The 954,512-nt window shown below is 43.0% G+C and overlaps 2 protein-coding genes and 1 pseudogene across 2 annotated transcripts; 1 reads left to right on the top strand and 2 right to left on the bottom strand.

Moving 5' to 3' along the window:
* Nucleotides 1-127,063: 127,063 nt before the first annotated feature.
* Nucleotides 127,064-759,206, top strand: LOC124545526. Its single transcript, XM_047124474.1, has 25 exons — nt 127,064-127,073; nt 127,513-127,717; nt 352,551-352,713; nt 373,556-373,697; nt 382,245-384,237; nt 389,736-390,019; nt 417,429-417,653; nt 515,064-515,264; nt 527,744-527,857; nt 542,164-542,397; nt 554,292-554,417; nt 570,897-571,028; nt 578,518-578,641; nt 585,426-585,613; nt 594,682-594,884; nt 595,751-595,925; nt 599,821-599,973; nt 607,654-607,844; nt 645,214-645,407; nt 692,915-693,077; nt 713,952-714,150; nt 727,310-727,534; nt 732,434-732,651; nt 739,464-739,565; nt 758,959-759,206. Exons 1-25 carry the CDS (start codon nt 127,064-127,066, stop codon nt 759,112-759,114), a joined length of 6,120 nt encoding a protein of 2,039 aa, XP_046980430.1. The 3' UTR covers nt 759,115-759,206.
* On the bottom strand, nt 149,524-149,641 carry LOC124546217 (annotated as a pseudogene).
* Nucleotides 759,207-901,144: 141,938 nt separating the features above from the next.
* LOC124545401 lies at nt 901,145-913,347 on the bottom strand. The gene is made up of 2 exons (XM_047124316.1): nt 913,248-913,347; nt 901,145-901,960 (listed from the first exon to the last, which is right to left on the bottom strand). The coding sequence occupies exons 1-2, from the start codon at nt 913,291-913,293 to the stop codon at nt 901,608-901,610; spliced, it is 399 nt and encodes a 132-aa protein (XP_046980272.1). The 5' UTR covers nt 913,294-913,347; the 3' UTR covers nt 901,145-901,607.
* Nucleotides 913,348-954,512: the final 41,165 nt, after the last annotated feature.

Here is a 954,512-nt window from a genome sequence, read left to right as displayed (position 1 = left end):
AATGGATTCCCACGTAGATTTCGTCGAAGTTGTTATGGCTCATCTTGTTGATTCTAGGGTGATTCCACTTTCACTGCTAGAAGGTCCAGATCTGTATTTTAGCAATGTTTGAAGACCTAACAAATGCGTTTTTCAGAAAATTGTTAATGATCAAACAATCCCAGATCAGAACTATGGTATGGTAGAAATAATTTTTGACTTGGTGTTCACGATCCACATTTTTATTAAACTTCTTGTAAGTTCACATATACTTCTTCTTAATTGTCACATCATGAAGAAAACAGTTTTGTATCGATCTTCGTATATTTAATTTCCACTTTAACCAAACACAAGACTTGACTGTTCTTTTACAAAGCGAAATAGCAACTTAACTTCCGCAAATTGAAACAAAGACTGCTCTTTGCGCAGTCAAAGATTATGAGAGTCTCACAGAAATGGATACACACATGAACCATATCACTGTAATATATCGATACATCGGAGTACCTATACATTAATAAAACCAAATGTGAATATTGTCACAAAAATATGTCTGTTACTTCGCAGAAAAGTAGTAGGATGTTACTGGTCTCGAGAACCGGGGCTAGAGTGCCGTAATGGTCACGTAAATAAAGAACCATTTCATCCTTGAGGGCATGTCCGACAGAACACACACCACGCATTCGTATATACACTCATGCTCATAAATTAAGGATAATGCTGATACATGGTGAAACAACGCTCTGGTGGGCGGTTTGCGGGTTTAAATCACCTCTGGGTATGACCATGCGGTGCATTTTACCTGCGGTCGTCGCACGGTAGCGCTGGCAGTAGTCCACATACGCGGAGGTGTGTTGGTGCATGTCAGAGTACGGCGCAGCGAGTAAGTGTGCAGACGTTTCCAGACGTGCTAATGGTGACTGTGCTGAAAATGGCTCAAAGAACACATATTGATGACTTTATGAGGGGTAGAATACTACGGCGACTGGAGGCTGGTCAAACACAGTAGGTCGTAGCAGGAGCCCTCAGTGCCCGCTGAGGGCCACGGAGTACTTCAGGCAGCCTTGCTCGGGACCTTGCCGCAGCCACTGGAACAGTTGTCTCCAGACACACAGCCTACAGAGGACTGAACAGACATGGTTTATTCGCCCGGAAACCTGCAATGTGCATTCCACTGACTCCAGATCACACGAGAGCCCATAAACCCTGATGTCAAGAACACAGTACAAGGTCATCGGAACAGTGGTCTCAGGTTATGTTCACGGACGAGTCCAAGTATAGTCTGAACAGTGATCCTCGCCGGTTTTCATCTGGCGTGAACCAGGAACCAGATACCAACCCCTTAATTTCCTTCGAAGGGACGTTTTGGGAGGTCGTGGTTTGATGGTGTGGTGTGGGTTATGATTGGTGCACGTACACCCTTGAATGTCTTTGACACAGGAGCTGTAACAGGTCAGGTGTATCGGGACGTCATTTTGCACCAGTATGTCCGCTTTTTCAGGGGTGCAGTGGATCCCACCTTCCTGCTGATGCATGATAACGCACGGCCCCACCGAGCTGCCATCGTGGAGGAGTACCTTGAAACAGAAGATATCAGACGAATGGAGTGGCCTGTCTTTTCTCCGGACCTAAACCCTATCGAGCCCGTCTGGGATGCTCTCGGTCGACATATCGCTGCACGTCTTCAAACCCCTACGACACTTCATGAGCTCCGACAGGCACTGGTGCAAGAATGGGAGGCTATACCCCAGCATCTGCTCGACCACCTGATCCAGAGTATGCCAACCCGTTGTGCGGCCTGTGCACGTGTGCACGGTGATCATATCCCATATTGATGTCGGGGTACATGCGCAGGAAACAGTGGTGTTTTGTATCACAAGTGCTTCGGGACGGTTTTCTCAACTTATCACCAATACCGTGGACTTACAGATCTGTGTCGTGTGTGTTCGCTATCTGCGTATGCTGTTAGCGCCAGTTTTGTGTAGTGTCACGTTGTGTGGCACCACATTCTGCAATTGTCCTTAGTTTATGAGCATGAGTGTAGACAGCAGAAGCAACGAAGTAGACACCCTAGCAATCGACGAAGTAATAAATTATGAAACGGGGCAAGACAAGTGTACTGTGTGGAAGGTCACCGGCGCTGCCTAACTCTTAAAGGGTTTTTAACCGCTCCATTTCTGTTGTTTTCTCCAGTGGTGCCGTGCCATAGCGTTGTCGATAATTCCGCAGTACACTCATTAGAAGTAAGGATTCTGCATAGCAGGTGACACATTTTCCCTTCTCCCGGTTTGTTGTCATTTTGACGCACACAAATCAGATCTGCAACAAAAGAACACAGCAAAAAGAAATTTATGAGCTGCTCAACGTTTCGGTATAAACAGCAAGTTTCTTTCTGTCACAGTTGCTACTTATGATTCTTTTTAAGTGATAGCGCTGCTGTATGGACGTAGTGTACTCTTAATGATACCTAAAACCAATGTCTGTGCAAGGCAGCTTTCAGGCGGAAATAATGACCGCGGGAGCGGTTATCAGAGTATTGTGTCACGCTTGCAGCAGGTAGCAGCTAGCCTGCGTTGCCATCCGTCACAGGTGTTTGCCGTGACGAGTTATGGCAGCCATCCATCCCCCGGCCACACCTCGCTCGCCTTACAACCTATTCGACACCTCGGGTGCCAGCTCCTAGTGACAGATGTGTTTACCCACCTCTCGCAAGCTATCCCCCATAAATATCTCACACCGTCCTTTTGCGAATAAATTGCCACTCTGAACATACCGGACATAAAGCGTCGTAAATTACAATAATTATCGTTTTCCTGTGAAGGAAACTTGGTTTGGCACAGTGGTTAATTGGTAAATGGCAGACTAAAATTAAGCACATGAAATGTATTCGCAGTTGCGAATATGCAGAGACATCAGCTGTATAATGGAATGAGAACTATGAAAATTTGTGCCAGACCGGGACTCAAACTCGCAATTCCCGCTTATCGCGACCGATCGCCTTACCATTTTGTTTATTATCAGAGTGACTTGGTACTATCATGAAAAGTCAGTAGATCATAATCAAATCACCATGTAATATAAGCAAATGGGAGAAAAAATTAATTATGATGAAAGAATTGAGAAAGGGAAAAAAACGTAGAACATACCCGACAAACCATTACCTACCTCTGATACTATGTATCAAAAATCTTTTTTTTAGTTTTTTGAGTTTCATTAGTATTTTAATTTTTATTTATTTTGTATTTTTATGTTTATTTTTAAGTTTTTAATACAGAATCTAAAAGCAGAAGGGCAATGAAATCTGATTATATTCTAAATTGCTAATTAAACCTTCCTTCTAGAGAAAAATTCGAACTTGATTGCAAGGATTTTGTACGCTCATGTGTATACGTACTTTATCTATCCACAGTACAATAGAAATGGAGCGATACTGAGGCGAAACACAAAGCAAAATGAGCAGGGAAACTAGGAGAGATCAAGCCGAAGCAAACAGATGGGCACATACGTAACAAAGAAAACACTTATCACAGGAAAATTATATTGAGCAGCACCTCGCCGACGAAAAACAACATTCAACATGTTGGTGAAGAGGTCTCGATATCGGCGCAGTAGCAGGCATGACCAACAAGCCGTTATCATGTGCTGCCTGAATGCCGTGCGGTCTTCCCCCTTGTCCCGGCGTGGAGCAGAGCGCCGGCACGCCAGGCGGGAACGTTACTGCAGACAGGGCTGGGAAGAAGACGCCAGCCAACTGCAGGCGGGCCGATCCCTCTCTAGGGCGACACCCCGGCGGCAGCGGCCTCTACACTGAGAGAACATAAGCGCCGCGCCGTCTGGCCGCGGCTCAGTTGAAGACCAGCAATTCGCGGACTTATATAGAACAGGCACTTATATAGCAGCGCTTAGGAACTGTACCGGTTCACTTGTATTAGAATTGTTATACTGAAGAAATGGCTTAAGTTTCATGTCGCCCTTTCCCTGCGATACATCATTGTAAATTTTCCGAAGTTATGTATCGTCATTTATTTTCTGTAAATAAAATCCATTAGTACGATTTGCTTGAATAGTTGTCTAGTGATCCGAGAAAGTAGGTTTCTTAGGCACCCCATATTCGATGAGTAGGTACGACACAACACTCCCCACCTTTTACGACGAAGTGTCCCAGCAACCACATTACGGTGTGGGTTTTCGACCGTGGAAAAGGAAGAATTTGGGCGCAATATGGTGTCCGCAGGGCGTACAGTATCAGAAGCTCGAGTAAGGGAGGCCAGTTGCGTCCTAATCCAAGACCAGTTTGCCGTATGACCTCCACAAGTAAAACGATGTCGTATCGTATCTGTAGACGTACGACGACTCCATAAATCCGTGTCGCTGAGCCCAATACGGATGTCACTCGTTCGCTGGAATCAATTTGTTCACTATCTTATATCTTATACCACGAGGACGCTACGCGCATCGGCAAAATAAGTAGACTGACATTTAACCAAACTGTCGTTCAGGTTGATTGAGGCGATTCTCTTTCAATTAGATTCTGGTAAGGGATTCCTTCCCAACGAGTCTTCAGGAATTTCATGGTGAGGAGAGGTGTCCTTAAAATGCCAGCCCCTGAATAGCTCACCGCAAGATTGAAGTCACGAATGTGTTTTAGCTTGTAATTTATGAGACTAACATCAATGGTGGGGGGGGGGGTGGGAGGGGGGGGGGGGTTCAAGACTAGCAGGACGGACACAGAATATTAAACAAGTCGTGAATGTGTTCCTTAGTTATCGTCAAAACAGTGCGTCGCTCATACAGCATCTGCGTCTTCCTTATCTAACACCCAGGCCCAACCCCAAAGGGAACAAGGCTTCGTCACCACCTCATCCCGTGGGCGAAAGATATGTCATTTCCATAAGAAATGACCAGACAGTTGTTACAGTTTCTTCGCCATCATCGAGGGAAGCAGCTAAACCTTGCCTACTTAATGAGCTTTGCATAAGACATATGTGTCCAGTATTCGGACTTCCTGGAGCAGAGTAAGAGAACGCGTTTCATGTTCTAGTATCGCTCCCTGAATGTTGTCCGTAACAGGCTTCCAGTTGAGCGTTGCCATTTTGGGTGAACAACGATCAACGATGATACTGAGAGACGTATGCCGGTCCACTGCAGTGGCCCACAGAACAACAGCGTCATAAAAACCTCGCAAAGTACGTTCATGAAGTAGTGCACTTGAGCTCCAACAATAATCATCGATTGCCGGCCGAAGTGGCCGTGCGGTTAAAGGCGCTGCAGTCTGGAACCGCAAGACTGCTACGGTCGCAGGTTCGAATCCTGCCTCGGGCATGGATGTTTGTGATGTCCTTAGGTTAGTTAGGTTTAACTAGTTCTTAGTTCTAGGGGACTAATGACCTCAGCAGTTGAGTCCCATAGTGCTCAGAGCCATTTTTGAATAATCATCGATTACAGCCTTCAGTCAAGGTACCTCCGCAGGAATGTGGAGATGCGGAGTAGAAGTGTCACGTCATCTGCGTATGCACAAACAGCTATAGTCTCTCCAAAAAGCGTCCAACCTTTCAAACGGGGTGCCAGCATCCGAAGTAGGGGCTCCAGAGACAAAACGAACAAAGTCATTGACAGCGGGCTTCCCTGAGGCACTCCCCGGCGGACATTTATCGGGGGTGTCAGTTGGCCATTAACAACCGTCGAAGCTGAAATAGCCATAAACCTGCTACTAGAAGTCGCAGTAAAATGCGTAAATTTAGCTATTTACATATCCAGATGTGTTTAGGCGTAGGAGATGACCAGTCCATCTAATTCACGACAGAAATTAAAATTTGGAGACTGATCTGTAGGACGCAACACACAGTTTAAGCCACCACCCAACAGAATACCCGTAGTACACATACGCATACGCAACAGATAAACAATTTCCCCTTTATAAAAATGCGAGTAGTGCCACACGGGAAACGTAAAAGAAACAAGATAAGATTAAAAAGTGACAACCTATGCCCCTAACAGAATCCAACATTTCCGCCTCAGCAACAGGAATACATTCGCGAAAGAATAAGGTGGACCCCGTGGGTGCTGTATTAAATATGGCTCTGAGCACTATGGGACTTAACATCTGAAGTCATCAGTCCCCTAGAACTTAGAACTACTTAAACCTAATTAACCTAAGGACATCACACACATCCATGCCCGAGGCAGGATTCGAACCTGCGACCGTAGCAGTCGCGCGGTTCCGGACAGAGCGCCTTAACCGCGAGACCACCGCGGCCGACGCTGTATTAAATACCATACGAAAACCAGGTAAGGAGAAATGCCTAAATAACATCTCCTGTAAGAACATTATGTCCGCACATGAATCATAAATGAACTGACGAAGCGAAGCCAAGCCCAGTTCTGACTGCACACGATTGACATTTATGGAAAGGAACATATAGGCTTGGGTCATTGACCACGGCTATAGAGGGATGTACGGAACGTACCGAGCAGAATGATGTAGACAACTGAGGGTCAAGGTTCACAGTGGAGTCCACAGATGAATCAGACATCGAGGGACCAGAATCACCGTTATCGCAATCTTTTTTCTTAGATTTCTTGCGTGCCACCGCACGGTCACACTGTATACGCCGTTTCTGTCGGCTACGTGGCATGGAGGCCTCTGCTGACGGAAGTGTGGCAGAGGGCAGAGGTCAGAGTGGCAGCTTCCTGCCCCTCAGAACAAGGGCCATGTAATGCAGGTCCAGTCACAAAGGGAGAAGCATTCTGTGGAACCACCAATACAACTGGTGGTCCTTGGTCGCTAATTGTACTCGTATTATCCTCTAGAGTTGCTGTAGGCGGCAAATTCAGGAAATCGTCGGCGGTTGAAGACCTTGAAGCAGGAGGACATTGCCACGTCTCGGACTGTAGCGGTAGACACAATAACGAAAGGGGCGGAGGGGTGGGGGGGGGGGGGCACTCGGTCTCCACACACAGGCAGCTCAGAAGGAGGGACTTCGCGAGCAGGATGGATGCCACTCACCGCACCACGGACGGAAGGTATCATATCATCCAGAGGAGCAGTGGAGGTTGGGTCAGAAGAAGGCACCGCCAAATCCTCACCATCACCATCCTGAGTGCGACGTCGCTTCTGTGTCACTGCTACAGGTTCTGTCCTGGGGGCAAAAGGATTCTGATTCTGGCGTGGAGGTAAAGACGAAAATTCATTTACACGGTTATCAGAACTGTCCTTCCGTTCATTATGATCCGAAGCAGAAGTAGGTCGGACTTCGGGAGTGGAAGGAAGAAGATCAGCAATCTTTAATTTGTGACGCTATACTAATGACGGCTTTGACACAAACACTATCGACGGGCAATTGGACAAAATATGTCCACTTTCATTACATATGAAACAGATTCCCTGTTGACCAGCATACATGACACGAACGTAGTAATCAAACACTTGTAAATGTGATGGAATATTGCGTTTGACATGCATTTCCACGGAACGAATTCCACTGTAACACTTTAATATGTGTTCAGTAAACTCTCATTCACTACGGATGTCTTTTTTGTGACGATAAAGAGTCAATATGTCCTTCAGAAAGTTGACATCTACCTCCGGCTGGAAGTTGAAGATTCGAACATTGATATAGTCAATTTCAGCATCTGCGAATGACCCCATACTAAGAGAATTGCCAAGATACTTGATCGGGACTTGAGAAGCATGTCACGACAATAATCTTTAAACGTGAAGAGGATCCGTAAATTTCACGTAAGACACGTACTCATCTAGGTCAAGATGAGCGGTGTGGACCTTATCACAGTGTTCGCATGAATTCTATAGAGAAGCCAATCGTGGGTTCCTAGAGACCTGAGCTGTACGTGCCCGTTGTTTTATCGAAAGTAAAGCTCACAGTACCTTTTCGTGGAATACACGTGGAACCCTTGGCAGACATAGCGGAGCGGCCGACACCGCTGCAGGTAGACGAACAGAAAGAGACAGTAAGGCGGCGCGCGGGCGCTACGACTCACTCGACAGGCAGAACAACACTAACGAGGAAAACTTCACGCGAGCAATGCTGCTGCAAGTGAAATAAAGAAGCAGCTTCCCACTCGGCGCTCGAAGCGGAACTTGTATTTGGCTATCAATGCAAGAATCACTACCAGACCCAAACTTCCATACGTCGTCAGCCATCTGGTTGGTTGGCTGTGGCTGTGAGTCGTGCTGGGGTAGTTAAGTGGTGTGGCGATCGCTCGCGATGAGCGAAAAATCCTGATTCGAGTCTCGGTCCGGCACAAAGTTTTACTGTCGTCATCCCCTTATATCGCTGATGGACGTCCATATTCGCAACTGCGAATAGATTCACATATTTCACATAGGCCGTAGGCATCTCAGTACCTGTTCCAACATCCTAAGGAACATTGCATCGGAATTCGGAATACAGTCACTGCAGTATCGCAAAACCAACAAATTCCGTGCTTCAGTGTCAGTCACCACTAGATTTTCCTTCTTTCTTCTGAAACTATGATTTATTAACGTGAAAAATGCCAAACAGTATTCTGGTTCTGGGTCAACGTTACTTCGTAGGTTCCCGTATAACTCGGTGGGTGAATCAGTCGTTGGAAGTAAAAAAGCAAAACACCTCCAATACGAGCGCACCAGTAAGATTCTGATGGCCGTCGAGTCGGAGTCAGTGCATTTTATTTCGTGGCATCAGCGGATCTATTTTATCTGATGACTAGACGAGTGTGGTCAAGCTTTTTAAATTTTGTGAAGTGTCCTGACTGTGGTCTAAGGTTTTAGGCTGGAGACTGCAGAGTAACTGATTCACACCCTTTTCTTCCAGCGGTCAACCTGCCGTGGGTATGTGCTATCATCTTCTAATTCTTCCCTCGGCTTTTTTCTCTTCTTCAAAATCCGTGCTAGATTTGACAACGTGATTTTTGTTGTTTCATGTGTGAGTGTGTATGCACAAGCTTCAGTATTTTATGCTTTTATTCGGAATTCTCATTTTAGTTGTTTTATGTTATTATTCATCATATTTGTTGTTATTCATCAGATTTTAGGGAAGGCAACGCTTTTTTCTCGCAATCATAGTTTTCCACTCGTTGGTCCTTTCACTATCAGATTAACTGCGAGATAGGAACCAAGCTGAGCGTTCTAGAATGCAACGAAACATAAAAAAGCGTCTAAAACGTTATACAGATTAGGTGTCGTAAACGTTTTCGCCATCTTTACTGTCAAAATTGTCGGACATTACTGACTTAGTTGGCTTAGCCAGTGGTGGGACTCTGGACTCACATACGGGAGGGCGGCGGTTGAAGCCCGTCTGCCCATCCAGGCTGAGGGTTCCCGTGATCAATTAAGGTAAATTCCACGGCTGTTACATTATTGTAGAATCCCAGAATATAATCTGTGCTCAAACCTAATGAGGCATCTCGAACAAAACGACCTTCATCATGCCAAGCAGCACAGTTTCTATCAATTGAACGTAACTCGCATTTTTCTCACTCGACATGCTGGATTAACGCTGTCAGGTAGATGGAACACTTCTTGTCATCAGAAAAGCACGTGACCCAGTAGAACACCTACCATCAAAAGAACGCCCGTATTAAGCTTAAAACGAAATTTGTGACTGTACTGAGCATTTCTTACTAGAATGGGAGGAGCGTAGTACACTGGATGCACGGTCGTTGATGGATGTAGAAATAATTTCAGGCATGCCCCAGCGAAGTGTGTTGGGAGACTTACTGACTATAATTATTAATGAGCCTTTTCTCTCCTTATTCCTGGCCGGGAGGGCGGTGTGATGACCACATGCCCCGCATTATCCGAGTCCACTGAAAAATTTAGGGGCTCAAGAGGACAGGGCGCTCGGTCCCCACTGTTGAGCCTTGGGCCTATTCAGATGGAGTTAGTGTATCCCGTGTCTTCATGGGGTCGTCACGTTAGTCAGGGTTTGGCAATGCTGCTGGTGAAGGGTGGCTGGATGACCTCCTCACCACCATCTGCTCGCCCCAATATGGAAGCTGTGTTATCTGGGCCGAGCGGGGTAACCGTGCTGTCTTAGACGTTTTGTCACGGTTCGCGCGGCTCCCCCCTCGGAGGTTCGAGTCCTCCCTCGGGCATGGGTGTGTGTGTTGTCCTTAGCGTAAGTTAGGTTACGTTAGATTAATTAGTGTGTAAGCCTAGGGACCGATGCCCTCAGTAGTTTGGTCCCATAGTCATAAACGCAAATTTTCAATTTCCTTTGTTACGCATCTCTCTGCGCTTCCAACACGTTTGACAACTGTGTAAGTGGGTACCAGCCCGGTATTCACCAAGTCGGATGTGGTAATCACCCTAAAAACCACGTCCATGCTACTCGTTAATCGGACGGTAGGATTCGGTCCCGTTTGCGCCCGCCTCCCAGAATCACGGAAGATGCGTCTTAACGCGAGCGGCTATTGGGTGGGTCCGTGTTTATTAACGCCCTGTCAGGAGAGATTTACAGTAAACTCAGATAATTTATCGATGATACAGTTGCCAATAATGAAGAAACGATTAAGATGAACTCCACAGCATTTGAGTCAGATATCTCATTAGACTTCAAAGTGGTACAAAGTTCGGCAATTTAACTTGAATGTTTAGAACCGTAAAATTATCAGTTCAGGAAAGGAAGCTGAAAAGTCTCCGATTTTTTTATTGTACTCTCAAAATCTGTTGAAGTACTACATTTAACGCATATTACTCGGTCGACTCTCCCGCTTCGATTACGCAAGTTACAACCCTCTGCCGCTAGAGGTCTCCGAGTTGTAGAGAGTAAGATGGCGGTGTAAAACGCAGGTATGTCGGTGCGTGAGATACAGCACGGTGTAGTACAGTTTCTAAGCGGCCACACTTGCAGCAGTCTCTCCTTCACCGTGGCAATGCCAGACCACACAGGAGCGCTGCGACATCTTTAACAATCTGACGCCTTCGATCATCCTCTGTAGAGCCCCGACTTGGCCTCAGCCAATTTTCGTCTGTTCCCAGAACGCAAAGGAGGCCTTTACTTTGAAAGTGATCAAGGCGTGCAATCGGTCGTGGCTCCGTCAACAAAGTCAAACACTCTACAGTGACGCTATCAACAAAATTATCTCTCGTTGGCAGAAGTGTGTTCGTCGTCAGAGTGACCGTGTTGAGAAATAAATATATAGACAAGAAAAACAAAGATATAGAAAATTAATAAAGTTTGTTTTATTTAAAAAATTTGAGAGTTTTCACATAAAAAATTGGAGGCATTACTTTTCAGCACGCCCTCGCACTATTCTTTAATATCAGTGAGTCACAAATGGAATCGATCAAATCGTACAAATACTTGGGTGTAACAATTTCAAATGGCTCTGAGCACTATGGGATTTAACATCTTAGGTCATCAGTCCCCTAGAACTTAGAACTACTTAAACCTAACTAACCTTAGGACATCACACACATCCATGCCCGAAGCAGGATTCGAACCTGCGACCGTAGCAGTCCCACGGTTCCGGACTGCAGCGCCTAGAATCGCAAGACCACCGCGGCCGGCGTGTAACAATTTATAGGGATATGAAATGGAATGATCGCATAGGCTTATTTGTAGAGAAAACTGGTAGAGACTTCGTTTCATTGGTAGAAACCTAGGGAAATGTAATTATTCTGCATTCGTGCAACTCATACTAGAATATGCTGAAGCGTATGGCACCCATACCTAATAGAACTAACAGCCGCTATTATAGCGGAAAAAAAGAAGGGCACGAACAACGGTCACAGGTGTGTTGGACTCGTGCGAGAACAGCAAGGAGATGCCGAATGAATTCAAATGGCAGACTTTAAGATGATAGAAAATCATCCAGAGAGGGCCTATTTACAAAGTTTGAAAAACCAGGTTTAAGTGACTAATCTAGGAACATAGTACAGATCTATACGTATTGGTCCCGCAGGGATCGTGAGGACAAGATTGCACTAGTTACAGCATGCAGATAAAGATTTAATCACTCATTCGTCTCTCGCGCCATACATCAATGGAACGAGAAGCAGCCGTAATAATGGGTACGATGGAAACTACTCTCTGGCGTACACTTCACAGTGGTTTGCAGAGTTTGGGTGCGGATGCAGATTAGGAAGGCACGGCGATTTCTTTTCCCATCCTCTTCCAGTCCAAGCTTCTGCTATGTCTCTAATGACGCCGTCGTCGAAGGCCGTTTAATCCTAATCATGTGTACGGCTAGCGGAAAGACGTGAACTGAGTAATTTCAGATAAGGAACTAATGGTAGAGAAAAACAGTTTGGTTTTTATTGACTTAACCAATTTACACCTTAGAGAAACAATTTAACTTATTAACTGCTTTTCATAGCCATGTTCGCTATATGAGGTCGGGTGTATCACCATAATTTCAGACCTGAAATTTGTATTGAAAACAATGTATGCCACACTGCCGCCACACGATGTCTGTGCTACGGGTGTATCTGCTGTTCTACCAGCACCCTACGGAGTGTCTTAATGGAAGTCTGCCTTTCACGAACAAGTTGCTGCGTGCTTCCACACCGTACACCACCACCTCCTGAAATTCACACCTGCGAATAATTCTTTCTTGAAAATATTGAACCGCACTCTACGACTTGAACGATCGAGTATCATGTACTTTTCTATCGACGGCAATAAACTTTACCCAGATACTGTTAAAATTTTTGCGACATTTCTTTCTTAATACACTACGTGATCAAAAGTATACAAACACCCCCAAAAACACACATTTTTCATATTACGTGCTTTGTGCTGCCATCTACTACCAGGTACTCCATATCAGCGACCTCAGTAGTCATTAGACATCGTGAGAGAGAAGGATGGAGTGCTCGGCGGAACTCACGGATTTGGAACGTGGACAGCTGTCGCTTGTCTCATACGTCTGTACGCGAGGTTTCCACACTCCTAAACATCCCTAGCTCCACTGCTTCTGATGTGATAGTCAAGTGGAGACGTTAACGGACACGTACAGCACAAAAGCATACAGGCCGATCTCGTATGTTGAGTGACAAAGACCGCCGACAGTTGAAGAGAGTCGTAATGTGTAATAGGCAGACATCTATCCAAATCATCACATAGGAACTTCAGACTTCATCAGGATCCACTGCAAATGCTATGACAGTTAGACGGGAGGTGAGAAAACTTGGATTTCATGGTCGAGAGGCCGCACATAAACCACACATAACATCGGTAAATGCCAGTCGACGCCTCGCTTGGTGTAAGGAGCCTAAAAATTGAACGATTGAATAGTGGAAAAACGTTGTGTGGAGTGATCAATCACGGTACACAATATGGCGACCCGATAGCAGGGTGTGGGTATGATGAATGCCCGGTGAACGTCATCTGTCAGCGTGTGTTGTGCCAACAGTAAAATTCGGAGGCGGTGATGTTGTGGTGCGTTCGTGTTTTTCATGGAGGATGCATGCGCCCCTTGTTTTGCGTGCCACTATCACAGCACAGGCGTGTACTGATGTTTAAAGCAGCTTCTTCCTTACCACTGTTGAAGAGCAATTTGGTGATGGCGACTGCATCTTTCAACACGATGGAGCACCTGTTCATAATGCACGGCCTGCGGCGGAGTGGTTACACAAAAATAACACCCCTGTTAAGGACTGGCCTGCACGGAGTCCTTACATGAATCCTACAGAACACCCCTGGGATGTTTTGGAACACCGACTTGTGCCAGGCGTCACCGACCGACATCGATACCTCTCCTCAGTGCAGCATCCGGTGAAGAATGGGCTGCCAATCCCCAAGAAATCTTCCAGCGCCTGACTGAACGTATACTAGCGAGAGTGGAAGCTGTCATCGTGGATAAGGGTGGGCCAACACCATACGGAACTCCAGCATTACCTATAGAGGGCGCCACGAACTTGTAAGTCATTTTCAGCCAGGTGCCCGGATACTTTTGATCACATAGAGTGCATAGTGCGTGGTAATTTAATTATTACTTCGAACAAATAAAGTAATAAAATTAATTTTTCGTCTTTTTCCTGTGTAGAGGTACATGTCTGCAGTGAAATTCCCGCTTCACTGTACCCTACCAAGCCGCTGGCGAAACGGAAGCAAGTACACAAATAAAAAATTAATTACGTAACTTTATTTACCAGTACTATTCGTGCTCCCAGATGGGTACTTCGTCTTTCTTGACCAATCGTTAAATAAAAGTTCCTGTAACATGAATACTTGGAACGTTATATATTGAATGACCCCACAAGTATAATTGCGCACAGCCCAACTTCGTGTGTGAAGCGATGGAATCATTGTTCGGCATGTCATAAAGTAGTTAAAATATACTATACAACCGTCGGGATACTCGTCTGCCATAGGCCTGTACTCGAAATACAGCGAACTTTTCCAGACAGCCAAATTCAAAGCGAATACTGAAGTGAAGCAATGAAACGAAATGTTGTGAACGTTTAAGGCTGATAGGTCTGCAGCATCAATATGGTAGCTCAAGAGAGAACTGTGCTCTCTGTAAGCCAACAACACACATTCAAGTTCAAATTAGTTACACCACCCACTGTTAGGCACTGGACTTCCAGAGAAAAGCGTACTCCAGGAAAGCGAGCTGATGTTCTTCGTAACAAGAAATGACCTACAGACACACTCATTCCCACAACCGTGAAAGAATCTTGAACCACCCCTGCCAAAAAAAAAAAAAAAAAAAAAAAAAAAAAAAAAAAAAAAAAAAAAAAAAAAAAAAATTATCGCTTCTGCCATTTCTCTGGTCCACTTTCTCTATTTTACTTTCGTGTAAATAACGATGACTCATTACGTCACAATCCGAAAATGGTTACATTGGAACAATGTACCTGCAATGTGGCTTCATGACAAAAAATGAAATATATGTTTCTTCAGAAACTCCTGAAACATGAAGGTATTTCTGTTTGAAGCAAAATTCCGCCTTGCACCAGCACTTTTCAAATATGTACTAGAAGAAAACGCGCGTATGATCGTCCAGTAATTCAACTTCGCCAAATAATATCCTATTAGTACACATAAACGCAGAAAGCAGTTCCTTAGAAACATTTAGCGTGATGTTTGCAACCTGAAGAACAGGAAAAGGAAAAATCACATTAAATGGCAAACAATATGTTTTGTGGAATACAAGTGTAATAAAAATTATTTCTCCTTGCATAACAACTAACTCGTAACACTCTTACCACTGAATTGCCTTTTAATAGAAAGCTGAGTTCTGACAAACATACACAGTCCAGTCTTAGTAAGGTGACCACCGCCTCTGTTCGCCATCAATGAGCAATAATCACAGACAGACGGTTAGTGGTAGCACTAGCAGTAGAGGGTACATAAAGCGTGTCGGGGGAAGGGGGGGGAGGTGCATGTTAACGTAATGCGCAAATGAAGTGATTTATCTGACATCCAAAAGGGCATCATCATTGGCTATAAGGCCAAGGGTGGACAGATTGCCGAAACGGCTAAGGTTGCCTGGCACGAGGCGATTCTGGTGGACTACAGGCAGTAGACGACAGTGTTAATAGACGGCAGTGGAGACGTGTAGGGGCGAATATACGACCAATTGTCGAGCAACTGACCGCCCAGATGAACCAAGGGACCACCAGCAGCGTCTCCCCAAACGACGATCTAGCGAATGTTGTTGCACGTGGGCCGCCGCAACAGGCAGCTGGTTCATCCATAGACGTTGAATGTTGTTCATAGGCGACAAGGCAAGAATTTGCACGCCAGTACCGCAACTGGACGTCCACTGAGTGGCACCAGGTGGCTCTTTCAGATAAATCAAGTTTTATATTACATCGAATAGATCGCCATTGGAATGAACGGCGTGAAGCGTCTGAAAGCAAGCACTCAGACCGGCGGAGGGAGCATTGTGGTCTGGGCAATGTTTTCGTGGCATTCACCCGGTGATCTCGCTATTATGGAAGGCGCAATGGATCAACATAAGAGTACATGTTTACCCCTCCACGCTGTTTGTTTTTCCACAGCCCAATGGCATCTACCAGCAGGATAACGCGACGTGTTACACAGCTCGAAGTGTACATGCATGATTCGAAGAGCACGATGATATGTTTACCCTACTCCTGCTGGCCACCAGATTTAAACCCAAGAAGATGTGGTACCATCTCGTTCGGGGTGTTCGTGCCATCGATCCTCAACCGAGAAACCTACCACAGCACTGGGCGAAGTGGCGCAGTGGTTAGCACATTGGACTCGCATTCGAGAGGTAGGCCCATCAAACCCTCGTCCGGCCGTCCTGATTCGTGTTTCCCATGATTCCACTAAATCGCTTCAGGCAAATGCTGGGATGGTTCCTCCGAAACAACACGACCAGCTTCCTTTCCCATCCTTATTAATCCAATGGGCCGGCTGGAGTGGCCGTGCGGTTCTAGGCGCCACAGTCTGGAACCGAGCGACCGCTATGGTCGCAGGTTCGAATCCTGCCTCGGGCATGAATGTGTGTGATGTCCTTAGGTTAGTTAGGTTTAGGCGACTGATGAGCTCAGAAGTTAAGTCGCATAATGCTCAGAGCCATTTGAACCATTTAATCCAATGGGACCGATGACCTCACTGTTTGGTCCCCTCCTCCGAATCAACCAACCAACCACAGTTGATCACGACGCTGGAGCCCATCCCCTGTTGGTACAGTCTAGAACCTCACTGAATCTCTTCCTGCGCGTCTCGCAGGGCGCCGCGCTGCAAAATGTGCTTTTGACTGGCAGTCATATTAATGTGACTAGACAGTGTATAACATACTAAAAACTTCCAATCAAAATTTCGTCAAATGAACTGTGTTCACATACTACGAAAATTAATGTCCTTCATTTAAATAACAGCGTATGGACTTTCACTGCGTAAGGTGGTTTAATTATTCATGAAGCGCTTCCCTACACATTTTATTCATATCAATATGCCATAATAGTACTACCTAGATCTATGAACGTAATGGATGGGCAACTGAGATGGTCTTTTCATAATTCATGCTATTGTTGGTGTCCTCAGTCCGAAGCCTGTTTTGATCCAGCACTCCATGCTACTCTGTCCTATGCAACCCTCTCCATCTCGAAATAACAATTGCAACCTACATCCTTCTGAATCTGCTTACTGTTTTTGTCTCTTCGTCTTCTACGACTTTTACCCTCCACACTTTTCTCCAATACTAAATTCGTGATACCTTGATATCTCAGAATATGTCCTATCAACCGATCCTTTCTTCTAGTCACTCTGTGAAACAAATTTCTTTTCTCATTAATTCGCATCACTACCTCCTTAATTATTAGTTGATATACCAACCAAATCTTCAGCATTTTTCTGCAACACCACATTTCAAAAGCTACTTTTCTTCTGTTGATCGTCCACGTTTCACTTCCATACATGGCTACACTCCCTGCGAATACTTTCAGAAAATACTTCTTAACACTTCGATGTTCACAATTTCTCCTCCTCAGAAACGCCTTTCCTGTCATTGCGTCTACGTTTTATATCCTCTCTACTCCCGCCATCATTACTTATTTTGCTCCCCAAACAGCAAAACTCATTTACTACTTTAAATGTCTCATTTTCTAATCTAATTCCCTGAGCATCATTCCATTCAACTACATTCTATTATCCTCGTTTTGCTTTTGTTGATATTCATTTTATATCCTCCTCTCAAGACACTTTCAATTGCGTTCAGCTGCTCTTCCAAGTCCTTTGCTGTCTGACAGAATTACAATGTCATCGGCAGGCCTCAATGTTTTTAATTCCTACTCCAAACATTTCTTTTGTGCCCTTTACTGCTTGCTCAAAGTACAGATTGAATAACGTCGGAGATAGCCAACAAGCCTGTCTCACTCCTCTCACTCCCTTTTCAGTCATGCTTCTCTTTGATGCTCCTCGACTCTTATAACTGAATATCCTTTCTCTCCACGTATTTTATCGCCGAGGCCCTTAGAATTTCAAAGAGAGTATTCTAGTTAACAGTATCAAAAGCTTTCTCCACGTCTCAAGATGCTATTAACTTAGGTTTACCTTTCGTTAACATATCTTCTAAGATAAGTCATAGATTTAGTATCGCCTCGCGTATCCCTACATTTCTCCAAAACCCAAATTAATCTTTCTCAAGGTCGGCTTGAACCAGATTCCCATTCTTCTGTAAGGAATTCGTGTTAGTATTTTGGAACCATGATTTAGGGAACTTATATTTCGGTAACTTTCACACCTGTCAGCACCTAGTTTATTGGAACAGCAGTTATAACATTCTTATGGAAGACTGAGCGTATTTCGCCTGTCTCGTACATCTTGATCACCTGACGGAATAATTCGGTGGTGGTTGGCTCTCGCAAGGTTATCACTAGTTCTGACGGGATTTTGTCTATTCCAGGGCCCTTGTTTAGACTTAGGTCTTTCGATGCTCTGTCAAATTCTTCTCGCAGTATCTATCTCCCATCTCATCCTCGTCTACGTCCTCTTCTACAATGCTGCTTTCAAAGTCGTCTCCTTTGTATACAACTTTTTCTCTTTCCTCAAAAGGTTCAAATGGTTCTGAGCACTATGGGACTCAACTGCTGAGGTCATTAGTCCCCTAGAACTTAGAACTTGTTAAACCTAACTAACCTAATGACATCACAAACATCCATGCCCGAGGCAGGATTCGAACCTGCGACCGTAGCGGTCTCGCGGTTCCAGGCTGCAGCGCCTTTAACCGCACGGCCACGTCGGCCGGCTCCTCAAAAGGCCTCCTCAATTTTGCTGCAGGCTGTATCCATCTTTTTCCTAGTGAGATATGTGCTGCTAAATCATTACATTTCTTCTCTAGACATTCTGCTTAATCATTTTGCACTTTCTGCCAATCTAACTATTTAAACCTTTGTATTTCCTTTCCTCCGCTTCATTTGCTGCATTTTTAAAGTTTCTCCTTTCATCAGTTACATTCAGTATCTCCTGTGTTATACAAGGATTTCTACTAGGCCTGACCTTTTTACCTATTTGATGCTCTGCTGCCTTAAGTATTTCATTCCTTAAAGCTATCAGTTTGTCTTCTACTGTCTTCCTTTCCTCTCTTTTGTCACCTGTTGCCTAATCTCCACTTTGAAACTTTCAATAGACTCAGGTTGATTCAACGTATCAATGTCTCATCTCCTTAATTTCCCGCCTTTTGACAATTTCTTCAACTTTCATCTACAGTTTATAACCAACAAATTGTGGTCAATCTACATGTGCCACTGGGGCCCCGGCTAAACTAAGAGAAGTGCTTTTGTGTCACAATATAGATCATTTCAGACCTACCATAAATGTTACGTTCCGTCTACATTGTTTTGAAGGCCTGAGGCTTCCCAAAGGCCTAAGGCTTCCCAGGCTCAGGGACGACAACACCTGACAGCTCCCTCGATAGCGTCCAGTCCACGGTGAACATAGAAACTCGCGAATTTTTATGGCTGCCATCTCTGTTCACAAAGGGCATTTGTAACACTATCGTAAGGTGATAGCAAGCAAGCTGAATTTTCTCTCACCCTCTGCCCCTGCCGTGGCAAGAGGCGCCTGACAGTTAAGTCCATGTAGGCCATTATTTCGCTTCTTCGACCAAACGCAATCTCAGCACACCAGTGCATGAAATTCTTGGGGCCAATATTATGTCCCCACTAAGTGCTCGGAGATGTTCCTTTCCCCAATAGCTTAATGTGGCTTTCAAGCCCCAAACGCCCACTGCAAGATTTATCGTTAATTGACCAAACTATACTAAGAAGAGCCACCTTAAAGATCCTGCAATGTACTTGCTTCCATCAATGCCTGCTCATACTGATAACTTCCTGTTATCTCAAAAACATGATTAAATTGTACCCTTGAATATGGATAATAGTGAGAGAGTGACTCGTCCTCTCAGTGTTACAAGGCCACGTAAGCCAATCATCCAGACTGTTGTCCCTGCAACTACTGAAAAATCTGCTGCTCCTCTTCAGAAACCATACGTTTATCTGGCCTCTCAACAGACACCCCTCCGTTGTGGTTGAATCTAGGTTACAGCTATCTGTATCGCTCAGGCAGCATATTCTGTGGTGTTACTACTTGAAAAATGCATATGTAATTCCACATCTTGCGTATGGCCAAGCTAGGTATTTAGTATCTGTTCACCACACTTTGCGGGAAGCTGTATTTTTCCATTTATCCGGCATATCAGCCTAGCTGAGAGAAACGGTGGAGGCACAGAAGCATTCGACCTTCGCCATTGCCATTAACGTGTAGCTTAAAGTGGTCTTCAGGCTCGGTGTAGCTTCTACCTCGCTCTCTCCTCGTCTCGGGGTTGGTCATGTTAATGCAATGGGATATAATGCACCACGCATCTGGAAAGTGGTCGTGAAACGGCTGGTGTCTTTCTGGAGGAATATCCCCTTCACTTAAAGAAAGCAGCGGCTGGAAGTTTTCCATGGAAACCGCGAACACAGAATCTGAGCGGCAGCTCTGGATGGTGCTTAGAAGGACGGATAGCTTCTACCTATGTTCTTGCCTAAAAAATAAACAGAAGGTCTCTCTTTTGCTGACGCTCAGTCTAAATATTGAAATTTCACCGGGGCAATGACAGCAATTCCGGCAAAATTTGGCTAGAGATTGTATGGCGCTCAGAATCATTAGCGTCATTGGTGGGTGACTTGGAGCTTTTCCAGAGTTTAAGAGAGAAGTTGGAACTTTAGTTTACTCAGCCTGCCTTCTGCCTCCGCAAACGACTGTCTCGCTTGCAACCTCGCGGGCCGCGCACGCGCTATTAACTGCTGCTCACAGCCGGCCCGCAGGTAGCCCTGTACTGCAAGTTTATACGGTGAGATTCGGCCAGCAACGCTTTTTCGTGGAACAGAGGGCGAGGAATTTCTTGACCTTGCAGATTTAGCCGTGTCGGTAATTGACGACCACCCTTAGTTGTTTGATTTGCAGGATGCACTTTGCATCTGCTAACGATGTTTGTTCTTCAGAGTCCACTTTTCATTAGCACTTTCTGATATTTTCTTCGCTTGGCCATTGGCAGTATTCATTACGTGATCCTGAAGTTAGTACCAAGATCGGAATTAGACGTGATTGTCTCTTTAAATTTGCATTCGTTGTAGTTCTGCTGAAGTTTTTCCCTCTCGAATGCACGTTAATGCAAATAAGTAGCATCTTTTATAGGTGTACGTTTTCATTTAATTGTTAGATGCCTCCCTTAACTAAAATGTACTGTCATGTGACGGTTGGCCTGTGTACTTGATGCGTGACTACTAACTTTGAAAGCTGGGCACTGTAAAATTCGGATTTAGTAGGACATCTATTGCTCGACTTGATTCATTACCTTTTAAAAGTAGTTTTGGCTTATTTGATAGGGAGCTTTACCCCGTTTTCCCATCACAGGGCCGGCCGGGGTGGCCAAGCGGTTCTAGGCGCTACAGTCTGGAACCGCGCGACCGCTACGGTCGGAGGTTCGAATCCTGGCTTGGGCATGGATGTGAGTGATGTTTAGGTTAGTTAGGTTTAAGTAGTTCTAAGTTCTAGGGGAATGATGACCTCAGAAGTTAAGTCCCACTGTGCTCAGAGCCATTTTTTAACCCATCACAGGGACTTTAATTTTGCATGTCAGGGGGAAGCACACTACAACCGCAAACACCCCACGTCGTAACTGACCGCACCGTTCATTTCATTGTCATTCTCTAACTGGTGAAGCTGACGTAAGCAGAAGGAAATATACTGAAATGCAAGGGTACATCAAACCGAGCACTCTGCAGAGATATTCGGAACAATGTCGATCATCAACATGGGGCCAGTAGAAATAAAGACAAAACTTGTAGAAATGCGTTTCGTCGTGAGTTATGTCGATTAGATTACGTGGCTACAATGGATGGAAACAGATCGTCAAGGCTTCGCTTCCATGCTGTCGGCACACTCGATGCTGGATGCGTCCAGTTAATTCCAACACAGGCACCCTAAAAAAAAATAAACAAACATAAAAAAAATAAAGCGTGGCTTAGTTTGCCGCTACATGCAGGAAATCTTACAGTCAAAGGTCAAACATGAGTTAAAATGTCAGCTGCGTTCCTATTGGCATGTCTCCATATTTATAACACACAGAACAGGTGAAGGTATGGGCAGTATATGTGATGCAGCCAGTACGTACATTCAGTTCTTTGAAGTTGCTGACACGACGTGCCGGGAAAGGCGTGGCAGGAGGCCGCTTAGCCAGTCTGGTCAGTGGGTTGCGTATCTGCAGGTCCGAACTACTCGTAATTCGACGCGACAGTACCGACTGGATGATTTCTCTTCTTACTCTTCCACGCCTGTCCGCAGCGCAACCACGCCGCAGCGTGTATTACGAATCGGAAATCGGAAAGACGATCTATCCACTGATGTGTGTCATCTTCCTGTTATAATATTTCATGCTTTGCAGCTACCAGGGGTATCGCGAAAAAGGCAACCTAAATTGTGGTCCTTCTCCGTGATTGGCTGCTGCACTCAAAAGTTGCGCGCCAGAAAGACAATGTTCTGTTATAAATATTATGGAAACTAAACGACCTATTTACTTGCATTTCATATTTAAATGGTTCAAATGGCTCTAAGCACTATGGGCCTAATCATCTGAGGTCATCAGTCCCCTAGACTTAGAACTACGTAATCCTAATTAATCTAAGGACATCACACACATCCATGCCCGAGGCAGGATTCAAACCTGCACCCGGAGCAGCGGAGTGGTTCCGGACTAAAGCGCCTAGAACCGCTCGGCCACAGCGGCCGGCTCATATTTAAAGCATCTCTCAATAGTGTGCTATCATTCCATTACTTCAGAAGTATTAATAACCAGCAGAATAATATACAACTGCTAAACGAAAAGGCAGACGAAGCACTTCGATGATCTTCGAATCGTGCCTAACTTGGATGGCGGGCGAAGTGGTTCGGCTGTAAGATCAGAGCTAGTTTGGCAGTGTCGGAGGACAGACATGTTCCGTGGTATTAGCTAAGGCTTAATTTTGCAATGTCTGGTTTGTAAATGTCAGAGGTGGTTCGGAAGCCTCGGAGGACAGACGTGTTGTCTGCAGCCGTCAGTGTCAGGTTAAGACTTTAATAGCAAGTATGGTTATATGGATGTGTAGCTGAGAACAGTATGATTTTAATTCCAGAAATACGCAGTTCATTAATTTGTTAAAGAATACAAATTATTTGTGACTCTAAAGTGGAATGAAATTGTGTAGTTTCTGTTGTTCTGCCAATAAAAAGCGAGTGGCATCCCGTATAAAAAAACTGATTGGAAATTTAATTATTTTTAAAATAACTGTTCCTCGCTAAGAGTTTCTTACACGCTCAAGATAACGGATTCACGACTACGTGCTGCTTTCTGCGAGGGGAGCCGGCCGGAGTGGCCGTGCGGTTCTAGGCGCTACAGTCTGGAGCCGATCGACCGCTACGGTAGCAGGTTCGAATCCTGCCTCGGGCATGGATGTGTGTGATGTTTAGGTTAGTTAGGTTTAATTTGTTCTAAGTTCTAGGCGACTGATGACCTCAGAAGTTAAGTCGCGTAGTGCTCAGAGCCATTTGAACCATTTGAACCTGCGAGGGGACAACAACTGTAGAAGACAGCAGGGTGGTGAGCATTTATTATAACTTTTCCATTCCACTCAGGGCGGTGGGTGCAAGTAGCTAGCTCGCGTGTACTGCAGTCTTAGTAAAAAATAAGATCAGTGACACGTTATCTGTGGTAACATAGAGGAGGTATGAAGGAGAGAAACATTTTTGACGTAATGGGTTCATACGCACCTAATTATCCCCCAGTCTCTCTTCTCCCTAGCTATCTCTTTTTCAATTTGCCGTAATGTGTGTCTTGTATTTTCCTCATAGACGTGTTCTAAAACCCTGGAGGTACTCACAACTAACTCTGTAACACGAACCGGGGCCTCGGTGATTTACCACATTTCCCAGTTTAAATCTCGTCGAGGACATGTAACCATCCTCTTTGAACAAGCCCCGTACTCGCGACTCTCCACTGGACCATACACGTTGCCGTTACTTGAAAACTATGCTACGGTAGGCCGCTTGTCAAGGAGGAGCTGCAGAAGTCATGGCTGCGGCGGCTGGGAAGACCAATCCATCTTTCAGGCCGGCAGGTGTTCCGGAGGCGGCTGACAAGTGCGGGGAAGTTCGCGTGCTGCACACGGGCCGAGATGCCAGGACAGCGGGCTGCGGGCCACGATACGTTCCTGACGGCTGTACAGTCCGGTATAGGGACGGCATTGCCGTCCTTTCGGCCTCTACTGACCGCCGTCTCCAGTTCGTGACTGTCTGATGTCGTACCGCGTCACACTTCCAGCTGTACTGCTAAGTGTGCGACAGTGCCGGATTTGGCTAACGGGCCGGCCAGAGTGGCCGAGCGGTTCTAGGCGCTTCAGTCTGGAACCGCGCCACCGCTACGGTCGCAGGTTCGAATCCTGCCTCTGGCATGGATGTGTGTGATGTCCTTAGGTTAGTTAGGTTTAAATAGTTATGAGTTCTAGGGGACTGATGACCTAAGATGTTAAGTCCCATAGTGCTCAGAGCTATTTTTTTTTTTTAGCCAGCGCTGGGTCCGTGACAAATACCAGCAAGAGATAGTCCCTATCGCACCCCCTCAAATTTAATGGTAAAATGACCCACTGGATAACCCGTCAATAGATGAACACAGATCAGATAAGAAAACACGAAGAAGCTATACTAAACTTATGATCCAGTGGATAACCCGTCAATCGCTGAACACAGATCAGGCAAGAAAACAGGAAGAAGTTATACTAAACTTTGATAAAAGAAGCAAAATAGAAACAGTGAACGAATCAAGCACAAGATGTGCTACATCGAGCGCATTGAGAAAAACACGACGTCGTAGTTGTGTGATCACGGTGTTGGGCTGCACAACGGAAGTTCTGGGCTCAAATCTCACACGCAACCCCTTTTTGTTCACGAAAGTATGAACTTCCTACCGGTCATTAACGTGTCTGGTCTGCTCTAGTCTTGGCAGTTGTGATACTATACATTTGTTATAGAACATGAATCGTGTGGTTAAGAATACAGTACTGTCGCAAGTAAATGTGATGAATAGTTATAGCAGGCGACTTTGGAACGAACCTGCGACCCGGTTTAAGAAAGCGGCGACAACAGTTTCTGCCGGACGGCCCATCACTTTGCAGTACAATGAGGCAGCACAGGGCAACGGTACAGCTCAAGTTGCGACTGATTTGTTCGATCAGTGAGGCTGGGACGCGCTTTGCCATCAACCACCCTCCCCATATCTAGATCCTTGTGCGTTAGACTTGATTCCTGAGGTGAAGGAAGCACTTCTGGGACTTGCACTACAAGTGTTACAGAGATTCGTCGGACAATAGCCTTCCTAATAACAGGTGCTCTAATAACAGTTGTCAACACAACTCTGCGACTTCCACATCGCTATCAACTGGTTATAAACAATGCTGGTGATTATTTTCGAGGGCATGCATCTGCTTCCTATCAGCTGTACGAGAACTGTTTTCTTTTTCAAAGCGCTTTCGGTCACGAAATTAAAGCTTCCGTTGAATTGTGATGAAGCTTGTCGCAGATGTATCGGGTAGTGTCTCTAGTATGACTGTCGTCCGCGTAACGTCACACTTTCCAGATCTGAGAGAAGTGAGCACGTAAAATGCCTCCAACAATAGAATCTCACGGCAAGTGTGGAGCGCACGCTGCTTCTTGCTGGTTTCATGCAGCCCACATAACGTCACTGTCACACGAGACAGGAGAGTGGAGCAGTGGTGGAAGAACTCTGAAGCAGGACGTTCAGACGTTCACGATGCAGACCGTCAGTGAGGGAAGCAAGCGTCATCCGTCGATCTTGTTCAGGGAGTGGATCACATTCGAGAAGATCGTCTACGAAGGGCAAATCGGAAAAAGCGAAGAGTAATGTTGTCACCAGGCATTGTCCTTCTTCGTGACAGCTCGAACGGACACTGCAGCTGCAAAAAAGACATTCCTGCAGCGTTTTCGATGCAAAGAGTTTGAACACCTACCATACAGCCCAGACTTTGCTCACTCTGTTTTTCATCTCTTTGCTCACATATTAAAGAAAAATGATATGGAATGAACGGTGGGAGACACCATAGTTCAGGTTCTTCCGCCTAACGGGGAAGGTTTTCCCTATCCTGTTGGCACCTTTCCTTTGCGTAGTATGAGCGTTCTGGGCGTTAAGCGCACCTGCTAAATGTAGGTAACTGTAGTGGGTGTGTGTGTGTAGTGTAGCGTCATGTACGTGCTCGAGATGTTAAGATAAGCGATAGGGTGAAAACTGGCACAGGCACAAAGTCTGCACTCCTTGAAGAGCACCGACTGGGCTGGCATGCTTAACGTACCCATCCAGTCGACGGGTTCGCTCTCAACAGTGTCACATGCTCTAACTTCCTGAGACACAGCCGAGAAAAAAATGTTCAAATGTGTGTGAAATCTTATGGGACTTCACTGCTAAGGTCATCAGTCCCTAAGCTTACACACTACTTGACCTAAATTATCCTAAGGAGAAACACACACACCCATACCCGAGGGAGGACTCGAACCTCCGCCGCGACCAGCCGCACAGTCCATGACTGCAGCGCCCTAGACCGCTCTGCCACTACCGAGGCGTTCGGGATTTAATCCAAGATATTTCTCCCAAAGACTGCTGATTAGGGACTTTACCCTACGGCTGCTCCTGTATCCTCCGCCGCTAAGGCCAGGTCAACAATGTACGGTGCACCTGGCGAACCACCTATTCGAGCACTGGCCATGCCCAAAGGAGCATAACTTGTGCTCTTATGTAAACTCGTGTATCCACCAAGGAACAACTATTGACTTTGCTCGCCTCAAACCCTGGCTATGAGTACAACATTGTGGCACAGACTAGGATTGTTGGAAAGCACAGGCGGCTGCCTTCTACAATGAGAGTATTGAAATGTTGCTAGCCCACTACTACAAACACTGTGTAGAGCAGTAGATGGAAGGTATAGCTAAATGGTGAAAATAAAACACTTTTCAATTTTCATTGTATTTCCAAGTCGCGATCGATGGGATCTTGAAATTAATAGTACTCATAAATAACTTTTCGCCGCTATTAGTACGTACACCCTCGTATGCATTGTTTAGCCAGAACACTGTGACCACCTACATAATAGCCCGTATCACCAACTTTGTCAAGGACGACAGCGGCGATGCACTGTGACATGGAAGCAATGAGCCCTTGGTAGTTCGCTGGAGGGAGTTGGCACCGCATCTGCACACGCAAGTGACCTGATTCCAGTGAATTCCGGGTACGGTGGCGATGAGGTCTGACGCCATGTCCAGTCACATCCCAGGTCTGTCCGATAGGGTTCAGATCTGGCAAGTTGGGTGCCAGCACATCAATTTGAACTCGCCACTGTATTTGTCTAACTACTCCATCATTCTTCTGGCTTTGTACCACGGCGCATGATCTTGTTGAAAAATGCCATTACCTTCAGGCAATATCATCGTCAAGAAGGGGTGTACGTGGTCCGCAACTATTAGGCGATACTCCTTGACCGTCGTAGTGTCTTTCACGCTCTCCAACGGACCCATCGATGCCAACGAGAATTTCTTCCAGAGCGTGGTGGAGCCGCCAGCAACTTGTCTCCGCCCCACAGTACAGTTATCAAGGAGGCGTTCCCATGGAAGAAGACGGATTCGCGCCCTCCCGTAAGCATGATGAAGAAGGTACCAGGATTCATCAGACCACCCGTCCGCAGCTCGTGATATCGCGTTTGCGTTCTCGCTTCCCGAGCACGGGGTCCCAGGTTCAATTCCCGGCGGGGTCAGGGATTTTCACCTGCCTCGAGATGGCTGGGTTTTCGTGTTGTCCTCATCATTTCATCATCATCCAAGAAAGTGGTGAATCTGGACTGAGCAAAGGTTGGGAAATTGTACGGGCGCTGATAACCGTGCAGTTGAGCGCCCCACAAACCAAACCTTACCATCATCATGAGACCACCCAACGCCCAGCCACTGCGCTATCGTCCAGCAGTAATAGCCACATGCCCAGTTCACTCGTAGTTGCCGACGTCACGGTGTTAACACTGGCCCATTCATGGGCCGCCGTCTGCAGAGGCCCATCGTTCGCAGTGTTTGGCGCACTGTGTATTCAGAGACACTTATGCTCTGCCCAGCATTAAATTTCGATGTTATTTCCGCCACAGTTTGCCGCCTGTCCTGTTTTACCAATCTACCCAGCTTACGACGTCTGCCATCCGTAATAAGCAGTGGACACCCAGCCACACGGCGTTTGGACGTGGTTTCTCATCGGTTTCGCTACTTGTTTAAGACACTGACCACAGCACTCCTCGAAGAATGCCGGACATTTGCCACACTGCACATTTGCCACGCCGGACATTTGCCACACTTGCCCCTTCGCCAGGTAGCTTGAGTAGCGATCCCTCAGGTACGGGACGCCCTTCCCCGCACTACCTCTGTCCGCTTTCAAACCGCGGTCTCCACATCTTACTCGATACAACCAGTACGTAAGGAACCTTCTTCTTCGACATATTGGTCAAATACAAAGCTTCTTTTCCGAAATCGAAATATTTATAACTTTCGGGAAATGAAAGCAATACCGACGATTATGTCAGCATGTAATTAGTTCTGCCAAGTATAAATGTAGATTCCTCTGTCTGTACGGTAGCTTCCTTTCACGCTTACTGATTGCGATAGAAACAGTCCATCGGCATTGGAGCAACAAGAAAGGAACGATATAACGAGAATGCGTTTGTACGCTAATCATTTCTTTTTTATCACTGTATTTGTGCCTACTCTAATTACTACAAGTGCATACCCGAAAGACAATAGGGAAAGAATAAATGGGTTTGTGAATGCCTGAAAAGAGCGACCTACTGCATATTAATTAACTCTCTTAAAACATTAGTTAATAAAGTGTAGCAGGACAATGTTCAAAACAACTGAAAACACGTTTACTCAATAGAGATAAGAACATCTATGATTGACATGTCATCTAAAGTCGACATACAATTTTAAAATGTTAGAAATAAGGAAATGAAGTAATACAGAATGCTACACTTGTAACGTACGTTGTTGTTCTGCATTGTTTAGCTCTGGTATTTACAGGGTCACAGAGAAAGCATTCTAGGTTCTGGAGGGAAAAGCCGTAATTGTAATTATCTGCGCTACAACAGAAACATGAAGGACAACTTAAGGAAAAAATAATGTAAGCTCACAATCGACTTTGAAGCAGATAGTTCCTGTGACTTAGTATGGGCAGAGGTTATACTCGACAACCGGAATAAATTAATAACTGGCTCCTTTTACCGACCCCCTGACGACGCACGGTTCTCTTCATAGATTCTGAATTAGGCATCACTGCAACAAAGTCATAAATTTTATTATGTAGATTTCCCATTTCATCCGCGTATATCTCCGATAACTGTGTAGTTTCTTCTCGAGACCTTCTCTTCACTCTTTCCACTTTCAGAGCTTCATCGTCAGGTGGTCCACAGAGATGTTCTAATACGCTCAACATTTCTCCATTCCTCGAAAGCAGCTTTCCCTTGCAATGATCCGCTTTTCGGCGTAAGCACATCCATGTAACAACACCTTCTTTAGATTCGCTCTGTTTAAGATACGCGTAACCTTTCTAATGAGCACGAGGCCTGCCCTTATTCGTTGTAATAACTTCCATACTGATGGTCACGTTAGAAACTTCGAAAGCAAACTGGGCGGGCGGGTGAGCAGGAGGAGGAGGAGGAGGAGGAGGTGGAGGGGGAGGGGGAGGAGAGACAAGGAACCGAACCCTTCGGAGCAGGTAAAACCGTGGCAAATGTCTGGTGTGCCAAATGTCCGGCGTGGCAAATGTCCGGCGTGGCAAATGTCCGGCGTGGCAAATGTCCGGCATGGCAAATGTCCGGCGTGGCAAATGTCCGGCGTGGCAAATGTCCGGCGTCCGGCGTGGCAAATGTCCGGCGTGGCAAATGTCCGGCGTGGCAAATGTCCAGACACCCTCCTTGAACACCTGACAAGCCGTGCAGTTTCCGAACTGCTCGTGTCGAGCCTCTGGGCCAGCACCACGTGGTCTCAGTCAAACTCAGATCACGCACGTCCTCCATTGTACACACGGGCAGCACGCTCACTGATAATACGTGCACCGTGCGTGTCTCTGGCTAGCAGTCGTTCATCGCCAGGTGACGTTGCTATTATTTGTACAGTAGGTCGGTGGTCATTACGTTCTGGCAGATGAATGTACGTGGGTGTAGAGTAAGACGGCAGGAGCCGTGTCGTGAAGTGTGCCGGATCGGCTAATAAGGCTTGCCGGGACGGAAGGCGGCGGCTGTTAGCCGCTGGCTGCCAACGTAACGAGAGGCGCGCGCGAGCGTTGATTGTGTTTGCAGCGGCGGAACCCAATTACCGGCGGCAGCGCCTGCCGCCTGCCAACCAGCGACACGCAGGCACAGAGCCGCCCCGCTCTGCCCCACTGTGCTCGGGCCGCGCAGCCGGGTCCGCCGCTCGCTAATTATCTCATTCTGCCACTCACTGGCGTCGAGGCTCACCCGGCTTTTGTGTGACGCCGCCACCAGGAACAGCAGCGCGGCCTCATCGGGCTACGTCATTCAGGAAGGCGCCTGCACTCCCAACTACGTCTGCATCTATTCTCTCCGAAACCACTGGGGAGTGCATGACACTCTTTTTGTTGTTGTTGTTGTTGTTGTTTCGTACTTCACGCCCCATATGGGCAGAGGTTTATGTGTCACCGGTACAATTCCCCGTTCTTCAGCCACGCATATTCATATAAAGAATCGAAGATGATAGAAAAATAATAATATAGAGAGAGAGTTCACGTTTTAAGTTAAAAAGATTAGTGATGAACAACTAACGTTACAAAGAATATATATAAATAAAACATCTACATGTTTACTCTGCAATTCCATCTTAAGTGCCTGGCATAGGGTTCATCGAACCATTTTCATACTACTTCTCTACCATTCCACTCTCGAATGGCGCGTGGAAAAAACGAACACCTAAATCTTTCCGTTCGAGCTATGATTTCTCTTATTTTATTATGATGATCATTTCTCCCCAAGTTTCAACAAAATATTTACGCATTCGGAAGAGAAAGTTGGTGATTGAAATTTCGTAAATAGATTTCGCCGCAAAGAAAACCGCCTTTGTTTAAGTGACTGCCACCCCAACTCGCGTATCATATCAGTGACACTCTCACGCCTACTGTGCGATAACACGAAACGAGCTGCCCTTCTTTACATTTTTCGATGTCCTCCGTCAATCCTACTTGGTAAGGATCCCATACCACCCAGCAATATTCCAGCAGAGGACGGACAAGTGTAATGTAGGCTGTCTCTTTAGTGCATTTGTCGCATCTTCTAAGTGTTCTGCCAACAAAGCGCAGTCTTTGTTTCGCCCTCCCCACCATATTATCTATGTGGTCTTTCCAATTTAAGTTGCTCGTAATTGTAATTCCGAGGCATTTAGTCGAATTGACAGCCCTTAGATTTGTGCGATTTGTCGTATACCCAAAATTTATCGCATTTCTTTTAGCACCCATGTGGATGACCTCGCACTTTTCTTTGTTTAGTGCTAGATCATTTTGTAATTGGAATTGATCGTCTGATGATTTTACTAGGCGGTAAATTACAGCGTCATCTGCAAACAATTTAAGGGGCTGCTCAGATTATCACCTAGGTCATTTATATAAATCAGGAACAGCAGAGGGCCTGTAAGACTACCTTGCGGAACGCCAGATTTCACTTCTGTTCTACTCTATGATTTAGCGTCTATCACTACGAACTGTGAGGTCTCTGAGAGGAAATCACGAATCCAGTCACACAACTGAGACGTTACTCCCTATGCACGCAATTTGAATAATAGTCGCTTGTGAGGAACGGTATCAAAAGCCTTCTGGAAATCTAGGAATAAGGAAAGCTTCTGAGATCCTTTGTCGACAGCACTCATTACTTCATGGGAATAAAGAGCTAGCTGTGTTGCACAAGAACGATTTTTTCTGACTCCGAGTTGGTTATGTATCAATAAGTCATTTTCTTATTGATACGTAACCAACACGGATTCAGAAAATATCGTTCTTGCGCAACACGTCTAGCTCTTTATTCCCATGAAGTAATGAGTGGTGTCCACAAGGGATATCAGATCTATTCCATATTCCTAGATTTCCAGAAGGCTTTTCTTCTATAAAAGAACCTTTGAGCACTGCACTTGTACTTAACATCTGAATGACCTGCACTGGGAGAAAAAGTGTTCTATAGAGGTTCGTTGGGTGTGGCTAACGGGAAAGCAGTTTGTTAGATAGAGAAACTATGGCCGTGATAGGCAGGAGATTAAGCAGATAGTGGGAATATAGGTGGTCAGAAGAGGCAAGGGTAACAGGAGTAATGGTGTGTGGGGAGGGTAGCGGTACAGGAAGGAACGGAGAGGGATGGCTGTAGTGGGAAAACAAGAGAGGAGGGCTGATGTGGACTGGTATAGCTAAAGAAGAGTTCAAGGTGGTAGGAGGGATAAATATCACGGCAGATCTCATCGTCTGGGAGAGGGAGTTGCTTGGAGTTGTGTTGCGATAGAATATGCAGTGTGTATTGGTGCAGGAACAGAGGGAAGTGTTTGTGAAGACGCGGCATCGTAGCAGGGTTGATGATCAGAGGGGAGACAGTGGAGTGAATGGAATCTGGTTAGCAGACAGTATAGGAGATGTGTCGGTGTTCGATGTGGGTGAGGAGGGGTGGCAATTAATTGATATGGTAGACGATGCAGGTGATGCGAGGTAAATGGATGCGGAGAGCGAGACGGAGTGCATGGCATTCGCGGATTTGGCGGGGCAGAGATCCATCCAACATTTTCACGGCAGTATATGGGTCGGATCAGGATTTTGTAGGTGTGTAGAATATTTAATGGGTGTAATACCCAAATTCGGCCTTACTAGTTATACAAGATAGTGGGCTTCCTCTTAGATACTTAATAGGTGCGGTTTCCTCGTTCGTTTCCGGTCAAGGATTAGTCCAATATATTTTAATGTGTTAGTTAGCTGAATAGAACCATCGCAAGTGGTAAGGTAGAAGTGAATAGCAGACGATACTTCCCGTTCTACCAAGTATTAGGATCACTTCCAGTTTTATTCACATATTTATCGATCTTGTGAAGAATGACCGCATAAATGCCTCTGCTTGCTCTGCGATTTGTCTAATTTTTGAGTGTGAGGGTCATCCGATACCTAATGCAAACTCATTACTTTTCTCGGGCAGCTTCGTTTGGAAAAAAATGTAGAGTTTATTGTGGGACATCGTGGAATATTCCCACTTCAGTCCCTATAGTTTCATCCAGTTCCGATAGGTGGCAGTCTATACGTAGCCTTCAAAATGGCATCCATAACGGAAGTGCTTTCCAAGCAGAAAGATGTCAATAAGTTCCTATACCGGAAAACCAGCGCGTAACTGATATTCATAGGCACTTGCTGAGTTTCTACAGAGACGCAGCCTAGAACAAAGGCACGGTATGTCGTTGTGCGAGACGTCTGCCGCCATTGTAGCTAGGTCGTGCAAACCTGTCAGAGCTGCCACGTGCCGGCTGCTTGCTCACAGCTGTGACTCCTGCACTGTTGGAACGCGTGGACATTCACATTCGTGCTGATCGACGAATCACAATCAAATACCTCGCTGCTCAACTGGACGTCTCTGTTGGTAGCACCGACATCCACCAGTCGGAATACTCAAAGATGTGTGCCGAGTGGGTTCCTCGCCGCCCAACAGAAGACTAAAATCAGCAACAGAGGACCGTCTGTGGAATGAAGGATGCACTCCACTGGAAGACGTACGAGTATGTGGGTGATGCGGAGGCCGTTGATGCAGCATGTCGCTGGCTCTGACGTCGACTACTGGAGTGGCACCGTGCGGGCATACGGGCCCTGCCAGTATGGGGGTGTAAGGCCGTCACATTAACGGAGAGTATGTTGAAAACTAGCATTTTATAGCCAATAGTATAGTGTACTGGAATCTTCGATAAAACCAAGCTGCTTTCAGAAAAAAAGCTGTTGCTTTACTTATTGAATGTTACTCGTATTAAATGATTCTTATGTCCACATGAGCTGACAGAAACTTTTTACACACATCACCTTTGTTACATCATGTAAGACGTTACAGGCCAGTTTTCACTTGTGGCTATTTTGAAATGCCTCATTTATGAAACATAGTGTACTCAATATAATAAGTATTCGGTATCGGACTCTTTTTAAAATGGTCACAGGCCAAATTCTCTTGTAATACAGATCAAATTTCTGGTGGCCTACTATGAACAAAAAGGTGTTTCGCTTTCAGAGCTTACGTCGAAGTTGTGGACCTATAATCACAGAACAATAGTTCAATCTTGGTAATTGGAAACGTGATGTATCTGGGAACCGTAACGATTCGTATTTATAGTGAGTTAAGACACCGTACTGTTTATGCATAATAATAATAAAAAAAGAATACAGCAGAAAGCTGATGCATACAAAACAAATGTGATATAACAGCCTGTATGAGTGAGTGCATAACTGAAGCCACACATCATGAAATATTTCATAATTATTGCAGAGATCAGACGTCCGTCTGGGCTAAGATTCTATTAGAACTACTTACACTGTGCAAGTGGAGGTACAGGTAAAGTTTTTGTTTTAATTGGGTTTTGGGGTATGCCGATTCAGCCATCTCAGTAGTGGAATGTCAGTTATGGCGATATGAACAAGAGGACAACAGAACACTCAGTCCCCGAGCGGAAAAAACATCTTCTAGCCAGCCGGGAATCGGAACAGGCAGCTATCGAGGCGAACATACGGAAAGCTGTACACGCACTGTCAGATGGCAGACAACACACTCCAATGCTAACGATGAACTCCAATAAAACCCTCAACAAAATAAATATCAAAATTACCAACACTTGAAATATGATAGTTATCACACGCTAATTTTTACACACGTTAAACCCATAGAAGTTTAAGAAACACAAATGAAGGTAAACAGTATACCTAAAAATTATCTACGACACTTTATCTGCATTGGGAGTTCCGGTGCACGTTTTTTACATCACGTGACCAAGGTGAATGGCGTCACGACATTATTCCTGTGTTGGCAGAAGAGCCAACACCGTGTTACTAGTGGAGGTCGAAATGCAGGCGTTTTAGCTCACGCAGGCTGGCGTGAAAAGGGAAGAACTATACTGACATGACGTCTGGAACATGACGAGGAATTAGAATTCAGAAAGCGGACGTAATTAGTTTGATACTTAACTTTAATCCATTAATGATGAACATCGCTCTTGACGGTACATGATTCACAATATTATCTGTTCAGAAGACATAGTAACTGAATATGGCGCCTTGCTAGGTCGTAGCAAATGACGTAGCTGAAGGCTATGCTAAACTGTCGTCTCTGTAAATGAGAGCGTATGTAGACAGTGAACCATCGCTAGTAAAGGTGGCTGTACAACTGGGGCGAGTGCTAGGGAGTCTCTCTAGACTAGACCTGCCGTGTGGCGGCGCTCGGTCTGCAATCACTGATACTAACGGACCGCGGCCGATTTAAAGGCTACCACCTAGCAAGTGTGGTGTCTGGTGGTGACACCACAATTATCATCTCATCAGTAGCAAGCCACGGCTCCTTTTCCTTTCCCCCTTCTTATCTCCAATCATTCATAGCGCACTATTAAAAATTAAAGAGCAAATGAAAAAACCGAAGTTGTCACCATTTTTACTCCACATGTAAATGTCTTTCGGAAATCATGAATGTCCTTGACTTTAATTAATGGAAAGTTGCTCCAGTTGTTTTTTTTTTAAATTAGGACCCTGATAAGTTCGCACAACTATTAGACCATTATCAAGTGCATCTGAACATTACGCTGTAGAGAAGCAACGTCAAATGATGCTGAAACACATCGTGTAAACTTAGGCTTTTAGTTAATTGAACATCAGTTGCGGAATCAGCAACATCATTCAGACATGGAGAAACTAGTAACTTTTGATTTTAACTGAGGGTTACGCACTGTTTATTCCATTTTGGTGCTATTTTTTAATGTTACGCTCTGATTGGGTAGAGATACGTCGGAGGGAATGTGGGATTAAAGCACAATTGTTTTGTTTCCATTATTTTGGTTTTTTTATATACTTCACTATGATTGACCGAACATAAGGAGGGGAGGGGGGCAGGTTTTTTAATTTCCCCCTAGCGCAGTTGGGCTGTTTTATTATGGTATGCTTCGATTGGTTGGAAAGAAGGGAGGCAGCAGGTATGAAGCACACAATTTCCTTGTTTCCGTCATATTGTATTTTTAATACTGCATTGTGATTAGCTGGATAGAGAAGGAGGAGAGAAGGAAGGAGAGTGACTTGATGTGTAAACGGTAAATAATGTAATTTGACACCGTTTTACTCGTTGATTTAGTGCTAGACTGTGATTGGCTGATGAGAAGGGGGAGGAGGTGGAAGTGGAAGGGAATGAAGGTTAATTTTCCTTTAACACAATTGGGTTAGTTCTACCATCTTGGATTTTTTCAATATAGCACTGTGATAAGCTGTAGATATGGGTGATCGATGACACCGTGTGTTGAAGGTCATTGATGACATCTTGCATGACCTCATGATCACGTGACCATCACATAATAGGTTGTGTGTGTGTGTGTGTGTGTGTGTGTGTGTGTGTGTGTGTGTGTGTGTGTGTTTGCTGTAATCAGACGTTCGGGCAGCCGTCGCTGCGCCAGTTTCCATGGAAATCCTACAGACGAATGTCACACACAACACTCAATTTTTTATTTACGCATTGCTCTTTTTCAATACCACATTACGATCAGGTTTATACTTCCTGTTTATTTCTTTTGTAAGATGTGTGGATGTAAATAAGGCTTGTGTAAAAGATTATCGTAGTAAAACACACAAAGTGGCCCAGACGTTGCCTTCCTTCATTATAATCTAATCATGTCTTGGTGATTCCTGTGGGAGAAATACGTCATAGACTGTAATATATTTCTCACTTACTCAGTTAATTGTGCTCCTTTGCGTCACTGTACATATAGGCTCTTTATGGATACTTGGCATCTAACTTTAGGCATCTGTCAGTTCTGGTCTTTCAGCATTCTACTGTGCTCTCGCCTGTGCCAAACTAATCTGTGACCATTCGTGTCACCTTTTCTTTGTATACACTGCACATCTCCTGTTGGACATATCTGGTACTGACACGCTGGTTTTGGAACACTAGAACAATGTTCGAGGATGGGCTGTATGAGTGTCTTTTAAGCAATCTGATTGCGCTTTCCCAGAAGATTAGTGCAAGCAGCCCACTGCTGTATCATCTGCAGAAAGCTTCAACTTACTGCCACTGCTGTCTGCTAAATCATTAACGAACAAAATGTATAAGAAGTACTGGAGAACGACTCAGCCGGCCGGGGTGGCCGAGCGTTTCTAGGCGCTACAGTCTGGAACCGCGCCACCGCTGCGGTCGCAGGTTCGAATCCTGCCTCGGGCATGGATGTGTGTGATGTCCTTAGGTTAGTTAGGTTTAAGTAGTTCTAAGTTCTAGGGGACTGATGACCTTAGAAGTTAAGTCCCATAGTGCTCAGAGCCAGAACGACTCAAGCTACTCCTGCTTCTGTCGATGACACTCCATCCAGCATACTATGACGTGTGTCTCCCACCGAGAAACCTTCCATTCAGTGTCAAAGAGATGGCTGTACGTAAGTACAGTTCTCCGTGGACTGAATTGCTACTTGGTGAAATGGATAGCTGATACCTTTAAGGGGGTAGGACGTCAAACGGGCCGACTTGGAGCAGGAGAGCTACCACAGGCAGTACCGGACATTTTAATTTCGACTGTCTATACTTTTACAAATAACTTCATACAACTCTTTCAGTATGACTAGGAAGGATTTAGGATTCATACGCATAGTAGTGGAAGTTCAAAAGCACAACAGAATAATTCTTTTTACATGTGCAATTTCATTATTTTTCACTTACTATTGGTTGCATTTTTTGCTGTAAGTATAATTTTCTTCATAAGTATTCTTCGAATAATTTTGCATAGCATACAAACCATACTTACAGTTGTGTGAAACTCTAGAATTTTCCAAATCTGTAAAAACTGTGGGAAAAATTGAGATAAAATATAAAAAATTTAAAAGTATAAAATTTCAGTTTTTAAAAACAGGAAGTTGAAAATGTAACAACTGATTCATTTTTCCATAAATTAAATAAATTCTAGAGTTTGCTGTGCAGAATTCATCGAATAATATCGTACTTATGAAGAAAATTGTACCTATAGCAACAAATGCAACCAATGGTAAGCAAAAAAATGATGAAGTTTCACTTGTAAAAACATTTATTTTGTTATGTTTTTTTACTTTCTATACATTGAGTGTGACTCCTGAATTCTTTCAGGTCTTGCTGACAAAGTTTTATGCATTTATTTGTAAAAGTATAAAAAGTGGAAATTAAAATGTCCAATACTGCCTCTCCTGATCCAGGTCAGCCCGTTTGACGTCCAACGTCCCTTAAATGTTCATAACTGCAACTTAATTTATTCCTGTTTAAGTGGCCTGTGTAAATAGCTACACTCTGGGCTTAAACACTTTTGCTCCCTAGGTGAATTTGACTTTTATAAAGTGTGTGTTTAATGAACTTAGAGACAACCTAACCAGCCGGCAGCCACCAGAGGCATTATTTTTCTGTTTCGAGAATTGGCTTATTTTATGATTTGTTTCAATCTGCGTCAGAGTAAACTTAGTCTTTTATAAATAAACTTGTTCATTTACTGTTATTTGGATATTTTTGTGCTGTCGTCAGGAGTGGTATCAACCATACATCACAGGTTACAAATAATAGTGTATTCGTAGGTAAATTTGCATTGTACCTTCAAAGAATGGAAAAAAGGTGCGACAGATAATGGTTCACGTCGAATAAAGAATCAGAATAAAGCAAATATCACGTGAGGCGATGCATATAGCATCTCAATGGGGCATCAGTAATGTAGCTGGAGGAGCCATCCTTGTGTGGGACAAGTTTACTCGGGATGAAATGGGGTCGCTCATACATTAGCCGACATCTTTCACTGAGAAACACACTTTCCAACTACGTTGCTTCCATATGTGTAGCTCTCAGGGGTTCTGTACTTTCCTACAAGGCAATACACCACACCATCGCTCCCTACATCTACATCTACATGGATACTCTGCAAATCACATTTAAGTGCCTGGCAGAGGGTTCATCGAACCACCTTCACAATTCTCTATTATTCCATTCTCGTATAGCGCGCGGGAAGAATGAACACCTATATCTTTCTGTACCAGCTCCGATTTCCCTTATTTTATCTTGGTGATCGTTCCTCCCTATGTAAGTCGGTGTCATCAAAATATTATCACATTCGGAGGAGAAAGAAGCTTGTGCGTTATGTCCTGGTCTCCAGAATATTTTTTGCCTTACGTTGCGTCTGCTGATGTGGGAGACGTCTTCAGAGGTCATGAAGTTTATTTGATGCTCCAAAATAAGCTTGTTCAGTCACCACCATTTGACGATGTTAGTACCTTTTCATGCAATCTGGATACATCGCTCCCTTTACGAATATTAGCAGAGAGCGAAATATACAGGCGGAAATGGGAAAGGTTATACCGGTACGATATTTACCAAATTTTCATTCCATTCGTAGCTGTTGTTGGTCGTCAACATCAGTGCATGGTGAGATTCCCAAGGGGACGGATACTCCCATGTATTCGTCGTGGCGTGAAAAAGCAGCCTATGGGCTTTATGTTAAGGAATTTCTTGCCATGCATGTAACACATACCGTGTCAGTTCACTAAGATTTCCCGCTGTATGCTGGTACGAAGATATACACATTCCGGTCGTATCCCAAGCATGAGGGACAAATGATGGAACCTGCCGGTCCAGTCAAACACGGGTACATTCCTCTAGGCGTTCGTGGCTTGAATTGCAGTTTGGAATCCTGCCATTTGGGATCCTCGCACGAAAGATGTGTCAACGGTGCTTGTCATTCAGGCCACACTCTGGCGACCATTCATTGTCCGTTTAACTATTACCATTATCCAATAGTTCACCACTTCATGATTCCAGAAGTCAGGGATATTGGGGTCTCGAGAATCGCTGATCCCTTTTTCCTTTGACAGGGCCGTCTACAGACCCGATGGCATCGATCTGACAGCTACAAACAGGTACGAGACTCGTCGCTCAACACCACAGAATGTCACTCGTTGTCCCAGTTGTCTCTGGCTCTCGAGCTTGCTCGTCGTTGTTGTCTGTCACTCCGGTTTAGAAATCGGACGCTCCAGGTTAGTGAGGCATCGTTCAACTGTGCTGCGAGACGGCGTAGAAAATGCACACGTATTATGGGAGGTGTAGATAAGTATAAGCAAACGTAACTTCAAAATTTGTGAGGGAGAATATTTATGACTATTAAATTAACAAGGGTTATAATAACTTTGATTTATTACAATAAAATTGAATACTAAACAAGTGGTAACTGTGGCAATATTAACATGGTAAAATCATCTGGCAACATTAAATCATTGTCAAATCTGACATATAGGGTTGGGGAGGGGGGGGGGGGGGGATGAAGAAGGGAGGAAGATGCTGACAAACATGCAAGAAATTACTCACATTTGCGGAATGTCTAGTGATTGTCATGTTAATGGAAACAGATAGTACTGCAGAAGGGGATACGTCACACATGGGGCGAGGCTGAAAGGACACTATTTATTACTGTAGAAATTCACGTTTTCGGAATGAAGCTCGAACTAATCAGATTACGGTTCAAATGGCTCTGAGCACTATGCGACTTAACTTCTAAGGTCATCAGTCGCCTAGAACGTAAACTAATTAAACCTAACTAACCTAAGGACGACACACACATCCATGCCCCAGGCAGGACTCGACCTGCGACCGTAGCGGTCGCTCGGTTCCAGACTGTAACGCCTAGAATTGCACGGCCACTTCGGCCGTCTAATCAGATTACGAAAAGGTGCCTCTAATTTCCCTATACCTCATCATGTGGGATCTCACCACGATGTTGCAGGTGGTGCCTCAAGTGGCTGCACCAACGGCTGAGTCTATATCAGCCCAATGCATCAGCTCAGGTAGCTCAGAGGCGGCTCTCAGCATCGAGATCTTGCGGTGGAGGCTCCAGATATTGATCTCAGTCTGCAGTCGGATGCCGATGAATAACAAACGCCGCACTGCCGCTTTTCGCGTGTCTCACTGAATTTTGAGTGGCCCAGTCCCAGATCTTCTACTCCATACAAATTACTCGTCTCCCTCCTCTGACTGGTTAACGTATGATTTCGTATTACTGTCCTCTACCAAAAAAAAACGTCTTCGCTCTGTCTTTGTGTCTTCCTGTGGCTAATGAGGTGCTCTGACACGTCACCCTCTGGTGCCTGTTCCTAACTTAAAATTTATGTACACCACCCAATATTGGTTGATTTTACGTCGAGCTTTGGAAGAGACAATCCTGACAACACTCTACCATCTCGTGAGCAAGATGTATGAGACAGGCGAAATACCCTCAGACTTCAAGAAGAATATAATAATTCCAATCCCAAAGAAAGCAGGTGTTGACAGACGTGAAAATTACCGAATTATCAGTTTAATAAGTCACAGCTGCAAAATACTGACGCGAATTCTTTACAGACGAATGGAACAACTGCTAGAAGCCGACCTCGGTGAAGATCAGTTTGGATTCCGTAGAAATGTTGGAACACGTGAGGTAATACTGACCCTACGACTTATCTTAGAAGCTAGATTAAGGAAAGGAAAACCTACGTTTCCAGCATTTGTAGACTTAGAGAAAGCTTTTGACAATGTTGACTGAAATACTCTCTTTCAAATTCTGAAAGTGGCAAGTGTAAAATACAGGGAGCGAATGGCTAATTACAATTTGTACAGAAACCAGATGGCAGTTATCAGAGTCGAGGGGCACGAAAGGGAAGCAGTGCTTGGGAAGGGAGTGGGACAGGGTTGTAGCCTCTCCCTGATATTATTCAATCTGTATATTGAGCAAGCACTAAAGGAAACAAAATAAAAGTTCGGAGTAGGTATTAAAATCCATGGAGAAGAAATAAAAACTTTGAGGTTCGCCGATGACATTATAATTCTGTCAGAGACAGCAAAGGACTTGGAAGAGCAGTTGAACGGAATGGACAGTGTCTTGAAAGGAGGATATGAGATGAACATCAACAAAAGCCAAATGAGGATACTGGAATGTAGTCGAATTAAGTCGGGTGATGCTGAGGGAATTAGATTAGGAAATGAGACACTTAAAGTAGTAAAGGAGTTTTGCTATTTGGGGAGCAAAATAACTGATGATGGTCGAAGTAGAGAAGATATAAAATGTAGACTGACAATGCCAAGGAAAGCGGTTCTGAAGAAGAGAAATTTGTTAACATCAAGTATAGATTTAAGTGTCAGGAAGTCGTTTCTGAAAGTATTTGTATGGAGTGTAGCCATGTATGGAAGTGAAACATGATCAATAAATAGTTAGGACAAGAAGAGAATAGAAGCTTTAAAATGTGGTACTACAGAAGAATGCCGAAGATTTGATGGGTAGATCACATAACTAATGAGGAGGTATTGAATAGAATTTTGGAGGAGTTTGTGGTACAACTTGACAAGAAAAAGGGACCGGTTGGTAGGACATGTTCTGAGGCATCAAGGGATCACAAATTTAGCATTGGAGGGCAGCGTGTCAGGTAAAAATCATAGAGGGAGACCAAGAGACGAATACACTAAGCAGATTCAGAAGGATGTAGGTTGCAGTAAGTACTGGGAGATGAAGAGGCTTGCACAAGATAGAGTAGCATGGAGAGCTGCATCAAACCAGTCTCAGGACTGAAGACCACAACAACATCAACATTGCCTACCACTGTCCTCTATCAAAAAAAGCCCTCGCTCTCTCTTCGTCTCTTTCTGTGGCTAATGTGGGGCTCTGACTCGTTACAATCTGGTGTCTGTTTGTAACTTAAAATTTATGTACATCACCCAATATTGGTATGTTTTACGTCAGGTAAACATAGTATTCTTGAAAGTCAAAGCATTCGGTAGTCTCTCACGTTTGCAAAGACCGACGACTGAGCATCTCACACCCATCACTTAGATTTTTATCTGTAGTTTACTGTGCTTTTCTGTAAAATGGCCAGCTTTCTACATCTCTAAAGCGAAAGTGCCAGCCCTGTAAAAAGGAGAATCTCCTCACTCCATTTCCTAGTCGTAAAATGTTTTCTCCAGGCATTTTCTTTATGGGAGATGCTATCTGTGCGTCTATACAATGGGCTGAAGTCCCGTGGGGTCCCAAACAGCAAACACTGCTGGCTGACGGCCAGTGATCCTCGGCTCTCCCCCTGCCGCTTTCCAGTATCTGGGGCTGACGGTGCCTCTCTCTCTCTCTCTCTCTCTCTCTCTCTCTCTCTCTCTCCCCCCCCCCCCCTCTCTCTCTCTCTCTCTCTCTCTCTCAAGACTTCTAGCGGATCTGCGTCCGTTCTCATCACTCAGGGTGCTTCCGACATTCCCCATAGCTACATTACATGCAAGTATGAATTAATAGTAAGATACTAGCAAGGATGCATTAGTTATTTACGGAAAATCACTGGTACTTCGGCGTATCATTTTTATCGATGTAAATTAAGGGTTCCGATCAAATGGAAGATCCGTTACTAATTTTCATGTGTTACGACAGAGAAGTAATCTGTTCCTAAGTATCGGTCGTGGCACACTGCCTGTAACATCTTCCCTAATTTCAGCTCATGTCATCGCCATATTCCTCTGAGCCAGTCGTGTAGTCTTACGATATGACCTTTGCCTTCTCTTCCACACCATTATCCTGAGTCGATACCTTCAGCACCCATTCTGCAGCTGTTGGGAATACGGCCAGCTAACTGTGCGATCTGTCAGTACAGTGTTCCCATGGCCCTCATTCCAGGTATTTAAGCTTTCCAAAATGTTGTGATAAGCTGTACGTGCGTGTCTTGTGGGAATGCTTTGTTGCATTGTACAGCTACATTCGACATACTGATAGACATCAGGTGCTCATGTCATTCTTTATCTGTAGAGATGGCATCTTCCTGCATTGAAAAAGGTGAAAAACAAATCGAATAGAAATGATGGAATATCAGTTCGGCAGCGTTCAGTCAGAGCGTCCACGGTGTTCGTGTCAGTGTGTATGGTCAGCCTATCCTTGCACTTGTTGTATCACGAGTAATGGAATCATCGGCATGTAAATTGTTTCAACCTGGCTACAGCTACAAGTTAAGGATTCCACAAGAAATGGTAAGACGCGGGAATACTCCTACACCAACTGCCCAGTTCTGCCAACAACCCGTGGAAATTCATGGGCTTGGTGCACAGTATCCCATTTATCTTGGCCTACCTAAATAACTGTTTGTCCAGGTGCAAATTACAAAATGTTTCAAGCAAATGTTCTTCAGCCGTCAGGGGGACATCAATCAGCATGATTGCCTTCGTTGTAGCTTTGTTTTTTACAAATATATGAAAAGCGGTATGACTTTTTTAAATGGCACCCTGTATTTTTTATTCGGTAATTCATTTCCTCTCCTAAAGACCTATTCAAAGATGTACCACAGTGTACCATTCACTGAAACACAACGTTGTTAAGTACATAACACAAGATTGACGTTAGCGGTCCCAGCGCTTAGCGCAGGTACTCGGGATAATGGAACACATCCACGTGCTAACGTTGACAGAGGACAAATGTAAACATAAGCAGAATGCACACCCGTCATTCCGTCAAGCATCGTCACTTGAAGAGATGTGTGCCTACAATATACACCAACGAAGAGAAGGGTTCTTGTCAGGATATCGCTCTCTGTACAATTCCGCTGCCTGCGTAGCATTTCGCATACCTTCAACAACAACAACAACAACAGCGACAATAAAAGAAACGTTTGTCGATGCAGTTTGTAGGAAGGACAGCCTTTGCTGTATGCCTACGCTACACAACAGTATTTAAAAGGACTAGGCCGCGGGCGCGCAGTCCGGAACCATGCGACTGCTACGGTCGCAGGTTCGAATCCTGCCTCGGGCATGGATGTTTGTGATGTCCTTAGGTTAGTTAGGTTTACGTAGTTCTAAGTTCTAGGGGACTGATGACCACGGCAGTTGAGTCCCATAGTGCTCAGAGCCATTTGAACCATTTGACCAGGCCGCGGGGGTAGCCGTACGGTCTACGGCGTCTTGTCACGGTTCGCACGGCTTCCCCCATCGGAAGTTCGAGTCCGCCCTCGTGTGTGTGTGTGTGTGTGTGTGTGTGTGTGTGTGTGTGTGTGTGTGTGTGTGTGTGTGTGTGTCTGTGTGTGTGTGGGTTGTCCTTATCGTAAGTTGGTTTAATTGGTTTAAATTAGATTAAGTAGGGCATAAGCCTACAGACCGATGACCTCAGCAGTTTGGTCCCATAGTCCTTAGCACAAATCTCAATTTCTAAAGGACTAAACTACTGTACTAAATGTACCCGTACATAAAAAAGCAATATTGCAGTTACTGTTCTGCTGACTTACATTCCCCATAAATGAGTAGCATTTCTACCTTCTCTTCGTTGGTGTACATTCTATTCACACAACTCTGCAGCTGACGATGGTTGACAAAACGACGGGTTTGCATTCTACTTATTTTACATTTGTCCTCTGTCAACGTCAGTAGGTGGATGAGTTCCATTACCCCGAGTACCTGCACTAAGCACTGGGAGCGTCAACGTCCATGTTGTGTTACGTAATTAATAACGTTGTGTTTCAGTGAATGGTACACTCTGATGCCTCTTTGAATAGGTCTTTAGGAGAGGAAATGAATTACCGAATAAAAAATAAAAGGCGCCATTTTAAAAAGTCATAACACTTTTCATATCTTTGTAAAAAACAAAGCTACAACGGAGGCAATCATGCTGATTCATGTCCCCCTGACGGCTAAAGAACATTTGCTTGAAACATTTTGTAATTTGCATCTGAACAAACAGTTATTTAGGGTGGTCAAGAAAAATGGGACACGCCGTGCATACTCTGGCAGTATTAGGAAGTGATGGGGTAATATATTGTCTTGTACGAAAATACAGAACCATGCGAGTTCGACAAATGAAAGCAACATAACAGGACATTGCGTCTTTCAGTAAAAGACAAGGGCTGATACATGAGCGATAATATTTCATCCTATATAAACCCTCCCACATTAGGATACCTTCTATAGCTAGCTTACTAGTGCCACGTTGAAATTTGATATGCGTCGCCTCATTTGATATACGACATATTGTAAGCCTGTGATTGACATGAACCAACGTATATTACGACTTTTTTTGCACTCTTTGAGGGTCCACTGCAATCTTATCTACGCCTATACTAATATCTGTAAGCTGTGAAGTACTGTTTTATATGTCCACAACATAAAATATCCAGTTAGCAATGATTAGAGAAGTTTATTTATCGAAGATTAATATCACGTCTACTCCGATGCAGACTTAAACAAAACATAAAATAGGCCTCTTCTTGAAACAGAACAATACTGCTACTGGCGGCCGAAGGCCAGTTAGACTGTTACGGAACCTGAGTTCATTAAACACTCCCATTACATAAATGAGAGTCCCATAGGGAGCAAAATTGTCCAAGTCCAGTGTGTAGCGGTCTTTAACATGTGAAGGAATAAATTTACAAGTCTGCTACGACGACGCTGGCCGCGGTGGCCGAGCGGTTCTAGGCACTTCAGTTCGGAACCGCGCGACTGGCATTGATGTGTTTGATGTCCTTAAGTTAGTTAGGTTTAAGTAGTTCTTAGTTCTAGGGGACTGATGACCTCAGATGTTAAGTCCCATAGTGCTCAGAGCCATTTGAACCATTTTTTATGTCACGACGACTGAGTCCACCCCGTCTTCTTAGCGAGTAGATTACAAACACTCGAAGTCTACAGCTGGTAACTCGCAGGGTCGCAAAGACGTGAAGAGCACGTTGTGGAGGTGGCTCTCGAGTGAGAATTCTGACTGATGGAATCTTTGCAGAATCGGCCCCTGGCGAGCGACCTGTTCCAGTCTGCGTCGAGTACTGCCCTAAATACCACTCAGACCCAGGACACAGCCTGGCCTACCTTCAATTACACCTCTTCCAGCAGAGAATACGTCTGTGCGGCCTGGGGCCTCCAACGGCGCTTGTGTCGTCTCCTGGTGCACGATTAGAGCATGGCAGTCTGTCTCGTGTTTATTAGAAGCATTCGTGTGATGTCGGTTGCTGACACTCCAGGTGTTAAAACTCTATTCAGCAACTGTAATAATAGTAATACTTGTAAGATGGTCTCGCTACCCATAGTAAGGAGGCGCTAAATTGGTGAGCGATTTCCTGCAGTTCGGTCCGTTCATCCACTGTCAGTCATCGACTCCTGCCATCAACTCACTATATCTCACTGCCATTGACTTGGCTGATCGAGGGTTTCAACAAATATTGGTATTTGCGATATAACTTTGCCATCTGTTACTATGTTTTTTAAAAGAATATGAATGATACCTCCACCTGTATTTACAGATGTTGCTGTATACGTTTTCAGTGCTACAGTACACCATCCTCAGTCTCATGAATTCCGTAAACACACGTTGAAACGCCCCCTTAGAAAAATTTATGAATTACTGTACTGATAAACCTCTTACATTATTTGATTTTCAAACAGCTGAGCAGAACTGAACGTACTCAGACATTTCGCTCTTTACCTATTGTGATCAACACTAAATTGACACTCAATATTTATAGCGAAACGCAGTCTCACTTTCAATAATCCCTGACTAACATTAACCTACACCTCTCACAAATCTTTTACCTCACAAAAATCTTTGTTACTCGAACTACTGCAATACAGCGAGCGCCACTACTGCCAGCTAAATAAAAGATTCAAACTACTGAAGTCACTAACTACTGATAGGCATAGTTAGCAAATGAAACATTTTGATAGAGAACAAACAATATATTTACCTTACCGCCATCTTCTCCCCACATCCACCACTGCTGGCGGCTCACCTCCAACTGCGCAACGCTACGCGCTGTTAACAGCCAACTGCCCAACACTACAATAGCAAATTCCAACAATGCAAACCAGCCACAGACTACACACCGCACAGTCAGTGATTTTCATATAGAGTGCTACACGGCGTTACCAACATATAAACCTAAACAGCCTACTTACAATGTTTGTCATATCTGTAGATAATGGAGTATATCAAACTACTTACAATTTTGCTAAAAATTCGTACTACATTAATCCTGTTAACATTAATCAGTTATTAGAAGCCGCAAGCATCTACGTGCGTCTTAGGGTTTCAATGTTTAGCAAAATTATCTTGCTGCACTCTTAGTGTGTAGGTGTGTTATCAGGCACATTTCTTACATTGTTACAAGATTTATCCGTTTCTTTTTTATGTTCCGTATGTAAATGTATAAATATGCTCTTACTGTTTACATAAGCAGCTGTGGTTTGATCAGCTGTACGTCAAGATATTAATGTGTATGGGTCACCTAACATCCAGTGCTCGTGAGATAACCATACGTTAATGATCACATGGTCAACATAGTATTAGAGACATTTCTGTTCGAAAGACTAGATATATAGATGCAGTCATCTATCTGTAACACATGCAGCAGCAGCGGAAATGGAAGCGGTGATGGCTGCAGCGCCCAGTAATGGGTTCAGAAATGCATCCAAAAGATGGATCCACCAGTGTTACATCCATGAATATTGTTAGGCATGGATCCAACGTGCAGTGCTCCAGGAGGATACAGTATGCAGCAGTTTTGGGATATTTTTGTGTTGCTTCTTGGGAGCCCATAGAATCTACAGTTATAGTATTCATTCAATTAAGACAGTACCAGCAAATAATATTTTCGTTTTTTCCTTTGCAACATGTTAAATCCGTACTTCACAAATTAATATGTATCTGTTGTAAACCACGGTAAATGTCTTTTATATGTAAGCTAGTTCACAGGTGCAATTCGTAACCCTCCCAACGAAGTTTATGATGTGTTATGTCTAGTAAAAAGTGCTGTACGGTGTGTGTGAATCATATGTAGCAAAGTCCAGACTATGAGGCGCAGACTTCATTTGGAATTATGCATTCCGAACAGTATTTACAGAATGTGATATAAGCTGGTGGACGTGATAAATATATGCGATTTTTATGATGTATTTTACATAGAATGAAATGTTTTAAGGACATTGTGAGTAGGTTCCGTGCATTGTATTTGAGCACCCAGTTATGTGTGTACTACACTTGTATTCTGTTACTTAGTCAGTCCTGCTAAAAATGGATCAAAGCTCTTTTGCCGATTATCTACTGGTGTACAGGTAGATCACCAACTACTATTCCTACTCGCATACAACTATAATAAGCTATATTAAAACAGGAGAAGTGTTGCTCTCCGCAATACCGTAAGCGGTACAAACTGCCCATCGTTATTTGTTACTGTCTCAAAAATCGCGGTATTTACCATTAAATAAATTATATCCCATTACGTTACGATTGCCATTATTATTGTTATTATTATTATTATTATCATTATTATTAATAATAATACACTCCTGGAAATGGAAAAAAGAACACATTGACACCGGTGTGTCAGACCCACCATACTTGCTCCGGACACTGCGAGAGGGCTGTACAAGCAATGATCACACGCACGGCACAGCGGACACACCAGGAACCGCGGTGTTGGCCGTCGAATGGCGCTAGCTGCGCAGCATTTGTGCACCGCCGCCGTCAGTGTCAGCCAGTTTGCCGTGGCATACGGAGCTCCATCGCAGTCTTTAACACTGGTAGCATGCCGCGACAGCGTGGACGTGAACCGTATGTGCAGTTGACGGACTTTGAGCGAGGGCGTATAGTGGGCATGCGGGAGGCCGGGTGGACGTACCGCCGAATTGCTCAACACGTGGGGCGTGAGGTCTCCACAGTACATCGATGTTGTCGCCAGTGGTCGGCGGAAGGTGCACGTGCCCGTCGACCTGGGACCGGACCGCAGCGACGCACGGATGCACGCCAAGACCGTAGGATGCTACGCAGTGCCGTAGGGGACCGCACCGCCACTTCCCAGCAAATTAGGGACACTGTTGCTCCTGGGGTATCGGCGAGGACCATTCGCAACCGTCTCCATGAAGCTGGGCTACGGTCCCGCACACCGTTAGGCCGTCTTCCGCTCACGCCCCAACATTGTGCAGCCCGCCTCCAGTGGTGTCGCGACAGGCGTGAATGGAGGGACGAATGGAGACGTGTCGTCTTCAGCGATGAGAGTCGCTTCTGCCTTGGTGCCAATGATGGTCGTATGCGTGTTTGGCGCCGTGCAGGTGAGCGCCACAATCAGGACTGCATACGACCGAGGCACACAGGGCCAACACCCGGCACCATGGTGTGGGGAGCGATCTCCTACACTGGCCGTACACCACTGGTGATCGTCGAGGGGACACTGAATAGTGCAAGGTACATCCAAACCGTCATCGAACCCATCGTTCTACCATTCCTAGACCGGCAAGGGAACTTGCTGTTCCAACAGGACAATGCACGTCCGCATGTATCCCGTGCCACCCAACGTGCTCTAGAAGGTGTAAGTCAACTACCCTGGCCAGCAAGATCTCCGGATCTGTCCCCCATTGAGCATGTTTGGGACTGGATGAAGCGTCGTCTCACGCGGTCTGCACGTCCAGCACGAACGCTGGTCCAACTGAGGCGCCAGGTGGAAATGGCATGGCAAGCCGTTCCACAGGACTACATCCAGCATCTCTACGATCGTCTCCATGGGAGAATAGCAGCCTGCATTGCTGCGAAACGTGGATATACACTGTACTAGTGCCGACATTGTGCAAGCTCTGTTGCCTGTGTCTATGTGCCTGTGGTTCTGTCAGTGTGATCACGTGATGTATCTAACCCCAGGAATGTGTCAATAAAGTTTCCCCTTCCTGGGACAATGAATTCACGGTGTTCTTATTTCAATTTCCAGGAGTGTATATTATCAACATCATATCTTTTTTTGCAGAATACGCTATGACACCATTATTTTATAGACAGCTCACATATCCTACTTCACAAAACCACATTACGAATCTACTTTAACGGAACCAGCCGGCTTCAGTAGTTCTATAAGTCTTTTTCCTGGGTAGGGCATAATGTTCGTTTGGATTCGACATCTCGTATATGCAGCGACACCTAGGGTTATAACATACGATGCAACTGCTTAGCGTGGGTGACATCTAGTTGTTGAGCAAAGCTTATACATCATATATTATATCACAAGCAGAGGTGTTGGCGACATTATTGGTAGCAACATTATAGATTTTGTGAAGTGACCAGGCGTGTGGCTGAACATGGTGGCCTGGCTGGAGACCGCTACTGTATAGATCGTGTGTTTGTTCCAAGTGCAGGACTGGATAGGTACATACTTGATGGTTTTTCAGCTACTCTGTTATGGACTATAATTACGTCTTTCCGGCAGTTGTTGGCAGTCTTGCAACACTGTTGCTGCTGTATCACATTATTTCCTATACATAACGATGTCGGTATCTTCTTCTCTGCAAAGCGGCACCGTAATCCTGTCACATTGCAATGTTGAGATACCATACCTTTTAATACTTAGAGCCATTTCGTTTAAGTTTTGGTTATTAGAAGCTGTAACGTGGACGATGTGGTAGCCAGCTTGATATTAAGCGTATATTTCAGGTGTGGCAGCACCATGGCCTCATAAAATCTCTAACATCATCTCTGGTTTTTGTCTACTAATTTTTCTTAGAACGCGACGACTTCCACATCTACATCTACATTTTTACTATCCATATATACCAGAAATGCAACTGCATAGATTGAACGTACACACTGCATATTTATATACCAGATATATGTCAGTGACGTATTTTTTTAGAGTGCTGTGAGCAACAATATCGGACAAATATAGCCCACAAAGCTTTTACAGAAGCTTTTGACTGCAAACTGCAGTTATTTACATAGCCTTTAGAAGCCCTGTGTAATAATAGCAGTAATTAGCGACCAATAACCTGTACATATATTTTCCAGTAGACAACATAATGCAGCATTCTGTCCCTCCTACAATGGTTCTTAGGAATTATTTAAAAGAGCTGAAATATATACTTTGAGGATCTGTTTGTAATTAAATTCAGTCTCTCCATTTACCTACTCTGCTAACTCATATTTTTCTTCAGTTACAAGCCCACTCAAAGTAGCTTTATGACATCGGATTCTTAGCCCTAAGCCTGGTCAGAGTAGTTTTACATCGTCAAATTTTTTAGGCCTAATTCCTAAAACGTAAACTGTAAAATCTACCATTGGGGCACATATTTCAGAATTTTTGGCACTAATATGACGAATATGTATGTATGTGGAAATTAACTCACGCTTTCTTTTACATTACGGACGTTTTATTGCGATATTGCGACATCACGCAGCAGTTTTATGCATTAACCTCAACCAGCGATGTAAACATCGTACTTTTTGCATTGCCTCAGAAATATTTTATTTGAGGGTGTGTTGCAAGAGCTATTTTCCGTCTACCAGCTTAGCTGGCACTAATTTTTCTGTAGTTATACGCCTGATCAGGCTGCTTTTATTATATCGAATTTTTCGGCTTATTCCTATGAATGTCAGCTGTTGAAATCTATCATTGGGGTACATATATCAGAATTATGGTTACTAATTTGACAAATATTTGTATATAATATTGCAGTGCCTGTGTTTTTGCTACTTAAAATGCAGTATTGGTGCTGCACCAGGACTCGAACCCGGACTTCCCAGATATCGCGAGCAGTCGCCTTACATTTTGCCTACCCGAGGGTGACTCATGACCATATCCAAACGTCCATACGTCGTCAACCATGTGCGTACAACCTGTACTAATGCATCCATCGTGAAAATTCCTGTGCAGGGGATGTATCTGACTTGAAAGTCGCTAGCCCAGTGTCAGCAGATAAATGTGACTTTTGAATTCGCAAATCCATTATGTGCCAGAGGATAAATATGATATTGCAGTTCCTGTGTTATTCTGATTTACTGTGGGAGAGTCCTTCGTAAATGCATGCATGTCCGGAGGAACGAGCCCTAAGGCGACTACAGCCAGTATTAAATACGTTAAATGTATTCGCAATTGTGAATATGGGTAACCATCAGCTGTATAATGGAATGACGACAGTGAAAATTCATTCCACACGAGGACTTGAACCCGGATTGTCACTTATCACAGGCTGTCCGATTACCATTTCTTTTATTATTTGTTTAGTTTTTTATCTCTTCTACTGAACAAGTGCTCATAGCTATGATGCATACATGAGGCCATGTTTACTAGACCCTTTTCTTGTTCCATACTACCTGCTCCCGCCCTTTTGGCTACCCGAGCATAGTTCATGGGCAGACCAAACCTTCTGTATGTCGTCAACCATGTGTCTACAACCTGTACTAGTACGCCCATTATGTATATTCCCATACAGGGGAGACATTTTACTTGAAAGTCGTTTGCCCAGTGTCGGCGGATAAATCTTATATCTGTATTCGCACATTCAATATGTATATGCTCGTAGACTATTTTCTCGAATAGCCCTTGCCCGGGCCGGCCGCTGTGGCCGAGCAGTTCTCGGCGCTTCAGTCCGGAACCGCGCGACGACTACGGTCGAAGGTTCGTATCCTGCCTTAGGCATGGATGTGTGTGATGTCCTTAGGTTAGTTAGGTTTAAGTAGTTCTAAGTTCTAGGGGCCGGCTGACCTCAGATGTTAAGCCCCATAGTTCTCAGAGCCACTTGAACCGTTTGAACCCTTGCCTGGTGTCGACAAATAAATATGATATTGCAGTGCCCGTGTTATTCCGATTTACAATGCAAGAGTCCTTTGGACGTGCATGCATGTCCAAAGAAACCTTGTATTGTAAATCGGAATAACACGGGCACTGCAATATCGTATTTATCTGTCAAGACTGGGCAACCAACATTCAAGCTAAATGTCTGCACTGAACTGGAAATTACATATTGGATATTAGAGTAAAGGTTGCAGACACATTGTTGACAACATATGGAAGTTTGGGGTCTGGCCGTGAGTCATGCTTAGGTAGCCAATTTGTCCTGGTGTGGCACAAATCCATATTGCTCACTGTAAATTTTTTAAAATATCTGTATATGTGGAAATTAATTCACGCATTCTTTTACACTGCTGAATTTTTTCTTGCAATTTTGTGAAATCAAACGGCGTTTTTAATGTATTGACCTCAGCACATTTTAGCATCGCTGCCGTATTCTGCGAACATTTTAGAATTTTTTCGACATCTTAGACGTAGAAAATAATTTACGACTCTTTAGCGTTTTTTACTTGCTCGGAGCCATCTACTGGTTTCGTACAAAGATCTTACTATGCTCGCTATTTTTACAGTACAGTCATCTGCTGGTGACTGGAGAAACTGAGATTTGCTTTTATTTTGTGTTTTCTGGGTTTGAAAGACCGTGTTTAAGGTAAAACGAATATTCAGGAAATACAAATTCTGATTCCTTAATTAATTTTTGCAACAAGGAAATGTTGGTTTATAATTATTTGTAGATGAAAATCGATTTTTCAGTTCATCCATCTGCTGGTGACATGGGAAACTAGGTTGTGAATATAGACTTGCCTTCATTTACGTTTCCAGAGCTTGTGGGAAAGGGTTTATGGTAAAAAACTCATGTTCAGTGAATAAAAATTTTTATTTCGTTATTTGTTTTATGTAAATACTAGTTTTTACTAATGTGTGGAGAAATATGATATCTGCTTATTCTAATGTTCGATGGCGAGAGAGATATAGCTTCAAACTGAACCTACGTATGTGAGGACTGGTGAGTCAGTTCTTATGCAGATTTTAGGAAGTTGGTTAGTTAAACATCACTGAAGATCACGTATGCAAAGTGTGAGGGAGTGTTGTGCGAGTGTGGGCAGAATGTGCTTCATGTATAGCTTGCAGAAGTGTGGGGACCTCTCCCCCTCCCCTCCCTCCTCCTCACCCCTCCTGTCCCCCCACCAACCCCTCACTTCCTCTCCCTTCCTGTCCTTCTTGGCACATGGCAGGATTTCATGACCCCTGGAATTGCATTGAAAATAAGGAAGTGCTGATGGTGGTGTCAGCTAAATGCGACATGTGCAACTGTCTTAGCTGCTATACGACATCAGATGCATAACCTGGTACACCCTTATTTGTCAGTTCCTGCAATTTTGATCATTGTCCTGTCCAGAACTGGCTCTGCCCTACTACTGCTGTTGTCCACTGTTGCATAACTGTACATAATTTTCGATCTTTCATGAAAGTAAATGGGCGGTTCACTTTCTAAATTCAATAATTTTATCACCGAATTTTCTCCAATATGAACATCGGTGTCGCCCATTTTGGAAGCGACTGCAGTATTGGCATCTGTTGACGCAGAAAGTTACTATTGAAATGAAATGGAGGATAATGTCTGCGGAACAGCGTCAAATTCTAATTTTTCACTTAGCAAATTTTAAGAATGGATATAAAAATGGAAAGCACTACTTTTTGACTGACCCTTGTACATATTGTATATCAGCGAACGTAAGGATGCATTACGTACCGCGCCGGTTAGATGCTGTTTCTGTCACTGACACAACAGGAGCGTAGCTCTCCCTGTTGCGTGTGGCTATAATCCTATAGGGCTCTACAATTTATTGACTTATCATTTAGTACGTTTAATAATTTGTGCACATTCGTTTCCTTCGCTTCATAATACATTCACTGTAGATTTTATTCCAGTGTCTATAAACGTCATAATGTAGTACGTCACCGTTATATGAAGACGGTCACTGTCTGTTTTTGGACTTACCTTACGTCATATGGACACATTCGCACATTTCACAGCGGTTTTAGATTTTTTCCTGGTGCAGTACCTACTTCATTCGCTAACAGTCTCAAAGAGATTCCTAAACTATCTGTGGAGTAAATTACATCTATCACGCTTTCTTTACGTAAACTTCTACGCTAATTCGGCGTCTTTCCATTGTAAAAGACGGGCCGAGTTCTACTTCTGCTATGAAGTGGTCAATCAAGTCATCTAAATTACCCTGACTCTGTAATCATTTGGCGACAAAGTATCCGTTTGTCAAAGTCTCCAGGAAAGATAACCTCTGTATCAACCTGCAGACCTCCATCCACTGCCTCGTGACTCCCGGTGAGGAACAAGTGACGTTTAGCTACACGCGGTCGATTCTCGCGGGATCCCTGTTGACGTATTAAAGCCCTGATTCGGTTCGACAGATGTACACGTCCACCATTACCCGTCCCGTTCAGGGCAGCTGCACCCGCCCACGCTTTATCGCGCTTGCAGGTAACGGAAACTTTGGCCTACATCCGGCAGCTGCTACTGCCCTGTAGCTTCTGGTGAAAATATCTTCACGGTCATCAAATTATTGCACCCAATGATGAAATACGGTGCAAGACAGCAGAAGTATACAAGGATGTGACGAATATCGTCTCAGCCGTGCGGGATTAGCCATGCGGTCTGAGGCGCTGCAGTCATGGACTGTGCGGCTGGTCCCGGCGGAGGTTCGAGTCCTCCCTCGGTCATGGGTGTGTGTGTTTGTCCTTAGTATAATTTAGGTTAAGTAGTGTGTAAGCTTAGGGACTGATGACCTTAGCAGTTAAATCCAATAAGATTTCACACACATTTGAACATCGTCTCAAGACCATTTCGTTGGTGCAATATGTAACAAAAATGGTGTAAGTAAGACGGCAAAACGAGCGCAACTATCCACGCCACAGGGGAAAAGAAGAAGAAGTAGTTAATCTACAACGAAGCGCAAAAGAAACTGGTATTGGCATACGCATTAAAATACAGTGACATGTAAACAGGCAGAATACGGAAATTGGATATTTGTGGTAAGAACTTATGAGACCAAACTGCTGAAGTCATCGGTCCCTGAGCTTACACACTACTTAATCTAACTTACGCTAAGGACGACACACACTCCAATGCCCGAGGGAGGACTCGAACCTCTGACGGGGTAAGCCGCACGAACCGTGACAAGAAGCCTCAGAGCGCGTGGCTACCCCTGCGCGACGGCAGAATACGGTGCTGGGGGGTTGTTTTTGGGGCAGGAGACCAGGCAGCGAGGTCATCGATATCATCGGATTAGGGAAGGAAGAAGAAGCAAGTCGACCGTGCCCTTTCAAAGGAACCATCCCGGAATTTGCCTGGAGCGATTTAGGGAAATCACGGAAAACCTAAATCAGGATGGCCGGACGCGCGGTTGAACCGTCGTCCTTCCGAATGCTAGCCACTATACGGCGCTGCTTGTGTAAGACAAAATGTGTCTGGCGCAGTTATTAGATCGGTTACTGCTGCTGCAACGGCAGGTTATCAAGATTTAAGAGTTTGAACGTGGTGTTATAATCGGCGCACGCGCGATGCGACACAGTATCTCCGAGGTGACAATGAAATGGGGATTTTCCCATGCGAACATTTCAAAAATGTACCGAAAATATCAGGAATCTGGTAAAAAAATTAAAACTCCTGCACCGCTGCGAACGGAAAAGGATCCAACAAGAACGGAACTGACGACGACTGATAAGAGTCGTTTACTCTTCTGAGTTTAAACACTTCCTCTGGCCACCAAACTCCCCATACACGAACATTATTGAGCATATCTGGGATGCCTTGCAACGTGCTGTTCAGAAGAGATCTCCTCCCCCCCCCCCCCCACCCCCTCGTACTCTTACGGATTTATGAATAGCCATGCAGGATTCACAATGTCAGTTCCCTGCAGAACTACTTCAGGCATTATTCGAGTCCATACCACATCACGTGCGGTACTTTTGCGTGCTCACGAGTGCCCTACACGATATTAGGCAGGTTTGCCAATTTCCTTGGCCCTGCCGTGTATGTACCTGTGGATGGAAGGAACAAGTCATTAGCAGACTTTTGAGGCGTTGATTTGCGATTTAAAAAAAATGGTTAAAATGGCTCTGAGCGCTATGGGATTTAACTGCTGAGGTCATCAGTCCCCTAGAACTTAGAACTACTTAAACCTAACTAATATAAGGACATCACACACATCGATGCCCGAGGCAGGATTTGAAACTGCATCCGTAGCGGTCGCGCTGTTCCAGACTGTAGCGCCTAGAACAGCTCGGCCACCCCGGCCGGCTGCGATTTTAAAAAATACGATAACCAGAGGGTCAACACTCGTAAAATGTAGTTCGTAAATATAATTCAGCAGAATGAAAAATACTCATGTAACAGCGTAAAAAGGGGAAATATGACCTGGGCAGAGTAACGGGTGTGAAAGGAGAGAAATAGCTTTTGGACTTACCTGGCAGTTTCAAAGACGTGCTGTGATGGTAGCATTTTTCACTCGGGTTTCCAACACTTCCCCTGTCATAATTTTGACATTAGACCGCCATCGCTTGGTAAATGACGAAGATTTTTGTTGACTCAGGCGACGGTGGTGCGGCATAGGTTTTTTTATTGTTTTCATATCGTAGCAACGAATAAAGCTTTCACAAAACAACAGGATGATATTAATTATGCGTATTAGTTTACCTTCTTACAATTATGTGTAGTTGTTTACCTTCCTACAAAATCAGAATCCATTCGCACAAGTCTGAAACAGAACTGGCACGCGTAAAAGAAAGTCCCAAATAACTTGATTTTTTGCACATAAAATCTGAATGAAGCTACATTTCTGACACTGAGTTATCAGTTTTATCGTAAGTATGCAATGGTTATTTATTTGGTTCAATGTTAACCGTTTCTGTACATTCAACTCACGTAAGAATGGATTTCACGTGCTATATTTAGCTCGAATTTAAACCATCGTATTTCGATAACGAATAGAGATTGCTAGACACAAAAAAATTTTTTTTTTTGTGTCATTCATTTATCCATCTTCGCGCAAGGTTTGAATCGTTTCGCACAAATTATAGAAGCAGAGCGCTTCAAAAGTCTCTCAGATAAACGTGTGTTTTCCTCCCTCTTGTACGTAAATTTCGAACTATGCACGTACAATGGTGCCATTAGCTGAGCATTTGAGCCCAACTAAAACCTTTTGGAAATGGGATTAATCGATTCACACAATATTTCTGGACGCCAGATCCGGTTCGTCATTCAAACTTTTCTTAATATACTGCAACGTCTCGCCAGCAAGACAGATGCTCGAATTGCTAAACAAATGGCCTCTGGTCCGGTCTAAACTGAAAACTCTAGCTCATACAAGTACCAAGCACCAAGAAATTCCTCAAAACGTATTCCGCGGCCTATTTATACATACTTGTTACTCCGCTTCCGCGCTGTAACGATACTTATCCATTAATGTGAGCTTCCTCTGTCTGCAGCCCCATAATTTAAGAAGTTTCACTGAGAACAGTCCGTAAGTATATATAAACGACGAAAATCATACTTATTCCTAGCCTACTCTATTTCAGTTAATAAATGAGAAACCTAACAAGACCCACATCTGTAAGGTGTGTGACATTTTCGCGCCGATCCACACTTGGAAAAGCTAAAGAAGACTCGAGAGACAAACAGTGCTCAGACTGCCCACTGAAAATCCTACCTACCATCTCCTGTCAATGCGGCCCTCTACATTTATTACGACGTCCACCAGGACGTGCGCGCCAACTCGCCAGAAAGCGTTGTCAGCTGCTGAGACCATATACATTGAGCAGCAAGAACATTATGACCACTTACCTAATAGCCGCTATATCTATCTTTGGCGCGGATAACAGTAGTGACACGTGATGGCGTGAAAGCAATGAAGAACTGGTAGTTCAAAAAAAAAAATGTTCAAATGTGTGTGAAATCTTATGGGACTTACCTCCTAAGGTCATGAGTCCCGAAGCTTACGCACTACTTAACCTAAATTATCCTAAAAACAAACAAACACCCCCATGCCCGAGGGAAGACTCGAACCTCCGCCGGTACCAGCCGCACCGAACTGGTAGTTCGCTGGAGGGAGTTGGCAGCACATCTGCGAACACAAGTGACTTAATTACCGTAAATTTCTGGGAGGGGATCCGTGAGCTCTGACGCCACGTTCAATCAGATCCCAGATGTGTTAGACTGGGTTCAGATCTAGCCAGTTGGGGGAGGGGGGGCTAGCACATCAATTGGAACTCGCCACTGTCTTCCTCGAACCACCCCATAACACTTCCGGTCTTGTGACATGGCGCGTTATCTTGCTGAAAAATGTCACTGGCGTCGGGAAACACGATCGTCATGAAAGTGCTCTGCGAGAGCCCCACTGCCCCCGTGAATGTTCCCCAGAGCATAATGGAGTCGCTGCTGGCTTGTTTCTGTCACGCAGTACAGGTGTCAAGGGGGCTCAGATGAGACTTGGGTACCAGGCCGGTATTCACATCCAGGCTACCCAGCACACTGAGCCTCCTCGTTAAACCGCTGCAAAGTGGGACAACTACCTTCAAAACCTGGACAGAATGGGAAAAAAATAGGTGAGTGATCCGACTTGTCCCGCGCAGCATTGTGTAGATTACACTGGTGCATAGTTTCCCAATGCTGCGGTGTCATTCCACTCTGAAGTCGATTTGACACGTGCCGTGACAGTTTGAGCTAAACAGTGAATCGGACAAGTTGACATTTTAAAGATATTATTTGTGTGGTCTATTTAAGTTATGACAGCGACCCTACCTAGTTGTCAGGATGAAACAAGATGGAGACCGATGACCTCGCTGTCTGGTCTCCTTCCCCAACAACCAACCAAACAAGATGGTTAACACTCCAGAAGGTATGTTCATGACGTTTTTAGCCTGCGTAGTGACGTATACCAATTTGAAACTACTACCTATGTTATCTGAAATCGCAGAGTTCAAAATTCCTCTGCGTGGCTCCACATTTGTAAATGGTTCTCCTACTTCGTTAATAGTATAGTTAATAAGTTCAAATGTATTTGGTTGCACATATTTGTAAGTTTTTGGCGGACGGTCATTTTTGCAGTTGTCTCATAAACTTTTACCTGCACACAAAATGTCACTAGAGTTCTTGGGCAGCTATTTAGAAAGGTGACAGTATTTTTTTCTCCAAATTAGTAAATAATTTTTAAGAAGATTAAAATTTACCCGAAAAAATTTCTTTTCTAGTGAAGTACTGCAGAGCTACCAAATTTTGTGCACTCTAGAAGGAAAACATATCTATCAACAAATCTGAAGAAAAATTATATTTCTCGAAATTCCGGTGCTAACTTCAATAGACTAGCAATATTCCGCAATAATTCCAGTCCACATAGTTTTGATGCACAGGTATAACATAATGGAAGGCGTTCCGTTGTCGATTGGCTGCGTATCTGAGGATGGTTAGGGAACTCGGGTTAAGGACACCTAGCCTTGCCGAGGAGGTCTCACACGCAAATTTTTTCTTGAAAAAGACGCATGTCGCATTCCATCGGCTTCTGTGATCTTCGGATCCATTCATCTCGAGAGGCCAACAAATAATAATTGATGAAAATAAACGGATGCCACCTGGGATAAAAAATCAGATTTTCGAAACATCTCCCATTGAACCACTCGACAGCGACCCTTCTGAAAGCTATAATGACACAAGCGACGAATGCCGCAGTTTCAACTCCTAATTCGCTATCAGCGACCTTACAATACTTTGTATCCGAAGTTTCAGGCGAATTGGTTAAATTTATAACTCCTGATCCACCAAATGGGATCCGCCATTTTGGGTTTTGTAGTTCCGGCATCGGATTCCTAATCAGTAACGCACTCTAAAAAGAGCACAATTTTGTCCATATCCATTTTTCTATTATGTCCAGGTTTTGAGACGAATCCGCCCTATGTGAACCGGGCGGATTCGATTTGAGTTCAAATGGTTCAAATGGCTGTGAGCACTATGCGACTTAACTTCTGAGGTCATCAGTCGCCTAGACCTTAGAACTACTTAAACCTAACTAACCTAAGGACATTACACACATCAATGCCCGAGGCAGGATTCGAACATGCGACGGTAGCGGTCTGGCGGTTCCAGACTGCAGCGCCTTTAACCGCACGGCCACTTCGGCCGGCTTTATACTTACCACTTGGGACGTTATATGCGTTAAGACTCAAACGCGGGACACACGAAAACAAACCAATAGGAATTTAGTCACCATAATATGGCCTAATTGTAGCTTAAATTTTGAGTGAAAAGTAATATAATTAATAGAGATGATCAAGTAAGATAAAGGGCCCACAAAACTTGCTGACTGTTTGAGTCTTATAGGTACAAATGAAAGAGGCGAGTAGACGACAGTCAAACAAGCAACTAACCCCAAAAAAGTTGATCCAGAAAGCAGTGATATCACTTTTCTGACAGGAAATCACGAATCCAGTCGCACAACTTAAGCGATATTTCCAAAAAATGGTTCAAATGGCTCTGAGCACTATCGTACTTAACATAAATGGTCATCAATCCCCTAGAACTTAGAACTACTTAAACCTAACTAACCTAAGGACATCACACAACACCCAGTCATCACGAGGCAGAGAAAATCCCTGACCCCGCAGGAATCGAACCCGGGAACCCGGGCACCCGGGAACCCGGGCGCGGGAAGCGAGAACGCTACCGCACTATATTTCACAGGCATGCAATTTGATTAGGAGTCCCTTGTGGAGAACGGTGTGAAAAGCTTTCTCGATATATAGAAATCAATAGTACTCATTAATTCGTGTGAATAAAGAATTCGTCATATTTCACAACAACGATACTTTTTGAATCCGCGAAGACTATCGACAATGAAAAATACACTACTGGCCATTAAAATTGCTACACCACGAAGATGACGTGCTACAGATGCGAAATTTAACCGATAGGAAGAAGGTGCTGTGATATGCAAGTGATTAGCTTTTCAGAGCATTCACACAAGGTTAGAGCCGGTGGCGACGCCTACAAGATGCTGACATGAGGAAAGTTTCCAACCGATTTCTCTTACACAAACAGCAGATGGCCGGCGTTGCCTGGTGAGACGTTGTTGTGATGCCTCGTGTAAGGAGGAGAAATGCGTACCATCACGTTTCCGACTTTGATAAAGGCCGGATTGTAGCCTATCGCGATTGCGATTTTTCGTACCGCGACATTGCTGCTCGCGTTGGTCGAGATCCAGTGACTGTTAGCACAATATGGAATCGGTGGGTTCAGGAGGGTAATACGGAACGCCGTGCTGGATCCCAACGGCCTCGTATCACTAGCAGTCGAGATGACAGGCATCTTATCAGCATGGATGTAAGGGATCGTGCAGCCACGTCTCGATACCTGAGTCAACAGATGGGGACGTTTGCAAGACAATAACTATCTGCACGAACAGTTCGACGACGTTTGCAGCAGCGTGGACTATCAGCTCGGAGACCATGGCTGCGGTTACCCTTGACGCTGAATCACAGACATGAGCGCCTGCGATGGTGTACTTAACGACGAACCTGGGTGCACGAATGGCAAAACGTCATTTTTTCGGATGAATCCAGGTTCTGTTTACAGCATCATGATGGTCGCATCCGTGTTTGGCGACATCGCGGTGAACGCATATTGTAAGCGTGTATTCGTCATCGCCATACTGGCGTATCACCCGGCGTGATGGTAAGGGGTGCCATTGGTTACACGTCTCGGTCACCTCTTGTTCGTATTGACGGCACTTTGAACAGTGGACGTTACATTTCAGATGAGTTACGACTCGTGGCTCTACCCTTCATTCGATCCCTGCGAAACCCTACATTTCAGCAGGATAATGCAAGACCGCATGTTGCAGGTCCTGTACGGGCCTTTCTGGATACAGAAAATGTTAGACTGCTGCCCTGGCCAGCACATTCTCCAGATGTCTCACTAATTTAAAACGTCTGGTCAATGGTGGCCGAGCAACTGGCTCGTCACAATACGCCAGTCACTAGTCTTCATGAAGTGTGGCATCGTGTTGAAGCTGCATGGGCAGCTGTACCTGTACACTCCATCCAAGCTCTGTTTGACTCAATGCCCAGGCGTATCACGGCCGTTATTACGGCCAGAGATTGTTGTTCTAGGTACTGATCTCTCAGGATCTATGCACCCAAATTGCGTGAAAATGTAATCACATATCAGTTCTAGTATAATACATTTGTCCAATGAATACCCGTTTATCATCTGCATTTCTTCTTGGTGTAGCAATTTTAATGGCCAGTAGTGTATATGTTGGTTTCCTAAAACAGCGCAGGCGCCATTGGGGGCATAACGTCATTGAAGACCAATCGTAAATACAGTACCTGAGTTCGATAAACTTCACAACAAGAGGGAGGGACTGTTGTGCTCCTCGCGTTCTTGCTGAGATGTCGGGACCAGCAAACTACACCGACTTTCGCCAAGTTTACCCATTACGCGGACTCTGCGGCGGCCAGGAGAATTAAACAACGAGCAAGCAGGGCACTGGTGAGAGAAAGAATCCGTTACACTAGACGAGTATTAGACCAAGTCTCCAGAAGCCTGCTCTCACTTCGTCTGAAGATCTCGTTGTGTCTCTCAGCGGATTCCTGGGAGTGGGTGGACAGCTCTGCTTGGGCGCTTTCGGACTGGGCGCGGCAGCAAATCACGGCGCGTCAAACTTATAAGTTCCAACGCTTTACATACCGATCATTGCAAGAAGAGAAGTTTAGCCGACGAGCTGTGTTCAATCTCACAGATCAACCACTGTGTGACGCTGCAATGTCAGTGTTAGAAAAGGGACTTAATTTAGCGCCTACTCCCAAGACCTTGCCCATCAAGGAGTTCATCAGTACCGTTGAACAAGGTGGTTTAAAGCTTCCTAATGATGCTGATGAAGAAATAAGGCGAGAGGCTTGCAGATCAATAACCAGGACGCCTGCACCCAAGCAAAACGTCACCATTGAGGAAACAAGAGCGCTCCGTTCTTTAAAAGAAGACAATGATACAGTAATTTTACCAGCTGACAAGGGTAACGCCACTGTTCTTGTGCCTCCTACATCTTATTTTGGCAAGATGATGGTCTTACTACAGGATACAGCGTATCGTCGTCTCCAGAAAGATCCGACGGATGCTGTACAAAGGAAGACATCCGCTCTCCTCAAATCCAGCCAACGTCCTGACCATATGACGAAGAGTTTATGAGAACGAGCACCAGTTCAGCCACGACTTCATGGCCTCCCAAAGATACATAAGGCGAATGTTCCGCTTTGCCCTATCGTCAGTAATATAGGTGCCCCAACATACCACCTAGCTAAACACCTGGCTTCTCTTCTGAGTCCCATGGTGGGGAAATGTGAACACCATATTCGAAACTCAGAAGATTTTATACGGCTACTGAAGAACCTGCACCTTGAATCTACCGATTTATTAGTGAGTTTCGATGTGGTTTCTTTGTTCACACGAGTTCCTCTGATGGACTCATTACAACTCATAGGAGCTAAGCTGGAAGAGGACATCTTACATCTTTTCAAACACATGCTTACCTCGACTTTCCTTTTATTCAACGACCAGTATTTTGAGCAGACTGACGGTGTTGCTATGGGTTGCCCTCTGTCTCCCATAGTAGCTAATCTTTTACGGAGGATTTCGAGGACAAAGCACTTCAGACGGCGGTTTTGAAACCCAAATGTTTTTGGAGATATGTAGATGATACGTTTGTGGTATGGCCGCATGGGACAGCAACGCTACCTTCTTTTCTGGAACATCTGAACTCCCTCCATCCAAGCATCTGTTTCACACCATCGAGGTAGAGAAAGATGGTGAGCTCCCGTTTCTGGATGTTTTGGTTCGTAGAAAAGGAGACGGCTCCTTGGGTCACGGTGTGTTCCGGACGACTACTCACACAGACTTGTATTTACAAGCTACGAGCTGTCATCATCCCTCACAGCGCAGCGGTGTATTATGAACTCTAGTGCATATGGCTAGAGCCATCTCAGATCAGGACAGCTTATCGGCAGAGATTAGCCATCTCCGTCTGTGTTTGCCCAGAGCGGGTACTCCGAGAAGCAGATCCGGAATGCATTTCGACCAGCACGTTCCAAACCTCAAGAACAGCCTGAGCAAGCAGAGAATACCACGGGTTTGGTTTTTCTACCGTATGTTGGTGGCGTGTCTTTTAAGATGGGCATAATTTTCAAGAAATACCGGATTAAATGTATTTTCCGGCCTCCAGCACGAGTGCAATCAATGCTGGACTCTGTTAAAGACAACCTCGGCCTGAGGAGACCAGGAATATACAAAATTCCGTGCCACTGTGGGAAGTCTTATATTGGCCGGAGGTGTCGTACGGTTAAAGACAGATGTGACGAACATAAACGTCACACGAGGTTGGGTCAGCCAGAGAAATCTGCCGTTGCTGAACACTGCCTAGACACGGGACACGGCATGAACTATGAAGAAACCAAGATCCTCTCGTATGCTTCCACATACTGGGACTCCATCATCAAAGAGACTGTCGAAATACGTATAAGCAGTGACATAATAAAGAGAGACACGGGGTGTCACCTGAGCAAAGCCTGGGAACCAGCCTTGGCGGCACCAAGGAATCTTCAGCCGCAGATTAGCAACTGCACCGAGTCAACGCAGATGGGAAATCTTAGCGCAGATGTTTAAATTTTATTTATGATCACGTAGCCGTAAAAAATGGCAGATATTGGCAATTTGATCAGTCATGTTAGTTAGGAAATTCATTTGTATCTCTTTATGCCCATTGGACATAAATATATAAACATTTGTAATATATAAAGGGGTTTTAATCTACAATAAATGTATAAACAGAAACAACATTTATCATTTAGTAATTACTAGTTCCCTTAATCATTCATTTATGTTTATGTTGTAATTTATATGTTAAAGAGCAAGACGTATCACCATTAAGAGTTCCTGAGATCTGCTTCAGGGGGTAGTCAGACAGGACCAAATCTTCATTTTCGCGTTCAGTATTTTCCGTTGCGCACATTCATTTTTATACCTATCAGGAGCAGCGTCTTGGATACTGAATGACTCTTGTACAGTGAAAGACAGGAAGAATAGAAAGCAGAATGGAAAATCTATACAGAAGCGGATAGTTTCTTTTGTTAAAGCCTTCCTTCTTGTAAAAACTCTTTTTGACATTATAGTTTATACGACGAATTTCACAAACTCACTCCCTTCCCGTCGTTAAATATTCGCCGCACTTATTAAAATATGGACTGTCCTCAGTGGCTGCCAGAAAACTATTTGCAAGCACATGTCACAGTAGCGAGCCGCATATTTCTACATCTGTCGAAACACTATTGTAACTTTCTCCCTCAAGTATTGAGAGTATTACATATCTTTACTACCTCCTGCATAGAAATTGTAGATAGCGACTTAAATCATTGCGTTATTATTAGTGTTTCAGGTTGATTGAAAAGTCAGACGGGAGGCTATTACCGGGCGCGCGATGACGCATAGAGCGCTCGTAAAACGTCCCGCGTTATCCGGCAGCCGGTGGCCGGTGGCCGGTGCGATCTCTTCACGACTGTCCCACTTTTACGACAAGCACCGGGTCTACTACTTTGGATTTTACGACAAGTCTGAAATCTGGAAAAATCACTTCAGTTTTACTTCGGCTTTTAGGGGTGCACGCTGTCCAGGGATTGAAGGTCCACTCGTTTATCTTGGCCACATAAAAGCGCACCGTGTGCTGCGATAGATAACGTAGAACCACTAACGTGACTCAACACACTAGCAGCGCTAAGAATCGCTGCTTATATTCTTACATATCACTTTGCTATAAAATTCGCCTGAAGTTCGAATAGCGTAAGATTACAACACTCGAATTTAATTTTTTTATTTGCTTTTCTGGAACTGGTTATCTGGAAGGTAGCAGAAAAGTGCTGGTGTAAGTTAGGTTGTGACTGCGGTCGTGGGTCATGCCTGGATAGCTCAGGTGGTAAAACGTTCTGGGTTCGTGTCCCTGTCTGGCACACAGTTTTTATCTACCAGGAAGTTACAAATCAGTGCACACTCAGCTGCAGGGTGACTGTGATTCATTCTGGACTGATGATCCACCTTGCACCTCTTTACAATGCTTCGCCCTTTTGTTTAGTTTTTCAAATACTCCAACCATGCAAAATCAGTCGGTGTACGGTTTCTCGCCACTGATGACTGATCAACAAACTGCGAACGAAACAATAATCACAAATTTTAAATACTGCAAGAATGTGTGGAAACTCATACACACCCAGTTTTGCAAGTGACGCTTTCTGCAGAGGTACGTAGTCACTCCACTGAAAGCCTAAAGCACTCCAAAAATCACATATAATCCGTCGTCACGCTGACCATTTGCTTAATCTTCATATTACGCATACAGTGTGTCCCAGAAATGGCCGGCCGAAGTGGCCGTGCGGTTCTAGGCGCTGCAGTCTGGAACCGCGAGATCGCTACGGCCGCTGGTTCGAATCCTGCCTCGGGCATGGATGTGTGTGATGTCCTTAGGTTAGTTAGGTTTAACTAGTTCTAAGTTCTAGGGGACTAATGACCTTCGAGGGAATGCAGAGAGTGACTTGAGGAACAAATCGGAGATAAGAACGTGTTCCTGGAAACGACATCCAATGACGCTACAGAGCACAGGAAATATAGATGTCAGCGCCTGCCGGTAGACCACCCCTTCGGCAGCGGACGTGACTTTGTACGCTGGAAGACCGCAGACGGAAAGTCTCGTAATGTTGTTTGTTACTCATTTGCTCCGACGGGAGAACAATAAACTGCAGATGGAAATCCGTGTCCTAAATGGTCACCCATTGAGGCAACAGAGCATCGCAATCATAGGAGTCAAGGCCTGCCTGCGTAGCACAAGCTCCATCTTCTCCACTGGCGTCTGTGGCATTCTCCCGTACACCGAAAATGGTTCAAATGGCTCTGAGCACTATGGGACTTAACTTCAGAGGTGATCAGTCCCCTAGAACTTAGAACTACTTAAACCTAACTAACCTAAACACATGACACACATCCATGCCCGAGGCAGGATTCGAACCTGCGACTGTAGCGGTCATGCGGTTCCAGGCTGTAGCGCCCAGAACCGACACCGAAAACCTTCGGAGATTTGAGAGAGTTCAAGGAGAAAAACAAACTGTGGATGGAAACCGTTGTCGGAAACCGTCATCCACAAAGGCAACAGATCGTTACCTCCATAGTAGACCAGGCGTTTCTACGCAGCAGCGGTCTCCGTCTTCTCCACTGGCGATCCTGGCAGTCGTCGCTATCACTGAACAACAAACAATACACAGCCGTCACCATACAAAGATACAAAGTCACGTTTTCTTCAAAGTGTTGGCCCAGTGGCAGCCTATAACTTCCATGATCTCTAGCGTCGTTGGATAAAGTTTCAGGACATCAGTTCAGATCCTCGAGTTGTTTCTCAAGAGCCTGTCTACAACATCTTGAAGGTTGTAGCAATATTTATAGGATACTTTGCATATAAAATTTAATATTGTGAAACCACGACTTGTTTTAGTCACTAGGCTGTAAATGCCACCAAATAAATAAGTAAATAAAATGATAATAATAATAATAATAATAATAATATACCTTCAGTCTTGTTGGAAACCAAAGTATCTGTGAAACATCAACAAGTAGTTTTGTTTTAAAATAAGTACTGTATGTGGTGGCACAGTTTTCCCTTGCGTTCGTAATTTCTTTTCAGCTGTACATCTTCATCTTCCACACTTCAACAACACGTGTTACAATTTCATCCATGACGGTACGGTCAGCTGCTGCTAAAAACCCGCGCTTTCAATGTACAAGACAGACCACCATCACATGTAAACTACTTTCAGAGACAATCATTTCTAACACACAAAGAAACTACAGACCTTGCCTGCGAGGAGACACTAATTGAAATCAATGGGGAAAGTTTAATACTTGTGTCAGACTAGGCCTCAAACCCGGATCTCCTGATTACTAGGCAGATGCTGTGACATTTGGACACGGTGGTCACTACAGCAGCACAGATCGCCCTAGCACTCCTCTTGTCAGACCCAAATTCTCATCTCATCCAAACACTACACATGGATTGCTCCTTGCTCATTATCCACTTTACTCGCAGCATTTCGCCGATTTCCCTAAGAGTTCGAACCTGGTGTCCATCTGCCTGCGCTGAAGAGATCATTGGACTTCTCGACATATATTAGTTATGGCGAGGTGGCCAATGATCTGTGAAATGCAGTGTACTGACTCGATTTTGTAATAAAATACTTTTGACTATTGGTTACAGCATCAGTTTTTGGAGCTTAATTTGAAACACATTCACTGTAATAACATAGAAACGAATAATTTTGATCAATTTATTTACATGAAATTTTTTCCTTGCTTGGCGTGGACCATTCGTGCTCAAAGAATTTATGACAGATCCTGTTCATTGATTAAGACATTTGTTTAGTAGGATTTAAGCAGTTTTAAAAAATGCAGTCAGAGAGAAAAGAAGAAAATGGCAGTACTGAAGCAGATATTTCGAAGTATTATTATAAGAAACGCCTGTGAGTAAGTAACACTGGTGTGCAACTTGTTAAATGAATCTGTCATGTGCAACTGTACAGAAAATTTATATATATATATATATATATATATATATATATATATATATATAATGTACATAATGGATAAATCTGTACGCTGTGTGCCAGGAACACATCTAGATAGTGAAGCTCAATTAAGGAAGCAGTTGCAGTTCAAGCAGCAACAGTGGTTACAGAGAGTGGATCAGAGTAAGCAACATACACGGACTGACACAGATCGTATATTGTTATATCCAGTTATTCGAGTGCCTGTTCTGATTGTTTATGAGCCACTGATTCAAGCGACGTCATTTCTCATATGGGGATTACTTTTCTCGCGTTGACACCAACAAAATATGAATAATCTAATGTGAGAAATAATGCTGCAAGATAATAGTAAAATGGGATTTAAAAATTTTAAAGAAATCATCATGATCAGTTAAACTTTTGTTGGTAATTTACTTAAAAATTCTACTCAACTTAGTAAACAGTTGTCTGACTTTCCTCGTCCCTAAAGACTTCGAGTTAACTTCAGCAAGTTAGCACATATTGAGTCACTAAATCACTTAAATTTGAGCCAGTAAATGTTTCAAATATAACGTACACTGATCAGCCAGAACGTTATGACTATCTACTACCTTCTATCGATGTAAACCCATCCAGGCGATAGCAGCGTCACCTGGCAAGGATTGACTGCTGGTCAGACATACGCATGGTACATGTAGTATCAGTGAGTGTGCTGTCCTTGCATAGAGCCTGCCGCGGTGGTCTACCGGTTCTAGGCGCTTAGTTCGGAGCCGCGCGACTGCTACGGTCGCATGTTCGAATCCTGCCTCGGGCATGGATGTGTGTGTTGTCCTTAGGTTAGTTAGGTATAAGTAGTTCTACGTTCTAGGGGACTGATGACCAGAGATGCTGAGTCCCATACCATTTGAACCATTTGAACCTTGCGTAGAATGGGGAAGGTGAGTGATCTGTCTGAGTTTCAGCGAGGACAGATTGTGATGGCCCAGAGACTCAGCACGAGCATTTCGGAAACTGCACGTCTTGCCGGGTCTTAAAGGAGTGCTGTGGTGATTGTCTTCAACATGTGACGAAACGAACACGAAACCACTTCCAGACGTTATGGGTTGGGCGACCATCCTTCATTACAAATGTCGGACGTCATATGATGTGCACATTGGTTAAACAGGACAGGTGGCGAACTGTGGCGGAACTAAATCAGACTTTAATGCTGGGCAAAGTAAACGTGTGTCTGAACACGCAGTGCACTGAACCCTCCAGGCCTACGCAGCCGGCAACCTACGAATGTGCCAATGTTATCACCATGACGTTGGCAACTGGAATGGGCACGTGACCATCTTCACTGAGTGTTGGCGAAGTGGCAGAGCGTTGCATGGCCTAATGAATCCCGATACCTCCTTCATGATGTCGATGGGAGCGTGAGAATCCGTTGTCTTCCAGGGGAACAGCTCTTGGATACCTGTACTGCGAAATGGAGACAGTCTGGCGGCGGCTCCTTTGTGGTCTGGGGAACGTTCACGTGGACCTTCATGCGCCCAGTGGAGCTCGTGCAAGGCACCATGACGGCCGAGGGGTATTGTACACTGGTTGTACACGAAGTACGCCGGCCGGAGTGGCCCGGCGGTTCTAGGCGCTACAGCTTGGAACCGCGCGACCGCTACGGTCGCAGGTTCGAATCCTGCCTCGGTCTTTAGGATAGTTAGGTTTAAGTAGTTCTAAGTTCTAGGGGACTGATGACCTCAGCAGTTAAGTCTCATAGTGCTCAGAGCCATTTGAACCATTTTTGCACGAACTACACCCCTTCGTGATGATCATGTTTCCCAACGGCAGTGACATTTTGCTACAAGATAATATGCCATGTCACAAGGCCAGGAGTGTGAGAGGATGGTTCGAGGAACACAGTTGAAGTGCTGCCCCCCTCCCCCCCTGTCCACCTCGACACAATTAACCCCGATCGAACACATGTGGGATGAGACTGAACGTAGCGTCAGAGCTCATCTCCTTCCCGGCGATATACGGGAATCAGGTACTCCTGTGTCCACATGTGGTGCCACCTGCCTCCAGCGACGTACAAGGCCTCAGTGCCTATATGCCACGACGCGTTGCGGATGTTACCCGTGCCAAAGGTGGACATTTTGTCTATCAGGTAGGTAGTCATGTTTTGGATGATTAAGGACGGACGGTAATCCATTGTTCACTATGTATGCTTGTTGAGCAGTCTCATCCGAGATGCCGGCTTTTATCGAGCACACTGGATGCACGCGACTGCAGCAGATTGTGGTTTATGTTGGTAGGCCTGGGCTCATAGGCTACAGGTAACTGGCTGCTAGCACAGGATTGGGGTGAAAGCCGAGCTAGTTTTTTTGCAGTATTGTTCCCGGAACCAACCGCGGTCCTCTGGTTTGGAGTCGTGCGGAATGCTTACATCACTTCGATAATTCTGACGATCTTGAAGGCGCTACTAGCGTAGAAGCGCCAGTGTGGGTTTCTTGGGGTAGAGTCCCTCCAGAGGCTCGATAGGACACGTCCTGATTTCAGACAGGAAAAAATACTGTCACCACTAAATTACATTACATTACATTACATTGATACTTGTTCCATAGATCATCAATACGACATTTCATGATTACCTCGAACGTGTCAGTTTAGCGTGACGTTCCTTACACGATATAATTATTTTTTTTATTTTTACAGTACAAGTTGATATCTAAAAATTCGTCTGCTGAATAAAAGGAGTTGTCGTTTAGAGACTCTTTCATTTTACGTTTAAATGCTAGTTGGCTATGTGTCAGACTTTTAATACTATCTGTTAAATTGTCAAAGAATCTGCGACAGCATAATTCAATCCGATGTGTGCCAAAGTCAGATTTAACGCATAATAGTGAATACTATCCTTTGTTCTAATGTTGTAGCTCTTCACTTTCCTATTATTTTTGAACTGGGATACGTTACTAACAGCAAATTTCTTAAGTGAATATATGTATTGTGAGGGTACTGTGACTATCCCTAGTTCCTTAAATAAATGTCAGCAACGTGATGTTGGGTGGGCTCCAGCTATTATTCGGATTAGACACTTTTGTGCAATATTCACTCTCTTTCTTAGTGATGAATTACCTCAAAATATGATGGCACATGAAAGCAATGAACGAAAATAGGGATAGTAGGCTAATTTACTGATACGTTTATGACCAAAATTCACAATAGCCCTAACAGCACAAGTAGCTGGACATGTATTTCTTGCAGTTCAACTTCTTGTCAACACAAACACATAGAAATTTTGAATATCTACCTTGCCAACAGACTTTTGTTGAAAGTCTGTATCTATCAATGATGCTAGGCCATTTACTGTACAGAATTGTACATACTGTTTGTAACAGTGCCCATAAAGTATTAGGCACAGAAAGCTCGTTGAAACTGTATGTCGATGTCGGTCAGTTGTCGAATTTTAGAACATGTTTTATGCGCACGTATTATGACATTTATGGTGACTGAAAATTTCCCGTGTAGGAATCAACATGGGATTCGAAGAAGAACGAACGTGCGAAACCCAGCTCGCTCTGTTCGTCCACAAGACCCAGAAAGCAGTAAATAACATTGCGCAGGTTGATACCGAGATCCTTTGATTTCCTGAATACGTTCTATAACAGTTCAGTGCTGCACCCTGATAAACAAAATACGACTGTACAGAGTATCAGGCAAGCCGTATAGCAGGACAACTCTTTCTAACAAACAGAATACTGCATGTCATTCTCAACGGAGAGAAATATTCAGAGGTACGAGTAACTTCGGGCTTAACCCAAGGGATTGTTGCTACTTTTCACTATATGACTTAGCGGATAATATTGGAAGTTTGATGAGGCTTCTCGCAGATGATGCTGTAGTGTGCAGAGAGTAGCAGATAACTGAAGCGGAATGCAGTAGAGCTGCGTAGGATCGTGACTGGCAGTTGAGCCTGTACATAAATTAATGTGTTGCTTGTAAATAGACACAAAGACCCAGTATTATATGATTACACGGACGATGAACCATCACTGGAAACAATCACACCCATAAAATATCTACGAGTGTGCACACGGAGTGATCTGGAGCGGCCATATAAAACTAATCGTAGAAAAGGCAGACGCCAGACTGAGTTTCTATAGCCTGCCCACAAAGGCGGTAGATTTTTACAAAACCTTCGTTTGACCAGTGCTCGAACATTGAACGCCACTCTGGGATCCGCACCATACAGGATTGACAAAAGAGATCTAAAGAAGAGCAACGTGTTTCGCTACAGGTTCATTTAGTAGAGCCGGGTTTTCGTGGGAATAGGCGTTTTACACCGCGTCATACTGATACGTCCTGCGTAGTGCACCGTTCCCTCCACACTGTCAAAATAGTGAGTATGCTTTCGGACACAGCAGAATTCGTAGTATACCATCACTTTTTCGTCAGGCGCGACAGGCCGATGGGTTCACGACGAGACTGATGCGTTGTACGCTGCGTTATAGTCAAACAATTACTGCAAGTCTGTTAGACTTAGAGTGCAAAACGGCTATGGCGTGATAATCCACAAGTGCGTCTTAGACGAATGTTAACTGGCACAGTGTCTGTACATACACTATCAGATCAAATGCATCCGGACACATTTTGGCGCACATACAAAAATCATCCGATTTAAAAAAAATTCATAATTATTATGTTATTCGAGATATATGCATGATCAACGTACTGTTGAATGAGAAAACTTTCGAGTTTTACATGGTTCCCGCTAGGTAGCAGTAGTGTGCGCCTACTTCGGTTCTAGGTGACATGCTGTAGGGACAGCAGAAAGCGTTTTGTGTTCTACGTATTGCGCAGTGCGGATCAGTGATAACTGCTTAGGGTGACTTTCACACTGGGTATGGTGTGGATCTTCCCACAACACAGATCATTAGACGATGAGTTCCGAGAAACAGGTTGTTTGTCTGAAGACAAATCGCCAGGCCGTCCCCGCGTGTCTGACACAGACGTCGAATGCATCCGCCATAGTTTAACAAGGGCTCCGCGCATCGCGATATTCTTGAGAACTTTCTTTTTCCACAGTAGGAGACTGATTAGAACGCCCTAATTTACCAACATGAATGGGCACCCCCACACTGGCATCTGGAAGTGCAGGAATTTTTAAATCAAAGGATTACTGAACGATGGATCGGTCGCACTAGACCAAATGATTCAGCTTTACAGTACTGGCCTCCAAGGTCACCGTATCTGGCTGTAAGTAATTACTTCTGATAGGTGTTCATAAAAGATTTTGTTTATGTGCCTCCGTTACCATCAGCAATGAATGAACTAAGACATCGCATAACAACAGCTATAGGAGCTTTAACTCGAAACATTCTCGCTGCAGTTTGGGAACAATTTGAATATCGCATCGACATATACCGTGCGTCTCAAGGGTGACATACTGACCGCCTAAGGAAAGGTATGAAAAACTTTTTGAGTTTCCCGTTCATCAAAAAACAAAATTTATTGTATATGTTTATTAGTTTCAGAAATATAGATGTGCCATATCGGATGATTCTTTTTGATACACCCTGTCTAATATTAAAATCTTCGTTTTCATGAGGGATCGAATTCTAATGGGGACACTTTCAATGAGGTTTCTCAATGCTTTATGACATGGTGCACTAGCATGCTGACACAGAAATGTTTCTCTGTTGTACGCAGTATAAGTTTTTGAAACGTGAACAGTTCCTTCTGAATTTAGCGTCCTCTGCTTTCACTCCACATGATGGCAAGTGACGTACTCCAGGCATTTACCACTCCCAAACAGCACCAGCAGATTGCCACGGGGTACAGAGTGATTCATGACTCCAAATCACTCGTTTCCAATCGTTCACTGTCTAGCAGCGCCGTCTGGCCCGTCACTGACTACAGAGACGTGTATCTTGTGAGCAGCTGTTCGACCATAGTACCCCATTACTTCCAACACCCCATGCGCAGTCGTAGAACTAGCGGAACTGCTGGCAATTCTTTGGAACTCCCTCCGCAATACTCGACGCTCCCTCTCCTTCATTAAATGAAGTCTGCAGGGTCTTGGTTTACCTGTGGCTGTCCTTTCACTGTTCCGCTCCACACCTGGTGAAACTCCCTCTGTATGTAACGTAATGCCCCTACGCATGAAAATTTTCTACTGTAGGTGGCTCACAGTCCACACAGAGTGATTTTTTCGTGACTATTTGCTTCGTTCAAATAACAAATTCTATTAATGTCAGTATTGGGACAGGCGGTTTCTGTCACATAGTACCATGACCCAAGATGGCGGCGATGATGTCATCAGCTGACGGGAAACAGTGTGGTCGCCACAAAGCATGGACCTGGTACACAACTGGTGGGAAAGGTAGCTCACTTGAGTTACCTCCACTAACTTAAGTCATCTGACTGCAACCGCTTCCTAGGGATTGCCGTGAAGTTAGAATTTTGGCAGTAAAGAAAGGTCACTTGCGCTATCTCTACTAACCTAAGATAATGGTGGGAAGGAGAGGGCGCTTGGGCTACCTCCACTAACCTAAGTCACCAGACTACCACATCTTCCTAGGGATTGGCAGGAAAAGAACTCGGACTGTGCTGGACATAAGTCTTGATTATTTTGCATGCACCAGTCTTTATTTAAACAATTAGAGGCAGTACCACCATCCAGTGTGTTCACCACGAGGTCCAGACTCCAACTGACCTAGTACACAGTACTGTCACCAGAGGGCACTGTCATCCATTCCATGACGTAATCCAAGATGGTGGCCATGACGTCAGCTGATGATGCAAGTACCGTTATCCAAGATGGCGGAAAATAGTGTGTTTACCACGAGGTCAGGACCTAGTACACAGCACTGCCACCAGAGCGCACTGTCGTCCATTCCATGACGTAACCCAAGACAGTGGGGGAGCGAAGGGGGGGGGAGGGGGGATGGCTGGAAACAGTGTGGTCGCCACAACATATGGACCTAGTACACAATACTGTCACCAAAGGGCGCTGTCATCCATTCCGTGACATAACCCAAGATGACTGACTGGAGAGGAAAATGACTCACCCTGCACTGGGCTGCTGGAGAGAGGAAGGAGTATACTTCATTCATTTTGGTACAGTTTATTTAGGGATGGATTATATTTATCACACTGATACAAAACACAATTTCTGACATGCTTGGGCTCATGCCATATAGACCACAGACCTGTAAAGTACTCCTAAATAATGCTCTACAGACATGCAAACAACTCCTAAATTACCTAAATAATTTCACTACAGACATGCAAACTCCTCCAAAATAATGCAGTACACTGATGTGCAGACACGAAATCAGCTGGTAAACTGTCCAAATAATGCATAGTACATCCTACAGACCTGCTCACAAAATAATGCAACAGACACACAAACAATGTGCACAGACAGTGCCTGCTGCCCCCTGTCCACTGGACCGCACAGGATACTACTGCACACGATCCCAGAAGTTGAGGTGTTCAGGCAGCTGTGAAACCATGCACGGGTGCCCGCAAGCATGAGGCGGAGACATCCCTTTGATACTTGACACCTGAGATATTCCTATAGAAATACATCTTCACCTAGGCACTGTTGATGACGCGACCAGATGGGAGCAAAGACCTTTTTGCAGAGCACAGACGCTCCAAGGGCGTGAGCCAGCGCCGGATGCAAGCCGACATTAGCCATGACTCTCACTCCGCTGCCAACAGCATGTGAAAGTTCTCTGAGTGTTATACTGACGTCAAATATCTATCTAAATAAGGGCAAAGTCATCCTCTTGGCTCCACGTGCATGTGTTCACCACTGCTGGTGTGATCCCTCCCTCTACCGTGGTCTGGCCGAGCAACGTTGCAGAAATCCGTTGCAGAATAGCACAGGCTGCTTTCTCCCTAGCGATACTAACAGGCCGTGCAAGATATGTGGCTGACGCATTGCTGCGCGTAGCCATATACCATAGCAAGCGCATCTAGCAAGTTCTCTGTGTTATACAGAAGCCACATGGCTACCTAAAATAAAAAGCAAGTCGAACTCTTGGAAATTGTATAGTGCCCCAGAAATACTTAATGTGCGCTCTTGTATTAGCTTTCGTGATGCCTTGGCTTGTATGCATGGAAATTCTTGTCCTAACACAACCTGTTTACGAAAATGGCGCAGAATAACGTCGAATGCATTCTTCCTCACGATACTAACGTGGCACCCCATCCATCACTTGTTACCCTTTATGATTTCTACATACACAAATGTTCTCACCGCTCTGTATAGAGCCCTATACCCCAGCAAATACTATGTCTTGTGAATGAATTGCGAATTATGATTGGCTCTTATCGAATTTACCCGCAGAATTAGTGATGCCATCAGTGTGGAAGCACCGTCCACCTTTTCTTTTTCTTTCTGCAGAAGATATTTTCAGTGGCAAAAAAGACTATTTTACACAGATCGTCATATTGCACCGACAATTAAACTTCGCAAAGTGGCCTATAGATCGTCAAATACAGAAAGACTCCTACTCAATTACACTGCTATCACACTGAGGACAGGAGATTGAATATTAGAGCGTGAAACCGATCCCCAACCCAGCAATATATCACCGCCTACCATGTCTATGTACTAAACATACAATTCGTACCATATGCCATACCAAAATCGCCCCTTTTACATCATTCATAAATATACCACAAAGACAGACAGCACCGTAGATATACTCGTGGCACTAGATACTTCCCTGTGAGTTCAGCGGTCATCCACTCCCGATGGGTGACCAGAGTGCCCTTAGTGGGTCAAAGTCACTCTCAAATTCGGGCTCATTTCCCCTCGACACAAACGCGTTACTGTTTCTGGTTGGTTGGTTGGTTGCTTGCTTTTCTAAACCCATCTCCAGACTGTGGCATTACAAGAACATATGTATTTTCTCATGGTTTTCCATGATATTATACCATTTTCGTGGTACTTCTCGATATCAAGCACATAGGAGTATCCTATCGATCAATCGCGCAACATAAATCTGAAGACATAGACTGGAAATTATTTCTCTACAGACCCAAAACTTTAGCTAGGTGAGGCGTGCTGTAAATCACTGCCTAACTAGAAACATATACTGTCTGAGAAGACCTTTACATGAGAACTCGAAACAAATAGAGGAAAATGATATTTCCACTATGCAATACCGATGTTAGTGATGTCACAGATTCCAAATCATCCCTATAATTTACAAAGCCAACTACGGTGTTTCTCATGTCTAGAGAACCAGCAAACATGTCTTTCACCTGCTAGATGCACACACCGCACTCGATGTTACCTCAAATAAATAAAGGCGCTAAATGTGCAGAAGCAGTCTACCGAACAATTTACATGGAAGGGAATATCCGTCCAGCGCAAACACACGTCCATATTCAATCTTCTTAGATTTCCATGCGATCACGAAACCTATTCAACACATAATAAGTATTAGTTCGCTATTCGGCATTCTAGAAGACGACACAGTTAACTCAGCTACATTCCTAAACTCCAACAGGCCTTTGCATTCGGACGGCTGCTGCTGTTAACGGGAAACATGAATCATTCCCGCACAGATCACTGGCGCTGCAAGCCAAGCACGCATACACAGAATCGTCCCAGGGAAAAAAAGGCCTCATATATATTTTATCCCTGTATTTCCAACGAAATGTTACAATTGTGGTCTCCGTTGAACGACATTCGACAGTGAGTGAAGTATCGGAAATATGGCATGCTGTGGCTGTGGCACTGGAAATAGAAATATCAGTACCATTCTTAAGACTTGACATACTCTTCCCTTTGCTATGACAGTACTCGACGTCAGATCCATACATTCCTTACGAATGGACAATCATTCTTGTTTGCACATGTCAGAACACAAACACATACTTTATAAGCCTGATGCTCAAGGGGAATCTATCATGCACCCCCTACTACTAAGTATAATACGTCTTCAATAAGTGATCGCTGGCGTTACGTAATAATACTGTCCGAAAATCGGCGATGGGTGGACCTGTTTCATAAGCATTTCTTGCGAGTGCTACCACTGTGTTAGAAAGAGAGGTTTAATTGTCATACGATCCTATTCAATATGCAGGTATTTATCAACTGCACAGACGAGTTTAAAGTTCCCTCGCCTGTACTCTAGGAGGATGATCAATTATATCTCGCGGACGCAAGAGAAGCCCCCTGTGGCCCTGTTTCGTTGTTTGAAAGATTATTTTTTTTCTGCTCTAACACACTTTGTACACTGGCAAATACTTTCTTTTTCTGCCATGACTTCGAGGTCTGTGTCAGGTTCTAAACTGACATTAAGACGTTCTGACCGACTGCCTCTCGCAGACAACAAGGACATCTTGAATTAAATGTTGTTGTAGTATTGTTAATCAGTAAGAATTCATAACAGCAGATTACAATACAAGATACAATGCTCGTTAGTGTGTACACAGCCAGCTGCGTGTTAACAGATGCAGAAACGCATTTTGTGTGCTGAGCTGAGCGAGCGAGCGAGCGAGCGAGTTCAGGTCGACGTTCGTGACATACTCGCCGCGGCCTGTCTTTCTCGTGGGCCTCGTGTCGTGCACGCCATTACTGACAGTACGTGTGTCATATGATAGGAATCTCTTATCGACGCACCTAATTTGTAAGACTGGTAAGTGAGTGAGATATGACTCCTTTCCCGATATAGGTGTTCGTGTGAATGTGAACTACTTCCAAGGAAATGATGAAAGCATAATAGTTTGTCACATAAGCTGTGACAAAGTTTCGCAATCACACAGTTTCTCTGTGCTGTGTCAAAACGTATGTTTTTAGTGTTTTTTAAGCTGCGTTCCGTTTAGGAAGTCTATAGTCTTGAATTCCTTTGTTGTGACATAGTTCATACCCGTTTCTGTGAGACGTCTATGTGGCATCTCGCCTGATTTCACTATTCATCAGATTTACTTGCAACGGTAACGTATTCTTACCACCTGACTCATATTCTATAACCAATGTGTAGTATGACAACTGCCAAGACTACAGAAAAAGAACAAACATTTCAGTGACAGGACCGACATTCATGATAGTGTGGGGAAAAAAAGAAAAGTCACGGCAGTTGTGGGCACGGCTGGCCCGGCTGGCAGTCCAACACCAACACCAGGACAGACACCAGGACCACTTACCCACGACGCCGCTGCCGCGTCAAACTGCTGTTTATCGCATTTCTTGTTCTTGGACCCTTCACTGTTTCTATTTTGCTTTGTTTCACAGTTCAGTACACCTCCTTCGTGTTTTATTTTTGATCTGTGTTCAGTTTTTGACGGGATATTCGCTTTGCCATCTTACCACTAAATCTGAGGGGCTGCGGTCGAGAGTTTCATTTGTCAGTGCGAACAGACACTGTGATTCGATAAACGTTAATAAACACATCCTATTGGGTTACGCTCCATTATCAGCCTTCAGTTACTGAATCGTGCTCAGATTAAATGAAAAACTGATGCAGAATCGACTGCTGTCGTCAGTTCACATCACCAACAGTCGACATGGACTGATTTGGAAGGGTTGAAATGTCCCTGAAGGATTTGTTACTCAGATGACATTGAATGACTGATCCATCGAAGTCGCTGAGCTCTCCTGATCAACTCACCCCGCTTCTGTTGCTTCTTTACCGACAATACAACACTCCATGGCTCTCTTTACTCTGCTGGGTCCACCTCTGGCGACATCTAGTGGTCAGTTCTGACTTACATGGCAGTGTTCAGGTACTTTTCATTAGATGGCGTACTTGCGTATGGTTCAAATGGCTCTGAGCACTATGAGACTTAACTACTGAGATCGTCAGTCCCCAAGAACTTAGAACTACTTAAACCTAACTAAGGACATCACACACATCCATGCCCGAGGCAGGGTTCGAACCTGCGACCGTAGTGGTCGCGCGGTTCCAGACAGTAGCACCTAGAACCGCTCGGCCACACCAGCCGGCAACAAGACAAGTAAGTAAACTCATATGAAGCAGTGTCAGCATAGGGAATTGTTGACGGATAAAGGACACCATTTTTTCTTTCAGTTGCTTATTTATAATGAATAGTTTTTTATCACCATTATTGAACATTTACCCTGCTAACATTTTCAGTATTGCATTTTAATAACGCATCATTCTAATACATAGCAATATAGCGTTGTCATCAAATTCAAAATACAGCATTATGATCAAAATGTCAGTAGATTATTACATTATTATAACTGTCATCACTAAATACTATTAATCAACCACGTAAGAAATAGGTAGGTGTCGGGGATAGCTTAACTGCAATAAGTAAAGCACCCTTCATTAATTTTTCAAACAGTGATAGCAAACCTAAGTTCTGCTACTGAAGTCAATCGACATTGTACAGTATTGTATATCAGCATTTTAGTTAAACTAACAGCACTTTTTTCCGAGCAGTCTTCCCAGACGGAACTTGTGGACTGACAAGTAACATGCTTGTGGAATGAAATTTTCACTCTACAGCGGAGTGTGCGCTGATACGAAACTTCCTCGTAGATTAAAACTGTGTGCCGGACCGAGACTCGAACTCGGGACCTTTGCCTTTCGCGGGCAAGTGCTCTACCATCATGCTTGTGGCTTCATTTTGTGTGAAAACACAAATGCGCGGCATGTTTAAGATTTTCGTGCCAGACAACTCCCGTTGAAGAGCCTACAAGATAGTCCTTTGGCGTCACGGTGTTGGCTTTCCGCTAAAATCCCGACAGTGTACGTTGCTAGAAGTGTCAGTCAATTTATTGCTTCCGAGTGCGTGCTGCTTCCGACAAGACCACGAAGATAAAATTGGAGAGATTCGTGCTCACACGGAGGCCCACCATCATACGTTTTTTTCTCGCGAACCATTCGTGACTCCAACAGGAAAGGGAGGGAGTCTCACTGGTTCACGACGCAGGGTCCGACACACACTGTAAGGTGGCTTTCGGAGTGCAGAGGTAGACGCCGAAGACGAGACATCCTGTCTGATGGCCACTGCGAACCTATAGGAGCCACATTAAACCTTTGTATCTAAAACTTCAGTGTAAACTGTAGAGAAACTTGTTATCACATTACAACACTGGTCTCATTGTGTAACAGACAATTGGCCAGTTTGAGATGCAGTGACTTGTTCGGCATTCTAATGCTCTCATTGACAGTTGTGGTCGTCAGTTTTAGATAAGTTTTTCCATTTTTCCACAAAAATAATTGACGGTCGCCGCTGATCAAACGATATGAAAATCAGAAGGACGGCAGCAGGTCTAGTAGTTCTCAGTAAGGGACAGCTGTTAACCATCGGATACACGCCGAACAGTCACAACATAATGACCGCCAACCTGCTATTGATATAAACCCGTCATTAGGATAGCAGCGTTACCTGGCGGCGGATGATGGCTAGTCATACACACGCCCGGCGCATCAAGTGTCATTGAGAGTGCTGTCCGCGTGTAAAATGGGGAATACGCGCCAGCTGTCTGAGTTTGACCTAGGGCAGGTTGTGATGGCCCCTAGGCTGGGCACGAACGTTTCACGCCACTTGTAGGATGTTCGAGGAGTGCTGTTAAAAGTGTTTACGACACGTGGCGGGACCGAGGTGAAATCAGGTACATACATCGTGGGGCTGGGCAGTAGCAAAAGAATTGTTCAAATGGTTCTGAGCACTATGGGACTCAACTGGTGAGGTCATCAGTCCCCTAGAACTTAAACTACTTAAACCTAACTAACCTAAGGACATCACACACATCCATGCCCGAGGCAGAATTCGAACCTGCGACCGTAGCAGTCGCGCGGTTCCAGACTGTAGGGCCTAGAACCGCTCGGCCACTTCGGCCGGGTGGGCAGTAGCATCTCATTGCATATGTCGGACGTGGTAGGCTGGGCTTACTGATAAAAAAGGACAGACGGCGAACTGTGGTGGAACTAACATCAGATTATAATGCTGGGTAGCCGGCCGGTGTGGCCGAGCGGTTCTAGGCGCTTGAGTCTGGAACCCCGCGACAGCTACGGTCACTGGTTCGAATCCTGCCTCGGCCATGAATGTGTGTGATCTCCTTAGGTTAGTTAGGTTTAAGTAGTTTAAGTTCTAGGGGACTTATGACCTCAGGTATTAAGTCCCATAGTTGGTTGGTTTGTTGGGGGAAGGAGACCAGACAGCGAGGTCATCGGTCTCATCAGATTAGGGAAGGATGGGGAAGGAAGTCGGCCGTGCCCTTTGAAAGGAACCATCCCGGCATTTGCCTGGAGCGATTTAGGGAAATCACGGAAAACCTAAATCTGGATGGCCGGACGCGGGATTGAACCGTCGTCCTCCCGAATGCGAGTCCAGTGTCTAACCACTGCGCCACCTCGCTCGGTCTTAAGTCCCATAGTACTCAGAGCCATTTTTATAATGCTGGGTACAGTACAAGTCTGTCTGAACACACAGTGCACTGAACACTCCTAACAATGGGCCTCCATGGCCGATAACACATGCATGTTCCAACGTTAATACCACGACTAAAACGGGTAAGTGATCATCGGCGCTGCACGTTGCCGCACTGGCAGAGTGTTGCATGGTGCGATGAATCCTGATAACTTCCTTATCATGCCGACGGGAGGGCGCGAATGCGTCGTCTTCCGCGAAACAGCTCCTTGACACCTGAACTGCGGGAAAGAAACATGCTAACGGTGTCTCCATTATGTTCTGGGGAACACACACGTGAGCGTCCATGAGTCCACTGAAACCCTGTACAAGGCACCATGACAGCTAAAGAGTATCGTAGACTCGTTGCAAACCACGTACACCCCTTCACGACGATCATGTTTACCAACGGCAGTGATATTTGCTGCCTCCGCAACTCGCCAGATATGAAACTCCTGGGACACGTCTGGGATGTGATTAAACGTGGCGTCAGAGCTCATCACCCTTTTCCCAGAATTTACGGGTATTAGGTGACGTGTGTGTGTACATGTGGTGCCAAATCCCTCCAGCGACGTTACCAAGCCCTCACTGCTTCCACGTCACGATGCACCGCTGGTGTTGTCGGTGCCAAAGTTCAACACACCGGCTATTATATAGGTGGTCATAATGTTCTAGCTGATTAGTGTAAATTTATTTCTCGTAAAGAGTATGTCAGAAGGGGAGCGTTATGTGAATATGACATATGACTACAGTCAAGAAGCTGATGAAATGTGGTGACACAGAAATATGATGATAATTAGGTGGGATGTAGGGTGGCTGGTGATAAGGTATTAGCCCGAATATGGGAGAGAAGAAATGCATGGAATAACTTGGCCAAAAGCAAGGATTGCTCGATGGGACACATGTGAAGGCATCAAATAATACTTAATGTTATGTTGGAGAAGAGGGAGACTAAGGCTAGACTACCGTAGGGAGGTTCATACCACTCATACCAGCAGTGCACGTTTAGGAACCCTCCCCCCCCCCCCCCCCAAAGAAGGGAATCGGGGCGCCGGCCAGCCTGTATGTGGTGTTTACGCGGTTTCCCAGGCCAATATCCGGCTGGAACTCAAGTCCCACCTCAGTCACGCAATTCACAAACATTAAGAAACACTTACCGTCTTTCGCATGAATAACTGTGCACGCACACCTCCTGATGACTAAGGGGGTGCCAACACCACAGGGCATCCGACCATCCCTTAAACTAACTGTGCCAAATCCGTTAATAATCATCCTGAACTGCACATATTCGAGAGAAAGGTACAAGAAAAAGCAAACGAAAAAGGATGCGTAGCTTGTTTACGACGATAAAACACCTCAATTTTAAAGAAAAGTCATTAGTCCGTTATCATGTAGTCGGTTTACAATCCTTTATATTTTTTACGGTGTGGGTCTTAAAGATTTTCTCTACATGCTTTTACTGTGAGAGGGTGCAAAAATGTAACAGGACGTAGAGAATGCTCCGCTCAACAATTTGAGGCAGGGAACCTGCCGTCGGAGAAGCCAGCTTAAGGTGATATGGAAGTACACTAGTCTATCGCTTTCACTAGCATTACGGCCTTCCAGCGTATTTACAACTAACGTGCGTACAAAAATGGTTCAAATGGCTCTGAGCACTATAGGACTTAACATCGGATGTCATCAGTCCCACCGTAGCGGTCGCGCGGTTCCAGGCTGAAGCGCCTAGAACTGCTAGGCCACAGCGGCCGGCCAACATGCGTACAAATTTGCACGTACTGTATTGTTTAAATGTTGTTTATTTACATGTACATTCTTTTTTTCTACAAGAAAACAAGGTGGACGAGTTTGATCATCAGGATGTCATGATATGGTGGCTCTGTTGTATCGCATTTGCATTGTTATATGACAGTACGTGTTATGAATCAAAAACGTGATAATACACCGCCTCACTTCAGTGTGGATGTCCGCAACCGTCTCAGTGCTCTATTTCCTGGTCGTTGGATTGGAAGGGCTCTTCCATGGCCTGTGAGGTCACCTCATCTGAATCCCTTTGATTATTTCCTGTGAGTATATTTAAAGTCACTTGCTTATGAGACCCCAGTGGATACGGAGATGGAATTGGTTGCCAGAATTGTAGGTGCCTGTATGTGATTCGAAACACAACAGAGATATTTGTCAATGTGCGTCAGAATCTTGTTCGCCGATGTCATGCTCGCATTGAGGTTGATGGGCATCAGTTTCAGCACATTTTGTAAGATACACTGCAAATGGTACGTTCATTGTGTCAGTGATGGTACTTGCAGTTACCTGTAACTAATATAAATAAAAAGTAGACAGTAATGTGATTTTATTCCTATTATCTCGTTAAACTGTCTTCTCCGACCCCAAATTTCCCACCTAATACTCGTACTGTTCAGCGGTGCATCCTCTACGTCCTGTTAAATTTTTGTACGCCTTTAGGTACTATGGGACTTAACATCTGAAGTCATCAGTTCCCTAGAACTTAGAACTACTTAAACTTCAGTAACCTAAGGACATCACACACATCCATTCCCGACACAGGATTCGAACCTGCGACCGTAGCGGTCGCGCGGTTACAAACTGAAGCGCCTAGAACCACTCGGCCACTGCGGCCGGCTTCTTTTTTGTACAACATTCTGATTTGTCGGTCCGGTCATTAAAGTATCTTTGTTTATTCTGTGGTCTTGGCAATTGTCATACTATGCGTTGTTCGTAGAACATGACTCATGTAGTATGAATATATTACTGTCGCAGGTAAACGTGATGAATAGTGAGAGCAGGCGGGTAGCCGCATAGACTTGGCGCAAAAATGAGAACAGCAAATAACCGGCTGTGAACTATGTTACAACAAAGGAGTTAAAGTGTCAAAACTTCCAAAACGGACGCAAAAGTGGTAGTTCTGGAGAACAGATAGGAGGTCCCATGCTCACACACCACAGTTGCAAACGGGCGTTACACCACGACACAGACACACATTTGAATATAGGAAACAGACACGTCAATGACCGGACGGGTAGTTCATACCTTTGCGAGAAAAAGAAATGGGACACGTGGGAGGTTCGAACACTGATCTCCCACTTAAGGGTCCAACACTGTGACACAACCACGACGGGGTAGTTCTTGTAATTCACTCGCTGTTGCGCATCTTCAGCTTGGATCATTCACTATTTCAACTCTGCTTGTTCTTTTCACAGTTCAGTACACCTTCCTTCTGTTGCAGTACTTGAACTGTGTCCACTTTTTGACGGAGTGCCCACTGGCCCATCTTACCACTAAATCTGAAGAGGGAGTTTCCCAAGTTAGAAGAGATAACAAGTATCAGAAGCCGCGGTTGAAAATGCACTCCAATACGAAGAGGCAAGAGTAAGGGTAACAAACGCAGGCAGTTTGCCTCCGAGGACGGTCTCGTGGAGCGAGAGAGGAATCCGGCGCAGTAAAGCTCCCGTGTGGGTCGCCCACGATCCCGGCCTGGCCTTGCCCGAGCGGAGTCTCCGGCTAATTCCGGGCCCAGACTGGTATCCGCGGAGCGCTAAGCCCGCCAGCCTCCAGCCTCCTCCGTCGCAGACTCCTTCCGCGGGAGCGGGACCTCCCGTGCTGACGTCACGCTGTAATCCCCCACCCCAGAGGCCCTAATCTAGCGACGCTGCCTCCGCTCTTCCTCCTCGCCTCCTCTTTCTCCGCCTTTCCGCAGGATCACTCACTGCTCCTTTCTCCTCACTCCCCGCGACGAGGGCGCTTCTTTTACAGACGCGATTACTTCGTCTCGTGGCGTACTCGAGCGGAGTATTATCGTATCAGAAAGAATAGTCCGTCAGCTGCCTTGCAGCAAATAGAGGCACAATATATACAGTAGTGACGACAAGTGTTTCGACAAACAAATTTTCGCCCCTGGGGTGTGCGCCGTGCGCTTCCCTGCCTAGGCAGGATCACTGTGCAGTGGCAGGGGTCTATATAAACACATGGATCACGATTCACCGCAGTGGCGGTAAATACAACTCTGACAATGTTACTGCAGTCAATCCAAAAGTATTTTGCCACTTCGGCTTTTTGTCGCGAAACAAATATGTACACCAGTATTACGTCGGAAACCTTTGGTTTACATTCGCTTTTGTTTTGTTTTTACACAGTTTCAACATGCGCGAAGGTGACAGATTATTCAGCACATCTCAAGAATGCTGTTATCAATGGCCTACAGCGAGACAAGTATTAGGCAGATTTTGCTTGTGATTTTGGTTTGCCCAGACAAATGTTTGCTCCTACATGAAGTTATGACCCGAAATTTTGAGATTTTCAAGACGAGATTAATCACACGTTCCTCAAGGTTTCTTCAAAATGAAACCGATGTATATAACAAAATCATAACATTTATGCCCAGTGGAAATATTTTTTTTTTCTTCATTTTGGACTACCAAACATCGGAGTATGATGGCAAAATCATCAATTTTATTACATATTTTACTGTCGAGAAAACATTTGTATCACAATTACTGAACATTCTACCGTTGATATTTGCTGTTTTACCAACGCACTCGTTACGTATGTCCGATGGTGAATCCCGTACTCCTGAGAAGCTCGAAAACAGTTAATACCACCTATTTTTCGTGCTCCATCGCAAACTGGAGCCTTTCTTCAACCCACTGGCCTCTATTTGTGGTTCTTACGTAATTTTCAGGCGTCATCTGCAAATAAACAAATGAAAAAATTTATTACGATTGTCCATCTTTACCCAAAGAAAATATGACTTCTTTAGACCGTATCGGGATCAGATGTACTGTAAACTTATTTGTCCGTCGCTGACATAAAAGACTGCAAACCTTCTTTCCTTCCCGTCTGGGCGAGCTGTGCAGTGACTAGAGCACATGTAAAGCTTACTGGGACAGGGTAAATGCTAGCTACAATGAAGTCGATAATTCGACTGTAATATTGGCTTTTTAATTTGGTATTCCCCACAACTGACAAAATTTACAAAAAAAAAAAAAAAAAAAAAGTGAGTCTCTTTGTCCACCCACACACTACCGAGAATGGCGCATTAACAATTTGCAATTACGCGCCCCTATTACCGGCAGCTGCGTTCATAAATACTCGGCACCTCGCAAGGATAACTACCAGATGAAGTAAGTTGTTGGAAGTGGTTAAGCGTTGGTGAAAATCTCGCTTCTGAGCACACAAAGAGTTCTGACCGCAGAACTCTGCACGGAACACGCGTTGGTGCAGTGCTGCGATACAGACCGCGTATCTCCCTTCGAAGACGATGGGCAAGACCCCTTCTCCAAGTCCGTACCGCTCGATGGCTGAATGCGAAGTCCTCTTCTCCCTCACAATTCTTCCGTCTACCTCGCGTGCGAAAACGCGGCGGAAGAATACTTAGCTTCGGCCAATACCGAACGCTCTATCATCACCGAAATCCCGCCACTGAAATCTACCCAATGATCGAGTAGGTCATAATGCCCCTAGGCAAACAAAATTCCCGTCTTCGCTACGTGTTGCCCAGCACAGGTGGCTCCGGATTCCGGGCTATCCCCAAAAGCTCCGTATTGTCCCGCGCATCCGGTGACCGCTACCTGCCGCCCACGGCGGCCCTGCGAGCTACGGCCAGCTGCAGACTTTATATTCCACAATTCTCAACTTTCGACACTTTTCACCAATGCTTTAAGTTAGTGATTCAATCATGCAGACATGCAGGGAACACTGCTCAAGAGTGCCTCATATTTATCATAATTCAATAGAATCATGATCTGATGCCCTTGCCAGTCCCTTTATTATTAATACTAATGTTGGTAAGCTAACGTGTAAGTTCCCATGTCCTGGCACCTTACAGTACAAGGGGTGTTCAATGAGTAGCGCAATACATTTTTTAATTGCTGGTTGGTTTTATTCTGTATTTCAGAACACCGTATAATTTGTTACTCTTTTGTCTACAAAACCTAATCTTCCAACATAATCTCCGTTCAGTGTGACAGCCTTAAGGCACCTTACTGGGACAGTGTGGTGCCCTCATTGTGCCACTCTATATTTCGACGACGGAGCCAACGTCTTGCTGCATCAACAACCTCCCCATCATTGACGCATTGCTTAAACGGACTGCGTCCTTCACTGAGCTAAACAGATAGCGTCGGCACGTTCCAGCATTGCAGGAGTTACGCAGCTACATGCAGGCAGGCCGACACGCGGGAGATCGGATAGGACGGCCTGGCCTTGTTGCGGTAAAGACGACCGACTCGCCGTGCTTCTGTTCACTGCCACGTCTCCGTAGACATTCTACAAGCGCCTATCAATATCTACAATGCTCTGCTTTGCCGACAAAAGAGACTCAACGACGGCTCTCTGCTTGCAACTCACCTCCGGTAATACACGCCATTTTGAAGGCTACCCATCGGAACCTCATGAAACTATAGCGGCGGAAGCAGGAATATTCCACCGTATCCCGCAACATATTCCTCAATTTTTCAACCGAAATTTCCCGAGAAAATAATGTGTTGCTTTAGTTAGCGAACGCCTGTCGCAAGTTCAAATACGAGCGCCAATGTGGTAGCAAGCGGGAAGTAACTTGCCACACACATACTTCAAGATGTAGGTTACATAACACACACATGGCTAGAACTGGTAACATTGTACAGAAATCACTGTTGCTTTTTTTTTTTAATACACCTGCTATTGTTCTACAGCAAAACTTTTAATATCTACCACAGTGTTTTTGTACCCAAGGATGAAAAACATACGTTACAAATGCACCTACTGCTTTCCGCTCGAGACTTGGACGCAAGGAAGCAATAGACCATTCAGGACTGCGTTCTCTCGACACAATGAAGTAAAACGAGTAAATAGGTATCATACCCCGATTGTCATCTTCTCCCGATTTTCCTGCAAGTATTCCAAACATTATACAACGGAGGGTACCACTAACTTCTTTTCTCCGTTCCCCTTTATTTCTTTTTTTTCCATCACCCTTCTGGAAGATCTGATGTGGCCCGCCAGGAATTTCTCTCTTATTCCGACCTCTTCATGTCACAGTAACACTGGCAATCTTCCTCCTCAATTATTTGCTTGATGTATTCCAATCTCTGTCTTCCTCTGCAGTTTTTATCCTCTTCTGCTCCTTCTAGTACCATAGAAGTTATTTTCTGATGTCTCAGCAGATTTTTTACCATTCTGTCCGTCCTTTTTGTCAATGTCTACCATATATTCCTTTCCTCGCCAATTCTCCACAGAACCTCCTCGTTCCTTACCTTACGAGTCCACCTAATTTTCAACATTCTTCTGTAGCAACACATCTCAAATGGTTTGCTTTTCTTCTGATGCAGTTTTCCCACAGTCCATCTTTCACTGTTATACACCCTTTATTTCATGTTAGTTTCTGTTTCATCGCTAGTTTAATGGAACAGCAGTGGATTTCTTCGTCTATTGGTGCGCAGTATGTTGCATTTATTTTCGTTCAGTAATAACGACCAGTCAGACACCAAATGTCAATAATCCTCGGATGTTCCTGCACTTCGCCACAGCCTCCTGGCGTTGCTCGTTCTTCTGGATGACCACATCATCTGTGAGCGACCTCATGGAGCTTCCAGTGTTATTCACTAGAGCTCTTCTGCACCTATATCGCGACGTTAACTAATGGATCCTCAGCTGAGCAAACGCTCTCTAATCAGCTTCCCATCCTAGCAATCGGAGTGATACTTTACCTGATGTTCCTCGCACCTTACGTAATTGAGGTACGCACGGCCCTATTTGAAAACGAACAGTTCGATGAAGTCGTAGGGACAGGCCACGAATGTCTGCATCCGCGCCCAGCAGCCAACTAGCGACAAATAATAATAAAAAAGTTCAAATGTGTGTGAAATCTTATGGGACTTAACTGCTAAGGTCATCAGTCCCTAAATTATCCTAAGGACAAACACACACACCCATGCCCGAGGGAGGACTCGAACCTCCGCCGGGACCAGCCGCACAGTCCACGACTGCAGCGCCTTAGACCGCTCGGCTAATCCCGCGCGGCGACAAATAATAACATGAAGCTATAATTCTTTAGTCAAACGGTCTATGCAGTGGCTAGAATTGCGAATTAACAAAATAAACAGGAATAATAAATAAAAGACGCTTGAATAATTAATAAAAAGGACTAACTTCTATAATTGATATACACTCCTGGAAATTGAAATAAGAACACCGTGAATTCATTGTCCCAGGAAGGGGAGACTTTATTGACACATTCCTGGGGTCAGATACATGACATGATCACACTGACAGAACCACAGGCACATAGACACAGGCAACAGAGCATGCACAATGTCGGCACTAGTACAGTGTATATCCACCTTCCGCAGCAATGCAGGCTGCTATTCTCCCATGGAGACGATCGTAGATATGCTGGATGTAGTCCTGTGGAACGGCTTGCCATGCCATTTCCACCTGGCGCCTCAGTTGGACAAGCGTTCGTGATGGACGTGCAGACCGCGTGAGACGACGCTTCATCCAGTCCCAAACATGCTCAATGGGGGACAGATCCGGAGATCTTGCTGGCCAGGGTAGTTGACTTACACCTTCTAGAGCACGTTGGGTGGCACGGGATACATGCGGACGTGCATTGTCCTGTTGGAACAGCAAGTTCCCTTGCCGGTCTAGGAATGGTAGAACGATGGGTTCGATGACGGTTTGGATGTACCGTGCACTATTCAGTGTCCCCTCGACGATCACCAGTGGTGTACGGCCAGTGTAGGAGATCCCTCCCCACACCATGATGCCGGGTGTTGGCCCTGTGTGCCTCGGTCGTGTGCAGTCCTGATTGTGGCGCTCACCTGCACGGCGCCAAACACGCATACGACCATCATTGGCACCAAGGCAGAAGCGACTCTCATCGCTGAAGACGACACGCCTCCATTCGTCCCTCCATTCACGCCTGTCGCGACACCACTGGAGGCGGGCTGCACGATGTTGGGGCGTGAGCGGAAGACGGCCTAACGGTGTGCGGGACCGTAGCCCAGCTTCATGGAGACGGTTGCGAATGGTCCTCGCCGATACCCCAGGAGCAACAGTGTCCCTAATTTGCTGGGAAGTGGCGGTGCGGTCCCCTACGGCACTGCGTAGGATCCTACGGTCTTGGCGTGCATCCGTGCGTCGCTGCGGTCCGGTCCCAGGTCGACGGGCACGTGCACCTTCCGCCGACCACTGGCGACAACATCGATGTACTGTGGAGACCTCACGCCCCACGTGTTGAGCAATTCGGCGGTACGTCCACCCGGCCTCCCGCATGCCCACTATACGCCCTTGCTCAAAGTCCGTCAACTCCACATACGGTTCACGTCCACGCTGTCGCGGCATGCTACCAGTGTTAAAGACTGCGATGGAGCTCCGTATGCCACGGCAAACTGGCTGACACTGACGGCGGCGGTGCACAAATGCTGCGCAGCTAGCGCCATTCGACGGCCAACACCGCGGTTCCTGGTGTGTCCACTGTGCCGTGCGTGTGATCATTGCTTGTACAGCCCTCTCGCAGTGTCCGGAGCAAGTATGGTGGGTCTGACACATCGGTGTCAATGTGTTCTTTTTTCCATTTCCAGGAGTGTAGATGACCGAGAATAACACTGATCAGCCAGGACATTATGACAACCTACCTAATAGCCGGTATATACACATTTGGGACGGATAACAGCAACGACGCATCATCACGTGGAAGCAATGAGGCCGTGGTAGGTCCGCTGCCGGGAGTCGGCACCACATCTGCACGCACAAGTCACGGAGGCGATGAGCTCTGACGCCACGTTCATTCAGATCCCACATGTGTTCGGGTTTACATCTGGCTAGTTAGGAGGCCAGTACATGAATTCGAAGTCACCACTGTGTTCCTCGAACCATTCGATCGTTTTCCTGACCATATGGCATGGCGCATTATCTTGTTGAAAAATGCCACTGCCGGCAGGTAACATGATCGTTATGACTGGGTATACATTGCCTGCAACCAGCGTACGATACTCCATGGCCGACCTGGTGCCTTGCATGCGCTCCACTGCACCAATGGATGCCCAAGTGAATGTTCCCCAGAGCATAACGGAGCCACGTCCAACTTGTATCTGGCTCGCCGTATAGGCGTCAAGAAGCTGTTCTCCTGGAAGACGACGGGTTCGCACCCTCCCATCGGCATGGTAAAGAGGGTATCGGGATTGATCAAACCATAAAACGCTCTCGCACTGAGCCAGCGTCCAGATCCGATTGTCACGTGCCCATTTCAGCAGTAGTTGTCGATGTTATGATGTTAACATTGGAATATGCATGACTTGTCGACTGCGGAGACCGATTGTTAGGAGTGTTCGGTGCACTGTGTATTCAGACCCACTTGTACTCTGTCCAGAATTAAAGTCTGATTTTAATTCCTCCACAAATCGCCGCCTGCCGTGTTTTTCCAGTCGGTTCAGCCTACGACGTCCGACATCTGTAATGAGGGTTGGACACCAAACCCCACGATCTCTGGAAATGGTCTCACTTTGGTTTCGACACGTGCTGAAGACACTCACCACAGCAGTCTTCGAACATCCGACAAGTCTTACTGTTTCCGAAATGCTAGTGCCGAGCCTCAGGGTTATCACAATCTGCTTTCGGTCAAACTCAGACAGATCGCGCGCCTTCCCCATTCTACACACAGACATCACGCCTCTCGCTGATAGTACACGAACCATACGTGTGTCTGGACAGCAGTCATTCCTCACCAGGAGATGATGCCATCACCTGCACGGGTTTATATCGATAGTAGGTCGATGGCCATAATGCTTTGATTGATCACTGTATAAGGTGAGTATTTTAGAGTAATATTGTTTATTCATACCATGTCTGGTTTATTCTTCAGTCCCCAGGCACCTTGCTGAACAGAACTGTATTTTACACACGTGTCTACCACTCGGACACATGTTGTTTGGCACCGACGCTAAGTGCCATAACACTCTGTCTGTTCTGAAAAACTTAAGAGTTTTGCATTGGAACACATTCAGACCTAATGAGACTTAGACTGCTTTCAAAAGTTAGACTTCAAGCGGCTGTTGTACAAGCTTGTTTTAATCATGAATATATGTCTGATTGAAGCTACTCGTGTCCTGTCACAATAAAATGATAACAGTGAATAGCAGAGGGAGTTTAAATGAGAACAGTGTCATATGTGAGTTTATGAAATAATGACGAATTTTATTCAACCTTTAGTAACTACAACTACCTGATAAATCCTACATAAAGACGACAAACACAAACCAGATAAGAAATGATGTTTGATAGGAATAGCATACATTGGGGCGGAAGTTGTACAAATTCTCCCCTCAATTAATCCCTAATACAGCGTAATCAGACTTTGTTTACATGAATGCACTGTGAGGCCCAACTCTATTAAAATGGAATCAACAACGATCAAGTAGCCCACAAACATTGGTTAACCTGAGGACAGGGAACTGTGAATATCATTTAACAACCCTGCGCCGGTGCAACAGTACTTGACCCTTTCACATCGATTCAGGCGGCAGCAGAGAACGGCGCTCTGTGGGCGGTGATAGGTCATTGACGCGTCCACTACGCACTCTGGCGCTCTGAATATCAGAACGCGGGAAACTTCCCTACCAGAGCCACGAAAACCCGGCAGATTCGTTGATCTGGCCACACCAGTTTGACTCACAGATAACAACAGTGAGTGCTGGAATTGTCAGACGTCAGATGACCGACTCAGGAAGTATAAGCTCATCTTTGTGACACACAAAATGTGACATACTGTTCCAGCGACAGTACAGCTGGACGATGCTATAGGCTCTTAGTCTACCACGAGATACAGACCACAAGTTTCACCACTAGGGAAAGACATGGACTGCTCCAGGAGAGGAGGACCAGCAGGTGAAGATCAAAGAATCACCACTACTTTCCACCAAGTCGTGGTACGGGAGCAGAATTAAAAAACCGAAACCGCTGCCACATTGCACAGACCAATCGAATTACCGTCTAGTCATTGAATCCCTCTTCTTGACTGTTCTGTTGGCCTGGTAGCAGATCCAGACACAGCACCGGGGTTCCCATGCTGGGGGACGAAGCCTCTACTTTGCGTATCCTGATAGGAGCCAATCAGCGACTCGAAATCTTATACCAAAACATGAATGTTAGTCTGACAATGTTGTTAAAGTGAGAGCGAGGCGTACCGCTCAGTTCACCACGTAGAATCGATCACCTACGTGACCAAACAACAGACGGCACCACAGGCAGACCTGCCTTCTTCAAGAACTCGCCGTTAAGTCCAGAATTGCTCCCTTGAGCGCGCCTCTAAAAATGTTTCCGCCTTTAATTGACTGCAGCAGTATTCCTTTTCCACTGGCTAAAGCCTGTCTTCATCAAAAATACATCATTCCTGTGTTCCACAGACATGGTTTTGACAACTTGATTACTTTCCACAATAGACTAACATATTACAGCAATATGTAAATAAAGAATTGTTATAAGCATTTGGTCACATTTAAATCATTTACAATACAAATAACAGTTCTTCATACATAAATAAGATAGCATTCATGTGGAAGTCCACACACATTAAATGACAACGGAATATCGCCAAATATTGTTTGAACAAATACTTATGTCTGTTTGATTAAAGTGTCTTTCGGCATTCCGTGAGCTAGCACATGTGATTGACCATTTTTAAATTATATGGCTTATATACAAATTGTAATAATATTTAATTAAAGTTACTGGCAAAATAGCAGAATACTCGTTAAATAATTACACAAATATCCCATGGTATGAGGTATTCATGCGGCATGCAGTTGCTGTCTTATTGTGCAGATACAGTATTCTGATAGGAATGGCATAATGAAAATGTATCAAAAACATAGTAAATCAATATATAAATAGATTCGGGTACTTAGCGTTCGGATGACAGCTATAGTGCAATGCTATGATCTGAGATATCGTTTGTTCAACTTACATGAAGTCTTTAAAGGTTGTTAATTTAAATGTTCATAGTGGAAATGTTTAGCCACTACAAAATATTAATCTCTATAGTTTTTAAGATACTGACAATATTATTGTTTCATTATAGTGCCTCATTTTTCTGTGGTAGCAGATGTCTTCAGATTGTCTTTATTATTTGACTCTGATTTATTATACATTTTCCGAGAGCTGTAAGACCCCATATTTTAGATTCCCTTAACACTGTCATTGCTGTTACATCTCCGGTCCTGCTAAGGCTGCCAGCAGGTGAGACGAGGTAACCAACGTTGACTTGCACACACACAGTATATGCCACGTCACGAGACACACTGCTGTCAGCAGGCGCCACCAGATGGTCAACGCGATTTTGCGCTCTCAGCGCTCTCCAGTGGCAGCTGTCGACTTGTATTTGGCTCGGAAACCGTATAGTTCGCTCACAAAAATGGGCGTACATGGACTTCCTATGGTACCTCTATTAAAAACGTGCATTTCTTCTGTTGACCAGACACTAGTTCCGTTGTCACTGTGATATACATAAATAAAAAGTTCATTATCAGTGGACGTGAAAGAAGACATAAATGAAAGATACATATTCACACCCATTGAGGACAACAGCATAAAATAGAAAAGTCCATCAGATCCAATAAACTCACTCCTGACAGACAGCACAGATACGTTTACATGACTTCAAACATTACAGAGATTATTTCAATTAATTTCGTGGCAAAGTACCACAATGCCTTAGAAAACGCGAAGCTGAAAAAGGACGCGGACCGTCTAATTTATCTGTCCTCTGTTGAGTAACGTGACACGTCAGCCGACTACACTATGCTGCATGTCTCTTCCGTCCAACCTCGTATTTTGTGTTACTCTCATAAAATGTTAAATACAACAAATTCTTAACAAGAAAGACGACAAGTTTTCATCAATCTTCATTGGGTCGTTGCTTTAAAATAGCTTGCAATTTTAGCAAGCGAGTTATAAAGCGAAAATAGATACGAAAAGTCTCTAACCACCAAGATGACATTTCCCGTCATTTTATTACAACAAATTGTACCAATAAGGATTCTTTCTCGAGACATTCAATGTCCTGGTCCTTAGAAAGAGCTTATACTCATAACACATGACATATAACATGAAACCCACGGAATATGGGCTTCTACTGAACACGAAAAATACAGTACGGCGTCTTGCTTTCTACTTGTGATGTAGGACAATTCTTGCTTCCTACTGTTTCTACTTTACGTGGTGCGTTACGAAATATTGCAGAATTATTATTATTTTTTTTTTTTTTTGTGTGTATGTTTCACGTGATGACATTCTTCCTCAGCGTGAAGTAGCAGGCAGTGACGTCACAAAACTCGTAAAGCGCCACGTCGACGTTAGCTGATTCATAAAACGAGGTACATAATCAACATAAAGATGCTGTCTGTGCGTTAACAGTGCTCTGGGTGGCCGCAACAAGCAACACTGGCCGAAGTATTTTGTAGCGTAAACACATTCGGCTTATAGCGGGGTGCATGCGATACAACACTCTAAATAAGCATAATATACATGTTTCATACAAAAGAACCATTGTTTTGAGATCGACAACTAACGTAAAGTATTTTTTCTGGGTCATAAGTCGTGCCCAGTGTATGTTCAGAGTGGCAAAAAATGTGTTAAGGAATTGTCGAACGTCAGTAGAGGAGAATAATTTTCTCCTAAGTTTATGTCTCGATGTATCCAGAATTCTGGGAAATAGACCTCGTGTATTTACTGCGTTTGATCACCTAATGGGTTCCTTTGAATTAGGGTGATCTAATAAACCTGTTGTTAAAACATTACATCACTTGTAGCTAACATCATTTGTGAAAAACTAAATCAATGGACGATAGAGGATAACAGATCAGACAAATGCACACAAATTTAATGTTGTTTGCAGCGAAATCATAGGCACTTCATGTAAATTGGCCTATTTGGTGCAGAAATAAAGAGTCAGGTACATTTTCATGTCGGATAACTGTAGGCCTAAACAGAGCACTATTTACTGTTATATTCTTCAGCTACTGTACACTATAAACGTAACTTGTTTCATTCCCTCTATTCCTATTAGCTTTATAACAGAAATATTAGATTGGCAGTAGGGATTCGTTTTTTAGCTATGTGCGTGACATACTATAGTATGATCCAGTTTTAATTTCTCCATTATCAAAGAGTTCTTGAAAGCCTCCGGCTGTAAAAGTAATGATTCTGCTTGTTAAACAGCACTTGCGTTTCTACAATGACAACAGCAGGTTGGCATCTGATTTGTGGTGTCCTTTAGGTTGTTGAATCGTGCAGTGGGTTACGCAACTGAATGAATGTTCAACCTAAACCCACTGATCACAGGGGACCTCGTAATTGTTCTCTTCCGAGAAATGAAGATCATAACGCAAATGTCACAAAACATGAAAGTCCTGGTTTGTATTGCAGCTGGTTGTAAGCACACAAAAACAGCATAAAACTACAGAAAGAACTAAAATAAATCCTGTCTACATGTACGTGATTCTCCTCGACATCAACGATAATTAAGCATTCGAACCACGTTTCTAACTGTTAGTTTACTCTTCATGCCGCTACCGACAGTCATTACTGCACCGCAGTAGGCATACTTCCAGGCAGAATAACCGAATGTGAAAGCTCTAAACGAATGCGCCTATCTACACGGAAAGATACGTCTGTAATTACAAAAATATGCTTTTTTACATTATACTGAAAACATCAAAATAATGCAGCAGTTCGCACATCACGAATATCACGCATGAGATGACATAGTATCAGACAAACGCATTTGCTTATCGCGATGATATCCAGAAACCCGTCGTTTCTGTGAGTGGCAGCAGAAACCGCTATTGTGTAACAAAAACGGACATGTGATCATGGACTAGCACACAAATAATACTTCCCAATTGCGGAACATGTCGGCTAAGTTTTCAGTTAGCTTCAAATATGGCGGTGCCTTGGCCAGTCTCTGCTGTTTACGTAAGTCGTCAGATTCGTCCATTGTGCCGACGGCTTATGGGAACCACCGCTGTCCACAAGTTCTGGGGTTTATCCATGCTCTCGCGCACCGCGCAGCCTTTGTGCTCGGGGCCGTTCAGCTAACGACCCTGATGTCACTCGCAGGCGTCCAGCTGCGCAGACAAATTCACCTCACCTCACCTCTTACCAGTTTCAGGTGGCCGAATAGCTCGTCCACAATTGTGTAACGTTACAGCATCTACGTCTGTTCTCTGCAAACCACTGTTACGTGCGTCACTTGCGCTATTATGTCTTGCAACGATTTCATGTCCTTGCGTTCGTGAATGTGGCCGCACAAGAATGACTGCGTCAGTTCTTCTGTGTACACTGTCGTATTTATTTGTCAAAGTAGATATGTCAAATATTTATGTCAGGGAAATTTGATGGTGTAATACGGAACTTTGTCAAATCTCGCTTGTCGCCAAATATATATATATATATATCTTCAACATTTCGCGGCCCTGTCAGCAGCTGTGTGAATATTAATTTTAATTTTAATAATTAACAGCCTCAGTTCTGAAGGAGGTTGGGTTATCCCCACTGAAACCTAGGTAAATTCTAGGTAAACGGTGCAACTGATGCTGTTAATTATTAAAATTAATATTAAAATTAAAATATACTCGTATGTGGTCAAATGCAGGGCCTCACCGTAGGTTTGATCACAAACGTCGTTCGTCTTCTGTTCACTGCTACAGTTACGTGACGTCTCTGTAGTGTGTTTGTAAACATTGGTTAGAAGTTGGTTTGTTCCTTCGACTCTTTCTTTTAATAAACTTACTTCGACTAGGGTGGGGGATGAGCAAGGCAGACAGTGCATGCTATTAATTGTGTGTTGATGGGCAGATGGAATATGCTACAGGCGACTTCATGTCCACAATCACAGCTACAGCCATCCCCCACTACATCTGGGAACATCCAGGCAGCTTTTCAGCAAGCAGGAATAGATGATTTGGTCAGACTCTAAAATAAAAATTTCTTTCTTAGCTTTCCATCGTACTTCGTCTATTCTTGAACTGCGGATGCCACAAGTTAGAAAGCGCTTAATCTCTTTCGTACTTTTTGTTAACTTTGTAGTTGTAGGAACACCAATTCAATTTATTAAATTATTCTACATTATAAATCTTATTGTCCATACAGTATATTAAGCATTTATTTACCTTCACATATCCCACCTTCAATGCTTTATAAATCGCTTCACACGTTTCTGGCATTATTTCGGTTAGCCTGCAATGTGATACACGAGTGCTGTGTTGTAAACTAGAGTAGCTCTCTCATCTATCAAAAAATCGCAATGTCACAAAAAAATGGTTCAAATGGCTCTCTGAGCACTATGGGACTCAACATCTTAGGTCATAAGTCCCCTAGAACTTAGAACTACTTAAACCTAACTAACCTAAGGACATCACACACACCCATGCCCGAGGCAGGATTCGAACCTGCGACCGTAGCAGTCCCGCGGTTCCGGACTGCAGCGCCAGAACCGCTAGACCACCGCGGCCGGCACGCAATGTCACAGTTTCCCTGTCTTCTGCACATAGAGAATTTCTTAAGAGAGTATTCTGATCTGTAATATGAGAAGCCACTTTACAGACCAACTGAAATACACTCTCATCCAATCGTAAGTAATTTAATATATTAATTCTTGGCTTCCTCTTAATACCCAGGGTTTCATCCAAGTGTGTTTCCTTTTCCTCCGCCGCTTTTCTTCCAAATACACACACAATGCAGTTGTCGTGCTAGCAGCTGCAACTCAGAATAACAAGTTGTCGCCCGCCATCTTAAAATTTGACGAAAAATATGACGACAGTGTAATACTCGGTTTAACGCCATGTCAAAGGTCTTTGTCAAAAAAATTTGACGAGTATTTGATCATATTTCTTTGCCGAAGAATTGTGATAGCGTAATACCGGCCTAAGTAATGTAATCGTCTCTTCGCATTTCCTACTAGAGCGCTTCTTACCTGGCTGCAAACACTCATTCAACGCTGATTCTTGAAATTGGTTCTGTACACTGACCAGCCAGAAAGGGAAATGGCACCACATCTCCCCGCACAAGTGACCTGCCGGCCGTTGTGGCCGAGCGGTTCTAGGAGCTTCAGTCCGGAACCGCGCTGCTGCTACGGTCGCAGGTTCGAATCCTGCCTCTGGCATGGATGTGTGTGCTGTCCTTAGGTTAGTTAGATTTAAGTAGTTCTAAGTCAAGGTGACTGATGACCTCAGATGTTCAGAGTCATATGAACCATTTAAACAAGTCAGTTGGCTCAGCGCACTATGGGACATAACTTCTGAGGTCACCTGTCCCCTAGAACTAATTAAACCTAACTAACCTAATGACAACACACGCATCAATGCCAGAGGCAGGATTCGAACATGCGACAGTAGCGGTCACACGGTTCCAGACTGTAGCGCCTAGAACCACTCGGCCACCCCGGCCGGCTGAATAAGTCACCTAATTTCCGTAAATTCCAGAGTGGCGCGGCAGGGGTAAAAGCTTTGACGCCAATTTTAATCATATACCAGATGTGTTCCATTGGGTTCAGATCCGTCAAGTTGGTTGCAAGAACATCAACTCGAACCAGTGCATCGCACTCCTGTGCTTGTGACAGTGCGAACTATCTAGCTGACAAATGACACTGCCGTCGGGTAACATCATTGTTATGAAGAGGTGTACATCGCCTGCAACAAGAGTACGATATTCTTTGGGTGTCATGGTTAATTTTGAGAGGTGGCATGAGCCCCCTCTCATATTTCTATCTTACGATTTTCGTCTCTAATTGCATGCGGTGAAAAGTTGCTATTCCTTCACACGCGGACTTCCCACGCAGCGTCTCTCGTCACCCAGGTGGTCCGATGACAGGCGGGCTCTGCGGATCTCGAGAGGGTTAAGCCGACGAGTGTGAGGGAGTCGAGTGAATGCTTTCCAGACGCCGACATTGTCAAGAGAAACGCCCGCAGGGGCCTGAAGTAGTGGCTGGGCTAGAGGTTCCGTTACTTCGCAGAAACTTAGCGAAAACACTTTCTGGCGAGCTACCAGCGAGGCGTGGGAATGACTTGTGTACCCAGGCAGTTGTGGCGGGAAAATTCCCGCGCTTTCTGCAAAATAGTAACTATGATAGGCATGCTTAGGGCATAGCTCCGTGACGTAGCAAAATCAGCGAAGAAATTGGCGCCAAGAATCTCCATTGGTGGAATGGTAGTGCTCTGGCAATGGAGTGGAATTTTCCGCCGGTTTTCGAGTTGCTGACTGGAACGTTTAACCACGGCCACTGTCGTGGGGGCAGGAATGTTCTGTGTTCGGCCTGTACGGGTGCTCAGGAGTAGTCGGCTCTCGCCTTTCGGTCGAGGACGTCGAAGCAACCAGCCATCGCCTCTGGTACGCCAGATCGTGTTCTGGCAGTTAAGAAGATAGTTTGGTAATGTATGTCCGCAGCACCGGCAGATAGGGATTTTCCTAGGTGATAATCAGAGCTCAGCAGAGCGCGCCTGTTCGTCTTTTTCTAACTTTATTCTGTCTTGAGTAGCAGCAATTAATGTTGGGCTAGCTGTGTGTCTCTCTTAAGATTTGAATGGCAAGGAATTGGCTCCACATACCACTTCGTCATAAACCACACAATCTAGTTTAGGGACAACTTCACCTTCACAGCGTTTGTTTGAGTATCCAATTTGAGCCAATTTGATGTATTATAAACGTTTCATGTGTTTTTGTTTATTATTTTGTGTTTAGTCTTAATAAATCATATTGTTATTTTGGACAGAACTTTCATTCTGTTAATCAGTAGAGCAACCCATCATTTCTCACTACGTTAATGAAACCTTCCTTTATTTAACTTATTTATCAAATTAAATTACTGCAGGTGCCAAACTCTTTTCTACTCCACTTGCAGGGTTGATTACAGTCAGTTCGCGTATATTTTTTAATTCATGTGCAACAGCAAAAGTCGGAGTTAGAACAGGGGGGGCTTAGAGCATCATTTACATATGTAGATTCTAGAATTTAGTGTTAAATACACTGCTTGCCCCGGCACCTCGCAATTTCACGAGCTCCAATGGGTCCACGAATGCCCACAGGAATGTTTCCCAGAGCATAATGGAGCCGTCGCCACCTTGTTTCCGTCCCACAGTACAGGTGTCCAGGAGCTGTTCCCCTAGAAGATTATGGATTTTCGCACTTCCATCGGCATTCAAGTAACACTCTGCCGCTGCGCTAACATCCAGTCCCAATAGTCACGTGCTCATTTCAGTCGTAGTTGCTGATGTGGTGTCAACATTGGTACATGCATGCGTCGTCGGCTGCGGAGGCCGATGATTATGAGTGCTCGTTTCGCTTCGTGTTCAGACACACTTGTACTCTGCCCTGTTGTTGTTGTTGTTGTTGTGGTCTTCAGTCCTGAGACTGGTTTGATGCAGCTCTCCATGCTACTCTATCCTGTGCAATCTTCTTCATCTCCCAGTACCTACTGCAACCTACATCCTTCTGAATCTGTTTAGTGTATTCATCTCTTAGTCTCCCTCTACGATTTTTACCCTCCACGCTGCCCTCCAGTACTAAATTGGTGATCCCTTGACGCCTCAGAACATGTCCTACCAACCGATCCCTTCATCTAGACAAGTTGTGCCACAAACTCCTCTTCTCCCCAATTCTATTCAATACGTCATCATTAGTCATGCGGTCTACCCATCTAATCTTCAGCATTCTTCTGTAGCACCACATTTCGAAAGCTTCTATTCTCTTCTTGTCCAAACTGGTTATCGTCCATGTTTCACTTCCATACATGGGTACACGCCATACAAATACTTTCACAAACGACTTCCTGACACTTCAATCAATACTCGATGTTAACAAATTTCTCTTCTTCAGAAACGCTTTCCTTGCCATTGCCAGTCTACATTTTATTCCTCTCTACTTCGATCTTCATCACTTACTTTGCTCCCCAAATAGCAAAACTCCTTTCCTACTTTAAGTGTCTCATTTCCTAATCTAATTCCCTCAGCATCACCCAACTTAATTCCACTACATTCCATTATCCTCCTTTTGCTTCTGTTGATGTTCATCTTATATCCTCCTCTCAAGACACTATCCATTCCGTTCAACTGTTCTTCGAAGTCTTTTGCTGTCTCTGAAAGAATTACAATGTCATCAACGAACCATCAAAGTTTTTATTACTTCTCCATGGATTTTAATACCTACTCTTTTGTTTCCTTTACTGCTTGCTCAATATACAGATTGAATAGCATCGGAGAGAGGCTACAACCCTGTCTCACTCCATTCCCAACTACTGTTTCCCTTTCATGCCCCACGACTCATAACTGCCATCTGATTTCTGTACAAATTGTAAATAGCCTTTCGCTCCCTGCATTTTACCCCTGCCACCTTGAGAATTTGAAAGAGAATATTCCAGTCAACATTGTCAGAAGCTTTCTCTAAATCTACAAACGCTAGAAACGTAGGTTTGCCTTTCCTTAATCTTTGTTCTAAGATAAGTCGTAGAGTCAGTATTGCATCACGTGTTCCAATATTTCTACGGAATCCAAATTGATCTTCCCCGAGGTCGGCTTCTACCAGTTTTTCCATTCATCTGTAAAGAATTCGCGTTAGTATTTTGCAGCTGTGACTTATTAAACAGATAGTTAGGTAATTTTCACATCTGTCAACACCTGCTTTCTTTGGGATTGGAATTATTATATTCTTCTTGAAGTCTGAGGGAATTTCGGCTGTCTCATACATCTTCCTCACCAGATGGTAGAGTTCTGTCAGGACTGGCTCTCCCAAGGCTGTCAGTAGTTCTAATGGAATGTTGTCTACTCTCGGGGCCTTGTTTCGACTTAGGTCTTTCAGTGCTCTGTCAAACTCTTCACGCAGTATCATATCTCCCATTTCATCTTCATCTACGTCCTCTTCCATTTCCATAATATTGTCCTCAAGAACATCGCCCCTGTATAGACCCTCTATATACTCCTTCCACCTTTCTGCTTTCCCTTCTTTGCTTAGAACTGGGTTCTCATCTGAGCTCTTGATATTCATGTAAGTGGTTCTCTTTTCTCCAAAGGTCTCTTTAATTTTCCTGTAGGCAGTATCTATCTTACCCCTAGATAAGCCTCTACATCCTTACATTTGTCCTCTGGCCACCCCTGCTTAGCCATTTTGCACTTCGTGTCGATCTCATTTTTGAGACGTTTGTATTCCTTTTTGCCTGCTTCTTTTACTGCATTTTGTATTTTCTCCTATCATCAATTAAATTCAGTATCTCTTCTGTTACCCAAGGATTTCTACTAGCCCTCGTCTTTTTACCTACTTGATCCTCTGCTGCCTTCACTACTTCATCCCTCAAAGCTACCCATTCTTCTTCTATTGTATTTCTTTTCCCCATTCCTCTCAATTGTTCCCTTATGCTCTCCCTGAAACTCTGTACAACCTCTGGTTCTTTCAGTTTATCCAGGTCCCGCCTCCTTAAATTCCCACCTTTTTTGCAGTTTCATCAATTTTAATTTACAGTTCATAACCAATAGATTGTGGTCAGAGTCCACATCTGCCCCTGGAAATGTCTTACAATTTAAAACCTGGTTCCTAAATCTCTGTCTTACCATTACATTAGTATCTCCAGGGTTCTTCCATGTATACAGCCTTCTTTCATGATTCTTGGACCAGGAATGGGTAAGTTATGGTCTGTGTAAAATTCTACCAGGCGGCTTCCTCTTTCATTTCTTAGCCCCAATTCATATTCACCTAATACGTTACCTTTTCTTCCTTTTCCTACTGTCGAATTCCAGTCACCCATGACTATTAAATTTTCGTCTCCCTTCACTACCTGAATAATTTCTTTTATCTCATCATACATTTCATCAATTTCTTCATCATCTGCAGAGCTAGTTGGCATATAAACTCGTACAACTGTAGTAGATTTGGGCTTCGTGTCTATCTTTGCCACAATAATGCGTTCACTATGTTGTTTGTAGTATCTTACCCACACTTCTATTTTTTTTATTCATAATTAAACCTACTCCTGCATTACCCCTATTTGATTTTGTATTTATAACCCTGTATTCACCTGACCAAAAGTCTTGTTCCTCCTGCCACCGAACGTCACTAATTCCCACTACATCTAACTTTAACCTATCCATTTCCCTTTTTAAATTTTCTAACCTACCTGCCCGACTAAGGGATCTGACATTCCACGCTCCGATCCGTAGAACGCCAGTTTTCTTTCGCCTGCCCTGGGGATGTTTAAAATTTTTGGAAAACCGGCCGGTGTGGCCGTGCGGTTAAAGGCGCTTCAGTCTGGAACCGCGTGACCGCTACGGTCGCAGGTTCGAATCCTGCCTCGGGCAAGGATGTGTGTGATGTCCTTAGGTTAGTTAGGTTTAAGTAGTTCTAAGTTCTAGTGGACCGATGACCTCAGATGTTAAGTCCCATAGTGCTCAGAGCCATTTGAACCATTTTTTATTAATCAACAGCCTCAGTTGCACCGTGTACCTAGAATTTACCTGGGTTTCAGTCGGGATAACCCAACTTTCTTCAGAATAACAGTACCTACCATTTGTTCATAGTTGACATCGTCAAGCTAAAACTAAAAATCTATAAATTATCGTCACACCATAAAATGTATCTGGAACTGCTTAGGCCCCACTTCGCGACCGCGATGTGGCGGCCACGAGTGCTGTACTGGGAAGAGCTAAACTGGAAACACATCGACGTACCTAACACAAAAAATGTCGTTTGCACATTGTAAATATACTGTAAAACTTTAGAGCTGTGTGTTGATTTATTATACATCAACCAGCTAGCAGCCTACCTATCCCCTTTAGAGCAAGAAGTGAAAAGAAAACGATGCACCTTCATGCTTGGTGATGATTGCGTCTGTTCGGGAGACTTCAAGTCGACTTGCCTGCTTTTTCACTTCTGCAGACGCCAGCGAACTAGCAGTCGTAGTGCCAAAACTGCATATTGAAGGTTGCAGTTTTTCTTGAGCGCCGAGCACCGATTACGTCAGAATTTCCCTCACACGTCACCGCCTACCGCAAAGAGCAGTATTGTCAATTAGATTATTGTTCATCAGTTTCAGCAGCTGTTTGTGAAGAATGCCAACGCGAAAAAATAGCACACTAGTTGCGTTAAAAATTGTTTTCTTAATACAACTGGTCCGCTATGTCCTCTCATCGGACCTGTTTTTATCCCATTCACACGCCCCCCCACCCCCCTGTGCGATCTGATGACGTCGTTCTTGTGCCATCTGTATATCTATACTTGCTCCACACAGTTAAAGACTGAACCTGATGAAAGGTTAAAAAGTAGTATGACTCCTCCACATAGTGAAAGTAAAACTATGTTTTACTATTATTTTAAAAGCAGAAATTTAAATATTTACCGAAAATTAAGAAAAAATATAATATAAAATAAAAATATCGGCTCACCACAATGTACTTTCGATATAGATAAGTTGATATGTCGGTGAAAAGTAATTGGTACGTTTTCGATATATCGATATATTAACGACAGCCCTGCTCTTCCCAGCATTAAATTCCGATGTAAGTTTCGCCACAGGCCTTCGCCTGTCCCATTTTACCATTCTGTCCAGCTTTGACGTCCGACATCTGTAATGAGGGGTGGCCGCACAGTACCACATCGTCAGGACGTGGTTTCTTCTTGCTTTCTCCACGTGCTGAAGGCACTCACCACAGCACACTGCCAACACCAGACAAGTCGTGCAATTTCAGAAACGCTCTTGCCGAGTCTCTCGGCCATCAGAATTTGCCTTCGGTCGAACTCAGACAGATCGAGCGCCTTCCCCATTCCACACACGGACAGCACGCTCACTGGTACTACATGCACCGCGCGAGCGTCTGACTAGCGGCCATTCCTCACCACGTGACTCTGCTATCGTCCGGACGGCTTTCTATGAATGGCGAGTCAGTGGTCATAATGTTGTGGCTGATCACTGTATTCAGACTTCTACCACCGTTGCAGCATATCCTTTGCGTTTCTCTATGAGTCCAACAGCACTGTGAGCATACTCGGCGGTCCGCTGTTAGTTGTATTTGCTGTGAGCACACACCATCTGAGCAATATTCTAGGATGCGTTCGACGGGTGTTTCCTAACTAACGTCTTTTGTAGAGTGTCTGCATTTCCCTACTACCATACCAATGACTCAAAAGTTTCCCATCTGCCTTAGCTATGACTTATGTTACCATTTCATTTCATATGCTCACAAATTGGTTAATGCAGGCGTTAGTAGGAGGTCACTGATTCCACCTGTGATTCATTGATATTTTACTCGCAGGATACTACGTTTCCTCATAGCAACACTGTGAAATAGCCGATTGAATATTTCTGCAGCTCTTTTAAAACAGTATGACAGCAATTTGTACCTGGAGGATAATGTAGCTAGAAACGCACAATATTTCCTTCTCGGTGACCGATTTAAGAATCACGTGAAGGAACACGCACGAGACACCACCATAAACAGTTCCGCTATTTCCTGCTCTATTTAATTGTGTTTTTAAATACACTACTGCCCATTAAAATTGCTACACCACGAAGATGACGTGCTACAGACGTGAAATTTAACCGACAGGAAGAAGATGTTGTGATATACAAATGATTAGCTTTTGAGAGCATTCACACAAGGTTGGCGCCGGTGGCGACACCTACAGCATGCTGACATGAGGAAAGATTCCAACCGATTTCTCATACACAAACCGCAGTTGACCGGTGTTGCCTAGTGAAACGTTGTTGTGATGCTTCGTGTAAGCACGAGAAATGCGTACCATCACGTTTCCGACTTTGATAAAGGTCGGATTGTAGCCAATCGCGATTGAGGTTAATCGTTGGTCGAGATCCAATCACTGTTAGCAGTATATGGAATCGGTGGGTTCAGGAGGGTAATACGGGACGCCGTGCTCGATCCCAACGGCCTCGTATCACTAGCAGTCGAGATGACAGGCATCTTATCAGCATGGATGTAACGGATCGTGCAACCACGTCGCGATACCCGAGTCAACTGATGGGGGCGTTTGCAAGACAACAACCTTCTGCACGAACAGTTCGACGACGTTTGCAGCAGCATGGACTATCAGCTCGGCGACCATGGCTGCGGTTACCCTTGATGCTGCATCAAAGACAGGAGCGCCTGCTATGGTGTACTCAACCTGGGTGCACCAATGGCAAAACGTCATTTTTTCGGATGAATCCAGGTTCTGTTTACAGCATCATGATGGTCGCATCCGTGTTTGGCGACATCGCGGTGAACGCATATTGGAAGCGTATATTCGTCATCGCCATACTGGCGTATCACACGGCGTGATGGTAAGGGGTGCCATTGGTTACACGTCTCGGTCACCTCTTGTTCGTATTGACGGCACTTTGAACAGTGGACGTTACATTTCAGATGAGTTACGACTCGTGGCTCTACCCTTCATTCGATCCCTGCGAAACCCTACATTTCAGCAGGATAATGCACGACCGCATGTCGCAACTCCTGTGGGGGCCTTTCTGGATACAGAAATTGCTCGTCTGCTGTCCTGGCCAGTACATTCTCCTTATCTCTCACTAATTGGAAACATCTGGTCAATGGTGGCCGAGCAACTGGCTGGTCACAATACGCCAGTCACTAGTCTTGATGAACTATGGTATCGTGTTGAAGCTGCATGGGCAGCTGTACCCGTACACGCCATCCAAGCTCTGTTTGACTCAATGCCCAGGCGTATCAAGGCCGTTATTACGTCGAGAGGTGGTTGTTCTGGTTACTGATTTCTCAGGATCTATTGCGTGAAAATATAGTCGCATGTCAGTTCTAGTATATTTGTCCAATGAATACCCGTTTATCATCTGCTTTTCTTCTTGGTGTAGCTATTTTAATGGCCAGTAGTGTATTACGAGTTCTGAATATTTGATTGCTGAACAAAGCTATTTGGAGGATACTGTTAATTATCAAGCTACAGAGCTTTTTGGCGAGTAAAGCTCTGCATATTCTTAAAATTTACAGCCATATTTCGTCTGTCGTTCATTATCTTGTACTTTGAAACGGAATTTCATCTACCGTGGCACAAGTGATATTTGTAAATGACCTGAGTTTCTTTTATGCCATAACTATTTTCCATGTCTGAAAATGGAAATTGTATTAGTTGGCAATAGTTTACATTTCAAATCGTTTTACCCTTCTCATTGGTTTTCGATGATAATTCTTCTTAACCCTGTGGTGCAGTTGACCACTGCAGTGGACAGCTGTTGATGTCGCTCCTTTGCTGTTTCTAATCATCCCTTTGGCTGAAAATGTACGCAGTCCATTCCAGCGGACCCTCCCTATAGCTGCTGTGCCCTGCGTGGCAGTCCGTGTCCATGGGGCCTCTGACCGCGCGGCACCACAGCGTAACTTACTGATTACTGTTCCTAGGTGCGTTTTGTGTTCTCATCTCTCGTCATATGAGTGTGCACCTGCCATTGTGGAAGACGATCGTTTTGGTGGTCCAGCTGTTATTATGTGAGAAGGTACAACGTTACATGTAGTTAATGACCTCCAAAGTCTTGAAGACGGTACACACACCTTTCAGCTTTATTGCTACACTTTGCTCCATCCCCATGCGCTTGTTTTCAGTGGTGCTTGCAGCCTCGACTTCATTTCTAGGAGCTGGCCGCGGTGGTCGTGCGGTTCTAGGCGCTCCAGTCCGGAGCCGCGCTGTTGCTACGGTCGCAGGTTCGAATCCTGCCTCGGGCATGGTTGTGTGTGATGTCCTTAGGTTAGTTAGATTTAAGTAGTTCTAAGTTTAGGGGACTGATGACCTCAGCTGTTAAGTCCCATAGTGCTTAGAGCCATTTGAACCATTTTTTTTTTTTTCATTTCAGTCGGCGAAAACGGAACTCTTATAGCATAACTTTGTTGACCGTGTGTCTGTTACGACCGCTTCCTTTCAGGAATGGGGAATGGTATCAAGTCGAAATTTACATTGATCAGCCTGAACATTATGACCACCTAACTAATATCGATATAAATGCGTCCAGGCGATAGCAGGGTCATCTGGCGAGGAATGACTGGTAGTCAGACGCACGCACGGTGCATGTTATATGAGTGAGCGAGCTGTCCGTGTGTAAAATGTCGAAGGCGCTGGATCTATCTGAGTGTGGCCGAGGACAGATTGTAACGGGCTGGACGCTCGGCACGAGCATTTAACAAACTGCACGACTTGTCGGGTGTTCGACGAGTGCTGTGGTGAGTGTGTTGAACGGGTAGACCAGTCCTCTAACTCCAAGCGCTCCTTCACGTGCGCTGTTCGATAATGTCCCGCATTGTCATCCTGAAAAATCAAGTCAGAGCTAAATGCACCTCTAAAAGGACGCACGTGAGAAATAAGTGTAGGGCCACAGAAATGTTGACCAGTGATTGTACTGTGTTGAAAGTTGTAGGGGTCATTACGCTCATGGAACATTATGCGTTTCCATAACATGAAAGCTGGATCACCAAAACGAATGTGTTCGACATTGTTCACGGGCGAGTTACGTGATGGAACATATCCCCATATGAAGGTACGCTATGCAGCGTTGAATACCGTGAAAGCCATATTGCTTCAATCGTTTATTTCCGTCTACTGTTTTAATCATGTTTCGCCTGGTCGAGTGGTTTTTATACTGGTAAAGAACGTTCAGTTACGTGAAGAATGTATGAAGATCGAAACCTCTTTTTAATAAAGAATTATTTTTCATGACATATAAGCCGCCGAAATACACTGATGACCACCTGTTGAGTAGCGTATTGTTGTTCCACTTTTCAGACACAATACTGTGGTGTCAACGTTAGACACCACGCTAGAGGTAGCGATAATCGATAGCGGTTGCAACCTCTCTGGACTCGCTGGAGCTTGCAGCGCCGCCGTATGGCACGGACAGAGACCTGCAGATCGCGCCGGCCGAGTCAGCTACAGGTCGTGAGCGAAGTCAGATGAGAATAGCCTTCAGCTTGCTAGGTTGGCAGCTTCTAATTCGCGCATTTATTACGCACGCAAGAGCAGAATTATGTTATCTTGCTTGTTTGTTAATGAGTCATTTGTACTCAAAAAATGGTTCAAATGGCTCTGAGCACTATGGGACTTAACATCCATGGTCATCAGTCCCCTAGAACTTAGAACTACTTAAACCTAACTAACCTAAGGACATCACACAACACCCAGTCATCACGAGGCAGAGAAAATCCCTGACCCCGCCGGGAATCGAACCCGGGAACCCGGGCGTGGGAAGCGAGAACGCTACCGCACGACCACGAGCTGTGGTTTGTACTCAAGAAAGATAGTTGTTATTGGTTATGTTCCTGGAGTGCAGTAGCAGAACAAAGTTAAGTAAAAGTTATTTACTAAAGTATTGCAGTACTAATTATTATAGAATTTTCCAGATTCCTACAACGATCCCACTCGTGCTAGCCTCTACCATCCCATTCCAAATCCCAGAGGTGCTGATAGAAAAGCATCCTGCATTTGTGTGAGGTCATGACATGCTGCTATCGACCTTCACATCAAATAAAACAGAGATTCTGCTTGGCATGGATACTAAAACTCCATTACAAGACAGCAGATGTCTACGTACAGGTCGAGCAATTCTCGCAAATTACGGCATGGTGTTTTACGGGGATGCAGCTGGCGTCCGATACGTATCCCAGTGGGTGCAGATCAGGTACATTTGCTGGCCAAGACAATGTGAGATCACTATAATGCCCCTCAAACACCTGTAGCACGATTGTGACCTTGCAACATGGACCGTTGCTGGGAGATGTCATCGCCGTAGGGAGAGACTTCTGGCATGAAGCGATCCAGGTGGTCCGCAATAAGGTTCACGTAATTCATTGCTGTCATGATGATTCGATTACCACCCAGATTTCATGGAAGTCCGACGTAATGGTCCAGATTGCATAATTCTGCCCACACCTGTCTGCATCTGTAGTGCAGCACATGTTTCGTGCAGTCTTTCGCCTGGATGATTGCGTGGAAGGCCACAGACATCGATCTGGTGTAGCAAGAAATGCGATTCATCCGACAGGCGCTGCAGTCCGGAACCACGCGACTAATGCGGTCGCAGGTTCGAATCCTGCCTGGGGCATGGATGTGTGTGATGTCCTTAGGTTAGTTAGGTTCAAGTAGTTCTAAGTTCTAGGGGACTGATGACCACAGATGTTAAGTCCCATAGTGCTCAGAGCCATTTGAACAAATCATCCGACAGGCGACACGTTTCTATCGATCCATGATGAAAACTCAGTGATGCTGTGCCCACTGTAATCATAACTGACTATGTCGTTGGGTCAACACAGGAACACGTAGGAGTCGTGTGACGTGGGGCTCTGTGTTCAACAATGGCCTTTGAACGAGGTGCTCAAAAAGCATTGTGTCTGCAGCAGCATCGTACTCTGTCCTCAGACCTGCCACAGATCGCTGCCTACCCTGGATTATACAGAGGGGGATCCACCGGTCTCTACGTTTTGTGGTGAGACGTGGTCGTCCAATACCATCCTTCAACCATCTTCGTAGGTGCTCACGACAGTAGTACGCCAATAGGCGACCAAATTCGCCGTTTCAGATATTCTCGTTTCCAGCCGCAGCGCGACATCAATGTGCGCATCAAAATCTCTTATAGCAGTGTATTTCCGCATTTTCGGCCTGTATCTTCGTTACAGTGAATACCCATTCGTCTCTTTTCCGCTTCGTTCTTTCCCTACTGCGTCACGTGTCCACAGCACGCGGTGGGCAGAGGTCATATGTTTTGACTCACCTGAGCATGGCGTCCCTCGAATACTCATTAGGGATGGGGCGTCACGTCCAGAAAATAACTTGCCTTTCATTAGACCTTAGTAGGAAATCGCGAAAGGAGACCCAGAAAGAAGACATGCTCCATACATAGAGAACTGATACACATCGCCAAGAGAACACACGTCACACAAATACGTAAGTAGCGGGTACCCGGGCATTTGCTGTGGAGTGTAGGGAGACCTGTGCCCTGCGAACGAAGCCGGCGTGTTGTGGCCCAGGGCGGGTGACCAGCGACCGCGGCCTTAACGACGTCGTTAGTCGAGGTCGCAGCAGCGCGCAGGTAGCGCCGGGGACTCACACGTTTCGAATATCGACCCGGGACTCGAGAGGCGACGTTCGTCGTCCCCGCTCCGACTCTGTTTCCACATTTTACACGCGACCGCGCGCCAACGTGGTGATAGTAGACGCTAACTTAGTTAAGCGTAAATAATGATAGTACCATTTCCGTTATTATTCATCCAGACGAAGAAACAGAAACGGAAGCATTCAATTAGTAATTCCCAGCCTCGTTCATAGTTAACACTTTTTTTACCACCGGCTGATCAAAAAAACAGTATAAATTTGAAAATTGAATAAATCACGGAATATGTAGATCGAGAGGTACAAATTGACACATAAGCTTGGTTTTATTAGAACCAAGAAAATACAAATGTTCAAAAAATGTCCGACAGATGGCGCTTCATCTGATCAGAATAGCAATAATTAGCGTAACAAAGTAAGACAAAGCAAAGATGATGGATGTTCTTTACAGGAAATGCTCAATATGTCCACCATCATTCCTCAACAATAGCTGTAGTCGAGGAATAATGTTGTGAACAGCACTGTAAAGCATGTCCGGAGTTATAGTGAGGCATTGGCGTCGGATGTTGCCTTTCAGCATCCATAGAGATGTCGGTCGATCACGTTACACTTGCGACTTCAGGTAACCGCAAAGCCAATAATCGCACGGACTGAGGTCTGGGGACCTGGGAGGCCAAGCATGACGAAAGTGGCGGCTGAGCACACGATCATTACCAAACGACGCGCGCAAGAGATCTTTCACGCGTCTAGCAATACTTTTTTTTCTAATAAAACACCATGTCATTCCAAGCATGTGTGTCAATTTTTACCTCTCTATCTACATTATTCCGTGGTTTATTCAGTTTTCAAATTTATACTAACTTTTTGATCACCCGGTATATCTACATCTGCTATTCGTAAGTAACCTTCTGACGTATGGCAAATTGGCGGAAGATACTTTGTGAACGGCTCTCCTTTCTCCTCTTGCCCATTCGAGCCTCGAATAGATCGCGGGAAGAACAAGTGTTGGTTAGCATCCGAGCGAGCTGGAATCTGTAATTTTACGTTCATGGTCATTTCGCGAGAGTCACTGTCCGTTCTTATTAAAGTGACCACCTGTGAAAAGCCAGAATAACCGCCTTTCTCAGCGAGCACCGCTCCTAGATGTGGAGAAAGAGAGGCAGTCAGGTTCTGGAAGAGTACCAACATCGATGTGGAGCCCTGCCGGCTTCAGTGCCGTGGACAACTGCACCAGGTTTCTCGGTTGAGGATCCACGACGCGAACAGCCCGATCGAGGTGGTCTTGGGTTTAAACTGAGGGCCGTTAGTGGCAAGGGGAATACGGTGAATTCATCTCGGTCCTCTTCGTATCAAGTGCGTGCACTTTGAGCTGTGTGACACAATGATATCCCGCGAAGGAAAAACGTGTTGCATTTAGGAGTGGACGTGGTTACCAAGGATAGATGCATATTTGTGTTCATCCATTGTGACAAGATCACCAGGGAATGTCACGAAAATATTCCCCAGATCAGAATACTCCCTCCTCTGGTCTGGACCCTTCCGACGATTGTTGCAGGGTGTTTTCTTTCAGATGTTTCACGCCGTACACGGCAACGGCCGTCAGTCCGACGGAGCACGAAGTGTGATTCATCTTAAACGGCCAGGTGTAGGGCGCCCATTTGCGGTACTGGCGGGCAAAATTTAGCCTTCGTCGCCAATGAACAGCGGTCACCATCGGTGCATAAGCCAGGCGCCTACACTGGAGGCTGTAACGTATTACTATCTTCGTGACGTTTCTCATCGAGCCATATACGTTATCTCGCATTTCTAGCTGCTTCTCTCACACAAATATTGATAAAAATTCAGAAACTCACGGTCGCCACCAGCCCAAGCCCTTCCTAACCATTTAGGAAAAAATGGAACTGGAAAATTATTAGTTTAATTACTTTAATAATGTAATTACAAGTATGCAAATTTCTTTAAGTAGCCATATAAATAGCACTACATGTCGTGCCTAAAACAACTTGATTAACTCAGGATTGGAAATCAGAGTAAGTGGGTAAGATGAACACCACAGAATTTATCTTTCACGTAGATTATTTATTGTATCTAAGTATTTGGTTGCACATCCTAACTACACATAATTGGTGCCTGACTAGAAATATTTAAGTAAGAATTACGCGAGAATGTAACAGAGCACAATTTAACTACAGCAAGAAGAAACACAGAAGACGGTGATGGGAGACAATGATACTGTCATCTCCTTTGCATTCATACCATAAAAATATCTCAGTGAGATTAGCATTACGATTCTACGCGTACACTATTGTGGACAGAGGTTTAACCAATGCACGAGGTTGTGCGATAATTGGCTCTGAGCACTATGGGACTCAACATCTATGGTCATCAGTCCGTGCGATAATTGTTCAACATACTACCTGCGTCTGCTGCTTGCAAACGGACGAACTCGAGCACGTGGTGCATTCCGAATCAAACTGCTGCGCTGCTTTGTAGAAAGCTCACGGAAGAACAGATATTCTTGCAGAAATTACAGCTCATTAATCAAGCAACCTGTTAAAATAAAGCCTATTGCAGTGCCGTGGTGGACCAGAAGGGTCACTTATTACCATACCAAACACGTGGCACAAAATCGACGCAAAAAGACAAAAGCAACTTCCACAAAATATAAGATTAAAAATCATTAAAAATCATACTCGTTTCGATACACTATTACACTCACGTACGGTTGAAGTGATCCTAACCAGCTTTTCCTAATCAAATTTACCGTTTGAGATTCTACTTCATCTTGTTCAAAATGAACAAAGTAACTTCCACACTTTTACCGCAAACACCCAAAAATCGCCTATTTAAAGCAATATAATTATGGCACATTCGGAAAAATAACTCGCTTCACACGCTTCAGTCAAGCCGAAGTTCTTAAGTATTTCAACACTTAAACATAATGAAGTCCTAACTCAGTCTGGTTCCAGTCACCTGAAACCCCCCTTAAGAGCTATGATTCGTACTCATCAAGCGTTCACCGAAGAGTACCGCTTTCTCTTTCGAGATTCCCTACCTACCCGTGCAGCGGAAGCTACCAGAGGGGTAGCCGTCCGTCACCAACCTCACAGCCTCCTACACAATCTTCGACTAAGATGGGTAAACATCTCTGTTCATGTATTGGAAACCTAAGTTGGTCATCCTGTGCTCTCCTTCGAACGAGAAGCAACATCGTCTGCTCCCAGCAGACGACGACCAACTCAGCGTTTCCCACAAAACAAAACCGAAACCCCACATTGAAACACACATATAATAGGCCTTATTTGAGTGCGTAGTCTTTCTGGAAGAGTTCATAAATTGAGCTAAAATCAGGTGGTAAAGTGAATAAGTTGTACCGAATTCGACAAGTGCCTTATGCAACGATTTCACAAAGACGTTTCAAGGTCCATACGCAGCGACCTCCCCTGAGCGTTCGTTGACGAGAAATGTTGGTAGCCCCCTTGCTTTGTCTGTGTAATTATTTGCTCAACAGCTGCACGTCTACTTGCCCATACGCTACTCGGCAGTCGTCGCTCGCCCCTGACACATGGCCCGTGGTGCAACACAGTTGCCTCGGCGTCTGCTTTGGATAGCGATATTTTGGCATGCCCGGTGCACTTTAACGACGGCGGCATGCGAACAGTTTACGTGGAACATAGTGACATTAACGTGAGTGGATCGTGCACACATAGGAGAAACCAACGTGTTGGTCGACTCGTCCAGGAACATACGCACTCGGAATTTTAACACCAAACCACACTGTGATTCACAAACTCACTCTTGCAGCCACTGCAGTCGTCTGAACATCTCCATGACGCTTTCGAGCTTTGCAGATTAACCTGTGACGAAACGCATTGCTCTTCTTTGAGTCTTCTCTACATCCTCTATCAAAGTTATCTGTTGAGAATCTCAGAATGACATGTAGTATTCAAGTAATGGTCAAACGAGGCTTTGCTAAGTTGCCTCGTATTTGGGTAGACTACACTTCATGAGAGTTCTCTCAGTGAATTCAGTCTGGCATCTGCCTTTACTGTGATTAGTTCTATCTGGCCGTCCCACTTTAAACCCCTCCGTACGCAAACTCCTACATATTTTATGTATATCACTCCATGCAACCACTGTTTTCGAATCCTATAATCATATATTTATAGGCAACCGATACATGTTTTATGCTGAGGATAAAATATAGATCCCTATACCAATAGCTCCTCTGCTGCTCTGACTGCATTCCTCTATAATTTTCTAGCGTCGCGACTTCCCCGCGTAGAACAGCATCATCCGCCAAAAGCCTCATTTAACATCCTACGTTATCAAGAAGGTCGTTTACATTTATACCATGAAATGCACGACTTGACGACGACAGTAACTTAAGCGCGATATGCCACTGGCAAGCATTACAACTTGATGAAACTGGGACTATACAAGAAAGAACTGCTACAGTGCGATACAAAGGAAACCGAAAGAAGTACGCAATGAAACGAACAGAAATAGCACTTATATTCAAAGACCATAATTACACTGTAATTGATCCGTGATTCTACTTCCAAAACTTTTTCTTAAGAATTTACTTTATTTACTAGGGATTCATGAAGAACATTAACACATTTAATCACATTATGTGAGCATGGAACTAGTTGCCATGGAGTAACTGATGAAATCAAAATGAAATTATTTTTAGCAAATGGGAATTTTATTCCTAAAAGCTTTTTTTTTTAAGAAACAGATTTAAAATTATAAGCAGAAAGCACCGTCTACATATCAAGTAACAATTTATTCAGAGGCAGAAAGAAACAAAGTTATGAATGTAAGAGCTTTCGGGCTGAGAATCTTCCCGCTCCCTTTTGACACGGCTGTAGTCACGACTACTCACAACAACCTCTGAAAGACTACACTGGTGCAAATCTGCAACACACCAGATTACCTTAAAGTAAAAGTTTTAATAATTCACACAAGCACACAAACTATGCACCCTGTAGGAGGGATGGAAATGGTACAAAGGACTAAAATTAGAAGATTAACTTGCCACCGAAGGTACAACTTGATTTTAACTTCTAAAAAAAGTCATACGGTGGAAGGTTGGCAACTTTAAATACTAAAATGACCATTTAAATAAAAGCCCATGAAACGCAATCATACATAAAATCATACAAGGTTGATCAAACATGCTCTGCAGTACACATATACCGCCTCTCAAGATAATAGGCAAGATAAAAACATATTTCAGTAACTGCAAGAAATAAATTCGTTAACACACAAAATCCGACAAACATGACAGAGCCAGCTGTTAACGTATGGCAGATTGATAGGGAGATTACCGAACAACCCGAACAGCAGGTTGCTCTAACCCGCCCCTGCTCCACAACGGAAAAACGGACCACCCAATTCATAAATAACCACCTTCCCGCGGGTGGGCAAACGGAAAAGAATGGTGGAACGAATCCAAAACGAAGCGGCTGGTGACCTCACCAAGAAAATAAGTAGAATTTAACAAGTAAATGAAACAACATATTACCAGTAACTTAACTTCTAATAAACTGCAATTTCTGGCGAAGACCTGGCGCAGTACCCCCAAAACGCTCTCCCGAACCGTCCGATGCCAGCCGCTTCAACGGACGCAGGAAGGCGAGCCGATCTCTCGTCTCACGGCGTCGCAGCTCGCACCGGCCAGACCGAGGTCGTGGGTTGACTCTTGTTGCTCTCGTGTCGGCCGCGAAGCCACTACCCCTCGCTATACGGCGCAGCCCAATTCACTCACGTGCCGACCTCACATGCGCCGACGCTCAAGGCGGACAAGTCATCTTGTGTCTCAGTGCGCGAAAGACCAACCGATCGATACAACCGCCAATGTCCGTTGCCTGAGCAACTCGAGCAGACTGGCGGCCTAACGCGCAGATTCAGATGCAGGAAATCAACCCCCGACCGGGCAACCACTCGTTGAGTTCTCTCACTGCGCCACAAATTCGGACGAGAGACAGACTAGCATGCTGTGGACGAGAGACTGACCCCAACTGACTGCAGACAAACCCAGATCTACTGGCGAGCTCATAGAGTCCCTTAAATGCACGTGAACAGGCAACCTTTCCGCTTTCCCACCAGAGGGAGACACCAAAGCTGCGATTGCCACAGCGGCGCCACCGCCAGAAACGGAGGGCGACTGCTTCACACAACGCGCTGCGGCGCGCTCTTCAAAACAGAAATTTTATACCACGGCTCAGTAATAACGGCTAATTCTGATGGTCTCCTCGACATTAAAACATGGGAAACAAAACAGCAATTTTATACCACGGCTCAGTAATCACGGCTAATTCTGATGGTCTCCTCGACATTAAAATATGGGAAACATGGTCCGTAATAGGATGTGTGATCTCCACGGACGACATCGCGTGCTCTACAACGTGTTAGGACGCTGGCCACAAGATCGGTAACGAGCTGTTGTGGTAGGACGTTCCATTACCCCACCAGCGCGGATGACATAGATGGTCGTTGGTGCGTCTTGACGTACTGCAGTACGTCTTCCAGCGCTTCCCACACGTGCTCGATGGGATCTAAGTCGGAGGAACTGGCACGCCAGTTCACTCGCCGAATATACGCTCGTTCCAAGAGCTGCTCCACCTGCGCTGTCAGATGAGGCCGCGCCACGTCATCCACAGCAAGCGGACAAGTAAGAGCAGGTCTCGCGTTCTGAGCGTTACGTTCAAAAGCAATTACAAATACATAACTACAAATAGCTTACCCACAGGGTCTAATCATTCAGTTTGTCACTATCAAAATAAATTATGTAAATAGCCCTATCCTCAGCCACTTTTGACACCGCCAAGGGACTGTTGACAGTCTGTGACTTACATTGAACCTAATACATTACTGGCCATTAAAATTGCTACACCAAGAAGGAATGCAGATGATAAATGGGTATTCATTGGACAAATATCTTATACTACAACTGACATGTGATTACATTTCCACGCAATTTGGGAGCACAGATCTTGAGAAATCAGTACCCAGAACAACCACCTCTAGCCGTAATGACGGCCTTGATACGCCTGGCATTCCGTCAAACAGAGCTTGGATGGCGTGTACAGGTACAGCGGCCCATGCAGCTTCAACACGATATCACAGTTCATCAAGACTATTGACTTGCATATTGTGACGAGCCAGTTGCTCGGCCACCATTGACCAGACGTTTTCAGTTAGTGAGAGATCTGGAGAAAGTGCTGGTCAGGGCAGCAGTCGAACATTTTCTGTATGCAGAAAGGCCCGTACAGGACCAGCAACATGCGGTCGTGCATTATCCTGCTGAAACGTAGGGTTTAGCAGGGATCGAATGAAGGGTAGAGCCACGGGTCGTAATACATCTGAAATGGAACGTCCACTGTTCAAAGTGCCGTCAATGCGAACAAGAGGTGACCGAGACGTGTAACCAATGGCACGCCATACCATCACGCGGGGTGATACGCAAGTATGGCGATGACGAATACACGCTTCCAACGTGCGTTCACCGCGATGTCGCCAAACACGGATGCGACCATCATGATGCTGTAAACAGAACCTGGATACATCCGAAAAAATGACGTTTTGCCATTCGTGCACCCAGGTTCGTCGTTGAGTACACCATCGCAGGCGCTCCTGTCTGTGATGCAGGGTGAAGGGTAACCGCAGCCATGGTCTCTGAACTGATAGTCCGTGCTGCTGCAAACGTCGTCGAACTGTTCGTGCAGATGGTTGTTATCTTGCAAACGTTCCCATCTGTTGACTCTGGGATCGAAACGTGGCTCCACGATCCGTTACAGCCATGCGGATAAGATGCCTGTCACCTCGACTACTAGCGATACGAGGCCGTTGGGATCCAGCACGGAGTTCCGTATTACCCTCCTGAACCAACCGATTCCATATTCTGCTAACAGTCGTTGGATCTCGACCAACGCGAGCAGCAATGTCGCTGTACGATAAACCGCATTCGCGATAGTCTACAATCCGACCTTTATCAAAGTCGGAAACGTGATGGTACGCATTTCTCCTCTTTAAACGAGGCGTCACAACAACGTTTCACCAGGCAATGCCGGTCAACTGCTGTTTTTGTATGAGAAATTGATTGGAAAGTTTCCTCATGTCAGTACGATGTAGGTGTCACCACCGGCGCCAACCTTGTACGAATGCTCTGAAGACCTAATCATTTGCATATCACGGCATCTTCTTCGTGTCGGTTAAGTTTCGCTTCTGTAGCACGTCATCTTCGTTGTGTAGGAGTTTTGATGTCCAGTAGTGTATGTCCACTTTTGGCACGGATGACAGCGGCGAAACATCGCGGCTTTGAAGCGATGAGGTGTTGGTAGGTCGCTGGAGAGAGTTGGCACCACATCTGCACACATCAGTCGCCTTGTTCTCGTAAACCCCGTGGAGGGTAGCGATGAGACCTGACGCCACGTTCAATCACATCCCAGACGTGTTCGACCGGCTTCTGATCTGGCGAGATCCGGGTCCAGCACATCAACTGGAGCACGCCACTGTAGTACTCGAACGACTTCACCACACTCCTGGCCTTGTGACATGGCGTATTATCTTGTCGAAAAAACATGATGTTGTGAAGAAGTGTACATGGTCTGAAACCACTGTATGATATTCCTTGGCTGTCATGGTGCCTTGGACGAACTCCATTGGACGCATGAGTGGCCACGTGATTGTTCAGCAGAGCATAATGGCGCCGCCGCCTGCTTGTATCCGTCCCACTGTACAGGTGTCAAGTAGCTGTTCCCTGGAAGACGACGGATTCGCGCCTTCCAGTCGGCATGCTGAAGAAGGTATCGGGATTCGTGAGACCATGCAACGCTCAGCCACTGCGACAGCGTCCAGTGCCGATGGTCACGTACCAATTTCAGTCGTAGCTGCCGATGTCGTGGTGATAACATTGACACATCTATGAGTCGTCGGCTGCGGAGGTCCATGGTTTGGAGTGTTCGGTGCACTGTGTGTTACGACACTTTTACTCTGGCCTGCATTAAAGTCTGATGTTAGTTCCGCCACAGTTCGCCGCCTGTCCTGTTTTATCAGTGTGCCCAGCCCACGACGCCCGACATCCGTAATGAGGAGTGGCCAGGTGGAACCCCACGACGTCTGGACGTGGTTTCACCTTGGTTTCGCCACGTGTTGAAGACACTCACCAGAGCCCAAGTCGTGCAGCTTACGAAATGCTCGTGCTGAGCCTCAGGGCCATCACAATCTGCCCTCAGTCAGACTTAGATAAATCCCGCGCCTTCCCCATTCTACACAATGACAGCACTCTCATTGATACTAAGTGCATCAAAAATGGCTCTGAGCACTATGGGACTTAACATCTGAGGTCATAAGTCCCCTAGACTTAGAACTACTTAAACCTAACTAACCTAAGGACAGCACACATATCCATGCCTGAGGCAGGATTCGAACCTGCAACCGTAGCACCAGCGCGGTTCCGGACTGACGCGCCTAGAACCGCTAGGCCACAACGGCCGGCCTAAGTGCTGTCACCTGGATGTGTTTATAGTAGGTCGGCGTTCGTGATGTTCTGGTTGATCAATGTATATTGTCACTCGGTTTCCAGACGATTCACCGCTTCCACTTTCTAAGGCAGTGTGGTGAGACATTGATCGCGTAGGAAACAAAGAGATCGAAATGAGGTAATAGATAAGGTCACACAAGTTACTGCTAACGATCTTAATTTATCAAGGCTACTACGAGAACTACTCTTTCTTATGATATATAAAATGCATGTTTGGCCATCAGCTACTTTTATTTTAAACTCGAGTATCAACAGGTTTCAGTCATGGACCATCTTCATGGATAAGGATTAAAATGGTTTAAGCCACGACACTAAATTTTTGTCATTACTTAAATAATGTGTAAAGCATTTCTTGAATGTCAGTATATGACACAAGATTTTTAAAAGTAAACATATTAAGTGTACATAAAGCAGTGTCATAGTCTACGTTAGTCTATGGCAGTTTTAGAACTGTAATCCTGTGTGAATGGAACAGGTCTGTTTACAGAGAATACAGGCAGCACATGCAATTGTTATGCACATATTTTAAGAGAAATACAAACACAAAGGGCAGGGGAGGGGTTAAAAAACCAGCAAAATACAATTAATGTGTGCTAACCATCGGACAACACAGAACTCTTGCACCAAAACATTCATAAATATCCCTGACGAATCTGTGAAACACTGTCCGTGGTTTTCGCATTCACCCGTATAGTTCTCTCTTGGTCAACAGATCATCTCTTGCTTCTTGTTGCTTGTTAACCCCTGTTTCCTAACGCAGGTATCTGGGCAATATCTGCCAGATCTATATTTATATTCCTTGTCATGATTAATGTGGGCTTTGCCATACTTTCGGTGTCATTAACATTATTCAGTAAGTGTGCTCTAATTGTACGAATATTTGTGGACTTTAATATTTAAGTAGCTCCCTTCCTGTCCAGAAATTTATTTGTAGCTTTAAACATGCCAAAGGCTATTCAACAGGACGACCGGAAATCTTATTCTTTGGCGTCATACGAAATACAGTGAAATTTATTAAGTGAATAATGAACACTTTTGGTTTATGCATTGCTAATGCAGCAAACCGATAAATGTCACTAGGTGCTTTCGTTTCGATGCAGTTGGAAATGTAAACTGCACTCCATCCACGGTTGGAAACAGCTTCCATTATATCAAACTGCAAAAAAATATGTTTTTAAGTCATCAGTTTTGATAAACGATTAAAGTAGAGATGTTTTTCCATTGATGTGGCTTATTATTTCTTATACATTTAACCATTATAAACAGTCGGATACAAAACTATCAAGACAGTCTAGTGGACTTAGACTTCCTCTCCCCCTTAGTCTTTTACAAGTTTGAAAAATTTATATGTTTTACCTCTTTGTTATAAAAGCAGTTGAAATTAATTTTATTGTGCAGAAACAATTTTAGGAAAGTTGTCATGTGCTGAATTATTTAATATTACTATAAATAATTAATAATAACTTCATATTGTGTGAAAATAATTGTCTTTTCATTGTCTTTTTATGGTAAACATTGAAATCTTCATCAGCCATTTCTTATATTTATCATACACTATTTTGCTGTATATTTTGACTGTGAGCTATTCCACACATATATTCAATGACAACTGCCAAATATGTTCCAGTGTACAATCCTACTTTTTACCATCATCATTAATAAACATTTTAGTCATTTTCGTATCATGAAACTATTATGTACACAGTATACACTTATTTTTCCTTTAGATCATTAACGTGGAGTTACACATAAAGAAAATACAAAATAAAGTTATAACCTCTTATACAGACCCAAACATCTTTTCTCACTGCGCGACAGCGCATAAAACCTCCGAAAACACCAAGGCGTCACTACGAAATAGTTAGGTATCGAGTTCTTCAGTAGTCCTAAATATCGTGTACTATAGCTGTCTGTAGTCAAGTGAGATATCTGAAAAGGAAGTATTGAGGCAGGTTCCCCCTGTTAGAAGAACTGAACTAAGACCGGGGATTGCGACAGATGCAGCCCAGCCAGCAGCAGAAGGAAAACTGTTGAGAGAGTGACGAGTGTGTGTCGTTGTGGTCGCAGGTCTGGCGCCCGGCACCGCTCACCGCATCCTGGCGGTGGTTCGCGACTGGGAGAAGCTGCCGCCGCCGGAGGAGTGGGTGGCGGAGGCGGAGGGGGCGGGGCCGCTCGACTTCCAGGATCCGCCGGGTCCGCAGCGGGAGCAGCTCAAGAACTTCCGCGACCGCCTGGCCGCCTCGCTGCCCAACGAGAACCGCGTCTACCTGGCGTGAGTAGCTAAGCCGACCTACTCACACGCACTCTCCGCTTCTGCGATCTCTGTGCATCCATTTCGTCACGTTGCCTGGGCTAAGATCTGTGCTGCACTTCCACGTCAGGAACTGCAGTCCTCACACGGGACGTGAAAGAGAACGAGGAGGTGGAACTATTCGATTTTTGTAACGTCAAAACGTGAAATTATACGTTTCTAGGAAAATTTCCAGGCAAAAATGGAAGAATTAACATATCAAATATTTTCCTTCTCGGAGAGGAACGTGGCAAATCAGATGCGAGATCACTGCCACGTCACGAACGGAACTTCGGAGACGCCATATTGGACTACTGAGATTGTACCTGAGTCCTGTGTTTGATGGGTTTTATTTCATAACTTACGTGTTATGAATACACACTGATGAGCCAGAACATCATGACCACCAGCTTAATTGGCTGTTTGTCCGTCTTTGGAGTGAAATACACCACTTATTTTAGGTATCAGGGATTCGATACGTGGCATTAGATGCCTACGAACATCTCACGTGGTTCACCTAAATAATGGGCCGCTGATTTGTGTACGCGGTGAAGGCGTCGGATAACGACCCACATAGGCTCATACCATTTACATCAGGCCGCCATGTCATCAACGGGACTTCACTAAATGCTCCTAAAACCATTGTAGCACGGTGCTGGCTCTGATGCACGGACAGTTATACTGCTGAAAGGTGCCATTGCCGCCGGGGAAAGCATAAAGCACGAAGGGATGCAGGTGGTTCGTAGCGTGTCTTCCATTGCTACCACAGCAGAGTGACTCCCATGGCATAATGCTGCTCCCACCAGCCTGCGTCCACGGATCGCTGCACGTTTCGAGACGCAGTTCACCTCTATGACGGCGTTTGTGGAGACTACCAGCGACCTAGCGTAACAAAAACGTGATTCACACAATGAGCCGACACGTCTCCATTGATCGATTGTGGAACCCCAGTGGTCCCGTGCCTCTACAACCGTAACTGACGATGTTGTTAGGTCAACAAGTGAAGACGTAGGGGTGGTGTGCTGCAGAGTTCCATGTTCAACAATGTATGATAAACAGTATGCTGCAAACACTTGTGCGTGCATCAGCATTGTGCTCTTCCGGCAGAGGTGCCACAGATCACTATCCGACCTACCTTACGGAGCAGACAAGCCTCCGAACCCTAAGTTCTGTAATGATCGTGGACATCCAACCATTTAGCGCCTAGTGTCTTTCCGTAGATGCTCACGACCGTAGCACGTGAACATTCGACCAGTTTCGCCGTTTTCAAGATACTCGTTCACAGGCTCTGCGTAATAATAACCTGCCATTTGTCAAAGTCGCTTATCTCCATGTAATAGTTCCAGACCGTATCTTCGCTAGGGTGATCCCCCGTCCATGTCTGCACAGCTTACATACTTTTGTTACCGCACCATGTGCCCGCAAAGCCACCGCATACAACGTCGAGGTGGCCAGTGGTAATAATGTTCTGGCTTATCAGCGTATGTTGTTTCAAAGCACAGGCAGCTAGAGGACCTCTGCAAATATCATTGGTGCTCTGTGTATCGTTTGTTCGTATAAAACGGTTTTATGTACCTAGAACAAACATTCATGAATCATCATGTTCACTCAATTAGGACGTGTTGCTTGATCCAACAGTAATATTGGCTTAGTGCCGTCACAGATGAGCACCAAGTCTCCATGTTTTTCAAGCTGACCACCAGACTGGGAAAAGTGGAGAGGTCCGACAATGCTTTGGTTCAAATGGCTCTGAGCACTATGGGACTTAACATCTGAGGTCATCAGTCCCCTAGAACTTAGAACTAATTAAACTTAACTAACCTAAGGACGTCACACACATCCATGCCCCAGGCAGGATACGGACCTGCGACCGTAGCGGTCGCGCGGTTCCGGACTGTAACGCCTAGAACCGCTCGGCCACCTAGGCCGGCCCAACAATGCCATGCTCAACGTCATTCCGCACATAGTGCTCGTCAGGCTTGTTTTCCTCCAGGCCGCGAACAAAAATGCGCCTCTCATTTTGTTCAAGGTCATGGAGTTTTATGAGGATTTCTGTACCATCACGTTTATTATACCAACGAATATCGGGTGTATAATATTTACTCATACGCTGAAGATCATTCTCAAAATTTTTCTCTCGGGCCAGAAGGGGCGAAGCAAAGCAAGTATTGTCGGAATTTTTGGATTAATACAGCCATTTCTCCTAACTACATCTCCTGGGAGAGAGATATGTGAAATACTTCCACGTAATAGATCACGAACATGTATGTGAATACCCAACCACAGAATTCCGGACTATCATTTTTGGTATTCAGGTAATCGGGTCTGTATTTTAGTTCTGATATATTTCACAGACCACTCATCAAGCAAGGTGCCCGGTGATATGGCGCCAATTCGCCCCTATAAACGATTAGCAGCTGTAGTGACAACGCCATATTTTGTGACTGCAAATTCACATCACTGCGTTGCATTACATTTCATTGTAGATATATGATATCGTGGGTCGTCCAGGATCTTGGAAATTTCCATTTCTCAGTCATGTTGATGTGGACAAAGTAGCTGGTTAAGATGGTGGCAACCAGGTGATTTCTCGATCTGTGCCTGCGAGACCCTGTTTACAAGTACGCTATGAGCCACTGCAGAAGATAATTCTGGAGAATAACACAGCTGGTGCTCATTAATAGGACGAGCTGAGGAACCGCTTCTGGCCGGCAGGTTTCCACAGGCTGATGGAGCGCTTGTGATGATGGCACGTGTGTTCACGACGCTGGCTGTGGGTGCTGGTACCACACAACCCTCTCCAGATGCATGCGGCGACAGTCCAGGTGTGGGTTCATATCCCCCCAACATCGCTAGGAAAAAAGAAAGAATAACGGATAAGCATCATGTGTAAGAGCAAAAAGTTTTTTGATAGGGATATACATGGGATCTGCTTACACAAACACACGTTCGCTGTGTGACACCAGTCGGACGTAGCCACTTCTAGAAGGGACAAAAAGCAACAATATATAACTATCATGTATACTGTACGGTTGCATTCGCCAGTTCGTGACGCGCACGTGTTCCTTTGTAACCCAATTGAGTACTCTTTTTGTTGAACATTTGCAGGAAAACTAATAAGACAAAGTAAAAATTTTGTACAGGAAAATAGAGACTATGTAAAGTGAAGAATCAGTCATGATAAAATGTGTTTATTTACAACTAAAAATTATCCTATCACCAGATAACGTTGTGTTAAATAATTGTGTGCGTCAGCATAAGAAGGGGTCATATTGATTAAACGTAACACATTCAAATCAGAAAACAAAGTTCCAGAACATTACATTAATTCGGAGTTGTCAACATTATCTGTGTTGATTTAGATATTCATATAAAGTTTAGCTTGATTTTTCTGATGGCAACTGCCTAAGTAATTGCTAAAACTTTAAAGATTTGTTGACAGCAGATCTAACTTAGAAAGTACAGCATTGAACACTTTTGTAGTGGCGTTATTTTTTCCCTTTATACTATGGTTTTTCGGTTCCCAATAAAGTTTGAGCCATCTCCTCGTATTGTTTGATATGTAGAAACACTGATTCATACAAACAAAACATATTAGTCAGTATATACAAACCTAGTCAGCTAAGCTATTCACCTCACATATTTCCATAACCGTTGGAGACATCGTAATTCCATTTTCAAGCAGGTGAACTGTGATAAAATTCTCACGAAGAGACGTATGTAAACTTCTCTTAGCCATATTAATTACAGAGATTCGGTATAAAATTCACTCTTCAAAATGCAACTATCGGAATTTCTTCTGCTGGCTAGAAAGAGACGATTTCAACGACGGTCCACTCTTCAAATTCTAATTAGTAGTTTCAGAGCAGTTGCGGTCTGTGGAGCTTGAGAGTAATCTCTTTGGAATATGAAACCGATACGTGTCGTATGCAAACGTTGGTGGTTTAATGCCAAAATAAAGAAATACTACGCGTCGGATAGCGAAGACACAGTGTTGCACCTCCGCTATGTCAGTTTAAAAGCGATAAGACAGGAAAAGTAAGTTTCATTCTGTCTGTGTAGCTCACGTGTATTGAATGCAGGTTAATTAAAAAAAACTAACGCCTTTTACAAATCAAGAGAAATTGGATATACTACTTCTTCATGCAAAATACAGAATGAACGCTGAGCAACAATTGATTTGTACGCACCCCCGAGAGATGGTGACCAACAGGAATGACAATTCAGTGAATGTCCAAGAAGCTGTTATTGGATGGGCACCGGAATGTTTCAAAGAGAGTAACGAACAAACTTGGGCCGAGAAGATGTCGTTCGTGAACCACATGTTGTGAAGTTAAGAGTACCTCTGCAGTAAGTCCGCACAGATCTGTTCGCACTCTGGGCGCAAACAGCTTGCAACGGTGATACGGTCACTTCACCAACAAATCAACCAACGGGATTGCAGAAGACGCTCGGAATTCTGTCGCTCGGTTCTGAAGCACGCCGCACGGGGTAGCCGCGCTTTCAGGGGCGCCTTATCACGGTTCGAGCGGCTCACCCAGTCGGAGGTTCGAGTGCTCCATCAGGCATGGGTGTGTTATCAGCGTAAATTATTTTAAGTTAGATTAAGTATTATGTAGGGACACATGACATCAGCAGTTTGGTCCCATAGGAACGTACCACATATTTCTGATGTAGCATCAGGGCAGTAGGTTCGTTCTTTAAAGTATTATCTTTAGCAGTGTAGCTACCTTTACAAACCGTAGAAAGCTGAATGTAAGAAATTCGCGTTATTAAGCTGTTGAGAATTTTCAGCTGCTGAGAGCCAGAGGCGATAGTGTGTGAAGCTTAGTGCGGGATTATGGGAGACTACGTGACTGGTCATTATATCGCTGAAGAAACCTTAATGGGTAAAAGACCGAGGTTCTACCACATGCAGTACGTAGATGTGAGTAGTGACAGAACTTTTTTTTTCATCAGTCTACTGACTGGTTTGATGCGGCCCGCCACGAATTACTTTCCTGTGCTAACCTCTTCATCTCAGAGTAGCACTTGCAACCTACGTCCTCAATTATTTGATTGACGTGTTCCAATCCCTGTCTTCCTCTACAGTTTTTGCCCTCTATAGCTCCCTCAAGTACCATGGAAGTCATTCCCTCATGTCTTAGCAGATGTCCTATCATCCTGTCCCTTCTCCTTGTCAGTGTTTTCCACAGATTCCTTTCCTCTCCGATTCTGCGTAGAACCTCCTCATTCCTTACCTTATCAGCCCACCTAATTTTCAACATTCTTCTATAGCACCACATCTCAAATGCTGCGATTCTCTTCTGTTCCGGTTTTCCCACAGTCCATGTTTCACTACCATACAATGCTGTACTCCAGACGTACATCCTCAGAAATTTCTTCCTCAAATTAAGGCCGGTATTTGATATTAGTAGACTTCTCTCGGCCAGAAATGCCTTTTTTGCCATAGCGAGTCTGCTTTTGATGTGCTCCTTGCTCCGTCCGTCATTGGTTATTTTACTGCCTAGGTAGCAGAATTCCTTAACTTCATTGACTGCGTGACCATCAATCCTGATGTTAAGTTTCTCGCTGTTCTCATTTCTACTACTTCTCATTACCTTCGTCTTTCTCCGATTTACTCTCAAACCATACTGTGTACTCATTAGACTGTTCATTCCGTTCAGCAGATCATTTAATTCTTCTTCACTTTCGCTCAGGATAGCAATATCATCAGCGAATCGTATCATTGATATCCTTTAACCTTGTATTTTAATTCCACTCCTGAACCTTTCTTTTATTTCCATCATTGCTTCCTCGATGTACAGATTGAAGAGTAGGGGCGAAAGGCTACAGCCTTGTCTTGCACTCTTCTCAATACGAGCACTTCGTTCTTGATCGTCCACTCTCACGATTATGTTACTTAAAATCCGTCTTGATTGCAATTTTTTTTTTTTATTATTCATATGATCGGTTTCGGTTCATTCAGAACCATCTTCAGATCTGATATTTCAGTTACAGGAGTAACCCGTCCAAATCCAGCATCTTTCACATGCTACGTCGCATAAAATTATTCCCTCTTGGTTGTTGTACATATTGTATATGACCCGTCTCTCCCTATAGCTTACCCCTACTTTTTTCAGAATCTCGAACAGCTTGCACCATTTTATATTGTCGAACGCTTTTTCCAAGTCGACAAATCCTATGAAAGTGTCTTGATTTTTCTTTAGCCTTGCTTCCATTATTAGCCGTAACGTCAGAATTGCCTCTCTCGTCCCTTTACTTTTCCTAAAGCCAAACTGATCGTCACCTAGCGCATTCTCAATTTTCTTTTCCATTCTTCTGTATATTATTCTTGTAAGCAGCTTCGATGCATGAGCTGTTAAGCTGATTGTGCGATAATTCTCGCACTTGTCAGCTCTTGCCGTCTTCGGAATTGTGTGGATGATGCTTTTCCGAAAGTCAGATGGTATGTCGCCAGACTCATATATTCTACACACCAACGTGAATAGTCGTTTTGTTGCCACTTCCCCCAATGATTTTACAAATTCTGATGGGATGTTATCTATCCCTTCTGCTTTATTTGACCGTAAGTCCTCCAAAGCTCTTTCAAATTCCGATTCTAACACTGGATCCCCTATCTCTTCTAAATCGACTCCTGTTTCTTCTTCTATCACATCAGACATATCTTAACCCTCATAGAGGCTTTCAATGTATTCTTTCCACCTATCTGCTCTCTCCTCTGCATTTAACAGTGGAATTCCCGTTGCACTCTTAATGTTACCACCGTTGCTTTTAATGTCACCAAAGGTTGTTTTGACTTTCCAGTATGCTGAGTCTGTCCTTCCGACAATCATATCTTTTTCGATATCTTCACATTTTTCCTGCAGCCATTTCGTCTTAGCTTCCCTGCACTTCCTATTTATTTCATTCCTCGGCGACTTGTGTTTCTGTATTCCTGATTTTCCCGGAACATGTTTGCACTTCCTCCTTTCATCAATCAACTGAAGTATTTCTTCTGTTACCCATGGTTTCTTCGCAGCTACCTTCTTTGTACCCATGTTTTCTTTCCCAACTTTTGTGATGGCCCTTTTCAGAAATGTCCATTCCTCTTCAACTGTACTGCCTACTGCGCTATTCCTTATTGCTATATCTATAGCGTTAGAGAACTTCAAACGTATCTCGTCATTCCTTAGTACTTCCGTATCCCACTTCTTTGCGTATTGATTCTTCGTGACTAATGTCTTGAACTTCAGCCTACTCTTCATCACTACTATATTGTGATCTAAGTCTATATCTGGTCCTGGGTTCGCCTTACAATCCACTATCTGATTTCGGAATCTCTGTCTGACCATGATGTAATCTAATTGAAATATTCCCGTATCTCCCGGCCTTTTCCAAGTATACCTCCTCCTCTTGTGATTCTTGAACAGGGTATTCGCTATTACCAGCTGAAACTTGTTACAGAACTCAATTAGTCTTTCTCCACTTTCATTCCCTGTCCCAAGGCCATATTCTCCTGTAACCTTTTCTTCTACTCCTTCCCCTACAACTGCATTCCAGTCGCCCATGACTATTAGATTTTCGTCCCCCTTTACATACTGCATTACCCTTTCAATATCCTCATACACTTCCTCTATCTGTTCATCTTCAGCTTGCGACGTCGGCATGTATACCTGAACTATCGTTGTCGGTGTTGGTCTGCTGTCGATTCTGATTAGAACAACCCGGTCACTGAACTGTTCACAGTAACACACCCTCTGCCCTACCTTCCTATTCATAACGAATCCTACACCTGTTATACCATTTTCTGCTGCTGTTGATATTACCCGATACTCATCTGACCAGAAATCCTTGTCTTCCTTCCACTTCACTTCACTGACCCCTAATATATCTAGATTGAGCCTTTGCATTTCCCTTTTCAGATTTTCTAGTTTCCCTACCACGTTCAAGCTTCTGACATTCCACGCCCCGACTCGTAGAACGTTATCCTTTCGTTGATTATTCAATCTTTGTCTCATGGTAACCTCCCCCTTGGCAGTCCCCTCCCGGAGATCCGAATGGGGGACTATTCCGGAATCTTTTGCCAATGGAGAGATCATCATGACAGTTCTTCAATTACAGGTCACATGTCCTGTTGATACACGTTACGTGTCTTTAATGCAGTGGTTTCCATTGCCTTCTACATCCTCATGTCGTTGATCATTGCTGATTCTTCCGCCTTTAGGGGCAATTTCCCACCCGTAGGACAAGAGAGTGCCCTGAACCTCTATCCGCTCTTACGCCCTCTTTGACAAGGCCGTTGGCAGAATGAGGCTGACTTCTTATGCCGGAAGTCTTCGGCCGCCAATGCTGATTATTTATCGAAATTTAGGAAGTGGCGGGGATCGAACCCGGAACCGAAGACGTTTTGATTATGAATCAAAGACGCTACCCCTAGACCACGGGTCACCATTAGAACTATGGGTGCCCAACTCACCTCTCCCTTGTGGGTACGGAAAGTGCTGCCCAGCGCTTTTCTGGTCGCCGGATAGGGCGTTCTGACGACCGAAGATGATCTGCATCATTGCGTTGTTGCTGAATGTGAAATGTTATCGAGGGAACTTCTTCAGTGTGTCCAGTGACTGAAAACGTTTGTGTGTGGGCATTTCGAACACTCGATGGAAGTTTTATAAAGTGGTTAGGACCAGATTCTTTTGTGATTTCCTTTTTGTAGGTGTTTCCGACGTAATTTTGGAAAGTAAGTTGACATTTAACTCGTAACTCGATGTAATTATTTAACAATTTTTAGACCTCACGTCCCTATTTCATAAGTCCATTCAATTTTTGATGTATAGCTTTCTTTGAATGCTCTGTCGGAAACCGGAGCTGAACTGTTACCTTTACAAACTGGTGAATCATCCTAACGCGCCAAGTTCTGTATAGTGTTGGTCGTACGCTAAAAGTGTATTTAACTGAATATTTCGCTAGCAACCTGAAAACTGTCAGACTTCTAAACTTCCTATTACAGATTGAGATCTAGCATCGGCGTAGCTACCCTACTTTTCAACATGGACTAATTCATGCAAATTAATTTATAGGAATTTGATTTTAATTAGTTTGAAACGTACATGACTGTCTGTAAATTAGATTGCATAAAAGAACGATTCACAAGAATACTCAGAATGACTAACTGTAGCTTAATATAAATGAGCTCTGTTACCAAAACGCATCTGTTGAATTTACTCGAAATTTCTCTAATTGAAAACTGTTCCAAGTGTTATGTAAATAATGTTCATTTAGGCCCTACAACAAATTCTTACCTTGTAACGGATACCTTCACTTTGCTCAGGCAGAAATGCTAACGATGATTTGAAATGAAACACTGCGCGTCAGTTTGCCTTCTTATGGGTATTTTATTTAAGTTGATGTTATAGAAAATTACATTTTAGTTTCTCTTTTCAAAATTATTTACAACTGTTCACGTAAAAGTGCAAGGCACGACAATGCAAATTTTACCGAACATGTTTCTTTTTACAGTGGAATATGCTTTATGGTTCAAATGGCTCTGAACACTATGCGACTAAGCTTCTGAGGTCATCAGTCGCCTAGAACTTAGAACTAATTAAACCTAACTAACTTAAGGACATCACACACATCCATGCCCGAGGCAGGATTCGAACCTACGACAGTAGGAATATGCTTTATGAAATATTTATAAATGGGAAATGGAAGTGCTTTGAAATTCATGCCTTTTAACGGCCCAAAAGAAATTCCTAGTACTACGGATTATCAGCGTTCTCTCTCTCCGCGTTTTCATACTCGATATTGTCCGCTGCTACAAAATATTTCTGTCACAAAATTTTGTTATCTTGACTTCCAAATACAATACTATTTAACCAATCAAAGTGGAGGAGAGCTAATTAGAATAGTGAAGACGTGGTTGATATTTCTCATTGATTATCACCACGTAGGTATTTTTATACATAATGAAATCTGTGCACAGCAATAATTACTGAACTCGCGCTTGCAGATAAAAGACTCAAACTAAGTTGCCTTTTTCTGAAGTGCTTTTTCTTTGCACAATGATCTGAAAACTCGTCCTTCATCTTCAGGCTACACAACATGGACTACCTCTGTGCGGCACCTCCGTTATCTAAGCTGCTCACTCCGCCATAATACAATACCTCTCTCCTCGACTGCACAACTATCACTGCGCAAGGCTGTATTCGACTGTTATGCAATGGCTTTCCCGCGTTTTTCTGAATAACACAACCTCTGGGAACCATATCATGTGCACCGCTCATGTGTCCTGCATACTAAGATATTTAAAGTGTTAGTATTCCGGACGGAACGATAATTTTCATTATATTTGCATTTAAAGATGCAACAAGTGGGTGATATACCGAAGTAACTGTGATTTATTACTATTTCAAACTACACAAATTTCCACATAAGACAGCAGTGGGTTTCCTTTCCAAAACAAAACAATGTTAAGTCGTAAATATTGTAATTTCTGCGGACATATAATCAGATTTTGAAGAGCGAAAAGCAGCTGGAATCCGTTCTTTCAGAACTACGATACTAAGAACCGAAATTTCTGTAGTTCCGTCTGAGAAAGCGAAGTTGGGACTGAAATCTCTGGAACTAATTTAGCTATGAAAGAAGACTGTTCGTCAGTTTCTGAAGAATTTTCCAGAATTAATTTGGTTTGAAAACAGAATTATGATGTCTCTCACCCTATAAGAAAACTCTGCGGTGTACAGTTTTACTTGAATCACGTGCATCCCAGGTGTGTTCAAAAAGTAGCTTGAACTGTGTGATTTGTCGGGTTATACTAGTCCTATGCGCACGATTTTTTGTTGTTGTATTAATAAACATATCCGAGAAGTATCTCTATACTGGTAGCTATACTGGATGTTTAGTCTATCGTCACTTGTTAAGATGGTTACACGGATTCGGTTACGTTGGGTGATTATTCATTTGTTTTATAAATCGTTATAAGAATAAAATAAAATGTAACAAAGTTTTAGAAGTGTCGAATATTTCTTTTCGTGAGTCTATTGTGAGTAAGACAAGGGTTTACGAGCGGTATAAAAGTTTCCAAGGTGGCTGTGAAGAAGATGGTAAACGTTGTGGACGCCCCAGCGCATTACCAACCTATGAAAACCTGGAAAAAATCAAAGAAATAATTATAAACGATCACCGAATCACAATCAGAGAAGCAGCTGATGACGTTGACGTTTTGGTTGAGTCATGTAGTGGAGACCAAAATTTGTGCCAAAGGTGTTGAATTTCGTGCAAAAACAACGGCGAATGGAAGTTGCTGAGGAGTCGCTAAATGAAGTCAACAACGTAGCAGAACTATTGAACAGGTGACGAAACATTGGTGTGCGGGTGTGATGTCGAAAATTGGACCAAGTCGTCCCAGTGGAGGCATTCTGGTCGGCCGGGGTGGCCAAGCGGTTCTAGGCGCTACAGTCTGGAACCACGCGACCGCTACGGTCACAGGTTCGAATCCTGCCTCGGGCATGGGTGTGTGTGATGTCCTTAGGTTAGTTAGGTTTAAGTAGTTCCGAGTTCTAGGGGACTGATGACCTTAGAAGTTAAGTCCCATAGTGCTCAGAGCCATTTGGTGGCATTCTGGGTTCTCACGCCCTGAAAAAGCTCGGCAAATGCGGTCGAATGTGAAAATTCGGATCATTGTTTTCTTAGATTTTAACGGCGTGGTGCATCGTGAGTTCTTGCCAACAGGTCAAACGATCAATAACGGGTACTACAGTTTGAGGTAAGCAATCCGAAGAAAATACCTGGATGTGTATCGAAATAATTCATGGCTTTCGCGGGGAATTTCTGGCGAAAAACAATGTTATAATCGTGTTCCAGGCTCCATACTCACCAGATGTGCCTTTTTTAATGTCGTCAAAAATAAAGAGAACCTTAAAGTCCCATCGTTTTATAAGCTTAGATGAGATTAAAAAGCATATCTCTGAAAGAGCTAAGTGATATCTCAAAGACAGACTTGCAGAATTGTTTCGGGGATTGGAGGAAGCGCTGGGATAAGTGTGTAACATACAATGAGGATTACTTTGAGGAGATAATATTAATGTACACTAATAAATAAAATTATTGCCAAAAAACGGAAATTTTCGTATCTTTTTAAAATCCTCTCGTATCTTAAGACATAGTTCGAGCTCCTAATTTTCTAAACAGCTTTTTACACGAATGCATAGTGTGTGTCCTACACATGAGACTAGCTACTCTCTCTTAAGCGGAGAAAATATGTGTTGGCTGTGACTAGTTCTCCCACAATACATTTCCTAGTTGTGAGGGGGGATGTCAATTATTACGTTCCGAACAATTTAATTTGCAGCGACCACCATCTACAAACAGGAAGTTACTCTCGTTTCTCATGTGATAACGAAGGTGAATGGTTTGTTACGTTGCACTGTTAACTGTCTTGGACAGGCGACGAAGCCTGGTTTTCGCTGTGAAAAATCCAGAATTTTGTCATCACTACACTGCACTACGGACGGATTAACGAAGATGAACAGAGCTTCCAACTGTTATTAGTGGACGTTCTCCCTCTGCCAAGGAATATAGTAAATGGAGTGAAAGCCTACCCGCAGAAATGAAAATCGGAGTCGCGCCCATTTTGTTTGAAGCGACTAACACACCAGAGTGCCTCCTTTTATTGTCCTGCGCTTATGTTTACTCTCGACAAAGCTGGAACATACACCTTTTTCTCTACAGGAATTCCATTAAGTAAATGAAATACGAACGCTGCCGCCTCGTTCAGAAATCTACATCTACCTTCCGTGGAATGCATAAGTATTTTATGAAATTAAACATATAATTACGCAGGGACTTCGAGACAAGGGAATATCGCGGAGTGTCATCAGTGAATACGCGCAGGAACCCGTTGGCAATTATAAAGCGAGTAGTGTGAACGTCAGCATGTGTCACGATAGTGAGCAAAAAAGTTGTATTCGTCTGAGGGAGAAACTATTTCGATTTATGCAGTCGGTTTCAGTAACAGGAAATGCTAGTTTCTGTTTTATTTCTTCCCGCGATTAAAAGTGAACGAAAAAATAAAAGCTGCAAACAGCATGTGTCTTCATTCCACCTGGAACTTAGGTTGATCCCTGCTGTTGCTAACCAGGATGATTGGGAAACGGAGGGGAGCTTGTTTCTTATTTATCCAGAGAGAAAGAGGGAGGGGAGAAGGGTGTTTGATGCTTAAACTGGTTGCAACGGTTAATCGCAAAGTCGCGTACAGAATTCCGCTGGTGAAGGTCTAGGCTTCGGTAAGTCACGACTGTTCTGGTATGGCGGAGTGCCCCCGCCCTGAGAGACTGATTCCGCAGCAGTGCCTTTCGTGCCAGCCACTAGATCGGTCACGTCGGAGACAATTGCACATACACATCGTTTAAATATTGCGAAATTCTCTGCCATTCCTGGGGAGACGGTTCCACGTAGTGCTGGGCAGTCATGGGACGCTCTCTCATTCGGTGGCGGCCGCAGCTGCTCGGGGTGATGCTTTCCCTACATGTATCCCCACTTGATTCTTATAATCACGTAACGTACGATTCTTATAAGCACATAACGTATATTTGATTGCAAACCGGTAAAAAAATTTTGCTATGATGACATAAATCCACCTTGACGTCATTACTATTTCCAACAACCTGCTCGTTTAACACAAATTACGGCATCACACAATCTAGTGATCTTCCGAGATGCTACTCCAGGAGTGTGTAAAATAAATGTGTGCAACGGAAAATAATAAACGCTAATATGAAGATTTGATCCTGTCTGACTACCCCTGAATCAGATCCTAGGATCTCAATCCAAACATAAATGAATGACGGAGGATTGGATTGGATTGTTTGGGGGAGGAGTCCAGACAGCGAGGTCATCGGCCTCACCGGATTAAGGAGGGACGGGGAAGGAAGTCGGCCGTGCCCTTTCAAAGGAACCATCCCGGCATTTGCCTGGAGCGATTTAGGGAAATCACGGAAAACCTAAATCAGGATGGCCGGACGTGGGATTGAACCGTCGTCCTCCCGAATGCGTGAATGATGAAGGCAGGTAATCCTACTAAATGATAAAGTTCGTTTCTGCCTATACCTTTATTGTATATTAAAAACAATCTTTATTACAAATTTTTATATTTCCTAACTAAAATTACTGATCTATTGAACAACTCTGCCATTTTATTATGACTGCGCGATCTAATATAAATAACGCGAAATGAGTGACATCATCTATGTACCAAACACAAGAAGACACTACTTTTAAAGATGATCTACAATGGAGTGCAACGGCAGTGGAAACAAATCCTACGTGCTCACAGCTGTTTAGCCTTATAGCTCCTAATAAGCCAAAGCAATCAGCAATATCACCGTGTGTACTGCGTCCGGTGCGTAGGAGTGATGGTTCTCGTACACGTCTGCGACGATGGGAGAACTCCAGCCACAAAATAAACTCTTTCAAAGAGTAGGACGGCTGAAGGCGGTCTTCTGACTACTATACTCTAATACTGTCTTCTCCTCTCTGTGTTCTACAGACCAGAAACGCGAACTCCCAGTAACAAGGACGGAGTTCAGATAACGCCTCAACGTAAGTATAGGAAGAAGAAGTGCTCTCAATCACTGAATGCTGCGTACTCAACGACGACTTCTAACCCGGAGGTGAAGTCCAGAATCGTATAAGTTCACAACAGTACAGTGCCTAACCGTTCTAACTATAAAATCTCTGGAACCGCGCGACTGCTACGGTCGCAGGTTCGAATCCCGCTTCGTGCATGTATGTGTGTGATGTCCTTAGGTTAGTTAGGTTTCAGTAGTTCTAAGTTCTAGGGGACTGATGACCTCAGATGTTAAGTCCCATAGTGCTCAGAGCCATTTAAACCATTTATAAAATCTCGTGAGAGCAAAGACAGCAAGTCCGTCCGTACCAACAAGAAGCTGATGCTGAGCGACCGTCACACACGGGAGGTCAAAACGGAAGACCGCGTCTCTCCAGTGCTGGCTTCCCAGCAACGCTTGGCTCCCCACCATCGTAATTCCGAAAACGAATCATATTCCCGAAACCACGGAATATTCTCTCTCTCTGCAGATTCTTCCGAACGCCGTTTCGTCTTTTGTCTTCCAGCGCGGAAAGTTTGCGAGGAAAAACCTATACTCCTACAATGGTACTCTTCTGAGTAAAAATCCTTGGAAATAACCCAGCCTGCGTGTGTTCCGCGGAGTTGCTTCTTCGTTCCTCTCACCGGCATCCAAGGTTTTCAGCATTTCCGAAGTACAATCCTTCCGGTTTGGCTATAAACCGGCCGGTCGCGACTCTATTGTGCTCCAGCACTTAGGTGCTACGACGTCTGTCTTGCTATTTCCTGTGTTTAAGCAGGACCAACACACGTGTGGGCCTTCCACCCAGGGCTTTAGTTCCGCCATCCGTTTCATTTCCATTTTGACGATTTTCCGACCATGACTGTCTCAAGACATATGTAAAGGTTTTTTTTAAATTACCGCTACCAGTCACAAACTTTGTCAACTCTTGTATTACTTATTTATTTAGCGACATGTTTCGAGGGTTAAACCTCATCTTCAGGCCAAGTGGCATTACAAAAAACAACTTTACAATAAGGTCATACTGATATTACATAGTCTTTCCTAGAGTGCTGTGGTCGTCTTTGTTCTTCTGGTGTCGCAGTCTCGTTGTGATGTGTTGCAGTGTATCCATTTCTGTGGCTCCCCTGGTCACTGTTCACAAATATAGCAGTAACTTGGAGACATGATCACTGATAGTTCTATAGTGCAGTGGACGATACATTTAAAATATCATAAAAGACCTTTACATACGTTTCATTTCCACTGGCGTTCCAACCTCTACTAGTATAGGCATAGCAAATTGTATAAGCACTACAGTTTTACTGATTTCCAACCATAGGTCGTGTATATGTAATAAATATTACAACATGATACACAAACCCCTACTAAGCCATAATCACATTGTATGGTGGCTATAGTTTCGCACCTTACAAGCACTCATCCACATTACGCCGTTTTTATAATAAAGACACTCCGTCACCTTTCATGCAAAAAGCGTTAACAATTATTTACAAGACGTACATGACAACGCCAGTCTCCTTTATATATTCACATATACGGAACCTGCCACATGATACCTAATTGTGTTTATAGATCACGGGAAAGTATGTGGATGAGTGCTTGTAAGGTGCGAAACTATAGCCACCTTACAATGTGATTATGGCTTAGTAGGGGTTTGTGTATCATGGTGTAATATTTATTACATATACACGACCTATGGTTGGAAATCAGTAAAACTGTAGTGCTTATACAATTTGCTATGACGACATTAAATTGTCGTTATGTCATTATTTCTATCAATACACACACACACACTAGTGCTGAATGAGTGGCTTAGTAACGATAACTAATTCGGATACTTTGGGGGAATCTTGCTACATTGTGATTGACTGAAACCAAATGGTGCCAGTGCTGTGTGACACGACTTTGACACGACATCGCCACGTCGTTATGTACCGTCGTGACATGATGTAGACGTGGCGTCGAGAACGGTGGGACAGAACTCACATAATTCGATAAAATTTTGGAAAAATACGAATAACTGTGAAAATGTGGGAAAATATGCAAATTTGTGGAAAATACTGAGAAACCAGTAAATTTGTGAAAAATGTAGATAAATATATACAGTTGTGGAAAAATGAGTGTATTTACATATGTGCATAGGTGTGGTCTCTGCTGGTGCCTTGAATGACGAAAATCACGTAATATTAAATTGTTATTAACAAACAGACTCCAAGTGATGTCACTTAACACAATTAAAGTAATTTGTTATGAACAAACAGACACAGCCTGATTCTCTCCTTATGCTGCAGAGCTTCACAGCGATCCCACCCACTCACAGGTCCAACGTGGACGAGGGGAGGGAGAGAGGATATGGAGAAGAGGTGGGAAGATTCCCCTGGATGTCCTTGATCGATAACTTATGATTCTCTGGGGAGAGAGGAAAGGGGGGGGGGGGGGTGGTGATCATGATGATAAGTTGCACAAGAGTGTAACCTGACACTGTAAGTCTGTCAGTGACGCTGAGATCAGAAACTGAATGTATGCCCACTGATAGCCTGCTCTCATTTCCCTATACTGTGCAGCATTGGCCTCTCCTACAATACCCCAAAACTCTAAACACTGCACAATTTGAGGTGCCAGCCAAACGAAAACCCTGTCAGATGCTGATAACGCCGTGTCTGATGATTACGTAGTGTATCCGTGTGCTTCCTATTGATCACTCACCATCTGACTTCGTACACGCCCTTTCTGTACCCTAATAACACCACTAAACACAAGCAACATTGATGCAGTCTTGTGGCCGTTATACCTGACCTAGGTAACTGCAACTATCATCATTTACATACCCACCGGAGGTGTCTCCTTACATGAAGTTACAGTAACATCCGTCCGTTTCTTTTGAGTTCTTCACCTTTTTCTCGGGTAGTGTATAAAAAAATTCCTTTATTCTCGTGCAAAATACGTTTCGTTTGTTATGCATCCATTCAGAAACGTTTTTAAAATTGCTAAAACTAGCATATCAATGAAAGGTTCTTTCCTAATCGATGGAATCAATGACGTCACATGTATGTGGAATATCAACTTGTCTGCGAAATGTGTGCGGTCAAGGATTCTCTTCGGAATGGGAGTTAGCCATTTACCTCGTTAGTTACAACGACGTTATACAAGCAGTTACTGACTGCCGCGTTTCAGATCAAAAACTGGGTCCTCATGCAAGTTTTAGGGGATGGAACCAGACACAAACCACTATTTGGTCATACAAAAAATTAACTAAACAAGTTTTATCTGAAACAAAAGAATGCATCAAAGAATGGAAACGGTAAATTTAGATACGACTGTTATAACGGTATAATACGAGATACAGTTTTAAAAGATTATTGCGGAGAATTATAAGGTATCTATGCGGTAATATAGAACAAGATTAGAAAGATTTAAGAAGACGAAACGTCTAAAAATACCAGATGGTCTACAGAATACAAAAATACAGTAGTAGCTTGGAGATTCGAAAATCTTAAGACAAACACATATCCTCCAATTCATATTCATAGGAATACATTTATTTGAATATGAATAGCACAATTGCTGCATTTATAAATGCTGTGAATAAGTATTTCTATTGAGATTTTCATGTGGATTAAACTATTCAATGCTTTTTTCCCAATATTCATGACAAGTGAAATGTTTTAAGTGTTTTTCGTACTTGAATCTTGTGTCGACTGCTGAAAATTGCCTGAAAAAAACACCTATGATGTAAGTTGGTCAAGAACTTTCAAGATTTTTGCTAAATTAAATTTCCTCTTTCTGTAAATACAGCCTACGCATGTCCGAATTCTGGATAGAGGATTCTGTAAAAATTTGAAATGCATTGATCAAAAACTTTTAGACATTTTCGCTAGATCATTTCCCTTTCATATATTACATATATCTTCATATGCTATATATATTTAAAAAGAATGTTTTATATGTTCATCCAAATTTTCTTGCAGCATAGTGTAAAAACAGGAAAAAATCATCCAGAATGTTTAGAGATTTTTGATAACAACAGTCCTCTTTAAGTTACAGATTATGTTTATGTACATGTTTAAAAGATATGTAGTATTTGTCCATCTGAACGTTTCTTAGAGTGTGAAAAAATTAGAAGTAAATCGGTTAAAAACTTTCGGAGAATCTTGCTAACAGTATTTTTCTTTTGTGTATATTAAAATAAAGTAACGTATGTCTGTTTGTAAGTTTATCCTTTCATCGAGGAGTGCTAGTTCTGCAAGGTATGCAGGAGAGCTGCGATGTTTGGAAGGTAGGAGACGAGGTACTGGCGGAATTAAAGCTGTAAGGAGGGAGCGTGAGTCGTGCTTGGGTAGCTCAGTTGGTAGAGCACTTGCCCGCGAAAGGCAGTGGTCTCGAGTTCGACTCTCGGCCCGGCACACAGTTTTAATCTGGTCAAGAACTTTCCAAGACTTTCTCTGGAAATTTTTCCTTTGCATACAGTACATAAATATTAATATGCCATATAGATTAAATGTGTAGCCTATGTCCATCCAGACATATATCAGAGTACTGTCCAAAAATTTCAAGTAAATTAGTGAAGAACCTGGTCGAGATCTTTAGTAAAACATTAAATGACAACTTGTCTTTATATAGTGGCATAGGCGATTAAGTAACATCTAGAGCTATGAAAAAATTAATGATGAATTGAGAGAGGCTAAAATCATTGTCAGATGCGAAGACGGGAAGAGAGATATAACATGTGTGAAGTATATATACCCATTATGAAATGGAAGTTGCAAAAAACGTAGTATAGAAAACACAATGTAGGCCTGGATAGAACCTGAAGGATGACGTAATAATTGTCACTGGGAAGTTAATGGACAAACGTTGAGGACACAAACAAAGGAATATTATATCATCCCTAGTTAGTTTTTGTATTACGGGAAGGTTAATGATAGGGCCAAGAGACGAAAATTAATGGAATATCCAAAACTTCCAATACTATATGCCAATGAAAAACGGACACTAAGATGAAGTGATAAAAGAAGGGAAGAAGCAGCAGAAATTAGGTTTCTATGAACTGTATTAGGTGTTGCAGCATCGGTCTCAGATAGGGCACAGCATTCAGGCGTGGGATGTGCGGGCTATCCACCTCTATAATTTTGCAATTGTGTAATGAAGTAATGCTGGTTTACTGTTGTGCAATGCAGCAGTCTACCGTAGCGGTGGACAATACTGCTGCATGCTGTAGCATAAAGCAACGTTTCACATCCAGCTGTGTGATGGGGAGCAAGCTCCAGTCAACACACTCCAGTCGCAAAAAATACAAGTACTTGCAGCTGCGCTGGCACCAGGACATCCACCGACGCTGTGCACTCGTCCGTTGCAGTCTCAGCGCTAGTCACCAAGTAGACGTGCAGACAGGTAGCTGGCCTACATCGAGGAACGCCAGCTGCCAGAGGAAGCTGCTGGCGTACGAGCCATCAGCAAGCACTGACGGTTTCGGACGTCCAACTGGATCTGTGAGGCGACGCTACCCGTCGTAAGCCATCACCTGACACACTAGTCAGCCTTGGAGAGTTCCGGGTTCGTGTCGGGGCGTCTGCTCGCCGGAGCCAGTCACATTGCGCTGCAGTCAGGGAACGCCTGTCCAGCCCTAAGGTCGCTGTTCTGTGGAACTGACTACTTGTCTTGTGTCAGAAGGATCCCATCACTGGCAGCAGTAGTTATGCTGTACCAGCATTCTGGTACCTCAGCGGGCTCACTCGCTGCCACCAGCCACAGTCAGCATATGGGCGCAGATGTCAACCTACTGTATGAGAAGCGACCAATAGTGAAGTACGTTTCATTGGGACAGCTTTCTTGACCCTGCTCTCACAGCATTATTGGAAGATCACATCCCTACAGCCTCCGACACATGACGTTATGGAGGCAGGCCACGGCTATCTTGCAGCACTAGTTACAGCGTAGCGATCAATATGAAACTGACACAATTACGTAGGTATAAATTCGTAAAACTCCTGTAGACTATCGCAAGTTACCTTGGTCAGATAAGACGGTAACCGCGTTACCTGAACGTTAGGTGGGTTGCATACCTATTGGACGTTGCATTATTTCAATCCCTTTGTTTCGTATGCGATAAGTGCCTTCCTACATTCCTCTAGAAACCGGAGGAGGCGAACCTCCTAGAAAGGGAGTGAGGTTATATGTACGGGCGGTACATTTTTGTTACGGGTACGTAGTTATCCTCCCGTCTGTCACCTAAAAATAAACACTATCATAACAAAATTGAAATTGTCGAGCTTGATTCATGTTTCATTCGAAAATTATTAATCTGTAATGTTGACCAGAGGGATAGCATCGAAAAATAGAAAAGAATAGATATTTATCACACAGCCCAAGAAAAGATATCAAATATCACTGAAATACTTCGTCGAGATTATATATAACACGTTTCTATTACTTTCGAATTTACAAATAATAAAAGGAAACTCTTGCCTTTGATCATGTTGAAGATCGGTCAGTTGAGTACAAAAATAAGAACAATAATTGCATAGATTTGTTATGTTGGTGTATGTAAACCGTATTTGAATCAAAAGTAACTGCTTTGGTTACATAAAAGCGCAGAAGTTACGTGATCAGCTAACTCCTATTACTTGCATAATGTATATATTTGTAAGTATATAAAATACACACTGGACTAACACTAAACGATGTGACGTTCTAATTATTTGCAAAACAAACAACCAAAAAGAAAGAGAAGTCGTCGAATCCCAGTTTCTCTCTCACACTTTCATTTATGTTTCTTTCCCTGCTAATACTGGCAATGTTACCTGTAGTCCCTCCAACTACTACGTTACCTGTGTACTGTATCGAAACTACAAAACCGTAGTTATGGTAGAACACACAGGTAAAATGCCAACGGGCCGCGTTGACAAAAGGAAATCATTTGATACTACATTTTAATCTGCTCGAAACTGTGATAGAGTACCGAGATAAGTGATTGCAACACCTAAATAGACTAAAACTAAACTCCGTCCGAACAGGTCATCGAAGGCCCAACGGTATCGACCGGCCGCCGTGTCGTCCTGAGCACAGAGGCGTCACCGGATGCGGATATGGAGGGGCATACTGCTCTTCCTGTCGTACGTCAGTTTACGAGACCAGAGCCGCTTCTTCTCAGTCAGGTGGTTCCTGAATTTGCCTCACAAGGGCTGAGTGCACCCAGCTTGCCAACAGCGCTGGGCTGACCGGATGGTCACCCATGCTAGTGCTAGCCTAGCCCGACAACGCTTAACTTCGGTGATCTGACGGGAACCGGTGTTACCACTGCGGCAAGGCCGTTGGCACCTAAATACACTACTGCTAAAATATTCTAATATAAACCAACAAAACGACGAGATTATCAACGTGCAGATCGTCCCCTGGCATCGAAATGATAAGTAACATAATGGAAAACAAGATTTGTCAGTCGTCAGATACAGGAAACCAGCCAAATGTCCAAACACAAACAACTGCCGCTTGGCCATAAAAATATATAACTGAAACGAACAACATTCGAGACCGTTTAAAACAGCAGCATACCGAAGTATCGTTTCACACAGACTGTAGTGAAGGATAACATTCCTCCACGACTCGATGTTTACGAGTAGAAGTAACATCATTGCTCTTCAGATACAGAACATTCATTTGCTGTATTTCGTTTTATTTGTGCACCGTTTTCTACAACCAACAAAACACGATACATCACATTCAACAGTTAACAACTGCCATTAAAAAGTACCACTGCCACGTAAAACATTTCATTCTTGTTGTTGTATATCGGTCAACAACACCTACCGATCATTGTCTATACCATAAAATATGCATCCTTTCAAGATTACTACTTAAATAAATAAAAATTCGGATGTTGTCGTGGTCTTCAATACAGAGACTAGTTTGATGTAGTTCTCCATGCTACTCTGTCCTGTGCAAGCTTGTTCGAGTAACTACTGCAACCTACATCATTCTGAATCTGCTTAGTGTATTCGTATCTTAGCCTCCCTCTACGGTTTTTACTCCCTACGCTTCCATTAAGTACTAAATCTTTGATCCCTTGATACCTCAGAAAGTGCCCCACCAACCGATCCCTTCTTATAGTCGGGTTGTGCCACAAATTCCTCTTCTCCCCAATTCTGTTTAGAACTTCCTCATTAATTGCGTGATTGACCCATCTAATCTTCAGCATTATTCTGTTGCACGACATTTCAAAAGCTTCTATTCTCTTCTTGTCTAAATTATTTATCGTCCATGTTTCACTTCCATACGTGGCTACACTCCATACAAATACTTTCAGAAAAGACTTCCTGACACAAATCTATAATGGATGTTAAAAAATTTCTCTTCTTCACTACTTCGACCATGACCAGTTATTTTGCTCCCCAAATAGCAAAAGTCATCTACTACATTGTCTCATTTCCTTATCTAATTCCCTGAGCTTCACCTAATTTAATTACACTACATTCCATTATCCTCCTCTTAGTTTTGTTAATATTCATCTTATATCCTCCTTTCAAGCCACTGCCCATTCCGTTCGACTGCTTTTTCAGGTCCTTTGCTTCTCTGAGAGAATTACAATGTCATCGGAAAACCTCAAAGTTTTTATTCCTTCTACATGGATTTTAATTCCTACTCTAAATTTTCTTTTGTTTCCTTCTCTGGTTGCTCAATATACCGATTGAATAACATCGTGGATAGACTACCACACTGTCTCACTCCCTTCACAATCACTGATTCCATTTCGTGCTCCTGGTTTCTGTACAAATTATAAATAGCCTATTGCTCCCTATGTTTTACCACTGCCACCTTCAGTATTAGAAAGAGAGTATTACAGCCAACATCATCAAAAGCTTTCTTTAAGTCTACAAACTCTATGAAAAGGTTTGGCTTTCCTTAATCTATCTTCTAAGATAAGTCACAGGGTCAGTATTTCCTCACGAGTTCTAACATTTCTACGGAATCCAAACTTCTACCAGTTTTTTTTTCCATTCATCTATAAAGAATTCGTGTTAGTATTTTGCAGCCTTGACTTATTAAACTGATAGTTCGGTAATTTTCACACCTGTCAACACTTGCTTTGTTTCCGATTGGAGATATTATATTCTTCTTGAAGTCTGAGGTTATTTCGCCTGTCTCATACATCTTGCTCACAAGATGATAGAGTTTTTTCATGGCTTGGTCTAAAATAGTAGGGCTCCACTTTCCGGCATACCTCTTCTCAAATGTGGCAATATCTTGATGAAATCGCTCTCCGTGTTCATCACTTACTGCACCACAATCTTTGAGGAAGAAGTCTAGATGACTGTGTAAGAAATACATTTTCAATGACATGTTGCAACCAAATTATTGATAAGATGACAACATGTTATCTAAAATCTCCTTGTAATGTTTTGCTCGTTTGTTCCCTAAGAACTGTAAACAGACTGTCTTAAAACATTCCCATGCATTCTTCTCATCATCTTGTATGATTCCGTCAAAGCTCTTCAAAAAGCTCTCGAATATGTGGGCCTACAGATATGCCCTCCTTTACTTTGGCGTCGCTTAAGTACAAGAATTTTTACCTTAAGTACTTAAATGTGTTGCCATGTTTGTTCATTCCCTTAACAAAGTTTTTCATGAGACTCAACTTGATGTGCAAGGGAGGGAGAAGAAACTTATTAGGGTCTACCAGAGGCTCACTCTTAATGTTTTTTATACGTGGTTGAAGAAATTTTCTGGAGGGCCCTTCATGTTTACTGTAATGAGATGCACAAGCTCGGCTATCCAATTCACAGAGAAATCAACAATATGTAGTGTACTCCAACTGCATTCCTAATACCAGTGCAGCCATTTTCAAGTCACTGCAAATCTGCCATTGAGAGTCATTATACTTGATGGCTTCTAGTAAAATTTTTATGTTTTGGTATGACTCTTTCACATGCACACTATGCCCAACTGGAATAGTAGGAAGTTCATTACCAACATGTAAAAGCACTGCTTTTAAGCTCAACTTTGACGAATCAATAAAGGGTCTCAACCCATCAGGGTTGTATTTAATTATAAAAGGCTTCATTCGACCATTTATGTCCACATATGCCACAAGACTGTGTTGCATGTTATACAAAGGAGTAAATTGTTGCTTTCTTCTGCAGTGGAATGAAATATTTACATTGCTTTCCAGAAAATTCCACTGCTGCAAACTTGATGCTAAAATCTCAGCATTAGCTTTAGAGAGCTCCAGATCTCTAATGAGATCATTTAACTCTTTCTCAGACAGTTTTTGTAGATCATCAGTTGGTGATAAATTTGGAAGAAACCCTGGATCTTGTGATGTACCTAGTTCAGGACATTCAAAGTCGCCATCAGAAGTAATCTCGTACTATGTCGGTGGTTCAGGTACTGGCAATCCTTCCCCATGTAGAACTGGACGTGTGGCAGATTGAATGATAGGACAGACCACTGTCCACTTCTTCTTCTTCTTAGATATTCCCTTCTTGATAGGAGGAACCATACAGGAGCAGCGGTCACTGACATGGTTTGTTGGCTCACGCCAGATCATGGGCACTGCAAACGGCATTGAGCGTCCTTAACCATGCATCCAATTCCTGAGGTTGCTGGCATAAGCGTTGTATATCACATGTGGAGCCCAGGGTTTATCCTGATCACCTATTTTGAACCCAAAATAACAACTGTAAGCTTTTTTAATCAACGGAATTATTTGCTGTTTTTTATGAATCAAATGTCACTTCTCCAAACACACAGCAAAATGTGTCTGCACTGTCAACACAAACTCGTGGCATTTTTGTTCACTTCAGTATCAGTCACCTTGGACTACTAGTAGTTCATCTAGAAACAAATGTGCAAAAATTATTACATGCATTAATAAAGTCAATGAAGATGAAGAGGAGAGAGACAAAAAGATCACTAAAATTGGTATCAAAATGTTTATATCCAAAATATTACACACAAGTAAGACCAGGGACAATAATATAATCGATTGTCAGTAGTTATTATGACTTTGACTGACCATTATAATATTTGATTTTAAACTTAACATAAAAATCCGTATATAATTATCTCACCGTAATAAAACAGTGTAAAATTAAAACTAGAGCTAATTTTGAATTGTATTTGTGATATTCGTGATCAGCACATTAGAATTGGCAGGAATTAGCTATTTTCATTCGATTTACATTTTTATTGTTCCACAGTGTAATCAATCAGAAACCGTCTGGTCTCTCAAGGTCTGTTCCACGTATACAACTTTCTTTCATGATTCTTAAACTAGGCATTATCCATGATTAAGTTAAGCTCTGTGCAAAATTCTGCCAGGCGGCTTCATCTTTGATTCCTTACCCCCCAGTCCATATTCACCTACTACTTCTCCTTTTCTTCCTACTATCGAATTACAGTCCCCCATGACTATTAAACTTTCGTCTACCTTAGCTATGTGAATAATTTCTTTTATCGCATCATACATTTCCTCAATTTCTTCATCATATGCGGAGCTAGTTGGCATATACATTTGTACTACTGTGTTAAGCGTGGGCTTCGTGTCTATCTTGGCTACAGTAATGCGATCACTATCCTGTTGGTTGTGACGTATCTAAGCTCCTATTTTTTATTCATTATTAAACCTCTTCCTGTATTTATAGCCCTGTATTCACCTGACCGGAAATATCGTTCCTCCCGCCACCGAACTTCACTAATTCCTACCATTTGTAACTTTAACCTATCCATTTCACTTTTTAAATTTTCTGATCGACCTGCGCAATTAAGGGATCTGACGTTCCACGCTCCGATCTGTAGAACACCAGTTTTCTTTCTCCTGACAACGACGTTGTCCCGAGTAGTACGTCAGTCTGATGATTCGATCTGTTGTGCTGCCATTCGTGCACAGCATTCCATGAATGTTTTCCAACACCTCGTCCACACACCGCTGTTGTAACGCAACATGCTCTACAGGGTGTCGACATGTTGCCTTGGCCTGCTCCATCACCACACCTGTCTCCGATCGAGTACATACAGGACACCACCGGACAACTCCAGCGTCATCCGCAAACAGCATTAACCGCCAATGTATTAACCGATCGAGTACAACAGGCATGAAACTCAATCGCACAAACTAACATCCGATACCTGTACAACACAATGCATGCACGTCTGCACGCTCGCATCGAACATACTCGCGGTTACACCGGTTTTCATATTTGCAATGGCTTATATCGTATTTGCATTAACATGTGATTTGATATTTAGAGCTTAAACATTTTAGGAAGACAAATTTCATTACTGAACAGCAATCATTTTTGGGGCTGCGATTTTGTTTCCATCAGTGAACTTTTTAAAATAATTATTTATTTATTTCTTTATTTAGTTTCAGGAAGAATTTCAAGTTCAGAACGCAGCGATGACTCCTCGTAAATATTCACCCTTTTAGCCTATAATATAAGTGCTCGAGTGATTTACAAAGAACGTTTTGGAATCACAGTTATCGGCTGGTGTTCCAGGATATGGCTGCTCGTACTACACTCCTGGAAATTGAAATAAGAACACCGTGAATTCATTGTCCCAGGAAGGGGAAACTTTATTGACACATTCCTGGGGTCAGATACATCACATGATCACATTGACAGAACCACAGGCACATAGACACAGGCAACAGAGCATGCACAATGTCGGCACTAGTACAGTGTATATCCACCTTTCGCAGCAATGCAGGCTGCTATTCTCCCATGGAGACGATCGTAGAGATGCTGGATGTAGTCCTGTGGAACGGCTTGCCATGCCATTTCCACCTGGCGCCTCAGTTGGACCAGCGTTCGTGCTGGACGTGCAGACCGCGTGAGACGACGCTTCATCCAGTCCCAAACATGCTCAATGGGGGACAGATCCGGAGATCTTGCTGGCCAGGGTAGTTGACTTACACCTTCTAGAGCACGTTGGGTGGCACGGGATACATGCGGACGTGCATTGTCCTGTTGGAACAGCAAGTTCCCTTGCCGGTCTAGGAACGGTAGAACGATGGGTTCGATGACGGTTTGGATGTACCGTGCACTATTCAGTGTCCCCTCGACGATCACCAGTGGTGTACGGCCAGTGTAGGAGATCGCTCCCCACACCATGATGCCGGGTGTTGGCCCTGTGTGCCTCGGTCGTATGCAGTCCTGATTGTGGCGCTCACCTGCACGGCGCCAAACACGCATACGACCATCATTGGCACCAAGGCAGAAGCGACTCTCATCGCTGAAGACGACACGTCTCCATTCGTCCCTCCATTCACGCCTGTCGCGACACCACTGGAGGCGGGCTGCACGATGTTGGGGCGTGAGTGGAAGACGGCCTAACGGTGTGCGAAACCGTAGCCCAGCTTCATGGAGACGGTTGCGAATGGTCCTCGCCGATACCCCAGGAGCAACAGTGTCCCTAATTTGCTGGGAAGTGGCGGTGCGGTCCCCTACGGCACTGCGTAGGATCCTACGGTCTTGGCGTGCATCCGTGCGTCGCTGCGGTCCGGTCCCAGGTCGACGGGCACGTGCACCTTCCGCCGACCACTGGCGACAACATCGATGTACTGTGGAGACCTCACGCCCCACGTGTTGAGCAATTCGGCGGTACGTCCACCCGGCCTCCCGCATGCCCACTATACGCCCTCGCTCAAAGTCCGTCAACTGCACATACGGTTCACGTCCACGCTGTCGCGGCATGCTACCAGTGTTAAAGACTGCGATGGAGCTCCGTATGCCACGGCAAACTGGCTGACACTGACGGCGGCGGTGCACAAATGCTGCGCAGCTAGCGCCATTCGACGGCCAACACCGCGGTTCCTGGTGTGTCCGCTGTGCCGCGCGTGTGATCATTGCTTGTACAGCCCTCTCGCAGTGTCCGGAGCAAGTATGGTGGGTCTGACACACCGGTGTCAATGTGTTCTTTTTTCCATTTCCAGGAGTGTATTTTAGCTCCATGACTGTCATGTGAATAGTGAATCAATGAGTTCAGAATGGCCATAATGCACGCCATTCTGGGTATCAGTGGCCCCACGGTACTAGTGCCTGAGAGAGCAGACGCATTATTTTCTCGGCTGTACAGGATCGTGGAAAAGTGGCACATACATTGGGTCAGGCCAGTTCGCACCACAACAGTCACCCACAAGGACAGTGTGATGACGATCCACGCACCCCAGCCATTGTTGCGGGTTCCTCGATGCGGCAGTAGAGACTCATCTGATGGCAGCGGTACTCATAATGACAACACTGTACACATGAGAGACACGGTGTCCTCTCTTCATACGGGCCCTGACACTTTGTGCAGCATCGAGTTGATATATTCGTGTGTGAAGTCACCACAGATCCCCTCCCGCCGGAGGTTGGAGCCCTCCCTCAGGCATCCGTGTGTGTTTTGTTCTTCGCATAAGTTAGCTTAAGTAGTGTGTAAGTCTAGGGACCGATGAGCTCAGCAGTTTGGTCCCTTAGGAGTTCACACATCTGAACATTTTTTTCTACACAGAGACTGGGCACTGCCACATGGCATTCATCATCTTAGAACTGTTCCAACACGTGGTATGATGGTGGGGGGTACCCATGGCTACACACCACGATAATCTCTGGTTCGCATAGCTGGAAATTTGTACAGGAGTTGTTCCATTTTTCACGTGTTAAGTACCGACTGCTGTGTCCTGTCTTTAAGCTTCCACAATATTATTTTTCGAGAAGATAACGCAAGACCGTATATTGCCCATTCTGTCCCTGCCTACCTCAGTACAGATTTTTTCGACTGTTGCCCTGGCCAGAAAGTCTGTGGATCTCTCATCCACTGAAAACGCTTGCTAATGTATCGATGAGAGACGTACACGCCAGTGTCCACTATCCACTGGCCACCACGATCGATAAACGCTGGCGCAGGGCTGGAGCAGTAAGAAACCACCAACAAATTTAAGCATGCTGCAGTCAGGGCGTACTCACCATAAGTAAAATACCTTTATTTGCCATCCTCCCCATTGCTGCATTTTTAATGGGCAGCAGTGTGTAGTATGTGGAGTGGCTGCAGAACGGTGGATTTAATAATTTCCTTTACAGTCCATTAACGGTTCTCATGACACACAGCGCCGCGCGGTATAAAGTGCGTTGCAACGGTTCGCGCGGCTCACCCCGTCGGAGGTTCGAGTCCTGCCTCGGGCATGGGTGTGTTTGTGTTGTCCTTAGCGTAAGTTAGTTTAAGTTAGATTAAATAGTGTGTAAGCCTAGGGACCGATGACCTCAGTAGTTTGGTCCGATAGGAACTTACCACCATCACCACCACCACCACCATGACACACAGCATGTAATGTGTATGGATGCAGATGTGTGGTACCTTTGCATATACACACAGCACGGTGTTGGCTGTTTTCTCTCTGCAGTAAACAGTGTTCCTGGAAACAAGTCACTCAGTTAACTACATGATGTTTTCTGGACAGTCATAACTCCGTCACTGAGTGTACTATGGCTACCAGTATAGACTAACCGCTTTGTATCCACGTGTCCAAACTTCAACACCTGGCCGGTTGCTTAGGGGAAAAATAGCATTAATGGCTTACTCTTGTCATACACACATCAAAAATGTTTTGCATCAGCCTGGTTCCCAGAACTCCTGAAGAGAGACGTGGACTGTGGATATTGTACCACAGACACAGTCCCTTTGACTGTTCAGAGGCGTCACTAAACCTTCCCAAATATGTAAATAACCATGCATGAGCAGCACCTATTAAACGGAGGGGGTCCGACAGCAGATCACTTCCAGTCACTCCATCAGGAAGGAGGTACACGGCTCGTATCGTCTGCAGTTCAACCGTGCCTAGACGGTCAATTCCGCGGTTCGATCATGTCCGCATTGTTACTTTGTACCAGGAAGGACTCTCAACAAAGGAAGTGTCCAGGTGTCTCGAAGTGAACCAAAGCGATGTTGTTCGGATACAGAGGAGATACAGAGAGACAGGAACTGTCGATGACATGCCTCGCTCAGGCTGCCCAAGGGCTACTACTGCAGTGGATGACCGCATTCTACGGATTATGGCTTAGAGGAACCCTGACAGCAACGCCACCATGTTGAATAATGCTTCTCATGCAGCCACAGGACGTCGTGTTACAATTCACACTGTGTGCAATAGGCTTCATGATGCGCAATTTCACTCCCGACGTCCATGGTGTGGTCCATCTTTGCAACCACGACACCATGAAGCGCGATACGGATGAGCCCAACAACATACCCAATGGACCGCTCAGGATTGACATCACGTTTTCACCGATGAGTGTCGCATATGCTTTCAACCAGACAATCGTCGGATACATGTTTGAAGGCAACCCGGTCAGGCTGAACGCCTTAGACAAGCTGTCCAGCGAGTGCAGAAAGGTGGAGATTCCCTGATGTTTTGGGGTGGCATTCTGTGGGGCCAACGTACGCCGCTGGTGGTCATGGAAGGCGCTCCGTAACGGCTGTACGATACGTGAATGCCATACTCCGACCGATAGTGCAACCATATCGGCAGCATATTAGAGAGACATTCGTCTTCATGGGCGACAATTCGCGCCCCCATCGTGCACATCTTTTGAATGACTTGCTTCAGGATAATGATATCGCTCGACTAGAGTGGCCAGCATGATCTCCAGACATGAACCGCTCGAACATTCATGGGATAAATAGAAAAGGGCTGTTTATGGACGACGTGACCCATCAACCGTTCTGAGGCATCTACGCCGAATCGCCGTTGAGGAGTGGGACGATCTGGACCAACAGTGCCTTGATGAACTTGTGAATACTTTGCCACGACGAATACAGGCATGTAACAATGCAAGCGGACGTGCTACTGGGTATTAGAGGTACTGATGTGTACAGCAATCTGATCCACCACCTCTGAAGGTCTCGCTGTATGGTGGTACAACATGCAATGTGTGTTTTTCATGAGCAATAAAAAGATCAGAAATAATGTTTATGTTGAACTCTATTCCAATTTTCTGTATAGCTTCCGGAACACTCAGAACCGAAGTGATGGAAAACTTTTTTTGATATCTAGATATGCTTGGATGCATTAACAACGTAAAAACGCACTGCTACTAATAGCTATAATTGTTAGTCTGCAATTTAAGTAAATACAGACACAATGTTCATTACACCAGCCTCGGTTACCAATAGAAGCATGTGCCCTTATACCCGTCACACATTGTATAAGGTCTATTAGTCACGTGTTTCTGGGTGTTCGCTGCAGGAGTACTTTTCTACACCGTACTGCCTTCTGCATATAACTTTCAAGTACATAGAAGCAGCCTGGTGGCTGAATCAGTCGCTTCCGTTTGTATTGAGTTTGCACAGGACCAACTACGCAACAATCATATTTCAATAATCATTCGCTTCTTCGGGACAGCCACCCTTGAATTGCCCCTCTCACTCATTAGCGTCCGGCTCTAATGATGCTGACTGAGACCTGCCAATCGACACGAACAAAATTTCTCCTTCTTTCTGTGTATTTTCTCTCTCTCTCTCTCTCTCTCTCTCTCTCTCTGTGTGTGTGTGTGTGTGTGTGTGTGTGTGAGGGAGGGAGGGAGTGAAACGTCGCTAGGGAGATAAACAGACATGCTCACGGCAGGAGAAACACCGCAGTCAAATACTAATTAACGCAGCTTACTTCCGCTCGCTCCCAGTTCTCAACATCTGTCCCTTTCTCCCCCTCCCCCTTTTATATCCCTCCCTCTCTCCCTCCCTCTCTCTCTCTCTCTCTCTCTCTCTCTTTTTCCATCTACCCCTACCTCTCCCTGCCCCTCACCATCTCTCTCTAACTGCAGCAGAAATCCCCTTTCCTGTGTAGGACGAAGCGAGGCTTGTACGCACTCCCCATTTCCGTCCACGGCTTTGAACAATCGAGTTTCAGAAGTACGCCTTCGCAATTTCGACTCGTGGTTCTCCGCAGCGCTGTGCGGAAGCAAATAACAATGCGAAGAAACAAAGGCGGCGCACATAAAATCAAAATCGCGCTTGTTTGCTTGTTCCATGCTCGCAGAAGTGAGTTCTAGAATTGGATCGCGCTTAACAGGGTGTCTTTTCTCTCTCTCTCTCTCTCTCTCTCTCTACTCTCTCTCTCTTCCTCCCCCTTCCGCATCCCACAGCCCATCGCTCCGCCCTCCCACACACAAAACAAGAAGTTGTCGATGAACGAATAGAGCTGTCCATGCTGATAATGGCCCCAGTCGTCATTCACAGTGCTACCGTCGAGTCTGTCGCAGGCAAAGTCAGGGAATTATTAACGTTTGTTGCAAATGAAAGCCATCGGAAAGATTACTGCTATGCTATATATCAATAGCTGAACGAATGATGGGACAGTGATCAGTGCGTTCATTGCTGGTTGCAAGCGCGATACCGCTCGTAATCAACCAGACCTGTAGTCACCATCATGCCGCTCAGTCATCTGCATCCAGTTCTCAGAGGGTACATATAACCAGTGTCACGCTGGTTCAGTCAAATAGCACGAGGGAAAATGAACACGTAAATCTTTCAGTGCTAGCTTTGGTCTGTCGTATTTTATTACGATGGTTATTTCTCACTATATAGGCGGGAGTCAGCAAAATAATTTGGCGTTCGGAGGAGAAAGTTACTGTGTCTAACCTTGTGAACAGATCTCACCGCAAAGAAAATCTCCTCTGATTAAATGACTGCCACCCTCTTAATCATATACATGACACTCTTTCCCCTATTCCCTCATATGCAAAACGTGGCACTCCTCTCTGAAGTAGTCAGACGACCTCTGTCAGTCCTATGTGGAAACGATCCCAAACCGCGCAGCAGTGGTCTATAACAGGATGGACATGCGTAGCACACATGGTCTCTTTAGTACATTTGTTACATTCTCTAAGTTTTCTGTCACTAAAAAGCAGTCTTAAGTTTTCTTCCGCAACAATATGCGATGATTTCAATTCAGTTTGTCCTTAATAGTAATCCCGAGGTATTTAGTTTAATCGACAACATTTAAATTTGTGTGATTTATCGCGTAACCGAAATTTAAGGTATTGTTTGTAGCACACTTTTTATTTTATGTATATGGAATGAAGTGGAGAATGAAAATTACTACTAAGGCCAGGAATCGAACCCAGTTCTCCCGTTTACTAGACACGTGCGCTAGCCACTAAGCCACCTTGTCACAGCAGTTCTCACTACTGGATACATTACCCTGGTAAGCCTAGTAAGCACGAGACCCAAGTTCGATTCCTCGCCTTGGTACATATTTTCACCTTCCATTTCAGTCTGTATGCATAAAATCATACCTATAAGAGACTAGTAAAGTCTCTGGAATTGCGTCATTTCATTTGTAGAAACACTTTTTATTGTTCAAATCAACTGCCATTTTTCACATCATACCGATAGCTTGTGGTAATCATTTTACAATTCGTTTAAGTATTCTGATGGTTTTAAAACACAGTAAACGAAGGCATCATCTGCCAACAATCTAACACAGCTGCTGAGATTGTCACGTAAATCATTTATATATAATATGAATAGCAATGAATGCCTTGGGGAATGCCATGTATAACTGACGTTTCACTACATGACTTCCTGTCAATACTACGAAATGCGACCTGTCTGAAAGGAAATCACGTACCCAATGGCAAAGCTGAGACGATACTTGATAGTTCCGCAATTCGATTAGTGTCTGCCTGTGAGTAACGATGTCGAAAAACCTCTAAAAACTAAAAATATGGAATGAAGTTAAAAGTCCCTGTCGATAGCACTCATTACTTCATGTGAATGAGTTTCATTTAGTCACAAGTACTTCTCTCTGGTTGCAATGCGAAGCGTAACTTTGCCAAGCTATGGTCTAGCAATATCAAGTGTACTGATGCCGTCATTGCCACTTTTTGTTGCAATAAAGATAAGCTCTCTGCGTATTGAGTCTGTTTTGATGTAATCTAAATTCATACAGACGTTAACTTCTCCGTAGGCATATAGTGGATGATAACTGAAAGTCCAAGAAGTTGTTCGTAGTAGGTACTGCGTTTTTATAAAGAGATCACAGGGCCATAAAGTTGTAGCGAAGTGGAGGAAGATCTCCAGTGATCGACATTTTGTGCAGAGGTTACAGGTTAGCACTCAACATAAACAAATATAAAGTATTGCTCACAAACAGGCGGAAAGGTCTGTTGTTATTTGAATGACGATCCCGGAGTAATAACTGGAAGGGTTCGCATTCATTAAATATCTGAGTATATGTGCGTGAAGTGATTTAAAGTAGAAAGACCACATGCAAATAATCGACAGAAAAGGCAATACCTGAACTGGGATGCATTTGAAGAAACCTGTGGAAGTGTGGCCCACCAAGAAGGGACGTAGCTTACGAACCACTCGTTTGAAAGATTCTCGAATATTGCTTCTTGGTCTGGGAATCGTACAACATGGTAGTAATACAGGAAGCAGAAAAGATCCAAGAAGTGCAACTCGTATCATCACAGGTTCATTTAGTAAACGCAAAAGCATGTCTGAGATGCTTATCGAACTCCAGTGACGTTTTGTATAATGTTGTGGGCTACTTTCAAGACCAGCCCTTCCCCATAAATCTCGCAAAAAGACCATGACGGTAAAGTAAGTGGGCCTTTCGAGGACAGACAAGGACTGGAACAGCAAACCCTCCGCCACATGCCGTAAAGTGGTTTGCGGAGAACAGTTTGGAGGTAGAGTCTGCTGCATGACGGAATACGCGTGCGTTTCCCTGTGTAAAAGTCATACCTAAATGCCAGAACAAAGACGAATTTCGCTACCATCAACCATTCGACACACACCGTGTCATCTTTGGAGCACTGTTCTAGGGTAAAACAGTGAGGTTTATAATACTGCAACTTATTTCAATACACACAGTGGTGATAGCATTTAAGTTGCTAAATTTTATTCTCAGGCGACTGGTTTCGATGTTTTAAGAGATCATGTACAGAGCTTGCATTCCTTGATGGGCGTAGGAACCTTTGGCGTGGAACAGGTCAATTTGTGTAGCGTGGACAATACTGCAGTGTTAAACGTGATCACGACTGTGTGTACTGAAATCAGTTACAATTTATCTTTTCATGAGGGTCAGCTCACACTGTATTACACTGACGTGCGAGAACGAGTAAGACCTCACACTCGCGGCCACCATGTGCTATAGTACGATAGCCAGCTTCGCACTGGACAGGGGAACGCGGTTGGTCGGTGAATGCAACACGCCAGGACTGACGCGGGACAACTCGACGTACGGGTAAGACGGGCGTATTCACATCCACTGCGGTTACTGCTAGTGTCCTGTGTGGCTGCTATTAAAGCTGAGCTGGGTGTCCGTTCTCTGATGGAAACCGCACTCGGCTTCGTAAACGTTTAAGGGGGTGCTGCATCAAAGCAGCGGCCAGCGTAATTGGCTTGTCCGGTGGGATGGACGGGTCGATTACGTGGCGCTCTGAGGTACATGCTCCCTACAGATATCACAGCCCACTTGGCATCAAACGGCAACGAGGCCAGGCGGCACAGTAGCTGGAGCGCAGGATTAGCGTCGGCGAGAACGGGATTCGAACCCCTGTCTGCCCAAACTAACGTTCTTCCTCCTTGATTTTTTTTTCAAAACTCAGTTCAGGGGAATGCGACAACGTGGTCCTCAGACTAAGCCTGAAGGTGTCACAGATGATCGCTATATTCACGGTAGGAATGTTAAATACTGAGAGATAAATCGTATACCATTGAAGGAAAGTTAAATGGAGTCATGTATGTGAAATAATAAGAACTTGTTTATTGGGGAACTTAACAGTTTATTGGGGAACTTAACACAAATGACAGAACGATGAGATGAAGCTCTGAGCAGAAATTGCCGCCCGGGGTGGCCAAGCGGTTCTAGGCGCTTCAGTCTGGAACCGCACGACCGCTACGGTCGCAGGATTGAATCCTGTCTCGGGCATGGGTGTGTGTGATGTCCTTAGGTTAGTTCGGTTTAAGTAGTTTTAAGTTCTAGGGGACTGATGACCTCATAAGTTAAGTCCGATAGTGCTCAGAGCCATTTGAACCATTTGAGCAGAAATTGCGGAAAACTGGCAAACAAAGAGTCGTAACGTAGACCTGTAATTAACAAGAAATATGAATAATAATACCTATGGTAATGACGTTCTCCATATAACTGTTATGGCTAGAAATAATATTTTGGGTTTTATGCGAGAGAGAGTGCTTCTTCTCAGAAAGCGCATCGAAAACGAAATCCAAGAAAATTATAGTATCAAAAATCTGTCTACATTGTGTTGCACTCGAACAAACACCAAATTTTAAATAAATCAAAACAATATCACACAAACTGCTATAAGGTCATTTAAAATATTTCATTAGCTGTCTGTGACAACGCTGTAAATAAATAAATAAATAAAGAGGTAGCTTCTAATGAAAACTTATAAAATGATGGCCACACCCACAACTGTATATAGTGCCGAAATTCGGAAACTAAAGCAGTACGTGTAGGTGGAATATTGTGAGCAGTAATAATCCCAGACCCACAAACCACGATTACAACCACGTTACGTTCAGTGTGATGTACCAGCGCGTTTCTAAGCGTGTACTAACGACGAAATTAATCAGTGTCTCGCCTGCTTAACGGTGAGAGTCACGCCCGGTATAAGGACGGTTTAGTCATGAATGTGTCCAAGTCGACTGCGGTTTGTCCTACTTGCTCACGATTCCCATCGAAAGGATGGCCTCTATAATTTGGACACTCCGTAGCGCTGTTAGATAACGTAGTCCAGATGTGGATCCCTAACCTTTATATATATCGCAAAAAATCGCCAATAAACCCTCGAAATTTGTCAATATATTTCTGGCACACTAGGTACTTTACGAACAGTAACAGTCCTGTAGGATAAGAGGCTACTTTTAAGTCTTAAAATGTTTCTCTGCTAAGGATGGCGTGCAGTATTCTATTTGACAGGAACTCTTGAATAAAATCACAAAGTTGATCTGATATTGCACAAAGTCGTGTTTTGTTCGCGAGGTGTCAATAGTAAGATTCACTGACGACATTACCATCTTCAATGAAGGTAAGGGAGAATTAGGGGACCTATTGAATGGAGAACAGTCTAATTTGGTTCCTACAGTTCTTTTTCAGTCATAAATTCAACAACAGCCAATTTTATATCGAAAAAAGGTTCCACCCATATCTCTTGACTTTAGTAATGTATTTTGCAGTACTATATAAAGTCTCGATACTCATCGTTCAGTTACTTTGAAAATTATTTCAGATGACAGTCAAATAATGTGAGCAGCTCAGAAATTTTACTATTTGAGCCACCAATTTCTCCACTTGCTCCATACCTGCAAATTTAGCACAAGTGCTGTTTGATGTACAGAACAATGAATCCTGTCTGTCGATCGTAGTAATTTTTGGAACTTTCATTGTCAACTAAATCTTGAAGTTCTTTCTGCACAGTATTACAATGTCGTTACATAGCAAATCTGCGGTATTCGTCACTTACGCAACTGCATGATACAACAGGTCTCTCTCCTAAGATTCATCAGGCGCATTTTCCCTGGTATTACGGCAGATATTCGCAATTTCCCTTTTGCATTGCGTAGCTGTAGTCACCCGAAACAGTTACTGCTAGATCCGTCTTTCATTCGACGTCCAATGACAGCAGAAGGCGTCCGTATGTTTCCCATTACAAGCAAAATTATTTTAAAATCTGAATTTTCCGTGTCCAGTCGGAAGAGCGCTCCAAAATGTCTAGCGTGACATTCGTCTTATAGGTGTGTATTAACGGGAACAGTAAAACATGAAGAATAAATAGCAGTCCAGCAGCGGCTCAGCAGCGCTGCATGTCAGCGCGGACCAGGGCAGCGGTGTCACTACTGGAGTCCTGGTTATCCAGTACAGTCGACATAATCGTCTTGAGAGATTCAGCAACTGTTTAGATACTTAAGATAATCTCTCTTACTGCTCCATTCCAGTTGCAGATTTTTAATTGGATTACATATTTCGATCACTCTGTATATCTTCAGATCAAAAACAAAGTAAGAGTATACACGCAGTATAACATTTTACAATAAGCAGAAAATACAAGAATTGTACCTAACTGTAGAATTGCGCTAAGTAGTCGCTGATGCATTTACATTTATGTACAGTTCTTTTCTACTTACTGTAAAATATTAATGTTACATGTTTAGTTTTAGTATCTGAGATCTGAAGATGATCCAGAGTGATCGAAACATGCAATCTAATTAAAAAAGTGCAACTGAGATGAAACTGTAATTACTGCTTATTCTTCGAGCTTTTCTGTCCTGTTAATACAGATCGATAAAACGATTATGGCACTGCACTGATATGGAAACGCTCTATGATATGGGCACATAAAATTCCGCTTTAAAAATCATTTTGTTTACAATGGGAAGCAAACCGACGCTTTACGTCGATGCTGGGGACCGCATCAAATACTTGATGAGCTCTATTTGTTTGGGCTGATTCCAGTTACACAACGAAAAAAAAAAAAAAACAGAAAAAAGAAAAGTTGTAAATATCAGTTGAAGTAACAGACAAAATACGTCTGACGACAAAGACATTTTGTATATTGAGAATTCCCATCCCTCTCTTCTGTCATCCCCATACAGGCTAGCGACGATAGATCCCTAGACTGCCGCTTTTTGTGCAAACGTCAGTGGACCTGTCAACGTCAACGTAAATAGTGCCCACACCACGATACTGAGGAATGGGAGAGAGTTGTGCCGGCAGAAAAATGTCACTCGGCAATACGCAACGAAATGCCGCTCTGTTCCTGGTACTTCCGAAAAGGACCGAGCAAAGTAGAGACAGGGAGAGAGCCTTCACCCATAAGCGGCCCGCACACCTTACATCCGTTAAATATGGCTCGCTGTGGCCAGCTCTGATTCGCAGAGAAGAGTTTCCGGTTCCCCAAAGGTCACAGCCAGCGAAACGAGTTCTAGTGACAGACAATGATCCGCCAGAACGTTATATATACCTAATACGTTAGACACGGGTAACAGCGGCGACGCGTCGTAGCATAAAAGCAATGAGGCCTCCGTGGTAACACATCTGCACGCACAGGTCACCTAATTCATGTGAATTCCGGGGAAGGGGGGCATGAACTCCGCGCCACATTTAATCTCATCCCAGATGTGTTCGACCTGGTTCAGATCTGGCGAGGTGGGGGGGCCAGCACATCAGTTGGAACTCGCCATTGTGTTCCTCGAACCACTCCACTACACACCTGGCCATGTGACATGGCGCATTATCTTGCTGAAAAATGGTGGCCGAGCGGTTCTAGGCGCTTCAGGTCTGACACCGCACGACCACTACGGTCGCAGGTTCGAATCCTGCCTCGGGCATGGATGTGTGTGATGTCCTTAGGTTGGTTAGGTTTAAGTAGTTCTTAGTTCTAGGGGACTGATGACGTCAGAAGTTCAGTCCCATAGTGCTCAGAGCCATTTGAACCATTTTTTTTTGCTGAAAAATGCCAGTTCCGTCAAGAAACATCATCGACCTGGAGGAGTGTACGTGGTCTGCAACCAGTGTACGATACTCCTTGGGCGTCATAGAGCCTTGCAAAAGATCCACTGGCCCTATAGATGCTCTCGAATGTTACTCACAGCATAATGGAGCTGCTGCCAACTTGTCTCAGTCCCGCAGTACAGGTGTCAAGGAGCTCTTCTCAGGGAAGCCGACGGTTTCGCGCCCTGTCATCAGAATGCTGAAGAAGGTGTCAGAGTTCATCAGACTGTGAAACGCTCTGCCCCTGCGCCAACGTCCAGTGCTGATGGACGAGTGCCCATTTCAGTCGTAGTTGCTGATTTCATGGTGTTAACGTTGCCACACGTTCGATTGCGAAGGCCCATTGTTACGAGTGTCTGGTGCACTGTGTGTTCAGATACACTTGCAGTCTGCCCAACATTAAAATCTGATGTTTCCTTCGCCACAGCTGGCCTCCTGTCCCGTTTCAGCAGTCTGCCCGGCCTACGACGTCTTTAACGCGGGTGGTCGCCCAACCCGACGACGTCTAGACGTGGTTTCACCTCGGTTTCGCCACGTGCTGAAGACGCTCTCCATAGCACTCCTCTAACACACGACAGGTCGTGTAATTTCCGAAATACTCGTGGCGAGCCTGCGGGCCAACACAGTCTACCCTCGATCAAACTCAGGTAGACCGCGCCTTCCCAACTGCACACACGGGCCGCACGCTCACTGAACTACATGCATTGCCCGTGTGTCTGGCTAGCAGTCTTTCCTCGGCAGGTGACGCTGCTATGGGCTGGACGGATCTATATCGATAGTAGCTCGGTGGTCATAATATTCTGGCTGTTCACGGTACACAAGCAACAGGAAGAACCGCAATACATCTGGTGATAACAAAGGCGAGCCACGGTTACTTTTTTCTTACCTTGTGTCCAGTAGGGAGGTGTGTAAGCTACGCGGAGCGGGTGGCTAGGCGTTGGGCAGAGTGTGCCGGCGGCACGCAGCAATCCCGGCCCGCCTCCCAGCCTTTGTGCCGGCCTGCCGGCGCTAACTGGTTTAGCGCGTGACGTCAGCGCAGCCTACCTGCCGGCAATCAAGCCACGGCGCGCCCTTTTGTGTCGTAAGGCTGAAACTGAAGCCGAAGCCTTGCCCATTACCGCGTGTCGCTGGCTGCTGCTGCTCCTGCTGTCGCCTTTATGTCTTCACCTGCCTTACTGCGACACCAGCTCACCAACAGACACCTGTTGTAATAGCCGCACCGCACCAGCAGCGCCTCAATCTCGTGGGTTGCATGCGAACCGTGGAAATGCGTCTCTTCTTCACATCACATATTTTCCGTCGTTAACGTTCAATGCTTCGAAAATAACACGTTATTTGCAATATTTGTAACATACGATTCTTTAACTGAACCACCTAAATCATTTTAACGCCTTTCGGTTGCCTTTAACACTAATTCTTTCATCATTTCTAATGCTAACAAGGGAAACTCAGCATAGCACCCCCCTCAGATTTAGTCGTAAGATGGCTCAGTGGACAGCCCGTCAAAAACTGATCACAGGTTAAGCTTGAGAACAGAAAGAAGGTATAATGAACTGTGAGAAAGGAAGCAAAATAGAAAGAGTGAATGGTCCAGGCTCGAGATGTGCAGCATGGAGCATAGCGACGACGTTACCGCGGTTTTGGACTGTGAAGGGGAAAGCACTGTTCAAATCTCGCTCGTACGCCAATTTCTTTTTCACAAAATTATGAAACTTCCGTCTGGTTATTGACGTGTCTGTTCTCTGTGTCGTGGTGTAACGTCCGTTTGCAACAGTGAGGTGTAAGGAAGGGACCTCCAGACGTACGTAAGTCCCATTTATTCTACACAAGTGCCACATGTTATAACCCTTGCGCTCCGTTTTGCAAGTTTTGACTTTTTACTTACTTTGTTATAGCATAGTTCACATCCGCTTATTTGTTGTTTTCATTTTTGTAAAACGTCGATGCGGCATCTCACCTGCTCTCACGCTTCATCACATTTACTTGCGACGGTAACATATTCTTACCACGTGACCTATTCTGTAACCACTGTATAATACGACAATTGCCAAGACTAGAGAAAGAGAAAAGACCCGTCAAAGAACGGAAGGGAAGCTCATAATTTTGTGAAAAGAAACTAACGCAGTTCTCCTAGCCCAATACCAAGACCATGCAACCACGACGCCGCAGCTCCACAAGTACGTTCCCGAGCGGTCTAAGGCGTTACAGTCATGGAATGTGCGGCTGATCCCGGCGGAGGTTCGAGTCCTCCCTCGGGCATGGGTGTGTGTGTTTGTCCTTAGGATAATTTAGGTTAAGTAGTGTGTAAGCTTAGGGACTGATGACCTTAGCAGTTAAGTCCCATTAGATTTCACGCACATTTTTTGAACAAGTACGTCCGATGCTACGCGTTTTGACGTTGAACCGTTCACTGTCTCTATTGGTGTATCTTTTCTCACGGTTCAGTGCACCTTCTTCCCGTTTTCATGGTTGATCTGTGTTCAGTTTTTAACGGGCTATCGGCTGGGTCATGTTACGACTAAATCTGATGGTTCAGATGGCTCTGAGCACTATGGGACTTAACATCTGTGGTCATCAGTCTCCTAGAACTTAGAACTACTTAAACCTAACTAACCTAAGGACATCACACACATCCATGCCCGAGGCAGGATTCGAACCTGCGACCGTAGCGGTCACGCGTTTCCAGACTGAAGCGCCTAGAACCGCACGGCCACACCGGCCAACACTAAGTCTGAGGGAAGGGGGGAGGGAGGGGAGGGTACGATGGTGGGTTGGCCTTGTAAGTAGGTCGCCAGCCTCACTTTTAAATGTTAAATCCGTGCGACATGGGTAATTCGCTGACTATGATACATCAGGCCCTTCTAACTACTCATTACCCAAAATACAGCATCTGTTCAAAGTGTCGTCGAATTTAGAGATATGAAAACCGAAAAATGCAATTGCATAAATCGGTTTGGCCAACAGTTTTCCGCTCATTCGTATTCTGTCTACGTGTATATAAACCAGAAGACGATGCAGAAATACTCACAGTACAGCTGAGTATTTGTTCCGTAACATCTGTTTATGGCACTGAAATTAGTTTTTGGAACTTAGTAACTTCCAGCATAAACATACAAAGTCTGTTGTTGGCGACTTCAGCAGCCAAAATACTACAGGGTGAGACACTAACTATTGCCACGTAGAATAACTCCGAAAGTGTGATATGAGCTGAAAAGTTTGTGGGACAAAAGTAGCATGGGATATAGTTTGGTACTTATTTTCTAATAGCGGCTATCGAGATGAATCCAGTGATGTGCAACACTAAGGTCTTCGAAGGTCAACAGAGCTAAAAAAGGAGGCATGAACGTCCATTTACAGAAGTTGTTCGAAGTGATGTAAATTGATATTAATGCAGAGCTGCAATCTTCTTATCATGGATTGAATGGTATACCTTATCACATTGGCACTTATCGAAGCACATGCTCTGACAATTCTCTCTCGTATATCGTGCAAATAGTAAATATTCGCCGAATACGACGTATCCATCTAACGTGCCATTAACATGTAAACACCATTCCACAGTTTTGCAATACAGCACTAACAGGAACGGTAAGACTAGTATAGTCAAATGAAGCGAATGTGAATGATGTATTGCTTCAAAGAACAAATGGTTCAAATGGCTCTGAGCACTATGGGACTCAACTGCTGAGGTCATTAGTCCCCTAGAACTTAGAACTAGTTAAACCTAACTAACCTAAGGACATCACAAACATCCATGCCCGAGGCAGGATTCGAACCTGCGACCGTAGCGGTCTTGCGGTTCCAGACTGCAGCGCCTTTAACCGCACGGCCACTTCGGCCGGCCTTCAAAGAACAAGTCGATATGCTTCTCATTTACGGAGAATGCCAACGAAATTCGGTGAGAGCTGGAAAGATATCCTCAACGTACTCACACCACACGTCGTACATTTAAATATGTTTACGATAAATTGAGAACAATTGGATGTTTAACGCATCGAAAACATGTCGGGCAAAGGAAAGTTAGTTACGAGGAAACGAAAATTGGTACTCTCGCCATTGTTCTTAAAGATCCTTGTGTTGGTTCTCGTCAAATCACAAGGGAATCTGGCATGAGCCAGAGTAGTGTTGTTTGTGTTCTGCATCACCGTAAATATCAGCCTTACCATATCAGTCTCCACCAAGAATTAACTGTTACGGATTGTTTGCGTTCCACTGAACTCTGCTGATGGTCCCAACTTCAGATTCAGAAGGATGACACATTTATTTCTTTTATTTAATTTACTGACAAGGCTACATTCACGAACCATGGAAATGTTAATTTGAATAACATGCATTATTGGGCAACTGAAAATCGATAATGGCTGTTTCAAGTTGCACGCCAATAACCGTAGTCGGTGAATGTATGGTGTGCGACTCTGGAGGACAGAATTATAGGCTTCTGTTTCATCGATGCAAATTTTAATGGTAGAAAGTGCACCTCATTCCTGCAAGAAACATTAGGTCTGTTACTGGAAGAAATACCTTCAGGAATAAGGAACAGGATGTTGTATCAACACGATCGGTGTCCGGCACATTTTTCGCTGACGGCTAGAAATGAGTTGCAGAGACAATTCCCAAATCGTTGGATTGGACGTAAAGGAGATGCGTCGTGGCCAGCTCGTTCGCCAGACTTGACGCCTCTGGATTTTATTTCTTGTGGGGATTCGTAAAAGACATTGTTTATAAAGATGTTCCAATTACACCTGAAGATATGCGAGAGACAATTGTCAGAGGATGTGCTTCGATAAGTGCTGATGTGATAAGGAATACCACTCAAGTCATGATAATAAGATTGCAGCACTGCATTGATACCAGTGGTCATCACTTCGAACACCTTCGGTAAATGGACGTTCATGTCACCTTTCTGACCTTCATTGACCTTCGAAGACCTTAGTGTTACAGATCACTGGATTCGTCTCGATAGCCGCTATCAGAAAATAAGTACCAAACTGTAGCATCCCATTTTAAAAAACAAATTTGACGTTCATACTTAAGAAGTGGCCCCACCTGGCAATCAAAAACCGTCATATAATGGCCCCCATTGTCCCATGCAACTTTTGTCCCACAAACTTTTCAGCTCCTATGATACTTTCGGAGTTATTCTTGGTGGCAATAGTTAGTGACTCAACCTCTATATGGGGAAACTCAGGCACCGACATACGTGGAGAAGCTGCAGTAAAATGATCAAATTCGTATGATCCCAGCCTGCTATAACAAACTTCCTGCATCATTCAACATTGCAAGATAAAGGCGTGGTTCTAATCTAGATCTCATGTTGTGAGCGAAAAAATGTCTTAAATAGCAATTAAAGCAATGGGCAGCCAATTCCTCGCATGTAACAGTCCCTGTAATGTTCCAAATATACTCTGCAGTGTGACCTCAGACAGTTCCTTTATGAACAACATATATTTTAAGAAAGCCGATTGGGACAAATTGTCCTCCACGCTGGACGAGACCATCCTTATTACTGATCGAGTTGCAAAATTGTGCGACGACTTCGTAAACATCGTGAACAGCTGGTCCCATATCCGTCTCACCAGGCAGCAGACAACAATTCATGGAGCATCTGACTTCAGAAACACTGGAATTACCTTGATCTCTTCGATAGTGATCCTCTTAGTGAAGAGACCTTGAACGGCAGGTGTCTATTAATAGCAATATCCAAGAACAAGGAAGATGCTTGGTGTAAATTTATGGAAGAGATAGATCAGAGCAAGAGTAACCTCAAAGCCTGGAGACATCTTAAGCGGGTGAGTTCTGACGCAACAAATAGAAAGGAATATGAAAATCTATGAAGTAACCAGATTGCCGACCAACTTGCAGATAATGGTGAACTGCATTATCCTATATGTAAATCAGATTAAAAAATTATTTCGACAGAGGAAATGGAGACTAGTGAACTTTTAGTGCAGTTTCGCATAGAAAAACTGAATACACTTGTAAACAACTGTAACGCCAGCAAAGCATCGGGAGATGACATGAGAATGGAATAAATCAAACACTTAAGACATCAAGCGACGGAGTGTATCTTGACACTTTTCAACGACTATATATAAATTTCCCCAAAATCTGGAAAAGTCTCGTGTACTTCCGATCTTAAAACCTGGGAAATTGGCGACTGAACCAGAAATCACAGACCAATATTCTTGATGCGGTTTCTACTGAGAATCTTTTAGCGCATGTTGCTGACTCGTGTGATTCATGTTATAGAGTCATTTCTAGTACACGAACAAGCAGGTTCCACGCCAGTAAAACACTTTCATCTCAGGTCTTCAACCTCACAAAGTTTAATGAGGATTGCTTTGAAAACCGGGAAATAACAGGAGTAGCTTTTATCTCTTTTACCTGAGGGCTGTCAACCTCGGTGAACTGTCTCACAAGATCTACGGCACAACAAAAGATTATGGTTTCATCAAAGTTACTCAAAGCTTGCTCCAAAACAGGAAAACCTTCTACGGACGACGTAGTGGATGGAAATGTCAAAGAAATAAATAACTCTGAGGAAGTGTTTTTTTACCATTATCATTCAACATGAATACCAATCATGAAGTACTCCTGGCGAACACAAGTTGTTTCCAGTTGTTTCCTTTATGCGGATAACATGGCATTAGCGAAGTAAGGGAAATGGTTTTAAGATGATGACACCCAAGTGACAGGTGGTTGGGAAGTTGAATGTCTGGCACTCTAACAGTAAACTTCGTCCAAACCCACCTAAAGTGCAACTGTGTGCGATTCATCTGATGCAGAATCAGGCTTGTCACAAAATTAACATTACACAGCAAGGACTACAATTACTAATACGACCTACCCAAACTATCAGGGAGTCACTCTGGATAGGACCCTGAGTTAAAGAAGTATTGAGAGAATACGAGACTCAAGGTGGAAGCCAGAAATAGTATCTTCCGCAAGGTCAATAGAAGCACAAAGGGCTCTCGACTACGACTCATCAGAACGATGACTCCACCGGCATGTTACAGTGATGCAAAATATGCGTAGTCAGTCTGATACAAATCCACCAGCGCACATGGTGGACAATGTGCTAAAGGAAACGTTTAGGCTTATTACGAAACGTGTGAAACGTACGCCACTTGTAAGACAACCAACAAACAGGCATAGCGCCAGCAGATACTCGTCGTGAAGCACCTACTACCGTGCAGATAACAAGTCAGGCGCACCTGCAAAGTCATCCATTGCATGGGCAAGCTCCAGTAGGCCCAAGGTTGAGGACCAGAAGAGGATTCCTCAATATCACTTCTTTGTTTCGAACAACAGCAGCTACAGCAAGAACACAGCTGTGGATTTCTCGATTTGAAAATAACTCGACCTGACCACGCCTTCAGGAAACCATCCCACCTGGACATGGATAGAGTTGGAAAGTGTAGAGGTCACCTGACCGCCGTCGATCTGGAGTTGGAAGACTTAGGAGTAACCCCCAGAAATACCACTAACTGAAACTGCGGAGAAGAACACACCAAGGAACACCTACCGGTGTGTCAAATACGTCCTGCAGCTTCTGAATACTCCTGTACGCGAGTCCGAGAGCAAGTGATGCAAAATTTTAGGCAACAGTAGTGTAGCTTAATAATTCTGTCTCTCCTATCTTTAGTGGTAATTACCGTGTATTGTATATGCTTCTGACCCGAATAAATAACTCCGTGGACTTACATCCCCCAAACACAAACATAATAGAACATACTGGAAGGCCATGACAAAACGAAAAGCCTGAAAACATTTTAAGGAAAGAGAAGACTAACATCTAATGAGGACTCGTGAGTACAATTGGAAAGTGCAGCACTTTTGTTAAACTGAATTCCAAAGCTACAGTATTAGTGTAATGTCCAGTGATTCCTCGCTTCATATCTTAACTAAAGTTGTTTGTAAAACTGTCTTAAGTCCCAGAAATGCTATTAGTAACTCTCGTATTCCACTGAAACGCCTTGCATTAACAGAAAACTGTAGAGCCTCCAAGACTTTACTGAAAAGAGTTCCTTCCTTCCACCTGCACACCAGTTACGAGTTCCCTCCAGAACTGTACCTTGAGATGTACAGACGGCGTCTCTGCGCTCCCCGCCACTCCACATAGAACTTCCAACCTTTTCCTTGGCGTTGCCTTAATGTCTCTCGTCGTATTCCACACCCTCCGGTCCAACAACAGCCTAACGACGACTCACTACGCTCCCTTCCAGCTCCCGTATCCCGATACTCTTTCTTGGCCTCTTCCCTCTTCTGATCGGTCGTCTAAACTTCCGTAGAGGCGTACTCACATTGGTCACTCGACTCGCCTCTACCCTGGCGCCTTACAAACTTCTACCAGGGAAATTCCGCGGTATATCTGTCGTCTGGAAACGGCAACTATTACCTTCAACTCGAAACTGAAACTGTGCAGCTGCTGACACAGACCCATTCGGTGTTCGCTAACATCTCCGGACTTCGCAAGCCTGCTATGGCCCTATAACAACTCCAGGCATCGCATAGGCTTCATAGCAAACATTGCCTGCTAATAATGGGTTCACTATATTACATCCGGCGTACCCAGGGCATTGGGAAAGTCGGCCTTCAAGTTTCCCTGGGACGCGGCACAATATGCACCGTTCCCACTTCTTCACTAGGCTGCTTCATCCAGGAAAAATTTCCCTTGCGGGCAAGGTAGCGAGTTTCCCACTCCATCCCTTCAACTTAAGAATGACCAGCATCGACTATACAGATATCTTAAAGTTCACTAAATGAGCTATCACGTACTGTTCCTCTGAAAATCTTTAAAATTTTTGTGTTTTTAAGTTATATGTGGCAGAAATGCTATCGTTAATTCTTTCGACTTACTGCAAAGTCAGCACTAGGTGTTCAGTAACTCATCAGCTGAAGAATCACAGAGAGAAGCTCACAGTGTAATCAGCACCGCTTCATGCCCTCTGGTGAGCTACTTGATGGTGACTTCGTACCAAGTCGAAACCAGTACGACGTCATTTCTGTGATACCAAGCTGATTCATATAATTTAAGAAAATTACAAGATCATCACTGTATTTAGCTTAGACAGTATGCATTTGTCTTATGTAACTTCCGTTCTGGATTATTTAGGTGATATTATTTCAGCCGCCAAGTTCTATGCAGAATTTTCAATGAATTACCGAACTCGTATGTTATCCTTAATTTACTGCAGACCCGTTGAGCATACGTCTTCTCCTAGCGATTGAAAAAGACTACATTCCAGAGCGACAACAGAGACAGAACTTATCTTGAGAACGGCCGTCCTGTGTCTCCCACTGTAATTATAACTGTTAAACACACATTCAGTAAAACATAATTGCCTTCCGGGGGAAAAAAGGAATTTCCCATGCATTCCGAAATCATGTGATTTCCTCACGTGTGACATCCTAAGGGCCGTGGACTACTATCAGATCACGTACCACTCCTTTGTGTGTGGCATTCCCTGGTCCCTGGGTGATCTCGTGATTCTAGAAAGGACAATGCATCAGCAAAGGTATGCATCTATCTTTGAGGACCATGTCCATTTTTTTTTTCTCGTCGTGATAGCATCTACTAGCAAGACAATCAAGCGTGTCACACAGCTCTCATTATACATGCATGGTTCGAAGAGCTCCCCTGGCCACCGGACTTCCCGAATTTAAACCTAATCCCTCACTGATTCTCTCCCCGCACGGCTCACAGCGGTCCGTACTGCCAAAGGTATTTATTTAAGTTTTTGACAGGTGAGCACATTAGTATCACTGCACAGTGTAATACGAGGGTTGGAACTTAAATAGTGACAACTATTTATTCACAACCTATACAAAAGAGTTACATGTTTGCACCTGTTACTGTCCTTCAAAGTAGTCACCACGATTTGTAGAACCCGATGCCAGCGATGTGGAAGGCGTAGTATAACGTTAGCAGAGCCTGTTCTGTTGATCGTGCGAATGGAACGGTCTACTGCCTGTCGAACCTCTGAAACAGTTCTGAAGCGAATGCCACGAAGTGCTTCCTTCACCTTCGGAATCAAATCAAAGTTACAAGGACAAGGACAAGGATTCGACAGGCAGTAGACCGCTCCATTCGCAGCGTCAACAGAACAGGCTCTGCTAACGGTATATTACACTTTCCATATCCCTCGCAACGGGTTCTACACAACGTTGTTGACTACTTTGAAGGACGGTTACAGGTGCAAACATGTAGCTCTTTTGTATCGGTTGTGAATAAATAGTTGCCACTATTTAAGTTCCAACTCTCGTATATCGCACTGTTGCTATCATTCATTTACTTGCAGAATACTTTACACAACTCTGCGGAATGAAACAGGTAAGAGACCGGCACATGATAAGTCAGTCTGCTATTGGAAGTGGGTGCACTCTTTGTATATTTCCTGAACTGCAAAGCTTACCAAGAGTATCGCATGAAGCAGCTGCAAACGGTTCTGGTGACCGCCCAGCCGGTGTTCAGGTGGCATAACGCACAGGGGCACATTTCGGCACCAGCGACGGAGAAAGACCGAATGTCATTGGAGAGCTGCACTCAAACTGTTATACAGTCCGATTAAAATTACTTGACAGCTGAAATCTGTCACTTACCGCTACGGTCTTTCCACGTCGGTTGCCGGCTACCGTTCGGTTATAGGCAATATACAAACACGGCGGCCCGCTTCACAAATGCTGTTAATGTGTAACGCGAGGCAGTGCTGGAAGCGGCCGTCGCGAGTTAACGGGAGATGCGCTATCCACAGCTGATTTTAAGTGAGCGACGAGTGAGCTGCAGAAGACAACGCGTTTTGTAGCCCTAAATTAAGACTCATGCCCACTCTAACCACAACTTTGTTATGTGCACTCTGTCCGAGAAGACGGCGGTCAACAGTTAAATCACTTCGCTTTGTTCACGGCGATTAAAGCTAACCCATTCAAGCTAACCTCTACGAGCAGCCCTCAGGGGCCCAGCATTTGTTTGATGGGTACGGGCTTGGCGACTCCAGTGTTCCTGAGGTGGCCGCCATTACTCTGTTACCATAAGCTCTGGGCATGCTTCAGCGACCACTGTGCAGCTTGGCGGTGGAACGTTGTGTGTCACAGGGAATGGGAATCTTGTCTTAACGCCGGGATCGCAAGGATGGGAAAACCTCTACATAAAAAAAAGAAAAATCTCAAGGTGTGCTGCACGCTGATGAAAAGCATGGCTGTTGAGGAGGAAGAATCGTTAGCGGGCAACCTCTGGGGACACATGCCAAACTTCAGTTGTATGAGACTCACCAAGGCACACAGGGCTCTGTCTGGGTGGACATTCTTCTCTAGCTGGTCATTGGAACACCATGTTTCTCCTTCCAGTGGTTCGGGTGGGACGTTGGACAGTATTAACACTCAAAGTCATAAAAGCCTCGTGTGGGTAGTCCACCTGGGTCATTTCTGTCAGCTCCAATAATCATAGTAACGGGCACTTTCTGTGTTAGATAATATTTTTGTTGTGATGGAATGTGTGGATGGTTCTTTTGAGAAACTGTTGCCATTTTATATCTATAAAGCTCTCGAGGGACTTGTAGGGCACCTGAAATCGATCAAGAGGCTGCGAAATGGTACTCTGGTACTGGAGACTGTGAAGACTCCCCAAGTACAGAAACTGCTGGACACCAAGCTACTCAGAGAATATCCCATCAGCAGTAAGCTGCACACTGGGCTACGTAGCGTGTAGCGTTAAAGGTCTTGCAACATACTGGAACATCATGGATATGGATACAAAAAAATTGCAACAGGTATGGAGAAAGTGCAAGGCTGACTGGAGTCCAGAATTTAGGAAAAGGGTTAACATTGAGCTCCGAAAGTCAGCATCGGATATTCTGACATTCAATCTACCCACGTTGCAGGCGTATATCGCAGCAGGTTTTCCCAACTCAAGGTTGCACCTTTTGTCCCAAATCCAATGAACTGCCTCATGTGCCAACACTTCAGTCACACCACTAGAGGTTGTAACGGACGGGCTACATGTGGAGGATGTTGCAGTGTTGCACATGAACAACATTTTCAATGCACTGTCCCACTCAGATGTGTTAACTGCTCCAAAGCCCAACCAGTTTGGAACAGGAACTGTCTTTTCTTTACCGAAGAAAAGAAGACTCAGGAAATTAAAGCCACTCAATGTGTTTCATACTCTGATATGAAGATGGAATTTAAGGCCATTCATCCACCAAGGTTTGTCAAGTCTTTTGCCTTGGCACTGAAGTAGCCTGTCCAGAAGGTCAGTATTAGCCCGCAGACTATGACGGTTGAGCATGGTACATCTACTTGCACCTGTAAATTCTGTGGTCAGCCTGCACTGCTGATCCAGCAACACTATCATCCTATTCTATTGCCGAAACACTGAAAGTTGCTGAACACGTCAGCATAGATAGCAAACCCTCATGGCAGACACCAGAAGAGATCCAGCACTGTGTTTCCGCTGCATCAGCATTGCCATCGTCCCAAAAATCCCAACCTGGGGACGAAGGCCAAATGGCCTAAGTGATAAAAGCTGCTGGAGCATGGGACCTTGTAGCTGTCTAATGGATCTAATGATAGCTGTACCATCCGCCGGTATGAACTTCGACGTTTGATTGAGAGGACCAGCAAACCCCTGAAGTGACTGCCGCTCCTAAGTTGCTGTCTTGCCACTACGAGTAATGAAAGGTATAAGACAGAATAAAACATTACCGTTAAAATGGCTTGCATACTGCAGTGGATCATTAATAGGTTCAGGACAGATATGGAGGAACTGAAACTGCTAGCACAGGAACGCCCCCTGTTCTTGTGTTTGCGGGAAACGCATTTTAAAGCGTCTGATGCCCCAGTCCTATGGGACTATACATTTTATTGCAAGGATGACCTGACTGGGGTAAGGGCCAAGGGAGAGGTCGCTTTGTCAATAACAAACACCACTCCAGTGCTCTCCCCTAAGCTACTGACCTGCAAGCAGTTGCAGTAGAAGTCCATGTATGTCAGAAAATCACTGTTTGCTCACCATAATTACCCCCATACTCTCGGCTCTAAAAGGTGTTATAGAACAACACCACTGACCATTTCTCCAACTGGGAGACTTCAATGCCCAACAGATATTGCCCTGTACTTGCCCTCAGGGTCGAGAGATAGAGAGCTCATTGTGTCTCACGAACTACACGTCCTCAACAATGGCACCCCCCACTCATTTCTGTGCTGCTACTGGGTCAATCTCAGCCATTGGTCTTTCTTTCTGCTCTCCAGAACTTGCAGAGTTTGTCCAGTGGGAAGTCACTGACGAACTTCATTCCAGCGACCACTTCCCACCTACTGGATAGATTTCGCTGATTGTGAAAGGATGCAGCCATGATGGTTGATCAAAAGAACCAATTGGACGCTGTCCAGCCAGCTGGTTGTGTCTGAGCGCTGCGACAGCATCCAGGAGATGTTTGGTGGACTGTTGAATCCCATTCAGTCATTTGGTTCAATCGTGCAGCTCTGTGAAGGTTTAAGAGCTGCCCAATAGTGGGAAACCTCGAGGTCTTTCGATTAGCGAGGACAAAGGCTTGACACATCTTCAAAGAGAGCAAGAAAGGGTCAGGGTAAATGTTTCTGGACTGCATCAACCATTCCATTTCTTCTGATACAGTATGGGAAGCCATGAGAAGGATTTCCAGTAAGGACAGTCGGTTACCCATAGCAGCGTTTATTTGAGGATGTCTCCGAACAGCACCTGGAGACATTGCACAGGCAATGGAAAAGACCAGCCCCATGTCCAGACTCTGTGTTGAGGCTGGTGAACTAACCATCCAGAGGAAACTTCTCATGGTGTGTCAGTGTGTCATCTCCTCACTACTCCTACTTCCCCAGCCGTTGATCGTCCAGCTGTGCAATTGCTCTTTACAAATCGTCCACGAACAAGGAGGATATCTGGGATCCATGTGAAACGTGTGCAAGGGTCCCTTGGTGTGGGGCATGTACAGTCTCAAATCCGGGGTTTTAATGAACTGCCGCTCTGGTTACTGCAGAGGCCCAGGGTAATTCTAGATTATATGCAGTACAGAAGGGACTGCACTCCTACTTCTGTTTCTAATGCGATATTTTCCGATATTTTAAATAAGCATCACAAGTATGTAGCTGTCTCCACAATCAGCTGTAAGCAGGGGGGCTACGTTGGTTGCCCTGCTGTTTTAGCAGATAGTGTTCTCAAGATTCGGTTGCCACCAGAATTCACTGTATTGATGCCGAATTATCCGCGATCTTGAGGGCCCTGGAACAGGTGGGATGTGCCATACCTGCTAAACTCCTCTTCTGTTCCTGCTCCCTGAGTGCCCTTCAGTCTCTGAAAAGCTTGCATCTAGTTTGTAAAGTAGTTCATGATATTCAGGATGCCCTCGTCCGGATACAACAGCTGCGAAAGGAGGTGTCCTTTGGCTGGGTGCCCTGGCATCACCGTAAAATTTTTGAATACAAGTTGGACACATCACAAAATCTTAAAACTCTGACCACATTCGTTTCGTGTGACTTTAAAGAGAGGAGAGATCTGCCAGGAAATCTATCGCTGCCCTCTGTTCCGAAAAAAATCACATTGAGTAAAATGTGGCGCGCTCTGTACACAGCAAGTACCGCACATTGGAGTATTCTCTCGCTGGAGCAAAAATCTGTGCCTTAGAAGACTGTGGCGAGTAAGGAGGACCTCATACCGTGTTCGTGGCCGAAGGGTGGTACGCCACGGCCGCGTAGTGGGCTTTACTAAATGCAGCTTATTTTCAGCCACTTCCGGGCACTGACTCTGTACCTCAAAGGTGAGGTTATAGCATGCAGGGGGGCGGCACAGTGAACTAACCGAGGATCAAGACACGCCCCCTTGACTGCTAAATCCGCCCTCTGGTTTTCCACAGTACCCATGTTCCTGGTCGAGACAATCGGAGACAGTGGTCCAGCGTGAGGGAGGTGCGTTTGTGGGAATTTGTGCTTCCACGGTGACTATTTCAGACGAAGGCCTTCTGATCGAAAGCTTGCGTGTTTAGTAGCCTTTTAGTTTTTCGTGTCTGCTACCCAACGTATCCGCTATGTGTCGAGTAGCACTCTATCCTTTCCATAATATTTTCATTATTCCATCCTCATATTTCCATTTGTCGTTGTAAATTTTACCGCAAATTTTCAAAAGTCGTAATTTGTAGATTTTATGGCTAAGAGGAGAGGTGGGCAGAAGGAGAGAGAGTGGAGGGCTCGTATGATTGAAAAGATGCATTCTAGCAACTAAAATTTTAGAAATTAAGCTCTGCCTTACGTGTTCTGCAGCGACATTTCGGACAGAATTCAGTTGCTACAAGCCGTACTTGATGGTGATAAGCTACATAGAGGTCTAGGAAACAATTTTGACAGTGGGGTTGGAAGATAAGTTTCCTTTCGCGTTGTGTGACCAATGATGAGGCTACATTCCACTTAAGAGGAAAAGTGAGCCACTGCCATGTAATATTACGGGGAATACGACAGCCACATGGCACAGTCGAGACGTGGAACACTCTTCAAAGGCTCATGCGCTTTGCGCCGTTCCCTGAGAATGGATTTGCGACCCACACTTTTCTGCGGAAAATACGGCCACTCAATTTGAGAGAACAGCGAAATTTAAATTTTCCAATGCAACCTGCATGTAGGAGTACTTAATGACAAAGAGTTTGGAATGGCCGCGAGGCGCGTACTCATCTCGTCTACAAGATCACTTACCTCGTCGCAGTTTTTTTTTTTTTTTTTAATTTTGGGGAAGGTAGGGAGAGGAGGACGGTTGGGAGTTTGTGAAAGAACATTGGGTTAACTTGAACGGCGTGTAGCAAAAGCAGTGGATGCAGTGACCCAGAACCGATCGCAAAACTATGCGACGAGTTAGACTGTCGTCTGGATGTTTATTGTGGGTCCGGTGGAGGCACATCGAACGCTTCTCAAAGGTAAATGAAAAATTGGATTTAGGTAGTTGTTGTAAGTGCCCCAAAGTCACACGGGCATGCATTTAAAAGAAATACATTTGTGAAACCTGATGCTTCTTCTATTAAAAAATAAAAAGCTATTCGTTGGTAAACGCATCAATTGGGAACGGCTAGACCGATTTGACAATTTTTTTTTCAGGGAAATGTTAGTAATAATCCGAATAAGGTTCTTAGGGATAGAGTAATTGGCGAAGTAGTCAGGAAAATTAGGGAAAACCGCAAAGTGGTTTCTTCTATGGGATTTTTGTATAAGAAACGAGACCATAACTCACTGTTCGAAGGAAGCAAACGCACAATGTTTCTTTGGTCGTTATGGTCTTTGAAAAGCTTTCAGGAAAAACAAATTGCTACAATTACAAAGGAAAGTGGAATACTTGGACACAGTGCAAAAGAAGTAATTTTGTTATGCACTCTCGGTCTTAACTGACGGTAAGAATAACGTGGCTGATTTTATTTTATTTTTTTAATTCGTTGAGCTGCAGAGATGATTTAACACAATTGAATCTCTTCAATTGAAAAAAAAATAGCTGGAGAAAAATCCGTAATAACGCATTCCAGCCTAAATTAAAATTAAATTACATCTCTCTTTAGTTTTGTGTTGTTTCGCGATCTTTCAAGCAAATGTAGCTATTTTATTACTATTCCAATTTATTCCGCTGTTTCTTGCGGAGATGTCGTTTGACAGCTGATTGTCAAATAGTGAATGAAGCTAATCGGTTACACAGTGACAAAAAGTTGATTTGCGACTGTGTCGCAAGTAAATCGCAATTGTCTGATGAAATCAAATATGTTCCACCGATTGATCCCAAACTAATTTACAAATATAGCTACGAAATACTATATGTTTTGAAGTGACAAAAGGTTGTACAGTAAGCTATAGATGTAATGATCATCCAGAAATACGTTTTTTCTCGTTTTTACTTTGTGTACACATTTCCAATAGCTCTTATCAAATTTAGAAAAGGATCACAAAGGAATTTATAGAAATTTCGACCCGACAACGTCTGTCGGATCGTCTAGTTTGAGGAGAAAACCATTTTATATCTTCATTTTCATAGAGCACTAGGCTTGTGAAATCGAGTGAATCTTTTTGCGTCAGCCACGATTTTGAAGAAAGTATGTTCGTGTCTTTTTTATTATTGATGGAACGGCATATTCTTTCATGTCTAAACGCCTTCCAAAGACAAATGCAATGGTAATACGCTTATGAAAATGGTCCTTAAAACTTTTCCAAAACTATGTGACAAATATCCTAAAACTGCCGGCCGGAGTGGCCGTGCGGTTCTAGGCACTACAGTCTGGAGCCGGGCGACCGCTACGGTCGCAGGTTCGAATCCTGCCTCGGGCATGGATGTGTGTGATGTCCTTAGGTTGGTTAGGTTTAGGCAGCTGATGACCTCAGAAGTTAAGTCGCATAGTGCTCAGAGGCATTTGAACCATTTGTCCTAAAACTGTAACACCGGGCGGCTGGAAATATCGCGACGTGACGTTCTCGTATCAGGTCCGCCGTTCTATGTGGCGATAAGATGGGCCAGCTACTGTTGTGATATACATGCACGGTTTTAAAAAGTCATTCCTCCAACATTTTCAGTTTGCGATCAACAAACGCAGGAACCTTAATGCCCTCAGCTTCTGAGGCCACTGTCTTCTATCATAATGCAACGAATATTATCGACGTTTCTTAGAGTAGAACTCAATCAAACTACAACCGTTCAATCTGCAGCAATTACAAAATCTTTGTCGTTGGTGTAGATCCCGCACGTGCTTCCTATAGTTCACTTTATAACCTGACCACGGTAAATTTTACTAAATAATATTGTTACATCACCCACTGTTCTAGTGTATACCTTTACCTACGAGACGTATAACATCGACAACAAAAAGTTAGCAGAGGTTGAAAATACCGCTTCAGTTGTAAATTTCTTCATTTTTTCACGACCGGTTTCGGACTATTACAAGCCAATCTTCAGGTGTCGTATCTGTGCTGTGGTCCCCGAGCGCTGTGTGTACCAGGCGCGGTGTGGTGCCTACGAACGCAGAATAGGGAGGCGGTATGTCGCAGCGGAATCGCCTTTTTTTTTTTTTTTTTTTTTGTCATCAGTCTACTGACTGGTTTGATGCGGCACGCCACGAATTCCTTTCCTGTGCTAACCTCTTCATCTCAGAGTAGCACTTGCAACCTACGTCCTCAATTATTTGCTTGACGTATTCCAACCTCTGTCTTCCTCTACAGTTTTTGCCCTCTACAGCTCCCTCTAGTACCATGGAAGTCATTCCCTCATGTCTTAGCAGATGTCCTATCATCCTGTCCCTTCTCCTTATCAGTGTTTTCCACATATTCCTTTCCTCTCCGATTCTGTGTAGAACCTCCTCATTCCTTACCTTATCAGTCCACCTAATTTTCAACATTCATCTATAGCACCACATCTCAAATGCTTCGATTCTCTTCTGTTCCGGTTTTCCCACAGTCCATGTTTCACTACCATACAATGCTGTACTCCAGACGTACATACTCAGAAACTTCTTCCTCAAATTAAGGCCGGTATTTGATATTAGTAGAATTCTCTTGGCCAGAAATGCCTTTTTTGCCACAGCGAGTCTGCTTTTGATGTCCTCCTTGCTCCGTCCGTAATTGGTTCTTTTACTGCCTAGGCAGCAGAATTCCTTAACTTCATAAACTTCGTGACCATCAATCCTGATAATAAGTTTCACGCTGTTCTCATTTTTACTACTTCTCATTACCTTCGTCTTCCTCCGATTTACTCTCAAACCATACTGTGTACTCATTAGACTGTTCATTCCGTTCAGCAGATCATTTAATTCTTCCTCACTTTCACTCAGGATAGCAATGTCATCAGCGAATCGTATCATTGATATCCTTTCACCTTGTATTTTAATTCCACTCCTGAACCTGTCTTTTATTTCCATCATTGCTTCCTCGATGTACAGATTGAAGAGTATGGGCGAAAGGCTACACCCTTGTCTTACACCCTTCTTAATACGAGCACTTCGTTCTTGATCGTCCACTCTTATTATTCCCTCTTGGTTGTTGTACATATTGTATATGACCCGTCTCTCCCTCCTTTTTTGAGAATCTCGAACAGCTTGCACCACTTTATATCGTCGAACTCTTTTTCCAGGTCGACAAATCCTATGAAAGTGTCTTGATTTTTCTTTAGCCTTGCTTCCATTATTAGCCGTAACGTCAGAATTGCCTCCCTCGTCCCTTTACTTTTCCTAAAGCCAAACTGATCGTCACCTAGTGCATTCTCAATTTTCTTTTCCATTCTTCTGAATATTGTTCTTGTAAGCAGCTTCGATGCATGAGGTGTTAAGCTGATTGTGCGATAATTCTCGCACTTGTCAGCTCTTGCCGTCTTCGGAATTGTGTGGATGATGCTTTTCCGAAAGATGGTATGTCGCCAGATTCATATATTCTACACACCAACGTGAATAATCGTTTTGTTGCCACTTCCCTTAATTATTTTAGAAATTCTGATGGGATGTTATCTATCCCTTCTGCCTTATTTGACCGTAAGTCCTCCAAAGCTCTTTTAAATTCCGATTCTAATACTGGATCCCCTATCTCTTCTAAACCGACTCCTGTTTCTTCTTCTATCACATCAGACAAATCTTCACCCTCATAGAGGCTTTCAATGTATTCTTTCCACCTATCTGCTCTCTCTTCTGCATTTAACAGTGAAATTCCCGTTGCACTCTTAATGTTACCACCGTTGCTTTTAATGTCACCAAAGGTTGTTTTGTCTTTCCTGTATGCTGAGTCTGTCCTTCCGACAATCATATCTTTTTCGATATCTTCACATTTTTCCAAGTATACCTCCTCCTCTTGTGATTCTTGAACAGGGTATTCGCTATTACTAGCTGAAACTTGTTACAGAACTCAATTAGTCTTTCTCCACTTTCATTTCTTGTCCCAAGGCCATATTCTCCTGTAACCTTTTCTTCTACTCCTTCCGCTACAACTGCATTCCAGTCGCCCATGACCATTAGATTTTCGTCCCCCTTTACATACTGCATTACCCTTTCAATATCCTCATACACTTTCTCTATCTGTTCATCTTCAGCGTGCGACGTCGGCATGTATACCTGAACTATCGTTGTCGATGTTGGTCTGCTGTCGATTCTGATTAGAACAACTCGGTCACTAAACTGTTCACAGTAACACACCCTCTGCCCTACCTTCCTATTCATAACGAATCCTACACCTGTTATACCATTTTCTGCTGCTGTTGATATTACCCGATACTCATCTGACCAGAAATCCTTGTCTTCCTTCCACTTCACTTCACTTCACTGACCCCTACTATATCTAGATTGAGCCTTTGCATTTCCCTTTTCAGATTTTCTAGTTTCCCTACCACGTTCAAGCTTCTGACATTCCACGCCCCGACTCGTAGAACGTTATCCTTTCGTTGATTATTCAATCTTTTTCTCATGGTAACCTCCCCCTTGGCAGTCCCCTTCCGGAGATCCGAATGGGGGACTATTCCGGAATCTTTTGCCAATGGAGAGATCATCATGACACTTCTTCAAATACAGGCCACATATCATGTGGATACACGTTACGTGTCTTTAATGCAGTGGTTTCCATTGCCTTCTGCATTCTCATGTCGTTGATCATTGCTGATTCTTCCGCCTTTAGGGGCAATTTCCCACCCCCAGGACAAGAGAGTGCCCTGAACCTCTATCCGCTCCTCCGCCCTCTTTGACAAGGCCGTTGGCAGAATGAGGCTGACTTCTTATGCCGGAAGTCGTCGGCCGCCAATGCTGATTATTTATCAAAATTTAGGCAGTGGCGGGGATCGAACCCGGGACCGAAAACGTATTGATTATGAATCAAAGACGCTCTCCCTAGACCACGGGCTAGAAACCGGAATCGCTTAGATCACGTTAATCACAAAAAAGTTGGTGCCAACTTTAATAGACTTATGAGTCCCCTCCTGTTCAGCGCTCGTAGGCAGCACACCGCGCCTGGTACACACGGCGCTCCGGGACCACAGCACAGCTACGACACCCGAAGATGGGCTTGTAATAGTCCGAAACCGGTCGTGGGAAAATGAAGAACTTTACAACTGAAGCGATATTTTCAACCTCTGCTTTAATGCTCTGTTGCGGCTCTTCTTCCGACGGGATTGTTAAGAATGTTAAAAAAAACTGTGTTGTGCATGTGTTTGAAATTTCTAACAAAAGTATTAGAAGGACGGCATTCTCCACCACTCATTCGGCGTGCTAGAATTTTCCGTTACATCGTAAAAACTTACACTAATTATTAATTCAGCTTTTTGCATTAACAACTTAAGTTTGACAGTAGTGGATTTATTGTGGATTTATGATTTCTACTTGGTTGTAGGGCACAGAGCAAAAATGTTGAAAACGACTTATAAGTCTTTTGAAGTTGGCACTATTTTTTTCTGAGTAACATTGTGTAAGCGCTTCCGCTACGAGATACCGCCTCTTGGTGTGAAATGGGCATTGGGTACATAAACTTTATTTCTGACAAACCTCCACATATTTAAATCACTGGGTAACGTCTGTCCACTGAAAATGGACAAATGTGTTTAGTAACGATTTTTTATGACCTCTGGACTTCCACCTGAGAGTTCAGAGCATTTAATAGAGAGCAATATTTGTACCACGACAAGGTTTTTAACGTCTTCTACATTTTACCAAGTAAACAGCTAAAACTACTGGCGCTCACTTTTAGTAAGCCACTCTCATTTTACACTGTTAAACCATTATGTTTTATTTTACAGTTTATTGTACATCTTTCTACACTTACGGGAAAAAAAATCGCAACACCAGGAAGGAAGTATGCGCCATAAACGAAAGGTGGTAGACGTGTTTTTACATCTGAAAGGCGACGTCTGTTCAAATTTCGCGCCATTCACATGACAGTGGTGCTCGTAGCGCCACTATGAGGACGTAAATCATGTTTGCTAGAAGTATACGCTGTAATGGTCGTGAGCGTTTGTTACCTTTGAGAGTGGCCATGATGAGTTGATATTAGTCAAGAATGCTTTCAAGGCGACAAAGACGCCATTATCAGCACCTCGCTGACTTTGAACGAGGTAGTGTAAGAGGCCTACGAGAAGCTTGATACTGCAGAAACACTTGGCAAGAGTGTAGTCACTGTACGTGAATGCTGGCAGCGGTGGTCAAGAGAATGTACAGTCGAAAGAAGACCGGGCTCTGGAGAGCCATGTGCCACTATCGAGAGGGAAGGCCGTCGTGTTCGGCGTATGGCTCTGGCGCATCGTACTGCATCTGCTTCGTCAATTTGACCAGGAGTTGGCAACACCGTGACACAACGAACTGTTACAAATCTAGTATTCCAGGGGCAGCTGCGAGCCAGACGTCTTGTAGTGCGCACTTCACCGAGTCGAAACCATCGCCATTTGCGACTCCAATGGTGTCAAATAGAGCTCATTGAAAGGCAAGGTGGAGGTCTGTTGTGTTTTATGATGAAAGATGGTCCTGCCTCGGTGCCAGTGATGGTCGTGGGGTCTTTAAAAGTAGGCCAGCTGAGGGCCTGCAACCAAACTGTCTATGTCCTACACACACTGGACGTATACCTAGAGTTGTGGTCTGGGGTGCGGTTTTGAATGACAGCAGGAGCACTCTCATGGTCATCGCACGCACCTTGACTGTAAATTTGTACGTCAGTCTGATGATTCGTCCTGTTGTACTGCCATTCATTAATGACATTCCGGGGAGTGTTTTTCAGCTGGCTAACGCTCGCCCACGCACCGCCTTTGTAACCCAACATGGCCTACAGTGTGTCGAGTCGTCTTGGCCTGCTCAACAATTCCAGCGTCAACGAGTAGGTCTCTATAACGTCCAGATCTCACTATACACCTAACAGACCCGTGAGGGGTCATCACCTCGAAGAATAAAGCACCGGGAATGAAGGTACTCCTGAAACCACACCACAGAATCCCATAACCTGAGTGCAGTGGATGTTTCTGCGCAACATGTGGTGGAATAGAGCTCCATATTCGACAATTCTATTTTCCCTTGCAACCACGATAGATGCCCCGCAGCACTACTCGCCCAGATGTCCTGTTTTATTTATTTTGACGATTTCCCCTCTTAATGCGTTTGATATTTGACTATATACGTTGGGGTGTCTTGGTGCATTAATGTGCCTCTGTTGTAATTCATTTGAGAATAATGTTTTAATGCAATGAAACCGGTTGTGATAATAAAGAAGTCACTAAGGACAGCTGTCTTGAGGTTCATTTTCTTCCATTCCTTGTGAAATTTAACAGCTGCCGCTGTCCGCATTACAAAGTGACTCACGGAAGACTTCACGGCAATACGATACCCACGCTCAGGATGTGGTTATCATAGGATTGGCAAGAGCATGGATTATGGGAATGCAATCGTCTTCCAAAACCTTCACGTAGCGTTAGGTAGTCACCGTACCATCAAGGAATATCGCACTGATTATCACTTGGCTGGATATTGCTCACCACACGGTCACCCGATGAGGGTAAAGAGATTTTTCGATGCGAAATGCATATTCTCACTTCCCCAAATGTGTCGATTTTGCTTATTGATCAACCCATCCAAATGAAAGTGGGATTCGCTTAACCAAACATACTAATGCCAATCATACCCCGCGGCCAACCGTGCAGTGCGAACGTACTCACGAAAACCATTCAGAAGTTACTACGATTTTATTTCATATAGATCAATAATTGACACCCCGTATGTGGCGTTAGATGTCTGTGCACAGGCCACGTAATTCGCGTAAACAATGGGCTGCTGATTAGCGCACCCTGTGATAGAGCCCGACAGAGATCCAGATGGGTTTCATAAGGTTTACATCAGGTGCATTTGGCCGATGAAACGTGAACGTCAGTTCACTATAATGCTCCTCAAACCACTAAAACGCGATTCTGGCTCCGAGACGCAGGTAGTTACGCAGCTGAAAGATGACACCGCCGTCAGGGAAGACATCAAACATGAAGCGGTGCAGGTGATTCGCAGCTGTCAGCCTGTCACCGATAACTATCAAAGGCCCCATGCATGTCCAGGAGGATGTCCACCGCAGCACAATGAATCTCCTACCAGCCTGCGCCCATGGCGCCCTCCACGTTTGTGACTGCCGTTCACCTCGGTAACGTCGTTTGAGGGGACGAACATCTACCTATTGCAGGAAAAATGTGATTAACGGAGAGCTGACACGTTTCCACTGATCGACGGTTGAAACCCGATGGGTGCGCGCACACTGCAATCGTAATCATAATGTTTTGGCGTATCGTGGCCTGTACTGAGTCGCTACGTAATAAAACTGTTAAATGAGATTTGTTTGTTGCTCAAAGAGAACGACGTGATGCAGATAAAGGGCAAACTGAGAAGAAGGAAGAGGAGTGGGAGGCAGTTGCGAACGCGGCGCTGTTGACGTCACTTCTTTGCGGTGCGTCGCCTGTGCGCTAGGCTGCCTCCGGAGGGGTCGGGCAGAGTCGTCTCCGAAAATTAAGATCGATGTCGCCGGCTGACCTCCGATGACGTCGTTGGCCTCAGTACTCGACTCCACGTCAGCGATAGAACCGAAAATTTAACGTGAACTGAAAACAGTCACATTTGTCACCGTGTATAAACAAGTATCGAAACAAATATTTACTATGAAAAACAGTCTTGATCACAATTTATTTATTATGGTGACCGGTTTCGACCAGTACTGTGGTCATCTTCAGACCAATGAGTAAGAACTTCCTTCTGGTGGTAAATCACCAAAGTAGTGACTTACCACCAGAAGGAGGTTCCTACTCATTGGTCTGAAGATGACCACAGTAGGTGTCGAAACCGGTCATCGTAATAAATAAATTGTGATCAAGACTATTTTTCATAGTAAATATTTGTAACACATTGATCACTGTTCACTCCCACAATCCATGCAAAAGTAAGTATCCGAACATCAGGGTGCTGGCGTTTCCTTATATTTCGTTTCGCACACGTGGATGAAAGTTAGCCCTTCTCTGTTAACAGAGATAATTAACATTTTGAACACACTGACGAGCCAGACCTTTATAACCACCGCCCGCCGCGCGGTTGAATGCCTCCTAGTCGGGTAGCAGACATGTGACGCAGTAAGGTAAGAATGTAAGCGGAATAGAGACGAATGGGCAGTCATTATAACGAAGATACCGGGTGCAAATACGGAAATCCACTGATAACGCGGTTCTGACAAAGGGCACATTGTCGTGGCGGTGCGACTGGAAACCGGAATCTCTGAAATGGTGAAGATGGTCTGCTGTTGGCGTACTACTGTGGTCAGCACCTATGGAAAGTGGTTGAAGGACGGTGGAATAACGCGATGTCCGTATGGTATTGGACGTTGTGTAGGAGGATCTCCCGTTGTGTAATTCAGGATAGGGAGCGATGTGTCGCAGATCTGACGTCACAGGCACAAGTGTTTGTTGAACATGCACCTCACCACACGGCCCATTCGCGATCCCGTGTTGACTCAACCACATGACACAGCATCACTGAGTTTTGACGGCGGATCGGCAGAAACGCGTCGCTTGGTGAATGAATCGTATTTCTTGTTACGCCAGGAAGATTGTTGGGTCGTTAGACGGTGTCATCTAGGCGAATAGCTGCTTGGAAAGTGCACCGCGTCACAGATGCAGGCCGGTGAGAACAGAATTATGCTTCGGGATGTATTGAATTGGGCAGCTATGGGACTTACGGTAATACTAGAAGAGATCATGACAACAGTAAACTACGTGAACATTCTAGCCGACCACCTGCATCCCTTCACAGTTGAAGTCGTCTCTGATAGCGATGACATCTTCCTGCAGGATATCTCTCCGCGATAGAAGGTCAAAATCGGGCTGCAGTGTCATGAGAAGTATGACAGTGAACTCACACTTGTTCTCTCTTAGCCAGCATCGGACCACTCATCAAGCGCCAGATGCTTGTCCACAAATCATCGTCCAGTAATTTGTGGGAATTTAGTAACCTTTCCGTAGACATCTGGAGCCACATACTTCTGGAAACCTGTAAAGGAGTTGTAGATTCCATGCCAAGCAGAATCGCTGCTGTGCTGTGTTTTAAAAGAGGACCAACGCACTATTAAACAAGTAGCCATAATTTTTTTGCTCATCTGTGTATAGGTGGTGTCTGTCCTTTTGAACATGTCCGGCACAAATTTTCAAATTGCCATATTGATAGAAATCAATACCCCTGGCTGCTGATGTCTTTAATTCCTTTGTGTATGAACATTTCTACGTCTCTTTTATTAAAATAATATTGAATTTCAATGCTCTTGGCTACAGAATGTTCGACAACAAGCTTCACAAATAATTTGAACTTGCCTGTTTTCTCACTGGAGTCGATTAACCGTTTTAGTTGGTCACTATGCAGAGCGGAGAGAAAAGAACCTAATGATGTCATATCAAAGTTGATTGGCTGGTTGATTTTGGGGAGGGGACCAAACACAGATGTCATCGGCCCCATTGGATTAGGGAAGGAAGTCGGCTGTGTCCTTCCAAAGGAAACATCCTGGCATTTGCCTGAAGTGATGTCGGGAAATCACGGAAAACCTAAATCAGGGTGGCTGGACACTGGTTTGTAAAGTCGTTCTCCCGAATGCGAATCGCTCGGTCGGATCGGAGTAGGGAACGTCGGATGGACATACTTTTTCTGGAGATTGTTTAGTTAGCTTAGTTTAGTTATGTCATGTCCCGTAGATCATTTTTACGATTATTTTATAAATATTATGTGGAACAAGTCAGATTAAATATTAATATGACTGACATTTTTAGTTCTACACATACAACTACATTTGAGGTACATTTCTTTTTTTTGCCTGTTCTGAAACAGAAACTCGTCCATGGAATAGAAGGAGTTGTCCGAAAGAAATGATTTTAAGCTAAATTTAAAACCTAATCTGGTACCTGCCAGACACTTTATGTTATTGGGCAGATGATCAAAGAGTTTTGTTGCTGAATAATGTACTCCTTTCTGAGCAACTGACAGCTTCAATAACGGATAGGAAAGGTCATTTTTCCCTACAGTGTTGTACGTATGAACATCACTGTTCTTCACGAATTGAGATGGGTTATTTATAACGAATTTCACTAGCGAATATATGAAGGGCTTACTTCAATAGTGGTGCAAGTCCGTTTTTGTTCACTTTGAGGTACAGAGTCCTAAAGTTAAATGAGCGTTGAAAAATCTGCAGTTGAGATACCAGAAATATTCAAGCATTTGGCTTCTTGCTGGAAATGAACCTTTCTTTCTGTTTGTTTGGATCATTAATTTCAGAAGCATTATAGGCAGAAAGGTGGGGATAATGGACTTCTACCCCTACTGAAATAAGCCCTTCATATGTACTATGACGGTCCACTTAAATTCCTAACTTCTTGAATAGATGCCTACATGACGTCGTTGCGTGAACACCACTAATTATTCTCACTACTCTCTTTTGTGCAATCAGTACTTTGTGTGTAAGTGGTGACTTACCTCAGAAAACTATTCCATAAGACATTATTGAGTGGAAATATCCAAAGTACTTTAGGAGCTTAATCTGTTTATTACCAAGACTAGCGATTGTACGAAATGAAATGCCGTGTGGCTAGGGCCTCCCGTCGGGTAGACCGTTCGCCTGGTGCAAGTCTTTCGAGTCGACACCATTTCGGCGACTTGCGTGTCGATGGGGATGAAATGATGATGAAAGACACACTACACCCAGTCATCACGAGGCAGAGAAAATCCCTGACCCCGCCGGGAATCGAACCCGGGACCCCGTGCGCGGGAAGCGAGAACGCTACCGCAAGACCACGAGCTGCGGACAGCGATTATACGAAGAGCGAAAGAAGCTAAACTTGTTTGAGCATCTCAGTAATATACTTCTTCCAGTTCAAGTTGTCATCAATGTGAACACCCAAAAATTTGGAAAATCTACCCTGTTAACTGAGCCCTTTTCATATGCTACATCAATTGTCGCTATGTCTCTGTTCGGTGCACAGAACTGGATACAGCGAGGGTTTTTTTTTTTTTTTCAAAAGGGAGCGTCCATTTTCTGAGAACCACATAATAATTCTTTGAAAGATATTCTTAAAAATATCTTCAGCTGCTTTTTCTGGAATAGGATTTACTACAACATTCGTGTCATCTGCAAAAAGTACTAGTTCTGCTTGCTGAACGTTAAGTGAGAGGTCATTCACATGAATAAGGAACGGCAGAGGACCCACAATTGATCCCTGTGGGACTCCCTTTGTAATAACTCCCCATTCACTAGAATTTACCACCCTCCTAACATTATTTGTGTTGTTCAGCACAACTTTTTGCTTTCTGTTCGTTAAATATAATTCAGACCAGCTGTGTGTGTAGCCTTCAATTCCATAAAACCTGAGTTTCTCTAAGAGTGTGACATGATCCACACAGTCAAACGCCTTGTAAAGATAACAAAAAATACCAGCTGGCGATAATTTTGTTATTTAGGGATTGTACTATTTTATGGGTAAATGTATAGATAGCATTCTCAGTCAGTAACCCTTCTGGAATCCTAACTGTGACATGCTGAGTAAATTATTTTCACTTAAATGGAGACTACTCTTAAATACATAACTTTTTCGAATATTTTAGAAAATGAAGTCAGCAATGAGATTGGTCTGTAATTATTTAAGTCCCTCTTGTCTCCTTTATTATGAAGAGGTTTGAAAATTGCGTATTTCAGTCCGTCTGGAAAAATTCCCTGTTCCAGCGAAGCATTACATATATCACTAAGGACTCCACCTATTAAATTAGAACAACACTTCAAAATTCAGTTAGAGACTCCATCAACACCACATGAGCTCTTGTTTTTCAGTATATTTATAATACCCTTAATTAATTGGTGCTATTTCTAAAGCCCCAAAGTCCTGGGGAATGACATTTTTAACACATTTTTTTGCTTCTTTAACTGAACCCTTAAACCCTCTTTTCGCTGCTACATTCAGAAAGTGATTGTTAAAAATACTCGCAACTTGCGAATTATCACGCACAACATCATCATTTAGCTTTATTGCTATGGTATGCTGTGCACTGTCAGGCTGCCCCCGCCTCCCGTTTGACAATATTCCATTTAGTTTTAATCTTACTATCCGCATTATTAATTTCTGTCGGAGCACATAAGTTATGTATCCTGTTTGCATCAATAAGGTACCCCGTCTTGTATGAACCTGCCTGAAGCCTGTAAGGCTTCCCATTAACTGTGCATCGTGATCAGATAGCCCATTAACAACTGGAGGAAAAAATGTGTTCCTATGACTCCAGTAATCACAAGTATTTAGGTATTTTGTCTTGTGTGCGTGTGGCCCCCCTTACATTTTCTGCAAGAAGATCAACTAATCTGTCCTTCCCCCTCTTATCCAGGTGCAGGCCATGACTGTTGTAACCCCACCTACCAACTGCATCAACTGGCACATCACAGATATGAGATTTAGTTTCTGCCAACACTACCCCCCCCCCCCCCCCCTTTCCAGCTTTCTGTTAACACGGTTGACAGCCGTAGAAACCTATGGCTGGTCATGGCACTGCAAAACATCCACAAACTCCACACGAGTGTCAGCTGTTGCATCGCATCCAGGTCGTCATTAAGGTCAACTGATCAGCTTAGCTTCTTCGTCCCAGCAATCGAATTGCTTGTTACTAACCTTTACGATCTGGCATAGCTTTCTTTTCTCTCCATACCAAAAGTCACACTTACCAGAATGCAGTCTGAAATCATTCGAAAGTACTGCTTAGTTAGACAATATCTCAGAGTCTACAAATTCCAGGTCTCCTATTGTATTTAATGTTCTGAGGTCCTTAGAGTGGATGCTTGGTCACCCATCATCGTCACAGACCTGCCGAAAAATAAACAGCTCTCCATTGCAGTCTCTTGAATCCGCTACTACAGCATTTGGAGACTCGACAGCAACCTCACTGAGTACCGAGATGTTCTCTTTCCCGTCTTCATCCCTGTCCACGTATCGACCAACAACCACAGCAAAAATATTAAAATTATGACAAGTATATTGCAACGTCCTCAGCAATTCATCTTACGTGAAATAGGTTTAACAGATGATGATGACGATGATATTTGGTTCGTAAACGCGCGCTCAACTGCGCGGTTATGAGCTCCCGTAAAAACTCCCAATCCTTACACAGTCCAGTCTCGCCATGAAATGATAAGGACAACACCCAGTCCCCGGGCGAAGAAGATCCCCACCCCGGCGGGAATCGAACTCAGGATCCCCTGATCCAGAGGCAGCAACGGAAGCCACTACATCACGGGCCGCAGAAAAGGTTTAACGGGTGACCACACTCTTTAGCCCCTTTTGACCTCACTAAAAAATGAATCAAGGGACCTACTGATCTGTCGTGTCCGTCTTTTTGCGTGCCTACAGCACTTCGCATGCGACCAACACATTCAACAAGACAATGCACCAGCCCATTGGCCCCAACTGTCACCCAGTTTTGAACCTGCTGAAAACATAAAAAATATAGACGAGTAAGTGATTATTTTTAATTGAATTTTATTGTCATGCACAGTGAAGAACGCGACTTCGTTACGTAACCTTCAGAAGTAATTAACTACTGCCAGTCGACATCAGATTCGAGTGGGTAGAACAAGGAACGAAAAGAGCAAAGAGTGCTCGGCTTTGAATTTTTGCCTGTGCGCCATTGTACATACCAGACATGTTCGCGGCATTGTGATATGATTGTCCACGACAAATATTTACGTCCAGTATTTCGAGTTCCGAAATAACGACAGAAAACAGTTCTTCAGCTTTATGTCCCACTGAGGTCAAAAACTTGAGAAATCTTTCACACGGTTCACGTGTTTCCAAAACGTATCAAATGACACCGCACCTTTTCATTTTTTTTTCTCTGAGAGCTACGCCTCTTGAACACAGTCACTTCACTACGGCAACCACCTCTTAAGAACGTTTCTCCAGTAAGCAATTTCTTCATTAGTCTGGACATGCAGTAAATTGTCTAGTCGGCCATCAATTTCACTTCTAACTTACAAACTAAAGATGTTAGACTTACGACGCACAGATTTTCCATGCAAAGTTATTCGGGGTTCTGCACTTTTCCAGAAATTCTTCGTTCTCAAACTGAGTCTTATTCTGCAATGGGCCGAATCCCAAACAGAGCCCGCAATACACAGATCTTTTACTATCAGGATAAACCTGCCAGTCATTATTTTTCGTGTTTCTTTGGAGGATACTCACTGGCAGGAAACGACGCTGACCAGCATATATTTTTTTTCATTTTTAGAGAGGCACGAGAATTGTTTTGATCGAAGCCGTACCTTACGGTAATCTCTCTTAAGATATCTTTCATTTCCCATAAAGCTGGAGCTTTGTTTACATTTACGGTTGTTTGCACTAAGTCCTTACTTAACGCATGACTCTGAGACGCAACTTCCATTGTTATGCGTATTGATGATCCCTCTACAGCCTCTTCGTCAAAAACTTAAATATCCGTGTTTCTATTTTCCAAGTAGCTTGTTCAACAGATCACTGTTGTTGTTAAGCCGCAGAGTTCAAATCCGTTTCTTTTCCATATTGTATTGTGATTCAAATGGCTCTGAGCACTATGGGACTTAACTCATGAGGTCATCAGTCCCCTAGAACTTAGAACCACTTAAACCTAACCAACCTAAGGACATCATACACATCCATGCCCGAGGCAGGATTCGAACCTGGGGTTCCAGACTCCAGCGCCTAGAACCGCTCAGCGACCCTGGCCGGCTATTGTATTGTGTCAGTGTATGTTGTATAAGTTACTGGTCTTTCAACAATACTTACACTTCCACTTTTAAAAATTGCCAATGTTTATCGTTTTACGGATAAAATCTTCTTGTTGTTCTGGTTTTCATTTTGGCCTTCTTTTTATACTCACTTCCACTAAGTCGTTTCCTCCAGCCACTCCTTAGAACAATTTTTTATCCACGGACTGAAATAAAAAAGATTACATAGGGCTTTTTTCTAGTACGTAATAGCCCGTATTTTTTGTTAACACTTCAGACATTGAATAATTACCTAACCCAAGTACAAGTAATTTATTTTACTATGATGTAACTAAAAAATCGATTTTTCCTTGCATAGCTTCCAAAACAGCTATTTATCAAATTAAAGGCAATTAGAGTGGAAAAATTTTTTCACACTTTCGGATTTTCCTTTATTATAAAATCTGCAACTTTTTGATTAAAATTATATATATATATATATATAATCATTTCATTCCCAAAATTGCAGACTTTATAATGAGGTAAAAATCCGAAAATGTGAAAAGATATATATATAACATGGTCGGGATAGGGCGTTCCCACTCGTCTTAAATTACGTCTTGCTGATTCGTTACGGATGATTTATTGTAATATATTACGATTACTTACATACTGTGAGTTTGTACGCCCTGGTAATGGTATGTTATGAAATTTCACTACTGGCCATTAAAATTGCTGCACCAAGAAGAAATGCAGATGATACACGGGTATTCATTGGACAAATATATTATACAAGAACTGATACGTGATTACATTTTCACGCAATCTGGGTGCATAGATCCTGAGAAATCAGTACCCAGAACAACCACCTCTGGCCGTAATAACGGCCTTGATACGCCTGGGCATTGACTCAAACAGAGCTCGGATGGCGTGTACAGGTACAGCTGCCCATGCAGCTCCAACACGATACCACAGTACTGGCGTATTGTGACGAGCCAGTTACTCGGCCACCATTGACCAGACGTTTTCAGTTGGTGAGAGACCTGGAGAATGTGCTGGCCAGGGCAGCAGTCGAACATTTTCTGTATCCAGAAAGGCCCGTACAGGACCTGTAACATGTGGTCGTGCATTACCCTGCTGGGATGTAGGGTTTCGCGGGGATCGAACGAAGCGTAGAGCGACGGGTCGTAAGACATCTGAAATGTAACGTCCACTGTTCAAAGTGCCGTCAATGCGAACAAGAGGTGACCGGGACGTGTAACCAATGGCACCACGTGCCATCGCGCCGGGTGATACACCAGTATGGCGATGACGAATACACGCTTCCAATGTGCGTTCACCGCAATGTCGCCAAATGCGGATGCGACCATCATGATGCTGTCAACATAACCTGGATTCATCCGAAAAAATGACGTTTTGCCATTCGTGCACCCAGGTTCGTCGTTGAGTACACCATCGCAGGCGCTCCTGTCTGTGATGCAGCGTCAAGGGTAACTGCAGCCATGATCTCCGAGCTGATAGTCCATGCTGCTGCAAACGTCGTCGAACTGTTCGTAGAGATGGTTGGTGTCTTGCAAACGTGTCCAACTGTTGACTGAGCTATCGAGATGTGGCTGGACGATCCGTTACAACCATGCGGATAAGATGCCTGTCATCTCGACTGCTAGTGATACGTTGCGTTTTGATCCAGCACGGCGTTCCGTATTACCCTCCTGAACTTACCTATTCCATATTCTGCTAACAGTCATTGGATCTCGACCAACGCGAGCAGGAATGTCACGATACGATAAACCGTAATCGCGATAGTCTACAATCCGACCTTTATCAAAGTCGGAAACGTGATGGTACGTATTTCTCCTCCTTACACGAGGCATCACAACAACGTTTCACCAGGCAACGCCGGTCAACTGCTGTTTGTGTATGAGAAATCGGTTGGAATGCTCTGAAAAGCTAATCATTTGCATATCACAGCATCTTCTTCCTGTCGGTTAAATTTCGCGTCTGTAGCACGTCATCTTCGTGGTGTAGCAATTTTAATGGCCAGTAGTGTATTTATGCAATCTACGAAGCACTTTGAAAAATAACAGCATATAACCAGACAAATGTGCGAGAGAAATGTGGCATACGTATTATTTGGCCACGATAGCTTTGCGACTGCGCCCGTCCTGGCACAAGCGGAGAAAAACGGCGCCAGTTGAAAGGCATTATTTTCTCTCCGAGCGCTAGCAACGTTAAGCTGCTTGTAGACGCGATGTGGTATTGTACACATTGTTAAGGCAGAGGTGCTGGCGCTGTGCAAGCAGCAGACGCTGGCTTCCCCTTACCACTCCTCTTCCTCTCGACAGCTTTATGTGGGGGCGAGGCCGTTCCCAGCAGCCACAGCGCGAACGTCAAGTCATCGTAGCCAGACTGCATTAGAAACTACGGGACGGATTCATCCAAGGAGGCTTTTCTTTTGTTTTTGAGGTAAATACGGGACGGGACTTCCCCGTGTATATCGCCGCTCTCTCCCTCTCGAGCTCAGTGCGTGCAACAGCACGACCCCGCTTCGGCTCCCGCGGCGGCCGCGTCGCCCTCTTGCAGTCATTTCGGCCAGACATGCTTAGCGGACGGTCACGTCACTCGTTCCCAAGCCGCAACTAAAGGCGACTACGCAGATTGTAGGAAAATTTATCTAAGTGGTGAAACGTGTTACATGTTGATTTTTTTTTTTTGTGGACATAATAACATTTAGGTATATAAAATATCAATCTCCTTAAATGCACTAAGACATAAATACATTTTTGGCCCCAACTTTTCCACCCTAAAATCTGTCGCCCTAGGCTCCATCCTACTCGAACACTGCACCAACACCAGCTACCTAACGGCTCCACGCCCTGCTCTGACGCGACTTTCTGCCGAACAATACCCTCAATAATCAGCACTCGCTGAGAAAAAGAGAGATGGGCCGAAAAAGAGTTCTTCGCTTTGGAGACTCCCAGCACCGGAAAAGTACTCCGATTGATAACGGAGTATTACCAACCCCAGATCTCCGGAATGGTAATCATTTTTACGACACAAACTCTGCCTCGCAGGATGAAAAACTGACGCTTTAACCTCGCGACCGCTGCCGGTCGACATTCAGATCACTCTACAAACGCGTTTTACATTCAGCCAATACGATTCAGGAGCAGAATGTAAAGCTTGTCATTGTCCACTCACGGCCGGTCGGGGATGCCGAGCGGTTCTAGGTTAGTTAGGTTTAAGTAGTTCTAGGTTCTAGGGGACTGATGACCTCAGAAGTTAAGTCCCATAGTGCTCAAAGCCATTTGAACCGTTTTGTCCACTTACTGTTCCTTTCTCTGCAACAAATGTTGAAACACCAGCCATCGCGATGAAATGATTCTCCCTGTAAACCAGGCATGTAGTTTCCGGCCACAACCAACTAGGAGGATTAGGGAAAAACTGCCCCATCAGCTCCATCCAGAAGAAAGCCTCTCCCCCTAGAACCTGACCCTGTCGTAGACAAAAGCCATAGAAAGAGCACACAGGGACGGCCAGGGAATGGGATGCTACGAAGGCGAATTGAAGAATTAGATACATCAGAAAGGCTCTGACAAAGTAGAGTGTTTCTATAAAGCAAACTCCTTACAAAGACGCTAGTGTCAACAATTCTGGAGTACTGTTCCAGTGCTTGGAGTCATCAAAATACTCGAGAAAAAGCAGCGAACTAATTTAGAGACGCGCTGCCAGGATAGCAACTGGACGAGAAGAACGTGGCAGGAAGACAACTCAGTTCTCGCAAGACCCTGTTGAATAAGTTTAGAGAGTCTGTATTGCAGGGAAATTTGCGATCGTTATGCAACCAGTTTTTGCGTGTGTGGCGTAGCAGCACTGAGAATAAGGTGAAACGTTTTTCTTGTTACTGTGATCATAAACTTGATTCATGCATTTATTCATCATTTGGGACTGTGTAAAGAATAGAAATTTGTACAGGCGCTGATAACCGCGTAGTTGGACGCCGCACAGACCAAATATCATCATCATCATCATCATCATCATCAACAGCAACATGACTGAGGCATATAGTATGTCCTTGGTCTCCGATACAATAAAACCTTGCTATAAAATGTCGCTGTCTGCTATACCTGCAAAGCGCAAAGTCGTTAACCAAAATTATCGTCGAAATCTAAAACAAGATTCAGACCTAGGGGAAATAAAAATATGTTCCACTGCTTAATAAACAAATTTATTGTCATACTGCATGGGAGAGTGAATATTCGTTACCTTTTCTGAACATAAAATGAGTGTTATGTTCGGCCACCGTACACAACAGATATACCATCGCAATGACACCAGGTTAGGTCGACATGCAGCAGGCTATGTTTGTGGGTCGCTTAACCATGGGAATGTTGAAGGGATTTCGAAATCTAAGTGAAGACTGAGTACAAATTTTTTTTATTTATCTGAATGAATGGAGAGAATTCATACAAATATTGACAGAGAGCAAAGTTCTCTCAAATCTCACTTGAAATATGATAAAATGACGCTACCACTGTAGGAGCTTTCAGAAAACTCCACTTAGATGGGACGACTCAATCCTATTGCCAATATGACAAAAGGAAACATAGCTTATTTCATGGAAACGTTCCCCTCTAGCCATGCAAACCACACATTAACAAACAAGAGATTGGTGCCAGCATGAAGCAGTTTCCCACCAATTCAAATATGTTCAAATGTGTGAAATCTTATGAGACTTAACTGCTATGGTCATCAGTCCCTAAGCTTACACACTACTTAACCTAAATTATCCTGAGAACGAACATACACACACCCATGCCCGAGGGAGGACTCGAACCTCCGCCGGGACCAACCGCACAGTCCACGACTGCAGCGCCTAAGACCGCTCGGCTAATCGCGAGAGCTCCCACCAATTGACCACCCTCTTAACGGCACCACTCGCTGATGGGGGCAACTCATTCTGTTCGATGTATCAATTTGGAGAGAAAGCAGGTGGTAATCTCACGCCGGTAGGGTGTCGCCACGGTGATCTAACATATGACGTGCTTGTTACAGAAAAGGCAAAATACCGTACTCCGTTAGTCCTTGGGGGCAGAAGTGTAGGCTGGCCGGCACTTGGCCCCCAGCAAAGGCAAGTTACGAATCTCCCCAACAGAAGCAGAGAACAGGCTATGGCTCTCTTCTGCGAAACTGCTCGATTCTGTGGCGACGCTTGTACCTGCTATTGAGATTTACGGACTGCCTTTTGGCAACTAGCAGGAACACATGCACATAGACATTAATCGTGCATTATAGATGTAAATTAAAATTTAGATGTACACTGATCAGCCAGAACATTGTACCACTGCCCACCGCTACGCTGGATGTCGCCCGGTGTGGTTGCGGGCACGTGGCGAGGTGACAAAAGTATGTAAAGAGAGCGTAGACAGACGAGCGAGCAGCCCGACAAAGATATGTACTACAAGTGGGAAAATCCATTGATATAAGCGCCTTTGACAAAGGCAGACTATTATTACTCAGAGCCTGTGACCATCTCGAAAACGGCGAAGCTGGTTGCATGTTCACGTGCTACTATCGTGGGCATCTGCGGAAAGAGGAAGGACAGTGAAACCACCACCAGGCCCTAAATGCTTGGACAGAACGTGGGGTTCGGAGGCATGTCTGCTCAGTGAAGTAGGACAGATGGTGATCTGTGGCATCTCTGCCGAAAGAGCACAATTTTTGGAGCACGCACAAGCGTTTCCGAGTACACCGTTCATCGTACATTGTTGAACGTGGAGCTCCGCAGCAGACCACCCCTACGTGTTCACATGTTGACCCAACGACAACGTGAATCACGAGTGTAGTGTGGACGGAACCGTCGGGATTCGACAGTCAATCAACGGAAACGTGTCGGCTCTTCGGGTGAATCACGTTTTTACTACACTAGGTCGATGCTCATCTCCGCAAATGGCGTCATCGAGGAGAACGGCGGCTGCAAACGTGCAGCACGCCACGGACGCAGGCTGGTTCTACGGGTGACATTCTCCTGCGCTTGCATGGGACCTGTGGTAGTAATCGAAGACACGCTGACAGCTGCGGACCACCTGTATCCCTTCATGTTTTACGCCTTCCCCGAGGTGAAGTCATCTTCCAGCAGTACTATTGTCCGCGTCTCGGAGCCAGAGCCGTACTACGGTGTTTTGAGGAGCTTTATAGTGAACTCACTTTGATGTCACGGCGACCCAATTCGCCTGATATAACTCCTGTGGAACCCATCAGCGTCGGTATCGACCCACCACAGAGTACGCATATCAGGAGCCCTTTATTTACGCGAAATACCTGTACGTAGACATCTAACCTCTGAGAGTAAGAATTGGAACAGGGGAGCTGCAAGTGATAGAGAAATTTATTTACCCCAGAAGCAAAATCACAAGGGATGGTAGAAGCCAGAAAGAAACTGCGAGCAGTATAAAAGGCCAAAATTGCATTTAATCGGAGAATAAGAATTGGAACAGGGGAGCTGCAAGTGATAGAGGGATTTATTTACCCCAGAAGCAAAATCACAAGGGATGGTAGAAGCCAGAAAGAAACTGCGAGCAGTATAAAAGGCCAAAATTGCATTTAATCGGAGAAGGAACTTACCAGCAACAACATCAAATAAGGAAACGTATCATGAAAGGTTTCGTTTGGAGTGTGGCCCTATACGGATGTGAAACTTGGACGGTTAGAAGAGAAGAGATAAAACGGATAGAGGGCCTGGAGATGTGGTGCTATAGAAGGATGATGAAGATCAGCTGGGGAGACAAAGTAACAAATGAGGAGGTGCTTAGAAGAGTACAGGAAACCAGATCTCTATGGAGGCACGTCCAAACAAGAAGAGCGCAAGTTGTAGGGCACATCCTACGTCACAACAACATCATTGGAACAACAGCAGAAGGAGCTACTGAGGGAAGGATCGGCGGGGGGCGACCAAGGATATCATACATACAACAGATCATAAATGACGTTGGAGGTAACACATACGTGGAAATGAAGCGGAAGGCAGACAGAAGAGAGGAATGGCGCTCTGCTACAAACCAATCTCAGGGTTGAACACTAAAAGAAAAGAAGAAGACATCTAATGCCACATACCTCCATAAACCTACCAACAAACAGCCGTATCCGTGATTTGCAGAATCGGTATTGGTTCAATTGGCTCTGAGCACTATGGGACTTAATATCTATGGTCATCAGTCCCCTAGAAGTTAGAACTACTTAAACCTAACTAACCTAAGGACATCACACAACACCCGGTCATATGAGGCAGAGAAAATCCCTGAGCCCGCCGGGAATCGAACCCGGGAACCCGGGCGCGGGAAGCGAGAGAATCGGTGTTGTATTTCGTTACAAAGACGACAAACAAGCTGTTAAGAAGGTGGTCATAATATTTTGGCTCATCAGTGTATGTGATGCTGGTAGTCATTATTATTATTATATTATTAATATTTTATTATTATTATTATTATTTCGTGTGGCTCAGTGGTCTGATGCAAGACTTTCTACTGGACACTACTTCGCAACTTGCGTGTCCCTAACCTACCCCAGCTGTCCAACTGGTGAAAACCGAACCATGCCACTGGGATGTGAAGGTATATTAAAAGAACACAAAATTTCCAGATTCCCGGATTCGATCCTGCGATCCTCCTTTCCCAGACATGCGCCTTACTGTTAGACATCCCGTCCAACATAAATTTCAGTAAGAATTTACAGCCCGCTGTTTTTTCCACTCGAAATTGTTGAACATCTCTGTGGTTGTTCGTGTGGACTAAGCTAGCCTATGATAAATCATATGATGAATAAAGCTTAAATTGTGTACAGGCTATAAGGCATCGTTTAAAAGAAGGTTAAAATGTTGTACGACTTTTTTTTTTTTTGAGGATTCTTAGGATTTGTAAGCCTGCTTCGCTTAAACCGTTACGACACAGCTCTGCCGTACCGACTTTAGAACGATACGTTTTTAAGCCGTCGTCTCTCCTCGCTCGATATTTCAGGCTGCAGACAGTCGCTATCACAAATAGAAGCAATTTGCAAGCGTCCTAGATTGAAGCCGCTAGCAGCGGGGTCATAACGAAGCAACGAAGACCTCGCCGGCCGGCAAGGCGGCGGTGTTTTATCCGCGTGTACCGTTACGTTATACCGCGAGACGCGCACGTAAATTACCGCCGCGTCGCGCAGGGAGCATGAATATGTAACCCGGTCGCTCACCCAGCGTGAAAGCGTGCGGATGTTTCCCCCGGAACAGCGCCGCAGCTTACACCGCCGCCGCCGCCAGGAACGGAATTTTGTCATGCGGCACAAAATGGAACATCCTGCATGCAGTCAGCGCGAAACTGCCCAGAGAGAGAAATTATATTTTTATTAACATCAGCTAGAGCTTTCAGTTCCACACGCACTAGCATATCTGATATTATTCCCTTAATACATATCATTTCTATGTGAGTATTGTGCATAGTAAGATTCCGTTATACACTAAGAGGACAAGGCTTTAGATTATTTTATTGTTAATAATGACGTTCAAGGCTACACTAATTCCTTTTACAGTCTGCTGACGTCTGCCATACGATGAAAAATTGTTTATTACGATATTAAGAAAAAGCATTTGACACTGTTGACTAGAGTACACTCTTTGGATTTCAGAAGGTAGCAGCGACAAAACACAGGGAGGAAACGGTACCTTATCTTCAGGTAGTACAGAAACCAGATTGCAGGTGAAAGAGATAAAGGAGAAGAACTGGGAGAACTCGTTGAAAAGACAGTGGGACAGGATGGAAAAAGCACTGTCGAATCCTTCGTTTTCAGCATTCCTCGGCAGTGGTTTGCTCTCTGTCTTGAACAGCGCCACGTTACTGTTCCATCTTCTTTAGTTCTCTTCACCATGTAAGAATAACCTTCGTTGTGGCAACATGGCTTACCGTGATTGGTGGTTGAAAATTACATATCTGAGCTACTGTGTCAAAAATACAGGAATCGCGCGATGTGAACTCTTCGACAGCCAGAGCGGCACTAACTCACTAAGGCTGTGTTTGTGTATCAGACAGTCGGCGGCTGTGCCTAGTACCGGGGGGCAGGTCCCTGTGTCCGAGGAGCAGGTAGTTTAGGGTGATTAGGACGGCCCGAGCGCCGGTAAACCCGACACAAAGGGAGCAGGTATTGGGCGCGAATCTCACTGTGCACGATTTTCATAGATTCTTGTAGTCCATGCCCTACAAATACTCAATCTCTACACTGAGCAAGTAGTAAAGGAAATCAAAGGGAAATTTGGAGAGCGAATTGAATTCGGGGAGAACTTTATCGTTTGTTGGTAACAATGGAATGCTGTCAGGTTCCAGAAGTCTCGAAAGAGTAGTTGGACGGACTGAAAAATGTTTTCAGAAAAGGTTGTGAGATAAATATTGCCAAACGTAAATCAAGGATAGTGGGATGTAGCGCAGTGTAATACTAAGGGAATTGGGTTAGGAAGTGCGACAGTAGTAAAAGTTGTAGACCAGTTTAGTTAACTGTGCATCTAAATAGCTGATGGTGGCTAAAATAGAGAGGTTACACAGGTACAATGCAAACTAGAAACGACAGGAAAAGAGTTTCTTCTTCAGAAATATTTGCTAACGCGGAATATTAGTGTAAGAGTGATTGCCTGAAACTATTTGTTTGAAGTGTATTCTTCTGCTGAAGTGTAGCATGGACGGTAAACAGTTCACATAAGTATAGAAGATTTTAAAATGTGGTGCTAAGGAGGAATGTTGAACATAAGATGAGTACATTGGGTAACTAATGAGGAGCTATTGAATCGAACTGGATAGAAAATAGATTATAACCTTACGTCATCCGGATTGGAATGTGGTTCCGAAGCTACGTCCGTCGCCTTTATTTTTCTTCCGCGCTTGGTTTTCAAGGCTGACATTCTCATCTTAAGGTTGATCAGTAAATTACATTAGAATATATTCTTCTGAATGCAGCTAGTTGTCTGTTCTATCCTTCTTTTGCAAAACATTCTAGCAAGAACAACAATGATGGTCGTTACAGACATTCGTCCCACCGAGCACTAACATAAACGAAAGAACAAGAGCGCTACATACAGACTACAATTTTAATCTCTTCACCAATTTGTGGACAGTACGTTACATTTATTTACGATGTGCATCACCTACCTGTCTCTCCTCCAAGCATCCATTCTCTGCAGGTCTTCCTGCAACCATCAGGAGATGAACCTTTCTAATATACAATATCATCAACCGAAAACAATTTCACGGAGCTTTCTGGTTTGTTTACGGTCATGTATATATTGACGGACAAAAAATAGGAAGCCGCGAAAGATACTCTATGTCAGCTAATAGATGATAGATGTACTGATAATGGTTTCAATGTTATCCAGAGGCAGATGACATTGTGGCATAGCTGTCAGCGCGACATCTGTCTCACCCCTTTAAAAGGAAGTGCCAGTACCCATGGCCCTGGGGCTCAGTGTAGAGTAGAATACCTACCAGTGCGCCATCTATGTCTGCCCTTTAAATGGAATGCCAATGCTTCTGGCCATAAGGCTCAATGTACTGCAGACGAGTGAAGTAAGCAGAATGCTCTCGTGCTCTCTACAGCCAACTTAGAGGGATTTAGAGGCATCAAATTTATGGTATTCGAGTGTCGAGGTGCTCGTGTTGGGGAGTTTCCACGCAAGCGATGCTGGCAGCAATGGACTCCTGAGTGTTGTGACACTCGTCGGAGACTCTCTGGACGCCCATTCAGTACAGACGCACGCCGACACTGTCGTATTATAAAAGCAGCAGTGGCTGGAAATGCAGTCCTCACAGCACAGGTAATATTAAATGTGGCCCCATAAGTGTCAATAGGAACTTTTGCGAACCGGTTACTAGCAGTGGTACCGCGTTCAGGTACATCTCTAGCCAGTCTTCCACTCACACCACACTATCAACGTCCACGGCTAGACTGGAGGACAGAAAGGCACATTGTGGTCTTCAAAGACGAAAGCAGTTTCCACCTGCCTGCATGAAAGTGATGGTCGTTCGCGCATATGACGCAGACCTGGTGAGAGCTGCCTCGAACGGTCCATTCGACTGAGACACTCTGGCCCCACCCTTGACCTTATGGGCCAGACTGTGACACTGTACGACTCTCGTTCACTTTCAGTGTTCGTTGAGGGAGTGGTGACCAGCGCTCGATGGGTGCACAGTGTTGTTGTTCGATAAGTTCTTCCACCGTTTTCGGAATCCTGCTCCGTCACGATAACGCTCACCTACACACTGCCCGTGAAACCCAACATGCTCTGCAAGACGAGCGAAAACTTCCCTGATCAGCAAGATGGACGGACGTCCGCAGCTCGTGGTCGTGCGGTAGCGTTCTCGCTTCCCGCGCCCGGGTTCCCGGGTTCGATTCCCGGCGGGGTCAGGGATTTTCTCTGCCTCGTGATGATTGGGTGTTGTGTCCTGTCCTTAGGTTAGTTAGGTTTAAGTAGTTCTAACTTCTAGGGGACTGATGACCATAGATGTTAAGTCCCATAATGCTCAGAGCCGTTTGAGACATTTTTTGAGCAAGATGGACGGATTTGTCTCCAATTGAACATGTTTGGATCACGATTGAACGACTCGTCCACCCACAGTTCTGACAGAAGAACGTGAACAGATAGAGAAGGTATGGAATAACGTACCCCAAGACAGTATTGGTCAATTTAATAATGGGCTGACTGCCAGAGACAGTGCTTGCATTGCCGCTCATGGAGGCCACACTGCGTACTAATATGGGTGTTTCAGAGTGGGTCCACATCTGGCACCTCAGAATCACTTCAGCTCTGGTCTGTAACTGTAATCATTCTATGTACTATGTGTGTGTTGTTTCTAAAAAAATTTTGAATGAATAGAAAAACTCTCAGTGGGTGTTCTCCTTTTATCCGGAAGGGTTAGGCAGTCGGCAGTGATTACGTTATGCTATGGGCAAAGATTTATCAGGGGGACTTCCCTTTCATTTTCTTCCCTCACTATTATCTGCTACTGCTTTTCCTTCTCTTCTGTCTCCCGTTATCAAATTCCAGTTCAAGATAAGAGTTAAATTTTCATCTCCCTTAACATAACAAATAATGTTTTCCATCAAAAATTGTTTCAATCACTCTTTCATCTGCGAAGCTAGTACGCATATGTTGTTGTTGTGGTCTTCAGTCCTGAGACTGGTTTGATGCAGCTCTCCATGCTATTCTATCCTGTGCAAGCTTCTTCATCTCCCAGTACGTACTGCAGCCTACATCCTTCTGAATCTGCTTAGTGTATTCATATCTTGGTCTCCCTCTTCCATTTTTACCCTCCACGCTGCCCTCCAATACTAAATTGGTGATCCCTCGATGTCTCAGAACATGTCCTACCAACCGATCCCTTCTTGTAGTCAAGTTGTGCCACAAGCTCCTCTTCTCCCCAATTCTATTCAATACTTCCTCATTAGTTATGTGATCTACCCATACAATCTTCAGCATTCTTCTGTAGCACCACATTTCGAAAGCTTCTATTCCCTTGTCTAAGCTATTTATCGTCCACGTTTCACTTCCATACATGGCTACACTCCATACAATTACTTTCAGAAACGACTGCCTGACACTTAAATCTATACTCGATGTTAACAAATTTTTCTTCTTCAGAAACGCTTTCCTTGCCATTGCCAGTCTACATTTTATATCCTCTCTACTTCGACCATAGTCAGTTATTTTGCTCCCCAAATAGCAAAACTCCTTTACTACTTTAAGTGTCTCATTTCCTACTCTAATTCCCTCAGCATCACCCGAGCTAATTTGACTACATTCCATTATCCTCGTTTTGCTTTTGTTGATGTTCATCTTATATCCTCCTTTCAAGACATTATCCATTCCGTTCAACTGCTCTTCCAAGTCCTTTGCATATACAGTACGCATATACAGTGTGTAAATTTTAAATTGACAAACCAGAATAACTCGAAAAATAAGCTTCACACGAAAAAATGTGTAGAATCTAAAGCTGATTATTTTCGAGGGGGACATTTGATGGTGCTAAAATTAGCCCGCCATCTCAACCCCTGGGGGTGGGGCGGGAGTCAACTTTTCAAATGAGAACCCCCATTTTTTATTGCAGAATCAGATTCTACATAAAAAGTATGTACATTTTGTCTTGAACATTTGTTTTGATTCTTGGTAGTTAGTACTGTAATTCAAGAAAATCCATGTTCTCATTTTTGCATGGAAAATGGTTACGGATAAATAAAAAATACTTATTTCGTAAATTTTGATTCGCTATGGCAACCCACTCACTGCGCTGGTCGCAGTACTTTTCTCGCAGCGCTATTTTCTTGTTCATTATTAAACCTACGGCTGTTGTTGTGGTCTTCAGTCCAGAGACTGGTTTGATGCTGCTCTCCACAGTACTATGTCCTCCTGTGTAATATTCTTCATCTCCCAGTACCTATTACAACCTACATCCTTCTGAAATTGTTTAGTGTATTCATCTCTTGGTCTCCCTCTACGATTTTTACCCTCCACGCTGCCCTCCAATACTAAATTAGCGATCCCTTGATGCCTCAGAATATTTCCTACCAAGCGATCCCTTTTTCTAGTCAATTTGTGCCACAAATTTCTCTTCTCCCCAATTCTATTCAATACCTCCTCATTAGTTATGTGATCTACCCATATAATCTTCAGCATTCTTCTGTAGCACCACAAATCTCTTCTTGTCTAAACTGTATCGTTGATACATGAAAGCCGCAAAGCCGCAATTAAAATCAGATAGAAAATGGTTGCAAATTAAATTTAACAGAATACTTGGTTATATACATCTTTTGTAGTTTTACTTCAGCTGCTAGGAAAAGTAGGTTCTTGGGTGAACGTGCTCTTGAGCAAGAAACGTTAACTTGTTGTTTGAAGAAGTATGGCAATCTCAAGAATGCTCCTCAATACTTAATACACTGCCCATCTGATTTACTAATCATAATGGAGAACGCGAAACTCATTGGAAATTACAATCACTTAAAGTCAAAAGCGAGATCCATTGGAATGAGTGGCATCCAAAGGTTAAAGAATGTTCCACCATCTCCCTTTCATTCTTCACTTTAAAAATTCCCAGCACCATATTTACAGACAGACTTGGGATGTTCTGGCGTACTGATGGGTCGACGTTAGGTAATAAAATAGGTGGAGATATTAGTGTAACAAAGCTTGATTATTGATCCTGAGGTTCAAGCTCACTCTTGAATCCATGTTTGATTAAAAATTAAGTTGTTTTTGGATAGAATCCGCATTCAACCAACGCAATTATTTTATTTTATACGTAGTCAGATTCCGATGAATTTATATATAAGCAATGTTATTCATTTTCCTTATTGGAAAAACAAAAATAAAAGAAAATGGTGCTAAGCGAAACCTATCGAAGAACAGATTTATGAGTTCAATTAAGCGACAATTCGCGACGTAGTGACGAAAAGTTTCCAACAACCCACGAAGATATTTGCTTTCCTATAATTCCATTCTTGGATCGCAATGTTTATTTGTGGTCAGGTTATTCGATAGATAGCGGCCATCTTCAGACCTGAGTATAAACGTGTTGCATTACACATATATATATATATGTGATGGTACAGTCAAATTCATTAGCCATTTCGTCTTAGTCAGACAAATAAAACTATGGTATCTAAGTAGCAATGTTGAAAAGTACATACTGCATATGAAAGACACAGTTACACTTCACACTCACCAGACTCTATTTTCATAACACGATTTATTCAACAATTTTCCGCTGATCAGTGTATTGGGTTATTTTATGATAATGTTTCCGAAATTGCAGTGACGTGTAAAGAAAAAGTAGAATTATTGCATGGGCAGGAAGGGGGGCGGTTTCCCCACAAAACTAATGTGCCACTTTGTTTGGAATCAATAACTTTTAGTTACTAATTATAAAATAATTAAACTGTGCAATACCTTTAGTTACGTTTCTGTTACCTGCGAGCGAACAAATCAATTTACAGTTGACGGGAACATATAACATTTGTTAGCAGAAATGCATCCATCTTCCTGTGTAATTAGATTTTAATTTTCTACAAGCGTACGAAAATTACAAATTTGCGCAGGTGCAGATTGTGGGCTTAACAGCGAGTAATTACGGTAATTCCAGCGTGAGCGTATAACAGGAATACTCAGGCGCTGAAGTGGGACACTGCTATCTACGGTATATTTGCTGCATGTTTCGGTACGAATTTGGAGTTTTTAGCGTGTGTGGCCTCTGCAGTTGAGGAATACGCTGACAAGCCTAACCACTGTGACCACTATCCAGTGAATGCGCTGCGGGAACGTGACGCTGTAAGGAACGAGGAAGGTGAACGAGCGTAATAGAGACGAATCAACGTGTCGATGATAGTGGCTGAAAACGGGGGAATCCACCGTCGTATGCCACTCTGACAGAGGACTGGTTGTTGTGACCAAGAACCTGGAAACGAGCGCCTCGGGCAGCGTCTTTGGCAAATGGGTGCAGGACGGTGAAACCACGAGTGGCTGACAGTATCTAGGAGGTCCACGTGTCATCATGCGTTGTGGTTGTCGGAGGCTTGTCCGCTGCGTAACGCGTGACTGGCAGCGATCTGCGGCAGAGCCAATGACGGATTACAATTCTAGTGCTGGCACAAGTATTTTGGAGCACACCGTACAGTGCGCAGCGTCCAGCATGAGGTTCCACAACAGCAGTGACCCGTATGTTCCCATGCCAACGAGACGACATCGACAGTTATCGTTGCAGTGGACAGAGGGTCCTCGACGTTGGACCGTAGATCCATGACAATGTGTTGTCCACAGCTCGTGGTCTAGTGGCTAGCCCTCTGGATTACGGGGTCCCGGGTTCGATTCCCGGCCGGGTTGGGGGTTTTCTCTGCCCCGGGACTGGGTGTTTGTGCTGTCTTCTTCATTTCGTCATCGTCATCATTCGTGACAGCGGTTAGACTGGACTGTGCACAACAATTGGGTTGTGCAAAAATTGGGACCTTTTACGGGCGTTGATGACCCCGCAGTTGAGCGCCCCACAAGCCAAACATCATCATCATCATCATGAAAATGTGTTGCCTGGTCGGGTGAATCAAGATTTTTGTTACACGAGGTCGACGAGAGTGTCCTGATTCGCCATCATGCACGCGAAACATGCACAGCGCCACGGACGCATGTCTGTGAGAGTAGTGTTACGTTATAGGAAACATTGACCGCGGCCTGCACGGGACCTGTGGCAGCAACTGAGGGCACCATGACAGCTGTGGACTACGTGAACATCATTGCTTGATGTCTTGCACGACGGAGATAGCCTCTTCCAGCAGGACGACTGCTAGAATCAGAAGGCCAGTACTCTACTACAGTGGTCTGCGTGACTGTGAACTCACGTTGACGTCTTGGCCACGTTTGATTACAGACAGTCTGTGGGTTCTGAATAAGGCTGCCATACCTCCAAGTTTCAACGTATTTCTCACTCGTTGAACAGTCTGGTTTGGCAGTAGAAGATAGCAAAAGGAAGGCTGAAGTTTTAAATTCTGCGTTGAAGAAATCTTTCACGCAGGAAAATAGTACAAACGTACCATCGTTTGACACAGAGTCCCGTATGGATGACATACATTTCTGGAGTAGAGAAACAAGTGAAAGAATTCAAAACAAGTAAGTCGCCAGGTACGGATGGAAGAACCCCTTTTTTACAAGGAGTACTCTATGACGTTGGCGTCTTACTCAGTTTGCATTTGTCGCAAATCTCCCGACCTGCGCAAACTACCAAGCGACTGGACAAAAAAAAAAAAAAAAAGGCAGGTGACTCCTGTATATAAGAAGGGTAAAAGAACGGACCCGCAAAATTACAGGCCAATATCCTTAACATCGGTATGCTGCAGAATTCAAGAGCGTCTTCTGAGTTCCAATAAAATCAGTTTCCTGGAGACCGAAAAGCTCACGTCAACGAGCCAGGACGGCTTTAGAAAGCGTCGCTCGTGCGAAACCCAGTTTGCTCTTTACTCGCGTGATGTATTGCGAACTATGGATGACGAGCTACAGGATGATTCCATATTTCTAGATTTCCAAAAAGCATTCGACACGGTACCTCGCTGCAGACTCTTCACGAAGGTACGTGCGTAAATTGGTTCAAATGGCTCTGAGCACTATGGGACTTAACTGCTGTGATCATCAGTCCCCTAGAACTTAGAACTACTTAAACCTAACTAACCTACGGACATCACACACATCCATGCCCAAGGCAGGATTCGAAACTGCGACCGTAGCGGTCGCGCGGTTCCATACTGTACCGCTTAGAACCGCCCGGCCACTCAGGCCTGCTACGTGCGTAAGGAATAGGCTCCCAGATATGTGACTTTCTGGAAGACTTCTTAAGTAATAGTTGACTTCGACAGCGAGTGTTCATCGGAAGGAAGGCAACATTCTTTTCGAGGAACGCTACTGAGAAAGTTTAGAGAACCGGTATTTGAAGCTGACTGCAGACCGATTCTAGAGACGCCAGCGTAATTTCGCGTAGGGACCACGAAGATACGATAAATTAGAAGTCATATGGTGACATATAGAAAGTTGTTTTTCCCTTGCCATATTTGCGAGATAGCCTTACTGTAGGTGCAACCATAACGGAGGGGTATCTGTTGAGAGGGGCAGCAGCCTTTTCAGTAGTTGCAGGGGCAACAGTCTGGATGACTGACTGATCTGGCCTTGTAACACTAACCAAAACGGCCTTGCTATGCTGGTACAGCGAACGGCTGAAAGCGCGGGGAAACTACAGCCGTAATTTTTCCCGAGGGCATACGGTTTTACTGTATGGTTAAATGATGGTGGCGTCCTCTTGGGTAAAATATTCCGGAGGTAAAATAGTCCCCCATTCGGATCTCCGGGCGGGAACTACTCAGGAGGACGTCGTTATCAGGAGAAAGAAAACTGGCGTTCATCGGATCGGAATGTCAGATCCCTTAATCTGGTAGGTAGATTATAAAATTTAAAAAGGGAAATGGATAGGTTAAACTTAGATATAGTGGGAATTAGTTAAGTTCGGTGCAGGAGGAACAAGACTTTTGGTCAGGCGAATACACGATTATAAATACAAAATCAAATAGGGGCAATGCAAGAGTAGGTTTAGTAATGAATAAAAAAATAGGAGCTCCGATAAGCTACTACGACCAGCATAGTGATAGCATTATTGTAGAAAAGATAGACAGGAAGCCCACGCCTACAACAGTAGTACAAGTTTGTATGCTAACTAGCTCCTCAGATGACGAAGAGATTGATGAAATGTATGATGAGATAAAAGAAATTATTCAGATAGTGGAGAGAGACGAAAATTTAACAGTCAAAGGGAACTGGAATTAGATAGTCGGCAAGGGAGAGAAGGGCAAGTTGTAGGTGAAAATGCAATGGGAGTAAGAAATAAAATAGGAGGCCTCCTGATAGAAATTTGCAGAGAGCACAACTTAATCATAGCTAACACTTGGTTCAAGAATCATGAACGAAGGTTGTATACATGAAAGAAGCCTGGAGATACTGACAGGTTTCAGATAGATTACATAATGGTAAGACAGAGATTTAGGAACCACGTTTTAAATTGTAAGACATTTCCAGGGGCAGATGTGGACTCTGATCACAATCTATTGGTTATGAACTGTAGATTAAAACTGAAGAAACCGCAAAAAGGTGGGAATTGAAGGATATGGGATCTGGAACCAGAGGTTGTACAGAGTTTCAGGGAGAGCACAAGGGAACAATTGACAGGAATGGGGGAAAGAAATACAGTAGAAGACGAATGGGTAGCTTTGAGAGATGAAGTAGTGAAGGCAGCAGAGGACCTAGTAGGTAAAAAGACGAGGGCTAGTAGAAATCCTTGGGTAACAGAAGAAATATTGAATTTAATTGATGAAAGGAGAAAATATAAAAATGCAGTAAATGAAGCAGGCAAGAAGGAATACAAACGTCTTAAAAATGAGATCGGCAGGAAGTGCAAAATGGCTGAACAGGGATGGCTAGAGGACAAATGTAAGGATGTAGAGGCTTATCTCAGTACGGGTAAGATAGATACTGCCTACAGGAAAATTAAAGAGACCTTCGGAGAAAAGAGAACCACTTGTATGAATATCAAGAGCTCGTATGGAAACCCAGTTCCAAGCAAAGAAGGGAAAGCAGAAAGGTAGAGGGAGTATATAGAGGGTCTATACAATGTACTTGAGGACAATATTATGGAAATGGAGGAGGATGTAGATGAAGATGAAATGGGAGATTGGATACTGCGTGAAGAGTTTGACGGAGCACTGAAAGACCTGAGTCGAAACAAGGCCCCGGGAGTAGACAACATTCCATTAGAACTACTGACGGCCTTGGGAGACCATCTGGTGAGCAAGACGTATGAGACAAGCGAAATACCCTCAGACTTCAAGAAGAATATAATAATTCTAATCCCAAAGAAAGCAGGTGCTGACAGATGTGAAAATTACCGAACTATCAGTTTAATTAGTCACGGATGCAAAATACTAACGCGTATTCTCTACAGACGAATGAAAAAACTGGTCGAATCCGATCTCAGGGAAGATCAATTTGGATTCCGTAGAAATATTGGAGCACGTGAGGCAATACTGACCGTACGACTTATCTTAGTAGCTAGATTAAGGAAAGACAAACCTACCTTTCTAGCATTTGTAGACTTAGAGAAAGCTTTTGACAATGTTGACTGGAATACTCTCTTTCAAATTCTGAAGGTGGCAGGAGTAAAATACAGAGAGCGAAAGGCTATTTACAATTTGTACAGAAACCAGATGGCAGTTATAAGAGTCGAGGGGCATGAAAGAGAAGCAGTGGTTGGGAACGGAGTAAGACAGGGTTGTACCCTATCTCCGATGTTATTTAATCTGTATATTGAGCAAGCAGTGAAGGAAACAAAAGAAAAAATCGGAGTAGGTATTAAAATCCATGGAGAGGAAATAAAAACTTTGAGATTCGCCGATGACATAGTAATTCTGTCACAGACAGCAAAGGACAGTGTCATGAAAGGAGGGTATAAGATGAACATAAACAAAAGCAAAACGAGGATAATGGAATGTAGTCGAATTAAATCGAGTGATGCTGGCGGAATTAGATTAGGAAATGAGACGCTCAAAGTAGTAAAGGAGCAAAATAACTCATGATGGTCGAAGTAGAGAGGCTATCAAATGTAGACTGGCAATGGCAAGGAAAGCGTTTCTGAAGAAGAGAAATTTGTTAACATCGAGTATAGATTTAAGTGTCAGGAAGTCGTTTCTGAAAGTATATGTTTGGCGCATAGCCATGTATGGAAGTGAAACATGGACGATAACTAGTTTGGACAAGAAGAGAATTGAAGCTTTCGAAATGTGGTTGCTACAGAAGAATGCTGAATTTTAGATGGGTAGATCATATAACTAATGAGGAGGTATTGAATAGGATTGCCGGCCGGTGTGGCCGTGCGGTTAATGGCGCTTCAGTCTGGAACCGCGTGACCGCTACGGTCGCAGGTTCGAATCCTGCCTCGGGCATGGATGTGTGTGATGTCGTTAGGTTTAAGTAGTTCTAAGTTCTGGGGGACTTACGACCACAGATGTTGAGTCCCATAGTGCTCAGAGCCATTTGAACCATTTTTTTTTTTTAATAGGATTGGGGAGAAGAGTTTGTGGCACAACTTGACTAGAAGGGATCGGTTGGTAGGACATGTTCTGAGGCCTCAAGGGATCACCAATTTAGTATAGGAGGGCAGCGCAGAGGGTAAAAATCGTAGAGGGAGACCAAGAGATGAATACACTAAACAGATTCAGAAGGATGTAGGCTGCAGTAGGTACTGGGAGATGAAGAAGCTTGCACAGGATAGAGTAGTGTGGAGAGCTGCATCAACCAGTCTCAGGACTGAAGACCACAACAACAACAACAACAACATGTTCAAATGGCTCTGAGCACTATGGGACTTAACATCTGAGGTCATCAGTCCCCTACAACGTAGAACTACTTAAACCTAACCAACCTAAGGGCATCATACACATCCATGCACGAGGCAAGACTCGATCCTGCGACCGCAGCGGTCGCGCGGTTCCAGACTGAAGCGCCTAGAACCGTTCGTTCACAGCGGCCGGCGTTTAATAAGCCACGGCTGCAAAATACTAACACGTATTCTGCACAAACGAATGGAAAAACTGGTAGAACCCAATCTCGGGGAAATCAGTTTGGATTCTGTAGAAATTATGGAACACACGAGGTAATACTGACCCTACGACTTATCTTAGCAGGTAGATTACGGAAAGTCAAACATATGTTTCTACCATTTGTAGACTTAGGCAAAGCTTTTGACAATGTTGACTGGAATACTCTCTTTCAAATTATGAAGGTGGCAGGGGTCAAACACAGGGAGCGAAAGGCTATTTACAATTTGTACAGAAACCAAATGGCAGGTATAAGAGTCGAGGGGCATGAAAGGGAAGCAGTGGTTAAGGGAGTGAGACAGGGTTGTAGCCTATCTCCGATTTTATTTGTATATTGAGCATGCAATTTAAAAAATAAAGAAGAAATTAAAACCCATGGAGAAGAAATAAAAACTTTGCTGTTTCCCGATGACATTGTAATTCTGTCAGAGACAGCAAAGGACCTGGAAGATCACTTGAACGTAATATACAGTGTCTTGAAGGGAGGATATGATATGAACATCAACAAAAGCAAAACGAGGATAAAGGCATGTAGTCCAATCCAGGGTGCGATTTGTGCTTCTACCAGTGGGGGGGGGGGGGGGGGGGGAGATGATGTCTTAGGGGGTTAGTAGAATTATATATGTTACTAGCTTGGACCGTGGCGTTACGCATGGTTAAACAGCTATTTATAAATAGATGTTAATGCCGAAACTCACTACTGACGCGTATGCACCATCAGAAATGTCATCCCTTGTTATATCTTTAAAAGTACATTATAAGTAAAGATTATTTACAAAATCATCTACATACGGGTACAGATATATGAGGGGAATTCAAAAAGTAGAGGCACATTTGTGAAAAGTTGTACTTATTCTGGTGACAGAAAACTGAAACATATTAATAGTATTAATCGTAAGACTTATTAAAAACTTTCAGTGTTCGGCTCCACAAATTATATGTAAAGTTTCACTCCAGTGCGTGGGAAATAAACATCCCAGGTAGGGATGCATAAACTAATACCAGAGGGGATGGTCTGATGCAGAGGGGGGGGGGGGGGGGGGGGAATCCCCCCCCCCCATCCTCCCCTGCAAATCGCACACTGGTCCAGTCAGGTGATGGTGAAGGAATTAGATTAGGAAATGAGACATTTAAAGTATTACAGTAGTTTAGCAATTTGGGGAACAAAGTAACTGATGATGGTCGAAGTAGGGAGGATATAAAATGTTGACGGGCAATAGCAAGGAAAGTGTTTTTGAACAAGAAAACTTTGTTAACATAGTGTATAGGTTTAAGTATCAGAGAGTCATTTCTGGAAGTATTTGTGTGGAGTGTAGCCATGTATCGAAGTGAAACATGGACGATAAACAGTTTAGATAATAAAAGAGACGTGGTGCTACAGAAGAATGCTGAAGGTTAGATGGATACATCATGTAACTAATGAGGAGGTACTGAATAGCATTGGGGAGAAGAGGAATTTGTGGCTCAACTTGACTAGAAGAAGGGATCGGTTGGTCGGACATGTCCTGAAGCATCAAGGGATCACCAATTTAGTCTTGGAGGGCAGCGTGGAGGGAAAAAGTCGAAGAGGGAGACGAAGAGATGAGCACAGTAAGCAGATTCAGAAAGATGTAGGTTGCAATAGTTCCTTGGAGATGAAGCAGCTTGCGCAGGATAGAGTAGCGTGGAGCGCTGCATCAAACTAGTCTCTGGACTGAAGACCACAACAACTATGTACGAGTAGAACTGGAAACGACTAGTTTCGTTGCAAGGTACCCTCCGCCATGTACCGTACGGTGGCTTGCGGCGTATGTACACTATATGATCAAAAGTATCCTGGCTGAAAATGACTTACAATTTCGTGGCGCCCTCCATCGGTAATGCTGGATTTCAATATGGTGGTGGCCCACCCTTAGTCTTGAAGTCAGATTCCACTGCTGCAGGCATACGTTAAATCAGGTGCTGGAAGTGGATCGTGAAGCAGTTTGGAATTACAGTGTGATGGTCTGGATGTATGTCTGCCTACTACAAATTAAGACGTATAACATAAGTGACACCCAATCACCTGAAACGAAGTCCGTGAGTTCCGCAGAGCCCCCCATTCTGCTCTCTCACGATGTTTAATGACTATCGAGGTCGCTGATATGGAGTACTTGGAAGCAGGTGGCAGCACAATGCACGTAATATGAAAAACGTACGTTTTATGGGTGTCCGGATACTTCTGATCACATAGTGTATGTTATCACTCCACTTCATATCCGTAAAAAGTGTTACACCCAATGTCCGCAGCTCGTGGTCGTGCGGTAGCGTTCACGCTTCCCACGCCCGGGTTCCCGGGTTCGATTCCCGGCGTGGTCAGGGATTTTCTCTGCCTCGTGATGACTGGGTGTTGTGTGATGTCCTTAGGTTAGTTCTAGGGGACTGATGACCATAGATGTTAAGTCCCATAGTGCTCAGAGCCATTTGAACCATTTGTTTGTTACATCCAAATATTTCTATTGCAAACTTCCGTGGTGTATGTGACATATAGCGTGTGTACATGTTGTTGCTTAATGTTGTCTCTGCAGTGGAATTCTCATGCCTTCAAATCATTAAAATGACCCTGCCATTGACAACGTATGCCTTGGGATTTTCATAAAACGAAATATCGTGTTGTGATTTTACTTCACTTCAGTCTAGCACATCAAAGGGATGATAACAGAATGAATGAAACTCCATATCGTAAATTATTTATTCCGCGAAAACATGTAGCGTTCAAAAAATTATATAAACATGAAGTTCACGTCGTTGGATCTTTCCCAACATGTAATTTCGAGATTGGCGGAAAATACGTTTGACTTTCTTTAGAATGCTCCAGCTGTTATTAGATGGACACAGGGTTGGCTGGTACTGATCAGCAGTGAGAAACAGAAGACATACGCCCTCACTGGCACTTCCACAAAATACTCAGCAGACCAGTAAATGCCGGCCGGAGTGGCCGCGTGGTTCTAGGCGCTACAGTCTGGAACCGCGCGACCGCTACGGTCGCAGGTTCGAATCCTGCCTCGGGCATGGATGTGTGTGATGTCCTTAGGATAGTTAGGTTTAAGTAGTTGTAAGTTCTAGGGGACTGATGACCTCAGAAGTTAAGTTTCCCTGTCCGTCGAACTGGAGTGGGCATATCAATTATACTGCACCAATGACCTGCTGGTTGGGGCGTCGGCCGCTGGGCAGATGACGTATGCGGTGCACCTGAAAATTTCTTACTACGCATTGGGCCGTCCACAGACGCCTAGGTCTGAAATTACCTCAGTACAAGACAGAACGAGAGTCACAATTCCTGTTTTCTCACTGGGCAGGAACAAAACTCCGACTTAAGTATTCTCCCGTAAAGAAGCACTTCAGTGTGTGTCAGACTCCACAGAGAGCTAAGGAATTGTCACTCGAGTAAACAGAATAACAACTTTGTTCACAGAGAAACGACTTCACGGGCTCCTCATGTTGGAAGCAACACTTCTCAGCATCTAACAATCAGATTCTCCGCTGTGGCTCTCGCCAGCGAAATCTCTGGTCAGTTCCTGGAGGGAAGTGTCTTCGATCAATCCCCTCATGGAAGTCTCTCCCCAGGCCGTATCCCACTCCCTCATGGACACGTGCCATCTACCTTGTGTGCTTAGTCAACGAGTCAAAGCGTCTGTTACATAAAAACATTACCTCCGCTACATGGGTCACGAATCTGCCTGTCAATCACCTGAAACTCATACTCCTTTCAGAAGGCATCCTGGAAGTTTCTGATTCCCCTCCTACGTCCTCAGCACTCTGCCAATGAGATACGTGTCTCTGCTTTTCAGTGGGAAGCGTGCAATCATCGTTTATGACCCAATGCATTCCTTCGCTCTAAAAGGACGCGTTTTCGTCTTTTCGCCTTGTGTCCCCCATCCCCTCGACACTCCTTCTCCAGGTATGCTTTTCTGAAATTTGTTCCGTTCCACCGAAGTGCAACCTTCTGCCGACACTGTCTGTTCCACGGGGGTTCAGCAGCCTCCAGCACTGTAAACCGCCGCCTCCTCGCCCTGCTCTCTCTTAGGGCAGTAATGTCCGCCCATGCAGAACACTGCAAGTCTCTTTTCAGCCCCTGTTCAGGTAATAGCAGCTCCTGGGAGACATGCGGCCCACATCGACATTTCTGTCAGTGCTTAGCTCTAATTAACTGCCAGACCTGCAGCCCTACACAAATTGTTTGTATGTGATGCAGCGCCGGCCAGAGTGGCCGTGCGGTTCTATGCGCTACAGTCTGGAACGGAGCGACCGCTACGGTCGCATGTTCGAATCCTGCCTCGGGCATGGATGTGTGTGATGTCCTTAGGTTAGTTAGGTTTAATTAGTTCTGAGTTCTAGGCGACTGATGACCTCAGAAGTTAACTCGCATAGTGGTCAGAGCCATTTGTGATGCAGCCAACGGAACGATTAATAATCCGATTATGTATCGTAAAGAATGATGTAATGTAATCATAAATCGATAAGAATATACAGAATATTAAGTGTATGGTGGCAAAATCCTGCCACCTTACAGTGCGAGTTGAGAGACTCCAACTGTGACCCACAAATACTACACAGGTTGATTTTTTCCAATGTGTACAATCTCTAGTCTTATTTCAGTCGACGCCACATTGGGCGACTTGCGCGCCGGTGATGAGGATGAAATGATGATGAGGACAGTACAAAATCCAGTCCCCGAGAGGAGAAAATCTACAATCTGACCCGGAATCGAACCCAGGCCCGCTTGCTTGGGATGCGAGCACGTTACCTCCCAGCTAAGCAGGCGGACTACCTCAGCGAAATGGCGATACACTGTTGTCAACAATTAATGATGTGGTTGTTGTGGGCGGGGATAGGTCTCCTGATACAACCTTGTCTCCCGACCCCCGTTGCCATTTGCCTTTCCGTAAGTGAACACCATTTGGGCAATTTCTCGATTCGAATACGGAACCATTGTGTACAGCTCTGTATCACATCCACTACAGCAACAGAACTGAATTGGATACAACATTACCACTTACAATGGCAGGAGACCGAAATAGAGCGTGAGGAACAATACTACTCTCCAGGAGGAGCAATGTATACTGTAAATGTGGCTGTATGGTACAGCGCGTATTAGAGCGCAGTCTCTGTAACAAATAATGGTTGAATAAATGGTCTCTAGCATGGAAACGCTGCATTTCCGGACATAAGTTCATTAGACCTTTTTTGTTCCGTATCGTCTCATCGATCAATGCCTAGGACTTGTACACGGTGGAAAGAATCACCATGTAGCCATAGACGCTTACGTTTTTTTCGGTTTATAAAGTGCACAATTTTACGCATTTCTGTCTTCTTGGGCGCTAATCGAACTGGGCCATTGAGATCCTGAATGGCCACCCTGAAACTATCAATCCATATCGGCATGACAGTCGTTGTGCCCTGGCAAACACCAGCACCAATAATGTTCAACGGTAAACTGCCTTCTCTATACTGTATGTCGCAATCCCACCGCTCCCAATTTGTAACACGGGGTGGTGGAAGTTTCTCCTTCTCATACGAAGCATAACACGATAATCTCACAAACAACCACCAAGAAAGCTTAATTTCTGTACTCGTAAGTAACCTAATCTGTAACATTTTCTCAAGTACAGAATGTTGCTGGCGTTACAGTTGCCTACATTTTTGCTGTTCTGCTGTAACACTAATCATTCCTATATCCAAGCACGCTAATTTGACATTTGTAGCGTACAGCCTTCACTAAGTTGTGTTCTTCATGGAAAATAGTGTAGTATACAGTATATCTGCATGTTTGTCATACATGATTTGTGTTCGGTCCTTGGTGGGAAGGTTTGTTGCGCTGTGTCATGCTATTACGTTTGTTAAATGAAGAGCAGGCATGCATCTCTGAATGGTGCTCTATATAGCCGTCAATTTATTTTATGCAGTATTCGATGGAAACACGCTCTCAGTTCAATACATAAATAAAACGCCCGACAGAGCAGTAGCGGTGTATCCAATATTGCGTACCAGGTCAGGTATTGAGTTCCTACTAGGAACCGTAACATTGCTTTCACTTTATTACTTCCTTTTCCATTTCGGAAATGGACTTCAGAATCAAAATATCTCATTGATTTTGTTATAGAGGGCATAATACTTTCTTCGCTGTAATGTGAAGTCATTTCGCTGTAACGAATCACTTTGTTTGCTCTCTCAGCTGAACTCTGTCTCCATAATAAAATACTCCTGGCATCTCGGAGAGTGTAGATGACGACACGTTTAACAACGGCTGACTCTGGTTTTAACTTCTGTATTGGCAACATTTGTTCTGAAAGTGTGCGAGGAAATATAGCGCCCTTCACACATGATGATGTTTCTGGACGTTATTTTAGCGACATTCTCTCTTTGCAAATTCAGCACTTGAGAAGAATTCTGATAAGATGGAGGTAATAGTGACTAGAATCAGAGCCCGATAGAACGAATAATTGCACCGGGTTTACGAGATTAGAGGGAGACACTACAGCAAGTGTCCATTCTTGGCCCCCTACTGGACGTCTGTGGTTTTGCCTTTTTTTTTCTTCGATGTACAATATCTTGTATGACATTTCCAGTGGCAGATGTCGACTCTGACCACAATCTATTGGTTATGAACTCTAAATTAAAACTGAAGAAACTGCAAAAAGGTGGGAATTTAAGAAGATGGAACCTGGATAAACTGAAATAACCAGAGGTTGCACACAGTTTCAGGGAGAGCATAAGGGAACAATTGACAGGAATGGGGGAAAGAAGTACAGTAGAAGAAGAATGGGTAGTTTTGAAGGATGAAGTAGTGAAGGCAGCAGAGGATCAAGTAGGTAAAAAGACGAGGGCTAGTACAACTCCATGGCCAACAGAAGAAATATTGAACTTAATTGACGAAAGAGGAAAATATAAAAATGCAGTAAACGAAGCAGGCAAAAAGGAATACAGACGTCTCAAAAATGAGATCGACAGGAAGTGCAAAATGGCTAAGCAGGGATGACTAGAGGACAAATGTAAGGATGTAGAGGCTTATCTCACTAGGGGTAAGATAGATACTGCCTACAGGAAAATTAAAGAGACCTTTGGAGAAAAGAGAGCCACTTGTATGAATATCAAGAGCTCAGATGGAAACCCAGTTCTAAGCAAAGAAGGGAAATCAGAAAGGTGGAATGAGTATGGTTCAAATGGCTCTGAGCACTATGCGACGTAACTTCTGTGGTCATCAGTCGCATAGAACTTAGAACTAATTAAACCTAACTAACCTAAGGACGTCACACACATCCATGCCCGAGGCAGGATTCGAACCTGCGACAGTAGCGGTCTCTCGGCTCCAGACTGTAGCGCCTAGAGGCGCACGACCACTCCGGCCGGCAATGGAAGGAGTATACAGAGGGTCTATACAAGGGCGATGTGATTGAGGAAAATATTATGGAAATGGAAGAGGATGTAGAGGAAGATGAAATGGGAGATACCATACTGCGTGAAGAGTTTGACAGAGCACTGAAAGACCTGAGTGGAAACAAGGCCCCGGGATTAGACAACATTCCATTAGAACTACTGACGGCCTTGGGAGAGCCAGTCCTGACAAAACACTACCATCTGGTGAGCAAGATGTACGAGACAGGCGAAATACCATCAGACTTCGAGAAGAATATAATAATTCCAATCCCAAAGTAAGCAGGTGTTGACAGATGTGAAAATTACCGAACTATCAGTTTAATAAGTCACAGCTGCAAAATACTAACGCGAATTCTTTACAGACGAATGGAACAACTGCTAGAAGCTGACCTCGGGGAAGATCAGTTTGGATTCCGTAGAAATATTGGAACACGTGAGGCAATACTGACCTTACGACTTATCTTAGAAGAAAGATTAAGGAAAGGCAAACCTACGTTTCTAGCATTTGTAGACTCAGAGAAAGCTTTTGACAATGTTGAGTGGAATATTCTCTTTCAAATTCTAAAGGTGGCAGGGGTAAAATACAGGAAGCGAAAGGCTATTTACAATTTGTACAGAAACCAGATGGCAGTTATAAGAGTCGATGGGCATAAGAGGGAAGCAGTGGTTGGGAAGGGAGTGAGACGGGGTTGTAGCCTCTCCCCGATGCTATTCAATCTGTATATTGAGCAAGCAGTAAAGGAAACAAACAAAAATTCGGAATAGGTATTAAAATCCATGGAGAAGAAATAAAAACTTTGAGATTCGCCGATGACATTGTAATTCTGTCAGAGACAACAAAGGACTTGCAAGAGCAGTTGAACGGAATGGACAGTGTCTTCGAAGGAGGGTATAAGATGAACATCAACAAAAGCAAAACGATGATAATGGAATGTAGTCGAATTAAGTCGGGTGATGCTGAGGGAATTAGATTAGGAAATGAGACACTTAAAGTAGTAAAGGACTTTTGCTATTTGGGGAGCAAAATAACTGATGATGGTCGAAGTAGAGAAGATATAAAATGTAGACTGGCAATAGCAAGGAAAGCGTTTCTGAAGGAGAGAAATTTGTTAACATCGAGTATAGATTTAAGTGTCAGGAAGTCGTTTCTGAAAGTATTTGTATGGAGTGTAGCCATGTATGGAAGTGAAACATGGACGATAAATAGTTTGGACAAGAAGAGAATAGAAGCTTTCGAAATGTGGTGCTACAGAATATGATGAAGATTAGATGGATAGATCACATAACTAATGATGAAGTATTGAATAGAATTGGGGAGAAGGGGAGTATGTGGCACAACTTGACAAGAAGAAGGGACCGGTTAGTAGGACATGTTCTGTGACATCAAGGGATCACAAATTTAGCATTGGAGGGCAGCGTGGAGGGTAAAAATCATAGAGGGAGACCAAGAGACGAATACACTAAGCATATTCAGAAGGATGTAGGTTGCAGTAAGTACTGGGAGATGAAGAAGCTTGCACAGGATAGAGTAGCATGGAGACCTGCATCAAACCAGTCCCAGGACTGAAGACCACAACAACAACAATATCTTCTAGGATAAGTCGTAAGGTCAGTGTTACCTCGCGCCTTTCTACACTTTTCGGAACGCAAACTTGTCCCCTCTCCCACTCCCAGAGATTGGCTACTATCAATTTTCTATTCGTGTTGCTGTTTAGCAAACCTGATATGTCAGTCGGGTGGTTCTGTAATATTCACAACTGTGAGCATCAGACTATTGTCGAAATAAAAATTACTATATTCTTCCTCTTAGCAGCAGGTATTAGCTGGGGTTCGTTACTTTCAATGTGTACACATCCATAAGCTCGCCGGCGTTCAGCGGCTGATCCTTTTCTGTATGAATGCAACCTATCTGAAAGTACTGGGTGGTTACAATAAAACTGAGAATCTACCGAGTGCGGCCTGCACACATCACAGGAAGCTGAAACATCGTAGGTATGTTCAGTAATTGATGAGTTCGCGGAGTATGCTGAAAAAATAATAGTTTCGCTTTCTGCCACCAGGTTAAAATATGGAGATGCAAACAATCGGCATGTGATGTGGGTGCAGCAAAAGGGGAGATATGATCAAACACACGATAATGGTGATACTGGTACGTTTATTAGGATACGGTTACAACAAGTATTCGATATGGTCTCCCGACTTAGCAACCGTAACGTGGCATGCCAAACAGTGGCATGGTAAACAGTGGTATGTGGTGTACTCAGAGTGATATGTCATCGTATGCTGTCCTTAGATCAGGAAGAGTCTGGGTACGTCGCTGATAGACATTATCGTGCCATCACCAGAAGTCCCATGCATTTATGTTGGCGGATCTTGGAATTGCCTAGAAATGATTCGGTCGTAAGTTTTCTCAAAGAATTTGTTTCACCTTTCAAGTGTAATGTGGTATCCCCATCTTGCATGAAAATACTGGTGTAGACATAGTTGCATTCATGCAAAACTAGAATCATGTGTTGAACAAGAAGGTCTTTCTAACGTGGAAATGACACTGTACGCTTAAAAGACCTGCAGGGTGTCATCTTCTCGAAGAAAATGGACCAAGATTGACGAAGCTTCTGAAAGCACGTCACACAGTCTCCTTACATGCAGACTAAAATGTCCCTCGGTCGTCCAATGAATATTTCCCGCCCACATATCAACCATTTCCTTGTGGGAAAAAACGAGCCGGCCGCAGTGGCCGAGAGGTTCTAGGCGCTACAGTCTGGAACCGCGCGATCGCTACGGTCGGAGGTTCGAATCCTGCCTCGGGCATGGCTGTGTTTGATGTCCGTACGTTAGTTAGATTTAAGTAGTTCTATGTTCTAGGGGACTGATGACCTCAGCAGTTAAGTACCATAGTGCTCAAAGCCATTTGAACCATTTGCAAAAGCGAAGGGCGACATGGGTTGTTTGGGGGAAGAGACCAAACAGTGAGGTTATTGGTCTCATCTGATTAAGGAAGGACGGGGAACGAAGTCGGCCGTGCCCTTTCAAAGGAACCGTCACGGTATTTGCCCGGAGCGATTTAGGGAAATCACGGAAAATCTAAATCAGGATGGCCGGACGCGGGATTGAACCGTCTTCCTCCCGAATTCGAGTCCAAACGAAGGGCGAAGTCTCGGTGTTGTAGCCTGTCTTGGTGCTTCATTTGGTGTACATTCTGAAACTTGTAGAGATACTAGTCAAAAATGCGCCTCGTAGTCCTTTTTGTTGTTGACCAGGCGGGAGAGAATTCCTCTGACGCAGATCGAGCACTGGAAGCAGAATCTAAGGCATGTGCTGCACTGTGGGCTATGGCTAAGATAACTTCATCAATATCTGCCGTGGCAATGGGCCGTCTCCCACTTCTTGCTGCACCACCTAAATGGCCTGTTTCTTTAAATTTCTTGATCTCATTCTTTAGTCCATTTATTGCCATGGAGCCATTCCGTAGCTGTTTCTTTCTGTGGTATTCCCGCAATGCAGAGCTGCTATTCCTGCCATTATGATGAAACAATCCTACGAACATTGCAAGGCGTTTCTTCTCGAAAGGCATTCTGTTTTGTATGGGAAGCTTCAACTTTGTTAACCCTTTATACCAACAATCACTTCACGAAAGAAATCATCACGCTCAGCCAAGCAACAAAGAGCTCACTGACATCGATACAGGGGACGTTTCATATTCTGATTACTTACTGCGCCACATTTTCACCAAGTGACAGAAAGTGAAACAATTAGTCTTTTCAGCATACTGCGCGAGCTCACCAGTTAATGAACAGCGCCCTGCGATGTACACAACCCGCACTGGAAATCTCGGAACACCATCAGTTTTATTACAACCACTGGGTATTTCAGTTTTCAGTGTATTAAAAATTAAATTTTATCTTTGCCTAGCCGGTACTATTAGGGGCCTAATATATAAATCCCTTGGTGTATTCCTCGATCAGCCTCAAATTCATGCCTTGGGCCCAAGGGCATGCATCTGACTACGTTAAGAATGTTCTACTCCCTGCAAAAAGGCAAAGAATTCTAACTATGGAACTGAGAGTAAGTAAGCACTGGACCCAGATTCACACAGGAATGACTAATGAAAAGAAACTACATACGCTCCAATGATCTGAAAATAAGTAATCACACTGTCACACATATTCTCACAAGGTAAATGATTGCCCATTGAACTAAAAATATTAATGTATTCTGGAAAGGGCAATAGTGACTACGCCTGGTAATACTGATGCGCGCTTGATATGAAAGGTATCCTGCGTGAGCAGTATCCTGTGCTTGACACATTAAAAAATACGTCAGTGCAAAATGTTTACAAATCAAAGACTGGCCAATACATTTTATGTCATTTTTAATGCTTCGACCCCGAAACAGCGGGTTGTGGACTCGTTGCTGCTGGGTGCCTGTTCCGTGCCTCCATGGCTTTCGCATTCGTCATCCACCTGTATCCTGCATTCGCCGGGACTCCGAGCTGGGTGGCGGCTCGGAAATTCTCAGTTGGCGAACTTATAAGAGAGATTTAGTTCAAAATACTAATAAGGGGATTTTCTTCCCATTTCCTCCCATTCTCGCAACGTTCAGCAAAAGCTGAAATTCATGAACGTATCATTGCGTTTCGAATTAACATTTTAGGACGGGGGGGGGGGGGGGGAGGGTGGGAGGGGAGGGGAATAAAAAACCGTTATAACTGAACAGTTACAAGGTCCATAATAGTGCAATTCCGACCTGAGGTTAATTTTTGTACATTTTGTTCTATTCGACTTCCACTGCCCTGCTCTATCTGCATCATCATCATTAGGTTGTTTGTTCTTTGCCCTGGAGATATACTAGGTGTTTCACTAAATGTGTTTGCCTCTGTAAGTTACGAAGTAACAGGCAACGGAAATATTTATTGCGGTAGGTTACCATAAGAAACGTTGCACTGTATTCGGAGCTATGAACATAGTTTATTGTGTTATTATCCAAAGAGTTACAACAAAAAGATAAATTTTTTTAAATGGAAGAATAGTTGTTTCTATCATGCACTGGAATCAGTTACACCAGCTGTGTATAAATCAGTTTAAATTCCTTTCTTATCACTTTTAATTTGGGAGCTACAACCCTTCAAGGTTTCAGGGGCAGATACCGCACACGCTGCGCATAACGCAATGTGCCTTCTAAATGTGGTGCGGCCAAGTTGTAACGTCGCCGGTGTCACGGGGCAAGAAGCTTCCTCGATGCGCTGTTAGACTGTCGCCACACGGCCGTATACCCGACAGTTCGAGCCACACAAACAAACGGGGCTCAATACACCACAGTTACTGACATCGGACGAAGATGGCATACACGAAAGTACGTTAACGTGTTGCTGATGCTCGGCGAGTGCCGACACGATGCCAAAGAAGCAGCATGGCACACGCCGTGAGATATCCTAGGCGAAGAGCTCCGGCAGGCATTAATTCCTTACGTGCTGAAGAACGACTTCAGGAAACAGGCTGCTTGGTAATGAGCTGCAGTAACAGACGAAGAACTGTAAGAAGTGAGGAGACGGAAGTGTTTGTTTTAGCTGCAGTACAACACGAGCCTCATGTCAGCTTGCGAGCCGTTGCTGCAGTCCCTGAGCCGGCCGGAGTGGCTACAGTCTGAAACCGCGCGACTGCTACGGTCGCAGGTTCGAATCCTGCCTCGGGCATGGATGTGTGTGATGTCTTTAGGTTAGTTAGGTTTACGTAGTTCTAAGTTCTGGGGGACTGATAACCTCAGATGTTAAGTCCCATAGTGCTCAGAGCCATTTGAACAATTTTGTTTTTGCAGTCGCTGGTGTCAGTCTCACATCTGTGTGTCGTATAGTACACGGCCGCAGGTTTCACCCGTTCTGCCTGTTACTGACCCAGGAGCTGCATGGGGACGATTTCCGTGCGAGAGTTCCATTCTGTGAATGGGCCATGCGTAATTTCACGTAGGAGTCTTAACAAGGTGTTATGTTCTCCGATGAGTCCATGTTCACAAAGTATTGTGCACTGAATCACCCTAACGTGCACTACTGGCCCGCAGACAATCCTCGGTGGATACGACCTGTCGACCGTCAACGTAGGTGGTCTATTAATGTATGGTGTGGAATCCTTGGGCATGAAATCATCGGTCCACACTACTTCCCAGTTACACTGACAGGTGAGTTATATCGCGCGTTTGCAGTCGACGGTTTGGGTGGTCTCCTTGAACATGTGTGACTACACACGAGAGTACATATGTGGATGTAGCTCGATGGTGACCAATCCCATTCTGCGCGTGCTGTTGTGGAAGAACTAAACAACACGTTTGCAGGAAAGTGGTTGGGGCGCCATGGTCCTCATCCATGGCCCGCAAGGTCGCCCGATTTAACACCATTAGATTTCTTTTTGTGGGGATATCTAAAGGACATGTCACTGAGCCCACATCCCTAGCCCGCATCTCGTGGTCGTGCGGTAGCGTTCTCGCTTCCCACGCCCGGGTTCCCGGGTTCGATTCCCGGCGGGGTCAGGGATTTTCTCTGCCTCGTAATGGCTGGGTGTTGTGTGCTGTCCTTAGGTTAGTTAGGTTTAAGTAGTTCTAAGTTCTAGGGGACTAATGACCATAGATGTTAAGTCCCATAGTGCTCAGAGCCATTTGAACCCACATCCCCAGATGATCTAAAAAGGCGCATCGAGGACGCATGTTGCTCCGTGACACCGGCGATGTTACATATCGTCTACAGATCCTTTAGAAGGCGCATTGCATTGTGCATTCAGGAACATGGACACAAATTTGAACATCTCAAATCAACTTCCCACCGCCAGAACAACCATAACCCACCACACAGCCATGCATTATGTACAGCGTGTGGTATCTGCCCCTCAAATTATGAAGGGTTGTAGCTCCCAAACTAAAAGTGATAGGAATGGAATGTAATTTAAATTGATGTATACACAGCTGGTGTGCAAGATAGAAACAACTATTGTTCCATTTAAAAAATTGTATCTTTTTGCTGTAGCTCTTTGGATGATGATGAAGTCCTATATTCCTTGACAGAGCGTAGGGGAACGATGCGGGAGACCCGCACCGCCGTACTAGGCAAGGTCCTAGTGGAGGTGGTCTGGTATTGCCTTCCTCCGACCGTATTGTGGATGAATGATGAGGATGAAGACGACACAACATATATAAATGACTTAGTAGATAGTGTCGGAAGTTCCATGCGGCTTTTCGCGGATGATGCTGTAGTATACAGAGAAGTTGCTGCATTAGAAAATTGTAGCGAAATACAGGAAGATCTGCAGCGGATAGGCACTTGGTGCAGGGAGTGGCAACTGACCCTTAACATAGACAAATGTAATGTATTGCGAATACATAGAAAGAAGGATCCTTTATTGTATGATTATATGATAGCGGAACAAACACTGGTAGCAGTTACTTCTGTAAAATATCTGGGAGTATGCGTACGGAACGATTTGAAGTGGAATGATCATATAAAACTAATTGTTGGTAAGGCGGGTACCAGGTTGAGATTCATTGGGAGAGTGCTTAGAAAATGTAGTCCATCAACAAAGGAGGTGGCTTACAAAACACTCGTTCGACCTATACTTGAGTATTGCTCATCAGTGTGGGATCCGTACCAGGTCGGGTTGACGGAGGAGATAGAGAAGATCCAAAGAAGAGCGGCGCGTTTCGTCACTGGGTTATTTGGTAACCGTGATAGCGTTATGGAGATGTTTAATAAACTCAAGTGGCAGACTCTGCAAGAGAGGCGCTCTGCATCGCGGTGTAGCTTGCTCGCCAGGTTTCGAGAGGGTGCGTTTCTGGATGAGGTATCGAATATATTGCTTCCCCCTACTTATACTTCCCGAGGAGATCACGAATGTAAAATTAGAGAGATTAGAGCGCGCACGGAGGCTTTCAGACAGTCGTTCTTCCGGCGAACCATACGCGACTGGAACAGGAAAGGGAGGTAATGACAGTGGCACGTAAAGTGCCCTCCGCCACACACCGTTGGGTGGCTTGCGGAGTATCAATGTAGATGTAGATGTAGAACACCACCCAGTCTTCTCGAGGCAGGTGAAAATCCCTGACCCCCCGGGAATCGAACCCGGGACCCCGTGCTCGGGAAACGAGAACGCTACCGCGAGACCACGAGCTACGGACCTCTTTGGATAATAACACAATAAACTATGTTCATAACTCCGCAGACAGAGTAACGTTTCTTATGGTGACCTACCGCAATAAATAATTGCGTCGCCTATTACTTCGTAACTTACAGAGGCAAACTCATTTAGTGAAAGACCCTGTATGTGTGGGCGAGGACGTAGCCATGAATTTGTAGAGCGGGAAGCCCGATTTGTTAAAGAGGGCCTTAAATAGGTTCATGTTTTTCATTTTGTTCTGAAAACATATGTTTTTATTTATTAATCCGATGAACATAATTTGCTTTTGGAAGGCCTTCATACAAATAGTATACGGTCTATAGAATTAAGCATAAAAGAACTTTTCTTTAAAAAAAGTGTGACACTTATTCACAAAAGTGCGTGTATAAGACATACCTAAACATGCAATTAAATATTTTTTTTTTAAATTTGGCAATGTGATAACTTCAATCCATTACTAAATGAATTAAAATTCTTTGCTAACAAGACAGCCCAGTCTTCTAATACAAGTATGGGAATAGGTACAGGCAGTAACCGATAGTACCATCGATATATCGATAGTATAAATATTTCTGCGACATTGTCGACTATCGATAGTGATATCCGTTTTTCGTCGCATAACTGAACATCAGAATATAAGGGGCGAGCAGAAAGTTTCTGTTCGGAGGCAGTACAATTCGGAATTAGTATGCCAAGCAGACAAAATCGCCTGGGAAGTGAGGCAATCATCAGACCGACGCGCCAGGTTCAAGATATTCGTTTGATAAAACATCGTAACCTGCTGCAAGAAGCCGGCCAGTGTGGCCGAGCGGTTCTAGGCGCTACAGTCTGGAATCGCGTGACCGCGACGGTCGCAGGTTCGAATCCTGCCTCGGGCATGGATGTGTGTGATGTCCTTAGGATAGCTAGGTTTAAGTAGTTCTACGTTCTAGGGGACCGATGACCTCAGATGTTACAGGGTGTTTCAAAAATGACCGGTATATTTGAAACGGCAATAAAAACTAAACGAGCAGCGATAGAAATACACCGTTTGTTGCAATATGCTTGGGACAACAGTATATTTTCAGGCGGACAAACTTTCGAAATTACAGTAGTTACAATTTTCAACAACAGATGGCGCTGCAAGTGATGTGAAAGATATAGAAGACAACGCAGTCTGTGGGTGCGCCATTCTGTACGTCGTCTTTCTGCTGTAAGCGTGTGCTGTTCACAAAGTGCAAGTGTGCTGTAGACAACATGGTTTATTTCTTAGAACAGAGGATTTTTCTGGTGTTGGAATTCCACCGCCTAGAACACAGTGTTGTTGCAACAAGACGAAGTTTTCAACGGAGGTTTAATGTAACCAAAGGACCGAAAAGCGATACAATAAAGGATCTGTTTGAAAAATTTCAACGGACTGGGAACGTGACGGATGAACGTGCTGGAACGGTAGGGCGACCGTGTATGGCAACCACAGAGGGCAACGCGCAGCTAGTGCAGCAGGTGATCCAACAGCGGCCTCGAGTTTCCGTTCGCCGTGTTGCAGCTGCGGTCCAAATGACGCCAACGACCACGTATCGTCTCATGCGCCAGAGTTTACACCTCTATCCATACAAAATTCAAACGCGGCAACCCCTCAGCGCAGCTACCATTGCTGCACAAGAAACATTCGCTAACGATATAGTGCACAGGCCTGATGACGGCGATATGCATGTGGGGAGCATTTGGTCTACTGACGAAGCTTATTTTTACCTGGACGGCTTCGTCAATAAACAGAACTGGCGCATATGGGGAACCGAAAAGCCCCATGTTGCGGTCCCATCGTCCCTGCATCCTCAAAAAGTACCCGTCTGGGCCGCCATTTCTTCCAAAGGAATCATTGGCCCATTTTTCAGATCCGAATCGATTACTGCATCACGCTATCTTGACATTCTTCGTGAATTTGTGGCGGTACAAACTGCCTTGGACGACACTGCGAACACCTCGTGGTTTATGCAAGATGGTGCCCGGCCACATCGCACGGCCGACGTCTTTAATTTCCTGAATGAATATTTCGATTATCGTGTGATTGCTTTGGGCTATCCGAAACATACAGGAGGCGGCGTGGATTGGCCTCCCTATTCGCCAGACATGAACCCCTGTGACTTCTTTCTGTGGGGACACTTGAAAGACCAGGTGTACCGCCAGAATCCAGAAACAATTGAACAGCTGAAGCAGTACATCTCATCTGCATGTGAAGCCATTCCGCCAGACACGTTGTCAAAGGTTTCGGGTAATTTCATTCAGAGACTACGCCATATTATTGCTACGCATGGTGGATATGTGGAAAATATCGTACTATAGAGTTTCCCAGACCGCAGCGCCATCTGTTGTTGAAAATTGTAACTACTGTAATTTCGAAAGTTTGTCTGCCTGAAAATGTACTGTTGTCCCAAGCATATTGCAACAAACTGTGTATTTCTATCGCTGCTCGTTTAGTTTTTATTGCCGTTTCAAATATACCGGTCATTTTTGAAACACCCTGTAAGTCCCATAGTGCTCAGAGCCATTTGAACCATTTGATGCATGAACTGCCTGCTGTACATCCTAGTCCGACAGGAACCGTCGACCCTTCAAGGCTGTTTTATAAGGGACCGAAGGCGTGATAATCGCGTGCGAAGAAATCAGGACTACACGGGGGTCGCTCGAGTGTCTCCCACATGATTTGGCATAACTTGTGCGTCACATCCGCGATGTGAGGACGTGAGTTATCGTGATGCGGCAGCGCCCCTTCTCACACCATTCAACAACAGACGTTGTCGATGGGTACGCTGCGCCGTAGACATTGCTCATTCTGCGATCGGTGTCTACCCGTGCTTGCACTTTGGCAGCCAAGAAAAGAGTAACAGTAATTTTGTAATATTTGGACGCATTCGGCAATAGCGTCGCCATAGCTCACGTCTCCGCATTTACCGCCCACACATCGGGAAGACACGAATACCGCTACACTAATATCTTGCATTCATATCTCTGTTTGTACTAGGTGTTTCCGTAAGAACGTGTAAAAATATAACCTAACATAGAGGATGTTTCACTGAACGGTTTGAGGCAGTGAAACTGGGGTGAGAGAGACAGCTTAAGGAGATAATAGGAATAAAATCATATTATGTGTACTTTTTTTATTTACATTAGTTACAGTTAACTGCACATATCATCATGACACAATGAACGTTGAGACGCCCTGCTAAACCCGCAGGACAGGACAGGTAGTATGAAAGCTTTCACGACCGGATGACATATCTTCTGGTAAACCTTCCGGGATGTAAGGTCGTGGTCCATGAAACTCTTCAACTCCTAACGTTTCGTCCAGAGCTGCGCTGGACATCTTCAGAGGGGTGTTTCTCCTCCAGTGAGTCTTGCCGACTGACGGGTCGGACGTCTGAGAGCGACTTATGTATCGTAGAAAGTGGGCGTGACCAGAGTTACACGTGATATGCAGAGATAACCTTTGTCCTTAATTAGGCTGAAGGTTCAAAGAATTTGACACTTTAAATGCAAACAACTTAAATTTAAAATCGGCTGTAGGCTCAATACTTAAAACTCAATAACATTAATTTTAAAAATGCCAAACGCTAACGTAAAACAGTTCTTAAATTAGGCTGAAGGCCCAAACCATCTGACGCCTTAACCGTACAAGTACAAACAACAAGAACAAACAAGAAAAGGCAGTACACCCAAGGGCGCTCAGATGTTCCGAGGGTCGGCCTGGAATTCAAACACTATCGCTCGCTCAGGTGAGACGGGCAGTCAGCCCAACCATTGTCGATCCGACGACAACCCAACCGACAGACAGACAACGGACCCACCAACAAGATAACCTCCACTTCACCCGACCAGCACACAACAGGGAGTTCAATGGAACAACGTAGAAGGTATTGGCGCACACAACCAATTATACATTGAGCTGTCAAACTACACACCGTGCTGGACAGCGACAACACAATGAGGAAAATACACTGCCTGAATTTACGTCAACGGCCATGGCAGGTAACCAGAACCTTAACGGTCACAAGGCAGAAGATTCCGCTGGTGCACTTCAATTCAAATAACCAAGTACAGTTAAATTCCACCGGAGGGTGGTTAAAACTTACCAACTTGAAAACACACGTTGTTGCTCGAGGGAATATCCCAACAGCCGACAACGATCTCCAAACGACACAATGTGAACAGTCGTAACTTGCTGGTAGATAAAGTCAAAACTCAACTTTCATGTCCAGGACCAGTGAGCCACGAATCTCGTAGCAATGGGAACAGCACCACACACTCCGACACTGCATATAGACTGCCAGCGGGCCCAGCCAAACTACGTACCGTGGAGATTTCCTCGCTGCTCCACCGCAACCGACCAACCCCTCGCACACAGCCCAGCCAGAAAGTATAAGCGCCAGGCCAAAGGTAGTCGAAGGTGCGAATATCAATACACACCGCTGCTGCCACCCACGGAAAGAATGGATAACAGCATAATCAACCTCGTTGCAAGCATGGCTTCGCGAACAAGATTCTGACGCACCCTGACAAATATCCCTGGTGTGTTTCGAATCACATCACAGACGGCTACAATTCTCGCAACTAATCCCATCTCCGTATCCACTGGGGTCTCTTACACAAGTGACTTTAAATAACCGTATAGGAAATAGTCAAGGGGATTCAGGTCAGGTGACCTCGCAGGCATGGAACACCCCCCAGGGGATCCACAACTCTTTTGTGGATATGTGTGTAGCGAGCACGGGAGCCCGAGCTAATGTGGCCCTACTTCCTTTCCGGGCTGCATACCTTCCCTTTCCGTATCCTTCCCCAACCCCCATCTTCGCCCCCCCCCCCCCTCACCTCTGGCTCTTTCCTTCCTTTTCTCCCCCTCTGGGAGTATGGTTTGTGCCTACGTCCGGAGACGGACGCTCGAAACTGTTACAAATTCCTTGCTTTCTACGCTTGCAAGTCTTCGTCCTTCCTCTGTCCTTCTCTTTTCCTTACCTCTTCTCTTTGCCCTTTTCTCCGCTGCGGCGTTTGAGACCTCTCTTCTTTCCTTTCCCTTTCTCTTTTTTCCTCCCTGTGCGTGTCTGAAGGCCGACCCACGCATTTCCATGCGTAGCCGGTGACTGGGTAACGCGTAATTCCCCGCCCTGGGTAGACAGGTAGGACACGTACGTACACCCTAGTAACGGCCAGGCCCAGGGAGGGGTGATTACCCGAGCTGATACCTTCCGAAAGTGCCGATTGGTCCCTCCGTCCGTTTGTCGGGAGGTGTGACCTGAGGTGTGAACAATCACCTAAGGCGGGAGTGCCCTCCGAGAGGGCCCCGACAAGGGAGGAGCGTGCCATCAGAGACGCCGGTAATCATGGGAGATTCTTCCGCAATGGTTTCCTCACCTTCCCCTATGTCTGCTCACAAGCGTAAGTTCACAGAGTCTCAGCCACAGACAGTTCTTCCATCGTTTCCACAGTTCCTTGTTGTTTCTTGGTCTGACGAAGGACACGACTTCTCCACGGTCAACCCTTTCATTATTCAGAAAGGTGTCGACGCAATTGCAGGTCCTGTAAAGTCTTGTTCCAGATTACGGAACGGCACCTTGTTGTTAGAAGCAGTCAGTGCCCTTCAAGCACAAAAATTGCTGCGTACTTCACTGCTCCACACCTTCTCTGTCCGGGTTGAACCGCACCGCACTTTAAAATCCTCGCATGGAGTCGTTTATACACGCTCCCTCGATGGATTGTCTGACGAAGAAATTCAGCACTACCTGTCTGATCAGGGCGTAACGGCTGTTCATAGAGTTATGAAAAGGGTTGACATGAACATCATTCCAACCCGCACTGTCTTCTTGACATTTGACAAAGTTCAACTCCCATCGAAAATCAAAGCAGGCTATGAGATAATTTGCTTTCGCCCTTACGTCCCAAACCCTACGCGTTGCTATCGGTGTCAGCGGTTCAATCACACCAGCCAGTCCTGTTCCAATCCAGCCAAATGTGTTACATGTGGCAAGGATGCCCATGAGGGTGCTTGTCCACCTCCATCCCCTCGCTGCATCAACTGTATGGGTGACCACGCTGCTTCCTCTCGAGATTGCCCCATTTTTAAGGACGAAAAGCTCATCCAGGAAATCAGGGTGAAGGAAAAGGTGTCAACCTTTGCTGCTCGAAACTTATTCGCCAGTCGTCAGCCCACTGTGCCTCAGACAGGAAAATACAGCACTGTCCTTGCTTCTGATTGGCCAACAAAGGAGGCGGCCACGCAGACTTGCGACCTCACCTTTAGTACCACGGTCGTCAGATCGGTCAGCGCAAAGATCGCCCGTTCAACCTCACCACTTTCGCATGCCCACTCTATGGCTCATCCTTCATCGGGTTCTGCTAAATCTCGAGCCCACAAGTCGGACACCAAGACTTCGAAAAAAGAGCATACTCGTGAAGATATTTTACGTACCCCAACTTCACAACCATCGGTTCCTCCGTCATCTAATCATCACATTTCCAAGAAGGCTAATAAGAAACCCAGTTCATCTCCTTCTCCGCCAAGGCGTGTCCCATCTACAGCACTACCTGGCGGAAATCGCCCTCGGCCGTCTTCTGCGTCGCCGAGGCGCACTGCTGGCGGCCGATCAACCGGCCGATCGCTGGTGGCAGGAGCTGCTCCTGAACAACCTATGGATCAGGATCTTCTGCCTTCGGCTGAATGCCATTCCATGCTGTCGGTCGCAAGCTCTGAGCAGTCGTTGAGTTGACGGCAACCTTGGTCACATTCCTCCATTTTCTGTTCACCCCATGTCCATTATTCACTGGAATATCCGCGGCATTCGAGCCAATCGGGACGAATTGTCGATCCTCTTACGATCCTACTCGCCGGTCATCTTCTGTCTCCAGGAAACAAAGCTGCGTCCCCATGACCGCTTTGTTCTCCCCCATTTTCAGTCCATCCGATTTGATCTCCCCTCTGTTGAAGGCACTCCAGCCCATGGAGGACTCATGATTCTTCTCCATGACACTCTCTATTATCACCCAATCCCCTTAAACACTTCCTTCCAAGCTGTCGCTGTCCGTCTTTCCCTTTCTGGATATACCTTTTCTCTTTGTACTGTATGCATTCCATTGTCCACACCAATGGCACGAGCTGATCTCCTTCATCTTCTTGGTCAGCTTCCACCCCCCTATTTGCTGGTTGGGGACTTCAATGCCCACCACCCGCTTTGGGGATCTCCACATCCTTGTCCACGTGGCTCACTATTGCTAGACGTCTTCCATCAAGCGGATCTAGTTTGCCTCAACACTGGGGTCCCTACATTTTTGTCTGCCTCCACGACAAATTTCTCTCATGTGGACCTTTCGGTCGGTACCGTTCCGCTAGCTCGGCGCTTCGAATGGTTCGCCCTTGATGATACACACTCGAGTGACCACTTTCCATGTGTCCTTAGACTGCAGCCTCAACTGCCATACATGCGCCCGCGGCGCTAGAAGTTTGCCCAAGCCGATTGGACACTTTTTTCGTCTCTAGCGACGTTCGATGACCGTCACTTTCCTAGCGTCGACGATGAGGTCACACATCTTACTGACGTTATTCTTACAGCTGCGGAACGTTCAATACCACGCACCTCCGAATTGCCCCGGCGCCCCCCAGTTCCTTGGTGGAACGAGGCATGCCGTGACGCAATACGTGAGCGGCGACGTGCTCTTCGCGTTTCCGCCACCATCCTACTTTGGCCAACTGTATCCGCTATAAGCAGTTCCGTGCGCGATGCCGTCGCGTCATCCGCGATAGCAAGAAAGCAAGCTGGAAATTCTTTATTAGCTCATTTAACACCTTCACTCCCTCCTCGGAAGTTTGGAGTCGGCTTCGGCGGTTATCAGGCGCGCCTAGTTTCTCCCCGGTCTCTGGGCTCACTGTCGCGCATGATACATCAGTGGACCCCGTCGCAATTTCTAACTCATTGGGTCAACACTTTGCTGAGATTTCGAGCTCTTCAAATTACCCGCCAGCATTTCTCCCGAAGAAACGTGGAGCGGAAGTGCGACCTCTTGCTTTCTCCTCTCAAAATCGCGAAAGCTACAATACTGTTTTCTCCATGCAGGAACTCCAACATGCACTCTCTTCTTCTCGCTCCTCCGCCGCAGGACCGGATGGTATCCACATCCAAATGTTTCTGCATTTATCATACCATAGCCTGCGTTACCTCCTTTGCCTTTATAATCGAATTTGGACTGACAGTACTTTTCCCAGACGATGGCGGGAAGCTAACGTCGTTCCTGTTCCGAAACCTGGAAAGGACAAACATCTCCCCTCTAGCTATCACCCCATTTCTCTCACGAGTAGTGTATGTAAGGTTTTGGAGCAAATGGTGAATTCCCGTTTAGCTTGGTGGCTGGAGTCCCGCAGACTTTTAACACCTGCCCAATGCGGTTTCCGAAAGTATCGTTCTGCAGTTGGCCATCTTGTTACTCTCTCCACTTACATCATGAACAATTTTCTCCGGAAACGCCAAACAGTAGCAATATTTTTTGATCTGGAGAGAGCATACGATACCTGTTGGAGGATAAGCATCTTCCGCACACTGTTCTCTTGGGGCTTTCGAGGTCGGCTACCCCTTTTTCTTCGCGAATTTATGGCAGAGCGCACATTTCGAGTGCGGGTGAACACTACTCTCCCCGCACTTTCTCCCAAGAAAACGGGGTACCCCAGGGCTCCGTGCTGAGTGTTGTACTGTTTGCCATTGCCATAAATCCAATTATGGATTGTCTCCGTCCTGATGTCTCGGGCTCCCTCTTTGTGGACGATTTTGCGATCTACTACAGCTCTCAACGGACTAGCCTTCTTGAACGACGTCTTCAAGGATGTCACGATCGCCTCTACTCTTGGAGCATCGAAACCGGCTTCCGTTTTTCTCCCAGTAAGACCGTTTGTGTTAATTTTTGGTGACGTAAAGAGTTTCTTCCACCCTCCCTACATCTAGGACCTGTCAACCTTTCGTTTTCGGACGTCGCTAAATTCTTGGGTCTTATGTTTGACAGAAAACTGTGCTGGTCCTCCCACGTTTCCTATCTTTCGGCTCGCTGTCTGCGATCCCTCAACACCCTCCGTGTCCTGAATGGTACCTCCTGGGGAGCGGAACGAGTGGTCCTTCTCCGCCTCTATCGCGCCTTAGTGCGCTCGAAATTGGACTATGGAAGCATAGCTTACTCCTCTGCTCGGCCGTCTATTCTTCGTCGTCTCGACTCAATCCACCACCGTGGATTACGTTTAGTGTCTGGAGCTTTTTACACCAGCCCTGTGGAAAGCCTTTATGCTGAGACTGCTGAACCTCCGCTGTCCAATCGGCGAGCAGTCCTTCTGAGTCGTTATGCTAGTCATCTGTCTTCCATGCCTGCAAATCCAGCCCATGACATTTTTTTCGACGCCTCCTTTGATGTAGGGTACGCAGGCCTCCCCTCCTCCCTACTACCACCGGGAGACCGCTTCCGTCAACTTCTCCATTCTCTTTCCTTTCGCTTTCCTAAAACGTTCTTGACAACTTGGGGTACAGCACCGCCTTGGCTCCGTCCCCGGATCTGCCTGCTCCGTGACCTTTGTCAATTTCCCAAGGATGGTACCCCTTCACTTGTTTATCGTCGGGCATTTGCTGCTCTATGTGCACAAATGAAGGAAGCCACATTTATTTACACTGATGGCTCGAAAACATCGTTCGGTGTAGGGAGTGCCTATATTGTTGGCGACACCCCAAATCAATTTCGTCTTCCCGACCCGTGTTCGGTTTGTACTGTGGAGCTTTACGCTGTTCTCCAGGCTGTCCACTACATCCGCCGCCATCAGCGGATACAGTATGTTATCTGCTCAGATTCTCTCAGCTCTCTCCTCAGTCTCCAAGCTCTTTACCCTGTCCACCCTCTGGTCCACCGGATTCAGGACTGTCTGCGCTTGCTCCACCTGGGGGGTGTCTCGGTGGCATTACTCTGGCTCCCAGGACACGTTGGTATCTGTGGAAATGAGGCGGCCGATATAGCGGCCAAGGCTGCAGTCTCTCTCCTTCGGCCAGCTATTCAATCGATTCCCTTCACCGATCCACGGAGCGTTTTATGTCGTCGAGTTTTTATGGCACGCCCATTGGTCGACACTTCCCCATAATAAATTGTGTGACGGGAAAGCTCTTCCTTGTGCTTGGACCTCTTCCACCCGAACGCGTCGTCGGGAGGACGCAATTTTAACTAGACTCCGGATAGGGCACTGTCTTTTTAGCGATCGACATCTTTTAAGCGGCGATCCTCCCCCACTCTGTCCCCACTGCTCTCAGCTGTGGACGGTAAGACACCTTTTAATTGAGTGCCCCTATTTTACTCCGTTACGCGCCCGTCTACAGCTGTCGCCTGATATGTCTTCAATTTTAGCAGATGACACGCGTTCGGCCGATCGCGTTCTCGAGTTCATTAGTGCCAGTGAAATGACGTCAGTCATTTGAAGCTTTTTTTTGGGGGGGGGGGGGACAACCAACCCCTTTCTGTAGTGGATTTTTAAGCCTTCCTTCTGCTTTTAGTTTCTCCAATTTTTTGAGTGTCGTTCCCATTGCTGCTGGTTTCCATTTTCGGTTTTTACTGTTTCCTAAGTAACGGACTGGGCGCTAATGACCATAGCAGTTTTGCGCCCTAAAACCAAAAACAAAAAAAAACAAAGGCATGGAACAGACCTCCCCTTCCAGTCCAGCGACCCGGAAATACTGTAACGGTACTGCTCCATCGTACTGTACTACAAATCTCTGAATACCACCGAGTAACGAATAAGTCTGTCGTTGACATAAAAGTTTTCTGGGTATGGTACCGCGTCATAATGTAAAAAAACTACTGCTGCTGGAGAAAAACCAACGTTTTCACCGTCGAATGACAAGTTGGCTGCTGTTTACCAACTACTGGACGTCGGCCGCGCGGCGGCAGTTACTCGCCGGTAGTACTCGTGCCTCGCGTTGACAGTGCGGTCTGTTGGGCTCTGATTGCTGGCAGCCAAGATGGGGCAAGTCTGAGTCCATCCTTCCTGTTCATGTTATTTGGATGTTGTAAGAATTTCGATGGCCTCTCTGATTTTGCGTTTCATCATAATTGGCTGCCTGGCCAACACACAGGCTTCACTGAATTTTATTTCTTTTCCGCAGTCTTGCTGATGTTCTGCCACTGCGGATTTGTTGTGTTGCCCTAGACGAATATAGCGCTCGTGTTCCCGAATGCGCGTTTCTATTGGCCTACCAGTCTGTCTTTGATTCATTGCACCTTGTTTCATGGGATACAACAGAGCCACTTTATGGACAAGCAAACAAAATGTGCATCATGACCTCCTGGTAAACAGGTTCGTCCTTCTTGTTTCCTTGCATGAAATAAGAAATGTGCATATAAATAAACGGCACAGTACGTGTAAACTCGTACTCACGTTAGCTGTAAGTACGCTGGAAAACAGTAATGCGAGACAAAGCAGTAGACAAATTTACTTAAAAATCTCCTTAAGCTGGCTTCTCAGACCCCAGGTTCCCTACCTCAAAATTGTTCAGTGGAGCATTCTCTATGTCCTGTTACTTTTCATCACTCTCCTACGGTAAAACCCTGTATACCCGCATGGGTGTGGCGCTATGTTGCATAGACACTGCAGTAGCGCCCTCCATTGGAAACTTTTAACTGCCCGTTATATCTTTCAGTTTCACTACTTGCCAACACCCTAACCAAACCCCCGCCTCCCCCCCCCCCCCCCCCCACCAGAAGCAGTATGCTCCGGTAGCCGGTCGCCTTGGCGTTACACAACAGCCCCCGGCCGTCACTCTACAGAGAGCGTCTGCGTCTCCCCGCCAGCTGGACGCCGGCGGAAGTGTCGAAAAGTGCGTCCCGCTCGTCGCCATCTCCCTCCATTCGAGCGGCCGGCCCGCTCTCTGTTGATAGTCGGTTTTCTAGGAAGGGAGGAAGTTGCCGCCGCGCGCCTTTGATCCGGCCAGCGCAGCAGAGCAGGTCGCTTCTTGCGCACGTGTTTACGGCGCGCCAACTTGGCTCGCCGGGTTTACTACGGTCTGCGGTTTACTGCCCGGCAACGTGACACCACTTGGCACGACTTTGTCGCCGCCCTGCGTTATGGATACGTGTTGCTGCACCGCGGAAAACACAGCTCCAGTCCAGAGAGGAATGACGCTGAGTGGAAGCGCAGCGTCTAAAGGAAGCAAGGAGCAAAGGAAAATCAGATTATAACGTCACGTCGATGACGAGGTTGTTAGAGACAGAAATGGTTCAAATGGCTCTGAGGTCATCTTTCCCCTAGAACTGAGAACTACTTAAACCTAACTAACCTAAGGGCATCACACACATCCATGCCCGAGGCAGGATTCGAACCTGCGACCGTAGCGGTCCAGACAGTAGCGCCTAGAAACGCTCGGCCACCCCGGCCGGCCATTAAAGGAGATAATCCGGCCATGTTCTTTTCAAAGGAAACGTATTGACGTTTACCGTTAGCGAGTTATCCGCAGTATCAGTCCTTCCTATTTTGCTTTCCTTTTCCAGGTACTACTCATTGCAACACGTTATCCCCAGTATAAGAGCGGATCCTTTCACTGCTTCATGCCATTTCCATGAAAGTCTTCTGAATATAAGATAAAACTACTCACGTTTCGATTGCTACTCCAGACAATATTCGACAGGTTCATTACTTTCTCTTTTTTCGGTTACTGTTTAACACAGGGTTTTCCTCCTGACTTTATGTCCCACCTAACTGTACCATCTCATACAGTTCCGAAACGGAACAAAATGTGAAAAAGGCTATTTTCCATAGAAGCACCTATGTCGGGGGCTCACACAACAGGAACGAACGCACGATTCCTACACGTGAACAAACATCTTTTCAACAATACGCGTTTTTTTTTTTAAATGACACGTGTATGCTTTTTCTACCGAAATGAACACTAGAGATATAATTAATGAGGGCACACTCAGTTTCACTGCTCTAAACCTATCTGTAATACTTAGCCTTCAAATAATGGAAACGGTTCCGCAGTTTCTGCCGTAAGGCCGTAATGCGGGTTGCCTCCACTCTCCTCGAAAATTGGAAATTTGTGGTAAGTTCCTATCGGACCAGTCTGCTGACGTCATCGGTCCCTAGGCTTACACACTACTTAATCTAACTTAAACTAACTTACGCTAAGGACAAAACACACACACACACACACACACACACACACACACACACAGCTGTGACCAAGGGAAGACCTCGAACCTCCGACGGGGGATCCGTACGAACCGTGGCAAGGCCCCGAAGACCGCGCGGCTACCCCGCGCGGCGCACTGTTCTGAAGCCTGCTGCAGCCAACCCTCGCTCTATACATTACGGGAGGAACTGTGGTGCCCTTTAAAGTATACCTAATGAAGAACATACGAAATTTACAACTATAAAAACAATTCTACTGTCACTAATTGCATCTCTAGTTTCCATTTCCGCAGAAAAAACATGCAAGTGCCCTTTAGAAAATGCTACATTCTGTTAACAGTGACGCTTCTTTAGGTTTATGGATTGTGCGCTCCTGCCTGTTGCGTGAGCCTCCGACATACTTGCTTCTACTGTCAATTGCCACCACGAGACTGAATGCCACATGGTAGCACTATGTGCGGGTTACACAGTGAGGGAAGTATGTAAGCAGAACAGCGACGAATAGGAAGTCCTACTAACAAAGATGTGAGCAGCAATCGGCGAACTCCACAGATATATCAGAAAAATATTAGCACACAGAAGTAGCACATTCTAGAAATAGAAACAACCAAGAGAGGCCAATCATCAAAGAAATTAATGCAAAACTGGATGCAAATGACGCTATAGTCTTAAAAGCTGCCAAAGTAAATGCAGTAGTGATTGTACACTACCACTTTTTAATGACAATAGCACTTTTTAAGTAAGAAACTACCCCACAATTAAATTTTAATTGAAGGTGAGGCATATTACAAATAAGAGAAATTTCTTGATAGCAGGCAAAGGAAAAGACAGGTTAAAAATCAGGTATCCACAGTTGCAAGCACTGAAAGGTACATAGAGAGAGTATACCATTAGTGAGGATATGTATGTTCTGCCACAGGCTATATTGTTGCTAGATTTTTGACGACATCATAATGTAACATTGCCAGATTCCCCCTCCCCCCTCCCGCACCCTAACCGTCTGACGACACGAGATAATTGTCCTACATATAAAATGGCGGCAAATTCAAAATAACCGAGTTGTGCTATATGGTTTTCCCCAGCTCCTATGACATTAGTGCAGAAGCAGGGAGTTTTCCTAAGTGTAAATTGTCTGGTAATTCAAAAACCCAAGGTGTCTGACGTTAGCACAGACTCTTTGACGTTAGAATCCCTACACCCAGGGATAATAGCATAGCCTGTATGACGTCAGAATCAAAGGTGGCAATCCGAAATTACAGACTTACGGTATGTTCTACGTGGCTGACAGATTCTCCACAGTTCTATGACATCAGTGTCGAACATGGTGAACCTTTGCACAGCCGGCATGCTTGTTAGATCATTTGTCCTAAGTTTAAAACTCATGTAAGTAAGAAATGAAGATAATTATACTTCCATCTACTCACTTTCTACTACTTTTTAAGATCATCCCACTTTCAACTGTTTTTGAACATCATGGCGGTAAAAAACAGGGCATGCAGTGCCTTGAGCTACCAATACTCAAGTACTTTTCAGTGTACACAAAACAGTACAGTTGGGCTAGATGTTTACAACTGTATAAAGATGACCCTCAAACATTATTTCTATCTGTTACGTACGCTCGACAGCACAAAAAGCCGGCACTTCTGAAGCACCCGACTGTATACAACCAACGTAGCACAGCTGTCGTACAGTTGTTTGACTGTACACGATGAGTACCAGTGTAATAAGACAATAAGGCCGAATGTTCAAACCTGGAAATCAGTGAAAATATTTATATTTAACAATATTTATATTTAACACTGCACCAGGGACTCATGCTGCCACCGATAAATAACAATGAAAGGAATGTAATAATGTGCAATGCGCAAGTGTGAAACGCCGTGGTGATGGACGGGAAGTACAACCCAGTACCCATATGAATTGTTAACTAAGCACAGTCAGATGTCAAATATTAAATATGTTCACCAATAGCGTGATACTGGACACTTAAATGTAGATACAAATTATTTTTGCCTGCCAGGGATTCGAACCAGGCAACTTTCGCTATTGTCTCATAGCTACGAATAGTCATGAAATATTTATTGTTTCTTCACCAGTAGCGAGATGTGCACATGTTTAGCTAGAGGTAATACGAAGAATAGTTCTGTGCTGCCTGGGACTCTAACTACACGCATATTTTCGATGTTGACCCCACATGAAGAGTTGTCAAGTATGAATTGCCATTTCACTAGTAGTTAGGATAGCGCCGTTCATAGAGACGTGGAACACTTCGGCACCGTGAAGAAACAACGAAATGATGGGACAGTATCATCTCGAAGGTTCAAATCCAGAGAAAAATTGGAATCGGGCTGGAATCCCAATCGAGTACCAATACGTTCAAAATCTCAAGGTCGTTTAAAATAAGAAATGAAGGTCCTATGACCTTGCATGACGATTCTTTCGTGAATAAAAATAACATTAATAGTATAAGAAACCTTACTAGAGACAGAGTTTCTGCAAGCAGCGACTTCTGCCTCTGACAGACAAAACTAATCCACCTCTGTTCCGGTCAGTAACGAATGGACTTCTTTAATGTTAATCTGGGGCTATAGCACAGTCATGCGTTCTTCGCTTGGCGTTATTGGAGGTGATGAATGTATGTTTGTGGCGGTTAAAAGCGGGTACCCCTAGCGGGAATCGAACCCACAACTTAGCAATTACAAGCTAGCCTTAGACCTACATACCACCGCACATGTATTAGCATCACGTTTTTGTCATAATTGGGTACGCAGCACACAGTTCAAGAAATGTTCACTTGAAGTGTTGATGTGAATAACTTATCCGTTGTCTAGTAATCAACATCATGCAGTGTGAACACATATCCATGGTATCAGGCCATCCTTTTCTAAGCCGTATTTCCTCTGTCTGCTAACAGCATCAGTCTGAAAGAAGGTCAGAGACAGTTCCGTTCATTTTCTAACCAGCTTGTAATAGAAAAGTCCTGCAGAAAGATATTTGTGAAAAGGCGGGTAGGCGTCTGTCGTGGTAGGATCGGTTTCAGCGCCATCAGGCAGCGGCTACTTGATAAATGCCGACGTCCGCCCAACGGATAGCAACGCATCAGGCGTGAGCCCGTGATCTCCAGCAGACTCTTATGGGCTCCAGTTAGCAAGCATAAGATTACGAAATGTTGCGTGTGATACAATACTATGTTTCAGCGTGCTCCGTTGCGAATTTGTGTATTCAAGTGTCGTCTTATTATGTTCAAGTTTGTAGTACAACTCGAAGTGCGTAAGCCATAACAAACTGTATCTCAAATGATGGCCTCAAAAAATGGATCGAATGGCTCTAAGCACTATGGTACTTAACATCTGAGGTCATCAGTCCCCTAGACTTAGAATTACTTAAACCTAACTAAACATCACACACAGCCATGCCCGAGGCATGATTCGAACCTGCGACCGTAGCAGCGCCGCGGATCCAGACTAAGGCGCCTAGAACCGCTCGGCCACAGAGGCCGGCCAGAATAATGGTCTGTATACGTCCACAAAATGCGTTGTTATTGATATACACTCCTGGAAATTGAAATAAGAACACCGTGAATTCATTGTCCCAGGAAGGGGAAACTTTATTGACACATTCCTGGGGTCAGATACATCACATGATCACACTGACAGAACCACAGGCACATAGACACAGGCAACAGAGCATGCACAATGTCGGCACTAGTACAGTGTATATCCACCTTTCGCAGCAATGCAGGCTGCTATTCTCCCATGGAGACGATAGTAGAGATGCTGGATGTAGTCCTGTGGAACGGCTTGCCATGCCATTTCCACCTGGCGCCTCAGTTGGACCAGCGTTCGTGCTGGACGTGCAGACCGCGTGAGACGACGCTTCATCCAGTCCCAAACATGCTCAATGGGGGACAGATCCGGAGATCTTGCTGGCCAGGGTAGTTGACTTACACCTTCTAGAGCACGTTGGGTGGCACGGGATACATGCGGACGTGCATTGTCCTGTTGGAACAGCAAGTTCCCTTGCCGGTCTAGGAATGGTAGAACGATGGGTTCGATGACGGTTTGGATGTACCGTGCACTATTCAGTGTCCCCTCGACGATCACCAGTGGTGTACGGCCAGTGTAGGAGATCGCTCCCCACACCATGATGCCGGGTGTTGGCCCTGTGTGCCTCGGTCGTATGCAGTCCTGATTGTGGCGCTCACCTGCACGGCGCCAAACACGCATACGACCATCATTGGCACCAAGGCAGAAGCGACTCTCATCGCTGAAGACGACACGTCTCCATTCGTCCCTCCATTCACGCCTGTCGCGACACCGCTGGAGGCGGGCTGCACGATGTTGGGGCGTGAGCGGAAGACGGCCTAACGGTGTGCGGGACCGTAGCCCAGCTTCATGGAGACGGTTGCGAATGGTCCTCGCCGATACCCCACGAGCAACAGTGTCCATAATTTGCTGGGAAGTGGCGGTGCGGTCCCCTACGGCACTGCGTAGGATCCTACGGTCTTGGCGTGCATCCGTGCGTCGCTGCTGTCCGGTCCCAGGTCGACGGGCACGTGCACCTTCCGCCGACCACTGGCGACAACATCGATGTACTGTGGAGACCTCACGCCCCACGTGTTGAGCAATTCGGCGGTACGTCCACCCGGCCTCCCGCATGCCCACTATACGCCCTCGCTCAAAGTCCGTCAACTGCACATACGGTTCACGTCCACGCTGTCGCGGCATGCTACCAGTGTTAAAGACTGCGATGGAGCTCCGTATGCCACGGCAAACTGGCTGACACTGACGGCGGCGGTGCACAAATGCTGCGCAGCTAGCGCCATTCGACGGCCAACACCGCGGTTCCTGGTGTGTCCGCTGTGCCGTGCGTGTGATCATTGCTTGTACAGCCCTCTCGCAGTGTCCGGAGCAAGTATGGTGGGTCTGACACACCAGTGTCAATGTGTTCTTTTTTCCATTTCCAGGAGTGTACATTTAGTGGCACAAAGACGGCGTCTTGTGTTACTCACTGCTTCACAAGGACGTGTCGTTCGCATTTGACAAATGAGATACCTTGCAATACGACCTGGAAGACAGCACCGAGGAACTCGTTTGGCAAACATGCATACTGCATGTCTTCAAATCTGACACCCGAATATGTTTACCTTTCTCGTTCCTCATCGATGAACCATCAAGAAACTTAGTTTTTCTTTTCTTTTGTTTGTTTATGTTTGTTTTGTTTTGGCTTAAATCAGAATCAGCCTCGCGGCTCCCTACGTCGGAGGTTCGAGCCCTTCCTACGGCGTGGGTGTGTATGTTGTCCTTAGCGTAAGTTAGTTTAAGTCAGGTTAAGTAGTGTGTAAGCCTAGGGACCGATGACCTCAGCGGTTTGGTCCCACAGGAACTTACCAAAAATTTCAAATTTTCAGAATCAGCAAGTCGCTACATGCGTGCCATCGAAAAACTACCTGCACATCATCAGACGGTTTTCGATAAGAAGGTAAATAAATTGTTGACAATTTCTCTGTTATTTGTGTCTATTTCGTTCAATGTCCCAATTGGAAACGCTATTACTATACATTGTACTAATACAACTAGTGTCTCATCATAATACACTGCAACCAATGGCTACTTTAAGTAAGTTTACCAAACTGCAACGTAAATACGACGATGTGGCTGTGAGAGTAGTTACTGATGAGACACAGTTAACACAGTATTCAGGGATACAGATTTGTGAATTTTCAGTAGCCGTTCCGCAATATTTTATGTTTGTTACCTCTAGATCTACTGGTTACTGAATATAGCAAGCAGAAATATACATCAGGCCGTCTGTTGAAATGGCTCACTGGGAGAGGTCAACCCGAGATGGAGCAGTCACTGAAGAAGGTGGCTGTTCCATCAGAGAAGCCGGCAGAAGGTATGGGGTGGAACATACCACTGCAACGAGATGGAGGAGGACCTAGCTTGAAAGAGGCACTCCCGGGTCAGGCAGGAAGAGAGTGAGCTGACTGCAGGAGGAGAGGAAGCTAGTACCTAAGGGCAGAGGAAATCCCTTTCTGGAAGCGAAGCAGTTGCGGCGGGAGATCAACTTTCTCGGCTCCAAGGACACGATTCGTCGAAGTGACACGATTCATTCTGAAAACATTACTTCCTTTTCCCTCTGTCTTAAGATAAAACGAATTGTGACATACTTTGCAAGACTTCCACTCTTTTATTTTCCACTTCTGCACTCCTATCCGTTCCTAGATCCCTCCTTCCATCCTGCTACTCCTCCCTTGACATCTACATTCACATTTAATGAATACTCTGGAATTCACAATTAAGTGCTTCACAGCGGCTTCTTTGAACTACTGTCAAATTTTTTCTCTACCATTCCTCCCTCAAAAAGCGTGTGGAAATAGTGAACAACTAAACCGTACCGTGCAGGCACTGGTCTCTCTTATCACAATGGTCATGTCTTCTATGTCAGAGTAGACAAAATGACGTGGCATTCACTGGAGGAGGATGGAGACTGGAATTTAGTGGAGGAACTGCGCCGCTATGTTAAACGCCTATCTTTCGGTGATTTCCATCCTAACACGTTTACCATATCCACGACACAGTCTCCCGTATTTCGTGATAATACAGAACGAGCTGTCTTGCTTTGAACTGTTTCGATGTCTTCCATCAGTTCTACACCAATGGGATTCCACACTGTACAGGAATACACACAAAGATGACTAGACTGTACCACACAAGAGGCTTGTAGTGAAATTGCATGCTTATGGATTATCGTCCAAGTTATGTGACTGGATTTGTGATTTCCTGTCAGAGAGGTCACTGTTCGTAGTAACTGACGGAAAGTCATTGAGTGAAACAGAAGTAATTTCTGGCGTTCCCCAAGGTTGTGTTACAGGCCCTTTGCTGTTCCTTATCTATATAAACGATTTGGGAGACAATCTGAGCAGCCGTCTTCGGTTGTTTGTAGATGACGCTGTCGTTTATCGAATATTAAAGTCATCAGATCAAAACAAATTGCAAAACGATTTAGAAAAGATATCTGAATGGTACAAAAATTCGCAGTTTACCCTAAATAACGAAAAGTGTGAGATCATCCACTTGAGTGCTAAAAGGAATTCTTTAAACTTCGGTTACACGATAAATCAGTCAAATCTAAAGGCCTTCAATTCAACTAAATACCTAGGAATTACAATTGCGAACAACTTACATTGGAAGGAACACACAGAAAACGTTGTGAGTAAGGCTAACCAAAGGCTCCGTTTTATTAGCAGGATCTACTAAGCAGACTGCCTACACTGCACTTGTCCGTCCTCTTTTAGAATACTGCTGCACGATGTGGGATTCTTACCAGATAGGACTGATGGAGTACATGGTAAAAGTTCAAACAAGGGCAGCACGTTTTGTATTATCGCAAAATATGGGAGAGAGTGTCACAGAAATGATACAGGATTTGGGGTGGACATCATTAAAAGAAAGGCGTTTCTCGTTGCGACGGAAGCTTCTCACAGAATTCCAGTCACCATATTTCTCCTCCAAATGCGAAAATATTTTGCTAACACCGACCTACATAGGGAGAAACGATCACCACGATAAAAGACGGGAAATCAGTGCTCGTAAGGAAAGATATAGGTGTTCGCTCTTTCGGCGCGCTGTACGAGACTGCAACAATAGAGAATTGTGAAGTTAGTTCGATGAACCCTCTCCCAGACACTTGAACATGATTTACAGAGTATCGATGTAGATATTGTAGTGGTCACTCTAACTGATTTGATGCATCTTCTACGTGTTCTATCAATAAAACGCGGTCTGGCTCTGAGCACTATGGGACTCAACTGCTGAGGTCATTAGTCCCCTAGAACTTAGAACTAGTTAAACCTAACTAACCTAAGGACACCACAAACATCCATGCCCGAGGCAGGATTCGAACCGGCGACCGTAGCGGTCTTGCGGTTCCAGACTGCAGCGCCTTTAACCGCACGGCCACTTCGGCCGGCTAAAACGCGGTCTTTTGGTGATCTAAAGAAAATGGTTCAAATGGCTCTAAGCACTATGGGACTCAACTGCTGTGGTCATCAGTCCCCTAGAACTTAGAACCAATTAAACCTAACTAACCTAAGGACATCACACACATCCATGCCCGAGGCAGGATTCGAACCTGCGACCGTAGCAGCAGCGCGGCTCCGGACTGGAGCGCCTAGAACCGCACGACCACCGCGGCCGGCCTTGGTGATCTACCCCACAATATTTTCTGTATGACGGTTCATATTTAAGTTGTCTCTTGACTGTAGCAGGTAAATATTTAGTTGAATCGACAACCTTTTAATGCAATACTTACGGTTTAAGTAAACTTTAATGGTATTGTTCTTCTAATCATGTGGAGAACCTCAAACCACGAATATTTATTTTCAACATAATTTTGCAATTCGCTTTGCACTTCTAAGGGGTATATTAGATGGCAGCATTAAATGCCACAAATCTAAAAGAAATGTTTTGATTGTCTGCTAAATAGTTTACATCTATTAGTAATAGCAGAAGGTCTACATCACTTCACTGACAGAATCACACCCATCGCATCTGCTTCACTAGGTGACATCCTGTCCGATACTGCAAACTATGACCTTTCAGACAGGAAATCACGAATCCAGTGACATAGCTGAGAGGATATTCCATAGGAAACCAATGAAATTGGTAGCTGCTTATGAGTAATGACATCAAACGCCTTTTTTTCAAAAAAAAGAATCAATTTATGAGCCCCTGTACACAGCACGTTGTGGAAATACAGTTCCAGCTACGTCTCACGAGAATGACTATTTCCAAATCCATGATGGTTTTATGTCAATAGGTATATATTTCTGGGTATTCATAATATTGGAACAAAGAATTTGTTCACATGTCCTGCAACATGTCAATGAAATGAATCTCTAACTCAGTGGACGACGTTTATTTTGTTTCGTATGTACTGCGGTGGTCTGTGCAACTTTCCACTCTTCTCCCTCGCCAAAATACTATAAAACTCCCCATGACGTTTTAGGAACAGAAATTAAGCCGCTGTATCGTTGATGCACAAGATACACTCCTAAAGTGTTGGCCCACTCAAGAAACGCACTACCTTTAGAAACATAGCCGTCCGCTAAGAATATGATAATGTCATGACAACATAGTGGATCATGTCTGGTGAGGAATTACTTACTGGAATGACAAAGGCTTACCTTGCAAGATTCACTTTATACATTGGTAGTATACCAATCAAAGACACTGAAACACTTCCACTTTGATGTGTCATCGAATTATCAAATATATATTTTCAGACAAGTGAGATTATTTTCACGCAGCAGCTACAACTAATCTCGTTGTCTACATTGCGAGTGTAGGTCAGAAGGCCAATGAGGAGGCGATAGACGCTGCAGTTGGTCGCTATGAAAACTAAGAGGCAGTAGCTCTCAGTTCCAAACTGGAGTGACAGTAACATTTTACCTCCTCTGTGACAGAGTTACAAACTATATCGAACCCAGATCGACATTTTTAGAAATGTTGTCATCGTTAGACGTCTAGCTATGTTTAGCAAGCAGTAGATCTGGAAACGAAACAATATACTGAGGAACTAGTACTGAAAACTAACGAACTACTCTCACAGCCGCATTGTTGTATTTACCTTGCAGTTTGGTGAAGCTACCTGAGTATGACAAAACACTTCACATTTAATTGTGGTAGCCATTTGTTATAGTGTATTATGATGAGACACCAGTTGTTATAGTGTAGTGCATCGTAATAGCGTTTCCGGTTTTGTCATTGAACAAAATAGACAGAAATATCAGAGAAATTGTCAACAATTTATTCTACCTTCTCATCGAAAACCGACCGATAATGTGCATGTAGTTTTTCGATCCCACGCTTGTAGCGACTTGCTGATTCTGATTTAAGCCACTTTTAAAACGAAATCGGCAATACAAAACAAACATAAACGCATTCGGATGCCAGATTGGAAGACATGCAGTAAGCACGTTACCAACCGAGCTCCTCGGTGCTGTCTTCCAGGTCGCATTTGTTACTCTGCGAGACCAAGGCATCTGATTTGCTGGCAACAAATGTCAACAGCGAACGACTCATCCCTGTGAAGCAATGCGTAACACAAGACACCGTCTTTGTGCTACCAGCAGAGGTATAGAGGCCGTCGTTTGAGATAAAGTTTGTTATGGCTTACTCACTATTTTCTCCATGTGAAGTCATTAGACGGTACTTTAAATCGCTACAGGCTACTCTGATTTAGGTTTATAGTGACCTTAGATCTATCACGAAAATGTCAGGATGAATGTTTTCAGAAAGTATGGCTGTGCTGTGGTTCCAAATCAACATGTCCATTCGCTACTGACCGGAACAGAGTTGGATTAGTTTTGGCTGCCAGAGGCAAAAGCCGCTGCTTGCAGAAACTCTAGTAAAGTTTCGTACACAATGAATGTTATTTCAGTTTACACACCAGTCGTCATGTAACGTCTTAGGACCTTCATTTCTTATTTTCAATGAACTTGAGATTTTAACATATTGGCACTGGACTGGGATTCGAACTCCGATTGCTTCTCTGAGATGATGCTGCATCATCATTTCCTTGTTTCCTCATGATGCTAAAACTCCCAACGTCCCTATGAACGGCGCGATCCTATTTACAAGTGAAAGGGAATTTGATACTTGACAACTCTTCATGTGGGATCAACAACGACGATATGCGTGGAGTTGGAGTCCCAGGCAGCACAGAACTATTCTTTGCATTACCTCCAGCACACATGTGCACAAATCGCTGCTGGTGAAGAACCAGTAAACATTTCATGTCTATTCGTAGCTATAAGACAACAGCGAAAAATGGCGGGTTTGAATTGCTACCAGGCAAAGTCATTTGTATAATCGTTTCGGGTTCCAGTATTAAGCTATTGGTGAACATATTTAATATCTGATATCTAATTGTGCTTAGTTAGCTATTCATGTGGGTTCATGGGTTCTACTCCCCGTCCATCACCACAACTGTACTTTATGACGTTTCTCCCTTTTGCATTGCACTTTCTTACATACCTTTCGTGGCTATTCATCAGGAGTAATATAAGCTTCTAGGCTTCGTCGTGCAGTGCTGTTCGTATCGTCATTTATTTCCTCGATTTGGCAGACAGCCTTGTTGTCTGATACTGGTTAAGACTTTGATAATTTAGGTCTCTTTCTGCCTAGTCGAGTCTTAATCAGGCACACACGTTTTTTTATGCTGACAGTAGGTTCAAATTCAGATCACGAACAAAAACTCATGTATTTTAATTGCTGTGATTACAGTTCTGGAGTGACACTTGTTGTAATGAAGTTTAATTTACAACCTTTTGGGATTGTTTAATCTCTAATAACATGTCACCTAATATTTGTTGTATCGCGATATCAGGCGACATCTGGATTCACTGCCATAAGGATCAATTTTCTCTGGTGGTCTCTTGCGGTGACCATTGCATATAGCCAAACGACTGTACCTGATAGGGTTTCAGCGTTTGGAACACCTGCAACACATATACGTTATGTTCGCTGCATTGTGCAGTGGTCCACTTTTTTTTGCTGTCAAGTGTACCTCTTTGATCTTTAGAGTACATACGAATATAAAAATTTAACAGCTGCAGTTGATGATTATTCTGTGTTCGTGAAAGACATTTTGTAAGAATCAGTAAGCATAAAAATGTATGTAAGAAAACTGACACCATGGACCCTGACATGGTATGGTGGCTTTTGTGACTAAACGATACAGACAGTCGTACGTTAGTTGTAAGGACAACAAGGGGCCACTTATTGACGATCCGGTTAAACGTATGGCTCCAGAGGAGTGGCAGCAACGTTTTCAGTAGTTGCAGGAGCAAGAATCTGTATGACTGACTGATCTGGCCTTGTAATATCAACCCACATGGCCTTGCTGTGCTGGTGCTCTTTCTCCCAATGGCATGAAACTCAACTGTATGATTAAATGATGATGGCATCCTCTTTAGTGAAATATTCCAGAGGTGGAATAGTCTCCAAATCGGATCCCCTGGTGCGAACTACTCAGGACTATGGTGTCATCAAGAAATAAAAAATAAACGACTGACACCCTATGAGCATGTAATGTTAATTGGCCAGGCAGATCAGAAAATTTGAAAAGCGAAATTGACAGGTTGAAGTTAGATATAGTGGGGTTTCTAGAAGTGTGGTGACAGGAGAACAAGACTTCTGTTTAGGTGATTACACGCTTATAAATAAAAAACGAAATAGGGGTAGCGCAGGACGTGGTTTAATAATGAATAAGAAAATAGGAAAGTGCGAACCTACTATGAATGGCATAGCGAATGCCTTTTCATGGCAAAGATAGAAAAGGAACCAACACCCATTACAGTAGTACAAGCTTTTATGCCAACTAGCTCTGCAGATGATGAAGGGACAGAAAAAGTGTTTGATGAAATGAAAGAAATAATACAGATAGTTAAGGGAGACGAAAATTCAGTTGTGGTAGGGGACAATGGAATTCGATAGTAGGAAAAGGAAGAGCAAGAAAAATGCTAGGTGAATATGACAAGAAGGGAAAAGAATGAAGGAGGAAGCTTCCGGTGGAATTTTGCACAGTGCATAATCTATCGTAGCTAACATTTTTTTTAATGAATGATAAAAGAAAGTTGTATATACAGACGAGACTTGAAGACATTGGATAGTTGTAATTGATTATATAATGGTAAGACAGGGATTTCGGAACCAGATTTTAAATCGTAAGACATTTTTAATGGCGGTTGTGGACTGTGACCACAATTTATTGGTTGTGAGCCGCAGATTAAAACTGAAGAAATAGCTGAAAGGTAATATGGGACCTGAATAAGTTGAAAGAACCACACCGAGCGTTAGACAGCGGTCGACTGAGATGGAGAAAGGAATACAGTGGTAGAAGTGTAGGTAGCTTTGGAAGATGAAATACTGAAGACAACAGTGGATCACATAGGTAAAAAGATAAGTCTTACTAGAAACCCTTGGATGTCACAGGAGTTATTGAATTCAGGTGATAAAGGGTAAAATATAAAAACTTAGCAGACGCAGCAAGTGAAAGAGAGTTAGTACAACAATGAGATTGACAGGAAGTGGAAGGTGGCTAAGCAGGAATGGGTAGAGGACAAATTGATACAGAAGAATTTATAGCCAGGGGAAAGATAGATACCGCATATTGAAAATTAAAGAAGCCTTTGGAGAAAAGAGAACCAGCTGTATTGAAACTCAAGACCTCAGAGGTAAAACAGGTACTCACCCAAGTAGGGAAAGCTGAAAGACGGAACGAGTTTATAGAGGGCCTATACAAAGGAAATTAACTTATAATGGGCTTTGTTATACATATGCAACTCGCAGGCTTAGATTTTTTTCACTTAAGCGAATCCATGCACGGTAATTATATTTAGAGATAAAGTGATTTTCTAACTCATCCCTCATCTCTCACTTATATATACGGGGGTCATGGGTACAATGGTATATTTTGCGATAATGCTACAACATGACACTCCCACGATGTGTATTGAACCGGTACGGCAGTGTGTATCTGTATGCCAACATAAAATAGGGTCTCAATACAGGAAGTCACAGTAAAGGCTGAAATGAAGCACACGCAGTGGAACTCTGTGGAAATTTATTGCGCACAAGTACAAATGGAACAAAAATGAGTCAAAATCAACTACTACGCTTCAAGGTAGTCCTCCAGTGCATATACACATAACGTTGCCAACGATGCAGAAGGCTCTGAAAGCCATTGGCACTGCCATCAATGTGAGAGGACACTCGCCTAGTTTGCAAAGCTCCTTCCACGAAATGGCTTCCTCAGTTCTGGAATGAAATCGAAGTCGCGTGGACTGAGGTCTAGGGAGCAGGATGGATGGGGCATAATCCCTCTTGTAGGGCGACCAACTTGCTACTGAGTTTTCACGCGCTGGTAGCGAGTCATCGCACATTGCGGTCGCAATCTGTCAGTTGATTTCGGTAATATTTGTCGTGTTCTTTCGAATTTATTTACTAGGATTAAGGTGATTCCACATGCCCGCGTTATATACCATAGTAGCCGTGACTTATGGAATGACCCTCGTACATGATTCATACTAGACAAATTTGGGAATGCTCTATCGAATGTGTATTTAAAATTGCGTTCATTAAAATAATTTAATTTGTACTGGGGAACGTAGACCGACGCTTTCCGTCGCCACTAGGTTCCATGTTAAAGACATAGTGAACAGTATTTATTTGGGCTGACTCCAGCTACAAATTGCAAAAATCTGGCTAAACAACCAAATAAGAGACCCTCTATTGTTCTGCTACATTATCGGTGATAGAGCAATGGCAGCATTAACAGCTGTAAAATACCTGAGAGTAACCGTCTCTTGTGCGTAATGTCAACGTAAGACAAGTAGTATGAAAAGCGGGTCCCAGGCTGATGGGAATGTTATCCACGAATGAAGAGGTGTACAAATCACTTACCTGACCGATTTTTACACACTCCTTCGACAGAGGGCTCCCAGACTCATATACAGGATGTTAGGGTTGTATGTGCAGATACTTTTGTTGGTGACTGAGGACAGTTTACTAAACAACGTTACATCAGTGTTTACTTCATTTCCAGTGTGATAATTACAGCTACTAGACGTATATGTTTTTAGGTTGGCTAGTACCTACATGAATACCTAGGTTAGCAAGAGCAAGCCATTAATGCTCATTTCCCCCTGGGCAGCAAGTTAGGTATTGAAGTGTGGACACGTGGCTACAAAACGGCAAAATAAATCATTTTATTCTTTGTGCGAGAAGAATCAATATTATTTCCAAGTCTCACTTTTCTGTATTATTTTGTTGAGAAACTCGTCTTAGTTCTGTTAAAGCCTATATCAATGTGAATCATACATTATAATGTCTACCACGCTAGGGTCACTTTCAGCGTTAATAGTTGGCTGGTTCCAGTTTCCTTCCCACTGATAGTACGACACTAGGAGAACACGGCAAGGATCATCACTCGATTTTCCAGGAACTTTGTCAAATGACAGAGGGGTCAAAATAAGCGAACGTCCCAGCGTATCCGTGTATACTCCACTGTTTCCGAGAAAACGACGGCCAAAGTTTCCGCCGTAGTTTAAATGCCTTTTAGCACGGGATAAGTTCAGCCGAAGCGTTGACAAATTGCGTAGCGTCGCGGATTCACACTTTTGCGTCCCGTGTTCGAAGTTCCGAGAGGTGGCGGTGCTATATGTATCCTTCAAAATGGCGTCTGTAACTGAGGTGCGTTCCAAGCACAGAGCTTTGAGTTTCTTCCGGCGATTGCAGAAAGTCTACGGAAACAAGGCAGTGAACAAAGGCACGGCGAGTCGTTGACAGAGGCGTCTGTCGCAATCATCATCATTATCTTCATCAACATCATCATCATCGCAACAAGGTCGGACAAACCTATCCGATCACGCTGCTCAACTGAACGTCTGTGTTGGTAGTGTTGACACATCCTCCACCTATTGTGGCTCTCAAAGGTATGTGCCTACTGGTTTTCGCACATATTCATAAGCGTTTGCAGAACTTCTACAGAGACATGGCGGGGAAGAAAAGCAAGGTGAGTCGTTGGGCGACGCGTCCGTTATCATCATCGCATCAAGGGCGAGTAGACTCTGCCGATCTCCCGTGTTCCAGCCGTAGGAACCAACTGTGACTCCTGCAGTGTTGGAACGTGCTCATTCGAGGCGATTGACAGAGTACAATCAAACACCTAGCTGCTCAACTGGACTCTCCTGTTGGCAGTGTTGACACAATCGTCCCCCAGTTGTAGTATTCACAGGTGTGTGCCCGCTGGTTTCCTCGTCGCCTAATAGAAGACCATAAAGCACAACAAAGGACCATATTTGTAGTATTGCTTGTGCTGTACGAGGTTGATCGTGATAATTTTTCTGAGAGATTTGTTGTCAATCTGGGACTTTATCAGTTTGGGTTAATAAGAGAGACAGACGAGATCCAACGAGAAGCGGCACGTTTTGCCAGATGCATTCTGGAGATGCTAAACAGATTCCAGTGGCGGCCACTGCAAGGGAGGCGCTTTGTATCACAGAGTTGTGTACTGTTCCAAAATTCGGAGTGAAGATGTTGTGGGGAATGTATTACTTCTTTCCACACATCGCAAAGTTGTGTGCAGGTGTTGCGTATCTGATTTTTAGGATTTGCAGTAGGGTAGTTTAGGGAAAGCTATACAGGTCATGGAATGTGTGATGCATACCACGTGATGGTGTAATCAGGTCTAGGGTGTATACCAGAGGCTGTAGCCTGCAATGGGACTTTGGTATAGTGTCTATTAAAGTGTCTATTAAAGTAATTTCTTCTAGATTCCTCGAGAACGCTTAATACAAATTTTAGTGGTTTTTCTGCCTGATACGCATACTGAACAGCGGAAAAGTGATATTATGCACCCATTCCAATCACTATTATGTTATTCATATGACATCTGTGCGATATATACAAAGAATAATTATCGTCTAGTCTACTCATCACGTGTTTATCTCATTACGGCATTTTTACCCGTAAAATGGTGTACCTTAATGACCTGCTATCATTTTCATGTGTTCTGAATGTACTTACAAAAACTGTTTTAATCATCAGATGTACCAGTTACGTAATATGATGCTTTAGGGTTTTTGCTCCAAACCTAATAAATAAATGAAAAAGAAGGAAAACTGGGTTATTAACTGGTTCGGGAATTATGTTACAGCTGCTTGTGTAGTTTAAAATCTTCTATGTGATGAAACTGTTCTCGTCTCCCGCAGTTTCTTTGAGCCCTCCCTGCACTCTAGCACAGCAATTGTTAGGTGTGGACAGAGCTGACGATCACCTGGTCCCAGCCAAGGGCTCTCATACTCGGTCACTAGCGCTAAGGGAAATTGAAAAATATAGTGTTGTCAAGTGTTTTCATATCAAGAAAATCATTTAAAAGTCGGTGTTGTTAGGTTTTTAACAGGGTCTGAACTGAAACATTCTTATGGCTACTTACAAGTCGGAATTCATCAGCCAAGATATCAAAAATACAACCCCTCACCCCCCCTCCCCCGCCCCACACAACTATCGTATAGCCGCCTTTGGTCCCAGCGTGTGACCTGCTAAAGTCGCATCATCTTTTTCAGACACACGTGAATTTCTCTTGCCATCCTTAAACCGGATGTATTTTTTTTTTTCCAACTTTCACTTGACCTGGAACGAATTTTGCATACTCCTACAGTGACTAACGCAGCATTTCCACCGAATTCTAGTATTCATGCACTCTTCTTGTAGTTCTCATTAAAAGTTCGCTGATGAGCTCAGTGGTTGGATTGACCAACGCAAAGAAAACTTTTGAACGCAAGGAAATCTTCCATTTTAAATAGATGACGAAGGAGTATATTTTAGATCATAATTCTATAATCCCATAATACAGTTGGTACTATCTTTTCCTCAGCTATAAAATGATTCATATTTCATAGTTCGTTATAATTTATGGGTATTCAATTGTTTCCGTGTCCATTCTCCAAACATTTTTTGCGCACTTTTCTCCTCCATCATGGCCATTTAACTCTTCTGACTGTTTATGACGTCGTGTACGTAAAGTGTGGCGAAGGTGCTGCATGTGCGAAATCCTGGTCCGATGTGAAATAAAAGAAAGCAAAAGGCGTTATCGAAATATTTGTGCATGTTGCAGGTGAAACCAGGAATACTTGGTGAGAACATACGGCTTTCCTGTGGACTACAAATTACCAGTGACCTGTGAAACTAGTCTGGAATAAAACGATAATAATTTGTTACAAAATCGTCTTCGAAAAGTTATAGGTAACCTATAGATCCAAAGGCACAAAATATTAGATTTAAGCAGATTCTTCCTGCGTTAGATGAAATGCGCATGGAAATACCTATCTCAGCTCAACGAACGTAACGTCCAAAGTTTTCTGAACGATTAAAAGCCATATCTTGTGTCAAGATATTCGGTCTCCTCAAAAAACGAAAGTGACGCCCACCCTGAAGTAGGCGTCCGAGTTCCGAGTGAAATTCCAGCTCACAGTTTAACTGCTATTTACACTTGCGAGCTAATTACTCCATCGTACTTTAGCTTTCTGTTCTCTTTCTGAAGGCGCTCTGGTAGCGTGCTAATTAATCTCAAAAGTCATTAGTTGTATTTACAAAATGGAATTAATATTTTCCACATAATAATGTGGTTTTATTTTATTTAAGATGCTCTCGGTGTGTAATATTTCCTCGTGCTTTACGTGGGGAATTGCGTAGTGCTGTAAGCCAAAGGTGAAACTAGGCAGAAAACACGCGTGCGAAACGCGAGAATATATGGAAAACACCAACGCACACGATTATGCAGAATATAGGCCGAAATTAGACGGAAATGATACCACTCATGTTTTTTTAAACGAATGCGTTTGGTAAACACGCATTATTAGTTTTTGCATGGATCTGAAACGTCTTACTGTAGGGGAACGAGGGCTGTGAAAGTCACTTCAACCAAAATAGGTATAAAACTTCTGTCGTTGTTTTGAAATAACGTGTAACTACATAAAACCTTTTCTTGAACGTTTGTTTTCGTGTAAACAGTGAAAAAATGATTTCTAAAAAAACAACGCACTGCAAGATAAGATTTTCTAAGACGTGCAATTCGGGATGTTAAGAAGTGTCGGGTAGTCTGGGCTATACAACAAAATATAGGCTTCTGAATAAAAAAGTTGTTCTGTGGTTGCCACACAAATTATATTATTTATACATAGAAAGTGCAAGACAATAAAAAATAGTTGGTTAGAAAACCTTTTTAACTCGTAGTCGATTGGACCAGACGAAATGCATCTAAGTGTGCGTTGATGTTTTCTGTAGATCTGTTCTGGGTGCTTTTTCATAAAGTTTTGGTAGACATCTCTACGTGGCAACTTCTTTTCTGTGTTATATGTGTGTGTCAGTTTCAAATTTTCTGCCAAATCGTAAGTCAGTTCTCGAAGCACAACAACGCGGCGCAGTGTTTAGCGCAATGGACTCGCATTCGGGAGGACGACGGTTCAAACCCGCGTCCGGCCATCCTGATTTAGGTTTTCCGTGATTACCCTAAATCGCTTCAGGCAAATGCCGGGATGGTTCCTTTGAAAGGGCACGGCCGAGTTCCTTCTCCATCCTTCCCTAATCCGATGGGACTGATATTGTTTGGTCCCTTCCCCCAAATGAACCAACCAACCAGTCTTAGCTAGCAGCAATGAAATGTAAACTAAATCTCTCACTTGCACTACAAGCATTTCTCTTCAAATTGCTTCAAATGAAACCCTCACCTGACAGGGGCAGGCCACGACGTTCGGATGACAGATTTACTTCAAACTTTGTACTCTTTTAGTAGTCCATTAGGACAACATGATGTGGAAGTAGTAACGCGTAAAATGTAGTAAAGTATGCGACAGCTACTGCCACTAGAGAAGCTGTGAGCCTTTCCTGGATAGCTGAGTTGTTCTGAAGTTAAATAAGTTGCCCAGCGAAAGAAAGGGCGGTGGAGACGTAGGAAGTCCAAAGTAAACAAATATATTTAAAAAAAAAAAACAAGTAAAAGTGAAAGATAAAATATTGGTAAGAGAATTGCCTGCGAAAGGCAAAATTCCGGGCAAGAGGGGGAAGCGGGTGCGGCAGGGGACACTTGCCACCTCCTGGAATATGGGTCGAAGGCTTTTTATTCATTACAGAGTTCTCCCGAATTTCTGGGAGCAAATGTCTGCGACTCTACTAAACCGCATGTTTTACACTGCCCATCGCGGCGGGTAATATTGTAATTTTAGCAACCACTATACATCTTTCCTTTTTTTATGGCTGTCGCACTATTCACGGGACAAGGGGAATTCTGTCAACTGCTTGATGCAGCGGTGGTTTCGGCGGTGTTCTGCAGTCAAGGTGGCTGCGGACCTTGGCAGGACAGGGCAGAACCGAAGTCCTCAGTCCTTGGTCTGTTGTTTCCTCGTACAGCGCACACCAAGCCGGTTCCGGAGCTATTTCCCGACACGACATGAAAACAGCAGCAGAACACTTGCCCGTCATCTCTCCACATTTCCCACTAGGCCTCCTCTCCACCTGTTGCACGTCGGAGTCTCAGCAGTAGTTTACTGTCTGAGGATAAACAAGAATCTGGACGGGACAGCCGTGTTAAACTGTGGGTGTGTACATCGATATATAACCTATTGAGCCAAATACGTCAATCGAAAAAAGAAAATACATTTTTACTTAACAGAAGCAAAGGAGGAATTGTGAAATTTCCGAGTAGGAAAGACGTCCTCTCCATGAATTGGGATCTTCACAAACTGCATGGGGTGCAAAATGGCCCCATACGCAGTCATAGAGCTACGAATACCTCGCTTCAGATGGCATGGTTGTAAAACAATGTGGTGAACTGGATAGACAACGACGGGAAAATCTGAAACTGATTTTGGGACATAACTCACATTAGGAGGACCTCACAACAGCTACACGTGGTGTTGTCAAGAGGATTGAAAAGTTCATTCAAGTTATTCATAAAAATCATCTTATGCAACTTTCTTCTACTTGTGCCTTCGGTCTCGCCCAGCGGTAACGTCTTTTTCTGCCGAATCAGTCCTCCCATAATTTTCCCAAGACAGGTCAATTTTTGTTTAGTATCAGACCTTCTGACTTGCGGTCAGGTTTTATTTGTTGTAACACTGACCCATTCCTTCTCTTTGCTACCATTCCGTTTATTACATTACCGTGCCGTCCTGGACTAAAAGAGAAAACACATTTCAGAGTGACTCGTAATATACACCGATAAGCCAAGACATTATGGACACTGCCCACCACGACATTGAACGCCGCCTGGTGGCGTTGTGGGCACGTGACGCGGTAAAAAAATGCATGTAAGCCGCTCATACACTGACGGGGTATCGCCCTAGCGAACGTACTGGCTGCAAATGGGGAAATTCATTGAGATAAGCGACTTTGACAAACAGCAGATTATTACACAGTGAACGAGTCTTTAGAAAACGGCGAAGCTTCTCGAATGTTCACATGCTACTGTCGTGAGCTTCTACGGAAAGAGGTAGAAGGACAGTACAACTAGGCACTAAATGGCTAGATGTCCACGACTCTTCACAGAACGTGAGGTTTCGGGGGCTTGTCTGCTCTTTAAAGAAGGATAGATATGGGTGATCTGTGGTATCTGTGCGGAAAGAGCACAATTCTATCACACAATTGTTTCGGAGCACACCGTTCATCGTATATTGAACTTGGAGCTCTGCCGCATACTACCCCTATGTGTTCTCATGTTGACCCAATGACATCGTCAGTTCCAATTGCAGTGGATGCGGGTCCATCGGCACCATCAAGCAATGGAAACGCGTCGGCTCTTTGGGCGAATCACTTTTTGCTGCGCTATGTCGGTGGTCGTCCCTACAAGCGTCGTCAGAGAGCTGAAAGGCGGCTAGAAACGTGCAGCGCGCCACGGACCCAGGCCGGTGGGAGCCGTGTTATGCTATGGGAGACATTCTCCTCCGCTTACATGGGCTCTGTGGTAGTAACCGAAGATACGCCGACAGCTACTAACGGAACCGCCTACGACCCTTCGTACTTGATGTCTTCTCCGATGGCGACGTCATTTTTCAGCAGTGTAATTGTCCCTGTCTCCGAGCAACAACCGTACCACAGTGATTTGAGCAGCATAATAGTGAATTTGCGTGGGTGTCTCGGTGACAAAATGCGACTGTTGTAAATCCAATGGAACCGATGTGGGTCACTATCGGGCGACATCACAGCGAACGCAAATCAGCAACCCGTTATTTAGCGAATTACATGACCTGTGCGTATGTATCTAATGCCACATAAACTCCAAACGAATACACTGTCGGATCCCTGATACGCAGAATCAGTGATTTACGTAGTTCCAAAGACGAACAAATAAGCTATTGAGCAGGTGATCATAGTGCTCTGGCTCATCAGTGTAGGTCAAAAATTGATGTGTGACTGAAACCACAGCGTATTACACGGTACCGTAGTGTTTACAGCTGTGGTATCCGCCATCACTCAGCCACCGACAGCGGCGGACGTCAACACGAACACAGCGCGGCCAGCCCCGCAGCTGCAAAGATAACACACGCGGACCGGACATACAGATTCGCCGACCGGTCGCGTAGTCTATTTCGAGATGACCACTAGAGGGCCGATGTCGCGAGATGGAAGCGAATGTCCACTCGGCCACCACACGCCGAATTCCCGGACTACCAGGACGGTATACAGGGTGTTACAAAAAGGTACCGCCAAACTTTCAGGAAACACTCCTTACACACAAATAAAGGAAAGATGTTATGTGGACATGTGTCCGGAAACGCTTAATTTCCATGTTAAAGCTCATTTTAGTTTCGTCAGTATGCACTGTACTTCCCCGATTCACCGCCAGTTGGTGGTGTTAGGTTGGTGGTGGCAGGTTAGTGTTCATCACGAACGTGGTTTTGCGGTCAGTGCAATTTTTACAAATGCGAAGATGGCAGATGACCATTTGATGTATGGATTAGCACGGGGCAATAGCAGTGGCGCGGTATGTTTGTATCGAGACAGATTTCCAGAACGAAGGTGTCCCGACAGGAAGACGTTCGAAGCAATTGATCGGCGTCTTAGGGAGCACGGAACATTCCAGTCTATGACTCGCGACTGGGGAAGACCTAGAACGACGAGGACACCTGAAATGGAGGAGGCAATTCTTCGTGCAGTTGACGATAACCCTAATGTCAGCGTCAGAGAAGTTGCTGCTGTACAAGGTAACGTTGACCACGTCACTGTATGGAGAGTGCTACGGGAGAACCAGTTGTTTCCGTACCATGTACAGCGTGTGCAGGCACTATCAGCAGCTGATTGGCCTCCACGGGTACACTTTTGTGAATGGTTCATCCATCAATGTGTCAATCCTCATTTCAGTGCAAATGTTCTCTGTACGGATGAGGCTTCATTCCAACGTGATCAAATTGTAAATTTTCACAATCAACATGTGTGGGCTGACGAGAATCCGCATGCAATTGTGCAATCACGTCATCAACACAGATTTTCTGTGAACGTTTGGGCAGGCATTGTTGGTGATGTCTTGATTGGGCCCCATGTTCTTCCACATACGCTCAATGGAGCACGTCATCATGATTTCATACGGGATACTCTACGTGTGCTGCTAGAACATTTGCCTTTACAAGTACGACACAACATGTGTTTCATGCACGATGGAGCTCTTGCACATTTCAGTCGAAGTGTTCGTACGCTTCTCAACAACAGATTCGGTGACCGATGGATTGGTAGAGGCGGACCAATTCCATGGCCTCCACGCTCTCCTGACCTCAACCCTCTTGACTTTCATTTATGGGGGCATTTGAAAGCTCTTGTCTACGCAACCCCGGTACCAAATGTAGAGACTCTTCGTGCTCGTATTGTGGACGGCTGTGATACGATACGCCATTCTCCAGGGCTGCATCAGCGCATCAGGGATTCCATGCGACGGAGGGTGGATGCATGTATCCTCGCTAACGGAGGACATTTTGAACATTTCCTGTAACAATGTGTTTGAAGTCACGCTGGTACGTTCTGTTGCTGTGTGTTTCCATTCCATGATTAATGTGATTTAAAGAGAAGTAATAAAATGAGCTCTAACATGGAAAGTAAGCGTTTCCGGACACATGTCCACATATTTTCTTTCTTTGTGTGTGAGGAATGTTTCCTGAAAATTTGGGCGTACCTTTTTGTAACACCCTGTATAGGCCACGGCAGCAACATCGTAGAGCGAGTCCTTCGCCTCTCTTTGCTCGTACTCGTGACAAGTGACCGCACATACCATGAACCCTATGCCATTTAGGATGCTGTCTCACCTACCTCGGATGTGAACTGGAGTGCCCTGGACTTGTGTAATTGCTCTGGATTGTGAACTATTGTAACCAGTATCGTTGTGAATAAATAATTTAAGTATTTTGACTCTTATTGTGTTATCCCGATATAACAACGTCCAAGGAGCAGAGAGGGGGAAATAGTGGCGTACAGCGTAGTATTCTTACGATGGACCCGGTGTCGCATTCTGCCTGCCTATCACCTTGTTTAATAGAAACATTAAGTTCTTCAAGAAGAGATGTTTAAAAAATTTATCCGTGCGTAACTGTTTTATTGCTCCCACCAGATCACGCGAAGAGACCACTGGTTTGACAATACTGTGACCAAACATTTTGGGCACTTACAGTGACTAGAAATACGAGGGTAAAGACATTCCGTTTACTGAACAATAGGAATTTGCGTGCTGTCGAGACTCAAGAGTCTACCAGCTTACAACCCGCTTAACGGTGCAGAGGTGTAAAACATTCCCTGACACGCAAGAGTTTCTGCCATCGAATCGTTTCACCGGCGTTGAAATTCGTAAGTCTTTATCAATATCACACTATTCACTTTTCAGTTAATTATGCTTATTTTATTCCTAATCCTTTGCCGTTTCATTTACTAATCGTATTCAAATGGTTCAAGTGGCTCTGAGCACTATGGGACTTAACATCTGAGGTCATCAGTCCCCTAGACTTAGAACTACTTAAACCTAACTAATCAAAGGACATCAGACACATCCATGCCCGAGGCAGGATTCGAACCTGCGACCGTAGCAGCAGCGCCGTTCCGGACTGAAGCGCCTAGAACCGCTCGGTCACAGCGGCCGGCCTCATCGTATTAACGTTTTTATTTGCCCACAGCCGTAAACAGTGTTTGACAAAGCCGATCCCACCTCTCCACTTGTGAGTTACCGTGTGTTTTGCTACCAGAAAATGGTTGCGAGCTAGAGTATTTGTCAATAAGAGGCAGTGAGAGTAATAATTTGCAGATTAGCCTGCTAAGAAGGATAACACGGTTGTCACCAGTTAGTTTTCTTTTGTTAATTTAGAAAATATTTTAGTATTTGTGTATTTTTTTTAGTCGAAGAGAGATAAAATGCAATTCTCCTCATATAAAAAAGCCTTGCTGGTCCATTTCTGAGAGACAATCCGACGTTTTGATGCTCGAGTCTTGTATGAAAAGTGAACATTTAATGATCAACCCATGTCACCGCTTCAATACACAACAATTAAACGATGACAGGCACTTACATTTCATAATACTTCTCTTACAGTGTCGCTCTGGTAACATTTATTTACGGTGTAGTGTGTGTGGATCCATGTCTCATCTAAGTAAACCACTGGCCGCTTTGATTCTTGTACGAAAACCTAATGTAATATGGCTCTTTTGTAACTACGTCTCCTCGTTCGCAAATAAGACGTTTATTTTAACCACGTTTTAAAATTAAATCCTATAGATTGAACAATTTTTCTGTGAGGTTCCTTGCTAGACTTGAAGTTCATTTCCGAGGGACCAAAAGCTGTGAAGTTCTTCCAAAGTTGATGTTTTTTTATAATATTCATAACAGCGTAGAAATTTCCACCTAGTAATACATTTAGCCATATCGTCACTGGAATACTTATTGTGAGAACCTCGCGTCTCCTTGTTTGGCAAAGAAACTTGAATTCAACTGTGGTCGGTGTCGTGTCCCTGCTTCTGTAATACACAAACCACCCTGTTGCCTTCCTCCTACCGAACTTTAACATTTTGGCTGCACGTTTCGTTGCCCTCTCCTCCCGCAGCATGAATCCTTTCTCTTTCTCATTGTCAACAAACGTAGTCACGTTAACCAGAAGCCGTCGCTCAAGCCAGCGACGACTTTTCCACACTCATTTTCCATGCATGCACTGCGACGTAATAACGCACGCTACTTTAATCGGAGCGTGGCTGTACCTAGCCACATGCGCACGTTACATCTACATCTACTTACATATTCAGCAAGCCACCGTACGGTGCGTGGCGGAGGATAACCGGTGTTTCCCTTCCTGTTTCACTCGCAGCTAGAGCGAGGGAAAAAACGACTGTCTGTATGCGTCCATATGACAATTTCTCGTATCTTATCTTCGTAGTCCTTACGCAAAATGTTTGTTGGTGACAGTATGATCATTCTACAGTCAGCTTCAAATGACGGTTCTCAAATTTTCTCAGTGGTGCTCCTCGGAAAGAATGTCGCCTTTCCTCCAGAACTTCCCGTTTAATGTCCCAGAAGCTTTTCCGTAATACTTGCGTGTTGTTCGAACCTATCGGGAACAAATGTAACAGCCCTCCTCTCAACTGCTTCGATGTCCTCCTTTAATCCGATCTGGTACGGATCCCAAACACTCGAACAGTATTCAATAAAAGGAGCAGTAGCGTCTTGTAAGGGGTTTACTTTATAGATCAACCACTCTTTCCTAAAATTCTCCAAGTGAACCGAAGCCGACCACTCACCTTCCCTAACATAGTCCTCACATGCTCTTTCCATTTCATATCGCTTTGCAACGTTACGCCCAGATATTTAAACGACGTGTCTGCGTCAACTAGGACGCTACTAATGCTGTAACAGAAAATTACGAATTTTTTTCCGCTCATCCGCATAAACTTATATTTTTCAACATTTCGAGCCAACTGCCATTCTTCACACCAACTAGAAATTTTGTCTAACAAAGAACTGCTTGACCACGAGATCGCAAGTTCAATCTTCAGTAAGGCTCATTTTAAAGTGTTGTGATAACAACTACGACAGGAAAAATACTAGCTGCCAGTGACTCACCATTTGCATCAGAAAGGCAACAGAAAAAGAGTGTCCAAGATGTGCACAGGCCAACCTTCTGTGGGACATACATATTACACTTCACAAAATGGACATCGTCGACGTTCAAGAAATGTCAAAACCAAGCCTTAACTTGCACGATGAACACCGAACGGAAAATGATGCGCACCGCTACGGTCGCAGGTTCGAATCCTGCCTTGGGCATGGATGTGTGTGATGTCCTTAGGTTAATTAAGTTTGATTAGTTCTACGTTCTAGGCGACTGATGACCTCAGAAGTTAAGTCGCATAGTGCTCAGAGCCATTTGAACCATTTTTGAAAATGATGCGCCACAGCCATCAAGATCGTAGGCGAACTTCTTGGGAGATACAAACTGTGCAGGACCTTCCACCAGGTATCCGTTGTTAAGGAATGCATGCACGATCATACTGGTGTAACGGGATGATGCGAACTCATTGAATGTGATGACGTGCAAACGAATGTGTTACAGTCTGTCGTGGAGTTTATCATGAAAGAACTTATCGTGAAACTGGCTATGTTCTAAGATGTAGCTGGAGGTAGTGCGATAATATGTTTTATAGGCATGAAAACAACAACATCTGAACCGTGTTGCAGCTCTCCTTGGTACCGTTGGTATCGTGTAATAGTGATAGTGGCGTCTCGTTTTCTTCTTTTGTTTACTGGCGCCACTATATTTGCTAGTGCTGTCTGTCTGCGAATGGCAGCAGCAGTGGTTATCAATATCTAGTACCGTGGTACTAACTTTGGAAGAACGTCAAGTGTTTTCTGGGTCGGAGTGTGTGGTGGAGTTCGGTTGGGATGGAGCAGCAGTGAGGTCCGGCAGTGCGGAGACATGCTGGGACCGCTGGTGGCACGCAGGCACTGCCAGTTCGAGGGGCTGCAGTTGCGAGGACCACAACCTCGTTGTCCACCAGACCCAGGACGTTTGAACTGAATGAACATTAACCCAGTAGCGAAACCGCCACTATTTTGAGATCACACCATATGTTCACGTGTTGCTGCTCGCAGGGTCGCTGAGACGAAGAGTGGAGTGTTTGGACTTGGCGAGGTTAGTTAGCCGTCCTCCGCTTCTTATTAATCGTTGAATTCCTTGTGTTTATTGGTGAAGTCCAACCAGCGGTATTTTCTGCCTAGTGGCCGCTAGCGCCCCAGTTACCTGCCCTGGAGGTTAGCGTATTTTTGCAGAGTGTACCTTTCCTCGCCTTGCCGCTGCTGTCCGGTAAGGCCTGTAGTTCGACAGCCTACTTGACTGTGGTCCGGATATGTTGTTTCTTTGGGACTACTTTGGTTATAGTGGTTCCTTCTGCTTCTGGATGTTCTAAACACCGGATTCTAAAGAACCGTTACTATCTGCCGGTTCCGCCTTGCCTGGGTTATTCCATCGTTGTATTGGTTATCAGACGTTAGCTAGATTTTGCGTTTAAACTGTCACCAGTTTGAGTTGACATCCGGTTAAGTGAATACAACTCTTGGCTGCCTGTCTCATCAGTTAAGAAGTTGAGCGACTTTCCCAGGCCGATCCTTGCAGCACTGTCTGAGGCCCATTTCTCTCTTTTTTTGATCAGATTGTGATGATTATTTTTTAAAAAAAATTAATTTTCAGTTATTACTATTTGGGCCTTCAGCCAACAAATAATTTGAATTTCTCGTCAATAAGGCCTTCAGCCATTAATGCGATTTGTCTAAAGAATTTTTAATTAGATAATGTATCTTAATAGTGAAATTTTATGATTGTGTTTTCTTTCAAATATTTTAGTTTTTAAGAATATCCAGGCCTTCGGCCTTCAAATTGTTTTGAGTTTTCACTATTGGGGCCTTCAGCCGACAAATAATTTGAATTTCCGGTCAATAAGGCCTCCGGCGGTGAGCGCAACTTGCTTAAGAATTTTTTATTAGACATTGCATCTTAACAGTCAAAATTTGTAATCGTTCCTTATTGTCAACCTTATTTGCAATTGGTTCCAAATAAAGTGTACGTGATCCAAAAAAAAACTGAGCAACCAGTAGTAACCGTGTAAGGCCCTGTCCACACCGAATCCTGCCTTTCCCTAAGTACCATGTCTCAACATCAGAGGCCGAATTTGTCTAGTGGTTCCAGGTGATACGAATTGCAATGTCACACAATTTTCAGGAGGTACAGTTTGGTCTAAATGAGTATGATTTCTATACGCATACCAGGATTCAAGCAAAAACAAGTTGTTTTGATCAGCTATTGGCCAAAAGCAGTGCTCACACCATAGTTGTAGTTCTTTCACGCCCCTTTTCCCACTCTTGCGTGCTATGACTTAAATTTTTGATACTTCCCGTCCAAGATCAAGCACAAGAAAAGGAATCGTAGAGAGCTGTGTACATCCAACTTCTCGCAGCGCAATAAATAACTTTCCCGCCAATTTATCACCCAGATTAGCAGTCGCCCTAATTGTGTGCGAAAGATAAGGCGTTCATGTTAGATGATCTTCATTCATGTCTTTTGGTACATCGATTTCCTGGTTTCCTTTCATATGTATTGCCTCTTCGAATGCCGACTAGTCAGAGTTGAAAACAAATTTCTTACAGAATGACGGGAGAAGTTTGTTTATCTCATCTACAAATTGTCAGGCCTATTTTGCAATTTGCTATGCATCGTTAAGTTCACGCTTTGCTTGAAATTTCATTATCTTACTTCTTTCAATTCTGATAGCACTGTTTGAAGTTATGCAACGACGGCCTGCTTCTCTTCAAATCACTGTAATCGATGTCGCGCGCAATTTGACGTGCGTAACGTAGTATCCCACTACCATGCAAATCTTGTAAAGTGTCTCGAGCATTCTTGAAACGCGCAAACACCTGTTTTTGTACCAAGCGTGCCTTGTCCTCCCTTGAATATCTGAAGTTTTTCTTATACAATACACATTCATATTGCTACTGACGTATTCGAAATTGTTCATAATTGTTTTCTTACTATGCTGCTGATGATTTTTCATGTACGTAATTATATTTAGTACCTGCTACTTGGACGACGATTGCTCTTTATTACGTTTCACTGGAGACAGGATTTGGGGCTCCCTGCCCGACAAGGCTGATCAACTACATGGTTCGACACCTGTTTCAATATCACTTTCACTTACTAAACACGTGTCGGCATCATTGTACTCCTCATGTACATTGTTCGCTCAGTCGAGCGTATACGACACCATGCATCCTAGGATTGCGCTCAGTGACATCAGTGTGTGTAATATGTGGTTACTGAGGGCTTGTAATGTTAGTAATTCATCTGTCACGGTCTTCGGCGATCAGATAGCACTCAGAAGTCCTGTATGTGCAATTTCTGTTTTGACTCTGCCGCCAGTAACTGTGCTGAGGTCAGAGATGAATATTTTTTGCAACTTAACAAAGCGCGCTGCTTTAATCGGGACGCGGCTGTACCTAGTCACCTGAGCACCTTACATCTACATCTACATCTACATACACTATGTGATCAAAAGTATCCGGACACCTGACTGAAAATGACTTAGAATTTCGTGGCGTCCTCCATCGGTCAGGCTGGAATTTAATATGGTGTTGGCCCACCCCTTAGCCTTGATGACAGCTTCCACTCTCGCAGGCATACTTTCAATCAGGTGCTGGAAGGTTTCTTGGGGAGTGGCAGCCCATTCTTCACGGAATGCTTCACTGAGGAGAGGTATCGATGTCGGTCGGCGAGGCCTTGCACGTAGTCGGTGTTCCAAATCATCCCAAAATGTGTTATATGGGACTCAGGTTAGCTCCATTACAGGGATGTTATTGTTGGGTAACCACTCCGCGCCGGCCGAAGTGGCCGTGCGGTTAAAGGCGCTGCAGTCTGGAACCGCAAGACCGCTGCGGTCGCAGGTTCGAATCCTGCCTCGGGCATGGGTGTTTATGATGTCCTTAGGTTAGTTAGGTTTAACTAGTTCTAAGTTCTAGGGGACTAATGACCACAGCAGTTGAGTCCCATAGTGCTCAGAGCCATTTGAACCATTTTAACCACTCCGCCACAGGCCGTGGATCATGAACATGTGCTCGATCTTCTTGAAAGATGCAGTCGCCATCCCCGAATTGATCTTCAACAATGGGAAGCAAGTAGGTGCTTAAAACAGCAGTGTAGGCCTGTGGGATGATAGTGCCACGCAAAACAACAAGGGGTGCAAGCCTCCTCCATGAAAAACACGACCACACCATAACACCATCGCCTCCGAATTTTACTGTTGGCACTACACACGCTGGCATTCGCCAAACCCACACCGGAAAGGAAACTTAATTTATATGTGTAGATAGAGTTGATTTAATAAAATATTTTTTATTTCCTTACTAAAACATGACTCTAACTTACACATTGTGTTTGCATGCAGTAATGTTCGTGTATTACTCTTTCGGCAGATGATGAACGCAGTGCGTGTACTAATGGCAAAAAGATATTTTTAGCTGATATAATTAAAATATAACTGTTTTCAGATTTTGATATTTTGCATCTATTGTCAAACCTTACGTCTTGCAAAATTTCGTGATTCTACGTCAATGTAAAGCCCTACAGGTTTCGATGAATTTTGAAGTGTCTATATATGTGACATAAATGGCCGTATCTTTTGATGGAATTGACTTAGAAGATTAACTGCCAAGAGACCGTAGGCCTTAATACGTAACATAAATTTGAACGTTATATGTGTACCCATTCCTGAAAAAAAGGGTTCTTAAAAGTCGGACAGACAACGAAATGAGCATACAAGGGTTCCGTTTTTACAGATTGAGTCAAAGGACCATAAAATTGAATATCAATATCTTAGTACTTACCATATCTTCACCGATAGTATTTTTAGCTTTGTGAGCGTTTGCAGCCGCGCAGTATTAGCCGAGCGGTCTTGGGCGCTAGTCAACACACTAAGAAAATGAGACGCCACTATCGCTATTACAAGATGCCATGCTATGAACGGCATCAATGAATGAAAATTCTAAAAATAATTAATCTGTAGTGTAGATAGTGAAGAATTATTTCAGAACCATATACAGACGAAACAGCAATAGCAAAGATAAATAAGTAATACAGAAAAAATCTGTTCGGCTGGTCCCGGCGGAGGTTCGAGTCCTTCCTCGGGCATGGGTGTGTGTGTCTGTCTTTAGGATAATTTAGGTTAAGTACTGCGTAAGCTTAGGAACTGATGACCTTAGCAGTTAAGTCCCATAAGATTTCACACACATTTGAACATTTTTTGAGAGTTTGCTGGCGATCTTTACGCTTGCAATAAGAGGCACATCCCGAAAGTAACACTTCGGCAGTATGAAAAGAAAATTCCGATTGTCTCGTATTCTGTTTTGCACGTGGGCAAATTTATCTGCGCCGCGATGTGAAACTACTCGCGAGTTATTCGCTACGAGCGGCTTTTTTCCTACCGTTTTTCCACCTCATAATCCAATAACTGTTAGAGGTACACGCTCAACATGCCTCGGTCGTAGGAGCTAACTCGTCGTTCACAGGAGGCGAAAAGAAGCAAAAATTGCACGGTGCCAGGTCGGCACGCTCCAGCGAATGTGATTATTCTCCCTCGTTTGCGTGCGGTCTGCGCTGCCAACGAAAAAGAGGAAGAGCAATCGGACAGACGTCGGCCGCCGTTTTAATAACGCGGCTTCCGTGCGGGCGAACGCTGCGTGCGGCGGTGCGGTGCCGTGCCGATGACGTGGAAAATCGCGTTTTCCCTCGCGGATACTCGCGCCACAGCTCCCCGCTTCTCCTACCCCCCCGCCCCTAAACCCCCATCCCCCACCACAGTCCTCTACCTCGCACATCACGCCAACACATTCAGCGGAAGAGAGAGAGAGAGAGAGAGAGAGAAAGTCGATCCCACACACACGATACGCATGTGCTTCCACTTTTTTCGCAGCGTCATCGTTTGGGTATAAAATATTTGCTCTTGCCGGAACTTTGAAGCGAGCGGTTATCGCACAGTGGAAGTGACGACCGGGCTAAAGGCGAAAGAGAGTAGTACAATGGCGAGGCTTCCCTGGCAACTGGAACGTCCCGTCGCATGTGTGTAACACGCAGCAGCGCATCGTTTGCCACATACCTACGGCTACACATTTTGCTCAAATTCTAAACAGTAAGAAAACGATATTAAGCTTTTTTTCATTCATGAAGTACGTCCATCAGAACTGAAAACATGTTTCCAATTTTCTACATGGTCACCAATGCTACCATTGCAAGTATTCCAAACTTTTATCAACAAGGAGACCAAACACAGAATGAATTTTTGTATTTTTTTCTTTTGTATTTATTGCAGGTTAAGTCCAGAACTCAAATATTAGCCTTCCGAAACATATCAATGAAACGCTCAAAAATTCTCGAGGAAATCGTCTTTGCAGTTTTCCAAACATACCGTAAAGTATGGTCAACTTTTTCCCCGGCGGTATGATTCGGTGGTACAATTCTCGCCTACCAAGTGAGCGATTCCTAGCAGGGGCTAATTTTTAAACAATAGTACATCTTTCACAAGCATTTCCGTGAAGCTTAAAATACGTAGGGATGAAAAAATTATTTTCTATGTTTAATTTAAACAATCGTTCTTAACAATCATTTATAAAACACCTGCAATTAAGAGTTTATATTTGGAATGAAATGTGGATTTTTGTAGTGATATGTAATTTGCATTAAGAAGACGCACATTTTTCATAAAAATAGATATTCAATAATTATAATATATTTGACGAATTTTTATATTTAGATGGCGTAGGTATTCAAACTGAAAGAAAAAAAATTTAAAAATAAAATAGTTGAAAGAAGACGCAACTAGCGATCAAGCGATTTCCAGTCTCAAGCGCTGCTTTTTTTAATCTGTATGTATTATTTATGTATTTTATGATCCACGCAAATGCTCGTAGAACATACATTTACATTTAAAAGGATTTCATAAGCCAGAAACGAACCCAGGACTCGTAGGTGGCAGGCGAACATTCTACACTTAAAACAAATTCTTCATCCTACTTGCGTAAACGTTCGTGTATACACTCAATAAATCTACGCCCGCATCTACATCCACATCCATACTCTGTAAAATACTGTCGAGTGCATGGCAGAGAATATGTCCCAATGTACCAGCTACAAGAGGCAGTCAAATGAAAACGAGACAGATGGGAAATAGTAAAATGTTTATTATTCCCAAAGCGATCGCCATAGCTGTTAATACATTTACCACAGTTTGAGAGAAGACGGTCAATGTCTTCATGGAAAAATGATGGCGGTTGCCTGTTAAACCATGATTGTACACAGGAGTGCACCTGTCTTCTTTCGAAGCATGAAGATGGGCGCGATTGTCTCCAAAAATATGAAAATCGCATGGGGAGGGACCGGGACTGTATGAAGCATGTTTGGGTTGCCCACATATCGCCAAGATTGCTTCGAGTACGCTGCAGAAGTTTGGCTGAGAAACCCTTACACATAGACCGTAGATTCCTGATCTCTCACCGTGTGATTTCCATCCTTTTGGTGCTCTGAAGAGAGACATTCCATAGGTATTCCATAGGCATTCCATAGGCAACCTCAAGTATTTTCCCATGAAGGCATTGATCCTATTATCCTAAAGTGCGATAAATGTATTAAGTTATGACGTTTACTTTTGAATTAATATATTTATTTTCGACTTGTCTCGTTTTCATTTGACTGCCCCTTATACAGGGTGGAGCAACTAAGTGGCCCAGAGAACAGAATTCCAGGGTACTAAGAAACATAGCAGAGGAAAGGAAATACAATACCAACCTGACTATAACACATGTTGAAAGTGATCGCCATTTATCTCTCGGCATTTCTGGGCCCTCGTCAGCACGTTGCTGAAGGCGAATCGAAGCGGGACTGCTGGAATTGCTAGAGTCTCACCCGAAATGTTCTGCTGGAGTTCCTGAAGACTATAAAAGCTGTTGCGACACACTTAGACCTGACGATTCCCCACACAAAGAAATCGCACACTGACAAATCAGGTGCCGTGGATGGCCAGCTAGGGCCACAGTCAGACTGACCTCTGCTAACATTTCTGTCAGACTTGAAGATTGTGTAAACGTGCTCCAAGGCTCGGCCATCTGTATGGCAGTGGTGTGCGCACCACGGGATGGGGTCGTGTGCATACATTCACGTCCAATCGTATCCACTCATCCGGGCCACTTTTCTTTGCCCCTCCCTGTGCTGAAGCTTTCTTCTGTTCCATTTACATACGGTTTACGGAAGGAATGACTGCTGAAATACCTCTGTGCGTGCGGTAACTAGTATGATGATGTGTTCGTTGTCACTGCAGGGACGATACCTATGGATCCGTAGCATAGTCCTACATTTCTCATTGAAAAATGAGTCATTCGCTGGGTAGACGGTGTTTCTCTTCTACACTCTCGCAGTTCGCGTTTTTCAGCGCTTCGTGTCGCCCTCCCTAGAGCACCTGTTACATTTCTTGCTGTCCCTTTTCGTGTTATTCCCATTTGGTACAGTTCCCATTTATTTCAGAAATATTCGACACTGGGTCCTTTGAGTCTCGGAGTGCTCCCAGTGGACCACAGTCTGCCACCAGCTTTGCCCATGACTGAGCGTATGAGCTCGTTCTAGTCCATATCCCTACAAGCTGTTACACTAACGTATTTCTGTCAGTTCATTCACTCCAGTTCTGACTCATTGACGATGTAGTTAGAGGCCATTGCGTTTTCTCGTTTTGTCAGTGCACATTTCGGAACGTGATCCATCATTGCACCCAAAATTTAGTACCTGGTGCCTGTCTGAGGGGGCCATATTTGCGGTGATCTCTTGGATCTAAGTCTAGCGAATAAAAGTGATCATGTGGTGGTCATTATTTCTAACTTTCCGCATCGTTAACTGTGCAGTTTGCAACTTCATGTTATCACGTCGCACTGGGACACTCAGCCAACACGAACGTTTCGGCAGCCACTGCAGGCTGCAAATGGCTGCCACCGCGATATGACTCGCTGTTGTCTTGCGCCACTTGGTTGAACAGGGTGAAATGAGCCCATCCGATCTTCCCTACTTTCATCATCCCACACATCCTTCCACTTTCAGTGAACTTCTGCCTCTCTAAGCTTGCTGTGTATTAAAACTACAGCTACCTGAAGGCAGCAAGTAACTAACGTCAAATTGGTATGCCAATGATTTTATCGCAACTCCATAAATTAGTTAGAAATAACGCAGTCAACATTCTGTTTACAAGAATATATTACACAGCGGATTACTCACATAGAAATCACACTTTAATGTTGCTTGTTTGTGAGAAGCCTGTGTTAAGCCTTGGATTGTTTGTGAGAAATTCGTACTGTGCCGTGTGTACGGAAAAAGGTGTAACAGCATGAAGCAACAAACACAACGAATACGAGGAAAATGATCCGAGAATGACTGAAAAAAGAAACTATTTGTCGTGCATTAATTTAGTGACTAAAATAAAAAGCACAAAGTAGAAACACTTCATAAATCACACTCATGGTCAGAAAAAAACAGAACATCTTGAACGACTAGAGATAGGACGTTCATATTTACAGGGCACGTACATTTGTATGTTCTGCAGAAATCATTAGCATTTGAAACATGTTGGCTCCCGGGTTCAAGATCAACATGGATATAGCGGTGTAGCAGCACCTCCTGGTAAAATTTGGCATTGACTCTAGTTCTCGCTATACACCAAAGATAACGGATCAGTGTGACTTTGAGTGGACGTGCAGGATACCTCGCAGACGTTGGCGCGAACTGTAGCGTTAAATTAATGAATTTGAAAGAGGGTGCATTATTGGAACGAGAGAATGTGATGCATCCATCCATGACATGCTGCTTCGGAGAGACAAAGTGTTTCGGCAGTGCAACCGATGTCCACAGAATGGGTCGCAAAAGGCCGCAGAACAAGACGAGATGGTTGAGGTCGTATCACCCAGGCCACTTCCGGAGAAGATCGATCCTTATCCGAATGGCACTGCATGACAGATCTGCGCCCTCCTCGCCTCTGCCGCAACAGTGGAACAGCGTAACACATCGTACACTATCAGATGTGACAGTCCGTCGCCGTTTATTACTGCATGGATTCCGTGCGCGTCGTCCACTTCTCCGCCTGCCTTTGACGAATGTGAAGAAACAGGCTAGACGGAAATGGTGTATGGAACGACGTCATTTGGGACAGGAATAGTAACAGATAGTGCTTACGGACGTATCCAGGTTCTGGTTGTCTGAAAATAAGGGCCGCATTTTGGTTCGCCGCAGACAGGGTGAGCGGCATCATAGTGACTGCATTCGCACAAGACATACAGCGCCAACTCAAGGCCTTACGGTGTGGGTTGTTGCTGAGTACAGCAACAAATGACAGTTGGTGCGTATCCAGGGAACTGTGACCAGTGTCACATACCTAAATGACATCCTACGATCCGTAGCCATAACCTTTCCGCACAACACCCCAGACGCCAGACGCCATTTTTCAGCAAGACAATTCACGATCACATGTTGCTGCACGAAATCGTGCCTTTCCCCTAGCCCGCCAAATCACCAGACTTCTTACCAATCGAAAATCTATGGTGTAACGACGCTTGCAGCGCTGTGACTCAATGGCAACTACCAAGGGAGACCTTTGGAAGCAGATGAATGCAGGATGGATGGCTATGCCACAGGACGTCATTCGCGCTTTATACGCTTCGATACCACCACTCATGGAACAAGTTTGTCAGGGCCCATGGCGGACTCTATGCCTGCTAGGCAGCAGCACGCAGGGTGAACCGCAGTGACCGAAATGCTAATCATTTCTGCAGAACACAGTAATGTACATGTCCTGTCTTTAGTCGTTCAAGGTGTTCTGCTTTTTTTTCTGAACAATAGTGTATTTCGGATGAGTCCTGTATCTTACAACAAATTAATGATGCTATACTACATGAAACAGAGAAGCAAAATACTTTAATGAGACAGCAAATCGCAGTCGGCGAGTGATTAGTGAAAGTTTGAAATTTCCGGCGACACTCCCTAAATTCCGAAAATATTTTGTTGATGTTTACCTACACAGGGATGAATTATCATCATATTAAAATAAGAGAAAATAAAGCTCCCACGGAAAGATTTAAGTGTTCGTCTTTCGCGAACTTTTCGAGAGTGGCTCGATGAACTCTCTGCCAGGCACTTAACTGTGAACTGCAGAGTAATAATATAGATGTAGATGAGATGCAGACTATCATGTCATTCAAATGCTTGAAGTGCACTGCTGTAGTTATCAACAAATGCAATTAGAAAAACTGCTATTGCAACCTGTGAAGTAATAATATGGACCAACGGCCTTGCCGCAATCGTAACCGGTTCCCGTCAGATCACCGAAGTTAAACGCTGTCCGGCTGGGCTACCACTTGCATGGGTGACCATCCGGTCTGCCGATCGCTGTTGGCAAGCGGGGTGCACTCAACCCTTGTGAGGCAAACTGAGGAGCTACTTGATTGAGAAGTAGCGGCTCCGGTCTCGGAAACTGCCCCTCCATATCCGCATGCAGCGGCACCTGTGGCCTGAGGATGACAGGGCGGCTGGTCGGTACCGCTGGGTCTTCATGGCCTGTTCAGGTGTTTAGTTAGTTAAGAAGTAATTATGTGTTCTGCAATGATACATTCAGGTAATTAACTAAAATATTTATTATGTTTTGTGATAATGTGGTGATGTTGACACGTATTTCGCGGTCATCGTATATTTCTGGCGAGGCCACCCATTTTTCAATTCAGTAAAAAAACCAGTGCCATAGCGAATTATGCGTTGACCAACCTAGAGTGGTAAATAAGACTACCTCAGCATAGTCTGTAATAGCTGTTTCGTAAGTTGGAGGCATTTTCAGAAAGTAAGTGTACTGGACTTTTAATTTTTTTTTAAAGTGTGTTTGAAAAAAATACAGAATATTGTTGATACACTTGTTGACTATTATTCCACACAATCGCCATCCCATTCAGTGTAAGTGGCGAGTAATGGCACGTGCTTCTTTATGGCCTCGTTGAAGAACGCCAGCCACTTCCCCCACTTCAGAACGTCTTCCTGAACCTGATCGTCGGGTATAAATTTAATTCCACCCATGTATGTCTTCAGGGAGGTGGAAAGATGATAATATCAAGGTGCCAAGTCAGAGATGTACAGGTTGACGTTCAAAACATCCCAACCAAAGAAGTCCAGTGATGCCTTGGGGGGTATGACTGTGAGAGGACGGGCACTGACATGCAACAATGACATTCCTGTCATCAGCAATCCCTTCCATTTGTTTTGAAAGCTTTGTTTGAATTTTTTTAAGTCTCACAGTGCCGTTCTGCATTGATGGTCTCCCCTTGAGAGAGAAATTCGACAAAAACACAGCCTTTCGGTACCAAAATCACAGACGCCATGACTTGTTTGCACGAAATTGTGGCTTTTAATTTTTTAGCAGACGGAGAAATGGTGTGACGCCACTGTGATGACTGTCTTTACGTCTCAGCAGTGCAATGAGATGCAACGTTTCATCTCCATTCACAATAGAGCTTCAAAAATCCTCATCTTCCAGCAATGCGTTCTCTGGTCAAGGAATCCTCCTCTACCACTCAGTGTTGCCAACCATCAAGAAACAAGAAACCACAGTGCGATATGGTCACAGTACACTTGATTTCTGAACATCCCTCGTATGTTAAAAGGCTACTTGAAGAGTTATTCTCAAAGATGAACCGTAAACACCAACGCCGTCTGGCTGGCTCATGATTCTCTGTCAACAACAGAATGGCGAACTTAGTGAAACCTTCAACTCTCGACCTCACACACACATTACGTATCGACAATACTGTAGCAGCACCACAGTTTAAGATAGGGAAGTTAGATTTGGTGCAGTATTTCAGAACGCACTAGTTACAGCCGGGTGTGGGCCAGATTGCAGTAAGTTACGCTGACCAGCGGTTGCGAAGTGGAATGGAGGCCACAGGGGCCACCGAACCGCTGAAAAGCGTAAACGCAGCGGTTCGCTTGTCGCAAGCTATAGGAAGAAGGGGCCCACTGGCGCAACCGTGGTGTGGGGCGTATGTGGCTTGGAGCGATGCGTTATCGAAACAGAGCCGCGAAGCCGAGTATAAATAGGTGTTGTTTACTAACGAGAGTCATTCAAGTGTGGCGGGGCGTGTCACATTACCGGCGACACACGGATACAGATGGGGCGACAGCGTCCCAGTCCATGGCGGGTCGTTGGTTCGACCCTCTGAGGCTGACGCGGTGTCCGCAGCCAGCCAGCCAGGGTGGGCCGTTCTTCAGCTCACTACTGCGGAAAGTCGTCTCGGCCTCGATACACGCCGGAAACTTACAAGGCGAGGGCCGCAGGTTCAGACGCTGGAACGGGGAGCGGTCATTGCCGCCGCATTGCCAGCTGCACCAGCCGAGGAAGAAGCAGCAGCGCGGCCGGCCTATGGCCCCCGGCGGAGCAGTGCGTAGTCAACGGGGATGGTGGCCGCTGAGTAGGCTGCTAACGCAGCCATCCTGACGTAATTGGAACTTGCAGCTGGCGTACAAGGCCGGCTTGACACAGTGCATTGCACAGGTCACTGGGGTGCTACCTCAGCAATGCGGGGCCTTTGACGTGGACCGAGGTCAACGAAGCTCTGTGGTGAAAAAAGTCGACCATTTGAAAAGCTCGTACAAGTTTTAATATGGCAACTCCTGGCACCCACCATACTACAATACTGTGAATATTTTAGGGTCCGTCAGTACTGCATGTGAATATTTCTAATACTGATAATACGTCAATACGCATCCTCAGACTGTCAACATATTGTTGGTCTGGTAATACTATTGAACATGTGAGGACCCTTTAACGAGAGACCCATGGAATCGGAACAGGAATATGAAGCATTTCTTCTTTTTCTGGGTGGTTGATTCCATGAGTGAAGTCCTACATTAATATGAACAATCTGGAAACTCGATGACAAACCTGAATAAAATAAAAAGCTTTTGTCCGTAATTCCATTGAATACATGTTTAAGAAGGCTGATCTATAAACACTGTGCATCGAAAAGAGCAAATAAAAGAACACTGAAATCTCTGAAAAAAATGTACATCGATAACACACTTTCGATTTGCCAATGTAATTGGATATGCGACACCTAATGTCAGGTATTTGTTCATTAGCTTCCAGCCAGTCCCCGTATCTTTCAGTTCCATATACTGGATAAACCGCTCCCCTCTATCCTTCACGAATTTCAGCTCTCAACACATGCAACTTAGACAACGAATTGAATTCTTCAAAGCGACAACTGAATGTCCAGACATTTCAGACACTTTGTGATGTGTCAGGTTACTAGCACTCAAAGTGAAGCAAAAATATGTATTCTTTATATAAAATGAAGGATTTTACAAGCATGGCGACGAGACTTTTCATCGTATATATATATATATATATATTTTTTTTTTTTATTAATGTGCAGTTTTCTCGTGGTTGTAATTCATCATCATGATCGCACGTTTTGTGAAATAAATAAAAGTCGCTGTTCACAATGTGGCTAGTGTTTTGTTCCTTGCAGTGAATAATGTAATGTAAGCCTTAGCCTGCCTTTGGAGAGAATGTTTAAGGCTGCTTCACGCACTTCAGTGAGGCGACAGTACCGTAACCGGTCCGTTATACCGCCGACGTATTTGAAAGCATTGTTCTAGGAATTTAGAGGGCAGTGTTCACACTCGCCGTAGCATTACCGTGACAAGCAAACAGTGCTCCCGGAAATGCCGTGCCGTGATCGCAGTATCTCTTGCGACCGATATTTTCTCACAGCACTATCGGCTTGTTATGTTGTCGTGCAGAAGTTGATCATCACAGATATGTATGTCGAAGAATGGATTAGTGTGCAACTATCCTGTGTTGTACGATCTCTCCGATCCCAAATACAAGGACACAGAGCATACGAATACACCCTGGAATAAATTAGGAGCCTAAATAAAAACAACTGGTAACCACATACACCGATGAGCCGAAACATTACGACCACTGCACACTGGGAGCCTGTGTGCTGCCTGGTGGCCGTAAGGGCACGTGATGCGGTAAGAGAAGTATATGAGCGAAGCAGAGACGAATAGGAAATCATTCTAGCGACCATAAGTGGTGCAAATGCGGAAATCCGCCGATTGAAACGATTTTGACAAAAGACAGATTGTTGTGGCCCAGTCAATGGCTGGGAGCGAACATCTCGGAAACGGCGGAGCTGGTCGACTGTTCGCGTGCTACTGTCGTGAGCGTCTGTGAAAAGCGGTTGAAGAACGCTGAAACCACGAGTAGGCGATCAGAAGTTGGACGTCCATACGTCACCACAGAACAGAGGGATCGGAGGCTTGCCCATTCTCTAAAGCACGATAGGCAGCGATGTGTGGCAGATCATACGACAGTGCTGGCGGAGGCACGAGTTTTCTGGAGCACACTGTTCAGCACTCGGTGTTGAACATGGTGTTCCGCAGCAGAGGACCCCTACGTGTTCCCATGTCGACCCGAAATTACAATGATTACATTGGGCTCGGGATCATCGAGATTGGACCACTGATCAATCGGATTGAGTCGCCTGGTCGTATGAATCCCATTTGTTGTTGAATCAGGTCGATGGTCGCTTCCAGATATGCCGTCATCCAGGCGGACGGCTGTTTGAAACATGGAACGTGCCGCGGACGCAGGCCTGTGGGAGCAGTACTATGATTGGAGGACTTCCATCTGGTTCAAAATGGTTCAAATGGCTCTGAGCACTATGGGACTTAGCATCTGAGGTCATCAGTCCCCTAGACTTAGAACTACTTAAACCTAACCAACCTAAAGGCAGCACACACATACATGCCAGAAGCAAGATTCGAACCTGCAACTGTAGCAGCAGCTCGGTTCTGGACTGAAGCGGCTAGAACCGCTCGGCCACAACCTTTCACCTGGGTTTCCATGGGACCTGTGGTAGTAACCGAAGGCACTACGACAGTTTTAGACTACATGAACGTTATTAGGGACCACATTTAACCCCCAGTGCTTGATGTCTTTCTCAACCGTGATGGCATTTTCCAACGGGATAACTGTTCGTGTCACAAGGCCAGAATTGTGCTGCAAAGGCCTGAAGAGTATGACAGTGTACTCACGTTGATGTCTTGGGCATCAAGCTCGACTTATCTGAATCCGATGAAACCCAACTGGGAAGCTATCGGGCGCCAGCTCTGTGCCCACAAACCTACCGCCCATAAATTACGGGAAGTGTGTGACCTGTGCGTAAGTATCTGGTGCCACAAACACCTGGAAACGTATCAAGTACATTTTTTCCCAAATGAAGAAATCTCCTTCTGGTGATGTGAGACAATGTCTTTTTAACTGTAAAAGAAGACATTGTCTCATATCTTATTTTGGTTGTGCGATAGCATCACCCCAAGGAAATTTCATCATTTGGGAATACAAAAAGGGAAAGCTAATGTAAAATTTGTCTTAACGTGAACTCCCCTTCTGAAAATGAACCTTTCGGTTCGACGCCGGCAACGGCGCTATTGTAATAGTATTGTAAAACGTGGCTGGTTGCTGTTGTCTTCTCTGTAAGAATCAACCTATACCCTAAGGTTTTAATTCATACTTTACAACCAGTGGTAGGAGTAAGAGAAAGTTTGTGCTCTTGAATGTGAAACTGGAGACTTTGAAAAGACTAGGCAAAGGAGAAACATTTAAAAAGTTTGCTGCTGAGTATGGAGGCGGTGAAGATTTTCGGAGAAACAGAGACAAAATTTAGAAGTTTTCATAAAAAAAAAGGTACATTCCGTCATTTGAACGGAAGTCAGTGCAGAAATCTGCGTATGAAAAAACGAGTAAAGCTTCGTTCGTTTGGTTTACTCAACAAAGACGAAAAGGAAATCCAATTTCAGGACCTATACTGCAAGAAAAAGCTGTATTTTTTAGAAATGAGTTATAGGAACGTGATGACGATTTTACAGCAAGTTCCGGATGGTTGGATAGGCGGAAGAAGCGATACGGCATAAGGCAGCTTGAAATTTGCGGCGAAAAAGCTTTCTGCGGATTCTCAAACCCTCACATAATTTTGTGAGAAATTAAGAAAAGTTGTACGAGAGGAAAATCTTATTGCTGGTCAACTATGTAACAGGACTAAATTATAAAATTCTTCCATCTAAAATTTCAGCCTCAAAGAAAGAAAAGGCTGCCCCCAGCTACGAAAAACGTAAAGAGATGTCAACAGTTCTTGCTGCATCAAAAGCAAGTGGAGACCATAAATGGTAGCTGCTGGTAATGGGGATGTCTACTGTGCCTAGAGCTTTTAAAAATATCACGACCAATTTTAAGCTGCCTTACACCATGTCGCTTCATCCACTGCTTGTTACATATGTCCACCAAAAATCTACTGGGACGGACAATAATACTTTTTAGAACTGGTTTTTCGGTGATTTTGTTCCAGAGATCAGACGATAACTAAAGAAAATTACTTGCCTTCCTAAGCAAGCTTAACTCTTGGCAACGCCGGTTCACTCCCTGATGAAGAAGATTTACGATTTGGCGGTGTTCGCGTATTGCTCTCACTCCCTAATGTGACGAGTTTAATACGGCCTGTGAACCACAGCGTTTTACAATGCTTGAAAGAAAGGTATCGTCGTCATTTGCTTCAGGCGCTTCTACAAACAACAGAAGATGAAAGAACCATCAAGGAATTTCTAAAAATAAATAAATAAAAGACGTAGCTTACTGGATAACTGATTCATGGTCTGAAAGAAGATGATCTACCGTGGGCAGAACTGATGAAAAAGCTTGCAGAATGTGAAAATCCGAATGCGAGTGATGTTTCAGAATCGATTAATAGTGATGAACAGTTTGAAACAAACGATCTTGCAATTGTTGAAATGGTTGGTGAACCCGCTGAAGACCTTGATGACGAGAAATTGCCTGAAGAACTTGCCTGAAGAACCGAGATTTTGGCAGCGCTAGATGCGGCATTACGTTAGATGGTGCAGCCAGCGGAAGCTGTTCTGACATCAAGCTTCTTAGAAGCTGGCGCAACGTTGCTGCTATAAAACGAGGTTCCGTTTAAAACGAAGGACTAGGGACAATTTCTTTGAATTGTAACTTACATGTTTGCATTTTTTTTAATGGATTCTTCCGTCGCTTCTTGATAGAACAAGTCCATATTGAGGGTTGAATTACACTTACGCGGTTTTTTCTTCTACTGATTTTTATTTGTATGAACTAGTTTTCGGCTTATTAAGCCATCTTCAGATAACTACTGGCTATTGTTTACAAGGAGCTTGTCTTCTTACGAACCAAACGTTCTGGACTAAGATACAACGCACTTACATACGGTCTTTAATTGTGGTATTGTCAAAACAGAATTTCCAAACAGAAGGAGACACCAGTAAATATACTGCATGTAACAATGTCTATAACCCTGAATTAGTTGACAAAATCCTGCTCGAGAAACTAAGAAGGAAAATCTTGCCCTACATTTATGCCGTCTCTGCAATAACAACCACAACAAGAACCAACTGATGTACTATTCCATATCTATGTAAGATATCAGACAAACTGGCCAAAACACTGAAATCCCAAAACTATAAAACATCATTTTACGTAAGAGGCACTACAGCTAATCTCCTATTCAACAGCAAGGACAAAACAGATAAACTAAACAACAGTGGGATCTACAAAATAACCTGCACTGACTGCAATAAACTGTACATTGGCCAAATGGGCCGTGCCATATCAACAAGGCTGATTGAGAGTCACAAAAACCAGATCATAATTAGAATAAAAATTTTCTTCACATTATTTAAAGATACAACCGTTCTCTCCTGTAGTGATAACAGCGGATGTAAATTGCGTAATTTGCCTAATGCTGATACGTATGAACAAGACGAAAAGTGTAAAAATGCTATTGAAACGCCCTACTAATCCCGCAGGACGGGACAAATAGTATAAATTGTGGAAAGGAGCCGAAATAAGGGGCTGTTAGTTGCACTCAACATACAACTTTATTATTTCATCAAACATTACAAATCCCAATTTTTTTCAAACACACAGCTTTAATCTTTGGTACTTAATTACCGGCTGAGAGCCACTTTAATTTAGAAACTGCTGAAGGCCAATAATGTGCCACTTACATGCAGTTACCATTGTTGGCAAAGTGGTTATCTCCAAGCGTGAATGTGGGTCGTGCCGGCCGGAGTAGTCGTGCGGTCCTAGGTGCTGCAGTCTGGAACCGAGCGACCGCTACAGTCGCAGGTTCGAATCCTGCCTCGGGCATGGATGTGTGTGATGTCCTTAGGTTAGTTAGGTTTAATTAGTTCTAAGTTCTAGGCGACTGATGACCTCAGAAGTTAAGTCGCATAGTGCTCAGAGCCATTTGAACCATCTGAACGTGCATCGTTTTCCTTTCAGTTCTTGCTCTAATGAGGATATGCAGGCTGTTAGCTAGTTGATGTACAGAATATCTAATAATAAATCAATTCTTAAATTCGCAGCTCAAAAATCGACATTATATTTATAGTGTGCAGTCGATATTTATATAGCCCGGTAAGTCAACATTTCTTCGTCGATATATAGATACTTTCTTTTGGTAAATCGAAGGCCGATATCGGTACATTTTTAACTATCGATATATCAGATACCCGATATTTCTAAAAATATCAACAATCCTAATCAGTACACTGTACAGAATGGCAAATTCCCCTACCGTTGCTTTATTATTCACGCTGATGATCCCGCTTCCGTTTCTTCACTTGTTTCTCCTGTTCTTCATACAAAATCCCAGCGAGATCATCCTCCGCGAAGTTCGCGATCCCGGCCGCTCAAGTGCACTTTACAGCCACGCTGGCTGCAAATCTGCAGACACTTTCCATTGGCCACCCATGCGGGCGCGTTTAACCTGCAGCAGCTTGATCACTGGAACAGCGTTCGAGCTTTTCTCTATTGAAGAAATCCGTTTCATAATGACTGATCCTTGATTTTGAGCTCATATTCTGGTTACATTGCTTCACGAACATCGATGGATTGTACCTTGCCGGAATGACAGAAACATCTACTTTTGTTTGGTGTATGACTTGCATCTGAATTCAGAAAGGATGACATACACAGTAATATTTAACAGAAAGCGTACTTTTTCGGTCATTTTTTTGGCGAGTGTGTATTTGAGGCATCATAGAAACCCGACCGTAATTTGGTAAAATATTTCCTCTCTGCAGCTTGAAGATAAAACCTTGTTATACTTGCAGGCTGAGTTTCGTTATTTTATGATTAGTCGTTTCATCGCTATAATGTCAAAAGCAAGACGCTGCGATTGAACTTACCGTTGTAGGTATGGCGCGGTGAAAGCACGGGTTTGAAGCTTTAACTTTCGTTGGTTACAACGGATATCATAACTAATGAATACTCCCCATGACTGTCAGTTAAGAGTTTCTAAAGCAATTGCGTTAGCAGCTGCAACACATGGGAGGCTGTGGTGGAGCTTACTTGTCACACCAACGCGCTGCCATTGTTGTGATGTGCGATAAACGCCTGTTCACCAGCGAAGAATGGCTGCATTCAAATACAGCATTTCCGCGTGCAGCTGCTGTTGCGTGCAAAAGGCGATGACATGGGAAATAGCTAGTGAACACTGCTTATACAAGCAGCTCTGAATAAATGAACAATTAGAGCTATTGTATCTACATCTCTATATATACTCCGCTAGCCACCAAGCGGTGTGTGGCGGAGAGCACTATTCGAGCCAAAGTCATATCCCCCCCCCCCTCCCTCCCACCTCTCTTCAACTCGCAGGTCGTGCAAGGGAAAAACGGATTGTCTAAACGTCTCAGTACGAGCTCTAATTTTCCTTATCTTTGAATGGTTATCATTGTGCGATATAAAAGTTATAACATGTATTTGGCCGATGATCGCTTATGGGTTGGCTGTGTGTGCTGACTCATGATTCATCCTTGTTGTTGTACGAGTACAGTCACTACCGTTAGCATTGTCTAGTTCTCCGGCAATTGTTCGTGAAACTGTGTGTAGTTTGTGTGGTTTTGACTGACAAGATATTTTAAATGTTGTCGGCGTACTGCCTCTCAGTCGGTCGTTTGGAGTGGAGCAGCGAGGAATTATCGGCAGGGTATAGTTTGGCCGGGCCCACTAGCGGTCTCTTCGCGATGTCGGAGTGTGTGGTGTTGTTCCTATTGCTAAGAGGTCCGTGGCTCACGGACCCTGGACACGAAAGCTGAGTTGTGATTTAACCTACCTGCAAGTCAAGACTGTTCACATTGTGTCGTTTGGAGTTCGTTGTCAGCTGTTGGGATATTCCCGCGAGCAACAACGTGGTTTTCAAGTTGGAAAATTCTAGCCACCTTCTGGTGGAGTTTCACTGTAATTGGTTTGTTGAGCTGAAGTGCACCAGCGGAATCTTCTGCCTTGTGGCTGCTAACGTTTCGGTTACCTGCCCGGGGCGTTGACATAATTTCAGGCAGTGTAGTTTCCTCATCGTGTTGTTACTGTCCAGCACGGTGTGTAGTTTGACAGCTCCGCGTATGGTTGGTTTTGGGCGCCAATATCTTCTTGTAACCAACGTTGAACTCCCTGTTGTGCCCTGGTTGGGTGAAATGAAAGTTATCTTTTCGGTGGGTCCATTGATTGTCGGTCGGTTGGGTTGTCGTCGGATCGTGAATGGTTGGCCCGACTGCCTGTCTCAAGTAAGCGAGCGTTAGTGTTTGAATTACAGGCCGACCCTCGAACATTTGGGCGCCTTTAGGTGTACTGTCCCTTTTATAAAATTTATTCATGTTGTTTGTACTTGTACGGCTTCTAGCCGATTTTGTTTTTTAATTAGCGTTATTATGCTCTTAGGGCCTTCAACCTAGTTTAAAGAACTGTTTCACTTAAGGCTTTTGGTATTAACCAAAAATTAATGTTTTGGAGTGTTAAGTGTTAGGCCTTCAGCCGATTTGGATTTAACTTGTTACTTCAGCCTAACTAAAGAACTGTTTTAAGATAAGGCTTGCCTTTTATATTTCTGATTATACTTGCATTTTAAGTTATTGGCCTTCAGCAGTTTCTAAATTAAAGTGGCTTTCAGCCGGTAATTAAGTCCCAAAGTTAAAGCTGTGTGTTTAAAAAAAATTGAAATCTAGTAATGTTTGATGAAATAATAAAGTTGTGTGTTCAGTGCAACTAAGAGCTCCTTATTTCGGCCCCTTTCCACAGTTTATACTATTTGTCCTGTCCTGCGGGATTAGCAGGGCGTTTAAATAGCATTTACACTTTTCGTCTTGTTCATACGTACCAGCTTTAGGCAAATTACGGCAATCTACATCCGCTGTTATTACGACAGAAGAGAACGGTTGTATCTTTAAATAATGTGAAGAAAATTTTTATTCTAATTATGAATTGGTTTTTGTGTATCCTCAAAGTTGACATCACCACGAAAAAGAAGCAAGATTTAAATGTTACTGTGTATGTCCCGCCATTTGCAGCAAAAATGTGGTATTCATATACTAGATAAGACATTTCCACTATACCAGCAACGTACGACAAATCGGTGTTTATCGTGCGATGTAAAGAAAATATCAGCTGAAAGTGAAGGGGTCAATCATTGTGAAATGGAAAGGTGGCAAGCAAAAGCTCAACGAAGCGAAAATGAACGTAAGGAGATCAATGAGAAAAGCGTTCTATTAGTCTGAAATTAAAATTCTGTCAATGATCTGACAAAAAAACCTAAGAGGTTTTGGTCCTGAGTACAATCAGTAAGCGGTTCGAAACCATCTGTTCCGTCACTCAGTGATGATACTTGCATAGGAGCGGAAGATAACACAGAGGAAATATTGAATTTGACCTTCCGAAATAGTTTCACCGCGGAAGATCGCAACATGATCCCTTCTTTCAGTCATCGTACGAACGTTGCAATGGCAGATATTGTGATAAACGATCGCGGAGCATAAACGCAACTACAAAATGTTATTAGTGGAAAGGCTTAAGAACTAGATGAGATACCTGGAAAACTGTATAAAGATTGTGCGAAAGAAATAGCTCCTCCCTATCCGCAGTTTAATGTATTTCGCTTGATCAACGAAAGGTACCTTTCGCTTGCAAAAAAAGCTCAGGGTCGCACGGCAGATGTACATAATTACAGGCCTACACCATTGACGTCAGCCTGTTGCAGAAATGTTGTTGTTGTTGCGGTCTTCAGTCAAAAACCTGATTTGATGCAGCTCTCCGTGCTACTCTATCCTGTGCAAGCCTCTTTATCTCCGAATAATTACTGCAACCTATATCCTTCTGAGTCTGCTTACTGTATTCATCTCATGGTGTCCCACTACAACTTTATCCCCCCACTCTTCTCTAAATTGGCGATCCCTTGATGCCTCAGAATGTGTCCTACAACCGATCGCTTCTTCTAGTTAGGTTGTACCATAAATTTCTCTTCTCCGCAATTTTATTCAGTAGCTGCTTATTAGTTACGTGATCTACCCATCTAATCTCCAGCATTCTCCTGTAGAACCACATATCAGAAACTTCCATTCTCTTCTTGTCTAAACTATTTATCGTCCATGTTTCACTTAGATATATGGCTACACTCCAAACAAATACTTTCAGAAAGGACTTCCTGATACTTAAATCTAAACGATGTTAACAAGTTATTCTTCTTCAAAAACGCATTTCTTGCCATTGCCAGTCTACATTCGATATCCTCTCTATTTCAGTTATTTTGCTTCCCAAATAGCAAAATTCATCTACTGCTTTAAGTGTCCCATTTCGTAACATAATTGCCTCAAAATCACCTGATGTTGTAGACATATCAAACACATTTTATGCTCAAGAGTTAATGACGTTTCTGGAGAAGGAAAATCTCTACAAAAATCGACATGGATTCCGCACACAGATTTCTTGCGTAACTGATCTCGCTGTGTTGCTCTGTGATATCCACAGCGCTGTAGACAACGGCACTCTGTTTGATGTCGTGTTCTTTGACATCAGTGAAAATAATACAAGCTTACGGAGTATCGGATCAGATTTGCGCCTTGTTCAAGACTTCCTTGGAGATACAGCTCAGCGCATCCCTCTTGACGAAAGAAAACCAACAAATGTAAAAGAAGTGTGATAAGACCATTACTGTTTACAGTGTACATAAATGATCTAGTAGAAAGTGTGGGTTGGTTTTAAATGTTCGCAGTTCATGAGGTTGTCTTTAACAAACAATCAACGCCAGAAGGCACTATCGATGTTGAAAATGGCCGGCAGAGGATTTATTAATGGCGCAGACTGTGGTTGTTGAACCTGAACGTAAATAAATTCGCGTATTGCGAATAGCTAGGAAAAGAAATGCACTGATCTACATTATTGATGACAAATTTGGTAGAAACAGTATCTACCGAAAAATATCTAGGAGAAAATATCCAGAGCGATCTTTAGTAAAATTATCACATAGGACAAGTAGTAGGAAAAAAAAGGTGCCAGACTAAGATTCATAGGAAGAATCTTTAGGAAATGTTACTCATCCACGAAGGAAGGGGTTTTCGAAGAGGTTATTCTACCGCTTCTTGACCATCGTTGATCAATCTGGGATCCTTAGCAGGTAGGACTGATAGAAGAGATAGAGAAGATCCGACGAAGAGTGGTGCGTTTCGTCATGGGATCGTTTGGTCGGCGCGAGAGCGTTACAGAGATCTCAACAAATTCCAGCAGCAGACGCTGCAAAAGGGGTGTAGTGCGTCACGGACAGAAAATTTTGAGAGAGTATTTTTCTGGAAGAGCCAGCCAACATATTACGTCCTTCTACACAAGTCTCGCGAAATGACCAAGACGAGGAAATTCCAGGAATTAGAGCTGATACAGAGTCTTACCGACAATCTTTCCTCACACACACTATTCGCGAACGGGACAGGGTAGAGGTGATCAATTAGTAGTACCAGAAGCACCGTCCGCCACACACCGTCAGGTGTCTTATGGAATATTGATGTACATGTAGGTGTGAATGCAGTCACTCAAGCTCAAATGTTGAAAAAAAAGCGTGCACCTTCAGCCGCACCTCTACCGACGTGTGGGGCAAGGCGCACACGCACAGCGAATAAGCGCAAGGTGCGCGAGTGGTGAACACGCTCCTCCACAGCGACTACACCACGGCACGTGTTACGAATCGAAACTTGGACAGACCGTCTGTGCACTGATACGTGTCGCGTTGTTATCGCGCACCCGCGTTTTGGCGCACATCTCACCCAATGCTACTGGCAGGGCATTGGGACGTTCATCAATTACGTGAGAGGTTTTCTTTAGCAGATGGACGCGCCTCCCCTCTTGGGGAGATGTGGTTCGACATCCCCTCCTTTTCTCCTAACTAACCGAAGTCGACTAAAAGATGTAAAAATGAATATTTTTATTTGTTTTAACCATTTATTGACACACCAGAATGAAACCATTTTTTATTTATAAACTGTACTGGACAATGTTTTTAACACTTGATTAAAAACACTTTGTTTTGAAAATGGCAGCCCTGAGTAGTATCTACACCTACACCTACATCTACATCGGTACTCCGCATGGCGGAGGGTACCCTGTACCCTACTAATCATTTCCTATCCTGTTTCAGTGACATACAGAGCGAGGGAAAGACGACAGTCTTATGTCTCTGTCGATCCCTAATATCTTTAATCTTATCTTCGTGTTCCTTACGCACAATGTGTGTTGGAGGCAAGATAATCGTTCTGCAGTCACCTTCACATGCCGGCTCTCTAAATTTTCTCAGTAGTGTTTGGGTTCCCGAAGCAGCTCCGTAACACTTACGTCTTGTTCGAGCCTACCGGTAACAAATCTAGCATCCCACTTCTGAATTGCTTCGATGTGTTTCTTTAATCCCAGCTGGTACGGATCCCAAACACTCGAGCATTACTCAAGAATACGTCTCAGTAGCGTCCTATATGCTGTCTCCTTTACAGATGAACCACACTTTCCTAGAATTCTCCCAATACCCCGAAGTCGACCATTCCCCTTTCCTACCACGCTCCTCACATGCTCGTTCCATTTAATACCGTTTTGCAACACTATGCCCAGACATTTAAAAGACGTGACCATGTAAAGCAGGTCTCTACTATTGCTGTATCCAGACATTATAGGATTGTCTTCCTACTCATCCGCACTGACCTACATTTCCCCACATTTAAAGCTAACTTCCATTCATCACACCAACTAGTAATTTAGTAACTCATCGAGTATCCTCCTACAGTCACTCAACTTCGATACCGTACCGTACACCACAGCATCGTCAGCAAACAACCACTGATTTCTGCACACCCTGTCCACAAAATTATATATGTATATAGAGGATAATAGCGGTTCCGTCACACTTCTCTGGGACACTCCTGACGGTACCCTTGTCTCTGATGAACACTTACTGCCGAGGACAACATACTGGATTCCATTACTTAAGACATCTTCGACCCACTTACCTATTCCATATGCTCCTACCTTCTTTAACAGCCTATAATGAGGCAAAGTGTCAAACCCTTTCCGGAAAATATGGAGTCTGCTTGTTGCCCTTCATCCGTAGTTCTCAGTATATCATATGAGAAAAGGGCAAACTAAGCTGTGCCCGAGCGATGCTTTCTAAAGCAATGGCGATTCGTGGACAGAAGCTTTTCGGTCTCAAGAAAATTCATTATATTCAAAAGGAGAATATGTTCAAGGTCTCTGCAGCAAACCTATGTTAGGGATACTGGTTTGTAATTCTGGGGGTCCGTTCTTTTGCCGTTCTTATATACATATAAAAAAAAGTTTTGCATCACCCCGGTTCCCAGAACTCCTGAAGATGTTGACTGTGGATATTGTATCACAGACATAGTCCCTTTGACTGACTGTTCCGAGACGTCACTAAACCCGCCCAAAGATCTAAACAACCATGCATGAGCAGCCCCCAATTAGACAGAAGGGGTCCGAGAGCCGATCAGTCATTCCACCAGGAAGGATGTACACGGCTCGTGTTGTCTGTAGTTCAACCATGCCTAGACGGTCAATACCGCGGTTCGATCGCGTCTGCATTCTTACTTTGTGCCAGGAAAGGCTCTCAACAAGGGAAGTGTCCAGGCGTCACGGAGTGAACCAAAGCGATGTGGCTCGGAGATGGAGACATGCCTCGCTCAGGCCCAAAGGGCTACTACTGCAGTGGATGACCGCTACCTACGGATTATGGCTCGGAGGAACTCTGACAACAACGCCGCCATGTTGAATAATGCTTTTCGTGCAGCCACAGGACTCCAAAATATATATTCGTTTTTTCTGAAATTATTGCAAAAAGGAAAGAATTTTCCCTCAGTTATCATTTCCTCATTAACTTTTGCATCTGTTAACGACTACCTTGAATTATGAGAGCAGTGTTGTCCACTGAAAACGAGTTTACTGTTTCAAGGAAAGCCGACATATGTTTGATAGTGTTCAACAGCTGTTACTCCCCGTTTACCAGCTCACGGTGCATTTCGTTCAGTGTGAACGTTCCATTGCACTATTTTGACGAACCTGCTCCATATCGTATCCTGTTGCGTCACGGGTAGTGTAAATTCTGCCTTCCGTAAGAAGAAACAGGAATACGACACGCGTGTAAGAGAAAAAAGCTGAAGCTGTCAACAAGCTAGAGGATATTTGGAACACTGCATTGCTTTAGTGGGCACCAACCTTCTAGAGGCAGCATCCCATTAGTAGTGGGACAAGAGAGGTCCTGCACCACTTTTGACATCAAATTAATTAAGCAAATTAATTAAATTGATAAATTAATTACCCCCACCCACTCTTGACGTCACGGGTTCTCCTCAGCCGGCATGTGTCCCTTTCTCCGCCGCTCTCCTCCTCACTCCTCCCCCTCTCCTGCCTCTGCCCTCCCCAGCCCTGCCGCTGACCGTGGCACAATGCGTTGCGACACAGAATAACTGCAGTCCCACCCCTCACATACACTCCTCAATTTAAAAAATCCATAATGGGGATGCTCTTTCGTGAGTGCGCCTCGAATTTCTCATGCGAAATGTAGATTCCTGGTAGTGGATGGTTGCTGTTTGGATGCACAACTTAGTGATTGTCTATAAAAGACGCTACTGGGAAACACACTCCATAGATAAAGAAGGCTAACTCTTATGGCCCAAGATTTTAATCGCACTCGCCACACTGTCAACGAATAACTTATGAGTGAAGTGACAAAAAATAAATACTCAAAAGCTATAGTTTGTGGATGGCTTGACAGGCTTGTGGATGCATATCAGAGCTGAAAGGTACAAGCAGAAATAAGAACATCTGCTAAGCTATAGGAGCACATACTTATGGAAAAACCTGAGCAACAACAGAGATCAATGCTGCATACATGTCAAGTCCCTGTCGCAGGCCACTACACGAAGGAGTGCATGACAAATGAACATTTAGAACTGTTTCCAGACTTTTAAGAGCGATAGTGTACATAACTGAAATATGAGAATCAGTGCTCTTGGTCTCTTCAAAATGGAACACCGAACATCTGATACCCGGTCACTGTGGAAGATGAGATTAAATGTAGAGGTCATTGGAAATGCTCAACTATACCGCAAACTCTTCCAGTTTCCATATGTTGCAATGTCTTTCACATTTTGGTCGATAAGAAATACCGCCTCTGTCTTTTATTTCAACCAAACTGTGTGTTGTGAGAGCAGCATAGTTCACACCGTGTGATATCCAGCTTTCTGTGAGAGCCAGTGGATCGAAACATGTTAATGTCAGTTTAGCACCTGACACAGACTTCGAAGTAATAGTAGGAAAAGAAAATGTATGTCCGTGTACACAACTGTAGTCATACACTGCTTCGATGAATTACAACAAAAAACAATGCATGAAATTGCTTATGAAACAACAACACAAGAACCCTCTCCTTATGATTGATAGTCGATATGGTCTTCCTCCAGTACAGGCGTCAAAACTTTACACATGTCCGTGGATGTGACTTTGATTTCTGGTCGCCTGCTTCAGCGGACCGATACATATATATTTAATGGGATCACCACATATGGTCGATGTCAACACATAAATCCGACAGTGCGGAAAGGTTGTCATACGTTTCTGAGAAAACCTGAAGCAGATAAATGAATCACTGTACAGTGCAGAGCAAAGCAAGCAGAGCATCGAATTAAATTCCCGAACATTAACATAGGTCAGAGTTTGTAGCAAATGTAAAATTTTCAACACCATGCGAAGTTTTCTAAGTTCCACTGAAACTCATTTGAAAGTACCTCCGCTGTTCCAACGTCAAACATCGGTAGTCAGTTGTCCATCTTCACTCCTCCAACGACACCGACAAAAGACCACGAGGATTCTCCGCTTGCCCCTCGAGAGCTTGGTCACATGACCCAATACTGTAGTCAATTTTGTTTCTTCCGTGGCCCACATTATCAGGATACACCAATTTGTATACATTATAAAATGTTAATACACGTATTCTTAAGCCTACTTATGTGTACGTCCTGTTCCATAACTGATGCCTGTACTTTGTCCTACCAACTATTACTTCTTCTTCCGTTTCAAACGGAAATCTACGAACGTAGTCGAATACATGTCCGTATTCTACTCTCTGTTGTGGAACTATAACACTCAAAGCACATTTCTTAATGTTTTTACGAACATATTAAATCATATTTAAATAAATTATTACACCTTAACAGCAATGCAGAATCGTGTCGTATGCTTTTCCTAAAGTCAAAGACATGGCATCAAACAGAGAGACGTCCGCTGTGGACCTTATAGAGGAACAGAGTAGGCTGCGTTTCGCAAGATCTCTGATCGTAGAGTCGGTGTTTTCGTAACGGAGATTTTCGTTCTCCAAACATGTTTCATGATTACACACAGATTGACGTCAATGATATAGGCCTATAATTATGTACATCAGTCGTACGATCCTCCTTAAGAACGGTAATAAATTGATCTTTTTTCCAGCGGAATCTCGTTGGTCCAAGGCTTACGATAAACTGTTGCTAGAAGAGCAGCAAATGCTTTCGTACAATCTCTGTAGAATCTTACAGTTGTCTCATTTTGCCCTGATGTCTTCCCACTACAAAACGATTTTAACTGTTTTTCTGTTACGCGATCAGTTATCTGAATAGTTGTCAATTTGAAGTTGGTGTGATGACTGAAAAGAGGGACCGTGTTGCGATCTTCGACTGCGAAACAGTTTCCGAAGACCGAATTCAGTATTTCGGCCTTGTGTCTGTTACTTTCTCAGTGACTGAATAGGTACTTTCGAACGACTACTGATTCTAAGCAAGATCAAATCCTCGTCAGAAGGATTGTCAGAATTTTACTTTCAAAGTCATAGAACGCTTCTCTCATTGCTCTACTTACGCTCATTTTCACTTCGTTCAGCTTCTGTTTGTCAGCTAAATTTGACTTCTCTTTAATCTTTAATGATAAAAAAATGGCTCTCAGCACTATGGGACTTAACTTCTGAGGTTATCAGTCCCCTAGAACTTAGAAGTACTTAAACCTAACTAACCTAAGGACATGACACACATCTATACCCGAGGCAGGATTCGAACCTGCGACCGTAGCGGTCGCGCGGTTCCAGAATGTAGCGCCTAGAACCGCTCGGCCACTTCGGCCGGCAATCTGTAATGATACTCTCTCTTTGTTACGTAGAAATGTTCTGACACCACGGGCGGTCTTTCCGATCCCTTAAGACCTTAGTCGGAACATACATTATAAATATGAATTATGGTTCTGAATTTTTCCTATTTCTTCTTCACACCTTGTCTTCAGCACTGAATATTTATGCTGACTACTCAGATACACTACAATTAGTAACCTGTGACTGTTGCTAAGCAAAAATATTTTCCTACCTTTCTTTACATCCTTTTTAATATTTCTGGTCATACTTCCTCTCTTCGAGCATTGTGGAAAGTAAAATCCGATAATTACATGAACAGTATCTCTTCTGTGTACATAGGGTGTAGTGGGTTCCTAATTTCCTTTTAGCAGCGCGTAGGGACTGAAATTGCGATGTATGTTGCCGCTGCATCGTCGGGCGCCGGGGTGTTTGCTGCGAGGGTGGATGGCTGGGTACTTCGTATTCGTAATAACAATGTTCCCTCTTGGCCTCGCATGTTTGTGTGTGTTGATACAATTTACATAAGAAAACCAAGCAATGTCGACAGCGGGAAAAATTCTTGTAGTCACAGATTTTTGTACAGTGGTAGGGGTGTGTCGTAAATAATATACTAAGAATCCTGACTGGTGGATGTGAGTGGGTGGATAGGGGGAGTGCACCGACGGCTGCAGAGGTTACTTTTTTTCGTTTGTAGTTACATATCTCGAAGGCTGTGGCATATAGCGAAGATGTTTCTCAGTACAAAAATGAACTACGTTAAGTTACAATATACGGTTACTAGTTTTGTAGTATGCTGTCAACGACAGACAGCTGCAAGGTGTCACGTTAATCAGTCCATCCTTTCCCACTGCATAGATCACTGACTGCATTACACTTACAAATTATGCACTTCTCAGCGAGTGTTTATCGGAACGTTTTTTACAAAGGGCGTTCAAAACGTTTTACACAGTCGTCTGTAATTTTTTTATTTTTTGCAGAAGGAGAATGAAATTTTTTGTGAATTTTCTTGGAACATTTAGCTATACATTGAGCCTACTCAATGTAGCCTCCATCAGCTGTAACGCATCTGGCCCAACGTTCTGTCCATGATGTAAATGCACTTCGGTAAAATTCTGGGGATTGTCTTTTAAACCATCGCTTGACATAGGAAATAAGGTCTTTCTTACTATCAAATGTTATACCGCGTAGGTGGGCCTTCAGATGACCAAAGAGGTAAAAATCAGACTGAGCCAAGTCGGGACTGTAGGGAGAATGAGGAACAATTTTCCAACCCATTTTCCTGATTTTCTCCTGCTTCATAAGGACTGTATGGGGTTTGGCATTGTGATGCTGTAGTCTGATGAGCTGACCCTGAAGTCGTGGTCTGTTGGTTGGTGGCACGTCGCAGCTTGTTCAATGGCAGTAACGGTGAAACGTCCCCTTAGAAAAATTATAAACGACTGTGCATAAACTGACACACAATATTTTTAGCGCAACGCAATCTGACTTTTAATAATCTCTACAAAAGAATGGCCCTGCCTAACAATAACCTATACCTTTCATGAATCACTTACCTCACAAAAATCTTCATTACTCGAACTACTGCAATACAGCCAGCGCCAATACTGATATATATATATATATATATATATATATATATATATATATATATATATATATATCCATTTCCGTGGGTAAACGAATCATTGATGTCGATGCTGAAGTTCAGTCTGCATCCACAAAAGACTGCAGGTCCGTCCAGTAGAGCGTGTGCAGCGACAGATTTGATCGTATTTTTTTTCTTGTCGGCGGCAGATGTGGTCATTTCAACGTCTTCAATTGTTTTATATATAGTCTGTCTTGCACGGCGACGGCGACTGTATCTTCTGTATGGCATCATAATGCAAATAAAGATTTTGGCAAATCAACATATATGTCACCCTCACCCTTTTCTTTGTATACACGTAATAGACGTAAATTATCTGTTAATGAAACTGTATTTATATGGATTAAAGGTAAAGGTACTTGTGAATATGTTAAATTTGTAGGAGATTGTACATTGTATTTTCACAAATAAATTGAATTGTAGCGTAGCCCTGTGTTCTGTAGCGTAGCTGAGAACCTGTAAGCGTACATCTAGGATCTGTAGACGTAGAGTATGCAACAGCATGTTACGTCAGCTCTCTGAGCGCTTGACCTTTGACCCCGCCGATAAGGCGGCCCAAGGCCATCTTGGCAGCGCGCCAGTCCAAGTGACGAAAGTTAAAGTCCGTATACATGGAGATCCGTATGGGACTTAGTCTCTGAAATGGATGATTGTTAATAACTACGTTATTACTGTTGCAAATTGTAAACAATTTGTATGGTATGTTATGTGTTAGTATTGGAACAGTTTGTGATGGTCAGTTTTGGAATAATTGGATTTTCAATTTTTGACGTTATCCCGGACGCGAGCACTAGTAGAACTAGGTGCTCGCGCCGTCCGGGATGTCAGTCCAAGTCCAAATGTGCTGACCATCACAAACTGTTCCAATACTAACACATAACATGCAACAGCATGTTACGTCAGCTCTCTGAGCGCTTGACCTTTGACCCCGCCGATAAGGCGGCCCAAGGCCATCTTGGCAGCGCGCCAGCCGCCGAAGACTGACAAACAGCGGACGCTAACAGTCGCTGTTGTACGTGGTGGAACAGGCGTACCCAATGTATCCGGACTCGAAAGCTTTGTCGATCGTGACATCATAGCATACCGAACATATCATGTTACTGAAAATGCAAATAAAGATTTTGGCAAATCAACATATATGTCACCCTCACCCTTTTCTTTGTATACATTTGGACTTGGACTGACATCCCGGACGGCGCGAGCACCTAGTTCTACTAGTGCTCGCGTCCGGGATAACGTCAAAAATTGAAAATCCAATTATATATATATATATATATATATATATATATATATATATATATATATCAGTTCATGACATCCAGTCGTACAAATTTCAAAACTCCGCCATTTCTCTCCCCACATCCACCACTGCTGGCGGTTCACCTCCAACTGCGCAACGCTACGCGCTGTTAACAGCCAACTGCCCAACACTACAATGGCCAAGAACAATGCAAACCAACCACAGACTGCACACAGCACAGCCAGTGATTTTCATACAGAGTGCTACGTGGCGTTACCAATATAAAAACCTAAAAAGCCTACTTACAATGGTCCTGGTTAATCGTGGAACCACACTGATCCCAGAAGAAGGAGGCCATCACCTTTCGGCCTGCTGTTCGTGGAAGTCTTGGTTTCTTCTTCCGAGGGGAACTTCGATGACGCCACTCCATTGATTGGGTTTTGCTCTCAGTTTCGGACAAAAACAACGATTTCATCCTGGCAGAGTCATGGCCGTTCTTGAAGAGGAACACCGTCACCGACCGTGTCGCAACCTGACATCTACTTCACAGTCAATTATAGCTCACCTCTAAATGAAAGAAAATACTTTTGTAAACCAACCTATAGCTAAATGTTCCAAGTATGTTCACAAAACATTTCATTCTCCTACTGCAAAAAATAAAAAAATTAGAGACGACTGCGCAAAACTTTTTGAACGCCCTTTGCACATAAAAGCTCGCTTACCGCAAATAAATACTAAATGAGCTGAAAATAACTATACTATATCAGCACGAGCTCAGTGAAATTATTTAGTCTATTCCCTTGGAAGAACTAGATAGGTAATGCTAGGGAGCTATAATCAGCCTATAAACTGAAAAGCTAGCAGAACTGATGTTGGGAGAAGTTGCCTTTCCCAGAAGAACGCTACAGCTCCCATAAAGGATGGCAAAGAATCAATTTCCCTCTAGTATTGAACAACAGTGTGCAGAGACTTACGTAGATTCCGTCCATAGGGGATTCTTGTGTTAGCACTATTAGTAATTCACATCTCCACTGCATCTTGTGTTAATGTACCTCGTGGAAAATAAAGAGGCCCAGGCATGGTTGGTTAATTCGGGGGAGCGGACCAAAGAGTGAGGTCATAGGTCCCTTCAGGTTGGGGAAGAAGCTGGTCATACGCTTTCAAAGGCACCATTCCGGTGTTTGTCTGAAGCGATTTAGGGAAATCATGGAAAATCTAAATCAGGACGGCCACACGCAGGTTTGAACCGTCGTCCTACCGAATGCGAGTCCTGTGCGGTGAACACTGCGCCGAACCGCGCAACCGCTACAGTCGCAGGTTCGAATCCTGCCTTGGGCATGGATGTGTGTGATGTCCTTAGGTTAGTTAGGTTTAAGTAGTTCTAAGTTCTAGGGGACTGATGACCAAAGAAGTTAAGTCCCATAGTGCTCAGAGCCATTTTGAACACTGCGCCACCTCGCATGGTCTCCTGGAATTTCTGCACATTGCGTCACTAGTGATACATAAGGCAAGCTGCAGAAAGGTATTACTTCGTGAAATACCCTGCAGTTGTTTTTACGACGTAATGCAGTAGAGAGAACGAGGAAACGCCCACTCGCTCTTCTGTTTCCACACTTATGAAGGAGGGAGGTGCATGAGGGCATCCCTTCAGGCTTCCAATCTCCACTTCGACAGCCCCCTCCCCTCCTGCTGCGTCCTCAGAACACAATTTACCCTTAATAGGATTCTACTGCACTTAAATCTGGTACAACATTTGATATTTGTTCTTAACCCACGTTATTTAACAATATACTTAATAATCTGCATTTTTCATCCCCTGCACTGCGGAAACTATTAGTCCTAAAGAAAAATTAAATAGAACCTTTCTTTGTAGGAAATTTAACGTACTTTAATTTTGTACTCGGATACATTTTCGCTAGAAGCCACAGTTTTTGAGGACGATTTTTAGGACATTATTCATTACGTACACCTCGACTACTGTGCAAAAATTTTCGTCTGTTGACTGGACTGGTGCGAGAGCCCTCACCTTGTACGTGTCTACTCACTGAGCCAGGCTTCTCAGCGCCGCACAGTGAACAGCGGCCCTCCACCCCCATCCAGCCCTTGTGCCTTGCGAGACTCTGTGGCAGGAGCCAATCTGTTCCCGGCGTCGTTACGGCGAAAGGAAGGGGGTTCCCCTGTCCGCGCGACACCAGTCAGCAGCCAATCAGAGCGCTCCGCCGAGCGTGGCGTCCCCTGGGCGCTTAGGCTGCCCTCTGTCCTTGCGGGAGACAAATGAGCACGCTGGCCCTTCTCTTCACGGGGGGTGGGGGGACTTCCGAGGAGCGCGGAACCAGCACAAAAGCACCCTGATCCGCAACACGGAGCAGGCAGAGGCGCGCAAACTTTCCGCAAAACCACGCAGGTCGCCGGGAGAAACTATGGCCTCTCAAGGATGCACTTGTTTCCAAGACCCATTATTACAAGTTGATGAGGCGTGGGTCCATCACTTCAAACCTGCAACAAAGAGAGCGTACATGGAATGTGGACACACCTCCTTTGAACCACGAAAGAAACGGAAAGCCATCACAATGGATGTTCACTGCCGCCGTTACCGTCGACTGTCCATGATTTGTGTACATAGAGTCTATGGAAAAGAGCACAGATAGTGTGCAGTGTGCAAAATTGACCTCACTGTACAATATCCTAAAGAACAAGACGCGTGTAAAATTAAACGAAGACACTGTTCTCCTGCGGGAGAATGCATTACCCCACATGACATGTACACGCAAGATTTGTTTTCACGTTTTCGATGGGAGGTGTGGACCGTAGTGCAGATACTGCACCATCCCGTTTCCATCTTTTCGCCAAGCTCAAAGGCTTCTGGGGGGCGGGGGGGGAGAGAATTTCCAGAGGACTTTTCTAAAACGGCTCCAGGGCTAAGAAGTGGATTTCTATCGTCAAGGAATTGGCAGATTGGTAGAACATTCTGACCGTCGTTTACAGAGACTTGGTGACTGCTTTAAAAGTAATGTTATGTATCTGTGTCACTTTGGCATGTAGTCCATCATTCTATACAAGTTACTTGGCCTGTTACTATAATGTGTAACTTACTTTTTAAAATTCCCTGCAATACAGGTTTGCGCTTGGTACGATGTAACTTTGTTTCATACACCTCTCAATACTCGTATAATATGTTTTCATAACTGTTCTAAAAATCAGTCACTGATACCTACAATTTCTATGGCATTGTTGTGTGCCGTTTCTAGGCCGTGCTTTCTGTTCCCAGTTTGTTAATCTGGAACATGCTCTACAGTCTCTTATCGTTTGTCTGTGTGGTTCTGTAGCGCCCTGAACAGTGGAGAACATGTGATAGAGTGAGCAGATTACGAGTGTAGACCGATAATGCCAATTAATGTCTATGAAATTCCTATACGTTTTGTTAACTGCCAGGACAACTGTTACCTGTAATTTTTGTAATTTTTTTAAGAGACTGTAATTTATATTTGACAGCTTAGGTTTTCGTGGCGACAGTCTCGAATAAATGCTTCACAGAGTTCTTGTCGCTTGAGATTTGTATTCATTCCCAAGCTTTCGGTGACTTTCTCCGTAGCCATCGTCATATGATTTCAATAGGACATAAGGAACTTTATTTAGCTGGTCGAAATATGTTGTTGAGATGCTACGAAGTCATAGAAGTGCCACACGCTACCAGAGGTTATTTCCATATCTATGACTGAAAAACTTGGTATCGATACTCATTCCTTCAGATAGTGAATGTGAATGACTCAACTTTTCTGTAATTTATCAGCATCAAGTGCCTGTTACCATGTACCAAAAGAGGTGTAGCTCCTATCCTGGTTAAAGTTTTCGTTTGGCATTTTGATCTCAACGGCTACCTGGATGACAAAATCTCAATAGAAAGATGCCTCGTATAATATTTCCGTTATATGTCACATAGTAATACGTAATGTTTTCGGGGTCAGCGGATTCGTCGAATTCGTGGTATTTAATGTGGCGTAGGTGCTGTGAAATCGTTCGTATTAAGTGACTCATGTTACTTCTTCCACGTTCGCAAGGTCTTTCATAACTTCCAGGAACCCTGAAAGCAAGGCTGTCTTTTACTGAGCACAGCGTCTCTATAATTTTGTTGAGTGGTCGGAAATGAATTGGATACCGTGCCTGATGACGTGTATTCTACTGGCTTAGCACCTGCTGCTTTGCTCGCGTGACTTCATGCTCTGCACAGATTCTTTTTTTTTATTATTTACTAGAATTTCTGTTGTTCACAAATTGCAGTGCCTTTTAAATTTTTCATGCAAGTTAAGACCACAGACGGATGGCCTTTTTCGAATGTATTTTTGAACAAAACGTGATTCTAGTTCAAAAATTTTCAAATGTGTGTGAAATTTTTATGGGACTTAACTGCTAATGTCATCAGTCCCTAAGCTTACACACTACTTAACCTAAAATCCTAAGGACAAACACACACACACCCATGCCCAAGGGAAGACTCGAACCTCCGCCGGGACCAGCCGCACAGTCCCTGAATGCAGCGCCTTAAACCGCTCGGCTAACCCCGCGCGTGATTCTAGTAGCTGGAATCCAAAGTATTGGTTAATAATGCCTATTGTAAGTATGCTGTTTAGGTTTTTTATTGGTAACGCCACCTCTGTATGAAAATCACTGGCTGTGCTGTGTGCAGTCTGTGGGTAGTTTGCATTGTTGTAATACTCGCCATTGTAGTGTTAGGCAGCTGGCTGTGAACAGCGCGTAGCGTTGCGCAGTTGGAGGTGAGCCGCCAGCAGTGGTGGATGTGGGGAGAGAGATGGCGGAGGTTTGCAATTTGTCATGAACTGATATATATATTATGGCTTGTGATGATATTAAGGTAAATACATTGTCTGTTCTCTATTAATATCTTTCATTTGCTAACTATCCCTACCAGTAGTTAGTGCCTTCAGTAGTTTGAATCTTTTATTTAGCTGGCAGTAGTGGCGCTCGCTGTATTGCAGTAGCTTGAGCAGCGAAGATTTTTGTGAGGTAAGTGATTTGTGAAAGGTATAGTTTAATGTTTGTCAGGGCCATTCTTTAGTAGGGAGTTTTGAAAGTCAGATTGCGTTGCGCTAAAAATATTGTGTGTCAGGTTAAGCACAGTCATGTAAAATTGTTCAAAGGGGACGTTTCATATGTCGACCCTTAGCCTAGGATACCTCACTGGAATCTTCTGATTTTTTCTTGTAGTTTGTGTATTTAGTGTAGATTTTGTTTATTGCTAGCGCGTAATTGTAGAGAGAATTTCCTTTGTAGTTGCAGTCTTTCATTGTTGTATAGTAAAACAGTTGTGGCATGCATGTAGATTTGCAGCAAGTATTTCGCAGCTGCGCTTGCAATTAACTAGATATTATTTTCAGTGCTATGTTAATGTGTTCTCTTATTTTTGATCTTCAAATTGTGTTTTTCTGTGTTGTCGTGTGAAATACTGTGACAATAATGGCGTGTGAAAAACGTAATACTAGGCTCCAAAGTAAACTGAGAAATGACAGTGAAGACGAAGGCAGTGTGTTAGCGCCGCAGAGTAATGAATTAACTGATGTTCAAAGTAGTAATTTGGTAATTGTGAATAGGGAAATGGAGCGGGCTGCAAACAATGGTGTAGACAGTGAAACAGGTAGTGAACAGGGAAGCATTATCGATCGATCGGTCGGCAACAGCTCGCCTCAGGAATCCGAAATGACAGGACACAATTTCGCAAATACTGTAGATTCAGGTTTTGGGTTATCACCGTTTTCTCAAATAAGTCAAGACGCATTTTCTGCTTGTCAAAATGTGAATGTTGCCGGTGCAAATGCACTGCCGAAAAGCGTAGAGAAACAGATTCCAGACACTAATACATTATTATTGCAATTAATGCAACAAATGGAACAAAATCAGAGACAAACACAGCAAAAGCTTGAAAAGTTAGACACAATGGAACAACACCAGAGACAAACACAGCAACAGTTAGACACAGTGGAACAAAATCTCAAAAAGTTAGACTCATTGGAACAAACTCTCGAACAAACACGTGAGGATTTAACTGCTGAGTTACATAACATTGAATCGAAATGTCAAAAAGTCTGTAATGACGTAAAAACTCAAATTTGTGAGCATTTTCAACCTATTTTTTTCGCGTCATGAAAATGCATTACAGAATCATGAAGCAGCCATAAAAGAACTGCAAACTATTGTTCATGAAAATCACAACACCTTGCAAGCTAAAATTGACTCAGTTGCATCTACCGATTCGGTTACGCAACTTGCAAAAACTCAGGATAACTTAAAGGACACAGTAGATTCGATTTCAACACAAATGGACACTCTGAAACTTGGTTCAGAAAAACACACTGAGGAAATGTGTTCATTATCAGAGAAAGTAGTTGAACTTTCGGATCAGCTAAATAATTTATCTGCGAAGGTAGATGATAATCTGAATGACGCAAAACCGGTAGTCTTTAATGACACAGAACAGAACGCACAAATGAGGAAACTGAAACAAAATCTGAATCAAATTGATACGCAACACCAAAGAGAAATCCGGGAAGTACAAGATCAGCTGACACAGGTAATACAAGAATTACGTATTTCAGAAGACACTCGCGCTCCAACACGGGAAGAGGAACTTAGAAATACGCAAAAGCCACAAAATAATAACACAGGGCATTTCGGTAATTATGAAAGAAATTGGCAATGTGCACCGAATTTTGAGATGGAACGGCCGACACGACCTAACAATGACCGATATGCGACTCGCCGACATGATGATTTTGACTATAAGCTGTTCATTACTACACGTAAATTCAAAACATTTAAGAATTCTGGCAACGACATTCATCCACAAGCATGGCTCCATCAATTCTCTCATTGTTTTCCTCCCAACTGGTCGTTAGAACACAGATTAGAATTTATGTGTGGCTACTTGGAGAATGAACCAGCTGTAAGAATGCGATCGGTAATTCACGATTGCCACAGTGAAGGAGAGTTTTACCATGCCTTCCTCTCAGCATATTGGTCTCAAGCTACACAAGACCGTGTAAAACATAACATCATAATGATGAAACACTTCGAACAATCTGAATTTTCCAGTCTTGTGAAATATTTTGAAGACATGTTGCACAAGAATCAATACCTGTCAAACCCATACAGCCCCTCAGAACTCATCCGCATTTGCTTAATCAAACTGCCTGAACATTTACGACATATTATTTTAGCAGGACGTTGCAAAGACGACATTGAAGCTTTTCAGGGACTGTTACAAGAATTAGAAATTGACACTGACAATTGCGGAACGCGAAACCAGGAACACAACAATTACAGGTCACATCCGTCGCAAATCCGCGATGAAAGAAGTAATAACTGGACACGACAAGGCTATTCTCACAACACAAATCGTGACCAAAATAGACACCACCCGTATGACAACCGTTGGCAGAGTAGTAATAACTACAGGGAAAGATCACCTCTCCGTGGTAATGACTATCACAGAGACAATCAGAGAAACAGACAATATGGGAACCAAAATAAATATTATCAGGGGAGACAGAATAACTTTAGACGCAACGGTCCAGCGCGCAGTTTCGATTCAGGGAGAAATTCTCCACCACGTGACCGACAAGAAAGAAACTATGGCATCTACCGACATGACGACAGACGATATGATCGTAACGATAGACCTGAACTGCATCAGAACTGGCGGGATTCAAACAGAGCAGGGCCCTCTCGTCACGGTGAATTTGTAGAAGTTAGGTCTCCAAATCCCAATAACGACGCGCGCCAACAAAGAGACAATAGGCAATGACTCACACCGATGGCAGCCACAAAACGTTCTTATGACACTAACGACGCAGCTGCCGTAGCTAGTAATTACGTAAAAATGGAAGACATTAGGGACATCTTACTCCAGGAACACGACATAAAACATAACAATATTGCATATCCTGTGATTCACATTACAGTAAATGATGTAAAGTTTACGGCAGTACTTGACTCTGGCAGTCCCATTTCAGTAATTAGTGAAACAGCCTTTAGCAAATGCAACAAATCGAACGATTGCCCCACACTTCCGTTACGTAAGATTAAATTACAAGGTGCAATCTTTGGAAAAAGTGTAGATGTACGCCAACAAACCAACTTAGAATTCTTTTGTCAAAGCCATAGCTTCTCTACGAACTTTCTTATTGTTCCATTATTGTCGACGGAAATTATATTGGGAGTAGACTTTTTGAATGAATACAAAGCAATCTTAAGCTTTCACGATGCTGAAATAAGTTTAGAGAAAGAAGGTAAGTCAATAGCTTTGAAATTTGAAGACTGGCTCTCAAACCATGACGAGGAAATTAATCGGCTTTACCTTCTGTTAGACAACAGTTCGGACTTTTCTACGGAACTAGACACTAATAATCACTCTGCAAGTACTGACAGGGATGATATCGACGGCGCACTTGACATTAATAAGTTAATTCAGAATAAAATTCAAACAATTGAGAATTGTAATGACACTGATAGGCAGGACCTTTTTGAGATTTTACAAGCACATTCCACAGTTTTTACTCATAAAACAGGAACAATCAAGGGATTTCAATACCAATTTCGTGTTCGTGAGCATACTAAATTTTGTGTTAGACCATATGTAATTCCAGCACATTATAGGGACCGTGTTAGAACAGAAATACAATCTATGCTTGACGAGGGCATTATTGAGCCTGCAGTAAGCTCATACAACAATCCGTTACATGTTGTTGAGAAGAAAAATGGATCGATCAGGCTTGTCTTAGATTCGAGACAAATCAATACTATCATTATTCCTGAAACAGACAGGCCGCAGACGATGGAAGAACTTCTTCAAAATTTTAATGGTGTAAAAGTGTTGTCTTCCATTGATCTCAGATCCAGCTTTTATCAGATCGAACTTCATCCAGAATGCAGAAAATACACAGCTTTCCTTTGTTTCGGCGTTTGTTATCAGTTTCGGAAACTTCCCTTTGGTTTGAACATTTCTTCAGCAGCATTTATTCGCGGGCTAAATTCCATATTACCTGAGTTCTTAAAACGTCACATCACCTTATATGTGGACGATATTCTAATAGCGGAAGCTTCATGGGAACAACATAATCGCATCCTCAACAGTCTGTTACGTATTTTTGCAGAATCTGGAATTACAGTTAACTTGGAAAAGTCTGAATTCGGTAGATCAAAGGTGAGGTTTTTGGGACATATTATTTCTTCTGAAGGCATTCAGCCGGATCCTGAAAAGTTAGAAGCAATCAGAGCCATTCCAGTTCCATCCACAAAAAGACAAGTCCGCAGTTTTCTAGGTCTCGTAAATTTTTACCGTCGTTTTCTGAATATGCAAATTCTAGTTACACCAAAACTTTGTTCTCTCACTGGAAAAAATACTATTTGGAACTGGGACGAACAAGCACAGTTGGAATTCAATTCTTTGAAAGAAGCGTTACTTCACGCGCCAATACTAGCTCATCCTGATCTGTCACAAGATTTCTGCCTTAGTACGGATTCTTCTAAAGTCGGTCTTGGTGCCCATTTATTTCAAGAAGCCATAGAAAATGACACTACCGTTCAGAAAACCATTGCTTTTGCTAGCCGAGTGCTAACAAAATCTGAAAAAAATTATTCCGTTACTGAATTAGAAGCTTTAGCTATCGTTTGGGCATTTAACAAATTCCGTTTCTTTCTTTCTGGTAAGCACGTAAAAGTATACAGTGATCATCGTGCATTACAATTTCTTATGTCTTCAAAATTAAATCATGACAGGTTAAAACGTTGGGCATTGTTTCTGCAAGAATTCCGCTTCACAATAGTCTACATTCCCGGCAAGGAGAACATTGTTGCGGACGCACTGTCACGCGCACCGGCTGGGCTTGCGAAAAGTACCACAGAAGGCAACCTCGAGAAAAATTTCAGTATTCTTTACATTCAGAAAGTCGCCTTTGAAAACTTCATCACCACATCTTTAAAGGACATTGCTCATGAACAAGATAAAGATCCGATTTGGAAAGACATCAAGAGCAAATGGCATGTAAAGACACACACACAGATTCGGAATTATTATCTGGTTAGAAACAACATACTGTTCAAACGCTGCACTGTTGATGACAAGCTATGGGTACTTTGCATTCCTGACGATTTTGTTAATAAGCTCATTTGGTACATTCATTTCAGCTACGCACATTTTGGCCCACGAAAATGTTATCATATTCTTCGAACGACTTGTTATTTTAACAATATGGAAAAGCGAATTCGAAGAGTCTTGTCTATTTGTAAACTTTGTCAAAAGGCGAAACCATCCACTGTCTCACATCGTGCTCCGTTGTTTCCTATCATTCCTTCTAAATTAAAAGAATTTGCTGCCGTTGATCTCTTGGGACCGCTTGTCAGAACATCTAATGGATTTTCGTACGTTCTAGTCGCTGTTGAACTTACTTCAAAATTTGTTTCTTTCACACCGTTACGTAAAGCCACTGGACGGTCTGTATCCAACGCCTTTGTTAAAAATTTCTTACGTGAAGTTGGACACGTTAGTAAAGTCATTTCAGATAACGGACCGCAATTCAGATCTGCTGTTTGGTCACGCATGCTTCGCAACCATAAAATCAAACCTGTTTTTATTTCATTGTACTCACCACATTGCAACCCGTCTGAACGGATTATGAAAGAAATCAATAAGCTTTGCAGACTTTATTGTCACAGAAAGCATCAGCATTGGGACAGATATTTACACTTATTTCAAAACGTGCTGAATGAAATGCCTCACGACTCCACTGCTTTACCACCTACCCTTGTACTGAAGAATGAAGAACCATCGAACAGAATCAGAGAGCTTGTACCTTTCCCGAATACACGTAAACTTCGACACAAAGACATAATTGATTTGGCTCTTAAAAATATAAAATCTGCAGCAGACAAAAGGAGAAAACTACACGGTAAAGCAAATGCAAAGAAGTTGTATATTGGTCAGAAAGTTCTCATTAAAGCTCATTCATTGTCACATAAGAAGAAACACTTGAGTCACAAATTCTTTCTAGTTTACAATGGACCTTACAGAATCCGACGTATACCACATGATAATTGCGTTGAAGTTGAAACTCTGCGTACTAGGAAGAGTAAAGGTTTACACCACATTTCTCATGTAAAACCATTTATTGACAGATAATCTGCCTTTTAACTTTGTCTTTGCCATAAAACGTTTCACTTCACGTTACTAGTATGCTTTAGAAACTGTTACCATGCAACAATGTTTGAAGTTAAATATCCAATCAAGAACCAAGAGAACTTATTTAAACAGAAATGACGAATGCATTGTTATAGTAAACAGACGTCACAGTGTTATTGTGTGTGTACATTCTTGCTTGTTTGTTGCACGATTACGTAACGACTATAAGGCTCACATACTTAGAACATTTACCAGTACTGCTAATGAGATTTTAATGCAACATTTTGGTTTATTTGAAAATACATTCCGGATTTAAAGTGCTTTCTGAGAGATACCAGATGACACAGAGGTTAGTTTATGTGACAGCTACACGATTTTTATCACGACGCTACTAATGAGTGACAATTTACAATGTTGCTTTTGCGGTGTATCTGTTTTATATCTGCACAGTTTTCTGAATTCTTCTGGAAATCAAAACATGTTTTATTAGTAACTTTTGTGGTATAGCTACAAGGAGACAGCCTTTTCCATAGCACAACAATACGTTACAGCACAGTACTTTCATCATCACAACAATAAGCGTAATAACTAAGATATCTCTACGCAAAGCATTTCACTTTTGTTTATCATGAGGTAAGTACATTGGCTTCTGCAGAACTTAGCTTTCGGAGGACGATAACTACGACACTTCCACACAGATTATGTTGCAACAAGACGCACATTTAGCGCTACAGTACACGTATTTGAGTGATTAATTTTGTACTTGAAACATTTATTTTTAAAGATTTTTTAATTACAAAGAAAGTTTTCCGTGATACATTTCATTCCATTGCTGTAATTTGTAACACCTGAGGGCATAATTACATTTATCCTCAGGGGGGTACACGCCTACTTTGTGTACCATGTGTGTGGCAACCACAAGGAACCCTAGCTAATATGGTATTTCCTTATACAACTTTGCACATCGGTACCATATTTCTCTAACACAGAATTACACAGCTATCTGATTATTTGACAGAGAAACAAACATTCTTTTTACTATGTCAGTGACACATGTTTACGCAATTACACAGTTGGATAACTTCACACTTATGAAATTGTATTTTGTCTGTACTTTGAGAAATGCTCATATTTTTTCGGAATCATTGTGATACTATGAGAGCTTTGAATGATGTATTTGGTATGAGATCATGATTTTTAAAGTACGTTTGAGGCAGCTGACACTTTTGACATTAGCAGAGAATTATTTTAGGCTTAGAAATTATTGGAGGAAGTTACGACGATTTTGAGATTTGACTGAAGTGTTATGATGTTATTATTACGACGACGATGTGTATTATGTTGTTGAGGAATGTTTATTATGCTACGTATTTCTCACGATGAAATATTGAAGAAGTGTCGACGAATATGTATATGTATAATGAGGTAAGGAATAATGAGTAGTGTTTAGGGACTCTGATTTATGAAAAGGATGTTGGAAACCAAGAAACGTACTTTAAGAGTTATGAAATGTGTGACTGTATCACAATGCTGACGAATATTTTTTTTGGACACTTATATTTATAGGATTTTGTTTCTACAGATTTGCAACGCTAATTCTTGACCTGTGAAATATTTTTAAATGTGACTGCAACGGTAGCAGAAACTGCTGTCGTAAATATTTCCGTACGAAAGTTAAGTGACCACCTGCACGTAATGCGTCGCGGGCACCCAGCTGTGTCAGACGCCTGGAGAAAAAGCCATTATTGCGAGCCCTTTTCAGCGGCACAGGTAGAAAAAAAAAAGAAAGGGAAGGCCATTGTCCGCGCTACTGACATCTCCTTGTTGAAAGCATACTGTGGAGCTCGTAATTTATGATATTTACTGAAATGCCTAATGAAACGATGAGAAACATTTCACAGCTATTGCCTTGCTAGTTAAGAAAAATGCCATATGGCTTGCTTAATGTATTTATTTACACATTTTGTTTAATATCAAGTTTCTAGCTGCACTGCAGCATTGGTTAAAATAAAATTTAATATATGTACTAATATAAATATTTTATGCCTACAGATCCAGTAAATAATTTTATGATCCACATTCTTTAAAAAAGGAGCACTTGGAATGGAGAGAACAATAAGAAGGGACTAATACCAGTAACTGCATCTATAATTTTCTTTTCAAGTACTTGGTAATTTCTTTTGTAGAATAAATTGTGATGCATCACTCTAATGTTAAGATGTGACATAGGTATTAGACATGGCCATTTTAGTGTAATATTTTTTCTGCTTGCGCTATGTCATGTTTAGGTATAAGCTGCTGCTGTTTGCCAGGCATAGTGTTATTGAATTTGACTTTTGCTCATTTATGCTGCTAGCTTTGCCAATTGGCATTTTTTTGCATTGCTGTTTGTGTTGATTTGTTATGTGATGCTGCATTGCCTCGTCCCTTAGTTTAGCATCTGAGCTCAGTAGATTTAAGTTAGCTTAAGAGGGGGTAGCCTCTAAGAGAATGAGTTGCGATGAATTGGAAGAAATGCATTGAGAAAACAGGTTTAGGTAGGATTTTCTTGGAAATAAATGTTGAGGTAAGAAATGTGTGAACATATAAATACAGAAAGCATGCTTAGATAGAATTTTTTTTGGTGGAAACAAAGGATGAAATAAGAGGAAAGATATATGAAGTTTTGGGTTGGACTGCAGTACCAAATGTTACACTGAAAACGAACCCTGTCCTTTCCTATTGGTGTTATCCCACTATGTGTGTGTGTACCCTTGTGTATTTGTTTTCTTCCTGTCTCTGTGTAATTTCATAGAATTTTTTCTTTTAATATTAAGCTACATTCACTATGATGAGGAATACTGTTATCCTCAAATACAATTGGCATTAATAATGTGTTATTTACTTTGTAAAGATGTTTAGACATTGTTTATTGTTTTGTTTTAATGCTCATGTGTAAAGTTGATGTTTCAATAATTATTCTGATCTATGTATGTACTTATGTCATAATTCCTGTAACATTGATGTATATGTTTATTTCTATTCTTTTGTAAAGCCTGTTTTACTACAAATGTTATCTGTATTGTTATGTTTTTAATAATGTATTTTGTACCTTTGTTGTTGTATTCTTATGTTATAAATTGTAATTGTCACCAGTTCATGATATTATTAACATGTAAGTTACATTTCACTGCACACGTTTCTGTTGGGCATAGTACATGGACAATATGTGAGAAGTAGGGACTGTTAGTGTTTGCACGTTTGTTAATAATTCTGCAAGGGACTGGATAACAGCATTGCTGGTTCTAAGGACAATTCCAAAAACTTTGTGAGTGCACAAGTGATGGTTTATGGACTTGCTATATTATCCGCAAGACTCTTCAATGGTGATTGTGCACCTGCACAGTCACAACAGATGGCTGCTGGCTATTTCTACAAGGACTACAGTGGGTCTGCACCTCTGGTGGCCCACCAATATCGTAATCTCTACCAGGACTACGGTGGGTCTGCTCTGTGATGACCTACCTACCAATATTCATCAAAACTTCGACTGACTCTGCAGTGGGTTTGCTCTGTTGTGGCCCACTACCTGTCAGCATGTCGAGAGTCAGCACTGCCTTTCCGTTGGAAGGACAACACTACTTCTTCAAGACAGCATGGAAATCCACTACTTCTGTGTGCATTTTCTTTTACTGCTCAGACTTTGAGAAAAACACTGCTATTTTACTGTGATGAATCAGGACTATCTTTATGGACAGTGAGAAAATTTTAGCTTTTGACCAACATTGTATCAATAAGTGTGTGCATTTGATTTCTTTGTTATTGTAATTATGAAAAAATTTTTTCAAATCTGTATTGGCCACTGCCCAATCCAATATGTAAAAATTTTTGTGGGGAGCATGGGGGCTATGTAAGTATGCTGTTTAGGTTTTTTATTGGTAACGCCACCTCTGTATGAAAATCACTGGCTGTGCTGTGTGCAGTCTGTGGGTAGTTTGCATTGTTGTAATACTCGCCATTGTAGTGTTAGGCAGCTGGCTGTGAACAGCGCGTAGCGTTGCGCAGTTGGAGGTGAGCCGCCAGCAGTGGTGGATGTGGGGAGAGAGATGGCGGAGGTTTGCAATTTGTCATGAACTGATATATATATTATGGCTTGTGATGATATTAAGGTAAATACATTGTCTGTTCTCTATTAATATCTTTCATTTGCTAACTATCCCTACCAGTAGTTAGTGCCTTCAGTAGTTTGAATCTTTTATTTAGCTGGCAGTAGTGGCGCTCGCTGTATTGCAGTAGCTTGAGCAGCGAAGATTTTTGTGAGGTAAGTGATTTGTGAAAGGTATAGTTTAATGTTTGTCAGGGCCATTCTTTAGTAGGGAGTTTTGAAAGTCAGATTGCGTTGCGCTAAAAATATTGTGTGTCAGGTTAAGCACAGTCATGTAAAATTGTTCAAAGGGGACGTTTCACTATTGCGTTCTTTTGGAGATATATCCACAGAATCTTCCACCTCCTAACACGTATTTCTTTATGTTCCTGAGAAGTGGGCTGCCAGTTCTCATAGATTTAGCTTTAAAAAATTTTCAGTGTAAAGAAATATTTTCTTCGTTATTTTCGTCCCCTATTCCACCCCATTAGGGGATGAATTTCTAAACACAGTAGAACATGTATTTTTTACTTCCAACAGAGAAGCCAATTGCGAATTTTCATAGATTTAGCTTTGATAAGGCTTCCTAATAATTCCATAAACTTTGTCATCCCCTGGTTCACTCCCCTAGGGCTTTGAATTACTAAAAACACTGTAAAACGTACTTTCTTTCCTTTTGTTTCCAACCATGAAGTTAGATACCGGTTTTCATAACTTTAGCTTTAAAAATGCCTTAATAATAATATATGTTCAAAAAACTTTAATCCACTATTTCACCCCGCTTGTCGTGAATTTCCAGAAACATGAAACAGTTTTCTTCAATTTCCGACTGAAATATCAAATACCAGCTATTGTAGTTCTAGCTACAAAATTGCTTTAATAGCGACATACTTTCATAAAGTCTATCATCCCCTGTTTCACCCCATTAGGAGCAGAATTTCCGACAGTCCCTTCTTAAACGATGCCTTCAGTAAGACCCACACCCTCTCTAAATTAGCGTTTTGCGCTGGGCAACGATGAGTCAGTCAATGAGTCTGCCCCATTTCTCTCCGTTAGAGGTTGAATTTCCAAAAACATTGAAAGACATATTTTTATTTGTAACCGAGAAGTCAAATACCAATTTCCATAGATGTTTAATAATGATTTATTGTTTTAAAAAATGCTTTGACAATTATTTCCTCCCATAAGGGTGAAATTTCCAAAAATGCTGAAACACAATTTCTTTGTTTCTGACCGAGAATCCAAATACCATTTTCCGTAGCTCTGGCTTCAAAATTGACTTGATACCGACATTTTTCAGAAAGCCATTCATCCTCTGCTTCATCCGCTTAGGGGTGAAATTTCGAAAAATGTCGTTCCTCAAACGACGCGTCAGTGTAAGATCAATACCCTCACCAAATTTCAAGTTTCTATCCTTAGTGTTTTTGGGCTGGACGATGATTAGTCAGTTAGTCAGGACTTTGCCTTTATAGGCATTCAAATGAAAACGAGACAAATGGAAACAGCTAGTAAACTGTTTATTTCGGAAGTAATAGCCATAACTGTTGATACCTTTATCCCATTGTGAGATGAGATGGTCAGTGCCTTCATGGAAAAATGTTTCCGACTGAACCATGATTCGTCCGGAGCAAATTGTCGGCCACGAATATCTTTCTTCGGGGCTCCAAAAATACGGAAATCGTATGGTAAGAGATCGGGAGTTTATGGAGGATGTGTAAGGCCTTCCCAGACAAACTTCTGCAGTTTACTCGAAACAACATATGGAGAGGCATTGTTCTGCAAGAGAGCGACATCGTCCAGCAGCATTCCTCGGCGTTTGGACTTGACTGCGCTCTTCAATGTTTGCATTGTGCATGCACCGCTGTGCGTTAATTGTGACTAGAATTTATTTAATCTATGAAAGATGAATGGGCTGTTACGCTTTAAACTTCGTGTTTAGCGAAAACTCGAATTTTATAGTTAATTATCTCAATTTTTACCACAGTTTTTAACAGATTTGGGAAATTCTAGAGTTTCATACATCTTTAAGTATGGTTTGTATGCTGTGCAAAATTCATCGAAGAATCTCTCTTACTTATGAAGAAAAGTGTACCTACAGCAACAAATGCAACGAATACCAAGTGAAAAATGATGAAATTTCACATGTAAAAAAATTTGTTTTGTTATGTTTTTGAACTTCCTCTGCTATGAGTGTGAATCCTGAATCCTTCCTGGTCATGCTGACAAAGTTTTATGAATTTATTTGTTAAAGTGTAGACAGTGTAAATTAAAATGTCCTGCGGTGCCTCTCCTGCTCCAAGTCGGCCCGTTTCACGTCCTACCCCCCTTGAAATCAGGCACTGGACTAAGATCAATGTTTTAATAAAATAATAGATTTGCATATTTTCTGGTATCCCGGACCGGAGCTGCGTGCACATTAATATTTACCAGCTGAAAATGGCTTGCTGACTCGGTCATCGCTGCTGGCGTAATATTTGCAGTGCGGGTGATAATGCGGACCTGTCCGGCCGGACAAAGGGTGGGCGAGCGCGATTGGAAAACAATACGGGCACCGCCCAGCTGTCCCCACCGACGCCGCGATATCCGCCGCTTCGCACGTTTAGGCCGCAGTTCCGCGCCCGCCGGTTTTAATTCGCGCCTAAGCTGCACGGTGTTGCGAGGTGTCGTCCTGTTTGTCAGTTATTGCTGAGCGGGTGCAACTTTTAGCTCTTCTCCGTACTGAAAATAAGCTCGCAGACAAAATGTTAGTCACACCCTTAAACGAACACACGGCTCCCATTGGACCGCTGCAGACGTTGTATCACTGGTACCATGCGGTCACGTGACTACCGGTGACGTAAGTCATGGCAGTGACGTGATGCGTCCGTGCAGTTCGGTTGAATGGAATCAGTGCGGCAAGATGAGCCGGAATGGCAGAAAGGAGGTTTAGGGTTGGACATGCCCATGACTACACCGCGAATGAAGTTTCTGTTTGTTTGTTGCTCTTTCCAAAATTGTTCAAATGGCTCTGAGCACCATGGGACATAACATCTGAGGTCATCAGTCCCCTAGAACTTAGTACTACTTAAACCTAACCTACCTAACGACATCACTCTCATCCGTGCCCGAGGCAGGATTCGAACCTGCGACCGTAACGGTAGCGCGGTTCCAGGCTGAAGCGCCTAGAACTGCTAGGTCACAGTGGCCGGCTGTTGCTCTTTCCAAGAAGACTCGTCGTAAAGGAGCATAAGGCTGTAGGCCTATCTCTCTGGCATCAGTCTGTTGTAGAATTTTGGAACACGAATTACGCCCGCGTATTGTGACACCTACATCTACATGCATAATTCGCAAGCAACTGTACGATGTGTGGCGGAGGGTACCCTGTACCACTACTAATCATTTCCTTTCCTGTTCCACTGTCAAATAGAGCGATGAAAAAGCGACTACCTGTATGCCTCCGTATGAGCAGTAATCTCCCTAATTTTATCTTCGTGGTCCTTAACGCGAAATGTATGTTGGTGGCAGTAGAATCTTTCTAGGTCGGCTTCAGTTGCCAGTTCTCTAAATTTTCTCAATAGTGTCCCTCGAAAAGAATGTCGCCTTTTCTCGAGGGATTCCCATTTGAGTTTGCGAAGCATCTCCGTAACACTTATGTGTTGATCGAAGCTAACAGTAAAATCTAGCACTCCGCCTCTGAATTTCTTCGATCTCTTTAATCCGATCTCGTAGAATTCAAGAATGAGTTCTACTGGTGTCAATCGTTTGTCTTTCCTTCTACAGCCTATCACATACCACATAATATCCCTTTGCATCGTTACGCTCAAATCTTTAACCTACTACTCATCCACGTTAACTCACATTCCTTACATCTGGAGCTAGTTGCAATTAATCACACCAACTAGAAATATTGTTTAAGTCACTAAACTTCGACATCTTTCCGTAGATCCCAACATAATCACCAAACAGCCGCAGATTGCTGCCCACCGTGTCCGTCAGGTCATTTACGTATACAGGGGATAACAGCGGTCCTATCGCACCTCCATGGAGCGCAACTGACGATACCCTTGTCTCTGATAAACACTCGCCGTAGAGGACAACATACTGGATTCTATTATTAAGGCCGGCCTGTGGCCGAGCGGTTGGCGGCGCTTCAGTCCGGAACCGAGTTGCTGCTACGATCTCAGGTTCGAATCGTGACTCGGGCATGGATGTGTGTGATGTCCGTAGGTTACTTAAGTTTAAGTAGTTCTAAGTCTAGGGGACTGATGACCTCAGAATTTAAGTCCCATAGTGCTTAGAGCCCCCCCCCCCCCTCTATTATTTAAGAATTCTTCGAGCCAGTCACATATCTAAGAATTTATTCCATACGCTCGTACCTTCGTTAATTGTCTGCTGTGGGGCACAGTGTGAAATGCTTTTTGGAAATCAAAGAATATTGAATCTGCTTGTTGCCCTTCACCCATGGTTCGCAGGACGTCATCTGAGAAAAGGGTAAGCTAAGTTTCTCTTGAGCGATTCATTCCAGAACCGTGCTGATATGTGGACATAACCTTTTCCGTCTCAAGGAAATCGCTGATATTCGAATTGAGAATCTGTTCAAGGATTCTGAAGCAAACAGATGTTAGGGATATTGGTTTCTAGGTTTGCGGGTCCGTTCTTCTGGTCTTCTTGTATACGGGACTCACTTGCGCTTTTTTTCCTGCCGCTTGGGACTTCGCGCTGGGCGAGAGATTCGCATACATTCAAGGTAGGTGAGAGGCCATTCCCGTAAACCGAATTGGGATTCCCTTTTGGATCTGGTGACTTACTTGTTTTCAACTCTTTCAGTTGTTTCTCTACGGCAGGGATGCCTATTACTATGACAGGTGTCTGTGATGGTCAAAGGACGTCAGTTAGTTATTTACGTCTTCCATTGATCAATCTCACAGTCAACGTTATGATGTGGAACGCGTCAGGTGCATAAGAAAAGCATGCATGAATTAAGGTTTTGTTCGTTTTAAGCTTAAAATTTTTATTAGCTACCTCATTCCCTTAAATTGCATAAAATGTATATGTTATACCTACAGATTTATTTATTCCTATTCAAGAATTCATCTATGGTATAGAAGGAATTATCAAGGAGATACGATTCCAATTTATTTTTGAAACTATTACTCCTGTCTGTAAGACATTTTATTTCATCCGGTAATTTATCGAAAAGTTTCACAGCAGCGTATTTTACCCCTTTCTGTGCCAAAGATAGGTTAAGTAGAGGATAGTGTAAGTCTTTCTTTCTTCTGGTACTATAATCCTGAATGTCACTGATATTTTTAAACTGGTCCCTGCTGTTGAGAACAAATTTCATTACTGAATAAATGTACTGTGAGACTGTTGTAAGTATTTCTAACCTGTTACACAGATGCCTACAAGATGTGCAACTATGAGCTCCACACACTATTCTAACCACTTCCTTTTGAACAGTGAATACTTTTTGCCTAAGTGTTGAGTTATCCCAAAATATTATTCAGTATTACATCAGAGAGTGGAAGTTTGCAAAGTGTGTTAGCTGTTAGATGTACTGTTTTTTCAGAGTTCAGAGCAAGCCCATTCGCAGAAAACCAATCAATAACTCTTCCAAAGACATTTTTTGAATCATTTTCTATTGGAGTTTCTTCTACTGGATTACTAATGACGCTTGTATCATCAGCAAACAGTATCAGTTTAGCTTCTTGTTTCAGATATGAAGGGAGGTCATTCACATATATCAAGAACACGAGGGAACCCATGATTGAACCCTGCGGAACACCTAATGTAATTTCACCACAGTTAGATGAAGAAGGGAATCTTCCTTAAATCACTTAAACCATATAAAGAAACTTTTCGCTTGCTGCTCTGTAGATATGGCTTAAAACTTTCATATGTGATCCATTTATACCGTAGAATTGTAATTTCTGTAACATAACGTCGTGGTTCACACTGTCAAATGCTTGGAATGTCACAGAAAATTCTTATTGGTGACATTTTACTAATTAAGGACTCTATTATGCAGCAGTGATATTATATATTGCTGTTTCAGTTGAACAGCATTCTTGAAATCCAACCTGTTATTTACTTAGTATCCCATTACTGCTGCGATGGCTAACCACTCTTGAGTATTCCATTAAGTTTCGGGTGTGCAGCCGCAAGAAATCTCCTTCTTCTTCTAACATTTCGGCTGTATACCGTTCAGCCATCTTCATAGTGAGTCGCAAGACTGCCGCTCCAGTGGTCGCTGCGTCCCTTTATGCTCGTGTATTTCGCAACTGCGCATGCGGCCACAGATGCAAATGCGCCAGAGACGTTGGCCGGCGGCAGAGACGCGCAATAATGCGCGAGTTGTATCTATGACTCCGCAGACGATCTGTGTTGGCATATCGATATACACTCCTGGAAATTGAAATAAGAACACCGTGAATTCATTGTCCCAGGAAGGGGAAACTTTATTGACACATTCCTGGGGTCAGATACATCACATGATCACACTGACAGAACCACAGGCACATAGACACAGGCAACAGAGCATGCACAATGTCGGCACTAGTACAGTGTATATCCACCTTTCGCAGCAATGCAGGCTGCTATTCTCCCATGGAGACGATCGTAGAGATGCTGGATGTAGTCCTGTGGAACGGCTTGCCATGCCATTTCCACCTGGCGCCTCAGTTGGACCAGCGTTCGTGCTGGACGTGCAGACCGCGTGAGACGACGCTTCATCCAGTCCCAAACATGCTCAATGGGGGACAGCTCCGGAGATCTTGCTGGCCAGGGTAGTTGACTTACACCTTCTATAGCACGTTGGGTATCACGGGATACATGCGGACGTGCATTGTCCTGTTGGAACAGCAAGTTCCCTTGCCAGTCTAGGAATGGTAGAACGATGGGTTCGATGACGGTTTGGATGTACCGTGCACTATTCAGTGTCCCCTCGACGATCACCAGTGGTGTACGGCCAGTGTAGGAGATCGCTCCCCACACCATGTTGCCGGGTGTTGCCCCTGTGTGCCTCGGTCGTATGCAGTCCTGATTGTGGCGCTCACCTGCACGGCGCCAAACACGCATACGACCATCATTGGCACCAAGGCAGAAGCGACTCTCATCGCTGAAGACGACACGTCTCCATTCGTCCCTCCATTCACGCCTGTCGCGACACCACTGGAGGCGGGCTGCACGATGTTGGGGCGTGAGCGGAAGACGGCCTAACGGTGTGCGGGACCGTAGCCCAGCTTCATGGAGACGGTTGCGAATGGTCCTCGCCGATACCCCAGGAGCAACAGTGTCCCTAATTTGCTGGGAAGTGGCGGTGCGGTCCCCTACGGCACTGCGTAGGATCCTACGGTCTTGGCGTGCATCCGTGCGTCGCTGCGGTCCGGTCCCAGGTCGACGGGCACGTGCACCTTCCGCCGACCACTGGCGACAACATCGATGTACTGTGGAGACCTCACGCCCCACGTGTTGAGCAATTCGGCGGTACGTCCACCTGGCCTCCCGCATGCCCACTATACGCCCTCGCTCAAAGTCCGTCAACTGCACGTACGGTTCACGTCCACGCTGTCGCGGCATGCTACCAGTGTTAAAGACTGCGATGGAGCTCCGTATGCCACGGCAAACTGGCTGACACTGACGGCGGCGGTGCACAAATGCTGCGCAGCTAGCGCCATTCGACGGCCAACACCGCGGTTCCTGGTGTGTCCGCTGTGCCGTGCGTGTGATCATTGCTTGTACAGCCCTCTCGCAGTGTCCGGAGCAAGTATGGTGGGTCTGACATACCGGTGTCAATGTGTTCTTTTTTCCATTTCCAGGAGTGTATCATTGTGAGCTGCACTGTGACGACGTCTTTGTGAGTTTATTACAGCAAGTGCCGGATTCCATGATTTATCAAGATTGAAACCACTATCTCTATTAATTAAATTCGTCTTCAAGCGAATTTCAATTGCCTCCATAAGTATCGAGTCCCAAAAGGATGATGTAGTTGCCAAGATTTCGACGTTGTCATACAACATACCGCGACCGTTATCAATACAGTGCTCTGCCACTGCTGACTCGTTAGGTTGTAAAAGTCGTGTGTGCCTCCGGTGTTCTGTACATCTTTCTTGGACAGTACGAGTTGTTTGTCCGATGTAAGAAAGGCCACATTCACATGGGATTTTGTAAACTCCAGATTTTCGGAGCAGCAAATCAACTTTGAAGGAGCCCACGAGTGTAGCTGTCTTGGGTGGAGGACGAAAAATCACTTTTACTTTGTGTCTGCCGAGAATCCGTCCTATTTTTGACAAGCAGCTACCCACATATGGCAGGAAGGCCATCGATTTAAAGGTTTCTTCATCTTCTTCTGCTTTCTGTGTGGCCTCTTTCGGTTTCATTTTCAGTGCCCTCTGTATTTGTTGTGGAGAGTACCCATTGTCTTCAAACTCTCTTTGTAAGTGGGAAAGTTCATCTTGCAGACTGCTTTCGTCAGAAATAATATGCGCTCTGTGGGTCAAAGTTCGGAGAACACTGATTGTCTGAAGATGGCTGGATGGCATACAGCCGAAATGTTAGCAGAAGAAGAAGAAGGAGGAGGAGGAGATTTCTTGCGGCTGCACACCCGAAACTTAATGGAACAGTCATTGCGCCGCCAAAACCTGAAGATTCACACTCTTGAGTACATTACCTTCTCGACGATTATTGAAAACACTGTAAGCAAGGATACTGGTCGATAATTATTGACATCTGTGGTTTCCCTTTTTTTTTTTTTTTTTTTTTTCTTTTTTTCTAGAGAGGCTTGACGTTGTGTTTGTGTGATTCTCCTGCGTGAATAATTTCTTAAGCGCGAAATTTAAAGCTACGCCTTTCCTTTTGCTACCAGACTGGGTAGAAGCCTTAGACGCGCTCGCCGATTTTCCGTAGCACCAGAATTTTCTACATTTCTCAGCAACATGTTTTTCTAAGCTATGATGATGTGTTGTGTGCTTCGAGCATCGATTTTTTTACAGACTCACGAATCTCTGCTGATTTTTGCCTGTCGTCAGTCTCTCGTCGTCTTTCGAACCGAGAGTGCAACAGCCTTTGCTTCCTCAGCTTTTTCCGAAATTCGTTGTTAAGCCGCGGTCTGTCTTTTCCGCCTTTAATCCACTTACTCGGCACGCGCTTATCCAGAGCATGATTGAAAGTCCGTCTAAATTCTGCCTATAATTCCTCTACGTCCATCTTACTGGAACTAAATGATGTCGATTCATTTTTCATGTGAGATTCTAACAAGAGTATATCTGCTGTTTCTAGCTGAAAGACTCTCCTGGCCTTCTTGATTGATTTATTAACTTTAGTAAGCATAATCGCTATGATGGCATCATGGTCACTAATTCCTGTCCGTATGCGGACGCCGTGGAGGTGCTCAGGCCTGTTGCTGGCTGCGAGATGTAAAATATTTCCATTGCGTGTTTGGAAAACATGTTCGAACGTTGTTCTCAAGACAGTCCATGTGTACTCCCTACAATGAATGCATACACGTACCAGTCTATGATCGGTAAGTTAATATCGCTTCCACTTAATATTACACGATCTGTCACAGCGGAATGGAGTAGCCGGTAAAAACATCCAACAGTGAACTTGGTTTCATTCAGAGTATATCGTCTCTCTCTCTCTCTCTCTCTCTCTCTCTCTCTCTCTTTCTCTCTCTCTCTCTCACTCGCTCTCGCCTTTGGTGTTAAGGGATTTTGATTTTAATGTAAGATATGGTTGGGATTTTTGGAAAAAGGTAAAGGATATTTAATACACTGTTGGCGTCGGGTGTATTCTGCACACAAGTAAATGCGGCTTACGTATATGCCGACGATAATCAAAGTTGCTACGCAGGCAAAAATATTATTAAAAATGTTTGCAGTTTTGCCTGCAGTGGTTTAATTATGTTATCCAAAGTCGCGGCCAACATGAGACTATTACTGTTATTACCCGGTTAATTAACTGTTGTGAAGGGAGAGGCGATATAACCACCTGCCTACCGTAAGGATTTCTACTCACGATAAGTAATTTCATTTATACCACACTGGCTTCATTTTGGTTAAGCATTTACTTGACAGAAATAAATCTCATTGCAAACTCAAAGACATCATGAGGCAAACCTTATTGCCTGCTGTAGTTAAATTTGTCTGTGCAATTGCGTGAAACTTCTGATAAAATGAACTTTGCAAATATTAGTGCTTGAAAATTACTATCAGTATTCGAAGTATTTATTATGTTAATTTAAAGGGGAGGGTCAATTTTTAATATTTTAATTAAATTCCACGCAATGGCGGCTTGAACGCCATTACGAAAAGGAAAGCCTGATGGGCAATCTTCTACAAAACTCACTTAAAATAATTATTTTAACTTACATGTTTCCACAGGGATGGAGAGGTTTTGAATAAGAACAGGAGAATTCATTTTTACCGTATATTGTAACAGAAAATACATACATCAAATACTCAGTGCGGCAGAATAGATAAGCGACTTAATTCCTCAACAGCAGAGACAAAAGTACGAATAGATCTTCGGACGAAGTCTTTTTAACATTAATGAGATAGGATTTCTATGGTTACAAAGAATGTCTTTACACTGTATAGTTATTTTTCGGTACTAAAATACGCATTTTATTAACATTTTTAACACAAAGAATATCATATTGACGAGTTGTAGGTTTTATAATTTCCTGTCTTATTAAATAGTTTTTCTCGACAGAAATACACTCAGTTTTGTGCTTTCTTTACACTTCACATTTCAATGTCTAATACAGGTTTATTTTAATTTTTATGGGGCTTTCCAGGAGACAAGACCTGTTATATGTACCCAGATACCTTCACTGTCACAGTCAAATTCGACCTAAATACAGACAACGTTTTTGTCAACAACAATGAACACTCCACCTCGTATGGCGTCTGCAGTCCGAAAGTCTCCTATGTAGGAACCGACATAGGTTCCGAAAACCACGCTCGTATGAAAAGCAGCTCGGTCTGCTCGTCCACAAGACCCAGAAAGCAGCAGGATGATGACGTGTTCGCTGACTTTCGGAAGCGTCCGATCCAGTTTCCCACTGCCGCTTAATGAACAAAACACGAGCGTGTGTTGTATCAGACTAGCTGTGTGACTGGATTGAAGCGTGTTAGCAGTATGTCATTCTCAACGGAGAGAAATCTATAATCGTAGAAGTAAGTTATCGTGCATGCAGTGGACATTTTTTTTTATTTTATTTCACACGTCACATCCCTTAGGACCAAATTGAGGAGTAAATCTCCATGGTCATCGAACGTACCAGCACATGAAATTACAGCATAAAAGTAACAACAGATGAAATAAAATGTTTATGAATCCTAAAAAGGCGACGAGCTATAATTTTGTATAAACACAGTCAACAATATAACGCAGGTATCCGCTATTTCTCTTTTTTCGATTCGAATACCTCGCAAAGGACCACTGATCTATCTGGCACATACAGTGGTAAGCCAAAACTTATAACCGTGCTCACCTTGACGCTGCATGCCGCCTGGTGGCGTCTTGGGCACGTGGCGCGCTGTGAAAAGTACTTACGCTCAACAGACACAGGTGCGGATCACCCTAGAGAAGCTATGGGCTGCAAACGGGGAAATCGATTGAGATAATGGACTTTGAGATAGGGCAAATTATTATTACGCAGAGACTGTGAACGAGGCTCTCGAAAACGGCGAAACTGAGCGAAGTGGTGCAGTGGTTAGACACTGGACTCGCATTCCGGAGGACGACGCTTCAATCCCGCGTCCGGCCATCCTGATTTAGGTTTTCCGTGATTTCCCTAAATCGCTCCAGGCAAATGCCGGGATGGTTCCTTTGAAAGGGCACGGCCGACTTCCTTCCCCATCCTTCCCAAATCCGATGAGACCGATGACCTCGCTGTCTGGTCTCCTTCCCTAAACAACCCAACCCAACCCAAAACGGCGAAGCCGGTCGAATATTCACGTGCTACTGTCATGACCATCTGCAGAAGAAGGTAGGACAGTGAAACTACCACTCCGGGCTATACGGTTGGACGTCCACAACTCTTCACAGAACGTGCGGTTCGGAGGCTGGTCTGCTCTATAAAGTAGGATAGATGGTGATCTGTGGTATCTCGTCCGAAAGAGCACAGTGCTGATGCATGCGCAAGTGTTTCGATACACACCGTTCATCGTTTATTGTTGAACATGTAGTTCTGGTGCAGACCACCCATACGTGTTCACATGTTGACAAAACGACATCGTCAATTACGATTTCACTGGGCACGGGACCGTCGGGATTCGACCGTCGGTCAATGAAAACGTGTCAGCCCTTCCGGCGAATAACATTTTTGCTATGCTATGTCGATGGTCGTCTCCACAAGTGCCATATTGGGGTGAATGACGACTCGAAACGTGCAGCGCGCCACGGACGCAGGCTGGTGGCAGCAGAATTATTCTCCGCCGCGTGCATGGGGTCTATGGCAGTAATGGAAGACACACTGACAGCTGCGAACCACCTGCATCCCTTCATGCTTGATGTCTTCTCCGACGACCATGTCACCTTTCATTAGTATAATTTCCCATGTTTCGGAGGCAGATCCGTGCTACATTGGTTTGAGTAGCATTATAACGAATTCACGTTGATGTCTCGGCGATCAAATTCGCCTGCTGTAAATCCTATGAAACCCATTTTGGTTGTTATCGGCCGCCATCATCGCATACGCAAATCAGCGGCCCATTGTTTACGCAAATTACAGGATGCCTCATATCTATACAAACCTACGAACAAATAGTCGAATCGCCGATGTGCTTAGTTCGAAAGACGGACATAGAAGCTATTAAGCCGGTGGTCGTAATGGGCTGGCTCAACAGTGTAAGAGCGTCAATGGGCCAGATAACAGAGAAACTACTGCCGGTTTACCAACCAGCCACACGCCACACACCGGTGGTCTGCGGGTTGCCGCCCTGTCGAGGAGCCTGCGTTTCAGCTGCAGCCTATACTGCTTGCCACAGCCGCTCCAATATTCGGGGACGCCACATCTCTCCGATACAGCCGGCATTAGCTCGCGTCCGCAAGCCGCGTGACACTAGACACCTTCCTAGTACTCTTTCACTGGGCGGCCTTCATAGGACAGCGCCCAGCAGCTCGCCAGTCACTGTGATTCCCAGTCGGGACCCATACGTCTCTACTCGACAGCGGATGGGCGGCCAGTCATTTCATTAGGGAAACCAGAGCTAGGCCCACGAGAAAGACATGCTGTGGCGCGTACGTAGGAAGAACAGTCCCATGAAGTGATGATGTGTGACAAAAAATTCTCACGATCAGCCTCGTAACGCACAAGCAGTTCCGCACACATGATCCCTCATTGCTCTTTATGGTCATATGTTAGGTGGCTACGATTGCAGTGGGCACACACCTATCAGGACCCCAACTGGTGTACGAGTTTGCCAGCACTACGAACAGAAACGTGCAACGAGGGATTTGACTGTGATCCATCTATCAGCCTGAATGATAGTGCCCACACGTTCCCACTTTGCAAGAGTCACAGCTGTGTGCCACGGGCCGACATGTGCGAGATCGGAGAGGATTGCACAACCTTGTTGCGATGATGACAGACGCCTCGCCCAACGACTCATCATGCTTTTATTCACTGCCAGCTCTCTGTAAGCATTCTGCAAGCTCCTATGAATATCTACGATGCTTTGGTTTTCCGCCAAAAGAAACTCACCTCCGATGCACAAGCCATTTTTTATATATGGCGCCACTGCCTGTCGGGACTCCATGAAACTGTAGGGGCTGAAGCGGAATTAGTCCACAGTGTCCCACAACAAATTATGCTTTTTTTTTATCGAAAATGTCCGACCGAAACATATGTGTTGCATTACTTACTGAACATCCACTCGTAATAGGGTGGGGGAAAAGAAGACCAGTCACATATTCTTCCAGCCCGATGAACTTTGCTGTTATCGTCTTTATGTGCTTATGTGAGCAATGGCCTCTTCCCGGGTGAGAGACTCCAAATGTTCGTTGCAGTTCCCGTCGCAAAGATCTGTCACTATCAGGTTGGGTTGAACCTCGATTCACTGCCTGCAGCAATTCCTGTCGGGTTTGGAAACGATTTTGATTGACAAACCGTGAAACGCGTATCCGGTCCCTCAACGTAGTGACCTCCTTCCGACCGAAATTCCGACGTCCTGTTTGGTGACCACGTGTGTTACACCACTGCCTGAGGACACGTTGAACAGTCCGCCGCGAAACACCAACAAATCCAGCAAGTTCACACATTGTAAGGCCAAGATTGCCCCTTTTTGCCGCTCCTCAAGTCCTTACATTTACCCATGTTTCCGTCCAAAGTCCGCATGAAACATGAATGTCTCACTCATTGCTGCTGCCTTATGCTCACGTAGAGGCATAACGCGCGCGATTGAGGACGTGACTTGATCTTTACGCCATAGGGAAAGGCTGAACGATTCATCTGGGGCGCCCACTGGGTGACTAATTTTGCTATCTCGCAGTGAGATTATATAAAACAATCTGAATGTAATAGAGATTTAGAGGTTCAAAGAATGTCCTAAGACAAGGTGGAACGCAATACCTCAGCAGAGTACTCGAGAGAATGACGACGAGGAAAGAAACTCATAAAGATGTGGTGCTTAAAACAATTATTTGAAGCAGCAGTCTTTAAATGTAAATTTTATGGTATGCCTATCAGGACAGGAACATTTAAGAACATTAACAGAATTATCTATTCATGAAAATATAGCAGCCGACCGCAAAGAGCCGTGTAATGTCGTTGCCAGCTTAATTTCACATCGCAGAGCGATTTTACAGTGAGGAATTCCATTACCGGAGACTAAAAAAAAGCAGACCGTTTCCCGTCTTTTTGAATAAGTTAAAAGAATGGCGAAGAGCGTATTTAATCCCTGCTGAGGGATGAAAGCTGTAGACTTGTTCCGCCAGCGTGCTGTTACTGGAGTAACAAACTCAAGAAAAGGCACGGCTTGTAGTGGCGATCCTAAAAGTCTTTGGGGTCCGCTGGCGAACGACGTGTGCGTCTACAAGTCCCAAAATTCTATATAATCCATCTCTGTATGCGCACGGAGTGCCTCCTAGCTTCGGCAATGCAAGAACTATATTACTTTTTGTGCATCCAGAAAAAGGTTCAGTTAAACGTTGTTTGCTACCAAATGCACACTGTGCTTACGCTACCTAAAACCTCTTCCATGACATACTGGTTGGGAAAAAAGTCCTTCACCGATTAGAATAAATAATTTCTAAGAACTATGATACACTGTGTGATCAAAAGTATCCGGACATCTAGCTGAAAATTACTTACAAGTTCGTGGCGCCGTCCATCGCTAATGCTGGAATTCAATATGGTGTTGGTTCAACCTTACCCTTGATGACAGCTTCCACTCTCGCATGCGTACGTTCAGTCAGGTGCTGGAACGTTTCTTGGTGAATGGCAGCCCATTCTTCACGGAGTGCTACACTAAGGAGACGTATTGATGTCGGTCGGAGAGGCCTGGTACGAAGTCGGTGTTCCAAAACATCCCAAGGATGTTCTGTAGAATTCAGGTCAGTACTCTGTGCATGTCAGTCCATTACAGGGATGTTATTGTCGTGTAACCAATCCGCCAAAGGCCGTGCATTATGAACAGGCTCTCGATCGTGCTGGGAGATGCAGTCGCCATCCCCGAATTGCTCTTCAACAGTGAGAAGCAAACAGGTGCTTCAAACATCAATGTAGGCCTATGCTGTGATAGTGCCACGCAAAATAACAAGGGTGCAAGCCCCCTCCATGAAAACACGACCACACCATAACACCACCGCCTCCGAATTTTACTGTTGGCACTGCACACGCTGGCAGATAACGTTGACAGCATTCGCCCTACCCACACCCTGCCATCGGATCGCCACATTGTGTACCGTGATTCGTCACTCCACAAAACGTTTTTCCACTGTTCAATAATCCAATGTTGACGCTCCTTACACCAAGCGAGGCGTCTTTTGGAATTTACCGGCGTGACGTGTGGCTTATGAGCAGCCGCTCGACCATGAAATCCAAGTTATCTCACCTCCTACCTAACTGTCGCAGTACTTGCAGTGGATCCTGATGCAGTTTGGAATTCCTGTGTGATGGTCTGGATAAATGTCTGCCTATTACACATTACGACGCTCTTCAAGAGTTGGCGTTCTCTGTCAGTCAACAGACGAGATCGGCCTGTACGCTTTTGTGCTGTACGTGTCCCTTCATGTTTCCACTTCACTATCAGGTCGGAAACAGTGGACCTAGGGATGTTTAGGAGTGTGGAAATCTCGCGTACAGACGTATAACACAAGTGTCACGCAATCGCCTGACCACGTGCGGAGTCCGTGAGTTTCGCGGAGCTCCCCATTCTGCTCTGTCACGATGTCTAATGACTACCGAGTATCTGGCAGTAAGTGGCAACACAACACACCTAATACGAAAAACGTTTATTATTTGTGGTGTCTGGATACGTTTGACCGAATAGTGTAGATACAGTTATGCGGTTTGCTTCAAATGGTAGCATAATTCGCAAAGTTTCTTTTATGGATACGTTTCCATATGTGCCCCGTTTGTTTCCCGTAGATCGTCTAGAGCCTCCTCTAGTACCATTGAAGTTATTCTCTGATGTCTTAACAGATGTTCTATCATCCTGTCCCTTCTGCTTTACAGTGTTTTCCACACATTCCTTTCCTCTCCTATTCTGCGAAGAACCTCCTCATTCCTTACATTATCAGTCCATCTAATTTTCAACATTTGTCTGTAGCACCACATCTCAAATTCTTCGATTCTCTTCTGTTTAGCTTTTTCCACAGTCCATGGTCCACTACCACAAAATGCTGTACTCCAGACGTACATTCTCAGAAATTTCTTCCTCAAATTAAAGCCTATGTTTGGTACTACTAGACTTCTCTTGGCCAGGAACGCCCATTTTGCCAGTGCTAGTATGTTCTCATTTCTGCTACTTCTCATTAATTTAGTTGTTTTTTTTTTCAATTTACTCTCAGTCCATATTCCATACTCATCAGAGTGTTCATTCCATTCAACATATCATGTAATTCTTCTTCACTTTCACTCAGGAAAGCAATGTCTTCAGCGAATTGTATCATTGATATCTTTTCATCTTGAATTTAATTCCATTCTTGAACCTTTAGCTTATTTCCATCATTGCTTCTTCACTGTATAGATTGAGCAGTAGGGACGAAAGATTGTAACCCTGTCTTACGTCCTATTCAATCCAGCACTTCGTTCTTGCTCTTCCACTCTTATTATCCCTCTTGATTCTTGTACATGTTGTATATTATCCGTCTCTCCTTATAGTTTATCCCTATTTTTTCAGAATTTCGTAAATCTTGCAGCATCTGACATTGTCGAACACTTTCTCCACGGCGACAAATCATACACTCCTGGAAATTGAAATAAGAGCACCGTGAATTCATTGTCCCAGGAAGGGGAAACTTTATTGACACATTCCTGGGGTCAGATACATCACATGATCACACTGACAGAACCACAGGCACATAGACACAGGCAACAGAGCATGCACAATGTCGGCACTAGTACAGTGTATATCCACCTTTCGCAGCAATGCAGGCTGCTATTCTCCCATGGAGACGATCGTAGAGATGCTGGATGTAGTCCTGTGGAACGGCTTGCCATGCCATTTCCACCTGGCGCCTCAGTTGGACCAGCGTTCGTGCTGGACGTGCAGACCGCGTGAGACGACGCTTCATCCAGTCCCAAACATGCTCAATGGGGGACAGATCCGGAGATCTTGCTGGCCAGGGTAGTTGACTTACACCTTCTAGAGCACGTTGGGTGGCACGGGATACATGCGGACGTGCATTGTCCTGTTGGAACAGCAAGTTCCCTTGCCGGTCTAGGAATGGTAGAACGATGGGTTCGATGACGGTTTGGATGTACCGTGCACTATTCAGTGTCCACTCGACGATCACCAGTGGTGTACGGCCAGTGTAGGAGATCGCTCCCCACACCATGATGCCGGGTGTTGGCCCTGTGTGCCTCGGTCGTATGCAGTCCTGATTGTGGCGCTCACCTGCACGGCGCCAAACACGCATACGACCATCATTGGCACCAAGGCAGAAGCGACTCTCATCGCTGAAGACGACACGTCTCCATTCGTCCCTCCATTCACGCCTGTCGCGACGCCACTGTAGGCGGGCTGCACGATGTTGGGGCGTGAGCGGAAGACGGCCTAACGGTGTGCGGGACCGTAGCCCAGCTTCACGGAGACGGTTGCGAATGGTCCTCGCCGATACCCCAGGAGCAACAGTGTCCCTAATTTGCTGGGAAGTGGCGGTGCGGTCCCCTACGGCACTGCGTAGGATCCTACGGTCTTGGCGTGCATCCGTGCGTCGCTGCGGTCCGGTCCCAGGTCGACGGGCACGTGCACCTTCCGCCGACCACTGGCGACAACATCGATGTACTGTGGAGACCTCACGCCCCACGTGTTGAGCAATTCGGCGGTACGTCCACCCGGCCTCCCGCATGCCCACTATACGCCCTCGCTCAAAGTCCGTCAACTCCACATACGGTTCACGTCCACGCTGTCGCGGCATGCTACCAGTGTTAAAGACTGCGATGGAGCTCCGTATGCCACGGCAAACTGGCTGACACTGACGGCGGCGGTGCACAAATGCTGCGCAGCTAGCGCCATTCGACGGCCAACACCGCGGTTCCTGGTGTGTCCGCTGTGCCGTGTGTGTGATCATTGCTTGTACAGCCCTCCCGCAGTGTCCGGAGCAAGTATGGTGGGTCTGACACACCGGTGTCAATGTGTTCTTTTTTCCATTTCCAGGAGTGTATGAACGTGTCTTGATTTTTCTTTAGTCGTGCTTCCATTATCAAATGCGACGTCAGAACTGTCTCTCTCATCCCTTTACCTCTCCTAAAGCCAAATTGATTGTCATCTAACACAACCACAGTTTTCTTTTGCATTCTTCTGTACATTATTCTTACCAGAAATTTGGATGCATGAACTGTTTGTGCGATAATTCTCGCACTTGTCAGCTCTTGCAGTCTTTGGAATTGTGTGGATGATATTTATCCGAAAGTCAGACTAATACATTCCATACACCAAAGTGAATTGTCGTTTTCTTGCCACTTCCTCCAACGATTTAAGAAATTCTGATTCAATATTATCTATCCCTTCTGCCTTATTCGATTCAATGTACTCTTTCCAGTTATCCGCTCTCTCGTCTGCACTTCAGTGGAATTCCCACTGCATGTTACCACCCTTGCTTCTATTTCACCGAAAGCTAATTTGACCTTCCTACATGCTGAGTCAGGCCTTCCGACAATCATTTCTTTTTCGATTTGGCCACATCTTTCCTGTAGCCATTTCGCCTTAGTCACCCTGCACTTTCTGTTTATTTCATTTTCAAGTGACTTGTATTTCTGTGCTCCTGAATTTCCATGAACATTTTTATACTTCCTTTTTTCAGCGATCAAATGAAGTATTTCTCGTGTTACCCGCGGTTTCTTCGCAGTTACCTTCCTTGTGCAAAAATTTTTTTCTCCAACTTCTGTGATTGCCCTTTATAGGGATGTCCATTTTTCTTCAACTGAACTTCATACTGAGCTATTCCCTATCGCAGTATCTACAACCTTAGAGAAATTCAAGCGTATTTCTTCATTCCTCAGTGCTTCCATATCCCACATGTCTGCGCATTGGTTCTTCCTGACTATTGTCTTAAGCTTTGACCTATTCTTTACCACAACTAAATTGTGATCTGACGCCTTACAATCAAGTGTCTGATTTCAGAATCTCTGTCTGGCCATGATGTAATACAATTGAAATCTTCCCGTATCACCCAGCCTTTTCCAAGTATAACTCCTCCTCTTGTGCTTCTTGAACTGAGTATTTGCTATTACTAGCTGAAATTTATTACAGAACTCAATTAATGTTTCTACCCTGTCATTCCTTGTCCCAAGCCCATAATCTCCTGTAAGCTGTTCCTCTACTACTTCCCCTGCAACAGCTTTCCAGTCACCCATGAGTATTAGATTTTCTTCTACCTTACATATTGTATTACCCTTTCAATATCCTCGTGTACTTTATCTCATCTTCGGCTTGCGACGTCGGCATGTATACCTGTACTATCGTTGTCGGTGTTGGTTTGCTGACTATCTGATAAGAACAACCCTATCACTGAACTGTTCACAGTAACACACTCTCTGCCCTACCTTCTTAATCATGATGAATCCTACTCCCGTTACACCATTTTCCGCTACTGTTGATGTTACCCTACGCTCAACTGACCAGAAATCCTTGTTTTCCTTCCATTTCCCTTCACTGACCCGCAGTATATCTAGATTGAGTCTTTGCATTTTCCTTTTCAGATTGCACGATCAAACCTCTGATATTCCACGTCCCAACTCGAAGAATGTTATCCTTTCGTTGCTTATTAAACCTATTTCTTATGGTCACCTCCCCCTTGGGAAGGGGACTCTTCCGAAATCTTCTGCTAAGGCAGAGATTATTATGACACTTTTTCAGCTATAAGCCACACGTCCTGTGGATACACATCACGCGTCATTAATGCAGTGGTTTCCATTGCCTTCTGCATCTTCATGCCGCTGATCATTGCTGATTCTTCCGTCCTTACCTGTGGTTTCCCATCGCAAAGAAAGAGAGTGCTCTGAACCTCTGTTCGCTCCGCCGCCTTCTTTACAAAGCCGTTGGCAGAATGAAAGTGACTTCTTATGCGGGAAGTCTTCGGTCTCCAGAACTGCCGATTTATATTGCCGATTTATAGTGCTTAATTTAAATAAAGAGATTCAGGTGTTGCGACCATCCGTGGAAGGGATATTTGAAACTTAGTTACTGTAATGCTTTTATGCACATTTTAAAAGTGCAAATACAACATTTGTACTGTAAAAAAAAATAAAGTTCTGTCATACCACATCACAAAACTGCGGTTATGACTTTCTTCGTCAGCGGTACCGGTGCGTAACGTTACAACTCAATATTACCAGTATTTCATGTTTCACAAAAAATTGTGAAAAGCAGGAATATAACTGTAGGACCAAAAATAAACTTTGCAAAGACTTCAAGGTGTCAGTATGACTATAGAAACTCAGATACACGAATTCAACATCTTAGATGTCGTTAGACAATATGACGGTGGTTAAGATTTTCCTGTTGTAATTTTTTCTACAATTTTCAAGAATACCTTCACAGAAACTCTCAAATTTAATGTTTTAAGTTAGTTTGCAATTAGAAGTAGCACTGTAATGCAGTTACGTACAGACATTTCACTGCATTGCACTTAACGGAAACGAAATGTTCATTTCTGACTTATTTCCACGTCCCAGAGATTACTCTCCGTGGAATATAACTAACAGAATTAATGTAAGTATCTTTCGACACCTGAACACGCTAATTCAAATTCAAAATATTCGTGTACACGTATTTTAGAGTTTTAGTTTACGTATTTAGAATGGCAGAAAATGAAATGTGCAGATATCATTTATTGGCTGGGAGACCCCTTCCAGGGTATTTGGCCGTAAGTTGGTAGACTTTATCATTTAACGCCACTTTGGCGTTTTGTGCATTGATGAAGAAGACGACAACACACACACACACACACACACACACACACACACACACACACACACACACACAGTCTCGAGATAGAAAAATCCCCGACCCTATCGGGAATCCGACCCGGGACGTCGTGATTGAGAGTCAGCAACTCTAACCAAAGACTACGCGTTGCTAGCAGAATGTTAGAAATTGCAAATAATCCGTGTTTCACTGGTAGATAAATTTATCTGGCCACAAATTTTATATCTCTGAATCCTTGCTCTTGGCAAACTACTTCCAATTCTCTTCTGCTTTGTTGGATTCTTCTTTCTCTACGCTTTCATAAAAAGTACTTCAGTAACTCTCTTACCTTGGGTTAGATTCTATATGCAAATTCGGAATTGACATACCTGTTAAGCCACCCTGAAGCACGTTTTCCATGACCTTCCAGTTGCTCGAGGTGAATGTGGGGTTTGCTTCCTTCAGTAAAGCCTTGACCATTTCGGAACATCCCCTCTTTGTTTTTACACCTTATGCTCTATTCGTCCTAATTTTTTTCATTTTACGAGTTACGTCCTTCTATTAAGTCGAAGACTGCAACTAAAACTTGGTTATTTGGCACACAGATAAAGCCACTGCAGACGTCATTTAGTATCATATGCGACTTTTTCTCATTTCTTGTCAACTGCTTGAACATGTGCTGAATGGTAATATCACAAGGCACGGAGAAGATTTGCCGCATGTTTTATGGTGTCAGCTGAGGGTTGCAGACGTGTCTCGCTCGCGTGTGCTGTGTGTGGCTGACGTATGTTGCCGTCTCTTTGCGCTCCTGGGTACTGCAGCGACGACGTGAGTTGATGTGTTGGCCGTGTTCAGCAGGTCATCGCGCTTGCATTTGTCCCACAGCACGGCTTGTCACACTTTTATGATAACCTGTTTCTGTCCTTAGTTCTTTCATAGTTAATATTCATTTTGCATGTGTTTGAAAAAGAAACCGTCTAAAACTGTCTTCCTTTATTGTAGATAATACACTCTCACTACCAACAAATATTTAAGCTGGACGACTTTGAAAATCGGTGAAGTGAGTGAGATACATGTCGCACAAACCTTACTAGCTACAAATTTTCACATGTACCTAGGTTATTCAGGATTAAATTTTTAATTTTAGGATGATTTTATAAGGATGGCAATTATGAAAACAGTATAACAGGTCAGTAGCAAAACACATTTATTCTCATGACAATGAAAAAAATGAAATATAGACACCCCAATGCTTCAAGTTGCGTATTACACTACTGTCCATGAAAATTGCTACACCAAGAAGAAATGCAGATGATAAACGGGTATTCATTGGACAAATATATCATACTAGAACTGACATTTGATTACATTTTCACGCAATTTGGTGCATAGATCCTGAGAAATCAGTACCCAGAACAACCACCTGCGGCCAAACAGAGCTTGGATGGCGTGTACAGGTACAGCTGCCCATGCAGCTTCAACACCATACCACAGTTCATCAAGAGTAGTGACTGGCGTATTGTGACGAGCCAGTTGCTCGGCCACCATTGACCAGACGTTTTCAATTGGTGAGAGATCTGGAGAATGTGCTAGCCAGGGCAGCAGTCGAACATTTTCTATATCCAGAAAGGCCCGTACAGAACCTACAACATGGGGTCGTGCATTCTCCTGCTGGAATGTAGGGTTTCACAGGGATCGAATGAAGGGTGGAGCTATGGGCCGTAACACATCTGAAATGTAACGTCCACTGTTCAGTGTGCCGTCAATGCGAACAAGAGGTGCCCGGGACGTGTAACCAATGGCTCCCCATACCATCACGCCGGGTGATACGCCAGTATGGAGATGACGAATACACGCTTCCAATGTGCGTTCACCGCGATGTCGCCAAACACGGATGCGACCATCACGATGCTGTAAACAGAACCTGGATTCATCCGAAAAAATGACATTTTGCCATTCGTGCACCCGGGTTTGTCGTTGAGTACACCATCACAGGCGCTCCTGTCTGTGATGCAGCGTCAAGGGTAACCGCAGCCCTGGCCTCCGAGCTGATAGTCCATGCTGCTGCAAACGTCGTCGAACCGTTCGTGCAGATGGTTGTTGTCTTGCAAACTCCCCATCAGTTGACTCTGGGATCGAGACGTGGCTGCACGGTCCGTTACGGCCACGCGGATAAGATGCCTCTCATTTCGACTGCTAGTGATATGAGGGCGTTGGGATCCAGCACGGCGTTCCGTATTACCCTCCTGATCCCACCGATTCCATATTCTGCTAACAGTCATTGGATCTCGACCAACGCGAGCAGCAATGTCGCGATACGATAAACCGCAATCGCGATAGGCTACAATCCGACCTCAACTGCTGTTTGTGTATGAGAAATCGGCTGGAAACTTTCCTCATGTCAGCACGTTTTAGGTGTCGCCACCGGCGCCAACCTTGTGTGAATGCTCTGAAAAGCTAATCATTTGGATATCACAGCATCTTCTTCCTGTCGGTTAAATTTCGCGTGTGTAGCACGTCATCTTCGCGGTGTAGCAATTTTAATGGCCAGTAGTGTGGACGTAACGTAGTGGGACGTAACGTATCTACAAAAAAGGTTAAATATTTAACGCAGGACGCTAATCCTGAGGTGAACTAGTTGCATGTAGTACTCATTACAGAAAATAAGGATAGTAATTACGGTGTAAAATAAACACGCTGGAATTCAAAACAGCTTCCAGCAAGGGCGCCCATGCGATAGCTTGTTGGGCAACGAGGTGGAGGGGGGCTGAGTGTGGGGAGGGGGGAGGGGGGAGGGGGGAGATAGGAAGGGGCTCCTGGATCAAGGGGTATGGTGTAATTTTAAAATTCTAAAGAAGAATGGCGAGTCATAAGTAGCCATAAAAAAGTTCCAGTTCTAATACTGTTAAAAACCTGCGCGGTATCGGATTCTTGAAAGAAAAACTATTGAGTACCCATATTTTTTTCTTTTCCTGATACGTGGGGAGTAGGGTGGCGCCGTGGATCCCCTTACCCCCGGTTATGGACGCCCTTGGCTTCCAGTCGTCTCAAAATTGGTAAACACAGGTCCTTTATGGTCTTCAAGGGAATCTCATACCATTCTTCCTGGAAAATAGTGGTACGATCAGGTACAGATGACAAAGGTAGATAGGAATCACGCACCCTATTTTCCAAAGTAGAACACAAAAGTGCAGTAATACTGAGATCTTCTGTGGTCTCCAAGGGAGATGCGGCAATTCGTCCTCGAGCTCATAAAATGAGTCCTGAAAGATGCGAGCTGTGTGAAAAGGGGCCCTATCGTCTTGGAACACCGCTGCCGAACTAACATTGTACTATGGGATGAATCTGATCAGCGAAGACCGTTACGTAATCCTTGCCAGTAACGCGGCGTTGCCTAAGCAACCGAGGGACTCACGGAATACCACGATGTGGCAACCCAAACCATCGCCGAACTCACGTCATGTTTCACTCTTGGGACATAAACTCGGCCATAAATTGGAAACACTGTGAATTAAGAGTCATCCGACCAAATCACTTTTTCCCTTGCTCCATAGTCTTGATTTTCTGGCTTTAGCAGCACGTTTTCCTGTTACGGGCATTTGCATCACTGATGAGTCGTTTTGAAATTACAGCTCACGCTGAAATTCGCTTAGTGTTGTTTTGGAACTGACGGGGTTCAGTTTTAGCTAGTGCGATATCCAGTTCTGCAGTGGATTTTGCAGCTACTGCTTGTTTTTCGTCACAAACGTCTTGAAAACTGCTGCAGAAGCAAAGGGAACTTCACAGCAAACATAAATATAGCCAAAGCCTTGCAGACAAAAAAAATTACGCGAAGCGAAATGTAGTGTGAGGAGGGCTATGCGAGAGGCGTTCAATGAATTCGAGAGTAAAGTTCTATGTACTGACTTGGCATAAAATCCCAAGAAATTTTGGTCTTATGTCAAAGCGGTAGGTGTATCAAAACAAAATGTCCAGACACTCTGTGACCAAAATGGTACTGAAACAGAGGATGACAGACTAAAGGCCGAAATACTAAAAGTCTTATACCAAAGCTGTTTCGCAGAGGAAAACTGCACTGTAGTTCCTTCTTTAGATTGTCGCACAGATGAGAAAATGGTAGATATCGAAATAGACGACAGATAGATAGAGAAACAATTAAAATCGCTCAAAAGAGGAAAGGACGCTTGACCTGATGGGATACCAGTTCGATTTTACACAGTGTACGCAAAGGAACTTGGCCCCCTTCTTGCAGCGGTGTACCGTAGGTCTCTGGAAGAGCGTAGCGTTCCAAAGGATTGGAAAAGGGCACAGGTGATCCCCGGTTTCAAGAAGGGACGTCGAACAGATGTGCAGAACTATAGACCTATATCTCTAACGTCGATGAGTTGTAGAATTTTGGAACACGTATTATGTTCGAGCATAATGACTTTTCTGGAGGCTAGAAATCTACTCTGTAGGAATCAGCATGGGTTTCGAAAAAGACGATCGTGTGAAGCCCAGCTCGCGCTATTCGTCCACGAGACTCAGAGGGCCATAGACATGGGTTCCCAGGTAGATGCCGTGTTTCTTGACTTCCACAAGGCGTTCGATACTGTTCCCCACAGTCATTAACGAACAAAGTAAAAGCATATGGACTATCAGACCAGTTGTGTGATTGGATTGAAGAGTTCCTAGATAACAGAACGCAGTATGTCATTCTCAATGCAGAGAAGTCTTCCGAAGTAAGAGTGATTTCATTTGTGCCGCAGGGGAGTGTCATGGGACCGTTGCTATTCACAATATACATAAATGACCTTGTGGATGACATCGGAAGTTCATTGAGGCTTTTTGCGGATGATGCTGTGGTGTATGGAGAGGTTGTAACGATGGAAAATTGTACTAAAATGCAGGAGGATCTGCAGCGAAGTGACGCATGGTGCAGGAAATGGCAATTCAATCTCAATGTAGACATGTGTAATGTGCTGCGAATACATAGAAAGAAAGATCCTTTATCGTTTAGCTACAATATAGCAGGTCAACAACTGGAAGTAGTTAATTCCATAAATTATCTGGGAGTAGGCATTAGGAGTGATTTAAAATGGAATGATCATATAAAGTTGATCGTCGGTAAAGCAGATGCCAGACTGAGATTCATTGGAAGAATCCTAAGGAAATGCAATCCGGAAACAAAGGAAGTAGGTCACAGTACACTTGTTCGCCCACTGCTTGAATAGTGCTCACCTGTGTAGGATCTGTATGAGATAGGCTTGATGGAAGGGATAGAGAATATCCAACGGAGAGCAGCGCGCTTCGTTGCAGGATCATTTAGTGATCGCGAAAGCGTTACGGAGATGATAGATAAACTCCAGTGGAAGACTCTACAGGAGAGACGCTCAGTAGCTCGGTACGCGCTTTTGTTGAAGTTTCGAGAACATACCTTCACCGAGGAGTCAAGCAGTATATTGCTCCCTCCTACGTATATCTCGCGAAGAGACCATGAGGATAAAATCAGAGAGATTAGAGTCCACACAGAGGCATACCGACAATCTTTCTTTCCACGAACAATACGAGACTGGAATAGAAGGGAGAACAGATAGAGGTACTCAAAGTGCCCTCTGCCACACACCGTCGGGTGGTTTGCGGAGTATGGATGTAGATGTAGAATGACCGTTCATAACACATTTTCATCGGCAATTCGACTTTTCGGATCTTGTTTTCCCGCTTTCGCTGTATGTGGTATAAATTATTGATACGGTGCACCTTGAAACATCAAGAATTCCGGCTGCCTTTGTTTTCGGCGCACCCACCATTCGAGCACCGAGAATGTGCCCACAGTCGATGTCAAATAGCTCCAACATAATGCACTCCAAGCTATAGAGAATAGCTCTTCTGACCAGGACTGACACTTGAAGAGTGCTGAGGAGACTGCAAAGCTGACTTTCGTGGTCAAAGATAGCGCAACCTGCGGGCTTGGCTGGCATCTCCACTTATATTCAAGCACGCATTTCTCTCTGCGTTTGCATATCACTGTCCAGCGCCAGCTGGCGTTTTTAGAAAGTTAATTTAAAGTAAAGCAACGAACGCCATAGAACACTAGAGAAGAATATGTTCGGTTTCAGTGTTTAGGTTAAAAGACAATAGCGTAGCAGTAAATACATTTTGAAGATGAGACCATCCAGTGCTTTCCTGTCCGCAGCGTGCCCTGGAGCTCCAGCAGCCCCGGCCTGGACCTGGACAGCGAGGAGCACGAGGCGTACCTGACCAAGTTCCGCGAGCTGGTCACCGCCAAGCTGAAGGCGCTCATCGCCAGGAGCCTCGAGGAGGAGCCGGAGGTGAAGGCCCGCAACAAGGCGGTGCAGGTGAGGCAGCCGGCACCAGTGTCAGGGGCGCCGACTCTGTCAGCCATTCTCTACTGCTTTACGTGATACCTGTACACAAGAGTCTGGTAGGACAGCACATTTCTAGAAACAGTACTTGGGGCAGCTGCTAAGATGAGGCATGCAAAGTGATGAGGCCAGACTTTCAAACTTCTCTCACTCACGAGACAGTGGCATGTGATATCTCAAGTTTGAGGCTGGTGATGGCAGATGCAGTGCTGCATCCACTGAGTGATGTGCGAGCCCACAAATCTTCTATTGTTGTGGAACTGTGTGACCAACATCACCACATCATATATCCAGTGCACAAAATCGAAGCGTACATTAATATATGACCAGTACTGATCATAAGAAAATAAAGAAGAAATTTTTTATAGACAAATTCCTTTAATAGCTGACATCGCAATATTGTGTAACATTCAATTATTATTAGTTTCGACGGGATATTCAGTCATCTTCAGATCAACTATCGATTCGAGAGCAGTCTCTCATCCAAGAGTTGATAGAAACGCATTGCCATCAACATAGCAACAGCTAATAAAGATTGACGGCAACGAAAATGGTATGTACCATTATGATGAAACATTATGTAAGCAAAATCTTTCATACAAAAATACGTCAGTACATAATATTCTTTATACAGTCTCACGACGCAAGAAACATGTCAACATGTACTACGTGGCCAATTCAAAACAGTAATGGCCTAACAGAGGTGCATATAATTGTTTTATTGTGATGACTGCCATGCAGGGTGTCAGAAAACGATGCAGACAAACCTAGAGAGGTTGCAGAAGGTGTCGTGAGGAAAAAATCGAAGATAGGAGCCCCTATGCGGAGAAGTCATCCAATGACGCTACAGAACGTCGAAGTTATAGGGGAGAGCGCCTGCAGCTAGGCCAGCTCTTCGACAGCTAAAGTAATTTTGTATGCTGACGGACGATAGGCGGAACGTCTTCCAAAGATGTTGCTGGAACCTTCTAAAATCTCCGATCTTTTAGGTATACAGGCGAGAAAAAAACTGTGGATGGAAACCTGTGTCAGAAACCAACACCCTCTGAGGCTACAGGGCATCGCATTCAAAGAAGACTACGCCGATCTATGCAGCAGGTAGCTTCATCTTCTCCACTGGCGATAGTGACAATCATTCACAATCACTGGACAACAAACAACATTGCAAGACGTTCCGCTTACGCTCCATCAGCGTACAAAATCACGTTTGTTGCCGAAGCGGTGGCATAGTGGTAGGGGCACTGAAGCGTAGTTGAATGACGTTTCCGGACATGGGTTCCTACTCTAGATTTGTTCCTCACGTACCCTATACAACCCCTCTAAGACTGTCGGAATCGTTTTTTAATACCCTGCATATGAGCTACCGGTATGTTGTTGACAATGTGTCTGTCTAATATTGCTATAAGTCATTGCACTCGAATTGATAACTGACTGGAAGATGGTTGAGAACTAACCTGAAACAAGTAATCACTGAATGTCATAACATTCTCATCTGAATTATTAAAATATTTTGTCTATGGACTGTTTAGCTTCATTAAAGTTACTGGATCGCTTGTATCCTCCCTGGCTATGTCGCGAAATAACAGTTCCTACGAAAGTCAACAGAGCTTGTTAGAAAATTACACAAATTAAATGAGCAAAATTTAACAATTAAATTAAATTAAAACGTTCCAGGGAGGTTTACAGGAAAGCTATATCACCATAGAAATGAGGCCACGATCACATTTTTCAGATGAGTAAGGAAACATGAAAACTTTGATTGGGAGGTTTAAAAAAATAATATGTGCAAATCTGAAATAAGAGGTGTAATCCTACGTTGGAAAGATCTGATCTTGGGTCGTTGTTTATTAACGATCTTTGTATCCTGCGTAGCATGCTCAGATATGATGCTACATGCAGCTGATGATATTCTTGACATGAAATGATATAGTGAGGCTAACCGAGACCTGTTAGAAGTCGAAGCATAGTTTCACGTTAAATGTTTCCCTGTGAATGACAAGAAAACCACATGGATAAGTTGCACCGAAATAAGACCTTCAAAAGAAGCAATCAGATATGGAAATTAATACACTGCAGCACGTATCTAACGTCTTGCACAAAATTTCCGGAAATATGATTAGATATCATTTCAGATGCGTCCCTGCAAACAGATAATAAGGTACATGTTTAATGATTCAAAAATGTTTTGTAAATGTATGTAGACAGGTGGTCTCATTTCCTAGAATCTTTTGTAAAGACAGAAGTTGAAATTTTAAAAACCTCATACACATGTTTCACACTACCGTTCTTGGAGGATTTCCCAATAGACTTCAGGGGCTGTAAATGTGTTTTGAGTTTGAAACTGAAAATAATTTTAATATTATAGTTCGTTAATATTCAGGCATCGGACTGACTGACGAATAGCAGGCTTACATCCGTTGATCGCGTTATTTTCAGTAATAGTCGTGTTCATAAACAAATACTATCACAGTTCATTTTTTGTTTTAGATTATTTCTTACTAATGGAAGAAAATTTTGAAATCAGAAACAGTTTTAACAACGAATTTTACTATTTTTACAGTTTATTTTCAAATAGTCGGTTAACCGCCATTCGTTCGAAGTCACACATTTAATCTGTACAACACATTTCTATCATTCTATCTAAGTACTCCGTTAGTCGTCACGTCAGATTACCAGCCCTCAAATTCGATTCGCTTATGCATACATTTTAGTATGTTCAACAATCATTGTGTATCCATTATAAACTTGCACCCATTGATAAGAAGTTTCAATTAATTCCACAGGAGGTCGACTTGTTCTTTATAATTTGCAGTAGCGCAAATTTTGATAGCCTTTAAATCACCTTAATGCAGCTTTCACCGAAGACTACATCATTATGAAAATGCTCGCAACTCGTTCAACACCTGTCACACACAGGTGAAAGACTGCAGGAAACGATAAGGGACAAAAATGATGATTTTGCCGGAAATGTGTTACAAGAGATGTTCCCCTACTTAAAAGTGGGGATAGAAGACCTTCGACAGTGACCGCAGTATCAGCAGCAGGTAGGTGGTCCGCCAGCATGGGGTAAGACAGACGACCGTGTGGAACATTCTCTACGTCAGCTGCCACAATCCGTGTCACTCACAACGTATGCAAGCCTTATTACCTCCACGGAAACCGTGTTATCTCTAGTTCGTCACAAAGGCCTTCACCGTGCTGGAATTTCTCTCACCCGTCCTACTTACAGACGAAGCTACCTTTCTTAGGGGCGGTATTGTCAACCTTCACAGTACCCACCTGTGGCGTAAGGAGAAAGCTCGAGGTGCCGTTGCAAGGAACCATCAGCACCGCTTCAGCCTCGGTGTGTAGATGGGGTTTCTTGGCGGCTGCTTCTTGTGCGTGGAGCGAAAGCAATGGTACAGACAGAGCATTTCCGCTTGCCTGTTGTGTTTGTTGTGGACTGGCAAGACAGCCAATCGACAATGACGGGTAGCCGAAAGGCACGCGTTTAGCTCACGCAGGGTGGCGTGAGGTCTGGAACAGGTCAAGGTCTTATAGTAGCAAAAATAGTACGTAGCTTCTGGAATACTTAACTTTAATCCATAATTGGTGAACATCGGTCTGACGGTACATGCATCACAAGATAAATAGCAAATGATAATGGCGCCTTGCTAGGTCGTAGCAAATGACGTAGCTGAAGGCTATCCTAACTATCGTCTCGGCAAATGAGAGCGTAATTTGCCAGTGAACCATCGCTAGCAAAGTCGGCTGTACAACTGGGGCTAGTGCTAGGAAGTCTCTCTAGACCTGCCGTGTGGCGGCGCTCGGTCTGCAATCACTGATAGTGGCGACACGCGGGTCCGACGTATACTACCGGACCGCGGCCGATTTAAGGGCTACCACCTAGCAAGTGTGGTGTCTGGCGGTGACACCACAGTGTTCTCATACGTGCTTTCAATCACTGAAACCTACAATGCCAAAGATATTTCATAGACACCTTGAAATGGGTGTGCACCCCCTTCGAGCGCGTTTACAGCCATATGCCCATATAACCTCCTCTGTTTCTTGTCTTCTCGGGGATGGTTTCCTGCTGTTTGTCCACATTCAGCAAAATCACCCTCTTCCAGGGATGGTTTCCTGCAGTTTGTCTACATTCAGCAAAATCACCCTCTATGATTATATCGACTGTAATCGTTGACACCATTTGGCAGACTCCCACTTGACGCGTAGCCCTAACACACATTGTCGTTCTATGACGACAATGCACTAACTCCAGTACCATAAGGTAACTAGAAGATGACGGCCAAAGAAAGAAAAAGCACACAGCCCGGCTGAATGTGATAATGAACAGTGTAGCTAATCTACATCTACATCTGTACTCCGCTGGTGGATCCGCCCACATACTACCCCAGTCAACAGCCATTATCTGCCAGATTCCTTGGGCGTCGGGCGGCACGTAAAGTAATTCCATCCATCAATGGTACCTCTTAAATTCCACATTTCCATCATCACTTGCGCCAACGCAATGTAGATTGTTCGCCGGCCGCGGTGGTCTAGCGGTTCTACGCGCTCAGTCCGGAACCGCGCGACTGCTGCGGTCGCAGGTTCGAATCCTGCCTCGGGCATGGATGTGTGTGATGTCCTTAGGTTAGTTAGTTTTAAGTAGTTCTAAGTTCTAGGGGACTGATGACCACAGATGTTAAATCCCATAGTGCTCAGAGCCATTTGAACCTTTTTTTTTTTTTTTTTTTTTTTTTTTTTTTTTTTTTTTTTTTTTTTTTTTTTTTTTTTTTTTTTTTTTTTGGGACAGTATTTCATTCGGTGGTCGCCGACCTCAGTTATCTTCCCTCTATCTGCAGAGTACGTTGTCTAGTCTGGATGGCAGTATGCTGACTTACGGTTGAATGCCTCATGAAATCTTTCTTGGCCTTCCTGGATACTGCGGCTGCGGTATCGTCCAAGACGCGCCAGGTCGACTGGGTCCTTAATACTGCTTTGGAAGTAACATCCTTAGTACCGGACGTCCATTAGCCGCATAATCTTCATAAAGCGCTCAGTCCCAAAATGTGTCTTCTGTTGTCTCCACATTGTCACAGCCGCAGCTGTCATTCAGCTGTCTTCTGATTTTATACAGATACGTAGCATAATGGCCATGGTCAGTCAGGTACTGTATCATTCCACTCGACAGGTTAAGAAATCTCATGTTTAACATCTTTCTGATATTAGGGAGAACTCCTGCCTGTTCGTGTTGAGTGTCCCATTCATTTTTCTACAGTTGTAATACGTCATCTTTGATTGCCATTTTAGAATTGCCTTTCTTCAGCCAATAAAAGGCTCCCCTGTTCCTAATTTCCAAGTCTAGTGGGCATATTCCTAGAATGATTATCGATGTATCATTTGGGGGTAGTGCTGTTGGATGGACTCAATAGTTTCTCACTGGAGTACCAAAAGTAAATGGCCATATAAACAAGGAATCAACTAAAGAAAAACAAGACCAACTATGTGCTGCCAGTTGGAAATTTCATAAAATAATAAATCAGTAAAAATATAGATTGTTTGACAACATCACTCCAATACTGATAACGTACAGTGTGTTAGTAGTATAAGTGCAGTTATTGTGATCTTCGGTACCTTAATATGTACCCACTTCAGTGTGTTAGCTTCCTCTCTACATCTAACAGTTATCCCGCAAACGTGTCACGTAATTTACTACCTGATGTATTCTGCACATCCATAACTGTCCGTTAAATGGTCTATGCCTCTCAGTATGCACTAAACGTTTTGCGTCCACGTGTTCATGCTTGAACAGCTGACCTGCTGCCCAGGAAAAAATAAGCATTGACAGTTTTCTCTGGTCACATTTACTACACTCATGCTCATAAATTAAGGATAATGCTGATACATGGTGAAACAATGCTCTGGTGGGCGGTTTGCGGGTTTAAATCACCTCGGCGTATGACCATGCGGTGCATTTGACCTGCAGCAGTCCACATACACAGAGGTATGTTGGTGTATGTCAGCGTACGGTACAGCGAGTAAGTGTGCAGACATTTTCAGACGTGCTAATGGTGATAGTGTGTTTAAAATGGCTCAAAAAACACATATTGATGACGTTATGAGTGGTAGAATTCTAGTGCGACTGGAGGCTGGTCAAACACAGCAGGTCATAACATCGGTCCTCCATGTGCCACAAAGTATGATCTCAAGATTATGGCAGCGATTCCAGCAGACAGGAAACGTGTCCAGGCGCTACAGTACGGGACGTCCACAGTGTACAATACCACAAGAAGACCGACAATTCACCACCTGTGCCCGCAGACAGCCACAGAGTACTGCAGGTAGCCTTGCTCGGGACCTCACCGCAGCCACTGTAACGGTTGTCTCCAGACACACAGTCTACATAGGACTGAACAGACATGGTTTATTCGTCCAGAGACCTGCAAGGTGCATTCCATTGACCCCTGGTCACAGGAGAGCTAGTAATGCCTGGTGTCAAGAACACAGTACATGGTCACTGGAACAGTGGTCCCAGGTTATGTTCACGGACGAGTCCAGGTATAGTATCAACAGTGATTTTCGCAGGGTTTTCATCTGGCGTGAACCAGGAACCAGATACCAACCCCTTAATGCCCTTGAAAGGGACCTGTATGGAGGTCATGGTTTGATGGTGTGGGGTGGGATTATGATTGGTGCACCTACACCCGTGCATGTCTTTGACAGAGGAACCGTAACAGGTCAGATGTATTGGGATGTCATTTTGCAACAGTATGTCCGCCTTTTCAGGGGTGCAGTGAGTCCCACCCTCCTCCTGATGGATGATAACGCACAGCCCCACTGAGCTGCAATCTCTGAGGACTACCTTGGAACAGATAATACCAGGCGAATGGAGTGGCCTGCCTGTTCTCCAAACCTAAACCTCATCGAGCACCTCTGGGATGCTCTCGGTCGACCTATCGCTGCACGTCTTCAAACCCCTACGACACTTCAGGAGCTAGAATGGGGGGCTATACCCCAGCAGCTGCTCGACCACCTGATCGAGAGCATGCCAACCCGTTATGCGGCCTGTGTACGTGTGCATTATGATCATACCCCACACTGATGTCGGGGTACATGCGCAGGAAACAGTGACGTTTTGTAGCACATATATTTCGGGACGGTTTTCTCAACTTATTACCAACACCGTAGACTTACAGATCTGTGTCGTGTGTGTTCCCTATGTGCCTATGCTTTTAGCGCCAGTTTTGTGTTGTGCCACGTTGTGTGGCACCACGCTCTGCAATTATTCTCAATTTATGAGCATGAGGGTAGAAACGTACTACACCTGATAGCTACAATTATTAGTCTACAAACGATGTAAATACCGATGTAATGTTGTTCAGTACACTGTCCTCAGTCATCAATAAAAATACATTCTAAGACAAGAAAGAGGCACTATGAAGTAATTATCCATCGGTAGATGTGATGCATATGTACGGACAAACGATTAATTACAATTTCAGAACATGTGGATGATTTATTCAAGAGAGCTTCACAAACTGAGCAAGTCAATAACGCATAGGTCGACTGCTGGCCCTCACGCAAGCAGTTATTCGGCTCGGCATTGATTGATAGTTATTTCATGTCCTCCTGAGGGATATGGTGACAGATATATTGGCAATTGACGACTGAATTATATTCCGAAATATATTACATTTGGTGGAAAGTAGCAGCTATTTATAAAATAATAACTTCTGTCTTATTGACTCATTAGATCGTTAAAATCCCAATATGGTTGGAGGGGCCTGTCCATAGTGCTCCAAATGTCCTCAGTAGGGAGAAATCGTGCCATTTGTTGGCCAGGGTAGAATCTGACAAGCACGAAGACAAGCAATAGAAGCCTTCGCTGTGTGCAGAAGGTCATTATCTTGCTGAAATGTAAGGCCAGAATAGCTTGCCAAGAAGTTCAACAAATATCGTCTACGTAAAGTTGTGCTGTAACGCCGCCGCGGATGAAACAGAAGGGTCCTGCTATGAAAAAATTGGCTGCCCAGATCACCACTACAATATCGTCTACGTAATAAAGTTGTGCTGTAATGCTGCCGCGGATGAAGCAGAAGGGTCCTGCTATGAAAAAAGTGGCTGCCCAGATCATCACTCCTGGATGTCAAGCTGAACGGCAAACGGCCATGAGATTGGTTACCACAGTGTCCGGGGCATCTCCAGACACGTCTTCGCTGGTCATCAAGATTCAATTCAATGTTGGGCTCTTCACTGAAGACTACTGAACTCCATTCAACGAGATTTCAGACCGAAGACATGCCTGGGGAAGCCCCAGACCGCAGTGCGATACCATCGTGACTATTGTCCGCTGTACGGCCTGACATCCAGCAGTGATGATGGTCTGGTGTGCCAATTCTTTCCATAGCAGTGCCCCTTTGGTTGTCAGTCGCAGCATCCTTACAGTTGTAGATATTCTGCACCCCGTTTTGTCACCCTTCATGGCAAGTCATCCTGGGCTTACTATTCAGCAACACGGGAAGAGTTTCTATTGTCTTCGTGTTTGCCAAACCCTACTACCTTGGTCAACAAGGTCGCCAGATACGCCCCGAATTGAGAACGTTTGGAGCATTATAGGCAGAGCTGTGAAGGTGGACAGAGGAAAGTAGGAGGGTGCTATGGAGAGAGGGAGCTGAAAGAGATGAGAGTGGAGAAGGTAAACAGGAACAGGGCTCTCCAAATATCTTCGTATTTTGACGATCTAATTCTGTCCCTCAGGAGTACATCCAATAAATCTGTATATAAGTGCAAAGCCGAATAACTCCTTCCATACAGGCCAGAGAAGGACAAATGGGTTATTGACTTGCTCAGTTAGTGAATCTCTTTCTCTTGAGTAAATAATCCAGTTTTTTCTGAAACGGTTATAATTTGCTTGGCTGTACACATACAAAACATCTGTTGACTTCCGTCCCATTTGGATAATTCCTTCGTGCTGCATCGTTTTCTTCTTGTCTTTGAGTGTATCTGCAATTATGCACCAATGCAGTATAATAAACTTGATGCACCTGGAAATGTGTTGCTGTGACTTAGTTTACCTGTCCCTCACCTCCTTCCACTTTCTCTGTCCATCTTCACCTTCCTTCAGTCCCTCCACCTTCTCCTGCCTCCCTTTCTCTGTCCATCTCCACCTCGACCCCTCTCTCTGTCCATCACCCTCTCCCACCTCTCATCTCCTCCAGCCCCCTCACTCTCCACCTCAGATAATCACCACCTCCGACTTCCTCTGTCCATCTTCACCCTCACACAGTCTCTCCATATTCTCTTGCCTCCCTCTCTCTGTGCATCTCCTTCCCCCACTCTGTCGCTGTCCATTATATTCTCCCCTCTATCATCTCCTCCAGCCGCTTCACTCTCCATGTCTTTACATCACCACCTCCCACTTTCCTCTGTCCATCACTCCCTCCGCCTGCCGGAGTGGCCGTGCGGTTCTAGGCGCTACAGTCTGGAACCGCGAGACCGCTACGGTCGCAGGTTCGAATCCTGCCTCGGGCATGTATGTGTGTCATGTTCTTAGGTTAGTTAGGTTTAAGTAGTTCTAAGTTCTGGGGGACTGATTACCTCAGAAGTTGAGTCCCATACTGCTCAGAGCCATTTGAGCTATCACCCCCTCCCACTTTCCTCTGTCCATCTTCACACGGTGTCTCCTTTTTCTCCTGCCTCTCTCTCTCTGTGCATCTCCTCTTCACCCCCAGTCCGTCTATCACCTTCTCCCCTCTCTCATCTCCTGCAGCCACCTCTCTCTCCACCTCTGTCCATCAACCACTTTTTTCTATCCATCTTCTCCTTCACTCAGTCTCAGCATTCTCTCCATCGCAACTGTGCATAATGAAAACACAAACCGTGACATAATTGTAAAACGAGGAAGAGAAGAACTACAACGCATTACAAATGGTTCAAATGGCTCTGAGCATAATGGAACTTAACATCTGTGGTCATCAGTCCCCTAGAACTTAGAACTACTTAAACCTAACTAACCTAAGGGCATCACACACATCTATGCCCGAGGCAGAATTCCAACCAGCGACCGCAGCGGTCTCGCGGTTCCAGACTGAAGCGCCTAGAACCGCTCGGCCACAGCGGCCGGACAACGCAATACAGATACACAGTATTTATATGATGCCCTCGAACATCCATTAATATTTCAGCACGAATATGACGGATATCATTTGAATGTGAAACAAGTGCAACCTGAAAAAGGCATAGAAACAAAGAAAAAGTCACTTCCAAGGCGTTCTTTGTTTACCGCTTAATGATCAGAGACAATGAAATATACACTCACATTCTCAAAACTCGCCGTTTATTCCAACATATCCTGGTAGATATGTATGCAAAAAGAGAAGCGGAACGGACGCTTTACATAAGACTGAATCAGATGAAACTATGCACGGGAGAATACACCTGCCTTCCAGTCGCAGTCATAAGTTACAGACAGGGACGACCTGGAAATAGATAATCAATAGATAGTACCACATAACACACTACTTTCCAAAATGTTACAAGCACACATTAACGTAGAATACAACGGTTCAGTGAAACCCGCAAGTATGTCTGTAAGTATGTGAAGTAAGGCAATGTTATGGCAGTATTTCAAATAACCGAAGACAGCGAACAACAAAACAGAAACGACGAGATCTTCATGTACCAAACGGGAAGATATAACAACAGTAAAGAAGCGGGGTGGCGGATTTTCAGTTTTCCTATACATGAACGCTAAACAGCCGTGCAATATTTAGCAGTACATTTGGAGAATGGAAAGAGAGCTCACTTTACAAAAGACAGCGCCAGAAAAACTGCAAGCGAACCAGCTCAGAACGCAACATTAAAAACTTTTTACCAAATGAGCCAATTGAATCTACTCTCTAACACGTTACTATGTCAACATTCCTACCTATTATACATGGAACACAACAAAATAAATCTTTCAACGTCAAAAACAAGGAATTCCCGTGAAAGATCATGCAGGAATCATAAAATCTGGCTCACTAGGCCGAGCATTCGCCGTACATCCGAACAACGCAGAATATTTCTATGTCTGGATGTTGCTACACGTAATACGGGGACCAACAAGTTTCACAGATCTCGAGACTGTTGACGCTTACCTATGACAGACGTGCAGAGAAGCATTCCAATGGTTACGGCTACTGCATAACGACAACCACTGGAAATTAACACTACAGGAAGCCTCACTCACAGCCTCATCTGAACAAATGAGAGACTTATTCGCCATAATTCTAACAACATATAACCCATCGAATCCAAAATAGCTATGGGACTCCTACAAAGAGAGTACGAGTGATGACATACCGTGCCAGATCTGACAAGCTCATCCTGCACTGACCATTGAATTCAACGACATCTTCAATAAAACACTCATTCGCCTAGCAGATAAATGTTTAGCAATAAACAACCAGACCTTAGTACAACAAGGGATGGAAGCACCACGAAGAGATGCTATAAGTGTGCCAAACTACGAAATTATAAAGGGAAAAAAGCTACATCAACTAACTACTTCAGTACACTGCTCAGTACAAACCACTCCTCAACGACCATCAAAAGGACAACGTTATCAGGAAGCGGACCAACAACCACACTGGCGGAATTACACTACTGGCCATTACAATTGCTACACCAAGAAGAAATGCAGATGATAAACGGGTATTCATTGGACAAATATATTATACTAGAACTGACATGTGATTACATTTTCACGCAGTCTGGGTGCATAGATCCAGAGAAATCAGTACCCAGAACAACCACCTCTGGCCGTAATAACAGCCTTGATACACCTGGGCATTGACTCATACAGAGCTCGGATGGCGTGTACAGGTACAGCTGCCCATGCAGCTTCAACACGATACCACAGTTCATCAAGAGTAGTGACTGGCGTATTGTGAGGAGCCAGTTGCTCGGCCACCATTGACCAGATGTTTTCACTTGGTGAGAGACCTGGAGAATGTGCTGGCCAGGGCAGCAGTCGAACATTTTCTGTATCCAGAAAGGCCCGTACGACACCTGCAACACGCGGTCGTGCATTATCCTTCTCAAATGTAGGGTTCCGTAGGGATCGGATGAAGGGTAGAGCCACGGGTCGTAACACATTCTGAAATGTAACGTCCACTGTTCAAACTGCCGTCAATGCGAACAAGAGGTGCCCGAGACGTGTAACCAATGGCACTCCATACCATCACGCCGGGTGATACGCCAGTGTGGCGATGACGAATACACGCTTCCAATGTGCGTTCACCGCGATGTCGCCAAACACAGATGCGACCATCATGGTGCTGTAAACAGACCCTGAATTCATACGAAAAAATGACATTTTGCCATTCGTGCACCCAGGTTCGTCGTTGAGTACACCATCGCAGGCGCTCCTGTCTGTGATGCTGCGTCAAGGGTAACCGCAGCCATGGTCTCCGAGCTGATTGTCCAAGCAGCTGTAAACGTCGTCGAACTGTTCGTGCAGATGGTTGTTGTCTTGCAAACGTCCCCATCTGTTGATTCAGGGATCGAGACGTTGCTGCACGATCCGTTACAGCCATGCGGATAAGATGCCTCTCATCTCGACTGCTAGTGATACGAGGCCGTTGGGATCGAGCACGGCGTTCCGTATTAGCCTCCTAAACCCACCGATTCCATATTTTGCTAACAGTCATTGGATCTCGACCAACGCGCGCAGCAATGTCGCGATACGATAAACCGCAATCGCGATAGGCTACAATCCGACCTTTATCAAAACCGGAAACGTGATGGTACGCATTTCTCCTCCTTACACGAGGCATCGCAACAATGTTTCACCAGGCAACGCCGGTCAACTGCTGTTTGTGTAAGAGAAATGGGTTGGAAACTTTCCTCATGTCAGCACATTGTAGGTGTCGCCACCGGCGCCAACCTTGTGTAAATGCTCTGAAAAGCTAATCATTTGCATATAACAGCATCTTCTTTCTGTCGGTTAAATTTCGCGTCTGTGGCACGTCATCTTCGTGGTGTAGCGATTTTAATGGCCACTAGCGTATTTACTTGGACGCACCAGGCGGCATGGGGAAAACGTTTCCAATAAATCCACTGCTGGCGGAAATACATGCTAAACGGCACATTGCACTTGCACTGACTTCATCCGGCATTGCAGCCACAATTATGAATGGAGGACTAAATGTCTATTCTCCCTACAACTACCGTTCAATATACCCGAAGAACAATGATTGCTACGTAAAATCTCAAGAGGATCTGGACGGGGTGAACTTCTAAGGCAAACTAAAATTATCTTCTCGGACGAATTCTCAGTGAGACATTAGAAAATCACTCGAAGCCATGAACAGAACATTACAAAACTAGCGAGGAAGGTCTGAAGTGATGGAAGGAGGTCGACTCATACTCTCAGGAGATTTTCGACAAACACTCGCAATTATCCCCAAGTCAACACCAGCAGACGAGATCACTGCATGCCCTAAAAAAATCACATCTCCGACCACAACTACAAATAATGCAACTAACAAAAAATATGAGGGTTGAACTATCGAAAGACGAAACAACAGCTCGTTTTGGTCACCAGCTTTCACAAATATGTGAAGGCACCTATCTAGTGACCAGCCTACCGGCCTCATCAAACACCAAAGTGATTTCTGCAACACAGCTACTACTGAAAACGAACTCATCGATCAAATTTATCCAAACATTGTTTAGGACTGTACCAATCGCTCTGGGTATTTGAAAGGGCAATTTTGGCAACTAAAAATAATATTTTCGATGATAACGGTATTCGAAAGAAAGTGCTCGGCGAATAGAGAATATACAGAGTGTGAGCGTCCCTACAGAATTTCTGGACTCCTTATAAGTACGAGGAATTCCGTTACACAAAATTGTATTTGCGATCATACTACTCAGATGTGGGAGATATGGTACTGCGTGAAGAGTTTGACAGAGCACTGAAAGACCTGAGTCAAAACAAGGCCCCGGGAGTAGACAACATTCCATTAGAACTACTGATGGCCTTGGGAGAGCCAGTCTTGACAAAACGCTACCATCTGGTGAGCAAGATGTATGAAACAGGCGAAATACCCACAGACTTCAAGAAGAATATAATAATTCCAATCCCAAAGAAAGCAGGTGTTGACAGATGTGAAAATTACCGAACTATCAGTTTAATAAGTCACAGCTGCAAAATACTAACGCGAATTCTTTACAGACGAATGGAAAAACTGGTAGAAGCGGACCTCGGGGAGGATCAGTTTGGATTCCGTAGAAATGTTGGAACACGTGAGGCAATACTAACCTTACGACTTATCTTAGAAGAAAGATTAAGAAAAGGCAAACCTACGTTTCTAGCATTTGTAGACTTAGAGAAAGCTTTTGACAACGTTAACTGGAATACTCTCTTTCAAATTCTGAAGGTGGTAGGGGTAAAATACAAGGAGCGAAAGGCTATTTACAATTTGTACAGAAACCAGATGGCAGTTATAAGAGTCGAGGGGCATGAAAACGAAGCAGTGGTTGGGAAAGGAGTGAGACAGGGTTGTAGCCTCACCCCAATGTTATTCAATCTGTGTATTGAGCAAGCAGTAAAGGAAACAAAAGAAAAATTCGGAGTACGTATTAAAATTCATGGAGAAGAAGTAAAAACTTTGAGGTTCGCCGATGACATTGTAATTCTGTCGGAGACAGCAAAGGACTTGGAAGAGCAGTTGAACGGAATGGACAGTGTCTTGAAAGGAGTATATAAGATGAACATCAACAAAAGCAAAACGAGGATAATGGAATGTAGTCAAATTAAATCGGGTGATGCTGAGGGGATTAGATTAGGAAATGAGACACTTAAAGTAGTAAAGGCGTTTTGCTATTTAGGGAGTAAAATAACTGATGATGGTCGAAGTAGACTGGCAATGGCAAGGAAATCGTTTCTGAAGAAGAGAAATTTGTTAACATCGAGTATAGATTTAAGTGTCAGGAAGTCGTTTCTGAAAGTATTTGTATGGAGTGTAGCCATGTATGGATGTAAAACATGGACGATAAATAGTTTGGACAAGAAGAGAATAGAAGCTTCTGAAATGTGGTGCTACAGAAGAATGCTGAAGATAAGGTGGGTAGATCACGTAACTAATGAGGAGGTATTGAATAGAATTGGGGAGAAGAGAATTTTGTGGCACAACTTGACTAGAAGAAGGGATCGGTTGGTAGGACATATTTTGAGGCATCAAGGGATCACAAATTTAGCATTGGAGGGCAGCGTGGAGGGTAAAAATCGTAGAGGGAGACCAAGAGATCAATACACTAAGCAGATTCAGAAGGATGTAGGTTGCAGTAGGTACTGGGAGATGAAGAAGCTTGCACAGGATAGAGTAGCATGGAGAGCTGCATCAAACCAGTCTCAGGACTGAAGACCACAACAACAACAACAACTACTCAGAAGTCTTAACTTAGTAATGGAACAAAGATGATCTTTAAACAGCTATGTAATAACAGCACCGAAGCCGACCTTATCACTGGAAACTACAGACTATTTACGCCGAGATTGCCACAGATCTTTACTGAACTGCGATTTCAGTTTGAAAGACTGCAGTTTCCAATCAAATTAGCCTATAATATTAGAATTAACAAAGCTTGGGGACAAGCTTTAAAACATTGCGGCATTAGCGTCAAAGACCCCTGCTTCTCTGACGGTACGTAGCTTGTTATTGAGTAGTAAATTCGAAAAATTTGTACATATCTACCCCGGATAACAAAATGAAAAGTATTGTTTATGAACAAGTATTGTAAATAGTTAGCATTTGTTTTCAATATTTTTTACCTCTTATACTTTTAAGTTTATCGTCTTATTCCAACTACCACAGAATATCACATCAGCTCTCTGAGCGAAGCCGAGTACCCCAGCCAGTATTTAATGAAACCATAACTATTATATAATTACTAAGATGTTTATCTGGGCCCATTGGTTGTAAACCATCGTGATGGGCACCACTAGCTGCTCTCTGTAGGAGTTACTATTGCTTGCATCATATGGTTGTTAAGTTACTGTATTGTTCAGTTTAGTTTCGTAGGTTGATGCTATTAATAACTTCGACATTTTTTCCGATTGTAAGGACGAAAACTTAACTCCTAACACGACAAAAAGAAATACAGTAATGGATCGGTATCTGGTTAACTTTTCAAAAGCTGTGGTGTTCAAATTTATGGTCGCAAACCCCAGTTCAGTTTTTCTTGAGCATACTATTCACCGAGCATTCTGTGAAATTAGCGTCAAGAAGCGTGGCAGTCATACGGACATCGTGGATTCTTACCTTAACACCAAAATATCAATAGGCCTACTACTGTGTGCCACAAGAAACTGTATCATTTTGTGGACCTCCTCCTACGTATTCCTGCGGTACACCATGAACATGACTTATTCCTGACTGTATGAAGTCTAACATCTTGTGTTACGTAGTGAGCAACGTAAAATTTGATCAGTGAAGCCAAACGTTAGCACTGAAATTCTGGTGATATTCAATGTTAAACCACGAGATAATATGTATTCCTTGTATTTAATATTGTTTTTCACTACGTACAGTAGTTGAAAATATTTGTTTCATGTGACAACAACACATTAAGATATGTAGTATCTCACAACCCAGTAAACATACCTCTTCTCTCCTTCAGCTGAAATACGAAATTTTTTGAAGCTTCATATGTTACGCCTGTAAAATTTACTTAAATTCGCTTACCATTATCTAGCTCCGATCGTCTCAATTATTTCACCATTTACATGACTGGTGCTCTGCTAAAAACGATATGCATTGCCTTATCTCTTTTTCGAAGTAATAATACCTGGGAATAGACTAATTGAGACGTGGGACTTAGGGAAAGCAGGAAAGGTGTGGACGGGCCCTAATGAGTTACCGTTGGTTGCACAGAAAACACATACACTTTATATTTAAAAAACAAACTCTCAACAATGATTTTTAAAAGATTTTGCTACACTAGCGGCTGAAAGCCTCATTAGAAGAATTGCAAGTTATTGTCGGCTAAAGGCCACAAGCAGTGTTACACACGATCGACGGCTGAAGGCCTGATAAAAAGGTTCAAAATTATTCGTCGGCTGAAGGCGAGAAGCAATTTCAAAAATACACAACGGCTGATAAAACCCTGCCTAATAATCTTAATAACTTGTAACAAGCTATAGTGACAGCTGAGGGCCTCACTAAAACATAATTTAAAATTGTTTGTTGGCTGAAGACCAAAAGCAGTCTTACAAACAATTAACGGCTGAAGGAGTTACAAGTGGGGAAGGCAATAACATGCTAAAACATTAGGGCAAATTTTTATCAATTATGACAACTTATGCAAATAAGAAGGAGTGATCCACAGACAGTGCTCCCAGGATCGACCTGAGGAAGGTGACTACAGCCGTGTAAGAGGTGAGACAGGCAGCCAAGAGTTGTACTCACGTAACAGGATGGCAAAACACACTAGGGGTAGCTTAAGCGCCGACCGACCGACTAACCAGTCCGCCTAATGAAACTTCTTGGCAGATTAAAACAGTGTGCCGGACCGGGACTCGAGCTCGAGACCTTTGCCTTCCGGGGGGCAAGTGCTCTACCAACTGAACTACCCAAGCACGACTCACCCCCCGTCCTCACAGCTTTACAGTGCTTGGGTAGCTCAGTTGGTAGAGCACTTTCCCGCGAAAAGCAAAGGTCCCGAGTTCGAGTCTCGGTCCGGCACACTGTTTTAATCTGTCAGGAACTTTCATATCAGCGCATACTCCACTGCAGAGTGAAAATCTCATTCTGAATCCGCCTAATGTCCGATCACCGGCACAACGATGGAATATTTTTAGGCAAGGGCGAAGAGACGGACAGCACCAGAAACACACCCAAAGCCGAAGGAAACACTAGAACCATGGTAGACCTCCCAAAAACGTATGCACAGTACAATTCAAGAAGCTGTCGAACTACACGCCGTGTGGGACAACATCAACACGACGAGGTAAGGTACACTACCGGAAAAGTATCTTCCAGGGCAGGTAACTGGGATGTTAGCGCTCACAAGACAGAAAATACCGCTGGTTCAACTTGGCTAATAAGAATAATACTAAATCCATGCTAACATCAAGGAGCTTCTGCCAACGTGACAGACTAGTTACGGCTGGTCTCGCCGACCCCTGGGAGCAGCAACATGCAAACAACAGCGAAATGTCAAACAGTGCAGGTTTCAGTACTGGACACGGTTCACTCAACTTCAAACGTCCTGGGTTCGGTCGTCGGCTACAGCTCCTCGGTCCGACAGTGCCTGCACGCCGCCAGCCCCCGCGCTGCGGATCTCCTCGTTGCTCTGTCCGAATCCGAACTGATGTCCTTTCGCAACCACTCCAAATCCAGTACGCAGATAGCATTAAAATAACTGCTCACTCAAAACCACAAGATACACAGGGATCCGAGAAAACAATTCCACCAACAACTCACAATACTAAAGCCAGTCACCGTGAAACAACACGGACGAATTATAAGTCGGCATAAACACAGAGAAGCCAGAAGCGGTCGGAAGACCAAATGCACGTCGTCCGCTGCAACGACCGACCGAACGACCAACCAACGGTTGTGCCCACTCAAGTCAGGCAGGGGAAAGTTCCCAGTATAAATCGTCGACAGACAGCTTATTGCCAAGAGGTCACTTCGATGGGCGGACACACACACACACACACACACACACACACGGGCGCGCGCGCTTGAAAGTTGCACTACTCGAATATCACGGTCCATTCAACTAAAACTCGCTCAACCCGTCTTTGACGTGTTCGTGCACTCTCGCAACAACATCCTTCCGTCGGACAGTGCATGTGTGTCGCCAGCAGTCGGGCGAATACTGGCTGTCCGGCCCACACTACTGCTCCGTCCCAACACAACTCACTCGACGCACGACGACCCGGAAATACTAGGGGCCGCTCCAAAGGTGGTACCACAGTACGCGCTATCGATAAGCGCTGCTGCTGCCACTCACGGACAGACAAGGCGAGCAAATGTAGTGGCGTCAGTGAACACACTAAGAAAACGAGACGCCGCTATCGCTATTACAAGATGCCAAGCTATGAACGGCATCACCCCGAGCCGCATACCGACCACTAATGACAATTCTAAAAATAATCTTAGTGAAGAATCATTTCAGAACTATATACAGACCAAACAGCAATAGCAAAGATAAATAAGTAATACGGAAAAGGGAGCCAGAATGTGAAGTTTCCTTATCGGTAGGCACAGATTACTGCAAAGCTATCAGAACAAACCGAGAAAGAATACAGTTGCTTACATTTGCGAATAACATATCGGTAATGGCCCCTGATGAAAGAAACCGTCGAAGAAGCTTAGGAGACACGGATTCTGTACTAAAAGAAGAACACAAAACGGAAGTTAACAAAAACCGACAGAAGTACTGCTGTCCTCCAAGGGATTAGAACCCATTTGGGGATGTAGACCACTGTATAATTTTCCCACACTGGTGGGCCAAAATGGTGTCAGACCCCTGATGAGTTCTGCATGTATCGCTGTTTCCATGGACAAAGAGGAATCAATAATCGGTGGTCAAATGGCTCTGAGCACTATGCGACTTAACTTCTGAGGTCATCAGTCGAACTTAGTACTAATTAAACCTAACTAACCTAAGGACAGCACACACATCCATGCCTGAGGCAGGATTCGAACCTGCGACCGTAGCGGTCGCCCGGTTCCAGACTGTAGTGCCTAGAACAGCACGGCCACTCCGGCCGGCTCAATAATGGACCATGGAGGACTTTTAACTTACCCTCTGCACAGAACCACCAGATTTCTGTACGTAAGTAAATGGTATACGACCTCAACGTCATCGTAGGACAGTGAAAGATGTGGTGTGAGCCAGAGCATATGTAGAACATCTTTTCATCGTTAAGAAAAAGGTCTTTTAGTTGAGATGAGAGTTGCGTTGAAGCAAACTGTGGGAATCCGCTTGTTGAACAACCTTTTTTCTTTCCCTTTGCTCTTCTTATCTACGAATACCAGACTTTTTTACACTGACCAGAATTTCGACTGCGTGACTTGGGGGTTTGGGGAGCACCCTTTCATTTGAACCGGCTCGGGAAATTTCTGGACTTGAACTGCACTGTAAATGTATGAGAGCGGTCATAACGGAGCAGCAAATGAGACGGACAGTATCCACGAACATCCTTGGCAACTTAAGACTACATGCTGGAACTGCCTTCCGCAGGAAAGTGCTCTACCGACAATCTATGCAATCACAACTCAGAACCCACTCCCACAGCTCTACTTCCTCTAGTACCTCATCTCCTACCTTCCTATAAAAGTTCTACAAAACGTGCAGGACAGTACTCCTCTAATAAAGGACAGTGAGGAGACATGACATAGCCACAGCCTGGCGGATGTTTCCAGAGGACTACTGTGACGTTTGGGAGGCAGTGGATGAAGAACTGGCGGAACTAAAGCTGGGTGGACGGGACATGAGTCGTGACTGGGTAGCTTAGTTGGTAGAGCGCTCGCACAAGAAATTAGGTTTTGGGTTGTAGTCTTAGTTGGGCACAAAGTTTTAATCTGCCAGGGGAAGTTCCATGTCTGCGCTCACTCCGCTGCAGAATAAGCATTCATTCTAGGAACCAAGAATTTTGCAGAGTTGTGGAAAGTGCTGTCGTGCAATAGTTTGCTGCCTTCAAGCATCTAGTATCAAGAATTTTGAAGTTGCCAGGATGAATTCAACTTAACAGAGTTGTATAATGATGATACTCACTGTGCCTCTTCCCTTGTAATTGTGGACAGCCTGCAGACACCTGGTTTTTTGCCCGCAGGAGGTGTTCCAGGAAGCGCAGAGCCACCTGGAGCTCATCTCTTCGCCAGACATGGAGCCGTCCCTCCAGGACCCAGGGGGCGGCTGGTCCGAGTGTCTGGATAAAGTGAAGGCCATGATGGTGGCCGCCGCGCAGGGCACAGGTGAGCGCCAGCGGCACGTCTGTGTACATGATCACGACCTCTCTTCTCTGACTTTCCACCTTCCTTCCGCTGCACTTTCCTGGGTCAGTAGCCGTATAGGATCTTTAGGAAATGAGAGAGGAATCTGTCAGAGCACTGAAAGAGTGAAGCCGAAACGAGGCACCTGGAATATGCGACATAAATGTATCACACCAAAAACACGCAGATATTAGGAATAATATACACTGATCAGCCAAAACATTATCACCTCTGCTCACCGCGACGTTGGATGGTGCGTGGTGGCGTTGTGGGCACGTGACGCGGTAAAAAAAGTATCTAAGCAGACGCGGACGGGTGATCACCCTAGCGAAGATATGGGTTCCAATGGGGAAATACATTGAGATAAGCGCCTTTGACGAGGATCACATATTATTTTGCTGAGCATGTGAACGAGTATCTCGAAAACGGCAAACTGGTCGAATGTTCACGAGCTGCTGTCGTGGGCATCTACAGAAAGAGGTAAAAAGACAGTAAAACTGCCACTAGGTGCTAAAAGGTTGGTCGTCCATGCTGTGGTTTGGAGGCTTGTATGCCGTGTAGGATAGATGGTAACCTGCGGCATTTCTCCCGAAAGAGCACAATACTGCTGCACGCACAAGTGTTTCGGAGCACACCGTTCGTCGTACATTGTTGAACATGGAGCTCCGCAGCTCACCACACATGCGCGTTCACATGTCACATCGTCAATTACGATTTCAGTGTGCACGGACCAATGGGTTTCGACTGTCGACCAATGGAAATGTTTTTGCCACAGTGGGTAGCTGGTCGTCTCCACAAACCCCGTTCATCGAGGTGAACAGCGGCTCGAAACGTGCAGTGTCCCAGTGACAGGTTGATGGGAGCAGCATTATGCTATGGGAAACGTTCTTCTGCGCTTGCATGGGTCCTATGGTAGTAATCTAACACACGCTGCCAGATGTGAACCACTTGCATCCCTTAATGATTGATGCCTTCTCCGACGACGATGTCATCTGTCTCTCCCTGTCTTGGAGCCAGAGCCGCGCTACAACGGTTTGGGGAACATTATTTTGAACTCACGTTGATGTCCCGACGACTAAATCCGCCTGATGTAAATCCTATGGAACCCACATGGGTCGTTATCGGGCACCATCACAGCGGACGCCAATCAGCAACTCATTATTTATGCAAATTACATGACCTATGGCACATACCTCCACAATACGACGAACTACCTGTCGGATCCCTGATACGAAGAATCAGTGATGTATTACGTTCTAAATATGGACAAGCAAGCTATTAAGCAAAGAATCATAATATTTTGGCTCATCATTGTAAAAGACCTAGTTACAAAGAATGCAGGTGCGACAGATGTAATATTACAGAACAATCATTCGAATATGTTATGGGCGCAAAATACATGAATTATTTAGAAAATAATGGAAAGACTGCTGGTACAAACCAACCTAAAGGAAGATCACTTTAGGTTCCAGAGCAATGTAGGTTCACGCAATAGGGGAGGGGGTTCTAGGATTCCTGCCAAGGAATTAAAAGTGCAGGGCTGATGATGACAACATCTTCGTGATTGCCTTACCGGGTGTGGGCTGGTGACTCACTGGGATGAAGTCACCTACTCCGGGAGAGCGCATGCATTATCATTTTCGGTCTCCACTAGATGCTGTGTTGTTCTTCACAGAATCTGGTATTAATGTGGGCACGCCTTGGACACAATGTAAATGGAGAGGAAATGGGGAGGGCAAGCTGTGGTGAATGTTGGTTGGATGGTTATCGGGAACATGTGGTCCATCTGACGACGTGAAATATCTGATTGCAGCGACTCAAATAGTCCTGCCTGTTGCAGTCTCTGACCAATTCGGCTGCCCTTCTTTGTGTACCTTCGATATCATCTGTTAGGCCTATTCTGTAAGGATCTCACAAACTTGAGCAATAGTCTAGGATGTGTCTCACGAGCGTTTTATAAGTAATCGCTGTTAAAAGAATTGCCTTTTCCCAGTGTCCTACCAATCAACCTAAATTCATCACTTGCTTTACTACAACTGAGCCTATTTCATCATTCTCTTTCACATCCCCGCAGTTTGTAACACCAAGACATTTCTATAAGGTGACTTGATTTTTATTCATTGATATCGTGATCATAGAGCACGAAATTAATAACAAATGTCCCATCACATTTCCCTGGCACTTCTACATCTGTCCATAACTCTCCATCCAACATGACGTGTCGCGTCCTCCCTAACAATAAAATCTCTCTAGTCCCAAATTTCTGTCCATAGACCTTGTTATCCTACTTCCGTTAATAACCGTTGGAAAGATCTTGAACCAAATGCTTTTCAGAAGTCATATACTGATGTCATGTGGGAGAATCATTTTCTGGGTTTACCATGGGCTATGATTTTGGAATCTATCGTGGTTGGCATGGAGGTACTAATTCTCATCATGTTTCAACGTGTAACATATTTAAGGTTGTATGAGAGAGCGACGTAAGTGATTCTCGACTAGTTTTGAGGATCGTTTCTGCTATCCTATTAGAAGGGTGTGATCTCTGATTCACCTAACGGACGCATGTCATTTATCCCCATGGTAGTACTGTATTCTCGCAGTAGAGGGACTGTGTCACAGGGAGACACACGCCAGTGGTGGTCCACAGCAATCTGTACAGTGCGAACACCTGGCTTTCGTCAGCAGTAAGCCAGCAGACCAGGGAATGGGCTCCACGCTGTTCTGGGGCCAGTACAGTAGAACAATCGTGCTGCAGTGCAATACATCCCTCTTTTCCGTGGTGCTCACAGCAGTAACACATAGCAGTGGTAAGACATTACTATTGTTGGCGATGTAGCCAGTGAACATTGTGTTTTGGTGTTGGGCTGTTCTAGTAGAGCTGATGTGTTGCGGTACCGTACTCACCATTAGTGGTGTGTAGTAATTCTGGATGTTGGAAGACCCGACTGGTGGTGGAGTGACATTGTGCTTGTGTTCCATGTTGGTGTTGAGCTTTTTCAGTAGAATGTTCATGTTTGATGTGACTCATCCTGTGATCTTCACCTCATCCCTCACGATCATGCACAGTGGTCTCAGCAGTGGAAAGGCATGTCTGTTTGCGGTAGCATAGGAGTAGGACTGATGTTTTTTTTTTTTTCCTCTCCTGTGTCAACCTCTTCATGTCAGAGTAGCACTTGCAACGTACGTCTTCAATTATTTGCTAGATGTATTCCAATTTGTGTCTTTCTCTACAGTTTCTGCGCTCTAGAGCTTCCTCTAGTACAATGGAGGTCATTCCCTTATGTCTTAAGAGATATCCTGTCATTCTGTCCTTTCTCCTTATCAGTGTTTTCCACATGTTCTTTTCCTCTCTTATTCTGCGCAGAACCTCCTCATTCCTTACCTTATCAGTCCACCTAATTTTCAACATTTTTCCGTAGCACCACATCTCAAATGCTCCGATTTTCATCAGTTCCGGTTTTCCCACAGTCCCCGTTTCACTACCATACAATACTACATTCTTAGAAGTTTTTACCTCAAATTAAGGCCTAGGTTTGATACTAGTAGACTTCTCTTGGCCGCGAATACCCTTTTTGCCACTGATAGTCAGCTTTTGATGTTCTCCTTGCTAGGCCTGTCATCGGTTACTTTACTGCCTAGGTAGCAGAATTTTTTAACTTCATCTACTTCGTGTCCATCAATTCTGATGTCAAGTTCCTCGTTGTTTTCATTTCTGCTACTTCTAATCACTTTCGTCTGTCTTCAGTTTACTCTCAATCCATATTCTGTACCCATAAGTATGTTCATTCCATTCAGCATATCATATGATTCTTCTTCACATTCACTCAGGATAGCAATGTCATCAGTGAATCGTTTCATTGATACCGTTTCACCTTGAATTTTAATTCCACCCCTGAACCTTTCTTTTATTTCCATCATTGGTTATTCTATGTACAGATTGAAATGTAGGGGCGATAGACTACATCCCTGTCTTACACCGTTTTTAATCCGAGCATTTCGTTGTCGGTCATCCTCTCTTATTATTCCCTCTTGTATATTACCCGTCTATCCCTATAACTTACCCGTATTTTTCTCAGAATTTCGAACATCTTGCACCAATTTACATTGTCGAAAAATTTTTCCAAGTGGACAAATCCTATGAACGTGTCTTGATTTTTCTTTAAACATTCTTCTGCTATCACCCGCAACGTCAGAATTACCTCCCTCGTGCCTTTACCTTTTCTGACGCCAAACCGATCGTCATCTGGCAGGTCCTCAATTTTCTTTTCTATAGTATTCTTGTTAGCAACTTGGATGAATGAGCTGTTAAGCTGATTGTGCGATAGTTCTCGTACTTGTCAGCTCTTGCAATCTGCGGAATTGTGTGGATGATATTTCTCCGAAAGTCAGATAGCATATCGCCAGACTCATACATTCTACACACCAACGTGAATGTTCATTTTGATGACACTTCCCCCAATTATTTTACAAATTCTGATGCAAAGTTTACTATCGCTCCTGCCTTATTTGTTCTTAAGTCCTCCAAAGCTCCCTTACATTCTGATTCTAATACTGGAGCCCCTATCTCTTCTAAAACGACTCCCGTTCCTTCTTCTATGACATCACACAGATATTCCCCTCATAGAGGCCTTCAGTGTACTCTTTCCACCTAGCCGGTCTCTCTTCTTAATTTAACAGTGGAATTCCCGTCCCACTCTTAATGTTACCACCTTACTTTAAATGTCGCCGAAGATTGTTTTGACTTTCCCATATGCTGAGTCTGTCCTTCCGACAGTCATTTCTTTTTCGATTTTTTCACATTTTTCATGCAGTTATTTTCTCTGAACTTCCCTGCACTTCCTATTTATTTCATTCATCAGCGACTTTTATTCCTGTATTCCTGAGTTTCCCTGAACATTTTTGTACTTCCTCCTTTCATCGATCAAGTATTGTTCCTGTTACCCATGGTTTCTTCGCCGTTACCTTCCTTGTACCTATGTTTATGTTTCCAACTTCTGTCATGCCTCTTTTTGGAGATGTCCATGCCTCTTCAACTGTGCTGCCTGCTGAGCTATTCCTTATTGCTGCATCTATAGCCTTAGAGAACTTCAAACGTATGTCGTCATTCCTTAGTACTTCCGTACCCAACTTCTTTGCGTATTGATTCTTCCTGACTAATGTCTTAAACTTCAGCCTACACTTCAACACTACTATATTGTGTTCTGAGTCTATACCTACCCCTGGATACGCCATACAATCCAGTATCTGATTTCGGAATGTGTGTGCGACCATGATTTAACCTAATCAAAATCTTCCCCTATCACCCGGCCTTTTCCTAGTATACCTCCTCTTGTTATTCTCGAGCAGAGTATTCGGTATTACTAGCTGAAATTTGTTACAGAGCTCAATTAGTCTTTCTTCTCTGTCATTCCTTGTCCGAAGCCAATATTCTCCTATAACTTTTAGTTCTACACCTACCCTAACAACTTCATTCCAGTCCCCCATGACTATTAGATTTTCATCTACATTAATGTGCTGTATTAACCATTCAGTATCCTCATATACTTTCTCTATCTCCTCCTCTTCTGCTTGCGATGTCGGCATGTATATCTGAACCATGTATGTTGGTGTTGGTTTGCTGTCGATTCTGATAAGAACAACCCTATCAATGAACTTTTCATATTTATACACTCTCTGTCCTGCCTTCCTATTCATAACGAATCCTACTCCCATTACACCATTTTCTGCTAGTGTTGCCGGCCGAAGTGGCCGTGCGGTTAAAGGCGCTGCAGTCTGGAACCGCAAGACCGCTACGGTCGCAGGTTCGAATCCTGCCTCGGGCATGGATGTTTGTGATGTCCTTAGGTTAGTTAGGTTTAACTAGTTCTAACAAGGGAACCTCCCCATCGCACCCCCCTCAGATTTAGTTATAAGTTGGCACAGTGGATAGGCCTTGAAAAACTGAACGCAGATCATTTGAGAAAACAGGAAGAAGTTGTGTGGAACTGTGCAAAAATAACCAAAAATACAAACTGAGTAGTTCATGGGAAGATAGGCAACATCAAGGACACCGGAAACGCAGGAGCGCCGTGGTCTCGTGGTAACGTGAGCAGCTGCGGAACGAAAGATCCTTGGTTCAAATCTTCCATCGAGTGAAAACTTTAATTTTTTATATTCAGTTTATGTGACAAACTCTTATGTTTTTATCACTTTTTTGGGAGTGATTGTCACATTCACAAGAAAACCTAAATCGGGCAAGGTAGAAGAATCTTTTTACCCATTCGCCAAGTGTACAAGTTAGGTGGGTCGACAACATATTCCTGTCGTGTGACGCACATGCCGTCGCCAGTGTCGTATAGAATATATCAGATGTGTTTTCCTGTAGAGGAATCGGTTGACCTATGACCTTGCGATCAAATGTTTTCGGTTCCCATTGGAGAGGCACGTCCTTTCGTCTACTAATCGCACGGTTTTGCGATGCGGTCGCAAAACACAGACACTAAACTTATTACAGTGAACAGAGACGTCAATGAACGAACGGACAGATAATAACTATGCAAAAATAAAGAAAGTAGAATTTTCACTCGATGGGAAGACTTGAACCAAGGACCTCTCCTTCTGCAGCTGCTCACGCTACCACGAGACCACGGCGCTCGTGTGCTAACTGTCTCCATGATATTGCCTATGTCGCCCATGGGCTACTCGGTTTGTATATTTTGCTTATTTTTTCACAGTTCCACACAACTTCTTCCTGTTTTCTCAATTGATCTGTGTTCAGTTTATCAAGGCCTATCCACTGTGCCAACTTATAACAAAATCTGAGGGGGGTGCGATGGGGAGATTCCCTTGTAAGTTATAGGGGACTGATGACCACAGCAGTTAAGTCCCATAGTGCTCAGAGCCATTTGAACCATTTGAATCTGCTAGTGTTGATTTTACCCTACACTCGTCTGACCGGAAATGCTTGCTTTCTTTCCATTTCACTTCACGGACCCCTACTATATCTGCATCGAGGCTTTGGATTTGCCTTTTCAGATTTTCGGGTTTCTGTGCCCCGTTCAAGCTTCTGATCTTCCACGCCCCGATTCTTAGAATGTCATCCATTCATTGATTATCAAATCTTTTTCTCATAATTGCCTCCCCTTGGCAGTCCCTTCCTGGAGATCCGAATGGAGGACTGTTCCGGAATCTTTTTGCCAATGGAGAGGTATCATGGCACGTTTTCAGTTACAGGCCACATGGTTTGTAGGTAAACGATATGTACGTTTAATGCAGTGCTTTTCATGCCTTCTGGATCCTCATGCCGTTTACCATTGCTGATTCTTCCACCTTTAGGGGCAGCCCTAGGACTTCTGCATCATCATGCCGTTTATCATTTCTGATTCTTCCACTTGTAAGGGCACCCATAGGACAAGAGAGTGCCCTCTTTGACAAGGCCGCTGGCAGAATGAGGCCGCCAGTGCTGATTATTAATCAAAATTTAAGCAGTGGCGAGTTTGAAACCTGGACGAATGACGGTTTGATTACTAATCAAAGACTCCATCCCTAGAACACCAGGACTGGTGAACATGTGAACATGTCCTGTATTGGGGTTGTAATATGCCACCAGAGGTGTCATATTCCTGGGCTTGTTGGTAGTGTATGGCAGCCTGGGCAGCTGCCTATGTGCCAGCCATCTGGGGTAAGTTGTCGTACATGTGTTGCATGTTGGTGATGACCGAGTCCTGTAGAGTTGTCATATTGCAGGGCCACACACCTTTACTCTGCCCCCCCCCCCCCCCCCCCCCAACCCCCGTTTTGTTCCACAACAGTGTAGGCAGTGGCAAGACAAGGATTCTCATGGCAGTACAACAGTGGTATGCATGAGTGGTGTGAATGTTGTGTATTACTGTTGAGCTGTTCCAGCAAACCTGTCGTTTTGCTAGTGAAGGTATAGAGCAGTGTGGGCAGTGGTGAGGAATGGCTGTAGGCAGTGGTAGACTCACAATGAACTATCTGGCTAGAGCAGTGGGACTGTGTAGTGTACTGCTCCATGCTGGTATTGAGCCATTTGAGTAGAGTGGACCTATTTCAAAGTGGTATGTGGCCCTGTTGCAATGTGGCATATATCAGTGGCAATCTGTGGTTCAGTAGACAGGAGCAAACATCTTACGAGGGGCCACATCCCCACTTCCTGCCGCCTGCCCCGTCACCATTAGTGCATGGCAGTTTGGCCAATGACAAGATGAGGATGCTTGTGGAAGAATAGGTGTAAGTGCATGCCATGTTGGTGGTGCACCATTCCAGTAGAGCAGACATGCAGGGTGATGTCGACCAACAGTAGTGTGTGACAGTTCAGGCAGCAGTAGGATGTGACTGCTTGGTCAGTGCACATCAATATGCTTGCTGGCTGAAGAATGGCTTCATGCCTAAGTTTCATGCTGCTATTGAGCCTTTGTATTGGACCAGTGGAGTTGCATGGTTCCACACCCCTTCTAGCTGCATCCCCTCCCCACTAGCAGTGCACAACAGTATGGGAAACAAAAGACAGGTTTGCTCATGGCATTATAGAAGTGCTGCACAAATTCAATGATGGTGTTGAGCCATTCCAGTATAGTGGTCACACTGCAGGGTGGCACCTGCCAGTGCTGGTTTTCAGTGGCCCGGGCAAAAGCAAGACGCTGCTGCTGGCAGCGGTGCACAAGCAACATTCCAGCTGGCTGGGGGATGGCGTGGTGCACGTGATCGAGTTGAGTGGTCATGTTGCAGGGCGGCACCCGCCAGTGGTGTTGCGCGGCGGCCCGGGCAGCGGCAAGACGTTGCTGCTGGCGGCGGTGCACCAGCAGTGCGCCGGCTGGCTGGGGGACGGCGTGGTGCGCGTGATCGAGTTGAGTGGTCGTGTTGCAGGGCGGCACCCGCCGGTGGTGGTGCACGGCGGCCCGGGCAGCGGCAAGACGCTGGTGCTGGCGGCGGTGCACCGGCAGTGCGCCGGCTGGCTGGGGGACGGCGTGGTGCGCGTGATCGAGTTGAGTGGTCGTGTTGCAGGGCGGCACCCGCCGGTGGTGGTGCGCGGCAGCCCGGGCAGCGGCAAGACGCTGCTGCTGGCGGCGGTGCACCAGCAGTGCGCCGGCTGGCTGGGGGACGGCGTGGTGCGCGTGGTCGAGTTGAGTGGTCGTGTTGCAGGGCGGCACCCGCCGGTGGTGGTGCGCGGCGGCCCGGGCAGCGGCAAGACGCTGGTGCTGGCGGCGGTGCACCGGCAGTGCGCCGGCTGGCTGGGGGACGGCGTGGTGCGCGTGATCGAGTTGAGTGGTCGTGTTGCAGGGCGGCACCCGCCGGTGGTGGTGCGCGGCGGCCCGGGCAGCGGCAAGACGCTGCTGCTGGCGGCGGTGCACCGGCAGTGCGCCGGCTGGCTGGGGGACGGCGTGGTGCGCGTGATCGAGTTGAGTGGTCGTGTTGCAGGGCGGCACCCGCCGGTGGTGGTGCGCGGCGGCCCGGGCAGCGGCAAGACGCTGGTGCTGGCGGCGGTGCACCGGCAGTGCGCCGGCTGGCTGGGGGACGGCGTGGTGCGCGTGATCGAGTTGAGTGGTCGTGTTGCAGGGCGGCACCCGCCGGTGGTGGTGCGCGGCGGCCCGGGCAGCGGCAAGACGCTGCTGCTGGCGGCGGTGCACCGGCAGTGCGCCGGCTGGCTGGGGGACGGCGTGGTGCGCGTGGTCGAGTTGAGTGGTCGTGTTGCAGGGCGGCACCCGCCGGTGGTGGTGCGCGGCGGCCCGGGCAGCGGCAAGACGCTGGTGCTGGCGGCGGTGCACCGGCAGTGCGCCGGCTGGCTGGGGGACGGCGTGGTGCGCGTGATCGAGTTGAGTGGTCGTGTTGCAGGGCGGCACCCGCCGGTGGTGGTGCGCGGCGGCCCGGGCAGCGGCAAGACGCTGGTGCTGGCGGCGGTGCACCGGCAGTGCGCCGGCTGGCTGGGGGACGGCGTGGTGCGCGTGATCGAGTTGAGTGGTCGTGTTGCAGGGCGGCACCCGCCGGTGGTGGTGCGCGGCGGCCCGGGCAGCGGCAAGACGCTGCTGCTGGCGGCGGTGCACCGGCAGTGCGCCGGCTGGCTGGGGGACGGCGTGGTGCGCGTGATCGAGTTGAGTGGTCGTGTTGCAGGGCGGCACCCGCCGGTGGTGGTGCGCGGCGGCCCGGGCAGCGGCAAGACGCTGGTGCTGGCGGCGGTGCACCGGCAGTGCGCCGGCTGGCTGGGGGACGGCGTGGTGCGCGTGATCGAGTTGAGTGGTCGTGTTGCAGGGCGGCACCCGCCGGTGGTGGTGCGCGGCGGCCCGGGCAGCGGCAAGACGCTGCTGCTGGCGGCGGTGCACCGGCAGTGCGCCGGCTGGCTGGGGGACGGCGTGGTGCGCGTCTTCCGCGCCTGCGGCGCCACGCCGCGCTCCGCCTACAACCTGGAGCTGCTGCGCATCCTCTGCCAGCACCTGCGCCTGCTGCTCGACCCGGCCGACGCCGACGCCGGCGCAGCGCCGCCCATCCCCAAGGACGCCTCCTTCGACCCGCTCTATGTCAACAACTGGTGAGCACTGTGCACCTTCCTCACTCCTTGAGGTATCCTGGAGCTCTACAGTGTATGTCGTTCAGAGGGTGCAGGGTTGCAGGCTGACATGGTTCAGATAAATAACCCATGGTCGAAGATGAATATTTATTTTTATTAACATTATGATGAGAAGGGTAAGATTTGTGTTCAACATCCTATTATTGATGTCACGATGGGGACAGGTTCGAATTGCGGCAGAATAGTAAGAAACTGACCGTGTTCATTCATAGTAGTCATCCCATCACTCGTCTTAGATACTAACAGATGACGTAAATATGGGTGATACAGTGGGGTTTCGAACTGACCCACTGTCGAATACAAGCCCTGTGTCTTAATGGTGCAGCACCTTGCTTGGTTTAAATTGTGACAGATCACTGCAGTGAGACTCCCTACCACCTGAGACGACAAACAGGTGAATTAGATGGACTTCCCGGACAATACCACTCAGCACTCTCTCTCTATAGAGAGTCACTGGAGGTGCTGATCTTAGGGATGACCCAAGCGGCTATAGTGTTCTCTACAGCAGCGACCATAGTACAATTTGAATAGAACTGATACTATTTACAGCTCAACAGTACATTAAGTTCTGTATATGTCAACAAGCTAAACATTATTTAGAATTGATTCGTTGATAGATTGGGTTTATTGTGCAATTTCTCTGCTTGCGAAAGAAATACAGCCGGCCTGTATCCTTAAAGAGTAGTAGGAGCTCTTTTACTATTTGTTTATTAGACACAATTGCTTCAGGAGTTAATTATCCGAATATTCTGCGACTTTTGACCGCTAACGCTTCGCATTGGAAGATTAGGTGTAGTGCTGTTTCCTCCTCCTCGCCATATAGTCTACTTAATGGCTTCTGTCTCTATGCCCATCGTGTGTAGGTGTTTCTTAAAGTTCTCATGGTGAGTCATTACTCCTACCATGGGTTTAATCTGACTTCTGTTCAAGACTAGTATTACAGAATTTCTCTTGAAACATGGCTGCAGCGTCATTAGCTTGGCAGGTTTTAATTTTGCGTCTAGCCCAAAACTCTCCCTGTTGCCTCCTGATCCAGCTACGCAGTTTAGATTTTACCACCGCCTTAGTGATTTTTGATCTCGTTGCAGGGGCTGACAAAGATTTCTGAGCTGCTTGGCTGGTTCAGTCAATGTAGATACCACCATTCGTGTAGCACCTACGTAGATTCCCCTCTGTGGACAGGCTGATAGCGGATATTCCCGCCTGGAATAACGTGGCCAGCTTCCCTAGAGAAATTGCACTTTCTAGTCTATACTGTCGCCCCAACACCTTCAGCTGTTTTCGATCCGTCATTATGCAAGATTATGTCTGATGAACGGTATCGTCTTTCGGTGTCCTACTGCTCACTGACTCCAATTGTTACACTGCTATTCCTACTACATAAGCTGGAAGTTATTGTAGAGTCACTTGACCTTTACCTGAGCATTCCTATATCTACGACACTCACCACATTGGTGGGGTAGTCTGCATGTCCCAAAGGATGCCACTTATACCCAGATTTTAACCTGTATGCTCCTACCACTGCTTCCAGTGGTTATCCTGACCAGTCTCCGCACCTTGCCAAGCTCCTTAGCAGCTTCCTGCTGTTCTACTTTGGACCACCGTACTGTAGACCCATAAATTATCAGAGGTTTTATTACAGCGGTGAAAATTCTGTACATACTCCTGGGTCTTTGACACCAGTTTCTACTACATAAGACCACCTTTCGCCTTGGAATACACATACTTTATGTGAGGGATCCTTGATATTTTCGCATCCAGAGTTTCTCCTAAGTACTTCAATGTTTCCTCTACTTATAAAGTTTCGTCGAAAGGATTGAGTTTAAGTATGCGGCCTGGATATGCTTCGTCGTGTACGGTACTACAGCAATGTTCTTGTTACTGACCTTTAGATCCTGTTTCTTGCACTAGTTCTGCACAAATTTCAGTTCACATTAGCCATTATTCTTACGGTAATAGCGAATTTTCCAAGCATTACTATGATCAATCGTCTCCATGTTCTTGGCACAAGTAATCTTTAGTATTTAACTCTTCGTTTATTTCACTCACCACTAATTTCCACAGTAGTTGGGACAAACCCCTTGCTTACAGCTTCTGATGATACTGACCTCCATTTTCTCATTCACTCATCATTGTGCCTTCTACCCTTCGTCCACTCAGCGTTGTCTTAATCCGCCTATATATGGTTCCTTGCTGCAGCTCCAACCATTGATTCGAAGGTCGTATTGCTAAAAGCAGGGAGGTGACCATATGGGAGAGGACAGGTAGGGTGATCTCTTGAAGTAAGGCGAGGGGCGTCAATGCAGGCAGGTTAGTGTCAGGGAAGATGTGTAATGCAGGAGGGAAATTGGAAGGGTAAAACATGGAGTTTGGCTTACATGGCCAGGCCATGGTATAAGGAGGTTAGAGTAGCAGATGATTGATGTGGGGGAGCACAGTGAATGGGAAAGGCGTGATAGGAGTAGTAAGTGTGACAGCTGATTTCATTGTCTGGGAAAGGAAAATAGTGTTCACGTATGGAGACAACGTGGAGACTGTACTGGAGTATGCTTGGTGCTATGTATTGATGTAGGTACTGCAGCCACCACTATTGGAAACTGATGGAGAAACAATTACGTTGTCACAGTGTTATTTGTGGGATATATAAGATGCACAGAGACTTTCATTGCTTATGGGGAGTGTGATGAGCTGGCGAGGGCTCCGTCTAGGGCAGGGTAAGCAGATATAGAAAACCAGGTGGTGTGCGTAGCGTTCAAGAATTCTAAAAGAGTGTCAGAAATTTCATGGGGCAGATACTAAGGCAATATTAGCGTGGCTGGGGATGGGAGAAATCAGGGCTCTGTAGGTGTGGAAGATGCTGGAGGGTTGCTACTCCATGTTTATCGAGTTATTAATTTTACAGTTTTAGTCTATTGTGTCATTTCTGTTGGTTGATTAATAGGTAGGGTTTCAATGTCGGTTTGTGATCTATGGTTGAGTTCACTGTATGTTAGTTTGTTGTCATAAAGGAAACATTACAGCTGCTTTGCTGCCCCCGTTTTAGAACTTTGATCTTGAGCGTACACGTGTTGGCACAGGCGTCCGCACAAATTTTACCAGTAGGGGCAATTTTCTAAAAGTGCTATTTTTATATATTTGGTACAGCTATTTTGAAAACATGTGTTGCTCCAAGAACTAAATTTAACAGGAATTGCATGAAATCTATTTTATTTTGAACTACCAGTAGATATCCATATTTTTGATAGCAAAATGGTAAGAAAATTTCATTAGTGTAAGTTAACTATCTCTCTATTGTTAATGTGGATATGAAATTCATCATTTTGATTTAACTATCTAAGATATTTTTATTTATAATCAGTCTGAAATACAAAAATATCAAAACAGCGCAGAAAATCTTGTTGAAACAAAACAAAAATAAGCAGGAAAAGGGCCAGATTAATGTTTCTCAAATCGGGGAAAGGGAAATACACATTATCGCCGCTATGTTAACCTGCTAGTTGATAGAACCGCAAACAACTGTTGGTAGAAGTGTGCGAAAATTTCATAGTAATATAAAATCTATAAGCCTCTCTTAACGCATGCTGCGGACATCTTTGGCAATTGAAGTTTGCGGAGAGTCTAATAGGCGGCTAGGACGGTGGTGTCATCGGCGTAGAGGAGAAGATGGTCAGGAGGCACTGACTTGGGCATATAAACAATGTAAAGGGTATGGAGGAGTAAAGAGGTGAACCCTCCCACTGCATTGCACCTGAACCATTCGAATACGACACTGATTAAAAGTAGGGATAACGTATCACAAGGGACAGGAAAATTTCGTGCAACGATAACGCGAAAAATAAGGCGAAATTGTCAGCAAAGATGGCGAGTTTTATGAAATCTAATGAAATCTGTTACTTTCTCGTGTAAAACTGTTATAAATCTAACATTTTGCCAGTACTCGTAACTCAGAGTGATTAAATACTGAAATTTTATTTTGTATTCTTTTTGTTCAACGCTAGGATTTGTGACAATCTTAAAATAACAATTCATTTTCTGCGTATCAATCTATAATGTGACGAAAAAATAGCACCGCAATTGGTTAAAAATTAACACTAAATTTGGCAACAAAAATCCTAAATCTGGCAAAGAAGGTAATACAGGCGACAAAAGAAAAGGTAACACCATATATATGGAAAAAAGTTAAACGGAATCTAGCCCAAAATAACAGCGAGTCTGGCAAAAAATAGTTCCAAACTTGGCAAAAAATAACACAGAAATTGGCAAATAACAACACCGAAATTGGAAAAGAAATAAAACAAGAATTCGGAAAAATTAACAACGAAATTCCAAAAAAGTTGCAAATAACTGACAAAAAATACCACTGAATTTGGCAAAAAGTGGCACCACAAATGGTAAAAAGTAGAATCAGATTTGACAAATATGACTGAATTTCGCAACAACATAGCACCGAATTTTTCCAGAAAAATAGTACCGAAAATGTGGAAAAAGGAAAACAGGAAAAAAAATGCAAAAATTGGAAAAATAACAAAATTGACAAAAACGAATTTGGCAAAAAATAATACCACGTTTGACGAAAAAAGACAAAATTTGGCAAGAAATAATACCAAATTGGGCAAGAAATAGCATGAAAGGTGCCAAAAAAATAGCCCCAAAATTTGGACAACATGAAATTTGCAAAAAACTAACTGGGAAAAATGGAACAAATTTGACAAAAAAATAACATCAACTTGGGAAAAACGCAAAATTAGGAAAGAATAACAAAATTTGGGAAAATATAATGTTGTAACTGACAAAAAATATGACCAAAATTAGCAAAATACGAATTTGGTGAAAATATCTCCAAATCTGACAAAACCAACACCAAATTTGGCAAAAAAATGCCAGCGAAATTGGCAAAAAAATAATAAAGAAATTGGCAAAAAACGCATTCACCAAAAATTTGACAAAAGAACTTCAACGCCAAATTTTGCAAAAAAACACTAAATTAGGCAAAAAATAGTACTGAATTTAGCAAAAAATAACACTATTTGACAAAAAAAGTATCACTAGAATTGGAAAAAGCTACAACAAAATTGGAAAAAAACGAATTTGACAAGAAATAAGCATGAAATTGGCAGAAAACGATTGTGGCATGAAGTAGCACCAAATCTGGCAGAAAGTAACACTAAATTTGGCAAAAAACACTAAATTTGGCATAATATAAAACCAAATTTGGGAAAATACAGCGCGGAATTCGGCATAAAGTAACAACATATTTGGCAAAAAATGGAACCGAATTTGACAGTAAATAGCACCGAAATTGGCAAGAAATTGCACTGACTTTGGCGAAAGATTTCACCGAATTTGGCAAAAAATAACACCGATGAAGGCTATAAAATAAAACTATTTCCTTTTATTTTTATGTCTACGTATGAGATACAGCATTTCGAAGGTAGTTCGAGCGGCAAGTGCCGGCGCAGGTTCCAGACGCTGCTGCGGCGCTTCGAGGAGGGCGCACCCGCGCCCACGGCCACGTCTGCGTCGCCCCCGCCGATCCTGGTGGTGCTGCTGGACGACCTGCAGCGGCTCAACCCGCTGGACTCGGACATCGTGGCGGCGCTGTCGTGGCTGCCCGTCAGCCTGCCGCGCCGCGTCCACGTGGTCGCCACCAGCGCGCTGCCGCCCGACCAGCTCAAGATCACCCCACTGCAGCGCGAGCGATTCCGCGCCTCCGACTGCTGCGTGGAGCTCGCCGGCGCCGTCGGTAAGCGACCGCCTCCGCACTGGCTGCCTCAGCCCGTCTGATCACAAAGAGACTCGGTTATTCGACACAAAGAGCTTAACAAATTGAGCAACTCAGTAACGCGTCGGCATTGATAGACAGAGTTGTCGGTGTCCTCCTGTGGAACATCGTGTCAAATTCTGTCCAGTCAAAATCCTGAGGTTCTTCTGAACTGAACAGAGATCTGGTTATGTTGCTGGTGAAGATATGGTTTCGCAAGCAGGAAGACGAGTGGTAGAAACTCTCGATGTGTGTCGGTAGGCGTTACCTTGCTGAATTGTAAGCCCAGGATGGTGGAGGGCAAATAATGGGGTATACAATGTCGTCGACATACCACTATACTATAAGAGTTCTGCAGATGACAACCAAAGGGGTCTTGGAATGAAAAGAAATGGCACTCTTGACCATCACACCTGGTTGTTGAGCAGTATGGCTGGTGACAGACTGGCTTTGCACTGCTGTCCAGGTCGTCTCCAGACTCGTCTTCGACCTCGAAAGTCATTGACGGACGTTGAATCGTCTCGAGCCATGAGCCCTACTTCTAATCGCCCCTGATGGCCAGCAAACACATATCTGGAAATGTTCCAGAAACCAACCCGACTGTCGCCCACTAGACAACCTGACAACTGGGAGAGATGATTTTGGGTGCAACTTCATTTGGTAGCAGAGCCTGTTTGGTTGTCATCAGTGGCACCCTTACAGCACAGCAGTACGTCGACGATATTATACGCCCTGTTTTGTTGTCCTTCGTGGGAAGCCAGCCTGGGCTTACATTTCAGCAAGATATTGCCCGTCCACACATGACGAAAGCTTGTAACACTTGTCTTAGCGCTTGCCAAACTCTGCCTTGGCCAGCAAGGTCGGCAGATCTCTCTGCAGTTGAGAATATTTGGAGCGTTATGGGCAGGGCCCTACAGACACTTCGGGATTTTGACGATCTAAGTCGCCGGTTGGACAGAATTTGGCACATATCCCTAGGAGGACATTCAATAACACACTCAGTCAATGGCAAGTAACTGCTTGGAGAAGGGCAAGAGATCGACCAGCAGGTTGTTGACTTGTTCAATTTCTGAAGCTGTTTCTCTTGAATTAATCATACAATTTTTCTGAAATTGTAATCACTCTTTTGCCTGTACATATACATATGTAATTCACAACTATCAATGGCTCTGAGCACTATGGGACTTAACATCTACGGTCATCAGTCCCCTAGAACTTAGAACTACTTAAACCTAACTAACCTAAGGACACCACACAACACCCAGTCATCACGAGGCACTATGGGACTTAACATCTACGGTCATCAGTCCCCTAGAACTTAGAACTACTTAAACCTAACTAACCTAAGGACACCACACAACACCCAGTCATCACGAGGCAGAGAAAATCCCTGACCCCGCCGGAAATCGAACCCGGGAACCCGGGCGCGGGAAGCGAGAACGCTACCGCACGACCACGAGCTGCGGACCCACAACTATGAATTTCCATAATGATTATGATGGTGGTGGTGGTGGTGGTGTTGGTGGTGCTGCTGCAAATAGCATACTCCTTTCGAATACCACCAATGGGGCCAACGAGCTTCACGACCCCATCAGATTGCCAAATCACCATCAACTCTGTCAAATGCTGCCATTTCGTGAGACATTTCAGAGAGGTTTCGTAGCTAATGTGAGACATTGGCACAGACACTGGTGATCAGGAAACTTACCCTTCCCGGCCAAACAGTGACAGTGAAAATTTCATCCGGGATACGAGCCAGATTACCTCCAATCCGAGTGCCACTGCACAGGCGTGCATTAGCAGTCTCGCCCACGTAGACAGGTAGCTGCCGACATCAAACTTGGCGAGGTTGTCAGGCCTGCTTTAGAGATTCGCCTATCCAACATTTTTCCCAGCAATTGATTAGTAGGCAACGAACTTCCTTGTAGTAGTCTGCATTTTGGCAGCTCAGGAAACGTTGCAATTTGAAAATTGCCTCGTTATCATTCTGGAAATGCGTGCTATCTAATGGTTTCTTCATTTGTGGAAAGAGGAATTTACTGGTTGCCATATCAAGAGAATACGGAGTTTGAGATAAAATTTGATTGCCCAAGGAAGCAGCTTAGTTGGTGACTATGTCCTGTACAGAAGGAGCTGGAGTGTTGTTGTGGAGCAGAAGCACTTCTTGGAGAGATTCCTGTGACTCTTCGTCTTGACAACAACCTATAACCTGATCGTGATGTTTCGGTCGTGTGCTCCTGTGACGGTTAGCCGTTTTGGAGCAAAACGTGTTAGCACCATGCCGTGATATTCCCAAACACAGGCTTGTTTGACCACACTGCACCCATCTGCCCCACCTAATCATTCTCATACAGGCGGCGGTCAAAAATTTCAAAACACTACGAGAACTGCATGCTTGGATGTAAATGGAGGTGTAAGCCAACCCTTCACATTGTGCTGTCGTACACGACCGTGAACGACACCTGTGCGTCCTCAAATACGTAGCAAATGTCAGTCGTGGCTAGGGCATTGGCCTGTGTCGCTGCGGTTGCATCATGTCGCAGCTAAGCGAATTCTAACGTAGGCAAGTTGCTGGACCTCATATGGTGGCTGCTTCCGTAATAACGTAACCGAAGTGTGCAATGTTTCAAAAGATACCGTATCAAATATATATGCTACATGCAGGGAAATTGCAAAAATATCATCCGCTACGTCACAAAGCGGACGAAAGTGTGTGTTGAGTCGTCATGACAGACGGTATTTGAAGAGGATTGAGACGAAGAACAAGGCTACGACAGCAGCAAAAGTCAATGAAGAACTGAATGTCCCACTGGTGATCCCTGTCAGTGTAAAAACAACACGGAGGAAACTTTGAAGGGCGAGGTAGAGTTCGAAAACCACTCATCAGTTATAGAAATGCCCACAATAGCAAAACGTGCGGCCGAAGCCATAAAACCTGGAATATGAAGAAATGGAAGAAAGTCATTCGACCGAATGAGTCTCGTTTCACACTGTTCCCCACTTCCGACCGAGATTACGTATCTGTAGTGAATCATGCCTGGGGGTTCGGTACTGATTTTGGCAGCCATATCGTGGTATTCGGTGGGCTCCATGGTTACTCCGCAAAGTGATAATACTGCCAATGGTTACGTGACCATTTTGGCTGCTCAGGTCCATCCCATGGTACAATGTTGGTTCCCAGTTGTGATTTTCTGTTCCAAGACGACAAGACCCATATTCACACAGTTCGTCCAAGACGGGTTTTGTGAGCACAAGGATGAATTGTCGCATCTCTCACTATCTGCATCTGTCGTCGACACGTGCTTGCCAGTACTTTGCTGATTCCCTATTCTGAGACGACTGGAAGCTATTTCGAATGCCAAAGGGGTTCCTACGGCGTATTAGGCATGGTAGTGTTCTGTGATTGTGGTGTTCCCATGCTTTCGTCCACCCTCCGTATGACGGTGCTTTGTTGGCATGCAATTCCACAACTAAACGTGGAATGTTACAGCGTTGCTCACCTGCAAATGCAGAAAGCGAAATACCGCACATTACTCCACTGTATCAACCGAGTGCGCCATGTTTACTTGGTTCCTCTAGAGGTGAGCTACAGTGCTGTGATGCTGAGGTTCAATGAGCACAACAACTCCAGATATATACCTGCAAACGCACAAAAATTTAATTTCCAAGTTATAGTTAAAACTCTTAAGAGGCATCGAGACTCCTTCTCGAAATTTATCAAGCTACAAAACCGTTTAACGCTGTAAAGCAGTGCAATATGTTTGAAATTCTTATGAAAATGTATATACACCGTAAGAAAAGACGGAGGACATGCGATACGAACGAGAATCAAGATATAAGAATAAGAATGGAAGAGGGAAGTGCTGGGATTATGACAAAAGTGAGGCAGTGATTCACACTTTCTCTTCCGCTGTTGATCTTGTGTAACGACAAGGTACAGAAAAGATTAAAAGACAGATTCAGGAGTGAGATTAAAAGCACCGAAAAATTATAGTATCTGTTGCATTAACTGAACAGTTTAATGAGCACAGGACATGGATTCACAGCAAAACAAATATGGTAGTATTCACAAGCAACAGAAATTAGATTAGCAACAAACTTAACTTCGAAACGGAAGGCATTGATGGAATAAACAGTGATAATAACCTAGCCGTTGAGCGCCCATAGACTCCTGCAATAACTGTGTAAATCAGGTTTGCGTAATTTCGAACGAAACTCAAAAAACTGGCCACAAATTAAAGAAAATTTTTTATGGGTCTCGTCTTTTTCAAACCTTTACTTAGGATACTAGCACAGCATAGTAGCTTATTACATAGCCAGACAAATATGTAAAATAATATCTATTGAATTAAAAAAAAAGTGATTTGAGTCTCTCTTGCACCAAACAACTTTTTTTAAGAATTTGATTTCGAGTGAATAAATGAGAAACTATTAGCATTTTACAGGTTAATAATACAAGGGGTCTGAGAATTATGAAACAGGGGTACTGGCAATAAAGTCACATGTGAAAGGTTAAAATGAGGTTCATTGCGCTTCTCCTTCTGACGAACTGATTGCAGCATCCGTATCAGTTCTGTCATGAACCAATTTTTACAAATTTCATCTGAGGTTGTCATAAATACTAAGGTAAAGTAGGTATCAGTGATTTCCTTAGTGTGGGTTGCGTACATTCAAGGGCAAACTATTGATTTATGACCCTCTCACTTCCCGGTATGCTATTGTTCTGTTAACTGATTTATGACCCCCACACCACAGGACGTCCCACCCCCCACCCCCACCCCTCACCTCCACCTCCCCACCCCTTCCAGATAAAAATGGCGGGAGATAGACTCACTCTGTGCTGGGGAGGAAGTATCTCATGACCCGAAATACAAAGTAATGTCAGTAATATGTTGATTCATATTCTTTATTTAATCAATTTGCCAACACTCCTGCTTCTCATGACATAATAATTGAAATCACAAAGGAATAGAATGAAGTGCAGTTTAGTAGCCACCACTGAGCCTCTCTCGTGCATTTGTCTGTTGGCTGGGTTTGCCATGATACATGAGAAATTCCTATCGAATCACTCCCCCCCCCCCCCCCCCTCTCTCTCTCTCTCTCTCTCTCTCTCTCTCTCTCTCTCTCTCTCTCTCTGTCTTTCCCTGCCCACTCTCTCTTTCTCTCTGTCTCTCTCACGTGTCTACATCCTGCACAGTGAGCATCAGTCCTGCGCCGCACTAAACATTCTTTTGTCCTGAACAAAGTAGTAGATACCTAGTAAATCACCAGCTGTGGATGTCTTTGAAATATTTCCTCGCTCTGCTAGATTGATTGATTAATTAATTAAATCAACACCACTTGTGTGGGACAGTTTTCCCTTGCATTCTATTGCTGGAAACTAGGACTGGTATATTTGGCGGGATTCGAACCTGCAACTGTCCGGTTTCCAAACCCTTCATGATGTTTTTCTCTTGCCTTCTATTGGTGGACGCTGGCACAGTTGCCATAAGCAATCTGTGGAATGGCTCGATTGATGTGTGTGCTCGCATTGCCACTATTGGAAACAATAAACTGGTCAGTCGGGAATTTGACGCCTCGAAAGAAGCGGTACTGTATAAAATGATACTTGGAATTTCAGATTTCTACGTGAATTTACACCGCCGCGGTTGTGGAATTCCCGACCACTACACGTCTGCTAAGTGGATTTTGTAAAGCACTGTAGAATTTCAAAATTTGTAGGATAGAATAGTAACAACAACAACTAGCACTACAATACAGAGTGCACTACAATGTATTGAGAAGCACTAAATCACTATCCTAATAGTTTGCACCGCTAGATGCCTGAGATTGCTGAAAACACTGGTACATACCGCCCACTCAACTCCTAGGTGTCCACACGCAGAGCACCCACAGCGTCATACACCGCCAACCTCAAAACTCAGTGACTGCAGAAAACTGCAGCCGCGACTGCAGCCAGAGTCGTGGACGTGCGTTTCTGCCAGAGTGCGCCATCCCAGCCGTGGAGGGCATCCAGGGATGATTGGAGTGGTAGGATTTCGGATGTTATCAATATATCCAGAGCCAACTTGTTGGCAATGGTCGAAACTGAATCGCACAATTTTCCACAGAGAGTACACGCAACATACGCAAGCACGGAGACAGCCCAATGCATACTGACTTCACTACGCAGCTATCCATTGGGTGCCGTGGGGGCCGCAGCCAGGACTTGTCTCCGCAGATGCGAGCAAGAACCGGTTATTTGGCGGCTGGAACTTTACTTTGTACCCGCAGTTCGCGACGCCCAGCAGAGTCCTCCTAGGAAGCCAGCCACATATTTATCACTGTAATTAGAATTAAATATTACGATTGCAGTCCCATTCGACAATGACCAAAGCATCCGAAATACTTTCTCCTGACAGCTAACGATGTTCCATGTTAAAAACTATGCAGGCTATATTAATTGGGGTATGGTATTGTTTCCGAATAAAGTGCTCTTCCACACAAATATGGCGACATTGAATATAGATGCTGAAACTTCTTGGCAGATTAAAACTGTGTGCCGGACCGACCCTCGAACTCGGGACCTTTGCCTTTCGCGGGCAATTGCTCTACCAACTGAGCTACCCAAGCACGACTCACTCCCCGTCCTCACAGCTTTACTTCTGCCAGTACCTCGTCTCCTACCTTCCAAACTTTACAGAAGCTCTCCTGGCGTGGTCCATCTTTGCAAACACGACACCATGTAGCGTAGTACAGACGGGTCCGACAACATGCCAAATGGACAGCTCAGGATTAGCGTCACTTTCTCTCACGGATGAGTGTCGCGTATGCCTTCAACCAGACAATCGTCGGAGATGTGTTTGGAAGCAACCTGGTCAGGTTGAACGCCTTAGACACATTGCCCAGCGAGTGCAGCATGAAGAAGTTCCCTGATGTTTTGGGGTGGCATTATGTGGGGCCGACATACGCCGCTGGTGGTCATGAAAGGTGCAGTAACGGCTGTACGATACGTGAATGCCATCCTCCGACCGATAGTTCAACCATATCGGCAGCATATTGGCGAGGCATTCGTCTTCATGGACGACAATTCGCGCCCCCGTCGTGCACATCTTGTGACTGACTTCCTTCAGGATAACGACATCGCTCGACTAGAGTGGCCAGCATGCCTGGGATATATTGAAAAGGTCTGTTTATGACCCACCAACCTCTCTGAGTGATCTCCGCCGAATCGCCGTTGAGGAGTGGAACAATCTGGAAAAACAGTGCCTTGATGAACGTGTGGATAGTATCCACGACGAATACATCAATTCAAGAGGACGTGCTACTGGTGTACAGCAGTCTGGACCATCACCTCTGAAGGTCGCGCTGTATGGTGGTACAACATGCAATGTGTGGTTTTCATGAGAAATAAAAGGGGCGGAAGTGGTGTTTATGTTAATCTCTATTCCAATTATCTGTACAGGTTCCGGAAGTCTCGAAACCGAGGTGATGCAAAACTTTTTTTGTTGCGTGTAGATTTCCCATCGACGGACATGATTCATCACACATACATTGGAAGCCATCTGCTTAATGTGGTATGGAGAAGTTTGCTGTTAACGATTGCAGGTATATGACGCTTTAAGATGCACATAGAACAAGCAATCGCATACAAGTCGAACACAAGTTATACCATACAGCTGATGCATTCTGGGAGAATAAAAATGCATGATAAATGACCTACTCTTTCTTGAACGCATTGTCAATCTGCCATTAAATCATACTTCCTTATAACTCATCTGAACTAATTACTACATCTACTTTCTTATCATCCTTTTACGCAGATCCATGTCAGTATACAGGCAGGTGGTCTCTTTTCCACCAAAGATTCAAAGACAGCAGTCAGCTTGTAAGCATCACTATTACCTCAGCAGACATACAGCAAATGTTGTTAACAACCATGCAGCAACTGTTCTCTGAAGTATTTGTTAGCTGACACCCCACGGTTGTGCCTGGTAGAGAGTACAGAGAAGCACAGAGTAAATACTGTTTGTTAGAGTTTAAAACACCTAAAGGCTTGCACAGAGTTAAACACATGATCCATTCAGTACTTGTATTTTGCAGTCCCTCAGCTGATAATACAATGCTCTTCACCTAAGGATGCTTTATAAATATTTATTAGGCTGTTGCCAATAACTTTCGGATCACACCTGGCCTTGTGATCCGACATATATAAATTTATTAGTCTACATTTTATGGTCATCCACGTTAAACAATCTGTTCCAATCATCTTATCGCTGACGACGAAAAATGACTGTTTCCCTGGTTCCCGGTGCTTCCATGTCGAGTTTATCTTGTCTTCCTCTTACTGTCACATACTCTTCCATGCGTAAGAATGTTCCTTCACCAAGCAGACATGCAAGTACTCATTCATTTTCACTCAATCTCCCCACATTTTGTAGTATTTTCCCTCAATTTATGCTTTCCGACAATTTTCGTAATTTTACTGATTTTATGTCACTTCTGCTCACATGATCATGACATCACTTCTCACTACATATTCTAGAATTGCTTGTAATTGTAGCACGGTTGTCAAAATCTAGTGCAACTGCGCTGTTTTTCTGTGTGTAAGCGTGCCTGCATCGGTTTCATGTGAAGGGGATAAAAGATTTTACGTGAAAAATCGTGTCCAGTCATAAAGAAGACATGCGCGTAGATATTGAAATTTCTATGCGAGATTCCTCCCAGAGCCACAGCTGTGAAAAAGAGATGTTTCCGGTACATTGCTCATTCTCGAATTTCACCATATAAGGACTGCAATCGTAATATTTAACTGTAATTACAGTGATAAATATGTGGCTGGTTTCCTAGGGCGACTCTGCCGGCTGTCTGGGTGCGTGACGGAGGTAGTCGCTGAATGGAATGAATTGACATTTCCGGCTTAAGACTATCGCGAGGGGTGGGAACAAAGAAAAGTTATCGGTGGAGAGCTAGTCGCTTCTTGCTCATAGTTGAGGGGACAAGTCTTGGTGGCAACCCTCGCGACGACCTCTGGATAGCTGAATACTGAACTAATACTCAGTATGCGCCAGTCTGTCTCCGCGATCTCGTGTGTTGCATGTGTTCTCCGTGGAACATCGAGTGATGTAATACCGACCACTCCCAAGTGTTGGTGCTGGTTACATTGATAACGGCCGAAACCTTACCACTCCTGTCATCCCCGGATGCCCTCCATGGCTGGGGTGGTTGTGGGGCGGCTGGTTAGAAAATTTACTGTTGTATAAATGTTTGAATGTTGAAACACATCCCGGCCGATGCTCCATATGTGGGGCGGCTGGTTAGAAATTATGTCAATTTTATGTTGTTTATATAAATGTTAGGTTTGTAGAATGTTAAACAAGTTCCTATTATTTAGAATGTTATTTATGCTGTCTATCGCCGTTCTCAACACTGGCTCTCTAACTACAATATTGACAACCAGAAAGTGATTAGCAAAACTTGAAGCCTGTAATTAGAATTCCTAGTGCCCACTTCATCTGAGAATACACTTATAGTTACAGCTTATAGCTCTGAGGAATTAGGAGATTGTCTGGGATTTATAATCAAAAACGGTCGTGAAAAAAAATGTTCTGTATTCTGAAAGTCATAGATGAAACCAAACGAATCCACACAATCTAACTAACAGAGCAGTTCAGAGTCTAATGCGCTGATGCAACTATAAATGTTCAAATTAAGTGTTTAAATGAATGCTCGCCATAATTTGATGATTAGGTTCATCAAACGCCACGCTAAATAATGGTAGAATGTTTGTCCCGCGGCGGCATGTGAAAATACGACAATACGCAAACTGAAGATCGATAACTAAAGTCATCCCAGAAATAATACTTCACTCGAAAATGATTTCCTGGTTACGCGCATCCCGAGTAACTTAATACGGCATCCGAGGCTGTTTGTAGCAATGATACCGACGCGACGCGACTCCCGACACAGATGGCGTGCTATTCAGCGTCTGGAGAGAACTGGGGCCTTGCTTCCTCGCGCAGCGTTCTTATATATAAAGCCGCGGTGCGGATGGCTAAGGGAACGCCTGATCAAATCGGCTCTCCCGACTAGCCGCTGGGCTAGTAATGCACCATATTAAGTTACCGAATAAATCATAGCTTCTTTTGCTGATGGCCGATGAAGTTCTTAATTTAAATGTGCATTCAGTACACAGGTAAGTAATCATAATAAAAGTTTGACGTGGCTAAGTTAAATATTTTGGGCGAGAGAATTAATTTAATTACACTACACGCGGTAGACGAGCTCTGAACTTGCCCTTTGGAAATATGCTATCGCTATAGTTTTATAGTTATTCAAATGAAACTTATCACATCTTTATGGTTATAGCGGATCTCCATTAAACTTAAATATAAACATCCTAGCCTTATTTATTATCCTACTTAATCTGTCTTGCTTCCTTAAGTTTTAAGACAAAAACCAGAAAATTATGAATTTCAACGCAAATCTTAATTTGTGAGATCCAAAGTACTGTTTCTATTAAATTATTATTGAAAAGGAATCTAAGTATAAATTTTTAAATCTCTAGCTCTTTTGTGTTGCGCCAATGATTTTTACAGAAAAACGTCCAAATTTCGAAAATGGTTAAAGTTATTGAACTGATATTCAACACATATTAATTTAGTATTACTCCTGACATGCTAGAAACATTTTAAGTTATTTACTTGATTTTTAAAGTATTGCGCAACATTTATGACGTCAGAGCTAGTTACAGCGGACTGGCTGGCACACAATGGAAAGACTGATGTGCATTTATTACGGCGTGAGTAGGCCGCTTCCCTACATGGTGACCATGGGTGTGGCTGCGATCATGGCAGCAGTTTTTACGGCCTATGCGTCATCATTTTATGCAGCACTGCTTCAAGTCGGGATGTCGAATTTCCGATTCGTCAGTTTATCGTTTCCAATAGTGGTAATGCGAGCACGCACATCAATCTGACTCCTCCACAGAATTTTGGAGACATAGCATTCAGTTGAGCTGAATTTGAAATTCTGAGCTATCCTCAACGTAATGGACTTCCTACCAAACGATTAACTGTGCAAGTATAAACCAAAAGGAGGCAAGGGAAAAAAATCCAGCTGCGAGATCGAGTCCCACCAAATATATCGGTCCTAATATTAACCAATAGGATGCAAGAGAAAACTGTCCCACACAGAGGGTACGAATTTAATTAATTAGTCAATCAATTTTATAGAATGATGGAATGATGGTGTATTTCCAAGACATCCACAGCTGAGAGGGCAAAAGAGGGGTTAGTGTGGCACACGACAGATGCTCGCAGTAGCCACTTTGGGGAGAGAGAGAGGGGGGGGGGGGGGAAGAGAGAAGGTTTCGACAGGATTTTCTCACGTATCAGTATCAAAGAGTTGCCGCCATCTGATATTTTGCTCGGGGTCGCGAGATCAAAGTAGGCCGATATCCAGTCCGTGGTCTGTGATATTTAGTATCGTGATCTGTAATTAGTACGGTGGGTGTATTTCCACCTCCATGGTCGCGCCCGGACGACACACACACACGCGTGGGAGACCCTAAACTGCAGCTACTATACAACACTTCATTTCTTTCCTCTCATGTGGTAACAAAAATGTGTTTCATTCTATGTTATTATTATTTTTTCTCTTGCGCACGTTCTAAAAAATATTTCTACAAATTTCATTGTCCTATGATCACTCGTTTCCCATAGGGGCCCTCTCAAGTAGCAAAAGTTTATTTATGACCAACCTGTACTTCTCGGCTAGCTGCAAGACACCTCTATATTTCTCAGATTTAACTGGAGAACCACTTTATAAAGTTTGTCCTCAGACAAAGTCAATGTAGCTCAGGGTTCCTGAATGACGAAACCATGATAGATATGTTCTGATAATGATACTGTACAGTGAACTGCATGCTTATGTTCAGTGGAGTGTTCAAAGAATTTTTATTGTCTTTAGTCGCTTTTATGTCGTCTCGGTGTTTCTACAGAGCTGTACCATGGGATGCAAGGAGAGGATGTTGGCTGGTGGCGGGTATCTCGTTCTATAACACTAATTCCATGCAATTAATAACTGGGTTCTTTATTCATAAAGAACGTTTCCATGTGCTGTGGTACAAGCTCTCTTTTGCTGCCGAAGTCCCCTATGTCCACTGTAAGTCCTCTGCACTAGACGCTAAGTCTGAAGCTCCGTCTCAGTGACACGCTGGATGTCTCATGGCGTACAGGCTCGAACTAACTAGCTAACTGGAACGAACTAACTGACTAAACTGGTCCCCCGGTCCGCGGGGGCGATCCCAAATACTGGCGGCTGACAGGGCGTTGGCGGCCTTTTTCCAGCGAGTTTTGTCGTTGGCCTCTATCGATACTCTCGTAACCACTGGCGCCAGCGTACGCCGGCACAGTTTGTACTGTGGAATAATGGACTTCTCATTATCAGCAGTCTCCATGTTAGACCTGTACAGCTTTTTTTACGTGGGATGGGATGACCAAAACTAGATCATGTGTGACATCAACCATAGTAACATTCTGTACAGAAAGACCTCTGTAGATATACCTGTGTTGTGTCCTGCTTTCGCATGCCACAGTTAGACTACTGTTTGGTGCAATGACAAGACAAATCCTGGACGTATCTGATTCTTGATCCAAAGAGACCACGTCGACATGTCCATTCCCTATGTTATTCTGAATCGATCCCAGGAACGTCTTACTATTGCAAACATACCATCGAGCAATTAGCAAATTATGCAATGGTAGTAAAAGCTCATTTTCAGTCAAAAATAGACGTTTCTGGTTATTGCAACAATGGCTTCAATTAGGAACAAAGGAAGCCTATTAGTTTGACATAGCTGTTGCTGTTGTGGTCTTCAGTCCTGAGACTGGTTTGATTCAGTTCTCCATGCTACTCTATCCTGTGCAAGCTTCTTCATCTCCCAGTGCCTACTGCAACCTACATCCTTCTGAATCTACTTAGTGTATTCATCTCTTGGTCTCCCTCTACGCTTTTTACCCTCCACGCTGCCCTACAATACTAAATTGGTGATCCCTTGATGCCTCAGAACATGTCCTACCAACCGATCCGTTCTTCTAGTCAAATTGTGCCACAAACTCCTCTTCTCCTTAATTCTATTCAGTACCTCCTCATTAGTTATGTGATCTACCCATCTAATCTTCAGCATTCTTCTGTATCACCAGATTTCGAAAGCTTCTATTCTCTTCTTATCCAAACTATTTATCGTCCATCTTTCACTTTCATAGATGGCTACACTCCATACAAAAACTTCCAGAAACGACTTCCTGGCTCTTAAATCTATACTCGATGTTAACAAATTTCTCTTCTTCAGAAATGCTTTCCTTGCCATTGCATTCTCTCTACTTCGACCATCATCAGTTATTTTGCTCCCCAAACAGCAAAATTCCTTTACTACTTTAAGTTTCTCATTTCCTAATCTAATTCCCTCAGCATCACCCGACTTAATTCGACTACATTCCATTATCCTCGTTTTGCTCTTGTTGATGTTCATCTTATATCCTCCTTTCAAGACACTGTCCATTCCGATCAGCTGCTCTTCCAAGTCCTTTGCTGTCTCTGACAGAATTACAATGTCATCGGCAAACCTCAAAGTTTTAATTTCTTCTCCAGGGATTTTAATGCCTACTCCGATTTTTTCTTTTGTTTCCTTTACTGCTTGCTCAATATACAGATTGAATAACATCGGAGAGAGGCTACAACCCTGTCTCACTCCCTTCCCAACCACTGCTTCCCTTTCATAGCCCTCGACTCTTATAACTGCCATCTGCTTTCTATACAAATTATAAATAGCCTTTCGCTCCGTGTATTTTACCCCCGCCACCTTTAGTTTGACATAAAAGCCATGATATGAGAAAAATTTTCTGAGCGTGATACGGAAGTGAGTTAAGGTGTATGGGAAAACCAGAAAAGAAGAGAATCGATGCGTCCTAGGTGGGATGTCACAGAAGGATACTGAAGCAAGTGGACTGATAAGATAAGAAATGAGGAGGCCCTTAGCTGAACTTGTGTGAAATGAAATAACTAAGAAAGGGACAGGATGATACAACATGTAGTTAAGACTTAAGGGTAGAACTGTAATTGATCCAGGGGACGAAAATTGTAAGAGAAGGTGGACGTTAAAGTATATAAACATACGAGGGACGTTCAGTAAGTAATGCAATACTTTTTTATGAAATCAGGTTGGCTTTTTTCTGGACTCCAATCACCATATTGTTCCCAACTCTTTTGGTTGTAAAAATCTACTGTGTAACATAATTTCCGTTCAGTGATGGCATATGCAGCGTTAACGGAATGGCCCGTATGCCCGCATGGTACCACTCCACTCGTGGATGCCGGAGCCAGCGTCCTGCTGCATCAGTACGCACTGCTTCCCGCGGAGTGTGCCAAACAGATGGAAGTCGAAACGTGCGAGACCTGGGCTGTAGGGTGGACAAGAAAGAACAGTCCAGTGACCTTTTGTGAGCTCCTCTCGGGTGCACCGACTTATGTGAGGCCTTGCATTGTCATTGAGAAGGAGAAGTTCGTTTGCATTTTTGTGGCGACGAATACTGTGAAGTCGCTTCTTCTGCTTCTTGAGGGCAGAATGAACCGTGAATTTACATTCAAAACCTTTTCTTAAGAATTTACTTTATTTACTAGCGATTCATCAAGAACATTAACACATTTAATCACACTATGTCAGCGAGGAAGCAGTTCCCAGTGGGTAACTCATGAAAACAAATTAAATTTCTTTCAACAAATGGATATTTTAGTCCTAATAGCCCTTTTTTCTTTTATTGAAACAAATGCTTCAAATGGCTTTGAGCACTATGGGACTTAACTGCTGTGGTCATCAGTCCCCTAGAACTTAGAACTACTTAAACCTATCTAAACTAAGGACAACACACACATCCATGCCCGAGGCAGGATTCGAACCTGCGACCGTAGCGGTCGCGCGGCTCCAGACTGTAGCGCCTAGAACCTCTCGGCCACTTCGGCCGGCTAATGAAACACTTAAAATTATAATCAGAAAGCACCCTCAAAATATCAAGTTACAATTCTATTCAGAGGCAGAAAGAACAAATATGGACAGTATGAGCTTTCGGGATGAGAACTTTGCTGCTGCCTTTTGACACGGCCCTAGTCACGACCGCTCACAACAACCTCTGAAAGACTACACTGGTGCAAATCTGCAACACACCAGATTACTTTAAACTAAAAATTTTAACAACTCACACAAGCACATAAACTATGCACCCCGTAGGAGGGATGGAAATGGTACAAAACACTAGCATTAAAAAATATAACTTGCCATTGAAAGTGCAACTTGATTTTTTTTTAAAAACTCTTACGGTGGAAGGGTGGCAACTTTATATACTAAAATGACCATTTAAATAAAATCCCATGAAATGCAGTCTTACAGAAAATATACAAACATGCTCTACATTACACATAAACCGCCTCTCAAGATGATGGGCAAGATAAAATCTTATTTCAGGAAGCGGCCGTTACAGTTCAAGCAACAAATTCCTTAACACCGAATCCGACAAATATGGCAGAGGCAGCTATTAACGTATGGCAGATTGACAGGGAGATTCCTGAATAACTCGAACCGCAGGCTGCTCTAACACGCCCCTACTTCACAAGGAAAAAACGGACCAACCAATTCATAAATAACCACCTTCCCGCGGGTGGGCAAACGGAGAAAACTGGTGGGACGACCCCGAAACAAAGCGGCTGGTATCCTCACCAAGCAAACAAGTAGATTTTAACAAGTAAATGAAACAGTCACTTAACTTCTAATAAACTGCGATTTCTGGCGAAGACCTGGCGCAGCACCCCCAACGCTCTCCCGAACCGTCCGCTGCCAGCCGCTTCAACGGACGCAGGAAGGTGTGCCGATCTCCCGTCTCACGGCGTCGCAGCTCGCCCCGGCCAGCCCGATATCGTGGGTTGACTCCTGTTGCTCTCGTGTCGACCGCGAAGCCACTACCCCTCGCTATACGGCGCAGCCCACTGGACTCACGTGGCGACTTCACATGCGCCGACGCTCAAGACGGACAAGTCATCTGGTGTCTCAGTGCGCGAGCGACCAACCGATCGATCCAACTGCAAATGACCGTTGCCTGAACAAACTCGAGCAGACTGGCGGCCTAACAGATACTAGCACTCCGGACGACAGACAGGCACTGACTGCCCCACACTGACCCGGCTGACCAACTGACCAGACTCGCCGCCTAGCGAGCTCATAGCGCCCCTTAAATGCACAAGAACAGGCTACCTTTCCCCTTTCCCACCAGAGGGAGACACCACAGCGGCGCCACCGCCAGAAACGGAGGGCGATTGCTTCACACTACGCGCTGTGGCGCGCTCTTCAAAACAGCAATTTTTTCCACGGCTCATAGCACAATACACTTCAGGGCTGATCGTAGCACTATGAGGGAGGACGTCAAACAGCAAACCACTCAGAGTTCCAGAAGACCGTCGACATGACGTTACCGATTGATCGAAGGTACGATTTTCAACTTTTTCTCGTGAGGAGAGGTTGTGTTGTGTGGTACCACTCCATGCATTGCATGTTTTGTTATCGGTTCGAAGTGACGAACCCATGTTTCATCCCCTGTGACAACGTTCGACAAAAATGTCCCACTATCAGCGTCGTAACGCGCAAGAAATTCCGCTCAGATCGACGTCCGCCCCTCGAAATGGTCTTCTGTTAGACGCCGAGGAAACCAGTAGGCACACACATTTGAGTACCCCGAGAGATTGACGAGTACCTCAGTACTATCAGCAGAGACGTCCAGCTGTGCAGCGAAGTCTCTGATTGTGACCCAACGATGACCTCTGCTGAGAGTGTCCGCACTGAGGCGTAGCGCCGTATACCGATCCCGCCTTGGAGGCGGTTAAGTGGGAGGTGTGTCTCACAGCTGGATAGTGACAGATGGTGACGCGAGACTGGACGTGCATGTATCAGCCGACAGAGGACAATATTGGATAGGGCACTGTGATTTTGTTTCGATTGTGTCCACTAGAGTGCACTAAAGTAATAGAATATTTTTCATAAACTGTTCTAGTATTTTCATAAACTGTTATCATGTCTTTTTGTGTATGTAAAATGTATTAAATGTGTTTTAGCAGTATTAATGATGCCTGACTGTGGTGTAAGATTAATATGAAGATAATTGTTTAACGAGTTATGTAGTGGGATTTAGTGTGCGAACATTTTGAAGAAAAAATGGTTCAAATGGCTCTGAGCACTATGGGACTTAACATCTTAGGTCATCAGTCCCCTAGAACTTAGAACTACTCAAACCTAACTAACCTAAGGACACCACACACATCCATGCCCGAGGCAGGATTCGAACCTGCGACCGTAGCAGTCCCGCGTTTCCGGACTGTAGCGCCTAGAACCGCACGGCCACAGTGGCCGGCTAACATTTTGAAGAAGTATGGATGTGGGCAGAGGGGATTTTTGTAGAACAGATTTGTAAAGTAAGTTTATGGTGAAGGGAAAGTTAATTCAGGTATAAATAACTATAGTAAATAACTTTATGCATAAACCAAACTTCAACATATTAGATAATTACGTCAGTAAAAAGTGTAGTCGTTAGTTTTACTACTTTGCGATTGGTTATTGACGAAAAGCGGGGACTGACGCGGGAGAATGTTGTTTTGCTTTGGCTATTGGGTAAACTGACCAAGGGTAAAGCAATATTCCTCGCGCGCCTTTCTCTGCTGGTAGAGAAGACTTAGAGTATTCTAGAGAGGAGTCGGAGCGTAGGCATGAAACAGTTCGGGCGTGTGTAGCAGTAGTTCCGAAGGAAATGATAAGTTGCCGGCTCTAGCAATGTTTCATACATCAAAAGTGTAATTATTCCGATGGGTGTGTAGAATTTTCGGAGTTTTTAAGTGAATTTTGTGACGAGAAAAGACATAAATTCCGCGTGGCGTATTGAGCAGGTTGGCGGCTAAAAACTTTGACTGCATTAGGTACTGACAGACTTAATATTTGGCGAGCATTCTCAATCAAAAACAATCCGTATTTTTGTAGCTATTACATTTTGGAGAAATGTAACACCATAAACTTGCTACCGTGAGTGAAAGGGATTGTGAGTGACGGTGTTAAGACTAGCACGGGCTTGGCAGTGATACTTGTTCACCTAAGTTTCAGAATATATTAATTAAGGAGAAAATTTCCAACCTTTCATTTCGTGTGAAATCTTTCTCCCGTAACGTAGATTAGTGACTTTAATTGCAGCCTGGTTCACGTCCAAGTACAGTAGGTTTCGCTCGGCTTCCCTACTGATGATATGCTGAGACAATGTTCACAGGTAGGTGCAGGTTCGTCGTAAAGGGACGGAATGAACCGCGCTGCCGCTGCACGTTGTAACACTGCAGGAGCCATAGCTGTGAGCGCCGGTCGGCACGCGGGAGGTAGGGCATATACCGCGACCTAGTTGCAATGATGACTGGCGCCTCACCCAACAGCTCGTCGTGCTTTTGTACACTGCCAGGTCTCTGTAAATATACTGCAAGCGCCTATGAATATCTGCGATGCTCTGGTTTTCCGCCGAAAGAATGACAGATCTCTGCTTGGAACGCAGCTCCCTTACGACATCTTTTTGGTGACTACGTAAAGTGCGGCCCCATGTTGTAGCTTAATGAAACTATAGGGACTGAGGGGGGAATATTCCACGATGTCTCGCAACAAATTCCGCACTTTTATTTCTAAAATGTCCGAGGAAAGATGTATCGTATTACTTGTCGAACGCCCCTCGTACAGCTGAGGATGTTGGGAGTATGTCCTAGCCTGTCATCAAATCGGCAGAGAAGAGGATATCGTGTTGGGCCACATCCTACCAGCTAGGAGACTGATGCTGAGGCCTCCCTCATCGTACGACCAACGAATACTGTATGTACGATAATGATCACAGCAGAACAAATGAATTAAAATTAGTACTGCGACCGGGACTCGAACCGTTGTCTTCTTGCTTGATAGGCAGAAATGCTAACCACTACTCCACCACAACACTATGACCAACATTGCTGCACGAACTACTCAAGTTGAATGCACAAACTTCAATTCATATCTTCCTCTTATTTTTCCTTACATTGTCACTACTGTCAGGGCTCTCCAGCACTGGATTAGCACCCCGGCGTTGGACGTAGTGGGAAAATACTATACCATGGGTGATCTTTTAGATCTTATATTTATCATAATAAATGAAAAGCACCAGTTTGCTTTTGCTCTACAATATTATTTTTATTGTTAACCGGTATTCGGCTTACAAGACCATCTTCAGACATTTACTGAGTATTATCACCAAAGAAGTTAAATGTTAGCAAACAATATTGGAAGAGAAGTAACACATCTAGACTGAAGTAGAAACATGAAACTTTCAAGTCTCTTCTTTATCTGCGATAATGATCGAAGCAGAAGAATTGAATTAATATTTGTGCTGCGGCCGGAACTCAAACCTGCGTCTTCTTGTTTACTGCGCAGAAATACTAACCATTACACCACCACAGCGGTATGGTTAACATCGCTGCAGGAACTAGCCAAGTTGAGTGCCCTTCCCAACACTTGAGACTTGAAAGTCTCAGGGATAAATATAATTATAAAAAACTGTTTTGTGCTCTGTAATAGTCAGTCCAAAGAAGGATACCGTGCCTGTGGTTTTATATTCTGAAATATATACCCCAGTAGTTTTCTTTCTTGGTCAGGAAGTTGTAATGAGTCTTTTCTGGGAGTGGTTCAAGAGGAGAGAGAGAGACAGAGACAGAGAGACAGATACTTAATCATCAAACGTGAGTAATATTCCTACAAAAGATGCCAGCTCTTATATAGGCCATCAGTGTACACGAGATGAAGAAAGATAAGAATTTCCTGCAAAGATATCATGAAAAGTTCATTCCCGTTCTGTAATAAATGGTCGTCCGACACCTTGTCGTTTCACCGTCCTTTAACCCCATTCGCATAGAATCTCAGGACATTAAAAAGCAGAAAGATGACCAGCTTCGCCGTTTCCTAGCAATTCGTCCCCAGGCCATAACAACACGCCCTTTGTCAAAGTCGCTTATATTACCGGATTTGCCATTTGCGGCTCGTACCGTTTATAGAAGGATTCTTTGTTTCTATCTGCCTTGCTTACACACTTTGTACATTATTTTGAGATGGCGATGATTCACATCTTCTATAAACTTTTGAAAAATCGAGTATTGTCACACAGCTGTATATTACCACTTTATTTCATAAACGGTCTCCGTCATAAACAGTTCACTCTCAGGTATCTACATAGATTGAAAAGGTCAAAATAAAGCACAATGAGTAATTACAAAAACAGTAGTCGTCATTCATAATCTACCGGATACTTAACATTGTGACATAATCAGATGTATCACGGCCCATACCCACTATCAAATATAATGTCAACAACTAACATATCAAACCATCTTTAACCTCTGAGCGCCGGCCGGAGTGGCCGAGCGGTTCTAGGCGCTACAGTCTGGAACCGCGCGACCGCTACGGTCGCAGGTTCGAATCCTGCCTCGGGCATGGATGTGTGTGATGTCCTTAGGTTAGTTAGGTTTAAGTAGCTCTAAGTTCTAAGGGATTGATGACCTCAGAAGTTAAGTCCCATAGTGCTCAGAGCAATCTGAACCATTTTTTAACCCATGAGCACATATAACATACGATAGATATGTGGTGAATAAACTGTGCTCCACGTTTATACCACGCTAATAACGCTTAGAAGCAAGGTTTTTTCGGAAGATACTTCCGACCAAAAAGCAATTTTAGTAGCTGGAGTCAAAGGCTTTTGTTAATCATGCCTTTTGCGTTATTTTGGTGATATTTCTATAGAAGAGAGACATAGTTCTCACAGATTTAGCTTGAAAATTATTTTAATACATCGAATTACTTTCATAAACATTTTAATCCCCTATTTCACAAACGTATAGGTTGAATTTCCAAAAACAGTGAAAAGCCTATTTCTTATCTTCAAACTGGGAAGTTAAATACAAATGTTCATAGATTTAAATTTAAACTTGCTCATAATAAAATATTTCATAAAACATTTCATGTCCTATTTCACTCTCTTAATAGCTGAATTTCGAAAAACACTGAACACGTTTTTCCTTTTGTTTTTTAACTGAGAAGACAAATACCGGTTTTCATAGATACAGCTTTGGAAATACCTTCATAGTTCTTTAATAACGATTATTGTCAGAAAAACCTCACTCACTTTTTGACCCTATTGGGGTTGAATTTCCAAAAACGTTGAAACACGTATTTATTTCTGATAGAGAACCCAAAGACGAAATTTCATATGTCTAGCTTCAAAAATGTCTTAATAGTGACAACCTCTCACCCTCTAATTCACCGCCTTAGGGGTATAATTTAAAAACCCCTACGGTACAAAATCAACACCCTCTCCAAATTTCAAGTTCCTATACTTAGCGGTACGGGCTGGGAAGTGATGAATCAGTCAGTCAGGGCATTGTTTTTTATAGTAGAGATTTCTTTAGTATTCTGTTAGATAAGAGGCGTACCATCTATCTGTTAAAAGCAGCGGACTCTCATGTACAAAGCAACATTGCAGAACTACCACTCCTGGAAGAAAGGATATTGCGGAGACATGGCTTAGCCACAGCCTGGGGGATGTTTCTAGAATTAAATTTTCACTCTACAGCGGAGTGTGCGCTGAGGTTCGCAGGAGAGCTTCTGTGAAGATTGGAAGGTAGGAGACGAGGTACTGGCGGAATTAAAAAGCTGTGAGGACGGGGCGTGCGTCGTGCTTGGGTAGCTCAGTTGGTAGAGCACTTGCCCGCGAAAGGCAAAGGTCCCGAGTTCTAGTCTCGGACCGGCATCAAGTTTTAATCTGCCAGGAAGTTTCAATGTGTTAAATATTTAACGATAACGACGTAAGACGTTTATGGATCATCTGCTGGACGAGTATAGTCTGGATAATTTGTGCTCTGTTTTTAAGAAAAGCTTGGTCTGTTATCACCTGTCGGACATCTTGTTTTAATATGTCGATCCCTTCTCCGTTTCCGTAACATTAGTCTAGTGGTCTCTGACGAAGAAAACAAAAACGGGTTCCATTGCAGCATAGTAACGACTGTAAAACATTTGATTTTTTAAAAAAATAATCTGCTGGTAACGTGAACAAAAGAATCATATTAAAATTCACGAAAAAGTGCCCATGATATGCTGCATAGGAACACCCAATTTCTGGAGAGCCATAACGACACCCTAAGAAAACTACGAGTTTTTCGAGGAAAATCATAAAAGTTATGCACCCTAAACAACCCATTACCGATGAACGTGAAGACATCAGATCTGTAGAAAGACAAAAAGATTATCACGGAAATTCAGCTATTTTCCATTCTCAAGAAAAGTGCAAAACTCTTCTACCGATGCCTGAGGTTTTCTGAAGCACCGACCCTCAGACCTGCCTCTGACCTAACGGCGCCCTCCATTCATTCGAGCTGAGACACGGCTCCTTGCACTAGGACAGGTGCAAGACCCGCCTGAGGTAGGCGAAAGGGTGTACATATCACGAAAAATGCTTTACGATTTCTGTAACGATGGTTTATTTTCAGAAAACTTTCCCTTCTACTTCAGCCCATTGAGGTTAAATTTCCAAAAATGCTGAAATACATATTTCTTTATTTCCTGCCGAGAACGAAATACGATTTTTCGTAGGTCTGGCTTCAAAATTCCCTTAAAAGCGACGAATTTTCAAAAAACATTTCGTCTCCTATTTCATTCCCTTGTGGATGGAATTTCGAAAAATTTCCGCTTAAATGACGCTACAGTATAAGATGAACACCCTCTCGAAATTGAAAGTTTCTGCTCTGAGCGGTTTGGCCTGGGTGATGATATGTCAATGAATGAGTCAGTCAGCCGGGACTTTGCCTTATATCTATATACAGGGTGTTTCAAAAATGACCGGTATATTTGAAACGGCAATAAAAACTAAACGAGCAGCGATAGAAATACACCGTTTGTTGCAATATGCTTGGGACAACAGTACATTTTCAGGCAGACAAACTTTCGAAATTACAGTAGTTACAATTTTCAACAACAGATGGCGCTGCGGTCTGGGAAACTCTATAGTACGATGTTTTCCACATATCCACCATGCGTAGCAATAATATGGCGTAGTCTCTGAATGAAATTACCCGAAACCTTCGACAACGTGTCTGGCGGAATGGCTTCACATGCAGATGAGATGTACTGCTTCAGCTGTTCAATTGTTTCTGGATTCTGGCGGTACACCTGGTCTTTCAAGTGTCCCCACAGAAAGAAGTCACAGGGGTTCATGTCTGGCGAATAGGGAGGCCAATCCACGCCGCCTCCTGTACGTTTCGGATAGCCCAAAGCAATCACACGATCATCGAAATATTCATTCAGGAAATTAAAGACGTCGGCCGTGCGATGTGGCCGGGCACCATCTTGCGTAAACCACGAGGTGTTCGCAGTGTCGTCTAAGGCAGTTTGTACCGCCACAAATTCACGAAGAATGTCCAGATAGCGTGATGCAGTAATCGTTTCGGATCTGAAAAATGGGCCAATGATTCCTTTGGACGAAATGGCGGCCCAGACCAGTACTTTTTGAGGACGCAGGGACGATGGGACTGCAACATGGGGCTTTTTGGTTCCCCATATGCGCCAGTTCTGTTTATTGACGAAGCCGTCCAGGTAAAAATAAGCTTCGTCAGTAAACCAAATGCTGTCCACATGCATATCGCCGTCATCAATCCTGTGCACTATATCGTTAGCGAATGTCTCTCGTGCAGCAATGGTAGCGGCGCTGAGGGGTTGCCGCGTTTGAATTTTGTATGGATAGAGGTGTAAACTCTGGCGCATGAGACGATACGTGGACGTTGGCGTCATTTGGACCGCAGCTGCAACACGGCGAACGGAAACCCGAGGCCGCTGTTGGATCACCTGCTGCACTAGCTGCGCGTTGCCCTCTGTGGTTGCCGTATGCGGTCGCCCTACCTTTCCAGCACCTTCATCCGTCACGTTCCCAGTCCGTTGAAATTTTTCAAACAGATCCTTTATTGTATCGCTTTTCGGTCCTTTGGTTACATTAAACCTCCGTTGAAAACTTCGTCTTGTTGCAACAACACTGTGTTCTAGGCGGTGGAATTCCAACACCAGAAAAATCCTCTGTTCTAAGGAATAAACCATGTTGTCTACAGCACACTTGCACGTTGTGAACGGCACACGCTTACAGCAGAAAGACGACGTACAGAATGGCGCACCCACAGACTGCGTTGTCTTCTATATCTTTCACATCACTTGCAGCGCCATCTGTTGTTGAAAATTGTAACTACTGTAATTTCGAAAGTTTGTCTGCCTGAAAATGTACTGTTGTCCCAAGCATATTGCAACAAACGGTGTATTTCTATCGTTGCTCGTTTAGTTTTTATTGCCGTTTCAAATATACCGGTCATTTTTGAAACACCCTGTATAAAAGAATGACATGTTGGTTTGTAACATAATGATTCATACTGATTATGAGCTGTCATTCATCTGATTATGATATCACAATTCACGTATTCAATATGTTCTAAATGGAGGGTACTATAACACGACAGTTTTTGTAATTACGAATTGCCATTTATTTTGGTTTTCTTGTTGTATATGGATACCTAAAGATGGTCTGTTTGTGACTAAAACTGGGTGTATAATAAAGTGACGAAACAGCTATGTGCCAATTCATCATTTTTAAAAGGTTCATATGTTCTACATCTACATTACATGATTACTTGGCATATCAGACTTAAGTGCCTAGTAGAGCTTTCTTCGAACAACCTCAGACTATTTGTGTGATGTTCCACTCTCCAACAGCGCGTGGGAAAAAATGAACACTTAAATCTTTCAGTACCAGCTCTGATTACTCTTACTTCATTACGATGATCATTTCTCGCTGTATGGACTGGCGACAGTAAAATATTTTCAGAGTGGAAAGTTGGTGATTGAAAATTCGTATAAAGATCTCGCCCCAACGATAAACGCCTTTGTTTTAATGATTGCCACACAAAGTCGCTTGCAATATCCGCGACGCTCCGTCCTCCATTTGGCAATAATATAAAACGAACTGCTCTTATTTAGACGTTTTCGACGCCCTGCGGCAAACCTGTCTGGTAAGAATCCCATACTGCTCAGCAATACTCTAACGGAGTACGGACAAGCATAGTGTAGGCATTCTCTTCAGTAAATCTGATGCATTTTCCAAGTTCTCTGCCAATACATCGGCACCACTTACCGCTAACAGTCGTATCGTTTCTTGCTCAACTCGCAGAGCGGGTGAAAGCCACTGTCTCAAAGTCTCCGTACGAGTCCTAATTTCTCGCATCTTACCTGGCCCTTACACGAAATGTACGCTGTCGAGAATCAAAACGTTGTGGAGTCGGCCTCAAATCCCCGTTCTCTAAATTTGCGCATTAGTGTCTCTCGAAAAGATCATCGTTTTCTCTCCACGGATTCCCATTTGAGTTTACGAAGCATCTCCGCAAACCTTGTGTGCTAGGTGAACCTACCGGTAATAAATCCAGCAGCCTGCCCCTGAACAGCTTCCTTGCCTTCCTTTAATCCGACCTCGTGGAGATTCCAAACACTTGAACAGTACTCAAGAATAGATCGCACTAGCGTTCTAGGCTCCGTCCCCTGGATCACCTACACTGTCCCAAAATTGTCGAGCATTCCACTTCGCCTTCTCTGCTACCAGACTGACTTGAACATTCCATTTCATATCGCTCTGCAACGTCAAACGTAGATATTTCAGCGATGTGACAGTACCCACCAGCACCCTACTAATGCTATATTCGGACGTTACAGGATTGCCCACAACAGTAGCAGGTGCCATAACGCGTTCTATCGCGGATATATGTTCTCCCGTAAGCGCATCCACCTAATTCTGCACAATTTTTTAACAAAAGGGAATACTGACATGGTTTCCCATCATATGTACTTCTGAAGATTTTATGCTGTCACACTTAAAAAATTCTGAGCGTAGTTCTCTTATGTGCACAAATAGCTGCAAGTGATGCCATGATGTCTCTTATCTCTAAGAGAATGCATCATTCCTTTACTGGAGTTTGAAATGCGTGAAGTGTGTATATTGTGTGAAATTGATCTTCTTGTAAAATTTGGTCAGGGCTGCTACGCGTACGTGGGGGTGAGAAAAGTTATGGGATATCTCCTAACATCGAGTCGGCATAGTGCAGCAAGTCGACGTGACATAAATTGTCGCGAACTCAACAAGTCGTCAGAAGTCCTCTGCATTAATACTGCGCCATGCTGCGTCTGTAGGCATGACGGTGCAGGATTCTGTGCACGAAGTGACCTCTCGCTTGTGACCCACAAATGTTCGATGTTCATGTCGATAGATGTGGTTGGCCAAATCATCCACTCGAATTGTTCAGAAGGTTCTTCAAATCAGTGCAAATATTTGTGTCCCAGTGACATGACGCATTATCATCAATAAAGTTCCATCGTTGTTTCGCAACATGACGACCATGAATCGCTGCAAATGATCTGCGCGTAGCCGAAAATAACCACATCCAGTCATCGGTTCAGCTGGACCAGCGGATCCAGTCCATTGCATGTAAACACAGTGCACGCTATAATGCAGCCACCACTAGCTCGCACAGTGCTTTGTTGACAACTTGGGTCTGTGGCTTCGTGGGGACAGCGACACACCCGAACCCTACCATGAACTCTTACCCAATTAAATCGTGACTCAACAGGCCACTGTTTTCCAGTCACCTAGGGTCCAACCAATATCGTCACGAGCGCAGGAGAGGCATTGCAGGCGATGTCGTTAGCAAAGGCAGCCGTGTCGATCATCTGCTGCCATAACCTAGGAAGACCAAATTACGCCGCACTGTCGTGACATACGTTTGTCGTACGTGCCACACGTTCAGCGGCTATTTCACGCAGTGTTGCTTGCCTGTTAGCACTGACAACCCTACACTAAACGCCGTTGCTCTCGGTCGTTAAGTGAAGGCCGTTGGCCATTGTGCTGTCTGTGGTGAGAGACAATGCCTAAAATTTGGTATTCTCAGCACACTATTGACACTTTGGATCCCGAAATATTGATTTCCGACATGAAATATTCCATGTGTCTAGCTCCAACGTCTGGTAATTCCTCTCATGTGGCCATAATCACGTTGGAAACCTTTTCACACGATTCACCTGAGTACAAATGACAGCTCCACCAATGCTCTGCCTTTTATACTTTGTGTACGCGATACTACTACCACCTGCATATGTGCATATCGCTATCCCATAAATCTTTTACCTCAGTGTGTAGTTTAGTAATCTCCATTTCTGTAAATTGGCGGTGAGAGGTATTCTGCTGCCTGTCCCCAGAGCCTGCAGAGCTAGAACGCCGCGTGGAGTCTTCACTGGAGCAGCTGGAGGAGCAAGTGGGCAGGCTGGCCGTGTCGCGCCTGGCGGCCTTCCTCACCGCCACGGAGTTCGGCCTCTGCGAGACGGAGCTGCTGGAGCTGCTGATGCCCACCACGGGCGGAACGCTCAGCCTCGCCGCCGGCCACTTCAGCTTCAGCTCCATGTGTGCCGTGCGACGGCGCATGGGTGAGTAGCAGCGGGCCCACCGTGCTGCCGGCGTTGCCAGTTCAGCGCTCAGGCGGGGCACAGCGGAACTAGTGCCTGCGTACCTGCGGTTAGCCTGACACAGCTGAACGACGTACATGGAACGGCGTAGCTGTGACTAGCAAGTCATTCAAATGGGGCACAGAACTGGTACTAACCAGGTAGAGTCGAATGGGACACATGGCATGGCGTAGATGGCATTATCTAGGCGGCGCATGCCATGGTGCAAATGGTGCTAGGCAGGCAGCCAAATGAGGCATAAAAAGAGGTGTAGCTGCAGCTAACGCGGGCAGTCAAATGGTGCACACAGTGTGGTGCATCTGCTAATAACCAATCAGACTCAAATGGGACACACAGTACGTTGTAGCTACTACTAGCGTCGTGCCTCATCATAGCGTCTGCTAGCCAGGGGCAAAGAGGCACATGAGTCAGTGTAGTTGTGGCTAACCAAAGGCCGAATTTGAACTTGATGTAGCCAGTACTATCTAGGTCGAGTCAATCAGGGCAGATGACCGAGCATAGCTGCTGCTAACCAGGCAGAGTCAAATGGGGCACATAAATTGGCATGCAAGTGAGTAAAATGGAACACATAATAAGGCATAGGTGCTACCCACCAGGCAAAGTCAAATGAGGGACATGACAGGCTGAGAGCTTCCCACCATTGGTAGTATATATTAGGAGATTAGTACATATTAGGTTTGAACACACACTGTATGGAATTATGTAATTTCTCAGGGTACATACTAGATCTGCTCCCACTACCACACATTAGTATCTATTAGTTCATAGGCTTCCACGACTGATGACATTTTCAGTAAAACAATTTTGGTTATTGTGCACGTCATTATAAACCACTAAAGCAGCTAAATTGCCGACACTTCGACCAACTTGCTGCGGTCCTCTTCAGGGTGGTGAACTGCATGGAAAAGGGCGACAGTAAGTCGGTTGAAACGTTCCCAATTTAGTTGCTTTAGCTTTTATAATGACATGGCCCAATACCCAAAATTATTCTATTCAAAACGTATGTATTATGTTTTATCACTAGGTCTGTTCTACACGTATTTGAGTTTAGTAATATTATATTTACTCGGTTATGTAGTCCTTGTCCTCTACAAAATAATCTCTATCTCCTTGAATGAAATTTTCCCAGAGGCATTACCAGCAGAGTTGTTTACCCATTTAGCGTCCATAACGAGTTTAACGATTTCACTTTCAATTCATCACTGATAAGGAAGAAGAAAGAAAAATTTTGTCGTTGATGAGGTGATTAAACATGGAGCATTATATGTAATTGGGAAACACTGGGAAAGAAAACAGCTATTACCTTTTAGAAAGGAACTGTCTCATCATTTACCTTAATCGGTTTAGTGTGGCCATGTAACATCTGAATAGCTATGTGGAATTTGAACTGCTCTACTCCCAGGTAAGACTCCAGTGTCTTACCACTGCGTCATCTCATTCAGTGTCATGAGAGGCGTTCAGATTGATTTTGTAGCCTCCAGTATTGCAGAGAATACGTAATTGGAAGAAGGAGTAGCATAAAATGTGTAGACGTACCATGAGATGAGAGATTTCTACTTGGTTTTAAACATTCCACGTTCCTTCCACTACATGGCGTAGCAGTTCATTGTAAACTACCGATAGTGCATATGCATCACACACAACGATCAGAACACTGTACCCAACTCCTACATCTGATCAATGGTACGCTAGTAAGGGATCGGATTGACCAGGGCACCTGAAAATAGTGGTAGGATAATATGAGAGGTGTATGTACGGCCTTTAACTTGCTAGAAGAGTGGCATTGTCGAAATGATAACAGAATGGTCTACATGAAGTGTTTGAAGCCTACAACTCCCCCTTTTTCTAACACGTCAGATTTTTAACATTACCTTATCAAAAGATGTTGCCAATATTGTTGTGTTCTGCAAAGTCTGACTAACACATATACATGGTATTTCAGATAAGGTGTTTTTCTCTGTAACTGACAGAATAAAGAGTGAGAGGAATATGCTTTTAGATAAGTAACCGTAAGAAACGTTGGTATTCCTGTGGAGTTACGAAAATAGTTTATTTAGTTGTTTTTCATAGTTACATCAATGAGTTATTCATTAAATAGTATATTATTTCTTCTTTTATGCAGTTGATGTATTTAAATTGACTGCGTATCAATCAATTTACATCGAATTTGATTCAGTTCCGTTAGACAGCTATAAAACTTCAAAGTTTTCGAGGTCTTGTTTAACCGCCATTTAGAACTTGTTTGATCAGACATTACATGATATTCAAATATAGTATTAACTAAACTTTTCGGTACACTTGGGACTATCACCCTTTCAATTTTCCTTGGAACAGAAAAAGAGCTTTCCATCTCTCCATCGCCCACCGGTAGCCAGAACTAGCCCTTACTCCAGTCATTAGCCCTGTCGGGTCTCTTTTATTGTGATGTAGATAAGGAGGGCACAGATAGACAAAACTCCACGTGATTCGAGCCGTGAATGCTTTTTTAAGTCATATGTTGCAAGCAATTGGTTGTTTGATAAGTTTTAGTTCTTATGATCGTTTAGGATAGACGTCACTTTTACACGCTCCGTTTTCTTATGCAGTGTATTAGCCACTGGAATCCTCTACACCTATCCTCAATATAAAATGCACATCGTCAATCCATAACTGCAGCTGAAAATCTGAAGCGTATTATCTATACTACATAAAACTCCGTCCATGTACATATACCCATAAGTCATAAATTCTTAATAATCTCAGTATAATCGAAAACCATGCTATATTCAAGAGCAAATTCAAAGTTTCAACGTCGATATTTCCCAGTCGTCTTGCTCCTCTCTAACAGCGAACAAATTTCTCTGCCACACCCTCGGGACTACCCTTGCTTTCCTCATACCTCGTTCTGTTCCTTTCATCTGCTGTAGGTACTGCTCTTTCTGTTACTATTAACTTTCCCTATCATCTCTCGGACCAATTAATTTCTTCGTCCCGATTTGTTCTTTCAGTTTTGCTGCCACGATTTTCAGTTTTTATATCATTACTCCCATCTGTCAGGAACTGAGGAAAGCATTTAACATAATGGGAGCAGTAATGACATTAGTTTGATAATTATATTTATTACTTTGTCTATTACTGTCATGTAACTAATGTACAAAGTGCGTTACAGTATATACTGTAAAGATAATGTCCAAGATTGCTTGGTTAGACCAAGAGAGATCCTGAAGGCCAAATTTCACCAGATGAAACAAATAAAATACGTATCTCCTCAAGAGCAATGTTCTTCCACTACGTTGTTCATAATGTAGTTGAAATGAGATTCATACTGAACACTCGCAGTGTAAGTTTTATATTTTTAGCAGAGGATGTAATAAAGTTTTTGTCTAGATAACAATGTAAATCAACTATTTGCGCAGGGAACATTTGTAGAATGTTTAAGCTGCCGAACACAAAGGCATTGAAAGGGACACCTGCATTGAAAGGGACAACATTTCTGGGGAGGAAACCTGCGGTTTGACGTAAGCGGAAACATCAGAACCATGTCGCCGTGTTTACATATGCTTGACAAAACAAGGAAAAATGCCGTTTCAACAACATGCCAAAAATAACAGATAACAGATTCGTGTCGAACTGCGGGCGCGGCGGGAACGACAAACAGAAACCACACGCATAACTGCGCTCTGAAAAGCAATTATTCAATCAGAAATCCCGACAGCAAAATAGCCAGCGGGCTGCCACGTCACATCACGTCACGTCACACAAAAATGTGAAGGCAGAACTCAAATTTAACTGTCGCGCATAAAGCGAAGCGAACCGACCGTCAACCTTTATTCGCATGCGTTCTCATTTCCTGAATGTCAATCAGGTTTGTGGAAAAATATAAATATATTCAGCGATATGTCTATTCATTATAATTCATTTCCTTGCCAAATCAAAAGCTCAATAATCTACGTCAAATCAGTGATAAAATTCTAGTTTGAAATCTGGACCTTGCCGTTAGTGGAGAGGCTTGCGTGCCTCAACGATACAGATAGCCGTACCGTAGGTGCAACCACAACGGAGGGATATCTGTTGCGAGGCCAAACAAACGTGTGGTTCCTGAAGAGGGGCAGCAGCCTTTTCAGTAGTTGGAGGGGCAACAGTCTGGATGACTGACTGATATGGCCTTGTAACACTAACCAAAATGGCCTTGCTGTTCTGGTACTGCGAACAGCTGAAAGCAAGGGGAAACTACAGCCGCAATTTTTTTCCCGAGGGCATGCAGCTTTACTCTATGATTAAATGATGATGGCGTCCTCTTGGGTAAAATATTCCGGAGGTAAAATAGTCCCACTTTCGGATCTCCGGGCGGGGACTACTCAAGAGAACGTCGTTATCAGGAGAAAGAAAACTGGCGTTCTACGGATCGGAGCGTGGAATGTCAGATCCCTTAATCGGGCAGGTAGGTTAGAAAATTTAAAAAAGGAAATGGATAGGTTAAAGTTAGATATAGTGGGAATTAGTGAAGTTCGGTGGCAGGAGGAACAAGACTTTTGGTCAGGTGAATACAGGGTTATAAATACAAAATCAAATAGGGGTAATGCTAGAGTAGGTTTAATAATGAATAAGAAAATAGGAGTGCAGGTAAGCTACTACAAACAGCATAGTGAACGCATTATTGTGGCCAAGATAGATACGAAGCCCATGCCTACTACAGTAGTACAAGTTTATGTGCCAACTAGCTCTGCAGATGACGAAGAAATTGAAGAAATGTATGACGAAATAAAAGAAATTATTCAGATAGTGAAGGGTGACGAAAATTTAATAGCCATGGGTGACTGGAATTCGGTAGTAGGAAAAGGGAGGGAAGGAAACGTAGTAGGTGAATATGGATTGGGGGTAAGAAATGAAAGAGGGAGCCGCCTGGTAGAATTTTGCACAGAGCACAACTTAATCATAGCTAACACTTGGTTCAAGAACCATAAAAGATGGCTGTATACATGGAAGAAGCCTGGAGATACTGACAGGTTTCAGATAGATTATATAATGGTAAGACAGAGATTTAGGAATCAGGTTTTAAATTATAAGACATTTCCAGGGGCAGGTGTGGACTCTGACCACAATGTAATGGTTATGACCTGTAGATTAAAACTGAAGAAACTGCAAAAAGGTGGGAATTTAAGGAGATGGGACCTGGATAGACTGACTAAACCAGAGGTTGTACAGAGTATCAGGGAGAGCATAAGGGAACAATTGACACGTTTGGAGGTAAGAAATACAGTAGAAGAAGAATGGGTAGCTTTGAGGGATGAAATAGTGATGGCAGCAGAGGATCAAATAGGTAAAAAGACGAGGGCTAGTGGAAATCCTTGGGTAACAGAAGAGATACTGAATTTAATTGACGATAGGAGAAAATACAAAATGCAGTAAAAGAAGCAGGCAAAAAGGAATACAAACGTCTCAAAAATGAGATCGACAGGAAGTGCAAAATGGCTAAGCAGGGATGGCTAGAGGACAAATGTAAGGATGTAGAGGCTTACCTCACTAGGGGTAAGACAGATACTGCCTACAGTAAAATTAAAGAGTCCTTTGGAGAAAGGCGAACCACTTGCATGAATATCAAGATCTTTGATGGAAACCCAGTTCGAAGCAAAGACGGGAAAGCAGAAAGGTGGAAGGAGTATATAGAGGGCATGTACTTGAGGAGAATATTATGGAAATGGAAGAGGATGTAGATGAAGATGAAATGGGAGATATGACACTCCGTGAAGAGTTTGACAGAGCACTGAAAGACTTGAGTCGAAACAAGGCCCCCGGAGTAGATAACAGACCATTAGAATTATTGACAGCCTTGGGAGAGCCAGTCCTGACAAAACTCTACCATCTGGTGAGCAAGATGTATGAGACAGGCAAAATACCCTCACACTTCAAGAAGAATATAATAATTCCAATCGCAAAGAAAGCAGGTGTTGACAGATGTCAAAATTACTGAACTATCAGTTTAATAAGTCACAGCTGCAAAAATACTAACGCGAATTCTTTACAGACGAATGGAAAAACTTACAGAAGCCGACCTCGGGGAAGATCAGTTTCGACTACGTAGAAATGTTGGAACACGTGAGGCAATACTGACCCTACGACTTATCTTAGAAGAAAGATTAAGGAAAAGCAAACATACGTTTCTAGCATTTGTAGACTTAGAGAAAGCTTTTGACAATGTTGATTGGAATACTCTCTTTCAAATTCTGTAGGTGGCAGGGGTAAAATACAGGGAGCAAAAGGCTATTTACAATTTGTACAGAAAGCAGATGGCAATTGTAAGAGTCGAGGGGTATGAAAGGGAAGCAGTGGTTGGGAAGGGAGTCAGACAGGGTTGTAGCCTATCCCCGATGTTCTACAATCTTTATATTGAGCAAGCAATAAAGGAAACAAAAGAAAAGTTCGGAGTAGGTATTAAAATCCATGGAGAAGAAATTAAAACTTTGAGGTTCACCGATGACATTGTAATTCTGTCAGAGACAGCAAAGGACTTGGAGCAGCAGTTGAACAGAATGGACAGTTGAAACTTCCCCTTTGAACAATCCTGGCAGGGTCGCCATATGAAACTTCCCCTTTGAACAATTATACACGAGACTGTGCTTAAACTGACACACAATATTTTTAGCGCAACGCAATCTGACTTTCAAAATTCCCTGCAAAAGAATGGCCCTGACTAACATTAAACTATACCTTTCACAAATCACTTACCTCACAAAAATCTTCGCTGCTCAAGCTACTGCAATACAGCGAGCGCCACTACTGCCAGCTAAATAAAAGATTCAAACTACTGAAGGCACTAACTACTGATAGGGATAGTTAGCAAATGAAAGATATTAATAGAGAACAAACAATGTATTTACCTTGATATCATCATATATAAATATAGCAGTTCATGACAAATTACAAATCTCCGCCATCTCTCTCCCCACATCCACCACTGCTGGCGGCTCACCTCCAACTGCGCAACGCTACGCGCTGTTCACAGCCAGCTGCCTAACACTACAATGGCGAGTATTACAACAATGCAAAGCAGACACAGACTGCACACAGCACAGCCAGTGATTTTCACACAGAGGTGGCGTTACCAATAAAAAAACCTAAACAGCCTACTTACATAGAGAAAACATAAACAGCCTACTTACATAGAGAAAACATAAACAGCCTACTTACATAGAGAAAACATAAACAGCCTACTTACACAGTGTCTTGAAAGGAGGGTATAAGATGAACATCAGCAAAATCAAAAAGAGGATAATGGAATGTAGTCGAATTAAGTCGGGTGATGCTAAGGGAATTAGATTAGGAAATGAGAGACTTAAAGTAGTAAAGGAGTTTTGCTATTTGGGGAGCAAAATAACTGATGATGGTCGAAGTAGAGAGGATATAAAATGTAGGCTGGTAATGGCAAGGAAAGCGTTTCTGAAGAAGAAAAATTTGTTAACATCGAGTATAGATTTAAGAGTCAGGAAGTCATTTCTGAAAGTATTTGTATGGAGTGTAGCCATGTATGGAAGTGAAACATGGACGATAAATAGTTTAGAAAAGAAGAGAATTGAAGCTTTCGAAATATGGTGCTACAGAAGAATGCTGAAGATTAGATGGGTAGGTCACATAACTAATGAGGAGGTATTGAATAGAAGTGGGGAGAAGAGGAGTTTGTGGCACAACTTGACTAGAAGAAAGGATCGGTTGGTAGGACATGTTCTGATACATCGAGGGATCACCAGTTTAGTATTGGAGGGCAGCATGGAGGGTAAAAATCGTAGAGGGGGACCAAGAGATGAATATACTAAACAGATTCAGAAGGATGTAGATTGCAGTAGGTACTGGGAGATGAAGAAGCTTGCACAGGATAGAGTAGCATGGAGAGCTGCATCAAACCAGTCTCTGGCCTGAGAACCACAACATCAACAACAACAGCTATCACGTTGAGCAAAACTTGGATCCATGTCAACAGATTCTAGCGCGTATCAAGACTAAAATTACCTTTATGCATGAGACGTCTAATTGTTTTTAAAGAAGAAAAGGCAAGGCATGCAAGGGGCCTGACGCATTTTACTTTTTCAAATAGGCGGAAAGCACCTCGGTTTGGCAAATTTTTATTGTGGTGATATTTACTTTTAACGTTATACAAACACTGCTGATCTCTTACTGTGTCTATACACTCGTGCATTTGCCCCTTTTTCTACATGCTGAGCGTATTTCTTCGTCTGTAATGCACACTGTACTGCGGGAATATCAAGCAGTGACTAGACAGCAGTTTTGCAGTTCGCTGCTCCATGTCCACTAGTACGTAAACAAAATCGAACAGACTCACTCCTGAACGGAGAGCCCTTTCATTTGCACTGAAGAGCCAACGAATCTGGTACACGTGCCTCGTATCATTTAGGGACCCGCGAGCATGCAGATGTGCCGCCACATGACGAGGCAAGTACTCGAGTAATGTCTGAAGTACCACTGGAGGGAACTGATACCATGAATCCTCCGCGGCTGTCCACAAATCCGTAGGAGACCGAGGGGGAGGCAGCACGTTGCAAGGCATCCCAGATGTGCTCAATAATGTTCATTTCTGGGATGTTTAGTGGCCATTGGAAGTGTTTAAAGTCAGAAGAATGTTCCTGGAGCCACTCTGTAGCAATTCTGGACGTGTAGGATGTCGGAATGCACAATGGACATGAATGGATGCAGGCGATCGGACAGGATGCTGACGTATGTGTCACTTGTCAGAGCCGTTTCTAGACGTATCAGGGGTCCCATATCACTCCAACAGCACACGCCCCATTGCAGAGTCTCATCTAGCTTCAACAGTTCTCTTCAGTCGTCATTGGTCCCGTTCTTGTAGGATCTTTTCCCGGCCGCAGCGATGTCGAACATTCGATGTATTACTGGATTCCTGATATTGACGGTACATTCGTGAAATGGTTGTACGAGAAAAATCCTCACTTCATCACCACCTCGGAGGTGCTGTGTCCCATCGCTCGTGCGCCGACTACAACACCACGTTCAAACTCACTTAAATCTTTATAAACTGCCATTGTAGCAGCAGTAATCGATCTCACAACTGTGACAGACACTTGTTGTGTTATATAGGCGTTGCCGACCGCAGTGCCATATTCTGCCTGTTTATATTTCTCTGTATTTAAATATGCATGCCTATACCAGTTTCTTCGGTGCCTCAGTGTATATACTAGCTTTTCCTGGCCATGTGTTGTCATCGCTCCGTCTGGTTACTTGGAGAAGAAAGAGAAAATACACGTTTCTAACATGTATAGGATTGGATTTACGTCCTAATCTGCTGCTCTCCCACTCGTCTCCCTGCCTCTGGCTATATCCTCTTCTCCCTGTCTTTGTCCATCTGCTCACGCTGCCCGCCCCCAGCCCTCTCTGTATGCCACCTCGCTACCAGTTTCTATGTCCATCTTCTCCTCCCTCCCTCTCTCTCTCTCTCTCTCTCTCTCTTTCCAACTCCTCCTGCCCCCTCTTTCCGGCCATCTCCGCTTTCAATCTCAGTGTCCTCCACCACTCTGTCCAACTCCTCTTCCCACCCCTCCTCTGGCCCTGAACCTTGTTTATTGTTATTTCATGTTCAGATTCTGTAGCAGTAAGGGAGACTGGGGCACACTGACCATAGGGCAGGATGGCCAATTAGTATGATTTCGTTAAACTGCCTGAATACGCCACCGACCAAGGAGGTTGGTAGCATCAATGCAGTGGCGTTTCCACAAAGAAGTCAATGCAGTCAAGTAGCCGAGCGAGGTGGGTGTGCATTTTATATTTTCTTGTTATTGAAAGTAAATTTTGTTTACTCAAGATATTTTGTTGTGTACTCGCAGACAAAGCTCTTACCAACCAAGAAAGTTCAACGATAAAAAGTTCTTAGTTTAAGGGTTATTTTGATACTCTTTACAGAGATAAATGTTTAAAGCGTTTTCGCAGACGTTCTAAAATATTTCCAATATGGTGATAGGGCACAATGGCCCGCTTAAATAGGTGCGCCTCGGCCTCCATGGCCAACCTACCCTACTGTCTTTATGTAAGTAAACGCTCTCATTATTTCAATAGGTTCGTTAGTAAACAAAGTCTAAATGATATCCACTGAAAATTTTTCCATAAGAAAATTGTGTCTTGCGTTGACTTCAAACCGGTGTAGTGTATGCGATTTTCGTTATTATTTGTGTTTAATTTCTATTATTATTTCCAATGCCTTCGTGCATAACAGATAAACCTGATCCTAATGCTGTTGGTTCTGGTTTCATTGCTGAAGCTGATCCTTTAGTTTCTCAAGAACACAAAGAAAGGCCTATGCTACCAAAAAACGCCTATTTAATTGAACGTCACTTGAGCTGACCAACTGTGATATCCAGTGTCTGAAGATGTCCGGTCATTTGAGAAATGTCAACCAGGAAAAAACACAGAGAGCCAAAGATAAAGAAAGAAAAACAATGTAAAGTGAAATGCGGACGTTCTGTGTAAAAACCTATTTTCTAAAAAAGTGCCGAAGGTCAAACTTACTCATTTGACAAAACTCCACAACTAAAACTCAGTAAGGGAGTAGGTATTCCCAAGGAGGTTCTTCAAGGTGATGAAGATAAGGATAATGATGACCTATGTCTCAGGTGTCTTCAACCACTTTCTCACAACAATCCAGGTGATGAAAGGACTCAAGGGACAAGTTGTAAGAGGCGGACACATCCGTTATGTGATGAAATTGACAGGAAAAAAATTATTTTTTTTAAATAATGTTTGAATTTTGAAGATCCTATCGGTCATTCAGGCAGTGTAAGACAGAAGTTCTGGACACTCTTTTCTGTCAAAGTGTTGTTATAATAATAATAACACAATTTAGGACTAGTTTTTGTCAGGAATCTATAGGAGTTTATATTAAAATTAACTATATGTTAAAATCGATTTATTTTCAATTAAATAACCATTGTCGTTACTAATTAAATGATACAATCATCTGGGGCAAAGTGTCCTAATTGCTGGGCGAGCTTACTGAATGGATGGGGTAGTTTGGCCTAGGTGGTATTACTGTACTAAATATTTTTTATGGATAGGCAATACGACGCTATAATTAACGTTAGGGGGGTGATGGAGCCCCTTAGGGAAACAGCGGAAAGGTCGGGGAAGAAGGCCAGTGTTCACTCCGTCTGCTTGCCAGGGAGTCTCATCCGAGATGTGGAGGAGGCCCTGCCGACGGCGGTAGAGAACACTGGGTGCACCCGACTGCAAATTGTTGCTCCTGTCGGCACCAATGACTCCTGCCGTCTGGGTTCAGAGGTCATCCTCAGTTCATACAGGCGGTTGGCGGAGTTGGTGAAGGCAGAAAGCCTCGCTCGCGGCGTGGAATCTGAGCTAAATATTTGTAGTATCGATCCCAGAACCGATCGCGGTCCTCTGGTTTGGAGCCGAGTGGAAGGCTTAAACCAGAGGCTCAGACGATTCTGCGGAGATCTGGAGTGCAAATTTCTCGACCTCCGCTATCGGGTGGAGAAATGTAGGGTCCCCCTGAATAGGTCAGGCGTGCACTACACGCAGGAAGCGGCTACAAGGGTAGCGGAGTACGTGTGGAGTGCACATGTGGGTTTTTTAGGTTAGAGAATTCCCTCCCTATGCCCGACAAGACGCCTCCTGAGACGCGGCAAGGTAGGAGTAAGCAAAATGCAACAGGGAATAACAATATTAATCTGCTAATAGTAAACTACAGGAGCGTCTATATAAAGGTCCCAGAACAGCTATCATTAATATGGCTCTGAGCACTATGGGACTTAACTTCTGTGGTCATCAGCCCCTTAGAACTTAGAACTACTTAAACCTAACTAACCTAAGGACATCACACACATCCATGCCCGAGGCAGGATTCGAACCTGCGACCGTAGCGGTCACGAGGTTCCAGACTGAAGCGCCTAGAACCGCACGGCCACACCGGGGGGCGCTATCATTAATAAACGGTCACAATGCCCACATAGTACTATGGACAGAAAGTTGGCTGATACCAGATGTAAACAGTAATGAAATTCTAAACTCAGATTTGAATGTATACCGCAGAGACAGGCTGAACAGTGAAGAGGGAGGCGTGTTTATATAGATAAGAAGTGCAATAGTATCGAAGGAAATTGACGGCGATCCGAATTTGGGTGAAGGTCGCGGTTCAAGCAGGCCCAGACATGGTAATTGGATGTCTCTAAAGGCCCTCTGGCTCAGCAGCTGTTGTGGCTGAGCACCTGAAAGATAATTTGGAAAATATTTCGAGTAGATTTCCCCACCATGTTATAGTTCTGGGTTGAGATTTTAATTTGCCGGATATAGACTGGGAGACAAAAGTTCATAAGAGGTGGCAGGGACAAGGAACCCAGTGAAATTTCTTAAAGTGCTTTATCTGAAAACCTTGAGCAGTTAAACAGAGAACCGACTCGTGGCGATAACATATTAGACCTTCTGGTGACAAACAGACCCGAACTATTTGAAACAGTTAACGCACAACAGGGAATCAGTGATCATAAAGCGGTTACTGCATCGATGATTTCAGCCGTAAATAGAAATATTAAAAAAAGGTACCTGATGGCTCAACACAAAAGTTTTGTCTCAAGTACAGATAGTGTTGAGGATCAGTGGACAAAGATCAAAACCATCGTACAATACGTGTTTGATGAGTATGTGCCAAGCAAGATCGTAAGATATGGAAAAGAGCCACCGTGGTACAACAACCAAGTTAGAAAACTGCTGCGGAGGCAAAGGGAACTTCACAGCAAACATAAACGTAGCCAAAGCCTTGCAGACAAACAAAAATCACGCGAAGCGAAATGTAGTGTGAGGAGGGCTATGCGAGAGGCGTTCAATAAATTCGGAAGTAAAGTTCTATGTACTGACTTGGCAGAAAATCCTAATAAATTTTGGTCTTATGTCAAAACGGCAGGTGGATCAAAACAAAATGTCCAGACGCTCTGCGACCAAATTGGTACTGAAACAGAGGATGACAGACTAAAGGCCGAAATACCAAATGTCTTTTTCTAAAGCTGTTTCACAGAGGAAGACTGCACTGTAGTTCCTTCTTTAGATTGTCGCACAGATGACAAAATGGTAGATATCGAAATAGACGACAGAGGAATCGAGAAACAATTAAAATCGCTCAAAAGATGAAAGGCCGCTGGACCTGATGGGATACCAGTTCGATTTACACAGAGTACGCGAAGGAACTTGCCCCCCTTCATGCAGCGGTGTACCGTAGGTCTCTAGAAGAGCGTAGCGTTCCAAAGGATTGGGAAAGGACACAGGTCATCCCCGTTTTCAAGAACGGACGTAGAACAGATGTGCAGAACTATAGACCTATATCTCTAAGGTCTATCAGTTGTAGAATTTTGGAACACGTATTATGCTCGAGTGTAATGACTTTTCTGGAGACTAGAAATCTACTCCGTAGGAATCAGCATGGGTTTCGAAAAAGACGATCGTGTGAAACCCAGCTCGCGCTATTCGTCCACGAGACTCAGAGGGCCATAGACACGGGTCCCCAGGTAGATGCCGTGTTTCTTGACTTCTGCAAGGCGTTCGATACAGTTCCCCACAGTCGTTTAATGAACAAAGTAAGAGCATATGGACTATCAGACCAATTGTGTGATTGGATTGAAGAGTTCCTAGATAACAGAACGCAGCATGTCATTCTCAATGGAGAGAAGTCTTCCGAAGTAAGAGTGATTTCAGGTGTGCCGCAGGGGAGTGTTGTAGGACCGTTGCTATTCACAATATACATAAATGACCCTGTGGATGACATCGGAAGTTCACTGAGGCTTTTTGCGGATGATGCTGTGGTATATCGAGAGGTTGTAACAATGGAAAATTGTACTGAAATGCTGGAGGATCTGCAGCGGATTGACGCATGGTACAGGGAATGGCAATTGAATATCAATGTAGACAAGTATAATGTGCTGCGAATACATAGAAAGAAAGATGCCTTATCATTTCACTACAATATAGCAGGTCAGCAACTGCAAGCAGTTAATTCCATAAATTATCTGGGAGTACGCATTAGGAGTGATTTAAAATGGAATGATCATATAAAGGTGATCGTCGGTAGAGCAGATGCCAGACTGAGATTCATTGGAAGTTGGCATCCCTTCCCTCCCAGCTTCAGGCAGTGTTGGCTTCGGTCACACAGCTTGAGGCTGTTGCCAATGGGCATCACTGTGGGGGTCTGGATGGGGGTTTGTCGGGGATGGCCAGCTCGTCCCACGCATCCCCTGATCGGACTACGACTGTGGTTGCCCGGGAAACTGCCCGCATTGAGGCTGATACCTCACCTGTGGTAGAGTGGGAGGTCGTTTCAAGGTGTGGCAGGGGGCGAAAGACATTCCGGAGGGCTGAACGGAAAGCCTCTCCAGTTTGTCTGACGAACCGGTTTCAGGCTCTGTCTCAGGCTGATACTGATCTTCGGCCTGACATGGCTGCTTGTCCTGTTCCAGAGGTTGCCCCTCAGTCTGCAAGATCCGGGCAGTTGCAGAGGGTGGGCTTACTGGTAGTTGGGAGCTCCAACGTCAGGCGCGTAATGGGGCCCCTTGGGGAAATGGCAGCAAGAGAGGGGAAGAAAACCAATGTGCACTCCGTGTGCATACCGGGGGGAGTCATTCCAGATGTGGAAAGGGTCCTTCCGGATGCCATGCAGGGTACAGGGTGCACCCATCTGCAGGTGGTCGCTCATGTCGGCACCAATGATGTGTGTCGCTATGGATCGGAGGAAATCCTCTCTGGCTTCCGGCGGCTATCTGATTTGGTGAAGACTGCCAGTCTCGCTAGCGGGATGAAAGCAGAGCTCACCATCTGCAGCATCGTCGACAGGACTGACTGCGGACCTTTGGTACAGAGCCGAGTGGAGGGTCTGAATCAGAGGCTGAGACGGTTCTGCGACCGTGTGGGCTGCAGATTCCTCGACTTGCGCCATAGGGTGGTGGGGTTTCGGGTTCCGCTGGATAGGTCAGGAGTCCACTACACGCAACAAGCGGCTACACGGGTAGCAGGGGTTGTGTGGCGTGGGCTGGGCGGTTTTTTAGGTTAGATGGCCTTGGGCAAGTACAGAAAGGGCAACAGCCTCAACGGGTGCGGGGCAAAGTCAGGACATGCGGGGACCAAGCGGCAATCGGTATTGTAATTGTCAACTGTCGAAGCTGCGTTGGTAAAGTACCGGAACTTCAAGCACTGATAGAAAGCACCGAAGCTGAAATCGTTATAGGTGCAGAAAGCTGGCTTAAGCCAGAGATAAATTCTGCCGAAATTTTTACAAAGGTACAGACGGTGTTTAGAAAGGATAGATTGCATGCAACCGGTGGTGGAGTGTTCGTCGCTGTTAGTAGTAGTTTATCCTGTAGTGAAGCAGAAGTGGATAGTTCCTGTGAATTATTATGGGTGGAGGTTACACTAAACAACCGAACTGGGTTAATAATTGGCTCCTTTTACCGACCTCCCGACTCAGCAGCATTAGTGGCAGAACAACTGAGAGAAAATTTGGAATACATTTCACATAAATTTTCTCAGCATGTTATAGTCTTAGGTGGAGATTTCAATTTACCAGATATAGACTGGGACACTCAGATGTTTAGGACGGGTGGTAGGGACAGAGCATCGAGTGACATTATACTGAGTGCACTATCCGAAAATTACCTCGAGCAATTAAACAGAGAACCGACTAGTGGAGATAACATCTTGGACCTACTGATAACAAACAGACCCGAACTTTTCGACTCTGTATGTACAGAACAGGGAATCAGTGATCATAAGGCCGTTGCAGCATCCCTGAATATGGAAGTTAATAGGAATATAAAAAAAGGGAGGAAGGTTTATCTGTTTAGCAAGAGTAATAGAAGGCAGATTTCAGACTACCTAACAGATCAAAACGAAAATTTCTGTTCCGACACTGACAATGTTGAGTGTTTATGGAAAAAGTTCAAGGCAATCGTAAAATGCGTTTTAGACAGGTACGTGCCGAGTAAAACTGTGAGGGACGGGAAAAACCCACCGTGGTACAACAACAAAGTTAGGAAACTACTGCGAAAGCAAAGAGAGCTCCACTCCAAGTTTAAACGCAGCCAAAACCTCTCAGACAAACAGAAGCTAAACGATGTCAAAGTTAGCGTAAGGAGGGCTATGCGTGAAGCGTTCATTGAATTCGAAAGTAAAATTCTATGTACCGACTTGACAGAAAATCCTAGGAAGTTCTGGTCTTACGTTAAATCAGTAAGTGGGTCGAAACAGCATATCCAGACACTACGGGATGATGATGGCATTGAAACAGAGGATGACACGCGTAAAGCTGAAATACTAAACACCTTTTTCCAAAGCTGTTTCACAGAGGAAGACCGCACTGCAGTTCCTTCTCTAAATCCTCGCACAAACGAAAAAATGGCTGACATCGAAATAAGTGTCCAAGGAATAGAAAAGCAACTGGAATCACTCAATAGAGGAAAGTCCACTGGACCTGACAGGATACCAATTCGATTCTACACAGAGTACGCGAAAGAACTTGCCCCCCTTCTAACAGCCGTGTACCGCAAGTCTCTAGAGGAACGGAGGGTTCCAAATGATTGGAAAAGAGCACAGGTAGTCCCAGTCTTCAAGAAGGGTCGTCGAGCAGATGCGCAAAACTATAGACCTATATCTCTGACGTCGATCTCTTGTAGAATTTTAGAACATGTTTTTTGCTCGCGTATCATGTCATTTCTGGAAACCCAGAATCTACTATGTAGGAATCAACATGGATTCCGGAAACAGCGATCGTGTGAGACCCAACTCGCTTTATTTGTTCATGAAACCCAGAAAATATTAGATACAGGCTCCCAGGTAGATGCTATTTTTCTTGACTTCCGGAAGGCGTTCGATACAGTTCCGCACTGTCGGCTGATAAACAAAGTAAGAGCCTATGGAATATCAGACCAGCTGTGTGGCTGGATTGAAGAGTTTTTAGCAAACAGAACACAGCATGTTGTTATCAATGGAGAGACGTCTACAGACGTTAAAGTAACCTCTGGCGTGCCACAGGGGAGTGTTATGGGACCATTGCTTTTCACAATATATATAAATGACCTAGTAGATAGTGTCGGAAGTTCCATGCGGCTTTTCGCGGATGATGCTGTAGTATACAGAGAAGTTGCAGCATTAGAAAAGTGTAGCGAAATGCAGGAAGATCTGCAGCGGATAGGCACTTGGTGCAGAGAGTGGCAACTGACCTTTAACATAGACAAATGTAATGTATTGCGAATACATAGAAAGAAGGATCCTTTATTGTATGATTATATGATAGCGGAACAAACACTGGTAGCAGTTACTTCTGTAAAATATCTGGGAGTATGCGTGCGGAACGATCTGAAGTGGAATGATCATATAAAATTAATTGTTGGTAAGGCGGGTACCAGGTTGAGATTCATTGGGAGAGTGCTTAGAAAATGTAGTCCATCAACAAAGGAGGTGGCTTACAAAACACTCGTTCGACCTATACTTGAGTATTGCTCATCAGTGTGGGATCCGTACCAGATCGGTCTGACGGAGGAGATATAGAAGATCCAAAGAAGAGCGGCGCGTTTCGTCACAGGGTTATTTGGTTACCGTGATAGCGTTACGGAGATGTTTAATAAACTCAAGTGGCAGACTCTGCAAGAGAGGCGCTCTGCATCGCGGTGTAGCTTGCTCGCCAGGTTTCGAAAGGGTACGTTTCTGGATGAGGTATCGAATATATTGCTTCGCTCTACTTATACCTCCCGAGGAGATCACGAATGTAAAATTAGAGAGATTAGAGCGCGCACGGAGGCTTTCAGACAGTCGTTCTTCCCGCGAACCATACGCGACTGGAACAGGAAAGGGAGGTAATGACAGTGGCACGTAAAGTGCCCTCCGCCACACACCGTTGGGTGGCTTGCGGAGTATCAATGTAGATGTAGATGTAGATGTAGAAGAATCCTAAGGAAATGCAATCCGAAAACAGAGGAAGTAGGTTACAGCACGCTTGTTCGCTCAGTACTGCTCAGCAGCGTGGGATCCGTATCAGGTAGGGTTGATAGAAGAGATAGAGAAGATGCAACGGAGAGCAGCGCGCTTCGTTAGAGGATCATTTAGTAATCGCGAAAGCGTTACGGAGATGATAAACACCAGTGGAAGACTCTGCAGGAGAGACGCTCAGGAGCTCGGTACGGGTTTTTGTTGAAGTTTCGATAACATACCTTCACCGAGGAGTCAAGCAGTATATTGCTCCCTCCTACGTATATCTCGCGAAGAGACGATAAAATCAGAGAGATTAGAGCCCACACAGAGGCATACCGACAATCCTTCTTTCCACGAACAATACGAGACTGGAATAGAAGGGAGAACCGATAGAGGTACTCAAGGTACCCTCCGCCAAACACTGCCAGGTGGATTTAGATGTAGATGTAGATGAATTACTTGGTTGTAAAGATGCTGAAACATTGTACCCCTTTTCCCTCTGGACCTTATGTAGTGTCTATAAAGAAAAACTCAAGTCTTGTGAGAAGATGGTAACGGATGGAGAGTAGAGTACGACGCAGAAGTACTGCGGCATAGTCACGAGGCCGAATACGACACGGTGCCAGGCGCAGTAATGCAGCCCAGCTACAAAGCCGACAAGTAGCCGGGCGCCAGAACAATGAGTGAAAACGCTGTAAACAAGAGTGTTACAGTACACCGGTAACGTAACTAGCCTGTGAAGACCTGTAAAAATGCTAACAATTTTCATAAGTCTTACACGGCTCTAACTAAAAAAGGGAACTCCTAGAAGGAAAACTGTAGTACAACATTTTGATATACACGGACGCAGGCTCGTGGGAGCAGTATTAAGTAATGGGAGACATTCTCCTGCGCTTGCATGGGACCTGTAGCAGTAATCGAAGACACGCTGACGGATGCGAACCACCTGCATCCCTCCGTGCTTCATGTCTTCCCCGACATCGATGTCGCCTTTCAGCAGTGTAACTGTCCGTATCTCGGAGCCGGAGCCGTGATTTGAGGAACATTATAGTGAAACCTTGATGTCTCGGCAACCAGACTCACCTGATGTAAATCCTATGGAACCCATTTGGGTCGCTTTCGGGCGCCACACGTGCGTAGATATCTAGTAACAAACACGCAGAATCACTAATGTATTTCATTCCAAAGACGGCCAAAAACCTATTAAACAGGTGCTCATAATGTTTTGGTTCATCAGTGCATATCAAAATCTTCAACGAGAAACGCTCCTGTTGTACTACAATTTTCATTCTGATAATAGTTCCCTTTTTTTATTTATAGCCGTGTAAAACTTAAGACAATTGTTAGAATTTTTGCAGGCGTTCACAGGCCAGTTACGTTACCGGTGTACTGTAACACTCTTGTTTACAGCGTTTTCACTCATTGGTCTGGCGCCCGGCTATTTGTCGGCTTTGTAGCTGGGCTGCAGTACTGCGCCTGACACCTTGTATTCGGCCTCGTGACTATGCCGCAGTACTTCTACTCTCCATCCGTCACTGTCTTCTCACAAGGCGTGGGTCGTTCTTTGTGGATACTACATTAGGTCCAGAGGTAGGTATAGCTGGTAACGGACTTCGATTCATTGGCGGAATACGAGGGAAATGCAATCAGTCCAGCCAGCCGGTGTGGTCGAGCGGTTCTAGGCGCTTCAGTCTGGAACCGCGCGACCGCTACGGTCGCGGGTTCGAATCCTGCCTCGGGCATGGATGTGTGTGAAGTCCTTAGGTTAGTTAGGTTTAAGTAGTTCTAAGTTCTAGGGGACTGATGACCTCAGATGTTGAGTCCCATAGTGCTCAGAGCCACTTGAACTATTTTTTGAGCAATCAGTCCACAAACGAGTCGTACGACCCACCGTAGAATATAACTTAAGTGTGTGGGACCTGTACCAAGTAGACTAACAGGTGATACTGACCGTATACAGATAAGGGAAGCACTGACGGTCACGCCTTTGTCTGAACCTTGGAAGAGTGTCACACAGCTGTTGAAGAAGCTAAACTGGCAGATGCATGACGATAAACGCAGACTATCCTGAGAAAGTGTACTTGCAAAGTTTCATGAATCAGCTTTAAGCGAGGAGTCTCGGAGCGTACTACAACCCGTGCATAGACCTGCTGTAAGGATCGTGAGGACAAGGTTAGATTAGTCAGAGTGCGTACAGAGCCATTAAAAGGTCATCCTTCCCTCGTGCACGTGAAAAGGCCCTGATAAGAGGACGTCCATTAACTACGTGAGCTCAAAGTGGGGGGAGAGGTCCAGGAAAATCTCATTTCAAGGGGGGGGGGGGGGGGGGGCGGGCAATGAAAATCTCACGGCCACTTTGTAATTCAGAAAATATTTTGTTTTATAAGTTTAATCCTGAGCACAGACATATTTAAGTGTCCACCAATCTTTAAGCCGTCTCTGAACTAAACTACATGCGTTACACGTGTGTTTGCCCAAGCTCCTCAATCTGAAACAAGTGCCGCACGAATGTCATTTGTCATTCAGACAGTCACCTTCCGCGCCAGTCGAACTCACTGGATGTCAGTCAGTGAGTCAGGAGTAACATTCTGCAACGCATATAAAGGGGATGTTATCGTATTAAACATGAATTGGTTTCATGACTTTTACAGTGCGTATGTTAAGCGGAATGCTGACAAGTCCAAGCACACGTGCGACCAAGAAATTAATTGTATGTAGAAGGAACATAAGCTGAATTTCGCCGACAAGAATTCCCTTAGTGGTATACAGGCTGAAGAAAAAAAAAAAATACCACACTTCGCCGTCGGCGTGCGATTCCTCATCCCAATTCAAGACAAAAGTCGTATCCAGCAAAACCAAGTCCCACCAGTTGTTGAACATATATGCGATTTACAACCGAGGCTCTGGCAACGCTGTAACTGCGTGCAGCGTGGCCAAGAAGAGGTAGCACGAACTCTTTGCTGTGATCATTAGCTCAGCGAAAAAACGAGTAAGTGCTTGGATCTATAAGCGCTAGGTTTCTGGTCGAATCTCACTGCCTGTACCTTCTTACCCCACATAATTCTAAAACAGATTTATGAATGTGCAAACTATTAATCACTGATCAGCCAGCACATTATAACCGCCGACCTACTATCGATATAAACCCGTCCAGGCGACGAATGACTGCTAATCAGACACGCTCACGGCGCATGCAGTATCAGTGCGCGTGCTGTCTGTCTATAAAATGGGGAAGGCACGCGATCTGTCTGAGTCTGGCCGAGGGCAGTTTTTGATGGCCCTGGGGCTCGGGCAAACATTTCGGAAATTGTACGACCCGTCGGGTGTTCGAAGAGTGCTGTTCTGAGTGTCTTCAACAGGTGACGAAACCGAGGCAAAATCACGTGCAGTCGGCGTGGGGTTGGACGGCCACCCCTCGTAACAGATGGTGGACGTCGTAAGCTAGGCAGACTGGTAAACAGGCGGCTATCTGTGGCCGAACTAACACCAGACTTTAATGCTGGGCAGCGTTCAAGTGTGTCTGACCACACAGTGCACCGAACACTCCTAACCATGGACCTTCATAGCCGACGACATTGGCAACTACGACTGAAATGGGAATGCGACCTCCGGGACTGGACGTTGTCGCAGAGGGAGAGCGTTACATGGTCTGATAAATCCCGATATCCGGGAGGGCTCAAATCCGTCGTCTTCCAGGGGAGAAGGTCTTTGACGTCTCTACTGCGGGCCGGAGACATACTGCAGGCGACTCCATTGTGCTCTTGGGGAACATTCATGTGGGCATCAATGGGACCAGGGAAGCTCCTGCAAGGAACCACGACGGCCATGGAGTATCGTACACTGGTTGCAGACCATGTACACCGCTTCATGACAGTCTTCTTCCCTGATGGCAGTGCCACTTTTCAACAAGATAAAGCGGCATACCGCAAGGCCAGAAGTGTGATGGTGTGGTTAGAGGAACACAGTAGCGAGTTCCAATTGATGTTCTGCCGCCCCCCCCCCCCCCTCCCCAACTTGCCAGGCCTGTATCTGATCGAACAAATCTGGGATGTGCTTCAACGTGGTGTCAGCTCCCCTCCCCACGCCCGAAGCCCGCCCCCCTCCCCCCCCCCCCACCCCCCGCTCCCCGGAATTTAGGAAATTAGGTCACTTGTGTGGGTAGATGTGGCGCCAGTTACCTGCACCGACCTACCACGGCCTCATTGCTTCCATGTCACAACGTATCGCCGCTGTTATCCGTGCCCAATGTGGACATACCGGCTATTAGTAGGTTGTCATAATGTTCTGGTTGGTCATTGTATATTTAATCATTCATTATCGTAAAAAAGGGAAAAAAGTGTTTCTCTTGAGGGAATTGAAAGTAAAAAAGGATACACGAGACCTTCCATTCAAATCAGCACTGTCATTTTATTTGTATTGCTGTATCTACATTTGTGACAACTATGATGCGTAACCTATGGCGCACTGCACAAATCAGTATGATACCGATCGTAAAAAAATATTAAAAAATTGTTATTCACACATAGGGCACATGTAATTAACGGCAAAGTTTTACATCTGCATGTTTTCTTCGATGTGTCAATTGCAAAACAAACTCAAGTTGAAAGGTCTCTGTTGGATTCCTTTCATGTTAATTTCTTAAATATGTTGTCATTTACGGCATAAATTCCTCTTCTAAATTTACTGTGGTGTTTCTGACTATCTGGGAGGAGACTGAGCAGTGAAACGCGTTACTTTTACTCATAAACAAGAACGATCTGTCACACTACTACACTTTGAAACACAGTTTATATGTAATTCATGTCACACAGTCTCATACGGAACCTACATCCGCTTTCTTTTATATACTGTATATGATAAGATACTGTCATCCCCCTTCCCTTCTGTGTGAGAGGATGAATGAGCAAATGTATTTCTACTTGCATGCTGGATGGTAGCAGACAGCCCGCATCTCGTGGTCGTGCGGTAGCGTTCTCGCTTCCCACGCCCGGGTTCCCGGGTTCGATTCCCGGCGGGGTCAGGGATTTTTCTCTGTCTCGTGATGGCTGGGTGTTGTGTGCTGTCCTTAGGTTAGTTAGGTTTAATTAGTTCTAAGTTCTAGGCGACTGATGACCTCAGCAGTTGAGTCGCATAGTGCTCAGAGCCATTTTGGTAGCAGACAAGCCTGTCTGCTAGAGAACAGTAGGACCAACGTCGGAACAGGAAGCTACGCTTTCTAAAAGCAAAGAGGTTTCTATCCTTAGTATGGTCCTGTCCGTCCCTTGTCATGTTGGTATAGGAAGCTGCATCTCTGGTCACTTCCGTTTTGTATACGGAAGCACCCTTGGTAGGAGCCCAGGTCAGTCTGTCCGCGGCGAGCGTCTGAAGTGGTAAGATCTCCGGTCAAGCGCGTGTCTGCTAAGTCAGTAGGACAATGGATTTCTTAAGTTCAGCCTAACTGAAAATTTAATCACCTTTATTTGAGGTTTAGCTATAAAATATCTAATGTTATCTTAAATTGCAACGCAGTGTGATTTTAGTGTACAGTTCAGAATATTCCAGTAGTTGCTTTGTCACTACTTTGTGAGTAAAGTGGAACCACGTGTTGATCAGTAACTCTAACTAAGATCATCAATCTTAAATGCGAATGTGCGTGAGATTATAACGTCTCGTCTTGACAATATTTTTCAATATAGCACCTTTTCTTTATGTTCAACCCACGTGGGGTCTACTTTGTGAGACCAGAATCACGTGCTTATGCAATAGTTTGACCCATCAGGTTAATAGTAAGACGATAGTTACCAGTTCGAGGTTTTTCGTTTGTAAATTGCGTTTCGATGTTATTTATTTTAATCATCAAAATTATTGTGGAGTTACACTCTTTGTGTAAACCAAGTTGACCACGTGAAGCATGTGGTGTAAGCATCAAAGTAGCCCTCAGCTATTCTTTTCGGGAAGATTTCACAGAGAGTTAGTATGAATTTAGTATACCAGTGTGTGGTAATTTCATGATGGACAGGATTGTGCTATGAACGTAACTTCTTTGAAAATTGAATCGGTTGGTTGTGGTTAATTTCCTCTTGCATTTGTTTCAACGTTCTTCGTGTGTTATTTTATGAATGCAGTGTTGTATGCAGTCTCCCAATCTTGGCTCCATATTTGATGTGTTCCGTAAGATTACAATCTCACATTTTCACAATCCTAAATAAGGCACCAGTTTAGTTATGAATCAAGTTTAATATGCTGAAATCTCAATGATAAAATGTTAAAATAAACTTCCAAATATAAACTGATTTATTTCTTCTTATTTAAATTCTCTTTTATATATATATATATATATATATATATATATATATATATATATATATATATATATCAATCACCAGTTGTCGTATGACTATTAAAAGATTATAATTAATGTTAGTTTGGTTGGGAATTTGGTAAGCTAGACTGTATACCTAGTGAAACAGTTGCGCAGTAATGCAAGGTTAACTTCCCCAGACAGCTCACAGCTTTTAACACGCTTTTATTGTCTATCATCACCGCTTTCAGAAGAAATTAAAGCAACAACTTTACAAAGTTACATTCATAAACGTTTTTGTGAAGTCACACAATTTCGCGGCGTAGTACGCATGTCGAAGCATATCATCGGATATTGATGCAGATACCACACGCAGAAAAAAGTGAGACGAGGCAATGCTGTGGGGGAACAGATATGCAGAGTCGCCGATGTTCGGGTCGTGTTCGCGACAAACTTCTTTTCTCAGTGTAAGCATCAATTTGTATACAATATACATCTCCATAATGCAGTATCTTATGAATTTCTTTTTCTGTTACCTTTATTTAAACATTAAAACATAACGCGAACTTCTTACAGACGTAAACGGCTACTTTGTTCCATCCATGACATAAATAAAGCCAATAGAAAATAATAGTGGTTACGGTTGCATCGCACATACCCAATGAGGTGCGAGAAACACACTGTACAGGCTACACTAGATTGGACACAATGCTGCGTACAATAATTCCATTCTGTACATTTGACGTGCAGGCTTGTCTTCACAGAGCCGTTACGTACACATACGAGCAACGTTCAGTTTAGAGAAGCTACCACCTTGCATCAACAAACACTTTGCCACTCGCTGGATCATACTTCTCTGGACATTACACAACACACGTGCATCCACCATTCTCAAAGCGTCATGCACGCGAGCTATTAGGTTCTGTACATCCATGGGTGGAGTACTGTAAACTTTATCCTATAAGTATCCTCACAAATAAAACTCGTGGATTGAGGTCCGGGGAATGTTAACGCCAGAACATTGGATCTCCACGACCGACTTATTTCCCTGAAAAAGCCTCATTCACTCCAAAGTGTGGTTGAGCACCAACATGCTGAAACCACAGCTGTCGCTGAACGCCAGTGGAATGTTTTCTAATGCGTCAGGAAAAGTACTGCAAAGGAACGTACGACTTATGAGCGCATTCATCTTGTCCAGAAATAGGTTAGAGACCAAAAGTACTTCTCCCACGACTTCAGCCCACAGGTTTACGCCAAAGTATGCCTGAAAACCACACACGTGAGGTATGGTATGTGTTCCAACCAATAATAACTGTTGCAGATATTGAAAATGCTTTCACGAGTGAAGGTAGATTCGTTAGTCCATATCACTTGTGTTCAACTTAGTGCAAAAGCCATTCACAGAACTGTACTCCTCGAATGCGGTCATCTGGCCGCTGGTGTTGAGTTAACATGTAATGATATGGATACAGTTCTTTGTCATGCAACACTTCAACAATCCATGTTTGAGATATCTGAAACTGCCACGCAATATCACGGGTACTTCGCCGAGGTGGCTCGTGAACGATTTCAAGAATCGGGTCCTCTGTTTGTCGAGTACGTCTAGTCCTTCGACGACCTCTGCCCGTTACTTATGGACGAAGATCACCATTTTCCCGAAGATCACCATTTTCCCGAAGTCGAGAAACATTCATAGCGGGGTGGCCCCTTTGAGGGTACCGTGACGCATATGCACGAGCAGCAGCAGTAGCAGCACATTGGTTATCGGATACGCCATGCGCCAAAGCATGTTGACGTATTCATCGTTTGTGGACTCCGACGATGCACATGAACCTGACAGGACCAGTTATCGTTGTCCACGGCACGATTAGTAGACACATGCAAGCAGTTTAATGGATTCCACTGTCATGTCACAAAGTGATGTCTTTCTTATAAACGACGAGAACTAGGGATCGGACGTCTGACAAATAAAAAAAGGTATCTGACGAAAATTCTAACCATAGGTCCATGTTGGATGTGGGTTTGATGACACAAAAGTTTACTCATCGAGCTACGAAAGTTGGTACGATAGAGGGGGGGGGGGGGGTGATACACGTTCCTCTGTGCATTCCGATGCGCTGCATGACATGAGGGTTGTCTCTTCCTCGTTTTCATACATGTGTTCTCACAATACAGCCGAGTTGATTTTGCTAGATAAATTTTTGTCTTGAATCTGGATGAGGAATCGCATGCCAGACTCAAAGTGGAGCATTTTTTCTTCACCTTGTATAACTCAGAGACTGAAAATCTTCATAATCTTTACGGTTCAGAAGAAGGTGCCAGCATTGGCGTCTTTCATCTGCAAAGTAAGTAAACATTCAATGACATTTAATGTATACCAGTGAAAGGTCAATTATTTAGAGATGCATCAAAACGGTTAATACTGTTTTCCTGTAGCTTTATTGTCCGTCTCTATCTGTCTGTCTGTCCGTCCGAATACCGAATACAACCCAGGGCTGTCATCATTAAAATACTGTTTTTAATCATGTGTTGAAAACACTGTTCAGTACGTTTTCTAAATAAAACATACTTTTTTAAGAGTGTTTTAATCAATGTTTAAAACAAATAAATAATTGTCATTCTTAAGTAATTCTAACCCGAGTAACAGGGAGGGGGAGTTCCCACAACATCTTATCAGCTTTCACCAAGGGGGGATCAGGATCCAAATTTAAAAAAGAGACGTTGACGTCGTTAATAGACGTCCCCTAAGTTGCAGAATGTGGAGTCCCCTCTGGTATGCACTTCACAGTAGGGTGCAAAGTATGGATGTAGACAGGTGTAGATATTTAAATTAATAACAAAGTCCCAGAAACTTTTATAAAACAATAATGTGAATAAAGAAATATTTGCAGAAAAGTAAATCCGACATGGCAACGTTTCCGCTTACGGTGCACGTCACCGCTGAAAACATTACAATTTACGTACGTTACTTGAGACTGCTGTGTCTTTGACCTTACGGTGTTCTAAAGACTTCATCCACCAATATTTCGTTACCTAATATCTAGTCATTACAAACCCCACAAAAAGTGACGACGATTTTTTCTTATATAAATCTTCACTGCATTGGTATCTTGAAGCGGCATACTACCATACACACAAGTTATAAAACGAAAAGCACCAAATGATAAAAATCCCTAGCTGCCGTTATGTCTTTTGCCATTATTTTATTAATTAAAATTGAACAACAAACGACGGTTTTTCCGAGAGATCTTCAACGTGCCGGTGCTTTTAAGGGGGTAAGTCAGACTTGGAGCAGGAGAGGCACCACAGGGCATTTTAATTTCCACTGTCTGTACTTTTACAAATAAATTAATAAAACTTCGTCAGCATCACCAGAAAGGGTTCAGAATTCACACTCATAGCAGTGGAAATTCAAAAACACAACAAAATAATTTTTTTTTTACATGTGAAATTTCGTCATTTTTTCACTTACTATTGGCTGCGTTTGTTGCTATAGATACACTTTTCTTCATAAATATAAGAGTTTCTTCAGTGAATTTTGCATAGCATACAAACCATACTCACAGGTGTATAAAACTCTAGAATTTATTTATTTTATGGAAAAATTAATGAGCTGTTACATCTTAAACTTCATGTTTAGAAAAAACTGAAATTTTATAGTTAATTATGTCAATTTTTACCACTGCTTTTAATAGATGTGAAAAATTCTAGAGTTTCATACACCTGTAAGTATGGTTTGTATGCTGCGCAAAATTTATCGAAGAATCTCTCTTATTTATGAAGGAATCCAGCCAGTAGTAAGTACAAAAATGATGGAATTTCAGATGTAAAAAAATTATTTTGTTATGTTTTTTAATACTGTGTGTTCAGAATTTTCAAGTCATATTGGTTACAGAATTCTGCACGATTTTCTCCAGAACTATCCAGCACTATCAATGACATTTTCTCCGTATCTTCCTACTACGGCATCATTTGCTTGTGAGCCAACCCTCGCATTAAAATCTCCTGCTATTATTATTTCTTGGTGGTTTTTGACTTGGTTGAATAGATGGTCTAATTTCTGATAGAAATGGCCTTTGGTTTGCTGTGCCGCATCGTCGTTTGGAGCATACACCCCTATTATAACTGTTAATGTCCTATAACTTGATGGTAATAGTTACAATTCTTTCGCATATAAATGCATAGGCCTTGGTGTAAGTGCTCAGAGGTTTGTTAGTTAGAACGGAAAAGCGGTAGACAACCTAATTCCCTTAAGGGAATGGAAAAATCATTATGGAGACATTTAACTAAAGATAGGCCATGTTAAACGCTAGGGAAAAGAAGGAAGTAACTGATCGAAATATAAACATTACAATAGAGGAAGTGAATTGTGCATTAATTAAAATGAAGAATGGTCCAGGAAACATTTCTGTTGAATTATGGAAGGTACGAGGAAAATATCTGAAGAAACAAAGAACCTGCCTGATGAACAACTGTTGTAAAAGGATTGAAATTCCCTCAGAAGGGAAAAAAGTCATATATGGTTTCTATTTTCAGGAAAGGGTATAGAAAAGACACAAACTGCTGTAGAGGCATTAATGTCAACTGTACAATGAGTCGCTTATTTGGCAAGATAATGTTTCACAAAATTAGACAAAAAGTTGGCGGCCATATCGGGGAAGATCAGAGCAGGTTTAGGCAGAACAGATATTTATTTTACAACAACTAATGGATAAATTTATAGGAGTATGGAAGTAGCTACACATTGCCTTTGTAGATTTAGCAAAAGCTTACGATACAGTCCCTAGATCGAAGCTGTGGAAGCTATGAAATATATAGATATGGATGATCACCTTTTACAAATCATTATTGAAATGTGCAGAGATAATGTGGTACAGATTAAACGAGGTTCAAAGTTATCAGAACCTATTAATGTCACTAAAGGTTTGCGACAATGTTGCAGTATGTCAGCCATCTTGTTCAGTTTATATGTAGAAGTGGCTCTCCCCAATTGGAAGAACAGCTGAAGGGGAATGGGAATCGATGTCAACGATGTACAGATATTTTCATTAATTTTTGCTGACGATCAAGCTGTTATAGCACTAGATGATTATGACCTTGAGTTCATGATACGACGATTATATAAGGAACACAAAAGATGGGGACTGCAAACGAGTCTAACAAAAACAGAGTATCTGGTGGTGAACAGAGATGCTAAATTTGAAGTACACATCAATGACAAAGCAGTTATGAGACAGGTAGAGAAATTTAAATATCTCGGGGTACATATTGATAAAAAGGGATTGGGCCATGCAGAAGTAAAATATAGGATATAGCAAAGCAAAAAAGTGTTAGGGTGTATGGATTCTTTTGGCGGGATAAGAATATTTCCAACAGCAATAAGAAAATAGTAGGTGAGATAATGGTTGAATCAGTCCTATACTATGGATCAGAAGTATGGATCTTAAACGCGGATCTCAAAAGAAGACTAATAGCTGTGGGAATGGATTATTTACGTAGTAGTGACAGAATATCAAGAATCGAAAGGAAAACGTTTGATGAAGTAAGAGCTAGAAGGAAGGAAAATGATACAGTGATAGATAGAATTGAAAGAAAATCATTGAAATGGAACGGACATACGATGAGAGTGCCAGATCATCGGTGGCCAAAGAAGGTTTATGAAAAGAAACCAAAAGGCAGGCGTAGGCCCGGAAGACCGCGACGTTCTTGGACAGATCACATAAATGGAGTAATGGAACATCGCGACATCGACAAGGAAGATGCGCTGCATAACAGGAATACAAGAAGATGTTATTAATTAATCTTTGTATTGATTAACCCTGTAATAGTAATAATAATAATAACAATATTTTTGAACTTCCACTGTTATGAGTATGAATGCTGCATCCTTTTTGGCCATGCTGACAAAGTTTTATTAATTTATTAGTTAAAGCTTAGACAGTGGAAATTGAAATGTTCTGTGGTGTCTCTCCTGCTCCAAGTCGGCCCGTTTGACGTCCTACCCCCTTAAACTACATATACCCATAGCACTTAAACTACAAAGGAAGTTATCCGACATGGCTTCCACTCTGCGTCGTCAGAAAAATCGGCGAGTTACCCGTGACCGAAATCCCGTGTGACGACGAATTTACCGCGACGATTCGGCTCGCCGAACCCATCTACCGTCCGTTGGTGCCTCTCGGGCTTCCCTAGCCCACGGCCGAGAACCAGTTTCCCGCTTCGCTTTGCCGGAGAGGGAATGCCCGTCTCCGTCGTTCTACCGATACCCGGCAGCAGCGACGAAGAAACGACGATGCACAATGGCTCTGAGCACTATGGGACTCAACTGCTGAGGTCATTAGTCCCCTTGAACTTAGAACTAGTTAAACCTAACTAACCTAAGGACATCACAAACATCCATGCCCGAGGCAGGATTCGAACCTGCGACCGTAGCGGTCTTTCGGTTCCAGACTGCAGCGCCTTTAACCACACGGCCACTTCGGCCGGCTAAAAGACGATGCAGAATTCGTCACTGCACAGAGCGTGGCAGACAACCCGCTGATACCCGCGTGTGTAGCGGCTGTCCAGCTTCAGAAGTACTGCCACGGCTTTTAAATGCTGTTGTGTTCATCACATGCACTCGGCGTCAAACATACCACGATGAGCCGAGACATTATCACCACCTGTTTAATAGCGTGCTGGTCCACTATGCGAATACAGTACGGTAAGGATACTGCTTGGCATGGATCCTACAAGTCGTCTGGAATCCTGTCAACGAGAAGTATGTGACGCCAGATGTCTACGCACAAGTCAAGCAACTCCCGCAAACTACGGGATGGTGGTTTACGGACACGCAGCTGGCACCGGATATGTTTCTCGGTGGATACAGATGAAGGACATTTCCTGGCCAAGACATCAATGTAAGTTCACTATAATGCACCCCAAACCACTGTATCACGAATCTGACCTTGCAACACGGGTTGTAATCCTGCTGTTATTTGTAATTGCAATAGGGGGAGACTTTAAGTGTGACTTCTTGCCCACTCGTCGCTAATATGGTGCCTACGGGATTCAGCGTTTTCGAAATGCTATACAACAATTCAATCCAATAACATTAGTGATTTTATTTCCAGAAAGCAAATTGACAATACTTAATTTGAGTACAGGAAATGTCGCTAGCGAGAGGCTACATGAAAACAATATAGTCTGACAGGGAAGCACGAAACACGTTGCAAACTCGGACTGATGTACGCGGCCGACGCTGTCGCTGAAAAGACGAACCTATCCTTGGCTCGAGATGGTGCAGTTTGGACAAATTTGTCATTGCTGCGGTTCCTATGTGAGAGAGAATAGATCCTATGAACCTTGTTGATTTGTCCTTGCTGGTGGAGCCTGAAAAAGAGAAAGACACACTCTGATGGGGGATTAGTAAAACTTAATCCCTCAGCAGGTCAGGCCAACGCGTGGTTGGCCTGTGAAGAGGTTGTTGGCCCAGTCCTCGGATGAGCCGGTTGCATAGCAGTCTTCAGGGCGCGGTTCTGTATCCGCTGTAGAGGCACAATGTGAGCATCTGCGGCTTTCCCCCAGACCACAGCCGCATACTCTAACAGGGGGCGGGCCAATGTTAGGTATCGCGTGATGCCGTTTTGCGGTGGCAATGACCACTGCGGGTGTAGCAGCGGATACAGGGTCGACTCCTGCCACTTTCTGGGCGTCGGCAGTGTACAGGGAGCACAGCGAGGGTCCGAGTACGGACCCCTGCGGCACTCCTGCGCGTATCTGCCTGTCTGTGGACGTACCGTCGTCGGTCCTCACGTGGAAGGTTCGTTCAGACAGGTACGACCGCAGTAGCGTCATGCGGGACGTCGGTATCCCTTGTTCAAAAAGGCTGAACCGTCGTGCCACACCGAGACAAAAGCTCGGGAGACGTCGAGGAACACTTCCCCAAGGCATTCCCTTGTTTCCAGTGCCCTCATCGCCGGTTCCACCACCCGCAGGAGCTGGTGGGAAGTGGCATGTTCTTCTCGAAACCCGAACTGCTCTTCCGGGATGATGCCCTCCTGGATGACATGTCGCATCAGTCTTCTCGCGTACAGCCTCTCGAAGACTTTCGAGAGGGACGGGAGCAGGCTGATGGGTCGGTAGCTCGATGCCTGGCGTGGGTCCTTGCCGGATTTCAGAACTGTCACAACCTCCACCTGTTTCCACACAGAGGGGTAGACTCCTGATCGGAGGATCTCATTGAAAACATCGGCAAGTTGCCGGTGTAGTCCCGGCGGAAGGTTCTTCAGCAGGAGATTTGTGGCGCCATCGCTGCCTACAGCCTTCTTGGGGTTCATTGAGTGAACCTGCACAGCAACTACTTCATCCGTTATCGGCTCGATAACGTCGCCTTCCTCCCTTGCGGCGCGGAAGGATGGCAGTTGCTCGTGGACCCGCCGTATGCGATCGACGTCGATGACGTCGGCCACCGGTGTGAAATTTGCTGCGAATGCGTCAGCCAGAACGCTGGCTGTCGCGTCCGGATCGCTGGCGAAGTCGTTCCCGACCTGTAATGGCGATATTCGCTGTCGCCGGCGTAGGAAGAATTTTACCACCCTCCATGCACTACCATCCTCAGGATTGAGAGTAGACACAAGGTCTGCCCTTTCCTGGTTCCGGTGTTGCTCGACTGCTACCTTAATTTCCCGTCTCGTGCAGTTTAAGCGGCGCCTCGCGTCTGGTTGGCGAGTGAGCTGCCATTCACGAAACAGTCGGCTCTTCTCGCTGATCGCGTCCACGATAGGGCGCGGTAGCTGTCGTGAGAGTCTCGTGGCACTTGGCAATGTCTCAGCGCGGCATCATCAGCTGCTCGGAGTATTCTTCGGGTGACGAATGCTAGGGCGGTGTCTGCCCCTACCTCAGAGGGGTTTGGCGCGTCCTCGAGCGTCTGAAAGCGCTCGGGGTCGAGCCTGCGACAGCTCGGACGGCTCTCTGGAAGAGAAGCTCCGACCACGTCGAGGCCAAAAATGACCGGTACGTGGTCGGAGGAAAGGACGTTACGCGTCTCGTTGGTCGCGAATTCACCGATGCCCTTCAGAAGAGCAATATCGAGCACGTCCGGTTGTCCCCGTGCAGGGAAGATCGTGGGGTCAAACGGCCCCACGGTGCTCGCGCCGTTGCGGTGAACAACGCGGGAGAGGTGGCGCCCGCTGCGGCTGACATTTCGCGAGTTCCATTCGGTGTGTTTCACAATGAAATCCCCGGCAATGAAAGCTCGCCCCTCCAGCGACAGCAGGGCGTCGAAGTCGGCTTCGTCTAGCGGTCTGCCAGGCTGCCAGTACACCGACACGTAAAGAATCTTTCCGGCGGCGGTGTTGACGGCCACTCCGGTGGTCTCCAGCGCATTGAGCGCCGGCAGTTCAACCCGGTGGTGGCGCAGTGACTTCTTCACGTAGACGGCAGTGCCGCCCCCGAGGGTGGCTCTGTCACCTCGGTAGGAGCAAAAATTCGCTGGTCGAACGTCGACCCCAGGTTTGAGGAAGGTCTCCTGCACAAGGCAGATGTCGACCGCCCTGTCCCGTAGGAACTGGCGAAATTCGCCCTGCTGGGGATGGAGGACCCTAGCGTTGAACGTGCAAATGGTTAACCCATTGGTCGTTATCCATTTTAAGGGTGGCTTCTCCCGGCGGTGGCCTGGAGGGCCGCCGTCACTGCTCCCACGAGCACCGGTAGCTGAGCCATCAGCTAGTTGAGCGACCGCAGAAGCGAGGCCAGCTCGGTGGTGTCTTCCTTCGCCGTTTCGGAAAGGTTTGACTACATCGCGACGTTCCCCGTAGTCGGCAGCGAAGCGGCGTGCTGGGAACGCCCTGCGCGGGCGGCAACCGTCCTCGCAGCCGCGGCCGCCGGCAAGCCGGCGTCCCCGACTGCAGGCGGCGCCGCGGGCGAGGGCGGCTGCGACGGCTGCGGTGCCGGTGCCACCTGTCCTGCGAGCGGCCGTGTCCTCTCGGAGGGGGCGGTCGGCTTCCCCTTAGCGACGTCCGCGAAGCTGCGACTCGGGCTTACGCAAGCTGGCGCGCTTCTCGCGCTCGAATACGGCGCATCCTCGACAGCAGGCGACGTGGTCCCCGTTGCAGTTGCAGCACTTCGGCCGGTCTTCCTTCTTCTTCTGACAGCCCCGCGACTGGTGCTCCTCGGCGCACTCGCAACAGCGCTGAGGCATCCTGCAATATTTTACCACGTGGTCCATGCGCTGGCAGTTGAGGCACTGGGCTCGTCTGCCTTTTGCACGGAGTGGCTCGACTTTTACGTCGAAGTCGGCAATGTTTGCAACCTGAAAAATTTTCCGGTTGTCAACGTTGTCAGCCAATACCACAAGGAACAAGGGCATGTCCGTGTGGGTCCTGGGCGACCTCATCAGGCGGACGTGGCGGGTCTGGAAGCCGATTTCCTCCAGCTGCCACTGTAGGACCGCCGGTTCCATCTTCAGTGGCAGGTGGCGAAAAACGACCTTCAGCTGCTTCAGCTGCTCCGTGCTCTGCGTAAAGCAGTTCCACTTCTCGGTTTCGCAGAGCTGCACAAGTTTCGCGTGGTCCTCTATGCATTCTGCTCTAACCTTGTACGTGTCGATCCCCGCGATCATCTTTCTCGGTTTTACGACTGAGTAGAGCTTCTCCCTTAGCTCACTATAGCCCTCGCGCCACTGGGTGGTAATCAGCGGCGGGCGACGACGTGGTTTCGTCGCCGTAGTCGGCGTGGTCCCGTCCCCGTCGGGTCGGTTACTTCCGGCACATGTGCATACCGGTTTGCAGCCTGGCGCTGTTCCGGCGTCACGAGTTCGAACGACCTGGCTCTCGCTGCGTGGGCCGGGAGAGCGCGATAAAGCATTCTTCGTCAGTATTCCTCAACGATGCGGTCGTTCTGCGCTGTACCTGCCTCTTCTTCCACCTGGCGAGACCGGAACTTGCCTGGGGGGAGGGAGTGTCCTATACGGCCGCGGCTGGGCGCTTCCGCGAGGTTTGCTCCACCCGTGCAGGCTCGTCCGGTGTTACCAGCCTGGACGTTGTTGATGGCGTGGCGGCTTCTGTAGCCGGCACGGCTGGTGCGACTGCTGGCGCGGCAGCTGTTGTGGCGACTGCGACATGCAATTGCCTGTCGCGACCCACGGGTACCAGGGAACGGAGTCTCGAAAGTACCTCCTCCCTGTCCGCTTCTGTGCCCGTGGCCAAACGTTGCATGTAGCTGCAACTCTCCTCGCGGGTCAGCCTGGCGATGGCGGCTTCAATATCCTCCTCTGTCAGGGGGATCGGCGGCTCGATGCGTCGTCTCCGTCCTGAGAGCCGGCGGCCGCGAGCATCACTCTCGCTCGTCGTCTTCGTCAGTCGTGGGGGTCAGACGCTGCCGACCTTCGGGAAACCTCCCTCGGACCGTCATCTGCCACACCCCGCATCTCGCCGGAGCGATCATCTCATTTCGGCTCCTCCTCCATGTCAGGCCCCCAACACGACAACTTTACTTTTTAGAAAGCGACGACAATTTTTGCTTTCTTTGATAGGTGGGTCACGCCAGGTGGATTTTGCCACCCGGGTCCCTAAAGGTCCTTGGAGGCTGATGTCGTTACTAAAAGAAAGAAACGCTGGTGAGCGAGAACACGCAAGGCGAGTAGCCAACTGTGTGAACCCGCGCAACACGAGCAAAGGGTTAGCCTCGGCAGCGTCAGCACAGAGCGTCCGCACACTTCGGCAGCCACAGCGTGCGTGCATCGCGTGCGGCCGTGGGAAGCGGGAGCTGCGTATACACTACTGGCCATTAATATTGCTACACCACGAAGATGACGTGCTACAGACGCGAAATTTAACCGACAGGAAGAAGATGCTGTGATGTGCAGATTATTAGGTTTTCAGAGCATTCACACAAGGTTGGTGCTGTTGGCGACACCTACAACGTGGTGACATGAGAAAAGTTTCCTACGAATTTCTCATACACAAACAACAGTTGACCAGCGTTTCCTGGTGAAACGTTGTTGTGATGCCTCGTGTAAGGAGGAGAAATGCGTACCATCACGTTTTCGACTTTGATAAAGATCGGATTGTAGCCTATCGCGATAGCGGTTTATCGTATCACGACATTTCTGCTCGCGTTGGTCGAGATCCAATGACTGTTGGCAGAATATGGAATCGGTGGGTTCAGGAGGGTAATACGGAACGCCGTGCTGGATCCCAATGGCCCCGTATCACTAGCAGTCGAGATGACAGGCATCTTATCCACATGGCTGTAACGGATCGTGCAGCCACGTCTCGATCCCTGAGTCAACAGTTGTGGACGTTTGCAAGACAACAGCCAACTGCACGAACAGTTCGACGACGTTTGCAGCAGCATGGACTATCGGCACGGAGACCATGGTTGCGGTCACCCTTGACGCTGCATCACAGACAGGAGCACCTGCGATGGTGTACTCAACGACGAACCTGGGTGCACGAATGGCAAAAAGTCATTTTTTCGGATGAATCCAGGATCTGTTTACATCATCAGAATGGTCGCATCTGTGTTTGGCGACATCGCAGTGAACGCACATTGGAAGCATGTATTCGTCATCACCATACTGGCATATCACCCGGCATGATGGTATGGTTATACATCTCGGTCACCTCTTGTTCGCATTGACGGCACTTTGAACAGTGGACGTTACATTTCAAATGTGTTACAACCTGTGGCTCTACCCTTCATTCGATCCCTGCGAAACCCTACATTTCAGCAGGATAATTCACAACCGCATGTTGCAGGTCCTGTATGGGCCTTTCTGGATACAGAAAATGTTCGACTGCTGCCCTGGCCAGCACATTCTCCAGATCTCTCACCAATTGAAAACGTCTGGTCAATGGTGGCCGAGCAACTGGCTCGTCACAATACACCAGTCACTACTCCTGATGAACTTTGGTATCATGTTGAAGCTGCGTGGGCAGCTATACCTGTACACACCATCCAAGCTCTGTTTGACTCAATGCCCAGGTGTACCAAGGCCATTATTACAGCCAGAGGTGGTTGTTCTGGGTACTGATTTCTCAGGATCTATGCACCCAAATTCTGTGAAAATGTAATCACATGTCAGTTCTAGTATAATATATTTTTCCGATGAATACCCGTTTATCACCTGCATTTCTTCTTGGTGTAGCAATTTTAATGGCCAGTAGTGTATATTCACTTGCTGCAGGGTGCGCGCCAGGTGCGGCGCAGTCCGATTCCGCACACCATTGGCCGCCCTTTCTTCACCGCTCTCTGTGCTCTTGCGTGTCGCCTCTTCGTTCCGGCGTTTGTTGTTACGCCGGGATATTCCTCTCCCCCCCCCCCCCCTCGCCCCCCAAAGCGACGGACTGCCGTCATGTATGGAGTGCGGCGACGGTGGAGGATGCAGGAGGGTGGACGCCCTGATGGACCGGAAGCTGTAGCTGCAGGGGACGTCACAGTTCCACCGTACTCCGCCATCCGGCCTGCGCTCTCGCGGAAACGTGCCCCGGAAAGCGACCAGAAAGGTACGCGTCTACTCCCCGCTGCCACGAACCAGATGAAGAAGGCAGGGCAGCTGCGGTGCGGGCGGGTCCGTCTCCATGGGGATGACGAGAGGCGGCGGAGGAGGCGAAGTTCCGTCTCCAAGGGGTCGTCCGGCGGTGTCGAACTGACACCCTCCGGCGGCTGCTGAGGCCGCGCTGTTCTCTGGACCCGTGAATCTGGGAGAAGAGAGACTGAAAGATCATCGTGCACATGACAGAGGCGAAGCTGATTTTGATGGCGGCGCTGCAAACCATCCGGACCTGAAACAAGATACATGCGAGTGCCTTGTCGACGGACTATCTCGCCTCGCGCTAACCGCCTGCTGCTGCTAAATATTATACGGCGCGAAGGTACACTTGCGGCCTTCCTGCGGCGCCGGATGCTGAGGAGGATGGAGCAGTAGGAGCAACGTCCGATGGCGGCGGCCGTGAAGCAGTTCCACCGGCGATGGTCCATCTCGTGGGTGCGAACGATAGGAGGCGAGAAGCAGTTGCAATGCTTGATCCCTGGTGTGTGCGGAGAGAAGTGTGGCCATCTGCTGCTCGAATGCTCCGACAAAACTTTCCGCTTCGCAGTTTGACTCGGGATGGAACGGTGCACTAGTTAGATGCTGTATACCATTATGTTCACAGATGATTGAAATTCATGTGACGTGAACTAAGGTCCGTTGTCTGACACTAACCTTTTAGGCAAAAACTTGATGACAACACCTGAATTGTGCTACGTGACGTTGTCGAATTCATGGCCACAGCAAAACGTAACTTGCTACGGTGTATGAGTCAACCACAAGTAACCAGCGAGTGTTCCAAAAGGTTCCAAAAAAGTCCATGTGCACACGTTGCCATGGCGATTGTGACTTGGACCAAGCAGAGAACTTTTGTGGCGGAGAGGACTGACTTTCCGCACATGCGTGACACTGTGATCTCATCTGTTTTATGTGGGCGTCCATGCCCTGCCAAGTACAGTGTCGACACGCTATATACTTCGTACGAACAATCCCCGAGTTTCCTTGGTGAAGTAACTGCAACACTTCTTTTTCCAAAACTTCAGTTATCAATACACGTGACTGTCAATTGGGGAGAAAAACCAGTGGACTTGCCCATTGACTAGCTGATACGGGCGCAATAACACCGCTATCTTGCAATTTTTTAAAAATCAGCAGCGCCTTTGTCCCGTAATGCGATGGGAACAGTTCTGGCCCGGAAAAATTTTGGCTGAGCATCATCTTTCAACGTAATATGTGCAACAAAATTGTTAGCTTTGCCTAAACGTTCAGAAAAGAGTTCCGGGAATTCTTTTAGCAAGCTAGCTACACTGTCTTTTGCACTGAATGCAGACACTGACAACACATTGCCCTTAATGTTAAAGCCAAACAAATCAAAAGAATCAAGACCAAATATGTTCTTAGACTCGCGTGATTGTATCACTGTAAAAGTCGCTGTTCGCGTAATCGAGTGATACATTGCAGGCAAAGTACTCGTTCCGAGAACGAGAATGTCTTGTCCATTATAACCCGTTAGTTGTGTGCTAGTTTCAGACAGGCATAGGGAGGCTAATAGTTCATATGTGCGACGATTTAGCAATGTGATAGAAGCATCCGTGTCCACCTGAAATGTCACACATTTCCCACCAGTAAGTAAACGAACAAAAGGTTTGTTTGACTGACGTACCACTGACCAAACTACACGCTTGCTAGTTGCAGACTTTGAATATACTACATTAATGACGTGGGCCTTGTGACAAGAGTTTTGCGAGTAGGTTAAATTCTGACGTTTGTTCCGTTGAAAACACACGGATTGCACATGACCTTTCCTTCCACAAGCGTAACATTGAGCTTGACGGGAGGGGCAGTCTTGGCGTTCGTGCTGTGTATTACATCGAGAGCAAGACTTTATTATGTTCGCCTGTGTAGCAGCCTGTTCAGCGAACTACATTCGTGGCGTGGAAGGCTGGTTACTTGGCGTGGCGGAATGTAAAGAATTTGCGTTACTATTTTGCAACCGTGAATTATTAAACTGATAGTTCGGTAATTTTCACACCTCTCCGCATCTGCTTTCTGTGGGATTGGAATTATTATATTCTTTTTGAAGTCTGAGGTGATTTCGGCTGAGCCATACATCTTGATCACCAGATGGTAGAGTTTTGTTAGGGCTGGCTCTCCCAAGGCTATCAGTAGTTCTAGTGGAATGTTGTCAACTCCCGGGGCCTTGTTTCGGCTTAGGTCCTTTAGTGCTCTGTCAAATTCTTCACGCAGTATCATATCTACCATTTCATCTTCATCTGTTTCCTCTTCCATTTCCACAATGTTGTCCTCAAGTACATTAGCCTTGTACAGACCCTCTATGTACTCCTTCCACCTTTCTGCTTTCTCTTCTTTGCTTATAACTGGGAAATGGCTATATTTTATATTCTTTTTGAAGTCTGAAGTGATTTCGCCTGAGTCATACATCTTGATCACCAGATGGAATATTTTTGTCATGGATGGCTCTCCCAAGGCTATCAGTAATTCTAATGGGGCTTTGTTTCGACTTAGGTTTTTCAGTGCTCTGTCAAATTCTTCACGCAGTATCATATCTCACATCTCATCTTCATCTAAGTCCTCTTCCATCTTCGTAACATTGCCCTCAAGTACAGCGCCCTTGTATAGGCCCTCTATATACTCCTTCCACCTTTCTGCTTTCCCTTCTTTTACATCTTGATACTCATAGAGGTGACGCTCTTACCTCCAGAGGTCTCTCCAATTTTGCTATACACGGCATCTACCTTATTCCTAGTGATATATGCTTCTACCTGCTTACGTTTTTGTCCTCTAGCCATTCCCGCTTGACCATTTTGCACTTTCTGTCGATCTCTATTTGAGACGTTTATATTGATTTCCGCCTGCTTCATTTACTGCATTTTTATGTTTTCTCCTTTCATCAATTCAATATCTCTTCTCTTATCCCGGGATTCTTAATAGTCCTCGTCTTTTTACCGACTCGATCCTCTGCTGCCTTCACCATCTCGTCTCGCAAAGCTACCCATTCTTCTACTGCATTTCTTTCCTCTGTTCTTGTCAATTATTCCCAAATGCTCCCTCTGAAACTCTGTACAACCTCTGGTTCTTTCATTTCATCCAGGTTTCATTTCATTAAATTCCTACCTTTTTTCAGTTTCTTAAGTTTTAATTTATAGTTCATAACCAATAAATTGTGGTCAGATTCCAAATACTGTACCTGGAAATGTCTTACGATTTAAAACCTTGTTCTTAAATCTCTGTCTGCCATTATATAGTCAATCTGAAACCTTCTGGTGTCTGCACGTCTCTTTCATTTTTCATGACCAAGTGTTGACTATTATTAAGTTATGCTGTGTGCAAAATTCTACCAGCCGGCTTCCTCTTTCATTCCTTAATCCAAGCCCATTCACATATTACTTTTCCTTCAATCGAATTCCAGTTCCCCATTACTATTAAATTTTCGTCCCCCTAACTATCTAAATAATTTCTTTTATCTCATCATACATTTCCTCAATCTCCTTCTCATCTGTGGAGTTTGTTGACATATGAACTTGTACTAATGTGGCAGGTGTAGGCTTCGCGTCTATTTTTGCTACAATAATGCGTTCCCTATGCTGTTCATAGTACCTTATCCGCGTTCCTATTTTTTTGTTTGTTTATTATTAAACCAACTCCTGCATTACACCTAGTTGTTTTTGTATTTATAATACAGTATTCACCTGACCAGAATACCTGTTCCTCCTGCCAGCAAACCTAATTCCCACTATATCTAATTTTAGCCTACTCAGTTTCCTTTTTGGATTTTCTAGCATACCTGCCTGATCAAGGGATCTGACTTTCCACGCTCCCATCCGTAGAACGCCAGTTTTGTTTCTCCTAATAACAACGTCCTCCTTAGTAGGCCCCGTCGGAGAACTGAATGCGGGCTACTTTACCTCCGGAATATTTTACCCAATACGATGCCATCATACAGTAAAGCTGCATGTCCTCGTAAAAAATTACATCTGTAGTTTCCCCTTGCTTTCGGAGTACCAGCACAGCAATGCAGTTTTGTTTGATGTTACAAGGCCAGTTCAAAAAATCATCCAGACTGTTGCCCCTCAACTACTGAAAAGGTTGCTGCTCCTCGTCAGGAACCACACGTTTGTCTGGCCTCTCAACAGATACCCCTCCGTTGTGGTTGCACCTCCAAACGGCTATCTGTATCGCTGAGGCACGCAAGCCTCCTCCCCCCTCCCCTCAGTGGCAAGGTGCATGGTTAATGAGGAGGCTTTTATTCATACTATCTTAACATCATCTTAAACAAATGCCTACATGCCTAAAGCAAAAGAAAAATAAACAGGGGGCACGCTAGTCACGCTAGTGGTTACCTAAGAGAATCCAGCCACGCAAACACTCATTAGCAAGAACATTACGACCAGCTGTCTAATAGCCAGTATCTCCACCTTTGACACGGATAACAGCGGCGACGCGTTGTGCCATGGAAGCAATGAGGCCTTGGTTCGTCGCTGGAGGGAGTGGGCATCACATCTGCATACACAAGTCACCTAATTCACGTAAATTCCGTGAAGGGAGGCGATGAACGCTGATACCACTTTCAATCACATCCTAGATGTGTTCGATCAGGTTCAAATCCAGCAAGTTGAGTGACCAGCACATCACCTGGAGTCGCCACTGTGATCCTCATACCACTCTATCACAATCTTGGCGTTGTCACATGCCGCAATATATTGTTGAAAAATACCACTGCCTTCTGGAAACATGATCGTCATGAAGGGGTGTATGTCGTCTGAAACTAATGTACGATACTCCTTGGCAGTCATGGTGCCCTGCACGATCCCCACTGGACGCATGGATGCCCGCGTGAATGTTTCCGAGAGCATAAAGGAGCCTCCACCAGGTTCTATTCTTGACAGGTGTCAAGAAACTTTTCCCCTGCAAGAGAACGGATTCGCGCCCTCCCATCGGCATGATGAAGACGGAACTGGGATTCATCAGATCACACAGAGCTCCGCCTCCGCGCCAACATCCAGTGCCGATGATCACGTGCCCATTTGAGTCGTAGTTGAGCATGTCGTAGTGTCAATATTGACTCAAGCGTGTGTCGTCGGCTACGGAGGCATATCGTTAGGAGTGTTTGGTGCGCTGTGCATTCAGACACATTTGTACTCTGCCCAGCATTAAAGTCGGACATTCGCCCCTCCACAGGTCGCCGCCCCCTTCTCCCCACCATACATGTCCGGCATCTGTAATGACGAGCAGCCGCCCAACCCCACGACGTCCGGACGTGGTTTCACATTGGTTTCGTCACTTGCTGAAGACGTTCACCACAGCACTCCTCTAACACCTGAAAACTCGTGCAATTTCCGAAATGCTCGTGCAGAGCCTCCGGGCCATCACAAACTGACCCCTCATTCTACAGACAAACAGCACGCTACATGCACCGTGCGTGTGTCTAGGAGTCGTTGGTCTCCAGGTGACGCTGCTATCGTCTGGAGGTGCTTATGTCGACTGTAGTTCGGTGGTCATAATGTTCTGGCTGATCAGTATAGGTCTGAAACCTTTCGGAACATACGTAATGCCACTCTTCACGAATATCCCACTCTGGAGCGGAGTGTACGCTGTTTTCACACGTAATGGCATATAAAAACTTATCATCGGATGGGACTCGATCCTGGAAATTTGTCTTTCGAGGGGAATGCTGTTACCGGGTGAGCTATCCGTGTAAGATTCTCGGCCTACCCTCAGAGCTTCGGTTCTGACAGCACCTCTGTTCTTTTTCCAAACATCAAGCTAATGTTCTGACTTCGAGTCCTGACTGGCACATAGTTTTAATCATATGCAAGGACCTTTTTTTGTCTAGCTCCGATCAGTCCCAAAATGGAAACATAGTGAAGATCGAAAATGTTTTGTGTGCATCCTTTATCCACAACTTCCAGCTATTTCGCAACATAGCCGCTGATCCGAGTTAGACATTTGTCGCACTGTTGTAGTAACTTTCCAGTACCCTCATGACAGACGACAGCCGTCTGTTCTTTCCGCTAATTCTTCGGCTGGTCTGCCGCTCGTTGTCTGTGCCAGAATGCTGCCCCCATTGTCACCGGGTTATGTGAGCGAAGAGATGAAAATCAGAGGCAGCCACATACAGGCTACGTGGTGGACGACCAAACACTTCCCAACGGAAACGCTGCAGAAGCGTCTACGTTGCACGTGCACTGTGCGGCCGAGCCTTGCCATGTGCTACATGAAATCAAGCGGAACCCTCACGCATGAATAAATCGACTGACAGCACTTAGCGGGGTTTCTATTCCTATAGGCATCTTTATATGCTAACTGTGAACTCCGAACTGAAAATTAGGATGTGGCGTAATCGAAATTCTGCTAGAGATTCTGCACAGCATACATGCGCCACGTTTTACTGGATTTCCAATGTGGTTTTCATTTCGCAACCGGTCGGAGCTTGAAAACAAGAATAGCCCCCATATCAGGCTTTGAATTTTGATGAAACACTGACCTGCTGTACACTTAACATTTATATGAATTTTTTGGGTGGATGTACACGATTCTTCTTCTATGTTGGATGGATTATACTCTGAAGTCTATTTCATCCTCAGAATTATGTATCCAACTCTCGTTAGGTCTCCCTATCCCTATTCTATCGGCCTGTTTATAAGCCAGGGTTACTTTGGAAAGTGTTGTCCACTTTCTTATGCATTGGTGCCAAATTTCGTGTATTTAATTATTTAATACCTCTTTGTTTCCCCTGTTAGCTTGATTTGCTTCCCATGTTGTCTGGCCTTCGGTAATCTCTTGTTTCCGTCAGAAATTTCGTTTCTGCGCATTGTATTTTACCTGAAATGGTTCAGTCCAATCTGGAAGTAGTGGAAGTGACACAGTTTTATAAAAATTCGCCTTGTTATTCGTCTGAGGTTATTTTTAACTGGCTGTGAATAGTGTCACATATTTTTCCCGTTTTAGCTAGATTTAAATTTAGATTTTTATTATTGTCTACGCTAGTTTGCTCACGCAAACAGTACCGTGTTAGCTACATAAATATGTCCAGTATTGAAGCCCGTATAAACAAAATATTTATGTTCTTGAATGTGCATACTTTGATAGTTCTGGCTGTATATAGTTTTCAGTATTTGATACAGTCATTAATGTTTATGTTGAAAAGAAGTGAAGTTACAGACCATGGTCGTAGCGTATATTACTGTAAATTTTAAGTTGGACTACGTCATCCATCACTGTAATGCTTAAAGGCAGGCTAATCACAAGAAGCTCCGTGATGACGTCGATGCACTATAGTTCATGACAAAAGTAAAATAACGAGAAGTGGACGGTGATACGAAATGAAACTTCACCGGTTGCGAGGGTATGTGATTTCATTGCAATGATTATAAACTCGACTCAAAGAACCTGGTAGTATGAGCCCACTTATTGTTATGATTTTGCACGCCCTCTGACGTGGACTCATGCACTGATTCGGTTGGGAAGGATGACATAAAGCCGTCGTATCCTCCCCTGAGGTAAGGTAGCGCACAGTTGTATCTGGTCTTTGACATCCTGGGACTTAGCTGACGTCCCAGCTGGCCTCAAATTTATGTTCTATCAGGGACTTATCTGGGGTGGCCGAGCGGTTCTAGACGCTACAATCTGGAACAGTGCGACCGTTACGGTCGCATGTTCGTATCATGCCTCTGGCATGGGTGTGTGTGATGTCTTTAGGTTAGTTAGGTTTCAGTAGTTCCAAGTTCTAGGGGACTGATGACCTCAGAAGTTAAGTCCCACAGTGCTCAGAGCCATTTGAACCAACTTATCTGGGGGTCTTGCTGGCTGCGGCTGTATCTCACAGTGATGCACCCGGTTTATAGTGATACGCATCATGTGTGGGCGAGCATCGTCCTGTTCCAGATGGCACCACTAAATTGCTGTGTGAGAGGTAACACGTGAGGATGAACGACTTCTGTGTCCTACCACTGTGCCGTCAGTGTTTCCTCAACCGTAACAGCTGTGATTCCCCACACCATGACGCCAGGAGTAGCTCCCATTTGCGTCCCTGAACACTGGAGGAATGGGACCTCTCCCCATCTGACCTCCACACACGCCGACCGTGGTCTCCAGGTTAGTGCAGGACTGCGATTCGTCGCCGAACATAACGCGACGCCATTCGTCAGTGGCCCCTGTTTTCCAGTCACGACAACACTTCAAACGCAGCCGCTGTGTTGTGGTGTTAATGGCAGCCTGTGCACTGCGACACCAAATCCGTAGTTACAACTTCTGCTAGTCTCTGACCAGTGGTGCGGGATGACACAGAATGTTGCAGGAAGCGCATTACTTTTTCTCCGTTGGCAGGAGCGGATGTGAAGGAGTTACGGTGGGATTGGTGCACAATACGGCGATCCCTTGTTGTGGTCAACGTGGCCGACCGGAATCCTCACGACGAGTATGCCTACCCTCACCCTGCCATGTAGTCCAACATCGCCCCACTGTCGCATCCGATTCCCACATAAATCTGGATACTGCGCAGTTCGACCAGCTGGCAATGCAGACCCACAATTGAGCAACTCTTCCGGTTGCTGATAAAGCTGTCTCACGCGAGTGCAGGGCATCCCCGTGTCTTTCAAACTGATCATTCAACACCTGACACCGTTCGCGCCGCTTATGTACCCCACCAGGCCTTGTAACAACTAGAAGCACGAACAAAGCTGATACGCTCTGGTGATCATTCTACCTATCAGAGAAACGCAGCTATCAGCATTCAAGAGTATATACCCCTTGGCGACGTGTATGTGTAAGCAGTTACACTATTTGCGGTCATATCTTTTTCGTTACGCAGTGTGGATACACACGGTGTAATAGGTATAAGTGCAGATATTTCTATTGCTGACTGAGGACAGTATACTGAACAACATAACATCAGTATTTACGTCTGTTATACGCATACACATTACATGTGGTATGTTTTTAGCTTGGTTAGTACTTCAAGGTCCATATGACAAGACAAACCAATTAATGCTCGATTTCCCCTGAGCAGCAAGTCAGGTGTTGAAGTGTGGACGCTAAACGGTTCGTCTATGCTGTTAGTGGTGTGGTACAACCTTGCAGAAAACAACAGGTCGTGAAGTTCGTGGGGAGACTGATCGATACAGAGAAAAAACAACATTGATGTGCGTACACATTGAAGTACTACATATAAAAACATTTGCACTTATACCCGTTGTTGTTGTTGTGGTCTTCAGTGCTGAGACTGGTTTGATGCAGCTCTCCATGCTAATCTATCCTGTGCAAGTTTCTTCATCTCCCAGTACCTACTGCAACCTACATCCTTCTGAATCTGCTTAGTGTATTCATCTCTTGGTCTCCCTCTACGATTTTTACCCCCCACGCTGCCCTCCAATGCTAAATTTGTGATCCCTTGCTGCCTCAGAACATGTCCTACCAACCGGTCCCTTCTTCTCGTCAAGTTGTGCCACATACTCCTCTTCTCCCCAATTCTATTCAATACCTCCTCATTAGTTATGTGATCTACCCACCTAATCTTCAGCATTCTTCTGTAGCACCACATTCCGAAGGCTTCTATTCTCTTCTTGTCCAAACTATTTATCGTCCATGTTTCACTTCCATACATGGCTACACACCATACAAATACTTTCAGAAATGACTTCCAGACACTTAAATCTATACTCGATGTTAACAAATTTCTCTTCTTCAGAAACGCTTTCCTTGCCATTGCCAGTCTACATTTTATATCCTCTCTACTTCGACCATCATCAGTTATTTTGCTCCCCAAATAGCAAAAGCCCTTTACTACTTTAAGTGTCTCATTTCCTAATCTAATTCCCTCAGGATCACCCGACTTAATTCGACTACATTCCATTATCCTCGTTTTGCTTTTGTTGACGTTCATCTAATATCCTCCTTTCAAGACACTGTCCATTCCGTTCAACTGCTCTTCCAGGTCCTGAGCTGTCTCTGACAGAATTACAATGTCATCGGCGAACCTCAAAGTTTTTATTTCTTCTCAATGGAGTTTAATACCTACTCCGATTTTTTCTTTTGTTTCCTTTACGGCTTGCTCAATATACAGATTGAATAACATTGGGGAGAGGCTACAACCCTGTCTCACTCCCTTCCCAACCACTGCTTCCCTTTCATGCCCCTCGACTCTTATAACTGCCATCTGGTTTCTGTACAAACTGTAAATAGCCTTTCGCTCCCTGTATTTTACCCCTGCCACCTTTAGAATTTGAAAGAGATTATTCCAGTCAACACTGTCAAAAGCTTTCTCTAAGTCTACAAATGCTAGAAATGTAGGTTTGCCTTTCCTTAATCTTCCTTCTAGGATAAGTCGTAAGGTCATAATTGCCTCACGTGTTCCAATATTTCTACGCAATCCAAACTCATCTTCCCCGAGCACGGCTTCTACCAGTTTTTCTGTTCGTCTGTAAAGAATTCGCGTTAGTATTTTGCAGCTGTGATTTATTAAACTGCCGGCCGCGGTGGCCATGCGGTTCTAGGCGCTTCAGTCCAGAACCGCGCGACTGCTACGGTCGCAGGTTCGATTCCTGCCTCGGGCATGGATATGTATGATGTCCTTAGGTTAGTTAGGTTTAAGTAGTTCTAAGTTCTAGGGGACTAATGACCTCAGAAGTTAAGTCCCATAGTGCTCAGAGCCATTTGAACCATTTGAACTTATTAAACTGATAGTTCGGTAATTTTCACATCTGTCAACACCTGCTTTCTTTGGGATTGGAATTATTATATTCTTCTTGAAGTCTGAGGGTACTTCACCTGTCTCATACATCTTGCTCACCAGATGGTAGAGTTTTGTCAGGACTGGCTCTCCCAAGTCCGTCAGCAGTTCTAATGGAATGCTGTCTACTCCCGGAGCCTTGTTTGGGCTCAGGTCTTTCAGTGCTCTGTCAAACTCTTCACGCAGTATCGTATCTCCCATTTCATCTTCATCTGCATTCTCTTCCATTTCTATAATATTGTCCTCAAGTACATTGCCCTTGTGTAGACCCTCTATATACGCCTTCCACCTTTCTGCTTTGCCTTCTTTGGTTAGGACTGGGTTTCGATCTGAGCTCTTGATATTCATACAAGTGGTTTCTTTTCTCCAAAGGTCTCTTAATTTTCCTGTAGGAAATTTTTGAGGCGTTTGTATTCCTTTTTGCCTGCTTCATTTACTGCGTTTTTATGTTTCCTCCTTTCATCAATTAAATTCAATATTTCTTCTGTTACCCAAGGATTTCTACTAGCCCTCGTCTTTTTACCTACTTGATCCTCTGCTGCCTTCACTACTTCATCCCTCAGCGCTACCCATTCTTCTTCTACTGTACTTCTTTCCCCCACTGCTGTCAATTGTTTCCTTATGCTCTCCCTGAAACCCTGCACAACCTCTGGTTTAGTCAGTGTATCCAGGTCCCATCTCCTTAAATTCCCACCTTTTTGCAGTTTCTTCAATTTTAATCTGCAGTTCATAACCAATAGATTGTGGTCAGAGTCACATCTGCCCCTGGAAATGTCTTACAATTTAAAACCTGGTTCCTAAATCTCTGTCTTACCACTATATAATCTATCTGATACCTTCTAGTATCTCCAGGATTCTTACATGTATACAACCTTCTTTCATGATTCTTGAACCAAGTGTTAGCTATGATTAAGTTATGCTCTGTGCAAAATTCTAACAGACGGGTTCCTCTATCATTTCTTACCCCCAATCCATATTCACCTACTATGTTTCCCTCTCTCCCTTTTCCTACACTCGAATTCCAGTCACCCATGACTAGTAAATTTTCGTCTCCCTTCACTATCTGAATAATTTCTTTTATCTCATCATGCATTTCTTCAATTTCTTCATCATCTGCAGAGCTAGTTGGCATATAAACTTGTACTACTGTAGTAGGCGTGGGCCTCGTGTCTATCTTGGCCACAATAAAGCGTTCACTATGCTGTTTGTAGCAGCTTACCCGCACTCCTATTTTTTTTATTCATTATTAAACCTACTCCTGCATTACCCCTATTTGATTTTGTGTTTATAACCCTGTAGTCACCTGACCAAAAGTCTTGTTCCTCCTGCCACCGAACTTCAATAATTCCCACTATATCTAACTTTAACCTATCCATTTCCCTTTTTTAAATTTTCTAACCTACCTGCCCGATTAAGGGATCTGACATTCCACCCTCCGATCCGTAGAACGCCAGTTTTCTTTCTCCTGATAACAACGTCCTCTCGAGTAGTCCCCGCCCGGACACCGAATGGGGGACTATTTTACCTCCGGAATATTTTACCCAAGAGGACGCCATCATCATTTAACCATACAGTAAAGCTGCATGCCCTCGGGAAAAATTACGGCTGTAGTTTCCCCTTGCTTTCAGCCGTTCGCAGTGCCAGCACAGCAAGGCTGTTTTGGTTATTGTTACAAGGCCAGATCAGTCAATCATGCATACTGTTGCCCTGCAACTACTGAAAAGGCTGCAGCCCCTCTTCAGGAACCACACGTTTGTCTGGCCTCTCAACAGATACCCCTCCGTTGTGTTTGCACCTACGGAACGGCCATCTGTATCGCTGAGGCACGCAAGCCTCCCCACCAGCGGCAAGGTCCATGGTTCATGGGGGGGGGGGGGGGGGGGGGGGAGTGCGGGGTTATACCCGTTAAGCCCTGGAAATATAGTCCAACATATTTTGTGGGCGTTACTGGTTAATGGCGTGCTTCCGAGTGTTCTGCCGATCTATTATTTCCATTTTGTACCCAGTGTTTCGAAGACCGACGCATGCTGGAAGGAGGTTAGTCGGCATCGGCAATCGAACTCGAGTATAAATAGCAACGCAAGACCAATAATATTACACGTTACGACCTTCTTCAATTGTCGGCGGTCTCTGCCTGTCTACAGATGAGGTCGGCCTGTGTGCTTTTGTGCTGTACGTGTCCCTTCACGTTTCACTTCACATCGGAATCAGTGGACCTAGGGATGTTTAGGAGCGTAGAAATCACGCATACAGGCATATGACACAGGTGACACCTATGCACCTGACCGCGTTCGAACTCCGTGAGTTCAGTGAAGAGCCCCCATTCTGCTCTCTCACGATGTCTAATGGCTACTGAGGTCGCCGATGTGGAGTGCGTGGCAGTAGGTGGCAGTACAATTGACCTAATATGAAAAATGCATTTTTTTGGGGGTGTCTGGATACTTTTGCTCCACAGTGTATCTAGTCATTGCCGGCGGTGTTGACTGAATCCGGAAGAATTTTCTCCGATACTGCGCAGCTGTCCATGTAAGATCAAATCCGGCCTACTGTGAAACATAGACAGCCTTGGTGCGGTCTAAGCAGCGTGTGCACATCACAGCCAAACTCGCAGCACCTCAAGGATGCGACTGGGTTGCTCATTGAATTATTGTTCAGAAAATTGAAACAACAATTTCGCAAAACATCAGCTATGTACTTAACCGGCATCCGAGAGCTTAGCATGGTCTTCTTATGTTCTGTATGATAATCTAAGAATATATCTATGTTTATCAGTGTTTCAACTGATCTTCCCATTTCGCTGTTTTTATCTGTAACGTTGTTGGACCTTACTGCCCCTAAGAGTACAATTACGTATCTGCAATAATGGCGCGTTTGCAGTAGCACTGGTATTCGGATATTTAATCAGCGTCAGGAGAGTAGTCTTGTAAGAAAGAATAAACGTTGGCGATGTACAGTTCAAACAATAATAGAATAGAAGCTTTAGAAAATTGATATTACAGAAGAATGCTAAAAATTAAGTGGATGGATCTAATAAATAATGAAGAGTTACTGAATAAAATTGTAAAAATGAAATTTACGACAAAAGCTGAGTAAAAGAAGTGATCTGGTGATAAGACACAATCAAGGAGTCGTTAGTTTTGTGCGACCATGTCTTGTGCGCGGAGGTGCGTCGGCGTGGTTACGTATTTCCTGCTGAGAAATAGTCCCACCGCCTTGCGGTCATCTCTCTCCTTGTGCAGTCCAATCTACGTCTAACCTGTTAGAAAACGAGTAGTGTACTTCGGCTTGAGAAAGCTATAGTAGAAAGTAGCCGCACTATACGTATCTACAGTCTTTCTAGTAACAATGTTAGTATGTTATTAATTGGAAGAAAGTATATGAATGACATTTTGCTTTATTTGTCACTGCGTTCACACATTTTGTACCATCAAGTCCGTGCTGGTCTGTATTTACATTTCCCATATTCACACGCAATCACAGTCACTCGAAATAGCCAGCTTATGATATGCACATTAACCTATTACACGTTTCCGTCTTTATCACTCGTCCGCAATTACTTTACCGTGGTATGGGGTCAAGATTTAATCATAACGCCTCAAAATTACAATCCCTTTTCAGAGCTACTAGAACTTGCGACCGAACATTATGATAGGTCAGTTCCTAATTTCTTCTAGACTCTACAAAGCAATTGTTTAGTCCAAACAACACGAGCGAGTGCACTTTCTTCTGACTGCCTGAGAAACATCATAGCCAATCCGATATCAGAATTAATCAGCGCTATCGCCGTGTCTTTTGCTATAAACGAATCACAACACAATATCTTTTCAGAGCAGTTAAATGAACAAATTTAGATAACTCACAAATATCAAAATCACTCCTCTTTACCTAACTGAGCTATCTGCGCATCTTTCTTGTTTCTCCAATACCATAAACTGGCGAATTATAGGCCTACTTCATAAAATTTCTCTTTAGCAAATGACTGACTGATGCTGTCTAACACGTAAGTACAGCTCTCACGCTACTCAACTGATACACATGACTATTCGTTTAGATATTACTTCTCATTCACACATTTATTCGCAATAATAATTAAAACAGCAACAATTAATAGAAGACATAATATTAGTAGCAAACAACAACTGTTTACAGAAGTACGTTGATTTGACTCATTATGCTTTTCATTGTCTGCATGATATCGACATCGTCTGGCCACAACCGTAACTACTTGAAACTCGTAAGTCTGTAAGGAACAAATCAGTCCCGTTAAAACCAGGACTCTTGTACCTATGAAGCTACTTGCTCAGAGATGCCACATTGGGTTCCCGCTCAGACTTCTGCCGAAGCGGCGTCACGTCATTAGTAATATGGGAAGCGAGAAGCGGGATGTAGGAACATTACACGTACAGTGCTAATGCAAGCAAAATGCCAAATCCATGAGTTAAAATAAATAAAATGTAGTTGTTCATCAGCTTTTCTTCTTTCTGATCGTTTTGTAGTACTATAAGCACTGCACTATTGCTGAATGAATGCAAAAATCTACATATAAAATTCCGGATGTCGTTTACCGTCGATTTCGAAAAGATAGCGCATAAGGGTCTCACGCTGTAAAATAACTGATCCTGTCAATGTGAATATTGCAAGGATTTGCTGAGATCATTTCCTTCCCGAATATTATGAACGGGACATTAAAAAAATGAGCTTTTGGGGTTTCCTTTGAAAAGACAATTAAAAGGTGACTTTTTACCTTCACAATAAATTCCAAATTAGAATGGAGATGCATCTGAGGCCGTCGCAAGCACCAGCAAGAACACCGTTCGGATAATTGCCTGATATTCATCTTCTTTCGAAACACGTTTATATGTGTTACTGTTTTTGGAATTATTCGCACGTTATTTTTATAGCGTTTACAAACGTTTCTTTTCTACAATGACAATAATGCTGTCTGAAAACAGATTTGCTTTTATAACAGAGTAACATCAACAAGAGATCGGCGATGCGAGAAGAGACGAGTGCGCTGTCTGCCTTAGAAGCTTTACCTCTGTAGAAAAGTTAAATTATATCAGTCGATCAGCACAGAGGTAGTTCTTCAACTAGGCGTTACTGCTAAAACAGACAGATGAAAAACTGAGATACGGCATCTGAGGAGAGAAAACTACGCTCTGAAAAGAAGTAACAGTTTCCTGCAAGCCAATTATTTTACGAGCGTTGTGGAAGTAAGCAGATGTGCTTCTTCTACATCTACATGACAGCTCTTCATTTTGCAATTAAGTTGCTGGCAGACGGTTCATAGAACCATCTTCAAGCTATTTCTCTACCATTCCGCTCTCAAGCAGCTCGCTAGGAAAACGAACACTTCAGTCACTCCTTGCGTTCTCTGATTTCTCCTGTTTAATTACGATGGTCGTTTCTTCGCATGTAGGTGGACGCCAACAAAATGTTTTCGCCCTCGGAGAAGAAATTTGGTGATTGAAATCTCATTAGTAGAAACCGCCCAATTCGAGTGTCTTGCGACACTCTCTCCCCTATTTCGCAATAACACAAAACGAGCTGCCCTTCTTTGAACTTCTTCGTTACCTTCCGCCAATCCTATCTGATGCAGATCCTGCACCGACAACAATACTCCAGAACAGGGCGGACTAGCGTGGTGTAAGCCGTCTCTTTAGTAGACCTGTGGCGTTTTCTGTGCTGCCAATAAATCGAAGTCTTTGATTTGCTTTCCTCTCAATATTATCAAACTGGTCGTTCCAACTTAAGTTATTCGTAATTTTAATCCCAAAGTATTCAGCTGAATTTTCAGCCTTTAGACTTGTATGACGTGCTTATGTCTACATTACAGGAGATTCCTCTTAGTACTCATGAGGATGACCTCACACTTTGCGTTATTTGGAGTCAACTGCCAGTTTTCTTCTGCAACAAAAATACAAATTCGAAAAATGTTTCACCGGCCGGATTTGACTTACATGGACAGCTGACGAGTCTCGGAGAAAATTCTTCCGGATTCAGTCTACACCGCCGGCAATGACTAGGTACACTATGTGAGCAAAAGTATCCGGACACCCCCAAAAAAACATACGTTTTTCATATTAGGTGAGTTGTGCTGCCACCTACTGCCAGGTACTCCGTATCAGCGACCTCAGTAGCCATTAGAGATATCAGAATTGGCGCTCCGCAGAACTCACGGAGTTCGAACGTGGTCCGATGATTAAGTGTCACTTGTGTCATACGTCTGTACGTGAGACTTCCACACTCCTAAACATCCCTAGGTCCACTGTTTCCGATGTGATGGTGAAGTGGAAACGTGAAGGGACACGTACAGCACAAAAGCCTACAGGCCGACACCGGCTGTTGACAGACAGACACCGCCGACGGTTGAAGAGGGTCGTAATGTGTAATAGGCAGACATCTATCCAGACCATCACACAGGAATTACAAACTGTAATAGGATCCACTGCAAGTACTATGACAGTTAGGCGGGAGATGAGAAAACTTGGATTTAATAGTCGAGCTGCTGCTCATAAGCCACACATCACGCCGGTAAATGCTAAATGACGCCTCGCTTGGTGTAAGAGGAGTAAACATTGGACTATTGGACAATGGAAAAACGTTGTGTGGAGTGACGAATCACGGTACACAATGTGGCGATCCGATGGCAGGGTGTGGGTATGGCGAATGCCCGGTTAACGACATCTGCCAGTGTGTGTAGTGCCAACAGCAAAATTCGGAGGCGTTGGTGTTATGGTGTGGTCGTGTTTTTCATGGAGGGGCTTGCACCCCTAGTTGTTTTGCGTGGCGCTGTCACAGCCAAGCCTACATTGATGTTTTAAGCACCTTCTTGCTCCCCTCTGTTGAAGAACAATTCGGGGATGGCGATTGCATCTTTCAACACGATCGAGCACCTGTTCATAATGCACGGCCTGTGGCGGAGTGGTTACACGACAATAACATCCCTGTAATGGTTTGGCCTGCACAGAGTCCTGACCTGAATCCTACAGAACACTTTTGGGATGTTTCGGAATGCCGACTTCGTGCCGGGCCTCACCAACCGGCATCGATACCTCCCCTCAACGCAGCACTCCGTGAAGAATTTGCTGCCATTCGCCAAGAAAGCTTCCAGCACCTGATTGAACGTGTCCCTGCGGTGGAGGGCGCCACGAACTTGTAAGTCATTTTCAGCCAGGTGTCCGGATACTTTTGATCACATAATGTATGCTCAAATGTGTGTAGATTCCTAAGGGACCAAACTGTTGGAGTCATTAGTCCCTAGACGTACACACTACTTAAACTAACTTATGCTAAGAACAACACAAAAACCCATTCGAAAGGGTACTTCAGCTTATGCTAAGAACAACACACACACCCCTTCCCGAGGGAGGACTCGAATCTCCAGGGGGGGGGGGGGGGGGGGGGGGCCGCGCAGTCAGTGACATGGCGCCTCTAACCGGACGTCCACTCCGCACGGGTAATGACCAGATACCCGTAACATCCAGAGCTAGGCTCAATTCTCCTTCAATTACCTGGTTCAATAAAATAAAAGAGTTTGAAGTGATATTTTGCAGTTTTCATGAGCTACACGTTGCTAGCCGGGACGGAGCGATGCAAAATATAATTTTTACTACGACATCAAAATTTCCGGAAATGCATCATAAAGTGGTTTCTTGCTACTTAAGGCCAAAACGTTGATTAGAATAAGTCATGTCACACAAGGTAAAACAGAAAACATAAAAAAACTTTGCCGTGGTGGGCTGCGTCATGATTCTCCTGAGTTAAGGTGAGTATTTAAATGGTTCAAATGGCTCTGAGCACTATGGGACTTAATATCTGAGGTCATCAGTCCACTAGAACTTAGAACTACTTAAACCTAACTAACCTAAGGACATCACACACATCCATGCCCGAGGCAAGATTCGCATCTGCGACCGTAGCGGTCGCACGGTTCCAGACTGAACCGCCTAGAACCGCTCGGTCACACCGCCCGGCTCGTGAGTTTTTATGAACGCGGTAAGACGTTCTAGCTCGTTATATAAAATCTGTGAAGGTGGAATGCGAATGTGTATTTATTACAATTTTTTATCTAAGCGATGCTTAATAACGTGCATGAGCACTTAACAACATACAATTTATGGCTCTGGTGTTACAACTCTCCCGCACCGCGGTGGAGTTCTACTCCCGCCGACGCCATACACGTTACGGAATGGCCTACCTGATTGTTTCTAGTTGCCTTGCTACTTGCTATCTTTAGACTGTTAAGGGCGTCAAGTAAAGGCCCTACGGCCGGCCGGAGTGGCCGTGCGGTTCTAGGCGCTACAGTCTGAAGCCGAGCGACCGCTACGGTCGCAGGTTCGAATCCTGCCTCGGGCACGGATGTGTGTGATGTCCTTAGGTTAGTTAGGTTTAATTAGTTCTAAGTTCTGGGCGACTGCTGACCTCAGAAGTTAAGTTGCATAGTGCTCAGAGCCATTTTAAAGGCGCTACGACTTGGAGGGAGATTGAACATTGACTACAGTAATCAGGTTCAAGTGCATGCACGTTGTGGTAGTTATGTAGACATGTTTACACGGGGTAGACTGTGTGGGGGGCTGCATCGAAACCAGTCTTCGTACTGGAGACCGCAACGAGAAGAACCTTATCATTTAGGGATCCGCTGTCTTAATGTCTCTGCAACACGCAGACTCTCATTAGCGGCGTATCGTCGTGTTAGACAGCCACGGGCGCAGAATTTACGTAAACATTAAAACGCTGTTGCTAACCTTCAGGCAGCAGAGCAGTCACGGCTCTGCAGCCCAGTTAGGCCGCCGAGACTCACCTCCACTCTGAGTGCCTCTCTCGGGACCCCGGGCGTAGTAGCGGCTCAGCGCCTGTTGCTTCCCATTCTCACGGCTAAAGGAAAATTTTAAACCCCGACTCGTCGTTTAATAAAGTCGGCGACGATCCGTGGAGCTGCCTCATTAAGCACACCTCCCGCTAGCCTCTCTGTGCGAACGCTAACGCAGCCAATGAGGGGGAAAATCGCATTTTCATGGCCATTACGGCCCTCTGTGCAGCCCTTGCTTTCACAGCAGCGCCTCCCTTACATCCCTAATAAGACACACACACACACAGACACACACACACACACACACACACACACACACACACACACACACACACACACGGTGCGTTCTTTTTACCAGCCCGTATTTTTTTACCTGCGCTGCGATGCAAAGGATGGGGACTGAATCTGGCATGCTAAAGGGCTCGGATAAAGGCGGGACGGTATCGTGAGGGTAGGAAGGGAAGTTCACGTGTAAGCAGGCTCGCGTGCTGTGTCCAACCTGCAATACTGACTGACGCACCCTGAGGTGCTATAGCTCAGCACCATCCCTCCACACCTGGAGCGGTGGGGAAGCACTGTGCAGCAGTGCATGGGGGGGTCACGCCCTGCAGACAGAGCGATTACCACCGACAGGAGAGACTAGCGGCCGCCTAGGACGGCAACATTTTAGGGACGGCAGAGGGCGGAAAAAGTTAATTTCATGTGAAACAGCGAACACTTTGAGCAAATGAGGAGAAAAATTGAAAAGAGAAAACATTAAACCACGGAACTGTTTTCAAAAGCATACCGACATTTCCACAATAACTCTTTACTTACTTTGGCGAAAGTAAACTCATTGCCTCTACCTATCACAAAACTAAAGCAGCCGCTACTGAGTATGAAATGGAAATCGGTTAGACCACGGCGTCACAGGGGCGACTTATGAAAGCTGTAGAATTCCCAAAAGAATCTGCAAACACAGCGTCATTTATTTCATCGCAAGGAAGTGGATGGTGAAAAGGATTAGATTTATTCCTCATTCTAAAAACTGTTCAGTTAAAACACTACATTATCCAGATGATGCAGTTTCATGCTCGTCATTTCTCCCATTAGTATAAAATATGTTCTAAATGCAACGAAAGACTCATTCGCACCAGAAAGTAGCTCCACCCCTTTACTAGTCCTTTTTCTTGCATGTAAATCAAACAAGTAATTGATGCCAAATTGGGTTGCGATGGTATATTCAGTTGAGTTCTAGTTTATAACGACCACCATAGTCTTCCTTTTCCAGTTTTTTTGGGAAATTTGAAAAACTGGGGACAAAACAGAAGAACCTGTGGACTTTGTTGTCCTCGATCAATTTTAAAGGAAATAAGGACAAAGCTTGAAATTTGTCGTGAGAAAATGAGGGCGTCTGATTACCTTAGTTTCATGATTAAAAGTATAATAGGAGATTTGCATTGTTGTGCCGTTGGGTGTTGGGGGCGGGGAGATATCGGAGAGACCGATGACAGTAAAAAAGAGGGGGCACCACTTTTCTATTCTCGCCTCGGGCGACAAAGCACCTAGCAACGGCCCTCGTGGTACAAGTGCGTTTAAAGCGGCTGTATTTCACGGCAATATGTGACTGCAATATGGCTCCAGTACACGGTAATGTTCACTTACATCTGCGCACTATTGCTGACGGAGCTGGCTGTTCCAGGTAATTCCCGAGGTGCCTATTGGCTTCGCTCTCTGGTTCTTCAGCCGACGTTTGTTTTATTATTTTTCTGTCATGTTTTTGAATTTCTGTAGTTTCCCTGCTAAGCGAACCATACACATGCGAAAAAATCTTTGCTGGAATGACTGGACGATCAATCAACAACAGGATCACCGACTATAAGTGGGTCGGCCCAGATGGAGGAATCGGCCGTGGCGGAGCACGCGCTGTATCAGACCGACCACTCGTAAAATTCGTCGATAGGGAAGTTCTTACGTAGAGAAGATCACACCCGCTTGTTCAGAGAAGCTATAAAAATATAAAAACGTTACAATAGCTTCAACAACAAAAAATAAAGCCTCGAGGTGAACGCATCATGGATTCACATCCTACAGCAAACGGCCATTGCACGAAGCAAGGGAAGAACCGCACCAGAAATGACCACAGAAAAGTCCTCGGATGTTGGCACGCCACAGTTACATATAAACTGCGGCCCCCAGCTCCATTACAGTCCACCATCAATGATAGCGTGAAGCTTTGACAATGCCAGCCACTCGTACGGGCGAAACGTCAGAAAAATAAACATCGGCTGAAGAAGCTGAGACAGAAGCCAACAGGTAGTTTATCGACAAGTGGTCACGAAAGCGTTAACAGTTTTGTATTCCCGAGGTGTTACCGGTGTTATCCAGCAAAGATGCAGAATGTTTTGCGTAGCTGGACCACATCTACTGAAACGCCCCCTTTTAAAAATTGTAAATGACTGTGCTAGTAAAGTTCTACGTTATTTGATTTTCAAACATTTGAGCAAAACTGAACGTACTCAGACAGTTCCCTCATACTCTGATCATCACTAAACTGACACACAATATTTTTAGCGCAACGCAATCTGACTTTCAACTATCCCCACAAAAGAATGGCCCTGACTAAAAATAACCTAGCAAATGAAAGTTTTTGATAGAGGACAAACAATGTATTTACCTTAATAATGTTCAAAAGTCATCATATGTATATAAATTCAAGACCTCCATCTTTACAAATTTCCTTCTTCTGGCGGACACACGTCCAGGTCGTCAGCTTCTAGCAACCTCTCAAAATTCCGTCGTCTCTCTCTCCACATCCACAGCTGCTGGCGGCTCATCTCCAACTGCGCACCGCTACACGCTGTTCACATCCAACGGCCCACCACTACAATAGCTAATATTTCAACAATGCCAACCAGCCACAGACTGCACACAGCACAGTCAGTGATTTTCATGCAGAGCGCTACGTGGCGTTACTAACATAAAAACCTAAACAGCCCACTTACACTGCCTCTCACCTAGTATGCATAAGTTTTCTCTCGCTCTCAGCCTTCCATCTTCTTTCTCAAGCCGATAGTGCTGCTCTGCCACGCCACGTTGTCTCACGCCCAAACCTTCAACTGTCACTGACAATGAAAGTATCAATTGTGGCATGAAAACGCAAACTTCTCTCTTAAAGTACAACGGTCAACGTTAACGCAACTACATGTTCCACTGAGACTTCGACTAACGCTATCCTACTAGATGATGTTGACTGCTGAAGCAGAGGTACAAGCCGGGATCAGCTATTACATGCTCAGCACTATATTCACTTGTGCGATGGCACTGTAGTACTGACAAGGGAACCTCCCCATCGCGCCCCCCTCAGATTTAGTTATAAGTTGGCCTTGAAAAACTGTACACAGATCAATCGCGAAAACAGGAAGAAGTTATGTGCAACTATGAAAAAAAAAGCAAAATATACAAACTGAGTAGTCCATGCGCAAGATAGACAATATCAAGGAGAGTATGATCTCAGGAGCGCCGTGGTCCCGTGGTTAGCGTGAGCAGCTGCGGAACGAGAGGTCCTTGGTTCAAGTCTTCCTTCGAGTGAAAAGTTTTATTTTTTGATTTTCAGACAATTATCATCTGTCCGTCCGATGCGAGGTAACTGCGCAGTAGTATGGGGACGCTACACCTAAACAAGAAAATCTAAATCGGGCAAGGTAGAAGAATCTTTTTACCCATTCGCTAAGTGTACAAGTTAGGTGGGTCAACAACATATTCCTGTCATGTGACGCACATGCCGTCACCAGTGTCGTATAAAGTATATCAGACGTGTTTTCCTGTGGAGGAATCGGTTGACCTACGACCTTGCGATCAAATGTTTTCGGTTCCCCTTGGAGAGGCACGTCCTCTCGTCTATTAATCGCACGGTTTTGCGGTGCGGTCGCAAAACACAGACACTAAACTTATAACAGTGAACAGAGACGTCAATGAACGAACGGGCAGATCATAACTTTAAGAAAATAAAAAATGTAAACTTTTCACTCGAGGGAAGACCTGAACCAAGGACCTCTCGTTCCGCAGCTGCTCACGCTAACCACGATACCACGGCGCTCCTGAGCTCAGACTTTCCTTAATGTTGCCTATCTTGCGCATGGACTTCTCAGTTTGTACATTTTGCTTATTTTTTCCATAGTTCCACACACCTTCTTCCTGTTTTCTCGATTGATCTGTGCTCAGTTTTTCAAGGCCTATCCACTGTGCCAACTTATAGCTAAATCTGAGGGGGGTGCGATGGGGAGGTTCCCTTGTGAGAGGGGAGGCGTGGTCTCCAGGAGCGCCTCTGATTCGTCGTTGCGATTTGCAGCTGGCTTCCGCTGATGTCTGTGGTATCGATTCGCGTTGCCGACTTTGGTGTGGCACCGTGAGCTCTGGACTATACCACACTTACATGGACCCACACACTTGCCCTATACCCTACTTCAAAGGCAAGTCGCTGCTATTTGCCATTGATTTTCACCAAACACAGAAAAGCGAACAATGAATTGCTCAACCACAGACTTTAGTCTCCTCCCTGGGCCGCCATGTGACAGTCACTTGGCAGTTAGGCAGCAATCGAGATGCAATTCATGTCAGTTATCCGTGATCAGTGATGTGGATGGGAGGGTCAGATGTAAGATATTTTACCTTTTCACACTGTTAAACGCATTTAGTTGACGTGTAAAGAGACATTCTGGTCACACTGTACATTCCTGTAGACAAAAAACAAATCGAGTGCCTATACCTATGTGCGACATCTTCCATACGGAAGCGAAGTAATACTGTCAAAGCTACGATATAGCTTGTGGCATGTGTGGTCGTCGAAGAAAACATACGTAAACAGTAAGTAACAGTATGTAATAGGTAACACGTGACCACAGGAAAGGCGTAACTGTGAGCGTCTCTCGGGCAGAGTTCCCGTGGGAAAGCTGGTAGAGCGTTAGTTGGTTGCAACAACAGTCCCGGCTTCGAATCCTGACCTTACCATGTACTGTGTTACTTGCGACACTGTTACATGGGACAACACGTTGCTGACACTTAAACGGACTTTCCGGATTTTATAGACATGCGGCTGTACTGCCATATGGCAGTTAATTATTCTTATTTTTATTTTTATTGTTGTTATTATTACTATTACCATTAATACTACCACAAATGTGATATAACTGTTGTTTAATTCTTCTGTTCTGACTGTTCGTGTTTACTCTACGAAACTACAGATGTACCCAAGAGGTTTGCAGCTTTTAAATAAACGAAGTGAAAGTGGACTGCCCATAGGATATTGCTATAAGCTCAAAACAGTCCTTTTACGTGTCAGGAAAATGTTTTCCTTTATAACAGCTTCATACGTTCTGGAGTACAAAATATGGCAAGGTCAGGACTCGAACACAGGACCGTTGGTACTAGTACAACCAATTAACGTGCAACCAACTTCTACACAGATGCTTTTCCTGTATGCTATTGGTCACATGTTACCTATTACTTACCGTTAACACACATTCTCTTCGACGACAGCACACACTAAAAATTATATCGGAGTCTTGATCGATAATCTGTCGATACACAACATTTGCTACCGATCTGACTGCCGCTGAAAGTTTAGGGCGGCCGATAGCCGCATACGTAGCACTATTTATGAGAGTCACAGACGCACCAGTGTCTAATTGAAAATTGAAGGTCTTATCATGGATGCGTAGCTTCACAAATAGTTTATTACACTGTCTCTGGATCGGTGCAGTGGAGGCGGAAGACACAAAATCAGCGCGTTTAGCGCGTGTTCGCTGCTTACGACAACTCGTGGGTTGGGCGGGTGGAACAACAACTCCCGCTTCTCTTGCAGTCTGTACATTACTTTTTACAGCGTTTGAATTACGCCTGGGTCGCATAGCAGAGGGCTGGGTGGGTGGCTTATTGCAAACAAGTTTATTACCCACACGAACCGTGGAAGAGTCTTTAAACGCGACCTTCTGGGCGGGCTGGCTTTGAAGAACATGAATATCCATGGGCTGGGCAGCACTAGAATTGTTCTTGCGTTTACGCAAACAAACAGTCTGGATGTGTCCTTTCCTTTGACAAAAGTGACAAACCGCGTTTCTCAACGGGCAACGTTCACGAGGATGAGCAAGAACACACTTAGGGCAAGACTTAACTCTATCATTTTGCACACGCGGCTGACGAATGTGTTTAACATGACGCGGCCGGCTAGTGTTTACAGTCTGACTCTGCCGGTGGGGCCGCGGGCGTGACATAACTTGCTTAGCACAGGCAATTTGAGAAATACATGGCTGATCTAACTCACACTCAGCATAGTCAAAAGTATCTTGGGCTTCAATGATGTTCATCACAGTCTCCAATGACGGGTCAGGCAACTTTAAGATAGCAGCACGAATACGAGAATCTGCAATGTTTTGAGTAATAGCGTCTCGTAACATGACATCACTGTAGGAAGCTCCACACACACAATTAAATCGGCACTGACGGGTGAGGCCCCGTAAATCTGTTAACCACTGTTTATTAGATTGATGTGGCAGTTTCTTTAATCTGAAGAACTTGAATCTGGCTGCTGCCACATGAACTCGCGACTCGAAATACTCAGCAAGCTTGTTAACAACAACGTCATAGTCTGAAGCTTCTGGCTTGGATTCCGGGAACAACTTACAAAGTAGTCGATAGACTTCCACGCCTGCAGTGGAAATTAAATAAAGCTGCCGCTCAGTACCCGTGATTTTGTAGACTGTCATGTGCGCCTGCAACTGCGCGAAATATTCTCGCCATTCTTCTCTTGATGCATCAAAAGCACGGAAAGGTGGTGCTGCCTGTGCTTGTTCCTTTTGTGTTGGAGGATTAGCCGCTTGTTTGGCGATTGCTTCCACCAGACTTTGTATTTGCTGACTCTGTAACAAGATCAACTGTTGTAATTCGGCAGTCATAGTGAACACAAATTAAACCAGCCCCCAAAATTTTATCGCCATAATTAGTATAACCAGAAACAAGTTGAACCAGCTCTGCACACGAGTTCGGAAGCCCTCGTCGCCAGTTTTGTGGCGGCGTTCGTAGTGACAAACAATTCGCTGTAGAAACGGCTTACGAAGTCACCGCCACACTTTTAATAGTGGGCCGACCGGTCCGCTGGAACAGTGAACAGAACGATGAAAACCCAAACACTCTGATTAAATAAAAGTCGGTACTTATCTTTGTTAACGAAGATACAGAAACACAGTAGTGAACTCCGTGTCTACAGAAATCTGTCTAGTTCGAGTCGGAGCGGCTAGGTCAGCGTCGGCTGACGACAAACAACAACTCTGCTGCGATGAACACACAACTGACTAGCAAGTACACAATTCGGTGGCGAGTATACAACTGAGCGGCGAATACAGAACTGTCCTAGCGCTCGCGACTCCAGCGCTTAAGAAACCAGAAGCCAGCGGTGGCGCGCGCAGACTTGCGGCGATTTCCTGTCTCACTGGCGCTGCTTATGCGGACGGCGTCCGGACTTTGATGCTGCCAACCTTTTGGCAGCGGGCTCGGGTGGCATTACTGGCCAGGATATAACACTCCTCCCCCCCAAATCGCCGCACCGTCGTTGAATCATGACGTGGCGAGCGTCGACGGCGGGGGAGGGGTCAGGCCGCAGGCGTAGCAGAAGAGACCGGGGCGGAGACTATTGTCGGTGGCAGTCCCCGGTCCGCACCCCAGCATTGGCTGCGCGGGGCCTCGGGAAACACCGACTGAAAACCGAGGTCAGGGTGCACGCCTGTGACCACGGGCGCAGCTTCTGGTACTGGACGCGACGGGGCGTCGGGACCCACTAAGAGAGGCAGCGTCTCCTGACGCTGCGTCGACGGCTGCTGAGTGGGCGCCGGACAAGGCGCTGCGGTGTCAGACTCCTTGGGGGGTGCCCAAGGAAAGCGGCTGCAGGACAGGCTGCACAGCCACCGCTTGGGAAGGCGGCCCGGCTGAGGGGTCGACGTCCATCAGCTCCGAAGGCGGTGGCGACTGAAGAGGGACCGCAGGCGCCGGAGCGACCACCTGGGGCGCTCCCGGATGAAGCTGCGCGGGAGGCATCAACGGGACGGGCTGTCGGCGTGGTAGCGGCGACGGCTGCTGCTGCTGCCCTGGGGGCGGCAGCGAAGTCGGAAGGCGCGGCTGGAACCCGCCGCGGACCAAATCTGTGGACAAAGAACGAGCGGCAGAATCCGGGCGGTCAGCGCGGCGCAACTGGTTCTGATGCCTCCTCTGCACCCCAGTAGTACCTTGAACAGTATAAAAACCGCGACCCTGGACACTTATCACGGTACTACGTTCCCAACGACGGCGACCGTGATAAACTCTGAAAAAAACAGCGTCGTTGCGCTGAAAACGCGTGCGATGCTCAGAAGCGGCGGGTCGATCCGGGGGGTGCAACAACCGTAGTAGGGTGCGATGACGACGGCCGTGGAGAAGCTCCGCAGGCGAAGGGCCGTCGCGTGGCGTGGTCCGGTACGACGACAGGAACGTGATGAGGGCCTGCTGACGAGAGTGCGTAGCACGAAGGCGGTCCATATGATCCTTGAATGTGCGTATAAAACGTTCCGCTGCACCATTCGATTGAGGGTGGAACGGCGGAGTAAGAACATGGCGAATGCCATTGGCAGAACAAAAACTTTCAAATTCAGCAGAGGTAAATTGTGGACCATTGTCAGACACTAAAACTTCTGGAAGACCCTCAATACAAAAAATTGAAGTCAACGCCTGTATAGTTTGTGCAGACGTTGTAGACTGCATGGGCACAACAAACGGAAAATTACTAAATGCATCTATCACGATGAGCCAACGAGAATTCCAATATGGACCAGCGAAATCAATATGTACCCGCTGCCAGGGACCGGTAGGGCGTGCCCACTCAAAATAGCGTTGAGGCGGAGCAGATTGGTGTTCGGCACACGTCGAACAATCTGTAGACATCTGCGTAATCTGCTTATCAATGCCGATCCATGTACAATGACGGCGGGCAAGCTGCTTGGTGCGGACCACTCCCCAATGACCTTGATGCAACAAGTCGAGGACCTTGGATTGGAGCACTTGGGGAACCACTACACGAAGCTGGTCATTCTCGGTGCGTAACAGCAAAACTCCGTGCGAAACAGACAACAGATGACGTTGCGGATAATAGCGACGAACCACAGGATCCGATATGTCCTTTGCCTTGGACGGCCAACCACGTTGAACAAAACGTAATAGTAAACTCAGATGAGGATCCGTAGCTGTCTCACGTGCCACCTGACGATAATCAATCGGAAAATCCCGGAGGGATTGATGCTCATCGGCGTCAATCTGATGGCAAGAGTCGTCAGAGGAATCGAAGACATCATCCGCAGCAATCGGCAATCTAGAAAGCGCGTCAGCGTTTGCATGCTGAGCTGTAGGGCGATACAGTATCTCATACTGGTATTGTGATAACAAAAGAGCCCAACGTTGTAGTCTCTGAGCTGTCCGCTGAGGAACTGGTTTAGACGGATGAAACAGTGACGTCAGGGGCTTGTGATCTGTTACTAAATAGAATGGTCTACCATAGAGGTAGTGATGGAATTTTGTGACACCGAACACAATAGCCAACGCTTCCATGTCCAATTGGCTATAATTACACTGAGCTTTGTTTAGCAATTTAGATGCGAACGCAATAGGACGTTCGGTGTTACCGACTCGGTGAGACAACACAGCACCGAGGCCGAAAGAAGAGGCATCACAAGCTAACACCAGAGGCTTGTTAGGGTCGTAATGGACCAGACAACGATCATTCAATAAAGCCTCTTTAAGCTGCTGAAAGGCTGATTGGCAATCAGCTGACCACACAAACGGAACATTCTTACGGCGGAGACGATGCAACGGTGCAGCAATCTGTGATGCATTAGGTATAAACCTAATATAATATGTCAATTTGCCAAGAACTGCTTGCAATTCATGCAGATTGCGAGGGGCGGGCAAATCACGAATAGCTGCTAAATGTGACTGGGAGGGATGAATGCCTTGAGCATTAATAACATGTCCCAGATACTCCATCTCCGTAAGGAAAAATGAACATTTATCGATGTTGCAACGTAGGCCTGCCTGAGACAACACTGTAAACAAACACTCCAAATTACGGAAATGTTCAGCAGGCGTCCGACCGGACACAACAATATCGTCTAAATAGTTGCAACACGATGGCACATTAGCCAGAAGTTGTGACAAAAAACACGCTGAAAAACAGCTGGAGCTGACGCACAACCAAAAGGCAAACGCAGAAAACGGAACAACCCCAACGACGTGTTTATGACAATATACTGTTGTGATTGCTCGTCGAGGGGCAATTGCAAATATGCTTCACGGAGATCAATTTTGGAAAAGAAACGAGCTTCCCCTAACTTATCCATCAGCTCGTCCGGTCTAGGCAAAGGAAAAGAATCAATGACAGTCTGAGGATTAACCGTCGACTTAAAATCAGCACACAAACGTAACTTGCCAGACGGTTTCTTTATAATAACTAAGGGAGAAGCCCACTGGCTCGCTGAAACGGGTTGAATAACACCGTTGTTTTGCCAACGACGAAGTTCATCTTCTACAGGTGCCCGGAGGGCGTGAGGCACTGGACGAGCACGAAAAAATCGAGGCTGAGCATTATCTTTTAACGTAATATGAGCGGCAAAGTTCGCAGCACAACCTAGTTCGTCTTTAAATATGTCACTGTATCGTTTACACAAATCGGTTATGCTGTCTTGAGGAACAACAACAGAATTAATTTGCAACACATTGTCTTGGATAGACAGGCCAAACAAGTCAAAACAGTCTAATCCGAAAATGTTTACACTGTCTGTAGCGCGGAGCACTGTGAATGAAACTGTTTTTGTACTGCCACGGAATGTGGCTGGCACGCTACATACACCTAACACAGGAATTTGTTCTCCACTATAAGTAGCCAAAGAATGTTTTGCCGCTGAAAGTTTACGGCGGCCGATAGCCGCATACGTAGCACTATTTATGAGAGTCACAGACGCACCAGTGTCTAATTGAAAATTGAAGGTCTTATCCTGGATGCGTAGCTTCACAAATAGTTTATTACACTGTCTCTGGATCGGTGCAGTGGAGGCGGAAGACACAAAATCAGCGCGTTTAGCGCGTGTTCGCTGCTTACGACAACTCGTGGGTTGGGCGGGTGGAACAACAACTCCCGCTTCACTTGCAGTCTGTACATTACTTTTTACAGCGTTTGAATTACGCCTGGGTCGCATAGCAGAGGGCTGGGTGGGTGGCTTATTGCAAACAAGTTTATTACCCACACGAACCGTGGAAGAGTCTTTAAACGCGACCTTCTGGGCGGGCTGGCTTTGAAGAACATGAATATCCATGGGCTGGGCAGCACTAGAATTGTTCTTGCGTTTACGCAAACAAACAGTCTGGATGTGTCCTTTCCTTTGACAAAAGTGACAAACCGCGTTTCTCAACGGGCAACGTTCACGAGGATGAGCAAGAACACACTTAGGGCAAGACTTAACTCTATCATTTTGCACACGCGGCTGACGAATGTGTTTAACATGACGCGGCCGGCTAGTGTTTACAGTCTGACTCTGCCGGTGGGGCCGCGGGCGTGACATAACTTGCTTAGCACAGGCAATTTGAGAAATACATGGCTGATCTAACTCACACTCAGCATAGTCAAAAGTATCTTGGGCTTCAATGATGTTCATCACAGTCTCCAATGACGGGTCAGGCAACTTTAAGATAGCAGCACGAATACGAGAATCTGCAATGTTTTGAGTAATAGCGTCTCGTAACATGACATCACTGTAGGAAGCTCCACACACACAATTAAATCGGCACTGACGGGTGAGGCCCCGTAAATCTGTTAACCAATGTTTATTAGATTGATGTGGCAGTTTCTTTAATCTGAAGAACTTGAATCTGGCTGCGCCCACATGAACTCGCGACTCGAAATACTCAGCAAGCTTGTTAACAACAACGTCATAGTCTGAAGCTTCTGGCTTGGATTCCGGGAACAACTTACAAAGTAGTCGATAGACTTCCACGCCTGCAGTGGAAATTAAATAAAGCTGCCGCTCAGTACCCGTGATTTTGTAGACTGTCATGTGCGCCTGCAACTGCGCGAAATATTCTCGCCATTCTTCTCTTGATGCATCAAAAGCACGGAAAGGTGGTGCTGCCTGTGCTTGTTCCTTTTGTGTTGGAGGATTAGCCGCTTGTTTGGCGATTGCTTCCACCAGACTTTGTATTTGCTGACTCTGTAACAAGATCAACTGTTGTAATTCGGCAGTCATAGTGAACACAAATTAAACCAGCCCCCAAAATTTTATCGCCATAATTAGTATAACCAGAAACAAGTTGAACCAGCCCTGCAGACGAGTTCGGAAGCCCTCGTCGCCAGTTTTGTGGCGGCGTTCGTAGTGACAAACAATTCGCTGTAGAAACGGCTTACGAAGTCACCGCCACACTTTTAATAGTGGCCGACCGGTCCGCTGGAACAGTGAACAGAACGATGAAAACCCAAACACTCTGATTAAATAAAAGTCGGTACTTATCTTTATTAACGAAGATACAGAAACACAGTAGTGAACTCCGTGTCTACAGAAATCTGTCTAGTTCGAGTCGGAGCGGCTAGGTCAGCGTCGGCTGACGACAAACAACAACTCTGCTGCGATGAACACACAACTGACTAGCAAGTACACAATTCGGTGGCGAGTATACAACTGAGCGGCGAATACAGAACTGTCCTAGCGCTCGCGACTCCAGCGCTTAAGAAACCAGAAGCCAGCGGTGGCGCGCGCAGACTTGCGGCGATTTCCTGTCTCACTGGCGCTGCTTATGCGGACGGCGTCCGGACTTTGATGCTGCCAACCTTTTGGCAGCGGGCTCGGGTGGCATTACTGGCTAGGATATAACAGCTTGAGTCCATGAACGTGTAGTACCTTCCAGAGCTTGCGGTGCCACACTAACGTCGGCAACGCGGAACGCGAACCGACGCCACATTCATTAGCGAGGTCTGGCTGCGATCGTAGTGGTGAGCGTGCCCGAGCCCAGCCCAGTTTGTGACCTCCGCTACAGCAGTCGACATCACCTAGCAGGACGGCGTTAGTCGAAGTCTCAGTGGAGTACGTAGTTGCGTTTCGTCAACGTCTCAGCCACCAAGTCGTCAGAGTTTGATCACGTAGGTGAAGAAAGCTCTTCGCCTGGGTAGTGGCTCGGATACCCTCCGCTCTGGTCGTCTATCAACTCAAAGGTGAATCTGCAATGAAGTTAATTTGTCAGCGATGTGTTGACGAGTCGACCAGAAAGCGTGCTGCAGAACTTGGAATTAAAAGGAGCACACGGATTAGTTGCACATGGAGGCGAATCAAGCTGTGCAGGGATAATGGTAGTGCAGATATGCTCGTTTTGCACAAATGGCAGTGAGCGTTGTTAAAAACACAATGAAATAATTTCACGTCCAAAGGGACATTCTGGTCATGCTATAAAAGTGAGCAATGAGACAGCCACCGGTCGCTGTGGCCCAGCGGTTGTAGGCGCTTCAATCCGGAACCGCGCTGCTGCTATGGTCGCAGGTTCGAGTCCTGCCTCGGGCATGGATGTGTGTGATGTCCTTAGTATAGTTAGGTTTAAGTAGTTCTAAGTTTAGGGGACTGATGACCTCAGATGCTAAGTCCCATAGTGCTCAGAGCCATTTGAACCATTTGAGCTCTAACTACCTCGTCATTTTGATGAAATAACATGCCAGTTGGGCACAATTCATCTCTATACCCCTCAAGAGGACATCCAACAATTCTGTAGATCAACATCAAGCCCAATGACTGCTTAGATAAAGGCCAGAGGTGAACCAACTAGTTATTGACTTTCAAAATGAGATTTTCACTCTGCATCGGAGTGTGCGTTGATATGAAACTTCCTGGCAGATTTAAACTGTGTGGCGGACCGAGACTCGATCTCGGGACCTTTATCTTTCGCGGGCAAGTGCTCTACCACATGCCTGCGATAGACAAAGGTCCCGAAAAAATGGCTCTGATCACTATGCGACAACTTCTGAGGTCATCAGTAGCCTAGAACTTAGAACTAATTAAACCTAACTAACCTAAGGAGGCCCGAGGCAGGATTCGAACCTGTGACCGTAGCGGTCGCTCGGTTCCAGACTGTAGCGCCTAGAACCATACGGCCACTCCGGCCGTCAAAGGTCCCGAGTTAGAGTCTCGGTCCGGCACACAGTTTTAATCTGCCAGGAAGTTTCATATCAGCGCACACTCCGCTTCAGAGTAAAAATCTCATTCTCGAAACGTCTCCCAGGCTGTGGCAAAGCCATGTCTCCACAATATCCTTTCTTCCAAGAAATCTAGTGCTGTAAGGTTCGGAGCAGGTAAGGTAGGAGACGAGGTACTGGCAGAACTGACGGTCTGAGGACGGGGCGTGAGTCGTGTTTGGGTAGATCAGATGGACGCCGGCACGGTAGCTCAGTGTGTTCGGTCAGAGGGTTAGCTACCCTCTGTAACAAAAAAACTGAGTGAATGGATCAACGAAGAACCTAAATGGGTGTCATCAGACGTCCGCCTCGAGCAAATTCAACGAACGTTATCGAACAAAATCAGATCAACCAAAAAAATAAATGGTAGAGCACTTGCCCGCGAAAAGCAAAATTCCCGAGTTCGAGTCTCAGTTCGGCACACTGTTTTAATCTGCCAGGAAGTTTCTTAGTTATTGACTTGCTCAATTTTTGAAGTTCTTTCTCTTGAATAAATCATCCATTTTTTCTGAAACTAAAATTATTTGTTTGTCTCTATGCGTAAATCACATCCACCGATTTCCATCCCATTCGGATAACTCCTTTGTGGTGCGTCGTTTTTCTTGTCTGAGAGTGTAATTATCTACGAAATAGCCACTAATATTAAAAACAGAGAGGACTGTTTTCTTATCATTTTGAAATGTTTTTATTTTCTCTATGGCATCTTTACAGACTCTTACAGCACCACCATTGCCCCCCTCCTCCCCACTCCAGCCACGACTCTTTAAAGAATTTAAGTCCCATCCGTATAAGCAGTTTCAGACTGCTAACTAGATAACAGATGAGTTAATTTGTTAAATGATTTAAGTTATGCATGTAAGACATTTGTGGTTGTAGATGCAAAACTCTAATTACGTCAGTCTTAATACGGGCTGTCAACTGAGCAACGTATACAGGCTAAATATTAATAAAACCTGCGGACTGCAGGGACCGTGCTCACTGCAAATGGAAGAAGAAAAGTCCTGTGAACGTGTGTCCGGAAATGAATCGTTGCCACAGTAGATGGCGCAGACAAATGAAAGTTCCTCTGACCATGTGCTGCGTCTGTAGCCCACAGGTGGTGGTTATGACGATGATGATGCCACTTCTGCTAAAGGTAGCTTTTCCAGTAAAGAGGACCCCGTAAGTGTAATGGTCTGGTGCTAAAACCATCTACAGAATCTTTCCCATAAAGGGAAATCAGCTGCTGATAATCCTGGCACTCATTGCAGGTGATAGGGATGGTAACAACTGTCATTCAGGATACACATAATCCTACTTTGGCTTACACCGTGTAAGCGGGCCACTCTCCTGGAGCTTGCACTAGAATTAGACTCAACATCTTGTAGAACTCAGTCCTCCAAATCCTGCGTACGCACAACCGCCGCTTCCCAGCACGTTCGTTTGTCTGGAAGGACCCATAATCACGCAAACGCCCCAAAAAAAGAGTTCTAAATATTGTGTGATGTGGTTTGTGTCTGTGAAGATAATTGTTTTGGTACAGTCGTGGTGCCCCTCGACCGTTTAAATGTGCTTGGCCCTACACAAACACCATCTCGGCTTGTTCCCGACATAAATACCCGACGAATTACGTAGCCTGAAACACACCAGGAACACATGGTATGTGGTCAGAGGAACTTTCGTTTGTCAGCGCCATCTACCATGGCAACGATGCATTTGCGGACACATGTTCGTAGGACCTGTTTTCCTCCATTTGCAGTCAGGAATTCGTCCTTGCAGTTTATCGGTTTTATTAATTTTCACCCTGTATTTACCTTGACAAGTGGTGTACTGGTGCCAATAAATAATGAATCACCAGCACTGGAAATATTTTGTGACTTAGTGTGGATCATGAAATCTTGACGTAGAAGTTAAAAGATTATGGAATAATATCGCGAATAGTATCTGGATTTCAGCGGTGTTTTATCTTATGTCGGGATTCTGTTGCGTTGACGTTAATTGGCGGAAACGTAGTTCTCTAGTTATAAAAGTGGTGATTCCAGGTTAATGATTCATCCATTTTAGGTGGTATTCCAAGCAACATTCTCCATTAATCATTGTCGAAACGTTGATGTAGTAGTATTTCAATAGCACGATGTGTACTTCGCACAAGCAGTACCGCGTAGTTGATCATTCACTGGCGCCCACTATCACCGTTTGTAATTAGCACGATATTGTAACTGTTATTTGGCTCGTCATGAAGCTGTGATGTGAGACTGCAAGACGCTAAAACTTTAAGTTTTCGGCCGAGTAGTTTCACAAAAATAATTAATTGATAAATAATAAAAATAAGATATGAAGCATTTACCGAGTCGAAGACTCGATCTGAACGTAAAAGTGTCGCGGTTGATTATAGTAGGTTCGTGAGAGAACGTCACAATATAAGTTATGTCGCCTTGTCACAGGATACACCGAAGGCGACACGGTTTTCTCGACAACGTTTCTCCTGTCGCTGATACATGTGGCCTGATAATAGCCCCGCTTGAACGGGTCAGTGCACCTTATTGGAAGTCCCATATACCTCATGTTGCCGATAAGTTGCTCTTGTGTGAAAGCAGCACGAAGCTATGTCGTCTCAATTATAAGAGTGCTTCCAGCGAAGACGAACGTCGAATGACTTCCGTTCCGCCTCGGTGCTTTCAGTTTCTCACAAATGTTAACGGTAGTATGATGCCTGCCAAGAGCAAAAAGGTATTCAACCATATCGTACTCGGCTTTATTACTCATTGTCAGTGCATGGAACTTCTCTCGGAGATACTGTCAAAACACGTTCAACAAAGATGAATTTTATTTTATTTCTGGCCGGAACACCCATTCTATATAAGGATTTGTGGTTGTACGTCTCTTACGCATGGATGCAAAGCTTTTCAAGTACGAGAACGGTTGCCGACGAACTTGACAGAACGAAATGGCACTCCGAAACACTTCTCCTTTTTTATTTATTTAAAAAGAGATAGGGAGGGAAGTAGTGACAGAGCGAAAGAGAGAGAGAGAGAGAGAGAGAGAACACTCCGATTGTTTACCACATTGCCGACCTGATTTAGCTCTGTCGCGGTTTCCACAGGCGCATTCAAACAAGCAGCGGCGCGGCGTGATACATCAGTGGAGGCCACGGGCGATTGTTCCCACAAATCTTGTCAACATCCGAGGGAGATTTACAGCGTCAACACGGCGCGTAAAACCCGCCCCGAGAGTCGGCATTTTCATCTGTCACTAGCAGGCAGCTGCAGACACACTCCGAAACCACTCTTCGCCCAAGCCGCCGTGTTTTACGAAGTGGGGGAGAATTTCTCGAAGGTATTCATTCCGTTACAAGTAGTAAAAGGGATGGCATAGTATTAATAACGCTGCATTTATGCTCTCGGAAGATGTATGAGATGTTTTAAAAATTGACGGGATTCTTGTTTTTTTGTAAATAAATTGATTTATTTTTCTACATGTATCCTATACTCTACAAAATAGTCCGCATAGGTACTATAAACTTATGTCACCGCTATTTCCAATCCTCAACACTTCTGGGGCTAGATTTTTCTGATAGCTCTTAACTTTCTCAGTGATACGTTTTTAATCTCATCTGTACACGTAAAACGAAGTGTCTTCAAAGTTTTCTTTATTTTTAGAGAAAGAAAGAAGTCACATCATGCCATGCCTGTCAGATATGGAGATTGCTCTATCGTTACACTATTGTTTTTGACCAGTAATTGACGAAAAACCGACGACATGTGAGTAGGTGCATTACCGTGATTCAAAAGTCATGAACTTTTTCTGCAGAAAACTGAGCTCATGCAAACTGCCTTGAACTTGTAAACACTACTCCTTATCGATACATCGATGATGTAGCAAGAATAACGGTATGACATGTATTAAAAAGAGATGTTCCAGTCATTGAGTAATGAGGCTGGGTATGACACAGCTGAATGCCTTTTCCTACTCTGGACAGACGACACGCCATACTTACCATTAGTAAGAAATTAAAAACTGTGAGATGGAATGAGATCAAACCCAGATGCTCCTCTTCTCTGGCAGTACTCTTTTAGTACAACCTGACCTTAGGCTACTTTCACACAAGTCTAACTACTGTGCCGTTAAAATGTTAAAATGTAAGAACCGAGTGAGCATAACCTTCACATTTGAAAGTGCTTGTCTAGCTAATTTCGGTCTTCACTATCCAGAATGCTACCTCCATCGAAATAGGAAGAAACTGTTTCCCATCTTGTAGTGTCTTACTATGGGCATTGTTCAGTGAAGTCTACTTAATATTCCAGATGTTCTAATTTTCGTTCCTACACTATTTTTTCTTGATAGAGTCAACAATAGCAAGTTTTAAATAGATAAATCGTTCCAGCCATTTCCCTTGACTTAAAGAACATATTTTGCATTAATATAATTATGATGTCCTCATACTCTTCACAGCTCAATCAAAAACATTTGCAACTGACATAAAATAATGCATACGACTTCAGAAATTTTACTATTAGTACAATCAATTTCTTAACATGCTATATGCCTTCAAATTTAACAACAGAAAGCTTCTTGATGAACAGAAAAATGAATCCCATCTGTCTATTGATGTAATATTTTGCTCTCTCATTGTCAAATGGTTCAAATGGCTCTGAGCACTATGGGACTTAACATCTGTGGTCATGAGTCCCCTAGGACTTAGAACTACTTGAACCTAACTAACCTAAGAACATCACACACATCCATGCCCGAGGCAGGATTCGAACCTGTGACCGTAGCGGTCACGCGGTTCCAGACTGAAGCGCCTAGAACCGCACGGCCACAACGGCCGGCTCTCTCATTGTCAACTAAATCAATTCGCAGCAAATTTCCGGTACTCGTCAGTTATGTGACTGCTTAACACATACATTTTTCCCACTCATTTTTAAAGGTTTGTGTCGACAGATAGCAATGAAAACGGGTACCGGACCTGTTAAGGTCCTTCATACCACGAAAAATAGCGAAAGGTAAACAGCGCTAACACCACGATTCTTCCACACTGAAGAGAGCTGTGCTGACCGAAAAACGCCACACCGCAGTACTAAATGAAATGTCGAGCTGTGCCGAATACTGCCGGGGACGAACGAGTAAAGCCGACACAGGCCGAGCCCCGGACTGCACGCCGTCCTCACACTCGGCCCATGTGAAGTCTGACACGGCGTGGCCAGCCATGATCTGGCGACTACTGTGTAACTTGTATCCTCCACTGTTTTTGTTACAGTGTAAACATTTTCGAAACAAATTTTTTCTGTCATCCATTTCATATCCAGCATAATTTCATGCCATGAGCCAAGCCGGGCAACAGCCTTGCCACAGTGGATACACCGGTTCCCGTCACATCACCGAAGTTAAGCGTTGTCGGGCACTTGGATGGGTGACCATCCGGGTCGCCATGCGCTGTTCCCAATTTTTCGCGGTGCGCTTATCCTCGTGATGCCAATTTAGGAGCTACTCAACCGAATAGTAGCGGCTCTGGTCAACGAAAACCACCATAATGGCTGGGAGAGTGGCGTGCTGACTCCACGCCCGTCCCATACGCATCCTCAGCTGAGGATGACACGACGGCCGGATGGTATCGAAGGGCCATTCGTGGCCGAAAGACGGCGTTTATTTTTAGTTTATGAGCCCATCTGGCCATCGTACATAATCATTTATTTCACTTTTTCCACACTTTCGTCAGCTGATGACATGCTGGGCCACCCAGGACGCTCTTCTTTAACGTACTCATGCTCTGCTTCGAAACGCTTCTGCCATCCTCAGTGCTTTTTTAACTCATAACAGACTCTGCAAAACAAGCATTTAAAATTTCTCAAGCTTTTTAACAATAACAATCGCCAAACAGCTGTGCGATTTGTTAAGTTGCTTTACTTTATTTTCGCAACTAGTTTCGGCACTGCAATATGTCATCTTCAGGCCGCATATGCACCTCATGTGTTACTTTTTGAACGTACCTCGTATTGTTGTAATGATTGCCCCAAATGTGTTAGCGACTGCTGCAATCACCTGTCAGGAACAGGTCACCGATAAAGTGGACAAATAGGCAGAAGAAGGAGCAAGACTGGAAGACTGGTATAGACATTCAAACATGTCGATATTCGGATACTGGAGCCATTAGTTTCTGAATGTTATGAATTCATATTTGAAGTGCTTCCTTCGAAGGCTTGAATTGTTATCAAGTCTTCAAAGGAAGCACTTCAAATATGAATTCACGACATTCAAAAACTGACTGCTCCAGAATGCCAATAATGACACGTTGAATATCTATGCATGAGGTGCTTATGGGGTCTGAAGATAGCATACTGAACTGCCGAAACTAGTTGTGAAAATAGAATAACTTCTCAAATCGCAGGCTGTTTAGTGATTTTCATTGTTAAATATTTGACCAACCACTGTCCTGCATCCACATTCAATCAACAGAGATTTCTCAAACATTTTTGCTCTTAATTCCGATCTTGCAGTAAAATTTAATGCAAAACTCTGATTCAGTTTTATACGAAATAAGTAATCGACAAAATTATCAAAACACATGTAACCTATTTGAGAGACATCTGTTACGGCCAAAAATTGTACAGATACTTTTCAGACTAGTTTACCAACACAACAATGAAAGAATTGTGCGAATCGAACCAATGCAATACGCTAAACAATAAAATTTCCGTTATTATTTGAACGTACCTCATATTGTTGTAATTATTGCCCCAAATGTGTTACCGACTGCTGCAACCACCCGTCAGGAACAGGTCACCGAAAAAGTGGACAAACAGGCTTAAGAAGGAGAAAGACTAGCATCGAACGCCCAGTCGACATTAGAGTAGTTGCCTGTTGCAGTGCTAATTTGTCTCTCTGTCTCAATGTTCATTATTTGTTTCTGGTTTTGTCTGGATGCTGGCACATGCTACATCATTCTCTCTCCGTCTGTGTGATTTCAATCTTCCTAGTCTTTGTGAATACGCTATGAGTGGTTATTTCAGGGACAATTCGGATTTTCATTGTTGACTAATACGAGTATTCGTGTTTCACAATCACGGAAGCATACTGTAGGGAGATGGCGCTACAGACTTATGCCACACATTGCTCTGAAACCGATTGCCCAAATCATTAAAGGATTACTGTTTACAATATTTCCTTGCTCTTAATTTCTGGTGTGTGCAACCAACAGCTTTTTTATAAAGAAAATTTTAAAGTACTTTCGTAAGGAATACAGCGTCAGGAAGCCATTTTTAGACATTATTATGCTCTTAAATGCATATTTGATCCAATAATAGGACCCATTTCACTTCTTTAATATAAATTTCTTTTTTTAATACGTTTCGAATAAAGACGTAAGACATGCGAAAAGGCTGCTTTCATAATTCAGCAGTTTCTTTAATGCAGACTCAAGAAACTTCCCGAAAATGCTGAGAACAGATTTTGCTGTGTTTGGTCGGTTTCCAATCTTTCCTTCTCAGAGTATTTACCCAGCGAGTTTTTCGAACTGGACTGATGGAATAAAGTCAGATCATAGAAAATACAAACACTACAGCAAAAGTAAATAGCGCAACCAAAATTCTTGCATATAAAAGAAAATATCGCTTGAATAAGTGCATTTATGAATGAAATGAGATTCCTTTACACTGTAACCTATAAACAGAATGATTGGCACGCCAGTAAATGACACAAGCTGGCATTTTTGTTGAAAACACTTCCACCGGAAGCTAATATTTGGGGCAGCTGTGGCAGCCGGACCACAGAGTCGCGAGAACGGCGGCGTGCCAGTATTTTCCCGCGGTGCACATTTTAGTTTTAGGTGCGGAAGAGACAAAAGCGGAGACCAATAGGAGGTCCGTACCTTGGGACGTCTACGGTGAACGCAGATCCTGCCAGACGCGTACAATGTGGGTTCCCCACCGTCGCGTTTGTGAATCTGAACAGGTGCTGATCGTTCGTTCTGTTCCGTCGTGTCAGTGAATTAAAATGCGACCCATGGTCGGAAACGCGTCCTTCGTCTCTCCACAGCCGCGGGACCATACAACGCGCTCGATCACCCTATGGGATCAGTTGTCGAGCTGTTTACCGCAGTCGCGCGACCGCGGAGAGTAAGCGTTTTAGACAGTGTCTCTGGAAGGGTTTTAGTGTTGTTACGTAATTGCATTCTTTATCAATTACTGTCACCCTAGCCTACACCCTGAATCTGCATGGGTGCGGCAGTAAATGGAGCTCCCCGCACGACGGACTTGAAAGCAGTAAAAACCACGCCGGCCGCGATGGTCGAGCGTTTCAAGGCGCTTCAGTCCGGAACCGCGCGACTGCTATGGTCGCAGGTTCGAATCCTGCCTCGGGCATGGATGTGTGTGATGTCCTTAGGCTAGTTAGGTTTAAGTAGTTCTAAGTTCTAGGGGACTGATGACCTCAGAAGTTGAGTCCCATAGTGCTCAGGGCCATTTGAACCAGCCAACGCCACCAGCTGTCACTGGAGCGACGATAAGCGTAAGTCACATGGTGGTTAGGCTGCCCCCTTTTGGCCACATGGCCCATTGATGTGGTTTAGCCAAGTGTAGGCGGCTTCTCTAAGAAACAACGTCTCTTGCGAGCTTGCCAAATCTGGACATTTCAAGTCTGTGACGTTATGACAGCTCGCTTTATTGTACCTACAGGGTTATAACATTAGTTATCATCCCATATTAATGATTCCTTTTTTGTTTATCTGTGTATATCAGTGAAACTTCAAAATTTTCCATTCTTGAATTTCGATAATTTCTAGGTTTTTTGTATTTAGGGACGTTTGCTTGGGATGAGTGGAGATTAATTTTAGAATGTAGGTGTTACAAAGAGTTACCCTGCTTTGACTTGCCTTTTTCTTCATCAGTTATGATTATCTGGGATGTCGTTCCCTCTTCTACTCTCAGTGAAATCTGAACATTTTTATGGGGTATTTAAATTATATCAATTTCCTGTTGTTTTCGGAAATGTTCCGATATTGTCAGAGTTTTCTTGTTCTCTTCCTCGACAGGCACGTAACAGTTGATTAAAGGATATGATTTGATTGCAGTTAAAACTGATAAACTCTCAAATTACCAATGAAATTTTGTTCTGCCGTGCGATAATCTTTTGTGTATGAGGAATGTAGCTCCATTATGCAGTACAGCTTTCATTACCTTCTTACCATGTTTCCCTTTCGACAATCCTCACTTTACAAACGTGATGTGATGAGCTGCCTTCCATGAATTTAGTGTCTCATAGTACTATAGTGAAAACATGCAGCTTGCACTTTCCAGTAGAAGGAGTTTTCAAAATATTTACCATAGTGGCACGCATCAACAGCAAATGGTCAGAATTGTATGAAGCACTAGTGCCACCTCTCGTACATTAAAATTTACGAGTGACTTGTTTCAGATGTCAAACATACACTCCTGGAAATGGAAAAAAGAACACATTGACACCGGTGTGTCAGACCCACCATACTTGCTCCGGACACTGCGAGAGGACTGTACAAGCAATGATCACACGCACGACACAGCGGACACACCAGGAACCGCGGTGTTGGCCGTCGAATGGCGCTAGCTGCGCAGCATTTGTGCGCCGCCGCCGTCAGTGTCAGCCAGTTTGCCGTGGCATACGGAGCTCCATCGCAGTCTTTAACACTGGTAGCATGCCGCGACAGCGTGGACGTGAACCGTATGTGCAGTTGACGGACTTTGAGCGAGGGCGTATAGTGGGCATGCGGGAGGCCGGGTGGACGTACTGCCGAATTGCTCAACACGTGGGGCGTGAGGTCTCCACAGTACATCGATGTTGTCGCCAGTGGTCGGCAGAAGGTGCACGTGCCCGTCGACCTGGGACCGGACCGCAGCGACGCACGGATGCACGCCAAGACCGTAGGATCCTACGCAGTGCCGTAGGGGACCGCACCGCCACTTCCCAGCAAATTAGGGACACTGTAGCTCCTGGGGTATCGGCGAGGACCATTCGCAACCGTCTCCATGAAGCTGGGCTACGGTCCCGCACACCGTTAGGCCGTCTTCCGCTCACGCCCCAACATCGTGCAGCCCGCCTCCAGTGGTGTCGCGACAGGCGTGAATGGAGGGACGAATGGAGACGTCTCGTCTTCAGCGATGAGAGTCGCTTCTGCCTTGGTGCCAATGATGGTCGTATGCGTGTTTGGCGCCATGCAGGTGAGCGCCACAGTCAGGACTGCATACGACCGAGGCACACAGGGCCAACACCCGGCATCATGGTGTGGGGAGCGATCTCCTACACTGGCCGTACACCACTGGTGATCGTCGAGGGGACACTGAATAGTGCACGGTACATCCAAACCGTCATCGAACCCATCGTTCTACCATTCCTAGACCGGCAAGGGAACTTGCTGTTCCAACAGGACAATGCACGTCCGCATGTATCCCGTGCCACCCAACGTGCTCTAGAAGGTGTAAGTCAACTACCCTGGCCAGCAAGATCTCTGGATCTGTCCCCCATTGAGCATGTTTGGGACTGGATGAAGCGTCGTCTCACGCGGTCGGCACGTCCAGCACGAACGCTGGTCCAACTGAGGCGCCAGGTGGAAATGGCATGGCAAGCCGTTCCACAGGACTACATCCAGCATCTCTACGATCGTCTCCATGGGAGAATAGCAGCCTGCATTGCTGCGAAAGGTGGATATACACTGTACTAGTGCCGACATTGTGCATGCTCTGTTGCCTGTGTCTATGTGCCTGTGGTTCTGTCAGTGTGATCATGTGATGTATCTGACCCCAGGAATGTGTCAATAAAGTTTCCCCTTCCTGGGACAATGAATTCACGGTGTTCTTATTTCAATTTCCAGGAGTGTAACTTATCCAGTTTAAAATGCTTGGAATCTGAAACGGGTAGTTAATACAATTCAGTGTGTAAGTAATATGATGTAGTACATAGATTTTTAGTGTTGGACAGATCTTTAGTGACACAAGTTATTTTGTTTTGATTTTGCTTCTTTCAAGGTTCTCCGTCCCATCGAATTTATTGTAATTATTATTACTATCAGTATTATTACGTTTTCTATAACTTATTCAACAGATATTCGTGTCGTTAATGTAAGTTCGTGCTGCATCAACAAATCTGAAATATATCCAAAAATAACCGCCGTGGAACTGAGGCGAGATACAGGTGAATTCAGTTACTTTTCCTTCTCAGTTGTAAATGCGACGTGACAGCTCATGAATATCCATTAGCGTCCCTTTGCGATTCGTGCCGCTCCATCAATTTCAACACATCACGCGAAATATCCATTTATCGCCGGACCTAATTTCGGTACATGCGAGGCAAGTAATTTCCCGTAAATACATTATTTCCGCGTTTGAGTGCCACGACTTAACGTCACTCTTTTATATACGTGGTATTCTCCATTTCCATAATTTGTGCAGTTTAAAAGGGCAAGAGGTACTATTGAGCTATGTCGTCACCAAAGAATACACCTAGTTGATGCAACTTCATGAATCAATGACATGAAAAATTCAACGAGACTGTCTCCTACCAAAGTTGTGCTCTTTTAAAAGCAACGGTCTTGTGAACACCTTAAAAGCGGCTGTACCGAGACTGAGAGTGGTAGACAAATCCCCTCAGGAAAGTGTTGTAGTTCTTTAAGACGATTTGTATATAACTGATCGCTAATAATTTCCCGCATATGAAATTCCAGACTAACGGAAAAGAAACATGTACAGTATATGAGATTTGAGCACCAGTGTGAGCCCAGGATCTTAAAAGCGTGTAAGGAAGGTACAGGGTAACCCCCAAAGACCGTTAACATTTGAGAGCGCGCTAATTCACATAATACTGTAGTTAGAGTGGTAAAACTCGACAGGCATGCCTGAAATTATATTAGATGTTATTGAAACCTAAAATGTGTGCAAAAATCGGCTAGCAGATGGCGCTGGACAACAAAACGTCAGTGACTCCTGCGTGACAATCGTGTGTGAAATGAGCTGTTGTGAGAGAGGGAGTCAGTTACGTCAGAAGACACAGAAAAGGAACTGTCAGTGAAGCTTTGCCATCGGAATGGAAATCTGCCACTCCAGCTTTACGATAGTATCACCATAAGAAGGATATTCGAACGGGTAAAGGTACTATGACAAGTGTCGAAGTTCGAAGCCACGTGTTGTTCAGACGACTGGCCGCGTAGCGGGCAACGAGACCAAAGTGCTGCTGGCGCTCGACCACTTCAGAAAGAGATGGAGATTTTTTTAAAAATGTGTGTGAAAATCTTATGGGACTTAACTGCTGAGGTCATCAGTCCCTAAGCTCACAAATTACTTAACCCAAATTATCACAGTGACAAACACACACACCCATGCCCGAGGGAGGACTCGAACCTCCGCCGGGACCAGCCCCACAGTCCATGACTGCAGCGCTTAAGACCGTTCGGCTAATCCCGTGCGGACGGAGATTTTAGAAGATACATCTCCTCACTACATAGAGCAGTAAGGCGTGCCTTCCCACCCCCCCCCCCCCCCCCTTCCTCCCGCAGTGGTGTCGGTGTCATCATGAACAGTTAGCCAATGCTTTTGTGACGCCGTAAGCATCTGCGATATCGGAACTTCAAAAAATGGGGGAAGATGACGACGATTGGCTGTCCAACTTGTTGTGGACCGCGAAGTCCATTTCATGTGAAATGGATTTCACACTCCAGGAGTCTGTCAATAACCACAACTGCAGAATTTACGCTACCAAAAATTTTAGAACTGTGGTAGAAACCCCATTCCATGATGAGAAAGTCACCATGAGGTGTGGATTTACCACAAAATTATTGATCGACCCTGTTTCTTCGAGGAAATGCGGAGTGGTGCATTTCAATCAGTCTGCGTGAGGGGTGGGAGGTATTGCGATATGTTACAGATTCCCCTGTTACGGAATAGCCTGGTTGATAAATACCTGCTGGAAGGTAAGACTTTTATGCAGGATGGCACTCGACTCAATATTACTACACGTATGAAAGATCTGTTGCGCCCATCGTATGGTGAGCATCGCGTCTTGAGCCGCCACTTCCGTCATCCTTCTGTGGCCGAGCGGTTCTAGGCGCTTCAGTCCGGAACTGCACTGCTGTTACGGTCGCATCCTGCCTCGGGCATGGATGTGTGTGATGTCCTTAGGTTAGTTAGGTTTAAGTTGTACTAAGTCCAGGGGACTGATGACCTCAGATGTTAAGTCCCATAGTGTTTAGAGGCATTTGAACCATTTGAACCGTCATGCTTTGCCTCCCAAGTCCCCAGATCTCAGTCTGTGTGATTAATTATTGGTTGTGGGATTGTATTGTATTGTACTGCATGAAACTGGGGACCTAGAAACGACAGACAGGCTTCGTCCCCGCCGTAGCCCTCAGTGGTTCACAACCCCACAACAGGCTACAGCAGTCCACTCACCCCACCGCCGCCCCACACCGAACCCAGGATAATTGTGCGGTTTGGCCCCCAGTGGACCCCCTGGGAACGTATCACACCAGATGAGTGTAACCCCTAGGTTTGCGTGGCAGTGTAATTATGGTGTACGCGTACTTGGAGATAGTGTTTGCGCAGCAATCGCCGACATAGTGTAACTGGGGCGGAATGTGGAGAACCAGCCCGCATTCACCGAGTCAGATAGAAAACCGCCTTAAAAACCATTCAAACATTCACAGACTGGCCGACTCACCGGACCTCGACACTAAACCACCGGACGGATTCGTGCCGGGGACCGGCACGCCTTCCCGCCTGGAAAGCGGTGTGTAGACCGCACGGCCAACTGGGCGGGCGGTTGTGGGATTACCTCAAGTCGCAAGTCCATCGCCAACGTCCAGTCTCATTAGGAATGCTAAGAGGCAATTTCTTACCACACGTCCTGATATGCTGTACAGTGCTGTCCACAACATTGTCCCCTGACGACAGCTATTGTTTCCTGATTTGCTGCCGACATATTGAACATTTGCTATAAACAACATCGCCTTTGCTAAAATTCAGTTGTTACACTAATTATTATTTTGTATCATATGAAGCGCCGTTTGTTGGTCATTTTGTGTAATTTTGTTTTGGTTTCAGTAAAACCCCATAACACTTCAAGCACGTGTATCAGTTTTTACCTCCATACCCACATTATCCCACAGTGCTAAGTGCCTGACAATTTGTCAACTTCTCAGGAAGTGTATTTTTTGAGATGTTTTGTTTCCCACACAAAGTGATTTTCCATGCATGTTGAAATTAAGTGTAGCAATTAGGAATCACATGTTGATGTTAGAAGATGTACAGGGGGCGTCAGCAATTTTTGGTGGCTATCCGCTCAATTGTAGGAGTGACTTTCGCCCTTCGCTAGAGGGAGACTGTGTGTCAATACATGATCATGTTTAAATAGGAAATTACTAGGATAGGAAAATGACATGTAAGGACTAATCCCCCTTAACTTACATCATTTATCCTTTTGGCAACAAACATTTTTTTTTTTTTTAGGTAACAACAGGTCCCCTTTAAGCAAAACAGGTAGGAAAATTCCAGGTTAATTGCCACGTTCAGTTTACAGACATGAATGCATTGAAATTTGTGAATGATGCAGTCATTGAATTACAATAATAATGGCCTCAGAAAAATTCAAGAACATAAGACTTTAAAATACTGGCCTTTCAAAAATATAAATTTAAAAAACTATTAAATCAACCAGCTAGTATAAATAACTAAAACTGAGTTGTAGATAAATTTCTTGAAGCAAGCTCAAATCCAAAACCTTAGGCAGACTCCCAAAAGAAAAATATTAACTAGTTACCAAGAGGTAACAACTGAATTTTAAATTTTACCCAAAAGATTTACACCAACTAATTTACAATAAAATTTAGAACAAAGGTACAACATGAATAAAACAAAACAATAACATGAAAGTCCTGGAGAAGAAGAGTGAACGACGACCCGGAAAAGACGTCGCGCCGATCCGCACCGCGTGTCTGTTGCTCCAAGCACTGCTGCTGGCCCTAGCTCCAACTGCCTGCACTGAATTGTTCGGAGGCTCCCGGACGCCGCTCCAATAGTCGCTCTCGAAGCCTACTCGAGGCAGTGATAACCGCACAAGAGAGTTACCCACACCATCTGGTGAGACGCCAGCTAGAAGCTATCGATAGGGGAAGGTGAAACTAACTGCCACGGCACACATGCAATAGGCAGAATTTCTCAAGGTACTCCAAATGGGACGTTTCTGGAGGAGAAAGTTTATGGGAATTTTTTTTTTTTTTTTTGAATCATCTGGAGACAGTGTGGTGCCAAATTCAGTGGGTTCGCCCATGGGTAGCGAAAGAGGCGGAGTCCAATGTATGAGCATGGGTGGACATTTGCAGTGCTGAGCATGTCTTTCCTCAAAACGAGTAGTTGGCTGTGGCGAGCATCTTTGTCGGTCCGGCACATAGGGAATTTTGAGAGGTGCTTTACACCCTCTGCAGCGTATTCTTTCGACTTGCAGTAGCAGTTGTTCAGTTTAATGCACATAGCAGAGCCTGACAGTTTAGAGGTCCCCAATCATTGTTGCTTGAGACAGAATCAGACACATAGCATTAACGTCGATACTCAGAGCCAACTTCGCCAACCGACCATTACTACTTACACAATTGTGATTTGTAGAAGTCCTCATTAAATCCCTTTTTTGTATTATTATTCTTGGACATGATACTCAATGCACATTTATCGTTTCATTGAATAAACTTTCTCTTATCAATAGAGCACATACGTTGTTAATATGACAATTTCTGGTCTCTCTTTTTTTGGATATTTGATGTCAGTTATTATTTGATTACAAGTTTCCAACTTACGGTTCACTATTATGTCACACATCATTAATATGCGTTTAGATAGTCCCTTCTACACAGTTTTCAGTAGTGTAGGAGGTATATGAGAAAAGTAATAAGACTGTCCACACTGCAAGCGATATGACATTGCTGTGTTGTTCGACTTATGTAGACCGGCGTATTCACGCCTTCCAGATCCCTAATCTGAGTTTCATCTCTGTACAGCCATCACGTGATTTTTGACAGCGCCGCCACTGAAGTTGTGGTTTTCTTGTCTGTTACAGAAAATGAACTGCGGAATTTAGAACATTATGCCACCAAATTTTGTGTCAAACTTGGGGAATCCACGAGTGTGATCTTTGAACAGTTGAAACAGGTCTATGGGGAAAATACCTTATCAAGAGCACAAGTTTCTCGCTGGCACAAATCATTTTTGGATGCCCGAGAACATGTTGAAGATGAATCTCGACCAGGCAATTTTTCAACTTCAAAAACTGTCAAACATGTTGAACGTCTGCGTGCTCTTGTGAGATCTTACCAACATTCAACAATAGGAATGATGAGTGACCTGTTAAACAGTTTCACCGTGCATTAAGTTTTGACTAAAGTTTTGCCCTTGCGAAAAGTTTATGCGAAAATTGTGCTGAGAAACCTGACAACTGAGCTGACGGATAGTCGAAGAAACATGCGCTTGTTGAGAGAGATCCCAATGGCCATGAATGGTTCAGCCTTGTGATCACAGGTTTTCAGAAGTACGATGCTGACACCAACTGCCAAAGTGAGAAGTGTCGCATTGAGACATCTCTTTGACCGAAAAAAGGTCAAATCAGCAAATCAAAGATGAAACCTATGCCAATTTGCTTTTTGACAATAGGGGTATTGTGTACAAAGAATTTGTTCCTCCAAGACAAACTGTCAACCAGGCGTTTTACAAAGATGTCCTTAACGTCTCGGGGAAACGATGAATCTAGTGAGATTCTGCAGCATGGCATATATCTCACGACCACTTCCCTCACGGTAGTTTTTCAAAAGGACGCTATTTTGGGTCTCTGGAGAACATTCAAAAGAATGTGACCGACATATTAAAGGCCATACCAGTTGAAGCCTTACAGCGCTGCTACCAAGACGGGGAACAAGACTCCATCAGTGTATAGCTCCAGAGAGGAACTACTTTGAAGGAGACAATATTGTTGTTTGAAAAAAATAAAAACTTTGGTACTTAAAAAATCAGTATCATTATTTTTTTCATATATCTAGTATCCTAAGGGTTGTTCTGTGTCAGGCTTCACTCCAATGCAGAAATTAATTTCAGGTAATTCCAAACTTACCATACCACTGTGGTGTCTTGTAACTGTTTCTAGTGCTTTTTAATCAATTGTGTAGTCGAACAGTAATGGATGTATTCGACTATTTGTGCTCAATATATTACGTATATCGTGAAGAGCCAGTCCCTGGACCAATTATCAATTCTCAGAAAGACGTCCTGCATTTCGCTGCAGGCTCCTGGAGTGGAAACATCCCAAAGAACATTACGGAGGGTCCGACGTGGTGGCGCAGCGGTTAGCACGCTGGACCCACCATCAGGAGGACGATGGTTCAAATCGAAGTCCAGCCACTCAGATTTAGGTTTTCCATGTTTTCCGAAATCGTTCCAGGCAAATATTGGGCTGGTTCCTATGAAAGGGGACATACGATTTCCTTCCACATTTGATACAAAAAAAATGGCTCTGAGCACTATGGGACTTAACTTCTGAGGTCATCAGTCCCATAGAACTTAGAACTACTTAAACCTAACTAACCTAAGGACATCACACACATCCATGCCCCAGGCAGGATTCGAATCTGCGACCGTAGCGGTCGCGCGGTTCCAGACTGTAGCGCCTAGAACCGCTCGGCCACCCCGGCCGGCCATTTGACACATTATAAGCCAACAGTGACTTACAAAGAATGAGTAATCCACTCTGTAGTTTCTTTCTTAGCCAAGGTAATGCATTGTCTTTTCAAAACAAAATATGTACAACAGCCGTTTTCTTTATAACCTCCCACAAGCCATAAATAAGGGACAAGTGTATATAAGCAATTACTTTATAGCTAAAGTTACGTAATGTTACGTATACTTAGGGCTACTTTGACATAATCTATAATCACCACAACAGTTCACGTATTTGTCGTTCCTATGGACAATCTTTCCAAAATCCTCTTCATAAAATATTGCCGTTAATGGACTGAAATGAGAAGCTTCCTGGCAGATTAAAACTGTGTGTCATACCGAGTCTCGAACTCGGGACGTTTTACTTTCGCAGACAAATGCCCTACTGACTGGGCAACCCAAGCACACACTCACGACCCATCCTGAGTCTTCCTTGAATAACCCAGTCGGTAGAGCACTCGCTTACGAAAGGCAAAGATCCCGAGTTTTAGTTTCGGTTCAGCACACAGTTATGATCATCTAGGAAATTCCATATCAGCGAAACTCCATTACAGAGTGAAAATTTCATTCTGTAATTGAAACAAGTCTTGATGTTGAGTTAAAGCTCCTTGTGTGTTTGGAGACGCTGCCCTCCAGCCACTTCTTCAGTTCGGAGAGGAGATCGAAGTCACTAGTACTAGGTCTGAACTGAGTGGCGGGTGACGAAAAATATCCCATTGAAATTGCTGGGAGAGCCGTTGTGCTGCGCCAGCACTTAAAAGACGGGAGTTGTCACATTTGAGAACAATTATGGAATTTGGCATGTCATTTTTCTCCATATACTCAGCAGTTTCTACTGCATTATTCCCTTCTGCTTGCACGAAACGAGTAACCCTTCGCAGTTCGCACCTGGCGGGAGAATCAATTGAGATGGCCACGTTAATGTAACTGCAGCTCAGCGCAGGCTGACGTGTTTACCGCCGCGGTGAAAGGACGTGTCGTGCGGGAGATGTGCAGTCGCCTGCTGCGCACATCACCTGTCTGCAGCTTATCTGGCGTTTATGTTATGCGATTGCAGGCTGAAAAAAAAGAAAAGAAAAACAAACGTGCTGTCTGGGACTGAAAAAATAATGATTCTCTTATGTACCGAAAGGATCACATATTACACTAAAAAGATTTAGAGACATTCGTAATGGAAAACCACCTTACGTAATTCGGTTTAGTACTACATATTCATCATCTTTCCAGAAGAAAATTAAATGAATCTGAATTATTGTACCTGTCTATGATGTTTCACTTGCAGTCCTCCCTCATTCTGCATTTTGCGCATTCCTGTATCCCTGCTCTGCTGTGGTCGTAACTACACAGACATTTTTCCTTCGATTTACTCTCAGTTCATACTGTTTATTGGTTAGACTGTTCATCTCATTTCAGTACGTTCAGTAATTCTTCTCTCCTTCCACTAAAAAGAGTAACATAATCAGCAACACTTTTGATTGATATACTTTCATCATAAATTTTAGTTAGACTCGTGAATGAATCTTTTATTTGCTTAATTGCTTCATCGATGTATACACTGACTAAAAGGGACGAAATTCTGCATCCCTGTCTTACATCCTTCATAACTGGAGCACTTAGTTCTTGGTAATCCATACTTACGGCTTGATCTTGGTTCTTGTACATACTGTATACTTGCCTCGAGCCTGCTGCTTTACTCTCGTAGATTTTATGGTCCACGCAGTCTTTTTTTTTTTTTTTTTTGTTTTCTTTAATCGAATTTTTACGTTGTTCACAACTTACAACACCTTCCAAACTTTTTAGTCTAATTAAGTCCACAGAGACATGCTCTTTTCGAGAGGTACTTCTGACCAAAACGCGATTCTGCTGGTTTGGGGTCCAGAGTTTTGTTAGTCATGCCTTTTGCATTGTCGTGATGATTTTTCCCTAGGAACGTTCATCCCCAAATACACATTTTTTTATATCTAACAGTGGAAATAACAATTTACATAAATTTAGCTTTTAATTGTGTTTAATGCAACGAAATATTTTCTTAATAACTTTCTCTCCCTGTTTCACCCCATGTTTTAACCTCTGAGGGGTTAAATTTCCTAAAACAGTGAAACACATATTTCCTAACAGAGAAACTATATTCAAATTTTCATAGATTAGCTTTGAAAATGTTTCCGTAATGAAATATTTCGTAAAACATGTCGTCTTCTATGTCACCCACTGAAGGATTGAAATGCAAAACAGTGAAACATGTATATTTTTATTTGTAACTGAGAAGTCAAATACCAATTTTCATAGACATAGTTCTGAAAATACATTATTAGTTCTTTAAAAACGACATTTTTTTAATTCATTTACTATTTCACTCCCAGATAGGTTGGATTCCTAACAACACTCAAAAACGTATTTCTTTATTTCTGAGCGAGAAACCAAACATTAATTTCCGTAGGTGTACCTTCAAAATTGCCTTAATAGCAACATATTTTTAAAAAAGCAGTTCATACCATATTTCACCCCTTTTGGGGTGGACCTTTGAAAAATCCCTTCTTAAACGACGCCCGACACAAACAATTTAAGATCAACACCCTCTCCAAATTTCAAGTATCTGTTCTTAACGGTTTGAGTTGGACGATGATGAGTCAGTCAGTCAGGACATGATGAAAACTATTTTTTTAGTATTCTGTTAGATAACACCAGTACCCTCGATTCTTTAAAACCATCAGACTGTCATTTAGAAAAGAGCTCCAAACGTCTGATTAGTTTTTACGCATATCAGGTTTTTTTTTTGTTTCTCCTACATTCAGTGGTGTATATGGGTACTGCCTGTAAATGTGTGCGAATAGAGGTAGCAATAAATAAGAAATAAATTTAAACGTCATGGCTGAATTTGAAATTTTGCTAAATGAACAGCGAAAATGTAGCAAGGGCTTCATCATTTTGTGGGGGATGACAGCCAGAAAATGTTTTGAAATTATTCGAAATTACGTGTAAAGCTCTTATCTTCAAGTACTCTGCTTGAAGAGATATACACTGATTCTAATTTTAATATATAGTTTATTGTGTTAAACATGTAACGTAAAATGATATCTCTTAATCAGTAGACTATGGCAGCATTTTAAAATTTTAAATTCGAACAATAAACTGTTAATTTTTGTTGCCCCTGGTAGCCTCTAGAAGGACAACATCCAAAAAGTATTGGGTGAATGTTTTAGCTGATTAGTAACAAAGACAAGTAACAAGCAGTAATCACAGCACACTACTTAACACCATAGTCTGTTATCACGTATCGGAGGCGCCCTTTCAATATCTCTATCCGTTTTCCGTTTCCGTAACACTAGTCCAATGGTCTCTGGGGAATGGCTTAGTAACAACAGTAAAATATTTGATTGTTTAAGAAGTAATATGCTAGTAGCGTGAACAAAAGAAGCATATTAAAATTCACAAAAAAGAGCCCACGACATAGTGCGTAAGAACTGCCAGTTTCTGGAAAGCCATAACCATATATTTATCTTAAGAAAACTACGAGTTTTTCTAGTAGAGTTATAAACATTACGCACTCAGCGCAATTTGGTACCGATGATTATGAGAACATCAGATCTGTAAAAAGACCAAAAGATTATCAGGAAAATTCTTTCTAGGCTGCTAGTTTCAGTGATTTAAAATAACAAGGCTGCACACAGCCACCCTTCCAAAATCGTATCATACTGGCAATTCTTGCAATAGCGCTAAACTTCTAATCTCCATTTTCGGGAAGAGTGCAAAACATCCCCACCAACTTTGAGGTTTTCTGGACCTCCTACCACGCCGTACATCAACGCCGGTACGGAGATCTGTGTCTGAATTAACAGAGCACTCCAGTGATTCTAGAACAGGTGCAAGACCCGCCTGAGTAGGTGATGAATCGTATGGAGGTGAGGGTGTGCATCTATACCTGACGGAATAGTTTCTACAGACTATAAGGCCCCTCAGCATGCAAGATACTGCCAATTAGCGTTTGGTGCTGGAAAATCCATCAAACTTCGTATATATGTTAACAGTCCATGTTCAGATCTATGTTTCAGGACATTTCGCATATTCTTTCATTATTCTTCATAAAAAAAGAAATGTTAACATCACTTTAAGAAGTAGTTTCTACACAAAACTGAAGAAAGGTAGTGATTGAATTCTATGTATATTTTAAGGAAAGTCAATGCGGATGAGTAGTAAGGACAAACCAGTAACGATGGGATAAGTATTGGTAGTGTCTACATCTACATCTAAATCTACATGGTTACTCTGCAATTCACACTTAAGTGCCTGATAGAGGGTTCATCGAACCATTTTTATACTACTTCTCTACCATTCCACTCTCGAATGGCGCGGAGAAAAAGGAACACCTAAATCTTTCCGTTCGAGTTCTGATTTCTTTTATTTTATTATGATGATCATTTCTCCCTCGTAGGTGGATGTCAACAAAATATTTACACATTCGGAAGAGAAAGTTGGTGATTGAAATTTCGTAAATAGATCTCACCGCAAAGAAAACCGCCTTTGTTTCAGTGACTGGCAGCCCAACTCGCGTATCATATCAGTGACACTCTCACCCCTACTGCGCGATAACACGAGACGAGTTGCCCTTCTTTGCACTTTTTCGATGTTCAAAAATGGTTCAAATGGCTCTGAGCACTATGGGACTTAACTACTGAGGTCATCAGTCCCCTAGAACTTAGAACTACTTAAACCTAACTAACCTAAGGACATCACACACATCCATGCCCGAGGCAGGATTCGAACCTGCGACCGTAGCGGTCACGCGGTTCCAAACTGACGCGCTTAGAACCGCACGGCCACACCGGCCGGCTTTTCGATGCCCTCCGTCAACCCGACCTGGTAAGGATCCCATACCGCGCAGCGGTATTCCACCAGAAGACTGACAAGTGCAATGCAAGCTGTCTCTTTAGTGGATTTGTCGCATCTTGTAAGTGTTCTGCCAACAAAGCGCAGTCTTTGCTTCGCCTTTCCCACAATATCATGTATGTGGTCTTTCCAATTTAAGTTGCTCGTAATTGTAATTCCTAGGTAATTATTCGAATTGACAGCCCTTAGATTTGTGCGATTTATCGTATACCCAAAATTTATCGGATTTCTTTTGGTACTCATGTGGATGACCTCGCACTTTTCTTTGTTTAGTGCTAATTTCCACTTTTCGCACCACACAGAAATTCTCTCTTGTTACTGTCAAGTCGTTTAAATATGTGGACATAACGTTGTAAAGCGATATGAAATGGAACGAGCGTGTGAGGATTGTGGCAGGGAAGGAGAATGGTCGACTTTGGTTTATTGGGAGAATTTTAGGAAAGAGCGGTTCACTTGTAAAAGAGACCGCATATAGGACGCTGTGCTACCTATTCTGGAGTAGTGCTCGGGAGTTTGGGATCTGTTCCAGGTCGGATTGAAGGAAGACATTGAAGCAATTCAGAGGCGGGCTGCTACATTTGTCACCGGTAGGTTCGAAAACACTTGTTACCTTTTTAGGTTCCACAACGAAACATTGTCTCGAAATTTGGTACAAAATCCGAAGAAATTCTGGTCGTATGTAAAGTACACAAGCGGCAAGACGCAGTCAATAACTTCGCTGAGCAGTGCCGATGGTACTGTTACCGACGATTGTGCCGCTAAAGCGGAGTTATTAAATGCAGTTTTCCAAAATTCCTTCACCAGGGAACATGAATGGAATATTCCAGAATTTGAAACACGAACAGCTGCTAGCATGAATTTCTTAGAAGCAGATACCTTAGGGGTTGCGAAGCAACTCAAATCGCTTGATACGCGCAAGTCTCCAGGTCCAGATTGTATACCGATTAGGTTCCTTTCAGATTACGCTGATACAATAGCTCCCTACTTAGCACTCATATACAACCGCTCGCTCAGCGATAGATCTCTACCTACAGACTGGAAAATTGCGCAGGTCGCACTAGTGTTTAAGAAGGGTAGTAGAAGTAATCCATCTAACTACAGGCCTATATCATTGACGTCGGTTTGCAGTAGGGTTTTGGAGCATATACTGTATTCAAACATTATGAATCACCTCGAAGGGAACGATCTATTGATACGTAATCAGCATGGTTTCAGAAAACATCGTTCTTGTGCAACGCAGCTAGCTCTTTATTCGCACGAAGTAATGGCCGCTATCGATAGGGGATCTCAAGTTGATTCCGTATTTCTAGATTTCCGGAAAGTTTTTGACACCGTTCCTCACAAGCGACTTCTAATCAAGCTGCGGGCCTATGGGGTATCGTCTCAGTTGTGCGACTGGATTCGTGATTTCCTGTCAGGAAGGTCGCAGTTCGTAGTAATAGACGACAAATCACCGAGTAAAACTGAAGTGATATCAGGTGTTCCCCAGGGAAGCGTCTTGGGACCTCTGCTGTTCCTGATCTATATAAATGACCTGGGTGACAATCTGAGCAGTTCTCTTAGGTTGTTCGCAGATGATGCTGTAATTTACCGTCTAGTAAGGTCATCCGAAGACCAGTATCAGTTGCAAAGCGATTTAGAAAAGATTGCTGTATGGTGTGGCAGGTGGCAGTTGACGCTAAATAACGAAAAGTGTGAGGTGATCCACATGAGTTCCAAAAGAAATCCGTTGGAATTCGATGACTCGATAAATAGTACAATTCTCAAGGCTGCCAATTCAACTAAGTACCTGGATGTTAAAATTACGAACAACTTCAGTTGGAAAGACCACATAGATAATATTGTGGGGAAGGCGAGCCAAAGGTTGCGTTTCATTGGCAGGACACTTAGAAGATGCAACAAGTCCACTAAAGAGACAGCTTACACTACAATCGTTCGTCCTCTGTTAGAATATTGCTGCGCGGTGTGGGATCTTTACCAGGTGGGATTGACGGAGAACGTCGAAAGGGTGCAAAAAAGGGCAGCTCGTTTTGTATTATCACGTAGTAGGGGAGAGAGTGTGGCAGATATGATACGCGAATTGGGATGGAAGTCATCACAGCAAAGACGTTTTTCGTCGCGGCGAGATCTATTTACGAACTTTCAGTCACCAACTTTCTCTTCCGAATGCGAAAATATTTTGTTGAGCCCAACCTACATAGGTAGGAATAGTCATCTAAATAAAATAAGGGAAATCTGAGCTCGAACAGAAAGGTTTAGGTGTTCGTTTTTCCCGCGCGCTGTTCGGGAGTGGAATGGTAGAGAGATAGTATGATTGTGGTTCGATGAACCCTCTGCCAAGCACTTAAATGTGAATTGCAGAGTAGTCATGTAGATGTAGATGTAGATGTAGACCGAGATGCTTCAGGAACTCAAAAGCGAATCCCTTGAGGGAAGGCGACGTTCTTTTCGAGGAATACTATTGAGAAAATTTACAGAACCGGCATTTGAAGCAGACTGCCGAACGATTCACTGCTACCAACATATATTGCGCGTAAGGACGACGAAGGTAAGATTCAAAAAATTAGGGATCATAAGGAGGCACACAGGCAGACCCACCAGGTTAGCCGAGAGCGCTAACGCGCTGCTTCCTGGACTCGGGTAGGCGCGCCGGCCCCGGATCGAATCCGCCCGCAGGATTACGAGGGCCAGTGTGCCGGCCAGCTTGGATGTGCTTTTTGGCGGTTTTCCACATCCCTCTAGGTGAATACCGGGGTGGTCCCCATGTCCCGCCTCAGTTCCACGACTCACAGACATTTGAAACACATCCGCACTTTTGCATGATTTACATTAGACAGACAGATGCGGTACAATGTTCCGCCCTTGGGGTTTACGGGGTGGCGGCAGGAAGGGCATCCGGCCACCCCTTCATATTAACATGCCAAATCCGATTTAACCACGCCGACCCCGCGCAAACTGCGGGACAAAGGCGTAAGCGATAGCGAAGGAGGCATACAGACAGTCGTTTTTCCCTCGTTCTATTGGCGAGTGGAACAGGAGAGGAGATGGCTGTTAGTGGTACGCGGTACCCTCTGCCACGTGCATTTAAGGTATATCGGGGAGTATCGATGTAGATTTAGATTAAAACCTGCCTCGCTGGTGGCCACATAACAGCTGGGACAGGGAGAGTGAGTTGAGAGCGGTCTGGGCCGGTACCGCTCGGTGCTGACGGAGTCTGGTGCCGGCAGGCGACCTGTTGCAGGAGAAGCTGATGAGCGGCCGGCTGCTGGTGTGCTGGCGCCACGAGCTGGCGCGGGAAGTGGCGCGCCGGCGGTACCTGCACTCGCAGGACGTGCTGCGCGCCACGCACGCCGAGGTGGGCAACCTCTTCTTCAGCGAGTTCTCGGGGCAGCAGGCCAGCGAGGGGGACGGCGACGCCGAGGAGTCGGGTGAGTGGCGGTGGCGGTGGCGATGGCGGCGCGGCCTAAGGAATGCAAGTACCTGGCGCCTTCAACAAGTTCGGCAACACATTTTTTTCTTCTGAAAGCAGATTGGTTTTATTCAGTATTCCAGTACGCCATATTATTCCCCACTCTTTTCATACAAAACCAATATAATTTCCGTTTAGTGCACCGAGCGAGATGGCGCAATGGTTAGCACACTGCATTGGCATTCCGGAGGACGACAGTTCAAACCCGCGCCCGGCATCCACATTTAGGTTTTCCGTGATTTCTCTAAATCGCTTCAGGCAAATGCCTGTATCGTTCATTTGAAAGGGCACAGCAGATTTCCTTCCCTATCCTTTTAGGATCCCGGGTTCGATTCCCGGCCGGGTCAGGGAACTTCTCCGCTCTGGGACTGGGTGTTTGTATTGTCTACATCATCTCATCATCATTCATGAAAGTGGCGAATCTGGACTGTGTAAGGATTGGCACTTTGTATGGGTGCTGATAACCGCGCAATTGAGCACTCCACAAACCAAATAACATCATCACCATCATCATCATTTACTGGTCGATTTTGGAGCGGTCTCTTGCTGTTTCAGTACCCTCCCCATCCTCCACTTATTGCTTCCCGTGCAGTGCTTTTTTTTCTTCTTTATTGTGATTTCATTCCCCTGCCGCATATGGACAGGGGAGGGATGTCAGCGGCACAATCCGCCGCTCTTCAGCCGACTCACATGACGTATACAAGAATAAAATGTTACATATAAGGCGATAAAAAAGGGGGACATAAAACAGAGTAAGGGGAGATAATGGAGGTAAAAATACACTGACATGGAGACATTCATGGGGGGACAATTAAAAAAGTCGATGTAAAGTTAAAAAACAAAGTTGGAGATTTGTAGAACACAAAAAAGACACTGAAGTCACAAGCACAGGTTAAAGTTGACCACAGAATTAAAAACACTCCAAAACAACACACTTTAAACCCATTTGGAGCACACATGATAAAGAATAAAACTGCCAGGTGGGACCTGCTGAAGAGGATGGAAAAGGAGGTGAGAGCAAGGTGCAGCAGGGGAGGGGTGGGATGAAAAGAGTAGGAGCGTCAGCACGTGAACCAAGAGGCAGGAGACAGGAGGGACAGGAGATGAAGAGGGAATACAAGGCAGGAGGGAGAGCAGAGACACTGAAAGGGAGCACAGGAGAGCGAGGGGGAGTAGGAGGAGAAAGCAGCTCAGGAGAAGGGAGGGGGAGGATAGGGAGTCCTGAGGAGGAGGCAGGAGGAAGGTGGGGCTAGAGTTGGTAGGAAGGGCGGAGATCATCATCCGAGAGGGGTAGATGTTGGAAGTTGCATTGGGAAAGTAGGAGATGGAGAGAGGGTGGGATACAACGGTAAAGGTGCGGCAACGGGCTGGCGGCGGGGAGGAAGGGAGACACCAGGGGGCGAGGGGGATCAAGGCGGCGGACAATATACAGGATGTGGATGTGTTCAAGGAAAAGGAGAAAGTGGGGAAAGGGGTCGTGCAGTGCAACCTTCCGTGCTCTTTATGATGTCCTGTTAGGTGACGAGAAAACGAGCGTGTACACACCTTTGCGTACCCCTACTGGTGGACGAGTGTGTCATCACTACCAACAGAGAGGTCCTGTTATGCAGCGAGGAGTTGGTGATTTGTCGCTCATCTCGAATGAGAGTGTCCTCACGATCCAACTGCTGTATGCGGCCGGCCGGCACACGCGAGCACGGACAGGTTTGCGCAACCTTGCGATAGTGACAGATGTCTCTCCCAACGACTCGCCATGCTTTTGTTCACTACCGAGTCTCCATAGACAGTCTGCAATTGACAGTGAATATCTGAGTTGCTCTGATTTTCCCCCAAATGAAAGTCAGCGACAGCTCTCTGCTTGGAACGCACCTCCGCTACAGACGCCATTTTGTTGGCTACGAATAGCGCCGCCACGTATCGGAACTTTATGAAATTATAACGGCTGAAGCAGGAATATTTCACGCGGTCTCACAACAAATTCCGCATTCTTTCAACCAAAATTGGCCGAGAAAATAAATGTGTTGCATTACTTACTGAACGCCCCTCGTATTGCAAGCCCCGCCACGGGAATCGCGTGGCTTTCGGATACTCAGTTTTGTTTAAAATATATTTTTATTCCAGACAATACATCGTTTGTGATGGTAATTTCATTATTTCATTTTTGTTTTGAAGGTCACGTCTCTGATATGTCGTTTTTTTTACATCTGTACATGATTCTAGCCGATCCTGAAAATTCAGAGGAGCTTAAATTGACTTCTGGACTGGAATATACGATACTCTGAGACAAAGAAAGACTCTCCGGATTGGGACGAAAATCTGTAGGTGTACATGTACGGACTAACAAATGATTGCAATTCCAGGAAACTGGACAGTTTATTCAAGAGAAAGAGCTTAATAGACTGAGCAAGCCTGGCCGTTATGCAAGCAGTTATCCGGCTTGGCATTGATTGAGTGAGTTGTTGCATCGCCTGCCGAGGGATATCGTGCCAAATTCTATCCAACTGGCATGTTGCACGTCAAAATCCCCGAGCTGGTTGGAGGGACCTGCCCATAATGCTCCAAACAGCTGGGGACGGATCCGGCGACCTTGGCCGAGGATGGGCAAGCACGAAGACAAGCTTTGTGTGGGCGAGCGTTACCTCGCTGAAATGTAAGCACAGGACAACGTCCCATGAATGGCAACAAAACGGGGCGTTGAATATCATCGACGTACAGCTGTGCTGAACGGGTGCCGTGGGTCTCAGCCAAAGAGGCCCTGCTATGAAATGACATGGAGCGCCAAACCATCTCTCCTAGTAGTCCGGCTGTGTAGTGGGGCCGGCCGGAGTGGCCGAGCGGTTCTAGGCTCTACAGTCTGGAACCGCGTGACCGCTACGGTCGCAGGTTCGATCCTGCCTCGGGCATGGATGTGTGTGATGTCCTTAGGTTGATTAGGTTTAAGTAGTTCTAAGTTCTAGGGGACTGATGACCTCAGAAGTTAAGTCCCATAGTGCTCAGAGCCATTTGAACCATTTGTGTAGCGGACGACAGTCAGATTGGTTTCCCACCGCTGTCTTGGGCGTCTCCATATACGTGTTTCCTGGTCAAGGCGGACAACTTGAAGTGGGACTCATCACTGAAGACGATTCTACTCCAGTCAGTGAGATTCCATTCCCTCGAACCAGCCCGCGATTTTGACGATCTAACGCGCTAGGTGGACAGGATTTGGCAGTATATCCCTCGAGATACGATGCAACAACTCTGTCAGTCAATGTCAAGCCTTAAAACTGCTTACATAAGGGCCAGACGTGGACCGACGCTTTATTGACTTGCTCAATTTGTGAACCTCTTTCTCTTCAATAAATTATTCAATTTTTCTGTAATTGCAATCATTTGTTTGTCTGTACTTGTGCATCACATTTACCTATTTTCCTCCCATTTGGATAATCTCTTCGTGGTGCATCGACTTTTTTTATCTTAGTGTAAATTTCCTTGAGACAGAAAAGCAAAGCGTCTGGCCACAAATCACCACGGAAAGCATCGCTCGTGTGAAACTCAGCTCTCACTTTTCTCGGATGACATCCTGAGAACAATGGATGAAGTCAGCAGACAGATTCCGTATGCTTACATTTCCAGAAAGTGTTTGATGTGGTGACCTGCTACAGACAGTTAACGGAGGTTCGAGCATACGAAACAGTTTTCCAGATACGTGAGTGGCTTGAAGAGTTCGTAAGTTATAGGACCCAGAACGTAGTTCTCGACGGCGAGTGTTCATCAGATACAAGCGTATCACCAGTAGTGACCAGGGGATGTGTGATAGGACCGCTCCTATTCTCCGTATACAGTACATAAATAATTTGACGAACAGGGTGGGCAGCAAACTGCAACTGCAACTGTTTCTGATGACGCTGTGGTGTATGGGAAGGTGCCATCGGTGAGTGACTGTGCGAAGATGCCAAGATGATTTAGACAAAATTTCTAGTTGCAGTGATAAGTCGCAGCTGCCCAAAATGTAGAAAGTTAATGCAGATTAGTAGGAGAAACAAACCAATAATGTTCGCAAACAGCATTGGTGGTGTGCGTCTTGACACAGTCGTGTCAGTTAAATATCTGGGTGTAATGTTGCTGACTGATATGAAATGGAACGGCCTTATAAGGAGGGTAGCAGGGAAGACGAAAGGTCGACTGCAGTTTATTAGGAGAATTTTAGGAAAGTGTAGTTCAGCTACAAGGGAGACAGCGTATACAACACTGCTCGAAAGTAATTCCTCCGGACTTTTTATGTGGAAATTGTTAAAGCTCTTAAGTAAAACAAACTTCATTAACAATCAACGTCTTTGCTTTTCGTGTCTAAATAATTATTTCTCAGCACAGTTTCGATAGCAACCAACGCATTTCTCCCGACTAGAGACCAGTTTGTTGATACCGTCGCTGTAGAACGTTTGACTTTGTTGACGGTGCCCCAACCTCATCTCTGTTTGCTCCGCTTCGTAACAATCAAAATGAAGCCCTCAAGTCCTCTTCAGCGTTCTTTAAGGGGGGTTGGACGTCAAACGGGCCGACTTGGAGCAGGAGAGGCACCACAGGACATTTTAATTTCCACTATATATACATTTACAAATAAATTCATAAAACATTGTCAGCGTGACCAGGAGCGATTCAGGATTCACACTCATAGCAGTGGAAGTTCAAAATCATGACAAAATAATTTTTTTACTTGTGAAATTTCATAATTTTTCACTTACTATTGTTTGCAGTTGTTGCTATAGGTACACTTTTCTTCATAAGTAAGAGAGATTCTTCGATTAATTTAGCATTGCATACAAATCATACTTACAGATGCATGAAACTCTAGAATTTATTTAATTTATGAAAAAATGAGTGAGCTGTTACGTTTTAAACTTTAGAAAAACTCAAATTTTATAGTTAATTATCTCAATTTTTACCACAGTTTTTAATAAATTCGTAAAATTCCCGAGTTTTACATTAAGAAGTTTGTGTTTAATAAGCATACCAAGTTTGAAAGTAATACGATATTTATTTTGGACGTTACATGTACCTATGTACAAAAATTTGTGTTTTGCGGAAAATGGCCGTTGAAGTTTCTGCTTGTGTTTGGCGTTCCTTTAGAACTGTCCAGCACCATAATAAGTATCTTTTTCATTTTGTGAATCAGTTTTATTCCTTTTCACATTCCTATGATGCACTCTTCTTCATTTTATCACCTCCAAAAATGATTCATCTGTTTTCACTACAAGCTGTCTATCGTATACAAAGTTTTGTGCAGTTCACTCCGGGCTTACTTCCCATTTTCTCTAAAACATATTTCCTCCTTTGTACACCATCATACTGAATGATAAACACCAATATCAAGTGCATTTCTTCCCACAAAGATGCTTTTTTGCAATCTTTCCCAAACACATTGGTTAAAACTTTCATTTGGATTTTAGTACCGCCATGAAGACAGTTCCTTTTGGGCACAAGTTGTGGATAGTGTTATTTTCTGTGGATATTTTGTGGAAGTATAAGTCCCAAACTGCTTGCTTCATATTTTTCAAGTACCCTGTGTTCCTTCTTGCCAAGCAATAATGTGTCTGTAGCTTGTTTATTTCCGCGTCCGTCAGTCGCTCTCTCCCTTCAGTTCCCTTCCCATCAGATAATTTTTTTCTGACAAATCTGCTCTCAGCCTTCTAAATCTAGTGCCAAGTCTTTTTTATACATGTCCCACACATTCTAACTTCTGCACAATAGTCCCAGCTCCATATGGAGCACATTTATGAACCTCAAGGAAAGCCTTACTATCATCATCACCATCACAGGCCACAGGAGGCAACAGATATGGTAAACAAGCTGACAACTCCCTGTACTTCCATTCCTCCACTCGAGCCTTCATAGTTCATGTTACATTGATGATCTGGAATCCCTTTCACACAACTATGACGAAATTTGATCAACACTTCAACATCTAGTACTTTGCCAATGTTATAACACCACCATTTAATGAACCGTGTCCTCTTTTTTGCCAGGTACCATCAAAAGCGGCCACTGTACCCCTGTCACCATCATTTTCGATTATATATTCTTCTGCAGCACTTTTCATTGATGATTCTGCAACTTCTTTTACAGCCCCATGCAGCATGCCATAATATCTCACATATTTTGCTGAAGGAGATGGAAGATTCATCACTGCACAAAGTGTTCTTGCCGCCTTCTGTCCCCTTACAATACAGCGCATGCCATATGCTATCCTCAGATCACATTATGACTTTTGTTTATGATTTTAGATGTCATGCAAGACGCACCAACGCTGCATTTGCTGCATATGATAGAGAAGTTTGTAGCAAGACCTTTCCTGGCACTCTCATCTTCCACCACAGAAACACACTGCACACCAAAGCAATGCTTCCACATAACAGTGTCCAATATTAACTGTGACAGTATGTTAACATCAACAATCTTCAGATTCAACAATAACCCCAAAAACAAGTTTCCTTCTTGAAGCACTCAGCGGTAGTTTGTTTACCGGCTCTGAGAGGTTGCAGCCTTGAGCCACTGGTGTAACATTTGTTGTAGCATCCTTTACTCTATAGCTGTTCCCCTTGTGACGTTGTTTACAGTTGAAGCAACGAATTTTAGGCATCTTGTTCGATAATATGCCACGAACGAACACAAAACAACACAGCAAATGAAAAATCGTGCCGAAATTCACAACACCACGCTGCAAGCCTTTCAAAACAGAGAACAAACAAAATAAACGATCAAAACAATGCACGTCGATAGCAGCAGAAGTATCGATATCAGTAGTCCTTTGTTTCACGTATGACAGTCTCTGGCGCAAATATAAACATTCGAATTCTACAGAACAAAATACACATACGTATGTCAGAAGAACGCTGTGCAAAGGGGTGTAGTGCTGCGTCTTAGTACACTTAAGACCAAATAACGTGCATTATAATCTCTCAAACATATGTTTTTATACATCGAACTATGCAGAAAGATGTGCGCTGCAAAACAGGCATATTTTTGAAAAATCCATATTTTTTTTTAAATTTTTGATGTCCTAACCCCCTTTAAGTTTTGAAAACAGATGAAAAGCGTATGGGGCCAAGTCGGGTGTGTATGGAGCACAGTCGATGACAGTGAAACCCAGGAGTTGGATTGTTGCAGACGTCGCAGCCATTGTCGTGCTGAAAACGAGTGTGCTCCATGTGTGAACGAACTCTTCGAATTGGAAGTTTCATTTGCTGAGGGTCTCGAAGTACCTTGTACAGGTTATGGTGGTGCCTTTAGACACGGATTCCTAAAGCACCACACCTTGATCATCTCAGAACACTATTAGCATAACTTTGCCTGCTGATGGTAACATCTTGAACTTTTTTGGCGTCATTGATCCTTTGAGGCTGAACTCCACTGATGTTCTCTTGTTTTTCGGGGGCAAAATGGTGGACCCAGCTATCATCACCTGTCACTATGTTGTTAAGAAACTACTCACTCTCACGGTCACAATGCAAAATAAATTGTTGGCAGAAGTCCGTTTTTCTCTGTTGAGAGCGAAAATTCGAGACACCCACAGTGCACACAATGTTCTGCACAACATTTCTGCAGCGATGGTCTGTACACGCTCACGTCATACTCCACAATTGCATGAGAGCTGTGTCTGTGTTATCCGACGATTTTCTCCGACGAGTTCATCAACCGGATTCTGGTGAGTCTCGTCGGTTGGCGTCGGTCGCCGTTTCCTTCATTACAGGCACGACCAATCCAACGTCGTACATTAATGATATCGATACAGTCATCACCGTACACAGTTTTCGTTCTTCTACGGATCTGAATTTGAGGCACGTCAGAAACTCGATTGCAGCACGCTATTTCTCAAGTATCGACTTAGTTGCGTTATACACCGCCATGTTACACGCTACAGTGGAGTCCTCTAACGGCAGAGGGTTGCCGTTTGCGTCAGGAAGCGGGAAAGTCAACCGAGTAATATGCGTCATAAGCAGTAGCTCCACCGATACTGAGAACACAAAAAGAATTTGGAGGCACTACTTTTCAGCTGCCCTCGTACTATTGAACCAGAAATAATTAAACAGAGATGCTGCTCGACATTATTACTAAAATTCCTGTGCAAAAACAACTGCCCCACATTCTGACTCTGAGGTAATATTTGGTCAATTTTTATCCACATCTACTTGCCGTACTACATCTGTCACTTGCAGAGTTTCGTCCTGATATTTTACCAAATCGATAAGTTGAGTGAAACAAAGATACTAATTTCCAAAACTGTTTGCACCTAATATTATCTAATATGTATGAGTCTCTGGTCGCAGACATCTTTTCATTAGAAACGATTAAAAGAAGTGGTGGTTTAAAATCACCACTTTTAGTTCTGATACTTAAAAATATTTTTTAAACTCGCGACACATACTACTGCGTCTGCTAGTTTCATTGATAGTAAACGGAGAAGACGAAGACAGTCTGCAGAGAAGATTTTTTGCAAAACGATCGTGCGATCCATCGTATTGACGTTGGATCTATACCAGAAAGGACTATCAACATATAGTGAATGTGTACAAAGAAGGACAGCACGAATAGTTACAGCTTCGTTGAATAAAGAGTGAGTGTTAAGGGAAAAACCTGAAATGGCGGACTCTCGAAGACGGGCGTCAACTGCGCGGAAAGCTCGGGAAAGAAAACTAGAGCGTTTGGAATGATAAATACCTTCGTGCATGCACTATACAGTGGTTTCCAGTTGGAAACAGATGTTGATGTACGGTGCTCGAGAAACCTCGTAAAAGACAATCAGGCACAGCTAGAGTGCCCATGAAGCAGTCAATCACAGCTCTAGTTTCAGGACGACCGGCGATGGCTGCCGCTCCAGACGCATACCAGCTGCACATCTTGGTCTAGCGAGGATCGTAGCGTGCAGAGGTGGTGCGCGTGAAGCACGCCGCTAACTCACAGTAAGCTGATGGGATGGTTTCACCATCGACTGGCCGGCGACTTGCGAGCAGCGAATTGTAAAAATAATATTCCAATATCCGTCAAGTTTATAGCTTTTCATTAAGACTGGCAGTTTCGACTTCTCAATAGCCATCTTCAGGTCTGGCCTGTAGCATAAACGAAAAGGAGCGTCCAGTCGGATTTGTATATAACAGGGAGCCAATTCACGAATGAGCCGAAACCTTATGACCACTGCCCACCTTGAGGTTGTATGTGCCTGGTGGCGCGGTAAGAGCGGAGCACCGGCGAATGGGGAATCTTTCTAGCGACGATAAGTGGTGGAAATGCGGAAATCCGCCGACTTAAGCGACTTTGACAAATGATGATGATGATGATGATGGCGCTTAGATTGGGGGGCGCTCAACTGCGCGCTCGTCAGCGCCTGTATTAAGTCCCAATTTCTACACAGTCCAATTTTTTTACATTGTCCAATCTAACCAGTCACAAATTATGATGATGATGATGATGATGAAATGATGAGTACGACACATACACCAAGTCCCCGGGCAGAGAAAATCCCCAGCCTGGCCGGGAATCGAACCAGGGACCCCATAATCCAGAGGTAGATTTTGACTGAAGTCAGACTGTTGTGGCCAAGTGCCTCGGAGCGAGCATCTTGGAAACGACGAAGCTGATCGACTGTTCGCGTGATACTGTCGTCAGCATTTACGGAAAATCGTTGAAGAAGGATGAAACGACGAATAGGCGACAGGAAGTTGGGCGTCCATGCCTGATTCCAGTTTACATGGATCGGAGGCTTGCCCGCCCTCTAAAGCAGGATAGCCGGCGATCTGTGGCAGATCTGATGACAGAGTACAGTGCTGTCGCAGGCAGAGGTCTTTTGGAGCACACTGTTCGACGCACAGCGCTGAATACGGTCTTCCACAGCAGAGGACCACTATGTCATCCCATGTTGACCCAACAATATCGTCAATTACGATTACAGCTGGCGCGGGAACATCGAGACTGGACCGCTGATCAGTGCAAGTGTCGCCTGGTCGGATGAATCCCGTTTTTTGCTGAACCAGGTCGATGATCGTGTCCAGATACGCCGTCGTACAGCCTAGTGGCTGCTCGAAACATGCAGCGCGACACGGACACAGCCCGGTTGGAGCAGTATTGTGTTATGGGCGACATTCACTTGAGCTTCCACGGGACCTGCGGTGGTAATCGAAGGCACCGTGACAGCTACAGAGTACGTGAACATTATTAGGGACCACCTGTAACCCAATATACTTGATGTCTTTCTCAACTGCGATGGCATTTTCCAGCAAGATAACTGTCCGTGTTACAAGGCCAGAATCGTGCTGCAATGGTTTGAGAAGCACGATAGTGAACTCACGCTGATATCTTGGCCATCAAATTTGGCCCATCTGAATCCGATGAAACCCAGCACGGACGCTGTCGTGCACCAACTCCGCACTCATATACCAACAGCCTGTAAGTTTCGGGAAGTGTGTCACCTATTCGTAGGCAAGTGGTGCAACAAACCTCTGGAAACCTATCAAGTATTTGTCGAATCCATGTCACGCAGAATCACAGCTGAATTACGTTCCAGCACGCTTTTAAGTAGATAGTCATAATGTTTTGAATTATCAGCGAATTTTCGCCTGGTTTCCGTAGAAGACTTCACGACCAATGTGTGCTCTTCACTCGTGTAGTTGACAACTCTTCCGGGCAGCGAGGTTGCAGCATAAACTCACCCTCAGGAATTGTTCGTCTCGTCTCGTTCGTGCACCACTGTTTTCCGAACTCAGACAGCGACCTTGCACTGAGACAACTTTTGTAAAAATCGTGTAGCTCAGTTTCAGTGGACATAGAGATGTGTTTTGCTTCATTTTCTGACGTGTCTTCGTAAAGGTCCCATTCATACCTCATTTATAATACGAACACATTTTCTCCTGAAACACGCGGATGTCATGATCGTTGACGACAGTACTCTGGACGAAGGAAGGAGCAAACTAGTTTGTGACATGGAGTCAGGGCTGCAATTACACTGTAGCCTACGGCCAACACCGTAAACATGTAAAATTGGTTCTGAGCACTCTGGGACCTAACATCTATGGTCATCAGTCCCCTAGAACTTAGAACTACTTAAACCTAACTAACCTAAGGACATCACACAACACCCAGTCATCACGAGGCAGAGAAAATCCCTGACCCCCCCGGGAATCGAACCCGGGAACCCGGGCGTGGGAAGCGAGAACGCTACCGCACGACCACGAGCTGCGGACAAACATGTAAAATTATAAACAATCTTTATTTCACTACTGTGACGAAAGAGCTCTTGTAAATGATGTAGACGTAATTATCTTGTTTGAGCTTATTCGGCTGCATTTTTCAGTGGACAGCTTGATGTGTTGGCAAATGTGCCAACACCTTGTAGATAGAGGAGGCCTTTATTCACGCTATCTAACGCAGACGGGCGTGACTTCTGGAACAGGATAAGTAGTGAAAGCTAATAAGAAAAGTATGCAGCTCCTCGAATACTTAACTTTTATTTATACTTGTTGTATACATCGTTCTTCTTGTTGAGACATTTCATACGATAACTTTCAAACTATGTAAGGCTAATGGCGCCTTGCTAGGTCGTAGCCATGGACTTAGCTGAAGGCTATTCTAACTGTCTCTCGGCAAATGAGAGAAAGGCTTCGTCAGTGTAGTCGCTAGCAAAGTCGTCGTACAACTGGGTCGAGTGCTATCCCGTATCTCGAGACCTGCCTTGCGGTGGCGCTCGGTCTGCGATCACACAGTGGCGACACGCGGGTCCGACATGTACTAAATGGACCGCAGCCGATTTAAGCTACCACCTAGCAAGTGTGGTGTCTGGCGGTGACACCACACAGCTCATACGAATTAAATCGGTACCCACGCCGCACTTTTTCGCGTCAGATTTGCAGCTTAAAAAGCCAAGACTTTCCAAGAAGTGGTTAGCAGAATTTTGTCAGCTTGAACAAAGTTCTGTTTCGAGGAAAGCTGATCTCTTCCATATCTCACAGTATATGTTCATTATTGTATGTTATTCTTAAATATAAGAAAACTGCATTTTTCGTTACTTCACTGATACCAATATTTGATTTTCTTGATTGAGAAAGACTGCACTGTATTGTCCTTCTACCCTTTCAAAGAGAAAATCAATGGAAATAGTCGCTCGCAAACACCAGCAAATGGTGGTTTGATTATTTCAAATAAATAGTGTTACTCAAGTAATCAGCGGTGGCCAGGAACAAGTATTTATTTTTAAAATTTTAGAAATCGCATAGTAGCCTTCATAGCATCTTACCAGCCTTCATACACTTAACAGTGGCCCCTCTTCCTCGGTACTGGCGAACATATGATCACTCGGCCTAATTGCAAAACGTAGCTTTGCACCCGCATCTTTGATATTTTAACCTGAAAAAGCAGTAATGCAGCAAAATCCCCATAAACAGTTAAAATTACTTTTGTTGTTCCTTTCAGCTCCATCGCCAACGGAAAACAAGGAAACGCCGTTTCAAACGAGTTTCCTTCCAGATGACGTCACGTACAGCCTCAGACATGTTGAAGAGTCTTGGATTCACCTCCTGAAGGCTGGTAAGTAACTTATGATTCATATATAAAATATCGTGCCAGAGGGGAAAATCGAAGAATTTTATCCCTAAATGTGTTTCAATGTATGATAAATCACGCTTCGTAGCTGGAAGTTCGGTCATCGTATTTCAGAACGCTATCAATTTTCCGTAGCAGGAAACTATTTCGCTCTCCCAGTGCAGCATAACGTATCAAAACAGAGAATGAGCAATACGATATAATGCAGTACCAAACTTCAAAAAACAAAACAGGTGCCTATCCCGTTTTTAGTGTGAAAGACAATCAGCGATATCTGATCTCTGTCGCTTCTCGGAAACAAGTCAAATATCACTTCAGAGCTTGAAGCGAAGTTCATTCCAAATATCGAATGCAAATTGTTAAAATTCTTATCAAACAAGTGAACAAGATCCACGGCACATTTGAACAGGCTGTTTGTGCCTGTGATGTAGTGGCATTCTTACTCGCAGGGCGCTTCGGCCAAACGTTATACCGTACCCCGCTCATCTGACTCTTCAGGTCAATGTATGTTGACAACAGGAATGCTGCTCTGCTCATCCGAATACTCACTTGATGCATATTTACTGGATACCGAACTTCGGTTACGTGAGGTGCCTGGCCAAAAAATCTCAGGCATCGTTTCTTGCATAGAGGTATGGTTTCTTTCCTATCTATACAACATGTCTGTCAAGTGTCTGCAAAAGGAAATACTTCACGATTCGGTGCAGAGTCTGCTACATCGGATGTTCCAGGTTTCTGTAAAAGAGTAAAATCAGCCGCTTCAAATATGATGTAAAAACCAGTTAAGTTCTGCTGTATCACTATAAACCCTAGTACGTTCCGGACATTGAAATTCTGAGCAGACAGTGTATTCTGCTTTAATCGGTTTATATTTTGCTCATATATCCCGTTGTCGTTCTAAACAAAGCCATTAACTGCAGTAGGAATATTAGACAAACCTGTAAGTATGTGTAATTACTAAACTGAAGTTTCTAAAAATTCTTGAACAAATTTGACATGCCACTACTGATGATAACAATACCGAACGAACTAAGCATGATCTCATTAAGTATAAACTGATATTAAAATGTGCATGGGTACTACTCTTCAATGTAAAGTAAAATATGATTATACATCTTTGGTCTCTGAAGTAATACATTATCAACCAACATTTATGCTGCCACCCAGTGTCGTGGAAACACCTGATGAAAATTCTAAACAACAAGACATAAAATACTGAGTTTCCAGCAAGATAAACTGACCTTGCAGTGCTAAATACAGTCAATTTTGGAAATACAGATACATATACAGCGTGACAGGTAACTGATTTCGGGAATAGTGTTGTAAATGGCAGTCAAAAATGGCTCTGAGCACTATGGGACTCAACTGCTGAGGTCATTAGTCCCCTAGAACTTAGAACTAGTTAAACCTAACTAACCTAAGGACATCACAAACATCCATGCCCGAGGCAGGATTCGAACCTACGACCGTAGCGGTCTTGCGGGTCCAGACTGCAGCGCCTTTAACCGCACGGCCACTTCGGCCGGCAATGGCAGTCAGTTTCCTGTGGTATGTACATAGTAAATTTACGAAAAACGCCATTTACGACAACTTAACTACAAGAGATATTATAAAATTCGCAGGTTTGTCAGTAAGCGCTGTGCACTTTGAATGTCATTACGCAGCTAGTTGAGATGTGTCATATTCAGAATTATCATAGATTTTGTACACGTGTTTCAATGATACCTTAATAATTTGCATCTGGAATGAACTTGGCTTACAGTTTTGAAGGAAAAAAAATGTAGGGGCATCTTGGTTGAGTGTCACAGCTCTGATGTCGCTATTTTGTGACAAGGCAGGAGAAGGGTAGCCACCGCTTTGTTTTAGGTTTTGCGACACTGTTAACCTTGACAAGCAAGCAATTGTGCAGTGACTGTGCGTGTCTGATTGTTTTCCATATTTCGAAAATCCTGGGACATCACAGGGTTCGCATAGGACCCTCACGACACCAGAATGGGGTCGGCGATCGCTATCACCACGTGTCTGTTCTGCTTTGGTAATAGCGCAACTCTGGGGTATGGGCTGCCGGCTGAGCGATAGGGAGGCGGGGCTTGTTCCCCTCTGCCACACCTCTCCCCACAGCGACCCAGGTTATCGTATGTTTAAATTGGCGGCCGACTGCCACGTTGAAGTGTCCTCACTATACAGGCCGAGGCCCACGAGAAAGACAGGCTGTGGTGTGTACGTCAGTGCACGTGATACCAAATGTCTTACGAGTGCCAGAAGCTGTCTCTGGTGGACTAAAATGGCCCTCAGCACTATGCGACTTAACTTCTGAGGTCATCAGTTGCCTAGAACTTAGAACTAATTAAACCTAACTAACCTAAGTACATCACACGCATCCATGCCCGAGGCAGGATTCGAACCTGCGACCGTAGCGGTCGCTCGGTTCCAGACTGGAGCGCCTAGAACCGCACGGCCACTCCGGCCCGCTGTCTCTGGTGAAGAGTGAGTAACTATTTCAGACGGGTTTAATACTTATTAACTGCACGTTTAAATGCATATAAGTTCTCGATAGCAGACAACTAAATTGAGACTTATAGTGAGTACATTTCCAGTTAAATATTGATTTCTCGATGACCTTGCACGGAGCCGAGAGACTGCGAAGTGCAACACAGATAGCTCTGTATTCCCATGAAGTAATGGGTGCTGTCGACAAGGGATTTCGTCCGCAGCTCGTGGTCGTGCGGTAGCGTTCTCGCTTCCCGCGCCCGGGTTCACGGGTTCGATTCCCGGCGGGGTAAGGGATCTTCTCTGCCTCGTGAAGACTGGGTGTTGTGTGATGTCCTTAGGTTAGTTAGGTTTAAGTAGTTCTAAGTTCTAGGGGACTGATGACCATAGATGTTAAGTCCCATAGTGCTCAGAGCCATTTGAACCATTTTTTGACAAGGGATTTCGGATCGATTCCATATTCCTAGATTTCCAGAAGGCTTTTGATACCGTTCCTCACAAGCGACTATTAAGCAAATTGCGTGCATATGGACTATCATCTCAGTTGTGTGAGTGGATTCGTGATTTCCTCTCAGAGCGGTCACAGTTCGTAGTGATAGACGGTAAATCATCGAGTAGAACAGAAGCGATATCTGACATTCCGCAAGGCTAGTGTCATAGGCCTCTGCTGTTCCTGATTTACATAAATGATCTAGGTGATAATTTGAGCAGCCCCCTTAGATTGTTTGCAGATGACGCTGTAATTTACCGTCTAGTAAAATCATCAGACGAACAATTCCAATTACAAAACGATCTAGAGAGAATTTCTGTATGGTGCGAAAAGTGGCAATTGACACTAAACAAAGAAAAGTGCGCGGTCATCTACATGAGTACTAAAAGAAATACGATAAATTTAAGGTATACTATAAATCACACAAATCTAAGTGCTGTCAATTCGACTAAATACCTAGGAAATACAATTATGAACAACTTAAATTGGAAAATCCACCTAGATAATATTGTGGGGAAGGCGAAACAAAGACTGCGCTTTGTTGGCAGAACACTTACAAGATGCGACAAACCCACTAAAGAGACAGCCTACATTACACTAGTTCGTCCTCTGCTGGAATATTGCTGCGCGGTGTGGGATCCTTAAGACGTAGGATTGATGGAGGACATCGAAAAAGTGCAAAGAAGGGCAGGTCGTTTCGTGTTATCGCGCAATAGGGGTGAGAGTGTCTCTGATATGATACGTGAGTTGGGGTGGCAGTCACTGAAACAAAGGCGCTTCTCTTTGCGGCGAGATCTATTTACGAAATTTCAATCACCAACTTTCTCTTCCGAATGCGAAAATATTTTGTTGACATCCACCTACGTAGGGAGAAATGATCATCATAATAAAATAAGAGAAATCAGAACTCGAACGGAAAGGCTTAGGTGTTCCTTTTTCCCACGCGCCATTCGAGAGTGCAATGGTAGAGAAGTAGTATGAAAATAGTTCGATGAACCCTCTGCCAGGCACTTAGGTGTGAATTGCAGAGTAACCATGTAGATGTAGATGCAGATGAAAGTTCATTTCCTACCAGTAAACATAATTCCCTTTTTAGTGGTAGTGACCGTGGCTGAAGGTCAATTATTGGCTGATGGTCGAATTACAACAACAAAAAATAGTTTCTGGCTAAATTGCCAGACAGCAAAACGATTATTGGCAGAAGGTCAATTCTAACAGCACAACAGTTAATACCTCCACTAACTAGTGTGGTTGAAGTCTGGTATTGAAAAATACTTACCCCAGCTTGAATTAGGCTCTCAACGTAATTCAGAAAATAAAGAAGTATGTCAGTTACGTTTTCTGGACTTACACATAAATTGCTGATGGTCAGTATCCAAAATAGATGAGAGATATTATAGTTCGGTGCAGTCAGTCAACAGTCAATATAATTTACAGATTGAGACAGTTGATGCATCTTCCCAGATGCTCCTAAGTAGTTTGTCTGTTTGCGAGAGTTACGTGAAACGTAAGATTACGTGTGTGTTCCATGCGGGACATGGCAACTCTGTTTCGTGTCTCCATGTGTTCCTGCTGAAGCGACAGTCCTAAAGTAATTCTGGATTGACTGTCGGCTATCGTACCTGAGAACACAGGTAAACCTGCCTTCTGGCTTCACCACATCACCGCAAACTACACACCTCTTTCACTAGGCACCATTAGCCAGGGATGTGTACTGCCCGTAACCAAGGTGCGCCCACCATCCACAGCAGGTTTTCCGCGCATTCCTTTAACATCAGAACGATAGATTAAGTTTCCCTAAGCCAGGGCCGGCCAAGATTTTGCCTAGTGGGCTGTGCGCTGGCGCGAGTGCCATAGCACTCAACCCCACTGCACACTTCCCCCACCAACACACCACGCTGACTGAGCGCTTGGAGAGGGGAGAGAGGGGAAACTCCGAATGCGCCGCATTTAAATAGCAGTTCAGTTGCACTGCATACGATTTGGCTTTATATTTCAAATTTCTCACCGACGTAGGTCACAAACAAAAATTTTCAATGTTATTCAATTATCTTTGTGCGTTGAAGACATAATATAATTTTCATCTGATATAAACTGTCGGCATACAGACAGACAATACATTACACATATTTCTGCATTCAAGTTGCCATGTAATCGTGACTTGCTTCGTTTTGGAATCGAAAAAAGTTCTTACCAAAAATACGTCGCTCGGAATGAACTCTGCCTGAGGAAAGCAATGTCCTGAACAGTTTTAATGCAAAAGCATTTGTCATTAAAACGGGAATTACCTGGCAGGTCAATCAGTTACATCTGCACATGCACGGGGGCACTTTCAACTGAAACAACAAAAGCCTTCGAAAACAGATATCAGATTGGTTGCGTCTTCAACACGTCTAGGAAATGATCCTTGTAGTTCTTTCAAGGACACAACGAATTCTTCAAACTTCGCGTTTTCTTTAACCGTAGTGAGCTTAGGGAACTGGACTGTGTTTCTCAGATTATGTCCCTTGTATAACATGACTTTCTTTATAAATGCTGAAAGGGTACAGTACCGCCCGACATTGAAAATAGGTACAACATACTTCATTACTTTTGTCAGAACAACACATTTTTTTTTTTTTTGTAAAATAACTCAATTTCAATTAATACAGCGAAGCCGGATACCAGTGTGGGAAAGAATGACAATTTATTTATTTAATTGATCACATGTGCACTCCCACAAAGTAAATCCCTACATCCAGTTTGGTGAGATCTGTGAAATGAATGAATGTATGGTCGTCTGCTAACCGCAGATAGTGAATGAGAATATATGATCATCTTTGAGACGATCCTTTGGCCACCTTTGGTGGGACCAAAGAGATGAAATTTACCAGAGCTTTGAGCGCCTGAAATGTGGCTGACCAATACGATAGCAAGGTGCTTCCCCCACCTCGACAGGGATGGGAGAGGACCTCGAGAACGGCCATGTTTCAGCACTCTGCCGCTGGATCTTGTGCTGTTAAGACCTGTTTTAGTTGTGCTCCGTAATGATGAAAGAGGGGAGACATGGTATGCATGTGGAATATTTAAGAGTAGTTTGAAATAATAATTTCTCTATTTCAGGAACTTTTGTGGGGAGAATTAAATGTCAGGCAGGTAATATTAAAGGGATTGTAGTAATCTTCGGAAGTGACCAACAGTCACAATGAAACCACGTGCAGCAATAAGTTGAAATACTTCCGTGTGCTTAAGTTAAGCTGAATTACTAGCGTGTGTACAATAAGTTGAAATATTTAAGAAATAGCGTGTGTACCATAAGTTGAAATATTTAAGAAATGGCATGTGCAGGGCTTGAAATTAGAGACGAGTACTTCCACGTGGTGAGTACTGTGTGAGTCTCAATCTGTGTATGAGACGAAGGATAAAGAGAAGTACTCGTCCATGGTATCAGTTGAGGACTCGCGTGTGTGATGAATACGTTTTTAATATTACCTTACGTGATATAATTCCGTGTGACGCTAGATTCAAAACTCTGAGAGAGAAGCAAGGTGAGTCGGCCGTCTATCCAGCAACGCCACTTGGCTTGCATTGCACAGGAAGACGTGCATATATCTCCAGAGTTCATAGTAGGAAAGTAGAATTACGAAGTGGGGCAGTGTCGTGTGGAACTGGGATAAATATTAATTGAAGTGGGAAAGCTGAAAGTGATAGTGTTGTGACTATTTAGTGTTTTATATTTCTTATTGCAGTGTGATGTATGTCATGTAATTTGGGTATGTGTGGTTTGCATGGGAGAGTAGCGAGGTAGTTTCAAAAGATTAGTGGGTTATGCTTGTTCCTTCAGTACCGCTCGGTCTGGAGGAAAGTTTAGTGATGATGATTGTGAGAGTCGAAGTGTGAGGTATAATAAAAGATCCACCATCCTATCTAGAAAGTGCACTGTAGTGTTAAAAATAATTACGAGACCATAATATAGAGATTCACCATTGTAAAGCCATGCCCACTGGGCGCAATTTCTCATGTGTTATTGTTGTAGGTTGTAGAATTTGTGTGTTTAGGTTAGAGAATTTATCGGAATAAATAAGATAGTGAAAAGAAAAAGATTGGTGGACTTAAAACTTCGAATTGTATGTTGTCATAATGTCCCGAATTTATAATGTGTGCGCCATTCATATTCAGTGCGGTGGCCACGTGTTGACAAAAGCCGTTAAATAAAAGACAAAAAGAAAATGTGGTATTGCCAGTGTGTAGTGTACAGTCAGAGTTCTGTAAATTACTGATAGTCAGTATCGTGTTTCCGTTGCGTATTAATCATATAGGAGGATAACTTGTAACTTAAGTGTGAGTACTAGAGTTCATGTTACTCGATAAATAAGAATGAATCCACTCGCTTGGCAGACCACTCATCTTGCAGGCCTGACTGCTTGATGCCACAGTATGAGCATGGCATGTGGGTGCCTCTCAATGCATCCCCATCAAATCACAAAGAAGTTGTTTCTCACCTTGCGGTGTCTTATTGTAGGCAGTGTGCAATCAAGTCCACTTAAAATGCCAGATCTACAATCCATTCTGGATGCTCTAACTTTCGTTCCTGCACTCCATTTTCCTTCATTCCTAAAAGTAGAGTTTGAACAGAAGTCTGTAGCTAAGGGAGAATACACCTAATTTTTGGGTGTATGCATTGATGAGAGACTGAATTGGAAGAAACACTTTGCTGATCTTCTGAAATGTTTCAGTCCAGCCATTATACAATTAGGGTTATTACAAATTTTGGTTATAAAAATATCAATAAATTTTCGTTCACTGCTTTCGTATAGCATCATATTTTGGGGTAACCCATCACTAAGGAAAAAATTATTCGTTGCACGAAGCGTAAAACGAGAATAATAGTTGGAGCCCACCCAACATTATCTTTCAGCCACTTATTTAAAGAACTAGGGACATTCACAGCAGCTTCACTATATATACATTCGCTTATGAAAATTGTTATTAACAACCCATCCTTCAAAAGCAAACGTACATAGCTGCAACACTAGGAGAAAGGCTGATCCTCACTGTTGTGGGTTAGATCTATCTTTGGCACAAAAAGGGGTGAAGTCTTTGGTTAATTACTAAATAGCATCAAAAGTCTGACAGATAACCACCCAACATTTAAAAACAAATTAAGAGAGTTTTTGAATGACAACTCCTTCTACTCAATAGATGAATTTTTAGATATAAATTAGTAATAACACAATTATTTTAAAAAGTTAAATTGTGACAGCCAAAGAAACCTGTGTTAAGTTGACACGTTTTACATCGTTAGGAAATCCCTCATTCATGATCTATGGAACAAGTATTACTATAATCTAATTCATAACTTCAACAAGAGCGAGTTTTAGATCGAAAACCATTTTTAGCGTGCCAATTGACTTAACCAGCGTACATCGCAAGTCTCCATACCCTTCATTCATTTCCATCGATAATTGTTATAACTGACGGTGGAATAATGCGTGCCAATTTAGGAATTTTACTGTTCGTGCCACCGATTTCTCTTTAAATTCTTTCTGCATGTTTCGTAGCAAACTTATGTGACTGCATGATAAATATTGAGAATTCTCATCCCTTTCTTCTGTCATTCCAATTAATTTTTAAAGGCTTATGACGATTGTTCACTAGCCTGCCTCTTTTTGCGAAAATAGCCAGTCGATCTGAGAATGTCCTCTATATCACCAACAAGTAGCGAAGGGTAAACAGCGCTGACACCACGATTCTGCCGAACTGAAGAGTGTTGTCCCGACCAGAGGTGTACACATTCTGTCTTTAAGCTGCCCATGCTTGCCTGTTATCCGGGCAGGCAAGCCGCCGCATTCTGTCAGCAGAACGTGCAGGATGATTTACTCCCATCCGAGTCAAGCTGTGCGCAGCCTAAGTAGCCGAAGGGAGTCATGCTTGTCTGCCCATCTTTCCGCAGTGCTACACTGTGTAGCATTATTCTGTACGCTTTCACTGTAGTGTTACGAGTAGGGATGGGAAGTTGACGAAAATATCCAAGTATCACAAGACTAGTGTCAATGAAATATACTGTATATTCATTTTGGATCACTGTAGGCCAGAAAATGGTGGATTTTATGTGTCCTTTTTTTCTTTCTCGGCGTTTTTCGGGCTTATTCATTTATCTCGATATGAACGGTTTTCTCTGCACTCTATTTTTACTAGTAATGGCTGTTCTCAATTCGAACCATCATCGGGTCGCCTCTAATACATACCGGGTGATCAAAAAGTCAGTATAAATTTGAAAACTGAATAAATCACGGAATAATGTAGGTAGAGAGGTACAAATTGACACACATGCTTGGAATGACATGGGGCTTTATTAGAGCCAAAAAAATTAAAAAATTAAAAAATGTCCGACAGATGGCGCTTCATCTGGTCAGAATAGCAATAATTAGCATAAAAAAAGTAAGACAAAACAAAGATGATGTTCTTTACAGGAAATGCTCAATATGTCCACCATCATTCCTCAACAATAGCTGTAGTCGAGGAATAATGTTGTGAACAGCACTGAAAAGCATGTCCGGACTTATGGTGCGGCATTGGCGTCGGATGTTGTCTTTCAGCATCCCTAGAGATGTCGGTTGATCCCGATACACTTGCGACTTCAGGTAACTCCAAAGCCAATAATCGCACGGACTGAGGTCTGGGGACCTGAGAAGCCAAGCATGACGAAAGTGGCGGCTGAGCACACGATCATCACCAAACGACGCGCGCAAGAGATCTTGCACGCGTCTAGCAATATGGGGTGGTTTTAATAAAACCCCATGTCATTCCAAGCATGTGTGTCAATTTTTGTCTCTCTATCTACATTATTCCGTGGTTTATTAAGTTTTCAAATTTATGCTGACTTTTTGATCACACGGTATTTTCTGTAGTAGGGAGAACCATCTCTGAAAGTCAGGGTCCTGTGCGCCTAAGTACATGAAGATGTCTGTCATACTGCAGTATCACAACCCCAACTAAAGAAAGGCTTCGGATGTATGGTTTCTGTAACCTTAGCGTGTTCCAGCCATCTGTGACACCAGATACACGAATTTTAATCACTTTTCCCAGGATGTGTATCGCGGGTTCGCTGAATTCAGCCTAAGTGGCCAAAATAGCGAAGTTCCTCGTTCATATTATCTTCATCTCAAAAAGAACATGTCTGGCAGAAGTTTTTCTTTCATACCAACTTTTCTTCGCACTGCGGTGCATATTACGAGAAAGTAGTTTTTAATATCCACTAGCCATGTTTTTCTCCAATTTCAGTCAATGTTTGTCCTACATTTCAGAAGCCTATATACCCCTAGGACTGATGACCTTAGCTGTTTAGTCCCCCTTAAACATCCCAACAACCACCACCATACCCCTAAATGGCCTCGAGTCTTTAACACACATTGCCACATACTTGGCACCCACAAAGTCCTTACCCTCTTTCGAGATATTTATGGAGTGAGGGAACTGCTGGTCAAATTTACAAACACGTCGTAAGATATCTGAGGTTCCCGAATGAATATTTAGGAAGTTTTTACACAGTTTGCATTGCGAGAAACTTACCGATATATTTGAAACTGATTGTGGAATGTCGTCTCAGTTATATGACTGGTTTCGGGATTTCGTTTCAGAGAGGTCACAGTTCCTAGTAATTGACGGAAAGTCATCGAGTAAAACAGAAGCGATTTCCGGCGTTTCGCAAGATAGTGATATAGGCCCTCTGCTGTTCCTTATCTATATGAATGATTTAGGAGACAATCGGAGTAGCCGTCTTAGGTTGTTTGCAGATGATGCTGTCGTTTATCGTCCAGTAAACTCATCAGAAGGTCAAAACAAATTGCAAAGCGATTTAGAAAAGATATCTGTATGGTACAAAAATTCGCAAATGACCTTAAGTAATTAAAAGTGTGAGGTCATCCACATGAGTGCTAAAAGAAGTCCGTTAAACTTTGGTTACACGATATATCAGTTAAATCTAAAGGCTGTAAATTAACTAAATACCTAGGAATTACAATTACGAACAAATTACTGTTAAAGAAAACAGAGAATGTTGTGTGGAAGGCAGACCAAAGACTGCGTTCTATTGACAGAACACTTAAAAAATGTAACAGATTTACTAAAGAGATTGTCTACACTACGCTTGTCCGTCCTCTTTTGGAGCACTGCTGCGCAGTATGGGATCCTTACCAGATATGACTGACTGAGTACATCGAGAAAGTTCAAAGAAGAGCAGCACGTTCTTACTATCGCGAAACAGGGGAGAAAGTGTCACGGATATGATACAGTATTTGGGTTGGACACCATTGCACCAAAGGCGTTTTTCGTTGCGGTGGAATGTTTTCACAAAATTTCAATTACTAACTTTCTCCTACGAATGCGAAAATATTTTATCGACGCCGACTACATAGAAAGAAACAATCATCATAATAAGATAAGGGAAATCAGAGATCACTCGGAAAGATATAGGTGTTCGTTTTTTCCGCGCGCTCTTCTGGAATGGAACAATACAAAATTATTGTGAAGGTGGTTAGTTGAACCCTCTACCCGGCACTTAAGTGTGATTTGCGGACTATCCATGTAGATGTAGATGAACACGCGATAACTTTTCCGCTGCAGGACTTGCGTGACTGGTATATATTCCACAATGCTTAATTTCTTATCACTCGCCATTAAGTTCATTTTGCTGATCCCATCGTTGTGATAAAAGAGCTGCTAAGAAACTACCTACACAAACAAATACCGGGCTGGATTGGTGGCGCATCGTGTTGTTAGGTGCCGCAGGCTGAACGCGTCCTGTGAAGCTTGCCAGCCTTGCGAAAATCCAAGATGGTCTACTTTGGACAATTTTCACACCATTGATCCCGACCGAAAAATGCCACACGGAAATATTAAATGAAACGTAGCGCCGTACCGCACATTTCTGGATAGTAAGTAGGACTGTTGATATGATTAAAAATATCGGAAATCCGACGTATCGACATTAAAAAAAAGTCATTATGGTCCGCGATATCGAAGGAGGTATTGATATATCGGTGGAGAAAATATCGACTTACCTGCCCATAAAAGTACTGGGTGGACATTGTAATAATACTGCCGGTATTTAAGTACGGATTAATTATCAGATTTTTGCACATCAACAAGCTAGCGACCCGCCTACCCTCATTAGAGCAAGAATTGAAAGGAAAGCGATGTACGTTCACGCTTGCCGATAATCACTTTTCTGACAATGGTAACTGCATGTAAGTGGCACAATGAAAGGTTTCAGATGAGTCTATCGATTTCGTCACATTACGGATTTGACCGGAACACTGCATGTCTACTTCCCTGTTGTTTTTCATTTCTGCAAACGCCAGCGACCTGGCACTTGCAGCGTCAGAATTGCGTGGTGAGGCTAAACGTTGCTGTTTCTGTTAGTTTCGCCGAACGCCGATTACGTCAGCATTTCCTATCACACGTCTCCGCCCACTGCAGAGACCAGTCTTGTCATTTAGAGTACTGACATAATTTTTAGCAGCTGTTTCTGAAGAATGTCGATGTGAAGAAATGACACCACATATACTTGGTTCACACAGTAAAAGAGAAAGATTGGACTTGATAGAATCTCAAAAAGTAGCAAGACTTCTTCACATGCTGAAAGGAAAATTGTGTTCCACTAAAACTTGAAAAGAACAGTTTTAAATATTTTCCGAAAATTTTCAAAAAAATATAATATAAAAGAAAAAATATCGATAAGCTGTATTGCCATTTTGATATCGATATATCGAGTAAGAAATGTTGCAGCTGCATATCGATGCCTTCTGCATAATGATGATATTTCGATATATCGATTCACTACCGACGCACCAGTAGGAACTAGCAAAGCGGACTCATACCGGACCCTGGTCCACGTGGAGCACGGAGGTAGAATAAGGGGAGATGGCGCTACAGACTTACACTGCACGTTGTTTTGAAGCCAGTGGGCGGGGCCTGCCGCCGTCTTGGATCCCCCAAAACATTAGCAGACGAGTGTTTACAATTGCTTCTTGTTCGTTGTTTGTGTCGTGTGCACGCGATATTTGTTCTATATAGTAAATGTAACACTGTTTTAGTGAACAACACAGCATGAGGAACGCAACTTCAAACGTTTTTCTGGTCTTAAATGCGTATTCGATACAGTAATACGACACGAAAATATGACGCTTCTGGCCTCAGTATAGTAATTCCTTTTTCTTTATACACTTCGAATAACCGAGAACAGAAGTATGTGCTACGAAAAGCGTGCTTTCGTAATCCATTTCTATTCACTTTCATTGTGTTTGTGTCGATAATTGATAAAGCCAGAACTCCATTTGATAGTTTAGACTTTAGAGGCACCGATTTGTATTCGTTGTATTTTCAAGACAAATGGAAATTTTAAATATTCAAGTTTGCAAGAAACATGCCATATTTCCTTTGGTGTCCCATAGATGTATGCAGGGATGATATAAACAAGCCAACTGTCATGTCAACAAAGTGAAGGATTCGTTAAATTACGAAGGAAAAGAACTGAATTTAAGATAGTCAAGCACATTGTAGTTTACACATCTGCTTCGTTTTTAAATTGTACCTACCAAGTGACGTTCAGCGTGGCAGATAACAGCAATTTACAGGGTAACACGACAACACAGTGATTAATGTAATGATCTACATAGGCTGGACTTAGATAGGGGACTTTGCTTTAACAAATATGTAACGCTTTAAGTACTTATATTTTAACCACTGTAACAGGTGTCCCACACATTTTACTGAAGATTTAATTAACTACATGTAGTTACATTACTTTTATATTACATTATTTCATTTTAAAAGATTAATCCTCATTTCCAGGATATTTCTTGTCAGGACTTTTGAGTTACTTGGCAATAACCAAACTATGAAAACCAAGTGTATTGCTCACCTCCAGAGAGCTCTTCGCTTTGGACTAATAGGAAATATAAAGTCAAATCACAGAAATAAAACCATACTGTAAAACTGCATCAGAATTTCAAGTATATGTAAGCAAATAGCGCTTAAATAAGTCCACTTACGATTGAAATGTGATTTGTTTAAACTTCAGACTACAAACAGAACGATTAGTACACCCATAAGCGACTCAAGCCGGCATTTTTTTATCAAAACACTTCACGACTAAACGAAATCAAACCACCAGAAGTGAATGTTTTGGGGTGGCTAACATGGCGGATCTTCACTTGTGTCGGCTTCAAGTTTGTGACGTCATGACAAGTCCTCTTTTTACCTCCGTGACGTGGAGTCTGTCACTGACCATCGCAGGGACAGACAGTGTGGTTGCGTTGTGTGTCCGCAGGGGACAGCTGCCGGCTGAAGCAGCTGACGGTGTGCAACTTCGACTTCCTGCTGGCGGCGGTGCAGACGGTGTCGGTGAGCTACCTGCGCTGCGTGCTGGAGCACGTGCGCTGCTACTTGCTGGACCGCGACCTCGAGCTCGTCTACTACACCATCCGCAAGTCCAGCGACGTGCTCACCAGGGACCCGCTGCAGCTGGGCGCCCAGGTCGTCTGCTGGCTGCGACCCGTCGCAGGTGAGACCCCCACCCGTTCTAGAATGGACAGCCACATATTTGTGCCGAAGTGACAGGAGAAAATAGGCACGGACAGCAATAGGCTGTGTCAGCCCTGGAAGCGTTCTCAGATTGGCCAATGGTCAAACAACGAAATCGTTCGTAATTATGGAAATACAATCTGCCTTGAGCAAACGTAAATATTTCTTGTTTCGGTGAAGTTTCACCATCGTCAGTGGATTCACTTATTTTTTGTCAAATAACATGTAAAGAAATTATGCGTGATAACAATTTTATAAATGTAGACACCACAGTATCAAAGCTATATGTGTTAACTTAAAAATACTCTGATAAGCCAAAAGATTATGACCACTGCCCACTGTGACGTCGGATGCCGCCTGATGGGGTTGCGGGCACATGACGCAGTGATAAAAGTATTTAACCGGAGCCCACACGGACAAAGGTTCATCCTAACGAAGATATGGCCTGCAAATGAGGAAATCCATTGAGATAAGCGGCTCTGACAAAGCACAGATTATTTATTATTACGCAGAGCCTGTGAACGAGTATCTCGGAAATGGAGATGCTGGTCGAATGTTCACGAGCTACTGTCGTGAGCGTCTATGGAAAGAAGCAGGACTGTTAAACTACCACTAGGCGCTAAATGGTTGGACGTCCGCGATTCTTCACAGGACGTGGGGTTCGGGGGCTTGTCTGCTCTGGTAAGTAGGATAGACGACGATCTTTGCATCTCTGCCGAGAGAGTTCAGTGCTGGAGCACCCACAAGTGTTTTGGAGCCCATCATCCATCATACATTGCTGAACATGGAGGTCCATGGCAGATCAGCCTTTCGTGTTCATATGATGACCCAACGACGTCATCAACGGATAATGGACCATAGGAATTTGATCGCCAATCAATGAAAACGTGTCGGCCCTTCAGGATCCCTGATATGCAGAATCAGTTATTTACTTCGTTCCAAAGACGGAAAAACAAGCTATTAAGCAGGTGTTCAAAATATTTTGCCTCATCAATGTGTGTATCGTAGCATCACATACTGATCTTTGTGTGCATTTTTTCTATTAATAATTTTATAAATTTGAATACCATAATCTCGAAATTATAGGTGTTATCATGCAATACAAACCTTCTTGGTCTTTTTATCCTCTTGACTACTTTTTCCGTCTTTTCACAGTATTCATGAACTTCTCGAGTTGTGTTCACTCTTTGGTTCACAGTGCCTTGAGCATTGCAGCTGCTGGGGGCATGTAAACTAGCCTAAAGTTAGCAGACTTACAGTACGATATCCCATTAACCTAATACCTGACCTGACCAGTTCAATCACAGTCCAGTCATCCACTCTATTCCTAATTTTACGAGGTGCATTCAAGTTCTAAGGCCTCCGATTTTTTTTCTAACTAACTACTCACCCGAAATCGATGAAACTGGCGTTACTTCTCGACGTAATCGCCCTGCAGACGTACACATTTTTCACAACGCTGACGCCATGATTCCATGGCAGCGACAAAGGCTTCTTTAGGAGTCTGTTTTGACCACTGGAAAATCGCTGAGGCAATAGCAGCACGGCTGGTGAATGTGCGGCCACGGAGAGTGTCTTTCATTGTTGGAAAAAGCCAAAAGTCCCTAGGAGCCAGGTCAGGTGAGTAGGGAGCATGAGGAATCACTTCAAAGTTGTTATCACGAAGAAACTGTTGCGTAACGTTAACTCGATGTGCAGGTGAGTTGTCTTGGTGAAACAGCACACGCGCAGCCCTTCCCGGACGTTTTTGTTGCAGTGCAGGAAGGAATTTGTTCTTCAAAACATTTTCGTAGGATGCACCTGTTACCGTAGTGCCCTTTGGAACGCAATGGGTAAGGATTACGCCCTCGCTGTCCCAGAACATGGACACCATCACTTTTTCCAGCACTGGCGGTTGCCCGAAATTTTTTTGGTGGCGGTGAATCTGTGTGCTTCCATTGAGCTGACTGGCGCTTTGTTTCTGGATTGAAAAATGGCATCCACGTCTCATCCATTGTCACAACCGACGAAAAGAAAGTCCCATTCATGCTGTCATTGCGCGTCAACATTGCTTGGCAACATGCCACACGGGCAGCCATGTGGTCGTCTGTCAGCATTCGTGACACCCACCTGGATGACACTTTTCGCATTTTCAGGTCGTCATGCAGGATTGTGTGCACAGAACCCACAGAACTGCCAACTCTGGAGGCGATCTGTTCAACAGTCATTCAGCGATCCCCCAAAAACAATTCTCTCCACTTTCTCGATCATGTCGTCAGACTGGCTTGTGCGAGCCCGAGGTTGTTTCGGTTTGTTGTCACATGATGTTCTGCCTTCATTAAACTGTCGCACCCACGAACGCACTTTCGACACATCCATAACTCCATCACCACATGTCTCCTTCAACTGTCGATGAATTTCAATTGATTTCACACCACGCAAATTCAGAAAACGAATGATTGCACGCTGTTCAAGTAAGGAAACCTCGCCATTTTAAGTATTTAAAACAGTTCTCATTCTCGCCGCTGGCGGTAAAATTCCATCTGCCGTACGGTGCTGCAATCTCTGGGATGTATTGACAATGAACGCGGACTCATTTTAAAACAATGCGCATGTTTCTATCTCTTTCCAGTCTGCAGAAAAAAATCAGAGGCCTTAGAACTTGAATGCACCTTGTACTGCAGCCAGTTTCACAACTCTTAAGTGTTTTAATTTTGTTTGTGCTGCTACCAGGTCAGCTTAGAGTTATATGAGCAGCTGCTCCTTCTTCACAATCATTGTTAACTAAATACCGAGCCCAGACTCAACCCAAAGCGAAGTCTACAAGAGAATTATTTTCTGCGTTCATATTGTGACTATTCAAATACATGCAAGCAGCAGGTTTTACACAGATATTACTCAAATGATACTACATTCGTCAGTACAGCTATGTTCTAATGAGCAACGATGACATATACTGAGTTGGTACTATTAGCACCTGCTAAAACACACCAATATGGTGAAGTGAGCAACATGTAGGAAAAACTACTGTAGTTTTTAGATATTAACTTTTAAAACTTGAATACATTTTGTGTGGATTGCCCAAAATTAACCATTTTCTTTGAGAATGCATTTTCCCTGTAGTTACCTATATCTTTCACAACTGGCAAAACTGTGCAAACGCTAGCTGTTTCCTAAGTCAGGCCTGTCCAAACAGGAAGAAATTGTTGCCACTTACTCAAAAACTCAACAGCTCTGATCAGAAGTCTATATGGTAATCACCTCAAAACTTCAAAGACGAATGCTGACACGTCTGATTTCTTAACTGTATCAAAAAGTATCAGACAGGGCTGTGTTCTGTCCGCAAACCTGTAAAACATCTGTGCAGAACCTGTCATTAGGTATGCTCTTGATTTGTGGACTGAAGGCATATCACTTGATGGCAGAACTAATAACAACCTCCGATTTGCTAATGACATGGAACTTTTAGCCAACAGTGAAGATGAACTTGCTTAGCTACGAATGAAAGTGAAGGTCATTAGTCTATCATATGTATTAGACTTCAATCTCAGCAAGTCCAAACTCATGATAATTGATTGAGGAGCACAAGTCGTGCATTCTTTTGTCTATGTTGAGTCAACCATCTGTTACAGAGGGAACTGTGAAGATGGGACAGGAAGCCAGATCTGCGAGGAAGAGTATGAAGGAGCTTGTCAAATCTGGCAGAGTAGAGTAATAATGAAAACCAAAATGGTGTGACTCATTAAAATACTTGTGTTTTCCATCTTCATTTATGGTTGCCAAACATGGAGACTTAAGGCCAGAGACAAGCAGTGTATCAAATCATTTGAGCTTTGGTGTTGGCACAGAACGTGCATAAAATGGACTGAAAGAAGTGTCCATTATAGAGCAACTCAGTATCTCCAGGTGCCATCCTTCTCGTGTCAATCAAAAGCTTCTCCAGATCTTTAGCCATGTTGTGAGAAGAGCTGGAGAAAATGCAGAGAAAATAATCATGGAAGGGAAGATGGACAAAGAGAGAGATGCAGGGGAAGAGCAGCGAGAAGGTGCATAGATCACACCAAAATGCAGGTTCGAAGAGAAGCTGGTAACCATCCAGGAGACGGTTGGTTAATGGGGTCACTATGCTGAGCAATGAGTGGCGGTGATAACGACGACTCCAACATGAATTAGGGCTGTATATAACTGTTTCTTATCCCTTAAACAAAATATAAATTATCAGAAATACTAACAATACCAAAACACTAAAAAATACAAAAGAATGTATATGAATATTTGAACAATAATAGTTTTTATGAAACAATTAATAAAAGAGACCTACAATTCCCAATATAGGGCGTAAACTGCAATAAAAGACTAAAAAAGCCATTAATTTTATTTTCCAAATTGTGATAATCCATTTGCCAAGTATTATTTTGAAATAAAAAAGACTTTTTCACTTTACATGTTATTTTATGCAAACAGAGAACCATATTTTTTACAAAATGAACTACAAAGATATAAGACTATATTTTCTTCCTGTGTTGGTACTGCTTAAAATCATGAAAAATTTTTTCTCTGAATGTTGAAGTACTGTAGAGTATAACCACAAGATTTCACATAGTTTGCATGACAGATAAAAAAATAGTTATTTATTTTCAAAATATTAGCAAGTGCCATTTTTACCGTCACAATATGAAAAACAACGAAACTCCCAAACTTGAAAGTGCCATAAAATGAAAACAGAGAGAGAGAAAATGCTAAAATTTGGTATGGTTTCTTAGCTCCCTGAAGAAGAGGAAACAAACAAAGCTCCATACAAATCTGAGATGTAAGGTGGTGTGAATGTCTTGACATGAAATGACCCTATGGTAATCACACATGGGTGTGATTCACGTGTTGCTCTTCCCACTGATACACCATACACTATCTGGTCTACATCTAGATGTTTCCAGTAAGAGGTTACTAGCATGGCACATTTCCAGAAACAGTCAGCAGAATCAAAACTGTCCAATTCTTGTAATTTTCAATATTTTCTCTAGGCTATTTTTGGAATAAATGTTTCCAAAAGACAGAAGAAGAAACAATTCCAAGAAGTCTCAAAAATACATAAGAAAAACTGCAATCATGGTTCCATCAAAATTGTTTGAAAATAAATGTAACTATGGCCAATACAACACAATTTGGATCGAAACCATTAAAATAAGTGAAGTAAAGGTGACTTGCAGTGTTCAGGATATCACACAGGTAAACTGTGTTAATTTCTTAGGTCTAAATCTCGATAAAAATTTAAAGTGAAAGATACATAGTGACTACTTAGCAAATAAACTTAACAGCTTAGCATTTGCAATGCGTATTTTGGCAGTTGCTACAAATGCACACACTATGAAGATAGTCTGTCAATGTTACTTTGAGTCAGTAATTTTTTATAGTGTAATCTTCAGAAGAAATTCAAGAAATGCTATGTGATTCCCCATATTACAAAAGAAAATAATAAGGAATGTGTGTTGCCAAACCACAGTTATCCTGTCAACCATTGTTTCAAAATTTATAAATACTATCTATTCCCTCCCTTTATTCTTATATAAAAATCAGTGTACTCTAAATCCTTTCAATTTTGATTAGAACTACAGCACTCACCATGAAGAGAACTGTAAACTACTAACACATCATTTAAAACTCTATACCCAAACATGAGAGTATATGGGGTTACAATATTTATAGGAAAAAATAAAAGGCAGTCTATGTTCAACATGGGGCTTGGTTCACTGAAAAGATTGCTCTTTACTCGTCTGATGGAAAAGTGTTTTTCTTTTAAGAATTTATTGACACCAGTTTCATTGTTTGAACAAGGCAATTATGCATCTTATTTCTTTGTATGGGAAACTGTACCATTATTTGTGCAGCAATGCCTCAGAAATGTATATAAATAATACAAAATTTTGTATTCCTCCTCAAATTTGTTTCTTATTGGAAATCTTGCTATGTTTACAATACACCAAGCTGAATGATTTGAAAATTGTATGTTATGAAGTGAATAATTCACATTGAAAGAGCTGCTGCCAAATGGCTAAAGACACAGTTGTGACAATGAGTGGAGAAAACATGGCAGGTTAGTCACAACAAAGTGGAAAATGATAATACACTCTTAGACAAAAACAACAACACACCACAAAGGAATTTTCCAAATGCGATGGAAATCTGTAGATGTGATGTACATGTACAGACAAACAAATGTTTACAATTTCAGATAAATTGGATAATTTATTCAAGAGAAAGAGCTTCACAAATTAAGGAAGTCAGTAATGCATTGTTGCACCTCTAGCACTTACGTAATCAGTTACAGTTTTACATTGATCGATACAATTGTCACATGCCTCCCTGAGGATATTGTGCCAAATTCTGTTCAGTTAAAATTTTAGATCATCAAAATCTTTAGCTGGTTGGAGGGCACTGTCCATAGTGCTCCAAATGTTCACAGCTGTGGACAGTTTCAACGAACTTACTGGCCAAGGTCTGGTTTGACAAGCACAAAGACAAGCAGTAGAAACTCACATCATGTGCAGGTGAGCATAACCTTGTTGAAATGTAAGCCTTCAGGTGGTGTCCAGGATGGAATAATAAAGCTTCTGAGATGTTGGGATTCAGTCATAGAGAATAAGGGGACTGTACTGAATGACTGTAAAGATATAATGAAAAAAAAGTTGAGATAAGGAAATAACTTGTAACTATAGATGGCTCTCCCTCCTTTCAGGGTTGTTGAAAATTATAGTATGGAATACTGAAGTTTCTTTCTGATGGTAACATTTTAACAACAGCTTAGTTTGCATTCTGTAAAGGCTTCTCTGCTGAGAAGGGAATATATGATCTCTCAAATTCAGTTCTAATAGACTTAATCAAGAAAAATTACCCTGTTGACATTTTCTGTTGTCTTTCCAAGGACTTTGATTGTGTGCATCATAAAATTTTGCTAAGTAAGCTAAATTGGTGTGGCATTACCAATCTGCCTCTTAGTTGTATATTTCCAATGGAAAACAGAGGATAACATTAGCAAATGATACAAAACTAATAAGATGAAATTCAGAGTTGGAAAATATTAAATATGCAGTTCAGTGCTTGGCTTACTTATGTTCTTAATCTGCATAAATGATTTACCTGCAATACTGAAGGACTTTTCAAAAACCGTTTGCTGATACACAAGTATACTGATAAAGGATCCAAGCAAATCCATAGTGGATCCTTCCTGTACAATAATAGAACAGGCTTACAACTGGTCATAGGCAACAGCTTAATCCTTAATATTACAGGAATTCATACTATGAAACTCCAAATAAATAAAAATTACTTGCAGGCACCAGTCAAGGTCAACAGACATACACTGGATGAGGCTCCATGTGAGAAGTTTCAGGATTTCCAGATTGATAATAAACTGAGGTGGTACCAGCATGTGGCTAGGCTAATCAAACAGCTCAGTTCTTCATTCATTCATTAACCACTCCTCCTACAGTCATGGACTTGGGAACATAAATATGTCTAACAATTGTCCATGCCATAATGTGCATTTTAATAATTTTTATATCTGTCATTGCTGTTTTGGGATGTGTTTCATGTGAGACCTCAAGAGATGATTTATGGCCAGGTTTGATTTCAGCCACTTTCTTCTGAACAGGTAAAGTGGAGAAGCAGACTCCTTATAAAACTGCATGAAGTTTGTATGAATATCAGATACTGAAAAATCATCAAAATTGAAGAAGACCGTGCCACAAGGCCAGAACTGTGCTACAGAGATTTAGGAGCATGATAAAGAAATCACATTGACATCTTGACCACCAAATTTGCTCGATCTGAACTCACTTGAACAGATCTAAGGCACTTTCAGGCACTAACACTGTGCCTACATATACAGACATGTAATTTATGAGAATTTCGTCATACCGGCCTAAACTAAACACCTCGCAACACACTCTTGAAAACCTGCTGAGGACTCATCGAACCTGTGGTATGCAGAATCGTTGCTGTGTTGAGTTCCAAAGATGGGCTGAGGCCCTTTGAAATAGGTTCATAATGTTTTGGCTCATCAATAGTATTCACCATTTCATACAAGAAATAAAACATCATTCAAAGATGCACATGGAAGCTGGTGGTCCTGCTTTATCAATTTCATCAGTCAGAAGACTATGGCCAGTGTTTCCTGGAATGCAAAAGCTACTGTTGTTGCTGATTACTACGCAAAAGGTAAAAACTATAAATGGTGAATACTGCTGAAGTCTTTTGTACAGAGAGGATATGAAATAATTAAGAAATAACATGGACTGTGAACTGCGAATTTACTTTCAAAACCTTTTCTTAAGAATTTACTTTATTTACCAGTGATTCATCAAGAACATTAGCACATTTAATCACAATATGTGAGCGCGGAAGTATTTGCCAGTGGGTAACTGATGAAAACAAATTAAATTTCTTTCAACAAATGGAAATTTTATTTCTAAAACCCTTTTTTTTAAGCAAACTTCAAATTATAATCAGAAAGCATCCTCAAAATATAAAGTTACAATTTTATTCAGAGGCATAAAGACGTATGAGCTTTCACGCTGAGAACCTTGCCGCTGCCTTTTGACATGGCCGTAGTCACGACTGCTCACAGCAATCTCTGAAAGACTACACTGGTGCAAATCTGCAACACACCAGATTACTTTAAACTAAAAATTTTAACAACTCACACAAGCACATAAACTATGCACCCCATAGGAGGGATGGAAATGGTACAAAACACTAACATTAAAAAAATTAACTTGCCACCAAAGATGTAAATAATTAAAAAAAAAAGTATTACAGTGGAAGGGTGGCAACTTTATATACTACAATGACCATTTAAATAAAAACCCATGAAATGCAGTCTTACATAAAATATACAAACATGCTCTACATTATACATATACTGCCTCTCAAGATTATAGTCAAGATAAAAACATATTTTAGGAATTCAGCCATTACACTTCAAGCAATACATTCGTTAACACCGAATCCGACAAACATGACAGAGGCAGCTATTAACGTATGGCAGACTGACAGACACTAACTGCCTAACAAATGCGGACAAGAGACAGATGAGCAAGCTGGGGACGAGAGACTGACCAAGAAAACAAGTAGAATGTAACAAGTAAATGAAACAACATATCATGAATCACTTAAATTCTAATAAACTGCGAGTATGGCGAAGACCTGGCGCAGAACCCCCAAAATGCTGTCCTGAACCGTCCGCTGCCAGCCACTTCAACGGAAGCAGGAAGGCGCGCCAATCTCCCATCTCACGGCGTCGCAGCTCGTGCCAGCCAGACCAATGTCGTGGGCTGACTGCTGTTGCTCTCATGTCGGCCGCGAAGCCACTACCCCTCGCTATATGGTGCGGCCCACTGGACTCACATGGCGACCTCACATGCGCCGACGCTCAAGAAGGACAAGTCATCTTGTATCCCAGTGCGCGACGGACCAACCGATTGATCCCATGTCCAATGACCATTACCCAAACAAACTCGAGCAGACTGGCGGCCTAACACCTACTAGCACTCCGGACGACAGACAGACACTGACTGCCCCACACTGACCCGGCTGACCAACTGACCAGACTCGCCACCTAGCGAGCTCATAGCGCCCCTTAAATGCACATGAACTGGCTACCTTTCCCCTTTCTCACCAGAGGGAGACACCAAAGCTGCGATTGCCACAGTGACGCCACTGGCAGAAACAAAGGGCAACTGCTTCACACTACGCACTGCGACGCACTCTTCAAAACATAATTTTTACCGTGGCTCAGACTGGAAATGGGCAAGAGTAATCATTCCCTGCTCCTGCCAACCCTAGTCTTTCTAGGTCTCTAATGACTTCATTGTGGATTAGACATAAAATCTTAATTTTCCTCTCTTGGTTATTTTACTTTAGTAAGTATCGGTGTCCTTACAGACACATTGAAAATGCATTAATAAGTAAACAACAACCAATTTTTTTGCTCATATATTGAATGATACGACAGTCTTAAATAGAGGGAAAAAAAGCTCTTTCCATTGGTATCGCACAACAGAACATCCGCCCCTGGTAGCTGAGTGGTCAACGCGACAGAATGTCATACCTAATGGCCTGGGTTCGATTCCCAGCTGGGTGTTGTGTTGTCCTTATCATCATCATTTCATCCCCATCGACATGTAAGTTGCTGAAGTGGCGTCAACTCACAAGACTTGCAGCAGGCGAACGGTCTACCTGACGGGAGGCCTTAGCCACATGGCATTTCCATTTTACACAACAGAACTACCATCAGTGGGTTGGGTTAATTGTTAGTGTACCATGTAGAAGCAGTTTATAACAGCTCCACATTTCTTCAAGGTATTTCATTGTAATCACTTATTTCTGTATCTGTTATGATGCTCTCATTTGCTACAGATTGTTTGTGACTAATGGTCTTAGTATCTTACTGTAACTGTTCACACTTTTATGTGGGCTCCATAATTAACCACACAAAATAGACTTCAGAACTATGTATCACCAAATGTCTATGCAAAGGCCAATTACAGATCACAAAGCTGAATCCCAAAAAAGTGCCAAAGAGAGCAATGCCACTGGTTCGGTGTGAGAACATATAGGGGTCATTTGATACTGAACCCCATGTTAGACAATGTGTGCCAAACGATGTGCTCCAAACACTTGTGCTTGCAGCAACATTGCATTCTGCTGCTAGATCTGCCACAGATCACTGCCTGTCCTGCTTTGCAAAGCAGGTAAGCCCCCAACCTCCATGTTCTGTGATGAGGTGTAGATGTCCAGAACATTGTAGTGTACATTTTTTCATCACTCTTCAACCAGCTTCCGTACATACCCAGGACAGAAGCTGACCAGTTTCACCATTCCCTGGACCATTACAATGTGCCATTGTTAGTATAATGCAAGTGTATAGGTAAAAAAATCTACTCATCAAGTGGTGACAGGAGAAAACATACAGAAAAATTAAGAAATGTGAAAGCTTTCAGAGCCAGTGGCTCCTTCTGGCAGAAGGGCCAAAAAGGAAGAAAGAGGGAGGAAGCAAACTGACTGGTGAGGATTGGGAGAATTTGCCTAGAACCCCATGTCAGAGGAGACTTACTGGACAGTCCAGTAAGTCTCCTATGACCCAGTGTTCTTGGCGACTTTTTAGAACTCTGCCCATCTCCTAAAGCCCACAGCGCTTTTCCTTTATCCCTCTTCCTTCCCATTCTACCAGAAAAAGGAGCCACTGGCTCTGAAAGTTTGCACATTTATTTACCTGTTATATGTCTATATTCTTCCTGTCACCTCTAGGTGAGTAGATTTTATATCAATCCAGTTACATCATATTTTCAAATATTGATTATTTGACCACTGTCAGTATTACTTATGTCAGAGGATAGCCTCATTTGTACCCAGTATTAATGCTGTAATCTTTCCTCATTTGTATGTGCTCCACTTATCTACTTTCTGTACCACATCTCATGCCTGCAACGCGATCAGGGATCAGTGAATCTCATGGTAGCAGTGGTCATAATGTTTTGGCTGCTCAGTGTGTATGTGAATGGGAATATGGGAGAAGTGTTTAAATTTGTGAATGCTCTTTTCTTCACTCAACATGCTACAATTATGTAGATAAACACTGTAAAGAGCCTGTGAAAATACAATACACAACATTTAGAAAGCACTGAAATTATGTTAAGTATGATACTGCCAATCTCTAGTTGTCTGTTTAGTTAACAAATAGTGGTGATTTGCAGTCAAATGAGAGTGATTGATAACTGTCCATCTCAATGGCTCCTTTGAAATTTAATTCTCCAGACTGTGAGAACGAAAATGTTAATGCACTTGTGACTTTCAATTCCAGTTCACCTACATTTAATAATTATTTTTTTCCACCCACAGATGACAGTGGAGATCTGGTGAGTCATATGATAACTGCAGCCATGGCCTGGTGTGATGGCTACACGGCACCATTACTGGTCCCACTAAATGGTTGGCTTCAACCTCCGTTACCCTTGCAGATTAAAAGTAAGTAGATGGCAGGAAATATTACAGCACTTAATTCTGAACATGCATGTGATTGCTTTTCATATTTAACTTATGACTTGTACTTAAATGTAACTATTAATAACATTTCACGTACTGCAATTTATAGATGGATATAAAACACTAGAAGTTCGGAAGGCAGGAGATGAGGTACTGGCAGAAGTAAAGCTGTGAGGGCGGGGCATGAGTCATGGTTGGGTAGCTCAGTTGGTAGAGCACTTGCCCGCGAAAGGCAAAGGTCCCGAGTTTGAGTCTTGGTCTGGCACACAGTTTTAATCTGCCAGGAAGTTTCATATCAGCACACACTCCGCTACAGAGTGAAAATCTCATTCTGGAAACATCCCCCAGGCTGTGGCTAAGCCATGTCTCCACAATATCCTTTCTTTCAGGAGTGCTAGTTCTGCAAGGTTCGCAGGAGAGCTTCTGTTAAGTTTGGAAGGTAGAAGACGAGGTACTGTAGGCTCCCCGGTGGTCCCGGTCGCCAATGGTGGACTGGATGGCCGAGCGGTGACCTCCCAGTTGTCAGAATGCTAGGAAATTGCTGTAGAAGCATCAGAAACGCCAAAGAAGCATTATTAATTCATAACACATTTATTCCTGCCGAGTACAATGTGGCTTGGTGATATCAACGACCTTCCCCGAGTCCTCACTGACTCGTAGCGATGACACCAGATCCGGGCCGTGCAGTCTTGCTAGTGCAGCGCCGCGTGCTGTGACGTAGCGGAGGAATATCCTTAACTTCGGCCGCGTGTGGCTGGCGGTGTCCAGCTGGCCGGCCGGCTCGACGGCGGACAGCAGGTGGCTCCGGGTTGGAGTCCCGGTGCTGTCAACGAGAAGCGTTCTCGTAGTGCAGAGTGTACTCTATCCCATCCCGTTTTCTTCCCTGCTCCTCCTGGTGGCTCGTCCGCGGTGGACGGGCGGAACGGGCTGTAATCCCCCAGCGTTGTCGGCTCACCCAGTTGAGACGGCGGATGCACAGGACCTAGGCCCCGCACGATATCGACAATGGCTCACTGATGTGGTCAGCATTGGCGGCGAGCGCATCTGCCGTGATGTCCGCTAATCCTGGGTTGATGATTGACAGCGGCAGCAGAGAGGACCAGAGCTGGTACTGTCCCCTCACGTCTGCTGCTGGATGGGCCACCCTTACTGCAACATCTCCTTAATAAAGATTAACATGTCGATCACTGAGCTGAGTGCTACGCAGCAACCCAGTACAAATCTGACTGCAATTCTAACTGTGAGTGGGAGTGCTTTGTTGCTATCCAAGCTGGCGTATATAAAGGAAGCACGAGCGACGTCCTGACGTCATGCTCGTTTGTAATGACCGCATTCGTTCCACTTATACTGCTGACTCATCTGTCGTACTCGCCCCTTAGGTGTTCTTGCGACAGAGTTACGTGTTGTTGCGGCAGACTTAAGCGAAGTTGTGAAATGCAGTACAGCTGACGGTATACCTCTGTCTTGCACTCTACGAAATTCTCCGTCTAACACAAACCCGTGTGCTAAGCAATTCTCTCTCGCCTGTTGTGTGTAACCAGGCCATTGCCCCTGCGTGATGACACATTCCATACGTGCGCAATCCTCTTAACTCTTGCCTAACCTTCTGCCTCTGGCTCTTGCAATAGGCAACAAAAGTTTGACAATATTCCACATTTCTAACTCTTTACTATTCCGTGACACTACACATCCCCTTCCTTTAAGAAAATTCGTCCCGAATTTTACAATTCTGGACTTACTGGTTGTGCACGCCATACTTTGTTATACTCTACAGGTGTCTTACAACTACTCCTTCAACACTGTCAAACTTTTCTTATCCGCTAACAATCTATTTACAGTGAATATTGATTCCAATCTTGTCATTGGTTATCTATTTATATTACGTTCCACTATTCCCAATCCATCCCTTTAGGTATTTGATGTACGATTGTTATTTCAGAATGAGACATCTTTTTCCATATACAAAAGTAAGTTGCACAAATAAACACTAGAACTATGATTATGCTAGTCGTTGACATACCAAATATAATTGTGTTTTGCTTACCTTTCTCCCGATATTGCTGCACGTGCTGCAGTAGTTGATTAACTGAGATCTGCTCTTTTTCTGAGATAATCAGGCTATCTAAAGATTGTAGCAATGTGGGATCCAACGACTCATTAACAAACGTTAGGTTCTGGCGAGGCAATATATGTGGTGGTCCCTCTGGATAATACAAGATAGGATGTGTCACGTTAATCATTGTTGTACCCGTGAAAGTAGCTGGTAGGTGAAAATGCTTCCCCACTATTTCACATCCAGTGCCATTAATCAATAACCCACTGCCCTGCAGTTCAAGCTTTGATATATCTGTCAATCTACCATTTCTGTAACAAGTGCCAACTACGGTCTCTAGTTCGAACACAGAGTAAATCCAATGTTCCCCATCTTAACTAATGTCCTATGAACCCGTTCTGTTTGTCCATTCGACTGAGGATGAAATGGGCTTGTCCGCAATTTCTTAACTTTCAATAAATGGCATAACTGCTTCATCAGCTCTGACATAAAGTTACTACCTTGATCTGTAATTATAGTATCAGTCACACTATACTTCAGCAACCAGTTATTTGCTAAGGCTTGCGCAACAGTGCTTGCCTTCTGTTCTGGAATAGCTACCATTACCAGGTATCAGGAAAAATGATCTAATATTGTTAATATGTATCGATTTCCCACTTGGGTCTTGTTAAATGCTCTGATTATGTCTAATCCAATGAATGCGAACAGACGATCCGCTTCAGGTAGTCTCTGTAACTGAATTTTCTGATGACTTACATCTGCTCTCTGCCCACACGGTATACAATTTTGCACATACTGCTCTACATCATTGCGACGTGTCTTCCACCAAAACCTTTCAGCTTCCCATCTATCAGTCATTCTTTTACCACCATGATCCGACAATACATGGTCGTGCGCTTGTTTCAACAATTCTTCCCTCAGCTACTCAGGTACTATGACGTGTAGTCCGCACTTCGTCTTCCTACGAAGCAACCCATCCTGCTTTTCAAACTGCGGTTGTGTTCAGAACAATTGACACTCTCTGTCAGTGGCTTGCGCCCTTATCCACTCCTTCTCACTTATGCCCACAACTTGTACAGCTGCTATTTTTCTGCTAAGGGCATCTGCATTCGTATGTTCCACCCCTGGTTTGTGAATGATCTCGTAGTCAAATTCGCTTAGTTTCAGTGCCCATCTCGTTAAACGACTTGAAGAATCTTTCAACCCAAACAACCACTTCAATGCTGCGTGATCTGTAATCACCTTGAACTTATGCCCATATAAATAACAGCGAAAATACGAGATACTGTAAATCACTGCTAACATTTCTTTCTCTGTAGTTGAATAATTCTTCTCTGCCTTATCTAGGCCACTGGATGTTCCTGTCCATTAACCCTCTGAGAAAGAATACAACCTACAGCAATATTACTAGCATCACAAGATAGTATGAACTCTTGTTCGCAATCAGGAAGTATCAACACTGGGTCTGATGTAAGTATCTGTTTGAGCTTCTCGAATGTCTCCTGACACTGTGCTATCCATTCAAACTTAACATCTTTCTTTAACAATCTCGTTAATGATGTGCAATTTCCCCAAACCCCTTTACATATCGTCTGTAGTAATTACATAAACCGACATATAGCTGAACTTGTTTAGTGATCTGTGGTACTGGAAAACCACGCACAGCCAACGTTAGACGAGGATCCGTTCTTACCCCATCCTGACTGATAATATGCCCAAGATAAGTCACTTGCGTCTGAGCAAACTGACATTTCTCGACATTAAGTGTAAGATTTGCCACTCTTAGCCTACTAAATAATTCGTTCAGTCATTCCACATGCTCTTCTATATTACACGAAAAAGTAACAATATCATTGAGGTATACCATAGCAATCCTCGGTTTCAGTCCCCGAAGCACACCATCTAACAGACGCTGGAAAGTAGCAGGAGCGTTTTTCAACCCAAATGGCATTCTGCGATACTGAAAGTGACCAAGGCTTGTTGTAAAGGTCATCTTCGGTCTGTCCTCGGGACTTACTTCTATCTGATGGTACCCACTCTTTACATCTAGTGTCGAAAAATATTTACACCGACCTAGGTTGTCCAATGTTTCCATGATGTTTGGTATTGGATACGCATCTGTTACAGTTCGTGCGTTCAAAAAACGATAGTCACAACAAAACCTATACTTTTTAGTACCGTCCAATGACTTCTTAGGAACTACCACTATGTTGGCAGACCACGGGCTTTCACTGTTCTCTATAATACCGTCCCTCAGCTGTTGATTAATAAATTCTTCCACTAGTGGTTGTAGGTGTTTCACCATCCCGTATGGTTTTCTATAGACTGGCGGACTATCGCCAGTCGGTATACGGTGCTGTGTAATAGGAGTTCCTGGTAATGGACCTTCTGAATTAAACAGATCTAAGTACTCTAATAGCAAAGCTTCCATAGCTTTCCGATCACCATTCTCCAAATGACGAATCTTATCACGTAGTACAGATGCCTTGACGGTTTGCTTGACGTTATAATCACCATGAGATTCACCTATATCCTCATCGTTGAGTATTTCCAAACTCGCTACCATTAAACCCTGTGGGAGATCCACTTCATCTGCCCCAAAATTATGTACACTGACCGGAATCATCAGTTCCCCATTTATATCCGTTGCGTGCGCAACACTCCTTCTAATAAAACAATGCATTTCATCCAGTGCTTCATTGCTCTGCAGTGGCTCCACCACACATAGTCTCTGCTGTGGTACAGCGGTATCTACTGACAACCAAACTAACTTCCCTGTACCCGAAGGCACTTTGACGTGCATAATCATCTTTAATGCCCTTGTACCCGGTTCAATTGGTGACATCTTAGCAACGGATGCACCTCGTGACATAGAAACATTTACAGCTGTTGTACCCATTGAAAACAAGTTTCCACTAAGTTCAACTGTACGCTGTGAAAGATTAATTTTGGCATGGTGTTTATCGAGGAAGTCCAGTCTGAGAATCACAGACTACCCTTTTCCCACAGTTGGCAACACTTCCATTTGCTCTCCGAACTCTACAGTTCCAATCTTAAAAACGAGCTGTGTTGTACCCAATGATTGCAACTCATTATTCCCTACTCCATGTAATCTATACCTAGGAGTACCTAGTCTTCCCCTACCCATGAGGTCTAGACTAGCAACAGATACATGTGCCCCTGTATCAATCAAAAACTTACATCTGTTATTCCTTGCAACACCCATCAAGCAACAATCCGTCTCTGTACTAGTTTTCACAGTACTTCTGCTTACCGGGAATGTCTTCTGACGGATGAAACACTCCCGTTCCCGTTTAACGCTTTTTCCTGTTTATTCCCGTTACCATTCTGCTTACTACGACACTCATTCGCCTTGTGACCATAGCGTTTACACTCATAGCACTGCGGCTGTCTGCATTGAGCCTTCACGTGACCTTCCCTCCCACAACGGTAACAATTCCTCTCCGACGCAAAGATGCGTTTATCATTGCGAACGCTTGTTGCAATATCTATCTCCTGCAGATGCATTGCAATATGCAGTGCTGCAGCTAAATCCCCAGGATTCTCCATCCTAACCCCACAAGAAAATTCTGCAGGAATTCCCCTGAGGAATACATCAAGGGCTCTGTTTTCTGCCTCTCGTAGTAATACACGATCCGCATCAGGATTACCCGATAATTCATAGGTCTTCCAATTAATTTTCCGAATCCTATCTGAAAAAGACTCCACTGTCTCATTGACCTTCTGTGTCAAATTAGCTAACTTCTCCCTAAAAAATCTTACACTACCAATTGCTCATTGCAGCTGTTGCCAAAACATCGTTAATGAATGCTATGACATCCTCTGTTGTTTTACCCGAGAAAGGCATTATCAGGTTAGCTACTGAATGATATATTGCAAGGTTGGACATTGCTACTGACTTGCACTCACTTGAACCCATTTGCGACTCTTTTGCCGAATGCAGGGTCCCCATTTGCATCATTTATTCTACATGACGTAACTTATGCTGCGCATTCTCTTCTAGCAATTTTGAGACTTGCTCCATCAGAGCAGCTATACTCACTTCAGTACTAACGGATCTTGTTTCTGACATGATTTGTGCAAATTACCAACAACTTACTCTATACTGAATTTACTCCTCAGAACAATAACTACACTAGCTACTCAACTCCCTTGTCACAGTTGAGCACTACACACAAGAAGACAAACAAGACTCACAATGCACCTACTAAACAAAACAAATCCTTCCACCTTGTTATTGCCCAGCGACACTCTCTACAATTGTGCACTGCGTGACCAAACCATTTACAAATTGAACGTTCTACTGGTACAAATTTCGTGCATGGCTCCCCATACCCTGTTAAATTACACACAGTACATCTGACCGGTACCAAATACGTTTCCCAACTGTTTCCCTTTAAACTCAGATAAATCTGCTGTTCCTACAGGTCTCACAAAGTGCACTCCTAACAAAGAACGTGCATCCATAGTTATTAACAAAAAATCACCTCGTGCACTTACCACTACACCAAATCTGTAGGCGGTTGGCGCGAGGACTTCTGGCACCTAATATGTAGGAAGTGGGTGGGACCACTTCTGACACAAAATCTGTAGGCAGTGGGCGCGACCACATCTGACACCAAATCTGTAGGCAGTGGGAGCGACCACTTCTGACACCAAATCTGTAGGTGCCCCGGTGGTCCCAGTCGCCTACGGTGGACTGGATGGCCGAGCGGTGACCTCCAAGTTGTCAGGATGCTAGGAAATGGCTGTAGAAGCGTCAGAAACGCCAAAGAAACATTATTAATTCATAACACCTTTATTCCTGCCGAGTACAATTTGGCTTGGTGATATCAACGACCTTCCCCGAGTCCTCACTGACTCGTAGCGATGACACCAGATCCGGGCCGCGCAGTCTTGCTAGTGCAGCGTCGCGTGCTGTGACATAGCGGAGGAATGTCCTTAACTTTTGCTGCGTGTGGCTGGCGGCATCCGGCTGGCCGGCCGTCTCGACGGAGGACAGCAGGTGGCTCCGGGTTGGAGTCCCGGTGCTGTTGGCACGAGAAGCGTTCTCGTTGTGCGGAGTGTACTCTATCCCACCCCGTCTTCTTCCCTGCTCCTCCTGGTGGCTCGTCCGTGGTAGATGGGCGGAACGGGCTGCAATCCCCCAGCATTGTCGGCTCAACCGGTTGTGACGGCGGATGCACAGGGCCTAGGTCCCGCACGGTCTCGACGACGGCTCACTGATGTGGTCAGCATTGGCGGCGAGCGAATCTGCCGCGATGTCCGCTAATCCTGGGTTGATGATTCACAGTGGCAGCAGAGAGGACCAGAGCTGGTACTGTCCCCTCTCGTCTGCTGCTGAATGGGCTGCCCTTACTGCAACATCTCCTTCATAAAGATTAACATGTCGATCACTGAGCTGAGTGCTACGCAGCAACCCAGTACACATCTGACTGCAAGTCTAACTGTGAGTGGGAGTGCTTTGTTGCTATCCAAGCTGGCGTATATAAAGGAAGCACGAGCGACGTCCTGACGTCATGCTTGTTTGTAATGACCGCATTCGTTCCACTTATACTGCTGACTCATCTGTCGTACTCGCCCCTTAGGTGTTCTTGCGACAGAGTTACGTGTTGTTGCGGCAGACTTAAGCGAAGTTGTGAAATGCAGTACAGCTGACGGTATACCTCTGTCTTGCACTCTACGAAATTCTCCGTCTAACACAAACCCGTGTGCTAAGCAATTCTCTCTCGCCTGTTGTGTGTAACCAGGCCATTGCCCCTGCGTGATGACACATTCCATACGTGCGCAATCCTCTTAACTCTTGCCTAACCTTCTGCCTCTGGCTCTTGCAATAGGCAACAAAAGTTTGACAATATTCCACATTTCTAACTCTTTACTATTCCGTGACACTACACATCCCCTTCCTTTAAGAAAATTCGTCCCGAATTTTACAATTCTGGACTTACTGGTTGTGCACGCCATACTTTGTTATACTCTACAGGTGTCTTACAACTACTCCTTCAACACTGTCAAACTTTTCTTATCCGCTAACAATCTATTTACAGTGAATATTGATTCCAATCTTGTCATTGGTTATCTATTTATATTACGTTCCACTATTCCCAATCCATCCCTTTAGGTATTTGATGTACGATTGTTATTTCAGAATGAGACATCTTTTTCCATATACAAAAGTAAGTTGCACAAATAAACACTAGAACTATGATTATGCTAGTCGTTGACATACCAAATATAATTGTGTTTTGCTTACCTTTCTCCCGATATTGCTGCACGTGCTGCAGTAGTTGATTAACTGAGATCTGCTCTTTTTCTGAGATAATCAGGCTATCTAAAGATTGTAGCAATGTGGGATCCAACGACTCATTAACAAACGTTAGGTTCTGGCGAGGCAATATATGTGGTGGTCCCTCTGGATAATACAAGATAGGATGTGTCACGTTAATCATTGTTGTACCCGTGAAAGTAGCTGGTAGGTGAAAATGCTTCCCCACTATTTCACATCCAGTGCCATTAATCAATAACCCACTGCCCTGCAGTTCAAGCTTTGATATATCTGTCAATCTACCATTTCTGTAACAAGTGCCAACTACGGTCTCTAGTTCGAACACAGAGTAAATCCAATGTTCCCCATCTTAACTAATGCCCTATGAACCCGTTCTGTTTGTCCATTCGACTGAGGATGAAATGGGCTTGTCCGCAATTTCTTAACTTTCAATAAATGGCATAACTGCTTCATCAGCTCTGACATAAAGTTACTACCTTGATCTGTAATTATAGTATCAGTCACACTATACTTCAGCAACCAGTTATTTGCTAAGGCTTGCGCAACAGTGCTTGCCTTCTGTTCTGGAATAGCTACCATTACCAGGTATCAGGAAAAATGATCTAATATTGTTAATATGTATCGATTTCCCACTTGGGTCTTGTTAAATGCTCTGATTATGTCTAATCCAATGAATGCGAACAGACGATCCGCTTCAGGTAGTCTCTGTAACTGAATTTTCTGATGACTTACATCTGCTCTCTGCCCACACGGTATACAATTTTGCACATACTGCTCTACATCATTGCGACGTGTCTTCCACCAAAACCTTTCAGCTTCCCATCTATCAGTCATTCTTTTACCACCATGATCCGACAATACATGGTCGTGCGCTTGTTTCAACAATTCTTCCCTCAGCTACTCAGGTACTATGACGTGTAGTCTGCACTTCGTCTTCCTACGAAGCAACCCATCCTGCATTTCAAACTGCGGTTGTGTTCAGAACAATTGACACTCTCTGTCAGTGGCTTGCGCCCTTATCCACTCCTTCTCACTTATGCCCACAACTTGTACAGCTGCTATTTTTCTGCTAAGGGCATCTGCATTCGTATGTTTCACCCCTGGTTTGTGAATGATCTCGTAGTCAAATTCACTTAGTTTCAGTGCCCATCTTGTTAAACGACTTGAAGAATCTTTCAACCCAAACAACCACTTCAATGCTGCGTGATCTGTAATCACCTTGAACTTATGCCCATATAAATAACAGCGAAAATACGAGATATTGTAAATCACTGCTAACATTTCTTTCTCTGTAGTTGAATAATTCTTCTCTGCCTTATCTAGGCCACTGGATGTTCCTGTCCATTAACCCTCTGAGAAAGAATACAACCTACAGCAATATTACTAGCATCACAAGATAGTATGAACTCTTGTTCGCAATCAGGAAGTATCAACACTGGGTCTGATGTAAGTATCTGTTTGAGCTTCTCGAATGTCTCCTGACACTGTGCTATCCATTCAAACTTAACATCTTTCTTTAACAATCTCGTTAATGATGTGCAATTTCCCCAAACCCCTTTACATATCGTCTGTAGTAATTACATAAACCGACATATAGCTGAACTTGTTTAGTGATCTGTGGTACTGGAAAACCACGCACAGCCAACGTTAGACGAGGATCCGTTCTTACCCCATCCTGACTGATAATATGCCCAAGATAAGTCACTTGCGTCTGAGCAAACTGACATTTCTCGACATTAAGTGTAAGATTTGCCACTCTTAGCCTACTAAATAATTCGTTCAGTCATTCCACATGCTCTTCTATATTACACGAAAAAGTAACAATATCATTGAGGTATACCATAGCAATCCTCGGTTTCAGTCCCCGAAGCACACCATCTAACAGACGCTGGAAAGTAGCAGGAGCGTTTTTCAACCCAAATGGCATTCTGCGATACTGAAAGTGACCAAGGCTTGTTGTAAAGGTCATCTTCGGTCTGTCCTCGGGACTTACTTCTATCTGATGGTACCCACTCTTTACATCTAGTGTCGAAAAATATTTACACCGACCTAGGTTGTCCAATGTTTCCATGATGTTTGGTATTGGATACGCATCTGTTACAGTTCGTGCGTTCAAAAAACGATAGTCACAACAAAACCTATACTTTTTAGTACCGTCCAATGACTTCTTAGGAACTACCACTATGTTGGCAGACCACGGGCTTTCACTGTTCTCTATAATACCGTCCCTCAGCTGTTGATTAATAAATTCTTCCACTAGTGGTTGTAGGTGTTTCACCATCCCGTATGGTTTTCTATAGACTGGCGGACTATCGCCAGTCGGTATACGGTGCTGTGTAATAGGAGTTCCTGGTAATGGACCTTCTGAATTAAACAGATCTAAGTACTCTAATAGCAAAGCTTCCATAGCTTTCCGATCACCATTCTCCAAATGACGAATCTTATCACGTAGTACAGATGCCTTGACGGTTTGCTTGACGTTATAATCACCATGAGATTCACCTATATCCTCATCGTTGAGTATTTCCAAACTCGCTACCATTAAACCCTGTGGGAGATCCACTTCATCTGCCCCAAAATTATGTACACTGACCGGAATCATCAGTTCCCCATTTATATCCGTTGCGTGCGCAACACTCCTTCTAATAAAACAATGCATTTCATCCAGTGCTTCATTGCTCTGCAGTGGCTCCACCACACATAGTCTCTGCTGTGGTACAGCGGTATCTACTGACAACCAAACTAACTTCCCTGTACCCGAAGGCACTTTGACGTGCATAATCATCTTTAATGCCCTTGTACCCGGTTCAATTGGTGACATCTTAGCAACGGATGCACCTCGTGACATAGAAACATTTACAGCTGTTGTACCCATTGAAAACAAGTTTCCACTAAGTTCAACTGTACGCTGTGAAAGATTAATTTTGGCATGGTGTTTATCGAGGAAGTCCAGTCTGAGAATCACAGACTACCCTTTTCCCACAGTTGGCAACACTTCCATTTGCTCTCCGAACTCTACAGTTCCAATCTTAAAAACGAGCTGTGTTGTACCCAATGATTGCAACTCATTATTCCCTACTCCATGTAATCTATACCTAGGAGTACCTAGTCTTCCCCTACCCATGAGGTCTAGACTAGCAACAGATACATGTGCCCCTGTATCAATCAAAAACTTACATCTGTTATTCCTTGCAACACCCATCAAGCAACAATCCGTCTCTGTACTAGTTTTCACAGTACTTCTGCTTACCGGGAATGTCTTCTGACGGATGAAACACTCCCGTTCCCGTTTAACGCTTTTTCCTGTTTGTCCCCGTTACCATTCTGCTTACTACGACACTCATTCGCCTTGTGACCATAGCGTTTACACTCATAGCACTGCGGCTGTCTGCATTGAGCCTTCACGTGACCTTCCCTCCCACAACGGTAACAATTCCTCTCCGACGCAAAGATGCGTTTATCATTGCGAACGCTTGTTGCAATATCTATCTCCTGCAGATGCATTGCAATATGCAGTGCTGCAGCTAAATCCCCAGGATTCTCCATCCTAACCCCACAAGAAAATTCTGCAGGAATTCCCCTGAGGAATACATCAAGGGCTCTGTTTTCTGCCTCTCGTAGTAATACACGATCCGCATCAGGATTACCCGATAATTCATAGGTCTTCCAATTAATTTTCCGAATCCTATCTGAAAAAGACTCCACTGTCTCATTGACCTTCTGTGTCAAATTAGCTAACTTCTCCCTAAAAAATCTTACACTACCAATTGCTCATTGCAGCTGTTGCCAAAACATCGTTAATGAATGCTATGACATCCTCTGTTGTTTTACCCGAGAAAGGCATTATCAGGTTAGCTACTGAATGATATATTGCAAGGTTGGACATTGCTACTGACTTGCACTCACTTGAACCCATTTACGACTCTTTTGCCGAATGCAGGGTCTCCATTTGCATCATTTATTCTACATGACGTAACTTATGCTGCGCATTCTCTTCTAGCAATTTTGAGACTTGCTCCATCAGAGCAGCTATACTCACTTCAGTACTAACGGATCTTGTTTCTGACATGATTTGTGCAAATTACCAACAACTTACTCTATACTGAATTTACTCCTCAGAACAATAACTACACTAGCTACTCAACTCCCTTGTCACAGTTGAGCACTACACACAAGAAGACAAACAAGACTCACAATGCACCTACTAAACAAAACAAATCCTTCCACCTTGTTATTGCCCAGCGACACTCTCTACAATTGTGCACTGCGTGACCAAACCATTTACAAATTGAACGTTCTACTGGTACAAATTTCGTGCATGGCTCCCCATACCCTGTTAAATTACACACAGTACATCTGACCGGTACCAAATACGTTTCCCAACTGTTTCCCTTTAAACTCAGATAAATCTGCTGTTCCTACAGGTCTCACAAAGTGCACTCCTAACAAAGAACGTGCATCCATAGTTATTAACAAAAAATCACCTCGTGCACTTACCACTACACCAAATCTGTAGGCGGTTGGCGCGAGGACTTCTGGCACCTAATATGTAGGAAGTGGGTGGGACCACTTCTGACACAAAATCTGTAGGCAGTGGGCGCGACCACATCTGACACCAAATCTGTAGGCAGTGGGAGCGACCACTTCTGACACCAAATCTGTAGGTGCCCCGGTGGTCCCAGTCGCCTACGGTGGACTGGATGGCCGAGCGGTGACCTCCAAGTTGTCAGGATGCTAGGAAATGACTGTAGAAGCGTCAGAAACGCCAAAGAAACATTATTAATTCATAACACCTTTATTCCTGCCGAGTACAATTTGGCTTGGTGATATCAACGACCTTCCCCGAGTCCTCGCTGACTCGTAGCGATGACACCAGATCCGGGCCGCGCAGTCTTGCTAGTGCAGCGTCGCGTGCTGTGACATAGCGGAGGAATGTCCTTAACTTTTGCTGCGTGTGGCTGGCGGCATCCGGCTGGCCGGCCGTCTCGACGGCGGACAGCAGGTGGCTCCGGGTTGGAGTCCCGGTGCTGTTGGCACGAGAAGCGTTCTCGTTGTGCGGAGTGTACTCTATCCCACCCCGTCTTCTTCCCTGCTCCTCCTGGTGGCTCGTCCGTGGTAGATGGGCGGAACGGGCTGCAATCCCCCAGCGTTGTCGGCTCAACCGGTTGTGACGGCGGATGCACAGGGCCTAGGTCCCGCACGGTCTCGACGACGGCTCACTGATGTGGTCAGCATTGGCGGCGAGCGAATCTGCCGCGATGTCCGCTAATCCTGGGTTGATGATTCACAGTGGCAGCAGAGAGGACCAGAGCTGGTACTGTCCCCTCTCGTCTGCTGCTGAATGGGCTGCCCTTACTGCAACATCTCCTTCATAAAGATTAACATGTCGATCACTGAGCTGAGTGCTATGCAGCAACCCAGTACACATCTGACTGCAAGTCTAACTGTGAGTGGGAGTGCTTTGTTGCTATCCAAGCTGGCGTATATAAAGGAAGCACGAGCGACGTCCTGACATCATGCTTGTTTGTAATGACCGCATTCGTTCCACTTACACTGCTGACTCATCTGTCATGCTCGCCCCTTAGGTGTTCTTGTGACAGAGGTACGTGTTGCTGCGGCAGACTTAAGTGAAGTTGTGAAATGCAGTACAACTGACGGTATACCTCTGTCTTGCACTCTACAAAAGCCTCCGTCTAACACAAACCCTCATGCTAAGCAATTCTCTCTCAAGTGTTGTGTGTTACCAGGCCATTGCCCCTGTGTGACGAAACACTCCATATGTGCACAATCCTCTTAGCTCTTGCCTAACCTACTGCCTCTGGCTCTTGCAATAGGCAACGAAACTTTGACAATATTCCATGTTTCCAACTCTTTACTATTCTGCGACACTACAGTACTGGCAGAAGTAAAGCTGTGAGGATGGGGCGTTAGTCTTGCTTGGGTAGCTCAGTTGGTAGAGCACTTACCCGCGAAAGGCAAAGGTCCCGAGTTTGAGTCTCGGTCTGGCACACAGTTTTAATCTGCCAGGAAGTTTCATTTCACATATGTAGTATTTGCTGCCATATCTTGCAGCTTTACTTTTATCATTGGAATCATTTTATGTGAAATACTACTTACATCAAATTTCGTGATGATACTGGCGGCTCTGCCACCTGGCATTGTGTTAGCCCAAGATGACCTCTATTGGCTGCAGTGCACATTAACTGCAACTATGGCTTTGGTACATTTGGTTTATGTCTTTGCAAGTTGAAAGTTATTGCGCCTGGTATACCATATGCATTTCTTGATGTATGGCATTTACAACTGCCTTTTGAGCTTCTGTAATTGCATATGGCATGTACATTTTAGCCTTTTTTGACAGCTTTGATTTTTTTATAATTTTTGTGCATTTGTGAACCTTGCAGTTGTGTATACTACCATTGTATTATAAAAAGAGTTTATAATCCCAAATTTTAATTGCTGACCGGCCACCAGAAGATGAGCTGGGCCTGAAACATGTTGTGAATGTGGAAATAAGACAACCTCCAGAAAACAGCTATGAGTTTTTTTTCAGCAAACAACAAGCATTTTCAGAGTCATTTTTATCACTGTAGACCACTGGTTAGAACAGTTCTTGTTCAGTGACAAACTTCAGCTGAGAGATAAAGTACCTTTGAGTTATTCTATTTGAGAAAAGGTTTTCCTAAAGAAAGATCGTGGAATTGCAGTTGGGGTTACAGGAAATACTTCCAGCATCAATTAAGATTCTCCTTCGTTATGGAACATGAGAATGTGGTAATGCAAGGTAATAACATGTATCAAATTGTACTACCAAGAGGAAAAGTAAAAGTATAAATTAAAGAGAACAGAATATTATCTATTTAATGGTAAAGACGAGGGTTGGGGGAGGATGTATGGGAAGTTGTGGAGCAAGTAGTATGTCAAAATATGTTTACCTATTGTCCAAAATGCTTGAATTATGTATAAAATAGGTGCCTTTGGGTAGTAAAAATGCTAAATTACAGAATAAAAAATATCACTGGGATGATGATATTGCTCTAAATGTACATAATATTGTACATATGTTCTCATACTAAATTTATATAATATAATACTCAATGAAGTAGATAAGTTTCTGAGGCATTTTTTTTTCATCCTTGCCATTAAACTCATCTACTGATGACTGTTGAGCTATACTCAAGACAGTGAAAGAAGATGCCTGACAGCTCGCAGCGCTGTTACCGGCTTTCAGCTGTGAAGTGCTAATGGCTGCAGGCTAAAACAGCAGCTGTCTACAGAGCTGCGACAACATTGAGGTGTTGCCATAGAGATGTTTACAAAATCATGTTATGTTATTGGTTGAGGTAGGCATGTGAATCTGCTGCAGCCAGCCCACATCAACTGTCAGCCTGTTCAACTTATGCTGACGTAATTACTGTTGAATACATTGTGGGAGCAGACAGTGATACAGCCATGTTAAAAGGCTTTATTCTAGCTTCACTGTTAAAGTTTATGGGCATCTAATATAACCTTGTGTGTGTGTGTGTGTGTGTGTGTGTGTGTGTGTGTGTGTGTTTGAGAGAGAGAGAGAGAGAGAGACTTGCCAAAAAGCTGGTGACAAGACTTAGTGTTTTTATTATGATGTGCAAACATCAGTGTTACACCATCCTCCTTATTCTCATGGTTTGTCACCATCAGAGTACTTCCTCTTACCAAAACTAAAAATACATCTGGATGACTTGCATTTCAACTTGTCTGAGAAGATCCAGAAGGCTGTGACTGACAAACTCGAGGCAGTTCTGAAAGACGATTTTAAACATTTTTACTTAGTTACGGGATGTATGTATAGCCACCTCAGTTGTGCAGTGGAGGTGGCTATACATATATCCTGTAGTTAAATCTGAAAGAATAGTTATCTGAGGACACAGAGAGATTAAAAAATGATAAGCACTGAATCATGGTTAATATATCCTCTTTTGTGTATTTAGCCAGAACTTGTAAATTTTTGATCACTGAGCTCTTTTTGTCTCAGTATGGGAACTTATGGATTTCAGTGTGTAATTATGTACTCAGTATTATCACTTTTGATTAATATTACAATACAGTGAAATAAACTTTGCAGGCCTGCATTGTCCAGCTGGTGTAAAGCTGCTAGAGCCAACACCGTCTGGCCAGCACTTGGTAGTTGTCCCACACAACGGAGACCCACAGCTGTGGCATGTCATGTCAAACACACTCACCCACACTTTCAAAGGTAAGTTACCATTTAGTATATTCAGCTCCATTTCTCACTTGTTTTTTATCACGTTACACTTCTAATTTCTTAAATTAAAATATGTCCAGCATTTGAAATCATGTTATATCTTTAATTTGGCACTCTTTTGTATGTAATGGAAAAGTGTAAATTAATATTAAAGTAAATACTTGCTATTTTTTGGAAAGATTCTGTGCATTGCAATGTGCTGGTCAAGCATAAGACACTCAAAAATCTCATATCAGGATGTAAGACTTTTATCACTTGTTCACCAGCTCAAGATGAAAAGTTTTTAACTGCAGGGTGTCATAGCCACATAGTGAGAAACAATTTTTTTTCTGCTTGAGTACTTCCTGGAGCTCAGTATTAAAATTTAGATCTGCTACATATTTTTCTATTTGATGTCAAAACAAATATATAAAAAGTAACTGACTGATTTAATTATAGTTGCCTTTCGGTATGTTTTCCATGCATTTGGCTTCTTCACTATGTTCAATACATAAAACAATACAATTGTTATTATTTCATGTAAGTGTGCATGGACAAAACAAGTAGACACATATGCTAAAATAACAATACAGTAACTATCTACACAATGTACCATACATAATTATAGTTTAATTTGTGTGCACATATTCAAAACAATGTAAAGGTCCTGAGTTCGACTCTCGGTCGGGCACACAGTTTCTGCCAGGAAGTTTCAATGTAAATAATATTTGCTGATACAATACTGTCACACATTGCATATCTTGTGTGTCACTGTTAAGAAACTCATCAACTGAATAGTATGACGTACATTTGAACCACACTTCAATGACATGCTTAAAATTATTCAGGATGGGTTGCTTTGGTTGGCTCAGGAGGCAGGATGTGCAACATAGTGTAATACATTCATGTTCAGAAAAAACAGACCACCTGGAATGACTGGAAATAGGGCTTTCATATTCACAGGACATGTTCTGTAGAAATGATTAGCATTTGGACCACATCAGCCCGCGGGTTCAAGGTCAATATTGATATCACAGCGCAACACCACCTACCGGTAAAATGTGCCTGCAGCTCTCATTGTCACTATAAACTGAAGGTAATGTAGCTGCATGATTTAAGCAGACATGCAGATTCATGTGCGAACCACACCGTCAAATCACTGACTTTGAAAGAGGGTGCATTTTGACATAGAAGAATGTGATACATCCATCAGGGAAATTGCTCCTCACATGAGATGAAGTGTTTCGGCAGCACAACGAGTGTGTGCAGGATGATTCCCAGAAAGCCACAGAACATGACAAGATGGGTCAGGTTGCACAAGCCAGACCACCGCCCGAGAAGATCGACACCTCATCAAGTGGCACTGCAGGATAGATCTGCATCCTCCTCAGCTCTGGAACAACAGTGGAACAGTATAACACATCGTACACTATCAGGAGTGATGGTCTACTGCTGTTGCTGTTTATTATGGCATGGGTTTCATGTACGTTGTCCACTTCTCCAACTACCTTTGACAAATTTGGAGAAACTTGCTAAACAGCAACAGTGTCACTAGGGACTGGAATAGCATCAGGTAGAGTTTTTGGACGGGTCCAGGTTCTGTTTGTTTGAAAATGATGGCTGCATTTTGGTCTGTCACAGAGAGTGAGAGTGGCATCACAGTGATTACATTCCCACAAGACACACAGCACCAGCTTGAGGTCTTATGGTGTGGAGTGCTACTGGGTACAACCACAACTCACAGTTGGTGCGTGTCAAAGGCACTGTGATCAGTGTGACCTACCTGAATCACATCCTGTAACCCGTACTATACCCTTTCTGAACAACACCCCAGACATCATTTTTCAGCAAGACAATGCACAATCACATGCTTCTGCATGAAAATGTACCTTCTTGGTGTCACAGGATGTCAGCATTTCACCCTGACATGCCAGATCACCAGTCTTGTCACCAACCAAAAATTTGTGGAATATGGTGAAACGACAGGTGCAGTGTTGTGACCTAATGCCAACCACCACAGGTGAACTATGAAACAAGGTGAATGTAGGTCGGATGGCTATAACACAGGATGCCATTTGTACCTTACATGCATTCGATGTCATGATGCATGGAACAATTATTGGGACTCATGCCAAATTCTGTGCCTACTTGGCTACAGAACACACGCTGAACTGAGGTGACTGAAATGGTACCCAATTCTGGAGAACATAGTAATGTACATGTCTTGTGAATATGAACTTCATATCTGTAGTCATACAAAGTGTTATGTTTTTTTCTGAACATAAGTGTACAAAAGTGAAAAAAAATGGCACTGAAAAACTAAAAGTTGCAAATGTATGTAATAGCTTACATATTATAGTCTTGAAATACTGACTGTTCCAAAATGAAACTGTCACTCAAGGTAACAGAGATATACTTGAAGTAACATTCTACATATACATATCCCTCACAGAAATACTAATAATGATGCTTAACATACACTGAATAAATATGTCGATTATATGATATATCAGACAAACACGTGAGTATGTATATATGTATGTATTCACGAAACTAATCAATTTTTAAAATATAATTTAATTGGATGGATAAAAAATCTACTCACCAAGTGGCAGCAGTAGAACACACATACAAATGGTATTTAAATTTGCAAGCTTTGGGAAACCATTAGCAATTGGTAGGCTAGTAAAGAAGAAGTGAAAAAAATGAGGAAGACTAAATGTGCAAATAGAAGACTGAATGCAAAATGGCCAAAACTAGAAGGTGGTGTATTGGAATGAATTGAAAGACATGGTCAAAGTTGCATTGGAATTAATTCAAAAATTATTCAAGTACACGCTCATATGCTAGTGCTACAGTGGAACTTAACAGTTTCTAAGGGTGGTGTTCATGAAGTACCATTGACTTAGCATGCAAACCAAAACCAAAATATCTCAGAAAATGGCACAAGAGTATGAAGTGAATGTATTACCTTTACATCGCTTTATTATTCGTCATCAAATGATGGAAAAACCAGAATGGATTGCAGCAATCAACAAGCGGTCTGTCTGCATGGATGGCCATTGACAAACTGTGGCCAAGAAACAGCTGGAGCATCCTGTTGCTGAGCACGCCGCCGAACACGACATTCTTCATTTCAGTGACTGCTTCACAAGCTGTGCCATATGTATCCTTCCCACCAACACCAGCTCTTCTGAATGCGCAGGTGGGGAGTCTCTGTGCAGTATATCCTATGTTCTCATGACTCTCCTGGCCTCAGCTTTCATTAATCATTGTCCTTACCCATCTAGCCCCTTCTCTCTTCCCATTCCAGTGCTATACAGCCCTCTATTCCATCCTCACACCCAGTATTTTTACCTCTCTCCTTTTCCACTACCTCCTCTCTCTCCGCCTCCCGACAGCAACTAGCTGCCCTACCTCCTCTCCACCTTCCTCCTGCACACTCCCACTAGCAGAACTTTACGACCTCTCACTCCTACCCTGCTATCCCTCCCTCTCCCTGCCCCAGCCTTCTCCTTACCCTCCCCGGATCACCTCTCCCATCATGTGCTGCTACTCATAGTCTGGCTTCAGCTGCCAGTGTCTTTACTTTGGTCATGTGTGTGTGTGTGTGTGTGTGTGTGTGTGTGTGTGTGTGTGTGTGTGTGTGTGTGTGTGTTTTGTCTATTTTTGACAAAGACCTTGTTGACCAAAAGCTCATTTTGTGACAGCCTTTTTGTTGCACCTACCTGCAAGTCAGCATCTCCACTGTATTGTTATTATTCCATATTTAAAGAAAACCAGTGTGGAACGAAGTCAAATAGCGAATATAGATGAAACTACTCTGACATTTGATGTGCCGAGTAACAGAACTGTTGCCATAAATGTGCTAAAGCTGTAACTGTAAAATAAGTGGACATGAAAAAATGCACTACACTGTTGTCCTTTCGTGTTGTGCCGATGGTACTAAACTTAATCCATTGATCATTTTCAATATTGCCCAGAACTTCTGAAATACTGTCAGGTGGCGTTGTTCACGTACACGATAAGGGTTGGATGAACGAGACTGGTATGAAATTATGAATTAACAGAGTGCAGGAGAGAAGGAAAGGTGCTTAATTGAAGAAGAGTTCTCTTCTTCTGGTATATCAGTTTTTACAGGAAACAGTCTGTGGACGTGTATTTTTGATATTCACCTTTTTCACAGTTGGTTATAGCCAAGCGTTTGGTGTAAAGAATGGTGGGTCCAACTTGAGGAACTTCACCAGCTGGAACAACAAACATCAACTCCTGACAATATCCTCGTCTCTGATGAACACTTGCTATCAAGTCCTATTACTCAAGGAGCTTTCAAGGCACTCACATATCTGGAAGCCTATTCCTTATGCTTTTACCTTCATTACCAGTCTGTAGTGAGGCACCGTGTCAACTGCTTTATGGAAATCTAGAAATATGGAATCTGCCTGTTGCCCTTCATCCATAGTTCACAGTGTGTCATGTAAGAAAAGGGCAAGCTGAGTTTTACATGAGCAGTGCTCTCTAAAACCATGCCGACTTGTGGACATAAGCTGCTCATTCTCAAGGAAATTTATTATGTATGAACTGAGAATATGTTTAAGAATTCTGCAGGATTTTTGTGCTGTTAATCTCACAGACTAACAGAGTGAATGGAGTTTTGTAAGATCGGTATGTTGTGGATTGTTAATTATTTTTAGTGAAGATTTTCATTCTTCAAAAATGTTGTAATTTGTGATTGTAAAGTATGTTCCATAATTTTACAACAGATTGACATCAGAGATATAGCTGTATAAATACTGGTTTCTCCAAGCGAAATTGACAGTATTCAGAGATATGCCAGGAACAACCATTCAAAGCAAAAAAGTCTAGTGTACATGGACTCTAAACTACATACCAGAAGAGCTATGTCCATCTTTGCTACTTTGAAACACATGTCTTTTACTGAACAAGTACCCATGGCTCTTAAGGTATGCATTTTACAGCCCATGTTACTTGATTTACTTGAGCTGAATGATAATTGCTGTCATATCCCAGAATATTGTCCATTCTCCCTGGGACATCCTGTGTATGGTGTGACCTCTTTTGAATCTCACAGTTATCACATCCTTGCTCTTGAGTAACTTTCATTGACTTTCCATTTCACAGTCACATTTCAATATCTGCCGTTTCAATGTTTGTGTGATGAATGAAAGGAGGTGCTTTGTACCCATCTTCCACAGAGAAACTGTCCCCACTAAGACACAATGCGTTATAGTAGAAACCCTGCTCTGTTTTTATCTCTAGAATGCCAGCCTGAATGTTTGACATTGATATTGCCAGAAATTAGGAATTTGCCTTAAGTCAGTCATCATTCTATGATGCAGCGTATCCCTCCTAAGAGTCATCAGGTGCATTATGTCAAGTGTTTTTGCCAGGTATTTGCAATTTGGTTTTTGCAAAGCTTTTTGCATGTACTGGTCATCTTGTGTTTTGAGCAGAACCATTATTGACAGAAAGCATCAGTTTGTTTCCCATTACACAAAAATTATTTTTAACCTGGAATTTTATGTGCCTATTTAGTAAAGTGGTCCTAAATTAGTCTTGTGGAATATTCATTTTATTGATATGTATTAACAGGGCAGTGAACCACAAAGAATAACCGGTACTAAAACAGTAACAGACCTGGCCAATGCTGACAGCTATTGTGATATAGCAGCGCTACTCAGTTGCTGCTGGGATACTGGTTATTCTTCATTTCACAGTCTCTATTAATAAATATCAGTAAAATGAATATCATACTAGACTAATTTGAGACTGCTCTATCCAATGAGCATGTAAAATTCCACTTAAAGAACAACTTTCATTTCATAACAGAAAACAAACTGATGCTTTCCCTTGATGTTGGGCATTCCACAAAAGATGTGATGGTCAGTATTTGTTTTGCCTGACTGCAGCTACACTCTGCAAAAACAGAATCAAAAATATCAGTGCAAACACCAGATAAATGCACCTGGTGACTTTTAGGAGAGACACCCTATATATACTCCTCACACCAAGAAGATTGGAGAGGAGGGGGTGTCTGCAAAATGGCAGCCACTGTAACAGGGCCTATGGCTATGGCTATTGCTTTTGCTACCTTCTTTAATTGCTGCCTCTATGGAAGATGAACCTGCAATTAATCTTTTAATTTCTGTTTCTACTGTGCCACAAGTTGCTGGTTGTTCAACTTGGTAAAAAAGTTAATTTGGTCACAGTGTTCCAGTCCATGGGGTTTAGCCACTGCAGTGAATGTAGCAATCAATTATTTGAGTCTGTCATCATCCATATGGCATCTGCTCTCCTGATAGGGTTGAATATTGCTTGTCATAATGAGATTCTCCACTTCACATCTAATAAGGTTCTGAATCATTATTTCTTTGTTCTTATAATTTGTATTTTCTCTGCATCCTGCTTATAACTTAAGTCAGTAGGCTATATTAACAGTTACGCGATACAAAACTGGTACATTATACCTGTATAAAAAAAATTTAAATCAAAACACAGGAAAATAATTTTAGTGGCATATGATGTAAGTCAGAGACAATTCAAGAAGACATCAGGAAACTATAGACTGGCAATTAAGTAATCTTATATCTCGAGCAACTACCAGAATCTCAATTTTATGGTAAACAGCATTTCACAAGGGTTGCCCAGAAAGTAACGCACTGCATTTTTTTCTTCAACAATTCGTTATTGAACATAATGAGAATTACACACACAAAAGAATGGTGTTTTATCTACACACCCTTTTTTTCCACATAATCTCCATCCCATTCTAAGGCCTTCCTCCAGTGCGAAACAGGGCATGTATGCCCTCTCGGTACCAATCCTTGTCACAGTGGTGGAGCCAGCACTTCACTGTGTGAACTTCCTTTGCTGATTGATAGATGCAGCACCAACTGCCGAATCCTCATGAATGACATCAGCTCACTGCAACATGTCAGATGTAACAGCCATGGATGGTCTCCCTGACCACTAATTTGCTCCACCAAACTGCCTTCTGATGACCTCCATGTTCAGCAACTAACTGTACGTCTGTCAACAGCAGATGCTCTGTAGACTTTGCACAAGCATTTGTAAATATCACCCACAGTTTCTTCCTCTGTAGTGAGAAAGTCAATGATGGCACTTTGCTTGTAATGTACATCACCTACAAATGCCATTTGGAACTGTCCTGCAGCTACGATATCTTTCAGAAGTGACAGAAACTTGGTGTGCTCACTCAGCAGACTTCAAATAATGGATACATAATGTTTTGTATTTGCAGCATTGTTTTTGGCTGAGAAAAAAAAAGTGGTATATTACTTTGTGGGCGACCCTCGTATGAGAGCACACTAGGTGGTAACTATGGTAGTTTCTCCGTCAACAGGTAGCAGAACATTACAGTACCTTTGACTGATAAAATTATGCAAGTTTTTGCTGTTTATTACATAAGAAAGTTTATATTGTGCTGATCTTATTTCTCACAAATTTGTTTGTTTCACAGGACACAGTGGTCCAGTATTATGCCTAGCAATTACTAAACAGTCACAGTATCTGCTAACTGGCTCAGATGACATCTCAATCATTGTCTGGGACTTGAAGTCTCTCCAACTGAAACTGAGAATATAGTAAGTCACTCATATCGTCCAGAAATCTCAATTTTATGTACTGAATGTGTGTATCCATTTGAAAAAAATATATTAAATATTTGTATATGGACATGCTCATAGGAACTTTTAATGGAAAATGCCATATTATGACTTTTCTCAAACACTTAAGCTCTGTAACACTTTGTATGACTACTCAATTTGGGTTTGAAAGCAGCAAAAAGTTAGCTTGGTTTTGGATATTTCCATTCATTAAAATCATGTGGAATAACATTCTGGAGCAGTTTCACTTTTAGAGACAAAGTATTCATTGACAGAAACATGATGTAAGGATAATATGTTGTGTACATCCTTAGACGATATCTTTCAGAAGTGACAGAAACTTGGCATGCTCACTCAGCAGACTTCAAATAATACATACATAATGTTTTGCATTTGCAGCATTGTTGTTTGGCTGATAAAAAAAAGTGGTATATTACTCTTGTAGACAAGGGTTTTAAAAAACTAGGTATAACAGCAACAGCATCGTTTTACATAATATCTCAAATTCTGTCAGTACTGGTGATGTATAATGTCTTCTTGGATATACTGCAAGCATTTTGTTCCTTTTTTTTTTTTTTTTGGAACAGTTTCAACAATTTCACAGAAGAATGCAGAAAGTTAGATGGGTATGTGGTATGCCTAAGGAAGAGGTATTGAATCAGTTCAGGAGAAAAGAACATAATGGAACAACTTGAATAAAAGGATAGGTTGATATACATAACCAAAGTCATCAAGAAATACTTAATTTGTTAATGAAGGGAAGTAGGAGAATGGAGATGAGAGGGTAAAATAACAGGAGACCAAGGCTTGAACACAGTATGCAGCTTCTAGTGGGTGTAATGACTATTACTAAGAAAAACGCATACAAAAGGGTGAGGCTGCATGTCAGCTAAACATTGGTAGGTCAGATCAGACAAAAAATTAGTTACTCCTATATTCAGGCATCTTTTAATGTTGTGTAATTCCATACCTGGACTTGATAACTGCCTGGATTCAATTAGGAAGCGAGTCCACAAGATTGTGCAGGTAAGTCGTATCAAGGTTGAGTCCCTCACTGAGGATTTGATTCTGCAGCTCTAAATTGTGGGTTGTTGATGTCAGCATTTTACCTGCTGTTCCAACATGTCCCACAGATGTTCTACAAGGTTCAGATAAGGTGATTTTGCAGCTCTATCAAGATGTAAAAGCGCGGGGGAGTGTTCAGAAAACCAGTCACATATTCGTCAAGCATGATTAACTTTATTATTGTTGTCTTTATGTGGCTGCGTGAGCAATTGCCTCTTGTGAGATGACCAAATCCAAATTTTCTTCAGATGCAGTCCCATATTGCAGTGTTCTCATGCTAACAGGTGGGAATGCACCTTCCTTCACTGCCTGCTGCAAGTCCTGTCAGGTTTGGAAGCAATATTGATTCACAAGCCGTTAAATGCATCTCCGGTCTCTCTAAGTCAGAATTTCTTCCCACCCCCAATTCTGACACTGTGCTTCACAGCCACACACATTTCACCACTGTTTGTAGACATATCAAACAGTCTGCCACAGAACACCAGTGAATCCAGCAACTTAATTCACAATATGGCCCAGGCACACCAAAACATGATTGCCTCTTTCTGACATTCTGTCAAGTCCTTACATTTAGCCATGTTTATATTCAGTGTCCAATTGAAACGTTAATGCCTCACTGATCAGCACTGCCTTATGCTCAGGCAGGGACAGTGTGCATGTGGTCAAGCACAAGTCAATCACTGCACCACTTGTAAAGGCTTAACATTTCATCTGTGTGAGCCCATAGGGGTGACTAATCTTTATCTAGTGAGCTTAACATGTTAAACATCACAGTAGTAGGCACTGTTCTAAAAATATTTTGTGAGTGCAATTACATCAGTGTCCTAAATGTGACTGGCTTGATGAGGTTTTAGTAATGTAAACATATGAGACCATCTCATCTTTTCAGCATACTGATACTTCCAGAATAATATCAGTAACATTCATCTTTTGTCATCTATGGTGTTAATACCCACTGTTTAAATGGTTTGTTAATGCTGATGCTGTATATTCAACTTTTCAAACATGTGGCCAACTCATTCATTTCAGAAAAGAATTATTTGCTTTAGACTATAGTCAGACTTTCATTTAGTCTACCAGCTGTAAGTTTCAGTAGTAAGTACCATTGTCAGGCTCACTTACCCAAGAAGGTGTGTCTTATACAGGGTGCTAAAAAAAAAAAGTATCGAATACTTTGAGAAGTGGTAGTACTCATTAAAACAAGAAAAAGAAGCCGAATAAACATGGATTTAGAGACCCATACTTTCCGAGATAAACACGTGTTTATAGGAAGGGCTGTGCGAAGCTTGGTTGCAGATATTAGCACAGTTATACTCTATCTATTATTAGGTGGTCTGCAGTCATTTGTATGGTTTGAATCTTGTTGTAGGCTACATTTGATTTCATTGTGTTTGTGTGCCATATTGTACATCACTGTCAACTCTGGGTTAGTATCATGGTGTTTTACATTATTTCAAACACAGATTCACTTATGTGTTTACTGTTATTGTGCTGTTTGTATGTACTACATTTTCTCCCTTCCACCACTTGTTAGCAATGGAACTTCACCACTCAACAAGTGAAACGGTGGATATGATATTCTGCTATGGTTTAGCAAATGGAAAATGCCACAGCGCAGAGTGGCCTCTGATGAGCTGTTTGGCAGACTTTTCCAGCATCGGAGGGACACAGGTATCCTTGCACCTCAGAAGACTGCCAGTGGAAGGCCCTCCACAGTCCACATGCCTAACATAGAGGAGCATGTGCTATGTTAAGTGGAAGAAACTCCTGAGACCAATGCATGATGATTAGCAGCAGCAAAAGGCATGTCTCACTCTCTTACCTGATGGAGGGGGGGCTGGGTGTTTCCTCATGAACAATTCATCTACAGGTTGTTCAGGCACTAAGGCCACATGATCATCACAGCAGACAGCAGCTCTGCCAGTGGCTGTTGCAGAAGTGTGCTGCAGATCCACTGTTCACACCCAAGATTGTTTTCCAATGAGGCAACGTTCACAAAAGATGGTGTTGTGAATTTCCATAACAAAGATGTATTGGCAGATGATAAATCCCCAGGTAATTCAGGGAGAAGGGCATCAGCACCAATTCTCCATCAACAGGCAGGCATACTTGGAAATAGATTAATGGGGCCGTACATGCTACCACAAAAGGTTAACTGGGGCACACAATCCGGACTTTCTCTTTTATGTGTTGTCTACCTTGCTGGAGGCCGTGTTATTGCAGCAACAAATAAAATGTGGTCATGCACAATGGTGCACCAGCACATTTTCATCACAATGTGCTCAAACATCTGACACAGACGGTTCAGGACCACTGGATATGATGGAGGCTCTACACCTTGGCCTGCTCATTCCCCAAACCACAATCCCTTGGCCTTTAGTTTTGGAGATACTTGAAGGAATTGGTCTATGTCATGCCAATCAATGATGTGTGGACACTACACGGTCACGTCTTCAATGCGTGCCAGCAGGTACAACAACAACCGGGTATTCTTCAAAGGATGCATCACTTGTTGTGCCGGAGGGCAGAGGGGTGCATTGTCGTAAATGGATGCCATGTTGAACACCTCCTGTGCACATGTGTCTATTTCAGAAAGTATGCATTTCCAGACCCCATGTTTATTGGTCTAGTTTTTCTTGTTTCGATGAGTACTACCACCTCCCAAAGTATTCAACACTTTTTTTGAACATCCTGTGTATGTGTGTATATACAGGGTGTTTCAAAAATGACCGGTATATTTGAAACGGCAATAAAAACTAAACGAGCAGCGATAGAAACACACCGTTTGTTGCAATATGCTTGGGACAACAGTACATTTTCAGGCAGACAAACTTTCGAAATTACAGTAGTTACAATTTTCAACAACAGATGGCGCTGCAAGTGATGTGAAAGATATAGAAGACAACGCAGTCTGTGGGTGCGCCATTCTGTACCTCGTCTTTCTGCTGTAAGCGTGTGCTGTTCACAACGTGCAAGTGTGCTATATACAACATGGTTTATTCCTTAGAACAGAGGATTTTTCTGGTGTTGGAATTCCACCGCCTAGAACACAGTGTTGTTGCAACAAGACGAAGTTTTCAACGGAGGTTTAATGTAACCAAAGGACCGAAAAGTGGTACAATAAAGGATCTGTTTGAAAAATTTAAACGGACTGGGAACGTGATGGATGAACGTGCTGGAAAGGTAGGGCGACCGCGTACGGCAAGCACAGAGGGCAACGCGCAGCTAGTGCAGCAGGTGATCCAACAGCGGCCTCGGGTTTCCGTTCGCTGTGTTGCAGCTGTGGTCCAAATGACGCCAACGTCCACGTATCGTCTCATGCGCCAGAGTTTACACCTCTATCCATACAAAATTCAAACGCGGCAACCCCTCAGCGCCGCTACCATTGCTGCATGAGAGACATTTGCTAACGATATAGTGCACAGGATTGATGACGGCGATATGCATGTGGGCAGCATTTGGTTTACTGACGAAGCTTATTTTTACCTGGACAGCTTTGTCAATAAACAGAACTGGTGCATATGGGGAACCGAAAAGCCCCATGTTGCAGTCCCATCGTCCCTGCATCCTCAAAAAGTACTGGTCTGGGCCGCCATTTCTTCCAAAGGAATCATTGGCCCATTTTTCAGATCCCAAACGATTACTGCATCACGCTATCTGGACATTCTTCGTGAATTTGTGGCGGTACAAACTGCCTTAGATGACACTGCGAACACCTCGTGGTTAATGCAAGATGGTGCCCGGCCACATCGCACGGCCGATGTCTTTAATTTCCTTAATGAATATTTCGATGATTGTGTGATTGCTTTGGGCTATCCGAAACATACAGGAGGCGGCGTGGATTGGCCTCCCTATTCGCCAGACATGAACCCCTGTGACTTCTTTCTGTGGGGACACTTGAAAGACCAGGTGTACCGCCAGAATCCAGAAATAATTGAACAGCTGAAGCAGTACATCTCATCTGCATGTGAAGCCATTCCGCCAGACACGTTGTCAAAGGTTTCGGGTAATTTCATGCAGAGACTACGCCATATTATTGCTACGCATGGTGGATATGTGGAAAATATCATACTATAGAGTTTCCCAGACCGCAGCGCCATCTGTTGTTGAAAATTGTAGCTACTGTAATTTCGAAAGTTTGTCTGCCTGAAAATGTACTGTTGTCCCAAGGATATTGCAACAAACGGTGTATTTCTATCGCTGCTCGTTTAGTTTTTATTGCCGTTTCAAATATACCGGTCATTTTTGAAACACCCTGTATATATATATATATATATATATATATATATATATATATATATATATATATTTTTAAAAACCAAGATGATGTGACTTACCAAACGAAAGCGCTGGCACGTCGATAGACACACAAACAAACACAAACATACACACAAAATTCAAGCTTTCGCAACAAACTGTTGCCTCATCAGGAAAGAGGGAAGGAGAGGGAAAGACGAAAGGATGTGGGTTTTAAGGGAGAGGGTAAGGAGTCATTCCAATCCCGGGAGCGGAAAGACTTACCTTAGGGGAAAAAAAGGACGGGTATACACTCGCACATATATATGCAATATATATTGCTTTACTGTATAGTTAGACTTTTATTTTGTTTACTGACTACTGGTTTTGGTAGAATTTTTCTCATTGTGTTGGTTGCTGTTCCAAATGACAGCATGTCAGGAATATGTTATACATTTTATTTAAATCAATTAAAACATTTATAATGCTTATGATGGGGTACCTGCATGTATATTTCAACATAATTTTTTATTTATCACTGATTCTGTAAATAAGCAATGAAATGAGACTGGGAGACAATCAACTGTAAACAGTGAACAACACAAGGCTGACAGCAAAAACAACTAGGAAGGCAATATTTGTCAGATGAGCAGTAACATATCTTTGATAGCTATGGGAGGTGAAATAGGGAGAGGGGGTGGGAGGGGGGGGGGGGGGGAGATGTGAGAGGAAGGGCTCTTTCTCCATGCCTCACCTCATTCCTCACAGGAATGTATCTCAGCTCCCTACCATAGTTTGTTGTAGTAGTTATTCAGAGATGGGCAGCCTTGCAAAAAGGATACACTAGCCAGGAGTGCTACACCAGACCTGTCTTCAGACTGGAGACAACAACAACAGCAATGACTTATTATCACTGCAGGTACTCCTTGATGTATTGCTTCTGTTTCCCTGTTCAAACATGTTGATTTTTCCCTCCTTTCATCTTTCTCTGATGCTGTTCCCTTGTTTTGAGACTAATTTGTATCAACATTATATTGTTATCCTACTGTATACCATACACCACACTATATAACTTCACCGCAAGGAAAATCTGAGAAAATGTTTTCCTTATTTCTTTGTATTTTTTCCTTCTTGGAAAGGGAAATATGATGAATACTCTGAAATTGAAATAGTCATGAAATACAGATCACACACACTATTGTAACACTTCCGTATGTTGTATAAAAATTATTTCACATTTATTGATGGTTAAAGAAACAACGGTTGCACACATATTTTGCATCTAAATCAGGTATGCTAGTTTGCATTAATTGTCAAATACGAACTATTTAAGCTAAATCTAAAGTACGGTGGCAAACTGCTTTTCTGTAACTTTTAAAATACGAAGTAGGAAAAATACAATGCTTTAATTATATGCTATAGTTTTGTATTTGTAAAACACACTTGTCTAATTATGTTTCAGTGAGCATATTGCACCAGTGCTGTGCCTGACCCCTGCACTCAGCAATGCAGTCATTGTTAGTGGTGGAGAAGACTCAAGAATTATCATAACTTCACTACTCACTGGCGATGTTGTCATGAAGATAGACCATCACCGTGGTCCAGTAACTGCTGTCAAAGTCACCGCTGCGGGGGATGTTCTCGTGTCTGGTCCGCAATCTTCAACAAAGAACTGTCAAATTTTCTCCTTCTTGCTTCCTTTCTTTGACTGTTGCTGTTCTCTGTGGCACTTCTAATCTGCAGCTGCAGACTCTCTCACTCTAAAGAAGTAATCAGTGAATAATACAAGCTGTACTAATTCAATCTGTTTCATTATAAGTTACAAACTCTTTCAAAATAATCTATAACCTGCCCAAAAATTCCTCTAATTTGAAGGAATTTGTGAAGTATATTTACCACTGTTGATCATAGTTTTGTAATTATTATCTCCAGAAAGTATCTAGTAAGCTGTTACTATGACACTGAGCCTTGCCACATAAAACCAACGTCTTAGGAACTTAGGGTCTTTATTAGAGATCTTTCATATACCATAGCCAGTACCATAGTGAGTAATGTAAGAAACTAACCAGTTTTTATACATTTATCTACTCAACAATGCAACATTTCAGCAGTGCATTAATCAAGTATCTTAAATAATGACTTATTAAAAAGCAATGAAACGTGTCTCTGTGAAATGAGGGACAAAAAAAGGTAAGCAGAGAAACAGTAAGAGTAGTTTATTGACAGAACAGCAGTAATGATTTTTGTTAAAGCTTCATAAAAACTAAGTTTAAGTAAGGATAGTAAACTGATGTTGTAGAATGATCTTGCAGAAGGTGAAACAGAAAAAGTTATCCAAAGAAATAAGCATGGAAAGTACAAGAAAATGAATAAGTAACACAGGAAATGTTTATATAATAATAGTAAGTGTGAATTAAGACACACTAAATTCATCACATCTTAATTTTGGAATGGTTCAAATGGCTCTGAGCACTATGGGACTCAACTTCCAAGGTCATAACTACTTAGAACTACTTAAACCTAACTAACCTAAGGACATCACACACATCCATGCCCGAGGCAGGATTCGAACCTGCGACCGTAGCAGTCTCGCGGTTCCAGACTGCAGCGCCTAGAAGTGCACGGCCAATACGGCCGGCAATTTTGGAATGGAAAACGAGCAAATTAATAAACAGTGATGCCAATGGATCTCACTCAGAGTTTAAACTGCTCAAACATACAGGAACTCTCACAAGTCAGCTTTAGAAGGGTGATGTTTTGTAGTGATCTGTGATAACCTTTGTCAAGCATACTTATTACCTAACAGAGCTGAGTGTTGTCACAGTCACTATCAGAACTTTTGAAAAATTCATTCATCCACATAAGGTACAGCGCCAGTGCTGTACTTTATTTTCTCACACTGTAAACATGGACAGAAATCTCAGAAAAGTCTTCATTTATAGGTGCTGCTAAATGAGCAGCAGGAGAGGTGAACATAGCTGTACATAGATTAGACAAAGTATTATGACCACTGCCCACCGCGACTTTGGATGTCACATGGTGACAATGTGGGCACTTGATGCAGTAACAAAGGTATGTAAGTGGAGAAGTCACAGGCGGAGGTATCACCTCAGTGAAGATATGGGTTGCAAATGGGAAACATCCATTCATGTAAGTGACTTTGACAATGGCCAGATTATTATTACATACAGCCTGCAAATGAGTATCTTGAAAATGGCAAGCTGGTTGAATGTGTCTGCATGCTACTGTCGTCAGCATCAACAGAAAGAGATGGAAAGACTAGGTGCTAAATGGTTGGATGTCCATGACTCTTCACAGAGCCTGAGGTCTGGAGTCTTGTCTGCTCTGTGGCATCTCTGTTGAAAGAGCACAATGCTGGTGCACACACTAATGTTTCAGAGCACAGTGTTCACTGCATACTGTTGAACGTGGAGCTTCACAGCAGACCACTCTTATGTGTCCACATGTTGATCCAACAACATCATCAGTTATGATTGCAGTGGGCATGGGACCATTGGGATTCAACTGTTGATTGATGGAAACATATCAGCTCTTTGGGTGAATCACATTTTTGCAATACTGGGTCGATGGTCATCTCCACAGACACCATCAACGAGGTGAACAGTGGCTTGAAATGTGCAACTGATGTAGGATGGTGGGAGCAGTATTATGCTGCGGGAGACATTCTCTTGCACTTGCAGGAGACCTGTGGTAGTAATTGAAGACATACTGACAGTTGCAAACCACCTGCATACCTTCATGCTTGATGCATGCAACCACGATGTCATTTTACAGCAGTATAATTGTCCATGTCTCAGAACCAGAACTGTGCTACAGTGGTTTGAGGAACATTATAAAGAACTCACTGCAATGTCTCAGTGGAAGAATTTGCCTGATGTAAATCCTATGGAACTCATCTGGTTCACTATCAGGCACCATCACTGCATATGCGCATCAGCAGCGCATTATTTATGTAAATTATATGACCTGTGTGTAGACACCTAATGCCACATACCTCCACAATCCTACCAACAATTTTTTGGATCCCTGATATGCAGAAACAATGATGTATTTCATTCGAAAGACAAACAAGCTATTAAGCAGGTGGTCATAATGTTTTGGCTCATCAGTGTACGTACATGATGCTGTTGTATTACATATAAACTGATAGTGCATGAAATGTGAATGGATGGGTACAAATAGTTGGTGAATGTGATTTGAATATCTACAGTGGGGAGGAAGAAGAAAAATGTTTAAATAATATTCTGGTGTTCTATGAGACAGGTTATTTCGACCCTGTGGGAACCTGAAAATTTTTGTTATACAGAATTTGACTTTGAGGACAGCAAAAAGTCAATTAAAACTCATTTTGCCTGTGACTCCACTGTAAAACATTCTGAAATGAGAGACCAAGTGCAAACATCATTAGAAAGTTACCAAATTGGGTGTTTCAGGGAAAGAAAAAGAAGTCTAAACATTACAACCTAATTACTCATTAATTTTAATTGCATAAGACATGGATTCACAGATTACAAAGTGCATGAGCCAATGCAAAGCAGGAATTCAGGACAGAGAAAAACATTTAAACCAGTACATATATGAATACAGATTTCATAAAATCCTTTCTATGGAGTACACCACTCTATGGAAGTGAAAGTTGGGCTTTGGCTGAACTGGAAAGGAATTGAGTTAACACCACTGAAAGTTTTGTTAGTGGCAGATGTGACAAGACATCCTGTGAAACATTATTAAATGCATTCTTTGAAATTACCTAGAACATATAGTTTGGAACCTCACTCATAATGGAAATATATTAGATCTAATGGCAATAAATAGACCTGATCTGTTTGATAATGTCCGCACTGAAACTGGTATCAGTGACCATGATGTGGCTGGGGCAGCAATGATTACCAAAACACAGAAGACAACTAAAACAAGTGGAAAGATATGTATGTTCAGTAAACTAGATAAAAAAAGCAATAGTGACATATCTCAATAAGGAATTTGAAACTTTCAGCACAGAGACAGAGCATGTAGAGGAAATGTGGCTCAAGTTTAAAAGAATAGTTGACCATGCACTGGATAGGTGTCTACCCAATAGAACATCTCATAATGGGACTGACTGTCCATGGTATACACTGACAGTAAAGAAACTTCAAAAGAAATAAGACTAGTGTGTAATAGGTGCAAAACAAAGCATGGAGCTATTTATAGAGAGATGGCGAATGAAACATATTAGGCTCTCGAGAGAGTAATGCATGAAAGTGTCAGTGGCTGCCATATCAGACAATATTAATAGTAACCTCAGACTTTTTGCAGATGCAGTTATCTGTAGTGAAGTACTATCTGAAAGAAGCTGCAAAAATATTCAGTCAGATTTTTATCAAAGTGGTGCAAAGATTGATAACTTGCTTTAAATATTCAGAAATGTAAACTTGTGCACTTCACAAAATGAAAAAAATGTAGTCTCCTATGACTATAATATCAATGAGTCACAGTTGTAATTGGACAACTTCTGCAAATAACTGCATGTAACACTTTGTAGGGATGTTGTTGTTGTTGTGGTCTTCAGTCCTGAGACTGGTCTGATGCAGCTCTCCATGCTACTCTATCCTGTGCAAGCTTCTTCATCTCCCAGTACCTACTGCAGCCTACATCCTTCTGAATCTGCTTAGTGTATTCATCTCTTGGTCTCACTCTATGATTTTTACCCTCCACGCTGCCCTCCAGTACTAAATTGGTGATCCCTTGATTCCTCAGAACATGTCCTACCAACCGATCCCTTCTTCTAGTCAAGTTGTGCCACAAATTCCTCTTCTCCCCAATTCTATTCAATATCTCCTCATTAGTTATGTGATCAACCCATCTAATCTTCAGCATTCTTCTGTGGCACCACATTTCGAAAGCTTCTATTCTCTTCTTGTCTAAACTATTTATCGTCCACGTTTCACTTCCATGCATGGCTACACTCCATACAAACACTTTCGGAAACGACTTCCTGACACTTAAATCAATACTTGATGTTAACAAATTTCTCTTCTTCAGAAATGCTTTCCTTGCCATTGCCAGTCTACATTTTATATCTTCTCTACTTTGACCATCATCAGTTATTTTGCTCCCCAGATAACAAAGCTCCTTTACTACTTTAAGTGTCTCATTTCCTAATCTAATTCCCTCAGCATCACCTGACTTAATTCAACTACATTCCATTATCCTCGTTTTGCTTTTGTTGATGTTCATCTTGTACCCTCCTTTGAAGACACTGTCCATTCCGTTCAACTGCTCTTCCATGTCCTTTGCTGTCTCTGACAGAATTACGTCACTGGCGAACCTCAAAGTTTTTATTTCTTCTCTATGGATTTTAATTCCTACTCTGAATTTTTCTTTTGTTTCCTTTACTGCTTGCTCAGGATGTAGGGATAAGAAATGGAATGATCACATATATTCAGTATGGGTAAAGCAGGCGATAGACTTCAGTTTATTGGTAGAATAACGGGAAAATGCAGTCAATCTACAAAGCGGATTGCTCAAAACATCACTCTTGTGACCTCTTCTGCAATATTGTTCAAGTGTGTGGGGACACTGAACGCATACGGGGAAGAGCAACACAAATGGTTATGGGTCTGTTTGCCTATCCTGAGAAAGCCCACTTACAAAGTTCCAAGAACTGGCATTGAATGAGGGCTCTAGGAATATACTGCAACCCTCTACATATCACTCCCTTAGGGATGGTGAGGACAAGCTTGATTACAGCATGCACAGAGGCATTTCAACGGTCTTCCTTCCCACACTCAATATGTGATTGGAACAGGAAAAAACCCTAATAACTAGTACAGTGGCCATGCACTTCACAGTGGTTTGCAGAGTATAGGTGTAAGTGTAGATAATGAGCTGGATGGAAAGAAAATCTGACCTGAAAATCTTGAGAGAAGTCAACAAAGAGAGAAGTTCATTAAAGGAAATGGATAAGCAAAAAATAAAAGTCAGGACATATCATCAGACACGACGACTTAGTATTCTTGAAGGGAAAGTGCTGGGAAAGAAAAGAGTAAGGTGGCCTAGGAAAAGTATATGGAAGACATCGAGAAGTGGATAGGATGTGACAATTACATGAAATTGAAATGAACAGCTATGTCAGAAGAGAGTGGTTGCAATCACAAGGTGTTAGCCTTTAAAATATTAATGAATAAATATGAGGAAAATGACAGTGTTTGAAGCTACTTACCACAGTTGTTTCTTCTCCAGTATATAGTATCCAATAAATATTGAGAAAAAATTTTTTCAATGCTTCCATCAACCACAGACTGAAATCCAGAAAATCTTTGTTTTCATTTTGCAAACAGTTAAAAGTGATAAACAGATCTGTAGAAAGTAGCTTATGCTCTTGCTGTTATTTTATTAAATGATGGAGAAAGGCAATGAATTTCTTTTGTCTATACACTTAAAATGTCAACTGGTAAGTTTTAGAATATATTCCCTCTGGCTCAGATGCACCAAATGCTTCAAGGAGTCAGTCATGTTCAGATTCCAGTAAAATATATAGTTCACCCAGCTATCAAAAGAACAAAGAAAATCGCTTCTTTTTGTAGCTGCAGCATGTAGGAGCTTTGTTATTCTTCAGCTATTTATTTTCCAAATGCACTCAAGTAGCCTGAATGTACAGCCATATTCTGATGTTGAAGGAAGATGATAATAACCTAAACAGAAATCACTGGAACAGTGATGACAGCAGTACAGATTAGACCAAATCAAGACCATTCAGATTTTATACATGAAATAAGGGAAAGGCAGCCATGTACCGGTAAAGGATCTGCATGTGGCACACAGAAACATGTAATAGAAGACAGTTAACACTAGGCAAGACTGATTATCAAGCACCAAACGTAGTTTCCTGGGCAGATGCAGTTGGAGAGGTGGTAGGAAAGGAGGGATAGCACAGTAATAGATAGGCACAAGGAGTTCAGAGGTTAGAGCATGTAAAGCATAGAGAGAGGAGGAGGGAGGAAAGGAAAGGGAGGTGGAAATGAAGAGGGATGGAAGAAAGTGGGGAGAAAGAAAGGGAAAGTTCTCTCATGATTTTTTTTGGGGGGAGGGGGGGGGGGGGGGGGGGGTTGGAGGGAAGAGTTATGGGAGAAGGCAGTACACTGTCTGGATGGGGAAGGAATGCAGTGTTGCAAACAGTTGGTGTCTAACAATGAAAGCAAGCACATGTAGTGTCCTATAATGTGGCATTAGTTATGAAGATGACCGTTATTGCACGCAGTAAGGTTTCTGGTTTTAATTCAGATGCAAGCACATTATGTGTCATAATGACAGGATAATTGTACAACACATCAACAGCTGCTGCACGTGAAAACGGTCTGTAAAGTTTAAAATGGCTAGTAGTGTGAAACAGAATAAAGTGAAAATAAAGTGAATACGTATGAAAAACAGCCAAGGTGGAAAATCTTCAGTATGTCTTTTAATAGACGTACGATGTTGGAACACACATAAAGAAAATGATCAGGGAAGGATTGTTGTGGACAGATGAAAGAAGGGTAAAGTTAAGGTGAGGCAGTGGGAAATGGATTAGCAGAGGTTTAGGCAAAGGGAATTACGGGAGCACAGGATATGCTGCTGGGAGAATTCCCATATGCTTTGGTCGTGTATACTTAGTTCCCTTCTGCAGGACAAGTGCAAGAAATAGGAAGAAGGAAGGGTCAAATGGGCAAATTATAGCTATACATTTCCACCAAAATTCCTGGTTGTGAGTTGTTTACTGCTCACTGTCTTAATATTTGCTACTCAAATATCTGCAAAAGTCAACTCTGCTATGTCCAGCATAGGAAACTGGTATACACTCATGGACTTCTTACAGGATGAGAATCCTCATACAGTGGCACTTGGGGGATGAGTGTCAGTTGTGAACAGATAGTGAGCTACATATCATTTCTTTCCACTTCAGTGGGACTGATGAATTTTTTGAGTGTTGTAAAGATTCCACTGTGACTGAAAAAAATAAATAATAAGTGATTATTTTTGGTGGGCTAAGTCCACCTGAGTCTGTAAAATGCTACTGGTAAGTGATGAATTTGACGAGGCAAGTGTGCACATCTGATTTGGTTGAACCCTGGAAACTATGCACAAAATATTGTTATTTCAAAGAAATGGAATTATATTTAAAATTTGGTCTATACTTTTATTTCTCTGTCTACACTAAGAACAATACAATACACAAAGTAATTGACACTGGTACTAATTTAAACTTGTTCTTTCAGTATCACACACAACAGAAAATCAAAATAAATGGGTACTGATGTTATGTTGTTGCTCATTGTCATCAGTTTTCACGCTGTTTTGAAAGCAATTCATGCATCACAATATATGCGAGCAAATATGACATGAAATCAGCTTGCTGCTGGTCATATAAATTGTTGACAGTTGCTGTGTGGTCTGTGATGCAAGTTTGACTGCAATATTCTTAGTTGATGTACTGTTCAGTTGTGGTGATGCAGTAATAGAGCATTCAGTTTTTCAGAATTCATCACAGCTCAAAAAGAAAACAATACAAATTAACTGTGAAGTTATGGAACCAATTCATGATTTTTTGTGAACATCTGAATACAATGACTGAACTGACAGGAAAAGAAATAAATAGAAGAAAAACAAGTTTGAAGTTCATTTCATAAACTAAATAGAGTTTTCAAAACTGTAAACTTTCCCTCTCAGACACATAGGAAACTTAATCAGTCGGGGTAACCAGTTAATGCAAAAACAGTTACAAAGAAAAGAAAAGAAAAGTGGATGAGCTGTGGAGATATGAATTTTGAGAAGTTACTAGGGAAAGAAAATACTGAAAAAGGAAATAAAAATTTGCAGAGAAAAGGAGATTTGATGACAGTATGTCATAAAATGGAAAAGGCAAAAGGACTAGTATGAATAAAGAATGTGTGGATGCCAAAAGCTAAGTACATGTTGGAGAGGATTGCAATCTCTGAAGGTGAAAATTACTGGTCAAGGGAAGAAGGATCCAAATGTTTCAACTTATGAAACAAGAACCCAGATTTTTCTTGTTGTATCAGAGGCTTTACTTTGTTATGCAGTATTATTATTCAGAAATGGTGGCCTACATGGCAGCTAAGAAAGATTATGTGTATTCCAGTGTTATCACAAAATTAAAATTAAAATTCCCCAACCTGAATAAATCTCTCATTCTCTTATCTCCTGTTTCCAGTAGTCTAATGTCTGCTTTAGATAATGAAGAAGGACATATGACACCAAAAGCTTCAGGATTCAGTTTGTATGTTCTATATTTCTGCTGTTCAAGTTATTGTGACACTTGGTGAATGTGGACATTGTGATTAGTTTTATTATTGGTTGAAACTTCTATTTTAAAGTGATATTATAAAAAATACAATTTTAATATTATGTTTCCGGTTTATTAATTACAATGATATAAAGTTGCCTGTCTCTATCTATCTATCTCCCCCACTTCTTTCTCCAAACTTTTTTTCTACTTCTCAGATAAGTCATTCATATATAGTGTGATAGTTTGTTCAAAAGTCTACAGTTTGTGTCAACATTTTCTCTGTCACAGCTAACCAAAACTGTTTTTGTATCATTCACTAGACAACAACAGTAACTTAAGCATTCAAATCGCAAACAGTGATGGTTTATCATATCAAACATTTTGATTTCTTTATGCTTCAAAGTTTAAGAGATCCTTTTTTTGCTTCCAGGTTCCTCAGACTCAACTGTTTGTCTGTGGTCATTAGAGAACTTCAATTTGCTCAACTCCATAAGCTTAGCATCACCTGTCACATTCCTGGATGTGTCACTGGATTCTGTATTCCTTGTTGCTGCGTGTGAAGACAACCAACTGTACCTCCGTTCTCTTGCTACTGGAACGGAGATACACTGCCTTCGAGGACATAAGGCAGAGGTGGGTGAGTTGCAGTACTAATACAGTACTATTTATAATTAACAAGAAATTTCATGCCACTTAAGTTCCCTGTAGTATTCAAAGTCTGCTTAGAGATGATATTATGTTGCATGTTTCTAGATTTGTATTGTACCAAAAATGGCTCTGAGGACTATGCGACTTAACTTCTGAGGTTATCAGTCGCCTAGAACTTAGAACTAATTAAACATAACTAACCTAAGGACATCACACACATCCATGCCCGAGGCAGGATTCAAACCTGCGACAGTAGCGGTCGCTTGGCTCCAGACTGTAGCGCCTAGAACCGCACGGCCACTCCGGCCAGCCTGTACTGTACCATTCAGAACAGTGTCATTTTCAAGTCTTATGATATTTGAAGAAAAAAAAAAATCCCAAGCTAAAAAGAAAATGTTCAGTTTTTTTTCAAGTACATCATACAGAATTATGAATCTCTGTTGACATTATATTTTGCTTATAGAAATTGTGTAAAGATAAGAAATTACAAATGCTGCTCAGAAATCTAGAACTATATTTTTGTAGCCATGTTGATATCATCATTCTACCAAATGTTTGAATAAAATAAGTTGACAAAAATTATGTAATAAGTTAGAAGCTACAAAAGTGCTATTTACCACAAGAAACACGTAAAAATACGAAATCTTCACTATCATCTTCTTTCTTGCAGCTTTGTGTCACTATTACAATTAATTTTATCCTGATCATATAATTTTTCTTGCTATGCAACAGAAGTAAATTACAACTTTTCAGTAAAACCTTTTTTTTTAATAATCAACTCGCCCTTTTTTTCTATGGATTGTATAATTTCTGCTTTATTGCAACATTTTATTAGTCTTCTTTTTTTTCAGATTCGGTCTGTTTGCTTGGCTCAAGATAATTGCCGAGCTGTAGTAGGTGGCTCTGATGGCAAAATATATATTTTTGATATGCATAGTGGCCGTCTGAGTCGCACACTAACAAGCCATACAACAGAAGTTTCAGGAGTGAAAGTCACGGAGAAAGATGATTTCCTGATATCTTCTGGTATGGGCACTTACAAATCATCACTCTTTCATACCTCATTCCTTTACAAGAAAATTCTTAATGTATCATGTTCATACATATTTTATGTATTTGTTCATTTATGTTACCTGCAACAATGGTACTTGCATGCCATTACTTGTATCTAACAAGGGGGCCCTCTGTTATCTTTATGACTATCAGAATGACATGTCAGAATAGACACATTGAGAGGCAACATGAAGTGAACTGAACACAAGAAGACAATGAACTGTGGCTTAAGTTTAAAAGAGTAGTTGACCAAGCACTTGTTTCATATCTAGCTAGTAGACCAGTTCATTTTGAGAAAGGCTCTCCATGGTATACAGCTACTGTAAATAAACTTCTGATTAAATAGTAACTAATGAACAATAGATGCACAAAGCATAGGACTATAAATATAGAGATACTGAATATAATGTGTTTGGCTGTCAAAATGACAATGTATGAAGCTTTCAATGGCTACATGGCAGAGTTGCACACAGGCACAACTAAAAGACACATACAGATAAACTATTGGCTGCAGCCTTCATAAAAAAAAGAAAGAAAAACACACACCATAGATTCACTCAAGCAAGCACACCTCAAACCCACACGACCATGAATTTCGGCAGCTTGAACAGGAATGCCAAGCTGCCAAAGTTGGCGATCATGCATGCATGAGATGCTCTTGCTTGTGTGAATGATTGATGTGTCTTTCTCTTTCTTTTTCTGAAGGAAGCTGTGGCTGAAAGCTTATTTGTAAGTATCTTTTAATTGTGCCTCTCTGCAACTTAATATGTTGTCTTTATGGTAAGTAGCGATCTGTCTTTTCCTTCTTTGTTGATATTCTTACCTGGAGTTTCCAGTGTTTTATTATAGCAAAGTCTTATTGATAGTTGTCTCAGAAAACCAAAAGAAATTCTGGTCTTACACACAGGCTTTCAGTGGCATCAAAATTAGTGTACAGATACTCATTGGTGACAAAGCGACCAAAATTAAGGATAGCAGAGCAAAAGCAGAAAGACTGAACTCCTTTCTCAAATGTTTCTTGACAGAGGAGAAGCTAGAAGTACTACCCCAGTTTGAGTCTATTACAGCTGCAAAGATAAGTGTGTGTGCGTTTTATCAGTTATACAAAACCAGGAAGCCATGGATCCAAGAAATGACATGGATGCAGCATTTCTTGACTTTTGAGAAGCATTTGACTCACTACCTCACAAATAGCTGTTATCAAAAGTGCAGTCATATGGGGTACCTCACAAAATTTGTGAGCAGATTGATAATTTCTGGGTAGAGAAGAAGCAACAGTTTATCTTGGGCAGAAAGCAATCAACAGTAGTAGAGGTAACTGTAGGCATGTCACAGAGAAGTGTACTGGCACCCTTGCTGCTCATATTGTATGTTAATAACATTTCAGACATGCTTTGTAGTTTACAGATGATCATTGAAAAGAATCTAGTTATTTATGTTGTCTTCATTATATCTCCTAATATTTCTTATAGGATAAAGCATATCACTTTCCCTGTAAAAATTTGTGCAACATAAAGTAATTATTCAATTTCGTCTGACCAGTTCAAGGAAAAAGTGTTGTGTCCAAAATATAGTTAGTAAAAATATTCAAACTATGCCCCTATTACTTAATACTCTATGAAAGGGATAATAATTTTTTGATTAAAAATTCATGTATTATATTTTTGTGAAAGTGGATAAGTTTAGAATTACAAACCCCAAGGGCCAGAGTTCAATTCTCAGTTGTTTCTGGGCTCTTGCCGACCTCTTCATGCCCTGGTTAGCGTATCATTGGTAGGTTCACTGTAAACTCTGCTTGCATCTGGGAGTTCCTAGAATATTGATTTTGTTTAAGATCATGGGACACATCCAGCTACTTCCATGCCCACACCTTCCTAAAGAAGTTTCTCAAAATAAACTATAACAACAATAATAAACCCAACTGCTTCTGCTACTTTTTATTTAGTGATCCTTTGAGGAAGTTTAGGATCCAAAGATAGATTAATGAGTTGGAAGAGGAATAATATAAGATCATGTGGAATATAGTTGATGTACCTTTTATTTATTTATTTTATTTATCTACAAATTCCATAGATCCTGTTATGCGTATGACGCTAGGATGTAGAACGACTTGAGTAATATATGTTCACAGACCATGGTATCAATTAGTTTACAAGAGCAGAACTAGACATAAATTACATAAGACTTGCAAAAATAATAATGAACTAAAATAAAGTCGTAGGAATAATACATTATGCAAAGTTTATCACATTGCAAAAGCCTATTTGTCACAGTAAGTATATGGTTACAATTAGGAACAAAAAGAACATAAACAAACAACAGTAAATATAAATACATACAAAGACTACTTTTCTCTGTTGAAGTATTCATCAAGTGAGTAAAACGTTTTCTTGATTAAATATGTCTTTAGATTGTTTTTGAATGATGCACAGTTACTACGTAGACTTTTTATATAGCTCAGTAATAAGTTAAATATTTTGACACTGGAGTAATGCACTCCTTTCTATACCCAAGTTAAACTTTTTAGTTCAAAGTGGAGGTCAGCCTTCTTTCTTGTATTGTGATAATGGAAGCTTTCATTGGTTTCATAGTGGGCAGGATTGTCAACCAAGAAACTCATTAGGGAAAAAATATACTGGCAGGTTGTGGAAAGTATTCCAAGTTTTTTAAAGAGCGTACGGCAGGAGGTTCTCGGGGGTACTCTGCACATTATACTGACTACTTTTTTCTGCATTAGGAAGATTTTTTTAGATGAGGGTTAATTGCCCCAGAAGGTGATGCCATAACACATAATGGAGTGGAAGTATGCAAAGTATGTGGACTTTGTGACATTTATGTCTCCAAATTGTGAGATTGTCCTAATGGCAAAAATTGCTGAGGACAGCCTTTTTAGAGTCTCGAGGACATGGTGGTCCCAGTTGAGCCTACTGTCTATGTGGAGGCCTAAGAATTTGGTGCAGTGTACCCTTTCTATCTGATTATTATTATTTAAAACAGTAATCTCCTGGGGGAATTTGCAGTCAAGGCTGAAATGGATATAATTTGTTTTGCTCAGGTTTACTGTGAGCGAGTTCACTTGGAACCAGGTTAATAGTACTGTAAGTAATTTGTTGGCATCAACCTCTACATCAGTGAGCTGTTTGTTACTAATCAAAAGCTCGAGAAAGAACTGAAAGCCAAGTAAAATTAAAATTGGGGCATAAGTTTGCTACAAAAGACCGGAGCAGGGAGGAAATTTTCTCTCTCTCTCTCTCTCTCTCTCTCTCTCTCTCTCTCTGGTAATTCGTCAAAAAATAATTTTTCTTTTTTCCATGTTTGTCAGTGGCCACGTGTCTATATGTCTTGTGTCTATATGTCATTAGAGAAATTAAAGTTACCAGCCACTCCACTTCTTCACCAAACTCAATTTGATTATGTGTTAATGTAACAAAATCTCTAAAGACAAATAGCATAAAGTGTTATGTTTATTAGTTATTTGTATGACCAGCTGTATATCAGACCCAAAATTTTCTAATTAACTAAGTCCACTTGAACAATCATTGCAACCATTGAAATATTCATTTTAATTATGGCTCCAGTGTCAAATGGTAGGACATGTAGTCTTATTGGTTATTCATAGACACCACGGAGGTGTGATAATCTGTAGATGTGAACAGTTTTATGTGTAATATTTGAAATTACAGTTACTAATGAAGCATTGAAACTGATTTACTGTTAGGAATGCTTTGCTTATTGATTTCTGTTTGACTGGAATTGTGATAATTTTGCATTCCTTTCTGGAGCAAATAAATATTGTGAACTTTGCCACAAATTCAGATCTTGCCGTGACACAAATTTAACATGTACATTGGCTGTTTACTTATTCCAGGTGGTAACAGAATAACATTCTGGAGCTTCCGAAGGGATGATGCTACGGGCCATACTACCAGCATCCGTAAAACTTCTCAGCACTCCCAGCAGATGCACTCTGCAGCAATTACTTGCTTGGATATATCCCGTGATGGCACCATGGCTGTGACAGGTAGGAAGTTCTGCTGATGTGAAACAGTGCCTGGAAAACAACTAAAAATAAAATAAAATATTATTGGGTATCTCACTTTTGTCAGTACAGTTGTCATTCATTTGTGGTAAACTGACCAAAAAAAGCCCTTAGGGCATGAAATACCTCAAGTAATGGTTGTTACACAAACTAGTTACTGTAAATTGCTTTTGGACTACTAAAATTATCAGTGAAAAAATCTAAATAGAATTACATTAAAATGGAGCTATATGGACATAGAGCACACAAAATATAAGTGATACACATGCTTGTTTTTAAATCCTGGAAATAGATGAGTACCGAGCGAGGTGGCGCAGTGGTTAGACACTGGACTCGCATTCGGGAGGACGACGGTTCAATCCCACGTCCGGCCATCCTGATTTAGGTTTTCCGTGATTTCCCTAAATCGCTCCAGGCAAATGCCGGGATGGTTCCTTTCAAAGGGCACGGCCGACTTCCTTCCCCGTCCTTCCCTAATCCGATGAGACCGATGACCTCGCTGTCTGGTCTCCTTCCCTGAAACAACCAACCAAATAGATGAGTAAGAGATGGAAGAATGAATCGACAAGAAATCAAATAGAAAAGCTACTCAGAGCTTACAATCAAGGAAGAGCAAAAAAGAATTTATGTAGCATTAACGATAACTGGACTATATAATTTTAATGATATTTGTGTATGTAATTAAACAATGGGAAATCCAGGATGGAATGTAACAATATTATGAAAAGGAATGTAGACAGACAGCTTGGGTTGTCATGCCCTCATAGAATACAGCATATAGTGGAGATGCTGAGTCACAGATAGGCACAACAAAAAGCCTGTCACAAACAAATAAAGCTTTCGTCTCTTAAGGACTTTGTCAACAATAAACATAGACACACACAACACATACATGCAAATGCATCTCACACACATGACTGCAGTCTCAGGCAACTGAAACCATACTGCGAGCACAGCACCAGTGCATGATGGGAGTGACGACTGAGTAGGGGTAAGGAGTAGGTCAGGGCAGGGAGGAGAGGGATAGTAAGGTGCAGGTGGTGGACAGCAAAGTGCTACAGATTAGACGCAGGGCTGAGGAGAGGTGGGGAGGGGGAGGGGGGCATAGCAGAAATCGAGAGAAGCAAAAAGATTGAGTGTGATGGTGGAATGATGGCTGTGTAGTGCTCCATTTGGCACAGGCTGTGAAGCAGTCATTGAAATGAAGGATGTCTTGTTTGGCAGCGTGTTCAGCGACAAGGTGGTCCATTTGTTCATTGGTCACAGTTTGTTGGTGGCCATTCATGTGGACAGACAGCTTGGGTTGTCATGCCCTCATAGAATGCAGCATAGTGGCTGCAGCCAATCTTGTAGATCACATGACTGGTTTCACAGGTAGCCCTGCCTTTGATGGGAAAGGAGATGTTCATGACCAGTCTGGAGTTGGTGGTAGTGGGAGGATGTATAGAACAGATCTTGCATCTAGGGGTATTACAGTGTTATGACCCATGAGATAAGGGGTTGGTAGCAGCGATTCTGTAAGGATGGAGGAGTATAAAGTGTAGGTTCCGTGGATGGCGGAATACCACTGTGGGAGGGGTCGGAAGGATAGTGGGCAGGATATTTCACATTTTAGGGCATGATGAAAGGTAGTCGAAACCCTGGCAGAGAATGTAATTCAGTTTCTCCAGTCCTGAGTTGTACTGAGTTATGAGGGGAATGCTCCATTGGGGCCAGATGGTGGAGCTTGGGGAGGTGGTGGGAGAATGAAAGATAAGGTACAGGAGATTTGGTTCAAGTTGGGAGGATAATTACAGTCTGTGAAGGCTTCAGTGAGAGCTTCAGTATATTTCAAGAGGGACCACTTATCACAGCAGATGTGATGACCATGAGTGGCTAGACTGCATGGAAGGGACTTCTTGGTATGGAATGGGTGGCAGCTGTCGAAGTGGAGGTATTGCTGGTGGTTAGTAGGTTTGATATGGATGGAGGTAATGATGTAGCCATCTTTGAGGTGGAGGTTAGCATCTAGCAAGGTGGCTTGTTGGGTTGAGTAGGACCAGGTGAAACAAATGGGAGAGAAGTTTTTGAGGTTCTGGAGGAATGTGGATAGGGTGTGGGAGAAGTTGTTGAGGTTCTGGAGAAATGTGGATAGGGTGTCCTCACCATTGATCCAGATCACTAAGATATCATCTACGAATCTGAAACAGGTGAGGTTCGATAGTGGTAAGGCCATAAGCATTAGGAATGTTAGTGTAAAGGGAGGTGGCATCAATAGTGACAAGCAGGGCACCATTTGGTTAAGGGGCAGGAACGGTGGAGAGTTGGTGGAGGAAATGGTTGGTATCTTTTATATAGGAAAGTAGGTCCCGGGTAATAGGTTGAAGGTGTTCGTTTATGAGAGCAGACATTCTTTCAGTGGGGGCACAGTAACCGGCCACAATGGGGCGTCCTGTGTGGTTAGGTTTATGGGCTTTTGGAGGCATAAAGAAGGTAGGAGTGTTATGATTGGTAGTGGTGATTGGTAGTGGTCATCTCTCTAGAGATGACTTTGGGAGGAGGTTGTGGGATTGGCCTAAGGATTTGTGTATCGACTGGAGATCCTGCTGGATGTCTGGAATAGGGTCACTGTGGCAATGTTTGTAGGTGGAAGTATCTGACAGCTGGTGGAGTCCTTCTGCCAGCTAATCATTGCGGGTCAAAACAACAGTGGTGGAGTCTTTGTCCACAGGTAGGATTATAAGGTCAGGATCAGGTTTTAGTTGGTGGATTGTGGTTATTTCTGCAGTTGCGAGGTTAGTTTGCATGTTGAGGAGCTTAGGAAATGTTGGTGAGGCAAGGTTCGAGGTTAAGAAATTCTGGAAAGTGAACATGGGGTGATTTGGGGGCAGTGGGGGTGAATCATAGTTGGATAGAGGAATGAACTGAGTTAGGCAGGGTTCAGTGTTAATCTTTGGGTGTGTCTGATTGTTAGCATTTGTGGTGAAAATGTGTTTCCACTGTAAGGATCGGGAGAAGGAGAGAAGGTCTTTAACAAGTCCTGCGTGATTGAATTTGGGAGTTGGGCAAAAGGTGAGGCCTTTGGAAAGGATTGATATTTTCGTGAGGCTAAGGCTTCTGGAGGAAAGGTTAATGACTCTGTTACACGTCTGTTTAGGTTATGGATTCTGTGTGGTGTTGGGAGGGAGTTTTGGAGGGTGGGGTAAGTGTAGAAGGTCTGCAAGACACGGTTTGTCAGCAATGAGGGGACATGGGGGAGGTTTGGAGCTTATTGTAGAGGTTGTGGTCAGTGGTACTCCAAGGCAGGAGCAGGAAGTGAGCATAAAAACTCACAATCTTAAACCCATCTCCTAGTTCAGATTCATTGATGATATCTTTGTGATCTGGATCAATGGTGAGGACACCCTATCCACATTCCTCCGCAATCTCAACAACTTCTCCATTTGTTTCACCTGGTCCTACTCAGCCCAACAAGCCACCTTCCTAAATGCTGACCCCCACCTCAAATATGGCTACATCAGTACCTCCATCCATATCAAACCTACTAACCACCAGCAGTACCTCCACTTCGACAGCTGCCACCCATTTCATACCAAGAAGTCTCTTCCGTAAAGCCTAGCCACCCATGGTCATCGCATCTGCAGTGACAAGTGCTCCCTCTTGAAATATACTGAAGGTCTCACTGAAGCCTTCACAAACTGTAATTATCCTCCCAACCTTGTACATAAACAAATCTCCCATGCCTTATATTTCCGGTCTCCCACCACCTCCCAAATTCCCTACTTCTGGCCACAAAAGAGCAGTCCCCTTGTAGCTCAATACCACCCAGGACTGGAGCAACTGAATAACATTCTCTGCAAGGGTTTTGACTACCTTTCATCATGCCCTGAAATGAGAAATATCCTGCCCACTATCCTTCCGATCCCTCCCACAGTGGTTGTCCACCAAACCTACACAATATACTTGTCCATCCTTACACAACTCCGGCTCCCAATCCCTTACCTCTTGGCTCATACCACTGTAATAGCCCTAGATGCAATCAATATCTGTTCCATACATCCTTCCACCACCACCACCACCACCACCACCGCCACCACCAACTCCAGTCCTGTCATGAACATCACCTATCCCATCAAAGGCAGACTAGTGTGAAACCAGTCTCTGTGTGTGTGTGTGTGTGTGTGTGTGTGTGTGTGTGTGTGTGTGTGTGTGTGTGTGTGTGTATGTGTTCATAATATTGTTTATATAATTACTTATTTATTTATTGCTCATTTAGCTTGACCAATAAATAAATACATAAATATCTATCATTAAAATTATATAGTCCAGTTATCATTAATGCTACCTGATTTCTGTTTTGCTCTTCCTTAACTGTAACCTCTGAATAGGTTTTCAGTATGTTTTCTTATTGATTCATTTTTCCAGCCCAAACACAAGCAAGTGTATCACTTATATTTTGCATGCTGTATGTCTGTAGAGTTTCAAGTATGAATATTTATCAAATAATCACAGTTATTTATGTGTTGTAAAGCACTGAGTTATTTTAATGGGGATATCATATCTCATGGTGCAAAAAGGAGTCTGCAAACCCAGTAACCAGATACCCACATAATTTATGGGATGTTATATATGCTGCATATATTTTAATTGATTATTTTTTAATCATACTTGCAATTCTTGTTTAGACACCCCTCTAAGTCTCTAAATATACTCTTATTGCAGAGTATGGTCTCATGATGGTCTAAAACAGATTGAATCTGGTCATCATTTTCAAATGAATGTGCTTGTATGACCAAGACTACTTTTTAATTTTATTAATTTTTTAACTGATTGTTGAATATTTTAAATTTACTACTATCTGTCTGTGGCCAATGCTATGATAGCATGTAAAACACTGCTTAGAAGCATATTCAGTATTGTAATTCTACTGCATGCTTAGTTCCTGTATGATCGTACATGAAAATACAATTTTTTTAATGTATGGCTTTCAGGTATGCCATCAGAGCACTGTGCAAGTCCCTCTGTGTTTTTTGACACTTTTTCGGGTGGAAGATAGTTACTGCCATTGTCAGCATTCTAAAAGAGTTGTTATACTGCATAAAGCACATTTAATGTTGTCTGTGAAGAATTACTTATCTTGACAAAATACTGCCAGAGTATGGCAACAAGATCATTTCTGTGGATACCTCTGTCTCTCCTTGATGCTCCCTTTGACACACTCACTTTGCTTTAAATGTGTCATGAATCTCAATTTTAAATTACTCATTCTGCAAGAAAACTGTCCTGAGTCAAAGTCTGCTGGTGAGTTGTCATAATATGAAACAATACTCTCTCTGTGGGCCATTATTCCAATAGGCCGCTGCTCTAATCAGGATGTTGATATCTTATAATTTGTAAATACAAATCAGAGTGGCTTTTCACTGAATTGAAATATTTGGGAAGAGCAGTATTTTCCCCACTAACTTCACTTTAAACTGAATATTTGCAGGGAGCAAATTTAGTTGCTGAAGAGGAAGATACAATATTTTCATGAGAACACCATGAAAGTGTTGTCTAGAAACAAGTATGCTGTAAAATTGCTAATGTGGATGCATTTTCTTTGAATTCTAACACGGAAAGATGAGCATCAGAGAAGGCTGTTGGCATAAGCTCTTAACTTTCCTTGACAAAACTAAACTGTTCTTGAGGTGAGACAAGTTCTTGTTCAATATGAGTCATTAAGTAACCAGCGATATCCAAAATCATCAAGTAATTAGAACATTGAGTCTATATTTGACATGTGATAGGACTGCAGAAGTGTTAAATTTGTGTGTAGGTAGGACAACAACTCCCTTACTTTTCCTTCAAAGTACAAACTGCTTTCCTCTATGTTGAAGACATACCCAAACTGTAGAAATGTCACAATCTAGCTAGTTTACTGATGATATTTTGGAGTGAGGTTTCCTGGGTATAGACACAATGTTAAGGTACTTGATAAGCACACTTTTGCAATCATGAAGCATTACAGAGTTTAAAAAGACCTTTCCGCATCCATATTTGGTAGAACAATTACACAGGTCAGTAACTGGAGGAGAAGACCTATTGAAACTCCTCCATACTAATTTTGTTGCTTCCATAGGGTTGGGAGAGATGGAATCATTGGGTGATAAATACCTGTATTGGCTGGCTCTGAGCACTATGGGACTTAACATCTGCGGTCATCAGTCCCAATACCTTTATTATGAAGAGTTACTGTTCATCCCATTTTTCTATTAGTTCAATGACTAATCAACTGTGTTATCATATTTCCTGAATCATGATTGATTTCAAAGCAAAAACAGTTTCATCCTCAGGCACATTGTGTGGTAGTTGATGTATCAAGCAGTCATGCTATGTGCCTGAAGATTTTAAATTGGTCACAGTTATGGACAAACAATAATACAACTGTAAATAGTCTACACGTGTTTTCTCCCAGATCATGTCCTGCATATCCCACAATATTTCCTTGGAGCAACTTTCCAACATCTTCAGGTGGTTCAACCTTGCCACCACTATGATTGAACTACCTGAAGATGTCGGACAGTTGCTCCGAGGAAATGTGGAATCTGCACAACGTGATCCGGCGGCAAACACTTGAAGACTATTTGCAACATATTCACCAGGAAAGCTTGAAGAGTCACAATAATACAACTGATTGGACATTAAAATAATAATAAAAGGGAATAAATTGCTTTTATTCTCTATAGTAAGGCATCCATTCTACGTTAAGTTATATTTTTATGAACAGCCTGTAAAAGTAATCTTATGTTGCCTGCTGTATTGTTAAGATTCAGTCAGGCAAATAGCCTTCCATGAACACAATAACACTTTTATTTGCAAAGTTACTTTGATATCCTACATGTTGATGGATCTACTCCACTTTCAGAAAATGCCATTGGGATGGTTCTCTTTACTTATGAAGGTAAAAACTTCATTAAATTTAAATACGGTTTTTCTACAGAGAAGCTTTTGAAGAAGTCAAGCCAACAGGCCAGTAACTAGTTACTGTGTAGAAATTTCAAAGTCTGAGTAGTGAGACAGGTCTTGTAATAGACTTCATTTGATGACTATTTGAATTTTTGAAGTTGGATAATTTTGGATAATACTGTTTTGCACTTCAGCATTTTAAGAAATTCCAAAGGCACCTCATGTTGGTTAATTTTCTCAGGAGCCCTGGCAAACCAAAAGTACTACTTCTTCTTTCTGCACCTCCCCTCCCCTCCAACCTGCACCCCCCCCCCCCTCTCCCCCCCCCCCCCCCCCTCTTTTCTTCTCCAGTCCACCACCTCAACCTCCCACCTCCCCAGAACATCACAATTAGTGCTGCATGACGGACAAAATACGTTCTGTTCTATAGTACTACACTGTTTGACTCCATTTCATTTGACTTTAATATATCTTGCATTAAGCCATATAAAGTTTCATCTATTGTATGCTAAATCTAGTAGCTGTAAGTAATTTTTATATACCTGGAAGTGCATAGTATGGGTTAAATTGTGTACTGTGAACCAGTTATGAGCCTATATCATTATTCTCACAGCTGTATCTCATATGTGTATTGCTTGGTCTCTTCATCAGTATACCCATTCATCAACAAATTGTTAAGTTAACTTTGTAATAATATCTTCTCACCCTTTAACTAAAAAATATTACTTATATTTCCAGGTGGTGTGGACAGTTTGGTGAACATCTGGCAGCTCAATACTCATGAACTCCATTCAACCTTAGAAGGACACTTTGCTTCTGTTACTTGTGTTGCATTTTCTCCAAATGGACTGTTTGCTGTATCTGGATCAGAAGATAAGACTGCTAGAGTGTGGGGGCTTACTTTAGGCTTAGTCGTCTCTGTATTTAAGGTAGATAATTATCATTGTATTTCAAAAGTTCTGTTATATATTTCGGGATACTTACTAGTTACATCAATCCATAAAATTTTTCTGTTCTTTTTACAAGTGAAGCACTTTCATATAGCTGCTAAATTATTTCTCATTAACAATTCCTTTTATACCACAGGGGAATTCCTGGTTTGTAACAAGGTCATGACATTAAAAAGTAGTCCCGCATTGTATTTTATGTTGCAATGGCTGTTACAGTTTATTATGCTCGTGACATTGTGAATATTTAAGTACCATTCAATCTAACAAACGTGAGAGCGCTTTTACCACTGGCATAATTTTATGCAGAAACGAGTATAATTTAGCAGGAGCAGGCATTGCCTTCTACTTTCATCAGGTATAATTGATAGTTCTAGTAATGTTATTGAAAACAGTTTAGTATCTCCGCCAGTAGACATACATAAGGATGCAAATGAGCTGGCATTTGTCATGCACCAGAGTAGTGTGGAAAGCTATCACGGGTAGTATGTAAGTTTTGTATGGGCATAACTGTTGACACTGATATTTACTTGCCAGTGGTGATAGGCCAAGCCAGTCAGTTCTTATGAAGAGGTCAACTAAACAGACCTGATCTTTTGCACTGCATTGTGTTCTCAGTTCTACATGCTAGTTTTTTTGGTTATTTGTGACAGTTGTATGTTCTACTTTTCTCTGTGCCAGTCTTTATGTAGTGTCCTGTCTTGGTGATCCCCTGTAGATTGAGTCACACATAAAGTTTACTTTTTTTCCTTCTGTGGGCCAGCTCCTCAGCTTCTGGCCAGAGTACTGACATTTGTGTCCACCCCAGTAGCTGAGTGGTCAGCGCAACAGAATGTCAATCCTAAGGGCCCGGGTTTGATTCCCGGCTGGGTTGGGGATTTTCTCAGCTCAGAGACTAGGTGTTGTGTTGTCCTAATCATCATCATTTCATCCCCATCGACGTGCAATTCGCTGAAGTGGCATCAAATTGAAAGGCTTGCACCCAGCAAACAGTCTACCTGACGGGAGGCTCTAGTCACATGACCAAAAAAATTGGCATTTTTGCTGGCAAGGAGAGTTTTGCAGTGTCATCACATCTGTAATGACAGGGACGTCCTTATGCTTATGATGCCCTTATTTATTTATTTATTGTAGTGCTAATTCATGGCCACCATGGTGCCAGTATTTATGCAATGCTGTCAGGAACAGTTGTGCCTCCAGAAACAAAAACAACAACAACAGCTGCAACTAGAACATCATCAACTGCAGCAGGTGCTGCTCAAACAGAATGCAAAATGATCTGCTCTCATGCTGTACTGGTAGCAGACCAGGCACCCACAGAAAAGTCTTCTCCCCACAGTCTTGTTTCCAAGTTTCAATGAGTCTATTGAAAGGTGTCAGAATTACCTAAATGATTCTTGCTACACTACCAGTTAAGACATATTGTCAAACAAACTGATAAGACTGTCTTGTTATTGTGTAGCAGAACAATGTTGTGCAAAAAGGTGCAAAATTTGAAACTCTCTACTGAGCCCTCGAAACTGATCTCTGAGGTACTCTGACAGTTGTTCAAACAATATTTTGTGCATCAAACCCATGTGGTGGTGGCACAGTTGCAGTGTAACCAGCACCACAAGTGCCCCGGGCAGTTGTACATAGCTTGCATTGCTGACCTACAAGTACTCTTGTGCAATTACCTGTTTGAGTACCCCCAATGTATTACCTCATATTCAAACTCGCTGATTAAGCATGTGATACTCCTATTACCACTCAAGCCTGAAGTACAAACTAGGGAATTGGTCTTCTTAAAACCTGCTTGCTCATCTTGCTAAATAACATGAATGTACAGCAACAGTGAAGGATGTACTTTCTCACTACTAGCAGGTGGCAAAGTTAGATACATTTGTTAAACTGTCTCGGGTGCCCCATGGAGTTGCCTTCTGCTGAGCCACCATGTGTTTATGATTTGAGTGTAGTGACATCAGGGCACTGCCAGACTTTACTGACATCAACCTTGACAGTTACAAGTGTGTTGAAGAGTTGTGATTTCTGATTGTGATGTTTTTCGGGTCCTCCATGTTGTTCTGCTCCTGCATCTGTTTCCGATGAATGGGCAGATTGGTAAACCTGCCACAACTGTCATTTGGTGCATATCACAAAGGAAAGCCCACGCATAAATGCTACATGTTGAGTATGCCATGAAGTAGGCCATACGGCACTGGACTGTGACAGTTGGCGAGTTGCAGGGAAGTCATTGTAGCACCCAGTGTTTTCACTGGACGTGTAGGCTGTCTCTGACGTCCTGCAAGCCTTGCTAATGTTAGTTATGGATAGGTAACCATTTGAGTTTCAGGTGAACAAGGGGGCGAGGGGGGAGGGGGGCAACAATCAGCCTAATTAACCTAAAAATGCACTCATTTCTGGGTAGCCTGTATTGCAACACCTGCTACAGCATGTAGTATCCTATAGCAAATGATTCAGCATGTTATTAAAATGTGGAACAGAAACTTACATTGACAAACTGCCTATTGGCTTCTGTCTCGGGTTCTTCGGCCGACGTTCATCTAATGATTTTTCTGACGTTTCGCCAGCACGAGTGGCTGGCATTGTCAAAGCCGGCAATGGAGGGTGAAGCTTTGACAATGCCAGCCACTCGTGCTGGCGAAACGTCAGAAAAATCATTAGATGAACGTCGGCCGAAGAACCCGAGACAGAAGCCAATAGGCAGCTTGTCAACAAGTGGCCACGAAAGCCTTAACAATTTTGTAGAAACTTACATTGTTAACAATCAGTTCACCATTGGAACAAAATATTTTTGAATTAGATGCTTTTTCAGTGTTTGGATTCCAGATTATCAAAAAAGTCCATGTAGTATCCCAATCAGTCCCTAACAAGATTTTGGCTCTTTACTATGGTTGTACAACCTACTGTTTGAGAATACTTGGTTTGGGCAGCAAATTTCAAGGCATATCTCTTCTTTCAGCTATCAGCAATACGTAAATTTTATCACCCTGAACCATTCTCATCATTATGTGTGCCAACGTAAAGGCCATGTTGCAGTGTTGCCAGGAACTTGGCATTATTTCTCCTATTTCATCTGGTCTATGAGTCACCTCTGGTTGAAACTGAGAAGCCAGATGTCACCATGCACATATGTAGTGATTTTAAACAGACAATTAATGTGCATTGTGTCATGGACTCAAATCCCATACAGAATAATTTTTGGCAAAGTTGTCAAGGGGCCAGTATTTTTCACTCTTTGACTTCTACATCTACGTCTACATCCATACTCCACAAGCCACCTGTCGGTGTGTGGCAGAGGGCACCTTGAGTACCTCTCTTGGTTCTCCCTTCTATTCCATTCTCATATTGAGACTAATGAGGAGGTACTGAATAGGATTGGGGAGAAGGGGAGTTTGTGGCACAACTTGACCAGAAGAAGGGATCAGTTGGTAGGACATGTTCTGAGGCATCAAGGGATCACCAATTTAGTATTGGAGGGCAGCGTGGAGGATAAAAATCGTAGGGGGAGACCAAGAGATGAATACACTAAGCAGATTCAGAAGGATGTAGGTTGCAGTAGGTACTGGGAGATGAAGAAGCTTGCACAGGATAGAGTAGCATGGAGAGCTGCATCAAACCAGTCTCAGGACTGAAGACCACAACAACAACAACATTGTTTGTGGAAAGAAAGATTGTCGGTATGCCTCTGTGTGGGCTCTAATCTCTCTGATTTTATCCTCGTGGTCTCTTGGTGAGATATATGTAGGAGGGACCAATATACTGTTTGACTCATTAGTGAAGGTAGGTTCTCAAAACTTCAACAAAAGCCTTACTGAGCTACTGAGCGTCCCTCTCACAGAGTCTTCCACTGGAATTTATCTATCATCTCCGTAACGCTTTTGCAATTGCTAAATGATCCTGTAATGAAGCACGCTGCTCTCCATTGGATCTTCTGTCTCTCTTCTATCAACCCTATCTGGTATGGATCCCAAACCATTGAGCAGTATTCAAAGCAGTGGGCAAACAAGTGTACTGTAACCTACTTCCTTTGTTTTCGGATTGCATTTCCTTAGGATTCTTCCAATGAATCTCAGTCTGGTATCTGCTTTACCAACGATTAATTTTATATGGTCATTCCATTTTAAATTACTTCCAATGCCTACTCCCAGATAATTTATGGAATTAACTTCTTCCAGTTGTCGACCTGCTATATTGAAGTTGTAGTGTTGGCAGAAGAGCCAACACTGTTTTTCTAGAGGAGGCCGAAATGCACGCGTTTAATTACACGCTGACTGGCGTGAGGTCTGGAACAGGACAATATCTTGAGAATTGTAAATAAAGTACGTAGATGATGTAATACTTAACTTTAATCCACAATTGTAGAACATCTCTCGTTACGGTACATGCTTCATAATATTAATTATCAATTGAATACGGCGCCTTGCTAGGTCGTAGCAAATGTAGCTGAAGGCTATGCTAACTATCGTCTCGGCAAATGAGAGCGTAGTTGTCAGTGAACCTTTCCTTGCAAAGTCGGCTGTACAACTGGGGCGAGTGCCAGGACGTCTCTCTAGACCTGCCGTGTGGTGGCGCTCGGTCTGCCATCACTGACAGTGGCGACATGCGGGTCCGATGTATACTAATGGACCGCGGCCGATTTAAAGGCTACCACCTAGCAAGTGTGGTGTCTGGCGGTGACACCACAGTAGTTAAACGATAAAGGATCTTTCTTTCTATATATTCGCAGCACATTACACTTGTCTACATTGAGATTCAATTGACATTCCCTGATTCATGCATCTATTTGTTGCAGATCCTCCTGCATTTCAGTACAATTTTCCATTGTTACAACATCTTGATGTACTACAGCATCATCTGCAAAAAGTATCAGTGAACTTCCGAAGTTATCCACAAGGTAATTTACATATACTGTGAATAGCAATGGTCCTAGGACACCCCTGCGGCACACCTGAAATCACTCTTACTTCGGAAGACTTCTCTCCACTGAGAATGACATGCTGCATTCTGTTAGCTAGGAACTCTTCAAGCCAATCACACAATTGGTCTGATAGTCCATATGCTCTTACTTTGTTCATTAAACGACTGTGGGGAACTGTATCAAATGCCTTGCAGAAGTCAAGAAACACGGAATCTACCTGGGAACCCATGTCTATGGCCCTCTGAGTCTCGTGGATGTATAGCGCGAGCTGGGTTTCACACGATCGTCTTTTTCGAAACCCATACTGATTCTTACAGAGCAGATTTCTAGTCTCCAGAAAAGTCATTATACTCGAACATGATATGTGTTCCAAAATTCTACAACTGATCAATGTTAGAGATATAGGTCTATAGTTCTGCACATCTGTTCGACATCCGTTCTTTAAAATGGGGATGACCTGTGCCCTTTTCCAATCTTTTGGAACATTATGCTCTTCTAGAGACCTATGGTACACCGTTGTAAGAAGGAGGGCAAGTTCCTTCGTGTACTCTGTGTAAAACTGAACTGGTAGCCCATTAGGTCCACCAGCCTTTCCTCTTTTGAGCAATTTTAATTGTTTTTCAATCCCTCTGTCATCTATTTCGATATCTACCATTTTGTCATCTGTGCGACAATCTAGAGAAGGAACTACAGTGCAGTCCTCCTCTGTGAAACAACTTTGGAAAAAGACATTTAGTATTTAGGCCTTTAGTCTGTCATTCTCTATTTCAGTACCATTTTGGTCACAGAGCGTCTGGAGATTCTGTTTTGATCCGCCTACCGCTTTGACGTAAGCATTTTCTGCCAAGTCAGTACATAGAACTTTACTTTTGAATTCGTTGAGTGCCTGTCACACAGCCCTCCTCACACTACATTTCGCTTTTTGTAATTTCTGAGTCTCCCAGGCTTTGGCTATGTTTATGTTTTCTGTGAAGTTCCCTTTGCTTCTATAGCAGTTTTATAACTCGGTTGTTGTACCACGGTGGCTCTTTTCCACCTCTTATGAACTTGCTTGGCACATACTCATCTAATACATATTGTACGATGGTTCTGAACTTTGTCCACTGATGCTCAACACTATCTGTACTTGAGATAAAACTTTTGTGTTGAGCCGTCAAGTACTCTGAAATCTGCTTTTTGTCACTTTTGCTAAATAGAAAAATCTTCCTACCTTTTTTAATATTTCTATTTATGGCTAAAATCACCGATGCTGTAACCGCTTTATGATCACTGATTCCCTGTTCTGCGTTAACTGTTTCAAATAGTTTGGGTCTGTTTGTCACCAGAAGGTCTAATATGTTATCGCCATGAGTTGGTTCTCTGTTTAACTGCTCAAGGTAGTTTTTAGATAATGCACTTTAAAAAATTTCACTGGATTCTTTGTCCCTGCCACCCATTATAAACATTTGAGTCTCCCAGTCTATATCTGGTAAATTAAAATCTCCACCCAAAACTATAACACGGTCGGGAAAGCTACTCAAAATATTTTCCAAATTTTCCTTCAGGTGTTCTGCCACAACAGCTGCTGAGCCAGGGGGCCTACAGAGACATTCAATTACCATGTTTTAGCCTGCTTTAACCATGATCTACACCCAAATTATTTCACATTTCAGATCTCTGTCAATTTCCTTCAATACCATTGCACTTTTTATCGCTATAAACATGCCTCCCCCTTCACTGTGCAGCCTGTCTCTGCAGTATACATTCCAATCTGAGTTTAGAATTTCATTACTGTTTACCTCTGGTTTCAGCCAACTTTCCACCCCTAGTATTATGTGGACACTTTGACCGTTTATTAATGAGAGCAGTTCTGGGACCTTTCTATTTACACTCCTGCAGTTAACTATTACCACATTAATATTGTCATTCCCTGTTGCGTTTTGCCTACTGCTAACTTGTCACGTCTCAGGAGGCATCCTGTTGGGCCTAGGGAGGGAATTCTCTAACCTAAAAAACCCACATGTGCACTCCACACATACTCCGCTACCCTTGTAGTCGGTTCCTGCATGTAGTGCACACCTGACCTGTTCAGGGGGACCCTACATTTCTCCACCCAATAGCGGAGGTCGAGAAATTTTCACCCAAAATCTCTGAAAACTTGTGTGATGCATACCTGCAGTTGCCATTGGATGCTGCTTCTCAGGGTTTCTTAGTGCTCAACATTTCTTTTGGTCTTTATCATTTTAATTGCATGCCCTTTGGAATTCCCCTCAGGGTCACAGGCTCTATATGCGAGGAGCATTTATGCAATTTTCAGGCAGTTTTCTGACACCTTCTGGAGAAAGGCCTTCCTTGCAAAAAGAAAAAAATATAGTTTGCATTTTTTGGTCATGTGCTTAGCAAAGGTGGCTCCTCCCTATGGATGAGCATGTCTAAACCATTGTCAGGTTCCTGGTACCCAATAACGTGAAGGATCTGCAATCCTTTTTGGGCAAGAATTCTTATTATGCTAAGTTCATTCCCCAGGCCACACACACCTGCCATTGGTGCAGCTGGCTACATCAGAAGGACATTAAATTCGCATGGTCTGCAGATTGTCAGTGGGCTTTTAAGGCTGTCAAAAAGTGTTGTTGCTCAGTTCACTGTTTGTCATCTTTTATGCCAGGTAAACTGTTAACCCTGGCCGGTGATGTGTCCCAGTATAATGTTGGTGTAGTTCTCTATCATCAGAACACAGATAGCACTGAGCACGTCATCACTTAAATACTAGAAAGGCTTTTTGGGGTGCAATGTAACTATTGACAGGTGGAAAGGAAGCACTGGCTATCATTTTCGTCACTGAAAAATTTCATCTTTTGTATCGAGCAAAGTTGATACCTATCACCAACTACAAGTTAATTATTTCATTATTTGGCCCTCTTTATACATTGATTAGCCATGACACTGAGACCAGCTACCTAATACCTGGTATGTCCACGGCACAGGTAACAGTGGTGACACATTATGGCATGGAAGCAGTGAGGCTTTGGTAGGTTGCTGGAGGGAGCTGGCACCACATCTGCACACACACAAGTCACCTAATTCCCATAAATTCTGGGGAGGGGGCAATGACATCCACGATGTATTCAACTGTGTTCAGATCTTGGAAATTGAAGGTGGGGGCTTGGGGGGGGGGGGGGGGGGGGGGGGAAGCACATTAATTTCAACTCGCCGCTGTGTTCCTGAAACCCCATCGCACTTCTGGCCTTGTGACATGGTGCATTATCTTCTTGAAGAATGTCGCTGCTGTCGGGAAACATGATCACCATGAAGGGGTATATGTGGTCTGCAACCTGTGTACAATACCCCATGTACCTTGCATGAGCTTCATTGGACCCATGGATGCCAACATGAATGTTCTCCAGATCATAATGAAGCCATCACCACGTACCGGTGTCAAGGAGCTATTCCCTGGAAGACAATGGATTTGGCACGATGAAGAAGCATATCGTCAGGAGTGTTTGGTGCACTGTGTATTCAGACACATTTGTACTCTGCCCAGCATTAAAGTCTAGTGTTAGTTCTGTAACAATTCCCCTCCTGTCTCTTTTACCATTATGCCCAGCCTATGACATCTGACTTCTGTAGCGTGGGTTGGCCGCCCTACCCCACAATGTCTGGATGTGTGTTCACCTTTGTTTCTCCATGTGTTGAAGACTCTCACCACAGCACTCATTGAACACCAGACAAGTCGTGCCATTTCTACAGCACTTGTGGCAAGCCTGTGGCCCATCACAATCTGCCCTCAGTCAAACTCAGGAAGATCCCGTGCTTTCCCCATTCTACACATGAACAGAATGTTCACTGATGCTACAGGCACCATGCATGTGTCTGACTAACAGTCATTCCTCACCAGATGACGCTGCTATCACCTGGACAGATTTATGTTGATATGTTCTATAGACCACCTGCATCAGCAACCGTAGTAGTTGAGCGCCTCAGAGAGAACCTGCAGAACGTCGTGAAGAAGTTTCGTGATCATACTATTGTAATAGGGGGAGACTTCAATCTACCAGGTATAGAATGGGATAGTCACACAATCAGAACTGGAGCCAGGGACAGAGACTCTTGTGACATTATCCTGACTGCCTTGTCCGAGAATTACTTTGAGCAGATAGTTAGAGAACCAACTCGTGAAGCTAACGTTTTAGACCTCATAGCAACAAATAGACCGGAACTTTTCGACTCCGTGAATGTAGAAGAGGGTATCAGTGATCATAAGTCAGTGGTTGCATCAATGACTACAAGTGTAATAAGAAATGCCAAGAAAGGAAGGAAAATATATTTGCTTAACAAGAGTGATAGGGCACAAATCGCAGAATATCTGAGTGACCACCATCAAACGTTCATTTGTGAGGAAGAGGATGTGGAACAAAAATGGAAAAAATTCAGGAACATCGTCCAGTACGCCTTAGATAAGTTCGTACCGACTAAGGTCCAAAGCGAGGGGAAAGATCCACCGTGGTATAACAATCATGTACGAAAGGTACTACGGAAACAAAGAAAGCTTCATCATAGGTTTAAGAGTAGTCGAATCATAGCTGATAAGGAAAAGCTGAACGAAGCGAAAAAGAGCGTAAAGAGAGCAATGAGAGAAGCATTCAACGAATTCGAACATAAAACATTGGCAAACAATCTAAACAAGAACCCTAAAAAGTTTTGGTCATATGTAAAATCGGTAAGCGGATCTAAATCCCCTATTCAGTCACTCGTTGACCACGATGGCACCGAAACAGAGGACGACCGAAGAAAGGCAGAAATACTGAATTCAGTGTTCCGAAACTGTTTCACTGCGGAAAATCGTAACACGGTCCCTGACTTTAGCCATCGCACGGACGCCAAAATGGAAAATATTGAAATAAACGATATCGGAATTGAAAAACAACTGCTATCACTTAGTAGCGGAAAAGCATCCGGACCAGACGAGATACCCTTAAGATTCTACAGTGATTATGCTAAAGAACTTGCCCCCTTTCTATCAGCAATTTATCGTAGATCGCTGGAAGAACGTAAAGTACCTAGCGACTGGAAGAAAGCGCAGGTCGTTCCCATTTTCAAGAAGGGTCATAAATCAGATGCGAATAATTATAGGCCTATTTTGCTTACGTCAGTCTGTTGTAGAATAATGGAACATGTTTTGTGTTCTCGTATTATGACGTTCTTAGATAATACAAATCTCCTTCATCATAACCAACATGGATTCCGCAAACAGAGATCATGTGAAACTCAGCTCGCCCTATTTGCCCAAGAAATTCACAGTGCCGTAGACACTGGCGAGCAGATTGATGCCGTATTCCTGGACTTCAGGAAGGCATTTGATACGGTTCCACACTTACGTTTAGTGAAAAAAATACGAGCTTACGGAATATCAGACCAGGTTTGTGATTGGATTCAGGATTTCCTAGAAGAAAGAACACAACATGTCATTCTTAACGGTTCAAAATCTGCAGATGTAGAGGTAATTTCGGGAGTACCGCAGGGAAGCGTGATAGGACCCTTATTGTTTACAATATACATAAATGACTTAGTTGACAACATCGGTAGCTCCGTGAGGCTATTTGCAGATGACACGGTTGTCTACAAGAAAGTAGCAACATCACAAGACTCGTACGTACTCCAGGAGGACCTGCAGAGGATTAATGCATGGTGCGACAGCTGGCAGCTTTCCGTAAACGTAGATAAATGTAATATAATGCGCATACATAGGGGCAGAAATCCATTCCAGTACGATTATGCCATAGGTGGTAAATCATTTGAAGCGGTAACGACCGTAAAATACTTAGGAGTTACTATCCGGAGCGATCTGAAGTGGAACGATCACATAAAACAAATAGTGGGAAAAGCAGGCGCCAGGTTGAGATTCATAGGAAGAATTCTAAGAAAATGTGACTCATCGACGAAAGAAGTAGCTTACAAAACGCTTGTTCGTCCGATTCTTGAGTATTGCTCATCGGTATGGGACCCTTACCAGGTTGGATTAATAGAAGAGATAGACATGATCCAGCGAAAAGCAGCGCGATTCGTCATGGGGACATTTAGTCAGCGCGAGAGCGTTACGGAGATGCTGAACAAGCTCCAGTGGCGGACACTTCAAGAAAGGCGTTACGCAATACGGAGAGGTTTATTATCGAAATTACGAGAGAGCACATTCCGGGAAGAGATGGGCAACATATTACTACCGCCCACATATATCTCGCGTAATGATCACAACGAAAAGATCCGAGAAATTAGAGCAAATACGGAGACTTACAAGCAGTCGTTCTTCCCACGCACAATTCGTGAATGGAACAGGGAAGGGGGGATCAGATAGTGGTACAATAAGTACCCTCCGCCACACACCGTAAGGTGGCTCGCGGAGTATAGATGTAGATGTAGATGTAGATAGTAGGTCAATGGTCATAATGTTCTGGCTGAACAGTGTAAGCCACCAGATGGGACTGTGGAAGTGGGCACTCTTTTTCATTAATTATTCCTACGGCATTCATTACTGGTCCATCATGCAGCATGCTAATGCAGAAGCGCAGTCATGGGTGCCACTGGGAACCAATCTGGAGTCTGACTGACAGGAGGCTCTAATTTTCACATTAGATGATACCTAGTTGCAGACACTGCTGGATTTTTATTTGACGGCACAGGTGGTTGCAACTGTTGGCTGACTTTTCTAGAAAGTTATCTCAGTGATCCAGACAAGAGAGCCCGAATGTGCTCGTCTGGGGACAGATTTGGTGTGGCCTTCATTTATCCATCTGTGCAGTTGACTCAATGTTGTCTGGGGGGGATCCTCACACCACAGAGGAGTAAAGTGGCTGAGTCCTCATTTGCGTGGTGACACTCCCTGACATACTCCAGTTGCTCTGTGTGTCACTATGGGATTTGTCTCACATGACGGCTTCAACACAGTGACACGTCTACTGACTAGTGATGGATCTTGATAATGAACATCTTATGCATCCTGTGCAAAAAACCAGAATGAGCCACCATGTCCCAGAGCACACTCAGTTGTGGATGCAGCGTCCAGTTCCCTGTATGTAGCGAAACTATCCTCCATGATGTCGACAGCTACAATTTGACCTGTGCTTTGCCAATAATTTTTGCTGTTAAGGGCTTCATGCAAACTTTCAAGATCCAAATACTGAAGTTCATGTCTGCCTCATCCCACTATGATGCACTGTAAAGTTCTATACCCACATACTAGGTGACACTATATATGGATGCAGTCCAGCAGAAAGTTTGTGCAGCTGGCAGCTGTGGGGCCTCTAGGATTTGTTATACCCTGAGTGGCATGCACTAAAATGTTGTTACCTGCCCCATTTTCCTTGTAGGACTGCTGCTTTTGGCTGATCTTATGGTCAGCTGTAGGGGTAGCTACTGAGTGTAGTGCTGGGCTGCAAATGTCGGCATTGGTTTGTGGTGGATGTCACTTGGGAGCAACTGACCTATCATTCAAATCAGTTGTGTCCACAACCCATCAGATCTGTGATGCCGCAGTCTCTGTACCCAGTGGGTGAGGGAGATGGGTGCGGTTTGGTCTCAGTAGAAGACTGCCAGTTGTGACAGTGTGCACCCCTGCTCCCAACTTTGTCATTCCATTTGCCATCTTACATTCACCCACAGAATAGAGCAGCTAGCAGAAGTCACTCCTGCAACTTCTGATGCTGAGCCTGTGGAATTGAAACCTGAGCCCTCCGTTCCCCACCCAGTTGTGGATGAGTCTTCCATCCCACTGATGCAGTGGACCTACCATTATGTCAGCCTATGCAAGTATTCTCCATTCTGGTGGAATCAGCCTGTTGTGGATTGGCTGGAGAGCCAACCCACGGAGTTTGGAGGAAGCCGAAAGGCACGCGTTTAAGCTCACGCAGAGTGGCGTGAGGTATGGAACAGGACAAGGTAATTAGAACTTAGAAAAAAGGAGGTAACTGGTAGAATACTTAACTTTAATCCATTAATGTTGAACGTAGCTCTTGTCTGTACATTATTTACAATAGCAATAGCAACTGAACATGGTGCCTTGCTAGGTCGTAGCAAATGACGTAGCTGAAGGCTATGCTAACTATCGTCTCGGCAAATGAGAGCGTATTTTTGTCAGTGAACCATCACTAGCAAAGTCGGTTGTACAACTGGGGACGAGTGCTAGGAAGTCTCTCTAGACCTGCCGTGTGGCAGCGCTCGGTCTGCAATCACTGATAGTGGCGACACGCGGGTCCGACGTATACTAACGGACTGCGGCCGATTTAAAGGCTACCACCTAGCAAGTGTGGTGTCTGGCAGTGACACCACATTCCTCCCCCGCAAATCGGCATACGGTTGTGTTATAAGACTTCCGTCCGCCGTGGGGAGGACCCCATGTTGACGTATGCGACGAGGTGGGGAGCCTAAAAACAGGCGAGGCTGTGCCACCCGCACCCTGCCATTCGGTCTGAGGGGAGCTAGGAAGCGCCTGAAAACCTGCTCCAGGGTGCACGCCAACATGCGGTGTATGCGCCTGCAGAGAGACAGGAGGGGCCGAAGGGTCAGCCTCCATCGGGCAGGGGCACCCGACGGGTGAAGACGCCATATGGTCTGGAGCGGGCAAAAGGTCCATGTCGGAGGACAACTGGTCACGGGAAGCGATCGGCGGTGCGTGACCCAGGGAGGCACCCGACGGCTGCCACGTCGCGTCCACTGCGGGCGTCGCTGGTGGGAGAACAGGCGGCGGTGGCGGCGTGTCGCCATGGGGCAAAATGGGAGGCAGCGTCGGTAACACCTGGGGCTGAGGCGAGCCAGTAGATGGGTCCCCAGGGCGCTGACCGGACGGCACCGTCGCTGAAAGCAGACGGCGAGCGGTAGATCCCATGCGACGACAGAGGCGCAGCTGGTTGAGATGCCGGCGCACCTCACCAGAGGCCCCCAAAACCAGGTACATAGCACGGCCAAGGCAGCGAAGAATGCGCCCTTCGAGCCAACGCCGTGAACCTCGGTAGTGACGATAGTAGACAACGTTGCCTGGAGCAAAAGCAGGTGTCTGCCGCTGCACAGGAACCTGATGGGGCGGATGTAGCAAAGACATCAAGGTTCGATGAGGACGACAGTGGAGCAACTCAGCCAGCGAGCGACCGTCTCGGGGCTGAGAACGATACGAGGACAAAAAGAGCAATAACGCGTCCTCCTGAGAATGCGACTCTTTCAACTTCAACATCTGGGACTTGAAAGTCCCGACCAACCGTTCAGCGGCACCGTTTGACTGAGGCGAAAACGGCGCGGAAGTTAGTTGTTGAATACCATTGGCCTTGCAGAATGACTGAAATTCTGCGGATATGACTTGTGGGCCATTGTCGGAAACAATAGTCTGTGGAAGACCTTCAATGCAAAAAATAGCAGATAACGCTTGGATGGTGGTAGATGACGTCGTGGAAGACATCCGGACAACAAAAGGAAAATTACTGAATGAATCTACCACAACCAACCATCGAGCATTCCAGAATGGACCAGCAAAATCGATGTGTAAGCGTTGCCAAGGGGAAGTGGCTGTTGGCCATGCAAAGAATTTCCGCGGTGGTGTGGACTGTTGTTTGGCACACGCCATGCAAGAAGAGCACATATTCGTAATCGCAGCATCGATGCTGAACCAAGTTCAGTGCTGATGAGCAAGTTGTTTCGTTCTCACTATACCCCAATGTCCGTGGTGGAGAAGCCGTAATACAGAGGACTGTAACGAACGTGGAACCACGACCCTGGACTGATCATTATCAGAACGCAACAGCAAAACACCATGTCATACAAAAAGTCTCTCCTTGTGAGCAAAAAATCGGCGACTTTGACAATGGCCATTGCGTGGCAACAAAACGCAGAATGGTAGCAAGGACAGGGTCAGCAGCTGTGGCTGTAGCTACACGACGAAAATCAATCGGAAACGATTCGACCACGCATCAATGAACATGCAAGCAAGTTCGGAGGAATCGAATGCTCTATCCTCAACAACAGGCAAACGGGACAATGCATTGGCGTTTCCGTGCTTAGCAGTGGACTGATACAAGATATCGTAGCGGTACTACGAGAGGAAAATAGACCAGCGAATGAATTTCTGCACTGTATGTGGAGGTACAGGCGTGTTTGGATGAAAAAGCGATGTCAAAGGTTTGTGGTCCGTGATGATGGTAAAGTGACGACCATACAAGAAATCATGAAACTTAGTAACACCAAATACGAGAGCCAATGCTTCTTTCTCGATCTGTGAATAATTTCTTTGCGCAGACGAGAGCAATTTGGACGCAAAGGCAATAGGGCGATCGTGCGATCCATCTTTGTGCGCAAGCACAGCACCGATCCCGAAATCCGATGCATCCACCATCAGCAAAAGGGGCTTCTGGGGATCGAATGGCGTAAGGCAAGTAGTGGAAAGCAACACCGATTTCAACTGGCGAAAGGCGCATTCGCATTCCGTCGTCCAGATGAACGGAACACCTTTACGGCGTAAGTGATGAAGCGGAGCTGAAATGAAAGAGGCGTGGCACACATAGCGACGACAATAATTAATTTTTCCCAACACACTCTGTAGCTGCTTCAAATTCTGCGGCGAAGGCAAGTCTTGTATGGCACGGAGGTGCTCGGGACTGGGATGTATGCCTTGGGCATTGAGTACATGTCCCAGGTAGGGTAAGTCACGAGCAAAAAACACACATTTGTCCTTCCGGTAGCGAAGACCATTTTGTCGCAAGACCTGAAATAATGTTCTGAGATTGGCTAAATGATCTTCTTCCGTCTTTCCGGAGATCACAATATCGTCCAAATAGTTTGCTGCAGTAGGGACCAACGCACAAAGAATTTGCAGATATTGCTGAAACAATGCAGATGCACACCCGAATGGCAGTCATTTGAATCGATACAAACCAAGACGCGAGTTAACCACCAAAACGCGCTGGGATTCTTCGTCCACCGGTATTTGCAAGTACGCATCTGCTAGGTCCAACTTCGAAAAATATTTACCCGGGCACAGTTTGTCAAAAATATCTTCCGGGCGGGGTAAAGGAAAAGTTCCAGTCACTAGTTGTGGATTCACTTTTGCCTTGAAGTCCACACAAAGTCTCAATTTTCCGGAAGGTTTCGGCAAAATTACTAAGGGTGATGCCCAGAGAGAAGCCTGCACACATTCAATCACACCTTGTGATTCCAAATCGTGTAATGTTCTTGCGACCTCATCACGCAATGCGTGGGGAACATTGCGCGCTCTAAAAAATTTCGGTTGCGGGTTTACTTTCAGTTCCAAATGTGCTTTATAGTTCTTAGCGCAACCAAGGCCCGGTGCAAAAATGTCTGCAAACTCTTCACATAGATGAGAAACAGTGGCTGAAGGCACAGTCTGGTTCACTGATAGGACCTGATTTACTATAGACAAGATAAACAACTGAAATAAATCGAAACCAAACAAGTTCACTGCAGAAGAAGAACGAAGGACGTACAATGACACAAGTTTCGTTTGTCCCTTGTATGTTGCAAGAAGGCCGCACTGTCCTAACACAGGGATATCTTGACCGGAATAGCTAGTTAACATTTGCGGCACGCAACGGAGGTGTGCCCAGCTGTTTGTACGTGTCTTGATTGATCAGTGAAACTGCAGCTCCAGTATCGAGCTGGAATGGTATCACTTTGCCGTTAATGTTCAAGTCTACAAAAAGTTTATTGTCCTGTTGACGACAAGAGCGACTGTCCGTGAACTGACACTAGTACAAAATCACTTGTGACATGACGGGATTTCCGTTGATGTCGACGCACACTATTTGTGGGACGAACACAGTCACTGTTAGAGAGAGTGGCACTGGGCGGAGTGGAATGAACTGCATGAATTTCCATAGGCGAAGTTTCGCGAGCCTGAGTATCCTTGGTAAGATTCCGATTCCGGCGCGAAGCAAAGGGCCTGGAATGGTTGTGAGTGTCCAATCTGAACTTTTTCTGGCAAACACTTTGAACATGTCCTTTTTTATTACAGAAAAAGCAAATAGCTTGGCATGACGGGCAATTCTCATGCGAATGTCTAGTAGCACACCGCGGGCATGATTTTAGCACTGCATTTGCCTGCCTGCGCGGCACACATGGCTGAGAGCTGGGTGGCAGCTGCACGGACGGGCGTGAGGGCTGTTTATCGCTCCATGCAGCTCTCCCGGTGGGCCGGTTAACCTGACACACGGGTGGCGAAGTTTCAAATGATTCCTGAGCAAAGTCAAGTGTGTCCTGCCGATCCAATATGTCTATCACTTGTTGAAGGGAGGGATTTACTAGTTTCAAAATCTGTTCCCTTATACGAACATCAGAAACATTCTGTGCAATTGCATCACGTACCATAGTATCTGAATAAGGGAGTCCACATTGACACTCAAAAGCACAATCCATAGTAAGGCCCTGCAAAGTAGCAACCCACTCCTTATTAGTCTGACCTGCCGTACGTTTTGTACGAAAGAAGGTATACCGTTTGGCAACTACATTGACTGATTCTTTGAAATATGCATCTAATGCAGACAAAATTTTGTCGTAGGACAGAGTTGCTACGTCGCGTCAGGGAAATAATTTGACTATCACATGGTACGTTTGGACGCCTACGGAGGAAAGGAGAAAAGGCTCTCACTCATTACCTTGAATTCTGTAGGCGGCGAGATGGAATCCAAATTGGCGTGACCACTCTGTCCAGCTTTCCAGTGCAGCATCAAAAGGACGAAAAGTTGGTGCAACAGCGTGTTGTGGCTGCGGTAGCGGTGGAGTGGCGGCTGCCGCATCGTTTTGCATTGCACGTTGACCCTGGACGAGCTGTCCACGGGCATCCAATAAGGCCTGTGTCTGCTGATTCTGTAAGCGATAAAATTCGGACAGTACATCTGGAGATTGTGACGAAGCCATTACACAAGTAAATCAGGGCAATATCAATAAGAACGCGGAAAACCTCATCACCAATATTGTTGTGGATTGGCTGGAGAGCCAACCCATGGAGTTTGGAGGAAGCCGAAAGGCACGCGTTTAAGCTCACGCAGACTGGCGTGAGGTCTGGAACAGGACAAGGTAATTAGAACTCAGAAAAAAGGAGGTAACTGGTAGAATACTTAACTTTAATCCATTAATGTTGAACGTAGCTCTTGTCTGTACATTATTTACAATAGCAATAGCAACTGAACATGGCGCCTTGCTAGGTCGTAGCAAATGACGTAGCTGAAGGCTATGCTAACTATCGTCTCAGCAAATCAGAGCGTATTTTGTCAGTAAACCATCACTAGCAAAGTCAGTTGTACAACTGGGGACGAGTGCTAGGAAGTCTCTCTAGACAAGTGTGGTGTCTGGCGGTGACACCACACAGCCAAGTTGTCGCTGCCCACTTCCCTGGTAGACCCACTGCTGGAAAACCTAACACCCTCTATGGTTTTGTGATGGAGATCACCACAGAAAACGGGTCATTTTATATCTTGTGTGGCCTTTTCAAGAGGAGGGATCTAATGTCGCCATCAGCAGACATAAGAATGGACACGGATAAGCCTGCTTGGGTTGCGTGGCAGATCAGTGCAAAGAGCTATCACATGGCACACATAATGTGTTCTATGGACAGAACTACTGACTCTGATCTTAACTTGGTAGTGGCAATAGGGCGGGCCAGTCAGTTCTTACGCTGAGATCAGCTAATGCAGAACCTTGTCATTCTCGTTGCACCATGCCCTCAGTTCCCCATGCTAATAGTTTTCAGTTATTTGCACTAGTCCTGTTTTGTGCTTTTCCTCATCCCAGTACCTATGCATCCTGCATGTCAAGTTTACTTTTTCCCTTCCCAGTTCGAGCTCCCCAACTTTTGGATCACGCATTCACCATCAGTTACAGTAGTGACATTCATGCTGGTGGAAAAATTTTGCAGTGTTGTCATGTCTACGCAGACACAAAATAAGTTTTAGTCATTAAAAAGAATCAAACCATGTAATACTTTCAATACTGTGGTCAGACAACTGTAGCTCTCTGTGCTGGTGGACACTGGCTTTCTGTAAAATGTCACAGTCTAAACATTCTTTTAGCACTGCCTATTTTTGCATTTTTATAATGGCTGTGTTTACATCTTTAGATGTAAAATGATGTTTGTATGTGTAACATAACCCTATTACACCTGTGCTAATATGCCATCAGTAGCAGCACCTCCTTCGAATTTGGCTGAAGATAGGCTATTTCAAATGATGATATCGACTACAGGTTACATTCCAAAACACTTTAATTGCATTTTGGTATTAAATAACCTACTGCTTTTGGCCAGATCAAGTCTCATTCATTATAATTTAAGCACATTAATGGGTAAGCCACATACTACACTCAGCTGATGTCCTGTGCAGTATTCTAATGTAGGCATACTAATTCACTGTAATTAAGATGTTGCAAACAGATCACTAATACATTTTCTAATTGCAATGTCCCTCCAATTAAATAGTCATATCAAAATGAACATGCTGTCCACAGTAAGTATCTCTTAGAAATAACACAGTTCATAGTCCAATACTATTGCCACAGTTTGCATAATGCATAATTTAAGTCTGAAACAGTTCTTGAGATTAATTGCAAGTTCATAGTCAATTATTAAAAACAGCCATTGAAATAGCAGATGTGAAATTTAGATAAAACTTCACAAATTATACAAAGTGTAATTCATGCTAATTTGTCTGCAGTACACTGTGTGACATGTATCTCGCTCACACTAAATGCTTCCACAGACTGACTGAAATATATATGTTTTATAATATTACACTAATTAGCAATACATTCAGTTATTGTTGTTTGCTGTTATTTTTCAAATTGTAGTGAAAGTTTTACATTCCTCATAGAAAGATTCATCTGAATGTAAATGTTTTGCTACAACAATAACTGCTGTTTAACAATGCTGTCTAGTTTGCCAAAATATGGTATTCTATCTCAGTAACAATGTTTTAATCATAAATGCTAATTACTCTGAAACTAAATGAGAGCAAAAGCTACTACCATGTCTCCAGCATTTGCTGTATGAATGGTATAGTTATTCATATATACTTTTGATCTGTTTCATGTGAAAGTTAGCAGTTGGGTATATGTTTACATAGGAACAATGATAACAAAGTTTTATATTACTGGTATGTGTAATGAGCAGTTTTTAGATAAGCTAATTACACCAATTGCTTCGACTAACCAAATGAATGTAATGGGTAATAAAATTAAGTTAGATAAGACCAGAGTTAATATTTGAGAATTTTGTTATTGTGAACATGCCACACAAGTGATAATCTCAAAGTTATTTGCAAAAAATAAATACATAAATAATATTTTTAAAAGGGGGTGGCAAAGAAACATAAAATGGGGAAATAATCCACTTGCTTTGTTACAAATAGTAGTAATTGACAATGGAGCAGGTCAGCTTGGATGCAGGGATCTTTGAACACTTAGCCACCAAATCTTTTGTCTGAATTCATTGTGTCTGTTCTTTTAGACATGCCTGAAAGAACAGAGACCACACGAAATCTACAGCTGTGATACATTATACATAAGTTGCAGGTAGTGGGGGAAGAAAAGAAAGAAAAGGGAAGGAATTACTGATGTCAGATGCATCAGGCCATTACGCAGAATTAGTGGTGGTAAGTGAAAATGTGTACCGGAGCAGGATTCGAACCCAGGCTATCCCGAATACCAGGAAGGTGCGTTAACCACTGTTCCGTCCAGGACACAGTGTTACCACAATTATGTGGACTAACTCAGCACTCCTCACAGCTGATCCACATTCCTACACAGTGCCTCCTATCCACAGTCCCTGTCCATTTCCTCCATGCTCACTACCCTGAGATTCCTGCAAGAGGTTGGGCGTACATGTGCATCCACACTGAAGAAGGTGGATCCATTGCCCACCTAGGCAAATTAATTATATGAATATGTGGGTCTGTTCTTTTGGACATCACATGGAATCCACAGCTGTGATACGTTATATGTAAATTGAAGATAGATCGGGGGAGAAATGAAAGGAAAGGGATTACTGATGTCAACTGCATCAGGACATTATGTGGAATAAACAGTGATGAGCAGGTATGTCCAAAAGAACAGACACCACACATTCATATAATTGGTTCACCTTGGTGGTCAATGGATTGACCTTATTAAGTGTAGACACATAAGTTATATCTGACCTTGTGCAAGAAACTTAAGAGTAGTGAGCATGGAGGTAATGGGCAGGGACTGTGAATAGGAGGCACTCAGTGGGAATATGGATTGGTCATGAGGCATGCCAAAATAGTCCAAGTAGTTGCACTAATGCTGTGTCCCAGATAGCACAGTGGTTAACACACCTGCCTAGTAGCCGGCCGGTGTGGCCGAGCGGTTCTAGGCACTTCAGTCTGGAACTGCGCGACTGCTATGGTCGCAGGTTCGAATCCTGCCTCGGGCATAGATGTATGTGATGTCCTTAGGTTAGTTAGGTTTAAGTAGTTCTAAGTTCCAGGGGACTGATGACATCAGATGTTAAGTCCCATAGTGCTCAGAGTCATTTGAACCATTTTGAACGAACCTGCCTAGTAAACAGGAGATCCCGGGTTCGAATCACGGTCCAGTACACATTTTCGCTCGTCACTGCTGATTCTGCATAATGTCCTGATGCAGCAGACATCACTAATGCCTTGACTTTTGTTTCATTTCTCCCCCCTCCTCTACCTTCAATTTACATATACTGAACCTTGTATTGAACATTTTATTTTGACAAGCAAGCAAGGTTACATTTTTGCATACTTTAGTACTTGAACAAACAATCCCATATGATTGTCAGTATTTTATGACTAATTCTGTGACAGAGCAACAGGACCTGGCTGTCAAACAATTAATAATTTTAAGAGTTACAAAAATTTTCAAACTAATCTTAAGAGGGAACAATGGCCTTTGGCCCTTACGACCATTAAGAATATAGTTACTAAAAATTTTGTTTTCATAAAAGAACCCTCAACATATATTCCAGGCTTGCAGTAAGAAAGCTCTGTGAGGCATTAAGTCAAATTTCAATTTTCTAGGTTCAACATCAAGTGGCATTCAATTACTCAAAACTTTGAAACCCAGAACTCTAATTAGCTACTATTTACTTTAAACTATCTGATCATGTTTTACCTCTTTTGAATAAATATTAACCCAAATTATTTATAATTAGCAACAGTGGATAAAATACAAATACACAGGGGAATAGCGATATTAATAAACACAATGGTTTGTTGAATTTATATCTGCTGCTGCTTTCTCCTCAGCTTTACAGACAATGGTTTAGTGGCACGCATTCAGGAAAACGGCATCTGCTCTGTCACACCTGGCTGAGGTGAACAGTTTCCAACAACCACTTGTACAGTCTGCCGGTGCCCCATGCCAAATTACCATAAACGTGCAATTACAACAGACTTCTACAACAGAGAGAGAGAGAGAGTACCACAGTTAATTTAGACTTTACAGTAAGGGAACCAGTTGTACATGAACTCACAGTACTGCCCTGTACAGGCATGTAAATGGCTAAAACTGACAGTGAGGAAAGTTAATTCTTAAGCAAATTGAGACCATATTGGTTAATACCCCATTAATACAGAGAGTGAGTGAGTATTCATAGTTCAGTGCTCACAGAGTGCATGCCAGTATCTGTGCATTCAATAAGCACTATGTGCAATTCCACCCTTTAACCCAGAAGCTCAAAATAACAGCCTATAGTTCTTCATTGACACTTGACACCCCAACTGCCAAGTTAAGTTAAGAGTTCAGTCAACTTGACGAAACTTTACTAAAAATGGAGAATCCGGCTAGTTATCATTGTTAATTGGATGCCAGAGGTGAGAGCAAGACCACAGCCTTCAGTGCAGTCCTGCCTACATGACCCACACCACGACCAATTGGGCCGGCATCAGCATGCTGCACTCTCACGTGAACATTCTGGTCTGCAGCGGTCTTTGAATAAAATTGTCACTTTTGTTCATCTCAGTTACCTTATACTGTACTGTACTACACTGTATCAGTTTTTTCCACATACGGTCCAAGTTTTGTCGAGCTATACTTGGCAGTATTGTGTAATGTGAAAGTTTCTTTTGTTGTTGTTAAGTTTTGCATCCCAGTTTATTATGTGAACAAGGAAAATCACATATATCACACATCTCTCTTTCACTATTTAGGCTTTTCTCTTACAGACTTCATAGAGATCTTATATCAAAAATGGTTCAAATGGATCTGAGCACTATGGGACTCAACATCTGTGGTCATCAGTCCCCTAGAACTTAGAACTACTTAAACCTAACTAACCTAAGGACATCACACACATCCATGTCTGAGGCAGGATTCGAACCTGTGACCGGGCGGTCACGCGGTTCCAGACTGACGTGACTAGAACCGCACAGCCACACCAGCCGGTGATCTTATATCCTGTGAGACGATACAAAAAATAAGTGAATAAATTACAACCTCTAAAGAAAATACTGTATCTAACACAATATTTCCGTAAACTTACTGTTGGTACATGTGCGAAAACATGTGCTACCTAATATGTTTCAAAATGCCACAATAAAAACAGGGTACTTCAGATGGGGATACCCTGTGTCCTGTTAGTGATAGAATGGTAGGGTCAAGTGTTTTGAATAGCTCCTGGGCTAAGGGACCATTTGTAAACTCAACAGAAGGATCGCCTTACTGTACAGGGTCAACATTTAAATATTGCACACTTCCTCCAGCTTAAGCAAATGGAGCTGAGAGGTTCGTTCTACTTGCTTTAGATGTGGTCTGCAGTGCACCATAAGGGGCTTATAGAGGCACCATTTAGTTCAAGGGCAGTTCCTGGGAAAACCAGAAAAACACTGTTTTGGGTACCAAAACCAAGCTGCGGTGGCTGGGCTCAGCAAATGACCAAAATTTTTATGATACATTCCTAAAATTCTGGTCTCAAACAACCTTGAAAATTTTAATGTACTTCATAAAGTGATGTAGCACAGAGAAGTATTCTGTAAAGTCTGTCTGTTGTCATCAGAAGGGTTCTGGAACCTCATGTTGTTGTTGTTGTTGTTGTACTGAAGCACCTGCAAAATTTTTGTGCACATAAAATCCAGTCCGAGATGTAAAATTCTGTCATTTTGCATTATATAAATTTTGGATAAGTAACCTATCAAAGTTTTACTGACCAACAAAATTCTTTTCATATGATATGCCTTGCTGTAACAGGCAAAAGAAGGGAACTACCATAAAAGTGCTCCTATTGGAGTACAAAGAAGGCAGATATGCTCCTATTTATTAAAAGATTCTGACTGGAAAGTTGTATACCAGCCGCCACCTTCTAACTTCCTTGCACCTAAAAACATTTTGCCAAAATTTTAGCATGTGAACATATTTGTACTTTTTTATGCTGACAAGGGAACCTCCCCATCGCACCCCCGTCAGATTTAGTTATAAGTTGGCTCTGTGGATAGGCCTTGAAAAACTGAACACAGATCAATCAAGAAAACAGGAAGAAGTTGTGTGGAACTATGAAAAAATAAGCAAAATATACAAACTGAGTAGTCCATGCGTAAGATAGGCAACATCCAGGAGAGTTTGAGTTCAGGAGCGCTGTGGTCCCATGGTTAGCGTGAGCAGCTGCGGAGTGAGAGGTCCTTGGTTCAAGTCTTCCCTCGAGTGAAAAGTTTAATTTTTTATTTTCAGTTTATGTGACAAACTCTTATGTTTTCATCACTTTTTTGGGAGTGATTATCACATCCACAAGAAAACCTAAATCGGGCAAGCTAGAAGAATTTTTTTACCCATTCGCCAAGTGTAGAAGTTAGGTGGGTCGACGACATATTCCTGTCATGTGACGCACATGCCATCACCAGTGTCATATAGAATATGTCAGACGTGTTTTCCTGTGGAGGAATCGGTTGACCTATGACCTTGTGATCAAATGTTTTCAGTTCCCATTGGAGAGGCACATCCTTTCGTCTACTAACCGCACGGTTTTGCGGTGCGGTCGCAAAACACAGACACTAAACTTATTACAGTGAACAGAGACGTCTATGAACGAATGGACAGATCATAACTACGCGAAAATAAAGAAAGTAAACTTTTCACTCGAGGGAAGACTTGAACCAAGGACCTCTCGTTCCGCAGCAGCTCACACTACCACGGGACCCTGCCCCTCCTGTGCTCAGATCGGCCATTATGTTGCCTATGTGGCCCATGGACTACTCAGTTTGTATATTTTGATTATTTTTTCACAGTTCCACACACCTTCTTCCTGTTTCCTCAATTGATCTGTGTTCAGTTTATCAAGGCCTATCGACTGTGCCAACTTATAACTAAATCTGAGGGGGGTGTGATGGGGAGGTTCCCTTGTGAGAGAAAAGAAGAAACTGGCAGTGGAAAGTGACAGAAAAGTAATAATTATTGGAAACTTAGCATGATATGGAAAGAATGAAGGAGACAGTGGCAGTGAGAGAGAGTGTGGGATGCTAAGAAAAGAGTGAAAGAGACAGTGCTAATGGGAGAGGAATAAAGACAAGAAGAAACCAGAAGTGAGTGAGAACCAGCAATAATGAGAGATAGAGCCAATGATAATGATGAGGAAGAGAGAGGCAGTGACAATGGGAAGGAATGTATGAGATAGTAGCAGTAGGAGAGAGCAAGAGGAAGACAATGACAGTGAGAGGAGACAGTAGTAGTAGTAGTAGTAGTAGTATGACAGAATGCTGTAGACTGTGGTTATAAGACAAGAGACAGTGACAGTTAGAAAGATACAGGGAGATAATGACAATGAGTTGGGCTGAATGAATGAGAGAGAATGGGCAAGTGGGAGTGGATAGGTACGAGTGACTTGCAGCGATGGACTAGTGTATGCGATCAAATTACAGTTAGGGAAGCTTGTGGGAGTTTGAGGAGACCTGCATGTTAAAAAGAGTGTGAATATGTTGCTTGTCAAAATTCTTGCAAAAATTTTTAACTTCGGGGAAGTTGCCATATTTTTTGCTTCTTTATAAAATTATGATGGGAATTTTGAGATTTTAAAATGAAATTAATCACACAGTTTGGTAGAGCTTCTTTAAACTGAAAACTGATGTACATGACTGAATCATAACATTTATGTCCCATACCATTCTATTTATTTATCTCAGTAGTCAGTTTGAGTACACTGTCCACAGTTAGCTCTTCCGTAAAGTTCATTAAATTGTAACTCTCCATGGATTGGATCTAAAATATCTGTTTCAAGAAATTCTGGTACTAACTTTGGGCCGGCCGCTGTGGCTGAGCAGTTCTAGGCACTTCAGTCCAGAACTGCACTGCTGCTACTGCGGTCACAGGTTTGAATCCTGCCTCAGGCATGGATGTGTGTGATGTCCTTAGGTTAGTTAGGTTTAAGTAGTTTCAAGTCTAGGGGACTGATGGCCTCAGATGTTAAGTCCCATAGTGCTTAGAGCCACTAACTTTGGAACAGGTAATCCAAGTAATCAACGTGCCAAATATGACCATTCAAAATGTCATCAATTTTTAATATTCTTTATACAATATTTCGCCTGTCTCATACATTTTGCTCACCAGATGGTAGAGATTTGTCAGGTCTGGCTCTCCCAAGGCTGTCAGTAATTCTAATGAAATATTGTCTACTCCCGGGGCCTTATTTTGACTCGGGTCTTTCAGTGCTCTGTCAAACTCTTCACGCAGTATTGTATCTCCCATTTCATCTTCATCTACATCCTCTTCCATTTCCATAATATTGTCCTCAAGTACATTGCCCTTGTATAGAGTCTCTATATAGTCCTTCCACCTTTCTGCTTTCCCTTCTTTGCTTAGAACTGGGTTTCCATCTGAACTCTTGATATTCATGCAAGTGGTTCTCTTTTCTCCAAAGGTCTCTTTAATTTTCCTGTAGGCAGTATCTATCTTACCCCTAGTGAGATAAGCCTCTACTTCCTTACATTTGTCCTCTAGCCATCCCTAATTAGCGATTTTGCACTTCCTGTCGATGTCATTTTTGAGATGCTTGTATTCCTTTTTGCCTGCTTCATTTACTGCATTTTTATATTTTCTCCTTTCATCAATTAAATTCAGTATTTCTTCTGTTACCCATGGATTTCTACTAGCCCTCGTCTTTTTACCTACTAGATCCTCTGCTGCCTTCACTACTTCATCTCTCAAAGCTACCTATTCCTCTTCTACTGTATTTCTTTCCCCCATTCCTGTCAATTGTTCCCTTATGCTCTCCCTGAAACTCTGTACAACCTCTGGTTCTTTCAGTTTATCCAGGTCCCATCTCCTTAAATTCCCACCTTTTTTCAGCTTCTTCAGTTTTAATCTATAGCTCATAACCAATAGATTGTGGTTAGAGTCCACATCTGCCCCTGGAAATGTCTTACAATTTAAAACCTGGTTCCTAAATCTCTGTCTTGCCATTACGTAATCTATCTGATACCATCCAGTATCTCCAGACTTCTTCCATGTATACAACCTTCTTTTATGATTCTTGAACCAAGTGTTAGAATTTTGCACAGAGCACAACTTAATCATAGCTATCAGGCGGCTTCCTCTTTCATTTCTTAGCCCCAATCCATATTCACCTACTACATTCCCTTCTCTCCCTATTCCTACTACCGAATTCCAGTCACCCACAGCTATTAAATTTTCGTCTCCCTTCACTATCTGAATAATTTCTTTTATTTCATCATACATTTCTTCAATTTCTTCGTCATTTGCAGAGCTAGTTGGCATATAAACTTGTACTACTGTAGTAGGCATGGGCTTCGTGTCTATCTTGGCCACAATAATGCATTTACTATGCTGTTTGTAGTAGCTTACCCGCACTCCTATTTTTTTATTCATTATTAAACCGACCCCTGCATTACCCATTTGATTTTCTATTTATAACCCCGTATTCGCTTTACCAAAAGTCTTGTTCCTCCTGCCAGTGAACTTCACTAATTCCTACTATATCTAAGTTTAACCTATCCATTTCCCTTTTTAAATTTTCTGACCTACCTGCTCGATTAAAGGATCTGATATTCCGCACTCCAATCCGTAGAATGCCAGTTTTATTTCTCCTGATAATGACATCCTCCTGAGTAGTCCCCGCCCGGAGATCCAAATGGGGGACTATTTTACCTCCGGAATATTTTACCCAAGACGACGCCATCATCATTTAACCATACAGTAAAGCTGCATGCCCTCAGGAAAAATTATGGCTGTAGTTTCCCCTTGCTTTCAGCCGTTCACAGTACCAGCACAGCAAGGCCATTTTGGTTAGTGTTACAAGGCCAGATCAGTCAATCATCCAGACTGTTGCCCCTGCAACTACTGAAAAGGCTGCTGCCCCTCTTCAGGAACCACACGTTTGTCTGGCCTCTCAACAGATACCCCTCCGTTGTGGCTGCACCTACGGTACAGCTATCTGTATCGCTGAGGCACACAAGCCTCCCCACCAATGGCAAGGTCCGTGGTTCTTGGGGAGTGGGCGGGGGGGGGGGGGGGGGGCATGCTTTCTCTAAATCTACAAATGCTAGAAATGTAGGTTTGCCTTTCCTTAGTCTTTCTTCTAAGATAAGTCGTAAGGCCAGTATTGCCTCACGTGTTCCAATATTTCTATGGAATCCAAACTGATCTTCCCCGAGGTCGGCTCTTTTCAAATTTTCCATTCATCTGTAAAGAATTCAAGTTAGTATTTGGCAGCTGTGACTTATTAAACTGATAATTCAGTAATTTTCACATCTGTCAACACCTGCTTTCTTTGGGATTGGAATTATTATATTCTTCTCGAAGTCTGAGGGTATTTCGCCTGTCTCATACATCTTGCTCACCAGATAGTAGAGTCTTGTCAGGACTGGCTCTCCCAAGGCTGTCAGTAGTTCTAATGGAATGTTGTCTACTCCCGGGGCCTTGTTTTGACTTAGGTCTTTCAGTGCTCTGTCAAACTCTTCACGCAGTATCATATCTCCCATTTCATCTTCATCTACCTTCTCTTCCATTTCCATAATATTGTCCCCAAGAACATCGCCCCTGTATAGACCCTCTATATAGTCCTTCCACCTTTCTGCTTTCCCTTCTTTGCTTAGAACTGGGTTTCCATCTGAGGTCTTGATATTCATACAAGTTGTTCTCTTTTCTCCAAAGGTCTCTTTAATTTTCCTGTAGGCAGTATCCATCTTACCCTAGTGATATATGCCTCTATATCCTTACATTTCTGCTCTATCCATCATTGCTTAACCATTTTGCACTTCCTGTCGATCTCAGTTTTTATACGTTTCTCCTTTCATCAATTAAATTCAATATCTCTTCTGTTACACAGGGATTTCTAGTAGCCCTTGTCTTTTTACCTACTTGATCCTCTGCTGCCTTCATTATTTCATCTCATAAAGCTACCCATTGTTCTTCTACTGTATTTCTTTCCCGCGTTCTTGTTCATCATTCCCTAATGCTCTCTCTGAAACTCTGTACAACCTCTGGTTCTTTCAGTTTATCCAGGTCCCATCTTCTTAAATTCCCACCTTTTTGCAGTTTCTTCAGTTTTAATCTACAGTTCATAAACAATAGATTACGGTCAGAGTCCATATCTGCCCCTGGGAATGTCCTACAATATAAAACCTGGTTCCTAAATCTCTGTCTTACCATTATATAATCTATCTGATACCTTCTAGTATATATGATATATAGTATATATGGTATATAAATATAAATGTAGTGGTATCTAAAAAACAAACATTGCTAGCAAAAATCTCAAAAAGTTCTTACTGACTTACTTCCAATTTTTACATGATATATTCTAATAAATATTGGAACTGACATAGGCTATATATTTCTTTAAACAATAATTTACAGGTTTTCAGTTAAAATCGACTGTGAGAAAGAAAATGCTGTGCTGTGAAAATGTGCTGTTTTGTTTTCTTCCTAATCAGTTTTATCTGCTGTTGCAGGTCATTTAAACATTACAAATTGTTTCTCCCATATATATACTTACTCCTTATAAATAATCTTAAACAAAGATTGTTTACTCAACTATGTACTGCTTTGCTTTTTTCCTTGCAGTCTGTTTTAACAGGAAACAAGAAAGTTGTATATGTGGCTTATCAACTTATGATTAGAATACTAATATGGAACCAGAATCATCCAAAAATTCGTAATCTGACTCATTTGCAGATTAAAATTATGCAAAATATTGTGATTTCAGCTACTATTTTCATGGATCCAGCAGCAGAAGAGGTCTCTCACAATCTGTGTACCATTGATTCCAACTGATTTACCCCAATTTTAAGTAACTTGAATTCCCAACCAAGCTTTCGTTCACAATAACAGTAAACGAGGTTAGACAAGGTTAGAGAGGAAAGAAGAGATGGACAGTGGAGGGGGGGGGATTAGAATGGACATAGAGAGGGTGAAGGAGGAGACGGACAGTGAGACAGGTGATGAAGAGGTGGACAGAGATAGGGGGAGGAGAGGATGGACAAAGACAGAGAAGAGAAGGAGATTAGGTTGTATGTTTGATTCCCTTACATATTAAGTAACTGTGAAGCATTGCCGGGTTTGCTAATATGATATAAATTGATTTCATCAGACATAATTTCAGTACAAATCATATCACTGACACATAGATTGATATTATAACAGTCATGCAAAAACATGACAAAATAAAAGTAGATCATAATTTTAAAATAACATTTGAAATCTTATAACTTAAGTAAAAATTATACATACAAAAAATATAGCTTGTCTGTATCTGTGTACCACATGAGAATGAACCATGACTCAAAACATCTAGCTGTTAATTAAAAAAAAGCAGATCTGGTGGATTATTATAAGAACAGCATGCATTTTGTGCAGACTAGAGGATTTTTCAATACTTACATTAATGGAGTTTCACATTTTGACTACAGCTTGTGTTCTAACTTACGGAGAGCTTTCTCTTTCCAAAACAAGATATTTTAAACCCAGGAGCTGCGCATCCATTATCCTTGATTTTGTTGTTTCAAGAGGAAATCAGATTCATAAATTTTTCCATACTTTCTTCCCATAATTCTCTCTGTAAGTGTTACAATCAAGGCATTGTGTATGATTCTGTGATACACCATATTTTTTTCCCCTCATATTTGAACCTGAATTATTAGTGCATCTCACTGTTAGAATTTTGAATGTCACAGAGAGAGATATTGTGACTAGTGGTCTTACAGCTAAATCACTGCTAATTGTTGGGTCTGAAAACAAATTGGCAAAAGTTTTGCACTATGTCCTTCAATATTTGTAGGAAATTTTATTGTGGAAAATAATCCAAAGCTCTGCTTCAGCAGCTGTAGGTGCTCCAGACCATGCTATCTAAAAGAAGATCAACATTAAAGTCTCCACAAGTTTCCAGTTAAGGCTGCATAAGCTTGCTGAAACTGTTTCTAGCTGCTTTATGAAACTCAGGATACATCCTGCTGGTGGCCTGTAAACTGTCAATACTATGAGCTTGTATGTTTCCCAATCCACTACTGTGGCACATTATTCAAAGAGCAGTTCAACACAACCTTCCTTTGTCTGACAGGTTTGGGACTTAAGTCAATTTTTGTAGATTTTCTCCCTTTAGTCTTACTGGCTCTGCAGCAGCATGAAATTATCTTGTGTCCATCAAGATGAATCTGTTTAATTTCAGGGATTTCCACCTGATGTTCTGATATAAAATGAACAACAAGTTTGCTAGGATTCCATCTCCCCTTTCATTTTTTCTGTATGGTTGTAAGTAGTCCGTTCTTTTTATTAATGAGGTCTCTGATGTTGGAAGAATCTAAATGCGTACTCTTTACTACACATGGGTTTGGTCAAGCTGTAGTATTTTGTTTTGCTAATAGCTGTTTCAGCTTGTTCAGCTTGTGGCGCTGTTCTCTCTCGGCTTGATGGCGATGGGTGTCCCAGTCGAGATGACGTGGAATGGCAACCATCGAGCATGACAATGCCAATCTGTAACTATAGAGGGAAAAAAAAAAAAAAAAAAAAAAACCTCGTCACATGGTTTGGTTATTTTGAGATACTGTACCTCAAAATGAAATCACTGTCTCGATGGAGCAGCATGCCGGAGTGTGTGCGCCGCCCATACTTGTAATGAAAGCAACTGTGTTCATTGCCTATTGATCTTCTTCTCTTATAAATGTAGCAACTGCACCACTCGATAAAGTGATGCTTCCACTGACCTGAAATAACCAAAAGTCCCTTGAGGGTTCGCAACAGAACCTTTAGTTATGCTTCCTGATTATAGTTCTTATTCCCGGTTTGAGAATGGGTATTCAAGCATTAACAAATAGTGTCTTGAATCATCATTCCATCACCCAAACTGAGGCCAAATTATGAATTTTGTGAGGACGTTAAGTTCTTAATTATTATCCCTTCATCAAGGCATCGCTACATCGCGTCTTCAACAACTGCACGATGTAACTCCAGACATAACATAACCTTTTCTGTCACATATGTCAAAATACCGTTATTTGTCTAATGGTAAAGATGATCCTACTTTAGTCCGACTTTTGTCTAATATTTCCAGGCTATATCGTAAAACATTAAACTTCAAGTCCATTTTAAAACAATTTAGAAGTGCTTAACATGCCTACTACTTTTGCAGAATACAAGAGAGAAGTGAAGTTAACATCTCCATTGTCAAGTTACATTGTAGTCACAGCGAACTTACAGCTTGATGCGCCTACAAATTTCTTCTAGGACAAATGTTATCTTTGGTCAATTTATGGCCTGGGCTTTAACCTTCGTAAATAATAATTTTTGAATTCTTTCTTTAAAGTTTTGGTTTTGCATCACATGGTATTCTTTCATTCAGTACTTTCTATTCGATAACCATTACTATTTATATAACATCCCTCTTAATCAAACTGACAAGAGTGCAAATTTTGTTGTCAGTAGCTGTTGTCACTGTCAGGATGACTAATTTTGCTATTTCTTTTGCAATGAAAGGGCGGTTATTATGGGTTCTATATTTGGGGTGTTACAAGCTGTAACTACATTTATTCCACTGCTCCACCTTTCAGATGAATTTTCCCAAAACTTGGCCTATGTAATAGACCGGAAATCTCTTCAATAGGAAGGACACTGTTTTGATCAGACTGGATCCTTGTGACAAGTAGTCACACAAACAGCATCTTACCAGAAGCATTCAGATGTGAACAATGCCTAGTCTGATATGAACAAGTGACTGTTGATGCCTCAATCTCGTTCCTGTGTGAATGTTTCCCTCTCATGAGTAATTTTCCTCACTTTGAATTAAAACATTAGACAGAATGCTTCCTCCAGCATTTATCATACTGTTCAAAGAGTGACACAATCTTCTTACTACTGTGAGCAGCTATTCTCAGTAATGTTTCTGATCTCATCTTCAACTGCATGATTAAAGCTACGGTCCAAACTTTTGTCTGCATCTCTCCTATTGTTAAGTTAATTATTAATTTTTCAAGATTCCTCATCAAAGAGATTCAGTGGCAGATAATAGTCCTAAAACCTGCATTAGGCATAAAATACTAATTACACAATAATCACTCCCCAAGGAATTATATCCCAGTTCTTACAATCTCCTCAAATGACTTCCACCTGGCAATAAAACATTCTTGGTCTTCTTAAAATGTTTCACATGAAAACATCTGTTCACTCATTGGTTGAACTTTCTTGTGTACCAAAATAGTGTGAGATTGAAGTGGCTAATAAATACAAGACTGGTAATGGGTAAACCTCAGCTTTCCTGTGACATCCATGTACTAGTTTAGGTGCACGTATAATTGTTACGAATTAGCTTTGTGTAAAGTTATTACTTTGTGTACTGTGGAAATGTATTTAGCTAGGACATTAAATCAAGTGTCATTGTGCAGAACTTGTGAAGCACTATTAGATCACAAAGTGACATAATAAAAATATTTACCAGAATATAAGTGAAATTTGGCATTAAATTGAAAATTACAAAATAATTCAAGGTGTCATTCCATATGACTCATGAATATGCTCAGAATTATAAAAAAACTCAAGTCAGAGGAAAGCTCATGTTGAAAAAAAAAAGCCTCAAAAGACCAGTGCCGAGCAATTTTGAGAGCTACACAAGCACTGAAAATGAAATGAAATATGGTGCCAAGTGATTAATGTAATTATCCAATTGGGTGTAAGCAGCCAGTGACAGTCCAAACTTGTGGTTTATCTATTTTGTGACCATCATACCACTCTGTGTAATTACTTAATTAAAGAATGGAAAATGAACAGTTATGAAAAGGGTAGATTGCTACTCACCATAAAAATGATGCACTGAGTTACAGACAGGCACAATGAAAAAACTGTTACACACTGAGCTTTAGGCCAAAGCCTTCTTCAGAAAAGAAAGGAAAACACATACACATTCATTTATTTATATACATGGTAATTTTTTCCACTGACTTGCCCAGTACCTGCAGCCTCCAGTGGTCAGAGTTAGGGTAAACACTTTGAAACAAGATGTCTTGTTGTTTCAGGTAGTGTGTAGAGATGATTTTGACATTGCTCGTAACATTGATCATATTTATGAGATGGTATTCATTTTGTACACTTTTGCATATCTGCAACAACTTACAAGCATGCTCCTCAGTTTAGATGCTTTTCATGGAATTGATATGAATTTCCATTGTCTTGGTTTAAGGTGCATTTTGAAATATCTAATTCTGTAGGCATTTCTTATATAGCACTTGGTACAACATTTTTTCTCAGTGCATATCAGATCTCAAAAACAACCACTTGCAAGATTCACTGTTGTGTGTGCCTCACAGGTCGTATCTGAGTTTTTAAAAGTTCCAAACAGCTGTTACAGCTTCCTTCTTTCTCATCTAAATTTTCTCTCCCATGCAGATGACAATACTAAGAAACATACTTCAGTAGTAGCAAAACATTTACATGAAATGAAACACCATGTTTTACTACACAAATATCATTATCCTTCAAGTTTACCATAAAGACATCCTTAAGTCATGCACACATTCTCGATAAATAATACCTGACAGAATAACCTGATTGCTCTGTAAGTGAAAAAAAAAAATGCCAATATATATGAGAAAATTAAATCCTTTTTCAAGATCCATCTAAGGATACATATTTGGCAAAAACAAGTTTCTCGAGTTGGAGACTGCTGACCACCACTAGTCCTCTACTAACATAAGCTCCAACTATTCAGTGTAGGGTAGAAAATTATTACTGGTAGCATGAATAGTTTAATTGATCCTTTTTCATCTACAGCTGCACAATGTGCAAGAGATATTTGGGTTTTTATGTTAATATTAACAGTTTTACAGATAATATACCTTTGTACATAATAAATCTAAAAACAAAGATGCTGTAACTTACCAAACGAAAGCATTGGTATGTTGATAAAGACAATAACAAACACAAACACACACACAAATTTCAAGCTTTCGCAACCCATGGTTGCTTCATCAGGAAAGAGGGAAGGAGAGGGAAAGACGAAAGGATGTAGGTTTTAAGGGGGAGGGTAAGGAGTCAATCCAGTCCTGGGAGCAGAAAGACTTACCTTAGCGGGAAAAAGGGGCAGGTATACACTCGCACACACACACACATATCCAACTGCACATATACAGACACAAGCAGACATAACAACGCACATTAATATATCAATTAATGATGAATACTTAAATAAATGTTGTTACGGTATATACAGAGAGATAAAATACAAATGTTCTTCTCAATGAGACTACATTGAGTTAACACAGAAAAATTTAGTTTTGTAAGTATTCAATTACTGTATAAAAGCAGTGATCAACCAAGTATGACTTCAGTTTAGATTTGAAGTGACCAGTGTTTTGTATGTGTTTAATGGTATCTGGTAAGGCATTGTATAGTTTGATACTAGGATGGATAAGGCCGTTTTGAAATAACTTTGTGTTGGCACTTTGAACATGTACATCCAATTTTTGTCTTGTATCATAGCTGTGTATTGTGTGAATTTGAGTGATTAGTGGTCTTTTTGTATGTAAGTTTAGCCTTAAATACATTATATTTTCAAGTATAAATATGCAAGGAAGTGGCAGGATCCTCCTTTTTTGAAACAATGGTCTACATGATTTGCGATTATCTACCCCTTCCATTATTCTTATAATTTTTTTTTCTTTTTTTAAAAATTTTGAATGTTTTGATGGCTTCTCCAGAACTTCCCCAGAACATAATCCCATACTGGAGGTGAGAGTGTACAACTGCATAATATACACACTGAAGTGTGTTGTAGCTGGTACAATTTTTATAATGTTGTAACACAAAACAAGAAGTACTTAATTTTTTGTTCATTTGCTCAATAAGTGCTTTCATTTCAAGTTGTCTTGTAGATGAAGTCCAAGAAATTTGGTACAGGCTCTTTTGGCAATTGTCTGTCCATATATCTCTAGATTGGGTGATATCAGATTTTTTGTTTGTGCTGTGTGTATATCCATAGCTACAGTTTTTTCAGTGTTTATTATTAAGTCACTGTCATCAAAGTAACATGTTAGCCTGTCAGTGGCTTCTTTTATGTTTTTTACAAGAGTTTCTTCTGAGTTTCCTGTAATTAGGACACTCGTGTCATCAGTAAATTGAAATATTTTACTGCTGTCATTGCTTATGTTTAGGTCATGAGGATGGTAAAAATATATATCTCAACCTCTCAAGAACATGCATATTCTCTTGTATAAAGCTCACCCAGGCATATAGGGATCTATATGGATGGATTGTTATTCACCTAGTTGCTCAGAGGATGTCCATGAGGTCTACTATATTCAAACACTGTTTATTGTTCTCATTTCACTTTGAAACAAGTCGACACTCCAGAGAAGTGCCTCAAGAAAGTACTTCGTTACACTTAAATTTATGTTTAGCATTACCAGTTTCACTTTGTTAGAAGCATTTTTCTTAATACTGCCAGTATGCATTGTATACATTCTCTGCTTTGGCCATCATCAGATAATTTTTACATAAATTACAAAAGTTGTCTACTTCAACTCTTTTTCTTTGGACCTTACTGTCCATAACCACCTGAAATTCCAAAATAGTTTATGGCACCATCATCTCATATAATTTCTGTATTGTTTTACAAACAGTTTGTTGTTTAGTTAAATTTGGTTCATGGCAAATCTATTTTCTATTGTGTTAAGGACAAACATGTTGTTTATTTTAGCATATGTAATTTGTAACATCATATCCAAAATTTCCCTTTAAAGAAAGGTTCTTTAGTTTTTGTCTTTCTTTTACAAAACTCCTCAGTGGATGAGCAATCTGTGATCATTACAATGAAATTTGTAACTGTTCTTATGGCATTACTCATATCTAAAGCCAATATTCCATAATTAAAATGTTGGATAATTCAGTCCTATGGGATATATGTTCATTTTTATACTAATCTAAAGTTCAGGACATACAAATTGCAAGAAATTATGCTTGTGGGCAACCAGATCATCAGATGTCATTTTTCTATCTGTGCAGGGCCACCAAGCAACAATAACAGCAGTGGCAGCCATGATGGACAGCCGGCGTGTAGTGACTGCTGACAGACAGGGGATTCTTGCAGTGTGGCTCGCAGACAATGCAACTCTGCTTCACTCCTGTGGAGGCCCGAGCCAGTGTTTGGCGATAACTAACTCCATGAAGTATGTTGTATGTGGAAATGGAGATACAAGGTAAGGTAGGGGTTTATAATTGCTTTTGTTAAGTATTTTCTGGACCTTTGTGTAATAGCATAAAGTATGCACAGGCAAGGCATCCAGATACTATTAATGTGTCCATTGTCTGCCAGCTGCTGTGAAATACATGCAGAATGCACTTTCCACTGTAAAACTGTATGAGGGTTCCTTAATATTCCATTAGCTTATGGAGTGTGGAAAGAATGACAGCTTTATACGCATCTGTATGTACATTACTTAGTGTAATCTTGTCTTCGCAATACCTGTGAGAGTGATACTGTTGTATCCGTAATTGGAGAAACAACAAATAATGATTGGCGTGAGTTCCACATTCTGTTTATTGCCAACAGTTTCACAATACTAACACAACTTGGTGTTCGATGGAGAGCAGCGACTGGGCTGCAGAGTCCAAGTCCGGTATGGTAAACAGTTGTAGCACAATGTAGCGTCGTTCCTGGGTGCGACGTCGACGTAGCAAGTAGGTAGCTCAACACGAGACTGCCAGGCGTGGTGACGTACACGGCTACATAGGGCGAGTGGCGGAGGAATATGCCCGCTGTAACCGAGTCCTCTTGTCATGTCCTGTTATGACTGGCGGCGTGGCCTCACGTAACTATCTCTCGGGAGGATGCTGGCCGAGGTTGCCATGACAGTGCAGAGGCACCCAGTGTGTGAGGCCCGCGCCTGCACTGTACAGCTGTGCAGAGCTGTGCATAAGCGAGGCGTGCCGGCCATTGGCTGTATGACGTAAAGACCACGGCCACACAGCTGCAGGCGCCACGGTGTGCGCATTGAGTATACCACAGATACATTCCTAGACTCTTCACTAAACACTGGTTCTTGAAACTTTGTAAGTAAACTTTCATGGCAAGTTGACACCAATCTTTGACATCTGTTAGTTCAGGTGTCTCAACATTTCTGTGGTACACTCGTATTGCTCGGACAAACATGTCACCATTCGTGCTGGAGTGTTTCAAGAGCACTCTCCTGTGCTAGACTGTTTCCATTTTTGCCAGTATCCTACCAATGAACTGAAGCCTGCCATCAGTTTTACCTATGACTAAGATTACATTGTTATTATATTTGGTATCCCCACAAACTGTTACTCCCAGAGTCATCATAGACTCTTAGAGTCATCATATGAAGCTGGTTCTTGAAACTTTGTTAACATTTGTTCTCAGGATAGTTTCTGTCCATCTTCAAGAGTTACTCCCAGGCATTTGTGTGAGTTGACCAATCTCAGTTTTGATTCATTGATGTTGTAGTCATAGGATAAGTTTGTATGTTTTGTGAGGTATCCAGTTTTATATTTCTGAACTTTTTAATGCAAATAGCCAAGTTTTGAAATCATATCAAGATCTGACTGAATTTGAGGGGTAGTCAGAAACTTCTAATTATCACCTCGCTAACTGAAGCCATGACCTTGGAACTTAGAGAAAATCTTAGCCCTTCTCTAAATTTTCACCTTTTGATGCAATCAATTTTTATCAATGCTGGATGTATGGTATAAACTTTGATTGCAGAGGTCTGTATTTTGCTTGTTCAGCACACTTTACATCTCAAAATTTATCACCTCATTGAAATTCTTGAAATGTCGGCCACACAGTGGTTTCTTCATTCAAGTTAAGAGGAAGAGGTCACTGGATACTGTGTCAGGAGAATACAGGGATGCGTCAAAATTTGATAGCCCAAATAAACAACATATGTATCTGTTTTTCAACTATATCTTGTGCATAATGAGCTGAGCCATTGCCAAGAAGCGAGAACACTTTCTCGCACAGCTTTTTATAACATGTCGTATGGACAGCCTCCTGTAACCTAGTTAGAGATTTTGGTAGTGTGCTCATGTGGTGGATCCATGTGTTTCCTCTCCTTTCTTTACTCCTTTGCCTTGGGATCATACTGATACACCCAGCACTCATCCATGGTGATCAGCAAGCTATGGATGTTATTTGAATTGGCCCTGCATAGCAGCATCACTTTTGCTGCTGTCTCAGATTTTTGAACGAGCGTGACCAGTTGTGGTACCCATTGTGTGGTGAGTTCCATTTGTTTGAAACATCATGCAAGATCTTGAAAACTGAACCTCAACTATCATTTTCCCCCTACCTCCTTGATTCTGCCACACCAATTTTGAGCACCAGGGCTTCTGCTTCTCTTTTTTTCCTGTTGTTCACAGAGGGATAGTTTGCCACTTTGTTTTTTCTCATTAATACATATTTGGCCACACTGGAAGCATCTGTGTCACCTACTCACTGGGTCTTATATTACTGCACTGTCACCATACACCTAGTGTAGCCAGATGTCCCAACTTTTAGGCACTACAAAAAAATTCAAAATATAGTATGTATTCACTTTAAAAAATGAGCAAGTGCATGAAAGTTCCAAAATGAGGTTATGAAGGCACTGTTAGCAGTAAACAAGAATGATATAATATTGTGTGCCAGGAAGTCATGGCCAGTGTATGAATTAAAGGGATGCCTCAGTGCATGCCAGAACTTTATATTTTGAAAACACTCAGTTGTACGCCTTCCACTGTTGTAGCTTTAGCATCACACAGCTGTTTCTTGAACAGTGTTTCAACTCCTCCTCCTTCATCTCTCTTACCCACTGACTGGTGTACATCTACATCTACACTCTGCAAACCACTGTGAACTGCATGGCAAAGGGTGTGTCCCATGGTACAACTTATTAGGGTTTCTTCCCATGCCATTCACTTATGGATCGCAGAAAGAATGATTGTCTGAATGCCTCTGTGCATGCTGTAATTATTCTAATCATATCTTCGCAAACCGTATGTCCGTGATGCATAGGGGATTCTAGTATATTCCTAGAGTTATCATATGAAGCTGGTTCTTGAAACTTTATTAACATTCGTTCTCAGGATAGTTTCTGTTTATCTTCAAGAGTCTTCCAGTTAAGTTCCTTCAGTATTTCTGTGACACTCTCCCACAGATCAAACAAACCTGTGACCATTCATGCTGCTCTTCTCTGTATACATTCGGTATCCCTTGTTCTCCATATTTGGTGTGGGTCCCACGTACTTGAGTAATATTCTAAAACTGGACACATGAGTGATTTCTAAGCAATCTCCTTTGTAGACTGATTACTCTTCCCTTCTATTCTAGCAATAAACCAAAGTTTACCTATGACAGAACCTATGTGATCATTCCATTTCGTGTGCATACAAAGTGCTACACCCAGGTATTTGTAGAAGTTGGTCGATTCCAACTGTGACATTGATATTATATTCTTAGAACAGTACACTTTTTTCTTTACTTTGTGAAGTGCATAAGTTTACGTTTCTGAATATTTAAAGTAAGTTGCCAATCTTTGCACCAGATCTTATCAAGATCTGACTGAATATTTATGCAGCTTCTTTCAGATAGTATTTCCTTATAGATAACTATGTCATCTGCAAAAAGTGTGAGGTTACTATTAATATTGTCTGCAAGGTTATTAATATACAACATGAAGAGCAAGGGTCCCAACACAATTCCCTGGGGCACACCTGAAGTTACTTCTGCATCTGACAGTGACTCTCCATCCAAGATAACATACTGTGTCCTACTTATCAAAAAGTCCTCAATGCAGTTGTAAATTTCACTTAATACCCCCGTATGATCGTACTTTTGATGACAAGTGTAGGTGTGGTAATGGTTCAAATACTTTTTGGAAATCAAGAAATACTGCATCTATGTGACTCCTTAATCCAAAGCTTTCAGTACATAATGTGAGAAAAGTGCGAGTCGGGTTTCACATGATTAGTATTTTCAGAATCCATGCTGGTTAGCATGGGGAAAGTCATTCTGTTCAAGACACCCCTTTATGTTTGAGCTCAGAAAATGTTCTAAGATTCTACAACAAATTGATATCAAGGATATTGGATGGTAGGTTTGTGGATCACTTCTACTATGCTTCTTGTAGACAGGTGCGACCTATAATTTTTTTCCAAGTACTGGGCATAGTTTTTTGTTTGAGTGATCTGCAATAGATTACAATTACAAGAGGGGCTAACTCAGGTGCAAATTCAGTAAAGACTGTGTTAGGTATTCCATTGGGCCCTGGAGATTTGTTTAATTTTAACATTTTCAACTGTTGTTCAACACCATTAGTATCATTACCTTTTCAGTAGTACAAGGATTAAATTGGGGCAATTCTCCTGGACTCTCCTTTGTAATGGAACGTTTGAAAATGGAGTTAAGCATCTGAGTTTTGCTTTCCTACCCTCATACAAACTTTGAGGTCACTAACAGCCTTTACATGTGACCAGAACTTCTTTGGGTTTTGTGAAAGAACATTTGACAATATTCTGCTGTAGTAATGATTGAGGGCTTCATGCATTACTTTGTTGACAGCCAAACATGTTCCATTCACCATCTTTCTGTCTTTAGTCCTACGTTTTACTTTACACATATTATGCAGCAGGCTCTGTTTCTTTCGAAGTTTCTTTATGGTGACTGTGTGCCATGGAGGTTCCCTCCCATTATGAACTGTTCTACTGGGTACACATCTATCCAGTGCATGGTTGACTACTGTTTCAAACTTGAGCCGTTCCTCTACATGTTCCTGCTCTGTGCTGAAAGTTTCAAGTTCCTCATTGAGATATGACACTACTGACTGTTTCATCTAGTTTACTGAACATATATGTCCATCTGCTTGTTCTAGTTGTACTTTGTGCTTGGGTAATCATTATTGCCACAACTTCATCATGGTTACTGATACCAGTTTTGATGTGGACAGCCTCAAAGAGGCCAGGTCTATTTGTTGTCATTAGATCCAATATAATTCCATCACGAGTGGGGTTCCTAACTACCTGTTCTAGTTAATTTTCACAGAAGGAATTTAGTAATGTTTCACAGGATATCCTATCACGCTCACCACTAATAAAACTGTAATTTTCCCAATTAATTGTTGGATGATTAAAGCTTCAACCACTGATTACAATATGATTGGCTAACTTATGTACAAGTGAACTGAGGCTTTCTCTAAAGTTTTTGGTTACATCAGTAGATGAGTCCGGTGGGCGATAGAAAGGTTCAGTAATCATTTTATGCCCACCACTGATTCTGAGTCGTGACCAAACAATCTCACATGCAGCTTCAGTTTCTGTTGTGGTGGGTTGGAGTTGCTTGTCTCCTGTGACAAATACACCATCTCCATTTTCCACTTGCCTACCCTTCCGGTATACACTTAAATTTTTCCCGAAAATCTTACTACTTTCAACTTCAGGTTTCAACAAACTTTCTGTGCCTAGTATTGTGTGAGCATCACTGCTTTTCATGTACACTTCAAACTCTGGCACTTTGTTGTGAATACTTGAGTAGTTACCCTTTAGGATTTTAATACTTCACTGGTGGCAGGCACTTCTTTCGATCTTGCACTAATACTGCTGGGTTTCCTACAGCTATCATTACCTGGAGTGGATGGAGCATTGGCTAATCTAAAAAGTCCTTGTGTGCACCACACATACAGTCAGCTACCTGGGTAGAAGACTGACATATAGTGCACACTAGATCCATTTAGGGGGACCCTTACAGTTCTCAACTGTATGGTGCAAGTCTAGCAAATTGCAGCCTAGCTTGTCATACAACCTTCACAGCTTCTGGTTTATTCCTTCCACTTGATTCAGAACCAAATGGCCACGATCAGTTCTGGGGACAATGTTGCAAATTGTGTTCTTCATTGAAACTCCATACACAAGGCTAGTCTTTTCAACTTTCTCTGCCATTCACTGGAATGACCCAAGTATAACCTCAGAGCCCAGACAACAGGCATCATTTGTTCCAACGCATGCCACAATCTGCAGTTGGTTGCATCTGTTCCCTCAATGGCTGCTGGAATAGCCTCTACAACATGTTGAATGAGGCCTCAAGGTATACATACTGAGTGCACCTGGTGTCCTGTCCTGTCCCTTGCTGCCATTTCTCTGAGGGGTACCATTGTTCGCTGTACTTCTGAACTGCCGATGATTAATAGACCCCTGCCATTTTGTGTTTGCATCCTCTTGATGTGGTACAAAACAGATGAAGAGAGTCTCATTGCCTCACTTTCATTATCAGTGAATGACAGCACCTCGAACCTGTCGGTTAGGGGGATCGGTACAACACCTTGAGTCCTCTCTGTTACCCGTCCACCCTGTACAAGACACCTAGATGTACCATTGACATGTCATTGATTTGATTTGATTTGATTTGATTTATTTCGTGTTCCATAGGTCAACTGTGTTGAATACACAAGGACGTGGAACAAGTCAGTTTTTTACAAATACAGTCTGATAATCTTATAGCATATACAGAAATTTGAGTACATAATTATATAAAAACTTATACAGTAAATTCTTTGGGCAGCAATATAGAAAAAGAAAATACATATTTTCTTAGAATTATTAAAACACTACAGAAAACAGATACGGAGCACACACAGATACAGATCTCAGGTTAAATAAAATTCGTAGTGGCATTATGTCAACTTGTATTATATAATATTAAAATATTACAATTTATTTAGTTAAAAATTCATCTAGACTGTAAAAAGCTTTTTCTAGCAGAAATATTTTTAGTGCTTTCTTAAACTCGCTATTGTTATGAATCTTTGTCTTTATTTCGGGAGGAAGAGCATTGAAGAGTTTTGCTCCAGTGTAATGGACACCCTTTTGTGCCAAGCTCAAATTTCTGAGTTCACTGTGTATGTCATTCTTCCTCCGTGTGTTATGCTCATGATAATTACTATTTGGTTGAAATCTATCTATATTTTTACAAACAAAACACATGAGAGAAAAAATATATTGGCATGTAGTTGTGTATATTTTAAGATTACGAAAACTATTTCTACAAGAGTCTCTTGGGCGCAATCTACATATAATTCTTAAAGCTCGCTTCTGTGCAATGAACACTTTCCTTGCTAATGGCTGGTTGCCCCAAAAAATAATTCCGTACTCAATGAGACAATGAAAATAGCCATAATAGGCCACTTTTGCAGTGTTAGGCTCAACACATGTAGTGACAACCCGTAAAGCATAGGTAGCAGAGCTAAGCCTCTTACAGAGATCAATAATATGTGAAGACCAGTTCATTTTCTTGTCAATGTGCACTCCAAGTGGGTGAGTAATGACAGATCCTGTACTTTCCACAGAGCAGACAGGATCAACAGGAGAGGATAGTACTTTAGGTATCTCTTGTACCGGTATCACAGGTACATGGCTCTATGAAGCTCTTCCAGCACACGGATTCACAGCAGCTTGTTTGAAGTAGTTGGGGTGATTTGCAACTGCTTGCAAACATCAACCAACTCATCCTTTATTTGAGAACAGTGTTCACTGTGGGGCTGCATTTTGGCTGGTGCAGTACATTACAAGGCAGTGAATAAATAACTTTAAATTAAGCTTGCTGATTATCTTTTAATCAGTTCACTAAAAAAGTTGCTAATTCCCTATAAGAATGCAATCAAATGTACAAAACAAGATTTCTGCTAAGGCAACACAAAAACCTGTTGTAAAAATTACTAATTTCTTAAAATGTTTTCAGGTTAATTATAGTTCTTTTCAAGCTCAGAAACAGAGTTGATTCACAATAAATGCAGATCATACAAGCCTACTCTACTTTAGGGGAAAACAAGATGTAATACAATATGCTAGTTAGAATATCTGCTACAGTAACTGAATCACAAAACACCGATTTGTTACAAATTGCTTTTAGATTACACAAAGGACAATGATAGCTTCCGAAAATTCTCAAAAATGCATGTTTGTTTGTATTGATATACAATGAAATTTTGGGGTGATGTGTCCTTTGGCAGCAACTGTGAATCACAAATATTGATTTCTACAAAATAAATTACATATACAAAATCTTTCACTGGTAACGTATGGAATGCATTTCTTCATTATTAATCCATAATGGATTATTGTTTTTTTTTTCTTTTTATTTAGTTCTGAGTGTTTTTAGATGAGCTTACAAGTTGCAGTTGTATGGAAAAGCAAAGTAAAGCTCTACATTCTGGCCTGAGGGATCAAATGGGACCAACCGTCCTCTATGTCATCCTCTTCCAGTGGTGGCACTGAATGTGGTACTGAGGACTGTGAGGTCAGCACACTGCCACTGTCAGCTTTCTAAAGCCTGGAGCCACTACTTCTCATTGAAGTAGCATTTTGGTCCACTTCACAAGACTGAGTGCACCCTGCACCATCTGTATCACTGACAATGTGTCTCAAAAAAAATTTAATTGTATTAGATCTACAGGGAATCGTATTTGGTTTCTTCACATAGCAGCCAGTCACAGTGACCACTGAGCTGTGGAGGCAGACTGCAAACTTAAGGAAGACCAGTGAGAAATTAAAAAATATTCATATCTTTGTTTACACTTATCAGTCAGCATATTATGACCACTATTGATATAAACCTGTGTAGCTGATAGCATCATCACCTGGTGAGGAATAACTGCTAATCAGACATACACACAGTGCATTTAGTATCAGTGATTGTGCTGTCCATATGTAGAATGGGGAGGCCATACGATCTATACGAGTTCGGCTGAGGGCAGATTGTGACGGCCCGGAGCCTCAGCACAAGTGTTTTGGAAACTTTATGACTTGGGTGTATGAGGATTGCTGTAGTGAGTGTGTTCAACATGCGAAACCAAGACAAAATCGTGTCCAGTCATTGAGGGGTTGGGCAACCACCCCTCATTACAGATGGTGGACATCATAAGCTAGGCAGACTGGGAAAACAGGACAGGTGGCAAACTGTGGTGGAACTAACATCAGACTTAAATGCTGGGTAGAGTGCAAGTGTGTCTGAACACACAGTGCACTGAATAATTCTAACAATGGGTCTCCACAGCCAAAGACCCAAGCATGTGCCAATGTTATCACCACATTGGCAGCTACAACTGAAATGGGCACGTGACTATTGGCATTGGATATTGGCACAGTGGCAGAGTGGTCCATGGTCTGATGAATCCCGATACCTTTTTCATCATGCTGATGGGAGGGCACGATTCTGTCTTCTTCCTTGGGAACATCTCCTTGACACCTGGACTACAGAACAGAGACAAGCTGGCGGCATCTCCATTTGATGTGGGGAACATTCACAGGGGCATCTGTGAGTCAAGTGGAGCTCATGCAAGGTACCATGACACCCAAGGAGTATTGTACACTGGTTGTAGACCACTTACAGCTCTTCATAACGATCATGTCTCCCGATGGCAGTGGCAATTTTCATCTAGGTTACGCGCAATGTCACAAGGCCAGGAGTTGATGGAGCAGTTCGAGGAACACAGTCGTAATTTCCAATTGATGTGCTTCCCCCTCCCCCCCTCCCTCTCCTTCCCCAGCCACCAGATCTGAAACTCATTGAACACATCAGGGACATGATTGAACATGGCTTCAGAAGTCATTGCCCCCCTGCCCAGAAATTACAGGAATTAGGTGACTTGTGTGTGCATTTGTGGTACCAACTCCGTCCAGCAACCTGTCAAAGCCTCATCTGTAAACGTAACAAGTTCAGGAAAATGTCGACACTGCAACTGCCATGTGGGCACTAGTGCTACCCACTGTTTACTGACTCAGTATCAAAGAGCATGACATCTCAACATACTATGTATCTCTAACTAATATTTGGTGTAAAAACATTAGACACAATTAATTTTATCTGGTCCACTCATGTATTACCTACACATGTTCAGTGCTAATGCAGTATGGGTTTTTGACACATTATACTTTATGAAATATATTTGATTTTGTCTTCTTTACCATCTCTGTTAGTTTGGGCATTGAGTTTTTGAACAACCTGTATATAGGATGCAAAGCTATCTCAGAGGTTGTTAATGCGTGCGTAATATTCAGATAATTATACAAAGTAATTAAAAGTAGGTTCAGTTGAAAATACTCATCTTTTATCGGTCATGTTTATCCAAGCAGTATATATAACCATCTCAAGAATCTCTTTGTCTTCTGACAGTTTAAAGCTGGTCAGAATTTACAAAACATTCAAAATCAAAATTGTTTACAGAAATCACTCTAAAATTGAATAAATTGTGATGGCTCTAGAATTAGTATTATAAAGGAAGAAGATGAAATAAACTTCAAGAGCAAGTAAACTGATCCATCCCTCATATTCAGATATATATTGTAATTAGAACAATAAGTACGAAAAATGAAACTGGAAAGCAAACAAGTTTCAAGTAACAAAAAAGAAATAAATTACTACATTGCAATAAAGTAAATGAGAGAACGTAATTTGTAGTGGGAAGATAGCGATGCGCAGTGCTCATTGCTAGATGGCACAGGCTACTTGAAGTATCATGTTAGTTTATCTTGGCTACAATTCTCATTGAGCTATGCAAACTAGCCAACATTCCTGGAAGGAGTGGCATGCTGCCCCGTGTGCGGTGCATCTACAAAGATGTGTTGATGACAATGTATAATGACACTTCACACCAGGAACTCAAATGTCAGGAATTAGATTATTCATAGGTTTTGAAATAGAAGTTTTGGCTGAAACTGCTATACTCATTAAGAACATGATCAGGATTCTGTTTCTTACCGCCAAAAAGTTAAAATTCCCCCAAAATACTGAAGTATCAACTTTTGGGCATGGTGTACAAAATTTTCAGATTATGTGCTTTGTCTGTTGCTATATATTTTTTTTTAAATTATCACCAAATGCTGTTTTATTACAGGTATATGTATATTATTAAAATCCTGTTTCAAAAGTACATCCTATTTCCCAATATAGAAGAAACTGCCATCATCACATGTAATTTTATAAATGACCAATTTCATGGTGTAGATACATTTGCAAAATGCTGCTAGTTTGGAAACCTAATTTTACATAGGATTTGTGAAAATAATATTCAACTTTTTTGGACAGTTTGCCCTGATATTCCATCAAAAATCCACTGTAAAATTAAGCTTGCAAACTAATAACACTTTGCAAATACATCTTTGACATAACATTTGCCAGAAGCACAGTAAATATTCAAATTCAGGCATTTATAAATTATATATGATGATTGCTTTGTTTTTATATTTGGTAAACAGGACACACTTTTGAAACAAGATTTAAAGAACACACATATACCTGGAATAAAAGAGCATGTCATCATCACTTAACAAATGAAAAATGGAATAATGTATGTAGCACATCGTTTGGAAATTTTTCACACCACTGTGAAAACTAGATACATCAGGATTTTGGAGGAACCTGAAACTTTTTGGCAGTAACAAACAGCATCCTGATCTTGGTCTCAATGAGTAAAATGATTTCAATCAAAACTTTTATTTCAAAATCTTTGAAGAATGTATTTTACTGACATTTGAGATACTAATGTCAAGGGTCAACATTGCTGCCATCATCTTCAGATCTTTGCAGATCTTTGTAGTGGCATGGTACATGGGGCAGCATGCTGCTTCCTGCAGGAAAATCTACTATCATTGCTGTAGCCACCAGAAAAATCGTGGGAGGCACACATCGGCATGGCGCGTCACAGATGGTAGTTGCCGCAAGTAGAGTCCCGTCCACCAGAGGGCACGCGAGAATTCGGCCACGACCTCTGCCGGCGGAACAACAATAACAACAACTCAGGCAGCACGGGCCGTGCCCAGTCAGTTCACATCGGGCAGGCCTAGGAGACAGTTCCCGGTCTACGCTATGTGAAGTGTGATGGAAAACGTGAACCGTGTTACTACAATCATGAATAGCACAACAATAACTGTAGCCAAGAAAAATTACCATGAAACTGTGAGTAGCCTGCACCATCTAGTGATGAACATTGCACCTCACTACCTTCCCACTACAAATTATGTATCTCATTTATTTTACTGAAATGTTGTGATTTCCTTCTTTTTTATTATTTCATTTTCAATTCCTTTCCACTTTCGTTTTTGTTACATGTTGTTCTAATCATGAGGGACGGGCCAGTATACATGGCCTTCAGTTTTGTTTCATATTTATCCCTTATAATACTAATTCTGGAGCCATCACAAATTATTCAGTTTTAGAATAATTTGTATAATCAGTTTTTATTATGAATGTTTTGACCAGTTTTAAACTACCAGAAACCAACAGATTTTCCGGTTGGTTTAATAAGAAATTTTTTGGCTACCTAAAAACAATTGAGAATACTTTAAAGAACTGTAACCTTCTTTTAATTACTTTTTATAATTATCTGTCAGGTATTATACAATATTTTGCTCCAGTGGAAAAGTTTGATATGTGGTGTAGCAATAGTGATGGGAAATCAAATACTGCAAAGAGTAACTATTGTTTAATGTTTGTGAAAATAAGTGCAGAACCAGTGGACATTCTTATAATTCAAGTGTACATGCCAACATCAGACTGTGACAATAAAGAAGTGGGAAAATGTATGATGAAATAGAAGTCATCATCCACTATGAAGACAGAAGCAGAGTAAACACCATAATTTTGATAACTGGGATAGTGTGCTTGCCCAAGGTAGGGAAGCAATATAATAATTATTAGCTTTCAGTGTGAGTAAGCCTTCAGGTGATAATTCCTCTGTACAGTTATTATATCACACTGACAATTGTGTTGACTGTGGTTGGCCAGCAACAGCAACTTCTTGTCATTTATGTTATGATATAACATCCCTGCCATTTATGCCTGCTAATCTTGAAAATGGTATATGACTGTAACTAGTAGCACTTTGGATAATAAGACAGCTGAAGGTTTTCACCATGAAATTTCAATGAGTAAGAGTATCCTGGAAGCAACAGTGTAGTGAAGTGAGATTTCAAAATGCAAGTACAGAAGTGCAGTGGCAAAATATTAAATTGGTTTTGCTGAATACTTTAAAGAGTGAAGCTGAGAGGGAAGCAGAGATAATGAGGAAACCCTGGATCACCAATGAGATACTGGAAAAGATGGATTTCATTCATTTCCAAAAACTTTGCCTACAACACATCTGGGAAGTTTCATACTCTCACACTTGCCAACCCATTGTAAATCAACAAGTATGTGACTACTAATAAGTTTCCACCTATAATAACCCAATGCAAAAATAACCTTAATCAATTATATTATACTGTATAAATTACTCTTCACCCAATGTCTCTTTTTCCTTTTTAGACTAATGAATATTCTGTACACAGCATGTACAAAATCATGTATAACCATAAGTGGTTTTGTTATTGTTAGCATTGCCAAATGAACCAAGTAAATCATCAGTGCAACAATTAGAAACATGTAGTCCTTTTTGTCCAGTGTACTACAGTAGTTCCATACTATATCGGAAGACACATTACCACACTTGGTCATGAAAATTTCACTAATACTATTCCCCTACAAATCATATTCAAATTAAAATTCCCTTCCCATAGAAAAATTGCAAACCCTTCACCAGTTTTCAAGAACAATTAAAACAGCCACCAGTAAATTACAGAATTTTACAAATTTAAAAGTCACACAAAGATGTTTTTTTCTGATGACCCCATAGTCTAGCTTCATATTCTAGATATCTGGTCCTTCAGGGCAAGACTTGTACAGATATGAGACAATGGAAAGGTTAATGTTTTATTCATTTTCATCACTCATGATTGTTAATGATGGCTCTGGTATTCCTTGTTACCAGAATATTTACTATCTATATTTATGATTTACACCACCGTCAACACGTTTAGTGTTTTTCACTTAAGAATGACAGGTTGAAACATTTTCAGCACAATAGATAGCCTCTCACCCAAGTGTTGCTGTCACCGTGTGTACTTCAACTTATGCCCAAGCATTAATTTTGTGTACATCAACTATTTTAAAGCAAACTTTAAACTCAATTAGTCCACTCCCCAATAGAACATAACATATGAAAGTTGTCTAAGAACATCCACATTAGTGCCTTTAATACTGTAAGCATACACCACATGCTGCCCCTTTCCGACAGCTTCCTTCCAAAACATACTTCTTCTCCATAGCCCTGTAACGGTGACAGCATTTCAGATTGTCTCTTCCTTGTGGCTATCTTGTCTTTTATACTTCCATATGTCTCTTATACTTCCATATTGCACAACATGAGAATATTTATGATCTTTCACAATCTTTTGACTTGGCTAAATAGTAAATTCATCCTCCCATAATTAATAAATTTCTGAAGTTTTGTGACATACTAATTAGTATTAGACAATTTTGAAACTATATGGATTATTATAACTTTTCTCTTAATGACTAATGAATAGTCTTAAGTCCTAAAAGTTTACATACCTTTGTCCTTTCCTGTCTCTGAGTTAGTTGATATGGTTATTTTTGTTCATGGCTTCTTGGTTCTTAAGAATGGACCCTTATATAAAGGACAAAATTTACTTATAATTTTTTTTGCTTTTTTTGCTGATTTTATGACTCATAACTAAAACTAAATTGCCTGTGTAGATGTACCTTCTCCTATCTCTTTTTTCTTCTCTCAGCCTCTCCCATCAGCCAATTATTTACATCATTGCTCAGTAGCTCCTGTGCACCAACACCCCCTGTGGTCATTCGACCCACTTCAGAGTGATTCTCCTTCTATGTATTCTCCTACTATTTCCCTGCCCAATTTGCACATGACCCCTCTGCTGGATTACTTTGAGGGTGAAATTTACAAATTAAGATATGGTTTGCACCTTCCCATCCCAAAATTTGGATAAACTGTTTGGCCAGAAACTGTGTTCCATTATCTGATGCCAATTTTTTTCGGTTTACCCACATTATTAAATTGATCTCGTAATTTCGTTATAACATTATCAGATGTTGACTTCATTAATGAGTATAATTTCACTAGTTTGGCCCAGTATTCAAATACAATAGATATATGCATCATTCCTCATCAGCCCAAGGCAGAGAACAATAAATCCCATAAATTACTGGTATGTGGAATGATGGGATACAATTAGTGTGCATTCCAGTAGCTCATACCTTATATTTCTGACACATTTCACAGGATCTCAGGATATTTCTAACTATGTGGTTCACATCCGTAAAGTAGTAAAATTTGTTCATATGTATGATACACTTTTTTGGACCAAAACGGGCATATCATGCATGTACATACCAGTTTGTTAAATTAATGCTATTTTGTGATATGCATAGTGACCATCTCTTGTTTCCTATGAAACAATATTTCCTTGTACAATTTCCAACTGTCAATAGTATCAGCATGATTTTGGAGCAAGTCATTAATTTGTATATGAAGCTGACTGTCTTTGTTTTGTTCACTTTCTAAATTTCTACAAAACATCTCTGTCTTACTGCGTGTATTTACCTTCAGGAAATAACCAAAAAGATATCCCCATTTCTTTATATTTTGGTTTGATTGAACGCCTACAGATAGTTGAAACAGTGTCTGGTATTATGGCATCTTTCCCCTTTATATATTCAATAGTAAAATGAAATTCCCATAAAAACCCTACTTTGTTGAAGCTTGCTCTTTAATAGAAATGTCAACGCACCATTCTGTGTGTGTGTTTTACTGTCTTGTATCCTGCTAGTGGATATAGAAATTTTTTTGATGCCCACACTACTACTTATATAATATTACCTTTTCAGTAATGTAATATTTTCATTCATGTTGTGTGAGCATCCTACTAGGTTTTCTCTCATACGTGTGACCAGTCACATACTGCTGGAATATGTGACAGGTTATCCCAAAGCCCTATGCATACACCATCATATGGAAAGAAAGAATGAACTTCAGGTGAACCAGCAGTTGGCATGCTGCCAAGGCTTCTTTCATTCTTTTTTAAATTCTTCATGGAAGTTTATATCTCATCATCATACTGTGATCTGCTTTAATAAGCTCATCAAACTTGGTGCATTAGGCACTGAATTAGCAAGGAATTTTCTGTAGAAACCTACCATCCCAAAAGATGATTTGAGTTGATTTTGTTAGTTGCTTCTGTCTGGGCACTGTGTGACCACGTGCAATCTATGCACATCAGACTGAATGTCCAAAGTATTTACAATATGCCCCAAGAAGTTAATGGTAACACCTTGTGAACCTAATGTCGTTAAAGATTCATTCAACGTTTGCAGGTGTTGTTCCCATGTTGTGGATATTACTGCTGTATCATCAGCATAAACAACACTTTACTTCGTAACTCATAGCCTGTTGCTTTACCCAAAGCTCTTATGAAAATGGAGCACTTGGAATTAATAAGACCTTCCTTGAAACTGGAATGCTGTGTACTTCCATGAGTTCTTTGTGTAAGCCATCTGTGAGGTCCATTGTGCTGATATACTCCATTCCATCAAACTTCACTAGCAGTTCTTCTATTGTAGGGTTCCTATCCCTCTCTGTCTGTCTACAGTTTGTGCATTGAACAGTATACATATAGTGCCACCTGGTATTGTAACAGTAATTAATGGATTATTGTAACAGAGGTTCCTATAACATTCCAGTATATCAGTCTTTCAGTTTCTTTTTCAACTAATGGCTTCATTGATACTGGTATGGACTACGGTCTGATGTAAAATGGATTGTGGGGTTAGTCTTCCACCTACAAATAAAAACCTTAATCATGTCTGGACATGAAAATACTTTTATATGTCTACATAAGAAAGAAATTGTATCTTCCTTACCAGTAATATTTAGATTCTTTGAGTTGTTATCAGTTATATCTGTTTCATTCATTTATTCCATGTCTGCTTGTAATTGGTGCCTGTCATCCTTTTCTAACATTGCCTCTGTCATTAAAGTGAGTCCTAATCTGGCTGTGTTGCTGTGCTCAAAATGTATGCCAGCTAAGTACTCTTACTGTCCATATGTGAATGTCAGTGTACCATTTTGTAATTTTAAATATACACTACTGTCCAACAGCCAATCTATGCCTAAAATCATGAGTACATTTAGATGTTCCACTATGAATATTGCTTGTTGGAAACTGTATGTGTTTAATGTAAACTTAATGAACAGTTCTGCACATACTGATTTGCCTGTCATGCCTGTTATCTTTATTCCTGTGACTGGTAACTGAGGGAAAGCATCCAACAAATTATTTAGCTGTAAGAAGTAGTAATCTACCATTTATATGCCACTAGTAGAATCTAAAATAACTTTCACAGTTACATTATTTACAATGCATGTCAGTTTCAGTTTCATAATTTTGTTTGTTTGTGTGTTATCATCATGTAGTAAGACATCTGTTGAACTGTGGCCGTAATTTCCTAATTAAGCTTGAGGTGATTTGTTGTGGCTCATTTTGTATTGCTTCAGAGGACTGAGTCTCTCCCTGGATGCATATTAGTTTTCCCTGTCCATGGTAGTACCACTGTTAAATGTTTTATCATGATAATCTCTGTTCTTGTTCCCATTTCTGTATCTGTTCCATTCTGTATCCTGTTTCCTCCATTCCTAGCATCCTCTACAATTACATCTATACTCTGCAAACCACCGTGAGGTGCATAGCAGACAATACATCCCATTGTACCATTTATTATGAGTTCTTCCCGTCCAGTTCACATATGGAGCATGGGAAGAACGACTGTTTGAATGCTGCTGTGCAAGCAGTTATTATTCTAATCATATCCTCGCAATACCTATGTGAGTGATGCATAGGGGGTTGTAGTACACTCCTGGAAATTGAAATAAGAACACCGTGAATTCATTGTCCCAGGAAGGGGAAACTTTATTGACACATTCCTGGGGTCAGATACATCACATGATCACACTGACAGATCCACAGGCACATAGACACAGGCAACAGAGCATGCACAATGTCGGCACTAGTACAGTGTATATCCACCTTTCGCAGCAATGCAGGCTGCTATTCTCCCATGGAGACGATCGTAGAGATGCTGGATGTAGTCATGTGGAACGGCTTGCCATGCCATTTCCACCTGGCGCCTCAGTTGGACCAGCGTTCGTGCTGGACGTGCAGACCGCGTGAGACGACGCTTCATCGAGTCCCAAACATGCTCAATGGGGGACAGATCCGGAGATCTTGCTGGCAAGGGTAGTTGACTTACACCTTCTAGAGCACGTTGGGTGGCACGGGATACATGCGGACGTGCATTGTCCTGTTGGAACAGCAAGTTCCCTTGCCGGTCTAGGAATGGTAGAACGATGGGTTCGATGACGGTTTGGATGTACCGTGCACTACTCAGTGTCCCCTCGACGATCACCAGTGGTGTACGGCCAGTGTAGGAGATCGCTCCCCACACCATGATGCCGGGTGTTGGCCCTGTGTGCCTCGGTCGTATGCAGTCCTGATTGTGGCGCTCACCTGCTCGGCGCCAAACACGCATACGACCATCATTGGCACCAAGGCAGAAGCGACTCTCATCACTGAAGATGACACGTCTCCATTTGTCCCTCCATTCACGCCTGTCGCGACACCACTGGAGGCAGGCTGCACGATGTTGGGGTGTGAGCGGAAGACGGCCTAACGGTGTGCGGGACCGTAGCCCAGCTTCATGGAGACGGTTGCGAATGGTCCTCGCCGATACCCCAGGAGCAACAGTGTCCCTAATTTGCTGGGAAGTGGCGGTGCGGTCCCCTACGGCACTGCGTAGGATCCTACGGTCTTGGCGTGCATCCGTGCGTCGCTGCGGTCCGGTCCCAGGTCGACGGGCACGTGCACCTTCCGCCGACCACTGGCGACAACATCGATGTACTGTGGAGACCTCACGCCCCACGTGTTGAGCAATTTGGCGGTACGTCCACCCGGCCTCCCGCATGCCCACTATACGCCCTCGCTCAAAGTCCGTCAACTGCACATACGGTTCACGTCCACGCTGTCGCGGCATGCTACCAGTGTTAAAGACTGCGATAGAGCTCCGTATGCCACGGCAAACTGGCTGACACTGACGGCGGCGGTGCACAAATGCTGCGCAGCTAGCGCCATTCGACGGCCAACACCGCGGTTCCTGGAGTGTCCGCTGTGCCGTGCGTGTGATCATTGCTTGTACAGCCCTCTCGCAGTGTCCGGAGCAAGTATGGTGGGTCTGACACACCGGTGTCAATGTGTTCTTTTTTCCATTTCCAGGAGTGTATGTTCATTGAGTCATCATACAAAGCCGGTTCTTGAAACTTAGTAAATAGACTTTCTCAAAATAGTTTACATGTATCTTTTAGAGCCTTCCAGTTCAGTTCCTTCAGTATCTGTGTGACAGTCTTCCACAGATCAGACAAACCGGTGACCATTCATGCTGCCCTTCCCTATATCTTCTCTAGCTGGGAGAGATCTTCTGTTAACATTATACAAAATCTCTATATTCATGCCATGAACATTTTTGTAAGGTTTTGATCCTAAAAGTCATAATCTGTTTCTTTTGTCCTCCCTCTCACCAGTACTTAGATTGAAATGCTGTTTCAGAATCAATGTAAGTTGTGAACTCTTCTAACTGTAACATACATCACCATACAATGTCACCCATCAAGTGGCTAATCGCAAATAATTTGAGTGGATTATTAGAATCTGACCAGGAACTGGGTAACACATCCTTAAGTGACTATAGAAATAAATCTGGGTGAATATCACCTGATGGTGAAAACTTGGAGAATTTCCAATTTCATTCTTTGCTTAGTGTTGCAATAAAGTCATCTAATAACAGATCTTCTAGCTCTTTCCTTTATTCTTTCTTTGTCTCCTTTAAGCTCAGAGTGTTATTTGATATTGTTGCATTTGTGTTTGCATGAAACCTGTTGCCGCCGTGGACTGTCGGTGTTCTTGACAATGCACCTATAGTCATAGTAGATGCAGATTTGTTGTCTACCAATTGTGTAGTTTTAGTATATACTCCTGCACAAAGTGTGTCCTTACTGTGTTCAAGTTTGTGTAATCTTCATTCTAGTTTGCTAATTATTGCTGACAAAACTTCAATATTTTTGTTGCCATAAGCATGTAACGTTGTTTTAGTATGCATTAGTTCTTTTTCTAACATCTCAATTCTCTGCACTAATTTGTCATTTTTCTGCCTTGATAACTTGTATATGTGCTCTAAGGTACTGTCTTCTTTAGTTTCCATTGGTAACCAACTGCTTATTATAGAAACAATATAAAAACCCATGTTCCATCTTGTTTCCAATATATCTCTTCTACTGCCAAGCTGGGTACTGAGTTTATTAAACCGCGTTTCTAAATTCTTGAGTCTGGTGACAATTTGCATTAGTCTATTTTCAACTTTGGTGACCTTGAAATTCATATACATAACTGTATTATTTAAGTGAGCCATCTGTTATAAAACTGAGTGCATTAACTTCGCAATAGTTGTGTTGTGGTCTATGTGGCCCATTGTATTATTGCAGAACTAAAATAAATTTATAAATGTTTTTCATAATAATGTAGCAGTAGTGAATTATATCCAATGTAAGTCATCACAATAATGGACTGGGTGTATGTATAATTGCTGTAATGACATGGTTGTAATTTCCTGTGTGTAACAGTACTTATTGTAATAATAGAACATATTAATGTCACAGTGACCTCATGATAATCAACTATATTAACAGAAGTTCTTATAACAAAATACTCCACTTCAATCTCTGTGTTCATGTCATCACACCACTGCACTTCGAAAATAAGGAGGACAAAAATCTGAGCCCTCCGAGATTTGGCGTTTTGCACCTTGTTGTGGACAGCTGCAACACTGCTTGCTATTTGACATCGTTGGCTATTGTTGGTACCGAATGCTGCCTGGCGATGGTTCATTGAAGTGGAATGCCTGACCCGAAGGACATAGGGCCGCTCGTCATGGTTGCCTCAGCTGTCTGTATCTCAGCAAATGTAGCCCAGGTTCTTGATTGCCACTGGCTTCGTTGAAATTGTCAATATAACCACTCCAAATATGTATTACTCATTTTAGTTCAGATTCCATCTTCATTTTTGACAGATGAACCCGGATTGTACAATGTATTCTTGTAATTCTATGGCTGTTTAATTGCTAAGCAACTGAAGTCCAATCATGTTACTATAACCAGACTTATTAACCCTTGTCTGGTTAAAGCTCATTGATGACAGATCTTCACAGACATACACTGTCCCCTAAACCTAGTCCACAAGCAGATTTCCCACACCATGTCCTCAAACAGACAAACACTGTCCAAACAGGCCTCGAAGGCCCAGTGGTACTGACCAGCCATTAGGCATCACTGGATGCAGATATGGAGGGGCATGTGGTCAGCACATCATTCTCCCAGCCAATGTCAGTTTTCGTGACCAGTACCACTACTTCTCGATCAAGCAGCTCCTCAACTGGCCTCTCAAGGGTTGAGTGCAGCCCGTTTGCCGTTTGCCAACAGCACTTGGCAGACTTGGACGGTGATCCATCCAAGTGCTAGCCAAGCCCAACAGAACTTACCTTTGGTGATCTGATGGGAACATGTGTTACTGCACTACAATGCCTTTGACACACCATATCCTCACACACTTCTAGTCCTGCCACCATCACCAGGAACCAGCTGTAGAGGAACATCTGTACCCATACTCATCAGCATTTCAGACTGGAACAACTGAACCGTATCCTTTGAAAGGGCTTTGACTATTCCTTATTGTGCCTTCCCAACCCTCCTCAGCCAACCCACACATCATCCTGGTCCATCCCAGTCCCAACTCATTGCCTTATAGCTCACATCCCCTCTCATCAAAGGTGAGACCACCCGTGGAAGCAGCCATGTCTTGTAAATCTCTTTTGCACAGTTTTTATAGATACATGATCTTCAACCAACTGTCCGGCCAGCTGATGGCCACTGCCAATCTGTAGCAGAGATCATGGTTGGCTACCCATTGGTGAACAAGCTACTGAGCACATCACGTTCAATTTCAGTGGCTGTTTCACAACCTGTGCCATCTGCAGCCTTTCTCCAGGCACCACATTTTCTGATCTAGTTAGATAGGAGTTGTAACACATCCATTGTTTCCATTACCATTCTCACCTTATATTCGCTAACATAATGCAGTTGCACTGTCTCCCTCAGTCTCTGTTCTGTCTGCACTTCTCCCAGTCCATTCCAGTCACCAGGTCCTACACTCTTGTCACATTTCAACACTGTGCACCTACTGCCACTGCCACCTGCATTCCTACCCAATGCACCAGCAGCTTCCCTTTGATCTGTCATCAACTCTTCCCCAACCCTCCCTCCCATTCTCCGCCTTATTTTTCCTCTTGTCTACAGCACCCAATATAGCCCATCATCCCAGTCTACTTGCCAAATTGCAGCACAATGTAGCTGTACAGCCTCGTATGCACGTGTGTGTACGTGTGTGTGTGTGTGTGTGTGTGTGTGTGTGTGTGTGTGTGTGTGTGTGTGGGCGTGTGCGCACAAGTGTCCCTGATGGGCATTTGGTGCCTCTGCTATCCAGCAAATTGTAGATTATGCTCCTAAATTATTTAGATTAGTTAGCATCACGTAAAACATTTTCTAATACAACAACATTCACACACATGAGCACATAGAAACCCAAATGCCCACTCCCATGGTCACTGCAAGACTGATTATTGATTCTCAATTATTGAAAAAGCAGTTGCCTGAGCTGATGGACATGTGGAGGGGAGAGGGGAGGAGGTAAGGAGGGAATAGTGCGAAAGAGGCAGATCTGTGGACAGATTACTCTAAGATATGCAGGAGGAGGGAGAGGGAGAAAAGGGGTTGGAAAAGATAGAGAAAGGTGAAAGGCGAGGCAGTGGAACAGGTTAATTGATGTTTAGGCCAGGGAATCACAAGAGTGTGGGATATGCTGGAGAGACATTTCCCTTCTGCACGTATCAGATAAACTTGTAGTGGAAGGGTGTAGCCTAATGGCCCACATAGTGAAGCAGCTGTTGGCATCATTTGTGTTGTGGTCTATAGCATAGCTACTGGATGCTGAAGTTTGTGATTTGCTACAGTTTGGTGATGGCAATTCATGTGAGTAGATTGTTGTTTACTTGCCATACCCACATAGAATGCTGTGCACTAAGTGCATTATAGATGCTTTCACATGTGGCCCTGCCTTTTGTTGGGTAGAAAAAGCCTGTGACGGGACTGCAGCTGGAGGTGGGGGGTAGGTGTGTGTGTGGGTGTATGTGGACCAGCCACAAGGGAATTACCCATGTGGTGCAGGATTGGGAAATGGGATTGAAATGGGGGTGGACAAGATATGTGGGCAATGGAACACTGCTTTGGGGGATGTGGGTTGGTTATCCCTCATTTCATAGCATGACCAGAGGCAGTCAAAGCCCTGGTGGAGGATGTAGTTGAGCTTTCCAAGGCCAGGGTGATACTTGGTGTACAGAGTGCTGCTTGATGGCTAGTTAAAGTGTTTACCTTATTTGTGGGCCCGCTGCAAGATCCTCCCTGTGTAGCCAAAACCTTAAACTTCTTGCCTGTTTCAGATTCATTGATTACGTTTTCCTGCTCAGGACTCAGAGCGAGTACAACCTTCGCTCTTTCCTCCATAACCTCAAGCTGCTTCACCTGGTCCTTCTGAACTCATCAAGCCATCTCAATCTCCACTTCTCAGATGGCTTCATAAATCTGTCTGGCCCTGTCAAGTGCACAAGCCACCAGTGACATCTCCACTTTGACAGCTATCACCCATCATTTGCTAAAAAATCTCTTTCTGACAACCTCACCTTCCATGGAAAGCAGGAGTTCTCAGAATATACTGCAACCTTACCAGAGCCTTTAATGACTGACAGTGTCCTATACAGCTCATCCCTAAACGAATCTCCCATATCATCTGTTTCTCTGATGCTGGTAATCTTGTAAATCAGCTCCAGCCAGTACTACTCTCATCTACCAGTATCACCCTGCCCTTGAAAATCTCAACTACATCCTGCACCAGGGCTTCAACTGCTTATTATTGCACCATGCAATGAGGGATATCTGTCCCAAAATCCTACCTATATTCTCCAAAGCAGTGTTCCACCACCCATCCAACCTACAGATCATCCTTGTCCAATACTATTCCAATATTACTCCCAATCCAGCACCACATGGGCCATTCCCATCTGTCGGCTTAGGCACAAGACTTGTCCCATACACCCACCCACCCGTTACTTCCTATCACAATCCAGTCAAAGGCATTTCCTGCCCAATAAACAGCAGGACCACATGTGAAAGCAGCCACTGTTATATACGAGTTATGCTGCAAATACTGTACAGGATTGTATGTGGGTATGACAAATGACCAATTGCTTACGCACATGAATGACCACTGCCAAAGTGGCAAACAAAAAGCTTGGCTATCCAGATGCCAAACACACCACATCGCAATTCATTTTAAGAGCTGCTTCACTATGCGGGCCATTTAGAGACTTACTTCTCTGAACTGTGCACGTGGGAATTATCACTCCAGCATATCATGCACTTTCACAATGCCCCTGGCTGAAATCTCTCTCTTTCTCTTTCTTTCTCCCTCGTCTCCCTCTACCTCTCTCTCCCCCTTTTCAACCCATCTTCATTCTCTCTCATCCCTCTTCCTGCCTCTTCATCTTCACCTTTCTCTCTTTTCCCAATCCATTTTCGCCCCACTGCTTTATCTCCCCTATATCTCTTTCTACATATCTTTCCACACTACCCTCTGAACTCTTTTCATCTTGTTGTGTAGCTGCATTCACCTGAACAAAGAACTATCTACACTCCTGGAAATTGAAATAAGAACACCGTGAATTCATTGTCCCAGGAAGGGGAAACTTTATTGACACATTCCTGGGGTCAGATACATCACATGATCACACTGACAGAACCACAGGCACATAGTCACAGGCAACAGAGCATGCACAATGTCGGCACTAGTACAGTGTATATCCACCTTTTGCAGCAATGCAGGCTGCTATTCTCCCATGGAGACGATCGTAGAGATGCTGGATGTAGTCCTGTGGAACGGCTTGCCATGCCATTTCCACCTGGCGCCTCAGTTGGACCAGCGTTCGTGCTGGACGTGCAGACCGCGTGAGACGACGCTTCATCCAGTCCCAAACATGCTCAATGGGGGACACATCCGGAGATCTTGCTGGCCAGGGTAGTTGACTTACACCTTCTAGAGCACGTTGGGTGGCACGGGATACATGCGGCCGTGCATTGTCCTGTTGGAGCAGCAAGTTCCCTTGCCGGTCTAGGAATGGTAGAACGATGGGTTCGATGACGGTTTGGATGTACCGTGCACTATTCAGTGTCCCCTCGACGATCACCAGTGGTGTACGGCCAGTGTAGGAGATCGCTCCCCACACCATGATGCCGGGTGTTGGCCCTGTGTGCCTCAGTCGTATGCAGTACTGATTGTGGCGCTCACCTGCACGGCGCCAAACACGCATACGACCATCATTGGCACCAAGGCAGAAGCGACTCTCATCGCTGAAGACGACACGTCTCCATTCGTCCCTCCATTCACGCCTGTCGCGACACCACTGGAGGCGGGCTGCACAATGTTGGGGCGTGAGCGGAAGACGGCCTAACGGTGTGCGGGACCGTAGCCCAGCTTCATGTAGACGGTTGCGAATGGTCCTCGCCGATACCCCAGGAGCAACAGTGTCCCTAATTTGCTGGGAAGTGGCGGTGCGGTCCCCTACGGCACTGGGTAGGATCCTACGGTCTTGGCGTGCATCCGTGCGTCGCTGCGGTCTGGTGCCAGGTCGACGGGCACGTGCACCTTCCGCCGACCACTGGCGACAACATCGATGTACTGTGGAGACCTCACGCCCCACATGTTGAGCAATTCGGCGGTGCGTCCACCCGGCCTCCCGCATGCCCACTATACGCCCTCGCTCAAAGTCCGTCAACTGCACATACGGTTCACGTCCACGCTGTCGCGGCATGCTACCAGTGTTAAAGACTGCGATGGAGCTCCGTATGCCACGGCAAACTGGCTGACACTGACGGCGGCGGTGCACAAATGCTGCGCAGCTAGCGCCATTCGACGGCCAACACCGCGGTTCCTGGTGTGTCCGCTGTGCCGTGCGTGTGATCATTGCTTGTACAGCCCTCTCGCAGTGTCCGGAGCAAGTATGGTGGGTCTGACACACCGGTGTCAATGTGTTCTTTTTTCCATTTCCAGGAGTGTATTTTCCACTACCCCTCTTTGCGTCGTTTCCCCCCGCCCTCTACCTTCCATCAGCTTGAGCCACTGCTTTCAATATTCAAGTATCAATAGTCTCACTGTGACCATGGGACTGTGCATTTGGGTGTCTGTGTGGTAGTGTGTGTGAAAGTGTGAACTTGCATGAATTTTTGAAAGCTGCACTTATCATGTCAGTTAAAATTCTCATTTGGCCTATAAATCAAATTCTGCTGACAAGTGAGTTTCCTTGAAGGATTATATCAAAGTAATGATTCTGCCTGAGCAAGGCACACATTTTTTAATATCTGTTTAGATGTACAGCCAAACAGAATTTTTATGACATAACATACATATTCAGCTTATTGCTTCTATACTTTGCTTGTTGGGCCTGACTTAAATTCTCCTGAATCCATACACAAAGAAATTCAGTAGAATTTATGTTCAGAAAAGATTTGGTGTTTAGTTCTGTGAAGGTGTAAATGATCACTTATTTTATACTGTGTGAAAATACATTGTGACTGCTTTTTTAAGGTGTGTGATATACTTTTTGACTTCACACTGCACCTCTTCTTTGGTCCTTACTTTCATTGACAAATTTGTTTCATGTGAAAATTTGATATAATGTGGTGTGCTTTGGCTGATTCTAGGTCATTTGAAAAAAAAAAGTGGATTGTTCCCACGTACACCATATTTAAACCATATTTAATACTCCTGCACATAAAGCCACCTTCTCTGGTAGCTCAGACCGATCTGAGGTGCTGGAGATGGCAATCGTGTGTGTGATGTGTGCTTGCTTGTGTGAATGAATGTGTGTGTTTCCTTTTCCAATGAAGGCTTTGGCTGAAAGCTAATCCTGCCTGCAACTTAACAAGATATCTTTATAGTAAGCAGCAATCTATTTGTTCCTTACACTGCTTATATTCCAACCTGTTGTTTCCACTGTTTGATATTTAATACTATGTTTCTTCTGTGTGACAGGACTTTATGCTATTCTCTTCTTGGAATGCTAGCTGAAGTATTTGCTCTGTACAGTGTTGGTAACATTTTATCCATTTGTTAGGCAGTGCCTTCTCTCTCTCTCTCTCTCTCTCTCTCTCTCTCTCTCTCTCTCTCTCCCTCTCCCTCTCTCTCTCTCTCTGACACACATATGCATATGACTGTTCAGAACAGTGACACTGCTGCTTTTCAGCAATGGGGAATAAGTTGTGGGATGGTTTGTGTCAGGTGGTGTGGTAGAGGGAGACAGAGGTGGGATGCAGGATTAGGGATTACTGGTGTGGTGGGGAGGGACTAGTGGATTGGAGTAAGGCAGCTGGTTTGCAGGCTAGGAATGTGAGTAGGGATGGGTGGCAGGTACATGGGGTAGGCACATGATACATGACTGTAGCAGCTAGTAGGGAGCAGTGCACGCTGAAGATGGTGTAGGGACATGAACTGGAAGGAGGAAGAGGAAACTGTTGGATGGAGGGTGCGGGCACAGTGGGTTACCTGAGACTGAGGCCAGGAAAATTATGGAAGCAGATGACGTGTTGCAAAAATTACTCCCATCTGCATAGTTAAAAGAAGCTGTTGGCGGAGCAAAGGATCCAGAAGGGCCAGATTGTGAATCATGCACTGAAACTGAGCATGCTGTGCTCAGTTAGATGTAGCGCTCAGCTGCTTGTTGTGCCACTCTGTTCTTGGCAAATGTTTGGAGGTGCCCATTCATCCTGGTGGACAGCTGGTCAGTAGTCGTACAAACATGAAAAGCTGTGCAGTGTTTGCAGCAGGGTTGGTATATGATATGACTGCTATCACAGGTGGCCCAGCCTCTGACAGGGTGAGGATAAGTGTGTGACACGACTGGAGTAGCGCATGCTGGGTGGGTGGATTAAACAGATCTTGCACCTTGGTGTGTCACAGGAATACAATCCCTGTGGAAAAGTGTCGGGTGAAAGCAGCCGTGTCATTACCATCTCTGCTGCAGATGCTGCACAGCTTTTTTATGCCAGCATGATCCAATCATCTGTCTACCACGATGAATGGTCACTGGCAAACAGACGATGAATGGTCACTGCCAAACAGTTGCTGAGAACAAAGTTGACCACCCAGTGGCACAAGATGCAGTTGAACACCACATGCTAAATTGCAGTGGCCGCTTCACAACCTTGGCCATCTGGATCTTTCCTTCCACCACCAGCTTCTCTAAACTATACAGATGGGAATTATCCTTACTACACATCCTCTGTTCTCATAATCATCCTGGTCTCAATCTCAGGTAACACACTGTCCCCACACCTTCCATCCAAAAGTTTTCCTTTTCTCCATCCTGTCACCCTCTCCCAGTTCACATATCCACATTATCTTCATTGACCATGACTTCTCATTGGATCTTACAATTGTGCACCACATGCCTAGCCCATATACTTACCACCTCTCCCTCCTACATTCCTGACCAGCAAACCAGCTGCCTCCCTCCAAGCTGCTAGCCGTTCAACCCCAGCCCTCTCTTTGCCTTCTGCCTCCCTCTCCCTCTAGCACTACCCCCTCCACAACCAGGTGCACCTACTGAAATGCAGTACTGGTGCTGTTCATCCAGCTGGCACCATGTAGGGGCAAAGTCGTGTGTGTGTGTGTGTGTGTGTGTGTGTGTGTGTGTGTGTGTGTGTGTGTGTGTTATCCTAGTTCAAAAGAGGGTTACTCTGAAAGCTAGCAACATCCCCTCCCCCCTTTTTCCCCTATTGATGACTCAACATTTCTGCCTTCCCATGATTGCTCGGCCTTAATCCAAAAGTATTTGCATTCTACCAGAACTTTTCTACAACATTTGACCTACATAGCTAGGACAAATTCTGCTATATCAAGGAACCAAATCTCACTGTAGAAACTGCCACTGAAAACTTTACTTCACCTTTATAGCTAGAACAAACTCCACATTATCCACCAACTGTAAGTAAACATTATTTACTAGCAACCCAAAGAAAGCAACCCACAAATTCATAGATAGTTTCATCAACATTAATTTATATATGCAGGTAAATCACATTCCACTACACAAAGTAAATACATACGGTATACTTCCAAAACAAATAAAACATTAAAATTAACATACCAACCAAAATCTGCTAAAACACACATGTGGGCTCGCACACGCGCATACACATACACATGTTCAACCCCCCTTCCCTCCCCTCCCCCCCCCCCCCCCCCCCCCCACACACACACACATGATGCAGAAGATCTAGACAAGCACAACAAAAAGAAAAGAAGCCAAATAAAACTGAAGTATACATCCAGAGCCAATTAAAAGAAATGTACAGCTATTATAATCATATATAGGGTGCTGAAATATAGGCAATAAGTACATCTACTTGCATAAATCATAACAATTGATATACTGTTTGCTGAAAATTATATTTTAAGAATAATATGTGAAATATGGGATAGCAGTGGGCAAAAGGTGATGTTGAGTGATTAGACGAGATGGTAGAACCATTGAGAAAATAGTGTTCGATAAACATAATCATGATGAGTAAATGAAAATAGATAGTGGCATAATGATGCATAGTTCTGCAGATTGGTGTCATATAAAACAGAATGTTCCATAAAATTTAAGCTGTATGCTTAGCTGACTGCCTACTCATCACCTCAGAAATCAGAACATTCTAAAATACCTCACCAAGTTTTTGGAAAATCATGGTAAAAGTGATTGCTGTGAGTAAACTACCAAACTGTCACATACAGACGTAAGGTACACTTGGACTGTGCTACACATCTGTCTATCACCACATACACTTTCCTTCCATGCTGTTGTTGTTGTTGTTGTTGTCTTCAGTCCTGAGACTGGTTTGATGCAACTCTCCATGCTACTCTATCCTGTGCAAGCTTCTTCATCTCCCAGTACTTACTGCAACCTACATCCTTCTGAATCTGCTTAGTGTATGCATCTCTTGGTCTCCCTCTACGATTTTTACCCTCCAAACTGCCCTCCAATGCTAAATTTGTGATCCCTTGATGCCTCAGAACATGTCCTACCAACCGGCCCCTTCTTCTTGTCAAGTTGTGCCACAAACTCCTCTTCTCCCCAATTCTGTTCAATACCTCCTCATAAGTTATGTGATCTACCCATCTAATCTTCAGCATTCTTCTGTAGCACCACATTTCAAAAGCTTCTATTCTCTTCTTGTCCAAACTATTTATCGTCCATGTTTCACTTCCATACATGGCTACACTCCATACTTTCAGAAATGACTTCCTGACACTTAAATCTATACTCGCTGTCAACAAATTTCTCTTCTTCAGAAACGCTTTCTTGCCATTGCCAGTCTACATTTTATATCCTCTCTACTTCGACCATCATCAGTTATTTTGCTCCCCAAATAGCAAAACTCCTTTACCACTTTAAGTGTCTCATTTCCTAATCTAATTCCCTCAGCATCACCCGACTTAATTCGACTACATTCCATTATCCTCATTTTGCTTTTGTTGATGTTCATCTTATACCCTCCTTTCAAGACACTGTCCATCCCGTTCAACTGCTCTTCCAAGTCCTTTGCTGTCTCTGACAGAATTACAATGTCATCAGCGAACCTCAAAGTTTTTATTTCTTCTCCATGGATTTTAAAACCTACTCCAAATTTTTCTTTTGTTTCCTTTACTGCTTGCTCAATATACAGATTGAATAACATCGGGGACAGGCTACAACCCTGTCTCACTCCCTTCCCAACCGCTGCTTCCCTTTCATGCCCCTCGACTCTTACAATTGCCATCTGCTTTCTGTACAAATTGTAAATAGCCTTTCGCTCCCTGTATTTTACCCCTGCCACCTACAGAATTTGAAAGAGAGTATTCCAATCAACATTGTCAAAAGCTTTCTCTAAGTCTACAAATGCTAGAAATGTAGGTTTGCTTTTCCTTAATCTTTCTTCTAAGATAAGTCGTAGGGTCAGTATTGCCTCACGTGTTCCAACATTTCTACGTAATCGAAACTGATCTTCCCCGAGGTCAGCTTCTGTCAGTTTTTCCATTCGTCTGTAAAGAATTCGCGTTAGTATTTTTGCAGCTGTGACATATTAAACTGATAGTTCGGTAATTTTGACATCTGTCAACACCTGCTTTCTTTGGGATTGGAATTATTATATTCTTCTCGAAGTCTGAGGGTATTTCACCTGTCTCACACATCTTGCTCACCAGATGGTAGAGTTTTGTCAGAACTGGCTCTCCCAAGGCCGTCAGTAGTTCTAATGGAATGTTGTCTACTCCCGGGGCCTTGTTTCGACTCAGGTCTTTCAGTGCTCTGTCAAACTCTTCACGCAGTATCGTACCTCCCATTTCATCTTCATCTACATCCTCTTCCATTTCCATAATATTGTCCTCAAGTACATTGCCCTTGTATAGACCCTCTATATACTCCTTCCACCTTTCTGCTTTCCCTTCTTTGCTTAGAACTGGGTTTCCATCTGAGTTCTTGATATTCATACAAGTGATTCTCTTTTCTCCAAAGGTCTCTTTAATTTTCCTGTAGGCAGTATCTATCTAACCCCTAGTGAGATAAGCCTCTACATCCTTACATTTGTCGTCTATCCATCCCTGTTTAGCCATTTTGCACTTCCTATCGATTTCATTTTTGAGACGTTTGTATTCCTTTTTGCCTGCTTCATTTACTGCATTTTTATATTTTCTCCTTTCATCAATTAAATTCAATATTTATTCTGTTACCCAAGGATTTCTAATAGCCCTTGTCTTTTTACCTACTTGATCCTCTGCTGCCTTCACTACTTCATCCCTCAGAGCTACCCATTCTTCTTCTACTGTATTTCTTTCCCCCATTCCTGTCAATTGTTCCCTTATGCTCTCCGTGAAACTGAGTGCAACCTCTGGTTCTTTCAGTTTATCCAGGTCCCATCTCCTTAAATTCCCACCTTTTTGCAGTTTCTTCAGTTTTAATCTACCTTCCATGCTAGTTCACACATTTACTACATGTAATTACTTCCACCAACTTGTGACACTAGTTCATACATAATACACGAGAGGTGCTGCTACAGTCCTCAGTTAGTATTGGCCTCTGTCTCTCCAGACTAATACTTAATTTTAGCCAAAAAGCCACCATTCATTATCAAAAGAAACACTAAGTAAAAAAAAATTGACACACATTAAATTATACAAGAATAAAACCAAATAAAGCAACAACTTCATGCATGGCACTATACAAATTCGGCCATAAAACCATATAGTTGCAAAAACTTCATAGTTCTGGTCGTATGATCACCCATTGTGGCAATCAACAAATTATTGTTGAATTTCTGTGCCATACCCCTGATACAAATAATAATTTCAAATCAAAAACCATAGTCCGTATCACTATCATTTACCTTCTGTTGCAGCCAACACTAACAAATGCACTCTTCATCTGCACTGCCCAGCCAAGATGTCACAAAATACAAAATTATTATGTTGTGGGTCAAAACAGAGGCTTGTTACCCAATATTTTATTTGACCCAACAATGGAACCCATGGTGCATGACTGAGAGCAATTTTTTTTTCTGTGACCTTTATTAATCTATTATAATAGATTTTTCCTTTATTTTTAAAAACCAAATGACAGTGATATTGGCATAGTCACACTTTTGCCAGCTCTGAGTTCAACTGTAACTGGATGGTATTTTATTATTTTAGAGGACCATACAACACATTATATACACACAACAACTTTATAAAATGAAGAAAATAGAAGCAGAAAGTCAATAGAAATGAACATTCTCTCCCAAAAACTGTCTGTTAACAGGGCAAGATTTGCAACAACATTCTGTCACACAAAGTGGAAATCCCCATGAGTTTCACCAAGAATATGTAACACATACCCAAATATGGAAAAAAGTAGACCAAAGTTAATGGACTTCACTAAATTTACAGTTGCAAATTATTTGTATAACATGAAGGATTAAATACCTGTGTCAGTGTTTTCTCAGGAAAGGAAGCAATATTTCATATTCCTTGAGATACATCTTGAGTTTTATTCTTCATCATTTATTTTCTCTTTTCTGTTATTTTGATCACTGAGAGAAAAATTTTACTTGTTTTAGTACACATAGTACTTATAAATTGCGATAACACTCATTTGAGTTAATTTTTGCTATAATTTGTTATTTCTTTCGGTGTGGAGTCTGCATCATTTCTGTGGTTCTTCATTTTATTCTGAAAAGTTACTCACTGATTAGTGATTACCACTAACATGATACTTTTCACTGTACAGTAATATCCTCTTAATTTCCCATTATAACCAATGACAAATTTTAGTGAGCAATATCAATAATTTGTACTCATTAGGCAATCCAACATGTGGAACAGTGTCAGTATACATTGAAGTGACAAAAGGCAAGACAAGAGCCACATATACAGATGGTGGTAGTATTGCGTGCACAAGGTATAAAAGAGCAGAGCATTGGCCGAGCTACCATTTGTTCTCAGGAGATTCATGTGAAAAGGGTTTCGAAGTGATTATGGCCACACAATGAGGATTAACAGACTTTGAATGCAGAATGGTAGTTGGAGCTAAATGTGTGGGACTTTCCATTTCAGAAATCATTAAGAAATTCAATTCTTCAAGATCCACAATGTTAAGAGCATGTCAAGAACACCAAATATTCACATAGTGCTGCTAACCACGGACCGTGCAGTGGCCGACTGCCTTCACTTAACGAGTGAGAACAGCGGCGTTTGCTTAGAGTAGTCAGTGTGAACACGCAAGCAACAGCACATGAAATCACTGCAGAAATCAATGTTGGATGCATGATGAATGTATCTGATAAAATAATGTAGTGAAATTAGGCACTAATTGGTTGTGACAGCAGATGACCAACACAAGTGCCTTTGCTAACAGCACAGCATTTCCTGCAGGGCCTCTCCTGGGCTCATGACAATATTGGTTGGACTCTAGGTGACTGGAAAACCACGGTCTGGTAAGATGAGTCCCGATTTCAGTTTTAAGAGCTGATTTTAGGGTTTGAGTGTGGCGCAGACCCCACAAAGCCACGGAACCAAATTGTCAACAAGGCAGTGTGTAAACTGGTGGTGGCTCCATAATGCTGTGGACTGTGTTTGCACGAAATGGACTGGTCAGCGGGACCAATCATTGACTAGAAATGGTCATATTTGACCATGTCATTCAGCCACAGCTGTTCATGATTGGATTGAGGAATGTTCTGATTTTGCCACCCAGATTGCCTGACATGAATTGCATCCAATGCCCATAATCAAGAGGTCAGTTTGCTCAGAAAATCCTGCACCAGCAACCCTTTCACAATTCTGGGCAGCAATAGAGGCAGCAGGACTCAGTATTTCTGCAGGGGACTTCCAACAACTTGCTGAGTCTATGCCACATCAAATTGCTGCACTACACCAGGCAAAACAATGTCCAACACGATATTAGGAGGTATCTGATGACTTTCATCACCTCAGTGTATGGAGAAATAATTTTTGACACATACTCTTTCAGTATATTGTAGGCATCCAATCATAGTTAAAACAGTTCCCTTTTGAGACTGTAGAGTCTCCCCTATGTATTCCATTTATTTTTTGTTGTGTTTCTTGTGTGTATATAATTAGTGGGAAAATGATTAAATTTGTATTGTTTGTATAATAAAGACCTCCATCTCATCTCTAACCTCTCCTGTAAAGCATTTCTTAAAAAGTGGTCCGAGTGTAGCTGCATCATTGTAAACTACCAGATGTTACAGTTTTCTGTGCTCGTGCCCTTCTCGATTGGATATGCCAGTAATATTGACCGTAAAATGATTGGTATAGTTTCAATATTTGAATCCCAACCATATATGTTTTTTACTTGAAATAAAGCTTATTTCATCTAATCGTAGTATTCGAGTGATCCAGTAACAGTTGCCTTGCAATGTTGTCTTTTGGATGAATTTAATTAACACAGAAAGCTCCTGATTAGGGCACACCCAAAAGTACATGGATAATGCAAAACATGGATAATACGAAATACATGTATTTTCTCTGGAAACTAGTAGTTACTGTGTTTACAAAACATTCTACAAAGCACATCTGAAGGCCCTCTGCTTTTTTACACATTACTCGCCAGAGTTACATTTCTTATAGTCTGGTTTCAGTTCATTTTCAGTGTAGCCAAATGTTGTGTTTATTTTGTGTATATAATCAGTGGAAAAATGATAAAATTAGAACTGTATTTATAATAAACAATAAATAACTTATGATAAATAATTCCTCTATCGAATAGACTTTGTTCACTGTGTCTGCATCACTTAGCTTTTGCATCACTTAGCTGTTCAAATCGCAGTTCATAGGCAGCATTATGAACCTCTTGTGGATGGTTTCATCATTTATAACTTCATAGTAATATTTTTTTTTGTATTGTAAATGAATTATTTGTTCTAATTGTAATATAACCTTTTCAGGGCTTTTTTCTTTTATTTGTTTAAAAATTGCTAATCTGTGCACAGATAATCTGCTCATACAGTGATGATGATAAGTAAGATTTAAATTTCTGAACATTACAAAGACAACTTCCTTTTTAATGTGAAAACAAGGTGGCCGTATAACCATAATTGATTATAACTTACAGCATGAGTCAGCAGAAGCACCACTTATCACTACAGCTTTAAGTAATATTTTTAAATGTTTCAATTATTAAATAAAATATTACACAGATACTCAGGAACAATATAATTTCAGCAAATGTTTTCTCAACATAAAAGTTACATGTGAATGAAACTGTTGAAGAACATAAATAATGTGAAGCAAATTTGTGTAGTTATTATAATGTAATATATACAATTAACCCCATCATATATAGTAAATGAAACAATTTTGAACCAAACTTAAATGGGAAAGGAAGAAGTAAAGAGTGACACACACTGGTGAGCAAAAGCATTATGACCACCTGCTTAATGTCATGTGAGTTCACCTTTGGAATGCAGTACAGTGGTGATTTCCCATTACTTGGATTCAGCAAGTTCTCAGTAAGTTTCTAGAGGTGTGCGTCACCATATTTTTATGCACATGTCAAACAGCAATTCCCGTAATTTGTGGGCTGGTGATTCATTGTTGCTTCAGAGCTGAGATAGTGTCCCAGACATATTACACTGGATTAGGTAATTCAAATATGGGGACCAAGACATCAACTTTAAATGCACTATCGTGTTTTCAAGCCACTGTACTTGATTCTTCCTGCTGGAAGATGCGATTGCCATCATGGAAGACATTTAGCGTGTAGGGATGTAGGTAGTCCACAGTAATTTATTTATTGGCACTGTGAATCTAGGACTGTACAGTGTACAAAGGATATTGGACCATTCATTAATTACAACACACATTCCTTGATTTTTTATTTTTTTCAGTCATCATTTTAACAAATGATAAAGTTATACAATATTTTCTTACTCTACACATTTTATAAAAACAGTCTCAATCTGTGAGGCAGTTTTGTTTTACTAGGTATTCCCTTACTGTATAGAAACAGTGCTTGACCAAATAATCCTTCACAGTTGATTTGAACTTGTTTAAGTCCGTTATTATTTTTGTAGATTTTGGTAGTGCATTGTACAATTTGATGCCAGGGTGGAGTATGCTTTTGTTTGTCTGTTTTACATGTACATCATTTATTTGTCTTGTGTGATGGCTATGTACAGATTCATTACAGGTGATGCTAGAACTGCCTCTGTTCAGTTTTTAATTACATTTTCAAGTATATAAATACATGGAAGTGGTAGTATTTTATTTTTCCTAAATATCGTATTTACTCAAATCTAAGCTGCACCTGAAAAATGAGACTCGAAATTGAGGGAAAAAAAATTTCCCGAATCTAAGCCATACCTGAAATTTGAGACTCGAAATTCGAGGGGAGAGAAAAGTCGGAACGCACCTCCAAATCGAAACAAAGTTGGTCCATTGTAACATGAGACACAATGTAGGTCGAGTGGATGAAGATACAGCTACAGTAGTTTGGTTTGAGTCGTAATCTTAACAGTTAAGCTTTACCAAGTAGCCATTTCTATGTGTCAGGTGCTCCGTCTGTATTTATACAGGTACCCTTCCTTTTTAAGGTGCTTCATCTGATTTGAATTGATTGCTTATTTTGCTTTGATCTGATAAATGGAGTTCTCTTTGTTATAGGTGTTTACGTCACTCTAAACTGAAAATGCATTATTGTACTGTGTCATGCATTGTTTGTCGTATTCTGATAATGAGTGTCCACGACCTGTCGCCGCTCGTCACATGGCTTGCTTTTGTGCGTGCTACCACCGCTTGCAATAGAAAAAAAGAGAGGAATTGTCTCATAAGCAAAACAATGGCAAGAGACTGCTGTTTGTTGTTACTTACACTGCTGCTTTCTTTGATAATGATCAACAAGAATCAAATAGTAGAAGATGTTCTGAACGAGAGTTTATCGAAAAATTTTCTCAGTTTGAAAATCTTTCCAGGTGCCTCTTTAGTACATTACATTCTGCACAGAAATTAGAGTCATCTTAGATTTAAAAATCTAGTCAGTTGCCTTGCTTCATTTCTGACTGTATCACTATTCAGCATAAGAATAATACGAATATAAACATGACATGATATGTATATTCTTCCACGTTTGCTGTTGTCTCACTCTAGTTTCGTAGTTTATTAGGCAGACAGGATTTAAATGAGATAGCACAAACAAGAAAGAATACATGGCATAATGTTTACATTCTTCTACTTTTTATTTTAATTTATTTACTGATGCAGAGGCTTTGGCACCAGTATTTATCTTTGTGCCTGCAAAACATGCCTGTGTAGTGATGCATATATTCGACGGCAGAAGTTAGTTGTGGCGGCACCTACCAACATTTTTCAGAACTTCCGCTTACTTTGTACTCGATTCTAAGCCGCAGGTGGTTTTATGGATTGCAAATACCGCAAACAAAGTGTGTTTTAGGTTCGTAGGCGGGTAGCCACAGCAATGTGAACAGACATAAGAGGCAGACTGTCCAGTGCATCCCGCGGGCGAAATCAATGTGAAAGCAGAGGACCTCCTGTTGGTCAAAGGCAGGATAGGGGCCCACTGGAAGACGTGACAAAGCATCTTTGTTAGCATGGTGGGCGGTGGGCCTATACTGGATGGTGTAAGTGTAATTACATAAAAACAATGCCCAGCGCTGGAGGTGTTGAGCCATCCACTCTGGAAGGTGAGAGTGGGATCCGAAAAGTGTAACCAAGGGTTTAGGGTCTGTCAGGAGGGTGAACTTTGCCCCTCAGAAATAGGTGTGAAATTTTTGGACAGCAAACACGATCACCAGACCCTCCCTTCCAGTCTGGGAGTAGTTCCATTGTGCTGGGGTCGGTCAACGTCTTAGAGGCATAAGCGATGGGCTGTTTGGAGCCGTCGGCATCCCGGTGCGCAAGGACGGTCCCAATGCCGTATGCCAAAGCATCAGCCACCACAACCAAGGGGCTGTCCGGAGAAAAGGGAGTATGGCAAGGGGCGGACTTCAGCATCGCCTTTAAATGGAGAAAAGCCTGGTCACAGGCAGGGGTCCAATCAAAAGGTACCCCTTTGCGACGCAAGTGATTGAGGGGTTGAGCAACAGAGGCAGCCTGGGGCAAGAACTTTAAGTAATAAGTAACCTTGCCCAACAACACCTGGAGTTCAGAAAGTCTTTGGGATGAGAAAGGGCCTCAATGGCCATGACATTTCGACCCGAAGGGTGAATGCCATCTTTGCTAAGCCAGTGGCCTAAGTATTCCACTTCCGGTTGAAAAAAAAAGCAACACTTGTCCAGCCGACAGCATAAACCAGCAGACTACAGAGCGTGAAATAAGGTGGTGAGGTTTTGCAAATGTTCCTGGCAGGAATGCCCAGTGACCAAGATGTCATCCAGATAATTCACACAGGCAGGGATAGGCTGTGTAAGCTGCTCCAGGAATCGCTGGAAAATGGCCGGCACCGAAGAGACACCAAAGGGAAAGCGCTTGTACCTATACAATCCGTAAGGTGTGTCGATAACCATGATATTCTGAGATTCAGCATCCAAGGGCAATTGGTGGTAAGCCTCAGGCAGGTCGATCTTGGAAAAATACTCTGCCCCGGCAAGCTTGGTAAAAAGGTCTTCCTGTTGGGGAGTGGGGTAAGTGTCAATGAGGGACTGAGCGTTGACTGTAGCACCAAAGTCCCCCCACAGCCGAAGGGACCCATTGGGTTTGCGCATGACCACCAGTGGTGTCACCCATGCACTGTGGCAGGCTCCAGCACGCCAGCGGCCTGGAGCCGATCAAGTTCCTGCTTGACCGCTGGCCGTAAGGCCACTGGAAGGGGCTGGGCCCAGAAAAGTGATGCTGCACATCCAGGCCGTAGGGTGATGTGCGCCTGAAAGCTGGAAGCACATCCGAGATCCGCTGAAAACAACGACGCAAAAGCGGAGCACAGATCGTTCAAGTCCTGAAAGGGAACAGCTGTGGAAATGACCTTAACTTCGTCGGAAATTGAAAAGCCAAACAGTTGAAAAGCATCCAGGCCAAATATATTCAAAGTCAATGAATGGTCGATGACAAAGAGGGTAAGGAGCCGGGTAATATGGTTGTATGTCGCCTGGACGACGAACTGCCCACTGAGGGGAATGGAACCGTCTCCATAGACAACCAAACGGCAAGAGGGAGGCGACAACGCAGGAGAGCCCAGCCGGGTATGTTAAGCAGGGAGACGGTGGCCCCAGTGTCGACCTGAAAACTGACATCCTCAGTGAAAATGTGGAGCATGAGTAAAAGCTTCCGCGCTGACGGGTCGTCCTGTGGGACGAATGATTGCAGAGCATGGGCTGTATCTTGAGGCCCAGAAGGGGCAGGACTGGAGCAAGTCAAGCGACTACAACAAACCGATTGGATGTGGCCCTCCTTGTTACACAACGTGAACATTTTCCAGCGGTGGGGACAATCAGCCTGTGAATGTGCAGTAAAGCACTGTGGGCAAGATGGATGTGGGCCGTACGACTGGCAACGAGTGGCGACCGAAGGCGCTGATGCCATAGAGACGTCAGACAATGAGGAGTCCCAACGCCGCTGGCCTCTGTCAACCGGGCCACGTCGATGTCGCAAGGGCGAAACTCGCCATGATGCCGCGATCGCCGCCACCTGTGGTCGCGCCATAAGACGCTCGTTAGCCGCTGGAGCAATTTCAAAGGAGTGGGCAATGCGGAGAATCTCTTCCAAGGAGGGGTTGTCGAGTTTCAATGCTGCAGTACTGACCTCAGGATCGAGAGCCAGCTGAACCACCACATCCTGGATCAGGGAGTCTGCATACGAAGCCTTACACTGCTGATTGGTGCATGTAAAATTGCATCGATGGCTGAAACCCTGCAAGTTCGTGACCCAGGAACGATACGATTGACCAGGCTGTTTATGGTGCTGGTGGAACTCCACCCGAGAGGTGACCACATGGTAGCGTTGAGAATAATAGGTTGTCAGCAAAAGGCAGATCTCCTGGAAAGAGAGAGCCACAGGATCAGACAACGGTGCCAACTTGTGGAGAAGAAAGAACGTGTCCGGGGAAGCCCAAGACAAAAACAACGACTGCTGCAAGGAGTCGTCCTTGACTTGAAAAGCCATGAAATGTTGTTTCAGCCAATGTAAGTAGGTTTCCCAGTCCTCGTTAGCATCATTAAAGGGTGAAATCAACAGCGGACGTGGGAAAGCATCGGACACCCGAGGACTCTGAAGCTGTTGTGGTAACATGTCCCGGGCATTGACTTTTGTCTGTTAGCAACTGCAGCGACTTTTGTAAGATGTCTAACTGGAGCTGCTGCTGCTGCATGAGCTGCTGCTGTTGCTCCAGCAGACAGACTAACTTCACCTCCATACCAACAACGACCACCGTTGGATAAGCAGCTGCAGCAGCAAGTCGTATACTCCTAGCTCACTCATTTGTTACATAGTTTAATTCTTAATTTCTTTGCGTGATTTTGGTACTTGCATTGTTTAATTCATAAATTTCGGGCATATTATAGTATTTGAGAGTGTAGCATCGCGTTTTAGTACCTGAATAGTGTAAATTCGCGTAGTCTCCTTCCGCCGCCGAGCAGTGTCAGCAGTGCGCAAGTAGCAGCATTACTGCATTTACTAGGCAATCTTGTATTTTAATAACCGTTTAAATTTTGTCGATTTGTTTGTGCTCTCTGTAGATTAGTTCAGACATTCTTTGCAAAACAGTTTTTAGCATGGATAGGGACTGCAACTGCTGTGTTCGGATGCAGGCTGAGTTGGCATCCCTTCGCTCCCAGCTTCAGGCAGTGTTGGCTTCGGTCACACAGCTTGAGGCTGTTGCCAATGGGCATCACTGTGGGGGTCCGGATGGGGGTTTGTCGGGGACGGCCAGCTCGTCCCACGCATCCCCTGATCGGACTACGACTGTGGTTGCCCGGGATACTGCCCGCATTGAGGCTGATCGCTCACCTGTGGTAGAGTGGGAGGTCATCTCAAGGTGTGGCAGGGGGCGAAAGACATTCCGGAGGGCTGAACGGAAAGCCTCTCCAGTTTGTCTGACGAACCGGTTTCAGGCTCTGTCTCAGGCTGATACTGATCTTCGGCCTGACATGGTTGCTTGTCCTGTTCCAGAGGTTGCCCCTCAGTCTGCAAGATCCGGGCAGTCGCAGAGGGTGTGCTTACTGGTAGTTGAGAGCTCCAATGTCAGGCGCGTAATGGGGCCCCTTAGGGAAATGGCAGCAAGAGAGGGGAAGAAAACCAATGTGCACTCCGTGTGCATACCGGGGGGAGTCATTACAGATGTGGAAAGGGTCCTTCCGGATGCCATGAAGGGTACAGGGTGCACCCATATGCAGGTGGTTGCTCATGTCGGCACCAATGACGTGTGTCGCTATGGATCGGAGGAAATCCTCTCTGGCTTCTGGCGGCTATCTGATTTGGTGAAGACTGCCAGTCTCGCTAGCGGGATGAAAGCAGAGCTCACCATCTGCAGCATTGTCGACAGGACTGACTGCGGACCTTTGGTACAGAGCCGAGTGGAGGGTCTGAATCAGAGGCTGAGACGGTTCTGCGACCGTGTGGGCTGCAGATTCCTCGACTTGCGCCATAGGGTGGTGGGGTTTCGGGTTCCGCTGGATAGGTCAGGAGTCCACTACACGCAACAAGCGGCTACACGGGTAGCAGGGGTTGTGTGGCGTGGGCTGGGCGGTTTTTTAGGTTAGATGGCCTTGGGCAAGTACAGAAAGGGCAACAGCCTCTACAGGTGCAGGGCAAAGTCAGGACATGCGGGGACCAAGCAGCAATCGGTAATGTAATTGTCAACTGTCGAAGCTGCATTGGTAAAGTACCAGAACTTCAAGAGCTGATAGAAAGCACCGAAGCTGAAATCGTTATAGGTACAGAAAGCTGGCTTAAGCCAGAGATAAATTCTGCCGAAATTTTTACAAAGGTACAGACGGTGTTTAGAAAGGATTGATTGCATGCAACTGGTGGTGGAGTGTTCGTCGCTGTTAGTAGTAGTTTATCCTGTAGTGAAGTAGAAGTGGATAGTTCCTGTGAATTATTATGGGTGGAGGTTACACTCAACAACCGAACTAGGTTAATAATTGGCTCCTTTTACCAACCTCCCGACTCAGCAGCATTAGTGGCAGAACAACTGAGAGAAAATTTGGAATACATTTCACATAAATTTTCTCAGCATGTTATAGTCTTAGGTGGAGATTTCAATTTACCAGATATAGACTGGGACACTCAGATGTTTAGGACGGGTGGTAGGGACAGAGCATCGAGTGACATTATACTGAGTGCACTATCCGAAAATTACCTCAAGCAATTAAACAGAGAACCGACTCGTGGAGATGACATCTTGGACCTACTGATAACAAACAGACCCGAACTTTTCGACTCTGTATGTACAGAACAGGGAATCAGTGATCATAAGGCCGTTGCAGCATCCCTGAATATGGAAGTTAATAGGAATATAAAAAAAGGGAGGAAGGTTTATCTCTTTAGCAAGAGTAATAGAAGGCATATTTCAGACTACCTAACAGATCAAAACGAAAATTTCTGTTCCGACACTGACAATGTTGAGTGTTTATGGAAAAAGTTCAAGGCAATCGTAAAATGCGTTTTAGACAGGTACGTGCCGAGTAAAACTGTGAGGGACGGGAAAAATCCACCGTGGTACAACAACAAAGTTAGGAAACTACTGCGAAAGCAAAGAGAGTTCCACTCCAAGTTTAAACACAGCCAAAACCTCTCAGACAAACAGAAGCTAAACGATGTCAAAGTTAGCGTAAGGAGGGCTATGCGTGAAGTGTTCAGTGAATTCGAAAGTAAAATTCTATGTACCGACTTGACAGAAAATCCTAGGAAGTTCTGGTCTTACGTTAAATCAGTAAGTGGCTCGAAACAGCATATCCAGACGCTACGGGATGATGATGGCATTGAAACAGAGGATGACACGCGTAAAGCTGAAATACTAAACACCTTTTTCCAAAGCTGTTTCACAGAGGAAGACCGCACTGCAGTTCCTTCTCTAAATCCTCGCACAAACGAAAAAAATGGCTGACATCGAAATAAGTGTCCAAGGAATAGAAAAGCAACTGGAATCACTCAATAGAGGAAAGTCCACTGGACCTGACGGGATACTAATTCGATTCTACACAGAGTACGCGAAAGAACTTGCCCCCCTTCTAACAGCCGTGTACCGCAAGTCTCTAGAGGAACGCAGGGTTCCAAATGATTGGAAAAGAGCACAGATAGTCCCAGTCTTCAAGAAGGGTCATCGAGCAGATGCGCAAAACTATAGACCTATATCTCTGACGTCGATCTGTTGTAGAATTTTAGAACATGTTTTTTGCTCGAGTATCATGTCGTTTTTGGAAACCCAGAATCTACTATGTAGGAATCAACATGGATTCTGGAAACAGCGATCGTGTGAGACCCAACTCGCTTTATTTGTTCATGAGACCCAGAAAATATTAGATACAGGCTCCCAGGTAGATGCTATTTTTCTTGACTTCCGGAAGGTGTTCGATACAGTTCCGCACTGTCGCCTGATAAACAAAGTAAGAGCCTACGGAATATCAGACCAGCTGTGTGGCTGGATTGAAGAGTTTTTAGCAAACAGACACAGCATGTTGTTATCAATGGAGAGACGTCTACAGACGTTAAAGTAACCTCTGGTGTGCCACAGGGGAGTGTTATGGGACCATTGCTTTTCACAATATATATAAATGACCTAGTAGATAGTGTCGGAAGTTCCATGTGGCTTTTCGCGGATGATGCTGTAGTATACAGAGAAGTTGCAGCATTAGAAAAGTGTAGCGAAATGCAGGAAGATCTGCAGCGGATAGGCACTTGGTGCAGGGAGTGGCAACTGACCCTTAACATAGACAAATGTAATGTATTGCGAATACATAGAAAGAAGGATCCTTTATTGTATGATTATATGATAGCGGAACAAACACTGGTAGCAGTTACTTCTGTAAAATATCTGGGAGTATGCGTGCAGAACGATTTGAAGTGGAATGATCATATAAAATTAATTGTTGGTAAGGCGGGTACCAGGTTGAGATTCATTGGGAGAGTGCTTAGAAAATGTAGTCCATCAACAAAGGAGGTGGCTTACAAAACACTCGTTCGACCTATACTTGAGTATTGCTCGTCAGTGTGGGATCCGTACCAGATCAGTTTGATGGAGGAGATAGAGAAGATCCAAAGAAGAGCGGCGCGTTTCGTCACAGGGTTATTTGGTAACCGTGATAGCGTTACGGAGATGTTTAATAAACTCAAGTGGCAGACTCTGCAAGAGAGGCGCTCTGCATCGCGGTGTAGCTTGCTCGCCAGGTTTTGAGAGGGTGCGTTTCTGGATGAGGTATCGAATATATTGCTTCCCCCTACTTATACCTTCCGAGGAGATCACGAATATAAAATTAGAGAGATTAGAGCGCGCACGAAGGCTTTCAGACAGTCGTTCTTCCCGCGAACCATACGCGACTGGAACAGGAAAGGGAGGTAATGACAGTGGCACGTAAAGTGCCCTCCGCCACACACCGTAGGGTGGCTTGTGGAGTATAAATGTAGATGTAGATGTAGACACCAAAATGTTGTAACGGCGACTGGAACAGTCGCGGGGTTGAAGTGACGGTAACGCAGTGGGACCCACGGAGCAGCCTGCGAACAACAACACAATGGGAGAGGACAGACACGACCAATGAAGGACCTTATGACAACAACAAGAACAGAATAATAAGAGTCAAGAAAACCAAACAAGACAACCACATCCACTCATAAAGAAAACACGAAAGTAGATACGCTGTCTAATGCGAGGTTAGACTGGCAGGCTGAGCAACAGGCAGGCGTTTATGTTCTCTATCAGGGACGTCGCTACTGACCGCTGCAACCACATGTTCCACTGTGGCGTCCTCACTCTTACGGCGCAACGGTGCAGAGAACTCTATGGGTCTTCGACGTGCATGACGTCTGGCGAGGATTCATATTTTGCAGCACGCTGTGCCAGACATTCATGCATCGTGGGAGCACAATCGGTACATGTGGTCTGTCCTAGCAAAGGTGAGGTTGCACATGGCACTGTTGTAATGGTTACTTGGGTGGCCAGCATCTGATACATACTTTACGCCCGAAATGCAGAATCCACATCAGCATGATGACCTGCAGGATCTCTGCTCATCTCGTTATCATTTTCGAAATGCACATGTTGATGCTCACTTGCTGGAGAGGCAAAGCCTGAGTCTGCAGTCACATGTTGCACTGTTGAGTGGCGAAAGTGTTGAGGCAACAACACTGTAGGAAGTGTGTTGTAGAATCCAGTGGTGAAGTGACAAAATGTCCTGTTGTAGGTGGAGGAGCTTTGATATCCACGTGCTTCATGGCAGGTAGATGCAAAAGTACTTGAACTATGAGGAAACGGCATGTGAATTCTCACTTGGGGTCACCATTGTGGCATTTTGGTTGGGTTGTAGCCAAAGGAAATACATACATTTCTATAAGACTAGATATATTTCATTACAGATTCCCACATTACAATAAGTCGTACATCAACTGAACAAGTAAGATGGCGTGGGCTGTTAGTTTAACAGAGTGAAAGAACTTGCGATGGTGGAGATATGTCATTTGTACTTGTTGACGCCACAGACCCAATATGGAACCTTGGCGAACTCCATGTCTGACCACTAATAAATCTGACTGATGAGTGTTTACTGTCTCATTTACTTCATGTGTTATCTCTATGAGCTGTTTTCTTTAACGGAGATATGATTTAATCCAGTTATGCACATTCCCCAAAAACTCAGTTCTTGATCTTGCCTAGTAATTTACCATCATTGATGGCATCAAACGCTTTTGACAAATCTAGGAATATTACTTGTATGTTACTGCCTATCTAGGGTGTGTAGAGTTTCATACAGAAAAGAAAAGATTGCTGTTTTAATAGAGTGATTTCTTCTAAAACCAAGTCATTAGTGTATTACATTTATTTATGAAATTTGACAGATTTTTATAAAAGAGTTTCTCTAGAATTTTAGAAAACACCGACTTCCTCCGCATACATGTACATCATAATTACTCTACCATGCAAACATTGGGGCTACTCTCATCTGGTGCGAGATGTTCTTGAGGGTGTCCACTGGGGACTGAACCGCACAGTAACCATAGGTTCGATGTGGGGCGGCGGTGGGGTGAATGGACTGCTGTAGCCTGTTGTGGGGTTGTGAACCACTGAGGGCTATGGTGGGGACGAAGCCTCTCTGCTGGTTCTAGGTCCCCAGTTCCTTACAGTACAATACAATACCATGGTAGTGAAGGAAATTTCTAAATGTAATGTCCTTGATTTCCTGAATACCAGTCTGTAATTTGCATGAGGTAGAGAATGACATTTTCACTCTGCTCCAGAGTGCAGGATTTTTGCTTTTCACGGGCAAGTGCTTTGCTGACTGAGCTACCCAACCATGACTCACGATTTGCACTCACAGCTTTACTTCTGCCAGTATCTCGTCTCCTTCCTTCCAAACTTCACTGAATCTCTAAGAAAGGATACTGCAGAGATATGGTTTAGCCACAACCTGGGGGATGTTACCAGAATGAAATGTTCACTCTGCAGTGGAGTGTACACTGATATGAAACCTCCAGGCAGATTAATACTCTGTGTTGGACCGAGACTCAAACTCGAATTTGAGCCTCAGTCCGGCACACGGTTTTAATCTACCAGGAACTTTCATATCAGTGCACACTCTCTGCAGAGTGAAAAGTTCATTCTGGGAACATCCCCCAGGATGTGGCCTAAGCCATGTCTTCGCATATCAGTTTTTCCAGGAGTACTAGTCTTGAAAGGTTCACAGGAGAGTTTCTGAGAAGTTCGGAAAGTAAGAGACAAGGTACTGGCGGAAGTAAAGCTGTGAGGAACACTCGTGACTCATGCCTAGGTAGCTGAGTCAGTAGAGAAGTTGCCTGCGAAAGGCAAAGGTCCCAAATTTGAGTATCAGTCTGGCACACAGTTTTAATTTGTAATTATCGTGGCTCACAAATGTGTGAATTTGCATTTTATTAACCTTTTTTTTAAATTTTCTTTCAGTTTACGAATATGGGCTGTAAACAGAGAAGATGAGCGTTACACAGTCTCTCACAGTGAAGAGATTACCTGTTTTGTCCTAACGATGGATTCTCAGTACGTGATAACAGGCTCAAGAGACATGTCACTGAAAGTGTGGCAGGTTGCAGGAGGCAAACTAGCACAGGTATTTCTGCTTGTCCCACTCCTTATGTGTCACAGCACTCTTACTATTAAGATATCTGAAAGCTAATATTGCTGAATTTACAGGATAATAATGGTCTTATTTATTATTTTTATTGTCATATTCTCTTATGGATTAAATTGCTACTCGCACATTTCAGTCCAAAGAAGAGAGCTGTATGGTGCATGTTATCCATTACTGTTCTTGTTTTTCATTTCACAGTCATTGTCTAATATTCAGCAGATGTGTAAATAAATAGCTAGCAGATGTTTAACAATATTCTTCAATGCTTCATACTTAGTACTTTAAGATTTGGAATTATGGCAGTGAGTGTACAGCTATGGATAGTTAACATTACAAAGTGTTAGCTACAGATACACTTATGTCATCTGTATGAGAAATCTTTTCTGGGTACAGAATAAGGGAGGGACAGACTTAAAAGGAAGGAATTAGCTCCATACAGTCTAATTCAGTTACCTCTCAGTCAGGAGCATGATGACCTACCAAACACTGAAGTAACAGGTGAGTATTAAACAATGCTGACCATTCAATAACACTGTAACCATTAGTGGTAAACAAGAAGGATCAATCAGTATATAAAAATACAAACAGCCCATATCTCTGTGCTATGCTGAACAATTATTGAAAAAATTGTAACAGTCCGGAACAATACTTATGTGGAAACACTTACACATAGCTTCAGGATAACTTGAATAAGTTTCGAAAACAAAATCCATTTATTATAGAATTTTTTTCTGAAAGTAATAGAAACAAGAAGATTCATTCTAAGTATTGAACTTCTCCCATTGTTAACTGTGCATAAAACATTTATTTGTTTCTTACTATGTCAGCTTCGGAAGCGTCATGAGGTTTCGACGTAACACTCTCACCCCTAATGACTAGCATTTTAGTGATGCTGCCATCATTATGTTGCTGTCTATCATGATAGCTAAATTCATAGCAAATTTGATGGTTCAAGCCCCAGTTCCTATCAGACTTACATATGCAAGTACTTTTGGTTTGATACCACTCACCAAAAAGTAGAACTGTTGAGTTGTAAGTAGGCAAATACAAAAAGAAATAAAACTTGCTAGCTTTCAGACCTACCCTTTTATGAGCTGGAGTACACAGAAAACACACACACACACACACACACACACACACTATCACACACACACACTGTGTATTCACGGGACACGCTGTACCCTCTACACTATTTCACATTCCTCCCCCAGGAAGTTTATTATTATTATCACAATATTAACATCATTAACAAACTGAACAATTGCAGAAATCTGTGACAATTGCAGAAAATACACACTGCTGTTTAAACTGGAAACTAATTGCAATACAGTATGACAACTATAATAGAACACATTATTGTACCACAGCAGTCAGATTTGGAAGAGTTATCTTTATGTAACAGTCAAGATACTTTTAAATTCTTGCTTACAATAACCAGGTTAACAAATAGTAAAACAGGTAGAAGTATCACACTAATCACATAAATAGCTACACTGCAATTGTGAGGAAATGATTTTCAAAACCACATATTGCTGCTGAAATTTGCACTATGTGCAACCATTATTTCCATAGATATATGTTTAAATTAGAGGGAACAATTGTTTGAATGAGGATGTATTGCCAAAATTGTATGAAATACAAATGTAGATTATAACTGCTGCTGTGGTACGAAATACAAAATTCATGGAACTCTGTGTCCAAAAATATGCAATCTATCAATACATTTACACATATTTTGATGCTATCAACATGACTTTTACATAAAACGTAGGATCTACATTTTCATAACAAATTTATCGAACACATGCAATCTCACTTCTTAACAAAGAAAACACCAGAAGTCAGTTTATATATGTAAATAATTGTGAAAAATATGTGGATTTTGCACACAACTGGTTTGATGACACCAGACTGCCAAAGATGAACTCTGTAGTGTCAGTTTACCCCACTAAAAACAGCAAAAATTGTAGTGCACACAAAGCATGTCTTCTGCATGCAATGGCTGGCAACTTTTGTTTAGGATAGTTAGTCACATTGAAGCTGTACCAGAGTATGCTGCCTTATGGCAACCCTATATACTTGCAGATTTATGACATTGCTACATCCCTGAAGATAAAATCTCAGAGCTTTGTAACTGATCAAAAATAGCCAAAAAGTAGTATATATTACTGACGGGAAATGAAATGACACTAAGATATAGTAATAGTTCTTACTTCCATAAAAAAAAAATCAATTGAAAATTCAGTACTGAATAATGAGGATATTATGAAAAGGAAAGACCACCACTCGCCATATAGAGGAGAAGTTGAGTCACAGACACATTCACATAAGCACAACTCGCATGCGCATGACCACTGTCTCAGGCCACTGGGGCCAGATTTTGAGCAGCTGCGACTCATGGGAGAAGCAATCCATGGGTGGCAGGGGTAAGGAGGAATCTGGGGCTGAGAGGGGGCAGTATAGCAGGGTAGGGAAGGGGGTAATGCTGGTTGTAGGAGACAAGGTAGGACTACTAGTTGTAGTCTTGAGATTTGTGGCAGCAGGGGGGAGGGGGAGGGGATAGGCAGGTGAAGGACAGGCGCTAACAAAGGTTGAGGGCAGGGGGATTACAAGAACATAGGATATAAGGAAGGATTCAGATGGCACAGGCTCTGAACAGTTATTGATGTGAAGCACATTGTGTTGGGCAGTATGTTCAGGAACTGGGAACTGTCTCCCAGCCACAGTTTGTCCGTGGCCATTCATTTAGGCAGACAGATTGTTGGTTATCATGCCTGCATAGAAAGCAGCACAGTGGTTGTAGCTTTGTTTGTAGAACATATTACTGCTTTCACAGGTAGCCCTGCCTTTCATGGGACAGGTGATGCCTGTTTCTCAGTTGGATAGGTGGTGGGAGGATGTATGGGACAGTGGGACAGGTCTCGCATGTAGGTCCGTTGCAGAGATAGGAGCTATGAGGCAAGGGGTTGGGAGCATGGGTGGAGTATGGATAGACAAGGATATTGTGTAGGTTCGACACATGGTGGAATACCACTGTGGGAGTAGTAGGAAGTGTAGTCTGTAGCATATTCCTCATTTCAGTGTACATCAAGAGGTAGTCAAAACCCTGTCAGAGATTGTGATTCATTTTCTCCAGTCCTGCGTAGTTACCTTTCTACCAAAACCCTTAGTCCCACAGGTGTATCAATCCTTTTGCCCCACTCCCAAATTGAGCCATGCTGGACCTGTAGAAGGCCTTCTCTCGTTCTCCTGACTAAGGTCACTCCTCCATCCAACTGTGATCCACCCCCTCTGTCCCCTAATCACCTTCTGTTAAAATTCCAGAATTTCTTAACCTCAAACCTTGCCTCGTCATCATTCCCAAAATCCCGTGCCATGGAGGATAATTTAACATCTGCAGAAACAATGGTAATTCACCATCTAAAACCATATCCTGACCTTAAAATCCTATCTGCTGACAAAGGCACCAGCACTGTGATTTTCAACCTCAGGGTTTACCTGACAGAAGGACTCTGCCAGCTTTCAGATTCATCCACCTACAAACCTGCCACAGTGACCCCATTCCAGAAGTCTAACAGTATCTCCCGTCTCTCCTCAAAATCTTAGACCCATCCCAGAACCTCTCACCTTAGTCTACCTCCCCTCTTCCTGCCTCTCTCAATACTCCTACCTCTTACATGAACTCAATCACCCAGGATACCCAACTTTGGCTGGTTACTGCGCCCCCACTGAGAGAATTTCTGCTCTTGTGAACCAGTTCCTTCAGCTTATCACCTGTAACCTACTCTGCTATATAAAAGATGCCAACCATTTTCTGCACTGACTCTCCACAGTTCCTATTCCTTTACCACATGGCACCCTTCTCATCTCTATTGATGCCACCTCCCTCCTCACTAACATCCCTAATGCCCATGTCCTTGCCGCTATCAAATACTATCTTTCCCAACACCCAAAGGACTAAGCCTGCACACAATCAACTTCCTGGTCACCATGGCCAACTTTGTCCTCACCCACAAGTACCTCACCTTTGAAGGTGTCACTTACAAACAAAACCATGGTACAGCTACGGGCACCCGCATGGTACCATACTATGCCAACCTATTCATGGACCCTGAACCATTACACCAACAACCTGAAAACAGCTTTCGCATCCTGCAACTACCGTCCCGACCGGGTACAGAAGCAAATAACCAGAGCCACTTCCTCATCCCCTCAAACCCAGAAACTCCCACAGAAGAACCCCAAAAGTGCCCCACTTGTGACAGGATACTTTCCGGGACTGGATCATACTCTGAATGTGGCTCTCCAGCAGGGATATGACTTCCTCAAATCCTGCCCTGAAATGAGATCCATCCTTCATGAAATCCTGCCCACTCCTCCAAGAGTATCTTTCCACTGTCCACCTAACCTTCGTAACCTCTTAGTTCATCCCAACGAAATCCCTAAACCACCTCCCCTACCCTCTGGCTCCTATCCTTGTAACCGCCCCCGGTGTAAAACCTGTCCCATGCACCCTCCCACCACTACCTACTCCAGTCCTGTAACCCGGAATGTGTACACGATCAAAGGCAGAGCCACGTGTGAAAGCACCCACGTGGTTTACCAACTGACCTGCCTACACTGTGAAGCTTTCTATGTGGGAATTACCGGCAACAAACTGTCCAATCGCATGAATGGACACAGGCAGACAGTGTTTGTTGGTAATGAGGATCACCCTGTGGCTAAACATGCCTTGGTGCACGGCCAGCACATCTTGGCACAGTGTTACACCGTCCGGGGTATCTGGATATTTCCCACTAACACCAACCTATCAGAACTCTGGAGATGGGAACTCGCCCTTCAATATATCCTCTCTTGCCGTTACCCACCAGGCCTCAACCTCCCCTAATTTCAAGTTGCTGCCGCTCATACCTCACCTGTCATTCAACAACATCTTTGCCTCTGTACTTCCGCCTCGACTGACATCTCTGTCCAAACTCTTTGCCTTTACAATGTCTGCTTGTGTCTGTAATATGTGCAGATGGATATGTGTGTGTGTGTGCGAGTGTATACCTGTCCTTTTCTCCCCCTAAGGTAAGTCTTTCCACTCCCGGGATTGGAATGGCTCCATACCCTCTCCCTTAAAACCCACATCCTTCCGTCTCCCCCTCTCCTTCCCTCTTTCCTGATGAAGCAACCTTTGGTTGCGAACACTCGAATTTTGTGTGTGTGTTTGTGTGTCTATCAACATACCAACGCTTTCATTTGGTAAGTTACATCATCTTTGTTTTTAGATATATTTTTCCCACGTGGAATGTAGGGAAACATTCCACGTGGGAAAAATATATCTAAAAACATTGGCTGAGGCCCTGGTGTTTGCCAGACACATGGTACACACAGAGAGTGTACCCCCTGAGGATTGATCAAATTAAACCTCAAAAAATATCCTCAAAGTAGTGAGTATTAAGCAAATTATTGTACCTCACATCATCAGATGCCAATATCATGAATCAAATAGATAATCAAAGTCAGCATAAATTCAAAGGATAGAAATGTGTATGAATATGTGTGTGAATGTAGTACTGATGTATAATGGTGCTGAAGCAGATACTATATTAGCTGGGGCCCTTGTGCTTGCCAGACACATGATACACACTAAGAGTGGACCCCCCCTGAGAGTTGATCAAATATGAACATATGGCTTCAGCTGTGTGGTGTTTCTTAAACCAAATAGCTTGCATCACTTTGGATAAATTATCTTAAATGCGTTTGGATGTGGTATCTTTAAGACCTTTGTATGGTTCAATGTATATATGGAAGATCTTTTTTGTTTCTTTGTTAATTGCTTTTGACTTTTCATAACTTTTAGTCAACATGAGGTTACAACTGTGTAACTTTAAGATTTTTGTCATGCTTCTTCTTACTCTGAATATGATATGCCTCCATATTTTTCTTCACCACCTATTCCCTCTCATCAGCAGTTAACTCTGTACAAGCTGGAAACTCAATCAATTCATCTAGTAAATTAGCAGGTTTCTGATTAAAATGAACTTCATATGGTGTAAATCCAGTTGTAGTATGTTGCAAACTATTTAGAATGTCTTCAAACTGACTTACATAAGTGTACCAATTCTTATGATCGTTGGAACAGTATGTTCTGCACAACCTACCAATTTCCCTCATATACCTCTCCATAGGATTGCATGGTGGAGAATACACAGTTATTAAAATGTGCTTAATGTTCTCATTATTAATCAATTCCTTCCATATATGAGATGTGAACTGACTTCCATTATCTGACAGTCAAGCAACATTTCTAAAATAGTCATTAGTAAAACAATGAATAACTTTCTTTCTTATAGAAGGGAACAGCTTTAATAGTTTTGAAAACAGGTCAACAGTAACAAACAAATATGTGTAGCCTTTTTTAGTGTGGGGAAGTTGACCAAATAAGTCACCTCCCACCAGTTCTGACTTACTACTTACCTAGTGGAATTATGCTCTGTACAAAACCTTTATGCTTCTGGTTGGTAACTTTTACTGTCTGGCATCGATAAAAAGAACTCAAACACTTCCTAACCCTCCTGAAGATGTTATAAAAGTATACATGTTCCTGTATCTTTTGAATACACTTTATGGATCCACAGTACCTGTAACTCTACATAGTTAATCAAAGTGTCAGTATATTGTCTAGGCCAACAAACCTCCCACTTATCCAAATTGGGATTACTTGTCCTGAATAAAATTCCTTTAAACACTTGGTAATACTGTTATCACATCCTTTCTTACCTATGAAGCTTTTGACTAGTTTCCATGTTTCATCCTGATTTTGATTATGTTTCAGTTGTCTACAGATTCTCACAATTTTGACTGAATAGCCAAATTGCTGTAAAAAAGCTGCCCACCTGCTAATCCTACTGTGATATAGATTGCACTCCTGAACGTAGCATGAAGCTTTATGGTCTGCGTATACAATGACTGTGTGCCCAATTAAATAATTTTGAAATTTTTAAACCCCTGAACAATGGCTAAAAGTTCCTTCTCAGTGACTACAACTTTTTCATGCTTTTGTAAGATTCTACTGTCAAAACTAATAGCACAGTGTGTGGTCTCTCCCTCAACTTCCTTCTACTGAAATGAACAAACTCCTAAGCCATAATCACACCCGTCTATCATAATACAAAATGGTAAAGTTAAGTCTGATCTATGTAAGATTTCCCTATTGACAAGCTGTCTTTTAATCTCATCAAATGCTGCTTGACATTTGTCAGTCCATTCCCAAATACTGTTCTTTTTCAAAAGCACAAGAAGACATGGAGCATTTAAAGCTTGTGTCCTAATGTATTTCCTGTAGAAATTGCATAGACCATAAAATGACCTAAGTTCCTTCTTTGATCTCGGTTTGGGGAAATCTGCAATGGCCAACAATTTGTCTTTACCAAGCAGAATTCCTTCCTTATTAATAGTGTGCCCAAGAAATTTCACCTTTTTTATTCGAAATTTACATTTTTCCAATTTTAATGTCATACCCCCACCCCCTTGCCTGAATTTTATTGCAATTGCTTTCAGAATTTCCATTACCAGAATGTCATCCACATAAATGATTAATTTTGAAAGTAACCCACTTCCCAAAACTATATCCAAAGCCCTGATAAATTCAGCAACTGATAAGTTTAATCCAAAAGGTACTGCACAGTATTGAAAACTTTTCCCATCATACAAAAATGCAGTATATTGCCTAGAATTGGGTTCTAAAGTAATCTAATGAAATCCTGACATCAAATCCAACCTTGTAAAATAATTTGCATCATAAAATTTATACAACAATTCCTCCATTGACTCTGAATGGTCTGTTTCCTTTTCCAAAAATTTATTTGACGCCGCTTTCCCCCTCAAAAAAGTAAAAATCCCTCTCAAATCTAATTCATGGTTAACTGCAGGAATTAAGAAATCTGCAGGTACTCTTAGTAATCTGAGTTGGCATTCAAAGCGTAATGCAGCTTTAAAACCATATCTTAGATGCTACAGAAGAGTTATTCATGCACCAAAAAAACTGAACAATGATTTAATTATCAGAAAAAGCAGCAATAAAACCAAATCAGTTTGGAAGGTCATAAACCATAACAACGGTAAATCCAAAGTGACAAACGATAATCTTATCATAAAAAAGGGAGGAAAAGTTGTTGAAGACCCTCGATGTGTTGCCAATATGTTCAATGACTACTACATTAACAGTGCTCAAAATCTTATCAAGAACCTGGGGAACTCAAAAGGTAGTAAGTCAAAAGCTGCAGCAAATGAAAAGACAATGTTTTTGTACCCAGTTACGCATTCAGAAGTAAGAAATGCAATTGATAAGCTGAAAAATAAAATGTCCTGTGGATGTGACGGTATTCCTGATAAGGTCATGAAATATAGTGCATACAAAATAACAATTGAACTGGTTGATATTATTAATACATCATTTAAAACTGGTAAATTCCCTTCTGAACTTAAAATTCAATAGTAAAGCCACTTTATAAAAAAGACTTTCCATATACCATACAAAATTATAGATCATTGTCACAACTTTCAGGTTTTGCTAAAGTAATTGAGAGGACTATGTACGAGAGACTGTTGAGTTTCCTAAACAAATGCAAAATTCTAACCAATGCACAGAATGGATTCAGGAAAAACAGGTTTACAGAAACAGCTGTATATCACTTCTTGGAATGTTTTAACTGCAATGGATAATGAGGACTTAAACTGTGGAATATTGTTAGATGTATCCAAGGCATTTGACTTCATCAGCCATGATGTTTTGCTAGAGAAACTGTATTGCTATGGAGTACGTGGAAAAGCATACAGCTGGTTTCAATCGTATCTGTGCAACAGGTATCAAAGTCTTGAAATAATACATAATGGCACAAAATATTACTCAACATATCTGAAAGTCAACTGTGGTGTACTCCACAGTTCTGTTATAGGCCCTCTGCTCTTCTTAGTTTTTGTTAATGATTTTCCTAGCCATCTAACAAGAGCAGAATCAGTACTTTTCGCAGATGATACAAGCCTTTTTATTAAGGGCGTTAGTGAAGATGACCTACAAGAAAAAATAGCTTCAGCAATGAATGAGGCAGCTGAATGGTTCAAGGACAGTTACTTAATAATAAATGACAAAAAACCACTTGGATGAACTTTAGGCACATAAGGAACAAAGTAAAAAATAACATAAGATTAGAGATTGGAAAATGTCTGATAGAACAAACTTCTTTTACAAATTTTTTAGGTGTATGGCTGGACAATAGCTTGAGATGGAAAAACATGTTGAACTATTGAATAAATAACTTAGTAAATACTGTTATATATTAAGAAAACTTAAAGAAAACTGCAATTTTTAATCAGTACTATTTGTCTAGTACTCTTACATTCATAGTAATCTAAGATATGGTATTATATTTTGGGGGAATACAGGTTTCACAAAAAGTTGTTTTAAGCTCCAAAAGAGAGCTATTCATATTCTGAAGGGTGTTTGCCTACAGAGATCCTTGTAGAGGACTCTTTTAAGGAGTTGTAAATTTTGACCCTCCCTAGTTTATTCATCTATGAATCAGTTTGTTTCCTAAAGTAACATCAAGAATTCTCTTCTCTAAACAGTGAAGTACGTAACTATCAGACCAGAAACAAGCACAATTTCCATAGAAACATACATTCAAAATCCCTGTACCAAAACAGTGTGATGTATCTACCCAAAATAATGTTCACTGCCTTATCAAAAGAAATAAAAAGCATACAAAACTCATATATATATTTAAAAAAGAACTAAAGAGGCTACTATTAGGTCAGTTTCTGTAATGTTGATGAATTTCTTTGCTATCCAAACAGATAGTGCACATCTTTTGATTTTTCTGCATAATCCTTCGTTTTTTTCCAACTTGCTTGTAAATAGAAGACAAAATATGTTAAGTTTAATTAAGAAAAATATTAAAGTGTAATTAAGAAAATGTTGTTGTTGTTGTGGTCTTCAGTCCTGAGACTGGTTTGATGCAGCTCTCCATGCCACTCTATCCTGTGCAAGCTTTTTCATCTCCCAGTACCTACTGCAACCTACATCCTTTTGAATCTGCTTAGTGTATTCATCTCTTGGTCTCCCTCTACGATTTTTACCCTCCACGCTGCCCTCCAATACTAAATTGGTGATCCCTTGATGCCTCAGAACATGTCCTACCAACCGATCTCTTCTTCTGGTCAAGTTGTGCCACAAACTTCTCTTCTCCCCAATCCTATTCAATACTTCCTCATTAGTTATGTGATCTACCCATCTAATCTTCAGCATTCTTCTGTAGCACCACATTTCGAAAGCTTCTATTCTCTTCTTGTCCAAACTATTTATCGTCCATGTTTCACTTCCATACATGGCTACACTCCATACGAATACTTTCAGAAATGACTTCCTGACACTTAAATCAATACTGGATGTTAACAAATTCCTCTTCTTCAGAAACGCTTTCCTTGCCATTGCCAGCCTACATTTTATATCCTCTCTACTTCGACCATCATCAGCTATTTTGCTCCCCAAATAGCAAAACTCCTTTACTACTTTAAGTGCCTCATTTCCTAATCTAATTCCCTCAGCATCACCCGACTTAATTAGACTACATTCCATTATCCTCGTTTTGCTTTTGTTGATGTTCATCTTATATCCTCCTTTCAAGACACTGTCCATTCCATTCAACTGCTCTTCCAAGTCCTTTGCTGTCTCTGACAGAATTACAATGTCATCGGCGAACCTCAAAGTTTTTATTTCTTCTCCATGAATTTTAATACCTACCCCGAATTTTTCTTTTGTTTCCTTTACTGCTTGCTCAATATGCAGATTGAACAACATCGGGGAGAGGCTACAACCCTGTCTTACTCCCTTCCCAACCACTGCTTCCCTTTCATGTCCCTCGACTCTTATAACTGCCATCTGGTTTCTGTACAAATTGTAAATAGCCTTTCGCTCCCTGTATTTTACCCCTGCCACCTTCAGAATTTGAAAGAGAGTATTCCAGTCAACATTGTCAAAAGCTTTCTCTAAGTCTACAAATGCTAGAAACATACGTTTGCCTTTCCTTAATCTTTCTTCTAAGATAAGTCGTAAGGTCAGTATTGCCTCACGTGTTCCAGTGTTTCTACGGAATCCAAACTGATCTTCCCCGAGGTTGGCTTCTACTAGTTTTTCCATTCGTCTGTAAAGAATTCGTGTTAGTATTTTGCAGCTGTGACTTATTAAGCTGATAGTTCGGTAATTTTCACATCTGTCAACACCTGCTTTCTTTGGGATTGGAATTATTATATTCTTCTTGAAGTCTGAGGGTATTTCGCCTGTTTCATACATCTTGCTCACCAGATGGTAGAGTTTTGTCAGGACTGGCTCTCCCACGGCCGTCAGTAGTTCCAATGGAATATTGTCTACTCCGGGGGCCTTGTTTCGACTCAGGTCTTTCAGTGCTCTGTCAAACTCTTCACGCAGTATCGTATCTCCCATTTCATCTTCATCTACATCCTCTTCCATTTCCATAATATTGTCCTCAAGTAGATCGCCCTTGTATAGACCCTCTATATACTCCTTCCACCTTTCTGCTTTCCCTTCTTTGCTTAGAACTGGGTTTCCATCTGAGCTCTTGATATTCATACAAGTCGTTCTCTTATCTCCAAAGGTCTCTTTAATTTTCCTGTAGGCGGTATCTATCTTACCCCTAGTGAGATAGGCCTCTACATCCTTACATTTGTCCTCTAGCCATCCCTGCTTAGCCATTTTGCACTTCCTGTCGATCTCATTTTTGAGACGTTTGTATTCCTTTTTGCCTGTTTCACTTACTGCATTTTTATATTTTCTCCTTTCATCAATTAAATTCAATATTTCTTCAGTTACCCAAGGATTTCTACTAGCCCTCGTCTTTTTACCTACTTGATCCTCTGCTGCCTTCACTACTTCATCCCTCAAAGCTACCCATTCTTCTTCTACTGTATTTATTTCCCCCATTCCTGTCAATTGCTCCCTTATGCTCTCCCTGAATCTCTGTACAACCTCTGGTTCTTTCAGTTTATCCAGGTCCCATCTCCTTAAATTCCCACCTTTTTGCAGTTTCTTCAGTTTTAATCTACAGGTCATAACCAATAGATTGTGGTCAGAGTCCACATCTGCCCCTAGAAGTGTCTTACAATTTAAAACCTGGTTCCTAAATCTCTGTCTTACCATTGTATAATCTATCTGATACCTTTTAGTATCCCCAGGGTTCTTCCATGTATACAACCTTCTTTCATGATTCTTAAACCAAGTGTTAGTTATGATTATGTTGTGCTCTGTGCAAAATTCTACCAGGCGGTTTCCTCTTTCATTTCTGTCCCCCAATCCATATTCACCTACTATGTTTCCTTCTCTCCCTTTTCCTACACTCGAATTCCAGTCACCCATGACTATTAAATTTTCGTCTCCCTTCACAATCTGAATAATTTCTTTTATTTCATCATACATTTCTTCAATTTCTTCGACATCTGCAGAGCTAGTTGGCATATAAACTTGTACTACTGTGGTAGGTGTGGGCTTCGTATCTATCTTGGCCACAATAACGCGTTCACTATGCTGTTTGTAGTAGCTTACCCGCATTCCTATTTTCCTATTCATTATTAAACCTACTCCTGCATTACCCCTATTTGATTTTGTGTTTATAACCCTGTAGTCACCTGACCAGAAGTCTTGTTCCTCCTGCCACCGAACTTCACTAATTCCCACTATATCTAACTTCAACCTATCCATTTCCCTTTTTAAATTTTCTAACCTACCTGCCCGATTAAGGGATCTGACATTCCACGCTCCGATCCGTAGAACGCCAGTTTTCTTTCTCCTGATAACGACATCCTCTTGAGTAGTCCCCGCCCGGAGATCCGAATGGGGGACTATTTTACCTCCGGAATATTTTACCCAAGAGGACGCCATCATCATGTAATCATACAGTAAAGCTGCATGCCCTCGGGAAAAATTACGGCTGTAGTTTCCCCTTGCTTTCAGCCGTTCGCAGTACCAGCACAGCAAGGCCGTTTTGGTTATTGTTACAAGGCCAGATCAGTCAATCATCCAGACTGTTGCCCTTGCAACTACTGAAAAGGCTGCTGCCCCTCTTCAGGAACCACACGTTTGTCTGGCCTCTCAACAGATACCCCTCCGTTGTGGTTGCACCTACGGTACGGCTATCTGTATCGTTGAGGCACGCAAGCCTCCCCACCAACGGCAAGGTCCATGGTTCATGGGGGGGAAGAAAATGTTATTCCCCTTAAAGGATTTTTCTTTGTATAAACATTGTAATTATTTTTTCTCATCTTTCATGTAAAATGAAGACAAAATATGTAAAGTGTAACTAACAAAATGTTATTTCCCTTGATTGTTAAAAAAAAAATCGTGCGCTCTCTCTTTCTTTCTATATGACAATTCCTATATCATGTATATGATAAAATGGATAATAATAAATTGTATTGAATTTAAATGTTGAGAGTCAAGTACCGTTCTAACCCCACCATCTTTCTTAGCTACTACAACCATGGGATTTTTTTTCTATTACTCCCCAACTCTGCAATTTCTCCAACTCCATTTCAACAACCTTCCCCTTACAAATAGGTACTCCAATGAAAAATGATTCATGTGGTCTCAGTTTTAACTTACACATGTAATCTTTTACCCTGCCTGGCTTCTCACTGAAAACGCTATTATATTCCAACAAGATTCCCTTCAATTCACTCTTTTCATTGCTACTTAAATCGTCTGCTAAATTAACTTTGTCCAATACTAATTGATAAAAATCTTCACTAACCACCTGGTCATCAAAATACTCATTATCATCATCTAAATAATTTCTGTCATCAAGTACTACAATAATTGCTACAACTCTCATCAAACATTATGTATAACTGGTTTCACCATGAACACCAGATATTGGATCAATAAAATCTAACTTCATATTTAATCAATCAAACCTAACATTAACTTTCAGTATCCAATCCATCCCTAACAACATATGTTCATTCAGGTCAGTTATTATCAGGCATCCTTGTTCAAATACATTACTGACAGTAAATGAAATTAATGCTTGCCTACTGTTTAATTTACTAAGTTTACCAGCAACTCCTTTTATTTTAATGCCAGTAATTGGAAATTCAGTATACTGTTCAGTATTCTTTAATCTATCTCTTAGTTTACCAGACACACCACTTACCGGGCTACCAGTGTCCAATAAACAAACTCTCCTCCAGTTGCCTATAGATATTCCAACATATGGACTACCAAATATTTCATGATTATTACTTCCATCCTCTTCTGCCAATTTACTTGAACCTCATTTCCTAACTTAGGTTCTAAAGTACTTAAAGGCAGCTTACAACTACAGTGTGTGTGTGTTTAATACTATCAGAGTAATCACCTTTTCCTGCAGACTCCTCATTCTCTTCCAATACTTTCAGTATCGTATCACTAATTACCTTACCTTGATCCTCCTTGTTTTAACAACTCTATAATACCTCACTGACCTCGATGGGTATCAACTGATTTTCATGTACCTGTCTTTCTGATTCCAAATCATCATATCCTACTGTTCTATCACTCATATCTTTGTCTAGTCCACATAAACCATACCATCTAATTCATCATAAAATACAACATCAGAATCAATAGTCTCAAAATACTCATAAGCATCATCATCTGCACCTATGTGAACTTCAACTTCAATTACACATCTCCACATCAAAATCACTATCAAAAGTACTAGAACTTGTGTCAGCAGGCACATAAACATAATTCAGCCATTTCTTCTTTGATTACCTCTGCCCTGCTCATTCCTATTATTATTATTACTCTGGTTGTGATAGTTGTTACCAAAATTATTATTACTTCTGTTACCGTCATATCTGTTAATATTGTTCCTATTGTTGTTATTCTGGTGTTGTTATGATGAGTCCCCATTCTGAAAATTGTTCTCGCAAGCACAATCTAATTTATGTATGTATTTCAGAAATTCCTCAATAGTGTCGTCTGGTCCATAAACAAGACTCCACTGATCATGTCCATGTAAACGCCACTTCAGCGTGTCAATTTGGATTAATTTGTCAAGTGGTTTATCTAAGTGTGCTAAAGTCCTAGCTACTTTTCACAAAATTCTCACATTTTCATATCTCCTACGCAAAATCTACCTCCATTCAAACATTCTGAGTTTATTCACACCTGCTTAATTGCTCACCAAAATTAGTTTGGAAATAATTTTTCAAACTCTGCAAATGCCATTTCTGGGTTAACATGCTTCTCCATCTAAATATTGTCTAGCAAATTTCATTTTCATACTGTCCTTGCTCTGGTACAAGTAATCGACAGTGTGTAGTTTAAAATCACCCAGGAAAATTTTCATAATAATGTTATTGCAGTTGTTTTGAAACACGTTATTAGCACTCTATATACTAATAAACATATTAGTCTCTGGATTTTCAACTTAAGAGTTGACTGTTTGAAGATTATTTGATACTTCATTCACTTTGCTGTTTACTCAAGAAATTTGTTCTGGAACAAGTATAGAATTTTAGTTTCTTGTCAGTGAATTTATTTTCAGTTTCAGTTTCGTCTGTCAAGTTCATCAATAGCAATGTTTTCTGTTCTTTTTACTTGTTCATTAATTACGTCAACACATTTGTTACCTAGCTGTAATTCAATAACAGCAAAGATATTCGAACACCCACTTCAGATTCTACATAGTCTACTCTTTCATTTATACTGTTAATTTGTCTACTTACCTTATTAACATCTTCCCTGTTTCTAGTTTCTGGTCCATTTTTATGAGAATATGGTCTATTTTTCTAAAATTTATTTCAGACAGTTTACCATCTAGTTTACTACCTAGTAACTTATAAAATTTTTGTAGTATGTCTTCCGATTGTTGAAACTCATGGAAAGGTGAAATTACAGTACTTGATGAATTCTCCTGGCTCTGAATGTTTAGATTTGGTGTCAATGCATGCAGAAGCTGACCCAATCTTGTTGTGGTTACGTCTTGGCCACATACCGAAAATATAGTGCTTCTACTCATTTTAACTGATTTTACACAACTTGAAGGAAAAAAAACCACTTCCAAAAACTATCTTCCCTATAATATTTTCAAAGTATGTCATGCAATTATTTTTGCTTGACTTAAGCATACAATTTCACTACTCTGTTACATAAATAATGTTTTGGTACTCATTTGACAATCCATGCTGCTGGTTGTTGGCGGTGGTCCATTGATATTCTGGTTGTTGGCGGTGGTCCATTGATATTCTCACATGTCCACTTTTTCCATACAGATCCTAGTTTCCATTCACGTCCCAATACTGGTATATGACACTATATTTCACCTGAAACTTAATAACCAGCAGCATACAATTCAGTTTTATACACATCCCAGCTCCTTTCACCATATTGCAATATAATGTGGCAAAAATGTTTTGCGGGTGAAGTTTGGGTTGTGTGTCATTGCTTAACACAAGAAAAATAATGATGATATACCACATTGTATTACAGATATCCTCCACCAGTAAAATAATACATATCTTGTGTAATCCAGGGTGTGATTTTAAACAATTACTGTTATTGTTAAATATTAAATTTGCACATTTAAGAATTAAAGTTTTTACATATGTCTTCCAAAATCACACAGAAAATTACATAGAATAACAGGAAAGAATCTGTTCCTATTAAGACTATAAATTACATGTTTTATCATTGCCAACAACATATTTTGTTAATTTGCATATATTATTTCATAAACTAAAAGGAGAGTTACCCTATTATTTACAGTTGAACAGAGCAATCAGTTTTATTGAATGAAAGGCTTAGATTAAATTAATTAAATTTTGTATGAGTAAAATTTTACATTTTCTGTATAGCTGTAACTAACACCAATTAGAAATGACCATGATTGATCCTGACTGAAAAATCATCATGTCATATTTCTATTAGGGATACAAATAATTTATGATCTAACAAAGTGTAAAAATAGCTGTCTCTTGATGACTAGAAACTTCATAATTACAAAATCAATTTTATTCCTACCATGTGCCTGTAGTTTGTATTGTGTGCAAATTGTGATGGTACATTAGCTTTTAATCCAACATGTTTCCTTCATTCTATACACTGATGAGGCCCAACATAAACAATGTCAAAACAACAGCTTAAATTAGCGTAAATTACTAACTTGCTGCACAAAAAATCTTCGGTGTATTCAAATCCAGATAACCAGAAAATACTAAGTCAAAGCAGCAGTTTAAATTAGTGTACATTAGTAATATTAAATATATGGCCTCTTTGGGAGAGTGGGGATGAGACTGGAATAGGACACAGGATCCCTAAAGGAGTTGTGGTATTACACAGCCTACTCAAAGATGTCTACATCAGTACCTCCACCTATATCAAAACTACCAAGTATCAGTAACACCTCCGCTTCGACAGCTGCCGTCCATTCCATATTAAGGTGTCCCTTCCGTACAGCATAGCCACCCATGGCTGTCACAACTGTAGTGACAAGCAGTCTCTCCAAATAACCAAGGCTCTTTCTGAGGCCTTCACAGACCAAAATTATCCTCCAAATCTTGTATAGAAACAGATCTACCTTGCCTTGTCTCTCCAGTCCCCCACACCTCCCAAGGTTCCTCCATCAGGCCAAAAATGAGCACTCCTATGTGGCTCGGTAACACACAAGGCTGAAGTAGCTGAATGACTTTCTCCTACAGGGAGTCAACTACTCTCATTGTGCCCTCAAATGAGAAATATCCAATACACTATCTCTCGCACCCCTCCCACAGTGGTATTCCACTCCCCACCAAACCTATACAATATCTTGTCCATTCCTACATAATTCCCACTCCCAACGCCATTCCTCATGGCTCATAACCCTGCAATAGATCTAGATGCAAGACCTGTCCCATACGTTCTCCCACCTACTCCAGTCTGATCACAGGCACCACCTATCGCATCAAAGATAGCGCTACCAGTGAAACCACTTATGTAATCTACAGATTGAGCTGCAGCCACGGTGCTACTTTCTACATGAGCATAACAACCAACAAGTTGTCTGTCCACACAAATGGCCACCGACAAACTTGAGACCAAGAGACAGCTGGACCACCCAGTTGCTCAGCACGCTGCCCAACACAGTGTACATCATTTAAGGACTGCTTCACAGCCTTCCGTCCTACCAACACCACCATTTCTGAATTGGGAACAACTCTCCCTACAATATATTCTATGTTCCTGTAATCTCCCTAGCCTCAACCTGCGTTAGTCCCTGTCCTTCTCCCACCTTCCCTGCTCCCATTCTGGCACTACACCGCCTTCTATTCCACCAATTCACCTACTAGTCTTTTTCCGCTCCTCTACTGCTCTCCTCTTCTGCTCTCCCCCCTGTCCCTATCAAACTTCACAACTGCACTTAGTAGCCCAACCATGTCCCTCCATGCTCCCACAAGGAGCCTGACACCCTCTCCCAATCTGCCCCAGCCCCCTCCATACCTCCACCACCCACAGAGTGCTTTTCCCACCAAGCACAGCTGCTCACAGTCTGGCCTCAGTGGCCAGAGACCAGGGTTGTTGTGCTGTGCATTCATACAGCTCTGGCAGTTTCCAGTGATTAAGGGTTGCAGTGTGGTACTGGTGCACAAGACTCACACTCCGCCTTAGCTGTCGAACTTACTTGGAGTTACTTCGCCGATCTTCTTTCAGGATAGTCGGCTGCGATATTCTGCCCAGCTTCTTCTCCGAAGAATATATGCTACTCTGGAGGAATTTCTATACTTTTAAATAACTCGGTACACTCAAGAATACTTTGAATTCAGTCTCACTATGCTTCATAACACATAACTGTTTTCATACACTAAACATTTCCTGTAAGCTCGACACCTTCCAGTCTGACAGAAGCTATTACAATAATGTTCCTATACATACACTCTATAAATCTCTCCAAGTTTAACAAGACAACTGACCCAACTTTACAGCAGTAAAAAAGAGAATGAATGAATAAAAGTCTCTTCTTTTCTTTCAACAACCTTCAAATGTTCACACTAATAATGTTTTATATCTCACAGAGTATGATGCGTTTACTCCATTTACGGGACGTGTAACTTCTTAGGCGTGCTCGATGACTACCTGCTCACACCGATCGTCCATCTGATACACGTCCATCCCATAGGCACATAATTGTGGGGCAGTAGACATAGTTCTACTTTACCACACTTATCTCTAAAATAGTGTGTGTTCGAGACAGTGGAATTACGAGAGCCACTAGAATTTGCTCCGAAATTCTCGAGGCACTACACAATGTGGTCACTGCACCTAAGACACGGCCACCGCCTTCTTGAGCACCATGTGCCAATGCTTCAGTGGCAGTAGTGAATGCTTCAAAGTGCTCACAGTGAGGACATTAGCTTTATTGCGATAGAAGAGTATGCTGTAAGATAGTATGGACTGTAGGTGTGCAAAATAAGCTAGCAGTTTCATCTCCAGATCAGCACAGTGCCTTATCTATAACACACACACACACACACACACACACACACACACACACACACACAAATCTGTCATAGGTTTTTATAGTTTCAATAGCATGCTAACTTCAGGTACATCTTCTCTGAAAGCTTTTATTTTTAATGTTACTAAGATTATTCTGACTTATTTTGTGTAGCTCTTTGTTCTTGCCTAAAGATATTATAGAAGCCATATTTGTTCCTTTTTGGATTACAGCATGTTTTCCCCTGATATTTCTTCTCATTTGATACCCCTTGATTTCTTAACAGAGACTGCTGATTGATGGTGATGCATGAACACATAGCCCAAAAGCATCTGTCTGGAGAAGAAATTTTCATCACAAGAATCTGGCCAGAATGTAGAGAATTTATGGCATACTATTCCTAATCACAATGTATTTTAGCAATGGCACACTCTAACTCTTCCACAGTGCCCCGTGAAGTCAGAGAATAGGTCAAATTAATTTTTATCCATTTGTTGCATATGGCTGTGTATCTCAGTGGCTCATTCATTGCATTGCAAGAGGAGCAGGGCACATCCCAGACTTTCTTAGATTTCCATACACGTCCATCATAACATTACTCTCCAACAGTTGTTGCACATAGTTATACAGTGTATAAACCAACAGTAAACATATCCACTGTCTGTCCCCCATTCCTTCCTCCATATGCTCCTGTAACATGAGTGCTGCAAGAGCAGTCATGCATTGTCTGTGAGCTTAGCTACTGAATACATTGACTTATTTTAATTGCATCAATAGACACATGTAACTTTCATGCAGTGTGTCTGCAAAAACCTTTTCTTGTCTAATCGTTATAAAATTGCACGGAATAGTAAACTATCACATTGCTTTTTTAATTAAATTATGTTAACTGTGAGTGAATAATATGGTTTTTCAATGTATCAATAATAGTAAATATGTCTGCTTGTGTCTGTATATGTGTGGATGGATATGTGTGTGTGTGCGAGTGTATACCCGTCCTTTTTTCCCCCTAAGGTAAGTCTTTCCGCTCCCGGGATTGGAATGACTCCTTACCCTCTCCCTTAAAACCCACATCCTTTCGTCTTTCCCTCTCCTTCCCTCTTACCTGATGAGGCAACAGTTTGTTGCGAAAGCTTGAATTTTGTGTTTATGTTTGTGTTTGTTTGTGTGTCTGTCGACCTGCCAGCACTTTCATTTGGTAAGTCACATCATCTTTGTTTTTAGATATATTTTTCCTACGTGGAATGTTTCCCTCTATTATAACCATAGTAAATAATTTCTGACACAAAGTTTTTTGAGATGCAATTAATGACTGATAGTATTTTTCATGCTTTTTCAGGTTCTTGTAGGTCATAGTGACCACGTAACATGTGTTGCTGTATCCATTTTAAACAAATCCCTTGTTGTCTCTGGATCTCGTGATTCAAATCTCATTGTCTGGGATATTAACACAGGCAATGACATTCATATCCTCAGTGGACATTTGGGTTGTGTAACTACGGTGAAAGTATCAGGAGATGGCAGCCTGGCAGTGTCTGGTAAGCAAATATAATGTGTTATAAATTATTTTCATAGCAAACATAATTTATATATTATTACAACTTTTTGGATACTAGTTTGAAAAACAATGTTGCCTTGTAAAACAGAACTGCTTTACAATCATTAACCAGCTCAGAATCCAAATATACCAAGACTGCCTTTTGAAACAATGAAGTCTTGAGCGATGAATTAGAGTACCTATAGCACCCACTTACAGCCCATTGATGGCAGCAGCAAGTCATGACGTGGAGACACCAAAGTGTAGAAGAGCTGACAGGCAACTGGCTGCCCACAGCGCCAGGTTTCATTGGAGATGGGACCTCAGAGCTTGGACGTTCCACTCAGTGGCATCCTAGATTTGCTGGATTTCATTGAAGTCAGGTGTTGTGGTAGGCCACACAAGCATCCTCATGTTGATGCAAGGTTCCTCAAAACATTCTAATAAATTCTGTAGCAATAGTGTGGTACATAGTCTTTCAGGAGACACTGGTCATATACAGAGTGCTATAGAGAAACTGATGGATGCACATGATCAGATGGTATATGTCAGGGAGACAATGGAAGACATATCAGTACATTCTTCCTGCATAACTCTTGTTTATTTCTGCATGTTATTTTTCACATCTTCCTGAGCCACATGAACTTTTACATCATTCTACCGAACCCTCCCCACTTTTTCTCCTTTCTTATTCCAGTTTGCACATACTAACATCATGTAATACAGTCACATCTGCTGTCGGTGTTCTGCATACATATCGGCACACAGACCTAAAGCCTACGTTATATCTTTTTGTGTTTTCACGTCAATTGCAGTTTGTTTTTGTCTTGTCAGCTTACTCCCTCTTGTTTCATCTCGTTTCCCCAAACTTCATCTTTTCCATCCTTTTATTTATTTTTCTTACACACTTCGATGTATTTTTGAAAACTTTTTGCACATATTTTTACCTTATTTATGTATTTTTACACATTTTCACCATCCACCATGGATCCTTGCTTCTCCCATCTGTATCAATACACAAACGTTTCTTTATCCCCAGCGAGAATCCAGTACCACATACTGTTCCAGTGTTATTGCTTGACTCATAGGGTCCAAACCTCCCTACAGTACCTTCTCTCCATCCACAAAATTCTCTTGCTATGCAATCTCAAATTTCTGGAACCCATAACACACATTGAAACTCTTGCCCTCCAGGAACTACAGCAACATGTGCAGTACCACCTCAAAAAAAATCTCCAACCTGTTCACTTTCTACTGCCCTCTTGAACTACCACTATATACCACTCCTATGACAGCCTCCAAACCTCTCCCACACTGACAAACCCTTCCTTGCAGATCTATTAAATTTCCTACATCTTCAAAAACTCCCTCCCACCACCATTCAGAATCCAGAAGCTAAACTGGCCCAAAAAACAATTCACCTTTGCCCCACTCCCATATTTGTTGAAGACTTTCTCTCCCTCTCCTGATCCCTATAGCTGAAACACTTTTTCACCACCATCCCTACCAAACAGGCTCAACCAAAGAACAATGTAGAGCCCTGCCTGACTCAGTTCACTCCTCAATCTAACTGGTATCCACCCCTATTGCACTCAAACCTTCGCCCATTAAGGGGAGTTAGAACAGAAAAAGAATTTTTTCCACATTTTCAGGTTTTTCTCATTATAAAATTTGCAAATTTTCCGAATAAAATTATACATATATAACTTACAAACTCACATGGGAAGTATTTTATTTACTTATTTTTTTAATATAATCTACACCAGTTGAAAATGTTAATTTTTATGTGCATTACTTCAAGATCTAACAAAATCAGTAATTTTTTATACGAAGGCTGTGGATTGTTGTATTATAAAGGTTAAATTACATGTTTGTATTGGTAGCACTGTCAAAAATAATATTGTATCATTTCATAGTATAAACACATGTTGTATGTCTAAGTGCTAACGTTTTTCCAAGGAAAAGTGATGAATAGATTGGTAAATCGCCTCAAAAAATAAAGTATGACACCAAAATGAAGTGTTTTTCTTCTTCTTTCTTAGCTCTACAGCTCATGATGAGCCTTGGCCTCTTCTACAATTTCCTTCCATCCCTCTCGGTCCTTTGCCAATACTCTCCAGTTTCTATAGCTCATCTTCCTAAGATCTTCGATTACTCCATCATCCCATCTGGCTCTTGGTCAACCACGTCCTCTCTGCCCTCCGGGCTTTCATTGTAATATTCTTTTTGGTACTTCTGTATCATTCATGCGAGCCACATGTCCCGCCCACCTCAGTCTGGCTGATTTCACTATCCTTCTGATGGGGTGGTCTTTGTATATGGTACACAACTCATGGTTGTATCTCCTCCTCCATCTTCCTCTTACACAGATTGGGCCGATAATTCATCTAAGTACCTTTCTTCCAAATGCATCCAGTGTTTCAATATCTTTAGCTGTTATGTCCAGGCTTCAGAGGCATATGTAAGCACTGGTCGTATAAGCGATTTATACAGAGTTAATTTCGTGGTACGAGTCAGGAGCCTTGAGGATAGAAGTATTGTTAGGGCAAAATAGGCTCTGTTGGCCAGTATTAATCTCTGCTTAATTTCAAAGGAGGTATCATTTAGATGTGTAACTGTCGAGCCCAGATACTTGAAATGTTCAATTCTCTCAAATGTATAATTGCCCATTGTTATTACATTTGGCATATTTTCTCTATGTGCTTTTCCAGCTGCCATATATTTTGTTTTTTGTTCACTAATAATTAACCCCATGTTCCTACTGGCCTGTTCAAGAGCTGTAAATGTCTCTTCCATTGCTTTTTGGGTCCTTGGTATTATATCTATGCCATCTGCATAGGCCAATATCTGCACCGATTTATAGAAGATCGTTCCTCTGCTCAGAAGTTTTGCATTTCTCATCACCTTCTCCAGGGCGGCATTAAAGTGAAGTCATGCCAATGCATCCCCTTTCGCACTCCATTTTTAATACTCAATATGTTGGACATCATTCCTCTTATTCTTACACTACCTTGTGTTTTGCTCATTGTCATTCTCACCAGCCTTACCAACTTTCTAGAGATTCCCAGTTCACCTAGAGCTTGATACAACTGCTCTCTATTTATGCTATCATAAGCTGCTTTGAAATCTATAAAGAGGTGATGCATGCCAACTCCATATTCGTTTGTTCTTTTCCAGGATTTGTCTTAAGGTGAATATTTGATCTATGGTTGACTTCCCAGGAAGGAACCCGCATTGGTATGGCCCCGTCCCCCTCTGTATGAATGGGGATATTCTGTCAAATAGTATATTAGAGAATATTTTATATCCCAAATTAAGTAGTGTGATCCCTCTGTAATTGCCACACTCCATCTTATCTCCTTTCTTATATATGGGACATCTGATACCCTCTTTACATGGTGTCGAGGGGTGGGCCCTGTAACTTCAAAGCATCAGCCCAAACACCCTCGTCTGGTGTGTGTAACACATCACAAACAATGAAGAGGCATAAGACTGCTTGGAGGCAACATTTGTGCACTGGAATTTGCAATAGCAGGAGATCCCTGGAGCATCGAAATCCATTCCTGATATCTCTGACCTGGGGACTTTCAACAAGAAAAGGGAGTCTCATGGGTGGAGGTGTATTTGTGCATCAACGTACTCAAAAAGGCAGCCCTTAATATGGCTAAACAAGAGACCTCGAGGTGACTGTTCAAGGTTCAATTATAGAATTAAACAATACACCCATGGACGGACTGTTGCTAAAAAAAAAAAAAAAAAAAAATCCTGACTTTCAATGTGGGTCCCATGTGCTAGTAAATGTTGTTCCAACTGTTTGAAATAATTTTACCATGGTTCAACAGACCTATCGAAAGCAGGAAGCATCAGTGGAGCCACAAGCAAAGTAATCAATTTATCCGTGATGGAATCAACTCTATGAGCTACATTTTCCAATGCTGGGGAGTGAAGTCAATGTTCTGACTTTGTGAGCGCTGCCTAAATCTGCTGTAGAGTTTATCAAGGACTGAAGAAATTCTTCTCAGGAAACCATTTCTACTGAAAATGAAAGTTTTATCCTCATCGCCAATAACTGTAGTGCCCTGCTGTCGGCAGGAATGAACTAACGACCAAGTTTGAACACATTTTATTTAACTATAATGACTTCTTGCCATGCACTAATTTTCAAACTCAAGAACATCACGAAACGCAATAATTCTTGTGGTGGCAAAAGCCAGACAAAAGTTACAAGACAATGGAAAGAAACAATACCAACCAAAATACTACACTACACAATTCCAAAGTGACGTTATACCCAGCAAGATACAAATTTCTACAGAAGACTATGGTGAATGTCTACTGGGCTACAGCCAGCTTATGTATTGGCCGGAGCTGTCCTAGCTGTAGGTAGAAACTGCCGGTCTGACCCTGCTGGCATGCTTATAACACACCGAACACGCTGCCAAACATGAAATCCTTTATTTCAATGACTGCTTCACAGCCTGTGCCATATGGATCCTTTCCACCAACACCAGCTTTTCTGAATTCCAGGTGGGAACTTTCCCTGCAATACATCCTATGTTCCTGTGACCACCTTGGCCTCAACCTTCGTCAAGTCGCTGTCACCCCCCCCCCCCCCCCCCCACACACACACACACACACAGCCCTACAGCTAACCTGCAGCACTTCACTGTCCACCATCCACACTTTGAAAAAAACACAGTACTTCCAATTTTCTTCTGCAAAAAGTACAGGTCCATCAATAAATATAACACATCAACAGAAGTCAGTAGACAGGGTAGAGCTAAGTTTTTGGGTGTATGTATAGATGAAAATCTTAATTGGGAAATCCATATTTTGGATCTTCTAAAGCGACTATGTTCAGCAACTTTTGCAATCAGAATAATTGCCAATTTTGAGGATATAGAAATTAGTAAGCTAATATACTTTGCATACTTTTTACTCTCTGTTGTCATACAGAAGAATATTTTGTGGTAACTCAACACTTAGACAAAAAGTATTCAATGCTCAAAATAAAGTGGTTAGAATAATGTGTGGGGTTCATAGTCGCACATCCTGGAGACATATTTTTGAAAGATTGGGAATTATTACAACAGCCTCACAGTACATTTACTCACTAATGAAATTTGTTCTCAACAACATGGACCAGTTTAAAAACAACAGTGACATTCATGATTATAATACCAGAAAAAAGAAAGACTTACACTGTCCTTTACTCAACCTATCTTTGGTACAGAAAAGGATAAAATATGCTGCTATAAAAATTTTAGATAAATTACCAGATGAAATAAAATGTCTGACAGACAGCAGTAATAGCTTCAAAAATAAATTGAAATCATATCTCCTTGACAACTCCTTCTGTAACGTAGATGAATTCTTGAATAGGAATAAATAAATCTATAAGTATAGTATATGCATTTGTGCCATTTAAGGGAATGGGGCAAATAATAGAAATTTTAATCTTTAACTCTGTATTGTAATATTAAAAAATCTAGTTTCATATGTGTATTTCTTGTGCACTTGACACATTCCATATCATAACGGCTACCATACCGTGCGATTGATCAATGGACTTCGCAACCAACTAACTATTATACCACTGCTCATAAGTCTATGTGATCTATTTCCATGCTTTTGGAATCCAGTGATGTGCCTGAGTTTTCTGAGATTTGGTGAGCACATGTACATTGTGGGGCCAGTGACTTCTGTACCAGATGCTAAGGTGGTTTGGGGTGGTCACAATTTGTTATCCAGCACTAAACTGACAAGTGATTTGCAGTTCTTTGGTCCATACATTCATTGTAAATGTTTTCAGTAGTCAATAGCAACATTACCAGCTTGTTGGCCACAGCAGTTGACTGTGTGGGCGTTAGTTTTACTCAGATGGAGGTGCCCGACATAAATCCTTAGCACTGTAGTGTGTGAAAAATGCAGTGCTTCCATAATCTTGGCTATGAAGTGCTCCACACATCAGGCACCCACATTCAAGTACTCTTGCATTGCATTTCTTGCCCACTCTGTGATCAGGTGCCATGCTAATGGCCTGTACAGGGTCTGCTGACATCCCAGATGAAAGACACATCCAGCTCTCCCTTTCTCTTTCATGAGAGGAGTGCTCTTTTCTCCAGCACAGCAGCTGTCTCTATTGTAACTGCTCATAAGTGTATTCCCAGAAAGTACCTATAATAATATCACAGTGCAGTCCTGAAAATGGCTGTCATCATCTAGGAAACAATTAAGTGATGTGCAACACAGCCTTTCAACAAATATAAAACACATCAAACATGAAAAAGTCATCAAAATACATAAGGGATCCATTAGTTTATTTTCATGTATTGCACAATGTTTTGCCTCTGCTTTCAAAATATTTATCCATCTATTTTCCTTGTCCATGAATTTTTCTCAGTGTACAATAGATAGAAAGCTTCTAACTACAAATCCAAATTGATGATTTCACTTTTCAGAAGAATACAGTAACCACCTAGGTTGGACAATAAAAAACTTATCTTTTCTTTACATCTTGCTTAAATGTGTTTCTTTTTTCCTGTTATTCACTTAAGCTGCTTGTTTTTGTTACATGTACTCAGTCAATTACACTGCAGAGCTTTTGTACACATGTTCTTCAAATACTTAATAATTCCTTCTTACTTTCTATGTTTATTGTTATTATTATTTCCCATAGTTTCATTTACTTCTTGATGTATTAAAGGAAAATTCAGTCAAGAAAAATATTAAATTATGATACACAATTGCTGGTCAGTACTTGCTTTCAGGAGGTAAAATGTGTCATACTACTAACAGACACATACAAGTGACACACTACCTAGATTTTAGAACTAATACCCCAGGAGGTGAGGGATCCACTTGTAATAAAGATGAGGGTAGATAAAGATGAAAGGGTAGGCCATCTTCATGTATGCTTCATAGACCAGTCTACTGGTAACAGTACCATGTTCTTAGTGAATTCATTGTAAAAGTGAACTGTTGTGACTCGTCGATCATTCAAAGCGCCGCCACGCAATTACACACCAGCCATGCAGCAGCTGCGCCACCTAAGCGGCCAGCCGAGCAGCGACAGCTAGACTGGGACTCAGTGCTCATTCGAATGCTAACGTGCACATATGTCTTGCTCGTCAACTTACTCTGTGACTTATATGTGTTGTGTCGTTCTGAAATACATGTGTTAAACTTGATGTTATAACAATTGGCGATGAGGTAGTGGATTTTTCCTTTTCACCGTTGACCCACAGGTTTCCATGGCTGCTGTCGAGCAACTACTGCAAAATCTCCTTGAACAACAAACGCTTCTAACAGCAGCAATTCGCGATTTCATCGCTGCGTCAAGTGCGGGGCGTTTCTTGTCATTGGCTATACCTCCTTTTCCTCCATACGACGAGACGGCGGAAGACTGGTCTGATTATGAAAAACGTCTTCGACAGCACTTCTTGGCATTTCATGTCACGGATGAACAACCATGTAAGTCTCTGTTCCTTTCCTGGATTTCACCTCAAATGTATTGGTTGTTGTTGCAATTGGCTCCTTTGAAGGATCCTGCGTCTTTGTCCTTTGCTGAAATGTGCTCACTTCTGTCTGTCTATTTTCAAAAGCAAACGCATGTGGTAGCCTCTCGTGTTGCCATTTATCGTTGTCGAAAACAGGCATATCAATCCTATCGCGCTTGGGCTGCTGAACTTCATGGCCTCAGTCAAAAGTGTCAATTTGTTACTGACGTTCACAAAGAATCCTGGTACGGGATGCTATTATCCGGTCGACGCCCGACAAAGAAGTTCGGCAATGTGCCCTTCAGTTGTCAAATCCGACTCTAGATGAAGTTCTCTCCATTGCGCAGTCTTTTGAAATTTCTCGCGCTGCTGGGGTGCAAATAGAGGCGTGGGATGATGTCAGGGAAATACAACCTTTGTGCACTGTTGACGACGAGTGCGGCGTGTCCCCGCCGGCCGACATGGCCGCAGTGCGCTCCCACGCGCAGCCTCGGCCTAACCGAAAACAACCCGCTAACAAACTGCAGCAAAACCCCTAGCAACTTCCTTCATGTCCACTGTGTTTTACGAAACATTCACGCGAGGATTGTCCCCAACATTGGGCCGCGTGTCACAATTGCAAAAAGAAAGGTCATGTGTCTTCCGTTTGCAAATCCGACCGCATACATGATGTTCGTGAACATGACGCTGATTCTGTGTTGTCTATAAATTGCACTTCTTCCCTTTCAGGGAAGTTATTCCTCACTGTCCAAATCCTTGGTCGAGATGTTCGCATGCAGGTGGATACCAGTTCTGCTGCCACTATAATTAATTCTCAGACGTATCTTCAGTTGGGTTCTCCACTCCTGTCACCTGTCACTCAGCAATTACGGATGTACAATAAACAGATGATTTATTGGATTCCTTGTCAACGACATTTTCGTCCCTTTTTTCTCCTGGGTTAGGCCGTGCAAATGACTTTGAAGCTCATATCATGCTAAAACCCACTGCTCGGCCTAAGTTTTTTCGGGCTCGGCCCATTCCTGTGGCCCTTCATGATTGGGTAAAACGGGAGTTGGATCGTCTCACTACTTCAGGGGTCTTGCTTTCTGTCACTTCCAGTGAGTGGTCCTCTCCTGTCATTGTCGTTGCTAAGCCAAATGGTGATATTCGTCTCTGTGGCGATTTCAAAGCCACTGTAAATGCTCATCGACACTTACCCTATGCCCCGTCCTGAAGAAATGTTCACTAAACTTGCTGGAGGCCAGTATTTTTCTAAAACTGACCTTTCAGAAGCTTATCATCAACTTCCTCCCGATGCTGCTTCCTGGCAGTTTCTGGTCCTTAACACGCCTTTTGGCCTCTATCAACACCAACGCATGCCATTCGGGGTTGCTAGCGCCCCTGCTCTCTTTCAGCGATTCTTGGAACAATTATTGCTCCCTGCCCTGGGTGTATCAATTACATGGACAACATTGTTGTCACTGGCTCCACCACTGAAGAACATCTTCAAAATCTCTGCACACTTTTTCATGTCTTACAGACTGCCGGTCTTAAGTATAATCTTCAGAAATCAAAATTTTTTCAGGCATCTATCACGTACTTGGGGTTTCAACTCTCTCGGGATGGTATTTGCCCACTTCAGCAAACTGTCACTGCGATCGATGCCCTTCCTTGCCCTACATCTGTTAAGGAACTGCAGGCCTTCTTGGGGAAAATAGCATACTATTACAAGTTTTTACCGTCTGCAGTTTCGGTGGCTCAGCCGTTGCATCGCCTGTTCCATAAAAACGTGCCTTTTCACTGGTCCGCGTCATGCAATGCGGCTTTCCAGAAATTGAAGAATCTGCTGAAACAGGCCCTGTGCCTGGCTACTTATCGACCTGGCCTACATCTTGTTCTTGCCACAGATGCCTCTCAATACGGGGTCGGTGCAGTCCTTGCGCACCGTTTTTCTGACGGTTCGGAACAACCCATTGCTTATGCCTCCAAAACGCTCACAGATGCCCAACAAAAGTATTCTCAAATTGAAAAAGAAGCTTTGGCCATTATTTATGCTCTTCATAAGTTTGGTGTTTTTCTCTATGGCTCAAAATTTCATCTTATTACGGATCACAAACCACTTGTTTCCTTGTTTCATCCATCAACGTCACTTCCCGACAAGGCTGCACACCGCCTCCAGCGTTGGGATCTTTACTTGTCTCGTTTCAATTATGAGATTCATTTCTGGCCAACGGCTCAACATGCAAATGCTGATGCTCTGTCTCGCCTTCCCATGGGTCCTGGTCAGGCATTCGATAGGGACGAACTTTTGTGTTTCCACCTGGATGTTGCCGAGCAGCAGGTTGTGGACGGGTTCCCCATCACTGCGGACAGGCAGGCGGCGGCTACTACTATGGGTTCTGACCCTACCCTCTCGCAGGTTTTAAGTTGTATTCAGAAGGGTTGGCCAGATCATCCACCCACTAAGACTTCTGATCTGTGCAGAACTACTACGCTTTGCATTACCGCCTCACGGCTAGGGATGGTGTTATCCTCCTTTCCACTGACAATGCTTTGCCGCGTATTGTGGTACCTGCGTCTTTGCGTGCTTCGGTCTTGCACCTCCTTCACCAAGGGCACTGGGGTGTGTCTCGCACAAAATCTCTGGTGCGCCGTCGTGTGTATTGGCCTGGCATCGACTCTGAAATAGCACACATGGTCGCTGCCTGCGGCCCTTGTGCGTCACAGGCCGCTGCCCCGAAGTCATCTTTGTCACCGTGGCCTTCGCCTGAGAAGCCCTGGGAGCGCATTCATGCTGACTTTGCGGGACCCTTTTTAGGTACTTATTGGCTCCTCGTAATTGATGCCTACTCTAACTTTCCTTTCATTGTCCGTTGCACGTCTTCTACCACCGCGGCAACCACCAGTGCTCTCACCCGCATTTTTTCTTTGGAAGGCCTCCCCTCTACTTTTGTTACTGATAATGGTCTGCAATTTGCCTCTTTCGAATTTGCGGATTTTTGTGCTTGTCACGGCATTATGCATGGCACGGCCCCGCCGTTCCATCCACAATCCAACGGTGAGGCTGAACGACTGGTCCGCACATTTAAGGCTCAGATGCGGAAACTTCTGACTTCTTCTGCTGCTGATGATGCACTTCTCCAGTTTCTGGCGTATTACCATTTCACCCCCATGGGCGACCACAGCCCGGCTGAGCTCTTACATGGCTGACAGCCCCGCATGCTACTTTTATCTTCTGCGGCCTTCCACCTCACGGCTGTGGGTGCCTTCACTTGGCCGGTTCACCACCGAAGACCTCGTCTGGGTACGGGGATATGGCAGGCGGCCAAAATGGATCCCAGGCTGCATCTTACGACACCTTGTCAGACGCCTGTATGAAATCCAGACGGACATGGGTGTTGCAGTGCGTCATTCGGACCAGCTTCAGCCTCGTGTGCCGGCAACACCTGTTACGAATGCCGCTACACTACCTTTGGCTCTGTCTGACACTCGGGATCTTGGCATCTCTCAATACTCACAATGCAGCCCTCTCACCGTCATCGCGATGCCACCAGAAGACGTGCCCATGCAGGAACCGGATGACCATCCTCTGTCAGAGCAAATCTACTCACCTCCTCCTCCTCCAACGGATGCCGACACATCACCCATGTCTCCTGTCATATCAACTGGACTTGCCGCAATGGGCACATTGGTGCATGGGGCCCCAGCAGATTTGACCCCTACGTCTCCTGTGATCTCGACCAGTTATCATCGGGGACACTTCCATCCGTACGGAAAGCCTCCTCCTCGAGACTTTACGGCGAGTCAAACAATGCCTATGGACGTTAGCCATCTCCAGGACACCTCCATCAAGACTAGTGCAACAATATCAAAGGGGGGAAAAGTGTTGTGACTCGCCGATCATTCAAAGAGCCGCCGCGCAATTACGCGCGTCTTCTATGTGCGGCGCTGTCTGCTAGCCATGCAGCAGCTGTGCCACCTAAGCAGCCAGCCGAGCAGCGGCCGCTAGACTAGGACTCAGTGCTCATTCAAATGCAAATGTGTACACATGTCTTGCCTGTCAACTTACTCTGTGACTTATATGTGTTGTGTCGTTCTGAAATATATGTGTTAAACTTGACGTTATAACATGAACATTAGATTAACTAATTTTTACGAACTGAATTTTATGTTTTCTTTACTAATTTTATTTCTGATATACTGCTACACTCTTCATCATCATCATCATCTTCTTCTTGTTTAGTGTATCTGTCTTATGACAAGCTTCAGATGGAGGCTACCTATTGTGTCCTGTTCAGAGTAATTTCCCTCACATGTTCATCCTCTTCTAATACCAACCATCATTTAGATTCTTTCTCTTCCTACCTTTCATTCCTCCTACTTTTCCCTCTTATTTCTTTGTTACAGGTAAGTCCTATGCAGTATATGCTCCTGTCAAGATTTTTTTCCTCTTTCTGATCACTTCCAATAATCTTCTTTCTTATCTAATTTTCTTCATTACTTCATTTTGAAGTCTGTCAGTTCACTTCACCTTAAGAATTCTCCTCCACAGTCACATATCAAAAGTTTCTAAGTATCGGTCTTCTTCTTTTTTCTAACTGTCCATGATTTATTGCTGTACGACACTAGACTCCAAACGTAATATTTAGAAAAAAATTTCCCTTGGGACCATTGGAAATACTCTTTTTCCATAGATATTGGCCTCCGTATTTCTACTGTACAGCTTCTCAGATACAGAAAGCTGTGGTGCCCATACTTGAGGGCAAGACAAGACACCACCAGCCCCCCCCCCCCCCCTGTTGACCACTAGCTCTCAAGAAAAGGAAAAAATGCAGTGTAGTCAGGTATTTTCCTTTCAACAAAATTATTTAAAAGTTGGTGTTATACAGATTTTTAACAGGGCTGGAAGAGGAGCTCTTTTACAACTGCTTACACATTCCCATTAGCCTTCCAAAATATTAAAAACACTCCATACCTCCATGTACGGACCACCATATCCCCCCCCCCCCCCCCCCCCCCCCCCCACACACACTTTTGCAATACTCTTCCAACATCTTCTGTAGCTGCTCTTCTGAAACTGCCAACAGTGCTTGGTCATCCATGTATTTTATAGTCTTTATCTTTTCATCTTCAATTAAAATACCTCTTGCACTTCCCATAGCCTTGCCTATCCAGTCTTGTACATATATGTTCAGTAACTTTGGTGACAGTGAGCATCTTTGACTTTGCAATACTCCTCCCTTCCTTCTCCTCATTCCCTACTCTAACAGTCATTTTTTGCTTTATATACATCTCCTTTATTAACATTCTATCTTTCCAATCTATCACACATCTTTTAAAATTATCAACAGTAAACTTTAACAAACATTAAATTTAACAAGACTAGAAAATGTAATTGATTTTATTCCCCTTCTCAGAAGTATTTTAAAATTTCAGCTCTCTATTATAACTTACACAAATTGTATACAAACATTCCTTCTACAGCTGTGTACATTATAGGTCTGTTCATATACTCAATTTTTATCTCTACCTTGCAAGCTGTAATAAACCAGGGAACACAACAAGTTTTTTTGCCGTTCCTGTACAGCGCTTTTTTGCTCGAAGTCACACAAGTAAATCTTATGCAGTAGGTGACAGTGGTTTTTTCCCCTTCACATAGCAATAATTTTTCTGTTGAAGGTTCTGAGGATAAGAGCATCATTGTGTGGGACACGAGGCGTGGACGTCCCCTCTCCTGCCTGCAACTCCAGGTGCCGATCCTATCTTTGGAGATGTCTACAGACTGCTCGAGAATTGCAGTTCACCTCCTGGAAAGCCGGCAGCTTCCCATCATTTGCCTGCATAACACCCCAGCTACTTATGTCAAGATGCCAAGTTATGTTGCGCCTGCGAAAGAGGTTGAAGGTAATGAGAATAATATATTTCAGATATAGAATATTCTTAAGTATCACCAAAGCAACTATGACAGCCACGAGCAAAGGCAAGCTATGAGGGACAACTGTGAAGTCACTTTGTTTTTCATTGGGATGATGTAGTACACATCTTGGATGTCCAGTTACATTAAGAATTCTATTATTCTTCGTACAGTTGCATATTTGAATGAATTGTTTTCATGGAATGTCTTGAGTGTTGATCTTAGATATACTATTGTCTTGGATTACAGTGAGGTATTATTAGTAATACTTAGCTATTTATAGCTAAAGTTGACTCACTATGCCAACCATTCCACTTCTCTTATACGGACTTTGTTTTCTGATGTCAATTATGGCATCCTGTTTCTGGTTGACATGTCAGATGGCCAGTAAAATTTTAAAAGTGCAAGTTGCATATCTGAACTGCTTTGTTCCTTGTCATTGATGTTCCTTGCACTTTGTCTTAACTGTTCTAAGCAGTGGGGAAGGAAACCTCAGTTAAGTGTATTTTCTCTGACAGATTAAAATATATCACAATTAAGACAATGAAAAGTTAACTCCACAGTAGTCTATTACTGCTGCCCAGTCTCACTCCTTACGCCCCTTTCCAAAATGTTTGAGAAGTGATGTGCATGGGGGTTGTCACCCACATGTAGAAATTCCTGAATAAAGACAAATATCTCTTACAAGCAAGTACATGCCCAGCATATATCCAAATAAGCATTATTTATAAATATCTGTGCAATATTTTGTTCAACTGACATGTTCCACACCATAATGTCTGTCTGAACTGTGAACAATGGCACATGTAACTAAATAAATAAGTAATGGTTGGAATAAGACACTGAATGTCATTGATCTAATTTGGAGGATGTTGAGGGAGATGACATTTTGTAAAACGTTACCAAAAGTAGCACTCTGGCCAGTGCCTGGGATGTAAATGTGGTACTAATAGCGACTTTAACATGACCAAACAACATTCATGGGTGGAGCAATTACCTATTGTACATGAGAGAATGCTGTGCTTATAAGAATGTCAACAAGTGCTGTTATTGGTTGTTCATAAGCAATCCATTTGTGAAAGAAAACGAAGTGGCACATTGCCAACAATAATGTCATAGTCCAGCTCAGACAGCTATGTCAGTTTTTTTAAATATTGTGTACAGAAATAGTAACCATCTCAGTGGTCAAGTTGTAGCGTTACTGCCTTTGGTGCAGAAGGACCTGGTTTCAATTCCTAGTACCTTCTCACATTTTTCTGGGGTAGGGACATATGGAATAGGATCCACTCAGCCTCATGATGCCAAATGAGGAGCTGCTTTAATAAAAAGCAGCAGCACATCATTGGGATTCACCTACTGGCAACAAGGCCTGAGGGACTGGCAACTTATCAGTCAGACAGCCCATGATCATAAATCACTCATCGTACTGCCTTATAGGCAGCAGTTGACCAGTTGGAACAGGCCTAAAGCCTAAATATGTTATTGGTGTTTACATTTACAAAAATATTTACATTAACCTGGCTGGACATCCAAATGCATCTTTCATCCACTATGATGGGAGATAATCAAATTTCTATCCCTGTCCTGTCCTGCTTGTCTACACGATTGTTGCACCTGCAGCTTTATTTAAACTGTACATGCAAATCTTTACAAAGAGTGTCTTTGGGAACACAGCAAATAGATAAGAGAAAATTAAGAAAGTGGAGGCAAGTTGACCAAGCCAACAGACACTGCAACATTAGCTGCAGGGGTCTCCAGTCTGCAGAGGAGGTTTGCTGCAGTGAAGGAATGAAACTATCTTATCATCGCTTTCGTCTCTTTGGCCATCATATCAGTGGAACAAGAAAGGTTAGGGAAAACCTTACCATTTATATGACTCCCATGTTCACGCAAAAACTAAATAAGTTCATTTTTTATACAATGAGCTGAGAAACCCAGCATTGTGTGGCGTATTTATTTAGAGCTCTGCCTGAAACTTCATATGTATGGAATTTATTTTGGTCTTATAAATCTTCTTTGTGTGAAGCATTTGAATCAGAACAGATGGGGACACAAATGAAGCACTTGTTTGCTTCACGAACACATGAAACCAGGTAGAGCTGAGGTCCATGTCTGCAGCACATGGTGCCTGGCCTTATGCTTTTTTTATGGCCATGCATATCATAAGCTCACCAGGAATTTTACGTTTAGAAGAGAAATTATAAATTGTTAGGAGTAAACAGGATTCAGCGTATAAAAACTCCCTCACATTTCCTGCTTCCCATCAAAGTTTCTGCATCTATGATGTTACAATGGAGAGAAGTAACTTTAAGCCTCTGTGAGTGAAGGGTTCTCAGGAATGAAGTTAGATATGATGCTTTCCATAAGAGCTAAGTCACACCATGCTTTCAGAAGGAATTTACAAATAATTAATTAAACCTTCATTGGAATCTTGAGACAGCGTAGCCCTCAGTCTTTCAACCTTCCACTGTATTCAGAAAAACTCGACCATTTTCTAGGTATTTTTATTTGTAAAGCAAATGAAATCAAAATGTGATAAGGAGGGACCAGAATCAGAGAACAAACTTAATAAATCTGTTTGTCATACCAAATAATATAAATAAAACCTGTTGAAAGAAGCAGAGCAATGTCGTTACGTTTTTATATGCAAGGCAAAACCAGCAAATCTGTATATCCTAACCAAGTAAATTCAGTGTTAGTTTGTATTCATAAAGATAAGGATGTAGCACTTAATTCTGCCACTGAATTAAACTTCTGAAAGTACATCTGCTGCCATCAAGGTAAAAAAACATGTAACAGCACCATCTACTGGTTCTTTGCTGTACTATGAAACTAACAGCACCAACCACAAAGTCAAGTAGACTGTCTTAGATGAAATTTAAATTTACAGTACTTGTCCGTGTTCCAATTTTGATGAAATAATGCCTATATGTTGCCCCAAGGTAAGTGCAAGTCATCTGTGAAAAAGGCAAAACTGTCCTTGTAATTCTTTCTAGGCCACAATGAATTCTTCAAACCTTGTGTTTTCTTCAACGCCAGTGAGCCTAGCGAACTGGACTATCTTTGTCGAAATGTGTTCCTTGTAGAATGTGATTTCCTTTTTAAATTCATCCCTGACAAATCAGGAAGAAATTATCTTCCAATGTCTTAATGTGGGCAGTGTGAAGTTGAGTCTGCATAAAATGTGAAGCCTGCAATACATTTAAGTTGTTCTAGTTTTCATTTCTGCACTCCTTTTTCCTCTACAAATTCAACTCTAGTTAGTTTTAAATCAAAAAAATGTTCCAGGCATGCACCTTGACTTAACCAACATACTTTGCAGCAATATATGAAGTCTCCATACAATTCGTTCAGTTCCATTGGAAACTACTGTAACTGACAATGGAGTAAGGCATGCAACTGCAGGAATTTTACTAGTCATACTACCAATTTCTTTACATGCTCCATGCCCACGAATTTAGCACAAAATTCTTCTCGATGAACAGAACAATGAATCTATCTTTTGATTGTTGTAATTTTTTGTTCTTTCATTGTCAACTAAACCTTTAACATCTTTCTGCATTGTAGTGTAATGTTGTTTCATATGAAATATGCAGTACATGTCACTTATGTGAATTCTCGTTCCTCACTTCCATCATTCCCATTCACTTTTAAAGGATTGTGATCATAAGATTGGTAGACCGCCTCTTTTTATACAAACAGGAACAGAACCTGTGAACATACTTCATACCACGAACAAATAGCAAAGGGTGAAGAGTGCTGACACCACAATTTGCCAAACTCTGAGAGTTATGCCAACGGAAAAGTGCCCCATCACATTGCCAAAGGAAATGTTCTGTTCTGGGTACTTCCCAGAACTGAGGAAAGCCGAGTGACAGAATGGTCCCTGATCCACATGCAACCCACACATGCTACATGCTTGAAGTTTGGCATGCCATGGCTGGCCCTGCTTTATAGGATATTCATGTCCATAAAGAGCAGCCACGACCATCTATTCCTTTGTAAAATAGCACATGTAACTGCAGCACTTCATTTCTGTACCTCTGGTCATCAATAGTATTTCTCAAATGATCACAAAAACCATACATCCATTTAACATAACGTCTTCCCACACCATCAAACTCATCTCTTTCTGTGGTATTCCTTTGACTGTATCAGCTACCTGTGTACACTGCCTTGATGAAGGCATGTTCTCAGACCTCTTTCATACAAAACAACTGCTGAGTTTCTGCAGGCAATTGGCTTGCAGACACCATCAGCATGTTTTTTGGCACATTCAATCCTTCTGAAGTGCTTCACAATGTCCAGTGATTCTGTGCTGCAGAAAAGGGTCCAAATGATGTTTTGTTACACTGTCAACTCACCAAAAGACTAGAGTCTGATCACAACACAATGAACAACATGACTAAGGCAATGACATAATATATCAGAGGGAAAATTGTTTCCTCTTTCAATCAAGTTACTTTGTTGATGACTATTGAGGAGGAAGCTACCAAACCAAAAACGGGGTAAATTAACATTTTAAAACCCAGAGCATGAAATACTGGGTAACTGAAGCAAGGGGCTAAATAACTTATTGAAATGTGAAGGTGGAAAACATTACAACCAGCAGTTATGTGATAACAGTGACTTCATTAAAGAAGTAGGTTAATATCGAAGTTGGATTATAGAATAAAGTGTGGTGCACAGTGGAATGAATTTGTTGGCTGTATCTCAGTCAGATGATGAACAGAACGAAGTTGGTTGAAGAAATTATAACAGTATTTCATTGTTTTTACCATACACTTTTCATTTTCACATGCAATTGTAGTTCAGTGTTGGATATCTTGGCAACAGATTCTGTAATGTATTACTAAATTTACATTCACATTATATGTTGTCTGCTGCAGACTTGCGACCCACTGGGCCTAAGAGACCAATGAGAAGACTATTGAAAAAGGAGGTCTCTCTAGACACATATACCTGGCAGAAAAAATATGGACACTTGACTTCTTCCATAATGATGGCAGCTGTTGATGAAAGACTGAAGAGGAGGTTCTCTGTCTCTGCCAGTATGGAGGAAATTTCCAAAATACCAACCAAAGGTTCTACAATGGGTTCACAACAGGTATATTTTAGAGCAAAAGTTTTGTTACAGTTTCTTAGTGAATTTTTGTAAGTGCTAATTAGTTATTTATCCTTTTAAATGAAGCAGCATGGCTGGCCGGAGTGGCCGAGAGGTTCTAAGCGCTAGTCTGGAACCGCTTGACCGCTACGGTCGCAGGTTCGAATCCTGCCTCGGGCATGGATGTGTGTGATGTCCTTAGGTTAGTTAGGTTTAAGTAGTTCTAAGTTCTAGGGGACTGATAACCACTGCAGTTAAGTCCCATAGTGCTCAGAACCATTTGAACCAGCATGTCTATGTAAACAATAGTAAATGCAAGGCTTTAAACTCTGATCTGACAAATCTTTGATTAGTCCATGAACATGCATACACTTTCTTACTGTTGTTGGGAGCATGATGGTAAGTCTAGCTTGATATGTATTTGTGTATTTTGTTGCAACATGTTAACATTCAGACACTAATTGAAGCACTACATGAATCAATGATAAATCATTAATGTGGATACAGAATGTGGTTTTATGTACATTAAGTGACTTGTTTTGTGGTTGCAATCTGTGAATAGTCATTCCTGCTTTTTACCAATCTTCATGTGTTTGTTGAATTGTGCGTCTGAACAGTTTGCTTAACCGTCTTTGGCGGAGCAGCCATGAAATTGTGAAATTTCAATTTATCAATAACTGGAATAGATAGAATTTTATGGTTCATAATTCACTATGAGGCTTAGAGGACACTGGCAAAGTTTGCATAAATGGCATTGTAGAGTAGGAGCCAGTGGAACGTGGTGCGACTGCAGAACAAGCTGCTGCATGTTACCTGAAGCTGAAGAAATGTGATTTGGACGGTAGCCTGGCTAGTTGGATCATTGTTCCTTTTTCATTCAATCTGAACTGAATTTATTGGGCATTAGCTTACACTATACAGCCAGTTCATAGTTACACACCTATAGTCTTGCCACAACTGTTAGTGTGTGTTAGGGTGTTTGTGTGGTAGTGTGTGTACTTTTGTTAGAAAAAGAGAAAGAGCAAGAGCTCAGAAGGTAGTGTGAATACTGTTGTCTCTTGGGTGTGTGTGTGTGTGCACCAAACATTAGTTGCCTTTCTCTTATTTTCCATATTCTTTCATAGCTACACAAAATATATGGGTAGCAATAGAAAATTAGTATTAGAATATTTATTTATTTGCATGCACATTGTTGATAGAATATTCATAATTACAGGTACACCAATACTGTATAATCATTGTAAAATCAGGTGTCGTAGGACACTTTTGTGCAGTCCATTGTCAGTGGTGTCACCTGCACATACCTGTGGCAACAGTGAATCCTATGTCAAGTGGAAAAGTCTATAATCCTGTGTTGCTAAGAAAGGCATCGCACAGGTTGGCAACTGATGAGCCAGATTCACAAGTTCATATAAAAAGATTGTAATACTTCTATGTTGTATGGGGCACATGAAGAAAAGGTGATCTGCACCTTCTTCTTCTCTACAAGAGAAGAAAGCTGTCTCTACAATATACAGCCAGTGAAGATGTTTATGGAAACTTCTGTGGTTAAATCAGAGAAGCATAGGCACTTAATTTGTGCGAGATTTTGTCTAATATGAGACTTATGGCCAAACTGTTGCGTATTCCTCGTGTTTGTGTTTTGTTGTGGTCGCCCATGCCTCTTGCCAGTCTTCTGTCATGCAGGTGTGTATGACACATTGGTAATTCTTACATGGGGTTGCAGTGCAGATGGTATGCCCTGTCACAGCAGTTTCTTTGGCTGAGTAGTTCACAGCCTCATTGCCAGTGAACCCACATTGTGATATCGCCCAACCAAAATTTATGGAATGACTTTCTCCATGCATCAATTCCAACACTTCGATAATCTTGCATACATTTGGGTTTCTAGTAACATCTGTGCTAAAATTTTTAAGTACTGTTCAAGCAGGTAGAGAGTCAGTGAGTAGGAAATACAAAGATGCTGCAATCAGCAATCAGAAATGTTGTGCTTCTAGTATTGCAACAAGTTCTGCAATCATGATACTTGCCTCCACTGGTTATTTGAATGGCCCAGACTTCTGTAAACATGGTACACAGAACATGCTTCCAACAGAGTCACTGGTTTTGGAGCTCAGGATACTGTCTTAAGAACTGTGCCAGAATTTTATTGTTAATGTGAGCCTCATGACTTTCATAACGTCTGATGGAAAGCTCTGTGTATTAGTAGTTTCAAGAAGTTATAGGTGATCACAATAAACATGATGGTAAACAGAGGATAATGAACATAATGGAAAACAGAGTAAAAATCTGACAACTTAGAAAAACCTGAAGTTGTGTGTTTAAGTCCTACAGCTGCGGTAAGAAATGACTTATGAAGATAAACTATCCAAATGCAAATTAAAGGAAAAGGTTTAAAAACAACACACACAGATCTGACAATGTATCCAGCAACCCAGAATTTACCATTGATTTTTTTTTATTCTAACTCAGTAATAATTTTCAAATCATGGGGGGGGTTTACAAGTGCAATTCATTAATGAGGTGAATAGTTTTCAGTATTTTACTCCTTTCCAGTACTGACTGAAGTGATCGTACCTTAATGAACACTGATGGAAGAGAGAGAACTAATGTCAAAGCTTTAATAAATGTTTTGTGACAGTGCATGTTACTTGGTAAGCCTGTTATTCCTGCCCAATGCTAGAAGGAATTTGTTGTCAGTTACATTAGCATTTGACGAACATGTTAATCAATTTATATGCATACAATTTGGTGACATATGACAAGTATTTCTCTCTCTCTCTCTCTCTCTCTCTCTCTCTCTCTGTGTGTGTGTGTGTGTGTGTTTGTTGCTTGGGTATGCTTACATATCAGAATATTTAGGATTTTTCTCCCTAGTACAAGTTTTTTAATCTTTTAGTCATTTTATCCACATGCATGCACCTAATCAGATTTTAGGATGAGTACTAAAGACGTTGGTGGCATGCGCTCATCAGTTACATCATTGTGATCAAAAGTTGTATCAGTAAGACTACAAGTGTAAGGCTTGGACAGTTTTTCAGAATGTTAATTCAAATGAACCAACCTCGGAAATCTTACCTCATTAAGGCTAATCTCACATTAGTCAATTAAATGGGTCAACATCTGTCAATTCCTGAAGGAGAATATAATTAACATCACATTCAATAAATTTTGTAGTTCTTGTGTCAGGGGAAAGGAACATCATGGCACTTTCCAGTCTTGTTTTAGCTTTGTATAGAACCTGAGACGATATACATAATCAGTTCATATCATTTGTTATGCAAATACTCACTTTATTTAACAAATATATTTACAACAATGAAGTCCCAAAAGAACTAAGATTTAGGTCTGCAAGAGCCTGCTTTCTCTCTTTTCCAGGAGGGAATGAAATATGATTAAAAAACAAATTTACAAGGACAAACGGAGAGGGGCAGGTCGTCATAAGATTAATGGTGGGCATCCCAGATTTATAATATATACTGAAGAGCCAAAGAAAATGATACACCTTACTAATATTGTGTAGGGCCCCTTTGAGCACACAGAAGTGCCACAACACAATGTGGCATGGATTCTACTAATGACTGAAGTAGTGCTGGGAGGGAATTGACACCACAAATCCTGCAGGTTTGTCCATAAATCCATAAGAGTACAAGAGGGTGGAGGTTCTTCTGAACAGCACGTTGCAAGGCATCCAAGATATGCTCAAGTATGTTCAGGTCTGGGGAGTTTGGTGGCCAGCGGAAGTGTTTTTACTCAGAAGAATGTTCCTCGAGCCACTCTGTAGCAATTCTGTAAATGTGGGGTGTCGCATTGTCCTGCTGGAATTGCCCAAGTCCGACGAAATGCACAATGGACATGAATGGATACAGGTGATGACAAACATGTCACCTGTCACAGTCATATCTAGACATATCAGGGGTCCCATATCACTCCAATTGCTCATACCCCACATCATTACAGAGCCTTTACCAGCCTGAACCGTCCCCTGCTGACATGCAGGGTCCATGGGTTCATGAGGTTGTCTCCATACCCATACACATACATCCTCTCGATACAATTTGAAGACTCGTCCGATTAGCGTACATGTTTCCAGCCATCAACAGACCAACGTCAGTGTTGATGGGCCCGGGCAAGGCGTACAGCTTTTGTCGTGTGTTCATCAAGGGTACACGAGTGGCCTTCAGCTCCTAAACCCCATATCATTGATGTTTCATTGAATGGTTCACACGCAGACACTTGTTGATAGCTCAGCATTGAAATCTGCAGCAATTTATAGAAGGTTGCACTTCTGTCACATTGAATGATTCTCATCAGTCACCATTGGTCCCGTTCTTGCAGGATCTTCTTCCAGCCACAGTGATTTGATGTTTTACTGTATTCTTGATATTCACAGTACACTTGTGAAATGGTCTTACAGGAAAATTCCAAAATCACTACCTCGGAGATGCTGTGTCACATTGCTCATGCATTGTCTTTAGCACCATGTTCAGACTCACTTAATCCTTGATAACCTGCCATTGCAGGAGCAGTAACTGATCCAATAACTGCGCCAGACACTTGTCTTATACAGGTGTTGCCACCCACAGTGCTGTATTCTGCCTGTATTTGAATACACAGGCCTATACCACTTTCTTTTGCACTTCAGTGTATACAAAACTTGTAGCTCTAGCAATACATTTAAATTATATACAACATGGTTTATGAGTAATTGTTTCAATTTCCTCTTGAATACATGACAATTGCCAAATCCTTTTTTTACATTCAGTGGGAGCTTACTTTAAAAATCTTATACCGGACTAGATAACTCCTCTTTGTACTACATCAAGGAAAAGCATTTGGTTGTTGATTACAGATGTCATCAGCGAATAAATTTACTGAGTTGTGTCAGTATTCGAAGGATGCTGAATAGGTGCCTAAAGGATGTCCCAATTTGTAACACTACATATCAGCCCCACAGCTTGGTGTTTTTAATTTAAAAACATTTTCCACTTTTGTAGCATTTACCCAGAACATTATAATGCACCATACAAAATCATAGGGTGGAAAAGAGATGAAATAGGACAACATTATTATTTCTCTGTCAACATATGGCGATCAGCATTGATACTCTGTATCAGTTGCCAACCTGGAAGAATGCTCATCTGAACAGTCACTTATTTTTAGGACCAAATGTATTGTATATGTTCCAAAACAGTTTCATGAGAACATCAAACAGTTGCTTAAAATTCTGATGAACAAAATCTTTGCGATAAATTATTCAGAACAAACACATTGTGAGTGAATCAGAATTGCTGAGAAAACCCTAACAGCGTTCCTACAGTAGTGAAGTAAGCCATTATCAAGTAAAAACTGTTTTGTGGTTGATGCCCTAAGTAGGGACGTGTTAAAAAAATGAACATGGTAAATGTCAACCAGCAATTTATTTAGTGGAAGTAATATGTGAGACAGACAGGGTTATGAATAGAAGAGCTTTCATTTCAAAATTTGAAAACCTGGAATTTATTTAAATATGTGGTACCATAAATAGATTAGCCAATAAAATAATCTGAAGAAATCTGGCCAGCAGACTGCAGTTAATGGAAATCAATTATATATAAAAAAAAAAAAAAAGAAATTTCACCATTGACACAAACTTCAATAGAATTAGCAAAAACTATTTCCCCCGGACGAGATGCCAACTTGATAAATGATCATCACAGAGCTCCACTAGTTGTTCGGGACTACAGTCATCTTGAAGGAATTAACCGTAATGAAACATAGAGCCCAGTCACAGGATATGACACAATCGGAACTGTATTCAGTATTGCATTATGTTAAGGGTAAGCACAATTTGATATGAACTCAGCATTTTAAAATGGTTTGCTAAAAGGAGAAATAAACAGGGAACAGCCTGAAGGATTTCATGATGACACCAGGGGAATATGCAAACTCTTTTAAAATTTTTCATAGATTTACAAGTTATTAGAATGATCAGTTCAAACATGAATGGTTTGATTTCAGATTAATCAAAATCAGCACAGTTTTGTGTTTGTATTGTCACATTAGTAACATATTGGTTATATGATAGTTTCTAATTGTTTTGTATCTCTATTAAGTACTTATTGGTGGAGCCAAAAACGGCATCCTCAACGACTTGTTGATTGTAGAGTGAATTCAAGAATATAATGGGAGGTATTGGGCAACATTTCAAAATATTGATCAAAAGTGACGAAAATGGTTCACGTCTCATCAGTCGGAAGTCTTATGCAGAATGTATACTCTGTCAATTTAATATGGCAGAGACAAACCTGAATATGGGTTGCACTTTTTCATTTTACATGTGAACTTGGCATCTGTCTCAATTGTGCCTTTTAATGTACTCGTATTACAGAAGCCATCACATTTTGTATAATTGTCAATTATTTATATTAAATTACAATATCATTTCTACCATGAAATTAGGAATGGAAAATGTTATATTGTTTATAGTATATGTGATAAGTAATGAGCTGAGTATATTTTAATAAAACTGTATAATCAAGTCTCCATATGAACTACTGTATTTTTACTGAATTTCAATAGACTTAAAAAAGATCACTACCCTGCTGCATATTCTTTTCTACCCATGTTCAAACTGCCTGCTTATTGGTTATTCTCTGTTTTTGAGTTGAGAATGCATTGTACTTAGTTATTCTATGTTTTTGAGTTGAAAGTGCATAAGCAACATCTGAAAACATTGATGTGTACATATAGTAAAAATGTAAGATGATTACTTGTGACTAACAGTACACATAACATTAAGAATTGTACAGGAAGTCTTCTTTGTACTTTTTTAGTGTGTGGGACCTGAGCAGGCAGCGCTTGCCCAATCTCAGCATTTTGATCAGTTGGAAGCATTGTGGAATAAAAGGTCCCCACCAAGAAGACGTCACAATCAGGTGAGAGAATCTGAGTAATTATTTGAATCAACGAAACTGACAGCAAAGCAGAATTGCAGTCCCTCACATTGAGGTTTTCTCTGAAAACTATCTCCAGACAGGCCCGCATCTCGTGGTCGTGCGGTAGCGTTCTCGCTTCCCACGCCCGGGTTCCCGGGTTCGATTCCCGGCGGGGTCAGAGATTTCCTCTGCCTCGTGATGGCTGGGTGTTGTGTGCTGTCCTTAGGTTAGTTAGGTTTAAGTAGTTCTAAGTTCTAGGGGACTGATGACCATAGCTGTTAAGTCCCATAGTACTCAGAGCCATATATATATCTCCAGACACTAAGGAATGCTCTCTGTTTAATCTCTTCAGCCTTTCTTTGTGTATTCCTAAAAATTTATACATAGCATTCAAGTCGTACACACAAATGTATCTCTTTATCTTTTCAACATGCCTTGTGACTAGTACAAAACTAAAAGCTTTGCATATGTCATCACAAGAGCATTACATTTGAAAGTACAGGATATACTTACCCCACACTATCCACAACAGTAACACACTACTATCATTCAAGTAATGGTATTTAAAATATGAGGGTGATTTTTACAATATACAAGAGTTTTATGCTATATACTGACACAAATTGCCAGCCAGTTATCCATAGTGATCCTGTATCTTAACTGTGATCTGCAGTGTAACTCATATTAATTTCAATACTTTATTTTAATATGTCTACGATTCTGGGTGTCAGTCTTCATCAACTTTCTACACCATTTGATCCATCATTCTATATTAAACACACATAAGATAGAGAGGGATGGCAGTTATCCATTTATGGAGTTAAAAAGTCCTCAACATACAAATGGTTATCAAAGTTAAGGAAATGCCTGTATTCAAGAAAGTAAAATTTTTGAGAGGTAGTAGAATTCATCATTATGTGCTGCAACTGTTGTCTGTTATTGCAACGAAGTAGAATCAAGTTCATCCACTCATTTGGCATATAAATGGCTGCACACAAATCACTGAAATGCTTTTCCACTTTCTCCTCTCTTTCCCTGTTTATCAGAGTTCTTTTCATTTTCTTCAAAAGCTTACATTATTTGTATCCCAAATTTTGTAGAAGACCTTTGCACCAAACTATGATGTCCCTCTCAAACTCCCCAGAAGAATGTGATGTCTGTGGTTAAAATGCTTTTATACTTTCACTCATTCATATCTGTACCACATTTGATCTGATACTGTATTTTTTTTAGCAGCCACATGTACTATTAAATGCCAGATACATTGATATGTCAGTATAGAATTGCCACTGCCATTGAAACAGTTGTGGTGTGATATTCAGTCACTATCATTACGAAATATTCTTACAACTTTTTTAGAAATTAAACATACTGGTTTTCCTCATTTCTCTGTTCTTGAATAGAATACAGATTACAAGTGGGTGAAGGTATCACAAATTAGGATAATGGAAATTCTAAGGTGAAAAAAAAAAATTAAAAAATTACTAGGAAAGGCCAGGACTCAAAAGCAGGTAAATGATGACACATAAGCAAAAGGTACAATTAATGGTAGACATGCCCCCCCTCCCCTCAACACACACACACGCACAGGGATAGACTGGTGGATGTCCATAAGCAGACTGTGCTGTGGCAACACTGTGGCGTTTGTGTATGAGCAGTTGTCTGGGTAGGCAGATATGTGACAAGAGGAGGAACATATTTCAGCATAAGAGGGGGAGACAGTAGTTCTCAGCAACAGGTGGTGAAATGTATATTCATCATGGTAAGAGCCACACAATTCAAGGAGGAGATTAAGTTATTGTTTATAATAATTCCATAAAATGCATGTACGAGACTGGGAACCTTGTCCTCCACAACCTTCTTAACATAATCGAAGAAGACTGACTTAGTCTGCCTGGGAGTGCCACTATCCACCAGAGAACTCATCTACCTCTCCCCCCCCCCTCCCTTTCCTTTGTCCCCCATCTCCTGCCCCTCCTCTCCACAGTCATCATCCCATCTTTGCACCAAGAACTTACGCTTAACTCAGAAAATTCCTTAATGTCTGGTAATAAAATACAGTAGATCCAAACATGCTCTCTGGATACCGAAAAGTGCCATTAACCTATCTTCAAAAACTAGTCTTTTACAGAAATCTCACTCTTCTTAAAATGACTCACCGTCAGGCTCAATCTCAAATTTAACAATACTGACATGTCAAGAACCAACTTTCCTTTATTGTTTCCTGTAGTGGAAGCATTTGCCCTTGAGAATTTTTCATTGGCCAATAGCTACAAACAATTTCAAAGTGGTACAAACACTGACAACTAGCTACAAATTTCAGAAATGTAAAATTGTGCACCTCTCAAAATTAAAAAATTAGTATCCTGTGACTACAGTGTCAATAAGTCACTATTGGAATCAGTCAACTCATGTAAATATCTGGGTGTAACAAACTGGAGGGATATGAAATGGAACGATCACATAGGCTCAGTCGTAAAGTAAGTGACAGACACCTGTTCATTGGCAGGCTATTACAAAAATGCTGTCAGTCTACAAAGAAGACTGCTTACAAAGAACTTGTATGATCCACTCTAGAATATTGCTCAAGTGTGTCTATGTGTACCAAACAGGACTATCAAGGGATACTGGACATATACAAAGGAGGGCAGCATGTGTGGTCATGGGAGAACATCATGGAAATGTTGGAAAAACTGAACAGGCACTCACACTTACAGGTAGAGGCAAAATGTTGTAACTTCCTTTGCATTCTCTATGCTTCTTTAATGGATACAGGAGAAAGGAACAGATGTGGCTTGTGAATAGAGAATTCAGGTAATAATTTATTTCATGTCTAATATCTAATAGTGAAAGTAATAAATAACTTTGTTTGCTGTAGTTGCAGCATCAGTTGCTAACAATAGATCTGAATGTTGAAACATATATGGATCAAAGGTTTATCAGTCAGTCTTCAATACAGTGACTATCCCATAGATCAGTCAGTCTTCAATACAGCGACTATCCCATAGATGATGAAACCTGACCGCTATGAAAATCTGTAAATGTTATTAAATGATGAACACACAAAATGGACACTGTACATCGATGTCTGAGCTTAAATAGAGCTACTGCTGGAGCTCCGGAGAGAGGGTGCTCACAAATCAGTGGCAGCAGCATAAGCGCTATGGCAGTACCCTCAAGCTGCAGTGGTGGCCAAAGGAAATGCTGTGACGTAACTGGCGGTCTACATATTTGAAAGTGTGGCCAACTGTATGGCAGCTAATGCTGCACAAACTACCCGATGAAAGCTTGCTTATAAAGTTTCAGGAACCAGCTTTGAGTGAGGAATCTAGGGATATGTCTGGACCATGAAGACAAGTTTCGTCTAATTATAGGTGCTCAGAGGCATTTAAGCAACCATTTTCCTCACACTCCATATTTGAATGAAACAGGAAGAAGTCCTAGTATCTGGTAGAGTGTGAGTGATTAAAATAATGCCTCAAAAGATAAAAACTATTCTAATTGTCAAGGGGGATGAAAATTGAGATAGATGACTGGAATTTGATAGTAGAAAAAGGAAATGAAGGAAAAATAATAGGAGAATATGGATTGAGGGGAAAGGAATGAAAGGGAAATAATCTGGTGGAACACTGCACAGAAAATTATTTGATCAATACTAACACTTGGTCTAAGAACCACGTAAGTTACTAATATGGACGAGAGCTGGAGACACCAAAAGGTTTCAGACAAGGTAAGAAAGAAATTTCAAAACCAGATATTAAACTAGAAACATTTGCAAGGACAGACATGAGGTCTGGCCATAATTCACTAGTTATAAACTGCAGATTAAAACTAAATAAACTCCACAAAGTTTTCAAATTAAGTAGATGGGACCTGGATAAACTGAAGGAATCAGAGGTCATTAAAAGTTTCAGAGGCAGCATTTAACTGAAAAAAAGAGAAAATGTAAAAACATAGCAAACAAAGCAGGCAAAAATGTATATGGCATGAGAAGAAATCCAGAGCTATATAAACATACATTACTAGTGGCTATGCAAGGGAAAAGAACTTGAAGATGATGATATAAAAAGCACAGGGGAAGTAGATGAAGATGAGATGGGAGATATAATACTGTGAAAAGAATTAACTGATCTCTGAAAGCCCTAAGCTGAAACAGGGCCCCTGGAGTCATCATTGACACAATTTATGTACAGAACATGGAAAAACTGTTAGAAGCTGACCTCAGGGAGGAACAATTTGAATTCTGGGGAGATACTGAAACACATAAGGCAGTACTGACCTTAAGACTTATCTTTGAAGATATGTTGAAAAAAGCCAAACATGTATGTATAGCATTTGTAGATTTAGAGAAAGTTTTTGGATGTTAAGGGAGCAACCTCTTTGAAATTCTGAAGGTGGCAGAGATGGAATACAGGGAGAGGAAAGGCTATTTACAACTTGTACAGAAATCAGATTGTAGTTATAAGAGCCAAGGAACATGAAAGATAAGCATTAACTAGGAAGGCAGTGAGATAATGTTGCATCTCATCCTCAGTGTATTCAGTTTGTACACTGAGGCAGTTGTGAAGGAAACCCAGAAAAAAATTGGAAAGGAATTTAAAGTTCACAGAGAAGAAATCAATTTTTTTGAGGATTTCCAGTGACATTGTAATTCTGTCAGGGATGAAAAGACCAATTAGGTGGAATGAATAGTATTTTGAAAAGAGGTTATAAGATTAATATCAATAAAAATAAAAGAGGGATAATGGAATGTTCAAATCTCTAAACAATGACACTTATTTCACATCCAACAAAATCATACTCAAAAACTTACAAAATAGACTTCTTCAGTATGCAGACTGAGAGTTATGAGAAGAACTAGTTGGATTTAATAAAGGAAGAGGGACTAGAGATCAAATTAATTACCAACATTCAATGGATTATGGAAAAGGCAAGAGATTCTGGAAAGATATATATTTCTGCTTTATTCATTATGCTAAAGCCTTTGACTGTGTTGACCATAATAAATCATGGAAAGCACTCAAAAACATGTGAATATCAGATCACCTCATTGACCTCACAAAAAATCTACATCTGACCAAGAAGCCATGGTGAGAACCATATGTGGAGTAACTAAATGGGTCAAGATTCAGAAAGGAGTGCAGCAAGGCTGCATACTGTCATTATTTATTCAGTATATATGCAGAGCACATTATGAGGAATGCCTGGTTACCTGAAGAAGAAACCAGAATTAATATAGCTAGGACAAATATAAGTAACCCTAGATATGGAGATGATTCCATAATGATGGTAAAAAGTGAAGAGGAGTTAAAGATTCTATTACTAAAAGTGAAAGAAGAAAGTGCTGAGGTCTAGTGCTGTATGTCAAGAAAATTAAAATTATGGCAACTACATCTGCCTCTTCTTGGCATATAGGAAGAGAAACAATGAATGTGATTTCTATGTTCAATTGTCTCGGCTGCCAGATTTTTGCTGCTGGTGACTGTGGTCACGAAATTGAGAGATACTTGTTACTGGGTAGAAAGACAACTCCAACCTTACAGTGTTTGAGAAGTAGAGACATAACTTTAACAACTGGGATCGATACAGTAAGGGCTATTGTCTTTCCAGTTGTGATGCAAAGATGTGAGACAGGGCCACAAGAGAAAATGAATGGCATAGAGTAGACACCTTTGAATTGTGGTGCTGGAGGAAACTCCTTAAAGTTCCATGGAACACAGAGATAATGAATACATTAGTATTATAGCAAATAAAACAGATTCCTCTGTGGAAGATCTTATACTGAAACAAAACCTGATGTGTATTAGGAGCATTATGAGTAGACATGATTCACTGGAAAAGGGAGAAGACAGCAGCAAAGGATCAGGTGGATGGATGGCATCACAGAAATCATGGATTCAAACCTGTAAAGTCTACAGGAGAAAATTCAGGACAGAAGAAATTGGCATGCTTTAGTTCATAGTGTCATGGAGAGGGAATAAAATCACATGTGCAGAGCACATTACAGTGATGAACCAAAAAATTATGACCACCTGCTTAACAGCTTGTTTGTCCTTCTTTGGGACAAAATACATCACTGATTCTGCATATGATGTATCTTCCAGTTTGTTGGTAGGTTTGTGGAGGTATGTGGCATTAGATATCTATGCACAGGTAATGTAATTCACTTAAGTAACGGGTCGCTAATTTGTGTAGACTTTGATGGCTCCCAGTAGCAAGCCAGATGGGTTCCATAGGATAAATGAAGGGCTTATTTCAATAGTGGTACAAGTCCATTATCTCCACTTTTCTGCCTATAGTGCTTCTGAAATTAATGATCCAAACAAACAGAAAGAAAGGTTCATCTCTAGCAAGAAGCGATATGCTTGAATATTTCAGGTATCACAGCTGCAGATTTTTCAGCGCTCATTTAACTTTAGGACTCTGTATCTCAATATGAACAAAAATTGACTTGTACCACTATTGAAATAAGCCCTTCAAATATCAGGTGAATTTGGTCATTGAGACATCAACATGAGTTCACCGTAATACTCTTCAAACCACTGTCGTACGGTTCTGGCTCTGAGACATGGACAATTATACTGCTGAAAAATTACATGGCCATCAGGGAAGACATCAAGCAATGTGATTCACAGTTGTCAAGAGTGTCTTTGATTACTACCACAGGTCTCATGCAAGCACAAGAGAACGTCTTCCATAGAATAATGCTGCTACCACTAGCATGCGTCTGTAGAATGCTGCACCTATCAAGCCGCCGTTCATCTCGGTGACGGCTTTTGTGGAGATGACCATTGATATGGTCTGGTGTAGCAAAAATGTGGTTCACTCAAAGAGCTGGCACATTTCTATTGACTGACAGTTGAATCCTGATGGTCTCGTGTCTGCTGCAATCGTAATGATGTCCCTATGCCCACTGCAATCGTAACTGATGATGTTGTCGGGTCAATGTGTGAAAACGTAGGGGTAGTGTGCTGTGGAGCTCCATGTTCAACAATGTAAGAATGGTGTGCTCCAACATGCTTATGCACACACCACATTATGTTCTTTTGGCATAGATGCCACAGATCATCATCTATCCTACCTTACAGAGCAAACAAGCATCCGAACCACATGTTCTGTGTAAAGTCATGGACATCCAACCATTAAGCACCTAGTGGTAGTTTCACTGTTCTTCTACCTCTTTCTGTAGGTGCTCATGACAGTAGTATGTGAATGTTTGACCAGCTTTGCTGCTTTTGAGATACTAGTTCACAGGCTAAGCATAATAATACCCTCCCTTTGTCAAAGTCTTTTTTCTTAATGGATTTCCCCATTTGCGGCCAATATCTTCACTAGGGTGATCCCCTGTCCATATATGCTTCACTTACACACTTTTGTTACCACATCATGTGCCCACAATGCCACCATGTGGCATCCAATGTCGGTGGGCAGTGGTCATTATTTTTTGGCTGACCAGTGTACATTGGAAAGTAAGACACTAAAACCAGTAGATGAACTTTTGCTGTTTGGGCAGGATATTAAATGCTGTCTGTCAATAACAAGAAAACTGTTTAAAATGAAGTGATTTGGTAATATCAAATATAAATTTAAGTGTTGGAAAGTTTTTCTGAAAGTGTTTGTCTACACTTTATACTTGTGTTAAAATGAAATGTGGAATGTAAACAGCTCAGACAAGAAAAGAAAGTAACTTTTGAAATGTGATGAATGATAAAGATTAGATAGATAAACCATGTAAACAATGAGGAGATATGGTCAACACAATTTGACGAACAGAAAGGCTCAGTGGACAGGACACATACTCAGACATTACCCCAGACAACAAAACTCAAAAAAATTCATGTAGTTGCAAATTTTTGTAGAGTGGGGGCTAAGGGGAGTGGGACGGTGGTAGGGTCATACTAATAATCCTGACCAATGGGGTGTGAGAAGTTGAGATACACTAAATTTTGTACAAAAAAAAAAGAAAAAGTCTCAGTCATTTGTTGTCTAGGACTAATAGTTTTTTTTGTTGTTGCAGGGAATGGAAAAACAGATCATTCAGAATAGTGTTTTAATGTTGTTGTTGTTGTTGTCTTCAGTCCTGAGACTGGTTTGATGTAGCTCTCCATGCTACTCTATCCTGTGCAAGCTTCTTCATCTCCCCGTACTTACTGCAACCTACATCCTTCTGAATCTGCTTAGTGTATTCATCTCTTGGTCTCCCTCTACGATTTTTACCCTCCACGCTGCCCTCCAATGCTAAATTTGTTATCCCTTGATGCCTCAGAACATGCCCTACCAACCGGTCCCTTCTTCTAGTCAAGTTGTGCCACAAACTCCTCTTCTCCTCAATTCTATTCAATACCTTCTCATTAGTTATGTGATCTACCCATCTAATCTTCGGCATTCTTCTGTAGCACCACATTTTGAAAGCTTCTATTCTCTTCTTGTCCAAACTATTTATCGTCCATGTTTCACTTCCATACATGGCTACACTCCATACAAATGCTTTCAGAAACAACTTCCTGACACTTAAATCTATACTCGATGATAACAAATTTCTCTTCTTCAGAAACACTTTCCTTGCCATTGCCAGTCTACATTTTATATCCTATCTACTTCGACCATCATCAGTTATTTTGCTCCCCAAATAGCAAAGCTCCTTTATTACTTTAAGTGTCTCATTTCCTAATCTAATTCCCTCAGCATCACCCGACTTAATTCGACTACATTCCATTATCCTCATTTTGCTTTTGATGTTCATCTTATAGCCTCCTTTCAAGCACTGTCCATTCCGTTCTACAGCTCTTCCAAGTCCTTTGCTGTCTCTGACAGAATTACAATGTCATCAGCGAACCTCAAAGTTTTTTCTTCTTCTCCATGAATTTTAATACCTACTTCGAATTTTTCTTTTGTTTCCTTTACTGCTTGCTCAATATACAGATTGAATAACATTGGGGACAGGCTACACTCCCTTCCCAACCACTGCTTCCCTTTCATACCCCTCGACTCTTATAAATGCCATCTGGCTTATGTACAAATTGTAAATAGCCTTTCGCTCGCTGTATTTTACCCCTGCCACCTTTAGAATTTGAAAGAGAGTATTCCAGTCAACATTGTCAAAAGCTTTCTTTAAGTCCACAAATGCTAGAAATGTAGGTTTGCCTTTCCTTAATCTATTTTCTAAGATAAGTCGTAGGGTCAGTATTGACTCACGCGTTCCAACATTTCTGCGGAATCCAAACTGAACTTCGCCGAGGTCGGCTTCTACCAGTTTTTCCATTCGTCTGTAAAGCATTCACATTAGTATTTTGCAGCTGTGACTTATTAAACTGATAGTTCGGTAGTTTTCACATCTGTCAACACCTGCTTTCTTTGGGATTGGAATTATTATATTCTTCTTGAAGTCTGAGGGTATTTCACCTGTCTCATACATCTTGCTCACCAGATGGTCGAGGTTTGTCAGGCCTGGCTCTCCCAAGGCCGTCAGTAGTTCTAATGGAATGTTGTCTACTCCCGGGGCCTTGTTTCGACTCAGGTCTTTCAGTGCTCTGTCAAACTCTTCATGCAGTATCGTATCTCCCACTTCATCTTCATCTACATCTACATCCTCTTCCATTTCCATAATATTGTCCTCAAGTACATCGCTCTTGTATAGATCCTCTATATACTTCTTCCACCTTTCTGCTTTCCCTTCTTTGCTTAGAACTGGGTTTCCATCTGAGCTCTTGATATTCATACAAGTGGCTCTCTTTTCTCCAAAGGTCTCTCTAATTTTCCTGTGGGCAGTATCTATCTTACCCTAGTGAGATAAGCCTCTACATCCTTACATTTGTCCTCTAGCCATCCCTGCTTAACCATTTTGCACTTCCTGTCGATCACATTTTTGAGACGTTTGTATTCCTTTTTGCCTGCTTCATTTACTGCATTTTTATATTTTCTCCTTTCATCAATGAAATTCAGTATTTCTTCTGTCACCCAAGGATTTCTACTAGCCCTCATCTTTTTACCTACTTGATCCTCTGCTGCCTTCACTACTTCATCCCCCAGAGCTACCCATTCTTCATCTACTGTATTTCTTTCCCCCATTCCTGTCAATTGTTCCCTTATGCTCTCCCTGAAACTCTGTACAACCTCTGGTTCTTTCAGTTTATCCAGGTCCCATCTCCTTAAATTCCCACCTTTTTGCAATTTCTTCCGTTTTAATCTACAGTTCATAACCAATAGATTGAGAGTCCATATCTGCCCCTGGAAATGTCTTACAATTTAAAACCTGGTTCCTAAATCTCTGTCTTACCATTATATAAATCTATCTGATACCTTCTAGTATTTCCAGGATTCTTCCATGTATACAACCTTCTTTTATGATTCTTGAACCAAGTGTTAGCTATGATTAAGTTATGCTGTGTGCAAAATTCTACCAGCCGGCTTCCTCTTTCATTCCCCCCCCCCCCCCCCCCCCCCCCAACCCCCAACAGTCTATATTCACCCACTATGTTTCCTTCTCTCCCTTTTCCTACTCTCGAATTCCAGTCACCCATGACTATTAAACTTTTGTCTACCTTCACTACCTGAATAATTTCTTTTATTTCATCATACATTTCATCAATCTCTCCGTTATCTACAGAGCTAGGTGGCATATAAACTTGTACTACTGTAGTAGGCATGGGCTTTGTGTCAATCTTGGCCACAATAATGCGCTCACTATGCTGTTGGTAGTAGCTTACCCGCACTCCTATTTTTTTTATTCATTATTAAACCTACTCCTGCATTACCCCTATTTGATTTTGTATTTAGAGCCCTGTATTCACCTGACTAAAACTCTTGTTCCTTCTGCCACCGAACTTCACTAATTCCCACTATATCTAACTTAAACCTATCCATTTCCCTTTTAAAATTTTCTAACCTACCTGCTCGATTAAGGGATCTGACATTCCACGCTCCGATCCGTAGAACGCCAGTTTTCTTTCTCCTGATAACGACGTCCTCTTGAGTAGTCCCCGCCCGGAGATCCAAATGGGGGACTATTTTACCTCCGGAATATTTTACCCAAGAAGACGCCATCATCATTTAACCATACAATAAAGCTGCATGCTCTCGGGAAAAATTACGACTGTAGTTTCCCCTTGCTTTCAGCCGTTCGCAGTACCAGCACAGCAAGGCCGTTTAGGTTAGTGTTGCAAGGCCAGATCAGTCAATCATCCAGACTGTTGCCCCTGCAACTACTGAAAAGGCTGCTGCCATTCCTCAGGAACCACATGTTTTTCTGGCCTCTCAACAGATACCCCTCCATTGTGGTTGCACCTACGGTACGGCCATCTGTATCTCTGAGGCATGCAAGCCTCCCCACCAACGGCAAGGTCCACAGTTCATGGGGGTAGAGTGCTTTAATAGTGTAAAATTAATTGGTAGATGAGATGGTTTAAGGACAAATATTAAATGTGTGTATCTCATCTATCTACAGTAGAAGTGTATTAAAGGTTAAATTGTGTGTTCTGGAGCTGTCGTGGGCTGGAAGGGGAAGGTGGGGAGGGGGTTGAAGGTTAGGGTAAGGGTAAGGGTAAATATGCAAGGGCAGGTAGGTCACCAGACTGTGCTCATGCATTCCCCTCCTTCATAGGTGTGCATAGTAAAGAGGGAACAGGCAACTCCCCACTCTCTCTACCACAGTACATAACAAGAAACAGCTGAAGGCCATTATTGACCCTCCTGCAGTTTGAGTTACAAATCACTGACAACACAGTGCATTAACAGTACATGGACTACAGGCATGGTTTACTGCTAATAATAACACAAGAAACACGCAACAGACTCTATGTAAATTTGTGCACACCGTTTTACGGTGCTAGAGGAAAGATTGATCCTTAGTCACCCTGTACCGCAGTTGTGTTCTTGTGGGAGAGGGTACTTCTGATACCACAGTTGCTGCTTGGTTTTCAGTTTGGACAGATTACACTTCCAGAGCATTTCCTGTCCAGTTCTCCTATATGAGTAGGCAAAATAACTTCACTGAACTCCATGTTTATATAATTTAATTATTTTCTGTTTATTATGTTGGTACTTACTTCCAGTTGCTTAGTGAACTGTTATGTAAAATATGTTCCTATAAACAATGGCTGCAAAGAGCTTAATATTTAAGTGTGTAGTTGTCAGTGACCCTTGAAATGTTGATGGGAAAGTTATTGGATTCATGAATTTTGTAATTCGTCACCAGTTTTGTAAAGGCTCATCGTACTGCTATGGAGGGCAAATTGCCGCTGTTATGGTAGGTCGAGTTTGTGAATTGGCTTCCGGTGCAGTACACCACTAAGAAAATGTCTCCCTGCCATTATTACACAGCTGTGCCCCAGAGTCCGATAACAGGATAGAAGAACAAAGATTCTGCAATACTCCTAGTAACAAAGTCACACAAATGAGTTAAAAAGGTTTACTTATCTTTGTGAGTTGGTGAATAATGAAGTCTGCAAACTGCATGTAATACAACACAAAAAAGGCCCTCAATGGCTAAGTGCAAATAATCACAGGTAAACTTCACAGAACATAGCAAATGCAATTTACAACAATGATCTGGTCACTTCTAAGAGTTCACTAAATGACATTCCCAGTCTAAAGTCAGCTCTGGATGATGATCTATAACCAAGTGGGTGAGAGGTGCTCTTCTATCTTCCAAGTAGGCTACTGCCCGTTGTCATCCAGTCAATAGCAGACTGTACTCGGCCGGCAATTGGCCGAGGCGAAGTCAATATCTTCATCTTCAGCACTGCCCGTGGTGCTGGTGGAACTTGCGCAAGTGATAGGTTTCTATGGCACTTGGCACCAGCTCGTATCTTTGCACCTGTGGTGCTTTTTCCGTGGCTGTGTCTTGTTCAGATGACACAGCAGTGAATGTGGCACCCTCTTGCTGCCTGTTGTGAACATATTGCAAAACCATGTAACTGTATTGTAGTCACTTGGCGTGAATTAATGAATAACCAGAAAGATACGGCACTTCTCTCACCTTTAATTGAGTTACTAATAAAAATCATAAATCTATTCCATTGTGAAATTGCTGGCTTTTATAGAGTGGGTTGTGGGTTGCACTGAATGGAGCCACTTACCATACATCAACAGTAGATTTTGTAAAGTGTGAATATGTCTGATGAAATGGTACTGATTATGTTCATATCTAGAACAGTAATCTGCTGTAACACACTGCTTGACTCATGTTAAAATACGTTAAGTTGCATAGCATCTAGGCTACCTACTTCTGTCACAGAGAGAGCCAATTTAGGCCTCTGGGCCTCTTCAGGTGGTGGGAGACCTGAGGCTGTGGTGATGCATTTGATACTTCTGATAGTGTGAAAAGTGATCCAGTCATTGGTAGTGGAGACAATGAAATCAAAATTTTTGAATACATATTGACAGCATATTACACTTAGAGCAGGCTGTTCAGTGTGGCAGAGAGTTAACAGCTCCAGTTAATGAGAAATTTTACATAAAAGCTAACTTAACAATGGCAAATAAGTACTAGCCTACTGAACTGTAAATACTAGCTCAGTGTTGTTTTGTCTCAACAAGAAATGCTGGGGCTGTCTAATCTGTCTGTGAACGGTTGCATTTCCTGGAACAAGTACTGTATGGGTGACTAATAAAAAATTTTCCCTCTAACAGTATGGAGCAGTTTGCAAAGATTCCTTAGATTCTGTTCAAATGTGTTTCGTGAATTAGTATTATTAGTAACTCATATATGTATTCCATGTAGTGTTAACACACTTTGTGGAAAATAAACATCCCCTGAGTGTGACTGTGCACTGCATCACTATGGGGAACACTGTGAAAGAGTTGGTAAACTTTGTAGGAAACCCAACAGTGGAAAATCCAGGATGGAATGTAACAATATTATGAGAAGGAAGGCAATAGACACACACACACACACACACACACACACACACACACACACACACACACACACGGCTGCAGTCTCAGGCAACTGAAACCACACTCAGATTCAGTTGGTTGAGACTGCAGTCGTGTTTGAGTTGCATTTCTGTGTGTCTGTGTGTGTGTGTGTGTGTGTGTGTGTGTGTGTGTGTGTGTGTCTATTGTTGACAAAGGCCAATGGCCAAAAGCTTTAATTGTGAGAGTCTTTTTGTTGTGCCTATCTGCGATTCGGCATCTCCACTATTTGTGGAAAACCCTGTAGTTACTACTTGTGATGTAGTATGGTGTAGAGAGTGGGGTCGTGCCAACTTGCTCTTCAGTTTGTGGCTCTATGAAGGAAGGAAGTGCATGACCACAATCTAGTAACCTACCTTCCCTCATGCGTCGACCCTCCAATGCCAACCCCTCCAGCCCATGACACACACAGAATACAATTTATCTCTTAATAAGGCTCTACTGTACTTACATGAGATGCACACATACAATACTTTTTCTTAACCCACTTCATTTAACAATAAACATTAGTCTTTATCATTTAAGTGCTATTTTTAATAATCTGTGCTTTTTCTGGTTCCTACAACAGCTATTGGTCCTGCACACAAATTAAATAGGAAATTTAATGTACTTTAATTTTATACTGAGAAACGTTTGCACTGGAAGCCGAGGTTTTCAAGTTGTTCAAGAAAAGCAAAATAAGGTTACCTTTTAACGCCTCCTCCTCCTCCTCCTCCTCCTCACACCTACACCTCACCAGTTTGGATGTTTACTATGTTTTCATGGCACTCCCTCATACCACAGGAGAGAGAAAATAAAAAATAAAATAAATAAAAACACTAGCCACTATGCAAATTTTTTTCCCCTAATTTTCCTTCATTGGCTGATCATCAAGAAATCATCAAGTTGGTAATGGAGAGAAGTGTGGGATAGAGTGGCATACAATATAGCAGACTAAGGATTGACTGGAGAAAGGAGTTTCAGATGGGTCTAGGTTGCAGTTGACTGATCATCAAGGAATCGTCAATTTCGTAATGGAGGGAAGTATGGGGACAGTGGCAAAAATTATTATGTGTTCCATTACCACCAGTTTCTTAGTTTCTCATTGTGGATAATTCTTTCCTGTACACTGTTACTCTGATTCTTCCTATACCTATGGCTGTGCTGCCATGAGACACCACCTATTCCACTGTCATTTTAATACAAGCCTTATTGTCTCATTCATATTCTGCTTAACCAACCACATTGTCTCTCATAATTATTTCTCCATCAGTCTTGAAACAAATATTCACATGCCGTGTTTATGGATCACCTTGACGAATCCTTCATATCCATCCAACACCATTAACCCCCTTGTATTGCTCAGCATCATTAATGATGACTACATAAACAGGAGCCACAACAAGAGAAGCCTTTGCTCTGCTTCAATCTGCCCCCAAAAACTGCTTGATTAAGTGCTTATTATTCAATGAGCTAGTTACCTGGATATCAATTTCCTGTTCTGTGATGGCTCTCAAAAACACTTTGTCCATATAAAATATGACAGTTGACAGAAAAGTAATGCCTCCACCTTCGTAACTCATCAACAGTTGGCAGCATTGGTGTGCGGCAGGTACTGGCTTGTTCCGTAGCCTCTTCTCTACAGCTCCAGTTGGCGAGAAGCCTCAGCATTGAACGGCTGTGTTGTTACAGTGTAAAGTATGGAATCCTGCGCAAACAGTCGGTCAATGCGATTTAAGCAATGTGCAGTCATTGAATTCTTGAGAGCAGAAGGTGTCACCCAAAAGGAGATTCATCAGAGAATGAAAGCAGTTTATGGTGACTATGTTGATGTTAGTACTGTGCATCTTCATTCTCATAATGTGAGAGGAGTGCCTGGTAAATTTCAAGTCTGTGCACTTTCATTTCAGGGATCAGCATCCAGGGTACCCATCATGCAAAGATCTTCTGATAGCCAAGCAAAGCAATAATGTGACCCACATGTTCTAGGGAAATGCCAATTCTGCTTGCAGTTTTTCCCTGAGTGATACGACAATCATCCTGAATCAATCTGTCAACATTTTACTTGTGAAACTCTGTGGTTGCTGTCACAGGATGTCCAACTCTTATTTGTCATGCAGGGCGGATGTTCCTGCCGCAACATCTTTAAACTTGCTCACCCAATGACACATAGTATTCACATCAAATTGCTTTCATTCTCTGATGAATCTCCTTTGGGGTGACACCTTCTGCCGTCAAAAATTCAATGACTGCATGTTGCTTGAATCACATTGACCGACCGTCTGCACAGGGTTCCATACTTTACACTGTAAAAATACAACTGTTCAATGCTAAGGCTTCCTGTCAACTGGACCTGTAGAGAAGAGGCTACAAAACAAGCCAGTACCTGCCGCATACCAACGCTGCCAAATGTTGAAGAGTTACGAAGGTGGAGGCATTACTTTTCAGTCAACCCTCATATATCAACATCCACAATGAAGGTTATTTTATTTTAAACATCAGAAAGACCCTTTCCAGCAACCTTGGTACCTGTGGGTGCCAGATTTCTAGGCTAAAATTATTTAATTGGATAGATAAAAAATCTACTCACCAAGCGGCGCCAGAACACACACATAAAAGACTGTTGTGTTTGGCAATCTTTTGGAGCCAGTGGCTCCTTCTTCAGACAGAAGGGTGTAGAAAAAGCACTGGAGAGGTCTAGAAAAAGTGGTAGATTGAGAGAAAGTCAACCAGAACCATGGGTCAGAGGAGGCTTACCATACGGGATGAGAAGGAAAGACTGATTGTTGGGGATGGCATCGAACGAGATTTTCCGAAGCAGTCCCTAACAATCAGTCCCATTCTCATCCCATACAGCAAGTCTACCCTGACCCATGGTTCTGGGTGACTTTCCCAAAATCTACCCCTTTTCCTAGACCTCTCCAGTCCCTTTTTCCTTTGCCCTTCTTCCTTCCCCTTCAACTCTTCTGCATGAAGGAGCTACTAGCTCCGAGAGCTTGCCAATCACAACAGTCTTATGTGTGTGTTCTGCCACTGCTTGGTGAGTAGCTTTTTTATCTATCCAGTTAAATAATTTATTTTCATCATTAGATTTCTAGGGTAAGCTGTACAGCTATCCGTAATTAAACAACAACATAGCCACAGTGTCTGTATACAGATGGTATCATGTGCAACTAGTCCACAACAGTTCCCCTGCTTCAACAAGTGTTTCATTTCTCTGTCCTTCCCCTGTCTCCATAACAATAGTTCATTTAACCTAGACAGGTGGGAATGGTGCTCTCCAGCACATACTCTTTTCTGGCAATATCCCTTCCCCCAAATCTTTACTAGGCTCATGTGTACCACCCCAGTTTCTCATGGATTAGATGTACAGACTCTTTACATCCAGTATTTGAGAATAAGAACACTTAGCAAATTCTAGCAAATGTTACACATAATTTCAAAACTTTTTCTCACTTACATGCTTAATGTCAAGTCAACACGTTAACTAATTTGTAAAGTTATCAGAAGATCAAAGCTATTTAATACGTGGGAGTTCAATACTTGAACGAAGCCGGGGTTTATTAGTAGAAAACTAAGCCACAAAGACAGGTTGTGCATCTACCACTGCATGTCATGTTGCAGATTTTCAGCAATTAATATGTTCCATCACTTCATTATTAAATTTGTTACTCAGGAACAATTTTGCAGACGTTCTTACATTGTAAATTACTTAGTATTCTCACCAATAGCTAATAACATTATGTTTTGTGATATTTGCTTTTCTCTGACACAGACTTTTTGCAACATTAGGGGCTACTTATATTTACAATGAAAAATTTGCCATTTACAATAAGCTCCAACAATTGGAAAAAAAAATATTCATATTCAGTTAGTATTGTTTTAATATTATAATGGTTCATTTGTATGCCACTGAACAATGACATACCCAGTAACTGCACATTTTTACCTTACATTATAAACATTCACATTGTAATTATATTAGGATTAAAGGATACCACTCACTGAAAAGGAGAAGTTGTGTTGTCAATCGGCATACACAAAAGAAAGAAAACTTTTACACTAGCTCATCAAAGACAAGTTTTTTTTCCCCCTTTTGTGCATGCCTATCGATAACTCAATGCTTCCACTTTTCAGTGTGTGGGTCTCCTTGAGTCGTAAAGTATTTACATGCTACAACATTTATAATGTTCAAACAGTCGAAAATCCAGGATGGAACAATGACAATTTATAATGTTCACATTTACATAAAGGAAATTAAAAGCAGGAAATGTTCCTCTCTTTTATACCAAAAGAGTTATCCCACTACCCACCAGCCCATTAAAATATCAAAATTCCAAAGAGACAAGCTTTTCATTATGAAGAATGGATGTACCATGTATTTTACTAGTACAAAGTATAATACTAAACATTATTACCTAAGAGAGTCAATTACATTTCACCCTTCACCAATGACATAAGTGGCACGTTGAAGTGGTATGTATGCATAAGTCAGTCATATAGAATCATCATAGTAAACTGGGTCAACGTGGAGGTAACCATGACTGGACTATGAATGAAGTTGCCTAATTTGTTGATGTATCAATGTGTCTGCAAGGAATGCAGGTCCATCTCAACCAGTTTCTGAGTAAACACTGCTGAGGGAACAGCTTGCAATGGGCATTTGAAGTCTGCTACCTGGCAGAGGGCTACTGCTCACAATGCCATGTAAAGCTGCACATGATCAGAAGACCAAACCATACATGAACTGTATAATAGGCATGTAGTGTGATTCAACAGGTCATGACTGTTGCCTCATTTCAAATGATGAAAGGTTCAGAGTGCAGTGACAGCCCAGTGAGGTATTTAATACATAGTATGCACATGGTGTACTTCAGACCAGAGTAGCGCACGTACTGCACAATGTTTTTAGTGAAAGAGCCTCCAAGGCACACATACAACCCATCTTTCCAACTTCATTTCTATTAGTACCATTCTCATACTTTCTAAATTATACGCTAATATGCCTTGGTTGACTGTTACTTCTAGGAGAAAGGATTGTAGTGGTAAAATCTGCAATTTATTTCCTTAGTAAATCTTATACTCTTCCGTGCAGCGAACACCAATCAGAAACTCCTGGACAGAAAATTGACCATGGCCTAAAGTAAATCTGCTGTGTAATGTAATGTTCTATCAGGAACTGTAAATAATATTTATATTAATGTAAAGAGAATGAGTGACTTTAAACCAAATACGGTCACCCAACCCCTACAGCGCAGTCCACTCCCTAATCAGAGATTTTCCTTCCAAATAAGTGGAAGTCTGTACCACTGAAATTTTTTTTTTAACTTCTACAGTTGAGTAAGGCATATGGAGAAATTGTTTAATAACATTTGCCCGTGTTTGTGTTAAGAGTGTTTCTTCCGTTTGTCATCTGCAATGATAGTTCATTTCTGCAGCCTTGTAATATAACTGAAATAATAACAGTCTCAATTATTAATGATATTTTCTTATTTTTCAGTCCTTGTCCAAGCAGAACTCTCGCTCAAGTCGGAGAGACTCTTCAGACAACGATGAACGAACCCCTGGTGAGGAGATTGTAGGTGCGTTTGGAGATAACGAAAAGTCGACTGCAGTTAGAGATCCACGTCTCACCCAGTCGTGTATCACCCAATGACAGTGGTGTTGGGGTTCCTTTTAGTGAACCCTACCATAGTATATGCATAGACATTAATCAGCTAGTCAGAAAAATCCTGTATTTTGCATGTATCAAATGTGTACATTTTTTTGTTTTTAGTTTTCATTTAAATACATTTTCATGTATATTTTGTTGATGCACTATTTTATTCATTTTATTGCACTTTACTTGCATGTCTGTTCTTTGTTCCAAGAAATGTGTGATGCACTCTAATACTATGTCCTATCTAGTAACACTAAGACAGTACACAAAGATAAACATGGCATTCTTCTGAAGCAATTGTGTTTATCCATATAGTATGCAGGAGATGTAGATAATAGATGGAAACTTGAAAAGTATGTAGTTACAAAGAAAAACATCATTACTCACAACAAAAAGAAAGCAACAGCCGAACAGACAACACAGCTTTTCTGTAGGACTTTTTTTTTCTTCATACTTTTCAGCAGAAAAAAAAAATGGTGGTCTATAGAGTAGTTTTCTCTTAAGTCATTATTTCAGACTGTGGGTTCATAACAGTATTCCATTCCAGTCTTTTTTAAGTTATGTGAACACATTCTTTCATTTGCTCTGTTAACAAATTCTGAGTGACTCCTCAGGAACTTTTCATCAGTTACATTTTATACTCAAATAACTTCTGAAATCATACCTGAGCACTCATTGTCATGTTTGGCACAAACATATGTAGACTGATATGTAATCTTTTCAGTCTGTAACTTTCCATATTCACGGCAGAGAGAACCTTGCTGTACTGAGGTTCTTGTGGAACAGCTATTTCTCAACAAAAGAGCAACCTCAAGATACTGCTACTTTGCATTTTGTGTGTTTCTTAATTCAGTGTTTGGAGTGAGTTTTCCATCCCTTCAGTGCTTATACGTTAACCTGTTGTTTGAATTTTCTGTTTCTTGGGTACTGATATGTTACTGAGTTAATGGAAACAATGAAGTATAATGGTTATCAGAGGAGATGAATCTCCAAAAGTTAATGCTCATCAGAGAAGAGGAATGTACGTGAAATTGTTTTGCTCAAGGCACTAATGTGCACTTTTACCACTCCCTCCCATCCCCCCCCCCCCCCCCCCCCCCACTCCTCTCTCTCAACACACACACACACACACACATATACACACGTGGCTAAGGCATCAACATGAATTCACAGTAATGCTTCTTAAACCACTGTAGCTTTATTTTGGCCTTCTCCGATGAACAATTATACTGCAGGAAGATACCATCACTATAGCAGGAGACATAAAGCATGTTGGGATGCAGGTAGTTTGCAACAATTTTCACGTAGTCCTCAGCTGCCACGGCATCTTTGATTCCTGCTACAGGTCAAAGGGAAGCTCAAATGAATGCCCCCTCATAGTATAATACTGTGCCCACCAGCCTGTTTGCCTGGATGATACCTTAACTAGTCATGAGCATCAACCTGGTGTACCAAGACATACGATTCAATTGATCTGCAATCTAATCTCGATGATCCCATGCTGACTGCAGTTATAACTGATAATGCTGTTGGGTGAATGTGGGAACACTTACAGGTCTTTTGCTACAGAGCCATCTGATCGACAATGTGCACTGAGTGCGTGCTCCAAAACACTTGTGCTGTCTTGTCAGGTCTGCCATAGATAGCCACTACCCTGCTTTACAGAGTGGCGGAGCCTCCAAGCACCACATTCTGTGACAAGGAATTGATACCAAACATCATGTTGCCTACTCGTGGTTTCACTGTTCTTTTACCACTTTCTGAAACTTCTCGTTGCAGTAGCACCCAAACTGCCAAACAGCTACTCCGTTTCTGAGATGCTCATTCAATGGTGGCAGGCTGTAAGAATTTGCCCTTTGACGAAGGTGCTCAGGCGAGTGGTGCTTATCATCACTATAAGGATAGCCCATTTGTCTATGCTCTGCCTACATACTTTCTTTACATCAGGTACCGATAATCTAGCATTCAGTTTGGTGGGCAGTGGTCGCGATGTTTTGGTTGATCAGTATGTACATACACTCACATTTCAGCTTCAAAGCACCAGCACGCACCAACAGCAAATTAACTTTTTGAATGAATTTCATAGCAAAAAGAATATTAGTGGGTCTACTTCAGTCTTAAAGCCTGAAACAGATAGTGTACTTTCCAATGATGTGTTCATGGATTCTTGTCTAATTATAGGTCACACTGAAAAAATATATTGGCCTATAATATTACGATGCAAAAATATTAACACAGACTCTGTTTCAGATCTACTGCTCTTCATGGTGAATCACCTAAAACATGCACTGCAAATATTGCAAAAATGGGAAGTGCTATTGATGTGCAGTTTTTACAGAATGGATTGATAATCAGGGGCTCATACTGTTAGGCTATATAGATTGTAACCACACTTAGAAAGTGTATTTTCTGTATAAAAATACACTATTTTAAATGTAGCAATGCCTATTGACATTAACAGACGAAAAGTTGGGTAAATCAGAATGTGAGTGATGTTTGTTGCAAGATTCTCAGGTGTCATTTATGAGAAACCATATTTTGAAAAGTTTCCACACCTGTACTTATATAAGCCATTCAACCTGCATAGTTGCTAGGTACAATGTTGTTATGTTTGCTTACAGTTTGCTTGAGTGTTCCTTTAGAGCATTGCGACTTGGTAGTCAGTTATTTGTGACAGTCCAAGTAGTAGATCATGCGTGGACAATGGGATTTATCAAAGCAGAAAAAACCAAGATGCTCATGGTGTATGGACAATTTATAAATAATGCAGTTCATTCTTGTACAGTGTATGTGGCATGATATCCCAGTAAACGTCAAACATCTTGTCAATTATTTATCAATCTCTACAATTAGTTATGTGAGAGTAGTAGTTTAACATCTAGACAATGTAACAGAAGAAAACAAGTGATGACAGAAGAGCGGGAAATTAACAGTCTTGCTGCTTTTGCAGTTGATCTGCACATTAGTTCCTGCGCAATTGTACAAGGCAGTGCCATGAGTCAAGCAAGTGTCCTACACACTCCCCATTGACATAGGTGCCATCCGTATCACATTCTCTTCATCACGAGCTGTATATAAACAATTATGAGAGGTGTGTAAACTATTGTACATGGCCATTAAGACAAGATACTCCAGATGTATATTGTTTAGTGATGAAGCCACATTTGCTAATAATGGCCTAGTAAACTGCCTAAACGTGCACTGTTGGTCAGTTGACAGTTCCCATTGGCTTTGTTGGGTGGACTGCCGGCATCCGTGGAGTCTAAACATGTGGTGTGGGATAGTGAACCATCTCCTCACAGGCTTCTTCTTCATAGAAAGAACACTGAGCATGCACAAGTATTGCAGCCTCCTAACAGACCATCTCATCTGGAGGCTAAGTTGTTCCTCTACTAATTAGGAGGAACCTGTGGTATCAACATGATGGCTGTCTAGCCCATAGTGCACAAAGTACTACAGCGTGTCTTTACAAATTGTTTCCAAATCACTGGATTGGATGCAAAGCACCTGCACCTTGGCCAGCCCGTTCCCCAGATTTGGTGCCTGCAGACTTTTTTCAGTGGGGAAAGCTGAAGATGCTGTTTACAAGAATATACCAACTACATTCGATGATATGCAAGAACGCATTACTGCAGCCTGCTTGGACATCTCCACTGAAATGCTAGGATGTGTTCCGTACCAGATGGAAACATGTATTGTCGCTGCCAGTGCTCAATTTGAATACAACTTGTGATGGTCAGTTGTTTTGTTACAGGCTAGAATCCACATAACTGCCGTTGTTTTTTAGAGTGTGTTACCACTGGTATTGTATAAGTGTCATTGTGGGAACTTTTAGAAGTTTGCTATCTCATATAAATGTCTCATACTAGAATCCTGCAACAAACACCACTGACATTCTAATTTACCCTACTTCTAGTTTGTTAGTGTTGATGGGCATTGTTCTGTTTAAAGAAGTGTATGTTTGTAAATTTGAAGGGGTTCACTGCTGCTAGCTGCAGTGGGACATTACATGGAATCAGCAGTAATGAGTGAAAATGTGTACCAAACTGGGTTTCGAACCCTGTATCTCCTGCTTACTAGGGAGATGTGTTAATCACTGTGCCATCCAGGACACAACATTATCAAAACTGCAGGGATCACCTAAGTTCACCACATGGCCAATCCACATTCCCACCGAGAGCCACCTATCTGCAGTCCCTGTCCATTTTACTCATGTTCTCTACTCAGATTCCCACAGGAGTTCAGACATATTTGTGCTCCAGACATATTCAAAAGAACAGACACCACACACTCATATAATTCATATGCCTAGCTGGGGCACAAAAACATCCAACAACCAGAGGAATCTCAAGAGTAGGGAACAGGAGTAAAATGGCAAGGGACTGCAGATAGTTGGCGTCCAATGGGAACGTGGATAGGCCTTGAGGCGTGCCAAAATAGTCTGCACAGTTGTGATAACGCTGTGTCCTGGATTGTGCAGTGGTTAACACACCTGCCTAACAAACAGGAGACCCCTGGGTTCAAATCCTGGTCCAGTACACGTTTGTACTTGTCATCACTGATTCTGTGTACTGTCCAGCTGCATCTGACAGCAGTGATCCCCTTCAATATACATTAAATGTTTCACAGCTGAGGATGCTGCATGGTGTCTGTTCTTTCAGACATGTCCGAAAGAACAGACACCACATATTCATATAAAAGTGTATGTTTGCACAAAAAATACTGCTTCTCAGTAGTTTTACAATCTGTTGATTGGCTAGCAATACAAGCCCCTGACTACCATTCTATTCTGTGAAAACCACACATTAGTAGCACTTTCCATTTCCGCAATATTTGCAGTGCAGTTTTCATATAGCCACTACTATCAATACCCTAACTACCTAGGAAAAGAGCTCTAACATTACTCAAAATTTTAAAAATCATGCTACATTCATCCAGTCACCACATATACTGGATGGCAACCTATGGCAAAATATACAAATGCTGTCTTATCAGTAAATGAAATAACTGAATTAAAATATGGCTCAGTGAAGGTGTTTGCTATGAGCAAAGGGCACTGTTGGGTTCTCTTACTAGAGGAGCACTTCATGTATCCCTATACGGAACCTCTCTTTGGTTGGAGAGAAGTACACCATGCCCATTATTTTGATTTGACATTCTACAGCCTATCGTCAGTCACTCCTACTAACATGTAGCACATCATCCCGAAGATGATGCCAAAGCTTATGCTGTGCTATAGATTTAAATGACGTGCCTCCTGAGCTGTTTTTTTTCCTGAGTCCCATGGGACCTGCTTCCAGTCAGAATGGCACAGTTTTCCCAAGTCTCTGAAATATGAAAAGGATGTCCTGGGTACTTGGGACTGACTTCTCTACTGGGTAGAGTTGTTGGATTGCTTGCAACATTCAACAAAACAGAGTAAATGAGGAATTCTCATCTGTGATTACATCTCATCTGCTCCAGTGCCCTCTGCATTGCATAAACCTCAGCATAAAAACACTATGTATTTGTTTTGTCAGAATATCCTGAGGGCATACTGGGGTAAAATTATGTAGCTACCAATTGTGTCTCCCTGCTTGGACTCATCACTATACACTCCCTGATAACTCAAGTACTCCTTAAAATGTAATTTGGAGTATAGAACATTTTATATTGTGTCAAATCTAGAATCAACATGGACCTTATCAATGATCAAGGTGGAAATTTTAATTCAGCCTCATGTCAGGACAGTGGTTGCTCACAGCCCCACTGTGGTCAGATGGTGCATCAATGTAACTCCAAACAAGTGCCTGGCTCACTAGCAGCTAAACATTTTCCACAAAAATGCAGTTAATAGCACATAAATTTGGTGACTGCTTATGTTTTCTCATCTTGCAGGCATTTAACACCATGAGTAGTTTCCATCCAATGCCTATTGGCTGCTACCCAGGCTCTGCATGTAGGCTCGGTATAGGGCAGGTCCTATAAGCCACAGTAGGTAATCTGATCTCCTCATGCTGCACTCTGTGGTGTGTTTTTAAGATAGAGAGGTTGCAGCAAACCATGTATAATATACTGGATGATATACAGAGTGGTCCATAGATGTGAAATCACTCTTCTAAAACAAAAAAAACAAAAAAAAAAAAGAAATTGAAGTCAGTATGAGATGTGATGCTTGCTTACCAACACAGTAGCTTTAGTGTCCTATGGTGATTTGGATTCCCCACACAGCCTGTGCCAGCAGGAAGAACACTTGAGAGATACTCAGGATCCAGGTGGGAGCTGCAGATTGCATCCACAGGAGACACAGCAACTGCAGCGAGCATGTGAGCTGGCACCACCCTCTCACAAGTGTTTACCGCTAAATAACACAGCCCAGCTATTGCTAGCCATTATCTCACTAGTAACTGGAGTCTTTTAGTTAAGTGCCATTACAGTTTAGACCATATCTGATGTACCTATGACATTTGGATTGCACTCTGAAATGTTGTACACACTTAAGATGACTTTGCTATGCTCTGGACTTGTTGTGGTTATTTGTTCACTTCATAACTCTGCTGTCATTTACCTCTGAAACCACTTGTTTTGTTCTACTGGTCTCTACATTACCATCAGCTCTGTGACTTGTTGTAAACTGTGTTCAACCCATGCAGTGTGGGTTAGAAGAGTAGCCATTTTGGAAGCTGCTATGTTTAATGAAACTCAAAATTTTCAATTGGAAAGGGTCATGTGACATGTCACACAGATATAGTATTACATGAGAAAAATAGTGCTGTCTTCCATTTCAGCATTATTTTATTCATCCTCGAATTATGTCACATTTATTAAGAACGAGGCAAATGCTGGTGATAAAACACAAAAGGCTACAGAATGTGTTTGACATTTTGTCCGGCATGCTATAAGGTTGTTACTATCCACTTTAGCCATTCCACTCAGATGTCAACCAACATATACACCAAATGCAAGCACAGATGGCGACAATCTGCTTCCTGAGATGTGCGAGGTTTCTGATCTTAACCACATACACAAATTCCTTCACAGATATAAATATAATGGACATAAATTTGGGTAACGTGGTGGCCTCAATGACCTCACTATCTCCACAGCAACTGGACAGCTAGTCCATAATGAGATGGGGCTCTATCGTCCTCAAAGGAAGATGAAAATTTCTCTTCTTCAGACAGCAGCACATCTTTGTCTAACAAATGCAAATAGTGGTTTGCTGCTCTCTAAATGAAGGCCCATCAATATGAGAAACTCACATTCCAACCAGACCATCAACTCTGATGTGCCAAGTACCTTTGATGGATCCGTCCAGTGAGGCTTGACATCTGACCCATACCTTTGATTTTGGTTATTTACCTCTCTGTTAACACAAAAATTAGATTCATCTGTAAACAGTTTGTCATAGGGCAAACAACATTTTATGTCCAGGTTGTGTGTCACCCATTCCAAGAACCGAATCTGATAATCTGGGTCATCTTTGATGAGAAGTTGTAACACGGGCAAACTTCTTACTAGCGGTGTGCTGCACAGCAGACCCTATTTTTCTGTGAGATGTGGCAAGTACTGTTTCATTTGTAAACGTTTTGAGTCATTGAGGTTTTGGTTTCTTCTGTACCAGAGCCAGTTTCATGGGATTTCATGAGAAATTTCACTACCACAAATTGCTTGAGACCCTCTGCAATAACATGTGTATTACTCTCTCCTGATATCAGGATGATCTCAGCATATTCAGTTCATCTTAATGTCATCGGCTTTTACATCAGCAGCATCAGCCATAAGGAAGAAACATTAGCCATAATTCAAGGGTGAATAAAGCTATACGCAAAAATGAAAGGCACCATTGTTTTCCTCATGCAGTTCTCTCTCTGTTTGGTATGTCACACGACGCTCTTTCCATTTGAAAATTACAAATTGCATACGGTGCAGTGGCAATCAAAATAGCTGCCATGTAAGTAACATAGCCTCACAGGTTTTCCCACTCCCCAATCTCATACTATGCAGCTTTAAATTTCTGTTCATCCACCTGTTTTTACTGTAGTGGGGTGGTGCCACACACATGGACAATTATGTGCTGTTGATCACTGTAGCAAACAGGGCAATTTAAAACATATCCCTGAGGATTACATTCTCATTTTACCCAAGATATGATTGCTGACTATGTGAAAAATAGTGCTTTTTGAGAAAGGTCCTCACTTAATTAAGGAGACAGTCATTGAATCCCCATTTATGCAGCTGAAGTATGATCCTGAGCCTCCAAGTAGTATTGTACATTGTGAATCTCAAAAAGGTGATTTGATATATAGACACCTCCAGGACTGTAAGATTACCAATAGTGTATCTGTGCTTCCTGTGTATGCAACTGAACCAAGTCCCAGGTCAGATGATTGTTGACCATGCACTTTACAGTCCTTCAAAAGCAGGCTACACCACAGTAGCCATTTGGATGCAGCTGGGAGAGGATAGGACAGCTTGTCTCCATCAGATATGATATTGCCCCTCACTCCAAAAGTTGTTAAAAAAGTTAGAGATTTCCTTGGATACCAGACACAGCTGTTTCAACGTCATAACGAACTGTATTTAGTCCTAGTTGCTGTGAGAGGCAGTTAAAACAGCGTGAAGTTCTGACACAAAGAGTGGCTTCCTGTAAACCTTATTATTTGGAGACTCAAAATTAATTTTTTTCTTCTCTGTGCATACATTAATGAACCAAAACATAATTACCACTGCCCATAGTGAGACTGAATACTGTGGGATTACAGGCACATGCTGTGGTAATGGAAGTATACAAATTGAGCAGAGATGACTGGTGAATCATTTTAGGGATGATACAGGCATCAAATGAGAAAATCCACTGACAAAAAAAGCTTTGACAAAGGGCTGTTTGTTATTTCCTGGGAACAAGCATTTCAGAAAAGATGAAGCTGATTATTGTTGCTCTTCATGGGTGAGGGGCCAGATTTCAATGTTCTGAGATATATTTTGACGACTGAACTGCCCACCATCTTCATTTGAGATTCCATGTGTACAATCAGCAATTGTTTGTATACTGCTCATAGTAGCTGAAGAAAGGTGAAACCACAAGTAGGTGAAAAGATGTCAGATGAACCGACCTCATAAAAAAAAAATGGCCATAGGCTTATACACACTATAACTTAAGATAGGAAGATCTGATGACAGAAGATGAAGACACACGTGTTTAGACAAACACTCTTTCAGCACACACTGTTGAACATAGGAAGCCACAGCAGGTGACCCCAATTTGTTGCCATCATCAGTTAAAATTGCAGCAGGCATGGAATCATTAAGACTGCGTCACATATCAATGGAAGTGTTTCGTCTGGTCAGACGAACCACATTTCCTGTTACCATAAGTCGATGATCGTACCTGTATATGCCATCATCCAAGTGAGCTGCTGCTTGAAACTTGCACTACACTGCAAATGCAACTTGTGGGGAAAGAGGGTGATGGGGGGGAGGGGCAGGAGGGGGGAGGGTGCTGTATTAAGCTATGGGGACATTCACCTAGCCTTCCATGGGACCTGTGGTAGTAATCAAAGCTGTCGTCACATTATTGCAGACCATTCTTTCATATGTCATATCTTCTCCAATGGCAATAACATCTTTCAGCAGTTTAACTGTCAGTGTTACAAGGCCACAGTTGTGCTCAGCTCAGAACCCCTGGGTTTGTCAAAAATTATTCCCAGTTTACTAGCACACATTGCTTACTGAATGCTACAGAACCAGCTAGTATTATTCCCAATCATGCCATTAGCAATGTAACTAAACTACCTGTGAATCATTCCAGAACAGTACCAACACCTATTTAAACATATCAAAACCCAGAAGAATCATCTTACATGTGGACCTATACGATAATGTGGAAAGAGAAGCAGCCCACACTTAACATCATAGAAAGAAAAAAACAATGGCACCAGTATCAAAGTCATTATCATCAGGCATAATGTATTATGAGCATAGCATATTCATCACATACCTGATAATCATCTACCAAAACATATAGCATGACTCCAGCAAAAGCATACAGGGTGCTAAAAAGAGTGTGCAATATTTTGAGAGGTACTAATACTCACCAAAACAACAAAGCAAGTCTAGTATACATGGGCTCTAAAAGCTTACCTTAAGAGCTATGAATACTTGCTCAATAAAATAGATGTGTTCCCCAATAATTGAAGAGGAACAAGTGTTTATATCTCTTAAGGTATGCCTTTTAGAGCCCATGTTTACTCAACATTTTTTACTTGATTTTGTCCACACTACCTCCTGTCAAAATATGGAAAGCAAAGAGTGTGCAGCAGAAGAGATCTGTTTCATAAAAGATGAACAAGTGCCCATGGCTCTTAAGTATGCATTTAGACCCATGTTTACTAGACTTTCTTTCTTGTTTTACCATCTCTCAAAATATTGGGCACTTTTATTTTTAACACCCTGTGTATTGCAACTGGAATGTAAAACAAATACCTGAAGTACTGTCAGGATATGAAAAATATTTGGGATGCTCTGATACTGTATTCAGTGAACCAACAGGGAGATAAGTTTGCCTGTGAATTAGTGTGCAATGCAAAGTAAAATCCGTAAGACATATAAATAGCAAAAAGAATGTGTATTTGCTATGAGGAGTATAATTCACAACTGTTGCAATGTCAGCTAACAATGAGGAAAATTCTGTTTTTTAAGAATAAGATTCTACTGTAAGAAATCATATGTTCCTATTGTGAATACATTTATCTTGGCACCCTGTCATGAATTGGATGAATAGGTTTGGAATAATCTGTATAACAATTAATGGCACTCAATCACAGTCATTCCAAAGTAATAGGTTTATATAGCTATTCCCAGCACCTTAAAATCATAAAGAGAAACATATCCTAAAATATTATACTTTATAGTTTCACTGTTTACTCTTGTAGAGATGCATGAGTTTCTACATCCACCCTATCAAAACATTATAATGAATATTTGCTTGAAGCCACTAAAAAGAAGAATAGCTGAAAATGTACAACATGTTTCATGATGCATGTTAACACCATACGCACATTCAGTAATATTGAGCATAATGAACAACATCTTTCAAAATATTCATTACTTGGCACTAATGTAGTTTAAAGATACTATCATAGATGTCTTCTAGCATTATGTGATTATTTTGCACTTATTTTTGTAGACTCTCTGCGCAATGTTGCTGACCATACAGTAGACTCTGTAAGCGCCCTAATGATAACCTGAACAATACCAACAAAATTTATCAGATGAAAACAAGTACAAGCATAGTTCTTGGGGAGTCTTAAGCAAGCATTACCTTGTCCTTCACATGAACAAAAATGGTTATCAGTTGTTGAACTACACTGCAATTGGTTGCTGTGTTGTGTGAACTGTAGATTAAATCTGTAGGATACAGCTTTTGCAATTTTCTGATGGTAAATTTTGTGAACAAGTGTAGACAATTCAGAGAGACATGATAGCAATACACTCAAACAAGAGTCCACTTAACAGCCAAGACTGGATAACTAATAGTGATTATTCCTCACAGTAGTTTCATGAAATTTCTCTCTCTCTTCTTTGCCCTGCCTCCCTTCGATTCCCTGTAACAGCTTTTCATCAGCACCATGTATAGGTGAAATGCTATGAAACAGATCTTGTTAATTTCACCTCTTGTTGTGCGCAGATAACTTAACAGGTTAAAATGAATGTAAGAAACTGCATTTCTTTAAGTGGAGGCTTTGAGTAGTGGATGGCATGTAACCAAGAACTGAAACATGACATTTCAGCCATCATTGTCATCATCTCTCTCTCATTATCTTTCAGAATCAGTCCATTTGGCTGACTAAAGGTTCTGCTACACTCCAATTCTGTTTCATTAGTCATAATAACTGTTTCATTCCAGCCTTTTCCCTGCTACAGCAACTGATAATTTATTTCTAACTCTGACTGTCTTTCATGAAATAGATGTGATCCCTAGAGTAAATGACTTATCTGATCATGATAGTCAAATGATAACAACAAAGCATCACCATTAATCAGATTTTGCTGAGAAAGGAAAAGTAAAATTTCATACAATTGTAATTCTAGCTCAGGTACACAATTCGAAGAGAATATACAGAATGGAAAACGAGAAGTAATTTACCAAGGACACATAACAGACGAAAAATTTAATTCTTTCCTAAAAATATTCTTTGGACACAATGAATGAAGTATTTCTTAACATGTCAGAGGCAAGTACTGTTCAAGCCAACAAAAAGGATATGATACTGCAATGCCTGTGTTATACAGAATTACAAAGCATACATGCCCGAAGGAACATTGCATAGTAATTCTGAACAACACAGGCACTGCAATATCATATTTATCCAGTGACACTACAGAAGTAATTTTCAATTAAAATGTCTCCTCTGCATGGGAATATACATAGTACATGAACATACACAGTACACGTACAAGTGCAGTTTGCAGACACATGGAAGTTTGAACTGATCATGGAGTGTGCCGGGTAGGCATTCCATTATACAGCTGATGGTTGTCTATATTTGCAACTGTGAATACGTTTCATGTATAACACAAAGGTTGGCTAACATCTGGGATCCTAGCATTTTGTGCTAGGAAGAGAGACAGCTTTATTTAATGCAGAGGACTAGCTCTAATTAAGTCTTCAAAATGCACTGCAAATAGTATTGCAGAATTCTTCATTGTGTCATCAATAGGCAACAACCTGATACATGCTCCAAGCTAATCATCACAGATTCCAAAAATATTTAACAAATGAAACCCAACTCGATGTTTTCTCATACAATATCCTGAAGGTCGTGGATCATGAAAATCAGTAGGTGCAGTATTTCTCAACTTCTGAAAAGCATTTATTAACAAAAGTAGAATTACATGGAGTTTCAAACAAAATTCCTGGCTGGTTTGAGGATTTTGTGTTAGGCAGGATGTAGCATGTTTCCTCGGATGGAGAGTTGACAGATCTATAAAGTAACTTAAGGTGAGCCCCAGGGAAGTGTGTTGGGTCCCCTACTGTTGTTCACATTGTAAGCTAATGTCCTGGCAAGTAATATTGATAGCAAGACTTTTTGCGGATGTTGTAGTTATCTATAATGAAGTATTGTCTGAAAGCAAAGCTGCAGAAATATTCAGTCAGATCTATGTAAGACATAAGAGTGGTGTAAAGATTGGCAACTTGCTTTACAGGTACAAAAATGTTCAATTACTTAACAAAATGAAGACAATTAGAATCAGTCACCTTATATAAGTGCCTGGTTGTAACAATCTGTATTGATATGGAATAAAATGATCACATAGGCTCGGTCATAGGTAAGCAGGTGGCAGACACACATACAGGGAAGACACAAACTAAATCAGTCTATGAAGGAGACTGCTTACTAATCACTTGTGTCTCCCATCTTAAAATATTGTTCTAATGCATCGATCCATATTAACTATTACTAACAGGATATATTGAATGTATACAAATAAAGGAGTCCAAATCATCACCGGTTTGTATGACTCATGGGAGAGTATCACAAAAATGTTGAAAGATGTAACTGGTAGACTCCTGAGGCTAGAGGCAAATTTTTCCACAAAAGCCTCCTTACAGAATTTCAAGAGCCAGTGTTAAGTGATAAATTTTGAGGTATTCTTTAGCCCCCTACATATCAAACCCACAGGAACTTTGAAGACAAAATTACACTAATTAGAGAATGCACAGAGGCATCAAAGCAGTCATTCTACTGTGTCCCATACAAGTTCGGAACGGAAAGCAACCCTAATGTGTGATACCATCCTCTACTGAAAAGACAGTATGTGATCTCACAAATTCGTTTTTTGTAGAATTAAGCAATTGAATTATTGCACATTACTTAATTCTAGAAGAAACAAGCAATAAAACTCAACCTTTTGGAATTTCAGAGACTTAGCGAAAACTTTTGATTGTGTAGACGATGAAATTCTGCTAATAGTTTGGGACTGACTTCCTTCCACATGCATGGAGGGAGTCTTATCTTAACAGAAGGTCATATTAGGAAATTATGCAACAAGAATAAGACTAAATACAGAGTAGGCTAACATTAAAGATGGGGTGCCACAACATTCAGTAACTGTCCCACTCCTGTTCTCAGTCTACATAAATGATTTGTCTGGGACATTACAGGATTCTTCAAACACTGTCATGATAGCTGATGACACGAGTATATTGACAAAGGACACAAATGTATCAGAACAAGGAACAGCCAAGAGAATAGTGAAAGAAGTGTACAAGTGGTTCACAGCTAATATTTTAACCCTTAATCTTACAAGAACTCATATTATCTTACAAGAACTCATATAAATCAAGATCACTTACTTGTACCAAAAGGAGTACCTGATGGACATGCACTGGAGGAGGCACCATTTTTGAAGGTCATGGGCATTCAGATGGACAGTAAATGCTCAAATGTATATTTCAACCAAAATGCTTTGTTTTACCTGCATTGCACTTGGAAATCCCTTAATTGTGTTGATCTGCAGCTAACCAATTCAGCTAGTTTCAAAAATATATTTATCCATTAAAAGTGTGCTATTAGAATAATGTGTAAAACTGATAACTGAACACTGTGCAGAAATCTGTTCACGGATTTAAGGATTTTTATACTTATGTACTCACACACATATAACAAGAATGAATTTAAAATGAACTCAGCAATACATAAAACAACATTGGAAATAAAAATAATTTCAATTACAGACTATGAACCCACGGCTGAGATTCAGAATGGATTTTTATACTGTGATATGAAAGGCTGTATGTCAGGTTGCAGTAGACATCAGGCAGGAAACTGAAAATCGAATACTTAAAAAGTAAAAGACTACTTCATTAGCGGCTCCTACAATTTACAAGAATTTTTGGGCTCAGGTTTGTAAATTATGCTTAACTCCATTAGTCATCTCCTTAAAGGAGGATCCTGTTTGCTTTGGAATGCTAAAAATGGTATAGAACTGATACCAGACAGTCATGTGGATTTTCACCAACATGTAACTCTTGGTAGTGAAGTGGTGTATGGGTGCCAATTGCTTGGATGGGATTAGCACAATAAGATAGGTTGATTTGGAGATGTGAGAGAATGGCAGAAAAGAGCTATTATGCTTGGACATACACATTACTACACTGTTAGCCCAGTTTGTTGGTGTATAATTGTGGACTGTTGAACACAAAAGAGTGGTGTACATTACGAAAGGACTACCTACAGTGGAGATTTGGAGTTGAAGATGTGCAGCTCTGCTTGACACAGTGAGCAATAGCTGTTTTGTGAGGTACGCACCTCCAATTGTGACTACATAGGCTTTCCCGGCATAATAAATCTCAATAGTCTCCCAGCATTTGCTGCTGGATCCTAAAATCAACTCACTCAATACTTCAGCACTTCATCTGTCTGCCATCTTCAGGAAAGATGCTGCTGCCACTGAGTTTCATTGAAAACTGATGCTGAAACTTTGAAACTGTCTTCCTATATAGGCCCCGATACCATACACGTCAACATTCTGATCCATAGGTCAAAATTTGCAGATAATATGACCTTTACACCATGATCTTTGCTTTGGCAGATGTTTACCAATTTCTAAATTTGTATTCTCTCTGAAACTTCATGCTTAATGTTCCCTTTCTTGGTTAATTTTTCACCTAGTTTCCTGAAACCATCTATTTCTTTAATAATTTTCCCACTGTAAGTTACATCCTTCCTTTTTTCATTTTTCCTGCTGATTTTCATTACTTCACTCTTCATTAAGCTTACTTCCATTCCTGCCGGGTGTTTTGTTCTTCTTTAGTTGTGCAAGCTAGTAGTGGCAATCAAATGAGCCTTGGATCAAAATTGAGAACCTGTGGTGCCAAAGCTACTTGTTCATGGAACACATCACTAAATAATTCACACAACACTCAACACTGAAGTAATTATTCCTCATTTTCAGGAAACTGTTGCATTGTGGACACTGCCTGGCTTTCTCAAAGCAACATTCTGCATCCTTTTAGTTAGAGAGGACAACCCGCTAGCAGCTGTGAGCTTCTCTCAGGGAATACTTTGAACGAAACAATAAAATGCTTTTGTCAGGCCCCTGGAGATATTTGTTCACAATATTTTGTGATTCAAATTTTGTGTTAGCTGATTTGCTAATGGAAAAATAGCAAGTTCTGTGAAGGCACACTTCTAAAAATGAAATTAAGACTGGATAAGTATCTCATTTTGAGAGAGAAGTGTTATGGTTCTTGCACACACAATTTTTTCTGTACCTTATATACATATATATACAAAGATGATGTGACTTACCAAATGAAAGCGCTGGCAGGTTGATAGACACACAAACAAACACAAACATACACACAAAATTCAAGCTTTCGCAACCAACGGTTACTTCATCAGGAAAGAGGGAAGGAGAGGGAAAGACGAAAGGATGTGGGTTTTAAGGGAGAGGGTAAGGAGTCATTCCAATCCCGGGAGCGGAAAGACTTACCTTAGGGGGAAAAAAGGACAGGTATACACTCGCACACACACACACACACACACACACACACACATATTCATCTGCACATATACAGACACAAGCAGACATTTGTAAAGGCAAAGACATTCGGCAGAGATGTCAGTCGAGGCGGAAGTACAGAGGCAAAGATGTTGTTGAATGACAGGTGAGGTACGAGTGGCGGCAACTTGAAATTAGCGGAGGTTGATGCCTGGCAGGTAACGAGAAGAGAGGATATACTGAAGGGCAAGTTCCCATCTCCGGAGTTCTGACAGGTTGGTGTTAATGGGAAGTATCCAGATAACCCGGACGGTGTAACACTGTGCCAAGATGTGCTGGCCATGCACCAAGGCATGTTTAGCCACAGGGTGATCCTCATTACCAACAAACACTGTCTGCCTGTGTCCATTCATGCGATTGGACAGTTTGTTGCCGGTAATTCCCACATAGAAAGCTTCACAGTGTAGGCAGGTCAGTTGGTAAATCACGTGGGTGCTTTCACACGTGGCTCTGCCTTTGATCGTGTACACATTCCGGGTTACAGGACTGGAGTAGGTAGTGGTGGGAAGGTGCATGGGACAGGTTTTACACCGGGGGCGGTTACAAGGATAGGAGCCAGAGGGTAGGGGAGGTGGTTTAGGGATTTCGTTGGGATGAACTAAGAGGTTACGAAGGTTAGGTGGACAGTGGAAAGACACTCTTGGAGGAGTGGGGAGGATTTCATGAAGGATGGATCTCATTTCAGGGCAGGATTTGAGGAAGTCGTATCCCTGCTGGAGAGCCACACTCAGAGTCTGATCCAGTCCCGGAAAGTATCCTGTCACAAGTGGGGCACTTTTGGGGTTCTTCTGTGGGAGGTTTTGGGTTTGAGGGGATGAGGAAGTGGCTCTCACACACACACACACACACACACACACACACACACACACACACACACACACAAAAATCAATCACGGAATCTTCAGAATTGAAACTGTAATCTAAAATAAGTTTCATTCACTATGTTTAGCAATGAATAAACAAAACTCATTTTGTAATACCAGAGATCTTAAACACAAATTTGTGAACCCACAAAATGTTTTTCCAGGTTTGAGCATTGAAAAAGAGATTTAAATCTGTTCCTAAAATATATCTGCTTGTGTCTGTATGTGTGGAGGGATATGTGCATGTGTGCGAGTGTATACCTGTCCTTTTTTCCCCCTAAGGTAAGTCTTTCCGCTCCCGGGATTGGAATGACTCCTTACCCTCTCCCTTAAAACCCACTTCCTTTCGTCTTCCCCTCTCCTTCCCTCTTTCCTGATGAGGCAACAGTTTGTTGCGAAAGCATGAATTTTGTGTGCATGTTTGTGTTTGTTTGTGTGTCTATCGACCTGCCAGCGCTTTCGTTCGGTAAGTCACCTCATCTTTGTTTTTATATATAATTTTTCCCACGTGGAATGTTTCCTTCTATTTTTTTTATATATATATATATATATATAAAAACAATCCACGTGAAAAATATATCTAAAAACAAAGATGATATGACTTACCAAACGAAAGCACTCGCAGGTTGATAGACACACAAACATACACACAAAATTCAAGCTTTCGCAACCAACAGTTGCTTCATCAGGAAAGAGGGAAGGAGAGGGAAAGACGAAAGGATGTGGGTTTTAAGGGAGAGGGTAAGGAGTCATTCCAATCCCGGGAGCGGAAAGACTTACCATAGGGGGAAAAAAGGACAGGTATACACGCGCGCACACACACATATCCATCCGCACATACACAGACACAAGCAGACATATTTGCTAAAATCAATCCCATTATAAATTCTTAAATAGTTCGTTAGTTTGTTAAAATAAATCAAAACACTGATATACAGACTTCTATCTGTCATTTTTATTTTTGTTTTATTCAAAAAATAGTTATATTTCGTTCTGTAAGTCATTGCATGTGGTAAGTTCAGATGGTTGATTCATACAAAATGTAAATAATTTAAACATGTATAAAGAATATAGTGTTAAGTAATTGCGGTCCATGAGTACTTCACAACATGATGCTCAATGGCTTATCACATGTATAAGCCATGTTGCTTACTTCTGTAACAGCGGTATTCTTTTTAAGTGGGCGTCAGCTGCACATCCCCATAATTCAACCCCTTTGTTAAAAAAGGGTAACTTACTCCACAGGAAATTATTTTTAATCTTTGACAGGTCTAAAAATATACCTGCAGTTTGCATCATCTGGTCCAAGAGGAAATACACTTCATGAAATAACTGTGCTAACAGTTTTAGTTCTGCTTAGCCCCTTTTCTAAAGACATGCTGGGAATCTATAAGTAGTTCATGTTTTGTAAAAAAGGCACTAAACTGGAACAGGATAATACTTTCAAATATCTTACAAGAGGTGCGAAGTAGTGATATTGGTCTAGGAAAGAGCATACAGGAATTTCTGTTTGCGTGTACATATGAGGCAATCTGCTTGCATGCATTCTATCACTTTATTCCTTGAACTGCCAATGCTAATCTGCTTAAGAAGAAATTGGCTGGTACCAATAGATTTCAGCTTGATTTTACGTTTTTTTTACGTACATGATAATTCATCTTTTCTCCATTTTGCCTGCCTTAATAGACACCTAATTTATAGTCCTCAATGTTTAACATACGGATTCCTGCACTTACCTGATACTCATATAGACATAGTGCATTTACTTCTTGTTGATGTTTCAGGTCATGTAAACAGATAAAAAGTTCATTAACCTAGTTTTTTAGTCCGCTAATATCCTGATTCATAATGTTACAGGTATTCAAACAAGTCTTTTTGTGTGTGACAAATTCATTTATCTAGACCTATTCTAAAGCAGTTTGTCTGAATGAGTTATTTACCCTAAAAAGATTTAACTTTCACACGTGTAATCACAGCTAGTCTAGCACTGGTGATAGCATCTCCATTAAATTTTCAGCAAAGCTAATGTATCTTTCTCCTTCCTGTTAAAATGTAAGCCATGTCTTGCATATCCCCAACTCCCTGTAGCAGCAATTGGCACAGCACAAAAGTGAGCTTCACCCAAAGCCAGAAACAACTCTGTCACTCCATGGTTATGTACTTACACACACACACACACACACACACACACACACACACACACACACACACACATATGTAAATCAATCATCAATCATGGAATCTTCAGAATTAAAACTGTAATCTAAAATAAGTTTCATTCACTATGTTTAGCAATGAATAAACAAAACTCATTTTGTAATACCAGAGATCTTAAACACAGATTTGTGAACCCACAAAATGTTTTTCCAGGTTTGAGCATTGAAAAAGAGATTTAAATCTGTTTCTAATTTACACTGGAATAAACATATTAACAGTTTGCACACTTTAACAAGTCAGATGAGTTCATGCCACTCCTTAATGTTTATGCTCATCAACCTTAGCTACATAACAGTACTGTACACTGTAACAATAAGTAGCCATTATGAATCTAGTGTTAATTCGTGTATAGTATTGTGTGTAGTGATTGTTAATATTGTCTATAAATGACCAAAGAAGCTGTACCTGGTCCTTCTAGCAACTCCCCATCAACCTTCATATCACTTTTATGACATATCAATCCATCACATTTGCTTTTTCTTTTATAAACTACAAGCTGGCTGCACTGGGAGGAGGAGGCAGGGCTCATCCAAGCAGCCAATGTGCTTTGAGCCGATTGCAAGCTCTCGCTCCCAGCATCCTCTGCTCAGGGGCTACGTTTTACTCCTGGAGTTCCACAGAGGAACATAACACAGTTAAACTTTAGTGACAGGTTCCTTATACAGAAATAAGTAAAAAATGTCTGGTAAACAAGGGCTCTAAACTGCATACCTTAAGAGGTAGGAGCACTTGTTCATCTTCAATACTATAAAACCGATCTCTCCTCTTGCAAGGCCTCTGCTTTCCATATTTTGGGAGGAGGAAGTATTGACTAAAATAAGAAAGAAACTCCAGTAAATGTGGGGCTTAAAACACATACTTTACGAGCTATGAACACCTGTTCATCTTCACTAGTGTCGAACACATCTCTTCTGAGCAAGTGCTCAGATCTCTTAAGGTATGTGCTTTAGAGCCCTTGTGTATTGAGATTTTTTTCTCGTTTTGGTGTAAGGAACCTGTCCCCAAAGTTTGCTGATAATATATAGGGTGTCCCATTTATCTTGACACCCTGAATAACTGTTTGTCCAGATGCAAATTACAAAATGTTTCCAGCAAATGTTCCTTAGCTGTCAGGGGGACATCAATCAGCATGATTGCCTTTGTTGTAGCTTTGTTTTTTACAAAGATATGAACTGTGGTATGACTTTTTTAAAAGACACCCTGTATTTTTTATTCAGTAATTCATTTCCTCCCCTGAAGACCTATTCAAAAATGTATCACAGTGTACCATTCACTGAAACACAACATTATTAATTACGTAACACAACATTGACTTTGAGCCTGGGATCACAAACTAGCCCACTTACTGGTGTTGCCAGAAAACAAATCCAAACCAAGTAAAAACATAACACAGAATTGACTTTGACTCTCCTGTACCATTGCCCAGGAGTAGAACATTCAAAGGTGCTCGAAGTGGTGACCCTGGACACCGATATACTGGTGCACTCATAGAATGAAAGAATTATTTACTGCTTCCAGTGCTGCCTGCTGAAGAGAATTACAAGCAAACACGATACGTTCCTGCATGTACTCTGGAGTTGTTGGAATATTGCATTAGACAACGTCTTTAATGCATCCCCAAAGAAAAAAGTCCAGAGGATTTAAATCAGGAGACCTATCAGGGCAAGTAACTGTTCCTCCTCGATCAATCCATCAGGCAGGATACCTTCAGTTCAGAACATGACGTGTAGACAAGGCATTATGTGCTGGACATCCATCGTATTAATACCACGTAAGCATTCTGGTACTTAGCGGCATTTGATCCACAAGCAGAGGAAGAATTCATCTGAGGCAGCTGGCATATGCTGTGCCATTTAGACTACCATAGATGAAATAAGGGGCAGTAATTGTAGTGCCAAGCATCCCACACCAGACGTTAACTCTCCATTGACGCTAGTGTTCCACCTGTCTAAGCCATCGTGGGTTGTCGCTGGATCAATAATGCATGTTCCTTGTATTTACCTGTCCTTTTTTTGAGAAGGTAAATCAGTAAATAGAACATTGAAGAAGAAACTCGGGTTGGTGAAGATTTGCTCCTGTGCCAACTGACATAACTGTACACGATTCTGGAAATCATTCCCATGCAATTCTTGATGTATGTGTACATGGTAAGGATGGAACCGGTGATGTATAAGAATATGATGTACATTGGTTTTAGGAATGCGAATCTTGTGTTCGAGCTGTTGTGTGCTCATGTGTGGATTCATAGCAGCGGAAGCGAGAATAGTAACTTCAGCAGCTTTGTCTGTGGGACTGCTACGACGACTGTGTTGTCGTGCATTGAAACTTGCCGTTGCCTGAAGCGTTGCAACAAGATGAGAAAAGCATTGCAATTACTGTTCTGCCAACTTTTATTTCCCATGGATAAGTAGCATTTCTAGCTTCTCATCGTTGGTGTACATTCTACTCGCACAACTCTTCAACTGACGACGGTTGACGGAATGACGGGTGTGCATTCTACTTATGTTTACATTTGTCCTCTGTCAACGTCAGCACATGGTTGTGTTCCATTATCCCAAGTTCCTGCGCTAAGCACTGCAACCATCAATGGCAATGTTGTGTTATGTAATTAATTAACGTTGTGATAAATTTTTGAATAGGTCTTTGGGAGAAGAAATCAATTACCGAATAAAAAATACAGGGTGCCACTTAAAAAAGTCATACCATTGTTCATATCTTTGTAAAAAACAAAGCTACAATGAATATATGAATGGTGTTTCAGAAGTGATTGTCAATATTCAAGGATATGACAGGAATAATCATTCAAAACAAAAAAAGTCAAATAAACATGGGATCTAAAACACATACCTTAAGAGCTATGAGCAATTCTTGATCTTTGATACTATGAAACAAACCTCTTGTGCTGCAAGCTCTTTGCTTTCAATATTTTGGGAAGTGGTAGTATGGACTAAAACAAGAAAAATGTCCAGTAAACATGTGACTTTAAACGCGTAACTTAGGAGCTATGAGCACTTGTTCATCTTCACTATTTTGAAACACAACTCTTCTAATGAACAACTGCTCATAACTTTTAAGGTATGCATTTTCGAGCACATGTTTACTGGTCCTTTATATCTTGTTTTGGTCCATACTACCACTTCCAAAAATATGGAAAGCAAAAAGCTTGTAATGGAAGAGCTTTGTTGCACAGTATCGAAGATCAATAATTGCCCATAGCTCCTAAGACATGTGTTTTAGACCCCATGTTTACTTGACTTTTTTATTTTGAATGATCATTCCTGTTATATCCCTGAATATTGACGGCCACTTCTGAAACAGCCTGTATACATATATATGGATTGCGCTGATAATGTATCTGCTTTCTGTTTCACACAATTCGCTCTGTACACGGAACAGCTTTCTAAGTCCTTGTTGTCCGTCACCCTGGACAAATGAAGCAACCTGATACTGGCTGTAACTACAGATACGCACTGCTAGAGTTTGCAGAAACTAATATTGTTGCCATCTGCTGACACTATCCAAAATAATAAGGGATCACAAAAGCTTTAGTGCTGATACGATACCAGCAGTGACTGTACTCAACAAGTTTTCAGATAAACAAATTGTTTTGAAAGACATGTTAAATGAATGAACTAACACAGCCAGCATAAAATATGTCCAGAATAGGTGTGTTTTTATCATCCTAGTTATTTATAGTAAGGAAAGTTCTGGTAGACTGGGGTGGGTGAGGGAGAAAGAGGCAGGAGATGGGAAGAGGACTTGGGAATGCATAGATAGTGGGGCTCAGAGGGAGGCAGCAGGCTTGCTCACTATTAATGCAGGAGGGAGGAGTGACATGTGCATGGGCCAGGCATGTGGTACATGGTTACTGGAGTCGGTGTAGTGTGACCCACAATGGAGATGATGTGGAGATGTGGACTTGGCCACTCCTACTCCCAACCCCCCAGCACTGGTGTCATATACCTGCAGAATACGGAGGTGTGAGGCCTGCCCAACCTACCATCCAGCACTTCCCACTCCTGTCCTGTCCTGTCACAGGCTTAGTCTATCCCATCACAGGCAGGATGGTCTGTGAAAGTAGCTGTGTCACATACCAACTCTTTTGCATGACTTTTTATGTTGGTATGACAATCAACCTGTTGTTCACCAGAATGCATGGCCACCACCAAACTGTGGGCAATAACAAAGCTGGTCACCCAGTGACACAATATGCAGCTGAGCACAACATGCCTGAGTTCAATGGCTGCCTCACAAGATTCCCTTCTGCAGCAACTTTTCTGGACTATACAGACTGGAGTTATCCACACTTCATTCCTGGCCTCAATCTCTGTTAGCCCATTGTCCCCTGGTCCTCTACCCAATAACTTCTCCTGCCTCTGCCCTGTCTTCTCTCCCAGATCCATGTGTCCACATCACCATCGAGCTCTGTACCCCACCAACTCCAGTATGGGTGTATCACATGCCTAGCCTGTGCACTTGTCACCTCCTCCTTTATTCCCAGTCAGCAAACCTGCTGCCTCCCTTGTATCTGTTACCTCCCTTGTAGCTGTTAGCTACCCATCTACATGTCCTCTCCTCCCATCGTACTCCACGTGCTGAAATGGAATCTCGGTACTGTGTGTCCAGCTGGCACAATGTGTGTGTGTGTGTGTGTGTGTGTGTGTGTGTGTGTGTGTGTGTTTTCTACAGCTTGTTAAAGGATTTATTCCAAAGGCAAGCAAGTTTTCTTTCTTTTCAATTGTGTACGCTACCTCAACTCAATGCTTGTTATTTGGCGAGTGTTCTCCTTTACTCTTAAATTATCTATGAAGGTAGTTAAATATTTTCAGTTGCATCTATGACAATATTTTGCCATATCAGTTATTTATTTTGTGCACAAGATTTCAACCTGACCACATTATTACAATAATGTAGTATTTTAACACAAAATTCAGAACTAAGCTTAGCTAATATAGAGCTTGAATTTTAAATTTCAAGTATCACTGCAGTTTATAGGCACAGTAAATAGTGTTTAGTGATTGGGCTGTGTAACTAATCCAGCACCCTAGCATAGACATAATTACTTCACCTTGAAATCCCACTTTGACAAGAACTGGTTATAGGAGGGTGACCCTTTGAGTGGGTCAGATTTGAAAGCAGAATTGTGGTGTAGAAAGGTGGCTAATTATGTAACATACTATTTATTTTATCAGCATGCTTACACAGGCATACATTGATCTTTGAAAATTTTCAGCAATAACAAGTCTCTATTTTAAATATTAAAAACACTTAAGGAAATCCTTACAATCAAGCAAAAGTGATAAAATAATTAAAATTTAAATACCCTTTATTAGTTCATCTGCAACAGCTTGTATATTTCAATAACACATTTAACAAACACAGGGTTGTAATGTCTGCCCGAAACAGAAATTCCAAACATCAAAGTAACTAGAAGGGATAATGACACATGCCCTATAACAAATACCAGCTTTAGTCACCAAATTCACAATGAAATTTGACAGGGGATTAAAATGAGCCCTCACAATAATCTAATTTCATTGCTTAACTATAATAGGACAATTTTAAATACCCATAACCATAGTATAAAACTGTTGTTTTAAAACATATCCACTAAAGGTGGAGATGGTAACCCACTTCTTTAATTTAATTTACATTCAACAGGTATCTCAATACCCTAAAATCTCTCTTCCAGAATTTTCTTGAAAGTAGAAAAGCAAGCCCAATCAGTTTAACAGATAAGTTTGTCCTCAAAGGATAGCACCAATAATCTATGCCCTGGAGACTGCAATTTGCAGGACCCATTTGCAAGTAGACTCACATTATCCCAAAACAGCTCTATGGACAACACCTTCAGTTGCTTCCAAGTTTAAAGCATGATACAATCCAAAACCGAAGAATTCAACTCATTCATACATCAAGCTATTCTCTAAAATTAGTGTGGAAAACAATCACATGATATCTGAAACATTAAATTAGAACAATTTGATATTAACAGAAAGTTCGCCCTCTTGGGCATACCACTTGTACAGTAGTGTTCTGGAGCCAAATTGACATGGCCACTGCTTCATGGCTGGCACCTTGCACATCACAACAGGACCCAAACCCAGCCCACCCCTTGACAGTCTCCCATTAAGACCAGTGTTACATAAGATCTGATGCATAAACTTCTACAACAGAAAAACTTCCAATTAATAATATGCCAATTAAGAATCCTCCGACTGCTGCAGGGCCCCCTTCTAGGCTGAGGTGAGAGCAACCCCGCACATCATCAATTAGGGATGAAATGTCAATGTCCTTCATTAACCAGAAATCTCGTGCCGTCAACATGGCATATATTAATCCAACTGTCTCAACTTAATTAAACCCATGAACGTTGAAGAACAATGTTCACCTCCTCAACAGACATGCGTAGGCACCAGATAATTTTATCATATGGTCTGACAGTTTTAACAGTCAAAAATCCACCACAGTTTGAACAGCACATTCTCTCATCAGAAAAGAAAGTTCAAACACCAACTTGGTGGCAGCAGCCTGCATTGTATCTCTGCCGGACAGAAACATTTCCACCAGGTGTGCCGGCCACTGTGGCCGAGCGGTTCTAGGCACTTCAGTCCAGAACCGCGCTGCTGCTACTGTCGCAGGTTCAAATCCTGCCTTGGGCATGGATGTGTGTGATGTCGTTAGGTTTAAGTAGTTCTAAGTCTAGGGGACTGATGAAACGGTCAAATGGCTCTGAGCACTATGGGACTTAACTTCTGAGGTCATCAGTCCCCTGGAACTTAGTACTACTTAAACCTAACTAACCTAAGGACATCACACACATCCATGCCCGAGGCAGGATTCGAACCTGCGACCATAGTGGTCACGCGGTTCCTGACTGTAGCGCCTAGAACTGCTTGGCCACTCTGGCCGGCCAGGGGACTGATGACCTAAGATGTCAAGTCCCATTGTCCTTAGAGCCATTTGAACCTTTTCCACCAGGGGCCCATCAGTCAAGTGTACTCTGCTTCCCTCCGGCTGTACAGGTGCTGGCCATCCGTACTGTTCTCGACCAGCGGCCTCTCTCCTTCAGTCTGAGATCTCTGAGAGAGACCACAGCTAAGTTATTCATGCTGCTTAAAAGCTCAGCACTCGTGTACCTCCTCTGGACTGAGCACATAGCCTCTGGATCTATTATGCACTTGCACCAAAACTGGTACAAGAGTTATCACACCTAATGATGCTCCTTCAAAGAACTGAAAAGGCACCAAAAAGTCCTAACCATTTTTCTGAATTATCTGACCTGAGAGTTGAAAATGAATTGATAATTTTGTGCTGACTAGTAATTAAAGAAGCATGTTACTTTTTCAGTTTTTCCATATTATTAGAGTGATGTGATGGGAAAGTCGGCCATATTATCCGTTTCACCTGAAGCTTACACTTGAATCTGCACTGCACTTTCAGCCATGTTTATATGATGATATGACATTCATTCATTCATTCATTCATTCATTTATAATGCCACTACAAAGGAAAGCCTTCAGTGATATGGAATGGTTCAATGTACACACTAACAAAGAAAAACAGTTATTCATTGATTAAACATGAACTGCAATGTAGTATTTGCGCTAACTCAGACCTATATATAACATAACACAATTAAGAGAATGTTGCTGTTTTCAGAAAAGAAGCTGCTTCATTGGTTATATTAAATAGCTGCTGTTTATCTCATGTAGTTAGTTTGCTACACACATAACTTCATTGAAGTATATTACAGGAAACGTTACCTATGTGCCATAAGAAGAGAAACTTCTTTGAAACATAGATTATTACTCGCCATCCACTTATCAGGACTATTCCATTGCTGGTGCTAGGTAACATGTAGAAGTGCTTAACAAATATTTCCAATATTCTCTGAATTTATAAGAATTCTCAATTTTCAGCTCTGTTTCAGAGAAGAGTTTGTCGAATTCTTTTGCACCACAATGAAGAATCCCACTGCGGGGCCAAGACAAGGATATTATTCAGTTCAAATTGATTTTTATTCTTAAAAAGTAAATATTTTTATAGATATCTGACAAGGGCTTACCTTCTACAGATGTACATGAAATGCATTCAACTATAAGCTAGAAAATGGAATGACGACAATAAAAATTTGTGCCGGACTGCGTCTTGAACCCGGATTTCCTGCTTATTGCTGCTGTCTCAGCACAACCTACAGCCAGACCCAAACTTCCACATATTGTAAATCATTTGTCTACAAAATGTACTTATACATCAATTATGTATGTTTCCATACAGGCAAGACATTTTACATTAAAGTCGCTTGCGTGGTGCCAGCAGATAAATATAGTATTGCAGTGCCTGTATTATTCCAAATTATGATGCAAAGTTCTTCACTGTGGTGACTACAGTAATTATGAAATACATGAAATGTACTTGCAGTTGTGAATATGAACAACTTTCAGTTGTACAAAGGAATGTTGACAATGAAAATTTGTGCTGGATCAGAACTTGAGCCTGGATTTGCCTCTTATCAGAAACTGTCGCCTTAACATTAGGCTAGCACAACTCACAGACAGACCAAAATTCATATGTCAACAACCATTTGTCAATGACCTGTAACCATACGTCAATCATGTATATCCCGTACAGGTGAGACATTTTTCAAGAAAGTCACTGATCTGGTGTTGGCAGATAAACACGATATTGCAATGCTTGTGTTTTCATGTTCACTCTGATTTCAGTTGTGTTCCTATGATAACATGTTTTGTGGAAGTGACTATCTCCAATCTCAATTCCATCTTTGCAAGGAAGGTGCTATTAATGCTGTAACACTTCTAAAACCAATTAAAATTTTATCATCCATAAAAAAAGGCACTTTCAAGATTATTGAACAAGTATTGAACAAGCTAGTTTATTACTACCAACTAACAAATATAAAAGCACAAAAATTATCCATTCTTTTGAAGCTAATAAGTCCTTCCTTTCTTTACTGAGTATTCAAACAGACACTGACATTTAGCCATAAAAGTGTCAGTTACCGCTTCCTCTGGAACTTGAATAAATCAAAACTGCTATAACATTTATGTGCCTCAATTCTGCACAGAGGTTCTCAAATGTACTCTCTATGCTCAGATAATGAAATTCACTGCAAATTTCAAAATTTATGCCAGAACTCTGAATGAGCCTAAATTTGATTTATTTCATCTACGAAAGCTACTAACTACTTTAAAATAGTTGGCTTTAGAAAGCATTTTGATACCAGCTAAAACATGAGCCTGTCACAGCAAAAAACAGGCAAATGTGCTCTTCTTTAAAATACTCTTTACAGGGAAATGGGGGACCATCTGTCTCAAGCCTCATACCCCCTTTCTCACCAAGAATTTTAGCATCAAAAGGTATTCATGCTGTTTTAACACACAACATTCTAAATGCTTTTATCCAATTTCTCTTTGGAGTGAGGCCTCCATACTCATCATCTCCCTCTCACTTCCACTGACTATGTGTGTCTCTCACACAGTCTTTTTTCTCTCACTGGCACTTTCTCCTGTCTATGTCTCCCACTGTCACTGTTTTCATTCATTTCTCTTGCTATTCCTTGCCACTGTCTCCTTCTCGGCCACTTTCATTGTCTCTTAATCCCATTGTCATTGTCTTTATCCCATTATTTATCTCTCCCACTGCCACTGTCCCTTTTTTTTTTTGTCTACAGTCTGCTCTTGGGGATGGTTGGCTTGGGGTTTTGGCCCCTAGATGGAGAAACATTAGTGTGTGGGTATAGGGGATGGGGGAAAGAGAGCAAATTTTTTAGTGTTAAAGTTTTCCAGTGTGAGGAGGTCCATACCATCCCTCGCCCTCCCAATCTTATGTATGGTCTCCAGTCATTTGTATTATTTATTTCCACTGTCTCCTCTCTCTTTTGCTCCATCTGCTGTTGTCTCCATCTCTCTCTCTCTCTCTCTCTCTCTCTCTCTTACTGCCATTGTCTCCCACGGACCATCACTATCTCCTCTCTCTTTGGCTCCTGCTGCTGTTGTCTTCATGCACCTCTCTTCCTCTTTCACTACTATTTTCTCTTTCCCATCATCACTGTTTCCTCAATCTTTCTCTCCCAGTAGTACTGCCTCCTCTCTCTTTCTCTCCATTGGCAATGTCTCCTCTCTCATCCACTGACACTGCCTCTGTGCTATTCTCTTTCAGCACAAAAAAAGTTTGAATATGTTCGCATGTCAAAGCTATTCTCTTCCAGCATGAAAAAAGCTCGAAAATGATCGCATGTCAAAATTTTTGGTGAGGAAGGCAGAATGAGAATTCAGGCAGTTGGTTCCCCACTTTTCTGTCACCTCTTTTGTGCTCCAACAGAAGCATTTTTCAATTGGTTCCCTTCTTTTTCCTGTTACAGCAGGGTGTGCTACTTATATAAAACGAATTCTGTAGTACAGAAAAGTTTTGACAGTTTATTTATATATCTTGAACACATTTACATACTACTCGCAAACTATATCTTGCCACCTCACTAGTGGGGGGAATGGAGGGAGAGATTGCAAGGAGCAGAAAGAGGGGGAGGGGGAAGAGGGAAGGATAGGGTTCTGCTATGGGAGAGGTGAAGTGTGGTGGTACACCGTGCAGGTAGCACAAACCTACATTTTGATGAGCTCCTGATAATCAGCTTCCCTATTTTGAACCGTAGTAGAAGGTAACCCCCACATCACTCATTTTGGAAAGCATCACAATGAAAATAGCACAACAAAACACAGACAGTGACAGCATAGCTTAGCAACAAAGCAGATAGCAATCCAGTTAACAACAGCTAATAGTATGCTGCACAGCTGTCAGTGGACATCTGCAAATTACTATCGCATGAACCCTTCTGATTACTGCCAACTGCTACTGGTCAGAACTGGAGAGTCCACTTGCCGAGTTATAGTTCCCACATAGTACTTTGACACATACAATCAACAAATAAGTATGCAAACAATGGAAAATCCAGGATGGAATAATGACAATATTATGAGAAGGATAGATTGTTACTCGTCATACAGTGAAAATGGAGAGTTGCAGACAGGCACAACAAAGAGACTGTTAAAATCACACACACACACACACACACACACACACACACACACACACTGTGAACAACTGTGCATGAAGGGTGAAGATCTGGGTGATTTGGATAAGGAGGATGCTGGAGTGGGAATGGGGGAAGGAGGGCAGGTTACAGGAGGAGGACAGTGAAGTGCTGTTTGTGGGAGCATCTAGGGACTGGGCAGAGAGAGGGTAGGGCAGCTAGATGCAGTCAGGAGGTTAGACAGAGGGAAAGGTGGGGGCAAAAAAAAGAGAGAAACAAAAAGACTGTCGCTGCACTTCAGGAATAGAAGGTTGTGGAGTGGGAACAAGGAAGGAATGTGTGGGTGAAGGACAATGACTAATGAAAGTTGAAGCCCAGAGGGTTCAGGGGACATAGGGAGTAAATTGCAGGGCAAGTTCCCACCTGCACAACAGAGAAAAGGTAGGAAGGATCCTGATGGCACGAGCTGCCATGCGATAATTAAAATTGAGAATGTTGTAGTGAACAGCATGATCAGCACCTGCGTGATCCAGCTTTTGTGTTTAATATTGTTTTTGTTGTGTCTATCTGCGAATCAACGTCTCAACTATATGGTGAGTAGCAATCTATCCTTTTCATAATATCATCACAAATAAGTGTGCATAATATAAAGTTAGCACAGAATTGTCTCCCATACAACCTAAGTTTGCTTTTCATTACTTTACATGAAAATACACATTTTTGAGCTACACCTACAGTATACCAAAGAATGCAGTATTTGATTTGCAAGTACAAAGAATTTTGTATAACACAATAATCTTTTGTAACATGCTTATGCCACTAGGTGGCACCACTGAATAATTTCTAGTTCAAGTCAGCTTATATAGACACTGCAATATGAAGATTTCTTGGCAGAATAATGGTAATTAAAAACTAGTTTGGTGACCTTAGAATACTTGTGGTGGTCCCAGAGGCCTTAGTGTGTGTTCACTACGGAAGTTAACACTACAGTTACACCTCACATAGGATTTAATGTGCATATTTTACATGAATAATTATGGTAACTTTGAACCTCTGGATCTCAGTAATGGATAATGAACAAGAAAAAAGTTTCAAGGTCCCCTGAAAACATCATTTTGAGAGCATATGATAAAAATTTTGATGATCTGCCAAGAACAGAACTCATGGAAGTGATTATCCCCACAAAAATCATGGCTTTTTTTCTTTTCTGTTCTTTTTTCTTTTAAATGATCCACTCTTGAACAAATTGTTCTTTTATAAGCCACCCAAGACCTACTTTAGGACCAAACATAATGCTGAAAGAACCAACTGATCTGCTCAATTTGTATGGGCTGGAGAAAGTGTGCAATGTTTAAATTTTGGCCATTTACTGTAAGATAGCTAGATCATGTCCATTCTTCCGATACATATACAGATGTTGACTTAACCAAGAGCTATTTAAAACCCTTGACCCCTTATCTGTGTGGCAATAGAACCAGATACGTGACACCCTGAAAAATTAGATCTTCATGCTCAGCTATTTGGAAGATATTGGTACCTTGCACTGTCATGCACAGACTGATTATCCACTTTACGCCAATGTTTGTTGAGACAAATGACTGGTATTTTTACATTCTGAAAGAATAATATCACTCTATAAATTTTGCTTGAGAGTTAAGCAGTTTGGTCACAAATATTCCAGCACATAATTTATGTACTTTCTTTTTTCTGGTTTTAAATATTGTCAAGTTAACAGAGCTAGTAGCCCATATCCCTGTTGAATTGTGGTGCCCTAGGTAACAATATGTATTCATATTTCATTTTAAATGTTCTATTTTACTTCCACAAAATATGTGAAGGGATAGTGTGTAATAAAATCATGTTTCAGTGCTGTTTCAATTTGACATGAGGTTATTCTAAGTCATTCTACATTAGCTTACAGGTGGTTACCTGCACTCATCTATGGAGTGGTGGTCTAGAGGAGTGTTTCCATCTCAGTTACACTTCACAGAATAAGGAAGAATACAAAAAATCATGTCTACATATGAGTGTCATTACAGCACTAGATATCAACATTCATACATAATAATTAATCACCCTGTTTAGACAAACCACACACAGAACAATGTTTGTACAACAAAAAGATGTTGGATTCTGCATCTCCACAATTCGGGTCATGTCTCTCCCCATTCTCATACAGAATTTAGCCCTTCACCCCAGCAGCACCATATTCTGTCACTGCTCCCCCCAGATGATTTCCAGAAATTAACATTTCAAATTTTAATCTTAAACATTTGAATAAGGCTCCATGTCAGTTCCGCGAGAGTTGAAAATTACAGCAGCAACTCAGATGACAGATCGTTGGACATTAAAGTACACATTAGAACTTTACTAAAATGTATTGAAACACAGTAGGCAAACATAGCGCAAAGATGTAATGTGGCTGAACATAAAAAAGTAGCAGATATCAGCCTTCGAGAATGTTAAAAAGGTAGCAGATGTCAGCCTTCGAGAAATTCTGGTTGTCCCACTGTAGTGGGAGGATATATCAGCAGATAATTTTTAGGTAATCATTGTTAACAATGTAAAGAAAATAGTGTCTGCTGACACATTGTGATGGAAGTCCATAATCATACTGAGCAGAATGTGTAGCATTGCTATACTTACTTGTGCTAATTTGCTATCAGCAGTTGCACATCAGTTGAATCTGGCTGAAAAGTGGGTGTCTGAAGTACGCTATTTTCAGTAAATCACCCACACAAAGTTTACAATTTAGAAATTTTAATCATGCTTTGGTGTCAGATAACTTACGATTTACAGCCAGCTTAAGTGTCATCTATTGTACTTTAGGCCAAGGTAAACAGCTAGCCACATACTACAGTCAGTTGATGTCCTGTAATAAGAGTGTTCTAGAGCAGTAACCTAACGCAGAAGTGACCCAAAAGTTTTCATGTGGCAAGTAAACCATTAACACACTTCCTAATTACACTATCTTTCCATATCAAAAAGGAAATTGTGTGCATATTAAGCATAATTAGGAAATAACATAGTTCTCAGTCAAATACTATTAGTGTAGTTCACAGAATCTTATTGAAGATCAACACAGTACTTGAGATTAAATGCAAGTTTAGAGCCAATCACTGAAAACAGTCACTAAATTACTGAAAGATCTCCTGGATATGAAATTTAGATAAAACTTAGCACATTGTATGAAGTGTAATTTGTGCTAACTCATCTGTGGTAGATTTATAGAAACAGGTCTTGCTCACATTACAGTCTTCTGCAGACTGACTGAAATTGTTCTCAAAATGTTCCCTTTACGAGTTTAAAATATTTAGTAATACATTCAGCTGTAGCTGTTTGCTCTCTTTTAATAATCTACAGTTAAAGATTTACATTCTCGATTAACTGAAAGTAGTGGAAGATTCTTCTGAATGTGAACTTTCAGATACAACAATAATTGCTATTGAATTACACTGTCTAGTTTATCAAAACTTGCTATTCTGTTTCAATAATAATGTTTTACTAATAAATGCTAATTACTCTGAAACTGAATGAGGACAAATGTTTTCAACATTAGCCATGTAAATGCCATAATTATGTAAAAATACGACCATCAAAGATATTTGTACATATATAATTTACCTGCTTTGTTATAAATGGAACAAACTGTGCCAGTTTGTAGCTTATAAAAGTGGATATAAGTAGAATTACAGTGATACCTATACTCTATAAACATTCAAAAATACACTCAATTTTTCGTCAGTCATCTATTATTTCCAGTGCTTTGTAAAAATGCACAATTATGCACACATAATCTTACACACTTTCTTACTTACAATTTAAACCTGCTAACTCTCAATTTTCTCATGAAAATTTGAGCCATGGAGCTCTGAGGCTACTGAAAGTGTATTGCCTGTAATATGTTCTGTATGGATTAAGTTGCTTCTGGTTCCAAACACATTTTCTTCTTAGGTAGTGTGCAACTATTAACATTTTCATGTACCACACATGGTTTGTCATCTCCATCATCACTTACTAATTTCTCTTATTATTTAGACTTTTACAGTTATTGTGAGATTTTTAACAAGAGAATTTTAAAAATAATTCCACTACCTCATGGTATGGTGATATAGCAACCTTGTTATGGCTAATATTAAAAACAGTTGTAGGTTGCACCCAGTTCCTGATTAACTCAAGAATAATGCATTTTGCCTGAGTAGGTAGGGCACCATCAGGTTTTTCTCAAAATATAAGGAGAAGACGACATTAAAATCAACCTGAAGTGGTCTTATCATGGATTACAAAACAGCAAAAAGATACTGTCAAAAGGCAAGCATCAATTATGGTTACAGTACCAAATGTAATGTTGAAAAACAGACCATAAAGGCAGACTGGAGAAAAACAACAAGAACAGACAGTGGTAAAAAAACAAGAGAGCACAAGTTACCTCAGAAGCATTGGTGACAACAGTCATAGAAGTGCAGAACAAGACCACGTGCACAAATTGTAGATGTGGCCCCAGACCAAAATGGCACCAGAGGCCTGCCTGCATACCTGCAGATTGTATGAATGAATGATAAGAGAATGGGCAGCACTTTAAGTGGAGGGGCAAGGGCATTGCAGTGCAGTAACAGCAAGAAATTGTAAAATAATAATGAACAGAACAACAAACAAATATAAATCACATTAGAATAAAAAATGCAAGTATACATTGTTCAGGATGCATAAGATCGAAAACTATGTGTGGAGGCATAAACAGAAAGGCTCATATGTGCAAGTACAGTACAATAATAAAATTTGTAAAAGCAATAATAAATGAAAAAATGGACAAATCTGGTGCTAAAATCGAACAATAAAATATATGTGATTAAAAGTAGCCTTGGTCATAAAGATGTACAAGCACAGTACAATAATAAAATTTTGTAAAAGCAATAATAAATGAAAAAATTGACAAATATGGAGCTAAAATGAAACAATAACATATATGTGATTAACAGTGGCCTTGGTCATTAAGAAAAGGGGAACTAAAAATTATTAATTCTTTAAAAATGGACACATGAAACCATGGAACCACAGAAGACGTGATTTTTTACTGGTCAGCTGTTCCTTAAGCAACAGATGCTTCTTAATATATGAATGTTTAAAATTTCAATCTCTTCAAGAGTGTTGAGTCCCTTCCCTTTGGGAGTCTGGTGTAAAACTTTTAGGGGTGGTTGATTGCCACTGGATTTGAAATATTCTGTGAAGGCGGAATTATGTTTAACTTGCCCCCTTATGTGTGAGTACATGTTCCCGAAACCTAGTTTTTAAAGCACTTCCTGTCTGGCCAATGTAAGCTCCTTGACATTCACAGCACTCAAGTCTAAATACACCACAGACAACATACTACTTTCAATTTCATCATACTGCACTTACACCTTTGAACCTTTCTGTTTGTGCCTCCATACATAATTTTTGATCTTATACATCCTGAACTATATATCTTTGCATTTTTTTCTGTTACGGTTTACATTTGTTTGTTTTTATGTTCATTGCTATTTTACAATTTCTTGCTGTTATGCACTGTAACCCAACCCCAACACCTCCTCCACTTACAGTGCCACCTAGTGTCTGTCACAATACTTTGCTTGTGCTCTTATAATTCATACATGTGTTCTGCATGTATGCGGGCAGGCCTCTGGTACCATTTTGGTCTGGGGCCATATCTGCAACTTGTGCACATGGTCTTGTTCTGGGCTACTATGACCACCAATGCTCACAAGGTAACTCTGCTCTCTTTTGTTTTCTACTTCTGTTCTCTACCACTGCCGTTCCCTGGTATTTTCCTCCAGTCCATTTTTATTATCTGCTTTTCATGTTATTCCATTTGGCATAGTAACTATAACTGGCATAAGCCACTTAGCAGTAACTTTTTGCTGATGTAGTGATCCAGAATTATAGCAGCATCTTCCCCTTGTACTTCAAGATAATCTAATGATGCCCTACTGGGTGAACTGCATCATTCTTGAGTTGATAAAGAACACTGTGCAACCTACAACTGTTTTTAATTTAAAGAATTTTTTATCCTAACCTATTTTAATGTAAAAATATCTTCATTCAAATACTAGTTCTGTGAGAACTTCTTTGGATTTATAAATGCTGTTCCAGGATTGTGATAGTTTACATACTTTGTATTTCAGTTTATTTTCTCTATATATATCACTTACAAATCTTCTGTGAATAATGACATTCACTGCAATTACAGGCATTCTGCGGAGGCTTCTGACAGATCAAGTTGAGGTTTTTTTTCCAATAACAGTTTGTCCTTTGCTTCTGTTTTGGAGAGAATTTGCACCTATGTGGGTGAAGAGTGTAGCTCTCAGTGCTAGATTTTTCTGCTGCAACATTCTGTGAACATAGCACGATGCTTAAGTGTTGATACAGCAGTCGTGTACCAATTACTGGGGTTAGCTATGCTGTGACAGTTAACTACTGATACAGATCATAAAATAAGTTGCTGACAATTACTTATCCCTGTAAATGTATATTTTCATTTTTCCCACAACCTACATAGTTTTTCCTCACAACAGGGTTTACAGAGATTGAGCAATGAATTTATATTATTGGCACAAAATAAGATTCCATATTTATAGCAATGAGTAGCAATATTTCATCTTGAAGTGTCAGCATGCATATAATGTAAAGTGGCAAATAATGAGCAGTTGGTTAGTATAGCTGGTTAGTATAAGATTGCAGCTTTACAACTAATTCAGGCATCCATTCATAACCATTATGACCTCACATAAGGCATAGCTAATATTTCATTAATAAGTTATTCGAACTAATGTCATTAATAGTGCTTTTAAAGTAAGGCCTATAAATGCGAACTACAATTGTCGATTCCCTTTGCAAATGTAATTCTATGCTTAATCTGCATCCCAGAAGGTCCTTTTCCATGATAAGATTAAAAGACCAGAGTATATCATTGTTTGAATGAATGAATGAATGAATGAATGAATGAATGTATGTATGTATGTATGTATGTATGTATGAGAACCATTATTTCCCTGAGCACTGTGCTTTATTATGTGACATATACCTTATAGGATCTGTTATTGCAAATCTCACTTTATGTCGAACTAACATCTTTCTCTCTATGTTTACAGATTTTCCTGGTGACAGGGTATGTGTGTGACCAACTTAGGTGATCAGCAGATGATACTACTCACACTGCAATAATATGAATTAAAAAATATGTGATGGCTGACTGTTGATTTTCTGCAATGTGTCTTGTCATTTCCTTTACACATGAAGTATCAGCATAGTATTCTGTCACTTCATGGAACAGTAACACTAAAGACAATCATTCAATGCTTCAGTTCTAAGAAACTGTGACTCGCAGATACCTGATTACATAATACTCTTAAAGTGAAAAATTTATTGCAAAGACTGTTTGTTCTCATCTCAAAATATTTTTCTGTGAGACACTCGCAAGTACGCTTTATTTTTTCCTCTTACTGACAGCTTTCAACGAGACATCTAATGTCATATGTTTCATCAGTACATTGTTGTTGTCAAGAATCATACTATACACATGTTGCGAAAACATGTAAAGAAACCTCACTACTTCATTATCACTTCTTCTATGCTTCATCTTCATAAACATGTGCATTTCATCATCAACATGACATTCCAGTAGATTATATCTTCACTTTCATTCATTCAGCATTTTCTCACTTTTCCACAGGTAGCTGACAGATGTTTTATTTGAAAAAAAGATCAATGTCTACATAATTGATGTAATATACTAATAGAGACTTTTCTAATCTTGTGCATATGTAAATGATGAACTGTTAAGAATATATAATGTCCTCTCTGGCAATAATGCAATGTGCGAGACTATTGTTAAGACTTTTGTTATGTATATAAAATTCTAGAATTTTATCTCTGTCCAAAACACTCCTTACTTTCCTAAGTCATGCAGTTCTGTTTCTCAAACCGTATTTCTTGGGAGAGAAAATAATGCACTTTGTGTAAGAAACTATCTGTTTTGGCCTGAAAATGAACAAACTAGAAAGCAATTAGAGATGAAAGTAGTGTAATGAAACTGTAGAGTGTATATTGCAATCAAATTAATATAATGACTACAGCAGCAAAAGAAAAAAAGAAAATACATTTACACACACATTATTAATATTTATGTTTATTTAGAGTTAGTATATTCATTAAGATATTTTTGCCATAGGACATGTCATCTGCAGACAAATGAGTGTTTTATGTGTATTTCTTGGCCTGATTACTTTGTTGGGTGTGACTTTGTTCAATATTTATGGCCTAAATATTACAATGAAAGAAGTAATAAATTTAACTCCATTTTGGAAAGCTGGATTTGCTGATTTGTATATGTTCACTGATTCATTGTGCTCTAATGAAAATTTGACTGATACCAAATAAAACCACATTGTTTCTGTCTCATGATTTTGTTCTGTTAAAACAATCCTCATGTCACTGAATACCTGGCAATGTCTGGAGCAGTTCTGAAAGCCCTTCTAGGGAATTATACTGTAAAATAACACTTTTTACGTGAAAGTAACAGGCAGCATACAGTTAAAACCAGCCATGCTCTCACAGATGTATATTTCAAAATACATTTGATATAAGTGTCTTCTTAAAATTGTGCACCATAGCTTCCATAAAATACATTTTGTTGTAGATAACCCCAACAACTTGATAATAGTTTTAATTTTTATTATTCTGAAACTCATTTTGACCTTGGATTCATCATCGGGCAGAATTTTCAAAATTTTTGATGGTGAATGTCATACATCCACAGTTTTAAAACGTGATCCATAAATATCATTGTGAAAAAATATAGCACAGGCATCCAGTTGATGATGGTGTGCCACAAACCACGTTACAGAATGATAAGAAAAATCTATTAACAACCTGTGATGGTTATTTATAATAAAATGTCTTGATAGACATTTTCTTACTTTCTTACAACAGGAATTACATACAAAATTAAGTTCATCAACAATGATAAATACTCTCTAAGTGTGGACAAACATCAATATGCTAAAACCAGTAATAAAAATAATGTAAGCGTATCCTTGTACACGAAATTAGCATCTTACACAATATGTGGCAAGGAGGCTACACAAAATGTGCCAGTATTTCTCTTAAAGAGATTGAGAATATCTAGATGAAACTAAATGTGCAGCATGTGCTTTTTAATCTGTGCTTTTCAGAACTGGACAGTAAAAGTGGCTCAAATAATTTAAAGGAAAGGAAAAACATAACATTGGAAAAAGATATACCTACAAAAATTTCACCATATTGTTATTTCTTTAAAATTTACTTCTGAAATAAGGAAACTATTGACTGAAAGTCAATTTATTCATTTCTAACAATGTTGTCTGTGTGGAATGTGACTGTGAGGAGAGAAATTTCACAGATAACAAAGTCTTATGACTGCAACTATCTTGGTCACAGAGTCCAAAAATAAAAGCCTGAGCTTTAAGTAACATTATTCTCTCTTGAGAAGCTATGAATGGCAGTGAAGAGAAGCAAGGAAGAGAAATCTGTGAAGATGAAATGGATGCTGATTATGAACTCAGACAACTAGCTGTCTATTATCAGTGGCGTATTTACAAATAGGCCCACTAGGCACAGGCCTAGGCACGACACCTTATGGGGGACCCCTAAAAAGCTGTGATAAACTAATCAGGAGATTCTTAAATACTGTGACATGTGTGGGCCTCAGTATGTAAAACCAAATTCTACTTAAATTTTTTGTAGAAATTACGGGAAAGCATCAAATCAACCCTCCATTACTGTAATTAATGTGAAAGCTGTGTGGTCTTCAATATTTGAGCTTTGATTTAATGAGACCCGTTTAACAAAACATGTCTATACAGGGAATGTTTTACATTTTTAAACACGTGGTTGTATGAAAAGAACATAAGCAGAATATCTAATAATGTGTGAAATACACTTCACTACAGTTTAAAAATACTATTTTTTGATGAAAAAAGAAGAAGAAACCAACTTTCGTTTGTCTCATTTATTGTGCTGCAGCCTGCAAGATAGTATGTGGTATTGCAAATTTTGTATTAAACTTCTCAACTACACTTTATTTCTTCCTGGAAAGGTTATTTTTATTTTATGTTGGAACAAAAGGTGCATTTGTGTGTAGACGTGACAGCAGAGTTCACACAAATGACAACACATAACATCAACTGCCAATAAGACTACTTAAACTTTGTAGTCTTGTCTTATCTGCCCACAGAAACAGTTAAAATGTTATAAGAATAAGTGGTATAAGAGTCAATCCAGCACACCTGACTACAAGAAATTGGAAAAATTATTTGCTTTTTAAATTAGAAAGGCAGTGTCAAGAATATTCAGAACATATTTGCTTCCCAGCTAAAATTCCGGTGACGCGGGAAACGGAAGCCAAAAAAGGGACTGTACCAATTTCTTTACAAGATGAATCCCAGCTGGCAGGTGTGCTTCTACAGTTCACTGACAACAGAGACAGGCGACAATGCAACTATATTATTCTGCGTTGTCGTTCTTTCATAGCACAGTTACGCTGAGTAATACGAGTTGGTCAGTTCATCACTCCGTGTTTAAAGGAAAAATCTTTGTACGCATATGTTATGTTTAAAGTAAAAAGCTTTGTGCTCAAGTGAATACAGATGAAAGATGAAGAAAAAGAAATTGTTCCAGATTTCAAGTTTCATGAAAGACTTCGAGTCAGACATTACAAAAAGGAATAACCTCATTAATGATGATCCTGCAGAATGGCATGTCAATGAATCAACCATCAACATTCCCTTGCAACGTGGCATTAATCAAAATTGTAATGGTGATTTTTCTAATTCAAGAAGATCAATAGGCAATAAAATCAGATATTTCAACTAAAATGTATTTTACATAAACTTTTAAATAGTCAATCAATTTTGCGTGATTTTCGAGTATACTCCTGCAGCACCAGTGCAGTGTTTTGTGCACCATATAAATTTTTCGGACGTAAGGCCATGACTGCTACTAATGGTATTGCAGATTGGAAAAATATTTGTAATATTTTATCCCATCATGAGAATTCACTTGAACACAAAAATTCTGAGTTATCACTCTTAACAGGGTAAAGTCACTTGGAACAATATATAATATTTTCAGTCATATATTGAAACATAAAAAATGTACTGGCGCAGTGTGTTGAAATGGGTGTTTGCAGTAGTGAAGAAGCTAACAAGTCGTGGACCTCCCCTATGTGGACATGTTGAAAGATTCCATAATGGTTAATTTATGATGGCTATTGAACTTATAGCTGAGTTTAATCCTTTTCTCGCAGAGCACATTGAACAATATGGTAATCCAGGGCAGGGACATAAAAGTTATCTTTCTTGAACCAACTGTAATGAAACAATAGAGCTTCTTGTAATGAAACAATAGAGGTTCTTTCTGAACGAATATAAAGAATTATCATAAGTGAAATAAAAACAGGCCAAATATTTCTCTATAAAAGTAGATTCTACTGTGAATGTTTCACAAATTGATCAGTTATCTTTCATATTAAGATATGTGAATGAGAATGGTGAACCTGTTGAACGTTTCCTTCTTTTTTTACCAAACCCGGGACACAAGTCCAAAAACTTAGCTCAGGCTGCACTAAAAGTCCTGTCTACAATTCCATTGATATTACTGCCTGTAGAAGCCAGTCATATGACAACATAAGCAATATGTCAGGAACCTACACTGGTATGCAAGCACGCATTAAAGAACAAAATCCGAAAGCGCATTATGTGCCTTGTGCAGCATATTCTTGCAAGCTGTTGTGAGGAAGCATGTTCAATTTCCAATGTACTACAAAACCTTCACAATTTTTTCTCTGCTTCTACACAGCACTGGGATAAACTTTTTTTCATGAAACCAGGAAGCAAAATGGTAAAAAGTTGATCAAAAACACATTGGTCAGCAAGAGAGGAAGTGTGTGTATGTCTATATGAAAACTGGGAGGGCATTATCTATGCCCTCACACTTATTGCAAATAATACGTTTGAAAAATCACTTGTGTGATGTGAGGCTTCAGCTTTACTGAACCAACTAAGCAGACTAGAAACAGTAATCATGATGACATTTGGAAGGACATACTCCAGAGACTTATAAGTGTAAATCTAAAATTGCAAAGGGTAAATATTGATTCTAAAACAGTGCATGAATTATACGAATCACTTGTAGGGTTTATTGCATCTATTCGTAGCATGTTTGACTATTATGAAAATAAACCCATGCAGATTGTGACTGATACAGATTATGAATGCACCTACAAAAGACCAAAGAAACTTCATGATGATGAAGAAGCAAACCCAGAAGAAGTTTTTCTGACTGGAAGGGAAAAATTTGGAGTCAAAACATTCCTCCCAGTACTCAACAACTTGTATTCTGAATTAGTGAGGGGGAAGGAAATACGTAGAACAGTCTGTGTTTCTGAATGTTGACATTAATCTTAGAATATTTCTATGTATGGCGCTTACAAATTTTTCAGAAGAACACTGGTTTTTGGCTCTTAAAAGACTGAAACCGTTCCTAAGTTCTACGTCATCTGAGGAGAGATTGAATACCTTGTCCATTCTTTACATCAAAGCCGACCTCCTAACTGATAACTGTCTGAACTAGTAAGATATGATCAATGAGTTTTCTCCCATTAAAGCCAGATGTAAGCTTTGCCAACTGGCGAGTTTGTTTACTTATTCATATTAATTTTAAAAATTTAAGATTATAACGTAATTTTTATTACAACTTAAAGCACATTCATCGAATTTACAAACTATGTACTACCTGTTTATTTCACAATTGCTGATGGCAGAACTAAACCTCATTTGTATGCAGATATGATTGAAGATGCCCGACAATACTAAACAATGCCCAAATGACCCAGGTCACTCGGTGCTGTACAGTCAAGTCATACTGATACTGTAGTATATTACAACTGACTGCTGAAATGTATAGTTATCGCAGAAATATATGTTATCGGAGAATAAGCTCAGATGAAAAAGTGTTAATAAGTAACGTAGTTCAGTTCTGTCAATAAATACATAAAAGCTTTGCTAATACTGTTAGAAAGAGCTATGGGGAGAGCAGTAGCTGCAGTACAAAACAGTTCAGCCCTTACATGGATTAAAGGTATTGTGTACACTTATTATGCAGCATCTAGCTACACAGACCCAATGCTTTACACTTTAACTATTAGATTATAAACCAAATTTGATTTTTCCAGACTAGTCGGTAAAATTAAGTAATAGCAAATTCAGTTCTGTGTTTGTTCGTCTGTATTTAGGTATTAGTTCGTGCACCAAAATCTCTATTTCATTTTCATTTCTTATACTTTCCTAGAGATTCACATATTAATACCAAATGTATTTTTTTTATCTGCTACATATTGAAGTTATTAGATCATAAAAACTGTTTAATTTTAATTTCGAACACACCTCTGTAAAAGTACCTATTAATTTCTAATGTATGACATGTTTGCTTTAATTTTTAGACCATAACACCACATTTTTATTTTCATTTTAAATGGTTTCATGAAAAATAACATATTAAAAGTGAATGTATAACAAAAATCTGTTGTCTCCTGCACACTCTGCTGAATTTTTAGGCCACAAAAGAAAAGTTATTTTCTTTGTGTTCATTTCTGTTGCCTTTTGACAGAATAATGTGTTAACACAATGCAGTTTAAAGTTTGTTTTATCCTCTGCCATATACCAAGTACAGTTGAGGAACCATATTACAATTTGATTGAGCATGATCCTCCCAAAAATAGCCAAAAAGTTAAAAGTTCACAAACTCGGTGCTGGGAGAGGTCCTCCGAGTTGATCTCACCTTGAGCCAGTATGCAGATCATGCACTATGCTAACTCTAAATTCTACAAAGAATACCCCTGACATGACTCCTATACACAATACCTTACTTTTAATCCCTTGCCGCTATTGAAAATTTGCACCAGGTGAAAAGGCACATTGCAAATTCAACAAAAATCAGTTTAATAAAAACACAAAAATAATCCCCCAAAAGAATGTTTAGGTTCTGGGAACTGGTGGGTAATTTTAGCTGACAGCCAGAAATACTGAGCAGAATTAAACTAATATTTATTACTACTAAGTCTTTTACATTAACCTCTCAAAACGCAAGATGAGGTGATATCTCCTGAGTAATTACAGCACAGTGTGTGTAAATAAAAATGACAACAAATACTAGAGTACTATTTTTTTTATGGGTTTTCAATATGGATTGGATGGACTGCTCTGTACATATGGCCCTTCTGTACCTACCGATTACAGCTGGAGCTGCGGATATTTAGCCTGTGATGTTCCCTGCTACGTCAAAACCATGGCAGGTGGATACTTCATGCTGTAGAGATGTAAATCAGCATCTTGTTACAACTGTGACTGCCCCACATGATACGTATGCGCAAAACTATTGTCTGGACTGTCGGATGAAACACTCCGTCGCACAGACTGGAGCAAAAGCAACTGCTTTTCTTCGAAGCCAAGATGTGTGTATCTAACTTCTGTCCAAAGTAAAAATTTTCTTACCAACTACCCAAGCACCATCATTCCTGATTGCTGTCTGGATGCTCCGCAGCTGTCCAATCAGCATTGCTTTTGAGTGGTGCCCATTGTCTGGTGTTAACTAACCCAAGCGACACACCAGCGCCTTTTTCAGAATTCACGGAAGCTCCCTCTACCACCCAGCAATGGTGCCGCCATTGTCTGGTATGAGCATCCAGTCTAGGGTAAGATCAAAGGGACGCTTCTGCACAGGATGCCAACGTGGGTGGCCCTCTCTGTGGGAGTTATAAAATCTCCTCCCTACAGCTCAGCACTGAGCCCGCTTGCACTTGTTTCCAGCAGAGAATTCTGCCATGGAAAGGTTCTTCATAATACAGGATTTTTAATGCAATGCAGCTTGTGTGCAGTTAATGGACATATGATGGTTGTAATTGTGCACACACAACCCTTAACTTGATCTCCGCACTTTGCTGGTCACCTCAATTCAGTAATAAAAATGCAAGTAATAAAAACTGGGAGTGGATGGCCCAGGCAGGATGCCACTTTTCGGTGCATTAATTAAAATTCTTCGAGTGTGGAGGTTTGATTAGATCACATAAATAATACCACCAGAAACAAGTTGATGGGATTACATTTTTGTTAATGTGTGAATATGGCTAGCAGAAAAAGCAACAAAGGGAAGTGTGGAAGAAATTCAGGTAAGGTGAAGTAGCATTAAATGTAATTATTCAATACAGATATATATGTAGCTGCAATGTTCTTCCCTTAAATTTGATAGAAAACCTTTCATAGTTAAATAAATCTCTGAACGAATAACTCAAACATGAGAAAATTCTATGTCAGTACGGCAGTGGAAGTAATGCAGGTTCAAACAATGATACGGAGTGATCCTATTTTGAGTATCAAATAACACAAGGAAGGATTAACAGGATTAACATTACACAAATTAATAGTATGTAGAAATAATGACTCATTAAAAATTATAGGACTCCTCACAGTAAGGAAGCAGGTTATTTTCAATGCAGTCTGTACCATAAAGATATGTGATATGGAAGTTAATTGGGTAATGACACGATAGTTTCCCCCAGCATAAGGACTGGCTATCTAGCATTTCAGAAAGTTACATTCTACATGCTGCCAGAACACACATAAAAAGTAGAGAAAGCTGCAATAATTGTTAGAACTGTTAGTTTCTTACTGAGGAATGAAAGAGTGATAGGTTGGGGTAGTTTAAAAAGGAGGGGCACATCACATAGATCCTAGGTAGCAAAGGACTTCCCAGTACTGAGAACAATTGGAGACAGGCATGGAATCCTATAGACACAGTAGGGGAGGTGGGGATCAACACCAACACACTGATAGATACTGTGCTAGCTTCAATTCACTGACTATATTCTACTCTATTGTACTTTCAGTGCCCCCCTCCCCTCCCCCCGTACCTACAAAATCAGCTTATACATAAGACACTGGACAAGTCAATTTATATGTATGAAGGACTGTTGAAAATTAATGCCTCTGAAATTTTTATGTGAGAACTCAAAGTGTTTTTAAATAAAACAAATGTTAATGACATACATCTTTATCCTTCACATCTACATATTTGCAGCCCTCTGCCACTATAGGTCTCTGACTGTAGTGTGTAACATGGCAGTGCATAAAGCACCTACACTAAGTGATCAAAAGTATCTGGACACCTGGCTGAAAATGACTTAAACGTTCGTGGCACCCTCCATCGGTTATGCTGGAATTCAGTATGGTTTTGGCCCACCCCTACCCTTGATGAGAGCTTCCACTCTTGCAGGTATGCGTTCAATCAGGTGCTGGAAGGTTTCTTGGGGAATGGCAGCCCATTCTTCACAGAGTGCTGCACTGAGGTGAAGTATCAATGTCAGTCGGTGAGGCCTGGCACGAAGTCAGCATTCCAAAACATCTCATCTCAAAGGTGTTCAATAGGATTCAGGTCAGGACTCTGTGCAGGCCAGTCCATTACACGGATGTTATTGTCGTGTAAACCTCTGCAACAGGTCGTGTATTACGAACATGTGCTTGGTCGTGTTGAAAGATGCAGTCACCATCCCCAAATTGCTCTTCAACAGTGAGAAGCTACAAGGTTCTTAAAACATCAATGTAGGCCTGTGCTGTGATAGTGCCATGCAAAACAACAAGGGGTGCAAGTGCCCTCCTTGAAAAACAGGACCATACCATAACGCCACTGCCTCCAAATTTTACTGTTGGCACTACACACTCTGGCAGATGATGTTCACTAGGCATTTGCCATACTCACACCCTGCCATTGGATTGCCACATTGTGTGCCGTGATTCATCACTCCACACGGTTTTCCACTGTTCAATCATCCAATGTTTACACTCCTTACACCAAGCGAGGCGTTGTTTGGCATTTACCGGTATGATGTGTGGCTTATGAGCAGCTGCTCGACCATGAAATCAAAGTTTTCTCACCTCCCGCCTAACTGTCATAGTATTTGCAGTGGATCCTGATGCAGTGTGGAATTCCTGTGAGATTGTCTGGATAGATGTCTGCCTATTACACATTACGACCCTCTTCAACTGTCGGCGGTCTTTGTCAGTCAACAAACGAAATCAGCCTGTATGATTTTGTGCTGTTAGTGTCCCTTCATGTTTCCACTTCACTATCACATCAGAAACAGTGGACCTAGGGATGTTTAGAGTGTCGAAATCTCATCTCGCATAGAGACGTATGACACAAGTGACACCCAATCACCTGACCACGTTCAAAGTCCGTGTGTTCCGCAGAGCACCCCATTCCACTCATAATGTCTAATGACTACTGAGGTCTCTGATATGGAGTACCTGGCAGTATATGGCAGCACAATGCACCTAATATCAAAAACGTACATTCCTTTTGAACTCTAATGGATTATTTAATACAAAGTTTATGAGAGAAAATATGTACTGTAATGCTTAGGCAAAATATTTAACACTTTAAACAGTTCTCTACAACTTAATCAATGGTGAACAACCCATATTGCTCTTATGAAATACTTTTATACGGCAAATACTTTGGTGTCTTAATTCTCTAATCTAATTTCCTCAGCATCTCCTACTTTAATTACACATCCCATTACAACTGTTTTACTGTTGCTGCTGTTCATTGTACACTGAAGAGCCAAAGGAATTGGTACACTGGCCTAATATCATATAAGGCCCCCAAAAGCACTCAGAAGTGCCACAACATGACATGGCATGGACTTGGCTAACGTTTGAAGTAGTGCTGGAGGGATTGATAACATGAAACCTGCAGGGCTGTCTATAAATCGGTAAGAGTATGAAGGGTGGAGATCTCTTCTGAACAGCACGTTGCAAGGCATCAGGATATGCTCAATAATGTTCACATCTGGGGAGTTTGATGGGAGGCGAAAGTGTTTAAAACTCAGAACAGTGATCCTGGAGCCATTCTCTAGCAATTATGGATGTGTGGGATGTCACATTATCCTGACGGAATCGCCCAAGTTCGTTGGAATGCACAATGGACATGAATGGATGCAGGTGATCAGACAGGATGCTTACATATGTGTCACCTGTCAGTCATCATCTTGATGTATCAGGGCTCCCATATCCCTCCAGCTGCTCATGCCGCACACCATTACTGAGCCTCCACCCGATTGAACAGTCCCCTGCTGACATGCAGGGTCCATGGATTCAAGAGGTTGTCTCCATACCTGTACACATCCATCCATTTGATACAATTTGAAATGATACTTGTCCGACCAAGCACCATGTTTCCAGTCATCAACAGTCAAATGTTTACGAGTTCATCTGCATGCAAGAGTGATAAAATATTTATTTTCACACTGTCAAAGACATGATATGAAGTGCTATTGATAAACAATATGTAGTTACAATATCAGCAAATGTTTTAATATTGTACTTCACCTCTGACTCCTCTCGCGCTACTTAGAGTGGTGAAATAATCTGTTTTGGTATGGATACATTTTGTCATTGCTCCGTAACTCCAGACAGTTTGTTACATACTGAACATAGGCAGATTTAAAGAGGCACATCAACATACTCATTTATATTAGCCCAGCAACAATTATTATTTATATGTAAAGGTCTATTCATAATTTTATGCAATTTCTTGAATACATATTTTATTAATCTCTGAGTCTTTTTTTGATTACAGTTGTTTTAATAATGATGTAAGCAGCTCTGACATGGCAGAGGTTTGTGTGCAATTTAATGGAAAATTATAAAGTCCTAGCATAAAAGAACCATAAGTCAATCTTCACGGAAATTTTACTGCAAGAAGTCCAATATTTCACACGATAATGCAAAAATACTTAGCAAATGCATGACCTCAGCCACCAATGCCATTGTCCATATGCCAGACAAAGTGTGAGGAAATAATATTATTTAATCTTAATACTTTGAAATTTTATTGATTATCTGATCTATATTCTTATCCTAACTCGCAATATTATTATTTGTATTGGCGACTGCGTGTTAGGACTTTCTTACGTGTATTATACCATCTGTTCTCTTTTCCACGACAATCAACAACAACCAGAGGAACAATTACCAACCATTAGTTGGAAAAGAATCAAGAAATCCCAGATATGACCTGGCTGAAATTGCAATCTGCAGATCCAAATTCCAGATTACAGTAAGACACAGCATAAGTGCATTTGCATTCAGTATACAGGGTACTCAATCAATCTTTATATTCAGAGTTCATTCAAAATTCAGATTCATTTCATTTCATTTCATTTTCTGGCATTGAAATTAGGACAGTAGTTACCAACTTAAACAAAAGGTTCTTTTCAGTACACAAAATGGCCATATTCAGGTTTATTTCATGTAACATGGCAAGAAGCCAGCAAGACTGAAATTTTGCATGTGAAGATTATTTTTATTTACTCATATTAACAGAATCAGTGACTTAATTATAGGGATTACACACACATTTTTTACACACTTAGAATTTAATTAATTTCTTTTTGCATTTTTCATTATGGTCAAAACCAGAAAACAATTCAACCATGGTGCAAGACACAGTGATTGATTATATGTCCAAAAACAAACAGGTGATTGATCACACAGCACAATATACAGTACCGAATAGACATATACATACAATCCTTCACCTAAACAACAGTATGACACGCAAAAACACCACCAAAGATTTGGTAATGAACAATTTTATTGTCATGAATCGCAGCACACAGGAACACTGCACATGAACAGTGACACAAACTGACACATGACATCAGAATACAATTAAAATTACTACTTAGAAGACATACACCCACTAGAACACTACACATTCTCAGATTGTAGCAGACGCAGTGCCTATAAGGAAGAAGAAAGTCAGTTTAAACACAGTAAATTTCAACCCTTTATTCCAGGAAAGAATACCATACATGCTGTGATATTCCTCAAAGCATTCAAAAATGCCTTTCCTCGCTCTTGGCGCAATAGAAAGAAAATTTCCCACATTGTTGATTGCATTCAGGGTGTAGCTCCTGTCTGGGCATACAAAGAGTGTGACAAATGTGACACATGATCAATTAGAAAATGCACTCCTGAATAGGTACTAGTCAGAGACTGTTCAGCAACACATTAGGAAACAAGAAATGGAACCTGAGAACTTCAACCCAAAAAACGGAAACCTGAGGCGATACTTTGAGAAATATCTCAACATGACCCACTTCCTCGATGAACCAGTCGCACCTCATGACATAATCTGTTCACTCAAATCCAAATTTCCTTTTCACATAAAAGAAAAATTAGTCCATCTCCCTGTCCATGCCACAGAATACATTTTAGAGAGACTTTGCGCTACTGATTTACTCTACAAAGAGAACCAACAACACCAGTCCAGGAACAGAAATCGTAAGCATTTACATAGTGGTTATGCCAAACTTGCAAGCTAGCCAAGCCAACTTAGGTGCACAGTCAAATGTTTCTTTCCAGCAGAACCACAAAATGCACAGAACAATTTCCAGAACTCACCACCACAAAACAATGCAAATAACTACAGTCATCAAAACAACTAAACACAAAGGGGCACACCCTACAAAAGACAAAATTTTAATAATTTCAATCTGAGAAAAAATTATAACCAATATAGACAAAACACTACCAACTTCGGTAGTGGACAATCTTCAAACAGAAAACAGTGGCAACACATAATACGAATTACACAGCACCACAAAACTACGTGCAAAACCAAAACTTTTATCAACATAATCAATTTCACAACAATCAACATTGGCAGCCACCACTGCAGCCTATACAACAGTTGTAGTGGACAAACAGCAAATGTTTTAACATTTTACTTCAGCTCTGACTCCTCTCGCGTTGCTTAGAGTGGTGAAATAATCTGTTTCTGTATGCATGCATTTTGTCATTGCTCTGTAACCCCAGACACTTTGTTACATACTGAACATAAGCAGATTTAAAGAGGCGCATCAGCGTACCTATTTATATTAATATACTGCCAAGCAACAATTATTATTTATATGTAATTTATGTGATTTCTTGAACATATATTTTATTAATCTCTAGGTCTTGTTTGATTTTAGTAGTTTTAACAATGATGTAAGTGGCTGCGACATGGCAGAGATTTGTGTGCAATCTGGTGGAAAATCATGAAGTCCTAGCATAAAAGAACCATAAGTCAATCTTCACAGCAATTTTATTGCAAGAAGTCCTATATTTCACATGGTAATGCAAGAACACTTAGCAAACACATGACCTCAGCCACCAATGCCATTGTTCGCATGCCAGACAATGTGTGATATTGATTAATCTTAATACTTTGAAATCTTATTGATTATCTGACATGTATTCTCATCCTCACACGCAGAAGCAATATTATTATTCATATTATTTATAAATGTTGAAGTTGACAGGCCCAGGTGAGGCATAAAACTTTGGGTCGTGCAGTCATCAAGGATACACAAGTGGGTCTTCACCTTCAAAAGCCAATATCGATGATGCTTCGTTGAATGGTTCACATGCTGACACTTGTTGATGGCCCAGGATTGAAATCTGCAGCAATTTGCGTAAGGGGTTGCACTTCTGTCACGCTGAACAATTAATTCATCGTTGGTCCCATTCTTGCAGGATCTTTGCCGCAGCAATGTCGGAGATTTGATGTTTTGCCGGATTTCTGATATTCACGGTACACTCGTGAAATGGTTGCATGGGAAAATCCCCACTTCATCACTACCTCAGAGATGCACTGTCCCAGTACTTGTGTGTCGACTATAAAACCATGTTCAAAATAACTCAACAAATTTTTCTTTGGTTTCATTTACTGCATGCTAAATGGCATTGGGATTAGGCTGTAGCCTTCTCTCCCACTCACTTCTCAACAACCCTCTGTTTATGCCCTTAACTCTTGTAACTGCACTGCGTTTTCGCACAATTTTTAAATAACCTTTATTCCTTGTATTTTATCCCTGCTACCTTTTGAAGTTCAAAGACTATTCCAGTCAACATAGTAAAAAGCTTTTACTAAAGTTACAAATGCTATAAATGTAAGTTTGTCTTTCTTTAACCTATGGTCTAACAAGTTGTAGGGTCAGTATTGCATCACATGTTTCCGCATTTCTCCAGGACACAAGCTGATCTTTCCTATCTTCCCTGAATCAGCTCATACCAGTTTCTCCATTCTTTTGCAAAGAACAGTGTTAACAACTGACACTTTGGTAATGTTCACACCTGTCAGCATCTGCCTTCTTTGGTATTAGGATGGCTGCATTCTCCTTCACGTCTGATAGTATCCCACTTGTCTCTATCTTAGAAATCAGACAGAACAGCTTTGTCATAGATGTCACTCCAAAGAACTTTGAAAATTCTGAGAATTATCATCTGCTGCATGGGACTTATTTGACTTAGATCACATCAACTCCAGCTAAGATTTTGAGTTGAATGAATTTATTATTTCCTCTTTGTCGGAAAGGTGGTGGGAGAGTACCATCACTGAATTTTATGGGAATTCCTTTCAAAATATTTCTAACTTAGGTCCCTATTCGAATTTTGTTTTAATTAAGTGGATTAGAATTTACATTTGTTCAGAGGGTACCCAAACCATAGTCATTTAAAGTAACTTGATATTTTTATTCAGTCACCTCTTTCCCATTTAGAATATGTGAGAGAAAATCCAGAAACACACAGTCTTATGCCCTTCATACATTGCCTCTAATGGGGGCCACCCATAATTCTGTCTGGGATGCAACAGAAAGCAAAAATCTCTTAACAACAAATCACTAAAATATTTCATATGTCAGAATACATAAACTAAGCAAAATCTACATGTTGATTCAAATTACAAATGCCCTCAGCATATTGGCTTGTTACAAAGAGCAAAATCATTTCTGAAATAAAATTTTTGTTGTCTTCAGTGGTAACACAGTAATGTGAATATGTCCACACAATGCCTCTTTCCCCATGCACAAACACAGACACATTGGAACAAAAGTGCAAATGCAGAAATCAGTGGAACAAACATAGCGTATGTATACATGCTCTCATGACAACATGTTGCCTCATTGGTTGAGCATCTTCCCTCTGCTTGGCAGTTTGTGCTGAATTTATCCTGATGAAAGGTGGCAGAAAATGTAAGCAGTATCTAAATAACAGAGCAGCTATACTGTGAGAAATATAAAGTGACAGTAATGTTTTGTTTGCAAACTTCAGGAGGATGTCTCGGCAAGATTTTGTTTTTCTACTTATAACTGGTACCTTTGCTAACTGGCAACTTGTACACCTGTTTCAGCTATTTACTTCACATTTTGAAGTAAACAACTGCAGTAGTTACTCCTGAAACTAGGAAAAGCTTGAGTGATGTTGTTGGTGACTACATGAATGTCCATTGGTTTTCAGTATGTACTTTGTATTTTGTTTCACAAAGAAAATTTATTTACATTGTTTCACTAAAAAAAAGTCTGTAGGAGAACACTCCCAGATTAGACAAATTTGAGAAGACCACTGACTGAGGATCCACAACAATGGAGGCCATGTTACACATATTTGTATTTTATCATCAGTTTAGTTTATTTCAGTTCATAGTTGTTTTCTGAGATTAGAGTTTGTAGTAGCAATTTGTTTAGCTCCACTCATGCAACCTTTTCCATTTGTTCAGATGCCAAACTCCTCAATACCTGTTGCATTAAGTCACTAAAACATGGATGTTCATCCACAAATCAACATGTACTTTTTGTAAATTTATAGTCTATTTCTCCTGTTGTCCTATTCAACGGTACTAGTCTGTTTTTTCTGTTTTCCTACTCAGTAGTAATTGTCACTTTCTTAATGGTAATGCGAGCACATACTATTTAACTTATATTTAGTAAAGTCCATACTTTCTACTCGTGACATCATCTTAAATTCACGTTTGAATAATCATTGAGGTGGTGTTCCATATGATCTCTCATTCTTTTTATTCATCTGTAAATTTGTATGTGGTTTCTTTGGGGTCAACAGAGATCATTGCACATAAAATTACCTGCAAGCATAACAAAAACACAGTACAAAATGAGATGTACACAGTTCCCAGCTCTTCATGAGTGTCTGTCTTCTTCTAAACAAACAATATATTTTGATGAAATGTGCACTCCATTCTGAACAAATTGAGATGCATACTCAGGCAGTCAGAAATTTGGTGTGCACTTGCAAAGTTGAACAGAAAAAAGGCATTTTGTGGACTCACAGTAACATAACTGTGTAGTGGCTATTGGAAACAGTAAATGATAAGAAAAGGGGGGACTCATTGTAAGACCACATGACCTTGGAATTTTAAGAGGCACAGATGCAAGACATGATGACTTTTTGAAAAGATAGCACTCTTAGTGTTGTTTTTAAATAATATTTTATACTCAGACCACAATTTTATTATGGTGTACATTAACTGATTAAAGCAGAGAAGCTATTATATTGGCTACTCAGTAGTTTTTCCTGAGCAATTTGAAGACTGTACAGCCCATAATGGACAATTTGTAAAATATTGTAGAGCTGTGGGCCCTCACACAAACAAAATCATTGTGTCAATAGGATTTGTTTTGCAACTGAATTAAGTTTATAGTGCAGACATGAAACCATGGAGGTGGATTAGCCACAACAGATTTAAGAATTGTCTCATCTGCTTTAGTTTCTTTGATGCCTGGCAAGTCATTTTTGTAGCTACACCCATCAAAGAAAACAAATCTTGCTCAATTACATGACCACAAAAAAAGTAGTATACTGGATAATGGGACGCACTGAAATACAGGAAATGAGGAAGCAGACAACAGTTTGGAGAGTTGTCAGAAATGTACCACGATAAGTGTCATTACCCTGTGAGATGTTTTTGGTGCTAGATAACTAAGATCCATTCAAAGGAAGAGGGCCTGCAAATTGCAACAGCAAACTGCAGTGTTTGAAAGCAGCTGTTTGGTTGTTGTGATCTTCCTCCAGGCTTTGATTCAGAATATGGCATTCATAGTCCTCGTATAGATCATCATCCTCTGATGCATGGCAATCTGCCCTGACAAGAGTTTGTGAAGTTCATGGGATGTGCATTTTAATCCATCACATTTTAACTGAATGTATTACAGTCTCATGAGAGGGCAGCCCTCCATTTTAGCCAACGAGAAATTGAGTGTGATACTTGCCAGACTCTGAGCTAAACTATTAGGTTGGATGTTTTAATTTGTTGCAGAGGGGATAGGTGATCCATTTTTAGTGTGATGATTGACTGGCCGAATTTATCTATTATAATATTTTAATTCCTGCTCCATTCTTAGCATGATAAAGTTGGCAATATTTCTGGGCCTACTATTTTATTATGAGCTGCTAAGTTACCTCATCTGAGGGACTTAAAAACAAGTCATTAAATGTTTATAAGTATATTAGTCACTAGTCTTAAGGAGCAGGTAGTGTATCAACCAGTTTTATAAGGTTCCTGTGCAGTTCCTTTTGGATTATGGAAGCCAAGTAAACAGATCAGCAAGGCGGTGCATCTGAAGATAAGACACTTCACTGTTGTGGGGCTAGGTTAGCCACAGGTGCCAGTGGGACCAGGCCTACAACCGACCTCTATAATGAGGCTATATGACCACAGTACACAGGGTACACTTTACATAGAGTTTGTCGGCTGATCCGGTCATCAATATTCCACCTAGTTGAGTAACCAATTACAGAAATTGTATTGTTGAGCCTACCAAAATGGACACAGCCATTTAGGGTCTCCATGAAAGCATCCCTAAAAATATTTTTCTCAGACTAGGTTATACTTAAGCTAAGGTAGAAGCAGGCTCTGTCCTTAACTCTTGAGAGGCCTGAGATTACTCTCAAATTGCTGTTGCATAAAATCTGATATTTTAACCATAACTGCACCCAGATTTCCACTGATAGGTATGAACTGGGAGACAATCTCAGCATATGTATTGTTAAGTAATATAGTATACAGTCTGTTTCTCAGTAAAATGACCAGTTTCAAAGTTGCCTACAACAGGACAAAATTTAATGTTCTAATATACTATTTCTACAAGAATTCTATCTGTATAATCCAAATGGCAGACACCTTAAAATTAGTGTTGAAGCCATCACAAACACTGGCTGACTGTCCCCATGTTCTCTGATGGTATGTAACTCTTTTGCAGTAATATGACTGTAAAATTACACATTATTTAAAAGCTTTCAGTGTAAAAGTATATCTAAAATATTAGTTTAGGGTTGAAATTGCACATAAGACAAAAGAAGAAGACTCTCAATCATAAAATCAGCAATAATGTGATGACACCCTCTTCTTATATCAGCTTTAACATGCGAAGATACTGCTTACTGTGTGCAGACTTAAGAATTGTGCCAACAGTGCTAGGTAACTTGCTGCACTCACTTATTTGACTGTGGCATCCTGAATAAGCCAAGTATGAAATATCTGCACATCCCTTGTGTTCTGTCTTGTGAGTTACTTACGAGATTACTTCTGTGGCTCGAGATTGGACATTGAGCCTAAGGTCTGTCTGTTCTTCACTACAGTAGATGCAGAATGAAGGAATAAAAACCACTCGTCCTGTTCACTGAGCTGCATTTCAGGTTTTTATGTGGCAAATTTATCTACTTAAAGTGCATTAAGAACTTGGCCTTTCCCTATCATTTGTAGATCCATAAACTATTCAGTATACCTCCATTATTGTGGTTAAGGCCTTTGAGATGGCACCTCAAAGTAGATTGCTCAACTTCAGTCCCCCCATGTATTCTTTGTATCATATTACAGAGCTTCTTCTAGTCTGCTCAACATTTTACAGAATGCGCCCCTGTTTGTTGAAGGTATTCATCGTGTCCTTTCTTCATAAGATTCTGTAGCAAACCTAGTGTCTAACTTGCCTAGTGTGGTAAATGCAGCCTTCACATGAATGTGACAGATCCTTCTCTTACATGTCCCACATTTGTAGGTCAGCTTAAATTCTTGCCTTTTACCTATACCCTCAGTTTTAATTTGTGTGTGTGTGTGTGTGTGTGTGTGTGTGTGGGTGCGCGCGCGTGCGTGTTACAGCTTATCTCACTTCTTTGACTGGTAGTTGGATTTTCTAAATCTTTAGAATGCGTGTTATAAATGTGCCTCAAGTTTCATAATAAGCGTACCTGCATGTCACATTTAACACCTGAATGATGATTCCTCATTAATGTAGACGGTAAGGAACAAACTGAGCTTCCCTGCCGCAGTTCAACATAACCGTGTTTCCAATCGCAGCTCAATTATTAACATGTATTTACTGTACCTAATAGACATCTGCACTGAAAAACATAAGTACACCATGAGGGAATCAAATGAACAATAAAAAAGCACTGACTTGTGCAGAAGATGTCTGAGGAATATGAGGAGTAGATTATTCGTCAAACAAAATTATTTGACAAAGGAACTCATTGGCTGAGTCTGAGATATTCTGGAAGTAGGCTCATCCTATCTTACTATGGCCCACATGATAAAGAATAGTTTCCTGCTGCAGGTCTCCACAGACGTTTCAACAGTCAGTGTCCCCTGGATGGGTCTGGCAGCTTATGACTCAGTCTGGTTGCTTTGTCTGGTTTTCAGCTTTCAGTGTCACCAAGACAGTTATTGAAATTTCAGTAAGGACGATTGCCTGTAAGTGCCTGGTGCAGCTAGTGGATCATTTGAATGTATACTGTGTTAAGGACCACAACTGTGAAAAAATTCTCTACACTGTGACCTGAGGTACTGTCACCTAAATCTCCATTTGGTCTTCTCCAATTCCATGAGCTTCCCACTATGTGAAACCCCTCCTCCCTCCACATTTCCATATCTATTTGATTTGATCCAGAATGAGATTTCACTCTGCAGTGGAGTGTGCGCTGATATGAAACTTCCTGGCAGATTAAAACTGTGTGCCCGACCGAGACTCGAACTCGGGACCTATGCCTTTCGCGGGCAAGTGCTCTACCAACTGAGCTACCGAAGCACGACTCACGCCTGGTACTCACAGCTTTACTTCTGCCAGTACCTCGTCTCCTACCTTCCAAACTTTACAGAAGCTCTCCTGCGAACCTTGCAGAACTAGCACTCCTGAAAGAAAGGATATTGCGGAGACATGGCTTAGCCACAGCCTGGGGGATGTTTCCAGAATGAGATTTCACTCTGAAGCGGAGTGTGCGCTGATATGAAACTTCCTGGCAGATTAAAACTGTGTGCCCGACCGAGACGAGGTACTGGCAGAAGTAAAGCTGTGAGTACCGGGCGTGAGTCGTGCTTCGGTAGCTCAGTTGGTAGAGCACTTGCCCGCGAAAGGCAAAGGTCCCGAGTTCGAGTCTTGGTCGGGCACACAGTTTTAATCTGCCAGGAAGTTTCATATCAGTGCACACTCCGCTGTAGAGTGAAATCTCATTCTGGAAACATCCCCCAGGCTGTGGCTAAGCCATGTCTCCAAAATATCCTTTCTTTCAGGAGTGCTAGTTCTGCAAGGTTCGCAGGAGAGCTTCTGTAAAGTTTGGAAGGTAGGAGACGAGGTACTGGCAGAAGTAAAGCTGTGAGTACCGGGCGTGAGTCGTGCTTTGGTAGCTCAGTTGGTAGAGCACTTGCCCGCGAAAGGCAAAGGTCCCGAGTTCGAGTCTCGGTCGGGCACACAGTTTTAATCTGCCAGGAAGTTTCATATTTGATTTGATGTTTCCCTAATATTTTTTTTATTTCTGTATTACAATTACTGATTTCCCTTTTGGCATTCTAAACTACCTTTTCTGCGACGACTCTCAGTGCTGTTCTATATGTTTGCATGATGCCCTTCAGTGGTGGAACTCCTATATGGACTGATACTTCTAAAGCTACCTCTACATTCTGCAAATCACTGTGCCCATTCCATTCATGTGTGGAGTGCAGGAAGAATGATTGTTTAAGTGCCTTTGTGTATACTATAATTATTGTAATCTTATCCTACGTAAGTGATCTTTAGGGCCTGTAGTATATTCCTACAGTGATCATTTAAAACCAGTTCTTGAAACTTTGTTAGTAGGCTATCTCAAGATAGTTTAAATTTGTCTTTAAGACTCTGCTAAATCAGTTTCTTCAGTATGTCTGTGACACTTTTCCACAAATCAAACAATTTGTGACAATTCAATTCATGCTGCCATTCTCTATGTATGTTCAGTATCCCCTGTTAGTCCTATTTGGTAGAGGATAAATGTAAGGACGTAGAGGCATATGTCACTAGGGGTAAGGTAGATACTACCTACAGGAAAATTGAAGAGACCTTTGGAGACAGCCGTTGTGGCCAAGCGGTTCTAGGCGCTTCAGTCTGGAGCAGCGCGACCATTATGGTCGCAGGTTCGAATCCTGCCTTAGGCATGATTGTGTGTGATGTCCTTTGGTTAGTTACATTTAAGTAGTTCTCTAAGTTCTTGGGGGCTGATGACCTCAGACATTAAGTCCCATAGTGCTCAGAGTCATTTGAACCATTTGAGACCTTTGGAGAAAAGAGAACCACTTGTATGAATATCAAGAGCTCAGGCGGTAAACCAGTTCTAAGCAAAGAAGGGAAGGCAAAAAAGTGGTAGGAGTATATAATGGGTCTATGCAAAGGCTATGTATTTGAGGGCAATATATTGGAGATGGAAGAGGATGTAGATGAAGATGAAATGCAAGATATGATACTGCATGAAGAGTTTGACGGAGCACTGAAAGACCTAAGTCAAAACAAGGTGCCAGGAGTAGACAACATTCCATTAGAACTACTGATAGCCTTGGGAGAGCCAGCCATGACAAAACTCTACCATCTGGTGAGCAAGATGTATGAGACAGGCGAAATACCCTCAGACTTCAAGCAGAATATAATTATTCCAATCCCAAAAAAAGCAGGTGTTGATAGGTGTGAAAATTACTGAACTAACAGTTTAATAAGTCAAGGCTGTAAAATACTAACACAAATTCTTTACAGATGAATGGAAAAACTGATAGAAGCCGACCTTGGGGAAGATCAGTTTGGATTCTGTAGAAATGTTGGAACACTAGAGGCAATACTGACCCTATGACTTACCTTACAAGATAAAGAAAGGCAAACCTACGTTCCTAACATTTGTAGACTTAGAGAAAGCTTTTGACAAATGTTGACTGGAATACTCTCTTTCAATGAAAGTGGCAGGGGTCAAAAACAGGGAGGGAAAGGCTATTTACAATTTGTACAGAAACCAGATGGCAGTTATAAGAGTTCAGCGGCATAAAAGGGAAGCAGTGGTTGGGAAGGGCATGAGACAACTATATAGCCTATTGGTGATGTTATTCAATGTATACATTGAGCAAGCAGCAAAGGAAACAAAAGAAAAATTTGGAGTAGGTATTAAAATCCATGGAGAAGAAATAAAAACTTTGAGGTTTGCCGATGACGTTGTGATTCTGTCAGAGACAGCAAAGGACCTGGTAGAACAGCTGAACGGAATGGACAGTGTCTTCACAGGAGGATATAGGATGAACATCAACAAAAGCAAAATTAGGATAATGGGATGTGGTCGAATTAAATCAGGTGATGCTGAGGAAATTAAGTTAGGAAATGAGACACTTAAAGTAGTAGATGCATTTTGCTATTTGGAGAGCAAAATAACTGACGATGGTTGAAGTAGAGAAGGTATAAAATGTAGACAGACAATGCCAAGGAAAGTGTTTCTGAAGAAGAGACATTCGTTAACATCAAGTATAGATTAAAGTGTCACAATAAAAATAACAAAAGCAAGTCTTCTGCTCCAGACTGTATACCAATTAGGTTCCTTTCAGAGTATGCTGATGCATTAGCTCCGTACTTAGCTATCTTACACAACCATTCACTCGACGAAAGATCTGTGCCTAAAGACTGGAAAGTTGCACAGGTCTCACCAATAAACAAGAAAGGTAGTAGGAGTAATCCACTAAATTACAGGCCCATATCATTAACGTCAATATGCAGCAGGATTTTATAACATATTTTGTGTTCGGAAATGGTATATTGACACACAGTCAACATGGGTTTAGAAAACATCGTTCTTGTGAAACACATCTAGCTCTTTATTGACATGAAGTGCTGAGTGCTATTGACAAGGGATTTCAGATCGATTCCATATTCCTGGATTTCCGGTAGGCTTTTGACACTGTACCACACAAGCAGCTTGTAGTGAAATTGCGTGCTTATCGAAAAGTCATTGAGTAAAACAGAAGTGATTTTAGGCGTTCCCCAAGGTAGTGTTATAAGCCCTTTGCTGTTCCTTATCTATATAAACGATTTGGGAGACAATATGAGCAGCCGTCTTTGGTTGTTTGCAGATGACGCTGTTGTTTATCGGCTAACAAAGTCATTGGAAGATCAAAACAAACTGCAAAACGATTTAGAAAAATACCTGAATGGTGCGTAAAGTGGCAGTTGACCCTAAATAACAAAAAGTGTGTGGTCATCCACATGAGTGCTAAAAAGAACTCGTTAAACTTCAGTTACATGATACATCATGTCTAATCTAAAAGCTGCATATTTAACTAAATACCTAGGTATTACAATTACACACAACTTAAATTGGAAAGAACACATAGAAAATGTTGTGGGGAAGGCTAACCAAAGGCTGCATTTTATAGGCAGGACACTTAGAAAATGTAACAGACCTACTAAGGAGACTGCCTACACTACGCTTGTCCGTCCTATTTTAGAATACTGCTGCGTGGTGTGGGATCCTTACCAGATAGGATTGATGGAGTAAATTTAAAAAGTTCAAAGAAAGGCTGCATTTGGGCTGGGAATCATTAAAAGAAAGGCATTTTTCGTTGCGGCGGAATCTTCTCACGAAATTCCAATAACCAACTTTCTCCTCCGAATGCAAAAATATTTTGTGGAGGCTGACCTACATAGGGCGGAATGATCACCACGATAAAATACGGGAAATCAGAGCTCATACAGAAAGATATAGGCGTTCATTCTTTCAGCGCGCTGTACGAGATTGGAATAATAGAGAATTGTGAAGGCGGTTCGATGAACCCTCTGCCAGGCACTTAAATGTGATTTGCAGAGTATCCATGTAGATGTAGATGTATTTATATGGAGTGCAGTCATGTATGGAAGTGAAACATGGACGATAAATACACTCCTGGAAATGGAAAAAAGAACACATTGACACCGGTGTGTCAGACCCACCATACTTGCTCCGGACACTGCGAGAGGGCTGTACAAGCAATGATCACACGCACGGCACAGCGGACACACCAGGAACCGCGGTGTTGGCCGTCGAATGGCGCTAGCTGCGCAGCATTTGTGCACCGCCGCCGTCAGTGTCAGCCAGTTTGCCGTGGCATACGGAGCTCCATCGCAGTCTTTAACACTGGTAGCATGCCGCGACAGCGTGGACGTGAACCGTATGTGCAGTTGACGGACTTTGAGCGAGGGCGTATAGTGGGCATGCGGGAGGCCGGGTGGACGTACCGCCGAATTGCTCAACACGTGGGGCGTGAGGTCTCCACAGTACATCGATGTTGTCGCCAGTGGTCGGCGGAAGGTGGACGTGCCCGTCGACCTGGGACCGGACCGCAGCGACGCACGGATGCACGCCAAGACCGTAGGATCCTACGCAGTGCCGTAGGGGACCGCACCGCCACTTCCCAGCAAATTAGGGACACTGTTGCTCCTGGGGTATCGGCGAGGACCATTCGCAACCGTCTCCATGAAGCTGGGCTACGGTCCCGCACACCGTTAGGCCGTCTTCCGCTCACGCCCCAACATCGTGCAGCCCGCCTCCAGTGGTGTCGCGACAGGCGTGAATGGAGGGACGAATGGAGACGTGTCGTCTTCAGCGATGAGAGTCGCTTCTGCCTTGGTGCCAATGATGCTCGTATGCGTGTTTGGCGCCGTGCAGGTGAGCGCCACAATCAGGACTGCATACGACCGAGGCACACAGGGCCAACACCCGGCATCATGGTGTGGGGAGCGATCTCCTACACTGGCTGTACACCACTGGTGATCGTCGAGGGGACACTGAATAGTGCACGGTACATCCAAACCGTCATCGAACCCATCGTTCTACCATTCCTAGACCGGCAAGGGAACTTGCTGTTCCAACAGGACAATGCACGTCCGCATGTATCCCGTGCCACCCAACGTGCTCTAGAAGGTGTAAGTCAACTACCCTGGCCAGCAAGATCTCCGGATCTGTCCCCCATTGAGCATGTTTGGGACTGGATGAAGCGTCGTCTCACGCGGTCTGCACGTCCAGCACAAACGCTGGTCCAACTGAGGCGCCAGGTGGAAATGGCATGGCAAGCCGTTCCACAGGAATACATCCAGCATCTCTACGATCGTCTCCATGGGAGAATAGCAGCCTGCATTGCTGCGAAAGGTGGATATACACTGTACTAGTGCCGACATTGTGCATGCTCTGTTGCCTGTGTCTATGTGCCTGTGGTTCTGTCAGTGTAATCATGTGATGTATCTGACCCCAGGAATGTGTCAATAAAGTTTCCCCTTCCTGGGACAATGAATTCACGGTGTTCTTATTTCAATTTCCAGGAGTGTAGTTTAGACAAGAAGAGAATAAAAGCTTTCAAAATGTGATGCTACAGAAGAATGCTGAAGATTAGATGGGTAGATCACATAACTAAAGAGGGGGTACTGAACAGAATTGGGGAAAAGAGGAATTTGTGGTACAACTTGACTAGAAGAAGGGATCGGTTGGTAGGAGATGCTCTGAGGCATCTAGGCACCACCAATTTAGTATTGGACGACAGTGTGGAGGGTAAAAATGGTAGAGGGAGACCAAGAGATGAATTCACTAAGCAGATTCAGAAGGACGTAGGCTGCAGTAGCTACATGGAGAAGAAGAAGCTTGTAGCAAGAAGAGCTGCTTCAAATCAGGCTCTGGACTGAAGACCACAGCAACAACAACATCTTTCCACCACTTTGAAATCTTACCCAGTTCTGACTGAATATTTATGCTGTTTCATACAGTACTTCATTACAGTACACTGCATCATCTGTAAAAAGTCTGAGATTACTGTTAACAAGCTGGCAAGGTCATTAATATAAAACGTGAACAAGGGTCCCAACACACTTTCCTGGGGCATATCCACTTGTACATCTGACGATGACACTCCATGCAATTATACTTTTGACAATAGGGGTAGTAGTTGTACTAATTCAGATGTTTTTTGAAATCAAGTGTTCTTTCCTTCCTTGGTCCAAAGTTTTCATTACATCATGTGCGAAAAGGGCAGATAGGTTCTGCAATATTGATGTTTTTGGAATCCATGCTGGTTGGCACGGAGGAGGCCATTCTGTTCAAGGTATCTCATTAACTTTAAGCTCAGAATGTGTCATAAGATTATAAAGCAAATTGATGTCAGGGATATTGGATGGTAGTTTTGTGAACCATTTCTACTATCTTTCTTGTAGACTGATGTGACCTGTGCTTTTTTCCCAGAACTGGGCATTGGTTTTTTATTCAAGGGATCAATGATAGATCCTAGTTAGAACAGGAGCTAATGCAGCTGCAAATTCGTATGGAATCTGATCGATATTCCATCAGATGCTTTAGCTTTGTTCAGTTTTAATGATTTCAGCTATTTCTCAACAACTGACATTAACATCAATTACACTCCTCTTTTCAGTGGTATGAGGATTAAATTTGGGCAATTCTCATGGGTTTTCTTTTGTAAATTAACATTTGAAAACAGAGTTACGCATTTCAGCTTTTGCTCTGGTACCCTCAATTTCAGTTCCTATCTTATTCACAAGTGACTGGACACTAACTTCACACTCAACCACAGTTTTTTCAGGCTCTGTGAAAGATCATTTGACAATATTCTGCTACAGTAGTCATTAAAGGCTTCACGCATTTCTCTCTTGCCAGCCAAACGTATTTCATTCAGCATCTCTCTATCTATAGCCCTATGATTTATCTGACGCCTATTATGTAGAAATCTCTGTTTCATTAATAGTTTCTTTACAATGACTGTATACCATAGAGGGTACCTCCCATTATCAACTGTACTACTGGGTACATATCTATCCACTACATTGTCAATTATTACTTTAGACTTGAGCCATAGTTCCTCTGTGTTCTCCTGCTCTATGCTGCTAGTTTCAGAATCCCCCTTGAGATATGACACTACTGATTTTTTATGAATTTTGCTGGTAAAATTTATTATTTCTAATTTTAAAGATGTATGCATAGAAACCATTTTTATCTGTATACAGGGGCATGATGAAAAGTAATACAGCGTGTATACGCGGACAAGGAAAAAAAAATTCCCGGATTTCTCGGTTAAAAATACACTTTCTCCCGGGTGTAAACATAGTTTTTCCCGGTTAATTGCCAGTATATTTTCTCTCGGAACTGTATAACTTATCAATCCTTTGAAAGGTTATGGTTTTATACATGGGCGTAGAATTTACTGGCGCTTTAGAAAACGAAACACTTTTGGGAAAGATGTTTGATGTGCAGTAACATGTACGCTGCATATTTTCGAATTACAAAAGTATAAATTCGAATTCCACCAAGCACCGCATGTTACTTTCTGAAGCATTGAAATCAAGATTGCGATGCGTATTTGTAAGCCAGTCAGCTCATGTCACGTGATATCACCAGCCAATGACAGCGGATATTCAGAGCTTCGGACACGTGGTGTAGTCAGCCAATAGCAACATCACTGTAAGTAGCATGAACACACGAACAGGAAAAGTTAAAGGTTTAAATTAATATATATATATAATGTTGCTACAAGAAAAACAAAAGCTTTCACATATAATATTGGTCTCTAAGGCCAATACGCTGCAAGAGAAGCTAAGCTTTCGCATATAATGTTGGTCTTTTATACACGTATTACATTTTAAAATATATCACACAAATGTGCCAGTAAATTTTTTAATAACGACATAAAAGTGTGATCTCCCGGGCTATAAATTCTTCTAAGTGGCTCGTCATCAGAGAGTTGATTTTTAAATGAGTCCCAGATTCCCAGTGAAGTAGGCATCGACCTGATATTAAGCTTTTCAAATGTGGTTTCGGAATGTAAATTTCTTTGGGTACCGTTCGCCCCGGTAGCTGAGTGGTCAGCGCGACGGACTATCAATCCTAAGGGCGTGGGTTCGATTCCCGGCTGGGTCGGAGATTTTCTCCGCTCAGGGACTGGGTGTTGTGTTGTCCTAATCATCATCACTTCATCCCCATCGACGCGGAAGTCGCCGGAGTGGCGTCAAATCGAAAGACTTGCACCAGGCGAGCGGTCTACCCGACGGGAGGCCGTCGTCACACGCCATCATCATCATCATCATCTTTGGGTACCAGTACTTTGTTATCTCATGTCTGGTTCTTTGTTATGGCACAATGCCATATGTGCTAGAAGATGAAAACGTACACTTGAAATGCACCGAACAGTTGAAACTAGCCAATAGTTTGAAATTAAACCCTTTGTTTAAAATATATTGACTGCCTCAGTGGAAAAGATTAATAAAAAAAGAAAATTTCTTCAGCAAACCGATAAAAATAACTTCATTGTTCTGCATGGCAATTACTGCTCGACTGTCAGAAAGATGGAAATAAAAAAAAATCTTAAACTAATAATGTATTTTAGCCTTCCGTAATTATGTGAATGTATTTTAATTCACATGATAGCTCCCGGCCAAAGAAATCAATTTTGTTTTCATTTGACGTGAGTGCAGTAGACAAAGAGGAAACAGCAAAATCACTAAATGTAAATACGGGTCACATGGAGACTACCGGCTTTCCTATTAGAACTCAGGACTCCTCTGCGCCTCAGACCCGTATCTACGATATTTCCGAACCGCGGCAATAGTAGATAGTGGCGTCCCTCAAGCGTTTGAGATTGGACGCCAAAAATAAAAATAAAATCGAATTTTCGAAAATATGTTTGTAGCGCACATCTTTCTTAAGACTCTGATATATAAAACATACGTGTCCGAGGAATTGTAAGAAATGTTATCTGATCTAAAGTGTGCCAAAGTGCAGCGCCACACCTCTTCACACAGCATTCTTCTATCGCACGTCACTGTATTTCGGTCTGTGGAATTGAAACGTGTGATTTTGTACTGGATGCCATAAAAAAAAAAAAAAAACACTTCAGAAAATTTGCACTCTTTATTCCCTATTAGATAACAACTTGCTGCTCTGTGTGACGTAAAATTAAGTATAGGATACATAAAAACCAGTAAAGAGAAGAGACAAGCAAGACAGTACACATTTCTTCAATCCTTAGCTCCTAGAATTTCTCTCTCTATAATCTTGCTACAGCTTTACATGGCGCGCTTCCCTTTCTGCGAAAGGATCTGTTACCTCACCAAAGTTCGTCAAACGTTTTGCTACATGAAAAATCGAAATGTCGATGTCCAATACTGGAAAACCTGTAATTACAAATAGGCTGGTGTGGTTTTCGACCTGATTACCTATATTTTGTAACTGTTGCGACATTAAACAAAATAGGCCTTTATAATACTGCAGCAATTTTAACACACACCAAATAAACGAGACTGTTTTGGCAGAAATGGTCATTTTTATAACAAAAATGGTTCAAATGGCTCTGAGCACTATGGGACTTAACTTCTGAGGTCATCAGCCCCCTAGAATTTAGAACTACTTAAACCTAACTAACCTAAGGACATCACACACACCCATGCCCGAGGCAGGATTCGAACCTGCGACTGGAGCGTTCGCGCGGTTCCAGACTGTAGCGCCGAGAACCGCTCTGCCACCCCGGCCGGCACTTTTATAACACGGCAGAATATAATTCACAAAGTACCAATATCAAATGCCTGTAAGGCTTACTACAAGAAAAAAGCTTTACGTTAGGAAATAGTTTCACACTTCATTCATACGCTTCAGTTTCTTAAGCATGAGATCGAAAAGTAGTAGTGCGAAATTTTTATATAAATTTGGAATCTTCTTGTTCTTCCATAATTTGTGTGATGTCCCCGTTTCTTCCCCTTCCTCGTTCTAACAAACAATGTTGTCATCACTATTTCTGTATCTATTCCTGCCAATGTCAAAGCTTATTCGCCGGTTAACTTCAATAACTCTGCCACAATCACCAGTTTAGTTATCCCGCGATTATTCTCCGTTTAGGCATTGTTACGTGTTCGTACAACGCGTTACTTCAAGAATAGACCTCAAAGCGCCTGCTAGCCGGAGACTGTACAGCTGGCCTTGCTAGTATAGCGATCTGGCCAAAAATTTTCTGTCAAAATTTCATTTTCTTAGATGCACCGAGAAGATAATACGCAATCTTTCTTACCTGTCATTCGTGTTAGTCACTTATTCGCACTTTGGTAGTCTTAATCTATGGATTTCGCTGGTAATCGTAACAACCCTCATCATTCGCAAATCACACAGTCATTATTGGCTTTCTTTCGTTCGGCTATACCCTGCTCAGCTCGTATAGCCCCTTTTATCTGCAGGAAAAGTTTATTTCTAGGTGTGACGAGGATTCACGTGACAGACATCACGTACACTATGCACGCATTCACAAATCAACTTATGATTCATTCAGAAATCAACTTAGAGTGTGTTCAACAATGTTCAAAGACCGACAGGGACACGTTTCAAAGTCATACGAATAATCGATAGACCAACGTGCGCTGGTTGCTAGGCGCTTTGTGAAACAAGGTTTATATGAATTTGCCCCCCCCCCCCCCCCCCCCCACTCCTTTTTTCCCCCTACGACTGCTTACACAGCTACGTTTCTGTAGCCAGAAGCGGAAGAAGATGCTACTCAACTGTGCATGCGCATGATCCCACTCGGCCGTCCGGTGTGGCCGAGCGGTTCTGGGCGCTACAGTCTGGAACCGCGCCACCGCTACGGTCGCAGGTACGAATCCTGCCACGAGCATTGAAGTGTGTGGATGCCCTTAGGCGACTGATGACCTCAGAAGTTAAGTCCCATAGTGCTCAGCCATTTGAACCATTTTGATCCCACTCGTAACTGCTAAAACAAATCTAATGTTAACAGTTGTGACGTCATGCTCATCGGAGGCAGTTTGTTGTTACGAAGCATTGCATAGTCTTCCTTGAGCCTTTGACAGATTTTGCTGTTGGCAGACGCTTGTATGAGCACTTGTACTTTGTTGCTGTATATGGCGCATTTCCTTTGCAATTAAAGTTTTATTTTAGTTTTTTCTCTCGTTCATGTTTTATTGCTGCAGTATTATTCTGCAGTAGCAGGATACAGTAATATCCTTTGTTAGAGTATTAGTTCTTACCAGTCAAAATTACAAAAATTTAACTGAGAACAAAAACAATGAAAAATTCCAGGAATTCAAAAAAATTCCCGAGTTTTTCCCGGTTTTCTCCCGGATAAAAAAATTCCCGGGTTTTTCCCGGATCTCCCGGTTGTCCGCGGTCGTAGACGTCCTGTAATACCTCTGATTTTTTTTACGTGAAAACTCTTTAAAGCATTTTAAATAAAACAAATGTTATTAGCATTGTACCTCTTTATTCACCATGTATGCACATTTCTCCCAGCAAGAGACCAGTTTGTTGATACTGTTGTGACTTGGCAAGACAGCCAAGTCACTATGAGAGGAAGCCGAAAGGCACGCGTTAAGCTCACGCAGACTGGCGTGAGGTCTGGAACAGTTAAGGGAATTTTTAGTAGCAAATAAAGTACGCAGTTGATGTAATACTCAACTTTAATCCGTAAGTGGTGTACATCGGTCTGACGGTACAGGCATCACAAGTTAAATACCTATTGATAATGGCGCCTTGTTAGGTCGTAGCAAATGACGTAGCTGAAGGCTATGCTAACTATCGTCTCGGCAAATGAGAGCGTATTTGCCAGTGAACCATTGCTATTAACGTCGGCTGTACAACTGGGGCGAGTGCTAGTAAGTCTCTCTAGACCTGCCGTGTGGTGGTGCTCGGTCTGCAATCACTGACAGTGGCGACACGCGGGTCCGACGTATACTAACGGACCGCGGCCGATTTAAAGGCTACCACCTAGCAAGTGTGGTGTCTGGCGGTGACACCACAGGTACCATTACTGAAGAACTTTTTGATGAAGCCACAATCTCACCCCTGCTTGCACTGCTTCTTCACTACCAAAGTGAAGTCCTCGAAGGTGTTCTTTATGTTTAGGAAACATGAAAATCAGATGGGACCAAGTTGAGACTGTATGGAGGATGACTGATAACACAAAGCCATCCGATTGCTGCAGATGCCACATTGCTCGTGAGTGGTCTGCCATTGCCATGCCAAGGGAGAGGGTGCGCCATGTGTGGGTGAACTCTTTGAATTCAAAACTTGATTACGCAATGCTGTTTCTCATGCACTGACATACAATGTGTGATCAAAAGTATGTGGCACACATTTTACTTATTAAACAGGAAAATGCGTGGATTTAAGACAGAGGTCATGGATCTCAAATATTACACAGAACACGATTAGGAGGGACAGGCATTTCATAATCACGTATGAAGGCAAAATCCAGGTGAACATAGAAAGCGCAAATCTAATAAGGATGACGTTTATTCCACACCTTAGCGGCTTGTATATAAGGAAAGAAGGTAAAGGAACCAAATTAAAACACATACTTGTATATAGATGAGGTGTAAATACAGGGTGTTTCAAAATGAATATAATGGTTTTAAGGGTTTGTAGCATTTAGTACATTCAACTTACTATTATAAATTATACACCAAATGAAACAGCAACTCAAAACAGTTTTGTCTGAGTACCTGTGCACAAGAGTCCGGAACGACAAAGAGTGACTGAAGAACTTTGTGACCGAGTGAGAGATTCACGCTTAGCCCCAAGAAATCAGTTCGGGAGGCTAATCGTGAAGTAGCAGTTCCAGGGACGCCTGTGTGGAGACTTTTCAGAAACGCTTACAATTACGTCCTTAGCGTTTGCAGTTGTTAAGAGCTCTAAACCCTACAGACTACGATTTACATGCCAACTTTGCAAACGATATGTTGCGATGAAGATTTTCTACATCGTGTCGTCTTCCGTGATGAATCGACATTTCAGCTAAGTGGAAATGCAAACACACATATGTGTGCGTCTACAGATCAGCAAATCCCCACGAGATAGTATAGTTGCAACGAGACTCCACTAAATTGATCTTTTTTTTTGCCATATCCAACCAGAAAGTTTATGGGCCTTTCTTTTTTGGTGAAGCAACCTTTTATATGCTAGAATTATGGCTCTTTTCTCAGTTGGAAGAAGCTTCAACAGCACTTTACTCGGCAGCAAGATGGCGCGCCGCCTCACTGGCATACCTCAGTACGCTGTTGGTTAAACGACCCTGTACCCGACCGCTTTAATTGGTCACAAGTGGCCGGATGACACAGCTTGTTTTGCATGACATCCATTTTCACACATGGTTTTACGCCATGCTATTTTTCTCTTTGGGAGTTAATGAACGATCATGTGCGTGTGTCTCCCGTACCAGCTGACCCACGCGACCTTACAGACAGCATTGTTGTAAAAATTTCTCCAGACACACTGATCAGGGTTTAGGAAGAACTCACCTATCGACTCTATGAGCGACAAATGGTGCTCACATTGAACAATTGCATGAAAAACTGTCAGAGATGCTCTTTCATTTGATGTATTTGTTACAATTTTAAGCTGAATGTCGTACAAAGCCTTATATTCACTTTGAAACACCCTGCATAATATAAAATAAAGTAAGTAAAATGACTTGACAGGAATTAGTTTGTAAGAGAATTTATATTTGTAATAGTATTTGAAAAGGTAAACATTTCCAGCGCTCCATGCACTGAATGTATTCATCAACATTACGCACATATATGCAACAATGGTGCCTGCGCCGTACACATACGGCGCAGCAGAAAAGGGGGACTGTTTAGGTCATAACCCCCCCCCCCCCCCCACACACACACACCCACACACACTTCTTCTCACTTAATTACATGAGAACACAGCAATCATCTCGCTCATGGGCAGGACTGCAATATAATAAAAAAAAGTCAAATGCTCTGAGCACTATGGGACTTAACATCTGTGGTCACCAGTCCCCTAGAACTTAGAACTACTTAAACCTAACTAACCTAAGGACATCACACACATCCATGCCCGAGGCAGGAATCGAACCTGTGACCGTAGCATTCACGCGGTTCCAAACTGAAGCGCTTAGAACCGCACGGCCACACCGGCCGGCAATATAACAATAATACTGCTGTTCTGCATCCTACAAATCAGTAACGCGTAACATCAGCAATTAATCAGAACAACCGAATAAAGATTTTTTAATGCACTGGGCAGTAAATGTTGTAAACAGAATTTTGTAGGCTAGCACTAACACATTCACCTGTCGTTTTAAGTAGCGATAAGTAGTATAAATAGTAAGGACCAAATTAAGTATAAATTTATCCTAAATGAATGTGACACACTTGGCAGCTACAGGAACGAGCTAATGTTCTGACTACTTGAATGAATAAATGTAGCGCCGGTGTTTTTACACTTCATGAACTTGTAGATAAAATAGGAAACAGATTAAGGAAGTGGGAACCAATATATACAAGAGGAAAGGAAATACACACACAAACACACACGTTGTGTTCACAAACATAGAAACACGCAGAGGAAGGAAAGACTATACACAACGAGATTATTAGGAGCGCGAACGAACGAGTTATAGTAACACCAAATACGCTTAGCTAAGAACGCCTCATGCTAAGTTTGCTACGAAATACAACCTATCATGTAAGTCAACTACACACTACACGAAATTACAGCAAGCAAAACTTACAAACTACTGTGCTAAAACGCCGATACGAATGATAACTATGTACGTGAACGGATTCGACGCAACACAATGGGCGGAAGCATGCTACAAAGTAAATTAAAACGTCACGACACAAAACGAGCTCCTGAAAACACATCACTGCATGTGAATTCACAGTCAAATATTGAAACAAGAAGGTAATAGAGTTATTCTTAGGAAAGTAAATAAACAAAAGTGTCTAGCAATCTGCAGAAGTGTATAGCTTCAAAATTTGTGTGTTTGCAAGTGGATAAGTTGTCTAGCTTACGAGAGACGACACGTATATTTAAGAATACATGAAAAACTTAAAAACTAATATTTGGGTTAGCTATCTGGCTGTATATTTGAGAATAAAAAACCTATAGTAACAGATGAACCTGTAACAATGAGTACCTAAGCTATTTGACTGCTTTTTTAACAAGAATTTACAAGTGATACAGAATCTGACTTGTGCAACGGAATTTACGGGACTAGAGTACATGACATGTTGTGTCTCTGATTTGGCTCTAAGTTTTACACTCATGTCTTTAGTTGACTGCCTTTTTTCATGTGGTTTACAGCAATTCGCAGCAGCAGCGGCTAAAGCTTGTTGTTTCCAAGAATGAATTTAATAAAAAGTAGTTTGCTTGGGTCCTGTTAATTACTAAATAACTTTTGAGAAGGAATTTCATTAATTGGGTCTATTTAAACTTCAGAATCATCATCAACAAGTATTGGTAATGGCAAAATGCCTCACAATGACCGTATCAATAATTGCTGAGTGCCAGATAAGCAAATTATTTCCATTTCAAAGTTACATTAACATTTAATAACCAAAGCAGTTACATATTAGTTAGATGTGGAGAATAAATATTATTATTTGGGGGATAAAGAGGCTTCTTTAACTGATAAGCAAAACATGGGATTATTGCAAAATCGGACTAACAATCACAAGCCTAACCCTGCAATTGCTTTTGCGCTATGCTTGCGAATTTTACCTTGAAATCCATCTTGAAGCATAGTTAAGCCATCTAAATCTCTCCTGGCTATATAAATGAAATCAGGCCTTGAGTGTGGTTAAGACCTGACATCACCGACGTGACGGCAGCGTAACACGTCTTCTTTCTCCGAGCTCTCGAGCGACACTACTACTTCCGTTCTCGCAGACAGACCTCGTCTCACAACAATGCTTCGAATCGCGCTCCCATGTTTCACCCTCAGATTATTGCTATCGATATATGAGTGCTTACACACTGCAAAGAATAGCGTTAAGTTGATCATATTAGTTTCAATGTAATGGAGAGTTCTAACACACTCCTTACACTAGTAATAGTCAAAATTTAACAAATAGTTTGACTAACAAGCTGCTTAACAGAGTTATTTCCTTTGTGTGTGGTGGAGATGTTCTTGTATGTGTGATGAAAGAAGTATTCATGATTTTCAGACTCAGCTTGTGGATGTTTTCTCTCATGTAATGACATTTTTTGTGTCTGAAAGAGAAAACTATAATAAATAAAATGAAAAAAAGAATCGTTTGTAAGAAGGAAGTTGACCTCCAACTGGCTAATAAGATGAAGCTAGATGGGATCTCTAATATAAATGTCAAAAATACGTAATATTGAAAAAAAAACTTTAATCCTTCATAAAAACGTCTGTACATAAAGTTTGTATCCAACAATTTTATAATTAGATTTATGTTTCATGTATTTTTGTATTATTAAATGTTCTACGTGGAAGTGCAAACAAGTCTGATCTAAACATGTGAATCAGGAAAAATCATGACGCAGTGAATTAAGCGTCCGAAAGGTGTTATGATAATGTGGCAAAGTGTAAATCAATTAAAATCTGGATATGAAATACTTTCCCCACAGACAAGAGGGACAGGGCTCTGCGAGCTGAGCCGAATAAACCCGGACGGGTAAACGACAATCGCTGTTTGTTTATGTGGTGGATGAGTGTCCGAATGATCAGCATTGTTATAATTACTAGCAAATTCCGTAGCTTCAGACTACCAGAGTGGAAATAAACGACTAACATGGAATAACAAGTAAGAAAGATTACATATTATTTTCCCCGTGTATCCAAAACAATGAAATTTTGACAGAAAATTTTTGCCAGGAGGTTACACTACTAAGGGCCAGTTGTACAGTCCCCGGTTAGCAGCCGCTTAAATTCTATTCTCGGAACAGCGCGGAAAATTCGTTATACGGACAAGTAATAACGACTAACCGGAGAATAAACGCGAGATAACTGAACTCGTGTGATTCTGGCAGGTTAGTGAAATTAACTGAACAACGAGTTTTGACGATGGCAGAACCAGTTACAGAATTCGTGATGAGATTGTTTGTTAGAACGAGGAAAGAGAAGAAACGGGGACATCGCACAAATTATATGGAAGAATATAACTATTCCAAATTTTTGTAAGTATTTCGTATTACTACTTCTCGGTCTCACGGTGAGAAACTCTAGCATATGAATAAAACGTGAAACATTTCCTAACAGAAAACTCTTTGCTTGTAGTACACCTGACAGGCATTTGATTTTGGTACTTCGTTAACTATATTCTGTGGTGTTATGTATGTAAATGAGATACATTTTTGCCAAAATAGTCTAGCTCATTTGGTGCGTGTCACAATTGCTGCAATATTAGAAAGACCATTTCCTTTTATTTAGCACAGAGTGACAAAATGAAGGTAATCAAATCGAGAAACCACACCAGTCTTGGGTACTAGTCGTATTAACAGATTTTTAAGTATTAGGCAATAACATTTTGATTTTTTATGCAGCAAAGCGTTTGATTAACTTTGATGAGGTAACAGATTCTTTCGCGGTGATGAGGTAATAGATTCTTTCGTAGAATGGAAAACACTCCATGCAAAGCCTTGTTGGCAAGGCGTAGGTGAGTAATCAACATCAGAAATGTGCGTGTCATTCCGCCTGAAGGGTATGTTCAACTTTTTAATACTGCTCATTTTCAGAACTGTGAAGGTGGTTCGATGAACCCTCTGCCAGGCATTTGAATGTGATTTGCAGAGTATCCATGTAGATGTAGATGGCAGAAAGCGTCCGAGATATGAAGTACAAAGTTTCACAACCATTATATGGATATGGGTCTAATAAGAGATTTATACTGCGTACATGTGGACATCACATTTCCACTGCAAGCTAGAAACAGACCTGAAGCCCTCACCAATAAGATGTTTTAATCGGTTCTTCGTGACGAGAAAAAGCATTTCAGTGGTTGCATACACGCTATCAGCATTAATAAACTAATTACACAAAGGAAGTAGTGGTCTGTATTACTCTAAAAGCATGAGTATCCTGAAAGAGTGTGGTGATTTGATATATTTATTTTGCTGACATGTGTTGCTGGCAAAGGCAGATCTACTTTCATCACAATGCTTTTCGAACGACGTGAACTCTTCCTCTCACAAAGCACACTTGGCAAGCTTCCCCATTTGTCGAGCCTATTATTCTCAGCTGCTGACGGTACACTAACCACTGTGTTGTGCCACGTATCAATTGTTTACTTTTATCAATAACAACTTTTTTATTTGCGAATCACGCATTGTCAGTTTGGCAAGGTGTAGGTGAGTAATCAACATCAGGAATGTGCGTGTCATTCCGCCTGAAGGGTATCTTCATCGTTTTACTACTGCTCAGATGAAGAAAAGGAATGAAATCCGTTGGAAAGTTTTCATTTCAGTGGCTCAGTGTTAAAAATACGATGGAATCTGGGATTCAACGAAAATTCCAACTGAATTGTAAATTTATTTTTGCGTGAATTGTTAACCTTTTCTCATTTGAAGAAGCATCACCATTTACGAGTAACGGTCACATTTCTCTTGTTGACAGGTCTAAGAGTACTTCTTTTGCCCAAACACAATATAATTTGCACAAACTCAGTTTTGCAGCAGCTGTTGTGACAGAATTCTGAAACAGAGTGTCTCATTAAACAGTAATTGGCGACCAGGTAGCTCTCAATAGCTTAACGAAAAAACATCATTGCGTCGGTTTGTGGTAACATAAGAAATTTCTTGTTTATTTTCATACTAGGAAACTCTTGTCTCGCCAGCTGTTGATAACTCATAAAGAATTAGTCACTGGGATGAAAAAGAATATAATAGGAAGTACAACTTCTGACACACCGTCATAGGTAAGAAAGTTCAGTGTGTTCACGAACTAGGAAAGTACTCTCCTCCGTGTGTTCCATCATTCGCCAAAATCTCGTTTCGATGTCTCGAACGGTTTAGGAGATGCGGGGGATGTAAGAATATTTCATTCACGTGGGCGTCATTGAGCGACATAGGATCCATTTTCTCGAGATCGGAGACAGAGACCTCCTTGCAAGTATAAACAAAAATTCAATATGTTAGCTAAATTTCATGCGCAGCAACATATGGTGTGATACGCACCAAACGCAAAATCATAGCGACCCCTCTTTTTCGTTGTAAACTTTTTGAGTTTTGAGTAGGGTCTTACTAAAATGTGTATATCACAATAAGCATAGCTATTAGTGAGATGATAGGCACTTCGCCACGAAGCTGACATATAACGCTACAAGTAAGGCAAAAATCAAATATTTTCAGTGAATAGTTTCTGTAAAATCGTTTGAGAAAAATAACAGGTGTTGTCAGCGCAGAGCGTCGCCAATCGGCACGTGCGAAATATGTGTACGCGTCGCAACATGTGCGCGCGACATGTGCGGAACGTGAGCGCTGCGCTGTAATGTAGGTCACGTCACATGTGCTATATGCGTCTCAGTTTGCGCTTAGCCTTACAGCACCAACGTTTGTTGCATGTTGGATACAGTGTTGCCCTGTGTTACAGAACAACCGAGGAAATTGTACAGACTGTGACACGACACTGCGTTGCATCAAGAAAGCAGACACGCCCACGAAGAAACTGTGCGAAGTGTTCCGACGCAGAGTAGATATGCTGGTGTCCAAAACTAAAACAACAGACGGAAATTTTGCAAGATTGTGTTTATTTTGTCACAAAACAATACAAATGGGCGACAAAGTAGAAACAATATGAAGAATACAGATCATAAACAACTGCAACATGTATAAATGCAGACAAAAATGTTCTTCATTTTTTTCCAACTTAACGGATTTACGCACACATTCTGACTACTGGTTAATGTGCCAACTCTGGCAGTGACAGAGGCCTGACAACGCTGGGGCATGCTGTGAATAATGTCATCAATCTCATGTTGAGGCAATAAAGCCCACTCTTCCTTCAGATCTGCTCGCAAGCCTTGGAGAGTGGTTGGTGGATGCTCACGTTATGAAACCCGTGTCCCTAGTGCATCCCAGGCGTGCTCTATCGGATTCAAATCGGGAGAGCGGGCAGGCTACGCCATGCTTGCAAATTCTTCCACTTCCAAGAAAACATCTACGAGGTCGAGCATTATTGTCCGTTAATAACAAGTCTGGTCCCACTTCACGTCGCAACAAGCCCATATGATGTCCCAAGATGTCGTTACGATACCTGACAGCCGTTAAACGTTGCCGATTACACCGTGCAATTTCATGAAGAACTTTCCGAGTGGTCAACATAATCCATGTTTACAGCATTTGGAATCCTCCTCGATATCGGTCTCCTTCCACAATGTTTGGGTCCCAAGGTCGTGTTCCACATGACCCACTGTTCGACCGCCCAGGTGGCATTTTGACGGCTCCACTCTAAACGTTTCGTTCTGTGAAGATGCGTCAGAGTTAGACATACAGCAGATCTCCGACAATAAGGCCACTCTACTGAAGCCTTCTGTACACCGTTTGCCTCCATACAACACGTTCAGTGGATGCTGGGTGAGATGCCAGTTGCCGTGAATTATTAAGGCCGTGCCGTCATCCCCTTACAGCCATATAACGGTTCTTTTTGTCTAATGTCGCACGTGGTCGGCCTTGCTCTGCTCTTCGCGATACAGTTTCGGTCTCTCTAAACTGTCGCCACTACCGAAAAACAACGGAACGGTCCATGTTAAGCCATCGGGCCGCATCTGCTTGTGATTGTCCTGCTTCCATTCTTCCTGTGGCCCTCCACTCCAGAGAGCCTGTAGGCGTCTTCTCTGTGCCATACTGCACTGTTTATGGCTGTGCACACAGCGATTGTGGATGTGGAACTAACCGACAAACATTACCCCATTTGATATGTGCGCTCACGTCATCATTGGCATGATTGTCCGTTGAACCAGAATGCCATCGTCCGTGCAGAACACGATCTGCGGATATTTGTTGACAGTTTGTATGATTATATCATGAATTAGACACACGTCGGGGAAATAGAGGTTTGTTGCTTTAAAAAAATGGTTCAAATGGCTCTAAGCACTATGGGACTCAACTTCTGAGGTCATCAGCCCCCTAGAACTTAGAACTACTTAAACCTAACTAACCTAAGGACATCACACACATCCATGCCCGAGGCAGGATTCAAACCTGTGACAGTAGCGGTCGTGCTGCTCCCGACTGTAGCGCCTAGAACCGTTCGGCCACTCCGGCCGGTTGTTGCTTTAATTCTGGACACCAATGTAGTTTATATACATATGGATCAAAGTCACTATTCCTGTTTTTCTTCTGTTGCAGAGCACAAGAATGTGATCATTACTTGTCAGTAATACAGTGTTTGCAAATACACTCCTGGAAATTGAAATAAGAACACCGTGAATTCATTGTCCCAGGAAGGGGAAACTTTATTGACACATTCCTGGGGTCAGATACATCACATGATCACACTGACAGAACCACAGGCACATAGACACAGGCAACAGAGCATGCACAATGTCGGCACTAGTACAGTGTATATCCACCTTTCGCAGCAATGCAGGCTGCTATTCTCCCATGGAGACGATCGTAGAAATGCTGGATGTAGTCCTGTGGAACGGCTTGCCATGCCATTTCCACCTGGCGCCTCAGTTGAACCAGTGTTCGTGCTGGACGTGCAGACCGCGTGAGACGACGCTTCATCCAGTCCCAAACATGCTCAATGGGGGACAGATCCGGAGATCTTGCTGGCCAGGGTAGTTGACTTACACCTTCTAGAGCACGTTGGGTGGCACGGGATACATGCGGACGTGCATTGTCCTGTTGGAACAGCAAGTTCCCTTGCCGGTCTAGGAATGGTAGAACGATGGGTTCGATGACGGTTTGGATGTACCGTGCACTATTCAGTGTCCCCTCGACGATCACCAGTGGTGTACGGCCAGTGTAGGAGATCGCTCCCCACACCATGATGCCGGGTGTTGGCCCTGTGTGCCTCTGTCGTATGCAGTCCTGATTGTGGCGCTCACCTGCACGGCGCCAAACACGCATACGACCATCATTGGCACCAAGGCAGAAGCGACTCTCATCGCTGAAGACGACACGTCTCCATTCGTCTCTCCATTCACGCCTGTCGCGACACCACTGGAGGCGGGCTGCACGATGTTGGGGCGTGAGCGGAAGACGGCCTAACGGTGTGCGGGACCGTAGCCCAGCTTCATGGAGACGGTTGCGAATGGTCCTCGCCGATACCCCAGGAGCAGCAGTGTCCCTAATTTGCTGGGAAGTGGCGGTGCGGTCCCCTACGGCACTGCGTAGGATCCTACGGTCTTGGCGTGCATCCGTGCGTCGCTGCGGTCCGGTCCCAGGTCGACGGGCACGTGCACCTTCCGCCGACCACTGGCGACAACATCGATGTACTGTGGAGACCTCACGCCCCACGTGTTGAGCAATTCGGCGGTACGTCCACCCGGCCTCCCGCATGCCCACTATACGCCCTCGCTCAAAGTCCGTCAACTGCACATACGGTTCACGTCCACGCTGTCGCGGCATGCTACCAGTGTTAAAGACTGCGATGGAGCTCCGTATGCCACGGCAAACTGGCTGACACTGACGGCGGCGGTGCACAAATGCTGCGCAGCTAGCGCCATTCGACGGCCAACACCGCGGTTCCTGGTGTGTCCGCTGTGCCGTGCGTGTGATCATTGCTTGTACAGCCCTCTCGCAGTGTCCGGAGCAAGTATGGTGGGTCTGACACACCGGTGTCAATGTGTTCTTTTTTCCATTTCCAGGAGTGTACTTAGTTTTCTATACAAAATCCAGTGCTCATTACTCAGAAACAATGAACTACTGAAGTTATTTAATAACTGTTCGTCACAGAATATATTCTATGAAATTTGTTTACTTAGTTCCGGTTATTGAAACACGTAACAATGATTTTCTACGAAAGTGGTGAAAGACAGGTTTGTTAATTACAGAGCTGACACTGAAAGTTAAAATTTCTGCCTCCAGAACGTAATTGTTTTCGGAGGACACTTTCTGCCTTCTCATTTCTGATTTCCACATACATTTTCAATCAGAATTATAGTAGATTGCATTGCTACACATATTTGCAATTTTCATAGTATTTAATTATAATAATTTCGTAGAAAGAAAACAGGTAGCGGGACAGCTGCGTGTTGCGGCTTTGCTAAGATAATGTTCCAGATTTCACATTAGTTTCGCAATGAAGTTCTGCTACCGCTTTTGTTACAATATACAGCTTACATAGTCGCAACCCAAGTTCAAAACGGCGCAATACTGGATGTTGTTTTATTAACAAAAATGTTTAGTTTCATGCCCTCTGTTATTTCAGAAAACTAGCAATAGCCACTACGACACACTATATATAATCTTATATTGCATTATTTGGAATGCAGTAAAACAAAAAATAGACGCATACCATGTTACCAGTCTTCCACTGTGGCTCTGAAAGAACTCACACGTGAATCTGATGAGTCATGAATGGATGTGCAAACGTTACATATACCAAGCAAGAATACTAGCACCAGGACGCATTCATGGAGTAGAAGACTGAGAGAATAGTAATAAACTGGTTTGAAAAATAGTGACGAAGGCAGTTACCAGGAGCCCGAGACCACCACAGCTAGGGAACTGGATGATAGCTCAACCGTAACCTACACAGCAAGGGAGAAAAAATGATACGACTGAAAAACTTCCAATTTCGTCTTCAGTTGCTACTCAGTAGTGAATATTGTAAAAGCAATGTATGCTCCATTTAATTTTATTTTTTAAATTGGTTTAAATTACTTTCACTTCACTTTAAAACAAAAGGCTAAGTATTACCCTATTTGTACATTGACGAAATGTCTGGTGTCAGTAAAGCTGCGACATGGAGTCTTCTGTCCCCACTCGCTTCCTGGCGTAATTTGAGTAAATAGGCATCAGAGCATCCACACGTAGACCGCTATGAGTCATGCAATGAATAGCACATTGTAACCTACTTGCCTATAACACTGTCAAAGGCGCTTTGCGAGTCTTTGATTCAGGAAACGTTTGAATCACAGATTCAAAATGTAGCTATCTTGACAAATTACGTATATTAAGCTGCCAGGCTTCCCAATCTGTGAGACGTTATTTATGTATAGTTGATCTGAGACTACTTTTAACACGAGACAGATTACTGAATTACCTTTCTGCTTCACCTATAATTACTGGAAAAGTGTAAGAGATGCGCTTAGCTACACGCATTTGGAAACAGGCTTAAAATTTTAAGTCCGTGCATCTTATCAAGAGTTCTAACGATTCCAAAGAAATACGTTCAACGTTTTAAGCGTGAACTGTCTCCAACTATTTAATTTCTTCTTCTAAATTTCTTGTGAAATCATTACTCTATTCATTGATAAATAACTTGCTTGCCTCGGCGACTTGATCATCAGTCATTGTTGAGTATTTCCATAAAAGCGATATGTTTCATTTAAAATCTTTACTGTATCATACAGGATTTTCGAGTTAGACATTAGATTGTCAATAGTAACATAAAATACATTTATCTTGAATAAATATTATGAATTCACATCTGCCACATGAAATGATTTCCTCTTCTTAGTCTGCTCCTTCCGAAATTCACGATCGATATTAATTGCAGTGGCAACGACTTTAGATCAGGGAGAATGGCGTCCAAGTGCACTCGAAGGTATTTTAATCATTTAATAAGCATCTACCCGAGCACACCAGCGAGCATCAAATATGGAATATAACACACTGTTTCAGAATTTCTCATCGTCGTGGAGTGCTATTGAACAAGTTGTAAAGAAGTTGAATCACTCTGAAAAAAGTATCTCTTCATGACAGGTCTCATCTGTATGTAATCCACATAAGACTGCAACAACCACACAGAGAAAATTTTGTTAGAGGATTTCACTGAAGAAATGGTGTCTGAGATCCTTTATAAGACCCTCTAAATCACTGCCGTAATCATAACCTTGTCTGCGGCATTCAGAATTGAGGGTTTTATGTATGTTGATCGAATTACATGTGCAATAGCAACTCTCATTTGCTGATTACAGTTTACAAATTCCAAAAACCGTAAATTTATTTCGTATATATCAATTTTCTTCTCGAAGTAAGTACGCAGGATAAATGTTGTTAGTTCAGTATGACTTGAAGAAGGAGTTGCTTCAATAATAATTGAATAATGCTTCTCATTCTCTCTCGGTTCCAAGATGGCATCCGTGACATCACGCGCACTATCAGAAATAAATTCATTCTGGGAGTCATGTGACAGATAATGCGCCTGGAAACACTTTCTAGCTGCTTGTCGGTCTGTGACCTTTCTAATGATTTTACAAGAAATGAATCATAGTGAATGAAGAACTGTAATATTCCGTGGAAATTTCTGTTATTTGGATCTCCAATTTTCTGAGATTAATCTCTAAAGGCCAAGACTCTTTGACCAAGAAATAATGTCACATCAAGCAACAAGGGAGTTCCCAATTAAGTTATCTGTCATAAGGGCCAACAAAAGAAGAACATTATTTCTTTCCTTCCGAGCAAGAGCATGGATAACCTTCCTTTTTCATCTCATTTCATTTCTTCCATTTTATACTTCTTCCAGGACAACGTCATACAAATAGGGATATTTCATTTTGTCTTTATTCTTAAAGCAAAATATTTTCTGTATACACGTTTTTGGTGTAAACCCGCTAGGATAAAAAATGGTTCAAATGGCTCTGAGCACTATGGGACTTAACATCTGTGGTCATCAGTCCCCTAGAACTACTTAAACCTAACTAACCCAAGGACATTACACACATCCATGCCCGAGGCAGGATTCGAACCTGCGACCGCAGCGGTCACGCGGTTTCAGACTGAAGCGCCTAGAACCGCACGGTCACACCGGCCGGCCCGCCAGGATAGACGAGAGCGCTAATGCGCTTCTTCCTGGACTCGGGTAGGCGCGCCGGCCCCGGACCGAATCCGCCTGACGGATTAACGACGAGGACCGGTATGCCGGCCAGCCTGGATGTGGTTTTTGGGTGGTTTTACAAATCCAGCTAGGTGAATACCTGGCTGGTCTCTACGTTTCATCTCAGTTACACGTCTCGCAGACATTTCAAAACGTTCGCACTCTTCCGTGGCTTACACTAGACGCAGACAGCTGGGGTACACTAATTCCATCCTGGACGGTTCGGGGTGCGGCACGAAAGGGATCTGGCCACCCTCTACAACTAACACTGCCAAATCGATAGTAACACGGCCTCACGAAAGAACGAATAGCCTCGTTTTTCGTGTAAAATCACCTTGTGATGAATCAGAAGTGGCGCGTCATTGAATGTTGTTGGCAATCCTACCAAATTATAGCGACGTTTCACAGCTATCTCCGTATCGTCTATTGGTGATATGTTTAGGTAAGATTTCGAACGTTTAAACAAAGCACATTTTCGACTCTGTCGCAAGGTGGTTATAGTACACGAACCTAAAGAAAATATTGTACATTCAAGGCTAAACACGAAAAAAAATTGTATGCAGTTGGCCTGTATGATTAATAAAACTGAAGTGGAAAGGATTGGTTAACCTGGTGATGGGAGAATGGTGTTTTATTTACTGTATGATAGAAAATTTACTTTACAATAGCAATCCGATATTTTCCAACTTAGCAGTCTGTGTGATCCGAATCTTGAGAGATTTGCGCCCTTCTTCAGACTTGGACCCCGGGAATTGTGCCCCTTCTGCCCGAGGGCCTCTCGTCGGCCATGCAGAGCATTGCCTCCTGAATGTGTCCTAAAGAAGGATGCTCCACACTGTAACAGAATTCTGATTCTCTGGAGGTGGATTACAGCATTCATTTGTCCGCAGGTCGTGAGGTAGCGTTCTCGCTTCCCACGCCCTGGTTCCGGGTTCGATTCCCGGCGGGGTCAGGGGTTTTCTCTGCCTCGTGATGACTGGGTGTTGTGTGATGTCGTTAGGTTTAAGTAGTTCTAAGTCCTAGGTGACTGATGACCATAGAAGTTAAGTCCCATAGTGCTCAGATCCATTTGAACCATTTTTTGAGAAACATTCATTTCCTTGTTTGTTGATTTCGATATCCAATAATTGCCATGGCTACCCAATGCGTACTTTTGACGTGATTTTTTAATCACAGAAATAAAATCAATTAACAGCTAGCTGCATGACTGGCAACATGGTCGGATGCTCAAATTTCTGCTGGAAGTGTTATTTTCCACTTGTGATGTACTTATGTATGTATTTATGGTCTACTAGAAAATATGGCAAGTATCGACCACGCCCTCATTTTTACTTTTTTAAGCCGCATTTCGTATCGTATGATTACTCAGGTAACGACATAGTGACATTTTCTCATGCAGCATTAGGTGAAAATCATTGGTGTACGAAATTAACCAGGGCAAAGTTTACCTAAAAACAGCAGGACTCGCACTCTGAGGGTTCCGTACAATCTTAATTATCCAGAATGAGATTTTCACTCTGCAGCGGAGTGTGCGCTGATATGGAACTTCCTGGCAGATTAAAACTGTGTGCCCGACCGAGACTCGAATTCGGGACCTTTGCCTTTCGCGGGCAAGTGCTCTACCAGCTGAGCTACCGAAGCACGACTCACGCCCGGTACCCACAGCTTTACTTCTGCCAGTACCTCGTCTCCTACCTTCCAAACTTTACAGAAGCTCTCCTGCGAACCTTGCAGAACTAGCATTCCTGAAAGAAAGGATATTGCGGAGACATGGCTTAGCCACAGCCTGGGGGACGTTTCCAGAATGAGATTTTCACTCTGCAGCGGACTGTGCGCTGATATGAAACTTCCTGGCAGATTAGAACTGTGTGCCCGACCGAGACTCGAACTCGGGATCTTTGCCTTTCGCGGGCGTGAGTCGTGCTTCGGTAGCTCAGCTGGTAGAGCACTTGCCCGCGAAAGGCAAAGGTCCCGAGTTCGAGTCTCGGTCGGGCACACAGTTTTAATCCGCCAGGAAGTTTCAATCTTAATTATGTTTATAGACAATAATAATAGTTTCGCGTTGCTCAGTGGTCTGGCGAAAGTCCTTTTATTGGACACCGCTTCGGCGACTTGAGTGTCCGTAAACCTACGCCATTTATCCAGCCGCGAAAAGGAACCGTGTGTAGTTTCTGGCGGCTGCTCACATTGTTGAGAACTGGAGGCTATGTTAAAAAAAGCCATGATCTTATCGAGAATCGATCCCAGCACCTTTCGATTTCGACGCACACACTTTAGCGCATAATTTTTTTTTTTTTTTTTTATCTAAGGAACTCGTTGCAGGAGCAAGATGGCTGGGAGGGGCAGGGATCGAACCGAGGCCTGGCCATCCTGCCGCCATGTCCACACAACTGGCTCCAAGATGAGGGAGGAGACTAAGCAGTTTTTTTTTCAATCCTTTTTCCGCCATTTCGAGCGTCCCAGTCGTCTTCTCTTCGTCTGTTGGCGTAAGTCCTTCCCCCCCTTCCCCACCCCTTTTCCTTCTGCAGGTGATCAGTATGCTCCAGAAATCTTCTCCAGTAACCCAGTTTCTTACACAAAACGCCCCAGAGAGCAGAAGGGTCGCAAATAATGAACCTGAACAGTTAGTGAAGCGGGTCCTGTACTTCGGGTGACTGCTGAACCTCAGATGTGTTGGGCACTAGGGATCAAAGGTGGGAGTGCTTTAGTGTGCATCACGAAATATTTAGCCAGTTAACAACATTCGTACTATCTGTTGCGAAATGTAGTCAGTCTGTGCAGACTGTATCGTCATGGGAGATGGATTCCGGGCAATCGCCGAATAACAGTAATGTCGGCATCCGTTGTGTGTGTCACCAGCAGTCACCAGTTGCATCGCAAGTCAGGCGATGAGCGTCTGATTCAATGACTGCGCATCTCGGACACAGGGGTCACCCGTCAGATTAATGAAGTGCAGCTGCTGACGAGTAGCGAATTTCCCCTTTCAGCGCCATGTACCACAGCGAACACGTCGACATAGGTAGAAAATGTGCGTGTACTGCACATGACACCATGCTCCAGTCATTGAGCGACTGTACTGATGGTCTGTTGCTGTTGGTAAAGGCAGTAATAGTCATTGTCGCTGGGCATCCACATCGACAGCAGGTCCGTTAGTAAGTATCTGAGGTCAATCAAGGACTCTCTGATGTGGGCGAGTGATGGTGGTTGTAGAGAGTGTGGTGCCAGAGGCCCACGAGCGATGCACAGTGCTGAGACGGAGTGCTCGTGTGTGGTTGTAGACATGAACTACACAGATACATCAGCTCACTGTGCTAATGCCTGGGTGACATATTGGACTTTAAAAAACGAGATCGGCGCTCACGAAAAGTCAATGTGCTGCTTGAAATCTGTCGGACATTGGAATTGTCAAGGGAAGAACATACGCGAAATAGTTCAATTTTGAGACAAGATAGGCGCTGACATAATGCGTTCGTAGGAGAATGTCCATTCGCCGAGGTTTGTTGCTCCGAGCGCGTGTCTGGCCTACTAGGTGGTGGTATCTAGCCGCCATCGTGCAGCGAACATCGCTAGAGAACATTTCAGTGCAGGTAACTTGTCAAAGGGCAATACCGTTGTTTGTCGGAGCCTCCCTCCGACATTCGCGGATTTTGCCTTCTTCATGCTGATGATGCTCCCAGCAACCGTCCCGTAATAGCGTAGCCACCGAAGCGTTTTGTGTATTTCATTCCACGATCTGGCCAGGAACACAACATCATATGCGAATTCACAACGAAAAGTGACATCTCATACGCAAATACCACAAGCCATTCACGGCTGGTTTGAACACTGTCACAAATAATATGCCCCACAAAGGGCATCCTAACGACATTGACCATCCAGTAACAATGCTACCAGACTTTTAATCCTTGACCATCGTGCGGGATAGATCAATGAAATGAGGACCTCTGCAGACTAAGAAGAGAGGTCCATGCATTTCATAACCACACGTCAGAATCCGTGGTCCACTCGGTGAAGCGCATGATCGAAATCGACTGCGACAATGGTGCCCCGTAGTTTGCAGGCTGCCGTGAATGTTGTTATGTTGGGGTATGCTCCTAACACTGTCTGAATGTTGTTGAAACCACCTAAGCATGTTTGTTTGGTGTGGAGTGTGGAATGTTACCTTCTGAATAATTATTAGAATACACCCCAAACGTTTAATTAATTCTAAATGTCATTAAGAATAGATTTTCTCTATGTAAATAAATCTGTAAGTAAGGAGAAAAGGTCATGATTTGATATGGGGGGTGTAATTTTGGGCTGTTCCGATAAAGAATGTTCAAGAGAAATGTTTATACGTCGAAACTTGGTAAAAAACGCTCTGTAAAGCAAGTTGAAGGCAGTCGCCCTAATTCGTTTTGGACTATATAAAACCAGTAGCTGTGATCCTTCTCTCTCTCTCTCTCTCTCTCTCTCTCTCTCTCTCTCTCTCGCTTGTTTGTTTTCGATAGCTGTTTCATAAAATGTAAGTGACGCTCTCGGATCTGTAACTTTTGGTTAAATAATTATGTTAATTTAAATATGACATTGTTTGAATCAAGAAACCTGCTTTCCTCTTTCATTAATGTCACCTCTCAATTTATTGTGCTGTATTTTAGAACCTTTTCAGGCTGGAGCGAAAGAGAGTTGCCGACGAATTGTTTGGTGGTCACAATTGAACGCTACTAGTGTTAAATTGGCATTTACTTTATAAAACTTTTCTTTAGCGTCCCTGACATCTCTTTTACCGATCTTTTCTGTCTGTATCCGGGCAATGTAATTACGCAAATTGTGTGATACTGAGATCGGTCAGTGGCCTCTGAACAATGCCATCGGTCAACGTCCTGGTCGATCTAATGGGAATCTGGTGCTGGATGGAGGAATGAAATTTCATTACAAACAGGACAAAATTTTCTTTGTACCCTTTTACCATTTCAGGAGCTATGTAACCAGTAGCAGTGATTAAAAAGTTTAATACTACTATTTTTTTAAAAGTATCAGTAATTTTATACACTGGAGAGCCAAAGAAACTGGTACACCTGCTTAATATCGTGTAGGTCCCCGCGAACAAGCAGAAGTTCCGCAACACGACGTGCCATCGACTCGACTAATGTCTGAAGTAGTGCTGGAGGGAACTGAAACACTGAATCCTGCAGGGCTGTCCATAAATCCGTAAGAGTACGAGGGTGTGGAGATCTATCTGAACAGCACGTTGCAAGGCATCCCAAATATGCTCAATATTGTTCATGTCTAGCAAATTTGGTGGCCAGTGGAATTGTTTAAACTCAGAAGAGTGTTCCTGCAGCCACCCTGTAGCAATTCTGGACGTGTGGGTTGTCGCATTGTCCTGCTGGAATTTCCCGTCGAAATGCACAATGTACATGAATGGATGTAGGTGATCAGTCAGGATGCTTATGTACATGACACCAATCAGAGTCGTATGTAGATGTATCAGGAACCCCATATCACTCCAATTGCATACGCCCCACACCTTTACAGAGCCTCCAGCAGCAAGAACAGTCCTTTGCTGACGTGCAGGGTCTATGGAGTCATGAGGTTGTCTCCATACGCTACACGTCCATCCGCTCGATATAATTTGAAACGAGACTCGTCTGACTAGGCAACATGTTTCCAGTCATCAACAACCGAATGTCGGTGTTGACGGGTCCAAGCGAGGTGTAAAGGTTTCTGTCGTGCTGTCATCAAGGCTCCGAAAGCCCACTTCGATGATGTTTCGTTGAATGGTTCGCACGCTGACACTTGTTGATGGCCCAGCATTGAAATCTGCTGCAATTTACGGAAGGGTTGCACTTTTGTCACGCTGAGCGATTCTCTTCAGTGGTCGTTGGTGCCGTTCTTGCAGAATCTTTTTCCAGCAGCAGCGATGTTGGAGATTTGTTTTACCAAATTCCTGATATTCACGGTACACTCGTGAAATGGTCATACGGGAAAATCCTCACTTCAGCGCTACTTCGAAGATGCTGTGTCCCATCGCTCTTGAGCTGACTATAACACCACGTGCAAACTCACTTAAATCCTGATTAGTTGCCATTGTAGCAGCAGTAACCGATCTAACAACTGCCCCAGACACTTATCTTTTATAGACGTTGTCGGCCGCAGCGCCGTATTCTGTCTGTTTACGTGTGTATTTGAATATGCATGCCCATACCAGTTTCTTTGTGTAATTGGTTTCGTAGGTAGTGGCATGGAGACGTGCGTAGAATATGCGGGTGAAGTTCCTGTAATCGGTGTTCAGCAGCGTGAGTGGGCGAACGTCTTGCCTCCTAAAACTACCACTCGGTTTCGATACCAGGATCAGGATGTTGTCCGTGAATTCTATAGGGACAGTGAAATCAGAGCAGATCAGATCTTGATGCATCTGGAGCCACTTGCCGCCCATAATGTCGTAAAAAGTGAGGTGGAATTCCTGGAGTAAACCAGCTGGCCTTAGTTATTTGTTCGGTGCTCCTCACACCAATGCAAATGTCAACTCGTCGGATGTGATGACCAAAGGCGAGGTATCATCGCGTACCAGATCTCTAGCGGCGGGCAAATCCTGTAGCACTTATTCATAATCTCGAATGTTCCATGGATTTTCTGTATAAAAGATCCCATAACACTGGACAAATTTGTGCGCCTCCCCCCCCCCCCCCCCCCGCCCTTGTGTTTATTGCTGTAATGAGTTGAACTTTGCGGTGTCGCCTCTCACGCACATTGTCATAGGGTGACCCCATTCTGAAGAGACGTCATGTTACGCAGGCATACAGACGCCTTCAAGCTGCCCCGCTGTAACGCAGAGTAGATGGGCTTTGCATAGCAGGTTGAGCATGCATGACATGCAATCGTTGCGTGGCATGCAACCGCTAGGCAGGAACGATGTGACAACGGCCGATACACACACAAGACCGAGTACACACAAGATTGACACTCTTGGCGCTTCAGTACAGGCGGAACTAAGAACAACCCGCTTGCTCGACACACGAGGTAGAACTACGTCCTAGCTAGCGCACCAATAGATAATAAGTTATGTTAAATATGAGATTTGTAATATATTCTGTTGGACTGACCTTCATGGTATCAAATAATATATATGTTACACATTAAGAGAGAATAATTCAGATTGTTTATCGGAAATGACAACAAAATACTAAGTATATATAGCAGGACAATTGTGAACCACACCAGGAAGTAAATCGACGGTCATGTAATTTTACAACGTTCCCATTTCTCCATCAGACTAGCGACAGGAGAAATACGTTCGCCCAAGCGACGTGCTAAGTGGGACTGCTCTTGGGAGCTCGCCTTACGAAGATGCGACGATGCCAGCTGCTGTGGCGTTGATTGGCAGCCGAAATGCCTGAAGTACAGACCAATAATTTTGATGTAAGGCATAGTTGGGAGTAATATCCACAGATTGTAACTCAAGTGTCATAAATAAAGAGCAGAGGCAGTTATTTAGACAGTTCTACTCTTGAGTAGCTGTCGCAATTATTGTTTTCCTCAAACTGTGAAATTCGTTGCCAGATGCAGTTTACTTCTTTTCGTTTTGCAGTACCACCTGTGATTATTCCGTAAACATTATGAGAAGATGGCACTTTTTATTCCTTTGATCATTATAAACTTATGAACATTTTCCTTAAGAATACTTAATTTGGCATGACATAAGATTTCAAATGAAGGAAGTGAAGAGGGCCCAACAAATTGCAACGGAAGGACCCGATGAGTATGTGCAGAGCAATGCCGATTCTTGCTTCTGCTAACATGAAGGAAGACGCAGCTGTCATCAGCACATGCTAGTACTGTCTATATTGTCTGAAACATATTTTCATTGAGCGAAACTGCCGTTCAGTCTGCAGTAATCAAAATAACGAATAATATCGTATACTTGTTGTAATTACAATGTAATCGCTGGTATCGATTCGTCAATGAAAGCGAAAGGAGTCTGATGAATGGCCGTGTCAAAATGCCGTGCAATTAGTAAGACGGAAACCAAAATATCAGTAAGAAGTCCATCAAGCTGAGTGTGGGGTGAAGTTTCACAACTGGTGATGTTTGCTTTACAATTATTCCCTGATTCTTCGTACTGGCGAAGCCTCTGGGGTATCAGAAACTTCATACGGGAATTAACTTAGTGTAATTGTGAAAACAGACTACTAAATTAAATATACTCTACTTGTGGCTGAAAATGTCTCAGTCGGTGACTCTGATTTTAATTTCATTTCATCTTTTGATGTCATACCGAATGAGTCCGAACTGCTCTGAAAGTAGCGTTGTCTGCATTGTGAACCACACCAACCAACCACCGTGAGGTGCATGGCAGAGGATACGTCCGATTGTGCCAATCATTATGGTTTCTTCCTGTTCCATTCACATATGGAGCGCGGGAAGAATCATTGTCTGAATGCCTCTGTGCGAGAAATAAATAATTTTGATCTTATCCTCATGATCCCTGTGTGAGGTATACGTAGAGGGTTGTAGTACGTCCCTAGAGTAATAATTTAAGACTGGTTCTTGAAACTGTGTTAACAGACTTTTTCGGGATAGTTTGTCTTCAAGAGTCTGTCATTTCAGTTCCTTCAGTATTTCTGTGACACTCTTCCACAGACTAAACATATCTGTGACCAGCCGTGCTGCCCTTCTCTGTAGATGTTGAATATCCCCTTTTAGTCATATCTGGTACGGGTCCCACACACTTGATCAGTATTCTAAGACGAGTGACACTAGTGATTTGTAAGCAACCTCTTTTGTAGAGTGGTTCCACTTTCCCAGTATTCTACCAATAAACCAAAGTCTGCTTCATCTCCGACTGAACTTAAGTGATCATTCCATTTAATATCCCTGAAAGTGTTACACCCAGATATTTGTATGAGTTGGCTGATTCCAGCAGTGACTCATTGATATCGTAGTTATAGGATACTGCGTTTTGTGAATTGCCCAGCTTTGCATTTCTGAACATTTAGAGCAAGTTGCCAATCTCTGCACCATGTTGAAATCTTAGCAAAATTTTACTGAACATTTATGCAGCTTCTCTCAGATAGTACTTCATTATAGATAACTGCACCATCTACGAATAACCTGATTTTGCTATTAATATTGTCTGCAAGGTCATTAATATACAACGTGGACAGCAAGGGTACCAACACACTTCGCTGGGGCATACCCTAAGTTACTTCCTTGTGTGACGCTGGCTCTCCATCCGAGATAACATGCTGTGCGCCCTACCTACCAAAAGTCCTCAATCCAGTCACAAATTTCACTTCATTCCCCATAGGAATGTACTTTTGACAATAAGCGTAGGTGCGGTAGTCAGCCAAATGCTTTTCGGAAATCAGTGATGCAGCGGTTGATAATCAGAACTAGTTGCAGACATGCACGAAACTTTTCATTGCAGTGTGCGATTATCTCTTCTTAGCTACTTGTTGCTCACTACTGTAATTCATTGCTTGTTACAGCCATTGTGTTAATTCCCAGAGCCAGCTGGAGAACATCTTTCCACACAAGCGGACTAATCATTTGACGCCGCCCCTCCTCCGTCCCCTCTTTTCCTTCTTACATTTTCACCTGTGCGATTTTCGCCACGAGTTGCGATATGTAGGATATACACGTCTTGCGTTGGGCGCCAGGTGCGCTGCAAGCAGCCCTACTGATTGTGATAACGTCCCGTACAGAAATATTACAGTTGTGGAGCCTCTGGGACGCCTCTCAGCTTGACGTCCCTAGCAGCGGTTTGTGTCGCTTGCCTTTAAAACCTGCTCAGGTAATTCCATAAATAATCCCCACAACAAAACTTATCATCTGGCGCACGTTTCGCATTGTCCGACAGGCTCTTTATAAGGTGTCCTTCCTTAAGCGAAGCTAGGACATACGGAGGGCTGGCTACCCCTGTGTGTATGCAGAAGCGTCTCTGGTGCTCTTGGGGTCTGACTTTCCCCTCATGCTGGGCCACTGGCGCCAATCAACAGTACCTGTATCCTCCTCACTCCCTCTTGGAATACGATAATGCTGCAAACGTGCAGAGGGGGCGGGGGTGGGGTGGGGGGAGGGTAGCCCAGCAGATGACTTAGTTTCGCTCAAGAAAAGACGTCTTGCGAGGAGCCTGGCGGACAGAGCAAAATGTGCAGATGACTGAGGTACCCCTTCAGACAACGGGGCAGAGCGTAGGCACAAAGCGCCAAGAATTCGCACAGCGAGGGGTGTGTGAAACTAAAGAACTGTGGAAGAGGTCAGTCAGCTCAAAAAGAAATAAAAGAGAAGTCCAGGCCTTATGCAGAGATAGCCATTTGTGTTGTGTGGCTGCTTTAACAGCAACAAAGGAACGCAAAAAAGAAAAACAACGGAACAATGTGCGACCAACGCTGAGAACAGCCTTGGCAGTGAAAACGTGAAAAAGACGTCGTTACTCAGTAACACACCAGCCCACGCAACACAGAAAATTTTCATCCCGCACTGAGAGGCGTTGTCATGGAACGCCAGTCAGCCGTCGGGCGGCACTGCAATTTTAGTCCGCCAATGACAGCGCCGAGAGGAGGGAAAATTCAACGTGACGGCGAGTATAGAGAGTGAGAGAAAGGGAAGAAGACGGTCGGTGGAAGTAGCAGGCCTTGCGGACTTTTCCATCCGTTGCCTACATCCGCCTCTGGACACAATGACATCACGGCTTCCGCCAGGCCACACACGGCGAGCCACCAACGCGGGTGCCGTATCTGGACCTTGCCGTAAAGCCGTGGGTGGTCGATGGAAGGGCTGCCGACTCGTCATCTCACAGTTCCGAGACAACGCCCACGCCGACCCAGCCTCTGCTGTCATCACCACACACAAATGTCTATCAGCAATGGTGAACGATTCACTCCCCCTCCTTCCCCATAATTGCCTCGTGTCCACATCCAGGCAAATCGGCCCTGAGATTTGTAGTTTTTTTATATATGTAAAAGGTACTCGAATACAGAAATACAAGACACTGAGGAATGATATAAACAGGAAGTGCAGGGAAGCTAAGACGAAATGGCTGCATCAAAAATGTGAAGAAATAGAAAAAGAAATGATTGTAGGAAGGACTGGCTCACCATATAGGAAAGTCAAAATAACCTTGGTGAAATTAAAAGCGAGGGTGGTAACATTAAGAATGCAACGGGAATTCCACTGTTAAATGCAGAGGAGAGAGCGGATAGGTAGAAAGAATACATTGACGGCCTCTATGAGGGGGAAGATTTTTCTGATGTGATGGAAGAAGAAACAGGAGTCGATTTAGAAGAGATAGGGGATACAATATTAGAATCAGAATTTAAGAGCGCTTTGGAGGACTTAAGATAAAATAAGGCAGAGGGGCTAGATATTCCATCAGAATTTCTAAAATCATTGGGGGAAGTGTCAACAAAACGACAATTTACGTTGGTGTGTAGAATGTATGAGTCTGGCGACATACCGTCTGACTTTCGTAAAAATATTTTACACACAATTCCGAGCACTGCATGAGCTGTCAAGTGAGAGAATTATCCCACAATCAGCCTAACAGCTCATGCATCCAATTTGCTGACAAGAATAATATACAGGAGAACTGAAAAGAAAATTGAGGATATGTTAGATGACGATCAGTGTGGCTTTATATTATTTTATTTATTTATTTATTGTTCCGTGGGACCACATTAAGGAGAAGTCTCCATGGTCATGGAACGAGTCAATACATGAAATTATAACACGATTGTAGAAACAGATAAAATGAAATATAAGAAACATATTCAGGCGACAAGTCGTTAGTTTAAATAAAGAAAATCAAGAATGTAACACTGGAATTTGCTTAATTATTTAGCTCTTCCAGGAGCTCCTCGACAGAATAGAAGGAGTGAGCAATGACGATACTCTTCAGTTTAGACTTAAAAGTGTTTGGGCTACTGCTAAGATTTTTGAGTTCTTGTGGTAGCTTATTGAAAAGGGTTGCAGCAGAATACTGCACTCCTTTCTGCACAAGAGTCAAGGAAGCGCATTCCACATGCAGATTTGATTTCTGCCTAGTATTAACTGCGTGAAAGCTGCTAACTCTTGGGAATAAGCTAATATTGCTAACAACAAACGACATTAAAGAAAATACATACTGTGAGGGCAATATCAAAATTCCCAGACTATTGAATAGGGGTCGACAAGAGGTTTTCGAACTTACGCCATACATAGCTCGAACATCCCGTTTTTGAGCCAAAAATACCCTTTTTGAATCAGAAGAATTACCCCAAAAAATAATACCATATGACATAAGCGTATGAAAATATGCGAAGTAGACTACTTTCCGTGCTGAAATGTCACTTATTTCAGATACTGTTCTAATGGTAAATAAAGCGGCATTTAGTTTCTGAACAAGATCCTGAACATGGGCTTTCAACAACAGCTTACTATCTATCCGTATGCCTAGGAACTTTAACTGTTCTGTCTCGCTTATAACATGCCCATTCTGTCTGATTAAAATGTCGGTTCTTGTTGAATTGTGAGTTAGAAACTGTAAAAACTGAGTCTTACTGTTACTTAGCATCAAATTATTTTCCACAAGTCACGAACTTATATCATGAACTACATTATTTGACAATGTTTCAATATTACACCTAAGATCCTTCACTACCAAACTGGTGTCATCAGCAAACAGAAATATTTTTGAATCACCTGTAATACTAGAAGGCATATCATTTATATAAATAAGAAACAGCAGTGGCCCCAGCACCGACCCTTGGGGAACGCCCCATTTAACAGTGCCCCATTGGGACTGAATATCATTACCACTCTCAATATTGCGGAGGATTACCTTCTGCTTTCTGTTCTTAAAGTAGGAGGCGAACCAATTGTACGCCACTCCCCTTACTCCATAATGTTCCAACTTCTGCAGTAATATTTTGTGGTCAACACAGTCAAAAGCCTTCGTTAAATCAAAGAAAACACCTAACGTTCGCAACCTTTTATTTAATCCGCCCAAAACCTCACAGAGAAAAGAGACTATAGCATTTTCAGTTGTTAATCCATTTCTAAAACCAAACTGTACATTTGACAGCAAATTATGTGAATTTAAATGCTGCAGTAACCTTGTATATACAACCCTCTCGATAACTTTAGCAAACACCGATGGCATAGAAATAGGTCTATAATTGTCAACATTATCCCTGTCTCCCTTTTTATAAAGTGGCTTCACTACCGAGTACTTTAATCGGTCAGGAAACCGACCACTCCTAAAGGAAAAGTTACAGATATGGCTAAGTACTGAGCTAACATACGTGGAACAATACTTCAGTATTCTGCTTGATACCCCGTCATATCCATGAGAGTTCTTGGTCTTTAGTGATTTAGTTATTGAAACATCAATTGACTCAAATGGGATACCGTTTTTCACATACATGGCTACTCCCCCACACCGCAAATAGCTCCTAGAAAAGCTGCCAGCCCACCTGTATCCTGGTAAAGGAAGTCTCTGAATTATCTCCTTATTTAAGAAGTGTTCAGATATACCAATAATTTCAGAGTCAACATCTATAAGCAGTTCACTAACTTTATCTCTAATACCTTGTATATTTTGATGAAATATACTAATTCCCTCATTAATCGGATACCCAAGCTTTGTAGAAAGTGGTTTCTTTGTTAGAGAGACTTCCCTTAAGCAGGAATACCTATCAGCTGACTTCAATCTAAAAAAGGTACAGCTGTAACACCCACAACTACCGGAATTTTCCCATGAGTGATCGCACCACCCCCACCTATGCTGTCACCTATAAGCTTTGCCAACCTCCCCTTCCCATACCTGTTGAGGTGCAGGCCACGTCTAGTGAAACCCGTCCTGCTGATAGACTCCACCGACACCACTGAAATGTGACTCATGCCTTCATCGGCGCACCCCCAAGTCTCATGTTATTACGCCTGACGGCTGTATTAAGATGAGGCCGATCGTGACGCTGAAACAGTTCCACGAAATGCACATTCGTGTTGCCAGTCTGAGTGGCTATCTTTTACAGGTCACCATCTATGTCATACTCCCCATCCCTATCAATACTATTACCAGCCCCACCCACAATCACTACCTGATCCTCTTTAGTAAAATCCCTACATAACCCCCCTATGTTAAAAGTCACCTGAGCCAATCCTGCATTAGGCTTCACAATGCTGGTGACCTGGTACTCACTCCCCAAAACTTCCTGCAACTGCTGGCCTACACCTCTACCATGAGAACTACCTAACAGCAGAACCTTCTTCTTTCTCTTAGACTTTGCAACTGTCCTAGCCACCGTAACTGCTGAGGTCTGCTGCATACTTCCTACATCTACAGCTACTAGAGATTCCTCTCCACTAGACTCTGACAGTTGGTCATATCTATTACAAACACCAATAGTAAAACTATCTGAAAACCTCCTTCTCCTAGCAGATCTCTTGCCAACAGCCAGCTCCCATTCCCCAACCCCCTTCTCCCTCCTCATCCTATCTAGCTCCTCCTGTGCGTTTTTCAACTGCACCTGAAGGGCACAGATCTTACGCTCCTGCTCCTCTATCAACTTACTGTTGCTACACAACCTGCAGTTCCAGGAGAGGATCTCACCAGAATGCCCACTGGCTTCCCCACTGCATTCCCCCCCAGTGAAAATACTTCGAACAAGTCTCACACCGCAATCCACTACTCACGAACCTACGGTAAAGCCCACACTTCTCACTCATGGTAAAATTTTACAATTATTGAAACAAGAAAACAACTTTATCTAATTTCACGCTACTACAATAAGAAGATGTTAAAAACTGACTACAATTATCACAAACTTGCTCTACAAGGGAAGTAACTACTATTATTGACAGTATTAATCAACAACAAATGAGAATATAACAAAATACTAACACAGAAAGAAAATCAAACGTCTAATGACAGTAACGAAACTGAAAGCAGTTCGCAAAAAAATTTTCTGAAGTTATTTCACCGGAAAACACCAAGAACACCGGTTGAAGACTACTAAAGTTCCTAAATAAACTACTATACACAAACAATTAATTAGTACTTAGCTTTCGATGCGCCGCTACAGCTGCAATTGCTCAGCGCGGAATGTAAACACGGGTAAGAGGTTAAGTTGCTCGATACGGAACACTCACAAATATCAGGTCACAACACAAGAAATGCAGAGGTGAATGAAGAAACCACTAATAAGTCACTTATGTAGTAAATATTATCACAAAAACCGTTAAAATATATGTCTGAAACCTAAAAATAGATGAAAACTTAGAGAGCGATCTCACACGCAGTCACGCACTTATGACGTCACACCAAAGAGGAATGGTAGATGCACCAGAGAGGCAATTCTAACGTTGCGGTTGATAACGGAAGCAAGACTAAAAAAATCTAGACACCATCATAGGATTTGTCTACCTGGAAAAAGTGTTCGACAACATAAAATGGTGCAAGATGTTCGAAATTCGGAGAAAAATAGGGGTAGGCTATAGGGAGGGAAGAGTAATATACAACACGTATAAAAGCCAAGAGGGGATGATAAGAGTGGACGACCAAGAACGAAATGCTCGGATTAAAAAGGGTGTAAGACAGGGAGAGATTTAGTCTTTTGTAGAAGAGATTCGAAGCACTTGAGATGTGGTGCTACCGATGAACGTTGAAAATTAGGTGGACTGATAAGGTAAGGGATGAGGAGGTTCTGCGGAGTAGAAAGAATGACGTGGAAAACACTGAGAGGGAGAAGGGACATTTATTAAGACATCAGGGAATGACTTCCATGGTACTTGAGAGAGCTGTAAAGGGCAAAATCTGTAGAGGGAGACAGAGATTGGAATACATCCAGCAAATAATTGAAAACGTAGGTTGCAAGTGCTGCTCTGAGATGAAGAGGTTGGCGCAGGGGAGGATGTCGTGGCGGTCCGCAACAAACCAGTCAGAACACTGATGACTCAAAAAAAAAAAAAAAAAAAGTAAAGTTATAAAGTAAATGCAATCATTTAATGTTGTATTCATCTTACAATCTGTTCCATTCGGTTATCAAACCCTTCATCCCATTACCTTTTGCTTTTTCATTTCACAAAATTATTGGTGTGACTTACTTATTAGTTTGCAATATGGGCCAATATAACTAGTAATGCCAGTTTATGTGTTTATGCAAGAGACCAAAGAATTCTCAATTCGCTACAGCAGTCTCACACATTATCTAACTTGCAGTGTATTCATTCACCTGTTTCATTTTCTTCGCTGTTTTATGAGACCAGTTTTTTGGTCACTGTGAATGCTTTCCTTACACTGTTCCATTTCTGATTTGAAAGTGTGTGTTATTCGCTGTCTATGAAATATCTTTGTGGATGTTCATGTTTTGTAACCAGTATCACGTTCACTTTTCACTTGTGTTATTACCCGGTACAACTGGTCCCAATGAAAGCATTCTTGGACGAAACTACTTTACGTTAATAATATTCGAAATAATGTAATTTACTAATAATTGGAACAGTGTAAGGCGATGCTAAAATGAGAATAACTTTGGGTGAATGAGCTTCATGTTTACAGTACACGTAACACATAAAAAACAAAAATAGCTATGACAACTCAAAATTTTTGGTAACATTGTAGGGAAGGAGCAGTCTTTTAATGTATATGAAATCAGTGAAAAGACAGTCTATATCGTGATCGTACTCTGTTAAAATGACCGGCTTCGGCCCGTACAACGCGTACAATCGCCAGTTGAACTCAGTCGCCTGAACTGCAGTTTCAGCGACAGAGGCCAATCAACTGTTGTACGCATCGTCAACTTCAGACGATAGTGCTATCTGAAGATGGCCGGTTATTTAAATAGGGTAAAATCGCGATATAGATTGCTTTTTCATTGATTTTATATAGCTATGACAGCTTCTGAAGAGCAGACTATCCAAATAATGTCCTCTGCTCTTTAATTATGACGTCTGAGTTACAGTCAGCGAGTCCTGATATTCATTATAATTTAAAATCATAGGTACAGACATTCGAGTAAAACTCACTGGGTTACGCTTCAAATATTTCGGCTGCCAGTTGGTGCGGTAGCAGCGGGCTCCTCCGCGTCTTCGACAGGCAAGCTTCGCAAGTGCTATCCAACTCAACAAGTCAGCTGAGCGAACGTATTCCTCCTATCGCTAGTTAATGGAGAACTGGCAACATTATAGAATGCGTTGGCAACTACGTGACCATCAATTTGCTTCCTGGTGTGGTACGTCGTTGTCATTTCCGATAAATAATCTGAATGTTTCTCACTTAAGGTGTAACAAAAAGGTGACAAATTTACGCTACTGGCCATTACAGTTGCTACACCAATAAGAAATGCAGATGATAAACGGGTATTCATTGGACAAATATACAGTATTATACTAGAACTGACATTTGATTACATTTTCACGTAATTTGGGTGCACAGATCCTGAGAAATCAGTACCCAGAACAACCACCTTTGGCCGTAATAACGGCCTAGATTCGCCTGGGCATTGAGTCAAACAGAGCTTGGATGGCGTGTACAGGTACAGCTGCCCATGCAGCTTCAACACGATACCACAGTTCATCAGGAGTAGTGACTGGCATATTGTGACGAGCCAGTTGCTCGGCCACCATTGACCAGACGTTTTCAATTGGTGAGAGATCTGCAGAATGTGCCGGCCAGGGCAGCAGTCGAACATTTTCTGCATCCAGAAAGGCACGTACAGGACCTGCAACATGCGGTCGTGCATTATCCTACTGAAATCTAGGGTTTCGCAGGGATCGAATGAAGGGTAAAGCCACGGGCCATAACACATCTGAAATGTAACGTCCACTGTTCAAAGTGCCGTCAATGCGAACAAGAGGTGACTGAGACGTGTAACCAATCTACATCTACATTTATACTCCACAAGCCACCCAACGGTGTGTGGCGGAGGGCACTTTGCGTGCCACTAATGGCCCCCCTATACCATTACGCCGGGTGATACGCCACTATGGCGATGACGAATACACTCTTCCAATGTGCGTTCACCGCGGTCGGCAAACACGGATGAGACCATCATGATGCTGTAAACAGAACGTGAATTCATCCGAAAAAATGACGTTTAGCCATTCGTGCACCCAGGTTCGTCGATGAGTACACCATCGCAGGCGCTCCTGTTTGTGATGCAGCGTCAAGGGTAACCGCAGCCATGGTCTCCGAGCTGATAGTCCGTGCTGCTGCAAACGTCGTCGAACTGTTCGTGCAGGTGGTTGTTGTCTTGCAAACGTCCCCATCTGTTGACTCACGGATCGAGTCGTGGCTGCACGATCTGTTACAGCCATGCGGATAAGATGATGTGTTGGTAAATGTGCCAACACCTTGTAGATAGATATGGCCGAAATGCACGCTATCTAACGCAGACGGGCGTGAATTCTGGAACAGGATAAGTAGTGAATTCTAATAAGAAAAGTATGCAGCTCCTCGAATACTTATCTTTATTCCATCCTTGTGGTACATCGCTCTTGATAATACAAATAAGACTATCTTCAGATACGGTTAATGGCGCCTTGCTAGGTCGTAGCTATGGACTTAGCTGAAGGCTATTCTAACTGTCTCTCGGCAAATGAGAGAAAGGCTTCGTCAGTGTAGTCGCTAGCAGATTCGTCGTACAACTGGGGCGAATGCTAGTCCGTATCTCGAGACCTGCCTTGTGGTGGCGCTCGGTCTGCGATCACACAGTGGCGACACGCGGGTCCGACATGTACTAAATGGACCGCGGCCGATTTAAGCTACCACCTAGCAAGTGTGGTGTCTGGCGGTGACACCACATAAGATGCCTGTCATCTCGACTGCTAGTGATACGGGGCCGTTGGGATCCAGCACGGCGTTCCGTATTACCCTCCTGAACTCACCGATTCCATATTCTGCTAACAGTCATTGGATCTCGACCAACGCGAGCAGCAATGCCACGATACGATAAACCCCAATTTCGATAGGCTACAATCCGACCTTTATCAAAGTCGGAAACGTGATGGTACGCATTTCTCCTCCTTACACGAGGCATCACAACGTTTCACTAGGCAACGCCGGTCAACTGCTGTTTCTGTATGAGAAATGAGTTGGAAACTTTCCTCATGTCAGCACGTTGTAGGTGTCGCCACCGGCGCCAACCTTGTGTCAATGCTCTGAAAAGCTAATCATTTGCATATCGCAGCACCTTCTTCCTGTCGGTTAAATGTCGCGTCTGTAGCACGTCATCTTCGTGGTGTAGCAATTTCGGTAGTGTATTATTTGATTCCAGCAAGACCTTTCCGCTCGGAATCTGAAATTAAACTCATAGCTAACATTTGTACTTATCACTATTAGTCGACAATACTACACTGAACGCTCACTCCTAGCAGTACTGGTGTGCCAGCTAAGTGGCACTTCTGCCTTGCCGCCGAAAGAGCAGGTCGTTGTTCACGCATCCGGTCCACCGCAGCATCGCTAGTGTTGGGTGTTTATCGCTACCGTGGTGTTTGTGCTTTCGAATGTGTGCTATCGTTGTTGTCTCGTGTCGTTTTCGTTGGTCGTGTATGTCTAACAGGGTCCTAGTACGTTCCTGTTTGCTTCTTATGGCGTCGCAGGTTCGAATCCTGCCTCGGGAATGGATGTGTGTGATGTCCTTAGGTTAGTTAGGTTTAAGTAGTTCTAAGTTGTAGGGGACTGATGACCTCATAAGTTGTCCCACAGTGCTCAGAGCCATTCTTATGGCGTCCAAGAGCGTTCCAAGCATAGTGTGACACTTATTGAAGTATATGAAATAAAATTGTCATAACTTCTGAACGGTTTACATTAGTACCTTGAAACTGCACGGCTGACCGTTGGGTGTCACAGAAAATTACACTGAACAGCCAAAGAAACTGGTACACCTGCCTAATATCGTTTAGGGCCCCACGAGCACACAGAAGTGCCGCAACGCGACACGGCATGTACTCGACTAACATCTGTAGTAGTGCTGGAGGGAATTGACGTCATGAATCCTCCAGGACTATCCACAAATCCGTAAGAGTACGAGGGGGCGGAGATATCTTCTGAACAGTACGTTGCAAGGCATCCCAGGTATGCTCAATAACGCCATGTCTGGGGAGTTTGGTGGCCAGTGGAAGTGCTTAGACTCAGAATAGTGTTCCTGGAGCCACTCTGTAGCAATTCTGGACGTGTAGCGTACCGCATTGTCCTGCTGGAATTGTCCAAGTCCGTCGGAATGCACAATAGACATGAATGGATGCAGGTGATCAGACAGGACACTTACGTACGTGTCTCCTGTCAAAGTCGTGCCTAGAAGGCTCAGGGGCCCCATATCACTCCAATTGCACACGTCCCACACCATTACAGAGATTCCACCAGCTTGAACAGTCCCCTGCTGATATGCAGGGTCCACGGATTCAGTCTCCATACCCGCACACGTATATTCGCTCGATACAAATTGAAACGGGACTTGTCCGACCAGGCAACATGCTTCCAGTCATTAACAGAAGAATGTCAGTGTTGATGGGCCCAGACGAGGTGTAAAGCTTTGTGTCGGGCACTCATAAGGGTACACGAGTCGGCCTTTGGCTCTGAAGGCAAATATCAATGATGTTTCGTTGTTGGTGGCCCAGCATTGAAATCTGCAGCGATTCGCGGAAGGTTGCACTTTCTGACACTCCACTCCTTTTCTCGTTAGTCAGACATCAGCAAAAACACCCTGTGAGTGCGTTAGCGTCTATAGAATAAATGACTGGAGTTAGGAGTGGACCCTTATTCTATGACAGAGCACATCAGTGTTTACACAAATTGTTTTTATTCAGGATTATTGTCAAAGAAGTACACAAATTTACATAGGTTGTGACATGCCAATGTTAGGACAGTTGTCCTTACGTCCTGTTTAGTCGAAAAACACTGAACACAACAATATCAAATTTAACCAGAAATCTCTCTAAAAAATTGTTACTACTACACCGTGAAGCCGGCCGGTGTGGCCGTGCGGTCTAGGCGCTTCAGTCTGGAACCGCGTGACCGCTCCGGTCGCAGGTTCGAATCCTGCCTCGGGCATGGATGTGTGTGATGTCCTTAGGTTAGTTAGGTTTAATTAGTTCTAAGTTCTAGGCGACTGATGACCTCAGCAGTTAAGTCGCATAGTGCTCAGAGCCGGCCACACCGTGAAGCTGGCCAATATTACGACAAATCATCCGATTCCCATTCTAACTTCGATACTATTTAGGATGACAATCAAGTCTACGGAGGATGGTTAGTTTTTGTGACAAGCTGAGCAAAAGATTACTCAAGGTTGCTCGAGTTCCCAGTGGACGTAAGCTGGTGAACAAACAAGTTTACACCTCTGATAGCAGCATTTCCTTACGTGCAATGAGCTGTCAGCTGCATGACTGCACTTGTCCTCTGAAAACCCTATAAAAGCTAATCAAAATCTTCACAGATTTTATCTGTGGAAACTGTCCTATGTTTCTTGTTAGACAAGAAAACATGCACTCGTCCCTAGTCTGGAAATATGGCGACATACACTTGCATAGATGGAGCAGTGTGTATCCTACAATGCCCTCTCAGTTCTCATAAGAACAGTTAACTACGTGGCTGTTTCGTTTCTCCACTGTTGGAGTTCAATGACTCTTCAGCTAATTTCCAGCTGAACGTCAGCTGAAGTGAACGCAGTGTTCACACAAAATTCCTCTTTCGGCGTCATACAGAGCGTGATGCGTCCTGTTCAGTCTAGTATCTCTCGTAGCAAAACTGTCCCCCACCTGAGTCCTTTTGAGCTTTACATCTCAGCTTTTTCCAACCAATAGGAGCGTTCCTTTCAACTTGTGGAAACTATCTCTGCCAATCGCAAAGGGCCTACGTACAAACTGTGTCAAAATTTCGCCTCTTTCTCTCCTTCTTAGTTCTTTCCAGCCAATCGGACATTTTGTGCCTGCTCCAGACGCCTAAAAGTTAACGCGTACATGACGAGTGTACCACGAGCATTTCACATGATCAACTGCATTGCTGGTCTGTTTGTATCCACCGGGAAATTCCTCAACACAGTTTTCTAAAGAATTTCTCCACAGCGCGCAACGCAGCACTGGCTCGCTACCTGCTCTCCTCGATGTATTGCCCGGCGCGCTCGCTGTCCCTGTCGCCATGGGTCTCCAACCCCTTTTTTAAAAGCATTCCGTTGTACTTAGGCCGCGACGGCGCAACTCGCATCTGCCCCTAAACTAAAACGTTTCCTCCAGCAGATTTTTTCAAATTTTGCTTATTGACATGCAGGATTTGGTTTCGGTGTGTTAATACTGCTGAACTAAGTGTAATCCCTTCGCATTGCATACTATACATTTTACTAGGCAAATGTGCTCATCTACTTATTATGACATGTATAATATTTCATGTAAGGTGCGAAATTGACATTAATTCAATCTGCCATCTTACAACTTCTATCACATAGAACGAGTCTCTTCGATTGTTATTGGTACCATCCTTGCAGGATCTTTTTCCCGTGGCAGTGATGTCGGAGAATTGATGTTTTACTGGATTTCTGATGTTTGTGGTATGCTCCCGAAATTGTCATACGGGAAAATCACTACTTCATCGCTACCTCGAAGATGCTGTGTCCCATTGCTCATGCGCCGAACGTAACACCGTGTACAACCTGCCATTGAAGCAACAGCAACTGATCTAACATCTGTGCCAGACACGTATTGTCTTTTAGAGGCGTTGCCGAGTGCAGTGCCGTATTCTGACTGTTTACATATCTCTGTATTTGAATACGCATGCCTATACCAGTTTCTGTGGCACTTCTGTGTAGTATGAGCATTCACATGTGTCTTGTTGTTGTCGACCATTTCCATATGAAAATGTCATGGTACAGCATGCCTCAGCATACAGCGGTTGTGGAGGTGTACGATGTGAGCAGTAACAGACCAACTGCGGCTCAAAGGACGTTTGCAACCTTGTTCAAGCTGAAGACAACCAGTCCAAGTGTGCTAACAAGCAAGAATTTGATACGCAAGTTGGAAAGAACGGGTAGTGTTCGTGTTGCCAATGCCGGTCTTCCAAAAAGTGTGGAAACGCATGATAATTCGAGAAGACTCGAGCTGTGTTTCAAACCAACCCCAGGAAATCGATCAGATGAGCTGCATAACAGGTGAGAATCGACTGGGAGGCACTGTGACAAATTGTTCTTAAAGATCTGCATCTCTTTCCATACAAAATTACAAACTACCGGCTGTTAAGCCAGGGCCATGGAACAGCAGTTGTGTTTTGATAACACTGTTGTCCTCGGAGTTGACGAACAAGACTTTGATGTGAATATGATTTCGTTTAGGGATGAAGTCCACTTTCATTTGGATGGGTTCATCAATAAGCAAACTTGGCGCATTTGGAGACTGAGAAAATGCATTTCGCGTTCGAGAAGTCTCTTCATCCTCAATAGGTGACTGTGTGCTGTGGAATGTCCAGTCGCGGAATAATCAGAGCGATATTTCTTGATGGCACGGTGATTACTACCGAATGGTACGTGAAGGTTTTAGAAGATGATTTCATCAAATGGTTCAAATGGTTCTGAGCAATATGGGACTTAACATCTGTGGTCATCAGTCCCCTAGAACTTAGAACTACTTAAACCTAACTAAGGACATCACACACATCCATGCCCGAGGCAGGATTCGAACCTGCGGCCGTAGCAGTCCCGCGATTCCGGACTGAGCGCCTAGAATCGCATGGCCACCGCGTGATTTCATCCCCATTATCCGAAGTGACCCTGATTTCGACAAGATGTGGTTAATGCAAGACAGAGCTCAACTCCATCGAAGCAGGACAGTACTTTCAGTACTGGAGGAGGACTCTGGGGACAGCGTTCTGGCCCTGGGGTACCGTCAGGCCACTGCCATGGGCCTCGACTGGCCGCCATATTCTGCGGATCTGAACACATGCGACTCCTTTTTGTGTGGTATATTAAAGACAAAGTGTACAGCAATAACCGGTAAACCGTTGCTGAGCTGTAAACAGGCATTCCGAAGGTCATCGACAGCATCGGTGCTCCGAGGCTTCAGCGGGTCATGCAGAATTTCGCTATTCGTCTGCGTCACATCATAGCCAATGACGGCAGGCATATCGAATATGTTAGAACCTAAATTCAAGCATCTGTAGTAACGTTTACATGTTGAATAAAGTGGTGAACGCCATAGTTTGAAACCAGTTTACGTTTAAAAAAAAAAAAGTTCAATAATTGTCACCCTGTAAATGTACTGTGAGTTTTAGATTTGAGAAGTAGCCCTGATCTTCAGAAATCCGTGACTGGTTGGTTGATACTTTTCATGTTACCTCGGAGCAAGCGCATACCGCCTATTTTGATGCTGAGATTTATGTGTTCTTTTTGAAATTCGTAGATTCCCTATAAGCAGACAAATTCCTATAAACACATGGTACTCAGGTTCCCTTCCAGAATGGAGATGGTTCTGCTTGCGAATGCAAACGTTGAATGTATGACTATTCGAATATTCAGTCTTCTGCCGGAGGTAGAGGATGTTTATCTTAAGGAAGTTTTGGCGCAATAATGTGACGTGAGTGGCACTCGCCGTCTCACGTTGGTCAAGTCAAAACAAGCTACAATGTTATAGAGGCGTACTTTCGGTGGAAATGCAATTCAAAAAGAACATTCCGATTCACTAATAAGTTTGCGGCTATCTTTTTCTCATTACATACAGAGGACAAGTTGGGACATGTTCACTGCGCAAAAAGGTGGCCTTCTCCGAACTAACTGCCCACGGAGAGTTTTTCTTTTAAGGTCTTTTGCCAGTTAACGGTTGCTTACATTGTCCTGTCTACTAACGGAGTTCGAGCAACTTTTTTCCTCGTCTGTGTCGATCATCCGCCAGTTCAAATTTCACTGCACACGTGCAGTGAAATTCCGCTTTTCCAAACAATGCCTGACCCCGTTCCTAGTACCGCCTAGACGACGAGCGCGATTCGTAATAAGCGGCGCTGCACTGGGGAAGGTGATGAATTAGTTGTACTTTGCCGTGTCCCACCTTCCTCTGAGCCGTGTTTGTCGGTCATCCTGCCTGTAGCGAGGTACCACATGGCCTTGGCGGGGTGTAGATCGGGGACGCAGTACGTGGTATTCCTGCTGCCGCTCCAGAGCGAGTGTGTGTCGGACTTCTTCGCGGCCTTCTCCACCACAAATCCAAACGTTAATATAGCAATGTCCTCCTGTTCCTCTGTCTGCTCTTGGCGACGGGGGTCGTGATTTGCCGCTCATTGCAACCCCCGTCGCTGGAACTGTTACCCCAGAGCTGTGTCCCCTGTCTCCGAGATTCACTCTCATTGCCCTCCATTACAGAGTCGGCATGCCTTGCAGAGGACCCTGGGAAGTCACAGTTTGATATGGAGGTTCTACAAGGTCCGCCTACGCCGCCTACTGCAGAGGCTGTTAAGCGTCGCTGGCGGGTTAAACAACGTGTAGAGCCCGAATGTGCAGGGGCGCGCTGAACAATCGTGGGTAAATTACTTTTGAATACGCTGTGGGAGTGAACAGTAATCTATTGTTACAAATATTTACTTCACAGAGTAGTGATTTACCACCAGAAGGAGGTTCTTACTCATTGGTCTGAAGATGACCACAGTAGTGGTCGAAACCAGTCACCGTAACAAAAAAATTGTGATCAAGACTGTTTTTGATAGTAAAAAATCACGGGTAATGTTTCAGTTGTGGTTGGTACTAGTTCCCACTCTCGGATGCGTTACTGCACTCCGCAATGGATTCTGCCGGGCTGCTGGTGGAGTAGTCATGCTGCTCTCTTGTTGTTTCTGTGTTTTTTCCTTTGATGGCTCAGGCGTATACACTGGTCACACTAAATGTTAACCAAGTGGTATCGGAGCTGCGCCTTGCTTCACTCCGTCAGTTTATATATGACTCCTTTGCGGATATAGCGTTTGTGCAAGAAGTTTTATTTATCAGTTTTCCTCTCCATCGATTTCGCACTGTTTTTAAGGTGGCGCCCGAGTTTTCGACGGGTACTGCCTTACTCTTTCGAGAATTCCTTTCCGTTGTTGGTAGAGGTTCTTGAATAAGGCAGAGGAATAGGCTGTAGACTTTTTAACCTCATCTTGGTTGTCCCATATGCTCTGTCCAGTTTTGGTCACACTATTGTGTTGTTGTTGGGTGATGATTTTAACGGTGTTCTGCATCCTGTTCATAAGTCTCCCCATTTTCGTTATTGGCGAGAGTTAAACAAGCTGAGCGCTGATGACTTAGGTCTTTAGCGCCCTCCACCATAAATCATCATCATCATTAAACAAGCGGTCACGCGGCCAAACACCGGCCGGCCCAGCTTCAGGGTTGGAAGCTTTCGGGGGGGGGGGGGGGGGACGACGACGACGACGACGACGACCCTCGGTGTTCACGCGTACGCTTATAATGTGACGGATTTACTCCGCCGACGTGCAGAGATACCTCTACTGAAGGCCATCGTCGATGACTACTGCCATGTATCAGAAGCGCGACTTAAAGGATGGCAAAACTAACTCCTTAATTTATGTTGGTTTCAATGAAGCAGTAATCACTTGCACCACTGCTGTCGATCGTCATACGTCACTAGGATTTGTTATTGATCGTTCTCCGCTCCAAATGGCTGCTGTCAATTGCTAATCGGCTACTGATAAGCTCAAGAGAGTAATACTGGAACATAAATGACACTCTCTTACCCTTCTTCAGAAGATACAAACGTTCTATACGTATATGTTGTGCAAAGTGTATTGCATTAAATGGAAGCCGTGTGTCTTATATTTTTGGCGTACCACTTTGACCGTCTCTCAGGAGTTGTATTGAAAGGCTACAGTACCGCCCGACATTGAAAATAGGTACAACATTCTTCGTTATTCTTGTCAGAACAACATATTTTTTGTAATAATAACTCAATTTCACATAATACACCGAAGCCGGATACCAGTGTAGGAAAGAAGGACAATTTACTTATTTAATTGATCACATGTGCACTCCCACAAAATAAATCCCTACATTCAGTTTGGTGAGATCTGTGAAATGAATGAATGTATGGTCATCTGCTAACTGCAGATAGTGAATGTGCAATATATGATCATCTTTGAGACGGTCCTTTGGTCACCTTTGGTGGAACCAGAGAGATGAAATTTACCTGAGCTTTGAGCGCCTGAAATGTGGCAGACCAATACGGTAGCATGGTGCTCCCCAACCTCGGCGGAGGTGCGAGATGACCTAAAGAATGGCCATGCTTCAGCACTCTGGCGCCGGATCTTGTGTTGGTAAGACCTGTCTTAGGGGTGCTCCGTAAAGACAAAAGAGTGGAGAGAATGGTATGCATGTGAAATACTTAAGAGTAGTTTGAAATAATTATTACTCTATTTCAGGAACTTTTGGGGGGAGAATTAAATGACAGGTAGGTAATATTAAGGGGAACGTAGTAATCTTCGGAAGTGACCAACGATCACAATGAAACCACGTGTAGCAATAAGTTGAAATATTTGCGAGTGCTAAAGTTAAGCTGAATTAGTTGCGTGTGTACTATAAGTTGGAAATATTTAAGAAATGGCGTGTGCAGGACTTGAAATTAGAGACGAGCTCTTCCACGTGGTGAGTACTGTGTGAGTCTCAATCTGTGTATGAGACAAAGAGAAGTACTCGTCCAAGGTATCAGTTGAGGACTCGTGTGTGTGACGAATATGATCTTAATATTACTTTGCGTGTTATGTTTCCGTGTGACGCTAGATTCAAACTCAAATACTCTGAGAGTGAAGCAAGGTGAGTCAGCCGTCTATCCAGCAACGCCACTTGGCTTGCATTGCTCAGGAAGACGTGCATATATCCTCTAGAGTTCGTGGTAGGAAAGATGAATATGATCTTAATATTACCTTTGCGTGTTATGTTTCCGTGTGACGCTAGATTCAAACTATAATACTCTGAGAGAAAAGCAAGGTGAGTCAGCCGTCTATCCAGCAACGCCACTTGCCTTGCATTGCACAGGAAGACGTGCATATATCCTCCAGAGTTCGTGGTAGGAAAGATGAATATGATCTTAATATTACCTTTGCGTGTTATGTTTCCGTGTGACGCTAGATTCAAACTCTAATACTCTGAGAGAGAAGCAAGGTGAGTCAGACGTCTATCCAGCAACGCCACTTGGCTTGCATTGCACAGGCAGATGTGCATATATCCTACAGAGTTCGTAGTAGGAAAGAAAAGTTACGAAGTGGGGCAGTGTCTTGTGAAACTGGGGTGAATACTAATTGAACTGGGGAAGCTGAAAGTGAAGTGATTCTAACGTTGTGACTATTCTTTGTGATTGTAGTGTATGTTGCCAGTGTGATGTATTTCACGTAATTTAATTATGTGTGGTTTGCGTGGGAGAGTAGCAAGATAGGTTCAGAGGCAGTGGGTTATGCATGTTCCTTTTTGTACAGCTCGGTCTGGAGGAAATTTTCGTGATGATGGCTGTGAGAGTCGAAGTGTGAAATATAGCAAAAGATCCACCACCCTATCCAGAAAGTGAACTGTAGCGTTAGATCATTACGAGACCAGAAGTTAGAGAATCACCAATGTAAAGCCATGCCCACTGGGCGGAGTTTCTCATGCGTAATTGTTGTATAAAATGTAATGGTGTGTTTAGGTTATCTTTGAATCATAATAGAATTTATGGGAATAGAAAAGATAGTGAAATGAAAAATATTGGTGGCCTTGTTCTTCGAATAGTGTGTTGTCATGATCTCCAGAATTTATAAAGTGTACGCCATTCATATTCAGTGCGATGGCCACGTGTTGATCAAAGCCGTTGGGTAAGAAAGAAAATTTGATATTGCCCGTTAGTAGTTAACAATCAGAGTTGTGTAAATAAGTAGTAGTCAGATGTGCGTTATCCGTTTCCGTTGCGTAATATTCAAACAGGAGAATAATTTGTAGCTTAATTGTGAGTACTAGAGCTCATAATCAGTCATTGATGTTACTCGATAAATAAGAATAGATCCACTCGCTTGGCAGACCACTCATCTTGCAGGCCTGACTGCTTGATGCCACAGTATGAGCAAGCCATGTGGGTGCCTCTCATAATTTCGACACTGCCAGGATTGTGCTGTTAGGGTTTGCTGTTAAGATTTTTTTTTTTAATGGGATTTGTCAAGATTTTTACGTATATTGTGATAGCACTAAGAAGTAAAATTTTTGTTTGCAATTTCTTTCTGGATTGGTGATGATTTTTTATTTTTTTTATGTAATTGATTGCTACGTCGTCCAAGGCTGGAAGATCGTTGTATAAATTTTTATTGCGTAATGCCCATAGTAACTAGATCGCAGTCGAAAAGTGTAGTCACCATGGAGAAGAGTGATTCTGGGGTGAACGTAGCAGGCAGCATAATGGAGCAAGAAGTAGGTGTCGACCCTGGGTTAATGAGCGAGAACGGCAAACATTCAGAAGGGGCTGAATTGGTCAGCAAACCGCGGCTAGGTGATCTGTTAGGCGGCGGGCTTTGTCCACAAACGGGTGCTTTTCCCGACGATGCGGGCGAGCCGGGACTAGGTCAGGTATCCAGTTAAAGTGTAGCTACCCTTAGCGATGCTACAGTTTCTCAGGCGAACAAAGTGAGCGCATCGAAAGTAGCAAATGACAATGTGCTACTGCAGTTTTTACAGAGGATGGATAGAGATAATAAGGAGAGAGATAGGGCGAATAAGGAAATATTGGAAGGGAATAAGGAAAGACTGGAAGCGATGGATAAAGATAATGAGGAAATATTGGAAGCGATGGATAAGGGAAATAAAGAGGCAATGAGGAAGCTACACTCAGTTATCGGTGAGCGTCTCTGCACAGTTAATAATCGGGTAGATGAGGGGGAGAAGAATCTGGGTGCATTGAAGCAAGTATGTGATGCTGTGAAAGAAAAAGCCAATAACTTGGAGGTATGAATAATTGCAATCGAGAGTGATATTACAGAACGTAGGGACGTTTTGCCAGATGAACGAATCAAAGAGGTAGTGGAGGACTTACTTGCAGATAAACAAGGGGCATCAGACAGCGTGGAAACTCAAGTCACCCGGCAGGAAGTGGCGCTAAATAGACACAGGGATGAAGTTTCAGAGGTAGTGGTCAGAATGAATAAGATTAGTGCAGATGTAGAAAAGATCAGTATAAGAGGCGAGACAGGCTCTGACAGCACGCAGCGAGAGGTTAATGCCAACCAGGAGGAGATACAATCACTATTACAGTTTAAAGACGCGCAATTAGAAATAAATGGGAAACATAGGGAAGAACTAGCACAGTTGCAAATAGCGTGCAGTAGTGAAGGTGACACACCACCAGGTAGATTGCAGAGGGAACTGAGATAAATTAAAAAAAATAGGCAGAAAGAGGAAGACGAACTCAGAGAGTTAGAAGAACGGTTGTGTCGGATAAAACAGGTGGCAAACCCAACTGCGTATAGTCCAAGGTTGGAAAATATAAATGCGGAAGAAGAATGTAAGAGGCACTTCGTGTCGGTACAAACGTACACTTGTTTTCCGGGTCCTGATAACTACCAACATCCGTGCCTGTGGCTGTCTCAATTTCAAGATTCATTACCATCATCGTGGGGACCGCTCCTCAAAATGAAGTTTGTGTGTAACTATTTGAGGGACGAGGAAGTTATTAAAGACTGTAGTAGCTACAAGAAATGTTGTGACAAATTTTTAAGTGAATTCTGGTCGAAAAGTAAGCAGGAACAGTTTAAGAAAAGCATATTGATGATGCCAAATTGTAAAGAAGGTGGTATAAGAGATCCTGTGGCGTGCTATCAGAAAATGCTGAGACGAAATAGGTATTTGGATGTGCCATTCGAACCTGGGGAGCTCATTAGGATCTGTATAACGAAGTTGCCAGTGAAATTGCGCAGCGATATAAGTCAACAAGCTGATCTGGTATATGCACCTAAGTTATGGGCATTACGGGGCAAGGAAATGCTGTAAGAAATTAAGGGAAAGAGTTTATTTCATTAGCATGGAGGAGGATCAAGAACGTGCTTGGTAGTTGCAAATTGTGCCAGAAGGCAAAATCGTTAACTACCTCATGCAAAGCACCGCTTTTTCCGATAGTGCCAGGTAGATTGAGGGAATTGGGAGCAACAGATTTGTTTGGCTCGCTACCTAAGTCAGTGCAGGGATATAGATATGTTTTGGTAGCAGTGGAATTGGTGTCAAAGTATGTAACTTTTACCGCATTGAAATGTGTGATGGGAAGGACAGTAACAGTAGCGATCGTTAAAAACTTTTTGCGAGAAGTAGGAACTGTAGAAAAGTTCATAGCTGACAATGGACCACAATATGGATCCAGACAGTGGCTAACTACATTGAAGAGAAGAAGGATAAAACCGGTGTTCATATCCCGATACCATGCTGCAAGTAACCCCAGTGAAAGAGTGGTGAATGAACTGGGAAAGTTGTGTAAGATCTATTGGCATAGGCAACATAGAAGTTGCAGAATTTTTCTCAAAGATTTTCAGGACATCCTAAATGAGCTACCACGTGGAGCAACTGGTATATCACCAATTACGGTTTTAAGGAATGAACCACCACCAGATCGAGTTAGGGAGCTGGTAGATTTTCCGCTATCAGGAAAGCAGAGGCACACGGAAATTGTCAAGATTGCGATAGAGCGTATTAAGAAGGCAACTAAAGATAGGCAGGAGAAGCAGAAAGGAAAGATCCGAAAGATCGAATTGTCAGTAGGAGACAAGGTGCTGATTAAAACTCATAGATTATCAAAGAAGCACAGATTCCTAACTAGCAAATTCTTTACTGTGTATAGTGAACGATTCAGAGTGAGGCGGATTGTCCATGAAAATACTGTACTGACTGAGACGATCAAGGGAAAACAATCGGGTGGGCTTCATCACATTTCTAACATCAAATTATGGAAAAGGTAAGGATAGATCGAAAGTAGGCAAGCTATGATAGATAGTCAGTGTATTTATTTGTGGTGTGTAACGTTGTGCAGGCTCAAATCGAACATAAGAATTTTGAGGCGGGATGTCAGGAAGTATGACGGAATAGACTGGTCGAATGAATCATGAACAGGAGACGACAGAGTCGTGTATGTACGTATTTTTTATCGTATGAATAAGGATCAACCAGAAACGACGTGATGATTAATGAGTGGATAAAGATGGCAGATAGAGAAGCGACGTGATAAATAGGAGTGGATAAAGGTGATATTTAAGGAGAGAAGCGACGTGAAGCAGTGTGATTAATAAAGAGAGATTCGACGTGATGAAATAGTGGTAAATAAAGGTGAGTAGAATTGAATAATGGCCGGCCGGTGTGGCCGAGCGGTTCTAGGCGCTTTAGTCTGGAACCGCGCGACCGCTACGGTCGCAGAGTCGAACCCTGCCTCGGGCATGGATGTGTGTGATGTCCTTAGGTTAGTTAGGTTTAAGTAGTTCTAAGTTCTGGGGGACTGATGACCTAAGATGTTAAGTCCCATAGTGCTCAGAGCCATTTAAACCATTGAATAATGTGGAGATGTCTTAGATGTATGTTACAGAGAGGCCTGTGTATGCTGCAATCAAGATTGATGCGAATGCCGAAGGAAGACCAGGAAATGATGGAGTAATGGACGGACGGAGAGCCGAAATACGAATGAAGAGATGAGGACAACAGCACAACGTGAAAGGACATAAAGGGAGTATGAGATTCAGATGGTGAACGTTGTGGAATGCTGACGTAAGATGGAATATAAGTGTAAATCTAATTCTTACCATAACATTTGCAATATGACAAAAATAATATTTTGTTGTTGTTGTTGAAGCCTGGTACCAGTATAACTAATCAAAACGGTACCAAGAATGTGTACAGTTATTTTGCAGGAAGAATAATTTGTGTATTTTTTGTTTGGATGAAATGTCGCAATCTAAGTTGATATTTAGCAGGATGAATAATCGGTAAAGTGAATGCAGGGGTAAGCCGATGGAGAGAGGTGCCGGAGTGAAAGGACGAAATCGGAGACTGGAATGCTATCTCCGAAACAACTCCATGTGTTATTTGGTTGAGTATAAGGGAGCAAAGGTATGGTATGTTGACGTGAGTATGGTGGTGTTAAGGTTAGCTGACTTCTAGACCTATTCCGTTGGTGTATTAATGGATTGAATGAGAAGGAAAATGTGGTGTCAGTTGAGTGAGAGTCGTAGAGTAGTGTGATCGATGCACACAGTCCTGTAAAGGGGATGCTACCGATCCATAAGTAAAACATTATTGTGCTTTATTGTTTGATTCGGATGAACGTCCTAGAAATGTTGTTATATATTATAAAAGGTAAAATATGTAAAAAGATACTAATTTCTGTCTGTCACAAGCACAAAGGTGCATTTTTGTTGTTGCGGTCTTCAGTCCTGAGACTGGTTTGATGCAGCTCTCCATGCTACTCTATCATGTGCAAGCTTCTTCATATCCCAGTACTTACTGCAACCTACATCCTTCTGAATCTGCTTAGTGTATTCCTCTCTTGGTCTCCCTCTACGATTTTTACCCTCCACGCTGCCCTCCAATACTAAATTGGTGATCCCTTGATTCCTCAGAACATGTCCTACCAACTGGTCCCTTCTTCTAGTCAAGTTGTGCCACAAATTTCTCTTCTCCCCAATCCTATTCAATACCTCCTCATTAGTTATGTGATCTACCCATCTAATCTTCAGCATTCTTCTGTAGCACCACATTTCAAAAGCTTCTATTCTCTTCTTGTCCAAACTATTTATCGTCCATGTTTCACTTCCATACATGGCTACACTCCATACAAATACTTTTAGAAACGACTTGCTGACACTTAAATTTATACTCGATGTTAACAAATTTCTCTTCTTCAGAAACGCTTTCCTTGCATTGTATGTTGTATATTTAGAGTCATCAGTTTCTAAAATATTTATTGTGTTACGATGTTAAAGTAGTTTACTATTTGATGTTATGTGATAGATAATTGTGAGCTGTATAGTTTGTTCCTTTGTTCTTTTTTTTTTTTTTTTTGTTAGAAAACTTTCAAGGGGTATTAGTTTCAATCTGTCACAAGCACAAAGGTGCATTGTATATTGTGGTTTTCGAATCAACTGTTTCTAATATGTTCACTGTAATAGGATGTTAAAGTAGTCTACTATTTGATATTGTGCGATGGGAGATTATGAGTTGTATAGATTGTTTCTTATTCCTTTTTTTTGTTGTTGAACACTTTCATGTTTTGTATGAGGTACAACAGGTACAACCAATAGCAGAAGTGTGGGCTGTATATAGAAAAGGGATAAGGGTTGATGTTGTATGTGTAGAAAACTAGGGTGTATGATTTTATGTTTTTTAGAACAAAGATTCTTTTATTACCAATGTATCTAATAGATCATACATGTAATCAATGAGTATTTAAATACTGTAAGAATGTCCTTTTGTCTGTAATGTTGCGAGATGCATGGAAGGGTCTGACTGATTGGGTGTCCTAGCGCTGAGGTGCTCACGCACAACGCGCCAGTACCTGCATAAGAATGCGGGAGGCCAAGCTGACGTCAGCATGGGAGAGGCGACAGAGCCGCTGCACTCCCCACTCCACTGTCGGTCGGGATACACTCCACGCGCCCGCTACAGCAGGTCAAAGGCCTGGGGCGACACGCACCTACCACTGGCCATTCATAAGTTGCGCCACCCTTACAACTGGAGACAGTATCCCGCAGAGGCAACAGCGGGTGGTTTTTCTGCTCAACAGCTCGCGCGGCGGCGCGATGGTAGAGTGAACGACGCACGGCAGAGTCTGGCGGGGAGTTTTTAACAGCAACTCTTAACTAGTACTGGGCCTGTGCAACCGTGAAACAAGATGACTGCTCGTATGTCTCAATAAGTTGGAAAGTGAAGGGCTGGTGTTTCCACGTTGTGAGTGGTGGAAATTATAGTCCTGCAACGCTCAATGTTCGACCGGTCACGGCTCGCCCGTTGACCGGGGTACCGAGCCGCTCGTGTCCGGCCCCACACGACTTGGCTCGGTCACGTACTCGCCCCATGTCTGATGTCCGGATTCCGGACACGCAGATAACCGAGCATGACCGGTCACCGCTGACGTCTCACCTCGCCTCGTCCCGGCTCGCTGCACTGTACTGTACAAATCCAACGCCTCTCTGTCTCTGTCTCTCTCTCTCTCTCTCTCTCTCTCTCTCACACACACACATACACACACACAATCAATGTATTTATCTCTCTCTCTCTCTCTCTTTTAATACAAAAGTAACGTTTCCAAGAACGGGTACGTGACACACCTAAATTTATAAAGCACTTGGAAAGTAAAATGATATTTCAATACAATCGTGGATGGAAGACGAGTCTCATTTCCAAACAGGAGATACATTTTTCCTGCCATTAATAGGAAACATTAAATACGTGCTGTACCTGTAATCTAGAAGACAACCATCTTCATAAAGAAAGCATACAAAGAACATTAAACATTTACAGACGTAACTTGTCGTACTTTTCACTTGTTTGCAACAGAAACAATATTATAGTTATGGTTGATCAGCTGTAAATCACTAACGCGCTCCGTATTTAACTGGCTGCGTCTATTTGTTACCAACATGTCGGCTTTACTAAAGCATCTTTTACTAGGTGCGCCTGTCGCTGGGATACATAAAATACGTCTTGCAACTGCAGCCAGGCCTGGCAGATGTGTTTCATGTCTGCTCCACCACTTTAAGATCTCATCATCATCTCCGGGGCGCATTAAACTGTAGAGATCTACTTCATATGCTGCGGATGATCTGTCGTTCATCCATTCCTTAAAACGATATCTCTTTCTGGGTGGTGATGACACAGTACTTGAAGGATATATGATAATAAACAAAAGAGATAAGTAATACAGAACTGATGTGGAAACCATCGAAACGTTCCCGTAAAAACGAGATGTTTTACATTAATGAAATATTATACGATTATAAAATTCCCGTTTCTCTACAATACACTATCCACTAACTATGAAAAATGATTATGTTAATGATTGCATGTTGTACCTGCGTAAGTAGCAAACATTTGTCGCACATTGCTAAGAATTTCCTGTTTTTCATTTATTTCAAGCAAATTAAGATCACGGAAAGACGGCCACAGAAACGTAGCAATTTTGTGTCTGCAAGTGGTCACAGTCTTCTCGCAAACGAAAGTCAAGGCTCGATTTTTAACCCTTTGTACCTCCTGTTAAAAAATACATATCTGTTAGTACATATCAATTGCGCTAGTTAATTATAAATCTATCGCTTATCATAACGAAACAGTGTTTTTAACGGCAGTAATTTCTCACCTGAGAGTCAGTGTCATTGACACTGCGAATGTGTTGCATTTTGTGAAACTAAAGAAGAACTAACTGGATTGTCGGTTCTTTTTCACCTTCTAATTTATCTGTGGCCTCTTTAAATGGTCTCAGAAAATGCGCAATTCTTCCTGCAAGCTCATTATCATATCCTTGCAATCTGTAAGCGGAGTCCTTTTCCGTCAGCAAAGCAGCAACTTCGTTATAGTGAGTGTGTAAGGATTCCAGCATAACGTACAAGCTCTTCCAGCGTGTGCAGACCTATTGTTTCAACGATGATTCAAAGGCGAGCAGAGACCACTTTTCTTAATGTACCTTACAATTCATTTTGCAGTATTTATTGTCGATGTGATGTTCGGGGCAAGATTTAACAAGACATTTTCTTCATCGGAAGTATGGCTAAGTGTTGGATTTATACAATGAGCAGCACAAGGAATCCTTTCGTGATTTTCCAAAGCCTTTATTACACTGGCACCCTGGTCGGAGACAAAAACAAAACTGTGCGACATGTCCGGCGAAATGTCTCAATCAGCCATCCTCTCTTCAATTTCTTTCATAATATTTACTGCCGTCTTTTTGACGTCCGGGAATTTTGTTGTAAATAAAACATTGTTCACAAGATACCAATCTGTGCTAGTGTAATGTGTTGTAAGCGTCAAATTGTGCACCTGATTATGCGAATCAGTCCACATCCCTGTTGCAGCACATGTTTTATTAATAACTTCCGCAATAACAGAATGCATTATGCTGGTTCGTATTGCATCAGCTTGTTCTTTGACATGTCTGCTTATAGTACAGGGATGTGGTATGAGATCTCCCACGTTAACTTCTCCATAATGCGCACCTAGATGTATTAATTCTTGGCCTACTTCTCTGAAACCCTCACCGGAAACAGCATTAAAAGGTCTCATATCTTTAGAACACATTGCAACACACTTTGCTGTAATACTGTTTTTTATTACTGCCGGTATCCCTGAAGGAGCTGCATCTTTGTGAGGTTTCTTGCAATATGTTTCTTTATATGAGTGGTTCCCGACTGGAAACTCTATAATGTGGAGCAGTTTATGCACGATACGTACCCAGCAGACGCACTGTTTTCGTCTACAACCAACAGAAATGTACTCCATACTTGGCTTTTTAGACCTTCCCGTTTCTTCAGTGTGTAAACGTTTGTTTCAATCTTACGTCTTACTGTACTGGCTTCCTCGCGCTGCATGATTGCAGAGAGAGACACACCACAAATGAGAAGCCCGTACTGGCTGCAGTCTCACACGTGTAATGTGTTTGAAGTTATGTGCTACGTATTCGGTCACGGCTTCTGTGCTCGGTCACCAGAAAGTGTGCGGGCAGCCTATCCAGTTAGGGTGTGCTCGCCCCATCCCGCATTTTGTGCTCGCTTACTCCGTCATACAGGACTCTAGTGGAAATGATTTTGTCTTCAGCATGTCTTCATGCAAGACTCTAGTGGAAATGATTTTGTCTTCAGCACACAGGACGATTGTTTTATTTTGTCTTGACCACTGAATGGTGGGATCCATAAACTTTTGGGAGTGACTAGTTAAGTGTGCTTTGTAAAATGCATGTGGGACGCTTGGTATACTTAAAGAGGACAGTTGTCGTTTCGTGACTACTTATTGTCTGAACGCAAGAAACTGAAGTAGGACGTTGACATTTGCATTTGTAGTAGGAGACATTTCTTTAATTGGTGCGGGAATAAGTGCTGTTTGTTGGAACTTACAACTTTTAATTACACCATGAACTGAAAGGACAGGACCGTGGGTAATAGCAGTTGTAGGGTCATTTCTGGACGACCAGATTCGTGTGGATGGTAATCTGAGAGTGACTATGACATTTGTGTTTAATGTGAGATACAGTTTACTGTTCATGAGTGATCTAAAGACATTCGTCCGCGTAACCATGGGGGAGCTTTGACACTGAGACAGTGTTTCTAGAAAAACTGTCAGCAACTTTTTGACCCCAAGAAAATCACAGAATGAAATGATTCCGTGTGACTCGCAAGACAGGGAATAATGTATTTGTATTTGTAATTGTGTAAATTTTTTATATGTTTTATTCCTGAAGAGACAGCAAGTGTAATTGTATTTCATTAACATATGTGTTTAGAATAGTTAGTGTGTTTTTTTTGTTTTTTTTTTCTGGGTTATCAAGTTCACATAGCATGTTTATTAGAATATTTGATAGAAGCATGCTTTAATTATTAGCCAGTGTCGTAATACTACTGTATCGTCTCTTGTTGCATTGGTCAGTAGGGTTGTCACAGGCGACAAGAGTTTGCATTGCACAACAAATATCGGAATTAACTGATGTATTTTGATGTCGTGGATAATAATAATCTTGTTGGTGTGTTGACTGAAGCCACTTTGCTTTGAGCACTATGGGACTTAACATCTATGGTCATCAGTCCCCTAGAACTTTGAACTACTTAAACCTAACTAGCCTAAGGACAGCACACAACACCCAGTCATCACGAGGCAGAGAAAATCCCTGATCCCGCCGGGAATCGAACCCGGGAACCCAGGCGTGGGAAGCGAGAACGCTCCCGCACGACTGAAGCCACTTATTTGCATTATCACGGTGGTGATGCTTCACATTGAAGTGTAACGGAGGCAAGTCGAAATGCAAGTTCTTGTCGTCTAAATATGTAACAACAGAGAAATGAGCAGTAGAGTAAAATACGAGAGTTACTGGTGCATTCAAGCACTTATTGCTAACTATTTACTGCGTGTATTGATCAAAGTTGATGGACTGATTAGCTCAGCAGCAGGTATTTGTACTGGCGGTCAAGGATAAGGTTAAACTCACAGTCGAGTAGTGGTGGCAATTGTTTAAGCGATGATAGGTAATGAGGTATGACATGATGTCTTAGATGGACTATATTACGTAACCAGTATGTAACTTGTGATATATTTTATTGTTTTTTTTCTCAGTTTAATTTCTCTGTATGTTTGACGTACATTTCAGAGTAATGGTATAGAGACTGAAGATTACTACCCTACAATTTATGAAAGTCAGATTACTTGCTCAGTGTTTGGACGGTGAGCTATTTAAAATTTCATGAGTACAATTAGTATTTATTTTATTTGTTATAGAATTAGTGAAGTTAGGATTACTCCTAAAAATAACGGAGATCTCAGTAACTAACAAAATTTTTATATCACTATCATTTTTATTTGTATGATGTAATGTTTTATTTGTCATTTGGATTGATGATATTTGGATGTGTACGTTACTCCGGGTTGTGGAGAGTACAATAATGCAATAACTGTGTCAATAATTTGGTAAAGTAACAGCATTTGGTCGTCTATTTGAGGTCACCAGGGGCTAAGGTCTCCTCCAGGTTATTATGATGACTTGCTACGTCTGTTCGAATACAGTTTCCTTAAAAAAATGTTGGAACTACCCTTGAATTGCAAGGAGAGTGCCGTGCCAATTTATTCTGCATGCGTAGCTGGTGGTGAAAGGATACAGTACCGCCCGAAATTGAAAATAGGTACAACATTCTTCGAAACTTCCTGGCAGATTAAAACTGTGTGCCCGACCGAGACTCGAACTCGGGACCTTTGCCTTTCGCGGGCAAGTGCTCTACCATCTTTTTTTTCTTTTTTTTTCTTTTTTTTAAGTTGCAGGTCAGGAGAAAAAAAAACCTCTTGTTTATGAAAATAAAAGACGACATTCTTCGTAAAAATAACAATATCCTTTGAAAACTTAAAAATAAAGGGTAGCTAAATTTCCGCAAACGCCTTCTTTTTTTAATTAATTTATTTTTTATTTAATTATGTGTTTGTTACATGTGTAAGGAAAAAAACTTAGGAGGAGAAAAGAGAAGTGAAATAAAATAGGAATACTTTCCGCGCCATGCTCCATTTTGGCGCGCCATCAGAACAAAATGCATTCTATCATTGACCATTAAAGGGGAACGTGGGATCGTCCAGTCTTGGCTGGCACAGTTCGTTGAGATTCCAGCTTTGAGGCGGGTTGGTGAAAATACTCTGTAAATAGTTCGCGAAAGTGGCTCGGTAGTGTCGATGTCGGCGAAGGGTGTGGTGATGTACTTGGAGGCGTGTCCAAAAGTCCGCCGGATCGACGATGTCTTCCCGGAAGAGGTAGTTGACAGCCATGCCACTGATCCATGTGATGGCGTGCCACTTAGCCGATGGAAAGGAGGTCGAGTCGGGATATATCATCGTGGTAGGAGAAACGTGATTTGGTGGTACTCGAACGTAGAAAGCCACAATCTTCTGTGCGAGGGTCCTGACAGCTGCTGCTGGCCCACACTCAAAACGACGTAAATCTGTATCTTCGACATTGCACTTGAGGCACAGGGGTGAGTCCACCAGTGCGATGCGATGCAGTTTCTGTCTTGTAGTATACTTGCCGTTGACGAGAAGGTACCACATAGAGGTGGTGTCAGTGGTGTGATACGGTTGGTGGATCGCTTTCCAAACTGTAGGCCATGAAACCTGGGGGTGACGTGTTTCGACGGGGTTGCGGGGTGGAGACTTTCGGAGAAGGCAATAGATGTCGCGGGTGGTCGTCTTCCTGGTCCTGGGGAGCTCGGTGCATATGTAGCTATACTCCAAAAAGAAACGGCCGATATGTGACATCGGAGCTGGGATGTGTTCCAGAGACGTCGGTGGGCGTCTCGAAACAGGTGCGAGCTCAGTGCTCAACATTCCAGTAAAACTAGCATTTTGGATTTTCCATAACCGGAGCATAGTATTGGTGTAAAGTGCCGTAGTCCTGGCTCTCACATTAACCAGATCGAGGCCACCGTCCCGCTTCGGTAAGGTGAGAGCTTCATTCTGGACTTTGAAGATGTGTCCAGAACATATAAAATAGCCGAAAGCCGCCTGTAATCTGGCCGCCATTGTCGCAGTGATGGGCAGAATCTGCGCTATATGGGGTATCCGGGCTGCCAGATGGGTATTGACGAAAGTGACTCTCTGGCACATATTCAGCGGGCGTAGTATGTGATTTTGTATGTTGGCCCGGATGCGTTGCAGTAGTGCCCGAAAATTGATCGCCGAGGTGCGACGAATATCTCGCGTGTACACCAATCCGAGACAACGAAGGGTGTCCACCAGTTGAAATGGGACTACGCTGTCTGCGGGAAGGCCGCGGCCGATCTTCATGGCGGATGATTTTGCCACGTTCATAGCGCTCCCTGCCCCTGCACTGTAACGGGTAATCCACTGCATCGCAGCTTGTACGTCGGCCGCTGAACGTACGACGAGGGCCAAGTCGTCCGCGTAAGCTCGACAGCGGAACATATGATCCCGGAGTGGAATACCTGTCAAACGTCGCCGTAATCCGCAAATGAGTGGTTCCATCGCAATGGCATAAAGCACCGTAGACAAAGGGCAACCCTGCCGTACTGAGCGTTCAAACCGTATAGGTTCTGTAAGTCTGCCGTTGACGAGAAGTCTGGACGTTGCTCCACGAAGGAGCCGCATAATCACTTGCGTGAACGTCGGGGGAATTGCCATTCGGTCCATCACTGCGTTGAGGAATGCATGATTGACGCGGTCAAACGCTTGTTTGAAGTCGATGGAGATGAAAGCGCCTGGGAGTCGCGAGTGTGTTGCCACAGCGATCACATCTCGATATTCACTGAGGGCTGTCTGTATATTACGATCGCCGCCTAAGGATGTTTGTTCGTGGGAAACAATATCTCGTAAGACATGTTTGAGTTGCATTGCTAGAAGGCGTGTGAAAATCTTGAAGTCGGAATTGAGTAACGTGATCAGTCGATAACTGTCGAGTCGTGTTCCTCCTGCAGGTTTCGGGACTGGTACAAGTAAGCCTTCCATGAACATTGGTGGCGGGTTCGCCGCGCCGGACAAAAGTTCCCAGTACATGTCCCTCCATCGTGGCAGCATCAAATCTTGGAAGGTTCTGTAAAATTCGAGAGGTAAACCATCCGGGCCGGGAGATCGATTCAGAGACCCTTTGGCCACAGCGCCTTGGACGTCGTCGGTGGTCACTTCAGAAGTCAAGAGGGTTGCAGGTGCTGCGTTGAGAGTACCAAGTGACTCCTGGGCAACCTCAGCAATGGCCTCTGCACCGGCAGGTACTTCTTGATAGAAAAGTCTATAGTGCGTTGTGAATGCATCCGCAATGGTAGCTTGCGAAGTCAGCCGTCGTCCATCAGGTAAGTCTAAAGTTGTCATTAAAGCCTGTCGGCGTCGACGAACATTTTGAACAATATGATGCATAGAAGGTTCTTCACCGTTAATCCTATCTTGACTGCGGGCTCCCTCTAGACGGCATCTGGTCAAGGTTAAAATCTTTGCCTTGATGCGTTGAGCTTCTTTTAGACGATCCGGGGATGGAGGATGATCCAACGAGCGCTGATACGGTTCATCGACACGGAGGACGGTCGTCGCCTCACCACGCAACAAGACATAAACACAGCGTTCTACAATCATTATACCCAAATCTATTCCGCTCAGACCCCTGATCCGACAGCACTGGAGGACGTCTCTCAGACGATTTACGGCACCGTTACCCCGGCAATGGAAGCGGCATTGATGGAAGAAATTACAGAAGAAGAAGTGATCGACGCCATTAGAAAAGGAGCTGTCAACAAGTCTCCGGGTCCTGATGGCCTCCCCTTGGAATTGTACCGGACTTTTCAATATTTATTAACCTCCCGATGGACGGACATCTGTCGCGAACTACTATCCCCGGAAGTGCCGCTCCCTGCGGCCTGGTGGAAGGGATGATTATTCCTATTCACAAACCGTCCGGTGGCTCACAACTGCAGGACTACCGCCCGTTGACGCTATTGAACTGCGACTTTAAGATCTTTTCTCGACTGTTGGCGACGCGGATACGCCAGACCTTACGAAATGTTGTCTCACCCGATCAAACGTCATTAGGAGGCGACAATAATATTCAAACAGCACTCAGTGAATATCGTGACTTGATTTCACTGGAGAGGGCATGTCGTCTGAAGGGTGCACTGGCAGCAATCGATTTTAGTCAAGTTTTCGACCGAGTGGACCACGACTATTTGGAAGCGGTCCTCCAACATATGCGGCACCCACAGCCATTCGTCACTGTCGTCATGCGACTACTCCGTGGCGCGACGTCCAAGGCGATCGTCAACGGCCGATCTACGCAGCCCCTCACCATTTCTCGATCGATACGCCAAGGCTGCCCTCTGTCCACTTTACTTTACGCTGTGGCCATGGAACCACTCCTCTGCGGCCTGCGCCAACGACTAACGGGTATGACGTTACGAGGCCACACTTTCCGATGTAAAGCGTACGCTGACGACCTGGTGATAGTCACCCGCAATGGTGACGACACTGTTAGCGCACTGCATTGGATAGCGACATATAGCATGGCCACTGGTAGACGTATCAACGTCGCAAAATCGGTGGCGATGAACATCGGGGTCGGATTGTTTGAGAACAGTGTCACCCCCTTACAGCTCAAAGATAGTTTGAAATGTCACGGCATGGATTTCACAGACGATATACGACGGACCGCTGCTCACAACTTTCGACGACTTTTACGGAATGTTCGGACTGGCATTGCCAACAACCGCCTACGAGCCCTGGACATCGTCCGAAGGACCCAGTATGTCAACACACATTTAGCGTCACGCATTCCGCACATCGCCCAGATATTGCCTATACCGGTGATGGTAGCTCGCCGTATACTTGCGGCTTTTGGGTCCTTCGTGAGTTCAGGAATGCTTTTCCAGATCAAATATGAGACTCTCACCCTTCCCCCGGATCGGGGAGGGCTTGGCCGTTATCACGTTCATGACGGAGCGGTCGCCCTATTTGTGAGCACATTAGTCAAACTATGGCACCGCCGTCCGGACAGTCTGACGAGTTTGTTAATAGAAGAACTAGCACCGCCCTCCCTGTTGCCACCTGTGCCGATACACCACGTCCCCTCTCCGCTCTTCTACATCGGTGTCTTTTACCTCGAACTCAGTTACGTTCGACTTGCCTTACCAGCGACTCAACTGGCGACGGCAAAGACGGTTTATCGGGTCCTGCAACGTGGACGACCCGAAAACGTCGTGGAAAGGAAGCACCCGAACGTCAACTGGCGAGTAGTGTGGAGGACAATTCACCACGTAACACTGGACACTGACGTCACGGCGATGTGGTATATCACTGTCAACGGTAAGCAGGTGACCAGATCAAGGCTACATGCGATCCACATGGTAGACTCACCCACGTGCCCGAGCTGTGGCGTTCAAGACAACGATGAACACCGTCTTAGCTGTGGCGAGTCTGCGGCAGTGTGGCACTTAGTGAGGCAAATGTCAGCATACTTCCTTCGAGTAACGACGAATTATATCGACCCCAAGACTATCTTCTTCCCGGATGAGACGTATTACCCACGCACTAAAACTAATGCAATGACGTGGCTTGGTGGACATGCAGTGCATTATTTGTTTCAAGACGGCACTAAGGACACTTTAGACTTTTGGAACTATTTGCAGGAACGACATTGCAAGATCCTCCGTAACCCAAAGTATCGACAATATTTTTCCAATTATTTGTGGAGTGTGTTCCACGACCCTCCACGTAGCTGGAACATCACGGGTACGAGAACCTAAAATTACAAGACGATGATAGAACACTACACGGTACAACGTGGGATCTACCTTGGTCATTACGAGAAGTCATACCTGGATGATCCAGCAGATGGAGAGTTTCGTTGTGAACCCTCACACTCTGTAGCAGTATTTTCCCCATTTCCTCTTTTTGTCCCCTGTGCGAAAAGGTCTTCAAAGTTTTTTGTTTCCCATCCGGTGCAAGATGTAGCACTGGTTAATGGTGGTATGGATTCCACCCTTCAGTTTTGTTTCAAGGTTTCCTTCAGCCCCGCGCTTTGCTCTCTTTCTTTAAAAAAAATAAAAAAAAGGATGGTAGAGCACTTGCCCGCGAAAGTCAAGGGTCCCGAGTTCGAGTCTCGGTCGGGCACACAGTTTTAATCTCCCAGGAAGTTTCGTATCAGCTCACACTCCGCTGCAGAGTGAAAATCTCATTCTGGACCACATTCTTCGTTATTCTTGTCAGAACAACATATTTTTTTGTATTAATATCTCAATTTCACTTAATACACCGAAGCCGGATACCAGTGTAGGAAAGAAGGACAATTTATTTATTTAATTGATCACATGTGCACTCCCACAAAATAAATCTCTACATCCAATTTGGTGAGATCTGTGAAAAGAATGAATGTATGGTCATCTGCTAACCGCAGATAGTGAATGTGCAATACATGATCATCTTTGAGACGGTCCTTTGGTCACCTTTGGTGGAACCAAAGAGATGAAATTTACCTGAGCTTTGAGCTCCTGAAATGTAGCTGACCAAAACGGTAGCATGGTGCTCCCCAACCTCGGCGGAGGTGCGAGATGACCTAAAGAATGGCCATGTTTCAGCACTCTGTCGCCGGATCTGGTGTTGGTAAGACCTGTCTTAGGTGTGCTCCGTAAAGACAAAAGAGTGGAGAGAATGATATGCATGTGAAATACTTAAGAGTAGTTTGAAATAATTATTTCTCTATTTCAGGAACTTTTGGGGGGAGAATTAAATGACAGGTAGGTAATATTAAGGGGATCGTGGTAATCTTCGGAAGTGACCAATGGTCACAATGAAACCACGTGTAGCAATAAGTTGAAATACTTGCGAGTGCTAGTACTAAGTTGAAATACTTCCGAGTGCTAAAGTTAAGCTGAATTAGTGGCGTGTGTACTATAAGTTGGAAATATTTAAGAAATGGCGTGTGCAGGACTTGAAATTAGAGACGAGCTCTTCCACGTGGTGAGTACTGTGTGAGTCTCAATCTGTGTATGAGACAAAGGATAAAGAGAAGTACTCGTCCAAGGTATCAGATGAGGACTCGTGTGGGTGACGAATATGATCTTAATATTACCTTTGCGTGTTATGTTTCCATGTGACGCTAGATTCAAACTCTAATACTCTGAGAGAGAAGCAAGGTGAGTCAGCCGTCTATCCAGCAACGCCACCTGCCTTGCATTGCACAGGAAGACGTGCATATGTCCTCCAGTAGTAGGAAAGTAAAGTTACGAAGTGGGGCAGTGTCTTGTGAAACTGGGATGAATACTAATTGAAGTATGGAAGTTTCTGAAAGTGAAGTGATTTTAACGTTGTGACTATCCTTTGTGATTGTATTCTATGTTGCCAGTGTGATGTATTTCACGCAATTTAATTATGTGTGGCTTGCATGGGAGAGTAGCAAGATAGGTTCAGAGGCAGTGAGTTATGCATGTTCCTTTTTGTACAGCTCGGTCTGGAGGAAATTTTCGTGATGATGGGTGTGAGAGTCGAAGTGTAAGATATAGCAAAAGATCCACCACCCTATCCAGAAAGTGAACTGTAGTGTTAGATCATTACGAGACCATAAGTTAGAGAATCACCAATGTAAAGCCATGCCCACTGGGCGGAGTTTCTCATGTGTAATTGTTGTATAAAATGTAATGGTCTGTTTAGGTTATCTTTGAATCATAATAGAATTTATCGAAATAAAAAAGATAGTCAAGAGAAAAGGATTGGTGGCCTTGTTCTTCGAATAGTGTGTTGTCATGATACCCAGAATTTATAATGTGTACACCATTCATATTCAGTGCGATGGCCACGTCTTGATCACAGCCGTTGGGCAAGAAAGAAAATTTGATGTTGCCAGTGAGTTGTGAACAATCAGAGTTGTGTAAATTACTAACAGTCAGATGTGCGTTATCGGTTTCCGTTGCATAATATTCAAACAGGAGAATAATTTGTAGCTTAATTGTGGGTACTAGAGCTCATAATCAGTCATTGATGTTACTCGATAAATAAGAATAAATCCACTCGCTTGGCAGACCACTGATCTTGCAGGCCTGACTGCTTGATGCCACAGTATGAGCAAGGCATGTGGGTGCCTCTCAGTAAACCTCGACGTCTCAGCTGTTCACCTTAGTGCGTCCAGCGAGTGTTGATCCCCCTGTTGACTTGAGTCGTCTGAATTTTGAGCTGAGACGCATTCCGGAATTCTACTAGCCGTGACCCATTTGGGGAACAGCGGCTGGTGCTCACGACGATGTGTTTGTTGACCCTATGGGAGGGGATTCCCTGCTCCAATCCCGTTGAACAATTAGCGCTGCAGAAATCCTGGCAAATTGTGTTGGCCAATATCAGCCTCCCGGTTCTATCAATGGCAGCGGCCTCCTCCTGGTACAGGGCGATTAACAATTTGATTTCCATTATCGAGCGTCTCCGTCGTATCGGGATTAGTAGCGCGGAGCGGATAAAGGTAGTGGGCGTGAGTACCTAGGAACGCTACAGCACCGCGGTCACCCAGCAAAATGCTCCTGCCGCAGGAAGCAATTGGCTGTCCTCAATCAGTTGAGGCTGCATATTCCACTAATACGATTTTGTGGTGAGTTACATCTTTCTGTGGGTGGACAAAGACTAATACGGCAATTTGGCCACTTTGTACATTTTGTCGCTTTTGGTGGTGGTGATGATGACCATTTGACTTTTAGCCGGTTCATATCTACTGACTACTGGTCCTGTTTGCCAAGCCCCGATTTAGAGACCTCTTTGCCAACATGCGAAATCTTAGAAAGACGGGCGTTGGATAGTTCTGGCAGCAGCTGCTGCCCTCATGTTGCTGATTTTTTTCCCTCCTGCTTTTCTTCTGCAGCCCTTCCTTTCGCTCTCTTGGTATTATTTTCGGAAACTTAAAGCACAGAAGAGGATATGGGGCTATGTCAGAGAGCAGTTGAGTGACAGGAAGAGGAGGGCATTCTGGCCAGACTACGGTATTCGACCCCTGCCTACCATGTCTCCACCAGCCTGAAGCTGAATGTGACAGTTATTGACTGCTTTTCGTAAAATATATTTCTTGTTTGCGCGAATATTCAGATACTTCTGTTAAGTTTTTTCTCATTGATTCTATTTTCTGATATGTGAACTGTGTCGTACTCATGTTCATGACCTTTATTTCAATGTAAGTGAATTGCACATATAGACTACTCAATAAATTACTTTTATAAAAAAAAAAAAAGAATAATAGTGCGGCCGCTTTGTGCACAGAACGTTGCATTAGCTCTAGGTTCTAATCTCGCCGGAAGACTAAAAATTTTGTCTGTTTTTTACGTCTCCTCTTACTACGCTGTCAGCTTGAAAACCATTTACGAAATCTTAACTTCAAAGTCCAATTGCAATTTCGATTTAGTGCCCCTAGATCTAAAAGTGAAAAACTTAATAAACTGTGACCTCCCATCCTTGTTGAAAGTTGTATTTTTGCTTACACCATTTATTAGCTTCTTGTGAATAAACAATTCATTTGGTTATGTGTGGCATTGGATGGTTTGTTAACTGGATTTCTTTTAGGATCTACTCTCACTCAGAGGGTTATGTACTTAGTGGTAATCCCGAAATGCTGCTTGTTTAGGGCAGGAGATTTCGCATAGACAGAGATCGTATCGGCGAGTGATGTCTTGCTAATGCGTGATGTTTTGGACCAGCTCGTTTTACAGATAGTACTTGTTTTATTAAATTAAACCCCTGTCGCAAGGATATCCCGGTAAATTATAATTCAGTTGTGTCAGGACACAGCGTACTTTGATAGCGTTTCTCGTTTTGGTTTATTGAACATAACTGGAAAGCTGGTGGCACTTGACTCGCAGTGCGCCGCGACTGGCGACGTCGGTAGTCACGAAGAGTGGGCAGCCAAAAATCGCGCATTAGCTCCGCCTGTGACGGGAGGTTGTTTGTATGTATGCATGTATTAAACCGGGAATCTAGAAACGATAGAGGGCTTCGTCCCGACGTAGCCCTCAGTGGTTTACAACCCCACGACAGGCCACAGCAGTCCACCCACCCCACCGCCGCCCCACAACGAACACGGGGTTATCGTGCGGTTCGGCCCCGAGTGGATCCCCCCGGGAACGTCTCAAACGAGACGAGTGTAACCCCAAATGTTTGCGTGGTGCAGTAATTACGACGTACGCATGTGTGGAAACGGTGTTTGTGCAGCAATCGCCGACACAGTGTAACATCAGAGCGTCCGATACAGCGGACGTGTGGATGCCTGGGGGGTGGGCGTGCAGCTGCCGGCAGGCATAACCGATACGTGTGCGTCTCTACGCCCGGCAAGGCTGCGGCCCCGGGCAGTCGGCGGACAGCGCGCTCTTCACGATTGGATTTCTTCATGAGATATGTTTAGTGGAAACGTTGCGGTGGAGGAGGGTCCTTGTGTACTCAGACGTCGCTCCATACAAGGCCTCAGATATACCGAGCGCTACGATCTATTTGTGGCAGAAATTTAATTACTTGATTTGTATAATGTTTGCATGTGATACTCAAATTCTGAAAATTGGTTTTTATTATGAAGAAGGGTTATGGTAAGGTGGTGGTGAGTGTTTTATGTGATCTTTTTGACTCCCCTATCTATTTGATAGGATAGTGCTAATGGAATATTTCCCTCTGTGTTTGGTATCGAAAGTGTGTCAGCTGTCCCTTTGTCCCCAGCATTAGCCAACAGGAACACAGTATTCTGAGGAGCGATGAAAAATTGCCATTAGCATTTTTCGAGAAATTTATTCGCATAGATAAACAGGAAGCGGCCTCTTGGAAGAGACAGAGACAGGAAGCGAGCCTGGCATTTCCTGTTCAACAGAATGCCGCCACTTAATGGTTTGTCAGGGGCTGCGAGATAAAAAAAATGGTTCAAATGGCTCTGAGCACTATGGGACTCAACATCTTAGGTCATAAGTCCCCTAGAACTTATAACTACTTAAACCTAACTAAGGACATCATACACACCCATACCCGAGGCAGGATTCGAACCTGCGACCGTAGCAGCCCCGCGGTTCCGGACTGCAGCGCCAGAACCGCACGGCCACCACGGCCGGCGCCGCGAGATCAAAGGAGGCCGATATCCACTCCGCAGTGTTTAGTAATGCGATCTGTATTAGGACATTGGGCGGTTTTAGACCTTTGTGGCAGCGCCCTGACGATAGGCATCCACACTACTATACCGGACTTCATTCCATTCCTCGATGATTGTTTAACCAGTTTGTGGCAGACAGAGCTACCGCCTCCCATCACATAATATACATCGACGTATTATTTGACATTGATTTGAATTTTGTGTCGTGAGATACTTGAGATACTTCCTCTCCAGCACAGAGTGGGTCTTTTTCCCCCCAACTTTTTTCTGGGAGGCTGACAAGGGAGGAGACGAGGGTTGGGGGGTGGGACGTCCTCTGGTGGTGGCATTGTGTACTAGCTCAGTTGATCCCTACATATCAAGGTGTGCATAAAAACGAAACTTTTTCCCAAAATAACATCTTCAATCTACAGCAGTGTAATTACATAATTAGGACATGGAGTTGCTAGATGCAGGCTTTTCCCACTAAATAAAGATATTTAACCCCTGAAAATTGAACTTTATAAATAAAATGTTTTTATTCTGCTACGTACTCGTAATTAACATTGACTTCAATTTCATATCATAAGATCCTTTCTCTCCAGCACAGACTGAGTCCTTTTCCCACCAATTTCGAGATCAGGGAGGGGAGATAGCTGGGGGATTTACCGGAGTGTGAGGGGTTAATTAATTGATGGTTCAAATGGCTCTGAGCACTATGCGCCTTAACTTCTGTGGTGATCAGTCGCCTAGAACTTAGAACTAATTAAACCTAACCAGCCTAAGGACATCACACACATCCATGCCCGAGACAGGATTCGAACCTGCGACCGTAGCGGTCGCGTGGTTCCAGACTGACGCGCCTAGAACTGCACGGCCACATTGGCTGGCAATTAATTGATGGATTTAATTAATTAGTTAATTAATTTTATATCAAAAGTGTGAGGGGGAGAGGGTGAGCGTTTGGGGGTTTCCCAGAGGGGTGGGGAGGAGGAGGGGTGGGGGTTTCTCAGAAGGATGCATTATCCCCAGGGGTCATAAATCAACACTCAGAGGTTCAAAATGGTTCACATGGCTCTGAGCACTATGGGACTTAACATCATAGGTCATCAGTCCCCTAGAACTTAGAACTACTTAAACCTAACCAACCAAAGGACATCACACACATCCAGGCCCGAGGCAGGATTCGAACCTGCGACTGTAGCGGTCGCGCGGTTCCAGACTGTAGTGCCTAGAACCGCTCGGCCACACCGGCCGGCATTCAGGGGGGGTCATAAACCACTTAGCCGAACAATACGTTTAGGTCATAGATACTACCGCCATCTGTATAGGTTCAATGGCTTTTGTCACATTAGTGTAAATATTAATTATCGCTGTATTATAAATGATTGATAATAAAGACTGTACGGTTTAAGAATACTTTGCAAATTAACTTTTGAGATAAGAATGAGAAATAAAATAAACATAAAATAGTCTTTATTTGGAATATATGCGTTGTTTTATGCTACTAATAAGGTCTCACACAAACCAGAGTGATAAGCGTTATAGAGGCATTGTTGTTGTTGTTGTGGTCTTCAGTCCTGAGACTGGTTTGATGCAGCTCTCCATGCTACTCTATCCTGTGCAAGCTTCTTCATCTCCCAGTACCTACTGCAACCTACATCCTTCTGAATCTGCTTAGTTTATTGGTCTCTTTGTCTCCCTCTACGATTTTTACCCTCCACGCTGCCCTCCAATGCTAAATTTGTGATCCCCTGATGCCTCAAAACATGTCCTACCAATCGATCCCTTCTTCTAGTCAAGTTGTGCCACAAACTTCTCTTCTCCCCAATCCTATTCAATACCTCCTCATTAGTTAAGTGATCTATCCACCTTATCTTCAGCATTCTTCTGTAGCACCACATTTCGAAAGCTTCTATTCTCTTCTTGTCCAAACTGGTTATCGTCCATGTTTCACTTCCATGCATGGCTACACTCCATACAAAAACTTTCAGAAACGACTTCCTGACACTTAAATCTATACTCGATGTTAACAAATTTCTCTTCTTCAGAAACGATTTCCTTGCCATTGCCAGTCTACATTTTATATCCTCTCTACTTCGACCATCATCAGTTATTTTACTCCCTAAATAGCAAAACTCCTTTACTACTTTAAGTGTCTCATTTCCTAATCTAATCCCCTCAGCATCACCCGATTTAATTTGACTACATTCCATTATCCTCGATTTGCTTTTGTTGATGTTCATCTTATATCCTCCTTTCAAGACACTGTCCATTCCGTTCAACTGATCTTCCAAGTCCTTTGCTGTCTCAGACAGAATTACAATGTCATCGGCGAACCTCAAAGTTTTTACTTCTTCTCCATGAATTTTAATACCTACTTCGAATTTTTCTTTTGTTTCCTTTACTGCTTGCTCAATATACAGATTGAATAACATCGGGGAGGGGCTACAACCCTGTCTCACTCCTTTCCCAACCACTGCTTCCCTTTCATGCCCCTCGACTCTTATAACTGCCATCTGGTTTCTGTACAAATTGTAAATAGCCTTTCGCTCCCTGTATTTTACCCCTGCCACCTTCAGAATTTGAAAGAGAGTATTCCAGTTAACGTTGTCAAAAGTTTTCTCCAAGTTTACAAATGCTAGAAACGTAGGTTTGCTTTTCCTTAATCTTTCTTCTAAGATAAGTCGTAAGGTTAGTATTGCCTCACGTGTTCCAACATTTCTACAGAATCCAAACTGATCTTACCCGAGGTCCGCTTCTACCAGTTTTTCCATTCGCCTGTAATGAATTCGCGTTAGTACTTTGCAGCTGTGACTTATTAAACTGATAGTTCGGTAATTTTCACATCTGTCAACACCTGCTTTCTTTGGGATTGGAATTATTATATTCTTCTTGAAGTCTATGGGTATTTCGCCTGTCTCATACATCTTGCTCACCAGATGGTAGAGTTTTGTCAGGACTGGCTCTCCCAAGGCCATCAGTAGTTCTAATGGAATGTTGTCTACTCCCGGGGCCTTGTTTCGACTCAGGTCTTTCAGTGCTCTGTCAAACTCTTCACGCAGTATCTTATCTCGCATTTCTTCTTCATCTACATCCTCTTCCATTTCCATAATATTGTCCTCAAGTACATCGACCTTGTATAAACCCTCTATATACTCCTTCCACCTTTCTGCCTTCCCTTCTTTGCTTTGAGGCATGTAAAACAATAAATCTGACACTATTGAGTACACCTTACAAATGCTGCATTTCTACGGTAGCTGCTGCACCACTGCAATCGGAACACAACAGAATAATCTGGAACCAAGATAAGTGACTTGTTTCCAGAAGAAACAGGACATGTACTCTGCCAGACGTACTGGAATTAGTGCACGAAGCTCTGCCTTGCACCACTGCCTCACGCTGGCGGAATGCAGCAGAACAGGACGTTATAAAAGAGGAGGAGGAAATGTGACGTCAGGCTGACTTCGTGGATTCTGTTGTTGGTCGCCTCGTTATCGACTTAGCAGATGACAGTTCCACTACTACTAAAACGTATTTCTGGGATTCGGATATGCAAGGAGCTCAGAGATCAACATCGACTGACATACCTTCAGTGGCTACAGCAATTAACAGTACGGTGAAATAATCCCTGCAATACGCTTTTACGTCAGAGATAGCTCACACGTTAAAATTACCCTGTATTTAATTCACGCATTTTTCACTGTTGTTTTTAATAACGATACTATTTTAGATAAGGACGAGAGCATATTTTTTTATCCGTCTGGTTCACCAAAAAGAGTGTGCTGTCACCGCCAGACACACGCTTGCTAGGTGGTAGCTTTAAATCGGCCGCGGTCCATTAGTACATGTCGGACCCGCGTGTCGCCACTGTCAGGGATCGCAGACCGAGCGCCACCACAAGGCAGGTCTCGAGATACGGACTAGCACTCGCCCCAGTTGTACGGACGACTTTGCTAGCGACTACACGGACGAAGGATCGCTCATTTGCAGAGCAGATAGTTAGAATAGCCTTCAGCTAAGTCAATGGCTACGACCTAGCAAGGCGCCATTAGTAACATTGCATGTATCTAAAGAGTCTCACTTGTATCGCCACAATCTCCAGATGTGCCACAAGGATGGACTAAAGTTAGGTATTCCAGCAGCTACGTACTTTTCTTTATAGCAGTCATTACGTATCCTGTTTCAGACCTCACGCACCCTGCTTTGGCTTAGCGCGTGCCTTTCGGCTTCCTCTCATTGTGTCTAGGCTGTCTTGTCTAGACACAACAAAGAGTATTACCGAAGTTTTGCTGTATATTACTTCATTTTTTTAAAAAATTAAATGACGTTCGAAGCTATATTCCTTCTTCGCTCGTCGCTTTTTACGTAGTAAATGGAACTGCTCACATTACTGCAGGTTAGTTACACCAGCTGAAAAGGCTGTGCTGTCCGAGTTAAATGCGCACGTAAAGCTGTTGTCCGGTGTTAATGCTGAGTCGATACGCGCGTAGTGCACAACATAAAGCGTATAAAATGGCTCTAAGCACTATGGGACTTGACATCTGTGGCCATCAGTCCCCCAGAACTTAGAACTACTTAAACCTAACCGGCCTAAGGACATCACACACATCCATGCCCGAGGCAGGATTCGAACCTGCGACCGTAGTGAAAGCGTATCCTTGTTACGTTATTAAAGACAGCTTGGCATCCGCTCCAAGAGAAACGAAATCCAATGGAATTCCAGCAGGCACGGGAGAACGCGCTGTGTAATGTTTAAATAAAGTTTTTTCTTACGGTGGACGTAATATAGTGTCCTATATGTGGTCTCCTTTATCGATGAACCACACTTTCCTAAAATTCTCCACATAAACCGAAGTCCCTACTACAATCTTTATACGAACGTTTCGTTTCACACCCGTGTACTGTGTTACGCCCAGATATTTATTCCCCGTGAGTGTGTCAAGCCGCGCACTACTAATGCTGTATTCGAAAGTTACGGGATTGTTTCTCCTACTCATCTGCATTACATCTTTCTACATTTAGAACAACTGCCCTTGATCGCATCAGCTAGAAGTTTTGTCTAAGCCGTATTGTGTCCTTCTGCTGTCACTCAACGACGACACCGTCCCGTGCACCACAACATCATCAGCAAACAATCGCAGATTGTTGCTCACCACAAGACCATTTATATATGTTCACGTACAGAGGGAACAGATTTTAATTGAAAGTGGTTGTTTGGTATCGGCGGATAAAGCCGATATTGGAGTGCCTGTATTGTTAAGAAATACGATGCAGTGATCCGTTCGACACGCATCCATTTCCGAAGGAACAGGCGCTGCGGCGACTTGAGCCGCCATCAACTACACGAAATGTAGCCGCACTCGCGAAGTTGGACAACCAGCACAAGTACAATGGCATGACGATAGTGAAAATTTGTGCCAGACTGGGACTCGAGTGTTTATTGCTAGCGATCGCCTTAGCATTAGGCTATCCGAGCACGCTTCACAACCAGAGCCAAACATCCATATGTCGTCAGCCATGTGTCTACAGGAGGAACTCATAAATTCATTATGTATATTCCCATAAAGAGGAGACATTTTAATTGAAAGTTCTCTGACCAATGCGAGCGAATGAATTACGATACTGCAGTGTCTGTACTGTCTGGAGTTACGATCCTGTGTTACTTCGGACATGCAGGAACGTCCGAAGGAACATGACATCTTATTCATTAACATCACAGGCATTGTGATATCGTATTTATCCGCCGATACCAGGATACGTACGTGCGTTGAAATTTTATCTTTGAACTATTGAGAAGATTAATTTTCAAGGCATGTAAAATATGTGTATCTTTATATGTTTTCCTCATACTTACTGCAAGAATGTTTCGTGTAATTTGACGTGGCGAACCTCAGATCCAAAACGATGATGATGTCAATACTATAAGATCATCGGAAACATGGCAAAATCTGATACCCAGTATTTCAAGCAGCGTCAGTTTCTGCGAATCTTCTAATTTCTTTTGTGCTCTTACAGAGGGCTACACGCTGTCCTATGTGATTTTCGTACATATTACGAGCCACATTCTTTCCAGATGATCTTATGGATTGCACTTTCGTTCATTGGGGAGAGTTTGTCTTGGTGATTAAACCAATTTTTGCTTGTGGTCTCTGAATATTTAATTTTCTTCCGAACATTGGCTCACCACACGGGATGGAAGTTGAAGGAAACTTACTTCGCCTTTGTGCAGCATTGTCTGAAAGCCAGGTACAGTTACGTAGTAGACATACACATATTGCACTCTGTGCACAATGGACAGGAACTGTCACAGCCTGAAGTAGTGGGCATCAAGATAGACTACAAGAACCATCCTGAAAACTCCAGAATGAGCAGAGTTCAGTTGCTCTACACTTCTTGATGCTGTTAATCCTGACTGGTTACCCGTTAAAGCTTTGTTAAATTGTGTTCGTCTACAAATGGATACACAGGCTATTTTGCCTCATGATACTGAATTTATTGCTTCTGTATTTAGTAGTAACACTAAATTTCTTTAATGATTGTAAATTCTTTGCTGTTGACGTTAGTCCCATTAGCACAAAAACATCTTTTCCACTATTGCTATACGTGGGCTAATAACACGAAATCTAGATTTTTTCCACAATCGACTGTTTCATTCTACTGAATAAATGACTTTACTTAAATTACAAAAATAATGGCTGTGTTATAATTTCTTAATTTTAAGCCCACCAGCGAAAGTTGTATTATAAAGATAATATTCTATATAATTATTAAATAACTTTAAAAATGAACAGCACTTTGGATATTACAATTTCAGTTGTTTTGTGCGTATGTATTACGTAGTTTTATTTTTCTGTGATGTTCTGTAACCTCAAGGATCTCCTCACCACGGATCTACGGACGTTTTGAGGCTTTCACACGACCAGAAGATCACCAATTACCACACACATATGTAAAGCAGAACACATGTCTCAAAGTACAACAAAATGGTGAAAGACACAACAGGTTAAACAAACAGAATAAAAACATTTTGTGTCAGAACTGAAGACCTTTTTGCATTGAAAGAAAGTAAGAAAAAACCTGATGTGGATTAGAACATTTATTCAGAAGTATCGACAATGTTTTTAAATAAAATAAAATTGAAACACTAATGTGTAGAAACAAATTTTTCATGTAAGTGTAATATGAGAAAATAATTTGTTTTCTTTTTTGCTTATTAAAAGATGCCTTCGCTGAGAAAGTGATAGTCTGTAGCACAACGCAGTTTAATAGTTTATAGTGGCCATATCAAAGGAAACACCACAGAGTGATTTTCACTTTTTTACATAAAGGTGGAAATACCCGAAAGCTGTAGAAGCTCATAGAAGCATCCTCTTAGGTGTGATCATATAAAAAAAACGCAGATGAGTAATTCCCCACTGAATTACTTTGCCAGATTGTGTCGCGTGCAAGATAAATAAAACAAATTAAAATGGTAATTGAGCTAATGTCTGTCATGTTATGAATGAAGAAATTATTCTCCACTCTGATAGTTCCACATTCTAATTTATACAAGTTGCAGCTGACGAGAATGGGCATTTGTCAGCTGTAAATATCCACGTAACAAATATGTTGCTGGGAATCTCTAGTTATTTGATAATTTTGATTTATGGGTATGGATTATTAGAAGTAAGTGGTATAGCTGTATAAACAAAAAATTGATGGAAAGGAGTATGAAAATGTGTGTAATGCACATGTGGCTGAGACTTCTTCTCAATTGTTGGTGTTCTCATGACTAGCGGCGTGGACCCTTCGCCAACATGGGCGGTCTTCCGCGGTGACAGCGGGATGGACGCGGGCCTGCCGTTACAGTGACGTGGCGCCGGTGGACAGGGATCTGAAGCCAGGACCCCCGAAGACGGCGGCAGCCGCCCGCAGCAGCGGCCCGGACCACGAGTACAGCAACCAGAGGGGGAAGGCGTAGAACACGGCCTTAGCCGTGCAGTGCAGCCAGTACATTCTGGAACAAGCCGAACAGCTGTTTCCAATCGCGTGTCGACTCCATCAGAACCGTACAGGTGTTGCAAAAATTATGCCATCTTCTGAACGACTGCGTGCTCTATTGCCGAACACTGTGCTTCTGGAGGGCTATAGGCTTTTATGGCAGCAGGAATAAGTCCATCTAAAAGGGTACTGCGAACGCATAAAAAATGCTGACAACTATACTTAATTTACAAGAGTGTAACAAAGAATGTGAACTCTTAGTAGGATGGGAATTATAGAAAAATAGGCATTTTTCTTGACGAACTCTTTAATACGCGATTAACCACATTAATTATCATACTGACTTTACTAAATTTTTCTGAAGATCCGTAAATTAGGTTTTTATTTGCCAGTCCATACTTGGAATCTACGCACTGACTATCTTACTTCTATGCTTGAAGCTTTAGCTACACATTAACAACATGAACATGTGGAAAGCCTACAGTACAATCGTATCATTTAAGCCAGAAGTTTTTATTCTATAAATGTTTGTATGCGATAATCAAAGTTTAGGTAAATTTTTGGTAATTAATCGGTACTTATTTTCTTCCTGTTGATAGTGCGTTAGTCTCTGTTCTCTACATTCCTTCAAATAGTATACTGCAACATTCCGAAACATTTCAGACTCTAGATTTTTCTGTGTAAAATAAAAAAAATGTCAGAAAATTTCATTCTCAGGAAATTCAATTCAGAGATATGTTTGTTGTTTACGGATGAAAACACAGAAAACACTGGTGTATTTCTTTCACAAAACGGTTTTAGGATGTTACGCTATCGTGAGGAACAAAGATAAGGATGCGGTGCAGTGAAAATTTGTTAGATCAAAGATTTTAAACTGCGGAGTATCCCCATTTCCAGAGATGGAAGTTGTTAACGTTAGATTTAGGAACAAAACATGAAGGTCTATTTCATTGTAAACGCAATGCAAGACTAATTAACTAAGGTAAAACATGTGACACATTAACTAATGAACTATTTACAAATTACAAAACTTGTTCATTGAAGAAACTACATTACAAAATTAACTCGGGTAACGTGTTCCAAACGTGTGGCTGAGAAAAATAATTTCGTCCTAAAGTACAAACAGATAAGATGTACTAGTGCGATTAAGCAAGTAAGTGAAGCAGCTGTGGTTATGCAAAGTATTTTTTTTTTAACCCTTAACTCGCTATGTGACTTCTCTGTAACGTATACCACGAGGTGGGGTCTCTGGGATCCCTATATTTAAACCGAGATTTAAGGCAAAAATCAGTTGAAGTTCTTAATTTATGCTATATAACACTTATTTTTACGATTATTTACCTGTTGTTTAAATGCTTCTAGTTTATTTGATTGCACTAAACAAGGTCTGCAGAGTTTTACTACTTATCATACAAAAGCACACAATTTTGTGTGGTTCTTTTAAATAGTACACATAAATATATTGCGAGAGTACTGAAAAATTAGATAATGTCTATAGCAAGTAAATTTCCAAATAAAACTGAATTCCAGGGTTTAAATTTGCGCATAAAAATTCTACCAGATAGGTACAAAAGTAAGTCTGTGTAATTGATATCCATTGCTGGGAACTACATTTTTATTATCATCGCTTAGAACACATTCGATTTTAGCAGACACTTTAAGTATTCATTGAAGAGATCCCCAGCACAGCGTTCCTGAAGTTCTTCCTCTGAATGATACTCTTGTTCGATAGCAGTACTGTGATCACTGGAGAATGTAAAATCGTCGACTTTTTCGTTTATTTCTTGATCTATACCACTGACACCTCCCTCCATAGACTGACTAACAATTTCATCAGACTCGGGGAAGTTAAAAATGACGCTTTTGTGCCAACAAATTTTATACTATACCGTGTCGTACTGAAAAAAACAGGTACCTAGTTCACGAGGCGCGGTCTGGGAGACTCCAACACCTATCAATAACACGTGTCAACAACAAACACAGAAGGCGGTAACGCTTGGCAATTTAAGGAGGGTAGGTGGAGTATAGAAGAATTCCACCACAACTGGCGTTGGAGAGCGAGTTCGAAAATGTTCGTGCTATCTGAGAGAGTAAAGGGTTAACACAACAGGAGAACTTATAGTAAGTGAAATAAAGGAAAATGAGGCATGTGAGTAAGAAGGATAGTTTACAATATGGCCTGGATGGGATTATAAGTAGTATTTAGAAGTGGCGAGTTAGGGAACTGTGTCTGCTCATTCAGTACCAAGCCTAGGCTGATGGACATATGTTTATTAATTTATATTACGTCAATACAGTCATCTTCCTTCCTTTATGGATCTAATTTATGATCCACTTCTAGTGCTTCTAATATTCTCTACGACAAAAAAGGATGCATCACGAAAGAGCAACTCAAATTGGTGACACACATCTATTCATAGAAGTATCGACGGAAAATACAAAACTGTAAACTTCGGCAGTCGATGGATCAATGTATGACGGCGCAATTTTACACCGGAGGGCATAAAGTCTTTATGAATTGCATTCCGTGTACTCACTTGGACTGTATCTATGCCTGATAAGGCAAGCTCGTGAATGATATACGCAGATGTCAGTATTTGAGAGACGACGTGTAGTTGGGTTCAAAGAAACTGGTTAGAGTAATCGGCGAACCGCTTGACATTTGAATAGGAGCGATGCATCTGTTGGACCGTGTTGGCAGGAATGAGTGAACCACGGCCGAACACAGAGTCGAGAAGGAAGCGGACGACCTAGAGAGACGACAGGACGTGAGGACCGATCAGTCATTAGAGGGGCACTCAGAGTCCCTGGTTCACTGTCACCATCGATCCGAAATGCAACTGGTCCTACAGTAATCACAAGGATCACAGAAAGGGAGCCAAGCTGAAAGCGCTCGTTGCACCGACTCCATTGATCTCTGTACCCCAATCAGCTCGTCTGTAGTGGTGTCTTCCGTGATGAGTCCCACTTTGAACTCAGCCCCGACCATTAGTGAAGACGTGTCTGCAGACACTATGGAGAACGGTGGCATACCAAACTGACTGCCGACCGTCATACAGTCCAACTACCACGAGTGGTGGTCTGGAATGCCATTTCATTTCCCAGCAAGATCCCCTTGGTTGTTAACTGCGGCAGCCTCACAGCACAGTGATGCCTCGACGATATTCTACGCCCCGTTGTGTTCCACTCCATGGCAAGTCATAATAGAGTCGCAGCTTGTCGGCCTATTCCACAGTGAGACGTCTGCGACCACCCACGGATTAGCCAGCACTGAACTTTGCCTCTCATGTACTTTATTAGTTTTCGTAAACGTGTCTCTAGACTTTTTTGCACGCTTCAGCTTTTCAATTTTTACAGTGTTCTCATACGGTATACTCTACAACACTTTACAAATCCTTTCGAGTCTCCATATCCAGGGAACTTCACATAACTTACACCACAATTCTCTTTTGACCTTAGAAAGCTTCTGAGAACTACCTCAGGTTCCATTCCAACATTGTAGCAATATTTTGTCAAACTTTGGATGCCCATCAGCGTTCCCTTTTCTATGGATGTTGCTGTGTCAGTGACGTGATCCCGGTTCTGCCCCGTCCCCTCAAAATTCGCACTTGTGTTAGTGCCACCTTCGGTCCCTTTCTGCGCTGTTTCTTTTTGTATAATATATTTCGAATACTATAAATGGGTTTAATAATGTTACGTCAAGCAAGACCTGTGCTCCAACGATAATTTATGTAAACAGCTGAAGAGGCAGGAGCTCTTTCGTTGCGACGGCATTATTCAACAAACTTATCATAATACGAAAAGAACAAAGGGTAAAAAGCTCTTGTTCGGGACGTGGGGGAGAACGGTTGGGAGTAATTTTTATCCAACAACTAGCATTGTTGTAGTCGCCAGTAAATATAAAACGTATGTGGACCAGATTTCAGTAGCAACTGACGTCAAGGGACAGGGAAAGTGTAGAAATACAGTGTGTACTAAAGTCTGGGAACACTTTCAATTATTTGTTGCACAAGAACTAAACATTGTACAGATGTCGTACATATTGCATTTTCAAGAGAAACTCTGAAATTTTTTTTACAAACATTCGATATGCGAACCATGAGTGACCCGGCAGACGTCAATACGGTAATCGAATTCTTGCTATACCCGTTCCAGCATGGCATCGTCGACTGTGGTAGTCGCTTCCCGTATTCTCTCCCAGAGATCTGCTACATCACGTGGTAGAGGTCCTTACACCAGATCTTTAATGTGTCCCCACAGAAAAAAGTCACGCGGAGTGAGATCTGGCGATCGGGGAGGCCATTCCATGAAACAGGTCCCCCTCTGTAGCACTGCCGATCCATCGATGAAACAACTCCGTGTTCAGGTACCCAGGAACTTCACGATGAAAATGGGGTGGAGCTCCTTCCTGCTGAAATATGAACGGAGAATCCGATTGCATTTGAGGCATCAGCCGTTGCTGCAACATGTCCAAGTCTCTCGTGCGCGCTCCACATTCACTTCAATCATACTGGGACGTCCGCTTCTCTTTGCCGGGCACAAGCTACCCGTCGTAACAGAATTTGTTGTGCCAGTGGTAAATGGCCTTCCTTGATGGTGGCTTCTAACTGTACTTGGTTCTAAACATCCGTTGAACAGCTGTAGCACGCTTGTTTTTGTCGAACTGCAACACACCGAAAGCTCGCTCCGCACATGAACTTGCCATGTTTGCGACTAGCGGTGACTATCGGCAAATTATCAAACTTCAAAACGACATATGTATGATATCTGTACAATATTTGGTTCCTGTGCAATAAATAATTGAAAGTGTTCCCGGACTTTATGTACACCCTGTATTATTGGAGAATATAATTATAATTTCAAGGTATGAGAGTGAGCATCATTCTAGTAATTTTTCTCTTCATGTCACCATGTATTATTATCGGCAGTTTGTGGACCGTAGTGATAGGTGTAGGATGGATGAGTAGCACGAACCTGCGTCACGGCCATTGCTTTATTTGAGGAAATTATTATTTCACTGATATTCGATTTTCCCACAATACGGCAGCTAATCTCCACCTTCCACTTAACGCGATGGGGGCTCCTGTTGTCCAGATATGTGGGAAAGATGCGAAAACAAATTTTCTAGGTCAAAGAAATAATATTGTCTAAGTCATTTTGTAAGTAGGCTGTTTAGGTTTTTTAATTGGTAACGCCACCTCTGTATGAAAATCACTGGCTGTGCTGTGTGCAGTCTGTGGCTGCTTTGCATTGTTGTAATACTCGCCATTGTAGTGTTAGGCAGCTGGCTGTGAACAGTGCGTAGCGTTGCGCAGTTGGAGGTGAGCCGCCAGCAGTGGTGGATGTGGGGAGAGAGATGGCGGAGTTTTGAAATTTGTCGTGAACTGCTATATATATTATGACTATTAAGGTAAATACATTGTTTGTTCTCTATAAAAATCTTTCATTTGCTAACTATGCCTATCAGTAGTTAGTGCCTTCCGTAGTTTGAATCTTTTATTTAGCTGACAGTAGTGGCGCTCGCTGTATTGCAGTAGTTCGAGTAACGAAGATTTTTGTGAGGTAAGTGATTTAGTGATTTGTGAAAGGTATAGTTTAATGTTAGTCAGGGCCATTCTTTTGTAGGGAATTTTGAAAGTCAGATTGCGTTGCGCCAAAAATATTGTGTCAGTTTCAGCACAGTCATGTATAATTGTTCAAAGGGACGTTTCAATTTCAGATACCTCGTCGGTAACAGACTGGAGTTCAGTAATAGCTACGCCAAGGAGAGGTACTGCATTATTTTCCTCTTACGCAAAGACGTGGTCTTGATTTTGGTGTGCAAATATTTTAAATAAGAGTATCAATATTAAATAGATACTTCCAATTGCACACCAAGTGTCTTCCGATGGTTACTTCATAGAAGTGGTACTTACTAGACTATGGCCTTCAAGTGGTAACGGTGTTTCTCATGTCTTGGAGGTGGTGGTCAATCTACGATAGCACAAAATGCTCAGGCTGCTGTTCTAACCTTCTCCTTCCATAAGCTAGTCTAATATTTGAGTTATAAGCTCTTCCTTTGCACAGTCCTGGAGAATAACCAGTTTTAGTTACTCTACAGAAATCACAAAACATCTTAAGCATACTGGCCGCACATTTGCTGCCTTCAGGATCTTTTACAATTTCAGTGCCACCTTTTCTACAGAGCGCACAGACAGCAACATCCTTTAGAAACCAACACAAAGCACTCACTTCAGCAATTGCGGAACTACATTCAGCTATAATGTCTTCATCAGTTTTCTTAGAAGTGTCACTCTAGGTCTCCAAACTTTTGAGCTTCTCTCTCGAGGCACTTGATGAAGTCGACCTATCTCTAGTCGGTTTTTAGATGTTCTTGCACAGTCCCTACTCTCTAGCGAAATAACCCGATTACCAAATAACTTGTTTTTTCCAGTACCAAAATACTTTTTATGGGACAATAACTTTCGAGAATGTCAAAACAGCAACAAATGAAATTACGAAAAATTTTACAGTGACGTGAGAAGCGTCATGGGATACATCCGAGTGTCGCGTCGGACCCTCCTTCACCCTGTCGTAGTGCACCAGCTCGACGTGACATGGACTCCACTAGTCGTTGGAAGTCCCACGCAAAAATGCAGAGTGTTGCCGGTGCAGGATTTTGCGCACAAACTGACCTCTTGATTACGTCCCACGGTGGGCGATCTGGGTGACCAAATCATTCGCTAGAATTGTCCAGAATGTTCTTCAAACCAGTCGCTAACAATTGTGGTATGGTGACAGGGCACACTGTCATCCCTAAAAATTTCATCGTTTTTGGGGAACATGAAGGCCATGAATGACTACAAATGGTCTCCAGGTAGCCGAACACAACCATTTCCAGTTAATGATCGGTTCAATTGGACCGGAGGACCCAGTGCATTCCATCTAATACAGCCATACCATCACAGAGCCACCACAAGCTTGTACAGTGCCCTGTTAACAGGTTGTCAACCTGGGTCCATGGCTTCATGGGGTCTGTGCCATACTCAAACCATCCCGTCATCTCTTACCAACTGAAACTGGGACTCATCTGGCGAGACCATGGTTTTCCAGCCGTCTGTGGTCGAAGCCATAAGGTCACGTGCCCAGGAGAGGCGCTGGAGGCAATGTCGTGCTGTTAGCAATGCCACACGCGTCGGACGTCTGCTGCCATTGTTTCATTAACGCCAAATTTCACCGCTATGTCCTAACGGATAGGTTCGGCGTACGTTCCATATTGGTTTTTGCGGTTGTTTCAAGCAGTGTTGCGTGTATGTTAACACTGACAACACTACGCAAACACCGCTGCCCTGGTCGTTAAATGAAGGCCATCGGCCAATGCGTTGTCTATGGTGAGAGGTAATGCGTGAATTTCGGTTTCCGAAATGGAATGTCCCATGCGTCTAGCTCCAATTACCAATCCCCGTTCAAACTGTGTTATTTACTGTCGTACGGTCACAATCGCGTCGGAAACCTTTTCGCATGAATCACCTGAGTACAAGCGGCACCTCCACCAATGCACTCCCCTTTATACCTTGTGCACGCGATACCACTGCCATCGTAGCGGTGGCGCGGTTCCAGACTGAAGGGCCTAGAACCGCTCGGTCACACAGGCCGGCCGTATCACTGTCCCATGACGTTTGTCACCTCAGTGCACAAGCAAACCAACGCTCTAAACTCATAGATACACAACGGAAAACATAAGAGCAGAGCAAAGCGTATCTTCTAACATGGCTTCCAAATCGAAAAACAATGGTGTAGCGTACGAGGTGTGTCTAAAAAGTTCTGTGAACGGTGCCATATCTGAACGGCAACTTGGATCATGTGTGCATGGGCATGGGTCTTCAGAGACTCGAGGAGAACCGAAACACGGCATGCACTGCAAGTGACAGGCTGTGTAAACAGACTGCGACCAGGTGAACGTAGTCAGTGAGGAAGTGTCCAGCGCAATGGAGCAACGTGTAAACATCGAGCTCTGTTACAAATTTGGAAAGACTGCAACGGAGACACATGGAATGTTAGTGAAGGTGTACGGGAGTGGTGCCATGAGCAGAAAAGGTGTTTACGAATGGGTTAAACGCTTCCGTGAAGGAAAGGAAACAACTGAATACGAACCACGTTCAGGTCGGGCATCGACAAGCAGAACACCAGGAAAGATCGAGAAAGTGCGACAAATGCTGGCACAAGATCGGCGACGGGCTCTTTGACTGCGGGAGAATCGGGAATTAGCAAGGACACGGTGCACATCATCGTCCGCGATGATTTGAGTAAGCGGAAGATCTGCCCCCGATTTGTGCCGCACAAGCTCACAGACGGGAGTAGAAAGCAAAGCGGATGGAAACTACTGGTGATTTCATTTCCTTGTGTGACCAGGATCCAGTGCTTCTCAACACCATCATCACGGAAGATGAGAACTGGTGCTACCAGTTCGATTGGGAAGCAAAACGGCAATCGATGTTACGCTTTTGACCGTCTACCCCGCGACCAAAAAAGAAGCCGTCTGCAAACATCCAAGGTGAAAACACTGTTGATCGCCTTCTTCGACAAGAACGGCATCATCCACTAGGAATTTGTTCCTTCAGGTCAAGCCATTAACACTGCATTTACCAGTCGGTTTTGAACAGATTGCTACAGCGTATCGGGCGGGTTCGGCCAGAGTTGCACAGGACTGGGAAATGGATGCAGCTCCATGAGAATGCCCCTGCACACTGTGCGATCCGTGCGCCAATTCCTGGCGCAGAAGGTGGTAACTGTTCTCCAGCACCCTCTGTCCTCCCTTGAGCTGGCACCTGAGGACTTCTTCCTGTTTCCCCGTTTGAAGGGGGCCATGAAAGGTGAACGTGAGTGCCATCAAAGATTGTGTGAGAACCGTTCTGCAATCGATTCTACAGGAGGCCTTTGCTGATCAACTAGTTAAAATTTCATAGAGTGGCTATAGGTCCGCCATGTTTGAAGCAAATTGAAGTTCTGGCCGCCATGTTTTCTTTAGTCAAGGCATTCGTCTGCTGTGTCCCGCCCCCTTGTAACTGCGTTTGACTTACTTGAAATAGCCCATACTAGCTTTATTTTTTCTAAAACAAGCAATAGACAGCAGTGATTTCAGTGTACACTGACAGCAAAAAGGGATGTTTTTGTCGAAATATGGCTAAACTTTTCGATGTAGATAACACTACAAGGCAACTCAAATAAGTCTGTCCATCCACTATAACGTTACTTGTTGCCCATAAATTAATGCAATTAGAGCAGGTACCACCAGAATATTACGGTGAAACTTCTAAACATGTTGTGGTTAACTATTAGAAACAGTAACGGGCGCAGAAATGCGATATTTTTGTCGCTATTTCAAAGTAAACAGTCAAAGCCTCAAAAACCAGTACACTGTGAACGAGAATTTATTTGAAATATGTCTTACAAGTAGTTAACACAAGCATAGTAATTCAATAATAATAATAATCTACAAGAAAAGTAATGTGCTAATGATGTCACTGTAACAGCACTATCTCGCAGATTGTCGAAAGATCGCTTTCTGGGTTGTGGTCGTAATACTTTATCTTGCTTTTGTAAATGTGGTGGAAAGTTAAAGATAGTAGGTACTGCTTTTGACAAAAGGCGCCTCTGGACATTTGTGTGGTACATATATTTCTCTTCAAAATGAGCTGAACAGAGGTAACTGGCTGTAGTAGGAAACCAGTTTTCTCGCTTCATATTTATAACCCATCTTTTTGTAATTTCCGTATCTTTTAAAGGAAATCTGTAATCAACGATAAATAAATTACTTTCCTGCATTTGTCTTAAGCATAATTACAGTTCCAATGCAAATAACTCTTTAATAAACATTAAAAACCGTGTGTCGTATTTCGGTGCTAATATACTTACTTATAATTTGAAATATTTGTTGTTTTATCGCTGCGATTTGTGCAGTTGAACGCTGAACACACTGCAGGCATGTTGACTTTATATTTTGTAACAAAAAAGTCAACTAGAAAAGTTAAGTATTGCAGTAATATCACAACAGCTGACACACTTCCAACACAAACAACAGTAACGTTTTCCTAATTTCCTAATGTTTTGACTAAGGAGAACATGGCGGCCGAGTTAGTGTTGGTTGCCGCTAGGAGCGCTGTAACTAGTATCTCAGCCACTCTATGAAATTTTAACTCTTTGTTGCTGATAGCTTTCCAGAAGCTGTACGAACGCTGTCATAAGGTGTTGTAGCGGTTGGCGACTATTTCGAAGGGAAATAAATAACATTTGTTTGTATGTTTCGTTCTGTTTGTTGTCTGCTAGTATTCACCGAACTTTTTAGGCACACACGTATTTCTCTAGAAAGGGAGACTAATGGCAACATCTGATGTTGAAATCAACGGAAACATGGGCGCGGCCGCACGTGGAGAGTCCTTTAGGTTGCTTTTTATCGTTCCGCACCTTTTTCAGCAATGGGTAGACGTTTCAATTTATGTCACATGTAAGGACTACGATCTCTTGGTGAGATAAGAAATGTAAGCTTCAACTCAATCCAATCAGAAGATACGGCTATTTAGTCACATATTTTGATATTCGCAGACTTACTCATTAAAAACCACATTGTACGTCCCGTTGAGGTATAAAGATGAAATTTGGCAAACACCAAGGTTTCACAGTACAAGTGAAGGAAAAAATTCGAAGATGGTTAATTTCAACTTATATCACACGAAAAGTATTTTTTTTCTTTTTAGTTATTTATATGTCGACTTTTATTCTTTCCTTCTGTTATGTTTGTTCTGTTTGCCAGGCACTAAATAAAAATCTATTAATTATTGATATAAATAATTAACAAGATTGAACATAATTAATTACAAACAATGAATGCTAACATTAATTATATTATTATACTATTGATGTAATATTAACACCACTTATTAAATATTAATAATCAAAAATAACTAAAATCAACAACGGTTATTATATGACTAGTTTGTTTTGTGTATGGGTTCAGAGCATACAGTGGGTAATTCGTAAGGTAACGAGGTATGTGGCTAGTCAGCTGTGGCTGCGGCCTGGTGCGAACAGTATACGGCTGGCGCCTGTGGGTCGTTATAGGAAACGTTTTTCTAGAAACAGAAATTGCTGGTCAGACAGGCAATCCCTCCCACCCTCTCTCCTTCGACAACAGGGAGACTTTTCAAACAACCAGTGTAACCCTGTGAACATACCCTCACTGCATATAAAAAAACTATTTCTGCTGCATTTACAGTGTATTTCATTAAATTTACGTTTCTAAAAGTAAATGAGAATAAAGTGCTTACCTGTTGAGTCGTTTGCGAGTTCCAGATATATCTGCCATATCCTCATGTAGCAAGTATGTTTTTGCTCCAATTACAGTGTTCCTCGTGTAGTCGACCCTATAAATCTCCGAGGTATCAAAGTAAAACGTTTCCTGGTCCTGTGGTGACATGTATTCGAGTAGCGAAAAGATCTCCTTATTGATAAAAAGCCACTCGTGGAACATGTAGTAATTTAACATTAACTGGCCCGTTTGCAGGCGCTTCTGGATGTGCACCAAGCTAAATCGGTACAAAAGATTATATAAGTTTCGTATTGAACAGAAAATAAATAGTCCAACACAGAATTTCAGCTGATGACACAGCGGAACTAACAGTATCGGAGTTTGACTGTACAAGGACACACAACATGATGAACAGAATAATCTCTTTGCTCAAGAGCCTATATCTACACTTACATCTACATATAAATCAAAATCCATAGTTGCAGACCACTGTGAAGCGCGTGGTGGATGGTGCTTCTAACCATAATGTGTCCCATTACATACAATTATAAAACTTTCGACTGTTGTTTCCACCGCCATCTTCAGAAATACAACTGTGGACTTCTGGGAATAACACGGTGATCCGTTTCCATTCACGATGATCTGAAAAGTTGCATGCAGTCGGGCGCTTTGGTTGTGCACAGCTGTTAATAGCAGTGTAGGATAGTCCATGTGCGTGGAACCAACAGAAACAGGAAAAGAAATACAAATATAGTCAGGAAGTGTGAGAAGGAAAGGGAGAGGAGGGGGGGACAGCATGTGAGGATTTGTTGCCAACAAGGAGCGGCCATTTTGGAGGCCTCTACCATGGATGCAACTCGTGATTTTCAAACGGTGTCATGTGACGTAGCCTACATATAGACAGCTACGCGAAAATAACAATGATATCTTTCATATGAGCATTGGTTCGTTCAGTCATGAATTGTGATTCGTATTTCTTGTTTAGATGCCAAGTGAAAGCTTTATGTAAGGTGTGGTGTCACCGCCAGACACCACACTTGCTAGGTGGTAGCTTAAATCGGCCGCGGTCCATTTAGTACATGTCGGACCCGCGTGTCGCCACTGTGTGATCGCAGACCGAGCGCCACCACAAGGCAGGTCTCGAGATACGGACGAGCACTCGCCCCAGTTGTACGGACGACATTGCTAGCGACAATACGGACGAAGCCTTTCCTCTCATTTGCCGAGAGACAGTTAGAATAGCCTTCTGCTAAGTCCATGGCTACGACCTAGCAAGGCGCCAATTGTAACAGTTCATGTATCTTATGAGTCTCATTGGTATAGTCAAGAGAGATGTATCACAAGGAGTGATTAAAAGTTAAGTATATTCCAGCTACGTACTTTTCTTGCTACCATTCAATAGTTATCCTGTTCCAGACTTGACGCCAGTCGGCGTGTGTGTACGCATGCCTTTCGGCTCCCTTCTCAGAGTGGCGTAACTAGCTTGTTACGCCACAACAGATTGGCGACGAGAGAAGTGTTCTTTCTGATTGCTTACATTTACTTGTGTCATGGCTTCGCCAGATGTACTGTCCGAATTTTATCGCTTGCAGAATCAGCAGACGCAGGCGTTATTGGATGCCCTTGGACAGCTCGTCCAGGGTCAACGTGCCATTCAAACCGATGTGGCAGCCGCCGCTTCACCGCTACCACAGCCACAACTCGCAGTTGCACCGCCTTTTAGGCACTACGATCCAGTGCAAGAATCGTGGCCAGAATGGTCCCGACAGTTTGGCTTTCATCTAGCCACCTACAGAATTCAAGGTAATGAGCGGCAGCCGTTTTTGCTTTCTTGTGTCGGTGTGTCCACCCACCGTGTGACAGTGAAATTGTTTCCCCGACGCGACGTAGCAACTCTGTAATACGAAGAAATTTTGTCTGCTTTAGATGCCTATTTCAAAGAAACAGTTAATGTGGTTGCAAAACGGTATACGTTTTTTCGTACCAAACGTACGGCCGGTCAAACTAATAGGGAGTGGGTAGCAACATTGCAAGGACTTACTAGGGACTGTGCCTTTGAATGTGACTGTGGCCTTTCTTATTCAGATACAATGGTACGTGATGCAATTGCACAGAACGTTTCTGATGTTCGCATACGGGAGCAAATTTTGAAACTAGTTAATCCCTCCCTTCAACAAGTGATAGACATATTGGATAGACAAGACACACTTGACTGTGCTCAGGAATCTTTTGAAACTTCGCCAGCAGTGTGTAACATTAACCGGCCTGCTGGACGCGCTGTGCGGCCCGGTAACCTGCCCTCGCGCACTTCGACGCAGCTGCCGCCGCGCTCTAAACCAGGTGTGCCGCGCCAGCACACAAATGCAGTGAAATCATGCCCGCGGTGTGCTACTAGACATTCGCGTGAACATTGCCCGTCACGCCAAGCTATTGGCTTTTTCTGTAATAAGAAAGGACATGTTCAAAGTGTTTGCCAGAAAAAGCTCAGATCAGACAATCACAATCATTCCAGGCCCTTTGCTTCGCGCCGGAATCGAACCAAGGACACTCAGGATCGTGGACCTTCGCCCATGGACATTCATGTAGTTAATTCCGCTTCATCCAGTGCCACTTTCTCTAACAGTGACTGTGTTTGTCCCACAAAAACTGTGCATCGACGTCGCCGGAAATCACATCAATTAGCAAGTGATTCTGTACCAGTGTCTGTTCAAATTGCCCAAAACAGTCGCTCTTGTCGTCAGCAGGACAATAAACTTTTTGTAGATTTGGACTTTAATGGCAAGGTCATACCATTCCAGCTCGATACCGGAGCTGCAGTTTCATTGCTCAATCACGACACGTACAAACAACTGGGCACACCTCCATTGCGTGCCGCAAATGTTACGCTAAAAAGTTATTCAGGACAGCTCATCCCTGTGTTAGGACAGTGCACTCTTCTTGCAACATATAAAGGACAAACAAAACTTGTGTCATTTTACGTTCTTCGTTCTTCTACTGCAGTGAACTTGTTTGGTTTAGATTTATTTCAGTTGTTTAACATGTCTATTGTAAATCAGGTCCTATCAGTGAATCAAACTGTGCCTTCAGACAGTGTTTCTCGTCTGTGTGACGAATTTGCAGACATTTTTGCACCGGGCTTAGGTTGCGCTAAAAACTATGAAGCACATTTGGAACTGAAAGTAAACGCACAACCGAAATTTTTCAGAGCGCGCAATGTTCCCCATGCATTGCGTGATGAGGTCGCAAGAACATTAAACGCTCTAGAATCACAGGGTGTAATTGAACGTGTGCAAGCTTCTCTCTGGGCCTCACCCTTCGTAATTTTGCCAAAACCTTCCGGAAAATTGAGACTTTGCGTGGACTTCAAGGCCACAGTGAATCCACAACTAGTGACTGCTACTTTTCCTTTGCCCCGCCCGGCAGATCTTTTTGCTAAACTGTGCCTGGGAAAATATTTTTCAAAGTTGGACCTAGCCGATGCGTACTTGCAAATACCGGTGGACGACGAATCCCAGCGCGTATTGGTGGTTAACACGCATCTTGGATTGTACAGGTTCAAAAGACTGCCGTTCGGGTGTGCATCCGCCCCTGCATTGTTTCAGCAATATTTACAAACTATTTGTGCATCGGTCCCTACCGCAGCAAACTATCTGGACGATATAGTGATCTCCGGACAGACAGAAGAAGATCATCTTGCGAACCTACGAACATTATTTCAGGTTTTGCGACAAAATGGTCTTCGCTTCCGGAAGGACAAATGTGTGTTATTTGCTCGTGACTTACCATACCTGGGACATGTCATTAATGCCCAAGGCATACATCAGAGTCCAGAGCACCTCCGTGCCATACAAGAATTGCCTTCGCCACAAAATATGAAGCAGCTACAGAGTGTGTTGGGTAAAATTAACTATTATCATAAATTTGTGCCGCGTGCTTCTTCCATTTCAGCTCTGCTTCATCGCTTACGCCGTAAAGGCGTTCCGTTCGTCTGGACGACGGAATGCGAACGCGCCTTTCGCCAGTTGAAATCGGCGTTGCTTTCCAATACTTGCTTTACGCCATTCGATCCCCGGAGACCCCTTTTGTTGATGGTAGATGCATCGGATTTCGGGATCGGTGCTGTGCTTGCGCACAAAGTTGGCTCGCATGATCGCCCTATTGCCTTTGCGTCCAAATTGCTCTCGTCTGCGCAAAGAAATTACTCACAGATAGAGAAAGAAGCTTTGGTTCTCGTGTTTGGTGTTACTAAGTTCCATGATTTCTTGTATGGTCGTCACTTTACCATCATCACAGACCACAAACCTTTGACATCGCTTTTTCATCTGACCAAGCCTGTACCTTCACGTACAGCGCAGAAATTCATTCGCTGGTCTATTTTCCTCTCGCAGTACCGCTACGATATCTTGTATCGGTCCACTGCTAAGCACGGAAACGCCGATGCGTTGTCCCGTTTGCCTGTTGCTGAGGATAAAGCATTCGATTCTTCTGAACTTGCTTGCATGTTCATTGATTCGGAAACCGATGAAGTGGTCGAATCGTTTCCGATTGATTTTCGTCGTGTAGCTACAGCCACAGCTGCTGACCCTGTCCTTGCTACCGTTTTGCGTTTTGTTGCTACGCAATGGCCCTTGTCAAAGTCTCGGATCGAGGATCCGTTGGTTCGCCGATTTTTTGCTCACAGGGAGAGACTTTTTGTTCGACATGGTGTTTTATTGTTGCGTTCTGATAATGATCAGTCCCGAGTCGTGGTCCCACGTTCGTTACAGTCCTCTGTTTTACGGCTTCTTCACCAAAGCCATTGGGGTATAGTGCGAACGAAACAACTTGCTCGTCAGCACTGTACTTGGTTCGGAATCGATGCTGCGATTACGAAAATGTGCTCTTCTTGCATGGCGTGTGCCGAACAACAATCCACGCCGCCGCGGAAAATCTTTGCATGGCCAAAAGCCACTTCCCCCTGGCAACGCTTGCACATTGATTTTGCTGGTCCATTCTGGAATGCTCGATGGTTGGTTCTGGTCGATGCCTTCAGTAATTTTCCTTTTGTTGTCCGGATGTCTTCCACGACGTCCTCCGCCACCATCCAAGTGTTGTCTGCTATCTTTTGCATTGAAGGTCTTCCGCAGACTATTGTTTCCGACAATGGTCCACAATTCATGTCCACAGAATTTCAGTCATTCTGCAAGGCCAATGGTATTGAACATCTGACATCCGCGCCGTTTGCGCCTCAGTCAAACGGTGCCGCTGAACGATTGGTCCGGACTTTCAAGTCACAGATGTTGAAGTTGAAAGAGTCGCATTCTCGGGAGGACGCATTGTTGCTCTTTTTGTCCTCGTATCGCTCTCAGCCCCGAGATGGTCGCTCGCCGGCTGAGTTGCTCCACGGTCGTCCTCATCGAACCTTGATGTCTTGGCTGCATCCGCCGCATCAGGTTCCTGTGCAGCGGCAGACTCCTGCTTTTGCTCCAGGCGACGTTGTATTCTATCGCAACTATCGCAGTTCACGGCGTTGGCTCGCAGGGCGCATTCTTCGCTGCCTCGGCCGCGCGATGTATTTGGTTTTGGGGGCCTCTGGTGAGGTGCGTCGGCATCTCAATCAGCTGCGCCTCTGTCGTCGCACGGGTTCTGCCGCTCCCCGTCTGTTTTCAGCGACGGTGCCGTCCAGTCAGCGCCCTGGGGACCCATCTACTGGCTCGCCTCATCCCCAGGTGTTCCCGACGATGCCTTCCATTTTGCCCCATGGCGACGCGCCGCCGCAGCCGCCGCCGCCGCCGCCGCCTGTTCTCCCGCCGGCGCCGCCCGCATTCAACGCTTCGCTGCAGCCGCCAAGCGCCTCCCTGGGTCACGCGGCGCCGATCGTGTCCCGTGACCAGCTGTCCTCCGCCATGGAACTCTTGCCCGCTCCGGACCACATGTCATCGCGCGTCGGGTACCCCGACGCAATGGAGGTCGACCCTTCATCCCCTCCTGTCTCATTACGGGCGCATACACCGCATGTTGACGTGCACCCTGGACTAGGGAGAAACTCAAGAAGCACAACTGTGTTCATTGTAAAATTGCTAATTTTCTGTGATCCACCAATACTCACCCTGGAATTTATAATTATGTGTAACAATGTTGATGTTTGGGGTAATTTTTGCTGTTACATAGCGATGTACAGCGAAAATTTGTTACAGGTTTGGGATTACAGACGCAATTTGTTAGAATTTCGTTTGTCAATTGCAATGCGCAACTCAATTTTTTTAGAATATTGCTGTTTAATGGGGGGTATGTTTTACAAATTTTCTGTAACATGTCAATGGTTGCTGTAATTTGTTACAATTTTTGTTGCAATATAGCGATATAGAGGGATAATTTTTTAGAATTTTTGCTATAACCGGAGTACTTTATTACAATTTCATGTAACATTGGCGGTGTATGTGACAATTTCTTTGATGCTTATGTGTAACTGATTAAGCAACGAACACCCCTACTATCTGGCATCCTCAGCAGCTGACTCACCACCAACAGCTGGCATTCCCATATACCTGACACCCAATCAAGTTACGGCACATATGCTGACAGCTTCTTGTGGTAGAATAATATGCTTATCTGTCTGTGTCTGATTAGTATTGTAGTTTCCACTATGTGATAGGATTATTTGGCATTATCAGCACAAAATGGAAAACATTTTTGTATTGCAAGTTCATATACCACCATGGAGCCACTATAATGTTTGGCTGATTTTGAAAGTTGGTGGGTGAAAAGCGTACTAAATTTCTCGCATATACAAATGTTTGTTATTACTGTTCAGTATGCTATTTTACCGGAATGTCATGTAGTTACTACTGTGTGACAGTGTAAGTCAGCATTATGAGAAGAAGATGAAAATCCTAGCCTTCGGATTACTTTAATGTTTTGGGCGACTTTGATGTCAGTTTTAGTCGAACTGTAACTAAAGAGTTTTTGACAAATTGGGATGTGGTAATAACAGTGTTTACTTTGGCGCGAAGATCAAACTCTTATCGTCGATAACTGCACATTAAGCTGTAAGTTGGATCAGCAGTAGTGTGTTTTGTGATGTTGTAGAATAAATATATGTGGATATTGGTTTCCGTAATGCATGGTGCGAAGTTCTAACTATAGTCATTGACTAATTTGTAAGTTGTATCATTAACGCCAGTATGTGAGGCATATGTATCTTGATAAATATTAGAAAGGAAAAGAAAGAAAGATTATGATTTAATGTTCTGTTAACAGCAAGGCCATTAGAGATGTGGCATAAGCTCAGAAAATTTATTTAACGATGGCGAGGCGCCACTACTGTTTTTAGGGTACATCTGTGGGAGTATAGTGGTAAGGCATTGCAGCAGCCGCTGGCAGTTGGTAAGCTTGAGATGTTGGCATTCAAATTACAATAACAAGGCTGTTTATCAGTTTCAAGATGGACTAAGCTTGGCTTTGCAAAACCTGCCAGCATGGTGGGAAGATACGGTTCTTGCAGCACAGGCAAGGGGGGATCTTCCTGCAGCAGGTTTCACTGGTGTTGTTAAGAATGTAACAAGAAGCAACACACTAGAATAACAGGTGCGTTGCTGACCATTGCAAATAATGTCATTTTGTAGCAGAACTATTTACTCCCCATCGGTACTAATAGGGCACAGACACTGCACCAGACTAAGCGGACATATGTGGACATCAGTAGCAGTGAAAATTTTGGTTCTGTCTCTCTCCATACCTGTATCCTTCACTAAGTCCACCTTCCAGACTTGGTGCCATGGTATGACAAGTCTATCTCAGGTCCACTCCATCAGCAATCCTGACTCCTGCCGAAGGGTGCACGAGTCCAAGTCATAGCACCCACTGTCTCCAGTGCTTAAGTGGGCACCACCACGCATCCCACCATCACCTGCTGTGTTGCAGCCATCCACTCAGGAGTTGGCTACTACTGCAATAATTCCGGCTGTACCCAAGCGCTGCTGACACTGTGTACTTTTAGTGTGAATCACATAACTGGGTCACATGCCTCATACTAGGCACTGGCAGCAGTTCTGGGCAAGTGTGTTGCAGCCAGCTAGCAGGGCAGTTGCTTTCACATCACTGGTCATATGACCCGCACCAGTTACTGAGATGGGCTTGATCACTCTCCCTCACAGACGGAGTGCAAATGCCTGAGCAAAATAAAGTGAGAGTTGAGCTTCCCTGTGCCACTACCGATGTGCAAACCCACCACAGTTTACCATCTACCATCCTGAACTGAAGCCAACCCACTACCTACCACCCAACCACGCCCTCCGTTGGCTTTAGTCGGGGTCAGAAGTGTGGGATCTTCGAACCCCTCACAACATCACTTGGTGACAGCAGGAGGAGCATCATAGCCTATAATCGCTACCTGTGGATGATGTAGATGACTAGACTTCTGTGGGATGCAGTTTCGTCTACATACAGTGCAGTGAGTGCAGCCTGTCTGTTTTGTTTTAGTATCATGGCAAGCGATTGGTTCTTATGTAATAGTATTAATGGGCTCAGTATGTGGCAGGCAAACACAGACAAGGTTGTGTAGATATTAATTTTAATTTAAAAAACCAACAGCCTCATTTGCAAAGTTTACTTAGATTTACCTAGGTTTCAGTCGGGATAACCCAACCTTCTTCAGACTAAAAGTTATTACCGTTTGCCCGTAGTGGACATCGTCAAGCTAAAACTAGAAATCCATAAACTATCGTCAGACTGTTAAAACGTATCTGAAAATGTCTAGGTCCCATTTCGCGACCGCGATGCGGCAGCCACGAGTGCTGTACTGGAACCGACCGTAGCGTCATGAGGCCCGCCTAGGAAGACACAATATCTTGTGATGGGTACTTGTTGGTACAAGACGCGAACCTAACTCCTGACCTTGAATTTACTAGTAAAATGAAATAAAAAAAAAATTGGACCCACCTATGAAGGTGTCTATTAGTTATATAGGAATATTCAGTTACCTAATCAATATTTCATTATTGTATAGGTTAGCAGCGTAAATCCCGACTGAAACCTTCGTAAATCGAGATAAACTTTGCAACTGAGGCTGTTGGTTTTTAAAATTAAAATTAATATTTATACAGTTGCCGACAGGGCCGCGAAATGTTGAAAACTGTGTGGATATGGTAATGAGAAAGTCGGTTTCTGCAGTGGATATTATGATAAGCAAGACATGTGCCTCACTATTTACTAATATATAAGGTGTAACTATGGTTAATGATTGAGGAGACAAAGCTTAGTTATTGTTACGGTGAGTAAATAATAAATATGAACAGCCACTCAGGCAAGAGTAAGTTACAATAGGAAATAATGTAATAGTGTTCTCGTAAATTGATTTCGTTTTGCTGTTTTGTTCTATTTACTGAATGGAGTTCTCATGATGTCAGAATCTGAGAATCATAGGGAACGCATGGTAATGTGTACCGTTTGCAATGGGCAGTGGTTTATAACAAGGAATGTGGCTCGGTATGTAAGCAGCTGAAGTAGTGAGAAATACGAAATAATAGTTCGTTTAGGCGTCCTTGTCGTTTGTGTGTGCAACTGATAAAAATTATTCATGTTGTCATTATTATAGGAAATGAATTTTTCAATAACTCAGAGGGTTACCACAGAGGAGTTTTTAAAAATTGTAGGGGATAAGTTACAAGTGGACAATTCAGAGCTGTATATGAGACCAGAAGGCCTTCGGAACAACGAGAATGAATTTGTTTGTCATAAAACTCTGGAGTATGCAGATGACAGGCAGAGAATATTTGACGACCGTTGGATCAAAAACGGGACTTGGGTCATGAGAACAGAAATATTTTTGAGAGGGTGGAAATAGGGGATGAGAGGAAACAAAGAGGAGGGAGAAGAAGAAAATGGAAAATGAGAGTAAGAAGCCGACAGATAGTTTGCCTGTTCCCCCAATACATACCTGTCAATCTGGTAAGGGGTACAACAGAATTTGACGACTGCCAGAATATGTTGTTCAGTTGGAATATGAAGATAATTGCGGTTAAAGGCGCTGCAGTCTGGAACCGCAAGACCGCTACGGTCACAGGTTCGAATCCTGCCTCGGGCATGGATGTTTGTGATGTCCTTAGGTTAGTTAGGTTTAACTAGTTCTAAGTTCTAGGGGACTAATGACCTCAGCAGTTGAGTCCCATAGTGCTGAGAGCCATTTGAACCATTTTGAAGATAATTAGCGTGGTGATGCTATGCGAATTCCTGAAAGTGTTTATAATAATAACGTTTTTAAACTCATGGAGAGCAACACAGAAGTACGAGCTCCGATATTATGTGGAAATGTGCAGTCCAGGATAGCAGGAATGAGTGTGTGGGTGTGTGGATAACAACATGGGTGCTGCAAGGGCAGCAGCATCTGCCGCGTTGGGGGATAGTGAGAGGTTTAGAGGCCGTGGCGCCTCGGCCAGGTGCACAGGGAAGTACATGTGCCAATGATTTGCGCGGGTGCGGAGTTGAACTGCTGACGATGTTATTATTTTCGATACTACGAGAAAGGCACAAGAAGGTATTGATAGTTATGATGTGACCGATATGGAAGTGGTGCACCTATCTCCTCAGAATTAGGCAGAATAGAGGAAAAGGAACAACAGAAGAGTCTGTAAAGCTAGTGGTGAAGCAGACAAGGCGGAAACCGCTGGTTTGCCAGAGAAGTGGAAGGAAATGATAACACAAGTAGTAACTCACAGCCTTGCAGAGCAAGCTGCTAACATGTACTGCAAGCTGTTTACAACGAAGCCACATTCAGATATGCACGGCGACTTTAATGCAGGTGAAGGATGCGAGATAAACATGAGAGCAGATTTTCTGACTGAACATCATTCCTGAATTAATCTTCAGAGCTGGTAGACTGTTGCAAGTGAGCAGCTGTCGCGATGTGCGTTTGTCACATGGGACAAACCAGTTGAACTGCGTATGAACACGCAAAGGCTTAATTCGTTTGATGTAATGCCACTAGGCACCAGGATGTTGCTTTGGGCAAGCAGAAGTACCAGGAAGCCTAGTATTTTGGATAGTCTGCGATGAGACCTACAGAAGGAGAAATAAGTGGCACTACTAACAAGGGAACCTCCCCATCGCACCCCCCTCAGATTTAGTTATAAGTTGGCACAGTGGATAGACCTTGAAAAACTGAACACAGGTCAATATGGAAAGCAGGAAGAAGTTGTGTGGAACTATGAAAAAAAAGCAAAATATACAAACTGAGTAGTCCATGCGTAAGATAGGCAACATCAAGGACAATTATAGCTCAGGAGCGCTGTGGTCCCGTGGTTAGCGTGAGCGGCTACAGAACGAGAGGTACTTGGTTCAAGTCTATCCTCGGGTGAAAAGTTTAATTTTTTGTTTTCAGACAATTATCAAAGTTCAGGCACTCACACATAATTAACTTCGCTCTCAAAAATTCCAGGACATGTTCAGATTTGCTTGGACATATGTAGGATTAGAAAACGTGAAAAACATATATTTTGACAGAGCACAGGGAAAACCGTACGACAGTGAAATTGTTGCATTCATTGGTTGCAGTTTATGTGACAAACTCTTATGTTTTCATCACTTTTTTGGGAGTGATTATCACATCCACAAGAAAACCTAAATCGGGCAAGGTAGAAGAATCTTTTTACCCATTCACCAAGTGTACAAGTTAGGTGGGTCGACAACATATTCCTGTCATGTGAGGCACATGCCGTCACCAGTGTCGTATAGAATATATCAGACGTTGTTTTCCTGTGGAGGAATCGGTTGATTTATGACCTTGCGATCAAATGTTTTCGGTTCCCATTGGAGAGGCACGTCCTTCCGTCTACTAATCGCACGGTTTTGCGGTGTGGTCGCAAAACACAGACGCTAAACTTATTACAGTGAACAGAGACGTCAATGAACGAACGGACAGATCATAACTTTGCGAAAATAAAGAAATTAAAATTTTCACTTGAGGGAAGACTTGAACACAGGACCTCTCTTTCCGAAGACGCCCACGCTAACAACAGGACCACGGCACTCCTGAGCTGTAATTGTCCTTGATGTTACTTATCTTGCGCATGGACTACTCAGTTTGTATATTTTGCTTTTTTTTCATAGTTCCACACAACTTCTTCCTGCTTTCTCGATTGACCTGTGTTCAGTTTTTCAAGGCCTATCCACTGTGCCAACTTATAACTAAATCTGAGGGGGGTGCGATGGGGAGGTTCCCTTGTAAGTATAGTGAGCAGTGGTATCATATGTCATTCATGTAGGGGGATAGATTTAGGAAGATGGTTTCTAGGAAAGCATAAGGGCAACTATTGTCACAGGGACTAGTTCCGAATGATGTTCCAAGTCAAAGGGTTAAAAACTTCCTGATAGACAAGCGATATGCCAAACACAAGAGTTTAATGGAACCAGACCATGTATTGCTAAGGTTAATTTAGTGAGAGAGAAAGAATTCTCCAGTGCTTCTTTTTTTTTTTTTTTTTTTTTTTTTTTTTTTTTTTTTTTTTTTTTTTTTTTTTTTTTGTGAGTACTGGATGGATAGCTCGAAGATGTGTGTACATATACATGGCAAGTTGCCTAGTAATGAAACATGTTTAACAGAATGAGCAGAGCATGGTGCCCTTGAGAGATGTTGTAAGAGAGGGACTCCAGGGCGATGACACAAATAGTGAGTGCGTGTGTGACATCGTAGTGTGAGTAGAGAAACGTATTCCATAGAGTTTAGGAGGATACGGGGCCTCGGATCGCAGTGTGAGGACATGGAGAGTGAGTATCCAAGGCCACATCACTAGCACGATAAAAAAGTAAAGACACAACGTCATACGTTTTTCAAGATAAATAATAGGCTATTAAGTGGAGTGTTAAATTAGCAGCCTAGCAGTGTAGGAAGAAGTCTAGTGAATAACCTTAGTAGGTTAAATGCAGTCTCAGAACAGTAAGATTTAAGCTGCAAGACACTATCGTTGTGGAAGCGTGTTCTGTAAAATGTGGTACGATATTCACTGACATTGGAAACCTCTGATGTAGACTGGCGCTATGTGCGGGCATTGAGGGGCTGGAGGAGAGGGACAAGGTCTTCGTAGAAAGTGATAGTGACCTGTCACTACTATTTTGTGGGCAAATATGTGGCAGTACAGTGGCAAAGCATTGCAGCAGCCGCTTGCATCTGGGAAGTGTGAGGTGTTGGCATTCCACTAACAGTAACAGGGCAGTTTATCCATTGCGAGATGGACCAGGCCCAGCTCTGCAAAACCTGCTAGTACATTGGAGAGACATACACTCCTGGAAATTGAAATAAGAACACCGTGAATTCATTGTCCCAGGAAGGGGAAACTTTATTGACACATTCCTGGGGTCAGATACATCACATGATCACACTGTCGGAACCACAGGCACATAGACACAGGCAACAGAGCATGCACAATGTCGGCACTAGTACAGTGTATATCCACCTTTCGCAGCAATGCAGGCTGCTATTCTCCCATGGAGACGATCGTAGAGATGCTGGATGTAGTCCTGTGGAACGGCTTGCCATGCCATTTCCACCTGGCGCCTCAGTTGGACCAGCGTTCGTGCTGGACGTGCAGACTGCGTGAGACGACGCTTCATCCAGTCCCAAACATGCTCAATGGGGGACAGATCCGGAGATCTTGCTGGACAGGGTAGTTGACTTACACCTTCTAGAGCACGTTGGGTGGCACGGTATACATGCGGACGTGCATTGTCCTGTTGGAACAGCAAGTTACATTGCCGGTCCAGGAATGGTAGAACGATGGGTTCGATGACGGTTTGGATGTACCGTGCACTATTCAGTGTCCCCTCGACGATCACCAGTGGTGTACGGCCAGTGTAGGAGATCGCTCCCCACACCATGATGCCGGGTGTTGGCCCTGTTTGCCTCGGTCGTATGCAGTCCTGATTGTGGCGCTCACCTGCACGGCGCCAAACACGCATACGAGCATCATTGGCACCAAGGCAGAAGCGACTCTCATCGCTGAAGACGACACGTCTCCATTCGTCCCTCCATTCACGCCTGTCGCGACACCACTGGAGGCGGGCTGCACGATGTTGGGGCGTGAGCGGAAGACGGCCTAACGGTGTGCGGGACCGTAGCCCAGCTTCATGGAGACGGCTGCGATTGGTCCTCGCCGATACCCCAGGAGCAGCAGTGTCCCTAATTTGCTGGGAAGTGGCGGTGCGGTCCCCTACGGCACTGCGTAGGATCCTACGGTCTTGGCGTGCATCCGTGCGTCGCTGCGGTCCGGTCCCAGGTCGACGGGCACGTGCACCTTCCGCCGACCACTGGCGACAACATCGATGTACTGTGGAGACCTCACGCCCCACGTGTTGAGCAATTCGGCGGTACGTCCACCCGGCCTCCCGCATGCCCACTATACGCCCTCGCTCAAAGTCCGTCAACTGCACATACGGTTCACGTCCACGCTGTCGCGGCATGCTACCAGTGTTAAAGACTGCGATGGAGCTCCGTATGCCACGGCAAACTGGCTGACACTGACGGCGGCGGTGCACAAATGTTGCGCAGCTAGCGCCATTCGACGGCCAACACCGCGGTTCCTGGTGTGTCCGCTGTGCCGTGCGTGTGATCATTGCTTGTACAGCCCTCTCGCAGTGTCCGGAGCAAGTATGGTGGGTCTGACACACCGGTGTCAATGTGTTCTTTTTTCCATTTCCAGGAGTGTACTATTAATAATAATAATGATAATAATAATAATAATAACAATAATAATGGCAATCGTAACGTAATGGGATATAATTTATTTAATGGCCGGCCGGTGTGGCCATGCGGTTAAAGGCGCTTCAGTCTGGAACCGCGTGACCGCTACGGTCGCAGGTTCGAATCCTGCCTCGGGCATGGATGTGAGTGATGTCCTTAGGTTAGTTAGGTTTAAGTAGTTCTAAGTTCTAGGGGACTGATGACCTCAGAAGTTAAGTCCCATAGTGCTCAGAGCCATTTGAACCATTTTTTTTCATTCACAGTCCAGCAGTATGACTAGGACGTGAACGAATGAGGGGTTGACACGAGCCGCCACTGCCATGCCTCACGCACTATCTTGAGATGTTGCCATAGCGCAAAAGGGATATCTCAGCCCCACTTCATCAGCAAGCGTGACTGCTACCCAGGGGAACAGCAGCTCGAATGCCAGACATAGCAGCTACCTTCTGCCACCACCAGAGCAGGCGGTGGCATGCCTCCATCATCACCTGCCAGTACACAGCCAACCAACAACATGATGGTTACTACACGATTTTTGATTGTCCCCTAGTGCTGCTGACGCCGTGTGTTTGTTGCAGGACTCCTATATCCAGGTCACGAGCCACATACTTGGAAAAGGCTGTGTCCTGGCACGTGATGGAGGGAGGGCAGTGGCATCTACTCCGTTGTGCGAGAAGGCAGATGCTGTGCCTTTGACTCGACCTACTGACCCCTGTGGCAGGAGTCAAGCTTGGTGATGTTGTGGACAAGGATGCCCCTGCCGCACCGTGGCACAAGTTCTGGGGGGTGGTGGTAGAGTGATGGTGATACCTCGTGACTGCATCTGGTATCTCCTTGTAGTCCCGTCATCTGGCAAAGCCCCCATGTTCTTCTAGCAGCACTGCTGGATTGCGAATGATTATGCACAAAAGCGCAGCTTTTTTTATAGCGAGTAGCGGCAACCCTGTTATGCTGATAAGCCGATTTTAAATGGTTCAAATGGCTCTGAGCACTATGCGACTTAACTTCTGAGGTCATCAGTCGCCTAGAACTTAGAACTAATTAAACCTAACTAACCTAAGGACATCGCACACATCCATGCCCATGGCAGGATTCGAACCCGCGACCGTAGCGGTCACTCTGCTCCAGACTGTAGCGCCTAGAACCGCACGGTCACTCCGGCCGGCAGCCGATTTTAACCATGTTATTAATAACACCATTGAAACCCATCGGTGCAGAAATCCTCTTGCCTGTACTGCAAGAAATGTGTCTCACCATTGTACTGACAAATTTTGCAGAGCCAAGTCTGGCCATTCCCAAAATGATAAACTGTCCTGTTGCTCTAATTGTAACGGAGCACCTGATGCTTGCCAGCTGCCAGCTGCTGCTGCAACGCTTTACCTCTATTGTCCCACAGATTTGCCACAAAATAGAAGTGGCGCTTCAGGGAGAAGAACATCAGTCACACTTTCAAATTAACCACCCTGGAATTTTCCCGGAGCGATTTAGCGAAATCGTGGAACACAGATGTGGATAGTTAGATACAGATTCGAATTGTTGTTCCTCTGAATCTGAGTCACTGTACCACCTTGCTCAGTGATACGTACGTAATACAGGCAATTTGGAGGTGCAAATATTGACTCCGAGAGCCCACTGAGAATTGTTAAGCGCGGTACAATAATGGAACTTTGATCGTTGCCAGTGTCCTTTAGTCTGCCAGTTTTATCAGTTGTGGAGGTCAGGTGTATTTTTTATGTTACAGAACAATGAAAATAAAACTGCGGTGCCACGTGTTTTGTACTCACAATACTAGGTATTTTCAGAAATATAACGATTTTATTTGGTATAAAGTTCAAATTGTCTTCTAAAAACACAGATCTGTAACCATAGTTAGGTTTTACATCAGCAAACTGTTTGCGGTTTGTGCTCAAAAACGTTTTCAAATAATTTTACTTTGGTCCAAGGTCGAATGTTCGCTGGTGATCAGAAATCTGTGGTGGAAAAGTAGTATTTCTGAGTTACCAAAATTTCACCTTTGTATGTGCAATCTTGTCCACCATAGTCTTTGGTCATGTGAAAATTCGTATTCCACGAAATATGAAGGTCCCCTTGCTTATTATCAATATCAGCAGTGATACAACATAATACAGATCTCATCAAAACGCCTTCTTACCCTCCTAAAATGGTGATTAGCCATTTCATTTGTCTTTGGTTAACTTGTCTTCTTCATATTCCGTATTTTGAAGCATTTCGATTAGATTTTGGTGTTATTTAGTAATTGGTTGTGGAAATATAGCATGTAAACGATTAGAGGGTCGGGTATTTTGACTGGTAGCTGGTAGATGTCTCAGCCTTCCTTGAAACTTGATTTTTGTACATCGCCCGGTTTACGCCTAAAAACAAGTGTTAACTGCGTACATAGCATATTATTTTAACAGAATACATGCGTTTTACAACTTGTCATACTTAGACATGGAAATAGCATGATGGCACTTAATGTAAGAGTTCATCATGCATGTGTGTGTGTGTGTGTGTGTGTATGTGTGTGTGTGTGTGTGTGTGTGTGAGTGTGTGCCATGTTTTGCAGAGCCAAGTCTGACCATTCCCACAGTGGTAAACATTCCTATTGCTCTAATTGGAATGGAGCACCTCATGCTTGTGTGTTGTAAATATCTTTCTGACACTTGTCATTTTTTTCTGTTAGCCACGTAGTTTTGAGGAAGTTTTAGACTTGGAATCAACATTTTGACATCTGGCAATGAGAATGTGTTTTATAGAACAACTCAGATGTAGGAATGTTTAATTTTGGGGGTCCATTTTCCCTTACACCCTCTACAGTTAAGAGAAATAACTATGGAAGGTCACGAGTGGTGGCAGCTGTTGGAGATTACAAGCAACAGTAGCATAACACAGTAGTTCTTCATATTTCTTATTTTGAAGATTTGCTGAATGGTAATTGAAGTAAACCTGATCTTTGGCAATAACGTATGTCTAATTCATTAATTACAGGACATGAACCAATGTTGGTTGTTAACTATTTATGGTGAGCATGTATAATGCTCATTCTCATATTCCTTAGGAATGGTATACAATTTTCAATAAAATTTGCAGAGGTGGGATGGAATTTACTGATAATAGAGTACAGTATGTGGTACAAACAATTTTTTTGGTGAAATATGAATACGAAGAGAGAGAGAGAGAGAGAGAGAGAGAGAGAGAGAGAGATGGACAGCTTGATCCTCTTTAATATGACAAAAATTTACACTGTTTACGTGCTTATCTGCTTTCATAATTAATATAAGTCGTTTGGATACTTGTGTGTGACTGTGTGTGTTACTGAACGAAACATACGAATTTTAGACACGGAAATACTGCAGCATTTTCAATGTCTTTACATACTGTTGATAAATAATTAACATTTTTGAGATTAAAAAGCGGCTGTCAGGCTACATTGTAATTGGTTGTTACATAACGTGCTACTGGCTAAATGGCTGTTTCATTTTAGACAAAAATACTGCACTGTGATTGGCTGTTTCATTTTAATAGATGCTAAACATTTTTCTTAAATTTTCCATCAGTATTATTTTATATTTTTAAAAGAATTTCCCACCATTGCCATCTTGCCTATTTTTGAATCTCCCGTCTGCACCCTGCTGCACTTTGCAATTCCCAGCCACCGTCAACTTAATGATGTTCTGGTCTCTGGCATGCAGGCAGCCTGAACTAGCATTCGCACTTTTCAACGTCATGTAAGTGTAAAGTTAGCTGGATAGTTGGTAGCCATCCTGCTAATATCCTTTCAGACTGCGCTTTCATCCTGTTCTTGAATGTTTCTCCTATTTCTGTCATTACTTCTTCGGTATATAATGGAATAGCACAGGCGACAGATTACATCCTTGTCTTGCGAGAAGGTCTTTCGGATCTGAGCACTTCGATCTTGGTCTTGCATTCTTTTTTCCCCTCTTGGTTCTAGTCTGTACTACCCGCTTCAACTACACCTAAAACCTATTCCCCTGATAATGTCGAGCGTCTTGCACCACTTTACGTGGCCGAATTCTGTTTGCAGGTCGACAGATCGTATACAAGTGTCTTTTGTGAGTCCTGGTTCCATTATCAAGCGCAAAGTCAGATTTGCCTTTCTGGTGACTTTACCCCTACTAAAGCCAAATAGATCGTCATCTGCACATTCTCTATTTCCTTTTCCAATTCGCTGTATATTATTTTTGTCTGTAACTTGGATGCTCGAGCTGTTTAACTGATAGTGCTGTAGTTCTCTCACTTATCTTCTCTCCCTGTTTTCGGTATTGCGTGGACGATAGTTGTCCGAAAGTGTAATAGTATGTTCCGAGACTGAATGGTACAAACCTAGTGATAACTGCTGAACATTCTTCGGGAAGAATGGAAGTGAACGCTGCATACACTGTCACAATTCACAACAGAATCTCGACGACTGTTCTGCCCTCTTCGATTTTCTTCATACTCACAGAATTTGTTGGTACGTAACGCGACGTCAGTTTCCTAAACCAGTGCGACACGTTTATAAAAGAGAACAAATCTCGGAAAGAAATCACCTTTCAAGATTAGAATTTTTCTGAACAGATTTAAGGGTAAAAATTATCGAAAGTTAAGAGCTTCGCTAGTAACTGAATATGCAGCGTGTGACTCGTACACTTAAGCACCAAAGAAACTGGTATAGGCATGCGTATTCAAATACAGAGATATGGAAACAGGCAGAATACGGCGCTGCGGTCGACAATGCCTGTATAAGACAGGTGTCTGGCACAGTCGGCTACTGCTGCTACAATGGGAGGTTAACAAGAATTAGTGAGTTTCAACGTGGTGTGGTTGTCGGCGCACGAGCGATCGGACTCAGCATCTCCAAGGTAGTGATGAAGTGGGGAGTTTCCAGTACTAGAATTTCACGAGTGTACTGCGAATATCAGGAATCCGGTAAAACAGCAAATCCCCGACATCGCTGCGGTCGGATAAAGATCCTGCAATAACGTTACCAACGACGACTGAAGAGAATCGTTCAGCGCGATAGACGTGCCTCCCTTCCGCAGATTGCTGCAGATTTCACTGCTGTGCCGTCAACAAGTGTCAGCCTGTGAATCATTCAACGAAACATCATCGATATGGCCTTTTGGAGCCGAAAGCCCTCTCATGTACCCTTGATGATTGCACGACGTAAAGCTTTATGCTTCGCCTGGGCCTGTTAACACCGAAATTGGACTGTAGATAACTGTAAACATGTTGCCTGGACGGACGTCTCGTTTCAAATTGTATCGAGCGGATAGACGTTTACGGGTATGGAGATAACCTCATGAATCCATGGACCCTTCATGTCAGCAGGGGACTGTTGAAGCTGATGGAGGCTCTTCAATGGTGCGGGGCATGTGCAGTTGGAGTGATGCGGGACTCCTGACACGTGTAGATACGACTCTGAACGGTGACACATACGTAAGCATCCTGTCTGATCACCTGCATCCATTCATGTCCGTTGTGCATTCCGACGGACATTGGCAGTTCCAACAGGACAATGTGGCACGCCACACGTCCAGAATTTCTACGGAGTGGCTCCAGGAATGTTGCTCTTCTATCTGCAGACTGGCATATGCTTACAGAGCAATGGGAAGAAAGCTCATCCTAAACCTTCGAGCGATTCCAGCCACATCTGGTACACATATTAGTTATGGTTTGTAAAGAAGTACTGTGGGGTAAGAACCACTAGTTTCCTGTCCGGGTGAGCATAATAACGTGGAGAGAGAAGAGGCGGAGGAGGAAATGGACAGATAGTAAGTGGGAAGGAGCAGATGGGCACAGATAGGGAAACCATGGGATGGACACAGAGAGAAGTTTTGGGGATGTGGGCAGAGAGAAAGTGGAAGAGGAAAATTGACAGAAAGAGGGGAGAGGAGAAGATGGACAGGGTCACGGACCGAGACAGAGTGAGGAAGAAATGGGCGAAGAGAGTGGGGAAGCAGGAGACGACAGAGAAAGAGAGGGAGGAGGGAATGGACAGAGAAAGGGAAGAGTGGGACATGAAGGAGAGAGAGAGTTGGGACAGAAGAAGTTGGACAGAGAAAGGAAGAAGAGGAGGTGGACAGAGTGGGTGAAGGAAATCGACAAAGAATGGGTGAAGGAGATCAATGCCAGGTGTTCAGCTAGTTAAAAATTAAAATCTATTGTACTTTTTAAAATATTATTCTATACCTGTTATTTAACATATCTATTTGGTAAAAAAATGTAGAATTTAAATTAAAGTTAAATGAATACCTCAAAGTGAGAACAGAACCGAGGACCTTGTGCTAATTAGATCTAAACTCTACGCACTCAACTGCTTAAAATGTTTTGTACCTCACACTGCTCTGAAACCATCTAATCTTCAAAGGTGATGTTACGAGTTTTTGTGGTGATTGCTTCGTACTACTTTAGAAAGTTGATGCGCAGGCACAGACTTTCAAATTTTATGAGTAAGGAAATATTTAAAGAGAGCAAAGCACTCCATGTGGTCATCTTTTTGCTGGAGAGCCTTCACAGAAGACTCAAAGCCGTAATAACGGCTGCCTGAGCTGCTATATGCTGCTTGTTCCTGGTTGATATTTCGGGAGTATGTGAGAAGACATTTGGCCACACAGTCACTGGTAAATAACATATGCCTTACACACTCTTGACGTATACCTATTCATAGATAATTTGTGGCATTTAAAGCTAAAGCGAAAAATACTTGTTTCCGGAAAAGCTGTAAAATCTAAATCCATATAACAATAACCTACAGTAAGATGCGTGGTGGAAGCAGTAATCAAGTATAATTCTGCTGACTGCACAACGTACTCGACGACTGAGTGGATGACGAGACATGTGGGTGAGCAATGACAAGTCTCTCCGGGGGGCGAGCGTAACGCGTGTTTTTAAATTTTACCATCTGCCTGTGTGTGTGTGTGTGTGTGTGTGTGTGTGTTTGTAGGGCTGTATTTAGGATCTGTTCACCTCTCCACTGAACTTGAGCTGTCGTGCCCACCTAGGGAAACATTTTTGTAACTAATCTGCAAAAATATTGTTTTACAGCAATGATACGATTAAAGATCTATGTCTATTGTTTAATTCTATAAAATTTACTACACAATTTATGCTTTAATGAATTTATGAGATTAAGAAATGGAAAGAACACGAATCATAAAAGTATTCAACTTCACTTAGTAATACTGCTACAAAAAATTATAGATTGAAGTAAAACATCAAAAAGTTGATATTCATATCCAAGAAGAATCAATATTCAAGATAACGCAAGGAATGTAACGAATCAATTTTTTTAACTTTAATTCAACTATAAAGCTTTCCCAGTCAATCAGACTTCAAATGAATTTATCTCATTTCCTATTGACTTGTGCCTTGACATAGTAATGAAACTACGTATAATATCTTCAGAAATTACTTGTCTTAAAAGATGGCTTTTGATAGTGAGTGAAACCAGGAATGTTAACTGTTATTATTTCACGTTGCCATAACGTCTTGAGTTAATAACCAATCTCTCAGACACAGTTCATCTTCATAAATCTTTTCGATTCCTACAGTGTCCCTTTAATGAATAAAGTTTTCTAAACATTGGAAGAAATCGCCTTTTTGCGAAATCTAACTCATCTGCAACTTCCAGAATTATATCACATATTTATTTAAAATGTTTGTGGTTTTGCCGGCTCATGTGCCAAACATTTGACTGCGTACTTCAGGGATTTTGAAGCGATGGGTTGCTGCGTTTGAGAGGTGAGTAAATTCGTATCATCTGACCATCGAACTTTTCAGCCGAATAAGGCCGTACAAAACAATTACATCTACGTTGATTACACCAATCAGCCAAAACATTGTGACCACCTATCTAATAGTCAGTATGACCACCTTTGGCACAGATAACAGTGACGATTCGTCGTGGCAAGGAAGCAATGAAGCCTTGGTAGGTCGATGGAGGGCATTGCCACCACATTTGCACAAATATGTCACCTAATTCCAGCAAATGCCGGAGAGGGAGTGATGAGCTCTGATGCCACATTCAATCACATCCCGTATGTGTTCGACTGGGTTCAGATCTGGCTAGTTGGGAGGCCAGAACATTAGTTGGAACTGCCCACTGTGTTTCTCGAACGTCACCATCACACTCCTGGCGTTGTGACACGGCGCATTATCTTGTTGAAAAATGCCACTACCGTTGGGAAACATTATCGTCATGGAAGGTTGTACGTGGTCTGCAACCAGTGGTCGATGCTCCCTGGCAATTATAGTGCGTTGCACGAGCTCCACTGGACCCATGTACGCCCACGCAAATGTTTCCCAGAGCATAATGGAACCATCACTAGCTCGTTTCAGTTCTGCAGTACATGTGCCAAGGAGCCGTACCACTGGAAGACAATGGATTCGCGCCCTTCCACGATGAAGAAGGTTTCAGGTTTTATCGGATCATGAAACGCTCTGCCACTGGGCCAATGTTGTGTGACGTTGGTCACGTGCCCATTTCAGTCGTAGTTGCTGATGTCCTGGTGTTAACATTGGCACATACATGGGCTGTGCGGAGGCACGTCTTTAGAAATGTTTGGTGCACTGCGTATTGAGACAAACTTGTACGCTGCCCAGCACTAGAGTCTGATGTCTCCTAGTTCCCCCACAGTTCGCCACCAGTCCGCCCAGCCTACGACGTCCGACATCTACAATCCCACGACGTCTGGATGTGGTTTCACCTCAGTTTCCACATGTGTTGAAGACAGTCATCATAGCACTACTAGAGCACCCGACGATTCGTGCAGTTTCCAAAACGCTTGTGCCGAATCATGACAATCTGACACTGGTCAAACTCAGACAGACCGCACGCCTTCCCCATTCTACACACGGATAGTACGCCCACTAGTACCACATGCACCGTGTGTGTGTGTCAGGCTAGCATTCATTCCTCAGCAGGAGAAGCTGCTATCGCATGGACTGGTTTATATCGCTAGTAAGTCGGTTGAGCCGTGGTAAAATTTGCTGTTTTGAAGAGCGCGCCGCAGTGCGTAGTGTAAAGTAGTCGCCTTCCGTTTCTGGCGGTGGCGCCGCTGTGGCAATCGCAGTTTTGGTGTCTCCCTCTGTTGGGAAAGGGGAAAAGTTGCCTGTTCACGTGCATTTAAGGGGCGCTATGAGCTCGGCAGGGAGGCACTCTGTCAGTTTCGGCGAGTCTGGCCAGTTGGTCAGCCGGGTCAGTGTGGGGCAGTCAGTGTCTGTCTGTCGTCGGGAGTGCTGGTATGTGTTAGGCCGCCTGTCTGCTCGTTTGCTCAGGCAACGGTCATTGGCGGTTGGATCGATCGGTTGGTCGGTAGCGCACTGAGACACCAGATGACTTGAGCGTCGGCGCAGGTGAGGTCGCCACGTGAGTCCAGTGGGCCGCGTCGTATAGCGACGGGTAGTGGCTTCGCGGTCGACACGAGAGCAACAGGAGTCAACCCACGACGTCGGTCTGGCCGTTACGAGCTGTGACGCCGTGAGACGGGAGATCGGCGCGCCTTCCTGCGTCCGTTGAAGCGGCTGGCAGCGGACGGTTCGGGAGAGCGTTTTGGGGGTGCTGCGCCAGGTCTTCGCCAGACATCGCAGTTTGTTAGAAGTTAAGTCGTTCGTGATATGTTGTTTCATTTACTTTTTAAATTCTACTGATTTTCATCGTCAGTCTCTCGTCCCCAGCTTGCTCGTCTGTCTCTCGTCCGCATTTATTAGGCAGTTAGTGTCTGTCTGTCGGTCTGCCGTACGTCAATATCTGCCTCTGTCATGTTTGTCGGATCCGGTGTTAACGAATTTATTGCTTAAGGTGTAAAGGCCGAATTCCTGAAATATGTTTGTATCTTGCCTATCATCTTGAGAGGCGGTATAGTGTAATGTAGAGCATGTTTGTACATTTTATGTAAGACTGAATTTCATGGGTTTTTATTTAAATGGTCATTTTAGTATATAAAGTTGCCACCCTTCCACCGCAAGAGGTTTCTTTTGAAAGCAAAAAAACAAGTTGCTCTTTCGATGGCAAGTAATTTTTTTTTTTAAAATGTGGGTGTTTTGTACAATTTCCATCCCTCGTATGGGGTGTACAGTTCATGTGTTTGTGTGAGTTAAAATTTTTAGTTTAAAGTAATCTGGTGTGTTGCAGATTTGCACCAGTGTAGTCTTTCAGAGGTTGTTGTGAGCGGTCGTGACAACGGCCGTGTTGAAAGGGAGCGGCAAGCTTCTCAGCCCGAAAGCTCATTCAGCCAAAAAATAAAAAATAAAAAAAAAATTGTTATTTCTGCCTCTGAATAAATTGTAGCTTGATATTTAGTGGGTGCTTTCTGATTGTAATTTTTAAATCTGTTTCTTTTCTTTTTTTTTTTTTAAAAAAAAAGAAAGGGTTTTTAGGAATAAAATTTCCGTTTGTTGAAAGAAATTTGTTTTCATCAGTTACCCACTGGCAACAGTTCCACGATCACATAGTGTGATTAAATGTGTTTATGTTCTTGATAAATCACTAGTAAATAAAGTAAATTCTTTAAGAAAAGATTTGGAAGTAAATCCAAGGTTCATCGGTGTTCATAATGTTCTGGCTGATCAGTGTACAAGAAGTCCCGTACTACAATTTTCTTTTAAAACGAAAACATTTTTTTTATTTTAAATTTTCGTGGTGTGGATTATTTTGTGGTGCAGGCTCCTATACCAGACGTCGTGGGGTAGGGTGCCGATCCCTCATTGCAGATGTCGGACTCGTAGGCTGGGAAGAAGAAGGTATGTGACAGAAGCAGTACACTTGGTGTGGCTGCATACCGAGTCTACCTGAACCATCGCATAACGCAAATTTTGTACGTGCCCCTATGGTCAAGCCTCAGCGTAGTCGCAGCTCTGTAGAGGACTGTTGTTTTCGCCTGCAGCATTTGCGGTTTTCAGGCGAGTTCTGGCAACAGCGCTGCCACTTGTCAAGGATCTTCTTTCGTTGACTCCCCTGTAGAATCCAGGCTAGACCCCCTGCCCGTAAATGCGTCCTTGTGTGTATCTCCTAAATGGTAAGTAACACGACTGTTAGAACGGGTAATGAACGTCTGTGATGTGTTGATGATGTCAAAAGAACTTTAACTAAAGTTCCTTGGAGCACACTTAAAACAGTACATTTTTTTACGAGCAGCTGTACTGAACAGTGTCTTACTTTGTGCAGTGAAACATTCATTAATGAATCTAAGTGAAGTTACAAGCATACAATCCATATTTTTCCACTGCTTATAGAATTTTAATCAGACTGTGGATTTAGATACTTCACCATACTCTGTTATGATGTGGTCTAGAAGAGTAGGTGCATTCTAATGGCCCCATTACCAAAGGACTACTATATCACCCCTCCCATGGATTGTGTCAAGCAGAGATTACATTTAGAATATACTGCAGAGATCGCGACTCTTGGAACTGATTTTGCTGTGAACTTCCAATTTTTGAACATATTTGACCATCTTACGCATAGCTATCTCGGATACGTGCAAACAAACGTAAACATTCACACACATCTTGTCTATTCTACCATCTTATCAGCATATATGGTCGTCATATCTATCCTCAACCTTAATACTATTGTCTGAACAACACAGCACGAACACACGCTCTCATTGGAGCAAAATGCTTTCTTTTCCACTATATCGTCCAGCCTCATTCTCCAAGTCCTTTTCAGTAGCAGAAACCCAGCTGTGGAATGACCTCCCTTACTCTACCAGAGAACTGCGTAACATATCCAGCTTCGAAAGACTATGTATCTATTAAGACAACAATAACGACTGACCTCGTTCCTGTACACACCCGTTACTCTGTCACAATAAGTAACCTTCTTTCCAACCACATATCGATTGAAGCGTCTTAGCAGATTAAAAATGTGTGCCGGGCCGAAACTCGAACTCGGGATCTTTGCCTCTCTCGGGCTATTTCTCTACCATTTTAGCCACCCAAGCGCGACCCACGACCGGTCCTCGCAGCTTCAATTCCGGCACTCCCTCGTCTCCTACCTTCCAAACTTCACAGAAGCTCTCCTGCAGACCTTGCAGAAGTAACACAGCCTGGGCGATGCTTCCAGAATGTAATTTTCACTCTGCAGCGGAGTGTGCCCTGATATGAAACTTCCTGGCAAATTAAAAGTGTGTGCCGGACCGAGACTCGAACTCAGGATCTTGGTCTTTCGCGAGCGAGTGCTCTCGGTCCGGCACACAGCTTTAATCTGGCAGGACGTTTCATATCAGCGCACACTCCGCTACAGAGTGAAAATTTCGTTCTGATAGATCTTCATTTCCCAAAGTCCACAACTATTAACACGCTTTCTAACTCTCTCTGCTTCAGAATACATTGCACTTGCTATCACCACCATTATTATTGCTATTATTATGATTATTCTTCCTGATATTATTTTTAATAGTAAACTCTGCAAACGAGGTCACCGTGCTGGACATCGTATTTTATCACTGGCCTGATAATTCCTGAGCATCTAGAACTGTGTAATGTGCAAATTTCAGTTAAGCTACTTTTTGAAATCGGCAGACGTATACGTGTAAGTCGCTATAGTTCGATTTTCAATTTCTCGTATTTGCAGATGTTTCTCACCGTTTCTGCTATCACCGGATACGGCGATGTCAGTTATCATACCTTTTTTCTCCATAGTCGTGTTGTCTGGTGTATTGTGTTCCAGAATTCTATGTGTCTGTAGTTGTAGGTCCAACGGTAATTTGGCACGTTCGTTTTATACAGTTTTTTGTGGTTTGTGTTGCCACCAGTTTCTTGTCACTGGAAGATGGTAATTGTGGCACAAATTTCAATGGATAATTTGTGAGCCGGCCGGTGTGGCCGAGCGGTTCTAGGCGCTTCAGAGGTTCTAATCCTGCCTCGGGCATGGATGTGTGTGATGTCTTTAGGTTAGTTAGGTTTAAGTAGTTCTAAGTTCTAGGGGACTGATGACATCATGTGTTAAGTCCCATAGTGCTCAGAGCCATATGAACCATTTTGATAATTTGTGGACCAGTATTATTGTTCTGCTTGCAATCAGTGTGCAATCAGTTTGCAAAAGTTCAAGATGTGGCCGATTGTTTTTTCAGTTTCTTCGCACAGTTCGTAATTTGGGTCTTCTGCCGATTTCTCGTTTCTTGCTTTGGTGGAGTTAGTTCTGACGGCTTTTCCCTGCGGTGCAAAATTCAGTCCTTCAAGTTTCCTTCCTAGGGTTTCGTTGCTCAGCAAAATTCAAAATATTTTTCGTTATACATTTTTTTTTCGATCTTTAAAAGTTTGCCTATCTCTAATTTTCCTGCCTCATTACGCAAGATGTCATTCAGAAATTGGAGTAAAGCTTTCCTTTTTTGATTCCTTGTTTTCTGTACTTTTGAAAGACGGTGAAACTGACTGTGAAAATGACGGTTTCGTCGACTTTCACATTATCCGTATATAGCGAATTCCTTTATTTTTATTAAAGATTGTCCGATAGAGATTGCCAATAGATGATGTACCTGTTGGCGTATTCTTGACAGTTATATTAGGCTGAGCTGGCAGCTTCACATACAGACAGCAGATAAAAGTCGGTCAAAGTGCACCATTAACTTATCCCAGATTGTAAAAGTTGACGCCGACGCCAGGTAGGACATCGTTCGGCTACTGCTATTCTGTGTGCTGGTCAGGACGGGGGACAGCCGTGGCGAGTCGACACAATGTGGACAGCAGGTAACACCACGCTCGTCCGGAAGGCCGCAGAGGAGTCTTGGAATCTTTCACGAAATTACCGCAGCTTCCACTTTCCTAAAGCGTTTTGCTGCTGTGAGAACGTTGTAACGTACAATAAAGTTCCCGGAAGGCGGAAACAATGAGACTTAGGCGGAGAATGCAAAGAAGACGGCACCCGTCTGCCGATAGAAGAGCAATAATCGTGGAGCCACTCTGTAGCAATTCTGGATGTGTGGGATGTCGCATTGTCCTGCTGGAATTTCCAAAGTCCGTCGAAATCCACCACGGACATCAATGGATGCATGTGATCAGAGAGGGTGTTACGTACGTCTCACCTGTCAGAGTCGTATCTAGACGTATCAGGAGTTCCATATCACTCCAGCTGCACACGCCACACATCATTAAAGAGCCTCCACCAGCTTGAACAGTCCCCTGCTGACATGCAGGGTCCGTGGATTCATGAGGTTTTCTCCATACCTGTACACGTCCATCGGCTCCATACAATTTGGAACGAGACTCATCCGACCAGGCAACATGTTTTCAGTCATCTACAGTCCAATATTGATGCTGACATGCCCAGGCGAAGCATAAAGCTTTATGTCGTGCATTCATCAGGGGTACACGAGAGGGCCTTCAGCTCCAAAAGGCCATATCGATGAATGTTTCACAGGCTGAACCTTGTTGACGGTGCAGCATTGAAATCTGCAGCAATTTGCGGAACGGTTGCACTTTTATCGCGCTGAACGATTCTCTTCAGTCGTCGTTAGTAACGTTATTGCAGGATCTTTATCCAGCCGCAGCGATGTCGGTGATTTGATGTTTCACCGGGTTCCTGATATTCGCGTTACACTCGTGAAACGGTCGTACGGGAAAAACCCCACTTCATCACCACGTCGGAAAATCCGTGTCCCTTCGCTTGTACGCCGGCTATAATATCACGTTCAAACCCACTTAAATCTTGATAACGTGCCATTGTAGCCGCACTAACCGATCTAACAAGTGCTCCGGACACTTGTTGTCTGGCATAGGCGTTGCCAACCGGAGCGCCACATTCTGGCAGTTTACATATCTCTGGATTTGAATACGCACGCCTATACGTTTCTCTGGCGCTTCAGTGTATTAGGAAGATAGAAATCTTAGGAAGCTACATGCTCAGCCGCTCCTTTCAGGCGCCGACAGGTCAGAGCCAAAACTTCCTTTCTTTAGCTGTAGGCCTCTGGGCGCTAAAATGCGAAAATTTCATTGGTCAACCAGGTCTGACGTAGCAGTTTTGGAAAATTATTGAGAAGTGGAAAGACGCTCCAGGACAATGGCACTTGTCATTGGATGACTGCTCGTGAGAGACTAGGACTGGCTCTCAAAGAAGAAACGAATGTTACGGGGAAAGACAGGAGGCGCCAAGGCGACACTTCGTCCGCCGCTAGTGAGAGAATTACTTAGAGTTCTGCTGTCAGGATTCAGAGTGAGAAGCAGTCATTTCTCTTTGTAGCTCCAACTGGAGCACGATGCAAGGTTTGCGGTAGGTAGCTTTTCGGGATTCATAGCCGTCTCCTGACACAGCGGCCGTCGACAGCAGCTCTGACGGACAACAAAACGACGCTGTTAAGAAAAATGGTAAGATCCGCAATCGATCTCGGCGTGTATAGGTCTCAATGTACGTTAGAGTGTTAATGAGCAGGAGGAAGACGCCCTTCTGGCATGAATAATATTACGAACTCAGATTTTTGGCAATCACTGTCGTTAGATCGCGGAACAGATCAGTGTGTTACTCATGGAGTAACCTACCTATTGGCTCCTTGTCTTGAATCTCAGCCATCGTTAGTTGCTTGCAACTGTTTCATGTTCTTGTAATAGTTTTTAAGTGAACAGGATGTTATTAAACGTGTTCGTGTTATACTTCAGTGCAACTACTGCATTTGTTTTGTGTTAGGATTTATAATAGACAATAGAACTTACGGTAACTTTCACCTTTATTATATACGTATCTCACCTGATTAGAAAATTAAATTACAGTGTCTGCCATCCCATACAGTCTGTGGGGCCATAATTTTGGGTTAATAAAAAATTCTTCCGCAACAAATGATAGTTTGCAGTCTTCTTGGGCATCTACGTACGTACCGTAACTAGTTACCCAAGGGCACAGGATTCAAGAAGCTTTCTGTTTTTGACTTACATCTTAGCCGATTCTTGGCCTTCATTTAAATAGCCTGTGAATGCATTCTTTTGGTGTTCCACTGTCTGCCTCACTATCAAGAGTCCTCTATAGCCTCCTTTTGTGGGCAAGGACAGCCTGTCGATGTCACAGCGAGGGTGGAATCTGTGGTGAATTGGCACCTTTTCTGTTGTTTTCCGTCCAGATTATGCGGCTCTGGCTGTGGCCAGTTCACAACGCCGTGCAGTGTATCTGACGACAGGTATGGCCTAGGTGTTGACTGCCTTGATGACTCTGCAGCCATCCAGTTTTCTTTGTAAATTTTTTTTCGTCCCTCTGGGTGCAGTCTTTGCTGACCAGACACTTTACGTATCCAAGCTTGAAACTGACCAACTGCGAAATGCCTAGGTTTATGTAGACTTCTGGTTGATGGCACTTCATGACTTGTCCAGTTGACCTGTATTCACTATCTACTTCTCATTATTGCTATTAGCAGTTGCAGTTGCAGTAGTACCGGTTGTATTAATGTTATTAGCTCTTAAGCAATACTGTTATCCACTCTGTTATTGGACATATTCAATTCGCATGTAATTCTATTAATACGATTGTAATACTATTCATCATATTAAAGAGCAGTTATTTCTTCTATATAATTATTAGGTAAAAATACTATATGTGTAAAGTCTTGGTTAAATATACAAAGAAAAGATCTATAAATAAATGTCCATACGTACAAAGGTCTCCTCCCAGAAAGCATGATTAAGAAGTCAAGCAAGTAGGCAGGTAATAGCTCTAAGAAAATGTGGACCAGCTTGTGCATCACAACGCTCTTCGTGAAGTAGCCTGCAGGGTACCAGACGCCTGGATCCACTGGAACTTCTTTCAGTGTATTCCTGTATTCCTGCAGGACTTGGCCCCAGGTGACGCGATGCCTCTCCCCACTGGCCACATTGCAGACGCAGGGGCTCTGTGGCCTGTGCGGAAAAAAAAATTCAGTTCAGAGCAAAGTAGGAACACTTTTCAAAAGAATTAGGGGAGTACGCGTATCGACGTCTTGTATGTTAAATCCATTCTGAACCTGTGGTCTTACTGCAAGACTTGAGATCTTCACTTTTAATGTAGGCCACAATTGAAATCATTCGCCGACTTTTGCCTGTGTTACGCATTACAGAGTCAGATCATCCCTCAGAAGGAAATGAGTACCGGAGTTCGAGAGTTTTATAGTGACGTACACAAATGGCAGTTGTCATTTGTGGACCTTGTATTCAACCAAGTTCATGCAATGTGACATCAAAATGCAGTGTAAGACGCAGGGACGATCTGTTTGATCCAAAAAAGATGGTCTTTCGGTCGTGTTACTGCGGATTCCAATGCCTCTCCATGTGTCATCCATAGACTGTGGACACGCTGCAAGGAGACCAGTACACGAGGCGATTGGGAAGGTCACCGACGCATTACAGCCCCACTTGATGATCGATACCTCGCCATCTCTGAGTTGCGGTGTCGTACCGATAGCACCAGAGCACTGAAAGACGCTCTGAGAAGGCCACTGGAGCCGTTGCGTCTGCTCAGACTGTAATGAACTGCACTAAGGACACTTTCGACTTTTGGAACTATTTGCAGGAACGACATTGCAAGATCCTCCGTAACCCAAAGTATCGACAATATTTTTCCAATTGTTTGTGGAGTGCGTTCCACGACCCTCCACGTAGCTGGAACATCACGGGTACGAGAACCTAAAATTACAAGACGATGATAGAACACTACACGGTACAACGTGGGATCTACCTTGGTCATTACGAGAAGTCATACCTGGATGATCCAGCAGATGGAGAGTTTCGTTGTGAACCCTCACACTCTGTAGCAGTATTTTCCCCATTTCCTCTTTTTGTCCCCTGTGCGAAAAGGTCTTCAAAGTTTTTTGTTTCCCATCCGGTGCAAGATGTAGCACTGGTTAATGGTGGTATGGATTCCACCCTTCAGTTTTGTTTCAAGGTTTCCTCAGCCCCGCGCTTTGCTCTCTTTCTTTAAAAAAAATAAAAAAAAGATGGTAGAGCACTTGCCCGCGAAAGTCAAGGGTCCCGAGTTCGAGTCTCGGTCGGGCACACAGTTTTAATCTCCCAGGAAGTTTCGTATCAGCGCACACTCCGCTGCAGAGTGAAAATCTCATTCTGGACAACATTCTTCGTTATTCTTGTCAGAACAACATATTTTTTTGTATTAATAGCTCAATTTCACTTAATACTCCGAAGCCGGATACCAGTGTAGGAAAGAAGGACAATTTATTTATTTAATTGATCACATGTGCACTCCCACAAAATAAATCTCTACATCCAATTTGGTGAGATCTGTGAAAAGAATGAATGTATGGTCATCTGCTAACCGCAGATAGTGAATGTGCAATACATGATCATCTTTGAGACGGTCGTTTGGTCACCTTTGGTGGAACCAAAGAGATGAAATTTACCTGAGCTTTGAGCTCCTGAAATGTAGCTGACCAAAACGGTAGCATGGTGCTCCCCAACCTCGGCGGAGGTGCGAGATGACCTAAAGAATGGCCATGTTTCAGCACTCTGTCGCCGGATCTGGTGTTGGTAAGACCTGTCTTAGGTGTGCTTCGTAAAGACAAAAGAGTGGAGAGAATGATATGCATGTGAAATACTTAAGAGTAGTTTGAAATAATTATTTCTCTATTTCAGGAACTTTTGGGGGGAGAATTAAATGACAGGTAGGTAATATTAAGGGGATCGTAGTAATCTTCGGAAGTGACCAATGGTCACAATGAAACCACGTGTAGCAATAAGTTGAAATACTTGCGAGTGCTAGTACTAAGTTGAAATACTTCCGAGTGCTAAAGTTAAGCCGGATTAGTGGCGTGTGTACTATAAGTTGGAAATATTTGAGAAATGGCGTGTGCAGGACTTGAAATTAGAGACGAGCTCTTCCACGTGGTGAGTACTGTGTGAGTCTCAATCTGTGTATGAGACAAAGGATAAAGAGAAGTACTCGTCCAAGGTATCAGTTGAGGACTCGTGTGGGTGACGAATATGATCTTAATATTACCTTTGCGTGTTATGTTTCCATGTGACGCTAGATTCAAACTCTAATACTCTGAGAGAGAAGCAAAGTGAGTCAGCCGTCTATCCAGCAACGCCACCTGCCTTGCATTGCACAGGAAGACGTGCATATGTCCTCCAGTAGTAGGAAAGTAAAGTTACGAAGTGGGGCAGTGTCTTGTGAAACTGGGATGAATACTAATTGAAGTATGGAAGTTTCTGAAAGTGAAGTGATTTTAACGTTGTGACTATCCTTTGTGATTGTATTCTATGTTGCCAGTGTGATGTATTTCACGCAATTTAATTATGTGTGGCTTGCATGGGAGAGTAGCAAGATAGGTTCAGAGGCAGTGGGTTATGCATGTTCCTTTTTGTACAGCTCGGTCTGGAGGAAATTTTCGTGATGATGGGTGTGAGAGTCGAAGTGTAAGATATAGCAAAAGATCCACCACCCTATCCAGAAAGTGAACTGTAGTGTTAGATCATTACGAGACCATAAGTTAGAGAATCACCAATGTAAAGCCATGCCCACTGGGCGGAGTTTCTCATGTGTAATTGTTGTATAAAATGTAATGGTGTGTTTAGGTTATCTTTGAATCATAATAGAATTTATCGAAATAAAAAAGATAGTCAAGAGAAAAGGATTGGTGGCCTTGTTCTTCGAATAGTGTGTTGTCATGATACCCAGAATTTATAATGTGTACACCATTCATATTCAGTGCGATGGCCACGTGTTGATCAAAGCCGTTGGGTAAGAAAGAAAATTTGATGTTGCCAGTGAGTAGTGAACAATCAGAGTTGTGTAAATTACTAACAGTCAGATGTGCGTTATCCGTTTCCGTTGCATAATATTCAAGCAGGAGAATAATTTGTAGCTTAATTGTGGGTACTAGAGCTCATAATCAGTCATTGATGTTACTCGATAAATAAGAATAAATCCACTCGCTTGGCAGACCACTGATCTTGCAGGCCTGACTGCTTGATGCCACAGTATGAGCAAGGCATGTGGGTGCCTCTCAGTAAACCTCGACGTCTCAGCTGTTCACCTTAGTGCGTCCAGCGAGTGTTGATCCCCCTGTTGACTTGAGTCGTCTGAATTTTGAGCTGAGACGCATTCCGGAATTCTAGTAGCCGTGACCCATTTGGGGAACAGCGGTTGGTGCTCACGACGATGTGTTTGTTGACCCTATGGGAGGGGATTCCCTGCTCCAATCCCGTTGAACAATTAGCGCTGCAGAAATCCTGGCAAGTTGTGTTGGCCAATATCAGCCTCCTGGTTCTATCAATGGCAGCGGCCTCCTCCTGGTACAGGGCGATTAACAATTTGATTTCCATTATCGAGCGTCTCCGTCGTATCGGGATTAGTAGCGCGGAGCGGATAAAGGTAGTGGGCGTGAGTACCTAGGAACGCTACAGCACCGCGGTCACCCAGCAAAATGCTCCTGCCGCAGGAAGCAATTGGCTGTCCTCAATCAGTTGAGGCTGCATATTCCACTAATACGATTTTGTGGTGAGTTACATCTTTCTGTGGGTGGACAAAGACTAATACGGCAATTTGGCCACTTTGTACATTTTGTCGCTTTTGGTGGTGGTGATGATGACCATTTGGCTTTTAGCCGGTTCATATCTACTGACTACTGGTCCTGTTTGCCAAGCCCCGATTTAGAGACCTCTTTGCCAACATGCGAAATCTTAGAAAGACGGGCGTTGGATAGTTCTGGCAGCAGCTGCTGCCCTCATGTTGCTGATTTTTTTCCCTCCTGCTTTTCTTCTGCAGCCCTTCCTTTCGCTCTATTGGTATTATTTTCGGAAACTTAAAGCACAGAAGAGGATATGGGGCTATGTGAGAGAGCAGTTGAGTGACAGGAGGAGGAGGGCATTCTGGCCAGACTACGGTATTCGACCCCTGCCTACCATGTCTCCACCAGCCTGAAGCTGAATGTGACAGTTATTGACTGCTTTTCGTAAAATATATTTCTTGTTTGCGCGAATATTCAGATACTTCTGTTAAGTTTTTTCTCATTGATTCTATTTTCTGATATGTGAACTGTGTCGTACTCATGTTCATGACCTTTATTTCAATGTAAGTGAATTGCACATATAGACTACTCAATAAATTAATTTTATAAAAAAAAAGAATAATAGTGCGGCCGCTTTCTGCACAGAACGTTGCATTAACTCTAGGTTCTGATCTCGCCGGAAGACTAAAAATTTTGTCTGTTTTTTACGTCTCCTCTTACTACGCTGTCAGCTTGAAAACCATTTACGAAATCTTAACTTCACCATCTTAAGTCCAATTGCAATTTCGATTTAGTGCCCCTAGATCTAAAAGTGAAAAACTTAATAAACTGTGACCTCCCATCCTTGTTGAAAGTTGTATTTTTGCTTACACCATTTATTAGCTTCTTGTGAATAAACAATTCATTTGGTTATGTGTGGCATTGGATGGTTTGTTAACTGGATTTCTTTTAGGGTCTACTCTCACTCAGAGGGTTATGTACTTAGTGGTAATCCCGCAATGCTGCTTGTTTAGGGCAGGAGATTTCGCATAGACAGAGATCGTATCGGCGAGTGATGTCTTGCTAATGCGTGATGTTTTGGACCAGCTCGGTTTACAGATAGTACTTGTTTTATTAAATTAAACCCCTGTCGCAAGGATATCCCGGTAAATTATAATTCAGTTGTGTCAGGACACAGCGTACTTTGATAGCGTTTCTCGTTTTGGTTTATTGAACATAACTGGAAAGCTGGTGGCACTTGACTCGCAGTGCGCCGCGACTGGCGACGTCAGTAGTCACGAAGAGTGGGCAGCCAAAAGTCGCGCATTAGCTCCGCCTGTGACGGGAGGTTGTTTGTATGTATGCATGTATTAAACCGGGAATCTAGAAACGATAGAGGGCTTCGTCCCGACGTAGCCCTCAGTGGTTTACAACCCCACGACAGGCCACAGCAGTCCACCCACCCCACCGCCGCCCCACAACGAACACGGGGTTATTGTGCGGTTCGGCCCCCAGTGCATCCCCCCGGGAACGTCTCAAACGAGACGAGTGTAACCCCAAATGTTTGCGTGGTGCAGTAATTATGACGTACGCATGTGTGGAAACGGTGTTTGTGCAGCAATCGCCGACACAGTGTAACATCAGAGCGTCCGATACAGCGGACGTGTGGATGCCTGGGGGGTGGGCGTGCAGCTGCCGGCAGGCATAACCGATACGTGTGCGTCTCTACGGCCGGCAAGGCTGCGGCCCCGAGCAGTCGGCGGACAGCGCGCTCTTCACGATTGGATTTCTTCATGAGATATGTTTAGTGGAAACGTTGCGGTGGAGGAGGGTCCTTGTGTACTCAGACGTCGCTCCATACAAGGCCTCAGATATACCGAGCGCTACGATCTATTTGTGGCAGAAATTTAATTACTTGATTTGTATAATGTTTGCATGTGATACTCAAATTCTGAAAATTGGTTTTTATTATGAAGAAGGGTTATGGTAAGGTGGTGGTGAGTGTTTTATGTGATCTTTTTGACTCCCCTATCTATTTGATAGGATAGTGCTAATGGAATATTTCCCTCTGTGTTTGGTATCGAAAGTGTGTCAGCTGTCCCTTTGTCCCCAGCATTAGCCAACAGGAACACAGTATTCTGAGGAGCGATGAAAAATTGCCATTAGCATTTTTCGAGAAATTTATTCGCATAGATAAACAGGAAGCGGCCTCTTGGAAGAGACAGAGACAGGAAGCGAGCCTGGCATTTCCTGTTCAACAGAATGCCGCCACTTAATGGTTTGTCAGGGGCTGCGAGATAAAAAAAATGGTTCAAATGGCTCTGAGCACTATGGGACTCAACATCTTAGGTCATAAGTCCCCTAGAACTTATAACTACTTAAACCTAACTAAGGACATCATACACACCCATACCCGAGGCAGGATTCGAACCTGCGACCGTAGCAGCCCCGCGGTTCCGGACTGCAGCGCCAGAACCGCACGGCCACCACGGCCGGCGCCGCGAGATCAAAGGAGGCCGATATCCACTCCGCAGTGTTTAGTAATGCGATCTGTATTAGGACATTGGGCGGTTTTAGACCTTTGTGGCAGCGCCCTGACGATAGGCATCCACACTACTATACCGGACTTCATTCCATTCCTCGATGATTGTTTAACCAGTTTGTGGCAGACAGAGCTACCGCCTCCCATCACATAATATACATCGACGTATTATTTGACATTGATTTGAATTTTGTGTCGTGAGATACTTGAGATACTTCCTCTCCAGCACAGAGTGAGTCTTTTTCCCCCCAATTTTTTTCTGGGAGGCTGACAAGGGAGGAGACGAGGTGTGGGGGGTGGGACGTCCTCTGGTGGTGGCATTGTGTACTAGCTCAGTTGATCCCTACATATCAAGGTGTGCATAAAAACGAAACTTTTTCCCAAAATAACATCTTCAATCTACAGCAGTGTAATTACATAATTAGGACATGGAGTTGCTAGATGTAGGCTTTTCCCACTAAATAAAGATATTTAACCCCTGAAAATTGAACTTTATAAATAAAATGTTTTTATTCTGCTACGTACTCGTAATTAACATTGACTTCAATTTCATATCATAAGATCCTTTCTCTCCAGCACAGACTGAGTCCTTTTCCCACCAATTTCGAGATCAGGGAGGGGAGATAGCTGGGGGATTTACCGGAGTGGGAGGGGTTAATTAATTGATGGTTCAGATGGCTCTGAGCACTATGCGCCTTAACTTCTGCGGTGATCAGTCGCCTAGAACTTAGAACTAATTAAACCTAACCAGCCTAAGGACATCACACACATCCATGCCCGAGGCAGGATTCGAACCTGCGACTGTAGCGGTCGCGCGGTTCCAGACTGTAGTGCCTAGAACCGCTCGGCCACATCGGCCGGCATTCAGAGGGGTCATAAATCACTTAGCCGAACAATACGTTTAGGTCATAGATACTACCGCCATCTGTATAAGTGCAATGGCTTTTGTCACATTAGTGTAAATATTAATTATCGCTATATTATAAATGATTGTTAGTAAAGACTGTACAGTTTAAGAATACTTTGCAAATTAACTTTTTGAGATAAGAATGAGAAATAAAATAAACATAAAATAGTCTTTATTTGGAATATATGCGTTGTTTTATGCTACTAATAAGGTCTCACACAAACCATAGTGATAAACGTTATAGAGGCATTGTTGTTGTAGTTGTGGTCTTCAGTCCTGAGACTGGTTTGATGCAGCTCTCCATGCTACTCTATCCTGTGCAAGCTTCTTCATCTCCCAGTACCTACTGCAACCTACATCCTTCTGAATCTGCTTAATGTATTGGTCTCTTGGTCTCCCTCTACGATTTTTACCCTCCACGCTGCCCTCCAATGCTAAATTTGTGATCCCCTGATGCCTCAAAACATGTCCTACCAACCGATCCCTTCTTCTAGTCAAGTTGTGCCACAAACTTCTCTTCTCCCCAATCCTACTCAATACCTCCTCATTAGTTACGTGATCTATCCACCTTATCTTCAGCATTCTTCTGTAGCACCACATTTCGAAAGCTTCTATTCTCTTCTTGTCCAAACTGGTTGTCGTCCATGTTTCACTTCCATACATGGCTACACTCCATACAAAAACTTTCAGAAACGACTTCCTGACACTTAAATCTATACTCGACGTTAACAAATTTCTCTTCTTCAGAAACGATTTCCTTGCCATTGCCAGTCTACATTTTATATCCTCTCTACTTCGACCATCATCAGTTATTTTACTCCCTAAATAGCAAAACTCCTTTACTACTTTAAGTGTCTCATTTCCTAATCTAATCCCCTCAGCATCACCCGATTTAATTTGACTACATTCCATTATCCTCGTTTTGCTTTTGTTGATGTTCATCTTATATCCTCCTTTCAAGACACTGTCCATTCCGTTCAACTGCTCTTCCAAGTCCTTTGCTGTCTCTGACAGAATTACAATGTCATCGGCGAACCTCAAAGTTTTTACTTCTTCTCCATGAATTTTAATATCTACTTCGAATTTTTCTTTTGTTTCCTTTACTGCTTGCTCAATATACAGATTGAATAACATCGGGGAGGGGCTACAACCCTGTCTCACTCCTTTCCCAACCACTGCTTCCCTTTCATGCCCCTCGACTCTTATAACTGCCATCTGGTTTCTGTACAAATTGTAAATAGCCTTTCGCTCCCTGTATTTTACCCCTGCCACCTTCAGAATTTGAAAGAGAGTATTCCAGTTAACGTTGTCAAAAGTTTTCTCCAAGTTTACAAATGCTAGAAACGTAGGTTTGCCTTTTCTTAATCTTTCTTCTAAGATAAGTCGTAAGGTTAGTATTGCCTCACGTGTTCCAACATTTCTACAGAATCCAAACTGATCTTACCCGAGGTCCGCTTCTACCAGTTTTTCCATTCGCCTGTAATGAATTCGCGTTAGTACTTTGCAGCTGTGACTTATTAAACTGATAGTTCGGTAATTTTCACATCTGTCAACACCTGCTTTCTTTGGGATTGGAATTATTATATTCTTCTTGAAGTCTATGGGTATTTCGCCTGTCTCATACATCTTGCTCACCAGATGATAGAGTTTTGTCAGGACTGGCTCTCCCAAGGCTGTCAGTAGTTCCAATGGAATGTTGTCTAATCCCGTGGCATTGTTTCGACTCAGGTCTTTCAGTGCTCTGTCAAACTCTTCACGCATTATCATATCTCTCATTTCATCTTCATCTACATCCTCTTCCATTTCCATAATATTGTCCTCAAATACATCGACCTTGTATAAACCCTCTATATACTCCTTCCACCTTTCTGCCTTCCCTTCTTTGCTTAGAGGCATGTAAAACAATAAATCTGACACCATTGAGTACACCTTACAAATGCTGCATTTCTACGGTAGCTGCTGCACCACTGCAATCGGAACACAACAGAATAATCTGGAACCAAGATAAGTGACTTGTTGCCAGAAGAAACAGGACATGTACTCTGCCAGACGTACTGGAATTAGTGCACGAAGCTCTGCCTTGCACCACTGCCTCACGCTGGCGGAATGCAGCAGAACAGGACGTTATAAAAGAGGAGGAGGAAATGTGACGTCAGGCTGACTTCGTGGATTCTGTTGTTGGTCGCCTTGTTATCGACTTAGCAGATGACAGTTCCACTACTACTAAAACGTATTTCTGGGATTCGTATATGCAAGGAGCTCAGAGATCAACATCGACTGACATACCTTCAGTGGCTACAGCAATTGACAGTACGGTGAAATAATCCCTGCAATACGTTTTTACGTTAGAGATAGCTCACACGTTAAAATTACCCTGTATTTAATTCACGCATTTTTCACTGTTGTTTTTAATAACGATACTATTTTAGATAAGGACGAGAGCATATTTTTTTATCCGTCTGGTTCACCAAGAAGAGTGTGCTGTCACCGCCAGACACCACGCTTGCTAGGTGGTAGCTTTAAATCGGCCGCGGTCCATTAGTACATGTCGGACCCGCGTGTCGCCACCGTCAGGGATCGCAGACCGAGCGCCACCACAAGGCAGGTCTCGAGATACGGACTAGCACTCGCCCCAGTTGTACGGACGACTTTGCTAGCGACTACACGGACGAAGCATCGCTCATTTGCAGAGCAGATAGTTAGAATAGCCTTCAGCTAAGTCAATG

The sequence above is a fragment of the Schistocerca americana genome, chromosome 8 (assembly GCF_021461395.2).
Source record: "Schistocerca americana isolate TAMUIC-IGC-003095 chromosome 8, iqSchAmer2.1, whole genome shotgun sequence".
Classification (NCBI taxonomy): Eukaryota; Metazoa; Arthropoda; class Insecta; order Orthoptera; family Acrididae; genus Schistocerca; species Schistocerca americana.
The sequence above is the reverse complement of the archived record's forward strand: the minus strand, read 5'-3'. Positions and strand labels throughout refer to the sequence as shown.

Excerpts from the sequence above, each read along its gene's own strand:
- LOC124545526 (XM_047124474.1), top strand. Across the intron at positions 515,265-527,743 it reads CGGCGACGCCGAGGAGTCGG|CTCCATCGCCAACGGAAAAC; the intron begins GTGAGTGGCGGT and ends TGTTCCTTTCAG. Across the intron at positions 714,151-727,309 it reads TGGCAGCCTGGCAGTGTCTG|GTTCTGAGGATAAGAGCATC; the intron begins GTAAGCAAATAT and ends TTTCTGTTGAAG.
- LOC124545401 (XM_047124316.1), bottom strand. The coding sequence starts at position 913,293 with ATGAGGATATGGCAGATATATCTGGAACTCGCAAACGACTCAACAG. Across the intron at positions 901,961-913,247 it reads ACTCGCAAACGACTCAACAG|AATGTACTGGCTGCACTGCA; the intron begins GTAAGCACTTTA and ends GGCTTGTTCCAG.